The sequence below is a fragment of the Topomyia yanbarensis genome, chromosome 3 (genome assembly GCF_030247195.1).
Source record: "Topomyia yanbarensis strain Yona2022 chromosome 3, ASM3024719v1, whole genome shotgun sequence".
Lineage (NCBI taxonomy): Eukaryota > Metazoa > Arthropoda > Insecta > Diptera > Culicidae > Topomyia > Topomyia yanbarensis.
Window position 1 is genome coordinate 151240740 of NC_080672.1, and position 1104642 is coordinate 152345381.

Genomic DNA, 1104642 nt, shown 5'->3' on the forward strand with positions numbered 1-1104642 from the left:
ACTCTTTGTGATAAATTTTGCAGCTCTTGGTGCTCTTTTTCGTTTTCAAATTTCTCTTTGTGCGGTCGTTCTGCAGATCGCAGTGTTTTAGTGCTGCTCTATTTTTCATCGGTATATTTCGCTCTTTGTGCACATTGTGTGAGCAAATAACAAGCCTGAATGTGATAAGAAGTGAGTTTTTTGCTTCGAATCGCTGTATCTTGGGATTGGGTCAAGTTATACTGAAGTTTCAGATGATTTTATGTGTAAAAATGTCTGAGACACACTGGATAGACGACGCCGGTGGTTGAGTGGTGCCGCGTGACTGCCACTTATTTCAGTTGGTCTGGGTTAAATTCCAGCCGAGGTCGTTGAGATTTTTCTGAGGTGAAAAAATCTGTGGTCACGTCTTCCTTCGGAAGGGAAGTAAAGCCGGTGGTCCCCGGTCCATAAGCTGATGGATCGATATTTAGTCTAGATAGTGGAATCACTTTTCTTCCTCCGGGTTAACTGCTCCAGAAGCGGACCTTAACTGTTGGTCAGGTAGAAAAGATTAGCTACTTTGTTGGAACCTTCCTAGCCAGGAGCGGATCCAGAAAAATATTTCGGAGGGGGTCCAAAATTTCGGCTTTTAAATGTTCATTGTACAATACATAATATGTAATATTCTCATTCAATTAAAATCGGTTCTGGTTATCGAATCTGGTTTGGAATGATTTTGAACTTAGAATGAATTTAAAATAGAAACTATTTTAAAATTTATCAAGAAGTTAAAAAAATTTCGGGGGGGGGGAGTCCGGAGCCCCAAGACTCTCCCCTGGATCCGCCACTGTTCCTAGCGACTGTAATGACGAATAACCGAATATTTTGAGCCCATCAAAAATTTCGAAAGACACCGCAGTGTGCTTCACAGATGCTACCGCTTTCCTGCCTGCTTCACGGTACTTAGCTGTGTCAGAGAGCAATGGTTGTTCGGCTGCTCCTCCACAGCGTGAGTGGCCGGTGCGTTTGGATTTTTGTCGTAAGCCAGGGAAGTGAAATTTCACACCTATCTAAGTAGACAATACGGTTTACAAACGCGATAAATTTACAGCTAATAAGAAAAGCTCAAGGTAGTGGTGTGCATCATGCGTTGCCAAAACAAAACAACAAACGTCAATGTGAGCCAATATAGGTGATTGATACTTCGACGAGTTACAAAAAGAATGAAAGAGTTTATACTTGTCTAATTTAAACTCACCAGATAGGTCAAATATGTTCAAAGTGATTCTATAAAAACCTATTCCAGGTCAGTAAAAATTTCCGGGTGAAAACATTACCAAAGCTTTACCCTGTAAAAAGATTTTCAATTGGATGAATGCGACAATTTTACAATAAGAAACCTGTTCCAGGGCACTCTCAGTAAGCATCCCAATTGAAAACCACTGTTCTGGTGCATCTAAATTTACTTATAATACGCTAAAACTCAAGGGGTGAGTCGCTTAGAACAATGTGCCATACACACTGTATCACCTACGATAACACGATATAAGATTACGATTCACAGTAATGCACGATCATTTCACTCGTTACCACAATGTGTGGCACAATGAGGCACACTTTTGACAACTCAAAAATTGTCAACAAAATGTAGTTGAATAATCATAGCAACCGTTGCTTTTGTTTTACTGAACACGATGGCACATCGTGGCACACCGTGGCACATTGCGGCACAAGCTACCATGCTGTTTGTTTGTGAGCACAATTCGATTTGTGCTAAGCGACTCACCCCTTGCTAAAACTAATTAAAACTACTTAAGCTAATTTATACTATGTAAATTACACCACCACCGGTATGGATTTATACGCTAAAAATAGTTAATATAAGACTTATACTTATTTCTACTATAGTATAACCTACAAGATACAAAATCCGTTCCGTACTGATTTCGGTATTCAATTAGGCCCGAAGATCGCGAATCAAATTCAATCGCATGTTTCTAATTGGTAAGAGACAAAATACTAAATTTACGAACTGAAAATGAACTCAAATAGACAACTGAAATCTTTACGAAAATTATGCACGTCAGGACTGTGCAGTTTGCTACCGTCAGGTACCCTATAGCCGTCTCTATAGAAAGTTAGTACACGTAAGTTAAATATGGAAATTGAAATTAATATTTCCAGATTGTTTATTGCTATTATACAGGAATTTTGTAATTCTTCTCCTACTTTGAATAAAATTAGATTTACAAATTCGGACATATTTCTACGTCCTGTATGTGCCCAACACGAATGGTTACAAAAAATTAAAGGGTTGTGTACAGGACACAACCACAATGACATTGAAAATGCAGCTTTTTCAAGAACGTGTGTGTCTTCAGTAAAACAGGTTACGGCGCCAGCTAGTTTACTACCCGATTCTATATGTTACATACAATTTGTTATACATCCTTCCCGTAAACATAATTTACACGGGCAGATCCAGAAAAAAAAAGTTCAGAGTAGGTCCGAAATTTTGATTTTGAAATGTTTATTGTACAATACGTAATATGTAATAACCTCATTTAATTAAAAAATTTGATTTGGAACGAATTTGAATTTAGAACGAATTAGAATGGAAACTATTTTAAAATTTCTCAGCAAGTTAAAAAAAATTCGGGAGGGGTCTGGACCCCCAGGACCCTCTCTTTGGATCCGCTACTGATAATTTATTATTTGCCCTCCGACAATAGCAAATTCTAGTACAACACCATGCTTTCTGCTATGCTTTTAATCTAATCGATTATGTCAATTAATCAATTATCTCTTAGCATTAATCGATTATAATTAGCAACTTTGTGAAACATAATCGATACACTCTGCGCACTACTGAAGGTAAGCCCACGCTCTCTACATTAGATATTTGGTTTTGTAACGAAATGTGAAATATTATTTTCCAATTAAATTTTCCATGATTCATTTTTTCATAAAACGTTTATTTGACACGGCATTTTCAAAAACTTTTTTTACGCCGGAGTTTCTTTTTTACATAATATGTTGCAAAACTTATAGTAAAATTCACTTCCTATTACTAAAGCTTTAGTTTTGAAATTTTCAGTTTCATATTATAGAACTGTCACAATTATGAATCTAGAACGTACTATAGAACTTCTAAACATGTTTCAAATGAAGCAATAAAGAGAATGGCAGCGTATACCAGTTTTAATTTTCGAAATAATAAAACAATACGGAAGGTGTTTGTTTCCGTTCTAGTTTTGCTTTGGATATCCTATATAAAATACTACGATGCTTAATATGCCCTACGGAATTTAAACAACATACAATAACAATGCTTGCAAATCTGGGATAAAAACTAATCGAAGCTTTCTCTTCGTCAGATGGCTTTACTTTTAGGTTGACTACCAAAGATCGCTTAAGTTTAACCTTTTTAAAACAACACGTCGTGTATACGTGTATTGAGTGCTCTTCACTCTGCTGTGAGATTTGAAACTTCATGCACGAATGAGTTCGTCTATGCAAAGTTTTCCATGCCATCACTGCCCTGCCCCACTTATCGCCTCGTCCGGACATTATTGTCCATGTCCTACTCGTGCAAAAATTGAACATACGGTACCTCTATAAATAGCCTCCCGTATCTGATTGAGTTGCTTAGGTACTTCCTATTGACGACTCTGCCCGGGATAGATTGACTGATGTGTGGGAGCTTTCACGTTTTCCTAGATCTATTCATTTTTGCTTGTTTTTTCAATAGTGTACCATTGTAATACAAAAACAGTATAACAATAAAACATAATTTCAGTTAATTCCGAATTGTTTGGTGATGACCAGACGGAAATCCGTTCATAATTAACAAAGTTATTAGCGTTCAAAATAGTGACGCAAAAACAAGACATCGTTTGATTTTAGATTTTAGACACCCTGCCCAAGATAGTGCAGTAAAACATTTTATAGGTCAAAAAATTACTATTACTATTTTTATTGCTCTTCACCGGACGTGTTCGCCCATCTTCCGGGTAAAAACGCGGGCCCCCACATGTGACCCGGGCCGCAGGGCCATTGTCCTGGCTGACCACCCCCCTCTCATCGGGCCTGGCTGTTGTGCTATCTTATAACAAACGCCATTTTGGGGTAACTGAGTTAGATAGGCCACGTTATTTGTCGAAAATCTTCAATGGCGTTTTGACAAATGGTGATTGTTTTGTTTTAAATTACTGTATCTTGGGATTGGCTTAAGTCATCAGATATGTTTCTGTTTAAAAATATCTGAGGAACACAATGGCATAATAATTTTCACAATAAAAATACATGCATTTTGAAAAAAATGCAGTTTATAATAATATGTACGTTCATGATAATATGAATTTTGCAGAGTCGTTAACCACACTTCCCAAAAGTTGGACTACATATAGAATTATGCAGGAGTTCAATGTTTCCCAATATATGACCAACAAAGCAAAAGCATTGCAGCAAGAGAAAGGAATCATGGTGGTGCCGGAAAAGAGTGTAAGCTCTGCTGCAATAGGAACAGAAACGATAACATGTGTTACGAATTTTTATAATAGTGACGAAGTAAGCCGCGTCTCTGCAGGGAAAAGGGATTATTTAATATCTAACAATGAAGAAGACAAAATTTACGTACACAGAAGATTAGTTTTGTGTAATTTGCAGGAGGCGTATTCTATCTTCAAAAATACTTATCCTGATATTAAAATAGGATTCTCCTTGTTCGCTAGTAACCGTCCAAAACACTACATTTTGGCAGGGACAAGAGGCACGCGTACCGTATGCGTATGTACATATCATCAAAACATTATACTTATTTTTAAAATATTACAAAGCAGTAAATCAGGCCCTCTCTTGTATATTGAATCTTATTTCTAGTCTTAAGATAACTGTAAACTTTTTTTTTCCTTTGTAAAAAAAAAATTTCAACATTGTAACCTCCTAGTTTTAAGATATCCAAAATGTAAAAACATAAGCGTTTGGCACCGCCAAGCTTACGCATTTGTGCCTATCAAATAAACGAAATGAATAAAAAAAACCTGTTTTAATCCACCTAGAGGTGCAATTGTGCCTTTCTCATTTCTCCAAACTATGATTTAATAGCTGGTTCGTACAATATAACATTATGGAAATGTCTTTCATTCTTATTACACTTGGTAAGTATATATAAGAGCACCTTTTTGCATTTATCGCGGTATCGGTTTGAATCGGAGTTTTCTATGTGATCGCACTGCACAACCCGTAACTCCGGAGCTGGAAGTCGGATGGAGATGGAATTTAATATCAGTTTCCGGGCACGCAACACCTTTCATTTGAGACTAAGTCGATCAAATCGGTCTAGCCATTTTCGAGAAACCAATATTACCGTTATTCTGAATTTGGATGCTTCCGGATCCGTCGATGGTGGCCAGTGTGGCCAAAGAGACTTTGAATGATTGTTGGTGACCTAGATCTACAAATTCAACAGCTGTGTTTACATTTTGAAAAAAATTTCACCTTTTTACATTCATCGCGTTAGAATCAGGATTTGCTGCGTGATCGTACGTCTCACCCTGTACCAGAACTCGGATCCACACAAAATTCAACAGCAGCTGATGGACCTTTCATTTAAAATCAAGTTTGTCAAAATCGGTTCAGAAAATTCCGAGAAACCGATGTGGACAAATCAACAAATTTTGTTTTGTAACCATACTCTTCAACTCGTAATCCGGAACAAGATGTCGGTTGAAAATGAAATTCAATAGCAACCTATGGGAATATTATACCTTTCATTTGAATCAGTTTGTAAAAATCGGTTCAGCCATCTCCGAGAAACCGATGTGGACATTTTGTTAACAAATCCGCACATACACACACATACATACATACACACATACATACATACATACATACATACATACACACATACATACATACATACATACATACATACATACATACACACATACAAACACACATACATACATACACACAGATATTTTGCGATCTTGGCGAACTGAGTCGAATGTTACATGAGACTCGGCCCTCCGGGCCTCGGTTAGAAAGTCGGTTTTTGGAGCAAATGCATAACCTTTCTATATGAGAGAGGCAAAAGAAAAATATTTAATTAGCTTAATCAGCATGAGTTCAATGTTATCTTCATGTGATTATATTTTGAAATGTTGGTGGAATGGGTTTGAAAGTGGAGGGAATGGGGGGTTAGTAGAGTGGGAGTGGAGGATGCGTCAGAAATCCTTCATCTTATTTCGGTATACGGGGTGGATGAAGGAAATGCGGGCGTGAGGGTGGTCCAAGGGGAGGGGAATGATGAAGGAGGGAGGTGTAAGGGCAAGGCGGGGGGAGGAGGGGCGGCGACGTAATACTCAACTGCATATTTTGCCTTCCATTTGAGACTTGGTTTGAGAAAATCGGTTCAGTCATCACCGAAGAACCGATGTGACTTTAATTGTAGAATATGCCCGGAATTCCGGACTTCCGGAATCGTCGATAGTGGACAATATATTCAAAGAATGTTTGATTGGCAATCAGTGATCTAGATCTGCGATTAGAAATAATTTGGTGACCATTTCAATAGTTTTTAGCCTCTGAGGTATTACGATTGTACCGATTTATATGGGAAATTCCAGTGTATCCTTACTAACACTCCTGTAACTCCGGAAGTAAGAGTCAGAACCGAATGAAATTCAGCAGCAGTCAATGGTATTACTGTATCTTTCATTTGAAATCAAGTTTGTAAAAATCGGTATAGAATTCGTTGAGGAATGGGTGTGATATTAGCTTAGGAACTTGGCGGGTTCCCCGGGGGCGTCATGAACCGTCATAGGTGGCCAATGTGGTCAAAGCTGCTTTGATTGATCATTAGTGATCCAGACCCGCAAACTAGAGTAATGTTACATCAATTTTAATATGTTTTACATCATTTGAACATCATAGTGGTACCAGTTTATATGGGAATTTGCTGTGTGACCGCACTCTTCAACCCGTAACTCCGGAACCGGTAGTCGGATCAACTAAAAATTCAATAGCAGCTTATGGGAGCGTTATACCTTTCAGATGAAACTAAGTTTGCGAAAATTGGTTCAGCCTTCTCTGAGAAAATTGTGTGAGTTTAAATGACACACACACATACACACACACACATACACACACACATACATACACACACAGACATTTGCCGATCTCGACGAACTGAATCGAATGGTGTATGACACTCGGCCCTCCGGGCCTCGGTTAAAAAGTCGATTTTTACAGTGATTGCATAGCCTTTCTTTATATGAGAAAGGCAAAAAGCAGTAAATCACTTCCGAATGGTGTTAACTCCTATCATGATGTGTTTCCAAAAATAATATGTGAAAATTTAAGCGAACAATGTTGGCTGCAGGGGGACAGAACTAATGAGTATTCTTAGTAACGGCCATATTGAATCATTAAAATTCAAATTATGGCGTCAAGTAGAAAGATGCATTATGAACTTACTTAAAATGGACACACAAGAATTTATTGACACTTTTTTAGAAAAATTATTGAATATATTATAACTTTATAGCTGAGCAACAAGCAAACTTTGTAAAACACATCAAAAGCAATTTGAAAGCTACAGAATGCATCATTATTTGTGATTTTTCGGAGAATTATTCTTTCGTTGAGCAGGATGCAGTTCAAGGCTTTCATTGGGCAAACGCTCAATGCACTATTCACTCTTGTGCTATTTATTTTAAAGACGAAGAATCGGATGATTTGAAATTTACGAATTTTATTGCAATTGCTGACATAATTTTGTCGTTTATTATATATATAAACTTAGCACTTTTATTTCACGTAATTTTCACGCTTCAGACAATTCTGGATTCCGTGGAATAGAAAAGAGGCGTTTTGCCCGCTAGGGCGTATTATACTCTCTTACCTTATTTGCGCATTGCAAATTCATCTCCCTCTATGAATGGACGAAATGGCGTTCCTGGTTTGGCTGACACAGCTAGCTTTCCCTTTTGTCTATTGCATGAATCGAAAATCACGTACATGCTATAGCTATACTTTTGGTCAATATAGGGTCAAGCACCTATTTTCTCCCTATTACCCTTACTAATTCATTTGTTACTCGGACTACAATCGATGGAATGCGTACAAATTGGCATGAACAGCTTTGCTTCGTTGTTAAGAATCAAACTAAAAATAACAAATATTCTGAAAAAGTTGAAATGCATAAATGACGTAGCATTTTGGGGGGTAGGGAGTGTATACTAAATTTGTGACGAAGTGTGACGAGAGGGAGGGTAGGGTCAAAAGTTGTGCGACGTAGCATTAAATTTAAAACCCATTGTTTAGAGAAAATAATTTAATGATCCTCCATTCCCAAGAGAAATGAATTTAAATTCAAATAAGTTACTTTTGATGCGGTTTTTCATGAGGTAAATTTTACGATTCGCGGTATTACAAGTTCACAAAAATACGAAAAGATTTTGTATGCGGATTTAACTTACTACATTAGTTAGTTAATGTTGCTAACTAGTAGACTTAGTTTGGAAGCAGAATTAAATTTTCACTTCGGATACAACCAAACAAAATTTAGTAATTTAGATGAACGTATGCTTCTTAGAATCATTGGCAGCTGCAGGATTCTGAACTGAGAGAACTTCTCTTTATGCTCCCCTTGACATATAAAATTCAAAACAAAACTATCAACACTATATTTGTGATGAAATGGGCTTATTTTGCACGCAATTTGCTGTTATAATGAAAATGTTGATAAAAGTCAAACATTTTGAAAGGACATGTATTTAAAATAATTGAAAAACATGTAATTTTTTTTTCATCACCCAGGCGCTTTGCACGGGACGAGGGGGAGGGGGTAGGTAAATGCTACGTTATTTACGAGGGGGAGGTTAGAATTTTGTGACCAAATGCTACGAGGGGGGAGGGAGGGGTCAAAAATCTCCGAAAAAAGCCATATCATTTGTGTACTGCCCCAAATGTTAGTGGTTAAGCGTAACGTAACGTGCCCCAGTTGTTGCCCTATCATTTGACCTAATGCGTTGAACAAGGATGGCAGACGCTGCTCTAACGAACGGCTTCAAATGGGTAGAGTGATGGCAACAATGAGCTCATTACCCTATTAGGATGAGTTTGACCTGTCGAATTCGGTACGTACTGGATGCATTCATGCAAAGGCACCCTGCTCGGGTGAAAATTTACTGGCTTTCTATTTTCAATTTCAGGTTTTTGTAGATTTGCTGTAATAACCTACAGCTTTATAAATGATCGATAGGCAGGTCGAACAAATAGAAGCAGTTTGCTCACATGAATTCTGTAGAGATAAACTCAGCAAGGGTTGAAATTTTGCCCCTGACAGTGCTATATCATGGGTCAATAATTTATATTCCTTCTGTTTGTAAATGCTCTATTCTTCAAGAGTGTGCTAGGTGTAATTTTTGTTTTGATGGGGTTTATTTTGCCAAAAACGTGCGATAAATTATTCATACGAGGACGGTTAAGTATACAACAATGGTGTTTTTAGGATGTTTTATGATGTCCCAGATCTTCATTTTGGTAATATAGTTACATAATAGTAGCTCATTCGGAAGTTCTGAAACCAATAATAATCTTCAATACTTCAATCATGTTGAGCTCATTTTTGAAGGGATGCGCCGGAATATGGATTCAAATCAATTTCTCGAATGGGAAGCGAAATTGGAATTGGTTGAATGTGAAACTGCTCACCAAAAAATTTCAAAACTTTCATCATTTGCTGAAAATATATTTTTTTTGGGAATGCTTTGAACTGAGATGAAAACTTCATATGATTAATAACGAGAATTACACTTTCCGAAAGTAGTGAAAAGGACGTTTTCTGTTTGACTCTAGCAGGTCGATTTTTATGAGCATCTAATTTTTGTTGTATCGATTATATTAATAGATAAATGAAATGCTCGGAATCAGTTATTTAAGGTCAATATCACATTATTTCGAAATCACCAATTTCGCCGCCCAAAACGCATCATCTGATAAAATATTTCTGGCGTTATGGAGAATTTACTCTTCAAACAAATTTAGTTCGAGACATAATGTCTTCCTCAATGTTTTCGAGAGTGCTTTTACAAACCACTTTGATAAAGAAATGAATGCTCCATGTGTTCAAGGTATCGAAATATTTTAGGCTATTTGTGATAGAAAACCTTTATAACATATTATTATGATATAACTGTTTATGATAAATCTCGTCTGCTGATTATAAACAATAAAATTCACATTTTATATAAAGCTTGAGTTTGTGAAGCTCACAATAAAAAGTTATTTTGAAAAAAAAACTAGATTTACTAGATTTAAGAACATTTTGTAAATATCGTTTTATAGCTCGATATGCTCCTTACATGTAGTATGTCCCTTCAACAAAGTTGTTTAAAATCGCAGTTTTAAAAAATGCTAAAGGCACGACGCCTGTTACTCTATTTTTGAAGAAATATTACTCAAATTATTATGTGAAAAGATGCGCTGTTTTATGTAGGAAATCTCCTTTAAAGTTTTAAAACATCAAAGTAAGTTCGATTTTCACCAAACCGAATTTCTGGCTATGCCAGCAGGCTTTAGTTTCCCATACAAATTATAATTTTTGGAATTGCTTCATCTTGCCCAAAATCTTGACCAAGCACTCATTTTTCTTTAAAAAAAGAGGAAATATTAAGAAATAATTCGATAAACTCGGTAATAACGTCAGTATCAGTAGTCGCACTAAAGCTAAATGTTCAAACGGCCGAAAGTGTATTCAATCACCTATAATTCAACATAATAATATTTCATATCGATGCACTACAACCGAAGATATTTGGATTTTATTGAACGTACTTTTTATTTTAAAGGTAAAATTTATTTTTTTACTGTAACTCGAAAACTGTTCTACTGTAATTTTTTTGGAATTCATTTTCGGATTCAGCATACAATTTTACATTAGAAAAGGGATTTAAATGATGAAGTTCAGATTTTTATTTTGTAAACTAGTGCAATTCGTTTGTCCGTCCATTTTATAGGCCATTTTTCCGGTTTTCCATTGATTTTGTTTAGCCTTTGAGATTTCTAGCACTGATGCTGTCCTTTGCTGACTGGAGCGTTTCTCTGCATCCTGCCGGTTACGCATGTAGTATGTGTTATCAAAACCATCGCGAAACATTTGCATTGCAATCTGTCTCAGTTTCGTTTGTAGCGGAAGTGGCATTAGTGAAGATCGGTTAGAATATGTGGTCGAATGCTGACAGGGACAGGGGACAAACGACACGCGCGTGAAACTGCTAGTGTATCCTTCATGCAGAGTGAATTTTTCGGTACAGTCAACGGTTGTTCTGAGCAGCTCAAAATTATTTCTTTTGTAGTACCGAATGCATACAACCCTTGATTAATATTTTTCTCCTTTGCTAGTTTTCCTTCCGTAAAAAAAGTAAAAAAAAAGAAATTTCGATTGGAGGGATTATTTACCGTGATGGTTTCAGTAATATCAGTAAGTCGCACGACTTAAGTATAAACTAGAAACATCACTCGATGGTCAGCTGCCCGGAGTTCAAGTTGCGCGATTAAAATTTTCGGAAATCGATAGTGAACGACTTTCGTGCATATAGCTAAGATCATCTTGTGGTCCTACTACCCAATTCTCAAACGATTATAGATCATACTAGCTCATAGTTTTAGCAATACTCCCACAACTGGCTGTGTGGAGTTTAAATTGCTGTAATTTAGAGAAAAAGTAAATCACTCTCGATGGTCGAAAGAAAAACACAACTAAATATCTTTTTGCTCTGAGCATACGTGTACTCGGAGACTAACCATCCCACCGCATAAAACATACGCCTTGCCTGCTTGTGGCAAATCCTAGACCTATACCTGTCCCTCAATCCAACTCCGCAATACCTATGGAAGCGTCGCTGAGTCGGTGGCCTTCCTTAAGTAGGCATTCCATCTACTTTTCCTACCCTATCTTAAGTATCGGTGAAGATGGTTGTGGCTGGTAATGACGATTCTCATGCTATTGGTTTACTGAACTCAAAAGAGAGTTCATTCCCGATCATTTATCTCACAAGCAAGATGAGTTAAGGGGGGCGAATGGTGTAGGGGGCAAAAAAGTCGACTCCTTTTTATACGCTTAATTTTTAGTGGTTTTTCGGCTTTCACGATCTAGAAATTAGAACGGCCGTTGTATTCTTATTTTTAGTATTGAACCTATAGAATAGTCACCCGAAATCTCTATGGCCCCGCTGAACTTCTTTTGTTTTAAACAGCCATGCATGTCTCGCATGCATATTTGCATTCGCAGATTTCAATCTATCGGTAACAATTTTGTGTAAACAATACACTATAAACAGCTTCTACACAAATTTTCAAGAGAAAATACCCAATGGGTAATTTTTTAGTGTTTTTTGCGTGATGCAATTTGATGTGGGACCCTTTAATAGCGTTTTTCTTAAAACCGCGTTTTTGAAATTGGCGAACACGATAACTCATAAACTAATCAACGAATTGACTTGATTTTTTGTGAGAATGCGCAATATGTGTAAGCTGTCGATGAACCACATAAAACTGAAAAAAATCCCTATTATTTTGAAGAAGAGTTTAGAAGAGAGGTAAAAGTTTGAGTTTCGGAAAATGGCTTCATGAAAGCCAAAAAATCTCATATTTTACTATACAATTCGCTCATTATAGTAAAATATGAGATTGTGCGGCTTTCATGAAGCCATTTTCCGAAATTCAAACTTTTTTTCTATTATTTGTGGTTTTGTGGACTATCTACAAGTCTAAGCTTCACAAAACTTATTGAATTATCGAACTATCGTTTTCTTCGCCGCGCTCCTCTGCGTGGAAATGGTTGGATGTATACTTTTGGAACGCTCTACGTGACTGAAAACTTTTTTTTCGTGTGCAATAAATGTATAAATAAATCTGAACATTACATAAAAGATCCATTGTTACCTTGCATTCAAAATCGTAAACCAAAATAACCTTCGGTTTGAGCACTTTACATCAGACGCCTAAACTACCTATAGGCAACATGATAATCGTTAGTATACAATCTACGAAGAGCACCTTGCTTCGCAACGCAACACAACGCAATTTGATATTTGGTTTCAAAACATTTCGGTCACAACGACTATATTCACATTATGTACCCATAAGAAGTTCAAAAAATCATCTTCGCACATTTTTAATGAACGAGCATTTCAATTTAATAAATTTAAATTTTTATTTAGTCATTATTAAACTTTATATTTATTACCATCTTGTTAGCAAATACCCACCCAGTTTGAATATTTTCAAACATGGAGGTTGAATTTAGCATTGCAGTCATCAATTGAAACATTGACTGCGGCAAACAATGAATTTTTCTTACGTTATGCTACCTAGATCGGATGGAGCAAAGGAGGAAGTCGTGAGAAATACAGATTGTTGAAAAAATATAGGTAGTCTCGAGAAAGACTGGTAGAGCAAAAATTATAGGTAGTCTTGAGAAAGACTGTTGCTATTGAAAAAATTAGGTAAACCAGGAGCTATCAAAGTTTGTGACCGGATCGAACAAAGACTCAAGCCGGACTGATTAATTTATTTTTGAACATTCATTACGCACATGGACGACGTCGTACGAAGCTTGATATGACCATAGCCTAAACGCATTTTCTGGCAGGCAATCGAACCGATGAACAAAAATATTTGGATTCAAGACAAATGTATGTAGATGACAGCCATATCACAGAGATGCGGGTCACCCCCTTTTGGATGCCAGCCACTCAATTGTATTCATACAAACTTCCCTAATCCGTATAAAGAAACACCATCCATTTCCGTTTGTGTACAATAGTAAAGGAAATCTCTCGTTACAGGTTACGTAAATGTACGGTTTTGTTGTGCGCCGTACCGCATGTGATTGCGACTGATGCACGGCGAAATTGAGGCGATGCAACTGAGCACAGAGAAGCCAACGGAAATCATATTTCAATGTAGCTTTTGATGCGCAACTTATATGCAAATGTACGTGTTGCTTTCCGGTTCCGACAAGGACATACACACCCCACGGCAGCGATGTCGAATAGAACTTGGCGGTTATAAAGTTCTATTCCGTTTGCTCACATTTGCCTGCCCGGGGAGAAAAACTTTTGAGCCCGACTGCGGTTGCATTATGTACGGGGAAGAAAATCCTCTGAAGCGCAAGTTATATCGTCGCCGCCGGGCAGAAATAACACCCGGTTCGTTTCGCGTTCACGTATTATGTTGCATTTTTATTATAGAGGGATTTGCCTCGGTTTTAAGATGCGGAAATATTCTATTTGTATGGACTCCAATGAGCACTATATGAATTGTACAATGTGCCACATTTGCTTATCTATAGCACAATAATGTTAATAAATAATAGGTATAAATAAATTGATCTCATGTAGTAATTATTATTCTCTTTTCATTTTCAGCGTAAATTAGGACTTTATAAGTTGGGTTCGTCGTGTTGCGGATTCTGACGGTAAATAAACCGAAACCCGTTCAGAATACAATAACCCAACTATAACTGAATGCAATTTTCGTAATGTGCGATATTATGAATTTGGTCTTGTTAGTAGTTAAAATAACAGAAATTTGTAACAAGTAACAACGCTAGATATAGTATTGAAATATTTCTGTTAGAGTAGACGTAGGTATCTTCAGGCTTCGTTCCTAAGAAACAATACAATCAAAAATCTTGCCTGGAAAGTGTATAATTCTCGCGTTATAGCGAAGCAAAAAATCGAGTACAACGCACCTTTATTCATCCTACCGTTTGAGCTAATGCGTGGAATAGAGATGGAAGACTCAGTTCTAACTAATGTGTTCAAATGAGTGGGATAAAAAGAGGCAATTCATCCCACTCATTTGAGCAGAGTCTGCTATCTCTATTCAATGTATTAGTTCAAATGGTAGGATGAATAAAGGTGCGATGAATTAGGGCACAGTGACCATAGTGTTTTTGATCGGGAACCGTAAAGATACACTGCACACGGTGTCTCTGGTAGAAAATATTCAAACAAAAAAATCAGTATCGCCAAAATACTCACTAATCGAAAGCTTAGATGCTCCTCTTTCATCTGAGCATAATTTTGAAATGTTCTATCGGAGGGTCTAGCATATTTTTTTCAACATTTTGATGATATTTTAAAGTAATTTTTCAATGAGTTGCTCAAAATATACATCTCCCTTTTAGGAGGTCAAATCAATGAGCACCACACTGTCACAGAAACGGACTTGTAACGTTAATGAAATACTTCGAAGACACAATTTAGCCAGCTTCGCATTGGTATTAAGGGGTCTTGAAATTTACAAAACAAATCGTTTCCTTCAATTTTTTTTTCTTCGGAATATATTTTTGCTCGGGGTACATTCAAAATTCTATCATTGTTCTAGGGTTTCTTCGAACAATTTTAGCTCGATTTGATTTGCTTTAGTTTTTAGTTTCCTTGAAAATTTAGAGTTTAAACACGATTGACAGGCCCTCTCTTTAAAAACACATAGCAGTGGTCCACATTTTAGCAGAAAATTATATTTTCCGCAAGATCATTTCATACACCCAAAACAATTTCCCAATACAAAAAAGGCATTACATCCTTTCGTGCATATTCCGAATTAGAATCATGCCTTCTTCGCATTGTAGACCAAGCATAGCTACGGCATTATACCGACACAGCTTGTATCATGTTGAAACAAAATGATTGAGAATACACGCTACCATATTATCTGCCCGCATGTAAAAGTATTAGTTGGTTTTGCTTGCTGAGTCTGCCAAAAAGGTTGTGTATTCTATACATGAATACCTCTGTGATGTTTGTAAGAACTTCTGTTTTCATACACAGTTACGCTTTTTTATCTGCGAACAGCTCAATTTCAACCACACTAAACGTGTCAACAGTTTACGTTCACGTGAGTGTGTGATATACGCGTTGTTATTTTCCCATAGCGAATGGTTTTGGCAGTAAAATCATCGCTCTCTCATTCTACGCTTCAGAGAAGAGTGGAAGAAAATGATTTGTGCTCAGATTGATTTGCGATGATCGTTGACCAGGGCGATGATGTGCGCTGGATTCCAATGTTCGGGAAATAATACAAACTGAATGAGCTGCCACCGCTGCTCAAAAGTGCAAAACTATGCCATTACTACCTTTATAGCTTATGATACTTTAAACATAGATATTTTTGCTGCGAAATACTGATATAATATCACCTGAATGTACTGTTGATATGAGGAATGCCAGAAATGATTGGCGGACGCTTCTATCAGACAAATGTTGAATTAACTTGTTAGCCCAATGTTCCCATATAGGTAATTTTCTCATGCGTATAGTGCGCTTAAATAATCATTCATCATTATTAACATATATGAACCTATCTAGTGGCTAGAACTTGCATAGCGTTGGTATTGCGAATCTTTTCTAAAATCCACATCGTGACATTTCAGCTATGCGCCACCAAGCCGTGCGCCTAATTACGCGCAGGTTCACTTTGTATTAGTGCAAGCGAAAACACGTTTTGACGCTTATTTTTGTTTCGTTTGAAAACTTATCATCATCTTCACTAGAGTCGCTTAATATTTACATTTTTCGATAAGGTATTTATGAATGATAACCGACTGTAAAGGGTGCCAATTCATGCTGTGTAACATTTTTGAACTATGTATTATCGGTTTCTTATGGCTAAAATTAGGTAGATCAAAGGAAAATATGTAAATTATGCATATTTTGGGAAGTGTTTTTTCACAATATTTTAACCTTCTCGCTCGAGACTTCCATATACATCCATCTTTCCCTGTATGAAACATAGTCTCTCATTCCGATTAACGTGCACGCGTATGGTGTAAATGAAATGCGATTCTCGTTGGTGTGAGGAAGCCCTGATTTTTCTTTGACAGTCAAATGACGCTTTAATTCCCCTATATCAACACATAAGCATCACACATACCCCACCAATTTAATGATGCTATAAACTGTTCTCTCCAATATGCAGCATGTGATCAGTAGAAAAGCGAAATGGAAACAGATCCTTGAGCGTGTGTTAATATTTTAAGAGCGCACATGTATCCGAGTGGAGTGGAGAATACTCCGATATCGTTAAATTCACTAATACATTCCCAACTGTGGGTTTGTGTAAGTTTCTGTGGTGTAATCGCCATTTAATGCATTTTTGTCCCGGACCAATATCGCTTTCTATGCATTATTCCTATTACAATGCAAAATTCTCATTAGAATCATGCTTATTCGCATGTAATTCATACGGTTCGCATTTTGGGTGTACTATCTGATTTGGAGGGGGCGAGAAAATGTTTGAAAGCAGTAGGGTGTTTTTAGGGATTGCTTATTAGTTAAAAGTAGCAATTCTATTATAGCAAATATGGGAAAATTGAAGTTTTAAAGTGCACTTTATCAAGTATTTTGATTTAAGTAGTCAACAAAACAAAGGATACATCAAATAAAGGCATAATGTTCTGAGGAATCCAAAAATAATATAATTTTAAGCAAGAAAAGGGTCGGTAAAAATCCCGAGCAAAAAAAAATTCAATTATCATAAAATATAAACAAAAGTGTATTGTTTTGCGGATTCGAAGAAATACTAAAAAGTTGTTGTAACAGGTTTAAACCCTATGTTGGCCCAAAAACTCAATTATGTAAAAAAATAAATTAAAAAAAAATAATTTAAATATTTTCTCAACTTGGTAGATGCGAAATATTGTTACGTTTTCTATATGGTAGCATTTATAAGGCAAAATATAGTAATATTTTATGCATTGATCGCAAATCCTAAAGAACGTATTCAAAATTTCAGCAAATTTCAGAAGATTAATCTACCAAGACAGTTTCGTTTCACTTACCATGAAAGTAGGAAGTAGATATTAGTAAATAAGAAGCAAATATTAGGCCAATGTAACAAACACTGTAATCATTGAAATTGGTACACATCAAAATGACTTCTCGCTCAAAGGGATGCACGTTTGTAAAATATGCTCTAAATTTAAGTATTAAACAATACATACACATAACTAATTGAATTCAAAGAACACAAATAAAACATTAATTAAGAAATCATTTTCTGATACTAATTATTCCGCGATAGTGAATACATCAGTGATATTGATTTGTTTGTGGTAATATTGTTCTGCCAGAGACAAAAAATATGCCCCGGGTAAATTCAAAATTATTCAAATTTTAAATTTAAATCAGCCCGAAATTGGCTAAATGTCGGACATTGGGGTCTGCGGAGGTATTCACGTAACGAGCCCTTCCTTCTGATATTGTATGTCCAAAGATCCATCCCCCTAAAAGTGATATATATTCTGACAGCTTTTCATTGAAACGCAAATGTTAAAAAAAAATTATTGTTCTAGACCCCCCGATAGAACATTTCAAATTTAGTTTCAGATGAAAGAGGAGTATCTGAGCATTCAATTAGTGAATATTTCAGTGATACTGATTTTTTTTTGTCTAAATATTGTTCTACCAGAGGCACCGTGTGCATAATACCACACTAGGAAAAGGAGGTAAAGAGGTGGGGGAAAGTATTTTCGGTGAAAAAACATTTCGTCGCTGTTGTGCTATCTTATGACAAACGCCATTTGGGGTAAACTGAGTTAGATATGCCAGATCACTTGTCTAGAAAATCTCTACAAAGTGGCGTTTTCAGAATTCTGACATTCTGCTTGGTTACTGAGATATAGCGAGAAACGTGCTGAGAAATTTTTAATTTTTTGCTTCAAATGAGTGTTTCTGGGGATTGGTTCAAGTTATATGTTATTATGTGATATTGTTACAAAATACTTATAATAAACTGAATACAGTGTCTTGTTTAGTCGATTGATATATTTCGCCATAGTAATAATTTTCCTGCATGTTCTCCGAAAGAAGAATGTTTGTTTATTTTGCACGATAGGTAGCCATCTAATTGTTCGATAGGTAGATTTAGCTTCACTCTGTGCGAGCCTTTAAATATAAACAACGCCTTTGGACATAAGATAGCACAACAGCGACGATTTATCATATTGTTTGACGATACAGAGAATATTGATTTTTTCCAAGTAACTTCTACGGTGCCATGCTTTTTAAACCAAAGTTCGAAAGGTTATGCTAGGAACGTTCCACAAATGACAGAATCAATTTTCTAGGATACGAATATCGTTTTATTATTGTTGCATGTATCAGTATCTTCAATTTATTGCCCAATATTTTAGCGCGATGACAAACATCGAAAGATCGAGTCATGCGTTATCCTTTCTATCTAGTGCGGATCGAATTTGCAGCAAAACGAGTAATAACAACCCGAAGTGTCTCAGAGTGGCACGAGTGACAAAACCCCAAAAATCAATGGCTTGTAATTATTTTGTAAATATTTAAATTTTCACACAATTTGGTTAAAAATATCTCAAAATTTTACGATAATCGTATGAAAAATGAATTTCTAGGATGTCGTTGAAGGAAGTGATGTCGAGGATTTCTGTTCAACTCAATTCATAAGAATTGTTCGTACCTTCGAACTTCAAATAGCGATACCTCAAGAACTACACAGTCCTTTGGAAAAAAGTACACCCAAAACGCGAACCGTATGAATTACATGCGAATAAGCATGATTCTAATGAGAATTTTGCATTGTAAATGCTATAATGCATAGAAAGCGATATTGGTCCGGGACTAAAATGCATTAAATAGCGATTACACCACAGAAACTTACACAAACCCACAGTTGGGAATGTATTAGTGAATTTAACGATATCGGAGTATTCTCCACTCCACTCGGATGCATGTACGCTCTGAAAATATTAACACACCCTCAAGGATCTGTTTCCATTTCGCTTTTCTACTGATCACATGCTGCATATTGGAGAGAACAGTTTATAGCATCATTAAATTGGTGGGGTATGTGTGATGCTTATGTGTTGATATAGGGGAATTAAAGCGTCATTTGACTGTCAAAGAAAAATCAGGGCTTCCTCACACCAACGAGAATCGCATTTCATTTACATCATACGCGTGCACGTTAGTCGGAATGAGAGACTATGTTTCATGCATGGAGAGATGGGTGTATATGGAAGTCTCGAGCGAGAGAAGAGCGTGGAGGTTAAAATATTGCGAAAAAACACTTCACAAAATATGCATAATTTACATATTTTCCTTTGATCTACCTAATTTTAGCCATAAGAAACCGATAATACATAGTTCAAAAATGTTACACAGCATGAATTGGCACCCTTTGCAGTCGGTTATCATTCATAAATATCTTATCGAAAAATGTAAATATTAAGCGACTCTAGTGAAGGTGATGATAAGTTTTCAAACGAAACAAAAATAAGCGTCAAAACGTGTTTTCGCTTGCACTAATACAAAGTGAACCTGCGCGTAATTAGGCGCACGGCTTGGTGGCGCATAGCTGAAATGTCACGATGTGGATTTTAGAAAAGATTCGCAATACCAACGCTATGCAAGTTCTAGCCACTAGATAGGTTCATATATGTTAATAAAGATGAATGATTATTTAAGCGCACTATACGCATGAGAAAATTACCTATATGGGAACATTGGGCTAACAAGTTAATTCAACATTTGTCTGATAGAAGCGTCCGCCAATCATTTCTGGCATTCCTCATATCAACAGTACATTCAGGTGATATTATATCAGTATTTCGCAGCAAAAATATCTATGTTTAAAGTATCATAAACTATAAAGGTAGTGATGGCATAGTTTTGCACTTTTGAGCAGCGGTTGCAGCTCATTTCAGTTTGTATTATTTCCCGAACATTGGAATCCAGCGCACATCATCACCCTGGTCAACGATCATCGCAAATCAATCTGAGCACAAATCATTTTCTTCCACTCTTCTCTGAAGCGTAGAATGAGAGAGCGATGATTTTACTGCCAAAAACATTCGCTATGGGAAAATAACAACGCGTATATCACACACTCACGTGAACGTAAACTGTTGACACGTTTAGTGTGGTTGGAATTGAGCTGTTCGCAGATAAAAAAGCGTAACTGTGTATGAAAATAGAAGTTCTTACAAACATCACAGAGGTATTCATGTATAGAATACACAACCTTTTTGGCAGACTCAGCAAGCAAAACCAACTAATACTTTTACATGCGGGCAGATAATATGGTAGCGTGTATTCTCAATCATTTTGTTTCAACATGATACAAGCTGTGTTGGTATAATGCCGTAGCTATGCTTGGTCTACAATGCGAAGAAGGCATGATTCTAATTCGGAATATGCACGAAAGGATGTAATGCCTTTTTTGCATTGGGAAATTGTTTTGGGTGTACAAATGTGTTAAACTATGGAGTTGAACTCGTTATGCAGAGATCTTTTACCTTTGTTCTGCATCAACAAAGACGTCAATATTTCATAAGGCATTAAATACAATATGCTCATGTTGAGAAAATGGCGTCTGAAAAATTACCTTGTACTTTATATTCCCCTTTTATGTACAGGAGATTGGTATAAGGACCATACAACGTAATGCCGCGTTGAATTACCCGTTTTTCTGAATCATATACCAGATTCATTACAAAATTGTCGACAAACATATGATTACGGCTTAAAAGCCAACTGTCATAATTCTATATCAACATTTGAATAGGGCTAATAAGATTTGTAAACAAACTTTTGTTTTGCTGATTTCTCCTAATTTGTTATCATTTCAACACAGAAAACATTTGAAATTGATCCTACCAAGGATAAAGATGTTGATTCATGTGTATTTTTCATGAAATTTAACTCGGTAGCGGAATAATGAGCGAAATAAGTTTGTTTACAAAAGTCTCATTAGCCCTTTTGAATAATTTCTATTGAATTGTCCTTGAAAGGGAATTCTGGACAAACCGTTACTGACTAAACACAGTTCATAGCAGTTAATGAAAGAGAAAACTTTTTCTCTTTTGTTTACCACCAACATCTGTGATTGGCGAGTAACGGTTTGTCCGGAATTTCCTTTCAAAGAGAATTTTGACAGTTGGCTTTTAAGCCGTAATCATATGTTTGTCGATAATTCTCGAGTACTTTTTCAAATGGACGTAAGTAACATTGAGAGCCTCTCTTTGTTTACTTTCTCTTTCGTTTATTACGACGTCATTACAACACTTTGTACTAATTTTCCAGTACATATCGAAAGCCGACGGTTTTTACTACAACATTATGCAAAGAGTAGAGTAGTAAATGTTGAAATGGCCGAGTAATGAACAGAAGAGAAAGACCTCAAAGAGAATCTCTCATTGTTACTTAAGTCCATTTGAAAAAGTACTCGAGAATTGTGTTTTGAACGATTTTTGTAGATAAATGTTTTGGTCTCTTTTGAAACATCGCACTGGTTTTGTACCATCTCCCATAAACCTTTTTCGGCGAGACGTTAGCTTATAGTTCATGCGGATGAACCCTTTTGCTCACAGCAGATGATTATGTGATGTTTATATTGATCCCTTTCTCGGTGTTGGGATTTTTTGGACCCCTTTCAGGTAGGGGAGCCCGGGGCTAGTTGGCGGTTGGGGTAAGTTGGCAGAGAATAGCGCTGCCTCTCATTGTGTACTTCAAGTTATGTGAAACCCATTATCCAATGTGTTTTTGTTGCAAAACATTTTGTTTTGTAGAAGTTTATTTTTCGATAGTACTTGAAAAGAGCTTTCAGGATCCTTATAGATATTACAGGTATAATAAAACAAAAGTCATTTTTTAAATAGCTTTTTTTTATAAAATGCGCGGTTGAGGTAAGTTGGCGGTCATGCACGCGGGGTAAGTTGGCGGTACTATTTACAGGGCAAAAATAGCCATCAAAATTTTTTTTTCTGGAATTCACTCCAAAGTATGAAAATCTTTTTCTTGTGTATCTCGTCCATACAGAAGACATTTGGTTCGGTCAATCGTCTGAAGAATTTCGATAATTTGCTATTGAATATAAAGTACGCGTCAAAGTCAAAATGCCGGGATATTGAAACTGAAATATAATATCAAATATCGGTTGATGTACACTATTCTGGAAAAAACATTCAGCACGTTTCAAAAAAGCCCCTGAAGTATTTGAATTCCCATTTGATTGCTTATTTTTGGAGTATCCATACATACCGCCAACTTACCCCGGTGCCGTAGTAAGTTGGCGGGTTATCCGCGTCACATATTTTTGTCTCTACAAATGGAGATGATGCATCAATCATTTTTATAAAATTCAGAGATGTTGCCAATAGTTTGCCATTTCATGCCACGTGTTCTATTTTGCATCAAAGCGGTAAAAAATAGAAACTTAAAATATCGCCAACTAGCCCCGGCCTTCCCTATAGTCTTTTTCATTAAGAAAAGGGTCCATAAACATTTTTTTCCGTTTTGTTGTTGGGTGTATATGAACCATTAATTTTTGAGGGGAAGTGAAAGGGATCTTAAACAAAGCAAGTTATTTTGCTTATGTGCCTTTTCGATAATCTATTATTTCACGAATAGTCAGGCTTCAGAATGTGCTTATTTAAGGTGTGTATAAAGTTAGTTGTTAGTGTTGTTAGTGTTCATTTGAAGTAAATATTAACCGAAATTATTTACGTTTTGTTTATGTGCCCATTTGAAATGTTCTCGTCTAATTGAGAAATTGAATGTCATATAAGTAATTTATCTTCTTACAACTTTTGAGATGGTTTCCCATGGATCAAGTATCATGAATCTGACTCAAAATTTAATGTAGTTTCAATATATACAGGTCTCATCTTGCGCATTCATGCGCCGAAATTTTTATATCCAATTTTATAAAATACTCATATGGAGATACTCTGTAGCTCACACATCTTACAAATTGGTTGCCTCAGCAATATCATATTACTGAAAAATTAGTCATTTTTACTAGTTCTAACAACGATTTCTGCTATCCACTATGATTGGTTAATATTACTAACGTATATATTATCCCTTTAACGACCAAGATGAACCACGCCTGGCTAATTTGTCGGCCACTTCGTAACCATCGATTCCTTGGTGGCGTGGTTCCCAGAATTCTATTACTTTATTCCGCGTTGGCTATTGTTGTAAAGATGTGATGCACTCCCAAACCACAAGTGCTGCTTGGCTGTCCGAGAAGATTGCGATTATTGCATGCCACGTTTCGTTTCCTTTGTTTCCTACAGACCTTCGAGCAGGTGTATATTGCATATACCTATGCCTGGAAAACTATAGGCCACCTTCTCATTGATATTGTTTCTTTAATTTTTGGTCCGTAGGCTCCCGAGCCAGCTAGCTCACCCATTTTAGAACCATCTGTATAGAGTGATATTGTACCTTCAGGCCGTTTATACCATTTATAAGTGGTAATATATTATAGGTTTACCCTTTAGCACTCTCAGCTGTCTCAGAGAGCAGAGTCTCGCCTCCCCCATAACATGCCCCCTACAGCCCATATCTGACGATCCACTATGTGGACCTCATATGAGAAACCGAAGTTCGGTTTAGCCTCCATTTCATCTTGAACTATAATCAAGACAGCGTTTAGTTTGAGTTCCTTTTATATACTCAGGTTGACCGTTTAAATCCTCATCAGATAGTGGTTTACCCTTTAGCACTCCCAGCTGTCTCAGAGAGCCAAGTCTCGCCTCCCCCGTAACATGTTTGTGCAATAAAGGTAGATGAAGCATGGCTTCCATAGCTGTAGTGGGTGTTGATTTCATAGCGCCTGTGATAGAGAGACAGGCTAGCCTCTGAACTGGAGCTAGTTTAGCTTGGGCGGTCATTTGCTTAACGTTGGGCCACCACACAATGGAGGAATAAGTTAATCGTGGCCTGGCGATGGTCGTGTAGGACCAGTAAGCTAATCTCGATGTAAGACCTCACTCACCCATACGTAGGTACCAAAATCATCTAGGGTTGCTCCGGTGTGACGTAAGAAAAAAAGAATAGTAAATGACCCCAAGATACAGCCGCGAAAGAAGTGAAATAGATAGTTGCGTGCATGAGATCCGATGGAAACTCAATAATATTTTTTTTGATTTTGAGTTATATATATATATATATATATATATATATATATATATATATATATATATATATATATATATATATATATATATATATATATATATATATATATATATATATATATATATATATATATATATATATATATATATATATATATATATATATATATATATATATATATATATATATATATATATATATATATATATATAAGACCTCACCGCTATAAGCCATGTGATAAAAACTAATTATAAAAAGTAGTTGCTGCACTCAAAATCGATGTGCTTTGGCTCGCTATTCGCCAATCCCTGAATATGAACAGTGTTAATTTACTTAATTTCTAAATCGAAAATATAATATATTTTGGCGGAAAGCCGTAGGGAAGCCCGGGGCTAGTTGGCGGCTGGGGTAAGTTGGCGGAATCCCTTTTTCTCTGTATCTATTAGACATATAGCACTGCCTCTTCTTGTGTACCTCAAGTTATGTGAAACCCGTTATCCAATGTGTTTTCGCTGCAAAACGATTTGTTTGGTGGAAGTTGTGGGTGATATGGTGTTTTCGAGCTATATTTTGCGTTATTTAGGGTGATTTTCAATCTATTTCAAGAATAATTATATTTTTCATAGCACGTGAAAAGAGCTACTTACACCTATCCACAAACAAATGTTATTTTTTAAATTTTTTTTTTTATAAAATATGCAGTTGGGTTAAGTTGGCGGCCCTGCACACGGGGCAAGTTGGCGGTACTATTTACAGTGCAAAGAAAGTCAGCAAAAAATTTTATTTCTGGTATTCACTCCACAGTAAGCAAATCTTTTTCTTGTGTATCTCGCCAATGTAGGAGACATTTTTTCCAGCCAATAGCATGAAGAATTTCGAAAATTTGCTTTCGAATAGGGAGTACGCGTCAAAGTCAAAATGCCGGGGTATTGAAACTGAAATATAATAGCAAATGTCGGTTAATATACAACTTTCTCGAAAAGACATTCAGCACGTTCCAAAAGGACCCTTGAAGTAATTGCATCTCCATTTGATTGCAAAGTTTTTGGCGTATCCTCATATACCGCCAACTTACCCCGCGTTTCCGCGTCATATATTTTTGTCGTCATATATTATCCATCAAACACTTTAAAAAAAATCAGAGATGTTGCCAACAGTCTACTCTTTCATACCGCGTGTTCTATTTTGCAAGATCTAGCTACATCAAAGCGGAAAAAATTGAAAACTGAAAACACCGCCAACTAGCCCCGGTCTCCCCTACTCCGCCTTGGCTAGTCAGCTGGAGCTGCCAACGTTCTTGCTATACATGCTATCAGTTCCTCTTTACCAAAAAATTGGAATAAAACCAAGCTTGATCCATCGAATGATTGACAAACAAAGGGGTTTTTATGGCCAATCAAAGTTTAAATCCGCAATGCTAAGCAATGTAGACATAATTGGGGTACCAATTCATATATGATTTCAAATCTAAAGCATTGTGTAATTGAATACTACCCCACATCCAGCGCATCCAGTCACATGTATTGCCAATACAACTTGAAATAAATTTATGTACCGCTGAGCTGAAACAACACTCGCTCGTTATTCATTGGCACAATTTTATCAAAAATGGACCGATGTTGTCTCTACAAAAACAAATACCCTAATTAATCAACCATAATAATAGCATAATTAATAGCCTATCCACATATTGGGCTCTTGCAGATTAGAGAACAAGCATGTTGATTCTATCATTAGTCTTGATTAAGATGTGCACATGGCATCTTTTGATTCTAATTGCAATAACTTTCGCCATTTCTGTTCGGACCAGTTATTACCTGGACAGAAGGGAGAGTGGACGAAGTGTTCTCATTGTTTGACGTTTGAATTAGTACAATTAGAGAACAAGTAGCTGCTGGTGCATGACTGTGATGATGAGGTTGGTGATGACATGCATATTATTTCTATTGGACTAATCCCGTTAATTCGACGTAATTTCCCACACGATCATAACGATTATAAAAGCCACAAAACCAGACCTTCTTGTAGACATTAATCGCTTTGATTGTTCAGTGACCGCATAAATAATGGGGCAGTATGTTGATAATGGCTAAAATTAAATAACGCACTAATGAATTGCGTAGGATGATGAGATGATACTTCGAGTTAAAAAATAAGTGAAGAAAAAAGAACAAGTTTATCCGAAAACGAAGATCAGTGACGTTAATTACAGCCGCGGGCTGCAAGATATCATGAATCGTGTCAGTCTTTTAAAATCAAAACAAGGGTTTCTTACTACCCGACGTATCGGCCTTTGGTGATCAAGTGAAATAAAGTTATTATCTTTCGTGAAAAAGTCGCTGTTCGACCATCCCGTGTCTGAGCCTACGTTTAGTTTTCACACTTTCCACTAATTTGTTTTAAATGACAGTCCCAATAAATTTACTAAATACACGACATCTGTTACTATTTTTTTAAATAAATAACTCTCCACAAATACAATTAGAATAAATTACTCAATTTCTGATATCAGAAAATGCGCTGCTTTGTGTTGGACAGCAAACAGAACATCTACATTACCTACGTTAGATCGCTAATTGTACCATCCAATGTCTTTTTTTAAATATCTCAATAGAGCCTCGTTCTTTCGCTTCTCAATTTCTATTCCTTACATGGGAATTGAAAAGAGAAACAACAATGCTTTCAAATGTACGTAGCGTATGCATGACCTATAGTCAGCTTGCAAAGAAATCTGCCAACCGGCAGGTATCCGGCATAATTCGGCAGCAGTAAAATTTTTCAAAATGGGGCGCTAAGAATTCTATTATAATCGAGCTTGCTATGGCGGACAGATATTAAAATTCAAAGGGAGATGATGTTGAATTTCAAACGTGAATGGTAGTAGAAAAATGCAAGGAGGAATGACTAAATATGATAAGAAGTACTAATTTTTTATAGTTATAACATTTTGTTAGAAATCTACGAACATGTTTCCAATCCATAAAAATGAGTTGGATATCAATAACAATCGAAAGGTAATAGACATCTCCACCATTATACTGAACATAACCAACATTAACCATAGTTTGGAGAAATGAGAAAGACATAATTGCACCAATAGCGGGGTAAAACAGATATTTCGTATTTAATTTACAAATGGAATAAAAACTACAAGGGGCAGCCCTATGGGGTTGCACGAGCTGTAGACGGTTGGACAGAGAATGCGCAAAATTTGCAAACGAAAAAAGCAGTTTTTTTTCCACACCGTACGTCAGATCTTCATAAAAATCAATCAGCGTATGTAGAATGTTGTTACAGTACTGCTGATTGATTTTTATGAAGATCTGACATACGGTTTGGAAAAAACTGCTTTTTTCGTTTGCGAATTTTACCCTTTCTCTGTCCAACCTTAATGTAAAATATTTATTTTCTTATTACATTGATAGTAATAATAAATCAAACATATTTCTTACTTATGGTTTAATCACAACCAATCAACATCGAATATTACATATTGAACCAAACCTTCTTGGGTATCAGGTCATTTCATTTGTAGTAGGTGATCGAATCCGATTAAACTTATTTAAGAAGATCTCAGATATAATCACATTTCATGTATAGACCAAGCATTCTAGTTATATTTTGCCATTATTGTAACTTTCCTAGAGTACGCATACAAATATAGAGAAGGTCTTAATCATATATCGAAACTATAAATATACAAGAATCGAAGACAATTTTGTATATGGACAAGATGCGTTTTTGCAACGGTTTTTTAAGTGGCAGTGTATTCATTCATAAATAGGCTTTGAAGTATGTACCTATTATACTACTATAGGCTGAGTGGAAATGAATCACGTGATGGGAAAATGAATCTATGAATTGATCGAACGTAAATAATAAACTTTCGTTGTGCAATTTATTAGATCTACCTACCTACGCATTCGCCTCAAATATTAGCACAAAGCAAAATGAATCCACGCTGATGATGATGGATAGAGCGAAAGAGACAACTAATACCACGATACTATGTTAACCGTGTTTGCAAATGGAGCTCGCATGTACAAACTATTTTGTGTACGAATAAATACATAATACATAAAAGTGTGCTGGAAACGAGCACAACACAAAAGATAGCATACGGACAAGCTCATTCGCATTCACTAGGTAGCGAACCTCCACAGGCAGTGTAACGGACTTCTAAATCAGCTGCACTGGCTGTGGAAACACACAGCGCAGTGATCTGCTACGCCTGCTGTTCAACAGGCAACTGAGCTGCTCTGGCGAAATCCGTCCGTTTAAATAGTCGATGATGACGTCATTCATAGAAGCGTAGCGCGCTAGGTACACAAATCTGTCGTGCTGGACTAGGGAAGCGCTATCTTCTGTGTGTAAAAGCGCGATATTTTGACTAGTTTGTTCATTATTTAAATTTTTAATGCCATGATATCAAAAATCTTTGGGTTTATCTATTGGAATCTATTCTTAGAAGTATTTTGGGGCGATATGCGCAAAAAAAATTGAAAATTTATCGTGAGATGGCTGAATTATATGCGTTTAAAATTGAACCATACCATTACCATACATACATACATTTACATACCATTTTTGTAGAATTTGCAACGTGCACCTCTATATCGAAAACAAAGACGTAGTCATACGTCAAAAACTTAAAAACTGCGTTGATATAGGATCATTAATTTTTTAATTGTTGCAGCCTTTATGAAAAATATACACATTATTAAAAATGAAAACGCTTTTTTAACTAATTCAGGCAATAGGACACAGTCTCAACTGAAATTGAACAATTCAATCAATGTTGTGTCATTATACTAGGAAACGTTGTTAATGACCTATTCTAACTACTCCAATACTGTAAATATAGACATAAAAAATTTAAACTATTTTGGTTTGAAAAATAAAAGTGGTTGTTTATTTTATGATTTTAGTACTATTTTGCAATAACAAAAATTAACAAATTAAGTCAAATTACGATAAAAAGTTGAAAGCATACGAAACTTTAGGCTATTGCCAGTCTATTGCCAGCAAATACTCATCCGTTCGCGTCCGACCGTTCATTTGATATCAATTTGAAAATTTTAGTATTTACATAATGTTGGTTCTTTTTTCAAACTTTATAAGCAACTATTAGTCTTATTTCACTGGATCGCCTGCTATGATTTCTTATCGTAGATAGTTTACTGTAGTGGTATATTTTCGATCTATCACTATCGACAAACTCTCACCTCCCCTCTCCTCGCCTTTCCGCCAGCGGTAGAACAAGAGATTTGGAACAAAGACTCATCGAGGAATGTTAACGTTACGCATTTTTCTTGAGTATACAGTAGCACTTCCGAAAAAAGTTGCCTAATACTTTTGTTTCTAGTTGACGAACTGAAAACGTTTTTTTTTCAATTTACTATATACAAAGAGCATGAGATTCCCCTAGTAATTTTCCTTCTACGCCAACACAAATATTTTCTTTGGGCAGTCATTTACATCCGCACCTCAATCTTTGAACAAAACAAACATACGACTAGCCTTAATGTGACTGTAATATTGAATGCATGCATTGCATACAAAGCTGTAGAATCTACATATTCAGTTAAAGTTCGTCGCCTTGAAAAATTCTTTTTACCTTGAAAAAAAATAACAATAGTTTACAAAATAAAACAAAAATCTTCAATCTTCAAAAAACTTCAACATTCGAACACCATTTCTGATGTAAAATTGCGTGCTGAATCTGAAAATGAGGTCCAAAAAATTTACAGTAGAACAGTTTTCGAGTTACAGTAATGGTTTCATTTAGGTTAGGTTTCTGAGGAAATATTAGAAGAAAACAAATTTCACACTATTAGGTGGATTTTTATGGAAAATGTGCTCAACATCAATTATTTAAGCTTCATTTGAATTATAAATGCAAGATAATACATAGAACAGCAGAAAATAATTTTGTCCAGCTTTTTGACCTAGTTAGCCCACAGTGCGACGGCTCAGCGAAAATGTGTTTGTTGATTACTGATTCTACAAATGTTCCACAGCTGAGTACCAATTACTCAATTCTTTTGACTTACGTTGCATTAATTTTTCGTTCCCTCCGATAAACCCTTCTTGTCGCGAGTGCTGAAGCACGCATGATACTGTTGGCTAATGGGAAGTTATGTCCGACGACCGATATACTCAGAATCAAAGAAGGTCGATTTAGACATTTGACCGGTGGCAAAAAAATTAAAGAGTTGTGTACAGGATACGACCACGGTGACATTAAAAATGAAGCCTTTTTCAAGAGCGTGCAAATGAATTTTATCTATCACAACTATCGACTCACGTTTTGGCTCATTATCCTGTTCCCATATGTTACAATTTTCTATACACCCTTCACATTAAAACATAATGTATTGAAGGTCATTTAACGGTTTATTTCAATTAATCAAATATCTCACTAGCTGATTGGCATTATTTGGCTGATCCATCAAGTAAAAATAGGCTGGTCTGTCCAGAAAATATGTTCAAAGCAAAAGCTGCATATTGAAAACTGTGATGAGGAAGTCCACGTTCGCCAACGGAAATATCTCCATGAAATATGAAGTTTCATTTTCCAATTAAATTTTCAATAATGTACTAATGAGCTTAGATAAACAATCTTTATGTTAAGTATTTCTTGATCGATAAATGGCCAAACAAGGAAATTATTTGATAAATTACAGTGTTATACAACGTTCGTATTACTAGTTAAAAAGGATTTTGACACTATCTTGGTGACACTTTTCTTGCTGCTAATTATTATAACGTGTTATAACTCTGTAGTGTAAACATAGTATTATTAAACCGGTTCCAGATTGAAAACTAAAACAATGAACTGCATGTTCTGCAGCGTTTTATATTTTATAAGTATTTCAATGTGGGACTAGAACTGACACAATTACCTATGTCCTCAGTACAGATTTATTTTAAAATTTAAATTGGTATACACAAACGTTCTATTTGTTGTTTTATTTAAAACGTGTTTAGAACTGTGTTTTAAATACACAGGGCAGGACAGATACTCTGACTGGATAAACTGGACTGGCATGCTGGGGCAGCAAGTTCTTGTTTTAAGATTTTTAGTTTTATGCAGTACGAAGCAAAAGTGTGCGAAATCATAAATCAAAAAGTTCTGCTGGGAATGTGATTGTTCTGTTCCAATTACACTCCCATATACAATACTACGCTGCTGAGCAGTGCTATAGAAATAACTACAAAAGTATCTTTTCTGATGCCCGAAATATGAAACATATAACCGAAATATGAAACATATATGCCAATAGACTCATTACCCTACGCACTAAAAAGCGCCGTATACATGGATTGACAAATTACAACGCACACGCATGCATAAAAAACTCTCAAGCAACACACACAAGTCGCACCCTGCCGTGTTGAACTCAATCCAAACCACCCCACCCACCCACTTTGCAAATCAATATGTGACACGACAGGAGCGGATCCAGAAAAAAATTCGGGAGGGGTCAGAAATTTCGATTTTAAAATGAACATTGTACAATTCGTAATACGTAATAACCTTATTTAATGAATGCCAGTTTTGTTGGTCAACTTTGGTTTGGAAAGATTTTGAGTTTGAAACTAATATAAAATTGAAATTAATTTAATTTCTTTATAAGCACATAAAAAAAATTCGGAGGAAGTTCGGACCCCTAGAACCCCTTCCCCTGGATCCGCCACTGTGACACGATGCCAACTGCCAATATGGTATATGAATATACTACATTGCTACTACAACTCTTTGCTTCAGTCAGTGAAAATTCAGGTTTGCATGCAATTGCATGCAGCAAAAACCGAGGAGTATAAGAAAACAATTTATTTTCCATTCGCCTCATTTCGAGCCTCTCGCCGGGTCTGTTTGCTTTTTTTTGAACAGGACACAATTGGGCATACAGCTACGTATGGTAGAAACAAAGCACGGTGTAAAAATGCGGAGTGAATCATGAAAGGTCTTCCTATTATGGACAGATTCTGATCTCTCGGCATATCTCGCATATAAATTATGTGAGAAAAAATTGAAGCACTTTTTTAAGGAACGCGCCTAGAAGAAATGCTAAAGAGGGCTACGCCACCAACCGTGACTAAACCTGTGTCTGTGAAAACCTCTTCTAATGTGCCTATACATTTTCGAAAGTGAAAAATCATTTCATGCCTCTTAAGGGCCTAGGAGTGTCGCTAGAAGGGTGCTGTTACAAAACCGAATAATATTGTTCATGGAGAAAGAGCTACACGTCCACTATATCCGAATCAATCGGATTATAACAAGGAATTCTTCCAGTGGATGTTTTGGCTGGCTTGGTTTTTGACACTGTGATTGAAGGTCAGACGGAACGAGTACCCGGCACCACGTGGTGGGCAGAGATTGCTCAGAATTGTACGGGAAAAGGTCCTATAAGGCCTTTTTGAACATCGGATCGCTTATACATCCCTTCGGCTTTGTTCCAGACCGAGATGTACTGACTATCCTCGATCGATCGATCCTCTCATATTCATATTTTTAAACATGTTAGATATTCAAATTAAGTTATCTCTTCTCTTTTGGTTGGCATGTCAAAAACTAAATCTGATCTCAAGAGTTCAGATCCAAGAAGAACAGTCGGCGATCCAAAAAACTGCAAGTTTAATTTCTATTTATCCTGTCATTCTTATCCACCTTCTCTTCACTTTTTCTGATATGTTTTTTCCTGATGATGTTGATTTCATTGATCCCTCTTTGTATGTCTTTTGTCTTCCTTCTAAAAGCCTAGTGTTTCTCCTTGTTTAAATTTTTTATCAAATAATTATTCTAGTTAAAAAATTGAAAATTGTATATCTAGTCCTTAACACTATTTTTCCTACATCATTTATCGACCCATGTATATCCTAAAACTTTTTCAAAATGTGGAGGTCTATTGTCCACTCTCGACCATTCCAGAAGACAGGGGCCTCGAGTATATTTCAGAATCATGATCATATCGGTTATACGTTGTTGACTGAACCGATTGTTTGGCCGACTTTCACAAACTTAGTCTTAAATGAAAGGGATCTTATCCCCAAAGATGAGAATGCGATTTCGTACTGGTCGGTTATATGGTTCCGAAAATATAGACTGAATCGCCCGGTCACATGAAATTCCCATATAAGCCGGAACAAATTATTTGTGACTATCTCCTATAGAAAGGCTAAGAAATCATTCTGCAAATCAACTTTTTGGCGATGCTCGGGGGGTTGAGTTTCCTATACCGTATAAGTCAGTTCGATAAGTTCGGCAAATGTATATGACCAACAATTGCACATCGGCTACTCAAAAATCGACTTTATCAAATTAAAGGCACAACGTACCCATAGGCTGCTATTGAATTTTCTTTAATTCCGACTTCCGGCTCCGGAGTTACGGGTTGATCACGCATGAAATTTGCATATAAATAGGTATCAGCATGTTATCTAAAATATTCAAATCTTCATAAAATATGTTCTAAATTGCTTGGATTTATAGTTTCAGCACTGATGTCCAATCAAACCAGCATTGACCAGTTTGGAAGTTTCGGCGAAACCGGAAGCTTCGGGAAATCGCAAATCGGTTACTCGGCGGTGACCGAACCGATTGTCTCAAACTTAGTCTCCAATCAAAGGAATAGGTCGATATTACATTCAATTCTGATCCGATATCCGGTTCCGGAGTTGCTGGTTGAGAAGAGCAGTTATACAGTAACACTATTATATCTTGATGAAGCAAAACTTATTAAAATGGGTGTTAAATTAATTAGATTTGCAGGCCCGTAGATCCCACTCCATCACACTCCTCTTAGAATACCACCCCTTCTCACCTCCTGCAGACCCATAACTCTCTCATTCCCATCGTCTTCACCCACCAGGCATAACAAAAAATAGCTCATCATGTTCGTGGATAGCCAGAATAAGAAAAATGTAATAGTTATCTGCCACAATTATATTGAACATTACCAGACATGGAATCATACTTTGGAGAAATGAGAAAGGTACAATTGCACCACTAGGTGGATTAGAACAGGTTTTTATGCTAAATATTGCAACTCTCTGTAACGTAAAGATCAGATTACCATGTGGCAATATTGTGAGCAAATACTTACAGAGTAGTACACCTAAAACGCCTAAAAGTTTTCCTAATTTCCAAGCTACCACAGTGATACTAAACCACAACGGTGACGAGAACAATTTTATTTTAAAATGTCATGAAAAATCATTGGAATAAGAGCATGTGATCATCCTATTCTCCACTCGGGAAAGACTGGGGGATTTTGTGCCATCCTCTTATCCGGTTGCTATCTGTGCTAAAACGAAACATACAAAGATATCCACTGTTGACTGGCAATGTTGCGCGGCGCGTTACCGGTACAGCTGCGGCAGCAATTGTAGTAACAGCAACAGCTGGTATTTGTCATTCGAGTCAAGGACGTTAAACTTTCATTAATGCTACGACACGGTTTCGTCAGTAGTCGACCGTTCAGATTTGCACGGTTGGGATTAGGCATTATTACGGCAACTTCCTGCCAGTCACGACTCATCATTCATCCCGACTAAGCTCCAAGTCTTTAAAAGATTCTGAAGCAGAAATGTGCCGAGATTATTTTGATGGATCATTAAACCTTGCAAATGATTACAGCCGCTTTTTTAGTTTTTCTCGTTAAGCGGTTGAATAGACAAATTTTAAGGCCAGCCGAAAGCGACAACAGGAAGAAATTACGTCTAAATGAGGATGGTTGCTAGAAAGTCATTAGCAAATTGGTGTTCAGATGTTCGGTGTGGGGAACTGATGAGTAAAACCGATACTGTAGGTAAAACCGACACCCCACGACTTTCCCCAGAAATAAAATTTTCTTTCATTTTATAATGACAGGTTGTTATTAGTACAATTATGTTGAGCATTTTGAATTTACATGGGTTTATCAAACGTCATAAAAATTAACAAAACGTACGAAAGTATCATTCCTGCTGATTTTATTGGTAGATTTTAAGGTATTGATAGAACAAAAGCTTATGAAATCACCATTTTCATTGGCACATATTCTTATCTACCTATCATATCATCAACTGGGTGTCTTGATGACGATGATATTTTTTAAGGGTGGGATATGAGTTTCAGCGAAAAATCCTTTTTTTTGGAAATTTGGGTGAAGCGAATTGATCGAAACTGTTGTACGTTATACGGCATTATTTCAACAACATTTTGCAATTTTTTTATGCAAAAATATCGATAAGCGACTAGGTGACGAAGATTTTTGTGGAAAGTTTCTGGAAAAACACCATTTGCGATATTAACTGCTATTCAAAAACTACTTAACCGATTTAATCAAAACTTTTCATACACATTCTATCTAAACAATACCTAACCCCTACGAAGAGTTTTCGAGATAATTTTTCAACTAAGGGGGCTTTCTACTCATAAAATAGCGGAGTTTTTCTTGAGAAATAGCATTTCCGCCATTTTATGAGAAAAAACACCCTTAATTGAAAAATTATCTCGATAATTCAACGTAGGAGTTAGGACTTATTTACATAGAATGTGGATGCAAAGTTTGAAACAAATCGGTTAAGTAGTTTTGGAATGGCAGTTAACCCTCCGGAAGTCGCGCAAATGGCTCAATGAACGAGCACCCGCTGATGCTGATCGTCACTAAGTCGCTTGTCATGGAAAAATTACAGAGTGTCATTAACCCATTATTGCCCAACTTATTTTTCACGCGCATCACAAATTGTGTTTTCCGATCGAAGAAAAATGATGTGGTCATTCCAGTAAAATTATTTTTGTACTCAAAGTAGCTGATGTTATAAGAAACAACCAGTGAAAATTTAAGATTGATCGGTTAATCGGTTCCTGAGATATCGTGATCGTCGCGGATGAACTTTTCAACAACATACAACTCCGAGATAATCGAGTTTTACTGTCGGTGCAGCGAGTCAACGGTCTAGCGTATCAAACACTACGTACCGCCTACAAGTGGTGAATGGGTAGCGGTCTATGAATAGCTGTAACTTAAGTTGTAGTATTCCGATCCTATTGAAACTTTGAGAAAGTTTTCCTCAGCGTACGTAGTTTCAGAATATCTAATTTACAAAAAATCGATTTTTTTCATCCTAACAAAAATGTGTAACCCCTTAAGTGAAAATTGATTAAAAACAAAACATAAACACCGGTTTAACCACTCTAACTTCTCTAAACGTATTCTTCAAGAGTATATGAACAATATTAACTCGTTGATAATGCCTGTTCTGCGTTATTAATTGAGTAATAGGAGTTATTCTTAGCACATACTATATATAGTAGGTTGTGCAATAATGGGTTAAAATGATGCAATATAATGTACAAAAGTTTCCATCAATTCGCTTCACCCTAATTTCTAAAAAATCACAAAAAAAGTGTTTTTTACGCTGAAACTCTTATATCCCCTCTTAATGTTTTTGAACAAATATACGCTGTTGGAGTAAGCCCAACACCCTTTGGTAGGGGTAAGATCGACACGCTGTTAGGCAAGTTGTATATATTTGCAATTTACTACGAATGACTGAGAATCTCTGTGATATTTCAATTCCACTGTTATCATGTTATGGGAATAGTACAAATGCAAAGAAACTCCTTTATGGCGTTTATTTCATAAAGGTCTTTTTGAAAAAAACTGATTTATTTATTTTGTTTAGCGCGGCACTCGCATAGTAGGAATCCCACAGCTTATGGGATTTTGACTAATTGGGGCTCAGGCCGAATATTTCTCTGCGTTAACATATAGCGCCATACTTTCTTTGGCGAAGTTGTGTTTCCTTCGACCTACAATATAGAGTAATTGGATATCCAATTAGTTGAGAACTGTGCCACCAGGGATGCTTAAAAGAGAATAAACAAATCGAACCTCTCATCGTGAATGTGACTATTGAGAAATTCCACGAAGATCCGTCCGAAAATCTTTAAAATTGTGATCCGATGAAACTATACACGTTTTACCGACATGGAAGACTAAACATTTTCCATAGGCAATAAGATTATTTTGACTCAAGAGCAACTTTTCAAAAGGTCGTTGACGTTTCTACTTGCATTAATTTCAAAAAAAATGCACGATTACCTTATTTTATACAGCAAATCTATCTGAGAACGAGTTACAATGAATGGAATAGAATGAATACTTCTATCCAAAAAGATATACACTGAAAAAAGAGATTAGAAACATTTTGAATGGAATTGCATGATGGAGAACTTATCGATAAAGATTTTTAACAAAAACTTCCTACATGTTTACGAATTTCATACAAAACTGCAATTTTTTTACAAAATATATTTCTAAGCATCATTTAAAATCAAAATGCATTTAACTAAAATCTTCAAAAATGCGATAGTTGTTGAAATATTTGGAATTTTGCTCCCAGAAAAAACTTAATTCGTGTAATTATGCCCTTTTTAAAAGTTATTCGTTACCCCATCAAAAAATGTAAAAAATCTAATGTTTATCGCTTTAAAGACATAAAAGAAACTTTTCAGTACATTTGGATCATGGAGAAGCTTTCAACAAAAAAGTTTTCCCAACGACATATTTTTATAATTTATACTATTTACAGTCAAAAATGTAGTTTTCTTTTTGAATATGATTTCAAACGCCATTTTCAATCAAAATTCTCATAACAAAAAAGTTCTCGTAATATTTAAACTTTTGTTTTAACAACACAATCATTTTGTTTTATTACGACCTTTTCATAAGTTACTCGCATTTCTCCATCAACAATAATAGGTTTTGCAAAAAGCCCATAATACTTCCTGTAACTTTCCCTTTGTCATCAAGGTGATATTGTGAACCATTTTTAAGCTACAGAATAACAACCAAAATTCGATTCAACTATATAATTTAATCATCGGACCCTATGGTTTAATATTTTGGTTGTTTTCAGTGCTAGTGCGAATGTAAATGTTAAATTCATATTGAAAAACCTATTTTAATCCACCTAACGGTGCAATTGTGCCTTTCTCAATCATGAATCACGAGAATGTGTGCGTTGTTTATATTCATTAAAAGCCCTTTTTACCTTTTTTGATTTCATCGGAGTATCGGTTTGAATCGCAATTTGCTATGTGATCGCACGCCACAACCCGTAATTCCAGAACCGGAAGTCGGATCGGGATGAAATTAAATAGCCATTTACGGGGACGCAATATATTTCATTTGAAACCAAGTTTAGTTGAATCGGTCTAGCCATCTCCGAGGAACCGATGTAACTGTTATTCTGAATTTAGATACTTCCGCCGGGGCTTCCGGAACCGATGATGGTGGCCAATGTGGCCAAATAGACTTTGAATGGATGTTAGTGACCTAATACTACAAATCGAAGCAGTTGTGGTCATATTTTGGAAAAAATTTCACCTTTATACATTCATTGCAGAATTTATTAAAATCTACATTTTCTGCGTGTTCGTACTCATCACGCTGTAATTCCGGAACCGGAAGTCGGATCCATTAGAAATTCAATAGCAGCCTACGTTGCACCTTTCATTTGAGACTAAGTTTGTCAAAATCGGTTCAGCCATCTCTGAGAAAAATGAGTGACATTTTTGGTCACATACACACACAGACGCACATACACACACACTTACATACATACACACATACATACAGACACAGACATTTGTCGAACTCGACGAACTGAATCGAATGGTATGTGTCACTCGGCCCTCCGGGCCTCCGTTAAAAAGTCGGTTTTCAGAGCAATTGCAATACCTTTCTATTGAGAAAGGCAAAAAGGGAAAGTTGTTGGCAGATGAGAACAAATAGCTCTGGCCATTTTCAATGCACATGGGGTGTTGTTAGAATTTCAAGTTTAAATGGAAAGGAATTGTTGCCAGCGTATACAATTTTTTTAACTTTTGGGAATGAGTTTTGAAAGAAAATTTTCAACTTTTTGAAATTAGTTTTAAATTGAAAGCCAAATTTTTGGCAGAATTAATAATTAATAATTAATAAAATTAATAATTTTGGACATTTTCAATGCACAAGGGGGTCAGTCGAATAGAATATACAACAATACAATAACTATCGTGGAATAACTTCATTGAGCGCAGTCTCCAAAATTTGTCAGGCTGGTCATTAAGAGGACCTCTTAAGGCTCACTATCAGCAATACTTTGGTGGATCTATCATATTCTACATAATAGAGAGTGCGGCATGTCACGATCAATTTGGTAGTATTTTCACTAACTAGTCTACCGCTTTTGATAAATGCTAATATTTGAAATCAATAATAATTGTTATTTCGATCCTTCTTCATTTACTTCAAAGTTGACAAAAGGGGTAGAAGTATCATTCTTCGCCCCCTCCCCAATTTTCGCCCCCTCCCCAATTTTCGCCCCCCCCCCCACAAATTCAATATAAATAATACTATCTGCTTTACGATCTGAACTTTTCGTTTCGACAAACTGAAAAATAAACGATTAAAATGCGCAAACTGTATTAATTTAAAAAAGAATAGTTCATAACGTATTTTTAATCGTAAATAGAGTCATACATGTAGAGCACCAATTATCCCGAAAATTAAAAAAGGGTATGATTTTTTATCGCTGGGAAAAATATATAGATTTTTTTGATTAAGCGTTAGTATAGTCGATAGGTCTGATTTTGAGCAATGTATGAATATATGTCAACGAACATTCGCTAATATTACCTTCACTTTATTAAGTTTAAACAATTTTAAAAAGTGGCGAAGATTAACGCAAATCGAAGCTCAATTCTAATATTCGCCCCTGTGGTCCCAAGAGGGCTTTTTGATTGTGTCAAAACTATTGATTCCCTTTCAGTGCTGTCTCTGAGTACGTTACTTGAAATGAAATTCCTCTTCTTTCGATTTCATCGGATCGATGATTAAGCCCCCTAACAGTAAGTTACGAAATTTATTTTTTTCAATACTTCAGATGGAAAAATACTCACTTCAGTAAAGTTGTAGAAAAACTTACCAATATGATTTCTTTCGGAGACTTTTAGTTTTCGAGGTACAGGGCATTGTTTGTGAAAGGCTACTCAAAACAGTTTTTACACCACAATTTCTTTTGTGGAGCATAAAACGTCTTGTAATGTTCTAGAAAGTTATGCAGACAGCACTACTTCATCATTTCAGACAGCCTCAGCTCTATCGAGGCTCTTCGTGGGATGAAGCCCAAAAATCAATTTCTGCAACAACCGATGTTGGAGATAAATCAAATTTGCATTCTGTATTTAGTTTTAAGATAGCTGTATTTTCTCATAAAAACAATTCTTTCTTGTATATCGAATTGTATTCCTAATTTTAAGATAGCTGTTAATTTTTACATAACAACTTGTTCCCCTTTTCGTATATTTGTTGAAAATTACAGAGGAATCTCGCTTTTGAACTGTTTATCTAAAGTTATTGAGAAATTTGTTTACAGTCAGATGTACGCTGCTGCTTGTCACACTATCGACGAATGTCAGAACGGATTTGTGAAGCAACGTTCTACTACTTCAAATTTGATGATGTACACTAGAACCTTAGACCGTTCTGTTGAGAAGCGTTAACAAACCAATGCAATATATATTGACTTCTCAAAGCATTCAATAAAGTATCCCACAACTTTGCTCTTCTGAAACTGATGGATTTCCTCCAAGGTTGCGATCCTATCAGTCTAGTCGGAGTGCTTTCGTTGGAATTGGATCAACACGTTTTAGCTTACTTGTTATGCTAACCAGAGTTCCTCAAAAAAAAAAACTCCTAGGGCCGTTAACTTTCATTTTATTCATAAACGGCCTTTGCACTCGTATCAAATCTGGGAAACTATTCTTTGCCGACGATTTAAATTTTTTTCGTTTAATTGCTTCTGGACTTGACTCTGCTGCACTTCAAGACGACGTATTTAATATTGAACAACGGTAAACGTTGATGAATGTAAAATGATAAGGTTCAGGCGATCGTCCACTCTATCCTATTATGAGTACTTGGCCGCGTTATCGAAAAAGTGGACTCCATTCGTGACTTGAAAGTGCTGTTTGATAGAAAGCTTAGTTTCGCACATCACCGCAACGACGGCGAAGGCAACACTTGATTTCCTGAATCGAAGTACCGTTAACTAAAATCTGTAAATTGCGAATTGGTGCAAAGCATTTTGGAGTATGCTGTGCAAATGTGGGCCCCACAACACAACGTTCAAATAATTTAGTTAGAACGCGTACAAATAAATTACGTGCGATATGCTCTAAGAAATTTGCCGGGGAATGACCCTGCCCAACTACAACCTTATAACGATAGATGAATGCTGTTTGAGTAACCGGCGTTTGAGCCGCACATTCTTGCAAAGAATGTTTAGATTCAATGTTTTGTGTAGTAATATTGGCTGCCCAGATATTCTTGCACGGATTAATGGGTTTGTACCTCCAAGCGCTCTAAGAAACCTTTCTCTTTTATGAATTCCTAGACACCGTACTGTTTATGGTCAAAACAATCCTGTGAAAAAATTTTGCTACAAATTCAACGAAACCTCACATCTATTTTATTTGAATGTCATCAAATCTAATTATAAGTTGACTATTTGAAATCTTTAATAATTAAGAGTTTTGATAGTAAGTTCCATTTTTATATAATCTGTGCGATATCTACCGAAGATCGAACAAATAAATAATATTGCCATGCTTAAAAATTTCTTTATGAGTGTCGTGCATCGTTATCAACTCAAACAAACTTTTCGCGCAAGAATATGAGACAAAATATTTTTAGTCCCAAAGGTGTGTTAAACCTTCCCCAGAACCAGAAGTCTGAGACCAAAATGACATCATTAAATTTCAAAACAAGCTGAACATTCCAATTTCCTGAGAACTAGGGTAAAGTGGCACCATATTATTTCCTTTTATTATTTCACTATTTACTCGGCCTATAATCGATGGAATGCGTATAAATTGGCATCAACAGCTTTGCTCATATTTGTGCGCAACAAATACTGGAATCGAGTGTCGCTATTATCGTCCTACCATTTGACCCAATGCGTTGAACAAAGATAGCAGACGCTGCTCTAACCAAAAGCTTCAAATGGGTAGTGATAATAAAAACGTGGCAAAAATAGGTTCATTACCCTAATTAAGGCCCATCAAAAGTGTAGAAACACCGGATAATCTTAAAAGACGCCGTCAAGAAAAAAAAAACGAAAACGAAAAGATGAAAACGCAATGAATGATCCCGTGATACATGTAAGAAATGTCTCATCTCATTGCTAGGTGTATTAAGTCGGTTTAAAAGTTTAGAACTCACAATTTAAACATTCATACCAAAAGTTACACTCTATGGTCCATGCAAAAAATATTTTTCATGATCGGTGATTTAGTGGAAATTTTGGAGCCCACTTGGCGTGGTTTAAATCCTACTCAATTATAGCTATGTTAGTTAAGAAAATCTATAAACTTTGAAGTTTGCATCCAGTCTAATTGTGATAGTTGCTCAATTGCCGATAATAAAACTTGTGCATTTGTTTGATGGAACGTACTTCCGCGTAACTACGCAACTATGCTCATGCGTAGTCAAAATTGTTCTATGCTCAATCAAAAACTTCCGAGATAAACACGCTAACACACTGGCGCATGTGTTCGCGATGTGTTTATTATTTAGGCACGATTATTTGAGGGCGAATCAAAAAGGTCCGACACATTAATAACAAATTTCAGTCACACGTGTTAGTCCATCAATGCCTCTAGTCGTACCTTGCATGTAGGCGGAATAGTTTAGTAATAATGATTTGTTGGAACCACTTGAAATAAAAATTTATTCTGGAAAATGTGTGCTATCGTATAGTTATAGTAATTCTTCTAATCCACAGGTATAATGGGACGAATGTTCATGCGATTTCTGGTCACCGCATCTCTAATGTCCGTATTGGCCGTGAATTCGAAGGAAACCAAGGATGAATCGTGTCATTTTTACAAAAAAAAACCTTGTGCTCCGAATGTGATAAAATTTTATCTCTACTCAAGTGATTTTCCGGAAACTCCTGCAATTGTGTTAGATAATTACAATCCCATAGTTCCACGTCACATAGATTTGACATACAAAACCAAACTGCTTATTCCTGGCTACGCTGAAAATATTTATTTGAATGAAACAAGATTAATTCGTGAAGGTACGTTTCCCCAAACCGTAGTGTATTACAGTTAAACGTCAACAATCGAGCAAACATTTCAGAATATTTGAAACAACATCGCGTGAACGTTCTAACTATAGATTGGCTTAGACTTTCTGAACTTCCGTGTTACCCATCGGCCGTTTTCAATGTTCGACAAGCGGGAAAATGTACAGCAAACTTCCTCGAGAGACTTCAAGGCAATAATCCAAAGTTCAGCTTCGAAGATCTCCATGTCATCGGTTTAAGCCTGGGTGCCCACATGCCAAGTTTTACCAGCGACATGCTGCAAGCACAAATTGGGGTTAAACTCAAGCGTATAACAGGTTTGAAACATAAGCGACCCAGAATATTGAAAATTAAAATGAGATTGTGATTATAATTTTCAGGTCTTGATCCTGCCCTTCCAATGTTTAGAACAGCAACGCGGCGATGGAAGTTAGATCCTTCTGATGCCAATTTTGTCGATGTGATACACACAAACGGTGGATTATTTGGGAAACTCGAACCTTGTGGTCATGTTGATTTTTACGTCAATGGCGGACGAACACAGCCTGCATGCAAACATGTTTCACGTGAGTTTTGAAAGTGTCATTTACACATACAATTTATTTAACCATGTATGATTTTCACAATATACGCAATATGAATCCAATTTGGTCCACAACAATTGCACACTTGATAATTTCAAGTAATAATATTTTATTAATCATTTTGTTCAGGTCCTTACCGTTCATTAAACTTATCTAGCTTTATAAAAATTACAGTTCCAGTGCTTTGTAGCCACCTGATGGCCCTCGCGTACTACACCGAATCTATCTCCACTAATGTCGGCTTCTGGACAACACAATGTGACAGTTATTTTGAGTACATTTTCACATCTTGTCGCTTCAACGTGGCCTCCCCGAGGGGCCGCAAAAATAGAACACAAATATTAATGGGCGAGTACTGTCCGACGAGGTAAGTAGAATTGTTTTGTGTTAAATTTTTCTTTCCAGCCAATATTAGAAAGCTATCTTTTCACTCCAAGGTTATTTTACACGACCATAAAAAAGCATAAGATCGCCTCAACAGTTATTGCAAAATCCACACTATATATTGCAGCAACCCGAAATGATCAGCATCACCTACCAAGGGTCAATTATGACGCAATATCACGAGATTCTGATTTTTCATACAAAAGAAATGTATAAGATTAGCTCAAACTTTGAAAACTTTTTCCGCGTCCCGGAAAGCAGAGTAATCGACTCAGCTCGACAAATTGGGACAATATTTGTGTGTATGTGTGTGTGTTTGTGTGTGTGTGTGTCTGGGTGTGTGTGTGTCTGGGTGTGTGTGTGTCTATATGTACACTAATGTCATGTAATTATCTCAGCAATGACTGAACCGATCTTAACGAAGGCCTATTAGACGCCTTCATTTTTGTTTTTGCACCTACTGTTTGCTTTCCGAGATATGAGTGTTTTTGTCAAAACACGACATGTTTTCGGCAAACAACTTTCGTACAAAGCAATTCGTGCTAATGGGCATTAGAAAACCTTTGGAAATGCATTTCTAACAAACTAGAGATTGTCAAAATCCGTTCACATACCGCGGAGATATTGAACATTTTATATTTTACTTTCCCACTTACCAACTTTCAATAGCGAACAATGCAACCGTTACATAAGAATTGTTATATTGGTTTACTGGTGTTTTAGAAACAAAATTAACCCGTTTTTGAATATAGTGGTATGAAAACACCTCTACACGATTCAAACAATTTGATTTCAAAGTTCAATACAAGGATAAATTGCCAAGCTTTTTCAAAGATTAAGTGTTTAATCTTTACATCATTATGCATTGCGATCAACCATGAATTTGATGTTTATCCACGTAAATGCGTATCGTACTCACCTCCAATGCTGGTTTTCCCTCCTGACGATCACTACACTACGAATAACGTACACGTGTTTTCACTCACTCCTTGCATTCACACGTAAAAAACCTAACTACCAAAGACTTCGAAAAGTAAAGAGACTATTTTGTTCCTATTGGGAAGGGTGTCCAGTGGACACTGCCAACAATACGGAGATTTGCGTTAAAACATTTGCTTTGTTCCTAAAATCTAATTCAATAACAAAACCGACCTAAGAATAATGATATAACTTACTTCTATTTGAGCGCAACGAAAAGCCGAATCGAATGGCTCAATTATCGCACTACCATTTGAACATATGAACAAAAATGGTAGATACTGCTCTAACTAACAGCTTCAAGTTAGTCGGGTTATGATAGAAACAAGGTAATATTAGGATCATCACAATAGGTATTATGTGTGTTCTAATTTTTCACTAGAAGTTTTAGATTCCAAAAGAGAGCGTACCGGTGTAGTGTAGTGCACTAATGTTGCTTTTTCGAGAAGAAGTGTCAATGGAACATACCCATTTTTTTGCATTTCTGTTCGAAAGTGCAAAGAAATGCAAAACCAGTGCAGTCCACTATATGGGTTCACCTCGATCGAAAAGCCCATGAAAAAGTTTCATGTTATTTGAATACACAAATCATCATATAGTCCTAGTAGTGAGGTAATAACTCTACCAGGAGGATTTTATGATCTGAGTATTCATATATTAGTGGCGTAGCGTGAATTGGATTGAAAAAAAAACTTGCAAACCCCTAGTCAAGCATGATGTCCCGCAATAAAAGGAACTAATTTTAAGCTGATGAGAACTAAAGAAATCGAAACATTTTCATTAGCCTCAATCCGGTGCTAGTTTAGTCCGTTAACTAAGTTAATGTCGGACTCTGATAAGACGAAGTCGAAACGCAAATTCCATAACTAATTTAGTTATAGGTTATGTGCTCTTCACGCGCAAAGGATGTTTTAAACAATTTTCTCCTTAATGGAGAAAAAATAGTTTTCACCAAATTTGTTTTCCACTAAGGAGAAATTTAGCATAGTGCATCCCATAGTTGTCTAATTACGTCAATATAACATAAAATTATTGCCTGAATTATTATGAGTTCTTTTTTGGAGAGATGTTTCAAAATATAGATTAGGGAAAAAAAAATCGAGTGGAAAGCTTAGTTATCTCTATGTTATCATTGTTGTCTATAAAACATAAACTTACTCACCGAAAATTTGCAAACATTTCAACATATGCTGAAAATGATTTTTTTTAAATTGCGTAAATTGAAGGCAAAAACTCAACATGATTAATAACAAATCATGTTTAGATTTTGCCTCAACTAGATAGAAGATGATGAAAAATGACGTTTGCATTACTATCAGGTTAGAATTGGTTTTTAAGAGCATTTCATTGTTATTGTATTATGAATTATGTGAATAGCCTGCTAAGCAGGAATGACCTATGTGTACGCACACCGTGTACGTACATGAGGTTCGGTTGTGCAGGCGAACATGTGCATGTGTTTTGGTACGAAACAGCGTGTTTGAATTCGTACATGAATTGTGGGTTTAATATGAGCATAAAACCAGAGCGAACATTGTGTACGATGTTCATTTGGGAAGACTGAATATAAGTATTTCATTATTCTTAGACCGTTTTTGTTTTTTAGTTAGTTTATTATGAACAAAGCAAATGTTTTAACTCTAATCTGTACGTATCCCAACGATTATAGACACCCTTCTTAATAGAACCAAAATAGTCTCTTCACTTTTCGAACGACTTTGTGAGTTCTTTGTTTACCACTTTTATTACCCGTATATCACTTGAGCACACGAGGTACGCAAGCGCCGTTTTTGTACGTGTGAAAACGTGTACGTTATTCTTAGTACAGTGATCGTTAGGAGGTAAAATCAGCGTTGGAGGTAAGTAGGAAATGTATGTACGTGGTTTTCGGAATAATGTAATTAATTGAAAATTTTGTTGCTACAAACTTTCAAAATGATGGTACATAACTTAGGTTATGGCTGTTTCAAAATCGGTTAAACAACCATGAATTTTGACATTGAAATTGTCTTACTGCACTATCTGGGAGATGAGTGTCATTCTAAAATCAAGCGGTATCACGTTTTTACGTCACCATTTTGAACACTAATATCGCTGTTATTCATGAACGGATCCTTCTACTACCAAACAATTTGGGATTATGCAATAATAATTCCCAAACGGGTTAATTGAATTAGCCAGGTAAACATTAAGGGAATAAGACCTAGCTTATATTAGATTTTTGTGTTTCGAATTTATCTCGTAATAACTAGCGCGATCTGGGTGTCTAGTTAGACGATGTATCTAAACTAGTATTCAAATTAGCACTAGTTAGACACAAAAAACCCAAACAATTCAAACGGCACATGGGAATACCTACCACGAGTGATAGACCGAGAAGTAAATACAGAAGCTCTGGTTTGCTGGAGAGAAAGCGCAAACGAACTCTTCTGTTTTTACTAGGGAACCAAACGCATTACGCAATATTACCAATTCCCAAAAGGGTTATTTGGGTTAACTAATTTGCGCATAAAGGGCACAAGACCCAACTTAAATTAAGTTTGATTTTTTTGTTTCGAGCTCGTCTCGTCAGGAGTCAAGCGTATCTAAACTCGTAACCAAATTAGCACTAGCTACCAGGTGGTCATCGAAACGTAAGAAACTACCACTGCATAACTAGTTTATTCGCCGCATCTACAGTTGTGAGCAATTTCGTCTTTTCACGTACAAGAAGCTACATTTCCAGCGATTAACGCGGATTTATACCCGGACGATCTGTAAACACAAATCTTCTAGATTTTACGAACCTGCATTTCGCGGATGGAAAAAATGTACAAATAGATGTCGATTACTGAATACTGTTAAGAAAAATGTAACGGCTTGGTGCATCAAGGAAGTTTATTGACTGGCTAAGTTCTTACTTGTGTGGCAGAGTCCTGCGTAAACCAACTTGCATCCGATACCAAGCAGCAAACCAGTATCATTGAAAAACTGCACAAACAGCAGTGGTCCCATGTTATTATCTTAGGGAACTCCAGATTTGTTCGTAAACTGAGAGAAAACTTAAGAACCTAGCTGCACAGTGTATACTACTATTTTTTCTTGATTTTGATATACTTTTCTATATAAAAATCCAGTTAATAAATTTTCTATTGCGATTAGAGCTATGTTCACCTGTTAAAACATGTTAAGATATGTCTAAGGAACAACATTTGATGATATGTGGGCATGTAGGGCCTATTGAATCAGAGTGTAAGTGACCTTACTACGGAAACATAACAAAAACACGATTTTTGATTGGAGACACCTCTAAATCATGTCCAAATTAAGCCATTTTTGGTGAAACTTCTTAAATTCACATGTAGAACAAAAATCTGAGCTGACCCATGTATATTTCAAAACTTTTTCAAAATTTGGAGAGGTCTACTGCACACTAACAGCTAGGTTCTTACGTTTTCTCTCAGTTTACGAACAAATCTGGAGTTCCCCAAAAGATAACAGCATGGGACCACTGCTGTTTGTGCAGTTTTTCAATGATACTGGTTTGCTGTTTGGAATTGGATGCAAGTTGGTTTACGCAGGTGATTTGAAGGTGTACATTGTAGTTTATCGATGACTGCGACCGTCTTCAAGGGCTCTTGGATATATTCGTTGGTTGGTGCCGACAAAACTGGCACATAGTCAACATTTCGAAATGTTAGGTTACCACCTTCCACCGCATAGCTAATGCGATATTTTACGACTACAAAATCGACCGACAAATGCTTGGTAGAGTTGATCGGACTAAAAATTTCTTAAAAGGGAACCTTACATTTGAGTATCATAGGAAACTTTGCGATCAAACCCAATTGTATTAACTAATGAAGACTGGATGGAGAAAAGGGAAATATTTGTAAACCCATTCAATATATTCGAAACAGAACGTATTGAATGGGAATCAGGAGGTCCTCAAGTTCCTTCACGATCTATTATTTTTACACCGATGGCTCAAATTGTGAAATAGAGTTGGAGCTGGAGTCACGGGACCCGAGATAAACATCTTAATAACAATGGGAGCCGGGCCAACCGTATTTAAAGCTGAAATTGAGGCAATTATAGAATGTGTAGCCACTTGCCTAAAAAGGAATTACAGACATACACCAATTTGTATCTTCTTAGATATTCAAGCAGCTCTTAATGCACTTAAATCCTTTACATGTACATCCAAACTGGTTTGGGATTGCATACAATCACTTCAACAACTTGTCATGCAAAACAAAGTGAATCTGTTCTAGGTGCCTTGGAACAGTGGAGTTGAAGGAAATGAGAAAGCGGATCAACTCGCAAGATTAGGTTCTTTGAAGCAATTTATTGGACCAGAACCATTCTGTAGTATATCTTTCTATTCTCTGAAAGAAGAACTAAAAAATTGGCAGAGAAATATGGTGGAATCCAACTGGAAAAACAACCCCAGCTGAACAGAGTAAACGATTCATAACACCCGATAATAATGTAGCTCAAAAATTTCTCAGCTTATTAAAGTCATGGGTGCGTTTCGACTTCGTAGCATCAGAAACCGACACTAAATATAGCATAGTTCTCAGCTTATCTAAGAAGGATTTCAGTACTTATACTGGGTTAATTACTGAACACTGTGGTAGAAATCATCATATGAAGATAATTGGGAGGCTTAAATATGGCACTTGTCGTTTTTGCAATAGTGATAGAGAATCTTCAAAACATTTATTGTGAAGTTGTCCTGCACTATTTACAAAAAGGAACAAATTCTTCGGATTGGGACTAACTGGTCCATCGAGATTCTGGTCAATCTCTCCAAAAAAGGTAGTCGATTTCATACGATATACCTGATTGGAAAAATGCTAAAAATCCAGTAACAGCGGTTACTCGAACAAATAGTAGCTAGCTGAACTGGTGCTGGACTTTCGAACCTCGTAACGATACCTACGGGTTACTGTCCTACTCCAACCGAGATTTGACCGAACGACATATGAGCTCAACGAACCGATAACAGCATGCATTCAAACTTTCTCCGCAGTCGAACAATTATTAAGTTTTGGTTACCCGTCACATAATTTTGCACAGAAAGTGTCGCAGTGCTCAATTTTATAGTTTTATATCTTGACAGTTATTCATTAAGACATTCATTGAGACTCTTTCCTGGCAGATAGATTATCTAACTTGCATAAAAATAAAATAAATCATTATATTCACCTTCTTTATTTTATTCTTATTTTCAGTTCATTCATTCATTCCATTCTGTGCATTGAATACATTGAGTGCATTCAGTGCATACAGTTCATTCAGTGCATACAGTGAATTCAGTGCATTCAGTGCATTTCGTGCATTCAATGCATTCCGTGCATTCAGTACAATCTGGACATTCAGTGTATTCCGTGCATTCAGTCATTCATTGCATTCGGCTCATTCATTGCATTCAGCTCATTCATTGCATTCATCTCATTCATTGCACTCATCTCATATATTACATTCATCTCCTTTATTGAGTTTATCTCATTCATTGCATTCATCTCATTTATTGCATTCATCTCATTTATTGCATGCATCTCATTTATTTCAATCATCTCATTTATTACATTCATCTTATTCATTGCATTTATCTCATTCATTGCATTCATCTTATTCGTGCATTCATCTCATTCATCTAATTCATTTTAATATTATAAGGGACCATCCATAAATGACGTTGAATTATATGGGGGAGTTTTGTGTTTTGTAATTATATGTGGGGTAGGGGGTCATGTCATGTTACGTAGCTTTTTTAAAGGGGAATAACTAACATCGTTTTTCATTTTTTTTTCAATTTGCGTTGACAAGGAGGGGGAAAGTACCCGTCGAGCTACGTAATTACCAGGGGATCATTTAGAGGTTCATCACTCAAAAAATCCTACGTCATTTATGGATGGTCCCTAATGCATTTTATTATTTCAACGCATTTTTTTTTCATTAAGAAGAGCTTATTCATTATATTTATTTTATTCATTATATTCTTTTTATTCACTTTATTCTTGTTTTCTGTTCACACATTTTAGTTAGTTTCTTCAATTGATGAATTTTATTTATTCTGTTTAGTAATTTTTTTATAAATTTCATCCAATTTTTCAATCTGAATCAATTTAATTTATTTTATTAAGTATATAACTTTTTAAGCTCTTCTAATTTATCATTTATTGAGCTGAACTATCTTAGTTTATTTATTTTATTAATTTGATTTAAATTTGTCATTTGACTCATTTATTCAATTTGATAACTTGTTTTTCATTTTTTGCGTTATTAACTTTTCTAATTTTAGTCGTTTTATTGATTTATTATACAGTAATTTGGAGAGAAATCTGGCACATTTCTAAAAATCAATCCTGCATCAAAGTAAACCATAATTTTTTGGCTGAGTTCACAGTAAAAGTGACGTTTCATAGCTGATACTCGAAAAATATTTCACCGAAAATCAGTTAACAAATCTCACTTTACTGATATATCAGTTTCTAAATTTGCTGATTACACGGCTGATGAGAAATTGCCGAGCCGAATTTAGTGTGTAGGATTTCCTTAAAAGCACTTTTTGACAGTTTCTCCGCACAATGAAATTTTATCACTTAGGTTTATTCATAAAGGTTTCATTTCGAGAAAAAACAATAATTCGTTGAAATTTTCGATTTTGTAACAAAATTGACATCACTACAAATTCATGAGTTCACAAAAGTTAGTACATGAAACCTTAAAGAATAAACCTAAGTAACCAACACTTAGATACAGTTAGATAGCCCGTTTGAATATATAGATAAATAGGCTAATGAACCTATATGTCACGGTGTTAGGTCCGTTAGTTTGTATAGGGGAACCCGGGGCTATTCGGACCTACCTAAGCAAAACTTTTTAGGTAGACAGATGTGAAAAAAATATCGGTCAAAGGTCTTAATTGTAAGTTTGAAACCTCAGCTACATTTTGGTTCTATAAAAGTTCATTTGCACCACTCCATGGCAGGCACAAATCCCCGACTACATATGGGGAACGTGCCATGGCAGCGCTAGGTGACTATTTGCAAAACTACGTTTTTCCATCCTTTTACAATGTAGGGATAATTTGGATCTCCCTACGGGGCAATTCAGACCGTAATTTTTTTATTTCATTACAATTGTGTTGCACAAACTTAATCTGGTTAGTCACAACTGTCGATTGGCGCATCAAGTATTTGCTTTTCTGCGGTGTGTGCAATCGTCTGCGTAACCGCAAACAGCTGAACGGTGTTTTATGGAATAGGGGATCCGAATAGCCCGTACACGCATTTCGCACAAAAGTAGGGAATGTCTTGAAAATATCTATGTTTTCAACCAAGCAAAAATCATTCCGTACAGTAAGAGCCTCAAGCTTTCCAAAATACTAACCTTTAATTTTTTCACTTTCATTTGGTCGGTGTTAAGTCAGACCGAATTAAGTCGCAAAATCATAAAAAATTAGATATTTCTTCAGCTATATTTGACTTTTACTAGATTTGAAATATGTTATAGTAAGCAAATGTTATGTCAAAAATTATTTTCAAATTATGGCGTTAAAGATGCTGCGATTCAAGCTTTGAACCCTTTTTTCTTAAAATCAATACAATGTCACTTAGTCCGGTCTGATTTAACACCGACCATTTGTTGTTTCAATCGAGGTTTCAGCATTATAGTGAGTTATGTTTTGAGGAATTAGATTCATCTGTCAAAATTAATGTTTTAGAATGTCACTTTCATGAATATGTACTGTAATCAGAAAGTTTTACGATTTTCGAAGAAATCGAGGCGGTCCGAATTAACCCCACAGTCTTAATAACCCCGAGTCCCCCTGTATACCATATTAAAAACCTATATCTGACACAAATGTTCATTTAATGATATTCTGACGTAAAAAAAACATTTTCGCTACGCATCTTCCGCCATCATGAACGGCCTTTCGCCCGCAACTTTGTTGCGGCGTCTTTCCCAATTGTAGGGGAGAGATTCCGCACGACGGCATTTTCCTCTGAAATTATGAATGACCATGTCCATGAATAGAATGCCTTCAAAAAGATGCCAACTATTCAAAACAATTTAAAAAAAACTAAATTTCAATGTCAAATCATAAGGATTATTCTCGCCAAACACGGCATCTTTTCTGAAATTACCCTAATATATTCAGTTGTTTTGAGGTGTTATGCGTACAGGACTAAAACTGTATTGAGCACACCTCTAGTTGAGTGCATACTTCGCATGAGTTCTGTAAACTAATGAATAATCCAACGGTGATATGTGCAATAAATTTCTAATCTCGCTGCAAGGTGAATTGAGTCGGTTTTTATAGGACGAAAAACTTTGTTACCTTCTACACTGGAACCAGGTGGTGATAGAATTTAGAAGCACCGTGTCATAACGTCATAACATTATGAAGCATCAGACTGAGTTATAGCATCCGAAAACGGAAGTACGTCATAATGCTCCGGATATTTTGACGCAGATTCATGTTTAGATCTTGTGACGCACACCTTGTGCGGCATAATGTCCCGGACATCAAGACGCACATTTGATTTCGGATCTTATGTCGCAGCAGATATCTTATCACTGCAACGCACTTATAGTTTCGGATATTGTGACGCATACGAGCTGCGTCATAATGTCCCAGGTCATATCGTACCAAAATCATGTGCGTCATCCGGGACATTGTGACGCACGAAAGTTCGTCATGAGGTCCAAAAATAAATGTAGGTCTGCAATGCAAGTCTGCAATCATTCAAGTGCCACAACGTCCGAAATCCGGACTGTGACATAATATCTGGTATTATATGACGCTAATGATATTGGGATGTTATGAAGCAGACGCACTGCGACAAAAACTTCAGTATTCAATGACGCGCTCATAGTTTCAGACATTATGATGCATAAGAACTGCGTCATAGTGTCGCCGGTCATACGGCATTGGGACATTATGATGCTATTGTTATGGGTCATAATATCCAAAATCTATAAGTGCGTAACAGTGTCCACAAAATCGATTGCGACATAAGATCCGAAAACGAATGTGTGTTTCGACGTCCGAGACATTGCGACGCACAAGGAATGCGTAATAAGATCCGAAAACAAATGTGCGTCACAAAGTCCGGGACCTTATAACGCACATCCTCTTTCGAATATTATGAGGCAGCCTGGTTGCCTTCTTTGGGACCTTATGACTTGGGACGCTATGACGCAGTACCTGTGCGTCAAAATATCCGAATCAATGAGCCATCCCAGACTTTATGGCGCAATTCTTCTGCATCATAACATCCTAGTAACAGTGTACGTCACAAGATCCCGGACATTATGACGCAGGACTACTTTCGGGCATTGTGACACTAGGTTGATTGAGGATTTCAACACGAACATTTATTTTAAGACCTTATGACGCATCCTTGTGCTTCACAATGTCCCAGATTTTATGACGAATATCATTTTAGGACAATATGATCTAGGACATTATGACGCAGTTCTTATGCATCACAATATCCGAAACTATAGGTGTGTCACAGTGTCCAGGATATCGACTGCGGCATAAGTTCCGAAATCGAATGTATGTCATAACGTCCGGGACATTATGGCACACATACGTTCCCGGACGTTTTGACGCAAAACCTTCGGACGTTATGACCTCGGATGTTATGACATGGTGCCAGTCCGATCATTGGATAAATCAAGTTTTCCAAATCTTTTTTCGTATGTACATTAGCGGTACGAGGAGGAAGAATTCCGACTAAAATGAAAACGGTCAAAAGATATTAAACAATTGTCTGCAGACATGAACTTTATAAACCGTGAGGGAGACGAAATAAAACGAGTCAGGAATACGCCACGTAATGACACGACCAAGCTGTCCAGCTTTCTAACCTCGTTTGTCCTTAGATCATCTTTACTGAATATATAGTAGTTGTAGATACTAAGGATCTCGATATATAGCATTAATTTACTCTTTTTAAGAGATGATAAGTCGCTTGGAAGATGTAATAATGGGTTATTTTTTCTGTTCATCCAACAGTGCCAGAGGAATTTATTTTGTTCAGACAAAAACCACCATACCATATGCTCTAGGTCTTCATGAAAGGATAAACAATATTATATTATAGGTAAAACATAATATACACACAGGTATAGGTAGACTTTTAAGCCACGCCATGGAAATCTGCACTTTACTAAGTATTAGTATGCTTTAGTTATAGTTTTAGGAAGTGCGCTGACTACTCGAGTGGTGAATTGGAGGATAGAGAATGGCGACAGGAACAATCTTCAAAGAAAATCAGTGACATCGTAAGATTGACGAAACACGCTTTAAGCAAGGCCAGCTGAAGTGATGCTCAGAAGATTCAGATGGGGCCGACATAAATGGTGGCTAATGAACAAACACACTGGGATTCTTCAATAGAGCTTTCCTGTGTAACATACTGTAAAGTTCCACTCTTTTAAATATGTATATATGTATATTTATTTTATTTAACTATATTTTTCCCGTTTACATCACAATGCTGATTGTAGTTATTGGGTGTTCAACCACAAATGATGACTTTCCTGTCCTATTTCATGAAGGTAAAATTTTTGATTATTATTTTTGCAATAGGGAGAAAATCATACCGAGTTTGAATCATATTATAATTATGTGGTGTTTAAGAAGCGCTTTATTCTTTCAAATGTTTTCAGCAAGTGGAAAGTGCCTTTCTCTAAAAAAGGCAATAGAAAAGATCTATAAATCTACCTAATACCTTCAAAGAGGGTTTTATACACTTCGAGCCTTCAAGACTGAAGGTTAGCATGTAGGGAGTGCTAGTGGGTTCAGCAAGAGATGTTCTATGATAATTTGTTATGGAGCCATAGCAATTCTTTTGTTTTTAGGGGGGGGGGGTCAAGCTTTTTTGATTAAAATTAACGTATATATAAACTTTTGTGTACCAACGACATGCAATTAGCAAGGGATTGGAAGACATAGTTTTTTTTTTATTATAATAGCTATAGCACCCAAGGAAGAGCGAGACGGTTCTGACTTCTGCGGTTGAAGAAAAAGGGTTAAATCGTTTGGAAACTCTAAGATTGCTCAAATGACCTTGTTCCACGCATTTCTAAACTTCCTTCCTTCGTCTCGCTTGTTACAACATGAAAAGAACACATTGACTAACTCTTAGTCGTTAGTGAAAAGAAAAAAAAGAATCATTTCCAGAAGACCCACTCCTTCATCGGCGGCTACTACGCGATTTGGTCTTCAATATTGACGAAGCGGTTGAGCAGTATCGCGGCGCTGACCCAATGAAGCGCAACAGTATCCCTAAGCTGCAGTATTATTCTAAGGTGAACTGCACGTCATGAATCGTAACGTTCTTCTAATGCACGTGGAATTTGTGCATAAGCTGGAAATATTATGTGCTGCAGTGGCTACCGTTAGATGTTTAGGATACCGACTTATACCTAAAGGCGACCCGCCTCAACATCGAAGGGAAAGACGAGTTCCACCATGATAGCGGGGATTGGAGAGTCGGATCTCGAACATATGTGCCGCTATTGGAAGGCTAACCACGTACAGAGACGGGAAAAAATCGGCGTAATTATGTCGTCATGTGGCTGCTATCGTTGTACCTATTGATCATCGCATGGTGGGAGCTCACTAGCTGACAGAAAAACTCGACACACACCGATATAATATTTTCGTAAATCGCTACGAATTAGTTTCGTACAGACAATTTCCATGAAAATTGAAACACTTTTATTTTTTATTACGAGTTTTTCGTTAAACCCACGAAACAGCTTCATTAGACAAACGAATTGTTGGCTGCTATATACGAAAGTCTTCATAATATTTACGACTACCATTCGTCAAACCGTAAGCGTCAAAAGAGTTGCAATAGAGGTAGAATATGCTGTCCTTGTTGGAATACGTCAGATAACTGTTGATGATCACGACGGTCTCTGTCTGACTATTTAGTAACTGTATCCGTTTCCGCCGGTTTCAAAAAGATTTCCTGAACCTGTTTCGCTTCCAATTGACCCAGAATCCGTATCAGTACGGATTCGGTCGGATTCAAATGAGCCATCGCGAAGTGTTCGTTGGTTTCGTATGAATAAGTTTGAGTTTTTCTCTCTTCCGGTATAATTCATGAAGAAACTAACCTCGTTCCATATTCTGCCGAAGCAATGTCAAAATAATATGCTAATAAATACGAAAACTTCTCTAAGATGAACGAAATGAATTCGTGCGACCAACGAAATCGTTCGTAACATTCACAAACGTTTATTAAAATAAACGAAACATTTCGTTTCATTCACGAAAAATAATATCGTTATCAGGGATAACATTCGTGCAATTTACTCTAAATGAGTAAAATTTACGAAAACTTTCATTCATCAAGCGGCCATTGCTTCATACCATAATAAAATCGATTTTTCCATTCGTTTTCGAGCTCTCGGTCGAGACACAAGTGCTTTGTTTCAAGTCCGTGCAGTGTATAGCGATCGCTGCGGTTAAATTGCACGTGGAAGGCAATCCCTGATCCCCACGGCAGCGACTATCTGCCGATCTCAGTGTCAATCAATGACGGCTCAAGGCCATTGAAATTCGATTGGAAGAGCTAGGCTGCCGAGATATCCGACAACATCGAATCTACCCAAGAACTTCCTCTGGAGGAAGAGTACAGCTTTTTGGCTGGCTTGATTCTCGACAACGCTAATCAAGCTCAGACTAAACCAGTATCCGGCTCGAACGTACAAAAACGTTCTCCTAATCCGTGGTGGAACAAAGAGTGCTCAGAGGTGTACGCGGAGAAGGCCGTCGCGTATAAGATCTTTCGGGATGACGGGTTACCCGCTAGCTATTGACAATACGCGACGTTAGAAATGCGAATGAAGAGTTTGATGAAAGCCAAGAAAAGGATTTACTGGTGCCGGTTCGTTGACGGACTAACGAGAGAAACATCGATGAGCACTCTTTGGGGCACGACTCGGCGTTTGCAAAACCGAAACAGTACCAACGAACACCGTTGGATATTCGATTTCGCCAAGAAGGTTTGTCCGGATTCCGCCCCGGCACAGAGGATCTACACGAACGAAACACCTTTTTCGATGGTGGAGTTCTCACTTGCTCTCTTGTCGTGTAACAATAAAGCTCCAGGGCCAGACAGAATCAAATTCAACTTGTTGAAGAATCTTCCAGACTCTGCCAAGAGACGCTTGTTGAACTTCTTGAGGCTAACATTGTCCCACACGATTGGAGACAAGTGAAGGTCATCGCCATCCAAAAACCAGGAAAATGATCCTTTTGACAATTGGGTCGAAGCAAATGGCTTACTGTCGCAAAGGCAAAGGGACGAACAATTGTCTTGCGTTGCTCTCAACCGAAATTCAAATGGCCTATGCTAGCAAAGTGCAGATGGCATCAATGTTCTTAGATATTAGGGAGGCTTTTGATTCAGTTTCTATCAACATTATTTCAGAGAAGCTGCTCCAGTGTGGTCTTTCAGAGACTTTAAACAACTTTTTACTAAACTTGTTGTCAGAAAAGCAAGCACATGCATTTTTCGTATGGTGACTTATCGACGTCACGATTTAGTTACATGGGCTTTCCCTAGGGCTCATGTCTAAGCCACATGTTATACAATTTCTATGTCAACAACATTGATGAATGTCTTGACAATTCCTGCACGTTAAGGCAACTTGCAGACGATGGCGTAGTTTCTGCAACGGACCCAAAGCTGTCGATCTGTCTGCTTGCGCTTTTAAGCTGGGTATTGAATTCTCTACGGAGAAAACTGAGCTAGTTGTCTTTTCTAGTAAGCGTGAACCAGCCCAACTACAGCTTCTATTAATGGGTCAAACTATCGCTCAGATCTTCACAGTTAAATATCTAGTGGGGTGCCCACCCAGGAGACCTAATTAGCTTGTATATGTTTGAAAGTGCAATCAGACACCCTACACTACAACCCTGCGATTCTATCACACCAGCACGAACAACGGCGAGTAAAACCAACCATATAACGATACTATCAGTTATGGAGTACGGATGTTTCTGCTTTCGCTCCGCTGCGAACATACACTTCATCAAACTGGAGCGAATCCAGTATCGTTGCTTACGTATTGCCTTGGGTTGCATGCACTCGACCCATACGATGAGTCTCGAAGTACTGGCGGGCGTTCTGCCGCTGAAAAATCGATTCTGAAACCTCTCATATCGATTGCTCATTCGATGCGATATTCTGAACCATTGCAAATTGCGGAAGGCTTGTCGAGCTTAATTGTCAGACTCGATTCATGTCCTTGTACTTCGATTACATGGCACAGAACATCAATTCATCTACGTATAACGTCAACCGTGCTCATCTCATAGATACTTCTGATCCAACTGTATTTTTCGATACATCCATGAAGTAAGAGATTTGTGGAATTCCGGATCACATTCGCCCACAAGTGGTCCCAAATATTTTCTATAATAAATACCAACAAGTCGACTGCCCCAAAATGTTCTACACTAACGGATCTCGACGTGTCCACAGGCTTCGGAATCTTCAACGAAAATCTTGCTGCCCATTCAAACTCAATTATTCAGTTCGTTTATTTGATAGGCACAAATTCGTTTGCCTGGTGCCAAATTCTTTTGTTTTTTACATTTGGTCGGTGTTAAGTCAGTACATTCCACTTTTACCGGATTTGAAATATGAAACAATAAACAAGAATTATTGCAAAAATTATTTTCCAATTATAATGTAAAGGATGCTGCGTTTCAAACTTTAAACGCGTTTTTCTCGAAATCAATGCACTGTCACTTAGTCCGGTCTGACCTAACACCGACCATTTTAAATACTTAAAACTAGGAGGTTACAATGTTTAAATATTTTTTTATATTGAGAGGAAGAATTCTACAGCTATCTTAAGACTAGAAATACAGTTCTACATACAAGAGTGGGGCCAAACGATTTTTTTATGAAAAATTTTAAAACAAGGAATCCAGTTTGATATTCAAAATGGGAGGAATAGTTTTTACTAAACATTTTACAGCTATCTTAAAACTAAATATACAGTTTGGTATATAAAATGACATAGAGAGAAGAGCAGAACTTGTAGCTTTCGGGCAAACGGGATATCAGCGACACAGTGCCTTGCCAATAGGTCGTCGAGTACCGGGTCGGTGGAAGTTATCAGAACATCGAGTCGCTCTCGCTTCAGCTTCCTTCTATGCAGGGCGATGGCGGTCGCATAGTGGCATTCTGGCGCTAGTCGGGTCGACAAGGAAGGACAGGGAGCTTCTGGAAACGAGAAATAAGAGAGATGTGCTAAATTAGGATGTTTTCGTTTTTATAGAGATGTAAATAAGGGACATATAGAGGAGATCTCGATTTGCCAGCATATCCCGAACTGGGACATTGGGTGGTCTACCTCGGGCCCGAAGGGAATTCTTTAACTGAGACCTGGTGTCACAATACCCGGCGCATACCCTGACAACGTGATATCGTGATAACCTTCATTACAAGCGCACTGACTACTCTCTGTGAGCGCATCCAATGTGTAGTGGTTGGACATAAGCCGGGACATTACACGAATCTCGACCCACATCCATCCCCTGAACCAAGGCTTCGTTGATACCTTTGGGATGATCGAATGTAGCCATCGTCCAAGTTCCCTATTGATCCACGAGGTTTGCCAACTGTTGAGTGTCCTCTGATGACCTATACTAAAAAAATTGTCGAAGCAAATTGGTCTTTCGTATATGTCACCATCTAATGCGCCCACCTTTGCTAAAGAGTCAGCCTTTTCATTGCCCGGGATAGAGCAATGAGAGGGGACCCAAACAAAGGTAATCTGGTAAGATTTTTCAGAGAACTTCCGCAGAGACTCCCGTATCTTCCCCAGAAAATACGAGAATTGCTTTTTAGGCTTCACCGCACGAAGAGCCTCGATAGAGCTGAGGCTGTCCGAAATGATGAAGTATTGATCTGTGGGCAATGTGTCGATGATCCCAAGGGTATACTGAATAGCAGCTTATTCGGCGACGTAAACTGAAGCAGGATCATTGAGCTTGAATGAAGCGGTGACATTATCATTGAAGATACCGAAGCCAGTGGACCCATCGAGATTTGATCCATCAGTGTAGAACATTTTGTCACCGTCGGCTTCTCGGAGTTTATCATAAAATATATTGGGGATCACTTGCGGGCGTATATGATCCGGGATTCCACGAATCTCTTCCTTCATGGATGTGTCGAAGAACACAGTAGAATCAGAAGTATCTAGGAAACGGACACGGTTGGGATTGTACGAAGAAAGATTGATGCTCTGTACCATGTAGTCGAAGTACAAAGACATAAATCGGGTTTGAGAATTAAGCTCGACGAGCCTCTCGAAGTTTTCAATTACCAACGGGTTCAAAATGTCGCATCGGATGAGCAATCGATATGAGAGTTCCCAAAATCTATTTTTAGCGAGAGAACGCCGGCCAGCGCATAAAATAGAGAAAACGCCGTATGGGTCGAGTGCATGCAACCCAAGGCAATGCGCAAGCAACGATACTGGATTCTTTCCAGTTTGATGAAGTGTATGTTCGCAGCGGAGCGGAAACAGAAACACCCGTACTCCATCACAAACAATATCGTTGTTTGGTATAACTTGATCAGGTCTCCTGGGTGTGCACTAGAGCAGGGTTGCCAAAATTAAATCTGTATTTTTATCCTAAAAAATCTTTTCATCTGTGTTTACTCTTCGAAAAATCTGTGTCGATATCTGTATCGAATCAGTTGAGTCGTTTAACCTTTTGCTGGATTATCTATCGAAGATATTAATTCCTGTTGTTTAAATCAGTCAAGCAAGGACCTGTTTATATTTTCGTAAAAAAAACACTACAAATCGTTCTGATATTTTACATCCAGAAACTTGAACTTTACCGATGTGCAAAATGGAAAAATAATTTTCTTCTTCATTTAATGACTTTTGTTGATATATAATGTTATATACATTAAGTCGACCAATGTAGTTGTCGTGTTTTCGGACAAAGAATTAAGACTTAACAAAGTCACAGAGCGTTTCTGGAAGTAGGTTTCAGCCAGGCGTTTGCTGGGTGCTAACCTGAGTGTACTACAAACCTTAACCTTTCAGAAAGAGCGACCACTCTCGAATGTGAAGATATATTTTGATTAGGCTGTGCACGCAGACGAAGTAGACATAAATAATGACTTACTGTGAGCCGTGTGAAGCAATGTTTGTAAACACGGCTCACAGTAAAAGTCATTTTTAAGTCGACTTCGTCAGCGTGCACAGCCTAATATAGAGGGCTAAGTTGAGAGAGACAAAGAGGAAGTATTACTGAAACTGTAAAAAATATTTCTAAAAATAGTTTTTGTAACATCATTTCTCAAAAATCTGTATATCTGTACATACATGCAAAAATCTGTATATCTGCACATACAGATTCTTGGTCTGAAAATGGCTGAAAAATCTGTATAAATACAGATTATTCTGTATTGTTGGTAACCCTGCACTAGAGTGGGACACGGTTATATGAAAAAAATAAAATTTTGCTCCGAGTAACTTTTTGGGTCCCATTTAGCTCCCAGAACAACTCTGCAAACTTTAAGCTCGATCGGTGAAACTATATTTTTGCGCGCACTGTGTAAAGTTTACATGAGATTTCGTATGGGGATCGATGAAACTTTCACTTTGCATAGCATCACTGCTGCTGACGATTAAATTATATGCAAAAATTTTAACTTTCTCTAAATTTGTACAAAAGAAGCCTCAAGTTATCTCTCAAACCACTTGTGAAGTGGCCAAACAGTACAGATAATTGATTTAGACACAATTAGAGAAGACCAAAACAAAATTTCAAATAATTGGACAACCAACAGCAGTGGTGACATCCCCAGGTACCTTTAGAGTCGAACCAGACCCCGATATATTTGAATGTGAAGACCTGATTGATCGTTACATCCATGAGTAGAAGCTGGAGTTACGCCGGCTCACGCTTCCTAGAAAAGACAACCAATTCAGTTTTCTCCGTGCAGAACTCGATACCCAGCTGGAGAGCCCAAGCAGACAAATTGTCCAAGGTAGCTTGTAATGGCCTTGCAAGTCGGCAGCTTTGGGCCCTGTAACAGAGACCACCTCGTCATCTGCAAGTTGCCTTAGCGTGCATGAATTGGCAAGACAATCGTCAATGTCATTCACGTAAAAATTGTACAGCAGGAGACTTAGACATGAGCCCTGGGGAAGACCCATGTAGCTAAATCGCGATGTTGTTAAATCGCCATGCGAAATGCATGTGCTTTTCAGACAACAGGTTTAGCAAAAAGTTATTTAAAATTGGTGAAAGACCATGCTGGTGCAGCTTCTCTGACAGAATGTTGATAGAAACTGAGTCAAAAGCCCTCTTAATATCCCAAAAGACTGATGCCATCTGCTCTTTGCTAGCATAGGCCATTTGGATTTCTGTAGAAAGCAACGCAAGGCAATCGTTCGTCCCTTTGCCTTTGCGGAGCCAAATTGTGTATCTGACAGTAAGCCATTTGCTTAGACCCAATTGTCGAGCCGAAAAAGCATCATTTTCTCGAACAACTTGCGAATACATAACAGAATTGCAATCGGTCGATACGAGTTGTGGTCGAAGGCTGGTCTTCCTGGTTTTTTGGATGGCGATGATCTTTACTTGCCTCCAGTCATGAGGGACAATGTTACCCTCAAGAAACATGTTAAATAAGTTCAACAACCGCCTTTTTGCAGTATCAGGCAGATTCTTCAGCAATTTGAATTTGAATCTGTCTAACCCTGAGGCGTTATTGTTGCCTGACAAGAGAGCAAGTGAGAATTCCACCATCGAAAACGGTGTTTCATTCGCGGTATCGTGAGGAGACGCGGCGTGGTACGTTTTCTTTACCGGGACAGAGTTCGGACAGATCTTCTTGGCGAAAGCGAATATCCAGCGGTTTGAATATTCTACGTTCTCGTTGATACTGTTTCGGTTACGCATACGTCGAGCCGTACCCCAAAGAGTGCTTATCACTGTTTCTCTCGTTAACCCATCGACGAATCGGCGCCAAAAACTGCGTTTTTGGCTTTCATTAGACTCTTCATTCGCCTTTCTAACGACGCGTACTGTTAATAGCTAGCGGGTAACCCGTCTTCCCGGAAGGCCTTATAGGCAGTGGACTTCTCCGCGTACAGCTCTGAGTACTCTTTGTCCCACCACAGTGTGTGAGATCGTCCTTGGGTATTCGCGCCCGGTACTGGTTTAGTTTGAGCTTGATTCGCGCTGTCGAGAATCAAGCCAGCCAAAAACCTGTACTCTTCCTCCGGAGGAAGCTCTTGAGTGGATTCGATTTAACGGATATCGCGGTCGTGTAACTCTTCCAATCATTGTTCCGTGTGAGGTCATACGAGACATTGATTGTTTCCGATGCTATTGAACCGTTAGCAATTGAAATCACTTTAGGCAAATGATCGCTACCGTGGGGATCAGGGATCACCTTCCACATGCAATCTAACTGTAGCGATGTCGAGCATAGTGATAAATCCAACGCGCTCGCGCGTGCTGGTGTTGTAGGAATCCGCGTCATTTCTCCCGTGTTTAAGATGGTCATGTTGAAATTGTCGCAAAGATCTTGGATTAATGTTGATCTATTATCATCATGAAGACAGCCCCATACCGTACCGTGCGAGTTCCCAGAATTCCGTGATATTACAAAGCGTTCGGTGCCCTACCGAAGCTCTAGGAGGAATGTAGATGCAAGCAATGCAAAGGTCTTTGCCTTTGATAAAGACTTGACAAGCGACAATTTCAATGCCTGTTTTCGAAGGGAGGTTAATTCGGTTGCACGAATAGCACTTTTTAATCCACAAAAGTACTCCTCCATAGGGGTTTTCTCGATCCAGAAGAATTATATTAAAGTCGTGGAAGTTGAGATTTATATCGGAAGCTAACCAAATTTCACATAATGTGAAAGTATCACATTTTAAACTATTTAGGAAAAATGTAAAGGAATCGATTTTCGGGAGGATACTTTTGCTGTTCCACTGTAGAACAGTGATCGAATCGGTGACCTCGTTCGATGATTTAGCCATCGAAGGATACGATCGCTGCAAGGAGGGGTCATTTAGTAGTCAACTGCTTCAAAAATGTTTGCACTATGGGGAGAAAACGTATCAGAAGGCTTTTAAGAGGATCAGTAACATTGAAAGCTGTGAAAATTAAGTCCACGATGTCAAAAATTTCATTAGTCCATTACTGAACTGAGTGTCTGTTTGAAAAAGAGGGACACTTGGGGTTTCTGGTGTCCCTGGAAGTGGTGGGTACTCCTTGTTTGAATTAAAATTTCCAAATTCGGGAGCAGATTGCTTCGGGTTTAAGGCAGCACTTCCGTTGGATTTATTAGATGTTTTTGGCGTACTCGCAGAGGAGGACATCTTGGGACCCTTACGAGGTAGTCTAGTGGAGGCTAGAGTTCTCCTCTTCCTGGACTCCTCCGGGTTAACGAGAGATGTACCCTCTTGAGGGTCGTCAGATTCTTGCTGAACGCGAGCCAAACCAACAAAGGGATTTTCAGACAGGACAGATGGCGAAGCATTCTTTAGCATTTCTGCATAAGAGCGCCTCGAGCGCTCCTTAAGGGAGCTTTAATTTTATCCCCACGCTGTTTGTACGCCGGGAATGATTTAAAAGCAAGCGAAGGGCCCCCGCAGCAAATACACTTTTCAGTTTATTTGCCGCAATAGTCATCCTCATGCTCTCCCTCGCATTTGCCGCAACGTTTCTTATTTCCACAGTATGTGGCTGTGTGGCCCAACTGCTTGCAATTTCTGCAGCTCATGACCCGCGGTACAAACAGGCGTACAGGTAGGCGAACCTTGTCAAGGAGGATGTACTTGGTAAGAGAGGACCCGGCGAATGTCACCCGAAGCGAGCCTGATAGAGAGTAGGTAGTCTTGCCTCCCTCGGTGTTTGCGGTATACGATTGTTTGCATTCCAAGATCTTAATCTGTTGAAATGAGGGATCCTTAAAGCAGCCAACCCCGTGCTCCAACAGTTCTTCGCATTTCAGGCCCGGTTCGGACACCACCCCATCGATTTCTACAGCCATAGCAGGCACGTACGCCTTAAATTCCCGCGTAAAGCGCTCACAGTAAGCAATCGCGTTTGCCTGGTCGAGATCATTCACTAGAACACGTATCTTGTTTGGCCGAACACGTGTTATCTGAGTTACGGCTGGGTAGTCAGCAGTCAGATCCCGAGAAAGTTTTAACATATTAACCGGTTTCTCTCCGGTCCGAAAATATACCACCCATGGTCCAGAGGAACCTTGTGGGTACTGCTTAATACGGGAAGCAATGCGAGTGTTAGGGGGATCAGGGACTTCCATGACAACATCAGATGGTATTTCGCCCTCGGCCATTTAAGCTCGAGGGCAAAGCATTATATAAACGGGGATGTGTCTTATTATTTGATTACAAGGTAGAGTAAAAGAAGGGAAAAGGAAAGAAAACAAACAAGGGAAAAACAAACAAAACTTATCTGTAACAACGTCGATTATTCCGCACCAGCGAAAACAATGTACTGGATTTACCACCGGCACCAGCAGAACGGCAGATAACGAACGAACAAAGGATGACCTACACTCACTGAAACTTACACACCGAACACCACTGTGAAGTATAACGATCTGTTCCGTTCAAAGGTTGGGAAACGTATGATATTCAAACTCAATGATCCTGCTTCAATTACGTCGCAGAATAAGCTGCCATTCAGTATACTCTCTGGATCATTGACACTCTGCCCGCAGACCATTACTTCATCGTTTCGGATAGTCTCAGTTCCATTGAGGCCATCCGTGCGGCGCAGCCTGGAAAGCACTCATCGTATTTCCTGGGGAAAATTCAGGATCATCTGAGTGCTTTATCTGACAAATCTTACCAGATTACCTTGGTTTGGGTCCCGTCACATTGTTCTATTGCGGGCAATGAGTCCAGCAAGAGGAGACACTTACGAAAGACCAATTTGCTTAAATGAATTTTTCAGTATCTCTCGTCAGAGGACGCTCGATAGTTGGTAAACTTCATGGAGAAAAAATGGGCATCTGGGACGGTGGCTACATCCCATTATCCCGAAGGTATCAACGAATGCTTGGTTTAAGGGCTTGGATGTGAACCGGGACTTTATTCGTACGATTGCTGAAAGTAATAATTGTGTTTGTGAGAACGGCTGTCACGACATCGAGCATGTTGTTTGGTTGTGCGCAGAGTACTGTGTTGCCAGGTCCCAACTAATAGATTCCCTTCGGGCCCGAGGTAGATCATCCTATGTGCCAGTGCGGGGCGTCCTGGCAAGCCGTGACCACCCCTATATTTTTCTTATCTTCATCTCTTTGCAAACTATTGATGTCCAAGTTTAATACATTTTCCCCTCGCATATCTGCCACAATGATCAATCAGAAAACGACGATATCAATTACACAATATGTATCCTACTTCCTACCTTTTTCCTTTACTTCATAAGAGGGGAGCAAGCCGCGCCTAAATACGGCTTTCCCTTCCCCCACTAACATGTGCCATGTAATTTAAAAAAAAAAGAATTATCGTCCTCGTTAAGCTACAGCATTTGGGCCTAAATATACATATTTAAGATAAAAAGCTAGCATCTCAGCCGCAGGTAGGAATCATCGTATTATCTGCAGCCGACTGTAACAAAGCTTGAATATTTTCCTGTAAAAATGGAAAATTTCTACTAATGCGGCAAACACAATTTATTGTGGTTCTGTATAAGCCAAGAGCTTCTTCTCTTAAACCAAATTATAACCATATTATTAATTTCAATGGTTTGAATTTAACGTGGTCAGATCAAGTTAAATACTAGGGTTTGATTTACGATATAAAACTCACCTACAAGGGCTCATATTGAAGGAACAAAACTCAACGAATATATAAGATATTTATACCCTCTTATAAGGGACGATCCATAAATGACGTAGCATTTTTTGAGTGATTTTTAACACCCCCTCCCCCCTCCCCCATCGTAGCATTTCGTCACACACCTCTAAATACCACCTGGTAATTACGTAGCTTGGCGGAAATTCTCGTCACCGCAAAATCAAAAAAAAAAATGAAAAACGATGTTAGTTATTCCCCTTTAAAAAAGCTACGTAGTATGACATGACCCCCTACCCCCCTTGTCGTCACACATCATCACAAAATACAAAACTCCCCCCTCCACCATATGATGCTACGTCATTTATGGATGATTCCTAAACAGGAATTCTAAAGAACAGACTATTTATATATAAACAAATATTTAGCCCGGCAATGCTATATGCAGCTAAAAACTGGGAAAGTTGTGCTACTAGAAAGAAAACGCTTCAAAAGATTCAGAATAAAATTCTGAGAGGTGGGCGTAGCGTAGTTGGTAAATGGATTGCCTTGTACGCAGCGTACCTGGGTTCGAGTCCCGACCCCGCACGTAGGGTTAGGAATTTTTCATAAGAGATTTTTCCAACTCGAAGAGGCGAATGACCTTAAGGTTAAAACCTCTATAATCGAAATAAAAAAATCTGAAAATGATTTTGAAGCGTCCTCCTTGGTTTAGCACAAACGAGTTGCACAGACTCGCAAATATAAAAACATTAGAAATTATGACGAACAGGATTATGAGCAATTTCCGACAAAACTCGTTACAATCAGTTATATAAGTTAGTTTATAAGTTATATAAGTTAGTTTACAAGATTTGTTTAGCTCCTTATTCACATGACAAGTAGGTTTAAAACTTCCTACTGAAAAATCTTTTAACTGTGAACGCATATTATATATTAATACTAATTAACCGAATAATTCAAACAATAGGGATGAAAAGTCACCACTTGTGGCTGAACACCCAATATACTAAATTATAAATGTATTGCAGAAATTTTAGCGCGAGATCTTCCAGGAAAAAAAACAATTTGCGCATAACGACACCAATTTTGGCAAAGTTTGTCGTTTGGAAGCCATACAATCACAGAGAAACCAAGCGTAGAATAATTATATACATATATTGCCGCTCATCTTCTACCTGGTTCCAACTGAGTGCCGACGAACGTGGTTCAAAGTTGTAAGATGTGGAATAATGCTAGATATACAACACTCATTATAGCCCACAATAAGTCCTGGTATGTGCTAGCGAAAACACAATTACCAATATAGTTCATCAAGGGTAAGTACATGTTCGGAAAAGGCACTGCGGCTTCTAACATCTATCCAATGGGATTGCTTTTGTCGAACCTCTTATGGTATAATTTCATGCTGGTAGAATGATGCACTGGGCGGTTGCCAATGAAAATGAACCATAAAAAGTCGGGTTGTGTCCTGCTGGTAGTGCTTGGACCGATGTCGCGGTCGCCAATTTTTAAGGGGAATGGTTTTTGTTGCGGAGGAACACAGAACTGCAGACTAATTATAGTAATTACATATACAACGCAAACTATTTCTCGCGCTGTAGTATGTTGATTTGGGTTTTGCACTAAATTGCTGTTGAAATTTGCATTGCATTGTAGTGAAACTGGAAAAGTTTTCATAAATAAACTGAAATGAATATATGAAAGTTACTAGTGCTCACTGGGATGCGTGGTATTATAGGCTAGTGAAATGAGTTTCAATAACGTCTTAAATACAAATTTTGTAACTAACAACCATTAAAATTATGTGCGCGTGAACAGATTTTTTGTCTACGGTAACACGTTTCTATTATATCACTACACGTTTCTATCACTACACATTCATATCAATACTAGTTTACTGCACCCTCGATTTTATTACAAGTTTGTTTCGATTAAATCACGCTTTAAAAATTCAGATAAAGCGCTAACCAGATATGCCAATTTTGTATAATGTGTTTATTTGATATGACATGATACGTTAGCTTATATTTTTTTTAAATTGGACAGATTCTTTTCCGTGTGTTTTACTTAAACGCGGGTGCCATGAAAGTATCGAATAAGAACATTATTTAGCGGCGATTATAGACTAGACTTCCACGTTAATCATTACCGAGTAGTTCACTAAGTGCATATCCTTATGAAATTCTAGCGTAACCGTTTTAGAGCTCCAGACAGTCGCCTTAATGCAAATAACGACGCGTCTGCCGGAGAGTTAAGTATTTCGATGATGCTAAGTAGTTTCACTCGTAGAGTGACCAAAGCTTAGACGGCAGCATCATGAAACATCTTCTTGACCGTTGCGACATATGAAAATATGTTTAAAATATGGTCGGTGTTGAGTCAGACCGGACTAAGTCATAATATATTGATTTCGAGAAAAACGAGTTTAAAGTTTGAATCGCAGCATCCTTTACGTTATAATTGGAAATTAATTTTTGCCATAATTCTTATTTATTGTTACACATTTAAAATCTGGAAAAAGTCGAATGCAGCTGAAGAAATTCTTTATCCAGTGCTATCATTATCTCATTTTTTGATGTTTTGCGACTTAGTCCGGTCTGACTTTACACCGACCATAATAATACTGACCAGAAAAACACTACAAAATAACTTCAGTGTTTTCCAGGATGCTTTTCAATATTGGCTGTATAAGGGTTAAAATAGAATAGAATAGAATAAAATAGAGGCTAAGTAGTTTCACTCGCGGAAAAAATCAGATAGGTGAGCTCAAATTTTGGAGTTTCAATGTGTGTACAATAAACAAGGAATTGAAGTTGTTTTGCAATCAAGTTTATTTTCCTACAACCATTTTTCTTTAGAGAACAGATTACACTCTATATCACATTGGTCCCATGTTATTCACTAAGTCAAGCTAAATCTGTCCAAAACGTAAATCTCATCATAAGAGACGTAAACTGCCTTAATTGTTAGTATTTAACCCTCTAAATTAGTCTCTCGCCATTTCTGCGGCCGCACTGAACTTCTTTTGTTTTAAGCAGCCATGCATGCCTCACGCGTAGGGGAAGATGGGGTAAAACGCACCCCCGGGGCAAAATGCACCTCTTGTTTATATCGAAAACTGCTGAAAAATTCTAGAAAAGAGTAACACCAATCGGAAGTCTGTCATAGTTAACTTACACTGTCAAAGTTTGATAACCGCACATCAATAGCAACTCGAGAAATAAACAAAAAACAATAACGTACTCTTCTCATGTAATTATTGTGGCTCGCGCAACAAGGATTTTCAGCTCTTATAAATGCTCTTTCACTATTATATCAGTGCATTCCAGTTCTATTTATACCGTTGCTCATTATTCTGTCGCACTATATATGAAAAATCTACTAAATAGTTCATTTTTTGCTAAATTTATATCTCTGCTCCATCGGGGGCAAAATGCCCTTTTCTTTGATTTTGCTGATTTTTAATCGAAAGCAGAAAAATCGTTCTGAAAACATGCTAATTGCATAACCTAAGGCTATTTAATGGCACACTTTTGTGAAATCCTGTCAGAAAACAAAACTACTTGCTTGTTCACCGAGCATTCTGCCCCGTTGTTACGGTGCATCCTGTCCCGTTGTTGCGGTGCATTATGCCCCGTTGTTGTGGTGCATTTTGCCCCCGCACAGGTGCGTTTTTCCCCGCTTATTTTTGAAAAGGTAATTTTCAATGATTTTGAAAAATTGAACATTTTTCATGTTTTTGAATACTTTGCAAAACGTTATGATTGTGATTACAGAGGAAAATGTTGGCTAGACGATATCATTAATTAAATTCTTCAAATTTATGTTCTATAGCTGAGTTATGATCATATTTCCTTAGGGGGTGCGTTTTACCCCATCTTCCCCTATTTGCTGTAACACACGTACACTCTAAAAAATTTTCACGTTAGATTTACCTGAAAACATAGGTGGTTTTCATCCACCCTATTTTTCACGTAACTATTACCGGAATTGCACGTAGCCGATTAAAATTTAGTTTCCGGTAAATAAGACATGATTGTCACGTACTTCTTACGTGATGTTTTGGTGAGAACGATGTGAAATCAGGTAATATTTACGCGATATTCCGTTGTATTTAAAATGCTTTTAAGATAGGAGGTACGTGGATTTTCACGTTCGATTTACCTGAAAACATGGGTGGTTTTCATCCACCCTATTTTTCACGTAACTTTTACCGGAATTGCACGTAGTCTAATGAAATTGTGATTAAACTATGTACGTGAACAGTCCAATAAATAAGACATGATTTTCACGTGCTTTTTGCGTGAAGTTTTGGCGAAATCGACAGGAAATCAGGTAACATTTACGTGATGTTCCATTATGTTTAAACTTATTTTCAGGTAGGAGGTACGTGGATTTCCAATGAGGATAATGGAATTTATATACGCGCACCTAATTTTGGTTATAAAAAATCAATAATCCAAGATGCTTATAGCTCAGCCATTTGAATTCAGATATTAGACCGACTCTCTTTGTAAAAAAATCAGTAATTCAATTGTCAAATTGGAATTATAGATAACTGAAAATTTGATTATTGTGTTGTCAATAAAACAATTTAATTGTTGAATTTTCGGTGGGGAAGAATTTGTCAAATGGTTAAATAAAAATTACTGAATCAGTAGTTTAGATTGCTGAATTTTTATCCTTAAAAATTGTTGGGTACAGAAGCGGTAAAGATGTTTATATTTTATCGGACTGTTACTGTTTGAAAAATTTTAAGCGATTAGTTTTAAGTATCGATGTTCTGAGTTTTTTATTTCTTTCAAAAAATCGTGCCCTAATATACAGGCTTGATTTAACTTCATACTTGAAATAATTTGTTTATTTGTTTTATGTATACATATATATGTTTTACTTTGGTTGATGATGTGATTTCCATATGCTTATATCTTTGACCTGAGCTTACAGATATCGTAAGCAATAAAACAACTAATTACAAATTAAATGCAAGTAATCTTCTCACAGATTTATTACAAGATTCTAGCCTAAAAGTGCTACATCGCTTAATCGAGCAATGTTAGCAGGTGAAAACAACGATATTAAGTACAGTATCATTGTAGTGCCAGTAGGAACATAGTTGGCTTATAATAAAGATTTCATCGCACCTGACGTCTTTCTGAAAGACACTGTTTTTCGCTGCTTATATAGTATTCGAATAAATCAGGCACTCGTATAAGCTTATCGAATACACAAATTTCGCCAATTTCTTTGCATTGTTCACTTAACTGTTCCAAAGTAACATCTAACTGTTCCAAGTGTAAACCGTAATCTCCAATGGCACACTAGTTGTGATGCTGTACCAACAAATTCGATTAAAGTAGAGGCTTCCTCTTCTGAAGCATCCGGTGAGAAAAACTCCGATTTAATGAGCGGGTTAGCTTCTTCGAGTAATATAGTCTTAGTCGTTTCAGATTGATTGGTTAATATAAGTGAATTCACCACATCGCTTAATCCTAAACAAGAATTTTTTCAGTAAACTACTGTTAACAATGTCTATTTTTATCACAAAGAGCGTGAAATCAGCTTATTTTCTGAATTTATTTTCTGTTTTAACTTATTTGTATTTAACGAGAGAGTTGATCAAATAATTACCAAATTATTTGAAATGTAACTCATATTTTTGGATTAAAGATTTTTATTCACAAGAATTCGACAGAATTGACAGCGGTTATTCCTCTACCCAGTCAAACGAATCCGGAACCGGTTCTGATTTCCAGCATGAATTCCAGCTCAAATGCTGTTGCATTAGATAGTCGGAATCGGTTGTTTTCTTTGAGCAAGATTCCATACTCAATCCATTCAGGATTTCGAACCGGTTCCGGAATGGATTTGACGGATAGTTGGGATAGATTGGTGTAGCGGCGCTAGTGTTTATCGTATATTAATTCAAATATTTACACACGTTTTTTAAATATTTTTGTTCGATCATGGATGTCTGTTCTCTGTGGTACAATGTAGAGTAAATTGCAACTGTTACAGTTTACTTACATTTCGATTTCTCCAAAGCTGAATAAAGTTAAAAAAACGACGGTGTTGGAGAAATATCCACAAAGTTCAGCTATTCCGAACTCTCACTGAACTGATCCTCGGGTTTAGTTCAGTTCAGATAAAAATTCCGATTCCGCCTTCTGAAATTAAATAAACAATAAACAGTGCAAATGGTTACACCCAATAATTAAGAAATTGTTTAAAAAACAACTTACCTAGCAATATTTGCAATAAACTATTGGGAAATTTTTAATCCAGCAGTAAAAGTTCTTCCACCAACTCGCTTGTTGCCATATTGTTTATTTTTGCATACCTGAAAATCACGTGAATTTCACCAAAATGAAGAGTGAACGTGATGTGTTATGCAGGTCAATGTTACTAACTTCACGTAACATTTGAAGTTTTATAAAATCTTATCAGTTACGTGATATTTCACGTAAATTGGACATGTGAATTTCTCAGAGTGTAGATTTCAATCTATCGGCAACTTTAATAGCGTTCATCTCGAAACCGCATTTTCAAATTGGAGAACACGATAATTAAAAAACTAATCGACATATTGGCTTGATTTTTTTGAGAATGCCTAATTTGTGTAGCCTATCGATGAACCACAGAAAACAGAATAAAAAAAAAATTCTCCCCATTATTTTGAAGAAAAGTCACCGAATTTTGCAGTAAAATATAAGATTTCTCGGTTTTCATGAAGCCACTTTTTTATATTTTTGTGGTTCATCGAGTAACTAAAAGTCTAAGCTTGAAATATGCTGTGTCAGAAAATTTAGCAAAAGTTATCGTGTTCGCTGCGTCACTCCTCGACGTGGAAACGATCTATTCTTGGAACGCTCGTATGTGTGGCTCTGCGTGACTGAACATATTTTTTTCATACACAATGAATGTAGGATGTAGAATGCACATACTTAATTTTTTCTGCCGAATCTCAGCTTTTTTCGCATCTTTTGACGAAATCTCAACAGCTGAGATCTCAGTAAACAATGTTTTTGCTGAGATCTCAGTAAAAGTGACAGTTTATAGCTGAGACTAGGAAAATATTTCACCGAAAATCAGCAAACAAATTTCACTTTACTGAGATATCAGTTTCTAAATTTGCTGACTACACGGCTGTTGGGAAATTGCCGAGCCGAATTGTGTAGAACTTTGATCAAGCAAATTGATCAAAATTTTTGTACATTATAATTTATCATTTCAATAACATTCTATAATTTTTCTTTCAAAAATATCGACAAACGACTCGGTGACAAAGCTTTTTGCAGAACATCTCTGGAAAAAAACATTATTTGCGGTGTTAACTGTCATTCAAAAACTACTAACTTTCAATTACTCATAAAAAGACGGAATTTTTCGTGAAAAATCGAAATTTATATTTAAAATGAGTAAAAAATCTCCTTAATTGGAAATTTATCTCAAAACCTCAACGTAGGGGTTAGGTATGCTTTGCATTGACTGCGGGGGGGGGGGGGTGGTATAGTAAATTAAATAAGTTACTTTCGAAATGGTAATAGTAAATAGTAAATTAAATAAGTTACTTACGAAAACGAAAGTTTTGCTCCGTATGATGGAATCATTCCAGTTCTACTTCAAAGAGCACACTTAGAAAAAATGAACTTTACATTTGACGTAATTAACATTGCAACGTTTTTTACTGTCTAATAATGGAAATTTTCATGTTTTGACATGTGAAATAAAATATTGTGTCTATTTTGGTGTAAAGCTCGGCTGGATGAAGATAAAAAATTATGAACGACGCACTTTTTCACATGATCTTGAATGTGAGCTCAAGTGAATGTGTGCATCTTGCGACATGTAAATATTTTTAAGAGTGAGGATATGGAAACTTCATGCATATTTCAAAAAAAGTTCTTACTTGTGGTCTTCCGACAGCTATATCCCGCCACGCTAATGGAACGTAATTCATTTCTAAATGTGGCCGCGGCACCTGGGGACCATTCATAAATTACGTAACGCAAAAATTGCCCAAAATTGACTCCCCCCTCCCCCCATGTAACAAATTGTCACAAATTTCTTCATCCCCCCCTCCCCTGTTACGTAACAAATTCCTAGAAAATTTTTTTTTCTTCGGTGAAAACATGTTACGTAACGATCTAGCTGACTCCTCCTCCCCCCTATGTCACAACATGTCACAACTTGTTGTACCACCCCCCCCCCCCCCTACAAGCGTTACGTAATTTATGAATGGTCCCCTGTGAGGAGGTAAAGAGCTTTAATACGATCAGTCTGACTTCCTTCTCAAACCAGTGGAATGTTTAATCAACCACTACATTTGGGATGTTAGTTTGGGCAAGCACCCGCTGCATGCAATGCAACATGCATATCAACGGGGGAATTCTACTATCACCGTGTTACACAATGTTGTCAAAAACATTGAACAAGCTTTTTCACAAAAGCATTCAAGTTTAGGAGTTGTTCTTGGTATCGAAGGTACTTTTGACAACGTGTCTTTTGAATCCATCTTGGAAGCAGCACAAGATCATAGAGTACTTTCATATATCACGAACTGGATACATACAATGCTTAGGAACCGACACCTGTGCTCATTGTTAAACAATTAAACGTCAATGGCTTGTTGAAGAAACTTAATGAGCTTGGGTTTCCGACATAAGGTTTCGCGATGAGTATCATATAATGATCACCAGTATTCGCATCAACACACTTTTTGATTTGATGCAACAAGCCGTATGTGTTATTGAGCAAAGGTGTCTTCATGTTGGACTATCAGTTAATCCAAATAAAAACATCAATTTCACGCAACGAAGGGTTACAACCGGAGCTCGTCCGTTACAGTTCTTTCACTCTGAAATTGTAGTCGCAGATTAAGTTAAGCACGTTGGGGTAATTTTTGACTCAAAACTCAATTGGACAGCTATCATCGATTTCAGGATTAAGAAAGCTTGCACATCCTTCGGCCAATATTGACGGGCTTTCGGCAAATCCTGAAGACCAAGTACATTCAGTGGATCTACACAACACTGGCATACGGGTGCCTTGTTTGGTGGCAGAAGGGAGAAGTCTAAGTATGCTGCTTTAAAGGCACTTTTGAACACAAAACCGCTACATGTGTTTATGAAACAAAAACACTTTCTTGTGCATACCGTGTTAATGTTACTAGGCTATGGAACAGTAACCCAATAGATCGTTCAACTAGCTTCACAAAACTGTGGCCTTAAATGATTACTTGGGATGAGCATACACTTGCTCCCCGTGACCTTATACTCAAATGTAGTTTTCTTTTAAAATTTTCAATGTGAGAATTCTTCCTCGCGAGGAATGGCTGTCTAGCTGGATGGAGCGACAACTTGAAGAATACGTAGTTTGTTATACTGACGGTTCTTTGTTGGAGGGTCAAGCCAGTGCTGGTGTCCATTGTCGTGAAAGCACTTAGTTCGGCAGGTTCGATATCGAAATTAGTAATCGCATGTCAAACTCAAATCGAAGAAGGTTGCATTTCAATTTCAAAATAATTCCGGTATTAGTAGAAATAGACAGAATTCGTTGGTCCAGAATCAGTTCTGCCACTGTCGACAAGTCGATAAGGATAAAGCACAAGATTCGCTGTTGGGCTGCATCCGAACATGCCAACCATTGGCGTACCTTGAAAACTTGCGCTCAGACAAAAACTTTTCTGCGGGATGTGAGTCCGAAAATGTCAATGAATTTGTTGCATTTTTCCAAGCACAATTGCAGTATTCTAGTCAGGGCATTGACTGGATATTGCAAAATCCATTATTACACGGCTACTATTCAGTATGCTGAGTAGTATTCGTGTGATATTTGTGAATTCTATTGCGGAACTTCATATCATTTGATATGTAACCGCCCTGATATGCTATTGTTCCTAACACAGTGTGGCAAAGAGCTACAATTTAAGCCGTATTTGAATGACAATATCTCTTCGGGGGTGTTGTTGTTCTGTTATCTCAATAACCTCTCGGGGGTGTTTATATCCACTCATCGAGAAGTGTCTTTTATTCCCTGAAGAAGAAGAATACTTCCATATTGTCTATGTTCTCTATGTCGTTATTTTCCTTACCTCCAACCTTACCACTTCCCCAGTCCTTAACAACGGGAAATGATGAAAAGACAAATCACGGCAAGGCACATGGGAAACGTGCTTTTGTGCCAGTCGCTACTGACTCCTGATCCAGCAAAACAAAAGTTCCATTTTTCGCCATGCTTACTTCACTGACTGAGATATTCTTCCAATTCATTTTTACAGATTCTAAAGGTGGATGAATTTCTCAATCCAAAATATTCCAAAGTGTCCAATTGGTTAAAAATGCCTTAGTTGTGAATTTTGGCGGGTCCCCAGGTTCCCTTATCTGCCTATTAAAGGTGCTTTTTTCTGGACGTACAATGGTTAAGAAACAGTACACTGATACGTTATTCTGAGAATGATAATATAGCATAATTTAAAAGTTGCTCAAAAATAGTGCGACCTTCACTCCAATGGGGCCAAATAAGGCTCCTTACCCTGTACGAGAAAGGCAAAAAGATAAAAAGAAGGTTTCGCTGGAGTTTTTGAAATTGTTGTACTAAATATAATAGTGTCCGGAACTGCTTAAACTTTGAAGGTATCTTTATCGGAACGTTTCAGTTCTACCCAAAATTGTCCGGATGGCCATGCATCTCCATTCGATAAAAATAAGCGGCAGTATCAATTATCTCTTGCGCTATTCTCCTATTCATTTGTCTCCTTCTGACGAATCCAAAGGCATTCCATAAAAGAAAACAAATCACAATCACAAATGTCGCCTTAAAAATAACGAGTAAGACGTGAATCAATTTGTATGGTCCCGGATTACACAGAACTAAAAAACGGAGCACCACCAGATCTTTGTGCAGCTCACATCTAATTAAAAATTTGAAAATTTAAATTTTAACAGTTCTGAGAAATTTTATGCATCGTTAATTATATTACATGTAATACCCATCTTTAATATTAAACGTTGGTAACACATGCACTCGTAGAGATTGACATAAACACAGCAACACCGCACAATATTCCTGTTTTCGCTCCATAATTCTCTTCGAACTACGAAGAAGACTATCGTAGTTGTTTGTGATGAAGCTTTGGCGAGGCATGTAGGAGGTGCTGTGCACGAAGATCCTCCAGGCAACACCCTACAGACTGCACTGTCTGGCAGGTTACGCTCATTTTCCGAAGAACGTGTTGCAGGAAAAACAGCCGGAAGCACGATATGAAGAATCAATGAAGCATATACGCGTCAGTCGCACATTCCCTTCCGTTTATGTTCGTTCTTCCGACACATGTCACTCGCTTCACTTTGCTTTCACCGTGCGATGTCACCAAAGCCCGGAAATCGAACAGGATGGAAGGCTTTAGTATTATCAGCTGAAAAGCTTGCAGTCGACAGTAAGCAGGGAGGAGGGGAGTGAAAATGATGAAAGTTCTGGCGAATGAAAGAACTTTTCGTTTATGACTGAAGGCAGAGGACTCATACGTATCAAGTTAATTGAATAGGCTCAACCAGGGTAGTGGTCGATGTGGAAAAGGTTGTCATTTTGTGTCGATATCAATATTAAGTATTCTTTTGGGTCATTCAAACTTTCACATTGGTATCAAAACCATACAACGATCAATTGTTTTAATGAGAATCGTAATACTTAAATAAAAAATGAGAAAACAAACATGATGCCTCATATGAAATCTAATATCTTAACTAATACCACGTATGCGCCAAAAAGAGAATCTTTTTAAGCCAGCTAAAATAACAAGAGGGTGTTTTTTCATGAACTTTCCAGGGTTGTTAATGCGATACATTTTTCACGATAATTTATCGGTGTTACTCGTTAACGATAATGTATCGTCATCGGAAACTCCGTTAACGATAATGTAACGTCGCCTTCATCGTCATCGTCGATAATTGTATCGTCGCTTTCATCGTCATCGTCGGTTCATCGGTTATCGCGATACATTTTGCGTTACTTTCCCGTTTATTGCAGTTGAAGTTGATGCGGTTAACTTTTAATTGTTTAGAAATAAATAACTATTGAAGGACATGTTGTTGGCAGTTGAAAATCAATAGTTTTGGACATTTTCTATGCACAGCGGGGTCTGACGATGCGTCAAAATGAAATTATTTCAACTTTTCGGGAAAATGTATTATGATGAAGGGAAAGTTGTTGGCAATTGAAAATCAATAATTTTGGACATTTCAATACGCAGAAGGGTCCGACGATGTGTCAAAATTGATTTTTTCAACTTTTCTAGTAAGTTGGTGCACAGAAGAGTCCCAGGTGCACAGTGTTTCCAAGCGGCAAAAAGGTGACCAAAATTGTTTTGACCATGAAGAAAACAAATTTTGAGCTATTGTGCAATTAGTAATTTTTAGCACGCAAAAACATATATTGAAAAAACTAATAAACCACTATTATTAGGCCATTCACAAATTACACTAATTTAAGTCGTGTGGTGATTAACAGATTTTATTATAATTTTAATTTAAACCAGAAGATTTCGGATTTTAAAAAGGAGAATATACATACATATTTCCAACGTTTGATTTCCTTTTCTAGTTAGAAAGCATTTAGCCCCCTTCTCCGTTTCTTCTCTCCACTATGTAACAAGATGCTTCATGCTTCCTTCTTTTACCCTTAAATATGTAGTGTAATTTATGTACGGCGTCATAATAGAGTTTTATTCGTTTTTTGAATACAGTGAAGACCCGTTTTTATCAGCCCCTTGGCGAATTATAGGCTGATAAAACGATGACATTGACAAAATCGGCACATATTTTTTCTGGTTCTGAAGAGACGAAGTCGAAATGTAAACACCTGGACTAACATTTTTTTTCTTTCTTTTTAATAAACCGGAGCGGTTAAAAGATTTTTCTTTAGTTCCTCGACAAAGCCTCATAACCCGTTCTGATCATTTAGTAAAAATTTCCCTTAAGGAGGTCTTACAGTACAGTATTATTATTTTTGTATATTTTGCATCTCTAAGATACGAGAAATATGCTAAAGAAGGAATTTACTCGAATTTGACTTGAACGTAAACTAGAGCCCACCAAACGATTTTGATAGTGTTTGTTTTACAGATTCGTATTGGTATTCGTCTGCGGAAATTTGCGGCTTCCGCACCAAAATATTGCTTTTTGGGCATTAAAAATTAAAAATTTGGGCGTTAAAAAATTCTGTATTTTCTTATGCTGAACAACATCTTGGCACATTTTGAAATTCTACAAAATTACCAGGAAAAGTATTCTGAAAAAAGCAATTTTCAGGGGTATATCAAAGAAATCTCCACAAACGTAAATTACAATCGATAGATAGACACATAGTCTTTTCAGCGAAGTTAATACTTAAGATATTCTCAACAACTTTACCAAAGTTTTTTTTTAATTTTCATAAACATAAGCAAAACACTTTCTTCTCAGCTTTAGAGGGATTAATCACCCAACTAATACTTTTTAAATGCAAAAAATATAAATAAACTTTGCTGAAGACACTATAACTAAAAATGTTTTTCGTGGTTCAAAGAATTTCTTTCACTTTTTGCCAATTTGGATCCTCGTGTGAATTGAAAATGTCCAAAACTATCGATTTTCAACTGCCAACAACCTGCCCTTCAATATAAAAAGTTCGCGAAAAGTTGAAAAAAATTCTATTTTGATGCACCGACGGTACATTGAAAATACCCAAAACTATTGATTTTCACTTACCAATAACTTCTTCAATATAACAAACTTTCCTCAAATGTTGAAAAAATTCATTTTGACACATCGTCGAACCCCCTGTGTATTGAAAATGTCCAAAACTATTGATTGTCAACTGCCAATAACTTGCCCTTCAATATAAAACTCTCCCGAAAAGTTGACAAAAAATTCCATTTTGAAACATCGTCGGACCCCCCCCTGTGCATAGAAAATGTCCAAAACTATTGATTTTCAACTGCCAACAACATGTCCTTCAATAGTTATTTATTTCTAAACAATTGAAAGTTAACCGCATCAACTTCAACCCCAATGAACGGGAAAGTAACGCAAAATGTATCGCGATAACCGATGAACCGACGATGACGATGAAAACGACGATACAATTATCGACGATGACGATGAAGGCGCCGATAAATTATCGTTAACGGAGTTTCCGATGACGTTGACGGGTGGTTAACGTTATCGACGATGACGATTAATTATCGATTAACAACCCTGTTACCATAAGATTTAAGTAGGACTATTATGGCACATTATACCATCATTGGTTGCGATTGGTTGATCTCTAGATTGGCGCATTACGTTGAAAGTTTATATGGAGATCAGTATGGGAAAATTTACATCTGCTTCTCCACACATTCAGATAGCTATTTCAATTAAATTGAAAAACCAACCCCATTAAAGTTTGCCCATAATGTGATTAACAACTTTGCCGAAAATTATAACTAGCTAGGATTTTTACTCAAATGATTCTACCATTTTAAAATAGAGAGTCAAATTAATTGGGGAAATTTATTATTTCTGTCAACACTGCAAATACAGCACCCACTCTTACGTTTCAATCCCAAATACATCACAGAGACATGGTATCTTGGAATGAATGTGTCAAAATGATTTTTCAATAACATGGACGTTGTTGAGAAGTCAAAAACACCCCTTTAATTTTCTGGTCAGAACTCGTACATAGACGGTGTTTTAATAAGTCTTGTATCACCAGACCTTGGAAATTGATTGAGCTACTGCAAATGGCATAATATGTGATGTATAATGGCAGAATGATTTGATCTCACTGTTAAGAGAATTAAATTGGTTTCTTGACTTCCCAACTCTGTTTATGTAATTCAGGGAATCATTCTGTAAAATTTTTTCCAAGACTCCAAGTCTTGGCGATGAACGTGCTCTGAGATATTTGGGATTGCAACATTGCACAGTGGGGCAGAAACGAAAAGGATGTCAAGTGATACTCGAATTTTTCGCTAAATCACCGATTTTCATGAGATATATTTTATTGTATAGGGATTATTGTGAATAGCTTTTGGTATAAATATTGCGTTAAAACTCCTTTTTTCTGTAAGATATTAACCCTTAAACATTATTGCATGATAAATTGTAAATTTCATATCTAAAAAACTAATGAAGATAATTGAATGAATTTTTGTAAACTTATGGAATGATATTTACCTTGTTTCATAAAAATATTTCTACTGTATAAGTGTCTGAATAACGGTACTTTTCATCTATTTAAAAAATTCAATTGTGTTTTTTTCTTGTGTTCTTCACGCTAAAAAACTTTAAAGAGTGCGTCAAATTCCGCGTCAATCTTTCACCTTCAATAATCCCTATTGATAATTTATCATTTTTGTTCCTATCGAGAGTTATGGATGATTTTGTAACAGTGCGCTCATTAAATGCACGGTTCACTTTGATGCATCCCGCGAGAAGTTACATATTGGCAACGCCGCACTTCTCAACGTCAGAATGCGCATCGCTTTGGGAGAGCGTATCTCTTGTTCAAAATTGCCATCTCAAATATAAGAGCAAAAGAAGCTTTTCTTTACGGGTTATTAAAGGTTTTCCGAGTAATTTGCATGGCTTTTAGCGTTATAATATTTTTCAGGAGTTATTTAATTTTCTGTCAATGTTTCGAACCGGCGCTCTCAGATATTGGCAGCCGCTGTGTCAACTTGATCAGCGAGCATGTTTGAATTTGCATGGACATGACTTTTTTTGCAAATTGACATATTTCACTACTTTTTATCGTCAGTTGGTTCTGTCTAGATGGTAGAACGGTATAGTTGCTCGAAAAAAACATTAAATTGTTTTTATATTATCAATATGGGTAGACCAAACGAATGTAGCATTCCGTTAAAATGTAGCGATGGTTTTGAAATAAAGATCGATGATGATTCACTGAAATTTAATAAAGTAAATAATATCTTACTAGAACTTGGACAACCACCAATTAACAGAATTATCAGAAGCAATAGGGACAAAGAAAACACGCCTATATCAATGCTATTGGAAAACAGATTTAAAGTAAACTTTTTTTCACAAGACACATCGTTGTATATAAGTAAGATCACTTAGTGAGCATAAAAACGAGAAGTAAAACGATGTTGTCATAAGATGTTACATTTTCCTGTGTAACGTTGTAGACTAATAATGAAGTTGGATAAAACATAGTTGTATTTTAACTAATAGCGTTTTCGTTTTTACCTGTTGCTACACCGGTGTAGTGCAAAAAAGAGATAGACTGATTACACCCAAGTTTGAATGAATGTAGCACCGACTACACCGGTGTTGTGCACTGTCAAAAACGAAAATGCCATAACAAAAGTGTCTTTGAACATGACAATGACATAAGCGTCTTACATAAATTAAGTTTCGGTTATTTGGTTTTTTCTAGTAACGTTAAATTATATTAAAAAAGTATTCATTAAACATCTATTGTTTTCAAAACGACAAGTTTGTCGAAGATAGTTCAGCGCTTTGTCTTCAAGTAACAAAGCTATAGTGAATATTATAACATTTCACTGAAATTCGCGTTTTTTACAAAAAATTTAGCATTGAATTTACAAATATTGGCTTCATTTCCGTTAAATTTATCACTCACAACATTACGATTATACCAGAACTTATTATTTGCGTCTATTGTATAAGACTTTGTGGATTTTCAATAGGTTTTAAGTAAAATAAGAGCAGAAATATTGAACATTTTGATGATTTTATCAATCAATCAAAAAAAATTTTTTTGCAATGCCATACTTTACATTGACAATACATGTACATTTTTTTACGTTTTTTCAAAAAGACATCTACAATGAGTGACTCTCATTGTTTACTTGCTCTTCTGTTAATAATTCGGTCGCTTTAACATTTATCCCTCAACTCTTTGCATAATATGCTAGTCAAAACCACCGATCTGTAAGGTAAAAATAAGTGTAAAGTGCTATAGTGACACCGTAATAATCGAACGAGAAAGTAAACAAAGCGAATGACTCATTGTAGATATGTCGTTTTAAATAAAAGCTCTATTTTTTATATATTATTTTCTATTTGATTATATTGTTTTGTTTGCATTACATTTCTAATTTAGTATATTGGGTGTTCAGCCACAAGTGGTGACTTTTCATCCCTATTGTTTACATGATTCAGTTAATTATTATTAAGTTATAATATGCTTTCGCAGTTAAGTATTTTTTTTCAGTAGGATGTTTTAAACCTACTTGTCTTCTGAATAAGGAGCTAAACAAATCTTATAAACTAACTTATAAACTATAAAGAGAGCTAATCGTTACAATTGAAGATTGCAACGATTTTTGTCGGAAGTTGCTTATAATACTGTTCGTCACAATTTGTAATGTTTCTATGTTTGCAAGTCTGTGCAACTCATTTGTGCTAAACCAGGGAGGACGCTTCAAAATCATTTTCAGAATTTTATTCTGAATCCTTTGAAGCGTTCTCTTCCTAGTAGCACAACAACTTGCCCAGATTGGCACTGCATATAGCATTGCCGGTCTAAATATTTGTTTATAAATTAATAGTATGTTCTTTAGGCAGAGCCTAGAATTCCTATTTATAAGAGGGTATAAATATTTTATATATTTGTTGCATTTTGTTTAGATTCCTTTAATGTGATCCTTAAAAGTGAGTTTTTATCGTAAACAAACCCAAGTATTTAACTTGATCTGTCCACGTTAAATTCAAACCATTAAATTTAATAATATGGTTATTATTTGGTTTAAGAGAAGAAGCTCTTGGCTTATGCGGAAACACAATCAATTGTGTTTTTGCCACATTAGTGGAAATTTTCCATTTTTTCAGGTAATCATTGAAAATATTCAAGCTTCGTTGCAGTCGACTGCAGATAATACGAAGACTCCTCCCAGTGGCTGAGATGCTAGTATCATCACAGAAAAGTGACTTTTTACAGCCTGTAGGTAGATTTGGAAGATCAGAGGTAAAAATATTGTATAGTATTGGTGCGACGCTTGATCCTTGAGGGACGCCTGCTTTAACGGGTAGCTTATTAGATTTACAATTCTGATAAGAAACATGTAGGGTACGGTTGGTAAGATAATTTTTAATTAACTTTATTATGTAAATTGGAAAATTGAAATCCCACATTTTGGCAATTAAACCTTTGTGCCAAACACTGTCGAAAGCTTTTTCGATGTCTAGAAGAGCAACTCCAGTGGAATAGCCCTCTGAGATATTTGCCTTTATCAAGTTAGCTACTCTCACAAGTTGATGAGTAGTTGAATGTCCAATACGAAATCCAAACTGCTCAGGAAGAAAAATAGAATTCTCATTGATATGTGACATCATTCTAGTTAAGATGATTTTTTCAAATAATTTACTAATAGAAGAGATTAAACTAATTGGTCGATAGCTAGATGCATCTGCTGGGTTTTTATCTGGCTGCAAAATAGGAATAATCTTGGCATTTTTCCATCTTTCAGGGAAGTAATTGCTAATTCAAAACATTTGTTGAATATTTTGACCAAGTATCTCATGGTGATTTCGGGAAGATTTTTAAGAAGAATGTTGAAAATTCCATCATAACCTGGAGCTTTCATATTTTTTAACTTTTTCATGATGGATTTGATCTTATCATAGTTTGTTTCAACAATATCGTCTAGAGACAATACTTGATTTGAAACGTTTTCATATTTTTGTAAGACTTCGGTTTCAATAGGACTCACAACGTTAAGATTAAAATTATGGACGCTTTCAAACTGCTGAGCAAGTTTTTGAACTTTTTCTTCGTTTGTAAGAAGTATGTGGTCACCTTCCTTCAAAGCTGGAATTGGTTTCTGAGGTTTCTTAAGAACCTTAGAAAGTTTCCAGAAAGGTTTAGAATTTGGCTTGATTTGTTCAACCTCTTTCGCGAAATTTTCATTTCTTAAGAGTGTGAATCTATGCTTAATTTCTTTTTATAGATCCTGATAGATACATTTCATAGCAGGATCACGAGAACGTTGATATTGACGTCTTCGAACATTCTTCAAGCGAATCAGAAGTTGAAGATCGTCGTCAATAATAGGAGCATTAATTTTTTTCTGTGTTGTTGGTACTGATAAATTTCTAGCATCAACTATAGATATACTTAAATTTTGTAATGCCGTATCAATGTCAGCTTTATTTTGTAAATCAAGGTCATGATTAAAATTATTCTCAATATAAGTTTTGTACCTTTTCCAATTCGTATTGTGATAATTGAATACTGAGCTAACGGGATTGGAAACAGCTTCTTGAGAAAGTGAAAAAGTTACTGGAAGATGATCCGAATCAAAGTCAGCATGTGTAATCAATTCGCTACAAATGTGACTTTGATCTGTCAAAACCAAATCAATTGTTGATGGATTCCTTACAGATGAATAGCACGTAGGACCATTCGGGAACAAAATTGAATAATAACCAGCAGAGCAATCATTAAAAAGTAGTTTACCGTTGGAATTGCTTTGAGCATTATTCCAGGCTCGGTGTTTGGCATTAAAATCACCGATTATGAAGAATTTCGACCGATTTCTTGTAAGTTTTTGTAAGTCTCCTTTCAAGAAATTAATTTGCTCGCCAGTGCACTGAAAAGGTAAATAGGCTGCAGCAATAAAAATGATACCAAGATCAGTTTCAACTTCACACATCAGTCACAATACCAGTGCACTATGGTCCCAAAGCTGTATTTAGGAAGACAAAACTGTTTGCGCCTAAACCGTTGGTTTTAGATATATAGTATCTTCGGCAAACTTTCTTAGAACTTTCTGGCCGATTTTTTTATATTAGTTGAATTAGGGTGGTCCTTGTGGTTAGGGTGTTCAAAGTATCCACTTCTTAGATATGTAAAATTCAGCTACATAGTGTTCTACAAAGATATAAATCAATCAAATTGAAGCAACTTTTCTGAAGAAACTATGTGGCTATCTCTAATGGTTCATGTGCTATGATTTTTGCAATATTTAAGGTAGAGTGGTTCTTTAAAAATTGGTTTTCTATCAATATCTTTTTATGTGTTAATTTCTCGCAAATACTTTGTTCTAGAGGTTTTCAGAACATTTGTAAATACACATTTTTTCTGAAGCAATAAAGTTTCTATCTCTTTTGTTTGCATAGTTACAGGCGATTTTCAAAACAAAAATGGTTTTTTTCAAAGCTAAATATCTTCCAACATTACAAATGGATTTTCAATTTTTTAATTTTATTTGAAATGTCGAAACTTTTGTAGTTTTTGGTGATAAAACTGAGGGAGCGTTATTTCTGTAAAATAAATAATTAATTTTTGAAAATGGTGTATTTGTAAACAAAATTCATTCATAACTTTTCAAATAGACGAGATAATAACTTTGTTACTTCAGCAAAAATATTCGCCATACAAAGTTCTAAAAGTGCTGCAAACAAACTATTTACGATAAATCAATGTATGAAGTGACAAATGAGAAATAGTGATTTTAAGGGGTCACGTTTCAACGTTCAATCTCTTATGGTAAAATCAACTGAGAAATAGTCATTGAGTGTGATAATACCGAATGTCATGGCAATTCTATTGGACTTGTAAACGTTTTTGAAAGAACAATCTACCGTACACCTAAATAGTACAGTGGATTTACAGTAGTTTTAGCTGCAAACTATCGTTAATTCTAAATCGGCCAACAAAAGTTATCTATGCTCACTATGCACTATGCTTCTTTTTGGTTTGGACTAGTGCTCAAAACGAGTGCTAGAAAGAAAATGTTTTAGTTCACGTCTTGTTATCTTAAAATAAAATCTTGAAACGAGTTTGTTATTCATAGCAGCGGAAATTATTGTATGCTTTTCCAACATTTATGCAATGTTTGAAAGTATAAATTAATTATCGACTATAATGACGGCTGTGGGTAGGTTAAGGAAAGATTCTCAATTTTTTGTTACTTCAAAACAAATAAAAGTAAGAGGTCTGAAAATCGCTAACCGCGAACTGGTAAAATAACTCCTAAGGCATAATTCCCTAGCATCTATATAATGCATGATGACGGTACTTGCTTTATTGGCCCCGTAATAGATAACTTTTATTTAGAGTTTACTGTAGTACGCTATTAACACTATTGTGAATTCACGCTAACATGTAGTTGTACGGTAAAATGTTGTGTTTTCAAACAGTGTCACATATTCAATAGATTTTCATTATAATACACATTGACTATTTCTCAGTTGATTTTACCATAAGAGATTGAGCGATGAAAACGTGACCTCTTTAAATCACTATTTCTCATTTGTCACTTCATACATTGATTTATCGTAAATACTTTGTTTGCAGCACTTTTAGAACTTTGCATGGCGAAGATTTTTGCTGAAGTAACAAAGTTATTATCTCGTCTATTTGAAAAGTTATGAACAATTTTTGTTGAAAAATAAACCATTTTCAAAAATTAATTATTTATTTTACAGAAATAACGCTCCCGCAGTTTTTTCACCAAAAACTCCAAAAGTTTCGATATTTCAAATAAAATTAAAAAATTGAAAATCCATTTGCAATGTTGGAAGATATTTAGCTTGGAAAAAAAACATTTTTGTTTTGAAAATCGCCTGTAACTATGCAAACAAAAGAGATAGAAACTTTATTGCTTCGGCAAAAATGTGTATTAACAAAAGTTCTAAAAACCTCAAGAACAAAGTATTTGCGAGAAATTAACACATAAAAAGATATTAATAGAAAACCAATTTTTAAAGAGCCACCCTACCTTAAATATTGCAAAAATCATAGCACATGAACCATTAGAGATAGCCACATAGTTTCTTCAGAAAAGTTGCTTCAATTTGATTGATTTATAACTTTGTAGAACATTATGTAGCTGAATTTTACATATCTAAGAAGTGGATACTTTGAACACCCTGACCACAAGGACCACCCTAATTCAACTAAGATAAAAAAATCGGCAAGAAAGTACTAACAAAGTTTGCCGAAGATACTATATATCTTAAACCAACGGTTTTGGCGCAAACAGTTTTGTCTTCCTAAATACAGCTTTGGGACCATAGTGCAGTGTGCTCTCTGCTGCTACCCAAGCCAGCGCAAACAGTTGTTTTTTTGTGTGCATTGTCTGAAGAACAAAGTGAATCGTTATTATCACTCTTGTGTGATAGATCTCTATAGATTAAGAGATGACTGAGTCTCATCAACAAAATGTGATTCTTCGGGCTCACACTGTGGCCATTGACTTCCCGTCTTTCCGCGTAAGACCGAGTATTGGTGATGTGGAACATTTGCTGAAGGTGAAAATGCAGCTTCGGTTTTGGGATGTTAGCTTCATCCAGTTAGAGCACTTTAGGCACGCGGTGCTGATAACGTTCAACAAATTCGCCCAGGTGAAAAGATTCATTTCGCAAAACAACTTGAAACACGTGCTGGATTGTGACACCGCTAAAATGAAGATTAGGAACAACACCCGATCTCGAACATCAAGGCAGTAACCCCGATGATGACCCGGACATGTGCGACGACGACAGAGGTATGAATGGCCCACATGATACAGTTGACGTGGATGCAAATATTTCCCCGACACGAAAACGGATCTCCGCGCGCAATGGCAAGTCGCGCGTACGGGATCGATCTTAGTATTAATTGTTTATTATTTTTATTGTTTACATCATGTAAAAATATATAAGACACACGGCTCCATGAAGCTAACGCCTGGAGCCGTGCCAAATAAACGAATAAAAAAAATTACTTAGTTATTGATCACCATGTATATCATTTGTTAAATTTTCCGCTTTAAACTTTTTCTTTATTCTAGAGAGTGACCAAAGGCGCAAGGCTGATTAGCTAGGGCGTGGTGCAAATACATCCATCCCATCTCAAGAAGCCTGGACCAAAGGAGTAACATTAACCCTTTTAGCAACATCACTTCCAACATTTTCCTAAATTCCTTTAAACTGAAACGGCTGGTACGGCTGTCCTCGTTTCTTCATCATTCAAGACTCAAATTCGCTCGTTGGTTAAATGATTCATTAAATGGATCATTTAATTACCGTTTAATTTTGAGTCATTTTCAAACCCAACTCTGCACAGTAGGCCTGGCCTTTTTAATATGTATATTATATTTTAATATAAAATAAATAATAAATATTAATCTTGACAGAAAATCACTAAAGAATCAATACTGCCTGTGTTAGGGTTAGAATAGAATGGAATAGAATAGAATAAAAAAGAGTGCCACAAGCGAATTTTAAGGAATTCAGATTCTCCGGGCACTGTTTGATCGCGGAGAATTGTAATATATCATGTGGAATCTACCCAAAATAAGCACGCTTTTCAACATTCCTAATGCATGAGTCGTCCTATAATGCTCTCGCCTCGGAAGGTGCAAAGTCCCAGATGGGGGTTTTGCCTAAGCTCCGATTCCTGGTATGGGAGTCCTGCAGTGGGCACTCAAGGCTTCTTTAGTTCCGAGTCCCAGCGCGTTGTGGAAGTAGGGGAGGATGTGTGGCGGTCCTAAAGAAAATAACACACTTCCTACCTTACGTACAAATTTATTCCGGTTCGGGTGCGATGGTGACGATGACGTGAGTTTTCGATGGCGGCAGGCAGCGGGCGACGATGATCATGGATGACACGTGCGGCAGGCAGGTAAGTTGAGCTATGTTTTGGTGGGCTACTAGGCCGGGAGAGCCACGGGGATTTCAATTTACTGTATCCGGGACCACGAGAAACGGGTGGTTCTGTATTTGGGCGCGCAGGCCTTGTCGTCCTTGGCGTTTAGCAAACGAAAGTACCGGAATGCACGAGGCAATCGTGTCCTGCGACGGGGTCCTTAACGGTGAGCCGTTACTTTTAGTTTTAGGAAAACGGCGACCCAGTTTGGAAAAGGACGTAGCGGTAACTTTCCAGCTAATAATGTTCGTTTATCTAAACTTTTTCCACGAGGGCCGTAGCGATGGCACCTCGAACACGTCTTACACTTTCTATCGTCCAAGTCCAACTATCTAATAGCCTTCAACTCCAACTCCCGCTCACTATCTCTCTCGCTCTCACTCTTTCCGTTTCATTTTCCGCGCCAATCCACTGCATTTTTCACCCAAACTCTGCGTTCTAATCCACATATCTTCTTTACCGACCGCCCACTTTAAATTCACCGTTGCTCCTACACTAACTGATTATAATTTATCCCTACGGTTCACACATCTTTAATAAAACTAAGTTGCGTTACGGTAACAGTCCTAAGATTCTCTGTGCGCTTACCACACCGAGCGTTTGCCGTTCAAAATCTTCGCTCAAATGGTAAAGGAGCCCTTGAAACAGCCAACCCTCTTGTGCTTCTACGCCTAACAAACTCGAACTGGTGACCTCTCCGTCAATCTTAATTATGTGGACGGGCATATATACGCCTAAGTCCTTTATAAAATAGACAATTTTGTCATTTGTTTGTTTACAATTCTGAGCTTATCTGGGCGAACCATCGAGATATTCGTCATGGCTGAAACTTTTTTTGGTTAGTTCTTTCGACATCTTCAGAATACTTAGCGGATTATCTTTGATTCGAAAGAAGATCCGATAGGGATCCCTGCTGATTTCAATTTGTATAATTTTCAATAGGGAGTCAATAGGTATAATTTTCAATAGAAAGTCGAAGACGAATCTTGTTCGACATTCATAATAGACAAAACGAAAATTTCAAGAGTGCGAAGAAAAAGAAATAAATTAGGGGAAGGTGGGGTAAAACGTACCGCCTAAGAAAATGTGAGCACAACTTTGCTATAGAACATTGATTGGGTGAATTTAATTAAATAACTAGAGTAACTAACGTGATAAAGGGCAAATACCTTAGAGGGCTACTCCACTGAAGTTGCTCTTCTAGGCATTGAAAAACGATTAATTGACAAATGTGGGTTTTCAATTTTCCAATTTACATAATAAAGATAATTAAAAATTATCTTATCCATCGTACCTTACAAGTATGTTATCAAAATTGTAAATCTAATAGGCTACTCGTTGAAGCACGCGTCCCTCAAGGGCCAAGCGTCGCTCCAATCCTATATAATAGTTTTACCTCTCATCTTCCAAATCTTCTTGAAGGCTGCAAAAAGTCACTTTTCTGTGATGATACTAGCATCTCTACCTTAGGTAGAAACCTTCGAAATATCTGCTGTCGAAGGTGTAAAATTTTCAAGCATTGCCTAAAAAATGGAAGAATTGATCGTGTTTTCGCATAAGCCCAGATCTCTTTCTCTTGAATTTTAATGGTTTGAATTGAACGTGGTCAGATCAAGTTAAATACTTGGGTTTGATTTACAATAAAAAACTTACGTTTATGTATGTTTATCACTCACCAGTTGCAACGATTAGCTCACTTTACAGTTTATAAGTTAGTTTTTAAGACTTTAGTTCCTTATTCACATGACAAATCGGTTTAAAACTTCCTACTGCAGAAACCACTTAACTGCGAAAGCAGAATATATCTTAATAATAATAATTAATAGAATCATGTGAACAATGGGGATGAAAGCATATTATATCTTAATAATAATAATTAATAGAATAATGTATACAATGTAGATGAAAAGTCACCACTTGTGGCTGAATACCCAATACATTTAATTAGAAATGTAATGCAAACTGAACAATATAACCAAATGCAAAATAAAATACAAAAAAGAATTCTGTTACTGTTAAAGGACCATCGAAAAAATGTGATTCAAGGGGGGGTACATTTTCAATGCTGACGTGGTCGCATGTACACAACTCTTTAATTTTTTTTGTTTGCTCTACATTTCATTCGAATATAATCGACATATCGAGAGCATGGCTCATCAAATCTATAAGTCAGCTAAGACTATTTCTGCTGCAATAGGACCTCGTTTTCCTCCCAATCCATTGCCAATCAACCTCTTACAAAGTCAGTGCAAACTGAAATAAAGGGTGTCCCACATCAAATGGCATCACGTAAAAAATACTGTAAAAATAACTTATTGGGTATTTTCTATTGAAAACTAGTGTAGAAGTAGTTTAGAATGTACTATTTACACTGTATTTTCATCACTATCAGTTTGTCGAAAATTGGAAAATATGGCGTCACTCGAAAAGCAACGTCGCGAATTGATTTTGCTAAAGCACTTGCGAAATCCTCAACTCTCTAATTGGAACATCGGGAAACAACTTGGAATCGTGCAGTTAACGGTGAGTCGTGTAATTAAACGTTACTACCAAACTCTGAGCATCGAAGGGAAGGAGAAATGCGATTAGAATGGATGTTCTATTAGTGATCAGGACCACAAGCGTGTAGTGGAAGCATTTAAGCGAAATCCCAATGCTTCGGTCAGGGATGTGTCCAAAAAGTTGAATCTATCCAACTCTTTCGTTCAGAGATCCAAGGACCAGGAAGGATTGCATACATACAAAGTGCAGAAGGGTCCAAATCGTGACGAACGGCAAAATACGGTGAGAGAATCACGGGTCCGGAAAATCTACATCCAGATGCTGTCGACGCCTCATTGTCTAATCATGAGGCTTACGTCAAGGCGGCAGCTTCCAGGGCTACTGTTTTACACAGCCCAGCATATGTTTGATGTTCCTGAGGAAGTAAGGAAGCAGTAACTTTCTCAGTTTGCCAATAAATACATGATTTGGTAAGCGATTTGTTCATGTGGCAAACTGAGTGCGCCGTTCGTGATTACCGGGACTGTAAACGTGGAGATCTACTTCAAGGAGTGTCTATAGAAGCGTCTGCTTCCTCTGTTAAAGCAACACGAGGGCCCTACGATCTTCTGGCCGGATCTAGCTTCGTGCCACTATTCAAGTGTTGTCCTGGAGTGGTACAAAGCTAACGGGGCCACTTTCGTACCCAAGGACAAGGCCCATCGAAAAATACTGGGCAATTATGAAGCAGGCACTACGAAAGCATCCCAAGAAGGTCAAATCTGAGGAAGACATGAAGAAAAAGTAGGTTTCCGTACAGAAGAAGCTACAACCAAATGTTTGTAAAGAGCCTATTGAATAGGATTCGTCGCGGTGTGTATTTGGGCGGTAAATGGATAGTCCGCACCGCAACCGTAAAAAATAATAAAACCGCACCGTGTGGTAATACGGTAAACGCGGCACAATTAATGTATTTTTAAAAATTGTGTTGAAAAATTATTCATTTCTTTTGTATAACCATATATAATAAAAGATTATTCTTATTTACACGAAAATTAACTTTGACGGACTCCTCAGAATATAACATTTACGGAAAAATTCATTTTTTGCAATTTTATTAACCCTCGAGCTCTCGCGCTGTTGTGCTTTGTGTAACATTTTAGGATATTTCGTTATCATAAATAAATGATAAATGATGTGATAAATGCAAAGACATTTATCAATGCCAAACCACTATGCATTCCTCAGAAATCATGTTTTGGAAAAGATACACTCATTTTTAGGCACTGGTTAAATGCAACAATATAATCTGAAGTTGTTTGATAAATTCAGACCAATAGAACGTGCCATGTGGGAAGTTCGACCTAACAATATTCTGTTCAATATATCTCGTGATCTCGATCATGTGGAGGGTTACTTCCTTCGGCAAACTTGTTCAGGAGATCACAAACTAGTCTATGGAAGATAAAATAGTTTGAAATAAAATTCTGCCGCTAGGTGACGCCAGTGAGCATATTATTTTTTGAGCTTACTGAATCTCAAGATCTAGATTTTTTAGAAAGTCAGTATCTTCGACGAAGTTGCTAAGCAGATCAAAACCTATGAGGTGGTATAACGGCTGCTTCAGAAATCTACCGTAAGGCGGCGCTAGTGAGCATGTCATGTTTTCAACCATATGTATCTCAATTTCTTGATTTTTTAACGAGTCAGTGCATTCGGCAATGTTGCTCGCGAGATCAAAACCTTCGAGGTGGTATATCGTATAATATGGGATTCTTCCACTAGGAGGCGCTAGTGAAGTTGAGCATGTAATTTTTTCGACCAACTGTATCTCAGTTTTAGACTCTTTAGAAGGTCGTTTTCTCTTTTTTCTTCGAACTAAAACCGAAAATGGTGAATGTCACCAAAGAAAAGAATAAATCGATGATATTCCGAAAATAAGTTTACTAAATTGTTAGATGACGTTCCTCTTACTCAACAAAACTTATTTTTTTTAATTTTATGATTTTGGAATATGTACGCTAAGAAATTAAGATTTGGAAGTCGTAAAACTCCTGTGTACCATTTCTGTAACACCAATGAACCACTCACGATGGTAATCGGTAAAACGGGGGTGCTTATAACACGCACAGAAATAATGACACATTCTTCCTAAATACAGAAAAATGCTAATAAAACACAATTGTTCTTCAATTTGTTCAACGTACTGATTTGATTCAAAAATCGTATAGCTCACTTATGACATTAACTATACTATAATATTGTGGCAAAGACACTGCACTTCTAAATAGTCGCATCTTTGAGATTCAGAAATCATGAATATGCATGCTCACTAGCGCTACCTAGTCGCAGAATCCTAAACCATTCAGTATATCGCTTCATCTCTTGTGCAACTATATCGAAGACACCACCATGCTAACAAATCAGGAATTCGACATACAGTAGGCCAAAAATGGCATGGTCACTAGCGCTGCTGAGTAGAAGAATATCGAACTATTTCGCATACCACCTCGTAGGTTTTGATCACCAGAACAACATTGCCGAAGACACATATCTGCTGAAAAATCAGACACTTTAGATATAGTAGATCGAACAAAATTAATGCTCACTAGCGCCGCCTGGCGGTAGAAGTCCGTCATGTTTATTCGTCCATCTAGGCCAGGGCAAAGTAGTGCTTCAAATGATACGGATCACGTAGTATTCTAAAGACTATCTGTGTTGTACAAAGCACAACGCGCGAGTGCTGGTGTTGCAAAATTTGGCGCGAGTGCCGGAGGGTTAATAAAACACCGTACATTTTGAGAAAAGTACTTTCGAAAAAAGGTAAAACATTGTCATTCCTCTAAATATTAGGATAGCGCTGAAGTCCAATGAAATGTAGCTATTTTTCATCATTATACATACAAAAACGTCCTTCCGCAGCAATTGATATGAAAACTTTTAATGTAATTCAGTTAGTTGAAAAAATGGAATAATGAAAATGTTTTTTTCTTTCAATTTTCATATTTGCAATGACATTTACGTCTGAAAATGAGAGGAACGTTTTTCGCATTTACGTAGTAAAAATCACATTTAATTCTGCAAGGAAATTCACCAAAAAAATGGAAGGAAAAACAGCAGTACTTCTATATAGTAGGCCAATACAGTGATATGAAACATATTAAATTTCATCGATAAGAAGGACGTCATATTTGACGAAAAAATCGTTCTACACATAACATCTAATCAGGAATCCATCCCACCTTGAACATTAGAAAAACTGCAAAAAAATGTATGATTTGCAGCATACATCAGAAATATTGGGCCCTATTCTCACAGTCACGTCTCTTGGTGACTAGAAGAAAATTTCATTCTAGTCACTAGGTGACGTGACTGTGAGAATAGGGCCCATTACTACAAATAGGAGATATTTAACTTCGAAAGCTTCACTTTCATAAAGTTACAAAATACTCGTAACTGAAAAATATTAGTTGTTAATTTGGTAAATAATATTCCCAGTTGAACATACAATGGACGTGCGCGAAAAAAAGTTATGTAGCATACTTTTTGAGAAAGAGTCTTATAAAACGGACTACAGAAAAATTCATTGCGAATTTACACAGAAATCAAAAGAGTTCTAAATACGATGTTGAAGAACGAATGGTAGGGTAATCAGCCACAGTTTTGAAAATGCCATTGAAAACGATTCATACACACCTAGAAAAAATAGTGTAAATTTACGTCTCCTGACCCTGACATATACGAGCATCAAAAATGACTTAGTTTTACGTTTGATTTTAATTTTACATGACGTTTAATTTCGTAAATCACGTAATTTTACTCCACATACAGCGTTTATTCTGAATGGTAGGAAGTGTAATTTTATGTCATTGCGCATGTAAAGTATATGTTTCATGTAAAATTAAACGGAACACGGTAATGTTCCGTCATTTGGTAAATTACGGTTTGTTGAATTATGTCATGTTTGCAATTACGTCAACGATAAAATTCAGATTTTTTTGGTGTGTAATTCTACGATTGGCAAGAGGAATCAGGAGAAATGATGTATTTTTAAATTGGATTTGACAGTACGATTCAATTGTTTTTGAATGATTGCATTGTGCGTTTTATGTATTTGAAAAGGTTCGTTTGTAAATTTTTACTTTGAAGTACAAAATAAATAGTGTTCATAATGAGTCTTAAAAATAATGGTGCTAAATTATATTGGACACAGCGTATAGATTTTATTTCTTAGTAACAGTATGTTTTATCATATTAGAATAACCAAAATGTTAAAAAATCAAGTAGCGATAGGTCCAATACAGATTATATTCGTATTTCTTCTCAAATCATTGACAAGTCTGTGAAAATTAGAGCAATTCTATGTTTTTATATGTATCTCTATTTTAGGGTAATAAATAAACGTTCTGACAGAGGGGTTTTCGTAATAATGACATTGCTAAGCATTCGTTAAGAAAATAAATCTAGTTGCGTACTTCTCAAATGGTGAAAATTATAGTTTTAATACACTTTTTAATGCAGACTTTATCAATAATTGAATTATTGAATCAATTTTGAAATGCGGTTGAGGTAATACCGCGCGGCAAAGGCTCTGCAACCGCGACGAACCCTACTATTTAATGGAGTTAAGCGTAAAATGCGAGTGTACTGATATGGCATTGAAGTTGAATGAGAAAAATATGTCAAAGGCTTACTAATTGGTTAAATTTTATTGTAGGTAATTTTCTACAGTGGTTTTTCCGTGATGCAATTTGATATGGGACACCCTTTAGATATGTAGTTATAGTTGGTTCGACAAGACAATAGTTGTATCTGTTTCTAATGGGTGCACTTCGCACAATGCAGTGCTGGTATAGAATATTTTGTATGCATTTGGTATCGCTGTAAAGAGGAAGATTTAACAGGAAGTGATGACATTTATGTCATACAAGCATCAGTCTGAACTTTTCATTTGAGCGGAACTATGAGACAACGTGAACACGAGTTATGTAATTCATTGGACATAGAGGATGAGTTGACAATCAGGAAACAAGAATATCCAGTATTGAGTTGATAATAATAATTATATTTCTTGCAACATACATCTGGCATAGAATAGAAATATGATCGTAACAGTATATGTACATAATACAAATTCATTTTAAACGCTTTGAAAAGTGGTTTTTACTTTGCTGTATTCCTATCGCAGAACGATACTATGAATGGCTGTACTTAGATATTTACTTGTGAAAAGTGAATTCTACGTTCGTTGTCTGCGACACTGATCAAAGTATCCTGCGAGGTATGAGATGGGGATGTACTATGCAGCACTTTATCATTTTTGATATCATGACCTTCCTGGATCTATACAATCATCTAATTTAATACATATATGAAACATATCTCTCTACTCTCAATTCAGATAGACAAACAGTGAAAATGAACACCTCTGGCCATTGTTTTAACGCCTCGCCGCCGGCTACGGATGGGGACGGGTATTGTTTCACTTATTGTATGTCCCTATGACACGAAAACTCAACCATGTGTGCTTCTATTTGGTGTAGAAGAAGAACGGCAAGGCGGGATGCACAATGCATAAACAATGTTTTATAACGGTGCACATAAAAGGTTGACGGAAACCGGAAAGAATAAAATGTTGCACAGTATGAGGAATTGTATAAGCAACCTTTTTTTCTTGCCACTGTTTCTGGTTAGCTTCTGTTGTCGCCAGCAGACTTTCGCCATCAGATACCGAGGACGTTAGTTAGATGAAATCTTTGTCTATGCTGTTGGTTTCCGTTCAGTTCTAAGAGGTTAAGGTTGATGTGACTTTAATTACTAGTGAACAAAGCAGTAAATCGTTTTGGAGCCATTCGTATGTTAGATGTTGAAATTATTTTTCCTTTTATCTCATTCGGTTCATGTATCATTTATAAAGGTTTGAATATTGTCTTTCAAATGTACTTCTTAATACCACAGTGCGTGATTCTAATGAAAACCAATAGAAAGAAATTCCAAAGAAAATCTATAGAAAAAAATTGAATTCCAAAATAACTTGAATGTTCCAGTTTCATGATAACTAATTAAGATCCACCAATAAAGTAGCAATATCAGATAATCTACGACGGGAAAAGGTGAAAACAGAAAACAATGGAAACACTAGAAAGTCATTCTTTGGGTTCATTTAGATCAGTTTATTTGTTTCATGCATTGGATATTATTCATTAAACTTATTTTATTTCATTGTTCCATTTAATGCATTTTATTGATTTTTTCGGAGCATAATTTTTCCCCAGTTTCTTCATTTTTATAAATCTTACTATTTTTTTAGTCGTTCATTTTATTCATTTTGTGTAGGAAGCCAATTTCACATAATTTATTGTATAACTTGTTTTAATATTCTTTAATTTTTCATTTAATGAACTAAAACTTATTTGATTTGTATAAAGAATGATTTATTTATTATTTCAGTTAATGAATTTGAAATTTTTGCTTAATAAAGTTTTGCCGTGACTACGCATAACATTTTAATATTTCGGAAGAAACAGAAGGCCGTGTTTTTGAAAGTTATTAACCTTCATTATACTGAACGGAATGTCACAATGTTTGCACTAATCAGTTAGAAAAATGTTCACGAATCTTTTATTAGATTTGTAAGTACATAAATAAAGAAAACTTTCTTTCGCTTTTCAGAAATCAATTACACTAGTTTACAGCATTTCTGAACTCAATAAGCTAGTAGTCAGTTTTTGATAACAATAATTTTAGGCTCAGTGGAATGATGTCATCAAAAGATACGTATTAAAAAATACGCATAATATTTCCATGTGTCATACAGAATCGTATATATATATATATATATATATACATATATATATATATATATATATATATATATATATATATATATATATATATATATATATATATATATATATATATATATATATATATATATATATATATATATATATATATATATATATATATATATATATATATATATATATATATATATATATATATATATATATATATATATATATATATATATATATATATATATATATATATATATACAAAATACATTGTAAACTGCACGCCCCACAATGCCCTGATACATATATCGGAAACTTATGACGACGCAAAATTTTAAATGCTGGCACTATCTCTACGAATGATGACTTGTTCACCTATTTCGTCAACTTTTGTTCTACTAACAATTTATTTTACGTTATTAAAACATCTAGAAGATTTTAACTTGAAATTATATTGGATTGACATTGGCTTCTAGGACGAACCAATTTTACTGTAGGGTAATTTCGGGAGAGATGCGTCAGGAGAGATGCCGCACTCTCTATATCTCGTACATGGGGTCACTTTTACACGGTAATATGATATTGTGAGATTGTCTTTCGAAGAATTACAACACTGGAGATATAAAATAATCTTTACTACCGACTCCCATTTTATTAATGATTATGTGCGTCCAGCTGCATCGCCGAGCGTCGAAAAATTTTCAGTACCACATTAAAATTTAGTTTTTTTTTAACTGTTCGATTTTTTCTTGGTAAATCATGTATCGGTTGAATAGCTGGGACATTTAGAAGGAATTCTGATCATGAGTACAGTATTTTTTTCACATCGCAATGCCAATAAATGAACATTTGCGTTAGGTATAAGCTCTTTATAAGGTATATCCACAGACTAACGGATCTAGCACAGTGACATATAGGATTATGTGTCTATTTATGTATATATTTAAACGGGCGATATGTATCTACACACCTAGAAAAAAATTGTGTAAATTTACGTCTCCTGACCCTGACATATACGAGCATCAAAAATGACTTACTTTTAAGTTTGATTTTAATTTTACATGACGTTGAATTTCGCAAATCACGTAATTTTACTCATCATATAGCGTTTGTTCTGAATGGCAGTAGGTGTAATTTTATGTCATTGCGCATGTAATGTATATGTTTCATGTAAAATTAAACGGAGCACGGCTATATTTCGTCATTTCGTGAATTACGGTTTGTTAAATTCTGTCATACTTGCAATTACGTCAACGATAAAATTCATAGTTTTTTGGTTTGTAAGTATTAGTTACTTTGGTTTATTCTTTAAAGGTTTAGACAATAATTATCGCGAACGCATTTGTTTGTGGTGATGTCAATATTGGGATAAAAAAAATTCAAGGAATTAATGCTTTTTTTAATTGAATCTTTCAAGAACGAACCTAAGTTGTATAAATTAATTGTTAGGAGAAAGAGTAAAAAACTGCTTTTAAGCAACCCCTACTAACACATAGATATATATCGCTCGTATACACATGAAGATAAATAGTACGCTTAATTAAGTTACTCAAACTTAACCGTTACACAAGGTTGCGAAAGGAAACTATTTTTAAAATATCGCATAAAAAATGTTGCTAGAAATGGTAGTACCCTCTTAAGAAAAGTGTAAGTGCTAGCCGGATTATAGGTATAATCAAACATCAAGAAACTCAGCTGAAGACACTTAATCACTAAAAACATCAACGAGAGCTAAAAAATACTTTTGTTCACCATTTTTCAGTTTGTGACCAGGGTGTGGCGTCTCACCCGCAGATGCGGCATCTCTCCTGGATTGACCTTTTTTTTGGTTTACTTTGATGCAGGATCGATTTTTAGAAATGTGCGGCATCTCTCCCCAAATTACCCCCAAAGCTTCAATATACTAAAATGCATTACCTAAACCATCTAAGAGCAATTACAAAATATTCTGCGTTCATCAAATCATTCTGAAATTCAGATTTTGGGATTTAAAATCTAAAATAAGTCTTGTGTGATGTCCTACATTTTGTTTAAACACTCTTGAGAGAAGGTACATTAAGGAAACACAAACAAAAAATTTTAGAATTTTTTCAACCCCTTGAAAATGAAATAACAAGTTTGTGTGTGTCGTGACAGTTACCACGAACATAAAATAAGAAAGGGAGGAATATAATATAGTAACTATATTCATAGTTTCGCAAAGACAAAAGGCAGAAAACTAGCAGCCATTATTTCAGAAATAAAACACTAGCTTCTCATACAAATGTTCAAGTTCTAGCCAAATGTTTCCATTGTCAACGTTTTGAGCAATTTCACGTATAGCGAATCGAATTGGTAGATATAGTGTATATGTGTATGTTTATAGTACGAACACCTCTTGGTGTGATACTATCAAAAGTATTGTTTATGACATGAAGATTTACTGGATTTTCAGCTTTTACAGTTTGTTTTATTAGAACGGGTGATTTATACTACCCGACGTTTCGGCCACTGGTGATGGCCTTTTTCAAGAGAAATACGTTATCGTTCTTAGGTGTCGTTTGTCGTCGATCGGAGGTTTTTTTTAAATTAGCTTAAATTTGCAACTTAAATCTAGCGCTCTATTTGATCATCTAGCGCTCTATTTGATCATTTTATATTAGTTCGGAATTTAGTCGCTAGAGCGGTGCTGTCATCCACTTTTAAATGGAACGAGATAGCACGATGGTGTATACGGCAAAGTTGTATGTCAGATAATTATAAGTATATTTTCTGAAGATACTAACTTTGTCCTACATGTGTAGTAATGTTTCGATTATATCACTATGCGTTTATATCAATAATCGTTTATATCACCCTCGATTAGGGACCATTCATAAATTACGTAACGCAAAATTTGCCCAAAATTGACTCCCCACCACCCCCCATGTAACAAATTGTCACAAATTTCTCCATCCCCCGCTCCCCTATTACGAAACAAATTCCCAGAATTTTTTTTTTCTTCGGTGAAAACATGTTACGTAACGATCTATCTAACTCCCCCTCCCCCCTATGTCACAACAGGTCACAACTTGTTGTACCCCCCACCCCCCTAAAAGCGATAGGTAATTTATGAATGGTCCCTTATATCTCGGTTTTGTTTCGATTATATCACGCTTTTTGAAAAACAGACAAGGCACACTACGTTTTGACCCAAATAAGCCATATGTTGTGTTAAAATCCCAGGATTTATGTCTTTCCCATATAGAAAGGTTATGCAATCACTCTGAAAAAAGTCAATTTAATCCCGGCCCGGAGGGCCGAGTGTCATATCCCATTCGACTCAGTTCATCTAGATCGGAAAAAGTCTTTATGTGTGTGTATGTATGTGCGTATGTGTCAGCCACACAGAAATTTCCCATATAAACTATAGGAAAAATTAAAAATAGAATTTTTATTTTTGCTGCTAAATGTCTTTAAGATGCATGAAACCAAGAGATTTGATGCAAACTCGAAAAAAAAAAATTGACAAGAATTCACTTTTTTGGATTTTGGCATATTTTTACCTTTCTCATATAGAAAGGTTATGCACTCTGAAAAACGTCAACCTAATCCCTAATTTTTTTGACTGGCATAAGGTTTCTGGATTTTACTCCCCTCCCTTTAAAATCCCCTTAAATCACCCCTCAGATCACCACCCCATCCAGCCCTCATACCCCTCCCTCTCAACTCCATCATCTTTAAACCACCACTATATCACAAAGCATACCAAATTAAGCTGGGGAGACGTTCGTTCATGGGACTTTCGTCCTCCTCACACACCCACCCCCGCATGACAAAATGAGTTAGCAAGCAGATAACATTGATCTTATGCTGACTAGGCTAATGAAGTATGATATTTTTTTGTTTCAAGTGTTTCACCGTCGACACGTAGCTCATCAAGTTCGTGGCTGGCAAGCCATTGTGTATAAGTGCAAAGAGTACTAAGAATATAATGGACATTTCCACAATTATGTTGAACATAAACAGTAGACCGGCAACAATTTTGACTTTTTTCGGAACACTTTTAAATCAAACGGGAATTGGGTTCTCATACCATTTGTCAAATATGAGCTTTTTCTGAAAACTCTAGTTCACTCACAAGAGTTTTCAAGTTTGTAAAATCTATGAAAAATAGGCAAAAGAAACAACAAATTTATTAAAAAAATGCCAGTATCATCTTGTGTATCCCATAATCTGCAGATATATAGCTTAAGGTGTAAGGATCAGCATTGCCGAAGACTGCAAATTGATCCGATTTTTCAGTAAAAAGATATTCTCATATAAAATTATGTGTTGCTTCTCTTTCTCGCACATGCTTAGAATAGGCAATTTCAAAAAAATCGGTTGGTCTTCAAAGTTAAATAACTTTGTCGGGGAACCTCCAATCAATATGCAACCTTCAACAAAGCTGTTCGTTATAAAATAAGCTATGTGGCAAAAATTTTGAGGTATGCAGAGCTACTGCGGATTTTTTTTATTTAATTTTAAGTTTTTATTTCCGAGTTTCCATATATATTACTATAGAAACTTCAAACCTCTTGTTGGTGAACTAGAGCTATCGGAAAAGCTTATATTTTGCATATGAGTTGTTCATCCAATTACCATTCGAATTAACAGTGTTCCGAAAAAAAAGTCAAAATTGTTGCCGGTCTAATAAACAGCCTCCGAGCCATAGTTTAGCGAAATGAGAAAGGCACAATTACACCGCTAGGTGGATTAAAACAGGTTTTTTTACAATTGATTAGCTTATTTATATGTAGGGTAACGAGCCAATTAGTGGGTTCCGGACTATTTCGTTAAGGGTTTATATATGATGAGGACGGTTTTTATTCTTTTATCTTAAAGTATAGATTCTTCAGAAAGTATCACAAATTTTTATAGAAGTCGAAACAGTAGAAGCACAGTTATAGCACTGTTCACCTTCTTCTTTACGGGCGGAGTTCGTGGCGCAAAACTTTAAAGGTGAAGGATTGCCGAAATATCTTTCGGCCGATTCCAACGTTTGTTCTAAATTCTTCGTAACTTATTTGCTTTGTCGTTAAGAGGGCACTGGTGTAGCGAGTAAAACATCGACTTGAATACTTTTCTTTTGGAAGGATAATATTAACAATTGGAGATGGAACTATTTCTATGGATGTTGATACAAAGAGAACTGAATCGTAGTCTCTTCGAATACACTGATTTCAATAGTCAAGATATATTCCCAAAATCTTAATATGCCAGATTTCTTCAAGTTTAGTTTTGGGTGGTTCATCAATTTTAAGAAACGGTGAGGGCTACGTAAAGTAAAGATGTATGGAGAAAAATTATCGACTGATGCTATACCATTTGACCCAAAGCGTTGAACAAAGATGGCAGACGTTGCTCTAACCAACGGCTGCAAATGGGTAGTGTGATAATAACAACATGGCAAATACATACTCATTATCCTACTATGATATATTCTTTTTAACTAACTATAGCTTTTTCAGTTTTTGTTCATATAAATACATGGGTTAATGCTTGAAGGTAATTTTTTGTTTTGTTTGGAATATATCACGCTTCAAATATATCACGCTAAACTGCAGACCGACCGTGATATAATCGAAACATTACTGTATATGACACATTTTTGAAAACATAATCTGTGAGTTAAATTTTTAACCAAAACATGCTCTATCTCGAACCATACAGAACCTACAAAGTGTGCATCTTCCGAAATAAAAATTTAGAATAATAGAACCTGCAACTTTCTTGAACATACCACATTTCTATCTAGCTTTATTAAGAACTTGATAACAGCGCCGCCCTAACGATAAAGCGCTAGGTGCCATTCAGTAACTTTTCCGAAGACACTACAACTTTATAACGAAAGATAATAATTGAATACACTGTTTTTAATTTTCCGACCACAATGTACCGTTTTTTGCTTGATCCCTTATTGCTCTGCTCGGTCAACTTTCAATGTGGAGACATGACACTTCCACTGGAATTTTCAAAAACATACGCTCCACAATATACATTCATGCAAGAAATATATCCTAGATAGAAAATAGCCATACATAGCAAATATGTGAGCGGCATTCACCTTTCTGAACGACTGTTTGGATCGAAACGCAATCCAACTAAAAACAGTATTATATCGAGTTCTCAGATATAGGACCATTCATAAATTACGTAACGCGAGGCACTTTATCCTATCTTCACTGCTTGTTATATTGAAAGTAAACAAAAAGTTTAAAATCATGAGGTAATTACTTTCATTAGGAAAGAAGGAGTCTTAATGATGAATGATATCGCTGCAACACGACATCCTGTCCTCGATTTTTATATAGACTTCTTTTGCCGAAAACTAGGTTACAGGTTTTTATTCATATTACCTCAATTTAATGAACCACAACGTTCTCCCTTTCTCTACAGTGGCTAGTTGAAAGTAGGCACTTATTTTCTTCATTCTTGAAATTTCCTTATTTACGATGACGGCTAAAGTTTACTTCTCATCGGTATGGTTCTTGTGCATGTGAAGGTAAATTATGTAATTGAGAGTGCTGGTGCTCCTTGCGAGTCTTACTGGAGCGTCCTACTGGAGCGGAAGGACTTTTAACCAAGTTCCATAATCCATAACCCCTGCTGCAGTACTTATTTTCCAGTCAGCCGCTCATTACTGAGTGAAGTTTGGCATTGGTGCAAGTACTAATGAGCGGTTTTCTGCTGTGAGAAGGTTCTGGTAAAATAATTTCAATAAAGTATGAGGAACACCAACAAATTTATAATTGGTTATGAAATAAGTCTAAGGCAACCATTCTTGTCTAGCCTATTTCAGGCAGAACCGTTGTGTAGAATTCTAAGTAAATCAATAAAATGTCGTGAATTTACATATAGTCACAATTTTGCTAGCTTCATCATCATTCGCTGGCGGCATATTCTGGGTTGAAACTGTTAGTTATGGCAGCGCTGTACGAAGACGATACTGCTTGGAGATGGATGTAAATTTAATGGAATATGAATGTATAACAGAAAATGGTTTCATTCCCTGGTAACAATTGTGGTTTTATGGTACTCTTGAAGACCTTCTTAAACTTAGAATGTACTTGTAGTGTGCTATAAAACCAGAATTGCTACTTGGGTTGCAGCTGTTGCGGATTGATATCAACATAAAATCGAAATAGTTTGAATCGTTCTACGGTTCTGTGTATCAAAACATATACACAAAGCCAACCATTAGCGTGCACAAGAGATCCTAGGCGGCTATAGTCCCCTCTTATGTTTCGGAATATTTTTAAATCCATTAGATTATCAAAATTTAAAAAAAAACAAACTGTACATAATCTTCAACAGAAGATCTGGGTGCAGAGCAAAAAAATGGGGCACAGAAAAACCCCAAGGCAGAAATTTTTGAAAAAAGGGATTCACAGTATTCCAGTTTGTAAAAAAATCTTTCTTTGGAGTTGGAAAAACTTTCGACCATCAAATCTTCCTTACGCATTGGGCTTGGGAGCAGAACAAATCCAAATGATGGCAGCGGTTTAGGGTTCTAACTAAATTATTGTGAACAAATTTAAAAAATAAATGAAAAGAAACTTCACAGTTTAAAACCAAAGTTTGCATGAAATTTAAAAAATAATGCATCTTTCAGGGGAAAATGAATGCAGTAATAACTTTGGAATTGGTCATTTGAAAAATATTCCGTGAACCCAGACAAATTGTAGAGTTTATGTACTACATTCCGCCGGAACATATCGAATGTGACAAAAGACCTAAGTATGTCCAAATCTAATTCACGCAATAGTCCTATCACCGTGCAAACAAGCACAGCGCATATGGTGTCCAAGCTGCATGGCCAACTGACAGGCAGATCGATGAATGTTCATTCTTTCTGTTTTGTGTGTATACATGAGCATTTTTGACCATCGAATTTTCCTAATGAACTGGGCTTAGGAGCAGAACACACCCAAAATGATGGCATGGGTGTAGGGTTCCAACCAAATCATTGTGAAGAATTTTTTGAGAAAAATTGGAAAGAAACTTCACAATTTAAAACCAAAGTTTGCATGAAATTTAAAAAAGCAATGCATCTTCCAGGTGAAAATGATCACTCAAAAAAGAGGTTTGTTTTGACACTAGATGTTGATGTTTCATGTTATTTTCAAACATATTATGACGAAAATAAATCGGTTTTCCTCATTTCATGTAGGGTAATTTCGGGAGAAGCCGCACTCATATGTAGTGTCACTTTTGTACGGTAATATGATATTGTGAGTATGTCTTTCGAAGAATTACAATACTGGAGATTTAGAATAATCCTTAATATTAACTCACAAAAAAATTATTAATGATTATGTGCGTCCAGTTGCATCGCAAAGTACCGAAAATTTTCAGAACCTCATTAATATTTCGTTTTTTTGAATGGTTTGATTATTTGGTGAAACAGGTATTTACCATTGGGACCATTCAGAAGGCATTCTGATCATGAAAACGTTCATCACTAATTTTAGAGGAAAATGCCGTCGTGTGGAATCTCTCCCATAAAATTGGGAGAGATGCCGCATCAAAATTGCAGATGAGATACCGCACACGATGGTGGAGAATGCGTTGCTTAAATGTATTTTTTCACTTCAGAAGGCCATAAAGGAACATTTGCGTCAGATAAGGTCGTCGGGTTTTTACTAAGGTATATACACAAACTAACGGACATAACACCGTGACACATATGATTGTTAGTATATTTATCTATATATTTAAACGGGCTATATGTATTTATTACTTCGGTTTATTCTTTAAAGTTTCAGGCACTAACTTCCGTGAACGCATGAATTTGTATTGAAGTCAATTATGTTATAAAAATAAAAGATTAAACGAATTAAGGGGGTCTTCTCATGATTTCAATAAATCGATTTTTTTTCTTTGTTTAATTTCAATCTATATGTATCTGATAATACGCCACTGAAAGGATTTGATGAAAATCATATTCCTTGGCATGTTTCTGGGAACCGAAAGGTACCCATCTCCGGCCGTTTCTGAGCTACTAAGCGCGGCGCACCACGATGGCACTTGTCTATGGAAAAATCATTGTTTAAAGAATTCACCACTTCATTCTTGACGGTTTATGTATATGTGAGCGTCTGTGAATGGTTTCTTGTTTTTTTTTGGGACGAGATTATCGCACGGAAGAAAGAATGCGTCGGACATGTTGAGAAGCATATGGGAACGAAAACTGAAGAAAGAAAACGAAGGTGGGACAGGAAAGGGAAAATTGACGGACAAATCAATCGGCCAGCTAACAAAATTTTATGGTCTGGCGATTCGGAGAAACTCAAATTCTGTAGAACATACGCGAAATGCAATCTGGGCTTCCCTCAAACACTGCTCGTCATCGAACCTAAATCCCCAACACTTAAGGTGTTCACCCGGTGAGGACAATTGGTGCAAGTGGCATCAGGCTGAAGTAAAAGGAACTTTAGAAACTTTCGAACATGTCAGGATCTACGAAAGTCTATCATCTAATAATTTATTAGAAACATGCTTAAGAGCTCCCACCCAAAACATCATTGAGTCTCTGAATAGTGTAATCTGTTCCTTCGCGCTAAAACACATGCACAAATTCTGGTAGGCAGGTGGTTAATGTTGTGACTTATTTGGCAGTCAGTGTCTTCAACCAAGGATTTTCATCGATCTTACAAGCTATGGAGGTGATGGGAATTACCTTGGGGACTGAAGCTGAAGGATGTGCTACTCGACTCGACAGTGAACGTATAACTCGTTCTGAAAGCAAAGGGGGTGTCGCGGCAAAACAGGCCTGAATTCAACAGAGAGAGTAAAATGTGCAAAGCCAAGAACATTTTTATGATGAGAAAGGTGAGCTCTGCAGACGGACCCGGTATAGTAGATTATCTAGTAAGTTACTACTATCGAGTTATACACCGTTTGAGTGCGTTTCCCGTAGTGTTTTGTGTTTTTCAAGCGGTCAAGTAAGACTTTTCATAGAAGTACTGGTCCGATTTCAATAATTATTTCTCTAATTGATCAGAAAACATACCGCTATGTTTGCTCGAGAGGAATTTGCAAAATGTCAATTTGTTCCATTTTTAAGGCCCGTAATAGGCTAAAAAATAACGTAAACATTGGAAATTTTCACAAATCGTTACACAACTTTTACAAATTTTAAAATAAAAGAACGCCTAACCAACACCAACGTGACAATGATTATTAAAAATCTGATTACAGATTTCTGATTACAGATTACCCAATTTGCCACAACTTTACTTAAGCGGGACCCATGCAGTTTCAAAATCAATATCATCAATGAAGTTTCAAGGTCGCGAGAGATTTTTTTTTGTCTTCAAAAGTAAAATTGAAAAGTCAAAACATGTATCTTCAAAATAAAAAAAAAGTTTCTAAATCCATTGAGTAGATGCTTTACAATTTATTCCCAAAAAAGTGCTCAATTTTGGACCTCACGTTTTTAAGACCCGCTTAATGCTTTTTTTTCAAAATGAAAGTTTCATGAATAAAACTAAGTGATATAAATTCATTGGGTGGAGAAACCATCAAAAACTGATTTTAAGGAACCCCTTCCAATATATAGATATATATCGATCGTATAAACATATACATAAATAGTACCTTTAATAATGTTACTACAATCAAACTATTGCACAAGGTTGCGGGAAAGATATGTTTATATTAATAAAGCCATGAGTGAGCATCGACTTCGTCTCATCAGACACCGATACTAACTTTTTGTCGGAAAAGATAAGCGCCGGCTTGACGCTAAATCCCTAAAACTAAAACACACTGTGTGTTTCAATCGAACGACTGGTCAAACGTGATGTTAACAGGCCTATGCGAAAACACTATGCCATATTTCCCCCTAAGGAGCAAAATTGGGTTTCAGTTTTAGGGATTTAGCATCAAGTCGGCGCTAATCTATTCCGACAAACAGTTAGTGTCGGTTTCTGATGAGACGAAGTCGAAACGCACCCATGACTTGATTAAGTTAGGATTTGTGTCCTTCACGTACAAAGACTGGCTTAAAAAAAATTTCGCCCTGGTGAGTAATTTTGGTGTTTACCCAATTGTTCTCCTTTGGGGGAATCAACAATGTTGGAACACTAACCGCCAAGAAAGCATTTAACAAGTGTCTATAATAGACTGGTTCAATTTTTTACTTTTAGCTCCACCAGGCTCTGCTGATTCTTTTTATGGCCCTTAGTAATTGTGCAAATTTTGGTACCGATCGGTTGTGTCTACGGACCCTCCAAAAATTTCAAAAATTTTATGGAAATTAGTATGGAAAATCGGTTAAAATTCAAAATGAATTCATAAAAAATCATCTCATCAATCAATTCATGAGAACACTATATATTTCTAAAGGTATTCTTCTTCTTAACACATTCGTGGAACATTGTAAGTTTGTGAAAATTCGCTGAGAAAAATTATTAACTAAAGAAGCAGCATGACTTCAAAACAAATGGATTTTATTATTAATCATAGCAACCCTGTTTGAATAGCTCCATCGTTATACAAAATGTAAACTAGGCTTACCACCAACCGCTCCCATATGGCAGATACATATACACACACATAAATATATATATATATATATATATATATATATATATATATATATATATATATATATATATATATATATATATATATATATATATATATATATATATATATATATATATATATATATATATATATATATATATATATATATATATATATATATATATATATATATATATATATATATATATATATATATATATATATATATATATATATATATATATATATATACCTTTTTTGGTGAATCCGCTTTTTGAATTCTTTCGAGCATCTCTTGCTAATACCTTTTTTATATCTCGCTGGAAATCCGCCAAATAGTTTGAACTTCATTGAGTGTTGTCTCGAGCTGGTGATTATGGAACAACTTCAGACTCAATGCAAGCAATACCTAATCGACGATCAACAGAGCTTTCCGATGAACAATGACCAACCTGCCGAGTCTAACATACACGAAGCACGGACCACGTTATAACAATCGCTAAAATGGAGAAATTTTGAATCAACGGTAGTTTGTGCAGTTGTTTTGATTACAGCCCACAGATCGAAATATAATGGATGTCGTTGGAGATTTCCAGGCATCTATATTTACGTCTTCGTCAGGAAGCCACATGAGACGGTTGATGTTAGAGCTCTACTTCAATGGCGTGTATTTAGTACTGAAGACTTCTCGCCGGTCTTTCACAGACGATCCCAAAATATTTCGTCACACCCGCTCAATTGAGCATTACATATTTCCAAATTTCTCCAACAACAGCACGAAACCTTGGCTGATTGTGCTGTTAAAAGAGCGTGTGTGTAAAGCCGAATCTCTACGTGCCAGACTCTCAATTTTTTATTTATAACTTTCATAAGTCACATTCAACGAGTGATGACGTAGGGAGGAGCCTTTAAATTGCCCTGGTTTTTCCGCGCCTGATATGTCACCCCCCGTTTGCTCGACTCACTGGCAGCCCCAGGGAGGGACACGGGGGGCACGTGTCCCCCCCCCCCTATTCGACCAGAAGCTGTTGTGGTAAAGATATTTGCATTTTCCTACATCAATATGCTAATATTTTGGAAATGATCAACAAGGTAATCGGTTTGTTTCTTTCTTTGTACCACTTTATTAAACCAAGTGATAGCAAATTCATCAACTTTGGTAACAAATGCAATTTCGAATTTTTAGCAATAAGCAAAGCATTGGTTCTTTTAGGGTTGTGGTTTTGGTAGTCTCGGTATCGAAAATCCAGGGAATACCGACCCATATTGGGAACAAGTATGCTGGTTTCGAGATCAATATTACTCATCTACAGGACGTTGTGTTCTATCTTTCGCTGACTAAGTTCTTGCGTTAGCACAGCCTCAAATTCGTGTATGCTGTGAGACTCTCTATACATGCCTTTGTAGGGTTGAAAACCCGAACTTACAAACTGGAAACTAACTTTACCGCACAGTTTTACCTTGATCAAATCTTTCAATATAAGTGGCCATTTCAAAATATCGACCAAAAATGTGGTATAAATTTAATAGATCGAAAATAATTGCAACGATCTTGTTTTAAATTTCAAAGTATTTACAACGAATGGAAAATATGATGATAATTAGTCGTGGCTGGTTTCGATTTGAATCGATCTGCATGAATCATTTCGAATGGCGAGTGGAAGTCCAAAAGAGATGACCTGGAAAAAATAGTGACAATACGTCCTGGTTCCCAGGACGGACATACCCTGGTTTTAAACTGAAGGGCCTGGTGTCCTGGGATGTCAAAGAAAATGATTGATTTGCCCTGGGTTCTCTTCAATAAGCCTAAAATATTTGTTTTCTTTCAGTTTTATTCACTCTTTTCCAATACCGCAACAATAAATGCAACGCAAACTCACTCTCAAGCAGAGTACGAGAAACAAAGCCTAATATACTTGAATCTCAATCATCTTTCAATCCAGGACCCAACAGATTCCCTCTGGTGCTTCTCAACTCAACAACTCTCAACCATTTCTTGGCATTTTTCCATTTTCTGGAAACCTAACTTGTGTCCAATTCATAAAAAGGAAAATGAACGAGACATCAAAAATCATCCATTACAGGATTAATTGAACGCTGTCTCGAACAAGGTGTTTAGAGTTCTAAGGTGATTCGTCTTTGGCAGTTACTAGGTGAAGACTGAGGTAAGCGTGCAGCAGACTTCCGGGAAGAATAATGATATGAGCGCTCGACTGCATCCGGCTTACACGCTGATGGACTTCTTCGCTCCAATGTGAAGCCGACGATGGTCACAAACCATCCACCATAGTTGCTTCACCAATTTCGCCAAGTTTACGTGAACCAAATGATATGGCTGTCATTTTTTTCTGTGCATAACCTAGTTACATTCATTGACAATCCACCGGTTGGCCGTTGCCACAGATCGAGAGATAAATGTGATTGGGAAGCTACTTGGGACCATTGATGTTTCTGCTTTACTTCAATGACGTATGTTTAGTACTGAAGACTCCTCTCCGGTCCTGCGCAGATGATCTCAAAATATTTCGTTTCATCCCTACATTTGAAGATTGCACTTATCTCCAAGAATAACTTCAAACCTTCGTTGATTGTGGTATAGCAAAAAATCGAATGACATTCTGGAGGGAGGAGGGTTTCAACTGTCTTGGGTTTTTACTGGCCTTTAGCAAGGTTACTTTACGGGGGAATATCCTCGAGATGTGGTAGAAGAGAACATCCAGTCTAGCAAACTGATGCTTTGTTGATTTATTGTTGAACATAGAGCATTGTCGTGTTTCGTGCCCGTAGAGAACCACCGGTCTAATCAGTGTGTTGTACATGGCGCATTTCGTGCGGTGTTGAAGCTTCCTGGATCTCACAGTTTTGTGGAGCCCATAGTAAGCACGACTTCCAGAGATAATACGCCTTCTGATCTCCTGGCTGGTGTTATTTTTCGCAGTCACCAATGAGTCTAGATAGATGAACTTGTCAACCACTTCGAACTCGTCGCCGTCGATCGTAATACTACTGCCAAAGGGTTCCCTATCGCGATCGGTTCCGCCAGCCAGCATGTACTTCGTCTTAGACATATTTATCTTCAATCCTACTCGTGCTGTTTCGCACTTCAGTCGGGTATACAGATCTGCTACCGTCTCCTTGTTTCTACCGATTATGTCCACGTCGTCAGCGAAGCACACGAACTGTCCGGACCTCGTGAAAATCGTGCCCGCATGTTGAACCCCGCTCTTCGCATTACACCCTCCAGCGCTATATCGAACAGTAGGTAGGACAGCCCATCGCCTTAGTCCCCTGCGTGTTTCAAACGGACCCGAGAGACCGCCCGAAATTTTGACACAACATCTTACACCATCCATCATAGACTTAATCAGTCTCGTCAGCTTCCCAGGGAAGCCGTTCTCGTCCATCATTTTCCATAGCTCCACACTGTCCACCGTGTCATATGCGGCTTTAAAGTCGATGAACAGGTGATGTGTCGGGACCTGGTATTTACGACATTTTTGGAGGATTTGCCGTATAGTAAAGATTTGGTCGTTTGTTGATCTGCCGTTGATGAAACCAGCCTGATAACTCCCGACAAATCCATTTACTAGCGGTGATAGGCGCCGGAACAGAATCTGGGATAGCACTTTGTATGCGGCATTTGTCACTGTGATCGCTCTGTAGTTTTCACAGTCCAATTTGTCGCCTTTCTTGTATATCGGAGTGATGACCCCTTCCTTCCACTCCTCCGGTGGCTGTTCCCTGTCTCAGATTCTTTCGATTATTCGGTGCATGCATTCCGTCAGTTTCTCCGGACCCACCTTGAAGAGTTCCGCTCCCAGACCATCCTTACCAACTGCCTTGTTGTTCTTGAGCTGTTGAATAGCCTCGTTAACCTCATTCATAGTGGGCACCGGTAGTCCAAAGGTGGTCTAAAGTAAGTGACACACTGAACCTGCTTTATTGATCAGAATACTTACTAAGCATACAAAATCTGATAAAAAATCATGGGTTTGAACGTTCTATTTCACTATGGAGTTCTTTTTGATTAAAGCATCATCAGTTTTCGCTTCATTATCGTCAAATATGGCTATACTGGACGGAACTGTGGACAATTTTGTGAAATCAGTTTATTAAGGCAGTCGGCTAGATCTGTTCATAACGTAACTGGACCATCATGGGACAGCTAATGTTGGTTTTCTTGCCACAGGAATAGTTCCTTTGCCATATCATTTCCTCCGCGAAAACAAACTGTAATATGCCATAAACCGCGAGCAGTAGCCTTGTTAAATTTGAGCCCCTGTATTATTTGAAATTCGTTTTCGCATAAGTTTCATCGGCGATCAAAACTCATCCCTCGAATTTCATCTGCACTCGGCCGTACAGCTAACGGAACCGGGCTTTGGCCGTTTTTTTGTTATTTGGAACTACTGTTAAATTATTTATCTTCTAGGTGACATTTGTATTCTTCGCGGAGATGGATTCGCCGCTCAGTTTAGCGTATAGTTTTTTGGCCATGATGGCATAGATCTTTGACGAATAAACCAAAGCTCAATTGTCCTAAGTGGTTTGCCTATAGGCATTACAACTAAGGTATCTTTCAGAAGTTGCAGTAATATATTGGATTTTTTCAACTGGCCAATGACTGAGAAACAATACTTCTCAACAGTCTGACCATTAATAAATTTGGTTGAATCAACACTTGTACTTGGACTTGTGCTAATTGTTCTTTTAGTTAGTTTCTATGGTTTTCCTGATAATACTGACTCCAATATGGAAGCTGGAATAACCTTAAGGGATGAGTTAAATTTGTATTAATTTTACGGGAATCTGCTTTTCGTGGAACAAGGCATTTTCTTAAATCAGTGAATGGATAATAATGGCAGTTTAAAGGTGGACTTCGACCGAATAGACGTCTCCTGTCTGACTGGCATTTTATTTGTCTGGCGAAATGGTACTTAGATCTTCGGGTTTCTTCTCAGATTAGCAACAAATCAGGAGTCACACATAGAAGCAAAATGGCAACATTACTGTGCAGGCAGTTCTTCAAGGATGCAAAGTTTATATATGGTATTGGGCCCGAAAAAATGAAACAAATTGAAATTTCATTGAATTGTTGAAATTACTTGTCGATAACAAAGCAAAGATTGAATTTTATGTTTGAAATAAACAATTAAACAATTAGGCTGTATCGCTGACAGTTCTGTCATAGCAAAACTCTTCAGATTAACCGATAGGAACAACACAAAAAATCACCTTGAGATGTTTGTAGTAAAAAAGAATCAATGGCGAAATGGACTCCCTGAAGATTGTTAAAAAAATAGTATTGCTTTCAAGGATAGTGTAATTTGTCCAACTATTTGCCAAACTCTAAATACGCCCTTTTAAAAAAAATAAGTTTCTAAAATTCGACACTATTTTGTTAGGAAGGTGTGCCCCCCCTTTGTCAACCAGCTGGAGCCGCCTATGTTGGGATCGAAGACAATAATCAAGTGGGTTTTTTATTGTCGGTTTGCAATCGTCTTGACATTTTATCGCGGTGGCGGTGTGGTATATTAATTTACCGCTCGTATTCGAAACCCTGACTAACCTTACCTTTAATACAGCCTATATTTTTTCTCTATTAGGTTCATTACTGACACAATTAACCTCACTTTTCTTGACAGTTCACTTGTACTGTTTACATGGTCTTAGAAAAATTGTACGGACAACTAGCTTCATTCAAAGCAAATCGAAAAGAATTTTGTCTAATCTCATGTGAACAGCAGAAGCGAACTGTCAAAAATTAACACTTGAGTTCATTTGTGACGTCATCGTATAGTATTCAATAGTACCACCGTCATAAAATTTTAGTTGCAAACCGGAAACCAACGATCGCATCATCCGCCGACCTGCTGATTCTTAGAGCAAATCCAATCCAATCACCTGTCGTGGTTGTCGGCCATCTGCTACCCGATGATTATGATAGTGATGATGACACCCTGCTCTGATAAACATGTTGAATTTACATTTGCCGGATCAAACAAAATAAATTATCAAAGACACAATATATTGGGTACGAGGTGATGTAATGCAGAAGTGCCTGTCGGTCAAAAGCGATTGAAACCACGTGTCGACTTGACTACCGCGGATGTTCTGTTCGCGTAGGTCCGCGTAGACCTTTACATCTGTCTTATCTGTGTTGGGTGGAGAAACTCATATACATGTCAACTGCAGGCAAATAGAAATTCATGTACGCTTCAATAACCATGCAATTAATTATCTGTGAAGGCTGTAGCTGGCATACTTTTTACGATATCCTTTCGTTTCATTGTCACAAGGAAGAACAAGTCAACCGACTGTTCTAGATTATTTAGTGCTGTAGATAAATAGCGTGAAGGTACTAGAAATTATTCCAACATATTATACTGCCCATGACCGCATATCAGTCCCATTTGCGTTTCCGCGAAGTTGAGAAAACCGAGCAATAAAGTTTGCATTATATTTTCGCTATTTTTTCAACATGGAGACCTTACAGTTGAAATTTTCGTAGGGTAACATATCCCTAATCCATCCCAGCACCTCTATTCATCCTACCAATTTGAACACATTTGTTAGAGCAGTGTCTGCTATTTCTGTTCAATGCATTAGCTTAAATAGTAGGATCAATAAGGGTGCATTGTATTCGACCTTTCAGTTCGTTCAAACGCGAGTGTTTTACATTTTCCAGGTCAGATTTTGCATTGTGTTGCTTCTTAGGAGCGAAGCAAAAATGTTAAAACCTATTTAAGAGTTGTATTTATGACGACTGGGATAGTTTTATCTGGATGAATTTGTACGGCTATCTCAGTCAACAAAAAAGTAAAACGAATGTTTTTTTACTGCCCGACGCTTCGACCTTTGGCGTTGGCCTTTTTCAAGGGAAATACGGTCTCTCGTTTTTTGTTAAGTTGTCGCTGTCTGACTTTGCGGTGTCTGATTGATTTTCTTCATGCGTATCTACTTGTATGCAAATTAAAAATAATAAAAATCGTGGTTGCATGGGAAATTTTTTTCGATGTCACTACTGCACTATAAAAATAACGATGTATCGTTATTTATCGTTTAAGGCAATGTTATCGAAAATATGTTCCGCAATGTAGTATAAAATTTGGAGTATGTATAATATGCATTAATACCGACAATACTGTGTTACTGTTTTGTACTGTACTGTGTAAAAAATCTTTCAAAAACTACCGAAAATGGTGAAAATTTTCAGCTCATCTCGGTCAGAGCCGTCAATATGGTGCACCAACCGAATAACTTAAATGATGAAGAGTTTTAAATATAGGTCCGCTACAGATTTGTTTCTATCAACATTCGTATTTGGTTGCTTGGCGCGAACGGATGGCTGTACAATACCGAGAAATATTTGTGAGCTTCTGATGGATGTAAGATAATTTGTGCAGCTCCGTGTTAGAAAGCAGGAACAATTGGAACAAAAATCTCCCACCCGGAGAATATTTTTGAAAGTGAATATCTGCCATTGTACTGAATGGAAAAATAAGATTATTGCGCTATCTGATTGGAAATATGCACAACAATTTTGTATCCAGTTTTGTAGAATGTACAATTACTAAAAATAACGGAAATAATGGATTTCATGAAAGTAGTAATTATCTGATCGATGATTGATCGGTACAATTCGCTTAAGTAGCAAGCGTTGCTAGGACTGCCTCTTTTTCATCGAATGAGCTGCGACACGTATAAAAAGGAAACATAAGAAAAATTCGTTAGTTTGTGTTCTGACGTTGTAAGCATAGTAGCTGCTGCGTTTCATGTCAGCTCGCATTCTTTGGTGGTAGGTGATACATCTCCACGGTGTGTCTAAAACTATTAATAACAAAAAAGGACCATAAATTTGACATACGGCATTCGAAAGATACAGTATCCAAGCATCTTCTCAGTGAATTTCAAAATGATCCATCGAGAGATTCGAGAGATATGGCGATTTGAAGTTTTATGACACGTTTCATAAGGCAACCAGCAAACACCCACGGGTTTGGTACTATCTTTATAAACAAAAAAATATTTGTCTACTTATTTGGTAATTGGCATTCGAAAGATATAGTAATCAAGTATATCCCCTGAAAGTTTGAAAATATTTCATGGACGGAATCGAAAGTTATAACGATTTGATAGATGGGTTTTCTACCAGACTTCAAGCATGAAGCCATGTTTGTCCATTGACTATTTAGATCGTTTATACGTGTCCCTGTTTTAAAGAAAAACCTTACCATTTAATAACACAAATATAATGTACAAAAGGTGTTATCTGTATGCTGCGCTGAAAAAAATATGAAAATAGGGTTGTCTACCTAACGTTAACTATAACGTGTAAATTAAAAAAAAATTGAATAAAAGTTGGAAGGTTTACTTAAAAAGGCCATATCTCAGTGGTTTGTTGACCGATTCTAATTATTTTTTCATTATTGAACAGGTAGACGTTTCATCAATGAATTTATTTAAGAAGAATGTAAAATAGAGTTGCCTACCTCAAACAATAGACAACATATTTATTATCATTACTTAGTTTATGTTTTGCCTTTCTCCTATAGAAAGGTTATGCAATCACTCTGAACACCGTTAACTTAATCCCGGCCCGGAGGGCTTTCTGTCATATACCATTCGACTCAGTTCGTCGAATTCGGCAAATGTCTGTGTGTGTGCGTATGTATGTGTATGTATGTATGTATGTATGTGACCAAAAATTTACACATCGGTTACTCGGAGATGGCTGAACCGATATCATCAAACTTAGTCTCAAATGAAAGGTACAATGTTCCCATAGGCTGCTATTGAATTTCATTAAATTCCGAGTTCCGGTTCCGGAGTTACGGGCTCAAGAGTACGGACACACAGCAAATTCACATTTTTACCTTTCTCCTATAAAAAGGTTATGCAATCACTCTGAACATCGTCAATTTAATTTTTTTAACTTTTTTTACTTTTACTTTTAGGTTACATAGGTTTTCTGTATTTTAACAGGGTCGTAGTTAAAGGGATACGGTAAGGCCCCACCCACATCACTCACCACCCTTCCCTCATCAAGTACCCCTCTATGCGAATAAAATCTTCTAATTCCTCTAGAATAAATTTTCTTAGCTGGCCTGAAAAACCAGGGCAAAATTTCGTTTGAAATAATTTTAAGTTGAGAAACTAATTTAAAATTTTTTAACAAGTTGAAAATCTTTGGTGGGGTCCGAATCCCCGAACCCTCCTCCTGGATTCGCCGCTGGTTTCAAGCGTTTCAGCGTCGACATATAGCGACTCAAGTTCGTAGCTGTCGATTCATTGTACGTACATATGTGTAAATCGCACTGAATATTTAATAGACATTTCCACCATTATATTATACATAACCAGCCATGGAATCGTAGTTCGGATAAATGAGAAAGACACATTTGCACCACTAGGTGGATTAAAACGGGTTTTTATATTCAAAACGATGACCTATCGATTTCTATACATTGAACGCAAACTACAAATTATGGAAAAATAAAATCATAAATTCAATATTCAAAAATATGAAGGTATTTGCAGATTCAGATCAATTTATGTTATGGTACGGTTTTTTTGGAAATATTGTACATTCGTGATTCGCTGGTTGGGTTGACAGATGTCAAAACCTGGTCAAAGGGAATGTTATCAATAAAAATGCATCTGCTTACGTCACTAACAATTGTCAGTTTTATTGTCCAAATGAATTTAATAATTGAATTTGACATTCATATGCTTTTTAGTTCGACAATGGACCAACTAGCGGAGGTCCAACTAAAAAGCGGCCCCTGTTAAAATAGTCCAACCAGCGAATCACGACTGTGTTAGTTTAAACATTTCATTTTTCCACAATTTTTAGTATACAGCAATTGTAGTCAACTAGTGAATAAAAATGGACAGGCCGTCATTTTTAATACAAAAATATTTAGTAAATAATAATAATACACATAGTAGAGATCAATTATGTTGTCTATTATTTGTGGTAGACAACTCTATTTTATATTCTTCTGAAGGAAATTTTTTGAAAAAACATCTACCAGTTAAGCAATGAAAAAACAATTAGAGTCAGTCAACAAACCACTGAGATATGGCCGTTTTAATTGAAGATTCCAACTTTTATTCAATTTTTTAAATTTACACGTTATAGTTAACGTTAGGTAGACAACCCTATTTTCATATTTTTTCAGCGCAGCATATAAATGACACCTTTTGTACATTATATGAGTAATTAATTGGTAAGGTTTTCTTTAAAACAGCGACAAGTATAAACGATCTAAATAGTCAAAGGACAAACATGGCTTCATGCTTGAAATCTGATCGATTCCGTCAATGAAATATTTTCAAACTTTCAGGGGATATACTTGATTACTATATCTTTCGAATGCCAATTACCAAATAAGTAGACATATATTTTTTTGTTTATAAAGATAGGACCAGACCCGTGGGTTATGAAACGTGTCATAAAACTTCAAAACGCCATATCTCTCGAATGTCTCAATGGATCATTTTAAAATTCACTGAGAAGATGCTTGGATACTGTATCTTTCGAATGCCGTATGTCAAATTTATGGTAATTTTTTGTTAATAATGGTTTTAGACACACCGTGTCTCATGATTGCCGCCAGGCGCTGCTGATAGCATTCCATTCTAATGATGCACAGGCGTGCCAGTTTCATGCATACACGGAAGATACAATGATGACACACCACAGAAGAAGCAGAAAGCTCTTTCTTTTGGAGTTGAATAAATCTGGAGAAAATTTAGAATAGGACTTAAGTAACATTGAGAGCCTCTCTTTGCTTACTTTTTCTTTCTATTATTACGGCGGCACTATAACACTTTGCACCAATTTCGCAGTACATATCGAAAGCCGGTGGTTTTTACTAGAATATCGTGCAAAGAGTTGATTGCTAAAAAGAAACTCTCATTGTTACTTACGTCCTATTCTAAATTTTCTCTAGAAATGGATTGGCGATGGGGTGGTTTGGTGAGAGAACCTCGCTGTATTGCTCTGTACATTATATGTGGCGTTAGGTGCGTGTACAGATAAATTCACCACGGCGCGCGTTTCAGAGTGCGCTGTGGTGTATACAATGGAATTGTATCTACCGTGTGCTCTTTGGAATGTTTTCCTCTGGCAAGCGCTAGTGCGATTGCGATTAACGATTAGATAAGCACTGGTTGTTTCGTTGTGTAAAGGAGGTCTTATTGGCTTATTGGATGCTGATATTATGATTTTCTGTTGATGATTTTATACAAATTACTTCGGAAAGTTTATTTACAAGTTTATAAAGCATTTTTACACTACCAGGGGAAACTTAAAATACTCGGTCCTCGGAGCAAACTGAAAAAAAGTTTTACATCATGCTATAAATAACGATCCATAAAACCAGATTAATTGTATCCACATTAAGCCCAGCATATTTTATGTGCGGCCAGGCATTGTAATTCTCTCTCTCTCTCTCTCACGCGAGAAGAGGCTTATCGAAAGAGATTATAACTACTAGAGGTCGCATGTCACCGTTAACACTGAAAATTTTTCATCTTGCTCTTACACATGCTAGGCTCATTAGTATGACACATATCGCTCCGGGTACACACATGTCAAAGTAATGGGATACAATATGCCAGAGCGAGACCCCATGTTTCAGTCCGTGAATACATGGAGACAGTAGCGCTTTGCTCCTTCTAGTAGTTATAAACTTTTTTGGCTTATCCGATGTCCAACTTTTCCGAAATAAGATGAGTCGCAAAATTTTCTGTCTCCGCAAATAGCGTGAGAATAATTTTTCGGATAAAATTTATTTGATTTTTTCCTTCTCACCGGAGAAGGTGATAATATTTAAATTTCGTGAAAATCAATGAAAGCGTCAAAATATAGGGAAGACCGCGGCTAGTTGGCGGTGTTTTCAGTTTTCAATTTTTCCCGCTTTAGTTCAGGTAGATCTTGCAAAATAGAACACGCGGAATGAAAGAGCACACTATTGGCAACATCTCTGATTTTTTTTAAAAGTGTTTGATGCATTGTCTTCGTTTTTAGATACAAAAATATGTGAGGCGCAAAGCCCGCCAACTTACCCCGGCCTCGAGGTAAGTTGGCGGTACTTGAGTATACGCCAAAAACTAAGCAATCAAATGGAGATACAATAACGAGATACAATTTGACGCGTACTCCCTATTCAAAAGCAAATTTTCGAAATACTTCATGCAATTGGCCGGAATAAATGTCATCTACATTGGCGAGATACACAAGAAAAAGATTTTCTTACTTTGGAGTGAATTCCAGAAAAAAAATTTTGTTGATGACTTTTTTGCACTGTAAATAATACCGCCAACTTGCCCCGTGTGCAGCACCGCCAACTTACCCCAAACGCATATTTTATTAAAAACTGTTTACAAAATAACTTTTGTTTGTGGATAGATGTAATATCTATACGGATACTGAGAGCTCTCTTCACGCGCTATCGAAAAATATAATCATTCGGGAAATAGATTGAAAATCACCCTAAATAACGCAAAGTATTTAAAATTTGGAAAATTTACTTGGTATGCTCGAAAACACAATATCATCCACAACTTCCACCAAACAAATTGTTTCGCAACAAAACCACATTGGATAACGGGTTTCACATAGCTTGAGGAGCACAAGAAGAGGTAGCGCTATATGTCTAATACAAACAGAGAAAAAGGGATTCCGCCAACTTACCCCAACCGCCAACTAGCCCCGGGCTCCCCTACAGTTGATTTCAAAGAAAAGCGGCAACGAAGTACGACAGACTTGTTTTTTTGTGTTTTGGAATAGCGATAGCAAGGCAGCGAGCGCAAAAAGGATACCGTGATAAACTCATTCGCTCATTCCCCGGCGGTTTTATTTATCCGGAGAAATAACACGTTGTATTTATCCGGAGAAGTTGTGTGAGCGCCAATAACTTTTCGGGTGAAAATGTGAGTTTTTATTGTCGCAGTAGCAAATTATCCGGACTCATTTACTCATATAAGCGATAAATGCAATGCATGTGTGCGGCTAAATGACTCAATGTGCATTTTACTTATTTTGTTTGTGAATATCGCGACTACACAATTATTTTTTTACTTGTTTAACAACCAGTGATAAAATGCATTTTTTTACTTGTTTAACAACCAGTGATAAAATGCATATCGATGTTTGAATATCCCTGGGTCACGCAATGCTAAAAAGCCGACCTGAGTTGAACTTGAACAACGACTGGTTTATGAATATTTTAAAATATATTATATTCTACAAGACAATTTATTTTGGTTTAATTATTGAATAAACAAGAAGCTTGAACTTCTAATGTCATATATCATCACCAAACATTAATTTCCTTCAAATGTTAAGGATATGAAACATATTTGATCAAAACCATTCACTTGAGTAGTCAAATGTTCGCTCAAATTTTAAATATGTATAATCCTGTTCGTATTTTCACTATTCGACAGATTCAATAGGTTGCAGACAAAACTAAAAATAGAGCAAATGAAAAGCGTACGATTTCCCTAAATTCATTAAGCATCGTAAACGCAAGTTCAAATTTTCCCCCTCAAACCTCAACAGATTCAAATTAGCGGTACTTGTTGCCAAATGTCCGCTCCACTAGCCATATATTATTAACAGAGGTAGCGAAATACCTTGAAAACCGCTAATATGGCCAGATGAATTTTATATTCAGATTTAGCATTACACAATGGATCTGAATGATTCAACAGCTTGTATGTTCGTTAACCACTTCCACCAAATAACCAACCAAGCAACAAAGGACCACTATTCAAGAGAGAAGAGAATACTGATATACTCTCTCTCTCTCAATGGTACTCACAACTGTTCATCATTATAATGATACGTGCTTATGCAAGTATGTGTAAATACATTCGTTCCTGTTTCTGTTTCCTCGTGTTGTTGCTTCGGTATCAATAGCGGCAATTCATTTGGCTGGGGCGAAGGCAAGCGTTATACTGAACTGTATTGTGGTTCGTTGGGATTTAATTTGAATGAATGACGAAAGCTCTGCTGTTCAGTAATTCTTTTTATTCATATCATCCAATTTGTTAGTTTGCATCAATTTAATTTATTCTATTAATTTTAATTGATTAATTTATTTTATAATTTCATTTATATTAATCACTACTCATTTTATTGATTTGATAGCATTTTATTTATTTGTTATATTAATGTTTAAATTCTGATTAGTTTTATTGATACTCTAAACTTATTCAGTTTATTAAAGATTTTATTCGTGCAGGACTCGCAACTGTGTTCATCCCACTTCGCATCATTTATGCAAATTAATTAATGGTCCAACGTAGCAAGTTTTGATAACCTATATGCGCTCGGAAAAAGTTAGACATAAAGGGTTAACTTTCTAATATTGATCCCGTCACAACATCATGAGCACGACATGTACATATTACATATTGCCAAAGAAACCAATCTTCAACTGGCACACAAAGACTGACTCAAGGGGTTCAATTCAATTCCGAAAGATCAAAGAGTGAAGCAACTAACGATGGGTTCAATGCTGTGCTATATGTACTTATTTACATGTAGTTTTATTTTATTCATTTCCCACATGATAGGTATTTTCACGTTAAGTCGAAATGTATCAACTACAGTTGTGATATTTTTAGTGTTGATTGCATCCTCTGCTCAATTCTATACTGCCCACGATCGCATGCCTGTCCAATTTGCATTTTATCTAAATTTATTGCCTTGGCAACTTTGTTCTAGAAATCGTAAGAAAACAACGAGAGAGATTTTCTCACTTTTAAAATGTCTGCATACCAGTCCCATGTGGAAAGTGGTCGCATATCAGTCCCACTCAGATTTCCAATTATATCTGTGGAATAACTGTAATGACTCAGGGTTGGACAACTTTACGTTTTTAGTTTATTGAATGTCCCTTCACATTCCATCCTAATATTTGGAACGAAGCATCGCTCCCCTCTCCACTCTGTGACTCATTAATGATTTGCCTTATCATATTGAAAAATAGTTGGATGTAGGTACTGTATTAGACTTCAATGAAGTTCATGTGTTGCAAGTTACCCCATATGCGGGATTAATTGCAACAGGCACATTTTTGGCTATCCTGAAAACAGGGAATGATACTTTGATTTGATAAGTACCAGTTAGTAGGGAAACAGGGGAAAGACTTGACCAAGCGCAAAATTCTATTATTGGCTATGACGTGTTCTATTAGGTTCTTTAAAAAAATCAAATATATTTTTATACTTGATTCGTTCCCTTAAGATAATTTCATAAGTTTAGAATGAAAAATCTTTTTCTTATAGAAAATATTCCGCAATTAATAAATTTGTGTTAAATTATGTATTTTTTATGAAACTTTGTATGGACATTCTCAACTAATAGTTACTTTTAAAGTACTCATACATTATTTCATTCTTTACGAACTAGTGGAATGGTTTTGCATAAATCGGAACATTGAAATAGTTATTACTAAAATTTGCACTACATTGAACGCAATGATTAATGTTGGGGAGATTTGAGCAAAATTTTATGGCGAGACTTGACCAATTGGCAATAAGCCGTAGAAAGATAAAAAAATTCTGATATTTTCTATGCTGTAGTACCTACTGTTAATGTTAATCACGTCACAAAAAAATCCCACATCAAACATCAGTCTATATCTTTTAGTACTAGTAAACAAAGTAAGTAGTAATATTGATTTCGTGATGCGTGAACATACAATGTAAGCATTACAAATAAAACTTAAAAGAAAATGCACTAAGAACAGTCGAAATTTATGAAATGCAACCCTTTTATATTTTTACTGAAACCTAAGGATCTCGCCAATATTAAAAAAGAGGATTACAGTATGTTTTATGTCATTTTTTTTGTTCTGGTTTTTCAAAATTCTCTTGGTGAAGTCTCCGTAGGCCTTAGTCAAGTCTCCCCGCAGTGCTTCGTCATTTATGCATGGCCCCTAACGAAGACCGTGCATACCTCCGCATCTCCGCGTTTGCCACGTCTGTTAGTAAGGTGGGATAAAAAGTTAGATAAAATCTATATTCACCTGATAAGTGATACGATCTATGTATGTATATCTTTCTTGAAACACGACAATACGAAAATAATAAATAGCGAATAAAAAGCGAACAGTTTATTGATTCGAGGCATTTATGGATTAAAAGCTGATGTTAATCTGGTTTAAAAAGAGCTAGTATGCCGTGGAACTTAGCGCAATGCGAATTCTTCCTGGCTGGGTCTCGACCATACGGCGAATGACTGATGAGACCAGCGTCTTACCCTCTGAACCACAAGAATGAAGCAGAGGAACGTCAAAATCCAGTCACGCTTACCCCATTGGCGGTCAATCGCATTCTAATATATTCAGACCATTCAAAATTCATAACTCGCATCCTACCGCTTTGACTGCAGCGAGCGACTTTCATTGTTGCTCGTTCCAACTTCCTGGCGACCACTCATGCTACCTATGGTATTGTGCAAAAAATGTTTCCACCGAGCAGATTCAATTATAAACTAATTTAAAAAATTTCCCGCTTAAAATCAGTGGAACGACGAGTTGATTGTTTGCACATACAAGACATGGAGTCACAGGAACGGCTCGAGAATCTATTTGCGGCATTTGTGATGTATGTTCTATATTCATGAAAGTAAACACCTCTCTCATCAAGCTAAACAATTACCAGGAATATTTTCCGTTAGATTGTACCCAGAACCAATAATACAACAAAGGACGCCATATCGCACAATTAGAGGTTGCATTTTAAACAGCATACAGTAACTAACCGGAAACAACTCATCGTTACAATTACGTGCCTTTTGAAACCAAATTAAATGCAAACATTCATTCGACCTGAATCGCTCAACATGACTGCCATAGAGGAGCCTCTCGACCATACCCGTATTCGTTTCATTGTCGAGCGATAATAGCAGTCATTATTTTCCAGTTTATTTATTTGATTGTCTTTGCTCATTTAGGCACGGTATATTACCACAGAGGCTGTTTGTAATTTTGCTTGCGCGTGGGCTACATTCCAAATGTGTACTCTGTTGGGACCTGACCCACGATACGTGATTACGCGTCCCGACCACCACAGTACTCCTATAAGGGCAACTTACTCTTCCTGCGTGATACTACAAGGCATTAAACATATATAGTATAGAATTCACAATGGAATCATTGTTCTATTAGTGTTCCTTAAACATGAGCTGAAACTATATCTTAAAAACTAAAAATTTCATGTTAACTTTTGCTTTGAAAATTTGACTCTAAATTTAGCACTTCGCCAACAGTGCGGAAAAGACCGACACCTACGGTGGGTATGACAGAAAGTGGGGTTATTTATCGATTCATAATAATTTAATCGAAACTCGGTACTGTTTCTTACAAGATATACTTCAGGCTTCAATTAAATCACACATACGCCATAGCTTTTCATAGTTCTTAGTATTAATTTTAATAAATTCGTAGCTCAGTTTGACATAGTCGCTTTGATTGAACATAACGTTAATTTTAAACTTTCAGTAAAATTTAGACGAAATTTTAAAATCCTTTAGAGGAGATGGAACAGCAGGAAGTATGAAACATTCGCAATAAAATTATAATGCCTGCACAGAATTTCATGATGTTTCATTCTTTACGCTTATTGCTATATTTGGCAGACTTCTGATAACTCTATCACTTTTAATGAATATTTATTTGTTTTGTAATGACGGAGAAAATTTGCAATGAATAAAATTATTCCATATTTATGATTTACAGTTAACAAGCTTTGGTATATTTCTATTAATAGCAAGTTTTTATGTACTTTCACTTTTGACCTTGAAAATGTCTTACTCCCCTATCTGGGGCTAGATGTCATTCTAAAATCTAAAATATGTCCTATGTAATGAAACTATATAAAGTTTGCACGCTTATAACTCTGCTATTACTAGATGGATTTTAATCATTTATACACCAACCGACCCAGAAACGGCTTATTTAAATATCGGCAACAATATACTATCTCTGCAAAAAAAGAAGTCTTTTGAATATTGATAAAATTGAAAAGTTCACGAAAAAATGGAAAATTTCCATTCATGAGGTAGATTTCTCAGGCAGAGCCGTCAATGAGAAGCACCTACGCGACTCAATCGAACACCAGGAGTTATAATTAAATGTGCCACGTGCCTGTTTGAATCAGTAGTTGTTACAGCGTTTCGTACAACCGATTTCAGCACCCAGCATAGTGTCTTTTATGAATTTCGTCATCCTATTTAAGGAATATCATTCCTCGGGTGAGTTCATTCTCCCGTCGAACGTCGGGCTGTAAAGAACAGCAGTAGCAGTCAGACATGTTAAGACAAGGCGCTGCGATGAGTGCTGCATTTGAATACTGCTACCGCTGGAGATGGGGGACGGCGAGAAGAGCATCCAGCTACTAAACGCTCGTTATGTCTCCCTTCCATGGTTCTGATTGACTGTATTGAATATGCCGATGACGTCATTCTCGGATATATAACTTTCAGCATTGCTCGAGCGAGCTCATTCTCTGGTCAAACGTCGGAGTGGAGACAATAGTAAAAGCCAACAGGTATATTTAATCCTAGAACGTTGCACTTGCGTTTTCCACCCTAGAACGTTGCACTGGGATACAAACGTATACAAACGTTTGATCGCAATTTTAACAAGTAAAAATGCAAACAAAAGAAATGTGTAATACATCATTTTCTTTTTTATTTGCGAAAACAGTTGTGTAAGTGAAAGTACGGAATTTATTGAATCAATGATACATACATATGTTTGAACAAAAAAAAAGGGAAAAAACGAGATATTGACTTTTTTCACACAAATTACTATAACTTTGCGAATTTTCAGCCGATTTGAAAAAAATCAAATGATTCTAATAGTTGAAAGAATGGTCTAGAAACGGTATAAAATTGAATTTCAATATTCTTGAAATTCTTGAATAAAACATTGGTAACACGCAACGTTACTGTTATAGCAGTTACTGTGCGCAAATTATACTTGCGAGCCATTGTCTTGAAAACCATAAAAATAAACAATAAAACAATAAAAATCAACTAAAATGAGAACGACATTTCTTCCACTTTAAAGTTAAATTAAATTATTTGAATAAATGAATAAAAACGATTATATAGTACTAATTGTTACTAACGTAGAAAAACAACCAGCATTTAAACTGGTAAACGAAACCTGACGAAACGCTAACGACAACCGTACACTGGGGTACAAATGTACCCCACGCCAACTTTGACCCCTGCTTCCACGAAGGCTATAAGCATATATACCGCTATACCGCCTTTTCCTACTGTTACTAGGAACTCTAAATTGAATTATGGTTAGGGTCCCAAGTCGGTAAATGCGGCCCCAAAAAGGCGTGGGGTACATTTATACCCCAGTGCAACGTTCTAGGGTTAAATTATGCAGTTATGCGCTGTGCATTGCTCTTCACATCACATTGCTCTTCACATCGATGAATCTAGTATCGCGTTGCTTTTTTCGACACTAGTTTTTAAACTTCGGCAAAAAACAAACCGACGGTTCTCAAATTTGGAAAGCCGGTTGTTTTGTGCATCGGGGAATACCCTGAAATTCGGTGTATTTGCACCCGTACACTCTCTTGCTCATTTAAGCGCGTGTCGGAAAGATTCTTGGCGTACTTTTTGAAATGGACCTATGTGCAAAAGAGAGCTTCTCTTTGTTTACTTTCTCTTTTGATTATCACGGCTTTTCGATTAATCTTTCCAATAATGTTCCAGTACATATAGGTAGAGTATGATTTCGACTTGCATATTATGCAAAGAGTTAAGTAGCAAACGGAAATGCGGCCGTGTTAGTAGCGGAAGAGAAAGTAAACAAATTATTCCTCATTAGCACATAGGACCTTTTCAATAAGTTTTCTTGATTTGATTTTTTGGGCACTCGTTCCGCATAAAAGATTAAAATCGCGACTAATTGATTCGCGCGTGTCGAAAAGGTTGAGTCCTAGTTAGCCCGACACATAACATAACCCTACCCATTTCAATTTGAAGCGGTAGGGGAGAGTGAGGACACTTGATTCTTGGGGATATTTGATGCCCTGGTCATATCTCATAATATATACGCATAAAATTATCACTATATTAAAAGAAAACGAAATATTTGGTCGTTTATGATGTTTGAAAAAACAATCTGATGTATTACATTTGGTTTGTAAAAGTTATATAATATTTTAGAAAATATGTGATCAAATCCCTCTCGAAGATCTTTTTAAAAAAATTTTGAACGGTTGTATGTGATCGTCGAACTAAGTATGCATGAATATTTTCATGTACGATTACTTTTTAAGAGTTTTTGTCTAGAAAAACACGCTTTTCGAATAAAAAGTTTCACAACACATACAAAAAAAAAATTTGTTCACCTCATACAATAGGTATCTTTGATCCATGTAACACTGGGTATTCTTGATCCCTATTATTAGTTCTCTTAAACACATTCGAAATGTATAGAAAAACATCATTTTTATAAAGTACCTGGCACTATTAATTGATCTAATATGCTTTCTTCCGTGAAAAACTATGGTATAAGTTATTGAAGATTGGAAAAGCGAGTTAAACAGCACTGATTTACCACTTTACTTGTCTTGACTTTCTACTGTGGTTAAAGTTTGTCGTGCATCTAAAAAGATAGTCTTATCAATTAATTGGTCAGGATAGGTGATTAGCTGAACTTTCGTGCCTATTAGTCATAGTGTGCTTGGTTTCTTTAGCCCTGGTAGGCAGAGGATCAAGTTACCACACGTTTTTACAAAAACCTCGTTTTGACATGGTTTTCAAAACTGTTCATATTACTAACAGGACACAGTATTCGGATTTAAACATTATTCATAGCTCTTACTATTCGAATTGACTACAAGCTGGCGAACTTTGCAATTAACATTTTTATTTCATTGAAAAGTTATGAGAAAAAAAAACAAAAATGGGATCAAGCGTACCCACTCTCCCCTATACACTAAGTTCAACGCATTGATCGAAATGGTAAAGCGAAAATCGAAGCGCGATTCTAATATTCGTTAATTTAATGTCATTTAAACTAAACGAAAGAAATATATTGTAATTTAACTCAAGGTTGAGTTTTATCGATTCTACAAAAGTAGGTTTCAAGGCAATTGTTTAAATACGCAATAAAAAAATCTTCAAATAAATGCATATCATATACATGGTTTCGCACTGTCTAAGTAGTTAGTTCTTTTTAGCTGTCATATATGTGCCGAAAAACTGTACAAATTTTTAATATGATGATGACAAACGATATAAAATGTTTGAAGTATTTGTAAAATAGAACGCTATTTTATCCATTTTATGTAGATTAATTCACGTATGATTATATTAGTGCGTGTGAGAATTTATCCAAACACATAAAATATGTGCAGGTTTCGTTGGCACCAATAACTCAATTGGTGTTTGACAACCCGGTTGTCAACGACTACTCGACCAAACGAATACTTTTGCCGACCATATTCGCGAAGAGAGTAAACATGCAATAATTCGATTATTATTATACATTCAAATATACTAACAAATGAAATATCAAATCAAAATATTTTATAAGTAGTTATGTAGTTCTACGTTAACAGTTCGTACAACTCCCAACGATCTTCCCTTGTAGATTTTATCACTATGGCATCTACCAACATGCTTCTGTAGTTATTTCTTAATCACAGGCGAACATAACTGGATTTACGTCTACAGTAAATGGAGATTTTGCTGGGCGAGGAGACAGACATACTTTTTTTAGTTTTTCTATACTTTCGACATTTTCAGAGCTATATCTTTGAACCATGTTGCATATGTCCTTTGTCATTTTTCTTAACACTGTTTACCAAGGCGAACAAAACACTTCAAGGATCGATAAAAGTTTTTAGAGGCTCGTAAAATCCGACTGCACGACAAAACAGAAAATCTTGAGAGTACTGAGACCACATATTGGAAAGAATAAGGAAAATGATGAAATGGCGTTTTTATGAGCTTTTGAAGATTTTTATGACTTCAAAAAGATTGTTTCTAATATAATTCTCAACAACTTTACCGAAGATACTAGACACTCTTAATAATGTTTTGAGTTTATTCTCTATACATTTTTTCAAGAGATGCTCTGTATTATACTGTAAAATTTCCTCAAAGACATTAAACCTCCAAAGTTTGCGGTTGCAGAATAATGTGATCTCGGCCGCTAAAAACTAGTTTCGAACCTTTACTTCGGAATTCCTAACTTAAAAAGTTCATAACTTGAGAACGTGATGTTGTGTACCAATTACGCCATCAAATTAGCACACAAATGTACGTCATAAATAGTCCCCTGTTTTACTTTTTTATTTTGCGAAGTTTTCAATCCCACCGTATGACTAAATTTCTTATAAAAGAAATGAATTTTTATAATTGATATTACAACAAATCTTTAGATGCTCTTAAAACCAATTGAGCGACTGAAAATAAGGCCGCAAGGACAGAACACGCTTCGTAAAACCCGTTTCAAATATATTAGAATATAAAAACCGGATATAAACTTCAAGCATAAAATTCGGACTGGGACATTCATTTGTAAGAGTCGGATAAAAAACCTTCAGTAAATAACCGGAAAAAATATATTCGATTTTTACAAAGTAGTTTTTATTAGCCGACTTTAAATCTTGAACATCAAGATATACGGATGCTTCTACGAACGATTTATTTATTTCTAAACTATTTTTTATAATGGAGGTTCATCTTTACCGAGTATTGCGGGAGAGAACTTTTTAAGCGATTCTTATGCTGAAGGATTTCTGTCCGATTTTTATGCTTGAAGTTTATTTCCGATTTTTATATTCTAATATGTTTGAAACGGGTTTTTCGAAGCATGTTCCATCATTGCGACTTTTATTTTCGGTCGCTCAATTATGACATACTAGAGATAAAAACGCCATTTTTCGTCATATTCCTTTTATCTTTCCGAAAAATAATACGCAGTCTCAACCCACTCATGTTGTTTTTTTGACGAATAACGTTATAAATGTTAAATTGAAATGAATTCCTCACTTTAGAAAATACAATAAATGGTGATGTTTTATAGTTAAAAATACCTCTGATATGAGCATGATATATTGATATTTCAGTAAAAGTAAATAAAATTGGTTAATTTTTATTTTATATTGAACTCAAGAAGTGTGCAAAGTAGCCCCCCGCTAGCCCACAGATAATATATTAAAACGCCATGTAAAAAACCTTTCTATTTGTGAACCAAATCTTCTCATTTTTGACATAAATTATGCGTACACGTTGTCGATCTGTGCTGATATGATACGAATCCATCCATTATTAAAGAAGTTATAACTCTTCAAAATAGAAAAATTTATAAAAAGTGCGCAAACCCCACACGACAATATCGGATGGTTTTGACATGCAGGTAACAATTTTCGACAACATTTCGTGCATGTAAATATGTTAACTTTTTTTAAATGGGCTATAGCCAAAATGCTTCGATGACCTGTGAAAATATGGAGATTCATAGTCGAAGTTGATTTAATTCTCACAGCAAACGTCGCCCATGCCGTGTGCGTATAGAACCATCTAATATTACAGCGACACTCTCTCGAATCCTCCAGTTTACAATGATGTCACGTTTCCACCACGTTGGCCACCGTTCTCATTAGTGCTGTTTTTACAGTCTAGTGCCCTCGAATGTAGCTTCAACATGATTTGAATACGTTACTGACAATAAGCGGTTTTCACGCAATTTCGCCCCGAACCAAATGGATGCATCTGTTTGTTTGATGTGGTGTTCATAGATGACGTTACGCAACCTTCATCCTGCTCCAATCAGTAAATCTATATATCTGTAGGAATTTTTTCCGACTAAGCTTTCAAAACTGCACCTGAAAGTGGCGGAAAACAAAATCATCTCAGTTCTGGTGATCGCGCTTGAAATTTGACTCGTTACTAAATCTCTACGACGCACGTGTCTACAAGGCGATTAAACAGAAGGTGTCCAATTTATTCAGTCTGTTGCGAGAATGTTTGTAAATTACTGTTTAAATGTGAACTCTGTTTTTTTATTTTCATATTATTTAACCAGTATGAATTATACCACCTTTCTATGGTGATCTTGAGCGAATGCATCATGTAGATTGGACACCACGTGAGAGTGAATCTGAAGCTGCACTCTATTACCGGGAACTACTGTATGTTTTACAAACCTTCCACCAGGTATCATTCGCATTGGTAGGAGATATATTGTCTATCATTCATAATCCGAATCCTTGTTCAATTTATTAGATTCACCAGGCATGCTGCTATCAGAAGTGTAATAAAAACCCTGGCACATTGCGGTTGGTTAACTTGGCTTCCAGGAACAAAGAATACAGAAGGATGTATTAGGCTGACGCAGTGTAGTTGTAGTTCGAACGTGAAATAAATCATTTGAAGATGGATTTTCAAATTTTGCAGCTTACTGATTTCTATCTACCGAACCATAAAGAGTTGCATAGCACAGTGTTTTAAAACGTCGTTTTCGTGCTCAAAATTAATAGCGTCTAAACCGTTTACTTTAGAAGTATTTTTTGGTCGGAGAAGTTGTTACCCTTATAATTGCTCATTCACAGGAGTACATCGTTTAGTGATTAATTCATCTATAAGTGATATTCGAAATTTATTTTCTGAACTAATTAAGATAGAGACTTTGTGTCTTCGGCAAAGTTGTAGCAAATATTACTACAAAAGAAATTGCTGAAGATACTATATATCTATCTTTAATAGTTTAAAAGTGTTGGAACATATTATATGGAAGACCCCTTAAAATTAGTTTTATAATGATAACTTTTTTAGACATTCTCCTACCTTCTTGGAATCTTCCACAAAGTTGTTTGCGGTATTGAAGCACATATTTTTGCTGAACATAGTCCTATCTGTTTAATTTAAAAAGATATTCCAAATTTTGCGATATTTTTGGGGTAACTTCCACCTTAAATAACTCGTTTAGGATCAAAAACAACAAACAACATCATAAGATACTGAGTGTACTAGCATTTTACTTTCATATAGTGTCCCGATTGTTAGTCGACGCGATTCTCCCCGAATGTTATGTTCAAAACAATATTCAATCGCAGTGGAATAAAATGAAATATTCAAGCGCACTGCGGTTAACTAGCAAATTCGACTCATCCGTTGATGTATTGCTCGTGTATTGTAGGCCAACAGTGATTTGAGATCATATTCCACCAATACAGTAACTTATACTAATAAAATTTATAACAGAATGTTTAAAATGGTTGTGAAAAAAGATGGGTGGGTTATGTCTAGGACATAACCGGAGTGTCGTGACTACTCGTTTGACTTGTAATTCAAATCGAATGATACTCAATGAAATATGTGGGAATGTTTCAAGTTATTCTTTATAATAATTATGGTGGATCTGAAAAGAACCTTTATTGTTCTCGTCTGCGTTCATAGGGGATGCACTGGATTCAAAGGTCGTTGAGACATTCATTCTTAAATGAACAAATTTCATATTTTCTTGCTTTGAAATATCAATGTTAAAATCATTCGAAACAACCATCGGAATCTTTTTCCTAGCGTACAGAAATGAACACGCTTAGCGACATAACCGCGATGATCATATTCTTAAAAATCTGCTTGTATCTCTTTGAAATGGCTAAATTTTACGCGTTAAGTACGATTCACCGGGCTCAGCGAAATTTTCCTGGGGATCCCGTTCGTTAGTATATTCAGTAAAACAATTTTATTACCGAGTTCTCCGCATTGAATACAGGTCAATAATTTCATATAATGATTTCAACAAGCAGACAATGTACATGTATGACAGGTGGGAATATTCTGAAGTGTTTTAGTGGAGGTAACAACATAAAATCGAGTATTGGACATTTTACAATGATTCTCCTTAACCCACGCAAAACCACGGCGTTTACAGCAGAGGGTTAAGTTGTTTGAAAGAGATGACAGTTATTATATGATACCTAAAAATATAAAATTGTTCTATAATTTGCAAAGTTATTGCCGCGTTAATCTGAAAAGTTTTCATTTCATTCATATAGAAACAATCATTGAAATTATGTCAATTTATGCTTTGCAAGATTTGAAATAACTTCGAAGTGTGGTCACGACACCCCTGTTATGTCATATACTTTACCAACCCATCTTTTTCCATTTTTCATTCGTCCTAATAAGGACGGTTTGTAGATAACTATGTTGATACAAGACGAGAATCTTTTGAAACAATTCAAACCTTGCCGACGATTGTTTTTACTGCGTACACACATATGATAATTCCCCTTTCACAGCTCACATCGAATGAGCACGCTTTGCATCAAGGCGTTCCTATTTATTAACTTTTCGATGCAGATGAAAGGCCCTCCTTTTGAGCGATAAATGAAAATATTTTCATCATTCGTTTTGGTGTAGCTTTCGCTTAGTGGAAGAGTTACCACATTCACTGATTTTCTTGGAAGGATTTGCAAAAACCTGTTATTAAGGTTCAAAATGTACGTAACGCTTTCGCTAATATGCACTACTATCGCTTTCTCGTTCGTTCTCGTGCCGTGCATGAGCCTTTCCTTTCCGTCCGGTTTATAATGGCATAACCAAAACGAATATGCCGGCTTTCCCCCACCAACTACTCTCGTCAAGCAACCCAATACGAATAATCATAGGAACAAACATGTAGTGGACCTATATTTAAAACTTTTCATCATTTTATTGTTCGGTTGGTGCACCATATTGACGGCTCTGTGCGGGATGTGCTGAAAATTTTCACTTTTCCGAGTCGTTTTCGACAGATTTTTCAAAACACTATTTTTTCGTTGATAATGAATGTCCTACATATTCCAAAATTTAATACAACATTGGTACAAATATTTTCGACAAAATGCCGAAGAAATTGATTAAATTCATTCAGTACAATAAAATATATAAGCGTTCAAAATCTTACATCATTTTTCTTCCGAAATTTTGAAAAGGGGCCCCTATATTGAAAGGTAAGTCGTTAGTCACGACAAAACACGCACAAAATCGTCATTTCAAAACTGGGATGGGAAAGACGGATACCTGGCAAGGGTAAGATAGACATGCCGTATTGGTAAAGACAAACATAGGACAAGGCAGAGTGAGACGCTTCTCGATCAATAAATTTTGCTTTCTGTCGATACATCACAATAATGCGATTATAAAAAATAGCCCACAGGTACTCACTTTAACAGAATTCTGTTTTGGACCGTAAAGTGGGGGAACATTATTCACTTTTTCAAAACTTTTTCGAATAACTCTGCAATTCAAGTAGTTGTAATTGTTTGCATTTTTAAAACAAGTACTGGTACTTATAGATGGAAAATGTTAAAACTATTGCGTATTTTATTTCGTTTTAATATAAAAAAAAATGCTTTGTTATAAATTTTCATTCGTTAATATCGGGGTAACTTTGTTCACCATAATATGTGGATCGAAATGAAAAATAACGCTCGAAATGTCATGTAAATTGCATATCTGCAGGCTATTTCATGGCCCGATATTGTGAAGTCTCGAAAGAAAACCAAATTGTCCAGAAGGATATATCTATCTTTTAACGAGCTTTTAAATAGTTATAATTAAACAGTTAACAAAATATCTCGGGCTTTTCAAAATGAATTATTGGACGAAAATATTCACGCTTTCTAAAAAAGTGATCAGTTCATTTTAAGTTGATTGATTTCATTAATATACAACGGATTGTTTGAACAGATTGAAACCATGCATGAGAGTTTATCATTTTCAATTTGAATTTGTGTTCATCAAAGGAAAATTAAATGATGAGATAATCATTGCCGATAGATGCTGAGCATGTTTAGAATATAGTTTGTTTTTTTTTGTTTCAAGAGTTTTGTTAGAGGGAATCATCTTATCGTACGTCATTGAAAAAAGTCTCCTTAGTAAAATTCGTCTTGCTTAAATATCTGATAATTTGCATATTCGATAATATCAGTATCGTTCAGAATCATTTGAAAACTTTAAAAACGATATAGTATTAGTACATTTCAACTGAATTTTGCCAGTTTCTAGAAACCAGAGTTAAAAATATTCACATTCATTGAATGAAAATTGCTCATTTTCAGCCGCATTCATTTTCAATATTCAGTGACGCAGCTGAAAACGTCAAACGAACAAACCGCCCATTCATCCATGCAGATTTTCATTCGTCTCCGATTGTTACATGAAGTGACCGTGCAGCAACGAATCAAACACATCAAAGTAGGCCCTGGCACAATGTAAGCGATGATGATTGTTGTTTCATATGCTTTAGCGGTATTTGAAAACATTTTTTAAGATAATTGGTGAAATGAATATATTGTACGATATTCAACTGAATGATTAACACGGATATTTGAATGAATATTTTGCTGTTCACCGCGAGTCGCATCAGGTTCATTTTCAGCCGTCAAAAAAGAGCTTCGATAATTTTTAACTCTGCTAGAAACGCAATGTTACCCACAGTGTCCGCCCTAGCCTACTTTGCCCTATATAGCAGCAATACTAGCAGCGCTTTCGCCCTTCACAGGTGCAATCTTTCCATGTGAAATTCAGCATTTGAATTCACCAAAGTTATTTATCAGAATATGAAAGCGGGAAGATAAGGGTCGCTTTGAAAATAAAAAGATTTTTTTTGCTATTGTTTGATAAACATCGATCTATAATAGTTACTTCAGTCTATCTTTCAAACTGATATTATGCCATACTTATGCAGATTGATTATATTTGTAGTGTAGTTTACTGACATCTGAAGGGTAAAACTTTCACCAACAATATTTTCATATATTTTCCAAAACTCTCCCGCATGGATAATGCATCCACATTACGAAATTACCGAGTTTCCACGTATGAGCATATGTGTGGTATTCGAGGGACCGGTCACCGGTGTTGCCAACTAACAATGACACTCATCAAGGACAGCAGACACCAAGTGTATCGCGGACTATATACAAGAGGATATCCAAATGACCGGTTTCCCAACTTCACTATTCCAATATCTATCTGCTACGTACCAGAGAAACGCCGTCAATCCACTGGTAAGACCAGCTGACTACGTTATCCCAAAAGGACAGAAGCTTTTCCATAATGATGTTACCAGAAAGTTGTGCCGGTACTAGACCATCATGCAATTTCGGATCTGCGTTTTAGATTTCGGTCAGTCGTTTCTTTGCCAACGATGGTAGAGTCCACACTTTTGAATGTTTACTAGTCGTCGCTGTTGTGCTATCTTATGACAAGCGCTGTCAAGCACTTTTTCGAGCAAAACGATTTTTAAAGTTAGAGCCTTAATATCTTGAAATTTATAAACGTTAGAAACTTTTCTAAGAAGACAATCGATGCTTCTATGTTTTCTTAAGTAATCTCTCGATTTATGCGAAGATCGGTTGACTGTATTCACAGTTTTTGCTTAAAATGCAAACAAAAGTCGCTAACTCACGTGTCATAAGTGTGTATTGATAATGAAATATGTAGGGGAATATTGGGAGACTTGAACAAGCGTAGAATTCTATTATTGGCTATGACGTGTTCTATTAGGTTCTTAAATTTTTTTCAAAAATATTTTTGTACTTGTTTCGGTTCCTTAAGATAATTTTAATAGTTTGGGATGAAAAACCATGTCCCTATAGAAAATATTCTGATATTAGTAAATTTGCTTTAGATGATGTAATTTTTTATCAAACTTTGTATGGACATATCTACTCAACTAATAATAACTTTTAAAGTACTCATATATTATTTTATTATTTTTGAATTAGTGAAGCGATTTTACATAAATCGTAACATTGAACTAGTTATTACTAAAATTTGCACGACAGTGAACGCAATAACTAATGTTGGGAGACTTGATCAAGATTTTATAAGGAGACTTGACCAAGTGGCAGTAAGCAGAAGAAAGATAAAAATGTTTTGATATTTACCATGCTGCGGCACCTACTGTTAATGTTAATCACGTTGCAAAAAAGTCCCACATCAAATATCCGGCTCCATCTTTTGGTACTAGTAAACAAAGTTAGCAGTAATATGGCTAATTTCGTGAGGTGTGAACATGCAATGTGAGTAGTAAAAGTATACCTTGAAAGGGACAAGTAGTAAAAGTATACCTTGAAAGGAAATGTACTGAAAACAGTCGAAATTTATGAAATACAACCCATTTATGTTATTACTGCTATCTAAGAATCTCGACAATATGGAAAATTAGGTTTACAGTATGATTTATGTCACTATTTTTTGCTCTGATTTTTCGAAATTCTCTTGATTAAGTCTCTCCAGGCCTTGGTCAAGTCTCCCCGCAGTGGGGAGACTTGACCAAAAAACGATCACAGAAACTTTTATAACTTTTGAAAATATTAATTAAAAATTCTACAAAAAATCATGAACACGCTCAATACCTTTGCACATTATATATAAATGACTTTGGAAGGATTGAAAACTATTTTAGAGATTTATTCAGGTTTAGCTGAAGTCAAGTCTCCCCATGTTCCCCAAAACGTGTCACAAATGTGCAAAGAACATTTTATATAAAAAGAATCATAAATGATTCGTAAATTTATGCTTTATAGATCACTATGCCCAATGTTATACTTCTTCATGCGGTAACAGCAAAATCAAGCTACAAAATAAAGGTAATTAATTTTCTCCTTTATTCGAAAAAAAACAATAAATAAAAGTAGGCTTCATTAACAATTTATAGACAATATATATATATATATATATATATATATATATATATATATATATATATATATATATATATATATATATATATATATATATATATATATATATATATATATATATATATATATATATATATATATATATATATATATATATATATATATATATATATATATATATATATATATATATATATATATATATATATATATATATATATATATATATATATATATATATATATATATATATATATATATATATATATATCAAACAATATTATTGTTGACAAGTGACTAGCCGAAAAAAATATTCTTTATGCATAATTCATCATTACATTTCGGCATACTTTCCAAAACTAGTGGAAATCTCAAAAGGAAATTTGTTCAATAATCTTGACAAAAGCCATGGTAGGAAAAGTTTTGGTCTCAACTTGACTCATCAGAGACTTCTGTTGGGTTTTTGACTTCAATAAGCAGTTGATGCTAGGATTGTTGTCTGGTTTTTTGTTGTCACAAGATAGCACAACTCTATCGATCGTGCAATTAGCGCTTGTCATAATCGTGTTTCGCTATATCTCAGTAAATCAAAAAAATTTAAAAATTCTGGAAACGCGACTTGTAGAGGTTTTAAAATTTAGTAACATGGCATATCTAACTCAGTTCACCCCAAAATGGCGCTTGTCTTAAGATAGCACAACAGCGACGTAGTGTGACCGAGTTGTATGCGGAAAGCACTTTAGACTTCACTGTAGTATGACAGAGGGTTACAGTTTTGAGACATGATCGGAAAGCGTTATCGAGTCGTTCGATAAGTTTAAAAAGGTGTGCAAACCGTGAATGAATGTTAATTTGAATTGCATTGCTGTTTACGTGTTCTATATTGCACGTAAATATCTGAATTCTTAATTATATAGAATTACCCTATTATTATTTATTATATTGTATAGAGCTTACAGCGCGCCTTTATTTTATTTTTCTATTTATACAACCAAGATTCGTTCGGTTAACTACGCTGAAAAACTGCACACGTTAACATCACGAAAACATAATTCAATTGTAAAACACATAAAAAGGATACGTTTTCCATTTGAATATCTAATAGAGTGTGAACAATGGGATTTTCAAGTGGAATTCTTGCAAACATTATGTGGAAATCCCATAAACATCATCAGAAATACCAGTAACTAAGATTTTCAAATGAATTACACATGAATATCGATTAGTTTTATCTATCGTTTTATTGTGCAGAAGAATCGGAGAAATCAATTGGATATGCACTCTATGTTTTTCAGAAGAATGCTATGTGGAAAGTTCATACCTTCGACTCAACTGTATGGCAACCAACATTAAATGATAAAATGTGTCGTATACATGTGAAAGTTGCTATGCCGAACTGAGCGCCATGATATTTTTCTGGTATTTTTCATGCAAGAAATAGCATTAACTTAGAAAGTTTAGGGGCACTAATTTGCTTTCAATTACTATTTGAGTTTTAAAAAATAATTTGATGTGGGTGTTACTAGCAGTACATTGGATGTGATAGCGTTTTTAAACAGGTATTTCAAAATGGCCCTTTGGCTTAACACAGGCCAAATGAAACTTGGAACACCACATGAACTGCGTTTTGATTGCTTTCCATGTGAAAAATAAGGGAAATCATTTGATTTGCTGTTCAACATGCAAGTACACATGAAAATGATGATAAATTTCATATGGTTTTATAGTTAATCCTGTACATTGACAACTAACGTATGCACATAAAATTTGAATTTGTACCAGGTATAAGAACGATACAATTGTTAATTAAATTGCAAATCTACTAAGATAATGAGTCTATTTTCGCCCTGTTTCTGTTATTACACTACCCATTTGAAGCCGTTGGTTAGAGCAGCGTGGTTAGGTCTTCAGAACAATCTAATAATTCAATTTTTGGTCTTTTGGCTTAAGTGCCAATACCTTATTTTAGGACTGGTGGTATCCAACGGTGAAAAACGATCGGAAATGGTGAGTGAAGCTAAGCAATCATGTGAAAAAAATTCCCCCCAGAGGTGAAATTCGAACTCGCAACCTTTGAGATTCCGGCCCAATGCACTAACCCTTATGCTATCCCTAGGTATGGTGACATCCCAGAAAGAACATATGATTATCCCACTGGCGACGGTGATCGTACCCTGCCTTCAAAGCGAGAATCACACACAACGGCAGCTGATCACCCCAACACATTTGATCTATTTAATTTCCCCGCTAGATACCAAGGCCCGGGTTTTTATTATCGTCTGATGTCTAATTTTTTAGTGCATTACCCATCGTACTTCGGTGGGTGACAGAGCTAATGAAGACTGTCGCGGGTTCGCTCCCGTCATACCTCTGTAAATGAAAAACATTTTGGTCAATGAAAGTACATCACTACCAAGCTTAACCATTCGTTTGGAATAGAATTTGTGTTTTTATTAGAATTCTAGCAGCAAAAAGAAATGGTAGAAATACTTAAATTGATTATTTTCCACAGATATGGAAAATAATAAATGGGATGCGCCTTTTTCAAATTTTGCTCCATTCGAGCCGCCATGACATAACCAAATCACACCAAAATTTGCTTATGAATTCAATATATGGGAGCTTTCAATTGTCCCCGGGCTTACGGTAAAGATGACTAAATAGAAACAAAAAACAATGAAACGACAACAACAATTAATTTCCTCAAACAAAACAAAAACTGTTTTACCGTTGCTTAATTTCCCAAATATAGAACAATAAATAATTATTATGGGTCATTGAAATACAGTCGTTACTCTGCATTCTTCAAATTTGTCCATTGCAATCATTATTTCATGCGAAGTCGTAGTATGCGACATCGCCAATTTTTCTATTTCGTTCTTCAAATTTTACAACTGTAAAATTAGTTCCACTTTTCATTTATTATCTTGCATTTGGCAATCAGGGTGGTCACTAGTCAGTTGAAAAAAAAATTGATATGGTTGCGAGAATTACATTTTGTGCAATGTGTTCAACAGATGTCGCTAGTACATCGTGGGCGATGATTTTTTAGATTTTCTTCAAACTGTAACGTTTGTTTGTATGTGCTGTGAAGTCTGTTACAATAGCAACCGAAAATTTGGGAAAGGAATTGTACTGTTAAGAATTTTTTTTAGTTACCTAGGCGTCAATATTCGTCACGCCGACACACGCCGTCGCGCCGCCGCCGATAGAGTCCAACGGCGTGACGCCGCCAACGCCGCCGGCCAAAAATGTCGCTTACGCCGCCACCGATTAAAAATGCATCGGCGCACACTTCTAGTACGGAGCGATGAAGTAAAATTAGGGTAATCGCCATAGTTTAATACATACCCAGTACGAAGTAGAGCACTCTAGTTAGAGTGTGGCCATGAAGACGAAGAGGACAGATGACGTATCCAAACGAGCATGAAATTTGACGTATTTCTATTATGAAATGTCAAATTTCATGCTCGTTTGGGAATGTCATGTGTCTTCTTCTTTCTCATGGCCACACTCTAACTAGAATGCTCTAGTACGAAGTTCACAGCAACGAAATCATTTTTTTTGGTTTTCCGCCATCTTAAAATTTCTGCCTAATATTGAGTTGCTAATGTATAAGCTTCGCAGTGAGGGATTTTAGCTCAAAATGGGTAACTTCGATTTTCAATGCATTTTGGCGCGAAGTAATGAGCTAAATAAATTTGTTTAGAAACATATCATTAGCCCTCCTGAAGAATTAATATTGAATTTTCTCCAACTTTTTAAACGTGAAATCTCTACTCTAAGAAATACTTTTCAAAGATGCTCAAACACTTGATGCAAAAGTAGCCCGCATAACAAACCGCCTGTGTTCTGTATGAACTCGTACGAAAACCATGCAACAAATGAGAAAACTTTTCAGTTATTGACATCTTCATTTCGAAATTGTCGGCCGAAGTTTTCTCGTTTATTTCATCTTTCCCACAGTCGCAATACTGAGTTACCGGCTGTCGCTGCGTTTATGCTTCTGATATAAGCGTAGGAATTGAGTGGCTCGTACCAACACGCAGTGTATGTGATAATCTGCCCAGTCAACGTTTCGTAGTAAGCTTCTAGGACGAGTGCGGAATCGTACAGTGACTCAAATTTGAATTCGTACAACTCTAGTGTATTTATTTATTATTGTTTCATAGCTATTAGATCTTTCGAATATACGTATTCTTTTGTCAATATGGCACCCTTTGTCACTCATCAAATTCAAGTTGAAGTGTGAATTCAAGTGAATAATGGAGCGTTAGCTTCTTCTAACACTACGTAACAAGGATATAATTCACTGTATTCATTGACTGTAAATTGGGTCACTACGTGAAGAATAAAATTCTTCTTATATTGCATGCATCGAAGTCAGTTTTCTTAACATAGCCATATGAATTTCCTATTGAAAGTTCAGAAAAAATACAATTCATTTAAAAATTTTGAACGCCATTTTAAATCAAAATTCTTATAACAAATTTTTTCTGAAATGTTGTAATTGATGGGGAAACGCGAATAACTTCTGAAAAGGTCGTGATAAAACAAAATAATTGGGTTGGTAAAACAAAATTTAAAATATCTCGAGAACTACTACATTTCAGAAATTTCTTGTTATAAGAATTTCGTGTTAAAGTAGCGTTTGGAATCATATTTAAAAATAAAATTCTACTTTTGACTGCAAATAGTATGAATTATGAAAATTTGTCAAAAGTTGTTGTTAGGAAAACCTTTTTATTTAAAGCTTCTCCATGATCCAAATACAGTAATGTTTCGATTATATCACTATGCGTTTATATCAATACTCGTTTATATCACCCTCGATTATATCACGGTTTTATCTCGATTATATCACGCTTTTTGAAGAACAGACAGGGCACACTACGTTTTGATCCAATTAAGCCACATATTGTGCCATGGCACTTTCAAGATATTTTTACAATTGATTTGCTTATTTACATGTAGGGTTATGAGCCTATTTTTGGGTTTCGGACTATTTCGTTAAGTGTTTATATATGATAAGGTCGGTCAAAAAGTCGAACTGTTTTATTCTTTTATCTTAAAGTATAGATTCTTGAGAATGCATCTGAATTTTTTACAGAGGTCTAAGCAGTAGAAAAAATGTTATAGCGCAGTTCATCTTGTTCCTTTAGGTGGACGGAGGGCGTTGCGCGAAACTTTTAACGTGAATAATCTCGACATCATGTTTTACCAAAAACGTTGTTGCAATGAGTAGGATAGCCGAAATATTTTTCGGCTGATTACAATTTTTGTTTTACATTCTTCGTAACTTAATTGCCGCTTGTTAGTTATCCGCAGAAAAATCTAACAAAATACGCAAGATATGGTAGGTATGCCGAGATATGCATTTTCTATTGAATGGACGTGAATACTTTTAGAAAGACAACATCAACGATTGGATACGGTACTATTTACACAGATGTTGAAACAACGAGAACTGAATCGTAGTCCCTTTGAATACACTGATAGATGTTGAAACAACGAGAACTGAATCGTAGTCCCTTTGAATAAACTGATTTTAATAGTCAGGATATTTGTCCAAAATCTTAACGTGCCAGATTCCTTCAAGTTTAGTCTTGGGTGGTTTAACAATTTTAAGAAACAGTACGGGATACCTAAAGTAAAGCTGTGTGGGGAAAAACTATCCGCTGATGCCATACCATTTTATCCAATGCGTTAAACAAAGATGGCGAATGCTGCTCCATCCAACAGCTTCAAATGAGCAGTGTGGTAATAGAAACATGGCTAAAATAGGCTCATTACTCTACTTTGATTTATTATTTTTGACTAACTGTAACTTTTTATTACTTTTTGTTTATAGAAATACATGAATTAATGCTTGAATGTAATCTTTTGTTTTGTTTTGAATATATCACGCTTCAAATATATCACGCTAAAATACAAACCGGCCGTGATATAATCGAAACATTACTGTACACTGAAAAAGCATCTTTTATGTCTGTAAAACGATAAACATTAGACTTTTGACAATTTATGATGGGGTAACGCGAATAACTTTTAAAAAGGACTTAATTATATGAATTAATTGTTCTTGTTGGAGCAAAATTCCGAATATTTCGAAAACTATCGCATTTTGCAAGATATTTGTTAAATGCATTTTGATTTAAAATGATCTTTAGAATTATATTCTGTAATAAAATTACAGTTTTGTATGTCAATTAGTATGAAATTTAAAAACATGTATAAAGTTATTGTTAGAAAAACTTTTTTGTTGATAATTTCTCCATGTTTATGTGATAATCTCTCATCATGTTTCTTTTCTCTTTAGGTTTTTGTTGACAAAATATAAAAATTAGAAAAAATGGGTTTTTTGCAAATTGAAATTTTATCATATATTTTTGTTTTTGTGAAAAATTACACAAATTTGTTTTCAGTGTATATTTTTTTCGTGCAGAAGTATTCATTCCCTGTAACTCGTTCTCAGATAATTTTACTGTATAAAATAGTGTAAATGAACAAAAAAAAAATTGAAATTATTGCACGTAGAAACGTCTACGCCCTTTAAAAAATTGCACTTGAGTCAAAATAATCTTATTGACTGTGGAAAATGTTTAGTCTTCCATGCCGGTTAAACCTGTAAAGTTTTATCGGAATCTAAGATGGTCGGTCACGATTTTAGAGATTTTCAGATGAATCTTCGTGGAATTCCTCATTAGGAGAGCAGACTTTTTCGACAATGTAAGGCGACTTTAAAAGCTGCTCCCAAAATTATGTAACGTGGCAGTCCATGTTTAGACGTTTTTAACTCACAAATAACATAGCATACAAATTTTTTTATATATATGAAGAAAATCTCACTAAATGAGCATGCTTTCAGGTGGTTGTATAATAAATAACAGAAATATGTATTATCAGGGGAATTCCAATCGAAATCATCTGTCTGAATGTAACGTAACAGTCCGTGATTTGCTCCACATAATTACCAGGTCAATGACCAAAAACAAAATGACCCCACAAATCATTCAACCCACTCCACAGATCAATTTCGTGTGTATGACGCCATGAATGGTTTCTAAACCTTTGATTTGCCTAAGCTAAGCTATATGGCTACTAACCTTTACAAAATTCAAACTTTTTTCCCGCAACCCAACATATATAACCCCTTAAAAACGTGTTTGATCTTATTTTTTTCCTATGGGAAATGGTAAAATTTTTTCAACCGTATTTAATGTTAAATATCTCTTTTAATAATAATTTTAATAATTCGTTTTCATTAATCTATAGCTCGTTCGAAAGGTATTCATATAAGCTGTTTAAAGATGTATATAGTGTTTATCTATGTCGTCAATTTAGGCAGTCAATTTAAAAAACTGCAAAAAGCACCATTTTTATTCATTCAAACGTGCATATCTTGGAAACTAAACATCAAAATTAAAACAGATTAACAGCGTTCAGTCTGGGTGATAGGCCTTTCATTTAAAATTGGTTTGGATAAGATCGGTTCAGCCATTGCTGAGATACACGAATGAGAGTTTGTCCGTTACATACACACACATCTGTGTGTGTATGTAACGGACAAACTCTCATTCTTGTATCTCAGCAAATCCAAAATCGTCGAGCTGAGTCGACTGGTGTATAGGACTCGGTCCTCCGGGCCTCTTTTATAAGAAATGTAAAAATCCCGTGGTATTTTTACTCATCAATAATTCAAATGTATCTGTGAGGGTCACGACCGTGATACCGTTGAATATCTAAGAGTTCAAATAATGGACCTAAGTGTAATCACGATACTCTAGTTATCTCTCAGTCATTAACTATACAGCATTCTTGTATTGCCCTATCTCAATTTGGTAGTACACAAAATCGAAGTGACAGAAAGCGCAATGCAGTTGAACCGATTTTATTAGCCCCCGATTTTGTCTAAGGGCTAAAGAAGTATATTTTAGCTACATCGGTGTAATAAAAAAAGAAATATTGTCCCGATTTTGTCTATGTTCCCATTTTGTCAGCCTAAAACAAACCAAGGGGCGCATTAAAACGGATCTTCACTGTACTTCCCAGAATAATAAACAAACGCCACCAAAATGTAGCGAAAGGAAAATATATTTTAAAAAGGTGGTGGTATATTTTGTTCATCCAAAAAAACATCTTAACACAAAGAAAAACTTGATAAAAACAACAACACAGTGCCAGGTGCCCTTCGCACTTTCACAGAAAAGTAGCATTCTAGTTGAAATGAATATTATTCTCTATCGCTCCGTGTGCTCGAGCTCCGAAAGAAAGTTTCATCATTGGTTACCCACTTGTAGCGAACAGAGAAATGTTGCAACATAACTTCAAAACAAATGAAACTACGAAAAAAGTGGAGCAAGTTCAACAAAGTCGAAGAAACACATTCGTCACTGCGAATGAGATAGCACGAAACGTGAGACAATAACTCTGAATGCTGCCTTAAACTGGCTGATGTTTAGAGGAGACTGAGGTGACTTGATCCCCTTTTTATTTATCAATCCAACTCCGTGAAATGATAAAAAACTAAGTATTTTTTGTAGCTTTATATAGCTTCTAGGGATGACTGATAATCACAAAAATATTACATGGAATTATTACACTGGACAAGAACTATGAACATTTCTGGAAAACAACAAACAAATGGAAAATTCTTAAATTAGTGAAGATTCGATCCCTGATTTGGGGACACTGGATTCCTCTTTGTAAACATATTCAAAAGAGCATGCAGGGTAATGAGCCTTTTCTGTTCTGTTTCTATTATCACCCTACCCATCTGAAGCCTTTGGTTAAAGTAAAGTCTGCCATCATTGCTCATCGCATTGGCTCAAATGGTAGTGCAATAATTGGGGCACTCGTTTCAAGTTTTCGCTGGCGCTCAAACTGAAGAATTTCACCATTCTCAAGCCATTTTTGTTATAACATTGGTGCTTAAATACAAAGCAAACACGCTGAATTAATAATATTAATAATTGATAAAATACTGTGGTAGCCTACCTAATAGGGCCAAAATAGATTAGACTGTTGTGATTAGATATTTTTAGTTTTGTTACTAAATATTACGCATCTTTCACCTCAATTTTTATGATTTCCCCGAAACTTCGTTCAATTATTTGAAAGCTGTCTGTTGATATGGTTGAGGAACGTCAATTGTGGGATACAATCACAATTAAGTTTCTGTACGATGAAGCGTTCATTTCCGACAAATATTATTTGTTATTGTCTGGTAACAATTACTTCAAATGTTGTGATGCAAATTTTGTTATGTTCAGTGGTGTGTAGGAATCACGGCGGAATGGATCAAATCTCCACGAATTTAAAGAGATCAAGTGAACCCATAGCATCTATTTCTGAAAATTTAGTTCAGCAAAAAAATCAGCTCAATCATAACGTATTCATATAATCGACATTCTCTTGAAATTCTGTGTGTAAAAGTATAGTATGTAGTGGATTATTTCATCATTTCTATAAAAGTTTGTAAATTTTGGAAATAAATCATCTTCAGTTCTTCTGAGACTTTTTTTTAAATCGGTGAAAATGTTGTTACACATTTCCAATTTCTTTTTTTGTGTAATATAAAATTTATTTAGATCAGTGGCGTAGCCAGGGGGAGGGGGGGGGGGTTTGGGGGTTAAACCCCCCCCCCAAACCAAAATTAATTGGATTGAAAAAAAATTGATGCTGACGAATTTAATTTAATATTCCACAAAATATTTTTGGAAAAATATTCTCTGATCACTACATTGAGAACTGTGTTTAAAGCGTCATGAGAACTTTTGGAAAATTGTGGGAAGGGGATCTTGTAACTTATCTCTTAGCCAAAATCCCATAGTTGTCAAATTACTTCAATGTAAAATAAAATAACTGTCTGAATTATTATGAGCTCAATTTTGGAAAGATGCTTCAAAATATGGATTAGAGACAATTTTTCGAATGGGAATCTAAATTTGAATAGGTTGATTGCATATAAAACATAAGCTTGTTTACCGAAAACTTACATACATTTCAACATTTGCTGAAAATGTAATTTTTTAGATTGTGTAGAGTTTAGACAACAATTCAATATGGTTAACAACAAGAATAACATTTCAGACACTAGTTGAAAGCTGATGTAATTTTGTCTCTAGCAGGTCAGGATCGGTTTTATGAGCATTTGATTTTTGTTGTATTATCAACTTTATGAATAGCCTCTTAGCAGGATGCAATGAATGGCGTACTAAAATTTTGTGTGCTACGTACTAGTACTGCAAGTTGTGAGGTTGACTATTGAAGAAAAGTAAAATTAATGCTCGATAAATTTTTAACGGTCACGATCACATTCATTCGAAACTGCCAAATTTCGATGTTAAGTAACATTGAAGAATTTCAAAACGTAAAACTGTTCATCTGCTGATAGAATAATTTTGACGGTTAATCCCCCTAGAAGTAATTATAGACAAGAATTACTCTTCAACCAAATTTGGGTCGAGACTTGTCTCCAGCAAAGTTTTCGAAAGTGCTATTTCAAACAACTTTGTCAAAGACATAAATATCCCACATATTCAGAGTATCGAAATATAGTAGTAGAAAACCTTTACAACAAGCTATTCTGAAATTACTGTATTTGATAAATCTCTTCTGCGGTAATTAAATAATAAATTCACATTGCGTTCAAGGTGCCTTTGAAGCTTACAAAAAAATAAGGGAACTGGATTTAAAACAAATAATTCCCAGATATTAAAAGGACTCAAAAACACAAAGAGTGATTCCATTTTCAGGAGCTAGCATCAATTCGGTGCAAGCTTAGTCCGCCCACCAAGTTAGTGTCGGATTCTGATGAGATGAAGTCGAAACGCAAGTTTCAGTTCCATCCATCCATAATTTAGTTATAGGTTTTGTGTTCTCAACTCGCAATGATTGTTTCAACCAATTTTATCCGTAGCGCAGAAAAAAATAGTTTTCACCTAAATTTTTCTTCACTAAGAAAAAATATAGCAGGCCCAGTCCATTTAAATCCCTATATGTTGAATTCATGTAGCCTTCATATTTTCAACAAAATTGTTTGAAATGACATTATCAAAAACTTTGCTGAAGGCACCATGTCTCTTAATATTTTTGAAAAATTAATTCTCCATAATTACCTCTATGAGAGTTAATCACTAAAATTTCTATATCAAAGCAGGCGCTGTTTTATGTTGATAACTTCCCGAAGTTGTCAAACCTTCAAAGTCAAGGATTATTATATTAGGTGATCTTGAACGTTGAAAATTTTTTAGATCATTTATCCCACTTTAAAAGATCGCAATTTTTGACTTCATTGACATATTATACAAGAAAATAATCTATAGAGGTTTGAAAACTGTTCCATGTTGATCCTTCTTGTTTGTAGACTGGAATGACATCTGTTAGACTACTTATGTTTTTGAGTTTTCAATAATTTATCAAATTCATTAAAGTTTAGCATTTTTTCAAAAAATTTGCGATTTTCATCAAAACCCCCTCCAAACCAAATTTCTGACTACGCCACTGATTTAGATAAAACCACTCAACTTTCTAGTATATTCGACTACAGTTTTCTGAACCGCCTTTGAGTTACGATGATGGGATCAATGCTCCCCGGGATCAAGTCTCCTCAGTCTCCCCTATGGACTATGGTTTTGACATTCTGATTCGACGAAAAATCCTGTGAGCTGCCAAATGAAAGTGATGCATACTGAAGGTTGATTTTATATTCGATTCTGTTTCCCTTTGAGTGTTGTGCTGTGCTTGGTAACAAAGTCAAATACATGCGAGCAAGTTTACAGAAGATTTCTAAGATTCTTGTTCACGAGTTACCTCGTTAGTTAGTTAGTCAGACATTAAGTCGATTGAGAACTTTTAAGGAATCCACGAAGATCCGACCAAAAACCAATAAAATCGTGACCGACCATCTTCGATTCCGATGAAACTTTACACGTTTTACCGGCATGGAAATTAAGCTTTTTTCACAATCAGTGAGATCATTTTGACTCAAGAGCAAGTCGTAGAAGTTTTTGAATGTAGCATTCTCAAAAGAAAAATGTTCGATCAGCGTATTGTATACTGCAAAACTATCTGAGAATGAGTTACAGGGAATGAATGGGGGGACCCGGGGCTATTAAGGGGTAATTCGGACCTCCTCGATTTCTCAGAAAATCGTAAGACTTTCTGACTGTCGTACATATTTGTGAAACCGTTATTTTAAAATATTAGTTTTGACAGCTGAATTTAATTCTTTGTTTTTTTCAGAAAGGAAATACAACGTGTTTCATTTTTCACCATCCTCGAAACAAAAATCATTATAATGGTAAAACCGTGATTAAAGCAAGAAATAAAATTGAAAAAAATAACACGTATGTGTTTTGTAAAGCTTGAGGCTCCTATTTTATGGAATGATTTTTATTTGGGTGAAAACACAGATATTTTGAAGACGCTCACTTTTGTGCGAAATGAGCGTGCGGGGCTATTCGGACCCCCTATTCCATCAACTACTATTCAGCGGCTTGTGACTACGCACACGATTGCACACGCAATAGCAAAGAAAATACATTATGCGCCAATCGATAGCTGTGACTAACCAGTTTGTTTTTGTAACGCAATTTATTTTTTGCTTCTTATGGAGTTTCTCCAATAAATATTTCATAGGTAAACATAATTCCATTGAAAAAACAATAATCAAACGTGACGGTCTAAATTGATCCGTAGGGTGGTCCGAATTACCCCTACATTGTAAAAGCATGGAAAAACGTGGAGTTTTGCAAATCGTCGCCTAGCGCTGCCATGGAGTGGTGGAATGTGGAATGAGCTTTTGTGGCACCAAAATGTAGCTGAGGTTTCAAACTAACAAGTAGGATCTTTTACCGATAACTTTTTTCACATCTATTCACCTAAAAGGACGATTTGCTTAGATAGATCCGAATAGTCCCGGGCTCCCCTACTTCTCCCTGAAAAAATGTGCACTGAAAAAATGGTGTGTCGTTTTTCACAAAAACAAAAATTGTGAAAAAAACATTTTTTTCAATTTCTTATATTTTGTCAACAAAAACCTAAAGCGAAAAGAAACATTTTGAATGTGATTGCATGATGAAGAAATTATCAGTAAAAAAGTTTTTCTGACGATAACGATAGGGAAGATCGGGGCTGGTTGGCCAAGTTTTGCTTTCGGAATTTCTGTACTCATTCTGGTTAGACTTTTTGAAAAACGGTTTGCGCTGTCATAACCCTTGAGCACACATGCATTTCTTTACATTCATGAATAAAAATCAGGGGAAAACTATTAGCAAACAAATGCGGAAAGAAAAATCGGCCAACCACCCCAGGGCTGGGGTAAGTAGGCCGAGTTTGGTATAATAAATGAAACAGGTCAAATGTATCAGTGGAAAACTTTTATTAATTAAAATATCATTATTTTTCGAATATACGTAAAGAAAATGAAAATTACTCTTCACTTTTTTGGACTCTCACTTTTCACTCTTTTTGGACTTAGTTACGGCAGCTTTAGTGAACTTTTTAACAGCTCTCGCTGTTTTTTTTTCCTCCACTAGCGTACGCTTACGCTTGATTCCATTTTTCTCCTCCTGCAATGCTGCTTTGATTGGGATATCGATCAAAATTTAAGTCGGTTGGCGTTTACGACCTTGCTTCTTCGAATCAGATCGTGCACTTGCCGTGGAGAGGTCTGACGTCTTTAGGGAGGCTTACATCAATTCTATGCTAATGGACGAGTTGTGTTCTGGATTGGATCAATCTGTAACATATCCTGCCAGAAACTCCTCAGAAGGAAAAAACCGGATTGAAGGGGCACACGCCAGAGACTCTGAAACCAGTTCAAATATTGGAATCAACTTTTTATAAATAACTAGCTAATACTCGTCGCGCGTTACTGCGACTTTCAACGAAATAGGAGTAAAACACAATTTGTTCCGAAGCGCCATCTGGCGTGCAAAAAATCCCAAAACAATAGCACATAAACATGCTCCATAACAAATGTCTACTACGTACAAATTTTAACGGTAATCGGTTCATCCGTTTGGGAGTCCATAAATCATATAAATACAAATATTGACTATATATATATATATATATATATATATATATATATATATATATATATATATATATATATATATATATATATATATATATATATATATATATATATATATATATATATATATATATATATATATATATATATATATATATATATATATATATATATATATATATATATATATATATATATATATATATATATATATATATATATATATATATATATATATATATATATATATATATATATATATATATATATATATATATATATATATATATATATATATATATATATATATATATATATATATATATATATATATATATATATATATATATATATATATATATATATATATATATATATATTAGGGATAGGGAAGATCGGGGCTGGTTGGCCAAGTTTTGCTTTCGGAATTTCTGTACTCATTCTGGTTAGACTTTTTGAAAAACTTATTTCTCGTGTATATTTTTCCTTATAATCATCAATATTAGCATAATATTAAATTTGGCTCTGAAAAAGGTTGGCATTTCGTAAATATCAAAGTGTACATTGCTCAGCGCTAAATTTACAACTCGGCCAACCTACTCAAATGCATATTTTCGAGAACAATCACGATTTACACGAACAAATATAAGGTTACGCTGGTAACCGTTATATCATTTTGTTGGGTTTTGAATAACCTTTCCAGCGCCAGCGGTACCAAGCTATTGGAAATCGGATGTAAATTGATTCGCGTTGCACACATTACTTTACAGAAGCAAAAAATTTCTTACCAGTGCCGGAAAAAGAACAAACGTGCTCCTGTACAAACGACACCACCAAAACACCTGAAATTACGTCGGAACATGGGTGACCTAATACCCCACCACGATCGCTATAGATGTCGCTACTGTGCATAATAGCCTTTTGATAAAAGATACTCGGCCAACCAGCCCCGGTCGCCCCTACATGTTTTTAAATACTAATTGAAAAGTAAACCAGGTGGATAAAACCAAATATAGTGTGGTTCAAAAAGTCTTCCTTCTTTCAGGTGGATCTTGTGGAGTTGGAGTATTCTGAACAGATTTTTGACGATAGCGTGCTCGATAACTCAGAACGTAATCTAGTGTATCATAATGCAGGATACATTCTTAAGAGTGTCCCGAAGAACTATACAGGTCTCACTCGATTATCCGGGGACTTCAAATCATCCCGGAAATTCGAATCAAACTTTTTTGCGTTATTTTATGAATTTAAGCTTCATTCGTGGAGAAATTGGAAATAAAATGGTCAGAGTAAATTTTCCTATTATGGTTAATGTAAATGTACCTATTTTGGCCCTAGCCGATTTTGCAGACGTTCAGGATGTAATTTGTATTTTCAATTGGTTTTCATTTATTATTCATATTGGTAACGAGTTAACGGTATGTATCAGTTGTTTATAGCTATTTGTGCAATAATTCTAAGATAAACTTTTTAATAAGGTGTGTCTTTTGCAATACAAGTGAAACTCGATTACCCGGGGCTTCGATTTTCTGAGGTAAATGATTCGATTACTCGAATAACAGAAAAAATAAAGTTTGTAAGTAAACTGGGGGTTGTCTGTTTCTTGGCTCCAGTTTAATTTACGTGGTGGTGTCATAGCTAACATGTCTAGTCATTCTAGTTAGAAGAGTGCGATTTGCGCACCTACAAAGAGATCCTTGTCCTTGTCCTTGTAGCATCATTTAGTTGACCAATACCGGATTGTCAGGTAATAACTACGCGTGTAGTCTTCGTAAACTCTCCCACTCATACTTGTCACTAGGGAAGGACTACCAGGTTCCCGGCCGGCTCAGCGAGAAGTACTGCTGGCGCCCTCTTTACATAGCCTATCATCCATCTTTGCTTGAGCTACCCAAGAATTGAAATCACCTCCAGTGACGGCAGGGTCTCTTTTCAGAATCTCGTTAACCGTTTCTTGACCAACTTTTTTCTCTCGCGTATAGGATCCCAAAACTATTTTTCTTTAGAATGGTTGGCGTCAAGAAACACGAAAAACCTTGTTTAATAAAGATAGGTGCTTCTTTTGCAGTGCTATAAGCTGCTCAATATTTACCTTCCGATCTAGTCCAATTGCACGAAAAAGATAATTGAGGGCAATCTAAATTAGAAAGTTTTAGCAGTTTTCAATAATAATCCCAGGCTGAGAAAATATTCTAAAATTTCATTTTCACCATTAACAGAAACTATCCCTGGCAGCACTGCTTCAGCGGAACCCAATTAGATTATTTATAATTTAATATTTATAACTTTTAGTGCTCAAATGAAAGATCTTAGTCGCAGTTATTAGCCTTACTTAGGTATTTTTTACAAAGAATGTTTTTGCAAAGCAAATCGTGTTTTTTCCAGAGACGTTCCACAAAAAGCTTCGTCATCGAGTCGCTTGCTGATATTTTTGCAAAGAAAAATTACAGAATGTTATTAAAATGATGCTGTATAATGAACAAAAGTTTCGATTAATTCCCTTCAACCAAATTTCGCAGATGAAGTGTTTTTTACACTGAAACCCTGAAAAACGTAGACTTAGTTTGGGAGCTGAATTAAAATTTATCTTCGGATTTAACCAAAAAAAATTAGTAAATTAGTTGAACGTATGCTTCTTGGAATCATTGGCAGATGCAGGATTGGGAGCTGAGATCTTCTCTTCGCGCTTTATAACTTATAACATTCAAAACAAAACTATCAACACTATATTTGTCATGAAATGGGCTAATTCTGAACGCAATTTGCTGGTATAATGAAAATGTTGATGAAAGCTGCCAAACATTTTGTAGAGACATGTTTTTAAAATAATTATTTTCAGGCCGTGCCTTAACAAGTACTGTAAATTGTGTTATTCCAATGGCCAGATCTTATCTTTGGAAGGAGATTCTCTGCCCCTTCGGAATGCACATAAATGGCACTGTTTATCCATCCACTCATGGTTGGTTTTTTTCTCTGCACTATTTTGCTGCAGTTTCAGAAGTTTTCTTTTAGTTGGACCACTTCAGACGAATTCTCGGTTGTGGAACACGGAATACTATACAGTGAATAGCTAGTTCAGAGTTCCCGGAACGATTTTGGCGTCATTATACTGCTCTTGTGAGCGGAACGTTCGCCCGGTCTACCGCTCCTGGCTGTGTTCGGAAGTGACCTCAGCGATCTTCGTACAGGAGACTAGAAAGGCATTTGAGCAGATTGAGCGTGCTGGTACGTGGTACGGATGGAAACCCCAGCTGTGGCTGCAATATACTTTGCCGCTAGCAAGTTCCAGCAGTAAAACTGACACTGCTGACGTCCGACTGTATTGCGACAGGGCCACAACGCAGTGTGATGTATCTGCAATTATCGGTGAGATCCTTCTAATTATATTGTTTCTATTTTCAAATTGTTGTCATTTTTTCTATGCTACCCATGATCGCATAGTTGTTCCGTTTTCTATGAGATTTCCTATCTTTTTGGGACTGATTTGCGATCGTGGGCAGTACTATACAGGTGATTTATTCCTTCTAAGTATTTCATTGCTTTTTATTTTCATTATCTGAAGTATATCCATCAGTTTCGTGGATCGCCTGTCTCTAGTCAAAAGATAATAATATCTGCACTTACTTCCTATTTCTTCGGAATTATGAAGTTATTGTTGATATTATTATCTGACACGGCACGGTAAGTTTGAGAGCGAGTAAAGGCGCTTTAACCTAGACGTATTGGCCAGGGCAAGGTGTAAATACCTCTGTCTCATCCCAAAGGACCAACGGAGTGATATTAACCTTCTTAGCAAAGTCACTCCCAACGATTTATTATATTCCCTTTAAACTGAAACGGTCGGTACGGTTGTCCTCGTTTCTTTCTCCTTTAAGATTCAAAACAATTCGTCAATTAAATTATTCATTAAATGAATAATTTAATTGCCGTCTAATTTTGAAACAACTTCAAAGCCCAACTCTGCACAGTAGGCCTGGCCGTTTTAATATTTGCGACATATGAAAATATGATTCAAATATTAATATTGACAAGAAAAACACTACAGACTAACTGCAGTGTTTTCCAGGATGCTTTTCAATACTGGCTATGTAAGGGTTAGAATAGAATAGAATAGAATAAAACTCTTTATCCATCCACTCCTTTTTGACCCTTCATACAGCGATAATGTGAATGTCAAAGCATCTGCAGCCACCGGAGTATTCCATGCACTGATGGTTGGTTGTAATTGTAATACATTTGATTTTTTCCATCCCCGGCCGCGCTGCGGAGGAAGGGTTGGCAAATACTATGCTATTTACAAGGGGTAGGTCAGAATTTTATAACAAAATGTTACGAGGGGGGTGGTTGGTCGAAAATCGCTGAAAAAAGCTACGTCATTTGTGTATGGCCCCTTATGCACATTTTTGACGAACATACTGCATTTTTCAATACATAAAATAGTTCGGGGAGAGGGGGTTACAAAGCCGCTGGTTCCTTGGACCAATCAACTTCGCCATGGTGAATCTCTTTCGCTCCGGTTAATCCGAGTCCATTCAATTATCATTGCTGTACAACTGTGAAGCTGCTACAACTTCTGTTATCCACTGTCATCGCATTATGCGGATTCAATAATGTTCTACTGTTTTCGCACTGTCATTGAGATTGTTGGCGAAACCGAAAAACAAGAACCAAAAGAGAAAAGGCGAATGTTATCTACTCCATTTCCCTTGCCACGATGAGATATACCGAATGCTACCGCTCACTAGGCACTGACATGGACTAAATGAGCTGAACCTAGCCGTTTCCAAATTGGGAAAAACCCGCCTTTACAAGCCGACCACAGTTCCCAACGACCTACCGGGTGTCATTTTCCACGGGAAACTGAACAAAAGCTGTTCTATCACTCGCGGACAAGGTTCACGGACGCTAATTTTTGGGAGTTCGGAGGTTTAGCGGTTAAACAACGTAGTTCGCACTTCAACTTATATAATCGACTGATATCTTAAAACTAAACTTACAGAGTTGCATGAGTCACTATTTATACCAAAATTATATGTGTGTATGTGATACGGGAAATATGAGCTAAACGGAAAGCAAATTTTACAGTTCAGTGGATTGAATAAGTTCAATAGACGACTTCATGTCGGAGTTCATTTTGATTAGGATGGTATCCAATAGCTTAATAATTAATAATTAATAATAATAATATAATTTATTTCAAACACACCGCCTCCCGTTGAATAGTTTTCAACTTACGAAATCGCTATGATTTTTTATTTACTTCGCTTTTCAGCAATCCTGTCTGCGGTTCTATTTTTCTTCCGGTTGGTCCTGTCTCTCGATTAGCTGAATCTCCGTTTCCTCTGGAACGTCTACGGGGAGGGGACATACTTCTGTCGCAGCCCGTGTGAAAAGTCCTTTGGCCGTTCGTACTCGAACCACTCGAACCCGATGATCGCTTCCAGGAGCGATTGATACGATTCGTCCTAGGTTCCATTGAAGAGGAGGCATATTGTCTTGCCTCAGCAAAACTAACATGCCTTCGCGTAAAGGCGTGCTGCCTTCGGCTTGCCATTTCGGTCGCTGGTGGAGATGGCTGATATAGTCGCGGGACCATCGCTTCCAGAAATCTTGAACGGTACGCTTCATTTCCTGGAATCGACGAATGCTGTTGTATTTAACGGTGGTCAAGTCTGGCTCTGGTATGCAAAACATCGGTTCACCAATTATAAAATGTCCAGGGGTCAACGCATTCAAATCGGTTGCGTCGTTAGATAGTGGAGTAAGTGGACGTGAGTTCAACATACTTTCAATTTGCGTTACGACTGTATGCATTTCTTCAAATCGAAATGATTTCATCCCTAGAATGCGTCGGAAATGATGTTTGAAGGATTTAACACCCGCTTCCCACAGTCCTCCAAAATGAGGTGAGCGGGGTGGAATATGATGGAAAACTATCCCTTGGTTCACACAGAAATTATTCCATGTTTCCGTTTTAAACTGTTGTAAGTATTGTAATCGAAGCTCCTTCAGTTCCCTATTTGCACCTACAAATGTAGTTGCATTATCGCAATATAAATTCAATAATCGACCACGACGTGCAACAAATCGCTTTATTCCATTAATGCACGATTGTGCAGATAGATCGTTCACTATTTCGAGGTGGATTGCCTTCGTTGCCATGCATATGAAACATGCAACGTACATTTTTACAGACGAACCTCTTCCAGATAACGGACGGACCATAAAAGGCCCACAGTAGTCCAATCCCGAATTAGAAAAGATGCGCGCTGGAGTGATCCTAACCTTCGGTAAGGGGCCCATAATGACATGTTGTGCTCGAGGTCTACACCGAAAACATTGCACACATCCCTGGACTGTTTTTCGAACCAGTTTTCTGCCACGTAACGGCCAAAATCGTTGCCGTATCGTTGCTAGAAGCATCGACGGTCCAGAATGTAAAGTTTGAACATGAATTGATCTGGCGATTAATATTGTTAACCGATTATCTGCAGGTAACAAGATTGGACATCGCGTGTCAAAAGGGGCATTTAGTTTTTCTAATCGTCCTCTTATCCGGATTAAACCTTGTTCATCAAGGAACAGGTTCAAGCCCTTGATTAAGGATTTAAAATTTAGTTCGTCTTTGGTTAGGTATTCAATTTTCAATTTCTGTAATTTTTTAATTTGAATTGGAAATGATTGGTTTTGAGCGAGTTTTAGTAATGAGACGAAAGCAAAACGTATCTCGTCATGAGATAAAGCTTGTAAGTTGCGATGAGTTGCTGATGTTGAGCAGTTTTTCAAAAATCTCAAGCAGTATGCAGTTACACGTAAGAGCTTCGCCAACTCCGAAAAACGATCAAATATATCAAGTTGCTCCTTTTCTGTGCTAATAGACACTAGTGATACAACAGGGCGACGTTCGACATCAACATCTGTATTCGAAATTACATGGTGCTTCAAGTTCGGCCATACTTCCTTTGGCAACACCAAAAATGGTGATCCGTGCCACCAAAGATTGTCATTGATTATTTGATTCGGTTTCGTTCCACGCGATATTCTATCTGCTGAATTAAGTTCTGATGGAACATGTCGCCAAGAATGACTATTGGATAATCTTTGCACCTCACTTATCCGATTTGAAACAAAGATCTTCCATACGGAAGGAGGGGAATTTATCCATTGTAATACGACAGTGGAGTCGGTCCAAAACGTTATTGGTCCTAAAAAGTCTGTAGTATTTACCACTTGATCTACAAGCTTCGCTCCCAGTAACGCCGCACACAGTTCCAGACGCGGAATGGTCATCCCACGAAGTGGCGCTACTCTTGATTTAGAAATTAACAAGTTACTGGTTGGGTTATTTCCTCCGTCTTCGGAAACAACATACACACAGCAACCATAACCTTTCTCTGAAGCATCGCAAAAACAATGGATTGAATAATTTTGACCGACTAGAACACGTCGAGGAACTTTCAATTGAGAAAACTCTGAAATTTGAGATCTAAAATCCATCCACCACTCTGACAAAGTGTCAGGAAGTTTATCGTCCCATCCAAAACCTTCTACCCACAATTTTTGTATAAAGATTTTAGCACTAATAACTACAGCTCCCAATAATCCTAGAGGATCAAAAAGTTGAGCCATTTCTGAAACAACTATTCTCTTTGTTACCACTTCTAACGGAAGAAAGGAGGGAATTTTGAAACAAAATAAATCGTTATGAGGATCCCACAAGAGTCCCAATGTTTTCACAGACGTCGAGCGATCTATCTCTACCTGACTTGGCATCTCTATTAGTTCAGGGGGAAGCATACGAAGAACTCGAGAATCATTTGCGCACCATTTTCTTAGATGAAAACCTCCCGCCTGCAACAATTTTTGCAATTGTACAGTCGATTCGACTGCCCTTTCCAGGTTATCTTCGCCCGCTAATGTATCATCGACATATGTTCGAGTGGTAGTTATTTTCGCACCGAGTGGAAATTTTTTCCCTTCATCTATAGCGAGCTGATTTAGAACGCGAGTTGCCTGATACGGGGCACAATTAGTACCATATGTTACCGTGGTTAGTTGAAACGTCTTAAAGGGTAATGCTGGATTTTCTCTCCAAACTATTTGGAGTAAATTACGATCGTTTGGATGTATCCAAATTTGTCTGAACATTTTTTCAATGTCAGCAATGAAGACATACCTTGGCATACGAAAATTTAACACGATAGACAAAAGAGTTGGTTGGACCGTTGGTCCAGCATATAACACATCATTTAACGACAACTGATTACACCCGTTGCAGGATGCATCAAAAACAACGCGTGTTTTAGTGCTGGAGCTATCGGAGCGTTGCACAGCATGATGAGGTAAAAAGAAACTCGGGTTACCTGTTCTTGTAGTTGGTTCCATGTGGCCTAAACGAGCATACTCATTCATAAATTGACGATAATCTTCATAAAACTCAGGTTCTCTGGTAAATCTTCTTTCGATGGACTGCAACCTTCGTTGGGCCATTGGATAAGTATTTCCCAGAAGCGGCAATCGATCTTCCCTAACTGGCAATTGAACCACGTAGCGACCGGTTTCATCTCGAGCAACTGTTCTCCGAAAATGCTCCTCACATTTTTGCTCATCACTAGATAGAGTGCGTCGCTCGTCAATACGGTCCAGCTCCCAGAACCGCTGCAACATCGCGTCGAGATTGGACCCAGTGCCAATTATACAGATGCACGGTTTGTTAGCCGGCGCGGAATACATCCCGGACACGACAAATCCCAGCACTGTTTTCTGTAAAGACGGATATCCTTCAGATAAATTATATTTTTTCCCTTCAATCAAAGCAAAGAAAATTTCAGCTCCTATAAGAATGTCAACCCCCGCACTGACGTTGAACTTGGGATCCGCTAGTGGTAAATAATTTGGAATATTCCAATCACTTATATCGATGCTTTTACTTGGAAGAATTGCAGGTATCTTGGGAATTATCAAACACAATATTATTTTTGCAAATGCTCCGACGCGAGACCCGACGTTTAGCTCTATCATTTCATCGACATGTAATTTTCCTGGACCGATTCCGACCACATCCATATTTGTTTTCAACCTTTTCAGTCCTAATTTTCTTGCTAGTCTATCAGAAATGAAATTGCACTGCGAACAATTATCTAAAACTACCCGAGCATAATGAACGTTTTCAGAAATATCGTTGACCTTTACTAGAGAAGTAGCCAAAAAAACTTCGCAACCGTCACGCAACGGATGCTGTTTAGTGGAACTGGATGATAACACTGTCCCTTGTTTTGTTTCTATTGGTTTATCATTAACGGTTGATGGCGCATTATTGACGAGCAGCGTGGTAAGTGGTTGTGCACTGGATGAACGCGACGCGAGAGGATTCATCTGAACCGTATGATCAACATGTGATTGTGGATGCGAATCTATTACACTCCGACGTGAGTGACTCGTGATAAGAGTATTCGTAGCACTTTCACCAATCTCTATCGGTGGTAAATGTAGTAAGGTATGATGGCGTTTATCACAGACACTGCAAAGCGATGAGTTACAATTTTTCGCGAGGTGATTACCGTTAAGACAATTAATACATAACTTACACCGTTTAGCAAACTCAAATCTTTGCTTCGGAGAGAGCTGTCTAAATTGATCACAATGATATATCGCGTGGCCATGCTTGCACACAGGGCACCTTTTAGAAGGTTCAGTTATAACATAAGTGGGTGACAATTTTGATTTTTGAGGTTGTTTTACTTCATTGACAATTTGGGTTTCTTGCGACAATTTTACCGATTGAAGTGTACGAACTTGTTTTCGAATAAACGCGACGAGTTCTTCGTAGGACGGTCTTTCATCCTCTTTACACTGACCTTCCCATTGCTTTAGAGTAGTAGGATCTAACCGACGGCTTAAACTTTCTACGAGTACTGAGTTCCAGTGTTGTTCCGCACGTTCGAGTTGGTTTAATACACTTACATGGCGATCAAATTGATCAACTAACTCCGACAAGGCAGTAGGAGATTCACGTTTTAACGACGAAATAGAAAATAACGCGGCGAGATGACGTTTTATTAACAGATTTGGATTATTATACCGATTTTCCAATGATTTCCATCCAACAGCATAATTATCGGTCGACATTTCGAGAGAAGAAACAATTCTTTGGGCTTCACCCTTTAAAGAAGCCTTTAGGTAATGTAATTTCTGTATGGGTGATAATTGACAATTACCATGAACGAGAGATTTAAAAACGTCCCTGAACTCGATCCAATATTCAGGATTGCCATCGAACTCAGGTAATTTTATTTCGGGAAGACGAACGGCTTGCACCATTTGAGCTGGGAATTGAGACTCACGAGACGCGGTGCTGGTTTCGACACGAGGCAATTTACTGATGAGAGCTGACTTTAGTTGAACGTATTGGTTATGAAACGCAACTCGCGTTTCTGACAAACCCGAATCATCCGTTTCATCAGAGTCTTCGAGTAGCTCTATTTCATCTTGTACTTCAGCGAATTGTCTCCATAAATCATCCAGGAGATCAATCCGAACTTGAACTTGAGTGCTTTGGAATAATTCGAAATTATCATTAAAATCGCGTATTAAATTTGCCGATCCCAAAATGGTGGATCTTTTACGATAAAGAATTTTTAGTCGGCTAGCCGCCGGACGAGATTTACGTTTGGGGTTCATTGATCGGTTCATCGCTCCGGCACGGAATTTACAGAATGGTAGAATGAGCGTACCTGTATGATGCTCCTTCGATTTGTTCCTTTACCCACTAACACGTGTTCGCATTCGATCAAGCACCACTTCGACAAATATACGGTTCACTATTTGAGAATTATTACGTTCACGACAACTGGTTCGATTAGAATCGTGAAATCTTTTCCGCATAAAAGTTTAATTTCCGGCGACACGAGTCCCGGGTTTCGGCACCATTATGTTCTATCACTCGCGGACAAGGTTCACGGACGCTAATTTTTGGGAGTTCGGAGGTTTAGCGGTTAAACAACGTAGTTCGCACTTCAACTTATATAATCGACTGATATCTTAAAACTAAACTTACAGAGTTGCATGAGTCACTATTTATACCAAAATTATATGTGTGTATGTGATACGGGAAATATGAGCTAAACGGAAAGCAAATTTTACAGTTCAGTGGATTGAATAAGTTCAATAGACGACTTCATGTCGGAGTTCATTTTGATTAGGATGGTATCCAATAGCTTAATAATTAATAATTAATAATAATAATATAATTTATTTCAAACAAAAGCTTTCTGCTTATATATGGCTGTTGCTGTCCCACTGACTGCGTTATACCTTGTGTAGCTTTGCTATACTGGGTGGTTTTCTGCCGTTCGGAATTTACTGGGCAATACACAAAGGATTTCAGTTTTCCGCCACCCCAGCCGGACTACGAATTCAGGTAGAAGTTAAAGAGCGAAAATGTAAAAAGTACTAAAACCCAGACCAACGAACTTGATGACTCAGGTGATTATTTTTTTCGTCAAATTGAACTCAATTGAATTAAGATAAAGATCGACAGCAGCAAGGACAGGGATTAATGTGTTTTCGCAGCGGGTTTTGTCGTCCATGAAACTTGCTGAAAACTGTGTTGAGTGAGCTTTCGTCGATGCAACGCAATTAGTGGTATTTTTTCCATTCCCAGTGGAAAGGCTCTAGGTGTGGTGTATGATTAGTTTTATTGACTTTGTAATCGGAATGTTAATTTGAAAACTGTTTTAACCTACCTTATGGTACAATTGTGCCTTTCTTATTATTCAACAATAACATTAGGAATCGTTGATATTTTAATAGGTGTCGAAGCATGTTTATTTGTTTATTTGCATATAGTTCATCTGATAAATTATCACTACTTGAAACATTCCTTTACCCTTATCATTGCGCGAAAAAAACATTTTCGTCATTTTATTCATATAACATACCGAGATTTTTTTTTTCATGCAATAATAAAATTTCATATGTAACAAGTATTAGTCTCTTCAAATCGTTCTTGAATGTAGCACTCTTGTTTTAAATGTTGTCGATGAAGTTGAATTCATGAGTAATGGCAGCAATTGGCTGATGCAAACCCAAGTGAGAACGGAGAAATGGAACATTCAGGAAGATAGACGCACTATGGATTTCTCCGTTTAGCACCTTCGCAGAGATCGTAGATTGTTGGTCTTTACGGCGTTCCTCCAGCGACTTGACTTCTAGCAAACGACACCGATCAATATAGAGTGGAATAACATTCTTCTAAGGAAGTCACCGTAGGGCGAATTGAACAAATCGTTTTTGAACACGTCGTATGATAAGGATTCAATACAGCGGACGAAGATTTCAGAATTGAACGAACCAGTAAAAACTGTAGCGATTTCAAATAATGAATATTGGTGAATTCTCAGGATGATCGCGTGATGAATCCAAGTTGAGTTGAGTTGTCCAGTAGCACCCCAAGTCACTGACCTAATTAACTCGGCTTATCGTAGAGTTTTGATTCAAGAAAACACTGCTATAAAAAATCAAACATTGAATAAACTTTTCAAGTGACCTAGTTAAGGTTGTAGGTTAGGGTGACCATATCAGGCGAGTAAAAAACCAGGACAGTCGAAAGGGGACTCCCTTTCGTTTCCTCTCTCGAACGTGCATAGTGAAATATTCCCCAGGTTTTCGGCAGTCATTAAAAAAATTCTTGGAGTCTAACGGGCCGAGCTCTGCGAGAATATTTTTCGTGAGATTTCAATGACCGAGCACTTCTCTACACACATGCGGTTCTTGATAAACCACAAACAACAAACGTTTCAAGCTGTTGTTGGAGCAATTTGCAATCCCTCAATTGATCAGCTTATGGAAGTAGCCAAATGCAAAATCCATTAGTTGCTGCATGACACGAATAGAAGTCAGCAATCCCAACTTTGCTATAATCGAACCCAACGACGAAATGCTGGACAAGAAGGCCCAGCTCAGCGTAAAATGGGACCTCCCGAGCATTGTCAGCAAGCAGGCACCACCAAGCAACGATTCGAGCGCATTGTCGGTGAGAAATGCGCACTCAACGATTTGAACCCGACCCCAGAGTCTACTTCGATTGTACCGCGGCAATGCGGTGCCATTCATAGCAACATCAACCAACAACAATGTGGCCATTCGGATCGAGCTCAGATATCACCGTGGAGAACGAAATATCCACACACGAAGCGGCAGGATACACCATAGACGGCCTGCTGGTGCTGGCAGTGATTATTGCCATGATCATTTGGCGATGGAGGCGAAACGCCAAAAGAATCCAGGAATTGGAGGACGCGACGAGGCGAGCTCGCCTAAATCCAAACGTTGTGTAGCAGTCTAAATGGTGAGCGGCGTCATCCGACGCCCGCTTAGTCAGCGATCCTGGTGCACTCGGCACCAAGAGGGACTAACCATGAGGCGGTGCACACGGCACCAATCATAAACGCAACTCTGTAAGATTATATGGATAAATAAAGATTAGTTCTTGTTCTGTGGTCGACGTGATAAGTCAATTTTCTATCACGTCCAGTTAGTGGAATAGGGTGCGGGCCTATTCCGCAGTTCAGCTGTCATTTTAGTTTAACAGTCCCAGCGGAAGCGGGACTTAAGATGGTCCATAATCGAACAACTTACGAGACCGAATATTTTGAGATCTTCTACGAGGACTGGTGAGGAGTCCTCAGCGCTGAATGCACATCATTAATGAATAATTTTTTTTTTTTTTTAAGACTCGATCGCCCCACCCCTGAGTCGATTTCTAGTCGCACCTAGAACACTTGCACCAAATTTGAAACAAATCGAACAAATCTAGCTACCGGACCAACGCGCCTGAAGTTTGTATGGGATTTTTTGAAAATTTACATGAAGAAAACCGAAAATATCACATTTTCGCGGCTAGGTGGCGCTATATCACTCACATTATCACTGTAAGTGAAAATAACAATGATTTATAATTGTCTACAACTTTACCGAAGAATGCTAGTCAATTCAGAAGAATTGTAGTACATTATACGAGTTATGATTTGGTTAGAACATTTTAGTTCCACCAGTGACCGCGTAGAGGGTGCCAACACTAACTTTTCGTAAAAGAGAGATAGAATATCGAGATGTTCGGAAGAAATACTAAGAAATGCCTGTTCTAAAACTTTGTAGAAGGTTCCTAATTTCTATCTCGCTCCGTTAAAAAGTTAGTGTTGGCACCCTCTATGCAGTGACATGTGGAACTAAAATAGGTAATAGGGAGAAAAATTTTGTATTCAATTTTCTTTGGTTCATTGACAGCAGTGTTTCAAATAAACAACACATTTTACACCAAGTAGCCTGTTTCCAAAGGAGCGGTGGAAACCAATCATTGTTATGCACGTTTCTGGGAGTGAGTAAAAAAATCAAAGCAATCCAAGTGGGTTTTGACTCTTAGGTTTTGCCTTTCTCAATAGAAAGGTATTGCAATTGCTCTGAAAACCGACTTTTTAACGGAGGACCGGAGGGCCGAGTGACATATACCATTCGATTCAGATCGTCGAGTTCGGCAAATGTCTGTGCGTGTGTATGTATGTGTGTATGTGCGTCTCTGTGTGTATGTGACCAAAAATGTCACTCATTTGACTCAGAGATGGCTGAACCGATTTTAACAAACTTAATCTCAAATGAAAGGTGCAACGTTCCCATAGGATGCTATTGAATTTCTAATGGATCCGACTTCCGGTTCCGGAATTACAGGGTGATGAGTACGAACACGCAGAAAATGTCGATTTTAATAAATTCTGCAATGAATGTATAAAGGTGAAAATTTTTCCAAAATATGACCACAACTGCTTCGATTTGTAGTATTAGGTCACTAACATCCATTCAAAGTCTATTTGGCCACATTGGCCACCATCATCGGTTCCGGAAGCCCCGGCGGAAGTATCTAAATTCAGAATAACATTCACATCGGTTTCTCGGAGATGGCTAGACCGATTCAACTAAACTTAGTCTCAAATGAAAGGTGTTGCGCCCCCCGTAAATGGCTATTTAATTTCATCCCGGTTCCGGAGTTACAGGTAGTGGCGTGCGATCACATAGCAAATTGCGATTCAAACCGATACTCCGATGAAAGCAAAAAAGGTAAAAATTTCGCTAAAATGTCTCTCAAACGACTTCAATTTGCTGTTCTAGGTCACCGACGGCCAACCAAACTTTCGTTGACTACATTGACCACCATAGACGGTTCCGGAAGTGCTCGGGAAAAGCGGCCATCTTTCAAAATTGACGAACTCACATCAGTTTCCCGGAAATGGTTGGGCCGATTTTCACTAACTTAGTCCCAAATGATAGCTATAATATCCCAACAGATGTCTATAAAATTTCGTACGGATCGCTTATATGGGTCCGGAAATATAGACCAAATCGTCCGGTCGCATATGAAATTCCCATATAAGCCGGAACTCAAATTTTTTTTTTAAAGGGGGGACCCCATAAAATTTCAGAAATCGAATTCGTATTTTTGATGCCAAACATCTTTAAAATGCATGAAACGTCGAGATTTTATGTTATACCGAAATTTTTTTTTTATAAAGACTTGGGACTTTGCCGATTTCGCACCTTTTTATTACATTTCTTACAAAAGAAATGTATAGGTTTCGCTCAAACTTCGACAACTTTTTCCGAGGCCCGGAGGGCCGAGTCTCATATACCAATCAACTCAGCTCGACAAATTGAAACAATGTCTGTATGTGTGTGTGTATGTGTGTATGTATGTATGTACAAAATGTCATGTAATTATCTCAGCAATGGCTGAGCCGATCTTAATGAAATTAGTTTCAAATGAAAGGCCTAACGTTGCCATTTGACACTATTATTTTTGATTTTCGATATGTTGTTTACTTTCTGAGATATGGGCGATTTTGTCAAAACACAGCAGGTTTTTTGCAAATAACTTTCGAACAATACAATATTGTCCCACAAACTGCACATAAATAGAGATATTAGACATTTTGTAGTTTTAGTCCTCGCTTACCAATTTCCACTAATTAAAAATGAGATTGTTTCATACAGAGTATTGCTTTACTGGTGTTTTAGGTGCAAAATTAAACCGATTTTGAATATCGGGGTATGAAAACACATCTACGTGATTCAAAGAATTCGATGTTGAGAACATTTTGTGAATTACCTTTATAATAAATTAACTATTTCTCAAAAATCAATATATAAGTTCACTTCAAAGACAAAATAATGTGTTGATAAAGAAACAGTGAGTTCTAGTATTTATTCCTTGGATTAGGCATTGCGTTCAATCATGAGGTAAATGTTGGATGGTATATCAATACACAGATCAACAAGTAATTCACCTAGTAGTGAGATAAAAGATTTCTAATATAATTATACTTGTGGCGTCACCGAAAGCAACTGTATGTTTGAAGCCCAAAAATCTAGCGAAAATTTAGCTCTTTTGCAAGATTTAGGTTATACTGGTTATGGCGCAAAAATTACTACTTACATTATTTATGATAAGAATGTAAGAATCAATATATCATAATAATATACCTACAAAAATAATGTCACTGCATTAACCATCATTTGCCATTCCTCACACGCCCCCCCCCCCCCCCCCCTCATCTCTCTCACTCTCTCTCTCTCTCTCTCTCTCTCTCTCTATCTCTCTCTCTCTCTCTATCTCTCTCTCTCTTTCTCTCTCGGTCTCTCTTCTATCGCATCTATCTAGCTATTTCTGTATCCATTTCTAAGTTGTGTGATAAGATCTTCTGCCAATCTGAAATATTTATAAATTGTAACTGCGAAGGTTTGAGAAAACAAAACTATTTTTTGTCTGCTGCTACATCAACTCAACTTTAATTCAATTGTATTCAAAGCCTGTATCTACACTATAATTAAGGAAATTTATGGCTATATCAGAAAAATATTTGGCTTAACGGGGTAATATGAAAGTTTGACGATGAAAATTTTCAAAAGAGACATTCCACGTGCGATATTTAAACTATTCGTATCTCTATTGAATTTTGAATGAAATATATACTCAAAGACTGAAAGCTGAAGCCAGGATTTCGAAGACAAAATACATGAGAGGAAGAGGTTCTAGAGACGACAATGTGAACCTCCCACCCGAGTTCGGATTGACGGTGACGAAATCGAGATGGTCGACGAATTCATGTATTTGGGCTCACTGGTAACCGACGACAATGATAACAGCAGAGAAATTCAGAGACGGATCACAGCGGGAAATCTTGCCTACTTTGGACTCCAGAGGACGCTCCGGTCGAACAAAATTCGCCGCCGCACGAAGTTGATTATCTTCAAGACGCTGATTAGATCGGTGGTCCTCTACGGCCACGAGACCTGGACTATGCTCGTGGAGGACCAACGCGCCCTTGGAGTTTTCGAACGAAAAGTGTTGCGTACCATCTATGGTGGCGTGCAGATGGAAGACGGAACGTTGCGCAGGCGAATGAACCATGAGTTGTATCAGCTGCACATTCGTTGTATTGGTACGAACTTTCATGAAAAATAACGGATCAAAGACCAAAAATATCCACAAATTAGATCCAGGAAAAGAAGTCCCCAAAGTACCCTCTCTCGATGGGGGATGCAACTACAATGTGTCTTCTAACTTATCGTCGTCCATATTTGGATATACTGAGTAGTTTGAACCATTTCTTTTTCACAATATTGGTCTGTATAGGACTTATTTATCCATATTTCCTGCACAAGAATTCCGAACGAAACAATACAAAAACGGCTTTTATGCAATCGACATAGCCTAGACATTTCATACTATTTACTTCAATGCAAATAAAAACTTTGAAATATCTACCTGTCTCATTCAAGAATCGCATTCTCCCTCTGTCGTTCTCTGTTCAAGGGGCTTGAAAGCACATGTGACCTTGTCACACTTTACTATATTCAATTGCGCGTTAAAATACTGGACCAGTACATTCTGTTCTGCACATAATTTTTTTTTCGGGAATATGTGACCTTTGTAAACTTTGAATTCGTCAAGTAAAGAAGCATGAAAACAAAAAGAATAAAACCAAAAAAAGATGGAAGCCCTAGAAAGTCCATTGCATATTTATTAGCCTTTTCTCAGAAGATGGGATTTTCAAAAACATTTCAAAACTTTCTGATGCAATGGTTTTCAAATTCGTACAATCCGGTTTGTTCATGTTCTTTATTCAAAAATGTGTTTGGCTTCAAATATATGACCATTTCATTTTAATTAATTATTTCATTCCGCATCTTTTTATTCGTTTTGTTCATCTGCGTTCATTTTACTTATTTTATTAGTTTCATTCTTTGGATTCATTCTGATCAGTTTATTCTTTTTGTGCATTTTACTCATATCATTCATTGTTTTCGTTATATGCATTTTATTCATTTTTTTCCAGTTTATTCATTTTGTTCAGTTTCTTCATTTTAATAATCCGACTACTTTTTCAGTTTTAATCATTTCATCCAAATAATTTATTTTATTCAATTTATTTCTTTATATTATTTTATAACCTTTTACCATTGTTCAATTTTTCATTTTAATCAATGCATTTAATTCTGCTCATTTCTTTTTATTCATTTTATCACTTCAGCTCATTTTGTTTATTTGATTCGTTTGTTTTATTTATGCATTTCATTTATTTTTTACTTTATTCATTTTGTTCATCCATTCTTTTTATTCATTTGATCCATTTCATTAATTTGATTCATTTGATTCATGGGATTCATGTGATTCATTTGATTCATACGATTCATTTAATTTATTTGATTCATTTGATTCATTTGATTCATTTGATTCATTTGATTTATTTGATTCGTTTGATTCGTTTGATTCGTTTGATTCATTTGATTCATTTGATACATTTGTTTCATTTGATTCAAAAATCCCACGGTGGCGTGCGTTGTCGATGGTCTCCCCCACTTTGAAAAATAAGGACCCATGATTGTTTTGGAGCACACTCCGGCCCAAACAGTTACTTGCTGGTCGTGCAGTGGTATTTGATGTATAACGTGTGGGTTCTGTGTCCCCCAAATTCGATATTTTTTTTTATTTACTCCGCCGGAAAGGGTGAAGTGAGCCTGCCATATTTTTTACGATAAGGACGCACACTATTAACTATTGAACGATCGTTTTCAATGTAAAGCGCTACGATTTCAGCGCGTTCTTTTGGTGTAAATCGACTTATAGCTAAAATGGCACTAAATGATGTTTCAGAATTGTGTTTATCTGTCAAAATCGGCTGCAAAATGGCGGAGTTGCTCAATGTTAAATATATTATTATAACAACAAATATATTATTATAATAATAACCACGGGCAAACATATCTCAAGTCCGGTGTAAAAATGTTTCTGCTGAAGTGATGAAATCCAAAAGTTCAAACGGATAGTGGCAGGATGCAAAACGGGTATACTATTGATAACTGTAATGGCCTAAGCCTAGCCTAGTACGCTAATCATTGAATGCTGACGTTCGAAGTCTATCGAAAAGAAGCTTTCGCCATGAACTGTACTAAGGATCTATTTTGCTTTTGTGCTTGATAAAATTTAAATTGAGCTCGGGCTTTTATTTTTCTGACAAAGAGACAAGTTATGGTCATGCCGGAATACATTAAATTGATTTCCAAAAATTTCTTCGCTTCTTACGCTTTCATCCCAGCTAGTTTCTGTTCCAAGAATTATATTAAAAGAGGATGAAATTATTTTGATGGATTTCTTTAATTTTCGCTGGGCTTTTCATTCGATTAAAATTTTGGGAATAGACTAAAATTGACTGATGGGGATGCGAAGAAGTTTTTGGAATATTTAAATTACTTACATTTATACTTTCTTCCTCTATAGAGGACGTCGTTACTTCCGAAAATTCGACGTTCCAAATTTATACGTAGCTTCGCGGAGTTATTGAAGGCGGCGAGTTCTTTCGCTTGACAAAAGAGTCAAGGTCTGCTGCTGATTCGTCTGGGTTCAGCCTTCGATAAAAATCCGCAGGAGATGGTCGGGTGCGGTCGGTAGTCCTTCGGATGCGAGAGTCATTTTGATGCTGGTTGGCGTCATTCCTTCCACGCAAATAGATGGTTGTTGGTCCTTCATATTTGCCAGATATAGGCGTATAATATTCATTATTTTTGACTCGCGAAGTCTGGCCTTTAAGAAGCGTCCGTCGCCATTCGTTGATTGTGACGTGAGGCGTACGATGGGATGACATATGGAGTCCAGTTGAAATTGGCTGTCTATATTTGATTGTTGAGATGTGGTTGGCAATTTATATTATTTTCGCCAACGGTAGGTGTCCTTTCAATTCTATAATGGTTAATTGTGTCTCCCTTATGAAAATTTATAAATGTTGAAGTAATATTTTTATTTGGAGGTCCAGAAAATTGAATACGTGCTGCGGCCAGTAGGTCCTTGTCCAAAGGCAATTTGGTGATTTGGTCGTTAATGTTGAAATTCTGATTATTTTGGTTATTGTTAATATTCTGACTGTTATTGCTGTTGCCATTGTTTGCATTGGTGTTGCTGTTGTTGTTATTGATGTTCCTGTTACTAATTTTGTTGTTGGTGTAGTTTTTCATGTAGCCAAAGTTGCAGTTGTTTTATTGTTCTTATTGTTGTTGTTGATGTTGTTTGTATTCTTCCTTCTTCGTCTGCGATTTTCCTTCCCAACTTCTTTTTCTTGTAGGCGTCGTTTACGTTGTCGCGAGTCATATTGACTTCAGTCGCGTTTCCATTTTTTTTTGGTTCCAATGAAGCGCCAGCCAGATGTAGGTTCAGAGTTAATTTCGATTTCTGCTGTTGGTCGTGGTTGTTGCGGTATGGCGTCTAGCTCTTCAGCGAGACTAGGATGGAATTATGACATTTGTTTTCTTTCAATGAAGGTTTCGGTTGACAATGCCTTCATCTCGTTTAAAAATTCTTTCGCTGCGATGCTACATGGTGATTTGCAATTTCGTATTTCTTCTATGTGTGATTCCATGACGTCAATTTTGGACTCTATATAAGTAAAAGCCTTTTCGAAGCGTTGTTCGGCATTTTTCGCGTATTGATGATTCGCTTTGTTGAAGTCAGCCAGCAGAGAGTCATTTTCATGCTCATTTAGAAGTGATGACATACGATTGATTATTTTAGTAGCGGAATTGCAGGACGTAATGTTAGAATTTTTTATGTCAGCCTTTAATTCTGCAAGCAGAGATTCTATGTTGTCCAGTGTTTCATAGGCGACTTTTTGATTTTTAATTTGCGCATATAGTGCGTGATTTGCTTCAATTTGCGTCTTTATAGTGATATTTAATTCGTTCTACTGCTTCATAAGCATTCGTAATTGTATATTTTCATTCAGCTGTTCTGTGAATTCGGCTTGACATTCAATGCAAAGAGGCAACATAAACGTCCGTAGCAGTTCTTCACTATTTCGTTGGTTCACCACACAAGCAGCATGAAAGCTTCTTCGGCATGTGCCAGCACATTTCCACAGGTTCTTGTTGTCACTAATTTTACACTGGTTTATACCACACTTTTCCATTCTTACGCGACGATATGTAGTTAAATGCCGAGAATAAAAATATAAATAAAATTGTGCCTTCTTGCACTTACGAGTTAGCGATACGTCTGAAAAAGCGTCCGGTCTGTCGGACGGTTAAACATGCAATGCCCACTACACCAGACGCCTCCCTTAAGGGAATTGAGTTTTTTCAATAATAATGAATTTAATGAAGAACTTAAATACTATATTCACAGCATTAGTAATAAGTCCATTGTCCGGCTATGTTAAAGGGTATTTTTTTCGCTTTACCTTTGATTTGATTTGTCTTTCAAAATGTCTCACAATGATGTTGTCCCATACTAATTTGATCGATATAATATCCGAAGAGGGAGCTCTAAGAATTATTAGAAATTTCTCATCACACTGTTAGGTGGATTGAAAGCGTTTTTCAGTTAGCGATGAATTTATTTTAAGTTGTTGCTTAAGGGGCGGAAGGGTTTCAGCGTGAAAAAAACACTTTTTTTTGTTAATTTTTTTAGAACATTGCATGAAGCGAATGGATCAAAACTTTTGTACATTGTAGTATATCGTTTCAAAAACATGTTGTAATTTTTCAAAAATATCGACAAACAACTCGGTGACAAAGCTTTTTGTAGAAACTCAGGAAAAAACATGATTTGCGGTGTTCCAAAACTACTTAATCGCTTTCTTTAAAACATTACATATACATGCTATGTAAAATACCTAACCCCTACGTTGAGTTTTTGAGAAAAAAAATTAATTAAGGGTTTTTTTTTGCTAATTTTAAATAAAAATTGCTATTTTTCACGAAATTTATGAGTGAACACCCCCTTAAATGAAAAATTATCTCAAAAACTCAACGTAGGGGTTAAGTATTTTTAACATAGAATGTGTATGCAAAGTTTGAAAGAAATCGGGTAAGTAGTTTTTGAATGGCAGGTAACACCGCAAATCATGTTTTTTTCCAGAGACTTTGTACAAAAAGCTTCGTTACCGAGTCGTTTGTCGATATTTTGCATATAAATATTACAGCATGTTATTGAAATGATACACTATAATATACAAATGTTTTGATAAATTTGCTTTCCGCAAAGTTCTAAAAAAAATTCACGCTGGAACCTTTACCCCCTCCTTAAGGGGTTACATATGTTGAAGTCGACCAAAAAATCGATTTTTTTTATTCTTCTATCGTAAAGTTCAGATTGTTAAGAATGCTACCTCAAATTTTTATAGAGATAGATGCCGTAGACGCAAAGTTATATCGTTTTTCATCTTGCTCCCTTATGAAAGTGTGGCTTATACCTACTTGAAACTTTAAACGCGATTATCTCGAAATCATGTTTCCAAAAAAAAGGTCTTTTTTTGGTTTGATCGTATGCCGTGTCCTTCAATGATTCCTATTTTTCGTCAAAATTTCCATATAAATGATACGAATTTATAATAATTTTTACCTTTCTCAGATAGAAAGGATATGCAATCACTCTGAAAACCGACTTTTTAACCGAGGCCCGGAGAGCTTAGTCTCATATACCTTTCAATTCAGTTAGTCGAAATTGACAAATGACTGTATGTGTGTGTGTGTGTGTTTTCAAAACTTACTTTTCTCAGAGATGGCTGAACCGAATCGCTGAAACTTGATTTCAAGTGAAAGGTACAACGCTCTCATAAGCTGCTTTTTAATTTTTTGTATATCGGACTTCCGGTTCCGGAGTTACGGGTTGAAGAGTGCGGTCACCCACAAAATTCCCATATAAAATGGTAACACCATGATGTCCAAATGGTGTAATACATATTAAAAAGGTTGCAACATAACTCGGATTTGCGGGTCTAGGTCACTAATTATCATTTTAAGCAGCTTTGACCACATTGGCCACCTCTGACGGTTCTTGATGCCCCCGAGTACTTTTCAAGTTCGTAAGTTAATGTTACACCTTTTTCTCAGGGAATTCTTGAACGATTTTTATAAACTTGGTTTCAAATGAAGGATACAATACTCCCATGGATGCCATTGAATTTCATTCATATTTGGCATTTGGGTCCAGAGTTACAGGTTGGTTATTTCGGCCGTATGGGAATTTCCGATATAAACCGGTACAAACGTAATACTTCAAAGGTTAAAAATCCATTTCTATTTGCAAGTCTAGATCACTGATGGCCAATCAAAGAATATAATGTCCACTATCGACAGTTCCGGAATTTTTGGGTTCATGACGTATTCCAGAATTTGTCACATCGATTACTCGGTGATGACTGAACCGATTTTCATTAACCAAATCTCAAATGGAGGGTATAATATGCGGTTGGGTGTTGCATGTACCATCAACCCCTCTCAACTTCCCCTCACACCATCTCTTTCTACATCACCCCACCCCCCTTCCCTCCCCTTTGATCTATATTCTCTTCATCCACCATATACATTTTCTAGAGAATTTCGACCTATAGTTGGCTGGACCAAATCGCTCAAACTTAGTTTCAAATGAACGGTATAACGCTCCCATAAGCTGCTATTGAATTTTTAGTTGATCCGACTTCCGGTTCCGGAGTTATGGGTTTAAGAGTGCGACCACACAGAAATTTTTGCCTTTCTCATATAGAAATATGTATCACTCTAAAAATCGGCTACCTAATCCCGGCCTAATTTTTTTTTTTCGATTGATATAAGGTTTCTGGGTTTTAACAAGGGAGGGTTACACCCCCTCCCCATCATTGGTCGCCACCAATTTAAAGTCCCCTTAGATCACCCCTCATTTCACCCCCCTCAGACCACCTGCCCATCCATCACTCATACCTCTCCCCCTCTCCATCCCATCATCTTTATACCACCGCTATAACACAAGGCATCCCGAATAAAGCTGGGGAATGGTTCGTTCCTAGGTTTTTCACCCTCCTCACACACCCACCCTCGCATGACAAAATTAGTTAGCAGGAAGACAACATTGAACTAATGCTGATTAGGCTAATAAACTATGATATTTTTTTGTTTCAAGTGTTTCGCCGTCGACACGTAACTCATCAGGTTCGTGGTTGGCGAAACATTGTGTGTAGTTGTAAAGTGTACTAAGAATGTATTAGATATCTACAACATTGAAACGAACATAACCACCCATAGACTCATAGTTTAGAGAAACGAGAAAGGCACAATTGCACCACTAGGTGAATTAAAACAGGTTTTTTAGGTGAAAATAGTGGGTTTTTTGGAAAAATCGTTCCCGTTTTCAAAAAGAAGAAACAAAATTTTTTAATCGATCGTTCAAGGACACCACAGGTACATATACTACTGATTTTTTTAGTTTTATGCTTTCAATTGAGCTATTGGAGTGGAATCGTAGTCACCGTAAACCTCTTTGGATAAAACGCGTTTTGCGGAAATTGCTATAACCTCGTCAATTATTAATATTTTTTATATTCTCAAGTGGATTTTACCAATTGGACATTGTAATACGATAGACGAATAACAAGTATTTCAAGAAAATATGACTACATACCTTTACAAAAATTCAAACTTTTCCCTTTTTTCCTGCATCTCAACATATGTAACCCACTTAAGCTGCCAGTCGTTCGTCGTATAATTCCGACCGAATGTAGCATGCGAGGAGAAATTTGCACAATCAAAATTTTCTGATAGGCCTGCATGATTGCACAAAACCTTTTTAATAATAATTTTAAAATATCAAAATAATCCTTCGTAGAATTTATACAGAGTGTTCCTAGGACATGTGGGAACAATTTTGCATATTTAGAATTTTCTGGTAGGCCTGCATGATTGCGCATTACATTTTTAAAAACAATTTTTTTAAATAATTGTAAAATATAAATATACAGGGGAATGTGTTCGGTTGTCGGCACACTTTTGTTTTTGGCTCACAACATTACTCCAATTGCACAATATATGGGAATAAGCATACCAATGTAAAGCTAGAGGCCTTAGCTAATAGCTGATGAAACAACTTAATTTATTCTGTCAACATGAAAAAATTTATTAACAATTTCGTAAAATGATATTTTTAACCATTTCGAAAAATGTGGTCGGTTGTCGGCACCCTAAAAAAATACTAAAAATGGAAAAATATGAATGAAAATCATCAAGATTCAATGGGAAAAGGAAATTTATTCATCTCAACAACCGTCAAAGGTATTTTGAACATCATTCTTCATCAGAACCACAATCTGTGTATGTGAAAAACTGCTATTATGCACTGCTAATGCACTGAGGGATCGCATTCACTGCAATCGAAAGAGTTTCAGGTAGTCTATTTCTTAACAAAGCTTCACACAAATCATATAGAAGCCAAAGGGTGAGGGGGCTACAGGGTAACCCTGTTACATCCCCCTCCCAATTTTAGGTCGTGTTAATCTGATATATACAGTGCGACCCTGCGGTGAAAACACGACCAGGTGGGTTTTCTTTGTGTGAATGTAAAACGATAAACCGGAAGTCGCCTTCCTGAGTTTCAGAATGGTGTCAAAGATCAATCTATGGTATCTATTCGTAAACCCGTTCCTAAAATTCCTATATTGATTAGGTTATTGAGAACTCAGCATTTGCCATAAAAAATGGGGTGCCGACCATGTTTGGGTGCCGACAACCGATTTTAGTAACCTTTTTGAAAATTGAACAAAAAAAATAATTATGGCGAACTTTTCGGTACCACTCAATGTTGAATCACAAAATAGAATAAATTCACATCGTAGATATTCAATGCGCATACTTTTTCGAACAATTTATTTCTTTCCATAACACTAAGCAAGTCATAAAAAAACTTTTAAGTAGAGTTTTACTTGTTGAAAAAATATATTGGTTGTAGAACAGAGCATTCGAGTCTGTTTACTTCAGCAATCGGCACAAAAAGATCGTACTACACACATAAATGATATTTATCAGAATGTCCATGTCTATTTCCTGTCAAAAATTACGTAGGGGTGCCGACAACCGACCAGTGCCGGCAACCGACCACTTTCCCATACCATCGTAGTATTTTTACAGGGTGTTCCTAGGACATGTGGGAAGAACTTTATATATTCAGAATTTTCTGGTAGGCCTGAATAATTGCGCATTACATTTTTGAACATAATTTTAAAATATCATCGTAGTATTTTTACAGGGTTTTCCTAGGACATGTGAGATGAAAATATTATTCGTAATTTTTTGGCAGGCCTACATGATTGCATATTTAATTTTTAAAAATGTGGACATGTGGGAAGAACTTTACATATTCATAATTTTCTGGTAGGCCTGCATAATTGCGCATTACATTTTTTAAAATGATTTTAAAATATCAATATATGCCATCGTAGTATTTTTACTGAGTATTCCTAGGCCATATGGGAAGAACTTCACATATTCAGAATTTTCACTAATTCACTAGAGGCCAAACCATCGAATATATTCACAAGGTATCTTTGGGGGAATTGTTCGTATGAATATTCCCCACAATCTGGTAACAGTTGAAATTAGGCATGGCTTACTATGTTCGAACTAAAAAAATTAAATTTTTATGCTGATGAGATACAAAGTTGATGTTTTCGACAAAGTTTTAGAAATACTTATAGTGAAGAATTTTGAAGAATCCCCTTAAATCTAGTTTTTTTTTAATATAACTTTTTTCATGGTGACTTTTCGTGCAAACTATGTTCAAAATAAATGTGTAGGTATCAAAACTACATAATATTATCTAAGACTGTATGTAAAAATACCCATTCGTTTCAAAGTTATTGAAGATTTTTACATTTTTACACCAACTTCAACTACGTATAAGAAAGAATGGTGCAAACCAAAATACACGAACAACCACTTTTTTGACGTAGGACTACGTCTTTGTTTTCGATATGGGGATGCACTTTGCAAATTCTAATAAAATGGTATGTAACGAAAAGTGGTCCAATTTAAAACGCATATAATTCAGCCAGCTCACGATAAATTTTCAATTTTTTTGTTCATATCGCCCCGAAATACTTTTAAGAATAGATTTCAATACATAAACCCAAAGATTTTTAATATCATGGCATTAAAAATTTAAATAATGTACAACCTAGTCAAAATATCGCGCATTTACACACAGAAGGTAGCGCTTCCCAAATCCGGCACTACAGATTTTTGCACCTAGCGCGCTACGCTTCTATGAATGACGTCATCATCGACTATTTAAAGAACGGACTTGGCCAGACACGCTCAGTTGCCTATTGAACGGCTGGCGAAGCAGATCACTGCGCTGTGTTTTTTACAGCCAGTGTAGCTGAGTTAGAAGTCCGTTACACTGGCTATGGAGGTACGCTACCCTGTGCCGTCCAACAGGCGGCCGCTCCAACTGCTTCCTAAATGCCGCTGTAACGTTGCCAGTAATATTTTGGTTTAACTAGCACATGTATTTGCTACTTGCGCTTGAAATTGAGTAATGTAGTGGTAGTAATAAGCTTCCCATTTTGGTTTAAACGCAAGGACAGTTTTTAAAACAGGATTTGATTAATTAGTTTAGCTCATTTAAGCAATTTCATCAATTCTGTAATTTAAAAGGAATTTTACAGAGTTTGGTGAATTTGCCACCACTTGCAACTGGTACAAACAACCTGCACAAAGTGTTGCATAACGCAGGGCTGTTTTTGGAACAAAATGTGTTATAATTCAGCTCTTCGCTATGCAAAATCACGAAATTATGACAGATGGGCTAAGCGCGGCGTTTCATGGAGCGCGGTCGTTCCTTTCAATCGGGAAAGGCCGCGTGGAATTTTGGTGAAATGCGCTAATAGTATCGTGGTGATACTAGTTGTCTCTTTCGCTCTATCCATCATCATCAGCGTTGACTCATTTTGCATTGTGCGCTTGGGTTCAATGTTTGGGGTGAATGTGTTGTAGGGGAACTGGCGGTCAAATGAACACGTTAAGCAAAGTCATTATTTTCTAACTAATAAGTGAATGAGATATTACGTTCATCTTATATGTTTCTTGTTAGACATGTTTTGTGCACATCTGGTAAAAATACTTCGTCATAAACACATTTTTTCAAACATGATTCTTGATTTCTAAACATGTTAAAAATGAGACCCAGCAAATCATGAGCTTTACATACACACAGGGCATTTTACAGGCCGAAAAAAAATGTCAAGAAGAATTGAATTTTCATGACGTAATATTAACCATTTTACAATCCTGTGGCATCGAAACACATCTACAAACTTGGGGTTATCCATGGGTGTTTGAACTTTTAGGATCTATTTGAGAGAAACTAGAAAGCTTGGTCTATACATGAGATGTGATTATATTGTCTAAAATTTGATTTTTTTCACCGGTCCGGGTGTTTTTTCCCACACACTAAGTACTAAGAAAATAAATATTTTACATTAAGTAGTATAGTCCTACGTCTACAGTTCGTGCAACCCCATAGGGCTGCCCCTTGTAGTTTTTACTGTCTAAACTATGCACAATAAAGCTAAGAAGGTTTGGCGCGTGGCGCTCTAGAACCCTATGAATAGAGTAAGCTTACTTTATCATGTTTTTATACTTTTTCCATACAAGCATCAGCAATTTTTTTTTTAATTTTTTGCCCCAAAGTTCAATGGATACAACTTACTAGTATTCCATTGAAGTTCACAAATAGTATCCCAGTACTGGAACCTACTTCCGGAAACCCGGATTCCCGGGGACCAAATGAAGTAACCCGATTCATTTTACCAAGTCCAAAAGTGGATGAGTTCCTGAATCCAAAACACCTAAAAGTATCAAAATCGGTTGGAAATTGCCGTAGTTATTGGCATTTCAGTTTTGTGGGTACCCGGGTACCCAAGTCGGTCATTTACGTAGTATAAAAAATTTCAGGAGTCCCTCATCACTCCCCCTTACTATATCAACAATATTATTAACCCAAAAACTTGACTTAGTGAAGTTCTAAGATGTCACAAAGTTTCAATTTCCAGCTATGGATAGCTGTCGGAAGGTTAAGAAGGTACCCGGGTACTGCGTCGGACACAACGGATAAAAGGGATTCACTAGCATGTTCTTACGTGATGCATTGCGGTAGCAACTTGCATGCAAGTTGAATTTTTCTTGTTCGTGCTAGCGCAAATAAAAAATTGCTTCGAAAAAAGCCACCCTTTTGGAAAAAAATATTACTAGCGCAAAACAACAGCTTGCGCATTTAACCGCGATAAGGCAGCCATAATTCCGGCTCATTGTATCCGGGTTGTTTGTCGCGTTCGTCCTTTCTTTGCACTGCTTTTACTATGATGATTACGCGTTCTACACCTATACTTTCAAGAGACTGTTGACGGTACGGACGCATTCGTTTCGTTTACCGCTACCGCATCGCATTCCGCGTGAGCATATCATCGGCCTAAGAAAATGAACGAGTGGTAACTCACACCCACAACCTAAAACGTCTGTTTACCCTTGCGATGCATGTATGAAACAGCAAAAAACAGTCAATTTACCAGCACGATTCCTTTTGCAACAATAATAAAATATTCTGCAACTGCTTATTAGCATAGATTGAACACTAATTGAAGTGTCCGCTTTCCAAAGCCATCTCACATGTACTCGACAGAAAATTTGCTTGAAAGTGCAAATTACAACGTGAAAAAAACATTTACCATTAACAGATCAAGCAAACGTGTTTAAAAGGTTTTTCTTTTTGTTTTGATTCGCTAGTTCCATTCGCAATCGCCCGGTACTTGCTTGAATCAATGCTATCGGTATTGGTGAGTACCGATGAATATTTCGCCCGAGTTCCCAAACAAACCGGGTCCTGTCGTTGACAGTGTGCGTGCTGCAAACATCACCACGACCTCGCCCGGAAAGTATGTTGTTCTCTTCTCTGGGCTGGAGTACGAGTTCGAGTTTCCACAGCCGCTCGGCCATTAGTTCGCCGCGTGCTTTCGTTCGATTGACAGTGTCGTGATTTGGTACTGTCTGTGCCGACGGTTCTCCTGTGCACCACAGAGCCTTGCAGTGACGAAGGCGTGATGTAGAGTCAAACCAGTGAAATGCGAGCTAGAGGTACGCTTGCGACGTGTGGCGAGGTGTTCCACTAATACAGCAGGCTCTAGTGTATTTTTTTAATTCCTGTTTCTTCGTGCCGTTCTTTCTTCCGCGATAGCATCGTCGCTGTCGCCGCCGCTCAACATCACGTTCCCCTGCGCGCCACAGTAGTCGTGCTGGTATTTTGCTGCATCAGCAGTGAGCAAAAATGGAGTTGTGCATTTGAAACTCATCGTAAATACGGTAGAAACAGTGTAAAGAAAACAAGAATAATTCAATAATTGATTGAATAATAAATAAAATCCGTTTTGAGCTGTCGCAGTTGGCTACTGTCGAAGTCGTGGAGTATTTTGGGCTGCCCTGGCTAAATCTGACACGAATCATATGGGAATTGGAATAAATTCAGTCCTCAATCGGCATATACAGAACGAGTTTTGGTGCATCGACTTTGTGTAAAAGTGAAATAAGTGAATTCCGTTCAAATTGTGCGACGTTATCTATTCGTCCAATGAAAATGTTTGTTAAATAAAATATTTCATCCATTATGTGTGATGCTACCGATGTTCTATCCAGATACATAGTGTAATTTATATTCACGGAAAGAGCATTTGGTTCGATAATGTTTTTGAAGCACTGCGTTGAGAGGATACTGAGACGGTAGTTCGGGATGGCATGAGATCTAAACTAGTCGTGTTGGAACAATGTTTTGAGGATTGTTTTAAGCAATGTGGAAAATTATAACAAAGTTTGTAGATGAGGTGCGACCAGTTAGTTTTCAAGCAGTTTCGACTACTTAACCGTGGTATATTTTTTTATTTGGCACGTATAGTAATATCTTGTCTTGTCTCATTTGAATGTTATGCTTTACCGCTTTAAAAATCAGATTTTTGATTGCACTCACGCTTTTGAACTGAATATACTTGACCCTTTAGATGTTTGTTTAAAATCCTCCATTTTATTATCTAAATTGTGTAGTAATCACCTATTACTTCTGACGAATTTCTATAAAATTCTGCGATAAGCCAGGATAGTACCGGAGCCAAGATAGAACATGGGTGTACCTGATTTTAAGGCTATACTTTGAATAAGTTTAAAATATAAAAAATATGTAACATGATTTTGCCTGCCACTGTTTTTGTCAGCCTCACGTGAATATCCGTTTGTTAGGCTCTAGGGATCCAACCAAATTAAATTCGAGTAAATAGTATCTTGAGCATATTTTTCTTATCTTAGAGATTCAAAATATGTTAAAATAAAACTAGCGATTTGTTATAATGTTGCGCTGGAAGATTCCCTATAGGAAAATGTATACCAAATAATCAGAAAAGGCTATGAAGCATATTTAGGGACTAGGGATTATTTAGAAGCTTCTGTTTATTAAAAAGAAAGAAAAAAGAATTGTCCACATTTTATCAATACCTGAATTCACCGAGGGGACAAAACGGGTCTTCAATGTATTATGTTTTCAATTGGTGATTTGTAAGAGATAAAGATGACTTTAAAACTTTTCGTTTTGTGCATATATCCATCCACTTCACGACTATGAAAACTGTATCAATGAATAAAGTGAATCCCAACACAATAAGAACCAGAACGGTGATTACGGCTCAACTCCATACGAAGTTTATGATGTGGGTTTCACACAATCCAAACCGAATGGCGTATGTCTGATTGTGTGTGTGTGTTACACCGTAGCATGCAACAGATTTAAACTGCATAGAATACTGGTTCAAAGAGGAGAAGAAAAAAAAATAAAACAAATACTAGCATTCAACGTCGCGTCTGGATTGTGTGTGCCGCCAGGAAATTATGTCTCCTCCCGAGAGCACGACGCAAGAAGAGATCGCGACATGGTTAATAATGTGTAGTAGAACATGTTCACTTACAGCACCGTTTCGTAAAACTAATGCGAAAATTTGTTCTGCCTACATCTGAAATTCATGAGTGTTCCGATAAGTTAAATACTTCCAGCGAATAGAGTGTACACCCACATCCAACGTCGAAAAGTTTGTGATCCAGAAAAAAATCAAGTGAAGTTTACAGGCCTCGAAAAAAGGAGAGTGGAGAGCAAGAATTAAATTTGATTGAATTTATTGAGCATTCGTCCGCAATTAATATGCGCAAGCCGGTTTGAAAATTGTGTTCGAGTATTTTTTGCATCGAATAGCAGCCTTAGGCCTTGTGCAATTGTGCGCCTGTAGAGCATCGCGACCAACGAGATCTTCGCAACGTGGTTTGTGTTAGTGCATCGGTGCTAGTGCGTGCGAGATTCGAAAGTAGCAGCTCCGAAGGCAGCCATGCTATTCTGAAAAAGTTAAACCGGGTTGTGGTTGTAAAGTTTTGCCAGATGCAGAAAAAAATCAAGTGAAGTTTACAGGCCTCGAAAAAAGAAGAGTGGAGTATAAGAATTAAAATTGATTGAATTTATCGAGCATTCGTCCGCAATTAATATGTTCAATATGTGCAAATATTTTTTGCATTGAATAGCAGTCTTGTGTGATTGTGCGCCTACAGAGCATCGCGACCAACTAGATCTTCGCAACGTGTTTTGTGTTAGTGCTTTGGTGCTAGTGCGTTCGTGATTCGAAAGAATCAACTCCGACGGCAGCCATTCTATGCTCAAAGTGTTAAACCGGGTTGTGGCTGTAAAGTTTTACCAGTGAGAAGCCGTGGAAATCATTAATTCAATCTGAATTACAGCAAGTTTGCAGCAAAAGTTTTCGGTGGAAATAAAAAAAGCCAGAAAGGGGATAACCCACTGCACCGACATCAATCAGCTGTCACACGAAAAGAAAACAACTCATATTCTACTCGTTGGTTTAATCTGCACACATACGGCAAGCTTTGTACCCCAGCAGAGCAGATAACAGGCACCCGTCTCTGTGCTGTGCGCGTATCACCGTTACATCCTGCGCTCTATTTCGAAGGTTAGAAGCCTTTTATATTCAATTCACACTAATTTTAGGTACTGATAGCGACAAACCAATCTCTTGATATTTTGCATAGGAACTTATCTATGTGCGGATGCAGCTAACTGTACATAACTACATACAAGTTAAATCTTTAACATTTCCTGTGGACACGGCCATCAATCACAAAAGCTCTTACATTTGACTGGCTCTGCTACGCTTCATTTGTTTACATTTTCGATGACTTTAACAGCAACAAAAATAACGGAAAACATTGCACATAGTCTGTGATTATGTTGGCTTTATGTCACGAAAGAGATAGGCTGTGGAAAGTCAGACTAGTTATAATGTTAAAACTATTAACAGAGTAGGTTTATTACATCCGTCAACCTAAGAGCACCAGTGAGTTTTTTGGAAATCAGTAATTTCGGAAGTTTTGATATTGATCTTGATTTTACTGCCATTGATAGTATTACTAATTCGGGTTATTGGCGAACTTATTATTATTATTAACACTAATAACTGCTATGTGATTCGGATGAAGCCAACGAAAATATTGAGATTGATATAGAGTAATAAGTCAATTTTGGCAGTATTAGGGAGGGTGCCGTACTCTTTCACAAACTGCTCGGTTTACAATCAATGGAATTCGTATAAATTGGTATATTATCTTTGCTATCGTTCCTAATAATCAGTATAACAACAAAAATTTGCTGGAAATGGAAAATTACTCGTGTTAACGTGCAGTGAAAACTCGAAACGAATGCTCTAATTTTCAGCCTAGCATTTGAGCCAACGCGCTGAACAGAGATCGCAGACGTTGCTCTAACCTACGGATTTAAATGAGTAAGGTGAAAATAGGCTCATTACCCTATTATGTATGGATTGATTTAATTTTAGCATTGAAAATGCTTTCCCCGAATATATAGGGTTAGAATTTGTAAATCGATGTGTGTCACCAAAGTTCGTCATAACTTTAAATGATTGTAGCTTTTTCAATCGCCAATTGATTGGGATGATTCTAGATTAAAAGTTGTTACTTTATTTTTGTATTTAAATAGTAAACTATCGAATCATCCTTAAAATATTGAAAGTGACGTAGCTTTTTTTCGGCGTTTTTCGACCCCTCCCTCCCCCCTCGTAGCATTTTGTCACAAAACTCTAACCTCCCCCTTGTAAATAACGTAGCATTTCTGACAATCCCTCCCCCCACCTTTCCAACGCGACCGGGGGATGAAAAAAAATTAAATAGGTTTTACAATTCTTTTAAATACATGTACTTACAAAATGTTTGACGGCTTTTATCTACATTTTCATTTTAATAGCAAATTGCGAACAAAATAAACCCATTTCATGACAAATATCGCGTTAACCCTAGAACATTGCACTTCCGTTTTCCATCCTAGAGCGTTGCACTGGGGTACAAAATTTTCGGAAGGGACAGATGGCGAAGCAGTCTTTAGCATTTCTGCATAAGAGTGCCTCGAGCGATCCTTAAGGGAGCACCTAATTTTATCTCCGCGCTGCTTGTACGTCGGGCATGACTTAAGAGCATGCGGAGGGCCCCCGCAGTAAATACACTTTTCAGTTTCTCCACCGCAAGTGTCATCCTCCTGCTCTCCCTCGCATTTGCCGCACCGTTTTTTATTGCCACAATAAGTGGCTGTGTGGCCCAGTTGCTTGCAATTGCTGCAGTTCATTACCAGCGGTGCAAACAGGCGAACAGGTAGGCGAACCTTATCCAGGAGGACTTAGTTGGGAAGAGAAGACCCGGAGAAAGTCACCCGAATCGAGTCTGACGGAGAATAAGTTGTCTTATCATCTTCAGTATTTGCGGAATACAATTGCTTGCATTCCAGAATCTTCACCTGTTGAAGTGAAGGGTCCTTAAAGCAGCCAACCCCGTACTTTAACAGGTCTTCGCACTTCTGACCCGGTTCCGCACAGACCCCATCGATCTCTACTGCCCCGCAAGGCACATACACCCTGAATTGCTTCGTAAAACGCTCGCTGCGAGCAATCTGCCTCAGACAATGGTAGACCTTCACTGACAATATATATTCTTATTCACTTTATGCACGGCACCAGAAAACGAACTGCTTCGATCGAGAACTCGGAGAGTTATGTTTTTAAACCGATTTGAAAAATATCAAATGATTCTAAAAGTTGAATGATCTTGATACGGTATAAAATGGAATTTCGATATTTTTGAAAAACTGCAATTATTTTGAAGAGTGAATGTTAAAAAATCGGGTTTTGGAAAATATCACGAAATGGGGTGGAAATTGAAATGAAAAAAATATTTCTGACCAGTAATACATTGGTAATATGCAATGTTACTGTTACAGCTGTTATTGTGCGCAAATTATACTTGAGAGCCATTGCTTTGTAAAACTATAAAAAAATAACAATAAAACAATAAAAATCAGCAAAATATGAAAACGATTTTTTGTTTCGCTTATAAATTAAATTAAATTAATTAAATAAACGATTATATAATACTAATTGTTACTACCGTAGTAAAACAACCAGTGTTTAAACTGGTATTGTCACGAATTACATTTTCACTGACAGCACGAAACCTGACGAAACACTAACGGCAACCGTACACTGGGGTACAAATGTATCCCACGCCAACTTTGACACCTGCTTCCACGAAGGCTATAAGCAAATTGGCTATACCATCTTTTCCTACTCTTACTAGGAACTCTAAATTGAATTATGGTTAGGTTCCCAGGTCGGTAAATGCCGAATTTTCGTTTTTACACGGCCTCAAAGAAGGCGTGTACCCCAGTGCAACGTTCTAGGGTTAATAATTTTGTTTTGAGTTTTATATGTCATGGAACATGAACAAAAGATTTCTCAGTTCACGATGTTGTAGCTGCCCATGATTCTAAAAAAGCATACATTCAACAAAATTACTAAATTTTGTTTGGTTGAATCCGAAGAGAAAACTTAATTCAGCTAACAAACTAAGTCAACTAGTTAGCAAGATTAGCTAACTAATGTAGCAAGTTGAATCCGCATACACGCAAACTTACCACATTAAAAATTTCATGAAAAGTAACTTGTGTGAATTTAAATCTATTTCTCTTGGGAAGGGAGGAACATTAAATTGTTTTTTTTCTAATCAATGGGTTTTAATTCCCGTAAAAAAATCTTAATGCTACGTCGTGCAATTTCTGACCCTACCCTCCCCATTGTCCAACTTCGTCACATATTAAGTATACCCCCCCCCCCCCCACCCCAAATGCTACGCCATTCATACATGGCCCCTAGCTTTTGCATTTAATGCGTTAGTTATTGATGGATTTGCATAATTCTGCCATCAACCGGTACAGACACATCTGAATTAGAAATTGCTTGAAAATTTAGTTATGTGTTTTAAAATTACACCAAGACTTTTCTTAAAACAGACCTCATTTTGGTACTCACAAGCGACATGCCTATCTTATCATTCGTTAAAAAAGAATGTTTTCGACTGTACTCCTTCATATCCGCATCCTCTAGAGTATCTTGCTCAAATTTGGTTTAATTTAATTTGTTTTGATTGACAATTACAATGTTCGAGATGGGATTGTTAAACCTAAGGGACTACATCAAATGGTTCTATGGCAGCCAGACTGCCACCGCAAAAATAACTCCTAAGTTCGCTGATTGGCGCTCGGTATTGTGTGGATACCCTTTACAATGTCTCCTAGAACCTTATCTAAAAGCAAAACAAAGCTATGATATGATTCCGTTTTGGAACTTGACTTTCTGTTTCAACAGGCTTCGCAGCCAATTCTGTACAGGACAATTACAGGTCTAGTGCTACGATGCTACTGATCACTACAAATCCTTCCTGGATGAGTTCAGCACGTACGACGAATGGTTTATAAGACCAGCACTTTACCCTCTGAACCACCAAAGCAGGATCATTTCAAGGTTGCTCAAAAATAGCTAATAGGTCTCCAAATTAATTCAGAAGGTTGACATTTATGATTTTTATTTATACTCAAGCTATGCTAAGGCGCACTTCAGGCTAGAAATTGTATGAGTGTCCAATATGGACAGCCCCCCCCCCACGGGGTTTCGTTGTAAAACCAGAACCGGGTTTCTTACCTGACCAAGAAGTATAAATAAGAAATCGGTCTAGACTAGAGTCAAATAAACAACTAAATTTGAAAGAGATAAGTAATTTGAAGACGCTTTTTTGCCCAGCTGCACAACAACGCCTTTTGGCGGGAAGTTCTTTAGCTCATAAGTGTAGTTTAAAGCTAGTCCACAAACAAATTTCAATTCTACGGCGAAGTACTACTGTAAAGTAATTTACCAATAATTTATATTTTTTTGAAACCTTCAACATATGTGATAATGTTTCAATTGAATTGTATTACCACACGCAGAATAGTATTTTTTCTCGTTTCCCTAACATTTTTAACCTTCAACTCGAATATCATTTTATAATGATTTCAACAAGCAGATAATGTATTTGTATGTTAAGTGGGAATGATTTAAAAAGATGTTATTGGGTTGACAACACAAAATGGTGTATTGTACATTTTACGGCGATTCTGTTGAACCCCGACATGGTTGGGCCGCAGATTGCACTCCCTCCAACAAAAAATACCTGTGTAATAAACTATCATTTCATACGTGAAGAAATTTTCACAGTGAATGTTTTAATATGAAAATATCATGTGATTCTAAGGTTGCTTCGATCAGAAATGTACTTTTTGTAAGCAATCATTTTGAGCACAATCTTATGGATTTCTTTTCCAAATAGAAGATAGAATGCACAAATAGTGTTTTTATGCGGGGGTACGTATCAAACGTAGAGTATTAAAAACCACATAGCTTTGAAAATCCACATAAAACCGCATAACATTGAAACCTGCTTTACTTTCGAAATTCGCGTAAAAATAACCGCATTCAGTAACCGCAAAATTCGTGTAAAAAAGTTTGGAAAATCCGCATACAATACCGTATAACGTTCGAAATCTACATAACAAAAACTTTGAAAATCAGCATTGTAAAGACGAGTGTATTTTGTTTTAAATAGTCACGAGTGCTTTGGAAAAAGCTAAAATCGTAGTCGAAAATCAAACTATCATCAAAGTTGTGGTATTTCCAGGACAAATAAAATTTGACATTATCCATAACCATAAAACGATTACCGTAAGGTTTTATTCAAAATGTTCATTATTGATCAGGCTTTATGTCTTCTAATATTGAAATAATCTGACAGAATGATAGATGTTTTAGAAATCTCAAGATACGCCAAATAACCTTGTTCATCACATGCAAGTCCCTTACCATCCTGCTCCATCCAGTAGAAAACTGCAATTGTCATTAATAGTAAATAAATACCATTTACTGGCATTTAGAAGAGTTCAAGTAGTTTATTTGCATGTCACATGTGGTCTTTTCTTCTACTTCATTAATTCTAATTATTAGTTTGCTTTACTATCACTCATGTGTGTATACAATACATTTCCCACTGACCGGCAGTGCTTTTATGAAAGAATCTTGTCTGCTTCTATGTACACTTTTTTTTACGCGGGGGATACAAGCCGCGTAAATGAAAACCGCGTAAATGAAAACCGCGTAAATTTCAAAATCCGCGTAAATGAAAACCGCGTAAATTTCAAAATCCGCGTAAATGAAAACCGCGTAAATTTCAAAATCCGCGTAAATGAAAACCGCGTAAATTTCAAAATCCGCGTAAATGAAAGCCGCGTAAATTTCAAAATCCGCGTAAATGAAGACCACTTAAATTTAAGAATCCGCGATAAAGGGAACCTCATTGATGGATACCGCGTAAATTTCAAAATCCGCGTAAATGAAAATCGCGTAAATTTCAAAAAAACAGCGTAAATGAAAACCGCGTAAATTTCAAAAACCGCGTAAATGAAAACCGCGTAAATTTCAAAATCCGCGTAAATGAAAACCGCGTAAATTTCAAAATCCGCATAAAAAAAACCGCGTAAAAAAAAACCGCGTAAAAAAAACTTGAGTGTAATGATATATTTGTTTTCATCGATAGATGTACACATGTTTAGCCCTGTAAATGAAAGGCGAACGTGCACAAAGTTAGCACTACCACTTTCGAAAAAGTGAAGTATGACACATGGATTAATTGTCGCTTAATTGTCGTAAATTAGTTGTGAAATCCAAAAATTTGTAGCATTTGTTTATTAAAAAATTTGGTATAGTAGTGCTAACTTTACAGTAAAGTTATCACTACCACCCTAGAAAACTGCATTTTTCTAAAGTTCAACTACTTTAATCACACGTAAACATTTGTCGTAAATTAGTTGTGAAGAGAAAATAAATGTCGCCCTTGTTTTTTTTTTAAATTTGGTATAGTAGTGCTAACTTTACAGTAAAGTTAGCACTACCACCCTAGAAAACTGCATTTTCTAAAGTTCAAACACTTGAATCACTTTTTTTATTCAATTCGTTTATTTGGTAAGGCACGTTTGCGTTAGCTTAAAGGTGCCATTTTTTCTTTGTTTTATATTTTGAATTTCTTAGAATTAGGGGGTTACACATTTCAATATTATTTTGTTTTTATATAATGAAACTAAGAAAAAAATTAGCAGCCAACTTATACGTATACAAGGGGAGGTAATATAATATTGGCAAGATTAGGGGGACGGGTCATTTTGTGTGTTCTTTGTATAGTAATGCACTTTATGATTTTTAGAAGGGAGCTTGTTGGGGCAATTAATTATTAACTAAGTTGAACATTTTACAAGCTTATTATCTAGGACGAGTGGTTCAATTTTATTAAGATTAGGGGGGGTTAGTCAGGGCTATTTTCAAGTAGTGGTACTGTTGGGCATTTCTTAACGAGATTAAATAGTTATCAACTAAAACTAGAAGATAGGGGGCACTTAAGTTTTGGGAAGATATTCAAGTGGAAGAAGGTGGGGTGAAGTCCTACATCTGTGTATTAGAGATATGGGAGAGAGGGTGGACAAGGCTCACAGAGCAGGGGGGGGGGGGAGATATAATCATTCAGTTTCCGGCATCGGGAATCAACAGCAAGGATTACAGATTCGGACAGATGCATCATGTATTGGGACGCCGGGCGGTCTTTCTCGAGCCGGCAGGGGTTTCTCCAGACGATTTAGTAGTACGGCTCAGATGCGGATCGGCAACACATCACGTTACGCGTGTGATATTGTGATGTAGGTCTCGTGTTTGTTGGGTCATTCGACAGAGATGTTTTGCGTCGTCTTGGAGTCGCATCAGACCATCGTTAGGGTACGGTAGGCGGAAGAGGGCACTTCTGGGAATGATAAGAGAAATGATTGGGGCAGTTAAATTTGGAAATTGATGGTTTTTAGTAACGTGTATATGAAGGACATGTAGAGGAGATCGTGGCTTGCCAGTACATCTCGAACCGGGACATTGGGTGATCTAACTCGAACCCAAAGGGAATCGAATAGTTGAGATCTGGCAGAACAGTACTCGTCGTACGATCGTACATGCTCAGACAATATGTTAAATATCATGATAACCGTTGCCACAGGCGCAGATACCGCTATTCGCGAGCCCAATACGTCGAAGATGAGCGTCTAGCGTGTAGTGATTGGACATGAGCCCAGATATTACGCGAATGAAATCCCGACCCACATTTATTCCTCTGATCCAAGGCTTCGTTGATACCTTCGGGATGATAGAACGTAGCCACCGTCCTAACTCTCCATTGCTTCAAGCGTCTTCTGACGAGAGATATTGAAAAATTCATTGAAGCAGATTGGTCTTTCGCAGATGTCACCTTCTAAAGCTCCCGCCTTAGCTAAATAGTTCGCTTCTTCATTACCTGGGATGGAGCAATGTGAGGGAACCCAAACTAAGGTCATCTTGTACAATCTTACAGACAAAGCACGAAGGCGCTCCCAGATTTTTCCTATGGAATATAGAATGTGCTTTCTAGGTTTCATTGAACGGAGATCCTCGATTGAGCTGAGGCTATCCGAGACAATAAAGTAATGATTGGTGGGCAAAGTATCAATGATTCCAATGGTATAATGAATAGCAGCAAGTTCTGCGACGTAAACTGAATCATTGAGTTTGTATGAGGCGGTGAGGTTTTGATTGAATATACCGAAGCCAGTGGAGCCGTCGAGGCTTGACCCGTCGGTGTAAAACATCTTGTTGCAGTCGACTTCTCGAAATTTACTATGAAAGATGCTTGGGATCACTTGCGGACGTATGTGATCCGGGATTCCACGAATCTCGTCTTTCAAGGATGTGTTGAAGAACTCAGTTGAGAATCAGAAGCATGGGGGAGATTGACACGGTTGGGGTAATATGAAAGAGGATTGATATTTTGTGCCATGTAATCGAAGGACAAAAACAATGAATGAAAATTTAAAACAATTTTTTTTAAAAGGTGATTTTATTTTTATAGTAAAACGAAACAAATTACCCAACTATTAGGACATTTTCAATCTATGAGTACCAGTACTTGTTTTAAAAATGCAATTACTTGAATTGAAGAAATTTATTCGAAAAACTTAAGAAAAAGTGATCAATGTTCCCCCGTTTTACAGAATTTACAAGGGCACGACTGCCACGAACCTGATGAGCAACATGTTGACGACCAAAAAATATAATATTTAAGTGGATAAATCAGCATGAATTAAATGTTGTCTTTGGGTTAACATATTTTGGAATGCAGTGGGAGGAGAAAGGGATTAAAACTGTAAAAGAGGATGTAAGACAGGCCTAGTTGGTGAAAATGGATTCAGTTATCACCGAATCCGATGTGACTTTAATTCCGGAATATGCCCGGTACCTTGTTTCGGTTTAAATTCCTATGCAATTGTAGTAAATCCGGAATCAAAAGTGAGATCTGAATGAAATTCAATAGCAGTCAATGGGTAAATTGTATTAATCATTTGAAACCAAGTTTGTAAAAATCAGTCAAGAATTTGCTGAGAAATAGGTGTGACATCATCATACGAACTTTGATAGTTCCCCGAAAGTATCAAGAACCGTCATAGGTGGCCAATAGTTTTTTTTTGTTTTGATTATAGAGGTTTCAACCTTAGGTGCTCTTTGTCGAGTTAGAGAAATCTCTGTAGAAAAATCTCTAACCCTATGTGCGGGGCTGGGAATTGAACACAGGTGATCTACGTACAAGGCAATCGTTTTACCAATTAAGCTGTCTCCATTCCCCTGGACATTTTCATGGTGCAAGTTTATATGGGAATTTGCTATGTGGCTGCAGTCTTCAACCCATAATTCCGGAACCGGAAGTAGGATCAACAAAAAATACAATAGCAGCTTGTGGGAGCGTTAGAACCGTTCATTTGAAATTAAGTTTGTGCAAATCGGTTCAGCCATCTCTGAGAAAATTGAGCGGCTTTATTTGACACACACACATGTGCCCACAGACTCGACTGCGGTCTCGACGAATTGAATCGAATAGTATGTGACACTTGGCCCTCTGTGACTCAAATGGCAGCTCGATTTTTGAAGTGATTTCCTAATATGTATATAAGAAAGCCAAAAATCATTTATATTGCCTAGCCAAAGTAATTTCATATCGGTATTGCAGAGTAGATTTGTTTCGTAATGACGTATTTGATAGGTCGATTGATTTGAGATATCAATTAATGAAAGTAGTACTGTTCGTGAAATCTTTGTTCTGGTTGTAGCTTCGCCAAACGGTTGACTGTTCGTCATTTTTAGTTTAGCTGTGTAAATATTTGTTCGTAATAGATGTTCAAGAACATGGTAAGCATGTTTGGTTATATTCAAGATGATGCTGTTCGAATAATACTTCTAACATTAATAGTATTATTTCAGCAACAATTATTAGCAGACAATTAACTAACATATATATTTTAGAAATCTGCACGGATCTGATTTTTTCAGATTTGCACGAATCTGAAACTGACAAGACTATACAAGTAACAAATAGTGTATTAGGAAAAGATTGAAGATTTAAAATAACTCATTTGCTCCTTTTACAAACTGGCTGTCCAGAAATGGACGAAAGCAAACAGAACAAAATCGAATATGATTTTTAATTATGCGAGTTGTTTGAAACACACAAAGAACATCAATTGGAAGGAACAATATGAACAATGGACTAGTTCGCTATGGACGTGTGTGACAACGATATATTTTACGGAGAGTACAGTCGCAATGAGACGAGAAGGTATTTATGGAACATTGTTGTCATGTTGTTGTACCATTACATTGTACGATTGATAGATTATAGTGAAGACCCAATTTTATCAGCCCCGGTTTTGTCAGCCTCATATGAAAATTGATAGTTGGCAGTTTGATGGGCTCTAGCAGACGAACTAAGTCGAATTCGAGTAATTTTTTTCTTGAGTATTTTTTTCTTGTCTTAGAGAACCTTAATATGAAAAAATCCAAATTTTAATTTTATTTTAAATTTTACGCTGTCTGATCCTATTAAGTAAGCGGAAACTAAATAATCGGAAAGGGTTATGCAGCTATATCTAGGGACTAAAGGAGAATATTTTAAGAGATTGTTAAAAAGAAAGAAAAATATGTGTCCGATTTTGTCAATATCCCCGTTTTTACAGCCTAAAATTCACGAAAGAGCTGTTAAAAACGGGCCTTATAGAACTTATACTAAAGAATTTGCCAAGCTAAATGCTGATGAAGTACTATCTCTGATAGTCGACACTAAGCTAACAAGGCATCAATACTTATTAATTCCTAACGGCGTTCGTATTGTGAGGATGCGAGTGACTAAACCAATACCTTCTTACATGACTATCGAATGCAAATCATCGAAGAATGGCGTGACCTATAAGCAAAAAACAACGGTTATCACATACCCCGGGCAGAACCCAACATGCCAATTTTGTAACCATACAGTCCTCTACGGTAAAAAAATACGCCGAAGCAACTAGTCAAAACTCATCTACTACAGCCAACAAGCCTAAGAAGCAGCCACCGACACCTTCAGATAAACCAAAAACAACGATCCAATTAACCAATAATGCAGGTACAACGACCACGACAAACGGCTCCCAAACCAACAACTAGCATTGCCAATCAAGAAGCAAATACCCATGACGAATATACAACAGCGACCCGTAAGAACGAGAAACAAATAAGAACCTCTGATCGTGAACAGCAAGAAAGCAGTACCGTTGACGACCTGGAACGGGAACGTTAACGCGAGAGAAGGCAGACTGAATGACCCACAAGCGGCTTCACCGCCAACGAAAAAGAGTACACGCAGCAGCAAACTGCGTCAACAAGATCTGGCAGACCGACATTCTTAGATTTTTTTTTATTTTTACTTATTGTAAAATAATTAAAAGACCCACGGCTCAGTTGTGCCAACGCGTTGAGCCGTTTCAAATAAAACTTTAGATTAAAAAAATAAGTAGTAGAAGGGGGTCTTTGAATATTTGGCTAGATTATAAAAGAAGCGCTTTTTCTAAAGATAAGTGTTATACCGAAATCGAAAATACAGCTAAGAAATCAACCGATTTGAGGCTAGCCTAAACACAAAATTAATAAAATCGTCTATTAAAACCAACAAACGATACCGAGCTGATAGCTGAAAGTCATAGAAAGAATGCTGATAGATTCTATCATCTAATATAAAACTTGTAGCAAAAAAGTTACAGTTCACTAAAGTACGTTGAAATCTAATCCGCAACAACCAAATTGTGATGATAATGAAATCGGATAATTTATTTATGTTCTCATTCGTATTCAATACCAACTATTGGCAAAACTTATATCATAAAATGTGTGACAAAATCAATTTATCACTATAAGATGAATTGATCCGATCTTTTCGATATCAAATTTGAGCTGAGCGACTTCAAATTCACTTATAATGTATGGCTATGGTACGAAATTCTCTAAAAATGTGTATGGCGGATGAAGAGAATATAGGTCAAAGGGGTGTGATGTAGAAAGAGATTGTGTGAGGGGAAGTTGATAAGGGACTGATGGAATATGTAACATCCAACCGCATATTATACCCTCCATTTGAGATTTGGTTTATAAAAATCGGTTCAGTCATCACCGAGTAATCGATGTGACTAGTTCTGAAATACGTCCAGAACCCGAAAATTCCAGAACTATCGATAGTGGACATTATATTCAAAGAATCTTTGATTGGCCATCAGTGATATAGACTTGCAAATAGAAATGGATTTTTAACCTTTGAAGGATTATGATCGTATCGGTTTATATGGGAAATTCCTATGTGGTCGCAATAAACAACCTGTAACTCCGGAAACAAATGTCAGATATGAATGAAATTCAATGACAGTCTATGGGAGTATTGTATCTTTTATTTGAAAGCAAGTTCATAAAAATCGTTCAAGAATTCCCTGAAAAAAAGGTGTGACATTAACTTACAAACTTGGAAAGTACTCGGGGCATCAAGAACCGTCATAGGTGGCCAATGTGGTCAAAGCTGCTTAGAATGATCATTAGTGATCTAGACCCGCAAATCCGAGTTATGTTGCACCCTTTTTAATATGTATTACACCATTTGGACATCATGGTGTTACCATTTTATATGGGATTTTGCTGGGTGACCGCACTCTTCAACCCGTAACTCGGGAACCGGAAGTCCGATCGACAAAAAATTAAAAAGCAGCTTATGGGAGCGTCATACCTTTCATTTGAAATCAAGTTTGAGCGATTCGGTTCAGCCATCTCTGAGAAAAGTGAGTGAGGTTTGAAAACACACACACACATACAGACATTTGTCAATTTCGACGAACTGAGTCGAATGGTATATGAGACTCGGCCCTCCGGGCCTCGGCTGAGAAGTCGGTTTTCAGAGTGATTGCATATCCTTTCTATATAAGAAAGGAAAAAAATTGGAGACTGAGCGAAAAAAATAAGGAAAGTTTGGGTTCCCAGGAAATCCCTGGGGAAGAAATTTTTGTAAAAAAATTGGAACGGAGCTTCACAGTTTAAAACTAAAGTTTGTATGGAGAACTAGGGTAAGAATATTGATTTTTACATCATAATTCGCAAAATAGTTATTTTCTACTGCTATTCTCAAAACATGAAACACCCAAGTTAAATCTTATTTACTGTTTCTGTACATACTATGCCAGTAATTAGATACTTTTCGAAGACTATAAAAACCTTGTAAATACGGTATACCATAAACATTATATTTCCATCATACTGAGCAACGAGTCGGAAAGCTAATGCTAGATTTGACCTAGTTATTCCACAGTAAGAATCATTCTCATTTGGATGCCCTTGTTATTACTGGAGGAGCAACCGCGAAACACTTCGCATATCTGGATAAGATACTTTATGAACATTCCCAGACATCCAGGGAAAAGCAGTTGCTGAGTACAATCTTACAATCTTTTCAAATGAATGGACTACCCGGGACTCGTGCAGTGCTTCGGTTTTTTCGCTTCTTGAAAGTTCGTATCCGTACCCAATTTCCAGTTACGAGACATCTCGACCACGGATGATGTCCCACTCGCTGGGAAATCCAGAAAGTAGCTCATGCAGTGAATCTGTGTGTGGGAATCACTTTCTAGGAAAGCCACTCATATAGTTCAACATACAGAGAAACTGTTGAATTAGACATTTTACGCTCGGAGCGGTATGAATGAAGGCTGCGTCATGCTCGGGATCATTTAATCTTTTTGTGCTTATTTTTGTCGTCGTTGCCGTCGTCGTCATTCAAAGCTGCTAGCGCTACTGTTGGGCGGGTGGGGAAGCCGTCTGCCGGTCGGTTGGATGTGCTCTGTGGCACATCCCAAAGGCCCATTTCTATGCAAAATAATAATTTAATCGGTCAATTGCTCTTTAATCCTGCTTAAGCTCGTTCCAAATGAATGTTATATTTACCATCATAATGATTGTAGCGCAGAGAGAAGGTTGATCAACCGCCGAAAAATTTGCATGTCAAACTTGAAGTCGTTTTTCCTTGTGCTACACTGGTTTAGTGCAAAAAATAGAATGATAGGATAATTACACCCAAGCTTGAATGAGTGCAACACCGACTGCACCGGTGTAGTGCACTGTCACAAAAGAAAATGCCATAATGTGGATAACTTTTGATTTAACTTCGTTGGGGCATCGCGAATAACTTATGAAAAGGTCATAATAAAACAAAATAATTGTGTTGTTAAAATTTAAAATATCTCGATAACTACTACCTTTCAGATTTTTTTTGTTATGAGCATTTTGATTTAAAATGGCGTTAAGAATCTTATTCAACAATAAAATTATATTTTTGACTGCAAATAGTATTGTTCAATGTGAACCTATATGCAAAATATTGGGGTGATACTGTGTGTGGTTAAACTACTCGTCGCTATCAACTACAGATCTAGATTACTTTTTTCACTCGGTATCGCCAACCTTAAGAGGCCAGAAATATATATCATTGTCATTCCTATTCATATGGCACTTACGAATAAACGCACGCTCTTATCGGTCGCTTTAGTTTCGATAAAGTAGACACATTTTTATCAAGGAACATTCTCCGGGAACCGGAATCAGCCAAGGTAGTGGACAGGTCTGGAAAAGAGGTAGGAACGGACGACGGACGTGACCTTACTATTACCATACCGAACAAGTATTATAGAAATATGTCAAAAGTTATTGTTAGGAAAACTTTTTTATTGAAAGCTTCTCCATGGTCCAAATACACTGAAAAAGTATCTTTTGCGTTTTCAAAACGATAACCATTAGATTTTTAATATTTTATTATGGGGTAACTCGAATAACTTTTAAAAAGGGCATAATCACACGTTGTTAAATGCATTTTGATTTAAAATGATACTTAGAATTATATTCTGTAATAAAATTACAGTTTTGTATGTCAATCAGTATGGAATTTAAAAACGTGTAAAGTAATTGTTAGAAAAACTTTTTTACCGATAAGTTCTCCAACATACAATCACATTCAAAATATTTCATTTCTCTTTAGGTTTTTGTTGACAAAATATAAAAAATTAGAAAAAAAGGTTTTTTTTGCAAATTAAATTTTTTACACAAATTTTTGTTTTTATGAAAAATGACTCAAATTTTTTTTCAGTGTATATTTTTAACTCGTTCTCAGAAAGTTTTGCTGTATAAAATACAGTAATCGAACCAAAACATTTTGAAATTAATGCACGTAGAAATGTCTAAGCCCTTTTAAAAAATTGCTCTTGAGTCAAAATAATCTTGGTGATTGTGGAAAATGTTTAGTCATCCATGCCGGTGAAATGTGTAAAGTTTCATTGGAATCTAAGAAGGTCGGTCACGATTTTAAAGAGTTTCGAACGGATCTTCGTGAAATTCCTCTATAGGAGAAAGGCAAAATGGTTTATATGGGAAAATCACGTGTGATCAAATTCTTTTACTCCGGAACCAATACTCCGTTTAAATGAAATTCGGTAGTAATTAATGTGAATACATACTATACCCTTCATTGAAGACAAAAGATTGCAAGAATAGAGTCAGCAATATATGATCAATAGGAGTGAACCTAAACTTGGCCATTTGCTTTAATATTCCAGTATCCTCAGCGGTTCTCAATGTGGTAAAAGAGACTTTGATTGGTCATTAGTGATCTGGACCAACAATTTCAAGCAATTTAGAACTCATTTCAATATGTTTTGCATCATTTTAATATAATGACTATATCAATTCGCATGGGAATTTCGTATGTAACCGCATGCTTCAACTCGTAACACAGGAATCAGAGCTCCAATTCCAATGGAATTTAATAGCAGTCAACAAGGATACTGTAGGTTTTATTTGAGACTAAATTTGAGAAAATCGAGTCAGACATTTCTAAGAAGCAGATGTGAATTCAATTCAAAAACTTAGTCATTTTCTCGGCGCCCCTGGTTCCGCGGATGTGTCCAAATATGTCACTGTGGGTTTGATTGGGCATAAGTGAGCTGAAACTATAAATCTAAGCGATTTATATGGGAATTTCTTGCGTGACCAACTTTTCAACAAGTAACTCCGGAATCGGAACTCGGAATTAAATGAAATGCAATAGCAGCCTATGGGAACTAGGGCATTGCAAAAATTTTTTTTTGAATTCTCAAAGGCCCCCCCTCTCATATTGTGACAAATGTCAAAGTAAGCTCAAATGCCAAATTTCACATCATTTGGACAATTTTAGACCCCCGCCCACTTCGCTTGAATTTTTTTGAAATTGGTACTATGGGAAAATATGGAGGAAAAATACAATTAATGCTATAACTTTTGAAGTAGCAATCACAAAATTGCAATTTATATCTCTTTTGAAAGGAAATAATCTAAGTATTTGAATGAAGATACATTTGTTTCTTGAAAAATACGGGAAAGTGGGGTACTGGGTTATTTTGGCCCCAAAATCCCCTATTTTTAATGATTTTTCTGCTCCATGAGGCAAATCATATATATTTTGTAGTTTTTCTAATGTGAAAAAATCTCAGAAATCGAACGGAACCGTTTTGACCTTAGTTCGAATACGAGAAGTTGGGGTTATAGGACTTTTCGTCAGTCATATTAAATTTTATCATTTACTCATGCATATATCTCTATTATTCTTCAATCAATTTTCATAAAATGTAGCTTATTGAACGTGTAAAATTCTGAGGAATAAAACAAAAATAAAAACGTTAAAGGTAAAATTCAGAAACATCAAACTTTTTGATATTTACTCTACAAATCTCATTTTTTTTCATTATTTGTCCTAATATCTCAACTTCCCCTATTTTTCCAGGAATGAAACTTTTCTCGTGTGATTCCTAAGCATATTTTACACTAAAAGTAGTAAATTCAATAAGAATTTTGTTGTTAAATGGAGTTAATATGTGCGATTTTATGATAAAAATATGAAATCGACACTATATGTCAGATAATTTGATGTTCCTGAATTTTACCGGTAACGAATCTATTTTTGTTATAATCCTAAGGATTTTCCACGTTCAACAAGGTATAGTTTATGAAAATTGAGTGAAGAATAATAGAGATATTTTCACGAGAAAATGATGAAGTCTAATATGAATGTCAAAAGGCCATTTAACCCCAACTTCTCGTATTCGGACTAAGGTCAAAAGGGTTCCGTTCGATTTCTGAGATTTTTTTACATTAGAAAAACTACAAAATATGTATGATTTGCATCACGGAGCAGAAAAATCATTAAAAATAGGGGATTTTGGGTCCAAAATGACCCAGTACCCCACTTTCCCGTATTTTTCTAGAAACAAACCATATTTTCCCATAGTACCAATTTCAAAAAATTTCAAGCAAAGTGGGCGCGGATCTAAAATTGTCGAAATGATGTGAAATTTGGCATCTGAGCTTACTTTGACATTTGTCACAATATGAGAGGGGGGGCCTTTGAGAATTCAAAAAAAAAATTTTTTGCAATGCCCTAATGGGAATGTTGTATCTTTCATTTGGTTAGTTTGATAAAAGCGGCTCGGATATCTCCGAGCTATCGATGTGTAATTGTTGGTCACACACACAGACATTTGCCGAACTCGACGAACTGAGTCGAATGGTATAAGAGATTCATCCCTCTGGGCCTCGGTTAAAAATTCGATCTTCAGAGTGATTGCATAGCCTTTCTATAGAAGAAAGGCAAAAACGTAGAATAATTAATAACTCCTCGTTGTTTCATTATAGAAGTGTAGTGTCTTCGGCAAAGCTGATGCTTGTTATCTAGGCCTCCATGTGGTTGCACGAAAGTAGTTCGGAACTCGGCTCGAACTTTTAGAGTTTAGGTAGTTTTTCCTATTTTTTGGCCCAGCACAACATATATATCCCTTTTAAGGGATATTTCGTTTGTCCGTCTATTTTATGGGCCATTTTTTCGCTTTTCCATTGATTCTGTTTATCCTTTGAGATTTCTCGCACCGATGCACAGTGGCACCTGTTCATACAAAGTTATGACAAAATTATAAAAATTGGTCTATGTGGCTAAAACTTGGGGTTTTAACTAATTTTGGGTCGCTGAATCCATTTCTGCTATTAGTTTCGATATCCCATATTTCATTTTTTCGACTAATTTTATATAAACCTATTTGAATGCGTTGGTCGTTAAAGGGTTAATATAAACATTAATCATACTAGCTAATCTCATCGGATAGCAGAAATGGTTGACAAAACTATTAAAAATCACTAATTTTTCAGTAATATTATGTTGCTTAGGCAATTAATTTGTAAGGAGATTTATGAGCTGCAGGGCGTCTCCATATGGGTATTTTCAAAAACATAGATATACCAACTTTGGCGCAAAAATGCGCAAGATGAGCCCTATATATCTTGAAACTACAATAAATTTTTTGTCATATTCATGATAAGTGACCCATGGGAGACCATCTCAAAAATTGGAAGACGTATAAAGATAAATTACTGATATGATATAAAACTTTTTAATTGGATTTTTTTGATGCAGAACAAACGTAAATCAGTTTTGTACAAAAATCTCCCATTTATAGTTTAGCATATTCATTCTTCTTTCCAATGAGCTTAACATTGCTCCAATCGGCTGTGTAGTTCTTGGGATATCGCTATTTGAAACTCTAAGGTACTAAAAATTCTAATGAATTGAATTGAACAGAAATCCTCAACATCACTTGCTTCAACGACATGTTAAAAATTCATTTTTCATCCGATTATAGTAAAATTTTGAGATATCTTTATTCAAACTGAGAGAAAAATAAAATAAATATCTACAAAAGAATTACAAGACATTGATTTTTGGGGTTTTGTCACTCGTCGTGCCACTGTGCGATGTTGTCCTATGCTGATTTGAGCGTTTCTCGGAGTCCTGCCACTGTTATAAGTTTGACGTAAGAAGTTTTACAATATATTCAGGAGAAGAGATGAAAGATCGAAGATAAGAGGTGATATAGGAGTAGTGAGAGATGATACCACAGAAATGAGATATATGGGCTTACAGGTTTGAGACGGGAAATGGAAAATATGTAATGTAATATGTAATATGGGACGATAGAAATGCGTAATAGAAAATGTAATTTAAGAGTGCTGTAAGAATAGAGGGAGAAAAGAAATAAGAAGTAAGCAGTAGGATAATAAATAAGATGATAGGTTAGTCGTAAGAGAGATTGACAAAAAGGCAGAAATGCATGGGAGACATGGGTATAGAAGTAGAAGGTGTGACAAATGTGGAGCATACATTTTTGAAAATGCTTTTAATCGGGTTCTTAGATTTAAACTAAACTTAAAGTCTGAACTATCTAATCTTTAGTAGAAGCTAAAGCAACCCACCCAATACCCATCGAACCCATTGCAATTTATTGACTTTCGTTGCAATTCTCCGACATAGCAAATTGGCCTTTCACTGAGTAATAAAATGCTCAGCTGAACAAAAGAACAAACACGGGATCACGGTGCGATAAGGCGAAACGAAGAAAAAGGTTCACCGTCATGTAAGGATTAACGATTTTTTTAGTCTTGTTTCAAGAGGTGTTATGTTATTGCCAATCAACCTTTCTTGCCGCAATAACCCACGTAAACATTTCGGCCCGCTTCCCGGGTGAGTGGCAAACGAAGGCATGACCTCCCACATTCCGGTTTCGTCACTCAGCTTGCACCAAGGCAAAACTTATACCATTCAACCTACCTTCTACACCACACGCAGACTGACTGCATATTATAACCTACCTACACACATTCGAGTTCAAACTTGCCTCGCGGGATTTCTTGGCTGGCGCGACTGCAGTAAAAAGTGGTTTCAGTTTAGAGGCAAAGCCAAGTTATATTGAATAACCAATGTCGAGCTACTCTCACTTTCAGGTGATCAAATTTCCATTTGTTTATAGAAGTGCACAGGCAAAAATATGCGATTGCTACTATGTTTAATAGTCAAGAGAATCGAGTTTCAATCGCGCTTTGCCAGGCGAAAAGTTTTCATTTTTAGAAATGTAACTATAATTTTGTATTTGAGGTTTTACATTTCTTTTAACAGATTTGTATAAGAACCTGAACACATAATTTTTAGATATCTTGACCTGCTTTAGGAATCATTCGTCATTTTTTCTTATAAAAAAATAAATTGTATTGATCTTGTAAAGCTTTTTATTCGAATTTGTCATGACACTATTCCAGATGCCATATACCCATTAAAAAAAAACCTTTCGAATCTTATGGTATTTTTGTTTTCACCTGGTGATACAACGGTGTAGTGCAAAACAAGAGATAGACTGATCACACCCAAGCGTAAATGACTGTAGCACCAACTACACCGGTGCACTGTCAAAAACGAAAATACCGATAGAAGTTAAAATTGATTATGAATTTTTAGAATTATGATGGGCCTCGGTGATGAGCCTAAGGGCGCGTATTCTTGGCTGATGGATAAGAGTGGGAGATCCGAGCGAGTGCAGGTTCTTAGATCTCTGAATCTCATGGTTTATAAACGTTACATAGAGTTTTTTTGCTTTCGAATGGGAGGATGACACGTTGGTTCAGCTGATCGAAGACTTATTTGATCTTGGGCATGGTGATGATTCATTCGATTCAGATCAATGGACAGTCCATTACACAAGAAAAAAGCAACTGTTTGCGCTGGCTTGGGTAGCAGCAGAGAGCACACTGGTATTATGACTGATGCTTTTGGTGGTTGAGAATGGACTGTCCTAATATTGTTGTATATTTCATATTAAATCATATGCAAAAATAAAAACCTGTTTTTATCCACCTAGTGGTGCGATTGTGCCTTTCTCATTTACCCAAACTATGATTCATTAGCTGGTTTTGTTTAATGAAATTGTGGAAATGTCTATTACATTCTTATTATTCTTAGCACGTATCCCACGTCTACCATGTATGTAGACGCTGACTCACTTTAAACAAAAAAGTATAATATTTAATTAGCTTAATCAGCATGAGTTCAACGTTATCTTCATGTAATTATATTTTGAAATGTTGGTGGAATGAGTATTGAAAGTGGAGGGGGTGCGGTGTTAGTAGAGCGGGAGTGGAGGATGCGTCAGAAATCCTTCATCTCATTTCGGTACACGGGGTGGATGAAGGAAATGCGGGTGTGATGGTGGTGCAAGGGGAGGGAAGTGATGAAGGAGGAAGGTGGGAAAGGTGGCGACGCAACACTCAATTGCATATTTTGCCTTCGATTTGAGAATTGGTTTGAGAGAATCAGTTCAGGCATCACCGAAGAACTGATGTGACTTTAATTGTAGAATATGCCCAGAATCCGGGGCTTCCGGAATCGTCGATAGTGGACAATTTATTCAAAGGATATTTGATTGGCAATCAGTGATCTGGACGTGCGAATCGAAGTAATTTGTGACCATTTCAATAGTTTTTAGCCTCTGATGTATTACGATTGTACCGATTTATATGGGAAATACCAGTGTAACCTTACTAACTAACCTGTAACTCCGGAACCAAGAGTCAGAACCGAATGATGGTCAATGGCATTACTGTACATTTAACAACATTTCGGGCATAATCGCAGAAATTTCAGCTCGAATATTAGCTTTAAGTTCGTCAAGGTTCTTAGGTTTGCTAGAATAAACTTTACTAGTTATATACCATTCGACTCAGCTCGTCAAGATCGGAAAATGTGTGTGTGTTTGTATGTGTGTGTATGTGCGTATGTGGGAAAAAATGTCACTTCTGTTTCTCAGAGATGGCTGGACCGATTTGCACAAACCTGGTCTCACATGAAAGGTACAACCTTCCCATCGGCTGCTATTGATTTTTTTGTTGATTGGACTTCTGGTTCCGGAATTACGGGTTGAAGAGTGCGACCACACGGCAAATTCCCATGTCTTTAAAATGCATGAAACGTCGAGATTTGATGTAAGCTCGAAAAATTTTTTTTGGCGAAGATTGACTTTGGCACCTTTTAACCTTTCTCATATAGAAAGGTTATGCAATCACTCTGAAAATCGTCAACCTAATCCCGGCCGATTTTTTTTTTACTTTTTTAGGCGTAGGTAGGAGTATCCAGTGAGGGGTTACTACTTTAAAATTGAAACTAGTTTAAAATTTCTTAACAAGTTTAAAATTTTCGGCAGGGTCCGGACCCCCCGGATCCTCTTCCTTGATCCGCCGTTGGTTTCAAGCGATGTTTCAGTGTCGACACATAGCATCTCAAGATCGTGGCTGTCGATCCATTGTATGTATGTGCAAATCGTACTGAATATGTAATATGCATTTCCACCGTTGTATTAAACATAACCAGCTATGGAATCGTAGTTTGAACAAATGAGAAAGGCACAATTGCACCACTAGGTGGATTAAAACAGGTTTTTTCCATTGACGAGCAACGAGTGCCATGCGTTCGTACAGGCCTGCGTGTGTACTGCAACATATTTTGGTTGGCAACGATTCTAGCGTGTTTTGATTTATTTAGATATTGGCGATTTAACACCAGCAAAACAGTGTATGTTAATTGCTTAGAATGAGCCAATATTTGTCAAGCAATAATTTTAAACAACATATTTTCTGAAAATCACTTTAAGTATATCTCATGTAAGTGGCAAATGATAAGAAAGTGGCAAATGATGTGAAAAATCATGAAACAGCGAAAGGAAATGTGAAAAAAACATATTGTTTCGGCAACTGCGTCTGGTTTTGTACTTCTTCGGTGTCCTCGTCGTCGCCAGAGTGTGGAATCGCAGTTGTTCATTCCGGTTCACGTGTTTGATGAGCTGTGAGATGGTCAGTAGTGACCTATGGTGCCACCAAACGGCTGAACTATCGTGCCCCAAGCGTATGTTTTATGTTAATGTCCGCATTTTTTCAGAAACAAAAATATCCGAAAACCAACACAAAAATCGTGTTTAGCATTAATTTTTACGTAAGAAAAACCTCACTTGACATTTTTTACATTGATTACATGTACTGTACAGAAGACGAAAGACAATGCGTTTTCGCAGAACAACACGCGAAAACATAAATGACGCCGTAACTGATACAGCTGATCCACGGTAACAGCCGAAATGACAGTTATCAACGATGTTCTCTACCGTGTATCTAATTCACACAAGATGACCGGCCTCAGTAATAAAATACCAAAGATAATGTCCTATACCTATTGTGCCTCGATACAATACTTTTATCTGTAAAAAGTTTAATTTGAAGTATTTTTGGAACAATGAAAGGAATTTAAAAAAAAAACTCGTTTTTGGTGAACCCTGGCCTTAAAACATACATGTCAATTAGAAAAAAAATGAATAACTCAAACTGTTAAGATTTCATGATATGTGTAGAAATTTTTTTCATATAAATATGATGATCTATTACCCCTCGAGAGATTTTAAACCATGATCCAAACACTCTGTATGAAAGAACGCAAAAGATACCTCTCAGAGGATCTGTACTGCACCAATTGTGTACTCAAACTGATTCCTGCTAAATGCACAACACACCAATTAAAATTACTAACAACCTTGTCAGCCAGTCAGTATATATGCCCAATCGCGATATCAGATCAGGTATATATGCATAGTTATGAAACTTTGAACGTCGCCTTGCACAGCATGGTGTCAGTAAACTACAATTGTCATCCCGTGCCCTAATGACCAAACACGATTTTGTTCGTGATATGGGGAGTAAATTGATACATCACGAAATGGGTCGAAGCATTCGAGTGAACTTTGTTACCACAATTCACATTAGGGTCAACGAATTAATGCTAGGTATTTGACAACCCTTACAATGTTCTACCCATGTAGTTGTTTCGGTGTTATATCGGTTAGTTGGTGACCACCACAAACATTCCACAAACTTGACAGGTGAGCATACTCCCCAAATGGATTTGAAGTGGCATTCCGTTCAATTGCCATCATTTCCCAGGAACGAATGCAAACTTTTGCTTAAATTACTGGCAGTGCTTGAAACCAAAAACTATTTCACTCGATTGTGAATCTCCAGGTTTATCCATTTGCATTCCGGGCAAACATATTTTGAATAAATTTTGCAATGATAAATTCCGAGCATGACCTTACTAAAACAAAGAGGTAGAAACACATCGCAGTCCTCTAGTATGCAGCTTTATGGTTTCATCATGCCGCTAATTATATGATGTTGATCTACTCTAATGCACTTCTATCAATCGTGTAATGTTTATCCATAATGCCTCACACGTTGAACTGCATTTCCAGTAAATCACATCGTTTTCTATAATGGCTGAAACTGCAGGCAAAAGAATTGGTAGACACCGGCGAATCACGACTAAATTGAACGTATTAATGCGAATAGCTGACGGCTGAATCACGTCACAATAGCCACAAACTAAACATGTATTTGATTTGATTCGATATCATTATGTGAGTGCAATTTGTGGCAAATGTATATATGCAAATGAACGCTCGTTAGTACCGATAAGGTACACCAACATTCAACGCACATACGGCCCTCTCTCTAACATGCACAATTTTACCGATGGTTGCCTTCCAGCTGTAGCATCCCGCTAGAGAGCCAGTTTATAAATAGCGAAACCACATTCAATTAGGTGTAGTTCCATCTGTATCGGTTTTACCTCTCCGGGACTCCTGCTCCAATCGTGTCCAACTGACAATGATAGATTAAGACGAGTTGTTATATAGTGCCCAACTAACTTGAGAGGTAATGCATAATTGATTTGAACATCCCTCGCAAATATATACTTACGGCACTCATCCGCAACCCGCTTTTATCTAGCAAAGATATAGGTCAGAACTTCGGTTTTGATACTTTGATTACCAGTGCACGAACAAGGCCAAAGTTGAGTGGGAACTGTGACTATAACTAAGTTGTTTCGATAGGACCTTTCCAATCCGTGACTTGTCCAACTCTAACTCAAATGTTTGGAATAGATCCTCGGACGGAACAGTTTTCGTTGGTGTGGTCGTAAAACAATGGGAACGAAATCAACGCCATAAATCCAATCCGTCAAAAGTTTTCCGTTTCCGCAAACATTAGTTGGAAAAGCAGGAGGTAACTGCCTACGGAAAGAAAACTTTTCAATCGGCCCCCACCGGGTACTATTTTCCTGTTTATGGTGGAATGCCATTATATGTATGGAACAGTGTCCTTTTTCTACAAAAGTTTTACAGCTCAAGTCATTAGAAAACATGAGAAATTTTGTCGCTTGAATTTAGCCTGGAAATGAGGTGAAATATTTTATTATTTATAACTAGAGTAATATTTAAGAGTAATTACCAACATGAATTACGACACTGAATGTAACGTATTTGTCATAAAATACAACAATTTGAACACTCTTGTGAGTAAACTCATATTTGACATATGGTATATGGAGCAACATACTATTTGGTTTAGCATCAGTGTTCCGAAAAAGTTTAAAATTGTTGCCGGTCTAATACTCACTCATCATTTTTCTGATCAATGCATATTCGGAACAATGATTCTCATTAAGAAAAACAATCATGACGCACACTGAGCCATATATGCAGTCTAACAAGATGAAATCAATAGCTCATCGAGCATACGTTCAAGAGATTAGAGATCATCGAAAAAGGTTTTAGCAAACTTTAACTCTTAGTCTTTATTTTTGCTGCATAGATAGCAATCTAATATAAATTCTTGTGGTCCTTGTGGCGTGATGTCTTCGACAAAGTTGTTCATCAAAACTTTAAAAAAAGATTGTCGAAAAAACATCAAAATTCCACTGCTGACTGATTTCAAGATTCAGATTTAGTACATAAATTTGACCCAACAACTCTTTAATTTCAATTTTTCAAACTCTATGAAGTTTATGCTTCTTACTTCTGAAGTAGGTGTATGTATAGTCAAACTAAACTGGGCAATAGTTTACAAGTTAATTTTTTTTAATTGTGCTTTTTTGCAAACATCATAGCTCCAAAGTTGCAAAAACTTACAAAATGAAATTTTAGCACCAAAAGCGATTAGTTTAAATTGCATTTTGAGCAAATTTGGTACTGCAGTAAAGTGCTACTTTCTAATTCAGTTCGATTTTGTGCAATCTTAGCTTTCGAAAAAATACCTTCCATCGCTGTAACTGTAACATCTAGGTTTTCACAAAATTGCAGCATCATGTGCTATGTCCAACTTCATTGAAGAGTATAAATGAGTATCTTTAATTGCTAACACCATCAAATGTTATGTAGGCTTAATATTAAGATAGGTCAAGATAAAAGTTACTACAAGCGTCCAACTGTAAACTATCAAAATATAAAGTAAAAAAGTGCAACTGGACTACAGGTATGTTTCCATTGCACAGTGAGCCGGTGACGTCAAAATTCCACATGCTGCTGATATCAAAACGAAGATTTACTGAAGGAAATTGACTAAAAAAGCAGTTGATATTATTGCTTTGGCAATATATCACACAAATGTGAGTAAAATTCAATAAGAAAGTACCAGCTAGATGACGAGAAATATATTGCAGGTAGTTTCCTAGTTAACTATGAACAGTTTTGGATATATCAAGAAAAAAAATTCTGCTTCGTTATAACGTAACTCGATAAAAATCAACAAAAAAAATTGAGTTGCTTTTATCGAGGTATTACTGTATTGGTTTAAATCGGATGAAAATTGTGAAAGTTATTAAATTTTTCGTGGAATAGGAATATTTGAGTTTCTCTGAATCAACTAATTGAACCGCTTCCACTCATTTTTTTTCTAGGGAATGGTTTCATAAAATATTAGGTATTCTCCATCAGAACTCGGCTCAACAAATAAAATAAAGAATTTCGAGATAATTTGATCTGGGGTAATATTCGACCTCGTTTATTGAAATGATTCAAGACTTCTGATAACAATAATGCGAAACACTCGAAATTCATCGAATTATTGGTATGTAATACTGCGTAATATACGTGTCATACAGAAAATAGCATTCTTATGATAAAAAATTCGTTATAAACTAAACCCTCAAAAGTCTTGAATTTTGTACCTGGAAACTCTAGCTACTCAACTAGTTAATAATTAAGTTAATATAAACTACGAATCCGTAGATATATGTGATACTATGTACCACTACATACGTCACGCAATGTAAAACTAATAATTTATTTTTCTTCCTAGAACAACTAGCAATTCGTATTTTGAAATTTCGTTGAACATTGCTGAACATCGAACAATTTAAGGTTTTAAATCTCAAAGCCCAAGCTTCGGAATAATTTGAAGAACGTGTAGAATATTTTATAAATATATTGTCTTATGAAATGTATTTTAGTACATTGAAGTTTCGTCAGCAAGTACAGTGGAATATGTACGTCGTAGAAGCGTTTGTGAATCCAATAGAATTTCAAATTACAAACTTCTAGACGTTTTCAAAACGTAAAGAAATGTTAGAAGAACAAAACATGATTAAATAATAGGATAAGTCACCATTTGTGAAGCTATTGAGAGCATTTAACATTTCGCGCCATCATAAGTTTACGATATATATCTCAGGGTGTCGCGCGCGTGCGTTTTACAACGAATTTTGTACATATACGATTCTGTATGACACATTTAAATATTACGCGTAATATTTAATACCAATTCTTCGATTACTTAGCACTTCACTGAGCCTCAAATTATTATCAGAAGTCTATTTAGATAAATAATTACGAATATTACCTCAGATCAAATTCGCTAAAAATTCTCTATTTTATTTGTTTATCAGAGCTCTAACGGACACTAGTAACATATGTTGTTTGGGATATGAAACAAGCTCTAGAAAAAACTAGGATTGAGACATTTCAATAAATTGACCCAGAGAAACTGAAAAATTCTTATTCTATCAAAAAAATTTAACATCTTTCAAAATTTTCATCCGATTTAAACTAATAAGTTGTTATTTTCTTTGCTTATTATTAGGCTTAAAATGCCTCTAAAAATGTGATTTTTGTGATTGCTTTATCTTGCCCAAAATCTTGACTAAACATTTCTTGGAAAAAAAATAAGGAAAAATTAAGAAAAAGTTCAGTAAACTCGTGAATAACTTAAGAACCATTAGTTGCACTAAAACAAAATGTTCAGACGATCGAAACATTCATTCACGTTTAATTTAACATAATAATATTTCATATCTATGTGCTATAGCCGAACATATTTGGATTTTACTAAAAAACATTATTTTAGCGGCAAAATCCATTTTTTGACACTCGAAAACTTTAATTTCTTTGGACTTAATTTACGGATTCAGCACCCGATTTTACCTTAAAAATGACCACCAGTTTGTTGAGTTCAAAAATACTGTATATACCATGCAGTCTCGTCGTGCGCTGAACGGTTCAACTTCTAGTACGTCGCATGGCTGGCACTCGGTAATATTTAATAACGTTCAATGCCAAAATGACCCCATATTTTAGTAAATTGGGTTTTATAGATAAGAGAATGACAAATAAAATGATGTTTTTCAATGAATTCAGGTTGTTGGAAAGGCATATTTCACCAATTTCAATTATATGCTTGTCAATCAAAAAAATTCGCTGATCCAAATTTTGGTTTAAATACATTTTTAAACCTTATGAAATCCCGCGCACAAGAAAAAAGGACATTATTCCGATCATTATATCCGAAGATAATCATTTTTAAGTAACAGTAGATTTGACTAAATTTTGTGAATCATCCGAAGTTAAAATGGCAATATTTTCTACAAAAAAATGGTGGAACAAAAAACACGTATATATTAAATTTGTTCGGACATCACATAAAATTTTTTCCAAGACAAAGATGTGTATTGATTTTTCCCAAAGTCCGTGCGATTTGTAACAGAATAACCCATATGTAATTACGATAACACTATCTGTACCGCCAAAGCAAATTAAAAACATATTTTATCGAATTAACCTCAACCCTCTGCCGCACAATCCCGCCTTTTGGCGGGGTACGAGAAAATTGCTACTTTCGTGAGCTGACAATACATTTATCGGCTATCTCATTACAAGCTATAATAGCATTTTTAGGCAAAATTAAAATTTGACCAGCAGAGTATTACCAAGCCAACCCCCGAACAGTGTTAACGTTAGTGAGCCAAACAATTTCAAGGTTATGCTCCTATTTGTAATGGTAATAGATAAAGCAATTTGATGCTCAAAAACATATTTGGCTGGGCAAATACGCCTCAACTCGTTCTTACTTAATTATATTTTCGTTTTTGCCATGGTTCCGAAGCGGAAACGAGAACGCTATGAAATTGTCAATTTCAAAAATTCATTACGTACCCTTATAGTTTATGCAATCGAGGCAAGCACTCCCCCAAATCTAAACCTACTCCTCATTTTAACGAATCATGAATCAAGAAATAAATCCATTAATACATTATGAAAAGAAAACGAAGTCAATGATGAAAACAATGCAAACATCTGTTATGGGCTGTAGCAGCAAACTCCAGAGGACCAGATGGTGATCAATGCTCAATCGGTCGAGCCAACCATACCTCACTTCACTTCCGAATTATGCAAAACCAACACGCTACTTGTGTTCAGTAAACTGTTTTCCTTTAAATGAAAAAAACAACCCTCTGACTCAACAGGCGGTATATTCGTTAAGCAGAACGCCTGTCAGTTGAAGTTTTGATTTCGAACGCATCCAGATGGGTTTCGTCACGCAAAATACTGTGCAAGAGATATTGTCTGTCTTGAACGAAGGAGAACAGCTTTTCATTAAACCAAATTATCCTATTACTGCCAAATTTAATATTCATGTGCAGTACAGTTCAGTTGGAAAAAATTAAAATGTTAATTCAACTAAAAATATCTTTGTGCTCGAAACAGTTGTTATAATAAGTTAATTTCAAAAGGATCGGTAAACTAATTCCCGAGATATCATGGTTGCCTCGTAGGAACTTTTCAAAAAATATGATTCCTAGAGCAACCGCACTAATGCGTTGCTATTTGGACTGCTATAGCTTTAGTCGTTGTTATTTTGGTTAACAACCAAGTTAAGTCGTGCAAGTGTGTGTATTGGGAAAAGGATTTTCGGACCGGTAGTTGCTCATTTAAGTTGTTGTTGTTTATTGTTTATTTCTTAATTTCATATATTTAAAAGTTACCCACTTGTTGGAATAAAAATTTAAAAAAACACTTTTCTGAATAGAGTAATGAAGAATCACGCCTGACGAACGATTAAATATTGATCATATTATAGAGTGCGAAAAAATAAGTAGGTAATGTCAGAGACAAAACAACTCTAACGAAATCTTCTTCCACTACCAGCTGCTGCTCATTCGGGGAGTCATTCGCGCGAATGCCGGGGGTTAATTATTATTACTAAATTTAAAAAAAAGTTTGTTATTAAGTTATTATTATTAAAAGTTTGTTTATAAAAATTTGCTATCTTGGCTAGAGAAAATAATGAAAATTTATAATCTTTGTCAACATACTACATATACCTGCTATACAGGACCGAAAAGAGTTTTTTTTTTGCTTACATCAATAGATAAATCTAATAATATATCAAAACAATCTTCATATAGCTTTTTTAAATTTCTAACAAGTAATATTACCAAAAACCGATTTTAACCATTTCTATGGCACGTTAAAATACAAAAATTAATTTCTAGAAACCCACCGAAAAAAATACACAAAATCAAATAGAAGGTATATTTATGTAAATACAGAAAAATGTAAACCAGAATTACGAGCTTCACTTTTCCCGCTAATTAGGTACTACAATTTAGAAATAAACCTCAACTTCACCATTTTGTTAAGTTTTTTAAGGAAATTTTTTATTTTTCAAATATAGTACACACATTTGAAAAATAAAAATACATGCAGTACTATTTTTCGATTTTATCTGAGTAGAAGATATTATTCTAATTACCTACTATTATAGAAGGGTGGGTATTAATGGGTTAATATACCACTCCGAAGATATTTTTGCCAAATTACTTTTTACAGTTCTGTTTCGACTCGGTCTCGTCTGGAGATGGAACACACTGCCAGATATGGGGCAACTTTTCAAGGTTACACACTACCAGAAGCATGTGATCAAATTTTACGGAGACGACTTTGTCTTTCCTTTGAAGCTGTCGTCACCGGAAAATTGTTGTTGTTGTTCCTACGTGATCAGCATGTGCTCGAAAAGTCAAGTCCTCCCTTTGCTTCAACTTTCGAAGGGGGCTGGTTACTGCTTTCGGTGAAGATTGAATTTCTTTACTTCGTCGACAGGAAAAGGCCATCTGGTCTCATTTTATCGCAACTTTTCGTATTAAATTCGGCACTGGTTGGACACATACTGACTCGACGAACTTTAGCCTTTGTTTAGCGCTTGGTTGTCTTACGACCCATTCACACTGCGTGGATGATTGATGGCGTGTAGTGTCCCAGCTGTTATGGGATAAGTGCCAGGGGGTGATTCTTTCAAGGAGCGGTTACTTGTTTGCACATTTTATGAATCTTGATGTTTGGGTCATTACCAAATACATAGTCAGTGTGTTTTCCTTTATTAAAACGAAATGTGTACGCCCAAATTATGATCGATTTTTCGTATCACCGTCGATTTTTCACTGATGCCTTTATGGAGATTGATTTTTTGAAATATTTGTCATTGCAATGTAAGTAAAAAGCATAAACCGATCCTACGGTAATTGAAAAGAAAAAAATCTTTTGAATTACCTTAGGATCGGTTTATGCGTCTGCATATTTTTCACTGGCAATCAGACCATTTTATTCAAGATTTAGGTCGCATGAGGTTTTGCATTTACTACTTTAAAAGAAATATTCGAATACTATCATTTGTACAGCAAAACTATCAGTCAATGAGTTGCAGGGAATTTCTAATGTTAATATTTGTGCAATTCGTCAGTCATATATAGACTAGATAAAATAGCATAGCAAAAACGACCGGGTGGCTGATACAATGATTTTTTTGTTCATTGCACACCTGACCATATCCTTACGATCGCTAGAGGGAAGGAAATGTTACTTGAATACCTACTTAAGAAGAAGCGGGGAACCCACGCAATCTCCTTAGCTATTACTGATGTTAGATTTTGTTGGTAGGGAAGGATAATGGGGTATTGATTTGGGATGATTCATGTGCGTATATAATGCATTTATATGAATTGGTGTGTTAAACTGGGTGAGTCTTTCCAGATTGTTTATCGTTTTTATTGTTCCTTTTATCTTTATTTCTTACGGGTGCTCTTAAACGTTATTGAATGTTTTTTCCTCGAGCACTTGATTTGGAGCCAGAGCAAAGTATTTTTTATTGTAAAGAGGTTAACTTGATAACCGCATAGGAAAAGTTATGAATATTTAGAGCCATAGTACTTAAGGGAGAGCAAGGATATGAAATAAACAGATCGGAAAACTAAGAGTGGCTGGGTCATTAGAACAGGCTTAATACCTTACGGGCTTAGCTTTTGTCTTCTGCTGATGGGGTTCGAGCTTAAGTAGCATAACTCCGAATTACTCAAATCCACCAGCATGCCTCTTGGTAAAGAAAGACTTGTCCCTCTTTACCATGAGAATCGGTGCTTATTCGTTTATTTGATTATTTGTTTAATACTTCAACAGACATATCGAAGCCACAATGATGTTGGCCTTAATACTAATCTCATTTCTAACAATCAAGTTGTACACTTGTACACAAAACCAATAGTCATACAATAATTGAAAACACAGGAGAAAAAGATCAAGTTTTGTTAACGAATCGATTAACAAGTCTGCAAAAACATATATGCGGAGTTTGTCGAGAAACGTTGAAATCGAATGCTGAAGCTACCTGGTTAAAAACCAGTTGCGGACCAGTGATTGCTCTATACATACTATAATTAGTGCGTCGGAATGGGAATCGTAACATAATGTTGTTGCGTAGTGCGATGTTTATGTTGATTTGTCCCAATAGCTGGGACATCTATACGACCTTGCAGAGTGTCTGCGATGAACAAAGTTCTTGCGGTATTCTTTCGGACATGTAGGGGCTCTAGTTGAATTAGCTTACGCCGGTTTTCATAGCGAGCTAGGGTCGGGCAGGGTCTCTCCACAGCAATCTTCGAAGAGCGAAACGTAAAAAGCAATGCTGAACCGACATAAAAAACCGTCCTACACATGGTACGAACATTACCCTTCTTCTCACACACACTGATCAAGACAACCAAACTATGTCTCAAACCGATTACTGGTTATGATGGTTCAAGTTTTCGATTTGGTTTTTTTTCTTTTATAAAATTTTAGAAATCGATTATAATTTTTTATCTTTTATATAGTTGTCATGTCATGTATAATAAAAATGTAGTATATACATTAGACAATTTATAATGTACAATGTACCAACCATAAAACCCTAGTGTTCATGATTGAGAAAGGCACAATTGCACCGCTAGGTGGTTTAAAACTGGTTTTTATGTAGGCGTTCATTTGAAAAAGTTATAACAGATTTGATGAATAAAGATGTGTCAAATCGTTGTAACATCACGAATAAATGTGACATATAATAATTGCCATTATTGTAATAGTTTCACTTTCTTTCAGTGATTACTTGGCAATTTCAATAACTTTAACAAACAAAATAGAAAAACAACTTTTTCCCAGGAAAAGCAAGCAGGGCTCAACATGAACAATTATTCCTCAATTACCTGCTTTGGTGCTTATTGAAATTATAGAACACACCCGTTCCATCTCCAACCAAAAAGTAGTAGGACCGCCGCTCGAACAAAGTGAATATAATAGTCTCTAGGCATGAGTGTACGAAATGAAAGAAAATAGCCATAAGAGCACTTGAATCCAATTGCAGTCAGTCCGTAGGTAGTGGAAGCAAGTGACCTATTTTGTATTCTTCTACCTTTTCTAGCGGCAAAGAAAACACTGCACAGCGAAGCTTTTGTGGCTAACGGTACGCAGCCTTTCAAGAACTTACTTTTAATCCCATACTGTTTTTCAAAACGAATCAAATATCGTTGCAAGCATGCCGCCAGAAGATTATTTTTAGAATTGCTTAGATTTTCTTTTAAGGTCGACCCCCCTCGCTAAAATGGTCCCGGTCTCAAAGTACTAGTGGCGCATTCGTTCGTAGAGGGCTTTGATTTGTGAATGACCAAGTAAGGCAGACGTGTCTCAAGTAGTGGTAACCAGCACCGCGTTGCAACAGGCCTTTTTCGTCAAATGAATAATTGTCTCAACTCGTTGATTACTTTATTATGCGTCTCTAACATGTTGGCTATTTTCCATTTCTTGAAACCCTCATTTTCTCCAGTGAATGACGATGACGCCACCGGTATAGTGAATAAGACATGGAAAAGAGCTTAAAATCAAGCCACTAATCAATCACTGAGCGGGCTTGTATTTTTTTAATATGAGTGCCTACCGGAGATTCAGCGCTGTGAAACTTGCAAAAATGAACTTCAATTAATTATTGCGCAACGGCATGACGATGGTTTCTCGGCGTGTCAATCGTTAAATTGTTGACTGTTGGCTGAATTATAGGAAAGTTTGCGCCATTATAATTTCTACCAGGCTCTTAATTCGATTAAAGCACCGATAACTTAAAAGCGAGTCAAAATAAAAACGTGGTGATGACGACGTCTTGGTGACTGCCAAAATGGTCTGGTGGTGACAAGAAAATGACTCATGCTCGCGCGTTAAGAACTGGTTCATCAGGGTAGTACAATTTTGTAGTCAGTCATCAGGCTTCGGTATTAGGGTAGGGAAGGGAAACTGTATCTAAGACGGACACCTTAAGGTTTGGAACACTTTCCTAAGTGTTTTAAGTTATTTTTGGTATCTTGATTGCAATTGAATCATAATTCTATTAGTGTTCCTTAGACATAATTTGAAATAATTTCTTGAAAATTAGAAATTTCATATATACTAATTGACTTGAAAATTTGGCCCAAGATCTTGCATGTCATCGACAATGTGGGAAAGACGTACTTGTACTGATAATTTCTCATTTATAGTTATAGTTTCATAAAGAAAATCCTTTTTCGGGCATCGATTCAAACACAAATACGAAATTTTTCTCTAGAATGTATAGTAAAAAAATCAATAAATTCGTAACTGACACAGCCGTTTGAATTCCATTGAAATTCACTTATTCTGAATATTCGACGTTTAGTAGGTTTTATACGAAATTTAAAGGTGATATTGATTGACATCGCTTGAGGGCAGGTTGCGATTGTTTTTTACAAAACAAATTTCCAACAAAAATCTTACTTCAATACCATCGCCAACAACCGGGTGTCCATCTTACCAGCAATGAATACTTTTTAATCAATTTGACAGCTACGATGGCACGTATGCGATTATGTAGGGGAGTTGTGAACATAGTTTTGTTTTCGGAGCATAACTATTGTAAATATTGTTCGATTTTCCATGTTAGACCTGGTATTTGTTAAGGACACCTTAATGCATCCGCAGGCTGAAGCAATTCAAAATAATCATTGTCTTGTTTGAGATATGACAAAATGCGTGGAATCGGCATTTTTTAGGCATCACAAAAAGTAGAATATATAGAATATTTTTGTGATTTATTTTTATTAGGGCTATAGAAGATAAATTTTAAGATATTTCTAAACTAAAGATGAGATGGAGAAATGATCTGAATCCCAATGAATCGGTGACAACATGATTCGCGCCAAGCCACCTGAATTCGCGGTTGTAGCACGGGGAAATAAAAATTGTCGCAGAATCCTGTTCTTCGCATAAAATTGATCATTTTTATATCATCATGTGTATGATTTATTCATTGATTTTCGGATTATCATACTATTTCTTTTTAAATTAAACCACTGAAATGTTGTGTCCCTTACATACTCCCCACTAATGATAATTCGGAACTCCCCACTTTACATATCTTCGAACAATACGTATGCCCATCGACACACTAAAGGTTCATCCAAGTTTTTTTGTCGATGAAAGCCAATTGCCCAAGGAATGTTCTGCACTAATTTATCATCTACATAAAATCAGAAATCAGCTACATAAAGACTCCACATACTACAAATACAATTAAATAAAAAAAAACTTTTTGTTTGGTATATTTAGTCGCTAGTTACCTGAACATGAAGAACATGAGTTAATGCAACATTTGTTAATGAGAAAGTGACGTCATGACAGTAGAAACATTTAACAGCAGCTACCACATTTTTACCAACTATAGCTTAGCGGGAATTGACGTTGTTCACAACTCCCCATGGTTCACAACTCCCCTACTGTTAGTAGCTGAACTGTATTGGCCAAATTATATTAAAAACATGCTTTATATCAAAACACTTCACGGGAAAAAATTCGTTCATAAATTCATGAAAACAAGATCACGATTTCGTGAACTGAAAGATTTACGAAAACCGTGAACAAATTCCTGAAATAAACCTCGTATTCATGAAACTATTTGTGGTTCCAAAAAAAAGTTCGCGTCGAATGTATAGATGGCGTTACATTCGAATGTTTGGTAGAGTTACTGTGGTTGTTCCCTGAACATGTTTAGTTTTTGTTGGGATGCTTGTTCATGATTTGGGAATACACAGACGACAGTTAAACGATGTTCATGATTTCAGGAGCTTATTCGCGATTTTTGTGATTTCTCATCAAGTTACCGTGATATTTTATTACATTATTGTGATTTATATTCATGATTTTCATAATTTCGTTATCGTGATATTTTAGTCACGAGTAGAATCATGAATTCAGGATCTTAGTTACGATTTTTGATATTTTAATCAGGAATAATGTGTTTTATAATTTTATAATAGTGATTTATGTTCATGATTTTATGATCTTAGTCACGATTTTTTATATTTTTGTTGCGAATAGTATGATTCATGTTCTTGATTTTGGGATCTTTGTTACGATTTTCGTAATTTATTTGCATGTTATCATGATAATTTATTCTAGAGCTTACTTTGGAATTTGACACGTGGAGTAATGTGACGGATGTTCATGACATTATCAGTTTTATTATGATAATCGTAATTTCTCTTCGCCTTATCGCGATCGGTTATTTTTGGTTATTATCAGTTTTTGTACTCGGAGTATCACGACAATATAAACAGGACACAATGTGTGACTAATCAGCGGGATCTTGTTGCATGAACTATATCACGAACACGATTTGTGGCTCTATAATGTATTTTTCTATATTGTTTTCTTTTTCTGTCGAGACATCATACATCACTATCAAATTAATAACGATGTCCAAAGTCCTAATAGTTTTCTTATATCTACTGCTAGTACCTCTAGCTGGTCGCTAGCAGCTGGACATTTCATGGAATAGTACATGGAACAAAAATGATTCTACCAATAATACTCCAGTTTTTGTGAAAAAGTTCCAGTGAAAATTTCATGACCACGTTGCATGAATGTGAAAATAATTAGGGATATCTTCTAAATATTACAAGCACGCAAGATATATCTTAGATCCAGTACAAGCAGAAACTATGAACTCGTTCACGAACACATGAATAATATTTCATAATTTTGTGAAATATTTTATGTGCACGACTATTGTGCTACGAGTCATGAACCAGTTCACGACTACATGAATAATATTTCATGATTACGTGAACTACTTCACGATCACGAATGGCAAGTCGGGACTATTATACTAGGAGCCAGTTCACGAATATATGAATAATATTTGATGATTTTGTGAACTATTTTTCAAGCACGGATATTGGATCGTGATTAAAATATTAAGAATTATGAATTAGTTCACTATGATTGTATGGATTCATGAATAAAATTCCGAGTTTCGTGAAATAGTTCACGAGAAAGCAACCAGACTGTTTTGATTTTGTGAACTAATGTTCCCAAATCGATGAATAACATCACAAGTCAACCTTTGGTTTTATAAATAATGTTCTTAAAGTTCACGTACAGAAAATCGGAACATCACTTACGTTCACAAACCAAAAACAAATATTTCCACTAATAAAAGCGTTACGGCGGCGTTACTGAAGGGAAATTGAACATAATTATAAAAGCGATGATTTTAGTTCATGGTCCTGTTTTCGTTACGTAAAATCGTGGTTGTTCCAGAATTCATGGCACTTTATTCACGATTATGGGAACAATATTTTTTCCGTGCTCAATTCGTAGTAATGCTTCTTATTCCGACGCTGGTTTGAGCAAAACTGAACAAGCATGAACAAAACAAAAAAGCTTGAGGCTTTTTTCTAAAAGACATATCTACTATTAGTGATTCTCATTGTTTACTTTCTCTTCTATTAATAATTCGGTCTCTTTAACATTTATCATTCATCTTTGCATAATATGCTAGTCAAAACCATCTGTAAAATAAGTGCAAAGTGCTATAGTGACACCGTCAAAATCGAAAGAGAAAGTAAACAAAGAGAGTCACTCATTGTAGATATGCCGTTTTGAATAAAAGCTCTAGAAATATTAGCAGAGAGAGAAAAGGAGGGCTAACACATACAAACTCTCATTTCTCTGTGAGATCATAAGATGCTTTGAAAAAATTACAAAACTTTAGTTGCAAGCCGCTAATATACTCAAAACCAACCCGGTAAGTAGCATTTACATTAATGTAAGAATCACTAGTTCAAACTGCAAGAGCTGTTTCTTGCGGTACATGTAAGAAGTTTCCTTGCATGTAATGCAAGAAACTGAAAAAAAGAGTTTTGTATATAATTTTGTTTTGTATACTGTGCGTTGCTATAACGAGCAGTATATGCACGTGAATATTGTGGCGATCCATCGACAGTTATAGGGTTACTACCCCTCCGAGGTTTTCCCGGAGAATCCGGTTTTTGGAGGCGATCTCCGAGTTTTACGTTAATTTCTCCGGGTCCGGTGAAAGGAATGATAATTTGTTTTTGGGAACCTTAAAGAAAGGTTCGTCCAACAAACATCCTTTATTGGTCCATTTCGTTTAACGTTTTGCTGAATGTAGAGAAAGTTTTTTCTCATAACTATAATGGTAAACATGCAATCTGTAATACATTCTGCATTTCTTTTTGGTCAAATTTTTCAAAATACATCATAAATGATCTACTCCTAGCTGATTATCTTGTGGAGAAGAGCAATGCTCGTTCGTCTTATTCTCCACAATAAGAATGGCTGCTTTTGGATTCTATAGGTTAGCCAGGGGTACGAAATTTTACACCTAACTAATCCGACAAATCCGTTTACAACTAAATGAGCATGACATAAGAACAGTGGTGAGCATTATGTTTTGCCAAAATATCTTCTAAATTTCTAACCTATATTTTTATATTTTTTAACGCATTAAGTAATAAAAAAAAACAAGGAAGTGTTCCGAAACATCGCTTTGACTGTCTGATTCCAGTGTATGCTCATGTTTCTCGTGAAGTCCAACCCAAGGTCAATTGAAATCTCCGGGTCAAAGTGTCTCCAAAGGTGGCAACCTTTGGACATTTATGTGAAGAGAAACATGTGTGTAGCAAGAGATGAACTGCTTTTAAATAAAGTACTCCAAAATTCAAAAAAACTATGGCTCTGCGAGAGTTGCCTACATTAATTGCAACTGGTTGTTTATCCAAATTTGAAAATTTACCGCAAGCCATAATACGACATTAATGATAATAGCTTTATTCCTTTACTTATTGTTCGAATTGAATATATTGTGGATTTTGGTAAAAGATAGTTTCAAATAACTTGTTCAACCCATTCTTATTGTTCCGACGAGTCTGTCAGATTAGATTGAACTCATGACATGATCGACATGCTTAGTGACTGGAAACTGGTTTTCTCCGCAAGCATCACCATCAATCCATATATACATAAGGTCAGTTGGCGACGGTGACAAAGGTCGAGGTTTCTAGTTAACATCAATAAAATCACCGAATGCTACAGCACAGCGACTGGATTTCGCAGCATTGTCTTCAATCAGGCATCGGAGAATTCCCGCATATCATACTAACGGACTGACTGACACATAGCTACGTCGGTCGTTGCGGTGATAAAATCTGCACTTCAATCCACTGCGCGTAATCGCCCGCCATGCAGTCCGTCGAATCAATTGGACAAAAACAAACGATTATGTAGGACTGCACATGTGCGATGGCGAAAATGGTATTGAGGAGCGAGTGAGATAGAGACATAATGTGTGAAATGCAAACCGAACAAGGGCTATTCCCACCCAGAGGAACACAACTTCACACAAACGAGTCGTAATCCCACATGTCGAACGATGCGTAAACAATACGTTTCCGGCGGGTGCTTTCCCCTCGCAAGTACTTTCGGTTTTCCGCCTGTTGAGGTCTGTCTCTGGGTCACCGGTTTGTGGGTTGTTTCAGTTCCAGTAACAAAATCCGTTGACGAGGTGCATATGTGCAAATCTTTTTTGCTAAGTGGTCCGTTTGCAGGCCATTTGCAGAAAATTATTTCTTTTCGTAAAAAATACTGCAATTCATTTCCTTCAGCCAAAATGGCGTGGTCAGATTTTCTGTTTTTTGCGCTCATAATCTTACTCTTAAAAGCAATCCAATGTTTGAACATTGAACTGTTCGCGCATAGTTCGAGATGAGCGCAACGCTCACAAAATAAATCAATGAAACACACTCACACACAACGAGACTTTCTTAGTATTTGGTTTCGTATTGAATTGCTGCTTACGAAGCTCACAAAATATTCCCTTTCTTCTACACTTTACATTATCCCTACCCGCCCTTTACACATAATCTCATCATTGCTGCTGCTGCACTGCGTTTTGTTTCATCCTTGGCTCCGCCTGCTATAAATATCTCATGATCTGAATCTTATATGTAAAAAAAATTCCAGCCATCAGACTCCTAGATAAGAGTTGACAAACTTCTATTCGCTAAAGCCCCTCTTTACTACCTGTACCATGACGACTGAGTAGTAAAATGGCATATATAAGCTTCACACTAATGATGAGTGGGATAATATCGTTGGGCTCCCTGCCGCTGGCATTGCAACATCGTCATTGACGCATTTTGCTTATTACCATTTTCCCGCAGTTAATAATATTCCGTTTGTATGTATGTGTTGGGAACTAAGCCTGTCTAGAAAAAAAGATTAACGAGTAGTATCAGGGCTGGAGCCTAAATACATCTATTCGTAGAAAACGCCTATTTACATCTTAGGCCATAACGGCACATGATGAGCCGTCGTTCGAATGAGCTATATAAACTTCTCATCATTGCAGCAGCTATCACAAGTGGGACAGCATGGAGACGTTGACATGTGTTATTCAAGTTATCCCTGCACTGCGTGTACCTATGCAGTACGATATTTCATTGTATATGTATGAGGTTGGTTGAACACTATCGAATCATTTGGGAGCTTTTAGCTCACATTTCTAGAGTGAAAAAACAGATGTATTTACGCTCCCAAAGATTCGTTTTGGGTGTTCCAACTCAAATAGCTGTATTTTTATTTTTCTGAAATTGTAGTTCCTATATAAAGATTCACCTAAAAGGACGAAGTAATTTCATTATAAAAACTCGCACAACTAAAGTGCCTGCTGTTGATTTTTAAAATATGCTTTATTGATTTTCTCATTCGCTGTCGCTCTACGTATGATTGTCCCATGTGTACACGTTAGCACGCGCGACATACAAACGCACACGCGATCGAACACATTGATGTACAGAGGCTCGAGTCCTTTGTGAAAATACACGCGCTCGCGGAATTAATATCACATTCAGAATCACCGCCCGCTGCAATTGGCCTTAAGCAGTGTTTTAGTGGACGACATTGCCTGTCTTGTCTGCAATTGTAGTGAGTGATTCTGACGGAGAGCCCTTCCGAGAATCTAGCTCTACAGCTCCAGTAGGACAACTTTCGAAAAAAAAATCTCAAAGAGAAAGTAAACATCTAGATGTAATTCTATCATTGAGAAGCTATAATTGCAAAAGTTATTCTTACAACTTTAAACATATCTTCAATTTTCATATTAATTGACCGACATGAGTATAATTTTATTACTGAATGCGATTCTAAATTTAATTTCAAATCAAAATACTCCGAGCAAAAATATTCCAAAATAGAATAGTTTTCGAGATATTTCAAGTTTTGTTACAGCAAAAACTATCATTTAGTGATATAATGGTAGTTTTATAAGTTATCCGCACACTCCTTTTCACATCTCGACGAACTGAGTCAAATATTATATTATACTCTGTCCTGGGGGCCCGAAATAGGTTGTCGTTTTTTAGAGTGATTGCATAAAATATATTAATTATGTTCGCCAGCATTTTGGAAAGTATTGTGCGCCACACAATCTTGTCAATCAATCCTGGCTTTCTTTCAAAATACATTTTTTCCAGAATTCATTGCTATGGAGAACCCACTTGTTGCGGTTTATAACCAAGAATGACACGACTACCTACAAGACCAGGTTGCTCAAACTTGTGCAAAATTCAATCTATTTCAAGTAGCAACAGATTTATGTCAAATGTGCTGCTTCTGGAGTTACATTAGTCCTGTGAACCGGAAACATGTGTCTGTTCAGTGCTCAGACACACTCATACTGAAACCGACACGTGCTGAAGCGATTTATGCTCAGTTCCGAGAAGTGCTCGAGAGAAAGGTTGATATGCCAGCCGTTCGTAAGTGCTATTAATAAATCGATCTACGAGAAAGCAGGTTTCATGTTTTCAGTTTATATGACAAGATGGAAGAAACTGTGTATGACGAAGGGTGGTTTGTTTTCATTACTATTTAGTTTCCTTTCTTCCGGAAGTGACTAGGAATACATATTAGAGATTGTACAACTTAAGCAAAACAAACACTTCACTTCAATTTCCCAATATACATGAATGATGGTGGCACCTTCCTTTCACAGTGTAGGTGTTATGGGAGACGAAATTTGTTTCGCCTCAGTAAATGCTAAGTGTGCGTCAAAGCAAATTATCGTCAATAAATTGCTACCAGAGTATTACATCACATTGTTTTCTCTTGTAAGATGGAATGGGAAGCACCATCATCGCCGGGTGGATGATGGTTGATCATGAAATTATACTGATTTCATGTAGTTACCTACCCTGCTTATAAAGCGACAGTTCTTGGTGGTTTATCACCATTGATTGTGGTGAATTTGGGAAGATGCCAGTATAGCTGATAAATTATGACAAGGGCTATCAAGTTATCGCAGAAAATTTCTAAGGCTTTTTATATTCTCAAGCGGGTTTCGATAAGTTTGTTCCGACCAGTCATCGTTGTTTTCATTATAATGATATTTAATGCGATACCACAATAAATCTTTTAATCACTCCAAGTAGATATAGCATTCGACGGACTCAGGGAAAAATGACATCAACATCTACTCCAATACGTGTGGAACATAGAATTCGAAACTAAATCTGGACAAAGTAATGTTGAACTTGTAGACCTTTTAGGAAAAGCAACAATTAACTAAAAGAAATAAAACGCTAAGAAAATAATATTTTTTAAAAGTCATTATTTGAATATTTTCTTTAGCGTTAATTCTTGTGCTTTCCCCTTCGTTCAATATCAGATTCTTTGGGCATATCGCTGGCAGTTGTAGCGCTGATTAGTTGAAATTAAAGTTTAAAATTTCACATAAAGTGAACAATGAGTCACTCTTCTAGGTTGATAGGTTTGACGGTACTGTAAACATCATCAAAATGATCGTTTCTTCAGCAAAAAGTTTTCTTGGTTCCATTTAGGGTCCCAATTAACCGGCGTAGTGCATTGTGTTTAAAATTTGCATAGAAATTTGTATGGGAAAACCAACTCATTAATGTTTTCAATTCTAGAGCCTGCAGTCTTTACTTTAGTAGGCATCTAATTTATCAGATATATAGTTCAGAATTTATCCAACAACTTTACCGATGGAGGCATTCGTTTTCAATTTCATGGACCCTGTGAACATCTCTCTACTGGGGTATTGACTAGGTTTTTCAAGCTAAACTAACCTGAACATACTTCTTACTGTTCATGTAAGCTTGAAAACGCAAAACATGTCAACCTTTACCCTAAACTGGCTGCTACGGAGCAGATAACAACTTTGGTTGGTGAATGAAAAAGCATCAATTTGAAATGAAGACGTACGGTTAGTCATGCAAATCCCGCCAACTTGAAAGTGAATGATTAAGGGAGGCTTTGAATTTGAATCATGGTTGGAGTGGACTGAACTGAAAGTTGGCATTTGAAAATGAAAATTTGCACTACTGAAAGAAACACGATGATCAACAAATCTGTGCCTGGCAAGCGTACTGCAGATATAGCAAAATGATTCAGGGTATCATTACATCACATCACAAAATAAATCCCTCTAAATTTTACTTTTCCACTATTCCTGGACCTTCCTAAACTGACACGGAATGTTGTTTTTTAACTAAAAGAATCAACCTTCAAACAACCCCAAAAGTGGTTGAAAATGAATTAATATTCAATAAAGCTACAAAAACGGACTGACCTCATTCCTTTTATCTCAAACAATATTTTCCTTACCTTGTTAAAATTTACAACGTGGTTAGATATGTTAAATTCAAAACCTCTCTTTATGGTCAAACGATGAACGCAAAGTCAAAATGTCAGCCAGATCTCTAACAAAGGATGGCTTGAATTTTACATCTTAGAAAATCACTGTGACCTCGACTGGGATTAAACTTAGGCGCATTGGGGTAATCAGCAGTCAGGCTTATTAGGCGCTGTCTAGAAAATGGGAGTAGGTAGATTGTTATTATTTAAATCTTTCCAAGCCGGTCATACGAGTGTACAGAACGTCTACTGAATTCTTCAGCAAAAAAATGACATGTCTGCGGCATGTCCGGACAAGCGTAAAGTCAATTTAATGACTTATACTGTCGGAACCGCGAAGTGAAATGTTTATTGGAAGATAATACGGGGATTGCTCTGAAGTCTGCCTGTCTGTCGATTCTGACCAGTTTCATCACATCAAGAATGTTGTACTGCTCACAATCAAGAAGTTGTGAACAAATCTAAACAGAACAGTACAGCTGCGTACTATTGTAACTCCTGTAGTCTAAAAACTAGTTAACTAGTTTGTTTGACATAAGCAGTTTTGTTTGCATTTTCGGATTTATCGCTGATAAAAATAATTCGAATCGTTAAACCTAACTTATCATGAAGAATCAGATGGTGTAATTTCAGTTAGTTCAGTTCGAAGCAAAAAAGGAAAACATCATTTCAGATTGGACATTCTTTAGCTTTAGAGCTATAACTCCGAAAAAGTTAACGACAATACAAACGAACACCACATTATATATTTTATTTTTAGCTTTCAAATACCTTGTTATCTTTCCAATAGCCATCACGATATGTCTCTTTTGGGAATCTTAGTTTGAAACACGAATCTTCTCTGTGATATGCTGCTTTTTCATTTTAATCGCTAGTAACTCTACCTTTGGGTGTCCGAGATTTTGATTTTTTTTGGAAATCCTGCGCATGACAGAGTCACTTACCAATATACTCAGGTTTTTTTTACGCGGGGGATATAGGCCGCGTAAATGAAAACCGCGTAAATTTCAAAATCCGCGTAAATGAAAACCGCAAAAATTTCAAAATCCGCGTAAATGAAAACCGCGTAAATTTCAAAATCCGTGTTAATGAAGACCGTGTAAATTTAAGAAACCGCGTTAATGGTAACCTCGTTATCCATCTTTTTTATTTTTTTGGAAATCCTGCGCATGACAGAGTCACTTACTAATACACCAAGGTTTTTTTACGCGGGGGATATAGGCCGCGTAAATGAAAACCGCGGTAATTAAAAAATCCGCGTAAATGAAAACCGCGCGAATTTCAAAAACCGCGTAAATTTCAAAATCCGCATAAAAGAAAACCGCGTAATAAAATCTGAGTGTTCAGTTTCAGATCAATTCGGATCATCTTACGTGTATAATGCCACTTGCTGATGGAATCTATAACCATGTATTTTCTCGATATATTTTGGTCACATCACTCGATTTGATTCATTCAGGAAAATCGGATTGGATAAATTAAAGTACGATTAATTCACCGACGCACGGGAATCATCTATTGCCGGTCAGCATAGTATGACAAAATCCTAATGTAATTCAGTTTTCGTTAATGATAAATAAGTATCATTAAGCATTTTACATATGTTTCATTTACTTCATTTATCTGTTGTTATTCTACTTATATTAGTTTGTTTGGTCATTGCTCCTGTATACCGAAAATAATATCGGTCAATTTGAACATTTCTACTTAATCTCATTGCATCTTTTCCCCTTTATTCGGCATTCTATTTGTCCGTTTTTCACAGTCTCTCTCATTCTAAACGTACAAGCGCTCGTGGCCTCCGCGTTAACACAAACCTGGTAACAAACGCCAGCTTTCAATTGCAATTATCCACACATGCTTTCGCTCGTGATCGAGCCAACATTGAAACACCCCGGTAATTAGGTGAATGTTTTAGCACTTATAAATTTTACAAACACGATCTCAAGCATTAACCCATCGTTCGCACGAACATGAACCGGTCACGTCCGGAAGTCCCTACCGTCGGTAGTAGCAGCCTAGACTAATTCTGAATCGTACCCTACCGACTAAGTATCAGATTCACGGTCCGCGCGATCATCCAAGAACACACGCAAATATGCGAATGGACACGCGTTCATAAACTCGAATTTATTCACATTTTGTCGTATTTATAAAGAATTTTAAACTCTTCAACGAATGATTATATTTGTTGATAAGGCCCGAAAAGAACTTTTAAAATCCTTTTAGGCATTACACCTAACTACACACAGAAGTTGTTTTTTAATACTTTTTTATAAAATATGCGATTGAAGTAAGTTGACGGTGACGCACGTGGTGCAATTTGGTAATACTATTTACAGTGCAAAAATAGTCATAATTTATTTTTATTTCTGGAATTCACTCCAAAGTAAGGTAATCTTTTTCTTGTGTATCGATGGAGGAAACATTTATTTGGACTAATCGCTTTTGAATATAAAGTACCCGTTGAAATCAAAATGCCGGGAATTTGAGACTGAAATATAATGGCAAGCGTCGAATACAGTGAAAACCCGCTTTTATCAGCCCCCAATTTTGGTAGCCTTTCGACCCGATTTCGTTAACCAACCAAGATTATGAGGCAATGTAAACGGACTAATGTTGAATATTTCAACAGCTTCGGTTTATAAAAGAAAATAAATAAATATGTTTTGTTATTGTCCCCATTTTGTCAATCAAAGATACACCAATGGGGCAGATAAAAACGGGTCTTCAGTGTAATATACAGTTTTATTTTAAAGACAATCATCACATTTCATAAGGGCCCCTGAAGTATTAATTGAATTTTCATTTAATTGCTTATTTTCTGCTAGTCCGCCAACTTATGTCATAAATATCGCCAGCTTACCCCGGGGCTGGGGTAAGTTGGCGGCTATTCCGCATCACATATTTTTGTCATATATAACATATAGACAATTTATCAACCACTTTGATAAAATTCTGAGATGTTGCCAAATCAAAACGATAAAAATTTATACTCAAAAATTCGCCAACTAGCTCTGAGCTCCCCTATCTTGGGCTCTTCATCGAACACAAACTATCCTACCATCTTTGAAAGTGTCGTTGAGTAGTGCACAGTGGTAAGAAGGTTGGTTTATTAACCAGTTTTTCTCACCAACCCGAAGACCTTCCCAACGTTGATAAACGACGTATAGACGTAGAACGCTAATATAGTAAGTCTCATACGTAAATGGTCGAGTTTTACATAAATTGTCCTAGATAAACAATCATACTAAAGAAAATTACAGTTTCCCTTGAAAAAGGACAAACCAGTAGCCAAAACGTCGGGCCGTATACAATACCCGTTCTGATTTGAAAGACCGCAAAGCCGAAAAATCGTAATATCAATCAAATTACGCCTATAGCTCTACTTGTATCAACGAAAGCATGGTTTAAAAGGTTAGTTATGAGTCGGTTCATCATTCGTATGATGAGTATTCTCGTGTTAAAACATCTTATTCGCACCGTATTGAGCTAACAGGGGTTGCGGCGAGGTTACGACAAAAATTGGCATGTTGTTTGGTAGTGTATTTATTGTAGCGTAGGAAAACAAATTAATAGGAGTGTAATAACATTCAAGTAGATAGCAAAACATTAAAACCTTAACAAGATGATAGTTATGTTAGTTCCGTGGGTTTAAAATTTAAGTAAGCTTTCCAAATTATTGAGACCATATCAATGTGTGCCTAGTATTCTTGAAGAACCACGCGAACCATACCAAATACAGTGGCTATGTTCCCAAATATAAGCAACTTTAAATACATCCCTTTCGTTTTTTCTTCTACTTCATTGGTCTGTTTTTGTTTTACTTCTATTAGGTTACTTTTCCACTACTCATGTATACCAAAAATATGAGTCAATTTGTACGGTTCTACTTAATGTCGTTTCATATTTTGTTATTTTTCCTTTTATTACTATATCTTGAGATAAATTTACACTCACTAACACAAGCAATTGCATATTCTCTCATATACACTCATAATCTCTTATCCAAAACGCACAAACTCCCTTCACAATAACACAAACCTGGTCACAAACGCGAAGATACAATTTCCATCATCCACACATTAAAACCCCCGTAATTAAGTGAACCTTTCAGCACCTATAGTTTTATAACCGCGGTCTTAAGCATTAACTCACCGCTCGCGCGATCATAAATCTGTTATGTCCGAAAGTCTGTCTGCTTTCGATCAGCCTAGACTCATGCCTTCAGTTGGACCAATAAAAATGTCGCTCATATTCACTAGACAAAACTTTCCTCTACCATACACTAAAAATTAATCACCAGATTCACGGTCTGTGCGCGATCGTTCAATAATACACCCGAATGTGCGTTTTGCCACACGACTATAAAATCGAATTTATGCACGCAAAGTTAAATACACGCTAGCATTCAAATGCTTGAGCCCTTCGCGATCACACTATTACACAATTAGTAAACACCCACGCCAACCCAGATAGATATGCACCCTTGGACTCGAACGCTAAAACTCACACACCACCACAGAACTCACAATTAGATTCATACATACAAAGTCGCAGCAATAATTACAGGTATTCGTCCGGGGGAAGTGCACCTCAAACGCAGAACTTATCATTTCAATGATGGCCTTGGATCTGCGATCTTTGGCCACCATCAAATAGCGCTTAGTTTGCGTGCATTTGGAAATGGGAATTATATATGTTCAGAATACTTCATTCAACGGAATGTTGAACGGTCTAAAGTTTAAAAACTGATCAAATTTGTGGACACACCGCACTATTGGAAATTGTGGTTTCATGCTATATAATATGTTCAATCGGCTTCTCTTGGCGTGTACTGCTCACTGATTATTGATTTGCTTTTAGTTTCATGATGACATTGCATCCGGACTGGAACATAACATTCATCATCAGTCGTATCCTAATTGATGACAGATCATGTTGGTAGTGCACGTGCCGAACACTCAAAATAATCTAGCAAATTCCAACCGAACAGCATAGTTGAGCGGGGGGTTTTGAACATTCGTTGCCTTGCCGACTTTGCAAGAATAATGTGCCATCAGAAGCCACAACAAAATTATCACCCCATGAGTTTCGAAATATACTGACATTAAATTGTACTGAAACGTAGTTTTACATTAACAAACTCCGTCGAAAACCTGTGACAATCAGAAAAACACACTCGTCACACATACAATTTAACGTAACACTGCACAAACAAGGAGTTTTATCTGACAAGAACGTTTCCTTCACCAACCACGCATTTTCCAGAGGCTGATAGCGCCCAAAATAGGCATCCCTCCGATTTTACCACTCATTCCACTACTGGTAGGCAGGATAAGATGTTTGTTATGTTTGACAACATCATATTGATAAATAATCGGATTTCGGTTGGTTGGTTTCTCGACGAATTCATTGTAAGGGACGTGAAACCGGAAGTCTACGATGTTCGCTGTGAAACGAGTAGGCGGGAGGACGCGCTTTCGGCAAGTAGAGCGAATAATTGAATTTATACAACGACGTCAAATTAATTACGGTACGGTTTGACTAACAAGTTAGATATTTAAACGTTGCTGATGGCGTAGTTTCGTGTTGAGATTCGGTTGGTATAGCGTTACGAAATAGCGATAAGTTGAGGGTTTTTCTAATCAATTGAAGTGTGAAAGTCAATTAAGACAAGGCGGTTGTTTTCGTCAATTAAGACAAGGCGATGGTTAGCTGGAGATGTGATTTGAAGGTTTATGATGGCAATACAGTTTTAGTATGCCAAACTTCTTGGAAGTTGTATTCATAGAATTTCAACGATTTGATTGCTCTCTTAGTGTCTATATTATGGCTATTTTTATTTACACTTACAAATTCTTATTTTCTCTTTTCAGGTACTAATACGATGTTCCCAATAAAATCCGTTCTGCCAGGTATATTTTAAAATGCACTAGACCGACATGTTTACCATTCTCATACAGAATGCTTATGTTACTACTTTGAACATCGTCAACTTAATCCCGAGACGGAGATCCGAGTGTCATATAGCATTCAACTCAGTTCGTCGAGATCGGAAATGCCTGTGTTTCTATTCTGTATGTATGTTTGTGTGTATGTATGTGTGTATATGGCAAAATGTCACCTCTTTTTCTCAGAGATGGCTTGTTCGATTTGCACAAACTTAGTCTCAAATGAAAGGTACAACATTCCCATCAGCTGCTATTTCGGGCGATCAGAGTTCCGGTTCTGGAGTTATGGAAGGGTGCGGCCATACAGCAATTTTCCATATTAACAGGTACCACCATGATATCAAAACGATGCAAAAATGATTAAAATGGATGAAAAATAACTTGGATTTGGCGGTATAGATCCATAATGACTAACAACAGTTGCTTTAGTTACATTGGGAAGGGAAATTTAAAAATCTAATTTGTAATTTTACTGCCAAATGTCTTTAACAGGCATGAAATATCAACAAAATCAACAAAGGTGCACTTTTTTGTAGTTGGCTTGGCACATTTTCGCCTTTCTCCCAAAGAGAGGTTATGCCATCACTCTGAAAATCGCGTCACCCATCACATCACAGCACATATTTTGATTTTGAATTTCCTTGAATTGGCAATAAATGATTTGAGTAGTCATAGATAAACAAAAAACCAGGTTAAAAGCATGTTGTTCGGTTTCATTCTTTTTATTTAAAAACCTCTTTTAATCCACCTAGTGGTGCAATAGCACCTTTCTCAACCATGAACACTATGATTGCATGGTTATTTATGGTAGTATAGATACTGAAATATCTCTTACAATATTAATGCATTTGAAAGCAAATCCATGGCACGGCTCACGGAAACGAGGCTTGCTACTCCGCGAATTGACGTCAGAGAAATCGTTGAGATAAACAAACGGATTTCTCGAAAGTTGTTAATTGACAATATTTGAGCTCTTACGGTGGAAAAAAAATAATGTGCAACGAATTCTTGCATTAATTACGCCATAATTACACTAGAGACAGTGGATAATCTGTGCATCTATTTGATTATTAGCGAAAATCGGGAATTTGGCTGCATGCCATAGAAAACATATCCCGCCGTAATTTCCTGTTCCCAGCAAAGGTTTTTGACATCGCCATAGCTTCCTTGTGATTCATCAGGTGCCGATCATACGTTAGCAGCACACAATATAATATATTATGAATTTCATCTAATTGTTTTCGTCGACGATTTCTATGACGCGCGCCTCAAATGTTTACACTCTAACGAGCTTGCCTAGTATATGTAAGCCGTTTTTCATGGCACGAAGGAGAGATCGTAGCAATCACTGGCGTAAGACGCGAGAACTGTTTCTCGCGTTATGTTTTTTCGATTTTTTATTTATACCAATTACATTACAAATAATTTAATAAATAAATAAATAATTTGTATTTGTTTCTACCATCATTGCCCAAATTTCCAAGTATTTCATTATTTATTGATTAAACCTAACAGGTTATTCGCCCTGGATTTCCAAGTTTTGTTCATTAATATTATCTCTTAAGTGATGCTAACCATCGCACTGGTATCCTTTCTGCCTTTCCATTCGTTTCTTTTCGATCAAGAACTTTTATAATATTGCGTATTTCACACCAGATTGGAGTGCCATACAAGTGTGTACCTTCCTTCAAAGTGTGATAAAAGTGCACCAATGAATAATATTTTTTTCCTGCATTTGGGAACGTTTTCCCTAAAAATCACTGTTTTAAGCTCTAAAAATTGTATTAAAAAATCTCATCAACTAAACAACAAGCTATGCATTAAAAAGGATTCGTTAAGGTACGAGAAAAATTCATTACGATCAATTGAAAACAAATTGAGAAAATCGCTTGAGCGGTTTTTCGGCAATCGTGATCGCGGAAAAACCATTTCTGGTAAAACGATATTTCGAGAAAATCGAGTTTAAAATTTCAAGTTACCACTGCTCTTGGTAGACGAAGCGCGCTTCGAAGCGCAGTATCTTTCGATCTATTTCTAGGATCTACAAAAATTTGGCAAATTTCGATTTTTTGAAAAATAAAAAGATATGTAATCCCTTAATAAACAGTAATGACCACTTTACTGTCGCATTGTTTTCTTTTTCAACTGCGAACAGCGCATTCTTTGCGCACAAAATTATCCATATCTTGGAAACTTAACATCAGAATCAAAAATAAATCGATAACGTTCTGTCCGAGTGTCAGACCTGTCCTTAGAAATCGGTTTGGATATGATCGGTTCAACCATTACTGAGAAACACGAATGAAAGTTTGCCACATACATACACTCACAAACATTGTCCCATATCTTCGAGCTGAGTCGATTGATAAACATATAAGACTCGGCCCTCCCGACTCGGAAAATCTGGCTGATAAATAATCCCCAACCAATAGTACACAAACACGCTCCATAACAAATGCCTACTATGTATAAATTTTGACGGCAATCGGTTGAGCCGTTTGGGAGTCCATACATCATATACATACAAACATTGACTTTTATATATATTGATAGATTGATAGATAGATAGATAGATGTTAAAAAATCGAAGAATCACCGTAGACTTTTGGGAGCGAGGGATAGGGTTTTGGTGAAAGTCTACTTTAAGCTACTAGAAGGGAGGAGGGATCAAAAAATGTCAAATTTTTGTTCTACGAGATATACAAATGTTTCCTTCTTGAAATGTTTTCATTGGTAGCTTGAAGGTTTTCATTATTTATGAATCGCTAGCAAATTTGTAAAAAAAATCGTCTTCAATTTTTGGGAATTTGTCACACGTTGCACCACTGTGAGATGGCTGTAAATCAGGGAAGCACTGCAGTCACGAGGGAGGTCTTGGTGTTTCTACTTCTCTATGCAGCTGAGTGAAGTATGTTTTTCTTTCGCTTTTTTGTATCGTCATCAAAAAATTAATTAAACTTTGTTAGGCTGGAGGCAACTTTCCGCTATCGTTTCGTGCCACCGCAGTTCAAAGTTTGTCTTTTTGCTTGCGAAACTGTTATTCTACGTTCAGCCCGGGTAGCCATGCCTTCCAACCAGCGCGAGATGTGTTTCAAAAAGAGTTTACACTCCGATGAAAGTGATCTGTGAGTGTGCTTAACCGGAAATAGAAATGAACACCAAACATAATTTTTTCGCAGAAGTGTGAATGATACTGCGGTTGAGCTATTAAACCAAAAGGCGAACAAAGACTGCCCACCATCTTCTCAAATCGAACCTAAAGTATGAAACTGCACACTAGGAATGGACGAGAAAAAGACAATTCAAAGCTATGGAATATGATTTTACATCTCTGGAACGGAGCTCATACCTCATCATACCTTTTGAATACCACTACTCCACTATCTGAGGCTAGATGTTATCCCAATAAAATGTGGAAAATCTTTTATGTAGCTAAAATATAGAAGGTTTGCAGGATTTTAACTTTGCAATAAGTCGATAGATTTTAATTAAGTTAATAATTAAAATAATTTAAAAAACGTCAAACTGGGAAAAAATGAGCAAAAGATTCATACAGTGTAAGCCTATTTTGGCTCTCGTATCGTACTATTATTTGAACGACATTCAAGTGAAGCAACTATGTATACATTATCGTGCCCAATTTCACAACACCTAAAATTGTTACACTTTGCTGCGCCAATAAGCTACTAACTATACCGAAGATAAACGGTGTATCTCAGGATGCGCTCATATTATATTGGGATGATGTGTTTTTATGTAAAACTGTCTGAGGAACGCGATGGCATTAAAATTTTCAAAATTAAAATATATGTTTTGAGAGAAAAATTAACTAATATGTGACTGAAATAATCGTATAGTTGGCAACACTGCCGGAAAAAAATAATATTTTTTCTAGATTCCTTGAACAATTTTCTTCAAAAGCCATCTCGCGGTTTGATTCTAGAGTAAATAGAACCGGTGATATGATCAAACGAAAATCAAGGGTTTTGGCAATTTGCCAAAACGGGGGTGCTTCCATGACCCGAGGGGTGGTTCAATTGTCACAAAAATTTGGGTTTTTATATATTGGCCCTAGATGAACAATTCCTCCAAATTTGGTTCAAATCCGTGAAGGTCGATTACACGTGCCTTGATCACTTCGCATGGAATGACCCAATCAATTTCTTTTTTATACGTAAAAAAACAAGACAGAATATTTACCTAGACAGAAATGTAGTCAAATCGGTTTAAATTAATCGGTTTAAATTAATTTAAATTAAGCGAAGATTTTAGGCTTTTGTTGTGATCAGGGTCTGATTTGATGATAGAGTTGTGTTGGTTTTGCTCGACAATCGAGTTAATCTCGGTTATTGCTGCGATAGTTGTAATAAAGGAGTTAGTGCGTTGAGTATGGGGCTTGATGACTCCTTCTGATATAACAAGATATCAGATTCAATTCCTGATCAATCTAGGATGTTCCCGGATAGGAACATCCCTTGATTATCTTGGATTAGTGGTAGGCAACTTTCAATAAAGGGGTCAGATGTGGATAATATAACTCGACTGGACTCTGCACTGCCACTAGGCTCGTCATTGAACCAGTCCGTTTTTCTTAACTGGTTTTGTCATAAGTCAAAATATTAATTATCTTCGAGATAAATTGTTCAGCTCACATTTTTATGGGGGTATGAGGTGGGATCGTCATCATCATCATCTTTCTCTATTTTCCATTGGACTCGTTCGCATAGTTATTTCCTGCGAGCGCAATTTTGGGTGATATCAGTAGAATGATTCGTTTTACAAATCTGGCATTCATGATCTGGATACCAATTTAAAAATTTTACGGCGCAATGGAATAAGGCATTGCGTTTCAGCCAGATTGTTTTTCGATGCGGTGAAATTTGGCACGCCAAGGAGGCGATAATTGAATTGTTGCAGTGAGAATAAATCACCGAATAGGTAATTTATTTTTATTTATGCTGAAAATTGAGATATTTCTGCTAAATAAGTATTATATAGATGTTTAAGAAACAGTACACTGATACCTTTTGCTTAGAAAGTTTATAGATAATATAGCTCGAGTGTCCCTTATCTTCGACAATTTACTTGCTATTTTTTTTTATTATTGCGACCCAATGATTGATTTCTAGGTGTCACATTTCTGATGAAAATGTTTTGACGAAATGACCATGTTCAAAAAATTGGTCGTATTTTTGTGAAATTATGGAATTTTTCGGCTAAAATTTTGCAACAGTACTTATAAACTTACTTATACTTACTTATAAACTCGATTTGGTCTTCTTTACGAAAAATAATGGCTTACGGAAAACGTTTGCATAACTAGTGGTACGTCTGCTTCACCCTAAAGCAGAGAATTAAAATTATTTGAAACCTATTTCAAAATGATAAACTCGAATTTGAATTTGTTGGCCTAGATTTCTTATTACAGGTGCTAATGGCATTTCTTAATATTTATCATTTTCCGAATCTTCGAGTGACAATCACAACCCACGTAAACCTTTTTCCCGACATTGTTTCGTTACGAAAAAAATATAGATTATCTCGATATCATCTTTCTAACAATAAAGAAAAATATAGTTTCCTCTCGATGCATTTATAGTGCACGCTGTCGTTGGTACGTTTTTCAGTGCAGAACTAAATAGAAACCTGTTGTCAGCATCATACTTCAAATACTCATATGTTGGTTGGCAGGTATGTTGTGGCTATGGGCACGATAAACAACGCGGATGTATACAATGAAAACAAAATTTCATGTCATAAATTTTCATCATATGGTTTGGTGTGACCTTGTTGACTTCTGGTTTGTGTACTGCTTGCAGGTTTTGCGCTCTGTAGCATGCAATGCATTATTCCTTGTATCTCTTTTCCCTTTATTCAACAGTTGCCACTGCAGTACTGAGTGTATTGATGGTGGGGCTTGCTCTCTTCAGGTACAGTATCGGAACATCTTTTCCACCTCTTTTGTTGTTGAAGTATCAACATATTGTCGCATTTTCATTTGCATACAAAGATACGTCGAACGTTGATACCTCTCTTCAGCATATACGCTAACAATGGTGCTAAAGCCGCTGATGTCATGAGTGCCTCGAATATTCAATGGAGAACAGTGATGCGACTGTAGTCGGCACGTGTAGTGAGTGGGGGCATATGCAGGTGGTTTTGAAAAAAAAACGATAAGGGGGGGGGGGGGGGTTGTATGATGGATTTCTAATTTCAAAGCAACCACGAGCTTTTCACCACAGCGCAAGGTGGTTTTCCGCTTAGAGATCTTCCTAACTAATAGATAATGGTCAACTCGTATGTCGATGAACTGCGTGTATCCTTAAGGGTAGAACTTTTAAAATGTTTCATAGTTATGCTTTAATAGGTTTTCTTCGGTTCGAGTGATGAGAATATTTTAGACCCTGCTGAAGCTGAATGGATTGCCGATACTGTAAACATCATCAAACATATATCAGTTTAATTAAAGTTGGTGGTTAAATTACCAATACTTAGTACTAGTTCAGTCGTAAATCTCTATTTAAAAAATGAACTAGAAGAAGAGCCATTCATAGTCTATCGTACTGTAGCTCTTCATATTGAGCTCAAACAGAAAGGTCTTTTAAAATGTTGATTGCAATAGTGGTGATGTATTAGACTTTTTGCGTGTTGCATACTCTCACCAACCCAAAACTAAATTACACCAATGCTCTCACCAACCCAAAACTAAATTTCAGCGAGTAAGTAAACAAATGAATATTAGAGGTATTTGTGTTGTATTCGGAGTACTAAAGTATATTTGTCAAGTGCTGTATTTCTTGCCCTTCTCATCTCAAGTAGCAGCATTGTTCGTCCTATAGGATGATAACTAAATGCTTACATGTCAGTTTAGCGTTAATATTGAAATATTGTTAGAGAGTCAACCTTTTATTAGTAGAGCTTGCAAATGAGATTGTTGTTTTAATTACTTCCACAAGTACAGGTAGTTTTTTTTCTTCTTATAAACCATTCTTATTTTTTTAATCGTTCAATGTTCTCAATTGTTTCACGGTCAATTATTTCTCGAGTCTTAAAAATCTAGCAGGTAAATAAATACTGTGCACAAGTCCTGTATTTCTTGCCTATCTCACCTTTCATTTCTATAATCTTATTGCCGGTCTTCGCATAATTATCACAATAGGTGATATTAATAAACCGAGAAAATGCTCATGCTATTTCTTGTTTGAGCAAAGTAAACTTGTTGAGCATTTGTTCAAATCGGTAGGGGAGAGTGGGTACGCTTGATCCCACTTTCGTTTTTTTCTCATAACTTTTCAATGAAATAAAAATTTTAATTACAAAATTCACCATCTTGTAGTCAATTCGAATTGTAAGAGCTATGAATAATGTGTAAATCCTCAGTTTGTCTTCATATCTCGCCATCATACCTACTGTGCGATTTAGTGATGAGTGACGGTGCCCAGCAAAAAGCAACCCAATTGCGGCCGAACTGTGCTGCTGTTGATTTTTCAAAATGCCCCATAAGACCAGCCATTCGGGAAGTGGAACAGTTATTAAAAGTACAGATGGAACTCAACCTGGCTGAAGTGAAAACCCTACAAATGCATCATATCAAACATTGCGTGCTGATTTCGTTCAACAACATTAACCAAGTTGAGTCATTCGCCTCGCGAAACAAACATGCAGCACACCGCCGAATGCGGCAATGTTAAATATAGCATTCCCGTATACATCGAGAACGGCGCTGTAGAAGTTCGAGTCCATGATTTGGCTACGCGTACCCCTGACGGCGCGATTGAAAAATGCTTGCAAAAATACGGAGAAGTAGACTCCGTTACACATGATACATGGAGGATTTTTTTCCCGGGCATCCCTAACGATGTTCGTGTGGTGAGAATGCGTGTGACCAAGCCAATTCCCTCTTACTTAAGCTTCACAGTATTAGGAAGGGACGATGCTCTCGTGCCAGTTCTGCACGAAGAAGCTGCACCTCGGAAAACCTTGCGTAGAAACTGTTAAGGAAAACTCAAATCCAACTGAAATCAGCACACAACCATCTTACGCTAAACCACTAACAGCTGCAAAACCAGCTTCTCCGGATCAAGAAGCAACAAACATGAATTCTACAACGATCGCGTTTAATGTCTCTAAGCCAACAACCAACAACAACAACAATGAAGCGAAATCAGAAGAGAACGGACACACAATAGCGACCCATACGATTAAAGCACAACCCAGAACAACCGATCGTGAACAGCATGCGAGAAGCACAGATGAGGATATGGACGAGTACGACAACGAGAAAGAAGGCAGACCAAATGACCCTCAAGATTCGGCGAACAACTATTCACCGCCAAGGAAAAGAATCTCAACACGCAGCAGCAAGCTGCGTCAACAAGATGGTACGAGTAAAAAATAAATACTGTTAAATTCTTTATTTTTACATATTGTAAAAGAGTAAAAGATGTCCGGCTCAGTTATGCTAACGCGTTGAGCCGTGTCAAATAAACAGAGAAAAAAAAATGTGTAAATCCGAATACTATGTCCTGTCAGTAATAGGAATAGTTTTAAAAATCATGTCAAAATGAGGTTTATGTAAAATCGTGTGGTAACTTGATCCCCCGCCTACTAGGGCTAAAAAACAAAGCACACTATGACCTATAGATACGAAAGTTCAGCTAAACACCTTTCCTGCTAAATTAATTATTAAGACTACCTTTTTAGATGCACGACAAACTTTAACCACAGTAGAAAGTCGAGATAAGTATTTGCAGTAAATCAATGCTGTTTGACTGGCTTTTTCAACCTTCAATAACGTATACCATCATTTTTTTTCGAGAGTTGTCCTACTGTAGCTGTAGAACTAGGTTCTCGGAAGGGCTCCCCGTCAGAATCACATACTACAATTTGCAGACGAGACAGGCAATGTTGCCCACTAAAACACTGCATTAGGCCAATTGTAGTGGGCCGTGATTCTGAATGTGATATTCATTGTACGGTTCAGGTAAGTGCGGACGTTGGGACTCGCGATCGCGGGTATCATCGCGAAGGGTTCGAGCATTTGTACGTTAACGTGTTCGATCGCGTGTGCGTTTATATGTCGCGTGTGCTAACGTGTATGTAACTTCGCGTGTATAAAATCTATTTTATAACCGTGTGCATTTCGCATATTCGCGTGTGTTCTTTGGATAATCGTGCGCGGACCGTGAATCTAATACTTTATATTTGGTGTACAGCTCAGATGCTAAATGAAAGTGAGATCTTCCATAACCCGAGTTCCCGGCGATGTCGCCGTAGAGCGTGTGGTCTAGTGGATATGAGCTTTATTTTTTTGATTGGTCCAACTGAATGTATGGACTTAAATTACTAGAATGAAGGCTAAAGTGACCGATTCATGATCGCGCGCGTTTGCGGGTTCGCGTTCGTAACTTCGTAAGTACTAAAACGTTCACATAATTACCAGAGTGTTATCAAGTTTACGCGATCGCGGGCATAGGTGTGCGTAGATGATCGCGAAGGGCTTAAGCGTTCGTATGTTGACGTGTTTGTCGCGAGTGCTCGCGTGTATGTGACTTCGCGCGTATAAATTCGATTTTGAAACCCTGCGGCCATTGATATATTCGCGGACCGTCATTCTGATATTTAGTTTGGTGTACGGATCACATTCTGACAGGGAGTGAGTTATCCCATATCACTAGAGTTCCCGGTCATGTCGCCATGGAACGTTTTGTCTAGTGGATATGGGAGCGATTTTTTTTAATTTTTCAATTTTATTTATTTTTTTTTTTAATTAACATGGACCTAGACTGTTGGTACCGAGGATAGAGATATCCGGACGATCCCGATTCATGATGGCGCGAACGCGGGAGTTTGTAGATTAACGCTTGAGATCGCGTTGGTAAGTTTATGAGCGCTGAGTCGTTAACCTTATCACCGGGGTATGATCATACTTGCGAGTTGGTGGGCGTAGGTTGTTTGGAAAATCGCGAGGGGTTCTAACGTTTGTACGCTGACGTGATTTTGTAACATATTTGCGTGTGTTGTGTGTTCTTGAATGGTCGCGCGAACCGTGAGTCTGATATTAAATTTTCGGTGTGCGGCCAGAATTCTGGCAGAGAGTGGGATCCCTTATATCGATAAGATTCCCGGTCATGTCGCCATGAGACGTACCACCTGAAAGGTATGAGCGTATTTGCCCAATTGGTCCAGCTGAAGACATGGACCCAGGCTTCTGGGATCAAGGGTAGACCTCCGGAAGTGACCGATTCGCAATCGCGCGCGCGAGGGCATTTTTGTAGGTTCCCGCTTGAGACCGCGTTTGAGAATGTGTGAGTGTTAAGACGTTCACTGTCACCATCTTTGCTGACCCAGCTGAAGGCGGGAGTAGAATGGCAGTATAGGATTCGAAAAGAAGAGATAAAAGACAATATATGAGAGACGCAATAGATTAGACAGGTACAAGATACAGCTAAAGTTATGATCATCACATGAAAGACATACATTATTACTTCAAACACTACTAATACTTGAATAGCCAACCACCACACATAGCACATCCTTTCTCAATTATCTATTTGTTACTAGTTGATTGTTGTTTATGAGCGGGTGAATAGAAGAAAGGTAAAGAGCAGAAAAAAAGACTCCTATCAACCCTCCCGGCCTACGAGGCGTATTGTAATCAACATCTTGAAGCGGGCTTCTTATATAAATAAAATCTTGCGTCATAATGATTGGTGGATTATTAACATAAGAACTAATTAACCTCTAGTAGTAGCACTTGGTGCAAATAGAAACCAAAAAGAGCGAAGGGTCATTATATTTAGATAATTCTATTGAGTCTATTGTGGCTTGATGATGTTTACAATACCCACCAAACCTCCTGCGAGACGGATAAAGAAATAGATATTAATAGATAATAGAATAGATAAGATAATAGATAACACATAAATAGATATTACATGCATCTAAACTACTTTTAGGTGTTTGGTGATGTGGTTCACGTGGATTGGATTTCTTCAAAAACTACGTGTTTCAGTTTATTAAGTTGATCTAGTTGAGCATTAACTAGTGGCTGAACAGTATGTTTAAGAGAAGGTTCCATCCATAAGAGATTGTCATCTCTGTTTCTGAAAACAGCGAATCCGATTTGTTATAAACGAGTGTTACTCGCCATCTTCATGAGCCAGAGTGACAGAGCGATTTAAGAGATAAAAACACCCACCTTCAGTCTGATCATCTCTTATAGATGACAGTCCATCGATTCGAATCGAATGACTCGATCACTATGCTCAAGATCAAATGAGTCCCCGAACAACCGAACCAGCATGTTCCCCCATTTGAAAGTAGAAACATCCATATCAGCCGTCCGCCAAAACACTCGATCGAATGATTATTAGTCATGAGATTCAGAGATCAATGAACCAGCACTCGCTCGGATCTCCCACTCTTATCGACCAAGCAAGAGTACGCGCCCATTAGGCTCATCACCCAAGCCCAGTAAATAACGTATACCATCATTTTTTCATGCAAAAAACATTTTATATAGTGTCAGATACGTAATAAAAATGATGTTTTTCTATTTCTGTACATTTCGAAAGAGTTTGAGAGAAATAATGATAGGGATCAAGAATACCCAGTGTTACGGGGATCAAAGATACCTGTTGTATGAGGTGAATAAAATTTATTTTTTTGTGTGGGTAGTGAAACTTTTTATTCGAAAAACGTGTTTTTCTAGGCAAAAGCCCTTAGAAAGTAATCGTACTTGAAAATATTCATAAAAAATTAGTTCGACGATCTGATACATCCGTTCAAAAAAATTGTGAAAAGATCTTCGAGATGGATTTAAACACATATTTTCTAATATATTATACAATTTTTCCCAGCCAAATGTAATACATCAGATTTGTTTTTTAAACATCATAAACAACCAAATACTTCATTTTCTTTTTATATTGTGATAACTTTATGCGTATAGGTTAGGAGATATGGCCAGGGAATCAAATATCCCCAAGGATCGAGTGTCCTCACTCTCCCCTATGCTAAATCGTTTACTTTGATCAAAGTAGGTTCGAATTTCAAACATAGCATTTGCTCGATCATATTTCTGTCAAACAAGTTGCTGTTCAACAAGCACGGTACTAACCATGTATTTTGTTTACGTTGAAGTTAACTTTGGTTATGCATACGAGCTTAGCTTTCGTGAAGTACGAGCTGTTAACCGTTGTGTCCAACAAAACAGCACCTTCAACCACGTTACCGTCCCGTGATACTTTTCAGTCATCAATTTAAGTGTTTAATTCGCTCTAGTTTTAACAATTGTCAACGGATTTCAATCAAACAAACTAATTTCAACTTATGTTGGTCAGGTCAGATAACCGGTTCCGGATTTATGCGAAAATTCCAACGGGTTTGTCCGAGGGTCATTTATGCTATTTTCATTAATTTTTCTACGTCTAGCTTTAAGTCTGGTATTATTATAGCCCGTACATGATTAAAACTTTTATGAGAACCCTCCGAAGTCATTTTGGAATCGTAATGGCCATATCCGGGTATCCAGTTCTGAAGCACCTAGTAAATCCGAAATGTGTCATCCATACCAAAAGACATACCAAACATTGCTAATTTTTATGAAAAATACACAGCGATGCAAAATACTCGTGGACTATTCCTGAACCTTTTTGGAAGCATATGGGACATCCAGGATTTCGCGAGACTTTTAAGGAACCGATTCGCGGAAAGTATATGTAATGTTTGAACCAGCATATACATGTCTTACGGTACATCAAATAATCTGGACCCATGGGGACAACTTACGACCGATTCATAATTAGCTGGTACCCTTGTCGGCCTGTTACGTAGTAAAAAAAATCCAGAAGCCCTTCCTCAGGTCCTCGTTTCCGCATCACCAGAAACTATGCTTGGCGATGTTCTAAGATGTCACTAAATACCAATTTCCTGCTTGGTGAAGAACACTGAAATATCCTGGATTGAAAGCTGAAAAGGTACCCGCGTACCCTGTCCGATACATAATGGTTAAGGGTATGGTTCAATGATACTCTAAAGTTCCTAGACGGTCATGGTTTAGGAGACTAGTTGGCACAGGCAAATTACCAGTTGTTCAGCAGTGGTGCAAACAGAAATCCTACGTTTTGTTCAAATGATCGCTAATTACTTTACACTTATATTTTTTTTTAAATCTGGGTCATTGTCGTAAAAAAACAGCAAATAATCGAAGAGGAAGTGGTGGAAAATTAAACGAATTTGGTTTAATTACAGGAATTAGCTGAGCATGGTGATTGGCGTGCTCAACATTTTTTAAGCATATGCTCCAATCATTTTAATTATTAATTATTAATTTTAATTCATACCAATTTGATAGATGTTTTATGTTCGAAAAGTATTTGCTCATCTTATTTTTTTATCAAATCAATCCGAGTAAATGCTCGAAAAACAACGTCATCGTGTCAATTTTAGCAAAGTAAGCTGAATTCTTATTTTTATTCATATCACCTGATGTCTAATGTTTTTCTATAATATATTATAGTATGCGAGTCGTACGTCTATCATGTACTGAATGTTTATTTTTTTCGGCGACATGTAAATTTAAAATAATTTGATTACATTTCATTTTTTAATATATTTGGATTGATAATAAATAAAGTATTTTTCTTTCGTGAAACTTTAGTATAATCCACAAGTAAATCAGATGCGTACGGGGTCATGTGTCTCGTTATCTGTGCAATTTTTTTAACACCGAATTATAATCTCACTCTGTATAAACAGCAAGGTGCCTGTGTCGATAAGCTAGGCGAGAAAATAGGTACTATCGATAGGGCGGTAGTTTTATGCGACTGTAATTTACTTCTGCAACGGTAGCAATTTGATGACGAAGTTGGTTGTTTCATCCCAATTAATGCATCTTCGGAACACGAAATTCTATTAATCGAAAACATGATCGCTTTTGGCTTACAGCAAGTGAACTATTTGACGAACGTGAATTGGAGGATGCTTGATTTAGTTTTTGTTAGCAACTCCGACGGATGCGAAGGATTGCAACCACTATTGCCGTTGTTGAAATTAGATCGTCATCACAACCCGTTTGTGTTGAAAGTTCACGCTGTTTTTGCCATCCCGATCAGAAACACATAACAGATATATTTCAAAGCTATATCTCACGTTGTTACTTGTTATAATTTATATTTTTTATTCATCATTCTTTTATTTATACTAACGAGACCAAATATACGTTTACTACGAAAATTGCATTCTGTTATATTTGTGTTATTGCAGTCTGATCGGGACGGCTATGAATGACGATGTAGATTTATTCTATAATTTCAATCAATGCGGTTATGATGAATTAAACATTGAAATTTCACGAATAAATAGCGTTGAGATACTAACGCTGGGTGCTTTGGATGAATCTATGAATAGATTTTATCACGAACCAAAATCAAAATTTCAAACAACCTGTGCCTACGAGGATGAATCTATGAATAGATTTTATCACGAACCAAAATCAAAATTTCAAACAACTTGTGCCTACGAGAAAACGTATGTGCTACCCGGGTAACAAAACGATCTTGATGGAATGCAACTCCAAGCAGTTTTGGTCTTACCTGCGGAACAAAATGTCCTTTCGTGAAATCCCGCAAAGCTTTAACTATTGAGACAGGACCAGTGCTGCGACATTTCAAAATCAGTTACCTATTTCTACTTGTACTTACCGAAACCAACGTTCAGATTCACCGCCTCCCTTATTCATTAATTTTTCAATTCTAGAGAAAATTTTCAATAGCACGTAAGTAACATTGAGAGCCTCTCTTGGTTTACTTTCTCTTTCGTTTATTACGACGTCATTTCAACACTTTGCACTAATTTTCCAGTACATATCGAAAGCCGACGGTTTTTACTAGAATATTATGCAAAGAGTAGAGTAGTAAATGTTGAAATGGCCGAGTAATGAACAGAAGAGAAAGACCCCAAAGAGAATCTCTCAATGTTACTTACGTCCTATTCTAAATTTTCTCTAGAATTGACTGAAATTTCATGCAGAGTCGAATGCTTGGGTGCTGAGCAGGGATTCCAACGGTACCGATAAACTACATTTTTTCGGTATATTTACATTTGCACAAGCCGTACAGCCCGCTACAGCGACGCATCACTACCGCTCTTGGCAGAACGGTAGCCAAACCGAGTACATTTTCCCGTACAACAGTAGAATAAATTTTTGTTTTGCTGCTGTACTCCGACTGCTCGGTGAGAGTGTGGCGTAGTAAAGTTTGTTCTCTCGCTTTGTACATACACGAAAGCGTTGATGCCGGCCGTGGCGTAAATGAGCCGCATTTATTGTCGTCATTTTTGAATAAAAATATTAAACAGATTGAAAATATTAAAAAATGTAAAATAAGGAAAGAGAAGCTGTACCGCTCGCGTCTGGTGGCTGTACTGGGGACAGTAGTTTTTTGTCATGTTACTGCTTTGCACACAGGCAGCCGTACAGCGCTGGGCGTCCTGCACTAGCGAATGACAGCAGCATCGAGAGAGAAATGAGAACGCAGGCAGAAAAATTACAGCCGCAGAAAAGGTAGGCATTTTGCATCCTTGCCAACCAAAGTATTCATTTGTCATTATGTGGACAGTTTGAAGGGTGAAGTTGGCATTTTCTACATTTTCGAGCATAAGTGAACTGCGTAATCTGTATCAGGTGCACTTTTGCTTAAAAATCCCTCTCAGAGCTAGCATAGAAACAAAATTCAGTTTGCTTCTGAAACCTAACTTGTTAAGAGAAATGCAATGATTGGTGCGATTACTATTTGTTCATTTGATATGAAATTGCGCAGAATTAATTTGCTCGAAAACATTACAAAACCAAAAAGACTTTTGTGCCTACTCTGACACATTCTGCAGTAAAACGAAAGCACAAACGATCGTCAACTGAAGAGGAAACCATTACTCACCGAGGAAATTGAAAATACGTCTTCTACTGATATACAATTTCTTCGGTAGGAAACTTCCCTCGTTGTGTTGAAGCTAAGTAGAAAGCAGAAACAAACACACAATCAACTTCATCCATAAACATTCAACGATCATCACCGCTGCTGGTGGAACCAATAAATCAACCCCGGTGCGGGAACCCGTTCTGTCTTCTGTGTTCTTCTATACTCTGACTGTCCATTATCAGCTACGAATTTGCGGATCAAACCAAATCAGAAATCTACAGACAGTGACCTAATGTTTGGGTTAGAAGCTTCAGTTTTTGCTCTCTGCAACAATGAAAAACTGAATTACTATATACATGTACAATATTTCCTATTGCACGGCACCAGACACCGGAGTATGTATGTTGTTCTGGTTGGTTTTACTTTTTCCTGGGCTCCTGTAACGGCGACTGATGATGGTTTAAGTTTCCATCTCGCATGCCTGCTCGTCAGTCACGTGCATTTCCCGTACTATAAATGGCACCCGCACCCATGTGGGTGTGTTAATTATGGCTCACAATGTGGTTTATGTGTTTCAAGCGAGCAAGCAGTGTGGCGGTTCTATCGGGTATCTAAGGATCCGACCGGTGTTGTTTTAGACGTTGTAGTTGTATGCATGTTTGGACGACTACTCGCACTGATTGCCATTTGTCATGTCGGAAACCACGAAAGATGGACAGTTGACAGATTCCGTTGTTCGGAAGTATTAAGGTATAAGAGTGATGCAATATGTTACACCTTCAACCACAGTTCTTCTGAGATGGTTCTGTTTTTGAAACAAACATGTGTAGTCTTTATGAATGATTCATAATTAGAAGATCAAGCAATGATGCACAATTTTATCAATAGCTAAAATGTTCCATCAAAATAGCAAGACCTTTTGAATATCTATACTTACCGATGGGTAGCCTGTAAAAAAACGTGTACTGATTTTACTATCCTATATAGTTAAATAACACACACAAAAATCAATGTCTATCATAGCCTGGAAATCGATATTTCTTTTTTGTGGCGATGTGTTAGTGCTGATGTAGCTTATCTAGTTTCTATGATGAACCGTGTAAAGCGCCCACATTCGAAGCCAGCCATTCACATCGGAATGTGCGCAATTTTCGCACATGTAAATATTTGTCCCAGCCAGAGAGCCAGCCAAAAGCTGATAAAGCGATAACACGAAGCGCCACTTAGCACTCGCCTTATCTGATGATTTCACCACATTCGATGAGCAAGAGGAGCCCATTCACGAGGCGATAGATGTAAACAGTTACGGACAAAACAATAAGACCACTTCGGTGTTAACATTTTTTTACGCCACAAACTTCCATATTGTGATTCAGATGATGTCATCGGCGGAACTAGTACTGATCTGCTAATGAATGTTACAGCTTTGAGACATGAAAAGGTATGTGATGCAAATAGAATTCACATTTTAAAAGGTACATTCATAAACATTCGTAAACTGATCAGAATGTCGTTATTTTTCATTTTTTCCTGCTTAAATACTATTGTAATTATGCTCAAATTAGAAGAAACATGGAAAATAGCATTGAGGGGTTACATACCTTTTCAAAAAAGGTATGTCAAAAAATTTCATGAAAGTTTGAATTTACGTAAACGTATAAAGTAATGATTTCATTACATCAAACTTATAGTATTTAGGTAGTAAATTTTGCAGTGAAATAAACAAGCATAAATTTATAGAAATATATTGATAATTGATCAATAGATCAGCTGAAATCCCAAAACTCAAAAAATTCCATTATTATATGAGCATTCCTCGTACCTTAATGGTTAGTTGAATAAATAATATTTTTTCCCTGCATTCGGGTACGTTTTTCCTAAAAAATCGCTACTTTAAGCCCTAACAATTGTATTAAAACAATTTCATCTACGAATCGTAAAGGTATGAGAAAAATTGATTACGATCGATTGAAAAAAATCAGTTGACTGGTTGTTCGGCAATCACGGAAAAATCATTCTTGGAAAAAATGACATTTCGAGATAATCGAGATTAAAATTTCAAGTTACCACTGCTCTCGGTAGACGAAGTGCGTGTGGAAGCGCTGTAACTTTCGATCTATTTCTACTTTCAGATAAAATAATAAAAAAAAATTCTTGAAATTTATGGAGCTAGCCCAATTTCCGAATCTCAACTCTTTCCCACTTATGGTGTCTGTAGGGCACCATAACCTTAAACAGCTATAACTTTTGGTTCATTAAAAACAAACAAGCTTGATAACAAAGGGTTATTAACTTTTATTTGAACTCTCACAATTGTTAGTATTATCAGTAGAACTGAAGTTATTGCAATTGAATTGATTGGATTCCGCTGAAACAGTGCTACCAAGGACAGTTTCAGTTAAAGGTGAAAAATGATGGTTTGATATAACTTCGTTGTCTTGCAATATTTCTATTTTATTCTATTCTAACGCTTACACAGCCAGTATGAAAGGCATCCTAGAAAACACTGCTGTTAGTCTTTAGTATTTTTCTTGTCAACATTGATATTTGAAGCATATTACGGCCCGACCTACCGTGCAGAGTTGGATTTGAAGATGTTTCAGTATTATACGGCAATTAAATTATTCATTTAATGAACAATTCAACCAACGAATCGTTTTGAAACCTGAATGAGAAAGAAACGAGGACTACCGTACCGACCTTTTCAGATTATAGAGGGTTAGGATAAAACGTTGGTTAAAGTCACTCCTTTGGTCCTTTGAGATGGGACAGAGCTATTTCCACCTTGTCCTGGATAATGAGCATAAGTTAAAGATTTTGACTTGGAGCGGAATCCTTCTTAAGCGAATTTTGATGTTTAGATTTCCTAAACTTCAATGGCATGCCGGTTTTTGATTACATCGGAAGTTCAGAGTACCAGCACTCAGATGTTTAATCTAAGCCAACCAGCAATCACGATAATGTTCTGTTTTCGAGTAACGTCATTCCTGAACACTTGTCTTGTTTCCCAATCATCGATGCCCGGTCGATTGCTTAGTAAAGTGTATCAAACTTGGCGTCCAGATGTGTTTTCAGCTTTAATATTACTACTGATAGGCAGGAGGATTTCCCGAGGGTACCGGCAGCTATTTGCTGACAAGTTCTTCAATTCTCGAATGACGCCCTGTGACTGGTGAGCCAATCCGAGGAACATGTGTATGTTTTATCACTCAACTAGCACTTCACGACGAGAAATAATAACTGTAAACTAATTGATATTTCCATTTTTTAAACTAAAAATGACGAGAGCGATTTTTTTTTAGACCGATGCCCATGGTTACCATGATTTCTCCCCTGTCCAGATTTGCTAACTTCGTTGTCTTGCAATATTATTAAAAACTGATAAAACCTATTAATTTAGACTGTCTTCGACTGTCTTTTCCGTGCAGTTGAAGTATTGTACACATTAAGCATCGAATTAAACATGCTAGCAGCTAGCAGCACTGCGAAACAAGCACTTATCTTGATCAAAACAGGTTTTTCGTGTTTCATGACCCCAACAGACCCAAGGGAAAATAGCTTTGGAACCCCATATACAGTAGAAAAAAGTTGGTCAAGAAAGGTTTGATAAAAAAAGACTTGTTACAGATTTTTGAAAAATCAACTAACCTTGAAAAAACTTTATTCCCAAATTCCTATAACGGAAAATTTTTGGACAAGACTAAATTTTGTGCACAAGACCTAACGTAAAGTATGGTTTTTTTAGTGTTTCAGATTCTTCTAGTCAGTAACTAACACCAATCTAATGCTAGTTAGATAAGTTCATGCTCGATATAAGCTTTGTATATTTCTTATTTCGCTTTGCGATAATTAAACACTGAGCTAATGGGATTCGAAACTGTTTCTTGAGAAAGCGAGAAAGTTTCTAGAAGGCGATCAGTATCAAAGCCAGCAAGTGTAATTATTTCACTACAAATGTGTCTTTGATCTGTCAAAACTAAATCAATTGTTGATGGATTTCTTAAGACGAATAGCACGCAGCCCGTTTAGAAATAAAACTGAAAATTAACAAGCACAGCAATCATTAAAAAGTTCTTCACCATTGCAATTACTTCAAGTATCGGCGTTTTGCGTTAAAATCACCGATTATAAAGAATTTCAAGAGATTTCTTGTAAGCTTTTGTAACTCTCCTTTCAAGAAATTAGTTGGCGCACCAAACAGTGACCGGAGTCCGAACAAAACCTATATTTCAAATATTGACATATTTTATTTTTCATAAGTTTCTTATCTCGTCGCTGTTGTGCTATCTTATGACAAGCGCCATTTTGTACATTTCGAGAAAAACGATTTTTAAAGTTTGAGATTGAATATCATGAAACTTATAAATGGTAGAAACATTTCAGAGAAGACAATTGATGCTTCTACCTATTCTGTACTAATCTCTCAAATATTACGAAGATCGGTTGACTATGTTGCGAATTTTCACTAAAAATGTAAACAAAAGTTGCGCTCACACGTGTCATAGTTGTGTATTAATGAAAAAATTTGTATGACGTGTCATAATCGTGCATGGAAAATTTTCCATAGAAAAAAATCACCAATTATGAACTTTTATTCATATCTTTGGCTTCATTTAGTCTATAAACAAGCGGTTAGATGCATTTTGAAGGAAATGAGTCATTAAATCTAGAAAAAATAGTTATTTTTAGTTACAGTGTTGCCAAATAGGCAATATTTCCAGTTTAAAGCTAAAACTGCGTTTTTCTCTCAATACATGTATTTTTCTTTTGAAAATTATTATGTCATTGTGTTCTTACGACATTTTTACACATAAAAGCAACTAAAGCTTTATTAGAACTTGAGCCAATCCCAAGATATAATGATTTGAAGCAAAAAACTGACAATTTCTAATCACTTTTCTCGCTATATTTCAGTAACCAAGCAAAATTTCAAAATTCTGGAAACGCCATCTTGTAGAGATTCGTTAGACGAGTAATGTGGCATATCTAACTCAGTTTATCCCAAAATGGCGTTTGTCATAAGATAGCACAACAGCGACGATCTATTGAATAACCTAGTCTTGAAATTTTGTGACCATTGAATGAAGATTAGATTTTCAATGACAATTTAAACGTCGCTATGTCAGGCAATTCTAATGATTTTCAATTTTAAAATGACAGTATCTAACTCCACTTCAAAAACATGCTGTTCTTTCAATTTTGATCCGATTTGAGAACAACTGAATCATTTGAAAGGGAATTTGGAGTACACTCAGGATTATTTACACGTTTTTTCGCGCGGAATTTTGAATTTACGTGGTTTTCATTTACGCGGATTTTTGAATTCACGCGGATTTTATTGACGCGGGTTTTCAAATTTACGCGGTTTTCATTTACGTGGATTTTTGAATTTACCGAAGTTTCTATCAAGGCGGATTCTTAAATTTACGCGGTCTTCATTTACGCGGGTTTTGAAGTTTACGCGGTTTTCATTTACGCTGATTTTTAAATTTACGCGGTTTTCATTTACGCGGATTTTGGAATTTACGCGGCCTCCCGAGAATACCTTGTTTATCATTTCAAAATGTTCGCCAAGCTTGATACGAACTGTAATTTATTTTTGCAAATATATTTTTGGTGATAACGAACTCTTTTTTTACAAATGTTTTCTATGCAATCAGGTTCGGAACGGTCAATTGCACATTCTATGGGAAATCATCTCTACTTTTCGAATTTCAAGGTCCTGTTTTGCCCCCTTTTTGCCCGGAGATGAAACCGACATTTTGAATTGTTTGTTGATATAGAAGCGCATGGTTATAAGAAGAAGACGCAAACACTTTATGTAGATATTTGAAGTAGTTTTGTCAAATTATTAGGTTGTAATTGATATAACTAATCCGTAAAACAAGATCTATCACAAGAAGATATTATGCTAATAAAAAAAAGTTCGATAACCCTGTATGAAAAAAAATTTCGCATTTTTTTGTATCTTTTGACATTTAAAGTCGGACATCCTGTAGATGGGCAACATCGAGCCCGAAACCGGTCGACAAAAATCCTTTTTTAAAGTTAGTAAGGACAATAAGTGTTCTGTCTCGCGTCGCGTTTTTGTGAGTGTGATTTAAATTTTTGTGGTTTTTTCAACGAAACAAACGCCCTTTGTGTGCATATTATCACCACAAACCATAGAATAGGAATCTAAATGACAATTTTTAGAGCCGTGGTATTTCAGATTAGATTTGAATACTGTCCCCATAATCTATAATGTTCCCATTTCACCGGCACATGGATCATAAAACGTGCCTTTTCCAAGACTTCCAAATTATTAACCTCATTACGGTTAAACTGAATTAAATAAAGTTTCTGAATGACATCAGAGCGTGGTGGCGCGTTAGTTCTGTTAGCCTTTCTCTTCATAAGAAAAACTTGTGGAAAAGTAAAGCCTAGTAATTTTTTCAACTTGTAGGATATTTCGCCCTTGCGATAATCTTACATGATCTTTCATATGAATTGAAATTATATGAATAAAATTTATAAAATTTCCCCGTAAAATGCAGAAGAAGACGTTTATGTCCAATTATTTCATCTGCTGTAACTCAAGATTCTCCTCTTCGACCAATCGGAAAAGAAACTTTCACGTCCGGAAGGAACGTCGAGAACTAAGTTTGAAAGGCTCTGAAGTCGCAGATCATCACTGTTATCGCTTGAGAAGATTGAGGTTTCTTCTCATCACGCACAATGCGTGCAAATTTACAAATTTCTTCAACTTCACATTGGGACAAAACATCGAATGAGTTGCTGGCGGAACAGTTATCAGCTAATTGAGGCACAAATCTCCGATCAACATGGGGAACGTGCCACTTGAGCCAGACGCTACTGATTCCTGAAAGTATGGTGCTTAATTTTAACGCTGGCAAAATATTTGGCTACAGCCCCAATTAGTCGAAATTCCATACGCTATGTGATTCCTAATACGATTCCTTTTTCACGCCCCAGCTAACCAAGTAATGGGAGACCCGACTGTATGTAAATGTTAAAACACAGATATTAATTCCGATTACTTATTAGTAGTATCGTTCGGCGCGATAACATCTGCTATATCATATTGAAGATCATTTCAGTTGATAGGACGCATGTAAAATTGAATCAAATTATCGTTTAAGCGGAAAACTTACACGAAACAGATAGCGAACACAACAAACAGCAATACTCAAAATAAATTATTTTTTCGCTCTCCACATCACAGTACGTAGTCGCTTGGTTACACTCCTGTTATGTGATCTGGCCGAAATCATATTACATTTCACTGACCACGTGCAAACAGGGCTTCAGACGCACCGAACCCTGAATTATGTATCAATCTCGAACCGATGATTTATAAGCGTATTGTGTTCATTTCCAGCTGGAAGAGCTTAATTGATTCATAGAACATTTCAATCAACGGATAAAAAAACATTATCCATGGAAAACAAATAGAATGCTTATCGCTTTGACAATCTGAGAGTGCTTTCACCTGTTTTTAATTAAAACGAACCGATCGAAGCATGCGATTATATATCATCAGTCCTGCAGATCAGTGCCCGAAAATTATAATAACTGTGGAAGTACAGATTTAACTATGTGGAAGGCCGAAAAGCGGTTCGCAAAAGTGCCACACAAACCCTGTAATGGCGAAATTGTTTGAATTTATCCATTATGAAATTATCCCTGCATCTCCTCACGTTGTGTTACGCGCCACTTCCAAACTCTGAAATCGATTTCGATTGACGAGATTGTTAAAGCTGGACAGGTAATCCTGCAAATCGGTTGAGTCTGGCTCGTGGGTTTGATGTGGGTTCGACCAGGGAGAAATGCGGTGTATATGCAGCAGAAAAGAGAATGGCGTCAAATGGTCGGTGTTAAGTCAGACTGGACTAAGCGACATTGAATTGAGTTCGAGAAAAACGAGTTTAAAGTTTGAATCGCAGCACCCTTTACGTTATAATTTGAAATTAATTTTTGGATTCTTGCTTATTATAAAATATGTCAAATCTGGCAAAAGTCTAATGTAGCGGAAGAAATTATCCAGTGCTATCATTATCTAATTTTTCAAGATTTTGAGACTTAGTCCGGTCTGACTTAACGCTGACCAAATGTATTTAATCATGCCGCATGAAAATATTAATCAATATTTTTTGTATGTTTTGTCAATATCCAATTTAGTATCTTTTTGAAATGCATTTTAAATTTACAAAGTAATAAATAAAGTTGAAACTCTATTGAAAACCAGCAAAACATTTTTCAATCGTTGGTTTCTAGTTTGCTCCTTTAAAAATGCTTTTAAAAATGCTTTTAATCCACCGAACAGTGTGATGCGACATTTCTTATAACTCTTGCCGCTCTCTTCGGAAATTATATGGATTGCGAATACACTGAAGTCTTTTTATGCGGTTTTTATTTATGCGGTTTTCTATGCGACTTTCTTATGCGGATTTTCAAAGTTATGCGGTTTTTATGCGGATTTTCAAAGTTGTGCGGTTTTTTTTATGCGGATTTTCAAAGTTATGCGGTTTTTTTGCTCGGATTTTCAAAGTTATTCAATTCTTTTTATGCAGCCTCCTTTTAGTTTTTAGGGCCTGAAGCGAATTTTATCAAAAGATAGATCCTCGTGAATGCACATGAGCACACAAATGACATAAAATGGTCATATTTTTATTTTAGATTATTATTTACTATTAATTACTTTGAACCCTACTCCTCTAAACTCCACCAAGAAATCCGACATTTGCCTGATCCCCCGGATTCCATTTGAAATGACTACTTCGGGGGGAGGCGTGCTAATGCACTTCGCTTGATTCCAGGTCTAGCTGGTCGTGCTAGATTTCGCTAGTCTCGTAACCACCATATCAGTCCTGCACGGCATGATATTCTACATGCCCTCCTCTCTACGTTGACCAGTTGGATGTCGTGGTCGATCCAGCGATTCCGATTGGAGGGTGGCTTCCGGTTCACTGGTGCCCCGACGACCCGATACTGGTGGTTTGTCGCGTTCGGTGCTACTCGACGTAGTCCCCGACGGTGGAGCTAGCCTACCTCGGCGGAGAGTTCCCCGACGAAAAAATGTCTCCCGCAACCGATGTTGGACGAGTTATTTTTCCTTCGATGCAGTCCGGCAGAATGCCGAGGTCAGTCCAGCGATTCCGGGTGGATGATTGCGTCCGGTTCACTGGTGCCCCAACGATTCAAACCGGCGATTCGCTACGGACTACTCGGAATAGTCCCCGACGGTGGATCTTTCCTACTCCGACGAAGAGTTCCCCGGCAGTGGAAGATCTTCCGAAACCGATACTACCCGGGCAGATGCCGAGGTCGGTCCTGCGGTTCTGGGTGGAGGGTGACTTCCAGTTGACAGGCGCCCCGACAACCATTTGCCGGTGCTACTTCCCGATCTACTCAAATTAGTCCCCGGAGGTGAGCCTAGTTTACTCCGACGGAGCAATTTGCCGACGTTGAAATTTCTCTCGAAATCGTTATTTCGATGTTGGTCGGTTAGGTGCCGAGGTCAGTCCTGCGATTCCGGGGAGTCACTTTGACTTTACGCTTGCCGCAGACTCAGGTGATTCGCATTTAATGCCAAAAGATCCTGACTCCTGCGTAACAGAAGACAAAGAGTTAAGTAGCCGATAAACTCTAAGCTTGCTCATATGATATACATACTTTCTTACTTCAAATCCTTGCTGTTCCTTGAGTACTATGGCTCTTAATATTGAAAAATATTTCACCCCTTATGTGTTTTTATACGGATTTTCAAAATTATTTTCAAAGATATGCGGTTTTTTATGCGGATTTTCAAAGTTATGCATTTTTTATGCGGATTTTTAAATTTATGCGGTTTTTTATATAGATTTTCAAAGTTTTGCGGTTTTTATGCGGTACGTATCCCCCGCATAAAAAAAACTTCAGTGTATTTAGAACATGATGTTTCGCGATGTTTTTGATAACACATACTACATGGGACACTCAAATTAGCATGGGACAACATTAGTGCGAGAAATCCAAATAAATTCGAAAGGCCTATAAAATAGACGGACAAACGAATACTAATGCTTTGTTAATAACACATCTAAGTTCTTCAATCAATGCATTGTGTATGCACTGAAATTTTTAATAGGGCTGTATCTGTGGTGCTAGGCTAAAAAACCGAAGAAAATTATTGCATATATAGTGTATATTCCCCGTTATGGAAAATCATCTTTATTACTGGAACTACTTGGACTTCAAGAAAAAAAATGAATGCTTTATTATATTCACAACCTTATTATGTGAAGTTTGTTTGGTGTAGTTCTGTACAATAGAAAAAATCCTCAAAAAATGTACCTATTAATGTGGGTCATAGTGAATAATAAACATTATAATAGATAGGCAGTATTCGAAGAAATTTCTTGTGGACAAGTGTAGAACGACTATGGTTCTCTTTGCTTGGAATCAGTGGCGTAGCCAGAAATCGGTTTGGTAGGGGTTTGGTGAAAATCGAACTTACTGTCAAAATGACATACATCCGAAATCGTCATATATGTTTTTAACCTTTGAAGAAGGTTTTCAACATAAAACAGCTCATCTTCTGACATCATAAGTTGAGTAACTAGTTGTTCTTTAAGTACCTAATTATGGACTATACATTCTTCAAAAATATAGTAACAGACGACGTGCCTTTAGCCATTTTTTTTTAAAAGTGTTATTTAAAACAACGAATTTACGAAATGTGCTTAAATCAAAGTTTTTTCAAAATCACTTTTTATTGTGAGCTTCATAAGCTCAAACCTTGTGTAAAATGTAAATTTCAATTATTTATAAACAGCAGAAGAGATTTGTCATAAACAGTAATATCATAATTTATTATAAAAGTTTTCTTTCACAAGTAGCCAAAAATATTTCGATACCCTGAAAACATGGAGCATTCATTTCTTCAACAAAGTTGTTTGTAAAAGCTCTCTCGATGATGACATTATGTCTCGAACTAAATTTGTTTGCAGAATGAATCCCCCATAATTACTTCCAGGGGGATGGTGCACAGTGGGACCAATTCAAAAAAGGTGGGACAAAACCTATTTGAGGCCTTTGATGTCATTTTAGAGCCAGCATTTCTTCTTAGGATATGTTCACAATATGATTCTGCAACTTTTTAAATAGAAATTTTTTTGTTTGAGCTAAAGTAGAGTACCCGAGCAAAAAAATTTATTCAAAAAAATTTTTTAGAGGGTCGATGTCTTCGACAAAGTTGTAGAACATTATGTTTTGAATAACTTCTTCTACGATACCACAGACATCAGACCTCATTTTTGAGGCAAAATTGTTGTTTTTGTGAATATGACTTAAAAATCAGTTTTTCGACTTTTCCATGCTAAAAACCTCAATTGATTAATTCAATATGTTCTACAAACTTGCAGGTATCACTAAAATACAACTTTTTATTGAAGAAACTAATAACGTAAAATCAATTTTTTGGCTTCTAAAACTATTTTTCATATAAATTTGCTCTATTTTCATCAAAGATTTCTGTTTTTTGGGCACTTTTGGGCAGCCAAACTTTGTCTATTCCGATACTCCATTATTCCTAGAATACATTTAATATAACATGGAAACAGGATATAGTTGGACGCATTGCGTGGGTGACCATTCATGTACGACAGTTTATAACTTAAAAAAAAAAAGCCATTCCCAAAATCTTATATTATACTCGCACTTGCAAGCATGTAGAACATATTGAGTTGATCAATTGCGGTTTCAACATGTAAACGTTTAGAAAAATACAAATTTTGTAATTAAACTACCGAAGAACAACGATATCGGCTTAAAAAATAAATCGACAGTATGTGTAAGGTACTTTCAACAAAATTATTCGAAATTGAACATTATAAAACTTTGCTGAAGTCCTCAACCATCTAAAAAAATAGAAATGTTTGAATTATATTGTGAATGTTTTTTCCAAAGACGCCAAGGTTCTATAATATCTAAAGCCTCAAATAGGTATTGTTCAACTTTTATGAATTTGTAGAACTAACCTTATTGGTTAAACTAAAGTAGAAATCACGGACTAAAAAAATTAAATTTTGTTTAAATGGTTCAGATCTTCTGCAAAGTTGCCAAATATTGTGTCTGGAACAATTTTGTTGAAAATGCCATATACATAGTGTAGATTTATTTTTTTAGCCCAATCGTTGTTCTTTGGCAGTTTAACTTCAAAATTTATATTTTTAACTTTTATATATTGTAATCGTAATTCATTATCTCAATATGTTCTATATGCAGGTAGGTGCGTGCGAATTACAAAATTTTGGGAATAGCTAATATTGTATATAAATTAAAAATAATATAAACACATTTTATGTTATAAACAGTCGTACATGAATGGTAACCCAAACAAAGCGTCCAACTATATCCTGTTTCCATGTAATATTACATGTATTCTAAGAATAATATAATATCGGAATAGCCAAAGTTTGGCTGCACAAAAGTGCACAAAAAAACAAAAATCTTTGATGAAAATACAGCAAATTTATATGAAAAATAGTTTTAGAAGCCAAAAAAATGATTTTACGTTATTAGTTCCTTCAACAAAAAGTTCTATTTTAATGATATCAGCAAGTTTATAAAAAGTATTAAATCAATCAGTTGAGGTTTTTAGCATGAAAAAGTCGAAAAACTGATTTTTTGGTCATATTTACAAAACCAACAATTTTGCCTCAAAAATGAAGTCTGATGTCTGTGGTATCTTAGAAGAAGTTATTCAAAACATAATGTTCTACAACTTTGTCGAAGACATCGACCCTCTAAAAAAAATTCTTGAAATTTTTTTTTTGCTCGGGTACTCTACTTTAGTCCAACCAAAAAATTTTCTTTTTAAAAAGTTGCAGGATAATATTTTGAATATATCCTACAAAGAAATGCTGGCTCTAAAATGACATGTAAGGCCTCAAATAGGTTTTGTCCCATCTTTTTTGGATTGGTCCCACTGTGTGGTGGTGGTTTCGAAATGATGGAATATTGACCTTAAATAACTGATTTCGGCCATTTATTTTATCTATACATATAATTGATACTACGACAAAAAGCAAATGCAGTTGACAATCTACAGCTGAAACAATCGGTTGATACAAGCGAGTGAGATCGAAGGATACTTGATTAACTAAGTGTACCTGAATAAAGTGAGATCTACGGGCGTTGTTTGCCATTATTTCGATGAGTAGAGTGAATAAACCGTGGCCACAAAGGGAACTATACCAGTGCCAGTTGCGACCAAATTTTCGTAACTCAAAGATGACGCTCCAAAAGTTCATCGGATTGGGTTGTATCCGAAAACCGTTATCGCACCATTCGTAAAGTTTGTTCGTCAAAAAGCATCACTTGTGTATCTATTGCTAATACATTACACAGCGGTTATAGATCTGTGCTGGAAATAACCTTTCGACTCTAGGTTTGTGAAAATCGGTCCAGTCATGTCAGAAAAAGATGACTGGCATTTTTGACACACACATATATACCCACACAAACACAGATACTGACTTTCTGATCTCGACGAACTGAGTTGAATGGTATGTGACACTCAACCCTCCGGGTCGGGACAAGTGTTTGCACTTGAATTTGATAAAAAACAATTGGAACACTAACTGCATTTGAGGGTAAATTAGTGTAAATGATGGATAATTAATGCTGGATTCTGTAAAAAGTTTGGTATCGAATGGCGATACCTTCAAGTATCCGTGCTACAACTACAATCGAACTACGTGGATGTGATACAAACCAATGGCCAGTTTCTCTTGATAATAAAAACGCGACCGATGCAATCTTATCTCAATCCTTCTTTGGAAACTAATACTTAATCATTTCCGATCAGAGTCGAAAAATGTTTTTTTTTTTTTCATTTACCAAAATTAGGCAAAAATGACGAGACAGCGACGCTACTTTCTAAAGCACTAGAACTTTGCGAAAAAGAAAATGAGACAACGGCCTAGGACAAAGCATACGAGTAGATTCAATTTCATTATTTCCTCCGCACACTTGTTTTCGCTTTGAGATTGAGAGCGATATTAGGGTCCATCCATAAATAACGTAGCATTATATGGGGGAGTGGGGAGTTTTGCTTTTTGTGACGCTATGGGGTAGGGGTCATATCATGCTACGTAGCTTATTTAATGGGGAATAGGAGTTGACCTGATATTACGACAATCTTACTCGATCCAGCTGACTGCTAAGAACCACCTGTCAATGTGTCACTTGCAAGTGAAGTGAGAAGCCAATTTTCAATTCGTAAGCATTTTCTTATATTATTCCAAAAATAAAGTGTGAGCAAATTATTTGGTTCCTGTACTGGATGGTTCATGCTTCAAACTTTCAAATTGTTCTAATTATAATGGAAAATTCTTGAACATGCGCGCAGTTATTTTTCTTGGTTAACTCTCATACATCCTCAGCTTTGTGGAGAGGGGGAGGGTTACAGTCAAACTACGTCATTATCAGGGGGTATTTAGAGGTTTCTGACGAAATGCTACGATGGGGGAGCGGGTGTTGAAAATCGCTCAAAACATGCAACGCCATTTATGGATGCAGCCTTAGTCTCTTGTATATTGAACATAGTGCTGGGCGAATGAAAATACTTCTATTAATGCTATATCCTTGTCGTTGTTCGATTTCGTGGAATTAGACGCTAGCGATGATATTGGACGACTGATAATTTCATTTAATGAAAATTGAAATGAGGATCAAAATTGCTGATTCAAAATTAAAACTAGATTGAATTTTCGTATTGTCATAGGAAAACGAAAGTCGCTGCTTCTGCTACTCGCTTTCATCGAATCGAAAGAAGAAGCCGGTCATGTCTTCGTTTTTGCTTTGTATATATTTAATAATGAAGGAAGCAGTACAAAAGATGAAAGTGAATCCAGTGGGTTTCATCGTTCATTGAAAGGATATGAGAATTTTAGGCCCTGCTTGCGATAAACTTATGTTGATGTAACCACCCCATTAAGTCCTTTTCCAGTAGGCGATCTTTTTATATCAGATGTAATATTGAGAATTTTCCAAAATCAACACAAATTTTGTCGGGGCGGCAAAATTGTGTTGATTGCTGTTTCCCCCGCATCCCATCCACAGGACTTTTAAAAATACATCATATATAAGAAATATCACAAAAGAACCTTTTTTCGTGAATTTTTCTGGTAAGGTAATACAAAAACGTAACTTTTTTTAATATTTTTTCCATTCCTCTAATTTTCATAACTTTCGTCAGATTTACAACCAAAATTTTAATTCCTTCCAAATTTTTTTCTTGCATTCTTTAGCTAAAAATAATTGACATGTATTGTTTGTTTCGGCTGAATATGATTTTTTTTCAAGTTATTAGTTTTTGAACTTTTGAGGTTTATAACATTGAACATTTTTCGATCATTTATAACTCGGAAACGATTCGACATATGGAAAAACATATCATTCAATTAAAAAAATATATTCAATTTTAAAAGTTGTGTTTTCAAATTAGCTTACCGAAAAAAAATTACAAAAAAATATTTTTGTTATTTAACTTATGAAATTTTCAATTATTTGAAACAGATTGAATTTTTTAAAGTTGGACCAATTTTTTTTAATTATTTTTTTCTTTAAATATTAGGAATCACGTTAAAAAGATTGTATAAAAATTTGGGAGTGGATATCAAAATACTTTGCGAAATATTGCAATTATAAACCTAAAGCAAGCCAATTTTACTCTAATCGCCCTGTGATAGGCCTGTTATAATTGAAATTTCTCGTAAAATACTTCGAGTTCTATTCTAAAATTTTCACACAACCTTCTCGATATAATTATAAGTTATTTGAAAATGTTTTGTTACTAATATCTGCAGAATACATAAATTATATAAATAAAACAAATATTACAAAAAAATTCCGGTGAGATCATGCGAAAACGCAACTTTTATTATTTAACAATTTTTTTCCACAAATCTAATAATTTCTGGATTATCAGGGATTGAAAAATGTTCAATTCTATTAAATTTATGAAATTTAAAAAAATATTTGATAAAGTTCAAGAACTCATAACTTGAAAAAAAGATATCAAATTCAGCCAAAGTAAAAAATTCGTGTCAATAATTTTCAGCTAAAGAAGGCATAAAAAGTTGGAGGGAATTAAAATTTAAGTTGTAAATCTGACGGGGAATGACTAGCATTCTGCAAATTTGAGACTTTTTTGGTGGTATCCAAATGTTAGAAGCAAATATTTTTTTAAAGTCCCCCGAAAACAAATGTATTTTGATAACATAATATACTTATGTTTATGTGAAAATTTCAGAATGGAACACGAAGTACTCTGCGAAAAATTGCAATTATAAAAGGCCTAGGCGTTTAGTGTAAAATTGCCTTGTTTTAAGTTTATAATTGTTATATCTCGCAAAATATTTTGATATCCACTCCCAAATTTTTTCATAATCTTCTTTAAAGAAAATATTAAGCAAAAAAAAATTATTGCATATATAGTGTATATTCTCCGTTAGGGAAAATCATTTTTATTACTGGAACTACTGGACTTCAAGTTTGGTCCAGTTTTTAAAAAATTCAATCAAAAATTGGACCAACTTTTAAAAAATTCAATCTGGCAGAATGAGGCATCTCACTCGAAGCGGCATCTCTCGCGAAATTACCCGTATGAACATCAATTTCTCAATATTTATTATCTTCCAATCTTACATATCATGTGTTAGTAAAGTGTACTGTATAGGTTTGAAAATTAATTAAAAATGTTTTAATGGATTCAAGTTTGCAGAACATAAAGAATTATATCAGTACGCTACGCTTGCCAAGAGCGTATTGGAGATATTAGCGACTCACTCTGTAGCATGCTCGATGGCGAATTACATCCCTTGCCGTCTCGCCGTGCGCTGAGCGGTTCAACTTCTGGTGCGTTGCGTGACTGGCGCTTGTAAATATTTAATAACAAGCAATCCAAAAGTTTCCCCATATTTTGATAATTTGGGTTTTGCAGATAAGAGAATGGCGAACGCAATTATGTGCTTTTTAGTCTATTCAAGGTGGTGTAAAGGCACGTTCCACCTATTTTCATTATGTAATTTTCATTAAAAAAATTGCTCTATAAAATGGTTTAATCGCACATAAAAGCTTTGAAATCACACGCAGAAGAAACAAAAAATTACATTGATCCGATCATTATAACCGGTCATTTCAGTGATATCCAAAAATCCTTGTCTAAGACATTTGAAAATGTCATTATTTATTTTTTCCAACATCCATGCGATTAGTGAAAGAAGACCCATATAGCTGTAATATAAGTGTAATATTAATGTTAAAGATTAATAATGATGCCAATTATATTGAACATAATCAGCTATTGAATCATAGTATGGATAAATGTGAAAATTACAGGCTAGTGTTTGCATTACCTTATTTTTTTCTCGAATTTGTGGACGATATTGTGTTTTGAGGGTAGTAAGAAACATTTTATGTTTTTAAATGTGCGGTTCAGGTAAGCTGTCGGTGACGCACGCGGGACGAGTTGGCGGTACTAATATATATTAAATTTATATTCAAGCAAAAATGGTCATCAATTTTTCTCTGGAATTCACTCTAAATCAATAGTAATTTTTACTCGTGTCTCTCGCCAATGCAGGAGACATTTACTTCGGACTATCGCTAAAAAATTTCGAAAATTTGCTTTTGAATATGGAGTACGCGTCGAAGTCAGAATGCCGGGGTATTGAGATTGAAATTAAAAAATATAATGAATATGAAATAAAAATATGAACTGTAATGGCATCGATTAATCTACAGTTTTATTGAAAAGGTACTTAGTATGTTCGATAAGGACTCTTGAGGTAATTGAATTTCCATTTGATTGCTTATTTTCTGGCGTACCGCAAACTTAACCCAACCCTTTTCCGCCTCACATATATTTGTCTATAAACATATAGACAATGCATCAAATACTTTGATAAAATTCTGATATGTAGCCCTTTTATGCAACGTGTTCTATTTTGTAGGGTCTACCTAAATCAAAGAGATAATAATGAAAAATGAAAACACCACCAACTAGCCTCTGGCTTCCCTACTGTTTTCCATGCACATTCCATTTGAAAAAGTGGACAAAGTACCAAAAAATTGGATGCTAGTCCGTATTCTAACTTATCGGAATATCTTAATCGGCTCGTGAAGGCAAGCGACACGGACAGTAAATAATGACATGAAACAAGAAAACAGCAAAGGTTTTATTCCACAAAATCCCGCTCGATCCAAACGAAGGGGGTCAAATGAGGTTAATGCTGATGTGCAAGCTATTGAAATAATAACGTTGCGCACGGACTGAACTGTGGTTGGCAATTGTGTGGCCATGATTGTTACCCGCCCTCTCAACGGAATAGGCATACAGAATCCAGGTCGTATGACACACCACGAAGAATGGGTCAAAACAAAAAATGGTAATGATATTCTGATGTGAAAAGTCGAAATCACGGCCGAGGCGTGAGTTGTGAATGTGGATGGACCTGAGCAGAATTATGATTTAAATTTCATGAAGTTGTTCCGATCGATGGAAATTGCACGAGAACTTGACAGGACTGCGTGTTCAGTGCTGTGTGTATCTATTATTTTGGGTCTGTGATTTTCGCTTTATCTTAACCATTATTGGTGAATATTCCCGTGCCTATAACACATGAGTTGGACACTCTGTAACATCACTTCAAAGAACGAAACTCGCCGAACTGATTCAGAGACAGATCCAACGCGCTGAAAATTTTCGTCGGAATGTTAAACTATATGAAATTGGTTGAAATTCCATTAATATTTAATTGGGATTTTGACTAAATGACGGACGTTGATGATGAGAGGCTCCGATGTGGGTCGCAGATGTAATTTTCTGATGGTTCGTTTTTGATAAGGTATCAAAAATTACGTGACAGGCATCTATAATGCAAGCGAACTGATGAATATGATTGAGATTTATTTATTATGAATCACCCAGGCCAGGTCACGTTAACGATGGCCAGTCGACTTGGTCTGTGGGAGTGTTTGATGTGTAGCAAACAATAGAAAATCTCATTCAAGCGTATATACGCTAAGGTTGTTTTACTTGTATGAAAGGACATGGTAAGTAAGATAAAAAGTGTGATGAGCCTATTCTTACACCGAGTTAAAATAACTATTGATTTCAATAATCATAAGTTTGACTTATGATTCGGAGGAGAAAATGGCCATCGAGTCACTTAGGTTTTCAATAAGTCATGTTAATAGAATTTTTATTTCTTTACCTTTCATGCGACTGTGCTTATGTAAATCATCATGTTTGAATATAAATTTAATATATGAATCGATATGAAATCCGTAGGCCCTCTCGCAGGTTGATGGGATTGACGGTATTGTAAACATCATCAAGCCACAATATATTCAATAGAGTTATCTAAATATAAGAACCTTCGCTCTTTTTAGTTTTTATTTGCACCAAGTTCTACTACTAGAGGTTAATTAGTTCTCATGTTAATAATCCACCAAACATTATGACTACTGAGGATTTGATTTATATAAGAAGCCCGCTTCAAGATGTTGATTACAATACGCCTCGATAGTGGTGTGTCGAGGAGGCCGGGAGGGCTGATATGAGCCTTTTGTCTGTTCTATACCTTTCCTCTATTCACCAGCTCATAACCAACAATCAACCAGTAACAAATAGATAATTGAGAAAGGATGTGCTATGTGTGGTGATTGGCTATTCAAGTATTAGTAGTGTTTGAAGTACTAATGTATGTCTCATGTGATTATCATAACTTCAGCTGTATCTTGTACCTATCTAATCTATTACGTCTCTCATATATTGTCTTTTATTTCTTCTTTTCGAGTCCTATACTGCCATTCTACACCCGCCTTCAGCTGAATCAACAACGATGGTGATAGTGAACGTCTTAACACTCACACATTCTCAAACGCGGTCTCAGCGGGAACCTACAAAAATGCCATCGTGCACGCGATTACGAATCGGTCACGTCCGAAAGTCTATCCTTGATCCTAGAAGCCTAGGTCCATGCCTTCAGCTGGACCAATTAAGAAAATACGCCTATACCTATTAGACAACACGTCTCATGGCGACATGACAGGGAACCCTATCGATACAAACGATCCCACTCTCTGCCAGAATTCAAACCGCGCACGGAAAATTTAATATCAGACTCACTGTTCGCGCAACCATTCAAGAACACACGTTACAAAATCACGTCAGCGCACAAACGTTAGAGCCCCTCGCGATTTTCCAAGCAGCCTACGAACTCGCAAACATGATTACACCCCGGTGATAAGGTGAAAATCTCAGCACTCAAACTTACCAACACGATCTCAAGTGTCAACCTACAAACTCCCGCGCTCGCGCCATCATGAATTGGGATCGTCCGGAAGTATCTATCCTCGGTACAAACAATCTAGGTCCTTGTTAATTATTAAAAAAATAATAAAATTGAAAAATAACTACCATATCCACTAGACAAAACGTTCCATGGCGACATGACCGGAAACTCTAGTGATATGGGATAACACTCTCCCTGTCAGAATGTGATCCGTACACCGAAAACTAAAGATCAGAATGACGGTCCGCGAATATATAAATCGCCGCAGGGTTTCAAAATCGAATTTATACACGCGAAGTCACATACACGCGAGCACACGGGACAAACACGTCAACATACGAACGCTTAAGCCCTTCGCGATCATCTACGCACACCTATGCCCGCGATCGCGTAAACTTGATAACACTGCGGCAATTGTGTGAACGTTTTAGTACTTACGAAGTTACAAACGCGATCTCAAACGCAAACCCGCAAATGCGCGATTATGAATCGGTCACGTCCGGAAATCTTTAACCTTTATTCTAGCAATTTAGGTCCATACATTCAGTTGGACCAATCAACAAAAAAAAATAAAGCTCATATCCACTAGACCACGCGTTCTACGACGACATGATTGGGATCTCTAATGATATGGAAGAGCCCACTTCCTTCTGGAATCTGAACCGTACACAAAAAATTAAGTATCAGATTCACGGTCCGCGCGCGATCATTCTAGAACACACGCGAATATGCGAAAGGCACACGGTTATGAAATAGAATTTATGCACGCGAAGTTACACGTTAGCACACGCGACATACAAACGCACACGCGACATACAAACGCACACGCGATCGAGCACAATAACGTACAAATATTCGAGCCCTTCGCGATGATACACGCGATTCCGAGTCCCTACGCCCGCACATGCCTAAACCGTACAAAGAATATCACATTCAGAATCACGGCCCGCTACAATTGGCCTATTGCAGTGTTTTATTGGGCGACATTGCCTGTCTCGTCTGCAAATTGTAGTATGTGATTCTGACGGGGAGCCCTTCCGAGAACCTAGCTCTACAGCTCCAGTAGGACAACTCTCGAAAAAAAAAAAAAAAATCGATATGAAATCCGTAGGTGTATTATATGGGACTAATCCGAGAAAATATTAAATCGGCATAACATTTTTCATTTTTAAAATGTATTTCCTATTTAAATGATATAATTTACATGAAGCACTTATATTTTATTTGATGTACTGGTGTGTCTCATAATATATTAAAAAAAAACCTGTAAAATGAATAGAAAAAGCCCTGAAAATTCAATACATTTCACACGAAAGTAATGTAAATATGGAGCAATAAGAAATGAAAGGATATTTACTTACATTTCATTTCCACAAACTTGTAAAACATTGAATTTAATCTATCTCTGACAATGTTTGGCTTTCCATTTCCACTGATTTCTGGTGGTAAAATTATGATATTCGCACAATAATACGGTTATGCACATAATTACATACGCCTGTGAATTTCAAACGGCGAACCTTGAAATCAAAATTGTGTAGCTTCAAAAGTTACGACTTCATTGAATTAAGAACCTCAAAACGCTATTTTCAACCACTGCACAGTGGTGCAGGAAACGAAATTAGCACGGAACAATTGTTCACGCTTTCATCTTTGGATTTAGATTTCATGTCTTAGAGACATTTATTATGCGTGACAAACTGCTTCTTTTGGCTGAAGCGGTTTTAGGGTGGTCTTGAAAGCATTGAAGTTACAAAAATGATGTCAGGCTCTAGTTGATATAGAACTTTCAATTCTTAATTTTGTTGAAGATGACAATTTTGTTTTCATTTTTGAGTGATTTCCACAATATGATTTAGGGTGTCTCTCTGAAAACAGTTTTTTAGTACCGTTTTTATTGTGATTTTTCTCAAGAAAGCGGTGTTTTGAGCACTTCAAGAGCATAATTATGGGGAACTTTTGCTGAAAGAAGAACTAGAATTTGAAATACTTTTTAAAATTTTGATGATTTTAGGACAACACTAAAACCACTTCAGCCAAACGAAGCAGCTTGTCACGCACAATAAATGTTCCTAAGACATCAAATCTTTAATCCAAAGATGAATTACGTCAAAAATTGTTTCTTGCTAGTTTCGCTTTCTGGAGAACTGTATACTATGCGACGCGACGGTCCGTTTTAAAGAAATTTGGTATATGTATTCCTTGCACCAAGGAGATGGTTATGTGGTGGTTATTTTTAAGAGGGGGGTTACCTTAGGCATAGAGAGAAGAAGGAGGGGGTGGCCAAAGCATTTTTTAAATTATGTATATTATTTGGCATATGTATTCCTTCTACCAAGGAGGTAGCTATGATAGGTGCGATCGAAGCCTGTCGAGGAGGGAGGATTTCTGAAGCATTAACTATCTATTTATCCAAATAGATTTAAAAATCTAAAAGTTTGTTGGATTTAGGTTTTCCAGTACACCAATAGAACGGCTATTATTTAGCTAATAGAGAAGACAATAAAATACCACGGCATCTTACCGGTTGGCCCGACAGAAATATAGCGAAAACCAAAGAAGAATCGGTATCGGGAGAACTTCTGGTTGGCTCGGTTTCGGGCGACCTTCCCTGATTGGGAAATTCATCGTCGGATTAGGATAGGTTCATCATCGGGAATCGAGTTGTTCGCGAACAATTCGAAGTTGAACGGGGAAGTGGTGCTGCACGGCACAAAGGAGCCGAACGGCTCAGTAAATTAGACAGTCCAAAGTTTGCTGCCTAGATTGTCCTCGTAGGGGAAGAATACAAATTCTCGACCCACAGCTAATTTTCCTACTGCCATACAGAAATTGCTACGTTGTGTGGATGGTCAAAAACTGGTAGTATGTCGAGTAGGGTGCTGTAACCCTAATGAAAGAACTACTAAGTGGTTGGATTGGAGTGTGTACTGTGCACATGAATAATACCATAAGGTAGTGTCGAAAGAAATCAAGTTCCGTGCAAGAGTAGTTTTAACGCGATCGGGCAGCTGCCCAAATCCATTTCTTGAATTGTTGGGGTTTGTACATTTTTTTCCTTCTCAGGATATTTTTGAACATTTTTTCTGCTCAATGCCATTTCACAGACATTGCCCGATTTCGACGAACTGAGTCGAATGGTATTAAACTCGACCCTGCGTACCTCGATTGAAAAATAAGTTTTCAGACTGATTGCATATCCTTCCCTTATATGAGAAATGCTAAAAGTTTTATTTAGGAATTTTATGAGTTATAACATTCTTCAACTCATAACTCTGTAATCATAAATGCGATCCAAATGAAATTAGACGGTTATTAAGGAGGAATTCCACGAAGATCCGTCCGAAAATCTCCAAAATCGTGACCGACCATCTAATATTTCAATGAAACTTTACAGGTTTCACAGGCATGGAAGACTAAACATTTGCTATAGTCAATAAGATTATTTTGAATCAAGCGCAATTTTTTAAAAGAGCTTAGACGTTTCTACGTGCATTAATTTCAAGTTTTTTTTTGTTCGATTACCCTATTTTATCCAACAAAGAAAAAAATGTTGTGTCATTTTTCATAAAACAAAAACCTATTCTTTTAAATTTTTTATATTTTGTCAAAAAAAACCTAAAGAAAAAAGAAAAAGAACTTACCAATAAAAAGTTTTTCTAACCATAACTTTATACATGTTTTTAATTTCATACTAATTGACATACAAAACTATAATTTTATTACAAAATATAATTCTAAGTATCATTCTAAGTCAAAACAAAACATTTAACAAATATCTTTCTAACCATAACTTTATAAATGTTTTTAATTTCATACTAATTGACATACAAAACTAAAAATTTTATTACACAATATAATTCTATGTATCATTCTAAGTCAAAACAAAACATTTAACAAATATCTTCCAAAATGCGATAGTCTTCGAGATAATTGGAATTTTGCTCCAACAAAAACAAATAATTTGTGTAATTATGCCCTTTTTAAAAGTTATTCGCGTTACCCCAACATAAAATGTCAAAAATATAATGTTTAACGTTTTAAAGACGTAATAGGAATTTTTTTCAGCTATTTACAGTCAAAAACGCAATTTTATTTTTTCATGTGATCCTAAATGCCATCATAAAACAAAATACTCATAACAAAAATAGCTGAGCTGATAGACATATTCTACCACATCCATTCACCTAAAGGAGTTATTTGCTTAGGTAGGTCCGAATAGCCCCGGGATCCCCTATACAATTTTTTGACATCCAAAAGTTCTCCCTCCCCCTTTATACTGTGGCAAATGTCAAAGTAAGCTCAGATACCGAGTTTCACATCCACTTAAACAATTTTAGACCCCCGTCCACTTCGCTTGAAGTTTTTGACATTTGTGCTACGGAAAACTGTAACTTTTGAAGTAGCACTTGGAAGATGGTATACATTTTTCAAAAGAAAGCATTCTTAGCATCACAATGCAAATATTTTATTATCTCGGAAATTACGGGAAGTTGGAGTTTTGGAACAATTTGTTACAAAAATCCACTTTTTCTATTGATCATTCTGCTCAATGCTGCAAATCATACATAGTTTGCAGTTTATCCATTGTAAAAAACTCATTAATTAACGGATCCTTTGCGATCATTGTCAGAATATGAAAAGTTGGGGTTCTAGAGCAATTCGTAATTCATTTTCAATTTTATTATTTTCTCTTGAAAATATCTCTAACATTCTTCAAACAAATTTTATTAAAACTGCATTGTTGAACGTGAAAAATCCTAAGTAATGATATAGAAGCGGATTTTTTTATCGGTAAAATGCAAAAATCGAGCCATTCCGGAGAAAGAGATTTAATTCAGCGACATGGTGTCACCCGTTGATATGGGAATTTGATGTTTGATTGAGCTCTTCGACACGTCACTCCGGAACCTGAACTCCGCTCAAAATAAAATTGAATTGCAGTCTATGGAGATTTTACACCTGTTAATTGAGAATAACTTTGTATAAAACAGGCGTGCCATCTCTGAGCAAAATGAGTGACATTATTTGGCACTTAAACACACATTTTCCGTTTTCAACGAACTGCCGAACTGAGACTCGACTCTGCCGGTCTCGGTTCAGAAGTCGGTTTTCAGACTGATTGCATAGCCTTTCTTTATACGAGAAAGGTAGAACATTTTTTTTCCGTTACCAAAGATGGTCGATTTTCCAGACTTTCGTAGTTGATCCTCAAGTTCTTCTAACAGTTAAAGCGACCAAAGCGATAATAATAATAATTTTAATATAGGGCATTCCGGTTACGAAACAAACTCAACCCAGCAAATCCATAACTGCAGTGTTGATTGAGAAGTAATTATCCGATTCAATTTTCATCGAATCCATCCAAAATTCCGCCACATCAAGCGTTTTCGGAACTCAGCTCACCATATCAACAGAGATTGTGCAATGGGATTAGACTGTCAGTAAAAAATCAATTCCAAATACTATTATATACATCCGCCTATTAAACTGATCAACTGACATACTATTAGAACGTCTGCAGATGCTGTGCGACTGGCGTTTGCAATAACTATTACCTAGGTGCAAGGACAATAATTGAAAATTTGGCTATTCGATTTGAAAAATCAATGTATCTCGCATAGACAGTTATACATTGTTCGTTCCAGGTTTGAAGCACTGAAAAAATGATTTATTTGCACCCCAGACGGTGAAACTAAAAATATTATTTATTCGAATGTTTAAATGAATTTTGGTTTATTTTAACTGTTGATATTTTTTCAATTTCGTTGTAATTAAATAAATGAATTGTCGGGAGAAGTACATTTCTTGATTTATTTTATCTCTTTCGTTGAAGGGTAGCAAAGCACGCCGTGTACAACTAGTGCTTCATACATAAACATTTATAACGTCCAGAAATGTCACGATAAATTATTCGAAAACTTTATAATACAATGTTTATTCGCCACATCGCAGAATTTGCTGAAGTATACTCAAATATTTGTTTACCTTCTTCTGAATACTTTCGTAAATGATTGCGAAAATTATTGCTCCTAGTTTTTATCCGTAAAGTTTTATAGCCAGCAACAAATCTCGTTTGATTTCCCAGCCTTGCACACAAAACCCAGCTTGGGCAAGTACACCACTTAAAAAACTTTAGCTGCTGAGGGGATTCTTGTTTTCCCCCAATCAAATTGCACTAAAAAGCAAACTTAAATCAGACCAGAAAAGTTTATCGTGGAAGAAATATGTGAGTGTGCCAAGTGGAAAAGGGGAAATTCTCGTCGACGTGCTTCGTTCTTTGATATCAAGCTAAAGATACCTTCGGTTCTGCTTGGTCGACAACTGACACGACCAAACGTAAAGTGCAGATTCACCCCTTCAAGAAAGATAGCTCTGACCGTAATAGTTGTGGATGTTTTTTTCGTCATCACCCAGCAACAATTCAGCGTGTCGCTCAAGTCAAGTTCCCTTTTTGCACTCTGCACTCATCAGAGGTGGGTTGTTCGATCCTCAGGTTTACAGCGAAAGTGACACCACTATACGGTGTTTTTCTATACAGCTTTAGTCTAGATTTTCACAAAATCAGCCAATAATTGTAAACCAATCGATTCACTGTGCCCCAACCCCGCAACCGACATCGATTTGAACAAATGCTTTGCTTTTAAAACAAAATCAGAACGGAAATCAAAGCACAGCGTAACAATTGGGTGCAAGAGATTTAAGCTGATGGAAAACTGTTTATAGCATACATAAAATCAACGGATTTTAGTGATAAACGTTTTTGAAGCGAAATTAAACCACCGGCTCTTCGATAGACCACCAAGCAGGAAGAAGTGGCATATTGACAAATTAGCGATTCTATTCGAAATAAATTGCCCGACAAAAAGTCTACTGTATCACAAATTATCCATCCATTATGACGAAATCGTGTAGCTTTAATTGGACCCGAAAACATTCATCGCTGGCAGCACAAGTAGAGTCACTGATTGGTATTAACAGATTTCAAAAATACATACAGTGAATCTCAGAATTGAGGGTACACCCGGGATGAAATTTATTTGTCTTTTATTTTGGCTGGAAATCTTATATATCTCATCAATTCTCATTCCGGAAATACATGTTGATTAATCCTATATAAACCAGTATCGTGAAAACGAAATGGTTAAAGCTATCACCCCATACCAAGAGAAGTTTACAGAATAAGTATAAAAGACAATGATAAGTCAAGTGGCCATTAAAAAGTTCTTGGCCACAAAAACGGCTCTTGACGATTCTGGAACTTCTTCTTATCCTTAAAAATTCATGAATTTACAAATAAACAACTTACAAATAACAAATAAATCTCATCCATTGTGTACCTTCAATCCTGGGTTTGACTGTAGTTACTGATAACCGACGGATCCTCTTTGGCTGGCAGCCACACGGTGCGTTCAGTATATTGGAATACATATTCTAATTAAATAATTCTCGAGCCAAATGTATTTTTCGAATGCATCGGGTGTGCTAGCGAGTAAAATCGTTGGTGCAAACAAGACCCAATTCAATTACCTACTTGCAAGTTTTTCGAATACTGTGCTCACTGTAGCACACTGAAGCCGTGTGGTGTCCGGCGGGCTGAAATCTTTTTGCACTATTTCAACCAAGAATAGAACCTCTGGGAACTGCTCCCATGTCGTAAGAGGCGACTAACAACATGCTAGGAGTTCCTAGGCCGAGGTTTTGTTCCGTACCGAAGACTTAATCTGGGCGGACCTTAAGGTTTTCCATATTACCCTCTTTCCAGTCTGTATTTAGTGAATCACTGACATATACCTTTTCTGATTCGCCTTTCTTGATTGTGTACCAACGTTTTAAGTTTCTTCTGGCGGTTGTATATTAGCCATAAATGACGAAATCTAATTCTACACTAAGTAACAGAATATATTAATATACCGGCACTTCCACGCCAAGGTTTAACTTCCAAAGCTTTGGCTTAAAAACCGTTTTTAAAAAATGGAAACTTTCATGCAGGAAATTTATTGAATTGGCCTAAGATGGAGCTGTCGAATTTCACAAAAAGCTTTTTATGTTGCAAGTGATCTGTAGTTGTGTTAAATTAGGTATTTTTCTATTATATTTGGAACCGTCTACCGACAAATCTACATTTACGAATACCTCCAAAAGTGACTTCTTGAGGTCTCATGAAGGCCTGACACTAGCTTTATGATACTTTTGCTTTTCTAAACAGTAATAAAAATCTCAACATTCAAGAACTTCACTTTGTCAGAAAATGTAGGGCCATCGGAAGCTAAAACTTCGTAAAATCGCACTCCTGGTCCTTTTTTCAGTGCAGTACTCTACGTCACTCGTTCAAATTTGCACCGCTCTTATGGTAGTCGGTATTTGCTAGTATTACTGTTCTCCCATCCATTCTGGTAGTCAAACGGTGGGATAGCAAAATTCTTACAAGTTTCCTATCTCATGCCTCCACGCGATTCTAAGTCTATTGATGACATTTGGTCCTTAGACCGCAGAATGAGAGGGTGCGAACAGAATGAGAGGGTGCGAACAGATCTAGTCGAGAAAACATTGCCGTAAAAATGAATAGTTGATCGGAAATTAGCCCCAATACGACTAATCTGACTAGTATCTATGAACACGGCTCAATACGTATTGAAAATTCGCCGCGTCTGTTTTTATGAACCTAATTTAAAGCTCCGTTATTGCTAACAAGCCCGTGCATCAGATTAACAATCCTTTATATTTCCCTTCAGTGTTCGGTATTATCGCTCGTATACTTGTATTCCACAAACAATCCGATATGGAAAATAAGAGGTACTTTCCTTGATTTGTAACATCTCGCGCTATTTTTGCCAGTATAATATGCTGTCACTTGGTAGTTTTCGGGCCAATGAGTATATCGTGGAGAAGAAGTAGCGAGTTCTGTCCGAATACTGTTGCAATAAATAGTGATCCGGCCCATTACGCAGATAAGATTAGCTTTTCCAGGCAATACTCCCACGATCGGCTGTGTGGAGTTCAAATTGTTTTTGTTTAGGGAACATAGTATACTCTCGGTAGCCGGCTGCCCAGAGTTTAAAAATAACCAAAAACTAAACAAGATCATCTCTTTTTCGAGTGATCGTGCACTCGAAGACTAACTAAACAACTACCTAATAAAATATGCTTTACAGGTCGCATCGTTTGCTTGGAGCGAATCCTAGACCTGATACCCTTCCAAACCACCAACTCCGTGACACCTATGGAAGAGTCTGATGAATCGTCGTCCTTCCGTTAAGTAGGTGGAGCATCAACACTTCCTGTCTACCTTATCCTTTATCCTTCCCCGTGAACGATGGAGATGGGGGCGGCCGGCAATGATGGCTATCATGCTGTTGAGGTTTTAATATGGGTCGGATTGGTATGAATTCCTACTTACCACTTCCTAAGCAACTCTTATTAGATAATCAGCAGTCAAACATGATGAAGTCAGTGTGCAATCCGCCAAAATCATCGTCACAACGCAACGCAACGCAACGCAAAACTGTGCTCACTGTAGCACACTGCTGAATACACTGATTACACTGCTGAATACAGTGAATAAATTGCTCACAGAAGCACGGGGTGATACAAATTTGATTTCAATGAGCTCAATTTTTTGGGTTCACGTATTTTTCCATATCGCTGTTAGAAACAATCACCTTCGTTGAATGACCAACACTCTTTTTCAAATTAATTGATCGAATTAATCAGATGCGATTGGTGTTTCATGGCGTGTTTGGAAGTTCGAGCACTTTAGCGGTTTGTCAAACATTGGACACTAGCGTTTTCAACAGCGTAATGAGACGAGATATTTCTTACATATACCATTTCGTTTTCATTCTGCCTTTCCTGATGGAGTCGTTTAAAATTATTTGGTGCTTTGACATTTTTGGTGGACCTTAATTAGTTATCAGGACACTGAAACGTTCAAGTTGTTTTGGAATTCAAAGATGTCTTTTTGGTCAAAGATTTCTAAAAAAGCAATTATTTTGCGTTGAATGACCGTCTACTGCTTATACTCTTGAAAATAATGATTTTTTCATTTGACGTAAATCTTCTTTCACATAAATATTTTGATAGAGAAACGGAAATATGACTTAATTTTATGTTTCTTTTCGTGTATCTTGAATCCCCATGAAACAGTATTTATGAATTCATAATTCTACTTTGAGAATTATGTTTAATGACCCACTTTTACACCAAAGTCTGGAGTATACTTCGTGATTTTGAATTTAGGTGAGTAAACTTGTAAAACATGCTGCACGAAACAAAATTCTGTGATTTGTAAAGCGTAAATTTACATGCTCTATGACTTAAGTATCAGCATCAAACCAATCGCATTTAGTCTCATTTAAAACTTCTCTGAAGCTGTCCTAGTAATATTTTTGTAAAAAGGGTGAAATATTAGTATTCAGTGTATGTTTTGCAAACTTGGGTGCAAAAATGCAATAGTTTACCAAAAATTCGAAATCATCACGGTCTTAAACTATTCAAGCGCGCGTTTGAATGTGAAATGATGTTCAAATCGTTCGTTGCTCGTTAGCAACTCAGGCAACGCCATTGCACAGTGGTCCAGATCGCTAATTTAGGAGGAATTTTTACTTTCTGACAAACCTGTATAATTTAGCCGTATCATGTCTTAGGATGAATTTGTGTACTTTAGAAGATGCTTCTTTTTATTGGAATAGTTATTAGGGTGGTTCTAATTTATCTAAAATACGAAAATAAACTTTTTACTGATGAAAGATAGAGCTCCACAGTCTTCCACAAAGTTGTAAAGTAACTTATTTTGAATAAATTTGTTGAACATATTAAAGCTCTATCTCTTTTAGTTTTTGTTATACAAGAAATTTAAAAAAAAAGATTAGGGTGTTCCTGAAAAAAACGTTTTTTTAGTATAACTTTCGTATCTTTTACTTTTTGTTAACACAACCTTTGAACAGCTTATTGAAAACTTCAAGCCGAGTATTTTTCTCCAAGACACCGAAGGTCTAACTTTTTTCTTTAAAAAGTTATGGACACTTTTCGTTAAAAAAATAGCCTATTTCAAGGCTCAATATCGCTGATGCGGGCACCTAAAATTGAATTCTGTTTCCACCACATGAAAGACCATACTTATTAGTATATTTGAGCAAAAATTGGCGAATACGATATTTTTTTAAAATTTGCAATTTAGATTTAAAGTTTGTAGTTTTGCAGGTTCAACGCATTAAAGCATTTACACACATATCGTTGTATTATGAAAAAAGCCACTTTCAAATATCATTCTCTCATCGCAGCAAGCTTTGCATAAGTGAAACGACTGTCAAAAAAGGTTTCTGATTTTATTCGTTTTAAATAAAACTAGTAAATATGGATATTAGTCGAAGAGAGTTGGCGAATTTGCTTATTGCTGGTAAAAAGACAGATGAACTGCTTAAGTTCATTAGAAGTAGTAATCCAAATGTAAAATTGAGACTTGTTAATGTTCGAAAGAAATTTTATATTTTGTTAAAACAACCTTTGAACAGCTTTTAGAAAACTTCAATCCACGTTTTTTCATAACTCTGAAAGTCTAACTTAATACTTTCAAAAGTTATGGAAACTTTTCGCTCATAAATAGCCCTTTTTCAAATGTCATTATCTCTGATTGGGGCAAATAAAAGTAAGTTCGGATTGAACCATAGAAAAGAACATACTTTTAAGTATATTTGAGCAAAAATTGGAAAATATTATTTTTTTTAAGCATGTAATTTTAAATTTACTAACCAAAGTTTTAAATTTTATCGCATAGCGACATAAAAGAAATTGCCTAAAGCCTTTGTATTTCCTTTTCTGTTTTGCTTACATATCAACAATACAGAATGTGTTCATTAAAAATAATTTGGCTATGACAACAATTTATGATTTATATAAGGAGAATTTATTCAATGCCAATTAATTAAAAAGTAGATGCATTGCATTTTCAGGTATATCCAGCGGTGCTCGTTGAATTCGACGTTTACATTTAAGAGAAATTATAGGATCTGATGAAACAAGAAGTCTCTTGAAAACGTCATCAAGATTGACGAGTCGATCGAATTTGCGTGCGTGGAATTCTCGGAATCTGCGAATACTTTTATTCCTGGTTTCTTGAACTTCTTCACTGCACATACCTACTGGCAGCATGTTATGTTGAATAATGCTTCCTCCATGGACCAGGAGTTTATGCACGGTTGGTGAGAGAGCGTACCAACCATACAGGCGTACATAAAGCAATCGTGTATCTTCGGCGTAACTCCGGTAAGCATCCGCGTTAATTCCCAATTTGCTGTTGATGATTGTTAATAGCACATACATACGTTCTAGCAACATTTCGTCCAACCCGGTTTCTTCTGCAACGACATCTCGGTTTCTGAAAAATTTTCGAGCTGTGTTACCATCGTTAGAATTTCCGCCACCTGGCAAAGGTTCGCTAATACGAAGACCTAAACGGTCACGTAACGCTTGTCGAATTTTTATTTGTCGTTCCTTAAGCTCGCTGGTATTTTTGCCTACGCGCCAACGCGGTTTTGCTAGAGCTAAACGGTAAGCAATATTCAATAGTAACTCCATTGCTCGTATTAATGCATGTAAAGGTGAAAAAACATATAAACTATCCGGTGGATCGCTGGCTTCCAGTAAAGGATCATTCAATCGCTTTCCGGAGCGTTTGCATATATAACACGCTTGAGACGGTGTGCCTGTTACGTCATTCACTACCTTCGTATCAACCATGGAAAATATGAAGCTTGAACTAATCGGAATCTTGCGCATATTAACATTTACTATAGTCGGGACTAATTCATCGATTTGCTTGTTCATCGCGGCAACTTCATCCTTTGTTAGTTCAGGATTTTCCTTCTTGAAAATTAATTTTACTGGTCGGCACAAGGATACTGAAGATGGAAAATCATTATTCCAAAGAATGCAATCTCTTGACTCATCTTTCCGGCGACTAACTACACGTAAAGGTACTATAGATAGAGCAAATATATGCGAATCGTTATACTCGAATAGTTCTCCATTTTCATCTTCGTCAACGCACATTTGCTTGTATCTATGTTCAAGTGGAAAAGAGACTGTCAGTCAAAGTTTAGAAGAAAAATAATGTTGCCTACCGGGAATGGTTGCTGCTTCCATCGCAGCCCCACTTAAAGATAACAAACGTATTATCCTCAGGATGCAGTGGTAGAACTCCAATATTCAGAAACGAGATGAGTCGTTCCACGGTATGGTTAACAAGAGCTTGAAGGGGAACATACGCACAAGAAGGCTGAACAGAAATTCCTGAAAAAAATTGTTGATTCAGGGACGAATCTTTGAGAATAGTACATACCGATCGGATAGCATAGTTTCTTTTCTTCTACTATTTTATTATACGCGGGATAAATGTCCAAACCCTTCTGCATAACTGAGCTGCGTATGTTTTGGTACTGCGCCTTAGAAAAATCATTTTCACAAATAAATCTAAGTGCCTCCTCCGCAGTAAACGCTTCTGCAATCGGGACAGCCATAGATCCTAAATTCTCTACGGTAGATCTGACGGGACTTTTCGACAATCGTTCGATTTGTCTGCCAACTAAACGGAAACCAGTAGAATTTTTTTTTTTTTTCATACGTTTATTTGACACGGCATTTGCAATAGCTTTTTACGCCAGTTTCTTTTTTTACATAGCACGTTACAAAAATCCTTAAGACTAATTTTAACTATACTAGTACTTTGTCTAAAACTAACACTGAAATCACTTTATTGTTTGCTTTTTTCCTTACATTGTTGTATTTCATACTGATCTAGTATTTTCGGGTGTATTTATTTACTTTTTTTCTGTTATTGTCTAAATTTAAAAACTAAATATTCTAGGACCCTTTAATTGGTGAATGATTAGCCTTGGATGAGAGTATGAGGAGATGAATTTAATTAAATTTTGACAGACGCTGTTTTTATAAAATGATAGATAAGTTCCATGTATAGAAGATCGCGATACGCCAGGATGTCTCTAACAGGAACATGGATTGGTCTTCCTCGGACTTGTAAAGAATCTACTAATTGTGATCTGGCTTCACGATATTCAGTGCAGGACCAAACAACATGCTCAATGTCATGGTAACCTTCTCCACAAGCACAATGATTACCCTCAGCGAGCCCAATACGACGGAGATGCGCATCTAAAGTATAATGATTGGACATGAGCCTAGACATCACACGGATGAAGTCCCGACTTACATCCAATCCTTTGAACCATGCCTTCGTTGATACTTTAGGGGTAATTGAGTGTAGCCATCGTCCCATATCTCCATTGTCCCAAGATGTTTGCCAACTAGCAAGTGTCCTCTGTCGAGAAGCGCTATAAAATTCATTGTAAGCGATGGGTCTTTCATATATTTCACCATCTAGTGCACCAATCTTGGCTAAATTATCAGCTTTCTCATTGCCCGCAATAGAGCAATGGGCGGGGAGCCACACTAGGGTAAATTTATAACATTTTCTTGTCAGGTTACTCAGAGATTCTCGTATCTTCCCCAAAAAGAATGGATCGTGATTATCAATCCTCTTTGAGCGTAGAGCTGCAATTGTGCTGAGACTATCAGTGAGGATAAAGTAATGGTTCGGGGGTAAAGTATTAATTATTTGCAAACTATAGTGAACTGCTGCTAGTTCCGCTATATAAACAGAGGCGGGTTCTGCAAGTTTGAGAGAAATTGAAAAATTATTGTTGAAAATACCGAAACCAGTGGCCTCACTGATTCGTGACCCATCAGTGTAAAACATTTTAAGGCAGTCTATGTGTTGATATTTACTTGTGAATATTTTAGGGATCTCCCGCGAGCGTAGATGATCCGGAATTCCACGAATCTCTGCTTGCATGGACGTGTCGAAGAATAAAGTGGATTCAGGAATATCTAGTATATTGACGTATGTGGTGTAGCGGTCATGTCATATTCAGCAATATTTTTCAAATTTTGTAGAACCAGTCTGATTTGTTTGCGCCAAGAGTTAGACAACCTACCGTTGATCGACTCTTGCGCAACACCCTAGCAAATACTCCTCTCCGCGAGGGGAAGAAATTAAATTGCCTGTTGAGATTCTCCTGAAGACGAAAACCATGACGATCCTTCGCTTGGAATGCTTGAGGGAAAGGGACAGATAGAGCCAAAGGTTAGCTGACAGAATAAAACAGCTAGTAGGGTCGTTGATTTCCGAACTTGTCCGAAGAAATTTGCGGGAAAATACGCGCTTCCTGTAAGTACGTACGAAATTACCTTCCCTAATCTGAGGATTAACGCTGCTCGTCCATTTCGTCCCAGTCCGCCAAACGTTTTGGAAGCTCGCGTGATTTGTCCGGTTTTAGTTTGTCCAAAGTAATTAATGTGACGTGATAGTACTGTGAATTTGTCTAATTCTTTGCTCTCCCGTCCAAATAGCTCAGGTCAAGTTGCAATTGAGTAGATATTGCGTGCGTAGGAAAGTGTGTGCAGAAGAAATAGCAGAAAGGTAAATGTGCTCAAAGTTTCGTGCCATTGACCCCCACATGTGCTAATGACCCCGTTGTGCAATAGCCACACGGCACTTTTCATTTCGCACAGATTCTACGAACGAGAGGAAGGAGAGAGGACAAAATCACACGCGCGCAGGTCCAAACGCAGGACGAAGTTGAACCCGACACCGATACGCCGCCGGAAGGAAGAACGGTCCATCGACAAACCGTTTCCTTCAGCCACCGGAAAACCATCGCAACTTTTCCGGCCGATTAAAGCATCAGCAGCAACAAATAACCGCTGGTCAGAAACCGGCGCGGCGATCGATGTGATCGCCCATCATCGCCCGTCATCGCAGCAGAACGATCGACAGCAGCAGAAACCAACAGCAGCAGATTGGGTGAGTCGTATCGTTCTTGCTAATTAACTGTGAAGGGTGGCGTCCGGGGAGGACGCCACAGTGATTTAATCCGGAAGAGCGCAAAACGCTCGAGAAGTCGTCCACGGACGGCTAGAATTAGGGACGCGTCCATGAAGTGAGGTTGTGTGTCGGCCATTATATCGAGTTCCGTTTTTATGAACGCCACACACAACCCTTTAATTAATTAGCCACCCGGGTGCAGAGTGCTAGCCAATAGAGCACTGGATCAGTGAGGTGACGTCACTAAAAGTTTGGGAGAGTTTTGATGGAAAAAGCACACAGTATGGTCAATGAGCACAGTAGGGAGAGAACACGCACACAGACAGAAGCTAGGCCTAGAATTTGAAAACTTTCAAATACAACATGAAATAGAAATAAATCTTTTCGTTCCGTACCGTGAAATAAATGCTATTTAGTGTAAACGTAGTCAGATGTTGTATTCATGTAGTACTCCCGTAAGTTTAGTCTCGTTCTAGTATGTTTACGTCACTTCGTTCGGTGTAGCTCTCGTTTTGTTTCGCTGTCTTCCGCTTGGCGGAATTTGATTAGTGGTGAAAGCTTCGCTTTCTGCATGTTTGTGCCACCTGGTAGTGTGTGGCTGCAGTTCCAGTGATGATAAGTTAGGTATGGGGAATTTCTTACCGCGTATTCTCTGAGGGTAAATAGGTTCTTGATGATTGCTACTGACTGATAATAGGGTCGTCTACCCGACTTTTGGAGGCTGACTTTTGATAAGCCTGTCTGGTTCGATCCTAAATAATTTCTTTAGGTGAAGCTTCTTCAGGGACTCGCCCTAAGAAGAGTCTCATCCGGGCAAACAAATCTTGGCGTGTAGTCTTCCTACGGGAAGTGGCGCATAAGCTGCACGCTTGCTAGGGATCGACCAGGGCTGGCTACAAATTGGCGCCCAACTGCAGGATTTTTTCGGAAGTCTTGAAGAATAATCTGGAGAATATTGTTGAAATTATGATTGTTTCGGTTATTTATTTTTTTTCTTATGTACATATTTAATCTAGGTTCATGTTGTAATTTATGTAGTATTTAAGGTAATGTAGCGTATTTTGGAGACCGTTTATTTTTGGAGAAATATCATCAGGCATATTTTTTTTGGAGAAATTTATTGAGGATACAGAAATATTTGGGGATTCTGAGGAATATTCGAGTGTTGATGTGGTTATACGGGAACATTAATTAGAGATAAGGTTGTATATTTATTTTTGCCATTATTTTGTACATTTTCTATATTATTTATTAAATTTTACATATTCAAAAATAAACCGAAATGGCTTCTAAGTTTCCGAGAGCCGACCACTTAACCAATGAGGAAGTGGATTACGAGCTCATAATCCGTGGTAAGGTTGAGGAAACAAAAAATGATTCGGAAGCCAAATACCGACTGTTACGAAACCTTTTTTACGAAGATGTGAGGGAAAATCGGGATTATCCGTCGCGGTTTACTATCGAACAAGAGTTCGATCGCGTGTCAAGTATAATCGATGTTTTGAGAGGGAAGTTGGAGAAAGGTCCAGATGAAAGGTGCATTTCCCGATTAAAACATTACGCGCTTAGGGTCGCCCGAAGCATAGCTGAGGATCCTGGATCCGAAGCCATGCGTAAAGAACTGATAAGGGAAATTCGAAGTGTGTTGAACAGATTTAGTGGGAAGAAGGGTTCCGAAGATTCTCACTCAGGAGAAGTTGTCGACAATCAGCAAAAGTCATTGGAGTCAGGGAATGATGATAGGAAAGACGAGAAGCACCGAGACGACGGACAAGAACGCGAAGACAGGTCGTCTGATGAGCATTCGAAGCGATCCCTTGGAGCTATTCCCAAAACGGCAAGTGAGGAACAACTACGGAGGGAAAACCAACTTAACGACGAGAACAGAATGCTGAGAATGCAAGTGGCTGAGTTGAGGCGAGAATTGGCAGAATTTAGACTGGCAACCCAGATACCGGATCCGACGAGGTTCGTCAACCCTTCCAATCGAGGGCTTCAAGTTCCTGAGCTGATGAGTAGGGTGGAGTTCGACAGAGAAGCGCAACCGACACCGTACAACCGAGTCAACCGTCCAGAAACCGAACGCAGGCTGAGAGAAGAGGTACCACAACGACGATATAGCGGCATTCCACAGACGAGACAGGATGAGTCCGATAGGGGCCGAGCGATTCGAAGGGAATCAGTCGAACGACGGATGGAGACAGTAAGCGACCGTTCCTACTACGATACACGAGACGGTCAGGAGCAAGCGCGACGGTTGAGCAGAATGTATAATATGGAGACGAGAATAGCTGAACGGGAGGATCCAGCTGATAGACGGTGGAGCGACAGACGGAGTTTTTCTCAGTGGGCTAGTCGAGGTAATCCCACCGGTGGCCTGCATCGAAGGCAGAGTGCAGTAATCCTGCAGAGTAGCGAGGACGAAGATGAGTATGACGCTGAGCAGTTTCGTCCAAGACGTCGTGTGAATCGACGAATCGCGGATCGTGAGATTCAGGACGCAGACCGGCGTATGGAGAAATGGCATCTAACTTTTAGTGGCAACCCCCGCCATCGATCGTTAGAAGATTTTCTCCATAAGATTCGTAGGCTAGCGCGAATGGACCGGATCGCAGATGACATCCTGTTGCAGCGGGTGCATACCATATTGCGAGGAGATGCCTACGATTGGTATTTGTGCTACGCTGACGAGTTCCTAGATTGGCAGGACTTCGAGGAGAAAATCCGCTACATGTACGGCAACCCGAACAAGGACCAGGGAAATCGTCAGAAAATTTACGAGCGGAAACAACTTAGGAACGAGCCGTTCTTGACGTTTAAGACGGAGATAGAGAGGTTGAACAAGCTTCTATCATCACCACTTGATCAGGAAAGGGTGTTTGAAGTCATTTGGGACAACATGCGTCCACACTACCGTTCCAAACTGGCGTGCAGAACTGTACGAGATTTGCGCAAGCTCGAATACTATGCGTACCGTATCGATGCGAACGATCCGGCACTCAGACAGTGTCGAGAAGGACCGACACGTAACACGACGGGTCTACACAACATCGAGGCTGAAGAGTCGACGGGATCCTATTCCGAAGCAGAAGAGGTGAACGCGTTAGGAAAGAGGTTCGATGGTGATCGGCGGGCAAAGGAGCAGTCCAAATCAGTAACGCGTGCTCAACAACCCAGTACCACGCCGGCAGTCGAACAGACAAATGGTCCCCTTTGCTGGAATTGCCGCCAAACGGGACATATTTGGCGAAACTGTAGACACGAAAAGCAGTTGTTCTGCTACATCTGCGGAACACCCGGTAAGACGACGGTGACCTGCGAGAACCACCCACGGATTGACCGGGACAGGATTGGTAATCCATCGGGAAACTAGGTCAGGAATGCGGAGTAGGGAACAACAGCATTCCGCCGACGAACGATGTTCCCAGTCCTAGTCCGTTTGAGGACCCGTTTCTGAAGGTGTGTGAAGTAAGGGTCCACACCGAGAGCAGCCCTCACATAACCGTGAAGATTTTTGACACCGAATACGACGCTTTACTCGACTCTGGCGCAAGTGTCAGTGTAACGAGTATGACCGATATTGCCAAGAGGTATGGTTTGACGATGCAGCGTAGCCCACTGAAGATTGTCACGGCCGATAAAACTGTACATGAATGTCTCGGATTCGTACAGCTACCGATGATATTCAAGGGAATGACCAGAGTGATTCCGACGCTAGTGGTGCCGCAAATTTGTAGAGACCTGATCCTGGGATACAACTTCTGGAAATCGTTCGGAATCGAGCCGATGATTGAGGGAGACCACGGATTCGAACGAGTGGCCACTGTTGAGACCACTTCAACGGGATATGGAAAGGTGGATACGATCCAATTCACCTTGCTGCCGATCGAGACGCTACCCGCGTTGAAGAATGTTGACCCTGATGCGACGTTGGATATTCCGGCTCTAGAGCTACCGGAACCATCAAAAACGACTCCGGAGACGGTAGAAACGGAACACGATCTGACACCCGTTGAACGCAAGGAGCTGATTGAAGCAATCAAGCAATTTCCATGCACAACAGCAAATAAGTTGGGTAGGACCTCGTTGTTGCAACACGAGATTCGGTTGACCGAAGAAGCGAAACCGAGAAGACAACCATGGTATCGGTGTTCACCAGCAGTACAAGCGGAAATGGAAGCTGAGATTGAACGATACAAGCAGATGGATGCTATCGAAGAGTGTTCGAGCGAGTGGGCCAGCGCTTTAGTACCAGTTCGGAAAGCGAATGGTAAACTACGAGTCTGTCTGGACTCTCGCAAGATAAACGCCTGGACTAAGAAAGACTCGTACCCGATGAGGAATATGGGAGAGATCTTTCATCGTTTAGGGAAGGCGAAGTATTATTCGGTAGTGGATTTGAAGGATGCCTATTTCCAGATTCCTCTAAAGGAAGAATCAAGGGACTATACGGCATTCCGCACACCGCAAGGCTTGTTTCGGTTCAAAGTTTGTCCGTTTGGTTTAACAAACGCACCGTTCACGATGTGCCGGCTTATGGACCGGGTAATCGGATTCGATCTCGAACCAAACGTTTTCGTCTACCTGGACGATATCGTGATAGCGACGAATTCGTTCAGTGAGCACGTGAGACTACTGAAAATAGTAGCAGAACGTTTGGCAAAGGCAAATCTGACGATATCGCTTGATAAGAGTCGATTTTGCAGGAAGCAGGTGACATATCTCGGGTACCTGCTAACGGAGAGAGGAGTATCCATTGACAATGCACGGATTTCGCCAATCCTCGACTATGCTCGTCCGAAGAACGTGAAGGATATTCGGCGACTTCTCGGTTTGGCAGGGTTTTACCAGCGCTTCATACGTGACTACAGTCGCATCGTAGCTCCGATATCCGACCTGCTAAAAAAATCGAAAGCTAAGTTTGTGTGGACGGAAGCAGCAGAGATAGCGTTTGGAGAGCTAAAAGCAGCTTTGGTGTCGGCACCGATTCTGGGGAATCCAGACTTCGAAAAACCGTTCACGATCGAATCTGATGCGTCGGATAACGCGGTTGGTGCAGCACTGATACAGCACGTTGATGATCAGCCGAGAGTGATCGCATACTTCAGCAAGAAGCTGAGTAGCACGCAACGGAAGTACGCCAGCGTAGAGAAAGAATGCTTGGGTGTGTTGCTAGCAATTGAGCATTTCCGCCACTACGTTGAGGGTTCTCGCTTCAAGGTGGTCACCGACGCACGTAGTTTGCTGTGGTTGTTCACGATCGGGGTGGAATCGGGCAATTCGAAGTTGCTAAGGTGGGCTTTGAAGATTCAGTCCTACGATATCGAACTGGAATACCGGAAGGGAAAGAATAATATACTGGCTGATTGCTTGTCGAGGTCAGTGGAGACGATATTTACTCTGACCGCCGATGTCGAGCATCAGGAATTAGCGGCGAAGATCCAGAAAGACCCACCGAGTTTCCCGGATTTCAGGGTGATAGATGGACTGATCTTGAAGTACGTCAAAGGGGACAAAAAAGTGGAAGATGCACGATTCCAGTGGAAGAGATACCCGTCGAAGGTAGAGCGGAAGGAAATCGTCCAAGAAATTCACGATCGAGCTCATCTCGGTCCGGAGAAGACACTAGCAGCGGTGAAGGAGCGCTATTTCTGGCCACGAATGAGCAGCGAAGTGAAAAGGCAATGTCAGGCGTGCCTTGCATGCCAAACTAGTAAAGCGACAAACCAGAATACGACCGCGCCGATGGCAGAGCAGAAGAAGTTGGCTCAGTATCCCTGGCAGTTCTTGGCTATGGACTATGTCGGTCCACTTCCAGCTTCTGGCAGAGGCCGAAGTACTTGTCTCCTCGTCGTAACTGATCTCTTCAGCAAGTTTGTGCTGGTGCAGCCTTTTAGGCAAGCGACCGCGGAAACGTTGGTACAATTTGTGGAAAACATCATCTTCCTGCTGTTCGGTGTTCCGGAAGTGATCCTGTCGGACAATGGGACACAGTTTACTTCAGCGATGTTCCAAAGTCTGCTAGCGAAGTATAACGTGACGCACTGGAGAACTCCGAACTACCATCCTCAGGTAAACGATACGGAACGAGTCAACCGTGTAATCACGACAGCAATACGAGCCTCAATCCGGAAAGACCACAAAGAATGGGCCAATAACTTACAACAGATAGCCAATGCCGTGCGCAACTCAGTTCACGATGCAACTCGCTACACTCCGTACTTCGTTATGTTCGGCCGGAATATGGTTTCCGACGGTAGGGAATATCGCTATCTGAGGGATTCGCAAACGACCAACGATGGTCAGCTGAAGAACGAGGAAAGGGAGAAAATGCTCGAAGAGGTTCGGGAGAACTTGAAAGCGGCGTATAGCAAACACTCGTCCTACTATAATCTTCGCTCCAATGCCAATTGTCCAACTTACTCTGTGGGTGAGAAGGTTCTGAAGAAAAACATGGAACAATCGGACAAAGGCAAGGGATTTTCTGCAAAGCTGGCCCCCAAGTATGTGCCAGCCGTAGTGAAAAGGGTAGTAGGAACCCACTGTTATGACCTTGAGGACTTGAAGGGGAAGAGACTGGGAATTTTCAACTGCAAGTTTCTCAAGAAACTCACCCTTTCAAGTTCAGCTTTAACATCGATCACTGGTTGATCGAATAGAAGTCAAGCTATGTACCTCTCAGTATTTACTGATTGAGACAACGCACCATGATGCTTTTGCTCTGGTTGCAGAAAATACTGTACCGCAGTTCGTAAAGTTAGCACTGTCCTTCAGACAGTGCACCCCCACAACAACTTCCATTTACTGGGGGCATCCTTGTTGCTAAGATCTTCATTCTAGCTCAAGAAGAACTTTGCGAACGTGTTGGATTATGGTCATTTTAGATCTCCTTGAGTTGCAGCACTCTTGAGTATAAAACATTTGTTACTGAACGAACAAGTTCCCCTCGACCAGAAGACAGAGCGAGTCCTTGATTTCATCAGGACGATGAGCTATAAAACCAAGAACTCGGAGCCACCAGTGCGTTGATGAGGAGTACCGCGAAAATTCCGCGAGAAGCAACAAAGCGTGAGTTTAAGACGGGGGAATCTTAAACGTTGATCGTAAAATAAGACTCAGAAGTCCTACAGACGATGTTGAGCAAACCCGAGTTAATCGAGCTGTCAGTAACAAATTGCTTTAGCTGAATAGCGTTGCAATTTTAAAGAAATCGGCAGTGTTCCTGGAAATTTAACCATGTTTGAAAAAAACACAGGTTGTATTGCATCGGGATACACATACCTTGTTAGCAACCTATACAAGACTTGTGGGTGGAAGAAAAAAGGGGATTGTGCCTTTGCACGATCACCCAATGTATAAAAATTTTGTAAATACTATTTTTCGGATATAAGTAATGTTAGTTTGTAGTTCACAATGTTTCCTTATATCTATGTTAGTACTTAAAATTATTGTATATTTCTTTATATTCATGTTATTTGTTAATTGTTATTTATTTTCTTTGTTATTTATTTAAGTGTTTATTTATTTATCACAATATTTAGCAAGAATTTTGGGATTTAGTGGGTTAATGTTTAATGTGGGAGTTTATGTTAAATGTGGGTTCATGTTGGGGTTGGGGTCCTTCGGGGTTGATTGACATCTTGGGTTCCGCCGTCCGATTGTTCCTAAAATGAAAAGGAAAACATTAAAATTTGTTCACACACTTACCTTTAACTGGAAGTCAACTTCCCTTCTCGGCATCCGTTATAGCTGTCTTCAAATAGGCCGTTTGAGGCAATTCCGGGTCAGCATGGCAGCAGTCCGTCCAGCGCCAGTCCCGCTAAATAGTTCCGGCCCCGTGCCGTGGTCCACATTCACGTCCAGTCCAGCTGCATGCGACATCCTTCGATTCTGAAATTCGTCAAACGTTTGTTAGCCGGTCTGGCAAACATTAAAGAAATCATTTAAACTCACCACCATCAATTTGTCGTCCGCTTCAAGTGTCCAAATCCGTCCGTCCACAACAGTCCAGTGCCGAACGGACACATCCCTGCCTCCATCTGAGTGGATTTGTTTTTGTTGGTGTGGTAGTCCGTTTCACCTGAAAAAAACATGAAAAAACAACACAAAATTAGTTAACTCACCTTCTAGGACACGATCCGTCTTTCGGAAACGCTTTTTCGGTACATTTTTGAGCCATTTAATGTGAATATTTGATAAATTACCTGTATAGTTTCCAATGTACACAACACACAACACATCACTTCGAATATTTTTTAGTTTGACGTTTCTCTTCGTTGCGGGTTGGTAGTTCAGTGTATGCGTGAGTTTATGAGAGCTTTAATAGGGTTGGGAACTTTTTCATTTTCGTTGCATTTCGGTTTTGTCGAAAGTTTTTTTCGACGTAGGAAATGTAACGTAAGATGGATTTATGGGATATGTGGTCATTTAGGGTATGTGTTCGTATTGTCGGAATACATCCGGCTTTAATACATAACCAAAATGATTGTTTTGGGAGATATTTTCGGGGGATATTTTTGGGTGATATTTTCGGGGGATTTCGGGGGATATTTTTGGGGGATTTTCGGGGGATATTTTCGGGGGAATTTCGGGGGATATTTTCAGGAGAATTATGTGCAGATTTCTCACTAGCTGAATTATTTCGGCGTTCGAGTCACTGCAAAGGAAATTATGAAGTTCAGTTCTGCGTTTTGTCTAGTAGAAAGTGTTTATTCAGGGAAGAGCTCTGAGGTGCTTTCAAAAGACAAAACTGTGCGGTAAATTGAGTGAAGGGATACATTTCCAACGTAAGGATTGGAGTAGTTCTGGAACTCAATAAGCCTGTTTCTTGTCGTATTCATGAAGTTACATTGGGAATTATGTTGCATTGAGAGTCGTAAGAAACTCAATGTATGTTGTAGTGTTGGGGTTTCGGCTTGATCTAAAATTTCAATATTTTGGTATCAATGCCAGTATTTTGGGGATTTGTTGCAGTCTTTGAGTGTTATATATCTGAACTACCGGAGCGCAAAAGGGGAAATGTCAAATCCATAAGTATTTCTGTATTCAAGGCGAACCTAGGATTAGTTGTACATAACATTTTGTAAATAGTAGTTGTAGTTTTTTTTCTATAGTTAGTTTTAGTCATTTTTGTAAGATTGTCCCTTACGAAAATTTGGTATTAATCCTAATACCAAATTTTCGTAAAACAAGCCTGGTGTTATGTAGCGGTCATGTCATATTCAGCAATATTTTTCAAATTTTGTAGAACCAGTCTGATTTGTTTGCGCCAAGAGTTAGACAACCTACCGTTGATCGACTCTTGCGCAACACCCTAGCAAATACTCCTCTCCGCGAGGGGAAGAAATTAAATTGCCTGTTGAGATTCTCCTGAAGACGAAAACCATGACGATCCTTCGCTTGGAATGCTTGAGGGAAAGGGACAGATAGAGCCAAAGGTTAGCTGACAGAATAAAACAGCTAGTAGGGTCGTTGATTTCCGAACTTGTCCGAAGAAATTTGCGGGAAAATACGCGCTTCCTGTAAGTACGTACGAAATTACCTTCCCTAATCTGAGGATTAACGCTGCTCGTCCATTTCGTCCCAGTCCGCCAAACGTTTTGGAAGCTCGCGTGATTTGTCCGGTTTTAGTTTGTCCAAAGTAATTAATGTGACGTGATAGTACTGTGAATTTGTCTAATTCTTTGCTCTCCCGTCCAAATAGCTCAGGTCAAGTTGCAATTGAGTAGATATTGCGTGCGTAGGAAAGTGTGTGCAGAAGAAATAGCAGAAAGGTAAATGTGCTCAAAGTTTCGTGCCATTGACCCCCACATGTGCTAATGACCCCGTTGTGCAATAGCCACACGGCACTTTTCATTTCGCACAGATTCTACGAACGAGAGGAAGGAGAGAGGACAAAATCACACGCGCGCAGGTCCAAACGCAGGACGAAGTTGAACCCGACACCGATACGCCGCCGGAAGGAAGAACGGTCCATCGACAAACCGTTTCCTTCAGCCACCGGAAAACCATCGCAACTTTTCCGGCCGATTAAAGCATCAGCAGCAACAAATAACCGCTGGTCAGAAACCGGCGCGGCGATCGATGTGATCGCCCATCATCGCCCGTCATCGCAGCAGAACGATCGACAGCAGCAGAAACCAACAGCAGCAGATTGGGTGAGTCGTATCGTTCTTGCTAATTAACTGTGAAGGGTGGCGTCCGGGGAGGACGCCACAGTGATTTAATCCGGAAGAGCGCAAAACGCTCGAGAAGTCGTCCACGGACGGCTAGAATTAGGGACGCGTCCATGAAGTGAGGTTGTGTGTCGGCCATTATATCGAGTTCCGTTTTTATGAACGCCACACACAACCCTTTAATTAATTAGCCACCCGGGTGCAGAGTGCTAGCCAATAGAGCACTGGATCAGTGAGGTGACGTCACTAAAAGTTTGGGAGAGTTTTGATGGAAAAAGCACACAGTATGGTCAATGAGCACAGTAGGGAGAGAACACGCACACAGACAGAAGCTAGGCCTAGAATTTGAAAACTTTCAAATACAACATGAAATAGAAATAAATCTTTTCGTTCCGTACCGTGAAATAAATGCTATTTAGTGTAAACGTAGTCAGATGTTGTATTCATGTAGTACTCCCGTAAGTTTAGTCTCGTTCTAGTATGTTTACGTCACTTCGTTCGGTGTAGCTCTCGTTTTGTTTCGCTGTCTTCCGCTTGGCGGAATTTGATTAGTGGTGAAAGCTTCGCTTTCTGCATGTTTGTGCCACCTGGTAGTGTGTGGCTGCAGTTCCAGTGATGATAAGTTAGGTATGGGGAATTTCTTACCGCGTATTCTCTGAGGGTAAATAGGTTCTTGATGATTGCTACTGACTGATAATAGGGTCGTCTACCCGACTTTTGGAGGCTGACTTTTGATAAGCCTGTCTGGTTCGATCCTAAATAATTTCTTTAGGTGAAGCTTCTTCAGGGACTCGCCCTAAGAAGAGTCTCATCCGGGCAAACAAATCTTGGCGTGTAGTCTTCCTACGGGAAGTGGCGCATAAGCTGCACGCTTGCTAGGGATCGACCAGGGCTGGCTACAGTGGGAACATACTTAGCAGGCGTTATTTCTTGTGACATGTGATTGAAATACACTGTCATGAATCTGGTTTGGGGTTGAAGCTCGACAAGTCTTTCAAAATTTTCAATTACCAGTGGGTTCATAACCTCACATCGAATAAGTAAACGAGAAGAGAGATCCCAGAATCGGTCTTTTAAAGGAAGAACTCCCGCTAGTACTTCAAGACTCATCGTATGGGTCGACTGCATGCAACCTAAGGCAATTCGTAAACAGCGTTCCAGTTTAATAATGTGAGTGTTCGCAGCTGAACGGAAACAGATGCACCCATATTCCATTACCGAAAGTATTGTTGTTTGATACAATCTTATCATGTCACTTGGATGAGAACCCCACCATGATCCAGTTATTGTTCGCAGAAAATTTATCCTTTGTTGGCATTTCGTTATTAGATACCTAATGTGGCCTCCCCATGTGCCTTTAGAATCGAACCAAATTCCAAGGTATTTAAAAGTCAGGACTTGGGCTATCGTTCTACCAACCAACTGAAGCTGAAGCTGAGCTGGATCACGCTTCCTTGAAAAAACAACCAACTCTGTTTTCTCCGTAGAGAAATCGATGCCTAACTTCAAAGCCCAACTTGATAAATTATCCAAACTATCTTGCAGTGGTTGTTGTAAATTTAAGGCTTTTGGTCCTGTAACAGAAACCACGCCATCATCTGCAAGTTGCCTTAGAGTGCATGGGCTGACAATACAATTATCAATATCATTCACGTAAAAATTGTAGAGAAGGGGGCTTAAACAAGAACCTTGTGGGAGGCCCATGTAACTTATTCTGAATGTTGCCAAATCGCCATATGAAAAATGCATGTGCTTTTCTGACAATAAGTTGTATAAATAATTATTTAATATTGGTGAAAGACCACATTGATGTAGTTTCTCTGAGAGAACATCAATGGAAACAGAGTCGAATGCTCCTTTTATGTCTAAGAACACAGACGCCATTTGTTCTTTTCTTGCGTAAGCTAGTTGGATTTCTGACGAAAGTAGCGCCAGACAATCATTCGTTCCCTTTCCCCTCCGAAAACCAAACTGGGTATCTGATAGCAAGCCGTTCGCCTCAACCCAATTGTCGAGACGTCGTAGGATAATTTTTTCCAACAATTTCCTGATGCAGGATAACATTGCAATCGGTCGATACGAGTTATGATCGGAGGCTGGTTTTCCCGGTTTTGGAATAGCGATAACTCTCACTTGTCTCCAGTCGTGCGGGACAATGTTCTGCTCAAGAAGCTTATTGAATAAATTCAACAAGCGTCTTTTTGCTAGGTCAGGCAGATTCTTCACCAAGTTGAATTTAATTCTGTCTAGTCCCGGAGCATTATTGTTGCATGAGAGGAGTGCAATTGAGAATTCCATCATTGTCAAAGGCGAATCTATGAAATCGTTACTTGTGGGAGCATCGCGAGTGATTTCCTGCGCAGTAGCAGAATCGGGACAAATTTTCTTGGCAAAATTAAATATCCAACGATTCGAAAAATCTTCGCTTTCATTAGTCACGTTTCGATTCCTCATTCTTCTGGCTGTGTTCCAAAGAGTACTCATTGATGTTTCTCTTGACAAGCCATTAACGAAGTGTCTCCAATAACTAGATTTTTTGGCACGACGTATACTGTCAAATTTGTTTTGCAAAATGAAATAATTTTCAAAGTTCTCACGTATACCCCCTTTCTGTTTCATAATTTCTTTGTAGGCAACTTGTTTAGCTTCATATGCATCTGAGCACTCTTTGTCCCACCAAGGATTAGGGGGCCGTCTATTTATTGTCATTCCAGGATTGCATTTCGTTTGGGCTTGTTCTGCTGCTTCAATAATTAAACCCGCTAGGAATTCATATTCTTCGGTAGGGGGTAGCTCTTCTGCCGAAGCAAGAGAAGTGGAAATTAATGTTTCGTATGTTTTCCAATCAATATTTCGTGTTAAGTCATAAGGAACATTGATTGAATTCGTAAGGCCTAATTCACTGTTAATTGAAACAACGATTGGCAAATGATCGCTACCGTGAGGATCAGGTACAACCTTCCACGTGCAATCTAACCGAAGTGATGTCGAGCACAGAGATAGATCTAATGCACTTGGACGTGCAGGAGGTCTGGGGATGCGTGTTGTTTCGCCAGTATTTAAAACTGTCATATTAAATTCGTCACAAACATTGTAAATCAAAGAGGATCGATTATCATTGTAGAGGGAACCCCACAATACTCCGTGCGAGTTGAAGTCTCCCAGTATCAGACGCGGAGCAGCCATGGATTCCACTACCTCAAAAATTTGACGTTGTCCAATTTGAACTTTGGGAGGTATATATATAGAAGCGATAGACATGTCTTTGCCTTTAATGTTCGTTTGGACAGCAACAGCCTCAATGCCCGCAAACAAGGGGATGTTAATTCTATAGAAAGAATAGCACTTTTTTATTCCTAGAAGCACTCCTCCATACGGGGTGTCTCGGTCTAGGCGAATAATGTTGAAATCATTTAAGTTGAAATTAATGTTTGAGGTAAGCCATGTTTCACATAGAGCAAAAGCATCGCATTTTAAATTATGCAGTAAAATTTTTAAGGAATCAATTTTAGGTATGATACTTCTGCAATTCCACTGTAAAACAGTGATGGAATCTTTCATTGGAGGAGGTGAATTACCCATTGAAAGATACAATCGCTGCAAGGATGGGCCATTGAGCAATCAGCTGCTCTAAAAATGTTCTAATTGTTGGGAGGAAAGCTGAAAGTATACTCTTTAGTGGTTCAGAAATATTGAATGCTTTAAAAATCCAATCAACAATTTCAGAAAATTTCAATAATCCTACCCCCGGCTGAGGTTCAGAGGTAGTCGAAATTTTATTATTTCCAGTAATGGTGTTCTGTTTGGATTGTACGTTCCCAAAACCGGGCGGAATTGATTTCGGTTTTGAATCGGAATTTTTCGGTTTTGGGCGCAGTTTATCTATTGGTGGAGAAATTTTAAGGCCCTTGCTTGGCAGCTTGGGAAAAGAAGACTGTTTTCTTTTTCTGGAATTTCCGGGTAAAACAAATGATGTACCTTCGCACGCTCCGTCAGAGTCAGACTGTTCCGAAAATAGAGATGCGTAAGTGTTTTCTAAGAAGATGGGTTTAGGGGTAGCATTTTTCAACATTTCTGCATAGGAGCGCTTAGACCTCTCCTTCAAGGATCGTTTAATTTTATCCTCACGCAATTTATAAATGGGGCATGCAGAGAGCTCATGTGAGTTTTCTCCGCACATTAAACATTTTTCTGAATTTTCATTGCATGTATCCTCTTGATGAGAACCCCCACATTTGCCACACCGTGCCTTATTGGAACAGTAAGTGGCTGTGTGGCCAAGCTGTTTGCAATTAAGGCAATTCATTACACGAGGGATAAAAAGGCGAACAGGGAGACGAATCTTATCGATAATGACATAGTTGGGCAGCGCAGACCCAGCGAAAGTCACTCGAAATGAGTCAGACAGTCGATAAACTTTTTTATCTCCTTCGTGTGATACTGAATGCAATTGCTTGCATTCAAGTATTTTTACGTCTTTAAGTATGGTGTCTTTGAAACGACCAACCCCATGCTTAACTAAGTCATCAACAGTCAAACTCGATTCTGTGATGACCCCATCAATTTCAATTTCCTTTGAAGGAATATACGCTCTATACTCACGCGTAAAAAGCTCGCAAGAAGCAATTGCATTGGCTTGTTTGAGGCTACCAACGACAATGCGTATTTTATCTTTATTGACTTTGACGATCTCTTTTACATCCGAGAATCGCGAAGTCAAATCTTTAGAAATTTGAATAATATTTAGCGCCTTTACTTTACGCCTAATAAATACAATCCATGGTCCCGTTGACGACTCTGGGTAAATTTTAATTCTAGTCGGATTTACATTTTCAGCATAAGGCTTAGGGGGAGGGTCTGGTACTCGTTCTCCCATCTCTTCATCCATTTTACCTAGCAAGAAAAACTATCACAAAAAGGAATGAAAAATATACCTGTTATACCTGTAGAACACACCTCATGTGTTACGTTGTAAACTCGGTGCCCGTTGTTTGACAATGTGACACTTGCTGTCCTTCTTCGTCGCGTTGCTTCTTCAGTAGAGAAATAGTCCTACCTGCAACACTTCAAAACTCTCTCCGATTAAGCTGCTCGTCGGTATCACCACCACAAGCGCGCTCTCTCCGTTTCCACCACCTCGGTAGACAAATGTGGCTACCTGTGGCTTGCTGCGAAAATCCCACTGTCGATGCGGCACTTTTCGGTGCCACTTGTTTTCCTTATTCGTCGTACCACTTCTGCGGTAGACAAATAGAGCAAATGGGTCTACCTGTGACGCTTCCCTCTCGTCGATTAGAATTGCCCGACGACACCAATACACTATATTTTTTCTGTGTGTACAGGCACGATCACTGTCGATTTCTGCCACCGCGGTAGGCAAATTCGTCTACCCGCGGTTTGCTGTCAAAACACCACTTGTCGAGGATGCCGTTGACCACGCCTCCGACGTATCAACTGTCGACTCACACTTAACAAACTGGTCTCTCTCTCTCTCTCTCCCACAATAACGCATACAGCGTCTCGCACTCCGTCACTCTCTCGAGAACAAAACCTTCCACCTGGAGGCACAACCGTCTCGGTCGGTTGCAAAAACTGTTATGCAAACCAGTAGAATTAGCGTTGACGGCTGACGCTAAACCAAGTTCTTCCGTGGAATACTTATCGCGCAACTTTCCTAATCTTTTTATTTTGGCTCTGCGACATATTTCGGAAAATGGTTTCCTCTTTCGGCCTTTACCTTTACCTTCGACTTCGAATCTTAGCTTTCCTTCAAGCCACACAAAATTTTCCAGCTCAAACCGAATTTGCGTGCGCTTACTCCGAATCCACAACCTTCTAAATTCCAACATGAAGATTTTTATTTTCTTCCGAGCACTAACAAGTCTCAATTTTACATTTGGATTACTACTTGTAATGAACTTAAGCAGTTCATCTGTCTTTTTACCAGCAATAAGCAAATTCGCCAACTCTCTTCGACTAATATCCATATTTACTAGTTTTATTTAAAACGAATAAAATCAGAAACCTTTTTTGACAGTCGTTTCACTTATGCAAAGCTTGCTGCGATGAGAGAATGATATTTGAAAGTGGCTTTTTTCATAATACAACGATATGTGTGTAAATGCTTTAATGCGTTGAACCTGCAAAACTACAAACTTTAAATCTAAATTGCAAATTTTAAAAAAATATCGTATTCGCCAATTTTTGCTCAAATATACTAATAAGTATGGTCTTTCATGTGGTGGAAACAGAATTCAATTTTAGGTGCCCGCATCAGCGATATTGAGCCTTGAAATAGGCTATTTTTTTTAACGAAAAGTGTCCATAACTTTTTAAAGAAAAAAGTTAGACCTTCGGTGTCTTGGAGAAAAATACTCGGCTTGAAGTTTTCAATAAGCTGTTCAAAGGTTGTGTTAACAAAAAGTAAAAGATACGAAAGTTATACTAAAAAAACGTTTTTTTCAGGAACACCCTAATCTTTTTTTTTAAATTTCTTGTATAACAAAAACTAAAAGAGATAGAGCTTTAATATGTTCAACAAATTTATTCAAAATAAGTTACTTTACAACTTTGTGGAAGACTGTGGAGCTCTATCTTTCATCAGTAAAAAGTTTATTTTCGTATTTTAGATAAATTAGAACCACCCTAATAACTATTCCAATAAAAAGAAGCATCTTCTAAAGTACACAAATTCATCCTAAGACATGATACGGCTAAATTATACAGGTTTGTCAGAAAGTAAAAATTCCTCCTAAATTAGCGATCTGGACCACTGTGGAAAAAGGAAATAGACAACGTTATTAATGGGGGGGGGGGGGGGGTAGATTAGGGTAACAGCGTGAAAAAAAACACTTTATGCGAACTTTTTTAGAACTTTGCTTGAAGCGAATTGATCAAAACTTTTGTGCAGTGTATCATTTCTATAACATTTTGTAATTTTTCTATACAAAAATAACGACAAACGACTCGGTGACAATGCTTTTTGTAGAACGTATCGGGAAGTAAACATTATTTGCGGGGTTACCTGCCATTCAAAAACTACTTAACTGATTTCTTTCAAAATTTTCATGCACATTCTATGTAAAAAATACCTAACCCTTACGTACAAAAGTTTTGATCAATTCGCTTCACGAAAAGTTCTAAAAAAAATCGCATAAATGTGTTTTTTTCACGCAATCGTCCTTAACACCACCCCCCCCCCCCCCCCCCCCCACCACCCAACGGAAAGCATTTATCGTTACATCTACAATGACAATATCTCGAAGCATAAAGTTGTGTCATTTTTCTACTTTTACATCATCTCATGTAAAGTATTATTTTCAGGTTTCATTGCCTTGTAAATTTTAGGACAGACGTAGGTTTATGTCAATCGGGCCGCTCCCTATATGTGCATCCTGGTAGATTTAAATTTACGCGATTTTTTCTAAGAGTGATGGGAATGTTTAATACCAACGGGTGACTAAAAATATTTTGTCTCATATTCTTCCACAACAGTTTGATTGAGTTAATAATAATTAACGACCCCAATGAAGAGAATTTTAAACATAACAGAATTAATAAATACTTCTGTTTAGGACTTTTGTACAGAATGGAATTTTAAGGTTCAGTATTTTAATGCGTAATTGCAAATAGTGATCTGAGATAAGGTTTAATGTTCTCTTCAGCACCCTTAACAGAAAGCGACAAAGAGAGATAGAATTCGATTCGTGAATGAGACAGAGGGGTATTTCGAAGTATTCATTTGCATTGAAGTAAATAGAAGGGAGTGTGAAGTGCCTGGGCTATGTTGACGATTGTATTATTGTCGTTAGCACAAAAGCCTTTCATTTAGTCGATTACAATGCCACTGATGCTAAATCTAAATTTTTCAAACAGTCCACTAAAATTTTGATGGAAGATGCAATTTATGGATAGTACTTGGCATTGCAAAATTAAATCCAGTTGGCCATTTTATTGACATTTGAAGTTCATTTAAAAAAATACTACGGGCGCCTTATTGACCAATTTTAACGAGTTATCCGCCAATGAAATTGTTGACACAGATTGTTTGTAATTTTTATCCAATTCGAAAAGTTACGATTTGGTATATTTTTTAAACAATTATTTATAACAAGTTAGAGGAAAAAATGTTCTGGGCCACTTTTTTGTCGAAAAAACTGTCGAACAGAACCTAAAATGATACCAAATTTGGCCTAAAATCACAAGTAAAGCTAAATTTGGGTGCTTAGTTAATTTCCGATGACAACAGTCATAAAAAATGGATTTATTTTTTCATACAGTGTTTTTTAACCATTCTTATGATTATGACCCCATTCTTATGATTTTCATTTAATAAATACTTATATCAACAATATAAAAACCGGTTGTAATGCACCAAGTGGTGCAATTGTGCCTTGCTCATTTATTCAATAACTGGTTATGTTCAATATAACACTTCACATATTTACACATTTGTCTTCGTGTTATTTTGGAATGCAGTATGGGAGGGGGGATTATAAGTGTAACAGGTAATGTGAGGGTGGTGAAAATAGGTTAAGTCACCACCGAATAACCGATGTTACTTTAATTCTGGAATATGCCCGGTGTCCGGAATTTTATCAATTCGGTTCACGAAAAGTTGTAAAAAAATCACAAAAAGTGTGACTTTCACCCTAAAAACCCGTCACACCTGATACGTGGAGAAATTTCTTCCCGAGTACACCTAACGGTGTTTTTGTGGTGAGGATGCGGATCGAAAGACCTATCCCCTCCCACTTGACTATAAAACTCAAAACCCATGAAGCTATTATTAAACAAACTACGTTATGCGCCCATGAGGGGCAAACTCCTACGTGTAAGTATTGTAATCAGACAGCGCACCACGGACAACCTTGCACGGAAAATACAGAGAAGAATGCATCTCTACCGATTGCCAACGCATCCACGATAAACCAACCTAAACAGAGTTTTCAATACCAATACCTGAACCACAAACGGTTGCCAAATTTGTTGCAGCTGTTCAGTCCGTATTGACAACTGCCAAAGCAGCATCCAGCACCCCAAAACTACTGTAACATCAGTGAAGAAGATAATAATGGCGACAGATTTACATTGGTCACCCGTAAGTGCAAGAAGCAGAAAAGAACACCTGATCGCGAGCACCAAGGCACTTTTAATGATGATGACCTTGATGTGAAGGGCAGGAGCGAATTAAATGGTCCAATGACGCAGTAGGCCAGCCGCGAAAGAAGGTCTCCGTTCGCAATAAAAAGTTGGGCGCACGAGATCCAACGGATAAATGATACCAGTGCATACCCTCTGAAATGGTTTAGCCAAATGAAGATTTGCTCCCTCCTTATGATCTACAGCTATTATTGCGCCCGTCAATAAAATATGAGTTCGAATGTTTTTTTAACAACGGATTCAAAAATTGTTTTTATCAATCGATTAATAAGCCGTATGTCCATGTACCACCAAATCGCTACCCAAAATCCCACTTAACCGTTCGCTTGCCTCAATAGGATTAAAGTTATCCGGAGGGGATAAGCCCTTACGCCTGAACAACTACGAAACAGATTACATGGCCGCTACATCATAGGCCAGGGCCCATTCTCAGACCGGATGTCGCAAATCATGTGATTTAACATTAATTGGTTAATTGCGTCGGTTGGCTATGTATATTTATTGATGTACATATGTATGTTCTTCCCGCTAGGATTTAATCATCTTCCCACTTCCGACCATCGTACCGTACCCCAAATAAATGGAGCTATTCCCACTTCGGCTGAATCCAACTTTTGTGCTGAAAATGCTACAATTGTCGCTGATATTTTTATCATCACACGACATTTATGCTAATTACCAACGGTAGAGCTAATAAATTAAAACACTATCAAACTCGTCAACGTAATCAGTTTCGCCAGTCGCGGGTTACGTCGGCATGTATAATTCAATTATTTGAATTAAATGGAAGTTGTTTGAACACATCAGCATTGTTGGTAGAAAAAACGGCAGGTACTGATCATCATCAGCAGAAAACGGCATCAGTGTGGGAGAGGTTAAAAAACTACATGACGATAAAAGGGCATTGATTGTGTACCATAGTTTAAATTATTCCTTTTCATCGTATGTAATTATTTGCTAGCCTTATTGGATGTATTTACTGCTGTTGACCCTCGCTTGCATTTCGGTCATTGCATAGTGGTCGCAAAATTTACTGGTGTTAATATTTGCTTAATTTTTTTTTGATTGATTATTTGAACAGTTGTGAATATAAAATTACAAATTTGATACTGTTATTGCTAAATTGATTAAAAAGAAAAAAAGTTTCATTATGCATAAAACAATAATGTAGATTCAAAATGTACTGAAATTTTTTTAGCGACGTTTGCACCCACTGTGCAGAAGCTGCAAGTGCGTAAAATTAAAATTGTGCATGCTGAATGGCATATGGCAATGGCAATAATTTAATTACAGGCCATTTCCAGTGAGTTTAATAGCGAACCCAACGGCTTCGACGCATAAGCGTACCCTACGGATCGATCCGGACAGATTCCAGTTAAAATACCGGTGGCGTCCAAAGTGCATCCAACATCATTTCCGATAAGGTCAAATCGATTCGAGGTGAAATGTGGACTGGTGCAGGCGTGCGACATTGCTGACCAGTTTTCATTTATGCAATTTTCCGTTTTGAATCATGCTATTCGGATGTGAAAGGCGAATAGAAGAGCAGAATCATTCGGAACAGAACATGTTTAAATTATCCAATTTTGCTAAAACAATAAATTTTAGTTTTATTGGAATTGCACAACCCGCTACTCGCATCCTGTGAGGTTTGGTAAGTAGTTTCGCGTATGCCCAACGGTATAGATTTGGTACATTATTTTTTGCAAAACAGCATCATGTAGCATACCGTTGGAAAGGTATTTTTTTTTATTACATTAAAAAATCTAAAATCTGCTGAAAAATGCTAGCACAACTAATTTTCTAGTGTCGAAAGTCCCACAAATCGGATTTTTTTTGCTATAAATTAGGATTTTAGGGGCATACAACATTTTTCGAACAATTTTGCCTTTCTCATATAGAAAGGTTATGCAATCACTCTGAAAAACGTCAACCTAATCCCGGCCCGGAGGGCCGAGTGTCATATCCCATTCGACTCAGTTCGTCGAGATCGGAAAAAGTCTGTATGTGTGTGTGTATGTGTGTGTGTGTATGTATGTGCGTATGTGTCAAATAATGTCACTCATTTTTCTCAGAGATGGCTGGACCGATTTGCCCAAACTTAGTCTCAAATGAAAGGTGCAACCTTCCCATCGGCTGCTATTGAATTTTGGATCGATCGGAATTCTGGTTCCGGAATTACGGGTTTCAGAGTGCGGCCGCACAGAAATTTCTCATAAAAACTATAGGAAAAATTAAAAATAGAATTTTTATTTTTGATGCTAAATGTATTCAAGGTGCATAAAACGTCGAGATTTGATGCAAACACGAAAAAAAATTTGACGAAGATTCACTTTTTTGGATTTTGCACATTTTTGCCTTTCTCATATAGAAAGGTTATGCAATCACTCTGAAAAATGTCAACCTAATCCCTAATAATAATTTTTTTTTCGACTAGCATAAGGTTTCTGGATTTTAACAGGGGCGTAGCTGATGGTTTACGGAGAGGGGTTACACCCCCCTCTACTGTTCACTCCCCTCCTTTAAAAATCTCCTTAAATCACCCCTCAGACCACCACCTCATACCCCTCCCTTTCAACCCCATCATCTTTAAACCACCACTATATTACAAAGCATACCAATTTAAGCTGGGGAGTCGTTCGTTCATGGGACTTTCGCCCTCCTCACATGCCCATCCCCGCATGACAAAATGAGTTAGCAAGCAGATAACATTGATCTAATGCTGATTAGGCGAATGGAGTATGATATTTTTTTGTTTCAAGTGTTTCACCGTCGACACGTAGCTCACCAAGTTCGTGGCTGGCATGCCATTGTGTATAAGTGCAAAGTGTACTAAGAATGTAATGGACATTTCCACAATTATGTTGAACATAAAAAGCCTCCGTGCTATAGTTTAGAGAAATGAGAAAGGCACAATTGCACCGCTAGGTGGATTAAAATAGGTTTTTTGTATTGCATTTGATGAGCTCTACAACCTATACTAGGTCTGTTGAAAAGTTCAAAATCACTGCAGTGCTGCTTAATATGTTAAAATTTTCACCAAGCGGGTTTCTTAGCGTGGAGTTTTCAAAATAGTCCTGCAATTGCCGCGTATGACAATAACCGACAACGAATGTAGTGCCAGGACATTACCTTTGATGGAGCATTTCACTAGTTGATCTGCGAAATTTGCAAACAAAAGTGAAATGAACATTGAGTCATTTAGCATAGCAAATACGACCGAACTCATGATGAGATGAACATTGAGTCATTTAGCCAAACATAAAATAAACCGGTCTTAACGTGGATATACAAATCCCGTCATACATACAGCAGTTATACAATTAATCTGGTTCTACGGATCGTTATAAAACTATTTTTATGGCTGCTAATGCTGATGATAAGTAAAAAGTTGTCCCGGTTTGCCTTTAGTATCAAATCTTCAGCTGAAACTTATAATATCAGTATCCAATAAGCCAACATCATCTCCTTCACACAACACAACAACCAATGCTAATCAAATCGTCAATCGCACTACACACACATGAACAATTTAATTGAGCACGCCACATATCATTTAAAGAGCGAGATAGTGGGGTCTCTCGCACCCAACCACCCCTTTGCACGCACACACTTAAAATCCGTTCATTGAACTCCCAAGAAAAGAGCGTTTCTGTTATGTGTGCTTGCGGCAGTCATTCAATATATTCCAACTCAAGAGTTTGAGCTGACGCAAATCTTAACAGCTACTACGAGTTCAGAACGCAAACTGACGATTTTTTTCTTATGTGTCGTTTTTATACCTGGCGAAGTTCATTGGATGACAAAAGGCAGTCCTACCAACGCTCGCTGCTTGGTTGAATTGTACGGACCAACTAGCGTAGAAAATTACTACCTTTACAAAATACATTATTTTCGTTATCTATAATAGACGTGCATTTTACGGAATCAAATACAATATACGTGCACATTTTTCCGATCAGATAGTTAAAAAATATACCGATTTCGATCAGTACAACGGAAGTTATTCGCATTTGAAAACTGGGAAAATATCTTTTAATTTTTAAAAAGGGACCCCCACATTGAAACGTTAGAAGTGTTCTACTTCAAAATGTATTCAGCGAGCGGGTATGGACTTGTCATCACCCGACCCGCTAAAAACCACTGCTCTTGCCCAAAACCCGATTCCTCCCCGGCACTACCTTACGGCATTACTCTATTTCAACTACTTAGAATTTAGTTTCTTCAGTAGGGTGACAGTACTACTCCTCGACACACTACTAGTTCACCATCATCCATACAGACAATGCACAGTGGTCCAGATCGCTAATTTAGGAGGAATTTTTACTTTCTGACAAACCTGTATAATTTAGCCGTATCATGTCTTAGGATGAATTTGTGTACTTTAGAAGATGCTTCTTTTTATTAGAATAGTTATTAGGGTGGTTCTAATTTATCTAAAATACGAAAATAAACTTTTTACTGATGAAAGATAGAGCTCCACAGTCTTCCACAAAGTTGTAAAGTAACTTATTTTGAATAAATTTGTTGAACATATTAAAGCTCTATCTCTTTTAGTTTTTGTTATACAAGAAATTTAAAAAAAAAGATTAGGGTGTTCCTGAAAAAAACGTTTTTTTAGTATAACTTTCGTATCTTTTACTTTTTGTTAACACAACCTTTGAACAGCTTATTGAAAACTTCAAGCCGAGTATTTTTCTCCAAGACACCGAAGGTCTAACTTTTTTCTTTAAAAAGTTATGGACACTTTTCGTTAAAAAAATAGCCTATTTCAAGGCTCAATATCGCTGATGCGGGCACCTAAAATTGAATTCTGTTTCCACCACATGAAAGACCATACTTATTAGTATATTTGAGCAAAAATTGGCGAATACGATATTTTTTTAAAATTTGCAATTTAGATTTAAAGTTTGTAGTTTTGCAGGTTCAACGCATTAAAGCATTTACACACATATCGTTGTATTATGAAAAAAGCCACTTTCAAATATCATTCTCTCATCGCAGCAAGCTTTGCATAAGTGAAACGACTGTCAAAAAAGGTTTCTGATTTTATTCGTTTTAAATAAAACTAGTAAATATGGATATTAGTCGAAGAGAGTTGGCGAATTTGCTTATTGCTGGTAAAAAGACAGATGAACTGCTTAAGTTCATTAGAAGTAGTAATCCAAATGTAAAATTGAGACTTGTTAATGTTCGAAAGAAATTTTATATTTTGTTAAAACAACCTTTGAACAGCTTTTAGAAAACTTCAATCCACGTTTTTTCATAACTCTGAAAGTCTAACTTAATACTTTCAAAAGTTATGGAAACTTTTCGCTCATAAATAGCCCTTTTTCAAATGTCATTATCTCTGATTGGGGCAAATAAAAGTAAGTTCGGATTGAACCATAGAAAAGAACATACTTTTAAGTATATTTGAGCAAAAATTGGAAAATATTATTTTTTTTAAGCATGTAATTTTAAATTTACTAACCAAAGTTTTAAATTTTATCGCATAGCGACATAAAAGAAATTGCCTAAAGCCTTTGTATTTCCTTTTCTGTTTTGCTTACATATCAACAATACAGAATGTGTTCATTAAAAATAATTTGGCTATGACAACAATTTATGATTTATATAAGGAGAATTTATTCAATGCCAATTAATTAAAAAGTAGATGCATTGCATTTTCAGGTATATCCAGCGGTGCTCGTTGAATTCGACGTTTACATTTAAGAGAAATTATAGGATCTGATGAAACAAGAAGTCTCTTGAAAACGTCATCAAGATTGACGAGTCGATCGAATTTGCGTGCGTGGAATTCTCGGAATCTGCGAATACTTTTATTCCTGGTTTCTTGAACTTCTTCACTGCACATACCTACTGGCAGCATGTTATGTTGAATAATGCTTCCTCCATGGACCAGGAGTTTATGCACGGTTGGTGAGAGAGCGTACCAACCATACAGGCGTACATAAAGCAATCGTGTATCTTCGGCGTAACTCCGGTAAGCATCCGCGTTAATTCCCAATTTGCTGTTGATGATTGTTAATAGCACATACATACGTTCTAGCAACATTTCGTCCAACCCGGTTTCTTCTGCAACGACATCTCGGTTTCTGAAAAATTTTCGAGCTGTGTTACCATCGTTAGAATTTCCGCCACCTGGCAAAGGTTCGCTAATACGAAGACCTAAACGGTCACGTAACGCTTGTCGAATTTTTATTTGTCGTTCCTTAAGCTCGCTGGTATTTTTGCCTACGCGCCAACGCGGTTTTGCTAGAGCTAAACGGTAAGCAATATTCAATAGTAACTCCATTGCTCGTATTAATGCATGTAAAGGTGAAAAAACATATAAACTATCCGGTGGATCGCTGGCTTCCAGTAAAGGATCATTCAATCGCTTTCCGGAGCGTTTGCATATATAACACGCTTGAGACGGTGTGCCTGTTACGTCATTCACTACCTTCGTATCAACCATGGAAAATATGAAGCTTGAACTAATCGGAATCTTGCGCATATTAACATTTACTATAGTCGGGACTAATTCATCGATTTGCTTGTTCATCGCGGCAACTTCATCCTTTGTTAGTTCAGGATTTTCCTTCTTGAAAATTAATTTTACTGGTCGGCACAAGGATACTGAAGATGGAAAATCATTATTCCAAAGAATGCAATCTCTTGACTCATCTTTCCGGCGACTAACTACACGTAAAGGTACTATAGATAGAGCAAATATATGCGAATCGTTATACTCGAATAGTTCTCCATTTTCATCTTCGTCAACGCACATTTGCTTGTATCTATGTTCAAGTGGAAAAGAGACTGTCAGTCAAAGTTTAGAAGAAAAATAATGTTGCCTACCGGGAATGGTTGCTGCTTCCATCGCAGCCCCACTTAAAGATAACAAACGTATTATCCTCAGGATGCAGTGGTAGAACTCCAATATTCAGAAACGAGATGAGTCGTTCCACGGTATGGTTAACAAGAGCTTGAAGGGGAACATACGCACAAGAAGGCTGAACAGAAATTCCTGAAAAAAATTGTTGATTCAGGGACGAATCTTTGAGAATAGTACATACCGATCGGATAGCATAGTTTCTTTTCTTCTACTATTTTATTATACGCGGGATAAATGTCCAAACCCTTCTGCATAACTGAGCTGCGTATGTTTTGGTACTGCGCCTTAGAAAAATCATTTTCACAAATAAATCTAAGTGCCTCCTCCGCAGTAAACGCTTCTGCAATCGGGACAGCCATAGATCCTAAATTCTCTACGGTAGATCTGACGGGACTTTTCGACAATCGTTCGATTTGTCTGCCAACTAAACGGAAACCAGTAGAATTAGCGTTGACGGCTGACGCTAAACCAAGTTCTTCCGTGGAATACTTATCGCGCAACTTTCCTAATCTTTTTATTTTGGCTCTGCGACATATTTCGGAAAATGGTTTCCTCTTTCGGCCTTTACCTTTACCTTCGACTTCGAATCTTAGCTTTCCTTCAAGCCACACAAAATTTTCCAGCTCAAACCGAATTTGCGTGCGCTTACTCCGAATCCACAACCTTCTAAATTCCAACATGAAGATTTTTATTTTCTTCCGAGCACTAACAAGTCTCAATTTTACATTTGGATTACTACTTGTAATGAACTTAAGCAGTTCATCTGTCTTTTTACCAGCAATAAGCAAATTCGCCAACTCTCTTCGACTAATATCCATATTTACTAGTTTTATTTAAAACGAATAAAATCAGAAACCTTTTTTGACAGTCGTTTCACTTATGCAAAGCTTGCTGCGATGAGAGAATGATATTTGAAAGTGGCTTTTTTCATAATACAACGATATGTGTGTAAATGCTTTAATGCGTTGAACCTGCAAAACTACAAACTTTAAATCTAAATTGCAAATTTTAAAAAAATATCGTATTCGCCAATTTTTGCTCAAATATACTAATAAGTATGGTCTTTCATGTGGTGGAAACAGAATTCAATTTTAGGTGCCCGCATCAGCGATATTGAGCCTTGTAATAGGCTATTTTTTTAACGAAAAGTGTCCATAACTTTTTAAAGAAAAAAGTTAGACCTTCGGTGTCTTGGAGAAAAATACTCGGCTTGAAGTTTTCAATACGCTGTTCAAAGGTTGTGTTAACAAAAAGTAAAAGATACGAAAGTTATACTAAAAAAACGTTTTTTCAGGAACACCCTAATCTTTTTTTTAAATTTCTTGTATAACAAAAACTAAAAGAGATAGAGCTTTAATATGTTCAACAAATTTATTCAAAATAAGTTACTTTACAACTTTGTGGAAGACTGTGGAGCTCTATCTTTTATCAGTAAAAAGTTTATTTTCGTATTTTAGATAAATTAGAACCACCCTAATAACTATTCCAATAAAAAGAAGCATCTTCTAAAGTACACAAATTCATCCTAAGACATGATACGGCTAAATTATACAGGTTTGTCAGAAAGTAAAAATTCCTCCTAAATTAGCGATCTGGACCACTGTGCAATGGCAGTCGGAGAGCTAGCTGTGGGTCGAGACTTAGTGCTTTTCCCTTGCCATGACAATCTGGGCGGCAACTTCAGATTGTCTAATTTACCGATCCCCTCAGCTCGCTTGTGAAATTCAGCACCGTAACTCCCTTCTCGTACTATTCAGCTCCCCGTTGAGCTTCCGAGTTGTTCGCGAACTACTCGCTCTAGTCCCCGACGATGGACCTAGCCTACTCCGACGGAGAATTCTCCGACGAGAGAAGTTCTCCCGAAACCGAGCCAATCAACCAGGTGTCGAAGTCAGTTCGGAGATTCCAGTGGAGCAGGGCGTCCGATTCGGTAGTGCCCCGACGACCTATGACTGGTGGTATCTCGTCGCGGTCTAGCTTACGCCGACGGAGAGTTCTCCGGCGAAGAAAGTTCCCGATACCGATTCTTCTTTGGTTTTAGCACCACAACTTCTTGAGCCCTTTGGCTCCCTGTCTGGTGCCATTTAGCACCGCAACTTATTTAAACCCTTTGGTTCCCCTCTCGTTCCATTTTGCTCTACTTCCCCGATGAGCCATTCAGCTCCCGCCCTTACTTCTTCGCGAACTGCTCGGTCTAGTCCCCGGAAATGGATCTAGTCTACTCCGACGAAGAATTCCCCGGCGAGGGAGGTTCTCCCGAAACCGAGCGGTAGATTTCTCCTGATACGGATTTAGCTCTTCGCTTCGTCCAGATCTACTCGATCTAGTCCCCGGCGGTGGATCTAGCCTACCCAACGGGCCAGCTAGTAGGTGCTGAGGTCTATCCAGCGATTCCGGGTGGAGCGTAGCTTCTGGATCACTGGCGCCCCAAGGATCCACTGCTAGCTGTGCGACGCGGTCTACTCGGTCTAATCCCCGGCGGTGGATCTAGCCTACTCACGAGCTACCCGGTAGGGTGTCGAGGTAGGTCCGGCGATTCCGGTGAAACTTGACGTCCGGTTCACTGGCGCCCCGACGACCCAAGTCCGGTGCTACGTCGCGTACTACTCAACTCGTCCCCGGCGTCGGACCTAGTCTACACCAGCAGAGAGTTCCCTGGCGGCGGAATTTCTCTCGAAACCCGACTTGTGGCTTCTTGTTGGTCCCTTCGCCACTTCCTCTGCAGCTTGGAGAGTATGCTCGTAACCACTCTGCTGACAGCGTCCCAGGTATGCTCGTCGTGGCACATGTCTTCGATGATATTGTCAACTGTCACAGCAGGTATACCCTTACGAACTTCTTCGAATCTAGGCATTCGAAGACCACGTGTTCCGGTGTCTCCTGCACGTTTTCACACTCCGGGCACAGGGGTGACGTAGCATGTCCAAACCGATGCAAATACTTCCGGAAGCATCCATACCCGGATAAAATCTGCATCAAATGAAAGTTCACCTCTCCATACTTCCTATGCACCCAAGCCGACATATTTAGGATGAATGGATGGGTCCACCTTCCTTTCTCCGCATTGTCCCACTCCTGCTGCCATTGAGCCAACGAGTCCACTCGGACCAATCTCCTTGCGTTACGTGCATTTCTCCGCTGGTAGCATTCCACGTACTCCGCCAGAGTGATGCAGATGGGGATCATCCCGGCGATAACGCATACTGCCTCCGACAATATTGTTCTGCAGGCGCTCGCGACTCGTACGGCTATCAGCCGGAATATCCTGTTCAGCTTTTCACGGTTCCGCTTGGATTTCAGCGCAGTACCCCACGCAGGAACTCCATATCGGAGTATCGATGACGAAACAGTAGATAACAAACGTCACCTTGTCTTGTGTTGGGCTATTCGCAGCTTAACCCTGTTCATCCAGCTCTCGATTGCGTCTATTGTCTCCATCACAGACACCTCCACCTCTTCAAGTGTCTCACCCATCACCGTTAGTGACACGTCGTCAGCAAAACCTACGATTTTCACTTCCCTGGGAGCCGCAGTGCTAGTACCCCATCGTACATCCCGTTCCAAAGAGTTGGACCGATAATGGAGCCCTGAGGAACGCCCGCTGTGACTCCGGAAAAATAATTTGGTCAATAGAGGGTTAATACGCAATTTCGATAGAATTGCATATTGACCCTCTACTGCCCAAATTTTTGTTACAATTCAAAAAACTTGAGTAATGTGTTTTTATGAAGAGAAAACCGAAAAACATATTGCCCGTATACGAAAGCTACGGGTTTTTCAGTTGAACCTCAAAACATGTAACCCGCCAAAAGACGGGGTTGGGCAGCTGGGCCAAAAAAATTTAAAATTTTTTGTTTCTCGTCAAAACGTTCGAGATGGTTTTTTCTGGCATGAACATCACGGAAACATGCCTAGTTTGAGTGCACACACCTATGGATGTCTGTGACCTCAGTATCCAATTTCCAGTATATTTTCCAGGTGATCCTATTGTATCAAGGTAGACGCCAAGTTCATCTTATCTGGTGTTTGAAGCGACAAATATGCTCGCTTCGAAATGGAAAGATAATGATCAGTCAGGGATATTAATCAACAATTGTTGACTCGTTTAACCGTTATGTGTCCAACAAAAAAGACACCTTTAACAAGCCAACGAGGATACCCGGGTACCCACAAATTGAAATACTCATAATTGTGGCTTCCTTTAACCAATTTGGACACTTTTAGATGTTTTGGATTCAGGAACTCGTCCACTGTTTGATTCGGTAAAATTGAACTGGATGAGTGGATCTGATTCTTGGTAATCCGGGTTTCCCGGATTATTGTTCCAGTACTAGAGTATGATTTGTAAAATTTAATAATGTTCTAGCAATATGAGTATCAAAACTCTTCAAATTGTCTCAGGAGCCTGTTATTTATCGTTACGGGACCCTATGGCAATTTTAAAAATGGAATTGGAATGGAATGGCCTCTTACGGCCCCACGGGAACCTGCTCCGGAATGTCCGATCTGGGGTCAAATCACAAATGGTACCATAACCACAAGATACAGCCTACTGATGCAATTCCAAGAATGTTGATACCCATGTTGCCGGTATTCCATTGAAATTCACAAATAGTATCCCAGCACTGGAACATGCTACCGAAAATCCGGATTTCCCGGAACCGAATGAAGTTACCCGATTCATTTTTACCAAGTCTAAAAGTGGATGAGTCCCAGAATCCAAAACGCATAAAAGTATCAAAATCGGTTGGAAATTACCTTAGTTATTGGCATTTCTGTTTTGTGACTACCCACGTCGGCCTGTTACGTGGTAAAAAATTCAGGAGTCCCTTCTCACAATATTATTAACCCATACGCTTGACTTAGTGAAGTTCTAAGATGTCACAAAGTTTCAATTTCCAGCTATGGATAAAACATGGCAATTTCATTAATTGAAACCTAAAAAGGTACCCGGGTACCACGTCCGACACATAACGGTTAACCAGATTCTAGAATACCCGCAATCAGTCTTAGTGTGTCTGCAAAAAAAGTAAATGACTACAAATCTAACTGCATGGCTCATTGATCGTCGCGTTGATTTAAGTTCAGGTGGCGCATGACAGCAATATTCACACAAACAGATGATCTAAAGAACCCGATTCCGCAATTCCCGGGCCCGGTTGGAAAGTTTCCGCAAGTGTTCGGATAATTTAAAAAGCTTATAATTGATTTATCATCGATTTGGTGTAATTTGATATGATATTATAGTTATATTTAGGTGCAAATGTTTTGTATGAATTGCGCACTACAATGTTCTATATAATCGGTCTATGAATGTCCCAAAAATCACGAATGCACCAGAAATAAAATCTGGAGAATGCTACAGTACCCTCAAGTATTTAATAAGAATAACTATGAAGTTTGACGTGGCGCTCGGTATTGTGAAGTTTTCTTTTCAATGTCTCCTGGAACCGTATCTAAAAGAAAAACAAAGCTTTGATACTATCATTCCTTTTTGGAACTTGACCTTCGGTTTCAACAGACTTCGCAGCATATTATTAATTTTCAGGACAAGTACACAGCTAGTGTTACGATGCTACTGATGACTACAAATCCTTCCTAGATAAGTTCAGCACATACGATGAATGGTTTATGAGAACAGCACCTTACCAATGACACGACTAGACACTTGCATTTCGAAACTGTATCGCAAATCGGACTACCCCTCAGTGGCTCAGGTAACTCATACTGTCAAATGTGAAATTTGGTTAAAAAATGTATCCGATTGTAAACCTAATGTCACACTTATTCCGAAAACCCGTTCAAATCCGCGGTTACCTTTGAATAGTTTTTGAATGGCAGTGCATTCAACGGTAGCATTAAAAATGAACTTGATAGTCTTATTACCATTCAAATAGAAAAAAAAGTGTTCCTTTATTTACAACGAATAACATGGTTGCTATGAAAGCAGTTGAAAATTAGGTAAACAAAGCAGTGTTGTTAAAGAAATTCATTTTCCGACTTTGCCAAGGGGTTACTCAATGTGCTGGTAACTGGCAGTAAATGACTCGGACACTTTTTCTTCGAAATATTTCATTAAGTTTCAGATCGTGTCGTTGACCTTACCCTCTGAACCGCCTAACCAGCGATCATTTCTAGGTAGCCCAAAACTAGCTAACACGTCTCCAACTTAATTCAGAAGACTGACAATTTTGATTTTTATTTATACTCAGTAGACCGGCAACAATTTTGACTTATTTTAGGAACACTGTTTAATCAAAAGGTAATTGGCTTCACATACCATTTGTTAAATATGAGCTTTTTCCGAAAACTCTAGTTCACTCACAGAAGTTTTCAAGTTGGCATGTGAAAATATATGATAAAATAGGCAATAGAAACAATAAATTCAGTACAAAATGCTAGAATCATTTTGTGCATTCCAAAATCTGCAGAGATATAGCTTAAGGTGTAAGGATCAACATTACCAAAGACTGCAAATTGCAGCATAAAAATATATTCTCATATAAAGTTATGTGTTGCCTCTCTTTCTCTCGAGCTTATAATAGAAAATTTCAAAAAAAATCGGTTGGTCTTCAAAGTTAAATAACTTTGTCGGGGAACCTCCAATCAATATGCAATCTTCAACAAAGCTGTTTGTTATAAAATAAGCTACACGACTTTGAGATATGCAGTGTTACTGTGGATTTTTTTAAATGGATTTTACATTTTTATTTCCAAGTTTCCATATATATTACTATAGAAACTTGAAATCTCTTGTGGGCGAACTAGGGCTACCGGATAAAGCTCAAATTTTGCACATGATTTGTGCATCTAATTACCGTTTGAATTAGCAGTGTTCCGAAAAAAGCTAAAATTGTTGGTGATCTAATACTCAGGTTATGCGAAGGCGCACTTTAAGCTAGAAATTGGATGAGTACTGAATATGGCTAACATGGCCCTCTGACAGACCTCACGGTATTTCTTTGTAAAGTCAGAACCGGTTTTCTGACCTGACCATCAAGTATAGTTAATAAATCTTGAATAATTTTCCATTTATTTGTAAGTGGTTTAGTCGAAATAGGTCGAAAATTAAGGAAACTGGAGCCGAATAAACACCTTAATTTTTTCGCTCATCTGCCCAACACCGCCTTTTGGCGGGGTAAGTTCATTAGCTCATATGTGTAATTTCAAGTTACTACACGACCAAATTTCAATTCTACGGTAAACTACTACTGTAACGTAACTTATCAATCATATTTATTTTATTTTTTAAACTTGAAGAAGTGTGATAATTTTCCAATTGCATGGTACTACCATGCGCAAAATAGTTTTTTTTCTCGTTTCCCTCAAATTTTCAACTCTCAACTAACTTTTTATATGATTATTTCAACAAGCAGATACTGTATTTGTGTGATAGGTGGGAATGTTTTGAAGAGGTTTTATTGGGTTTGACAGCACAAAATTGTGTATTGTCCATTTTACAGCGATTCTGCTGAACCCCGCCAAAAGACGAGGTTGGGCAGCAGAGGGTTAAGGTAGGATGATGGTACAAGTACATTAATTTATCATTTACATCCTGAGCAAAATATTAAATCAGCGCTTGTTCGGTTTGGACGTGTTATCCAAACAAAAATGCAAACTCACAAAAAACCCGCACAATGAACGACTATTGTGTTGGACAAACTGTGGCGGATTATTTTGTTATTCCGGTGCTTTTCTCGTTATAATCACAATCTGGTCTTAAAAGCCTTGCAAAACGCAGCCAAACCGGCTGGTGATGGCTAAAAGAATAGCCACCGCCTTCGCTGTGACGCAGATCCGATCTTACCATGTTGAACGGATCGGAATAATATCTCGCAAATACATCGGCAACCCTTGGGCTACAAGCAAAAGAAAGAAAATTCGGCTGTTCTCCAGCCAGCATGTCAAGAGGGTTCAGCTCAGCCATCACCAACTTCGGGTGCGAACAGTGATAATCTAGTGCTTCTATTGAGGTAAAGAGCTTGGTTATGTTGTCTAAATCGTTTCCGCTAAAGGCTAGTGTTTTTGGTGCCGCCATCATTTATCTTAATTACATTAAACACGGATTCAGGATCCTTATTGTAGCAGGAGGTGGTAAATCAAGAGTGTTGAATGAGCAAACTATAAAAGAGGAGGTTGTGTGCAAACGAAATAAAGAGTATCTCCCCAGTTGGACTTATCGAGGCACATATTTTTATACATATCTATTATTATATTAATGTTTATGTTTCATGTAGAACAATCCGGCAGTCTATCCACATAAACAATGTCATGTGGAATTTTTTGCGGCCATTTTGAAACAAACTAATAGAAGCCCGAGAGTAATGAAACTGAAGCAAACTACACAGAAGATTGTTTATTCAATTTTGACGAGGGAGATCTCCTGAACAGAACATTCGGCGGATACTCTATTCACATGTAATCATCTGGTGGAACTGAATGTAAACAAACCACTTGGTGGCAGAGCACAACTGGATGTTATGTGTTCTCGAAATCGATTTTCAACTATTGCTAGCCTATTATAAGAACAGAAGAAACTGAGCTGAAGAGAGAAATTGATACGCTCTGGCTGGCTGGCTGACTGGAGTTTCGTTGCGGTTAGCTATTTTATGTGAAAGAAAGGCAATGTCTGTGTTTTGAAACTTGAGCAAGAAATTATCGTGACTCGGACATAGCTGTTTCTTTCCAGAAGATCGCATCTCACCTAGCATCTAAGAACAAAGTTTTTCTCAGTTCCACTCCATTAGGTTTAAAAAAAATACTTAGGTTGCCTAGGACGAGGTAAGGCAGGCAACTGATTTTCATTTGCCCACGGTTTTGACCAGCTCACTTGTGCTTTATAATATATAAGTCGGTTAGGTTAATCCGCTATACATACCAAAAATGAAATGCCATGGCTGCATCTTAATGACAGTGCATAAAGAAGATAGGGCAGCCCGGCGCTGTTTGGGAGCCGGGGTACGTTGGCGGATTTTTTTTTCTCCATTTGTACTATACATATGGAGCTGTCTCTTGGTATGCACTTCAAGTACTGCGAAATACATTTTCCAAGCTGTCGACAATAATGGGTTTTTGAGCGTAATAAGTAAATTTTCATAATTTTAAATATTTTGTGCATTATGGTGGGTTTTATTCTTAGAAATGTATAGCTTTCGCTCAAACTTCAAACTTTAAACGTTTAAACCGCGTAAATTTCAAAATCTGCATAAATCAAAGCCACGTAAATTTCAAAATCCGCGTAAATGAAGATCGCGTAAATTTAAAGATCCGCGTAGATGAAAATTTCATAATCCGCGTTAATGAAAATTTAAAAATCTGCGCTAATGAAAACTGCCGTCATTAAAAAATTGCGTGAAGAAAACAGCTTTTACAAGAGCGACCTGTATAACGATTCGATTTCACCTATAAGATGTCAAATATATGGTCAGCAAAGCAATTTCATGAATTCGGATCGGTTTGTAAACAACAGGGTTCCTATGAGGACTTACCAGTGATCAAAGAGTTGCATGAAGTCGGACTTCCGGTCTATTTTCCGTTGGACATTTTCCTAAATAGATGGCTGTTACTTGTGGTCGGCCTCGATAATAAAATTTCCGTGCATTACAGCACCGCTGTAACCGCTGCACTATGGTCCCAAAGCTGTATTTAGGAAGACAAAACTGTTTACGCCCAAAACCGTTGGTTTTAGATATATAGTGTCTTCCGAGAACTTTCTTAGAACTTTGTTGCCGATTTTTTATATTAGTTGAATTAGTGTGGTCCTTGTGGTTTCGGTGTTCCAAGTATCAACTTTTTAGATGTGTAAAATTCAGCTACATAATGTTCTACAAAGTTATAAATTAATCAAATTAAAGCAAATTTTCTGAAGAAACTGTATGGCTATCTGTAATGGTTCATGCGTTATAATTTTTGCAATAGTTAAGGTAGGGTGGCTCTTGAAAAATTGGTTTTCTAACAATAACTTTTTATGTGTTTATTTCTCCCAAATGCTTTGTTCTAGAGATTTTTAGAACTTTTGGAATTACACATTTTTGCCGAAGCAATAAAGTTTCTATCTCTTATGTTTGCATAGATACAGGCGATTTTCAAAACAAAAATGGATTTTTAAAAGCTCTATATCTTCCAAGATTGCAAATGGATTTTCAATTTTTAACATCATTTGAAAGATTGGAAATTTTATAGTTTTTAGTGAAAATACTGCGGGAGCGTTATTACTGTAAAAATAATAGTGAATTTTTAAAAATGGCGCATTTTTCAACAAAAATCGTTAACGTTAATAACTTAATAGACGAGATAATAACATTGTTACTTCAGCAAAAATATGCGCCCTACAAAGTTCTAAAAGTGCTGCAAACAAATTATTTACGATAAATCAATGTATGAAATGACAAATGAAAAATAGTGAATTTAAGGTCGCGTTTTCATTGCTCAATCTCGTATAGTACAATCAACTGAGATATGGTCATTGTGTGTGATAATACCAAAAGCCATGGAAGTTCTGTTGGATTTGGACCGCTTTTTGAAAAAAAAACAATCCACCATACAACTAATACCATACAAATAAAGTAAGTATCGTCAACATGCATTATAGAGATGCTATGGAAATATGCTTTATAACTTATTTTATCAGTTCGCGGTTAGACCTTTTACTTTTATTTTTTATTTTTTTAATTAACAAAGACTTGAGAACCTTACATTAACTTACCGACAGCCGTTATTATAATCGATATTTATTATACTTTCAAACGTTGTATAAATGTTGGAAAAATATACAATTATTTCCACTGCTATGAATATGAAACTCGTTTCAAGCTTTCATTTTAAGATAAAAAGACGTGAACTAAAGCATTTCCTTTCTAGTACTCGTTTTGGGCACAAGTGCAAACCAAAAAGGATTTACTTAATTGAGGATAGATGACTTTTGTTGACCGATTTTGAGTTAACGATAGTTTGCAACTAACACTACTGTAAATCCACGCAACCATTTAACTGTACGGTAAACTGTTCTTTCAAAAAGGTTAACATATCCAATAGAATTTCTCGGATTTATCACAAGAAATTACTATTTCTCAGTTAATTTTACCATAAGAGATTGACTCTTATTATGTGTATGGATAAGTTTACGTAACTTGAGAGACCCCTACTTTTATTTTAATTGCTGCATTCTAACAAGGGTTGAACATAATCTTTTTAGTGCTTAGAGATAGAGTTTTACTATCTGTGTGCGTGTTTGTATGTGTGTGTGTACGTATGTGCACTAATGGCATAATTATTTGAGCAAAGGTTGAACCGATTTTAACGAAACTAGTTTCAAACATAAGACCCAACGTGACAATTGAACGCTATTAATTTGCTTTAGATCAGTTTTTTGGGTGATTTTGTCCAAACACGACGACGGCGCTGGTGGTTGAATGGTAAGCATGACCGTCACTCATTCCAGTTGGTCTGGATTCAATACCAACCGAGGTCGTTCAGGTTTTTCTGAGGTGAGAAAATCTGTGGTCACGTCTTCCTTCGGAAGGGAAGTAAAGCCGTTAGTCCCCGGTCCATGAGTTGATGGATCGATATCTAGTCCAGATAGTGGAGTCACCTCTCTGGCGTCGGTAATGAAGAAGTAGAATCCAACTTCTATACTTTACTAACAAAATAATATCCTCCTCCCGTGATACTTGTGGAGTGCGCAGTAGTATATACGGCCTATAGCAAAAGCAAGCGTCGGACTAACATTCCGTCCCTTTCCTTCCGCGATCTACGTTCGGGCCTGGCCGGCGCCAGTATTGATCAATAAAACAGTTCAGGATTACCAGAAGTTGTACATTGAAAAATGTTTCGCTACTCCCAAGCATAATTATCTACTGGTTCCATGTGAAATTTAGCTAGTCCAGATGAATAACGTAGTAGCAGCCAGGGGTGGTCGCACAAGCTCAAGCTATGGGTGATTTTATCTAAACACGACGAGTTTTAGACATACAGTGAAAACCCGTTTTTATCAGCCCCTTGGTGAATTTTAGGCTGATAAAATGGGGACATTGATAAAACCGAGACATGTATTTTTCTTTCGCTTTCAGAAACCGAAGCTCTTGAAATATTTTTCTTTAGTCCCTAGATACAGTCGCATAACCCTTTCTGATTATTTCATTAAAATTTTCCCTTAAGGGGGTCTAACAGTGTAAAATTCTTGGAAAAATTCGTCTGCTAGAACCAATCAACCTATCAACTATCAATTTTCATACGAAGCTTTGGTAAATTGGGTTGAAAATCGGGGGTAGATAAAATCGGGGGCTGATAAAATCACAGGCTGATAAAATCGGGTCTTTACTGGATAACTTTAAAAGAAAAGAAGTCACGCTATATGTATATAATCAGGAATTTAAAAAAAAAATACCTTGCCCATAACTAAAATCCGATAGCGAAGATATTGAACTATTTTTTGCTTTTATTTTTCACTTACGATTTTCCAATAGCTGAACATGAGACCGACCCATAAAGAGTGAAAGAAATTCGGTTGAGTGCACATTTTCTGAATTCACTTCATAATGATTGGCTATTTTTGGACGAATTTCGCAATATGGGTAGTTGCGGAATGATCTTAACGAGTTGGTGCCAGAAATTGATTTTTGACGCCATGTTGAAATCCAAGATGGCGATTTCCGGTTTAGAGAAATTCGCTATAACACAATCAATATGGGTATTTTCGGAATGGACGTGACGTGTAGGTGCAAAAAAATGATTTTGACGCCATTTTATAATCCAAGATGGCGACTTCCGGTTCATCGAAATTCGCTATAACACAATCAATATGGGTATTTTCGGAATAGTCTTAACGAGTCGGAGACAAAGGCGTTTGGCGTCATTTTGAAATTCTAGATGACAACTTCCGGTTTATCGACATTCCCGCGAGTAAAGTCTGAGCGATCATCCAAAACTTCCTCGAATATAAGTTCTAACCATAAACCAGCGAAAGCCATAATATTTCTATGTGTGAGAAGAGAGCGGTGAGAATGGATTTGAGCGAAGAAAGAGAAAGAATAGATGTGAGTTGGTTTGAATGGATTCAAATTAAACACATTGCTAAAATTTAAGTAAATTCAACTGTTTAATTAAAACTTCAACCTCCAAAAATAGTAATATTGATTGGGTTATAGCGAATTTCGGTAAACTTGAAGTCGCCATCTTGGATTCCTAAATGGCGTCAAAAATCAATTTTTGGAACCTACCATTCCGAAAATTCTCACTGTGTTATAGTGAATGTGGCTAACCCGGAAGTTGCCATCTTGGATTTCAACATGGCGTCAAACATCGACCTATTTCTTCTACTCGTCAAGACCATTCCGAAAATACTCATATTGAATGAGTTGTAGTTGTAGAAGTTGAATGTAGCTAAACTGGAAATTGCCATCTTGGAATTCAAAATGGCGTCCAAAAGCAATTTCTGGCACCTACTCGTCAAGTCCGTTCCGTAAATACCACATTGTTGAGGTGCGGACCATAAAGAGTCTTCCAGGCCCGTCTCTTCCATTTTTCCAAAAGTCTTTTGCAAGGACTTTAAAAGGACAAATTAATAGTGCTAAATTGGCTTTCGATTTAAACTAGTTCATCAAGATCGGTTCAGCCATTCCTGAGATAATTATATGACATTAGTGCACATAAATACAGACACTCGCACATACAGATATTGTCCCAATTTGTCGAGCTGAATCAATTGGTATATGTGTATCGGCCCTAAAGTTTCCAAAGTAAGAGTGATTCCAATACATTCCATTTATAGGAAATGTAAAAAATTACCATCCCAAAAAGCTCTGTTAATCAAAGTATTCCCCCAAAATGAAATTGCGGTCATGAAAAATTCCGCATTTATTAAAAAATTAACTAAACCGCGTAAATTTCAAAATTCGCGTAAATGAAAACGGCGTAAATTCCGAAATCCGCTTAAAAAAATCCGCGTAAAAGAAACCGCGTTTAAAAAATCTGATGTATAGGCTTCTTAAAATGATAGAATTTTCTATTTCATTTCTTGTTACAGTTCACTCACGCCTGAAAAGGTATCGATGTCAACTTCTTCCTTCAATCATTTTTTAATTCATTAAAATGCGGCACCGCTCCCTTCATATTGTAACAAATTTCAAACTAAGCTCAGATGCTAAATTTCACATCATTTGGACAATTTCTGAACCAAACAACCCCGTACTTCGATTTGAATTTTTTGCCATTGAGCCACTATGGGAAAAAATAAGGGAAAACATAATAAATACTATAACTATTGTTAAAACCTCGCACAAGATTATAGTTTATGCCATTTTTAAAGGAAACGATCTTAGTATGTAAAAAGTACGAAAAACCGGGTTTTGGGATATTTTGTCCGCAAAATCCTTTATTTTTAAAATTTCTGCTCTACACTTTAAATTATACATATGTTTTACATTTTTTCTAATGTAAGAAAACTCAGGAACCAAATGAAATATTTGGTATCGTAGTCCAAATACGAATAGTAGGGTTCTAGAATATTTTGTCATATCATATCAAATTTTATCATTTTATCATTGTTGAACGTGAGGGATTCACACGGCCACAATGGAAGTAGATTCTTTATCGTCAAATTTCAGAAACGTTGGATTTTTTACATCTAGTTGCGGTATCACACCCAAATCGCGTACGTCTCACAACCAGCAGGAAATTCAGTTCAAATTTTTTTCGGCATCATTCTTCGTTCAAAACAGTACTGGAGAATGTCCACGAACGAAACGGCTGTAATGAAATTAAGAAAGAATCACCCAATTCATCAATTACGCCGACTTTTGGGCGTTAATTAATATATTCTCTGCCCCCTAGTTTCAACTCAAATTTGACAGTCGAATTGAACGGAATGACGAACTGGAAAAACTCCGTCCCCTTACTTAGCGTGAGTTTTTTCATTTTATTATTTCGTCGTATTCGTTGCCGTCGGTTTTCCCGTGGAGGAAAAAATCACGTAGATATATTTCCAAGACTTTAATTTTCTCATGCCTTGTGAAACGCGTGTGGGCACGACCGAGAAGGCATGAAACCATAAAAACAAGATTTTCAAATGAGCCAAAACCTCCATACGGTGAGTGTCTGGTTTCAGACATAGGCTAATCTGTAGAAAGATTTCTCTGTCCAATCCGATGGATGGCCCATTGAACCATTCATTCATAAGGTTTGTAAATCAATAAAATTCAAACGAAATTGAAATCCCGATGTTGGCACAAGGGGCGGCAAATCTAAAGCAGATTTGGAGAAGCAATTCCCAATTCTATTAAAAGATAAAACGATACTCGTTTTTATTTGCTCGTTGGTTGCGCCCTTTTAGCTTGAAGTATTCGTTTCCTGCTGTGGGATAGATATATCTGCCTCAATTCGTTAAAGTTCAGCGTTCGGCTAGATTGTGAAATCATGCTCGTGAGGTAGTACCCGCTGCTGTTAGCGGTGCATGTTTTTGGTATCTCCTCGTCTAATGAGATAAGATTTTCGTTTATGTTTACATGTTACATGGGTTTAAATTAATTAAGGATCACTATTTCACTCTGCCTGCTTTGCTGCTGTCTCGTGGGAGGCATCTGTGTTTGGCGGCTAATGCATGTCACGTGGCGAGCTGAGTGCGATAGAACATCTTGCAGGAGCTCTCTTGAGACTGTGTGAAAGATGATACGATTGAACCAATTCGACGGGAAATAATCTGTTCGGAATTTAAAGTTTATAGCACTCCGCGGATTCCATCTTGTTGTAACGAGTTCTATTGTGGATATCGGCAGCGAGGTCAATTTCAAAACGGTGTTTGCCTTTCTCGTATAGAAAGGTTATCACTCTGAAAATCGTCAACCTAAACCCGGAGAGCCAAGTATCATATACCACTCAATTCGGTTCGTAGAGGTTGTAAAAAGTATGTATAATGTCTTCTTATAAAGCAAATCCCGGAAGGCTAAGTCTTATATACCAATCAACTCAGCTCGACCATTTTGGACAATGTCTGTTTGTATGTATGTGGCAAACTCTCAATCGTGTTTCTCAACATAAAAAAACACCACTAGAAAAAACCACCGTACAATTCCAAGTTGTCTGGATGGACCATGATCGCTTATATTTTCATACGAACCTTCTACAGCTAAATTTTTAACTTATAACAATCTGATTGATCTGTAACATATCTCGGTAAATGAGTAGCGAAATAAATAACTACAAGCAGCGGTATATGGGAAATTATGGGAGTCAAACCTCCCCTCCCCAAACCAAATTTAAATTGATAAAAGAAATAAAATTATTGGTACTGACCGATTTTATTTAATACTACACTAATAATTGTCAGACCAGTACATTGAGAACCTATTGTTTTCAGCATCATAAGAACGGTCGGAAAATTGTGGTAATGGGTCCCTGAACTGTAACTGATATATTAATCGAGAGCCTATAGTTTGCCAATCACATTAGTATCAAATACCTGCATAAAATACTCATATAGAAATTCATTCCAGAGTTCTGAAACTAATCATAATACTTAGATTTCCAATCATGTTGAGGTTACTTTTAACGGGATGCACAGGAATATGGATAAGGGTAAATTTTTCAAATGGGAAGCGAAGTTGGAATAGGTTGAATGTCTTTGAAACATACAACTATACTCCGAAAAATTGAATAAATTTGAAAGATTTCTGAATACATTTTTGTTTTCCTGCGTTTCTTTTTCGGGATTTAGTTTTTGAATAGACTCTACATCTGCTAGCAAGTGAAAAACAGATGCCAGATAGTGAACCACGTACAAAACTGTCTGCACCATTCCAATCAACCCAATAAAACAGATCCAGTTATAAAGTTTTGTAAATCAGCACAAAAAACAACCCATACATTTCTGAATGAAAATCCAGACCATTGCATCGTCCAAGCAGATAAAGGGAATAAGACAGTAATAATGACACTAGCAGATTATGACAGTAAAATGAAATGTCTGGTGAACGATGAAAAAACATACACAAAATTACACAATGACCCAACCGCAGGATTCGAAACAAAAACAAACCAGTTTGTGAAACGGCTGAGAGACTTAGCGCCAATCGACCAAAAAACAGCCTACCAACTCCAAAGCCACGCTGCAGTTTGCCCACGAATATATGGACAGCCCAAAGCCCACAAAACAGAGACCCGTCATACCCAACTTCACAAACCCAACATGCCGGCTATCAAAATATGTTTGCAACATACTACAATCTTCAATCCAAAGCGAATATAATATAAAAGACTCATACACATTCTCCGCAGAAATCGACAGTTTAAAATCCCCGATGGACACGTTCTCGTATCCTTTGACGTAGTATCGCTGTTCACTAATATTCCAAAAGAGTTAGTGATAAGAGATATCATTAACAACTGGGGTGTGATAAAAAATAATACCGATATAAATCTGGACCTGTTCCTCGAAATGATAGTTTCAACGCCAGCTACTTCATGTTCCGCTCACACATATACCTGCAAAAGTTTGGAACAGCAATGGCTATTTCCAACTTTGGCTGATTTAATCTTAAATACGCTAATAGAACACGTAATAGTGACACAGCCGTTGAAAGTCCCTTTCCTTAGGAAATTCGTAGACGGTTCCGCCTCCGGGAGAATACAAAATTATCACTCACTTCACCCTATCCAGCAAAAAGTAAACGTGGCATCAAATCTAATCAACAGATCATTCGACTAAGCACCACCCTTGACAGCGACCAACAAAAACAACTGATTCACAGGTACCTCCGCCGAAATGATTACTCGACAACGCTCATAAACAGATTATTCCAACTAGTCAGCACACAAATTCACCGCACTAATCATCCGATCAACACACATGCACAATAGCAGCAGAAAATTGTCCAATAACTTACATATCCCTCCCGTATATCCCAAATCTCAGCCAGCTAATGGCAAGAAGTCTAAAACAGACTATCCCACAGTTAAAATTGCAAACAAAAATACAAGAACCGTCAGATCTTTCTTCTCTAAGGTAAAGGACTCTATATCGTATCTGGCTAAAAGTAACGTCATTTATAGCATTGCTTGTAATGATTGTAAATGCTGTTACATAGCAATGACTCGAAACAGGTTAAAAACAAGGAATTCCGGTCATCAATCCAACATCAATAAATTGGATAAATTGATCGAAATAGGTCACTGATGGTAGAACACTGCATAACCCGCGAGCACAGATTTCAACTAGATCAAGTCAAAATAATGGACCAAACTTATCATCCACATACCATCCCACAACACCGTAAATAGACGAACCGATGTCGAAGGTATCAATGCAACCTACGCTGGAGTACTATATACGGTACAAAGTAATTGGGAAAAACGAGCCCCATCAAACGTTCCACCACCCCGCTCTTTGCCAACACAACTCAGCCCAGATCACTCATAAAACAGGCAGCGCATCGATCATTTCAAATCCTCTCTTCGAGAGATCACAGACCTCACTCTCCACACGCAATAACTCTTTCCCTATCGTAAGCCACTGAATAAAACCCAATCCATATTTTCTCGTTGTGCCCAATAGTTGTGATACTCAAGTGAACTAATTATTCAAACAGATGAACCAAAAACACTACAATTTTTCATCGCTAATAAATTGGAAGATATTACCACCGCATAGAAACAGCGACGGACGAGAACAATACAATTAGTGAGTTGACACTTTAATACGCATAAGTAAAATTACTTTGAATAATAAAATACTGTAGATGATGAAGACCGAAAACAACGGTCGAAACGTTTGGACGTTATAAAACGTTTTGTTCAATTTTTTATTTCCAAAAGCGACGTCATGCTCATGATTGAGTAATAATTTGAGATTTTTGACATTGGCTTTGGTAGAAACGTCAATATGACGATGACATTTTCATTGTTATGATTAAACTTGAATAAGCTCTTTTTGGAATTGTCAAAAAGAGTTTATTCAATCCCTCAATTGTTCGGAGAAACTTTACACTTAATTACACGTTACTGTGATTTTGTACTTTTCCAGTGACCTAGTGACACAAAATACTGTATGATAAATGTTTTAGGTATATCCTCAAAATCTTGATGCATTGCAAAAAAACTATTTTTCGAGGTTTTCGGTACCAAAAAGTACGCAGTCCTTTTTAAATTTCTCGGATAGGCAAGCACATTTGTGCTTTTGGGCGCAAATTGGTATATCCAATTTTTGTAGTTTAGAAAAAATAAAGATTGTATACACAGCAGAGTTAAAAATATTCAAATTCATTGAATGAAAATTGATCATATTCAGCCACATTCATTTTCAATACTCAGTAACGCAGCTGAAAACGTCAAACGAACAAACCGCCCATTCATCCATGCATTTTTTCATTCGTCTCCGATTACTGCACGAAGCGACCGTGCAGCAACGAATCAAACGCATCAAAGTAGGCCCTGGCACAATGTAAGCGATGATGATTGGTGTTTCATATGCTTTACCGGCATTTGAAAACATTTTCCTTGATAATTAGTGAAATGAATATATTGTACGATATTCAACTGAATGAATGACATGGATATTTGAATGAATATTTTTTCTATTCAGTACGAGTCGCATCAGGTTCATTTTCAGCCGTCAAAAAAGGGCTTCGATTATTTGTAACTCTGATACACAGGCGTTTGACTCATAAGACAAAAGGCAAGAGTTCGGTTCCATATACTCGTCAGTGACCCAGAGCTTGGCTAACCGTGACGTCACTCGGTACCAGTCAATTGCTTTAGGCGTTTACACATGTTATGTGTACTGTTAGGATTGAATGTCTAACTGACGCCAATTCTAACTGATAGCAACTTGGTGTCAGTTACTGACGAGTGGAACACGAAACATACAAATCCAACTTAAAGATCTTTTTTTAATTTTCTATGAGGTTAGGTCGTTGGATTCGAAATTAAATTTTCTCTTTAAATTATATTACAACCAAGGCGCTCCTTAATAAAGATGTTGAGCAGTTTTCATATATTTCAAGGTAAAATTGCGTACCGTTCGTAGGTATTTTTTCCTTCTTTACAGAACATGAAAAAGAGGATATCGGTTGAAAAATGACCACGTAGCAAATTCTTTAGTGCCGAAAGTCCTGAAAAGCAGATTTTTTGTTATAATTAGATTTTGAGGGAATAATAAATTGATCAAACGTGGTTTTGTGCTGTATTTAAACAGACCTACAAGCTTTAACAGACCACCTGAATAGTAAATTTTTGTTTTTTATTTTGTAGCACCATGTTATCGTTTGATGGAGATCTTTACTATGAAAACATGGCGGAGGACGTGTCGGTTCCGCAGTTAAAAGCTATCAACATTACCCTACCACCCCCGATTACTAATCTAGATCAGTGTGCTGCCATCACCGCGTCGATGTTTTTATTGACGTGGGAGGGAGGGAAACTAGATATACAATATCATTAACTGGATGTTCATTTTCCATTAGCGAACTACATCCATAGCGTTTCCTTTCGCTCGGGCCACTCAGACTCGTTCAGACTGCTGCTTAAAAACGGAAAAGCTCATTAGCCAACGTTTACAAGTATTTCGATGTTGCAGCGACGTCCTTAATTCAATTTCGTGCGACGTTATCATCAATGAATCTCTCGTCATTAATCGCGTACCGTTGAGCACTGCTGGAAAACAGGGTTGTAAGGTTAACCAAAGATCCATATGGACAAGTTGTTGACATTTTCTAGATGCAAAAATAATCAATACAGCACGATATTTGGAAAACCTGGCGTCTACTAGTTTCCAATTCATATGAATAATTAAATAAAACAGTCCAAAATCACGAATGACAAACCCATTCATAATGCTGCCGAGCAAGTAAATCTTCCTAAAGTGCAACTCATGCATCAGCTGCATCACTGACGGGCCACTTCAGTTCACTTTGCACATGATTCGGTTTACTTGCTGCATGGAGACCTTACTCAAGCGAATGGAGCAGTTGACTCGAAAGCGCATTCCACGAATCGCAAGAAACGACGACTACATTTCACACGTACCTAGTCATTTACCGAACGCTGCTATCGTGGTAAGTACCAGAGCACGTTTAGAATACATTCTTCTCTAACATCAGCTGCAGCAGCAGCAACATCGTCATTGTCACACCATTCACTGTTAGTTACTCTTCAATTATGCATACGTACCACTTATGTAATAACAGCCATGGTAATAATAATAAACTGAACTGAAATTGCATCATCGTTATCACCCATTTCCAGCTAGCTGGCGGAACATTTGTTGTGCACACCGTAGGTTCGTTTGACCAGCCGATATGGGGGAGCCCGGGAACTATCATACACAAAATGGATCTAATGGACAGTGACGGAGGTTTCAGAGCATTTGCTATGATACTGCTGGATGAATGGTATATTGATGCGATCGTACAACTGGATTCGCGAACCTGCTACGGGATGTTCAATTTATTTTTGAATAAAAAATAAGAGAAGAAAACTGCATATCATTCTAAACATCACCGAAATAATAAAATTAAAAAAATAAGCAAGGAAAACTACATATAATACTAAACATTACCAAAATAAGTTCCAGTGCGAAGTGGGTTTTTTTTATTCCTTATATTTTTGATCGAAAAACGGATATTCAAATATATTTGCAAAGGCGATTTGATTGTAAATATAAATTATGACAACATATGAGTTAAAGGTTACATAAACCATAGTTACGTGTTATAGCTTAATCCTTGAACCACACCAATATGTTGAATTCTCTTTATAATCACTCGCACAAGGTTCACAAAAGAGGTAATGAGAAAAATCGCACGTTTAACTGCGTTTGTCTAGGTCTGTGTATCATACGAGCCTCCATCGAAGCAGTTAGGCGTGCTTGATCCGAATCTCGCCCATTCCATTCAAAACATTGTATCTCTAATAATGTATGGAATTCAGCACTCACATTTCATGTATATAGGGGAACATGGGGAGACTTGACCAACCGCAGAATTCTATTTTTGGCTATTACGTATTCTATTAGGATCTTAAAAAAAATTCAAAAATATGTTTATGCTTTTTTCGATCCCTTAAATTAATTTTATGAGTTTGGAATGGAAAAAACTTTCCTTATAGAAAATATTCCGTAATTAAGAAATTTTTGTTAAATAATGTAATTTTTTATCAAACTTTGTATGGACATATCTACTCGACTAATAATTACTTTTAAAGTACTTATATCACATCTTGTTTCTTATGAAGTAGTGAAATGATTTTACATTAATCGGAACATTGGAATAGTTATTACTAAAATTTACACTACATTGAACGTAAGAACCAATGTTGGGGAGACTTGACCAAGATTTTATGGGGAGACTTGACCAAGTGACAACAAGCCTGAAGAAAGATACAAGATTTCTGATATTTACTATGCTATGCTACCTACTGTTAATGTTAATCACGTCACACAAAAATCCCTTCTAAAACATCAGTCTATACCTATTATTATTAGCAGTAATATGGCTAATTTCGTAACGTGTGAACATGCAATGTAAGCAGTGCACATAATCCTTAAAAGTAAATACATTAAAAAAAATCGAAATTTATGAAACGCTATCCGTTTATATTTTTTACTGCTACCTAAGGATCTCCACAATGTGGAAAAAAAAGGATTACAGTACGTTTTATGTCTTTATTTTTTGTCCTGATTTTTCAATATTCTCTTGGTCAAGTCTCCCCAGGCCTTGGTCAAGTCTCCCCGCAGTGGGAAGGCTTGACCAAAAAAATGATAAATTGACTCATAATCCTATACGGCACAGTGTACGCATGTACGCAAATGTTCGTTTAATGATATTCCGATGTGAATAAAGTACATTTTAGTTACGCATCCTCCGTCATCCAGTGCGGCATCTCACTCGCAATTATGATGCGGCATCTATCTAAATTGTGGAGGAGAGATGCCGCACAAAGATGTTTTCCTCTGACATTATAGATGACCGGCTTCATGATCGCCTTCCAAAGTGTCCCAATTATTCAACTGATAGGGCAAGGTGGGGCAAATCTGCCGTGTGGGTAAACCCCACCCTCTCTCTGTTATCGACAATTTGCGATTGCATTACGCAAACTAATATCAGTGTTGTCGTGTAGTGCAGCGAAAGTAATCGTAATGGTGGAATGACAGCATTTTATTAGACTACAATGAGCTGTTTAAACGACAACAAGTGTGTTTTTACAATTTTGGATTTGATTTTTGAGCATAATTGACTGCAGGATATTTCGTTTTGTTAAAGTGATCACATAAAAATGTAAGTGGATTTAGATTATTTGATTAAAGCCCTACAAAGTTCAATTTTTTCGTAATTTTTTTTATTGCGTCGTAATGAAAAATGACGCGGTGGGGCAAATCCGACCTCTAAATACAGGGGTACACACATACGTACACGCATTCACACATACACATATATACGCATTCAGACTTTTTCCGATCTCGACGAACTGAGTTGAATGGTATATGACACTCGGTCCTCCGGGTCGGGATTAAGTAGACGATTTTCAGAGTGATTGTATAAGATGAGAAAGGCAAAACCATTAAATGTAGATAATCAGCCATACTCTGCATTAAGACGGATCGCTTTTTCGAACGAATGTGATTTGCATTCTCAATAACGACAGCAAAATCAAACGAGAGCCTGCTTCGATTGAACCACATTCGTTCGAAAATGTGATCCCTCGTAATGCAGAATAAGGCTGAATATCTGTACTAAATCAACCAAACACATAGAAGGTCGGGTTTACCCTACCATTTTTGAACATAGCTAAAATGAACTCTTTCGTAAAAAAGAATAAAATGCTGTACACGGAAAGTTGCGCAGAAGCCTAATATTTAATTCGGTATATATAACGACTTGATCCGATGTAAAATGAGCATTTTATAGCCAAAACCATTTACTAGGTCGGGTTTTCCCCACCTTGCCCTACATTTTTTACCAACAAAAATCGTGCGATTTAAAAAAGCGAAATTTTATTATTGCACTGAAAATTTTCGTTACTTCGCGATGCAGCTGGACACAGATAATCATTAATAATGTTTTTGTGGGTTAATAATTGGGATTATTTTACATCTTCAGTGTTGTAATTCTTCGAAAGGCAAACTCGCAATTATAATATCGTACTAAAGTGACTCTCTATACGAGATATAAAGATATAGAGAATCTCACATGATGCGGCATTTCTTCCGAAATTACTCTATCTATCATTGGCCCTATTTTCACAGTCACGTCGTGACTAGAAAGAAAATTTCTTCTAGTCATTAGGTGACGTGACTGTGAGAATAGAGCCCCATACATTATTCTGAATGTGCTGGATTATTACTTTAAAACGGTGATATATACGTCTGTCCGTAAGCACCTGTTCTGAAGTTATACCTGTTGAAATCTTTGTGTCTGAATCGCGCACTGAACGAGTAGGCGCTGGAGCCTTAAGACGTTTTAGTTTGATTGAGTGGCGTGCACTCAGTGTACTACCGCATTCGTCGCGAGGTTAACGAAGATTTGGAATGATTTTCTCGATGCTTTGAAATATTTCATACATTATATTATTTAAGATGGTATTTTGAAACAACAGTCTGTGTTTTTACAGATCTATTTCGGAGAAGATCGCAATAACCAATTTAGACGCACGCGATTGGTAATTACACAAAGAAAATTAATCTATTTTTTCCGCTTTTTTCGTTTCAGGTATGCAACATATAACTCGTTCTACAAAGTTTCTAGTTCGACAAAAACGGGGATTTGTAAGTAACATCACCTTGACAAAAGCAAGTGAAATTTTCGAAAACTTAACTTTTCTAAAAACAAATTAACGTAGTACTTTAATTCGCTTTATTTTGCCCGCAAATAAATTTAGGTCAAATTTTGTGTGAAGCCAAATTAAGCAACCGAAACTAATTATTTGTATTGTTTCATTAAAAAGCATATTGATTGAAAATTATGGATCATTCCACGTTAGTTTTAATTTCTTCGAAAATATTATCTTCCACACTTCAGCGAAAAATAATCGACACGTATTTTTGGCTTTGGCTATATATGATATGGAGATCGGGGATATATGAACCATTGGATAGATAAACCACTAAGATATTACTTCACATTTTGGGAATTTTTAACATGTTTAATTTGTATATCGTTTGGTTAATGAATTAAAAATAACGATTTTTTTACTTTTTCTTTAAATATTTTTAATTACGCTGGAAGGATTGTGTAAAAAATTTTCAGTGCATCTCAAAATACTTTTCGAGATGTTACGATTAAAACAACGAAAAAACAACCCAAATGAAAAACTTTACCGGAAGGTGGAGCAATTCCGTGAAGTCGTAAAATGTAATTTTCATTAAAGGTCTCATCCGCCTTGCAGCAACAAGGCGCAATTACGTGGGAATTATTGATCATAAAATGCACCGATTAATTCGTCGTTTTCTGCAAGCTTTTTTGTGTATTGTAAATAGTTGATTTCGTTGATTTTACGAACTGTTTTCAGCGACTGGCGACTTATTGAACGAAATTTTTTGTAATCATACTTTTTTTAGTGTACGTTGCACGACTTTTATCGTCGATTATGAAATTATTTTTCGTTGATGAAACGAAATGTTAAGTTACTTTGTTAAAGGTTTGTATGCAATACTAATTTTTAAGGAAAGGGAGAATTTATTTTTCACACGTTGAACGATTTCATTTTCGGTTATCGAACAAAAAATTTCTTAGTTTTACTTGTTATTTTTTCTTTCGATCTTTTAGGATCGATGTTTGACGGCATGGATTTTTTTAAATTAAATGGCCAAATCAAAGTATTTAATATTTTGGTAATAGAATAATTCTGTTGCTGATATTTACGTGAAATAGTTACAAAAGTTAGATGCACTCTCGTGGTCTCGTAGTTTTTTGTGGATAAATATTGTTGGGATTCTTTGTCAAAAAACGTGAATAGCGCAGAACAAATTACTTGGGTTGATGACGAATCCATTTCGTTAATAGCTTTGAATGTTTTTGATAAAATATATGAAAAGCTTCGTAATATTTACGAACATTTTTCGTAGTGATAGGGATCTTGAAAAAATCGATTTTGCCGGATAGATATACTATTCCGCTGAAAAAATTGATTTTTGATAGTAAAAGATCAACTCCTAAAATGAATCCTGTGAGTTAACTACGAATCAATTTCATTACTAGCACCTACGAAACATTTTCGTAATATTTACGAAAATTTAAGCTCTTTGTAAGTTATTTTTATTTTCATATAGCGAATCGGTTTCGTGAATTGTACGAATTGCTAGATGACATAAAATAATTATTTTATATAAGATAAAAATGTTATATTGTAAAGGACGATCGTAAATATTTGAAATACTTTCGTAAATTTTATCATACATTTGACTAGTGAAACCGATTCGCAATAACCCTACGAAAGTTGTTTCGTTATTTCTACGAAAGCCTCCGACAAATTTCGCGCCAACTAGAACAAATGTTGGCAGCACCCTCTCAGATTGTAATGAAACTTTCTGTACATAACAAATTTGTCACAGAAAGCCCTTCGCATACTTTTTTTCTTCCAAAAATGGTCTATACTGTCTTTTGAAAAGGGTCAAACTTTTTTTTCTAATTTTTTTCGAATGAAAAAAAGGTAGGGAACAATTTTCTATCTTGGAACAAAATTTCATCCAAATCAAAGATAGGGTTTTTTTGTAAACCGACTTTAAATTTTTAAAATCAATTTTTTTCAGTGTAGGAGTCGATGAAGAATTTTTTCAATATTTTTGTTCAAAAATTTGACTAATTTTGTGAAAATCACTCCTACAACATTTTTTTATGATTTGTCATTTTTAGACTATAGCCATTTGAAAAAATTGGTAAAAGAAGTTTGACCGTTTTCAAAAGACAGTCTAGATCATTTTGGAAAAACAAAGTATGCAAAGTGGCTTTTTTGTGACAAAGACTACACGTGCAGAAGTTTTATTAAAATCTGAGATGGTGTTGCCAACTCTAAATACGATTTAGCGCGAAATTTGTCCTCATAATAAACATGAAAGCGTTTGCATAGAACTTCGAATTTGCGAAAAATTGATATATTTTACAAAAGTATTCTGTGCAAAACCTACTCGTAGCAAATTTACGATTATATTCTCTCAGTAAATGCTTCGATTGTTTGAGCTTGTTGTACATTAGGTGGATAATGCTCTTTTCGTACACATTCAACATTGTAGAAGTTCAGCCAAGTAATGAAATTTGTTGCATAATGATGTGATGCAAGATCCAGCCAGAAAACAATATTGTTAGGTATTTTAAACAAAATCAATCATTTTGGGCGACATTTCTTAGTTTATTTCACATCGGTTTGCTTATGATACTTTTCACCAGAGACAGAATCGTTTGTTCACTTGCACATTGGCTAAATAATCATAAATTGACTATTTTGAGAGTTGACAAATGGGCCGGCAAAGCAAATATGCCGTCTCTTTCTAGTTTACCTAAACCCATTATATCTATCCTGTTCAGTGATTTCAGTGCTTAAATTACTAATTGGTTGCGAAATAATGAAAATTACCAACATGCATTTGCAACATCTTTTCTTTCATATAGGGTGATGAGCCCATTTTTGCCATATTTCTATTATCACCCTACCCATTTAAAGCCGTTGATTAGAGCAGTCTCTGCCATCTTTGCTCAACGCATTGAGTCAAATGGTAGCGCAACAATAGGGGCACTCGATTCGAGTTTTCGTTGCGCTCAAACTCGAGAATATCACTGTTTTCAGAACATTTGTGTTATTATATTGGTTCTTAACAACGAAGCAAAGGTGTTGATGTCAATTTTTAGGCCGAGAAATTAATGAATTAGTGAGGCACCCTGCTTAGTATGGTGAAAATAGGCATTTTAGCCTATTAATGCTCTCCTTTGCTCTGAATTTACAACAAAATTAGAAAATTTAAAACGAAACATTACTATCTAGATTTGTACGGTATTGACAAATGTTACAATTGACTTAGTAGGAGGTCTACTACAAATACAAATTCATGATAGTTGTCCCCCGCAAAAAATCGACCTTATTTTATCTTCCCGAAGTATATAATTATTGTCAACTTCAACATCATCACCATCGTTCTCGTCGTCCAGAGACACAATAATTATCAACCGGAAAGACTAAATGTGCGTGCATGACATGCCTGCAATCCCAATTCAAAGAAAAATGCGTATCTCGTTGCGGATCTCGACAGACAATTTGGTAGGCAGATACTGAAGTATTTAATGTCTCTATGGTTATGAGCCAGAGCGGCAGATAATGGCGGTACATGAGAAGATTGAGAATAATGGAAGTATCTTCTCCTAGTTCCCGAGCATCGTTGGCCTGATGAGTTTCGCTGTCTTTGTCGTGATCAGGCAACAGTCAACGACTTTAGTACCGGCGTATCGACATCGTGTAAATGCACGCAGAATATGGTTGAACGAACAATTTCAGCTTGTATATTTTCATCTGGATACGAATCCCACCACGTGAATACGTTCAACTGATCGAATAAAAACTCGTTATGAGGTTTTCACGAAATGTTGCCTGAAATTCGGTTTAGTTCATCGTTAGCCTATTGCATGAATGGAGTAGAATTTACTTATAGCATTTTCGTTTTGCCTTTCTCAGATCGGCGTGCATGTATTTAAAAAATATTGCGAAATTTTAAGTCAGAGGCTGTGTCATCTCGAAACGTGCCAGTTTTGACATCTGTATAATCGAATGACCATTAAGTTAAACCTCCTTAATCGAAATAAAAAAAATAATAAAAACACTGTGATGAGAGCCTACCGGCAAAATTAATTTGTCCAGAAATTTTCGCTAAATCGCGTATTTTGTTAATAAAGCCTTATCGCCACCTTATTAAATTATCGGTAAGAAAAAATCTTCGTTTCGTGTTTTGTAGTCGTCAGGTGCGAAAGTACCAGCAGTAGCAAGCAACAGTTAAAGTGTTTAGAACCCGCATCGTTACCAACCAGGAACCATCGCCATGTGCGAAATTTGTCCTTGGAAAACGTAAGGACAACAGGACCATTCTAGTAAGAATTATATCTGAAATATCCGTTTTGGGGTTTCTCATTGATATCAAGTTGTAATTGTAATAAACCTCGTTGAAAGTAGTTTCCTGTTAATCATTGCAGAAATCCCAGCTCTTTGTGAAGGGTTTATTAGAGACAATCCAGCATTCAGCGAGCCATAATACCAATCCATTTTGTCTTGCTCGTAATATTGAAACTGTCCCTATGGTCGCTTTGGTCACTGAGCCCAGCTTGTATATGAGTCAAAATCTGCCAAGTGTGCATTTCGTCGGTCGAGTAAAATTTTTTCTACGGGTTCGCAACGGTAAATAATAAATACAATACTTTGAAATAACGGCGACTTCTCAATCGATTTTCAATGTTATTTCGGCATAATATTGTTGTATATTTCATAATAAATTATACGCAAAAATAAAAACATGAAAACTTCCAACAGGACAAAAGTTATTCGCGTTTGGTGTAACTTTAGCTCATAGCTTTAAATTTAAAGTTATATAACGAATATTTCAAAAATTCTGAACTTCTTCGTATTTACTGAACTTTTCCTACTACACACCATTATTTTGTAAATTACATAAAGTATTGAGTTTCTGCACGCTAGTGCGAACATTTTGATATAATAGTATCCATATATAATATGAAGAAATATTGAGTAAAAATGTTACATTTCAAACCGTAAAAATAAACAAGGCCCAAAAAACTTTAACCAACCTTGTGCGACGTGCATTGTAAAAATCATACCGCCTGAAACCTCGAAAAAGTATAGTATTTTTTGAAAATCTATCTAGAGCAAAGCTCATTTTGTCTGTACTGACTTCCAATTACTGTTTTTTGAACTACTTCGGATATTCAAATTTGTTTTCCATTACTTTTTGATCGCCGTTTTTTGGTAAAAGATATACCTATCCAATGGTGAAGAACAATTTTAAATCGGTGAACAAACAGTTAAGATATGGCCATTTTTTATTCGTTCCCCCATTTTTATATTCGCTGACTTTGTTTTACTCTTTTCACTATAAATAACGGTAGACGACCCTATTTTTCTATTTTTTTAGTGTTTACAAAACACATACCTTTCCAGCGGTGAAGACATATTTAAAATCGATTAGGTAAGAGCTGAGATATGACTGGTCAAAGTATTCGTTCCCATTTTTTGACCCCTTGGTATTCCGAGTGTTAACGACTAAGAGTGAGTCAATTTTCCTTTTTTATGTTTTTAACGACATTCAATTAGCAAGGGACTGGAAAGTGAAGAATATTTTTCAATATTAAGAGCCATGATGATTCTAAATATGATAAAAATCATTTTTCAAGGCTACAATTATATTCTCAAAATAAAAATTCTTCTTTGAAAACTACTGATTTAGGTCCGTTTTTTCAACTTAAATATAAATTTATCATTTTAATTGTAACTTTGAGCTCAATACACTATAAGGCGCTTGACACGGAAGTTACGAAGTATCAGATGGAAGCATACCTAAGCTCCGACTCCTCGAATGGGAGTCCTTGATTGGGCACTCATGGCCTCTTTCGTTCCAACTTTTTTTCCAGGGCAATGTGGACTTTCAGATGTATGGTTGTCCGGAGGAAAATGACAACTTCCTACACTTCTTAAAAAAAATGTTTCGGCGCGGGTGCCGTTGATTCATATCAGAGAATCATTACGTCCCATAGCGAACTAGGATACATTGAACTTGGCCCGTCGATAGCTCTCTCACGAAACGCGATCAGCTTCGCTAAACTTTTGTCTTGATCGTCGTATAACTGGCTGTTGGAAACGTTTTGCACTTTCTACAGTCTTAATCTAACTATCCTTTAGTCTTTTCTTGTAGTAGGCTCACAGACTAAAATCCAGCTCCGAATTCCGCTCGTTATCGCTTTCACTCTCTCTATTTCCGTTTCATTTTCAATTCCAATCCACCCAAACACTCCACATTTCTTCTTTATCGACCACCTATTTTAAGTCAATCGTTTCTCCATCTTTAAGTTTTTTACAAATAATACATTCCTACATTTGGTACATATAAAACAAAAATAAGTTACTTTTAAGTATCAATATGAAAATATTAGGTATGCTATTTCGTTAAATATTTAATTTATCGTTCTTTAAAACGTTAGTTTCGACTTTTCAATTTTTCGATTTTTTGTCCCTTATACTTTTTGAATTTTTGACCATTTGTCTTGAGCCCTTGTCCTTTCGATATTATCTCCTTTGAGTTTTGGTCCTTTCGACCTTTTATCTTTTGACTATTTGTCCGTTCGACCATTTGTATTTTCGACCATTTGTCTTTCGAACTTTTGCCATTCTTTTGTGTTACTGATGACGTTTTTGCTTGACCCTGAAACTGAGTCGTGTTCGTACCCCAAACGCTGTCAGTTCATATATTTTGACAGTAGTTGGGGTTAAAACTGACTCAGTTTCGCGTCAAGCACAAACGACATGAATTGGACAAAGATAGGGACCATTTCGAACACATTCTGAAACTGATGAAGAATGTATCGCAAGGTTATAAAATTGATTTCATTTGCACTCCAGGATAGGATATTCGAGAGTACAACACCTCGCATCTACCTGCGGAACGGTTATCTTATTCGCTGAGCTTTAATTACCAGTTCCCGAGTTACAGCACACATGAGGTAACGATAACAGTTTTTAAACAAGTTGGCCGAGGAAATTTGTAATTAATTTTACATAATTTTTGTAACCTCTCCTGTGTGTTTAAACTATTTGTAATCTAACTTTACCTTACTCATTCCTAATAGTATCTGTCGGACAGACATCGTTTAGACACCACCTACCATAAGTAATGACCCAGAACTAGCTCTCCGGGGCCACCTCCTTCGCCTCCAAGTTCAGCTTCAATTAATTTCCGAGCCGAGGAGAAAGTTGAACATGAAAATTGCTTCAACGATCCACATGGAGTATGCCAACATATATGAACTTTTGGGATCTTTTTTTCAGCGGGTGAGTGAAAAATTGGGTTCTATTCAAAAAGGGAAGTTTATCATTAGTTTTTCTACTAGTTGGCAGAAATGGATGTTGAACTTCGTGGCTAGTTTTCCAAGCAAACTGTTCGAATTCTGCTAGTCCATGGACATATAAGCAAGTCGGATGTGTACCAACGAAACACATATGTATAGGAGGAATTCCGCACTTGCAAATGGAGCTCTAAATATGCCTCTTTTCTCTACCCAAACCCTGCCGTTGGATAAACGGAGGGCACTTTTAGATGGATGAGGCTCTTGGTGGCATTCGTGGATGAAAAGTTTTTCGAAAATAAACACATTCCTGTTTCGCATTTCCTTTGCTTGCCGCAAAAAGCAACAGTTTTGCTGCTCTAAAATAAATGAAAACTGCTGATCCTGGGACAAAATTGGACAGGAACATGCACGTAAATATCTTGTAATAATACACAACAGGATTCGTTTGCTTGTGTTTGCATTGTAAATATTCCTTCAGTAAATAATGAGACCCTCGATGCCAGCCATGTGGGATGAGTTGCTATAACTAAGTGCTTCGGAATGTTGGCTTTACGAAACTTAGCACTTTATTGCCCTGTAGTAATGGCGGGCCTGCGGATATTTTTTTCTTAGACACGTTTGAAGGAATGGAGGGAATGAAGACAATAAGGCGATGCTGCATCAACATCACCAGATTCATGGGCATTATAAACACGGATGCAGTCTGGAAAATGCTTAACCTTAAACATCACCACGGAATGTCTGTACAAGCAGCATGTGCATTTTGATTCGAAGCTCTCGCTTCTCTTCCAGCCAGTCGCGCAGTTCTCGCATACTCTGTAGCAACCAGGAAGGAGAACAATTTTAAACAGACGTAACTATCAGCAATAACTCTTCCACTCATGATCCCACAAAAAGCACACATGGCATGACCGGCCTTCGAGAAAGTACATGTATCCTATCATACATGTATGGTTATATAGGAGAAGGTTTTAAAATAGATCACATGCTGGTATGTACCACGAAACGTACGTTTGTACAACCCAAAAAAGCAGAGTAAAAGGCACATCATGAAAGACGGTTTTTTAGAAACATGAAACCGGACCAATATGATTTCACTACATAAATATGTGCTCCAACTTACGGTAGACGAAATTGAGGAAATGTAGAATCAAGCTTCAAAATATGGGTTTAAGAAATATTACAGTTTACAGAACATGTTTCATCCAGAGACATCCGATAGTTTTTGGTGTAGCATTGACTGGTTCTGTTTAAATATGGGAGAATTTTCCACAAAAGAGAACCTGCTGAAAATATTTACGATCAAAAATTATTAAATCGTGAAGCTGTGAGCGCGTGAATTTCATAAATTTGGAATTATTTAAATTGAGTTCTTTTTTCGATAGATTGCTTCTGGAAGTTGATTATTTTAGTTTTGGCTTTTGTTATTTAGTTGTTTGATATCCTGAAAAATATCGTGACCTGCGAACCTAAAAGAAATAACTTAAAAACTATATCTTATCACTAGAAAAAATAACTCTTGTAAAAAAGATGGGTAGGTAATATCTATGACATAACCGGAGTGTCGTGACTACACCCTAGACTTGTAATTCATATCTAATGATATTCAATGAAATGTGTGGGAATGTTTCAAATTATTCTTTATAATCTTTAGAGACCGTAGAGGGTTGAAACAATTTTTTTGTTTTTTTAGATAAATCGACAAAAACTGACATTAGATGACTGCTTATTTTAAAATTTCTTACTTCTGTTTATGCTTTATCAAATTACATCAGAATAACGGATACAAACTAATAACAGAGCATCAATATATTGATTTTTGTAACAGTGTTCTCTTTGTTTCCACTTTCCTCATACCGAGGTTAGTTGAAACAGCAATGAATGTGAGTTGAAACAAGTGACCAATTATTTTAAATATTATCAAAACGTTTTCTAAAGCATCAAATGTTACAATTGTGTCAATTTTATTCGGTCAGACTGAGATAATTCCTTAAAATGACATGCATTCTTATCATTATCTTTCAAAGCGTGCATCTACGTATATACCGACACTTGTTTTGAAAACTAATGTTAGATTTTGGTTACAAATGCAAGAATTTCTTCACCGATCCCAACAGTAATAACAGTAAGATACTTTACCTAACCACTAATTAAGTATAACTGTAAAATCAAGAAATTTTATGATTTTCCAATCATTTCCCCTAGAACATTCTGCATTCATTAAAATGGTTGACGACTAACATAGGTTCTTCACTCTAATACGCTCGAAAACTCAATATCGCTTACAACGTGTACGAATCAGAATGTAATGCAACATGTGCTTGGAGAATGTATTGCTGTAAAATTGCTCATACTGCTTGTTTCGGTATGATAAGTAATCACTAAAGACTGATATTTTGTCGCCCAGGTGCCCAACACCGCCTTTAGGCGGGCAAAGTATCACATCTGTAGTGAAACGGTAGTAACAGGCTACTCAAAAATATTTTTTTAGTTTTTAAAATTTCCAAAAATAGTTAAAATTTGTTTAATGAAGGTTACCACTAAACACAAAATAGTTTTTTTTCACGTTTACCTCGAATTTTCAACTTTGAGCCTTTGACAGAAAGCTACGAATATTGAAACAATGTATGTGTATGAAAGGTGTGAGCGTTGGGAAGAAATGTTAGTGCGAATGACAACATACAATCATGTTTTAGTAGTTTTATTAAGATTTTTATAGAGACCGCCTAGAGGCGGTGGTAGGAACTAGAGGGTTAAGGAGTTCCTCCAATAAATATTTCGTAGGTAAACATAATTCAAAGGTAAAATAAAGCAAAAAAAACGGTCTGAATTAACCCGTAGGGAGGTTGGAATTACCATTGTAAAATGATGGAAATACGTAGAGTTTTGCAAATCGTCGCCTAGCGCGGCCATGGAGTGGTACAAATGAACTTTTATGGCACCAGAATATAGCTGAGGTTTCAAACTAACAATTAGAGTCTTTGACCGATAAATTCTTTCACATCTATCCAACCTAAAAGGTCTATTTGCTTAGGTATTTCCGAATAGCCCCGGGTGCCCCTATAATTTTTCACGCGGGGCCGGGTATAGCGTAGTTGGTAAGATTGCCGTACGCAGCTCACCTGGTTTGAATCCCCATCCCCGAATATAGGGTTAGAGATTTTTCTTTAAAGATTTTTCTAATCCAAAGAGGCGAATGACCTTAAGATTAAAACCTCTATAATCGAAATAAAAAAAATCGTGCGGTGAGCTGACTTATTTAATTTATTCATTTCATGTTTGTCTTTCTCATATAGAAAGGTTATGCAACTGCTCCATAAACCGGTTTTCTAAGCGAGGCCCGGAGGGCCGAGTGTCATATGCTATTCGACTCAGTTCGTCGAGATAGGAAAATGTCTGTGCGTGTGTGTATGTGCGGACATGTTAGCAAAATGTCAACATCTGTTTCTTGGAGATGGCTAAACCGATTTTCACAAACTTAGTCGCAAGTGAAAGTTACAACATTCCCATCGCCTAGTTCTGAATTTCATTTTAATCCTATTTCCGGCTCCGGAGTTACGAATTACAGTGACATAGAAAATCTATTTTTAGTTTCTGGAAACATCGAGCCCGAAACTGATCGACAAAAAATGCAAATTTTGATTATTTTTTTAGTTTGTAAAAACAACAGTGTTGCGTCTTGTATCGCTTCGCGTTTTCGTAACTACGGTCAGTCTACCTAACCTAAGCTAAGTAATATCAATCAAAATTTAAGTGAAAATTCAAGTTAGTTTCGGAAAAAGTTTATCCCGATTGCTACCACGGTTTTCTCCAAACGCCTGACACCTATCCACAAACTTAACTAGTCTAATTTTCCATCAACATGACCAGAATCCAGAATTTTTGTCCCTAAATGAAAGCCACAAATTTGGTTGACTAACAATGTTCTTCCATTACCCCCTCCCCAAGGTTTAGGGGTTTGACGGTATTGCAAACATCATCAAGCATCAATTGCTTTAAGATGGGTACTGCATTACGCCTCGATAGTGGTGCATCGAGGAGACCGAGAGGGCTTATGCGCCTTTTTTATGTTATATGTCTTTTCATACTCCGCACCAGCGCATACCAACGCTAAACCACTGGTCTATGGGCGGTGGCGTGGCCGACTGGCAGATCGACGTAGATGGACTTTTGCTGTGTGCAATGTTTGCAAATATTGTTCTATTGGTGGTATTCGTGGACGGGGCTCACGGAGGGAGTCATTGTGTGTCCATTTATCGGTCGACTTCGTCATCGTGCATATACCAATTAAATTAATTTAATAATTAAATTAATTTAATAAAGTAGAATAAGTAGAAACCTATTAGTTGTAGCTTTGTGATAATCGTTGTTTTTCGTACTAGTGTACAACTGTTATGTGCTAGTCGTATGTATATCTATGTATGTATTCGTCTGAGTATTTGTGACGGTTGGGTCAGGGAATGGATGCAGAACTGACGTATATGATAGAATAGTGGCTAATACTTCTGGTGATCAATCTGAGCATTTAGTTCTATTCATTGGTGAAAGTCGGGCTGGATAAATTAGGGTAAAATAAATTTACCGACGCACGTGAGTCATCCATTCCCGGCCAGCATAGCATGATGAAAGTCTAACAGCATGCAATTGTCGGTAATGATAAATATACAACATTTGCTGCATTTAGACGAGTTTGATTGCATGTTACATGTGTTTTTCTATTCTACTTCATTGGTCTGTTTCTTCTGTGCATCTATTAGTTTGCTTTTCCATTATTTATGTATACCAAAATAGCATTGTTCAATTTATACACTTCTAGTCAAGCTCTTTGCATCTTTTTTTTTCTTTATTCAGCATGTTATGATTCCTTTTATTAGTATATCTCTGCTATACGCTATCTATACTCATATAGGTACAAACGCTCGTGGCCTTCGCGATAACACAAAACTGGCCACAAACGCGACCATGCAATTGCAATAATCCACATATACTTACGCCCGCGATTTCGCCTACATGAAAACACCCCGGTAATTAAGTAAACGTGGCATCTTTAAACTTCCATACGCGGTCTCAAACATTAACCCACCACTCGCACGATCATGAAACGGTCACGTCCGAAAGTTTTACCAGCCTAGACTAATGCCTTCAGTTGAACCAATCAAAAAAGTGACACTCATATTCACTAAACAACAGGTTCCATGGTGACATGACCTAGAACTCAAGTGATATGGGGAAACGGACTACTGTCTGTATCATACACTAAAAATTAAGCTTCAGATTCACGGTCCGCGCGCGATCAAACAAAAATACACAATCCGTCATTATAAAATCGAAGTTATACACGCGAAGTCACATACACGTGACAAACACGTTAATATACAAATGCTTGAGCCCTTCGCTATCATCCCCGGCATCTACATCGGCGATCTAGTAAACATGATCGCATCCCAGTGATAAAGTGAATGTCTCAGCTCCTATAAATTTTCAAACGCGGTCTCAAGCGTGAACCTAAAAACTCCCGCACTCGCACGATCATGAATCGGTCACTTCCGGATGTTTCTATCCTTGATATCAGCAGACTAGGTCCATGCCTTCAATTGGATCAATTAAAAAAGAAAGCTCTCATATCCACTGGACACCACGTTACATGGCGACATGACCGAGGACTCTAGTGATATGGGGTAACTTACTCCCTGTCAGAATGTGAATTGTACACCAAAAACTAACTATCAGAATGAAGGTTCGCGTGACCATCCAAGAACGCACGCGTATATAGAAAATGCCACACGGTTACAAAATCCAGTCTCGTAAACTCGAAGTCACATGAACGCGAGCACACGTGACAGACACGTTAACGTACGAACGCCTAAGCCCTTCGCGATTAACAACGCTCACCTACGTTCGCGATCGTGCAAACTTAATAACACCCTGGTAATAAGGAGAACGTTTTAGCGCTCGCGAAGTTTCAAACGCTGTCTCAAACACGAACCTACAAACGTCCGTTTTCGCGCGCTCATAAATCGGTCCCGTCCAGAAACCATTACTCTCTATCCTAATAACTTAGGTCCATACATTCAGTAGGACCAAAAAAAAAAATAAAGCACATATCCACTAGACAACACGTTCCATGGCGACATCAGCGGGCACTCTAGTGGTATAGAAGATCTCACACTATTTTAGCATCTTAGAAGTACACCAAAAAATAAAGTATTAGACTCACAGTCCGTGCGCGATTATCGAAGAACACATGCGAATATGCGAAAGGCATACGGTTATAAAATAGAATTTATACACGCGAAGTTACATACACGTTAGCACACGAGACATACAAACGCACACGCGATCGAAGACGTTAACTATAAATGCTCGAGCTCTTCGCGATGATACACGTGATCGCGAGTCCCTACGCCCGCACATACCTAAACCGTACAATGAATATCACATTCAGAATCACGGCCTGCTACAATTGGCCTAATGCAGTGTTTTATTGGGCGACATTGCCTGTCTCGTCTGCAAATTGTAGTATGTGATTCTGACGGGGAGCCCTTCCGAGAATCTAGCTCTACAGCTCCAGTAGGACAACTCTCGAAAAAAAATGAAAGCCACAAATTTTGTTGACTAACAATGTTCTTCCATTAGGGGTCATGCATAAATGACGTAGCATTTTAGGGGGTAGGGGGGGTTAACCAAATTTGTGACGAAGTGTGACGAGGGGGAGGGTAGGGTCAGAAGTTGTGCGACGTAGCATTAAGTTAAAAAAAATTTGACGGGCATCAAAACCCATTAATTAGAGAAAACAAATTAATGTTCCTCCATTCCCAAGTTGCTTTTCATGCGGTCTTTCATTTTGTAAATTTTACTGTTTGCGGAATGGCAGGCTCGCAAAGAAATGGAAAGATTTAAAATTTCCACATTACTTAGCTAATATTGCTAACTAGTAGACTTATTTTGGTACCTGAATTATATTTTCTTTCGGATTCAATCAAAGAAAATTTAGTAATTTAGTTGAACTTATGCTTCCTAAAGTCGTTGACAGCTGCAGGATTGTGAACTTCTCTTCATGCTTTATGACATGTAAAATGTTAAACAAAACTATCCACACTATATTTGTCATGAAATGGGCTTGTTTTGTAGGCAATTTGCTGTTATAATGAAAATGTTGATAAAAGTCGTCAAACATTTTGTAAGGACATATATTTAAAAGAATTGAAAAACATATGTAATTTTTTCATCTCCCTGTCGCGTTGCATGGGGGGGTTAGGGAAATGCTACGTCATTTACAAGGGGGAGGTTAGAATTTTGTGACCAAATGCTACGAGGGGGGAGGGAGGGGTCGAAAATCGCCAGAAAAAAGCTACGTCATATGTGTACGGCCCCTTACCGTGAAATGTTGCCTCCTTTTACTATGGGGAGATAGGATACATTCTCTGTGTGCAATTCACTTGATGTAGCTCAACCAGGGGTGATGGGATTCCAGGTATGACCACGCATTGAGCTTCGTTTTTCTTCGGATGACTTGGATTGAAAAAATAAACGTTTTCGTAAATTATAGTGTAAGAATTTTGGGCTTGCTTTGGTTGTCTAAACTCATCACTTCGAAAGACTTAAAAAATGTTTTAGTATGAGTATGAAAAGATTGCTAAGAGTTTTTTGCGAATGCACCACGGATAATACCGCCGTTTATGAGCAACTGAATCGAGTAATCACAGTGCATGAACAAGGAGTACATTTCCCCCACGTGGCCTAGAGGGGGTAATAAATAAATTTTCCGCTGAAGCAAAACATTGTTCCCATGCAGTAAACACCGACAAGAAGCAGTATCCAAGAATATACATTGCTGATGCTGCCGCTGCTGCACAGATTCAAAAGTTGCACTATGAATTATGAAGGTATTATTATCGAATTCGCCCGGAGATACATTGTTGCCAATAGGGTTTTATTTAACCATTATTTCATATGATAATATTTGCAGGTCTACTCTACCAAACGTTTGCCGAACGGTTCCTCATGAAGAATATAAAAAAATGTTGTTAGATCAATTTGGTTTATAGAAATATAGTAACTCAGGTATTGTTCTAGATTTCCATAGCGATAGTTATATATTCTTTAACGTTAATGAAGTCCACCGGCGTTTGGACGTTAACGTTAATGACGTCACGTTGGGGATGTCAGATTTTTTTGTTTTCTAACTGTAAGTAACCGTTCGTTGGAGACTCGATTGTCACCAACATATGCACCATCTGCATCGACGCACAGAGGAGTAAGTGGGGTCGAGTCCTGGCCAAAATTATGTTTTGCTGCTATTGCTATTATTATGCCTTAGTATGATCTAAAAATAGGCAATAATTAGTTTTTGGTCTATTTTATATATCCTATCGATTACTAGTAATTTCAAGGTGATCTTTGTAAAGACATTTGTTTCTTCAGTTGTATAAACAGTTGATCAGTGGAAAAGGGAGGAGAAAAGCGACGCCTATACATATTTGTATAGAGATACATTTTGGAAAACATAATATTTGGCTCTACAGCATTTCAGCGTACCTCAAATTAGTTAAAATTTCAAATTAAATTAAATGACAGCAACATTAACGCTTTACGGTTTGATTCATAAGTCTAGGGTTTATTCCCCACAACAACTTTTTCATAATTGTGGCACCATATATACCAGCATATGACCCTGTCAATTTTTTTTTTGCGCCATGCTTATAGAACTGATTTATGAATCGAACTTCTACCTAGGGGCAGATCACTCAAGGGATGTACAATAAATTTGCAACAGATTGAAAAAAAAATTATATCCATTTTTACATCGATGTTGCACTATCTCGCGGAACAGTCTGCTCAACAAACGCCATATGCTGATTCACTTCGTTAGCCGTTTTGTTGGATGTAGAATTAGTTTCCTGCAGGACTTTGACGACATACACGCAACACAAAATGCATTCTGGACTTTTTGTTTTGATGAAAAGAAGTGGATTTAATTTTGTGGATTGTTGTTTTTGCCTTTCTCATGTAAAGAAAGGCTATGCAATCACTGTAAACATCGACTTTTTAACAGAGGCCAGGAGGGCCGAGTGTCATATGCCATTCGATTCAGTTCGTCGAGATCGGAAAATGTCTGTATGTGTATGTGTGTGTATCATTTAAACTCACGCAATTTTCTCAGAGATGGCTGAACCGATTTTCACAAACTTAGTTTCATCTGAAAGGTATAACGCTTCCATAAGCTGCTATTGAACTTTTAGTCGATCGGACTTCCGCTTTCAGAGTTACGGGATTAAGATTGCGATCACACAACAAATTCCCATATAAACTGGTTCAGCCATGATGTCCAAAGGATGTAAATCATGTTAAAATGGGTGCAACATTACTCTAATAAACGGGTCTGAAACACTAATGATCAATCAAAGCAGCTTTGACCATATTGGCCACCTATGACGGTTCGTGATGCCTCCGGGGAATTCGCCAAGTTCCTAAGCTAACATCACACCTATTCCCCAGCGAATTCTCTACCGATGTTTACCTTCTTTATTTCAAATAAAAGATACAGTAATACCATTGACTGCTGCTGGAGTTACAGGTTGGTTAGTAAGGTTACACTGGAATTTCTCATAGAAATCGGTACAATCGTAACACCTCAGAGGCTAAAAACTATTGAAATGGTCACCAAATCACTTCGATTCGTATTGTTCACTATCGACGATTCCAGAAGTCCCGGACTCCGAGAATATATTACAATTAAAGTCACATCGATTCTTCGGTGATGACTGAACCGATTTTCTCAAACCAAGTCTCAAGTGGAAGGCAAAATATGCAGTTGAGTATTGCGTCAAAACCCCTCCCCACCTTAACCTTACACATTCACCGTCCCTTGGGCCACCCTCAAACCCGCATTTCCTGCATCCACCCCGTATACCGAAATAAGATGAAGGATTCCTGACGCACTCTCCACTCCCACTCTACCAACCCCCACCCTCTCCACTTCCAAACCCATTCCATCAACCAGTGGTGCAAATTTTCATTTTCAAATGCCTGCTTTCAGTTCAATCAAACCCAACCATGATTCAAATTCAAATCCTCCCTTAATAATTTACTTTCAAGTTGGCGGGATTTTCATAACTGAAGCGTACGTCTTCATTTCAAGTTGATGTTTTTTCATTCACCAACCAAAATTGTCATCTAGTCTGTAAAGGCCAGTTTAGGTTAAATGTTGACATGTTTTGGGTTTTTATGCTTACATGAACAGTAAGAAGTATGTTCAGAGTCGTTTTGCTTGAAAAACCTAGTCAATACCCCAGTAGAAAGCTATTCACAGGGTCAATGAAATTGGAAATGAATGGAAAATGATTGAGCAGCTCGGTTGTTTGAATAAATGATGCAAGAAAAAAACTGCGAATTGAACATAGTAGGGCATGATTTGAGATATTTTCCTCCTTCAAGTTCAAAACAACCTGTTGAAAACTTGCAGCTCTGCCACCAACATTTCAAAATATAATCACTTGACGATAACATGGAACTCATGCTGATTAAGCTAATTAAATATTATACTTTTTTGTTTAAAGTGAGTCAGCGTCTACTTTCGTAGTAGTCACGGGATACGTGCTTAGTATAATGGCTGTTTCGAAAAATTTTCGTAAACAATTTATGGTGTTTAGACATTTGGGCATTATACACATTTTGCGAATATTACCGTTCTTCTCCCACCAGTTGATCAAAGCGACTAAACTAAGTTTCCGTTGTGATGGTTCAAGCTTCGATTTTTTGGCCCTTTCAAATAAATGTATTAAATAGCTAAATTAATAGTTATTTTTTAATAATTGAAAAGATGCTAGATTTTCATTCTTGAAATCAAAGAAATTAACAAAAAAATGATGCGATTTTCAATACACATTAAAATGATGTTCACGCGAACTACATAGAATTTTTATACTTCCATAGTATTATTTTCATACATAGAACTTAATGAAAAGTAAGTAGTTGCAGTATGATATTCATAGTAGACTCTTTGAATGCAAAAATACATCCATAGTTCATAACTATGATTTTCACAAGAAAAACTCAGTGTACTAGCAACCCGGCAACGGTGCACGTTCTGTTTACACTTCTAGAACACAAACGACGCTGTAAGATTCCCACATGAATCACCATGTTCTCGTGCCCATTATTTGAAACTTTCGTATACGTCGGGACCCTCCATTGCCACCCACTATCATTCATAAACATAGATATATGTACTTCCACCTTGAATGTACACACGACAAAAATAGTCTGCAGCACATAAATGCAAAAACCAGCTTCTGCTGGAATATAAGCCTCCCGGTGGCCATATTTCATTTCCGCTAGTTCCAAGTTCGGCTGCTGTGCTTTTTGTTGTGGGTGATGTGCGGCCCGACCAAGACACTGTGTTTGTGAACCACGTGTAATGCCTTGTACCAGGTCACCGCCGCCGACCAACCAACCAGCAAAGGAAAACGGACCCAGTTATGTACGTAGCATAGAACTTATCCCGCAACGCCCCCGGGGGCCCTGTTGGTTTTTCATCATGCTGTTCCTAGCGGTATGATTCTGGATGGGGAGGTGACTCAGAACTCGGAAAATCAGCTCATAAACAGTTTAATTTGGTGGGCAAAAGTTGAACCTGACAGTGGAAATGCCTGCAGCCACACCACAACTGGCTGTTCTCCGCTCGGAAATATTATGATCAAAGCAGCGGTAAACTCTGCCAGCATCCGGAAAAGAAGCCTACTCGTCAACGTTACGTAAAATCAGTAATTGGACTAATGTTCGGGGAATTCAAAACAGTTTTTCTCGAACATGACCGCTGTTGCTGGAGCCATTCGGTGGGAAACGGAAATTATAACCGACACTGTTATCTTAGAATGTCGTTTTGGTGTCGTTGTTAAGAACAGGGGCGAATATAACCAAAACTGCTGGGTTCCTGTGAAAAGTAACACAGAACTATACGAACGAGATTCGTTTATATTAATTAACAAATGCTAAAAGTTTCGAGAGTTGATTGCATCAGTTACTGGGCTGTGGCAAGTGTCGTGTTTGCGGTTTAACAGAAACGAAGGTTGGCGTTAACCTCTCTGGTATTGGTATGGTTGATGATTGCGAGTGAAGATTCGGGTGGGGAAAATTCTCTGGAGCTAATAGTGTTTTTGCATAATATCTTAGTTAGCTTTCTAATTATTATTTAATAAAGTAATGAGAGAGGTAGGTCAACAATGTTAACGTAGGGTAGAGTAACATATAGAAATTTGCGCCTATTAAAAACTAACATTGTTTTCAATGTTTTCATGGAAAAAATTATTTTGGAGGACAAGTTTTGGTAAATAAAATAAAAAACCGGTTATGTACAATATAATTGTGAAAATGTATATTACATTATTATTATAGTTAGCACACATAGAGTGACAGACAAAACAATAAGACCACCTTACACATAATTTAAAATTAGTTATTTTCTGCGTTCTCTCTCGTTGAGAATAGATCATATCCACTACCTTGACATTGAAATTGAAAGAAATTATATTATTTACGAAAAATTTGCGATAAAACAATAACCACTTTACAGCGTTACTACAAAAAATAAATTAAATAAGTTCATGATCCAGCCTAAAGATTCTATCATTAGTATTTGTTAGTAGAGCTCATATTTCTTATCAATCAATAAGAAATCTGCTCGACATTGACACTATTCTTTTTTTTATATTTCGCGGTTTTCTTCAACCAATTGATTGTTTAACGATCTGTTGTAAGTTTTTATTTGGTTTGAGAACCGATTGAGAAAATTGAGATATCTACTTAATTAAGGGGAGTAGGTGTTTTTTGAGTTTTCGTGAAACGAATTGATCAAAACTTTTTTACATGGTGGAGCATCATTTCAATAACATGCTATATTTATTTATGCATGAATGTCGACCAACGACTCAGCTTTTTGTAGAAAATCTCTGGAAAAAAACACGATTTATGGTGTTAACTGCCATTCAAAAACTATTTAACTATTCAATTTTCAAATTTTGCATACACATTCTACGTAAAAAATACCTAACTTCTATGTTGAGTTTTCTAGAAATTTTTTGAGTTCAATGTTCATGCAAAAAATGAGATATTTCTCACATTTTCGTTCTATCTAAAATATATACATAATTCGTTGATATGTAAAAAGCCCTTTGAAAAACAGCTTCGAAAGAAGTACTTGTTAGAAAAGTTTTTCAGTGCAGTCCAAACGAAAATCAGGGATAGCCAATTTAGCTGCATTGCTCCAAAACATTTGCTATTTTTCTTTGGCTGTTACCTGATGTTGGTATCTAGACTGCTCTCTCATCACGTGATGATACGGATGATATGACGTAGCTCCGATGGTCGCATGATAAGGCTTAGCTCCGGACAGTTCGGTGAAAGTGGTGCATTTGATGCAACATACGAGTAATTCCACGCCAGATTTACAACCATTTTTTATTCTTCCTTCCTTTAACTAAAAATAATTGACTCGTATTTTGTGTCTTTGCCGAATATAATTTATTTCGAGTGATGAGTTTTCGAACTTTTGAAATTAGAGGAATTCCACGAAGATCCGTCCGAAAATCTCTAAAACCGTGACCGACCATCTTAGATTCCGATGAAACTTTACAGGTTTAACCGGCATGGAAGGCTAAACATTTTCCACAGTCAATAAGATTATTTTGACTCAAGCGCAGTTTTTTAAGAGGACGTAGACATTTCTACGTGCAATAATTTCAAATTTTTTTTGTTCGGTTACACTATTTTATACCGTAAGAACGAGTTACAGGGAATCAATACTTCTGCACGAAAAAAATATACACTGAAAAAATTTTGTGTCATTTTTTACAAACACAAAAATTCATGATAAAATTTCAAATTGCAAAAAATACCTTTTTTTTCTATTTTTTTATATTTTGTCAACAGAAACCTAAAGAGAAATGAAACATTTTGAATGCGATTTCATGATGGAGAAATTATCAGCAAAAATGTTTTTCTAACAATAACTTTATACATGTTTTTAAATTTCATACTAATTGACATACAAAACTGTAATTTTATTACAGAATATAATTCTAAGTATCATTTTAAATCAAAATGCAATATCTTCCAAAATTCGATAGTTCTCGATATATATGGAATTTTGCTCCAACAAGAACAATTAATTCAATGTAATTATGTCCTTTTTAAAAGTTATGCGCGTTACCCCATCATAAATTGTCAAAAGACTATCTATGTTTATCTTTTTACAGACATAAAAGAAGCTTTTTCAGTGTATTTGGATCATGGAGAAGATTTAAATGAAAAAAATTTCTTAACAACTTTTGATAAATTTTCATAATTCATACTATTTGAAGTCAAAAGTAGAATTTTATTTTTGAATATAATTCTAAACGCTATTTTAAATCAAAACTCTTCCAACAAAAATTTTCTGAAATGTAGTAGTTCTCGAGATATTTCAAATTTTGTTTTAACAACAGAATTATTTTGTTTTATTACGACCTTTTCAGAAGTTATTCGCGTTTCTTCATCAACAGAAATTAGTTATTCGTAAGGCCCATAACATTTCCTGTAACTTTCCCATTGACATCAAGGCGATATTGTAAACCATTTGAAAGCTATATAAAACAATCAAAGTATTATTCAACCATAAGATCTGATGATTACACTATATAGTTGAAAATTTTGAAATTATTGCACGTAGAAACGTCTATGCTCTTTTGAAAAATTGCCCTTGTATTAGAATATTGCAATTGCCAGAGAAAATCATGGAGATTCATAAATTGAACACAAATGCAATCGTTCGAATCGACGTTGGTCATATTTTGCGATCGGCCAGTTTCTCATGGAATCCCTCAAAATTGAACATTTCTCAATTACTGATAACTCGAAACTATTCGGCCTATGGAAAAAATATTAAAGGAAAGTTGCGTTTTTGTATAACCTTACTAGAAAAATTAACGAAAAAAGTTCTGTTTATTATATATTTTATGTATTCTGAAATGTTTACAAAAAAAATTAATTGTTTTGAAGTCACAACAGTAGGCATGTGCATAAGATGCGCACATTTTCAGCTCCCGTCAAAATTTTATTAATTTGTGTTGATTTTGGAAATTTGAATCTTTCGTGTTCCACTCGGCAGTAACTAACACTAACTTAAGTGCAAATTGGTGCATACTCACAGGCGTTTGGCTCTAATGTCATAAAATAAGAGTTCGGTTCCCCATGCTCGTCAGCAACCCAGAGCTTGTGTGCCTGACTAACCGAGACATCGCTCGGTACCAGCCAGTTACTTTAGGCGTTCACACATGTTGTGTGAACTGTTTGGATTTAATGTCTAACTAATGCCAATTCGGTGTTAGTTTTGATATATCGTCTAACAAACAGAAAGTTGGTGTTAGTTAATGACGAGTAGAACACGAAACATTCAAATCCAACTTATTTATGTTAGGTTTTGTGCCCTTAAGCGCAAATTGGTATATTCATTTTTTTTGTTCTTTGGGAAAAAATAAAATTTGGAGGGAATTAAAATTTTGGTCATAAATCTGACATTCCAAATCAGATTTACGGCCAAAATTTTAGTTCCTTCATGAAAAAATGCCAAATCTGGCCAGATCAGAAAGAGTACATTATGACTGCACTGAATTCGTTTCTGTAAACATTCTTCCTGGTAGATATTCTGGTAGATATATTTGTTGAGAAACTTAGACTTCTCTATCATTCAGAATTAAATATCATCAGAATTGGTTAAAGTCTTTCACGTCCTATGTTTTGTCATCCATGGCCACTAGAGTGGCTCGAAAATGACATTATTCAGCACAGCACTTTTTGAGTTCCTTTTGTGGTCCCTATGAAAAGTTTGGGAGCGGTCGGTTGCTTTCCGGGTTTGCGCATTGCTTTTAAAGTTTGTATGGGATTTTATATGGGGAAATCAATTATTTTGCATTTACGTTAATAAAGATCGCTATTTCACTCAATATGAAAAACCAGGTTTATAAAACGATAATTCAAACCTTAGTTAACAATTTTGTCGAAACCGGAAACTAGCTACGAGTTTTCAAAACATAGCTATAACGATTTTAAAACTTATGGTTCAATCCAAATGCAGAAATTAATTATTTCTTCCAACACTGTCAGTACACCACGACACCGATACTTTAAACTTGAATTAACATAAATTTGTAGGTGTAAATCCTAAATATTGTAAATGTTTTTTCCCACGACAAAGATTGTAGTATGATTCATATTTGGGTCTATCAAAATATTAAGAAAGTTCAGTCGTTGACTTTTACAAGGACGTAATGATTCTTTGTCTTATACAAAACAATCTAAAAAGGGACTGGGGAGTACACAAGACCCCCACCCCCGCTTCTTTTCATTTTCTGACTACGTCTATTTTATTCAGCAATTCATTCTGAACATTTCCTTCAAAGATACCAAGTCTCTGCGATGAATATATTCTCATTTATCTAAGTTTTTAATGTCGATGTCGGTGGTGCACCGGCAGTGTTGGAAAAACTAATCAATTTCTGCATTTGGATTTTACCATAAGTTTTAAAATCGTTATAACTATTTTTTGAAAACTCGTAGCTAGTTACGGTCTTCGGCAAAGTTGTTAACCAAGGTTTGAATTATAGTTTTATGTAGCTGGTTTTTCATTATCAGTGAAATAGGGATCTTTATTAATTAAAATGCAAAATAATTGATTTCCCCATATAAAATCCCATGCAAACTTTGAACACAATGCGCAAACCCGGGAAGCAACCAACCGCTACCAAATGCACAGGCATTTGGGACCACAAAAGGAACTCAAAAAGTGCTGTGCCCGCTAGTTTAAATCATTTTGAAGTTTTCCCATACAACCGCGAACCACTCTAATGGCCACGTTGGTTAAAAATTTTCGAACATGTGTTTAGCCATCACATTCTGCCTATCACTTCAGTTCTTAATGATGGTTCGAATTATGCAAAAACACTTTTGACAATGTTATTTGCCTAGCAACAGTGCGAACAGAAAGGTCTTTTTTTTTACAATGGAGAAGACCTTTATGTCCTAGCCCAGTACACGTGCTATTGGTAGGGTCCAATCTACCGCACGGGGTGCACTGGGGGCGTGTCGGACTCAAATGGTGACCAGCCATTAATACCGACTAAACTCCATTGGGCTCCGCCATCATTCCTCCCAGGAACTACCTCTCGGTATTACTTCTGGGGGTGAACAGAAAGGTCTGGCCGTCTTTAAGTGTTTATCTCACTATCGAATTCATTATTTTTTTTCATTCATTTTTTGCATTTCTTTTATTTGTAGCTATTAGCATTTGAATATTAGACGATTTTGAAGCACTGTGGGTAGAACTTGCTAATTAGCCAAGCTTTTTTAGAAGTATTTTAAGGGGTTATATACAAAGTTGGAACTAAAAACTTCGAAATTTTTTTTTTTTTGAATATTCTGAAAGTATGTATACTCTGCTTTTTACGCGTTTTTGCGCGGTATTTTTTACGCGATTTTTTTACGAGGATTTTGAAATTTGCGCGGTTTTCATTTACGCGAATTTTGAAATTTACGCGGTTTACATTTACGCGGATTTTGAAATTTACGCGGTTTTCATTTAGGCGGTTTTTGAAATTTACGCGAATTTTTAATTTACGCAGTATCCATTAACGAGGTTCCCATTAACGCGGATTCTTAAATTAACACGGTCTTCATTTACGCGGTTTTCATTTACGCGGATTTTGAAATTTACGCGGATTTTGAAATTTGCGCGGCCTGTAACCCCCGCGTAAAAAAAACCTGAGAGTAATTGAAAATATCTGCGCGAAATTTCATCCAGATCGGAGCACCAGATATCAAACTACAGCCGTTCACAGCGCGCAGGTTATTTAGCGAATGAAGTTAACACAAAACTTTAAACGCAATTATCTCGGAACTAAGTTTTTTGAAAAGTTCCGTTGCGGTGAACGCGATATCTCAAAAACTATTCATCCGATCTTCATAATTTTTTTTGAATTGTTTGTATTTATATTCTCGTGTACTTGAACGGTTCATTTTTCATCCAAAAATTTTCGATTCTTTGCCATGAACTCTTGTTTAAAATTTTGAACACCAAAAAACTCAATTTTGTAGTCAACATGTTTTTTTGCAGGAAAATTATTTTTATTGAGAAACCGACCCGTTCAAGTACACCACAATACATTTTTCTTCCATTATCTTTTTACTTTTTTGATTTCAGTTGAGCGGCTCGGCTTGGAGAGCGTTCACTGCAAAACTCTGCCAAAAACACGCTTCGGGGGATAGGTCATAATTCCACCAACCTTGAATATTTTTTTTGTTTCATCCTGGTTTTTCGAGCTTCGATAGTACTACTAACGAACTATCTTCCGTTTTTTCAAATAAAATTTGCGTAAAACGCTTTTTAAAAATCACGAACTTAGCTCACTTTTTCGCCACAACTTTGTATATAACCCCTTAATTATATATCCCTGATTTGCGTTTAAATTGCGCAAAATAACTTTTCTAACGCGCACTTCTTTCGACGCTATTTTTGAAAGAGCTTTATGCGAACTGACAAATGATGCATTTTTAGATAGAACTGTCCATATCTGTGAGAAATATTCCATTTTTTGGTTGAACATTTCAAGAGATCAGTTTTTATATTTTTAGATTTTGTCGCGAACAAGCCTTTTGTTATGCAGTGTATTGTAAAAAAACCTGTTTTAATCCACCTAGAGGTGCAATTGTGCCTTTCTCGTTTCTCCAAATTATGATTTAATAGCTGGTTCGTACAATATAACATTATAGAAATGTCTTTCATTCTTATTACACTTAGTAAGTATACATAAGAGCACGTTTTTGCATTCATCGCGGTATCGGTTTGAATCGGAGTTTTCTATGTGAACGAACTCCACAACCCGTAACTCCGGAGCCGGAAGTCGGATGGAGATGGAATTTAATATCAGTTTCCGGGGACGCAACACCTTTCATTTGAGACTAAGTTGATCAAATCTGTCTAGCCATTTTCGAGAATCCAATATAACCGTTATTCTGAATTTGGATACTTCAGGATCCGTCGATGGTGGCCAGTGTGGCCAAAGAGACTTTGAATGATTGTTGGAGACCTAGATCTACAAATTCAATACTTAACTGCATATTTTGCCTTCCATTTGAGCCTTGGTTTGAGAAAATCGGTTCAGTCATCACCGATGAACCGATGTGACTTTAATTGTGGAATATGCCCGGAATTCCGGACTTCCGGAATCGTTGATGGTGGACAATATATTCAAAGAATGTTTGATTGGCAATCAGTGATCTAGATCTGCGATTAGAAGTAATTTGGTGACCATTTCAATAGTTTTTAGCCTCTGAGTTATTACGATTGTACCGATTTATATGGGAAATTCCAGTGTATCCATACTAACACCCCTGTAACTCCGGAAGCAAGAGTCAGAACCAAATGAAATTCAGCAGCAGTCAATGGTATTACTGTATCTTTCATTGAAAATTTCATTTTGAAATCAAGTTTGTAAAAATCGGTAGAGAATTCGTTGGGGAATGGGTGTGATATTAGCTTAGGAACTTGGCGGGTTCCCGGGGGCGTCATGAACCGTCATAGGTGGCCAATGTGGTCAAAGCTGCTTTGATTGATCATTAGTGATCCAGACCCGCAAACTAGAGTAATGTTACATCAATTTTAATATGTTTTACATCATTTGAACATCATGGTGGTACTAGTTTATATGGGAATTTGCTGTGTGACCGCACTCTTCAACCCGTAACTCCGGAACCGGAAGTCGGATCAACTAAAAATTCAATAGCAGCTTATGGGAGCGTTATACCTTTCAGATGTTTGCCTAAGTTTGCGAAAATCGGCTCAGCCATCTCTGAGAAAATTGTGTGAGTTTAAATAACACACACACATACACACAGACATTTACCGATCTCGTCGAACTGAATTGAATGGTGTATGACACTCGGCTCTCCGGGCCTCGGTTAAAAAGTCGATTTTTACAGTGATTGCATAGCTTTTCTTTATATGAGAAAGGCAAAACACTCGCCCCGTTCGAAATAATCCATACAAATAAAACCTGTTTCCTTTAAACAATAGTCTAGCATTTCACTAACCATAAGTTAACTCTTCGGACACCAGACAAACATTCCTACGACTTGCAACACGTGCTCCGAGTACACGACAGTCGCTGGCATTTCGCACGTGTCATCGCTTCAATTTTTCATTAAATTTATTATAGTAATTCTTTTCGACAGTTTCCTGGTTTCCAGTGTTTATTTTTTCGTTGAATTCTCGTATATATCAGAACAGTTGAAAAGATACGGATATGGCGCACAGATGGTAGTGCATCAAGGAATGTCGCGAACAATATGCAACGGACCAGTTTTGTGGAGAAACCACAATCAGTTTAGTTAGAGTACGAGTCGGTCACTGGGATAGACACTCCTCGCTTGACAGCCAATGGCTTCCAAAGTAAAGTACACAAAAGCTACATCGTTCGTTTTTGTTTCTAAAGCAAAACTTGGCAATATCGGAGGTGGTAGGAGTTCTTGGCTGGAACTTATCATCGACGGTGACGGGGATATAACTGCTTGTTTTTTTGCAGCGGGGAAAAATGAACCCATATATCTGTTTTCAGTTCCTAGGAAGCAACAAAAAACCGCCTGAAGAAGTCGAGTCTGTAAATCAAAATGATGTTGTTTTTATTGGCGCTTTGTGATTATTAATATTGAGGATGAGTACGGGCGCGTGTGTGTTGTGCTGGAGTTTAACAAACTGCTGTTTCGTCTGTCGGCACGGTCGCTTCATGTTTTGAACGGGGATTTGCTACCGAAGCTAATGTAGCCACTACTGCTGTGTGGAATGAGTTATGGAATGGATTTTGACAGCTCTGGGTTAGTAAACTGGGAATAATGTAGAGCAGTATAGGATTTGAAAGTTTAGCCGTATAGTAGCAATTAAGGCTTGATGTATCATATAAAATTTATTATTATGGTAACGTAAGTTACAACGTAATTAACCTATATTCTTGGGCTGTTTCTGGTTCAGATAGCTATGGTTGATGAAAAAAGCTACATACGAAGCAAATTAATACATATGTACCCCGAATACATTGATTGATTTTCAAGGAGATTGTGTTAAAGGTAGCGAAAAACCTGCTGTTTTGCTATGCAACGATCGATAGCCGCTTTTTGAGGCTTTCTCAGTTAACCCTCCGACACTCGCGTCAAATTTTGTAACACGAGCATTCGCACGTTGTACTTTGTACAACACAGATAGTTTTATCGGTTGTCTTTAGAGTATCTCGTGATCCTAATCATTGCATAGTGGTCCATAATGTAAATTTGGCAGAAATTTTAACTTTAGTTTTAGTTCTTTCTAATAAACCAAAGCTCTTAAAATATTCTTCTTTAATCTCTAAAAGCGACAAAAAAATAACTTTTCTGATTATTTAGCTTAAATTTCCCTTAAAGGGGTCTGACAGTGCACAATTTCGGGATTTCTATTTTTATTTTTTGCGTATTTCGGATCATATCATCATTCTTATCTTAGTATAAGAAAAATATACCCAAGAAAAGATTTACTCGAATTCAACTTGGTTCATCTGCTAGAGCCCATCGAACTACCAACTATATGAGGCAAGCATATCGGGTCAAAAGGCTGATCAAATCGGGTCTTCACTGTAACTTAACCATACAATATGTTTAGGAAAGTTGTTGTACGCTTCAAGCTAGGATGGTTCTAATTTTGGCAAGATGTTGATTGTTTTCCATGAAGTTATAGAACTACATAATTTAAACCAATTTGCTGAAAAAAACGCCAGTTTATGGTGTAGGGGAGCCCGGGGCTAGTTGGCGGTGGGGTAAGTTGGCGGAATCCCTTTTTCTCTGTTTCTATTAGACATATAGCGCTGTCTCTTCTTGTGTACCTCGAGTTATGTGAAACCCGTTATCCAATGTAGTTTTGTTGCAAAACGATTTGTTTGGTGGAAGTTGTGGGTGATATTGTGTTTTCAAGCATACCAAGTAAATTTTCAAAATTTTAAATACTTTACGTTATTTAGGGTGATTTTCAATCTATTTCCCGAATGATTATATATTTCGATAGCGCGTGAAAAGAGCTTTCAGTATCCGTAGGGGAACTGGGGGTAAGACGGACGTATTAAGCACTGAAATATAACATAGTAAGAGCATTTTTGTCAACATGTAATACTCTATGTTGTAGCTCCATATGTTGGCTTTGGAGTTCCCAGAGGAATTATATTACAAAAATCAATAAGTAGCATTTTTTATAGAACTGGAAAACGAAGATATATCTGCTTTTTTTCAGACTGCGGGTGAAACGGACATATGGTGGGGGTAAGACGGACATGTTGCAGAAAGGATGATCACAATGCAAAATATTAAAATTTGCTGTTTCTGGCGGATGTTTAGAATAGATTGTGGTTCTTCTTAATATATATGTTCAATTCGAGGTGGAAAATAACATTTTTGGGTTCGATTTAGAGTTGAAGCAAATGATGTAATTTCTAATATCGTTTTTGCCGTTGTCATAAAGAGAGATAGACAATCAGTTCCAATGATTAGTCACAATCACTTATACAAAACTGGAAAGTTATATATTAAACGCGTAATTGGTAACATTAGTTCCTCGATTACACACAGCCAGAGTAAGGGACCTGCACAAAATCATCTACCAGATTCTAGGAATTCCGTATTGAGCCTCGGTCACATTAACGTACATCCTGCAGTCTACTGCATATGAGACTTCAGCTAACTTGATGGTTCTTCACGTTTGACTGCTTTAATTTCGTTTCTACGGGCGAGACATTCATAAAAGGATGAACCAATAGAATTAATCAAGACTGTCCGTCTTGCCCCACCAGTACATATATTTTTCAAACGTTTGTACTTATTCATGCATAAATCAACTTACCTGTTATTTTCCACGAAGGTGACACTTAAGAGTTACTTTATCGAAATAAAGGAAAAAATCCGCGAAAGAATTGATTTTTCATCACTAAACCTTAAAATCGGAAACTTGAAAATTACATCCGCACGAAACTGCACTACTGATTATCAATATTTGCTTAAATTGTACTCGTTCAGCAGTATTTAAGTGTTTCAGTCTTCAAGGTTACCCATAATGATAGGGTACACATACCATGCAATTGAAGTTTTGATGTTATATCCCTAAAATAACCATGTGTCCGTCTTACCCCACCTGTACCCACAGTTCCCCTATAGATATTACTTCTATCCACGAACAAAAGTTATTTTTTAGAGTTTTTAATAAAATATGCGGTTGGGGTAAGTTGGCGGTGCTGCACGCCGGGCAAGTTGGCGGTACTATTTATAGTGCAAAAAAGTCATCAAAAATTTTTATTTCTGGAAAGTCATCAAAAACTTTTATTTCTGGAATTCACTCCAAAGTAAGAAAATATTTTTCTTGTGTATCTCGCCAATGTAGCAGACATTTATTAATAGCGAATAATAGCGTATGTCGGTTAATATACAGTTTTCTCGAAAAGACATTCAGCACGTTCCAAAAGGACCCTTGAAGTAATTGAATCTCCATTTGATTGCTTAGTTTTTGGCGTATACTCACATACCGCCAACTTACCCTGGGGCCGGGGTAAGTTGGCGGGTTTGCCGCGTCACATATTTTGGTCTCCAAAAATGGAGACAATGCATCAAACACTTTAAAAAAAATTAGAGATGTTGCCAACAGTCTGCTCTTTCATGCCGTGTGTTTTATTTTGCAAGATCTATCTACATCAAAGCGATAAAAATTGAAAACTAAAAACACCCCCAACTAGCCCCGGTCTCCCCTATACTTTCCATTGCAAGATGTGAGCTTTAAGGTGTGCCTTGAAAAACGGTTTTATTTCTATAACTTTGGTAGTTTTCATTTTACACTAAAGTACCTTTTGGATAACTTGAAGATTTTTTTAGAGCGCATCATTTGTTTTATACACTAACTACTAAACTTTTTTCGTTTCATAGATATGAGAACTTTTTTTTCGATTAGGGCTCCTAACATTAAATACCGTTGCTGTTTTTGGAATTCCATACTTTGTAGTACCTATCATTAAAAATGGCAAAAGCGATATTTTTTATATCTTGCAATATATACTCAAAAAATAGTTTATTTTCAGTAAAAAGTATATATAACTTTCTATTACAGAAGCTAGAATTTCAGTATATTGAGACAAACCGTTTTCCTTCAAAATATATGGAAGTATTTTTAAAGACATGTTAATAAATAATGAAAACTGTGAATAAATCAATTTTTTTGCAAATTTCTTGTGAAATAAAAAATACAAGGCATAGAGTTCTAGTGTCCTCGACAAAATCTTTTGAAATTTGGGTTTGTTCAACTTTCTGGAAGAGCGCGAAACTCTATCTCGAACCATTAAAAAGTTAATTTTATGATTTGAATGACTTTAGAACCACCCCACCCCCTAACTTTTGCAGTTTTCATTTTTTAGTATTATTCTGTATTCAGAAGAGTATGTGCCATTGTTTTTCTACGTGCTGTAAGTTGTTTGTTTTAACGATAATCAAATGGTGAACAGGGGTCGGGCATCGTCCTGTAGATGGCAATATCGCGCCCGAAACCGGTCGACAAAGGGTAAATTTTTTAATCCTTTTTATGGTTAGTAAGGACAATAAGCATTTTGTCCTGTCTCGCGTTGCAATTATTATTGTAGTATTAAATTAAATGCCAGTGTAAAAAAATTCTCCCCCACCCCTCTGGGCTACGACGATGCTTGGAGTTGCTTATTTCGACTCTCATTATCCGAGATCCAGATCGATCCGACGGTTATAAGTTAGAAAATTTACTGTTGGAAGGCTCGTGCAAATGAATTATTTTCAACGATATTTGACCTATGTCCATCCAAGCAACTTGAATTTGTTCAGTTGTTACTTCTTGCGGTAGTGGATAAAAAATGAAACACGCAAATTGTCCTGATATCATCCTTTTCCGTTTTATCGAAATAAAATTCGGCTTATTTCAACGGATTATTACTATATTGAATAATAAATAAATAGTCTTCAGTAAAGTTGCAAAAGTAAGAGATAAAAATTTGCTGAAGGCATCTTCTCTATACAATCACTTAAAAGAAAATTTATAAAAATATCTCACTTATAGGGAATTTCTGCAAAACCACAATATCGAATGAAAAGGCATATTGCTTCTATTAACTTCTCCGAAGATGCTATTGGCCTAAAATTAACCGTTTTGCCGTTATCAATAGATTGCATGTTTTGGTCTCATTTCCAGCTATGAGAAATGGTAAAAATCTCACCCGAATTCAATGTTAAATATTTCTTCTGATACTAGGTCGATTACATTGGCGTGCGCACGAGGGGGGGGGGCTAGTGGAGATTATAGCCCCCCCCCTGATGTTTTGTAATTTTTCAAAAATTTTAATAGATATGATTACAATGTTGCAGACATACGAGAAACATGTGATACTTCCTGCATATCTCATTTTGTTTAAGCAAGCCATATAATCTTAAAACGCCTCGATAAAACCAACAGTTGGCGCAAGTTCGTTGAAATCAGGAATCTCTACCGATATCAAGATAAGGCTGCTGAGAGAAACCGGCAACTGTAGCAAAGATTCGGTTACCGACTTAAACATACAACAGTGTTGGTGATCAATTTCATTTTTTGCTTTGCATAAAAATTATAAACTTTTTATTGCAAAGATTAATGCAGTCGATAAAGGCATATATGGCGGTTCCAAGATGTATTACATGGAAAGCGATAACAAAAGAAACTTTTAACTTTCTTCTAAAACTTAAATGTAATATAATCTTAGAAAAACTTTTGGAATTATAAAGATGTTATTTGTTTGGATAAAAACTTATTCTACTTCTATCTTTTCTTTTCCTTTCAACGGCGTTAAATCAGCTAGAGATTATTGAGCAGAAAAATTACAAAAAACTTAGTTATCAAAGGATTTGGAATATATAGATTGGAAAGCTGTCAGTTCTCATTGTAAAGCGGGACGACTCTTCTGTTGCCGTGAGACATGTTGGTAGATTTGAGCAATTCGTAGTCACACCTAAGTTCGACTCCTATCAGCACAAGATAAACGTTAGTCCGAAAAATTTGAAGCCTGTTCCTAATGACCCTATTGCTTCTTGTTTTCCGATCTGTATATTTACAATGCTTGCTTGAAAAATATGGCTCTAATTTTTCATAACTTTCCCTATTAAGTAATTACTAGCTAATTTAATGTTGTTAAAAAGGAAAAAAACATTGAAGTTAGAAGTTTCATTTTTAAAAAAAAATGTTTCTGAAACATCTGAGGAACGACGTTCATAAGCCGATCAGTTCAGCAGTCACATGACTATCGGATAACACAAGAGGAAACTGATTCGCTTATTGCTCACACTGGTTATATGTTGGAGCAGTGTAGTGAGCTGAGAGCCGATGAAAAAGACGATCATGACAAGGGCGCATAAGGCTTGAGAATTATGGACTAGCATGTTGGAGGCAGTGTAAAAATCGACACGAAGTGATCCATGGAATAGTTGGACGGTCTCATATGGCTTATCTACAAACTCTATAATTATCGAGACATAACGCGCCTTAATATTGCCTATAAGCTACTCTTCCATGTTCTGTTTAGCAAACAACGCAAATTGACCGAATATTTTGTCAGTGATTACCACGGCGGGTTACGAGAAGACAAACGACGGACCATTGCCTTATGACAATACTACTTGTGGGCTGATTATTAGATTAAAATACAAATTGAATCATGCAGATGCACTTGAAAATACGATACGATAGAGTGTACGAAGAAACGAAACCATAATCACATGCTTCTTGGCTTCGGACTTCGGAATTGGCGGCCGATCACAGATCGGTCGTAGATGACTAAATATAATATCTGCCAAACTACTATTAAATATTTACTACTAAATACTACTAAGATGAAGAAATGAAAATGGAAAATGGCCCTTAAGCATGAACAACGAGCTGTACGGATTATACATGCACGCTTACGTGCGTAAAGAAGATAACCTGCAAGGCGTCGTCGCGTAATCAGTCGACAACCTGCAAGGCGTTGTCTACTTTTGGGGAAAGTCTGCTCGCTCTGGTTTACGAAAATAATTGGGTTTTTTCTTAACTATGTTTTCTAAATTAATTTTGGACCACCAACAAACCCCGAAAATTATTATTAATTTTTTTCTTACAGAAAGACGATTTTTTTGTTTGATTGCATAAGTTTTAACCTTAGGGTCATCGCCTCTTTTTCGGGTTAGAGAAATCTCTTTAAAAAAATTTAACCCTATGTGCAGGGTTGGGAAACGAATCCGAGTGAGCTACGTACAATGCAATCGATTTACCAACTACGCTATGCCCGCCCCCAAAAGACGATTTTCTTTTTTCTACTTGATTCTCGGAGTTGTTCAGAAGTTTTCGTTTGTCTTCATTTTTTATAAAATCCATTAGAGTTTCACCCAATACTATAATTAGTTTTTTTTTTGGGAGTTGAAAAAGTAATTTCTTTTGGTGAAAATCTCAGTCAGAATTCACATATTATCCTGAAAAATAGATATAAAAAAATGAAATTTAAAAAAATTAAAAGTTAAATAAAAAGTCTTTTTAAACGTAAAGCCTGCAGTTGAAAAATGTATCACAAATAATAAAAATCCAATGACCGATAGCAAAGGCCATCCATATTTTTTTAATACACTATAATTTACATCATCAGTGGGCCATAATCCATTACCAAATACTGGTGAGATACAAAGAGAAATAATATATTTCGCAAATATTTTGACCAGGTTATGCAAAGTCAGATTTTTGTTGTTTTTTATATTTTTACACCTTTTGAATTCAGTTCATAGTGCTTTTTTAATTATTTTATTTATTTTTTGTTTCTTTGTTCAGTTGTAAAACTTTTCATTGAAGCATTCTTGAGTTTTGGATTTACAAGAAAAATTTAATTGGTCCTATAACAACTGAAGCAAGGTAATTTTATAGCAGTTGGCCTGTTAAAAATTAAATGGCTCGTATGTTGAGGTCCACTCTGATTTTTTAACAAAATTTTTCCAACATTATTCTAAAAATTTACAAAAAATCCAAGTTGGAAACATTTGAAGCTCTACGAATATAGGATCGTTATGCGTTTTCTTATCCGGTACAGTGCTCTGTGTGGTCGGTTCTAGAAGCTCTTGACTGTCATTTGCTTACAATGTCTTTCTCTTGAAATCTCGTGCGAAAATTTAAAAAAGGTAATGTTTTCATAAATTGGCACGCATTGGAAAAAAGAGAGATTCAATTCTGCATAAAAGAAATGAAAACCCGAGTATGATGACCACAATAATCACATCTCTATATGTGCAGTACAAACAAATTTCAATGTTTGTCTGCTGCCTTGAAGGTGCCATCGTGTCGATGAAGCGATACCGGAAACTGCGTCAGAACTTCATGAAGACTTTTAAAGCCAATCCAAGAAATCATGCAATCGAACTGGACCGTAAAGCCACGGCTAAATTCGCTGGTCTGAAAGAGGTATGATCAGGATCTGAACAAAATCAATAAATTCATTTGAAGGGATGATGAAACGTATGTAAAATTTGACTTTAAATAGCTTCCGGGACAGAAGATTTACGTTTACAAGTTTACTGGAAAAAATATATGATCTGGCAGTAAATTGCTGTTATGGCCGTAAGTCTCCGATTTTCATCACAACCAGCAATATGAACCGAGTTATACATGAACGATTGTCTGAAAACCGCCAAGTGATTAATTAGGTCTTACCGGGTCCCTCCCAAGTCTTCGCCAGATTTGGCGAGTAGCTACTACAGTAAGAATACGCAATAGCGGTACCGAGATAATAACGTCAACGTCCTTGAGAATGGGATGAACCCCCTAATCTGCTCGAAGTATACAGGAAATGCACCCAATCCAAACCTATAATTCTATAAATATTTAGAATGGAAATATCGCTAAGGATGCTATTTCAATGGCAAATACTAGAAAAAAGTAACCGGTGATGTTGCTCAGCAGCTTGTGCAGAAATTTAAGGCAGGTATCAAGCCAATAGTTCAAATTTTCATTCGAGCGGAATAAGAACCACAAAAAACACAATGTATATACAATAAACGCATATAATTTTCTTCTAATAACGTTTTATGCTAAATCATACTTCCAATGTAGCGATGCGTAAATGCGTAGCGGTTTCAACTTGGCTTTACTTTTTGCAGGATACATAAGTCAAATGATACAAAAATATTTTTAAAATTTTTCCAGTCAGCTTATACGAAAACACAATTTTAATTATTCGTAAACAATTTTCACGCATCAATAGTTTACGAGTTATCTGGGATTGATAAACTGTTAAATTTATAAACTTCAAAAAATCGTATTGCAAAAAAGTGAGTATTATTTTGTGCAGAAGATTACGAGAATTTTTTTTCGAAGAAATGGAAAACATTTAATGTTAATTTTTAGGCCTTATTAAAATAGGATGATAGTAAGATAAATACTTTGGTTGCCTTTTTTGAGAAACCAGTTTGTAGATTTAGGAAATAAATGAAACAACATAAATTTCAATCACAAAATAAAATAACTGTTTTACAATCGAATCTCTAGCACAAATCTAACTGATAAGGCTTAACATAACTGAAAGTTTTTAAGCTGTTAGCCTTCCTTCCCCTAATGGAAAAGGCTGCGCACGCCTATGCGATTATAACAGTCTATAGCTCGTTGGGATGATGTATGTACAAAACATTCGTATATAAGGTCAATTTTGACAGATAATCTAAAAAACTGCTAAAAGTACTTTACGCACACAATTATCCATATTTAGGAAACTAAATAGCAGAATCAAAAACAAATTGATAGCGTTCTGCGTGAATGTTAGACCTTTCATTTGAAATTGGTTTGGCTAAGATCGGTTCAGCCATTGTTGAGAAACACGAGTGAGAGTTTATCCGTTACATTCACATACAGACACACACAGACATTGTCCCAAATTGTCGAGTTGACTCGTTTGGTATATATGACTCGGCCCTACAGCCCTTGGAAAAACTGGAAAGTTTTGGTAAATTCTTTCATAAGAAATGTAAAACATGTCATGTTTTGATTAAAACACCCATATCTCAGAAAGTAAACAACATATCCAAAAACTGCTACCCACAAACAATTTAAATTTCTTCGCAGTTAGTTAAGTTAGATAAAACGATATAAATAAAGAAAAAAAAATAAACAAATATTACAGAAAAACTATCAATAGGTTTACAATGAAATTCAAGAAAATAGAGTATAAATAAAAATATTCAAAATGATGATTATCCTCAGTGTTAGCATTAGAAAGTGAACTTTTTATTATAACGTGATAGTCTTAAGAACTTTTGTAACATGTTATGTAAAAAAAACCCCGGCGTAAAAAAGCTGTTGCAAATGCCGTGTCAAATAAACGTTTTATGAAAAAAAAAAAAACATATCCAAAAACAAAAATAATAGCGTGCGGGCCTTTCGTTTGAAAGTTTCGTTAAGATTGGTTATGCCATTGCTGAGATACGTAGTGTACATTAGAGTGGGACATGATTACACAAAAAAATAAAATTTCGCTCCGAGCAACTATTTGGGTTCCATTTGGGTCCTAGAATAACTATACAAATTCTAAGCTCGATCGGTGAAACTATATTTTTGCGACCACGGTTTAAAGTTTACATGGGATTTCGCATGGGGAAATCGACTTTAAAAAAAATCAACCAAGAGTTACCCAGTGCCTCCTAAAAATAATGCGACATGAAATTTTTATACGAAATTTATCAAGGAAATAAAGTCTCGAAGACTGCAAAACGATTTGATAACTGTAGAATAAGTTATTGAGCAAAAATCGACTATTGCTCAGTAGTTTGATGAAAATTTCAATTTTCTTAGCTCCACTGCTACCGACGGTCAAATTATACACAGAATTTTTAACTTTTTCTATTTATGTACAAAAGAAGCCTCAATTTATCTCTCAAAACTCGTGAAAAGCGACCAAACAGCTCAGATCATTGATTTGGACACGATAAGAGAAAGTCAAAACAAAATTACGGACAGCCAAATGCAGTGGTGCCAGAAAAAAGAAGAATATTTTAACACTCGTCAATCAATCAGTTTCTGCTTAATTACTTTTTCCACAAGTGTCAGATCGTTTAGTAGTCTTCGAGATGTTGTTTCTTTGTTAAATTTCCTATAAAAACCACATAACGATTTATTTTTAGGAAAATATGGGCGACTCCTGGAGAAATTATTTTGAGAAAGTCACTTTTCCCATACGAAATCCCATGTAAACTTTAACCAGTGTGCGCAAAAATATAGTCTCACTTATTGAGCTAAGAATTTACACAGCGGTTCTAGGACCCAAATGGTACCCAAAAAGTTGCTCGTTGCAGAAATGTAATTTTTGTCCCACCTAGTGTACATACATACAGACATAAACACATGCGGACATTTTCCAAATTTGTTGAACTGAGTCGATTGGTATATGAGCAAATTCTATACATCAGTGATTCTCAACTTGGGGTCCGCGGACCCCTAGGGGGCCGCGAAGTCATTGCTGAGGGTTCGCGAAGAAAAATATATTTTCCGAGTGCAGATTGAAATTTCAAGTCTTGTTTCCTAACAAACTGAAAATAACATATTGATAGTATACAAAGCGATGTTTATCTGTGGGGGTCCGCAGCAACCCAGGGCAATTTCTAAGGGGTCCGTGGTACGAAAAACTTTGAGAACCGCTGCTATACATTTCTTTTGTAATGTAAAAAATCATGTTTGACGAATGAAAGATAACAAGGAAAATAAATACATAAATTACGGGTAATGTGTGCGCATATAGATGTGGTCGACCTCCCTCGTCTCTCGAATCAGCAAGAGCGAGGTTTTTAAATCGAATTTTCCTCCTCCAAGTATTCAACCTGGCAAAGATCCAACGAAATGAACGAGTGTGCCTACACTATCTATCGCCTACCGTGGGGTGGGGTGGTTGATCGATATCGTGCTCAATGCTGCAGAGTGTATGTACGGAGATTTCTTGAAGTTGTCAGATCCTTAGTCACATGTCACGTTGCTGCATTGGTGTCCGAGACGAAAGCAATAGAAGAGTTGAACGGTAAAAACCACTCCTTCAACACCAAGGGCAACAACCAGCCTTCTCCTCGTTTAGCAACTGCAGGTTTGGCACATATCTACCAAAGAAATTGAAAGAAAATATTTGGATTTTATTTCAAATCGAGAAAATAAGAGATAGAGAGAGAGAGAGAGAAAAGTTCGTCGTAAGTTTTATTTTCCGTGTGAATGGAATAGGGCGGAGGAGTATAGTGATTGCTCGTTCTAATAAAATGATAATACTGTTAAATTTTTCGGTATGTTGGCATCAAATCGATGTTTTCTCCTAAGCTGAATTTGGGGCAGGGATACAGTTGTCTCCATAATACATAAAACTGATCACTACACCCTTCAAATAGTGCGGTATAGAATTTTCAAAAATAAATTTAATAATTCTAGTTTAAGAAACTGTCTATATACTAAGTCTATCAAATAGTGTTAATGATTTTCTTGAAAAATGTCTTATAAAAATCACACATCGATTTATTTTTAGGATGTAAAGGACGACTCTTGGAAGAATTATTTTGTAAAGGTCAAATCCCCATGCGAAATCCCTTGCTCGCAAAAATATAGTTTCACCGATCGAGCTTAAAATTTGTAGTTATTCTAGGACCCAAAAGAACCCTAGAAAGTAGCTCGGAGCAAAGTTTTATTTTTTTTCATAACTGTGTTCCACTCTAATGTATAGTATGATGGTTCTCCATATCACTTTCAAGCTCTTCCAAATGTGAATGAAGTATGCCAACAATCAGGTTTGTATGGGAAAATTCATCATAATATATAGGGGAAAACATGGTCATAGATTCCGCGATCAGGTTGCATTATACAATTTTTCATACTGATTAAAATCATTAAAAATTAAAAATTGTTTATAAAAATGATGGTCCCCAATACTATGCTATAGAAATTAACTTTTTTTTTTGAAAATTCATGAACAATTGGGCGTAGCGTAGTTGGTAAATCGATTGCCTTGTACGCAGCACACCTGGGTTCGAGTCCAGACCCCCGCACCAGGGATGTAATGCACCTCAGAGCAAATAAAGAGAAGAATAAAAAACGCTCTTTGCACTTTTCATGCGAACCACCGCTCTTCTCTTTCACAATAAACCTCCTCACTCCGATGTGTGTGATTCCCATACGTGCATTCTACTCCTTGGCTGCACACCTGAAAGAGTAGAAATAATGAGGCTCTTTAGTGTGAATCTTGGTCCCACGCGCACGGAAGCAAAGAAGGCCACCAACAAACATTTTAAAAACTTTCTCCCGATCAAACTTTATCTGAATTGTAGTTTGATTTGCCTTCCTAGCTGCTTGCCAGTGAGGGGAGGCACAAAAAAGTGGCTCTTCAAGGTGACTCTTTGAACGAAATTGTGCAGCTCTTGGTGCACAGATCTTTCTCTTTTTCGTTTTCAAGTTTCTCTTTGTGCGGTCGTTCTGCACATCGCAGTGTTTTTGTGCTGGTCTATTTTTCATCGGTGTATTTCGCTCTTTGTGGCACATTGTGTGAGCAAATAACAAGCCTGCCCCGCACATAGGGTTAAAAAAATTTCATAAGAGATTTTTCTAGCCCTAAGAGGCGAATGACCTTAAGGTTACAACATCTATAATCGAAATAAAAAAACATTTTACCTTTATTTGATGTATTCAAATCTTTTTTTTGTCGATCAATCAAATCGAAATACTTGATATGCACATTAAATTTTTAACTTTCACATATTTCCTATAATAGAATAGCTGCTTTAAACAAATAAACAATCCCTAAGAACAGATAACGCCCTGCTGCTTTCAAACATTTTCTCGTTAACTATAAAAAGAACGTGAAATGATTTTACAGAAAGTATAATTTTCTGCTGACATGTGGACGACTGCTCTTATGTATTTTTGAATGGAGAATTTTTCGATCGTGTTTAAACTCGTAATTTTCATCAAAACTAAAAACGAAAACAAATCTAATTGAGATAAAATGGTTCGAGGAATCCATAGAACAATGATAAAATTTTGAATGTATCATTTGTTACATAGGAACCCCGAGCAAAACTATATTTCGAAGAAAATAAATTGAAGAAAACGTTTTGTTTTGCGAATTTCAAGATACCTAATTACTAACGCGAAACTGGTTAAATGGTGTCTTCGAAGGTTTTCATTAACGTTTCAAGTGCATTCCTCCGACAGTGTGTGTGTTCACTGATTTAACCTCCTAAATGGTATAAAAGGAATATCTGTTTTGAGCTACTAATTGAAAAATTACCTAAAAAATTGATCATCAAAATGTTTAAAAAATTATGTTCTAGACCCCCCCCGATAGAACATCTAAGCTTTCGATTAGTGAATACTTTAGCGATAATGATTTTTTGTTTAAATATTTTCTACCATAGACACCGTGTGGGCTGTATTTGGTTTTCACATTTATTCGAGCAGAAAATGAGGTCAACGAAAGGCAAAAATTAAAAAGACCAAGAAGTAAATAGGGGATTTTTTGGTACCTACATATCGAAAAATGACGTTTATTCACTAATATACGTTTTCCACTGATGCGTTTGATGTGTTTCACTTATTTTACTCGCCCAACCTTCCTCAGCCCTGGGATTGGTTGGCCGATTTTCACTCCGCATTTGATTGTTAATAACTTTTTATCTGATGTATTTTTATGAATGAAAAAATTCACATATGTGCTCAAGGAATGTATCTTCATCACAGCGTAAACCGTTTATCAAAAAGTCTAACCAGAATGAGTACAGAAATTCCAAAAGCAAAATCGTCGATTAAATTCTTCATTTAATGAATGATTTGATTGCCGTATAATTTGGAATCATCTTCATTTTGTACGCTGCACAATTGGCCTGGCCGCTTTAAGCAATGATATTGGCAAGAAAAATTGTAGTCGAAAATTTGCAATCTTCCAGAATTCCTACATGTATTGGCTATGTATGTGTAGACTAGATTAGACAGCTTGGAAAGATCGCTTGCTGTGCATCATACTAGAGAACTAGTGGAAATGATTGCTTGTTTTGCTTCTTGCTCCGAGGTATGGAACAGGTGCTTTTTCGTAGGTAGTACGCGTGGTAGTGTTTGATTACCCAGTGTTCGTAATGTATTTTATGAATGTTTTTCAGAATTATAAACGATTGAAAAACATGTATGCTGCTAAAAATTCCGTTCAGCTAATTTTTTGAAAATCGATTTTTTTAAATCGTGCACTTTATATTCCTAAATGCAAAATTGTTGAACGAACCTAAGTGCCAAACCATTGCATATTCGATGTCAATTTTTCAATTTTTTTTAACTTAATGCATTAAGTTAAAAAATTAAAAAATTGGCATCGAATATGAATTCAGCGTCACAAAATTACCCTAAGGTGAAATTTTCTTCAATTAATCATCAAAATATATCAGCTAATATATAGCCTTCTACTGAACATAATATTCACCAACTAGTATGCCAGTCAATTTTCAACGCATTTGTTGACTGTGTTAATAAACAATTTCTATTTTATTACTTGAACTACTCGGCGATAAACAGTGCACAGCACACTACTTTCCTCGATATCTCCGCTCGCTCGTTCGATCACAGCTAATAGGCGGAATAATTTCGACCAGTATCTATATTTATGTCAACACATGAATTTGAGCTCTGAGCAACGCAGCAACGGTTCAGCATTGGGGCCAGTTAGTTAACCAACATCCTATTTGAACACTGCAGTCAATGATCCCCTGCCTGGTGTATAGATTGGGATATGTAAACATACGATGTTGATGCTCTCGGTGCAATTCCAAATGCATGAAATATTCTCTTTTGTAAATAATTCAATCCAGCTAGTACATGTGGTATGCAGTTCGCGCTTCTCCCGTCTATTATGGTAAAAGTTAGTAAACCCGTCGCGGACTACCCATTCGAATGGTGGTAGAGTTAGAACTCTTTGTTGTGGTTTCTCGAATGAAGCAGATGACGATTGGCGACTAGCAGCAACAGACCCATCAGGATCGTCTGCTGGTTAATGTGTTTTAGCAAAGTTCATTCGCCGAGTTATGCGTTTTGTTAAGTAGTGCCACGTATATGGCACCCCTATCCCATTTGTATTGAACTGACATAAGTCAACATCTCAGCGGGCACACAACCTATGGGCCCCACTGACAGTTCAAATTGTTCGGCTTGTTTTGCTCGAAGCTCGATTTTCACTAGACAGATACCGTACGGCATGACTCAATTTTTAGACACTTGTTAAACAGTGAAAATATTGGATAACTAATTGAAGAAATGTGTTGTTTTGGGCATGTCGGTGAAAAACAGAAACTTTACACCATGGTGCACCAGCAAATTAAACGAACTCGACTATCACAAAATTGAGTCGAATGAAATTGATTCTATTTATTGTGGATCGACCCTAACGCGACGTTTTAGATGTTGGCATAGAAATCATGGCGGCGTAGCAGATGCCTGAGTAGTGCAACATTTGCTCACGGTGGGTTCGATTCGAAACAACAAGATGTAGTGACTTTAGTTTAGTTTTTCGATAAATTTAACTAAATTTTGATAGATTTTTTATTTCAGCGCTATACTACTGTAGTTAAAAAGAAGAAGAAGAGACACTACAACACTCAATATGCTGAATTGGATACATCTAATTATTTGATGGATGCAATTTAAAAATTTTCAATTTTTAACAATGAAGGAAACGACGAAGCTTTCGTTTGACAATTTCATTTTTAAACCCTCCACGAGTATTTCCGCTTCTGGTGCTAATTTAGTCGATGCGAATTACTATCATCTGTAACAACAATCTGTATGTGTGTGTGTGTGTGTGTGTTAACCTTCCTATCTCCCACTAGCTGGTAGTGATTTACAGAAAAAAGATGTTTGCATGTATTTAAACATTCATGCAAATAACTTGGTTCACGGATTTAAGAAGGTGTTAGCTCAATTGACTTTCCGGTGACCCATTTCGTGTACAGTGCCAGACATGTTCCGAGGTCATCGTTCCATCAACTAGCCCCGCCTTACTGTAATGTTTGTATCAATTGGATTGTAACATTACAGTAAGACTTTCGATTCCATTTAAGCAGGAAATCGACGCGTATTTAGTATATTGGTTCAATTTGTATATATAACATAACACATGTGTACTAGAAAACTTACCAGTTTTTGCAGTTTTCTACCTTCATTTCTATCTCCCATTTATGTCCCCTTTGACTCTCATCCACATTTCTTGAATTCCTGCTTATTTAAGAAAGAAAAGGGGAAATAATAAAAAAGAACCGATGGACTCCGTGTTTTCCTCAGCGCTTCCGTTTCTCCTAGTCTGGTGTCACTGCCTGTTGGACTTGTGTAAGTTGATCCATTGGAGATCTCCAAGGAGCTGTAATTGGAGGAAGATCTGACTTCTGTAACAACAATCTGTATATGAGTAAAATCTAAAGTGCACCCAAGCTACCGGGTTTATGTTGTGTGACTGAATCCGCGCAATGGAATGATGTATGCAAAATGATTAAATGAAGACAATCTGTAGCTGATGTGCTTTTGTTGTGATTAAAGTTTGTGATGGATTTTAGCGGCCCCTCAGCTGCTCTGGTCGGAACACAACCTAGTCGTGCTGGCTATGCGAAATGCAAAGCGAAAATACCGTTCAAAACGAAACGATCCGTACAGTTTGACATAAAACTGACTCTCTGCCCAGGGTACTTTGTTCCATTGACGGCGAGTAGATGTTTAAAGTGTATCAAATTATACGAGCATCGTGCGTTTCCACGGGAACAAATTGTCACACAGACTGAATAAAAGGCATCCACTCGAAGCTACGTTATTATCCATGTAGAATTGGTTCGCTTTGTCACTTGAAGGCTATAAAATCAAGATTGTAGCATAAAAATACTATCTTTAGGATCTTCAAAGCAAAGAGCGATGCCACAATAAACAGCAACCACTTCAGAATGTTTTATAAATGCAATTCCTTAGCAACTGGAACCCAGTGGCACGTCTTTGTGGTTTAGTTCGTTTGATCGAAGCAGCGAGGAAAGCCACAGAATAAACTGATAATAAATACGTAGGGTGTTGAACCCCTTTTCCCTCTATTCCTGTTGTCGTTTTACCTATTTGAAGCTTTTTTTTTCTAAGTCGTTTATTTGACACGGTAAATTGCGGTAGGTGAACGGAGTCGTGCATCTAATAAATAGTAACAGTATGTAAAAATAAAAACAAATATTATTAAATGACCTTCGGATCTCGTCCACGCAACTTTCTGTGACGCGGGCGACCTTCTTCTTTGGCGCGGAGAAAAATTTGTCTGCTCGCATAGTGCATCTTGGGGGTCAATTGATTTTCTCTTGTTCACGTCAATGTCATCATCGTTAATGCTGTCATGATGTTCACGATCAGATCTTCCTCCTTCCCTATAGCACTTATGGACCATAAGCGTAAAGCTGTCGCCATTGGTAATCCTTGCTGATGGTGCTAGCAGTTGATTCTTAAGCATTTGATGATGCATAAAATTGACAACCGTTGATGGTTTCGGTGATGGTATTGAAGACTGTGTTTTGGATTGGTTTGCAAATGATGGTTGGGCAATTGGTTGTGATGCATTCTTCTCAGCATTTTCCGCGCAACGTAGTTGCGGTACGTGCACCTTGAAGCCTTCCCTTCGTGGATGCATAGCGTGGTTTGGTTAATGTTAGTTCCGTTGTATTTGAACTATATAGTTATTTGGGAGGAAATAGGTCCTTCGAGGCTCATCTTCACCACTAGAACACCGTTAAGAATACCTGGAAAGAAGTTTCTCCAAATATCAAGTATAACGGCTTCCAGTTCTACGACTTGCCACATGAATTTTGTAATTGGCTCAAGGGGAGTATGCGGTGACAAGTCATGTAGTTTTTCCTTTATATAGTCATTATATATTCTATCATAATTGAACATTATTAAAGTGCCTAAACCATACATTTTTTTCTACAGAGAGCTTTTTTCTATCATGAACGGCTTTCGCTTTATTGACATTTCAATGTGTCTGTCACGTAGCAATTTTCGCACTGAGTTTTGATGTTACCCACAAAATTGGGAAATTTGTTCCGTTGGTCCCCAAACGTGAACACAATTCTAATTTGAAGCTTGAAAAACTAAGAAGAGATTGAAATGCCGTTTTCCTGCGAAAAAAATTGTTTTCAATTATATAGAGTATTTTCAATGATCTGTCATCTGTATCTTAATGAAGAAACGTGAATAACTTATGATTTAATGTAATTTCACGAAATAATACTTTATATCGATAAAAAAATCTAAAATAACTTGAAAACGTTTACTCTCTGAAGGACAATTTTTCATGAGCATTTCGAATTGAAATAACATTTTGAAATTCATTCTATAAGTAAATTATTTGAAGGTATTGAAAATTAAATGAATTTTAATCGTATGTTTAAAATTTTTGCTAGAAAATCTTTTGTTGCTATTTTCTCCATAATACGTTCGTGTTTAAATTTTTTTTTTGTTTGCAATTAACAAAGTGTAGGGGAACATGGGAAGAATTGTCCATGTTTTCAGCTAAACCTGCGTAAATCTCTAAAGAATTTTTCAATTCTTCAAAACTCATTGAAATGTAATGTGCAAAAGTATTGTGCGTATTCATGATTTTTTGCAAAATAGTTTATTTACTATTTCAAAAGTTATAAAAGTTTTGGTGTGATCGCTTGAAATTTGAATTTTGAAATATCAGTGCAAAAAATAATGGCAACATGCTATAATAATTTTTTTTATTACATTTCCTTTTTGGGATTAACTGTACTGATTACATTGCATGTTTACGTAACCAACCATTTAACTGCTAACTTTGTTTACTAGTACTATAAATATATAGACCGGTTCTTGGGGTGCGACTTTTTGTGGCGTGATTAAAGTTCATAGTAGGTACCACAGAATAGTAAATAACAGAAATTTTGTATCTGTCTCCAGCTTGGTCAAGTCTCCCCATAAAATTTTGGTCAATTCTCCCCAACATTAGTTCTTATGTTCAATGTCGTGCTGATTTTATAAATAATTATTCCAATAATCCGAGTAATATAAAATCATTCTTTTTTTAATTCGTTTATTTGACACGGCTCATAGCGGCTATATAAAATCATTTCTCAATTTCATACGGAATGACATGATATATGCGTTCTATTAAATTAATTACTCTAGTAGATATGGCCATACAAAGTTCGATAAAAAATTACGTCATTTAACGCCAATTCATAAATTACTGAAGATTTTCTATGAGATAAAGATTTTAAACTCCTTACTTTTAAAATTACCTGATGGAATCGAAATAAGTATAAAAATATTTAAAAAAAATCTTTAGCAGCCAAATAGAACACGTTATTGATAATTGTTAATCTCGCGCTTGGTCAAATTTTCCCATGTTCCCCTACACTGAAAAAATGTGTCATTTTTAGCAAAAAACAGAAATTTATGTTAAAAATTTAAATTGCAAAAAATCCATTCTTTATATTTGGTCAACAAAAACATAATGAGAAAAGAAATATTTTGAATGTGCTTGCATGATGGGAAACTTATCAATAAAAAGGTTTTTCTAACAATAACTTTATACATGTTTTTAAATTTGCTACTAATTGACATACAAAACTGTAATTTCATTACAGGATGTGATTCTAAGTATGATTTAAAATTAAAATGCATTTAACAAAAATCTTCAAAATAATTCGTCCATAAACGCTCTTTTTAAAAGTTATTCGCGTTTCCCCATCATAAAATGTAAACAATCTAATGTTTATCGTTTCAATACAACTTTCTTTTTGAATATGATTCTAAACGTTATTTCAAATCAAAATTCTTACATTAAAAAATTTTCTGAAATGTTGTAGTTCTCGAGATATTTTAAATTTTGTTTTAACAACACGATTATTTTGTTTTATTATGACCTTAATAAAGTAATTTGCGTTTTTCCATCAACAACAATAGGTTTTGCAAAAGGCCCGTAAAATTTCCTGTAACATTCCTTTTGTCATCAAGGCTATATTGTAAACCATAACCGAAGTTTATGCTCAATGAATGATAGAGACGGATGCACCCCCGAATATGCTGCATTAAAATTATTAGTACCAGTTCTGAAATCAATTGTTGAACCATAGCTAAAATGCGGCACATTTCCAGAATCTGTGAAGCTTGTGGTCTATTATCATAGCGCTGTCTTTTTAAACTCGTCTGTATTGATTCTCTCTCTCTCTCTCTCTCTCTCTCTCGCTGCTTGACGATTTGAATTCATTGTAACATTGTATGAGCGATCGGTGGCCACACATGCGCTGTTTGAGTTGTTGGGTTCTTAAACCTATATAGGTTTAACGCCTGGGATAGGGTATAGGGTAGATAATATGGCGTTTTGAAAAATAGTAAGGCAGGATCTTTCAGCTTGGAAAACAATATTGTGTTGGTTTTCGTTCATTTTAAGCTTACAATTTTGTGATTCTTCTGATCGATCCTGGCTAGGGCGTGTGTAGCGAAGAGATCGATATACCGTTTGTTCGCTATCGGGAGGGCGGTCAGTTGAATGATGATGATTATGATATAGGAACCCACATCAGTGCATGGAATACTCAAAATTATGTTATCAAATAATGTTCACATTATCGCTGCATGAAGGGCCAAAAAGGAGTGGATCCGTAAACGGAGTCATTTATGCACAATCTGAATTCAATTTATGTGCAATGAAAATATTGAATAGAATACTTAAAATGAATATAGTGAATATATAAAAACAATGTATATAATGCATATGATGGAGAATTTCATAAATATAATATAATATAATAATTAGAATATTATAGTGGATATGGTAAATGTATAAAAATATAAATACAAATAGCTACAGTTACGGACAAAGCAATATGACTACTGCGGCGTTTACATTTCTTTTTGCGCCACCAACCTCCAAGTTATGATTAAAATGATTTGATCTAGCAGCGGACACTAGAACTGACGTGCAAATGAGCGCTACCAACTTTGTAGCATGAAAAATTATGCGATGCAAATAGATTTGAAATTTTAACGGCAAAGGTATAAAATAGAATCACATTCATTATCCGTTCAGAATTGTGTTATTTCCCATATTTCTATAGTATATATACTATTGTACATATATTCAACTTAGGGTAAACATCGAAAGTTGAATTAAACGCCTATTGTTAGTGAAATCGTCGGTAATATAGATATACAGAAAACGAGGTCGAAGATATAATTTTCGAAAAAGAGACAGATTTTGATAAAGGAAGAACAATCGCCGCGAGTTATGGCTCTCGTGTTCCAGAAAGACCGACAACATGTTTTCAATGTTTTTTGTGATGCGAAATCACGTATCGTGACGAGACGCCCAGGAAAACTAACGCCGTTGAAGATACTTATATCAAACAACTTTCCACTATGGATACATTCATAGATCACGGATGATCTGAAATAATCAGAGTCACCCAGAACTCTCCAGAACAAGTTTGTGGGAAATGAACTTGTTAGTAGGAGCCCCAGGAAAGTCCTACTAGACCAGTAGAAACCTGGAGACTCGACTGTGGATCGCCAAATAACAACTAAAGTGGGCAGGTTCCGAAAATTCGAAAGGATTCCAAGACATTCTCTGGTCAGATGAGACAAAGGTGTAAAATCGATATAATTCGTTCAAAATTTAGAATATTTTTTATGTTAGTCGCAATACATTCAAATAGAGAGTAGAAAATAATATGGTTGAGGGTCATATTTGCCAGATCAAAGGTATTAGGGGCTAATATTTTTATTCTGACGTTTTTACAGATTTCATATTACCTTATAATTTGTGATAAATGTCAGTTTATGCAATATAATTAACCGAATACTACCTCTCACAACGTTAAAAAATGGTTTAACATTCACGTAATGAAGTGGTTTGTTGAATTCCCGGTTATCAATCCGAATAAAAACTTGTGACTATCGTAAAATAATCAATTGAAACCACGAAATAAAGAATAGTGGATGGATATTCAAGATACATGGTCCGCCATCCTAAGTACTACATGTCACACTGTGGCTAGGTGAATGTTGAGCAGATCCCATAATTAATATAAAATATGAACTATACTAACGAATACTAATGATAGAATCTTCAGACTGGATCATTAACTCATTTAATCCATTTTTACAGTAGTGCTCTAAAAAAGTCTTATTGTTTTGTCCCTAATTTTTCGAACTTCGAATATAATTTCTTTTAAGTTCAATGTAGAGGCGATTGATATGTTCTATTCTTATGTTATTTATCAAAAACATGGATAATTTAATTGCGTAAAAATAACTCGATATTCAACGAAAGAAAATATAGATAAAGTCTAATTTTGGTATAAGGTGGTCTCATTGTCTTGTCCGACTCTGTATATTGAATATAGTGCATATCTCAACAAACAAACGACTACAACGGAAAAACTAACTGTCAAAATTCCAGCCGAATGGAAACTCCGTACAAAATGCCACTGGTCGAACACTGCTGACAGCAGTTAACCCTCCGGAAGTTGCGCAAATGGCGCACTGAACGAGTAACCGCTAAGACAATTTCGTTCGATTTTCAGAGCAGCGTGCACTCAGTGCGACTTCCGGAAGGTTTGAAAGAGAAAACTTCTCTCTTCTATTTACTACCAACAACTGTAGTTGTAGAGTTGCGGTTTGTCCGGAATCATCACTCAAAGCGAACTTCGACAATCGGGCCAATACGCCCCAATCACCAGCTTGTCGAGATATTTCAATTCAAGAATAAATTTAAACAATACAATAAATATGGTCGATATTATAATACTTTATATGTAATTTGTAACTTTGTAATTTTATTGAGCACGATAACCTGTTAGTACAGACTTTGAATCAGGTCAAGGAAGTTATATGTATATAGTTAAATATGGTAATTTTTTTATAAATAATACAAATAATTTAAATCAATACCCAAACGAAACACGGCGCCTCTGCTAATAGATTCAACCACTATAAAAATATAGGTAAAATAATACATGCGATACATATCGAGAAAATTGAGATATAATGATGAAAGATGGAAGATAGAAAATCTCAATTCTAAACACAATTGAGAAAGGTAACAGTGAAGTAATACAAATAATTTTTTGTCTGGCGCCAGTCACAAACACAACAATCGCATAACATTTGGATGAATTCCCGATGACGTAGTTTATGCGATAAATGCTTGCAATCCAGTAGGTCTTCTCAGAGATTCTTTACCATATTGCTCCTCAAAAATCCAATATCACGAGGCAGAGATTGTTCCGCCTTGTTCAAAATGGAAATCCGGAAAGATGTCACTTTACCACGCACCAGTTGTAATTATGTGGAATGAGAATCAGAACTCATTTCTTCGCGTCTTCGGTCGTCTCTTTGTTGTTTGGCTGGTTCGTGTGCTGCGAGTGCAGTCGTTTGCTCCATTATAGTCACTAGGGAAAACCACGGGCTGCCATCGGCGACTTAACTGCAATGCGAAACGAATGCCACGTAAGCGAGCGCATAGCGTATATATTGTGTATTAAACTGGTCAAAAAAGCTTCTCGTATGATAATGCACCAACCGGATTTTGAAAATATAAGTAAAAACAAAAAAAATTAAATTAATATTAAAATTAAAATTACAACCAGAACCATTGGTACAAATCACCCGAAAATATTAGCATTTTCACTATTTCATTGAATGGACAAAGTTTTTTCGATAAACAGTATGTAAAAAGGTGTATTTGTTGCTTATCGCGTCGAGTTTACTTATTTAACCTTTGTTTACGCTAACTTAGTTTGTAATAATCAACAGAATAGTCAAAAATAGCCATTTTCTGCTTTTTTGACTAGGGGAACCGGGAGCTATTAAGACCGTGGGTGTAATTCAAACTCTTTCGATTTCCCAGAAATCGTTAGACTTTTTGACTGTCGTATACATTCGTGGAACCGCTATTCCAAAACTTTAATTTGGACAATTGAATCTATTTTTTTGTTGGTTTTTTACAAAGGAGATACAACGTGTTTCATTTTTTGCCATCCTCAAAACAAAAATCATTATAATGGCAAAACCGTGATTAAAGCATCAAATAAAAGTGAAGAAAATAACAGGTAAGTGTTTTAGAAAGGTTGAGGCTCCTATTTTATGGAATGATGTTTTTTTGGGTGAAAACACAGATATTTTCAAGACGCCCACCACTTTTGTGAGGAATGAGCGCACAGGGCTATTCGGACCCACTATTCCATTGACCACCGTTCAGCGGCTTGCGGCTACGCACATATTTTTGCACACGCCACAGCAAAGAAAATACATGACGCACCAATTGGCTTGGACCAACCAGATTAGGGAGTTTCTCCAATAAATATTTCATAGGTAGACATAATTCCTTCGCAAAAAAATGTCGGTCTGAATTGCCCCGTATGGAGGTCCGAATTACCACTACATTTTAAAAGGATGGAAAAAACGTAAGGTTTTGCAAATCATCACCAAGCGCTGCCATGAACTCAAACTAACAATTAGGACTCTAGACCGATGAATTCTTTCACATTGGGTGCTTAGGTAGGTCCGAGTAGCCCCGGGTTCCCCTATTTATCACAAAAAATATCGTGCGAGAAACTTTTTTTACCACTATATCGTGCATGCTTTCGGTTGAGACAGTTTCCGCTGCTCAGTGTTTCTAAATAGAGCATGCAAGAGACAGCATGCGACAAATGGTTATCCTTGGATTTTAAAGCGTTTGCTTTACAGATGCATATGAATTTTGTTTTGCTGCGAAAATTTGCGGATTGAAAAGTTATTTTATTCCAAAATGTTGCTTTTTGAGAGAAAACATTCGATATCTGAACAGATGTAAGAAATTTCAATAAACTTTCATCATAAAAACTGTGTACCTTGTGGCGGACAAAATCTCATTTTTAAAAAATTAAAAAATTGCTTTTTCAGTTATATTTAAAAATGGGGGGATGGGCATAGCGTAGTTGGTAAATCGATTACCTTGTACGCAGCTCAACGGGGTTCGATTCCCAACCCCGCACATAGGGTTAGAAAATTTTTAACCCTCCGGTAGTCGCGCAAATGGCCCACTAAACCAGCAGTCGCTGGTGCGCTGAAACGATTTCGCTAGATTTTAGCGTGCACTCAGTGTACTGGCGCGACTTCTGGAAGGTTAAAGAGAATTACCTAACACGAAAAGAGGCGAACGACCATGAGGTTAAAGCCTCTATAAACGAATTTAAAAAAAACTGGCTGATTGTTTTTTTATTTTTATAAATGAGCAAACAAATTTTTTTTTCTCTGCTTGAGGGGGACACTCTTATAAAATGGAAATATTTTATGTACAAACTTTGCTAAATACCAAGAGCTCAAAATCAACTTTTCGAGATCAAAACAATTTCGATCATGTTTTTGCGTTTTCGGAAACACTGTGCGCTGTTCCCGTGGTGCTTTGTTGGATGAAATCCTCTGGACGAATGGGCGAGCGGTTGGAATTAAACAATTGCCTTAGGCTAGCTGATCCTTTCCTCTGATGACGATGTAGTTATTCCGTACTAACTGGTCGGTTGCCTCACGGCAGCAATGAGTCAAGCTAGACAAACTCATCTCAAGAAGGCGACTTGGCTAGTCAGTCGAATAGAACGGAAAATCATACATTTGCCACTGAGGCACGTTCCTATGCTCTGCGCTGGGTTTGTCTGTTGAGTGGCGTAGCAAACGACAGGGTTACCGATGGTATAAGTAGAGCAATTTTTATGTTGCGGGCTCCTTGAGGTTGTCAACTCTTCAATTTGCTGGCAGGTTCGGTATTGCGACTGCCAACACCCGAACGGGACTGGTACGATTAGGGATAGGTGGGAAGGGAGGCTATGAAAGAGAGTTGATATGTAAGCGTCTTGACGTCTCAAAAAGGGTCGTAAAGTTTCTGTTTATCGCGGTCGATTGCTTCTCGTACTGCCGTGGGTGCTGCGTGATGTTGACTAGCTTTATTACAATGTCCCAGAGGAGAAGTTAATTACATTTCTTATAGTTCGGAGTTTATTGATGTAGTTCGTGAGAAAGTCGTAATATGATTGGAGATGATTAAGTCTAACGAGACTTGAATGTGAAATCCATCATATCGTGAGGGTGGTAAAAATTAAAAGCGAATTATCCTGTCGATAGCAGATATGCTGAATTTTTACAGTGTAAAACAGTGTTAAACATAAATAGGTGAGTCCGGGGCTAGTTGGCGATTGGGGTAAGTTGGCGGAATCCTCTTTTCTCCGTTTCCATTAGACTTATAGCGGTGATTCTCGTTGTGTACCTCAAACAATGTGAAACACATTATGCAATATGTTTTTGTTTCAAAATATTTTGTTTTGTAGAAGTTGTGAGCGATTCTGTGTATTCGAGCATACTATGTAATTTTATTCAATTTTACACATTTTGTGTTAGAGCAAAGATTTTAAATCTACTCCCTGAATGATTATATTTTCGAAAGTGCGTGAAAAGAGCTTTCAGCATCCATATGAATATTACTCATATCCACAAACGAAAGCAATTTTTGAAATCCTTTTTATAAAATATAAGCTTGGCGGTGACGTACGTGGGACAAGTTGCCGGTACTATTTACAGTGGAAATATAGTCATCAAATATTTTCATTTCTGGAATTCATTCAAAACTAAGAGAATCTTTTTCTTGTGTATCTCGTCAATGCAAGAGATATTTACTTCGACCAATCGTCCAAAGAATTTTGAAAATTTGCTTTTGGATATGAAGTATATGTCGAGGTCAAAATACCGAGATGTTGAGACTGAAGTATAATGGCAAGTATCGAATAATTAACAGTTTTATTGAAACGAGAATCAGCACATTTCATAAGAACCCTTGGTGGCTTTCACTCATCACATAATTTTTTCTCTAAAAATGGAGACAATGCATCTAATATTTTTAAAATTCTTACATGTTACCAACAGCCTGCCATTTCATGTATCGTGCTTTATATTGCAAAATCTACCAAAATCAAAGCGGTAGAAAATGAAAATTAAACCTCCACCAACTAGCCCCGGTCACGCATTCACCACATCCGTCCACCGCCAACTTGAGGCCACCATCAAATCTTCTGCACTTACACTTACTAAATTTAGCTGCGGATAGCAACAGCTGATAGGCATGCTTAGATTAAATTGGCAGCATGAATTCTGCGATAACCGGTCCAGTCAATTCGGTTGCAGACAAACCCGGATAAAGCTCATCTTCAATTTTTAGATTTTCCTCTTTTACATTGGCAGAGATGAATGCTAAGCGTAGCGGTGCAAGACGGATACAAAATTGAACTACCGCCCAGAGCTGATATTTCCCAAATCCTAAAGATCAGTTTATCTTTCGAAATTGGAAAAGAACTTACGATGCGGAAAGTAGAGACAAGATGAAATCCCCCCATTCGTTCTAACCCGAGGCCACTTTCACAACTAATTAAATATTGATTTTTCTTCTCTTTTCACAGGTAAGTTCCGTCCTGCGATCGAATAAGGATGATATCGAATAGTGTTCCTATACAAAACGTTTGCTTGAAGAGAGTTGGCTGTTTGGTGTTTAGGCTGTAGGTACACGGTTCGAAGGGTTTACGGGCTTCGTTCGGACGATATAGACTGTCGCGTTTGGTCGTCTTATCAGAACTAAAATATATTTACAATATATAGTATCGTGTGATGTGTAATCGATAATGTGTATGTGTTGGATTTTATTAGGGTTACCCTCATGTTCAGTATGGTGGCGTTTATGTCGGATACGCCACATCACTCCCCCCGTAGATTTACCAATACCGGCGGGGGATTCTCACTCTACGTCCTGAACGTGTTGTGTAGGCAGTCTGCTCTACTGTTGGCTCTGGCTGGTTTGTATCGAGGTGATGTTCGTCGGCTTGTGTGAAGGCAGCTTTCAAACGATCGATCGATATCACAGTGGACTTACCGTTTACATCCACTATGAAAACTTTTTTCCTTCGGCGAATCACCCGATATGGTCCATCATAGGGTTGTGTAAGGGGTGGTTTGATAGCTCCCACCTTCACAAAGACATGGCTGCATGTAGACAAGTGCTTTTGTACGAAGGCGTTCTGGTTGGAGTGGTTGGTGGTTTGCGTTGGTCGTAGTTTTGACATCGTTGCCTTCAGGTCGGTGACAAACTCTGGCGTTGGTTTTTTACAGCTGTCGGAGATGAAGAATTCACCTGGCAGTCTCAGTGATGTACCGTATGTAAGCTCAGCGGCTGTTGCTTGCAGATCCTCCTTCAGCGACGACCGGATCCCAAGAAGTACGATGGGAAGAATTTCGGTCCAACGAGAATGTTGATGGCACATGATCGATGATTTGAGCTGACGGTGTGTTCGCTCAATTTGACCGTTTGCCTGCGGGTGATAAGGCGTTGTACGTAAATGTGTAATTCCGAGCATCCTTGTTAGTGTGCGAAACAGTTCTGATTCGAACTGCCTACCACAATCAGTAGTCACATTTGTCGGGACACCGAACCGTGCGATCCAAACGTTGATAAAGGCACGAGCTACTGTGAGAGCTGTCATGTTCGGTAGTGGTACTATCTCAGGCCATCGTGTGAATTTATCGATGATCGTGAGACAATACATATTTTGTTCCGACGGTGGAAGGGGACCGATGAGATCCATATGGATGTGTGTGAAACGGGTATCTGGCACGATTATTCTGGATATCGGTGTTCTGTTGTGCCGTTGAATTTTTGTTTTTTGGCAAGGAATACAATGAGTGACGAACTGCTTGCAGTCACGGCGAAGCGAAGGCCAAATGAATCGATCCGAGACGATGCGAGTAGTAGCACGAATTCCAGGGTGCGATATACCATGCAGTTTGGCCAAAATTCTCCGTCGAAAATCCTTCGGCACGAACGGGCGGATGGCTTCCGTGGAGACGTCGCAGTGTATTGGTGTGGATGCTAATGCTGATTTCAGTAACTTCAGCTTTACCGATGTGTTGCTTGGTGGATTGAGTAAAAATTCCTTCAGCTCGGGATCAGATTTCTGGAGCTCAGCCATACGATCGTAATCGATCGCTTCCGTAGTGGTGATAGAGTCAATGCGACTTAGCATGTCGGCGACTTTATTTGCTTCGCCAGATACATGCCTAATGTCTGTGGTATACTCACTAATAAAGCTGAGTCGGCGTTGTTGTGTTGGGCTTGCCTTCTCAGGGCGCTGATGAAAAGCGGTGATAAGTGGCTTATGATCTGTGTAGACACACACTTCACGGGCTTGTATTGTGTCTCGAAAATGTTTGATGGCTTCATACATTGCAATCAGCTCTCTGTCGTAGGTGCTGGCTTTCCGTTGGCTCTCATTCAACTTGCGAGAAAAGAAAGCAAGGGGTTCAGGGCCATTTTTCGTGATCTGGTGTAAAACTGCCCCGATGGCTGTGCCCGAAGCGTCGACGTCCAGGGCTAGTTTTGCTTCTGAAGAAGGATGAGCAAGAAGGGTTGCATTTGCTAAATCCTGCTTGCATTGTTCGAATGTTGTGTTTGCTGCTTCGTCCCACACAAGGATGGTGGTGTCGTTGCGAGTATTTCCAGCGATCATTGCCTGCAGAATTTGCTGATTTACTGCTGCTCGTGGGATAAAGCGTCTATAAAAATTAATTGTACCGAGGAATCTTTTTAGCTGCTTGGCGATTGTTGGTCTCGGAAAATCCAGGATGGCTTGCACTTTGCTGGGTGTCGGCTTGATTCCCTCCGGCGTAATTAGATGGCCCAGAAACTCAACGGTAGGTTTGCCAATCTGGCATTTTGCTGCATTGATGACAAGTCCATTTTGTCTCAATCGCTCGAACACCGTACGAAGATGTTGCTTGTGTTGGTCCACGTTATCTGATGCTATGCACAGGTCGTCGATGTAGGGATAAACAAAATCAAGGTCACCTAATATGGCGTGTAGATGCCTTTGGAGAGTTTGACCTGCATTGCGCAATCCGAAGGTCATATATTTAAACTCAAAAAGCCCAAAAGGGGTTGTGATTGCTGTCTTCGGAATATCATCTGGCGCAACTGGGATTTGGTGGTATGCACGCTGTAAATCTATGCACGAGAATATTTGCTTACCGTGTAAGATGCTAGAAAAATCTTGAATGTATGGCACGGGGTACCGATCTGGAACAGTGATGGCATTCAGATTGCGGTAATCACCACATGGTCGCCACTTGCCATTTGATTTTTTAACTAAATGCAGCGGGCTGGCCCAGCTGCTTTTTGAGGGTTGACAAATCCCCTGTTCAATGAGGAACTGGAACTCAGCCTTTGCTTCCTTCAGTTTATCCAAAGGTAGCCGGCGCGGTCGGCAAAATACAGGTTGGCCGGTAGTGATGATCTGGTGCACGGTGCTTGCTGTTGTTGGTTTGTGCTTTATATTCAGGATAGTGATATCTTGATATTCTGCGAGAATCTCGGCGAAAGGTGAATTCGTGTCGAACGTGGTGATAGTTGGTTCCGATGATGCATTGATGTTTTCAATTTCCAATCGGGTAGTGTTATCGATCAACTTGTTTCTCCGTAGATCCACGAGTAGATCGTAGTGTTTTAGAAAATCCGCACCAATGATAGGCGATTTCACATCAGCGATGACGAAAACCCATACGAATGGTCTTCGTAGGCCAAGTTCTACGGTTAGACGTTTGGTGCCGTATGTCTGAATGGCGGTACCATTAGCGGCGAAAAGCTGGTGTGATGCAGTTGGGTTGAGACGTTCTCTTGCTGAGGGTGGTATGACAGATATATCTGCTCCGGTGTCGATGAGGTATCGATTTGACGTTTTCAGGTCGTGTATGTGAATTCGCTGGACGTTTGCTGATTTGCTCGGGATACTGCTGGTCTTCAGGTCGAGGATGGGTTCGCTGATAGATGCGGGTGGTTTATTCTTATTGGCGTCTTGCTCTAATCTTCTCTCGGTCGTGTGTAGACCTCGATATTCCCATCGAAAAAAATACATTTGATATTTGGATTTTCACCTTTATTCTTCTCGCACTTTCGAGCTTGCGCACCGTGACGATAGTGAAACCAGCAAATCCATCGACGTGGCGTCTTACTTCTTGCTGGTGTTCCATCGCGTCGACTGAATGAACGAGTGCGCGGACGGCTATTGTGTCGATCTCGTCCACGAAAATTTCCTGATAGTGCTTCATCCAGGCGGCGCGAAAGGGCTTCGATTTTCTGCTCGATTGACGATGTGGTTGGTGCTTCGAATGGCTGTACAGCAGAGATTTGCTCACGAGGCGCTTCTAAAATTTTGTCAGCTACTTTTGCTTGCTCGTCGAGTGTGGCCGTAGGCATGGCAGCGATTATGGATCGAGCTGTGTTGGGAAGGGCTCGCAGCCACAGATTCGAGAGCACATTGTCGGTGCAACCAGCTCCGCCCAAGCGGCGCATCTCAGATAGAAGGACGCTCGGCTTTTGGTCTCCCAGCGATATTCCTGATAGGAGGCTGGTCAAACGTAACGTTTCCGACGGTCGGAAATGTGCTATTACGGCAGATTTGAGGACATCATACCTATCGTTAGCGTTGGCTTCATTGCACCTTGCTATAACGGAATGTACGAATTTAGCGCGCGAGCCGAGAGCAACAATCACTGCATTAAACTTGAATTTATCGTTTTTAATAGAATTCACGCTAAATGCTGCTTCGAGACATATGAACCAGGTCTCAATGTCATCGGGATCAAAATCCGGGAAGTTAATTTTGGCGATAACCGTTGGTTCTTTGGCGTCATCATTTTCGGCTTTCACGATGCCGGACTGTTCGCCATTGTTACCTGTCGCCATTGCGATTTTACACGCGCGGTTCGCGTCGGAATTTCTCGATTTTTCTCCGTAAGTAACGAAACTTTCGCGTTCGCGGCTCGATATGTACGTCGATAAATTCACCGGTCGAATGACTTACGCGAAAATCACGTCGGGGTCACCAGTTGTAGGTACACGGTTCGAAGGGTTTACGGGCTTCGTTCGGACGATATAGACTGTCGCGTTTGGTCGTCTTATCAGAACTAAAATATATTTACAATATATAGTATCGTGTGATGTGTAATCGATAATGTGTATGTGTTGGATTTTATTAGGGTTACCCTCATGTTCAGTATGGTGGCGTTTATGTCGGATACGCCACAAGGCTTTCCGAGAACTTTAATGTGAGTCTACTACTGAAAAAAAAATTATGCGGTTCATAGATCTTTTTTTAAAACGCTATAATCATTGAATCCCTATTATATACACAGTTGGAATATTTCTCCTAAAAATAAACATAAATAGAATAATGCAATAGTAAGGCTTGTTTCCCGACAAAATCTGAACACTTCGAAATATTTTATCAAAAAAATACAATCTTTCTCTCAAATACGGACGTATATTTGTCAGGGTGGGGCCATTTGTATGGAAAAACCTACACTTGACCGCATCAAGCCAGCACAAATCTTTTCTGGTTCAATTTGGGGTCGTAAACAACAGTGCAGAATTTAGAGTCGATTGGTTTTGACCGGGCGTAGCGGCGTGTTTGGAATTTGTATGGAAAATCTACTTCTATTTCTAGAGACCCAAGAGTTACATGAATAATGCAAACTATAACGTATATGTATAGTCCAGACTATACCTAACAACTTTGTCAAAGAAAAAAGTTGTTTAAAGTCAGATAGCTCGAATTGAATGCAAAATCTCAGTATTTTTGACAACACTGCCAGTGTACCAATGGAAGATAGATTTCATAGTGAAATAACACCGTATTTTTTTTTGTTTCACCAAATTTGTACGTTCAGATCAATTATTCAAAAGCATTCACCCGATTTCATAGACGTAGTGAGATGATGAAAGGATCGGTGGTGTAGGAGGTTTCGTAATATCGATTTGGTATGTTCAGATAGTTTATTAAAACACGTTTGATATTATATTTTGAAAGGATGATTTTTTCGATGCTGTTTGATCAACCCAATCGAATTTTTCCACTAAATTGTTTTTTTTTTTTTTGGCTTTTGAATCAAACATACCAATTCAGTAAAACAAAAAAAAACTACTATGTTATTTCAGTTTCAAGTCTGACTATCTATGCACAGTTGTCCAGAATGCAAATTTAGCAGCAATTTTGAAATTTTATTTAAACTAAGCATCTTAGCCTCATTATGTTTTTGAAGAAGCTTTCGTAGTTTATGAGACGCTTCTTTTTGTTAAAACAACAGTCAGGGTGGTTTTAATTTTACAAAGATAAAAAAAATCACTTTTTAATCATTCCAGCTAGAGCCTAACGACCTTCAGCGAAGTTGTAGAACGACAAATTTTGTAAATGTTTACTGAGGACATGTAATCTCTAGCTGTCATACTTTTCATTTTACAACAAATTTAAAATCGAAGGTTAGGGTGTTTCTTAGAAAAACTGTTTTCTTCAAATAACTTTTGCGGTATTGATTTAAAACAGAAGTAATCTTCAGACCACTTTAAGATTTTTTTCAGGCGAACAATTTGTTTTATGGTACCACATATCTAACGATTTTCGTTCAAAAGTTATGAGGACTTTTTAGGCAAAAACGGGTTTAATTCATTGGGGTAAACAAAAGATAATTCTTTTTCAACTATAAATAAGGTCATGATTAGAGTTGTTATTGAGCAAAAAATGGCGAACGCCATATTTTTTTTAAATTTCACAAAATTGACTTGAAATAATCTATTTTTGTTATGTTCGAAAATGTTCGTTTTCAAAAGCTTCGAAAAACATCAGAAGGATACGTTGGAAAAAAATTAAAACTGAAAAAGTTATATTAAAAATTTGGTTTTTCATGAAGTGACTCTATGTAATACGTTTGAATTACTTTCACAGTGAACAATATAAAAAATATAGTTTTGTTTTCGTGATAAAATGTTGCACTTTACAATACTTGTATATTATTTTAAATAGTGGGTAGGGTGTTTCTATTTCTTTTTGAAATATAGAAAATTATCTTTTCAATGGTTCGAGATAAAGTTTCGCTGTCTTCTAGAAAATTGAAGAATTTTTTTTTTAAACTTTGTCGAAGACCCTGAAACTCTTTGTCGTAAACTTTTCATTTTAATAGAAATTTTCAAAAAAAATCAGAATGTTTCATAAAAAATGGTTTTTGATTTTTCATTAAAATCACATAAGAAATACTTTCAGGTATTTTGAAGGAGAACAATTTGTCTTAATATACCGAACTCTAGCTTCTCTCGTTAAAAAGTTATATATAGGGTAAGGTGAGGCAAATCCGACCTAGTAAATGGTTTTGGCTGTATAATGCTCATTTTACAACGGATCAAGTCGTTTTATATACCAAATTAAAGGTTAGACTCCTGGGCAACTTTTTGTATATAGCATTTTATTTAAATCTTTGGAATATCTTGAGATACAAGCGTTATGCAAAAATGTTCATTTTTGCTGTTTTCAAAAATGGTGGGGTAACCCCGACCCTCTATGTTTTTGCTTGATTTAGTGCAGATATTACTCAAATTTTATTGTTTTTCAATAATACATCAATGAATGTTGTATTATTGAATTGTAACATGAAGAAATGGAGTTCAATATCAATCTTGGAATGCTAAAATCACGAGCAGTTGCACGTAATGATATTCCCATTTGCATCGGAGCAATTGCTCGACGAATACTATAACCATCATGTTTTTCTGTCTTTCGTTTGTAATTATGAATCATTTTTCATAAAAATAATAAATAATAACAATAAAAATATATTTCAATATGATAAATGAAAAAATTCTTAGCAAAAAAGCGGTCGGATTTACCCCAATATTTAGATGTCGGATTTGCCCCACCGCGTCATTTTTCATTACGATGCAATTAAAAAATATATGAAAAAGGTTGAACTAAATTCATCTATGCACTTTGTAGGACTTAAATAAAAGAATTTAAATCCACTTACATTTATTATGAAATCACTTTAAGAACAGAAATATCCTGTAGTCAATGATGCACAAAAGTCAAATCAAAAATTTCAAAAACACACTTTTTGTCGCATGAGCATCTTAATGTAGACTAATAAAATGCTGTCATACCACCATTATGATTATTTTCGATGCTCTACACGGCAACATTGATATTAGTTCGCGTAGTGCTTCTGATTTTCGGTAACAGAGGGGGGTCGGGTTTACCCAACGGTCGGATTTGCCCCACCTTACCCTACTTTTTACTACAAATAAACTACAAGATATAAAAAGATATCGTATTTGCCATTTTTTGGTGATCTATACTACGAAGCATGCTATTTCATATGGTATAAACGGTATATAATTTTAAATTCGAAACATCGAAGTTTGAACAGTTATAATTTTGTTCAGAGACATTCTAACACCATGCTTCCTTAGGCAAAGTTGTTGGGCAAATCCTGATCTATACTTTTGATTAATTAGATGCATACTGCATTAAAAACTGTGGTCTCTAAAATTAAAAATGTAAAAAATTAGTTTTCCCATGCAAATTCCAATGCAAATTTCAAACGCAATGCACTACACCGGGTCGTAACCAATCGACCCCAGCTTTTTGGGACCGTAAATTGGACCAAAAAAACTTTGTGCTGAAAAAAGATCATTTTGCCCCTCCTTAATATCTGTTCTATCAAAAAAGATTAACGAGTTGTTAATTGCGAAAAGGCGCTGTCAAAAATAGAGCCAAAAGAAGTGTTAATAAGTTAGGATTTGTGCCCTTCATGTAAATGAGAAATTTTGGTGTTTATTCAATTTTTCTCTATAACATAGTTATGAAAATGGCGTTTTTCTTTTGTTTCTAGTTTATTTCCTAAGGGGAACCCGAGGCTAAAAAGACCATAGGAGTAATTCAGACCCCCTCGATTTCTCAGGAAATCGTAAGACTTTCTGATTGCTATACATATTCGTGGAAGCTGCTGCTACGCCACAACAAAGAAAATACATGATGCGCCAATCAACGCAATTTATTTTTTTGCTGCTTAAAAAGTTCATAGGTAAACATAATTCCATTGTAAAAAGAATTTAAAAAATGCCGGTCAGAATTTTTCAATCGCAGCATAGCGCTGCAAAAAAGTTGTGTAAATGTGTGTTGCGATTTCAAACTAACAATTAGGCGATTTGCTTAATTAGGTCCGAATAGCCCCGGATTCTACTTGTTCTTGACTCAAAAGTGCATAAAGCGTGAACGTGACCTTGTATACTAATTACGCCTGAAAGTGACAAAAGTATATTGCAAGAATACCGGACTGTAGCTCAACCCCAAAACTCTTTCTATATTCACACCTCAACGCTAATAAGGTAAAAAGGTTATGAAAAAAAGCTGTTGTTGCGAATGCAGCGCGATATAGCAATCAAGCTGGCATTTGCAGAAGCCATCACGCTTTTCACGAAAACATCTATGCTCTTTTCTGTCAAGATGTTCATTAGTTCATTATTTAACAACCATGAATGTTCAGCCAGGTACACTACCGAATTCCCGATCATATTATTATGCCAAAAGCAAAATACCAACTAATTCACTAATTTTTTTGCAAAAATATATTTACACCCAGGTTTTTTTACGCGAAGGATACGTACCGCGTAAAAAAACCGTGTAAAAAACCGCGTTAATTGGAAAATCCGCGTAAAAACCGCGGTAATTGGAAAATCAGCGTAAAAAACTGCGTAACTCGAAAATTCGCGTAAAAATCCGCGTTAATTCGAAAATCCGCGTAAAAAAAACTCTCAGCAAAAGACTTAGAATATTTTTTTGCACGGATTTCGCAATTAACAAGGTTTTTGCAAAAATATTGAATCCTTTTGAATGCAAAAAACTTAGAAGAAAGATGGAAGAGACGGGTCTGGACTTCTTAAGACCATTCCGAATATATCCATATTGATTGGGTTATATCGAATTTCGCTAAACCGGAAGTCGTCATCTTGGATTTCGAAATGGCGTCAAAAATAAATTTCTGGCACCTACCCGTCAAGACCATTCCGAAAATACCCATATTGATTGGATTATAGCGAATTTCGCTAAACCGGAAGTCGCCATCTTTGATTTCAAAATGACGTCAAAAATCTATTTCTGGCACTTAATCTTCAAGACCATTCCGAAAATATCCATATTTATTGGTTCATAACGAATTTCGCTAAACCGGAAGTCGCCATCTTGGATTTCAAAATGGCGCCAAAGATCAATTTCTTGCACCTACTCTTCAAAGCCATTCCGAAAATATCCATATTGTTGAGGTGCGGGCTATAAGGAGCCTTCCAGACCCGTCTCTTTCATCTTTCCGAAAATCTTCTAGGTCTTTTGCATTCAAAGGGAATATTTTTTGCAAAAGCCGTGGTAATTGCGAAATGCGCGCCAAATTAAAGCTGCCAAAGTTCTTTGCATTTAAAAGGACTTGGAATTTTTTTTTCAGAAAAAAGTCTAAGTCTTTTGCATTCAAAAGGACTATTTTCGCAAAAAACCGTGTTTATTGGAAAATCCGGGTAAAAAACCGCTTTAATTGAAAAATCCGCGTAAAAAACCTGTAAAAAACCGAGCAAAAAAACGCGTTAAAAACCTGAGTGTATCAAAAACAAAAAGCTTGGGCGATTAACTAAATTAACAAGCGAGCGACCTCTACTTTTGTTCTTTCTAATGATATGGGAGCAAGAACCCAGTGACTGACATCTTGCTTCCAGACATCCTTCGATATCTGCTCCGATATCGATTTCTTTCGAATTTCGCGGACGATTACGCCGCTTTTAGGTCGATAGAGGCATTTCGTTTGATTGCAATACTTGGACTGTTTAGTTTTTGCAGATTCTGCTATCGTTACAGTATTGAGGGTGTCTTGGTGCGAAAGTTTTACTCGAGATTAATGTTATCGAAACTTACATTATTATTTCAGTACAAACATTTATTTCATAACTGCGTCGAAAATAAAGCACTTTTGCTTTGTTGGATTTGGTTGACTGATGCACCATAAGTCAAAATAAAAATATAGAAATGTAATTTCAAACAATTTCTTTAAATCCGTTTTGGCACCACTTTGAACAAAGTTGGGTGGTTTTACCAATACTAGTTACCGTCACGATTGTTTACATTGCGGAAAATTAAAAACTGAAGTAAAAATTTAAACGCACAAATGCGAGTTTTCCGGCGTTTTCCGACAAGAATTTTCATAGTAGTAGAAAGTTTCGAGTTTCATTAATAATCGATTAAAGTTTCGTCGGCGCTTTTTGACGCGAATTGTGAAAAAGTGTAGTAAATGTGTGAAGAAAGTAACAATATTTTTGCAATGTGGTATATATAGGTGTGGCAGAACACACGGTTTGCTAGTGTTGGCAACCAAAAATATGTAAACAATCCAGAAGCACTACAGGTCGACGTCATAGCGTTCATGCGATTCAATGGGAGTGGAACGAACGGTATGACGAAAGCAAGTCGATTTATTCTATGATCACTCACACCACTCATGTAAGATTCAACTTACGAATACCAAAGTGCCACCTTCGCTATACCTACATTGTTATTTTTGCACAAATCAAGTGCTATAGTTATTATTTTGCCAAAAACTCGATTGCAATCGGTAGTGAAATATTCTATCCTCCTCCAGTAGCAGTTTGGTGACAATCTAGCAAGGTTAGTGTATTGAAAAATGTATTTTCACTTTTGTTCGTGCATGATGCGAATACATTGCAACCATTCCCACAATACTGTGGTTGACCGCACGTCACCTCAGAGGGTCTGGGTTCAATCCCATCCGATCTCGTTGAGATTTTCTGGAGTGAAAAATCAGTGGCCGCGTAAAGTAAAGCCGATGGTCCCGGTCCATGTGTTGGTGGACCGATATCTAGGGTCCAAATGGTGGAGTCATCTGTCTGGTGTCGGTGATTGGCATTCAGTGAGGAAAGAGGCCGACAAAAGTTGCCAAACAGCGAAAATGTTAACAATTTCAAATATGTATTATGAGGAGTTTTTCAGCTAATCAGTCCTAAATTAGACAGCGAAAACAACAATATTGCTTTTACTTCCGGAAGTAAAAGTAATATTGTTGTTTTCGCTGTCTAATTTATGACTGATTAGCTGAAAAACTCCTCATAGTAGAAGCTCGACAGTCAAGAAGACATTAATATTTCAAATATGTATTACGACAATTGTAAAAAAACTGGAGTTAAAAAGTTCTGAAGTTTCAACCCTTCAAACTGTTAAAATTCCAAAGTTCCAATTAGAAGTACCAAATTTCCAAATTTCAAATTCCCCATGCCAGTCCCAATCCCAAGTTTCAAATTTCAAATTCTAAATTACAACTTATATCTTCCAAATTTTGAACAATTTAATGTAAACACTAATTTCCAAATCCTAAGTTACAAAGTGACAAATTTCAAATCAATAAGATCAAACCCCGCTTTATAAATTTCCTGATTTTTGATATTCAAAATTTCCAATGTATTGAGGTTTTACACTTTCAACATCCATCATTTCAATCTTCCAAAGTCTTCTATTTGTCTTATTTTGTTTTTTACAACGGAGACATTCTCATTGGTATCTATGTACTATCTATGGGAAGCGAGTACTCTCGCTGAATCATCACTGCAACAAAACGAAAACCCTTTTTCCAAGAGGCTATTGATTTGCACGAAGATGATTATTAGGCACGTACCGCCGCTCGGTCACGTATGCCATATGAATTTAGGGCAATTGCCCTGTGGGACTCGTGGGAGTCTCTTCAGCTAAATGGAGAATTAAACAAGTCCAAATTGCTCTTTTACTTGAAGAATCTTGTCACCATTAGCTAAATGAAGCGTTTGGTAGAAAGTGAAAGCTCCATTTCGCCTTCCAGATTCATCAATAAGCACGTGGAGAAAAATTTCTTTCAATTACTTCCGAAAGGACACTCCGGTTCCCATTAGCAATGGATGGCATGTCGAAGGATGCCCTCGAGAGGTGCCAACATCGGAAGTCTGCGAGAGAGAAGGCATGAGCGGAATCGTAATAAGCCAACCAACCGACTTTTCTTCTCTGGATGATGGCATTCCATCGAGTTGTGTTTGGGTGCGTGCTATGGCGGACAGGGAAAACTCGTCATGTTCGGTTGTGCGCGGAATGAGATGCGAGAGGTGGATCACATTTTTCCTTTCAAAAAGTTGTGAAGAAATGCGCCTTGTCATGGAGAAGGATGGGAATATTTACTAGCTTAAATTTCTGTGCAGAAACCGATTGGTGAAGCTTATTGAGACTCTTTTTCGAACGTATAGCTCGTTTTCTATTAAGGATCTTGCTTCCCGTAGATGAGTATGATTTAAACAAGCTGTACTCCGCAATGAGTTACAAACGAACCGTTTATTAAATGTTGCTTGATATTGCTTGTTATTTATTTAGACTAAAAACCGAATGCTGGATTCTTGCCAATTTAAACAATAATTCATAACATTGCGAATTTTATATCTGTTGTGCGATTATCCTCTACGTCAAAACTCATTGGATATTCTAATAATTTCGGTGATCTTAAAACTAAGCAAAAGAAGCATTCAAAATATCTACTCTCTTGCTGAATATTTCGCTATCCAACTGAAAATAATCCAAACCAGCTGTTCCTTCCACTTTAACCCTGTTCAATATTTAATACGATTCTGTAATTTTCCTATGCAAAAATAATGACAAGCGACTCGGTGACGAAACAAATTCTATATAAAAAGTACTTAACCCCTACGTTCAATTTTGAGGAAAAATTTTCAATTAAGGGTGTTTCTTAGTCATTTGAAATAAAAATCGCTATTTTTCACAAAAAAAATCCGCCATTTTGTGACTAAGAATCCCCTTAGTTGAGAAACTCGAAGTGGAAGACTCAACGTAGGGGTTAGGTATTTTTTATATATAGAATGTGTATGCAAAGTTTCAAACCAATCAGTAGTTTTTGAACGGCAGTTAACATCGCAAATCGTGTTTTTTCCAGAGACATTCAACAAAAAACTTCGTCACCAAGTCCCTTGTCGATATTTTTGCATAGAAAAATTACAAAATGTCATTTTTTTATTCAATTCGTTTATTTGAAAGGCACAAAGCTAACGCAGCTTTACGGTGCCAAATTATTTTGTTTTAAATACTTAAAACTAAGAGGTTACTATGTTCAGATATTGTTTTATATTGAGAGGAAGAATTCTTCAGCTATCTTAAGACTAGAAGTACAGTTCTTTCTACAAGAGTGGGGCAAAAGATTTTTTTCATGAAAAATGTTAAAACAAGGAATCCAGTTTGATATTCAAAAGGGGAGGAATAGTTTTTACGAAATATTTTACAGTTATCTTCATACCAAATATATATATTTGGTATGTAAAAGGGGGAACAAATATTTATGAGAAGTTTCACAGATATCATAAAACTAGGGAATCATTTCTATTTACAAGATGGGGGACAATAGTTTTAATAAAGAATAAAATTAGACAGCTAGCTTAAAACTCGGAATACAAAATACAAATATGATTTTTTGAAGGAGACTTATGCTTGGTTAAGATATTTAAAGGGGGGCTTATTTCCATAATCGGTGTAGCAGTTGTATCAAGGACAGGGGAGAGAAGGCGTATATGATGACATGGAGAGAAGAGCAGAACTTGTAGCTTTCGGGCAAACGGGATATCAGCGATACAGTGCCTTGTCATTAGGTCGTCGAGTACCGTGTTGGTGGATGGTATTCTTCAGACCCGCGGGAAAGTTATCAGAACATCGAGTCGCTCTCGCTTCAGGTTCCTTCTATGCAGGGCGATGGCGGTCGCATAGTGGCACTCTGGCACTGGTTGGGTCTACAAGGAAGGACAGGGAGCTTCTGGAAACGATAAAGAAGAGAGGGGCTAAATTGGGAATAAGGAACATATAGGGGAGATCTCGAATTGCCAGCATATCCCGAACTGGGACATTGGGTGGTCTACCTCGGGCCCGAAGGGAATTCTTTAACTGAGACCTGGCGTCACAATACCCGGCGCATACCCAGACAACGTGATCGATATCATGATAACCTTCATTACAAGCGCACCGACTACTCTCTGGGAGCCCAATACGCCGTAAATGCGCATCCAATGTGAAGTGGTTGGACATAAGCCGGGACATTACACGTATGAAATCCCGGCCCACATCCATCCCCCTGAACCAAGGCTTCGTTGATAGCTTCGGGACAATAGAATGTAACCATCATCCAAGTTCCCCATTGCTTCACCAGTTTTACCAACTATCGATAAATATGATAAATACTGAAAAATTCCTTGAAGCAAATTGGTCTTTGGTAGATGTCACCTTCTAAAGCGCCTACCTTTGCTAAAGAGTCGGCCTTTTGTTACCTAGGATAGAGCAATGAGAGGGGACCCAAAGAAAGGTAATCTGGTAAGATTTTTCAGATAACTAGCGCAGAGACTCCCGTATCTTCCCCAGAAAATATGGGAAGTGCTTGTTAGGCTTCACCGCACGAAGAGCCTCGATAGAGCTGAGGCTGTCCGAAATGATGAAGTGTGGGCAAAGTTTCGATGATCCCAAGGGCATAGTGAATAGCGGCTAATTCAGCGACGTAAACTGAAGCAGAAACATTGAGCTTGAATGAAGCGGTGACATTATCATTGAAGATACCGAAGCCAGTGGACCCATCGAGGTTTGATCCGTCGGTGTAGAACATTTTGTCGCAGTCGACTTCTCGGAATTTATTATAAAATATATTGGGGATCCCTAGAGGGCGTATATGATCCGGGATTGGAAAAATGTACTTTTGCATATAAAATATTTAAAATAATCCATAAAGAATTGTAAAACGATCCATAAAAAAGTTGTCAATGTTCCATAAAACAAAACTGAAAATCCATAAAACTGTGTGAATGATCCATAAAAAAGGGAGATTTGATCCATAGATTATGTAAAATTGAACCATAAAATGGTCTCAAAAGAGCACTAAAATAGTAATAAAAGAGCAATTAAAATGAACCAATGCCCCATAAAAATATTGGAAATGTTCCATAAAATGATACATTTTGCGCCATAAATTAACTGACATTGATCCATAGAATATTAACAATGTACATTAAAACACGTCGATATGTTCCATAATATCGACAAAAATGTTCCACGGTATTACAAAATGGAGCAATAAAATGTCAGAAAAAGTTCCATAAATTTGATGAAAATGTTTGCTAAATAATTTTTCTTGGTCCATAGAAGATGTAAAAATGAACATTAGAAATGATTCATATATCGAACGAAATTATGGTTCATGGATATTTACAAAACGATCCATAAGAAAAGAAAATGTAAAACGACCCATTAATATGTGCTTATGCATTAGAAAAAATAAATTTAATGAATTCATGCGAAATTTTATGGTAAACTTAAAAAATAAGTTGTGCTTAATAATTCTCATAACAGTGACAGTGTTTTAACAAGTGAGCTTATACTGGGAGTTAGTGTGATGCGGCTTGGCCGCATATCCGAGGCCAAGGATCCGAAGCGGCGCAAAGCCGCTGAGGATCCGTTGGACGAGGCATTGATTAACCCGTAGCTGGAATTGCAGGCAAACCTGTGGTCTTCTCGTTTGCCCGGTTTACTTAAACATAGGGGCTATAGCTAGTTAAAAGCCGACTGAGCGGCAGCGAAGTCGGACAGTGCACAAGAAAGCGATGTGGCGTAGCCACATTAGTCAGTGTTCGTGTATAAAGTGTCCGTTTTCGCTTCAGATAGTTATTCAGATAGTATTTGCGACTCATGCCAGCCTGTATAGGTGGTCTAATAACACTCAGCGCTCTAATATCATAAATACCCTGACGTTTAAAGAATTGCCATAATGATTTCAGGTTAGCTAAGGTCAGTTAGCTGACTAGTTGGGTACGGAAGCTGAAGTTTAACTATAATGTATGCATTGTTTGTTGTAGTTTGACATTACAACCAAATGTAATAAACTTTATTATTAGTTCGAATAGCAAAAATTTCGCATGAATTCATTAAATTTAATTTTCTGGTGCATAAGCACATATTAATGGATCGTTTAACATTTTATTTTCTTATGGATCGTTTTGTAAATATCCATGAACCATAATTTAACGTTCGATATATGAATCATTTCTAATGTTCATTTTTACATCTTCTATGGACCAAGAAAAATTATTTAGCAAACATTTTCATCAAATTTATGGAACTTTTTCTGACATTTTATAACTCCATTTTGTAATACCGTGGAGCACTTTTGTCGATATTATGGAACATATCGACGTGTTTTAATGTACATTGTTAATATTCTATGGATCAATGTCAGTTAATTTATGGCGCAAAATGTATCATTTTATGGAACATTTCCAATATTTTTATGGGGCATTGGTTCATTTTAATTGCTCTTTTATTACTATTTTAGTGCTCTTTTGCGATTATTTTATGGTTCAATTTTACATCATCTATGGATCAAATCACCCTTTTTTATGGATCATTCACACTTTTTTATGGATTTTCAGTATTGTTTTATGGAACATTGACAACTTTTTTATGGATCGTTTTTCAATTTTTTATGGATCATTTTTGTTGTTTTAGCGGCGCAAACTTAGGGCTGCCTCCGGGATTCCACGGGTCTCTTTCTTCATGGATGTGTCAAAGAATACAGTTGAATTAGAAGTATCAAAGAAAGGGACACGATCGGGATTATATGAAGAAGGATTGATGCTCTGTGCCATGTAGTCGAAGTACAAGGACATAAAACGGGTTTGAGAAATAAGCTCGGCGAGCCTCTCGCAGTTTTCAATCACCAGCAGATTCAAGATATCGCATCGAATGAGCAATCGGTATGAGAGTTGCCATAATCGATGTTTCAGCGGTAGAACGTCCGCTAGCACTTCGAGACTCATCGTATGGGTCAAGTGCATGCAACCCAAGGCAATGCGCAAGCAGCGATACTGGATTCACTCTAGTTTGTTGAAGTGTATGTTCGAAACGGAGCGGAAACAGAAACACCCGTACTCCATCACGGACAATATCGTTGTTTGGTATAACCTGATCAGGTCCTCTTGGTGGGCCCCCGACCTTGTTCCAGTTATTATCCGGAGAAAATTGATCCTTTGTTTGCATTTCTGTTCAGGTACCTAATGTGACATCCACAGGTACCTTTAGAGTCGAACCAGACCCCGAGATATTTAAATGTGAAAACCTGATTGATCGTTATACCCACTAATAGAAGCTGGAGTTGCGCCGGCTCACGCTTTCTAGAAAAGACAACCAATTCAGTTTTCTCCGTGGAGAACTCGATACCCAGCTGGAGAGCCCAAGCAGACAAATTGTCGAAAGTATCTTGTAATGGTCCTTGCAAATTGGCAGCGTTGGGCCCTGTGACATCCATCGTCTGCAAGTTGCCTTAGAGTGCATGAATTGACAAGACAATCATTAATGTCATGCACGTAAACGTTGTAGAGTAGGGGACTTAGACATGAGCCCTGGGTAAGACCCATGTAGCTAAATCGCAATGTTGTTAAGTCACCATGCGAAAAGTGCATGTGCTTTTCAGACAACAGGTTTAGAAAAAAGTTATTTAAACTAGGTGAAAGACCATGCTGGTGTAGCTTCTCTGACAGAATGTTGATAAAAACTGAGTCAAAAGCCCGCTTAATATCCAAGAAGACTGATACCGTCTGCTCTTTATTAGCATAGGCCATTTGGATTTCTGTGGAAAGCAACGCAAGGCAATCGTTCGTCCCTTTGCCTTTGTGGGAGCCAAATTGTGTATCTGACAGTAAGCCAGTTGCTTCCGAATACAGGACAGCATTGCAATCGGTCGATACGAATTGTGGTCGGAGGCTGGTTTTCCTGGTTTTTGGATGACGATGATCTTCACTTGCCTCCAGTCATGAAGGTCAATGTTAGCCTCAAGAAACTTGTTAAATAAGTTCAACCAGCGCCTTTTTGCAGTGTCAGGCAGATTCTTCAACAAGTTGAATTTGATTCTGTCTAACCCTGGGGCGTTATTGTTGCATGATAACAGAGCAAGTGAGAATTCCACCATCGAAAACGGTTTTTCGTTCCGTGAGGAGACGCGGCGCGGTTCGTTTTCTGTATCGGTACAGAGTCCGGACAGTCCTTCTTGGCGAAAGCGAATATCCAGCGGTTTGAATATTCCACGTTCTCGTTGGTACTATTTCCGTTACGCATACGTCGAGCCGTACCCCAAAGAGTGCTCATCGCTGTTTCTCTCGTTAAACCGTCGACGAACCAGCGCTATTAACTGGCTTTTTTGGCTATCATTAGACTCTTCATTCGCCTTTCTAACGACGCGTACTGTTGATAGCTAGTAGGTAAACCCGTCTTCCCGGAAGACCTTATAGGCAGTGGACTTCTCCGCGTACAGCTCTGAGCACTCTTTATCCCACCACAGTATGGGAGACCGTCCTTGGGTATTCGCGCCGGGTACTGGTTTACTCTGAGCTTGATTCGCGCTGTCAAGAATCAAGCCAGCCAAAAACCTGTACTCTTCCTCCGGAGGATGTTCTTGAGTGGTTTTGTTTTTAACGGATATCGCGGTCACGTAACTCTTCCAATCAATGTTCCGTGTGAGGTCATACGAGACATTGATTGTTTCTGATGGTCTTGAACGCTTATCAATTGAAATCAAGATAGGCAAATGATCGCTACCGTGAGGATCAGGGATTACCTTCCACATGCAATCTAACTGTAGCGATGTCGAGCATAGCGATAAGTCCAACGCGTGTTCCGTCTCCCGTGTTTAAGATGGTCATATTGAAATTGTCGTAAAGATCTTGGATTAATGTTGATCTATTATCATCGTGAAGACAACTCCATACCGTACCGTTCGAGTTAAAGTTTCCAAGAATTAGCCGCGGTGCCGGTTAGAATTCTGTGATATTACAAAGCGTTCGGTGTCCTACCGAAGCTCTAGGCGGAATGTAGATGGAAGCAATGCAAAGGTTTGCCTTTGATAAAAACTTGACAAGCGACAATTTCAATGTCTGGTGTCGAAGGGAGGTTAATTCGGTTGAAAGAATAGCACTTTTTAATCCCCAAAAGTGTTGATAATACCGTAAGAAAACACGAAGTATTTCTGTAGGTAGGTTTGAGATAACTTTATTTGATTCTTGTTCGTCAAGTTATATAATGCTAACATAGTTCGATATCGATTGATATTTCATGCACTGTTTATCACAGTCCCTTATTGACTGCCATACCCTGTCATACCCTCTGCCTATAGTAAACAACACATCCATGCGCGGCGTCCATATGCAAAAGCTCAAGTTACCCACTTGAAGCTTTTGTCACATGACGTTCTGTCAGATGACATCTCAGAGCTTTTTATAGCACGTTCCGTATGACAGTTCTTACTGTCAACTGCCGTCCCGTGAATGGCAAATTGTTTATATACAAAGAATATTTCGTACGTATATCACTGCGAAATATTCTTTTTCAACACTTCCCCACAATTTGCACATTCAATACACCGAATAACTTTCTGTGTATATTTTTAGGTAACCCCTTAGTGAAGGCATCTGCAGGTTGATCGACGCTTGGGATGAACTGTAGTTTTACTCTACCATTTTTGATGATATCCCGGATGAAAAGGTATTTGATATCCAAGTGTTTCATCCGTTGATGTGATCTTGGCTCCTGTGCTATGTTGATACATGGGATGCTATCTTCCATTATGATGAATGGTGTTATGTTTACATCCAATTCATTGAGAAGTTGTGTTAACCACACTCCTTCTTTCGTAGCAGCGCAAAGTGCTATCAGTTCTGCTTCACTTGTTGATAAGCTTACAGTCGGTTGTCGTTTCGTTGACCACGAAATAAGATTACCGTATAGTAGAAATGCGTATCCTGAAATTGATTTCCTATCACCAGGATCATTTGCAAAATCTGCATCGGCAAATCCTACTAAAGCTGGATATTCGCTATTTGATGAATAAATTATTTTTGTGTTGCTCGTTCCCCTCAAATATCGCAATATTCGTTTTAATCCTGACCAGTGCCAATCGGTGGCGCAGTTAGCATTTTTGCTTAGGGTGTTTACCGCAGAGCAAATATCAGGTCTAGAAGTTAGTGAAAGATATTGTAGGCATCCCAGCAGTTCTCTGTATGGCTCTTCAGTGATTTTTGCCTCAGATTTTGACCATTTCGTGTTGATATCCAATGGTGTCCCCACTGGTTTACAATCAGCCATCCCAAATCTACTAAGAAGTTTCTCCACGTATATTGTTTGAGAAATTTCAATAGTCTGGCTTTCCAAATCACGATTTATCTCCATTCCCAGGAAGTGCTTAATCTCTAACATGTCTTTCATTTGGAATAACCTTCCAAGTTTCTTTTTAATCCACGTAATTGCTTCGATGTTTTTGGCAAGTAGTAAAATGTCGTCTACATATAGTATTACTATGATGCCTCTAGATTTTGACTTATAGATGCAGTTGTCATTTTTGAGAGGGACAAAACCTAGTGTTATCATTGCATCATCAAAATGTTTATTCCAAGATCTGCTTGCCTGTTTCAATCCATACAAACATTTGTGTAGACGAACAGTTTGTCTTTGCCCATTTACGTTTGGTGGAAGTTTCATGTATATTTCTTCTTCTAACTTCCCATGTAGAAATGCAGTTTTGACATCCATTTGATGTACTAACAATTTACGCTCGTTAGCAAGGGTTAGTGCTAACCGAACACTCTCTAGTTTGGCGACTGGTGCAAATGTTTCACAGTAATCGAATCCAGGACGCTGTGAACACCCTTTTGCCACTAATCGTGCTTTATATCTTCCATCTTCTTTCATTGAGAAAACCCATTTTGAGTTAATTGGTTTAACTCCTTTTGGCAAACAGTTAACCACTGTCCAAGTGCCATTTTGATGTAATGCATCAAACTCTTCTTGAATAGCATGCTTCCATTCTTGCCAATCAGAAACTTTCTTCAATTCCTCAATAGTTTGCGGAATCTCTTCGTTGAAAATCATTGCTGTTTTTGCTGTATAATCGGAATACCAACCCGGTATCTTTCTCTCCCTCTTGCTGCGACGCAATGATTGACCATCATCGACGTCCTCTCTTTCGTCTGTTGGATTTTCATTTGTACTTTCATAGTCAGTTTCGCCAACTGATTTTTCAAGTGAATCTAGATTATCTTGCTCTGTTTCGAGTGTGCATTCTTCATGCTGTTCTTCATCAGAAGGAAGGATAGCATCATCCTCGTCTTCGTTCTGTTCTCCTTGGTTTAAGCGTGTACATCTAATTAAATCTTGACCAGATGATTCTACGAAATCCATGTTTGTGTGGTCAATAACTTGATTGGCTCTGGTAGATTCATTGAATACTACATTTCTGCCAATTTCTATTGAACGCGTATCCTTGTTCCATAATCTAAAACCATTATTTGCGTACCCCACAAATATCAAAGGTTTTGTTTTGAAATCTAATTTCTGACGCCTCTCTTTAGGTATTTGTTTAAATGCTTTACACCCAAAAAACTCTTAAATGATTCAAGTTTGGTCGCTTTTTGAACCATTTTTCATACGGAGTTTTGTCCTCTTCTATCCCACTTGTTGGAGATCTATTGATTAGATATGTTGCTGCATATAATGCTTCTCCCCACATATCTTTCGCTAATCCACTTTCGTAAAGCAAAGCTCTGACCTTTTCCATTAAAGATCTGTTCATACGTTCACTTACACCATTTTGCTGCGGTGTGTATGGAACAGTGAACGTCATTCTAACACCATTTCTTTTGCAATGAGCTTGAAATTCGTTACTTGTATATTCCCCTCCATTATCACACCTTAGCATTGAAATACGTCTTTCGAAGAATGCTGTCGCCATTGCTTCGAATTCTTTAAATTTCTCGAAAACCTCCGATTTCTGTTTCATGAGGTAAACCACGAGAAAGTGCGTATAATCATCTATAAAGGTTACAAAGTAACGATAGCCATCATAGGTTTCCTGCTCCATGCTTCCACAAACGTCCGAATGTATGAGTTCCAGTGGTCGTTTTGATCTTGGCAGCTGCAAGTGTTTAAATTTGGATGCAGCCTGCTTGCCCGCCATACAACCATCACATACATTTGTTTCACTAATATTTCCAGAAGTTAGATTGATACCCTCAACCATTCCCTTCTTAATTAGTTTCTCCAAACTCGTATCACTGATATGGCCAAGTCTTTTATGCCATGTTTCCAAACTCACCTTCTTTCCGAACAATGCTAAGTTTGTTCCATCTTCCGCCGACTTTTCTTCCCGAAATAGATCAAGGTGGAATAAACCATCAACGAAGATTCCTGAAGCAATTACTTCATCTTCAAATTCAAAGATAACCTCTTCATCCGTAAAAGTAACCCTTTTACCATTTTTGCTAACCCTTCTAACCGAAAGGAGATTTTCTTCAAGACCCGGAGTAAAAAGAACGTTGTACAATTTCAATTCTTTTATTGTATTGTTACCCACAACACTCTTTAATCGCATTTTTCCAACTTTTGTTGCCCGTAAATTCTGGCCCGCTTTCGCCGTCGAAATGGTGATTGGCTTCTCTAATTCTTGGACATCTTCCAGCAGCTTCTCGTCATTAACCATATGGTCGCTTGCTCCTGAGTCAATTACGAATCTGACTCTCCTACCACGATCCGCTTTGGTCATCATTGCAAAGCTCTTTTTAGGCTCCATCTTTTGCTGCTTCTTGAACTTATCTTTCTCCTTCGCGTTAAACTTTTTCATTAGTGGGCATTTATTTTTAAAATGCCCAGTTTCGTTGCAACCGAAGCATCGGGTTACCTCTCTCCTTGGCTTGTACTTTGAAGACAGCGCAACGTTTTTCGTTTCTGTCTGCTTCTCTTCCCCAGCTTCAGCATCAATAAACATTCGTTTGATCTCCATGATCGGCTTGGCACACAGTTCTTCATTCGTCAGTACCATCAGAGCGCCTTTGACGTGTCGGTACTTGTCTGGCATGGAGATCAGTAGAGCATGAACTTTTTCCGATGCTGTCATTTTTGAACCCATACGATCTAGCTCGCGAATAATCAGATCGTACTCATCAAAAATCATGGACAATTTGTCGTGATGTCTTTGTTTGATGGTATACAACCGGTCCCGCATATTAACCATAGCGGCTGTACCGCCCTTTTGGTACGTTCTGACCAGAGTATCCATGGCTTCTTTCGCATAGTTGAGCCCAATGAGTTTATTCAAAACATCATTGTTGACCATCATGACAATCTCGTCCAATGCTTCGACGTCGTCATCAAGCCGTTTTCTGAGCTTAGCCTTCCTGGCTGTTTCTAGCTCTTCCGAGGCACCTACTACTGGTTCGTAGAAGTCCTCTTCTTCGGGCGTTCGTAGCAACGTGTGCTGGAGTTTCATCTTTATAAGATGATGTTCCATTCGCCATTTCCAGGCTGGGAACCGCAACTCCGAACCGTCGAATATCGATTCGCGGTTGACGCTACCGAAGTATGCCGTCGTCGGCACGGTGCGCTCGAGAGTTCCCCTCTCGTAGCCACCACCTCTTCTGTCCTCGAGAGTAACCCTCTCGGCAGATCCTCCAGCTTGCTGCTGGGTTGCCATCCTCTCGGCAGATCCTCCAGCTTGCTGCTGGGTCGCCATCCTCTGCTTGCTCCCGAAACGCTGGTGCTCGCTGGATGCCGTTTCTTCCCGAAACGCTGGTCCTCGCCGGATGTCGCTTCTGTCCGAAACGATGGTTCTCGCTGGCCGTTTCTACCCGAAACGCTGGTCCTCGCCGGATGCCGTTTCTGCCCAAAACGCTGGTCGTCGCTGGATGCCGCTGCTACCGGAACGATGGTTCTCGCCGGCCGTTTCTACCCGAAACGTGTATCTTCCAAAACAACTATTTTACAATAGTCCAGGTGGCTAGTTCCAGTTAACTACTGGGCCCATAACCTATTGATAATACCGTAAGAAAACACGAAGTATTTCTGTAGGTAGGTTTGAGATAACTTTATTTGATTCTTGTTCGTCAAGTTATATAATGCTAACATAGTTCGATATCGATTGATATTTCATGCACTGTTTATCACAGTCCCTTATTGACTGCCATACCCTGTCATACCCTCTGCCTATAGTAAACAACACATCCATGCGCGGCGTCCATATGCAAAAGCTCAAGTTACCCACTTGAAGCTTTTGTCACATGACGTTCTGTCAGATGACATCTCAGAGCTTTTTATAGCACGTTCCGTATGACAGTTCTTACTGTCAACTGCCGTCCCGTGAATGGCAAATTGTTTATATACAAAGAATATTTCGTACGTATATCACTGCGAAATATTCTTTTTCAACAAAAAGTACTCATCCATAGGGGTTTTTTTCGATCCAGACGAATTATATTAAAGTCGTGGAAGTTGAGTTTTATATCGGAAGTTGACCAAGTTTCACATAATGCGAAAGCATCACATTTTCAGCTATTTAGTAAAAATTTGAAAGAATCGATTTTCGGGAGGATACTTCTGCTGTTCCACTGTAGAACAGTGATCGAATCGGTGACCTCGTTCAGAGACCTAGCCATCGAAGGATACGATCGTTGCAAGGACGGGCCATTTAGTAGTCAACTGCTTCAAAAATATTTACACTATAAGGAGAAAATGTATTAGAAGGCTTTTAAGAGGATCAGTAACATTGAAAGCTGTGAAAATTAAGTCCACGATGTCGGAAAATTTCATTAGTCCATTACTGGACTGAGTGTCTGTTTGAAAAAGAGGGACACTTGGGGTTTTTGTTGTCCCTGGAAGTGGTCGGTACTCCTTGTTTGAATAAAAATTTCCAAATCCGGGAGCAGTTTGCTGGTTTAAGGCAGCACTTCCGTTGGATTTATTAGATGTTGTTGGTGCACTTTCAGAGGAGGACATCTTGGGACCCTTACCCTCTAGGGTAGGCAAGATTTTTCGTCTTCCTGGACTCCCCTGGGTTAACGAGAGATTTTGCCTCTTGAGGATCATCAGATTCTTGCACAACGCTAGCCAAATCAGCAAAGGGATTTTCGGACAGGACAGATGGCGAAGCGTTCTTTAGCATGTCTGCATAAGAGCGCCTCCAGCGTTCTTGAAGAGAGCGCTTAATTTTATCCCCGCGCTGCTTGTACACAGGGCATGATTTAAGAGCACGCAAAGGGCCCCCATAGCAAATACACTTTTCAGTTTCTTTGCCGCAAGAGTCATTCTCATGCTCTCCCTCGCACTTGCCGCATCGTTTCTTATTTCCACAATAGGTGGCTACATGGCCCAACCGCTTGCAATTGCTGCAGCTCATGACCCGCGGTACGAACAGGCGAACAGGTAGGCGAACTTTGTTAAGGAGGATGTAGTTGGGAAGAGAAGACCCGGCGAAGGTCACCCGAAGCGAGCCTGATGGAGAGTAGGTAGTGTTACCTCCCTCGGTGTTTGCGGTATACAATTGTATGCATTCCAAGATCTAAATCTGTTGAAGTGAGGGGTCCTTAAAGCAGCCCCAACCCCGTGCTCCAACAGTTCTTCGCATTTCAGGCCCGGTTCAGACACAACCCCACCGATTTCTACGGCCATACAAGGCACGTACGCTTTAAATTCCTTCGTAAAGCGCTCACAGCAAGCAAGCGTTTGCCTGGTCGAGATCATTCACTATAACACGTATCTTGTTTGCCCGAACACGTGTTATCAGAGTTACGGGTAGTTAGCGGTCAGATCCCCAGAAAGTTTTAATATATTAACCGGTTTCTCTCCGGTCCGAAAATATACTACCCATGTCCCAGAGGAACCTTGTGGGTACTGCTTTATACGGGGAGCAATGCGAGTGTTAGGGGGATCAGGGACTTCCATGATGACATCAGATGGTATTTCGCCCTCTGCCATTTAAGCACGAGGACAGAGCGTTATATAAACGGGAATGTATAGATATTTTTTTCATAGTATGTATTACAGTAGAGAGGAGGAAGGGAAAGAAGAAAAAAGCACACGAAGGGAATGAAAAAGCTGGCAGAACTTATCTGTAGTAACGTCGATTGTTCTGCTCCAGCGAGAACAATGTACTGGATTAGCTACCGGCACCAGCAGAACGGCTGTAAACAACGCACAAAGGTTGACCTTCACTCACTGAATTAACACACCGAACAACACTGTGAAGCAAATCGGTCTGCTCCGTAAGACGGCTCGGAAACAACTGCAAACAAAATGTCATTGAAGTGATACATTATAATGTACAAAGGATTTTGATTAATTTGCTTCACCAAAATTTCTGAAAAAAGTTTTTTTTCACTCTGAACCTTTTTTTTTTGGAGACGGACCACTCGACCAATATTTAGATCTATTGTGGTAACTCTGAACCTTAAAATCTACCAACAAAAGCAAACATCCAGACGAGCATGAACATTGCTGTCGTATGTTTTGTTTATTTTATGGCGCTTGACGTACTAATGTGAATCCAATTTGTCTTTAAATGCTCTACATAATTGTACTAATATAAAAGTATTATGATGAAATGAATAAAAATTTGCTTTGCATGGAAAGTAGTGGGGTGTCGGTTTTACCCACGGTGTTGGTTTTACCCGTAAGTTCACTTATAAAATAAAAAGCTTTGAAAAGCTGTGTCTGAAAACCTTCGCCTAGTAGGGACAAAGACAAAAAATTGAAAAATGGTGTAACGAACGTTTCGTCAATATGTTTATAATGATCACTATCACAATTTACTTCTATTTACAAATTTTTTTAGCATGCTTTTACAAATTGTCGCACAAGTATACATTTTCTCAACTGTCTAAGCCTACGTTGTTCAAGTGTGTTTTATGTTGCAATTGAACCAATAGCCTACAAGGATAAAAGTAACGATGTCGATTGACGAAAGTCCGAGAGCGATAACAGAATAATCAGAAGAAGACCGCAGCTTAGAGTAAAACTTCGCTTCGCTATATTTAATATTCATTGAGCTGTGGTTGTGCAAACTTGACTCGTGAATAAAATACTAGAAGCCGAAAAGATTGAGATTTTCCATCCACTCCTTGCCACACTCCACGTGAGCAATATACCAACTACAGAGCGTAGAAAGTGCATTCACAGTTGAATGAAGTACCTCTACTGTACTGCTGTCTAGCTTGAAGAAGTGGAATGGATGAACTAGTAGTTTCCCCAGTCGAAAATCTGGTGCAAACGAACGATGCAGGCAGGATTTAAGAAGAGGATCTTTTGAAATATGGATGCGACATTCATGTACTTTCGATTGCTGATTGTGCTCTTTTAGTTGCGAGCAAAAAATCAAATGTAGCAAAGCTGTTAGCCGGATTTGAAAGGTGGAAATTAAAGTTAGTTTAAAGTTGAAAACTGGATTTCTTACCAGCAAACAACAACTAGTACATATACGTTGGTCGATTTCGATAATGCAGCACGTGAAAATAAGGTGCTTAGCCACAAATACATGCTTACTATCGTTCAGCTCAGTATGTACCTTTTTTCAGTTTTCTTGCTTATAGCAGTGTTTTATGTGTGCGTTCCATCTCGATCGAGCGGTGAGGGTAGCAGTCAACAAATGTGTGAAGGGAAAGAAAGATACTTGGTGAAGCACGAGAAGAGCCGGTTTTGTGCTAGCGGCAGCTGTCCGATATGTGATGTGAGTTGTGATTGGTTTTAACTCGCTGTTGATAAAGTTAAAATTGTGTTCCTAATATGTTTGTCGACGAAATGTAACTGTGCAAATGCTGGTTGTGAATAGTGATAATAGAAGTTAGTGTCCGTTACTACCGATCGAGAGTTATTTACGTATTGTTCAAGCTATGTTATTTGATGAAACGTAAATGCGAAAGTAATATAATTCGAAGGGACGAAACTACGGCTGCAAAATAAAAATTCGCAAGGATTGGTTTTTATACACAGGTAAGCTACAACCATCAAAACAGAAAGAAAAATTCTAATCAGATGCTTATTCATAGTGCAGGGAAGTTGAGCATTTAATTGCTTGTACTGTTCAGTTCTCGGTATACTTGAACACTGATTATAAAAGTCGGATGTTTGTTTCATTAAGTGGTACAACTTTTCGTCTCTTTAAACATTTGCTCAGAAAAAAAATTTACGTAAATATATTGACCATATAAAATTTTTTATTGCATTATTCCGTAAAAGCCTCCTTGAATCTTTAATATTCAGGGTCAGGTCGTTGCAAATACTGTTTTAATCGGAAATAGCATTATGATTCAATACGTATATTAAATTTTGCAAACAACAACCTCCCCTGCACACTTTACTTTGTGGCCTTTTTTAATAAAATCCGAATTGTCTGGGAATGTTACAATGATTGAAGTATCAAAACAGACAGAAAGTCGTATGGAATTTCACCAGTGGCAAAGCATTTGAGAATTTTTGCTAGTTTTTAAAATAATTTAAAATCTTTGAAAATAAAAGAACAGTAGGCATCATTGCATGAGTAGTACTCATTGAGTATGCCTCCCATTTTACTAAATTAAAAATGCGTGCTTCGCAACTATGAATAGTTAGTGATCGTAAATAATTTCTGTTATATTACTGTCTAAACCTTCGGAATAGGGGGTAAACAAACTGGGAACGCTTAATTTGACCAGCTGTTACTTGATCTATTAGAAAAGATTCTTCACCATTGGAAAGGTATTTCCTTTGTGAACAAATCGAATAGGATAATATGGATGTCTACCACAAGTTAAGGACTATTCATAAATGATGTGATGCGAAAATTTCCCAAAATTGACTCCCCCTCCTACCATGTAACAAATTTTCAAAAAAAAATTTATTCACCTAGTAGGTGACTAATTAGAAGAAAAAAAACCGCCCTTGTAAGAAATTTTGGTATTTACCAATTTTTCTCCGTAGGGTGAAATATAGCATAGTGCTTTCGCATAGGCCAGTAAGGCCAAGACAAGTTTCGGCTTCACTGAGGCTTATCGGCAGAAATTCTGTTTTCTGCTCGGACGGGGCATCACATTTAACCAGTCGTTCGATTAAAACACAAATTGTGTTTTAGTTTTAGGGATTTAGCGTGAAGCCGGCGCTAATCTATTCCGACAAAAAGTTAGTGTCGGTTTCTGATGAGACGAAGTCGAAACGCACCTATAACTTTAAATATTAGAAAAAAAATCTTCAGTAAAAACATATTACGTAACGTTCTAACTTATACCCCCTCCCCATATGTCACAACACCCCCCGACCGCTCCATAAAAGTTGTTATTATATCAAAATGTTGCAAAAAATCGTAAGAATGTAGAAAAAACGATGTTGTATAGTTCCAAAATAATAGGGTTTGATAGGAATAAAATAACTTGGAATACAAAGCGATTACTTATACAATTTCATACTGTTGGAATTGACCCCGGATACACTTTGTGGAAGAGCGATATAATCTATTTTTGCAATAACTTTAAAATAATGTATTGAAGTACGCACATTTTATTTATTTGTCAGATAATTTTGAATTTAAAGTGATGATCTACAATTTTACATACGTTAATCGATTGCAATTTATGGTGACTTCAGTTTCGGAAGAATAAAATTTTATACAACCTTAAAAAATTTAACAAAACTATGTAGAAGTACGGGCATTAAATTAATTTAGTAGATAATTTCGCATTTAAAACGGTAACCCTTATTTTTTTTGCATCTATCGAATACAATTGGTTCGGACTAAAAATTCTTGAGAACGAAATTTTATCCCACCTCAAAAAGTTAAAGAAAATTACGTAGAAGTACAAACTTACTTTTACTTACTTAGCAGATAACTTCGAATTTAAAGCGATGGTCTATTTGCAATGTTTTATACACCCATTGATTGCAATTGATTCAAACTATAATTTCAGGAAATGAGTCAATTCGGACCGCTGGCCAATACAGACCCTCAGCTGTTTTTCAGCTGTAGTAATACTATGAAAATCGTATATATCATTTTCATGTCTGTCATGTAGCTATGTTATACCTCAACAAATTTGGCAGTTCTCAGCTTTCGTGTGCGTCCGCTAGGGGCACATGTTGCTTCGGAGCGCTGCTTTGAATAATTTTATGCCATATAACTAGATTTTTGTTAACAGCAACAATTAATTAAATCAAGTGTATTATCGTGTTTATGGATCTGCTAGATAATATCTTTCATCTAATATCTTGCTTTGGATAGGACTATCATCTGTTTTCGCTTAATAGGTTTGTGAATTGTAGAATATGCCGTGGTTTTCATTTATGTAGCAGAGCTTCGAATTTAAATCGATGAACTACAATTTTTTGTGCACCAACCGATTGCAGTTGATGCCGACTATATTTGATGGAATAACGAAATTTTATATTTATAATTCACCGTTTTAAATTTGAAGTTATCTGTGATGTATATAAGTTATCTGCACTTCTTCGTATTTTTTTAATTTTTCCAATGAAAATATGAAATTTTGTTCTTTTAGAAATTGCTATCGATTGGTGTATAAACATTGAAGGTCATTGCTTTAAATTCTAAGTTATCTTCTAAACAAATGCAATGTCTGTACTTCTTCGTATTTGCTTTTAATTTGTTGTGACACATAAAATTGCAGTCGATTTGCCTATAAAAATGTGTAGGTCATAGGTTTTGAATTCGAAGTTGTCTGGTAAGTAAATGAAATTTCTGTATTGTAGCTTTTAAATTGAATTTCATTTACTTTAGGGGTTCTTATGAAACGTGCTAAATGTCTTAAAAAACTGGAATTTGTCACTATAAATATTTTCGACGTAATAACGTAACTCGGCATTTTAACGCGTACTTCATATTCAAAATCAAATTTTCGAAATTCTCCAGGCACTTGGCCGAAATAAAGTGGACATACAATGTGGCCATTGGTATTAATGAGACATACAAGAAAACAAATCTCTTACTTTGGGGAAATGAAACTTTTTGGTGGCTATTTTTGCACCGTAAATAGTAGCGCCAACTTCCCCCGCATGCGTCAACGCTTGCGCCAACTTACCCCAACAACATATTTTATACTGGTAGTTCTTTTTCACATACCATCGCAAAATAAAATTATTCTGAAAATATGACGATTTCTCTAGATTTTCAGAGTAACGTGCACCCAGTGACGCGAGCGGCATAAAGTTATCGAAGGGTTTAGAAAACAAATATTCCAGACGATTTTCCCAGCAAAGAACGGGGCTTTTTTTCAATTTTTTTGACATTAGAAGAGGTAAAAATGCTTCAAATCAAAATTCCATTATTCAATCACCAGCTATTGTGAGTATAGATAATTTCGGATCGGTATTAAAAATATGTTGCTCACTTTTCGAAAAGTTGAAATAAGCAAGTATGCACTGCAGAGGTAGCGTGTTATCAAGAGCTGCGATTTCAGTTCATAGTTCTTAGTCGCGTTGAAAATTTGAGTAAACGCGATTGAGAGTATGCACTTCAAATATATGCAATGTTTTTTGTTCGATTTCTTTGGCTCAACACAACATATATAGCCTTCTTAGGGAAATTTTAGTTTTCCCTACATAATGCATTGATTGAAAAACATAGATATTTTATTAACAAAGCATTAGTAATAATTCGTTGTTCCGTCTATTTTCGAGTCCATTTTTCGTTTTTGATTTGGCCTTTGAAATTTCCCTCACTAGAGTTGTCTCATGCTGATTGGAGCGTTTCTATGAGCCCTGCCACATTCACATGTAGTATGTGTTATCAAAAACAGTGAAACATCATGTTCTAAATTGTCTCATTCGATATAATATCCGAAGAGAGTGATAAGAGTTATAAGAAATGTCTCATCACACTAATGGGTGGATTAAAATCGTTTTTACGTTGAATTTTAAAAGTACGCGTATAATTAAGTCGATTTGTACATTTTATAGTAATCGAAGAAGATTCGTATGGGAAAAAGTCACATTGCGTGCTTGCATCTACAACAGCTACGCCTCTTTCGTAACACTACTTGTATGCATCGTCAGTGTCATATTTGTATTGTGGAATTAAGATTGCAAAAGTGGGGTTTGTTGAATAATATCATTAAAAACACCTTGCAAAGTTGTAACAATCGATTTAGTTTTGTGTCTCGATGATATTTTTTTCCTACTGAATTGCGAATATTTTATCGCAATCAGTTTTCAATAGGTTAAAATAGTATACGATCTCGTCAAGTACCATTTGACACATATTCAATCAAAAAAACAGGGCGAGCATACTGCTCACGATGTCGGTTGACAAAAACCATGCTTGTCACAGTGGAAGAACAAATAAGTTTTTTGCCTTGACATGCTTTTCGCCCTGAAGGGGAAGGGGGCGAACATGCTTCGAACTCTACACCCTTTTGCTCAACTGCCCGCAGCAGAATGGATCCCCATCAGTATTTTGCTGTCATAACACACTTGTCAAACGACGCATTATGACTCTATTTATATACATATAAATCTGGTCGATTTTGCTGCTCATTCCTATTGAGCAACATCGAACGTAACATGCAATTGAATCGATAGTTTATGGACTTCACGAATATATTTGTTCGTTTCATGGAGTTAAGGTAAGGACCCTATGTAGGCACTATTAGGAAGAGGCTCATACTATTTTTGAACAGCTTTAAAATGAAGCAATATTATCTATGACATTCCTCAGAATAAAGTGTAATTGTACTCTTTCTTAAACATCCATATATTATATTATTAAACATAAATGTCCATATTTTCAGTATCAATGAAAATAAATGTCCTATTCTGTGCATTTATTCTAACGATTCAATTATCGCCGAATCCACGCGAACCACATCACCAAACACTTAAAAGTACAGTTGATGCATGTAATATCTATTTCTTTCTGTAGCTAATATATTTATTTTCATTTACTCAATAGTATAGAAAATCTCTATATTCTTCCATTTTATAGATCAATTTATTCTGCCTTAACATTATCCATGTATACTAAAAATAATCTATATTTGTGTTGCAAATCCATCTAACTTTGCTTGTTTCTACTACTCTTCCTTACCATAAATGAAAATCAAATTAACACTCAATAACCAAATAAACTCACCGTATTTTTTAATTTTAATTCTCTTGTTTAAGGTTCAAGTTACCTTTTTTAAGCATGTGTTAGAATTGAACGCTTGGTAGTGCGCGTAGGAAAAATTGTGTTCAGCTTTCCCACCGGATTATCCATTTAAACCTTTTTAAAACTCTAAAAGAAGAATATCAGTCGATTTATTAGATCATCACGATTCAATTCATGCAAAATACCTGCTGGAAAAACCATCGGCTTAGCTAAATGGTGCTTTTGAAAAAGTGGCTGTGGTTTTTTCATTGCGCAGTTGTGTTGCGTACCCCAGCTCGGTGTGGTAGTGTGATAAAAAATCACAGCCACTTTTTCAAAAGCACCATCCAGCTAAGCCGATGGTTTTTCCAGCAGGTATTTTGCATGAATTGAATCGTGATGACCTAATAAATCGACTGATATTCTTCTTTTAGAGTTTTGAAAAGGTTTAAATGGATAATCTGGTGGCAAAGCTGAACACAATTTTTCTTACGCATACTACCAAGCCTTGAGGTAACTTGAGCCTTAATTCTCTTTTTTATCGGTCTTATGCACCACCACGTCAACGGATGACAATACCGACTATTCGGTGAGCGATACTCGGATGAATCGCTGCCGCTAGTTGAGTTCAGAGATGAAGAAGACATCATATGTATTTGAAGATCTCAAACACAGAGTAACGGCCAACAAACTGTAAGCATATACAATCAGTATATAACATTTATGATATCAGTTTATGATCATCATATCCAAACAGTATATAAATCAAAGCTATATAATAAATACGCGACAGTTTCTTCCTTCCGAGAAGAAATCGAAAGTTTTACTGTAATGTTAAAATCCAATTGATACAAACATTACATTAAGGCGGGGATGGTTGATGAAACAATTTCTTCGGAACATGTCTGGCGCTGTACACGAAATGGATAATCGGAAAGTCAATTGAGCTAACACCTACCTAAACCCATGAACCAAGTTATTTGCATAAATATGTTTAGATGCATGCAAACATCTTTTTCTGTAAATCACTACCGGTTAGTGGGAGATATGATTAACACACACAGCTCAACGATCCTATTATCGCCTCCTGGGCGTGCAACAATCTGGTTGAAACGCCTTATTCTCCATTTGCGTCAATTCTACGCATCGGGATCATGGACGCCAACGCATGATTAGTAAAACGTATAATTCTACTTTTTCAGTCGATTACAACCATTCATTAGTTACGTAATGCTTTCGGAGGAGAGTGGATATAAAATTTTTTTGACATGTTGTTACATATGCGGAAGGGGGAATAAACTAGAATGTTACGTAACATGTTTTAGTAAAGAACAATTTTTTGAAGAATTCGTGACGCAATAAGGGAGGTGGTGACAGTTTGTTACTTGGTTGGAGGGGGAGTCAATTTTGGGCAATTTTTGTGTTACGTGATTTATGAATGGTAACGTAAACATCACTCATATGAGCTAAACTCATCAGCTGTTAGAAGACGAGCGACCAGTATAGAACAGTACAGGACAGGACATAATCAAGCGAGGGCTAACAACTGGTGATAACATGTTTCACATCAAACATTACACTGTCCCGCATCAAGTTTTATGTTCAGATAAAAATACAATCTCTACAATCGGCAATCAGTTGAATAACTTGAATGAATTGACTATTTATACCTGAAACTGCAATACAATATATTTTCAAATTTATGTGTGCAACCGCACTATTGATTCCTTCCTCTGTGTTGGAAGCAAAAAGTTTTTTTGATTGTATATAGTGTATCTAAAAACAAGAGCAACACTGTATTCCTGAATCACGTATTTTAACACTAGGCCTATCTTAGCGTTTAACAAGGACTTTTGTAGTGAATAAAGGGGGTCCTCTGCTCGCGAGGCCTAAAATTGAGCACTTTCTTGGGAATAAATTGTAAAGCATCTACTCAATGGATTTACAAACTTTTTTTTATTTTGAAGATACATGTTTTGACTTTTCAATTTTACATTTGAAGACGTAAAGAAAAATTTCTCGCGACCTTAAAAATTCATTGATGACATCGATGTTGAAACTGCACCGCTTAAGTAAAGTTTTGGCAAATTGGATAATCTGTAATCAGAAAGCTCATATTTTATAGTCATAGTCACGTATATGTTTAGACGAGAGGTATTTCTTTTATTTCATAATTTGTAAAAGTTATGTAACGATTTGTGAAAATCTTCAATATTTACGTTATGTTTTGGCCTATTAAAGGCCATAAACATGGAACAAATTGACGTTATGCAAATTTCTCTCGACCAAACATAGCGGTATATTTTCTGAACAGTTGGAGAAAAAATTATTGAAATCGGACCAGTACTTCTATGAAAAGTCTTACTTGACCGCTTAAAAAACACCACTTTCGGGAAAACGCGTTATACGTTCACTGTCGAGTCGAGTAGCACATCTATCAGCTTCAGTCCCCAAGGTAATTCCCACCACCTCCATAGCTTGTAAGATCGATGAAAATCCTTGGTTGAAGATGGTGACTGCCAAATAAGTCACAACATTGCCTGCCAAAATTTGTGCATGTGTTTTTGGCGCTAAGGAACAGATTCCACTATTCAGAGACTCATTGATGTTTTGGGTGTGAGCTCCTAAGCATCTTTCGAATAAATCATTAGATGAAAGACTTTCGCAGATCCTGACATGTTCGAAAGTTTCTAAAGTTCCTTTTACTTCAGCCTGACGTCACTTACACCAACTGTCCTCGCCGGGTGAACACTTTGAGTGTTGTGGATTTTCGTTCCATGACGAGCAGTGTCCGAGGGTAGTCCAGATTGCATTTCGCATATGTTATACAGAATGTGAGTTTTTACGAATCGCCAGCCCATAAAACTTTGTTAGCTGGCCGATTGATTTGTCCCTCAACTTTCCCTTTCCTTTCCCACAGATTCCTTTGTTTTCTTTCTTCAGTTTTCGTAATCTCGTTCTCATACGCTTCTCAACATGTCCAACGCATTCTTTCTTCCGTACGATAATATCGTCCCAAAAAAAGCAAGAAACCATTCACAGGCTCTCACATATACATAAACCGTAAAGAATGGACCGGTGAATTCTTTAAAGAATGATTTTCCATAGACAAGCGCCATCGTGGTGCCGCCGCGCTTAGTATCTCAGAAATGGCCGGAGATGGGTACCTTTCGGTTCCCAGAAACATGCCAAGGAATATTATTTTCACCAAATCCTTTCTGTGACGTATTCTTAGATACATATAGATTGAAAAAAAAATCGATTTTTTGAAACCGTGAGAGTAGAAGACCCTCTTAATAAGAAATGGATTCTCCTGCTAATATGAAGTGTTTAACACATCATAGCACATAGTTTAGTTAAGGGCAGATGCATGCTGTTTCGGTTCTTTATGTGAATGAGGCGAATCAGCAGATATTTAAAAAAGTGGTTTTATTTTAATTAAAATTGGAAATTATAGGGCAGTGCTAAATAAATCTGTGCACAACAAATAAAACATATTACTTGAGCTTATTTTTGCACACATGTTTGGACCAAATAGATATTGTCATTATCCCATAAGCTTGGTTCGAAACTAAGAGGAAGAGTTAAAAATAATCGATTTTTTTTTTGGCGGCTGAAAATGAACCTGTTGTGACTAGTGATTAATATACAAAAATATATAATATTGCATAATATCAGGCGTTTTACTCCCTTTTCATAAGACAAGAGTTCGTTTTTGGCTTAGTCGTCAACAAATCAGAGCTTCTGTTTTAGCTTCCGGGGACATCACCCAGGATAAATCAGTTACTTAGATGTTCACATATGTTTGGATTTTTTTGTGTTTGGGTACTAGTTTAGATACATCGTCTAACTAGACACCCAGTTGGTGCTAGTTACTGACGAGAATCAAATTTAGTTTAAGTTAGGTTTTGTGCACTTAATGCGCAAATTGGTTTAATCCCATTTTTACTTTTACGAATTCATATTTATTAAAGAAATTCATTCAAGAATCCGTCTTATTCATTCAATTGAATATCGAACAATAAAATTCATTTCACTACATATCTGGGTAAATCAAAATGCTATCAAAAGTTGGTAAAGCATATCAAACAATAATTATCATCGCTTTCATTGTGCCAGGGCCTACTTTGGTGCGTTTGATTTGTTCTTGCATGTTCGTTTTGTGCAATATTCGAAGACGAATGAAAACCTGCATTGAATTGATTGGTTCATTTCACGTTTTCGTTAGCCTTACTGAACATTTAAAATGAATGCGTCTGAATATGATCAATTTTTATTCAATGAATTTGAATATTTTTAACACTGCCAAGAGGGGCGAAATAGGGTCACAATATGCTCTAATGTCATAATAGATACGTTACCTTATTTGCTTACCACATTTAATGAAAGAACGGAGCGGTCCGTTTCGGATGGGTTGGAAATTGTGTGAAAAGAAAGTAAGTGCGGGTATGAGGAAAAAATAGAAATAGAGAATAACCTGATAAGAGCCGTTCTGCTTGCTGGCAGATGATTGATGAATACATGTCATCCTTTTGGCAATTGAGCTGATAATTGGGGGAGAAACATTTATTTGAGTTTATCTTTTGACGAGTCATTTACTGGAGGAAAAGTATCTTAATAGAAAACAATAACAAGCTAGCGAGCTAAAGTTGGGGGAAGTCTAACAACATAAAAAGTGCTGTTTTTATATCTGCCTGCGTAACTGAATCAGGTGATGACTGCTTGCGGAATAATCCCACCGAAAAAAGTTAGGTTTTGACGAAAAAACATACTACATACTTAAATAAGGTCCCCGCTCATCCGAGCTTGATAGCACCCATTAACTTGCATTTGTCGCTATATTTCAATCTCCAGTATATGCTTATTTACGCTTAACCCTTCTCACTAGACGAATAAGAAGCTCGATCCTCATTTCTCCTACAATTGTGGCGGGATGTTTTCTGTTTTTGCTTCTGAAAATAGCGATGTCGGGGTGTTTGCAAAAAATGGACCATTCTGAAGCGGAACGTTCATCGCCGCTGTTGGCTGGTGGCCGCTGCTGGCATAACTCCACACGAATAGCACCAACAGTGCACAGTGATCCAAAATGAAAGTTTAATAAAAAAGTGCAACATTACTTGTATTTGCCATTCTAGATCAATAATGACAAACCAAAGTCGCTTTGACCGCATTGGCCACCTACAACGATTATTAATTCCATATAAAAAGGAACAGAAAAATGTAAAACTAAAATCGAATTTGTAATTTGAACTGAAATGTCTTTAAAATGCATGAAACGTCGAGATTTTAAGCGATCAACAAAATTTTTTGACTAGCGTTGATATTTTGGTCTGGATTGATTTGGCACATTTTTGCCTCTCATATGGAAGGGTTTTGCCATCCCTCTGAAAATCGACAAATTTTTCGACCCTAATAGGTATTCTCCCCCTACATATCGCACAACCAGTGAGTGAACAAAGGATTTTGATTTTCACCATTAATACTAATCCTAATGCCAATAAACAAAGCTCTCAATACCTGATTTTTTAGGGAAAAATCGTCATCACGTTTGTTTTTGCTCCATATCTTTCAGTTGAGCCACTAGCGTTCGACGCAAGCGAAAAAAAAACTATATTATGGAGCGAAAATAATAACTCCGTTGATTAAAATTTTTCTTGACTCAACCATACACAGTGTTTTTTGTCAAAATCGTACGATCTATTAATTACGCCTAAATTGTTGAATTTATGTCGATGACGACTTCGCAGGAATTTGTAGACATTACAATGCCTTGCATATAGTGTTGTGGTTTTAAAAATTAATCTGCCTAAAAGTGAGATTTAGTATCAACTTTCTATATTATAAAGATTATGCCTTCAGCAAAGTTGTAGAGCAAGCTTTTGCCAACAAGTCTTCATCTTTAATATCTTCAACATTGTTGCTTGTTGTTTGTGGATGATCCCTTAACAGACAATTCATTAACAAAACTTTTTCAATATAATCCTGACAAGTTGGGTATGTTCCGTAAAAAGGTTTGAAGGATCTCATTGGACAACTTTCTATATTACGTTCATCTCGTGCATTTTCGAAGTAATCGGCATAGTTTGAGAAATACATTGTTTCAAATAGTAATTGCTTGTTTACATTGAAACGGCTGAGTTTACATCAATAGTGTTTTCGGGATACTTATAAAAATGGCAAGGCTCCTATAAGTGAGATTTTTCAGAAAAGTTGTTGAGATGGCTTTCACAAATATCTTTACTGAGTACACTAAGTATATTCTTCGCACGCTTTAGAAGTAATAGCTCGTTATATATAGAAAACATAAAACAAAAATTGTAAATAATTTCAAAAATATTTCAGTTTCGATCCCTTAAGGTAATTTTAAATGTTTGGAATGAAAAATCCTTTTTTTATAGAAAATATTCCGTAATAAATAAATTTGCTTTAAATTATGAAATTATCAAACTTTGTATGGGCATATCTACTCGACTAATAATTTTTATAAAGCACTCATACATTATTTTATTCTTCATGAATAAAATAATGTATTTACACAAATCGGAACATTGAAATAGTTATTACCAAAAATGTACGACATTGGAGACAATAATTAATGTTGGGGAGACTTGACCAAGATTTTATGGGGAGACTTGATCAAGTGGCAATAAGCTAAAAAAAGATCAAAAATTTCTGATATTTACTATGCTGGGGTAGCTACTGTTAATGTTATTCACGTCACAAAAAAATCCTATCTCAATCATCAGTCTATATCATGTAGTACTAGTAAACAAAGCTAGCGGTAATATGGCTGATTTCGTGACGTGTTAACATGCAATGTAAGCAGTGCTGTTACCCCTTAATAGGAAATGCACTAAAACAGTCGAAATTTATGAAATGCAATGCTTTTATATTTTTTACTGCTACATAAGGATCTCGACAATATGGAAAAAGAGGATTACAGTATGTTTTATGTCATTATTTTTTGCTCAGATTTTTCAAAATCTATTGGTCAAGTCTCCCCAGGCCTTGGTCAAATCTCCCCGCAGTAGGGAGACTTGACAAAAAGCGAACATGGAAAAACCTTCACCACTTTTGAAAAAGTAAACTTAGAGATTTATGTAGGTTTACCCAAAAACCTAGTCAAGTCTCCCCATGTCCTCCTATACTTTCGACATAGATCAGAATCACATACAAACATTTATATCTTGGAAACTAAATATCAGAAACAAAAACAAATTAGTAGCGTTCTGTATGAGTGTTAGGCCTTTCAAATGAAATTGGTTTGGATAAGATCGATACAACCATTGCTGAGAAACACGAATGAGAGTTTGCCACATAGATACACACACAGATATTGTCCCAAATCGTCGAGCTGAGTCGATTGGATTATAAGACTCGACCCTCCGAGCCTAGGAAAAATTCTTAAAAAAAAGAAAAGTTCAAGAATTCTATGCATTCCTTTTATACTAAATGTAAAGCTACAAAAGCTACAAAAATGAAAACCGTTTTTAAGGAACATCCTGAAGCTTTTATTTTTATCGCTCGTGATATGGAAAGGATGAAAGATGTAGCTCTCATGTCTTCAGTAAATTTGTCTACAATTTATTGTTATACAACTTCATTGAAAACAGTCAAGCTCTATCGCTCAAATGAGTACCACCCTAGCTGCTATTTAAATAAAACGAAGGGTCTTGCAAAATACAACAACAGGGCTAAGTTATATAGTTTTAGTAAAAAGTTAAAATTCCTGCCAAATTCACAATCTGGACCACTGTCCAGTGGCAGCAGCAGCAGTGATTCAGGGCTTATGCTGTTGAACGTATTTACAGAGCTGCAAATTTATTGGTGTTTACGAAGCTACGCTGTTAGCAGCCATTCAGTTGCTGGCCATTGCCTACTGACTGGTTCGATATGCTAGAAGCCATTGTAGCCCACCAGCTCCCGCTAGGTGAACCGTCTCTTGGTAGACTTCGTTGCTTCTCTGACTCTGTTTCTGATGGCCGAACCGGACGCAAAAACTGGGTCAAAGAAAGATAAGGTTCACGATTGTGCTGACTGAATGGATCCGTCGTGATGGACAGTGTTTGTTTCGATTCAGAGCTGGATTTTCGAAGTGAGTGTGTGTGTGTTTTTTTTTCAAATCCCGCTTCATTTCATTTTGCATGACGGCGATTCTCTGATGAAATGTTTTTATTTTCTGGCACGCTCTTTCCTACTGTGTAACATCCGATGAAAGTTTTTCTGGTTATGTTAGAATAAAGGATAAGTTTTTGGACAAAGTCGGCTGCAGTTTTTCAAATTCGAGCAATATTAACAAGAAAAATGTGAGTTTGAACTATAAATGTCACTATTCAAAATTTCTTTCTCCAGCGACACACAGTGGCGGGTCTTCGACCAAAAGTCGAACAAAGCCAACGTTATTGCTTAATCTGGCTGAAAATCACATGTTAGGGTAAGGGGTGCTGAGTTCATTTTTAAGTTATAAAAACTGAGGAAAATTTTTCAAAACGGTGTTTTTTTATTTCGATTATAGAGGTTTTAACCTTAAGGTCCTTCGGGTTAGAAAAATCTCTTATGAAAAAATTTCTAACCCTATGTGCGGGGTCGGGACTCGAACACAGGTGCGCTGCGTACAACGCAATCGATTTACCAACTACGCTACGTCCGCCCCTTCAATACGGTGTTATCGAACCTTTCTTGTTAACATAATACCATTTTTATGAAAGATCTTGTTTTACTGATTAGTGTTATTAATACTAACATAATAATTGAACAAAACTCTTTCAAATCTCTGCATAAATTGTTTGTTTGCGTTTTATTCAGTTGTTATATTGTACTAGGAACCCTGCGCTTCCATTTCATCAAACATTGAAAAATATCGATTTTAAACCTCTCCGGGCAAAAGTGGCAAAACAAGACCTTGACATTCGAAAAATAGAGATGTTTTCCCATAGAATATATAATAATTGACCGTTCCAAACTGTTTCACCTGATTGTACAGAACACATTAGTGAAAAAGGAGTTCGCTATCAGGCCACCTACAATAGCGTAATTTCGGAAGTGATACCGCGTCGGGTGAGATGCCGCACTCTCTATATGTTGTATATAGAGGGTTACTTTTATTTGGTAATATGATTTTGTGAGTTTGTCTTTCGATGAATTACAACACTGGAAGTGTAAAATAATCCTTATTATTAACTTACGAAAATTTTATTAATGATTATGTGCGTCCAGTTGCATCACGGAGTGTCGAAAATTTTTCAGTGCGACATTAAAATTTCGTTTTTTTAAATTGCTCGATTTTTTTGTAAATCATGTATCGGTTGAATAGTAGTCAAGTAAAATAAAGTATGGCTACTCGTTCATGTTCTACGGTGGTGTAACCCCTTAATGAAATTTTGCAATCTTAGTCATACAAAATAATGAAAATTTCTAATCTTTGTCGATCCGCTACATGTATAAACCCTTGAGAGGGTTACCTACAAGCAATGACAAATCCAGAGGAGGGTCCTGGGGGTCCAGATCCCTCCCGGAAATTTTCAGCTTGTTTGGAAATTTTAAATTAGTTTAAATTTTATATTAGTTTCAAATTCAAAATCTTTTCAAACCAAATTTGACTTCCAATACACTCAGGTTTTTTTTTACGCGGGGGATACGAGCCGCGTAAATAAAAACCGCGTAAATGAAAACCGCGTAAATTTCAAAATCCGCGTAAATGAAAACCGCGTAAATTTCAAAATCCGCGTAAATGAAAACCGCGTAAATTTCAAAATCCGCGTAAATGAAAACCGCGTAAATTTCAAAATCCGCGTAAATGAAAACCGCGTAAATTTCAAAATCCGCGTAAATGAAGACCACTTAAATTTAAGAATCCGCGATAAAGGGAACCTCATTGATGGATACCGCGTAAATTCCAAAATCCGCGTAAATGAAAACCGCGTAAATTTCAAAAACCGCGTAAATGAAAACCGCGTAAATTTCAAAAACCGCGTAAATGAAAACCGCGTAAATTTCAAAATCCGCGTAAATGAAAACCGCGTAAATTTCAAAATCCGCGTAAAAAAACCGTGTAAAAAAATACCGCGCAAAAAAAACCGCGTAAAAGAAAACTTGAGTGTACTGACTTTCATTAAATGAGATTTTTGTGTATTACGTATTGTACAATATTCTTTTTAAAAGCGAAATTTCGAAGCGAACCCCTTCTGATTTTTTTTTCAGGGGCCGCCCCTGCCAACAACATCGAAAAAAAATCGAGTTTTTCAAGCTATATAAAAAATAAATCAAAGGATATATCACAACAATCTTTCATATAGCCTTTTTAGGATTCTAACAAACAACATTGCCAGAAAACCGGTTTCATCCATTTTTGTTGCACGTCGAAATCAAAAATCCACAACGAAAATACATATTATTTTAGAAAACCCCTGAAAAGGTTACGGTAAATCAAAACTTTGTTGTTTCATTAATTTCAACCAGAATTATGAACTACATTTTTCCCACCAATTATTACAGTAACGAAATAGTGCTTGACTCCGTCATTTTGTGAAGCTTTTCAAGGGAAATTTTTTATTTTAGTTATTCAAATGTGTGTACAAATATAAAAACGTTTTCAAATAGCTAAAAAAAATTTCATCCTTTTCCAAATATCATGAAAACAAGTTTCTTTTTTGTCTCCTAAAGCAGTCCACCCCTTAATTGTACCTTTTAATTTAGTGCCCATGATCGCATATCAGTCCCATAAAGATAGGAACTCTCATAAAAAACGGGACAACTATGCGATCATGGGTAGTTTAGGACACTAAGCAAAAAAACTACCCAAACAAATGAACGAATGAGAGATAGTTTGCCATATTTTTAAAGAAACCTTTAAATTAATGTTTTAACAAGCTACCTAAAATTTGATGTAGTTCGATGCAATAGAAAAATATATCCCTGAAAATTATTCTCAAATAGACAGTATTCGAAGATGTTTCTTGTAGATAATTTAAAATGACTTTATTCCGGCTTATTTGGAGTCATTTATCTCGCTTCTGATTTTCCGAGATATGATGCAGATCGATTTGAAGGTCATAAGCTCAAAAATTAGCCTTCAGAACGTTCTGGAAAATGAAAATTTGCGCACTGATAAGCGATCAAGGTACAAACAGATAACTTAAAATTGTTCTGTGGGTATTTCTAGTGGTGGTACGCAGCAAAATGGAATACAAAATATGTCCTGATATCATCCTTTCCAGTTTTAACGAAATAAAATCCGACTGGTATCGGATCATTGCTATACTTGCTGGTATCGGAACATTGCAGATAGATACTTGGGGTCTTCAGTAAAATTGTTCGCAAAAGAAAGAGCTAAAATTTGCTGAGGACATCATCTCAATATGATCACTTAAAAATATGTGAAAATATCTCATTTATAGATGGTTCACTCTGCGAAAACACAATATCAAAAGAAAGAGCGTATTACATCCAATAAATTCTCCGAAGATACTATTGACCAAAACTTAGTCGTTTCGACGATAATATTTGATTGTTTGTTTCTGCTCTTATTTCTAGATACTGGAAAATTGTAATAATCCGTCGTCCGTATTCAATGTTTAATATCTCTTTTGATAATAATCCGATTTCAACAAACTATAGCTCGTTGGAAAGGTATTCTTATAAGCGATCTGAAGATTTTTAAAGTTAAGTGTTTGTCTATGTTATCAATTTCGACAGTAATTTCCAAAAATCTGCAAAAATAAACCTTTTGTACACATTCAAACATCCATATCATAGAAACTATACATCAGAATCAAAAACAAATTAATTCTGTGTAGATGTTAGGCCTTTCATTTGAAATTGGTTTGGATAAGATCGGTTCAGTCGTTGCTTAGAAACACGAAATAGAGTATGTCCATTACATACACACACAGAGACATTGTCACAATTCGTCGAGCTGAGTCGATTGGTATATAAGACTAGGTCTTCCGGGACTCGGAAAAAATCTTGAAAGTTTGAGTGAATTCTATACATTTCTTTAAAAAAAATGTAAAAATGGAACAATTATTTGGCAAATTTATGTTCTATATATCTTCTTTGATTTGGATGAAACGTTGCTAAAATATTCGGTATGAAAGATGGTGTATTTTTCTTTGGTCCTTTCAAATAAAGGCAAATTTTTAACAAGAACATTTGTGTTTTAAAAAAATGATTTAATTTTAGCAGGAAAATTTTGCATATTCAAACAAAACTCTGGTCTCTCCTGCAACTACACCAGAACCTCCATAAACACCGATGTTTTACATTTTTCATAACAAAATGTATAAAATTCGCTCAAACTTACAAGATTTTTTCCGAGGCCTGTCTGGCCAAGTTTTACATACCATTCCACTCAGTTCGATGATTTGGAACAATGCCTGTGAGTATGTGTGTGTCGATGTATGTGTATACATGTAGCAAACTCTAATTCGTGTTGTTCAATTGACAACATAGGTAATCTGCATACACCAGAAAGTTTGTTGCTCTGTATATTCAATGAATATACATTATTCATATACCATCAATCACCAAACTAACGGTTGATCGCAATGCGTAGTGCAAGAGTTAAACCCCTAAACTTTGGAAGAAGTTTGCTCTTTAGCTTTAAATTGAAGTTACATATTATTTATGAGAAATATATAATTCATTATTGAGTAAATTCATAAAATATTTCCGTAATCAAATTTCTTGAATCACATCAATGTGTTTTCATACCTTGATATTCGGTTTAGTTTTACCCTTAAAACACCAGTAAAGCAATGTTCTTTATGTAACGGTTGCCTTTTTCGCTATTGAATATTGATGAGTGAATGAAAATGTGAAATGTTTAATACCTCCGCAATTCGTGAAAGGATTTCGACAATCTATAGCTTGTTAGAAAGGTATTTTTATATAAGGACATATTGTGATTTATTTGCTTTGTTTGGAAGTTATATGATTGAAATATGTCGAATTTTAACAGAATCACCCATATCTCGGAATGTAAACAACATATCCAAAAATAAAATTAATAGCATGTTTGGCCTTTCAACTGAAACTAGATTCGTGAGGATCGATTCAGCTAGAGCTGAGATAATTGTATGACATACACACACATACAGACATTGTCCCAATTTGTCGAGTTGAGTCGAATGGTATATGAGTTTTCAAAGGTTTGAGCATATCCTATACATTTCTTTTGTAAGAAATGTAAATTTGTCTCATCACAATTTTAGGTGGATGAAAATAGTTTTACTACCGTCCCCATTTATCGATCCCTATTCTGACTCAAGTATATGGTAGTCAGTTGCTCTTCTTAAGTGGTGTACAAAAGAAACTATCCTATTATCCGTTTTATAGACCAACAGCCATGGCACGTTCAAATCTTCGGTTAGCTGTTTGTCGATATAAGCGAGTTTTGATAAAACAAATAAACTCATCTCCTATAGAAAACAAATAATGCAAAACTGCCACAAGATGGAAACATTGTTATGAAGCAGGAAAGCATATTGAAATATCCAATGTAAAAGTGAACCACGCAAACATTGGATAACAAACTGAAATATTCGTTCCACATCCGAACTCCATCGTTGGGAGAGTTATTTAATGGTGCTGCTTATTCCGGACGACTTGTGATCCAAAAATTCATAAACCCCCTAACTTGTCGCTGTTTCTCTTTCCCTTCTTATTCGATTTATCATCTGCTTATCAGAAAAGCCCTCGGCACTGGATTCAAATGGTCGTCTCTTCAATATCGTGACCACTGAGATGATTTAGGAGCAGCTTGTATGTTCTGGGCGAACAAGAACTAAGTTAAAATGAAACAACATTCTATAGGAAACTTTTCTTTCGAAAGCCAATACAGCCCTCGGCAACACTGGGTTCCTGTGCAATATTCCAGATGTGGCAAAGTGTGTCTAAGAACCAAACAACTTTTTTTTCTCGAAAGTGAGTAGTAGACAAAGCAATGTTCCAACAGGCCGGAAAACGAGTGAACAAAGTTGTATCGTGTTTTAATAAAGAGTACAAAAATCGCTATTACGCTACTGCTATCTACCTTTTTCAGTTTATATTTTGTTCCGATCACCAGTGACAGTCAACCGGGCTCAATCTTCATTCAGCTTTTGCCTAATGAAGAAGGATGGCAATGCTGGTTATGAGAGCATTAGCAACGGAAGAAAAGCTAGGTCAAGCTCATGCGCTTTCTGAACAAAACCCTGACCTTATCCACCTAGTAGTGCATAGTGGAAGAAACCCGATCAAAAAGACATTTTATTGGAATCGGCTAGAAAAGTATAAAAACATATACCCCAGAAGTTGCGGATTTTTTAAAGAAATGAAATGCAATCTAATTTGTTCAGCACATGCAACTGTGGCTGGAAATATAGGGCTTTGAAAATTCGGAATATTACCAGTTTTTCATCAAATCAGACGCCCAATTCAGAAACCACAGAAATAATACAAAAAGTATAACGAAAGTTGTCAAAACTCGATCAAATTTGTTCACGGCACGGAACTACGGCTAAATCTATAAGGCTTTAAGTATCAGGATCTCTCCGGTGGAGTGCGTTTGACTCCTAATTGACGCTTTCGCATTGGCCTACTAAGCCAAAACAACAGAATTTCTGCTGAAAGGGAACATCCAAAAACGGGATCACAAATCGTGTTTCCGTTTTGGGATGTAGCGCCAAGCCGGCGCTAAATTATGCCGGCAATAAGTTAGTGTCGTTTTTTGATGAGATGCAATCGAAACTGCCTGTGGGGGACGCTTTTTGCACAATACCAGGTATACTACGGGTACTCAAACCCCCGTAACTCTGGCCACAGCTGCGTGCAGTAGAACAAACTAGTTTCGCTTGATTTATAATTCAATTCGGTTATTTTTGATACATCAAAAATAAATTATAATTGGAATCCTACGGTGACTAATTAAGTGCTTCTAGGGGTCGCTTTTGTCCTCTGTAGTGGTCTACTAGAATTAAGAATGACCTCAAATTGACACAAGAGAGTAGAAAAGACCAGAATAGGCAAGGAAGCAGATTTCTACACATTTTTAAGGACCAATTTGACCAATTCACCTCTGGCTTATCAGATACCTCCAAAATGGGGTGCGCTAGGAGGTATTGTTTTCCATTCGATTTACTTCATCTGGAAGTATTCGAAAATCTTCTGTTGGGTTGAGTCTTCCTTGAACAACATGTACAGTTGGTGTTTCGAGAAATCCGTTTGTTTAAAGGGCGAACACGAAATTATTGCGACACATTCAACAGGGCATAACTTTTTTACCATTGGGTAAAAATCAACCATTTCTCATTGATGTGTATTGTTTACATGCTGTCAAACTCGAAGTCGTGTTTTTCGATTCAACGAAAATGGAGGTGAACCAACGCGAGTCGAGAGAACAAATTCTTTCCAAACACCTGTTGGGAAAAATGTTGAACATCCACCATTCAACCGTCTCCAGAGTGTTGAAGCGGTTCCAGGAGCGGTTGACGTTGGACCACGGCAAAGGAGCTGGAAGAAAACCGGAACCGGAGAACAAAAAGACGGAGGGAAAGGTGAAGCGGATGATTAAAGCAAATCCCAACGTCTCAATCCGTGATTTGGCTAAAAAGATCGGCATGTCGCAGAGCTACGTCTAGAATGCAAAGAAAGAGCTGGACTACATACATACAAGGTACAGAACTTCCCAAACCGCGATGAGCGGCAACAATCGACGGCTAAAACTCGGGCACGAGAAGATGCAGACAAAATATGGCTGCTGTGTGATGGACGACGAAACGTATATAAAAGCCGATTTTAAGCAAATTCCGGGGTTGGACTTTTTCACCGGCAAGAGCAAGTTCTATGTGGACGACAAATTTAAGAAAAAGAAAATGTCGAAGTTCGCCTCCAAATATCTCATTTGGCAGGCCATCTGCTCTTGTGGACTGAGGAGTGAGCCTTTCGTGACAAAGGGCACAGTAAATGGCGAGATCTACAAATCTGAGTGCCTCGAGAAGCGCCTTTTGCCGTTCTTGCAGCAGCACGACGAAGCTCCGCTATTTTGGCCAGATTTGGCATCATGCCACTATTCTAAAAGTGCCCTGGAGTGGTATGAGACCAATTCTGTCCATTTTGTTCCAAAGGACATGAATCCGTCAAACTGTCCGGAGCTGTGCCCGGTGGATGATGATGAAGCGGGAACTTCGGAAGAGCAATAAGACAGTCATAGACGAGAAGGACATGTTAAGAAAATGGAAAAAACTGAGAAACTGGTACCGGATGACACTGTAAAGACTTTGATGGAGGGCATCAAGCGAAAATGCGTTCAATTTTACACTCAAGGCTCCATCGATTAACTTTTCTTTTGATTTTTGAAGTAAATATATGTATTAAACTTTTGGTTTGATTTTAAACATTATAAGAAAATTGGCATGACATTTTTGGTGTCGCAATAATTTCGTGTTCGCCCTTTATCTCAACGATTTCTCTGACGTCACCGAAAACTGTCAATTCGTGGAGTAGCCAGCCTCGTTTGCCGTGGTTTAAAGGTAGACAAAAAGGCTTCTGTCGACAAATCTTAAGCTTAAAGTTGCATTGCCTTGGTTACGCGTATATTACCTTTAATTGGCACTCTTCGTGCCGATTGCTTTATAAAAATCGGGCCATCAAAATCAATTCCAACCATTTTAAATGTTGGAGAAGTATTCGAACGGTAAAATGGAAAATCTCCCATCTGTTGACCAATGGTGTATGGTTTGGTTTTAAAACAGATACTGCATTTTCGAAGAACATGTCTGATCGTTAGCTTAGGTTTCAGTACCTAGAGCTGCTGTTTGAGTATGGCGAGTACTCCATCTGGTCCAACGTGTAGATTTTCTCACCGAATTGCCGAAATCAGACGCCAATATTTGGCTCGTATTGGGAAGGAGTAATTTACGATCGTAAGGTAGATGACAAGTGTGTCTTATCCTACCACCAACTCTTAACAGGTTTCCCTCAATGAAAGGATTTAAGTTGTTTAGACGATGTTCAGGGCCACACATTCAATTTCCTTAGAGAATTCATGCTACTGAAGTGCTCCAACAATCATTTTAACGCCTCTCGCAGTTAAAAAGCTGTTGGAAATGGTTGATGACACGATTTTCCCTGTTCTTTCTCGTGTTCAAGACGAATCGAAGCATATAGGCGATATCTGGGTTTTGCGGAGTACTTCATATTTAACCAATATAGGGAACTCTTCTTATTTATAGCAATGTGAACAATAACCAGTGCTTTGAATTCAGAGATATCATAGTCTTGTCAAGGCTCAGGGGTATTAATATCTTACGGGCTAAACTTTTGTGTTCTGTTGATGGGGGTCAAGCTTAGGCAGCATAACAACGAATCACTCAAGTCCACCAACATGCCTCCTGGTAAAGACAGACGTGTCCCTCTTTACCGTGAGAACCGAGCGAGACTTTTGTAGCCATGCCAATCTAACTTGACTATCAGACCAATGATTGACTGATATGCACAGATCTATAGAGGTTAAAATCTTTCTCGTCAATCGCGAAGGGAGTAGTGCGGCGAATTTTTTTTTTCTTGGCATAGTCATAGAAGTAATAGTCGTTGCGGTACCATCCTGCTGTAGAGATCGTATGTATAGGCGCCATATGCCACCTGTGATGCACCCGAAAAACTATATAGTTCGTGAGATACGGCTCCGCTTGTGAATACTTGCCGCGGGATGCGAATTTATTCAGAAATAGGAAGTGATTGCAAAAAGTGTAATAGAACAGTGGCACATTCAGTGCATCTCACGAACCAATGCAAATTCATGTCAATTCTTGTTTGACCACAAAATAAACAAAAAAGCTTTTTTTGTTATGTTTGCGCAGAAGGATCCTTCTTAAGTGTGTTATTTATACAAAATGATAAGAAAAGATTATGAGATTTAGCCAAGGAACATATGAATAATATTTTAACAGCAGATGTAACATTAAATCTTTTCACAAATTGACACGACTGATTTCTTCACCTTCAGTATTGATGATCAATTCTTAGCCTTAGTCGCCGGATTTTACGAGGATTTTAGGCCCGCAGAAACATACCAGCCTGCTAGTGAATTCCAAACCATTGTTCAATCTCCACGAAATTTTGTGGAAATAATCAAAGTTATTTTTAAACCCAACTTATATATTTTTAATCAAACTGTAAATGTACCAAAGCCCTAAATTTTCAACAAGTTGTTTTGAACTTGAAGGAGGAACAAATGTCAAACCATGCCCTGCTATGTTCAATTCGCAGTTTTTTGCATCATTCATTCAAACAGCCGACCTGCTCAATATTTTTCGATTTCATTGACCCTGTGAATATCTCTCTACTGGTGTATTGACTATGATTTTTAAACAAAACTACTCTGAATATTCTTCTTACTGTTCATGTAAGCTTGAAAACATAAAACATGTCAACATTTAACCACAACTGGTCTCAACAGAGCAGATGACAACTTTGGTTAGTGAATGAAAAAGCACCAATTTGAAATGAAGACGTACTGTTTAGCCATGAACATCCCACCAACTTGGAAGTAAATGATTAAGGGAGGCTTTGAATTTGAATCATGGTTGAACTAAAAGTTGGCATTTGAAAATGAAAATTGAAATGTACATAGCAAAAAAACAAATAATACCTTCTGCTCTACTTTGACGCACTTCCTCTTTGCGTACTGGTCAAACCAATATACTCCAACTTTCGGGAAAAAGGTTATTCCATCAAGGTAGTAGCATTTATTTAAAACATTTTGAAATTGTAACATTCCCGATCAGAAGAGCATAACAAAACAATAATACTATTATAACTAAGGTTGATATTTATATCAGCTGGGGTTATATTCAGATAACGGGATTGAAAGTGAATTGCGGACGGTTTCTATATTATCAATATTATATCATGATCTGTTATGAAACGATCAATTTATGAATTGATCGTTTGTTACCAGATCACTGTCATAGATGATTATATCTAATATAGTTTCTATTTAATCTTTTATATTTATATAATTATATCTCATTCAGTTATAACTTTGATAAAATCATTTTATTAGAATTTTGTTATCATTAGCCACTTTTTAGTTTTAGTTTTTGTTATATTAAAAAAACGGATTAATAAACAGGTTCTGTTTCAAAATATTTTTGAAATGAATAACTCCAGTTGTTATAAATTTTTTATGCCCTTCTGATCGGGTTCCCGAACGAATTATTCATTGATTTATATCGCTACTTACAAACTGTCGTGCCGTCGGTTTCTATACATGAGTGCAATGAAGTGCCAGGAATGCCAGGTCATATTTCTTGAAATCTGTTCGCAGCCTGCTTAACAGTCTGTGCAAATCTGTTTTAAGGAAAACGTACAAATTTGTCTCAAAACAAGAAGTGGCGACTTTTTTTTTAGTTTTCACTCGAGGCAAAAATTGAGATATCTGTGCTACTCCGTGCATTATAACAGAAAACTGTGAAAATCTGTGAATTAAAGCAGAAAATTGTGGAAATCTGTGAAGTTTTAAAAACTGCAGAACATTGAAAATCTGTGAAACATAGATTAATATATGTACCTGGCATCCCTGGCTGCAGCACCACTTAGCAGCTAGATTCGCTGAAAGCTGTGAATGTGTGGAAGGTTCTAACTGAAACATACCCTTGTGCGCGGTGGACATGAATTTCGTTCCTCTTGTAAGCTCACCCGGGGATGTCAATGTTTTTGATCTCTGCTGCCAAATACATCTATATTATGTTCCGGCAATATGAGAAATTGCTATTTGAAACATATTGCAAAAATTCGTCACGCACCCATTAGAAGTGAATATTGAAATTCTGTGAGGTCTACATTTGTTTGACGAAATAAATAAATAAAAATGTATATATGAGAAGTAGTTGTAGAGAATGAAGTTTTCAAACCAATTTTACTAGAAACTCGTCTTCAACTAAGTTGTTTCAGTGTGCTATTGCAAATAAGTTTGTTGATGACGTCAATAGATTAGAAACGTTTAAAAAAGTATTCATTTCGCTTAGTATGCATACTAACATTGTAATAGTTTCACGATTTAGGTTAACCGAATCCTGTCAGGCTTAGAAACTTTGAAGAGCTAATTGCATTATCCTGTGCATAGCTGCGGGGTTCTGAAGCACTTTTCGTAGCAATTCGCATCGTTGTAATGTAGATCAGCTGTAATTCCGTCGGTATAAAAAAGTATAATAGTACAGAGCAAACGAAACATAACCGACGAAACGAATTGAAACCCGCATATTGTGTTGGAATATGTTAATAGCACTAGCCTTACAAAGAAAAACAAATATTTATCATGAATACGCGAATTTAAACAACGTATCGTTCCTTTATCGAAAACTTATCTGTACTGACTTAATAATTTCTTGGAAAAAGAAGAGCCTAAACGTTGCATGAATGCTCTTGTGTAATTTGTATCAAATATGTGAAAATTGTAGCGAGTCTTTGGCCATCATTCGAGTTGAATATAAATCCTGAAGATCGACTATCATATCACATCGCAAAATTTAGACAGTTGCCGATTGTAAGACGGAAGCAAGTTTTGCGACAAGTTTACCGGAGCACGATCAGCTTGTTGATAAATTGACCTCGCTCCAGACCTTTACATTCGTTCGCTGTTATTTGTTACGGTAGGAAGGTTGAATTGATTGACCGCTTCTTCGTTCCACCCAGCCCATTCGTTTTCTGGCTAGCCTGGATAGCGATGCTCTCATAAATTTGATGAGAAGCTTATTTAGGTACGAACCGACTAGTTCTAGTTTTCTGCTGCCGGCAAGCAAATATCACCATCTCAAAAGTCATAGCATCAGACGGGTAGACGTGCCAAGAATTTCAATTCTGATCGTCAATGGTTTACCCGTTTGGCTCGACTGATTTGACTGGTCTGGGTTTGAGTTGTGGGTCCCGAACCGGGTGTTGCATAGGTCAAGTGGCACAGTAATGAAAGTAATTGAGCTCATTCAAATTGAAGCACGTCTCCCACGGTTGAGGCAAGGGAGTTCTGCACCATCGTGTAATATTGCTACTTCAGTGGCACTGAATGGGTAAGTACATGTGTATCTGTGCTCGGTGGTCGACGAAGGAACATGACTAGCGTACATCTTCTGCAGAGTAAGCGAACCAATTCAAAATTGCACTGGTTAATTGGAGGCCTCTTACAAATTGAAGAATGCTACTCCTACATTTCTGTTGGAAAGTGTTCTCTTGTACGAAATGCAAAATCAATTAATGATTCAATTCTTGCGTGTTGCATATTGGTTGGCGAGGCGTTTTAATAATTCGTACCGTCAATATAGCATCAACACACATTGTACCTCATAGTATGAAGCCCAAAATTTCTCAAACTGATCACCCAAATTAGGTGAAATTAGGGAAAAGGACTGAGTCGTGAACCGGGCTGGGTTGTGAACCACCAGCACTTTTTTCCTGTATGACCAGTATCGCCATCGGTCTGCATATTTTTTATTTTATCATGAGCCAGTTTTTGTCCTAACACAGAAGTGTATAGGTGCTTGTACCAGTTACAGATGTTGTATTGACAATTGATCGCGAAAAGTTTTAGAATGTTTTTACAGTGCTATCCAAATGGTTGAATTTGTCCCGAAACGGGGAATGTTACACATATTTGCGTTATGGCTGGCTTGTGAACCATTAGGTGGCTGCGTTATGTATTATTCGTTTTTCATGCTAGATTAGTACCAGAACTGGCAAATACCAAATATGCGGGTTTTCTTCCTACGGCGACAAATTGGAATAAACCAAATTGGTGCATGAAGGGTGCATAGGATAAACGAGCCTTTGCTAATCTTATTAGTAAAGTCGTTATACTATTTCTTTGATTAACCAGCATAGAATGAATGGCTGAAAAAAATCAAAAAGTTTCGACCTCACAAACTATTTTTGGCAAACCTACAATTATGTGTGTCGTTTTCTCCGAATTTTATCAGGATTTGCCAGATGGTTCACAACTTAGCTACTTTTGTGATACAGCCAAAAATTATGTCCACCAAAAGTTAGCCGTAGAGGCTTACGCTTCGATCTAAATACAAAGCTGTCTAGATAAAAAAAAGTTGCGTTTTTTGTTCAGATTTCCAACAGTATGTTGAATTATTCGATACCTTAATTCTGTAAAACGATGCAGTTCAAAAACCAAACTTGGTTCACAACCCAGTCCTTTCCTCTGCAATGTTAAAGGAAGATCCACTTTTCGGGAGTATTTATCATTGCAAAATCATGCTCTTATTTTTGACAGAAATATTACCATTTAAACTTTTTAGTCTCTATAGTTTCGAAAATTTTCCACGGTTTACTCAATTGACGATTTTAATTATTTCAACGGCAATAAAATCGTCCAGATCCTTCGTGATTTTTTGACATAGAAAATGTCTTACTGCACTATCTGGGGCAGGATGTCACTCTAAAATCTTAAATCAAACATTGTCACGTTTTTGCGTCACTATATTGAACCCTAATAGCTTTGTTATTGATGGACGGATTTCCGTCTTTATACCAACAAACAATTCGACAATAACTGAAATTGTGATTTATTGCTATACTCCCATATATCAATCAATCTATACCAGGCAGAGCCGTCAATAGAAAACACCTAAGTGACTCAATCAGATACGAGAGGCTATTTATAGAGGTTTTGCTTGTTCGTTGTTGAATCAAGTAGTGTCGCGGATCTCGGTTCAATTCAATCCATAAGAATTGTCCGTACCTGGCGATATCTCAAGAACCGCACAGTCGACTGGAGTAGTTTTGAGTTTTTTGGAAAGAAGAATGAATGTGCTAAACTACAAATGTGAGCTTTGTGTGCAGAAATCATTTGCGTTTGATATGTATCAAGAAAAAGCAATTGAGAAATTAAATTTCATGTCGGTAACTTATCTGTATACGTCATAGAATTTTTGGGGTGGTCTCCCATGGGTCACGTACCATGAACCTGACTTAAAATTTAGTGTAGTTTGAAGATATATAGTCCTCATCTTGCGCATTTTTGCTACGAAGTTTTGTGACGCCTAGCTCAAAAATCTTCTTACAAATTGGTTGCCTAAACAACATCATATTAGTTATATTCCTTGTTTTTTTGGACGCGAGTCATGTTTTTTTTTCCTTTTTTTAAGGTTTTTAGGAACGTGCCCAATGGAAGATAGACAGAGAGAGAATTACCGAAACGGTGACAATTCACCTTTTATTGGACACACTGAGAAAATATATGTCCTCAAGCTGGAAGCGAACCGCGATCTTCTAGTCTCTAGTTGGGTGTGTTAACCACTCCAGCTTCGAGGAACTGTGATGATGTCATCACAGATTCTCAACAGTATCTGTAGCGTCAATCAATGCGGTTTGAATACTTTTGCCATTAAAAGTACGAACTTGATTTCTGAAATTCCATTTAAATTCAGCCAAAAAATTCAGTGACTCGTGATAAAACTAGTGATCGTGTCACTAAGTTAGTGTCCGATTCTGATGGGACGAAATTGAAACGCTTATACCATAACTAATTAAGTCATAGTTTTTGTGTCCACGCAAATATGTGGTTTAAAATAATTTCTCCTTAGTTGAGAAGACATAGTTTTACCTAAAATAGTGCATATTGCATTGGCTTGCTAAGCTAAACCCAGTTTCGACTTCATTAATTTTCATGGGCTTAATCAGAACTCCTTTTCTTGCGGGACACCACTTACGACTAGGAGATTGCTCAGAAACACAAATAGTGTTTTCGTTTCGTCCTGTCACTAGGTGGGTGTCGGATTTTGATGAGACGAAATCGAAACGCAAATTCTATAACTAAATTGAACATTCTCATATTACACCAAGCCTACTAAGACCCAGGAAGCAGATTGCGTTTGCCCAAAGTTGAAAGTAGTAAAGAATCATCTCAAGATGATAAACGTGGATCATATCAAGACGGAACTGGAATTCACTAGCCTATCGGGGTTTCCATCATTGTTAAAGGGACAAGTTACAGATTCTTGCATAGTAACATCACGAAGTGCACAATTTGCCAAGCCTTCATAAAGCCATCGTGAGATCGTTTCAAAGATTACCCATTTTCACTGTTATAAGCTATTTAAAGGCATTGCTATAAGCTTCTTATAAATATTGACCATTGATTATTCCAATTATTAATCAATTTCGTCAATATGATTAACGTGTGTATGTTTTTTATCCGTTATAGCATATAATTGAGGTATTATTTTTAGTAGAATAGTGTACAGGAGGATGGCGATTTTCATTGCAATTGTCATACACATCAAACAGGAAAATTTTTCGCGCTCGACTTTTTTTATATGAAAATAAAATTAGTGAAAACGTATCAAGTCATCGCGAAGTGTTTGAATCTATTTGTCAGTGTTCCTGTTAAAAAATAAATGCCCATTTCTATATCCACCACTAAGCCTATTTCGATTGATTGGGCGTTAATTGCTGGAAAATCGAAAAGTGGAAGAAAATTTCAAAATATTCTCCAGAACCAGTATGTCTATAGTACAGAATAACGGACAGGATATTTTTCTTATTAATTATATTTATTAAATTTACTATACTCATTTAATTATTTCAATCCACTCTTTCATTTTATTCACTCAATGCTAGTTGCATTTTTTCATTTTATTTATATATCATTATATAAGATTCATCATATTTGTTATACATTCATTCTTCTCATTTACTTTATTAATGACAGGTATTATTATTATTTTCTTTTCATTTCTTTCACTGTACTCAATGACATAATTATTTATTGGAATGCTCGGACTGGATTATATTTAATATATACATGATTTTTATTATATTCATACGTTTAATTTTATTCCCTTTAGAAGCCGTCCATATACCACATGGACAGTTTAAGGGATGATAGGTCCACACTGTCCAAGGAGAGGGGGTGGTGGTATGAGAATTGTCCACGTGGACACTTGATTATTTTTCCCTTTTAGAATGTAAAACCAATTTGCACCATCATTGGCATAAGCGCTTGCTTTCTTCTTTCCATTTTTTCCCAATAGTAAGAAGCACCTAAATCGCACCTATAGTTCTGTAACTTACGTCACACCTCTCAGAAACATTTGATCCAATCTGTAATTTCATCATTCTCACTATTTTTTGGTTTTCATAACTTGTTACACGATGTAAACTGTTTTTGTGAAAAAAAATAAGTTCTGCGGACAAAGTTTAAACGAAATATATTTTTTACATTTCCTATAATAGAAATGCATAGACTTTGCTCAATTTTTCAAGATTTTCTCCGAGATCCGGAGGCCGGGTCTTATGTACCAATCGACTCAGCTCGACGATTTGGTAAAATGTGTGTGTGGGTATGTATGTGGCAAACTTTCATTCGTGAACCGGAGAAGCATTTGATAATATGTTTTTGCAGATTAATCCCCCTACAAATGAGATGTTTTCATAAATTCGAGTGATTTTATTGAGATGATTCCTTCAGCAAATTTGTACCTCATGCTTGTGCGAACAACTTTACTGAAGACGCCAAATATCTACGTTGAATAATTTAAAAGTTATAGTATGTTGTTTGTGGATGACCCTTTGTTGCCTATTTATTATTTAAATAAGACAAATTTTAGTTAAAAAAAAATGTAAAAGGATGATATCAAGACATTTTTCGGTCCCCGCCAAACCAAAATAAATTCTATTGAAGATAAAATTTATTAAAAGAGAATGGGGGATGGTTGGGGGTATGAAAAAGTTCACGCTTGTCCATGGAGAGGGGGTGGTAATATGAGAATAGTCCACGTGAATTCTTGATTTTTTTTTCTTTTTTAGAATGTAGAATAAATTTGCACCATCATTGGCATAAGCGCTTGCTAGCAAATCTTCTCTTAGGAAGTAAAACGATAATGAAGGTTGTAATAATGCATGGGAGGATTACTTGGAAGCATCCATTGCAAGAAATATTCCTATTGCTTAAAATACTCTTGTTTATAACACTACACTGTCGAACTCAATTCCACAAAATCCATTATGAAGTTACAAAAAGCACATATTTACATCACACATACTTATGTACACTTTATTTCACAAGAACATATCATATTTGTAATATAAAAGTGGAGAGAAAAGAGATTAAAGGAGAAGTCGATCTTACTCATATGTGGTGACGGTTTTACCCGTAGTGCCTGGTAAAGCACCTTTGTTTTCCAAGTTTTGCAACTAGTAATTAAAAAAAAAAACAATAAATTTTCGAAGCGCTGGCAAAATTAGACATTCGTAAGAACTTTCTAAAGAAGAATTCTGCACAGACATTATAATTTTATTGGTTTTGTGGGGGAAAAGGGTTACGCTTAAGGCGCCGGTTTTAACCATAATTTCCCTTCTGTAACAATATTCTGTGTGTTGTGGGCGGCATGTTCTTAGGTACTAAAAGTAGCAAATTTGGTTTCTCTCGATTCAAAGAGAGGTACAGAAGACCTTATTATTTCATTTTGATATAAAAAAATTGGTTAACAATTATACAAAATAATAACTTTTCGAATCGGAATCGAAAATCACAAACAATCTACGTCTTACAATTTCCTTGGGGTTTAGTTTGCTAAAATCGGTCAAATAGGTCGCCCGTTGTATTTTTTTAATAAGCGGTCTAAAAACTACAAAATATCAATATTATGGCCAAAAATATTTTTGTTTTCTCTTTTTTATGCATAATCGTTGGCCGGGGCGGGGTGTCATTATGCATTCTTCCTGGTCGTTTCCGAGGTTCGACCCTACTAGAACGGATTGATTTTATTATATGTTTGTTTCGGCCCAGACACGATCGATAGTCTGCCAATTTCCTGGTCGCTTCGTTCGCTGAAATTCAGCAGACGAGCCTAACGAATATCGGAAGTTTGAGAAGGGTCTGAAAGTGACAGGTAAAAATATTTAACCGTTCCTCACTTTTTTCTCGTTGGATGGCTTCTGATAGAAGTTAGGTGCAAAAAATAACTCCGGGGGTGGCGACCGTTGAATGTCGGCACGAAATGAGGTGTAAAGAAATATGATTGACATTTATTTTGGCTCATATTTCACCCCTAATGTGATTCTGGCCGGGTTGAAAACGCAGGCCATTTTCCTAGCGTCGTCCGTGTTGGGCATCGTTGTAAGTGCCTATGGTTGATGTTATGAAAAGAATTTCAATAAGTAGTTTGCTGAGTACTCTTTATGTGATGTCGGGCGTCTACATTCCGTGAATCATATCGTTTCCGGATTTATTTTTGCGGTTGGCACAATAAGGTGCGTAATCGATATTTATTTTATGGAAATATTAGTATAATGCAATGGATACGTTGTCTATTGGAACCCTTGAAAAGATCTTCCAATCTCTTCTGTAATATGCATTAATAAGCGACTTCCTAACCAATCACGAACGGTCGCATGTAGGCAAATTTAGGGTGGGTCGGTCGTTCGGTTCCGACAGCATAAAGTGCTAAGTTACTTTACGCTTCTCTGGGCATGTCGCAAGCTCAGGTGACTCACATTCGATAAAATGCCAAAATATCATGACTCCTGCGGTAGTAGATAAAAGTTTCGAGTCGTCGGGAAACTTTAAGCTTGGTCATGGATATGACACTATTCCACGCTTTTCTAAACTTTCTTCCTTCACATCCGTGCTCTTCTTTGAGTACTATGGCTCATAATATTAAAAATACTTCACACTTTCCAGTCCCTTGCTAACTGAATGTAGTTACAACATAAACATCTGTTTTATTTCACCTAGTGGTGCAATAGTGCCTTTCTCGTGTCATAGTTTCTCCAAACTATGACTCCATGGCTGGCTATGTTCAATACAATTGTGGCAAGGTTTATTACATTCTTATTATATTTTGCACCTATTCACAATGGCTCGCCAGCCACGAACTTTATGAGTTACGTGTCGACGCTGAAGCACTTGAAACACAAAAATATAATCTTTATTTATCTCAATCAGCATTACTTCAATGTTACCTTCTTGCTAACTAATTTTGACATGCGGGGGTGGGTATGCGAGAGAGGTGAATAACCAATTACCGAAACACCTCCTGCTCGTTTTGGTATGCCAGATGATATTGGTGGTGTAAGGATGATAGCGTTGAGGGGAGGGCGTATGAGGGATGGTGGTCTGATGAAAGTGTAACAAGGGGTGATCTGAGGGACGTTTAAATTACATTGCGGAAAAAACTCCGTAGAAAATAATCCATTGGGTATTTTCTCATGAAAATTTGAGTAGAAGTAGTTTAGAGTGTATTGTTTACACTGTATTTTTATCGCTGTCAGTTTTTCGAAAATTAGACCAAATGGCGTCATCCGAAAAGCAAATCGTGCATTGATTTAGCGCAAGCATCAGGGAAAAAATTCTCAACTCTCTGACATCGACAAAAACCACTCGAATATTAAACGTTACTACCAAACTCCGAGCATCGATCTAAGGAGAAATGTGGTCAGAAAGGATGTTCTATTAGTGATCAGAATAACAAGCGTGTAGTGAAAGCGTTTAAGCGGAATCGCAATGCTTCGGCCAGAAATGTGGCCAAAAAGTTGAATCTGTCAAAGTTTTTCGTTCAGAGAGCGAAGGACCGAGAGGGACTGCATATGTACAAAGTGTAGAAGGCTCCGAATCTCGACGAACGGAAAAATATGGTGAGAAAGTCACGGGCCGGGAACTGTACACCCAGATGCTGACGAAGCCTCATTGTCTCATCGTGGATAATAAAACTAGGCGGACTTCCGGCAGCTTGTAATGTTGTAAAGAACCTAATGAGTGAAGTTCAGCGTAAGGTGCGAGCCTACGATTATGGTATTAATTTTGAATTAAAAATTATGCCCAAAGTTTACTAATGGGTTATATTTTATTGTTTGAAAGTGTCAAAAGGGTCGATCCACTAGGTAATTTTCTACAGCTTTTTTCCGTGATGTGATTTGATGTGAGACACCCTTTACTGTCTAATTTTCGTTTAAGGAGCTGAACTAATTTGATTTATGATTTTTTTAATTTGATTTGTGCTAACTTTCCAAAGAAGAAATCTGCATAGACATTACGTTCTACTAATTTTATGAATTCGTTAAAGCTTTATATTTTTTGCTTGAATAATTTTTTAAATGTTTTTTTATAGATTTTCTATAATTTATTTAGTTTTATTCGTGTAGAACTCGAAACTGTGATCATCCTACATCTAGTTGGGTGCCTACTTCGCATGAGTTCTGCAAACTAATGAATGATCCAACAGTGATAGTATTGGATGTTCTCCAACCGTGACAAAACGTTTCCGTGATCGCAACAATCTTTATTGTAGATTTGTTAAAAATCTCCTAGAGAAAACGTAAGCGGTAACAATGATTTTGTAGGTAATTATTAACTTACGTTTAGTTTTCCTTCGTACAGTACTCAACCTCGCCTGACCTAGGAACATAACCTCAACTGAACCCTAGTAATGGCATATACATATATGTTAATTTCAATAAATTTCAATTCATTATAATTCACGACTAATATTTAAATGGTACTCTTACCAATTGATTTTGATGATTGGTTACTAGTTCACGGTTAATTTAATATTAAATATAATAATTGAATTTATCTGATAGCAGTCAAACGTTTGGCTATAGCTATTTGACCGGAAACCACTAATTGACATTAACTAACTCAACGTCGAATGGTTTGACAGTTTCCATGTTGAGATCTGTCGTTGAGCTTGTCGTTGTGGTATCAAGCCTTGTCGAGGGGTAGTCCGATGGATTACAATACTCCCCCCTAGTATGACGTGGTGCCAGTCACGGATTACTGTCGTTTTACCCGATGTCAAGGACCGCTAACTTAACCGCTGGGCGCTCATATATTCCATTCACAGTCTGAACTGTGGCAGATCTTACTTGGTAATCGGCTACGAGCTTCACGTCAATCACTCTCCCCTTGGGCCAACAATTTCTTGGTAGGTCGGGATCGACAATGATGACCACGTCTCCAACCGCAATAGGCTTAGTTTTAGAGAACCACTTAGATCTCCGAGTAATCTCAGGAAGGTAAGCCCTAATCCAATGCTTCCAGAACTCATTGGCGCATACCTGCGAAATTTTCCATCCACGAATCAGTCCCTGTGCGCTATCGTCAATCTTGGTAAGCGGCTTGCACCCATTTGATGAACCTAAGAGCAAATGATTCGGAGTCAGCACCATGCCGTCATCTAGTGCTGGCACATGGGTCAATGGACGACTATTGATGATATTCTCAATCTCGGTTAGGGCATTTCGCAGTACTTCGTCGGTGAGTCTTTTCGATGCCACGACTTGTTTAAGGTTCTTTTTAACTGATTGCACCAGCCGCTCCCAGCATCCGCCCATATGCGGAGAGACAGGTGGAATGAATGACCAGCGCGTACTGGTGCTGATGAACTCTCTCATTATGCGGTCATGGTCTACTTCCTGGCTGGCGATTTTCAACTCCTTATCAGCTCCCTTGAAATTGGTTCCCTGGTCGCTGTATATAACAGTGGGTACACCTCGTCGTGCCATAAAGTTACGCAGTGCTAATATGCAGGAGGAAGTTGTCAACGAGTGAGCAATTTCAAGATGGACCGCCCGCAGTGTTAAACAAGTTATCAGTACTCCCCAACGCTTTTCTGTTCTTCGTCCTATAGACACTGTGAAGGGGCCGAAATAGTCCACGCCTACGTAAGAGAAAGGGCGCGAAAATGCTGCCAGTCTTGCTGGTGGGAGGTCTGCCATGAGGGGAGGCTTTGGTTGTGCATTTCGAATTTTACAGGTATTGCAACTGCGTCTGATTTTGCCATATGCCACTCTGATCTTGGGTACGTAAAATTTTTGTCGAATTTCATTGACCACGGTCTCGTGATTTTGGTGGTGAAAGCGTTCGTGGAAATCGAAAAGGATTAATACAGTGAGCCTATGGTCTCGTGGCAGCAAAATTGGGTTTTTCGCTTGCGCGGAGGCAAATTTACAATTATCAATCCTACCGTGGGCCCTTATTATACCTTCCACATCTAATATGGGAGAAAGGTTGAACAATGTGCTTCCTTTTGGCATAGGTACTAAGCATCGTGGTTCAGCAGAAGACATCAGTGAAAACTCTGCTGGGAAGGCTTGACGTTGAGCTATGCGAATCAGGTAGTTATGCGCCTTACTTAGAATTTCCTGGTTCAATGGAACGGCTTCAATGGGTAGACATTTCGCCTTTTTGTACAGGTTATTGGTGTATTGAAAAACCCAACCAACAACTTTTAGCAGTCGCTTCCAACTTGAGAAATCTTCCGGATTCACAACTGCAGTTACCGCAACTCGATGAGATAAGAGGAATGCTGGACGTAGTTCTTCGTTGGTGTTGTACATTATCCTGGTATCTGGTTGCCAGATATCTTCTCGACCCCAAATGATGCTTGGACCCCGAAACCAGCGGCTGGAGGATGATAGATCCGGCTTCCGATGCCATTTAGTACCATCATCCGCAACGTTATCTTTCGTGGAAACCCACAACCATTCACTAGGATCAGTTAACTCCAAAATTTCGCCGACTCGATAGGCCACGTACTGAGTGTAACGTCGATGGTAGGACCTGAGCCAACCTAGTACGTTTCTAGAGTCTGTCCAATAGACTCGACGACAAACGTGAAGAGAAAGAGATGCTTCAATTGATCTAGCTAATCGTGCACCGATGAGTGCGGCCTGTAGCTCAAGTCGGGGAATTGAGACGAATCTTAGCGGGGCTACCCTCGTTTTAGCGCCTACAAGTGAGCATTCAATTTGCCCAAGTTCTTCGAATCTGAGATACACTGCAGCCGCGTAGCCTGCCTCACTCGCATCCACGAACGTATGGAGTTGTACATTATTCGTAGAGTTTGATGAGGTATTGAAACGATAGCATCGCGGTACTCGTACGTTTTCCACGTCCGGTAATACACGCAACCAGCGATGCCATTTTTCCTGCTGCGCCTCCAGTATAGGCTCGTCCCAACCGACATTTGTCCTCCAAACTTCCTGGAGGAGAACTTTTAAAAACATCAGAAAGTGCCCTATCAACCCAAGAGGGTCAAAAATCATCATGAGAACTCTCAGCATTTCTCGTTTTGTGGGAGGTTGTTTGCCGCTTAGTATGTCCTGATCGCACTGGGGTGAAATTTTGTATGTAATAGTATCTGTTGATGTATCCCACCACATTCCGAGTACCTTCTCGATAGAGCTTGCAGAACCGATACTGACGTTTTTTTCTGCAGTTGGTGCATTCTGCAATGCACAAAGTACTTGCTTGGAATTAGATATCCATTGATGCATTTCAAATCCCGCGTTTGCATGTATGAACTGAACTTCTTTCGCAAGACGAATGGCATCCTCTTGTGTTTCAACACTTATGAGCAGGTCGTCGACGTAGTGACCTTTCACTATTGCAGCTGCAGCATCGGGAAAGCGCTCAGAGAACTGGAGCGCGTTGTGATTTTTAACATATTGTGCGCAGCTTGGTGAGCAGCTAGCACCGAAGGTCATAACCTGCATGACATAAACATCTGGTTCGTCGCTTTCAGTGTTACGCCAAAGGAACCGCTGACTGTATTGATCCTCATCTTTCACTAGAACTTGGTGAAACATTTCACGCACGTCGCCGCCGACGGCCACTCGATGCTCACGAAACCGAAGAAGAACAGATGCGAGGGATGTGAGCTGATCAGGACCCGTCATTAACACGGAGTTCAGCGAGACACCTCGGACGGATGCGGCGGCATCCCAGACGATGCGTAGTTTCCCCGGTTTATTGGGATTGAAAACGGGAAATATTGGTAAATACCAAGTGCGTGGGTGTTTTACTGAAACTTCCGCTGGCGTTAGTTTTCTTATATAACCTTTTTGCAAATATTCATGGATTTTATTTCGCATCGCTTCTGCCAGCGCGGGACTCTTGCGCATTCTATTCTCCAAGCAGAGCAGACGTCGTAGAGCAGCTGGTTTGCTGTCTGGAAGGCGAATGTCATCATACCGCCAAAGCAGGCCACTTTCATAGCGGTCGCCCTTACGATGAGTACATTCACGTAATAAATTTGATGCCCGCTGGTCAGCCGATGATAGCAAAGGGTTTTCTGGTTTGGTAATTCCAATTCCTTCGAGAGAGAAATATTCTTTCACTAAACGGTTAAGATCGGTTTCATCTGGTTGATCGCAGAGTGAAACGTGCATACTATGGTGAAGTAGCTCATTCCGTTCCGTAACGACGTTATCGGAGCAGTTCCCAAATACGACCCAGCCAAGACGCGTTTTGGATGCAACAGGTCCGTGGGTACCCTCCTGGCTGTTTATGGGGTGACCTAAACGACAATTATTCATACCGATCAGTAAGCGAGGACGGGCGTTCTGGAAAGAATCAACTGGAATTCCTCGTAGATGCTGATATTTTCCGCGAGGGATTTTATATTCACCGTTTGCCTTGGTAGGTTTAGTTCCTCTACTGTGTGAACGTTCTCTAGATAATAACGCTTCGCTGCTGGTCCGGTTCCAGAAATTTCAACGGACACTCGTCTTGAGCTGGCTTCATGCCGGCACGTATCTCCTGTCCACTTTAACCAAAGCGGATACGGTTCCCCAGGTAGTTGCAGGGTTTCAGCTATTTCCTCGTCTATTAATGTTAGCGACGACCCGTCGTCAAACAAAGCATAGGTTTGAATTGTCATTCGAGGACCGTGTAGAACAACAGGAACTATTCGAAACAACACGGAATCGGTAATTCCTCTATGGGTGTTGCATGGTTCCACTGGACCGGTGTTATCACCACTGTCTTCACCAGCGAGCGCACGGTTTGTTGTAGTTTGATTGATTTCCCTAGTGTCGTTGTGCAGCATACTATGATGTTTGTATCCGCAGCCGTTGACGCCACACTCTTTTCGCGAGCGACATAAGCCGGTGTGTTTACGTAGACATCTTCGGCACAAGCCGCGCTCTCGTACCACTACCCATCTTGATTCTACATCCATACTCGTGAACCTCGGGCAGCGATCAGTAGATGTACATCTTCCGTTGCAGGCGGAACACGCCCTCCACGTGGTAAGGGTTTCTTCGTCGCAACCAGAGCGTGGGTCGGCGCTTTCTGAGTGAGCGTTAACAAATCCATCATTCTTCCGAGTCTTACGATTATAAGGGGTATCACTGATCGCTCCTGTGAAGGGAGAGGTAACGGAACAGGCTGCTTCGACCAGAGTGTAGAGCCAGGAGCTGAATTCACTCAAGTTAACATTTTTTATACACCGACGGTGCGTGGCCCAATTGAGTTTAACCATCGGGGGTAGTTTCTCAACGAGTTCCTGCAGTAATGAAATGTTGCAGAGATACTCATTTAGCTGACATGCTTCTAACGTTGCAGTTAAGTTGGATACGGCGATACCGAAATCGACCAGGGTATTAAGTTTGTCTGCTCTTGGCGTAGGTAGTGCCTGAACCTTCCCGATTAGTGATTGCACTATAATTTCGGGTCTTCCAAACAGCATTTTTAGCGTGTCTATAACACCATTAACATTCTCAGGGTGCAGAAGCCGGCATCTGACGGATTCCAGTGCTCGGCCGCGCAAGCATCGTTGCAGACGCACCATATTTTCTGCCGATGAATACCCGCACATTTCGGTGGTGCTTATAAATGTAGCATAAAACATAGGCCACTCTTCGGGGCTGCCATTAAAGACGGGCAACTCTTTTGAAACAGCCTGCCTTGCTGCAACCTGACCACTTGTTAGAATACCCGTTTCAGTGAAACAATTCGCAGAACACCTTGAATGAATTGGCTCATCCTCTAGGGGCGGCGCTGTCGGTTTCTCGGGCGACCTTCCCATCGGTATACTGTCCAACCATTGCTCGACCTCGTTCCCGGGAACCCCGGCTTGCGATGCTACTTCGCTTCCGGACGCTTCAGACTTCGCTAGATCGCTGAGAAGTTTGCTTTTCTTCTCGAGAAACTCCCGGCGCTTTACTCGTGCTGCTGCGGCCGCTTGTTCTTCCTCTTGTCGTATACGCTCCTCCTCTTCCAATCGTTGCAACTCCATCTTAATCTTTGTTAAATTTGACCGTCGTGAGGGTGTTGTACTTTTTGGTTTTTCTGGAGTCGAATATTCCTTCTTTCCGCTTGCTTTTATTTGCTCCAGCATCATCTTCGTGCATCGCTTACAGCACCAATCTATATTTTCGACGGCTTCGGTGACCGCTGCACATGTGAAGTGTGACCATTTTTGGCAGTAGTCACACTGCACCATCTCTTGGTTGTCGGATGCGTCGCACTCTTGGCAGCTACTCTCCACGACATCGCTCTCCTCGTCAACGGTATTTTTTGTGGATTTCTTGGGCATTGTTGATTATGAGTCCCGGTAAACGAGATTTTTAATATTGGATGTTCTCCAACCGTGACAAAACGTTTCCGTGATCGCAACAATCTTTATTGTAGATTTGTTAAAAATCTCCTAGAGAAAACGTAAGCGGTAACAATGATTTTGTAGGTAATTATTAACTTACGTTTAGTTTTCCTTCGTACAGTACTCAACCTCGCCTGACCTAGGAACATAACCTCAACTGAACCCTAGTAATGGCATATACATATATGTTAATTTCAATAAATTTCAATTCATTATAATTCACGACTAATATTTAAATGGTACTCTTACCAATTGATTTTGATGATTGGTTACTAGTTCACGGTTAATTTAATATTAAATATAATAATTGAATTTATCTGATAGCAGTCAAACGTTTGGCTATAGCTATTTGACCGGAAACCACTAATTGACATTAACTAACTCAACGTCGAATGGTTTGACAGTTTCCATGTTGAGATCTGTCGTTGAGCTTGTCGTTGTGGTATCAAGCCTTGTCGAGGGGTAGTCCGATGGATTACAATAGATAGGGTAAAGTGCATAATTTCACCATACTAAGGAGGGTGACTCACTAATTAATTAATTACACGGCCTACAATCAATGGAATGCGTACAAATTGGCATCAACAGCTTTGCTTCGTTGTTAATAAGCAAGATAATAACATAAATGCGCTGAAAACGGTTAAATTCTCGTGTTTGAGCGCAACGAAATCTCGAATCGAGTGCCCCTATTGTTGCACTACCATTTGATTCCATGCGTTGAACAAAGATGGTAGACGCTGCTCTAACCAACGGCTTCAAATGGATAGGGTGATAATAGACACATGGCGAAAATAGGATCATCACCCTATGTGTAAGAAATGTATCATTTCACTATTAGGTGGATCAAGTTGGGATTTTTCAATTACTTCTTTTAAGATTCTGCAACAATGCCCAGAATAAATTTCTAGGCAGGTTAATGTTGACGGAATAACAAAACTATTAAGCCCGATTCAGATGATACATACGCTTCGGCCAACGGAAAAGAACGCCAACGTCACGTCACCTTTCCGTCAGAATAAGTTGAATGCCCATTCACACGTTCCGTACATCAAAACGTCCCGTGTCGTTCATATTGTGTGTTTAACTGCATGCAACTAATTTTGACGTTCCGTTGACGTATTGCACAACTGACAGAAGCTTTACATATCGTATAGATCGTAATTTATGGATAAAATCATGCTACGCCATAACAGACGGGCTTACACAATAAATCAGTCACATCAGAATTTCAGCTAGTGTTTTCTGATAACCAAATCGAGCCGTGGAATGTGAATAGTATATTTGTTTTTATCTTCGACATCAAGGGTTGTATAGGGGACACGACTACGGCATTGCAGATATATCTTATTCGCGAATGAAGTTAAATGTATCACAACTATCGACTGGCATTCTAGCTTACTTAATTTTAATCTATAACAACTATCTACTTACGTTATAGTTTACTCTCCTGCTCCCATATGTGACAATTTGCTATCAACCCTCCCCATTAAAACATTTAACAGTAACAAAATTGTAAAACCTAGTACAATAATATTCTCTCTGCTATACTTTTAAATTAATCTATTATTTCAATTAATCAATTATCTCATTAGCTGATTGGCATTATGTAGATGATCCATCTAGCAAAAATGGGCTGCTCTGTTCAGAAAATGTAACCAAAACGAGTAGCTTCGTATTAGGACTGTGATAAGGAAACCAAATGAAAAATATTACTGACGCTTTAGTCATGATGTTGCTTGCTTGGCATTAAAGAAACAACTGATTGAAGCAGCATGCGGTACCTCTATTGACAACTTTTCGTGTTTGATTGAGCCACTTAGGTGCTTCTTATTGACGGCTCTGCCTGAAATAGTTATTGGAAATTTTCCTTTTTATCGTGAGCTTTTCAATTTTACCGGTTTTCCATATATTACTTTTATCGCACATATATTAAATTATTACCAACATTCAAGTTAGGCGGCTTGTGTATAACTGATTGAAATCCATCTAGTATTATCGGAGTTATAAGCGTGCAAACCTTTCATAGTTTCGTTACATTGGAGATATTTTAGATTTTAGAATGACGCCTTACGATAGATAGTGTAGTAAAACAATTTTTATGTCAAAAATCAAAAGATTTCCAATTGTCAAATTTTAAATGAGTACGAGTGATAATAATGATAATTGAAGGGACATACAAGGTATGGATAACTTGATGCACGGGCTTGTTAGCAATAACTAAACATGAAATTTGATTCATAAATGCATACGTTGCGAATTTTTAGTATCTATCGACCTGTGATCATCGATACTAGTCAGATTAAAGTCGTATTGGGACTGATCTCCGAACAACTATTGTTTTTTACGGTAATGTTTTCACGCCAAGATCCGTTTGCACCCTCTTATTCTGCCGATATCAGCAGAAGGATGATATCACCCTATAGCCGTCGGTCTAAGGACCAAGGCATGGCATGAGATAGGAAACTAGCGACAACTATGATATTTCACCATTTGACGACTGTTGTTCATGAATGGTCCCCAAGTGTGCTATTATTCGAGGTCTGCTTCGGTTGCCTGTTGACTTCGAAACGATAATTCCAATGTTTTGAAAAGTTTAAATCGCCACAATCGGAGCCAATACAGAGGACGAATCAAACCTGTACTATTATTTACTTTATAATTTTTGCTACCGACAAATCCGTTTAAACAGTGGGACACACAATCGCACATTCATGAAAGCACAGTAAGTTCCAAAGAAAACTGAGCAACTGGATCAGGAACCGTTTCTCTTATGTTATTATCCGGTCTTTTGCTGTGTCCACATCGTTTCATTTATTTGATTTTATTTCCCTGTACGAAGTAGCAATCTGCGACTGTGCAATTTGGTGAAATGGAATTGAATTAGATTTTATTTTTATTGCAACGCTGCCTTCTATGAGCGCAGGCCTGCCCACAAAAAGATAAAAATTTTGCCTGGTTCGTTGGCTGGTACGTTTGAAGAAACCGCATAGTAAGATGGCACACTATAAAATAAATGGCTGGAAAATCGAATCAGTTATATTCAATGATATTCTTATTTTTCTTCTATGTGTATCTTAATGTGCAATCAGAATAATCCAAGAGAAATGTTATAAAAAATGGACGATATTTACGTTGTTCTGCATATTCACTTTGTTCTGCATGTGGACTCTGAGAGCTAGGGCTAGAAGTACTTGTTTGGCGCAAAGCCCTGATACTACATTCCGTTTCGTAACTTTACCTACATACATCGACTAGTTCATGAAACCAGCACTTTACTCTCTGTATCACCGAAAATTTTATCATGCACAAATTTTAAAAGTGGTGTCAGACAATAGGGATCTGTAATTTGGACAAATTGTGTCAGTTTTTCATATGTATTGATAGTGGGTGTTCTTACGAGTACGCTCATATTATTTTTAAACCTAAATTATTCTTTTCTGAATTTTAAATTAAAAAAACAAATTAAATTCAGCACACCAACTGATAGTTGTCCTCCTAAATGACGTATCCGCAAATATCTCGTTCGCCTTGTTGTTAACTGGGACAGCAACTCACACAGCATGATCTGGTACATTTTGCCATCCGCTAGCAGCTTGCAATTCCAAGTTTCATCTGCAAACTATGGTAGATCTTACGAGGCAGCCTATAGAGTCGTGCAAGTTGTACGGGTTTGGATGTGTTATTGTCCTAAAAGGAAACATACTATAAAGGGTTTTTTCAAGTTTCAAGCTTAGAAATAGAAAAAGGATTGAGATATTAACTACCTGTACTAATCTGCAACAGAAAATGCCGTAACCCGCACACCCCTAAAGATCCTTATTCTAGGCTATTCAGGCTGTACGGATTTTATGTAGATTATTTCTTGTGACATTTATTGTATTAAATTGCGAGCATTACCGCAGCGAATCAATCGCGATTTGTAAAAACTGTGATTCATTTGCTCAGAATAAAAGCTGTTATTCAAAGATGCGGTAAATACCGACCCGTTTCAGTACCCTTTTTTGGCATCTGTACGTGTTTACGACCTGCTGGGAGGATTTTTATTATATATTTGAATACATTGTAATGCATGAAATCCTCTTTATGGCGCTTATTTCCGCACCGAACGAAAATGTGTACGGTTTGTTTCGCACAAAGGGTATGGAACCAATCTAAAGGGAAATCTAATCCGATGGCGGTAATAACGGCCATTTCCGTCCGAAGAGCGTTGCAAAATAGAACGCACGAACGGTATGACAAGTTCGACCAACTGGAGTCTTTGTAGCAAATGAAGGTGGCTTTACTGTAAATCTCGTTAGATTGTAAATGCTCGAATGCTGCCGAGTGAAAGTAAGGCTCACGGCATTCATACGGTCGAAGAATATAATTTGGAATTATCGCGGTTTACGTATATAATTGAACGGGATGGCTCGCACTGGCAAGCAACAGGTGATTTAAAGTATGGGAGTGTAAGCCGCTTCGAACGAACAAGTTATTGGCTTAATTATGATATTCAATTACCAACTACGATACTACTCAATCTCGAGTAGCTGCTCTGTAGGGGAACATGGGGAGACTTGTCCAGGTTTTCAACCCAACTTGCGTAAATCTCTAAAAAAATTATCAATCCTCCAAGAGTTAATGAGATATAATGTGCAAAGGTATTTTGCGAGCGCATGATTTTTTTTACATAATTTTTAATTTAATTTTTCAAAAGTTATGAAAGTTTTCCGCGAACCTTTTTTGTCAAGTCTCCCCACGTTAGGAGGCTTGACCAAGGCCTGAGGAGATTTGAGGAAGAGAATTTTGAAAAATCAGAACAAAAAATAATGACATAAAACATACTCTAATCCTTTTTTCCATATTGTCGAGATCCTTAGGTAGTAAGAAAAAATATAAAAGGGTTGCATTTCATAAATTTCGATTTTTTACTGCATTTATTTTTAAGGATTAACTGTACCGCTTACATTGCATGTTCAGACGTCACCAAATCAACCATATAACTGCTAACTTTGTTTACTGGTACTAAAAGATATATACTGATGAATGAGGTGGGTTTTTTGTGACGTGATTAACATTAGCAGTAGTTACCACGGGATAGTAAATATCAGAAATTTTGTATCTTTCTTCAGCTTATTGCCATTTGGTCAAGTCTCCCCAACATTAGCTATTTCGTTCAATGCAGCTCAAATATGAAAAATAAGTATTCCAATGTTCCGATTGATGAAAAATCATGATGATATATGAGTACTTTAAAAGTTTTTATTCGACGAGTAGATATGTCCATACAAAGTGTGATAAAAAATTACATCAGTTAACGTAAGTTTATTAATTAGGACCTATTTTCTATAAAGAAAGAATTATGTAATCCAGACTTTTGAAATAACCTTAACGGATCGAAACAAGCATAAAAATATTTGTGAAAAAAAATTTAAGAACCTAACACGTCATTGCTAATAATAGAATCTTCCACTTGATCAAGTCTCCCTATGTTCCCCTATAGTAACATTGTATGTCCAACGAGTAATGAAATGTATCTTTTTGATTTTAATTTGCAACCGATGCATTAGCAGTTCGTAGACTCAATTGGTCTATATTTGTGTCTATTGAATACTAGAACAAGTAGAAAATGAGCAGCATTTTAATGAGACCTTAATAAATGTTCTGAATCAAATTAGAACAAGTTAACTAGTGCAAAGACGTGAGAACGGTGTCATATTTGCAATTTTCATATTCAATATTAAACAGTTTGCAGTATTTGAAATGTATGTATGAATGTACCCGGGCTATTAAGCCGTGGTGGTAATTCAGACCCCCTGGGTTCTCAGAAAATTGTGAGCCCTTTTGAGTGTTGTATATATTCGTGGAAGCGCCATTCTAAAAAATTAATTTTGACAGATTCATTTCATTCTTCAGTTTTTTTAGAAAAGAGATACAACGTGTTTCATTTTTTTGCTATCCTTCGAACAAAAATCATTATAATGGCAAAACCGCAATTTAAGTAACAAATAAAAGTGAAAAAATAACAGATAATTGTTTTGGAATGCTTGAGATACCTATTTTATGCAATGATTTTTGTTTGGGTGAAAACACAAAAATTTTCAAGACGCACCACTTTTATGCGAAATGAGCGTGTTCTAGGCTATTCGGACCACCAATTCCATCAACTACAGTACACCGGCTTGCGGCTGCGCATTCTTCCAGAAGTACCTGCATCGGTTTGGACGTGTTTCGTCAGCCCTTTTCCCGGAGTGTATGAACGTGCATGAGACACCGAAGCACGTGGTGTTCGAATGCCTTAGGTTCAAAGAAGTTCGAAGGGGTGTGTGACAGTCGTCAATATATAGATGTGCCACGATAATCATATCTGGAATGCGGTCAACAGAGTAATGACGAGTATATTCTCCGAGTTGCAGAAAGAGTGTCGAAGGGACCAAGTGTCGGGTTTGGAAAAAATCCGCCGGCGGGGAACTCTCCACCGGAGTAGACTAGATCCACCGCCGGGAACCGGTTGAGTAGTACGCGACGCAGCACCGGGTTCGTGTCATCGGAGCACCGTCGAACCGGATGCCAGGCTCCATCGGAATCACCGGACCTACCAGATAGTTTGTGAATACGCTAGATCCACCGCCGGGAACTAGTTCGAGAAGATCGCGTCGAACTGCTTGCTGTGGGTCGTTCGGGCGACAGTGAACCGGACGGCTAGACAGATCTCGGCATCTCTTGGTTGGTATGTTGAGTAGGGTAAATAGGACCATCGCCGAGGACTAGATCGAGTAGATCGGGATCTGGATCGGCATAAATCCACCGTCGAGGAAGTCACAGTAGGGTAGATTATAATTGACTGACGAAACAGGTATCGGTCCCGAGAGATATCCCGCCACCAGGGAACTCTTAGTCAGAAAAGAGTAGTTTCACCGCCGGCTAATATTCGAGTAGATCTCGATAAAGCTGTATTATGAGAAAACTATAGCTAATTTATGTTCAAACTTTGCTTACTCCTGAAGATGACGGAACATCTTTTCGAAACGTTGCACTATGTTGGGGCATGCGAACAAAAATTGAAAACTACATCAACTCCAATTTAATTCAATTTAATACTGAGTGTTTAAATACGCTATAATTAAGGAAAGCCTTGTGTATCTCTGAAAAATATTCGACTTAAATTGGTTAGATGGATACTTGAAGAACATCTTGAAAAGAAACATCCAACGCGTTTTTTAACTTTTCGTATCTCTATTGAATTTTGAATAAAACATATGTTTAAATAAGTCATTTCATTACTAAAAGTCCCTGTTTTCTGATAACATTATTGAGAAAGCGTGTTCATTATACTGGTATGAACTTTTATGAAAAATATCGGATCAATGTTCAAAAATATCCACAAATCAGTTCCGGGGGAAAATCTCCTACAGAACCCATGAACTCTCGATGGGGGATGCAAGTATAATGTTTATTACAACTAATAGCTAACGTTTCTGTTGGCATATTGTTCATTTCATTTGTTTTATTTTTTCTTTTATTTTTTTATCATTTTATTTATTTTTTAATTTTATTCGTTTAATCCATTCTATTCATTTTGTTCATTATGATCATTTCATCATCATCATTTTTTTTTATTTATTTCATTCATTTTATTATTTTTTCAGTTCATGTTTTTTATTCAGTTTCTTCATTTCATAAATTTCATTATTTTCCGTTAAGTCATTAATTTCATATAATTTCGTAGTTTCAATTAGTTTAATTTAAGCTATTATTTTTATGACTTTTCTTAATATTTAGATTTTTTTTATTCAATGATCTGAACTAATTTGTCTATTCTACTAATCTGAATCATATTAATCATTCTACTCATTTGGTGAAATTGATAACTTTTTTCACAGTTTGGCTTGTTCGTTTTCATTTTCATTTGTGTCATTGATTTTATATAATTTATTCAGATTATTCGAGTCATTATTTGTACAGAACTCGAAACGTTGTTCATCCCATCACTAGTTGGGTGTCTACATCGGATAAACTCTGCAACATAATGAATGATCAAACCGTGATATGCAAAATAAATGTCTCATCTTACTGCAAGGTGGAATAAGTTGAAGAGAACGAGAATTTTCTTTCCCGTGTATATGGATGGAGTAAAAATTCACACAAAACTGACTTCGCCTTGATAAGTTATACCCATTAATATGCGGATCACTAACGATTCGCATTTCACGGATCGCACAGGACACCGTTTTTATGATAGTCCAGATTGACCCTTATCATCACATTCCACTACATATTATTCGTTTTAAAGAAGAATTGAATGATAATCGTCGCCGTTTGATAAACTGTGTACAACTTTTCAGCACATTTATTTAGGCCATGGCCGATCGGTCGGTCGGTCGCCACAAGAATAATCCGTACGAAAAAGTATGTTTCTTTCTGCCGACTGACCAGCATTCCACCGCTTGCTCGTATCGTTCAGTTAGGATACGTACAAAAAATGCCAGAGCTATTGCCGCATTAAGTCACTGTAAATCATAATTACATCGACCACACTGCACCGGTCCGAATGGTTGGAGTTGGTCTATTCACTGAAGGGGCTAACTAGCTGAACGCGAGGGAAGAAGAATGCGGGTTCAGCGATTTTTTTTAATTAAACCTGCTTAATTGAATGAACAAAAATGACAGGAAATTATGAAGTAAATATCTAAGCTAGTGTTAGATCTTCTACGATGAGAAATTAAGAGGGACCATCATCATCAATAAAAACCTGTTCTAATCCACCTAGCGGTGCAATTGTGCCTTTCTCATTTCTCTAAACTATGGCACGGAAGCTTTTTATGTTCAACATAATTGTGGAAATGTCCATTACATTCTTAGTACACTTTGCACTTATACACAATGGCATGCCAGCCACGAACTTGATGAGCTACGTGTCGACGGTGGAACACATGAAACAAAAAATATCATACTCCATTAGCCTAATCAGCATTAGTTCAATGTTATCTGCTTGCTAACTCATTTTGTCATGCGGGGGTGGGTATGTGAGGAGGGCGAAAGTCCCATGAACGAACGACTCCCCAGCTTAAATTGGTATGCTTTGTGATATAGTGGTGGTTTAAAGATGATGGGGTTGAAAGGGAGGGGTATGAGGGCTGGAAGTTGTGTTCGTCTGAGGGGTGATTTAAAGAGATTTTTAAAGAAGGGGAGTGAACAGTAGAGGAGGGGGGGGGGGGTGTAACCCCTCTCCGTAAACCATGAACTATGCCCCTATTAAAATCCAGAAACCTTATGCGAGTCGAAAAAAAAAATAGGCCGGGATTAGGTTGACGTTTTTCAGAGTGATTGCATAACCTTTCTATATGAGAAAGGCAAAAATGTGCCAAAATTCAAAAAAGTGAATCGTCGTCAAATTTTTTTTCGAGTTTGCATCAAATCTCGACGTTTCATGCACCTTGAACACATTTAGCATCAAAAATAAAAATTCTATTTTTAATTTTTCCTATAGTTTATCTGAGAAATTTCTGTGTGGCCGCACTCTGAAACCCGTAATTCCGGAACCAGAGTTCCGATCGATCCAAAATTCAATAGCAGCCGATGGGAAGGTTGCACCTTTCATTTGAGACTAAGTTTGGGCAAATCGGTCCAGCCATCTCTGAGAAAAATGAGTGACATTATTTGACACATACGCACATACATACACACACACATACACACACATACACACACATACACACATACATACATACACACACACATACAGACTTTTTCCGATCTCGACGAACTGAGTCGAATGGGATATGACACTCGGCCCTCCGGGCCGGGATTAGGTTGACGTTTTTCAGAGTGATTGCATAACCTTTCTATATGAGAAAGGCAAAACGTTTTAAAATGATAGATTAAATTCAGTTGAGGGAAATTAACATATTGGATAAAAAGAAAAAAATGAATAACCGAAAAATAATAAAATCGTCAATCTAAAGAAACTGCATGAGCTGAAAAAAAATATAAAATACATAAGATATGAACCGTAAAATAATATAAGTTAAATACACGATACGAATAAAATGCGTGAAAATAATAAACTGATCAGAAAGAAACTAAAGAATGTATCGAATAAAATAGATAAAATGAACACATTGGGGTCAAATGAACAAAATGAATAAAAAGAACACTGAATAAAATACATTATTGAAATAATGATGATTTAAATAAAGTAAATAAATAAAACGAATTGCACCTATTTGAGAACCATTAGTTTAGAAAATTCAGTAATGTTTGTGTAAATTCCACTATTTGAAGAATGGCCAATTAATAGACAATGCACTTGTCAACCGAGGAAATTTTCATGGGTTCAAACACCATACAACCCCTTGAAAAGATCACAAATATAGTCCGCTCCAATTTTCACAACCATCAAAATACTATAAAATGGTTGGCCGCAGAAATATGAGTTTAAGATGACAACATTCTGACCATGGTGATGATGTTTTCATGGGTTTACCTTATTTCAAGCACAAGGGATTCCATAAGAAAACGCCCGACCACAAAATATGACCATTCGAACAAAACTTTGCAGTTGTGTTTGGTTTATGAATATCCATGATTTTTCTGGCAATTGCTAGGTACATTTTGAAACAAGAGCAAATTTTTTAAAAGACGTAGACGTTGTTCTTGTTCAACAAAAACCTATAAAAAGAAGCAATGTTTTTCTGCACTCAAATTTTCGCTTTAAGAAAATTATTTTCATCATAGTAAGCACAGTTGGTACTGAAATGCACAGCGGCCTGATGGTCCTCCCATACCTTATTATGTATATAAAAGAATATACGAACCTGTGAAGCACTCTATATGTGACATTTCAATAATACCCTATTTTTCAATTTCCACGAAGAAGACGTCTCTGTATATACAGTCCTTTGTAACTAAAGAACCGTTAGCCGTCGGGCATCTGAGACCCGTTTGCCTTTTGAGAATTAACCCTCTGGCACTCGCGCGAATGGCTCTCCGAATGAGCAGCCGCTAGTGCTGAAAGAAGATTTCGCTAGAGTTTTTGAAGGTGTTGCACAAAATACAACGGCGCGAGTACTGGAGGGTTAAAGATGATTTTTTTTTCTAAATTCTGAAATTTAATACTCCCCTTTTTCATTGCAGGTAATTTGTCGCCAGTGATACAATACAATTTTCTGCATCATTGTAAGTAACAGTTTAATTTTTATGGCTTATCACAATTTATGGACACGTTTTGCTTACCCAACACAATTGTAAAGTCTATCTGGGAAAGAAGCAAGACAAAAGTAAAAACTATTCAGGAAACATCTCATTTGTGTTATAATTGATTGTTCCAAATAGAGCTTGAGCATCATCGATAGGTCTTTTTAAGTGAATTGTTTGACTACTTCCTGAAAAATAGTGAAATTTTATCTCGCCCCATTGAAAAGTTGATTTGTAGATTATGGTAAAGCAGGTAACGCATGCGGAACATATGCGGAATAAAATTTGAACAAAATTCAAAAGGCATTTTTTTTGTGGATATCCCTTTATTAAATGTTCTCTCTATATGAAAACATTTGTCAGCTTATCAACTTATTGTAGAAAAAAATTGTGCCCATTCAAGAAGCTTTACGACAGTTTGCATTTGCAGAAACTTTTTGCAAAGGAGTCGAAAAAATTGATGTTGGTATTTTTTAATTTTGATTATCATGTTTGTTTATTTTTGTTTTTTTTTTTTTAATAATTTTGATTATCATGTTTGTTCATTTTAGGTCGACAATTATTGGCATATATTCTGCTTCAAGTTATCCCAGAAATCCTCATTTGGGCGCAGTTTGTGGGATACATTTGGAGGGTTATCAGCCTTCTGTACAACAGGTATGCCATAATCCTCCATTGCACCAAAACTTTTTTTTGCATAATAGCTATGTGCTAGATTGGGCGTTTGCTGCCATTTTTTCACATGGTATCTCCTAGCGAGTCTAAATCAACACTGGATGTTTAAAGTAAGTGTGCCTAGAGTATGCCTTGTGCAGGGTTGCATTTTTGTTTTAATGCTGGAAGCGTTATCCAAATTTCATTCCGCATAAGTTATTGTTATATAGACTGCTTGTGCGATAGGCACCGATCGGTTTGTAGGTAGAATTGACTTTCACTTGTGAGGAACGATTTTGAGTTTCTGCTCAGGACGAGATATGAAGACAAACTGATTTATTCATTTGGATGGCGCCGGTGGTTGAGTGGTAAGCGTGACCGCCAACTCATTCCAATTTGTCTGGGTTCAATTCCAGCCGAGGTCGTTGAGATTTTTCTGATGTGAATAAATCTTCTGATCACGTCTTCCTTCGGAAGGGAAGTAAGCCGTTGGTCCCCCCGGTCTATGAGTTTGGTGGATCGATATCTAGTCCAGATAGTGAAGTCACCTCTCTGGCGGTCGGTAAAGAAAAACTTCTATACTCTTACTAACAAAAATATCCTCCTCCTGTGATACTTGTGGAGTGCGCAGTAGTATATAACGGCCTCTAGCAAAAGCAAGTATCGGATTAACCATTCCTTCCCTTTCCTTCCGCGATCTACGTTCGGGCCTGCCTGGCGCCGGTATTGATCAATACTTTAGGATTACCAGGAGTTGCACATTGAAAGATTACGCTACTACGCTACTCCCAAGCATAATTATCTACTTATTCTCTGTGCAACTTCAGCTAGTCCAGATCGATTACGGAGTAGCAGCAGCCAGGGGTGGTCGCACAAGCTTAAGCTCAAGGACGGAGATGTGAAGACAAACTGATTTATTCATTTTGTTCATTTGACTGCATTTTAAACAATTTATCTATTTTATTCGCTTCATTCTTTGAATTCATTTTGATCAGTTTATTAATTTTTTGTATTTTATGGTTCATTTATTGTTTCATTTTATGAATGATAATTTTTGTTTTTTATGAAGTTTTGAATTTCGTTTCTTTTATTTATTTTATTTTATTTATTCAGTTCAATCGTGCAGAATTCGAGTTCGGCAAACGTATGGTTGATTTAACAGTGATGTTTTTGTAATTGCATTTTTTAACATTTATTTTAATTTTTTGAAACATTGGGCAAAAAAAAATGCGTGGAGGAATTAATTGCTTACAACTCACCGACGACCGACGTTTTGATCACTGTCTATGGCCAGAACGTTGGTCCGTTCTTATTATATTTTACCCGCAAAAGCCAAAAATCTACAAAATATTGTTCCCGGTCATATTTCAAATTTTAGAAGCTTAATGTTTTATCAATATTGTTTCTAAAAGAATATTCGAATTAGTAAAACAAATAGGTTATACATTCTCTGGAAGTTATTGGTGTGGTCAAAAAAACTTTTTCGAATTTTTGATCTTTCACGTTACAAGTGACATTTAACAATACAGAATAAACTTTGATCCATTTTCATCTCAAATTCTGGAGCGATAGTATTATACTTAAATTAGACTTTGACAGAACAGCTTGATCCTTGACAAAAGGTCGAAAATATGGTTTTTATTTATTTTTTCATTTCCTTGTGATCTTTTAGTCATCTTGAACCCTTGCAAGAAGCATCAACATGTTCTAGGAAAAATGGAAAGCATGGTAGATTTTTTTTGACTTGTCGTTCATTTTGTTTAATGCTAGATGTTATATAAATTCGGAAAATAAACAATTTGACACACAAATTTAATACATTTTTTTGTCTGTGGTTGTCATTTTCGGAAACATGGCCGTATGTTTGTGCATTTCTCTAGACTTAGGAGTAGCTTATCTGCAACTAGAAAACCATGATTATGTTTTCTGGAACTTCACTAAATCTACACTTCATTCAGCTCTGCATAATTCAAACATAGCCCAAAAAGTTCGCCTTATTTTGCACAACTTTCTACTTTTTTTGCTACGCCAATAAAATCTCAATTTCGCAGTTTACTCGTGTTGCATAAGCTTCCATCTTGACAGGTTCTCAACAGTATCGTTTGTGTTCAAAGTACTTCTCACCGCAGTCGCGCTCTCAGTTAATAAATCACCGAGCTCAGCAGAAATATAATTGGCAGTAAAATTTTACAGTTGGTACCTATAGTTGCGCATAAAGTTTTACTAGTTTTCTTGGGCTAGTAAATATACTGGTGGTGGAAACAAGGCTTCTTCATTGGGTAAATAACAATCAACTAACTTCCCCGCTAGATTACCGCAGAAAAAGTTCCACATGTTACGGAACGGCCCTTTTGTTTAGCCTGATGGGAGTATTTGTAGAATCGTCAAGAGCTCATTGACTAAGATAAAAAAGTTTGCGAAGGTGACTCCGGAAAAAGTCAAACTGGATTATTTGTATTCGTTATTTCGTTTTGCCCTTCTCAATCCACACCATTAGCACTGGGCCTAGGCTTATCGAGAGTCAGACCAATATGTGTATTAAAGAGATAAAGTAAGAAAATGGATTCAATAGAAGGACCTGGATATAGTTCAAGTTTACGGACTTGATAGGATTTAGATTCTGGATGTGATCTGTTAGTTGTGGGGTAGAATAATTTCTCAGTTCTGTTCGTTTGAATTGTAGAAACGTGCTTCAAGTATAATATCTCTACGAATCAGCTTGAATTATTTGGCAAGCACAAGCGATGACAGATGAGCTAGATTTATGCTAAAAACATCCAAACTAATTTCTCGAAATTATAGTAAACACAAAATTATATCGAATGATAATAAAACAAGTTATGTGGTTCAAAAGTGGCACATTATAACGAAAGATTAGAGAAAGGTAAACAAAAGTTTCCTTGTAAAGGTGTTTAGCATTTTTCCTTTTGTAATTTTTGTTGTTGATTTAGTTGACATATAAATTTAATTTTTCTTTTAACTTGCTCAGTTTTATACAATTTTATTTTGCTGTAATATGCATTCGAACAACGATTTGAACTAATGGAGCTTGCATTCAAAAATAGACTTTCAGTTGAGCAAGCTTTTCGCGATTACCTGAACAAAATTCATCTTTTCAGACAATGCTCATTTTCGGTATATGGGGCTTTGAAAAACAAAACTGCCTATTTAGTGCGACGAGCAACCAAAAAAAAAACCTTAGAGACCCCATTTGACCATAATAAAGTAACAGTCTAATGCAGTTTGTACACGAATGGCATGCTGAGCCAGATTTTCTTCAAAACTGATGCTAGAGCCAATGTCAACATCACTAGCGAGCAATATCGAGACATGGTTGAGGACTGGTTACTTCTATGGTGTTACACCAGATTTGGAAAAACTTTTGTCTAAAGATAAGGAAACAAGCCATATGCTGCAACCATCGATCTATTGAAGACGATGTTCGATAGATGAATCCTACGGAAGAATAGTAATGTCGATTGGCTGCCTCGTTTTGCGATTTGAGGGAGGAAACATTTCAAAGAAAACTTATCCGTTTCTCAAAAATAAATGCGAAGTTGGAGTTTTCACCCCAACATCACCTATTTCTAATAACTATTCAGCCGTATGCTGCCACTCATACATACTTTGCTGTGTTAACTTTTATCATTTTCTCGTACATATGTTTCTACTACTCTTCAATCAGATTTTATTAAATGTATCTCGTTGAACGTGAAAAATTCTAAGGAATAAATTCGAAGTATATTTACTGTCGATAATATTTAGTTGCATTGAAATAAAATAAATAAAATGAATAAAACATAAAATGAATAAAATGGAGAAAATGAACAAAATGAAGAAAATTGATAAAATGAATTAAACGAACAAATCGAATAAAACGATTGAAATGAAAAAATGATTGAAATTAATACAATGAATTAAAAGAATAAAATGAATAATATGAGTGATATGAATAAAATGAATAAAACGAATTAAATGAATGAAATGAATAAAATGAATTGGGCTATTCGAACCTAGTTAAGCAAATCTCCTTTTTAGGTGGATAGAGGTGAAAGAATTTATCGGTCAAAGGTCCTAAGTGTTAGTTTGAACCCTCAGCTACATTTTGGTGCTATAAAAGTTCATTTGCACCACTTCATGGCAGTGCTACTTTTACAATGAAGGGGTAATTCGGACCTCCCTGCGAGGTAATTCAGACCTCCAGTCATTTTTTTATTTTTTCTGCAATGGAATTATGTTTACCTATAAAATATTTATTGTAGAAATCCTTAAGTAGTAAAAAAATTGCGTTACAAAAACTTAATCTGATTAGTTACAGCTGTCGATGGGCGCATCATGTATTTGCTTTGCTATGGCGTTTGCAATTTTGTGCGCAGCCGCGTGGTTGGTAGAATAATGGGTCCGAATAGCCCCGTAACTGAAATCAAAAAATGTAAAAAGTAACGAAATTATTAATAAAAAATAAAAGTGTTTTAATAGAACTACGAATGATTCATCAATAAAATACAATTTTCATAAAATATACGAAAAATTCGTATATTTTATGAAAATTGTCTGTACGAAACTAATTCGTAGCGATTTACGAATATATTTTATCAGTGAACCCATATTTTCAAAAATAGAAACTTTGCGAAATCAGCTAAAAAAGTTTGATTCCGAGCATCTTGAACGTCTAAATATGTTATTTTCTTTGTATGTTGTAATAACTTGTTGTGGTTGGATTATGCGACTTGGGCAGTGAACCATGTATCCCCGAGGATCAAGGATGTCATCACTCTCCTTTGCATTGAAGAATGTGCTAAATTTCAAGGAATGTACGACAGTTGTTCTATTCAATTTAAATGCTGGTTATCCCCTCTTGTGAGTTTTTTGTTGGTATCGAAACACACTTCAATGATTGTGCAATGCACGATGCAAGCGTTATTGGGGGGATTTGAAGAGTTTTAAATTAATTCATTTCATTCTTGATCCTTGCATGCTTTCGCAATGAATTCGAAGTAGACTTCGAGATGTTTACCTTCAAATATATAGCATGAATTCCTTTTTTGTTTAAAAGCTCCAACCCGTCAATTGAAGACAAGTACCGAGCTGTCGAAAACTTTCATTGACACTCTGTACTCAAACCTAAGCGCTGATGCGAAAAGATGAAATTAATTTCCTACGCGGTCGGTACAGATTGAGTAGCACAAAATAAAAACGAAGTACTCAGCCAAAGTTTTGGCCTGCTTCTACCTTCATTCCTTCGGTGTCCGCGAGCTCTTTGGAGTAAAATGGGAGGAAAATCTATACCGAATACGCGAAATTGTTTCATTTCGAAAACTTGCTCATTAAATGCAAAAGTTTTGCACTGTCCCAATTTTGGATGCCCTCTGGTCTGACTACTAACGGTGCCCTGGTGGGATGAAAAGCGAAAGAGTAAGTTTTGTTGTGGTTTTGAGAGCACTTTTCGGTGTGGGTGGTACTTCAAATCTAGAGTGGCTTCGAGGGGAACTGCATTGATCTGGAATTAATATTGTTTGGCTGGAAGCGGGAATTATTTTTCTGACCGGTGCACTTAGTAGCTACTCTGAAGTATAAAACGTTCTTTTGTGAATTGGTTGTGGAATTATAAGTATAGTAACGAAATCGAATCATATTTCATCAATCAAAGATATAAACATTATAAACAATCAAAATTTATGTAGAATTATACAAGATTCGAGTTTAATATGATTTTATGCTGTTGTGGAGAATGAGTTCATTCAAATCCCTTCTTATTATTTTGAAAAGCAAGTGGCTGGTAGCAATCGGAACCTCAATTGTCATCATTGTTCACCACAACAAAAATACTCTACGTCCAATTCAGCTGGTGGTTCCAATCAAAAGCAATTTTTCTGTAAAATCCTTTTTCATTTTCTATCCAGATTGATCCCGTTGCACATGAAAGAGCAAAGTTCTTGTCTGCGCAGGTATCCCCTCCAGCTATTAACAATCGGTGGACTTCCGGGAAACTCTCGACAACACTCACCCACCAACAGTAGTAACATCCGGTGGAAATGAAACCGCACTGCGCATACACCAACATCATTCTAATTAACAGTTCACTATTTTCTTTGATCTTCAACGGCGGTTTTCCGATTGGGGTCTCCCTATTGGAGTCGCGTTTCAGTTTCTCATTGATGGCACTTTAGGCGTACATGCTTCGGAATGACGTTCGTCGTTGTATATTGTTACCCTCTTTCTCGCTAAAGGCAAATGTGAAACACATATTTCGTTAAATGCTGAACTTAGGTTGATTTAATTGTCCTAGCACTGGTGTCTAGAATGGTGTCAGAAAGTTTTGTTTCAAGTCACCGATTTGTCAGAAAGAGCAGAATATATTTCTCACATGTACTGTATATCGAAACTCCTGGTGAATCGTGTAAATGACAATCTATGCTTGTTGTAGAGCAAATTGAATAGATTCCCGAAACCAGAGATCTTAAGAAAATAAATAAAATCACAATAATTTCAGGATATTTCAGCAACATTCAAAACAAAAACAAATATTTCCACTAATAAAAGCGTTACGGGGGCGTTACTGAATGGGAATAGAACATAATTATAAAAGCCATGATTTTAGTTCATGGTCCTGTTTTCGTAACGTAAAAACGTGGTTGTTCCAGAATTCATGGCACTTTATTCACGATTTCAGGAACATTTTTTTCCGTGTCAGTATTGGTTGTTTCGTGATGTCAATTTTGGGATAAAAACGATAATTTCAACTAAATAATGCTTTTTTCAAAATGAAACTTGCATGAAAAAACCTAAATGTTACAAAATAATTATGCGGAGAAACCGTCAAAAACTGATTTTAAGGAAACCCTACCAATACATAGATATATACCGCTCGTACAAAAATATAGATAAATAGTACCATTAATAAAGTAACTCCAACTTAACTACTGCACAAGATTGCGAAAGAAAAATATTTTTATATTGCTGGATAAACTAACGTTTCTAGGAATGTAAGTACCTCCTTAACTTTTCAGCAGTCGCGCTAGCGCACTGAGTGCACGCTGCTCTGAAAATCTAGCGAAATTGTTCTAGAGCAGCTGCAGCTACTCGTTCAGTGAGCCATTTGCGCGACTTCCGGAGGGTTGAGAAAAATGTAGGTGCTAGTCGATTTATTGAGCGTCATCAATCTGACGACACATAATCAAGAAAACATCAAAGAAAGCTAAAAAATACTTTTGTTCACCATTTTTAAGTTTGAAACCAGGGTGCGGCGTCTCACCCACTCGTGTGGCATCAATCCCGCAATGACCTTTTTTTGAAATGTTCGTGGAAATTTGATGATTTTTTTCATTTCAAAAACCATTTCAGTGTATTTTGGATATTTGTCGTTATAGATAAAAATGATTTAATCAAATAATGGATGGTTTACTTTGATGCAACATTGATTTTTAGAAATATGCTGGATCACTCCCCAAATTACCCTACTTTTAGCATCTCCTAGAAAAACTGTCTTTTTCAATCTAAAACTTAAATTAAAACTCACATAATCGTACCTAATGTAATGATCCTATTTTCACCATGTTTCTGTCATCGTCCTAACTTGAGACCTGCAGCATAAAGCAGCATCTTCCACCTTTGTTCGATGCATTCGTTCAATTGGTCAGTGTTAAGTCAGACCGGACTAAGTGACAAAATATTGATTTCGAGAAAAACGAGTTTAATGTTTGAATCGCAGCATCCTTTACATTATGATTGGAAATTAATTTTTGCCATAATTCTTATTTATTGTTACATATTTCAAATCTGACAAAAGTCGATTGTAGCTGACGATTTTCTTTATCCAGTGCTATCATTATCTCATTTTTTGATATTTTGCGACTTGGTCCGGTCTGACTTAACACCGACCAATTGTTAGTGCGATAATTATGGCATTAAATTCCATTTTTATAGATTATTTCATCATTCTCATGCCGTTTTACATTTCACACAAAATAAATCTATAAGACGCTCAAACTTTGAAAGCTTTCTAATAGGTCCAGAAAACCGAGTCTCATATACAATCGACTCAGCTCGGCAAATTGGGACAATGTCTGTATGTGTGTGCTCACTAATAGCATGAAATTAGCTCAGCAATGGCTGAACCTACCTGAACGAAGCCAGTTTCAAACGAAAGACCAATCATGGCAATTTATGGCAATTTAGGTTATCTTGTTAGCTTTCGGAAATATGGGTGTTTTGATCAAAACACGTCAGTTAAAAATTTAAACCGTTGCAAAAAGAATATTACTTCACTAGTGTTTTGGTGTCTAAACTAAACTGACTTTTAGCATCGTGCTAAGGAAACAATTTTATGTAATTCGAGGAATTCGATTATATAAACATTTGGTGAATTTACACAATAATGATAGAGCTATTTCTCAAAAAGTAATGTGTAAGTTCACTTCAAAATCAAAATAAAGTGTAAGTTTGGTTTAAAGTGAGCATTTTTCCAGAGTTGATGTATTTATCGCTTGGATTAAGCGTTGCGCTCGGCCATAAGGTAGATGTTGGATGGTATATTTATTTATGAATGTATCACCAAGTAATCCACCTAATAGCGAGATAATCGATTTCTTATATAATTAATATTTATGTTGCCATATAACTGTATTGTTAATCCCAAAATTATAGTGAAAATGTTTCTTTGCAAGATTTAGGTTGTGCTGGTAATAAGGATGTATGAAATCAAAATTTCGCGTAATATACAAAAATAATGTAGTACCGCGATCATCAGTTACCATTCCTCACACGTCTATCCCGTCCCCTTTTTCCCTTTGTGTTCATGGCAAATATTATTTCTCTTTCCATTTCTAAGTTGTGTCAGATGTTCTATCAATCTGATATATTGCTCAATGTCCAATGCAATTTGATGTGCGTGGCATAATTGTGTATGTTTATGAAGACAAAACTAATTTTTGTTTGCTGTGTTCCTATAAGTAGTTTTATCGTAGAGCAGAGCCATTCATTCAAGGGTAACTTTTTAAAAGGGCACAAATGTTTCTACATGTAACATTTTCAAAAAAAATGTTCGATTACTGTATTTTATACAACAAAATTGAGAACGAGTTATAGGGTAAGAGTACTTCTGAATAAAAAATATATACACTGAAAAAAAGTATCATTTTTCACAAAAACAATTTATTTTTATTAAACTATATTTATTAAATTCAAAGAGAAAAGAAACATTTTGAATGTGATTGCATGATGAAGAACATATCGGTAAAAAAGTTTTTCTAATGATAACTTTATACATGATTTTAAATTTCATACTAATTGACATACAAAATTGTATTTTTTTACAGAATATGATTCTAATTATCATTTCAAATCAAAATTCGTTGAACAAAAATCTTCCGTAATGCAATTATTGTCGAGATATTTGGAATCTTGCTCCAACAAAAAAAACCCTGTGATTATGCACTTTTTGAAATTTTTTGGCGTTTCCCCATTATAAAATATGAACAATCCAATATTTATCGTTTTACAGACGTAAAAGAAACTTTTTCAGTGTATTTGGATTATGGAAGCTCTCAATAATAAAGTTTTCCTTACCTTTGACATACTTTTATAATTCATACAATTTGCAGTCAAAAATACAATTTGCTTTTTGAATACGTTATACTAAACGGTATTTCAAATCAAAATTGTCATCACAAAGAAGTTATTCACATTCATCCGTCAACAATAATACGCAAAACCCACAATATTTTAAAATTTTAATTTAAAATTTAAAACATCTCGAGAACTACTTTATTGAAAGCTACTCAATGATCCAAATAAACTAAAAATGTTTCATTTAAGTCTTTAAAATGATAAACATTAGATTGTTGACATTTTATGATGGGCATAACATCTCAAGGCAACTTTCTGTTAGAGGTCAATGTGGAGAAGCTAGAATTATGTTCACTAGAATTTGAAATGATATTTTCCTAGTTAACACTCTAAATGGAGATTTACGATTAAACTAGTTTCAATTGTTGATAATTGATGCACTCAGTTTATTCAAACAAATGCATGTAATATTAATTGATGATGTTTGCAATATTAATTTATTCCGCATTTTTTTATAAAATTCAAAACCTTTTGAGCGACGTAGTGGAATGTCACAATTAACCCCTTTAGACAGATGTCTTCCGTTTATTTCCACTATAATAATAATAATGAAAAACAGTTGCTTTTCACCATCAATCAGATACTAGTATTTCAACTATTAATTATAGTCTTCTGCAGTGTTCATATCAGTCAGACTGATATGAACACTGAAGAAGATTATAGCTATTAACTGAAGTACTAATATCTGATTGATGGTGAAAAGGAACTGTTTTTCATTATTATTATTATTATTATTATTATTATTATTATTATTATTATTATTATTATTATTATTATTATTATTATTATTATTATTATTATTATTATTATTATTATTATTATTATTATTATTATTATTATTATTATTATTATTATTATTATTATTATTATTATTATTATTATTATTATTATTATTATTATTATTATTATTATTATTATTATTATTATTATTATTATTATTATTATTATTATTATTATTATTATTATTATTATTATTATTATTATTATTATTATTATTATTATTATTATTATTATTATTATTATTATTATTATTATTATTATTATTATTATTATTATTATTATTATTATTAGTATTATTATTATTATTATTATTCATCTGAGTTGGAAACACCGTTCCGTACGGTACATACAACGCGCATTCGTAAATTTCATACCGTGTTTTTCCGTGTTTTTCGCGATAACCGCGGTCCAATTTACGACGAATAGACGAGTGAAGTTGTTCTCTAGTGGTGAATAGTGAAAGATTGACGCAAATCGGTGAAGAAACGGCTGAAAAAAGTGAATTTTTAGTTTTGCCCACGCGGTGCTATAGGTAAACAAACAGCCATCGCTGTGCCTACCCGCGTGGCTGCCCGGCCAGTTCATTCACTTGCTGTAGATGCCAGTCGTGAGAGTGACGGTGCCCTGAACGGGAGATATTATTGAAGACGTAAAAAAAGTGAAAAGTTTTGGAAAATTTGGAAAAATTTTTTTTGACTTGTTATTTGGTGGTAGTTGAGTATAATACAGTGCGTATTAAAAAATTTGGACGTTACAGTGCGTGCCAAAAAAGTTGGAACAATAAAAAGGGCGGAATCTATTAAGTGCGCTTTTTCTTGGCGAAATTCATTCAGTTCGCTTCTCTTGGCTGTGTAGAAGTGGAAAACAAGCAGTAGCGACACTGCTCACCTACAGTGTGTCCCAAAAGTGTGGGAACACTTCGAAAAAGTCGACGTTGAAGGGGCAAATAAGGTAAGATCTTTCCTTTTCTTTACCTTTTTGTCCATTTGGGGTTGGTATCGGGTGACCGTGCCACATAGCAGTTTCCAACGTCTGGTGGTGTGATCCAAGATGGCGGCCGCTAGTAGCGGTGACCCGGGAGGGTCAAGCAAAAGAAGATTACCGGAGTATATGGACCCGACGAATAAATTCGGCGAATTGACGTTTCTGCAGCTGACAGGTAAAGACGGTGTACCTTTGCCAAGAAACCCGTTTATCATTGGAAAATCGGTTGAGGTTGCCGCTGGTGGTCCAATCGAAGGTGCGAATACCGAAGCTCAAGGGACACGGTATACCCTTCGAGTTCGGAACCCCGCCCAAGTTGCTAAGTTGCAGAAAATGAACCAGCTCATTGACGGCACTGAAGTAGTGGTTGAAGCCCATCCGAATCTGAACGTAAGCAGATGCGTAATTTCCTGCTACGATCTGATTCATATGGAAGAGAAGGATGTTTTACAGGAAATCATAAGCCAGGGAGTGATTCGTGTACAGAGAATTACACGAAAGGAAGCCGAGAATAGAGTAAATACGCCAGCGCTAATATTGACCTTCTGCAAGACCACATACCCGGAATACATAAAGATCGGTTTGCTTCACGTTCCTACTCGCCCATACTTCCCGAACCCGATGCTTTGTTATGGATGCTTTAACTACGGCCATACACGCGTTCGATGTCCTGGTTCCCAGCGATGTTTTAACTGCTCGAAAGATAAACACGGCGAAGATAAATGCAAAGAAACGGCGTACTGTCGGAATTGTGAAGAATTGTAAAAGTACGCGACAATCTAACATTCCCGGAAGCACGCAAACGAGCGGAACATCTAAGTAAAGGCAGCTATGCTCAGGCCACAGCACAACCGAATGAGATCCTTAGCAAGCTGAAAGAGTTGGAACTGGCAATGAAGAAGAAGGACGAAACGATCGCAAAACTTCTGGCGGAGACCAAACGAAAAGACGAAAAAATCGAGCAAATGTTGGCGTACATCCATCAGATGAAACAACAGTCCGCCAGCCAAGAAAAACCACAATACAACAAAGAACAGAAGCAAACGAGCCAACAAATCGGGCCTGTAACGAGATCCAGGAATAGTTCACCAGCGATAAATACGGATTCAAAACGAGGAAGACCACAGAAACAACACACCCCGTTCAGCAAACCAACGACAACCTCACCGGATAACTTAAGCCCACCACCAAAAAGAACCGCTGCCACTACCACCAACGAAACGATGGAATATTCAGACGATGAAATTGAGATTACCGAGACGCCTCCTAGCCAGCCTCTTCGATAATTCTCATTTTCATCAACGTTTGGATACCAACGACAACCCACGCACGAATACTGACCACGAGATAGATCGGTTTGGAAGAGAGGAAAGTGTAGTACTCCTTCCAACGCAAGCACAGCAGGATGAAGGAACTATCCGGGCCGTCATACCCCAACCCGTTGATAGTGAATTCACCTCTGTGGCCGATAGGAACACCGATTTCACCACTACAACTTGCGAACCAGTAAACAAAAGAATCCCGAGCGACGAACAGAAGGAGATCAGCAAAACTACACGAAGCCTTTCCCCAGTGCCGACTGCAGTCGGTGTTTTTAAACATGATAGTGTAGTTTGTACGACAGCGGTTGGCACTGCGGGGCTTGACCCTCCACAGGTCAGTTCTGACTTTGCCAAACCTATTACGGATACTGCTGCGCTAAATTCCTTTACAGAGTCGACTAACATCACCGTACCCATACATCTCTGGAACCAACCATTGCTTTCACCTGGAGAAGGCATATCTACAGGAATGTTCCACGTTGGCTCAGCAACTCTAGCGTCGAAGCAGCAATCAACGAAAACTACACGAAGTCCTTCCCCAGTGCCGATCGCAGTCGGTGTTTTTGAACATGATAGTGTAGTTTGTACGACAGCGGTTGGCACTGTGGGGCTGGACCTATCTCAGGTCAGTTCCAAGTCTGCTAACCCTTTCACAGATACTGCTGCGCTAAACGTTTTTACAGATCCGGTTGGCAACACTGTTCTTGCTGAACCTTGGCACCAACCGCTGCTTTCACCCGGAGAAGGCACATCGACAAGACTATACCACAACGAATCAGCAACCCGATCGTCGAAGAAGCAATCCACTAAAACTACACAAAGTCTTTCCCCAGTGCCGGTCGCTGTCGGTAGTTCTGGAAGTAATCGTGTAGTTGTTTCGACAGCGGCTGGCACTGTGGGGCTAGACGTCCCACAGGTCAGTCCAATATCGCTTCATCTACGCGCAAATGCTGCTGCTGCTTCCTCTGTTGCAGATGTAACCAGTTCGAGTCCAACGAGTAACCGGTTTGGGGAAGAAGAGAAGAAAGTAGCTTCCCCACTTCATAATGAAGGGATCGACCGGGGGGAAGAGGACTGTCCCTACCTCCCTGATATACAGTCCTCGCAATTCTCCTCCTGGCTTTCCGCCGGCGAAGATACACCGCAACATCACAACCAGTACCAGAGTACCGATCGTTCCGTGGATATCAGCACACGCAACGTGCCAGCTGGACATCGAAGGTCTATTGCGTCTTTATCATCGTCTTCGTCAACGACTTCCGCCAGACGAGATAGTAGATGTTTCGCACTTCAGTGGAACATTCGGGGGCTGCGAACCAATGTCAGCGAGCTTAAACAGCTCATCACTGAATACGAACCGAGCCTAATAGCACTACAGGAAACCAAAGTGGACAATCGAGTGATCCCAGCCGACTTCATTGGCAAGAACTATACTCTGTTGCTTCAGACTGGTAGCTGTCGACACTGGCAACACGGAGTGGGCCTGGCCATTAGGGATGGAGTGCCCTTTGAGCGGATTGACGTCGATAAGGATATCCAAGCGATCGCAGTTCGGGTTCAACTACCACAGCAAATGACGGTGGTATCAATATACATTCCTCCCAGTACCCAACAGTGCCAAGAAAAACTATGTGACCTCCTCGAACAGCTCCCACGTCCTATGTTAGTGCTAGGTGACTTCAATGCTCATCACATATGCTGGGGATCCAACAAATCGTCCGCACTAGGTCAATTCATCGCAGAAAAAACGTTGGAAGAACACCTAGTTATACTTAACAATGGGTCGCATACACGAGTCGACCCAGCCACCGGTGCTACTTCAGCTATCGACCTGTCAATCTGCTCCGTTACTGTGGCCTCGAAATTCACCTGGCGAACGCTTCCAGATACCTATAACAGTGACCACCTGCCAATAACCGTTTCCATCCCCGGGTTCTCACATGTTCCAACAAAAAGGCGACAATGGATTTATGACCAAGCGGACTGGACAGCTTACGAACGATTGACCGCCAACGCCATACAACCGGGCGTCGAAATGTCAATCGACCGTTTTGTCGATCACTTGATCACTGCAGCAAACACTGCAATACCCAGAAGCAGCGGAAAGGTCGGACCTAAGGCAGTTCCTTGGTGGTGTCCGGAGGTAAAAGCAGCCATAAAAAGTCGAAGAAAAGCACTCAGAGCACTGAAGCGTATCGAAATGGAGGACCCACGAAAACCTGAAGCACTGAAAAGCTTTCAGGAAGCGCGGGCAGCAACAAGAAAATCAATCCGTGATGCCAAACAACGATCGTGGGAGGAATTCGTCGCGAAAATATCCCCAAACTCCACTGCATCGGAAATGTGGCAGACAGTGAACGCATTAAGAGGAAAACGTCAGCATCGCCCAGCCGTCATTAAACGTTCAGCTGGCTACACGGATAATGCAGAAGAAGTGGCTGAAGAACTAGCAGAGCATTACAGCGCAATATCGGCAACATCTAGCTACCCTCCTTCGTTTCAAATTGAGAAGGAAAAGGCCGAACGAAACCGTTTCAACTTTTCACCCGAGACCGACGGCATCTATAACTCCGACTTCACTTTGAATGAGCTTGTATGGGCGCTCGACAGAGGACGAAGTAATTCTACAGGTCCGGATTCAGTCGGCTATCCAATGCTACAACGACTACCATTGTCGGTGAAAACTGCTTTATTGGAGCTTTTCAACAGGGTTTGGCGCAGTGGCGTATTTCCATCCTGTTGGCGAACTGGAATTATTGTGCCAATCCCAAAGCCGAATTCGAGCGACACAGGTTCATCTGCTTTCCGACCGATCACGTTAACGAGCTGTATGGCGAAGGTATTCGAGCGGATGGTGAATCGACGGTTAACTACCGAGCTTGAATCGAACGGGCGGCTAGACACTCGACAACATGCTTTCAGATCCGGCCGAGGTACTGACACATATTTTGCGGAGTTGGAGAGGACATTACCCGACCGTGACGAGCACTGTCTGATAGCATCGCTTGACTTGGCTAAGGCGTACGACACCACTTGGAGATACGGCATCCTGCGAACATTACGAAAGTGGCAGATACGCGGAAACATGATAAACATGCTCACTAGCTTTCTTTCGGAGCGAACGTTCCAGGTAAACGTCGATGGGCATTTATCGCGCAAGCTGCCGCTGGAAAATGGTGTACCACAGGGTTCTGTGCTCTCAGTTACCCTATTCCTCGTAGCAATCCAACCTATCTTCCGGGTGGTTCCGAATACCGTGACAGTGCTCTTATACGCCGACGACATCCTTCTTGTAGTGCGGGGCAAAAAAGAACAACCACTCTATCGGACACTACAGTCAGCAGTAAAAGCCGTTCATAGATGGGCGAAAAGTGTTGGATTCACGATATCAGCAACAAAATCCAGCATCTTTTACTGTAGCCCGAATGCCCGCCGTGAGCCCACGCAATCCATCAGGATAGATACAGTAGCTATACCGTCAAAAAATCAACTGAAAACCCTCGGTATCACTCTCGACAGATCGCTGAACTTCAAAGCGCATTGCAAGCTAACGAAGAAGGCGTGTGAATCCAGGCTGCGTATCCTGAAAATGATCGGAGCAAAGCTACCACGTGGTCAACGGACTTCTTTGTTACAAATCGGCTCCGCCATTGTCACTTCGCGACTATTGTATGGGATGGGACTCGTTAGTCGGGGCGGAGATGTCGTCACCAAAACTCTCGCGCCCGCCTACAACAGGATGGTAAGATTTGCATCTGGTGCATTCGTTACAAGTCCGATCTTAGCCATCATGGCCGAAGCAGGCACCTTACCATTTGATCTCCTCGTTCTCCAAAGCATAACCCGATTGTCCATCCGTTTGTTGGAAAAAAGCAGAGATAATGCGGATCTCCCACTAGTACGTCGAGCTTCCGAAGAACTGTCAGAGGTGATCGGAATGCCCTTACCAAATATTTGTACTCGAACGCGACTAGCCACCCGAAAGTGGTACGAGCCGCAGCCCCACGTCGTGTGGGATATCAAAAGAAGTGTGAATGCCGGAGATCCCTCTGAGGTGGTCCGTCCTGTCGTTCAGGAGCTCCTGAATGCTCGCTTCAGCAACTCAACGGTTGTGTATACTGACGGATCGAAAGACGACGACGCAGTAGGCGCGGGAATGTTTGGAGAACATCTCCAGCAGTCGACTGGTCTTCCGCCACAGTGCAGCGTGTTCTCAGCCGAGGCTTTTGCAATTAAAACAGCGGTAACTTCGTACTACACTTCCAACGATCTGCTAATAATGACAGACTCAGCCAGTTGTTTATCGGCAATTGAAGCTGGCACGTCCCAGCATCCGTGGATCCAGGAGATTGAAACCATGATACGACATCGTCCAATCAATCTGTGCTGGATTCCAGGACACGCTGGAATTCGCGGGAATGAAGAGGCAGACCGCCTCGCAGGAGAAGCCAGGGGTAATGCCCCTTTGCAAATAGCCATTCCGGGAGCAGACGCCAACAATCAGGCAAAATCAGCTATCCGAAATCACTGGTACCGTCGATGGTCTGCATCCACTGAAGTGAAGCTTCGCGAAATAAAATTCGATACGGTAAAGTGGACTGACCGCGAGAGTTCGGCTGATCAACGAGTACTCACCCGGTTGCGAATAGGGCATACCCGATTGACGCACGACTTCCTTCTGAAGAGAGAAACCCCACCAGTTTGCGACTGCTGCGGGGTAACCGTAGATGTACGTCATATAATTCTTCAGTGCCGAAAACACGACGATGCTAGAAGGATGCACAACATCGATTCGACCAGCCTGCGAGTGGCTCTAGGCAACGACGGGGACACCGAAGACAAACTGCTAAGCTTCCTCAAGGAAACTAATTTGTACAAACGAATATAAAAATATTGAATTGTAAATTATTATGAGATGTTAATACGAGTATAGAAACCAATTTTCTTCCGACACGAATGCACCCTTAGGTGTAAAGTGTCGTTAATAAACAACAACAACAACAACAACAAATTATTATTATTATTATTATTATTATTATTATTATTATTATTATTATTATTATTATTATTATTATTATTATTATTATTATTATTATTATTATTATTATAGTGGAATAAAACGGAAGACAGGGAATTAATTCATTCAGCCTATTGGAGGATTACAATAACATTGTGTGCCCTCGCACAACTTTAATAATTGCCCACGGTTTGAAAAGATGTCCAATTTTTTTTTGTCAGGGACACTCACAAACGCGAATGCACGACATCTTTGCCGGCTTTGAGCGCAGGTTTACTACATTTGTGCCTAGGACACCTCCGCCGATAAGGAATGGTATTTTTTCACCATTGTAACGCCATTATTCAAGAACAACGACAACCTGCCTGTCTGCGTTCTCACCGGTCTCATCCAGTTGGACCTAACCTCAGTAGCTGCATGTCAGTTGCACGCGAGTAGCATTCATTATGCAGCGAATTTTCATTCCATGCGGTGCCGGTGGGGGTGGCTCAGAGCATTCTTACAAGCTACACTCTGTTCGAGGTTTCTCTCTGTCAACGGTAAACCACGTTCGCGGCTCATCACCTCGGACGAAATAGCGTTCGGGGGTGGTTCAATGGGGAGTCCAATCTGTGCTTAACAGAAGGATCGCACCATTCTCGGTTTTGGGCCAAATGGCACTCCGACAGGAGAGTAGCCCGTGTTAAATTGAACGTACGTAAAGAGATTCTCTGGCTAGCAACGTGCGGCGGGAAAACTTCATTTTCACTCGGTGGCTTCCAGTAAGTCTTGTCCGCCACACTTCGCTGCCCTGGTTAGCCTGCTGGAATTTCAATGGATGTGAACAAGTAGATTTGCTCGAGATATAAGTAAAAGAATGAAAAAAGGAACGAGGAATCCAGATCCGACACAGAAAATGCAAATGCATGCATATTTTAAAGAAGCTCATTCACTCTGAAAATCCACATCTACATTTGAAAGGCAGGTTAGCGTCCACACTGGAGCGGCTGTCTAACCTCATTATTCCCCGTTTGCACTGCACAAAACCTCAGCCTGGTTTAGACTACTCAGCAGTTGCATTCCGTTTTTGTAAGTTAGGATTCGTTACATCGTTCAATGCTGTGCCGAAATATTTTGGGAGGATTGTAATGATGTGTTGAAGTCTCTAAACAAAACTTGCAAGCATTATGTAACATTTTCAAATAGAAAAGGTTCAAAATAAACTGTTCTGAATCGTATAACCACTCTATTTGGTGGGTAACGCAAATTGAAAGTCAGGGAACAAAAAAAGAACCAAAATACTAAAGAATAGAGATTTTGTACAACACGTTTGTACTTTAAGTGCAGCTCAGACGATCATGATGATATGCACGTACTTGCGCTCAGTCTATTCACCAGAGCTGAAGGATGCTCGCCCACTGGAAATGGGAAATAAATGGAGACAGTCGTGTTTCGTAATTGTCTCGACTCATCATGTTGGAGCTAAGAAGAGCAGCAACACGAAAGCTTCCTCCGTTTTGCCCTATCAGATGCAGTTTTATACAAATTATACAAGAGTATCTGGTTGCTTTTAGTTGACATGAATTATTAATTGTAAAATTGTTGCCGTTTTCCAACTGCAACAGGAAGTTTTGCAATCCTAGTGGGATCTTCTACTGTACGGCTATATTGTAGAATTTCAGTTAAGTAGCAAAAGCGAAATTTTCAGTATGCATCTTTTCTTATTTCGCCAATTTACCATTTTTCTACGCTGTATTCCATTGCATCAAACACCATGTTATGGTTGTTATTTTTGTCGTACAAAAGCTTGCATTTCAAGAAAATAAAATTGGCTGCTACTCCGTTATCGATCTGCACTCACTCAAGTTGCACAGGGAATCAGTAGATAAGTATGCTTAGGAGTAGCGAAACATCTTTCAATGTGCAACTCCTGGTAATCCTAAAGTGTTTATTGATCAATAACGGCGCCGGACAGGCCTGAACGTAGATCACGGAAGAAAAGGGAAGGAAAGTTAGTCTCATACTTGCTTTTGCTAGAGGCCGTATATACTACTGCGCACTCCACAAGTATCACGGGAGGAGGATATTTATTATTAACTAGATATCGACCCATCAACTCATTGGCCGGGGACCGACGGATTTACTTCCCTTCCGAAGGAAGACGTGACCACAGATTTTTCACCTCAGAAAAATCTCAACGATCTCAACTGGGATTGAAACCAGACCAACTGGGATGGGTGGCGGTCACGCCGACTACTCAACCACCGTCGGTCTTCAAACAAATAAAAGTGTAAATGCCCTTTAAAGTAGGCGGACAATCGACTTATTATTAATGATTTGTGAATAAAATATTTAAGTTCTTCATTCAATGCATTACTTATCGTAAAACTGACTCAAAAAACGGGAAAAATTGTCTACATTTTAAGTACATATCATTAATAGCGTTGTAAGGATTTCAGCGTGAAAAAAACATTTCCCTTTGCGATTTTTGTTGGAACTTTGCGTGAAGCGAATCGATCAAAAATTTTGTACGTTATAGTGCATCATTTCAACAACATGCTGTAATTTTTCAATGCAAAAATATCGACAAACCACTTGGTGACGAAGCATTTTGTAGAACGTCTCTGGAAAAAACATCATTTGCGGTGTTACCTGCCATTCAAAATATACTTAACCGATTGCTTTAAAACTTTGTATACATATTCTATGTAAAAATACCTAACCCCTACGTTGAGTTTTCGAGATAAATTTTCAACTAAGGAGGTTTTTTTTCATTTTAAATAAATATTTATATTTTTAACGAAAAATTTCGCTTTTTTGATAACTTGAGACAGTGGTAGGACTCAGAGAAACGCCCAAATTAGCACGGGACAACTTCAATGCGAGAAATCTTAAAAGCTAAACCAAATTAAAGCTATTATTACTATTACTTTGTTAATAACACATTTAAGTTCTTCGATCTATACATTGTGTAGGGAAAACTTAATTTGTGCTTAGCCAAAAACTAGAAAAAAATTAATTGCATATAATTGAAGTGCATACTCTCAATAGAGTTTAATCAAAATTTTAACGCGACACCTGAAATTGAAATTGAAATACTTCAAACTTTATTTCGAAATCGACTTTTTTGAAAAGTGACCTTACAGTGAGCAACTTATTTCGAATACTGTTGAACCAATCGATCTGAAACTTCCCAGTATTCACCATCATTACTGGAACATTTTTTTTCAAGAATCTCTTCGATAACCTTTTCTCACTCGCGCTTGTCCACTGAGTCTAGACTGCTCTGAAAAACTATCGAAATCGTCTTAGGACACTATCCGGTCACGTTCAGAGCCACCAACTAACGCAATTTAATTAAAAAAATTCAAATTCTTTGCAATATTCACCACCTTATTATGGCAAGTTTGTTTAATAATAAACTTTTGTAACATTGAATAGTGAAAATGATGAAAATTTTGCGTTGTTAATCTTAATAGTTTATCTGACAAATACTGCAAAGTGTGTGCACTCATTTATTCATGTCGTAGAAATTAAACATTAGAATCGAAAACCAATTAGTACGTTACACTTACTTTTTTACCCTAGAACGTTGCAATGGGGTACACACGTACCTCAAGCGTTTGATAGCAATTTTCGCAGATAAAAATACAAGCAAACGAAATGTTTAATATATCATTTTCTTTGTTTTGCGTTTCTCATATAGAAAGGTTATGCAATTGCTCCAAAAACAGACTTTCTAACCGAGGCCCGGAGGGCCGAGTGTCATATACCATTCGACTCAGTTCGTCAAGATCGGAAAATGTCAGTGTGTGTATGTGCAGTCATGTCAACAAAATGTCTACATCGTTTTCTCTGCGATAGCTGAACCGATTTCCCAAACCTAGTCGCAAATGAAAGGTTCAACGTTCCTATCGGCTGCTATTGAATTTTATTTTGATCCGATATTTGGTTCCGGAGATACGAGTTGAAGAGTATGGTTACATAGAAAATCTTGTTATAATTTGGCCACATCAATTTCTCGGCATTTTCTGAACCGATTATCGCAAATCCATCTTTGTCTTAAACGAAAGGTACAACGTTTTCATCGGCTCCTATTGAATTGTGGATTTGACTTCTAGCTCCGGAATTACAGCATGATGAGTACGATCACGCAGAAAATCCTGATTTCAACAGATACTGCGACGAATGTATAAAGGTGAATTTTTGTCAAAAAATACGACCACTGCTTGGATTTATAGTTCTAGATCACTAACAGTCATTCAAAGTCTTTTTGGCCACATTGGCCACCATCGCTGGATCCGGCGGCCCTGGCGGAAGTATCCAAACTTAGAATAACAATTACATATCGGTGTCTCGGAGGTGGCTAGACCGTTTGGACCAAACTTAAATGAAAGCTTTTACTACCCCGTAAACTGCTATTAAATTTAATTCCGATACGACGTACGGTTCCGGTGTTGCGGTTTGTGGCTTGCGATCACATAGAAAATTCCGATGAAGGCAAAAAGGTAAAAATTTCGCTACAACGAATATATCTATGTCGTCGCTGTTGTGCTATCTTATGACAAACGCCGTTTTGGGGTAAACTAAGTTAGATATGCCACATTACTTGTTTGAAAAATCTCTACATAGTAGCGTTTTCAGAATTTTGAAATTCTACTTGGTTACTTGGATATAGCGAGAAACATGATGAGAAATTGTGAGTTTTTTGCTTCAAATCACTGTATCTAGGAATTTGCCCAAGTTATATTGAAGTTTTGGATGTTTTTATATGTGAAAATGTCTTAGGAACACAATGGCATAAACATTTTCAAAAGAAAACTACACGAGTTGTGAGAAAAACACAGTTTCAGTTTTAAACTGGAAATAAACGATATTTGGCTATACTGTAACCAAAAATAACATTTTTTTCTAGATTCCCTGACTCATTTCCTTCAAAATGCATTTCACCGATTGTTTATAGACCATATGAACGCGAAGATATGAATAAAAGTTAAAAATTGATGATTTTTTTTCTATGGAAAGTTTTCCATGCACGATTATGACACGTCATACAAATTTGGCATCAATACACGCCAATCACACGTGTGAGTGCGACCATTGTTTACATTCATAGTAAAAACTTGCAACATAGTCAACCGATCTTCGTAATATTTGAGAGATTAATGCAGAATAGATAGAAGCATCAATTGTCTTCTTTGGATGGTTTATACCATTTATAAGTTTCAAGATATTCGATCTCAAACTTTAAAAATCGTTTTTCTCGAAATGTGCTAAATAGCGCTTGTCGTAAGATTGCACAACAGCGACGATGTGTCAAACAACTCGTCGCTGTTGTGCTATCTTATGACAAGCGTCATTTAGCACATATCGAGAAAAACGATTTTTAAAGTTTGGGATTGAATATCTTGAAACTTATACATAAGCATAAGCATAAGAGATCGCCCGTGGTTGCTACTCCGTTATTGACCAGAACCAATTGAAATTGCAAAATGTTCGCTGGAATAACATGCTTGGGAATAACATGATGAGCCACATTGTGCAATCTATATTGATCCCTGCATGCTGATCAATACTGACGCCGGCCACGTCCGAATGCAGATCTTCTGGGAAATGAAGGAATGTTAGTCCGATACATGTCGTTGCTAGAGACCGAGGAATCTTTTGCATCTCCACATATATCACGAGAAGGGAAGAGTTGTTAGTAAGTGTGCCAATAGCGTTATCATGTAAAAATTGCTCTGGGCAGCCGGCTGCCGAGAATTTGGGAAACTTATCATTTGCGTATTAATACGATTGGTTAAATAAGCAACTTGAACTCCGGATAACCGACTATGAGGAGCATTGCTTATATTTTAAAAAATCGGTAACGTTCACTTCTCTATCACGCGACGAATTCTTCGTGTTTTCTATCATGTCGGTGCTGATTTTACCCGGCGATCGTTTGAATAAAATCTTATACAAGTGGCATTTGCGTGCGTCTTAATTTTTTCTTGTAGATAGTTGGTATTGCATATGTATAATGGTTTAGTAGCAAGGAAGCCTTTTAATAATATTGAACAGCAAGAATAATATGAAAACAAGAATGGAAACTGAGTTATTTCCGTAACATTAATATAACAGAATGCCGATTCTAAGCAATTCAAGCGCGATTCATTTATTGTTATGATCACTACTGGTTACAGGTAAGTGCTAAAGAAGTATAAAGTCATGAGATAGTTGACAGTCCTACAGTACTGAGCGAAGATATAGAACACAGTTAATTCAGACATTATTCCTACAGAAGACAAACAAACAGCAAAATGAAAAGCAACAAACCAGCAAAACGAAAGGCAACAACAAAAATCGAATAGGAAAAAATAAGAATAGAAATGAGCTGGTGCCATAGCTAAACATTATCGACGTTTCCAAGAGAAAAACAGAAACAAGAACCCAGTTGTCTCGTCTAGTCTTAGGCCAATGATGTAATCACGGCACATACACTGGATAAGCAAAGTATTTTTTTTAATGTAAAGGATGCTGCAATTCAAGTTTAAAACTCGTTTTTTTTTCAATACAATGTCACTTAGTCCGGTCTGACTTAACATAAAAGTATTTTTTTAATGCAAAGGATGCTGCGATTCAAGCTTTAAACTCGTTTTTCTCAATACATACAATGTCACTTAGTCCGGTTTGACTTAACACCGACCATATGTTTTGTTGTCATATTCATTGACTTACTTTTATTCTCATTAATTAATTTAATTATATCAAATTAATTAATTGTTCTCATTGTATCGAATGCTTTCAACTTGTCATGTTAACTATATTTCTTCAAGAGTGTAAAAATATTCTAGCATGATTATTCACGTAAAAGGTGACTTTCTTTCTTTTCGTTCTTATTGTCTCTAATGTTGTTCTAGTAATTGAATATCTTGAAACTTATACACGGTATAAACAATTCAAAGAAGACAATCGATTCTTCTATCTATTCCGTATTAATATCTCAAATGCTACGACGATCGGTTGACTATGTTGCGAGTTTTTACTATAAATGTAAACAAAAGTCGCACTCACACGTGTCATAGGTGTGCATTGATGACAATATTAGTATGACGTGCATTGAAAATTTTTCATAGAAAAAAATATCAATTTTTAACTTTGATTCATATCTTTGGCTTTATTTGGTCTATGAATAATCGGTGAGATGCATTTTGGAGGAAATGAGTCAGGGAATCTAGAAAATATGCTATATTTCCAAATGTGCTATATTTCCATTTTATAACTTAAACTGCATTTTTCTCGCAATTCGTGTATTTTTATTTTGAAAATGATTATGCCACTGTGTTTCTCAGATAGTTTCACACATAAAACATCTTACACATCAAGATAACTTGAGCTAATCCCTAGACAAAGTCATTTGAAGCAAAAAAAATTAAATTTCTCAGCACGTTTCTCGCTATATCTCGGTAACCAAGCAGAATGTCAAAATTCTGTAAACGCCACTTTGTAGAGATTTTCTAGACAAGTGATGCGGCATATCGAACTCAGTTTACCCCAAAATGACGTTTGTCATAAGATAGCACAACAACGACGAACTTGCCCACATAAGCCGGAACAATTTTTATTTTCTTAAGGGGATACCATGAAATTTCAGAAATGGAATTCGTACTTTCAATGCCAAATATCTCCAAAATGCATGAAACGACTAGATTTTATATTATCCCGAAAAAAAATTCGGCTACTATTGACTTTTATGTCGATCTGAATCCGTTTCCGGAGTTACGGCTTTAACCCTCAAAAAGGCCCGGCTAGTTACTGTTCTCTAGTTTCAATGAACTTGTAATTTGAAATACAAATGATCGAATGTTTTCGGGGCTTCGATTCTCTCGCTGATAAAACGACAAAGAAGAGGCTTACGATTTCGTTGGGTCTTAGGAGTGATGTTTCTTGAAATCAAAAATATAGCTTGCCTTTTTGAGGGTTAAGAGTGCGACCACACATATAAACTGATACCGCTATTACAGTTTAGCTAACTAATGACACCCCAAAGTCGCTTTGACATTGACCGCACCTACGACGTTTCCTGAGTATAGAAGTAGGAACTGAATAAGAAAAGAAATCAAATTTATATTTTTGATTGAAATCCCGAAAAAAGGACAAAAATTGATTTTTTTTTTGCATTTTGGCAAATTTTCTTTCGACTAACATAGGATTTATGGATTGAACAGAAGCGTAGCTAGGGAAGTAAGGAGGACATCAGGTGCGTGGCTAACGAGCGTGTGTAGGTGCAAAGTGTATTGAGAATGTAATAGACATTTCCACAATTATATTGAACATGGAGTCATGGAGTCATAGTTTGAAGAAATGAGAAAGGCACAATTGCACCGCTAGGTGGATTAAAACAGGTTTTTTAATTGCGAAAATAGCTGTGTAGTTTGGAAGTACGGAAATTATTGAATCAACGATACATAAATTGGCTTGTCCCAGGTCGGTAAATGCGTAATTCTCGTCGTTCTACGGTTAATAGTGTTCTGTCTGAGTGTTGCGGTTTCCACTTGAAATGTGTTTGGATAAAATCGGCTCAGCCAGTGCTAAGAAATACGACTGATTGATTGCCACGTAAATGCGCACTCTTACATTGTCTCAAATTGTCGGAAAAAACATCCTGAAAATTTGAGAGAATTCTATACATTTTTTGGAAGAAATATAAAAACTAATAATATTAATATTTTTTAGTTTGTGGTCTGGAAAAAAATCTGCATTTATATGCAATATTTTTTGAACTGGTCTCTACATTGAAAATTATACTTTAAACATTGACTGTACTGGAATTTTTCAAGATCAGATATGGCTACACCGAAAAACTCGACATCCAAAACCTACTGCTAATCCCACCCCAAAAACTAATTGATTTTAATTTATCACATTTGGTCTGTTACGTCAGATTTTACATGTCGCTCTGATCGATTTTATTCCTTTCGCACTAATACTTTTCTTTGTACGTTTAACGCTTTGCACGATATGGTTCAACCTAAGTCGTGTTTTTCGACGTATTCTATACGCCTCTAACGTGTCTTGTTGATATTAACGAGTAAGAGGCTTCGTTCAACAACTTTCAGAGACTGCAAGCCAACTGCAGTTTTGATTGGGATGGACCCAGTAAGACAAACGCGCAATATTTATGAATGGATTGCATGTGCTTTGATGCTTTCACGGACGGACTAGGTGTATTTATTTGTTCATATTGTTTTGAGTATTCCGTGATTACTTCAACTGTAGAATGGCCCGGACCTTTTGTTACGTATCGGTTTCGTAACGTTCTTATGGTGGTGGTGGGGCCACACTGTACTCACCAGCTATTAGGGTCGTTTCACGGTTGTCTCCGGGAGAAATTCACACTGGGCGGACTTTTCTTCCCACACTATGGTCACTGAGCGAATCGTAATTAATTTTCGGCGGAAACAAGTACCTAAAGGAATGCACTGTAAACAAAATGGACGACACAACTTGTATATAGAGACCTTACACTTTTAATTTATTATTAGTTATTCTTTTGAAAAAGAAACAGAAAATATTGTTTTTGAATTTTTACTTGCGCACTTTTATTCGACGAAAACTTTCTCTTGGCGATACCGTTGCGGCCGTGATGATCGTTGGTCGACTTTCTTCATGCTGGATGCGGGATGGGCTTCGAGGGTGGTTCAGGAACAGACGGACGATGGCGACGGGGGACTCCAGATGAAGCAGCAACTCGGCCTATTCGTAGCGGAGGCCTGCGTTTCACTACGGGGCCCGGGGAGTGGTACAATGCGCACTTTTAAAACACGAGTGTCTAACACTAAGTCGAGTGGGATGTTTAGCTTTTACGGTCACTACCACCAAAACCCTACCACCGGTACTTAGGGAATGGTGTCTTCAACGGCGTTCTTTGACTTCGCCAAACACTGACCTTTTGTTGCACTCGCGACGTACTCGTACTTCTGTAGTACTATAAAAACCGGTAACCACACTTATCCCACTCGACTGGCCGAACAAAACTTTGCGTTCGTGTGGCGGTTCTGAACGGCGGGAAATTAGATCCTAAGGATCGACTGGCACAAATACCGAAAACTTTCAACGAAACGCGCGGTCACTTTGTGGTCGGTGACTATCGCTGCTGCGGGTCTTCACTCCTCCGGGCCGGTTAACTATTAGAGACCGCATTACTTTTTCGCGGTAGATTTTATCCTTGCCCTGTCCGTTTTCCAAAATATACCCACCGCGCCTCCTCGCATCCCACCCCGCATTTGATGACGGTGATGATGAGATGACAGGACGATGACGGTTGACATTTACAAAAATTTTATCGTTTTGGTTGGTGTCACGAAATATTTTTGGTACAAAAGCTATCAAGAATATTTAATGTGCGGTACTTGTTTCCTTGATTTTTTTTTAAATATTGATCAATTATAACAAAAAAATATAATAACAAAATGAATAATAAACAAGCAAAATAAATAACAAATATAAATAAATAAATAAGCAAATAAATAAACATATGAATAAATAAGTATATAAATAAGTAGATATAAAAATAAATAAATAAATAAATAGACAAAAAATAAATAAATCTCTGAACAAAAAAATAACAAAACCTACGTTTGACACCAACCTGGGCTATTAAGCAGAACTTAAACGCGACTCAAACATGCAAGCACGGAGTAGTAACGGTTTGACGTTTAAATCCTACTTAGACATTTACGAACAATAATTTCAAAGTATAAACAAAGAACAGGCGTCGTCAAATACACGAGATAGACCGTACACTGTTATTTATTTATACGACAAAAAAATAACAATATTTACAAATATATACAAGCTGGGCTCAGTGACCAAAGCGACGATATTGTGACCTAAGAAATCACAGGTCACAATTTTCCCCGACTCGGGTAAAAAAAAACCCAAATGGTTTTTTTTTTTTTTTGAATGAATGCCGACTTCAAACGCGACTACTTCTTCCCGAGTGCCAGTTTTAATTCCGTGGAATGATTTTTCCAAAGGCCAGAGGAATCTGTCCCACGAAATTACGTGACTCTGAGGAAGTGAGCCTGTCCGTTTTTAGTCTCGCGCACTCACCGATGTATCTGTCACAATCAGGAACGATTCAATCCATCCATCAATCCCAAAACAACTGTGAAAGTTTCACTGTCGAAATTGCCTATAATGCGTCAGAATAAAAGCCGTTGCTGCATTGGCTGAGTAGAATTATTGATCGGATACGCTTCAAATTGCGGAAAATTACCAGAAAGAAATCAGACGGAATTTGACATTTCTTTCTGCTACCATTACCGTCACAAGGGCTATCCTTGGACGAAACATCTAACACTACCGCTTACATACCGCACACACTCACTCAGAATTCAATTTGCTAGCCTTTCATTCCTCTTCATTTACACTCACATTCATACCATAAATAACACTAAACACTAACTTTTAATTATGCTAGGGGCCCCTAAATTTAAATTTGTGCTTTACCGGACTCTTTTTCAAGAGTCGGAAAGACTATTACTTTTGTGAAATGGTTAACTCGTTGCGAACTTCTTTTACTCTCTCGACATGCGAGAGAAAACTAGATGAAGTTACGCAGAATTAACCCATTCACGCTTAGAGTGTAAAGTCGACTTAAAACTGGCGGCGGGCAAACGTAACCCCGTCGTAACCCAGCACAACCCTGTCGTCAGGTTGTCTATTATCCGATCTGTCACAGCTACTCATACTCAGCTGACTAATGCTGATTGTTTATGTAGTGATGAAAAAAAAGGATGATTCGTGATGTGGGTAAGTATTTTTGTTGCTAATTATGTTTTTTTTGTTTTATTTTAGATATAACGTCGAAGTTTGCACCGTTTTTTGAGATCGGTGGAGGATTCAGGAGGACGGATAGTTGGCTGACACTGTGCTGTGCAGCTGTGTGTTTTTTTCGTGCGTTTATTTTATTTGTTTTGGTTTTGTAAATAAAGTGTAATCGATGGTGCTTTTTTATAATTCATTCCGCGGTGGAGCGGAGAACTAGCTAACCGGGTTTCAAATGAACAGCTGGCCAAATACCCAAACTTTTGCCGTTCAAATCCTCCAGCTCATAGGAAGACGATCCGATTTTCGCCTTGACACGACATGGAAGGAATTGTTGGCCGTATTTGGCATTATAGTTCTGTGCTGCACTAGACGGTTTCATGTTTCTGCGGTATATCAGCTGTCCCTCTACGAAAGCTTGTGCAAACTTGCGGTGCCGTAAATTATAGTGCTGTTGGGAAGCGTTGTGAGCTTTTGCCAGATTTTTGCGGACAAGGTCGTAGATTCGCTCAAACATTTTCGATCGTCGTTCTTCCATCTCTTCCGAAGTCAGCTGTACATCGAGACGGGTGAGTAAATGATCGGTGCCAACTTCAGAGTACTCGTGCCCGTGAGTAATGAAGTATGGTGTGAATTCAGTCGACGAGTGAACACTGGTATTCAAAACCATCTCGATTTCCGAAACACGAGTGTCCCAAAGGCGTTGGTCCTCCCTCACGTATGTCCTGATAGCAGCATTGATAGTTCGGTTGACTCTTTCGACCGGGTTTGCCTGTGAGTGATATCGTGAGTTGAGCCAGTGGGCAACTTTGAAACGATCCAACAGCTCCTTGAAATCTTTGGAAATGAAACTGCTTCCGTTGTCAGTGATTATCACTTCAGGAACCGAGTTTCTCAGGAACTATTGATCTCTCAAAATTGCACACATGGGGGCACTACTGACATTCCTCACAGGCTGAACCATTACCCATTTCGAAAAGTAGTCACAAACTACCAAAATGTGCTGACTACCGCGACGAGTGCGGGGGAGAGGGCCAATGAAATCCGCTGATACGATCTGCCAAGGGCGGGTGGCAATTTTCATGTTTCCCATGGCAGGTGCAACAGGGACGGAAGAAGCTTTGACTTCCTTGCACATTCCACACTGTTGAACGTACCGCCGTATTTCAACTGCCATCTTAGGCCAGTAGAATCTTTGACGGATCCGTGCAAGGGTTTTGTCGTAGCCTGGATGAAAGCAATCGTCGTGATACTGTCGAAGAATATTTGGAACTTCGGTGGGCGGGGGAATCATTTTCCACTCGAAGCGAGTATCACAGGGATTATCGTTCACGGTGATAAACTTAAAGAGTTTACCATCGTCGATCTTGAAGTCTACAAAATCATCGGGCCGGCGGGCCACTTTGTCGGACATTGACGCGTACCACGACGATTCTTGAACAGCTGCGATGCTTCGCGAGAGGGCGTCCGGAACCACGTTCTCCTTGCCCTTGCGATGCTTGACGGTCATATCGAATTGCTGCAGATTCAACGCCCATCGGCTGCATCGTGACCCGACCTTCCATTTTGTACTGAGTATATGGGTCAGCGCGGAAGAATCGGTTATTAGGGTGAAATGGTAACCCTCAATATACCCACGGAATGCATCGATGGCGAGAATGGCTGCAAGCGCTTCCTTTTCTGCGGCATGGTAGTTCTTCTGGGGCGTTGTCAGTTTATGGGAGTAGAATGAAATGACCCGCTCTACCCCATCCTGTTCTTGTGTGAGAACCCCAGCTACCGCCACGTCACTAGCATCCGTTTGGATACAGAACTCCTTGTTGAAATCAGGACTGCCCAAGACTGGTGAAGATATCAGCCGCTCTTTGATTTCGCAAAATGCCTGTTCGGCGTCATCGTTCCAACGGATGGTTTTCGTTTTGCTTTGCAGAAGGTTTGTGAGTGCAGCGGTCACCCCGCTAAAGTCTAAGATGAAGCGCCGATAGTAATTAGCCATTCCTAGGAATCTCCTTAGTTTTGTTACGGTATTGGGCCGTTCGTATTCGACAATAGGACGAACTTTTTCCGGGTTGGCTCGAAGACCGTCTGTATTAAGGAGATATCCCAGGAAGGGAATCTCAGACACTCAAAACTTAGACTTTTCTAGGTTTATGCTTAAGTTTGCTTCCCTTAAGCGACGTGCAATCTCCACTAGAAGGCGTTCATGGTGTTCGAATGTCTCCGTCACCACAACAATGTCGTCGAGATAGACGAAGACGTACGGTTCAAGCATCCCGTGGCCCAGGACATTGTCCATCAGTCGTGCTAACGTAGCAGGACTGTTGATCAACCCAAAAGGCATCCGTGTGTATTGGAATAGCCCTTTGCCCTGTACACAAAAGGCCGTGTACTTCCGCGATTCTTGGTCCAATGGAACCTGGAGAAACGCTTCAGACAGGTCTATCGTGGACAGGTATTTAGCCTTGGGAAGTTGACCTAAAATTCGACCGGGATGAGGCAACGGATAAGCATCCCGAACAGTCCGCTCGTTAATCTTGCGCGCGTCCAAACAGAGCCGAACTTTGTTGGGCTTGATGACCGGCACGCAGTTAAGCGACCAATCCGAGTTGCTCCGTTCCAAAATCCCTAAAACCAACAGTCGTTCCAGCTCGACGGCTACCAGATCCTGCGTCTTAGGAGACATCACGTATGGAAACTGGCGGACTGGTGGTTTATTTTTCCATTCCTTTCCCAACACGATACGATGCTGAGCTCGGTTGGTCAGGGTCAATTTCCCTTCTTGAGCAGGAAGGAAAAGTTTTTTGACGTTCTCGATCACCATAATTTCATCATCGGTCAAAATATTTGCAGAACTACGGTGTTCGGTAATAGATGCCGACGCAGTGGACTCAATCCCTCCGCAGTTTTGCATCGCGGGCTGAATTTTGAATTTCCTCCAAAAATCCATTCCGCAGATACAATCTATGGACAGATTTGCAACTACCAAAGTAGGAACTATTTTCACACATCCTTGGAAAGCAAATGGAAGATGAGCCTGACCTTGAATTTGCAGTTCATCTCCACTTGCAGACCGTAGAATCACGTTTTTGGAGGGACGATGCAACTTTTTGTACTTCAATTGCGAAAAAAGGGTTTCGCTAATAAGCGTATGATTGCTACCGCTGTCCAGGAGAGCACGTACCGGGTAACCGTAAATCTTTACGTGTGCGTACGGCCGGTTATCGTGGGGGACAGGGTAAGTAATTTGAAGAATTTCCGTAGACTCTGGGTAAATATCTCTGGTGGCCTGCACCCAGTAAGGGGGAGGCGTACGTTGAAGAAAACGGTCTTGACTTACGCGTTGGGTGTCTGCGAACGACGATTTTGGTTCGCGTTTGGTCCGTTTTTTAAACAAAACGGGCAATAGTTAGTCGGAAAACCGCGAAGACCGCACGTACTGCAAAATATGCCCCGGGGCTGTCTACACATCGCTACGTGATGACCAATCCTCCCGCAATTGTAACAGGTATTGGCCGGTGGGGGAATGTGCGTGTTTATCAATTCTTCCAACGTGAACTGTGGACGAGAATTGAACCCAGATGGCACCGCGACCCGGTCTGGTCGGGCGGTATTTTGAGACGAATTTTGACTCGTTTGGGTGTTCGATAAGGATTGGTTGTTTTTGTTGGGAAGTTGATTGGGACGAGACGAATTAGTGGATGTGTGTGAATTGTTTCTATTTTGGTTGACCTGAGACACTGCTGCGTTTTGATCTATCACCTGTTGAGTCTGGGATTGGTTCTTATTTTTTTTCTTCGAATTGTTTTCAGAGCTTTCGACCACTTGGACATTCCTGTCCGTCCCGAAAACCTTGTTGTATGCCGAGAAATTTAATGCATCTAATTTCTGTCCAGCAGCAACAAGTGTTTCAAGGTCGACTATCGGAATAAATGTCATTTGTCGCTTGTAATCTACTCGCATATTCTGCTGTAGAATCTGTACTTTTTCGTAATCGGGAATCTGAACACTCATGGTTCTGAACAGTTTCTCGATTTCGAAATAGTACTCGTGGAAAGATTCATGTTTTTGTTGACGACGCTGGTAAATTTTCATTTTGATCAACGCGTCCAAATCAGGGTGCATGTAGGTGCGTTTTAATTCAAATACCAAATGCTGCCAATTCATCAATCTACCAGTGGTTCTTTGTGCCATATACCACTTGAGCGCTGAACCAACAAACAAATGCACAGCCGACTCGAAAAGCTCGACCTCCGATACATGCTCAGCTTGGGATAAAGCCTGTACAATTTCCAGAAACTCATTTAGCTTCAGCCCTTGATCGTCACCACTGTATTTAGTGATGTTCCATTTGGACACAGGAAGAGTGTGACGGTTGTGGTACGGTGCGGGGTACGGATTGTGCAGAACACCATTATACATGGGAGGTGAATTTCGTTTAGGGAAAGATGGGATAGCCGAAGCATGGTTGTACATTTCGGGATTTGCTCCAGTAGGATTAGAAATTCCCGTCGGATGATAGGGAATATTGTATGTATTGTTGGGAACTGGTATATTATTAGAATATAATGTACGATCTGGGATATTTCGAAAATTATGGTAACTAGATGAAGTATCGAATGAATTGGAAGGCTTTATAGGCGGAAAATTATAGTTTTGAAATGTTCTGAAATTTGTATCGGGGTGTTGTGAATATGAAGTAATTTGAGCATGATCGGGAAGAGTTTGAGTTACAGCATCTTTTACTTCTTTTCGTCGAGCTAAGTCGGCTTCTAGATCCGTAATTCTTGCTTGCAACGAATGGATCCAATCAAGGTCATCCTGACTGAGAACGGAAACTCTCGGTCTAGGATTTTCATCTGCTTTGTCTGCATCCAACAGAGCTAAAAGATCATTTCCCTCTTGCTGATCCCCCTGTGAAGACGAAGCAGTACCCCGAAAGAAATTATCAACAATCTCCGCTAACTCAACTACCGTATTTTGCAACTGACTGTGCAGGTTAGGCGACCCCCGCGAGTCTCTTAACACAGTCACTAAACGCATACCGACATGTACCATTCTAGTAAAACAAACCTTCTTTTCCTCTAAATTCTCCTGTTCCAAACAACCTTTTAACTCAGAAAACTTATACGTACAAACCTCGACTTCCACAGTAGGATCACCCACTACTCTTCGTGGGCATTTTCCCGACGGATCATCCCTTTCCACCTTCAATTGGTCTCGCAGCCACTTGCGTTTTCGTGAGCGATCGAGACCGATAGACAAACTGACAGAACGGGCAGTCAGTTCATAATTCAGTTCATCGTCGGCTAAAAACTCCACACTCATATCAAAATACCAACCTTGGATCAGCTCACTAGCTTGATCGAATGTAAGCTGTGCCATTGCCATTGTATAAAAAGGCAAAAAATAACAAATTTATCACAAACCACAAATAGTTTTAACACCCGCTAGAAAAGTAAACAAAAACCCGACAAGAAACAAATGTAATGGTATTAGTAAATGTCAAATTCAATCCGATCAATGCTACCTGTGTATGAAATATGTTCAAAACAAACGATCATTTTTTCTACTCAAGCACTAGCAAACGACGGCGTGCCAGATATACAATTTTTCATCACTCGCAACAATTCGCAATTCCACTAATCATAATTAAGTTTCAGGATCAACTTCAAGTTTGGATATCGACCCAATGACTTCGCGATTAATGAAGTGAACAATGTGAATTGAATTTCTCCGGGAGACACAACGAAAAAGGGATTTGCTTCTGGTCTTGGAAACAAATCACTTTTTCTTTTATTTTGCGTTGGGCGCCAATTGTTACGTATCGGTTTCGTAACGTTCTTATGGTGGTGGTGGGGCCACACTGTACTCACCAGCTATTAGGGTCGTTTCACGGTTGTCTCCGGGAGAAATTCACACTGGGCGGACTTTTCTTCCCACACTATGGTCACTGAGCGAATCGTAATTAATTTTCGGCGGAAACAAGTACCTAAAGGAATGCACTGTAAACAAAATGGACGACACAACTTGTATATAGAGACCTTACACTTTTAATTTATTATTAGTTATTCTTTTGAAAAAGAAACAGAAAATATTGTTTTTGAATTTTTACTTGCGCACTTTTATTCGACGAAAACTTTCTCTTGGCGATACCGTTGCGGCCGTGATGATCGTTGGTCGACTTTCTTCATGCTGGATGCGGGATGGGCTTCGAGGGTGGTTCAGGAACAGACGGACGATGGCGACGGGGGACTCCAGATGAAGCAGCAACTCGGCCTATTCGTAGCGGAGGCCTGCGTTTCACTACGGGGCCCGGGGAGTGGTACAATGCGCACTTTTAAAACACGAGTGTCTAACACTAAGTCGAGTGGGATGTTTAGCTTTTACGGTCACTACCACCAAAACCCTACCGGTACTTAGGGAATGGTGTCTTCAACGGCGTTCTTTGACTTCGCCAAACACTGACCTTTTGTTGCACTCGCGACGTACTCGTACTTCTGTAGTACTATAAAAACCGGTAACCACACTTATCCCACTCGACTGGCCGAACAAAACTTTGCGTTCGTGTGGCGGTTCTGAACGGCGGGAAATTAGATCCTAAGGATCGACTGGCACAAATACCGAAAACTTTCAACGAAACGCGCGGTCACTTTGTGGTCGGTGACTATCGCTGCTGCGGGTCTTCACTCCTCCGGGCCGGTTAACTATTAGAGACCGCATTACTTTTTCGCGGTAGATTTTATCCTTGCCCTGTCCGTTTTCCAAAATATACCCACCGCGCCTCCTCGCATCCCACCCCGCATTTGATGACGGTGATGATGAGATGACAGGACGATGACGGTTGACATTTACAAAAATTTTATCGTTTTGGTTGGTGTCACGAAATATTTTTGGTACAAAAGCTATCAAGAATATTTAATGTGCGGTACTTGTTTCCTTGATTTTTTTTTAAATATTGATCAATTATAACAAAAAAATATAATAACAAAATGAATAATAAACAAGCAAAATAAATAACAAATATAAATAAATAAATAAGCAAATAAATAAACATATGAATAAATAAGTATATAAATAAGTAGATATAAAAATAAATAAATAAATAAATAGACAAAAAATAAATAAATCTCTGAACAAAAAAATAACAAAACCTACGTTTGACACCAACCTGGGCTATTAAGCAGAACTTAAACGCGACTCAAACATGCAAGCACGGAGTAGTAACGGTTTGACGTTTAAATCCTACTTAGACATTTACGAACAATAATTTCAAAGTATAAACAAAGAACAGGCGTCGTCAAATACACGAGATAGACCGTACACTGTTATTTATTTATACGACAAAAAAATAACAATATTTACAAATATATACAAGCTGGGCTCAGTGACCAAAGCGACGATATTGTGACCTAAGAAATCACAAGTCACACTTTCCATAACATAAGAACTATAAATGGCGTCTACAGATGACTAGGCAGTATCCGGCAGCTTCTGCCGAAAGTAACTGACCATTATTAACCCTTTCATGCCCAACTTTTTCTAGTGCATGTAGAGTTTCAAAACTATTTTTCCTTGAAAACGGTGAAATCAAGAAACACGAACAGCCTTTTTTCATAAAGATAGGTGCTTCCCTCGCAGTGCTAGAAGCTGCTCAATTTTTACCTTCCAATGCTCAATACAATTCTCCTGGAATATTTACAACGTAATCAAAGACAGTGTGAATTGATAAGTTTTATTAGTTTTCAATAATATTGCAACATAACGAAGTTATATGAAAAATTCATTTTTCATCATTGATGTATACTGTCTCTGGCAGCACTGCTCCATCACAATCCAATCAGATTATTTGCAATAACTTCAGTTCTAGAGCTGATCCGTGTAACTGTTGATACTCAAATTAAAAACAATAGTTACATTTATTAGTCTTACTTGATTTTGTGACCAAATCTTGCCTCAATCAAAAGTTATAGCTGTTTAAAAAGGTTGTTGTCCACAAACAACATGGGCATGAATGGGTTAAAGAGGAAAAAACAATCGTCTGCAGGTTTCTATCGCACTGTAATAATATCGCAAAAATAATTCGCGTTATGATCTGATCATCCTTCTGAATTTAAATTATCCTGAGCTACTCTTAGTATCGATTAAGGCGGCCATTTTCAACAAAGCCCAACTGAAATTGTGCAAGTTTTTGTTTTAGTCATTTATAGTACTACATTTGGTCGGTGTTAAATCAGACCGGACTAAGTCGCAAAATCACAAAAAGGAGATAATGATAGCACTGGGTAAAGAATTTTTTCAGCTACATTTGACTTTTACTAGATTTGAAATATGTTATAGTAAGTAGGAGTTATGCGAAAATTAGTTTAAAATTATAATGTAAAGGATTCTGCGATTCAAACTTTAAACTCAGTTTTCTCGAAATCAATGCATTGTCACTTAGTCCTGTCTGACTTAACACAGACCATTTAATAGAACTAAACAATGGCAGCTGCTTTCGGTGTCTTATAACTTTCAAGTTTATCTTTTCTCGATCTCGGAATTTTTAGTATTTTTGTGTGTGATATGCACACGGGCATCACATTCACATTGAATCAGCTCTAGTGCGTTTATGCAAATGGAATCATGGAACATCAAAGATTTCAAACGCGCACATTGTTTGCTCGAGACACACTTGCGTTGCAGATTTCAAATTTTCAGTTTGTGCCAACATTTCGAAATGGGGAGTACTAATCATACCATCCACTTCATCCGCCGGCTCTGAACAGGGAACGTTTTTTGCTTTGTCGATGTATTCTAAGTGCGAAAGAAAGAAAGCGGACAACATTCACTTGATGCCTTTCTGAGTGAAGATTATTAAATTCGTTTTAGGAAATTGAGATTACCGGAGGAAACTGATGAGAAACATTAGGTTTGTTCCACCACTTACTTCTTGCATTCGGCTTCTCCAGCGAAGTGCAAAGATCAATATTTCTTCAGGTTAATGACGATGCAAACAAAATTAAAATTTGCTTTTATTTCCTTTGTTAGTTCCAGCCGATCATAAACTGTAAAAGAAATAATTATTCTGAACTTCAGACATACTTTCAACTAAACATCCTTTGATGGGATTATGATTCGCCCCAGTTATTTTGCAGGATAACCTTTAACTACACGTCCAACGAAACAAGCTTATTTCAACTTATGTTTTCATTTACTCGATCTTGTGCTTATCATTGATCACCCCAGGTAATAGTTGATTGCAAACCCGTTGCCCTCCCATCACTTATGACTTTCGCCTCTGCAGACACATTTAACTATCAGCGCGAGGGCAAGCAAAAACGATTTCTTTCAAAGATAACAACTACCAAAGTAGAGCACATGAGTATGTACAACTAGTGAGTGCCTTCTGGCCATTGAAAAACCATGCCAAGGAGAGGGCCACGAGGGATATGTGGAAATGTTTTGCACCAACAGGCAGGAAACGTGTTAATGCACTTCCTAAGCTTCTCTTTCGTCCTCTGATATTACGGTAGGAGGAAAAGAAATGCTGCTGTTGTATTGATGCTTCGTTTTACATTTTTTACAAAAGAAATGTACAGGATTCGCTCCAACTCCGAACATTTTTTCAGATGCCCGGAGGACCAAGTTTCATATACCAATCGATTCAGACCGACAAATTGGGACAATGTATGTATGTGTGTGTCTGTATGTATGTACAATAATGTCACACACTTAATTTGAATTACTGGGTACAGTAAAATTTTACTGGGGCCTTGAACAGCAAACCATTCGGTAATCAATTTAGTAAAATAATTCGGTTACCGAACTCTCTGCGATTCGTTCTATTCAAACGTCAAAAAATACTGGTCAGTCAGCAGTTTCCTCTGAAAATGGCGACTTGACAGATGATTTGCTGTACCTGTTTTGTACGTTTTTGACGAGGTTCGGTAATTGTTGGTACAATTTTGCCGAACAATCAGACAGTATTTTACTGGATAATGTTTATGTGCCGAGTAAAAACAAAAATGCTGTTAAATTCAGTGAAAAATATTGCGGGTTTCAGCACATTATTCGAAAAATTACTTAAAATCACTAAAAATGAAAACTTTACTGCAATATTTTTAAACAATTTGCTGCCAGCTCCGTAAAAATATCACTTTACTGTGCAAGTCGTCGAAAAATTACTGAACAATTTTTGGCTGGCTTAGTGTGCGTGTTATTATCTCAGCAATGACTGAACGGACCATTACTTTTGTTTTTGGATATGTTGTTTCCTTTCTGAGATATGGGTTGCTTTGTCAGAACACGCGCAGGCTATGCGCATAAAATTAGAATACTCGTTCTAACAAGCTATAGATTTGCAAAATCGGTTTACGATGTATGTAAGTTCACTACAAACATAAAGAGCAAACTTTTTCCACAGTTAGGGTATTTGACCCTCGCGATTGGCATTGCCATGAGTTTACATTACATATCTAATATATATTGGGTGTTCAGCCACAAGTGGTCCTTTTGTTTAGATAATTTGGTTAATTATTCTTAGAATATAATATGCTTTTGTAGTTGAGTGATTTTGCAGTGGGAAGTTTTCAGTCTATTTGTTATGTGTGCAAGGAGCTAAACAAATCTTAAACACTAACTTATAAATAATAAAAAGAGGTAATCGTTGCAATTGGTGATTGCAATTGTTGGATTTTTGTCGAAAATTGCTTATAATACTGTTCGTCAAAATTTCTATGTTTGCGAGTCTGTGTAATTCATTTGTGCTGAATCAGGGAGGACATTTTCAGGATTTTATTCCGAATCCTTGGAGCGTTAATAGTATGTTGTTTAGGCAGATCCTGGAATTCCTGTTTATAAGGAGGTATAAATATTTTATATATTTGTTGCATTTTGCTTGGATTCATTCAATGTGACCCTTATAAAAGTAGGTTTTAAATCGTAAATCAAGCCCTAATATTTAACTTGATCTAACCACGATAAATTCAAACCATTAAAATTACATAATATGGTTATTATTTAGTTTAAGAGAAGAAGCTCTTCGGATATGCGGAAAACGAATCGATATTGTTTTTGCCGCGTTAGTGGACATTTTCCCTTTTAAAGGTGATCATTGAAAATATTTAAGCTTCGTTGCAGTTGACTGCAGATAATTCCAAGACTCCTACCTGTGGCACATATGCTAGTATCTGGAAAGTGACAGAGTGTGACAGAGATGCTAGTATCATTACTGGAAAGTGACTTTTTACAGTCTGTGAGTAGAACCCGAGGCTTTTCGACCTTACCTAAGCCTTTTTAGGTAGGTAAATGTGTAAGAACTTATCGGTCGAAGGTCCTAATTGTTAGTTTGAAACGTCAGCTACATAGGGGTTATAAAAATTCATTTGCTCTACTTCATTCTAGCGCTGGGCAACGATTTGTAAAACTCTGCGTTTATTTGTTACTTTTTTACATTTTAACGACATTCAATTAGCTAGAAATTACTGGATAGGGAAAGTTATGCAGATTCATTAGAGCCATAGTACTCAAGTGAGAGCAAGGATGTGAAGTATATAGATCGGAAAACTAGAAGTGGCATGGTCATTAGAACAGGCCTAATACCTTACGGGCTTAACTTGTGTCTTCTGCTGATGGGGGTCGAGCTTAGGCAGCATAACTACATCCTTGCTCTCGCTTGATTAGTATGGCTCCAAATCTTCATAACTTTCTCTACCCAGTAATATCTAGCTAATTGAATGTCGTTAAAATGTAAAAAAGAAAATGTGACTACAAATAGTCGAAATAAAGAAAAAAATATTTGTTAATTTCACTTTTATTTGTGATTTTACCATTATAATGATTTTTGTTTTGAGGGTGGCAAAAAAATGAAACGCGTATTTCCTTTCTAAAAAACTGAAGAATTAGATTCAGTTGTCAAAATTAATGTTTTATAATAGCGGTTCCACGACAGTCAGAAAGTCTTACGATTTTCTGAGAAATCGAGGGGTCTGAATAATAGCACTTGGTAGTACTGCTCTCCGGATATGCGGAAACACAATCGATGTTGATTTGCCGCGATAGTGGACATTTTATAAGTAATAAAATCTAAATAATAAAATAGTCCGTCAGATTCTTTAATTAGTATTTTTTGAATATTTAAAGTAGCAAAGATATGAACCGGTTCCATTGTAAAACCCATGTCTTCATGCAAAACAATCTTAAAACGAAGGTGCTCTAGACAATTCGTTCGTTAATTTTAGTTTTGGTAGTAAGTGAATGAAGAAAGCCCATTTTCTCATATCCTTTAGTTATGAAGATGCCGATTATATTGTTAAAGTTATTTTATAAAACCTACCGTGAAGGTAGAGTATTACTAAAGTTAAAATTTCTAACATTCTTTGTTTTCATATTTTAAATAATAATCTAAAGCTAATTGAACCGAATTTGCCTTTTTAAGATAAAACAGTATTCCCAGATGTAATGCTCGATTTCCTGCAAACTCTCAACTATCCATGCAGTAAAGTTGATGGCTCGCAGAATTCGATGCGTGACCTGTTCTAAGAGCCATAGCATGCTTGATTAGTCACAACCCAAAAAAAAAACTTTGGAACAATTCCACACCGGGAATGCGAACCGCTAGTTCAAGCATATTTACTTAGAATAACGACTTTCTAGATTTCAATGCAATCCAACTCCACTTTAGCAACTACCCATCAGTGGATGCCACATGCATAAATGCCCACAAACTCACCGACAAAATCAGACGAGCAAGGTCTATTCAGAACTTTTCTAACCATCAACCCACCATGCAATGCATATTCATCCATCCATGCAATCCATGTCCTGTTCCTTCCAGAGCTGCAGTACGTTTCGTTACCCATCTGAAGGTACACATAAACCACCGTGAATGGTGCATGCAACGGATCGGTATGGCGAAAAGGTGCAACACGTACCATCGCGGTAGGACTTCTTTCGAATGATCATACAAACGAAAGTACCAACATTTTCGCAACAAATTTCCAGAATAGTATTAATCCCTTTTCTTTTGTCTGGAATACATAACTAGAAACAGTCCATTTTACCCCGTTATCAACCGGGGACAAGAAAGTGGAAAACGCTTGGAATTTTATTTTTTCTCTCATTCGTTCCTTTCAACTTTTACAGTAGGTAGGACAATTCTCAAAGTACAAAGTAAATACATACATGCCGTCGGTTACCATCCGCTTGCTCTATGCTAGTCTTATGGGAGGATAACTGTTGCGGATGATGGTAGCTTTTCTCCATCCGCTTGGAGTTGTCGTTATTTCGTCGAGCGAGGTGGAAACAGTGTGGACTGCTTTCTGTATGGCTGTCCGCACACATGCACACATTGCAATTCCGAGGAACACTCGAACAGTAAAGTGAGGCGGAAGCGAGAGGAAGTACTGGAGAAAAACGAGAGGCAGATTCAATTGAATTGGAATAAAAATTCATTTTCCTGGGGGCGCTGATGGAACCTGTGCGGTTGTTCAGAATCGAGAAGATACTGGTTAACAGGCCTTCATTACTGAAGAGGGATTTTTCGTTTTTTTTTGTTGTTAATAGGAAAAGATTTTCCCTTCATCGTAAATGCAGCTCCAGCTATCCCTAATAAAAAGAAATTATACACGAACTTTGACCCATATAGTGCAACGATTCCACATATTGTTAGGATGATACCCTGAACACGACGTTAGGCTCTTAAATCATACGATGCTTATTAGGGATACTTCTAAGTCACTGCCAAGTTGTCAGGTTTATGTTCCTTTATTGGACATGAAAGTACATAACAGTCAAAAGCATTCATTTCTATATACATATTGATTGAATCTATCGAAAGAGAAGTAAGATTCAATATCACTCTTGTTTGATGAACAGAATGGCTAAGCCACCTGAAGTGCTGAGGAATCTCCACCGAATTATTTGAACATCATTTCAATTATCTTAAGGGACCGAAACAATTATAAAAATATTTTTGAAAACATTTTAAGAACCTAATAGAACACGTCATAGCCAATAATAGAATTCTGCGCATGGTCAAGTCTCCCCTACTTAACATTGAATTTGGACGATTTTTTAATCATTTTTCTATAGCTAGAAATAAGACTAAACATTTTAGGCCCATCTTTGGAAAAGTCAATGGATGCAATATGCCTTTTCTTTTGATATTGAGTTTTCATAGATTAATCCCCCTATAAGTGAGATATTTTCATAAATTTTCTTTTAAATGATTGTATTGAGATGATGCCTTCACCAAATTTGTAGCTCTCACTTTACTGAAAACACCAAATGTCTTTCATAAACACTTTAAAAGGTGTATCATATTGTTTTTGAATTATAATTTTATTGTTGAACATGGTAATGATCCATTTAAATAAGAAAAAAATTATTTCGCTAAAATGGAAAGGAAAATGTCAGAACATTTTTTGTATTTCATTTTTCTCCATACCACCACTAGAAATAATTACCAAACAATTCCAAATTGTCTGGATGGGCCTTGATCACTTATAGTTGCAAAAAATTTAATTTGCACGAACCTTCTGACAACTAATTTTGTAATTTATAAAGGTCGGATCAACCTGTAATATATCTCGGAAATGAGAAGCGCAATGAATCCCATAAAATCGATTTTCATCAATTTTTTGAGATAATAGAAAATTTCGACGTTTTGTGCATTTCGAAGACATGTGATATACAAATACAAACTCGATTTCTTTAATTTCGTTTACTCACTCCTTTGAAAATTTTTTAGTTCCTGCTTGTTTAGGATCAAGCCCGTCGTAGATGATGTATGTGATCAAAGCTACTTTGGTTAGTCATTAGTGATCTAGGCCCGCAAAGCCAAGCAATTTTTTTAATATGTATTGCATTATTTCATTTGGGTCTTCTTATCTGCATTAGGTTATCGCGAAAGACACACCTTAAAGATTTGTGTTTAGTTTACTGCCGCTATACGAATAACTGTCCCATGTTCTATGGGTTTCCCTATATACATGGGACAATTATGAGTTGAACGGCAGTTTAGTTGTTGTTTAGTTTCATGAAGTTCTCATATATCCGCATGTGGGGCCTTTAAAACCAAACAAACAATTTTGACTCCCTTTCTTCCAATAAACGTCACCCCTCATTTCCCGCTTCGTGTTCTTCATAAACTCTTATGTCGGGATAAACCTTCTTCGCATCAAACAATCTCTGCTATTACTTTGACGACCTTTTGATAACGGCAGGTTTGGACGATATTTCATAACTCGCTATAAACCGAACATTGATGATCCTTTTCAATCAAAATCCCAATTCATCCGCTCAATGAAATCAGGAGCGTCCGATGAATATACATAAATCTTGAGAGAAAGATTGAGCAACAGAATAGATCCCATAATTCGCAACCCCTTGATGGGTCAAATTGAACAATCTGCACGTCAGTAATATCATCTTCCGGAGAAGCACGGTCAAAATCTCTTTTCGTTCCCCTCCAACATCACTCCTATCTCAACATCTCCGACACACCCCGGGGAGGATACCTACATCTACGTATAAGCTTTCGATCACGTTGTTGGAAGGATGTTTGGATCCGAAGAGCTGTCGTGTCATGGACCATAAAGAAAAACATGTTGGCACGGAATTGACCACTATAGATTGAATTTATTGTTGCCAGGCAGAGATTGGTTTCTACCTTACGCTATCCTTCTGCTCCTTCTGTCCTAGCGCCAGCCTAGTACTGATGTACGGAACGAACAATTGAATATAGTTTTTGATGAGATAATAGAAGCAAAGCGAAAACTTTTCCCGCACCAATGGTGAAATGTTGTACTGCATCCAAATCCGGTAGAAACCAGCAGGCATAAAAAATATTGTTCGGTCTGGCATCCGGGTGGTTTCAACAGATTGTAGATCATGCGAAGACACAGCACTGAAAAATCAAAACCTACAACGAGCTGCACTAGCCACCATCCCAACCGGATCCTGCCAGAGCGGGATAAATCGAAATAAAATTTATATATTTTCATCATTTCGGCAACAACACATCATACAATAGGGTGAACCGAACCAATGAGCAGAGTGGGAAATCAATGCGATTTCTCACGGGAAAAGAGCCATTTGTTAGTGGAAGCCCGGAACACGAACTCTTCCCATTTAGTCGGTAGATTGGCAATGCAATGGGGGGGCAAAATGCCTACCGATATACATAATACTTCTGTGGAAGAGTGGAAAGATACTGAGTAAGCCATCCATCATCCGAATACCCGAAAATGGTTCAAACGAGTAGTCGTGCGGTTGAGTTATTATTTTGTGTTTCGACTGCTTGCCGGGAGGTTTGTGCCTGGTACACTGCACTGGCAGTGATCCTGAATATTTCCATATTTGGATCATCCTGCGATACATTCTGTCCTTTCGGATAGTCGGAAGTGGAACCAGCTCTTTTTCTCTCGAAGCCTCCCGGGTCGCGTATATCGAGAGATATGGAGAGTGTAATTCGAATGATTGTGACCTAGATAGATATTTGTTGGTTGCAGTGAAACATTCTTTTATTTATATGTTCAATTGATGATGCATGCGGAAATCCTTGTTTTTGATTTAGACAGATCCATGAAGTATAACGCTTCGAATAACCTAAATGATTGATGATGATGAATTAAAATTTCACGCTATAGAGCGGATATAATGGTAGTTTAAATTGCATGTCTGAGAGGAAATAATAGGAAACTTTATAGGAAAACTGGTTTTAATCCACCTAGTTGTGCATTTGTGCCTTTCTCATTTCTGAAAACTATGATTCCATGGCTGGCTATGTTCCATATAATTGTGGAAATGGTTTCTTACATTCTTAATACACTTCGTACCTATATATAATGGCTCGCCAGCCACGAACTTTATGAACTACGTGTCGATTCTGAAATACTGAAAGCAAAAATTAAACACTTATATATCTTAATTAGCATGAGCTCAATGTTGTCTTTCTGTAAACTTATTTTGGCATGCGTGAGAGTGGTGCTTAGTAGGCTTAGTGGGTAAAGCTGATGAGGATGAGAGAATGGTGGGTCCGTGGGAGGTGGGATGGGATGGTGTTCTAAGCCAGGTGCGTGGTGGTGTGATTTGAGAGCAGATTGATTGAGGGGGTGAGGAGAGGGCGAATGGACCCATATGCTATTCGTCTGTAAGGAATACATCAACAATTGGTTTGGTATTGACAGATCAAAGTCATATTTGTAACGAATTTATTACACATGCTGACTTTGATTCTGATCACCTTCCAGTAATTTCTTCACTTTCTCAAGAAGCTGTTTCTAATCCCATTAGTTCAGTGTTTAATTATCACAAAGGGAATTGGGAAAGGTACAAAACTTATATTGAGAATAATTTTAATCATGATCATGATTTTCAAGATAAAGCTGACATTGATACGGCATTACAAAATTTAAATGATTCTCTAGTTGATGCTAGAAATTTAAGAGTACCAACAACACAGCTAAAATTTAATACTCCTATTATTGATGACGATCTTCAACTTCTGATTCCCTTCAAGAATGATCGAAGACGTTAATATCAACGTTCTCGTGATCCTGCTACGAAATGTATTTATCGGGATCTACAAAAAGAACTTAAGGGGGTTAACTTCTACTCTAATGGTTTCAAAAACTCGATGTTTTTTCTTTGTTTAATTTCAATAAGTTATATGTATCTGAGAATACGCCACCGAAAGCATTTGGTGAAAATCATATTCTTTGGCATGTTTCTGAGATACTAAGCGCACCACGATGGCGCTTGTCCATGGAAAAATCATTGTTTAAAGAATTCACCGGTCCATTCTTGACGGTTTATATATATGTGAGCGTCCGTGAATGGTTTTTTGTTTTTTTTTGGGACGAGATTATCGTACGGAAGAAAGAATGCATCGGGCATGTTGAGAAGCATATGGGAACGAGATCACGGAAATTGAAGAAAGAAAACAAAGGTATCGGTGGGAAAGGAAAGGGAAAGTTGACGTTCAAATCAATCGGCAAGCTAAAAAAATTTTATGGGCTGGCGATTCGGAGAAACTCCAATTCTGTAGAATATATGCGAAATGCAATCTGGGCTTCCCTCGAACGCTGCTCGTCATGGTACGAAAATCCCCAACAGTCAAAGTGGTCACCCGGCGAGGACAGTTGGTGTAAGTGGCGTCAGGCTGAAGCAAAAGGAACTTTAGAACCATTCGAACATGTCAGGATTTACGAGAGTCTATCATCTAATGATTTATTAGAAAGATGCTAAGGAGCTCACATCCAAAACATCAATGAGTCTTTGAATAGTGGAATCTGGGCCAGATTAGCGCAAAAGCACAAATTCTGGCAAGCGGGTCGTCAATGTTGTGACTTATCATTTGGAACTAAGTTTGTGAAAATCGGCCCAACCATTTCAGGGAAACTGATGTGAGTTCGTAAATTTTGAAAGATGGCCGCTTTTCCCGGGCACTTCCGGAACCGTCTATGGTGGTCAATGTAGTCAACGAAAGTTTGGTTGGCCGTCGGTGACCTAGAACAGCAAATTTAAGTTGTTTGAGAGACATTTTAGCGAAATTTTTACCTTTTTTGCTTTCATCGGAGTATCGGTTTGAATCACAATTTGCTATGTGATCGCACGCCACAACCTGTAACTCCGGAACCGGAAGTCGGATCGGGATGAAATTAAATAGCCATTTACGGGGACGCAATACCTTTCATTTGAGGCCAAGTTTAGTCGAATCGGTCTAGCCATCTCCGAGAAACCGATGTGACTGTTATTCTGAATTTAGATACTTCCGCCGGGGCTTCCGGAACCAAGGATGGTGGCCAATGTGGCCAAATAGACTTTGAATGGATGTTAGTGACCTAATACTACAAATCGAAGCAGTTGTGGTCATATTTTGGAAAATTTTTCACCTTTATACATTCATTGCAGAATTTATTAAAATCGACATTTTCTGCGTGTTCGTACTTATCACCCTGTAATTCCGGAACCGGAAGTCGGATCCATTAGAAATTCAATAGCAGTCTATGGGAACGTTGCACCTTTCATTTGAGACTAAGTTTGTCAAAATCGGTTCAGCCATCTCTGAGAAAAATGAGTGACACACACACATACACACCCACACACATACATACACACATACATACACACATACATACACACACAGACATTTGCCGAACTCGACGAACTGAATCGAATGGTATATGTCACTCGGCCCTCCGGGCCTCCGTTAAAAAGTCGGTTTTCAGAGCAATTGCAATACCTTTCTATTGAGAAAGGCAAAAAGGTTTTTAAATCGATTGAGAAGATGCTTTGAAATCACCATGATATACTTGGTTACAATATTCAACAAATGTTCCTGAAAGATGAAAAAATGTCAATTCCTATTCTGAAGCCAGATAAAAATGCAGCACAAGCATCTAGCTATCGATCAATTAGTTTGCTCCCTTCTATTAGTAAATTTTTTGAAAAAAATCATGAATGATGTACCATATCAATGAGTATTTTATTTTTTTCCCGAGCAGTTTGGATTTCGTATTGGACATTCAACTACTCATCAACATGTGAGAGACACTAACATGATAAAGGCAAATATCTCTGAGGGCTATTGCAGTGGAGTTGCTCTTCTAGACATCTAAAAAGCTTTCGACAGTGTTTGGCACAAAGGATTAATTGCCAAAATGTGGGATTTCAATTTTCCAATTTACATAATAAAGATAATTAAAAATTATTTTACTAACCGTACCCTATCTTATCAGAATTGTAAATCTAATACCCGTTAAAGCAGGCGTCCCTCAAGGGTCAAGCGTCGCACCAATCCTATACAATATTTTTATTTCCGATCTTCCTAATCTACCCGTATGCTGTAAAAAGTTGCTTTTCTGCGTTGATACTAGCATCTCAGCCACAGGTAGGAGTCTTCAAATTATCTGCAGATGACTGCAACGAAGCTTGTAGCCCGCAAGCCAAATACTTCTTCTCTTAAACCAAATCATGCCAATATTTTTAAATTTAATGGTTTGAATTTAACGTGGTCAGATCAAGTTAAATACTTGGACTGGATTTACAATAAAAAATTTACTTTTAAGGATCCAAACAAAATGCAACAAATATATAACATTTTTTTGACAGAAACTCTAGGCTCTGCTTAAAGAACAAACTATTAATTTATAAACAAATACTTAGACCGGCAATGCTATATACAGTGCTAATTTGGACACGTTTTGCTACTAGGAAGAAAACGCTTCAAAAGAGGCGCACAGCGTCCTCGCTAGTTTAGCACAAACAATTTGCACAGACTCGCAAACATAGCAACATTAGAAATCATGATGAACAGTATTATAAACAATTTCCGACAAAAATCTCTATAATTTATGAATTAGTTTAACTTAGGATTTGTGTAGCCTTTTATTCACATGACAAGTAAGTTTAAAACTTCCTACTGCAAAAATCACTTTACTGCGCAAGCATATTATATCTTAATAATAGAGGGATGCCATGAGAAACCGGCCGATCGCAAAATATGACCATCGTCGATTCGAACGAAACTTTGCAGGTGTGTTCGCTGTATGAATTTTCATGATATTCTCTGGCAATTGGAATATTTTGATACAAGAGTAATTTTTCATAAGGGCGTAAACATTTCTACGTGCATGAATTTCAAAATTTTTTTGTTTGATTACTGTATTTTATACAGCAAAACTATCTGAGAACAAGTTACAGGGAATGAATACTTATGTCCGAAAAAATACACACTGAAAAAAATGTTGTCATTTTTCAAAAAAAAAAAAAACAAAAATTTATGATAAAAATTTAAATTGCGAAAAACCCCATTTTTTAAACTTTTTATATTTTGTTACCAAAAACCTAAAGAGAAAAGAAACATTTTGATTGTGATTGCATGATGGAGAAAAAATCGGTAAAAAAGTTTTTCTAACAATAACTTCGTACATGTTTTTAAATTTCATACTAATAGACATACAAAATTGTAATTTTATTACAGAATATAATTCTAAGCACCATTTAAAATCAAAATGCATTTAACAAAAATCTTCCAAAATGCGATAGTTTTCGAGATATTTGCTCCTTCAAAAACAATTAATTCGTGTAATTATGCTCTTTTTAAAAGTTATTCGCGTTACCCCATCAAAAAATGTCAAAAATTTAATGTTTATCGTTTTAAAGACGTAAAAGCAACTTTTTTAGTGTATTTGGATGCTGGAGCAGCTTTCAATAAAAAAGTTTTCCTAACAACAACTATTGACATTTTTTTATAATTCTTACTATTTGCAGTCAAAAATACGATTTTCTTTTTGAATATGATTCTAAACGCCATTTTAAATCGAAATGCTCTTAACAAATATTTCTAAAATGTAGTAGTTCTCGAGATATTTTAACTTTTGTTTTAACAACACCCTGGTAAAGACTGTTAGACATCACCCTCCCCTGCATATATTGCTTGAAGCGATTCGAGTGAAGCATGACTGCAATGCTTCTGACACCGTCAGCTATAATTTTAGAAAATCCAACTATAATAGCATTATTGACTTCCTGTCGAATATCCACTGGACTGAAATTCTCGACAATGATGATGTCAACGTTGCAGTGCAGACCTTCTCCAATGTTATGAGCTATGCTATCGATCGCTATGTACCCAAAAGAAGTGGCCTTCAATCTAAGCACCCAGCGTGGTACACTGCCGAGCTGAGACGGTTAAAAGCGACTAAAAGAGCCGCTCTGAAGAAGTACTCCAAGTTTGGGGGCTACGTGCTGCGACAACACTACGTTCATGTTAACCAAGTCTATAAAAAGACATCGAAGCGTTGCCATGCCGATTACTTGCGAAACGTGCAACGTAAGTTGAAGTCCGAACCTAAAACATTCTGGAAGCATGTAAACGAGCAAAGAAAGGAATCCGGGTTGCCTTCAACGATGAGCTATGGAGGACGTATGAGCTCTAGTTTACAGGAGATCTGCCAACTATTCTCTGTAAAGTTCGCGAGTGTTTTCTCCAACGAGAAACTGACACCGACCCAGGCTTCACGCGCGGCTCTCAATGTACCTCAATCATACCAGTCTTTGAACTCTATCAATATCGACAATAATATGGTACAACTGGCGATTAGCAAAATGAAGGCTTCAACCTCGGCAGGCCCAGATGGTATACCAACTATTATTCTAAAAAAATGCTCTGCCGGTCTAATTGAACCTCTTTGTCATCTGTTTCAATTGTCGCTATCAACCGGAGTATTTCCCGAACTCTGGAAATCCTCCTTCATGTTTCCAGTTCCCAAAAAAGGTGATAAAAAGGTAGTTGACAATTACCGTGGTATTACAACGCTAAGCGCAATTCCTAAGCTGTTTGAAATGGCTGTGTTGGAACCCATCTCCAGCCACTGCAAACAGTATATCTCCGATACTCAGCATGGATTTATGCCGAAACGTTCAACATCTACGAATCTTCTGTCGTTCACAACATATGTTACAGATGCTATGTCGGACGGCCTTCAAACTGATGTTATCTACACGGATCTTTCAGCTGCTTTTGACAAGATAAATCACGCTATTGCAGTGGCAAAATTGGATAGACTTGGCTTTGGTACTAATATTCTCCGTTGGATGCAATCGTATCTCAGTGATCGTCGTCTAGCAGTCAAGATAGGTGATTGTGTATCCGAAGAGTTCTTTGCTTCATCTGGTATTCCGCAAGGCAGCCATCTCGGTCCATTGATTTTTCTTCTGTATTTCAACGACGTTAACTTTTGTTTAGAAGGACCACGGTTGTCTTTCGCCGACGACCTCAAGTTATACCATAGAATACGGAATACTGATGATGCAGCTTTCCTTCAACGCCAACTGGAAACCTTTGCGGAATGGTGCGAGATCAACCGAATGACCCTAAACCCCAAGAAATGTACGGTCATTACGTTCTCGAGGAAAAAAACGCCAATTCGATTCAATTACTGTCTAGCTGAATCCACAATTGACAGAGCGAATTGCGTCAAAGATCTCGGAGTTTTTCTCGATGAACAACTGACGTTTAAACAGCATATCAGCTATATTGTCGCAAAGGCATCACGCTGTTTGGGGTTCATAATGAGAATATCTAAGCACTTTTCAGATATTTACTGCTTGAAATCTCTCTACTGCTCACTCGTTCGATCAACTCTGGAATATTGTTCAGTTGTGTGGAACCCTCATTATCTCAACGGTGTCCATCGAATTGAGACAGTACAGCGCAGATTTGTTCGGTTTGCCCTTCGTCGATTGCCTTGGAGCAATCCTCACCAGCTGCCAAGTTATGAAAGCCGGGGTTTGCTTATTGGACTCGATACATTGCAAGTGCGACGGGATCTATTCCGTGCTATGACGATTTCGGATATTTTGCAAGATCGAATTGACTGCCCCGAGCTTCTCAGTGCGATAAATATGAATGTTCGCCCTCGCGCCCTTCGCAATAATTTATTCCTCCGATTACCTCTTCGCCGGACTAACTATGGAGTAAACGGTGCCATCATTGGTTTGCAGCGGACTTTCAACAGAGTGTCATCCGAGTTCGATCTTCACATTCCACGTAGCAGATTACATGTTGACTTTTTAAATAGATTAAGAAATTATCATTAGGACCACACTGTGTCTGTTGATATTAATTAATTATAAATAAATATCGTTCACATATAAAATAAACACAATTATTTTGTTTTATTACGACCTTTTCATAAGTTAGTCGCGTTTCTCCATCAACAATAATAGGTTTTTCAAAAGGCCCGTAAACTTTCGTGCAACTTTCTCTTTGACATCAAGGCGATATTGTAAACCATTTGAAAGTTACATGAAAGCAACCAAAATATATTTCAACCATAGGGTCTGTTGATTAAACTATATAGTTGAATCATATGTTGGTTGTTAACCCTCTCGGCCCACCCCGGAGTCGATTCCTAGTCCCACCAGGAGTACTTACTCCAAATTTGATGCAAATTGAACAAGTCTAGCTACCGGACCAACGTGCTCGAAGTTTGTATGGGATTTTTCGACAATTTACATGGAGAAACCCCACTAGCGCGCATTTTCGCCGCTAGGTGACACTGTATGAATCGCATTATCACTGTAAGTGAAAATAAGAAAGATAATTTAATTGTCTACAACTTTGTCGAAGACTGATAGTCAATCCGGATTTGTTAAAAGAAGTTATTAAATTTTTAACGAAGTGAGTCTGAGTCAGTTTTGCATGGGGCCTAGCAGTGCATGGTTGAGTATCGGTACTCGATTCTCACCAACTATTAATTTCTGTGAGCTAATAATTAGATTTAGCTGAATAGTATGTTCAGAAGAATTGTAGTATATGATACGAGTTATGTTTTGGTTAGAAAATTTTAGTTCCACCTGTGACCGCATAGAGGGCGCCAACACTAAGTTTTAAACGGAGAGAGGTAGGAATTAGATGTCTTCCACAAAGTTATTGAACAGACATTTTTCAGTAATTCTTCTGAACATTTCGATATTCTATCTCTCTCCGTTGACAAGTTAGTGTTTACGCCCTCTTTGCGGTCACAGGTGGAACTAAAATTTTCTAACCAAAATATAACTCGTATTACGTACTACAATTCTTCTGAACATACTATTCAGCTAAATCTAAATATTAGCTCACAAAAATTAATAGTTGGTGGGAATCGAGTACCGATACACAACCATGCACTGCTAGGCCCCATGCAAAACTGACTCAGGCATCACTTCGTTAAAAGTTTAATAACTTCATTTAACAAATCCGGATTGACTATCAGTCTTCGACAAAGTTGTAGACAATTAAATTATCTTTCTTGTTTTCACTTACAGTGATAATGCGATTCATACAATGTCACCTAGCGGCGAAAATGCGCGCTAGTGGGGTTTCTCCATGTAAATTGTCGAAAAATCCCATACAAATTTCGAGCACGTTGGTCCGGTAGCTAGACTTGTTCGATTTGCTTCAAATTTGGAGCAAGTATTCCTGGTGGGACCACCAATCGATTCAGGGTCGATTGAGTTTTCAAAAAATCATTATTTTCTAGGGCAGTCTAGTGTGCATCTTGGCCTGTTTGCTGTCTTTTTGTATAAAGTGTGTCTTGAATCAAAATCAATAATAATTTTCAAAGACTATTATTTGGCCTGCGTTAAACCAGACCGAGCTGAGCGCCATAATTTTTTTCTGGTATTTTTCATGTTAAAATGCATTTTTAGGTAACTTTTCATTAGCGTGGCAAATTAAAGACCACTTATTTGCTTTCGTTTAATATTTGTGTTCCCAAAAATAATTGATGTGGCTGTTGCTGGTGCTATGTTGGATGCGATAGCGATTTTAGAGCATGTATCTCTAAATGGCACTTGGTCCTCTTTGGCTTAACACAGGCCATTTGAGAATCTCGCGAATTTAAACGAAAATTAGTCACCCTTTTTATCATTCTGTTGAAATCAACTAATTAGGAAAGCAAGAATTGGTTTTGTTATTTTTTTTTCATCGAATGGTTTTCAGTGTAGTGCTGGCTGATTAAATAGAATAGAATTATAAATTATACCTTTCATACTAAGTTAAATTCATTAATCTTTTGAAAACAATCTGTAAATGCTTCTCTTTTAACTTGATTCATCACAAAATTTCACAAAAAAATCTTTCAAGGTTGCAAAAAAGAAAACATTGAGAGAAACATAACTACATATTAAATTTACATATGCACTAGCAGACCTCTGGAGTATCAACAATTCATTCCCTTACATTCAACCATCGATCGGTGGTGAAACGAAATGTCATAAATAGTCATGCAGACTGAGACTGACAGCATCAAAATAACAGCGCTGGATTATTGTTTTCAACAAAAATTCAGTTCGCCCAAATATCAACTAGACGAAATCAATAATTCAACCACTTTTTAGTTGAAATTTAGATAAATCGGTTTTCAGTATACAGTGTACTAATGGGTGATACGCTTACCATAACCGCAGTAACACAATATATGTTCGCTATTCCTACAGCAATAAGCTTCACAGCCATTTTATAGTCGAATAAGAGACAAAAAATCCTTTCTGACATCTATTTTCTTTCATTTCATTCTCTTACAGATGCTCCGGTGGTTTAACATGAGCTAACATTAGCCGAAGATGGTCCCAGTCGTGGGAGGAGTGTCACGAGCGCGGTTATTTACCAGTCTAGTACTGGTCCTCACGGCAGTGGTAACGCGCGCTCTCGGCGACCCCACTCAAGTTTTTCAAAATGCTAGCCCCAATCAACAGTTACTGCCGCAGGACGAACAGCAACGGGATGATACATCCACGAAGGACAAGTATACGTTTCAGTTTAGCCACACGGTGTACAACGTATCGATACCGGAGAATAGCGTCGGTAAGACGTACGCAATCCAACCTCCAAACGAAGACCGGATGGGTATCTACGTGACACCGGATCTGGATGTTAAGTACAAAATAGTTAGCGGCGATAAGGACAAGTTTTTCAAGGCGGAGGAACGGTTAGTGGGTGATTTTGCATTTCTCGCGATTCGGTTGCGGACTAGTAGCGCCGTTTTGAATCGAGAAAAGGGTGACAGCTACCGATTGGAGGTCAAAGCAACTGCCACCAAACGTGAGGGCAGGCTCGAAGCGGACACTGTGATCGATGTAAAGGTGCTGGACACCAATGATCTTAGTCCGTTATTCTATCCCACAGAATATTCCGTTACGATACCGGAAGATACTCCCCTGCACAAGAGCATCCTCCGAGTTATTGCAGACGATGCAGATTTGGGCTTGAATGGCGAGATTTACTACAGTATTGTCGAGGAAACGGAACAGTTTGCAGTTCATCCTAGCACCGGAGTAATAACGCTAACGAGACCCCTCCGGTTCACTGACCGATCCTTTCACGAACTCACGGTAACGGCCAATGACCGAGGTATTGGATCAACTAGTCGGAGTCAAGCCAGTAAGGCAAGGGTGAAAATAAAAATTCGGCAGGTAAGTCAATTTCCGGACCGTGTCCCTCCAAAAAGAATTCATTTTTATTGAAATTTCCAACAATATTGTTGTGCACTCCCAACAGCCATAGTAGGGCAGCCGCAAGCGTTTATTAACGGTTGTACATCATGGCAATAAACTAGGGATTTTTTCGTGCTCAACTCAATTGCGTTTATTTATAGCTTCACTGGGACTGGGAACTACGATTGTTGTAATAATTTCCGTCCCTTATGCATATGAATGAGTAGAAAATATTGGGATGCCCAAGGGTTGTCCTTGGTAGATACTCGTGTTATAGGGAAGTGATGGAAAAATCTTCTCATAACAGACATTCTGATTCCTTTCGAGTTCAATAACTTCTGCTCTAACAGTTTTGCAAATTTTGGGTTGACATAGGAGCTACATAGTGACGCTATTTTGCGGTCGTATTTTGAACATCTCAGCACGCATATGAATTCAGCTATCGTTGCGCAAGTTGCAGTGTTCATTTTTGGAAAGGAGGTTTCAATATTTATGACTGCCAGACACTCATTATTATTATTGCTTGTTTAATTTGTTTTGCTATCAGGAGGAAGGTCATAACAGTACCGTTTTGAATTTTAATTAATTATTAATTTTTACGTTTGATTTTAGTTTTACATGATTTTGTATTTCATGATCCACGTAATTTTGCTTAATAATGGTGACTTTTCGAAGTATTGGCAAATCTAATTATATGTCACTGCATACCAAAGTAAGTAATCCACGTGTACTACCATTAAAGAATTTTGAAAACAATTTTTAGATTTTCCACTATATGCAGTAAAAGTTGACCTTGGAGGTAACCCCGATACTAGCTGGCGTCCAAAAGGGGCTAACCGCACATTGAATCTTATGGAAATTCAAGTTTTCTCGTTCGTTTTCCGAGGTTTTAAGAAAAAGTAGTCAATCGATTCGCAACCAGTAAATTCTATGTTGTAGCTCACATATTGGTACACTCGATTTAATACTGTTTTAGTTGGATTGCATTTTACGTTGACGTTTCGGCCCACACAGTCGTTCCTGAAGGTAAGGGCCTCTCATATGCATGGCTATTTTCTATCTAATATATATTTCTTGCACAAATGCATATTATTGAGCATATTTTTTCGAAAATTTCAGTAAAGGTCTCTACATTGAAAGTTGACTGAGCAATAAGAGATTAAGAGAAAAACGGTACGTTATGGTCGGAAAGTTAAAAAACGTGTTATCCATTAATTTCTTACGTTACAGAGTTATGGTGTCTTCGGAAGAGTTGCTGTAAGGCTCTTAGGGCTTTATTTAGTTGATTCACATTAATTCGGAATTCAGTTGCTAGGGATGCACTGATCAACTTTTTAATGAAGCTAGATATAAATGTGGTGTCTTCGAGAAGATTGTAGGTCTTATCATTTTAAACATATCTTCTGAAGATGCAAACTTTGTAGGTCCTGTATGTTTCGAGATAGAAAAGTTTTTAGTTAAAACTTTTACTTACAGATTATGTTTTCGAAAATGCGCCATTTTTCAAAACCTGTGGGACCTACAAAGTTGGTATCTTCAGAAGATATATTTATAATTACCGTATGTAAGGTAATTATAAATATATCTCATAAACTTTGCCGTATCTTTTTATCTCGTTCCATTGAAAAATTGTTAACAGCGCCGCCCTAATATTAAATGATCAAATAAAGCGCTAGATGTCTCACAACAACTTTGCCAAAGACACCATAACTCTAAAAGAAAGATAAAGAAAGGACGTGCGAATTGTGAGTTAGCCCCTTTTGGACGCTAGGTACCCTCCCGAATTACGAAAATGCTCGTGAATTGAAAAGTAACATGGGTCAATGAACTACTAATAAAATAATGTCTTTTTAGAATAAAAATAATGTTTATTTGGAAATGCAGAAGCTTTTTTTCCATTTCCTATAAAAAATGCAAAATGTGGGTTAGCCCCTTTTGCACGGCAGCCATTCATTTATTGATGGATTTCACGTTGCATACACGAACAAGTGTGTTTGTAAATCCTATAGGTCCAAGTCGGGCACATACACGTGATGATTAGCGATGTACTCAGTTAGTTTGGGTTTGCATAGAGTTCAAATTTCATTGTTTAGGTACTCATGCACAGATTATAAACAGAAGGTGGAGTCAACACTATGTCGTATCGGTTCAAATATGCTGGTTTTATGCAAATTTTGTACGCTGAGTTCGATTTTGATATTATTTTAAGATAAAAAACATTTGCTATTCATTACGTTGGTCAATGGGAAACCCGGGTCTATTCGGATCTACCTAAGTAGATCGCCCTTTCAGGGCGATAATTTTAAAATAATTTATCAGTCAAAGGTCTTAATTGTTAGTTTGAAACTTCGGTTACATTTTGGTGCCATAACAATTCATTTGCAACACTCCATGGCAGCGCTAGGCGCAGATTTGCAAAATTCTACGTTTTCCATCCTTTTCGAATGTAAAAGTAATTCGGAACTCCCTGCAGGGCAATTCAGACCCGTTTTGATTTTTTGTTATAATGGAATTATGTTTACTTATAAAATATTAATTGAAGAAACTTCTTAAGTAGCAAAAAATTGCGTTACAAAAACTTATTCTTTTTAGTCATAGCTGTCTAGTGGCATATCATGTATTTTCTTTGCTGCTCCGTGTGCAATCGTGTGCGTAGCTGCATGCCGCTGAACAGTTATTGATGGAATAGGGAGTCCGAGTAGCCCCGTATGCTCATTTCGCACAAAAGTGGTAAGCGTCTAGAAAATATCTGTGAATTCACCAAAACAAATATCAGTCCATAAAATAGGAGCCTCAATTTTTCTAAAACACTTACCTGTTAATTTTTACTTCTATTTGTTGCTTTAATCACGGTTTTACCATATCGTCGCTGTTGTGCTAGGGTAATTTGGGAAGAGATACCGCACATTTCTTAAAATCGATCCTGCATCAAAGTAAACCATTCAATATTTGATAAAATCATTTTTATCAATTGCGACAAGTTTCGAAAATACTGTGAAATGGTTTTTGTCATGAAGAAACTGAAAAATGGCGATCAAAAGTATTTTTTAGTTATCGTTGATGTTTTTGTGATTAGGGGTCTTCAGCTGAGTTTCATGAAGTTTGATTACACCTATAAATCGGCCAGCACCTTCATTTTTCTTAAGGGGGTAATACCATTTCTAGGAACATTTTTTTATTCAAAATTTTAAAAATATTTTTCTTTTGCAACATTGTGTAACGGTTAAGTTAGAGTAACTTAATTAAGGGTACTATTTATTTGTATGTTTGTACAAACGTTATATTGGTAGAGGTTCCTTAAAAGCAGTTTTTGGTCGTTTATTCCAACAATGTATTTATATAACTGTGGTTTGTTCTTGAAAGTTGAAAGTCCGTTAGTTTGTGGATATACCTTATTAATAATCTATATCTGACGCAAATGATCATTTAATGACATACCGAGGTGAAAAAAACACATTTTTGCTACGTATCCTCCGCCATCGAGTGCGGCATCTCACCCGCAATTTTGATGCGGCATCTCTCCCACGCACGACGACATTTTCCTCTGAAATTATGGATGACCGTGCTCATGATCAGAATGCCTTCTAAAAGGTCCCAGCTATTCAACCGATACATGTTTTACCAAAAAAATCGAACAATTTAAAAAAAAATACGAAATTTTAATGTGGTACTGAAAAACTTTCGGCATGCCACTGGACGCACATAATCATTAATAAAATTTTTGTGAGTTAATAATAAGAATTATTTTACATCTCCAGTGTTGTAATTCTTCGAAAGACAAACTTACAATATCTTATTACCGTATAAAAGTGACCCTATATACGAGATATAGAAAGTGCGGCATCTCACCCGACGCGGCTTCTCTCCCGAAATTACCCTATCTTATGACAAGCGCCATTTAGCATAAACCGAGAAAAACGATTTTTTAAATAGAGAGTTTGAGATTAAATAGCTTGAAACTTATAAATGGTATAAACAATTCAAAGAATACAATTGATGCTTCTATCTATTCTGTATTAATCTCTCAAATATTACGAAGATCGGTTGACTATGTTGCGAGTTTTTACTATAAACGTAAACAAAAGTCGCACTCACACTTGTCATAGGTGTGTATTGATGACAATATTTGTATGGCGTGTCATAATTGTGTATGGAAAGTTTTCCATAGAAAAAAATCACCAATTATGAACTTCATTTCATATCTTTGGCTTCATTTGGTCTAAAAACAATCAGTTAGATGCATTTTGAAGGAAATGAGTCAGGGAATCTAGAAAAACTAGCTATTTTTGGTTACAGCGTTGCCAAATATGCTATATTTCCAATTTAAAACTTAAACTGCATTTTTGACACAATTCGTGTATTTTTATTTCGAAAATGATTATGCCATTGTGTTTTTCGGATAGTTTTACACATAAAAACATCTTATACATCAAGATAATATGAGCCAATCCCCATACACAGTCATTTGAAGCAAAAAAATTAAAAATTTTCAGTACGTTTCTCGCTATATCTCAGTAACCAAGCAGAATGTCAAAATTCTGAAAACGCCACATTGTAGAAATTTTTTAGACAAGTAATGTGGCATATCTAGCTCAGTTTGCCACAAAATGGCGTTTGTCATAAGATAGTACAACAGCGAAGATATAATAATTTGTTTTAAGGTGAAGCGATGCGAAAATCACAACAAAGGTTCGGTTATGTTCGGCTATGTTCGGGTTACGTTCAGCATCTGTGTGCAGCTAGAAAGTGCTATACCGATATGAAACGGCACGCACACAAGCGTATCGTTCAGCAATCAGCTGACTGATTTTTGCACCACGTGTTTCATTTGTTTTGAAAAATAAAAAGGTACAAATTTTCCAAACGAATCTAAAATCGGTGAAGAGAATCTATTCATCAGCTTGTGCTAACATGCCTGCATACAGTGACACAATTTCTAAGCAATCTGAGATAAGACATTCAAGTTACAAAAGATTTTGTCTTGCGCGCCAATGCAATGTTTTGATTTTGACAATGAAATAAAAAGAAGAAGCAGAAACGACGGCAGCCATTTTAGCTGCCACCTAGTGGCTCTATTCAGCATGTCCTTAAGGATGGCAAAAAAATGAAACACGTTGTATATCCTTTCTAAAAAAAACCTGTTTTAATCCACCTAATAGTGCAATTGTGCCTTTCTCAATCATGAACACGAGAATTTTTTCGTTGTTTATATTCATTAAAAGCTTTCAAATGTATATATTACATTTTTATTATACACGACATGACAACTATATACAACAAAAGAAATCATTATTCGAGTTCTAAAATTTTGTATAAGAAAAAACAGCCACGGTAATATTAAATTGATAAAAGGTGCGGATTCGGCAAAGTCCCAAAAAGTCGATTCTCAAAAAAAAATCGAGATAACATAAAATCTCGACCTTTCATGCATTTTAAAGATATTTGGCATCAAAAATACGAATTCGATTTCTGAAATTTCATGGGGTCCACCCCTTGAAAAAAAAATTGAGATCCGGCTTACATGGGAATTTCATATGTGACCGGACGGTTTAGTCTATATTTCCGGAATCATGTAAGCGATCCGTACAAAATTTTATAGACATCTGTGCGGATATTATAGCTATCATTTGGGACTAAGTTTGTGAAAATCGGCCCAACCATTTCCGGGAAACTGATGTGAGTTCGTTAATTTTGAAAGATGGCGGCTTTTCCCGGGCACTTCCGGAATCGTCTGTGGTGGTCAATGTAGTCAACGAAAGTTTGGTTGGCCGTCGGTGACCTAGAACTGCAAATTTAAGTTGTTTGAGAGACATTTTAGCGAAATTTTTACCTTTTTTGCTTTCATCGGAGTATCGGTTTGAATCACAATTTGCTATGTGATCGCACGCCACAACCTGTAACTCCGGAACCGGAAGTCGGATCGGGATGAAATTAAATAGCCATTTACGGGGACGCAATACCTTTCATTTGAGGCCAAGTTTAGTCGAATCGGTCTAGCCATCTCCGAGAAACCGATGTGACGGTTATTCTGAATTTAGATATTTCCGCCGGGGCTTCTGGAACCGATGATGGTGGCCAATGTGGCCAAAGAGACTTTGAATGGATGTTAGTGACCTAATACTACAAATCGAAGCAGTTGTGGTCATATTTTGGAAATTTTTTCACCTTTATGCATTCATTGCAGAATTTATTAAAATTGACATTTTCTGCGTCATCGTGCTCACCACCCTGTAATTCCGGAACCGGAAGTCGGATCCATTAGAAATTCAATAGCAGCCTATGGGAACGTTGCACCTTTCATTTGAGACAAAGTTTGTCCAAATCAATTTAGCCATCTCAGAGAAAAATGAATGGCATTTTTGGTTACATACACACACATACGTACATACACATACACACACATACATACACACGCACAGACATTTGCCGAACTCGACGAACTGAATCGAATGGTATATGTCACTCGGCCCTCCGGGCCTCCGTTAAAAAGTCGGTTTTCAGAGCAATTGCAATACCTTCCTATTGAGAAAGGCAAAAACAAAGAATTAGAATTAGCTGTCAAAATTAATGTTTTAGAATAGCGGTTCCACAACAGTCAGAAAGCCTTACGATTTTCTGAGAAATTGAGGGTCCCCTACTATTTTTTTCGAAATTAGAATTTTTGAATACTAACTTTCGTGCGCTGAATCTGAATCTGGAGGGTGAGTCTCATACACGAATTCATTAAGCTCGACAAATTGGGACAATGTCTCTATGTGAGGAAATGGACGAATGTACACTAATGTCATGTAATTGTCTCAACAACAGCTGAAACGATCCCAATTAAATTTTCTTCAAAACGCACATTATGCACTCTCATAAAAAATCAAGTCAATCCGTTAAAAAAGTTTTTGAGTTATCGTGTCCACCAATTTTGAAAATGCGGTTTAGAGAAAATATAGCGTTTTTCTCGAAACCGCATCTTGCCGATAGATTGAAATCTGCGTGTGTTACAGCAAATACGCGCGAGGAATGCGGATAGCTGTTTAAAACAAATAAATTTCAGCGTGTCCACCGAGAATACGAGAGACTACTCTAGGTTCAATACTAACGATTAAGCGAATGAAAAAGAAGTCGATTTTTTACGCACTATACCGCCCCCCCCCCCTTAACCAATTTTGCATATCGGGAATTCGATTTCAAAAACATTTTGTGAATTTAGTCATCAATTAATGAACTTTTCCTTGAAAATTAATACGGAAGTTCAGTTTAAAGTGAATTGGGTTATGTGAGCAAGCTTAGATTTTGCCAACGTCTCAACCCTTCGTCATTTCTCGAGGGAGTTAGGATATTCTGGCATTTTTTATTGAAGGCGAATTTTGATCTAATGCGATGTAACTTAGTACTTTATGCTATCGGTTCCGCTTGTCCGGGCATACCGCAAACTCAGGTGATTCGCATTCGATAAAAATGCCAAAATTTCCTGACTCCTGCGGTAGAAGACAAAGGGTCAAGTCGTCGCGTAACTGTAATCTTGCTCATATGACCCTATGTCACGCTTTTCTAAATTGCCAACATCTTTGCTGTTTCTTGAGTACGACTCTATTTTTGTTGTATTCCTAAGGATTTTCCACGCTCAACAAGTTACATTTTATGAAAATTGATTGAAGAATAATAGAGATATATGCACGAGAAAATGTTAAAATTTAATATGAATGACAAAAGGCCCTATAAACCCAACTCAAGAACTTTTAAACATGAGAAAAACTGCAAAATAATTATGATTTACATCACGGACACGGAGCAGCAAAATTATTAAAAACTAATTTTAATCCACCTAGCGGTGCAATTGTGCCTTTCTCAATCATGAATCACGAGAATGTGTGCGTTGTTTATATTCATAAAAAGCTTTTAAATGCATATATTACATTCTATTATTATACATCATATAACAACTATATACAGGAAAAGAAATCATTATTCGATTTCTAAAATTTTGAAAAAGAAAAAACAACCACGGTAATATTGAACTGAAAACCTGTTTTAATCCACCTAGAGGTGCAATTGTGCCTTTCTCATTTCTAAAACTATGATTTAATAGCTGGTTCGTACAATATAACATTATGGAAATGTCTTTCATTCTTATTACACTTGGTAAGTATATATAAGAGCACCTTTTTGCATTCATCGCGGTATCGGTTTGAATCGGAGTTTTCTATGTGATCGCACTCCACAATCCGTAACTCCGGAGCCGGAAGTCGGATGGAGATGGAATTTAATATCAGTTTCCGAGGACGCAACACCTTTCATTTGAGACTAAGTTAATCAAATCGGTCTAGCCATTTGTGAGAAACCGACATAACCGTTATTCTGAATTTGGATGCTTCCGCCGGGGCTTCCGGATCCGTCGATGGTGGCCAGTGTGGCCAAAGAGGCTTTGAATGACTGTTTGTGACCTAGATCTACAAATTCAAGCAGTTATGGTTACATTATGGAAAAAATTTCACCTTTTGACATTCATTGCAGAATTCGTTAGAATCGGGATTTGCTACGTGATCGTACGTATCACCCTGTAATCAAGGAACCTGAACTCGGATCCACACAAAATCCATTAGCAGCTGATGGAAACGTTGTACCTTTCATTTAAAATCAAGTTTGTCAAAATCGGTTCAGAAAATTCCGAGAAACCGATGTGGACAAATCATAACAATTTTTGTTGTAAACATACTCTTCAACTCGTAATTTGGAACGAGATGTCGGATCAAAATGAAATTCAATAGCAACCCATGGGAATATTATACCTTTCATTTGAATCTTAGTTTGTAAAAATCGGTTCAGCCATCTTCGAGAAACCGATGTGGACATTTTGTTAATAAATCCGCACATACATACTTACATACATACATACATACATACACACATACATACACATATACATACACACATACATACATACAGATATTTTGCGATCTCGGCGAACTGAGTCGAATGTTATATGAGACTCGGCCCTCCGGGCCTCGGTTAGAAAGTCGGTTTTTGGAGCAATTGCATAACCTTTCTGTATGAGAAAGGCAAAAGAATAATATTTAATTAGCTTAATCAGCATGAGTTCAATGTTATATTCATGTGATTATATTTTGAAATATTGGTGGAATGGGTTTGAAAGTGGAGGGAATGGGGGGTTAGTGGAGTGGGAGTGGAGGATGCGTCAGAAATCCTTCATCTTATTTCGGTATACGTGGTGGATGAAGGAAATGCGGGCGTGAGGGTGGTCCAAGGGGAGGGGAGTGATGAAGGAGGGAGGTGTAAGGACAAGGCGGGGGGGAGGGTCGAGGGGCAGCGACGCAATACTCAACTGCATATTTTGCCTTCGATTTGAGACTTGGTTTGAGAAAATCGGTTCAGTCATCACCGAAGAACCGATATGACTTTAATTGTGGAATATGCCCGGAATTCCGGACTTCCGGAATCGTCGATAGTGGACAATATATTCAAAGAATGTTTGATTGGCAATCAGTGATCTAGATCTGCGATTAGAAGTAATTTGGTGATCATTTCATTAGTTTTTAGCCTCTGAGGTATTACGATTGTACCGATTTATATGGGAAATTCCAGTGTATCCTTACTAATACCCCTGTAACTCCGGAAGCAAGAGTCCGAACCGAATGAAATTCAGCAGCAGTCAATGGCATTACTGTATCTTTCATTTGAAATCAAGTTTGTATAAATCGGTAGAGAATTCGTTGGGGAATGGGTGTGATATTAGCTTAGGAACTTGGCGGGTTCCCCGGGGGCGTCATGAGCCGTCATAGGTGGCCAATGTGGTCAAAGCTGCTTTGATTGATCATTAGTGATCCAGACCCGCAAACTACAGTAATGTTACATCTATTTTAATATGTTTTACATCATTTGAACATCATGGTGGTACCAGTTTATATGGGAATTTGCTGTGTGACCGCACTCTTCAACCCGTACCTCCGGAACCGGAAATCGGATCAACTAAAAATTCAATAGCAGCTTATGGGAGCGTTATACCTTTCAGATGAAACTAAGTTTGCGAAAATCGGTTCAGCCATCTCTGAGAAATTTGTGTGAGTTTAAATGACACACACACATACACACACACACATACACACATACATACACACACAGACATTTGCCGATCTCGACGAACTGAATCGAATGGTGTATGACACTCGGCCCTCCGGGCCTCGGTTAAAAAGTCGATTTTTACAGTGATTGCATAGCCTTTCTTTATATGAGAAAGGCAAAAAGGTGCGAAATCGGCAAAGTCCCAAAAAGTCGATTTTCATAAAAAAAAATTTTCGAGATAACCTAAAATCTCGACGTTTCATGCATTTTAAAGATGTTTGACATCAAAAATACGAATTCGATTTCTGAAATTTCACGAGGTCCCCCCTTTGAAAAAAAAAATTGAGTTCCGGCTTATATGGGAATTTCATATGTGACCAGACGATTTAGTCTATATTTCCGGACCCATATAAGCGATCCGTACGAAATTTTATAGACATCTATGGGGATATTATAGCTATCATTCGGGACTAAGTTTGTGAAAATCGGCCCAACCATTTCCGGGAAACTGATGTGAGTTCGTAAATTTTGAAAGATGGCCGCTTTTCCCGGGCACTTCCGGAACCGTCTATGGTTGTCAATGTAGTCAACGAAAGTTTGGTTGGGCGTCGGTGACCTAGAACAGCAAATTTAAGTTGTTTGAGAGACATTTAGCGAAATTTTTACCTTTTTTGCTTTCATCGGAGTATCGGTTTGAATCACAATTTGCTATCTGATCGCACGCCACAACCTGTAACTCCGGAACCGGAAGTCGGATCGGGATGAAAATAGCCATTTACGGGGACGCAATACCTTTCATTTGAGGCCAAGTTTAGTCGAATCGGTCTAGCCATCTCCGTGAAACCGATGGGCTTCTGGAACCAATGATTATGGCCAATGTGGCCAAATAGACTTTGAATGGATGTTAGTGACCTAATACAACAAATCGAAGCAGTTGTGGTCATATTTTGGAAAATTTTTCACCTTTATACATTCATTGCAGAATTTATTAAAATCGACATTTTCTGCGTGTTCGTACTCATCACCCTGTAATTCCGGAACCGGAAGTCGGATCCATTAGAAATTCAATAGCAGCCTATGGGAACGTTGCACCTTTCATTTGAGACTAAGTTTGTCAAAATCGGTTCAGCCATCTCTGAGAAAAATGAGTGACATTTTTGGTCACATACACACACATACGCACACACACACATACATACATTGTTAGCGACAGCAACAGGGACTATGTCCGGTATGTACGGCTCACCTGGAGGGTACGAAGGACCAATGTTAGCGACAGCAACAGGGACTATGTCCGGTATGTACGGCTCACCTGGAGGGTACGAAGGACCAATGTTAGCGACAGCAACAGGGTCTATGTCCGGTATGTACGGCTCACCTGGAGGGTACGAAGGACCAATGTTAGCGACAGCAACAGGGACTATGTCCGGTATGTACGGCTCACCTGGAGGGTACGAAGGACCAATGTTAGCGACAGCAACAGGGACTATGTCCGGTATGTACGGCTCACCTGGAGGGTACGAAGGACCAATGTTAGCGACAGCAACAGGGACTATGTCCGGTATGTACGGCTCACCTGGAGGGTACGAAGGACCAATGTTAGCGACAGCAACAGGGACTATGTCCGGTATGTACGGCTCACCTGGAGGGTACGAAGGACCAATGTTAGCGACAGCAACAGGGACTATGTCCGGTATGTACGGCTCACCTGGAGGGTACGAAGGACCAATGTTAGCGACAGCAACAGGGACTATTTCCGGTATGTACGGCTCACCTGGAGGGTACGAAGGACCAATGTTAGCGACAGCAACAGGGACTATGTCCGGTATGTACGGTTCACCTGGAGGGTACGAAGGACCAATGTTAGCGACAGCAACAGGGACTATGTCCGGTATGTACGGCTCACCTGGAGGATACGAAGGACCAATGTTAGCGACAGCAACAGGGACTATGTCCGGTATGTACGGCTCACCTGGAGGGTACGAAGGACCAATGTTAGCGACAGCAACAGGGACTGTGTCCGGTATGTACGGCTCACCTGGAGGGTACGAAGGACCAATGTTAGCGACAGCAACAGGGACTATGTCCGGTATGTACGGCTCACCTGGAGGGTACGAAGGACCAATGTTAGCGACAGCAACAGGGACTATGTCCGGTATGTACGGCTCACCTGGAGGGTACGAAGGACCAATGTTAGCGACAGCAACAGGGACTATGTCCGGTATGTACGGCTCACCTGGAGGGTACGAAGGACCAATGTTAGCGACAGCAACAGGGACTATGTCCGGTATGTACGGCTCACCTGGAGGGTACGAAGGACCAATGTTAGCGACAGCAACAGGGACTATGTCCGGTATGTACGGCTCACCTGGAGGATACGAAGGACCAATGTTAGCGACAGCAACAGGGACTATGTCCGGTATGTACGGCTCACCTGGAGGGTACGAAGGACCAATGTTAGCGACAGCAACAGGGACTATGTCCGGTATGTACGGCTCACCTGGAGGGTACGAAGGACCAATGTTAGCGACAGCAACAGGGACTATGTCCGGTATGTACGGCTCACCTGGAGGGTACGAAGGACCAATGTTAGCGACAGCAACAGGGACTATGTCCGGTATGTACGGCTCACCTGGAGGGTACGAAGGACCAATGTTAGCGACAGCAACAGGGACTATGTCCGGTATGTACGGCTCACCTGGAGGGTACGAAGGACCAATGTTAGCGACAGCAACAGGGACTATGTCCGGTATGTACGGCTCACCTGGAGGGTACGAAGGACCAATGTTAGCGACAGCAACAGGGACTATTTCCGGTATGTACGGCTCACCTGGAGGGTACGAAGGACCAATGTTAGCGACAGCAACAGGGACTATGTCCGGTATGTACGGTTCACCTGGAGGGTACGAAGGACCAATGTTAGCGACAGCAACAGGGACTATGTCCGGTATGTACGGCTCACCTGGAGGATACGAAGGACCAATGTTAGCGACAGCAACAGGGACTATGTCCGGTATGTACGGCTCACCTGGAGGGTACGAAGGACCAATGTTAGCGACAGCAACAGGGACTGTGTCCGGTATGTACGGCTCACCTGGAGGGTACGAAGGACCAATGTTAGCGACAGCAACAGGGACTATGTCCGGTATGTACGGCTCACCTGGAGGGTACGAAGGACCAATGTTAGCGACAGCAACAGGGACTATGTCCGGTATGTACGGCTCACCTGGAGGGTACGAAGGACCAATGTTAGCGACAGCAACAGGGACTATGTCCGGTATGTACGGCTCACCTGGAGGGTACGAAGGACCAATGTTAGCGACAGCAACAGGGACTATGTCCGGTATGTACGGCTCACCTGGAGGGTACGAAGGACCAATGTTAGCGACAGCAACAGGGACTATGTCCGGTATGTACGGCTCACCTGGAGGATACGAAGGACCAATGTTAGCGACAGCAACAGGGACTATGTCCGGTATGTACGGCTCACCTGGAGGGTACGAAGGACCAATGTTAGCGACAGCAACAGGGACTATGTCCGGTATGTACGGCTCACCTGGAGGGTACGAAGGACCAATGTTAGCGACAGCAACAGGGACTATGTCCGGTATGTACGGCTCACCTGGAGGGTACGAAGGACCAATGTTAGCGACAGCAACAGGGACTATGTCCGGTATGTACGGCTCATCTGGAGGGTACGAAAGGCCAATGCTGGCGACAGCAACAGAGACAGCTCTGCTTAGTACGGGGCACTTGGCAAATGAGGAAAAAAAGACTGGTTCGGCGTATAAACTATATTTACTTCTATTTCGACCACGTGTACAATGTTTAATGAAAATTTTCTTACATTTTTCGGAAAACGCCTCCTGCGATCAAGTCTGCTATAAAGCAAAATCTTAGCTATAATCATAATTTTTTTTTGAATTCTCATGGCATACTAATTTCTAACATACATACACACATACATACACACACAGACATTTGCCGAACTCGACGAACTGAATCGAATGGTATATGTCACGCGGCCCTCCGGGCCTCCGTTAAGAAGTCGGTTTTCAGAGCATTTGCAATACCTTTCTATTGAGAAAGGCAAAAAGGGGATTTTGGGGGCAAAATGACTAAGTGCCCCACTTTTCCGTATTTTGCGAGAAACAGAAATATCTATTCAAATACTAAGGTTATTTCCTTTTAAAAAGAGGTATAAATTGTTATTTTCTAATTGCTACTTCAAAAGTTATAGCATTTAATATATTTTTCCTCCATATTTTCCCATAGCAGCAATTTCAAAAATTTCAAGCAAAGTGGGCGGGAGTCTAGAATTGTCCAAATGATGTGAAATTTGGCATCTTAGCTTACTTTGACAATTGTCACAATGTGAGAGGGCGGGTCTTTGAGAATACAAAAAAAACATTTTTTTGCGGTGCCCTAACGGACATCAACCCAGATAATGCCGTTTATTTATAACACTTTCAAATTCCATTTGATGGATCCCTATTTCACTGATTTAGTGTCATTTTGGGGTGTCTCTTTTTATCCAACAATTGAATTCGAGAAATTTCCACTTCATTGCTTGAACAATGAACTTCGCTATAAGCAAAATAAAAATACTAAAATTTTCGTTCGTTGCTTCGTTACATTCTTTTATTTTTTTCTATCAACTGTATTACAGTTCACTGGTTGTTGCCTTACCGATTTTAAAGTTCTGTTGCGTTACGATGAATCATTCACATTTCTGCACGAAATTAAAGCACTATCCCCGAAAACTTCACAAGACTATGCAAACTTTCGCTAAGTGAACATGAGCGCAGGATCTACAACCGTGTCCACCTCACCCTGCAAATATTTCTGTTTTCTCGGAACGGCCGTGCTCCATGCAGCACAAAGCAAATGCTTTTGCATCGGTGAACAAAATTCTGCACCAAGTTACATATTTAGCACAACCCAAACGAATGTATGATACATTCTGCGGTAAAATTATTCCGGTAGCTCTTCAACGACCCTGATGCTGCCACTGTAACCCGGTATGGGTTCAAAAATAGCCCATTCGGCAGAACTGAAAATGCAATTTTCGGTTGGCCTTCTGCAGCAGCTGCATCTGCAGCCTTTCAAAACCGAGCGGTTTGGGGTACACAATAAATTCAACTGGAGAGCGTTCTGCTTTGTTGGTGGGTTGCGAAATTGTGCACAATTTGAATTTTTTATGTTTTATTCCGCATGCATAGAACTAGGCACGTCGTATGACACACGGGCATTATAGCATTTATTTCGATTCTGAACGAACGGTACTGATGAATTTTTTGTTCTCTTCTTGCAGGTCAATTTATTTTCACCGGACATTTACGTACAGGCTTTGCCGGATATTTTGGAAGATTCGAGCACTAACATTTTCGGCATTGTTCGTGTGGAGGATAAGGATAAGGGAGTCCACGGGCAAATCAAAAGTTTGGACATAGTCGATGGTGATCCGGATGGCCATTTCCGTATAAAAACAACAACACGGCAAGGAGAATACGTAATAGAAGTTCATAGGTTGCTGGATCGAGAGACTGCTCCGCAGGGTTATAATCTGACACTTAGAGCAGTAGATCGTGGTATCCCTTCACGACAAAGCTACAAAGTGATACCGGTACATTTGGCAGACAGCAACGATAATGCTCCAGTATTCAACAGAGAAATTTACGAAGTTTCCGTATTAGAAACATCTCCACCCAACACTCCTGTGATAAGACTGAAAGTGACCGATCGAGATGAGGGTAAGAACGCTCAAGTTTTTCTGGAGATTGTTGGAGGCAACGAAGGCGGAGAGTTTAGGGTTAACCCCGAAACAGGAATGTTATACACAGCCGTTCCTCTTGATGCTGAGATGAAAGCTTTCTACACGCTGACCGTGTCAGCAATCGATCAAGGAAATACAGGTACTCGAAAGCAGTCTTCCGCAAAGGTGAAGATCAATGTTCAGGACACAAACGACAATGATCCGATTTTCGAAACTAACAACATGACAATATGGGTTGATGAAAATGAACCTGCTGGAACGACTGTCACGAAAGTGACGGCTCGTGACAAGGACTTAGGCGAGAATGCATACATATCCTATAGTATAGCGAATTTAAACGACGTTCCATTCGATATCGATCACTTTTCCGGAGTTGTGCGTACATCCAAACTATTGGATTACGAAAGCATGCGACGGGAGTATATTTTAAGAGTGCGAGCATCCGATTGGGGACTACCATATCGGCGGCAAACCGAAATGCAACTGATTATAAAGTTGCGTGATGTAAACGACAATCGACCACAGTTCGAGCGAATTGACTGTATTGGACGAATCCCACGGTATACTCCGATCGGGACAGAAATATTCACCTTGTCTGCGATGGATTTTGATTATGGTAGCGTAATCACGTACCGTATGGTTTCCGGGAACGAAGATGGATGTTTCAACTTGGATCCAGGAACGGGAATCATCTCGATTGGTTGTGACTTGAACGATGTCGGTGTTGAGTTTCGGGAGATAAATGTAACGGCGACAGACGGAACTCACTTTGCCGATACGGCGAGAATACAGATAAACTTGATACGAAACAAACGAAACCTGGGTGGAAACTTAAAAGCCGACGATGGTGCTAATTTTGAGTGTCGTGAAACTGGGGTAAGGCAAAGGCTTGTCGACATACAAGCATCCGCCGAGCGGAACAATATGCCCGGTCGGGACACCAGCAATGGTGATGACTTTGCCATGATGCCAAGCAGGTATGGAGAAAACGTCCATGCACCCGAATTCGTCGACCTTCCGCTAGAAGTGAAAGTCAACGAATCCATTCCACTAGGCACGACTATTACTTGGATAAAAGCGAGGGATCGCGATCTAGGCTACAACGGAAAACTTGTATTCGGAATATCCGGAGGTGATGATGACTCCGTCTTCCGTCTTGATCCAGACAATGCAGAGCTAAAAATAATAGGATATTTAGACCGTGAACGACGAGACGAATATCTTCTAAATATCACGGTGTACGATTTAGGAAGACCTCAGAAATCCATCTCCAAAGTGCTACCTATTACGGTTCTGGATGAAAACGATAATGTGCCACGTTTCGAAAAATCTCTCGCTAGCTTTCGTGTAACTGAGAATGCGTTGAACGGAACAATAATCTTCCGTGTGAATGCTACCGACGCCGATCTGGGAAACAACGCAAAGATCACATATGGTCTTATCACTGACACTAAAGATTTTCGCGTTGATCCTGAGACCGGAATTCTGTCAATAATCGCGCCGTTGGATCGCGAACGACACGAGGTCTATGAACTGAGAATTCGCGCAACCGATGGAGGTGGTGACCAGAACACTCCTGCCTTGTATTCGGAAGCATTAGTGAGAGTAACTGTTGACGATATCAACGATAATGCGCCCGAATTCAGTATTCAAAACTTGAACGTTCGTATTCGGGAAGATGTACCCAAAGGTACGGTGATATCAGTGGTGTCAGCAATCGATTTGGACAGTGGTCCTAGTAGTGAAATTCAGTACAGCTTCGGTGAAAATGGTGATGGTGAAGGTTCTTTCAAAATTGACAAGTTGTCCGGAACGATTCGGACGGCAAAGATGCTGGATTTCGAAGAGCGTCAGATTCATAGCTTGGTGGTGAAGGCTATTGACCGAGGAATACCTTCGTTATCTTCTGAAACCTCGGTGATTGTGGAAGTGATTGATGTTAACGAGAATCGGTACGCTCCACAGTTTGAAGATTTTGTACTAACAGGATCGATCACGGAGAATAAACCTCCCGGAGCACACGTGATGCAGGTTTTAGCCAAGGATCTTGATCCGCCTGGACCGGATTCCAGAGTGAGCTACTCGATCAAAGGTGGCGATGGTCTCGGCATTTTTGCTGTTGATAATGAAGGTATGTTTACAATAGCTCATTTTATTTTATACATCTAATAAGCGCAATCAATTCATGTCGAATCGAATGGCATGTCATGTAGGAATTTTATATCAATGTACATAGTTACGATGCGATCTGTTGGGCCAACCAATGCACGTAGAGAAAATCAACAGGCGATTGCTTTCAGTCAGCACGGTTTTCTATTACACCAATTTAGATTACGTGGAAACCTACATGCTATTTCCAGCACTTCGTACATCAGGTGGAAATGTAACGAATTTTATCTAAATACTAATTTGTGGAACGAGTCGTTTATTGAAAAATGTCGTTTCTTGTGCATTTTCACGCGAGGAATTGGGGAATCGAAAATCTGTTGCTGTTGATAGTAACACTTGTATATGCTTAGTAGTTGAAATCGATTCATGGCATGCGAGATCCTTTAGATCTTTTTGGACTAGGTGTGGGGCAAAAAAATGGTCAATTTTTCGAAATTTGACTTTCAGATTTCATTAAATTTCTCGCGATTGGTAACATCGATCCTGCTCATTTTAATCCCTTCAAATATTGGTTTATTTCTCAATTGTTTTACGATGTTGCTTCGGTCCAATATTTTTGAACATTTCATAATAAATCATACGTAAAAAGAAAAAAAAATATGATTCGCAATTTTATGTATTTCCTTTCACGAACCAAAAATGAGAATTTTTTTCAAATATATAAATTTTATGACTCCGTTTCATAAATCCGATCTGAGAATATTTCTGGAATAAATGCCTTTTAAGGGGTTACATTCAAACATATGACGGCGCCGGTGGTTGAGTGGTAAGCGTGACCGCCATTCAACCTCGGCTCTGTTCATATGTCGTCGCTGTTGTGCTATCTTATGACAAACGCCATTTTGGGGTAATCTGAGTTAGATATGCCACATGACTTGTCTAAAAAATCTCTACAAAGTGGCGTTTACAGAATTTTGACATGCTGCTTGGTTACTGAGATATAGCGAGAAACGCGCTGAGATTTTTTTTTTGCTTCAAATGACTGTGTCTGGGAACTGGTGTAACCCGAGACAGTTGGAGCCGGAGCCTAAATCAATATTTAGCGGATGGCTTCAGCGCCACTCCCGAAGGAGATCATTCGCCTTGTTCGGTTTTGCCCAGCTATTGAGACCCCCCGTACGGGCGGGTACCATTTGTCTCTGAGTTCTGGCTCCAGAATGGTCCAACTGAACTCAGGTACCTTGATTACCAGTCTGAAAACATTCGCTAGAAATCAACAACAGTATACAAAGAAGGCCTCAGACCGGTATAATTGATTAGCTCTAAAGCTTTTTATCATCACGGGCAAAGATCTACTCAAACACAAGGTCCCCAATCGTGGCCGATTTGGGAAAGGTGGAGTCGAAGGAAAAAGGAGTCAACTCTGCTCGCTAAAAAACGGAAACGACCGAAAATCGTGAAACTACCTACACCAGAAAATACCAAAAAATAGTTTACTGCAAAAAAACTGTTTAATCACTTCAACTCATAATTCGCTTACAAAAAAAATATTTATTGCATTACATGTTTCCCACGTGGGTTGATCGATAGTCGGTGCCCAGCAACTGGACGTATGCTGGCAACGACGCTGCTCCCTAGCTAGCGCGAATTTGACGGTCGTTGCTCTTCCGGATGGTTCACCGGGAACTTTGTAGCTAGATGGCGGGGTCAGAAGCGGTTGATGACGGATGATGATCGGTGTGACGGGATGCTGCAGCTTCAAACCTGCACGAAAAACACGCATCCATCGACAAGTTGGAATTAGGGCACGCACTGCACTGGCCACCATTTGCACCATACCTTAATTCGGGAATACCGACTCTAAACTACTGCTTCGATATGCGGGAAGCCACTTAACTTGTACGAGTTAGAACTGGGAAGGGAAAACCAATTACTGGCAAAACTGATATAGAGAATCTCACGATTTTTATCTTTTACCTATAAAACCACACCGAGGCGCGAGAAAAAAAACTAAACCACTCTTGCCTCTTCCACGATCCAGAACAAAGTGAAAAATCAGATCTGTGGAGTCCTCAGTTTAAAGCATGAGTCATATCTTCGTGACCGGAACTACGCAATCGTTCACGAAAAATCGTTTTTCTCGAAATGTGTAAAATGGCGCTTGTCATAAGATAGCTCAACAGCGACGACGTAGGATAATTTGGTCGATTTATATGATAGTTTTAGTATCGGTTCAAACCGTCCGCAATTCTGGCAGATTTCTGCCGGAATTCAGACTAGAATCTGCCCCAATAGTGGCAGAAACCGTCGGAATTACGGCTTTTTTACTGGGTAGGTTGGGCAGTGAAATAAAAGTTATGGACAGTTTCCGCATCCGGCACAGTTCCCGACCCGGACCAGTTCCTAAGCCCGGTCCTCTTGAATCCGAACCAGCGCCCGGATCCGGACCTGTTCCCGGATCCGGAACAGTCCCTGAATCCAGCCCAACCTCTTTTACCCTTACTAGGTCCGGACATGAACCAGGCCCAGACTTGGTGCTTAGATCCAGACAAGTGTCTGTATCCGGACCCTCGGTTCGGATGCGTGGATCCAAACCAAATGATTTGTGCAGTCGCCACCTTGCTCTTGACGTCCATGATAGAGAAGAAATTTCAATTTACTACCGACCGAAAAACCCTACCACTACTCCGAGTCAGTTTTTTTTCTGACTGTGCTTTTAAGCTAGCCGAGTGCGAGCCGATCTTCAAATACGGAATGCGTCGTGTAGAGTTAACGAAACTCGTTTTTATCCACATTGTGTTCACTTCGCTTGATGCGCAATACAATGTCAAACGAAGTGCTACATACTTCCAGACAATGCGACGCGTTAGTATTTATTGTATAAGAATTAATGAAACATGAGTGCGATGCAGAGATTTGAATGTGATTGTATTGCAGTTTGCGGAAGTTTTTGTTGCGACCGTCTTAGTATTAAACGGCTGGCTATTAGAGCATTTTTTTCTTATTACCGTAAAGATATTATGGCCGAGTTTTGGGTGTATCATTAGACCGGTTCCAGTGTGAAACTAAAACAATGAACTACACGTTCTGTAGCGTTTTATGTTATATAGGTGTTTTAATGTGGAACTAGAACTGATACAATTACAACCGCAGTACAGCGGTTTGATTCATAATTTACCAGATATACCTATTTATTGGTATTTATACCGATTTTTAACCTCAATACCGATATACCGATGAAGCTTCTAAAATACCGATTTTTAATTTTTTATGCTGATAAATACCGATTTTTCATTCGATAAAACTTTTTGATATAGCTTAGAGTGAAATTTTGGAAAGGGCACTAGCTTTTCTTAATGAAATACTACCAGAAATCCGGTTCAAATGCAATAACTGATTGATAAACCGATTAAGCTCAGTGAGTTTATATTACATTATATTACAACTTTTTGATTGCATACATAATATTCATACCGATAAATACCGATTTTTTATTTAAGGTTATACCGATATTTAATAAAACCATCTTACAATGCACCCCACTTTGCAAATCATTCTGTGACACCGTACTGGTATCCGAAAAATATGTACACGGTTTAACTGTGTGCGATGCCACCGCTGCCGAAAATGCATACCGCTTATTGTAGCGTCCAGATACATACATACACGCGTCATCTCTATTTATAAACTAACCGTAGGGTAAAGTGCCTATTTTCACCATACTAAGCGGGTGCCTAACTAATTCATTATTTTTTCGACCTACAATCAATGGAATGCGTAAACATTTACATCAACAGCTTTGATTCGTTGTTAAGAACCAATATAATAACACAAATGCGCTGAAAACAGTGAAATTCTCGTGTTTGAGCGCAACGAAAACTCGAATCGAGTGCCCCTATTGTTGCGCTACCATTTGACTCAATGCGTTAAACAAAGATGGAAGACACTGCTCTAACCAACGGCTTCAAATGAGAAGGGTGATAATAGAAACATGGCGAAAATGTGCGCATCACCCTAAATGATTTAGTCACTTAGGTGCGAGTGTGTACAAATGCTAACGTTGCCGAAAACCGACAGCGCTTAGTGTATCGTCCGGAGATGATCTTGTTCGTATGGGATACGAGCAACAACTGATTTAAATGGGCACGCGTCGCCTCTATTTATGGCTTTTCGTATTTGATTGAGCTACTAAGGTGCTTCCTATTGACGGCTCTGCCTGAGAAATCTGCCTCATGAAAGGAAAGTTTTCCCTTTTTCGTGAACTTTTTAATTTTAACAATCCTCAATATACCACTTTTATTATTTATTTAATAATTACCAATATTTAAGCTAGGTGTTTCTGAATCCGTTGGTGTATGAATGATTAAAATCCATCTAGTAATAGCGGAGCTATAAACGCGCAAACCTTACACAGTTTCGTTACATAGCAGATAATTTAGATTTTAGAATGACACCTAGCTCCAGACAGTGGAGGAAGACATTCTCAATGTCAAAAATATTAACTCAAGCTTCCTTTTTAGCGAATGCGAATTGCCGTGCCTTTCGTTTGACTTTCCATCAAATTTTGCACAGCCTTCTTGGTCACTTTCCTCGCTGCAGAACGCCAGTATGCCTTGAACTGCATCTCGCTGACAACTGTCTTTCGCGACTTCTTGAAGTTCCGCTTGCCGATTCCTAATACTTTTCTATTAGGTGGAGCTATGGTGTGATGGAAGCGTTTATGTCCTTGGGTACCACCTGGACGGTGTTCGCCACATACCACTTCATGGCTTTTTTACGTAATGGCAAAATACCAAATCCGACCAAAACAGAACAGAACAATTGTGTTGTTTGGGAAAAGGCAACATACGGTTTTACAGGTCCTCTCGCACATAAATTTCCTGGTTGGGATGTAAATGTCTTACTTCAGAATTGTGCCATTTATGCATCCACACTGAGATATGATATCAAAATGAGGATATGTCATTTCCATGGTTGTCCTGTAGCTCCGTCCTATCTCACACAATTTTGCGATTCTCAGTTTTCGTGAGCGTGCGCTAGGGGCGAATGTTTTTTGGGAGCACTTTTTTGAAAAATGTGTAAGCCGAAAAACAAGATTTTTGTTGGCAATAACAATTAATTAAATCAAGTGAATTTTCGCAATTTTGAATCTGCCGGACAATATCTTTTATTTAAGGGGGCGTATGGTGTATAGTGTAAAAATAATCGACATCTTTTTTATCTGTTAAATTGTTAGTATTGAACCTTTAGAAAGGTCTCCCGCAATCTCGCTGGCCACGCTGAGCTTCTTTTGTTTTGATCAGCGTTTTTTCCATGGTTTAATGACTAATTACAAGTCTAAGCTTTACAAAACTTATTGAATTTCCCGTATCAGATAATTTTATCGAGAGTTATCGAGTTCGCCGCGGAGCTCCTCGACTTGGAAATGGTTGGACGTCTACTCTTGGAATGCTCGTATGTGTGGCTCTGTGTGACTGAAAATATTTTTTTTTTGGAATTGCAGGTCGTCCAAAATATCGGAAATTCACAATTGATAGACGATGACAACTAAATTTTTTCACGGAGAGCGAAAATTGCTTGCATCTGCAGTCGACGATAGCTGCGATCCATTTTTGAGCTTTCAGGAAAACATAAGTTTTCGCAAATCGGTTGACAGATTTCGACATTATTGCTATTTTTAGGAAATTTCGCCTAGCTCTTACTTTTTATCGTATATTTACTACAAAGTTTTATATAACAAAGAGAACTTTTCATTTGACAATTCGAAATTTAGTGTTTGAATTCATTTCTATTGCAAAAAATCGGTAAGAAATGGGTGATCCGAATTGGAACAGGGTTGGGGCAATTCGGACCTTTCATGTACTTTAGTGCAAAACCGTTTATACATAATACGGAAAAAGATCGGAAAAAGTCGCCTTAGAAAAAAATGTGCTCAATTGATCAGGCTTTCAGGAAAAATATTTATTTGTGAATCGGTTGACATGTTCCAGTTATATAGCTCATAAACCGAATTGGCCCAGTTCTCCCTAAGCATTATTTTGCGGACAATCATCCTTTGACACACATTCATTCTTATTAAATCTTATTCAACATAATTTATTATTTATTGCGTGCTCTACTTTAAATCACCTGTCGCGTTCGGTTCGATTCCAAAGTCTCCCCCAGGCAGCTGTATCACACCAACGCATAAAAGATAATCTATTCTACCGCGAAAATGGCATTGTCACGATAGGAAGCTTGTGTGTTGGTGAAACTTTACCCGGGATATTTATCCGCGTGCCAGATATCCTGAATTTGGCGTCACAAATTTTTCAATTAATTAGAATTAATCACGTTATCGCGCTTGGGGGTAAATACTTGGGAATACACTATTTCACATTAACATCCGACATTTCACCGGGTCGGGTGAACATCATCTGGTCCGTTTAGAGTTACACGCATTGCCAACATTGAATTATTATTTAATCACATTGTCTTGTTTGTGCTAGAGAAACATGTACTGAATTCAAACATGAGATCCGAGGTACGCTCAGCTAAACTTGGCCCGAAGTTGGTTTGGGTGGGCGATAAATCTTCCGGAGTACGCTTACGTGGCTAGAGTCGAGGGAAGAAGCGTGAAATTCTGCTGTTACCATCAGACGCTTCTTTATTCATTACTCATAATAACTTATCTGCAGTGATAAAATCTCACGTTTGTCAGAAGTGGGTGCGACGGTTTTGCTACTGCTGGGGTAAACGGATAATTGTTGTCGCCTGGGTAAAATGGCACGAAGAAATATGGTCCCGCAGATATGCTATTGATTTCGACAGCAAAAAATGTTGATGGATTGATCTGAGGACGACATGATAAAGATGAGGAATAATGGAGGTTTTCAATCGGGAATTCACTTTGAACAATGACGCATAGTACGCGATTTGTATCATGCTAGTGCCCCAAGGTTAAACGTAATCGGGATCTCAAGCATCGGTTATTGATCATTATTTGTCATTGATCAGCTCAATTAACCATTAATTTCAAAACAAAAATTGCCCCCCCCCCCGGTATCGATGCATATATTATAAATTTTAAAGATATCTCTTTGTCCAGAGACTCTCAAATATAATTGTCTCCATTTTCAGCAGTGAGAGGAATTTATAAATTCAATTCCCTTTGCAAACCGGAACGCAAATACACCTGTGTATTGAATTAAACAGACTGATTAAGCAAAACAGTAACAGAATGAAGCAGTTGGTTAGTTTGCTGTGTCTCTGTGCCAAACTCAACCACATTTCGGCTTTACTCAGACGGAGCGACGGATTCAATGGAAATTACGAAATAATGCGTTGGTTCGTGCCATCGTAGTCCATTTTTCGAAAAGGTCTGCCAATCCCAAAAGGTAAGAGGTGTCCGACGATAAGCTTACTCTTCGTTAATAAAAGTGATGTTCGAACTCGATAGCTATTCGGTACAGGCCCCCAGAGGCTACCACTGTGCTAGCACAAAGCTGTTTGGAAATTTGAACAAACCCGTTCGATGCAACATTGGCATGAACGAACAGTAAGTTTCGGTACTAGGTACGCACAGCCCAACGACCATCAGTACTCCCCGCTAGGATTCAGAAGGGAGTCAGATATATGCATACTATGCAAATCATTTTGATATTAAAACTATAATATGCGTATGCATTATTCATTTTCCATTTCACCGATTTCCAGAAACGTGCAACAGAATCATTCAGAATTGTCCCAGCTCTGCTCGGTGCAATTTTGTGCTGTAGCAACAGTTTCAAGCTGCCCTATAATAGAAGTTGATTCCACTTGTAAAGAAATGTGTGACTGGGGATGTAGTGGAATATTGCCATCAATCCGTTAATTAGTCTACTGATGTTGATTTTAATAAACGTGAAATTAAAGATAACAGACTAATGAATGTGGTATTCTCTAGGGTCAGCTTTTGCAGCTTAATCTTCAAAATGACTTACGTATACAGTGATGGACAGAGAATTAGCACATTTACTTATATTTCCGTTTCAGCGAGTGTGGAGCGGGTTATAGTTACTTCACAGTTTCAAACACCTTGTATGCGTGCAATCTACCTATCCTTTTTGTAGATGAATTAGTGAATGCTGCTATATTCTGCTTGCAGCTGATATTCAGAGGAAACACGTATTCACATAAAGTAAGCTTTAAAATATTTCTGAACATTTTCTGAATAATATCGTTTATCGTTGGGATAAAGCACGTCATGCACCGACGAGCCCAGAAAATAAATTTTCCACTTGAAATATTACAAAAAAGCGTTAAAAAATTCGGAATATGCCAGACGTTTCAGGAAGCGGTTATATAATGCAATATAACATTTTGAGCAACGGATTACAACCCCTCCACGATAAACGACATGTACTGAAGATCGTCTTATCAACAAGGAATCAAAAACTCTAGCACTTTCGTCGACTAAAATCAAAAACATCGTAGAATAAATTTTTCTAAATTTGGACGGAAATAAGTCTGCAACTTTATGGAGAAATGGTTTTTGAGGCGGTAAGCCGAAATTTAATAGATTTGGGTCGGACAGTTAATGTTACGTTTAATTTCCTGCAAAGAGAAAATATATTCCTCAGTATAGGTATTATAAAATCAGTACCACGTGGTGGGGGTTGTATTGCGCATGCTTTTTCTTGGCTTGCTATGGGACCAATCGGGAACATTGATGGCAGAATGGATCAGCATCAGTACAAGCATATATTGTAGGATCATCTACCGGTCTATGTGATGAACATTTATGCATGATAATGACCTTACCCGATCAGAAAGAAATAACAAAATTATTACATACTGAGTTACTTTGTTATGATAACAAGTTGTGTTACAACTTTTGTCTCGTTAGTTGGTAAAATAACAGAAAACATAACAGAAATTCTTCTAGTATATATCAAAAATATGACAACCTAGGTTTCTATCAGAATTATAACAAAATTTGTTAGGTTCACCTACGGCCAATATAGCTTTTATTACCTATTGTATAGTGTCAACAAATTTAGCGTGCAGGTCTAAAAATAGAATTGAATAGAAAAATATAGCATACATTAAGGCGTTTTTCGTTTGGAAGCAAAAAGCTTTATGTAGCAAAAGCTTTCTATAGTTTTGTCAAATGATTGCATACATGCTGGCTGATTGTTATTATGAATATATGACACGCTGATTGTTATTTGTGGATATAGCGATTTGAACCTGGGTATTCTGAGTTTTATGGGGGTGTTTCCTGCATGAACCAACGACGTTGCTTTCGACCGATGTTTAATGTTAGCATAATATTCTACGCATTCATCAAGGGCAAAACGATTATAGATGCAGAAGATGTTTCCAGAACGCACACATTGAACTTTGCCAAAGCCAAAGAACTGTTTGTTTTCCTTGTATAATACGCTTTGTTTTCATATAGTTTTGCTCACTACTACAGCTGGTTATATTACGATAGACTAAATAGCTTTATAATATCTTTTCAGGTTAGGAAAGTGGGGCTATTTTTAGATTCAGAATAGTGCGCTTCGGTGCTTCTCTTGTACGTTAACATGATTTACACGATTTTTAGAAATAATGTCGATGCGATATGGTAACATTTAGCGGATAATTTACCTACATTATTTTACGGAGAATACGACAAATGTTACTTATGATTCCGAATAGATTCAAAGAAACAGATACCAAAGTTGCAGGCTTGCATTTTGAGGTTTCCAGTAAAGTCGCTTTCGGGGTTTTGTTATTGGTATTTTAAATATGGGGAAGATTAAGCAAACCAGTACAATTATCTCACATATAATAAATTCGCAGAAATACAATTTTTTACAATAGTTAAATCTATCAACTGCGAATATTATAACAGATAATCATAAAATTCGAGAAATTGTTGAGGATTCTTCGGTGTGACGAATTTTAGAATATTTCATGTTTTCTAAAATACATTTTCTTTTCTAAATTTTATTTAGTTTTAAGGAGGAAATTATTCATTATGTTTACATTAAAGTTTTTAGCTATTTCAAGCACCATCTAAAACACACATTTAAATGCAAACAATAATACCAGCTGGGATATGTATATATTCAGAGATTTCTGGGCCATTTTGAAATATTGATAGCTTTATGCAGCATACTCACAAATATTAATCTTTGAACAATTTGAACAGGTCGAATTATTCGTTTTTTTACTTTCTACAAAATGAATCAAGTATCTTGATTATTACGAAAATTTGTTAGTTCGATGTTTTTTTAGGCGAACGAAGCACCATCGAATACAACGGAAACATTAGTACATATGCGCATTCAAAGTAATTGTCAGTTCATTGTATATGTAAAACTGTCTTAGGTGGAATGGAAAGATACAACAATCTCAAACTCAAACATTTTTATGCGGGGGTTTAAAGAAAAAATATTACAATGCTTTGGTGATTCGGAGAACGCACAAAATCAGATACCCACAAACTGGACAAGTTTCGGTTGTTTATGAAAAACTCGCATAAATTGGTGAAATCAGACTGAAGATCCTCGATGATCCTCAAAATTCATAACGATATTGCGGAAATCTATACATATCAGTTTTTTAAGTTCTGAAAATTCGTTTTCGCAATATGCACAATTAATTAAAAGAAAATTATTTATATAATCATTTGACTAAACCATAACAAATAGTTTAATAATGCTTTTTTATTTGAATCCGCGTTTCTTTATTTCATCTGGAGTGCTTGATACTTCCTGCATCTTCTTTAAAATAAGTTTTATATGAAAATTATATTCTGTAGAATAGCCTGTTGTTAACTTGCGATTCTAAAACTTTTTGAATAAAGGCTTCAATATTGAAATCATAAGCCACATATTCGAAATAGCGTGTCAGACGAATGTCTCAGAAAATAGGTAATCTCTTAATCAAAATGCAACCAAGTAAGTTAAACACTTTATTTTGAAGTTTTCCAACCACTTGCATCTAAAATTTATCTATTCTCAAAATCGTGGAACTTTGAATATCCATGTGGAAAACGCAAATATAAGGAAATCAATAAAAATTTCGAAAATTTGCTTTAAATGTTGAATAAATACGCATAAAAATAGGCTTCAGCGTATTAGCAAATAGACGGTCATTTGTGTAATATAATAATCATTCAAAGTTGATTGATTGATTTGTTTATTGGGGCTTTAACCAACTGGTCATTTGCCCGCTTTACAGTTAGCGTTCAAAGAAAATATTATTTTAAACCTTGAATAAGGAAGAAACGTGGACAACCGTACCGATCGTTTTAATTTAATGGGGGTTTAATAAATCGCTCGGAGTGACTTGGCTAAGAAGGTTAATGTCGCTCCTTTGGTCCTAAGTTCCTGGGATGGGTCAGAGATTATTAGTCCTGCCTTGGCTAATAAGCCAACGTTATAGCACCTGTACTCGCTCTCTGAAATAACGATAGAGAGCATTGGCGAAATCAAACATAAAAACGAAGAAAACCATCAAACAACTCCGAGAACAGAAAAAAAAATCCCTCGAAAACACTTCCAGAAAAACAAAATTTCAATGGCTTTCTTATTTAGTGCGTGTAGGTGTCAGCACATCCGAACAGGCGGAGTACAAACTTACACTCATGTCATATCTTACAGTCGTACACTGCCCATGATCGCAAATCAGTCCCATAAATATTGGAAATCTCATAAAAAAGGGGCCAAATATGCGACCATGGGCAGTATAAAGCAATTAAAATATTAACCGGCACTAGTTATTTAGGGTAACGAACCAATTTTGGAACCCCTAGAGGAAGTGAAATTACGTTAACGTCAATAATATTTGCTTGCTTATGTTTTTTAATGCAATACATGCACGAGTCTGCTCCAAAATTACTGTCCTTGAAAGAAAACTGTCAATGGATGTTTTATACATTGACATAAACTCGAAAGTGACATTTCTTTCCAGGATGGATTTTCCACATTTCGGACCATTCCACAATAAAACATTACAAAGAAACCCTTTCAAACACGTAACATGCATAATACCAAATTAGACAAACTAATTGAATCAATAAAAAATATTATAATTTTATATTTAAATCCAATTTGAAAATGTCCACTGGTTCATCTTGGCTATCGTTGAAATATGAAACGTTTTAGGTGATTTTTTTTAAAGTTGTGTATTCTGTTTAATTTTAACCCTTTCATGCCCAACTTTTTTCTAGTGCATGTAGGGCTCTAAAACTATTTTTCCTGGAAAACGGTGGGTTCAAGAAACACGAAAAGATTTTTTTCATACAGATAAGTGCTTCCCTCGCAGTGCTAGAAGCTGCTCGATTTTTGCCTTTCAATGCCCAAAACATTTCTGCAAGAATATTTACAATAGTCCAATTGCGTGGTAAACGTAGCCAAAGACAGTCTAAATTGATAACGATAACACAACGAAGATGCATGAAAAAATCATTTTCCGTCGTCAACGTAAACTATCCCAACATTGCTCCATCGGAATCCAATCGGACTAATTACAATAACTTCAGTTATAGAACTGATCCTTGTAACTGTTTATACTCAAATGAAAGGCAATAGTCACATTTATTATCCTTACTAGATTTTATGATCTAATCTTGCATTAATGAAAAGTTATAGCTGTTTAAAAACGTTGTTGTCCTCAAACAACTAGGGCATGAAGGGGTTAAACACCTAGAGATGAACTAATGATATTGAAACTTAATAGACAACCCAAGGAATGTAATTGTTGCATGAAACCAAACCAATGAAGAGAAACCTAGCAGTGCAGGAGGCAAATACATTAACATGGTCCAAAATATGTAGGGGTCCAAATTAAATTGGTTACCATATACCTCGAAAATACACTAAACCAAGAATGTTTTTTCTAGTTGTGTAACAAATTGCATTGCGTTTTTACTTAGTTTTTTGTAAAATGAAGTATTTGGTATGTTTCATATATTTAAATACCAACTATTTGCGAAGCGCATCGGGTTACAGCTATTATTGTAATAATATTACTAAATGTTTTCCAACCCATTTCAGTGTGTAACATAGTTGTCAAAATCACACCCGAACTCATAAAGCCCATTCTGCCAGAAAACAAGTTACTTTGACACCAGCAACCAACGATGCATACCAATGAAGGTTAGTTATTTCATCAAAATTCCGAAACCAACACATGTGGATTAAACGGGTGTAATACGCCTTCCTTTTAGAAAAAAAGGGTTGTATGGTTATTCATATCTTTCAAACGTCGTGGTAAAAGTAATATTTCAAAAATACATTAATTCTAGTTTCTTGTTTGACTCAAGGCAAATAGCCCCTGTTCATTTTAAATAGTTGATAAAAGCTTTCGAATGGTGTGGGCTGGGCCCCATTGCGGAAACATCTAGAGGTTGCATTTTATGAAAAATGTTGCGACATTTTACTCGGTCAATACCAATTTTCCAATTTGATATTTTCCCTTTCTTGCAATGACATTTGAATTCCGTATCTGAACCTAAAAAAATCGACAATAACGTAAATGAAGGATAATATAGATAGCAGCTAGTCTCGTGAACATTTCAAATGCTGCTGGGAGTCGAAAAACTCTGCCGGCTGAATCTTCTTGCATGCGCAAGTGACGTGGTTTCCGATGTTCGAAGCGAAAGAGTTGGATGACGTCAATGAAAAATTTTCAGCCATTCTGACCAGGCAATTTTAAGTCGTTGGTCGAACGGATGCTGAATGCTATTTTCTCGTCCATTAGGTATGTTAGGTTGCGCATGTCTCTTGCACTTAACTCATAGAAACATTCTCCCAATTGTATACCGTACATTACAAGCTGCTCATGCTGTCTAAGAAATACAGTTGTGAAACTTCCTACATTTTAAGAAGATCTGCAAGAGTGCCATAAAACCGCAATTGTTACTAGGGTAAGAACCTCAGTTGTTTTCATTTCTTTCGTATTCTTAGTATTACCCGGGTCGAACATTTTAACCTGTTTACCCTACCGTGAACTGACATTGTCCCTAGAAACGAACCAACTCCATACTGAGGTTTGCTAAGGGAAAACAAAAGGGGCATGAAATAATTTATTTCGCGCAACGTATGTGCAGTGCACCACAAACACAGCGAAGTGGAAGATCTAAAAAATGGCAAGTCTACCGGCTGTTGGTTCGGCATGTGGTGCCCAAGCTTTGTCGGGGATACTTTTATTCGACCACTTAGGGCGTGTTTTTATGTCAGCGAAAGGCACTGGGCGGTTGCCAATGCAAACCGGCATTGCGCCGAGGAACTTAGTTACCATTACGACTTGGGTTTTACCCAGCGGGAGAGAATTATTGCTGTAGAACTATGAGAGGCCAAATAATTATATTGTAATTATCGCCTATGTGCACCGACTGCGGTCAGTAAGCTTTTGCGGGGAAAACTAGTACGATTCATATTAGGCTGTTTCTGTATACTGTGTTTACGCCATAACTATTTTTAATACTATTTGGAGTATATGAGAATAATTAATAAATTAGTCATGACGCAAAATCATTAACTCAATTGTAGGCAGTCATTTTAAAGGTTGCTTCATCTACCATTGGGACAGTAAATCAAGTCACCCAATGTCAAAATCGATCCCATAAAAACAAATCTGAATGCAACGGTGGCACTATTCATTTCCAGCCATCGTCCAACAAATAAATTTTCTATGCAAATTCGATAGTGGTTCATTTCTGACTGGCATGCTGTAGGCTTTCCGGTCACTGTTAGCTCATCGTCTAAAAGCCGGATCCAGTTTGTTCTTGCAATTTACGGATTTGAACTTGTCGCTGAGTGTTGAACATGCAAACAAGCCATGTACCGTTTCTTTTTTCTTTTCCGCGATTCCCAATCCAGAGCCTCGCGAAAACAACGTAAATGATCAAAACAAATAACTGGCTTTTAGCAGATTGGAATGCAGCAGCTTCCGTTTGCCGTGTCAAAAGTGGAGCGTGACGTTCTTGGTTTTTTGCAGCCCGAAATATTCGTTCCCGGCTGTTCCCGGCTTTCTTCCGTACGAGAATGCAGCGCTTCTGTTTGTCTTGTTCATTAGTTTCCGTTATTCTTTCGATGCTTTTGCTACCAAGCAAGCGTTCCTGTGAACATTGGAAGTTTCAAAACTCCATCAGTCTGCAGTTGGTTGCCTTATTACAAGGCGGCGAAAAATCATCACACACCGCAAGAGAAGGATTCGAAGGAAATAAAAAAAACTTCGTGCGGACAGTACCGTCTTTATGCATGGGCACACTGGGCCAGGGTCAGGGGCCCCGGGAATTTGGGAGCACCCAACTTAGGGTGAATTAAAATCATTCTGTAAACTGTATCCCAAAAAAAAAGTCACACTCAATCGTTTAGCATGTGAGTGACAATGGATCAGTAGAAGCATGGAATCGTACATTGCACTTTATCCTATTTGATTCAAAAGCATCAGATAATCAAACTGGGTTACGGTAGCGGTAAAAAAACAAGGCACTGCATGACCAGGATAGTTTTGAACAAATTTAAACGTTCATTCACCATCCAGCTTCAATTTACTGTGAGCAAAACAATGAAATGTTTCGTACAACACGTATAAAAAGTTCGAAAGGCACCAAGCAGGAGCGGCAACCAGGTGACATTGGCGAAACTTGCACAAGGAGCTATACAGAAAATGGAAGAAGCTTTTGTCGCAATTCGTTAAAAAATCATTGTTTGGCAAGCGATTCGCGGAGGTGGCAAATATTCAGTTCTTCACCACGTCTGGGACCGTGAACGGACCAATTTCCTCCAAAAGTTACATCTAGACTTCTTGAGGTCTCACGAAGACTCGATGCTTTCTCGGCCGGATTTGGCATATTTATCTATGACGTTTAGACTGGTAGAGAAACAATAGTTCTATTTTTTGCTACACTCCGCCCTATAAAAAACATGTAGGACGTCGTGAATGCAAACGTTCGTAAAACCCCAAAAGTGTTTGAAATTGCCATTGTGAAAGTGTGATTGAAATAGTCTATACAAATCGACATTACCTTTACCATAAATCTGAATTTTAGAAGTCAAATGAAATGTGTGTACTTTTTTTCGGGTGATCCCAATATTTTAGCCAAGCAAATTCTTGTGTTGCAGAAATCTAACGATTTTAAATTTGAATTTCAGTTTCGCTGAGCCTAATTCAAAATCTCAGTTTAGGGTCAAATGATTGAATGCATAAGCATATTATGCATCACAGTGACGTGCACGAATCAGGAATCATTTTATATTGGCTCAAATGGAGCGTTCTCAGTATATAGTCGGGGATTTGTACCTCCGGGCAACGTGCACTCGATGTGCTTTCTATTTAGACTGTTTTACATGACTGTCATTGAAATTCATTGTAATAGGGACGAATAATTTCAATGTTTCTTTATGAATATGGCATATTTTAAAATTCGTTTCCGTAACAATTACGGTGTTGAACAGATATTTCGAATGGTGAAAGTGATAATTATTGTTATTATTCAAATTTATTTTCTGTCGGTCTCTTTCTGCATTGTGTGCCTATTATCAACACCAGAGAGGTGATCATAAGCTTGCCACTTAACCACCAGCGCCGTCTTCGACATACCAATTGTGAATATGTAGACTATTATTATTACTTAAAATGCATGTGTACGCATTCTTCACCTCCTCGATCCGGTCTCAATAAACGAATGCACAAAACGTCTGCCAGCATATACAACAAAAACCTACATCACCAACAATTTGTGCAAAAAGGCACAATATTTCAAGAAATCGTTATCTATTCCTGCAGCATAAAATACGACCATCCAAAATGAATGAGTCTCAAGACGACTCACACACTTATACACACAAAAAATATTGGTAAAAGCAATATTTTATCAAAAACAACCAACACCTTCTTTTAAGTTGAAAGTAAAACTTATAAATTAATCAAGAATAATAATCAGAATAAAAGTTTTCCTTTCAATTTATTAAAGAATAGTAATTAAAATAATTTTCAAACTAAGAGTATATGTTGGTTTTTTTCTGCTAAGAGCGAAAAACTGTAATTTTTACCAACATTTTTTTCTGTGTGTGCGTTCAATATAATATCAATTGATTTCAAAGGCTTTAATATTCAATATTGCCATTTGTAAACGAAATGGCATTTTCATTAAGAAAAAATTTGGCTTTTTCCAAAGTTAGAAATAGACATTATCCAGCTTCATCATATCAGAAACAGCAGGAAATTTAGAACAACACGGAACGAAATATTATAATTCTTGTGACTCCAGTAGTCTTAGCTATGAAATACGCAAACAAAACATATATTTACGATCTGAATTTTATTGGGCTATCGCTACACATTTTTCGTAAATTCTCATAGTGTAATGTAAGGACAGTTATAGTGCTGTCGTCAAATGAATCTGCGACATTGTTGCGGTTTGTATCGTATATATTTCCAGCAAAAGAGACATTCATTAGCTTGAGACTCTAAAGAAGAGTACTAGAAAAATCTATTGAAAATACAAACAAAATGATCAAAATAATTGTTTCCAAACATTGACAGCTACCGAACTGAAAATTGCATGAAGTATTCTTGAAATTATCAGCAACAGTGCGATTAATTCAAGGATACACATTAAAGAGTATGTACCAAGGCATTGTTACTGGTCTGTTACTAGTTACATAGTGTAGTTGCTAAGTCCATTACACTGTACACAGCTTACCTATGTTCGAAATTCTACCAAATTATTTGCCACTGTCGGTTAAATCGGTCTGAAATGCTAATAACTTTTTAGGATATACTCCTTTCGTTTTTCCAGCGCACTTGGATATTTACAACGGCACCTATAGTGATGGAAATTCAACTTCGTGTACCTCTTCCATATATTACGATTCCCACAGGGTGGCATGGAGTAGAAATGGCTTCGTGATGCTGAGGAACAGTTTATACCTGTTTAATTATAGGGGCTCCCTAAATCAGAAGTGTCTAGGGGCTCCGAGTAGTCTTAAAAGGGGTAATATACAAAGTTGGAACACAAAAAATCGATTTTTTTTAAATTGAATATTCTGAAAGTTCATACTTTTGAAAATACCTGTGTGAAATTTCATCTAGATCGGAGTACTAGATTTCAAACTACAGCCGTTCGCAGCGCGCTGGTTCGCGTATGAAGTTAACACAAAACTAAACTAAACTAAACGCAATTATCTCAGAACTAAGTTGCTTGAAAAGTATCGTTGCGGTAAACGTGATAATTCAAAAACTATTCATTTTCATATATTTTTTTTAATTGTTTGTATTTACAATCTCATGTAAGTACTTGAAGGGTTTCTTTTTTCATCCAAAAATTTTTGATTCTTCACCATGAATTATTGTTTAAAATTTTGAACATCCTAAAACTCAATTTTTTGGTTAACTTGGTATTTTATTTACACCACAATACATTTTCCTTCAATAATCTATTTACTTTTTTATTTAAGTTTACAGTTCGGCTTGGAGAGCGTTCATCGCAAACTTCTGCCAAAAAACACGTTTCGGGAGATGGGCCATAACTCCGCCAACCTTCATTTTTTTTTAATTCAACTTGTTTGTTCGAACTTCGATAGCACTACCAACGAGCTGTTTTTTGCTGTTTCAAATAAAATTTGCATAAAACGCTTTGAAAAAATCGCGAACTTAGCTCACTTTTTCGCCACAACTTTTTATATAACCCCTTAAGTCGGCCCTGCGTGCGAAGTGCATGTATCCTACAGATGAGCCAATACACGGCGGTACGCCAATCGATATTGGTCTTTGCATATTTATGCCAATTTAAGTACGACGTCATTTTGCGATATCATAACTTTCTCATTTAGTCACAACTAACTTTCCAATAGAACCAATGTAAAAATAATAATAACATAGTACCAAGTAAATAAAAATGATGAGGTCAGAAAAGTTGTAACTATATAAATAACACCGTAAAAAAAAATTATTTTCCTTTGAGAAAATTGAAATTAGTTATGCGAAATGAAATATCTCAAAAAGCGCATAGCGCGAGAACAAAGTTGCTGTCGGGTACCATCTGTAAACATTTGGTCATGACAAAACAAATAACAAATCAGTTCATTGTATGTTTTTTTATACCATCATAAAACAGATTTATAAGGTATCCATTATTTTGATAATAGCAATAATGCATTGTATAATCCAATATAACTTATTTGTTACTGTTTTTTTATATTTTCATAAATTTAATTTATTCATTACATTGTTCACACTATAATTTGAATGTTTATAAGTTCACAAAATTCAACGTCTTCGTTCACCTTTCTTTAGTACGATCTAGTTAGTAAATGAGGCAACACTAATAACGGCACAAGTTTTCATTTTTTCTACATTATTCATGGTTTGATTCTAACATACAAATAAAAAAATAATGAAATTTAAACGACATGGAAACCTATACGAATGTAAACATACAAAGCTTGAATAAAAAATTTGATTGAAAGTTAAGTTGAATTCGATGTGTTCAATGGGAGCATCAAAAAGCATATGATTTTACACATTTGTTCGTGTGATATTACATGCCATTTATTTTACAGCAATATTGAATTAAAAATACATTGATGTTCATTGGTGCCCCGTTTAATGAAGCTGTGTATTTTCAATCAACGTGTAAAATTGTAATAAAATTCGTCGAAGAAAGTACGACAAGTTGTGTGTATTTGTGGTGGAACAAAATTTTACATTTATATTCATGCTCCAAATATGTGCACGAAAATAAATTTAAAATTACAAAATATTTTTTTTCTATGTAGCAAACGGTCCCACAGTGGTCGGAAATTGAAAAATGTAGAATAAATTAATAATTCCTCGTAGTTACATTATGAAGTATGATGTTTTCCGCAAAGTTGGTGCTTAGTATCCAGGCCTCTACGTAGTTGTATGAATGAATTTCAGAACCCGGCCGATAGGGTGGCGTTTCGCCTGATTTTTTAGGAGGTATGGTAGAACGATGGTGTCTTCAGATAAGTTTTAGACAATGATATTCTAACAATCTTTTCTGAAGATACTTCAATTTCAATTAAGTGGGTTTTTTACTCATTTTGAATAAAAATTTCTATTTTCACGTAAAATTCGACCTTTTTATGAGTAAACACCCCCCTCCCCCCCTAATGAAAAATTATCTCACAAACTCTACGTAGGGGCTAGGTATTTTTTACATAGAATGTGTATGCAAAGTTTGAAAGAAATCGGTTAAGTAGTTTTTGAATGGCGAGTAACACCGCAAATCATGTTTTTTTCCATAGACGTCCTACAAAAAGCTTCGTCACCGAATCGTTTGTCGATATTTTTGCATAGAAAAATTACAGCATGTTATTGAAACGATACACCATAATGTACAAAAGTTTTGATCAATTCGTTTCACGCAAAGTTCTAAAAAAATCGCAAGGAATGTGTTTTGTTTTCACGCAGAAACCCTCACCCCCCTTAAGGGAACATGGGGAAACTTGACCAAGCGCAGAATTCTATTATTGGCTATGACGGATTCTATTAGGATCCTATTTCTTTTTCAAAAAAATTTTTTATACTTGTTTCGGTCCCTTAGGGTACTTTTAAAAAGTTCGGAATGAAAAATCCTTTCCTAGAAAATATTCCGCAATTTATTAATTTACATTAAATCATGTAATTTTTTTATCAAACTTTGAATGAACATATCTACTCGACTAATAATTCCTTTCAAAGTACTCATACATTATTTTATTCTTTATGAACTAGTGAAATGATTTTACATAAATCGGAACATTGAATAGTTATTGTTAAAATTTTCACGACATTGAATGCAATAACTAATGTTGGGGATACTTGACTAAGTGGCAAAGGGCTGCAGAGAGATAAATTTCTGATATTTACTAGGCTGTGGGACCCACTGTCAATGTTAAACACGCCACAAAAAAATCCCACCTCAATCATCAGTCTATATTTTTTAGTACTAGTAAACAAAGTTAGCCTCAGTAATATAGCTGATTTCGTGACGTATGACCATGCAATGTAAGCAGTACAGTCAATCCTTAAAAGGAAATGCATTAAAACAGACGAAATTTATGAAGTGCAAGTGCAAATTTATATTTTTTACTGCTACCTAAGGATCTCGATAATATTGAAAAAATTATTACGGTATGTTTTATGTCATTATATTTTGTGCTGATTTTTCAAAATTCTCTTGGTCAAGTCTCCCCGCATTAGGAAACTTAACCATAAAAAACTTTTATAACTTTTGAAAAAGTAAATTAAAAATTCCACAAAAAAATTTGAATACGCACAATACACAATACTCCATGACTTTGGAAGGCTGATTTTTTTAAAGATTTATGCAGATTTAGCTGAAAACCTTTTCAAGTCTCCCCATGTTCCTCAACTCTGCATTAACACTACTTAGAACCAAAACAAGTGGCTACTTTATAAACGAATTTATGAAAAACCGACTGCATCCATCATATAGTGAGTTAAGACAATTCTTACATATGTATTACTGTTGGATCATTCTTTAGTTTGCAGAATTCATGCAACATAAACTAAATAAATTATATACAATCAATAAATCAAAAGAAACTAAAACATCATAAAGCAAAAAAAATCGTGGAAGCAGCTAATAAATAAATCATTCTGCTTAAATAGATCAAATTAATAAAATTAAAAAATAAAAAATTAGTTCAGCTCATTAAATAAAAATTAGACAATATTAAAAAATTATAAGAAAATAGCAAAAAATAGGTTAAGTGAAATTAACATATTGGATGAGATTCATAAAAACAATGACTGAAAAAAAAATAAATTATTAAAATGAATAAAATGATTCAAATGCACGGATTGAAAAAAATATAAAAATGCATAAAATGAAAAGAATGACATAAAATGAGTTAAATGAACGTCATGAATACAAAAATGAAATGGATAAAATAGATAAATGAAGGCAACAATATGAAAAAATTAAGAATGGAATAAATAGTTAAAATGATTATGATTTAATAAAAATAAATCAAATAAAACGAATGAGACGAATTTGAGAACCATTGGTTTACAAAATTCTAAAATGTTTGTGAAAATTCCGCTATTTGGAGAATGGCTCAATAATAGACAATGGTAATGGTACATTCTTTTTCGTTTTCAGCTTTTCGTTTTCGTTAAAAAAATCCAATTCATAAAATGAGTAGAATAATTGATTTAAATCAAATTAGGAAAATAAATGAATCAAATAAGTTCTGCTCATTAACCTTCCGGCAGTCACGCCAGTGCGTTGAGTGCACGCTGCTTCGAAAATATAGCGAAATCGTCTTAGGGCACCAGAAGGTGCTCGTTTAGTGAGCCATTTGCGCGACCTCCGGAGCGGTAAACGCAAAATCAAATATTTTAGATCACAATCGTCTGAGCTCTCGATCGAAGCAGATCGTTTTTCTTGTGCTGTGCATAGAGTAAATCACTATATATACATTGTGAAGGTCAACCATTGTTTGAGGCTGGCTTTGTTCGCCGGTGCCTAGGTTGGTGAAGTGAATAGTGGAATAACCGGACAAGCCGCTAAATAAGCTAAGTATCTTTTTTTTTTTCATTTCCCTTTTCCCCGATCGGTCGCTACTTCTTAGATCCCTTTCCTCTGAATATAAGTTTCATCTCTCGTTTACACCACGTGCTATCCTCGTGCCTAAATGGCCGAGGGCGAAGTAACATTGGATGGGAATGATATTCCCATGGATATACCGGATAAACCCGAAATTACTCCCTCCCCTGATTCCCCCAGTCCTCCCCGTTATCAAACATACCCAGCCAGTTCGACTGGACCCTGGGTGGTCTATTTCCGGCCCAACACGAAATCGCTTAATATTTTAGAAATCTCACGGGAGCTGACTGCTAACTACCCGGCCGTAGCTCAGATAACACGTGTTAGAGCTAATAAGATACGCATATTAGTGAATGACCTCGACCAGGCAAACCAGATTGCTCGCAGCGAACGTTTTACAAAGCAATTTAAAGCGTATATTCCTTGTTTAGCAGTGGAGATCGACGGGGTCGTCGCCGAGCCGGGTTTGAAGTGCGAAGACGTGTTGAAGTACGGAGTTGGTTGCTTTAAGGACCTCTCTCTTGAACATGTGAAGATTCTGGAATGCAAGCAATTGTATTCCGCACAAACTGAGAATAATAAGACAACTTATTCATTGTCAGACTCGCTTCGAGTGACTTTCTCCGGGTCTTCCCTCCCCAACTATCTCCTCCTGGATAGGGTTCGTCTACCTGTTCGCCTGTTTGTACCGCGGGTGATGAACTGCAGCAATTGCAAGCAGCTGGGCCACACAGCCACCTATTGTGGCAATAAGAAAAGGTGCGGCAAATGCGAGGGAGAACATGAGGATGACTCTTGCGGTGGAGAGACTGAAAAGTGTGTTTACTGCGGGGGCCTTCCGCATGATCTTAAATCATGCCCCGCGTACAAACAGCGCGGGGATAAAATTAAGCGCTCCCTTAAGGAACGCTCGAAGCGCTCTTATGCAGAAATTCTTAAGAATGCTTCGCCATCTGTCCCTTCCGAAAATTCCTTTGCTCTTTTGGCTGGCGTTGAGCAAGAATCTGACGACCCACAAGAGTGAACATCTTTGGTTAATTCAGGGGAGTCCAGGAAGAGGAAAAATCTAGCCTCCCCTAGATTGCCTCGTAAGGGTGCCAAGGTGTCGTCCACTCAGAGTGCGCCAATTACAATCAATAAATCCAATGGAAGTGATGCACTAAAGCCGAAGCAAGTTGCTCCAGGACTTGGAAATTTTAATTCTAACAAGGAGTATTCACCACTTCCAGGGACACCAAAAACCCCAAGTGTTCCCTTTTTTCAAACAGATACTCAGTCCAGTAGCGGACTAATGAAATTTTCTGACATAGTGGACTTAATTTTCACAGCTTTCAATGTTACTGATCCTCTTAAAAGCATTCTGATACATTTTCTCCCTATGGTGCAAACATTTTTGAAACAGTTGACTGCTAAATGGCCCCTCCTTGCAGCGATCGTATCCTTCGATGGCTAAGTCATCAAACGAGGTCACTGATTCGATCACTGTCCTACAGTGGAATTGCAGAAGTATCCTCCCGAAAATCGATTCCTTCAAATTCTTACTAAACAGTTTAAAATGTGATGCTTTCGCATTATGTGAAACCTGGTTAATTTCTGATATAAATCTCAACTTCCACGACTTTAATATAATCCGTCTGGATCGAGAAAACCCTTATGGAGGAGTACTTTTGGGGATCAAAAAGTGCTATTCTTTCAACCGAATTAACCTCCCTTCGACACCAGGCATTGGAATTGTCGCTTGTCAAGTTTTAATCAAAGGTAAAGACCTTTGCATTGCTTCCATCTACATTCCTCCTGGAGCCTTGGTAGGGCACCGAACGCTTTGTAATATCACGGAATCCTTACCGGCTCCGCGGCTAGTTCTGGGAACTCGCACGGTACGGTATGGGGCTGTCTTCATGATGATAATAGATCAACATTAATCCAAGATCTTTGCGACAATTTCAACATGACCATCTTAAACACGGGAGAAATGACGCGGATTCCTACACCACCAGCACGCGCAAGCGCGTTGGATTTATCGCTATGCTCGACATCGGTACAGTTAGATTGCAGGTGGATGGTGATCCCTGATCCCCACGGTAGCGATTATTTGCCTATCGTGATTTCAATTGCTAACGGTTCAAGACCATCGGAAACAATCAATGTCTCGTATGACCTCACACGGAACATTGATTGGAAGAGTTACGCGACCGCGATATCCGTTAAAATCGAATCCACTCAAGAACTTCCTCCGGAGGAAGAGTACAGGTTTGTGGCTGGCTTGATTCTCGACAGTGCGAATCAAGCTCAGACTAAACCAGTACCCAGCGCGAATACCCATGGACGGTCTCCCACCCTGTGGTGGGATAAAGAGTGCTCAGAGCTGTACGCGGAAAAGTCCGCTGCATATAAGGCCTTCCGGGAAGACGGGTTACCCGCTAGCTATCTACAGTACGCGTCGTTAGAAAGGCGAATGAAGAGTAATGAAAGCCAAAAAACGCAGTTATTGGCGCCAGTTCGTCGACGGGTTAACGAGAGAAACAGCGATGAGCACTCTTTGGGGTACGGCTCGACGTATGCGTAACCGTAATAGTACCAACGAGAACGTGGAATATTCAAACCGTTGGATATTTGCTTTCGACAAGAAGATCTGTCCGGACTCTGTCCCGGTACAGAAAACGTGCCGCGCCGCGTCTCCTCACGATACCGCGAACGAAACACCGTTTTCGATGGTGGAGTTCTCACTTTCTCTCTTATCATGCAACAATAACGCCCCGGGGTTAGACAGAATCAAATTCAACTTGCTGAAGAATCTACCTGACACTGCAAAAAGGCGCTTGTTGAATTTATTTAACAAGTTTCTTGAGGGTAACATTGTCCCTCATGACTGGAGGCAAGTGAAGGTCATTGCCATCCAAAAACCAGGAAAACCAGCCTCCGACCACAACTCGTATCGGCCGATTGCAATGCTGTCCTGTATTCGGAAGTTGTTCGAGAAAATGATCTTGTTTCGTCTCGACAATTGGGTTGAAGCAAATGGCTTACTGTCAGATACACAATTTGGCTTTCGCAAAGGCAAAGGGACGAACGATTGTCTTGCGTTGCTTTCTACAGAAATCCAAATGGCCTATGCTAACAAAGAGCAGATGGCATCAGTCTTCTTGGATATTAAGGGGGCTTTTGACTCAGTTTCTATCAACATTCTGTCAGAGAAGCTGCACCACCATGGTCTTTCGCCAATTTTAAATAACTTTTTGCTAAACCTGTTGTCTGAAAAGCACATGCACTTTTCGCATGGCGATTTAACAACATCGCGATTTAGCTGCATGGGTCTTCCCCAGGGCTCATGTCTAAGTCCCCTGCTCTACAATTTCTACGTGAATGACATTGACGATTGTCTTGCCAATTCATGCACGCTAAGGCAACTTGCAGACGACGGCGTGGTCTCTGTTACAGGGCCCAAAGCTGCCGACTTGCAAGGACCATTACAAAATACCTTGGACAATTTGTCTGCTTGGGCTCTTCAGCTGGGTATTGAGTTCTCCACGGAGAAAACTGAGTTGGTTGTTTTTTCTAGGAAGCGTGAGCCGGCGCAACTCCAGCTTCTATTAATGGGTGCAACGATCAATCAGGTTTTCACATTTAAATATCTCGGGGTCTGGTTCGACTCTAAAGGTACCTGGGGATGTCACATTAGGTGTCTGAAACAGAAATGCCAACAAACGATCAATTTTCTCCGAACAATAACTGGAACATGGTAGGGTGCTCACCCAGGAGACCTGATCAGGTTATACCAAACAACGATATTGTCGGTGATGGAGTACGGGTGTTTCTGTTTCCGCTCCGCTGCGAACATACACTTCATCAAACTGGAGAGAATCCAGTATCGTTGCTTGCGCATTGCCTTGGGTTGCATGCACTCGACCCATACGATGAGTGTCGAAGTACTGGCGGGCGTTCTTCCGCTAAAAAATCGATTTTGGGAACTCTCATATCGATTGCTCATCCGATGCGACATTCTGAACCCGTTGGTGATTGAAAACTTCGGGAGGCTCGTCGAGCTTAATTCTCAAACCCGATTTATGGCCTTGTACTTCGACTACATGGCACAGAGCATTAATCCTTCTTCATATACTCCCAACCGTGTTCGTTTCCTAGATACTTCTGATTCTACTGTATTCTTCGACACATCCATGAAGGAAGAGATTCGTGGAATCCCGGACCATATACGCCCGCAAGTGATCCCCAATATATTTTATAATAAATTCCGAGAAGTTGACTGTGAAAAAATGTTCTACACTGACGGATCAAATCTCGATGGGTCCACTGGCTTCGGTATCTTCAACAATACTATCACCGCTTCATTCAAGCTCAATGATCCCGCTTCAATATACGTCGCAGAGTTAGCTGCAATTCAGTACACCCTTGGAATCATCGACACTCTGCCCACAGATCACTACTTCATCATTTCGGACAGCCTCAGCTCCATCGAGGCTCTTCGTGCGATGAAGCCCAAAAAGCAATTCCCATATTTCCTGGGGAAGATACGGGAGTCCTTGTGTACGTTATCTGAAAAATCTTATCAAATTACCTTTGTTTGGGTCCCCTCTCATTGCTCTATCCCGGGCAATGAAAAGGCCGACTCATTAGCAAAGGTGGGCGCATTAAATGGTGACATATACGAAAGACCAATCTGCTTCAACGAATTTTTTTGTATTTGTCGTCAGAGGACACTCAACAGTTGGCAAACCTCGTGGAGCAATGGTGAACTTGGACGATGGCTACATTCCATTATCCCAAAGGTATCAACGAAGCCTTGGTTCGGGGGGATGGATGTGGGTCGGGATTTTATTCGTGTAATGTCCCGACTTATGTCCAACCACTACACCTTGGATGCGCATTTGCGGCGTATTGGGCTTGCGGAGAGTAGTCTGTGCGCTTGTGACGATGGCTATCACGACATCGAGCACGTTGTCTGGGTATGCGCCGGGTACTTGGACGCCAGGTCTCAGTTAAAGGATTCCCTTCGGGCCCGAGGTAGACCACCCAATGTCCCAGTCCGAGATATACTGGCAAATAGTGATTTCCCCTATATGTCCCTTATTTATACTTTCATTAAAACGATAAATATCCCAATTTAGCCCCTCTCTTTTTATTTCTCGTTTTAGAAGCTTTCTCCTGCCTTGTGGGACCGATCAGCTCCAGACTGGAACTATGTAACCGCCGTCGCACTTACCACTACGGAAACTGAAGCGAGAGCGACTCAAGGTCCAATGACTTTTGAAGGATTCCCCGTGGGTCCGAAGAATAGCATCCGCCAATCCGACCTACTAGACTGAGGCGGTAATCTTTCGCTGATCTCCCGTTTGCCCGAAAGTTGCAAGTTTTGCTCTTCTCTCCCGGTCACCATCTACGCTTTCTCTCTCCTGTCCTTGATACAACTGCTTCTACAGCCCCCTCTGAATATCTTGACCAAGCATAAGTCTCCGCTAAAAAAGTTCAAATTTGTATTCTGTATTCCTAGTTTTAAGATAGTTGTAATTTTACCTCTTTGTTAAAACTATTGTCCCCCATCTTGTAAATAGAATTGTATCCCTAGTCTTAAAACACCTGCGAATTTTCTCATAAATATTTGTTCCCCCTTTTGTGTACCAAACTATATTGTTAGTTTTAAGATAACTGTAAATATTTCCTAAAAATTATTACTATTAAATTCCTTGTTTTAAAATTTTTTCATAAAAAAAACCTTTTGCCCCCTCTCTTGTATATAGAATCTTATTTCTAGTCTTAAGATAGCTGTAAATTTTTTCTCTTTTAAAAAAAATATTTCAACATTGTAACCTCCTAGTTTTAAAATATCCAAAATGTAAAAACAAAAGAATTTGGCACCGCCAAGCTAACGCATTTGTGCCTATCAAATAAACGAAATGAATAAAAAAAAATATTTTAGAAGCGTTATAAATTAATAAAATTAATTACTAGATTAAATTAACATATTAGATAAAATGAAAAACCTAAATAGTAAAATGACCGAACAGAATTAATACTATTAATCAAATGAAGAAACAGAATAAAATGTATAAACAGTAAAAATAATGACATTTTATTAGCAAGGGACTGTATTTGTCGATATTAAGAGCCATAGTACTCAAGAAAGCGCAAGGAGTTAAAAGAAGAAAGTTTAGAAAAGCGTGGAATATGGTCGTATGAGTAAGCTTAGAGTTTCCCGACGATTTAACCTTTGTCTTTTACCGCATGAGTCAGGATATTTTGGCATTTTACCTAGCCCCACTGGGATGAGAAACGGCCATGCCTTCCACTCAACCAGCGGTTCCGTCAATCAATATGCATGTAGCATGCTTAAAGGGATGAACAAAGTATTTTTGGTGTTAAATGAATCGTGCTTAAAAAAAACTTTGCGATACAGAAAGTTTTAGTATATTCAGGCAATTTCTTTTTCCTAAATTTTCGTTGCAAAGCATTGAAAATTGAACAAGTTACTGTGAATCTCAGTGACACTCGCCCAATTTTGAGTTTCGCAACGAAAATTTGAGAAAATCATTTTCGGATGTTGCATTATTTAATGGAAATGGAATAAATACACTAACTCTCTTCATATCGCCAAAAAATGGAAAGAGATGTCTTTTTATTTAATGTATCTTACACCTGGGAGCTCGCCGTGTGTTGCCGATCCGTATCTGAGCCGTACTACGAAATCGTCTAGAGGACCGCTGCCGGTTCGAGGAGGACCACCCGGTGTCTCAGTTCATGATGTCTCCTGATAAAGGCCGTTGAGCCTGCAATCGATGCTGTTGACCTCCCGTTTGCCTGAAAATGAAAGTTATTATTTCATCAGCATTGTCCGCCACCCCTGTCTCTGATTCCTTCATGTGAGAACTCCCCCTTTCCTCCTAAATATCCATCCCAAGCATATTTGTCGCCTCCCCGTGTTTTTTTCCGGTTTTGTTTGCTAAATTCAATAATGTCATTGAAAATGTCCAAATGTACTATTACTCATAAAAATATCTCTAATTGACCCCCACCAAGCCTTTAAAAAAATTTAATCATTTAATTATATAATATCGAACGGTATTCCTAGTTTTAAGATGGTTGTAAAATTGTTCCCCTTAGTTTAACACAACTAGTTGTTCCATTAATTTTTCATGCTAATGAATTCCAATCTATATTACTACTCATAAAATTGCTCTGAGTCACCCCTTTCCTCTAATTTTAACAAAATTACATTGCTCCCTTTTATATATCGAAATGTATCCCTAGTTTTAAGTTTTTTTTTTGCAGCTTTATAAAAAAAATCGATGTGTAATCCTCTAGTTTTAAGAAATTTAAAATGTTAAGCAAAGAAATTGGCACCTTCACACAAACGCAAACGTGCCTAATTAAATAAACAAACTGAATAAAAAAGCTGGGAGTTAAATGCCTCGCGAAATGAACATCGGTGCCGCGAGAAATTCTGCCGCCGGGGAACTCTCAGTCGGAGTAAGGGAGTTACAGCACCGTGGAGTATCCGAGCAGGAGTTCGGAGCTACAGGGCACAAGTACACTGAGGATCTAAATGGTGTAAAGATAGAGAGAATGACGGAAAGTAAGACGAAAGTCGGGAGCTGAAGGGCTCAAAAGTTGAGTTATTTCATGGATCTAGAGAGGCTCCGAGTTAATTACGATGAACTCTTAAGCAAAAAAGCGGTTCGAAGAAAGGACAATGAGCACCCCTCCCCACCGCCACGAAGAAATTCTTCGATGGAGTTCTCTGGGGGAAGAGGGCGGAGGAAGAGTCCTACATAGCGCCAACATACTACAGGTCAGGCTTTTGCAGGTTTTCTAACCATACTATAAAAATACATACATCCACAGACATACATTTACATACGTACATATCCACACACACAAACACATGAGCATACACACTAGACCGGCAACCATTTTTTTCGGAATACTTCTCATTCAAATGGGAATTCGATGCACAAAATATATGCAAAATATGAGCTGTTTCCGATAGCTCTAGTTCACCCACAAGAGGTTTCAAGTTTCTATAGCAATATAAATGGAAAATGGGAAATGAAAACTTAAAATCAAATAAAAATTTCCACTGTAACTCTGCATACCTTAAAACTTATGGGCACGTAGCTTATTTTATAACGAACAACTTTGTTGAAGGTTGCATATTGACGGGAGGTTCCCCGAGAGAGTTATTTAACTTTGAAGACCAACCGATTTTTTTTTTTGAAAATTCCTTTTCCAAGCATGTGCGAGAAAGAGAGGCAACACATAACTTCATATGAGAATATCTTTTTACTGCAAAATCGGATCAATTTGCAGTCTTCGGCAATGTTGATCCTTACACCTTAAGCTATATATCTGCAGATTAATGTTACTGGTATTTTGCACTGAATTTATTGTTTCTTCTGCCAATTTTTCATATATTTTCGCATACAAACTTGAAAACTCTTGTGAGTGAACTAGAGTTTTCGGAAAAAGCTCATATTCGACAAATGGTATGCGAAACACATTATACACATTGTTGATCTATGGGAGTGCGCACGAAGCACTCTTTTTTTTCCTAAAAATAACTTTTTTGAGCATTGCTCGACCCATCTCAAGCGATGAATATGCTAGAAAGTTTGGTTCTGGCATTTGTTATTCTATCACTGATACGCTTCATGTGCTCGAGTTTCCTGGTTCAGTTGCACACATCGATTGAATATCAATACTGATTATCAGGGAATGTCCTTGGGAAAAATGTAAAAAAAACCATCAGACAGATTAAGAATCTAGTCACATGAAAACCATAAAAACCGATGCAAAGCTATGCGTGCCTTGAGGAGCAAGAGCAATCTTTTACATTTTCCCTTTGATGTGGGTTGTTTCTCCCGAGCGATGCAGCTTCAAGAGAAAAGAATATCCTCTGTGGTTCGGTCGGGTGGTTAAATTCACCGCTATCAGCAATTCATAGCGAACCTTAGCTAGCCAGTTGAACGCCATTTTCGGGCAGATAAGCGAGACGAAGCACAGAAGTGGAATTGGTCTTCTCTCGTGCCGTTGATAGAGCTGTTGGTGTCAGTAGAACGTAACAGCCAAGCAGCTAAAGAATGTTTGATATTAACCTGCTCAAGCCTTGAGACACATTTTTCTATCAGGTTCTTTATTATCGTTCTACGCATAGCTGTCCCATGTATATAGGGAATCCTATAGAACATGGGACAAATATGCTTATAACGGCAGTTTATATACTTATAAATACATAATTTACACCAATTCCATCAACAATCGTTCGATTCAGAAGTAATAGGACTTATATCCCGCTTCATCCAGAAACTATGGAATACAGCATCAATCAAGAAGTTTCACTGACACCGTCTGAACTGATAAACTTCTGATGAAAAAAGCATAATCGATACCAAATGAACTTTAGTGCCTGAGTAATGCAATCGTTGCTAGGTGCTGCGGGATAGAAAACTGCTGACACACCGCCGGTGTTGCAGCGAAATATTTCATCTCAAGCGAATCTTTCACCTGCCCAGAGTTTAAGTACGGAATACACTCCCGGAATACCAAAAGAAGGGCAAAATAGGATTGAAATTAAATTGTCTCTCTAATTGAGTCATTTTTTCTACCTTTCGTCCCGGAATTCGCTTACACTTCTAGTATGCTGGTTCCTATCGCCGCTGATCCGCAAGGATGCGGCGATCTCTCTAGGAAAGTTTTTAAATTCAATTTGTACTTGATTTATTGAATAACTCCTAGTGGCTTTCTGGAGAATGCAGAGTACCGTGGTGACACCGCCTAGACAAAAATGCTTACAAACCGGAAGGTGAATCTTTCCCTGGATATTCGGGCCCCACCCAAACAGGAAGCGCAACAGCGTGAAAAGTTGTAACTTGATTGCAGCACGCCTTGCATCCACACCAGCGCGGCGGTATGATGACGCTCTCAACTGCAGAAAACGGTCGCATTCCTGATTCAGACACAGCAGCTTCTACCGGCAATAAATCCTTCTTGGTTTCATTTGCAGATAGCGACCAGAAGGAAAGTGAGATGATTGCAGTCGCACTAAAAGTGAGCAATTAATTCAATGAATACGTGAAGAGAAATAATTGAATCAGAAGTACTTTTGCGAAACTTACAGCAATGAACGTTTAAACATACTGGAGTGTGCATATGAGAAACGAGCCATACTAGGTTGGAATAATTTGCTCAAGTCAACAGTAAAAGGCTGGCTAATTGAATGTGAGCCTGTAGCTGAGTTCAGGTGCGAGTTTGCTCTCACCTGTGCAATTTAGAAAGAATGACTGTATCGGGAATATACATTTCAGTTTTACGAAAATTAAGTGGTGGGGATATACCAGTATTGGCGGAGTTAAATATAGTAATGTGTACAGGTAAGCCGTATTCAATATATTCGGATACCATTTCAGAGATAATGCAGCAGGTATGATTTCTTATTTTTACATTTCATTTTAATAACTTATTCCAGACCCATGCAAAAGGGGAGGGTTTTGGGGGTTCAAACCCCTCCCATGAGAGTTTGGAATTACTTTTGAAAATTCCTTACCTTCCTGAACAGGAATAAACGTTTTATACTTAGAGCTGTTTGGACATATAATGTCATTCGAGTTTGGTCATTCTGGAAACAAGTCTCCACATGTTTCGATATTAACAACAATTGCGGTCACACAGCAATGGTCGGTCAGCAGCTAAGGAGAGAAAATAACGAACCTTCAACTCGAACTCGGAAAAAGTCTGGAGATCATTTCCTAGAGAAATTTCGCCGTAGGTGATCTCTGCACCATATTGGCTGAGAACTAAATGGCTCACGAAAACGGGCATCGGTATCGGGAGAAATTCCACCGGGAAACTCTCAGCACCAGCTCGTAGATAATTAGGAACGAGTAACGCCAAAAAGGATAAAGAACTCTGCGAAGATTGTTGTAAAAAGAATTAAGTCGTTATGTTCGGCATCTCTGGATCGGTTCGCGTCTCGACAGGTGACAATATTTGCGGCTGACCTGAATGGGTCAGTCATACCACGAAGGTTGGACAGTAAGCAAGAAACAACATCAATGCAAAAAAACACGAACGATTAACGCAAAATAAAAAGAGCAAAAGCACAATCCATCCTGAAGTAATACCAAACGGTGGCCCCGGAAGGATGAGGATTGTGAGGAACAGGTTTAGGTTTAGAGGCTTACTACAAACCACCACAGTATGCATCCGGCGCTACCATGAGGCAGCGGGCGGTGGTGTCTGGTCGAGATTCCCTCTTAATAACGGACGTTGTCCCATTTTGTTTAGCCAAGTCGACACAAGACTCAGATCTCCTGGACTCGGAAAAAACTTGAACGTTTGAGAGTTTCTATACCTTCCTTATTCAAGGAACAAAGAAATCAAAATCCCTCTCTTAAACAAATGCGCACGGGCCTGAATTCAGAGGCCCATTTTGATTTTTCGCTTCAAAGCTGCAAAAAATTCAAAAATAAAAATAGAAAACTTCGCGTGATTACCTGACAAATCTGTGGACAATTACAAAAAATTCGGTTCCCTATACTCGTCAGCGACCCTGAGCTTCTGTGCTTGGCTATCCGAGACATCGCTCGGTACTAGCTAGTTGTTTTAGGCGTTCACACATGTTGTCATTAGATCCAGACCCGCAAACTAGAGTATTGTTGCACCCATTTTAATACGTTTTCTATCATTTTGACATCATAGTAGTACCAGTTTATATATGAATTTGCTGTGTGGCTGCACTCTTCAACCCGTATCTCCGGATCCGGAAGTCGGATCAACTAAAAAATTAATAGCAGCTTATGGGAGCGTTATAGTTTTCAGATGAAACTAAGTTTGTGAAAATCCGTTCAACCAGTTTATATGAGAAAGGCAAAACAATCACAATTTCATTGCATTGCCAGGTTAATTTTACGTAATCTATATCCTATTATCTAATAATTGGATTAGTATATCACTTTTCCAAGAGAATTTAAGTTACAATGTCAAATTGGCGATACAGTGCAAAAATAGTAATCAAATATTCCCATTTCTGAAATTCACTCCAAACTAAGAGAATCATTTTCTTGTGTCTCTCGTCAAGACATTTACTTCGCCTGAGGACTTTCGAATATTTGCTTTTGAATATTGAGTACGCGTCGAAGTATTGGGACTGAAATATACTGGAAAGTGTCGAATAATATACAGTTTTATTGAAAAGACAATCGGAAAAATTCTTAAAAAACCACTAATGTGATTGAATTTTCATTTGATTGCTTATTTTCTGATATTCCGCCAAATCACCGCATAGAGGCGAGTGGGGATACATGAACCGCTTTTTTGTAACTTGCAATAATTCTTAGGCTTTTTTGTATTGAATTGTTTCTTCAGCCACTATAGCATACATAAACAGTTTAACTGCCTGTAAAGATTAGTGTAACCATCCAATGAATGCACAAATAAGCTTTACAGGTAATTAATCTGTTTATGTATGCTAAAGTTGGAGAAACATATGTCTCTCAAGAATAATAATGATATACTACGTATTAAAGACGCTTGTGCGACCATTTTTCATACATTCTCTATGCTATGATCCCATATTACCCGGGTATATAAAATAGGGAATTTATGTGAAATTAGATTGAAATTCAATGAAAAAAATCTTTCCTTCTTAAGTGTTTTAATTACATAGGGGAATTATGCTTAAAACCGACACCTTAAGCTTAACAATTATTCTGAGTTATCACAAAACCAATTAAATTATAGTTTCTACGCAGAATTCTTCTTCAGAAAATTCTTAACAAGGCTTCATTTTGTCAGCGTTTCAAAAAATTAATTTCAATACAAATTGTTGGTTGCAAAACTCGGAAACAAAAGTGAATTCTTCTAGGCACTGTGGTAAAACCGACACCCCGTAGAGGTAAGATCGACACCCCCTTTAATTTATTTTCCCTCCACTTTTTTATTAAAAATGTGATATATGCGTGAGTGATAAAGTGTGAGTATGTGTGATGCAAACAGCTTTTTGCAGCTTCATCATGTAGTGAGAGGAAGAGAGTTCGAAATCGTAGTGTTATAAACAAGAGTATTTTATGCTACAGAATTATTTCTTGATATGGATATTTCCAAATAATCCTTACGCACATCATTGCAACCGTCAGTGTATTTTTTTCGTAAAAGAAGACTTGCAAGCGTTTTACATTCTTCTAATAGGATTCATTCACTTATAAGTAACACACCCTTCTTGTTAAAACTACCTTGTTCTGATTTTGATTTTTCGGGACTCTGATCATCAACGATGAGTGTGCTAATAGTGTAAGTGAAGTGTCGTAAAGATCCTCAGCCTTTTGTAATGAATTGCAAGTAAACACAACCATCTTATCAAAAATATTGAATTCCTCCAATTCGTCTTCAATGCACCCAGTTGATCATAGGACAGGCCGATAATAAAAACTAGATAAAACTAGAAACTGGTGATTTGAAAAGCTTTTGTTCGGTTAAAACCTTAAAATCTTCCAACAAAATCTATCATCCAGACGAGTAAGGACGCTGCTGTCATATGTTTTGTTTATTTTTACGTACTAACGTAAATCCTATTTTTGTCTTCAAATGCTCTACATAATCGTCCTAATAATAAAGTGTCATCATGAAATGATTAAAAATTTGAGTTCTAGAGAGCCAGACGCTACTGAGTTCTAGAGAAAGTTGTGGGGTGTCGGTTTTACCAACAGAGTCGGTTTTACCCATAATTCCCCTACTAATATTTTTGCCACAAATTTTTAGGGAATGTGCTAGTGTAAGAACCACACTCACGAAAACGCGACTTGAACATCAAGATATACGGATTCTCCTGCGAAAGATTTATTTATTTTCAAACGGTTTTGATGCTGTAGGTCGATCCTTGCCGAGTTTTGCGTGTGAACATTTTTTAAGCGATTCTTTTGCTGAAGGATCTCTGTCCGATTTTTACGCTTGAAGTTTATTTTCGATTTTAATATTCTAGTATATTTGAAACGGGTTATACGAAGTATGTACTTGTGACCTTTATATTCGGTGGCTCATTCGCAAAAACGTTGTTAAAGGTATGAATGCTACGTGTTTGCAGCTATAAAACGATATTTACGAAATTTTCTTAAATCAAGTTTTCTGAAAGATTTGTGTTTTTAGATTCACAAACTTGGACGAAATGTGAATTTTATTGTTTATAAAAAGCAGAAGACATTTATCATAGATAACATCAGAATAACTTAATTAAAAAAAGAAAAAAACAACACATTAGTTAGACCACTGATTCAGTAACGGATAGATGGACGGACGACTCGTATACTATGATATATTAGAGAAAAACATAAGATGTTTTGACAATCCTGCGCAGAACGGAAAAAGTAATTGTAATGAAAGGTGAGAAAAGGTGAGGTTAATCCAATCAGCCTATAGGAGGGAAGCACGTATGTACTAGGCATTGTAACTTAAACCAACTTTGTAAAGAAATAGAGATTGCCTAGTATCCATTATTAATTGATTCAAACCTGCAATATAAATAAAGTAATGACCATATAAGAGCCTATTTAACTCATAGTCTTAAGCCGTGGTTCGTCGAATCCGAAAATGAACGTGCAGCGACCTGACAAGCAAATGTTCCGATATCCTTCCACGAGCATCTCCAATGGCCTTGCATTACCGTAGCATGGCATGACAAGGATACATTCCTATTGCTTCTAACAAGCGATATTGGCAGTGAATAGTAATTCTGCTTTCTTGTTTTGCAGTCGTCATCCCTGTCTGGGTGCGGTAAATTGCTCAATTTGATCAGTCATTATCTTGTTACTGATTTTATTTTGGGGCTGAACTAGAATCGTTACCGACGATTGTTGTTGCTGTGTAATTATGCACAATTCGCCGGGTTAGGAAAATGCTTGGAAAACACGAAAATAAGCAATTGAGGGTAATCGGTGTTCGGCGCCTGCCTGAAATTCTCTCCTGTATCTCATAGGTTACCTTATGGAACATGGGATTGATTCGTGAATTTTAAAAGCATTTGTAGGCTTCTAGAGTGTCTGTTAAAACCTTATTTGGTTGAAATTCATTAGAAGGTACTTGTCCTTTATGAAAGAAAACGCAATTGAAAACTGTTGGTTGTATTGATTTCGGGTACAGAAAAGTTTCACGGGTTGGGGTGGGTTCGTGATCAGTGTGGGGAGGGGTAACCCCCTTCCGTACACCCCTAACTGTTAAAATCCAGAAACCCTATTACAGTCCAGTAAATGCCGGGATTAGGTTAACGATTTTCAGAGTGATTGCATAACGTTTCTATATAAGAAAGATAAAAATATGCCAAAAACAAAAACATTCAATTTTCGTCAAAAAAAATCTTTTCGAGATTACATCCAATCTCGACTTTTCGCGCGTTTTAAAGACATTTGGCCTTAAAAAATACAAATTCGATTTCCAAATTTTCCTTTACTGGCCCCTTTGAACATTATTTAGTTCCTGTTTATATGGACTCAGAAACCTTCGTATTATACCAAAGTGGCCAAAGAAACTTTGGTTCATCATTAGTGATCTAGACTGGCAAATCTAAGTAATTTTGTAATTTCAATAAGTTTTGTAACCCTTTGATATCATAGCGGTACCAATTTATATGGAAAATTGCTGTATGGCCGCACTGTTCAACTCGTAACTTCGGAACCGGAGTTTCGATCGACACAAAATTCGATAGCTGCCGATAGGAAGGTTTTTTAAACTAAGTTTGTGCAAATCGGTCCAGTCATCTCTGAGATGTATGTATATAACCAACAAATGCACATCGTACAGTGTTTTCAAATAAGCAAAAACGTGATCGATTTTTGTTGTGCCAGTTTATTGCTATCTCTTATATCTGTGAAGTCATCGAAAGTTTTAGTGCCAAAAAAGCAACATTTTAGTATGTATTTCATAAATTAAATTAAATCCGCAAATTTCCGCAGACAAAGCCATATTCATTCGAATCTATAAAGCAAACTCTATCAAATACAGGGATAACCATTTGTCGCATGCTGTCTCTTGCATGGAAAAACATATTTTCAAAAAACGACTATAAAACCTTTTTACAAGGCCATTCAAAAATTACATCACACATTTAAGAGTAAAATGCTCTTTAGGAGGAAATATTGTGAGAAGAGCATTAGTAACAATTCGTTTGACCATCAATTTTAAAGGCCATTTTCTTTTCTTCTTATTACCTTCTTATCTTCTTATCAAGATTTGATTTGACTTTCGAATTTTTCTCGCACTGAATTTTTTCCCATGCTGATTTGATCGTTTCTCTAAGCCCTGCAACTGTCCTATGTACCATGTGTTATCAAAAACGTTGCGAAACATCATTTTTCAAATATTCTCAATCGACATACCATCCGAAGAGATTATAATAAGAAATGTCTCATAAGTCTTCTGAATGAACGTTAATGGTTCTTGTTTCTGTAATGGATCACAACAATATACCTTACTGTAAATTATTGTATAATTTCAATTCAGGCAGAGAGGTCAATTGAAAAATATTAAATAAATAAAAAGTCGTGCGCAGTCATCCTATTAATCTATCTTTTTTATACTTTCAGGTAACTAATTTGATTTAATTGCATAAACAGTAAGTATAATCAATCCATATTATGCTTCAGAGAGTTTAAAAATATCGAGTTTATTGCCTTTTTATGTGATATGAGAAATCTACTTAGATTGACTTATATTTCATTTTATGGATCCGAACAACGTTGCAGCTTTCAGGAGAGAATATTGAGTTTTCAGATAAGTAACATTTCACAAAATACAAAAGCAGAAGTCAGGAGCTTGCACGGCTCACATAAACCAGGCTTGCTATCTCGCGAATGTCATTTTTTTTATTTCGATTATAGAGGTTTTAACCTTAAGGTCATTCGCCTCTTCGGGTTAGAAAAATCTCTTATGAAAAATTTCTAACCTCATGTGCGGGGTCGGGACTCGAACCCAGGTGCGCTGCGTACAAGGCAATCGATTTATCAACTACGTTACACCCACCCCCGCAAATGTCAGTCTTCTGTGACGTCATAAAATTCGTTGAAATGAATAAACGGTTCTCCCGAAAGTTGTAAACACTAGTTTACAATAATTTTTTTGTTCTAAGAAACGATTTTGAGATTTTCTCAAAAAAATTGTGAATATTTTTTTTAGATTTTAGTCAATATTTCGTGAGAAAATCATCCAATTAATCTAATCAATATGCGAGTTGAAAGGTGTCGAGATGCTCTTTCCAAAAACATATAATATGTCTCGATCATATGAAAAAAATTTAGTATTGCAAGTGACCCAAGTTAAAAAAGTGAATTTTTGATCATTTCTGAAAGTTACTCATTTTTAATTGTTTTTTTTTACAGCAAATCAAATGTTTTTTGGACCTTTTAGAATCTAAAATGACAGATAATATGTTTACTTTAATTTTAAGCCTAGTATCAGTAACATCGGATAAACAATGTTGATTCTATAGCGCATTGAGAAAAATTAAACTGTAATTTGTAATTTTAGCAGACCCTGCTCTGGAGCGGCGTTTCAGAGGATGTAGCACAGGTCTCATAAGCTAGTCAAATATTCGAGCCCCTATCGGGAAGGAGTGGGATTGTAGCACTAGCCACGCAATGTTCTGTAAACTAAGAATCGGCTACTAAGTCTGTTGCTGCAGAAGGCGAAAATTTCTCTAAGGGTACTGCCAAGGCTTCGTTATAACAAGACGTTGACGAAATGTGTATCTGTACAGTTCAATAAATACCTACCACTTAATGGAATTAAAAACGAAATCTTCTTTTCATTATCTATTAATATACCTTTGTGCTTTTGTGCTGTGCTGTAGGCACAATAGACCACCTTGCCGTAACCCTCATCGAGATTCAAAGGAACTCGAGAGTGTCCCTGATACTCGAACAACACACATCACCCGATCCATCGTCGCTTTGACTAATCGTGTTAGCTTATCCGGAAAACCGTACTCGTGCATTATCTGCCATAGCTGATCTCGATCGATTGTGCTTCATACTATCATACCATCTATATTTTTCAATCGATTTTTGTAAGCATTGGCTTAAATATTTGCGTAAAACAATCATATCACATTAGATTCTAAAAGAATTTTCTCCTGTCCTTGATTTGTTATGAAAAATTAGATAGAAATATGCATTTTTTATAAAAGGTCGAAAATTAGACTTTGTACTTTGGTCGCTTATAATCATACATTTGATCTACGTATATTATACATTTTCGGAAAGGGTCTCAATACCTTTCGAACTGTGAGTTGTTTGTTTTGATCGGTTCCTTTTTGAACGATATATTGACAAATAACTAAAAAAGTGCCCTAAAACACCTTTTTCAAAGAACTCTCGAAAATGATTCTCTGAAAAACAAAATAGACTTTGTTTTCGTATTCAGCTACCCAAAATTAAGGAAACATTTTTCTTCTTGTAATAAAAAAATAGAGCAAGAACAGAAAAAGGTATGCAAAAAAAACGATTTCTAAAAAAAACTCGAACTTCTTTGAAAGAGAAATTGAGTAAGATTTTCGTGTTCAGCGACCCAAAATTAATCTAGAAAACACTTTCCCGCAACTTCAGTTTTCTTGTAAACTAGTATATTCTTATTTAAGACCAAAAGAGATATGTTAAAAACAGATCAATTTTCACTCGGTGCTTGATATCATCAACAGTTTTTATCGGGTTTTCGAGATCTTAAGCTTAAAATTCACGTGAGAAGTTTGTCTATCACATAAGATTTTAAAAGATTTTTTTGCTGAATTATTTTTTTTATTAGAAAAACAACTAAAAATAAATGAAAAATAATTTCACGAAAACTTACTTTATTGACTTTGGTTGCTCTTAACCCTAAATTGTTGATATTTAATCCAAAACTGTTATACATTTTTGGAATAGGAACGTCAATACCTTTCAAATGGTGAACCGATTATGTTAATCGGAAGATTTGTTCCTGAGACATTGACCAGTAACTGCAAAAAGTGCTCAAAAACACGTTTTTAAAAAAATCTCAAAAACGTTTCGTTGAAAAAGAAGATGGATTTGATTTTCGTATTCCGCGACCCAAAATTAATAATAATCGAATTATTCACATAAATTATGCCATAATTAAGTTATACACATTGAATAGTCAGTGCATCTAGGCGATTAACCCTAGAACATTACACTTACTTTTCTTACCTTAGAATGTTGCCCTCTGATGTTCAAACGTATCCCACGCTTTGATCGCAATTTTCGCAGGTTAAAATGCAAACAGAAGAAATGTATAGTTTTTTCAAGCTAGCTCAGTACGTGAAAGCACGGAATTTATTGAATCAATGATGCATAAATTGGCTTGAACAAAAAATACTAGGAAAATCGCGGTTTTGGCCTTCTTTACAAAGATTTCTATACCTTGACAAATTTTCAACCGATTTGAAAAAACTCACATGATTCCAAAAGTTTTAGTAGCAGCCTATGAGAGTGTTGTATCTTTCATTTAAGAGTAAGTTTGAGAAAATCGTTTCGGCCATCTCCGAGTAACCGATGTGCATTTTTTGGTCACATACATTTATTTATTTATTTATTTATTTATTTATTTATTTATTTATTTATTTATTTATTTATTTATTTATTTATTTATTTATTTATTTATTTATTTATTTATTTATTTATTTATTTATTTATTTATTTATTTATTTATTTATTTATGCATGCACACACATACACACACATACGCACACACAGCCATTTGCCGAATTCGACGAACTGAGTCAAACGGTATATGACACACGTCCCTCCGGGCCGTGATTAAGACGATAATGTTTAGAGTGATTGCATAATCTTTCTATAGGAGAAAGGCACAAATGTGAATTTTCTTTGTGGCTATACTCTTCAATCCATAACTCCGGAACCGGAAGTTAGAATTAAATGAAATTCAATAGCAGCCTATGGGAGCGTTGCATCTTTCATTTAAGATTAAGTTTGAGAAAATGATTTCGGCCATCTCCGAGTAACCGATAAGCATTTTTTGGTCACATACATACATACACACACATACACACACATACGAACACATCGACCGAGTCTTTCGCGAACAAGTGAGGGCGGGAGCTAAATGGCTCATCGGGAAAGTAGAGCGAAATAGAACGAGAGGGAGCCAAAGGGCTCAAGAAATTGTGGTGCTAAAACCAAAGAAGAATCGGTATCGAGAGAACTGCCTTCACCGGGGAACTCTTCGTCGGCGTAAGCTAGATTCACCGCTGGGGACTAGACTGAGTACCTGGCTCGGCCTCGGGAGAACTTCTCTCGGCGGGGAACTCTCCGTAGGAGTAGGCTAAGTCCACCGTCGGGGACTAGACCGAGTAGTTCGCGAACAAGTCGGGAGTTGCGGTGCTAACTGGCACAAGGGAGCCGAGTCGTTGTGCTGAATGGCATAAGGAACTCTAAGAGCTCGGCGAATTAGACAATCTGAAGTTTGTCGCCCAGATTGTCTTCGTAGGGGAGGAGCACTAAGTCTCGACTCTAAGCCAGTTTTCCGACTGCCATGTAAAAATTGCCAGTCTGTGTGGATGGTGGAGAACTGGTGGTGCGTCGAGGAATAGGGCTGTAATCCTACTGAAGGAACAAACTACAAAATAGTTGAATTAGAGTAGGTGCTATGCACATAAAAACCCCTCTCCGAAGTAATACTGTAAGGTAGTGCCGGGGAGGAATCAGGTTCTGGGCAAGAGCAATTGTTTTTAGCGGGTCGTACATTTTTGTACATTTTTCCCACCTCAGGGTTTTCTTGAAACACAGACATTTGCCGAATTTGACGAACTGAGTCGAATGGTATATCACACGCGGCCCTCCGGCCGGCCGGGATTAAGTTGACAATATTCACAATGATTGCATAACCTTTCTATTGGAGAAAGGCAAAAAGTGAAAATCAGCGTAAATGAGAACGATTTTTTTTCTACTTAAAATTAAGGTTGGACAGAGAAAGGGTAAAATTCGCAAACGAAAAATGCAGTTTTTTCTACACCGTATGTCAGATCTTCATGAAAATCAAACAGCAGTACTGTAACAACATTCTACATACGCTGATTGATTTTTATGAAGATCTGACATACGGTGTGGAAAAAAACTGCTTTTTTTCACTTGCGAATTTTGCGCATTCTCTGTCCAACCTTAAAATGAATTGTAGTTAGGCTCCCATATCGCTAAATGCCGAATTCTCGTCTTCACTCGGCTCCAAAGATGGCGTGGGGTACATTTGTACCCCAGTGCAACGTTCTAGGGTAAACGAAAACAGGGAATTTGGCTGCATACCAGAGAAAACATGTTCAACCGTAATTTTCTCGTCGCGGCATAAGGTTTACTATTGGGCACAGCTTCCTTGTGATCTACCAGGTGCCGATCATGCATTAGGAACAAATCATATATTAATTTCACCTAATTGTTTTCACTAACAATTTCGATAACGCCCGCTACTACAATGTTTACACTGTAATGAGCTAGTCTAGTATATCTAAGCCGTGATCTTTATATATAATTTTTGACGAAAATCGACTGCCTGAGACTTTTCACCTTTTTTCGTATAGAAAGGATCAAAACTAAGCCATTACGGCATGAATAATTAAATTCATGTCTTCAATAGAAAGGCACTGCAAATGTCATTAGGTGAAACATTTTTTTTATTCTCAACAACTGAAAATAGTCATGCCAAAAGTTTAATGCCATCATTATTACTTCACCTTATTCTACTCTATAGCATATATATTCCTTGGGTTCCAATTTATAAAACGTTGAAATCGAAAATAATAAAGTGTGTTGTCACAAAACACAACACAATAAATACCTTTACTTCTTCCACTGTCTCCTGTTCCTGACAAGAAAAAACAGGTTGGTTTACGACTTTGCAAATGCTGTTTCTTCATTTTAAATGTCCCCCTTTTGGTTCCATTCACCTCCTAGACGAGATTTTACCCTGATGGCGTGCACAGAACAAAGCTTGTATTAAGTTTTAATTAAACTTGATCCTCGAGCTCTTTTACTCTTGACACTGATGCTTCTACTCGCAGTGGCAAAGGATCAACTGTAAGGAGTTGCGGATTAAGTATAAATTGTAATTCTTATTGAGCGCTTGAGCTCTCTTAAAAAAATTGGTCGAGGCTAATTATGAAATGGTGAAAAAGCTACATAGTTAAAGTAAATTATAACGTAATTTGTAAATTAAATCAATAAATATCAACGTATAACTTAATCTAATATAATTTTCCGTTCAAATTTATATAAATAAAAATCATATCACTCAAAACACAAAGCTATAGCATATCTCCGTCAATATTACTGCAGAAGATTAAATCTTATCCATGCGACATAGAAATCTACACTACTCAACGATTTTTTCAATTACATGTCGTCTAACAGTGCCTGTAAAATTATGCTTGTTAAGCCGATATATGAGTTACACAAGGCTCAAAATTATCATTCATTGAACCAGAGTCTTTCTGCGGGGTATCCAAATATGTACTACAAATGGAAATCAAAAAATGGGAGGAAGATGCAATACAGTCAAACTGGATTGCAACAAATACTTCAAGGCAATCTATACTGTTCATAACTTCAAACAAGCGAGTTATGGAAAAAATACTAAACATAAATAAAAAATCGCTAAGCATTGTTATTGGGCTACTTGCGGAGCACTGTCCGGCCCGATATCATTTGAAAAAGATAAATCAAAGTTAAACAGAAGTCTGTCGGTTTTGTGACTGTGATATAGAAACCTCTCATCATTTGCTCTACGACTGTTCAGCACTATTAGTGCGTAGAAAACAATATTTCAACAAACTCATACTAAGTCCTTGTGAAATCTGGTTAGGAAATCCCAACGTGGTAGCTAAATTCATTCTAAGAATTATACGAGACTGGGGTTCTTTGCACCATCAGACAACGACAGTTAGCCTCTATGGTCTACTAGTCGGTCTGAACCGATGCGATATGAACCACACACCAAAAAATAATACAATTTAAACGGCATGTAAATCAATACGAATGTAAATATACAAAGCTTGAATCCAAAATATGATTGAAAATTATGTTGAATTCGATAGACTCAATGGGAGCATCAAAAAGCATATGATTTTACACTTTCGCTCGTGTGATATTACACGTCATTTATTTTACAGTAATATATTGGATTAAAAATACAGTAAAGCGCATTGGTACCCCGTTTAATGACACTGTACGTTTCAATCAACGTGTAAAATTATAATAAAATTCGTTAAAGAAAGCACGACAAGTTGCGTGTATTTGTGGTGGAACTTAATTTTACATTTATATTCATGCTCCAAATATGTGCATATTTTTTACCACAATGCACAGAAAAAAATATTTTGTAATTTTAAATTTATTCTCATGCACATATTTGGAGCATGAATATACATGTAAAATTAAGTTCCACCACAAATACACACAACTTGTCGTGTTTTCTTCAACGAATTTTATTGTAATTTTACACAATCATTGAAAATTATGGTTTCATTAAACGGAAAACTAATGCAGTTTAATGTATTTTTAATCCAATATTGCTGTAAAATGAATGACATGTAATATCACACGAATAAAAGTGTAAAATTGTATGCTTTTTGATGCGTCAATTGAGTGCATTGATTTTAACTTAATTTTCAATGAAATTATTGATTTACATGTCGTTCAAATTTCATTATATTTTTGTGTGTAGATCAACTCAATGGTCGGTCGCGGTGGTACCAAATCAAAAAAATGCACTCCAAACAAATAATGAAATTTAAACGACATGTAAATCAATACAAATGTAAAGATAAAAAGCTTGAATCCAAAATTTTATTGAAAATTAAGTTGAATTCGATGCACTCAATGAGAGCATCAAAAAGCATATGATTTTGACTTTCTTTCGTGTGATATTACATGTCATTTAGGCCATTACAAATATTTTTTAAAAATTATGTCACCCTCCCTTTCAAAATCGCTGAAAAAATCAGAGGGGCAAATAATTTTTTTAAAATAACCAAAATGCAAAAAATTGTCACGTTTTATAGAACAACAATAGCTTCCAGATTTTGCTTCACGTAACTGAAAACTATTATGGTAGTTTTAGAAATTACCATCCCATGATAATTTTTCTTTTGACCATTCTCGGATAAATGTGAAGTTTAAATGAGATCATCGATCCAGTCCAACATCAAATGAAACGTTTGCTGGTCGCGGAAGGAAGGACCCATCTGTGTATTATCAAACAAACATCTCATGGAAAGGCTAATGCAGACCGCCTTCTGAATCGATTCCATTTTAAACGCAACAGTCGATAGAGACATAATCGATCGTTGCATTCGAAAATAATTTCGATAAGGAAACAATCTGAATTCAAATCAGACTCCTGGAGATTTATATGTGATTCAATATTCAATATACATGAGCTTTACCGAAAGGTTTTTGACATTTAAAGATTTCATATGGGATCTTAGTATTCATACCGTATTTCCGCAGCCATATGTGCGATTCTTATGAATCTGCTACCAAACGTTCCATTTAAGGCTAAGCTTGTGAAAATTGAATAAGCCGTTTGCCAAGAGCCGAAGAGACATTAATTCTGAAATATTCCAAGAACCAGAAACATGCGAAATTTTCGAGATAGACGCTGGAATCAAAAAAACTTTGTCTGGCCATCAGCGATCAAGAATGCTCTAGCAAAGCTAAATATAGATCTTACAAATAATGGTATCATCGGCACTTACCGCAGGAAGAACCGGGAATCCATTATCGATGTCAATTTTTGTAGCCTTGGAGTAACCGGAAAGATGGACTGAAAAGTGTGCGACGATATATCCACAGCGACCACCAAGCGATTTGGTACAGCATTGATAACAGGACTATGAACTACACATGAATATGAATATGTAGGAGATAAATAGACGAGTGAAGATGGAAAACAGCGATTTTTTCACAGGAACGTGTCCGTCGAAGAACTTGAATTTGAGGGTATCCTCTTTAACCTAAATGCGAACGAGTTCACGGCACTACTAACAAAGGCGTGTAATGCGACCATACCAAGGGATGGGAAACTGAGAAACGGTCGCCGGGTGCAATACGACGATTATCGATCTACGTATAAGTTGCCTCCGAGCTTGGAGAAGAAGTCGGAGATCACTTCGGTTTCTCATCTCGCTCAGTTCAGAAGCTAGAAATCGCTCCGCTGCAATAGCAGGGCAAGTAATCAAATTTACCCGCGCGACGCTTGGCAAAAATTGATTCCTTCTGCCTAGTGTGTGATACGTGAACAAACAATGAGTGACAATGCCAAGCAAAAGTATATCACGACTACACGAAATATCCGGTAATACCATCAATTCATGAAGGGGAGCAAAGGTTGAAGGTGAACTTGAAGTTCAACGTAGCTTGCGGTACTTTATGTGGTGCAATTCCACCATTTACGTCATGCGGTACTGAATATGTTAAAAAATATTAGTCAAGCAGAATCATTCGCTTCCCAGAACAACATGAAACACGTCATCAAATATAATGACATTTTATACAGTATCCCAACGTATATAAATGTTGACATGACCTGGCACCACGTACTAGTTCCTTCGCTATCAAACAAATCCTGTCAAAATACGGAGAGGTGAATAGTGTTAAGGAAGATAGTTGGAGGAACTTCTTCCCAAGACTCCGCAACGGAGTTCGTGTGGTGAGAATGCGTCCGACAAAACCTATTCCCTCTTACTTGACTTTCATATGCAAATCACCTCATGGTGTTAAATATTCTCAACGAACACTAGTCACGCACCCAGGACAGATTCCTACCTGTCAATATTGTGATCATCCGCTACACCACGGGAAACCTTGCGCAGAGACTGCTAAAGAAATTCCACCTGATGCGACCAAAGCCGGTATACAATCATCGTATGTTAAACCACAACCAGTTGGTAAACCAACGACTGCAGACCGGACATTCAGAAACACCAGCTCAACAACGATCGGCCCCAGTACCACTAAACCAACTGCCATTACCAACATCGAAGTAACAACGATTACAGCAAATGTTTCCAAACCAACAACCAACACCACCAATAAGGAATCTAATACCGATGAAGAAGAATTTACAATAGCGACCCGTAAGCACAAACAACAAATAAGAACATCCGACGATGAGCAAGATGAATGCAGTACCGATGATGACATGGACGTAAACGAAAACGCGAGAGAAGACGGACCAAATGACCCCCAAGGTGCGCTCCACGGCTCAGTTGTGCTAACGCATTGAGCCGTGTCAAATATATTTAAAATTAAAAAGAAGTCAGAAGGCTCGAGGTAAGCGAGCTGCAAGAACCGCTCTCAACAAAGCAGTCAAGCTGTACAAGAAAGCCTTACCACAAAGCCAACGCGAATTTCCTTAGGAGAGACCTACAAAGTTGGCATAACAAAGATAAAAGGCTCAGCTGCACCACCTGAAAGGTGCCCGGAATAGATGGAGGTCACCATCGAAAGGTTTTCCCCACAACATGAATCTATTATTAGGTATGATCACAAAGATGAAGATCGGTTTACCAACAAACAGGTTATCGAGATGGCGAAAGCCATAAAAATGAAGCGATACATGAGAGCCCGGATATGTTCAAAACGATCCGATAATTGGAAGCGACAAAAGCTGATGTTGCTTCCGATACTGGGACAACATGAAAATCTTTAAGCGTAGTCAATATATCCCTTGGTAATGTTAGAGAGAAGGAGTAATCCTGAACAAGCTAACGAAGTACGCGGACCGTGAGAACGGCATCTCATGTAATTCGGCTTCCTTATAGGCAGGTCTACAGTGAAATCCATCCAAACGGTTGTGGGAGCTGTGGAGACAGCAGAGATACAACTGACGTTCCTAGACTCGACGCTGTGAAACGCAGTGTACGATGGAGTATTGAAGCTGAACCTTCCCAGAGATATAAAGGTTTTCGGCTTCACGGTGATGTGGTGTTCCAAGTAATCGGACAATCGCTAGAAGAGGAGACACTCGACACGGAGACGATTGCCCATCATAAAACAGAGTTGGTGATGACTAGCAGCCGAAAGACAGCGCGGTCGGAAAATATATCATCGACTTGAACTTTTAAAGTCACGACGATTATGTTAAGGGGAAGGCTGTGAGAGCAACCACAGCTTTGCTTGAGGCGCCAGTGTACTGAGCACCACGAACCAGCGCTGGACCGAAGCATGTGAGCAGACTAGTTTCACCGTCAGGGACAAGATCGAGTAGGTCGAGTGAAGCACCAGCGGTGGGTCGTCGAGTTTTCAACGAACCGGAAGCAGCGAACCAGGAGCTACGCTCTATCCGGTATCGCCGAACCGTCCTCGCCAAGTACTGGTTGGCCCTTTGAGTAGGATTTATTGACTATGCGAGTAGATTGCGACAAAACTGGGAGCTAAATGATTCGCGCAACAGGCATCGGTATCGGGAGAACTTCCGACGAGGAATTGAGATGGCTCGCGAAAACAGGAACTAAATGGTTCACAGAAACGGGAGCCAAATGGCTAACGAAAGTTCATCACTGCGATTAGCCGGATATGTGTTCGGAGCTAAACCGCTCTAATGTATCATTTTGTCTTGAGACTGATTCAGCCTCCCCACGATATAACGCTTCGATGCAGTCTCGTGCTTTTGTTCCACGAGAACCTCACTTTTTTGAAAGAAGAAAAGTGAGGACTGTTAGTAGTGGTTAGGCACAAAAGTGAGTCCCACCTAGGGCCAATGCAGTTTTGAAGCTTTTTTAACCATACTATAAAACATACAGACATTTTCAGATATCCAGAATGTTTTCCCAAAGTCCATAAGTGAAATGTTGCAATCCTGTTTCTGTACATTGTTATCAAGCAGGTTCACCTTTGACCGATTTTCATGCCTTGTGAACTTTTGATTGATTCAGTAATGTTTGCTTGAATTTTTCTAGTAAAACAAATTGCTCAACCCCGCTATACGAAATCACCCTGTGGAAACGTCCACGATTGTTCAATCGAAAGAAAATGTAAAAAGAAAAAAAAATTGTGTTTATTAAAATAAATATTTATTTTTTGTTTGCCCCCTCCCCTTCAGAAAAAAATTTGTACTTGGACATAATTTTTAAAAAAGATTTGTAATGGCCTTATTTTACAGCAATATTGGATTAAAAATATATTCAATATATTCATTGGTATCCCGTTTAATAAAACTGTAATTTTCAATCAACAAATAAAATTGTAATACAATTCGTTGAAGAAAGCTCGACAAGTTGCGTATATTTATGGTGGAACTTAATTTTAGATTTTTATTTATGCTCCTAATATGTGCATGAAAATAAATTTAAAATTACAAAATATTTTTTCTGTGTGTGTTATTTAAATGAAAATCGTGTAAACTCACATGTAAAGTTGAGTTACAGGTTATGTAGCACATTTGTTACACTCAAGTAAATGTAAATTTGCTGGTTTTATTTGAACTATTATGGAAGATAAATGATTTTACTTCTACAAGGAAACTCTTAGGCTTTGGTTTATTTTTTAAAACTGAAAAAAAACATTTAATCATCCACTATTTCTGCTTCAAACATTCGATCGTTCACTGAAGCCAGTCCACAATCATGATATTAACAAAATGAATGACTCGCCGGAGAACACTTCAGATAAGCGTATTTCCACCGTTCACCGCCAATGATGGCCTTCATCGTACACGGACCAACACGTAATTGTAATAAAAGCACTCTGTTCTGCCGGCGACAAGCTCTTCGAGCCTATAACAAATATTTATAGCGACAAAATGAGAGAATATTCATCATTAGAATAGCTTTATCTTCTTAATTAATATTTTCGGTTAGCAGGGTCGCACTTCCGATCTCTGTAGGAGAAGGAACCGCACAACAAGGGGAAAACAGAGAAGATTATTTTCAGCACACTTAGAAAAAATGTGTAAATTTACGTCTCCTGACCCTGGCATAAAAGCATAAGAAATAACATAGTTTTATTGAAATTTTACATGATGTTGAATTTCGTAAATCGCGCAATATTACTTCACATATGGCGTTTGGTTTAAATACTGATAATTGTAATTTCACAGCACTACACATGTCATGTACAATCAAACAAAGTACTACAATATCTCGTCATTTCGTGAATCACGGTTTGTTAAATTATATCACGTTAATTCCTTTTTTTTTGGAGTGTTGCTCGTTTCTCGCTTTCCGGTCGTTTTATGCTCGACTGGTTTGTTCTGGCTCGGCCAGTTTCTTTCATGCTTCCGGAGCCTGAACACCGAATCCGGCATGAAACGGCAAGTGGATCCGAAGGAACGTTGATTTATCTCTGCGATGGAATCAACGTTTAATCACTCATGAGTGTTTGTCAGGTCTTTCTGCGAAAAATATAATGAAGTATATAGGAAAGAAAACTGGCTGTGAAAGTGTTGGGAACAGTGTGAGCTAGAGTGGTAGAATTTACAAATTTATATCTTGACCGAGAAAGGTCTTATTGTGATACGAAATTTTTACGACAATTTTTAATCCAACGCATATTTTCAATTCCAACAAAATACAAACTTTTTCGATGGAAGCACATGGTTCACTAGAGCAAATTCTTACTGTGTTATCTCAAAAGAATTCCGAAGTTAAAGAAAGTTCTGAGACACTTCCGTAAATCGTAATGCAATGCCTGTCAGGCACGATAGCGCTACTAATTGAACTTCTGTTGGCAAAAGTTTTACTTCGACAAGACTATTTAAGCGGTCGAACACAGCCATAATTCCCTTCTGTTGAAATATCCTACCGGTCGTATATCTGACCGGGTGCACGCAAAACGGATTTTCATGAGGGAACCGAATACGACTAACCAAGAATACTTTCCGGCATGGGCTCCAACGAGAAGGAAGCAATACGTTAGCTAGGGAGTTTGCACTTTCGACCTAACACGCCTCGGCGATGGGAATGACCGGTGGTTACTCCACTAGTAGGTTGCTAAAGATAAGAAGCTTCACCTTGTACGAAGGAATTCCACAATGTGTTGTTGAATCAGCATCTAGGATAAGTAATCGTATGGCAGGAGATTCTCCAGTCTTGTGCAAGTTTCAAGTAAGAATCTAAGAAATGAAAATAATGTCATGCGGACTGTAGGTGAAAACGGAAAGGATCTAACGTAGGGTATCTTTCCTTCGTCTGCATGCATTTTAATAATTTATGGCCGTATGCAGAGAGCGACGTGTTGCGAAAACCTATATTCTTTAATTCGACCAACGTGCTACATACGACGACTGGGTAGGCTTGGCTCAAGCTAGTAATTTCACTAAAAGCGAACCTCTGGCAGACGTCCTATTCACACACAGATGACGGCTCCGGTAATACTCGGTTGAAACGTGATAATGTTAATGGGATCGGGAAATTAAATTTATTATTTGAAAGGCACTACCCCAAAGCTACGAGTGAAACGTGATCCCTCTCCGTGATTCGAAGTCCTTTGGGGGCACGGAGCAAACGATGTAGTCTGTGAATAATCGCTCAGGAATGCGATACTGTATATCACGAACTAGCATGTCACATTGTAACACGAAGGATTATTTGAAAAATTGAATTTTAGCACAGACTTGTCATGTAGCATGTCCTTCCAAACGATATCACTGACAATCAGTTTTTCTGTAGTCAGGTAAGGATTTGGAAAACCCAATTGCAATTTACAGAATATAATCCAAAAATAACAGTTTTGTATGTCAATTAGCATGAAATTGAAAAACATGTATAAAGTTATTGTTAGAAAAACTTTTCTACCAATAAGCTCTCCATCATTCAATCACATTCAAAATGTATCTTTTTGCCTTTCTCATATAGAAAGGTTATGTAATCACTCTGAAAAACGTCAACCTAATCCCGGCCCGGAGGGCCGAGTGTCATATCCCATTCGACTCAGTTCGTCGAGATCGGAAAAAGTCTGTATGTGTGTGTGTATGTATGTATGTGTGTGTATGTGTGTGTATGTGTGTGTATGTGTGTGTGTTTGTATGTGCGTATGTGTCAAATAATGTCACTCATTTTTCTCAGAGATGGCTGGACCGATTTGCCCAAACTTAGTCTCAAATGAAAGGTGCAACCTTCCCATCGGCTGCTATTGAGATTTGGATCGATTGGAATTCTGGTTCCGGAATTACGGGTTTCAGAGTGCGGCCACACACAAATTTCTCATATAAACTATAGGAAAAATTAAAAATAGAATTTTTATTTTTGATGCTAAATGTGTTCAAGGTGCATGAAACGTCGAGATTTGATGCAAACTCGAAAAAAAATTTGACGACGATTCACTTTTTTGGATTTTGGCACATTTTTGCCTTTCTCATATAGAAAGGTTATGCAATCACTCTGAAAAACGTCAACCTAATCCCGGCAATTTTTTTTTTCGACTCGCATAAGGTTTCTGGATTTTAATAGGGGCACAGTTGATGGTTTACGGAGAGGGGTTACACCCCCCCCCCTCTACTGTTCACTCCCCTTCTTTAAAAATCTCTTTAAGGCCCCCGTCGGGCAATCCGCCATTTTTCGTGTTTTTTTGCGGTTTTTTATTTTATTTTCAAAGAAAATAACAAAATATGGAAAAAAGAAAAAAATCACGACCTAGATAATTGTTTTTACTATGAATTGGCCGAAATGGAAAATTCAAAATTTCCCAACTCGGAAAACTGTGTGCTTTTTCCGGTTGAAAAAGCACACAGTTTTTGCAATCATGTGTTTAAAATTTTGATTTTTCCAATACAACATAGCTAAACAATTTTTCTAGGACGTGATTTTCTCCGATTTTCCATATTTTCCGCTTTTCATTGAAAAACTTCCATTTTACTAGAAGCAGTTTTTCCACCCGCACAGATACAACTAAAGTAAAATTTGTATGTATAGGTGCGCAAAAGTGGAGCAATATTTTTAACCTTCTGTTTCTTCGATATTTCCTACCCAAGTGTTGCATATGTACGGATTCGTTAGAAACCAAGGAATCTGATGGTACAAAGAAAAAATCGTTTTGAAAAACTTCATAACAGCGTTTTTCAATTTTCCTCGCGATACGCAGTGTACCGTCGCACGCGAAACAGCGTGGAAAGATACGAAAAGAAAAACAAGTGTACTAAAAGTTATCCTTGGGTTGATGCAGATGGCGCGCTACGAAAGCTCGAAATGTCGAAAGCTTTTAGCACAACTGTTTTTGAGTAATTCTGAATGTAGAAATAGTTGAAATTGATTTCAAATAAATTTCTTCATTGAAACTTGATGATTTTCGATTCTCTTGGGAGATCTATGATATTTTATTATTTTACGAGACTGAAACAAACCGCGATGCTATTTTATCTTTATACGCCAAATAATGGAAACATTTTCTATGTCGAATTTGCATGTTGATATTTGATGATTTTGAAACTGATGATCGTTTGAAACCAACGGTTTTGTGTTGAATTGATAACATATATTTAAAAACATCTTTTGCTTTATTCCAAACAATAATGGAGGCTTGCCAAATTGAAAATTATTTGGAAGTTACATCAATTATCACATGTCACAATTTTTTGTAAGATTGGTTTTATTTCTCAGAAACCGATTTCCACACAGCATTGATGAAAACCTGATGAAATTTATAACAGTTGAAGCAAATATTTTTGACATTCCACAAATACCAACGAACGAATTTTTGGGATCCCATTTGACGCATTTTGCGAGATTGAAAACCAAAATAATATATTTGTTTTGATAATATTTCTTTTTCTTTTGTTTTATTGAGATTCGAGAGTAGGTATCACGAAAATCACGCTGAAAGCAACAACTTTTTTTTTGTTTACATAGCGTTATTACGCCATGAAAATTTGAGTTTTTCAGGAAGTATATTTTATAACAGCCGTATCGTATTTCATTTATGAATCAATCAATAGTCCCGACCAGGACGATTGAAAATGAATCACTTGATAATATTTTATCACTTTATTGAATGTTAAAGTTCTTTGAAATAAGGAAATAATAATTAGATCAATTTCATTTTTTCCGTTGAATTTTTGAAAAACTTTTATTTGGCTCTTTCTAATCAATTTACTTGTACACTTCCATTGACTTATAACAATTTATAGAAAAGATACGATTAGTCGTGTATTGTAAATGATATGCGTAGTTCGAACTACCATAAAACCATTCTTGCTGATTACGTCTAAAGGATTGACTAAATGGATTTGTTTGAATATTCCAACGTTGGAATACAGAAATCTGTCACGTAGTTTTAAAAATACCCACATGGCTCCCTGCAGATCACCTGACAGAGGATCTGAAATCCAAATCGATCACTTTCAAATCAGCAGAAAATGCTTTAGTAGTTATATTGGTCAGGAAGATTGTGCTACCAGGACTACGTCCAGCAACTGGCGGTAGCACTGCTGACAGTAAAATATGTACTAGCTTGGTTAATTTTGAGCTCTTCGAGGAATATTTTTTCTGAATTGCGCAATTAATTTTTCATCGTTTTGTTTTACAACTTCCAATATGGATTTTTTATAATACCACAAATGATAAAAAAGTTCTCCAAGGTTGTCTACATACTGGATTTTGATACAGTCGGGTCTCCTACTACGCTGATTCCTATTACGTGGATTCGTATTGTGCGGTACACAACTAATAGGATTCACTTAGCTTATGGGATTTCGACTAATTGGGGCTCGAATATTTCATCTGAGTTAACATTTAGCACCATACTTTATTTGGTAAAGTTGTTTTGTGTTTGCTTAGAACTACAATTTAGAGCAATTGGATATCCAATTAATTAATAACTGCAGCGCCAGGGGTGATACACAATAGAGTAAATAAATCTAACCTCTCGTAAACGCAACTATCATTGAATAAGTTTAACGTGAGCGTACCAGCTTTCAGCACAATGTGGAATTTAGTATGTCACAAACGTCTAATAACTTAGAGGAGATGGTGCTCTCGGAAAAAATTTAGAGAAGGTTAAGAGCTACGCGATTATGGACAAAACTAATGTAAGAGATAGACCAGGCGGCACTAGTGAGCATGTATTATTTTTCAATTTCTGAATCTCGAGAACATTATTTAGAAGTGTGATGTCTTCGGCAATATCCATCAGCGAGTCGAGTGCTACCTGACGGCGAAAAGATAATTACAGAATTCGCCCATCAGGCGGCGCTAGGGAGACTAAAACTTCCAATTCATGTTAGGTAAAGTTTATTAATTTAGGAAAATGATGTTTACTGTAATGTAATCTAAGTCACAATTAAAGTTTTATAGCACGCTGCAAGTGCAATCTAAGTTGTATGAGTGGCTATAAAACCACCATAAAGCCTAAATTGTTACTGGGGCAAGGACTATTTAATGATGTGATGATTAAATTGGATATCACCCTCAAGGCGGCGCTAGTGAGCACACACTTTTTTATTTCAATATCCCAAAATAGGAAGGTGGGAAAAAATTTGGGAGGACTATCAAATTGATTTTTATTGTAAGAATTATTTGTCCTTAGAAAACCTTACAGAATGATTCTGTTTCACTATCCCGCATCAAACCAAAATTAAAAAATGTATCGTCATGTGTTTTCAAGTAATTTCCATGATCATTAGTGGAAATTGGTGGATTGGAAAAAAATAGGAGGACGGTAAAATTGATTTTTATAGAAAGAAATATTTTTGTTTACGAAACCTTGCCGGATGATTTTGTTTCCCTATCCTGTATCCATCAGAAGAAGAAAACTTTATTGCCATGTGTTTTCAAGAAATTTCCATGATCACAAGTGGAAATTGGTGGGTTGGAAAAATTGAGAGGACAATAAAATTGATTTCTATTGAAAGAATTGTTGTTCCTTAGGAAACCTTGCCGGATGATTTTGTTTGCCTATCCTGTATCCATCAGAAGAAGAAAATTTTATTGCCATGTGTTTTCAAGTAATTTCCATGATCAGTAGTGGAAATTGGTGGGTTGGAAAAAAAATTGGGAGGACGATCAAATTGATTTTTACAGAAAGAAATATTTTTGTTTACGAAACCTTGCAGAATGATTCTGTTTCCCTATCCTGCATCCAGCAGAAGAAGAAAATTTTATTGTCTTGTGTTTTCAAGAAATTTCCGTGATCAGTAGTGGAAATTGGTGGGTTGGAAAAAAATTGGGAGGACGATCAAATTGATTTTTATAGAAAGAAATATTTTTGTTTACGAAACCTTGCAGGATGATTTTGTTTGTCTATCCTGTATCCATCAGAAGAACAAATTTTTATTGCCATGTGTTTTCAAGAAACTTCCGTGATCAGTAGTGGAAATTGGTGGGTTGGGAAAAAATGGGAGCACGATCAAACTGATTTTTATAGAAAGAAATATTTTTGTTTACGAAACCTTGCAGAATGATTTTGTTTCCCTATCCTGCATCCAGCAGAAGAAGAAAATTTTATCGCCATGTGTTTTCAAGTAATTTCCGTGATCAGTAGTGGAAATTGGTGGGTTGGAAAAAAATTGGGAGGACGATCAAATTGATTTTTATAGAAAGAAATATTTTTGTTTACGAAACCTTGACGGATGATTTTGTTTGCCTATCCTGTATCCATCAGAAGAAGAAAATTTTATTGTCTTGTGTTTTCAAGAAATTTCCATGATCACCAGTGGAAATTGGTGGGTTGGAAAAAAAATGAGAGCACGATCAAATTGATTTCTATAAAAAGAATCCTTGCAGAATGATTCTGTTTCCCTATCCTGCATACTTTAGAAGAAGATAATTTTATCGCCATGTGTTTTCAAGATATTTCCATGATCAGTAGTGGAAATCGGTGGGTTAGAAAAAAATTGGGAGGACGATCAAATTGATTTTTATGGCAAGAAATATTTTTGTTTACGAAACCTTGCAGAATGATTCTGTTACCCTGTACTGCAAGGTGAGAAATATATCACCATGTGCATGTGTATGAAAGAAATTTCCATGACAAGTCAAAGACAAGTCAATGACAAGAGAAAGACAAGAGAAAGACAAGACAAAGACAAGACAAAGACAAGACAAAGACAAGACAAAGACAAGACAAAGACAAGACAAAGACAAGACAAAGACAAGACAAAGACAAGACAAAGACAAGACAAAGACAAGACAAAGACAAGACAAAGACAAGACAAAGACAAGACAAAGACAAGACAAAGACAAGACAAAGACAAGACAAAGACAAGACAAAGACAAGACAAAGACAAGACAAAGACAAGACAAAGACAAGACAAAGACAAGACAAAGACAAGACAAAGACAAGACAAAGACAAGACAAAGACAAGACAAAGACAAGACAAAGACAAGACAAAGACAAGACAAAGACAAGACAAAGACAAGACAAAGACAAGACAAAGACAAGACAAAGACAAGACAAAGACAAGACAAAGACAAGACAAAGACAAGACAAAGACAAGACAAAGACAAGACAAAGACAAGACAAAGACAAGACAAAGACAAGACAAAGACAAGACAAAGACAAGACAAAGACAAGACAAAGACAAGACAAAGACAAGACAAAGACAAGACAAAGACAAGACAAAGACAAGACAAAGACAAGACAAAGACAAGACAAAGACAAGACAAAGACAAGACAAAGACAAGACAAAGACAAGACAAAGACAAGACAAAGACAAGACAAAGACAAGACAAAGACAAGACAAAGACAAGACAAAGACAAGACAAAGACAAGACAAAGACAAGACAAAGACAAGACAAAGACAAGACAAAGACAAGACAAAGACAAGACAAAGACAAGACAAAGACAAGACAAAGACAAGACAAAGACAAGACAAAGACAAGACAAAGACAAGACAAAGACAAGACAAAGACAAGACAAAGACAAGACAAAGACAAGACAAAGACAAGACAAAGACAAGACAAAGACAAGACAAAGACAAGACAAAGACAAGACAAAGACAAGACAAAGACAAGACAAAGACAAGACAAAGACAAGACAAAGACAAGACAAAGACAAGACAAAGACAAGACAAAGACAAGACAAAGACAAGACAAAGACAAGACAAAGACAAGACAAAGACAAGACAAAGACAAGACAAAGACAAGACAAAGACAAGACAAAGACAAGACAAAGACAAGACAAAGACAAGACAAAGACAAGACAAAGACAAGACAAAGACAAGACAAAGACAAGACAAAGACAAGACAAAGACAAGACAAAGACAAGACAAAGACAAGACAAAGACAAGACAAAGACAAGACAAAGACAAGACAAAGACAAGACAAAGACAAGACAAAGACAAGACAAAGACAAGACAAAGACAAGACAAAGACAAGACAAAGACAAGACAAAGACAAGACAAAGACAAGACAAAGACAAGACAAAGACAAGACAAAGACAAGACAAAGACAAGACAAAGACAAGACAAAGACAAGACAAAGACAAGACAAAGACAAGACAAAGACAAGACAAAGACAAGACAAAGACAAGACAAAGACAAGACAAAGACAAGACAAAGACAAGACAAAGACAAGACAAAGACAAGACAAAGACAAGACAAAGACAAGACAAAGACAAGACAAAGACAAGACAAAGACAAGACAAAGACAAGACAAAGACAAGACAAAGACAAGACAAAGACAAGACAAAGACAAGACAAAGACAAGACAAAGACAAGACAAAGACAAGACAAAGACAAGACAAAGACAAGACAAAGACAAGACAAAGACAAGACAAAGACAAGACAAAGACAAGACAAAGACAAGACAAAGACAAGACAAAGACAAGACAAAGACAAGACAAAGACAAGACAAAGACAAGACAAAGACAAGACAAAGACAAGACAAAGACAAGACAAAGACAAGACAAAGACAAGACAAAGACAAGACAAAGACAAGACAAAGACAAGACAAAGACAAGACAAAGACAAGACAAAGACAAGACAAAGACAAGACAAAGACAAGACAAAGACAAGACAAAGACAAGACAAAGACAAGACAAAGACAAGACAAAGACAAGACAAAGACAAGACAAAGACAAGACAAAGACAAGACAAAGACAAGACAAAGACAAGACAAAGACAAGACAAAGACAAGACAAAGACAAGACAAAGACAAGACAAAGACAAGACAAAGACAAGACAAAGACAAGACAAAGACAAGACAAAGACAAGACAAAGACAAGACAAAGACAAGACAAAGACAAGACAAAGACAAGACAAAGACAAGACAAAGACAAGACAAAGACAAGACAAAGACAAGACAAAGACAAGACAAAGACAAGACAAAGACAAGACAAAGACAAGACAAAGACAAGACAAAGACAAGACAAAGACAAGACAAAGACAAGACAAAGACAAGACAAAGACAAGACAAAGACAAGACAAAGACAAGACAAAGACAAGACAAAGACAAGACAAAGACAAGACAAAGACAAGACAAAGACAAGACAAAGACAAGACAAAGACAAGACAAAGACAAGACAAAGACAAGACAAAGACAAGACAAAGACAAGACAAAGACAAGACAAAGACAAGACAAAGACAAGACAAAGACAAGACAAAGACAAGACAAAGACAAGACAAAGACAAGACAAAGACAAGACAAAGACAAGACAAAGACAAGACAAAGACAAGACAAAGACAAGACAAAGACAAGACAAAGACAAGACAAAGACAAGACAAAGACAAGACAAAGACAAGACAAAGACAAGACAAAGACAAGACAAAGACAAGACAAAGACAAGACAAAGACAAGACAAAGACAAGACAAAGACAAGACAAAGACAAGACAAAGACAAGACAAAGACAAGACAAAGACAAGACAAAGACAAGACAAAGACAAGACAAAGACAAGACAAAGACAAGACAAAGACAAGACAAAGACAAGACAAAGACAAGACAAAGACAAGACAAAGACAAGACAAAGACAAGACAAAGACAAGACAAAGACAAGACAAAGACAAGACAAAGACAAGACAAAGACAAGACAAAGACAAGACAAAGACAAGACAAAGACAAGACAAAGACAAGACAAAGACAAGACAAAGACAAGACAAAGACAAGACAAAGACAAGACAAAGACAAGACAAAGACAAGACAAAGACAAGACAAAGACAAGACAAAGACAAGACAAAGACAAGACAAAGACAAGACAAAGACAAGACAAAGACAAGACAAAGACAAGACAAAGACAAGACAAAGACAAGACAAAGACAAGACAAAGACAAGACAAAGACAAGACAAAGACAAGACAAAGACAAGACAAAGACAAGACAAAGACAAGACAAAGACAAGACAAAGACAAGACAAAGACAAGACAAAGACAAGACAAAGACAAGACAAAGACAAGACAAAGACAAGACAAAGACAAGACAAAGACAAGACAAAGACAAGACAAAGACAAGACAAAGACAAGACAAAGACAAGACAAAGACAAGACAAAGACAAGACAAAGACAAGACAAAGACAAGACAAAGACAAGACAAAGACAAGACAAAGACAAGACAAAGACAAGACAAAGACAAGACAAAGACAAGACAAAGACAAGACAAAGACAAGACAAAGACAAGACAAAGACAAGACAAAGACAAGACAAAGACAAGACAAAGACAAGACAAAGACAAGACAAAGACAAGACAAAGACAAGACAAAGACAAGACAAAGACAAGACAAAGACAAGACAAAGACAAGACAAAGACAAGACAAAGACAAGACAAAGACAAGACAAAGACAAGACAAAGACAAGACAAAGACAAGACAAAGACAAGACAAAGACAAGACAAAGACAAGACAAAGACAAGACAAAGACAAGACAAAGACAAGACAAAGACAAGACAAAGACAAGACAAAGACAAGACAAAGACAAGACAAAGACAAGACAAAGACAAGACAAAGACAAGACAAAGACAAGACAAAGACAAGACAAAGACAAGACAAAGACAAGACAAAGACAAGACAAAGACAAGACAAAGACAAGACAAAGACAAGACAAAGACAAGACAAAGACAAGACAAAGACAAGACAAAGACAAGACAAAGACAAGACAAAGACAAGACAAAGACAAGACAAAGACAAGACAAAGACAAGACAAAGACAAGACAAAGACAAGACAAAGACAAGACAAAGACAAGACAAAGACAAGACAAAGACAAGACAAAGACAAGACAAAGACAAGACAAAGACAAGACAAAGACAAGACAAAGACAAGACAAAGACAAGACAAAGACAAGACAAAGACAAGACAAAGACAAGACAAAGACAAGACAAAGACAAGACAAAGACAAGACAAAGACAAGACAAAGACAAGACAAAGACAAGACAAAGACAAGACAAAGACAAGACAAAGACAAGACAAAGACAAGACAAAGACAAGACAAAGACAAGACAAAGACAAGACAAAGACAAGACAAAGACAAGACAAAGACAAGACAAAGACAAGACAAAGACAAGACAAAGACAAGACAAAGACAAGACAAAGACAAGACAAAGACAAGACAAAGACAAGACAAAGACAAGACAAAGACAAGACAAAGACAAGACAAAGACAAGACAAAGACAAGACAAAGACAAGACAAAGACAAGACAAAGACAAGACAAAGACAAGACAAAGACAAGACAAAGACAAGACAAAGACAAGACAAAGACAAGACAAAGACAAGACAAAGACAAGACAAAGACAAGACAAAGACAAGACAAAGACAAGACAAAGACAAGACAAAGACAAGACAAAGACAAGACAAAGACAAGACAAAGACAAGACAAAGACAAGACAAAGACAAGACAAAGACAAGACAAAGACAAGACAAAGACAAGACAAAGACAAGACAAAGACAAGACAAAGACAAGACAAAGACAAGACAAAGACAAGACAAAGACAAGACAAAGACAAGACAAAGACAAGACAAAGACAAGACAAAGACAAGACAAAGACAAGACAAAGACAAGACAAAGACAAGACAAAGACAAGACAAAGACAAGACAAAGACAAGACAAAGACAAGACAAAGACAAGACAAAGACAAGACAAAGACAAGACAAAGACAAGACAAAGACAAGACAAAGACAAGACAAAGACAAGACAAAGACAAGACAAAGACAAGACAAAGACAAGACAAAGACAAGACAAAGACAAGACAAAGACAAGACAAAGACAAGACAAAGACAAGACAAAGACAAGACAAAGACAAGACAAAGACAAGACAAAGACAAGACAAAGACAAGACAAAGACAAGACAAAGACAAGACAAAGACAAGACAAAGACAAGACAAAGACAAGACAAAGACAAGACAAAGACAAGACAAAGACAAGACAAAGACAAGACAAAGACAAGACAAAGACAAGACAAAGACAAGACAAAGACAAGACAAAGACAAGACAAAGACAAGACAAAGACAAGACAAAGACAAGACAAAGACAAGACAAAGACAAGACAAAGACAAGACAAAGACAAGACAAAGACAAGACAAAGACAAGACAAAGACAAGACAAAGACAAGACAAAGACAAGACAAAGACAAGACAAAGACAAGACAAAGACAAGACAAAGACAAGACAAAGACAAGACAAAGACAAGACAAAGACAAGACAAAGACAAGACAAAGACAAGACAAAGACAAGACAAAGACAAGACAAAGACAAGACAAAGACAAGACAAAGACAAGACAAAGACAAGACAAAGACAAGACAAAGACAAGACAAAGACAAGACAAAGACAAGACAAAGACAAGACAAAGACAAGACAAAGACAAGACAAAGACAAGACAAAGACAAGACAAAGACAAGACAAAGACAAGACAAAGACAAGACAAAGACAAGACAAAGACAAGACAAAGACAAGACAAAGACAAGACAAAGACAAGACAAAGACAAGACAAAGACAAGACAAAGACAAGACAAAGACAAGACAAAGACAAGACAAAGACAAGACAAAGACAAGACAAAGACAAGACAAAGACAAGACAAAGACAAGACAAAGACAAGACAAAGACAAGACAAAGACAAGACAAAGACAAGACAAAGACAAGACAAAGACAAGACAAAGACAAGACAAAGACAAGACAAAGACAAGACAAAGACAAGACAAAGACAAGACAAAGACAAGACAAAGACAAGACAAAGACAAGACAAAGACAAGACAAAGACAAGACAAAGACAAGACAAAGACAAGACAAAGACAAGACAAAGACAAGACAAAGACAAGACAAAGACAAGACAAAGACAAGACAAAGACAAGACAAAGACAAGACAAAGACAAGACAAAGACAAGACAAAGACAAGACAAAGACAAGACAAAGACAAGACAAAGACAAGACAAAGACAAGACAAAGACAAGAGACAAAGACAAGACAAAGACAAGACAAAGACAAGACAAAGACAAGACAAAGACAAGACAAAGACAAGACAAAGACAAGACAAAGACAAGACAAAGACAAGACAAAGACAAGACAAAGACAAGACAAAGACAAGACAAAGACAAGACAAAGACAAGACAAAGACAAGACAAAGACAAGACAAAGACAAGACAAAGACAAGACAAAGACAAGACAAAGACAAGACAAAGACAAGACAAAGACAAGACAAAGACAAGACAAAGACAAGACAAAGACAAGACAAAGACAAGACAAAGACAAGACAAAGACAAGACAAAGACAAGACAAAGACAAGACAAAGACAAGACAAAGACAAGACAAAGACAAGACAAAGACAAGACAAAGACAAGACAAAGACAAGACAAAGACAAGACAAAGACAAGACAAAGACAAGACAAAGACAAGACAAAGACAAGACAAAGACAAGACAAAGACAAGACAAAGACAAGACAAAGACAAGACAAAGACAAGACAAAGACAAGACAAAGACAAGACAAAGACAAGACAAAGACAAGACAAAGACAAGACAAAGACAAGACAAAGACAAGACAAAGACAAGACAAAGACAAGACAAAGACAAGACAAAGACAAGACAAAGACAAGACAAAGACAAGACAAAGACAAGACAAAGACAAGACAAAGACAAGACAAAGACAAGACAAAGACAAGACAAAGACAAGACAAAGACAAGACAAAGACAAGACAAAGACAAGACAAAGACAAGACAAAGACAAGACAAAGACAAGACAAAGACAAGACAAAGACAAGACAAAGACAAGACAAAGACAAGACAAAGACAAGACAAAGACAAGACAAAGACAAGACAAAGACAAGACAAAGACAAGACAAAGACAAGACAAAGACAAGACAAAGACAAGACAAAGACAAGACAAAGACAAGACAAAGACAAGACAAAGACAAGACAAAGACAAGACAAAGACAAGACAAAGACAAGACAAAGACAAGACAAAGACAAGACAAAGACAAGACAAAGACAAGACAAAGACAAGACAAAGACAAGACAAAGACAAGACAAAGACAAGACAAAGACAAGACAAAGACAAGACAAAGACAAGACAAAGACAAGACAAAGACAAGACAAAGACAAGACAAAGACAAGACAAAGACAAGACAAAGACAAGACAAAGACAAGACAAAGACAAGACAAAGACAAGACAAAGACAAGACAAAGACAAGACAAAGACAAGACAAAGACAAGACAAAGACAAGACAAAGACAAGACAAAGACAAGACAAAGACAAGACAAAGACAAGACAAAGACAAGACAAAGACAAGACAAAGACAAGACAAAGACAAGACAAAGACAAGACAAAGACAAGACAAAGACAAGACAAAGACAAGACAAAGACAAGACAAAGACAAGACAAAGACAAGACAAAGACAAGACAAAGACAAGACAAAGACAAGACAAAGACAAGACAAAGACAAGACAAAGACAAGACAAAGACAAGACAAAGACAAGACAAAGACAAGACAAAGACAAGACAAAGACAAGACAAAGACAAGACAAAGACAAGACAAAGACAAGACAAAGACAAGACAAAGACAAGACAAAGACAAGACAAAGACAAGACAAAGACAAGACAAAGACAAGACAAAGACAAGACAAAGACAAGACAAAGACAAGACAAAGACAAGACAAAGACAAGACAAAGACAAGACAAAGACAAGACAAAGACAAGACAAAGACAAGACAAAGACAAGACAAAGACAAGACAAAGACAAGACAAAGACAAGACAAAGACAAGACAAAGACAAGACAAAGACAAGACAAAGACAAGACAAAGACAAGACAAAGACAAGACAAAGACAAGACAAAGACAAGACAAAGACAAGACAAAGACAAGACAAAGACAAGACAAAGACAAGACAAAGACAAGACAAAGACAAGACAAAGACAAGACAAAGACAAGACAAAGACAAGACAAAGACAAGACAAAGACAAGACAAAGACAAGACAAAGACAAGACAAAGACAAGACAAAGACAAGACAAAGACAAGACAAAGACAAGACAAAGACAAGACAAAGACAAGACAAAGACAAGACAAAGACAAGACAAAGACAAGACAAAGACAAGACAAAGACAAGACAAAGACAAGACAAAGACAAGACAAAGACAAGACAAAGACAAGACAAAGACAAGACAAAGACAAGACAAAGACAAGACAAAGACAAGACAAAGACAAGACAAAGACAAGACAAAGACAAGACAAAGACAAGACAAAGACAAGACAAAGACAAGACAAAGACAAGACAAAGACAAGACAAAGACAAGACAAAGACAAGACAAAGACAAGACAAAGACAAGACAAAGACAAGACAAAGACAAGACAAAGACAAGACAAAGACAAGACAAAGACAAGACAAAGACAAGACAAAGACAAGACAAAGACAAGACAAAGACAAGACAAAGACAAGACAAAGACAAGACAAAGACAAGACAAAGACAAGACAAAGACAAGACAAAGACAAGACAAAGACAAGACAAAGACAAGACAAAGACAAGACAAAGACAAGACAAAGACAAGACAAAGACAAGACAAAGACAAGACAAAGACAAGACAAAGACAAGACAAAGACAAGACAAAGACAAGACAAAGACAAGACAAAGACAAGACAAAGACAAGACAAAGACAAGACAAAGACAAGACAAAGACAAGACAAAGACAAGACAAAGACAAGACAAAGACAAGACAAAGACAAGACAAAGACAAGACAAAGACAAGACAAAGACAAGACAAAGACAAGACAAAGACAAGACAAAGACAAGACAAAGACAAGACAAAGACAAGACAAAGACAAGACAAAGACAAGACAAAGACAAGACAAAGACAAGACAAAGACAAGACAAAGACAAGACAAAGACAAGACAAAGACAAGACAAAGACAAGACAAAGACAAGACAAAGACAAGACAAAGACAAGACAAAGACAAGACAAAGACAAGACAAAGACAAGACAAAGACAAGACAAAGACAAGACAAAGACAAGACAAAGACAAGACAAAGACAAGACAAAGACAAGACAAAGACAAGACAAAGACAAGACAAAGACAAGACAAAGACAAGACAAAGACAAGACAAAGACAAGACAAAGACAAGACAAAGACAAGACAAAGACAAGACAAAGACAAGACAAAGACAAGACAAAGACAAGACAAAGACAAGACAAAGACAAGACAAAGACAAGACAAAGACAAGACAAAGACAAGACAAAGACAAGACAAAGACAAGACAAAGACAAGACAAAGACAAGACAAAGACAAGACAAAGACAAGACAAAGACAAGACAAAGACAAGACAAAGACAAGACAAAGACAAGACAAAGACAAGACAAAGACAAGACAAAGACAAGACAAAGACAAGACAAAGACAAGACAAAGACAAGACAAAGACAAGACAAAGACAAGACAAAGACAAGACAAAGACAAGACAAAGACAAGACAAAGACAAGACAAAGACAAGACAAAGACAAGACAAAGACAAGACAAAGACAAGACAAAGACAAGACAAAGACAAGACAAAGACAAGACAAAGACAAGACAAAGACAAGACAAAGACAAGACAAAGACAAGACAAAGACAAGACAAAGACAAGACAAAGACAAGACAAAGACAAGACAAAGACAAGACAAAGACAAGACAAAGACAAGACAAAGACAAGACAAAGACAAGACAAAGACAAGACAAAGACAAGACAAAGACAAGACAAAGACAAGACAAAGACAAGACAAAGACAAGACAAAGACAAGACAAAGACAAGACAAAGACAAGACAAAGACAAGACAAAGACAAGACAAAGACAAGACAAAGACAAGACAAAGACAAGACAAAGACAAGACAAAGACAAGACAAAGACAAGACAAAGACAAGACAAAGACAAGACAAAGACAAGACAAAGACAAGACAAAGACAAGACAAAGACAAGACAAAGACAAGACAAAGACAAGACAAAGACAAGACAAAGACAAGACAAAGACAAGACAAAGACAAGACAAAGACAAGACAAAGACAAGACAAAGACAAGACAAAGACAAGACAAAGACAAGACAAAGACAAGACAAAGACAAGACAAAGACAAGACAAAGACAAGACAAAGACAAGACAAAGACAAGACAAAGACAAGACAAAGACAAGACAAAGACAAGACAAAGACAAGACAAAGACAAGACAAAGACAAGACAAAGACAAGACAAAGACAAGACAAAGACAAGACAAAGACAAGACAAAGACAAGACAAAGACAAGACAAAGACAAGACAAAGACAAGACAAAGACAAGACAAAGACAAGACAAAGACAAGACAAAGACAAGACAAAGACAAGACAAAGACAAGACAAAGACAAGACAAAGACAAGACAAAGACAAGACAAAGACAAGACAAAGACAAGACAAAGACAAGACAAAGACAAGACAAAGACAAGACAAAGACAAGACAAAGACAAGACAAAGACAAGACAAAGACAAGACAAAGACAAGACAAAGACAAGACAAAGACAAGACAAAGACAAGACAAAGACAAGACAAAGACAAGACAAAGACAAGACAAAGACAAGACAAAGACAAGACAAAGACAAGACAAAGACAAGACAAAGACAAGACAAAGACAAGACAAAGACAAGACAAAGACAAGACAAAGACAAGACAAAGACAAGACAAAGACAAGACAAAGACAAGACAAAGACAAGACAAAGACAAGACAAAGACAAGACAAAGACAAGACAAAGACAAGACAAAGACAAGACAAAGACAAGACAAAGACAAGACAAAGACAAGACAAAGACAAGACAAAGACAAGACAAAGACAAGACAGGGGAGTGGGCGTAGCGTATTGGTAAATCGATTGCCTTGTACGCAGCGCACCTGGGTTCGGGTCCCGACCCCGCACATAGGGTTAGAAATTTTTCCTAAGAGATTTTTCTAACCCGAAGAGGCGAATGACCTTAAGGTTAAAACCTCTATAATTGAAATAAAAAAAAAAAAAAAAAAAAAAAGACAAGACAAAGACAAGACAAAGACAAGACAAAGACAAGACAAAGACAAGACAAAGACAAGACAAAGACAAGACAAAGACAAGACAAAGACAAGACAAAGACAAGACAAAGACAAGACAAAGACAAGACAAAGACAAGACAAAGACAAGACAAAGACAAGACAAAGACAAGACAAAGACAAGACAAAGACAAGACAAAGACAAGACAAAGACAAGACAAAGACAAGACAAAGACAAGACAAAGACAAGACAAAGACAAGACAAAGACAAGACAAAGACAAGACAAAGACAAGACAAAGACAAGACAAAGACAAGACAAAGACAAGACAAAGACAAGACAAAGACAAGACAAAGACAAGACAAAGACAAGACAAAGACAAGACAAAGACAAGACAAAGACAAGACAAAGACAAGACAAAGACAAGACAAAGACAAGACAAAGACAAGACAAAGACAAGACAAAGACAAGACAAAGACAAGACAAAGACAAGACAAAGACAAGACAAAGACAAGACAAAGACAAGACAAAGACAAGACAAAGACAAGACAAAGACAAGACAAAGACAAGACAAAGACAAGACAAAGACAAGACAAAGACAAGACAAAGACAAGACAAAGACAAGACAAAGACAAGACAAAGACAAGACAAAGACAAGACAAAGACAAGACAAAGACAAGACAAAGACAAGACAAAGACAAGACAAAGACAAGACAAAGACAAGACAAAGACAAGACAAAGACAAGACAAAGACAAGACAAAGACAAGACAAAGACAAGACAAAGACAAGACAAAGACAAGACAAAGACAAGACAAAGACAAGACAAAGACAAGACAAAGACAAGACAAAGACAAGACAAAGACAAGACAAAGACAAGACAAAGACAAGACAAAGACAAGACAAAGACAAGACAAAGACAAGACAAAGACAAGACAAAGACAAGACAAAGACAAGACAAAGACAAGACAAAGACAAGACAAAGACAAGACAAAGACAAGACAAAGACAAGACAAAGACAAGACAAAGACAAGACAAAGACAAGACAAAGACAAGACAAAGACAAGACAAAGACAAGACAAAGACAAGACAAAGACAAGACAAAGACAAGACAAAGACAAGACAAAGACAAGACAAAGACAAGACAAAGACAAGACAAAGACAAGACAAAGACAAGACAAAGACAAGACAAAGACAAGACAAAGACAAGACAAAGACAAGACAAAGACAAGACAAAGACAAGACAAAGACAAGACAAAGACAAGACAAAGACAAGACAAAGACAAGACAAAGACAAGACAAAGACAAGACAAAGACAAGACAAAGACAAGACAAAGACAAGACAAAGACAAGACAAAGACAAGACAAAGACAAGACAAAGACAAGACAAAGACAAGACAAAGACAAGACAAAGACAAGACAAAGACAAGACAAAGACAAGACAAAGACAAGACAAAGACAAGACAAAGACAAGACAAAGACAAGACAAAGACAAGACAAAGACAAGACAAAGACAAGACAAAGACAAGACAAAGACAAGACAAAGACAAGACAAAGACAAGACAAAGACAAGACAAAGACAAGACAAAGACAAGACAAAGACAAGACAAAGACAAGACAAAGACAAGACAAAGACAAGACAAAGACAAGACAAAGACAAGACAAAGACAAGACAAAGACAAGACAAAGACAAGACAAAGACAAGACAAAGACAAGACAAAGACAAGACAAAGACAAGACAAAGACAAGACAAAGACAAGACAAAGACAAGACAAAGACAAGACAAAGACAAGACAAAGACAAGACAAAGACAAGACAAAGACAAGACAAAGACAAGACAAAGACAAGACAAAGACAAGACAAAGACAAGACAAAGACAAGACAAAGACAAGACAAAGACAAGACAAAGACAAGACAAAGACAAGACAAAGACAAGACAAAGACAAGACAAAGACAAGACAAAGACAAGACAAAGACAAGACAAAGACAAGACAAAGACAAGACAAAGACAAGACAAAGACAAGACAAAGACAAGACAAAGACAAGACAAAGACAAGACAAAGACAAGACAAAGACAAGACAAAGACAAGACAAAGACAAGACAAAGACAAGACAAAGACAAGACAAAGACAAGACAAAGACAAGACAAAGACAAGACAAAGACAAGACAAAGACAAGACAAAGACAAGACAAAGACAAGACAAAGACAAGACAAAGACAAGACAAAGACAAGACAAAGACAAGACAAAGACAAGACAAAGACAAGACAAAGACAAGACAAAGACAAGACAAAGACAAGACAAAGACAAGACAAAGACAAGACAAAGACAAGACAAAGACAAGACAAAGACAAGACAAAGACAAGACAAAGACAAGACAAAGACAAGACAAAGACAAGACAAAGACAAGACAAAGACAAGACAAAGACAAGACAAAGACAAGACAAAGACAAGACAAAGACAAGACAAAGACAAGACAAAGACAAGACAAAGACAAGACAAAGACAAGACAAAGACAAGACAAAGACAAGACAAAGACAAGACAAAGACAAGACAAAGACAAGACAAAGACAAGACAAAGACAAGACAAAGACAAGACAAAGACAAGACAAAGACAAGACAAAGACAAGACAAAGACAAGACAAAGACAAGACAAAGACAAGACAAAGACAAGACAAAGACAAGACAAAGACAAGACAAAGACAAGACAAAGACAAGACAAAGACAAGACAAAGACAAGACAAAGACAAGACAAAGACAAGACAAAGACAAGACAAAGACAAGACAAAGACAAGACAAAGACAAGACAAAGACAAGACAAAGACAAGACAAAGACAAGACAAAGACAAGACAAAGACAAGACAAAGACAAGACAAAGACAAGACAAAGACAAGACAAAGACAAGACAAAGACAAGACAAAGACAAGACAAAGACAAGACAAAGACAAGACAAAGACAAGACAAAGACAAGACAAAGACAAGACAAAGACAAGACAAAGACAAGACAAAGACAAGACAAAGACAAGACAAAGACAAGACAAAGACAAGACAAAGACAAGACAAAGACAAGACAAAGACAAGACAAAGACAAGACAAAGACAAGACAAAGACAAGACAAAGACAAGACAAAGACAAGACAAAGACAAGACAAAGACAAGACAAAGACAAGACAAAGACAAGACAAAGACAAGACAAAGACAAGACAAAGACAAGACAAAGACAAGACAAAGACAAGACAAAGACAAGACAAAGACAAGACAAAGACAAGACAAAGACAAGACAAAGACAAGACAAAGACAAGACAAAGACAAGACAAAGACAAGACAAAGACAAGACAAAGACAAGACAAAGACAAGACAAAGACAAGACAAAGACAAGACAAAGACAAGACAAAGACAAGACAAAGACAAGACAAAGACAAGACAAAGACAAGACAAAGACAAGACAAAGACAAGACAAAGACAAGACAAAGACAAGACAAAGACAAGACAAAGACAAGACAAAGACAAGACAAAGACAAGACAAAGACAAGACAAAGACAAGACAAAGACAAGACAAAGACAAGACAAAGACAAGACAAAGACAAGACAAAGACAAGACAAAGACAAGACAAAGACAAGACAAAGACAAGACAAAGACAAGACAAAGACAAGACAAAGACAAGACAAAGACAAGACAAAGACAAGACAAAGACAAGACAAAGACAAGACAAAGACAAGACAAAGACAAGACAAAGACAAGACAAAGACAAGACAAAGACAAGACAAAGACAAGACAAAGACAAGACAAAGACAAGACAAAGACAAGACAAAGACAAGACAAAGACAAGACAAAGACAAGACAAAGACAAGACAAAGACAAGACAAAGACAAGACAAAGACAAGACAAAGACAAGACAAAGACAAGACAAAGACAAGACAAAGACAAGACAAAGACAAGACAAAGACAAGACAAAGACAAGACAAAGACAAGACAAAGACAAGACAAAGACAAGACAAAGACAAGACAAAGACAAGACAAAGACAAGACAAAGACAAGACAAAGACAAGACAAAGACAAGACAAAGACAAGACAAAGACAAGACAAAGACAAGACAAAGACAAGACAAAGACAAGACAAAGACAAGACAAAGACAAGACAAAGACAAGACAAAGACAAGACAAAGACAAGACAAAGACAAGACAAAGACAAGACAAAGACAAGACAAAGACAAGACAAAGACAAGACAAAGACAAGACAAAGACAAGACAAAGACAAGACAAAGACAAGACAAAGACAAGACAAAGACAAGACAAAGACAAGACAAAGACAAGACAAAGACAAGACAAAGACAAGACAAAGACAAGACAAAGACAAGACAAAGACAAGACAAAGACAAGACAAAGACAAGACAAAGACAAGACAAAGACAAGACAAAGACAAGACAAAGACAAGACAAAGACAAGACAAAGACAAGACAAAGACAAGACAAAGACAAGACAAAGACAAGACAAAGACAAGACAAAGACAAGACAAAGACAAGACAAAGACAAGACAAAGACAAGACAAAGACAAGACAAAGACAAGACAAAGACAAGACAAAGACAAGACAAAGACAAGACAAAGACAAGACAAAGACAAGACAAAGACAAGACAAAGACAAGACAAAGACAAGACAAAGACAAGACAAAGACAAGACAAAGACAAGACAAAGACAAGACAAAGACAAGACAAAGACAAGACAAAGACAAGACAAAGACAAGACAAAGACAAGACAAAGACAAGACAAAGACAAGACAAAGACAAGACAAAGACAAGACAAAGACAAGACAAAGACAAGACAAAGACAAGACAAAGACAAGACAAAGACAAGACAAAGACAAGACAAAGACAAGACAAAGACAAGACAAAGACAAGACAAAGACAAGACAAAGACAAGACAAAGACAAGACAAAGACAAGACAAAGACAAGACAAAGACAAGACAAAGACAAGACAAAGACAAGACAAAGACAAGACAAAGACAAGACAAAGACAAGACAAAGACAAGACAAAGACAAGACAAAGACAAGACAAAGACAAGACAAAGACAAGACAAAGACAAGACAAAGACAAGACAAAGACAAGACAAAGACAAGACAAAGACAAGACAAAGACAAGACAAAGACAAGACAAAGACAAGACAAAGACAAGACAAAGACAAGACAAAGACAAGACAAAGACAAGACAAAGACAAGACAAAGACAAGACAAAGACAAGACAAAGACAAGACAAAGACAAGACAAAGACAAGACAAAGACAAGACAAAGACAAGACAAAGACAAGACAAAGACAAGACAAAGACAAGACAAAGACAAGACAAAGACAAGACAAAGACAAGACAAAGACAAGACAAAGACAAGACAAAGACAAGACAAAGACAAGACAAAGACAAGACAAAGACAAGACAAAGACAAGACAAAGACAAGACAAAGACAAGACAAAGACAAGACAAAGACAAGACAAAGACAAGACAAAGACAAGACAAAGACAAGACAAAGACAAGACAAAGACAAGACAAAGACAAGACAAAGACAAGACAAAGACAAGACAAAGACAAGACAAAGACAAGACAAAGACAAGACAAAGACAAGACAAAGACAAGACAAAGACAAGACAAAGACAAGACAAAGACAAGACAAAGACAAGACAAAGACAAGACAAAGACAAGACAAAGACAAGACAAAGACAAGACAAAGACAAGACAAAGACAAGACAAAGACAAGACAAAGACAAGACAAAGACAAGACAAAGACAAGACAAAGACAAGACAAAGACAAGACAAAGACAAGACAAAGACAAGACAAAGACAAGACAAAGACAAGACAAAGACAAGACAAAGACAAGACAAAGACAAGACAAAGACAAGACAAAGACAAGACAAAGACAAGACAAAGACAAGACAAAGACAAGACAAAGACAAGACAAAGACAAGACAAAGACAAGACAAAGACAAGACAAAGACAAGACAAAGACAAGACAAAGACAAGACAAAGACAAGACAAAGACAAGACAAAGACAAGACAAAGACAAGACAAAGACAAGACAAAGACAAGACAAAGACAAGACAAAGACAAGACAAAGACAAGACAAAGACAAGACAAAGACAAGACAAAGACAAGACAAAGACAAGACAAAGACAAGACAAAGACAAGACAAAGACAAGACAAAGACAAGACAAAGACAAGACAAAGACAAGACAAAGACAAGACAAAGACAAGACAAAGACAAGACAAAGACAAGACAAAGACAAGACAAAGACAAGACAAAGACAAGACAAAGACAAGACAAAGACAAGACAAAGACAAGACAAAGACAAGACAAAGACAAGACAAAGACAAGACAAAGACAAGACAAAGACAAGACAAAGACAAGACAAAGACAAGACAAAGACAAGACAAAGACAAGACAAAGACAAGACAAAGACAAGACAAAGACAAGACAAAGACAAGACAAAGACAAGACAAAGACAAGACAAAGACAAGACAAAGACAAGACAAAGACAAGACAAAGACAAGACAAAGACAAGACAAAGACAAGACAAAGACAAGACAAAGACAAGACAAAGACAAGACAAAGACAAGACAAAGACAAGACAAAGACAAGACAAAGACAAGACAAAGACAAGACAAAGACAAGACAAAGACAAGACAAAGACAAGACAAAGACAAGACAAAGACAAGACAAAGACAAGACAAAGACAAGACAAAGACAAGACAAAGACAAGACAAAGACAAGACAAAGACAAGACAAAGACAAGACAAAGACAAGACAAAGACAAGACAAAGACAAGACAAAGACAAGACAAAGACAAGACAAAGACAAGACAAAGACAAGACAAAGACAAGACAAAGACAAGACAAAGACAAGACAAAGACAAGACAAAGACAAGACAAAGACAAGACAAAGACAAGACAAAGACAAGACAAAGACAAGACAAAGACAAGACAAAGACAAGACAAAGACAAGACAAAGACAAGACAAAGACAAGACAAAGACAAGACAAAGACAAGACAAAGACAAGACAAAGACAAGACAAAGACAAGACAAAGACAAGACAAAGACAAGACAAAGACAAGACAAAGACAAGACAAAGACAAGACAAAGACAAGACAAAGACAAGACAAAGACAAGACAAAGACAAGACAAAGACAAGACAAAGACAAGACAAAGACAAGACAAAGACAAGACAAAGACAAGACAAAGACAAGACAAAGACAAGACAAAGACAAGACAAAGACAAGACAAAGACAAGACAAAGACAAGACAAAGACAAGACAAAGACAAGACAAAGACAAGACAAAGACAAGACAAAGACAAGACAAAGACAAGACAAAGACAAGACAAAGACAAGACAAAGACAAGACAAAGACAAGACAAAGACAAGACAAAGACAAGACAAAGACAAGACAAAGACAAGACAAAGACAAGACAAAGACAAGACAAAGACAAGACAAAGACAAGACAAAGACAAGACAAAGACAAGACAAAGACAAGACAAAGACAAGACAAAGACAAGACAAAGACAAGACAAAGACAAGACAAAGACAAGACAAAGACAAGACAAAGACAAGACAAAGACAAGACAAAGACAAGACAAAGACAAGACAAAGACAAGACAAAGACAAGACAAAGACAAGACAAAGACAAGACAAAGACAAGACAAAGACAAGACAAAGACAAGACAAAGACAAGACAAAGACAAGACAAAGACAAGACAAAGACAAGACAAAGACAAGACAAAGACAAGACAAAGACAAGACAAAGACAAGACAAAGACAAGACAAAGACAAGACAAAGACAAGACAAAGACAAGACAAAGACAAGACAAAGACAAGACAAAGACAAGACAAAGACAAGACAAAGACAAGACAAAGACAAGACAAAGACAAGACAAAGACAAGACAAAGACAAGACAAAGACAAGACAAAGACAAGACAAAGACAAGACAAAGACAAGACAAAGACAAGACAAAGACAAGACAAAGACAAGACAAAGACAAGACAAAGACAAGACAAAGACAAGACAAAGACAAGACAAAGACAAGACAAAGACAAGACAAAGACAAGACAAAGACAAGACAAAGACAAGACAAAGACAAGACAAAGACAAGACAAAGACAAGACAAAGACAAGACAAAGACAAGACAAAGACAAGACAAAGACAAGACAAAGACAAGACAAAGACAAGACAAAGACAAGACAAAGACAAGACAAAGACAAGACAAAGACAAGACAAAGACAAGACAAAGACAAGACAAAGACAAGACAAAGACAAGACAAAGACAAGACAAAGACAAGACAAAGACAAGACAAAGACAAGACAAAGACAAGACAAAGACAAGACAAAGACAAGACAAAGACAAGACAAAGACAAGACAAAGACAAGACAAAGACAAGACAAAGACAAGACAAAGACAAGACAAAGACAAGACAAAGACAAGACAAAGACAAGACAAAGACAAGACAAAGACAAGACAAAGACAAGACAAAGACAAGACAAAGACAAGACAAAGACAAGACAAAGACAAGACAAAGACAAGACAAAGACAAGACAAAGACAAGACAAAGACAAGACAAAGACAAGACAAAGACAAGACAAAGACAAGACAAAGACAAGACAAAGACAAGACAAAGACAAGACAAAGACAAGACAAAGACAAGACAAAGACAAGACAAAGACAAGACAAAGACAAGACAAAGACAAGACAAAGACAAGACAAAGACAAGACAAAGACAAGACAAAGACAAGACAAAGACAAGACAAAGACAAGACAAAGACAAGACAAAGACAAGACAAAGACAAGACAAAGACAAGACAAAGACAAGACAAAGACAAGACAAAGACAAGACAAAGACAAGACAAAGACAAGACAAAGACAAGACAAAGACAAGACAAAGACAAGACAAAGACAAGACAAAGACAAGACAAAGACAAGACAAAGACAAGACAAAGACAAGACAAAGACAAGACAAAGACAAGACAAAGACAAGACAAAGACAAGACAAAGACAAGACAAAGACAAGACAAAGACAAGACAAAGACAAGACAAAGACAAGACAAAGACAAGACAAAGACAAGACAAAGACAAGACAAAGACAAGACAAAGACAAGACAAAGACAAGACAAAGACAAGACAAAGACAAGACAAAGACAAGACAAAGACAAGACAAAGACAAGACAAAGACAAGACAAAGACAAGACAAAGACAAGACAAAGACAAGACAAAGACAAGACAAAGACAAGACAAAGACAAGACAAAGACAAGACAAAGACAAGACAAAGACAAGACAAAGACAAGACAAAGACAAGACAAAGACAAGACAAAGACAAGACAAAGACAAGACAAAGACAAGACAAAGACAAGACAAAGACAAGACAAAGACAAGACAAAGACAAGACAAAGACAAGACAAAGACAAGACAAAGACAAGACAAAGACAAGACAAAGACAAGACAAAGACAAGACAAAGACAAGACAAAGACAAGACAAAGACAAGACAAAGACAAGACAAAGACAAGACAAAGACAAGACAAAGACAAGACAAAGACAAGACAAAGACAAGACAAAGACAAGACAAAGACAAGACAAAGACAAGACAAAGACAAGACAAAGACAAGACAAAGACAAGACAAAGACAAGACAAAGACAAGACAAAGACAAGACAAAGACAAGACAAAGACAAGACAAAGACAAGACAAAGACAAGACAAAGACAAGACAAAGACAAGACAAAGACAAGACAAAGACAAGACAAAGACAAGACAAAGACAAGACAAAGACAAGACAAAGACAAGACAAAGACAAGACAAAGACAAGACAAAGACAAGACAAAGACAAGACAAAGACAAGACAAAGACAAGACAAAGACAAGACAAAGACAAGACAAAGACAAGACAAAGACAAGACAAAGACAAGACAAAGACAAGACAAAGACAAGACAAAGACAAGACAAAGACAAGACAAAGACAAGACAAAGACAAGACAAAGACAAGACAAAGACAAGACAAAGACAAGACAAAGACAAGACAAAGACAAGACAAAGACAAGACAAAGACAAGACAAAGACAAGACAAAGACAAGACAAAGACAAGACAAAGACAAGACAAAGACAAGACAAAGACAAGACAAAGACAAGACAAAGACAAGACAAAGACAAGACAAAGACAAGACAAAGACAAGACAAAGACAAGACAAAGACAAGACAAAGACAAGACAAAGACAAGACAAAGACAAGACAAAGACAAGACAAAGACAAGACAAAGACAAGACAAAGACAAGACAAAGACAAGACAAAGACAAGACAAAGACAAGACAAAGACAAGACAAAGACAAGACAAAGACAAGACAAAGACAAGACAAAGACAAGACAAAGACAAGACAAAGACAAGACAAAGACAAGACAAAGACAAGACAAAGACAAGACAAAGACAAGACAAAGACAAGACAAAGACAAGACAAAGACAAGACAAAGACAAGACAAAGACAAGACAAAGACAAGACAAAGACAAGACAAAGACAAGACAAAGACAAGACAAAGACAAGACAAAGACAAGACAAAGACAAGACAAAGACAAGACAAAGACAAGACAAAGACAAGACAAAGACAAGACAAAGACAAGACAAAGACAAGACAAAGACAAGACAAAGACAAGACAAAGACAAGACAAAGACAAGACAAAGACAAGACAAAGACAAGACAAAGACAAGACAAAGACAAGACAAAGACAAGACAAAGACAAGACAAAGACAAGACAAAGACAAGACAAAGACAAGACAAAGACAAGACAAAGACAAGACAAAGACAAGACAAAGACAAGACAAAGACAAGACAAAGACAAGACAAAGACAAGACAAAGACAAGACAAAGACAAGACAAAGACAAGACAAAGACAAGACAAAGACAAGACAAAGACAAGACAAAGACAAGACAAAGACAAGACAAAGACAAGACAAAGACAAGACAAAGACAAGACAAAGACAAGACAAAGACAAGACAAAGACAAGACAAAGACAAGACAAAGACAAGACAAAGACAAGACAAAGACAAGACAAAGACAAGACAAAGACAAGACAAAGACAAGACAAAGACAAGACAAAGACAAGACAAAGACAAGACAAAGACAAGACAAAGACAAGACAAAGACAAGACAAAGACAAGACAAAGACAAGACAAAGACAAGACAAAGACAAGACAAAGACAAGACAAAGACAAGACAAAGACAAGACAAAGACAAGACAAAGACAAGACAAAGACAAGACAAAGACAAGACAAAGACAAGACAAAGACAAGACAAAGACAAGACAAAGACAAGACAAAGACAAGACAAAGACAAGACAAAGACAAGACAAAGACAAGACAAAGACAAGACAAAGACAAGACAAAGACAAGACAAAGACAAGATAAAGACAAGACAAAGACAAGACAAAGACAAGACAAAGACAAGACAAAGACAAGACAAAGACAAGACAACCCATCTTGTAGCGGTTTGAATTCAAACTTATTGAATTTTGTCGTATAGCTTGCTAACTCGCGTTTTAGCCGTAATGTTTTATTTTACAGTCCAGTTGTAGCTTAGAAACCCAATTTTCGAAGAAATCTTCCGGCGTATATTTCGAACTATACTGCGACTAGCTTCGTTTGGTGGTTACATTCGAGAGTTGTCCTACTGGAGCTGTAGAGCTAGGTTCTCGGAAGGACTCCCCGTCAGAATCACATACTACAATTTCCAGACGAGACAGGCAATGTCGCCCAATAAAACACTGCAATAGGCCAATTGTAGCGGGCCGTGATTCTGAATGTGATATTCATTGTACGTTTCAGGCATGTGCGGGCGTAGGGACGCGCGTTCGCGTGTATCATCGCGAAGGGCTCGAACATTTGTACGTTAACGTGCTCGATCGCGTTTGTATGTCGCGTGTGCTAACGTGTATGAACTTCGCGTGTATAAATACTATTTCATAACCGTGTGCCTTTCGCGTATTCGCGTGTGTTCTAGAATGATCGCGCGCGAACCGTGAATCTGATACTTAATTTTTTGTGTACGGTTCAGATTCCAGAAGAAAGTGGGTTCTTACATATCATTAGAATTCCCATTCATGTCGCCGTAGAACGCGTGGTCTAGTGGATATGAGCTTTATTTTTTTGGATTGGTGCAACTGAATGTATGGACCTAAATTGCTAGAATGAAGGCTAAAGATTTCCGGACGTGACCGATTCATGATCGCGCGCGTTTGCGGGTTCGCGTTTGAGACCGCGTTTGTAACTTCGTAAGTACTAAAATGTTCACACAATTGCTGAAGTGTTATCAAGTTTACGCGATCGCGGGCATAGGTGTGCGTAGATGATCGCGAAGGGCTTAAGCGTTCGTATGTTGACGTGTTTGTCGCGTGTGCTCGCGTGTATGTCACTTCGCGTGTATAAATTCGATTTTGAAACCCTGCGGCCATTCATATATTCGCGGACCGTCTTTCTGATCTTTAGCTTTCGGTGTACGGATCACATTCTGACAGGGAGAGAGTTACCCCATATCACTAGAGTTTCCGGTCATGTCGCCATGGAACGTTTTGTCTAGTGGATATGGGAGTTATTTTTCAATTTTATTATTTTTTTTATTAATTAACAAGGACCTAGATTGTTGGTACCGATGATAGAGTCTTACGGACGATCCCGATTCATGATGGCGCGAGCGCGGGAGTTTGTAGGTTGACGCTTGAGATCGTGTTACTAAGTTTATGAGTGCTGAGATTTTCGTAGGTTGCTTGGAAAATCGCGAGGGGCTCTAACGTTTGTGCGCTGACGTGATTTTGAAACGTGTGTTCTTGAATGGTTGCGCGAACCGTGAGTCTGATATTAAATTTTCGGTGCGCGGTTAGAATTCTGGCAGAGAGTGGGATCGTTTATATCGATAGGGTTCCGGTTATGTTGCCATGAGACGTGTTGTCTAATAGGTATGGGCGTATTTTCTTAATTGGTCCAGCTGAAGGCATGGACCTAGGCTTCTAGGATCAAGGATAGACTTTCGGACTTGACCGATTCGTAATCGCGTGCACGATGGCATTTTTGTAGGTTCCCGCTGAGACCGCGTTTGAGAATGTGTGAGTGTTAAGACGTTCACTATCACCATCTTTGTTGACCCACCTGAAGGCGGGTGTATAAGTATAGGACTCGAAAAGAAGAAATAAAAGACAATATATGAGAGACGTAATAGATCAGATAGGTACAAGATACAGCTGAAGTTATGATCATCACATGAGACATACATTAGTACTTCAAGCACTACTAATACTTGAATAGCCAATCACCACACATAGCACATCCTTTCTCAATTATCTATTTGTTACTGGTTGATTGTTGGTAAATAGAGGAAAGGTATAGAACAGAAAAAAGGCTCATATCAGCCCTCCCGGCCTCCTCGACACACCACTATCGAGGCGTATTGTAATCAACATCTTGAAGCGGGCTTCTTATATAAATCAAATCTTCAGTAGTCATAATGTTTGGTGGATTATTAACATGAGAACTAATTAACCTCTAGTAGTAGAACTTGGTGCAAATAAAAACTAAAAAGAGCGAAGGTCCTTATATTTAGATAACTCTATTGAATCTATTGTGGCTTGATGATGTTTACAATACCGTCAATACCATCAACCTGCGAGAGGGAGCTTCGTTTGTTGGTTACATTCACGCCGAAATGTCCTAGATTTGCTTTGAAAGCCGTCCTGAATTTGATTTCGGAAATTTTCATATCCTCTGTGATTCTTACACGCAACTTGTTCGGGTCTCATTACTTTTGTGCAGCATTATGTCTCCCCTTTTTGCCATTCTGATATAGAGAAAGGCTTTCCAATCACTTCAAATCGACTTTCCAGTCAAGTCTCGGAGGGCCGAGTACCGTATACCATATAACCTACGAGAACGATCGTCGAGATCAGAAAATATCTGTGTTTGTTACTCTCGAGTGGGAAACTTTAAACGACTTGGTACGTGGTACTGTCGGATTCATAGGGGAGACTGAGGAGACTTGATCCCCGGGGAGATTTGATCCCATCATTGCAACTCAAAGGCGGATCAGAATACATTAATCGAATATACTATAAAGTTGCGTAGTTTTATCTAAACATAAATTTCATTAACACAGAAAAAAGAAATTGGACTTTTGTGTAACCGAATTTTTACCGATTTGAAAAAAAAGTCTCAGAAGAACTGAAGAAGATTTATTTTTCAAATTTTCAAACTTTTATAAAATTGATAAAATCACCCACTACATACTCTACTTTTGCATACAGAATTACAGGAGAATGTCAATTATATGAATACGTTATGATTGAGCTGATTCTTTTGTTCAACTATATTTTTACTAAAGTTTGCTGAATTAGATGCTTTCAAATTCGTGGAGATTTGATCCCCTTCGCCATACTTCATACACACCACTGAAAATAACCAAATTCGCACCAGAACAATTGAAGTCATTGTTGTTATAAAAACGTTTTTAATCCACCTAACAGTGTGATGAGACATTTCTTATAACTCTTATCACTCTCTTCGGATATTATATCGTTTCAGAACATTTAGAACTCGATGTTTCGCGATGTTTTTGATAACACATACTACATGGGATAGTGGCAAGACTCAGAGAATCGCTCAAATCAGCATAGGACAACATCAGTGCTAGAAATCTCAAACCAAATCAATGGGAAAGCGAAAAAATGGCCCATAAAATAGACATACCAACGAATTATTGTTAATGCTCTGTTAATAAAATATCTAAATTGTGGTGGGAAAACTGAATTTTCCTAAAGGGGTTATATATTGTACTGAGCCAAAAAAATCGAAATTTTTTTTTGAATCGATTTGAAGTTTATACTTTACTCAAATTTGCAACGCGACTGAGAACTAAAAAATCAACGCTTTTTCTTGAAAAGGGCGATACTAGCAGTGATACCATTCAAAGAAAATCAACAGTGAATATTTCCAGACTTGGTTTTATTTCCTATTTAAGAACTATCGTGTTTTTTGCATCCTAGATTGCATGATTCAGTGATCGAAACCCAAAACTTCATAAAGTATTTGAAATTATTAAATTTACAGTTTTTTACAATAACTACCGTTCTACACCACCGATTTCGTCCGTGTTTGTTTAATAGAGATCATTGTTACTATTTACAGCTGGTATCAGCTTGTTAATTCTAAAAAAATACGAAAATAATAGTTTCGCCTCTAAACTGCTAGCAAAAAGAGTATCGCCCTGTTTGTTTGCATGGATCGTGGAAGGTGAAACTTTAAATAAACAAACAAAAATACAGTTTAGCCCGTTGTATTTTTTGCTGTAGTTTAAGAAAGCAATATCGTAGAATCAAAATTTTTAGGTTAATTTGTTGCGTTTCAAAGCCCTCATTCGCATGTATGAAAAAGCCCTATGTTTATATTTGTAAGTATCGCCCTTTCACAAAAAAGCGTTTAAATGAAATCGCAGCTCCTGATATCACGCTATCTCTGAAGTGCATGCGTGCATAGTTTCAAATTTTACTTCGACATCGACTTTTTGTAAAGGTGATTTCCCAGTAGTATCCTTGATTTGAATTATTATCGCCAATCCTAATGCCAAAGAACAAATAAAAACCTCTCGAAAACGAACCGTTTGGGAAAATCATCATCATTACTGGAATTTTCATTTTCACGAAACTTTTCGATAATCTTCCGTCACTTGCGTTAATGCACTGGGTGCATAGTGCACTGAAAATCTAGCGAAATCGTCTTAGGGCACCAGCGGATCTGTAAAGAATACTAAAAATTAATTTCTATTCCATAATTTTCAGTTCAGCAACTCGAGAGATCGTGCTCACCGCAAGCCATGAAAAATAGACTACGTTGTGAAGCGATGGTCACTATTTATTAAAAAATCACGGTTAAATAAAAAATTAAACTATTAAAAAATTTCAAATAGTTTATAGTTTTCACAAACTTATTAGGAAAAATTGTTTAATAAGCTTTCGTAATATTGCGTCGGGAAAAAGCTGAAAATTCTATCTGCATCATATAAACCCTTAAGTATACCAATTAATTGGTATACGAATTGGAATAGGTTCGCCAAATTTTGGAAGAAGTCTATAAAATAACCCCTTGAAAACTACCTAAAAATTGTTGTAGTTCGATGCAATAAAAAATCTCCAAAAAAGAAATGTACCTATTAATGTGAAACACAGCGAATAATACATACAATAAAGACCCTTTTTTATCAGTCTCATGGTGTATTTCAGGCTGACAAAATGGGGACATTGACTAAATCGGGCAATTTTTTTTTTCTTTATAAAAAACTGAAGCTGTTAAAATATTCTTCTCGTCCCTTGATGTAGTCTGATAACTATTTCTGATAATGATGAACTTTTTATTTTCGCATATTTCGCATATCTTCATGATAAGGAAAACATGCTCAAGAAAGGATTTACTCGAATTCAGTCTTGTTCGTCTGCTAGAGCCCATCAAACATATGTTCATATTTGGCTGATAAAATCGGGGTTTCAATGTGTTATAATAGATATTCAGCATTCGAAGAAGTTTCTTTTGAATGAGTGTAGAACGACTTTGTTTCTACTGACTTGAAAACAGCGGCGTAGCCAGAAATTCGGTTTGGTGAAAATCGATCATACTGTCCAAACGGCATAATCCCGAAACCGTAATTTTTGAAGTTTTAAAATTATGCAGAATTAATTTTTCAGAAAATAGCGAATTTGTTGAGACTTTATTGTAGTCATGAATATTAACCTGAGAAAATTCCCCATAAATACTTCTTGGACGATATACCGTCAAAATTATTTTATCAAATGATGCGCTGTTTAACGTTTGTAAAACTCATCGAAGATACTAAACCTCCGAAATTGGCGGTTTCAATATGATGCTATCTTGACCTTAAATTATTGTTTTTACACATTTGACCTATACATATAATTGGTCATACAACAAAAATCAAATGCTCATCAAAATCGATCAGGACCTGCTAGAGTCGAATGGAAAGCGTCATTTTTCATAAATTTCTCTCTACATTCGGAAAGTGTTATCCTCGTTATCAATCATACATATTACGTTTTTGTCTCAACTCGACGCATTCCCAAAATAAAAACCTGTTTTAATCCACCTAGTGGTGCAATTGTGCTTGTCTCATTTGTGCAGACTACGATTCCATGGCTGGTTATGTTCAATACAATGGTGGAAATGAATATTTAATGTTCAGTACGATTTGCACATACATACAATGGATCGACAGCCACGATGTTTAGATACTATGTGATATTGAAACATCACTTGAAACCAGCGGCGGATCATGGAGAATCCGGGAGGTCCAGGTAATACCGAAAATTTTCAACTTGTTAAGAAATTTTAAACTAGTTTTAATTTTAAAGTAGCAACCCCTCACTGCATACTACCTCCGGGCCGGTATGATTGAAGATTTTTAGAGTGATTGCATAACCTTTCTATATGAGAAAGGCAAAAATGTACCAAAGTCCAAAAAAGTCAATTTTTGTCAAACATTTTTTTTTCGAGTTTACATCAAATCTCAATGTTTTATGCATTTTAAAGTCATTTGGCATCAAAAATACAAATTTGATTTTGAAAATTTTTCATTTCAGTTTATATGGGAATTTGCTGTGTGATTGCACTCTTCAACTCGTTACTCCGGAATCGGAAGTCCAATCAATAAAAAATTCAATAGCAACCGATGGGAAGGTTGTACCTTTTTCTTTTGAGACTGAACTGAGTCGATTGGCATACGACACTCAGCCCTCCGGGTCGGGATTAGATTGACGAATTTTAGAGTGAATGAGAAAGGCAAAAGCATTTTTAGCAAATGTTGAAAGTTATGCATTTTTTGGTGAGCAGTTCTATGTTTCATAGACATTAAATCAATTTTAACTTCGCTTCCTATTAAATAAAGACCCTTATTACAGTACATTTCTACAAAAACGAGCTCAATTCGAAAATAAATTTGAGGATTATGATTGATTACAGAACTCTGGAATTTTCTATTGGAATGTTTTCAGGCAGGAATTCGATATTGATGCTATTAGACAACTGTGAAATCAAGACCAATAGATCAGTTACATATCAGGACCCCATTCCGACAATTTATCAAAAGTCCTCATGATGTTTACAACAACAGGTTATCAATCTACGGATCAGATAATTGTTATTGTAATATTGAATTAAATCAGTCTGCATCAATAAATTTTCAACTTCAATCCAATATTTTTTTTGGGTGTGGTGGGGAGGGGGGGGGGGGGGGTTGTATGGTGTTAAACACGAATGAGAATTTGTCCGTTACATACACACACACACACAGACATTGTCCCAAATCGTCGAGCTGAGTCGATTGGTATATAAGACTCGGCCCTCCGGGCCTCGGAAAAAATCTTGAAAGTTTGAGCGAATTCTATACATTTCTTTTATAAGAAATGTAAAAAATGTCAAAAATGAACGCTTCATCGTAAAGAAACATAACTGTAATTGTTTACTACAGTATACGTAGCAACCATTCATCCCACATTAGACGTTCCTCAACCATAATAAAGACAGCTTTCAAATAATTGCACGGAGATTTGGGGAATTCGTAAAAAAATCAGGTGAGAGATGCGTAATATGTAGTAACAAAAATAACAATATCTAATCATAACAATTTAATCAATACTACAATCCATTTATAAAATTGAATGGGGTAATGTACCCGTTTTTGCCCTATTAAGAAGGGTACCACATTATTACTACAATAATTTTATTATTTCAGCTTCTTTGATTTGTTATTAAGGTCCATTTTTTATTTCGATTATAGAGGTTTTAACGTTAAGGTCATTCTCCTTTTATTAAGAGCCAATATAATAACAAAATTGTCTTGAGAAAGGTGAAAATCTTCTGTTTGAACGCAGCAAAATCTCTAATCGAGTACCCCCATTATCGCAATACCATTTGAGTCAATGCGTTGAGCAAAGATGGCAGACGCTGCTCTAGCCAAAGGCTTCAGATGGGTAGAATGATAGTAGAAACAGGGCAAAAATAGGCTTATTACCCTACATGCTCTTTTAAACACGTTTTCATAAAGGAATCAAGTGTCCCCAAATTAGGGATCGAGTCTCCACTAATCTAAGAATTTTCCATTTTTTTGTTGTTTTCCAGAAATGCTCATAGCTCATGTCCAGTATAATATTTCCATTTATTTTTTTTTATGATTATTAGTCATCCCTAGAAACAATAAAAAACTACAAAAAATACATAGTTTGTTATCATTCCACGGAGTTGGACTGAAAAATAAAAAAGGGGATCAAGTCTTCTCAGTCTCCCCTACTGTTCTTTCCCTATTACATCAACAGACTAAATCTACACCTTCTGTAGATATTACTTAGGGAAGGATTGTGTTCTTGTACCTGCTCTTTTCTTAGCCCGCGGGCTCTTGCATTTGTTGAGCCATTGAGGTTCCACATCGATCCGAAACTTAGAGCCAGTGAGCTCATTGCTTTGTCGCGATCAACGTGATAGTTCCTGGCAAAGAAGCTTGACACCGAATTCTCATTTGTCCAACGATGGCACGTTCTTATTTTCCCTCATCCGTTGCTTTTGCTAGCACGTTGCTTGACCCGTGTAACTTCGGACTGTCGCTAATACATTGTGTGTGTTTGTGTGAGTATGAGGAGGAAGACATGGCTGAACCGATATGGAAAAACTTTGTTTCAAACGAACGGTATAGCGCTCCCACAAGCTGCTGTTAATTTTTTTTTCTGAACGGACTTCCGCTTTCGGAGATACAGGTTGAAAAGTGCGATCCCACAGTAAATTTCCATATAAATAGGTACTGTAATGATTACTAAAATGGGTGCAACATTCTTTGTATTTGCGGGTCTAGATCACTAATGACCAATGCCAAGTTCTTAAGTTTATGTAACACCTATTTTTCCGCAAACGCTTACTGATTTGTACAAACTTGGTTTCAAATGTAGGATACAATACCAGAAATTTCAAAAATCGAATTTGTATTTTACATGCCAAATGCCAGAAGCGAAATACATATAGGTACCAAGCATAATAAGAATGTAGCAGACTTATTGAGCATATCCAGTTATGGAATCGTAGCTTGGATATATGAGAAAGGAACGATTGCACCACTAGGTTGATTAAAACAGGTTTTTCAAATTAGTTATAGCATATTGACCGGTTATTTGGTCATTCGAGCAATATTTGTTTAGAATCCTCCATGTCCTTGATACAAACGGCACTCTTCTTCTTGCACCAGCAAACCATGATGACCAGGCGGAGCCTCATACATCAGTAACCAGTTCCAATGGCTCGGCTTTTAGGTTCGACTTTGTGCTTTTTTGAGCTTATTTTCTACGGATCACGGACATACGATTGTTTCTTCCATCGCGTGGCAATTCGAGAAGAGATTTTTTTTCAATAATTTCACAAGCAAGGTTTTGAAAAACCGCTTTCGATTTTACATTGGGAGAGCATTATTTTCGCAGTTGACGGCTTGACTCACAGTATATCTCAGACAGTATCTCAATAACTCTGAAAAGAACGTCAATGCAACAGCAAAGTGTTCCAATCATCACTATAACTGTACAAGTATTGTCCGACAAGGCATTTTTGGTCTGCGATTTTGCTTTGATCTTGCATGATATTGCAACTTCGAATTTTTGTCAAAATAACGGGTGAGTCAGAAGTAGCTGGACTAAACTAAAACCCAGGGCAGGTTTTCTTTATAACAAATAAGTTTTATATCTAGTAGTTATTTAAAAAAAAAGTAGGACAGCTTATGGTCTATCTTTCTCAAGTGTACCTAAACTTCCTTTACTGCTTCCATCATGGTCTAGGCGACATTGAGATCTACTCTGCATATCCTTGATTTTAATTGTGCTGCTGAAGCAGCTTCCCATAATACTTCGATTGGTTGAAGTTTTGGTACATTCCGCGGATTATCATCTTTTCGGCCACATTTCACACATTTAGAGTTCAACCAAGCAAAGGTATTAGTTTCAATAGGAGGCTTCAGCCGGATGGTAAACGAGGGGTACGCCTGCTTGGCAAAATATATCTGATACACAATTTGAAAAATGGAATTTCGAATTACGGAAACAAGTTTTCTGGCATGCATGGAGAGTGCTAATCATACACAGAAATTGAAACATGCTAAAATGAGCTCAAATGCTGGTTTGTTATAGTTTCACAATCTATAAAAGTAGGCTTTGAGACACACGCATAAATCAAAGAGGGTCAGCTTCCTTCGTATGCCGCTATCATGACAAAAAATATGTAATTCGACGCCATTATCCAAGTCAAAAATCAAATGTTGGAAAATACGTTTTATGGCTCACCAAGGTTCCTGAAGACCCGGGACTACGACACACTTCGACATCTGATGAAAGGTCTAACTAATCAAATAAGACTCATTTATCGCAAAAAAATAATGTGTTTCCAAGTGCTGAGGTTTTATGATATAATGAATATTTGTGCTCGTTTTGCATTAACTCGTTAGTCAATTGATGAGTAATACTGTTAGAGCTGTCCCAAATGTTATTATGAGAATTTGTAGCACTGCCCGTTATGAGTACAAAACAATTTCTACCACAATATGACACAACCTTTTTAAAATCATCAAAACGCGATGTAATATGTAGCAAATTTACCGAACAATAGACGTATTTCTTGTCTATGCTGTCAACAACCAGATTGACAGCAAAAATATCGTAAGTTGTTATGTCAAATATAAGACCTGTGCACTATACGCAAAATGAATGCACTAGGTATTTCACAAGGAGTGGTCATGCATTTTTTTTAAATGCAATGAAAACGGGGTTTGCTAAATTTTCAACATAATAGCATCCTTCATGAAAATACAGTCCACAACAACTAGAAGCTACCGAAAACGTTGGATAATGCTCTCCTATTTGTGTTAATTAGGGGCATGGCTAATTGTTGTTTTAATTGCCGCAAGGTTCTACTGTATCGATTTTGTTGGTTATTTTCGGCAAATTTAAGGCTAAGAGAAACGAAAGCATGGACATGGACATGATCGAAAGGAAATGTGAAGAATCCTATGCCTTCCGCTAAGTAGGAGTTGGGCGTTGTACCCAAGTCTAACGCATGGTCATTGATAGAACATAACTCATCATCATGCTTTACCGCCGACGCCGGCGTTTTAATATGATTATAACGCCAAACTCTTACTTAGCAAAAGGCAAAGGATTCTGCACATTTCCTTTCGATCATGTCCATATGAGCCTGCTTAGTCCTAGTTTTCCGTTCTGATTAACTCTAGAATACCTATCCGTCTTTCAATTTCATTGCTTTCCTTCTCTTAGTCTCAAATTTGCCGAAAATAACCAACAAAATCATACAATCATCCATTATGTTAGAGCTTCGGTTGACACAGCGATGGAAAAGTCAATTATGCTCCGTTTACTGACTTATTTTAGTCTTTCCAGCCTTTTGGTTTTCAGCTAGAGGTTAACTTGGGACTCCTATTTCTGCTGCCTTCCACGACGTGAGAGCAGGACTCCAGCGAAACGGCATCCAGGCTGATTTAGTCCAGAGAGAGAGATAATAGACTGTTATTTACCTCCTAATGGACCACAACCGAGAAAGTTTGTACTACTTGAATGGTATATGACACTAGATCCCAACTAACTTTTCCCAACTAACTTTTCAAATGTTTTTGGACAAAAAACTAACAACAAGTAATTTCGACATTTCTTTCGAAAGTTCAATTTAATTGAATGCTTGTTTGTGTTTTAAAAACCCCAAAACAACATGTACGTAATTGTAAATGCCTTAGTCTGGCGGTTCAATGGCTAAAGACTTAGATGACCTTAGAAGTCACTCGGCGTATGCTCGAGCCCCAGTCAGAAGGAACTCTTAGTGATAAGTAGGGTCGCAATACTAACCCTGCAATCGCATTGTAAAATTATGTTAGTACCAAGGTATTGTTTTTGATAGTGAAGTATTGAAACTCAACGATATAGTTGTAATGGACTGTTCATGACACACAACTTGTTCTATGTAGTATGAAAATATTTAGATCAAAATTCTATTCTACCGTATAACTAATCTTACTAATTTCAAAGATCTTTCTTGGTCGGTGTGCATACTTACTGGTCGGTGTCCAACTTGCGGTATAAATCAGGTTCATTAACATTTTGTCTATATAATATGATAATAAGATGGTAATAATATATACCCTGATCAGGAGGTAAGAAATAGGAAAATCACTGGTTCCAATAGCTAGTCTGTTCTGTCGAGTCTCGACCTAGATAGACGCTTTGTGTTAGTAGAAGTAGTTCTTCAGCTCTAAACGTTGGGATTTCACTTAGATATCCGTTGAAATAACTGTTCAAGTAACGTACCGAAATTTGGCACTAGAATTTTTTTTACGATTTTGAGTATAACCATATTTCGCATAGTTCAAAAAACCAAACCTCATATTCGTGGATTCAATACTTTTTGGTCTATCAACTATTACTTGAAAGGAATCGTCATGTTAAAAAACGTGGCATTTTGAAAACCGTGCAAAAATTTGGGCAAAAAATACCCATGAGAAACAGGCAACGCGCTATAGGATTTTAGGAAAAATCCGCCCATGTGCCAGAGGTGAATAATCATTAGATTGATTTGAGCAAACTGATTGCTAGCATATATTCATAGCATAAAGTCATAAAGCTCAAAAGAAATATAGTACGTAGTTTTCGAAACGAAATCATTCTTTTATCATGATTGATTATAAGGGTGCAATATTTTGGCGCTTCTTGTAGCTAGTATGAGTAATTTAATTTTTTTTATAAATTTATAGTATCAATTGGAAAGAAATCGGCAATCGAAGCTTTTTAGTAGATTTCTCCACAAACGAAGCTTTATCTGTGAGTTCTAAAATACAAACAGGGCAACTATCAATGATGTAACGCAAAATTTTCATTTCATTTGCCCCCTCCCACTTATCAGGGTCATTGGTTATTTCCTTGGTAAATAAGTCACGAATAAGATGTCCAATATTTTTTTCTTCGGTAGAAATACGTTTGGTATGTCTCAGGTTACTTTTTTCCACCAAATTTCACAAAATGTTGAAATTTTTCATTGTCCCTCCCTCAATACAAGTGTGACATGATTTATAATTAGCCCCTACACCAAGCTTTCGGGTAGTACTAATTTAGCACAAACCCTGTGCTTTTCTACTGCGCAGAACAAGCGACGATATAATGCGTGCGACGGGAAAATTGAAAAACGGTGTTATGAAGTTTTTCAAATCAAGTTTTACTTGCTACTATTAGTTTCCTCGGATTCTTACGAATCCATTGGTATACTATACTTGGGTAGTTTTATGGGAAAAGCGAGTGAAAAAGCGGGTTGAAGAAATCATTCATTTCATTCGCGTGCACGCATACATTCATATGAGTATCGTATATGCGTATTATATTGATATCCTCAATTCTGCAGATAAGAAGAAAAAGAAGCCCGACGGGGGCCTTAAATCACCCCTCAGACCACCACCCCTTCCAGCCCTCATACCCCTCCCTTTCAACCCCATCATCTTTAAACCACCACTATATCACAAAGCATACCAATTTAAGCTGGGGAGTCGTTCGTTCATGGGACTTTCGCCCTCCTCACATACCCACCCCCGCATGACAAAATGAGTTAGCAAGCAGATAACATTGAACTAATGCTGATTAGGCTAATGGAGTATGATATTTTTTTGTTTCAAGTGTTCCACTGTCGACACGTAGCTCATCAAGTTCGTGGCTGGCATGCTATTGTGTATAAGTGCAAAGTGTACTAAGAATGTAATGGACATTTCCACAATTATGTTGAACATAAAAGGCTTCCGTGCCATAGTTTAGAGAAATGAGAAAGGCACAATTGCACCGCTAGGTGGATTAAAACAGATTTTTCTTTAGATTTTTGTTGACGAAAAAAAAAAGAATTTACAAAATGCTTTTTTTTTGCAATTTATATTTTTGACATAATTCTTTACACAGATTTTTTTCGTACAGAAGTATTGATTACCTGTAACTCGTTCTCGGACAGTATTTCTGTATAAAATAGAGTTATACATTTTTTTGAAATTAATGCACGTAGATACGTCTACATTCTTTTGAATAATTGCTTTTGTATAAAAATATTGCAATTGCTAGAGAATATTATGAAGATTCATAAACCGAACGCACCTGCAAAGATTCTTTCGAATCGACGATGGTCATATTTTGCGGTCGGCCGGTTACTCATGAAATCTCTCTTTTGTCGAAAATATGTGTTGTAATTATGTATTATCCTTTGGATTATGTGTTCCAGAAATAATAACGAAGAAACAGTGTTTCAAAAAATCTGTGGACCGAATGCAGTATTTAGTTTGTGCTAGTAGCCGGAGCCAATTGGAACAAATATCCATCACTCCGAGAATATTTGTTTCGCAAGAATAAATAGCCCTTATCCGCGCTATCAAACAAATTAAGATTTAAAAATCTTTTCTTTCACCTACCATTTATTTTATTTTCGATGCGTGGAAGCAGCATGCAAACGGAAAACCCGAAGCTCGTTCGTTATTGGTTTCTGCTAATTTCGAGAAACGCAATTGTGGTCCTTCAATGTTGGTATATAGCATCTACACAGGTAACGAATCAACGATCTTTGTATATGGAATCAAAAGTAAACAGCAGTCGATTTAAGAAGCCGTTGAGGTGCTCAAAAAGCATGTTTGTCATGCATTTTACACCCGAGTGGAACAAATATTTCTGAAATTGATTTCAGTGCACGAAAGAGTGAATATTTTACAAGACACTTAACTCATTTTTGCTAATCTATATATGTGGCATGTAGAGAACTTTTTTTTTGAATAGATATTCTCGAATTACCTATATGGAGCAAACCACATACGCCTCTTGGAGATACCTTTAACCCAAACATAACCGTTTTGTATAGGTGTTCAAAATTAAAAATAAAACGGAAACAATCCTTTCAATCGTTCACCCACCATGCAAGTAACAGAAAAAAATAAGACGAACTCTCCCTGCCACCCCAGGAATGGCAAAATACTCAGGGATAATGAAGCTGAAATTAGATGAGCAAACGTGATTTCGAAAGAGCCAACTAGTTTTGCTTTCACGCCGCGTCCCAGTAAAGAACAACATAGCAACAGGATCATCCAGCCGCTTCACACTGGATGCCGCTTTCAATTTCATTAATTCCACTATGGTTCAAAAGTGGGACCACTCGGATAGACACTCGCTGGTAGTACTGTGGATGCATTCGGAAACTGCACCTTAATGGGATGCTGTACTATGCTATTACTATTCCTTTCCTCAAGGCACACACCTCCTGCCCATGTGAACCGCGCGTAGCTGCGGGATGAATAAGCAGAGGCAGATTCTTAAGAGAGCGAGAATGATTACAGCGTTCACAGAGAACGGCGATAAAAACGAGCATTAGGAGCAAAGTTTAGCTTCCCAAATTAAGCGCTAATTTTGTTAATTTTCTTTTTATTGGGTAGCATCGTTTTTCTAGTGTGGGTAACGCTTTCAGCAGCGGCGATGCTATGGAAGTTAGTTAGCTTATCGTGGAATGTAAAATATAAAGTGCACACTATGCATGGAAGCACTCGAAATATACATTCGGATAAAGAGGTGTAACAAAATAACAGCTGAAATACAATCTTTTGCTAAACGTTGATCCTTTATTCCCTATAGAGTTAATTTGCCAGTGTTAAACATGTTCAACTATTCGACTAGTCTTAATATTAAAAAAACTTACCCTAAATATTAGTTTCATAAAACAGACTGAGTTACTTGTGAGCCTCTTGCTTCCGATACTCAAATCTCATCCTTAGTTGACCATCTTATATCTTCATAAACTAGCCAAACTCGACCATAACTGAGTTTACAAACAAGATTATTTCACTTTGTTGGGGAAGAAACTAGAGTAAATTTTCAATGTTGCCAATTACTTGCACTGTCCTTAAAAGCATAAGAGTCTCATAGGGATTTTTGTCGAAAATGAGTTATCTGTTGGTTTGTATTCTGTATCACCACTGAATCACAATGCACAAATAAGATTACCACGTTTGTTCAGAAAATATCGAAAAAAAATACCAAAACATGGTTGTCCCATCCATAAGGCTCAATGAAAATGTAAATCTTGAACAGCATTTTTCTCGGCTTGCTGGTTTTCAATATGAGACTCCTATGCTTTTATGAGCAGTGTACTAGGCAAAGAAATTGCCTGTACAGAGGCAAAGAAATTGCGCGCAAGAAACAGATGCTAGCAAAACGCATAACTTTTTCGAATATGAATTTAAAGTTAATCTTTATTTGATCTTTTACCCTCCGTGTTCAAATCCAACAGTGCATATTCACTAAATTTCAACTAACTACGAACACCGAGGCAACTTTGTTCAAAAGACATAAAAAAGACGCCACAAAATCGTCCATATAGCTCTTGTTTGAATCCAAAACACTGAGATGAATATCGTGTATGACCTCCTTGTGCAGCAAGGACACATTAGCTTTTGTTCCGATTATTGTACGGAGAAAGTTTATCCTAATGTGACATCACCAGGTTCCTTTAGAGTCGAACCAGACCCGAGATATTTAAAAGTTGAAACCTGAGCAATAGTTTGACCCATTAATTGAAGCTGTAGTTGCGCTGGTTCACGCTTCCTTGAAAATACGACTAGCTAAGTCTCCGTGGAGAACTCGATACCTTGCTGGAGGGCCCAAGCAGACAAATTGTCCAAGGTATCTTGCAATGGTCCTTGCAGATCGACGGTTTTAGGACCTGCAATAGAGACCACACCGTCATTTGTAAGCTGCCTTAGCCTGCAGGAATTGACAAGACATTCGTCAATGTCATTCACGTAAAAGTTGTAGAGAAGGGGGCTTAGACATGAGCCCTGGGGAAGACCCATGTAGCTAATTCGTGATGTCGATAAATCACCATGCGAAACATGCATGTGTTTTTCAGACAGCAAGTTTAGCAATAAGTTATTTAGTGTCGGTGAAAGACTATGACGGTGTAGCTTCTCAGAAAGAATGGTGATAGAAACTGAATCAAAAGCCCTCTTTATATCTAGGAAAACTGATTCCATCTTTGCTAGCATAAGTCATTTGAATTTCTATTGAGAGCAACGCAACGCAATCGTTCGTGCCTTTGCCTTTGCGGAAACCAAATTGTGTATCTGACAGTAAGCCATTTGCTTCAACCAAATTGTCGAGGCGAAACAAGATCATTTTCTCGAACAAGTTTCGGATGGGGGACGGGCATTGTGTAGTTAGTAAATCGATTGCCTTGTACGCAGCTCACCTGGGTTCGAATCCCAACCCCGCACAAAGGGTTAGAGATTTTTCTAACCCGAAGAGGCAAATGACCTTAAGGTTAAAACCTCTATAATCGAAATAAAAAAATCTTCGGATACAGGACTGCATCGCAATCGGTCGATACGAGTTGTGGTCAGGCTTGTCATTTGCTCACACAATGTGCCACAAAGAGCGAAATACACCGATGAAAAATAGAGCAGCACAAAACCACTGCGATGTGCAGAACGACCGCACAAAGAGAAACTTGAAAACGAAAAAGAGAAAGATCTGTGCACCAAGAGCTGCACAATTTCGTTCAAAGAGTCATCTTGAAGAGCCACTTTTTTGTGCCTCCCTCACTGGCAAGCAGGTAGGAAGGCGAATCAAACTACAATTCAGATAAAGTTTTATCGGAAGAACGTTTTTAAAATTTTGGTTGCCTTCTCTGCTTCTGTACGCGTGGGACCAAGATTCACACTAAAGAGCCGCTTTATTTCTACTCTTTGAGGTGTGCAGCCATCCCATACACGTATGGGAGCCACACACATCGAAGTGAAGAGGTTTATTGTGAAAGAGAAGAGCGGTGGTTCGCATGAAAAGTGCAAATAGCGTTTTTATTCTTCTCTTTATTTGCTCTGAAGTGCATTACATCCCTGGTTGTGGTCGGAAGCTGGTTTCCCTGGTTTTTGGATGGCGATGACCTTCACTTGCCTCCAATCATGAGGGACAATATTACTCTAAAGAAACTTAATAAATAAATTCAATAAGCGTCTCTTGGCAGGGTCTGGTAGATTCTTTGACAAGTTAATTTTGATTCTGTCTGGCCCTGGGGCTTTATTGTTACATTATAAGAGGGCAAGTGAGAACTCCGCCATCGAAAACGGTGCTTCGTTCGCATTATCGTGGGAGGAAGCAGCGCGGTAAATCTTCTGTGCTGGGGCGGAATCCGGACAAACCAACTTGGCAAAATCGGATATCCTACGATTTGAATATTCCAAGATCTCGTTAGTACTGTTTCGGTATCGCAAGCGCCGGACCGTGCCCCAAAGAGTGCTCATCGATGTTTCTCTCGTTAATCCGTCGACGAACTGGCGCCAGTAGCTGCGTTTTTTGGCTTTCATTAAACTCTTCATGCGCGTTTCTGCCATCGCGTATTGTCGGTAGCTGGCTGGTAGCCCGTTGTCTCGGTAGGTCTTATACGCGGTGGCCTTCTCCGCGTACACGTCTGAGCACTCTTTGTCCCAACATGAGTTGGGAGGACGCCCGCGTGAGTTCGTGTATTGTACGCGTTTAGTTTGAGCTTGAATCGCGGTATCGAGAATGAAGCCTGCCAGGAACCCGTACTCTTCCTCCGGAGGAAGGTCTTGAGTGGACTCGATTTTGTCGGATATCGCGGACGCGTTGCTCTTCCAATCAATATTTCGTGTGATGTCATACGAAACATTGATTGTATTCGGAGGCCCTGGACCGTTAGCAATATAAATTACGATTGGCCGTGGGGATCAGAGACTACCTTCCACATGCAATATAACCGCAGCGACGTCGAGCAGAGGGATGGGTCTAAGGCACTCGGACGTGCTGGAGGGGCAGGAATCCGTGTCAGAAATATTTAGTGCTGTAAAAATACGACCCGCAATGCAAGAGAAATTTATAAAGCCTGTGCTGGTTTTTTCTTTGGCTGAGATATGGGAACACTTGGGGTTTTTGATGTTCCTGGAAGTGCTGGGAGAGGAAATGTTCCTCCTTTTTCTATTGCTTTTAGGCACAGCAGAAGATGTTCCCTCCTGGGATTCATCACAGTCATGTAAATCAATACGAATGTAAACATGCAACGATTGAATCAAAAATTTGATTGAAAATTACTTTAAAAGCGATTGAAGCATCAAACAGCATACAATTTTACACTTTCATTCGTGTAATATTACATGTCATTCATTTTACAGCAATATTCGAGTAAAAATACATTGAAGTGCATTGATTTTCCGTTTAAAGAAACTGTACTTTTCAATTCACGTGTAAAATTATAATAAAATTTGTTGAAGAAAGCACGACAAGTCGTGAGTATTTGTGGTGGAACTTAATTTTACATTTATATTCATGCTCCAAATATGTGCATGAAAATAAACTTAAAATTACAAAATATTTTTTTCTGTGTAGCTATCTTAAGCATTTCTGCAAAAGATCGCTTAAAGCGTCATTGAAGGGAACGATTAAGATTCTCCTCGCGCTGTTTGTACGCGGGACATGAAGGGAGATAATGTGGGTTCCCCTCACAGTAGAGACACTTTTTGACATCCCATCCCCAGGAATCAACCGCATGATTCCCACCGCATTTCCCACAACGGGTCTTATTGCTACAATGGAAGGCTGTGTGTCCCAATTGTTTTCAATTGTCAAAGAGGAGGTAGTTGGGTAGAGCAGAACTGGCGAAGGTCACCCGATAAGAATCTGAGTTGATCTTCCCGTCTGCTGCCGATCAGAATGAAATAACAAGATTATAACAGAACGCAATTTTTGTAACATATTGTGTTATAAATTAGGTCTCGTTAGTAGTTAAAATAACTGAAATTTATAACAAGTAACAATGCGAGATATAGTTTTGAAATATTTCTGTTATGTGTTTCTGATCGGGCTGCGACTGATGCTGAATGCAAACGTTTGCACTCCAGTATCTTCACTGGTATAAGCATGGGGTCTTTGAAACAGCCAGTCCCATGTTTTTGCAGGTTCTCGCAACTCTAACTCGAAGCGGAAACGACCCCGCAGACTTCAACCCTGTTAGCTGGAATATACACTCTGTACTCCTTCGTAAAAGGCACGTAGCCAGCAATATCATTTGCCTGATTTAAACTGTTTATAATCACCCGAAGCTTACCAGGTCGAATTTTCGATATTTCTGTCACGGCCAAATACCGTCAGAACTCGAGTAATCTGCAACAGATTCAAACACTTTTTGTCTTTGGTCCGGAAGATCACGAAGAGCCCGGTGGCCGAGCTTGGCTATACTTTGAGCAAGGGAACCAATTTTATTTTATTTGAAATGAACGACCGTCAGGGGAAGTCATTTTTGCACGGGTCAATTGCCCAGTGCACGTTAGTAGGAGAACCAAGAAGGGGATACGTAAAATAATATTTAACTTGTGTATGTAATGGTATCCAGACGGCTTACTACTAGAACACTGCTTCACTGGTCACTGGCCGGATAACGGTACTCAGAAACAGAAACGCAAAAGATGGCAAGAAATACTGAAATCTCGACGAGGCGGAGAGTGGGCAAGATAACCTTGAACGCGGATTAGCACTATTCTTTATCGCTATGCACTACACGGACTGACAAAAAAATACTTGTGTCTCGACCGAGCGCTCGAAAACGAATGGATATTGTGAGTTTATCTACCGAAGAATTCCAATACTGGAGATGTAGAGTAATCCTTCTTATTAAATTACAAAATTATTATTAATGATTATGTGCGTCCAGTTGCATCGCGAAGTACCGAAAATTTTCAGAATAAAAAGAAATTTAAATTTTAAATCGTTAGGTTTTTTTTGGTAAATCATGTATTAGTTAAACAGTTGGGACCTTTTAGAAAACATTCTTATCATGAACACGATTATCTATAATTTCGTACGGCATCTCTCCCCTATAATTGGGAGAGATGCCGCATCAAAATTGCGGGTAAGATGCCGCACAAGACGGCAGAGGATGCGTTGCTAAAATATATTTTTTCACTTGAATATGCCATTAAATGAACATTTGCGTCAGATATAAGTTTTTAATCAGGTATATACACAAACTAATGGACTTTATACCTTGACATATAGGATCATTAGTTTATTTATCTATATATTTAGACTAGCGATATATCTAAGTATTGCTTACTTCGGTTTATTCTTTAAAGTTTCAGGTACTAACTTTCGTGAATGCATGGATTTATAGTGATCTCAATTATGTTACAGAAACGAAAATTTCATCGAATTAGTACTTTTTTTAAAATGAAACTTTCATGAATAGTCAATGATATAAATTCATTGAGCGGAAATACTGCCAAAAACTGCGTTTAAGGAACGTCTACCAACACATAAATGTATATCGCTGGTACAAACATATAGATAAATAGTACCCTTAAAAATTTACTCCAAGTTAATTATTAAACAAGATTGCGATAGAGAAACATTTTTATATCGCTGAATAAAAAAATCTTTTCTAGGCATGAGATTACTCCCTTAAGAAAAGTAAAGGTGATAACGGATTTATGAGCGTAATCAAGCTTCACGAAACTTATCTGACGACACTTAATCAAGAAAACACCAACGAAAACTAAACAATACTTTTGTTCACCATTTTTCAGTTCGACACCACGGTGCGGCGTCTCACCCGCACATACGGCATCTCTCTCGCAATGACCTTTTTTCAAAATGTTCGTGGAAATTTGATGATTTTTCTTTTCATGACAAAAACCATTCCAGTATATTTTATATACTTGGCGTAATTGATGAAAATTATTTAATCAAATATTGCAAGGTTTACTTTGATGCAGGATTGAATTTTAGATCCCCAAATAACCCTAGATGACAGTTGCCAACGATGTTCTTGATTTATGGAAATGCATGCACATACTGTGCTATTCTGAACTGTTTAAGTATCGCACATTTTTAGAATAATTTGAAAGAAAAAGTCAAACGCTTATGCTAATGACAAAGCTATTTTGTTTTATTACCTCATTAAAAAATATATATAAGTATGAGTCCACGGGTACGATTTATTTACCCTCACTCCCTCCGCTCTCTATGGACAAGCGTGAACTTTTTCGTACCCTCTACCGGCCCCTGAATTGTTCACGTGGTATATGGATGACCTCCGATCATATACAATAAGACATTAACACCAACGAACACATAAAATTGGTCCACCAAAGAAAGCATTAAAAATGATCCCCATCGTTATAAGATGATGCTTCCCTGTCGGGAAAATAGAACTTCACACACAATGCCATGCGGCATACCCAGTCCCAGCATATATATCCCAAGTATTCAAAAGCCTCCGTCTACGTTAAATTTGCGAGTAGACCCATGTGAAATAAATGAATTGAAAAAAGTCCCACATTAAAGTTTAATTACTTTTTGATACCACTTTTATTTCAAACGTCAATTTTTAATTTTGTTTCTGAATCCCACTTGCATCATCATTCATTGTATTCAAAAGTTGTATTTGCATTGTTTAGTAGAACTACAGTAATCACATTTGTAAAATCCGTGATGAGAAACCATTTGCCCAGCCATCATTCACTTACTAAGCTCTAGAAACAATTTCTCCAACATTGTGCTGAAATGACGCGTAATTCCATTATAACCCAACTAATTAAAATAATTGATACCCCTCTCCCTCGTTCTTTTACGCGAGGAGCACGAGATCTGTCGTAAGCTCGCGCCAACTGTAACAGAAAGAACCTGTTGTCTAGCGTGACAAAAACAGTTCGTTCAGCACATTTCGTGAATTAGTTTTTTGGCAAGCCAAACCGTTGCTATAGTCATCGTCAACGCCATCCGTGGGGAAACCACCGGAAATTGACTCTCTTCTATGGATAACGTTTTGTGGTGATAAGAGAGCGTGGAAAATTTGGCCCTTGCTGTTTTTCTAAGGCGACAGTGGTCAGGAAACAATACAAGCCTCACAACAACCGAAACGCCACGTCAAAAAGAAAAAAATAGGCACCTTCAGTGTTGGAGTTATAATCAAAAGTTCCGTCTTCTTCGAACCATTGCATTGTTTCGGCCACTGTATTACTATCTCGGAGCAATCCTTTGGACTAATAGAAATGAAAGCTGGATAATGAAATGCAGAAAAGAAACGGAAATCTTTTCACTTTTGTCGCTACTTGTGCTGTTTTCTGCCTTTGCCGACACAAACACAGGTGAATTATGTCCTCGTCCCGCTGTGGAACATTGGGGAAATGCTGCTTCACCTGCTTTTTCCCTTTTACTACTACTATCATACCAGGAGTTATAGTCGCAGAAAAAGTTTGAATTTATGTCTTTCAGGGTTTTACCGCAAATTTCTACGGTTCTTGCTGCATGAATTAGACACATTTTTCATACTCACTACCATGGCGGAAAAAGTATCTTCTAGGCTTATTTTTTGTTTCTTTACCATCACCGACCGAAGTTGTCTGCTGCAGTGGTCGGGTGGTACGGGATACAGAAAAGGATTGAGTGCGGGAAGGGTACGGAAAGAAAAATGAAAGTTTCCCTCGCTACGGTAAAAGACTGCTATCTGTTGAAACAAAAGATTTTCAACGGGCGCGATGACGGTGTATTTCGCGGAGACACGGGGAAGTGATATTCCGGGATGAAATAATGCTAAATAAAAGAAAACAATAAAAAACTCGAGAAAAGCATGAATTATTGGCTCAAGTGAATGCAAATGTGGATTAAAACCCAACAAGCGTTTATTTTATTTCAATTGTTCTGGCGAGTGAAGCTGTGGGTACTGCTGTGTATTGCGGAGGATTATTTTTGATTAGAGCAAAGTTTTTCAATGAAAAGTAATTCGTTAATTGGAAATGCTAGAATGAGATGAAAAACTACGAGCACCATATTCATGACTCGTTAAAGTTGTAATGCACATATAATATAAAACTTTCATTTGCAAAATTAGAAGAGAAAGTCATTTTTCCGGAACTTTCATTTCAACTACTACATCGTGTTTGTTTTCTGAAAAAAATGATTGGAAAATATCTTCATGATTGAACACTAAAAGTAAAATTAGAATGCTGTGTTATTAGTATATATGAGAGAGCAAAAAAGCAATCGCAAGAGCAGAACATGTTTCGTACAACTCGCTATAAATATATTAGAATGTAAAAGTAGGATATAAGCTTTAAGCGTAAAAAATGGAATAGAAGCTATTCGATGTTAAAATCGTTAAAAAAAAGCTTCAATGTGATAACTGTATATCCGATTCTTACTGAGTAATTTTCTTTAACCAACTTTTAATTTTTATATACGATATACGGATATTTTGGACGACGCTGTATGCTAATAATTTTCCTTTAGCTACCATACTATTTTTTTTCCTTTAGCGTTGAAATTTCTGGAGCGGTGTGTCCTAGTTGCTAATATTTATCTAGTGCTTTGTAGTGAGTTTGGTTTGTAAATAATAATTAATACCACGTTGTGGCGTGGGATACTGTATATTATGTTGTTTTAGTGATCGTCAGGAATGGGATCTTTTAACTTTGTGAATAGGTGTTCAACTGTTTCCGTGTTGCGATTTGCTAAGCTATGTTATTATAATCTTTTTTCATGTGTTTATTTTATCCGACAGATGTGGTATGTATTCTATAGATCAGTAGGTACACACATGACAGAATTCAACAAACCGTAATTCTCGAAATGACGAAATATCATATGACATAAAATTACACTTACAGCCATTCTGGCTACGGGCCTGCTTCTTGAATGGGATTATTTCAATTTAATAAAAAATAATTTTTATATGACAAATAAAAACGCCCGGACAAAACCGAAAATAACCTATGAATATATAATCAAAGGACAACGGAATCTAACAACGGAAAATTCTTGTAAACAAATTGGTTGGTGAGTACTTGATGAATATCGATGATTTTTCAAAAATTCTAGAATTGGATGTATCTTTGATAAATGATTGATTTACAAACTAGAAGAATCAATATAGTACAGCGTTCAAACCTCCATAGAAGTCTTTCTTTTAAAATATGTTAATCCTAGAACATTGCACTGGGATACAAATGTACTTCACGCCTTCTTTGGAGCCATGTGAAGACTATAATTCGGTATTTACCGACCTAGGACCCAAACCATAATTCAATCTAGAGTTCTGGGTAAGAGTAGGAAAAGATGGTAAAGCCAGTTTACTTTTGGCCTTCGTGGAAGCAGGAGTCAAAGTTGGCGTGGGGTAAATTTGTACCCCTGTGTACGATTGCCGTTAGTGTTTCGTGCTGTCAGTGGAAATGTGGCTCGTGACAATACTAGTTTAAATACCGGTTGTTTCACTACGTAAGTAACAATTAGTACTATGTAATCGTTTTTAATCATTAATTTAATTTCTATGTGGAAAAAATTGTTCTCATTTATGCTGATTCTTACTTTTTTCTATTTTTTAATGGCATGCAAGTATAATTTGCGCACAGTTGCTGCTGTAACAATAGCGTTGCGTGTTCCCAATACTGGCCAGAAATAATGTTTTCATTTCAATTTCCACCCCATTTCGTGGTATTTTCCAAAACCCAATTTTTCAACTTTCATTCTTCCATTTAATTGTACTTTTACAAAAATCCCGAAAACCTGTTTTGCCGTTTCTAGACCACTTTTTCTACTTTTAGAATCATTTGATTTTTTTTAAATCGGTTGGAAATTCACAAAGTTATAGTATTTTTTGTGAAAAAGTCAAGCAGCGATTTTTTTTTGCTCAGGCCAAATCATTGATTCAATAAATTTCGTATTTTCACCTGCTCAGCTATTTTCGCAATTAGAAAACGAAGAAAATGATATATTATACATTTCTTTTGTTATCTGTTTTACCTGTGAAAATTAAGGTAAAAAAAGTAAGTGTAACGCTCTAGGGTTATCCCTAGAACGTTGCACTGAGGTACAAATGTACCCCATGCCTTCTTTGGGCCGTGTGATGACGATAATTCGGCATTTATCGACCTGGGACCCTAACCATAATTCAATTTGGAGTTTCTAATAAGAGTAGGAAAAGGTGATATAGGTTTGCTTATGACGGCTCCGGTAGTTGAGTGGTGAGCGGGACCGCCGCTCATTCCAATTTGCCTGGGTTCAATTCCAGCCGAGGTCGTTGAGATTTTTCTGAGGTGAAAAAATCTGTGGTCACGTCTTCCTTCGGAAGGGAAGTAAAGCCGTTGGTCCCCGGTCTACGAGTTTGGTGGATCGATATCTAGTTCAGATAGTAAAGTCACCTCTCTGGCGTCGGTAAAGAAGAAGTGATCCAACTTCTATGCTCTTACTAACAAAAATATCCTCCTCCTGTGATACTTGTGGAGTGCGCAGTAGTATATACGGCCTCTAGCAAAAGCAAGTATCGGACTAACCATTTCTTCCCTTTCCTTCCGCGATCTACGTTCGGGCCTGGCCGGCGCCGGTATTGATCAATACTTTAGGATTACCAGGAGTTGCACATTGAAAGATGTTTCGCTATTCTCAAGCATAATTATCTACTTATTCCCTGTGCAACTTCAGCTATATAGGTTTGCTTATAGCCTTCATTAAAGCAGGTGTCAAAATTGGCGTGGGGTACATTTGTACCCCAGTGTACGGTTGCCGTTAGTGTTTCGTCAGGTTTCGTGCTGTTAGTGGAAATGTGATTTTTGACAATACCAGTTTAAATACTGGTTGTTTTACTACGTAAGTAACAATTAGTATTATATAATCGCTTTTTATCATTTCTTCAATTAATTTAAATTAATTTTGAAGTGGAACAAAAAATCGTTTTTGCTGATTTTTATTGTTGTATTGTTTATTTTTTATAGTTTTTCAAAGCAATGGCTTGCAAATATAAATTGAGCACAGTAACTGCTGTAACAGTAACGTTGCGTGTTACCAATGTATTACTGGCCAGAAATATTTTTTTCATTTCATTTTACACCCCATTTCGTGGTATTTCCCAAAACTCGATTTTTAAACTTTCACTCTTCCAAATAATTACACTTTTTTTAAAAAATATCGAAATTCTGTTTTATAACGTTTCAAAACCATTCTTTCAACTTTTAGAATTATATGATTTTTTTCAAATCGGTTGAAAATTCGCAAAGTTGTAGTAATGTTTATGAAAAAAGTCAAAGCCGTGATTTATTCTATTTTTATTTTGTTCAAATTAATTTATGTATCATTGATTCAATAAATTCCGTATTTTCGCTTACATACCTGTTTTCGCAATTAAAAAACGAAGAAAATGATGTATTACACATTTCCTTTGTTTGCAATTTTACCTGCGAAAATCGCGTGGGGTGCATTTTTACCCCAGTACAACGTTCCAAGGTGGAAAACGCAAGTGCAACATTCTAGGGTTAATAATGTCAAAAAATATGCACTTTTAAAGTTGAATAAATGTTAGAAAACTTGTCTAACCGGCAAAATGACATGATTCCGAAACTGTTATCTTTGAAGTTTTAAAACTTTGAAGAAGTTTATCATCATATAACAGCGCACATTCAGACATAATAATTTGAGTAATTAATTAAAATGAATTCTTCAGAAATATTGTAACAGACTTCATGTGTTTAGTAATTTGTTGAGAGCGTCATTTAAAAAAACTTTGATAAAAATATGAAAACTATTACGAGCTATAAAATGCAGTTACCAAATGATTTTAAATCTAGTTATCCTCAAAACAATTTTGTTTCTATTATGAGCTTCACAAACTCAAGCCTTAGATAAAGAGTGAATTTTATTGTTTATAAACAGCAGAAGCTACAACTGTGACTTCGCCCATAAGACCCAATGAAATATAAAGCCCCTTTTTTGTCGTTTTATCATTGAGAGAATCGACAGCCCAAATACGGTCGATAATTTGTATTTCGAATTACAAGTCCATTGAAACTGGAGAACTGTAACTATCCGGGCCTCTAACACTCCTTGCCTTTTTGAGGAATAAAAATATATAATTTTGTTTGTCATTTTCTTGTCTATGAAAACCAACTTACTGGAATAAGACGTAATTTTTGGATTGCATAGTATTAAATATTAACTCTAGAACGGTTTTGTGGGTACATTTGTACCCTCGAGCTATTTGCATTCCGTTACAGTTTATTATAACTGCAAGCGATCTTAGTCATAAATCAATTTGATCATTAAACTTCCATTAAAGCAGGTGCAACCTATTTGTTTCATTTGACCAACTTAATAAAGTTTAGGGTACAGATGTACCACACAAAACCGTTTACGTTATTGTTTTGTCATGTGTACATTCTGTCAGTGGAAATGTGACTAGTGACAATACCAGTTGAAATACTGTTTTTTCCTACGTAAGTAACAATTAGTATTACGTAATCGTTTTTAATCATTAATTCACTTTATTTAATTTAATTTTGAAGCAGAAAACTTTTTTATTCTCGTTTACGCTGATTTGTTTCTTTTAATTTTTCTATTTTCTATAGTTTTTCAAAATAATGGCATGCAAGTATAATTTGCGCACAGTAACCGCTATAACAGTAGCGTTGCGTGTTACCAATGTATTACTGGTCAGAAATATTTTTTTCATTTCAATTTCCATCCCGTTTCGTGGTATTTTCTAAACCCGATTATTCACTCTTTCAAATAATTGCACCTTTCTAAAAATTTAAAATTCCATTTTTTACTGTTTCTAGACAATTCTTTTAACTTTTAAGATCATTTGATTTTTATCAAATCGGTTGAAAATTTGCAAGGTTATAGCAATTTTTGTGACAAAAGCCAAAACCGCAATTTTTTACTTCTTTGTTCAAGCCAATTTATGCATCATTGGTTCAATAAAATCCGTACTTTCACCTACATAGCATTTTTACAATTTCTTTTGTTTGAATTTTTACCTGCCAAATTGCGATCAAACGTTGGGGTATGTTTGTGCCCTAGGGCAACGTTCTAAGGTAGAAAAAGTAAGTGTAACATTCTAGGGTTAATTAAATTTTTCCAATTCATTTTCTATATCTAAGTTATGATCAAATTTCTTTAGGGGGTGTGTTTTACCTCATCTGCCTCTACCAGGTGTACCAATATAAGCTGAGGGTTCTTCGTCTGTGGGTCTTTCACCCACCTCTCCTCGCACACACACTCACGTATGCCGAAATAAGTTAGCAGGATGACAACATTGAACTAATGCTGGTTAAGCTGAGTATGATATTTTTTTGTTTCAATTGTTTCAATATCGAACACATCAAGTTCATGGCTAGCGAGCAATTATATATATTATACCACAATTTTTTTCAACATATCCAGCCATGGAATCATAGTTTGAAAAAATAACAAAGGCACAATTGCACCACACACCAAAAAATAATGAAATTTAAACGAAATGTAAATCAATACGAATGTAAATTTTATAGTTTTGACCAACTAACTAGCGTACAAAATTGCGGTTTTATGAATTTTACAGCATGTAGAAAAGCCTCAAATTGAAATACATACTTTGGCGTTTATTCAATTGAACATCATGTTTTCCTTTGTGACAGGGTGGTTAGCAATTTTCACCGAAGAGGATCAATATTCGGAAAGGGGTACATGGGACGAAAAAAATTGAAAACAACTGAGTTACGACCTTTTCATAAGTTATTCGCGTTTATGAACAATGAAAGGGTTAAATTAAACTATACAGTCTGATGATTTAACCCTTTTTCATCCGAGAATGACAATGTTCAGGTGTAAAATGAACAATGTTGCCTAAAGAAAAGGTATCAATTTATTACGTTGCATAAATCCACTAAGAATGAACACACAAAGTATCCAATAATGTCAAATAAAACACTCCTGCGGCGTCCGCAAATAAACGATTTATCTTGCCACTCGTAGCCGAAATCACTAATGCAAATATTCGAAACATAATAAAGATACATGGTACTCTATTAGGCTACGCGAAATCGGGTTACGAGCAACTCAATTGAATGTCTTTATGTGCCATAAAATACTGAATAATTTATAGCCTGCATGCATGCCACAATGTCGGGGAGATATATGACTAGTGAAACACTTACCAGTGACTCGAGAAGAAGAACATTCTCAAGATCATCTCATTTGGATCCTCCGACCGATAGCATCGATCCCAGCTCAATCCCAGCCACGCAAACAAACACACATACGAAAAAAAAAACATTTGCATGGTAAAGTGGGCAATAACAATGATTTATGGCATGAATAATAGCACCTTTTCGGTTGGAATATCAAACATTTTCCATTCACTCCGGACTGCCCCACCTGACCCTAGGGCTGTACCCGAAGGTTCGCCGTTGCAAACATTCTATACGAAAAGGGCTCAGTTATCCCTTTTTAGAGCGACATTGTAACAAGCTCCTGAAAATAGTTTTTTGTCATTCTCAACTTCCAGGTTGGTATGTCGAGTTCAGTCAAATTTCGGATCTACTGTACATGCTATTCTGGTAGACTGCAGCTGCACCTGTTATTCCACTGAAATCCGTCTAATCTAACTGCGCGTTGTGAACACGGTCGAAAACGGGGAGCGACAGGTAATTTTTGGGTTGGAAAGCAGCCATCACTGTGTGTTACATAACAACGTGATTTCCCTGTAGGCCGTCCTCGTACAGTATTCGTTCGTACTGATACTGTTGGAGAAGGCAGAATGCCGGTCTGGTTAGGTTAGGAACACAGAAAACACCGAAGGAACATGGACGAATGATTGCGAAAAAGAATGTGCGGCCATTGAGATTCCGAAATTGATCAAGGCCAAAACCAAATTGTGAAAATGTCGAATTCCGAAATGAACCGCCCCGGTTCAAAACTTGCAGACTCCTGGTTGTGTCAGGATTCACGCCAGCAGAAGCCACCATCCGTATCGTAGTAGTTTGAGGGTATATGTGGCTCAAAACAGCATGCCAATGCATCATGTGAGCCATAACGGCTAGCCCAGGTGACGGTCGGTTGCTATTGTACGTACCAACCAGACCAGCTAACACATACAGCAAAAGATACGTGGTTTATTGGCCTCGATGTATGTACATTATCCTATATGAATCGATATGGCGAATGGCGTTCCATTTATTAGCTGCATCAGGTTTTCCTTTAGTCGAAACAGTAGAATTCATTTAGTGCTGTCCGAGGAAGTAGTAGCTAGGGGGAGGCATCACAGTTGATTAGTTTCTAGAAACTTAACTAAATTATGCTTTCGAAGATTAAGAAAATCGAAGAAGAAGAATTTATTTTCATTGTTAGTACTAACGTAACAAGGATGTTACGGATGTCTCTGAATGGCGGCAAATCAGAAAAGGGAGGGTCATGAATGTAATATTTTTAAGCTACTGTTAGAGGTTGGAGAAAATAAATTAGAAAATATTTTATCATCCATCGGTACCACCGGTATCGCTATTGTGCTATCTTATGACAAGACCCATTTAGCACTTTTCGAGAAAATTTTAAAAGTTTGAGATTGAATATCTTGAAATTAATTAATGTTAGAAGCTTTTTGCCTTTCTCGATAGAAAGGTATTGCAATTACTCTGAAAACCGACTTTTTAACGGAGGCCCGGAGGGCCGAGTGACATATACCATTCGATTCAGTTCGTCGAGTTCGGAAAATGTCTAAGTGTGTGTGTATGTATGTATGTGTGTGTGTATGTGACCAAAAATGTCACTCATTTTTCTCAGAGATGGCTGAACCGATTTTGACAAACTTAGTCTCAAATGAAAGGTGCAACGTTCCCATAGGCTGCTATTGAATTTCTAATGGATCTGACTTCCGGTTCCGGAATTACAGGGTGATGAGTACGAACACGCAGAAAATGTCGATTTTAATAAATTCTGCAATGAATGTATAAAGGTGAAAATTTTTCCAAAATATGACCACAACTGCTTCGATTTGTAGTATTAGGTCACTAACATCCATTCAAAGTCTATTTGGCCACATTGGCCACCATCATCGGTTCCGGAAGCCCCGGCGGAAGTATCTAAATTCAGAATACCAGTCACATCGGTTTCTCGGAGATGGCTAGACCGATTCGACTAAACTTGGCCTCAAATGAAAGGTATTGCGTCCCCGTAAATGGCTATTTAATTTCATCCCGATCCGACTTCCGGTTCCGGAGTTACAGGTTGTGGCGTGCGATCACATAGCAAATTGTGATTCAAACCGATACTCCGATGAAAGCAAAAAAGGTTTTTTTTTCAGAGGGGGGACCCCATGAAATTTCAGAAATCGAATTCGTATTTTTGATGCCAAACATCTTTAAAATGCATGAAACGTCGAGATTTTATGTTATCTCGAAAATTTTTTTTTTATAAAAATCAACTTTTTGGGATTTTGCCGATTTCGCACCTTTTTCAGTTCAATATTACCGTGGCTGTTTTTTCTTTTACAAAATTTTAGAACTCGAATAATGATTTATTTTCCTATATATAGTTGTCATGTGATGTATAATAATAAAATTTAATATATGCATTTAAAAGCTTTTAATGAATATAAACAACGCACATATTCTCGTGATTCATGATTGAGAAAGGCACAATTGCACCGCTAGGTGGATTAAAATAGGTTTGGAGAAGGCTATTGATGCTTCTATCATTCCTGTAGTAATCTCTCGATTTATGCGATTTATTGACAGCTTTCGCTTAAAATGTAAACCAAAATCACTCGCATACGTGTCATAAGTGTGTATTGATGATAAAATATGTATGACGTGTCACAAATGCGCACAGAAGATTTCATATAAAAAGAATCATAATTGATTCGTAAAATTATGCGTTATAGATCAGTATGCCCAATGTTATATTTTTCCTTGCGGTAGCAGCAATATCTGGTTACAAAATGTTAGTATTGGAATGCAAAGTTTTCAAAATTTTCCTTCTTTATTCGGGGAAAAAATAAATAAAAGTTGATTTCATTAACAATTTAACTAGTGGAAATCTCAAAAGAATCTTGAAAACACAAGCCAACAATTCCTAGAAAAAAAACTATGGTAGGAAAAGTTTTGCTCCCAAGACAAGAATATAGCTAATGATTATGGTAGATCTGCATAGGAATTACGTATACCATCAGAGACATAAGTTGGCTTGCTATAAGCGTTTTGGCTTATAGTAAGCCAACAAGCTAGGATTGTTATCTGTTTTTTGTTGTTACAAGATAGCACAATTAGATCACTCAAGAAACTGTCGCTTGTCACAATCGTGTTTCGCTATATCTCAGTAACCCAATAGAATTTGAAAATGCTAAAAACGCCACATTGTAGAGATTGTAAAATTCAGTAACATGGTATATCTAACTCAGTTTACTCCAAAATGGCGTTTGTCATAAGATGTCATAACATCCACCTTTAGGTGTTCTGATTGCTTAGCATGCACATTTTATTTCACATTTTATTTCAAGCTATATATTTTCGATCTCGAGAAAGGAAGAAACGAACTTTAGCGACCTTTTATTTTAAGGTGGCTAACAAGATAAATCTTACTCCTTTAGTACTCGTTTCTCGTGGGTAGGACAAAGTTATTTATACCTTGCATCCCTGCTAATAAGACTACGTTTAAGCGCCTTTACTTGCTTTATAAAATAAGGAAATGATGTACACTGAAGTTTTTTTATGCGGGGGATACGTACCGCATAAAAAAATCCGCATAAAAAAACCGCATAACTTTGAAAATCCGCATAAAAAACATAAGGTGTGAAATATTTTTCAATATTAACCGTTGTGTGTCCGACGCGGTACCCGGGTACCTTTTTAAGTTTCAGTTAATTAAATTCCTATATTTTATCCATAGCTGGAAATTGAAACTTTGTAACATCTTAGAACTTCACTAAGTTAAGCTTTTGGGTTAATAATATTGTTGATATAGTAAGGGTGGGAGTGAGGAGGGGCTCCTGAATTTTTTTACTACGTAACAGGCCGACGTGGGTACCCGGGTACCCACAAAACTAAAATGCCCGTAACTAAGGTAATATCCGACCGATTTCGATAATTTTGACCGTGTTGGATTCAGAAACTCACCCACTTTTGGACCTGGTAAATGCATCGGGTTACTTCATTCGGTTCCCGGGAATCCGGGTTTCCGGAAGCAGGTTCCAGTGCTGGGGTACTATTTGCGAACTTCAATGGAATACTAGCAATATGGGTATCAAAATTCTTGGAATTGCATCAGTAGGCTGTATCTCGTGGTTTTGGAACCATTTGGTGATTTGACCCCGGAACGGACATTCCGGAGCAGGTTCCCGTGGGGCCATGAGTGGCCATTCCATTCCAATTCCATTTTTCAAATTGCCATAAGGTCCCGTAACAATAGAAAACAGATTTCCGAGACAATTTGAAGAGTTTTGATACTCATATTGCTAGCACATTATTAAAATTTACAAATCATATCCTAGTACTGGAACATTACTCCGCAAAATCCGGATTACCAAAAACCAGATCCATTATTCCAGTTCTATTGTACAGAATCAAAAAGTAGAGGAGTTCCTGAATCCAAAATATCTAAAAATGTCCAAATCAGTTAAAGGAAGCCATAGTTATGAGCATTTCAATTTGTGGGTACCCTCGTTGGCCTGTTAAGGGTGTTTTTTTTGTTGGACACATAACTGTTAAGAGCCATAGTACTCTAGGAAGAGCAAGGAATTGAAGTAAGAAAGTTTAGAGAAAAGCGTGGAGTATGGTCATATGAGCAAGCTTAGAGTTTCCCGGCTAGTTAACTCTTTTTCTTCTGCAACGCAGGAGTCAGGATCTTTAGGCATTAAATGCGAATCACCTGAGTCAGCGGCATATACAGACAAGCGTAAAGTCACTCAACGACTTATGCTGTCGGAACCGTGACTCCCCGGAATCGCAAGACTGACCTCGGCACCTAACCGACCAGCATCGAGATAACGATTTCGACAGAAATTTCAACGTCGGCAAATTTCTTCGTCGGAGTAGACTAGGCCAACCGCCGGGGACTAGTTCGACTAGATTGGGAAGTAGCTCCGGCAGATGCTCGTCGAAGCGCCTGTCAACTGGAAGTCACCCTCCACCGGCCTCGGCATCTGCCCGGGTAGCATCGGTTTCGGAAGATCTTCTACTGCCGGGGACTCTTCATCGGAGTAGGAAAGATCCACCGTCGGGTACTATTCCGAGTAGTCCGTAGCGAATTGCCGGCTTGAATCATCGGGGCACAAGTGAACCGGACGCAATAACGTGTCCGTCAACGGTTGCAGGAGACATTCTTTCGTCGGGTAACTCTCCGCCGAGGTAAGCTAGCTCCACCGTCGGGGACTACGCCGAGTAGCACCGAACGCGACAAACCACCAGGGTCGTTGGGGCACCAGTGAACCGGAAGCCACCCTCCAACCGGAATCGCTGGATTGACCACGGCATCCAACTGGTCAAGGTAGAGAGGAAGGCATGTAGAATATCATGCCGTGCAGGACTGATATGGCGGTTACGAGACAAGCGAAATTTAGCACGACCAGATAGACCTGGAATCAAGTGAAGTGCATTTGCACGCCTCCCCCCGAAGTAGTCATTTCAAATGGAATCCGGGGGATCAGGCAAATGTCGGACTTCTTGGTGGAGTTTAGAGGAATAGGGTTCAGAGTTATCTTCTCTGTTCAGAGTCCCTTACTCTGGCACACGATGGACGAAATCGGTAGTATAGTCTAACTACTGAACGTGTGCCGGGTCGGCGTAAAAGGTTTACCACCAAGTAAAAAAAATACACGCTCAGAGACTTTTTTCCGATCTCGCCGAACTGAGTCGAATGGTATAATAGATTCGGATCCGCGGGCCTCGGTTAAAAAATTCAAAATTCCGACCGATTGCATAAGTTTTATTATGAGAAAGGTAACAAGGTATTCAGTCATTTTCGTTTTTATTTCCACTGCATCAAGAATGCTTCTCATATCCTTAACCCAATAAAAATATGAACATTTTATGTCTTTTTCCACGAGGATCTATCTTTCGATAAAAATCGCTTCAGGTGATGCCCTAAAAATTAAAAGGAAGCTGCATAAAAAGAATCGCATAACTTTGAAAATTCGCATAAAAAACCGCATAACTTTGAAAATCCGTATAAAAAACCGCATAACTTTGAAAATCCGCATAAAAAACTGCATAACTTTGAAAATCCGCATAAAAAGTCGTATAAAAACCGTATAAAAAGACTTCAGTGTACAACGTAACGGTTAACTAATTCAACTGTGACAAAATGGTTCTACACTGAACGATCAAATCTCGATGGGTTCAGGGCTTTAGACACACTGGACATAGATCACTACACTACATCATTTCGGACAGCCTCTGTTATTGTGAGGCTCTTCGTGCGATGAAGCCAAAAAAGCATTTGGATGAAGATACGGGTGTCCCTGCATACTTTTATAAAATCTTATCAGATTACTTTTGTTTGGATCCCTTTTTATTGCTCTATCCCGGCCAATGAAAAAGCGAACTCTTTAGCAAAGTTGGGCGCAAGAGGAGGCGACGTCTACGAAAGACAAATTTGCTTTAATTAATTTTCAGTATCATCGGGGGACACTCAACAGTTGGCAAAACTCGTTTAGCAAGGCGATCTTGGACGATGGCTACAGTCTAGTATCTCGAAAATTCCAACGAAGCCTTGGTTCAGGGGGATGAATGTGGGGCAGTACTCCATTCGTGTAATGTCCTGGCTTATGTCCGACCACTACACATTAGATGCACATTTGCGATGTATTGGGAGAGTAGTGTACTGTGACAAGGGCTATCACGATATCGATTACGTTGTCTGGGTATGCGCTGGGTATTGTGACGCCAGGTATTAATTGAAGGATTCCCTTCGGGGTCGAAGTAGATCATCCAATGTTCCCAATTCGGGATATGCTGCAAAAGTTCCATTTGTTTTCATAAATGTTTTCATAAAAACGATAAATATCCCAATTTAATCCCTCTCTTTCATTTCTCGATTTTGGAAGTACCCTGTTCTGCTTTGTGGAGCCACTATTTGGCCGCCGTCGCCCTTACCATTACTACGCCTGCATAAAATAATTTTTAAGCAAAAGCGACCCGACGAAGGATTCCCCGTCAACCCAGATCTTGACGTCTTGATAGTCTGTGGCTCTAATTAATGTCGCTTATCTCCAATTTACCTGAATGCTGCAAGTTTTGTTCTTCTTCCTTGTCATCGTATCTGCCTTCTCTCCCCTGTCCATGATAGAACTGCTGCTACACTAATGTTGGGAATAAGATCCTCTCCAAATATCAAGTTTGTATTCTGTATTCCTTGTTTTAAGCTAGCTGTATTTTTTTCATCAAAACTGTTCTTTTCCATTTTGTATATTCAATTGTATTCCTAGATCTATGATAGCTGTGAAATTTCTCATAAAAATTTGTTCCCCCTCTTGCATATACAACTGTATTCTTAGTTTTAAAATAGCTGTAATTTTTTCGTAAAATAACTATTTCTATTAAAAAAAACTTTTGGTTACTTATAAAATATTGCTTTACTGGTATTTTAGGGGGCAAAACTAAAGCAATTTTGAGTATCGAACTATGAAAACACACCTACCTACAACCTACGTGATTAAAAAAGTTCGAATCTGTTAACATTTTGTAGAGGTACTCAATAATTAATTGACTATTTTTTAAAAATTGGTATGCTTCAAAGACAAAACAATGTGTAAATTTACTTTAAACTGATAAGGGACCATTCATAAATTACGTAACGCAAAAATTGCCCAAAATTGACTCCCCCCTCCCCCCATGTAACAAATTGTCACAAATTTAGTTATCTCCCCTCCCCTATTGCGTAACAAATTCCTTGAAAAAAATTTTTTCTTCGATGAAAACATGTTACGTAACGATCTAGCTTACTCCCCCTCCCCCCTATGTCACAATATGTAACAACTTCTCGAACCCCCTCCCCACCCCCCCTAAAAGCGTTACGTAATTTCTGAATGATCCCTAATTTGTCTAGAAATATGTTTGGTGGTATATGGATACACAGATCACAAAGAATTCCAGCTAATAATGAGAAAATAAGATTCTCATATTATTCTTTATCATGTTACACCCGTGCATCACCGGGAGCAACTGTATTTTTGAATTCCAAAATTTTAGTGAAAAGTTGGCTTCTCTTGCAAAATTTAGATTGTAATCGTCAAGGCGTAAAAATTACCAGTTGCATTATTTATAGTAAGGACGTAAGGATTAAACATATCGAATAATATATAAAAACAAGATCACGACACTAACCATAATTTGTCTTGCATAACACGCCCCTCCCCCTCTAACTCTCTCTCTCGTATTCGTGGCAACTGTCACGATTCATAGTTAACTTGCATTTTCTCGTTCCATTTCTAAATAGTGTGATAAGATCTTTTACTATTTGATATATTTATTAATTTTTCAAGCTAATTTTATGCGTGCTATGTAATTGTGTAGGTTTGAGAAGACAAAACATTTATTTGTGTGCTGTTACCCTATAAATAGTTTTTTGTAAATTTATTATTAAATCCTATTTCGTCGCTGTTGTTATATCTTATAACAAACGCCATTTTGGGGTAAACAGAGTTAGATATGACACATTCCTTGTCTAAAAATATTTGCAAAATGAGCTTCCCAGAATTTTGAAATTCTGGTTTGTTACTGAGATATAGCGTGGTGAGAAATTCTGAAATTCTGTATTTTAGGGAACGGCTCAAATTAAATTGAAGTTCTAGATGTTTTTTATGTAAAGTCTGAGGAACATAACATAATTTTCGAAAGAAAAATATATGTATTACGAGAAAAATGCAGTTTTATTTTTAAACTGGAATTATAGCGTTTTTGGCAACACTGTAACCAAAATTTACTATTTTGTTCTAGATTCCTTGATCAATTTCCTTTAAAATGCAAATCACCGATTGTTTCTAGACTAAACTAAGTCGACGATATGAATAAAAGTTAATAATTAATGCTTTATTTGTTTAAAAAATCTTCCATGCACAATTATAACACATCATACAAATTTTGTCATCAATGTGAGTGCGACTTTTGTTTATACTTTTAGTAAATTCTCTCACTAAAAAGTTTACAGTTTTCGAGTTAAGCTAAAAAAATAAATTTCATCAGTTTAAAGCCGATGAAAATTGTGAAAGTTATTCAATTTTTTGTGAACCATTAAGCCTGATTCTCACTTCTTCGCAGAAATTCTTGGGTTAACTGTATTTCATTAAAAATGTTTTTGGGCAGATATAAAACTTATTTCTACATGTTTTGTCTTTTTACTTTCTTTAACTGATGTACCTGCCCCTCAAAATTTCCAATCTTATTACATCAATGACGTTCTCATGATGAGGTGCATTGACTATTCATCTCTGCATTTAGGGAACCGGCGAAGCCTACTTCTCCTTTTGGGATGCCTGCCGATTCAAGCGGTTGGCAAATGCCCAATAAGGAACAGGAATGTATAGAGTACTACGAGGGTAGTAGTAAGTGTGCTGTCCGGTCGCTACTGACCGGCCAGGTATGCAGATTGTGTAGACACACAAAAGGAGTTATGTTTGTGTTTCTTCCTGACTTGTGTTCAGGATAATGTGCGATAAGTGAATACATGATGAACCGCTGCAAAGCCTGTTTCCTCCCACTCCTATTCATAGTCGATATTATGATAAGCTGGAACAACAGCAGGAAAGACAAATAGGCTCCATACTCTTGGGTGCTCTACCACTCGACTAGTTTCCGGATTCGACTGTGGTTACACATATAATTTCCAACGCTGATTCGGTCGGGCTGCATTGGATTCGGTGGGTTTCAATAAGTAAAAGTAAGCATAGGCCTGCACATAGAGGGGCAATTCGTTTGCTTTGTATCAAAATGTTGCACGATTCAGTCGTTTCCAAATGGTCACTAGTTGTGCGAGAAGTGTGTTTGCCTGGTTGCATGAAACTAATTGTTCAGGGAAATCATCATTTGATTTTACAAGCGAATACAGAAATGCACTGGAAACGGGTCAACAGTGACACGATTCCACCGATTCGACTGAAATTGAATGTCGATTATCGACAACATATTGGTTTGTGGTTTTTGAGTCAACTGTTTGACTTTACCAAACTATACAACCGAATTTCAATAGCTGTTACCTATGTGCTCCTCTTGTCAGCCCCAATACAAATGGATTAGTGGCTTCTGTATTTATCGAACCGCTGGAACCGCAGAATAATGCAAATCGATACATTTATTTAGAATAATGTCACTAATATCAATGCAAACCCGAAGGTTTCAGGGTTTTAACACTATGTGTTGCTGCGGAAAACTACCATCTTGTGTTGTCGTTTTAACATATGTTTGGTAATAAGATTAGCGTTTCAATTAATGTATAATTTACTGAGGAATATAGTTTAAATGCTCACCAATTATATTAGACGCTCCATTACTATCATTTGTGGGAAAGTATGATTATTTTTGTATATACATAACATCTGGATTATTTTCATATATACTTCTACTTGACCAAACGTTTTGAAATGTCGCTCAGTTTTTCTTCTTGAGAACATTTTCTACCTGACGTTTCGCGATGTTTTTGATAACACATACTCCATGAGGCAATGGCAGGGCTCAGAGAACCGCTCAAATCAGTATGGAAAAACATCAGTGCGAGAAATCTCAAGTCCAAACCTAATCAATAATAATGCGAATAAATGGTCTATAAAATGGACGAATCATTACTAATGCTTTGTTAACCCTCAAACGCTATAATCTCAAAATTTTGCATTGCCGCTATTATGGGTCATTTTCGACCCATTTTAATATTTCTTTTTTACATTGTAGTTCAATGTTTGACTTAAATAAATATTATACATTCATTTACCGTTTTTTATTTAAAAAATCTAAAATTTGCGAAAGAAAGAACAAAGTTTTGGTTGAAGAACAATTTGTTATTAACATCGATATTGTACCCTAATTTGTTAACAATAATCAGCTGTCAACAACAACCATATTAGTTTAAGGATTGTTTTTAAGATTCCAGTGGTGTGATTCATTAAAAAAGTTTATTTTCTCCGCAGATAGAAAGTTCGAAAAATAATTCAGTACATTTGTACATTTGTCATTACAAATATCATTTTTGGCTTTTTCGAACGAACGGCCGCATGTCACATACCATTCGACTCAGTTCGTTGAATTCGACAAATATTTGTGTGTGCGTATGTGTGTGCGTATCTGTACACTACCAGTCAAAAGTTTAAGTTCACTTGCTTTTTTTTGAATTTTACATAATTGAGTGGTTTCTCAGTAGACTTTGTCAAGCACGTGCGTCTTCACTATATCATGTTGCTACACGCTACTGGTCAGAGTGTAGGAGAGGTTTTGGGTGACGCGTAGATCACAAAACAATCTTGTTATAACAGGTTGTATTCTTTCGATGCGTCGAGTACATAATACGTGTAACATCTTAGTACTACGAGAGCTCACTCCCAAAAATTGTATTCCAAATTGTTTTTTTTTATATTTTGCTTTATTAAAAGGTAAGTAGAAAAATTTAAATATTGAAAATCGTAACTGTCGAAAAAATATCTATTCAAATTGACCTAATTCGAAGATTATCATTTCATTATTGAAAAGTGAAAAAAAAAACTACATATTTTATGTGTCTATAGTAGAAAAATGGATCGAAAATGTAATGTCCCGATCAGAACGCTAAAAAGTATGCAAATCACTCGAAAAGCATTTACTCTCAATAATCCGTAAAGAAAAGCTTGTCTTTTTACTCTAATATCAGAGATGGCAATTTTGGACATGAGATACACTTTTCCAAAGCGATGCGCATTAGAACGTCGCGACGTACGGCGTTGCCAATATGTAAGTGTTCGCGGGTTGCATTAAAGTGGGCCATGCGTTGAAGGAACACACCGTTACTAAATCATCCATAACTTTGGATAGGAACAAAAATGAAAAATTATCAATACAGATTATTGAAGGTGAAGGATTGCTGCGTAATTTGACATACTTCCTGAAATTTTTTAGCGTGAAGAACACAAGAAAAAATGCAATTGAAATTTTTAAATAGATGCAAAGTACCGTTATTTACTCAATTATACAATAGATATATTTTTGTGAGATAGTGTTAATATCATTCTATAAGTGTACAAAAATTCATTCAATTATCTTCAGTAGTTTTTGAGATATAAAATTTACAATTTTATTATACAAGAAAGTTTAAGGGTTAATATCTCAAAGAAAAAAGGGAATTTTAACGAAATATTTATACCAAAAGCTATTCACCATAATCCCTATGCAATAAAATATACCTCATGAAAATCGGTGATTTTGCGAAAAATTCGAGGATCACTTGACATGGCTTTACTCAATTGTAAAGTTATCAACAAGCTATTCCAAAGGTGATAATCTTCATATAAAACTTATTTTAAAGAAGATACAGGAAGTATCAAGCACTCCAGATGAAATAAAGAAACGCAGATTCAAATAAAATAGCCTTTTTTAAACTATTTATTATGGTTTAGCCAAATGATTATATAATTGATTTTCTTTTAATTTATTTGCATATTGCGAAAACGAATTTTCAGAAGTCAAAAAACTGTTTGATATATACTGATTCCACAATACCGTTATGAATTTTGAGGATCTTCGAGGATCTTCAGTCCGATTTCTCCAATTTATGAGAGATTTTGATAAACAACCGAAACTTGTCCAGTTTGTGGGTATCTGATTTTGTGCGTTCTCCGAATTACCAAAGTATTGCAATTTAAACCCCCGCATAAACATGTTTTAGCTTAAGATTCATTCCACCTAAGATAAGTTTGACATTTTACGGTTGAACTGACAATTGTTTTGAATGCGCATATGTGCTAATATTTGTTTCCGTTTTATTCGATCAGGAGCGGATCCAGGAAAAAATTTTGGAAGGGATCTGAAATTTCGATTTTAAAATGAACATTGTACAATTCGTAATTCATATTACCCTTTTTAATGAATATCAGTTTTGTTGGACAAATTTGGTTTGGATTGATTTTGAGTTTGAAACTAATATAAAATTGAAAACAGTTTGAAATTTTTCAACAAGTAATTAAATTTCGGAGGGGTACTGTTTTCGATGGTGCTTCGTTCGTCTTAAAAAATCATCGAACTAACAAATTTTCGTAATATTCAAGCTACTTGATTCATTTTGTTCAAATTGTTGAAAGATTAATATTTGTGAGCATGCTGCATAAAGCTATCAATATTTCAAAATGAACTAGAAATCTCTTAATATATATATATCCCAGCTGGTTATTATTGTTTGCTGTTACAATTTAAATATGCGTTTTAGATAATGCTTGAAATAGCTAAAAGCTTCAATGTAAAAATATTGAATAATTTCCTCCTTAAAATAAAATAAAATTTAGAAAAGAAAATGTATTTTAGAAAATATGAAATATGCTAAAGTTCGTCACACCGAAGAATCCTCAGCAATTCTTCGAATTTTCAGATTATCTGTTACAACAGATCATCTGTTATAATATTCGCAGTTGATAGATTGAACTATTGTAAAAAAATGTATTTCTGGGAATTTATTAGGTGTGAGATAATTGTACTAGTTTGCTTAATCTTCCCCATATTAAAAATCCCAATAACAAAACCTCGAAAGCGACTTTACTTGAAATCTCAAAATGCAAGCCTCAAAAGTTTGGTATTTGTTTCTTTGAATCTATTCGGAATCATAAGTAACATTTGTAGTATTATCCGTAAAATAATGTAGGTAAATTTTCCGCCCAATGTTACCATATCGCAACGACATTATTTCTAAAAATTGTGTAAAACATGTAAACGTACAAGAGAAGCACCGAGGCGTACTATTCAGAATCTAAAAATAGCCCCACTTTCCTAATCTGAAAAGATATTATAAAGCTATTTAGTCTATCGTAATATAGGCAGCTGTAGTATGGAGCAAAACTGTATGAAAACAAAGCGTACGATACAAGGAAAACAAACAGTCCTTAGGCTTTGGCAAAGTTCAATGTGTGCGTTCATCTGCAACTATAATGCATCTATAATCGTTTTGCCCTTGACGGATGCATGGAATATTATGCTAACATTAAACATTGGTTGAAAGCAACGTCGTTGGTTCATCTAGGAAACATCCCCATAAAACTCAGAATACCCAGGATCAAATCGCTATATCCATAAATAACAATCAGCGTGTCATATATTCATAATAACAATCAGCCAGCATTTTATGCAATCATTTGACAAAACTATAAAAAGCTTTTGCTACATGAAGCTTTTTGCTGCCAAACGAAAACGCCTTAATGTATGCTATATTTTTCTATTCTATTCTATTTTTAGACATGCACGCTAAATTCGTTGATACTAGACAGAAGGTAATAAAAGCTATATTGGCCGTGGGAGAACCTAACAAAATTTGTTATAATTCTGATAGAAGCCTATCACAGGTTGTCATATTTTTGATATACACTAGAAGAATTTCTGTTATGTTTTCTGTTATTTTACCAACTAACGAGACCAGAGTTATAACACAACTTGTTATCATAACAAAGTAACACAGTGTGTAATAATTTTGTTATCTCTTTCTGATCGGGCTGCTATTGAATTTCATTTAATTTCGACTTTCGGTCCTAGAGTTACGGGTTGAAGAGTACGGCCACACAGCAAATTCACATTTTTGCCTTTCTCCTATAGAAAGGTTATGCAATCACTTTGAACATCGTTAACCCAATCATTCGCGTTTTGTTCAATGGGGCTTTTGGTTACTGTGTACCGGTGCAGTTACGCTCACTGGTTTTGTACTTCTTGTGCACTTTTGTACAGAAGTACAAAACACTACAGTTTCCGTTGACACATTGCTCCGAGGCACAGCCGCCGAAAATGGCATTATAAATAAGCAAAGATAAACAAACCTTTCCAATTTCACTTTATTTTCCTTCACCTGTTATTTTGTTAGTTAGTGTAGGCATTTGAGATATCCAGGAACCTATTTCGGCAGTGCGAGTGGAGAAAATGTTGCAACTCATAAATGTGAATCATTTGAACTTGGATGTACTGTTGTGCACTATGATCTAAGTATGAACAGTGCATACCATTTGAAAGCTGCTGGAGACACATGAATTCATAAGTAAAAAGTATCTTGCCAAGTTTAACTAAAAATTTAAGAAAATAAACAAAAATTTACAATACCGATTTAATTTACTATTGTTTTAATAAATTGTCGTTACAGCCTTCCAAAAACACTCTAAAATTCTTTCATCAAGAATAATTAATTAAAGCTCAGCAGATGATAAAAATAATCTGAAATTTTCAAAGAAGCTTAATGGCCACCCAAACTAGCATTTTCAGGTGCAAGGTTTGAAATTTCGCACTTTGCACTTTTTTCATACAACTTTGAGCCACTCTAATGTACAGACATTCTGCCAGACTAGATATTATTTTACAAACTCCGCCAGTTTCATCTGCTTGAAAATATCTAGCAGCTTTCCTTTTCCAGTTGCCGTATAAAATTTCATCGTCTATCGCATTCGTCTTTTATCAGCATTGTTGTATAGAGCTTCGTCAACTTGTTCTTATTTTACACATACACACCTAGTCCAGTTCAAATTGGCTGTTTGTTTTCGAATGTTGATGCCAGCCAGTCAGCGGGTCCTTTTTCGAAGGTAATTTTATCGTTAATATTATTTTGACTATTTTTGATATTGTAATTATTCTGACTATTATTGTAAACGCTGTTGTTTTTACTTTTGTTTTTATTGGTGTTTTCATAACTGTTTTTGTTATTTGTAATAGTGGTTGGTGTTTTGTTGTTATTGTTGTTGGTTTTCTTCCTTCTTTGACTGCGAATCGTTTTTTCTGTTTCTTTTTTTGAAGACTCATATTGGCTTCTGCGCGTTTCCATATTTTTCTGGTTCTAATGAGTAAGCTTAGAGTTTACCGGCGACTTAACTCTCTGTCTGCTACCGCAGGAGTCAGGATCTTTTGGCATAAGAAATGCGAATCACCTGAGTCTGCGGCATTCGCATTTCTAATGCCAAAGGATCTTGACTCCTGCGGTAGCAGACAAAGGGTTAAGTCGCCGGTAAAACAAAAAAAACGGAAAATTGACTTACTCTTAGCCGTTAATAAAAAAGGAAAAAAAGTTATAATAAAATACGATCGCGAAACTACCTCGCGAGTCCTAGGAAAGTGTCCGGTCAGTCGGACGATTGGACAAAGAAAAACGCTTTTAATCCACCTAACAGTGTGATGAGACATTTCTTATAACTCTTATCACTCTCTTCGGATATTATATCGTTTGAGAACATTTAGAACTTGATGCTTCGCGATGTTTTTGATAACACATACTACATGGGAAAGTGGCAGGACTCAGAGAATCGCTCAAATCAGCATAGGACAACATCAGTGCTAGAAATCTCAAATCAAATCAATGGGAAGCGAAAAAATGGCCCATAAAATAGACATAGCTACGAATTATTGTTAATGCTCTGTTAATAAAATATCTAAATTGTGGTGGGAAAACTGAATTTTCCTGAAGGGGTTATATACTGTACTGAGCCAAAAAAAATCGCATTTTTTTAATCGATTTGAAGTTTATACTTTACTCAAATCACCAACGCGACTGAGAACTAAGAAATCAACGCTTTTTCTTGAAAAGGACGATACTAGCATCCTTGATTTGAATTATTATCGCCAATCCTAATTCCAAAGAACAAATAAAAACCTCTCGAAAACGAACCGTTTGGGAAAATCATAATCATAACTGGAATTTTCATTTTCACGAAACTTTTCGATAACCTTCCGTCACTTGCGTTAATGCACTGGGTGCACAGTGCTCTGAAAATCTAGCGAAATCGTCTTAGGGCACCAGCGGGTCTAATTCAGAGCTATCTGCGCGGCGAGTAAAGTAAAGAATACCAAAAAATAATTTCTATTCCATAATTTTCAGTTCAGCAATTCGAGAGATCGTGCTCACCGCAAGCCATGAAATATAGACTACGTTGTGAAGCGATGGTCACTATTTATTAAAAAATCACGGTTAAATAATAAATAAAACTTTTTAAAAATTTCAAATAGCTTTTAATTTTCACAAACTTATTAGGAAAAATTGTTTAATAAGCGTAATATTGTGTAGGAAAAAAGCTGAAAATTTCAGTATTTTCTCTATCTGCAACATATTAACCCTTAAGTATACCAATTAATTGGTATACGAATTGGAATAGGTTCGCCAAATTTTGGAAGAAGTTTTAAAAAAACCCCTTGAAAATTACCTAAAAATTGTTGTAGTTCGATACAATAAAAAATCCCCAAAAATGAAATGTACCTATAAATGTGAAACACAGTGAATAATACATACAATAAAGACCCATTTTTATCAGTCTCATGGCGTATCTTAGGCTGACAAAATGGGGACATTGACTAAAGCGGGCAATTTTTTTTCTTTATAATAAACTAAAGCTGTTAAAATATTCTTCCCGTCCCTTGATGTAGTCTGATAACTATTTCTGATTATGATGAACTTTTTATTTTTGCATATTTCCATCTTCATGATAAGGAAAACATGCTCAAGAAAGGATTTACTCGAATTCAGTCTTGTTCGTCTGCTAGAATCCATCAAACATATGTTCATATTTGGCTGATAAAATCAGGGTTTCAATGTATTATAATAGATATTCAGCATTCGAAGAAGTTTCTAGTGAACGAGTGTAGAACGACTTTGTTTCTACTTACTTGAAGTCAGCGGCGTAGCCAGAAATTCGGTTTGGTGGGGGTTAGGGCATTGCAAAAAAAACTTTTTTTTGAATTCTCAAAGGCCCCCCCTCTCATATTGTGACAAATGTCAAAGTAAGCTCAGATGCCAAATTTCACATCATTTGGACAATTTTAGACCCCCGCCCACTTCGCTTGAAATTTTTTGAAATTGGTACTATGGGAAAATATGGAGGAAAAATACATTAAATGCTCTAACTTTTGAAGTAGCAATCAGAAAATTACAATTTATACCTCTTTTAAAAGGAAATAATCTAAGTATTTGAATGAATATATATTTGTTTCTTGAAAAATACGGGAAAGTGGGGTACTGGGTCATTTTGACCCCAAAATCCCCTATTTTTAATGATTTTTCTGCTCCGTGATGCAAAACATACATATTTTGTAGTTTTTCTAATGTGAAAAAATCTCAGAAATCGAACGGAATCCTTTTGACCTTAATTCGAATACGAGAAGTTGGGGTTATAGGGCTTTTTGTCAGTCATATTTAATTTTATCATTTTCTCATGCATATATCTCTATCATTCTTCAATCAATTTTCATAAAATGTAACTTATTGAACGTGTAAAATTCTGAGGAATAAAACAAAAATAAAAACGTTAAAGGTAAAATTCAAAAACATCAAACTTTTTGATATTTACTCTACAAATCTCATTTTTTTCATTATTTGTCCTAATACCTCAACTTCCCATATTTTTCCAGGAATGGAACTTTTCTCATGTGATTCCTAAGCATATTTTACACTAAAAGTAGTAAATTAAATAAGAATTTTGTTGTTAAATGGAGTTAATATGTGCGATTTTATGATAAAAATGTGAAATCGACACTATATGTTAGATAATTTGATGTTCCTGAATTTTACCGGTAACGAATCTATTTTTGTTATAATCCTAAGGATTTTCCACGTTCAACAAGGTATAGTTTATGAAAATTGAATGAAGAATAATAGAGATATATTCACGAGAAAATAATGAAGGTTAATATTAATGTCAAAAGGCCATTTAACCCCGACTTCTCGTATTCGGACTAAGATCAAAAGGGTTCCATTCGATTTCTGAGATTTTTTTACATTAGAAAAACTACAAAATATGTATGATTTTCATCACGGAGCAGAAAAATCAATAAAAATAGGGGATTTTGGGGCCAAAATGATCCAGTACCCCATTTTCCCGTATTTTTCTAGAAACAAATATATCTCCATTCAAATACTAAGATTATTTCCTTCCAAAAGAGGTATAAATTTTAATTTTCTGATTTCTACTTCAAAAGTTATAGCATTTAATGTATTTTTCCTCCATATTTTCCCATAGTACTAATTTCAAAAAATTTCAAGCGAAGTGGGCGGGGGTCTAAAATGGTCCAAATGATGTGAAATTTGGCATCTGAGCTTACTTTGACATTTGTCACAATATGAGAGGGGGGGCCTTTGAGAATTCAAAAAAAAGTTTTTTTTGCAATGCCCTAGTGGGGGTTTGGTGAAAATCGATCATACTGTCCAAACGGCATAATTCCGAAACCGTAATTTTTGAAGTTTTAAAATTATGCAGAATTAATTTTTCAGAAAATAGTAACAGAGTTCGTGTCTAGCGAATTTGTTGATACTTTATTGTAGTCATGAATATTAACCTGAGAAAAATCACCATAAATACTTCTTGGACGATATACCGTCAAAATTATTTTATCAAATGATGCGCTGTTCAACGTTTGTAAAACTCATCGAAGATACTAAACCTCGGAAGTTGGCGGTTTCAAAATGATGCTATCTTGACCTTAAATTACTGATTTTAAACATTTGACCTATACATATAATTGGTCATACAACAAAAATCAAATGCTCATCAAAATCGATCAGAACCTGTTAGAATCGAATGGACATCGTTATTTTTCATAAATTTCTCTCTACATTCGGAAAGTGTTATCCTCGTTATTAATCATATTACGTTTTCGTCTCAACTCGACGCATTCCCAAAAAACCTGTCTTAATCCACCTAGTGGTGCAATTGTGCTTGTCTCATTTATCCAGACTACGATTCCATGGCTGGTTATGTTCAATACAATGGTGGAAATGAATATTACATGTTCAGTACGATTTGCACATACATACAATGGATCGACAGCCACGATCTTGAGATACTATGTGATACTGAAACATCGCTAGAAACCAGCGGCGGATCATGGAGAAAGGTCCGGGAGGTCCAGATCCGGCCGAAAATTTTCAACTTGTTAAGAAATTTTAAACTAGTTTTGATTTTAAAGTAGCAACCCCTCACTGCATACTCCCTCCGGGCCGGTATGATTGACGATTTTTAGAGTGATTGCATAACCTTTCTATATGAGAAATACAAAAATGTACCAAAGTCCAAAAAAAGTCAATTTTTGTCAAACATCTCAATGTTTCATGCATTTTAAAGTCATTTGGCATCAAAAATACAAATTTGATTTTGAAAATTTTTCATTTCAGTTTATATGGGAATTTGCTGTGTAATTGCACTCTTCAACTCGTAACTCCGGAACCGGAAGTCCAATCAATAAAAAATTCAATAGCAGCCGAAGGTTGTACCTTTCATTTGAGACGAACTTTGTGCAAATCGGTGCAGCCATCTTTGATTAACAGAGGTCACATTTTTTCCACATACACACATACACACACAGACATTTTCCGATCTCGACGAACTGAGTCGATTGGCATATGACACTCGGCCCTCCCGGTCGGGATTAGATTGACGAATTTTAGAGTGAATGAGAAAGGCAAGAACATTTTTAGCAAATGTTGAAAGTTATGCATTTTTTTGGTGAGCAGTTCTATGTTTCATAGACATTAAATAAATTTTAACTTCGCTTCCTATTAAATAAAGACCCTTATTACAGTACATTTCTACAAAAACGAGCTCAATTCGAAAATAAATCTGAGGACTATGATTGATTGCAGAACTCTGTAATTTTCTATTGGAATGTTTTCAGGCAGGAATTTGATATTGATGCTATTAGACAACTGTGAAATCAAGATCAGTTACATATTAGGACCCCATTTCGACAATTTATCAAAAGTCCTCATGATGTTTACAACAACAGGTTATTAATGTACGGATCAAATAATTGTTATTGTAATATTGAATTAAATCAGTCTGCATCAATAAATTTTCAACTTCAATCCAATATTTTTTTTGGGTGTGGTGGGGGGGGGGGGGGGGGGGTTGTATGGTGTTAAACCCCAAAACCTTCTCTTGGCTACGCCGTTGCTTGTAGTTATTTATTTCGCTTTTCATTTTCCGATATGTTTCAGATCGATCCGATGGTCATAAGTTAGAAAAATTGCAGTCAGAAGGTTCGCACAAATGAACATTTTTGCACTGATAAGTTATCAAGTTCCTTCCAGACAACTTGGAAGTGTTCGGTGATTATTTCTAGCGGTTGTAGATAGAAAAATGAAATACAAAATTCGTTTTATCGTAATAATGTTTGGCTTATTTCAACGGATTATTACTATATTGAACAATAAATAGGCGACAAAGAGTAATCCACAAACAACAATCCATAACTTTTAAAGTATTCAAAATAGATATTTGAAGTCTTCAACAAAGTTATTCGCAAAAGTAAGAGCTACAAATTTGCTGAAGACGTCATTTCGATATAATCACTTCCAAGAAAATTTGTGAAAATATCTCACTCATAGGGGGATTAATCAGCAAAAGCACAATACCAAAAAAAGGGCATATTACCTTCATTAAATTCTCCGAAGATACTATTTACCTAAAATAAGCCGTTTTGGCGTTAATAATAGATTACATGTTTTTGGTCATATTTCTGGCAATGGGAAATGATAAAAATCTTTCGTCCGCATTTAATTATAAATATCTCTTTTGATAATAGTCCGATTTCAACAATCTATGGCTTGTTCGAAAGGTATTCGTTAAAGCTGTCTAAAAACATATAAATTATTAATCTGCATTGTCAATTTCGGCAGATAATTCAAAAAAACTGCAAAAAACGCCATTTTTACGCATTCAAACATTCATATCTTGAAAACTAAACATAAGAATCAAAAACAAATTAATAGCGTTCATACTGTTTTTTAGTTCTTTCATTTAAAATTGGTTTGGATAAGATCGGTTCAGCCATTGCTGAGAAACACGAATGAGAATTTGTCCGTTACATACACACACACACAGACACACACACACACACACAGACATTGTCCCAAATCGTCGAGCTGAGTCGATTGGTATATAAGACTCGGCCCTCGGAAAAAATCTTGAAAGTTTGAGCGAATTCTATACATTTCTTTTATAAGAAATGTAAAAATGTCAATCGTAAGAACTAATCTGTTTGATTTATTTCGGTCTAATTAATAACACAAACATCTATTGCACTTTGATTTTGTCCTAAATCTATTATTCTAAGATTTCTATTGTATATGGTATACATTTTCGCGCACCGTGTAATCTCACGTCGAAGTTGCATGGTCCGTCCACTGGATATTCACATAATAGCCAAAATAAATTTTCACGACTGGATGTTTGCGGAGAATAACTTATATTGTGGAACACTCGTGTGCGTCGGTCGCGTTATAAGTCATCGTCATAATCGCAGCTGAACAATCAACAGGTATCAGCAAACGTTTAAAAAAGAAGCTGACTCTCCTTCACCAAAACAGTATTACAAGTATTACCGATTTTTCATTTCGGCTAATGAGGTAGCATTTAGTCGTTGATCTGTTGAGCAACTAATTCAACCACATTATGCAATGTATCTTTATCCCTTATGTAATTCAGTTAACCCCTGTTCTATGATTAAAACATCGTTGCTTCATTGGCATGAGTACATCAAAAAATTGAAAGGTGCCCTTTTCATCCCAGGATCAAAAGCAACCGCATCGGGCATAAAAAAATCATCGCCATGCGAACATTATCATGGAAAGCTAATAATATTACTCACGTCCGTTGGTGTCGACATTCTAGGCTATATTACACTAAATACTGTGCCAGTCGTGCCCTGATCCTAGGTTCGCATTAAAGCACAGCTTATTCGCGCCGTATGTCTCTCACAGTGCACAGTATGCAGCATCCTGTTCCAAGCGGAATAGCTCCAAGAACGACCGCCAGAAAGCAATAATCTTACCCTTGGGAATAATTGCACAGAAGAGATGCTGTGATGTGATGCGACAGACGAAACGGGCCCGGGAACGGCAATCAGAAGCGAGCTGATGAGAACGTTCTCCCAGAGGCTGTGTAAAACCCACCATCATCTTCCTGTTCCACTTACCCTCTGCGTGTACCGGAACGACTATAGTTTTTTTCTTCAACGGCAATTCAACAATGGCAGGAGAGACTAAGCTATTGTGCAAGATTCACTGCACGGTAAAGAAAATTTTCGTCGTAAAATGGTCTTGTCGCGCCTCGCGCCTTAATAATGGCTAACACTGGGCTCCCGGTGATAATCTCCGACTATTTTCCTGTAGTTAGCAATATTATGACGGGCTGTAGCAGACCGGTTCGGGTATGGAAGATGGTCAATGGTCGTAAGAAAAAGGAAAATGAGAAATTTTATAAAGCTGCATAAATCCAACAGCATAATATGAAAGGAAAATAATAATCTGAGCCACTGCGGCTTCTACCACGGTCATAAATGCTTCGTATATACATAATGTAAACCGATTTTGCCTAAGTGTTACTAATTGGAAAAAATGATAGATTTTATAGAGTTTGCACTGAGAAAAAATATTCGCGTTAATCTGCTATGAATAGGTTTCATACAAACAACTTTTGTAAAATATATTAAGTTTTTGTAGGATTCTTCGCGTTTGCGGTAATTAAGCGCTAGCGTGTGGAAATTGCGGCATCCGCACCGCAAATTTTGCTGGGCGGTAAGACGATTTTTACCACAGTTACGGTGCAGGAAATATGGATTACCGCAACCGTACATTTAGCATTTCAAATGCTTTCCTCGACTACATCTATGTGGCTGGGGTTGGGTGTAAAACTAAAATTTGGAATTGGCGAATTGCTGGTTTATACTATGTGTATGGGCAGTAACGGTTCAAGGTTCTAACCGTTTCCTAGGATTCTCGATCCGAATCAAATAACATAGGGTAATTGACCTATTTTGGCACCATTGGCGAGAAAGTCGCACTATTTTTGAACAACTTTTCAATCAATGATATCTATAACCTTTCTCAGAATAACGTATCAGTATACTGTTTCCTAAATATCTACATAATACTTATTTATTTAAAAAGTCTCAATTTTCAGAATAAATGAAACTAAATGTTGTATTCTGTGCTTCTATTCTCAACGCAATAAACCATTTGTCGGGCCGAATTTCTCCTCACCGAAAAAAATCTGGCTGAAACGCAATGTCTTATATTCCAATGCCCTGAAAACTTTCGAACTGGATACCCAGATCACGGGTTCCATCGCACGATTTGTAAAATGAATCACTCTACTTTTTTACCCGATCAAAACAAACATAAATATTCATTGATTCAATGATTCATTGATTCATTGATTCATTGATTCATTGATTCATTGATTCATTGATTCATTGATTCATTGATTCATTGATTCATTGATTCATTGATTCATTGATTCAATGATTCATTGATTCATTGATTCATTGATTCATTGATTTATTGATTCATTGATTCATTGATTCATTGATTCATTGATTCATTGATTCATTGATTCATTGATTCATTGATTCATTGATTCATTGATTCATTGATTCATTGCTTCATTGCTTCATTGCTTCATTGCTTCATTGCTTCATTGCTTCATTGCTTCATTGCTTCATTGATTCATTGATTCATTGATTCATTGATTCATTGATTCATTGATTCATTGATTCATTGCTTCATTGCTTCATTGCTTCATTGCTTCATTGCTTCATTGCTTCATTGCTTCATTGCTTCATTGCTTCATTGCTTCATTGCTTCATTGCTTCATTGCTTCATTGCTTCATTGCTTCATTGCTTCATTGCTTCATTGCTTCATTGCTTCATTGCTTCATTGCTTCATTGCTTCATTGCTTCATTGCTTCATTGCTTCATTGCTTCATTGCTTCATTGCTTCATTGCTTCATTGCTTCATTGCTTCATTGCTTCATTGCTTCATTGCTTCATTGCTTCATTGCTTCATTGCTTCATTGCTTCATTGCTTCATTGCTTCATTGCTTCATTGCTTCATTGCTTCATTGCTTCATTGCTTCATTGCTTCATTGATTCATTGATTCATTGATTCATTGATTCATTGATTCATTGATTCATTGATTCATTGATTCATTGATTCATTGATTCATTGATTCATTGATTCATTGATTCATTGATTCATTGATTCATTGATTCATTGATTCATTGATTCATTGATTCATTGATTCATTGATTCATTGATTCATTGATTCATTGATTCATTGATTCATTGATTCATTGATTCATTGATTCATTGATTCATTGATTCATTGATTCATTGATTCATTGATTCATTGATTCATTGATTCATTGATTCATTGATTCATTGATTCATTGATTCATTGATTCATTGATTCATTGATTCATTGATTCATTGATTCATTGATTCATTGATTCATTGATTCATTGATTCATTGATTCATTGATTCATTGATTCATTGATTCATTGATTCATTGATTCATTGATTCATTGATTCATTGATTCATTGATTCATTGATTCATTGATTCATTGATTCATTGATTCATTGATTCATTGATTCATTGATTCATTGATTCATTGATTCATTGATTCATTGATTCATTGATTCATTGATTCATTGATTCATTGATTCATTGATTCATTGATTCATTGATTCATTGATTCATTGATTCATTGATTCATTGATTCATTGATTCATTGATTCATTGATTCATTGATTCATTGATTCATTGATTCATTGATTCATTGATTCATTGATTCATTGATTCATTGATTCATTGATTCATTGATTCATTGATTCATTGATTCATTGATTCATTGATTCATTGATTCATTGATTCATTGATTCATTGATTCATTGATTCATTGATTCATTGATTCATTGATTCATTGATTCATTGATTCATTGATTCATTGATTCATTGATTCATTGATTCATTGATTCATTGATTCATTGATTCATTGATTCATTGATTCATTGATTCATTGATTCATTGATTCATTGATTCATTGATTCATTGATTCATTGATTCATTGATTCATTGATTCATTGATTCATTGATTCATTGATTCATTGATTCATTGATTCATTGATTCATTGATTCATTGATTCATTGATTCATTGATTCATTGATTCATTGATTCATTGATTCATTGATTCATTGATTCATTGATTCATTGATTCATTGATTCATTGATTCATTGATTCATTGATTCATTGATTCATTGATTCATTGATTCATTGATTCATTGATTCATTGATTCATTGATTCATTGATTCATTGATTCATTGAATCATTGAATCATTGATTCATTGGTTCAGTGATTCAGCGATTCAATGATTCAGTGATTCATTGATTCAGTGAATCAATGATTCAGTGATTCTGCGCTTCAATTTTTTATTCATTCATTCGTTTATCTATTTATTTTTGTATATATTTATTTATTTGTTAATTTATATATTTATTTATGTATTCATTGAATTATTTATTTTTTATCTATTTATTTATCTATTAATTAATTTATTTATTGACTGGTTTATTGATTTATTTGTTTATTTTTATTTATTGACTTGTTGATTTTTTTTATTCATTTCGTTTATTTGATAGGCACAAATGCGTTAGCTTGGCGGTGCCAAATTCTTTTGTTTTTACATTTTGGATATTTTAAAACTAGTAGGTTACAATGGTGAAATATTTTTTTTACATTTTGGATATTTTAAAACTAGGAGGTTACAATGGTGAAATATTTTTTTTTTAAGAAAAATTTTACAGCTATCTTAAGACTAGAAATAAGATTCTATATACAAGAGAGGGAGCAAAAGATGTTTTTTTATGAAAAATTTTAAAACAAGGAATTCAATAGTAATAGTTTTTTAGGAAATATTTACAGTTATCTTAAAACTAACAATATAGTTTGGTACACAAAAGGGGGAACAAATGTTTATGAGAAAATTCACCGGTGTTTTAAAACTAGGGATACAATTCTATTTACAAGATGGGGGACAATAGTTTTAACAAAGAGGTAAAATTACAACTATCTTAAAACTAGGAATACAGAATACAAATTTGAACTTTTTTAGCGGAGACTTATGCTTGGTCAAGATATTCAGAGGGGGCTGTAGAAGCAGTTGTAAACTTGTTGATTTGTTAATTTAGCTATTCTATGCGCTTCTAGTCAGCGTTAATTGTTGAATAAGAAAAGTCTTTTGCAGCTATTTACAGCATTCGTAAAATGCGCGCAAAACCCTCATTTTTCTGGATACTAAAGGAACAAGCTTTCGTAAGAAACATGAACACGACAATGGACGGAAAATGGAAGTGGTGGAGAGCTCAGACATTGTCAAACACCATTCATCATTCTTCCCCGCTACTGGAACCAAAGATAAAAACGACTTTTCAAACTGTTGCCGTACGGTCATAAGAACCTAACCTTTGGTTGGTTTGGCCGATTTTCGATAGATTTACGATCGATATGATGACGAAAAAATGGCCCCGATGTATACTACAGAGTATGTGAAATGCTATGCAAATCCGACTCGTCTTGGGGAATTCTATCACGTCAAGGGCAAGGTGCTGTGCTGTCTTGGATGATTTCTGTTATTTGAATTGTAGTAAGCAACACATGGAATAGAAGTGCGCGAGAAACTCCTGTTCTGTTGCAAGAGATGAAGTACTATTTTCCATGTGTTTATCAGACGAACCAGCTACTGGTGCCATGTTATCTATGAATGAACCCACTCTTGTATTCGGCTGTTTTTCTGCTATCCCTGGTACGGAAAAAGCAATAAGGTATTCGCGTGCAAATTCTGACGAGAGCCGCTTATTGAAGGGCTCTTATGCATGCCAAACGGCTCGTGAGAAAGTGTTCTACAAAGTGCTTCCTGGTCGAGATGGGTTGAACTCCTAGATCGGAGCAAACCACTGTTACAAGAAATTGGAACATGTTTTACATTTCGACCCGTACCCCACTCACTAACTCAGTGCATAAATTGGTATAAAATCCGAGACGAAGTGCCTGCTTAGGTGGTAAACATTGTTATGGATTCCGTAATTCGTTCGAAACCTGACAGGCAGAGGGGCGGTTTTGGCTATACCTGTGTGAATATACCAAGGTGCAGCCAGTAATGAGGGCACTTGTTATCGGCCTAACTTGAAGGAAACGGCGAGAACTGTGGGCGGTATAATAATGTTAACAACTTGAAGCGGTTGTTATATTTTACGTCCTGTTCGACCAAGCCGAGTGTCTACCCTATTCTGCTAGAACTGGCAATTTCCGAGAGGATACATATTCATAAGCCAAACACTAGCTCTGTTCGTCGGTTGCATTTGATGGCACTTAAATTGCTCCACATCTACAGGCGTTTTTTCGACATTGCTGGATCCGCGACTCGTTCGCTAGACATTATAGCATTTGTGGAACGTGTTATGTTACTTCTATCAAAGGGACCAAGGGGAAGGGTACATCGCGTATGCTTCAATAATTCTCCATATCGTGCCTCCGGACGTTTTTGTTTCTGTTTGGTGCACGTACCACGAGAAATGAGCGATAAGTTCTGGGCACCATTATTGTCCCTAAAGCTAAAGAGTATACTGTTTCGTCTAACTTTATCTCTCAGTCTGCTCAGGTAATGAATCCGTATGACGGTAGGTGCTTGTCTGACAATCACACGAATGGTATTTGTTCTATTGTTTATACTCGGATATGGTGTTCTTTCTGAGCGATTGTTTTTCATGTTCGTCGAGATGTTAACTCGCAATTTTTGGAATGGATTATAACATGTAGTGTAATGCGTTCCTTCTCATCTTCTTATGCTGTTGCTGGCTCTAGAAATAAATACATCACATAAAAGTGACAACCATTCATTCTCTGGGGATAACAGAGGCGAGGGAAGATGTCATATATGAACGTAACATGTCATGCTTGGAGACATCCATAGTGTAAGTGTTTTGTTTCTATCTAAGCTGAGTAGAGGACCCAGTGACAAGCATTTGATTTAATAAATGAGCCTCCCGAGGCAGTGCTAAATACGTTGTCAACGTTAAAAAGCATAACAATGTTATTACAGTTGATGGAACGGTTTCATGGAGAAAAACATTTTGCGGATGGGGGAAAATATGAACCAGGAACTACCACCATACGCACGGTTTGTCAAGTCGGGTACATCCCTAGAATGCTGATTAATGAAGACAGTTTACGAGGTTATAACGCGGTGTGTGGAAGAAGTTTGGATGCAGCCGTGTGTGTTGTACAAGATTCCAGTTCTTTATAAGTTATGAAATCTGATCTTTTAAATAAATTTCTGCAGTATTTGATATATTCTTCTAGGGGGGGTAGTTGAACAAAATTTCAGTTGACAAATTTATTTGCGTTTGGTAGGAGGTTGATAAAACGATGATTTCGGCAAATAAACAAAAGATTAATTGTCATCGTCTTTCAATGAAAAATAATTTAATTTTCATCCCAAATGGTTTTAATTAGATCCTTATGAACATATATAACAAAGTGCAACACCAAATCTTCCCTATGCTACCGAGAAAGATATATTATCTGCAGTGCAGTTCATAAACGGAATACGCACGTGCACTAGATCTTTTTATTATTTATTAAGTGCGTCACAAAAAGGCGGTGTATGGCGCATGTAGCTTCTATGGGTCTCGTAATAAATTTTCAAGAATTCGATTCGATTTAGAAACTTGATTTCAAATGGAAGACATAATACTCCTATTGACTGCTATTGAATTTCATTCAGTACTGATTGTTAGTTCTCAGGTTACAGGTTGTTTATTGCGGTTACATGGGAAATTTTCATATAAATCGGTACAATCGTAAAATCTCATAAGTTAAAAATCTATTGAAATGAACATCAAATTACTTCGATTCGCTGGCCTAGATGACAGATGGTGAATCAAAGATTCTTGGAATCAATTGTCCACTATCGATAATTCCGGAAGTACCGGGTTCCGGACATATTCCAGAACTAAAGACACTTCGGTGATGACTGAACCAATTGTCACGTAACGTAACCAGTTATTAAATCATAGCTTTGATAAATGAGAAAGGCACAATTGCACCACTAGGCGAATTAAAACAGGTTTTATTACTATGGCATCTGACAACTGGATTTGCGCTTACTGAAAGGTGGATGTAAGTTGGCGTGCGTGGAGATTGAGTTATGTTAGAACGGTTTCAGTTTGCTTCAAAAAGTTGCGAAGCTATTCTAAACCCAAAAGTAATGCCATCTGGCCAAGGTAAAGCACCGATTGGTTTATATTGTTATCGAAGGTTTGCAACCATTAGTATTTGAATGGCTGGTGTCCAAAAGGGGCTAACCAACATTTTGCATTTTTTACAGGAAATGGAAAAAACTTCCGCATTTTCAAATTAACATTGCTTTTATTGTAAAAATACATTATATTATTAGTAGTTCATTGATCCATATTGCCTAGAAAAAATAAGATCATTACATGCATTACTTTTCATTTCACGAGCATTAAATCGGGGATCTAACCCCGGGGGTACCTACACTAGTAACAATTGAGGTTTTATCGTACTTTTATATCCACTCATAAAATTTAGATTGCACTTATAGCGTGCTATAAAACTTCAATTGTTACTTGTGTAGCGTCCAAAAGGGGCTAACCCACAATCCACATATCCTTTCCTTATCTTTCGTTTTAGAGTTATAGTGTATTTGACAAAATTGTCGTGTGATATCTATTGCTTTATTTAATCATTTCATATTAGTTCGAAATTCAATCGCTAGTGCGGCGCTGTTATCAACATTTTAATGGAATGAGATAGAAAGATGGTGTCTACAGCAAAGTTGTATGTCAGGTAATTATAAGTATATTTTCTGAAGACACCAACTTTGTAGGTCCTACAGGTTTTGAATTATCTAATATGAAATATTTTTGAAAACATAGTCTGTAAGTAAATGTTATAACTAAAACCTTCCCTAACTCGAAATATACAGGATCTGCAAAATTTGTATTTTCAGAGGATATGTTCAAAATGATAGGACCTACAACTTTCTCGAAAACACCACTTCTCTATCTAGCTTCATTAAAAAATTGATTACAGCGCCGCCTTAGCGTCTGAATTCCGAACTATTGTGATTCAACCAAATAAAGCGCTAAGTTTCATATAGCAACTCTTCCGAAGACACTATATCTCTATAACGAAAGATAATAATTGATTCCACGTTTTTGATTTTCCGACCACAATGTACCGGTTTTCCCTTAACCCTCCGGCACACGCGCCGTTGCACTTTGTGCAACACCTTCCGAAACTCTAGCGAAATCTTCTTCCAGCACCAGCGGCTGCTCATTCGGGGAGCCATTCGCGCGTGTGCCGGAGGGTTAATCCCTCGGTGAACTTTCAATGTAGAGACATGACACCTGCACTATAAAAATATGCTCAATAATATACATTTGTACATGAAATATGTATTAGATAGGAAGTAGCCATACATAGCAAGTGTATGAGCGGCCCTTACCTTCTGGAACGACTGTTTGAGCCGAAACGTCAACGTACAATGCAATCCAACTAAAACAGTATTATATCGAGTTCACAGATATGTGAGCTACAACACAAAATTTACCGATTGCGAATCGAGTGACTACTTTTTCTTAAAACCTCGGAAAACGAACGAGAAAACTTGAATTTCCATAAGACTCAATGTGGGGCTAGCCCCTTTTGGACGCCCCGGTAGAATTTTACAATAGCATTTACCCTACAAACAATCACAAAACAATAAATATTATAGTGATTACTGTTTCATCATTGTTCGATGCAGAGTTCTCGCAATAGATTTACGAAAAAATTTAATATGACAATGAATTTTCCTGTTCAGCAAAAAACTGATGCAGTAGATTCCTATTAAATTTTACTGTTTTCGAGAAAAAGAAATGTATGGAGAAAAATCGATTTTTTAATGTTAAGGTACATAACCACCCTTCTTTTTTACCGTAAAAGTCTATTTTACATTTAAATTTACTGTAAAAACGTTAAAGTTGATTGTTGTTATATTGTAATATAACACTAAAACTTACTGTAAATTATTGTAAAATTACAGTGAAGATCATGGTTTTGTTACTGTACATTTCTATTCGGGCGGTTAACATTGACTGCTAATAGCAAAAAATCTAATTTTTTTTTCAAATTTCTTAACAGTACACGTAGATTACTTAGCACTATCAAAAAAAATCCAAAATTTCGATTTCGGAAAAAATGTGGGTTAGCCCCTTTTGGACGCCAGCCCTTCATTTTATAGCAATCAAATTTCTTAGAGTATATTCAACTGCGTAGTGTTTAATATAAAAGTGTTTGTTTAAAAATAGAATTGGAACAAAAACAATCACATCCTCAACAGAGGGTTTTAATTTATTATTACGAACAGTTGTGTTTTGAACACTAAACCGGTGTACGGTGCCGTTCCAGTTTTTGCTTCAGTGGAAACACGTTTAGAACTGTGTTATATGTAATTATTCCCACTGCGAAGACTCTAGGCTCAACTGAATTCATTATAGGAGTTACAGTCACTTTTAGTCTAGAAAATCCCACTGATTAATAACTATCGCTTTATCAGTGATCATATCTAGTGGAATGGTTTGTACTTGAGGTCTTCGTTCTTTATTTTACAGTGAATAATGAAAGTTACATAAAATCTAAATATCTAAGTCTCGTTGTTTACAATAATTTGGTACGCTGCACAGTTTGCCTGGCTTGTTTTATAATTGTGTCACATACCATATGGACCATAAACATAAATAATGACAAGAAAAATTGTAGGTGTCCACAATTTCCCTACATGACTGTGTAGACTAGACTAGACTGGACTAGAAATCTTGAAGAAGCACAGGTTTTACGATCTCTTAGGCAGTAGAGAACAGTGGTGAAGAATAACGCATTACATTGAGTAAAAATTGGATATTAATTCAATAGATCAATATTATTTCAACACATGTTTTATGAATCAGTTTCGAACTTATTTTCTTAAGTCTAAAATTTAAAAATTCTAGTACAAATACCGACAAATGGACGATTCTTTTATGCTCCTCCCACGGAACCATTTCAATAGCATTAATTTTAACAGAACAGGTGCACAATTTCAGCTTCCCCAGTAATATCTTATTAAAATGGTTATATCTAGCGCTTATCCTCTTCTAACGATTGTTGACTCCTCTTCTTTAATGGAAAAATTGCCATCATTATTCATTCTATCGTTTTCAAAGCATCCCTCATATATTCGATTAGGCTAGATTCACCGCCTGAAGGAATCGGTCCTCGATCCGTATTGGCTGCCGGGGATGTAATAATAGTGCATCACTGTGCGACCCATCCGGTGTGGTCTGTACTCCGGATGGTCTCCCTGGGCCAATAATAATATATGACTATTACAATGATGCCCCATTCAGTGCCGTTCGTGTTATCTCCTCTTTTACATAATCTTACATATCCGACTATTCTAGAAAGCGAGAGGTCCTCAACTACCCACTTTGCCTGCTATTCCCGCTCAGTTCTCGTACAAAAAAGGCACCATTATGTGATTCTGATAATGATAATACATTATCCTACATTATCTGCAGATATAAATGCTTCGGTCTCACCATAAGAGAGAGTTTTCCGATTCTACCTCTACTTTTGCTGCTACCCGAACAATCGACCGCCAAGCATTGTGATGGTGTATGAGCAAAGTCGGTCATGCAACCGAAAGAACAACATTTCTCTGATGTGGCAAGAAATTGATCACAATGCCAACGGAGCTGAGCTGAAAGAAAAACCATCAAGAGCCATAACTTTTGCTTGCCAAGTCAAATGAAAAAAGCGGAAACTTGATTTTTTCTACGTTACTTTGGCGCAGGCTTTGCTTTGACGTGTGAATATAGATGGCCTGGTAAAAGTAACGGTTCCCATGATCGTGTGAATCCCACCGGATGAAAGTTGATGTCATCGTGTTCAAAGTAGGCTAAACAAATGAGCTTCTCTCACACCATTATACGCAAAGTATGTCTACTCCCACGAGCCGAAGAGCTTTGCTGTCATGATTGACGGTACGAACATCCTTGATTGAACTGCCAAAGTGATGGTACTTTATCAGCTTCCGATGGGTAAAGTTTGCTGCTGGAAATGGAAATGATTGTTGAGAAATCCTCACACATTCTTTTCTTGTCACTTGTCTAAAATGTTTCATGTGAAGCTTCAAATTTGAAATGTTAAAATTGTTAATGACAATCGATTAGTGCGTTCCTGAATAATTCAGTTATACGGATTCTATACGTAAAATCATGTCTGGAAGAGATTTTTAGAAGAAAATATGGCCCATACAGTGATGCTCATCAATCAACGCTATCCAGTAGTTTCCTGATAACACGTATTTGATGTCCCATAACACACCCAACTCTATCGGAATCCACCAGACAACCAGCTCTAAACTTTACTACAATCAGTAGCATTGCACACTGCTAAACTCCATTGGGGTGAGAAAATTCAGAGGAATGGAATGTAGGGTAGACGAGCCCTTATCCATCTTATTAGTCAGGATGTAAAACTATTCCGTTGATAACTGGGCAAACTATCATGGAATCGCGCTTAAATAGGTTTCAACTTGTTCCTAATAAACAATACAATGAAAAAGTAGCCTGAAAATAAAAAAATACTCGCGTTTGAGCGAAGTGAAAAGTCGAGCACAACTCATCCTTATTCATCCCACCATTTAAGTTAATGTGTTGATTATAGATGGCAGAGACTGCTCTAACTAATGTGTTGAAATGGGTGCGATAAATAGAACTAAGATGCACTATGGTATATTTATCCTTAGTGGAGAAAATTTAGGTAAAAACTATTTTTTTCTGCTCCAAGGAGAAAAGTGTTTTAAACCACATATGCACGTAAATGGCACAAAACTATAACTAAATTAGTTATTGGAGAGTTTCGAGTTCCTCTCAGTGTCAGTTTCTGATGAAAGAAACTCGAGACGCCTCTCCAATAATTAATTTAGGTGCTAAGATGAATTAAGACACTGTTACCCTATTTCCTCAAAATATTTGCACCCACTAATGATAATAGCAAATGCAATAAATCAAATTTGACTGTACCTTTCACCCGTTGCAGTCAAAGTGTGGGTGTGTGTTTGGCATTCCATCTTACTCTCAGCAGGTGGTAAGCCGATACCAGCACACATTCGAGATTTAGATAGAATCATGATTGAGGTTTATTGAATCTGATAAAAAAAATTCACTCGTTTGGTTTTTCCCTTTTAACCCGAACAGGTATCATCCGGACACTGGCCTCTCTGGATTTGGAATCCAAGCCAAGCTACTGGCTGACGGTATGTGCTCAGGACCAGGCGGTGGTGCCATTGCACTCGTGTGTTCAGGTGAGTTTAAATGATATTGATCGCTATATGTGTGGATTTACATATTATTTTGTAAAAGACCTTCAGAGTACAGCGCACAGTTAAGCTACATATAGGGATCTGGGGGTAAGACGGACGTGTTAAGGACATACTCAAATATAACATAGTAAAAGCATACATGTGAGCGACCGCAAGTAAAAGACGCATGGATAGAACATGCTTCTCAAAACCCGTTTCAAACATACTATAAAAATTCGAAATAAACTTCAAGCATAAAAATCGGAAGGAAACCTTCAGCAGAAGAATCGCTTAAAAAGTTCTCACCCGTATAACTCGACAAGGATGAACCTCCAATATAAAAATCGTTTAAAAATAAATAAATCGCTCGTAGGAGCATGATGTTCAAGATTAAAAGTCGGCTAACAAAAACTACTTTGTAAGAATCGGCCGTATTTTTTTCCGGGTTTTTACTGAAGGTTTTTTTACCCGACTCTTACAAAGGAATGTCCCAGCCCGATTTTTATGCTTGATGTTTATATCCGGTTTTTATATTCTAATATATTTGAAATGGGTTTTACGAAGCATGTTCTGCCCTTGCGTCTTTTATTTTAGGTCGCTCATGGAATACTCTTTGTTGTAATTCCATACGTTGGTTTTAAAGTGTCCAGAGGGATTATATTACAAAAATCAACAAGTATCTTTTTTAACCGTTATGTGTCCGACGCGGTACCCTGGTACCTTTTTAGGTTTCAATTCATGAAATTCCTATGTTTTATCCATAGCTGGAAATTGAAACTTTGTGACATCTTAGAACTTCACTAAGTCAAGCCTTTGGGTTAATAATATTGTTGATATAGTAAGGGGGAGTTAGGAGGGGCTCCTGAATTTTAAAAGTTAAAAGAAATATAAAATGATGAAATATCTGCGCTTTTTCCCGACTGCGGGTGAAATGGACATATGGTGGGGATAAGACGGACATGTTGGGAATATGATAATCTCAACAAAAAATATCACAATTTACTGTTTCTAACGGATGCTTTTGAAAACTTTGTGATTCTTCATAATATATGTGTTCAATTCGAGGCGAAAAAATACGTTTTGGGGTCCAATTTAGAGTTGAAGCAAATGATGTGTTTTCTAATATCGTTTTTGCCGTTGTCCCGATGAGAGCTATACAATCACTTCACTTCACTTATTATACAAAACTGGTAAGTTTTACATTGAATGTGACATTGACAATATCAGTTCCTCGATTGCACATAGCCAGAGTTCGGGACCTGCACAAAGTCTAAAATAACCATGTGTCCGTCTTACTCCACCTGTCCGTCTTACCCACAGTTCCCCCAACGGTTTTAGTAGATGGAATTTTCTTATAGGATAAAACAATGTGATAATATGGTTGAAAATGTGTCTTAGAATCATAATCAATACTAAATAGTGCAACGATTAAAATCTGGTTGACCTAAACTTCACGCATTTCTTTCGAACTATAAATTAAAAAATTGGAACAGCTCTTATTTTGTAGGTGTGTGCGTGCAGAATGGTGGCTCTATTTTGATTGTGACATTTTCTCTTCAGTTGACAAAATGACGTCTAAGCCAGAGGAACAACGCATCAAGATGTTGCTCGCACATTAAATAATTTTTCTATGTGTAGCGCAGAATTGGGTCAAATAGGTATGCGGGTACAATAAGTATAGGGCATTTTCTTTACTAAACTATTGCAGAAGTCGCTCATGTTGCGTGAAATAGATACACGGTAGATAACAACGTTGACGACTTTCATTTTGTCTGTTACCATGGATCAGCTATATTAGGGACCATTCATAAATTACGTAACGCAAAAATGACTCCCCCCTCCCCCCATGTAACAAATTGTCATAAATTTCTTTATCCCCCCTCCCCTATTACGTAACAAATTCCTTGAAATTTTTTTTTCTTCGGTGAAAACATGTTACGTAACGATCTAGCTCACTCCCCCTCCCCCCCTATGTCACAATATGTAACAACTTGTCGAAACCCCCCCCCCCCCCTAACAGCGTTACGTGATTTATGAATGGTCCTTTAGTAACGGCGTCGTTTATGTTTTCGAGCGTTGTTCTGCGAAAACGCATTGTCTTTCATTTTCAATACAGTACATTTAATCAATGTAAAAAAATGTCAAGTGAGTTTTTCTTACGTAAAAATTAATGCTGAACACAAGTATTGTCTTGGTTTTTCAATATTTTTTGTTTTCGAAAAAAAAAATACGAACATCAAAATGAAACATTCGCTTGGGGCACGATAGGTCAGCCGTTTAGGGACACTATATGTCACTACTACAATATAAATTTGAAATATTTTGCCAATTGTAAGAAATTAGTGCGAAAACGACTTGAAGAGGACATTAAGAACGCAATTGCATCTGTTCAAGATGGCGCCAATATTCAATCAGTCTTTAAACAATTCAAAGGTTACGTTCGAAACATTATGTGCTTGTGTGAAAGGAAAGTGCTCATCAATGAAAGCGCTTTAGATATTTCACTTGAGTTAACAATATAATAATTTAAGGCGTTGCTGAAGTAGATAATTGAAAAAACATGCTCGAAAAAGAAAAAGAAATGGAATCCAAAAAAAAATAATCCGAAACGCAAACGTGATCGCCGCACAGCTAAGCAACCACGTGAGCCGGAATACACAACTTCAATTCCACACTCTGGCGACGACAAGGACACCGAAGAAGTCGTTTGCAAGTACAAAACCAGACGCACTAGATAAAAAAACATGTTTTTTTTACATTTCCTTCCGCGGTTTCATGATTTTGCCACTTCCTTATTTTCTTACCTGAATGACGTCAATGGATTGCATTTATTATTTGTGTTATTATTTTTAAATAATCTGCAGTATTCATACACTTCAAATTAAAGCTGAGCTGCTAATTTTGTACATTGTTTTATTTTACCTCTAATTTAGTGACCTATCGTACTTCCAAATTTAAAAAAAAAGGTGAAGAAGGTATCTTTGCCGTATTGAAATCAACTTGAAAAATGTTTATCCATGCATAAAATCATTAATGGCAAAACGTTGCCAGATGTATAACCTTTCCAACGAGTGCTTGTTTGTCAAAATAAGTGCAAAAATACCATCGCACGGGCTCGCTAAAAAGCTGATCTACTTGACCCCACTCTAATCTACCTACTATTATTCGCACTAATTAGCGAAATCGTTAAAAGTGGCGAAAAGAACTATCACCAACGTAATGATAGTGTTCTCCGTACGTCATGTCACAAACAGGTAGGGAGAGTCGCCTACAACCGTGCATCGAATCGAAGAACGTCTCGGCTTTTAAGAAGGTAGTGACTCCGAATCACGGTAATAAACAAAACAAGACAGCCATAGCACGATCCCGGAAACTGTACAGTGTCATACTTTTAGCCCAAGTGTTTAGTAAGCACAACATGAGGGGTTTATTACTGGCAAACAATTTCAAGCATAATAAACCGCATACAAGGCAATCAATTTATCAACTACGCTACGTCCCCCCCCCCCCCCCGAGAATTGTTTTGTTAATCTGATGTGTGTGAGAACGTCTGCTGTGTTCCTGAAGCAGCGCGATTGATTTGTTCTGTTTTGGCCAGATTTGACAACCTACCCTTACTGTAAAAGACCACGGAGTGATATGTCGGCAACAATGTTCAGGCAATATCTAAGTACAAATCCGCCCAATACGCCAGAGTTCGCCCAATTGAGTTTGAGTTATTTTCAGTGAAAATAATATATTTCACAACTTTTTTTGGCGATACAGTTATAAAAGTTAATTCGTTATTGATTCGATTTCCATACAATAACACAACATTTGAACAATATTTCCTCAAATTTTTATTGCAAAATATTAAAATTTAGCTGACACTGAATCTTCAGTAGGCACCATGAAAAAATTTGGTATACACTATCACTCAACATCTCCTGAACCAATCGCTTTGAAATTACTCACTGTTCTACTTCACGTCATTGCCCAGATTACTATGCGTTTCTGAAAATTATTATGATTAGCATTATTTTTTTTTACATTTTTGGCTTCAGAGTACAACGAAAAATGCAAAAATCGATACACAGTGTCCGGTGGCCGCACAAAACCTCAATGAGTTTTGTTTTAATTATCGACATTTTATTTTTTTTACTAAGCTTCTCATATATTGAATGATATACTTTCAACATTTTGTGATCTTCTGTGTAATACACAAGTTTTACCAGTAGTTGAATCGTAGCTATGTCAGAAATTTAAATGTTTTTCATTTCCGAAGCAACAATTTCTATGTTCACTTCAATTACACATTACTCTTCTGATTTTGATCCGATTTCAGCACAATTAGTTGCATTTTGAAATGAAGGAGCAACTGGCGGTGGTCCACTAGAAGGTCAATCACGGTGTATTTATTAGAACAACTTCATGCAAAAAAAAATCAGCATCTTTGAAACTTCGGAATATGAAAGAATGGACTTTCCCCTTTCATTTGAAACTAAGATCAAAATGATCCGTCGGGGGGTCCAGAGCAACTTTTTTTTGAAGTTTTTTTCGTAACAATATTGGTTTTACTACTCGAGCTTGTTCATATCTGATGGTGCTTTAGATATTCGAAAAACACTAAATGTGAGAATTTGATAGAAAATTTAATTGTCTACAAGTTTGTTGATAACTAAAAATTGATCTGAAATCACCCGGAAAAGTTGTTTAAGATTTTAACGTAGTTTCACACGAGGCCTAGTGTTTTGGAAATATATTTTCTCGCACTTATTTCACTACCAAAAAAATAATTGGGTTTAGTGACATGAAAATATTTGACGGGATTCATTACAACTTCTTCGTTGACAATTCCTATTGACCTTCTGAAAATTGGGATGTTTGACAGAGACAGAAAACTATTTGTGCTTTTGGTTCAAGTTGGTAATCTTGTAGTTTGTAGTATTGCTTGGTTACAAGGGTTTGTTTTAGAAAGGACCATACGTCGCATTATTTAGGTTATGATCGTTTAAGGCAGCTATTGTAATTCTGTTCAAGACGAAATGTTGGGACACACAGTTTATAATTGAACGCAAACCACAGAAGTAACTGTCCAAATTAGTGGTTAGCGTTAGGGTTCGCAGTTGAAGCCCCCAGTACCGGTAGTACCGGTACTCGAATATTTTTTTCAAAAGATTCGAGAAACGATTCAAAGTGAAATTGAATGCCTCAACTGATATCTCATTGCAGCAGAAGGTATTTTTCAAATGCGGCACCTTCTTTTATTTCGAGATCTAGGCCACTTTGAATTCAATAACTGCTAAGCGGTGCGACTTTCGTCGACTTCAACAAATAGTAAGTGCAAGAAACCCTATTATCAACAGTAAATCGAAATGAGAATGTAAATCCGTGTACGTTGGTCGCTTTTCCTCTTGGCATTATCGCTTTGTTGTAAATTGTTGCTGACTTCTATGCTAATGGTTTCTAATTTCCTGTTAACTATGGAGTTTTAGTGACTTCTCCGATAACCAAAAATACGAATCGCGCCATTCGAAGCAGTTCACTAACTCTCATATTATAAGCTACTAAAGCGCAGTTGGTTCTTTTATAGATAAAGATTTAAGGGGTTATATACAAAGTTGTGACGAAAAAGTGAGCTAAGTTCGTGATTTTTTTTAAAGCGCTTTAAGTATTTTTTTTTTTTGAAAACGCAAAAGAGTAGGTAGTGCTATCGAAGTTCAAAAAAGCAAGCTGAATTTTGAAAAAAATATTGATGGTTGGCGGAGTTATGGCCCATCCCCCGTAGCGAGTTTTTTGGCAGAGGTTTGCGGTGAACGCTCTCCAAGCCGAACCGCTCAACTGAAATCAAAAAAGCAAAAAGATTATTGAAGCAAAATGTATTGGGGTGTACTTGAACGGATCAGTTTTCGAATAAAAAAAATTTTCCTGCAAAAAAAAACATGTTAACCAAAAAATTGAGTTTTGTGGTGTTCAAAATTTTAAACAAAAATTCATGGCAAAGCATCAAAATTTTTTGAATGAAAAAGGAACCGTTCAAGTACACGAGAATGTAAATACAAGCAATTCAAATTTTTTTTTATGAAAATCGGATGAATAGTTTTGCGATATCACGTTCACCGTAACGGTACTTTTCAAACAACTTAGTTCCGAGATAATTGCGTTTAAAGTTTTGTGTTAACTTCACACGCGGAAGAACCAGCGCGCTGCGAACGTCTGTAGTTTGAAATCTAGTGCTCCGATTTGGATGAAATTTCGCACAGATATTTTCAAAAGTATGTACTTTCAGAATATTCAATAATTTTTTTTTCGATTTTTTGAGTTCCAACTTTGTATATAACCCCTTAAGCGCAAATCAAATATGGACATGACTTGGGCCACAGACCAATCAGAAAGTCGCTAATAAAAAAACGACAAAATAATTTTTCATGTCTCTTATGTGAATGCTTTGAAATTTAGTAGAAGCTAGTTGAAATTTTATTTCGACCAAATAGTGTAGTAATTTCTATTGTTCTAGTTCTATTGTAAAATCTATGTTTTCACGAAAAAAAACTTCAAAAAAAAGTTGCTCTAGATCCCCCGACGGATTATTTTGATGTTGGTTTCAAATGAAAGGGGAAAGCCCATTCTTTCATATCCTGAAGTTTCAGAGATACTGAATTTTTTTTTGCAAAAAGTTGTTAAAAAAGACACTGTGTAATAACAGTTTGTTATCTTTCTCTGTACAAAACCAGCCTAGAGGCCGTGTGGCACCCGGCAGGTTGAAGTATCTCAACCAAGAATTGATCCACTGGGTTCATGACCCCATGTCGTAAGAACCCGATCAGAAACACATAACAGAAATATTTCAAAATTATATCTCGCATTATTACTTGTTATAAATTTCTGTTATTTTAACTACTAACGAGACCTAATTTATAACACAATATGTTATAAAAATTGTGTTCTGTTATAATCTTGTTATTTCATTCTGATCGGGAAGCGACTAAAAACAGGAGTCCTCAAGTCAAGGTGTTTCTTCGTGCCGAGGACTGAGTGGCTGGCAGGAACAAAATATGCCAGTCACGCATGGAGTATCGTGAGTCTTACTCTTTCTGTGCTACGCGAATCTCTAACACAGTGGACGTTTGTTTCTTTGCAAATCGTGGGAGTCAAATGATGGTCATGTCCCTAATACCCATTTCGGGGTTCGCTATAGGCGATTATATGCCAACGTGTTTGGTATCTTCTATTGGCTCTACAAGTAGTGCTGATGATGAAATGTGTAGTGCTGTAATCGAGTACGGTTAGAGTATCACAAATTAATCTTCACCATAAACGTACAGCAACTATGAATCTATTCCGCCTTGTGCAGGAAGGAAAAGCTTCCATAGCTTTGGTTCAAGAACCATATTTCCATAAAGGAAATTTCTATGTTGGAAAGCTACTTAATCCCGTTTTTGTAGCTTTCAACAAAAATGGCATAACAAATCCACGTGAAATGCCTCGTGCATGTATACTTGCGACTAGTGCTATTGACGCATGTCTTATATCCAACCTCACAACTCGCGATATTTGTGCTGTCACGGTAAATATGACTGCTGACAACGTAAACAAGAAATGCGTCTATTGTTCGGCATATTTGCCGCTTAATGAACCATCACCTTCTGATGCTTTCTGTTGTATCATACTGCGACAGAAATAGGTTCCCCCTTATAATCGGAAGTAATTCAAATACCCACCACATGATTTAGAGCAGCTCAGATATCAATTTCAGAGGCACTGAATTAATGCACCCGTTGCATGCAATGCAACATGTATATCAGCGGGGGAAGTCTACTACCACCCTGTTACACAATGTTGTCTACAACATTGAAAAAACTTTTTCACAAAAGCAATCAAGTTTAAAAGTTTTTCTCGATATTGAAGGTGCTTTTGACAACGTGTCCTTCGAATCCATTTTGGAAATAACACGAGGTCATGGAGTACCTTCATATAATACGAACTGGATACACGCAATGCTTAGCAACCGACATCTGTGCTCATCGTTAAGACAAGTAGAGATAAGAAAACTGAGTGTTTGCGGATGTCTTCAAGGTGTTGGACTATCAGTTAATCTAAATAAAACATCAATGGTGCTTTTCACGCAACGAAGGATTACAACCGGAGCTCGTCCATTGCAGTTTTTGACTCTGAAATTATTGTCGCAGATCAAGTTAAGTACGTTGGGTTAATTCTTGACTCAAAACTTAATTATACCGTTCACTTCGATTTCAGGATCAAGAAAGTTTGAATGATCTTCGGCCAATGTAGACAAGCTTTCGGCAAATCTTGAGGACCCAAACCCTAGTACATTCAGTGGATCTACACAACAATTGTTAGACCCATATTGGCTTACGGGTACCTTGTTTGCTGTCAGAAGGGAGAATTATGACAATCCAAGCAAAGTTAAACCATCTTCAGAGGATGGTCTTGATGGCTATGACTGGTGCGTTCTCGACAACACCTACTGCTGCTCTAGAGGCACTCTTGGCCATAATTCCACTATATGTGTTTCTGTAACAAGAAGCACTTTCTTGTGCATACCGTCGTAATATTACTGGGCTCTGGAACGGTAATCCAATAGATCGTGCAACAAGCAACACAAGACTGTGGCCACAAATAGTTACTTGGAATGAGTATACACATGCTCCCAGTGACCTTACATTCACATGTAGTTTTGCTTTTGAAAGCTTTAATGCTCCTCTTCGCGAGGAATGGTTGTCTGGCTGGATGATGCGACAACTTGAAAAATACGTAGTTTGTTATTCTGATGGTTCTTTGTTGAAAGGCCGAGCCGGTGCTGGTGTCTATTGTCGCCAAATGAGATTAAATTAATCTCGTACGCTCGATAGAAACTGCACCGTATTCAAAGCAGAAATCTTTGCGATTCTGTGTGACGTACAATCGGCACTTCAATAGGGAATTTGCGGTAAAAGAATTTATTTTTGCTCTGACAGTCAAGCTGCTATGAAAGCACTTAGTTCGGCACATTCGATTAGTAATCGCACGTCGAACTCAAATCGAAGAACTTAGCATATCAAATGCTATCTACCTTCTATGGGTACCCGGTCATTCCGGTGTTACTGGAAATGGATGGGCGGACGAATTGGCTATAGCTGGCGCTGAGATTGACTTTGTTGGTCCATAACAAGTTCTACCACTGTGGTTAAGTTGGATAAAGCATAAGATTCGCTCTTGGGCTGCATCCGAACGTGCCAACCATTGGCGTAGCTTGCAAATTTGCGTTCAAACAAAGACTTTTCGGCCGGATGTAAGTCCGAAAACGTCAATGAATTTGTTGCATTTTTTCAAGCACAACTGCAGTATTCCAGTCAGGGCACTGACTGGACATTGCAAACTCAATTATCACATGGCTACTATTCAGCGTGTTGAGTATTATCCATGTGATCTTTGTTAATCAGATTACAGAACATCATATCTTTTGATGTGCAACTGCTTTGTAGTAATGCAATGGAGTATCCGGTTTTTTAATTCTCCATACATAGATGAACTTATGTACAGAGAACTGAAACTGGAGGATATGCTATTGTTCTTAACCTAGTGTGGTAAAGAGCTATAGTTTTAGCCGTATTTGAATGCCAATATCTCTCCGGGGTATTGTCGTTCTGTTATCTCAGCATCCCCTCGGGAGTGTTGATATATCCGCTCACTGTTTAAATAAAAAGTCTGAATGCCTCCGGGGGTTGGAAATTCTATTCCTGCTATTGTAGCACATGTAGACCGTTCAGCATCCTTCCGGGGGTGCAGAATGCTCTGTTTTAATCGTTCTGTGTCGTTATTTTCCTTACCTCTAACCTTACCATTTCCTCAATCCTTCCCATCAAGGAAATGATGAAAAAACGATTCATGGCAAAGCACAAATCTCCTACCAACATGGGAAAGGTGCCATTTGAGCCAGACGCCACTGATTCCTGATTCCTGAAACTTCTCATGAATTCAATGATATATTTTCTACATTTTGTGATCACTGGTTTAGTACACGATTTTTAAAAGTAGTTCAACAGTTGTAGTAGAAATAACAATTTCTATGTTCACTTCAATTGCATATTGTTTTTCTGATTTTGATCCGATTTTAGCACAATTAGTTTTATTTTGAAATGAAAGAGCTTTTGATTTCTTATAAAAATGTATAGGATTCACTAAAATTTTGTAAAGTTTTTCGGAGGCCCGTAGGGTTGACTCTTATATACCAATCGACTTAGCTCGACAAATTGGGACAATGATTGTATGTCTGTGTGCCTGTATGTATGTGCACTATTGTCGTGTAATTATTTCAGTAATGGCTGAATCAATCTCAACGAAACTATTTTCAAACGAAAGGCCTAACGTTTCAAATTTATTTTGGATTTGTTGTTTACTTTCTGAGATATGGCTGTTTTTATCAAAACACGACATGCTTTAAACCAGCTTATCTCAACCTTTTTCGTACCACAGACCCCTTAGAAATCACCTTGGGTTGCTGATATACATCGATTTTCTATGCTCGCAATACAGTAAGATTCCGTTTTTGGCACGTTCCGTTTTTGGCATTCTCCATTTTTGGCAACAAAAAAGTTCCGTTTTTGGCAACAAATGGGTTCCATTTTTGTCAACATTGTTTTTGTTCATAGTAAATCTTTAAAAAAATGCTCTATACACATTTTGTTGTAATAATGGATATCACTTTATTTTCAAACATAGGAGTCATATTTACTATATTTTATGGAGGCGGGCATAGCGCATAAAATTAAATTTGCTGATTTTTTGTATTATTTCATTCCCTTTCACATATTCTTATATAATTATGTTCTTGTAACATTTATGAAGTCACAAATTGAAAATAAAAGCTTTTAAGGTATGGTTCCATTTTTGGCAACTGAAAAAAAATATATTGTTGCCAAAAACGGAATCCTACTGTACTTTATTTTCAGTTTGTTAGGAAACAAGACTTGAAATTTAAATATGCATTCGGAAAATATATTATTCTTCGTGGACCCCCTAACTACAACCGCACGGCCCCTATGGGTCCACGGACCCCAGGTTGAGTATCACTGCTTTAAGCATATAGCTTTCAAACGACGCACTTTAGTCATACAATTAGAAAGCTTTTGAAAATACCTATCTAACATGCTATAGATTGTCATAATCCTTTCACGAACGCGGAGATTAAAGAATATGCTTTACTGGTGTTTTAAGGGCAAAACCAAAGAGATTTTGAATATCGGGGTATGAAAACGCATCTACGTGATTCAATTCGATTCCATAATCATTTCATGAATTTGAACAATTTCGTATGTAAGTGTATGTATGTATAAAATTGGAACACACACGATCTTCATTTAACTATTTTCACTCTAAATCTACCTTCACCCTACTCACTTGAAGCCGTTAATTAGTGCAGCATCTGCCATCTTAGTTTAACGTATAGGCTCGAATTGTAGTGCGATAATTTGGGTCATTCGATTCGAGTTTTCATTGCGCACAAACAGAAGTATTTCACTATTCTCAGGCCGTTTAAATCTTTTTATAAAAGACCTTCTGCCGGCAGAAGCAGATGAAAGATTAGTCCGTAAGATTTTAAGCCTGTGTCTAATAACTCTGCAACTTCTAGTTTTCCGACCTATATCGTCGCTGTTGGGCTATCTTATGACAAGCGCCATTTAGCACATTACGAGAAAAACGATTTTTAAAGTTTGAGATTGAATATCTTAAATATTATAAATGTTATAAGCAATTCAAAGAACACAATTGATGCTTCTACCTATGCTGTATTAAAATCTTAAATATTGGGAAGATCGGTTGACTATGTTGCGAGTTTTTACTATAAATGTAAACAAAAGTCGCGCTCACACGTGTCATAGGTGTGTATTGATGACAAAATTTGTATGGCGTGTCACAATCGTGCATGGAAAATTTTCCATAGAAAAAACATCAATTATTAACTTTTATTCATATCTTTGGCCTCATTTGGTCTAGAAACAATCGATGAGATGCATTTTGAAGGAAATGAGTCAGGGAATCTAGAGTTATTTTTGGTTACAGTGCTGTTAAATATACTATATTTTCAGTTTAAAACTTAAACTGCATTTTTCTCACAATTCATGAATTTTCGTTTTGAAAAAGATTATGCCATTGTGTTTCCCAGATAGTTTTACACATAAAAATATGGTATACATCAAGATAATTTGAGCCAATTCCCAGATACAGTCATTTGAAGCAAAATATTAAAAATTTCTCAGCATGTTTCTCGCTATATTTCAATAACCAAGCAGAATGTCAAAATTCTGAAAACGCCATTTTGTGGAGATTTTTTAGTTTAGTAATGTGGCATGTCTAACTCAGTTTACCCCAAAATGGCGTATGTCATAAGATAGCACAACAGCGACGATATGACATCCTTGCACTCAATTGAGTACTATGGCTCTAAATGTTCATAACATTTCCTACTCAGTAATCTCTAGGTAATTGAATGTCGTAAACAAGAAATATATAGAATTCGTTCAAACTCTGCAAATGTTTTCCATGGCCTGAAGTACCGAGTCTCATATACCAATCGACTCAGCTTGACAATTTTTTCCAAAGTTGATGTAGTGATGATTTCAGCCGTGAGGTAGATGTTTGATGGTATATTAATACACAGATCTCCAGTACTCTACCTAGTAGAGAGATAATAGTGTTCTCATATTATTCATCTTGTATTCGTGACATCAGCGAGAGTATCTCTATTTTATAATTATTGAAAATACGTGTTACATTGTATTGGTATGAACTTTAATGAAAAATAATTAATCAAAGGTCTAATTTTACATTTACTAAGCTGAACTAATTTGATTTAGTTTTTTATGAGTTGGATTTATATATATATATATATATATATATATATATATATATATATATATATATATATATATATATATATATATATATATATATATATATATATATATATATATATATATATATATATATATATATATATATATATATATATATATATATATATATATATATATATATATATATATATATATATATAAGTAATGCTTCGAGTTTACTTGGAAGAATAAAAAATATTTATTTCACTTTTATGAACGATTACAATCACATTCAGGTTAAGACTAAAAGCTAAATTGATTTTCCCTACTATTTAATGGATTAATCTATCTAGTCAGCATTTCTGATCCGCGCCGCGATCGCCGTCTGGTTGCTAGGTGATTTTTGAAGCCTCAGCAGAATTGTCCTATTTGCTGGCTCGATGGTCGCCGTTGCCGTGTGATCGATGTCGCCGCGTGGAACCACGTTGTTTCATGTGTTTTCGTGTATGGATGGTGCACCGGAAGCTAAACTGATGCTTCAGCGTCGTTTCTGGGCAGGATACTTTGTAACGTCTCCCCCCTACAAGTGTCAGACGTCCTCGGCTGACTTTTAGCGAGAGCAAATCTTCTAAACTGTTCCAGAGTTCTTGGTGTTTCTCCTCCTTGGTTATGTTTATTTCTATGTGGCTGGTATGGTCTCCGTCGCTCTGGTTAGTCCACTGTTTCGTACTGTAGAGACTTTTCCAGTACACGAAACATCTAAAAGAGATATAAAATGTTAATAGAAACACGAGAGCTCATGCTCCATAGCCAACGGTTCGTTGGGTGTTGTGCAGTGATAATTGAACTGTTCCAATTTTTTCCAAATTTTGCAGATGCAATTGTTGTACATCGTTAGTTTCTATTGATGAGTTGATAATTTGTAACGTTTTCCCATAAATCGGAACAAGATATTCTTCGTCGAAGATTTTGAGTGGGTCATTGGAAAAAGTATAGTTTAGGAAGTTCACTGTGCAGTTATTGGTTTCTATGATGGTTGGCTCGGATATGATCCGTTGGTCGCCGCAAGAATCTCTAGTGAGGATGTTTTCATTCGTATCTACAAGACTAATGCCTCTTTTGATTTCTTTAACTCGCGTTGGTTGTTGTCTTCTGATGAGATGACATTTTGGTGTTTGGTGTGTTAGCAGATTGAAGATGCAATCGTCTTGTACTGGTTTTGTGTTTTCGCAGATGGTACACGTGGCTGATTGGGCGTAAATTTTGTTGAGATGTTTGGCTACAAGTTGAATGTTAGTGTTAACTGTTGTTCCGTTTATGTTGACTGTCTCCAGGCTGATCAGATCGTATTGGTTTTCGTCTAGTTGAGGGATTTTGACCAGGATTAGAATTTGCTTCTTACCGAAAGATACACTACTTGTGGTATATTGAAAAATTTCATCTACTACTTTCAGATGTCTTCTAAGATTGTTGAAAATATTCAATTTTTCTTCTGATGATAATATGTTTTTGTTTAACAGGTTTGTTCTGGAAAATGAGATTTGTTCTGCTATATCTTCTAATATTTTTATAGTTAGATCAGTATTGAATATGAGGTTAACAAATTCCAAATCTACTATTGTTTTGTGCGTATAATTGTGGTTTGATCTTGGGTTTGCTGCTAACTGCGAATTTATTTTTTTCAATGTAGAGGTTATTTAATTGTTTCTGTCTTTTAGTAATTCGTTAATTATAATTTGCTTGTTTTGGTTTTGAATAATTTTGTTCTCATTGTTTTCTAAGGTTTGAAGGCTGTTTTGAATCATTTCTAAATCTTTACTATCTGGGTTACCAGCTATGTATTTTATTGTAGTTCCTAGAACATCTATTAATGCACGTTTTTGTCTTCTGGGATACAAATTATGTAGCTTTTCGTTTGCAATTTTTATCTTTTCTGCTAATGTTTCTTCTAGATGGTCTGATATTTTGTAATTTTTGGTAACTTTTTCTATGTAATTTAGGTTGCTTTCAATTGATTTTAAATTTACTTCGTGAACTATTCTCTCATATCCTATTTTCACTCTAACTTCATCTAATTTTATAGCTACCATGCCATTATTGTGTGCAATGCCTTTAAATGTGGTCGCATTTATGAATTTGACGATTAACAATCTGAAATGAAAATATTGACTTGTTTAGAAGTTGTTGGTTTGTTTAATATTTTATTCGTTTTTTATGTATTTTTATGTCGTTGATGTCTTTATACGTCAGTAGGTTATTTTCTTTATCTGTTGAAATTTTATACGGGTCTTTATCTTTTGTTTGTCTTTGGGTTATTCTAATGAAGTTTTTGTCATTAGTTGGTAGTTCTTTAGGTTCTTCTTTATGTTGATGTTGTTTTCAATATGCTTCTTTATGCTTGGTTAGTTCGTTTTTTATGACGGTGTGAAGTTTATTGGCGTTTTGTGTTATTTCTTCTGTATTAGTGATATTAGCGGTGTTAAATATTACGTCGCGTGGTTTGTTTTTAATTACCGAGTGAAATGTGTTGTTATAAATATCTGCTAATATATTGATTTGATCTTTAATTGGATGATTTTTATATTTGAATTGCATTGTCCGGTACAATTCGATTAATGTAGAATGGAATCTTTCGACTGTTCCATTTGCATTCGAGTTACTCGCGTGGTGTATTTCGATTCCGAGTTCGTTGAGAAAGCCGACAAAATCTATAGAAATGAAAGATGGTTCTTGATCGCAAATAATCGTATTTGGTCGTCCGAATTGCCGAATGTGTTCAGTAATCGCGTTTTTTAAATCAACAATCGTTCTAGATGTGAGTAATATCGTGTTAGCAAATTTAGAAAAGGAGTCTACAATGGTTAGCCATTTATTTCCTTTCATGAAAAATATATCGATGTGAACTCTATCAAATGGAGTTTTCCCAAAAGTGCTTTTTCTGATTAATTTTGGAGGAGTTCTATCGTATTTACTTTTCTTGCAAATTTTTCAAGAGTTCACAAAGATTTTTAGTTTTCTGTCAATTCCTGGAAAGAAATAATTTTGTATAATTTGTTGCTTGTTTTCTTTCATCCCCCTGTGGGCTGCTTCGTGTGTTTGCCTCACGATTGCGTCCTGTTCTTCGTCTAGTCGCACATCTTCTAGTAGGGTTTCTGAAATGAAAATCTTATAAATATTGTTTTCCGAAAAATGTTTTCTGTACGTTTCCTGTACAAGCTGAATCAATGAGACGGGGATTTTTAAACAGTTTACTCCTTTTGGGTTCAGAAGTTCTTTGAAAATATTTATTATATCTTGTTCTACGAAATCTTGTTGGCATATTATGTGGCGGTGGCATCTCGGAAAAATTTCTTCGTAAATTTTTGTTTGCACTCTCGATATTCTTAGTATAATTTGGGTTCTAAACATATTGATGGGTTTCTCGGTGCATGGGATGAAATAGTCGTCACTCGTGTCGGCTGAGTGAACAGTCATACCGTCACTGCTTTCGTCTGATGAATCTTCTTCTGTATTTTCATTATTATTTAGTTCGGTCGGTTTTATTCTAGACAGTGCATCTGCTACTGCGTTTTGTTTGCCTGGTTTATATATTATTTGGTAGTCAAACTCTTCTAAATCTAAGTTCCATCTAATAATTTTATTGTTTGTGTTAGTCATACTGTAAGTAAGTGGTTGATGGTCTGTATAAAGTTTGAATTGTCTGTCGTAAAGGTATGGTCTAAAATGCTTTACTGCCCACACTATAGAGTTATTTTTCTGTAGTGGAGTAACGTTCTTCAGTTCTGTTCAATGTCCTAGATGCGTAGGCTACTGGTCTATCTTTACCCAATGGTCCTTGTGACAAAACGGCTCCGATAGCATAGTCGCTTGCATCGGTTGTCAATATAAATTCTTTGGTAAAGTCGGGGTAGATTAATATGGGATCTAACATGAGGATTTGTTTGCATTTTTCGAAGCAGGCAGAAATTTCCGGAGTAATTGTGAAATCGGAATCTTTTCTTAAAAGAGATGTGAGAGGTTTAACTACTTTAGCAAAATCTTTAATGAAGCGCCTATAATAACCCAGTATTCCTAAAAATTGTCGCATTTCTTTTTCTGATTTTGGAATGGGCCATGACTTTATCGCTTCGATTTTATTGCTGTTTGGCTTTACGCCTTCTTCAGTTACGGTATGTCCAAGAAATTGAACCTCTTTTCTAAAGAATTCGCATTTATCTAGTTGAATTTTCAAGTTTGCTTCTTTCAGTTTTTGAAAAATTTTCCGAAGATGATATTTGTGCTCTTGGAGTGAGCTCGAGAATATAATGATATCATCCATGTAGACAAAACAGCATATTCCGACAAATTCTCTAAGTATACAATCCATCACTCTTTGGAACGTAGCAGGGGCATTTTTCAGTCCGAATGGCATTCTGGTAAATTCGTATTTTCCAGAGTTTATTGAAAATGCCGTTTTTTCTGTGTCTTCATCAGAGAGTTGAATCTGATGGAATCCAGATACTAAATCAATTGTGGAGAAATAACAGGCTCTCCCGAGTTTATCGAGGATGTCGGTTATTTCTGGGATGGGGTATTTATCGTTTATAGTTTTCTCATTGAGTTTTCTATAATCGATAACTAACCGAAATTTCTTTTGCCCTGATGCGTCTGCTTTTTTTGGAACAATCCATACAGGAGATGTGTATGGAGAGATGGATTCCTTGATGACGCCATCGTTCAACATTTTGCGAACTTGCTTCTGAACTTCTTCTTCAAAAATTTGTGGGTATTTGTAAGATTTTGTATGAACTGGAATATCATCTGCCGTCCGAATTTTATGTTTAATTTTATGTGTAAACGTTAATTTTTGGTTCTCGTCGTATAGAATGCCGCGGTATTCATTTATGATTTGTTTCAAGGCTTTTTCCTCTTCCATGTTCATGTGGTCTTTCCTGAATCGTAATTAATTGATTCTAATTTTTGAAGGAGTGATTTTTTTCAGTGTAATATACTCATTTTCAAGATCCATTTCGTTTAGATTAATTTCTGTAACGTTGTGTTTGTTGTTTTTCCGTATTGCTACTATGGCCTTTCCATCATTACTCTTGTAGAGACCGGGTAGTATATTGAAATGGTCTAACTGTTTTTCCTCTCCGATTAAAAAATCACCGTTATTCTTAACTTTAATTTGAATGAATTGGTGCGTTTGGTCGTTTAAATTTATTGTATGGCTCCCTGGAAATTTTTTGTTCAATTGGAAACTTTTCTCTTGCTTGCTCGAAATTGCTTAAATTTTTTATTGGATCCGGTGTTTTGTAATACTTAAACGGATCGACCGGAGGGCGCTGTTTGATGGCTGCCAACTCCGCGATTAATTTGTTTTGATTTTCAGTCAGCTGCGCGATATGCGCTCGAAGCTCGTCCTGACTCATTTCAATTTGTTCTTCTATATTCCTGTTTGATTGGAATTTCTTGTCGCGCTTCTGTTTCGCGTTAAGTTTTTCCAGTTTTATGTTAGTTTACCTAACCCTAACTGTGATATTTCAGGCTTTTGCTTACCGCTGGTGGGGGCGCCGGCTTCTGAATTAGTAGTGTTTATTGTGTGATCAAAGTGAGCTACTAGTTCGCGATGAACAGCGCTCGCTATGATTTTTAGTATTATTATTCAAGCAGTAGTACTTACAGAAGTAATGTTTTTATAATCTTCCGGAGTCTCTGGTGATTGATGATTGGTTCTTCTTGTAGGTCCTTTCGTGGAGACTCCTGTGACTCGATAACCGCAAACTGTGTGATGTCCGCTCACCAGTGGTTTCCCGGGTTGTCGATGATTCGCGATGAATGTGTCACACTTGTTCTTCACAGAATTTTAGGTTTATTTTCAATAATGGTTGCACTCACTCAGCCGTAGTCTAGACTGGCACTTCTCACTGATGAAAATTACACTAAGTTCCTGTTACTAATCCACAAAAAAATCTCTATTGACTGCGCCAGTAATGCTTCGGGTTTACTTGGAAGCATAAAAAAATATTTATTTCACTTTTATGAACGATTACATTCACATTCAGGTTAAGACTAAAAGCTAAATTGATTTTCCCTACTATTTAATGGATTAATCTATCTAGTCAGCATTTCTGATCCGCGCCGCGATCGCCGTCTGGTTGCTAGGTGACTATTGAAGCCTCAGCAGAAATTTCCTATTTGCTGGCTCGATGGTCGCCGTTGCCGTGTGATCGATGTCGCCGCGTGGAACCACGTTGTTTCATGTGTTTTCGTGTATGGATGGTGCACCGGAAGCTAAACTGATGCTTCAGTGTCGTTTCTGGGCAGGATACTTTGTAACGTATATATATATATATATATATATATATATATATATATATATATATATATATATATATATATATATATATATATATATATATATATATATATATATATATATATATATATATATATATATATATATATATATATATATATATATATATATATATATATATATATATATATATATATATATATATATATATATATATATATATATATATATATATATATATATATATATATATATATATATATATATATATATATATATATATATATATATATATATATATATATATATATATATATATATATATATATATATATATATATATATATATATATATATATATATATATATATATATATATATATATATATATATATATATATATATATATATATATATATATATATATATATATTTATTTCATTCTAGTCAAATCACTACTTACAAACTTTTAATAAACTATTCATTTTTCTTATTAGGTGTTTATTCAACTACAAAACGAGAACGACAATGTGCCTCTGACAGAAGAAGCCGTCTACTATCCTTCGGTCCCGGAAAGTAGCCCGAACGATGTAAAGGTCCTTCAGTTGATAGCCGAGGACCGCGACATTGACCCATTACAGCAAATTTCTTATCGCATAACTTCAGGCAATCCGGAAGGATACTTCGCCATCAATAGCACTAGCGGTAAGTACTGGAAACACACTCCTCTACTAGAACGTGATGTATAGGCGTTTTCGCTTGACAATAATCGACTGGATAACATCGACCAACGCGCTTCTCCTGGAAAATGCATTTAAAATTCAATTATTTTCCAATAAAAGTCAACAGGACAATAAGCTATTAATATTGATCGAGTCGTTCCTCTTCGACCAGACTTCTACGGTCACCAGTTGATGCACATTTTCTTGTTTACCTCGATCCACTCTCGACGCTTCGTCTGTACAGCCCACAGTGTGCGGAAAGGGCGAAATGAACAATAACAATAACAGTCGAAGTGCATTCAGTAGGGGACGATTGGGTAAAATGCATCCCCTAAAGAAATATGATCATACTTAGCTATAGAACATTTAGTGGGAGAATTCAATTAATAATATCCTTTAACTATAATATTCCTCTGTAATCATAATCATAACGCTTTGTAAAATATTCAAAAGAATAAAAAATCGAGTTTCGATATGTAGAGCAAAACGCACCCATCCGGGGTAAAATGCATCATAACAACGGGGCATGCGGTACCACAACACCGGCGTATAATGCACCCCTACAACGCACAGTGTCGCCTAGCCGGACATAATCTCAAAATTTTATTTTCGATTTTTCATGATTTAACATTTTTATCTGTTTCTTAACAGGTTGAATAGAGTCTTCTCAAAATATTAAGTCCCGAGGACGAGAGTTCGATTTTTTACAGAATGGTAACATAAATTATGAGTTCTGAGGAAAACTATTTTCAAACCTACGTTATTCAAATGAATATATCTTTTTAGTTAAGATTCCGATTGGGGTCGAACTGATTTCATTTGAAAGGTTATTTGCTGGCCTTATAGCTGCCATTCGATTTAGTCGATACAAGCCTTTCTGCTCGCTCGGACATGAAAAACAAATAATAAATCGTGCAATAATTTAAAGGTATAATGTTAAAAGTGGCTGTACTTTTTTTTGAAACGGTTCGGAAAGATTGCTTGTTGTTCATGATACTTGAAAATTAGTGTTCCGAAAATAAATATCTTGTTTTGCCCCTTCCTGCCCCGAGGTATGAAAAAGGTGATTTTTCATGATACGTCTGAAGGAGACGCATGGTAGCCTTTGATTACCCAGGGTACGTAATATATTTTATAGATATTTCTTATCATCATCAACAATTGAAAAAATGTGTATTCTGCTAAAAAATTCACCACACCTAATTTTTTGAAAAATAATTTTCGGGTATAGTGCATTTTATATTCGTAAATGTTGAACTTTCGAACCACCCAAAGTGCCAAAATTTTGAGATAATAAAAAACAAAAAATAAACATCAAATATGAATTCAGCGTCACAAAATTACCCTAATGTGAAGTTTTCATCAAATTCGGGCGACTTTTGAGGTTTTGTCTGTCTTTTGTATGGAAGGTGATCACTGTGCAACGAGGCATAACGCACTACGAACAAGAACTGAATCGCCTTAGCATACGCAATTAGCAATTTTACAGAATGATGTTTTTTTTAAAAAAAGAAAGGGACATTTTGCCCTCGATTGAACAAAGGGATAAATGATAATTTTATTTTGATGATTTTTCGTATATATTACGACAGAATAACGACTAACGGAAATAATAGCACAGACATGCACCAGTGTAATGGTAAAAACAGCATTTATATGAGCTGAAAATACTTATTTTAAGAGCCACAATAATAACATGAGAAGAGCACGTTATTGTTTTTTTTTCTTTGGTTGCAATTGATGTGCGGTTATCAAACATTAGCATTTTGTCCCGGGGATGTATTTTACCCCACCTTTCCCTACTCTGTAGCAGAATATTGATTGGCTATGGAAAGGTGAAAGCTTGAAAATAGTTTTCTTTGTTCAACCCTCTCTCCTTGTCAGTCGGTCGATAAATAATCAGGTCGGCATATGTCTAGTCCTTCTGCGGGGTCTAGTTAGGGTGGTCAATGCACCATATGCAAGCACCGTCGAGGGCAGCGGGGTTCAAGCAGCAGAATTCGTTTTACGAAAAATATAGTACACATATTTCATCGCGGTACATGTGAAAGTCAATATTTAATTTGCCACTTTTCTTTTAGAAAGAAACTTTATCGTACTAGAAAATAAATGCCTTAATTAGGCTTCTTTTACTGTTCTTTCATAGTCAACTTTAAAATATTTAAAACCCAATATTTCTATTTTGTTAATTTTTTGGTACCCTAAGTTTTGTGTGTTTCCAACAGATACTCGATATCGATACCTTTATCATGATATTACGTGCGGTCAGTGCTGATTTCAGCATGTCATCATATATCCCTACAAACCCCTTGGCGTCGATTCGTAAACGGATTGATACATTGCAATGAGCTCCATTCCAGGAGACGCACTGCCTTTTTATCATAAAACAAAAAATATCGGGACATTATGCTTCTGATTGAAACGGAAATGCAACTCTGGCTACGTATGCAAAACCACTCGACGATGAGTGGTTTCAGACACTTCATTTAAACGAATAGAAGTTTGCTTAATGAAGTAGGTGTATCATCTAGTATTGATTAACAATTGACCTGGATACTGTATGTTGCAGAAGATTCATGTTAGTGATAATTTTCTGATTAGGAGTCAATAGATTATATAAATTGCATATTTTCTTTGTTCAATACATATGCCTGTATTGCAGTTTTATAACGAAAATTGTTTTCGTGCATTCCGTACAATCCGTTCATTCCATTTATTCCGTTTATTCCGTTCATTCCGTCTATTCCGTTCATTGCACTCTTTTCGTTCATTCCGTTCATTCTGTTTATTTCGTTCATTCAGCTCATTCAGTTCATTCAGCTCTTTCGGTTCGTTCAGTTCATTCAGTTCGTTCCGTCTAATCAGTCCATTCAATGCATACACTCCATTCGGTTCATTCAACTCATTCAGTTAATATATTTCCTTCATTTCCTCCATCGCCTACATTTCCTTCATTTTTTAAATTTCTTTCATTTAATTCTTTTTTTATTTCATTATTTTATTAATTTTAGTCTTTTATTCCATTTATTTCATTAATTTCATTCAACATTTTTCCATAACTCTATCCATCACAAAAGTCTGGTGTCCGATGGAACTAATTAGAGCAATCAGAGACAATAATATCGTAAGTCGGCACTTATCCACGGAAGCCAATAAAATTTAGCTGATCGAAGGGAGAGGAGCGGTGACGATCACCTATGGGTGGTATTGGGCTCTATGAATCCCATTAGTAGGTATCGGAACTGTAGCGGTGTTCATGAAACTGATTGGAACATGTGTTGACCTCATCGCAGATCCTCGAAGGTGGAATTGAAGCGCACCCAACTAGAGGCTGGGAGGTCGCAAGTTCCTGCTCGATTGCATATCTTTTCGCCGTGTGTCCAATAGACTGGTGAATCCGAATCTCTTTCTGGATAAGCGAAGAGGCTTATCCTTTTTTGCTTTTTTCCGTTGGGTATTTTCCTACAAACCTAGAAAAAGGGGAAAACTGACTTGCTTTAAAAAAGGAAATGTGAAGTGTTATCTATCAAACAAGGTATCACTGGTAAGCGTTGAACATTCTCTTTCGATTTAAAAAAATAGCAATTGATGTAACAAGGAGAATGTTATTAAGGTTTAAAGTGCACCAAACGCTCCCGTTTTGTAAATATTTAAATGATAGTATAGTAAACCTGAACCTGAAGCCCTCTGTAAAACAGTTTGACTCGGTAAAATTAATTAGCCAGCACAAACTATGGTACTTTTGTTTTCGCTTGGACTACACATTCTTGATCGAGCTTCCCACTAACGTACCTATGAAATTACATATTGATTTTATCGTTTTTTTAATAACCTGTACTATACTAACAAATAATTTTTTGTTCGCTTTGTTTTCAGGTTTAATTACCACTACTGCGAGGAAGCTTGATAGAGAGAACCAGTCTGAGCACATTCTTGAGGTAGGTAGCTAGTATGGCATGCTCATATTGACTGCTCCCAGGTAATCGATATTGATTGGTGGACCAGGTACCGTCTTTGTTTCGTAAATTCCTTTGGCTGCCTCAAGGGATTCAATTTCGTAAACAGGCTAACGAAATTCATTACTGAATTTTCCATTTGTGCTCTGGATCACTGAGTTAACCGTTGGTATTCACAAGAAACGATACCGTTGCAGGTGAAACGCGCGTTTTTTCTCCGTCCGCTGCTACCGTTATGATTATGGTAACGATCCTATCCTGAATTTCTACTGGCAATGCACCAGTTCAGCCCGTTTGAAATATGGTTGATACGGAAAGAAAGCCTAAACTGAAGGTTAAAAAAGTTCAAAGCTTCTGAATGACCCCTAGGAAAATCCATCTTGGTAGACTTTCCATAACGACTCACCTAATGCTACCTTATTCCACCACCCCACCTTGCTGACGATATTCAGGCACTGGTGGTTTCGATTGCTGAGCTTGTTAGCGTTAATTTTCAGAAAGTATTTTCTGGCTTTTATAGTGGGTTGCTTTACATCTTTGGCGCTACAATCATCGTTGAAGTAAGCGAAAAGTTTACGCTTCCATCCAGGAATTCTTGTTAACTTTTGGAAAATGTTGCGATTTCTTTGGTAATAGTTAAACATATGGCCTAATTTATGTTTTGAATTGTCGTTCGTTACGTCTTTCGTCTGCTTATCGTGATCAGACATCTCAAATGTTCTAAAACAAGGCCGAAACAATAGCCTTATTCATTCAAAGCTTGAATCATGGGTATAAAAGTATTCTTTTCGAATCATTTGGCCTGCTGAACTTCAAATCAGTTGGTCTGCTGAAAGCATTGATGATATAGGGTGTTGAGCCCATTTTCGCCATGCTTCTTTTATCACCCTACCCATTTGAAGCCGTTGGTTAGAGCAGTGTCTGCCATCTTTGTTCAACGCATTGAGTCAAATGGTAGCGCAACAATAGGGGCACTCGATTCGAGTTTTCGTTACGCTCAAACACGAGAATTTCACTGTTTTCAGTGTAATTGTGTTATTATATTGGTTCTTAACAATGAAGCAAAGCTGTTGATATAATTTTTTTTCGCATTCCATTGATTGTAGGGCGTGAAATTAAAGAATTAGTAAGACACCCTGCTTAGTATTGTTAAAATAGGCACTTTACCCTAGTTAATATTGCCAACATAAAAAAATACTGGTGGCTCCTGGGGGATGGCACGACAACATTCTTCCTCTTGAACTAAAATGTGTTTTCAGGAATCAGGAATCATACTGGCTCGATTGGCTCGTTCCCTATGTATTATACTATATTATTCATCAGTGCAGAAAAAATTGGGTAAAAACTATGTTTTCTCCACTAAGGAAAAAATTGTTTAGAGGCGCGTTTCCGCGTGATGGCACAAATCCTATAACTTAATTAGTTGTGGAATTTGCGGTTCGACATCTTCTCATCAGAATCCGACACTAACTTAGTGGGCGAAGGGCAGAATATCGACAATCTCCATTACCGTACATTGGGGAAACATTGATCACTTTTTCAAAAGTTTTTTAAATAACCTTCTTCAATCCAAGTAGATGTAACTAATTGCATTTTTAAAACGAGTACTGGTAACCATAGATTAAAAATTTTCAAATTGTTGGGTATTTCATTTCGTTTTACTATAAAAATAAAATTACTTTGTTGTAAATGTTCATTCGTTGTTTTCCGGGTAACTTTGATCAGCAAAATTTGTCTACCGCAATGAGAGATAACGCTTGAAATGTTGTGTAAATGTCTCGAACGAGAATCAAATTGCGTAGAAGGATACAGATAACTTTTATCGAACGTTTTCAGGAAAATAGTCGAAATTAAATAGTTAACAACACAATTCTCGAATTTTTAAAATGAATTATTGAACAAACATTTTTACGGTTTCTAAAAATTGATCAGTTCAGTTAAAGTTGATTGATTGCAGTTTATACAAGGGATTGTTTGAACAAATTGAAACGACGCAGTAGAGTTGTCTCATTTTCAATTTGAATTTATGTTCATAAAAGGGCTCATGAAATGGTAAAATAATCGTTTTCGATAGATGCTAGACATGTTTAGAATACGGTTTGTTTTTCATTTCGATGATTTTGTTAGAGGTAATAGTCTTATCGTATGTTACGGTAATTCTGTCGTTTTACGGTAATTCTGTCACCCACCGAAGTGCGATGGGTAATGAATTAAAAATCAGGCATTATGAAAAATCCCGGCCTTGGTATCAAGCGGGGACATTAAATAGGTTAAATGTCGCCAAATGTTATAATCATGTGTTCTTCCTGGGACATTATCATAGCCCAGGGATAGCATGAGGGTTTGTGCATTGGGCCGGAATCTCAAAAGTTGTAGTTCGAATCCTCTGGGGTGATTTTTTCGTGTAATTGCTTTCTTTTAACTTGCTATTTCGATCTGTTTTCCCCATTAGATACGACCAAAACAGTCTTTAATAAAATATTCATGGTGTCCCTGATAAAAAATATTTTCATAGAAAAATCAGTATCGCTAAAATACTCACTAATCGAAAGTGAAAACGGGCAAATCTCGAGCAGAATAATGTAAATCACATACAAATTCGCACGATTTTCGGGATTGCTAAATATCATGCACATAATGCATAATGCACGATAGCAACCTAGCTCGATTTCCTCGCTACAGTTGAGCCCATGCCGCCAGCGTTCAGTTGTCGTCCCTGTCCTGTATATATGGGTGAAGAAAGGGTCTTCCTACCCACCTTTCTCGGCAAGTATTATACAAATTGTAATGATACAACGGTTGAACCGATTCACGCTTCGCTTCTCTTCGTCGGACTCTCGCCGTAAGCTGCTACTGTCCCGTTCCTGCTCTCCGCATCGCGCCATTAGGTTTCAACGCATACTGGGACGCAGTTGGCACTATGGAAGTCCGCGACCCCCTGCCACAGTCGAGTAATTGAAGCCAGCGATCCTCAGTCGTCCTGGTCCTGTGTGTGGGATGGGTGAAAGGGTCATCCAACCCGCCACAAATGGCAAATATACATTTGATCCAAACACTTCTAGCGCTGATGTTTTCTTCGCTTCAAGTCTTTTGTTTTTTGCTTCGACATCTTGTGATCTGATGCCAACCATTTCTCCCGCCGACGACGATCGTCGTATTCTGGGGTTCGATGCATTTGATTCGGGATGCCTCCAATCCCTCACCAGAGTCGACCCAGCGACCGGGAGCCATTCCAATCCTGTTCGTGGGAAAGAATATTCCTACACGCTTAAAACGGCAACACGACTTCGCTCTCGGCTAAACCTGATCCGTCCTCCAACAACATCCAGGTTTATTACCAGAATGTTGGTGGCCTAAATTCATCAACGGACAGCTATTTGCTCGTGACTCGGGCTGCTGTTACGACGTTATCGTCTTGACCGAGACATTCGAAGTCTACCGCTGTAACCGCAACGCCCTCAACAGCCACAAGACAGCAAGTAGTGGTGTGCTTGTCGCCGTTCGCCATGGTATATCGTTGTACATCTTTCCTCAGTTTCTTTCATCACCTCGATTATCTAACCTGACGTGGTACAAGGTAAGTAAAGGATTTCTACGATTGGACATCTGCGCTTATCAACAATGCCAGTTATATTTTGGACAACTACAGCAGCGCAACTCTTCGGCAAATTAATAATGTCACCAACGAGAATAGACGTACATTAGACATCTGCTTTGTAAGTGCCCGGGACTACGCTCCGAACTGCTGCATCGCTCCGTCTCCTTTAGTCCCGCATGTGCGTCATCATCCCCCACTACATCTATTCGCTGATAACCTAGGAGTGGGTTTTAAAGATATACGAAAATCTTAACACGAACGAAGCGCGATGACGTTCTCTAATATGCTTAACTACCTAATCGACCGCCATGTACCAAAGCGAACAATTAGTACCGATCAACACCCTCCCTGGCAATTAACCGTCCTTAGGCGATTAAAAACTGCTAAACGAACTGCAATTAAAAATTGCTTGCTTTACGAAACCACTACTTTCAACTCAACCACGAATACAAACAGCAAAGCAGACGCGCTTTTTAGACACCAGCGGAATGTTGAACGTCAACGGAAATCTAAGCCCAAGTCGTTCTGGAAGTATGTGAACAAGCAGCGAAAAGAATCCGGTTAACCATCTTGTATGTCGTTTGATGGGGTTTTAAGTACCGACACTAAGGAAATTTGTCAACTGTTCTCCGACAAATTTTCAAGCGTCTTTTTTTTTTGAATGAGCACCTTTCACCACAACAAGTCGCTGCCGACGCCAATTTAATTCCTTCTCAAGGACGAACTCTCATCCGAATTTGCGTCGATTTTGTAGCAAATTTTAATCTGGAAGCATCTAGTCCTCCAGGCCCAGATGGCGTTCTCTCGATTGAACCACTTCGGTGAATCATCGAGGTGGCGCATTCCCTTCCAGCTGGAGAGCAGCGCACATGTTTCCAGTTCATAACAAAGGAAACAAATCGAACATTGATAAATTATCGGGGAATCTCGTGATTAAGTGCAGTATCAAAACTATTCGAGCTGATTGTTTTAGAACCTATTTTCTTTCACTGCAAACACTACATTGCAGATGACCTGCAATGTAGTGTTTGCAGTGCAGATGACAACCCGGTTTTATGCCTAAACGACAGCAAGCAAACCATATCCCGTTCACATCATATGTTGGGGAATATAGGGAGACTTGACCAAGCGCAGAATTCTATTATTGACTATAACTTGTTCTAGCAAGCCACTGAAATTTTTGGTTTTTAATATAATGAGAAGCGCCGTAAAGATGAATGTCTCAATGATCTAGATGCCACTAAAGGCTCAGGACCTGATGGAATTCCACTAGCTTTCATAAAGAATTTAGCAACTGAGCTCACGTCACCTTTATTCGGACTGTTCAATAAGTTACTAGAATATGGTATTTTCCCAAAAGACTGGAAAAAAATCTTGTTTAATACCTATTTATGAATCGGGTAAAACATCTGATATTCCCAATTATCGTGGAATTGCTATTCTACCTTGCTTTCCCAAACTTTTCAAATCCATCACAAATACAAACATTTCCAACCAAGTCAAATTCACAACATGGGTTTTTTAAATGGCGTTCAACTAGTACAAACCTTTTAGAATTCGTTGATTATTCGTTAAATGCCATGGATAAAGGAAATCATATAGAAGCTTTTTACACTTCAGCAGAGCTTCCGATAAACTGGACATTCCCCCCAACTTTCAAACTTGAAAAATTGGGAATCGAGATGAGACTCCTCAATTGGATTAAGTCGTATTTAACAGATCGCCAGCAAATAGTAAATTTCTATGAGATGAAATCTGATATAATTAAAGTTACTTCGGGGGTTCCGCAAGGTTCACACTTAGGACCTCTTCTTTTCATTTTATATGTCAACGACGTCTCTCTTATTAAAAAAAAACGCTTTTAATCCACCCAGTGATGATGAGACATTTCTTATAACTCTTATCACTCTCTTCGGATATTATATCGTTTGAGAACATTTTGAACTTGACGCTTTCACGGGGAAAAAAGCCTTATGTTTACATTTGTAAGTATCGCCCTTTTAACAAAAAAGCGTTGAAATGAAATCGCAGCTCCTGATATCACGCTATCTCTGAAGTGCATGCCTGCATAGTTCCAAATTTTACTTCGACATCGACTTTTTCTAAAGGTGGCTTCCCAGTAGTATCCTTGATTTGAATTATTATCGCTAATCCTAATGCCAAAGAACAAATAAAAACCTCTCAAAAACGAACCGTTTGGGGAAATCTGGAATTACTGGAATTTTCATTTTCACGAAACTTTTCGATAGCCTTCCGTCACTTGCGTTAATGCACTGGGTTCACAGTGCTCCGAAAATCTAGCGAAATCGTCTTAGGGCACCAGCGGGTCTAATTCAGAGCTATTTGCGCGGCGAGTTAAATCTGTAAAGAACACTAAAAATTAATTTCTATTCCATAATTTTCAGTTCAGTAATTCGAGAGATCGTGCTCACCGCAAGCCATGAAAAATAGACTACGTTGTGAAGCGATGGTCACTATTTATTAAAAAATCACGGTTAAATAAAAAATTAAACTATTAAAAAATTTCAAATAGTTTATAATTTTCACAAACTTATTAGGAAAAATTGTTTAATAAGTTTTCGTAATATTGTGTAGGAAAAAAGCTGAAAATTTTAGTATTTTCTCTATCTGCAACATATAAACCCTTAAGTATACCAATTAATTGGTATACGAATTGGAATAGGTTCGCCAAATTTTGGAAGACGTCTATAAAATAACCCCTTGAAAGCTACCTAAAAATTGTTGTAGTTCGATGCAATAAAAAAAATCATATTTGCCAATTCATATTTGGCTGATAAAATTGGGGTGTCAATGTATTATAATAGATATTCAGCATTCGAAGAAGTTTCTTGTGAACGAGTGTAGAACGACTTTGTTTCTACGGTCAGCGGTGTAGCCAGAAATTCGGTTTGGTGAGGGTTTGGTGAAAATCGATCATACTGTCATAATTCCGAAACCATAATTTTTAAAGTTTTAAAATTATGCAGAATTATTTTCCAGACAATAGTAACAAGGTTCGTGTCTTTAGCGAATTTGTTGAGACTTTATTGTAGTCATGAATAAAACCTGAGAAAATTCACCATAAATACTTCTTGGACGATACACCGTCAAAATTATTTTATCAAATGATGCGCTGTTTAACGTTTGTAAAACTCATTGAAGATACTAAACCTCCGAAATTGGCGGTTTCATAATAATGCTATCTTGACCTTAAATTACTGTTTTTAAACATTTGACCTATACATATAATTGGTCATACAACAAAAATCAAATGCTCATCAAAATCGATCAGAACCTGCTAGAGTCGAATGGAAATCGTCATTTTTCATAAATTTCTCTCTACATTCGGAAAGTGTTATCCTCGTTATTAATCATATTACGTTTTCGTCTCAACTCGACGCATTCCCAAAATAAAAACCTGTTTTAGTCCACCTAGTGATGCAATTGTGCTTTTCTCATTTGTCCAGACTACGATTCCATGGCTGGTTATGTTCAATACGATGGTGGAAATGAATATTACATGTTCAGTACGATTTGCACATACATACAATGGATCGACAGCCTCGATCTTGAGAAACTTTGTGATACTGAAACATCGCTTGAAACCAGCAGTGGATCATGGAGAATGATCCGGGAGGTCCACGTCCTGCCGAAATTTTTCAACTTAAGAAATTTTAAACTAGTTTTAATTTTAAAGTAGCAACCCCTCACTGCATACCCCCCTCGGGCCGGTATGATTGACGATTTTTAGAGTGATTGCATAATCTTTCTATATGAGAAAGGCAAAAATGTACCAAAGTCCAAAAAAGTCAATTTTTGCCAAACATCTCAATGTTTCATGCATTTTAAAGGCATTTGGCATCAAAACTACAAATTTGATTTTGAAAATTTTTCATTTCAGTTTATATGGGAATTTGCTGTGTGATTGCACTCTTCAACTCGTAACTTCGAAACCGGGAGTCCAATCAATAAAAAATTCAGCCAATGGGAAGGTTGTACCTTTCATTTGAGACTAACTTTGTGCAAATCGATCCAGCCATCTCTGAGAAACAGAGGTCACATTTTTTTCTACATACACACAGACATTTTCCAATCTCGACGAACTCAGTCGATTTGCATATGACACTCGGCCCTCCGGGTCGAGATTAGATTGACGAATTTTAGAGTGAATGAGAAAGGCAAAAACATTTTTAGCAAATGTTGAAAGTTATGCATTTTTTTGGTGAACAATTCTATGTTTCATAGACATTAAATCAATTTTAACTTCGCTTCCTATTGAATAAAGACCCTTATTACAGTACATCTCTACAAAAACGAGATTAATTTGAAAATAAATCTGAGGATTATGATTGATTGCAGAACTCTGGAATTTTCTATTGGAATGTTTTCAGGCAGGAATTTGATATTGATGCTATTAGACAACTGTGAATTCAAGACCTATAGGTCAGTTACAGTTACAACTCTGGAATTTTCTATTAGAATGTTTTCAGGCAGGAATTTGATATTGATGCTATTAGACAACTGTGAATTCAAGACCTATAGATCAGTTACATATCAGGACCCCATTCCGACAATTTATCAAAAGTCCTCATGATGTTTACAACAACAGGTTATCAATCTACGGATCAGATAATTGTTATTGTAAAATTGAATTAAATCAGTCTGCATCAATAAATTTTCAACTTCAATCCAATATTTTTTTTGGGTGTGGTGGAGGGGGGAGGGGGGTTGTATGGTGTTAAACCCCAAAACCTTCTCTTGGTTACGCCGTTGCTTGTAGTTATTTATTTCGCTTTTCATTTTCCGATATGTTTCAGATCGATCCGATGGTCATAAGTTAGAAAAATTGCAGTCAGAAGGTTCGCACAAATGAACATTTTTGCACTGATAAGTTATCAAGTTCCTTCCAGACAACTTGGAAGTGTTCGGTGATTATTTCTAGCGGTTGTAGATAGAAAAATGAAATACAAAATTCGTTTTATCGTAATAATGTTTGGCTTATTTCAATGGATTATTACTATATTGAACAATAAATAGGCGACAAAAGGTAATCCACAAACGACAATCCATAACTTTTAAAGCATTCAAAATAGATATTTAAAGTCTTCAGTAAAGTTATTCGCAAAAGTAAGAGCTACAAATTTGCTGAAGGCATCATTTTGTTATAATCACTTCCAAGAAAATTTGTGAAAATATCTCACTCATAGGGGGATTAATCAGCAAAAGCACAATATCAAAAGAAAGGGCATATTATCTTCATTAAATTCTCCGAAGATACTATTTACCTAAAATAAGCCGTTTTGGCGCTAATAATAGATTACATTTTTTGGTCATATTTCTGGCAATGGGAAATGATAAAAATCTTTCGTCCGCATTTAATTATAAATATCTCTTTTGATAATAGTCCGAATTCAACAATCTATAGCTTGTTCGAAAGGTATTCGTTAAAGCTGTCTAAAAACATATAAATTGTTAAACTATATTGTCAATTTCGGGATATAATTCAAAAAAACTGCAAAAAACGCCATTTTTACGCATTCAAACATTCATATCTTGAAAACTAAACATCATAATCAAAAACAAATTAATAGCGTTCGTACTGTTTTTTATTTCTTTCATTTAAAATTGGTTTGGATAAGATCGCTTCAGCCATTGCTGAGAAACACGAATGAGAATTTGTCCGTTACATACACACACACACAGACACACACACACACACACACACACACACACACACACACACAGAGACATTGTCCCAAATCGTCGAGCTGAGTCGATTGGTATATAAGACTCGGCCCTCCGGGCCTCGGAAAAAATCTTGAAAGTTTGAGCGAATTCTATACATTTCTTTTATAAGAAATGTAAAAACATTAAAATTCTCATATATGCGGATGATATGAATCTATTTTTAGAAATTAGAAATAATAATGACTATGTTGTTTTTCACAATGAAACAAATCTTTTATACATGGTGTTGTAAGTGTTTACTGGAATTAAATGTTCAAAAATGTAATCTCATAACTTTTAGCAGAAAACAAATCACAACCTCCGTGTCAACTACATTAGGTAATCAAATCGATAAAATAAGAGATTTAGGAGTTATCTTAGACAAAAAAGTTAAAATTTGTGGAACATTACAACACAATTGTTCATAGAGCTAGTAATATGCTTAATTTTATAAAACGCTTCGGATATCACTTTCAAGATCCTTACACAATTAACACTCTACGTAGCATATGTTCGGTCTATTTTAGAATATTGTAGTATTGTTTGGTCACCATTCATAAAAAAACACGAAGTGAGAATTAAGTCAATTCAAAAGCAAAGATGAACAGCAATCCCTCTTCCATCTTATGAAGCACGTTGTATGTTGATAGATATTCAAACATTGAAAGAACGTCGGGACTATGCTATGATCTCGTTTCTAAACGATATCGTCATGCAGTGTACTGAGTCATCTTACATATTGTCAAAATTAAATTTATATGCTCCTACTCGTCAATTACGCAATAGAAATTTGTTCGCGATAGGTCATCACCGTACAGATTATGCTAATTTCGGACCACTAAACCAGATGATGGCTGTGTATAAAGAGCATTGTGAAAGTATTGGCCTTACCATGCCCTGAACAAATTTAAAACAGTTTTTCAACTCTGCGAAATCATAGTACATTGGAATAGTATACAGTATAATATATAAGCAATTAATGTTTGTGTAATGTAGTCTACACACCAAAAACTAATGAAATTTAAACGACATGTAAATCAAGACGAATGTAAACATACAACGATTCAATCCAAAATTTGATTGAAAATGACGGTAAAATTAATTGGAGCATCAAACAGTATACAATTTTTCACTTTCATTCGTGTCATTCATTTTACAACAGTATTCGTGTAAAAATACATTAAAGTGCATTGGTTTTCCGTTTAAAGAAACTTTCAATCCACGTGTAAAATTATAATAAAATTCGTTGAAGAAAGCACGACAAGTCGTGTGTATTTGTGGTACTTTGTAATTTTACATTTATATTCATGCTCCAAATATGTGCATGAAATTAAACTTAAAATTACAAAATATTTTTTCTGTGTACAATTGATTGACGAATAAAATTCTTTTGTTTTCTTTCTGAAAAAAATAAGCTTCTTAAAAAATTTCAAATATATTGTTAGATTTATTTCGGTCCCTAAAGGTAATTTTAAAGTTTGGAATGAAAAATCATTTCCTTATAGAAAATATTTAGTAGATATATCCATACAAAGTTTGATCAAACTTTGTATGGATATGTCTACTCGACTAATAATTACTTTTAAAGTACTCATAGTGAAATGATTTTACATAAATCGGAACATTGATATAGTTATTACTAAAATTAGCACGACATTGAACGCAATAACTAATGTTGATGCGACTTGACCAAGTGGCAATGAGCTGAAGAAAGATAAACATTCTCTGATATTTACTATGCTATGGTACCTACAGTTAATGTAAATCACGTCACAAAACAACCCCACATCAAACATCAGTCTATAACTTTTAGTACTAGTAAACAAAGTTAGCAGTAATATGGATAATTTCGTGACGTGTGAACATGCAATGTAAGCAGTACAAGTAATACCTAAAAGGAAATGCATTGAAAACAGTCGAAATTAATGAAATGCATCCATTTTATATTTTTTTACTGCTACCTAAGGATCTCGACAGTATGAAAAAAGGATTACAATATGTTTTATGTCGTTATTTTTTTCTGATTTTTCTAAATTCTCTTGGTCAAGTCTTCCCAGGCCGATCACAGAAAAACTTTTATAACTTTTGAAAAAAATAAAATAAAAATTCTGCAAAAAATCATGAACACACACAATACCTTTGCACATTATATCTTAATGACTTTGGAAGGATTGAAAACCTGGTCAAGTCTCCCGATGTTCCCCTGCTTGATGTATTCTCTGGCGGATTGCAAACCAACGATATTTACATGGATCTATCTGCGACCTTCGACAAAATCAACCATGATAACGCAAACTCGGTATTCATGGACAACTTCTGCGCTGGTTCCGTTCATACCTCGATGGTAGGAAACTCCAAATCAGCATTAATGACTGTCTATCTGCACCATTTTTCGCTACATCCGGCATCCCACAAGGAAACCATCTCGGTACAGCAATATTTCTCCTCTACTTTAACGACGTCAATGTCATATTACAAGAACCCCGCTTTGCTTTCACCGACATGAAATTTTTCTACAAATACCGGATAAAATCGATGCCGTGCTTCTTCCGAGGGAACTGGAGATCTTTGGTAGTTTGATCTAAGCAGAATGGTTTGCTCTAAACAGAATAATTTTAAACCCGAGTAAATTACCGGAGTTTAACTACCACATCAAGGTTTTCGGAGTCATCATGGAGTCGGCACTAACGTTCAAACCACATACTTCATACATCGCTGATAAGACACCGAGACAGCTTGGGTTCATCTTCCGAAGAGCGAAAAATTTCAGTGACGTATACTGTCTTAAATAGCTTTATTGTGCGTAAATTGCTCAACGTTAGAATATTATTCTGCTATCTTGAATCCCTACTTCCAGAACGGGATTGACAGAATTGAGGCTATTCAACGCCAGTTCATACACTTCGCCCTTCGACATCTCCCATGGCGAAACAAATTCCATCTGCCAAGCTATAAAAACTGTTGCCAGTTAATACACCTCGATACACTCAGCATTCGGAAGGACTGCTCTCGAGCCCTGTTTTTCTCGGAATTAATATCTGCCGGAGTTGATTACACTACAATTCTAGGACACCTCAATCTTCAACCCCGCATTCGAACACTGCGTACTAACTCTCTTCTGCGACTACCTTTGAGGAGAACCTACTACGGACGGTATAGCGCTTTGACCGGACTTCAGCGAATTTTCAATAGAGTTGTCACAGGATTCGACTTCCACTGGACTAGAAATACGATTAAAAATAAGTTTTTGTCTACCCTTAAGTGTAACTAGGCTAAGAACCACCATTGGGGCCAAGGGTTGGTGTTGATATAACAAATAAACTTTTGCTCATGAGTTTTCCACAATTAAGTCGGGGCCTTGCTTGATATTAACCTCCCGATTTTCGTCTTGCTTTCCGTCATTCTCTCCATCTATTACATCGTTATATCCTCTGTGTACTCGAGTCATTCAGCCACTTCACTCTGATATTCTCCAGCGGTGGATTACCGTACGCAATTTAGCTCCTCTTTATTGAGATCCCAGCTTGGTTGCGATCTACTCGGATAGTCTCTGGAAGTGAACTCGACTTACTCCGACTGAGACTTCCTTGACGGCGGAATTTATCCTGATGCTTTTTCTCGGCACCAATGTCCGTTTTGTGAGCCGATAAGCCACTAGTGGACCTAGTCTACTCACCGGGCATACCGGTAGATGCCGATGCCGGTCGCCAATTTTCACTACAAGTACCTTATAAAATATTCTTAGAAGATAAGTTCTTCCAATGAACTTAGCGAAATTCTATTTAAAGGATTAGGAACATTCTATTTAAAGGATTGACTAACATATCCAGTTTTTCTACACATAAAATATTTCAGGGTGTTTTGTTCCCAAAACACTCCCGGCTACTACGCCACTGCTTGGAGCGAGTTCCAGACCCTATAATGAGTCGTCGTTCTTACTTTAATCCTCAATCGCTATAATGGGTCGTTTTTGATCCACAGGATTTGTGCAAACAAGTGTTTTTCAACAAAAAAGAACTTTTTTTCTTTCGCAGATTTCGTTTTTTTTTTAAATAAAAATGGTAAATGAATATATAATATTTATTTAAGTCAAACATTGAACTACAATGTAAAACAAAAAAAAATAAAATGAATCAATTTAAACTACAGATATTTGACTTTGAAATTCACGCCGGGTCGAAAATGACCCATTACAGCGACAATGGAAATTTTGGAGTTATAGCGTTTGAGGGTTAAGTAGGTGAGGCATCAATACTTCCCGTCTACCTTATCCTTTCTCCTTCCTCATGAACGATGGAGATGGGGGCGGTCGGCAATTGTTGCTATTGAGGTTTTAATATGGGTCGAAATGGTATAAATTCCTACTTACCATTTTCTAAGCCACTCTTATTAGATAATCAGTACTCAAACATGATGAAGTCAGTGTGCAATTCGCCGAAATCATCGGCACGCAACGCAAAATGCCCACAAAGGAAAATCGTTCAATAAGCGTTGCTTCTTAAAAAAAATTAATAAAAGCTTCATACCGCCACCCCAAACATATACATTGTCTACTGACTGGCACTGACATACTGTCAACGCTTAGAAAATGTCTCTAACTATCAGTTAATTTTTATATGAATCAATGCAGTCCCGATCAGAAGAAAGTGAGGATACCATTCAAACTATATTTTCTATTAAAATTGGTTATAATTGTTAAATATTTTAACTACTGCGTAGACCTGCTTTATGATAAAATTTGGTATGAAAAAAGTTCCACTAATTAGAATAGACTGCGCGCCGATCCGAACATAAATATTTTTAAGTGTTGTGTTTTTTACGAATACCACTATTATTTCTGTTCGCTGTTAGCTCGAATCTAATAAGTTAATCACAGTAAGTTGGTATCGGTTGATTTAGCACGTACCTATAATATCTCAATTTACAGTAAATATTTTCGTGGCTGGCCAATGATGGTTCTCAAAAAATCAGAATTGTTAAAATACGTTACTTTTTTCTTGTAATCATTCGAAATTAGAAAATTACAGGTTTCAAATTATCTGTTTCATACTGCGAAAGCACAACTGGGATCACCGCAATGGCTAGAGTAAATGAATTGGAATTAATTATACGTCACACATAAAATAATTTTTCATTTTTCTCGCCATCCGTATTCTTTCTCCACCCATACTGTGCACAACAAGGGCAACAGAGTGGAACGCCTAAACTCACTGTGATTATCCTATCGTTGCCTGTCAGCAGATATCTGTTAAAATTGCAAATTCCATATATTCTTTAGGTAATGTTCATCATCATCAGCATCATCATTATGTTCACCGACCTATATTCGCTCCTAGACCTGTCTCATTCGAAATTTTAATTATGCTCATGTCACCCTCCGACTTCTAGGTTCTGGTGATGGATAATGGCGCCCCACAACTTTCATCCACGACCCGCGTAGTCGTACAGGTAGAGGACGTGAACGACCACGCACCAGAATTCGATCAAAAACTGTACAAAGTTCAGATACCAGCCAACGCAAAAATTGATCAGGCACTGTTCCAGGTAAGCGGTGTTCATAAAAATTTCTTTTATTCAATGTAACACATTACCATTATGCCTGCCTAGCATTTTGCGTCCATATCAGCGTTTGTCATAGTACATTTTCCACCTAATCTGATTATCGTTAAACAAGTCATAAAATTTAGCATGCCACATAGTCGACAGACTTTTTCTTAGAGAAACACCGAATCTAAAAACGACGGCTCATTCACTTCTCCCCTTATAATGCCTGAATATATCACGTTACATCTACGTTAACCTTTTTGATTTTTCGATCTGCACGTACCACCCACCCACGACGGTACAAATGTGCTGTTTACATTCACCGCACATAAAAATCATATCTGCACGACAAAAATTAATTTCACCGCAGGTGCTAATCCTTCTTTGTCGTGCTGTGCGTTCCGCGAGCGATGGAGTTTGGTCCTGAATTTTAATGTTCCACTGTACGTCGTCTGCTGGTACTTCTTTCGAAGTTCCTCGTGTTCGTGTTTATTTCATGTTTTCTTCCCCCTTCACTCATACGCATCCATATCACACACAACTCAGGTGACAGCATGAGTCATATCCTACATGCAAGATCTCTTCGTATGCTCCCGTGGATTCCGATTCATTCCCCAATTCCCATTACACAAGCTTTTCTCATTAAAATCTCATTTAGGTAAAAATGATAGCATCGGTTTCCCGAACCGCAACGCTGGCTGGTTGGTACTCCGAAGTGTTTTCACATATAAACTAGAGTTGGACGGGTACCCGATACCCGACCCGAACCCGTACCTACCCTAAGGAACCGGGTTTTGGTTTTATTGTCACCGGGTACGGGTTGGGTTGGGTTCTTTAAAATATATTTATTTCGGGAACGGCTCGAGTCGGGGTTTTTCGAAACAATTTGCACTTACCCGTATACATGTTTTTGAATATTTGTATGTCTTATTTCCGCAAATATCATAATGTGAAAACTTATCCTCGTAAAAAATATTCAAACAAGTATAATTTTCCCATTTTTACATGAAAAACTTCGTCCTGTAGGTGAGCGTGTATAGAGTGAGTGGGACTATTCACATACTTTGAACGGAGAGTTCATAATCTAGAAAATATCATCGCGAAAAATTTTGCGATTCTATAAAACGGGGACACATTTATCGCTTTTTGTGAAGCTTCTCGTGCATTTTTAAAGTACCGTCATCGGGGGTTACTTCACGCCACGGGGGCTACTTTACGCCAAAATTAAAAAATTATACTTCAGCTTCTAGTTCAAATTTAACGCTATATTTTGACAAAAGCAAAACATAGTATTATTCGCTGGCCCAACACAAATATAAAAAATGGATATAGGTTTAAGAAAATGCTCGCAAGTAATCGTAGTAGGCGATGAAACTGAAATATAAAATGTACACAAGAAGCATTGTAACCTAAATACTCTTGGGAAAGTATGATATACTAGTCAAATTATTATATAAAAAGATATAGATTACGTAAAATTAACCTGGCAATGCAATGCAATTTTTGTGTTTGTACTTTTTGGCCGTATTTTTGTTTGTTTGGTAAATGGTGACCATATGCCCATTTTATCTAAACTTGGGGCTACTTTACGCCAAGCTTTACTTAAGTCTATATTACACAATCTGTATACTTGATCTAAAATTCACTCTTATTTTGATATTTGATTATAATTCAAAGCAGATTTTTATTAGCGTACTAGTTTGACTGTTTTGAAAAATAACAGTAATCGATAACTTGCATGTTGAGTAGTGTAGTTGAAATGGCGCAAACATATGAAAACGCTATCGGTTCTTGGAGTATTTAAACTATGTGTATTGAAGCAATTTGTGTGGAAAGACAGAAAAAGTAACGGGAAATAGTTCTGCAATGTAGGCGAATGAACTTATGGTTAAAATCTTACTAAACAAAAAGGTCCTCAGTATATTGGAAGTGGATATCTCATAAAAGAGGGATGAACTGACCTGACCATTAAATATAACAGTACCATTCGCGTTTCTGATGGTAAAGCCTTTGCACTCCGGAACACAATTAAAACTACTTACTTTTAGAAAAATACTAAAGCAAGGTTGATTAATTCATAAGGATCAATGTATATCACAATCAGCGTTTTTTTCGGCTTGTTGTTTTTCATTGTGGGACTTATTGATTCCGATACGCAGTTTTTGAACATACCCTTTCATTTTTATGAGTACGGCATTCATTTGCATTTACACATAAATAACGAGCACAATCCATAACAATAAATAAAGAAATTAATATACTTTTGGGAAAAAAAACTTTGGCGTAAAGTAGCCCCCCTGTGGGGGCGACTTTACTCCAATTTTTGTTCTTTATATCTATATATCTTTATATCTATATCAAACAGATTCAAATTTGAAGTTGCGTGATCGTATCTCTAGAGTGTAATTTATAAACGTTCTATTTTTGGCGTAAAGTAACCCCCGATGACGGTATTAAAGTTGTGTATTTCCTTTTTTAAGTTTTGGGATAATTTTAATCAATAACATCTTTGAACTAAAAAGAGAAATATTGCGATTTCACAAATACTCTTTCCGACATTCAGAAACAAAAGCAAGTGTATGGGGAAGATCAGGGCCGGCGTTACACTTTTAGCCCGAGTGGGTAGTAAGCATAGGGTGAGGGGTCTACTACTAGGGATTTGTTCCATTTTCGCAATAAACACGCTTAAATTACATTACACAATTACACATTAAATCACTTGAATTGGTCTGAAATTTCGAGCGGGTAATTACCCACTCTGTTATTTTCGAGTGGGTAGTTCTACCCATACTACCCACGCTATCCGCCGGCCCTGGGGAAGATATACCTATACAGTAAGATTCCGTTTGTGGCAAGATCCGTTTTTGGTACACTCTGATTTTGGCAACAAATGGGTTCCGTTTTTGGCAACCTTTTTATTGCACAGAGTAAATCTTTGAAAAATGCGCATCATATGATCCTATTTCAAACATGAGAGTCATACTTTTTATATTTTACATTATGCGCATTGTATTTTATGTTCACAAAAAGGATGTGTAATGTATGTATAATATAACTAGTAACAGTGTAAGTAGTGTCTGATGCAACTTAATTGCTTTTGATGATAAGTCCTAGAGTCTGTACACTTTAAGGACCAATTTCTTCACCCTCGCTTAACTTTTAAACCAGGTTTACCAGTATGTTTATACCTGGGTTAAACTTTAAAAGGAAGGGGCGGTAAGGGTTTCAGCATGAAAAAAAAACTTTTTCTGTGGATTTTTTTTTTTAAATTTGGATGAAGCTTTTCTACATTATAATGTATCATTTCAATAACATTCTGTAATTTTCTATGCAAAAATATCGACAAGCGAATCCCTACGGTGAGTTTGCGAGGTAATTTTTCAATAAGGGGTTTTTCGTTCATAAAAAGTGGCAAAATTTTCGTGAAAAATAGCAATTCCGCCATTTTATGAGCAAAAACCACTTCATTGAAAAATTATCTCGAAAATTCGCCGTAGGGGTTAGGTATTTCATTCATAGAATGTGTATGCAAAGTTTGAAATAAATCGGTTAAGTTGTTTTTGAATGACAGTTAACACCGCAAATCGTGTTGTTTACAGAGACGTTCTACAAAAAGCTTCGTCACCGGGAAAAATTACAGAATGTTATTGAAATAATACATTATAATGTACAAAAGTTTGGATCAATTGCTTCACCCAAATATCTAAAAAAAATCCGCAAAAAAAGTATTTTTTTCACGCTTAATCCCTTACCGCCCCCCTTAAGCGAGGGTGAAGAAATCGGCCCTTAAAGTTCCGTACAGAAGAATGTACAAAACTGCATACAATGACCGATTCGGGAAAAAAATATTTAGTTTGATCGTAGCAACATTTCGAGCATCTCTTTGTTTACTTTCTCTTTCGATTATAACAACGTCATCATAAAACTTTGCACTAATATTTCAGTACATATCGTAACCTGACGCACTATGGTCCCAAAGCCGTATCCAGAAAGACGAAATTGCTGGAGCCTAAATAGTTTACTTTAGTTTTACTATATCTTTGGAAAACTTTGTTAGTATTTTGTTGGCGATTTTTTCGAATGAGTGGAATTAGGTTGGTCCTTGTAGTTAGGGTACTCAAAAGGTTAACTATTTAGATGTGTGAAATTTCCTTGAGCAATGTTCTACAACGTTATAAAACAATTAAATTGAACCAACTTTGCCGAATAAACTAGGGCATCTCAGATGGTTCATTTGTTATAATTTTTGGGGGCATAGGAGTATCATACGATAACCCCTTCTGTACTGGTTCTATCACATTCGCCCGAATGACATTCGCCCGAAAGTCATTTACCCGAATGACGTTCGCCCGAAAACCATTTACCAGAATGGACCATTTACCCGAATGTCATTAACCCGAATGGACCATTTACCCGAATGCCATCAACCCGAATGGACTACTCGCCCGAATGTCATTAACCCGAATACCACAATCACTCAAGCATAATATAAAATCGGTAATTGTCTAGTTTAGTGACTTTAGTGAAGTCCGACTTTAATGCGGTTTTTTGCCAAAAGGATGTATTTTAACCCAATTAAACCAAATCCGAGCGGGAAATGTGAAATCTTTAACCAAAGTTTGATAAACTGAACAATAACAAGTGAGCTTATAGAGTGGAGCTAGTGTGATGCGGCTTGACCGCATATCCGAGGCCAAGGATCCGAAGCAACGCAAAGCCGTCCGTTGGACGAGGCGTTGATCCACCCATCGCCGGAGTTATAAGCAAACCTGTGATCCTCTTGTTTGCCCGGTTTACTCAAACATAGGGGCTATAGCCAGTTTAAAGCCGACTGAGCGGCAGCGAAGTCGGACAGTGCACCAGAAAGCGATGTGGCGTAGCCACATTAGTCAACCGTACACTGACCAATGTGGCTATGTGACATCGCTTTTGGGTGTACTATTCGACGTCACTGAGGTTCTGTTGCCAACGCCACAAATGCTCTTCAGGTGCAAACTGATGCATATAAGACGCAGTTGTCAGCTCGAGCGGTGAAATCTTGTGATAAACCGGACAAAATAATAAGAAATCTTTCGGAAACACCATCGATCGAGGTAAATATATATTAAGATCTTCCGTTAACGAATTGAATCAATTAAATTAGTAATTATATCTTGCATGGTGGAAGTCCATTTGGCACAACAATGTTAGTAAATAGTAGCTCATAAATGTTATGTGGCGAAGCTAGTGTGATGCGGCTTTGCCACAATTACCGAGGTCGAGGAACTGAAGCGGAGGTCCCTACTCGGCAAACCTGTGATCCATTCGTATGCTTCGTTTACTGAAACATAGGGGTTGATTCCTTCTTTAAATATGAGCAGTTCTTTGAGTTTGTATACCAAATAGCCCTCGCAATCAAACCGGTGATCCACTCGTTTGCCCGGTTTACTCACACTTAGGGATTGATTCCTTCTTTTAAACATGAGCAGTTCTTTTCCCACAATTAGGGGTTGATTGCTTCTTTCAAACATAACACATCTTTGGATCTGCATGCCAAATAAGTTTGCAAAGAAACTGTTGATCCACTCGTCTGCCCGGTATACTCAAACATAAGGGTTGATTCCTTCTTTCAAAACAAGAGCAATTTCTTGAATCTATATACCAAATAGCTCTCTACGTAATATTGGATTTCGAGACAGGATGATTCTTCCACCTAATTCACGGATGAATCTTCCATCTAAACCAAAGAAAAATGAAACAACTTGGTCATCAGACAAAATATTCGGAAGATCACCGAATACAACTAATTTACAAACAAGTTATTGCTTTGGCTTTCTTGCCCCATCAAGGTATTCCAATGGAACTCGATGAATTGAGGAAAAGTTGTCCAAAGGCTCTCGACGATTTTTTGGATTACATTAGTAAAAATTGTATTTTTGGTAGGAAGGAAACTAATCAAAAAGTTTCTCGATAACCGTTCTTTGCCCCCCGCTTCGTGGTCAGTTTTCGAAAATGTAGACAAAGATTCCTAGAACCACCAATAATGTGGAAGACTAGCACAATAAATGGAACGGTTTGTTAACTCGTGGAAATTCTATGGTGTGTTGAAGCAGTTGAAGAGAAAAATCATAGTACGTATGTTTTACGTACACTACAAGCGGTACCAACAGCTAAAAAGTCTAAAAATAACTCACGAAAGGACCTAAAACTGGAAACCCTAATTAAATCATACAAACCATTAACTATTTGACTGGTATAGCTTTAGTGTTAATTTCTTCATAGCATCAAATGTAATAAAATTTGTATTTCATCTTAATAAATTAATTTTTTTTCGATTGACATTTCGATGTTTTTCGGGTATATGGAATTCAGGCGAATGGCATTCGGGTTTATGTTGCGTTCGGGCGAATGTTTTTCGGGTGTTCGTGGCATTCGGGTGAATGACATTCGGGTTTATGTGACATTCGGGCAAATGTCTTTCGGGTAAATGGCTTTCGGGCGAATGTCATTCGGGCGAACGTGACAGAATCTCTGTACTACCCTTCGGCTCTTTGAAGTCGCCAATGCAAAAAATATATGAAATGCGAAACCATGGATTGGTGCTGGTACGTACATCGGAAATGAGAAATTCGAAAATGGTCTTAAAGTATGTCATTGGCTTACACTTTTCCTAAAAATCAAATTTTAAACAAAATGGTGGATATTTGAGCAAAAAAAAATTTTCTTTGAAAAATCAAAATATAAAGAATGAAATGCCTAAATAAAACAATAAGCTTTTAAACGAAAATATAGTGAATCGATTGCTTGAACCGTTCTCGAGATTTCTTTGCTAACGATTATGAAAACATAGTTTCGAGAAACTCGCTATTAAAGTTAGTCATGAGTGCGTTTCGACTTCGTCTCATCAGAAACTGACACTAGCTTTTTGTCGGAATAGATTAGCGCCGGTTTAACGGTAAATCCCTAAAACTAAAACACTTTGTGTTTCCATCGAACGACTGATCAAACGTGATGTCCCACCCGAGCAGAAGTTCTGTTTATGCCGATAAGACACATTGAAGCAGAAACTATTAAAGTGTTCACAAGAGTCTAAACCAAAATTTATTTATTTCCCAATCTTCAGAAGGTAGGACTAGTTGGGGCGGTTTTAGAAATTTATTCCCAAAATGTTTATATTTCAATGTATGTATAAAAGAAAGAAATCGATTATTTTGGGAAAGAAAACTCCTATGCCGCTTTAAGGTTCAAGTTACCTATTTTGAGCATGTGTTTGAATTGAACGTTTGGTAGTATGCGTAGAAAAAATGATATTTGCCACCGGATTATTTTTTCTTTAATTAGATTATAGATGTTTTAACCTTAAGGTCATTCGCTTCTTCGGGTTAGAAAAATCTCTTATGAAAAATTTCTAACTGTATGTGCGGAGTCGGGACTCGAACCAAGGTGCACTGCGTACAAGGCAATCGATTTACCAACTGCGCTACGCCCACCTCTACACCGGATTATTCATTCATTTAAACCTTTTCAAAACTCTAAAAGAAGAATATCAATCGATTCATTAGATTATCACGATTCAAATCATGCAAAATAGCTGCGGGAAACCCGAGCAAAAGAAAAGCCCATAATACCCCCATGGTCATGGGGTTGGACATGGGTTTTGAAATGGGTTCAAACCATGAAAATACCATCGCCATGGTCTGATAGATCCCATATATAATACCATATGGTGTATTTATGGGTTATTGAGATCATTTTATGGTATCTTGATGGTTATGAATTTTGTCACGGACCATATTTAAGGCAATATATACGCGAACGGAGGTCTTAGTGGAATGTACGTAATGTTTCAAAGATTTTCTTCCATTTAATTCCACTATGTTTTTATAGTTAGATGCACTTGCACTTGACTATTTAACAGATACCGGTATTTCGATTACTACTTGTAATCTTCTTCAGTGTTTGTATCAGTCTATAGGAAATTACGGGATTGTAAAGTCGTTTTATCTAGGGAAGCGGGTAGGCTGTGGTCGGTGGGTACATAGGTGCATGAAGCTGACCGTTTTTTGCATGTAGGTAAAATTTCGAAGAGCCATGAATATCCGTTACCTTGGTCTCGATTTAATAAGAAAGGAGACGAATGTTTGAAAATTTCCAAGCTTTCAGCTACGTCTAATTTCCAAGGATTAGAGACTTGACGCTGAATTTTAATATCTTCTATAGTTAAGTTATGTTTTTTCTGAAAAAGCGTGTTCCGCTACCTTGGATTTGAAGTGGAATGGTAAATCTTTAGCAGATTCTCTAGAAGCTTTTGCTATTTCCGCAATATGCTCTTTGAATCGAATTTCTAATGTTCTCCTGATTTGTCCAATATAAACTTTATCACAATGTGAACATGATATTTTGTATATCCCCGATTTGCTCAGTGTTTCTATCGGATCCTTTGTGGATCCAAGTATTGATTTTAGCTGGTAATTTTTACTACTGAAAACTAGATCTACACCAAACTTTTTTAATTTTTTCCTAAGTGGATAAGCTGTATTCTGATTGAAATCTACTGCTATCCTTTTCAAATTTTCAGTTGTTGGAGTTAAGGTTGTGAGGTTTTGCTTATGAAGTATTCTAGATTTTTTATTAATTATTGATTGGATGGTTTGCTCTGGATACCCGTTGAGCTTACCTGTTTTGAAGATGAATTCAGTTTCTTTAGTTTTTGCTTCTTCCCCTAATGGTAGAGTAAGCATTCTATGGACCATGTGGTGAAAAGCGGCCATTTTATGCTGATGTGAATGGTTTGAAGTATTTGGTATAATTCTCTCAGTATTTGTAGGTTTCCTATATATTTCGAAAGTCAAGGACCCCCCCTCTCTTTTTACAAGCACATCCAAGAAGGGCAAATTGTTATCTTTCTCTTCTTCATGTGTAAAATTGATATTTTTATGGATGTTGTTAATGGTGTTCAACATCCGGGATAAATTTTTACGTTTGATAATACAGAAGATATCGTCAACGTATCGCCACCAGCGTTCTGGTAGCTCACCTTTTTCTTTTAAACATTCTTCTAAGTTTGCCATAAAAAGTTCACAAAGAAATGGAGAGAGTGGGTTACCCATCGGAGCACCCGTGGTTTGTTTATAGAAGACACCCCGGAATGTGAAATAATTTTCTTCCATGCAAAGGCGAGTAAGCTGGATATAAGATCTTACTTTGCTTTTCCATAGACTGTTGTTATTTTGTTGTAATAACCAATCCTCTAGTAGGTTAATTGAATCTTTTACAGGGACACTTGGGAATAGTGCGGTTACGTCAAAGGAGACCATAATCTCATCGTCTTTGATTTTACCTGAGTTTTGAAGTTTGAGAGTGAATTCTTGTGTATTGGAGATGGACCGGCTGGAAAACTTTTTTGGCATATTTTGAAATTCTTGTACTAGCCATTTTGCAATTTTTTGGGTTGGGGCACCTATTGATGAAATAATTTCTCTGATTTCATTTCCGGGTTTGTGAATTTTTGGGAGTCTTTTTATTCTGGGTAAGATGGAATTCGAAGTTTTGAAACGAGTGAGATTCTCACCCAAGAGGGGTTTACAGTCTTTAAGAGTTTTTTCATTCACATCAGCATAAAATGGCCGCTTTTCACCACATGGTCCATAGAATGCTTACTCTACCATTAGGGGAAGAAGCAAAAACTAAAGAAACTGAATTCATCTTCAAAACAGGTAAGCTCAACGGGTATCCAGAGCAAACCATCCAATCAATAATTAATAAAAAATCTAGAATACTTCATAAGCAAAACCTCACAACCTTAACTCCAACAACTGAAAATTTGAAAAGGATAGCAGTAGATTTCAATCAGAATACAGCTTATCCACTTAGGAAAAAATTAAAAAAGTTTGGTGTAGATCTAGTTTTCAGTAGTAAAAACTACCAGCTAAAATCAATACTTGGATCCACAAAGGATCACAGCCTACCCGCTTCCCTAGATAAAACGACTTTACAATCCCGTAATTTCCTATAGACTGATACAAACACTGAAGAAGATTACAAGTAGTAATCGAAATACCGGTATCTGTTAAATAGTGAAGTGCAAGTGCATCTAACTATAAAAACATAGTGGAATTAAATGGAAGAAAATCTTTGAAACAACATAAAAAGGTTTTCTTCAAACCTCAATATTTTCAAAGATTTAATTTATCAATTTCCATTTATCAATCCCATTTGAAAGGTCGTAAGGTATTGGTTTTCTTGAGAATTAATCAATTTGATTATTTTTCAACAAAGTTACAACTTTTCAAATAGAACCGCATGAGCGAAATCAACAACAATCCCTTGCAGTAAATTGTTTTGCTGTTCAGTGGGCCGAAGAAAACGGATTCGAATAATACTTTACACCTACCATTGCGCAGTAAGTGAGAATTCTACTGGACTACGTCTGATTTTTTTTTTTAAATTCGAATAAAGCTGAATTTTCTGAATTTTTTTCGATAACTTTATATAATTAAAAATCCTTTTTACATGTTTGAAGTCACAAACTAACTAGGCTCCAATTTTTTTGGCACGGTTCCGGTTTTGACAACTGAAATAAAAAATATTGCTGTCAAAAAAGGAAAGGAATTCTACTGTATATCATAATTAAAATTACAAAAGTTGCTGATAACTCTTTTTATAAGCACTCTTTTTAATACATGCGAATTTTTTAAATTTAAATGGAAGTTTACTACAGCCATACGCATAATTGTCTTATATTATATGGTAATGCATATGAGACAATTATGTGTAAACTGATACTTAGGTGTGAGTGTGTGCAAATGCCACGATGCTGAAAATCCATAGCGTCTACCGCTTATTGTACCATCCGGACAATACAGTGAACATATTGCTTCTTTCGCATATGACAACAAACATGCGGAACTTCCCAGTATGTGATGGAATGATCAGATTCTCCCTTTGACGGTTTTGTCTGAAACATACTTGCAAATTTCGCACTTTCCTCGTTTTGGAAAGGTTTTCTGAAAATCCGTTTTTGTTTTATTTATAGTTGTCGTAAATTCAGCGAAATTGAATACGAATCACGGGCTCATATTTCCGATCAAATAGAGTAAGAACACTATATTTCGCCACCCTAAACAAATGATTCCGCTTAAATTGCTTTTAAATCCGTGTTTTCTATATATTAATGAAGTATATAGAACGTATATAGAGAACTATCCTTCCTTGCATCTACCCGATTACATTTTACTGATAAATATTAATATTTCGTAGTAAATACCAATTCTCATCCAATAATAATTGTTTTAATTTTCGTCCCTCGTTTTTAATTTTCGCCACCACTTAGAGTCAATTTACGCCACCCTTGAATTCTGTAATCAAGTTATACATTTTTAATGCCATAACGTATTCAAAAATCGAAATAAACAATTATGAACAAAACGAAAATAATTTGTGTTTCATTATTCAGAAACATGTAATTCATTTTATTGAAAATTCAGAAAAGTTATAAAAAGTTTTTGTATCGTAGTTGAAATCAAACGTTCTTTTTGCGGGATTTCCCTTTCGCAGTTTGCTTCATCAGTTTCTCTTCTCGCTTCTTTTCGTTCTTCATTTCTGTTGCAATCTTTCGCTGAATTCGTACAACTTTTATATTCTCTTTCTCTTCATTAATACGCTTTTTTTCTTCTTCCTTCTGCTTGAATTCCTGGACGAATTCATCTGATGTTAACACGTGGTATCGTTTCGACTTGTATTCCCGCTTTGCAACACGTTTTGGAGTTGGTGGTATGTTGAGAAAATCCTTCAAAGGCGTCCTTGAAGGTCCTGGCACTGCAACATCGAAAACTTCACTTTCCTTGTCGTGTGGGGTTAAGGGCAGTGTATCCAAATTTTTCTCAGTGGATTCATTCGCGGACGTTGGTGCAGCAGCAAAAAATTCACCGTAATCAAAATCGCATAACTGACCTTTTACATTTTCGTGCGGTGCGTCTACTACTTCCGGAAAGTTTTGCTGTAGAGCTCTAAAGATGTTGAACAATGCTGCGTCCGCATCGTTGTCCAGACAGACGAAATCAGTTTTGTATTTTTTGATTCTCATCTCTCCGATTGCTGATGCACATTGTTTAAGCGTCTCTTTTGCTTGCTGAAGCTGTGGTTCCAAAGATGGTTCAACGGAAATTGATACCGATTGTGGTGTAATTAACTCCTGCATTGCGGCACTTTGCCCTATGCATTTGGATGGATCAATCGCATTGCGGTTCCACGGAAAAATTCCAGATGCTCTGAAGCCGTTTTGAATGGTTTTCACTGTCAGGGAGTTCCGCAAACAGTCTTGCAAAACTTTCGCAAAATTATGCGTTGTTACAGCACCGTTCGGGTTATCGCGACAAAAACGCTCTACAGCTTTCGGCCAACCAATTTTTAATGGTTTAAATGCAGCCACATCCGCAGGTTGCATTATCCTGGTTACGTTTGGATATAAAGCGATCAATATTATGTCCAGTTGGCGGCACAACTCCGATGTTTTCAAGTTGATATGACTGCTGTGACAGTCAATTATAAAAATTACTGGTTTTTTTACCTTTCTGGCCACCAAATATGGATCCAAGACGTTTCTTATGTAGTCTCGGAAGACATCGGACGTCATCCAGCCGCTATCAGATTTGGCAATGCCCCACTTCGATGGAACACTATCTATTACAGCTTTTGGGATTGTCTTATAAGGATAGATAATGGTAGGTGGAACTGTGTCACCAGATGCGAAGAACGAAAACATCGTCGTTATGTTAAGCTTGCTCGAGTTTTTTTCAACATCGTAGACATTTCGGCTTCCTCGCAAAACGAAAACTGATTTGTTTTTAGGGTTTAGATAGAAAGATGTTTCATCCCCATTAATAATGCGCTGTGGATCCTGAAGAATCTCGGTGAATCCTTCAGTTGTCAGATATTCATCGATTTTATCAAACCAGGAATGTATGTTGGCCAGTGACACCGTAGCACTTGCTTTTGTAACAAATTCTGGAGTCCGCACGGAAATTTTTGGATGTCGTTTTAGAAAAAGCTTCATCCACGTACGCCCTGAAAAACTGAAGATGTTGTGGAAAAAGCTACATTATTAAGTATTATGACCTACCTGGTACGTTATTTGGAAATGTGTGTGTCCTGAGGTTTGCGTCCAAAAATGTCTGAACATTATACAGCAACAACTGCTTTGTCACGGGAAATCCACGCCTTTGCATATCGAAAACCCATTCCTCTATCTCAAGCTCTTCATCCAGTGTCAAAACTGTTGCCGGCCCAGGTCGAAACACTATTTGATCCTTTTTCCTAAGTCGTGACCTAATCGTCGACCGAGGAATACCATAATGTTTAGCTGCTTTCTTCACGCTCATATCCTTAGTATGAATTTTGGAAATTGCAGCAGCAAGCTCAGCCTCGGAATACAATTTTCTATATCGTGTTGGCCTCTAAAGGTAATGAAAATGAATATATATGTAAATAAATGTGTAATATACGAATATAAATGTAAAGGAAACAGAAATATCCAAGGGAATTACCATTTTCAACACAGCAGCAAACCGACGCAACCGAACGCAATTGTTTGTTTACTTTTTTGACAGCAGGTGAACTGGGGGGTGAAAACTAGCACAGTAGCAATTTCAAGAACAGTGTAGGCGATTTCGCCAGGGGTGATAATTAAAATCGTGTTGTTTTTGGAGTTATATAGCGCCACCATTTGTATAGCAAAAATGTTCAAAACTTTCAGAATTTCATGTAAACAGATGATGCAAATATTTGACTTTAGTTAAAATAAACAAATTTCCTGCTGGTTCTGCGATTTAATACCATTTTTCTAGAAATTCTCGAATGTGATGTTTCTTGTTGTGTCGAAAAATAAAGCACTATCGATGGACCATTTTTTTGGTTCCAAGATTAAACGATGAAATTTTCCTAAGGACTTTATTAATTGATTATCTCCTTGTTACTAGTGTTTTTTTTATTCATGTACTTCAATTTGTTATAGCTTTATACGCTTTCTAGTTCATGAAAAAGCTGCTTGTTTCAACAGGATGGCGAAAACTAATGCAGTGGCGAATTATAATGCTTCTACCCTAGTGCAAAAATATCTTGACTTCGATCAGTACAACGGAAGTTATTCGCATTACAAAACTGCGAAAATATCTCAGCCGATATTTGAACCCCAGTATTTGAACGTTAATACTATTCTATGTCAAAAAAAACAGAATAAAATGAATTCAATAATTAAAATGAAAAATTAAGCGATTTTAAAACAGTTAATAGAATAAATTAATTGGCTTCAAATTAATGATTTGTTTTCATAATTATTAAAGAATTAAATGAATGGCTGAAAAAAGCAGTCGGATTATTAAAATGGAACGGAAAAAAATACATGAGCTGGAAAAATATGAAAACAATGAATAACATAAGTTTAATGAATGATATGAATAAAATAAATTAAATGAATCAACTGATCAGAATGAATCCAAATGATGAAACGAATAAAACACGTAAAACAAACGTGAACAAATTGAATAAAAATAATGATGAATGAAATAAATTATTAAAATGAAAGATCATATATTTAAAATTATTCATATATTCAAAATGAATAAAATAGCAAATCGAGTAAAATTAATGGAATGAATTAAACGAAAAAATAGTAAAGGGAATGAAATTTAAAATAATTTTTTTAAATAAAGTGAATTAATAAAAGGAATTGTACGAGTTTGAGAACCATTGTTTCAGAAATTTCTGCAATGTTTGGTAAAATCCTATTATTTAAAGAATGACTAAATAGTATACACTTTTTAGTATTTCTATTCTTTTTTCTTCTCGCCTTTTCGTTCTTCCTTTCTTCACGGTGTTGTTTAAGAGAATCTGGTGTTTCTATTTTATTTATGGACCTTAATTAGTTATCAGGAAATTGGAACGTTCAATATGTTTTGGAATCCAAAGATGTCTCTTTGGTCAGAGATTTCTTAAAAAAGAATTGTGCACGGAATAAAATTTTCAGGTCCAGTATTTTAATGTGCAGTTGGAAATAGTAAACTAAGCTAAGGTTACATGTGCTTGCAAGCAACTTAAGAGGAGCGTCTGGTGTAAAGTGCTCAAAACGAAAAATATTTTGTTTTACGATTTTGAAGGCAACAATAGATCTTTTATGTAATGTTAGGATTGCTTTATACATTCATTGTGCACGAAAAAAAATATCTTCAGTCACACAGAGCTACACATACGAGCGTTCCAAGAGTAAATGTCGAACCATTTCCAAGTCGAGCAACGCCGCGGCGAGCACGATAACTCTCGATAAAATGGTTTGATATGGGAAATTCGATAAGTTTTGTAAAGCTTAGTCTTGTAGTTAGTCGATGAACCACAAAAAATAGAAAAAAGTTCGAGTTTCGGAAAATGGCTTCATGAAAACCGAAAAATCTCATATTTTACTGTAAAATTCGCTCATTTTTATTCAAACAAATTTTTTATTCTGTTTTCTGTGGTTCATCGACAGGCTACACAGATTGGGCATCCTCATAAAAAAATCAAGTCAATTCGTTGATTAGTTTTTGAGTTATCGTGTCCGCTAATTTGAAAAAAAAAATAAAGATCGAGAAAAACGCTATCAAAGGGTGTCTTACATCAAATTGCATCACGGAAAAAACGCTGTAGAAAATTACCCAGTGAGTATTTCCTTCCTGGGTAGAGGTGTATTGCTTACACTGTATTTTCATCGATGTCAGTTTTTCGAAAATTCTTGCCGATAGATTGAAATCGCGCCTGGAATGCATGGCTGTTTAAAACAAAAGAAGTTCAGTGTGGCCAGCGAGATTTAGGGAGATATTTCTAGAGGTTCAATACTAACAATTAAGCGGATAAAAAGAAGTCCCCTTAAGGCTCAAGTTACCTCAAGGCTTGGTAGTATGCGTAAGAAAAATTGTGTTCAGCTTTGCCACCAGATTATCCATTTAAACCTTTTCAAAACTCTAAAAGAAGAATATCAGTCGATTTATTAGATCATCACGATTCAATTCATGCAAGATACCTGCTGGAAAAACTATCGGCTTGGCTGGATGGTGCTTTTGAAAAAGTGGCTGTGATTTTTTATCACACTACCACACCGAGCTGGGGTACGCAACACAACTGCGCAATGAGAAAACCACAGCCACTTTTTCAAAAGCACCATTTAGCTAAGCCGATGGTTTTTCCAGCAGGTATTTTGCATGAATTGAATCGTGATGATCTAATAAATCGACTGATATTCTTATTTTAGAGTTTTAAAAAGGTTTAAATGGATAATCCGGTGGCAAAGCTGAACACAAATTTTCCCACGCACACTACCAAGCGTTCAATTCTAACACATGCTTAAAAAAGGTAACTTGAACCTTAAAATGAGAGCTACAGAGAGAATGCTATTCGCGAATAAGACAAGTAAATAATTTTAAGTATTCATTTGCATTGAAGTAAGTAGAAGGGAGTGTGCAGTGTCTAGGCTGTGATGGCGATTAGATTATTGTCGATTGCACAAAAGCCACGCATTACGTCGATTACAATGCAGTCTCTTTCCAGTCACCCTGAAAGCTTGCGAGATGCTTTGTTCGGAATTCTTGTTTTGGATATATGGATTATTGAGTCCTATACGATCCAAAAGACTACTTTTTGTGACTGCCATTGAAACTTTAATTGAAGCGTTCTCAGCATAGAGAAAATATGGCAACTGAAACCTTCGCTATAAGTTCGAAGAACCCAAGTAGCAATTTTTGCAGCAAATAAATGCCTGCCTCACAACCAGTTGGAAACAAAAACCGATGTATTTTTTGTTGTAAACTGGTTATTAAGTGGTTGGCGGAACTAAAATTGCTATTGGGGAATCATTATATTACTCCCCCTATCGAGAGATCTGGGGTTCTTTGGGAGACTTTTTTTACCAAGTTTAAGTTGTGGATATTTTTGAACTTTAATTCGTTTTTTCATAATAGTTCATACCAATACAGTGAATATGACTTATTTGAACATATGTTTCATTCAAAATTCAATTGAGATTCGAAAAGTTTGAAAAGTCATGTGGAATGTCTGTTTATCAATTTTTTTTTCTTCAAACATCCATATGACTAAGTTAAGTCGAATTTTTTCTGAGATTCCCAAAGATTTCTTCAATTTTAGTATATGTAATACTCAGTCTAGAATTACACTACATTGGAGTAGTTGTATTTTTTGATTTTTTGGTAATATGTTTTCCATAGGGTAACGATTCGAAGGGATATCGTTTCATCTTTGGGGGAAAGCAGGGTTTGAACATTAATTAGTTATAGTTTTTTCATAAGACAAACATTTTGCATATTTTTGCTGGATTACAAATATTTTCTTTGCCAAGTAGGATTAATATTAAATTTGTTTCCGTGAGTGTTTCTGTTGTATACATAAATGCAAAAACTATTTTTAGGGAAACAGCAGACAAAAAATAGTTTTGTCTTCTGTAACCTACACAATTACATAGCACACATCAGATTAGGTTGAACATTAACAAATATTTCAGATTAGTAGAAGTTCTTATGAGACACCTTTGAAATGGATAGAGAAATAGCAAGATAGTTGTGAGTCGTGACAGTTGCTACGAACCCGAAAAGATAAAGAGAAAAGAAAGGGGGACGTGTGAGGGACGGTAACTGATGGTTAGTGCCGTGACATTATTTTTATTTATTATACAATATTTTGTTTCCTTACATCATTACTATAAACAATTTTTTCGCCATGACCAATATAACCGATATCTTGCAAAAGAACTCAAATTGCCACTAGAAATGAAATTCAAAAATAATGTTGCGGTACAATAAGAATATTAATTATATGATAAATCCTTTATCTTTTTACTAGGTGGATTACTTGTTAATCTGTGAATTAAAATACCATCCAACATCTACCTCACGGCTGAACGCAATAAACTGATTTTGACAATCTAGAGCCTGTTAGAAAAGTATTTTTAAAAGCGTTCTACTAGTGCTTTCTAGAATGTTTTGTATAATTTAAAAAATTGATACTCATCTTGACATGGCCGATGTGATTCAGTTTAATCAATATTGTATCAATATTCAACTTTTGGTCATACACAATTTGAGGGTGTTTTTGATTGATATCGCTAACAGTACGCGTAGCAATAATATTTTTACAAATTCCAAACGAAAGATATTACTTGAACACCGTCTTTAACAACGGATTGTATATTAGACTGGTTTAAATATATGTATATGGAAACAATTATTCCCAGCTGAATACCAGCTCCACCAGGCTCTACTGATTCCTTTTATGGTCCTTAGTGATTGTGTCAAATTTGGTTGTGCCTACGTCTACTATCCGAATTCATTAAACGGTTCATCAACCCCGAATTCTATCCCCACGAACCGCGACCGAGTGAATTGGATACAAGTACACTGCACAGGCTCACACAACCAACGCAGCCGCCAATGCAATGTGTAGTAATGCTATTTTCCGTTGCAATGAAACATCATTAGGTGCCATCAATTAGCAAATCGTGTCACCGTTGCGAATGATGCAATCTCGATTGCATGCTGCTGTTCATGTTGGTTCAGCGACCAATTTAATATGCGTTCAATGTACTAGTGGTTCAATTATGTAGATGCACGCGTGGTTTTCAGCGATAATATCTCTAAGCTCTGATTGTCAGGAATGTTAATTAATTGTATTCGAACAAAGCGGTGCTAGTTCTCAGCCGGAAGATGGTAGTCAAATCATTAATTTTTATATTTTGCACAAAGCAGTGCATTGAATCATTCAAATGTTTGCTCGCAAAAGTTCCGATAACGTTCGCTTTAGAAACGTTTTTGTAAATAAAATCCTCGAAAGCAAAACCATCGTAAAGAGAGGTTAAAACGAGGTAATTTTATCAGTAAAGGATCGATCAAACAACTCTCGAGTGCATGAACTCCTCCCTAACCATGCTGGTTTTTATGTGATTTTAATTTGAATATAACGAAACTGTGTACATGTTTTCTTTTATAAAGTAAAAATGCACTTTCGTTCGGTTTGCTGACTGACGTCACCACAACTGCATCTGATAGCTTTCAGCTGAAGCCATTCGCTGCAGCTTAGATTCAGCGCGTTAGTATACTGTCCAAACAACCAGCCCAACGGCATACTTCTGGGTTCGATGCAACCGGCACACCGGGAAACCGTTTCAAGCAAACCAATCAACGTCACGTTCGGGAGTGTTGTTTTGATATATGTACTGTTCGCTTCCTGCAGCCACCACTACATGACCACCTGGCTCCTGACGTACGCACTAGTAATATTGGCATGTTCGGTTCGATGTGATCCTGATGGAGCGTTTATTCATATGCGCCTCCGCTGCCTCTGAAAAAAGGTATAGGTAGGTATGATTTTCGGACGCGACTCTCGTGAATCGCAAACATTTTTAACTGAACTCGAATATTTACCATTTGATCTGACCGGCGGAAATCCATTCCATCTCAGTCACCATCATACTGATTGACAGTTTATTTTTAAATGTTTTTTGCGCCGAAAATGTGTTTCGTAAATTCGCATATTGTGATACTACTGTCCACAAGTAACTTTTGCTTTTGCAGTTATCTTACCCGGCCAAGCATATTGGGGAAATGGATTGTAGAACTTTCATTACATAAAATATGCAGGACTTATGTAAAATTTATTACAATGCGAATTGTAGTGTGTAAACCAGAATTGGTATACATGAAAATATTTCCAATGACATGATTACTACAATATTTATGTGTGATAGACATCTTCAGGCGTTACGACGAAACTGATTTTTATCAATGAAAAGGCTCTCTGGCAAAGCTATATTTCTTTTTTATAATCTGATTTCACATTTCAATGTTACTAATTGCAATTTCACAATAACTGATAACTGCCATAAAACTTACATCATTTCATTGATAATGTTTCATTTCGAATCATTAATTAGTATCGATGTTTCAGTATAATCTATACGTAATCAAAGAATCTATTGCTTAATTTTTCTCTCTTTTCTCTTTCTCCAACAAAAAAATAACCAAATTACTCTCGCCACGCTGCAAAACCAAAACAAACTCCGCACAATTCTGTCGACCGCTAATTGAAACACAAAACCCCAACTGTCCCGTACCATCTGTCCACACATATTTCCGGGTGTATATGTGTGTATGTGTGGGTGTATCTTGTTTAATCTCTGCAAATAAACCGCCTGCACCACGTGGAAATGCCGTTTTTCCGTTTCCATACTATGCAATTCATCCCGCAAATGCGTCCTCTATCGTGAATCAGAATGATTACGCAAGTGGATTCGACCGCTTCGAGCCGGACCAGCAACCGGAAGTAGATTTCGGCCTAATGCAATCGGATCCGGATACCGGACTCGAGCAAGCTACGTGGGAGAGCTATCCGGATAAAAATTTCCGTGGACTGCAAATGGTTCTCAGGGTAAAGATTTTATTCTCGCTTAATTTTTTAATTCGTTGGCTAGTTCATTTTGCATTCTTGCTTCGTGGATTGTTTTTGTCTGTTCCAAGTTTATTCCCTTCTCACTGTTTTGTTGTTGTTTTTTCTACTTTGAGGGGTGAGTGGTTTATCATTTTATCACACCCCACCCCGCAGGCATGTAACGCGGAAAAAAAACTTTTAAAATCTGTGCATTTTGATCTCTCGTTTCATTTATTTAGATTGTCCTAAGCTAACATTGGCGATGATAACGTTTCATTTGTATTGAAAATTCGTGTTAATTTGCATTTTCACAACTATCACTAATTTTACTGTAAAGTTCCATTTGTATTCGCGGTTCTTGCTAATATCTGTCATAACTATAGTGTAATGCGGCTCACGGCAAATAAAGCTCTTTCAAAAGAGAACTGGCGGCCACCGAATCATGATAGGGTAGTCTCGCGTTTAGAACTCATAGAATGTGCAAGTAAATGCAGCAGTTGTGACCGGCACAGTAATCATCGCCGTTTCCATGTTGAACTAATTGGATATCCTTACACTTGCTTGTCGCTTTAGTTATTCATCCACAGCGAACTCTTCCATTCATCACATTCATTTATCATTCCAATTAGCGAGCCCACTTCAAATTACATCCATGTTCAGCGCATTTGGCTTTGATGTTCTATGAATAGTAATCATCCGTCAGCATGAAAGCCTACATCGGACTCTTTAGGGTTCATTAGAAAAAACACACTTTCTACGTGTTATCTGTTTATGAAAGCCTTGATATTGCTTCTGATTAGCACTCGTTAGACGGCAAACGTAGAGTAGAGTGGAACGATGCGAGACAACAAACTTTTTTTGGAAATATATCGTCAAATCCATGGGACAGCTAGCAAGTTTGCATATTAGGATACAAAATTGTCATAAAACAAACTAACGGAGTTCGCATATTACAGGCGACACAAGTGTTCTCTAGAGATGCCACATTTTTGCTCATCTAGCCACTAGACATACAAAGTTTATCATAAACTAATTTACGTTGAATAAAAATTGTTCATTTCCACTAAACCTCACAACACCCAAATTATGAGAAATATTAAACACCAAATACATCATCTTGTTCTGTTTGACATTCTATTCGGGAAAATACTTACCTATTTATTAGATGCACGAAATGTTTAACGAAATTAACGAACTAAAATTTTTCTTCATGCAGCAGTTTCACTCTAATGAAATCGTTATTCACAAACAATGGCAGACATGAGAATAAACTTTTGACATGTACTGTACAGTGTACTATACTATTTTACTCATATTAGAAAAAGCGAGTGATTTCATAAAAAATGCTCTTATGAAAAGAAGTTGGCTGTCTCACTTCGTTCTACTAAACCGCTCTCGCCGACTGGTCATTGCTGCGATGTCTAATTTCTTCATAAAGCATGTTATCATTGCAACATTGTTACTTTTGTAGCGGTCTCTGTTAAATATTGATTAAATGGATCCATGACATCGTTATTACATTACATCACAAATCATGATAATGGAAAGGAAGATAGTGTTCTTTATGAAATTAAATTGCTTCAATTTTAAAACTATCAAGGTAAGTAGAATGATATTTGAAGCAGTAAGGAACACAAAATAAACTACCTGTAAATTCTCAGATATTTTCAATACGTCGAATCATTTTTTGAACGTTTATTTTATGAAACATAGTTTAACTCTCTCATAAAATCTAAAAATCGTACATAAGGGGTCATACACTAATTACGTAAGAGCATATGGGGGGAGGGGGAGTTTCAAAATATATTACAAATTCTTATCTGAGGGGGAGGGAGGGTTCACCTTTTCTTACATAATATCATTAAACAAGTATGAAAAATGAAATCAATAAGAAAAATATTCTTTTCATAAGAAAAGAAACTATTTCGAATTTGTGCCAGACACATTTTGAATACGAAACAAAATGAGCACATGTTGTACATCGTGTTCAAGGAAAGACGGGCCTCGAATCGCAGTGTGTTTGTAGTGGCAGAATATGATTGTTAAAGTAGTTATGGAATGTTGTTCATTGTTGCCAACGTCAGGAGCGGCGCAATTGTTTTGAAGCAGTTACAGCAATTTCTTGACTTTTGGTGGTACATTGCTCTGATGGTGAAGTGGGGTCTCAATCTGTCTTACAAGTTAAGAAGTATTGATAACCTTCATATTGTTAGGCCTAAATCCTTTTCAAACTTTCGCTTCAAACCCGCAAGGTATCCGGAAACTTTTCTGTTATGTGATTTTCAACGATCTTGTAGGCCGAATATTTCCAGAGTGTGAACTGTATTTTACTTCAAGACAATTCGAAGATGCCATATCGGAGCTATGTGTACGTTGGAACTTAGAGTAAATTCACACCAGAAGAGGATATACATTCTTTTGATTTCTGCAGCACAAGGAAATTCAAAGGAAGTGGAATTTAGCGAAGCAGATTATGTGGACCAAATCGGAGTTCCTGAATGTCTCCCAAAGGTTATTCTGAAATTTGTACTGGGCAAGAATAGGATCCAAATTAAATAACTGCAGATGATTACAGTTAAATTTAGTACTGAATTTGGTTGTATAAGTCTATAAGTATCGTTTTTGTTATCTTATTATTTCATGAATTAACAATATGATTTTTCACTACGAAAATCGCGCTAAGATCTTTATTTAGGGGGAGGGGGAGTATACCAAAATCTTACGAACTTTTATCTGGGGGTGAGAAATTGGTTAAAAAGTTCTTAAAAAGCTTTTCGTAATTAGTGTACGGTCCCTGAGAATCTATTTTTGACATTAAAAATGTCATACGGCACTATGTGGGGCTAAGTGTTATCCTAAAATCTAAAGTCTATCGATGTCACACTTTTTGGCATCACTATTCTGATCATTCATAACTCTCTTAATTATGGATGGATTTTCGGCGATTTTTTCATGAAACAGTCCGGACACAACTGAATTTAAGTTGTACTGCTATATTATTTTTGTATTCCAATAGTAGAGTAGCGTAGGAGTCAAGCAGGTCAACTTTTTCGGCGGACTCGCGCGATGGTGTTTTTGCACTGGTTTCGACAAGAAGCACTCGTTAGAAAGGTTTTATGTACATCTGGAAAAATTTAGGCAATAATGATATTATGCCCGACTAAATATTTTTCAAGCTAAATGATAAGGCGAAGGTACTTTTTTCGGTGTTTTTTTAAATCTTGGGGTACGGTAGGTACCTATACTCGAGGTTAAATAAAAGAATGTACACAACTAGAAAATTAGCGGTTCAACTTTTATTTGAATACTGAAGATTATTCAAAAATTACTTATACAAATAATTCATTAACGGCATCCAGGTAAGAAAATGAGGAAATCTGCAAATGATGTCAAAATCATGAAACCGCAGATGGAAATGTTGAAAAAACGTGTTTTGCAGCAGCTGCATCTGGTTTTGTACTTGTGAATGACTTCTTTGGTGTCTTCGTCGTCGCCACCCGATCACAAACACATAACAAAAATATTTCAAAACTATATCTCGCGTTGTTACTTGTTATAATTTACTGTTATTTTAACTACTAACGAGACCAAATTCATAACACAGCCCACTACGAAATTTGCATTATGTTTTAATCTTGTTATTGCATTCTGATCGGGCAAAGTGTGGAATTGAAGTTATGCACTCTGGCTCACGTGGTTGCTTAGCTCTGGCACTACGTTTGCGTTTTGGAGTTTTTTTGGATTCCTTTTCCTATTTACCTTTAATTATTTTATTGTTAATACACACGAAATATCTGACGCGCTTGCATTGATGACGGGCACTTTTCTTTCACACAAGCACGTAGTGTTTCAAACGCAACCTTGAATTGTTTAGAGGCTGATCTAATACTGTCGCCATCTTGAACAGATGCATTTGCGTTCTTTTTGTCCTCTTTATATCATTTTGGTGTTTCATTTTCCTGTCAAAATAATGCAAATTCACATTATAGTAATGACCTACAGTGCCCCCAAACGGCTGATCTATTGTACCGCCAAGCGTAACTATACAGCTGATCCACGGTAACAGCCGAATTGGTAGTCACCTCTAGAGAGATTCTTAACCATGAACCAAACACCTTGTATATACAGAGTGTTTGGTTCATGATTAAGAACTTCTCGATAGTCGATAGAGGATCATTTTTTAGGAAAAAAATAGTTCCTTTGGTTCTTCATTTGAAACACGTTTAAAACTGTGTTTTGAATATATAAAGACCATTCAGCACTAGCAATAATTATTTTATAATTTTAATTTAATAATTTAATATTAATAATAATAAATTATATAATAATCATTATAATATTATTTAATAATAATTATTTTATAATTTTAATATTTAATTTAATTTATAATTTATAATAATTATTTTTAGATTTTTTACAAAAATTTCTTCATGAGGGGTTTCCTGGGACCCAAAACTTTCGCCATTTTTTCGATCCCCCAAAAGAATATTTTATTTTGTTTCGCAGTGTAACAATACTACACCTAATACTTTTAAAAGCAACTGTACCCGATAATAATGAAATAACAAGATTATAACAGAACACAATTTTTGTAACATATTGTGTTATATATTGTGTTATATATTAGCGAGATATAGTTTTTCCGATCGGGTAGCGTGCATTTTAATTCAATTTGTTTCATCGTGGATTAAGTAGTGTTGCTATAATGCAGTAACAAATTTCGTCTATTATACGAAAAAGTCATAATTATTGTTCAAAATATGAACGAATGCATGTAACGTATTTCTAGCATTAAGGAATTGTTTTGGGTGACTATAGAAGTAATAAAAATGTATTAGACATTGTCACAATTACATTAAACACAACCAACCTTAGAAACGTAATATTTATCATTATTTCATTAATATTTTTTCAATATATTATGGTATATGTTAACTTACGTGCGTATGAACGTCAGTTCAACGCAGAAAGAAAGTAATTTGAAAAGGTTTTATGCATTCTGTGGAGTGAGATTGTGGAAGATTGAAAAAAATGACGGTTTTCCCTCCTCCATAAAAACAATAAACTATGATAGATAAAAAGGTAAATCTGTCTATTCTTAACCACCAAAGGCATCAGTCACAATACCAGTATGTCTCTGCTGCTACCCAAGCCAGTGCAAACAGTTGCTTTTTGTGTACTTTGTCTGAAGAACAAAGAGAACCGTAACTATTATTCTTGTGTGGGGATCTATCAAGATGACTGAGTTTCATCAACAAAATGTGATTCTTCATGCTAACACAGTGGCCATTAACTTCCGGTCTTTGCGAATAAGACGCGAGTATTGGTGATGTGGAACACTTGCTGCAGGTGAAAATTCAGCGTCGGTTTTCGGAAGTCTGCTTCATCCAGTTGAAGCACGTCAGGCAAGCGGTTCAACTAATTCGTCCAGGCGAAAAGATCTATTTTACAAAAACATTTTGAAACACGTGAAACGTTGAACTCAAATTACATGATTTGGTACCACGTACTTGCAAAGTGGAGATTAAAAGATTCATGTCGTATTTCGGAGAAGTGGAATCCATTATGGAGAACACGTGGAGGAGCTACTTTCCAGGTATCTCAAATGGTGTTTTTGTGGTGAGAATGCGGGTAGACCAACCCATTCCTTCCTACCTTACCCTGCAGTACAAAACAGAAGGGGGTGATACTATTATACAGCGAACTCTATGTACATATCAAGGACAAACTAACACGTGCCACTTCTGTGAACAAACGGCACATTACGGACAACCCTGCTCAGAAACCACTAACAAAGCTTATCTACAGAAATAAAAACACTCAGTCTCCACTATCATTCTCTGAGCCACAAACGACTGCCAAATTTGTAGCTGCTGTTCAAGCAATAATGACAACTGCGAAAGCTACGTTAAGTACCACAAACTCAACAGCTACTACCATTAATAAGGGAGTTACTAGCAATGACGGAGGGTTCACGCTCGTGACCCGAAAGAGAAAGAAGCTAGGAACAACACCTGATTGCAAACATCAAGGCAGTAACCCCGATGATGAGCCGGACATGTGCGACGACGACAGAGATATGACTCCCATGACAGTTACAGTTGACGTGAATGCAAATATCTCTGCGACACGAAAACGGATCTCCGCGCGCAATGGCTAGTTGCTCGTACAGGATCGAAGACTCTTAGTATTAATTGTTAATTATTTTTATTTTATACATCATGTAAATATATAAAAGACCCACGGCGCCTTAAGCCGTGCTAAATAAACGAAGTTAAAAAAAAGATAAATCTCCCCAATAAGTAGAAAAGATATGTTACATCTATTTGCTCTACAAACTCCCATTACTTTCGTTTTTTCAATTTTCTCGTTTGTACTTTACACCTTCGCTTTTTAACAGCCATAATGGTGCGGGTAGATCGTAACGTAAACATTTGCCTCGAAATACCCCTCGCCATCACAGTTTACACTAAAAGAGGTATGCATATTTCGTCTTCATCTGTTGGTCACTGTGCAAAATGGCCCTTAGACCAAAACTTAAACAATACTGGCTCCTCTTTCAAATGGCTCTATCAACATCAGGATAATGACACATTTTTGCACTCAGCCTCAAAGCTCTCGGTCAGATGGTGGCACCAGATTACGTGACACGTTCTTCTAACCCCAATGTAGACAAGGCGTTCGATGTTATAAAACCGCTTTTATTCCACCTAACAGTGTCTTGAGACTTTGCGTACAATTCCCTCTTTGGATATTATATCAATCAAATAAGCCTGGGAAAACATTGCGAGAAATTTCGGAAGTCAAATGAAATTAGTGGTAAAGCTATAAAATTCTCTTAAAAATAGGCGGACAATCGACTTGTTACTAAGGGACCATTCATAAATTACGTAACGCAAAAATTGCCCAAAATTGACCCCCCCCCCTCCCCCTATGTAACAAATTGTCACAAATTTTTCCATCCCCCCTCCCCTGTTATGTAACAAATTCCAAGAAAAAATTTTTTTTCTTCGATGAAAACATGTTACGTAACGATCTAGTTAACACCCCCTCCCCCCTATGTCACAACTTGTCACAACTTGTCGTACCCCCTCCCCCCCCCCCCTAAAAGCGTTACGTAATTTATGAATGGTCCCTAATGGTCTATGAAACAAAATATTAGTGTGTCTGAAATTGCAGCTCTTGATAACACGCTACCTCAACGCGATTATTTCGATATCCACTTTTTCTAAAAGTGACGGCAAAGTGAGCAACATATTTCGAATATAGGTGGACTCACAGTAGCTAGTGATTGAACGAACGATTCTGATTTGCACCATTTTAACTAATCCTAATGCAAAAAATAAAAAACTCAATACCTGATTTTAGGGAAAATCATCAACATTATTGAACCATTCTTTTGCGATAGCCTTCGTTAAATCGCTAATGAGTGCTTAAAACTAACATTTGTTTTAGCTTGTAGAGCGAAGGTCATAACTCCGTTGATTAAAATTGTTCATAAGTGCTTTATAAAATTTTGCAATCTTGGTTAGAGAAAATAAGGAAAAATCCTAACTTTCGTCGATCCGCTACATATATAAACCCATAAGGATCGAGAACGAAAAAAATCAAGTTGTTTTTGCTTACATAAATAGATAAATCGAAGAATATATCACAACAATCTTCATAGAGCATTTTTAAGATTCTATCCAATAATATTACCAGAAAACCGTTTTAACCACTTCCAGGGCACGTAAATCAAAAATTCATATACAAATTTCTATAAAATCGCTGAAAAAAAATTTCGCGAAATCAAATAGGGTGAATGTACCAATAGTTGCATATTTAAGGAAAACTTTTGTTAAAAAATCGATTAATAGAGCTATGGACAATGTTAATACATTAAACGAAACCTTTCAATCCCTACTTCATAGGAGGAATATAAAGATTCATTAATAACCGATTTATGTATTCAAAATCGCTTGTACCACTATAGGAACACATGTACCAATAGTGGTGCAATCGCTAATTTCGGTTCCTATTGTTGCAAATCCCATTGATTTGTTATGGGACGTGCAACTATAGGTACATTAGATCAACTTAGGTGCAAGGGAGCTCAAAATTCGAAGAAAATCAATTTTTTCAACAGTTATTTGAGCAAATTGCAAGGATAACAGTTTTATTATCGCATAATTTTAATGCGATGAATCGATAAAAAAAATATTTGTTGATGATTAGTACCGTAGTTAGCCGTATAACCCACTACTGCAACTATTGGTACATCTCCACTATAGGAGCACCCATCCCAGAGAAATTCACTAACACATTTCACTGTCATGGGAGCCAAAACATTTTCCACAGTCAATAAGATTATTTTGACACATGAGCAATTAACGTAAAAGTTTCTACATGTAGTATTTTCGAAAAAAAAGCCCGAATTTTATACAACAAAACTATCTGAGAATGACCCTGTGAATTATACAATGAATACTTCTGCATGTAAAAATATACAATTATACACTGAAAAATAAATGTTGAGTCATTCATCACAAAAACAAAAATTTATATTAAAAATATAAATTGCAACAGAACCCATTTCTGTATTTTTTTTTCATTTTTTCAACAAAAACCTAAAGAGAAAAGAAAAATTTTCAATATGATTGCATGATGGAAAGTTTTTCTAACTATAACTTCATATATGTTATTAGATTTCATACTATTTGACAGACGAAAAAGTGTAATATTATCACAGAATATGATTCTAAGTGTTATTTTAAATTAAAATGCTTATAACATCTAAAATGCTATAGTTGTGGAGATATTTGGAATTTCGCTCCAACAAAAACAAATATTTCCTGAAATTATGCTCTTTTCAAAAGTTTTTCGCGTGTACGCATTATAAACTATTAATAATCAAATGTTTATTGTTGCTTGAAGATGTTAAAAAAATTAAAGTGTGCTTGGATCATGGAAAAGCTTTCACTAAAAAATTTCTAGCAGAAACTTTTATCATATTTTTATATTCATACTATTTGCAGTTCAAAATAAAATTTTCTTGTTCAATGAAATTCTAAATTCCATTTCAAATCGAAATGCTAAAAACAAAAACTTTCCGAAATGTAGTGGTTCTCCAGATATTTTAAATTTTGTTTTAACAACATAACTATTCTGTTGTTTTATGACCTTTTCAGAAGTTATTCGCATCTCTCCAACAATAATAATTGGTTTTTCAAAAATCCCTTAAAATTTCCAGCAACTTTTCCCTTAGCATCAAGGCGATAGATATTGTGTGCCAAAATATATGCAGACTCGGAAAATCTAATTTTTATAGAATTTTTTTTTCCAAGGTAACGAAATTGCTACCTTCAAAGTACTTTATGGACCTGGGATCGATGATTCACTGTGAGTTACTTAAAAAATCGCCACATTTCGAGAAAAAAAAAATAAACGCGTTTTTCTGAAAACAAATTTTTCCAAATCCGTGAACACGATGCTGCGAAATCTATTCGAACTTGGAATTTTTTTTGGTATAAAGTGCCTCCCCTTATGTGTTTTACATTTCTTCATTTTCAGATTAAGGTTGTGGTTGAAAATTTTGGGCGAAATCGCGTTTTTTGCTTAAATAAGCCTCGAACTGTTGAAAAACGATAATGACGTCGCACGGGGGAAGATTAATTCATACTTAAAGCAAATTTAACAACATTTCAGATTTTAGATAATTTTATGCCGAGTCATCGTGTACACCACACAGCGCATTTTTCAAAAGACGTTTTGAGAAATGTTATGTCACCGCCTTTTTTGCAATATTTAATTAGGAAATTTATCTAAATATTTTCTAGTTGATGCTTTATAATTTAAAAAAGTTTGAATACATTTGTTGAAGATGTATCTTCGTAAAAAAGCAGCGAAAAAAGTGTTTTGGTTTCAAATTATCCATACACAGACATTGTCTCAAATCGTCGAGTTGAGTCGATAGGTATATAAGATTCGGCCTTCTGGGCCTCGAAATCAATCGTGAAAGAATGAGTGAATTCTATACATTTCTTTTTTAAGAAATGTAACAATGTACACTTTTAATATATGTGATACGAATCTCTTTGAAGTTCCTGTTTGCCTTGTTGCCCTCTGCTATACTGCTGTATTCTCAATTCGGGATGGTATATGGTCGAGCTGCGTTGACACGTTTGGTTTTCGGTAGCACCTTTTACACTCTAGATGTAAATTTTGTTCCATCCCATTCTACAGTGAATCCCAAAATTTAGCATATACTTGTGATGAGAATTTGTTGTCTACTGTTTTGGGTGACAATCGTTTACATATATTAAAACTGTTCATGTATTATAATTTATTCTTTCGTCTAGCACAGACGAAGTTTGCAAAAAGTTAACAAGAATTTTTTTAAATATAATTCCAAGAATATGTCCATAACTGTAAGCAATTGACTGCTGATTGGAAGACAATACTGTTTGATTTTGGCTATTTGAATGTGATTTAATCAAAGTGTTGAACAATTACAAGAAAATGGATATTATTGTTCAATTTATTGTATTAAATCTGTGATACCGTGATTTTTTTTATATATAAATGACTTTTATCACAAGGAACACACAATCAAAAAAAGTTAAAATGTAAGAGATCATTGAAAACCGAGCCAGTATAAGTCAAAACCGAACATTAGCGGTAAATATCCAGTAACTAGTGTTCCAATCACAGATTCATTACAGTGGATGCTGGTTAGGCAATTATTTCGATAAATTCGCTGTACGCGCAAATATGGTACATTGGAAAGAGAATATTTTTTTTAAAAAAAATTGAATAGAAAAACTCTTAGTAAACTTGATAATAGCTAGACGAATGAATATGTTGTAATTCTGCAACTAAGTTGTCAATAATATGTAAACGATATTCACGCAAAAGAATAGACAAAGAAATCTCATCTCCAGTGTATACTCAATTTTGAAGTAGACTGTATATAAAGATACAAATAACCTGGTCCGAACATCAAACTGTACTATGAGTCGTATCACTAATGGACGAACGTAGGCTTTACAATTTAATGGTTTAATTTCCGTTCTATCTTATCTCAAGTTACTATCCTAGAGTGCTGCTACTATCTACTGCTGCTGCAACTCATTGGGACGACGCAAAAGAAGGATATTTCGAACATTGTTTTCTCAATTTTCGCCTAGCAGGTCAGCACTGGTATTTAGCACTGAATGGTTGCAAATACATAGAACTGGGAGTGGCCACAACAAAATCTCACTTCCTCCTGCACGAGTATCAGTAGCGCAAGCCGGTTGCAGCCGGTAGAAGCTAAGAGCTAATAGCCAACTATGGTATCTGGGTTGAGAGGCAAACGATGTTAGCACGAAATGAGACACATAGTGGTGATGAGGGTAAATGAAAGAAGAAAATTTCCAGATTTCTTAGAGGTTGATTGGTACAGGCTGTTTAGTACTGGTTTTCTAGGGATGTTCATTAGTATAGCTCGATGTAATATGGGTGAAATTAAAAATGATTCTAATTTATGAACTTTTTGCGTTCTTTTTAGGTCACAAATAATTGTACAAATTTGCGGAGTAATTGTTTGCTTCTCGGCATTTCACATCACGATTAAAGTTTTTTTAATCTAAAGATTTATTTGAAACGCCTCAATGCGTTAGCACAACTGAGCCGTGGATCTTTCAGTTTTTTACAATAAGTAAACATAAAAAATGCTAAGAATGTCGGTCTTCCAGATCTTGTTGACGCAGCTTGCTGCTGTGTGTTGAGATCCTTTTCCTTGGCGAATTTTGACTAGTTGCTTCGGCGCATTTTTTCCGTAGTGGGCTGTATGGTTACAGAATTGGCATGTTGGTGTCTGTCCGAGATATGTGATTAACGTTGTTTGCTTATAGGTCACTCCATCATTCGGAGATTTGCATTCCATAGTCACGTAAGAAGGAATTGGTTTAGTCACTCACAACGAGTTATTTAAGGTGGAAGTTACCCCAAAAATATCGAAAAATTTGGAATAACTTTTTAAATTCAACAGATAGGAAGTAACGATGTTTGGCAAAATATGTGTTTCAATACCGCAAACAACTTTGTGGAAGATTCTAAGAAGATAGGAGAATGTCTAAAAAAGGTATCATGAAAAAACTAATTATAGGGGGTCTTCTATATAATATGTTACATGACTTGTAAACTATTAAAGCTAGATATATGGTGTCTTCAGCAATTTCTTTTGTAGTAACATTTGCTACAACTTTGCTGAAGACACAAAGTCTATCTTAATTAGTTCGGAAAATAAATTTCGTATATCACTTAAAGGTGAATTAATCACTGAACGGTATACTCCTGTGCATGCGCAATCATAAGAACAACTTCTCCGAACAAACTAAACTTCTAAAGTTAACGGTTTAGCCGCTATTAATTTTGAGCACGAAAACGACGTTTTAAAACACTGTGCATGTGCATCGAGTACCATTTGTTTGTTGTAGAAAAAACAGACACTATAGGAACCTTCGATTTACTGTCGTTTTTGAACGCAAAAATCGAACAACATTCTCGAAATGTATAACAAATTAATATTTTATCAGTGTTGAGTGAAACTCATTGAAAAAATAAATGATGTGGTCGACTATTCAGACTAAATAAGCGATCTACAAAAAAAAACTTTAGAATGATCAAAGTCACCTCGGTTTACGGTAAGTATTGTATACCAGTTAAACACAGGTCCAGGTTGCGTCGTAACGTCCGAAAACGGATGTGTGTCATTATGGCCCGGACTTCATGACGCACATTTATTTGCGAAACTTATGACGCACTCCATCAGAAGGAATTTCTGCGTCACAGTGTCAAGGATCTTATGTCGCTATCGATATCCTGGACACTGTAACGCACTTATAGTTTCGGATGTTGTGACGCATAAGAACTACGTATTAATGCCTCAGGTCACATCGTACCAAAATAATGTGCGTCATAACGTCGGGGACATTATGATGCACAAGGGTCACAGTGTCTACGATTTCGACACTGTGACGCATTTATAGTTTCGGATATTATGACACATAACAACTGCGTCATTATGTGTCAAAGCTGTTATGACGCAGTACCTGTGCGTCGAAATATCTGAAACAATAAGTGCGTCATATTATCCCGGACTTCATGACGCGATACTTCTGCATCATAACATCCAAATATCAATGTGCGTCATAATATCCTGGAAATTGTGACACAAGATTACTTTCGGACGTTGTGACACAAGAACTCGGACGTTGTGACACAAAAACTACGGATGTTTTGACGCATTCTTGCTTTCGGATTTTATGCGACACTCTTGTACGTCATAATGTTCCGGACGTTATGACGCTCACTTTATCGGACGTTATGACTCGGAACGTTATGACGCAGTACCTGCCCAAGCAACACGGTATGTTGATGAGCTGTTTTTACAACACCAATGTCAAACATTAATTTGTGAAAATATTCGTGCAGCAAGCGTTATTCAACTGTTATGCAATTAAAAAAGCGCAAGAGGTGGAGCCTATAGGCAACATGTTTATTTGTTACGAATGATGTACCAAGAATCATACTAACAACAGAGATTGTTGCAATCATGCTAGCGATTGCTTTGAAAACAACTTTCTTTGTCGAAATGAAATGAAACTTAATGTGTTTCATGAAATGGTCATACAAACAAAGCAAAAATATTATGTCCACATTCGAATATGACAATATTATTAATGTGGGTGAAAATGTATAACCAATAAAAATGAATCGAGTAATTTTTGAAAATACTTCGATTTTTTTGAAAGGGCCTTAAAACATCGTTGATATAAACTCAATAAATTTTATACTTATTGTGTGAATTATTTATCGTACGCAAAGCACTGTGTTCAAATATGCTTTTTTCGAGAGTAATCAAAAATTTGAAGCATAATGATGAACATTTTCGGTTATGATCATAAACTCTAAACATATAAACTGTTCGTCAGCAACTTTTATCGAGAAACAATTCATTCTATTAATAAATATGGCGGTTATTTTTATTTCTACTATGTTACAAACTCAAGTTGAGTAAAAGTTTTATAAGTGTATCTGGAATAAAGTTTGTTGACAGGTTGAATAATATTGCCATTTCCAGTTTTCGCGATAATGCTTGTAACAAAATTGTTTTAGCTGTGCAGTAGAATCACAAAGATGTTGCAAAAAACCTCCATAATATATGTCAAATTTCATTGTTTCAGAAAACATTAGCAATACAAATAAATAACTAAGATGTAACGTGCAGCAGCTGCGTTTCACACATGCAACAGTCGTGTTTTTGCAATTCTGTTGTCATCGTAATGCAACAAATAACTTTTGTTGTTTTTCAAGAACATGTTGCAAATGCTACTTGGGTGTGCGACATAATATCCGACACTATGAGTGCGTCACGGTATCCAAAATATTCATTACGACAAAGTAGCCGAAAACAACAGTGCGTCATAACGTCCGCGATATTATGATGAACAGCAGGCGTATTATAACATCAGAAAACGAATGTGCGTCATGATGACTAGGACTATGTGACGCACACTTATTTTCGGATTTTATGACGCTCCCCTTGTGCGTTACAGTAATAACAAACGTTATGACGCACCCCCTTGTGGGACCTTTTGATCTGAGATGTTAGGACGCAGTGTCTATACGTCATAATATCCGAAACTATGAATGAGTCATATAATCTCGGACTTTATGACGCAATATCTCTGCGTCATTATATCCCAATATCAGTGTGCATCATAAGATCTCGGATATTATGACGGAGCACCTCTTCCGGACGTTGTGACACAAGAATGGTTTCAGCGTTTTTGGCTCACCCTTGTGCATCATAATATTCCGATTTTTTTCTGGATCCAACCCGGTATGAAGCATTGGAAATAAACATTTTATTTATCCAGCAAAATTTCTTTAAATTCTGAAATAATAGCAATGTTTTCAATAAAAGGTATAAAAATAAATGTCAGGTGTAAAAAGTGTAAGATTTTTAAAGGCATAACTCATAGAGCAGGTTGGGCAGAACGAAAAGCGCCAAAATTTAAGTAATCCGTGCGACTAATGGTAGGTATTATAGTTCTTACAGTACCTTGGTGACCTGGCGCAATTTGTGAATACTCTATTGAAACGGTAGATATAGTCACGTCAAGTTATAATTCGATCTGATTTCGAAAAGCTACAAATTCTGTAAAATAAATTGAAAGGATAGGGCATTAATCTAACAAAATATATGGACATTAGTAACTTTATAAATGCTTTTGAAGTTTAGGGGTGACCGCCATTGTGTTAATCACCTAAAATAAGTTTAGCATGAAAAAAGAAGAAATAAATAATATTTGTTGTAATGAGTCTCTTGTATTGTCTCTTGTCGTTGTGCTTTCTTCGCACTTCTTTTTTATAGAGGGGGATCCTCTGAAGAGACCACTACCGACTTGACCGTGGTACTATCGGATTCTTACTGTAGCAAGTTTACAGATTAAACCTCAACCTCCTGTATCTCCGTATACTCTTGCTCCCGGGACCACCGTTGGGTATTGCTTCGACGCACCTATGTATGCGTGTATGTGTGTGAAGTGGAATTTTTAAAAGAGACCACTGCCGACTTAATACGTGGTATTGTTGGATTCATACTTTTTCCAGTACGCCTACCGACTAAACCTTAGCCTCTTGTATCATAATGTTGTCATCTTCCCGAGACCACCATTGGATATCACTGCGGGTTGCATTGTGTTCTTGCACCTCTTCTTTCCTTGAGCCCCTTTTCGTTGATTGCGCCATTTAGATCCCATCTGTTTCTTTGAGCCACATGGCTTCCACCTCGGTCGGTTTCTTTGAGTCATTTAGCTACATACTGTGTCACGATCTACTCCGGTAGACCCCGGTGGATAGGTGCTATCGGTGCCTTGAGTCCGGCCACAAAGCCTACGAGTGCAAGGGCATAGATAGGAGCAAACTATGTCGTCGCTGCAGCGAGGAGGGACATAAAGAGCGGGGTTGCACTAAGGCACACAAGTGCCTTATCTGCAGCGCTAAGAAGCAAGCCCATAAACATGCTATGGGCGGACCTTCGTGTCCCTTCGGTGAGTTAAATAAGAAGAAGCCGAGAACGTCACACAACTAAATCTTAACCATTGTGCAGCAGCCCAACAGCTGCTGTGGCAGTCGGTCTCGGAGTCGAGGACAGATGTCGCCATCTTATCAGACCCGTATCGCATCCCTGCCGGCAACGGCAATTGGGTGTCGGACGGGTCTGGAATGGTGGCAATCTGTACAACGGGACGGTTCCCGGTTCAAGAGGTAATACACCCCTCCGCCGAGGGTGTGGCGATTGCCAAGATCAATGGTGTGTTCTATTGCAGCTGCTACGCCCCACCAAGGTGGCCAATAGAACAGTTCAACCAGATGATCGACAGGCTCTCGTCGGACCTAGTGGGCCGGAAACCGGTAGTCATAGCGGGAAACTTTAACGCTTGGGCAGTGGAGTGGGGCAGCCGCTGTACAAACAGCAGGGGTCAAGCGCTAATGGAGGCGCTTGCGAAACTCGATACTGTGCTAGCTAATAATGGCTCCGCTAGTACATTCCGTAGAAACGGAGTGGAGGCGTGGATTGACCTAACATTTGCCAGCCCGAGTCTGGCTCCAAGCATGGAATGGAGGGTAGACGAAGGCTACACCCATAGTGATCATTTAGCAATCCGCTTTAAGATCAACTATGGTGTGCAGCATCCGAGGGCGGGAGATCCCTGTCAGGTACGCGGGTGGAAGTCCAATCACTTCGACAGCGAAGCTTTCACCGCGGCCCTGGGACTGGAGGCCAACACCGACAGTCTAAGCGGGGATGCGCTGGTAGCTGTTCTATCACGCTCGTGCGACGCCACTATGCGGAGAAAAACACTGCCAAGAAACGGTAGATGCCCGGTATACTGGTGGAGTGCCGAGATTGCAGCTCTACGGTCAGCCTGCCTCAGAGCTAGACGTAGGATGCAAAGAGCTCGCACCGAGGATGCAAGAGAGAACCGCCGTGAAGTATTTCGAGCTGCGAAATTGGCCCTTAACAAGGCTATTAAATGCAGCAAGAGAGCGTGTTTCGATAACCTGTGTGAGAGTGCCAACGCGAATCCGTGGGGTGACGCCTACCGGATTGTGATAGCCAAGACCAAAGGGGGCTCCTCACCCCCAGAACGGTCTCCGGACCGGTTGGCAACGATTATCGAAGTACTCTTCCCGTCTCGAGCCACAAGCCCCTGGCCACCTGCACTACGAGACAGTGCGGGCACGGCCGAAATGGTGGCTCCAGTGACGAATGAAGAACTACTCGCAGTGGCTAAATCCCTAGCAATGAACAAAGCTCCAGGGCCGGATGGAGTTCCAAACAACGCTCCCAAGGCAGCGATCATAGCGAACCCGAACATGTTCAGGCTAGCTATGCAGAGATGCCTTGACGAGTGCCGTTTCCCCGATAGATGGAAAAGGCAGAAATTGGTGCTGTTGCCGAAGCCCGGGAAGCCGCCAGGCGACCCATCGGCGTACAGACCAATCTGTCTGATCGACACGACTGGCAAACTGCTTGAGAGGATCATCCTCAACAGGCTAACCCCGTACGCGGAAGGTACGGACGGTCTGTCAAGCAACCAGTTTGGCTTTCGGAAGGGTAAGTCCACAGTGGACGCTCTCAACTCAGTGATAAATACTGCCGAGATAGCGATCTAACGAAAAAAGGCGAGGTATTCGATACTGTGCGTTAGTGACACTCGACGTGAAGAACGCATTCAACAGCGCAAGCTGGGATGCCATCGCGCTCTCGTTACACCGGCTTAGCCTACCGGTGGGTCTGTACCGGATCTTGGAAAGTTACTTCCAGAACCGCGTACTGCTATACGAGACCGATACCGGTCAGAAAAGGGTTCCGATTACCGCCGGAGTCCCGCAGGGCTCGATCCTAGGCCCGGTGCTATGGAACCTCATGTATGACGGGGTTCTGAGACTGAAGTTCCCTCCTGGAGTCAAGATCGTCGGCTTTGCTGACGACGTAACCTTGGAGGTCGCGATCAGCACGGTGGAGGAATGGATGAGCGCGAGAGGCCTGGAGCTCGCTCATCATAAGACGGAGGTAGTTATCGTCAACAACCGCAAGTCGGCACAACATGCAGTTATCCATGTGGGAGAAGTCGCGATCACTTCACAGCGAAGTCTGAAGTCTCTCGGAGTCATTATAGACGACAAGCTGACCTTCGGCAGCCATGTCGACTATACATGCAAGAGAGCGTCGACTGCTGTTGCGGCTCTATCGAGAATGATGTCCAACAGCTCAAAGGTGTGCGCCAGTAGACGTAGGTTACTGGCAGGCGTCGCCGTATCTATCCTCAGTTACGGCGGCCCGTCATGGTCAAGAGCACTGAGGGTAACCAGTTACCTACAGAAACTGGAGAGCACCTACCGCGTGATGTGCCTCAGAGTGATATCTGCCTACCGCACGGTATCACACGATGCATCCTGCGTGATAGCGAGCATGATGCCAGTCGGGCTGGTCATTCGGGAAGAAGAGGAGTGCTTTGCGCTACGTGGAAATAGGGGAGCCCGCGAGCGCACCAGGGTGACCTCGGTCGCCAGATGGCAGCGTGAGTGGGACAACTCCTCGAAAGGTAGGTGGACCCACCGGCTGATACCTAGTATATCGAGCTGGGTGGGAAGACCCCATGGTGAAGTTCACTTCCACCTGACACTATTCCTGTCAGGCCATGGCTGTTTCCGACAATACCTCCACAGGTTCGGGCACGCGGAGGTCCCAGTCTGCTCGGACTGCCCAGGTGTAGACGAAACTGCCGAACACATACTGTTCGTATGTCATCGGTTCGACGTCGAAAGAAGAGCAATGCTTAACGTCTGTGGCTGGGACACAACCCCTGATACCCTTATTCAGCGGATGTGTCAATCGGTGGAGAAGTGGAACGCAGTCTCGGCTGCTACCATCCAGATTGCCAGTAGGCTACAGGTAATCTGGCGAACCGAGCAACAGACGACGGGCACGGCTAACTAGTGATTGGTTAGCTGGAGCGAAAAAGGCCAAGCGCAAAAAAAGGGAGTGAATGGTCTGTTCATGCCGAGGCAGGTTTGGCGCAGCGAATAGCAACCGCGTAAGGGGTAAACCCAGCCACCCCGAAGCAAGACAGAAGAGTGAGTGTATAGGCGTATAAGTGGACTGCCTCATGCCAAGACGGGAGGGTCGTAGCGTAGTATGTTGGAACTTAGCTATCGATACCTCATGGCGTGGCAGAGGAGTGAAAGGGTGAGCATCCAAGTCAGTCTCACACGGCATGTTAAGGGTGAGCACAAAAGTTAGCCTCACATGGTATGGTAGAGGCTAGCACAAAAGTCAGCCTAGCAAGGAATGAAAAAGGTGAGCACACAAGTCAGCCTCGCATGGTATGTCAGAAGTGGGACCTAAGAAAAATGTCCCACATGGGATGCCAGGGGGAGTGACAAAGGTACAATAGAGTGGCACGATTGAGAGTGAATCAGGTGATAGGGTGAGCACCTAAGTCAGCCTCACATGGTATGGGTGGGGCGAGCACAAAAGTAAGCCTAGCAAGGAATGAGTAAGGTGAGCACACAAGTCAGCCTCGCAAGGAACGAAAAAGTTGAGCACAAAAGTCAGCCTCATGTGGGAGTGTTTGAGAGTGAATCAAAGTGCGATTGAGAGAGCACCCAAGTAAGCCTCATATGGGACGTATGAACGCGTGAGTGAGAGTGAATGAGTACATTTAGTACAGCCATCTCCCCAGAAGTAATACCGAGAGGTAGTTCCTGGGAGGAATGATAGCGGAGCCCAATGGAGTTTAGTCGGTATTAATGGCTGGTCACAATTCGAGCCCGACACGCCCCCAGTGCACCTCGTGTGGTAGATTGGACCCAACCAATAGCACGTGTACTGGGCTAGGACGTAAAGGTCTTCTCCATTGTAAAAAAAAGACGCCGGCGGTGAATCTAACCTGATCCATCCTAGAGTTTCCCGGCGCTGGAATTTCTCCCGATATCGATGCTCGTTTTTTGAGATATTTAGCTGCCAGCCTTGTCGCGATCTACTAGGGTACTTCTCGGCGGTGAAACTAGTCCACACCGACTGAGAGTTTGCATGTGTAATTTCTCCCTATACCAATACCCGCTTCTTTGAGCCATACGCTTCCCGCTTTGTTGCGATCTACTCGGAATTACATCCCTTCACAACCACCCTCACAGGAGCTTTATGCATTATTTAATCATATTCTCTTGCTAGTTGGCGTTGCTAACTTGTTCGTTCTGTCACTTTCGATAAAGTTCGAACAGTATTAGTGTCACTGCTCTGCTGTCTACATTCGTACCTGACTGATCGCAGCCATAATATTCTCTTCCGTTTGAATACGGTTTGAATCACCTATGACCAAACAGGAACTGCACTGCCCATAAAAGCATAAGAGTCCCATATGGATTTTTGACGAAAATGAGTTATCTGTTGGATTGTATTCTGTATCACCACTGAATCACAATGAACAAATAAGATTACCAGGTTTGTTATGAAAATACCGAAAAAATACCAAAACATGGTTGTCCCACCCATAAGGCTCAATGAGAATGTCAATCTTTAATAGTGTTTTTCTCGGCTTGCTGTTTTTCAATATGGGACTCTTATGCTTTTATGGGCAGTGCATCAGGTATAAGGTTACTTGTTGCTTTCTATTTATCCAGGTTGAAAGAACTATTATAAGTCGGCAAGTAGATTTTCTTTTTTCCGCTGAATCCCAATCGTGTTGGCATTGGTCTTTCTGTGTGTTTATGTTTGTTCAAATAAAAAGTGGTTCCGAAGTTACAGGTTGAAAAGTCAGGTCACGTATGAAATTCCCATATAAATCGAAATCAGCATGGGATCTCAAAGATACAAAACTTCATAAAATATGTTCGAAAATGCTCACTAATGCCCAATCAAATCCATGTTGACCACATTGGACACCTTCGGCGGAAGTGGTTAAGCTCCTAAATTGAATTTACATCTGCTTCTCAGAAATTACCCTTATATCTCTACCATTCATACACCCCCCCCCCCCCTGGGCCACTCTCGCACCCGCATTCGGGCATTGTAAAAAACACTCATTTTTGGAATCTCAAAGGCCTCCCCTTTCATATTGTGACAAATGGCAAAGTATGCTCAGATGCCAAATTTCATATCATTTGGACAATTTGAGAGCCCCGCGCACTTTGTTTGAAGTTTTTGACATTGGTACTATGAGGAAATGTGAGAAAAAATGACAATTTTAAATGTTACTTTTACTTTTGAAACAGCATTGTTGTGCCTTTTTTTTGTAAAACATTCTTGGTATTTCAATGGGAAAATTTACGTTTCTCGACAAATGCGGGAAGTTGGAATTTTTGGCCATTTTGTCCCAAAAAATCTCCAATTCTTAATAACCATTCTGCTCTTACTGCAAATTATACACATTTTGTAGTTTTTCTAATGTAAACAAATCTCAGCAATGGATTTTTTTTAACTCTGTTAGAATACGACAAGTTGGGGTGCCAGAGCATTTTGTTATTTATATTAAATTTTATGATTTTCTCGAACATATATCTCTATTATGATTTAATCAATTTTTATTAAATTTCCCTTTTTGAACGTAGAAAATCCTCAGGAATAAAATGGAAATAGATTCGTTACTGCTAACATTCAGAAACTTCAGATTCTTGGACATTTAGTCTAGAAACCACTTTTGTTAAATATCCTTATCAAATGTCCTTTTACTCACCTTCCCGTATTTTTACTGAAAAGGAACATCTACATCTACTTTGATGATTTGTATGAGAAATCTAAACTTTAAAGTATCAAGGTAACACTGTATTGTACCTAATTTAAAACGTGTATAGTTCTAAAGCACATTATTTAATCACATATTCCTCATGAATGCACGACACGATAATAGTGAATTACTCGTAGTCGTACTCTTGCGTATATTGTTGAAAATCTTACATTAAGGAAACACTCACAGTATCAGCCATACCCTTTTACTCTAACTAACATCCCTATCATATCCTTGACCTAGCTTCTCTCACCCAGTATCACTAGCATAATGGTATCTAACGGAAGTAGTTAGTTTTCCTTACCGAAGATAGCAGACAGGAAAGCACGAAGCTTGGGACTCCTGCGGTATCGGTTTAATAGTTATTAATGTTCGATTTAGTCCGGGACACCCGTGCCGGACGACTGGTTCAATGTTTTTCTTTGAAATAGCCCTTATGAGAGAAACATGTTTACTCTGGTGATAGAGGTTTTATCACTCCATAATAAAGTGGAAGTCATTGGAGATACCGTTCATACTGAATAGTGCAAGTTTATAGCCAGGAAGCTTGTGTGGCAAAATTGACCGTCTTGAGCAAACTACTACTTCTTATAACCAAGTGTTGAGCGAATAAATGAACAAACCGGAGAATTATATACTCATTCCATTATCAACAACACAGCAAAATTTTACAAAGAGTTTCGAGTAGTGCACTAATAGCCACCAACATGAACATATGATTCTTTATGATTTATGCTATTGCTGAAGCATCTAGAATTTCAGTGCAGAAACTTTTTTTCACTTTTCATCCGACATGTTTTTCTGCACACCAATAAAACCAGCTGCCCACATTCAAATGGGCTGGCATTTTTTCAAGAAATTACACCAATTTAACAAACTGCAGTACAGCGTGCACGTTGCCGTGAAAAATATTTTTCTTTGCACTCTTGAATTTAAACTTTGGTTTGCCAAGAGCACGATCACAGCAGTTTCATGTGTGTATGCAAAGGTAAATTAACTGAAAACTGACTGCAAAACTTTTGAATCGAGAAAATTGGAGCGCCAAACAGCGAGCGAAGAAATTTCCCCCCTTTAACCCGGCATGCTTTAGGGTGTGCACGGAAAAGTTTATTTTTTGCTGCGGTTCAATCAGACCTATTATGGGGCAAAATTTTACGGATGTGTGAGACTCCATCAGCTTTTCCTGCATCCGAAACGCAAACATAAGATCAAGTGAAAACATTTTCCGAGAGCTACGAAGAGTTAACCGAAACTTTTCCACTGCCTCGCAAAATGACACGAAAAGTAGAAATAACCTATTTTTCTTTCTTGAATTTGTTTTATACGAGTCGTGTGACCAAAGTTTTTATTTTAATGTGAGCTAGGTAAGATAGATAAAAGCTAGTTACTTCTCCAATAGGATAATTTTGGAAGAGATGCCGCACTCTCTATATCTCGTATATAGGGTCACTTTTATACGGTAATATTATATTGTGAGTTTGTCTTACGAAGAATTACAACACTGGAGATGTAAAATAATCCTTATTATAAACTCACGAAAATTTTATTAATGATTATGTGCGTCCAGTTGCATCACAGAGTGCCGAAAATTTTTCAGCGCCGCAAAATGTTTTCGTCTTTTTTTAAATTGTTCGATTTTTTGATAAATCATGTATTTGTTGTATAGCTGGAACCTTTTAGAATGCATTCTGATAAGAAGCGCGGTCAATCATAATTTCAGAGGAAAATGTCGTCGTGCGGCATCTCTCCCATACAATTGGGATAATAATAACTCATCATTTGATCAAACTACGCCAACTCCATATATTTAAAACTCCTAAATTTATATTTTACCTATGTGCTGTTAACGAAAGGATAAGTTGATCACACAATACGGTTACATAAAAATTAACCTCAGTTGCGATTTTCGAAAAAAAACCCTGAAAAATACAAGGGTCAGTCCAATGGGATTGTATGAACTGCTGACGTAGAACTACACTTCTAAATATAGAATTTTTTGATTATAGCATTTATTAACTTGTATAATATATTGGAAGGTAATAATAATAATCAAAATATTACGCACTGATTCTCTTGACGCACACGCTCTTCAAAAGTCAATTGAGTTATTCAACGCCAATGAAACGCACACCGATTTTATGTGTTTTCATATATACTTAGATGGGATGAGAATTTGTGCATATTGAACGTTTAACCGAACTTTAAATACACAAGAAAATTTAACCTCATCCGTCCCTCTAACATAACCACATTGGCACAGTTTTTGTAGTTACCCGGTGAATGATATGAATTTTAGAACGATTGGTCCAACCAATTTTGCAGCACCGTGTTTTTAGGTGTCTCCGGAGGTTTATTGTCACCCGTTCAATGTTCATTGGTTTGCAATAAAAATTTGAGAAAATGTAGTTGCAATTTACGTGATTTATCAATTGATCACTTAATCTTTTTAAATGCCGTGAATTCCACTAGATTATGATTTTTCGAAAAAAGTGCACATTACTTATGCGTTAACATCGCTTTTTCCTGAAACTTCTTTGGATGCCGTTAAATTTTGGAATGATTCAAGTACTTTCTAATTCTCGTAATAATGTCAATTTCGGATTCCATTGCGACCTTTTTATTCCTATAAATAATAAATTGAAAGCCTTTTCATTACACACTGTTTACTGGTAAGCAAAACCATTCCGGAAAACAGTGCAGTAAATCTAATGAATGTAGCGCTATAAGCAAGCATCTCCGAGGAAAGTAAGCTCATGCCCTCATGTGTAATACATTCTGAGTGACGACGACAACGATGCTGATGATGGTGATGATGATAATGATGGAGTGCACTATTCATCAACAAATCCGGATTCTCGGTCAGCCTTTAGGGAAATGAGTGAAAAGCGGACACCATGGGCAAAATTACAAGTTTTCATACATAAAACTTCTGAAGATATTTCACATATTATACCTCCAATAGTAGTTTTGAAACTTGTTCGGGATTGATGTACGCAGTTTCAGTCTGGTTGTATTAAATCATCTAGAAATTGTTATATACAGCGCAAGTTCCGGGAGGGGCTATAGCACAAAAGCATCTCTTTTTCTAGGTTTTAATTTAACCTAGAATTAACTTTTCCATAAAGTAACATAGATTTATAACTCATATGCTTATCAAAAGCGCGAGTATATCCGCCGTTCCGATTTACCCCTCATATAGAGTGAACACGTCCAACTCCCCTGGCGATGAACCCGGTCGGTGTCAACATGGCCCACATTTAATGTATTTACCTGAATTTTGTATTAGAATATACGTCCGGTTCGTTTGAGATGCAGGGCGCATGGTTTTGAAATATCGCACTGTGTTAGATCAACACGTGTAGAGGGAAACTAACCCTGGAAATGACAGGTCCCTCGAAGTAGCCTAATTGGAGCATTCTAACTTTGAATGAAGGTAGATGTGTAGGACGACGACGATTATTTGTCCTTTCACTGGAGAGCACTGTTGTGCTAACACGTTGCTAAATATGAGTACAATTCTATTTCACGGATGGCTGGGAAAATTTTATTCGGGAAAAACTCATTCCTCAGCATATAGAAAATAGCGCTGTGAGTTTTATCTTGCTCATAGCTGCACGCCTTGCTCATGTTGTTTGTGTATAAATCGCTTAGAAATATTATCCTCAAACAGATTTATTTCCTTGAATTTCAAATCAGGTTATAAACGAAAAAATAAAATGGCACAAAAATAGCGTTTGATGCGATATAGCACACACAACGTACTTATTTGGCGAAATACGAAAACACGTACTGCCATATTTTGCTTTCATTGTAATTCCCAAATTCCATTCAATATTCAACTTAAAACGATTTTTTCGTTAAAATTATCGGTCGATGGGTTGTTTTTCCGTATTCGTATTGAATATTCTCATACACATAGGTTGCACCCTCTCATTTTAGCTAACATACTAAAACAACCAACCGGTTATTTGTATAACTGGTGGCTAATTCCAGAGAGATTCATTCGCACACAACTGCTGACGGACTAGACTGATACATCGACACAAATATCTCCCTGTAAACACGGCTTCAATGCCTTTAAAGGGGCGTCTGGTACACTAGGTAAAAATCGATGTTTTATTCAATTAATTGTTAGTATGGAATCTCTTGTAAAGTCTCGCGCAATCTCGGTGGCCACACTGGCCTTCGTGAGTCTGAAACAACTACTCGTTTCAATCTATTGGCAACTTTAATAGTATTTTTCTCGAAACTGCATTCTTTAAATTGGCGGACACGATAACTCAAAAACTTTTCAATGAATTAACTTGATTTTTTATGAAAATGCAAAATATGTGTAATTTCTTCCCATTGTTTTGAAGGAAAGTGAGCGAATTATCGTTAAAAATATGAGATTTTTCGGTTTTTATTATGCCATTATCCGAAATTCAAAAGGTGTAAGTCCTTTTTGTTGGTTTATCGAGTAGCTTCAAGTCTAAGTTTTAAAAATGTTGTTGAATTTCCTGTTTCAGACAATTTTATCAAGAGTTATCATGTCCGCCGTGGCGATCCCCGATGTGGAAATGGTTGGACGTTTACTTTTCGAACGCTCATATGTGCGGCTCTGGTTCACTGGAAATTGTTTTTCCTTCATGATGAATGTATAAGGGTCATTCCACGCGAAGTAATCAAAAAAGATACAAACTTGAAATCGACCTTCACGGTTTTGAACCAAATTTGGTGGAATTATTCATCTAGGGCCAATATATAAAAATCCAAATTTTTGTGTCAATTGAACCACCCCTCGGGTCATGGGAACACCCCCCGTTTTGACAAATTGCCAAAACCCTTGAATATCTTTTGATCATATCTCCGGTTCTATTGACTCTAGAATCAAACCGCTAGATGGTTTTTGAAGAAAATTATCAAAGGGTCTAGAATATTATTTCTTGGCGGCAGTGCTGCTAACTTGTTTATAGTTGTATATTTAAGTTCATGATTTTATACTAAGTTAGGCTTTAATACAAGTCTAAAGATTTATTACCTTATCACTTATTGAACAACTTTGGTAAAGTATCAGGTTGTACAGAAATGAATTTATTTATTTTTATATATGGCTTTATTGACTGGAAAACATTACCACTTTAAACTTTAGTACCTAAAATTGTTCCCGTTGTTCAATAAGACTTCTTGCCATTTTTAACTCACTCGGACGTTTAGGGAACATTTCCCAATCATTTATGTGCTGCTGCCGTGGATAAGTTCTCGACAAACATATGATTACGGCTTAAAAGCCAACTGTCAAAATTCTCTTTGAAAGGAAATTCCGGACAAACCGTTAATGGCTAAACACAGTATACAGCAGTTAATGAAAGAGAAACTTTTTCTCTTTTGTTTACTACAAACATCTGTGATTGATGAGTAACGGTTTGTCCGAAATTTCCTATCAAAGAGAATTTTTGCAGTTGGCTTTTAAGCTGTAATCATATGTTTGTCGAGAGTTTATTTTCTGAATAAAAACAACATTAACCCTTTCATGCCCAACTTTTTTCTAGTGCATATAGGGTTTTAAAACTATTTTTCCTTTAAAACGGCGAGTTCGAGAAACTCGAAAAACCTTTTTTCATAAAGGTAGGTGCTTTCCTGGTAGTGCTAGAAGCAGCTCAATTTATACCTTCCAATGCTCACTACAATTCTCCTAGAATATTTACAATAGTCCAACTGCGTGGAAAACGTAGCCAAAAATAGTCTAAATTGATAAGTTTTATCAGTTTTCACTAATATTACAACATAACGAAGTTATATGAAAAATTCATTTTCCGTCGTCAACGTAAACGGTCCCTGGCAGCACTGCTCCAACGGAGTTCAATCAGACTTATTGCAATAACTTCAGTTCTAGAGCTGATTCTTGTAACTGTTCATACTCAAATGAAAGCCAATAGTCACATTTATTAGCCTTACTTATTTTTGTGAGAAAATCTTGCCTCAATCAAAAGTTATAGTTGTTTAAAAACGTTGTTGTCCACAAACAACATGGGCATGAATGGGTTAACCCTCTAGTGTCCAATTTTGTTTGGCTTGAAAAAACTTTTCTAGGTCGGATTCGTGATGAGAGAAACGAAAATAATATTGATAATTCTTGTAAGTAATGGATTTTTCATTAAAGCCTTTAAATAAGTAGGCCGACTAGAGGCGGCGTTGGGCACCTGGGCGAATAAAAAACAAAAACTTTTTTTCTTCTAGTTACTTTAACTTAAGCGAATACAGATGGTTGCTTATATTTTGGACTCCATCAGCACGCAAATAACCTAAACTGTAAGGAGTATTTCTCTAGTGCTTCGGTTGTTTAACTATTGACTTCTAATTTATAGTAGGGGAGTCCAGGGTCTGCTGGCGATGGTTTCACTTATCATATTTTATCATTTTAATTAAAGAAGATCGTGTAAAAGAGAATGCGTTGCATAAAAGAGCAGACTGTTGGTTGCATTACAGAATTTTAAATATGTGACGCGTAAATCTCACCAACTTACGAATATACGCGCAATGATGCCACCTGGTCACTGTTGATGATAAAGTATGGGTCGCGTAGATGTCTTTTCAATAAAACTGCAAATCAATCGATACTTATTATTTTTTATGTTCCGGCATTTTAAATTAGGCGCACTCTTCGTATTCAAAAGCGAATTTTCGAAATCCTTCAGGTGAAATTTCGATATAAACAAACTAAAATTTTTTTTTGTTGTTACATATATTGCATATACGGCGATGGAAAGTTCTTTTCGCACGCTATCGAAAAATCTAGTCATTCGTGGAATAGCTTTGAACTCGCTCTAAATAACAAAAATGCTGACATTTAAAAACTTCACATAGGGTTATGAACCTATTTTCGTCTTAACCGTAAGAAGCCGGTGGTTAGAGCGGCGTTAGCCATCTTTGTTCAACGCATTGTTTCAAATGACAAGGCGATTTTTGTTATCATAATGTTTCATAAGAAGAAAGCAAAGATATTGGCGCCAATTCATACGCATTGCATCAACTATATTCCGAGTAATTAATGAAATGGTGAGGCACCCTGCCTAATACGACTAAAATAGGCTCTTCACTCTAATACGCCCAAAAACTCAATATCACTTACAAAGTGTACGAAACAGAATGTAATGCAACATAAACACATTGGAGAATGTATTTCACAGTACTTGAAGTGCAAAACTGGAGATAACGCCATATGTCTAATACAAAAGGAGAAAACAGGATTCCGCCAATTAGCCCTAGACTCCCCTAAATATAATTAAATGATGAGGATATGCATATTCTAACAGCAGAATTCACCCAAAGTTTTAAAAACATACTACTTTTCAGCTAAAATTCCACATTATGCTAGTTTCGGTACGAATTTTTTTTCGCTCAGGTGCCCAACACCGCCTCTAGGCGGGCAAAGTATTTTACCAAAAAACCTAAACATCCGAATTGTTCCACTAAACCAATTCACATCTACAGTGAAATGTTAGTAACAGGCTAGTCAAAAATATTTTTTTTAGTTATTGAAATTTCCAAAAAATAGTTACAATTTGTTTGATGAAGATAACGACTAAACACAAAATGGTTTTTTCCACGTTTTCCTCGACTTTTCAACTTTGAACTTCAATTGCCTTTGACAGAAAGCTACGAATATTCAAACAATGTGTGTGTATGAAAGGTGTGAGCGTTGGGAAGAAATGCTAGTTTTAGTAGTTTTATTTGGATTTTTAAAGAGACCGCCTATAGGCGGTGTTGGGAACTAGACATTAACATTAATTCACTCATTTTAAAAAAAAGAATTGCATGACACTGAATCTAGAGTTACGCTTGACGTTTATTTTTTAAAACCTTTTGATTATTTTTATTGATTTTTTATTAACAAAATAGAGAACTAAATAAGCACATGATGTTTCGCTAGGTTACACCTGCGTGTCCAACGTGCCCTGCAGTCGGATTAAAGCAGATTTTTATTGTACATTTTGAAACTATAAAACCACAATATTTAATAATGAATGCTCAATCCACATTAGTCATGCGAAGCCATTCATAGCCGACTCCACCAAATTTCCCTGATCTTGCTACAAGGATATATTGCCCATCAATACCAAAGAATGAGACAAACAATCAACATATTCGAATGCTCACGATATAAATGAAATATCTTGCAAAAGGAGTTGAATATTTGCGATATTACAGGCCCACCGAAAGTTTCACCGTCGCGCTGGTGCGCGATGATTCGGAATAAGACGAATATTGTCAAGCCAAGCTGAACTCGTTCATATAGTCAGGATACCAAACGCCCTGGAGTCGAAACAAATAAACTCCAAAACAATAAATATCTCGACATCATAAAATTTATGATTCTGTTTGAGCATCGTATTGTGTCTGCCGCCGTTCAAAACTGGCGACTTTGCGAAGCTAGCATCCTTTGAAATCAATGTTGGCTCTATTTGTTCAAAACATGTGACACCAAGAGACTGCACTGTCTTCGAGTGGGCGGGTTCGGCGTCAGCACTGGGTATGTATTTGCGTTGGTGGGTTTGTCTATTTGAAAGCAAATTCATATGAAGACGTGTGCTCTCACTCTCTGTTCAAACTATAAGGATACAAATGCACTTTGCATAAAATTTCTATTCCAAGCAGATGCGGGATTCTTGACTGTTTCACTTTTGCTCGAAGAGACCCACAACAGTGAGATGCAAATTTTTGTAAACTGGAACCAAGTTAGGTATCGCTTTTCTTTCTGAGTAATAAGATTCAACAGCAACGGGGCAGTTGATGTGTTTGGTGATCGAATTCCACTAAAAGTTTACCGTAAATGTAAATTTTCAAAGAGTTTCGTTCCGTTTCGTTTTAACATCACCTAATATGTAACACCGATTCGCGTGCTAGCACTGGTCACAAAGTGCAAAACATATTTGTGTCTTTCTCATTTATCCAAACTATGATTCATTAGCTGGGTATGTTCAATATAATTGTGGTAATGTCTATTACATTCTTATTATACTTAGCACGTATTCCACGACTACCACAAAAGTCGACACAGAACACTTTAAACAAAAAAGGATAATATTCAATTATCTTAATAAGTGTGAGTAAATGTTATCTTCATACGATCATAATTTGAAATACTGAGGGAATGGGTTTGGAAGGGGAGGGTCAAAGTCGCGCAAAGATTCGGACTGCATTTGTTCAATTTGACTCATTCAATATGATGTCCTGAAGAAAAGCAGTTGAATGAATACCCCTAAATAGCGGCAACCAGGCTCTCACATGTCAAACATTGCCGGCATGTGTTACACAAGTAGCGGCCATGATCAGTAATCATGGGAGTGCTTGTTATAGTTCATGATCTTCGTCTTTTTCATTATGATATGATGAACCATAATCATGACTTCTAAGGATGACAAAATTTTTGGTTTCATGATTTTTCATTCATGAAAACGATAAAGGATTTGTTTCCGTGTACCTTCCATTTGAGACTCGGTTTGAGAAAATTCTGTTCAGTCATCACCGAAGAATTGATGTGACTTTAATTGTGGAAACCAGGAATTCCGGAATCGTCGATAGTGGACAATATATTAAAAAAATATTTGTTTGGCAATCAGTGATCTAGACCTGCGATTCGAAGTACTTTGGTGACCATTTCGATAGATTTTTAACCTCTGAGGTATTACCATTGTAAAGGTTCATATGGAATATTCCAGTGCGACTTGCTAACCAACCTGTAACTCCGGAACAAAAAATCAGAACCGAATGAAGTGAGTGCGAGAAATCTCAAATGAACACACATAATCTTACCTAAACTAATGTTTCTATTTTTCACCATATTTCTATCAAGACCCTACTGACTTGAAGCGATTGGTTAGAGCAATGTCTGTCATCTTTGTTCAATGCATTGGCTCAAATGGTAGTCCGATAATTGTGACATTCGATTTGAGTTTTCGTAGCGCTCAAACGAAAGTATTTCACCAGGCAGTTTTACATTTCATAAGTCATTTTACGCTTGTCCGGGTATGCCGCAGACTCAGGTTATTCGCATTCGATTAACATGCCAAAACATCATGACTCCTGCTATAGAAGATAAAGGATTGTCGTCGGTAAACTCTAAGCTTGCTCATATTATTTTTACCATTTTTTGTTAACCATTTTTGTTAACGACCTATTGAGTCAATTTGTCAACAGTTGTTTCGGCATTTAATTAGCAAGGGACTGGAAGGTGAAGTATATTTTTCAATATTTAGAGCCATAGTACTCAAGGGAGAGCAAGGAGTTGAAGGGAGAAAGTTTAGAAAAGCGTGGAAGGATCATATATGCAAGCTTAGAGCTCACCGGCGACTTAACTTTTTGTCTGCTACCGTAGGAGTCAGGGTCTTTTGGCATTAGAAATGCGAATCACCTGAGTCTACGGCATGTCCGGACAAGCGTAAAGTAACTTGTTACTTCGCTTGTCCGCACATGCCGTAGACTCAGGTGATTCGCATTTCTAATGCCAAAAGACCCTGACTCCTACGGTAGCAGACAAAAAGTTAAGCCGCCGGTGAGCTCTAAGCTTGCATATATGATCCTTCCACGCTTTTCTAAACTTTCTCCCTTCAACTCCTTGCTCTCCCTTGAGTACTATGGCTCTAAATATTGAAAAATATACTTCCCCTTCCAGTCCCTTGCTAATTAAATGCCGAAACAACTGTTGCTCATATTACCCAATTCCACGTTTTTTCTAAACTTTCTTCCTTCACATTCTTGCTCATCCTTGAGCACTATAGCTCCAAATATTAAAAATAATTCACACGGCAGATCGGGACGATGTCTTCTTGTATGTGCACTAATGTCAAGTAATTATTTCAGCAATGGCTAAACCGATTCTAAGGAAGCTAGCTTCCAAGCAAAAGCCTATCGTGGTAATTTAACGCTGTTTACTTTCTGAGATATGGGTGCTTTAGTCAAAACACGACACGTTTAAGCACATATTTACCAAACAAAACATAGTTAATAGTATAGAAAACTCATACGTCGTCCCCCTCCCCTTTCTATCCTCGTGTTCGTGGCACCTGCTGTTTCTCTATCCTTTTCTATGCTGTGTCATGAGACGTTCGACTAACCTGAAATATTTGTTAACGCCCAATCTAATTTGATGTACGCGGTGAAATTGTGTAGGTTCAGGGAGACAAAACAAATTCTTACTGCTATTTACCTAAAAATAGTTTTTGAGTGTTAGTGCAGAGCACAGCCGTATAAAAATTAATATTGCATCCTTCCTGGCAAAGAAAATATTTGTAGTGGTGAGAAAATTTGCGTAATGAGAAAACTACAACTAATTTGTGTTTAAACTCTGTATTCCCCTGACGATATCTCGTCGAAACGTTGCACTATGGGAAGGCATGTGATAATAAATCGAAAACTACATCAACTCCAATTTTATGCAAATATATACAGAGCGATTATATAGGGGAACAAGGGGAGATTGGACCAGGTTTTCAGCTAAACCTACATAAATCTCTAAAAAAGTTTTCAATATTTTTAATGTCATTGAGATATGCTGTGCAAACGTTTTGTCATTTTTTGCAGAGTTTTTAATTTACGTTTTCAAAAATTATAATAGTTTTTTTGTGAACGTTGCAGTGGGAAGAATTTACCAAGGCCTGGGAAGACTTGACCAAGTGAATTTCGAAAAATAAGATAAAAAAATAATGACATAAAAATACTGTTATCCTTTTTTTTTTTAATATTGTCAAGATCCTTAGGTAACAGTAAAAAATATAAAAGTGTCGCGTTTCATAAATTTTGACTGATTTTAATGCACACGAAATCAGCCATATTACTGACTGATGTTTGATGTGGGATTTTTTTTGTAACAATAACAGTAGGTAGGTACCATAGCATAGTAAATATCAGAAATTTTTTACCTTTCTTCAGTTTATTGCCACTTGGTCAAGTCTGCCCAACATTAGTTATTGCGTTCAATATCGTGCAAATTTTAGTAATAACTATTTCAATGTTCCGATTTATATAAAATCATTTCACTAGTTTATAAAGAATGAAATAAATGTATGAGTACTTTAAAAGAAATTATTAGTCGAGTAGATATATCCATACAAAGTTTGATAAAAAAATATATCATTTAACGCATATTTATTAGTTACGAAATAGTTTCTATAAGGAAAGGATTTTTCATTCCAAACTTTTAAAATTACCTTATTTTTTAAGAAACTACGTCACAGCCAATAATAGAATTCTGCGTTTGGTCAAGTCTCCCCAAGTTCGCCTACACTATAATTAACTAAATCCTTGGATATCTCAGAAAAAAATAATTGTCTTAACTGATAAAGTGGATACTTGAACATGAAAATTTTGAGAAGAGACCTTTAAAGTGTTTTTAAACTCTTTATATCTCTTTTGAATTTTTAATTAAATATGTTCAAATATGCTATTTGAAGGCTAAGAATGCTTGTTTTGTGATGATTTTAGTGGAAATGCATATTGATTGTATTGGAATGAACTTTTATGAAAAATGACATTCGAAAATATGTACAAATTAGATCCGGTAAAAAAGTCTCCTATAGAACTCCTGAACTCTCTATGCTACTATAAAGTTTCCTCTAGCTTATAACTAAGGTTGCAGATGTCCTTATTTACTCTATGCTGATAACGCTTCAATTGATGTTTCAACGGCAGTCACAATTAGTAGAGAGGCGGTGGATAATTCAGTACACGTTTCCTTTGTGTGCACCGTATTCCACAAGAAATTTAGCGAGGATTAAAATCAGTCCCAAGGTAATTGCATACCTTTTTTCAAGATCAATGTGACTAAAAACATAATTATTTGCAAAAAAATAAGACTTTTCATTTTAGGAATGGTCATGTTTCAAAAGCCGTTTTCAAGTGTCCAGGAACACGTTCAATGACCTTTTTTCTTTTCCAAGGATACAAATATTCTGATAGTTTGTGCCATTTGTTCATGGTTTGTATAGGATTCATTAATCTATATTTTCGGAACTAGAATTCCGAACGAAGCAATCCGCAAGATATAATGATGCCTGGAAAGAGACTTCATTGTAATCGACTGACACCAACACTTCCTACTTCCTTCCATTTACTTTAATGCAAATCAAAACCTGTCTCAATCATGAATAACTTTCTCTCTCTTTGTTGCTTTCTATTTAAGGTGTTTTTTTTTCTGTTGGAGACGAACCACTGCGACCAGTATTTAGAACTAGTCTGGCCCCTTCCTTAATCTAATGGCGATTTCGCTTGAACCTAAAACTGAGTCAGATTCTAACCCCAACCGCTGTCAGTTCATACATTTTGACAGCAGTTGGGGTTAGGAACTGACTCAGTTTCGCCTCAAACAAAAACCACATAAGTGTACTACTATGACATATCAGTATTGATGAGTGATTGTCGTTATTGAGATACACACTCTTCCCAGTTTGGCACACCACTTCGTATGAAGTTTATTACCTGCTTGGGATTTGCAGTCCAAATATCAAAAGGCTCCAATGTTCCTATATCGAGGACTCTTAGTCTGCGTTGTATCATTCGGAGAGCATATGCTCTGATGTTTCACTTTCAGATCCGCAGACGCGGCATGCATCCTTTGCAAGCTTACCATTTTTTAAGATGATATTTAATCGGAAATAAATTTCTTTGATTCTCGTAATCCAGGTGTGGTTCTCCAATTGTTCTTTATAGCTGTGATTTCCCTTTTTTTAAGTTCGATTTTGAGGGCACTTGATGAGACTCATTCATTTTCATTCCCTGCAACTGCACAATGTCCTGGAACCCACTATAAATTAACATGATTTTTCTCCGCCAATTGTCGGAGTGTAATGCGCCCTTAATGCGTTGAGCGCAGCCTGACTCTCTGAGGAAATACAGATATTTGCATACCGGTATTTTCTCTTCAGACATACGTAAGTGCATTCTAGAATGGCATATATTTCTGCTTGAAACACTGTCGGCCAGTATCCCATGGAAATACTAGCGTTTATTGCTGGTCCTGTAATACTAGATCCTTTCAAATGGTTCATTTTTGACCCATCTGTGAATAAAATTACTGAGCCTGGGCGGAGACTAGGGCAACTTTGTTCCCAGGTTGACCGTTTAGGCTCCATAATTTTGTAAGTAGTTTCAAAGGTCAACATCGTATGCAAACAGTCTTCGTTTGCAATGACGAGGTTATTCATAGGAAATTCTTTCAAAACCGCAAGATGTCCTGATAAATTTCCAGATAATAATTGTTTATGACGACTTATTTTTAATGCGCTTTTTTCCGCCACAAGTTGTATCACCTAATGTAGCGGAAGGAGATACAATATTGCATCTAATGCTTTAGATGGAGTTCTTGGCATGGCACCGGTTATCGCTCCACAAGCAAGCTTTTGAAGTTTACCTAGCTTTTTGAGTTGATATTTCTTTTGTTTTGGGCCACCAAACTAGCGACGCATATGTTATTATTGGTTTAACTATTGTAGAGTATAACCAGTGAACCATACTTGGTCTGAGACCCCATTTTTACCATACTGCACACCCAAAGAGCACTAGTTGCCTTGCTTATAGTTTGCTCAATGTGCGCTTTCCAGTTTATTTTTTTATCTAATAGGGGAATTGTGGGAAAAACCGACACTGTGGGTAAAACCGACACCCCACAACTTTCCCAGCTTCAGCATTTGAAGACAAATTGGAGTTAGGACGCCGAACGTAATAAAAATAAACAAAACATACGACAACAGCCTTCATGCTGGATGTTAGATTTTGTTGGTAGATTTTAAGGTTTTAACCGAACAAAAACTTTTCAAATCACCTAATTTTTCAGTACCTCTTATTATCGGCCTTTCCTATGATCAAATGGGTGCATTGAAGACGAGTTTGAGAAATTCAATATTTTTAATCGCTTTTTAAAAAAATGTGCGCTGTTGGGGTAAAACCGACACACTGTTAAGATGGTTGTGTTTACTTGCGATTTATTACAAAAGGCTGGAGATCTTTGTGACACTTCAATTACACTATTAGCATACTATAGTAATAGCTGAAATACAAAGAAATACTTTTATTGTGTTTATTTCTTATAAGTCTCTTTGAAAATCAAAAATTGGAATATTTGCTTATCAGATTCTATTGAAGCTTTTGCTATTTCTGTAAAAAGCTCATAAAACCAAATTTTCCCGAAAAATCAAAGTCTGAGCCAGGCAGTTTTGCTGCGAAGTGGGTCACTTATAAGTGAATGAATCCTATTAACAGAATGAAGAACCCTTGCAAATTTTCTCTTACGAAATAAAATGACACTAAAGATTGCAATGATGTGCGTAAGTATTATTTGGAAATACCCATATCAAGAAATAACTTTATAGCATAAAATACTCTTGTTTATAACACTACGCTTTCGAACTCTCTTCCCCTCCCTAAATGATGAAGCTACAAAAAGCACATGTTTGCATAACACATTTTCACACTTTATTACTCACGCATATATCACATGTTTAATAAAAAAGAGGAGAGAAAATAAATTAAAGGGGGTGTCGATTTTCCCCCTATGGGATGTCGGTTTTACCCGCAGTGCCTACAAAAGGTGTTTTCTAAGTTTTTCAACCAATAATTTTTAATGAAATTGATTTTTTGAAACGCTGACAAAATTGAGCCTTGTTAAGAATTTGCTGAAGAAGAATTCTGCGTAGAAATTATAATTTTATTGGTTTTGTGGCAACCCAGAAAAAGTGTTGAACTTAAAGTGTCGGTTTTACCCATAATCCCCCTATCAATCTCAGATGCTTTACCTCCAAGGACATTTCAATTACTGTTTCGTTGAGCAAAAGTGTTGATATGGAATATTTCCAATTTCGAGTAAATGGGATTATGATTGTTTTGGAGGGATTTATGTCCAGGCCCTCCTTTTTACACCACTTCGAAGTGAAATTCAGTGCAGATTGCATTCTATTTGAGGTAACATAGTCACATTTTCCTCTTATACTCAGTGACGTGTTTCCAAGCGCACTAGTTATTTCACGGTTTGTAAGCATTGAGTTGATCCAATTTATTGTGTACATATCAAACCCATGTTTTCTCATAACATTCCGCATTAAACTATGAGATGCATTGTCGAAAGCTCCTTCTATGTCGAGAAAAGCCGCAAGTGAGATTTCTTTTGTTTCAATAGAATTCTCTAGTTTTCCAACCAACATGTGTAATGTATCTATTGTTGATTTGTTGCTTTGATATACGAAATGAAATTTGCTCAGTGAAGAGTCTTTCAAGTACTCTGCTTTAATATGTAAGTCAATCATTTTCTCCATTATTTTCATAAATATAGAGGTTAAGCTGATTGGCATAAAAGATTTTTGAAGTGATGTATCGCGCTTCCCTGATTTTGGTATAAATATTACCCTTTTTTGTCTCCAGCTTGTAGATATATAGTTTAGTATTGGACTTATCCTAAAGGTTCTTGTCAGGTATGGAATGGTATACTGTTTGCTTTTTATAGCATTATTGGCAGTATTCCATCTATTCCCGGCGATTTGAATGGTTCAAAGGAGTTGATGGCCCATTCTATCTTTGCGTCTGTAAATATAGCACTCACTATTTCGTGAGCTTCAGTACCTGCGTCATACGAGATAAGCTCTGCTTCAATTTGATTCTGTGTTTGTTTAATGGGAAACGAACCAGGAAATGTTTCTCCATAATGATACTAAGTGTTTCTTGGGAATCAATGATAAAATTCCCATCGCCCTTCTTCACACTACCTAACTCGTTGGTATGATCTTTTGGGAGAGTTTTTTGTAGTCTTGCAACCACGGGAGTTTGTTCAACTCGCTCGCACATCAGGCTCCAACTCTTTCTTTGCAATTTCAACATTATAAGTCGAAAGAGACTTTTTATACTCATCCCACTGTCCAACCCGTTTAGCCCGTTTGAACAGTTTCATAGAAACTTTCCTGAGCGTTTCTAGGGTTTTGTTCTACCATGATGCGTCCTTATTGGATGTACGCGTTTTAGCTGGACAGCTTCTGTTATAAGCATCCATAAGTTTAGATGTTACAATATTTGACGAGATCTCTAATTCTTCTTCGGTTTGTATTTCTGCTTCAAAACATGCTTTTGCACCCAGCAGTTGAGAGCTGAATGTATCTCAATTTGTGTTTTTGGGATTTCTGTAAACTTCTGTTAGGGTTTCTCCTGCTTTATATTCTAAGAGTATGTGCTTGTGGTCTGATAGAGAAATTTCATCAGACACATGCCAGTTTATGATGTTTTCAGAGAGTTTTGTACTTGATATTGTTAGATCCACCACTTTCTCGCGTATCGCATTTTAAAGAGTTTGTTTGTTGCCTCTATTACATATATCAATATTGTTGGATAATTTATATTCTATAAGGCACTTACCCTTTAGTCGAATTGGATATGACACTCGGCCCTCCGGGCCGGGGTCAGGTTAACGATTTTCAGAGTGATTGTATAACCTTTCTATATGAGAATGGCGAAAAGATGTAAAATTGATTTCTGAAATTTCATGTGTTCCCCCTAAGGAAAAATTTGAATCGTCCCAACCATCCCCGTTAAACTGATGTAAGTTTGTTAATTTTGATAGGTGGCGACTTTTCCGGGGAACTTCCGGCACTGTCTATGATGGTCAAAGTGGTCGACGAGACTTCGGTTGGCCGTCAGTGACCTATGCTTGGTTGTTTGACACATATATACATTTTAGTGAAATTTTTACCTTTTTGCATTCATTGCGGTATCAGTTTGAATCGGAATTTTCTATGTGACCGCATGGCACAATCCGTAACACCGGAACCGTAAGTCGGATCAGAATAAAATTTAATAGCAGTTTACGGGGTAGTAAAAGTAGTGATTTAAACGGTCAGCCATCTCCGAGAATCCGATGTAATTGTTATTCTAAGATTGAATACTTCCGCCTGTACCGCTAGATCCGGTGATGGTGGCCAATGTGGCCAAAGAGACTTTGAATGACAGTGACCTAGATTATGGTGGTTCTATACCAAGAGGTGTAAAATTGGGTCACAATAGGCTCTACTTCCATAATAGGCACATTACCCTAGAATTTCTTTCAGAATCAATAGTCGTTAAGTGCGGTCATGTGGAAAGTCGCAGTATCAAATTTCTTCGCTTTGGAGGTTAAGGTCACATATGACCAATCAAAACTCTTTGGTAACGTTGGCCACCATAAATGCAAATTCAAGTCCAGAACTAGTTTCACACCAGTGCCGAACCGATTTTTACAAGCTTAGTATCTAATGAATTTATATTTCCATCCCTTACAGGGACGAATGACAACAAAGTTAAAGTCCCCACAAATAAAACTATCCTATCCTATCCATCCCTTAGAATGCTCGTGAGAAGTTGCTTGAAAACAAAACAATAAAAACCTCAGGCAATATGGGTAGCAACATTCTTGGAATTTGAATTTATTATCGAACTCCTTTCCGAAAGGATATCTAACTGCGTTTGCTGCAGATCGTGTACGTGATTTCAGATGCACCGCCTAGGAGCCAATAATTCACCAAAGATTATTTCTGTATAAAAGAAATAATGCCGTTATTTTTAATTTAGTTAGCAGAACTGAAATCGCCCCTTCTATTTCTATTATCTATTTCTCATCATATATGTGATTTTACTGATTATTTATCTGCTCATATCCTAAATCTTCATTCCTGTCCATTATAAACTAATGAAACGGAATATAGTGTGTAAGTTACTTCAAATTGCTACATTCTTCTCCATTCGTCACATAGCAAAACTCACACCGCTTATCAAGCAGTAATGAATACTCACCGTAATGGAAAACCCAGTCACCGTAGCAGGATGCAAATTTCATGAATTTATTAGAACAAAATTTGAATATTTAATAACAGCATTTCAGGCTTTTCCATTTCTATTCTTGCACATGCTAATCTTGCAATGAGAGCTCCATTTGTAATCAAGTCTGTAGCTAACTGTACTGTAGAATCCTTCTCTTTATCTTTGTTCCGGATCACAAATCTTACCAGGAGAGATTAGATTGTACCAATACTGATAGACCGGAACTCATTTGGATTCACCTCCCCAAAGGAATGATCTTTCCCCCAGTCATTGGTGAAATAACTTTTAATTTATGACAGCCTTGTTCCTATCAGACATCGAAACTTTACCAGAAACTAACCGAGCCAGACCAGCAGAAGTCAATCTACTTTCCCCTGTGTGGAAAGGAAAAACTGCTGCACTGAGCTTTCAAACGATTTCATTATCGTTTGTATCATCATCATCGTCGTCATCGTTCTCATAGTCATGATCGGCATCATCATCATCATCATTAGTGTCGTCGGCGAGTTTTTTTTTGCGTGGCTGTCGTCGAAGCGTCATAAAATTCATTATCATCATTATTCATCGCTCACTACTTTATGCAGCTGAGCTTTCTGCTTGCTTGTCACATTCTCTCTGTGGAATTGACATTCCGACCCTTTTCCGTATAGCATTAACAATTTCCTACCGAGGGAAGGACAGTCCGACATTATGGAGAAATGTGGTAAAAAATCTGTCAGTCGAATGGAGCGGGGGTACATTGAATGAGGCGAGTGAATGTTTTGTTGGCAGCAAATGAGCTTTTCACATCAGAGCTTATAAATCTTTATGCTGATGTCGGTTATATCGGTCGCCTCCTTTCGCTTCAAATGAGGGATGCATCAGTGCTTTTTTGGTTGTTAGGAATCGCGAAGAAAACTGTGGCACTGGAGCCCTACTAATGAACGCTTCAGTGTTTTGTTTCTGTCAGTTACGCTGAGTGGTACCATTTGTTATTCAACGGAGTGTAAACCTATTAGGTGTTGAGTGTTTGAAATATTAAAAGACACAAAAAGAAATCAATCTATTCCACACATGGTGTAGCAAAAGTGTACTCTAACTTAACGTAAATAAATATAACGGAATAATCTTCAGTAGAAAAACTTCAAGTATCCCCATAGACACTTAGGAAACCAACTTGCAAAAAAAAGCAAAATTGTACGAGATCTTAGACTCCAAGCTCACATTTTTGGAACATTACAATACAATAATAAATAGAGCAAATAGTATTCTGGGCTTTATAAAACGCTTTTGCTATAATTTTGAGGAACCTTACACAATAAAATCATTATACAATACATATGTCAGATCAAGTTTGGAATATTTCAGCGTAGTATGAAACCCATACACTGTATGAAGAACGCATCGAATCAGTCCAAAAACAATTTGTTTTGTACACACCTCGTAAACCTAAACTGGATGACATTTCCTCTTCCATCGTATACAGCACGTTGTATGGTCATTAACCCTCTAGCTCCCAAAACCGCCTCTAGGCGGTCTCTATAAAAATCTAAATAAAACTACTAAAACATGATTATATGTTGTCCGCGCTAGCATTTCGTCCCAACGCTCACACCTTTCATACACACACATTGTTTGAATATTCGTAGCTTTCTGTCAAAGACATTGAAGCTCAAAGTTGAAAAGTCGAGGAAAACGTGGAAAAAACCATTTTGTGTTTAGTGGTTATCTTCATTAAACAAATTTTAACTATTTCTGGAAATTTCAATAACTAAAAAAATATTTTTGAGTAGCCTGATACTAGCATTTCACTGTAGATGTGAATTGGTTTAATGGAACAATTCGGATGTTTAGGTTTTTTGGTAAAATACTTTGCCCGCCTAGAGGAGGTTTTTTATTCGCCCAGGTGCCCAACGCCGCCTCTAGGCGGCCTACTTATTTAAAGGCTTTAATGAAAAATACATTTCTTACAAGAATTATCAATATTAGTTTCGTTTTTCTCATCACGAATCCGACCTACAAAAGTTTTTTCAAGCAAAAAACAAATTTGGGCACTAGAGGGTTAATATACAAACACTCAAAGAACGCCGCGAATTTGCCATGCTTTACTTTATCAACGACATTATTTCTCAACGTGTACACTTCTTATTTATTCCAAGAACAATATTTTAGGACAAACTATGCTAAAAATAGCTCTGTCAATAGAAAGATGCGTCATTATGATGAAAATTGTGAAATAATTGACAAAATGTCTAGAAAACAAATTACATTTGAACTTAACCGTAGAACCCTGCTTCAGTTTACACCGCAGAACTAACTACTATTCAGTATACCACTGAAGTAATTGACAATTTACCTACAGACCACTACTAGTTTTTAAGGAAAATACGAGAACAACTACGTGCATTATCAGACAAATATTTCCATATTACCTTGATTTGTGTTCCTTCCCATTGTTCTATTCCGGGGATCGAGAGAGCGGACTCTTCAGCTAAGCTGTTTTAGAAGGTATGATTTATGAAAGACCAACTTACATCGACGAACTTTTCAGTATTACTCATCAGAGAACTCTCAAAAGTTGGCAAACTTCGTGGGGCAAAGGAAAACTCGATAGTTCCGAAGGTATAGACGAAACCTTGGTTCAACAATATGGATGTGAATCGCGATTTTATTCATGTGATGTCTCGAATCATGTCAAACACCCCTCCGGCGTATGGTTAGTGGTGTCTTCGTTTGTGACGATGGCTATCACGATATCGAACATTGTCTGGGCGGTCATCGAGTATAGTTCCGCTAGGTTTCGGCAAATGGAAGGTCCGAAGAAGATCACTCAACGTCCCGTTTTTCACCACTGTGCTTGCATAAACCAAAACGGAAGCCGAAAACTACCTGTAGGACTGACTCATCTTGGAGAATTCCCTACGGGTCCGACGAGTCTCATATTGTAATTTAGGAAATTTAAAATGTAAAATACAAATTTAGCACCTTCAAGCTGTAATGGTACCTTGCCCTTTCAAATAAATAGACTGAAGCTCCAAGTGCTTACAAGGGTTGGTACGATATAAACTTTTCAAACTACTATATATTCAAAATATTAATATACATATGCATGATATGTTTAGTATAAAATGAATTAATGGTTTACAGATTAGCATTATAGAAAAGGCTTTCTGTTGATTTTATCGAAAACTAACCTACTCGCAACATCTCTGATTCCCAGGTACTGGCCACCGATCAGGACATTGGCGAAAATGGTCGCGTCACCTATTCCATCAAATCTGGCCGCGGGAAGGCGAAAAAATTCCGCATCGATCCAGACACCGGAATCATCTATGCGGCCAAATTGTTCGAAGTGGACACTGAGTATGACTTGTTAGTACGTGCCGAGGACAACGGGGTGCCGAAAAAATCCCAACAGGCCAGAGTAAGCGTAGCGGTCGTAGATGTGCCAGATAAATCGGACAATCCACCGGTGCTGAAAACCATCGACCAGCACGTTGAGTTAACGGAAAGTGACACACCTGGCTTCCTGGTGGCACTGATTCAGGCCATCGATTACGATGGTGAACAACTGTGGTTCGATATAGTCGGTAAGTGTTTCCTTTCATTCTAAGCAAATAGGACCGTCGTCGTCCGTTGCAGTCCAGGGAAGGTGCTGTTAAGTTTATCAAACAGCAATGATTCAATATTTATTCAATTTCTTATTTCTCCTTTTTCTTTCCTCGTTACTCTACTATATATCAACACCACTTCCCACCGAACGACGTTTAATTTTCCCTCGGAACAAATAATTGGAACGAAATCGAATCGAATCCCCCCAATTGCTTGCGAATGCGGTTTTCTTATGTGAACTACTTCCTTTGCCGCTTGTGTGTATGGGTGGTCTCGAATGCACGTTCAGGCGGAGACGAGCGCAATGAATTTTACATTGGTCGAGACAACGGGAACGTACTGTTGGCGAAACATTTGGATTGGGAAACCCAAAAAGAATACAATCTGACAATAAGCATCTCCGACGGGGTACATGTTGTTTACACGCAACTGTACGTTTCGGTAATTGATATAAACGATCACCGGCCGGAATTTACGGAATCGCTCTACCGCGTCGATATCTCCGAGAACATTGAGGAAGGGACCGAGGTGCTACAGTTGCACGCGACTGATGCGGACGAGGATAAGAAGTTGTTTTACAGCTTGCACGCGGCACGTGATCCAGTTTCATTGAAACTGTTCCGGGTGGACTCGGTTACTGGCAGTATCATAATGGCTCATAAATTGGACCGGGAAGCTCTAACGGAACACGTGTTGATAGTGATTGTGAAAGACCAGGGAACACCAGCAAAAAGGAATTACGCTAAAGTCATTATATCTGTACACGACCATAACGATCACGCGCCGGAATTTACCAGCAAAATTGTGCAAGGAAAAGTTTATGAAACGGCTGCAGTCGGAACAAAGGTTGTTCAGGTGTATTCCATTGACAGGGATATTGGCGATAACGCCAAAATTACCTACTCTATTGTTAGTGGTAACATTGGAAATGTTTTCAACATTGACCCAAACATGGGTTTGATCAGCGTAGCCAAAGAGCTGGACATCAGTTCTCTTTCCGAATACATGCTTCAGGTTAAAGCCACCGATGGGGGTAAACCTTCGTTATCATCGCAAATTCCAGTGCACGTCATGATCAATATGGCCGACAATGCTCCGCCGCGATTTAGCACTACGGATGCAGCCGCTGAAATTTATGAAAACCTGCCTATCGGAACGTTTGTAATCCATATTGAAGCTCGCAGCACTTCCTCTTTGCAGTTCGAAATCATAGATGGTAACGTTAACGACATGTTCTTTATCAACCCATCAACCGGAGTGATCACTACGAAAGACATCCTAGACTACGAAAACAACAAATTTTACAACCTAACCATTTGTGCTACCAACATGGCATCCGCCAATGCAACGTGCGCCGTCATAATCAATGTTTTGGATCGCAACGATAACGTCCCGTACTTTGAACAGCAGATTTACAAAGGAGAAGTATCCGAGGCAGCTCCGGTGGGTTCACTGGTGCTAACACTGAACGAGAATTCGTCTTCTACCGGCCAACTGTTGGTCAATGCGTCTCTGCCACTCGTAATCAAAGCCAAGGATATGGATTCTGGTCTGAACGCTTTGTTGCATTACGATATTCTGGAGATGTTACCGAAGCGTTACTTCCACATCGACTCTAGTACCGGTGCTATCAAGACGATCATGTATTTGGACCACGAGAAGATCCCGTTCTTCAGTTTTCACGTAAAGGTGAGTTTACATTTACAAAATGGTTTTTCTGGGGAATGATAAATAACTTAACCATAGAATGTTACGCTTATGTTTTACTTTAAATCGTAGCACTACGATACAAACGTACCCGCAATTTTCGCAGGTAAAATTGCAAACAAAAGAAATGTATAATATATCATTATATTCATTTTTTAATTGCCAAAACTACTATGTAGGTTAGGGCATCGCAAAAAAATTGTTTTTGTATTCTCAAAGGCCGCCCCTCTCATATTGTGACAAATGTCAAAGTAAGCTCATATACCAAATTTCACATCATTTGGAAAATTCTAGAGGGCCACCATGGCTTCAAATTTCATGATATTGGTACTATGGAAAAATATGAAGGAAAAATAAATTAGGTGGTGTGGGGTAAGAATCTCTGCGTGAAAAAACATTTTTTTTGCGATTTTTTATTAGAAATTTATCAAAACCTTTGAATATTATAATTTATTTTTTCAATAACATTCTGTAATTTTTCTATGCAGAAATATCGACAAACGACTCGGTGACGAAGCTTAGAACGTCTCTGGAAAAAACATGATTTGCGGTGTTACCTGCCATTCAGTACCGTCTGGCTCAAATGGCACGTTCCCCATGTTGATCGGAGAGTTGTGCCTTAAACTTTAACCGGCCATTCAAAAACTACATAACCGATTACTTTCAAACTTTAATTTAATTTAATTTTTGGAGATAACTACTCATAAAACGGCAGAATTTCCAGTGCATTTTTTTTTAAATTTAAAATGAGTAAAAAACTCCCTACTAATTGAAAATTTATCTCAAAAACTCAACGTAGGGGTAGGTATTTTTAACATAGTATGTGTATGCAAAGTTTGAACGAAATCGGTTAAGTAGTTTTTGAATAACAGGTAACACCGGAAATCTTGTTTTTTTCCAGAGACGTTCTACAAAAAGTTTCGTCACCGAGTCATTTGTCGATACTTTTGCATAAAAAATTACAGCATGTTATTGAAATGATACACTATATTGTACAATCAATTCGCTTCACGCAAAGTTTTAAACAAATCGCTTCACGCAAAGTTTAAAAAAAATCGCACACTCACGCTGAAACCCTTACCCACCCTTAATTAAGAAAATGGATATGGTCATTCAATGTAAATAATATGTTTGTGTTTCCTTGCAGGTAACTGATCTGGGCAAACCCCGCCTAACTTCGGAGACTACAGCTGAAGTTCAAATCTTCATTAACGACGTAAACGACTGTGCTCCTGCCTTTTCCCAGAAGGAATACAACGTAACACTACTGCTTCCTACGTACGAAAACGTTGCTGTTATCCAGGTAAATGCCACGGATCAGGACAGTTCGGAGAACTCTACCCTTCGATACGACATAATCGAGGGTAATCGGGATGGCGTGTTTATTATTGATGCCGGTAATGGCATCATAACCACGCACGACGTCGAAAGCATCGGTTCATACTATAAGTTAGGTGTTCGAGTTTCTGACGGAAAGTTCTCGAAGGTCGCTTATGTCATCATCAACGTGGAGACGTCGGAAAACTCGGGGTTGATATTCCAAAAGTCGATTTATGAAGGATCCATCTTGGAGAACAGTACGAAAATTTCCACGGTTACGGTTGTCAATGTGCTGGGATCCAATCTAAATGAACATATCGAGTTTAGTATACTAAATCCGACAGACATGTTCAAAATTGGATTGACATCTGGGGCGATTCAGACAACAGGGAAAAAGTTTGATCGAGAGGTGCGCGATAATTATGAACTGATTGTCGAGGCACGCTCACAGCTACCAGATAGGGAGAAACCACGAATAGCACATGTGATTGTTAATGTAACGATTCTAGATATCAACGATAACTGTCCGATGTTTGTAAATTTGCCGTACTACGCAGTAGTTTCGGTGGATGACCCCCGTGGCTCAGTGATTACAAAAGTGCACGCGCTTGATCTGGACAGTTACGAGAATGGGGAAGTGCGATATGAAATGAAACGTGGACATGGTGAACTTTTTAAAGTGGATCGTAAGACAGGAGAAGTAACATTAAAACAAACTCTCGAGGGTCACAACCGGGATTATGAATTACTGATTTCCGCTTACGATGGAGGAATTACACCATGTTCGACTGATGTGACTGTACACGTGAAGGTAAGCCCAGTACTGACCTAATTTGTTGATATCCCCCATTCTCTATCTTTCCCCACTGAAACTGTTTTGACTGAGGGTAGGACTACTATCACATTATCTCTGACAAATGCTGCAACGCAGGCGTTGTAATTATAAAGGATGCCGCCCCAAGGGGTTTGCCGCTGGAAGCTAAGTCCGGCAAAATCGCAAAATAATGTCGTTATATTTCTCAATTGTTGAACGAGTGGATTCACCGGGAACCAGCCAAGTTACGATTAATCGATTTTTTTTCTATCGCATGGTTTCCCACCTCCCGAAGAGTGAACAACAAATCCAATCGGAACTGAGCCGATATAATTTAAATTTGAATAGGATCAGATGTAAAGCGCCTTTTTCCTGGTTAGGGAGCTAAAGAACGGCATACCATACTAACCTGTGATGCTGGTCGAAGGTCCAAATGAATTTACATAAAAGAATGATACGTATGCAGGGCACTATGTATTACCAAACGTATAATCATTGTTGGAAAACCATAACAGCTTTTTCGACATCCGCATTTAGTCAGCTAGTGTGACCAATTGGGTTCGATTACGATGCCATTGGTACTATAGGAGAATATATCTAATAATTCGGTCAGAAAAAATTCTTTATTGTATTGAATTTTCATTCTAAACACGCGTTTTTTGTATTCATTTAAACATACATATATTCAACTACTCACTCACTGATCAATTTTTTAAAATTCCATTTAGATTTACAGGAATCCGAAAGAATTGTTGGGAAATGAATGAGAGCATAATAAACCCATGCCTGTACAGGATTATTTTTCTTCCATTGGACGGTCTTGTTTTTACAGTCCTTTGTAATCGTTCGCTGCGTCTAGCTCAATGATTTCCCACCACGCGCGATCTGGTTTGACTAACTAGCAAACCTATAGGTTTTATGCAATGATACTCTGCATACCGCTTCAGCGGTGCTATCAGATGTCGTACCCTCAAACGAAATATTCAAAGCTATTTTCTAAACCATCCAGTTCCTCTAAACCACATCCGGCCTGCCATACTATCCCGAAATTAGATCTACAATCTCTTGTGCAATTCATTTTTCTCTCTTTCCTTCATTCACACACAAACATCCCCAAAGGTGATTGACAAATCGATGCCAGTGTTCAGCAAACAGTTCTACTCGGACACGGTGGCGGAAAACATCGAACTACACTCGCCGCTGTCGGTTGCGATTCAGGCGGAAAGCCCACTGGGCCGGAAACTGATCTATAGCATCGTAAAGGGAAACGATATGGAGGAGTTTGCTGTCGATTTCAACACAGGTACGTGTACTAATAACTGATAGGAATGGGTACTATAGGTGCGGTTCACTAGCCCAGATAGAAACACTGCCCAACCGAGGGAAGGCATTCGAACTGCGGAACAATTTTTTCTGCTCGGCTTCCGGTTGCGTAATTCAGCAGCCTTTTTATTTTAATTTTGCAGATCGTTAGATTTCATTTTCCTTGCAGCGAGTTTTTTCTAACCTAATGGCAGGTGGGATTAAAATGGCAATGTTTTACTAGAGATTAGTTAATTGGTTTGCTGGAATTGCATTTTTAGTTTATTGAATGGAAACAACTTTACCAATAAGGGGCTCTTACATGAGACGTTAGTAATGCCATTACTGAGCTGTAATGTCACTTTTAATGAGAGTGTAAGGTGAGTAATGATGGGATTCTCATATAATTTCAGTCATGGAATTACATAGTAATGACACTTTTGAGGAATTCCACGCAAATGCGTTCGAAAATCTTTAAAATCATGAACGACTACTTAGATTCCGATTGAACTTGACACATTTCACCGGCCTGGAAGTCTAAACATTCTCCACAGTCAATAAGATTATTTTGATTCGAGATCGAATTTTTAAAGGGCGTGATACTTTCTACATGTAGCATTTTTGTAATCAAAATGTTCGATTATGGTATTTTATATGCAACAAAACTAGCTGAGAACGAATTAAAGATAATGAATACACGAATACGCTAAAGAAAATGTTGTCATTTACCACAAAAATAAAAAAAATTGCAAAAAAGTCCATTTTTTATAATTTTTTATATTTTGCCAATAAAAACCACAAAAAGCAAATTTGGAATGGGATTGCATTATGGAGATCTTAGGGGATCGCGGGGCAAGTCCGACACCCTGGGTAGGCCCGACACCCTACGACTTTTCCCAGATATCAAATTTTACAAATATACAATAATGACAGGATATTATTAGTACGATTATTTTAGGCATTTCGATACACATCGATGCCATATGGGTTCATTAAACGTCAACAAAATAAACAATACAAGCGAAAGCAAAGTTGATGCGCTTTTGGATGTTATTTTTAGTTGATACATTTTAAGGTTTTAATAATACAAAAGCTTTGAAAATGACCAGTTTTTGTGTCACACATTCTATTCTACTCTCGATATCGTTATTTGTGTGTATTGAAGATAAGTTTGAGTATTTCAATACTGTAAATTGAGCATTTAACAAAAATGTGCGCTATTGAGGTAAGACCGACAGTTTTTGGGTGGGGTAAGACCGACCCGGTGATTAGATGATTGGGTTCGTTTTTGATGCGATACAAACGACTGGGTATATTTGTTGTGCTCAATTATACTATAATTACGTCATGCTAATAATTGAAATACACGGAAACTGTGTTTTTGCCTTCCTCATATAGAAAGGTTATGCAATCATTCTAAAAATCGTCAACCTAATCCCGGCGATTTTTTTACTTATTTAGGCATAGGTAGGTGTATGCAATGAGAGGCAGCTACTTTAAAATTGAAGCTAATTTAAAATTTCTTAACAAGTGGAAAATTTTCGGCAGGGTCCGGACCCCGCGGAACCTCTTCCTTGATCCGCCGCTGGTTCCAAGCGATATTTCAGTGTCGACACATAGCATCTCAAGATCGTGGCTGTCGATCCATTGTATGTATGTACAAATTGTACTAAATATGTAGTATTCATTTCCGCCGTTGTATTAAACATAACCAGCCATGGAATCGTAGTTTGGACAAATGAGAAAGGCACAATTGCACCACTAGGTGGATTAAAACAGGTTTTTGCATTTATTTATCAGTGTTGTCTCAAGCCGACCAAAACATTAAGAATTAAATTGAACGCGATTCATAGTTATATTACAAAACGAAACGAAAAGTATAATCTAATATGAGATTTTGAAATGATATTCATGAAAAAATTTCATTGACCGTCGAATTGTTGATCAACAGTGTTCCGAATAATCACAACACGAACCGGATAGCTTACTACGAAGCGTGCGTCACTTCTAAGTGAATGAGTCCTAGTAACAGCGTATATAATCTGCTTACAGAACAGCTCTTCCTCGTTAGAATGGATATACAAGTGGTAATAAAGTTCGGAAGAATTACTTGAGAAAACCATAATATAAACCATGCGTTAAACATTATTTATTCATAACACCAGCCATTCGAATGCTCTTACTCTTGCTACGCGATGAAACTACAGAAAGCATGCGTTTGCAACACACATACTCATATACCCATAATTGCACTTTATCACACATACACAATATATTTTTAATGGAAAAAATTGGACAAAAAGAAAGTTAGAAAGGGGGTCGCTCTTGCTCCTTTGGGGTGTCGGTCTTACCCGCAGCGTTTTTAAAATATCAATTTTCTCCATTTTTTGGCAACCAATAATTTTTAATGAATTCAATTTTTTGAAACACTGGAAAAATTATATTTTGTTAAGAACCACCTAAACAAGTATTATGCACAGAATATACAATTTTAGGAGCTTCGTGGAATTTTAGAAACATTATTGCGCTTAAGGTGTCGGACTTGCCCCGCGTTCCCCTGTAAAAATGTTTTTCTAACGATAACTTTATACATACATTTTTTTTAAATTTCACGTTAACTGCCGCACAAAACTGTAATTTTCTTACAGAATATGATCGAAAAATCTTCCTAAATGCGATAGTTGTCGAGTTATTTGGAATTTTGCTCCAACAAAAACAATTAATTCGTGTAATTATGCCCTTTTTAAAAAGTTATTGGCGTTTCTTCTTCATTTTAAGAACGTAAAAGAAACTTTTTCAGTGTATATGGATCATGGAGAAACTTAAAATAAAAAAGTTTTTCTAACAATAACTTTTGACATATTTTAAAATCATTATAATGGTGAAACTGTGATTGAATTAACAAATAAAAGTGAAAAAACAACAGGTAAGTGTTTTGGAAAGCAGTAGGCTCCTATTTTATGGAATGATTTTTGTTTGGGCGAAGACAGATATTTTCAAGACGCTCACCCCTTCTGTGCGAAATGAGAGTACGGGGCTATTTGGACCCCCTATTCCATCAACCACCGTTCAGTGGCTTGCGCCCACGCACACAATTGCATACGCCACCTGTAACTTTCTTTTGACATCAAGGCGATATTTCTGAATGAACTTTGTAGTTCAATCATATTTTGGTTTTCAATATCGCTTTAATATCTAAGAGAAAGTTACAAGTAATTTTATGGGCCTTTTGATAAACCTATTGTTTGTTGATAGAGAAATGCGAATAATAAATGAAAAGGTCATGCTAAAAGAAAATAATTCTGTCGTTAAAACAAAATTTAAAATATCTTCAGAACTACTACAACGCAGAAAGTTTTTGTTCGGAGCATTTTGATTTAAAATGGCTTTTTGAACCATATTCAAAAAGAAAATTGTATTTTTGACAGCAAGTAGTATGAATTATGAAAACATGTCAATAGTTGTTAGGAAAACTTTTTTATCTAAAGCTCCTCTAAAACACTGAAAGTTTCTTTTCCGTCTTTAAAATGATAAACATTAGATTGTTGACTTTTTATGAAAGGCAAACTCAAATATCTTTCAAAAAGGGCTTAATTACACGAATTTATTGTTTTTGTTGGAGCAAAAGTCCGAATGTCTCGACAACAATCACATTTTGGAAGATTTTTGTTAAATACATTTCGATTTCAAATGATGCTTAAAATCATATTCTGTAAGAAAATTACAGTTTTGTATGTCAATTAGTATAAAGTTTAAAAACATGTAAAAAGTTATCGTTAGAAAAAAAATTTATCGGTAAGTTCTCCATCGTGCAATCACATTCAAAAAGGTTCTTTTTGTAGATTTTTTATCACAAAATATAACATTATAAAAAAAGGTTTTATGCAATTGAAATTTTAATCATAAATTTGGTTATTGAGAAAAATGATAATATTTTATTCAGTGAATATATTTTTCGTACAGAGGTATTCATTCCCTGCAAATTGTTTTCAGATAGTTTTTCTGTTTGAAATACACTAATCGAACAAAAATTATTTGAACGTAATGCACACAGAAACGTCTACGCCCTTTTCAAAAATTGCTCTTGTATCAAAGTATTGCAATCGACAGAAAAAATCATGGAGATTTTTAAACCGAACACAACTGCACAATTTCGTTCGAATCGGCGGTGGTCATATTTTTGCCGTTGGTTGACCGTTTTCTCATGGATTCCCTTTTTTATTACGCGTGTATGGGCCCCTATATCATTTATGCTGTAGCTTCCCACTATTCCATCAACCACCGTTCAGTGGCGTTAGGTTCATGAGCCTTATTTTTTCTAGAACCGTCATTCGTGTATAGCTTGAAAGTTCCAGAAACTCTTCAACTTGAATCGATAGCCGCTTAAATACATTTCTAATTTACTTACGATCTCCCTCCAGGCATTTATCGATACCGTCCCTCGCAGAAATCATCAACTCTTTCGATGAAGAAACAACAATAACATTCACTACCCCTTCAGGTCGAATGGTTTTAGCAGTTGCTGGTGTAGATGGTTTCCACCATTTTGTCGGTTGTGTTAACTCCGTTTGATTTCCGGCTGACCTTCCCCTTTTGTTGATTGTATGGCTATGAATAACACTGGCTATTTTCGCAACAGTACGGACCACCGTACACTTTGAGGTAGCTTTTATTAACACACTTACTACTGGTTGAAGTATTTTGATAGCTCAATATCTGAAACAGGAAAAGGAAAACGGCCAAAGTTTTTCTACCCATGTTTCTATGCTCACTACTTAACTGTGGAGCAGTGTAATCATATCATGGCGAGAGTTTGTTGGAATATGCTATTAGAGAAAATAATCTAGTTTGTTACAATAACACTAATTCTATTGATACGTATGTTTATCGGCAATATTCGTTATACGCAATTATTTGTGAAAAAGATTGTACGTCGAGAAAAAGATTGAAGTTAGATTGCTTGATTTCCAGTACGATTTTCCCAAAGTGCAGGAATATTCTTTTTTCTTCTGTGAAAGTGCGAATTGTTATCCGCAATGGAGTGAACCAATTTTGTAGCCCAGCGGGATTGTCACCGCTAGTCGAATAATGTGGCCTATAAAACTTGCATTAAAAATGAGATGGATGAAAAAATGATAAATAGAATATAGAATAGAATAAAAGAAAGCATATTTCCATTCCAACAACTGCAAAAATGTTGTAGAAGATATTATGCAGAAGACCAGGGTTGGGTTACCATCCCTTCGGGTTTGACCCGGAGCCTCTGGTTTTCGGGAGCAATCTCCGGACCTCCGTGTTTTACATTAGTTTCTTCGGGTTTGGTGGAAAGATGGATAATTTCAACTTTTTTTAATTTAATTGATTCTTTGCAAAATATTTAAAAAGTGTGAGTAGTGTATTTACTATTACTCTTGTTCAGATAAGTCCACCAAATATGTCTGATTTCGTGCTCAAAACGACGAAAATCAAAAACAAATCAAATTTATTACAACATAAGCAAAATATGACTTATCTATATGCTACAATTGAAATTTTACCTCTCACTGAGTTGCTGAAAACGGTTTCTGCAATTTTACAAAATCACTTCGCTGTTGGTGGTGCTTATCTGCAGCTGATCTGACGGGTTTGTTCTAAGCCAACTGGCTAGATCAACATCAAACAAGTTCTTCCGGTGTTGCTCCTGCAGCGACCCTTAATTGTATTGCCCCGGTAATTGTGAGATAATTTTGGTAATTTTCCAACCATTACCGCACCGCGCACTTACGATTCTTCCGTGAAATTCTTCACATAGACTGGTTAGTTCGACTTGTCTGTCTATGAAAATACCATCTCTATCACTTGAAATACATGTATTTTGATAGCTCCTAGTTTTAAGATCACTCGCTTTTTTAAAGTTCGGTGAAAACCCGTTTTCATTAAAGTGAAGAAGTTGGTTGTTAAAGCCCTATATAAACACACTATTTATTCAGGTGCTCAATATAGGGTAAACGGTATGCGATTGTAGTGAAGAGAGCATATGCTGTTTTCATCTTTGTAGGAATATGGGAATTAAAGCGTCATTTAACTGTCAAAAAAAATCAGGTAACTCCTCACACCAAAGAGAATCGCATTTGATTTGCACCATACGCGTTCACGTTAGTCGGAATGAAAAAGGTTGCGTTTCATCAATGGAGAGATAGTTGTATATGGATATCTCAAGCGAGCGAAGAGCTTGGAGGTTAAAATATTGCGGAAAAAACACCAAAATCTTCATAATTAGCTTATTTTCCATAGACGTACTTCATTTAAGCCATAAGAAATCGATAATAGATATTTCGAAAATGTTTCTCAATCCGAATTGCCACCATTTACAGTCGGTTACCATTCATAAATGCCATATCGAAAAATGTCAATGTTAACCCTAGAACGTTGCACTTGCGTTTTCCACCTTAGAACGTTGCGCTGGAGTAAAAATTTACCCCACGCATTTGATCGCAATTTTCGCAGGTAAAATTGCAAACAAAGAAAATGTATAATACATCATTTTCTTCGTTTTTAAATTGCGAAAACAGCTGTGTAAGTGAAAGTACGGAATTTATTGAATTAATGATACATAAATTGGTTTGAACAAAATAAAAATTGAATAAATCGCGGTTTTGCCTTTTTTCATAAACACTACCATAACTTTGCGAACTTTCAACCGATTTGAAAAAAAAAAACAAATTATTCTAAAAGTTGAAGGAATGGTCTTAATACGCTATAAAATGGTATTTCGATATTTTTAAAAAAGTGCAATTATTTGGAAGAGTGAAAGTTTAAAAATCGGGTTTTGGAAAATACCACGAAATTGGGTGAAAATTGAAATGAAAGAAATATTTCTGGCCAGTAATACATTGGTAACACGCAACGTTACTGCTATAGCAGTAATTGTGCGCAAATTATACTTGCGAGTCATTGCTTTGAAAAAATAAAAAATAAACAATACAACAATAAAAATCAGCAAACATGAGGACGATTTTTTGTTCCGCTTCAAAATTAATTTAAATTATTCCAATAAATGATTAAAAACGATTATATAATACTAATTGTTACTTATACAGTAAAACAATCAGTACTTAAACTGGTATTGTCACAAATCACATTTCCACTGACAGTACGAAACCTGACGAAACACTAACGGCAACCGTACACTGGGGTACAAATGTACCCCACGCCAACTTTGATACCTGCTTCTACGAAAGCTATAAGCAAACTGGCTATACCACCTTTTCCTACTCTTACTAGGAACTCTAAATTGAACTATAGTTATGGTGTCAGATCGGCAAATGCCGAACTCTCGTCTTTACATGGCTCCAAAGAAGGCGTGGGGTACATTTATACCCCAGTACAACGTTCTAGGGTTAAACGACTCTAGTGAAGGTGATGGTAAATTTTCGTTATTGCTATTTCGTTATTCGTTTCGTTTGCAAAATATGGTTCAAGACCAATTAATTGATGGCATTATTAGGAAAATACTAAGCTTTTCATAAAGTAAATGCTTCTAATCCTGTGCTGAAAAATATGAATAAAATGCACGATGTTTGTTTACATATTTCTGATTTGTCTCTAAACTTTTTAAAGAGGGCACCTCAGTACACTTGAATGTCCCCATTGAGTACGTGTTCTGATTCAGCTACGTGATTCTGTCCTCTCTTTTGATCGGATGGCGAGCACACATAGGTTAATCAATCTCATAAGAATGTATTAATATGTGCTTCCATTTTTCATTGTCAATCAATATTATCGCGAGAAACTTAATGTTGCAACTAGTAGCAACACTTTAGTCGCTTTACAGGATTGGTTATGTACACGCAGTCGTGTTGTGCTATAGAATAGCAAAGAGATACCAAAAGGAAATCAGTCTGTTTCCATCAACCAAACCCAACGATTACATATCCAGAACACATTAACCTATTCACCGCGAGAGCAAAACGGAAAAAGCATGTTTTTTCAGCAACTGTATGATAACGACAAAACCGTTCAAAGAATTGCAATGTTTTATAGATGGAAAAAGTAGAAAAATCTTTGATTTATTAAGGGCCACTATAGAAAATCGAAAGGAAATTGTTGACCTAAAATGTGCTTTTCGCTCTTTAACATGATATGTCAAAATATTGAAGACGACAATAATATATAGATGGCCAAATTTTTAGTTCTACTGCAACACCTTTTATGTATACCATGAGTGAAATGAAAATTTTAACCGTGTTTATCTCGACACCACGTTTTTTGAGCTGGCGCTTTTCGGTTAAAAAGTGTGCCATTTCGCGAAAAATCAAAATATCGAAAAAAATCCAACGTCGCCAATTATCGGTCTAAGGAATCGAAAAAAACTTTAGTTTAAAGCTCAAGGATAAAAATTACGGGAGATAGATTTCCAGCCCACCAGGGTCAACCCATGTAAAAATAGAATGATGAAAGAGATGAAATAAGCTGTGTGCTCACGACCTGCCGAGATTTCGATTTTATTTAATTTTTACATGTTGTAAATATTCGTTTTGCAATTGCGTTGAGTTGTACCAAAAAAAAGAACATTACACTTAATAAAGTCACTAAGGTGGCTTAAATCATCACCCTTATTCTTGTTTACAGCGAATGCAAGATTCGTTCGAAAGCTATTCGAACGAATAGTAAACCCATTTGATTTTGCTGTCGTAAACAGGAATACAAACCACTTTCGAACGAATCTCGCATTCGCCGTGAACAAGAATAAGGGTGCATATCTCATAAATCGTTCTCTATTTGTAAAATTAGGAAATAACGAGTCATTTTCTCGTTGTTCTTCAATGACGTTTGTTATGTTATACCTCTTGGGCAAAAATTTATATATGCCGGTGATCTCAAATTATTTCTCATTGTGCGGTCAATAGAAGATTGCATACCGACGGTAAAGAGGGACAAGCCTGTCTTTGCCAGGAGACATGCTGGTGGACTTGAGTGGTTTGTAGTCATTCTGCCTAAGCTCGTCCCTCATTAGCAGAAGACAAAATTTAAGCCCGCAAGGTATTAAGCCTGTTCTAATGACCCTGCCACTTCTAGTTTTCCTGTCTGTATACTTCACATCCTTGCTCTCACTTGAGTAATGTGGCTCTAAATTTTCATAACTTTCCCAACCCAGTAATCTCTAGCTAATTTAATGTCGTTAAAATGTAAAAAATGAAATTGTGACTACATATAGTCGAAATAAAAAGGAAAAAAGTTAATTTTTAGCATTCTTTACTGATTTATCCTTCCGAAAGTTGAAAATGAGGAAGGTGATCGAAGAGTTTTTGAGAAAGGTTATCGAAGAGTTTTTCCTAAAAAATAATTCTCCAGTAATGATGATGGTTTTGAGAGTTTTTCAATTTGTTCTTTGACATTGGGATTAGCAATAATGGTTCAAATCAAAGATACTACTGGGAAGTATCACATGTTGCTTAGTCGCGTTGATAATTTGAGTAAACGTTATTGTCAGTATGCACTTCAAATACATGCAATAAATTTTCTTTCGTTTTTTTGACTCAGCGCATATGAAGCCCCTTTAGGAAAATTCAGTTTTCCCTACACAATGCATTGATTGAAGAACTTAGATATTTTATTAACAAAGCATTAGTAACATAATTCGTTTAACCACTTTTTGTCTATTTTTTCACTTTACCTTTGATTTATTATCCGAAGACAGTAATAAGAGTTATAAGAAATATGTTATGACATAGCTATGTGGATTTAAAGCGTCTTTGGTGAAAAATATGAAAATTGCTCAACATTTTTATAAGGAAGCGTCTTTATTTAAAAAAAAAGTAATTAGGGAGGACCTTTAGTTCCGAATCTAGCGACCAATTTATTATAAAAATTGTCTGTAAAACTGCAAAAAATTGGAAATCGACTGAAAAATGGCAGCGTACTTAATTTTTTAGTGCCGCATGTTCCGAAAAAAGTTTTTGATGTTGGATTGACCAAACGTTTCGTGTTATATTTGACCAGACCTAATCTTTACTAGATCAGTTGAAAAATACATTATTTTTTATTCTGTGGCACCGTGTAATTTGTATAATCTGTGGTCTAGTATATTGATTTGTGACAAGCGATTGTGGTTTGTCTGTTCAGCTGTTCAAAACTACCCATTGAAAGCGTGATTTTTTATAGAACACTTCGTTCATGTACTTTCATATAGACACTTCCATAGTGTCCACACCAGTTTACGGATCAAAACACTCCTCTTTATACGAGCGCAAGCAACTGCCATATTGTTCATGTACTCTATCAGCTGGTTGAAATCTGTTTATCCCGAATTCAGAGGTAAAATAGATGGCTGACGCATATGTTGCATGTAGAACCATTCGGTGACTTAAGTCGTAGGAAAATTCAAACATTGCTCATATGACCCTATCCACGCTATTCTAAACTTTCTCCTTCACCACCTTATACTTCTTTGAGTTGCACGGCTCCTAATATAAAAATTTTACACATCTTCAAGCCCCTTGCTAATTAAATGTCGTAACAACATAAAAATGTAAATCTGAGTGGTAACTAGTTCACTTAGCTCGTTTGTGGCTCTGACTCGGGTAGAAGTAGAAAGTAAACTGGGAGAATATCCTTTTTAAGAGCCATTGTGCTAAACGGCAAGGTCTCATTCTGAATGTTCACCAAATGTGTACGCTGTAGTGCAATGACACAGAAGGTTAAAACTTCTTTAGTAAAATATTTTCTGACAAACACTTGATTAATGGATTACAAGTGTATACTATTCACGTAACTCAACATAGCTAATCTTTCACAGTGCTCCGGCGCATGGATAAATTCACCTTCAGTCTGTTTATCAGCTAGTGTCTGTCGACTATTAACGAACATCCACTCATCTTAATCCAATCGATTCCTTCGTTTTATTTTTTCCAGCAATTCTTTTGTAAAATCACGAGTTTTCCTTGGAGAAAGAGTGCTCAACAGATATGTTTGTATAACAACACCGGAACGTGACAGCAACGACTCATTTGCGACAAATTTCCTTCGTTGGTTGAGCAAAAGGGTCATTCGTGGAAGCAGCACTTCTTGAAATCCACCCCGCACCCTGACGAGGTTGAGAAACGGTGTTTCAATCTCTTTTTTACCCTCCTCGGCTAGGGGATATTTCTCGCCCCAATAACCACAATGTCATAGTTTGCGTGGGGTTTGTTTGCTGCACCGTACGTTTCAAGAATTAAAGCCACCCCACCATCTAGATACGGTTCGTAGGAAATATCATCGAAATTACCTTTAAGAAGAGCAATTTTACTCGTATTTGGCCGAGAAAAGCTCGTCTTGTAATTAATTACATGTATGGCATCAGTTGATTTTTTTGTTGGTTTATGAGTGTTGGAACAGTGCGATGATACGACCTCATTATTGCTATCAATTAGGTAATCAATTACCTTAAAAACACCTTTCTGCGACTACAAGTTTTCACACATCACATTCACACAGAAACCACATCACACAGCGTTTACATTTTTCAACCGGACTGTAGTTTCCGACTGGCGCCGTATGCAACGGCGAGGAAATTCACACCCAGGAATACAGCTGCTCTGCATTGCTATAAATAATGGTCATTACAGTTTTTGTCCTACCCGCTGATGTTCCGCTGGTACAATGTTAGTATGGTACGATACGGTTTACATACAGCCTAGCTTTCCGAGCAGAAGTGGTAAAAAGTTCTACGTTGGTAAAAATTTCATGGGATCAAGTTTCCGACTGCTCACCATACCTACCATAAACAAGTTACACTGGTGGTTTATTATATCGTTTCGGTGGGATACTATAGTTGACAAATACCTGGTTTTGTTGTTTTCTATCCTATCCTCGCTGATACATAATACTACACTTTACTCAATGATCTATTTATAAACACGTTGATACTCTTTAACAATGTACGCTAAGCATCTTTGAGACTATTAATTCATTGGGTTGCCGTTACCGTTTTCGTTTCGTTTCGTTTTCGTTTCGTTTCCGTATCGTTTTCGTTTCGTCTTCGTTACGTTTTCGTTTCGCTTTCGTTTCGTTTTTGTTTCGTTTCGTTTTCGTTTCGTTTCCGTTTCGTTTCCGTTTCGCTTTCGCTTCGTTTTCGCTTCGTTTTCGCTTCGTTTTCGTTTCGTTTCATTTTAGTTTCATTTTCATTTCGTTTTCGTTTCGTTTTCATTTCTTTTTCGTTTCGTCTTCTTTTCGTTTTCGTTTCATTTTACAACTTCCGAAAATGAATGAAGTTTAATCACTGCTGCTTTAGTAGGTGTTGCTTGAATAAGAGCAATTGATAGAAAATCTAAGCAGATATTAAACATGCCATTAGCGCAAGTTGCATCGAGAAAAGCGGATGGAAATACTCCGGTCTAACAATTTTGCAAACTCACAAATGAAATTTGCGTTTAAATTTGCGATGCATACCCAGCTTCCTAGAGAAATTTAGTTTTGTTCCATCTTTCTGTCGGCAGTGTTATTGTTGTTTAAACGACTGCTGGCACAGCCAATTGTATGATCCAACATCCACCGTGCCATTCTTTTGCTTCCTATTCTTTCTATTTGTTTTCATTTCATCACAATGTTATTATTTCCCGTTCTGCTGAAAATTATAAGTAAACCGGAAAATAGGACATTGTTATAAAATCCGTGAAACAAGCTTTTTGTTTTCTGTTATGCTATTTTCAACCACTTCTGGTTTATAATGCGCAATGCCAGTCGTCTCGCCGACAACTGCCTGGCGGATAAAAAGAGAAAAATACTATGATACCTCTGCATTGTCATTTTAAGATCACTACATTGACGATTAGTCGTTTGAAAAGTTTCAGTCTCCTGACATCACAATCACACCTCCACCGAGTATAAGAGTATTACAATTGCACTGCTGAATGTCTAGACAGCCCGTGAAACGGTTGTGTGCACAGTCTGTAGATACCAAGCCGAGAATTGTGTCATTGTGCTGCTTCCTAATAGAAATGTCGTAAAAATTCGTACTAATGTACATAACGTGGAAATCGACGAATAGTGAGCAAGATCACATCACCTTTAAAATGCTACAGAATAGAGTAACTTGCAGTATTCTAAACGTTAGAAGACTATATTTGGAGCAAACGTTTGGAAATAATATAAACACATGTAGGGGAGACTGAGGAGACTTGATCCCCTTTTTTATTTTTCAATCTTACTCCGTGGAATGCTAAAAAAAACCATGTATTTTTTGTAGTTTTATATTGTTTCTAGGGTTGACTGATAATCATAAAAAAATTACATGGAAATATTATACTGGACATGAGCTATGAGCATTTTTGGAAAACAACAAAAAAATGGAAATTTTTTTGATTAGTGGAGACTCGATCCCTAATTTGGGGACACTTGATTATTTTTTGAAAATGTGTAGGGTAATAAGCCTATTTTTACCCTGTTTCTATTATCATCCTACCCATCTGAAGCCTTTGGTTAGAGCAGCGTCTACCATCTTTGCTCAACGCATTGGCTCAAATGTTGTTGCGATAATTGGGTTACTTGATTAAAGTTTTTGCTTCACTCAAACAGAAGATTTTCACCATTCTCAAGACAATTTTGTTATTATATTGGCTTTTAATAATAGTCGAATGACCTTAAGTCTAAAACATATATAATCGATATAAAAATGGCTCCTAATAACAAAGCAAAGAAGCTGAAATAATAAAATTAATAATGAAATAATGTGGTACCTTCCCTAATAGGGCAAAAATAGGTACCTAACCCCATTCAATATGTATTGTGGTATTTATTAAATTGTTGTGATTAGATATTACTATTTTTGTTGCTACATATTACGCATCTCTCGCCTGATTTTTTGCGAATTCCCCAACTCTCTGTACAATTATTTGAAAGCTGTCGTTATTATGGTTGAGGAACGTCAAATGTGGGATGCATGGTTGCTACGTATACTGTAGTAAACAATTACAGCTAAGTTTTTGTACGATGAAGCGTTCATTTTTGACAGTTTTTTTTGTTATTTTATGGCAACAATGACTTCAATTGTTCTGGTGTGAATTTGGTTATTTTCAGTGGTGTGTATGAAACAATGCGAAGGGGATCAAATCTCCACGAATTTGAAGGGATCAAGTGAACCCATAGCATCTTAGGGCAATTAGGGATTAGACAAAATACGTCCAATGATATTGATAATTATTCGGCGGATGAAATTAATGATTTTTTTACAAATTCATTTTCACAGACTCAAATTACAGAAACTGATACGCCAATTCTTCGTGATGAGGACAATTTGCTCTTTTCAACGAAATTCAGGAGCATGAAGTAGTCAATGCGATTTACAGCATTAGCTTAAATACAGTCGGACTTGATCCAATTTTCCTCAAATTTATTAAAAGTGCACTACCGATTCTTCCACAACCAATAACCTATTTATTCAATTCGGTCTAATATTTTTCTGTCAGGCTGGAAATTTTCAAAGATTTTTCACATTCGAAAGAAAAGTAATCAGGACAGTTTAGCAAATTTCAGACCTATATCAATTCTTCCAGCCTTATCCAAAGTATTCGGAAGGATAGTCAAAAATCAGATAACTATATTTTTAAAAGGTAAAAATCTACTCTCGCCATACCAATCGGATTACAGATCTGAATTGAGTACGAAAACAGATATGCTCAAAATTACAGATGATATGGGTGCATTAATAGATAAAGGTGACTTTGTAATCATCCTATTGCTGGACTACTCCAAGGCTTTTGATACATTGAACCACAATAACCTGTGCAAGAAATTAAGATCGCATTTCAATTTTGCATTAAGTGCCACTTGCTTGATTCACTCATATCTAACAAAAAGACAACAAACAGTTTTCCATAATGATACCTTATCAACTTTTTTGCCGATTTTGTCTGGTGTTCCGCAAGGTTCTGTACTCGGACCTATGCTTTTTTTTCTTTTTATATAAATGATTTTCCAAATGAACTTAAATATTGTCCTATACATATGTTCGATGATATTCAATTGTACTTCAAATTCAACAGTTTATCAACAACTCAAATAACAGAAATGCTGAATGAAGAATTAGCTCGAATACTTGAATGGTCAAAAGAAAACGGGTTGAAACTAAATCCTTCTAAAGCCACGGGTTTCAATTTATTTTTTTATCTAATACGAACTTCGATCAATCGCGATTGAACCTTTTTATTGCACAGGATCGAATTCAGTTTGTGAATGAAGCTGTGAGTCTAGGAATAACAGTCTCGATTCTCATGGGATAGGCATCTGCTTAACCAATGTGGAAAAATGTATGTAGTCCTGAAATCACTTCGCCCATAGCCTACATTTCTCAGCATGGGCTGTAAGTAAAGACTGTTTAATTCATTGATATTTCCAAACTTTTTCAAAGCAAGATCTTGTATCATTCTTCAAAAAAAAATAATAAAAACAAGGGAGCCACAGTATTTATACAGCAAACTTCATCCATTTAGGAATCAACTAAACAATAAATTTAATTCCCAGACACCAAACTGCAATATAGGCTAAATCATTTTTTGTTCGAGGAATAGTTTACTGGAACGAGCTGCCAGCGAGTATCTCCCAAATCCAAAATTGTGTAGCATTTAAAAAGAAATGTCTTGAGTGTTTTTGTTGAAGTAATTATCTTGTCATTGTTAATATTTGTAAGTTTTTATTCTTTCTTTTGGTTAGTATTCATTGTAACGTCAAAAAGATGTGTATCTTATGTTACTTGTGAAATAAATACAATAATAATAAAAGCACAAAACCATATCTTTTTATGGAATATCCGTGCTTTAGGGTGGTTGACCATCGTATTCGTTAGGAAGGAAAGCCGAGTTCTTTGACTAAGTTGTGTCCAAATTTCTTGTTCAATGTTTTATGTACTTTTGTGTCCTGGTACCACCAGCCAGTCTCAGTGGAATTACCAATACTGCATAACTAACATAACATAAGATTTAAGTTAATGTTTTTATTTAAAAAAAAATCTCGTATACTTGTATAATCTTGAAGAGAGATGATACCATTCTATTCAAAATCTCTTCTGCCCCGCGATAAACCTGTAATCGAATCAATAGCTCTATTAAAATCAATAAAATAAATATTTCTTTTAATCATGTTTTCGATATTAAATTGTTTTCTCGTGGTAAAAAATATTTATCTCATAAATATATTTTCTTTCTCCCCTTTTCAACTATGCACAAACAAAACAATTTATCAAAAAATAACTATTAAACAGCGCCGGACAGTACGAACGGCCCATGTGAGTATCCTTTAATCCAAAGCCACCCCTAACATGTTTCAATGTTGTGTGTATGTGTTATTCGCTTGTTAAATTGTTGCTGTTGAATTATTGTGTACCCATATCATACTGCACGCCACGATTGCGTTACATGTCACACTATACGATTTTGTTTTCCATCATCTACGTACTCGGGCGATATCCGCTCAGTTGTGTGTTGCATCATTCCTATGTTTCAATTAATATTAGTCGCATTTTTTGTCAGTTGTGTTTTTGTTCTGCTGACATTTTCACCCTATGTTATGTTAACATCCTCGTCCTGCATTCTAAAAGCGTTAATAGTGCCTGCTATTTTCCACATGCAATGTTGAACGGTTGTTCGTTTATTTTTTCTCACAATCTACAGTTGACCGCTGGCTTAAATTAGTATGCACAGAGCACGTTTAGCTGTTTCCGCCAAAAAATGTGCCAGAGGGGATACGTGTTGCGGGAGATGAAAGCACGTATGGATATTTTAATAAAGTTTTGTTTTTATAATCTCCCGCAATCTACTAATAGACAGCTCGCAGCGAAGCAAAAGGTTGAAGTGAAACACATTCAAAATGTTAACGTTGCTGCATGTGTTGTGTATTTATGTGTGTATGGGTTTGTGTTTTCAAAGAAAAAGTTTGCGGGATAAAAATGAAATCTGCACGTGCTTGATCATAAATCATGACGCGGTTGTTCTAATCCATTAAAATATATTACCAAATTCCCGTACTATTGGGATGCCACATTTATCGATTGGTACGAAAATTCAGGCAAACCTTTTATATTTTAATTATTAGTGTGTCATACTATCTCGTACGTTGTTGCGCACACATGATCATATTTGGGAGAAGTCTTTCAACACATAACATCAAATATCAAGCTTTTTCTTTAATGAACTTGTTTCTCTTAAAATGCAAAGTTAAAGCAAAAAGCATACTTTTTATGTTGGGTCCTTAAGTTTCATTGGAAAACTTTAAGTTTCCTTATCTAATAGTCTAAATGTTAATGTCTTTTATAGAGTTTTAATTAATTTTCTCAAAATAACCAATTATGAATATATAACAATTATTATTATACCTAAGACAAGTTTAAAGATACACGATGCGTTCTTCAACGTCATATTATCATCTATTCTCATTTCTTTGTAATAAAATTATTAAACTTTGTCTGTTGTAGACTTGGAATAACTTAAAAGACTCTAAATTATCAAGTCGGATTTTTTCTCGGTTTTCGAATGAATCTGTAAAACAAAGTATATTTTGTTGAGTTTTTATAACATTTTTAAGGACACATAATTATATATGAGAATAGTCATACATTTCCGCAAACGTGCTACTAATGAAATGAATAAGGGAGCGTCTACCTTATTGTTTACACGTAATTAAACTAAGCTTCCAGCGTTGCATTGCGGAGCACTTTTTTCATCATATTTAACCGCTAATTATTTAATAAAAGTTGTTTATGAAATATTAAGTAGGTATTCATACCAATCCGAACCATATTAAAACCCCAACAGTTTGATAGCCACCATTGCCGGCCGCCGCCATCTCCATCGTTCACAGGTAAGGATAAAGGATAGAGTAGACGAAAAGTGTTTCATCTGCTTAACCCACCGACACTCGCGCGAATGGCTCCCCGAATGAGCAGCCGCTGGTGCTAAAAGAAGATTTCGCTAGAGTTTCCGAATGTGTTGCACAAAATACAACGGCGCAAGCGCCAGAGGGTTAACGGTAGGACGGCGATTCATCAGACTTTTCCATGAGTGTCGCGGAATTGGAGATTTACACGCAGAAAAATATATTGTAGATATAACAATATTTTGGCTCAAACTCAATAAGGGACTATCCATAAATGACGTAGCATTATATGGGGGAGGGGAGAGTTTTGTATTTTGTGATGATGTGTGACGACAGGGGGTAGGGGGTCATGTTATGCTACGTAGCTTTTTTAAAGGGGAATAGGGGTTGACCTGATGTCACGACAATCTTACCAGTTTCATCTAACTAACATCGTTTTTGATTTTTTTTTAATTTTTTACGGGGACAACGAGGGGGGTGAGGGTTACCGTCAAGCTACGTAATTATCAGGTTATATCAACTTTTTCAAAAGCATCATTCCAAACGGTCAATTGTTTTTTCACCAACTATTTTGAATCGTGATTATCTAGTTCTTGTTTTAGAGTTTTGGAAAGCTTTTATGTGAAAAACCGGTGCCAAAGCTGAACACAATTTTTATACACATACTAATAAGCGTTTAATTCTTACACATGGTTTTTTGAACCTTAAGCGTTTGAAATTACGCTTCAAGTAGAAGGGATTCGCTCCAAATGATGCAACTTGTAACAGGAGCGGATCCAGAAAAAAATCGAGAGGGTCGCGAAATTTTGATTTTTGGAATGAACATTGTACAATAAGTTATACAGTTCCGACCCGTTTTTATAAACTCCCGGTTTTATGCACTCCCGTTTTCATGCACCCCCGATTTTATTAACTTTTCATACTCGATTTACATCAAAACCTCATTTAATGAAAATCAGTTAATAATTATGAATTTTCATATAAACCGTCTGAAAAAATACATTTAATTTATACATAAAACTTCAATCTTAATATGGTTGAATTTAGTGCAATTTTTTTGAAAACATGATTCATTTTTTGATCGGCGATGGACAAATTTCCAACATCGCAAAAATACCTGCAACCCCAATGACCATTTGAGGATTAGAAATAAATGTCAACCGGTAATACCTGAGATGCGGCATATCAAACAGCAATGTATTGTTCACTGAGTACCCCTCTTTACTACCTGGGCCATGCCTACTAGAAATCACAGCTAACCGGGCTGCGGTTTATAATTTTGACAGGTTAAATGTAAAATTCTATGTAAGGACAAAAGCATGCGAACCAGCGTTGTTTACATCAATTGAGAAATTAAGATTTTTTGTGTGTGTGTTCTCCTTTGAATCATTTGCGTTATTCGAAATATAAAAATCTCTAACTGGATGAGCGGGGAATGGGAAGAATCCCAGGTGAGCGGCCTGAATGTTATGGTATAAACCATCAACGCTATAACCGTCACAAAAATGGATTTCTCCAAGCATTAATTATCGAATATCAACAGCATTTGAAATAAATTTGAATTGAGGGTTGTTTTCTATTTCAATGATAAGAAATAAGCGATGCTTACTTTTTCGCCATTGAGTCAATTAGCATACTCAGTATGAGGAATCGTTAAACATGTACTACAATTGTTCACTATTTCGGAGATAACTACCAACCAACTAACGACGCCTTTCACTAATGAGGGAATCGACAAGTATTCACAAAAATGCCATTAAAGTATTAGTAAGGCTTTGATACCAAACATTGCCAAATGACGGCAATGCAATGGGAAACCACAAATGGAACGTGAATGCGCTGATTACTATACTACAAATAAAAATAAATAGGGCTAGTTTGTTTGAAGAAGCATATTCCTAAAAATCTGGAAACATCTATATAAACATATATCTTTGTTAAGTGAAAAAAGTGGTGTGCCACAATTATACGTTCACTTTAATTTTTTCAGAATAACTTTTTTTCTATTCAAACAAACTGCATCAAATTTTCTGAATTTGTTTTAAAGCGTAATCGTCGATGTTTCTTGAAATTTGGAAACCCTGGTGCGGTTTGTTCGTTTGTTATGGCAGTTTCAGTGAAAAAGTGGTGCCATACATTCAAACGTTCACAATAAAAAACCACTATTTTTTCCAAAAATGCCTTATTCAAATAATTTTCAAATCCAGCGGGCTTTTTCTGCTCCCAAATAAAACAAATAATTCTATTCTATTCTATTCTAACCCTTACACAGCCAGTATTGAAAAGCATCCTGGAAAACACTGCAGTTATTCTGTATTGTTTTTCTTGTCAATATTAATATTTGAAGCATATTTTCATATGTCGCAAATATTAAAACGGCCAGGCCTACTGTGCAGAGTTGGGTTTGGAGATATTTCAAAATTAGACGGCAATTAAATTATTCATTCAATGAATAATGTAATTAACGTATTGTTTTGAATCTTAAAGGAGGAAGAAACGAGGACAACCGTACCGACCGTTTCAGTTTAAAGGGGGTACGGTAGTTAAAGGGGATAATCGTTGGGAGTGACTTGGCTAAGAAGGTTAATGCCACTTCTTTGGTCCTTTGGGATGGGACAGAGGTATTTACACCTTGCCCTGGCTAATAAGCCTAGGTTAAAGCGCCTTTACTCGCTATGAACCTGTTGGATAAAAATTGTTAGTAAAAAGTAAGAAAGAACATTATAAGATAAAATGTACAGCTTCTAAGAAATATTGATTCGCAACAGCTGATTATCATGATTGAGAGATTTTAAAAATTTCAAATACTGCACAATCACAATCTGCCAATGTTGGACTAACAGACGCCTTTCTCTAGCGTTACCGTAATTATATAAGTTTAGAGAACGTAGACAACAACCCATGGATTTCAATTAGGTTTTACACTAACCGACACAACCCCACAAAATGAGCCAGATGAACTTCGTTAGACAATTCTCAATGGCCCGTTTACATGAGAGTTACGTGAGTTCAAATGTAACAAATGAGCAACCGTTGCACTCGCACTCACGCAGTCGACAAAGCAAACATATTACCGAGAATTGTCAAACATCAACTTCATTCATCATAAGTTCATCAGTGTCGTCATCTTGTAGAACTTAATACGCAATCCTAACAGCGATGCCATGAAAAATATCGTTAACATGATTAACTGTTAAAAGTACAAAATCTGAAACACTTCATGTCATATTTACATAAGTTAGTGTCCAATCATACTTACGGTTATAATAAATTATATTGGATGTCCTTCACCGTATATTTTGCTAGTCCAAAATGGTTCTCTCTTCATGTGGTAGCTCGTTTTCCGATTATCGAAATTTTTTCTTCATCATATCTTTCACACATACTTTTCACCAGACTTCCAATTTGAGGCCATTTATATCCTCTTTGACGATAATTGATACAAAGTAAATTTGCCACTTTTCACACACAAAACGAACCCACAAATTATGGTATTTATTTAAACACAAGCAACGATAACCGAAATAATAAAATTTTACGGAATAATTTCGAAGAAAAATACTCCCAAATAAAACAAATAGTAACAAAAACTACATTTAGTAGTCAATCGAAATTCTGCCGTTTTCGAATACCAGTTTCATTCGTTTCAGCATTGAATAATTAAGATTTTTAAACATTTTTACATTGATTTTGTCTCACGCTGACTTGATTGCTTTCCTGAGTTCTCCAACTGATGAATACTGCTTAGCGTTGTCATAAACATGGCGAACCATCATCTCCCAAATATTTTCAATTGGGTTGAGGTCCGGCGAAATAGCAGGCCATTCAAGTACCGGAACCTTGGCTAACCAATTCTTAGTCGACTTGCTGGAATGTATCGACGCGTTGTCATGTTGAAACGTCAACTGAGTTGATCGAAAACGTCGAAAATATGGCTTGAGATATTTTTCAAATACTAGTTGGTAATCCCCGCTTTTCATTTTTGTAGTAATAAATTCCAATCCATCTTTCCCAAAACCGAAATAAGCTGCCCATACCATCATGGATCCGCCACCAAAGTTTCATGCGTTACAAAAAACGAGGCCCGTGTCGAAGGTCACGCCAGTACTCGATATGTTGTCTAAAATGATTTAGTTTTAATAATTTCACAGAGAATCTAAATTTATTTCAGCGAACGTTTGCACGTAAGACACCACTTTTTCGCTAAAACTGTCAAAACAAATGAACACGACGCCTCAGTGTTGCCAAATTTCGAGAAACATCGTTATTTTAACTTCGTGAAAATCTCCGTAAATTTGGTGCAGCTTATTTGAACAGATTTTTTTTAGAAAAATAGGGTAAACGTATAACTGTGTGATAGATTTTTCGCTTCAGCTGCAATAACAAACGAACAAAACGCACCAGTGTTTCCAAATTCCGATAAACATCGTTGATTAAGTTTTAAAACAAACCCTGAAAATTCGGTGCAATTTGCTTGAATGAAAAACAAGTTATTCTGCAAGAAATAAAGTGAACGTACAATTATGGGACACCACTTTTTTACTTAAACTGCCATAACAAACGAACAAAACACACCAAGGTTTCCAAATTCCGAGAAACATCGGCAATTAAGCACTTAAACATACCCTAAAAATTTAATGCATTTTGTTTGGATGGAAAAAAGTTATTCTGAAAAAATAGGGTGAACGTATTAATGTGGGACACACTGTATAAAGAGGTGTACGAAATAGTTTACTGATTCTTTGTTGTGTGGAAGAATAGTAATTTTATAGCTTCAATTAAAAGTTATTCTATTTCTAGTGCGGACCGTTGCATAATGTAGGGTGAAAATGGACTCTTTACCCTACATGCACAACAGATATAAAAAGCAATAAAACAAACGATAAGATGCTAAAAGCGAAACAAAAATAAAACATTCTCCACTGCCCACCGGCTCGCAGCTCAGAGCTGGCACACTCAGCAAGAACACGAACACGAGTGAGTTCTTCTAGCTTCGAGCTCGTGTTCTCCGCAAAGCACAAGTGCTTAAAGTTTTGACAAACTGGTCAGTACACTGTTTGACAAATAGACAAATAATCGCTTTGACAAACACGAATGAAAAATTTGGCAAACTGTGTTTGATCAAAAATTTGAAGAGCCAGTACACAGCAGTTCAAATTTATTTCACGAAAGATGTCAAATATTTGACGTTATTACAAACAGTGTACTGGTAGCTTTAGAAGATGACCAGCACACGTTCTCGTTTAAAGCGGATCACCCTTTTTATAACAACATACTCGAACTTGCTTGTACACTGCATAGCTCGCGATCTAGGTAATAACAGCCACGCGATCGTATTCTGTTCTGGGACATCACTGCATACATAGGCCAGGGCTGCTAAAATCGAAATCAAATGCCTATTTCTGCTTGTATTTACCGAAATCATTCATTAACATTCAAACTGACTGAAATTTCATGCAGAATCGAATGCTTGAGTGCAGAGAAAACATAAATTCCTTCGTCAACCAAAGCATTTATTTGTTATTATGTGGACAGTTTGAAGGAAGAAGTTAACATCTACATTTTCGAGCATAAGTGAACTGCGTAATCTATATCTGGTGCACTTTTTTTCAATAATCCCCCTCAGAGCTAGCATAGAAACAAAATTCAGTTTGCTTCTGAATCCGAACATATACCAACCTGAATGCGCTGTTTCTGGAGAACGAATGACGAGGGAAACGAACCAACCATTGCATTCATCGCGCCGGACATGAATCGAATTCCTTTCAGGTTCACGCAGGCATGTCAATTTTTTGATCTCTTTGCATAGGTGTTAATGTATTTTTGAAATTGTTTTGCCTGATAGAGCAATAGAGGATAATTATAGTGTAATTCTTTACGGAATATCGTTTCATCTACAGTAATACAAAGCTAATAAATGTTTTATATTAATATGAATAAACTAACCCGAATTTTTATTGGCTAATTACGGTGGATGAGTTTGGACGTTTGTAAAGGAATATTGGTTTCAGTGGCCTAACAGAATGGCAGAATTTTCAAAGTACGGCAATAGAATGATTCCCAAAATATTCACCGAGATATTCTTAAAATAATGTAATAACATAATATCAGTATTTGGGGCTGTTTTAGATATTTTACTTGCCATCTTGCCTTAAATCAGATTTAATCGCGTATTAAATTTAATTGGAAAATGAAAATATATACATCGACAATGAATCGTTTCAGTGTTGTCAACATTATTAACGAACAATCGAAAAACATTAAACATATCGGTGGACTGGTTTTTCGTATCACGACAAACAAAGTTTTGGAAAAAAATACCATTCCGAGATAATCGAATTTAAAGTTTCAACTTGCCACTACTCTTGGTGAAAATGTTGTAGCTTTCAATTTGTTGATCGAATCTGCATGGCAATTTAAAAAAAATGTCCAGAAGTTTCTTTTTCAGATAGAGCAATACTTTTTTCTATTTTTTCAAAAACAAAATTAAAAATAGATCGTAAAAAAGCAACGATAAGGTAAAACTTTGCGATATTGAAGTATAAGCCTCAAAATAATTAACAACAGACGATCACAACACAGTGCAAAATTAATATAGACATCGAAGGTTTCGACAAAATTGTTGATATTTCCGCTATTTAATCCCGAGTAGAAGAACTAAAACACCCGAATATTAAATTCAGGTATTCCATACCAACAACTTAATATCACATTGTGGTGTTAATAAGCTCTACATAAGAGGTAAAATACCAAAACAATAACATAAACATGTTCTACGAATACCTAGTTGATAATCAAAAGAGCTATAATACCGAAATATTAATTAATCTATTTTTCAAACTTTATATAACTAAATTTACTAAATGTATTCAATAATAATAAAATAGTTTACTCAGGTATTTATGCCAGAGAAAGCAATATAGTAAGGTGTTGATTTGGTAGTAAAAATCATGCCATACATGATACTAAAATACGATATTATAGGTACGTATTGGGTAAACATATGAAATAAATAATGAACGCCACGGTGTGTAACCAGGAAAAGGTATGCTCGAGTTATCGGCCAGCCGTTTCTTTCTAATCGAGGTTCTGTGCATTTCGGTACGCAGTAATGGCCGAGGGTAAAATACATGAGATAGTTTATACTAGTTAGTACTAAGAGATCAGGTACATACATATAGTATACAGAATCGAAATTTTACGACTTTTTTGTATCATTCCAATCTTCCGATCTCTTCGGATTAATAACTTAGCATAGTTGACCGCACATGAGTTTCCCGTGATTGATCAAAGCCTGTTGAAATTGCGTATTTTTCCAATTGTATGATACTTGGGAGTAGTACATCATACTCAACGTGCAACCTAAAGAGACTAAGATTATAATATGATCAATAACATTGATGGCGACGCCCATGTATGTCAATTTTGGGATGGGAAGGAATGTTAGTTCAACTCTTTTGACAACTGAGGAATTCTCTGCATCATTCACAAGTGTCGCTGGAGAGGATTAGTGTTAGTAGGTAGGGAAATGAATCAGGATATATCTTGGTAGATATTGTGATTTAACTAATTACTAGCAAGCTTTGTTTTTTCATTTTTAATCAAAGTTTACAGGTTTGCGACCACCAGTAGAAATATGAATGCCGTTCGAATACGTATTTCGATAATTATTGTACCTCCGGGCGATAGATAAAAGGATAAAGCCATAGATTTTGTAAAATGTACACACGAGACACAGACTCCGAGTTACCCAAGGCATCAGGCCATAAGAAAATATGAATGAGGTATCTATTCATCTACTTTTGCGACGAGAAAAAAAATAATATATACTCCGAACAGTCGGCTATCTAAAATGAGTTATTAATGTAAACGCGTGCTTGATTTTATGATCGATAGACATTTGCACGTAACAAGTAATCCTATTGCATGTTGTTCTTCCGATGTCTTCGGATTATTGGTCAAAAACTGCAAAAATCATGATTTTTTGTAAGTTTTGGATTACCGGAGTCATAATCCGGAAACGAAACAAATGTATGCCCCAATCTTAATGTCCAAGTGATAGCGTTGCGAATGACATGAATCCGTACATCTGTAACCAAAAAAAAAAACTTTACCTGGAGTAGTTTCTAGGTGGCCACACGACATTATTTTGCTCATCCGTAGGCTTCCAAAAACAAAATCTTTGAATTTGAATTCGTATGAATTTTAGACTGTTCTACTCTCGTCAGAGCACAATCTATATTCTAGTTTCCATAGATTCTTTCCAGTGACATTAGCGGTTTACAGGAAATAAAATTGCTTTTCAGCACGATCCCCGCGTGCCAAGCAATATTTCCTAAAATCGGCTCGATTTAAAAATAACTACAAAAAACTCCTAAAACCTTTGGTTATTCATAATTGTCAATAATATCCATACCAGAACGTCCAGAATTTGTTTATATAAAGGATTCGTCGAACCCAGTAAAAGTTCTATCGTTCTATCGAAAGATGGAAACAATTACCAAACCAATTAACCAATTCATATAAATGCCCTCAATTCAGTAACCTTTTCCTTCCTATGCTTCATCTGCAGCAAGCCTAATTCTGATCAATTATTTAAATTTATAACGCAAAATCTAGTTCTCTGAAGGAAGCGTGTTTAACACACAATTTCTTCCGATGGCTTATAACGTTTAACATTTGAGTCGATTGAAAAGAAAAACAAACACTTTTCCAGCTATACCTGATGAAAGTCATCCAATTGAGTGCACCACACAAGCCACACATAACAATCAGCGGCTGGAGAAATCATTCGCTTTGTTTCGCGGTTATTGCAATTTGCACAGCAAGAAAATTAAGTTGTTTTCGCTTCCGTGACCCGTTAACCACAGGAATGAAATCGATATTATCGCAGCTTTCCAGCTCTGAAATGCTGACCCTCCACCACCTTGGGTACGTGCATCAGGTGGCTAGAGTGGCTTGAAATTAGTGCAATTTTAATGGATGTTGTAGCTCTTGACTTTGGATCCAAAAATCAGAACAACCCTATCTGCAGCCTATCCAATCTAGCTAGCAAGGTACAGCGTTATCAGTTCGTAGCATTCCCAGCAACATAGACCATTGAAAAAATCTCAAGCATTCCCTCTACAAGCAAGGTTAAAGTCATGGAAAACCGAACCCAATAATATTCACATTCTATCTCGTGTAACAACCCGCGCACTTGGGGTGCTGTAAAAAGGTCAGATCGGGAAGCAAATCCATGACGTCGGAGTTGAGTGGCACCGTGTAACACTTTCCCACTTCAACTTGCGCTTCGGTCCTCTCCAACATCGTCGTCATTGTCGTCGTCAGCAGTGGTGCAATTAATTTTAACATGGCTTCGAATTGACGAAGCAATTTCCTGCTGTGCTGATATGGTCCACTGATTGACTGGTGTTGTCGGGTTCTCTTGAGGATAGAATGTGGCGTGTGAAACCAGCTGGACCCATTGGTTTCGAAATAGAAAGAGCAACTGGACCTCGTGGTCTCAGAGCGCTGTATTGTGATATACTTGGCAGAGGTGATCTTTCACAGTGTAATTTGATTAGTCGCCGATTGTCGATAGAGGATGGATTGATATCAATCCGATGGTACCATTAAATTTGAAAGTTGATATATTCGATTATGTTTGATATGTTGAGATACGATTTGAAATATTTCTTTTCAGTCAGTAAACATACAAACATTCAATTAATTCAATTGTAGCCAACAGATTAATCGGTCCATGAGAGTACTATTCAACTTAAATTTGAGCATGCAATGAGTAAAGAAAAAGAGAGTATGTGAAATTGTATATTCTAATGAAAATGGGCACATTTCAATACTTCAAAATACGCTCATTACGCATTGCGCATCATTCATTTGTTCACCCACAAAACTGAGATGGTATCTCTGCATAGTGCTTCAAAACACCGTTTTCGTGCTCAAAATTGATAGCGTCTGAACCGATGATTTTAAAAGTATACAGCAAAAAAATCTTGTATCTTTACGTCTTACCAGATGCACATAAAAGGAGCGTACCAATTCACAAAAATTAACATTTAATTAGGGGACGGTGGGGAGTTGTGAACCATGGGGAGTTGTGAACACCGTCAATTCCCGCTAAGCTATAAATGATAAAAATGTGGTAACTACTGTTAAATGTTTCTACTGTCATTACGTCACTTTCTAATTAACAAATGTTGCATTAACTCATGTTCTTCATTGTCAGGTAACTAGCGGCTAAATATACCAAACAAAAAGTTTTTTTACTCAATTGTATTTGTAGTATGTAGAGTCCCGTTATGTAGCTGATTTCAAAGTAAATTAGTGCAAACCATTCCTTGGCCAATTGGCTTTCATTGACAAAAAAAATGGGTGAACCTTTAGTGTGTCGATGAAGATACGTTTTTTCGAAGATATGTTAAGTGGGGAGTTGTGAACCACCATTAGTAGGGAGTTGTGAACCGTGCAATTTCAGTGGGTTATAGTATTTTTTCAAATAGAACAATATCATAATACGAAAATCAGTGATGAATCATACATATTATGATATGTTCAATTTTATGCGAAGAACAGGATGCTGCCACAATTTTAATTTCCGCGAATTCAAGTGGCTTGGCGCAAATCATGCTGTTACGGACTCATTGCGAATCAGATCACTTTTCCATCTCATCTCATATTCCATAGCCCTAATAAAAATAAATCACAAAAATATTCCATCTCTTTTACTTTTGGCGATGGTTCACAACTCCCCACCAAACTAAAAAATGCCGATTCCACGCATGTCACGCATTCAAACAAGACAATGATTTTTTTGAATTGCTTCAGCCTGTGGATGTATTAAGGTGTCCTTAATAAATACCAGGCCTAACATTGAAAATCGACCAATATTTATGGTAGTTATGCCCCGAAAACAAAACTATGTTTACAATTCCCCACCGTCCCCTACATGTAAAAATGTGTGTTGTTCGACTTTTCCTAGGTCATTCAGTCTGAGTTTTACATCCAAAGAGTCACAATATTTAATGTCATAGCATGTAAAAGCCTATTATCAGACAAAAAAATACCTCGCTATGTTGTTTACGTTAAATGTAATTTTCATTTTTTCTAAGAGTGTACCGTTTATTCAGAGAATTTCTATTCCTATCAGTACATACGGTTCAATGAATAAGTGCATCTGGATCATTCTACATCAGATTTACAACCAAAATTCCAAGTCCTTCCAAAATTCTTTTTTGAAAACTCAAGTAGGAGTTAGGCATTTTTTACATAGATTGTGTATGCAAATAAATCGGATAAGTAGTTTTTGAATGGAAGTTAACACCGCAAATCGTGTTTTTTTTTCCAGGGACGTTCTACAAAAAGCTTCATTGCCGCATAAAAAATACAGAATGGTATCGAATTTATGCAGTATAATGTACAAAAGTTTTAAGCAGTTCGCTTCACCCAAATTTCTAAAAAAATCGTGTTTTTTGTACGTTGATAATAATTTTTTCGCAAGAATTTTTTTTTTCTAAAATTCAATATCCTTGAGACTATTTTCCAAATTTACATAGAGATGCGAGTAGTAGGTCGAGAGTTACAGAATTTCAAAACGCGCCTCGTCTACCAAGGATAGTGGTAACGTGAAATTTTAAACCCGATTATTTCGAAATTGTTCCGTGATCACGATTGCCGAGAAACTATTCACCAAATCTTCTTCAGTTTTGTTTTCAATTGTTCGTATTAATTTTGAGCACGTAAGCGGCATTTTAAAACATTGTGGCGTTGTAGCAACACGAACGGGCGTCCATAGCAATTAGTTTCAATACAGTGAAACAGTGAAGAGCTACGTCCAATATCCACTCATCACCGCATAGTAGGACCAATCTGAAAAAGGTGGGACAAAATCTAGTTGAAGCCTTAGATGGTATTTAAGAACCAGCATTTCTTCGTAGGATATGTTCACAATATTATTTTGCAACTTTCGTTTGACTAAAGTAGAGTACCTGAGTAATTTGTTGCAGAGATTTTTCGAGTCATCGGAAAAGTTGTAGAATATTATGTTTTGGATAACTGTAAAAAATATCATATGAATATGAATCAATTAAGGTTCTAGAATGGAAAAGTCGAAAAACTTATTTTTATGTTATATTTACAAAAAAACAACCTCGAAAATTAGTCTGATGTCTGTGGTATCTTCGACGAAGTTATTAAAACATAACATCCTACAACTTTGCCGAAGACATATACTCTCAATTTTTTTTGATGAGCATTTTTTGCTCGGGTACGGGTACAAGTGCTTTAGTCCAATCATTTTTTTTAATTACTAATTTGCAGAATAATATTGTTAATATATCCTACGAAGAAATGCTGGCTCTAAAATGACACCCAAGGCCTATAATAGGTTTTGTCCCACCTTTTTGGATTACTTGATTACCCACTGTGCACTGTTGATGTGCAATCAATTGGCGAAATCAATCTATTACCTCAGTCATCGAATTGTATATAAATCCGGACTTCGAAATCAAATTTATCTGCTAATGTTGTTGACCATACGCACAAAAACCAAATCCACTTACTGTGAAATTGTGCACGACGCCTGCTACCATTGCATTGCCAACCAAACCGAAGTCCGGGTGTTAATTCTATAATGAATGCCTAAATGTACCTACAAACTCAAAAATGGAAAATTTACCGACGTTGTACGACTAGCAACATGCATTTAGTGCGTTCCAGTCTGTTGAGCGTATAATTACCGCACGTGCTTTCGGTTAAAATTCAAGCTACATAAAAGCACTCTTGTCCCTGGACTTGGAAGGAAATGTTGCGCGATATGTTCTGTTTGACTCTGCTGTTGTTCGGTCTAATTAGAAGATAGCAAAAAAAAATTAATTAGGGTACGGAACAATATTACCTGTTATAAATACTTTCTGTTAAGGAGGTCCTCTACAAATAACGATTTTTTACCTTTTCTTGAGGATGGTTTCCAGGAGGATCATTAATGCCAATTGGATGAAACTTTTTGGGTTCGAATCATTTAATATTGAACGTTTAACATGAATTTTCGTTTGATGTAATTTGACCTCTATTTGGCCTAGAACCTCTCAAAAATCTAAGGTCAAACGGTTGGCAGGGTTCCGGAAATGTTATTCATCTAAAAAAAGATATTTCAAAAATAGTTTATTTTTGTAGCCCCTTGTCTGTCATCTGATACCCTGTTCTTCGGAAATTCGAAAATTGGGCAAAATGGTTGAGTTTTACTTTACTCTTAACCAAAACAAAAAAAATCCAGTTAAATTTATATTCTGGCTCATTATTGATGTGTCGAATTAAATAAAAATTCAAAACAAAGTTACAAAATTATTAGAATAAATTAAATTGAGTCAAATTAATCAATTTGATGAAATGTATGAAAAATGACTGAACAGTGTTAATAATATTAATAAAATGTACACACCTAGAAAAAATCGTGTAAATTTACGTCTCCTGACTCTGACATATACGAGCATCAAAAATGACTGAGTTTTACGTTTGATTTTAATTTTACATGGCGTTGAATTTCGCAAATCACGTAATTTTACTCCGCATATAGCGTTCATTCTGACTGGCAGTAAGCGTAATTTTATGTCATTGATCATGTAAAGTATATGTTTTATATAAACTTGAACGGAACACGGTGATGTTCCGTCATTTCATGAATTGCGGTTTGTTAAATTGTGTCATGTTTGCAATTATGTCAACGATGAAATTCATATTTTTTGGTGTGTATGAACTGGAAAAAATGAAGGTAAAATAAAATAAAATGAATAGAATGAATAAAATGAACTCAACGAATGACATGAAATAAATGAATAATATGAACTAAGTGAATTATAAGAAATAAATTAAATAAATTAAATAATTGACATAAATGAAATAAATGAATCATTTATTAAATAAATTAATGGAGTGAGCTTTCATTGATGCTGTTAATCGTCGACAGGTTTTCAGTGGTGATATTCTGACTTCTTTTTGTCAGTTTTTATGGTAAAGAGAAACAAGTCTCTCTTTGCCGTTAGACATGCTGGAAAACTTGAGTGATTCGTAGTAATATTGCCTAAGCTCGACTCCTGCCAGCAGAAGACAAAAGATTTGTCCGCAAGATTTTAGGCCTGTTTCTAATGACCCTGCCACTTCTAGTTTTGCGATCTGTATATTTCACATCCTTGCTCTCACTTAAGCACTATGGCTCTAAAATTTTAATAACTTTTCCCACTTAGTAATCTCTAACTAATCGAATGTCATTAAAAAGTAAAAAAGAAAGTGTGACTACACAAGCCCAAATAAAAAAAAGAAAAAGTGAATTAAAATATTTAAATAAATTAAAATAATTGAATGAATTAAATGAGTAAAGTAAACGAATTAAATGAATTAAAATAATGTGTACGAATTGTCTCAACCTACTTGATTAAGCCGGTTTTCTAACAGCTTTCAATCGAAAGCTTATCGTCACTAAAAACTTATGCGAAATATGAACACATACCAATACATGGCTTTTCTCTCATATTTCTATGTATCGTTGTCAATAGGGTTCGCAGTACCGACCCTTTTTGGGGAGAACCGGTACTACGGTACTGAAGCCCTCAGTACCAGTAAAGTACCGGTACTCGAATATTTTTTTAAAAAATTCGAAAAAAGCTTCAAACTGAAATTGAATGCTCAAACTGATGATCTTATTCTCAGATGATTGATTTGTGCTGATCAAAAAACATGTTTATTGTTTTTAATTGCTTCGGAATGGCAAGACTTATTTAATAGAAGATATTTTTCGTATAGGGCAACTCCTTTATTTCGAAATATAGGCCACTTTGAAATCAATAACTGCTAAGTGGTGCGACTTTCGTCAATTTGAACAGATGGTAAATGTATGAAACCCTATTAACAACAGTAAATCAAAGCGAGAATGTCAGTAAATCCGAGCAGGTTAATCGCATTTCCTCTCTTGCTTATCTGAAAATTGGTTCTGACCTTTATGTCGTTTTCCTACTATTCTCTAATGCATATCAAGGTTCCTTGCTTTCCTGTAAACTATGGAGTTTTGCTGAATTTTCCGATCACCAATAATTACAAATCGCCCCATTTGAAGCAGTTCACCAAGTTTAAAACTGTTAGCTGCTAAATCGCTGTTCGTTCTTTTATAGATAAAGGTTTAAGAGAAAACCAAATGCAGACATGACTTAGACCGTAGTCTTATTACGCGCCACCCAGTGAATAATGGAAACCAATCAGAATATCGCTAATAAAACTTTAACTTCTAGAATTATTATGATGATGGCCCCACCTCATTCCCACACAAAGGTGTTATCTTGAAGATTTATCTAGAAGGCAAATTAATATAATTAAACGTTATCTTGCAGACCGATATTTTGAAACAGATCCCCCTGCAGAATTAACATATTTGTCATAAAAAATTGTATAGTACCGAAAATACCGGTACTGCATTTGTTCAGTACCGGTATTACGGTACCAAAAATGGGTCGGTATTCCCGGGATATTCGGTACCGGTATTACCGGTACCACAACCCTAGTTGTCAAGCTGTACGAAAATTAAACCATGAAATCGTTTTATTCCGTAGACTAAATGGTCGGTGTTAAGTCAGACCGGACTAAGTGACATTGTATTGATTTCGAGAAAAAAGAGTTTAAAGCTTGAGTCGTAGCATCCTTTACATTATAATTTGAAATTAATTTTTGACATAATTCTTGCTTATATAACAACAACATATTGTAACATATTTCCAAACAGCTAAAAGTCTAATGTAGCTGAAGAAGCGCTATTATTATCTCTTTTTATAAAGTTTTGCGATTGGTTTGGTCTGACTTAACACCGACCAAATCGATATCGTCGTGTGCCTCACAAAATCATCTGAAATCACCATGAATCAGGTTTCTTGGGCACACCCAATGTTCTGTCTATTTCCATTACACTCCTCCGAGTCGCCCTAGGTTCGCTCTAATGTTTACAACATTCATACAAAAGTGACAGTTCCGAGCGAACCTAGAGCAACTCTGATCTAAAAACAAAATCAGCATTAGCTGCATACCTACTTAAGAAGATACGGGGAACCCACGCAATCTCCATAGGTATTACGGATTTTTTGTTAATAGGGAATGAAGCGGGTGGGATTTTGGGGTATAAGGTTTTGGTGTGTATTTGGTACAATCAAAATGTCAAAATATGAGCAGTAATGATACAGTATGTAGAAAAATAAAAGACACCCCTTTATCGTCCCAATATTTTTATAGAAATAAAAGGTATGTTGTTTTGTGTGATAAGTATATTTTTTGTAGGTTGGATGACAATTTTAGAGCAAATGAACAGAAAACTAAATGAATTTCTTGTAGTAGTAAAGAGTGGTAGTCGAGTAGTGGTAATGACTCAAAAAAAGAAAAGAACGGGGGTGGCTTCAATTATTTTACATAGGGTTATGAACCCATTTTTGCCATGTTTCCAATGTCACCCTACCCATTTGAAGCCGTTGGTTAGAGTAGTGTCTGTCATCTTTGTTCAACGCATTGAGTCCAATGGTGGCGCAACGATAGGGGTCAATATATTCTGATTCCTGAACAATAGGGGCACTCGATTCGAGTTTTTGTTGCGCTCAAACACCAGAATTTCATTGTTTTCTGCGCGTTTGTGTTATTATACTGGTTCTTAATAACGAAGCAAAGCTGTTGTTCTCAATTTTTAGGCATTCCATTGATTGTAGGCCGAGAAACTAATGAATTAGTGAGGCACCCTGCCTACTATGGTGAAAATAGGCACTTTACCCTGCTGTATATTAAAACGATCTTACCTAATGCAAATTCTCCTTCACATATTCGAAAATGACCCAGAGGCTTTCATTCGATTTTTCCGACCGGTAATGCGCAAGTATTAAACAAGACGATGATTCCGTTTGTTGGTGGGTATTTTTTGCTGCAACCAAGTCGAGGACAACGACTGACGATTTCAGTTCTCTACTATGATCATATTTCTTTAACTACATCACTCAATGTCAATTTTCTGGCTGCAATATTTTTTTTTTCGGGAGAAAACAGGACAGACGGAATACTTATATACTTCGATTCTTTATAGACTGTGTGTAGAATCAAATCTTGAACAATTATGAGCAAAACTTGCATAATTATTACTATACCTATTCAATACGGTAGCCAAAACAAAAAAGCTTCTTAGGATCTAATCATCTACGGATAAAAAAGCAACTTATATTGGGAGTTAATTAATCTTCATTCGGGCATACAACCTACCAACTTACCGTCAGCATGAATATAAAGGATCTGGCTCCTTTTTTGCTACTAATCTGCATGATAGATTGATAAACCTTTTATGTATAATTGTTGTTTCAATTATATCTAGCAGAACGCAAAGTAAGCAAATTACTTAATTCAGTTACTAACATGATTCGCACCATCCATGAACGAATGCTCATAAAATCAGCACATCACAATTTATCGCGCTTCACCGCTGAAGTTGGAAATTTCAATAACGTAAATTTTAATCCACATTTCTCTTTCTCGTTCTCGTTTTAAAAACAATTACATCATCATTATCACCAACAACAACGAAAACAAAACCAACAACTGTACCGTTTTCGGCTGATAGGTGCGATCTACGTGGTGGACGAGTTGGACTACGAGCAGAAGCAAAGTTATGAACTTTTGATTAGAGCAACGGATAGCGTTTCCGGTGTATCGGCGGAAGTGCCAGTATCGGTGTTGGTACAGGACGTCAACGACTGTCCACCGGAGATCGAGCAGGACAGCTATAATATCACCGTTTCTGAGCGCGCCCAGTTCGGTACGGCAATACTGAAGGTTCAGGCGAAGGACAACGACACCGGTAAGTTAGCGAAAGTGAAATACAATGGTTACCAATTAATAAAGTACTAGCTTCTTCATCGAATTTTATTGTAATGGAGACGCAAATACTTTGTTGCTCTACTTCCATGGAAATGCTATTGCAGGATAGAGACAAGATGTTTTTGATATTAACGTAGGACTGGAATTAACACTTCGATATAGTTCTACTGGGATTTTTTTTTTAATTTTGCCTTAGCCATATCGGCAAAAACTTCATAATTCAAACAAGAGTTATTCTGCTATTGTTTTAGCATGTTAATGTGCCATATTGTGACTACATTACTTAAAATGTTCACTATTATTTCAAATTATTCCCTTCGACGTTAACCACTACGTCTTGTAAATGCAAAAATTAAATAGCTTGGCTTATATTCGTATGAAAATAGCATGTATTATTATAACAACATATATTGTTGAAAGTGTTTTTCTTGTTTAAAAATATAGCGCGTTATTGTAGTGCTCCCAATTACTATATTATTTCAGTTGTTCAGTTGTTCGATGATTCAGTATTGGAATAAATCAAGGCTATAGTTACACATTTAATAAACAACTTTCCGAGTTAAGATTTCATCGCTCAATGTTTATTATGTCCTGCAGATTTTGGCACGGATAGTCGCTGATGTTCGCATCACATTTCGTTACGACAAAAATATATTTACGAAAGAGCAAAAAACTAAATAGGCGGATCAAATATACCCGAAAATAGCTTCTATTAGCAGCCAAAGTATTGCTCAAATGGTTACTGTCGATTCCGAGATAATATATCGCTACGTCAAACTTCCGCTTTATGAAAAACATCTGAGTATGAATGAACCAAAGCAAATCAAATAAGTGCCTAACTAAGCGCATAATGCGGTGGCGCATGGTCCAGGAATCAAACGGTGAATTTAAGAAGAGGTTCGCAATATTTCAAGACTTTTCTTCATAAATCGATAGAAGTTCTCTGTTCGAATTCTTTTCTTTTTCCTTATGCCGATCAACGACAGGTTCCAATTCAAGCTGTGAACAGCTTAGTGCTATGGCTATACATGTGAATGTCCATTATCAGCAATTAGAAACGGTTTGAGCTCATCCCTTTGTTTCGGTCGTTTCTGTTGAAGAGTCGCGTATAATCGTTTTGCTTCCGTGCAATTGAAAGGCGGCACTAAATATAAAATACTTCCGCTGCTCCCCTTCCACTATGCTGTCTATATGTGACAGGTATTGAAAATGTGAATTTCACAATCGAGAGAACCATTTTCGGAATCTGCGATGGCTTCTATTTGGTCGCCTGTCGATTATTTTACTGGCATTTTCACTTAATTACTTTTTCCATTGTTAATTTATCAACTCTGTTTCAAATGGCTGAAATGAAGATTGTAGTTTACATCATCATTTGGAATCTGTTCCATTTGTATTTATTATTAATATATACTTTGCTATACCTTTAAATACTTTTTGTGATTATGGATGGTACAAAAAATTATAGAATCAAAAATAATTTAAGAATGATAACTTCGGCTGATTGAGCGTGTTCTTTTGCCTACAGGAATAAACCAAATCATAACATACGCACTGCAAACGGACTCCAAGAATACCTCTGAATACTTCCACATGGATCCAACGGATGGTGTCATCTATCTGAAGAAATCGTTAGACCACGAAACGCTCAGCAATCATCACTTCACGGTAATCGCTAGTGACAAGGGCGTACCGAGTCTCAGCTCGACCGCACACGTTTGGGTGTCAGTGATGGACATGAACGACAATCCGCCAAAATTTGAGCAACCCTCGTACACCTGCGTACTATCAGAACATGCTACTCGGGGACAATTTGTAACGGTGGTGTCGGCTTCCGACCCAGATTACATTGACCACGATCGGCTCACGTACAGCATTGCTCAAGGAAACGAACTGCAGACGTACGACATTAACCCGGTCAGCGGGATCATCACCCTGGTAAATATGCAGAACTTTGCGGAGAAACATGTCACTATTTTGAATGTGTCAGTCACCGACGGAGTGTACACCAGTTTCACACGGGTCAAAATTTCGATTCTGCCGGCAAATTTGCACAATCCCACCTTCGAGCACGTATTCTACGATGTCAAGGTGAATGAGAATCAACTGGCTGGGCGATTGGTGACTACGGTAAGTTGATAAAATTAAGGGGTTACACACCCGTATTACCTTTCCTATATTAAGAAAGACTATCCAAGACCGTGAGGGCCGAGTGTCAAATAACCTTCGACCATGTGTGTATGTATGTATGTGTGCATGTGTGTATGTGTCATTTAAACCTATATAAGTTTTTCAGAGATGGTTGAACCAATTTGCACCAACTTAGTTTCAAATGAACAGTATCACGCTTCCATAAGCTAATATTGAATATTTAGTTGATATGACTTCCGGTTCCGCTGATACGGCTTGAAGAATGCGGCCACACTGCAAATTCCCATACAAACTGACACCACCATGATGTTCAAATGATGCATATTCATATTAAAATGGATGCAACATTACTTGGATTCGCGAGTCTAGATCACGCATGACCAATCAAAGTAGTTGACTACATTGGCCACTTATAACGGTTCTTGATACCCTAGGGGACTTTCCAAGTTCCTAAGTTAATACCACATCTATTTCTCCTATAATCCTTAACGTATTTTTACAAACTTTATTTCAAATGAAAGGTACAATATTCCTATTGACTGCTATTGAACTTCATTCAGATCTGACTTTTTGTTACGGAGTTAACGGTTGGTTACTGCTTCCATAGGAATTCGCCATAAAACAGATAAAAAATACATTCTTAGAACTCCTAGCACCTACATACAATACTACATTCACTAACTTGATGAACTACGTGTCGACGGTGAAATACTCGAAACAAAAAATATAATCTTTAATTACATTCCTTGTTTTCACGTGAGTCTTTGTTTTTTCCTTTCTTAAGGATTTTTATGAACGTGTCCACTGGAAAACAGACAGAGAAAGAATGACCGGAACGGTGAGGTGACATATCTTTTCTCGGTGTTTCCAATAAAAAGGTGAATATTCACAGTTTCTTCATTCTCATCGTTCCGGTCATTCTTTCTCTGTCTGTTTTCCAGTGAACACGTTCAAAATAATCTTTAATTGGCATAATCAGCATTAGTTCAATGTTGTCTTTTCTGCTAATTTTTTCGTGCTGTGGTTGGTATGTGAGAGGATGTGGGGGGGGGAGTATTGAAAATCAGGAATAGCAGAATCGATGTTGCTAATCGCGAGAAATTAAATCAAATCCAAACTCATGTAAAAAAATAAATAGCCATTAGAGCCAGTCTTAAGCCACCTGGACTCACACGGAAAGCAAGGAGAGTCTAGCAAAAGTCTACGTTTGTCTACGAGGGGGAGGGTAATTTTTTGAACAATATAACAATGCGACGTTGTTGTTTCTTGTGTATATTAAAATATATTTTTGATCTCATGAAAAAATCCTACGAAAAACGCAAAATGACAGTTCTAAAGACGATCTCCCGAAATTACTCTTTGCGGAAGATTTCGACTGAAAATTCTGTAGTAGTGAATTATCACTTGAGACCCCATTAGGTAGCAGACATGCATGGGCCATTAAATGCATGAACCAATAAAAGTTCAAAAATAGTTAAAATTAAGCATTAAAACCACCATGTTAACAAGAAAAAGTCAAATTTTTAACAATAAGTGGATTGATTTTTTAATTTTTTTAATTAATTTTGGTGGTTCAAGCAGTAGTGTAGTTAAATTTCTACAACAAAGTGTTTACTCGAGTTATAAGTTCACCATATAAGGGAGGATGCCTCACTAATTAAATCATTACTCGGCCTATAATCAATGGAATGCATAAAAATTGGCATCAACAATTTTGTTTCGTTGTTAAGGGGGGCGTCTGGTGTAAAGTGCTCAAACCGAAGGTTATTTTGGTTTACGATTATGAATGGAAGGTAAGAATGGTTCTTTTTTGTGATGTACCAAAAAAAAGCGGCGAAATGCTCGTGTTTAAGTGGACAGAAAGCTCAAATCGATTACCTCTATTGTTGCTCTACCATTTTACTCAATGCGTTGAACAAAGATGGCAGACGCTGCTCTAACCAACCAACAGCTTCAAATGGGTAGGGTGATAATATAAACACGGCGAGAATAAGCTCATTACGCTACTATTCGGATTTAAGCTTTGATACTTTGTGATAATGCTCTCAGGTGATATGACTTTTATTACAGGAAGAGCTCGACCGACGAAAAATGGTTTGCACATTTGAATGATTTTAGCTCTTGGACACTTGCTTTTCATGCAGATAATCCTGTTATTTATTGATCTTCATTAAAACATTGCATACTCATTTGGTATCGTAGTATGGTCTTATAGTGAATACCAATCAATTTGTAATTTACGAGAAATATTCCACAACATTACGCTGGTATCAAACACCGAAACGAACCGAACAAGGAACGAAAACAAACCGTGGGGCAACAACAGAGAAAATAATTCAGTAACACTAATTGAAATTTCCATTTCCCGTCGAAACAAAAGTGCCCCGGTTGCAACACTTCCTGCGTGCCGTGACAGAGTTATAATTACTCCACACTCTCGAACAATCACATACTATTTGAACCCGGCGCCCGCCATGTACTAACCAACAAATTACCACCCGGAATCGAAAACCGAGCGGCGGTAACACCATTATCGTTTGTTTTTTTACCGGCCCAGTGCAGCCTTCCACCTAGGTATGCATTGAGGTTAAACGCATACAAAACCAATTTTGTCTGTGTTTCGTTTTTTGGCCAGATCTGGCAAGCTTGTATGCACTGTGACCAAACCTTCAACAGTGGCAACGATGGCACCAATCAACGTACCTGCGTGCTGAAAATTAAATTTTACTACGATGCATAAATTAGTCCTGGCAGTTGAATTTCCCTGATTTGGCAGACGGCAACGTTCTAACGAGCAAGGAAAGCAACTGCTAAAAAAGTTTCCAACGGTTCTTTCGAAAAGAGTAACAGAAACAACATAATAAAAACATCATAGGTAAATAAATACCTATTAGGAAAGAAAAAATGTGAGATTTACAAGAAACTACTAAAACTGTAATTATTACGCCGTAGTAGGATTTAACTTGATGCACATTAATGCGCCATCCAACTCGATTCACAACTCTCTAACCATGTTCGCATGCTACATCTGGTCTATACATTTTATTCGCTCCGTTCCACTTTTCGTGTCTCATACACGAGACGAACATCAGCTTCACGGGACAGCCTCCGACGTTTCAAAAGCATGTCTCGTTAGGCACACTTGCTTAGTTTAGCTTAGCTTAGCTTAGTTGCCCGCCCGTAAGTTTCCCGTGATTGATCAAAGCCTGTTGAAATTGCATATTGAACCAATTGTATGATACTTGGGAGTAGTACATCATACTCAACGTGCAACCTAAAGAGTCTTAGATTATAGTATGATCAATAACGTAGATTGCCACGCCCATGCAGGTCAATTTTGGGATGGGAAGGAATGTTAGTTCAACACTTGTGACTATTATGACCGAGGAATTCTATGCATCATCTACAAGCGTCGCAGGATAGGATTGGTGTTAGTATGTAGGGAAATAAATGAGTATATATGTTGGTAAATATTGTGATTTGGCTTAGTACTCGCGCGCTTTGTCTTTTCATTTTAGATCAGAGTTTTCAGGTGTGTGACCTTCAGTAGAAATATGAATGCCGTGCGAATAGGCATTTTAATAACTGTTCTTCCGCGGGGCGTTACATAAAACGAAAAGCCGCGTGGAATATGTTAGAGGTATCTATTTATATCTATAGACAGTATGGTCTTAGCAATATGTACTAAAGTCGCTCGCGATCAATTTCCGATAATTTGAAACGAGCAATTTGAACTCCGAACAGCCGGCCATCGGGAGTATTGTTTCTTATTAAAACTTCAACGATCATTTCCAAACTTTGCAGTACAAAGCAAGCGTACAAAAAGTATAAAAAATATCCCAAATGAATTTGAAGAAAAAGCACTGCGAAATATTTATGACACGTTGGCATCTCCACTCTCCCTATCAGACACGTTTCCTTAATGGGGTTAAATGCCGAATTGCAAACGACATGTTTATTATCCATCTATTGGCGGCCCAGAAGAAGAATGGATGGGAGAAGATCAATACTGGAAAAGACCGACTGCCATATGAGCGGCTCAAACTCGAATGAGTGAGGCAGGGTACTGCTCTGAATGATTTTCAAGAAAGGATCACGAGTGCGATTTTACGAAGTTTTAGCTTCCGATGGCCCTGTATTTCCTGACAGTGAAGTTCTGGAGTGTTGAAATGTTTACTGTTTCAAGAAGCTAAAGTAGTACAAAGCTAGTGTCAGACCTTCACGAGACCTCAAGAACTCACTTTTGGAGGTATTCATCAATGAAAATTTGTCGGTAGACTGTTCCAGATTTAATACAAGAAACTGGCTTATTTTGACACATCTACAGCTCGCTTGGCCAACAAAAAACATTTTGCTGCATCGATTTTGTTGGCTATTTTCGGCAAATTTTAGACTTAGAGGAACGAAAACAAATGCAATTGAAAGACGGATAGGTATTCTAGAGTGCATCAATTATAAACTTAGAACGGAAAACTAGGACTAGGCATGCTCATATGGACATGATTGAAATGAACTGTGAAGAATCCTTTGCCTTCTGCTAAGTAGGAGTTAGGCGTTGCACCCAAGTCTACCGCATGGTCATTGATAGAACATAACTCGTCATCATGTTTCACTGCCGACACTGGCAAAAGGGACTCCACAAATCCTCGCCAAGAACGCCTATCAATGACCAAGAAAAAGGTTCTCATACTTTGCAGACATACATACATTTGAGGACTATTTTTGCTCTGAAAATATGAGCGCCAACTTGCCCCGCGTGCGTCATCACCATCTTACCCCGACCGCAAATTTTATAAAGAAGGATTCACAAAATTACTTTCTTTTGTGAATATGCATAATATCTATAGGGAGACTGATAGCTCTTTTCACGCGCTGTCGAAAAATATATCGGGGAATAATTGGAAATTCACCTTAAATAACGCAAAATGTTGAAAATAAAGAAAATTTTCCATAATACGCTCGAAAACACAATATCGCCCAAATTTTCTACAAAAATGTTTTACAAAAAAACACATTGGATGATGTGTTTCACATTACTTGAGGTACACAGCGAGTGGCAGCACTATATGTCTAATAGAAACGAAGAAAAGAGAATTCCGCCAACTTATCCCAACCGCCAACTAGCCCCAGGCTCCTATAGTTTCTCCAATAGAGTTGCGATATATGCACATCCGATCCTTTTTATTTCGTTAAGCTCTATCGAGTCTGGAAATGTGATATTAAGATCTCTCTCAAACGGTTTGATTTACAACAAAAGTAATCTTTAAAGAAATCCTTTGATATAAAAAGGACTGAAGGAGATTCCAAGGACGAAAACATCGAGTTTTTATTACTCACACAAAGCGAAAATATCATTATTATTACTTTTATTACTTAAATCAGTAGTTAAATAATCAAAGAATATCCCAAACAAATTTTCGAACCCAAGGTTTATTAGGCATCACGGTGTGTATATAAAATGACCTTACTACAAAAAAATAAGCATCGCTGAATCTTTCGCTATTCGATAGCAGACCTTTTTACCTTTAATTTAAGACTTGTTTGAAAATAATCCACCGAGGGTCGACGAAAATTTTTATTTTTTCAATTCAATGAGGGCAGCTAACTATTACCAAAATCAGAAGGGGCCAAAATAATCAATCATGCCATATCGGTGTTAGGTCAGACCGGACTAAGTGACAAAATATTGATTTCGAGAAAAACGAGTTTAAAATTTGAATCGCAGCATCCTTTACATTATGATTGGAAATTAATTTTTGCAATAATTCTTGTTTATTGATACATATTTCAAATCTGGCAAGTGTCGAATGTAGCTGACGAAATTCTTTATCCAATGCTATAAATATCTCATTTTTTTATGTTTTGCGACTTAGTTCGGTCTGACTTAACACCGACCATATGATAACATGATTGAATATATTTGAATATATATTCCTTGTTTTGACGTGAGTTTTTTTTCCTTTTTCAAGGGTTTTTAGGAACGTGTCCACCAGGCTTGTTATTTGCTCACACAATGAGCCACAAAGAGCGAAATACACCGATTAAAAATAGAGCAGCACAAAAACACTGCGATGTGCATAACGACCGCACAAAGAGAAACTTGAAAACGAAAAAGAGTAAGATCTGTGCACCAAGAGCTGCACAATTTCGTTCAAAACGTTCTTCCGATCAAACTTTATCTGAATTGTAGTTTGATTCCCCTTCCTACCTGCCTGCCAGTGAGGGGAGGCACAAAAAAGTACCTCTTCAAGGTGACTACCTTGAAGAGCTACTTTTTTGTGCCTCCCCTCACTGGCAAGCAGGTAGGAAGGGGAATCAAACTACAATTCAGATAAAGTTTGATCGGAAGAACGTTTTAAAAATGTTTTTTGGTTGCCTTCTCTACCTACGTGCGCGTGGGACTAAGATTCACACTAAAGAGCCTCTTTATTTCTACTCTCTGTGGCGTGCAGCCATGGAGTAGAATACACGTGTGGGAGCAACGCGCATCGGAGTGAAGAGGTTTATTGTGAAAGAGAAGAGCGGTGGTTCGCATGAAAAGTGCAAAGAGCGTTTGTTATTCTTCTCTTCATTTGCTCTGAGGTGCATAACATATCCCTGGTGTCCACTGAAACACAGAAAGAGAAAGAATGACCGGAACCGGTGATAATGAAGAAACGGTGAAAATTCACCTTTTTATTGGAAACACTGAGAAAAGATATGTCCTCAAGCAGGAACCGAACCTGCGATCTCCCAGTCTCTAGTTGGGTGCGTTAACCACTTCGCCATCGAGGAACTGATGCCATCACTTATTCCCGACGGTATCGTGATCACCGCCACAGCCTCCAATACCTACTAATTGACCTATTGACCCCCGTTTCTTCATTCTCAACGTTCCGGTCATTCTTTCTCTGTCTGTTTTCCAGTGGACACGTTCCTAAAATTATATTTGAGTGTTTTATTACAAGACTTATCATACATTTACATTAATACATAAATCTAAACAATCGTGAATGTTATACTGGTTATAGTATCATTAAAGTTATCACTTCTTATTCGAACAATTTGTTGATCATGCACAATTCCATAAACCTTAGAATAAGATGGTAAATTCCACATATGGAAAATTTTTGTAAGATAGAGAGAAATCCTTTTTATTTGACACCCAAAATGCCTACACTGGTCAAGTTAAGATTGAGATATTGATCAATTTAAAAAAAATGTGACAAAGTTTCATGGTTTGAAAGCATTTACTAAAAATGCCATATCTCAGCCTCCCGACCTAATTTTCACAATATTTATTCACGAAAACTTTTATAACGAATAGTACTTTGCAATACAATTTGGTTTAATAAAAAAAATTGATTTGAGTGGATTTTCTTCAGAATTGGCTAAAAATATTTTTTTTGCTTTGTTTAATCATTGATCTTTGATCGTTTTGTTTTATCATTGATATAAGTACTTTTTGTGAAATACTTTTAAATGGAATTTATTCTCCAAGGTCCACAAAAAATAAAAGAAAAATCGTCGGACTTCGAATTACGAAAACCGTTTATATACGACAATGTTACTCAAAATTTCCATTTTTCATAAATTGCATTTGTGGAACCTCTAGATGATTTTTTTAGAAACTTGATTTGGTCCACAAAAGTGCTTAAAATATTTTATCTTTCATTATAGGGTTGAGCACCATGACTTTTCGATTTTTTTTTTTTTGGGACAGCCTAATATAGTACGTTTCATAAATCATGATATTTGATTTGAACTGGAAAAAAATGTACTGGATCCCTCGGTGGATTACTTCCGAATTAGTTTTAAATTAAAGGGAAAAGTTTCTTTCATCCAATAATGAACAATTCAGCTATGCTTATTTTTTGTCATAATATTGTTCTATTATACACACCGTGGGCATGCGACCGTTTTTTTTGTTCATAGGATTTTTTTTCCTTAAAAAACCTCGAATAAAACAATTTTACAGTACATTTTACAAGGTTCATGTATAAAATATACAAGGTTCATGTATAAAATATACATGTATAAAATATACTTATATTATTCGAGCTTTTCAAATACGTATATCAAAAAGTTTCAAAAATCTGTGTCGTTCCTTTCTTTTTAAAAAAACACTGAGAACATTTTTTTGCATCCTAAAGTAGGCTACCCCTTTAAGCCAACCAGAGATTTAAATTTTGGATTTTTACCTACTTTTTGTTTCCATAAAATTTTCTATCATCTGAACTACTACGATTTGAGAGCACGTTTGGGCAAATTGGTCAATCAGAACTGGAGATATACTCAAAATCAACTTAAATTCAAAAATCAAGACAAAAAGCAAAAATCCGGAAATACCTGTTTTCATACCAAAATTTGGAGCAATGATTTCAGTTTGCTAAAATTAACATAATTAGTCACAAAAAACTAGAGCAAGCTAGTGTAAATTATTTTTACATTTTTCTACATTTTTTATTCTCTATCCTTAGGTGAAAGCCGAAGATAAGGACTTTGGTGAGTATGGTCGAGTTACGTATAGCATCATATCGGATGAGATACAGGAGTACTTCTCGATCGACAAAGAGAAAGGCGAGATTGTGACAAAGAAAAAACTTGATCGTGAAGAGAAAAAGCTGTATGAAGTGCCCGTTATGGCTGTCGATGCCGGTGGTCGGGCAGGGTTTACGATGGTCCGTGTCAATATTGGTGATGAGAATGATAATGCACCAGAATTTGTATATCGCGAATACAAAGCACTCATCCAAGGAAATCTTACTGTAAACACAACGTTCTTCCGAGTAAAATCAATTGATATCGATGACAACCAGAACGCAGTCGTCAAGTATTCAATATTCGACTCGCAGAATAGTGGAATTAAAGACCTTTTCGGGATTGATGAGAATACTGGGGGAATATATTTGAAGAAAAGTGCTATTCAATGGGGTAAGTGCCAATAATGTAGGTTTTCAGCTCCAATCAGAAAATAATACTCATGCTTATAACATTTAGAAAACCAGCTCTTCCAGTTTTTTATCCGTGCCAACGACGGTGGAGCCCCTTCTCAGAACAACGACGTCCCGATAGACATCTACATCATGAGCTCTTCCGACAATCCTCCGGTTTTCGAGAAGAAGGAGAAACTACTCTTTTTATCCGAAAGTTCACTTCCTGGTACAGTTATAACGCGGCTAAAGCTGTCCGGCAATGTTACGGCCAAGTATCGCATTCTTTCCGACGAGTTGGAGGAACCCCAGTTTTCCATTAATAATGCAGGAGAACTAAGACTAGCCAAAACATTGGATCGAGAAACGAAGGACGTTCACCTGATAGCGATCCTTGCAGAGACTGATTCTAGCCCACCCCTGACTGCAGTCACCGAAGTAGTACTTCACGTTCAGGACGAAAATGATAATACGCCAATGTTTGAAAGTAATCCGTATTCATTTGTTCTGGCAGAAAATATCGAAAAAGGAAGCTCGATAATGAAACTAACAGCACGTGATGCAGACAGTGGCTCCAAAGGAGGTATCCATTACTCATTTTCTTCCGATGTCGGAGATATTGTCAACATATTTGACATTGACGCGTACACAGGATGGATCACAACCCTAGTTCCTCTGGACAAGGAGAAACGTGAAGACTACAAATTCCAGGTAATTGCAACAGATAATGGCCAGCCAAAGCATTCCACGCGTACAACGGTGATCATTCGCTTGAAGGACTATAACGATTGTCCGCCAACGTTTAAAGAAACTCAGTATAATGCGAGTGTCAGTGAAGATGCTCTTCCGGGAACGGTTGTTCTGCAGATCGCTACATTAGACGGCGATATCGACCTGAAGACCCCAATCGAATACTATATAATTTCCGGTGATCCACTTTCGCAATTCCAGATTAAGAACAGTGGAGAAGTTTTTGTTGTAAAACCATTGGATCGCGAAAGTATCGCTCAGTATGAACTTGGAGTCATCGTTACTGATGGGAAGTTCACTTCAACGACAAACATTTCCATCACGGTACAGGATGCAAACGACAATCCTCCTTATTGCTTGAAGTACCGATATCGCGAACAGCTAAGCGAAGGAATCCATCCAGGTACATTCGTGGTACAGATTCAGGCTAACGACATTGACGAGCCGACAAACAGTCGACTACGGTTCTATCTAACCGGCAATGGAGCCGAGGACTTCAACCTAGATAAAGACTCCGGTCAGTTGAAAACGGCCAGGCAACTGGATCGTGAAAGTCAGTCCAAATATCATTTGAAGGCACATGTGCAAGATCGTGATCATCCTGGTTGGGAGTGCTCTTCTCAGATTGAAATTGTAATCACTGATTTGAACGACAATCCGCCTGATTTTTCAATGAATCCTTATAGTGTCACGCTGCCAGAAGATGCTGAAGTCGGAACTTTGGTCACAAAGATTCATGCAACGGATGCGGACATAGGCATCAACCGGAAAATTAAGTATTTCTTCATAGATTCCTATCGTGATCACTTCCGACTTGCACCAGACAGCGGAATTGTAACCCTTGCAAAGCCTCTCGACCGTGAAGTTAAAGCTGTATATAACTTAACAGTGCGAGCCACTGATCAGGGTATTCCATCACTTTCTAACTCAGCCTTTCTAATCGTAAATGTACAAGACATCAACGATAATCCTCCAGAGTTCACTTCCAAACATTATTTTGCTTCTGTCCCGGAAATCAACTCTATTGGTTCCGAGATTTTAAAGGTTCTGGCTACCTCCAAAGATACCGGTGTCAATGCCGAGGTCTACTATTCCATTATTGGTGGCAACGAGCATCGTAAATTTGCTATGAACAATATAACTGGAATCCTCTCGTTGGCTGATACTTTGGACTACGAACGAGCAAAGGACTACTTTCTGACAATACAAGCTGTGGACGGTGGAATTCCTCCGTTGAGCAATTTGGCAACAGTCAATATATCTGTCACCGATAGCAATGATAACTCACCACAATTCACACAGAACTCATACACGGCACGGATTCGAGAAGATGCCCAAAAGGGTGACAAGATTCTACAAGTTCGAGCAAATGACATGGATTCAGAGGAAAACGGACGGGTGAGCTACAAAATAGAACGTGGGGATCGAATGGGTCAGTTTGTCATTGAAGAAGCTACAGGATACATCTCCGTAGCCGGTACACTAGACCGTGAATCGATTTCTAACTACGTGCTTGATGTTCAAGCGAGGGACAATGGTTTTCCTACCCTTACAGCTTATGTACTAGTAAATATTGAAATCTCTGATGCCAACGATAATCCTCCAATGTTCACTATACAGAACTACACCGCAGTCGTTCAAGAGGATAAACAAATAGGCTTCACGTTGCTAAAATTCGAGGTTACCGATGCAGATGCTGCACCAAATGCCGCTCCTTACACGTTCGACTTCCGATCCGGTAACGATGGAGGTGCATTTCGAATAGAGCAAGATGGAATTCTCCGGACAGCATCCCGTTTCAACAGTAAGATCAAAGATTCCTACCAACTTCAGATTCGTGTATTCGACAACGGTACTCCACCCCTGTACTCCGACACCTGGGTATCGGTTAAAGTGATAGAAGAGTCCCAATATCCACCAGTGATCACTCCGTTGGACATTTCAATCAACTCGTTCCTCGATGAGTTCCCCGGAGGTGTAATTGGGAAAGTATTTGCCACCGATCAAGATCAATACGACACACTCACGTTTAACCTTGCTCCAACAGCAGGAGTATTGTATTCGCCCGCAAACCTTTTCAATATATCACGTAATGATGGCGTTCTTCATGCTTTCCCTCGTTTGGATGTCGGCGATTATCGTGTAAACATCACAGTGTCAGATGGGAAATTTGCTTCGTACACAATAGTGAAAGTGGCCGTCGAATTGGTAACGGACGATATGCTGGCAAACTCCATCGTCATACGTTTTATGAAAGTAAGTCCTGAATCTTTCATTCTTAGCCATCGGAAAGGATTTATTCGTTCCGTACGAAATTCAATGGGATGTAAAATTAAAGACGTAGTGATAATCTCCGTGCAAAAATCAAACGACGAGCTGAACATGATCCTCCATCGATTGGAGCGGGACTCTGGCCTGGGAAATGTCACAAATCATCTAGGACAAATGCGCTACCGACGCGGAACCATCCATGACTTGGATGTGCTATTTACTGTTCGCAAAGGACAGTCAGATTTCTATTCGGTTTACGAAATTCGCAAAGCAATCGATGACAACCTAGAGGAGATCGAGGACGCAACGAAACTGCAAATAGACGAAGTTGTAAAATCGAAATGTCTACCGAGCTACTGTATACACGGTGAGTGTGAAGACAAACTGGTTCTGGATCCCAAAATTGTTAATCCCATATCGACGGATGTGACCAGCTTCGTATCGTCTCGGCACATTCATAAAATGGAGTGTAACTGCAAAGAGGGCTACGGGGGAGATAAATGTCAACACGCAGTCAATGAATGCTCAAAATCACCTTGTCCGAACTACAAAAACTGTGTGCCGGATTCATCTGAGCAAGGATATCACTGTATCTGTCCAGAGGGCTTTGCTGGACAAAAATGTGACCGGGATATAAGTAAATGCAACGATGAGACTTGCTACACCCCACGAAATCCTGTATCGTTTAGTGGTAAAAGTTATGCACACTATCGTATTGACAAAGAAATTGCTAAGAAGAATTTAGAGGATCAGCTAATGTTGAGTTTGCGCATTCGAACGGTACAACCAACTGGAAACATCATGTATTCAGCTGGTAAGGTAGACTACAACATTTTGGAGATAGCAAATGGAGTTATCCAGTATCGATTTGATCTGGGTTCTGGAGAAGGAATGGTTAGTGTGACAAGCATTTTTGTATCAGATGGAATATGGCACGAAGTTCGTCTAGAACGAGAAGGTAATAGTGCTCGAGTAATAGTTGATAATAAACACGTGGCCAGTGGTAACGCACCTGGTGTTAATGGAGTATTGAATCTTCAATTGGACGACATTTATTTCGGAGCAGAAGTGAAGCAACATCCAACTGTACTGGGTTTCGAAGACATCCAGCGTGGATATATGGGGTGCATGGACGACATTAAACTATCAAAAATTCCTGTTCCATTGCATATGAATGGAGCTAGTTCGGTGGCTAGTCTGAGGCGTTTCGCTAATGTTGAGTTCAGCTGCGATGCATCATCTATATTGGTTCCACTGGGAGTTTGTGGTACACAACCTTGCTGGAATGGAGGTACTTGCACTGATATTGGTGCTGGTAACTTTGAATGTCTGTGTCACTCGCGTTTCTCGGGGCCATTCTGCAAGGAAGATATGGATCCTTGCGCTTCATCTCCTTGTTTGTTCGGAGGAAAATGTAACAAGATGAATACTGGAAATTATACCTGTGATTGTCCCGCAAGGATGTCTGGAAGTCGGTGTGACTACGGACGGTTCTGCACTCCAAATCCATGTCGAAATGGGGGAGTTTGTGAAGAAGGCGACGATGGCCCATTATGTATGTGTAGGGGATACACTGGAACCACTTGCGAGATTGACATTGACGAGTGCGAGAAGCAACCCTGTGGAAATGGTGCAACGTGCATCAATGAAGCCGGCAGCTTTCGATGTGTTTGCCCACCTGAAATGACCGGTGCAAGCTGCGGCGACCCCTTGTACACGTTTCCTCTGAGAATTCCTGGGTTCAACACTGTAACCCAAGAGCAATGGATCATCGTTCTTTGTACCATTGTTACCATAGTAATATTGGTGATAGTAATTTGGGGAGTTACTTGTGCGTGTAAGAAAAAGAGACGAAGACATCGACACGAAAAGATAAATAACGATCCGAAAGCGATGGTGTTAAACTCAGTTTCGGATAACTCTCAGTATAAGCGTTCGTCCAAAATGAGTAATCTAGAGATCATTCAAAGGGACATGCAGCAACGCCCTGTATCATACACCCCAAGTAGCAACAATGATCACGCATATACGTGCAATACAATGTTGCAGTACAACAATCTGGATACTCTCAGAAGCTACGGGTCTGCTGGTGATGAATTGGAAAACGTACCTCCAGAGTATCGCAAAGCGTCAGCCAGACCCAACCAACAGTTGGTGAATATTAAGAGTGGCAATTCATCGGGGGAGAGCGACTCCTTGCTTAAACAAAAGTGGTCTGATCAGATGCAGATGCAAACCTTCACCGACAGCAAAATCAATAACGATCTGAAGCGAATAAGTCCAATTTCGTCACTGGACTCCCACCGATCCGCTTCATTGAAACAACAGCAGACAGGTATTCTGCCCGGTCGATTACTCAATATGGCCCACTCGCCAACTCAGCAGCAGTCACAGCACGGGTTTGAAGATTCATCCGGGCTATCACATGGCGCTTATCACTGGGATTGTTCAGACTGGGTTGGACGAGGACACCACCCATTACCGAACATTACCGAGGTGCCCGGGAGCGAAGTGCCGGACTCATCTAGCTTCCACAGCAACGAAAGTAACGAGTCGCATCCGAAGAATAATCTTCTACCTCCAAGTGAGTTTAATTTAGTTTATGTTAAACACGAATGCACAAATTGGGTAATCTTCTCCTTCACAGTCCTGGGACCAGTCGATCCAGCGCGAGATATCGAAACACTGAACGAGGACAACGAGTCGGAGTTTGTGGATGATTCCGAGTGTGATCAGAGTGAGCAGCCGCTATCGTTGGGCTTCGAGCAAAACACTTCCATTCCATGTCTGAATCCCCTCGATAGCGGTAGCGAGGATTACAGATTCAATACAGGTAAGTTTTTGAGAAAAAATGTAGTGTGGAAGGTTAAGTGTTTAATCGAATACTTTCGATTTTTTTGCTTCTGCTGCCTATCTAGTGCCTTTAAAAGTTAATACACGTAAGTAACTGGTAAATTTTTATTGTTTAATATTTAAATAATGGCCTTTGAAATCATTGATGATATATTATGAAAGCTACTTTTCGATCAATTAAGCCATATTAGTGTTGCCATCAACAATAAAAAGCAAAACTTATAGACCTTCGCTCATACCGACATCAACAACATCTTCTGAACATGTCGTTCGTTATTTATATTTGTGGTAAAATTCGCCACCAGTTCAAGGTTTCACCAATAGTTGCAGATAGACTTGCAGCACACAATAATTATTTATCTGGTGACATTCGCATTTTTTATTTCGGTCATAGAGGTTTTAACCTTCTCCTCTATTTGGGTTAGAAGAAATATCTCTAACCCTATTGCGGGATTGGAAATCGAACCCAGGTGAGCTGCGTACAAGGCTATCGATTTGCCAGCTACGCTATGCTCGCCCCAAATTTCATATTATTTTTGATAGAGGAAGGGCATAAACATTGAGCGAACCCGTAAGTTGATAAAATTAGCCGCATTCTACAGGGATAAAAGATCTTATTGTTCGCATATAATATATGCTGAACGATTTTACCTTTAACAAAAGCACTGTATGTAACAGAAAAGTGAAATTTTGTATTTTGTTCATCATAGTGGAATTAAAATGGAAGACAACGGTAAAAGTGTTTAATGATTTTACCTTGCTGCGAATTTTTAACTTTTTTCCTTCTTGTTTATTTGACACGGCTCAATACGTTAGCTTAACTGCGTAGTCTTTTAAGATTTATACAATATTTAAAAATTAAAAATAACTTTCAACAGTCCATCGGGTCTTGTTGACGCAGATCCTCTTCCCTGGTGGTGAAACATAAGGTGCATTATCGGTCAGTCTTCTCTCGCGTTTTCGTTCACGTCCATGTCGTCATCACTGAAAATTTCTGTATTTTCACAATCTGCAACAAATAAACCTTCAAGTATTCCAATTAATTTACCATACTCTTTTAACATAAACTATCACACGAATGGGAATAGGTTCGCCAAATTTTGAAAGAAGTAACTCCTTGAAAACTATAAAAAAAAATGATGTATTTCAATGCAATTGAAAAAAAATATCCTAAAAAATGAGATGTAACTAATAATGTGGGACACAGTGAATAATACATACAGTATAGACCAATTTTTCTCAGCCCCATATATGTATTCTAGGCTGACAAAATGGAGACATTGACTAAATAAAACTTATTTTTCTTTCTCTATAACTGAAACTGTTAAAGTATTCTTCCTTTCCCTTGATGTGGTCTTATGACTTTTTCTGATTATTTAATATAAATTTTTCTTATAGGGATCTTCTAGCGTAAAATAAAAATAAAACATTTTTTTATCTTTAACCCTAGAACATGGCACTTGCGTTTTCCATCCTAGAACGCGTTTGATCGCAATTTTCGCATCTTTACCTGCAAACAAAAGAAATGTATAATGCATCATTTTCTACGCGTTTTTTAATTTCGAAAGTAAAAGTACGGAATTTATTGAATTGAATTTATTGAATAAATGATACATAAATTGGTTTGAACAAAAAAAAGTAAAAATATCGTGGTTTTGACTTTTGTTTACAAAAGTTACTATAACTTTGCGAATTTTCAACCGATTTGAAAAAAAATGAAATGATTCTGAAAGTTTAAAGAATGGTCTAGAAACGGTATAAAATGGAATTTCGATATTTTTGAAAAAGTGCAATTATTTGGAAGAGTGAAAGGTTTTTGGAAAATATTACAAAATTGGTTGGAAATTTTTCAAAATATTTCTGACCAGTAATAAATTGGTAACACGCAACGTTACTGTTACAGCAGTTACTACATATAATTGGTAATGCAACAAAAATCGGACGCTAACAAAAATCGATCAGGACCTGCTAGAGTCAAGCGGAAAAATCCATTTTTCATAAATTTCTCTCTACTTTCGGAAAGCTTTATCCTCGTTATTAATCATATTACGTTTTCGTCTCAACTCTACGCATTCCCAAAATAAAAAATGTTATTTTTTTAAATTTTGCAAAACTTTGGTTTTAAACTGTGAAGTCACGACCCAATTTTTTTTCTTGGGACCCCAAACTTTCGCCATTTTTTTCGTTCTACTCCCAATTTTTTTTGTTATTTTGCTGTATCGATTTTTTTAGCTATTTTCGGCAAATTTAAAACTAATAGAAACTAAAGCAATGAAATTGAAAGACGGATAGGTATTCTAAAGCGAATCAGTTATAAACTACGGAAAACTACACCGGCATCGGTGGTAAACATAATAATGAGTTATGTTCTATCAACGACCATGCGGTAGACTGGGGTGGAAAGTCTAACTCCTACCAACAGAAGGCAAAGGATTCTTCACATTTCCTTTCGATCATATCCATATGAGCCTGCCTAGTCCTATTTTTCCGTTCTAAGTTTATAACTGATTCGCTCTCGAATACTTATCCGTCTTTCAATTTCATTGCTTTCGTTTCTCTCAGTCTTATATTATTATATTTCCTGATTATACATCATATTAACATGATTTAATCTGTTCCACAATATTCCGCCACGCCACTCGGTCAGTTGCTGCTTGTCTCTAACCTCTCAGGTGCCCGATACTCGCCAGGTTCTGCTCCACTTGGTCCAGCCCCCGAGAACGCTGCGGTTCTCTCCGTCTTGTACCTGCCGGCAGGGATGTTATGCACCTCAAAGCAAATAAAGAGAAGAATAACAAACGCTCTTTGCACTTTTCATGCGAACCACCGCTCTTCTCTTTGACAATAAACCTCTTCACTCCGATGCGTGTTGCTCCCACACGTGTATTCTACTATCTGGCTGCACGCCACAAAGAGTAGAAATAAAGAGGCTCTTTAGTGTGTATCTTGGTCCCACGCGCACGTAAGTAGAGAAGGCAACCAAAAAACATTTTTAAAACGTTCTTCCGATCAAACTTTATCTGAATTGTAGTTTGATTCGCCTTCTTACCTGCTTTTCAGTAAGGGGAGGCACAAAAAAGTGGCTCTTCAAGGTGACTCTTTGAACGAAATTGTGCAGCTCTTGGTGCACAGATTTTACACTTTTTCGTTTTCAAGTTTCTCTTTGTGCGGTCATTCTGCACATCGCAGTGTTTTTGTGCTGCTCTATTTTTAATCGGTGTATTTCGCTCTTTGTGGCTTATTGTGTGAGCAAATAACAAGCCTGCCTGCCGGGTTGGAGGTGAAAACCAACTTGGTGGGGTTGTTGTCCGGCATCCTCACAACATGCCCCGCCCACCGTACTCTTCCAGCTTGAGCTACTTTCCGGATACTTGGGTCGCCATAGAGTCGCGCGAATTCGTGGTTCATCCTTCTCCACACGCCATCCTCCTGCACACCACCGAAAATGAACTGTTTTCAAAAATATTTGACGACAACGAAGATATACGAAAAAAAAATTTCACCGATAACTGAAAATGTCTCTGGCAGCACTGCTCCAGTGGAATTCAATCAGAACAGTTGCAATAACTTCAGTTCTACGGATATTTCTTGTAACTATTAGCGCTCAAATAAACGGTGATAGTTACAATTAGTTTGACTTTTTTGTGAAAACATCTTTGTCTAACCCCAAAGTTATAGCTGTTTGAAAACGTGGTTGTTCATTAGGGCATTGCAAAAAAAATTTTTTTTTTTGATTCTTAAGGGCCCCCTCTCTCATATTGTGACAAATGTCAAAGTAAGCTCAGATGCCAAATTTCACATCATTTGGACAATTCTAGACTCCCGCCCACTTCGCTTGAAATTTTTGAAATTGGTACTAAGGGAAAATATGGAGGAAAAATATATTAAATCCTATAACTTTGGAAGTAGCATCAGAAAATTACAATTTATACATCTTTTTAAAGAAAATAACCTTAGTATTTGAATTGAGATATTTTTGTTTCTAGAAAAATAAGGACCCTCCCCTCAGATCCACCACTGGAAACGCTTCTTTTTCTTCAATAATTATTCGAAACAGCCACGTTAGTAAACAATTTAAAAAAGGTGCAAAATCAGCTAAGCAACAAAGAGTCTATTTTCGCAAACAAAAATTTCGAGATTACATCAAAACTTGACGTGTTTCAGGCATTTTAGATACATTTGGCATCAGAAATACGAATTCGATTCAGCTATTTTTCTCCTTAGTGATAAAGGCCACTTTTTCTCCACTAAGGGGAAAATTTTATGAGAAACGCAAATTCCATAATTAATTCGTTTTTTTGATTTTGATTATAGAGGTTTCAACCTTAGGGTCATTCGCCTCTTTTCGGGTTAGAGAAATCTCTTTTGGAATAATCTCTAACTCTGTGTGCGGGGTTGGGAGGTGAGCTGTGTACAAAGCAATCGATTTACCAACTACGCTATGCTCGGTCTCTATCACTAATTTATTTATCGGTTTTGTGCCCTTAACGCACATATGTGGTTTAAAATAATTTTCTCCTAAGTGGAGCAAAATAGTTTTTACCTAAATTTTCTCCATTAAGGAGAAAAATAGCATAGTGCATCTTGCATTGGCTTGCTAAGCCAAACCAAATTTTTCGCTTGCAGTTCTCTGATCGTAAAATGAGCTCCTTTTCTTGCGGGACTAGGGGTTTGCTCAGAAACACAAATCGTATTTTCGTTTTTGGGAGCTAGCGTCAATTCGGCGCTAGTTTAGTCTTATTACTAAGTTAGTATCGGATTCTGATGAGATGAAGTCGAAACGAAAATTCCATAACTAATTTACTAATTCGATTTCTGACATTTCATGCAAAAAAAAAGTTTCGGAATTTCATATATCACCGGAAGATTCAGTCCATATTTCTGAAACTATATAACCGATCCGTACAAAATTTTATGGTTTTTTATGTAGATAATGTCCCTCCAGAACCAAAACTCAGATCAGAAAAGAAAATTCAAAAGCAATCAATGGGGGTGTCATATTTTCCATTTGAAATGGAGTTTCTAAAAATCGGTAAAGAATTCGCTGAGAAATAGATAGGACATTCACTAGGAAATTTGTCAAGTTCACCGGGGGAATCTGGAACCGTCTTAGTCGGCCAATGTAGTCAAAGCTACTTGAATTGGTCATTTGTCATAATTGGTCATCTAGACACGCAAATCCAAGTACAGTCGGGTCTCCTACTACGCGATTAACTGGGGGCGTGAAAAAGGAATCCGCGTTGTAGGATACCCATAGCTTATGGGATTTCGACTAATTGGGGCTGTGGCCGATTATTTCGTCCGTGTCGGCATGTAGCGCCATACATTTTTTGGCAAAGTTGTTGTACTCATTTCGCCCCACAACTTACAGTAATTGGGTATCCAATTAGTTGAGAACTATGCCGCCAGGGGTGCTATGAAGAAAGAGTAAATAAATCGAAATTCTCGTAGTAAATTCGACTGTCATCAAATGGATTCAATGTCAAATATATCAAGACCCTGATTATTTTGAAAGGTGGTGTCTTCGGGAAATTTATAAAAGAAGTCCAGAGCTTCTGGATGGTAGAAAGTATAGCTCGCAATTATCCCACCAGGCGGCGCTAGTGCTAATGCAAACATTCAACACATGTTAAAATAATTCTATATCACAACATCGTGATTAGATAGAGTAGTACTGTCTTCAGCAAAGATGCTCGAGAGGTCGAGGACTACCCAACGGTAACAGATTAGTTTGGAATACTCTCACTATGCGGCGCTAGTGATCGTAGAAGCTTTCAACATATGGTAGATTATGATGTATCTCAAAAGTCTAATAACTTGCAAAAATGGTGTTTTAGGCTGAGTTCTCGAGGAGGTCAAAGGCTACTGGATTATGGATAGATTAAAGTTGAATGGACCCGCCAGTTGGCGCTAGTGAGCATTATTTTTCATATCCTGTATCTCGAGATCATGATCATTTGGAAGGGTGGTGTCTTTGGCAATATTCATAGACAGGTCAAGCTCTGTCCTAAGGCGAACAAATTAGTTCTGAACTTGTCCACTAGACGTCGCTAATGAGAATGCAACTTTCTTAACATTATAGCTCTATTTCTAATGCCTGAAAATAACAGATTAGTTTATTAGATTGAATTGGAATGGACCCGCAAGGTTACGATAGTGAGCAAGTATATATTACATTCTGCATCTCGATAATAATAATTTGCAACGGTGATGTCTTTGGTAACTTTCAGAATATTGTAGATCTTTTTTTAAAGTCTGGTAATAACTAGGTTACGCGAGTAAGCACGAGTTCTGGGTGCACTAGTAAGCACGTATTTTTTTCAATTTCATCATTTCAATATTAAGGCAGTTTAGAAAGGTGGTGTCTTCAACAAAATTGTTTGATAGGTCAAGGACTACCCAATAGTGACCGATTAGTTTGGTATACTCTCACTATGCAGTGTTAGTGGACGTGCTAGCTTTCAGCATATGGTAGATTATGAATTATCTCAGAAGTCTAATAAATTAGAAAGATGGTGTTTTCGGAAAAGTTTTTGAGGAAGAATAAGGGCTACTTGATTATGAATAGATTATTTACTACTCTGATTCTTGTTAATTTTATTTAAATTTCTGAAGTAGCCGAGGATAAATTCATCAACCCATTCTCTGGCACATAATGATTCAAAACCAATATGCTATCATCAGACAGCTACCGATGAATTTCACTGAAGAAAGCCTTCTTCTAAACTGTCATGATTTTGAAGTGCTAAAATTCGTAAAAAAATTCTCTCTAATGCCACCTAGTATCTGAAATCCACGTTAATCTGATAACACCATTTTCATGAATTATCAAACTTTTGTCTTAAGCTACTACGTAGTAGAAGTTGTATTCTCTCTAGCAATGAGTGATCTCTGAACTAATCTGATCACAGTAAGATAAAACTCAACCTGTCGATGAATTTTACCAAAGATACCACTCATCCAAATAATCCTGATCCCGAGAAATAAAATTTAAAAAAAGCTTGCTCACTAGCGCCGCCTGGCGGGTCCATCCCAATTCAGTCTGTCTATAATCGAGCAGCCCTTGATTTCCTCAAGAACTTCGCCGAAATCACCATCTTTCTAAAGGGTGAACACGAAATTATTGCGACACATTCAACAGGGCATAACTTTTTTACCATTGGGTAAAAATTAACCAAATTTTGCACACTTTCTCATTGATGTGTATTGTTTACATACTGTCAAACTCGAAGTAGTGTTTTTCGATTCAGCGAAAATGGAGGTGAACCAACGCGAGTCGAGAGAACAAATTCTTTCCAAACACCTGGAATTTCCTGACCTGTCGCACCGGCAGTTGGGAAAAATGTTGAACATTCACCATTCAACCGTCTCCAGAGTGTTGAAGCGGTTCCAGGAGCGGTTGACGTTGGACCACGGCAAAGGAGCTGGAAGAAAACCAGGACCGGAGAACAAAAAGATGGAGAGAAATGTGAAGCGGACGATTAAAGCAAATCCCAACGTCTCAAGCCGGGATTTGGCTAAAGAGATCGGCATGTCGCAGAGCTACGTCCAGAATGCAAAGAAGAGAGCTGGACTACATACATACAAGGTACAGAACTTCCCAAACCGCGATGAGCGGCAACAATCGACGGCTAAAACTCGGGCACGGAAGCTCTACGAGAAGATGCTGAAAAAAAATATGGCTGCTGTGTGATGGACGACGAAACGTATATAAAAGCCGATTTTAAGTAAATTCCGGGGTTGGAGTTTTTCACCGGCAAGAGCAAGTTCTATGTGGACGACAAATTTAAGAAGAAGAAAATGTCGAAGTTCGCCTCCAAATATCTCATTTGGCAGGCCATCTGCTCTTGCGGACTGAGGAGTGAGCCTTTCGTGACAAAGGGCACAGTAAATGGCGAGATCTACAAATCTGAGTGCCTCGAGAAGCGCCTTTTGCTGTTCTTGCAGCAGCACGACGAAGCTCCGCTATTTTGGCCAAATTTGGTATCATGCTACTATTCTAAAAGTGTCCTGGAGTGGTATGAGGCCAATTCTGTCCATTTTGTTCCCAAGGACATAAATCCGCCAAACTGTCCGGAGCTGCGCCCGGGCAGTACTGGGCAATGATGAAGCGGGAACTTCGGAAGAGCAAGAAGACAGTCAAAGACGAGAAGGACATGTTAAGAAAATGATAAAAAACTGAGAAACTGGTACCGGATGACACTGTAAAGACTTTGATGGAGGGCATCAAGCGAAAATGCGTTCAATTTTACACTCAAGCCTCCATCGATTAACTTTTCTTTTGATTTTTGAGGTAAATATATGTATAAAACTACCCTAAAATTTTGGTTTCATTTTAAACATTATAAGAAAATTGGCATGACATTCTCGGTGTCGCAATAATTTCGTGTTCGCCCTTTATGTTACACTCTTGAGATGTATCATTTATCAGGTCCTAAAAGTTTTTGCGCTCTCTAGCGCCGCATAGTGAGAGTATTCTAAACTAATCATTGGGTAGTTCTCGACCTCTCAAGCAACTTTGTTGAAGATACCACCCTTCTTAACCGCCTTTATGTTGAGATGCAGAAATTGAAAAAAAAATTCGTGTTCCTTAGTGTCACCTAGCGGGTTAATCCAAAATATTTTTTACATTGTCAAACAGCACTTGTCCCCCTGGAGAACTTAATCGAAACAGCGTTTTCCTAAATTATCAGGCTTTGGAAATATATCTAAAATGTTGAGAAAGTTGCATTCTCATTAGCGACGCCTAGTGGACAAGTTCAGAACTAATTTATTCGCTTTAAGACAGAGCTCTACCTGTCTATGCATATTGTCAAAGACACCACCCTTCCAAATGATCATGATCTCGAGATACAGGATATGAAAAATAATGCTCACTAGCGCCAAATGTCGAGTCCATTCAACTTTAATCAATCCATAATCTAGTAGCCTTTGACCTCCTAAAGAACTTTGCCGAAAATATCATCTTTCTAAGTTATTAGACTTTTGAGATATATCTTTATCTACTACATGCTGAAAACATCTACGCTCACTATCACCGCATAGTGAGAGTATTCTAAACTTATCTGTTACCGTTGGGTAGTCCTCGACCTCTCAAGCAACTTTGTTGAAGACACCACTTTTCTAAACTGCCTTTATATTGAGATGCAGAAATTGAAAGGAAAAATTCGTGCTCACTAGCGTCACCTAGTGGGTAAAATCGAAATTTTTCTATACATTGTCAAACAACACTTGTCCACTGGAAAACTTTACCAAAACAGCGTTTTCCTAAATTATCAGACTTTACAAATATATCTATAATGTTAAGAAAGTTTCATTCTCATTAGCGCCATCTAGTGGGCGAGTTCTGAACTAATTTGTTCGCCGTAGGACAGAGCTCGACCTGCCTATGAATATTGCCAAAGACACCACCCTTCCAAATGATCATGATCTCGAGATACATGCTTTGAAAGAAAATGCTCACTAGCGCCGCCTGGCGGGTTCATTCAACTATAATCTATCCATAATCTAGTAAGCTTTGACCTCCTCGAGAACTCTGCCGAAAACACCATTTTTCCAAGTTATTAGACTTTTGAGATGTATCATAATCTACCATATGTTGAAAGCTTCTACGCTCACTAGCGCCGCATAGTGAGAGTATTCCAAACTAATCTGTTACCGCTGGGTAGTCTTCGACCTCTCGAGCATCTTTGCTGAAGACAGTACTACTCTATCTAATCACGATGTTGTGATATAGAATTATTTTAACATGTGTTGAATATTTGCATTAGCACTAGCGCCGCCTGGTGGGATAATTGCGAGCTATACTTTCTACCATCCAGAAGCTCTGGACTTCTTTTATAAATTTCCCGAAGACACCACCTTTCAAAATAATCAGGGTCTTGATATATTTGACATTGAATCCATTTGATGATAGTCGAATTTACGACGAGAATTTCGATTTATTTACTCTTTCTTCATAGCACCCCTAGTGGCATAGTTCTCAACTAATGGGATACCCAATTACTGTAAGTTGTAGGCCCAAATGAGTACAACAACTTTGCCAAAGAAAGTATGGCGCTACATGGTGACACGGACGAAATAATCGGCCACAGCCCCAATTAGTCGAAATCCCATAAGCTATGGGTATCCTATAACACGGGTACCGCGTAGTAGGAGTCCGCGCAGTAGGAAGCCGCGTTGTAGGAATCCGCGTAGTAGGAGACCCGACTGTATTGTTGCATACATTTTAATATGTATTCATTGGCGTGCGCATAACTGCATAACTCATTTTGTTTAAACAAGCCATGTAATCTTTGAACGCCTCGATAAAATCAACAGTCGTAACAAGTTCGTTGAAATAAGGAATCTTGATAAGAAGATAAGATTGCTAAGAGGAAGCGGTAACTGCAGCAAAGATTCGGTTACCGATTTAAAAATACAAGAGTGCTGGCGATCAATTTAATTTTTTGCTTTGACAAAATTTTTTAAACTTTTTATTGCAAAGGCACATATGGCGATTCCAGGAGGTATTACATGGAAAGTGATAACAAGAGAAACTTTCAACTTTCTTCTATCAGTAATATAATATTAAAAGAACTTTTGGAATTGTAGATATATGTTACTTGTTTGGATAACAACTTATTCTGCTTCTGTTTTTTCCCTTTAATCACATTAAATTAGCTAGAGATTACTAAGTAGCCAAATTATAAAAATTCTAGTTATAAAAAGATTTGGAATATACAGATAGGAAATATGGCGATTCGCATGGTAAAGAAGGATGACTCTGCTGTTGCCGTGAGACATTTCTAGCTTTCCGATCTGTAAATATTTAATCCTTGCTCTCACTTGCGTACTATGGCTCTAAATTTCAATATCTTTACTTTCATAACTAAGTAATCTCTAGCTAATTAAATGTCGCTAAAAGGAAAAAAACTGTGCAAGAACTCTTCTTTATACGAAGGAGAAATAGGAGAAAAGGTTTTTGTGAAGCATATAAAAAATGATAGTTTTTATTGTAATTTGTTATATTTTTACTGAAAAAGCAATACAAAATGATGATAAATATTGGGTTATTTTCCCTAGCATATAACCCATATATTGAAGTTTCATTTGTAGAAAAAAATTGCTTCTGGAACATCTGAAAACATTCCTTTAGGAAACTGAAAAAATACCTATATTAATAAACATAGTTTAATAGTGAATACCAAAAAATATATGTTTATATTTCATGGAAAGCATGAGATATATAATTCCGCCTTTAGGACAAAAAGTATTGAGGAACGACCACCAAGAGATTGCCTGATCATAGCGTAGCATCAAATTCATGAAGCGATCAGTTCAGCAGTCACATGACTATCGGATAACAGGCGAGCAAACTGGTTTGATGTGGGGTGCCAACGAGCCACAGAAAAGAGAAAAATCAGACTAGGAGCTTATTGATCACACTGGTTATATGTTGAAACAGTGTAATGAGCTGAAAGCCGCTGAAAAATCATGACGATCATGACAGGGCGCATAAGGCTTGAGAATTATAGACTAGCATGTTAGGGGCAGTGTAAAATTCAGAAGTTGAAAAAACGGCACGAAGTGGTCGCCCACGTAATCTCGATGATGGTTGGAAAAGAAACTGCAATCTGAATGTTGGATGGCCGCATATGGCTTATCTACAGACTCGATTGTGATAATTATAGAGACATAACGCGCCTCAATATCGTTTATAAGGTACTCTTCCGTGTTCTGTTTAGCAAGCAGATTTTTTTTTCTGTGATTACCCCAGCGGGCTACAAGAAGACAAACGACGAACCATTGCCTTATGACAATACTACTAGTGCCCTGGTAATAAAATTAAAAGATAAATTGAAGCATGTACTCGAAAATACGATTCTATACAGTGTACGAAGAAACGAAACCATAATCACATGTTTCTTGGTTTCATGAAAGACTTCGGAATTGACGTCGATTACAAACTTGTCAAAAATGTAACTTGATATAACTTCTGACAAAATACTACTAAAACTTTATTGTTAAATACTATGATGAAGAAAAGAAAATGGAAAATAACTCCATGCATGCTTACGACGAAAAGCTTTTGGGCATGTAGCGCGCAGGAGAGAGATTCGCTAGAGTGATCAGTAGACAATCTGAAAGGCGTCGTCGACTTGGGGGGAAAGCGTTGTTCTCGCTGAAGTTATGCAATCGAGGAAAATATGTGTGTGGAGCGTAACAAAAAGTGGCTTACAGAAAATCTCTAATGCATTCTACCACGGCACTATGGGAAGGTTCCATACAACCAGGTGGCGAAAAATATATTCTTTCACGAAAAGCTTGCTTGAGTTGTTAATGTTGTACATTATTAATTACATTATTACTCATAATGGACGTATCCAGGATTAAAAACCTTAAAGGAGGAAGGGGAAGGGAAGGGGGGCTTGGTGTAAAGTATGTAAGTTTAATTTTTTTCTAAAGAAAATATTAGCGATTCAAAGAATTTTAGTCAATTCATTCACTTTCCACATAATGATGCAACATTTGAACAATATATGCTTAAATTTTCATTGGGCGAGTGATACTGTTTCTTCGAAGGCACCTTTAAAAAATTAAAAAATACTCAAATTCTACTGGAACAATCGTTTCGAAATTTTGCATAGTTCTTCTTCACATCATTCTCCAGGTAACTACGAGACTTTCGTTAAAATTATTACTATACCTATTTTTACAATAAAATGTTTTTTTAGCGAAAATGGGATTTTTGGCTTTAAAGCGGTACGAAAAACTTAAAAATCAAAAAGTAAAAACTCAGATTACATGTGCTTACCCCTCAAAAAGATAGTGACGAAGAGAGAATGAAAGTCGCGAAAGAGGCAGATAAGTATTTTAATTTATTTATTTACATAGAAGTAAATAGAAAAATGTGTGAAGTCCTTAGGCTATTTGGTGATTATTTCAATGTCGATATGACCAATGGGCTTTAAAGGTAATGTCGCTCTTTCAGGTGATTGCTATGCAAATATATCTTCTTCATATTTATAGCTTGCGATTATTTTTGATTCATTTGGAATTCTTGTTCCGGAGATACAGATTAATGAATCCTATATAAACCAGTATCATGAAAACGAAATAGTTAAGACTATCAGAATGTATTAAAAAAATCTTGGCCACAAACACTGTTTTTTAACGAATCCGAAGTTAATAAGAGTGATAGGAGTTTGTCATCAATGTAAACCATCACAAAAGCCATGATTTTTCTTTTAAAAATGGATAATATTGATTTAATTTTCTCCATTCATTACAGCTGATAGTTATCTACGACACCCGAATAGCTACTTGCCCAAGTACAACATCCAAAGCGAAACGGAAGGTGAAAGTGCGCCGTTGACAGGCAGCGTCAATATCGGCAGTCGCAAACCCCACAACGGATTGGAGATAGGTCCTCATCAGCTAGTCGAGTCCGACGACGAAGACATCCAAGCGTACGGGTTTCCACAAAAACGACGCAATCGACGCGCATCCAGTGATATCGATCTAGTTTTACACAGTGGCGGTAAGCATAGGAATTCGCACAACTCATGAACTAAACATAACTCGAATTGCATCATTTTCAGGTGAGGGAAGTTCCCTGCTCAACCACCCGCGAAATTTGAATAGCTCCAATCATTCGAACAGCGATCTCTCTACTCACCTCTGCGAAATCGACGATTCCGAGTTTGAATCACTGCAGAACCATCATCATCAACAACAGCAACAGCACCAATCCAGCTCGTCTCTGTCATCTGGAGGTGGCCAGACACGATCTCGTCAGAACAAAGTCAAGTGGGCCAACATTGTGCAGCATACGGAGGTTTGACAGCAGCTCGACGGTAGCAACCGATTAGTGCTAAACGCCAAGACTAGCTCTAGAATTAATTCACATTTCATATTTTTTTCTAGGGTAATGCATTTTATTTATTTTACTCTGAGACTATTGTAATAGCTACTTCATTGTGTAGGAAATTTATAACTATATTGTCTGCTACCAAGCGTTTATTAGTTAATATATTTATGCCATCAACAGTTTTGTCCATAAAACTTGAAAATCAAAAGGGCTGAGTGATACTTGAAAAATCACAACCCACTTTGCAACTGACCCATCTTCTGTGTTTTTTAAATTCTTTCGGTTTACCCTCAGCTAGAGATAAAAATACAATAATTTAATAAGCGAAATGGAGTGGATCGTTATAGCTTAAGTAGAATAATAAATTTACACGATCGACTTGTAATGCTTCGAAAGGCAGATCAGGCACAAGAAGTGTAAACATAATAAAACCATAAGAGAGACGAACAATGTTGAGATTACAAATCACAGACACCTATCAATGCAACTGCATATAACGAACAGTAAACAGCTAAATAGAGTTAGTGGCGGAATAACCAAAATAAGCAGAAACAACCACGGAAGACGAGTAGTAAACTTCACAGAATATTGTAAAACAATAAAAAAAACGGAAAATATTAGGTCTAACATATTCTTTGGCATTTAAAAAGTCTATAGTGTGTAAGATTTTTATGGTGCAGCGACACTGTTCGAAAAAGAATACAATCAATGACTGACACAAATGAAAATGAGAGAGATCGTAGAGCATAGGATCATCATTTTATACTAAATAAAAACCGACAAAATATCAACACATCAAGAGACCGATTTCAGTTTTTGATGAAACGAGAAACTAAGTTTTCCATTACGTGCACGGTAACGAGAAAGTAGATCGAAAAGAACAAAAACATATAAAACAATTTCGATAAATAATTAAGAATGGACACTCACCAGTATTTGTTTTATATATCTTTGTTCCTCATTCCGAATAACAGCTTACCAGCAATGCCACATTTTTTCCCAAGCACCAGTTGATCCTGCCGAAGGCGCCCTGTTCCGTTTCACAAACTGTTATTTTGAACATTCGAATTTACTAAATTTTTAAATTACAAAAAAAAAACTTCTTACTTTAATTATATATAACACATACTAACGAAACTCAGTTAGTTCTATGGTGCTCTACTTAAACTCAAAAACAAAATATACAATTCAAGAATGCTACTTGATCTTTTTTACACTTGTATAGTAGTGTAAGTTAGGACTAAGTCATTGCACCACACATATTTATGTTGTAACTGCCATCAAGTATCCTTAGCAATTTTAAACGCGTGCTAGCAGCTTTTAGTTTCCTTATAATGTGAATGCAATGGGCCCTACTTTTTCGGTAGCTAATCGTTCTGTATAAAAGATTGATTATTTTAAGTTTTAAGTTGTTTAAGTTACTAAAACATAACATAGGCTATCACTCCAGAAAATATATTTTGCCTTGAATTGGAGAATATAGCAAAAAATATTAACTGCATTTAGGGACTCAAAATATCAAAAAATTGAATCAAGAACCGAAAGAGCTAGTTTTCATTGTAATATAATAAAGTGAGTGATTATACAAAATGAATTATGGATATTTTCAGTCTCCTCGCCCCAATATTTTCATGAACTTTTTGAAGTGAAAAGTGCTGTTAGAAGAGGCGAATGCATTTACTGATCATTGTAGGAATTAGAACATTTTCATGTATTTGTTTCAACACTTGGAATATTGTTTAAAATTTAAAGGAAAAAATAAAAAAAAATTGCTCTCTGAAATCTCTTTTTTTCCAAACTTTTCATATTTTCGGGTGATAGACAAATGATTCAAACCCTGTTACTACCCTGAACTGCAAAATCACTAGCGCCATAAAATGTGTGTCAAACCATATTAGTCGTTTCTGGTTGATCCTATAGTTATCAAAACAAAAAAGCAAAGTTTTCCCAAGGTCTGCCCAAAGGCAGAAGAGTATCCGAATAAGAAAGCGATGAGTAGCAGATTTGACAAACACAAAGCAGATTCAAGCTAATCTACATAAAGTGTATCCATGTGCATAACATTTTCGCTCTGAAAAGCTTTAGTGTGCTAACTTATTATATTCAGATCAATTTGTTTAAGTTAATTTCATGTTCATGAGACGGTTTTTGTAGTGACGCCTTCAGTGACGCATTATTTACACCATATGTCGATCCTACTAATCGTAAAATTAATCAATGTGTTACATACGGAAATACATTATCTGATAACATTTTGGGATTTCACGCCATTTGCAGTTTGACAAGACCATATAATTGGCAGAAAATTGTATGTTGGAATCGGTTCGTGACAGTGCACAGTGGTCCGAATCCAGAATTTAGGATGACAAAAACATTTGTGACTAGACTACTGGTTCTAGAGATTTAATGTCTTCGGAAAAAATAATCTGCATCAATTGAGGCATCTTTTGAGATGGGTGACATTAGTGTGGTCCTAATTGTTTGTACGATCTGAAAATTATTTTCGAAATAAGAAGAAAAATTGTAGTACAATCTTTTTCAAGTATCTTTGTTGACGACGTCATATTTGTAACTTGAATGGTTTTAATTTTACAGCTATTAGAATGATGTGATTATGTGATAGGTTAACCCTAAAAAAAATATTTTTTTCATTATACCTTTTTAAATATTTTTTCCCGTTAATAGTGTCTTCACAAACTTTTAGAGCTTATTAAGACGAATATTGTTATTGTTATTTATCAGTGTGCAATCGGGCTGTCTCAACAACCTATTTCTGCAACCTATGTGCATTAACTGTACACCTACCGTCTATCCGTTGCACTTGACAGTGTGTGCAGTGCTTTATGGTCACACCTACGACCGCGCACCCGGCTTCCCATGAGCGTTTTGGCGGCTCAGAGGTGTCCTTCCATGTTGCTCAGGGATACATTTGTCCTATACACACCCATGCATACAGGCATACATACGGGTTTACATTCATACATACATACATACAAACTATTTGGCGCAAGTTTAAAGCGTGTAACGTCGTGTCATCTAGTCTGTCATCCTATGGAAAATCATCCTACCATCGCCTTGAGGTCAACGTCATATTGGCAAATTTCGTATTGAATCCGCTTCTGTCTCCTCCTAATCTCTTTTTTGTCTCCTAGGTCCGAAGCGGATCAATCGACTATTAATTGAAATGGTGAACATACTAGCAGTATTATTAGTCCTTACTCGCGAATACTTTTCCTACAACTGTGCTGTTTCTTCTCTGTCTTATAACATAACTCGATTATTCCTGTTCTAATCAATATACATATTCGTTACATTATGGACCCTTAATTTTTCTATTATTATTATCCTGAGTAGCTATACCAGTGAAGGTATTTTAGGATTTCGTTAAAAAGAATCTCTGGCAATAAAGGCGTAAGCAATATTTATCTACATAAAGTTTGCTCGAAACGAATGTCCGCCTGGTTCGACTCGAACAGACCACACCGACCCGAAAGGGTTGCTTATCATTTCTGAGAGCCGGTGTGCTTGATCGAGTTTAATAATCATAAGAACGAGTTCTGAATAATTAACTATCTCTTAGGTGCCAGTCCTGCACTCCTTTCCTGAACTAGCCTCATACTCACGATCAAAAGAGTCGACAACTAGTAGGATCCACATGTCCCCCACCCAAGCGAATTGATCAACTTACAAGTAGGAGCACATATCTACCAACCAGCCAAGAAGACTTCCAAATCAATGAGAATGGACCATGCCAGTCGAAGGCCACAGGCCCAGCGCCCTCTCGTACAGTGTCATTGTCATTTCTCAGCCCACCCCCTGGCAGACGTTCATCCGCCCATCTAGACTATGTCAAGATGAGAACCTACAAAGCCTAACTGTTCGTATGTGCTAGTCCTTATAGATTTTGGTTTGCTGAAACGAAACAAGAAAAGCAAAATAATTGTGATTAGTATCGTAGTTATAATAAATAAGTAAACGATTTCTCTTCTGTTGTCCGTTCCCTTGTTGGTAGTCCTCCCTCCTGTTCCTGATCTGTTTGGGCCACTGGTTTTCCGTTTCCTTGGCCGTCACGCTCGATCCGCACACATCATAGCAGGAGAAACAAATGAAAAGACAAAAAAATCCATGTTTTAATCCACCTAGCGGTGCAATTGTGCCTTTCTCATTTCTCTAAACTATGGCACGGAGGCTTTTTATGTTCAACATAATTGTGGAAATGTCTATTACATTCTTAGTACACCTTGCACTTATATACAATGGCATGCCAGCCACGAACTTGATGAGCTACGTTACGACGGTGAAACACTTAAAACAAAAAAATATCATACTCCATTAGCCTAATCAGCATTAGATCAATGTTATCTGCTTGCTAACTCATTTTGTCATGCGGGGGTGGGTATGTGAGGAGGGCGAAAGTCCCATGAACGAACGACTCCCCAGCTTAAATTGGTATGCTTTGTGATACAGTAGGGGTTTAAAGATGATGGGGTTGAAAGGGAGGGGTATGAGGGCTGGATGGGGTGGTGGTCTGAGGGGTGATTTAAAGAGATTTTTAAAGGAGGGGAGTGAACAGTAGAGGGGGGGGGGTGTAACCCCTCTTTGTAAACCATCAACTACGCCCCTGTTAAAATCCAGAAACCTTATGCGAGTCGAAAAAAAAATTTGCCGGGATTAGGTTGACGTTTTTCAGAGTGATTGCATAACCTTTCTATATGAGAAAGGCAAAAATGTGCCAAAATCCAAAAAAGTGAACCGTCGTCAAATTTTTTTCCAGTTTGCATCAAATCTCGATGTTTCATGCACCTTGAACACATTTAGCATCAAAAATAAAAATTCTATTTTTTAATTTTTCCTATAGTTTATATGAGAAATTTCTGTGTGGCCGCACTCTGAAACCCGTAATTCCGGAACCAGAATTCCGATCGATCCAAAATTCAATAGCAGCCGATGGGAAGGTTGCACCTTTCATTTGAGACTAAGTTTGGGCAAATCGGTCCAGCCATCTCTGAGAAAAATGAGTGACATTATTTGACACATACGCACATACATACACACACATACACACACATACACACACACACATACACACACTTAGCGCTGCATAGAATGCGGGTTCCGGACTATCTGTGCAAGGTTCTGAAAAGTTACTTTCAGAACCGAGTACTGGTCTACGAAACGAACACGGGGCAGAGGTCGATTAGGGTAACGGCGGGAGTACCTCAGGGCTCCATACTCAGCCCAACGCTCTGGAATATTATGTACAACGGAGTGTTAACACTGGAACTGCCCAGGGGAGTAGAGATCGTAGGCTTTGCAGATGATGTTGTCCTGACGATAACGGGCGAGACCCTTGAGGAGGTGGAGATGCTGACGGCAGAGACAATAGGCATCGTAAAAACCTGGATGGTTAACGTCAGGTTGCAGCTGGCTCACCACAAGACTGAGGTAGTGCTGGTTAGCAATCGTAAGCAAATCCAGCGTCTCGAGATCAGCGTCGGGGGACAATCCATTCCATCGATGCGCGCGCTGAAGCACCTGGGTGTGATGGTTGACGATCAGTTGAATTACAACTGCCATGTCGACTATGTATGTGAGAAGGCTGCGAGGACAACTAGCGCATTGGCAAGGATCATGCCGAATCACGGAGGGGCAAGAGGCAGCACGAGACGTCTCCTGGCGAATGTCTCATCCTCAATCCTGAGATATGGCGTACCGGCCTGGGCTGCTGCGCTGAACTCAAAGCGGAACCGGACGAAGTTGACAAGCACTTTTCGCCTAATGGCTGTTCGTGTCGCAAGTGCGTACATAACGATATCGTCGGAGTCGGTATGCGTAATTGCCGGGATGATTCCCATCTGCATCACTCTGGCTGAGGACGTAGAATGCTACCAGCGAAGAAATGAACGTAATGCAAGGAGACTGGTTCGAGCAGACTCGTTGGCTAAGTGGCAGCAAGAGTGGGATTACGCGGAGATAGGAAGGTGGACCCACCGACTCATCCCAAATGTGTCTACTTGGGTACATAGGAAGCATGGAGAGGTGAACTTCCATCCAGTTTTTGTCCGGGCATGGATGCTTCCGGAAATACCTACGTCGGTTTGGACACGCTTCGTCACCCCTTTGCCCGGAGTGTGTGAACGTACAAGAGACACCGGAACACGTGCTCTTCGAATGCCCCAGATTCGAAGAAGTCCGAAGGGGTATGCCTGATATAACAGTGGATAATATCGTCGAAGAGATGTGCCGCAACGAGCATATCTGGGACGCTGTCAACAGAGTTGTTACGAGTATACTCTCCGAGCTGCAAAGGAAGTGGCGAAGGGACCAACAAAGTAACGACATTGGTTAGAACGCCGCAATGGAACCACAAATAGGGTTTCGGGAGAAATTCCGCCGCCGAGAAACTCACCGACGGTGTAGACTGGGTCCACCGCCGGGGACCAGTTGAGTAGTACGCGATGTAGCACCGGGCTCGGGTCGTCGGGGCGCCAACGAACCGGACGTCAGGCTCCACCGGAATCGCCGGACCGACCTCGACACTCTACCGGGTAGCTCGTGAGTAGGCTAGATCCACCGTCGGGGATTAGACCGAGTAGACCGCGTCGAATAGCCAGAAGTGGGTCGTTGGGGCGCCAGTGAACCGGAAGCTACGCTCTACCCGGAATCGCTGGATGGACCTCAGCATCTGCTGGCTGGCCGTTGAGTAGGCTAGGTCCACCGCCGGGGACTAGACCGAGTAGACGAGGCGGGGAGCTTAATGGCTCACAGAAACGTACATCGGTATCGGGAGCGGTCTACCGCCGGGAAATTCACGATAGGGCTGATTCGGCGCCGTGGACTACCCGACAGAATCGTGACGAAAAGGGGAGCTAATTGGCTCACGAAACAAACACCGGTAACGAAAGAAATTCCGTTGTCAGGGAACTCTCAATCGGAGTAGGATAAGCGGTAAAGCTGGAAGATTTTAGTAGAGCTAAATGGCTCAAGAAAGCGGGTATCGGTGTCGGAGGAAATTCCTCCGTCAGGGAACCATAGGTTCACAGTTGAGCACTATCCAAGCGGATCCTGATGAGGCCGGGAGCTGAATGACTCACAGAAACATGAGCTGAATGGCTCAGGGAATCAGTACCTAAACGGCTCACCACAGGGACGAGAAATAAATGGCGACGTAATGGATGGAGACAAGAAGCAGGAGATGAACCGAGAGTTAAATCAAAGCTCATAGGTCGTGTCACTCCATGAACCAAGCGAGGTTCCGAGATAGAGCAGCAGAAAGAGGTGCGACGAAAGCGCAACGAACCCCCCACGAAGTAATACGATGACGTAGTTCCGTGGGGAAGAAGGGCGTAAAAAGTAAGGAATGTTTTTAGGGTTAGGCACGAACGTGAGTTGTGAGTCCCACACAGTGCCAATACACTACAGGCCAGGCTTTTGAAGCTTTTTAACCTTACTATAAAAAACACACATACACACACATACATACATACACACATACAGACTTTTTCCGATCTCGACGAACTGAGTCGAATGGGATATGACACTCGGCCCTCCGGGCTGGGATTAGGTTGACGTTTTTCAGAGTGATTGCATAACCTTTCTATATGAGAAAGGCAAAAACAAAATGAAAATAAATGGACGTCTACTATCTGTGCCTAAATTGATGTTGCTTCTCAGTTTTGCACGACCCATGGGGGACTTGGCCTTGATCCCAATGCTCTGTCACCGATGTTACGTGATATTCGTTATGGAATATTCTTTCTGTGGGGGCCATTCATAAGCAATGTTGTTCGTTTTTTATCCCTGATCCGCTGATACGTCTAAAATTCATTTTTAGTTTTTATCTCGTTACGTGACGCTCTTCCCCTATTGTCAATATCCAACATCATTTATGAATGGTCCCCTGGTGATATATTTAGAGCAGACAATCCAATGAAAAATAGGATTGACAGGATTTTAGTGCGCTCTTGGCACCTTGTGTCACATCTTCATGTTTGTTATACATACTAAGAATACCAAAGCATGCGATGTGATGACCGGAAGATTAGAGAAGCAACTCCTTCCCTTCCCCCCCCCCATTAAGACGAATATTATTTATACATACAAATTTGAGGTAACTCATTTAGTTCAAAAGTTATGAGCAGTTTTAGCAAAAAAACACAACCTTTTCAAATGTTGATATCTCAAAATGGAGCAAGTGAAATTGATTTCTTCTTTTTGCATTCGAAAGACCACAATTGATTTGTTTTTGTTAAATATTCTCTTGAAAAACTTTAGAATGTAAAGCTCACATTGACCCCCTCCCCCCGTATTTTTTTTTATATCTTTTCAAATATAATTTTAAAATGATCGAAGAAGTTGTTCTAAATGTCAAAACAAGGTAACTGTGCCTAAGACAGACACCTTTGGGTTAAATAGCATATTTGACTCATCCGTTGAAGCATTGCTCGAAAATTGTACGCAAACCGTGATTTGAGATCATATTTCATCAATAACTTATACTAATAAATTTTAAAGCAGAAAGATGTTTAAAATGCCTGTAAAAACAGGCACAAAATTGTCAATTCAAAACTAAGATGGGATAGACGGACACTTGACATGGGTAAGATAGATATGCGGTATTGGTAAAGATAAACATAGTACAAACCCAACAAACATTAGGAGCTGAAATATAAGACTACTAGTTGATTAAAAGCAGATTAAAGGCTATTTAAGCTGAATAATACTTTCGCTGAACTATTTAAACATTAACAGTTTATTCCGCTTATTTAATCTCCACTATTCACCACTTCAACTAGGCTGAACCATACTACTAACAAATGTTGCAGCGACAGCATTAATGCTTTTATTCAACCATGTTAATTAGACTGAATTATGAGTTGAATAAATGATAATGTTACTAATACTATTACCTTTAATCATTAAGCTGCACTACATGTCTTCAAAAGGTTGATTCTACCTATACATTTGCTCTTATACCACCTTTGACTTTAAGCTGAATTATGTGTTTAACAAAGGTAACTCCAAAAATTGACACGATTAGCGAACCATGACGAATGGTAACCGACCTGGGTTCGAGTCCCAATACACGCACATTATTTTTTTTACTTTTAAGTGAAATACTTCTCACTTAGAACCCTTTTCTTATTCTATTTGTTACTTCAACGGTTTGCTCAAGTAACATTTATACAGTGTTTTTTTTTACAATTTCATGCAGTTAATTTGCAATTTCAATTTCGGCCTGAAAAAATGTCTGCTAACAAAAAGAAGGTATCAAGTTGGTTCGATGCATTAGTAAACCAAAAAAATAATTCATACCAAGGACTTTCATATACATACACACTTAGTTGAACCCAGCCAAACCCCCGCACAGTCGAGTAATAAGTAATGTTTTATACTGATATCTTGGAAAATTCTCGATTTTTCGAGACAAAAAGATCGATTGTAAGAAACAAAAAAATCAAAAAAAATCTCGATTCAATGACAATTTTGAAACAACAATCGATTTTACCAGATCAATTTTTTAAGTTAACAACATCGATTTTGAAAAATTCCTTTCTTCATCGCCCATTCCTATTTCGAAGTAAGTGCCTATCTATGGACTATAAAGTCCCTGGAATAACATATGATTATTACATTGGCGACAACTGTACTCGTAAATCTTTCAAGCGAGAAAGCAGTATATTTTCTAAGTGTTTCGGTATATTCCAATCGAGATGTTTTTATATTATGGCTTAGAAGCAATAACAAGAGCAAATTTCTTTTGTTTTATATCTACTGAGTTTTAAGCATGTGAAACCAACGATTTACAGTTTTTCAATGTAAAAGCTTGCCAAATCATACGTAAATTTACCTTTTAATTCAAAAAGGTCTGTTTACTTATCGAACACAAGAGAAAATTTTTGTTCGAACGATGCTGTAAATTTTTGACACCAGAATTGTTTCCATGGACCATTTGCCAAATGGTATGGCAAATAAATCAAGGAGATTGCCACCTTAGAATTATAAATGGCTTCAATCCATCATTCAGTTACCACCACTTTCATATGACACTCATTTTTACTTGTCTAAAAGTTTTGTGACATCCGTAAGTCCTCATCTTGGATACAAAAACGTCTACAATCATTAGTTTTCGAAATTAGTAAATTGTATAATTTAAAATTTCCGAATGTTCTAAAAATTATCGCATAAAAATATCGTAGGTTGGGATTCAAACCCAAGCTAACTGGATTCACTCAAATCTATAAAAAGCTAGTGTAGTCTTTGTACAGACTCTATTCAGCAGCCTAGACTTTTCGGTACATCGGTGAAATCTTAAGCATTCGATGTATGCAAGATTGGTGCAGACAGTAAGGTAAGTGCTTAGTATTCAAAAGGTTGTTGGTTCGGATCCAGGTACGTGATATGACTTCCAACAAGGTAATACAATTTTTCTCTAATTGTAACGTAACAATAATAAAAGTATATGGCTTCCAAAGAGATTGATAGCGTGTGTAACTTTTGAAATAAATGTCTGTTTTTAATAATTTTTCTATGATAATTTTCTCAGCTGAATAGCGGTAACGAAAAGGTTTATTGATGAAGCTGAACTGTGGCTTTCTTCAGGCTGTATACATGCTGAAAAATTGTTCTTTAATGTGTCTTAATCAGACAAGCTGAATAAATTCTCCGGATGTTTAAGGGAGGAATAAACGATACATGATTACACGTATACCTCCAATGTTCAGCTAGAGCTGAACAAAGCAACTGTTAAAACGTTTAAAAAACCACGAAATGTTTGTTGGGGAGTTACTCATTTAACCAGTAAGCTGCACGCCGTCTACTGCATGGCCCTAGTTTTCGTGACATTGTAACGTCACAAGCCGTCACAATCCTTCTTGTTAGCCATCAGCCGTATCAACGTACTTGATTCCGTTGTTCGCCGAAGTAACTCAACAAAGAGGTTTTCGTTAAAGACTTTCGTCTTCCACTTTAGCTTGCCGTCCGTCCTTCTTCGTGCTGCAGCAGGGTTCCATTGGCCGATGCGGTAGCGAATCGCCTGGTGGTCTCTATGGGAATACTTCTCTCACACTCTCCAGTCCATGTTCGCCGTCAGTCAAGGACTACAGAATGTGGCGAAATTTCTCTCGGTATCGATATCCGTTTCGTGAACCATTAAGCTCCTAGCTCCTCGCTTCGCCGCGATCTATTCGTTATAATCCTCGGCAATTTAATTAGCCTCCACAACGCACAGTGGCCGGAGGCTGGCCAAAACCTCAAAAATTTATTTTTGAAATATTGATATATTATATTTTTCCTAAATTTCTCATGTATTGAATGATATATATTCAAAATTTTATGATCATTGGATAAGAACACGATTTTTAACACGAGTTTAAACGTACCAAAGTCCGGATTTTTTAATGATTTTCATTTCCGAAACCACCATTGCTCTGTTCATTTCAAATGCATGTTGCTCTTTTGATTTTGGTCCGATTTTAGCACAACTAGTTTCATTGTGTAGAGGAACAAAAGAACTTTGTTAATGAGTAAAATACATTTGGTAAATTTGCTTGGAACTATGACTTTTTAGTTTAAATATGTTTAAGGTGGTCAGATCCAAAATACTTTTTTCACTAATGTATTCTGTACAAATTTCGGAATCATTTCGGAACGGTCACATAGTATACATTCTACGTGAAATTACCTCTACTTTTCGAATAGCACGGTCTCGTTCTGCGCCTAGGTGCGCAAAAAGGTTTAAGGCGATTTTGAAGCTTTGTTGCTGATATGGAGACGCATGGTGTTTTGTGTAAAATAGTTAGATAATCTACAGTAAACCAACACATTATACAATGGATTTAAAGTAGTGTTCTTTATTTTTATGAGATTGCTGACATTGGTGAACAGTAACGGAAAATCTACCATGAAAACGGGATCATAGTTATAAGAAAGGTTCAATGACACTGTATGGAAAAATGCATTTAATATTTTACGACTTTTGGCATCAAAAATGAGCTCAGTACCTCAAAATTAGCTTAAATTGTGATTTTCAGCCAAATTAGGTAACATTTGAGGTTTTGTTCGACTTTTGTTTGAAGAGCCGCCACTGTGCAACGTGCCGACAGGTAGGTGTCGAGTCTGCAGCCAATGTTCACTACAAGGAAATATTTTCACAAGATAACTTTTGCAAATGAAACTTTGAGAGTTTCATTTAAAATATTAGGCATATTTTTGTTTAACATATTAAATTTTTTCAAATTTCTCCATGGGGGGGGGGGGTTCGTACCCAACCCCCCCCCCCCCCCCTACCTCGCCACTGTAACAATTGATCCAGCCCAAGCGTGAATTTCGTCTGAGAGCCACCATTGCGGGCCACGACCATCTTTACCGTAACTTGGGATGAGAAAGGAAGTGTTGATGTGGTACTTACTTAACGGAAGGCCCCGACTTAGTGACACTCCCATAAGTACCACGGATTGGGTAGTGGGTGGGTTGTTAGTCAGGATTCGCTTCAAGCAAGCGATGCGACTGAGAATATACTTTCGTGCATAAGATGTTTGAATAGTTTATTGACTGTAGGATACGTAAATGTTCTAGGCGTTTAAATTCAGGGTAATCGTTTATCGATTGTTTCATCGAAAACAACTTGAACTCCGGATACCCGGCTGTCGGGAGTGTTGTCGACAATGTAAAATGGACCGCAAACAATGAGTTTAAAAGTGGTATTGTGGAACATTCATAAATTATGTCACGCAAAGATTACCCAACGCTAACTAACCCTCTGTCATATTACCACGTTATTTTCCCCTTGGTCTAATACGAATCAAATGATTTTAGTTTTTCCTTCATTTTGTAGTAGCACATTAATGCCGCTACTCGCAAAAGTGTTCATGTTCTATGGAATTTCCTATATACATGGCGCAATCGTGCGTTAAACGGCAGATTGCGTCAGAGCACATGATGTGCTCCCCTCCCATTTATGTCACAATTAGTCATCTCTCTTCCTCCTAATAGCGTGGCAGAATTTAGAAATGGTCCTTATTGGTATAATCACAAGCATATTGAGATCCCGTAACTTGAAATTTTCTACCTCGTTCGAGTAAACGTTGCGATATTACAATGAATACGCGAAACAGAAAAAAATATAAATGCTGCGTTCCTAAACGATATTACATTATGCATGAATCAAACACCCCCCGTTTCCAAATAATACGTACTTATTCTTAGCTCAGTATAATTGACTGATCGAGTTAATGGACTAAAAGTATACCATTAAATATGACCATAAAACATTTGTATTTTGTGTTGAAATGATTGCCGCAAATTGGTTATTGGATTGGAATTGATCTTGCGAATTGTCAATTCTCTACCCTCATACATAATTCAAAAGTCATTCACTCAGGCAAGACCATGCGTATTTCCCACACGCATTAAAGACCCAGTGGATTCGTTTCCTAGTTGGTCAAATAAACACTAAACAAACAAATAAATTAGTTTGCTCAGTATAAAGAAATGTCAGCTCGATTGGCATCAACCGGCGGATACGTGTTCCTTTACAATGCCATCAAATGAAAGTACATTTAAAATTACATACGACAAAATATGTGCAATTCAGAATATAACGAAATGAAGATTGCTTAATTATTTGCATTTAAAAAAAGATCGGAAAAAATTTGTTGCATAACCAAGGTGGTTCATTTTCAAAGATAGCACTGCTGATGAATCACTTTTCAAAAATTGGTGATAAGGGACGCGGACGAAAATAGCTGACCACCGCCTGAAAAGGACGGGAGAGCCAATATGTAAACATGTTCCACGTATCGACAGAGCAGTTCAAAATGACTGTTAACACTTGATAATTATATTAAAACTTGTGTTGCAATCCTTGAAATGGAAGTTTTTTTAATGGCCTAATTCCGAGTGGCCATTCCAATTACTTTTTTTCCGTCTTTCTGCTTAAATAATTTAAAATCCGTACAAATTGTTGAACGTTCGAGACCGGTTATCAAAAAAAATATATTTCTAGAAATATAATATTCAATATAAAACGCTTCGTGATAAGTTTGTCAATAAAATCAACCCCCAAGGATGAAACCTAAAAATAGTGTTACGCCCCTATCACAGTTTATGCGTCATTTTACTGCACTTTTGGCCCGTAAAATATCAAAACTGGAATTCCATCGCGGATATAAGTTGTTGATGTACACAGATTGTTATTACGCCGCCATTAAATTTTCTTCAATAGTTTGATTTGTCTAGTAAGTAGCTATGTTCTTCCTATTCGCATTAGGTATTTTCATTGAGTAAATATTGTTTTTTTTCAAGATGCAGTGAATTATATAGATGATACGGAGTTCACTCTTAGTGCATACAGAATTATAAACGATAATGCTCAAATCACAATTCCTCCAACGGTAGAATATGCTGTTGATTCTGCCCGTTTAGTCATCAGGTCTGAAACTGTATCCTGTAATCACGCTTCCGGATTTAGTTCGTCGACAAGATCTTTCAGTTCGAACCTGAGTGGCGAAATTTTTCAGCGGAACGATCCGTTACCGAAGATGTGTCTCTAGAATCCTTCCGCATGGACACAGCGCATGAAACATTTTTTATAAATGAAACACGTATATTCGTTTACGTTCTTTCATCAACGCCTATTCCTCAATATGGAGATCCAAAAAAATCGCTACCATAGGATTTGTCAATGTCTTATATAGTCTGGATCGCTCCTTCCGAAACGACGAGGTCGAACCATTTTAAGGTGAAGATATGTGGAAGCCACGTTGCTAGGCACCGAATCGCTTGTTTACATTGAGAAAAACTGAAATCTGAAGTGAAAATTCAAACGCACAAATGAGAGTTTCCGAACATTTTCCTTTGGTCATCTGCACATTGGCAGAAAATTTGAAGTTTTGTTAGTAAACGATTAAAGTTTCGCGAGTGTTTTTGCAGTGGTGTTGGAATAAAGTGCATTTGAAAAAGTGCAATGATAACAAGAAGAAGAAAAATAAGAGTGTTTCGTAAAGAAACCCCAAGTGAAGAAGGGTGATATTTTCGCACAAAATAGAAGCTACAGATGGAATTCCGTCAAAAATTCGGATTCATTGTATAGGAAAATGTTCTAGCTTCCTTAAGTAGCAGTTTCGTGGCACACCAGCAAGGTTAGTGTGTTGAAAAACGTATTTTTATATTTGCTCATGTCAGATACATGGTTAGGCAAGGGAGAGGGGTGTGTGCGGCGTAGCAGCTATGTTGTGGCTCGCATGTATAATGTCCTTAATTGGTAGCGAGAAAATCACAAACTACATGTTCCGCGCCAAAAAATCGTACAAGCCTTGAACTTCATCTGTCGCGACGAAAAATATACTATAAAAGGCTCGTTTTTTGTTGAATTATTTGTTGCTTTAGCTTTATTGATTTTTGAATTATTTACGGAGCCATTATAATCTGCTGCAGCAGAACAAAAAGGCTATCCCACGGAGATCTATTTTCCAATACATTGTATTATACAATGGAAACATGCGGTTTAAAAGGGTTTCGCCAAATGATGGTATATTGTTATATTGGTTTTTTATCATTTTTATTTGATAATCTAAAGTTGTAGAGTCCTCTTCTTCCCGAGTGGATCACAAAGTCCTGTTGCCGATTGATTCGAATTGCTCGATATCTGGCGATCGCCATGGAAACTGTCACGTAAAAGGAAACCAACACGACAAAGAAAATTTGGTATTTAATATAAAACACACGGTTACCGAATTAAGCGTGCAATACGATGATGGTGATCTTTCAATCTTTGAATATTTCGAACCGTACGTAATCAATCCGTCGTCGATGAAGATCATTTGAATGGTAAGAAGCATTTGACTTAACCCTCCGTAGAGCAGGTGGAGTCGGATACGACCATATGTATTGTGGTTGTAACACGGAGAATGTTTTTGCGTTCAGGACTACCACCAAGTAGTCTAACGCCATCTCTTGGTCACACCGTGTTGGTCCAGCAGGCACCAAATTACGGTAATCTTCAATCGCCTTTCTCGAGTGCACCGTCTGGTTATTTGTTTGTAGTACAATCACAGACTTCGCCCGCATTAGCGGTTATTTTAAATATATTTGTTGTTGAGACTGTGGCCGCATTTGCAATTATGGCGCCACTGACATATGAACAATAGGGAAGGGAATTGTTATATGAAAAAACGTAATCATAACCACATCAACCGAGCACAGCACTTTTTTGATTTCTTTTGGGGTCTAAAACAACTGTGCAAAATTTGGGGTCACAAGTCACAAGTTATAGCTGTTCAAAGTTCGATAGATCGAATTAAATGCCAAAAATCATAATCTAGCGCCGGATTGACGGTCGGTCCAAAAAACGGAGACACATTTGTGTTTCTGAGCAAACCCTTAGTCAAGCGTGACGTCCCGCATGAAAAGAAGCTGATGAGAACTAATGGAATCCAAACATTTCGTTTGGCTTAGCAGGCCAATGCGAGATGCACTATGCTATATTTCTCCTAAGTGGAGAACAATTTTGGTAAAAACTATTTTCCTCCATTAAGGGAGAAATTGTTTTTTTATTTATTCAATCATTTATTTATTTATTAACTTCATCTTTGACGCAAAGCGCCATACAGACTGCGATTTAAACTAATTACACTAGTTTACAAAATAGAAATAAAAATCTGAACTTCAGCATTTGAACACCATTTCTGATGTAAAAATATGTCTTGAATCTGAAAATAAAGTCCAGAAAAATTACAGTAGAACAGTTTTCGAGTAACAGTGAAAAAACGAATCTCACCTTTAAAATAAAAACTACATTTAGTAAAATCCAAATATCAATCAAAGTGCATCGATTGAAATATAATTATGTTGAATTAAAGGTAATTGAATGCACTTTCGGTTGTTTGAACATTGGATTCTGATGTTATTTGCGAGTTTATTGAACTTTTTCAAAATTTGATTTAAGATTTTGGGCAAGATAAAGCAATCTTAAAAATATATATTTTTATGCGAAACTAAAGCCTGCTAATAACCAATGAAAATAAGCAGCTATCAGTTGAAATCGGATGGAAATTGTAAGTTATTATTATTTTTTGAAAATTGGGAATTTTTTGAGTTTCTGTGGGTCAACTTATTGAACCGCTTCGATCCTAATATTTTCTTGTGCTTGCTGCACAATATATCTGGGATTCTCTGTTAGAACTTTGTTAAACAAATAAAAAGAAGAATTTTGATAGCATTTAATTCGGGGGAATATTCGATCTCGTTTAGTCAAATGATTCTCGATTACGGATGACAAGAATTTTACCCTCAATGAAGTAATAAGTCTTCGAATGATTGGTATGCAATACTGCGTGTAATATTTACAAGTATTACATAAAATAGCACACTTATGATACAAAATTCGTTGTAAACCAAATCCTCACACATCATAAACTTCGTATTTTGAAACGTTAGCTGCTCAACCGTGTTTTGAACAATGCTAATACCAACTATACCATAACAGTTTTAGCTTTCGCTTTGAAAGGTTGTGTTTGCTGATTAGTTGAAACAACCAAGGCTGTGCAAGCCGTAAACAGGCTGGAAGAGAAGTTTGTGTGCCGTATCAGTGCCTGATGCTGTGTTGGTGCGGGTGCGGAGGCAGTGTTGCCACAATTAAATCTGTATCGGGAGTTGAAAAATCTTTTCTATCTGTACTCTTCTATAGAAAAATCAGTACCGGATTCTATACCCAAACAATAACATGGTTGTTCTAAAAAAATCATTTTTGTTATTCATATTTTTCATTCAATGAAATTAAACCAGACATTCTGATTCGTTTGTTTTATTTGAGTTGGAATTCCGCCACCAACCAGTTAGAACTCCGGATGAGTTTGACTGAGTAATATCAATATCAGCTCCAGCTTAAATTCTCGCTGCAACTTTGTTTGTAACCAAAGGTGGCCAACAGAGTTGCGGCGAGAAGCTGATATGGGGCTGATAATATCAATATGATGCGAGAAACCTGCTTGCAGGAATTCATATAGAGCAGGTCGGAGTAAACGTATGCAGTCCGAAAAGATTCGCCAGGCTTTCACTTAGACATTATCCCTTTGATTTGCTGGAAGCAGGTTTCTCGCATATCGCATTCTAATGCCAGCTGGAGTTCAAACTCAATCAGCACCAGCTCCACTTCAGATTCTTGCCACCACTGCTGCCTAACTCAACGTTTACTTGCTGGGATGCATCGCAGGGTTAAATTATTTTACTTTGCCGTCATGTAAAAAAATCTGTACCAATCTGTGCTTTTTTACAAAAATCTGTAATCTGTACCGTACAGAATCTGTACCATATATGCTTCAAAAATCTGTACTTTTCTAGATAAATCTGCACTTGTGGCATCACTGCAGGCAGGATTGTTGGCTGCGAGAACGGTCGTTTGGTGGTGGTGCCACAAGATAGGTAAGCGGCGGCCCCACCTGATGCTGGTAGAGGTTGCGCTGCATACAGCCGGCGCTTGCGACGGAGTGAAATAGAGCTGCATCTTGTTGGTGAAGCGTCTCGCTTCATCATCACTCATTCATCTGTGCATTGACGAATTTCGCGCCAAATCGTATTCAGAGTTGGCAGCACCCTCTCAGATTCTAATGAAACTTTCTGTACATGAAGACTTCGTCACAAAAAGCCACTTTGAACATTTTGTTTTTCCAAAAGTGAGCTAGACTGTCTTTTGAAAAGGGCCAAACTTTTTTTACTACTTTTTTTTTCAAATGGCTATAGTTTAAAAATGACAAATGCTACAAAAAATGTTGTAGGAATGATTTTCACAAAATTAGTCAAATTTTCGAATAAAAATGGCAATTGAAAAAATTCTTCATTGACTCCTACACTGAAAAAATTGATTTTAAAAATTTAAAGTCGATTTACAAAAAAAACCATTTTTGATTTGAATGAAATTTTGTTCCAAGATAGGTAGTCCTACCGTCAAAAATTCAAATTGGGCACTTTTAAGGAAAAAAAGTGTGAAAAAAACTTTTTCTTGTCCAAACTAATTTTTTTATCTTCACTGTATTTTTATCAAAAACTAAACCAATGAAAGCCATAATCATCTAAGACTCCAATGAAACTTGGTTTGTGAGAAGATGTTGCCTAATTTAGCAACAAAGCATATTTTTACTAAGGGGTTAACTACTTTTTCATTTTTCATAAAATTGAAATTTTTTTTATTACTTTATCTGAAAGTAATTGAGAATGTTTTTCCAAATTTTTATGGAGATCCGAGAAATAGATCGAACGTTAGACAAGCGAATGAAGAGTTTGATAAAGCCAAGAAACGCGGTTATTGGCGCCGGGTCGTCGACGGATTAACGAGAGAAACATCGATGAGCACTCTTTGGGGGACAACCCAAAACCGAAACAGCACTAATGAGAGCGTGGAATATTCAAACCGTTGGATATTCGATTTCGCCAAGAAGGTTTGTCCGGGTTCCGCCCCGGCATAGAAGCTCTACCGCGCCGCGTCCCCTCACGATAACGCGAACGAAACACCTTTTTCGATGGTGGAGTTCTCCCTTCTTCTTTTGTCCTTTAACAATAAAGGTCCAGGGCCAGACAGAATCAAATTCAACTTGTTGAAGAATCTGCCAGACTCTGCCAAGAGACGCTAGTTGAACTTATTTAACCGTTATGTGTCAAAAGAGGTACCCGCGTACCTTTTTAGGTTTCAATTAATGAAATTCCCATGTTTTATCCATAGCTGGAAATTGAGACTTTGTCACATCTTAGAACTTCACTAAGTCAAGCTTTTGGGTTAATAATATTGTTGATATGGTAAGGATTTTCCTGATTTTTTTTACTACGTAACAGGCCGTCGTGGGTACCCGCAAAACTGAAATGCCAATAACTAAGGCAATTTCCAACCGATTTTGATACTTTGGGTGTTTTGGATTTAGGAACTCCAATTTTAGACTTGGTAAAAATGAATCGGGTTACTTCATTCGGTTCCCAGAAATCCGGATTTCCGGAGGCATGTTCCAGTTCAGGGATACTATTTGTGAATTTCAATGGAATTCTGGCAATAAGGGTATCAAAATTCTTGGAATTGCATTTGGTGATTTGACCACGGAACGAACATTCCGGAGCAGGTTTCCGAGTGGTCATTCCGAGATCAAATTGCCATAGAGTCCCGTAACAATAAACAACAGACTTCCGAGACAATTGGAAGAGTTTTGATAATCATATTGCTAGGACATTATATTAAAATTTACAAATCACGCCCTAGTACTGGAACATTGCTCAGAAAAATCTGGATTACCAAGAACCCGATCCATTTATCCGGTTCAATTCTACAGAGTCAAAAAGCGGACGAGTTCCGGAATCCAAAACATCTAAAAGTGATCGGCTGCAGGAAGCCATAGTTATGAGCGTTTCAATTTGTGGGTATCCGGGTACCCTCGTCGGCCTGTTGAAGGTGTTTTTTTTTGTTGGACACATAACTGTTAAAAATTTTCTTGAGGCTAACATTGTCCCACACGACAACGAAGACAGGTGAAGGTGATCCTCATCCAAAAACAGGAAAACCAGGCTCCGACCACAATTCGTATCTACCGATCGCAATGCTATCCTGTATGCGGAAGTTGTTCGAGAAAATGATGCTATCCTGCCTCGACGATTGGGTCGAAGCAAATGGCTTACTGTCAGATACACAATTTGGCTTTCGCAAAGGCAAAGGGACGAACGATTGTCTTACGTTGCTCTCAATCGAAATTCAGATGGCCTCCGTGTTCTTAGATGTTAAGTGGGCTTTTGATTCAGTTTCTATCAACATTTTTTGAAAGAAGCTGCATCAGCATTCTTTCAGCGACTTTAAACAACTTTTTACTAAACTTGTCGGAAAAGCACATGCATTTTTTGCCTGGTGACTTGTCGACATCACGATTTAGTTGCATGGGCCTTCCTCAGGGCTCATGTCGAAGCCCTCCGTTATAAAATTTATATGTCAACGACATTAATGAATGTCTTGACGATTCCTGCACGTTAAGGCAACTTGCAGACGATGGCGTGGTTTCTGTTACGGGACCCAAAGCTGTCGATCTACAAGGACCATTACAGAATACCTTGGACAATTGGTCTACTTTTCTAGGGATCGTGAACGAGCACAACTACAGCTTCTATTAATGAGTCAAACTATCGCTCAGATTTTCACAGTAAAATATTTAGGGGTCTGGTTCGACTCGAAATGTACTTGGGAATGCCACATTAGGTATCTGAAACAGAAATGCCAACAAAGGATCAACTTGCTTCGTAGACTAACCGGAACATGGTAGGGTACCCATCCAGAAGACCTAATTAGGCTGTATCTAACAACGAAACCCTCGGTAATGGAATACGGATGCTTCTGTTTTCGCTCCCTTGCGAACATACATTTCATCAAACTCGCAAGAATCCAGTATCGTTGTTTGCGTGTCGCCTTTAGGTGCATGCAGTCGACCCAAACGATGAGTCTCGAAGTTAACTATTTTCTTCGACACATCATGCATCTACTGTTTTCTTCGACACATCCATGAAAGACGAGATTTGTGGAATTCTGGACCACATAGGTGGTGGTGGTTCCAAATATTTTTTTATAATAAATTCCGAGAAATCGACTGTTCTAAGATGTTTTATACTGACGGATCAAGCCTCGAAAGGTCCACTGGCTTTGGTATTTTCAATCAAGAGTTCACCGCCTCCTACAAACTCAGTGACTATGCTTCATGTTTACGCCGCAGAACTAGCTGCTATTCAGTATACCCACAGATAACAGACGTTTAGGCTCGATTTGAATCGTGTGTAAATACCCGCTACTGAAATTCTGAATAAATCAGACGTCTGAAACACGTTTGGTAAACGTTTGTAGATGGCGCAGTGATCGATACAATACAGTAAGAATCCAGCTGTCAAACACGTGTAGCAAACAGTTGCGCAGACGGCAATAGGTTTGTTCCAGTACACGGAAGTCACTCCGGAGTAAACAGGAGCAAAAAATCTTTGCTCCTTTTTACTCCGGTTTGCTACCAGAAGAAGAAAAAAGAGAAGAAGAGAGTACAGGAACGATTTTCTCCGGAGTACTTCCAGTTTCTCCTGGTACTGGAACAGACCTAATAGTGAAACACGGATTTCCAACGTTTATCAGTTTGAAAGTTTACACAGGTTTTTAAAGAAATTTTGTTCTAGCCTAAACGTCTGTTATCTGTGGTATACCCTTGGAGTCATTGGCACAATACCCGCAGACCATTATTTTATCGTTTCGGATAGCCTCAGTTCTATTGAAGCTATTCGTTCGATGAAACATGGAAAGCACTTCTCGTATTTTTTGGGAAAATACGGGAGCTACTGAGTGCTTTATTTGACAAATCTTTTCAGATTACCTTGGTGTGGGTCCCTTTTTATTGCTCCATTCCGGGCAATGAGAAGGTGGACACCTTAGCTAAGGTGAGTTCCCTAGAAGGTGATGTTTATGAAAGACTAAGTTGCTTCAACGAATTTTTCAGTCTTACTCATCAGAGAATCCTCGAAAGTTGGCAAGCTTCGTGGAGTAATGGTGAGCTAGGAGGGTGGCTACATTCGATAGTCCCAAAGGTATCGACGGAACCTTGGTTCAAGGGGATGGATATGGGCCGTGACTTCATTCGTGTGATGTCACGACTCATGGCAAACCATTACACGCTGGATGCACATCTCCGGCGTATTGGGCGCGTGGATAGTGGTATCTGCGCTTGTAGCGACGGCTACCACGACATCGAGCACATTGTCTGGGCGTGCACCGAGTACAGTTCCACCAGTTCTCGGCTCATGGACACCCTTCAGGCCCGAGGGAGACCACCCAACGTCCCGGTTCAAGATGTTATAGCTAGCCGCGATGTTCTCTGTATGTCCCTTGCATACTCTTTCCTAAAAACCATTAATATACAGATTTAACTGCCCCTTTTGTTTTTCTTGACATTCTCAGAAGTGCTCTCTTCTGCCTGTACCATACATCCCAATTGTTCGACCCCGATGTTAATGAATGTCGCGTGTCATCACGACAAGTTCATTTGGCAGTATTTCAAGGACAAATGTAATAATGATTTTCCGGATGTTTGCAGCACACATCGCATTTTAACTATAGAATCTGTAATATTTTGGAATGATGAACATTTTTGTCAGTATTTCAAATCTTTATTTTGTTTCAGGTAATAAATATACATTTCTTACAATGTAGTTTCTACTTAATCCAACGTACATATATGATAACCAGCTAGCTTCAAATCGAAAATGTCTGCACTTGATTCAGATTAATAATAACCTCCAAAAGACTAATGCAAATAAGTGATAGCTTTTTACTCATTATCACCAATTTTTGTCGCCAAAACAGACAGATTTTATCAGCACTGATATGCTTGTATTATGTGGAAACAAACTGTATAATTTCCTGGGCAGTCATATCACGCAGGTGAAATTATGAAATCCGGTTCGTAGCATATTTTAGTGTTCGTATCCAGAATGGTTGCTACTCTAACGCAAAGAATGTCTCAAATGGTAACTATGAATTTTGCTATAATCGAAAGTTAGATTTTATGTCGGTCGCAGCTGTTTCTTTGTATTGTATTCACTCTATGTTCAATTATGATCACAGTGTCTCTAGAATTGAAGTACATACACGTACATATAAACAACGCCCATTTTTGTTGGCAAATTTATTAAATAGATCATATTGATCCCTTTTGAGAACGTACACAGAGACTATTAACACACTTTGTTTGCTGTACAGTAATATATTTTCACTACAAAAGTAATCAGTTCCCTATTAGTTTATAGTTTAATTTTCATATAGAATAATGTTTTAAAGCAACCAGATCTTTTTGATAAAATTCATGAAATCTTGTGGAAATGAAACCCTTCTCGATTAACAGTCTAACGGATTGCAACTGAAATTTTGAATAATTTTGAATGTGAGACACACTTTTACACATTACAAAGAAAGAATTCTACGAATAGATTTTTAGTGAAATAGTTTTTGCTAGTGAGTCACGTGCGAATACGAAATTGTATAACTGTTGAATCTATTATCATGATATTTCAGCGAAGACATTTAGTTGCCACCCGTTATTGTTTGGATTAATGTAAACCGTTTCATTTGTAACCTCAATTCGATTCTGACAAATTTGAAACGGGTACGTAACGGAAAATAAAATGAGTTTGTTATATCGAACTTCAATTTCGATGACACGAAACACTTGATGAAACTTTCCAACACGGTATATCGTGATGTCATAAAACCTAACACTAGCATTATGTATATCCTACTTCACAGCCTATAATTGATTAAAACTATTTAAAAATTGTTGCAAACGAGTAGCAAGTCCTGATAACAGTTTACTATTTGTTCTTGCGCCTTGATTACATATCAGCCTAGGGCAAAAGAAAATTCTTTGTAATCGACCAGTGTGCGTCGAATGCGTTCCTGACTCTTTGATTGCTGTTTCTGTTATGTTTTAACATGGCACTTGTTTTCCACAAGATCCTACTGTTTGTTTGTGAGGCTTGGAGCTAGTAGAACTGCTATTTATCGCCCTGGGCGAGTTTCTTCGTAGTGGCACAAAGGAGAATATAACTAGAATGTGGAATTGTAGGTAGATCGACTTTAGTACTGTTTTTAACAGGTGAACAATATCATATTTGCCCAGAAGATAGAAAAATGAAAATTAACGGCAAATTTTGAAAGTGGTGCTTCTGGTTTTTATATTCATTCTGCAATAAAACCAACAGTTTGTAGGAAATAACACCGATTTGGGTTCACACATATTTGAATAGACGAGACTGGCGATTCGTTGGCATGGATAATACACTACGTTTTTAATTTTTGAATTATTTTACATGCAAACTTGAACTTAAGCATGCGTATTTCAAGATGACTCACGCTGTTGACGAATAACCCGGTTCTATTAGGGTATAAAAGGAATTATGAACAACTTTCGATAAATGAGAATATCCAGTTTGTGTGTGCGTCGGATTTTTAATAAAAAATCTTAATCTCGAGTCGAATTCGGGTCAGGCTTATTAAGTCCGCACATAACAGGTTTAACCCAGTACATGGAAGTTGCTCCGGTACAAAGTCTGAATCTCGGGTCGGGCTCGAACCAGGCTTATTATGTTGGCACATAATAGATTTATCCCAGTACACGGAAGTTGCTCCGGAGCAAACTGGAGAAAAAAATTGCATCTTTTTACTCGAAGGAAAAAGAGAATATAGGAACGATTTTCTCCTTTGTAATTCCAGTTTCTCCTGGTACTGGAACAAACCTAATGTTCGCAAAGAGCAAAATACGCCAACGAAAAATGGAGCAGCGCGAAAACTATTTGAACATAACACGCACAAAGAAAAATGTGAAAACGACAAGTTTGCGATTCAAGCAGAGATGCCATTGATGCAGATTTGTCTGTTTTATATAGTTTTTAGAACAGATACAGATCTGATGCAGAATAAAGATTTAATACAAATTTTTTATACACGATACAGATTTTTACAGCTTTCTCCACTAAAATTTCTTTTTTAATGTTTGAATTTACAGTATGCTTCAAAAGCATGCAATAGCATTTACCCTATCATAGGTAATTTACAACAGCATTTACCCTATCATATAACAATTGAAATTGTGGCTATTACTGTTTCAACATTGTTCGACGCAAAGTTCTAGCAGTAGGTTTACAAAAGAACTTCAAGTCGATTGAATTTTTTTTTATATATCACGTTTACCGTAGCGGCACTTTTCAAAAAACTCCAGTCCGAGATAATCGCGTTTAAAATTTTGGATGCCAGCTGCTAATGGATGAAACCAGCGCACTGCGAACGACAGTAATTTTTAATCTAGTGCTCCGATTAAGGTGACATTCGGAGACAGATATTTTAGAAGATATGTACTTTCAGAATAAACAATGCAAAATTTTTCGATGTTTTGGACATTAACTTTGTATATATCCCCTTAGCTCAATAAACAAAAACATCGGAAAGTCACTCTTGGAATAAATGAATAGTTAAATCCAGGGGCGACGTTATGGAACCATTTCGAATCGACTTTTTCATACAAGCTTGCATAAAATAAACCTTTCGTTTCGAGATGCGCAATAGACTTTTCTACGGCTCATGTACGTACACGTCACATGACACAAATACTACTTCACTAACTGGTGGAAAATAATAAACAAAGACGGCAAAAGCAAATGGGATTGTTTTCAACCAGTAAGCTGCATTGGTGTTCGTGAGACTGGCTGACAAGAACTCAATGTCACCCCAAGGCCCACCGCAAACTATACCTCTATAGTACGCTCCCTGAGAGTACGTACATTTTTCTTAGATACCTACACTTCAACAATTTGTTTCGTTTGATTTTGAAAGAAGTTTTCAGAGAAATGGGAGAAATTTAATGAAAATTCTATGAGTTTCTAGGGAACTTCTGCCTACTTTAGAGAAGTTTTGTGCTACTCAGAGTAGTTCTGAAGAGTTCAGAAAGGTATTTAAAGCTTTAAAGAAACCATAAATTCATTGTAGAAATGTATAGAGTATAAACAAAATCTACAAGGTTTGAGGATGTCTTGTAAGCTATGAGAAAGTTCTTTAAATTTCGGGAGATGGCTAACTTACAAGGAAATTCTTAGAACTTCTGACAATTTGTACGACACTCTTGCCAGTTATAATTTGTCGTCAAATTTTGAACTTTTAGAAAGTCGTGTGGGATTTAGGAAACATTTAAAACTTCTGAGATTTTCTATGTAAACTAACTTCAAAAAATGAATACGAGCCTCAAATCTATTTCATGAAACTCGCCTTTTACTTCAACAAAGTATTTCTAGAAAAACTTACAAAATTAAGAAAGTCTGACGAATATCGAAAAAGCTCTGCAAGCTTTAGGTACGGCATGCCCCACAAGCTTCAAAGAACTCTTACTAATTTCAAGGAAATCTGTCTGATATCGAAAAAATTCGAACATCAAACAAGACTTTGGACAATTTTGAGGTCATACTAATTATCTAGAGTGATGATAAAACGATTTTTGATAATCGATCTTCAAACATTATGTACATAAAATTTGAGTGCTGAGTCATTCTAGAAGCTGAATGTTGTGAATGAAATGGGCGAAATTCGCACGATTAGCGGTTTTAATGTAGGCTCATACTAATCACATAGCTGGACAAACACAGCTAAGTGAGAGTTTTTTTCTCAATACCTACTTTGTGGATCTTGTGTGCGTGATTAAAAAAATATGCATTATATTGGTATGGTTCAAAGAATAGTTTATAGCCTAGTAAGACCTATTTCGCATAGTCCAAAATTTTTGTTTATATGACTTTTAGCTCAAATGCCTTCATAATTTTTATTTAAAATCATATTGTCTACGCAAATATTTTCGAGGTTTTTTCCGATTTCGAGGTTCATTAAAAAGTATGAGGAATAGGGGGTGGGCGTAGCGTAGTTGGTAAATCGATTGCCTTGTACGCAGCGTACCTGGATTTGAATCCCGGCTCCGCACATAGGGTTAGAAATTTTTCATAAGAGTTTTTTCTAACCCGAAGAGGCGAATGACCTTAAGGTTAAAACCTCTACAATCGAAAAAAAGTATGAGGAGTAAACAATCAAAAACTATGTGGAGCAAAAAAATAATCTGTGATCCTGTATCTGAAAAGAATTGTTATCGCCATCGTGCCCACAAAACAGTAGCTTCAGCTAGGAAGTGATCCATGGCACCATGTATAAGACCGCAATAAAATATACAAAAATCACTCCTTCTGCTTTTTAGATTGATGACTTCATAGAAAAATTCAGGAACGTCCCAGATTCAAGAATATCTTCTGTAATTTTTTATAAATTTCAGGATTTTATAAATTCAGGATAACTCCCAAACTCCTACAAAAACCTAATAAATTTGGGGAAATGCTCATGGCAATGCTACCAAAATCAAAAAAATTATGCGAATATCATGGAGGTATAATATTCAGCGATGTCTCAATGCTTTCGTTTTTTTTTTTCAAATTTCGGAGATATTCTATGATCTTACGAAGAAGAAAGCCAAGGAACTATACGTGATCAAGAAATTGCTGTATGGATTTGGTTTATGGAAACCATAACTTTCACTAATAATTTTTTTAAAGTTTCATTCAATATTAAACATAAGTAATATTTTGAAAATTATTTTTCTCATTCGACAGTACGTACATTTCGATAGTACGTACACTAAACGAAGCGAAGGTATACCTGTATTATGCAGTGGACATGTTGTAATAGAATTCCAAGGCTTAAATTGCCAAAAAATCCTCTTTTTGTCTTTTCCCTCGTTTCATAGCCCAGTTCAGACTATACTCGTATAAGCTTATTTACTGATGAATAAAATTCTGCCGATTCTACATAACAACTAGGCCTCTATATAAATCCAATAATCGACAGCCACTCTCGTAGTATCATCACCAAGCCATCTGTTCAGTCTCGTCGAATACACGTTAAAATCTCCTTCTTTTTACAATATATTGTTACACACATACATACGCAATTACCTACAAACGACCCGTCGTACGATACTATATCAAACCATACTTTCCTTTTCGGGCGTGGACTGTAGCTCGCCGAAACCCGTAACACCGGTCACTCCTACCGGAAGTACCCCTACCTTACGTAAACTAGAATCACTCGTCTTGAATCCGTTCCCATGGATGAAACCCACTAACCAGGATTTGATTGAACTTCGCGTCAATGACTTCTTGCTGCAATTGTCATCATCTGGAACGACTACATTCTCCAACGAGTACCATCGTTTGTGCGTACTCAAACTGTCCTCTTGGCCAGGCGTCACCAGCGATGTTTGGCGCATCAACAATGGACAATGCGATTCTTCGTTGTTACCAATTGAACCGTTGCAATTATTGTTCAGGTATTTGTACTCATCACCCGGGCCGGTGTCTTCGAGCACTGTCGAGATAATCATCTTCCCCGCCAGCTCAGTGTCAATATCCTCATTACTGATGGTAGAGACACCAGCCTCCAGCGAGGTGGATCCTTTCGATGCCATGCGAGGTTTTTTGTCCATTTTAATACTTTCCAATCGCTTGCGCACGTCACTCGGGAATGGATCCAATGAGCGGCTCTCTCGCAAAAATGGCCCAGAGGAGCAGATCTTGCTGTAATCATCTGTTGATGCAATCGAACGGAGTTTGTCTCTAAATTTCTTACTACTATTGTTGAATATGACTTTTTTCACTAGACTATCACTAGATTCGGTTCTATCTATTGCATTTCGCTGTTCTAAAGTACTTTGGGAGTCATCATTGATATACCGTGGAATATGTTCTAATCTCCGTTGATTCATACGTGGTGAGTTCCTCACCGATGGTCCGAACATCGAACCTTGCAGACTGTAATTGCTTTCGAGATCTTTGTGTGCACTGGATTGCCTTCGGCTACCAGCGACGAAGTTGGCAAAACCGGTGATGCTGGGATGCCGAGAGTCATAAGTTAGTTTAGGCGATCGCCTCGGCCTACAAAACAGAGGGGGAGGTAGATCTCGTACGTCAACTGGTTGCTTCTGGATAGCGTTCTCGGTAGCCGATTCCAACCAATAAGTCATTACTTCACCTTTTCCTTTCATTGAGATCTTGCCTCGTTCGACTGTAACATAGCCTCCCAATCGATCTAGTGCGGCCTTGCACTGTGGTGATATGTGAATCTTCAATGCCTCTCCATTAGATTCCATTCGAGAGGCCGTATTTACCGTATCGCCGAATAGACAATACCGAGGCATTGTAAGTCCCACGACACCGGCCACCACTGGACCAGTATGTATGCCGATTCGTAGCTTAAGTGTTTCATTTGGACGATGCGATATTCGATGTGTTCTGACAGCTAGTAATAACTCCAATGCCATCGATGCAATTTCCCCAACGTGGCGATTGTCGTTGGTGATGGGCAGGCCGGATACCTACTCGAATATATAGTTGAATCAGGAAAGCTTTTTTTTAATTACACCGAATGTTGCACTTACCACCATATATGCATCACCAATTGTCTCCACCTTGTACACGTCATACCCCTTGATGATCCTATCGAACACCGTGTAAAGATCATTGAGAAAATTGACCACTTGTAGCGGTGTGCTTTCAGCTGACATCGCTGTAAAACCAACGATATCACTGAAATAAATTGTCACCGAATCGTATGATACTGGTTCTACGCCCAAACCCATCGTCAACTTCTCAGCCACCGGTTGAGGTAACATTCGGTGGAGTAAATCCTCCGTCTTACGCTTCTCCTCACAAAGCAACCGCGTTCGATCCTGAACGATCTCCTCCAAATTATTAGCATACTTTTCCATCATCTCCATCATTTGGTCCATGATGTTCTTTGACTTACCCCCTCGCATACGTTTTAACCTGTTTCTGTAAGGGCAATAGAACAATTAATTGTCAGTTTTTTACATGTTTTATCGTACCTGATGGTGGGAAAATCTGGCCGTTGTTCCGGATTTTCATCCCAACAGTCCCGAACACAGTTGATTACATAGTCCGGAACGATTTCGTTTTCGATTATGCTTTCAATGTCCGGGCGAAATGGCTCCTGCCCTGGTTCCGGGTATGCCCTTACCAATTCCACAATCCGAATCGGCTCCAGATCGCTGTAGCCGAATGGGCCGTGCCGTCCGATAATCTCAAACAATATGATGGCGAAAGCGTACACATCCCCTTTCTGACTACCGTAAATGTGTGGCTGCCGCAACAGTTCCGGTGATTTCCAGAATAAGTCTATTCGATGAAATTATAAAAATGGTGAAATTTGAAATCAGAATTACTAGGATATTCTTGAAAATCAGTTTTAAAAAATTAATTACTTCTATAGTGCTGGTGTTCGCCAATTGACTCATTTTCGGCACAATGTCGTAAGTCATGCAGACCGAAATCTGTTACTTGAAGCATCCAGCGTGATGTGACAACACAATTCGATGACTTCAGATTACCGTGACAGTTTAAAGCTGAACTATGAATATATATCATTGCCTGAAAAAAATATTCTGGTTTACTGTCATTCTACAGAACGTAAAATAAAAATTTATTTCCAAGGAATACACAATTAAGATTGAATCTTAGTTCTCTTAAATTCAACATAATGCATTTAAGTAACGTGTAAGACCTAATCTTGGTACTATATTTTAAACTAAACTCTTGAAAATAAATTTACAAAAGTATTTACTCTACGGACACCATAAAACAATAGATACTATGGTTATTGTTTTTTATTGTTCGACGCAGGAGTCTTCCAGTCGATTTAGAATAAAACTTCATGTAACAATAAAATTTTACTACCCAAAAGCTGAATATAGTAATTTAAAACACATAAAATAATAAAACGAATGGCGGTCGCGATTTACCATTGCGCATGCAAATCATTTTTCGCAGTGGGGAAATATTCGTTTCATCGCCAACTCCAAATTGGGCGTCATGTATGTTTTCCTGTCGTAAACGTTCATGTCTTCATCGTTACTTCTGTCTTGATACTCGCAATCAAATGTTATTCCTTGCTTCCTACACACATGGGTCTCAATTGCAACCTTGTAGATGTTGGATAAAATTTTTATAATTGTCCTTATGACCTATTCACAGCAGCCACAAATTGTTCGATTTGACTAGACGATTTTTTTCAGTGGTTTATGAGCATAGCAATCTTAAGATGCCATCTAATCACAAAGCTGGCAGGTATAAATTTATACTTTATTTGTTTTAAGAGTTGTCTGTTTAATGGTGCTGTCATAACGCATTGTTTTGCTTTCATAGGTCACGTAGGAAGTGGGGGGATCGGTTCAACCGAATTTACACAACGAAACCACCATCGAGGCACCCAGAAAGTAATTTCTTCGTGTATCCTCCCGTAACAAATTTCAATTTTCCAAAACCAATTTTTCAATGGCAACATTGCAAGTAAGCGCGTTCAAATCATACAGCCATACCTAAATTTTCCCTTCATGCTGATGGGGATTTCGATACGAGCGCTGTAACATGTTTTTGATTGTTTTTCAAAATATATTTTTTGCGTCCAGGCCATTTTGTCGAAAATTACCAGTACATTGTTGTCGAAATGGTGGAATTGAATATAGGTGGCTTCCGTAAACATAAGCCACAATTTCATCATCACTAACTACTCCATATCAAAAATGTACTAATTCTAATACGAAGAAATCTCAAATCAACGATCACCATATTTCGCCGGTGCCCCATGTTTACTGTTGATAGATCACCACCGCAAGGTTTCCTTTGTGCTTTAGAAAATGCGCACAAGGTAAGGTAACTGTTTTTATCATTCGCTACATGCCGACTTAGGTCGGAGCAGAAAGTTGACAGCGTATCGTTACTGTTGTCCTCGGGAATGAAGCTGGACTTTACGTTGAACCATGTTGGGTCAGATCGTTTCAAATCGGCGATCGTTAATGTTCCTTTCTTGTGCGAGCAATTATTCCTAAAGACACCAAGTGTCTATCTTGTATGCTGTAAAAGTTATAGCATGTTATTTATTGTTCAACATATGTAGAGTAGAAGGGGGTCAAATAGGTATAGGGGTACAATGGTATAGGTATCTTTGCTATGTTATTGTACAGTTTGCTCATCTTGTGTGAATTAGGTACACGGCCATGATTTCTATGCCAACATCTAAAACGTCGCGTTAGGCTCGATCCATAACAAACAGAATCGATTTCATTCGACACACTTTTGTGATAGTCGATTTCGTTTAATTTGTTGGTGCAGCGTGGTGTAAAGCTTTTGTTATTCACCGACATGTCCAAAACAATATAGGGTGATGTGCCTATTATGGCAGTAGAGCCTATTGTGACCCTATTTCGTACCCCTTGGTTTCGAACCAAGCATATGAGATAATGACACTATCGATTTGGCTAAAACAGGTGAGAAAAAATAAGCTCAAGTTATATTCTTTAAACTGGATGCAACGGCGCTTAGCAAAATAAACACTTACGAGCCAGCATTTACCGACTCATATCTCGTTATTCCAGCACAAATATACTAAACATTGCACTGATACATACCTTTATTTTAGCTGGAGAATCTTTTTACGATAATTTCACTTTAAAATCACTCGTCAAACACTAGAATAGGCCTAGTGTTAGAATAGGATAAAACTAAATTCTGGGGTTCCTATTATTGGCATGTTTTGCTGATACACTACCACAATCAAAACCAACTTTTTGTATCCATCATACAGAAAAGAATCACCAGTGCGGCCAAACCAAAGCATGAACTTGTAAATATAATGTAATGCAATTTCAGGTATAAGTAATCAATCACTTCTAGTTATTCAACTAATTGTTGATTGCAGATATTTTATTTTCATCTGCACATACAATTCGGATCGGGAGAAAGCAATGTGTGTTGTGAAACTTGTCATTCCAGTTGCTAACCTTCGAATGGTTTTTTCTGCGTGCGCAATTCTGGGCGCTCTTCTACTAACAGCTGATGAGTTTCATTGATGTGCGTGATGTTTACGTTTGTTTTGATCGGCTGAAAAAAGCAGAATGATTCGTTTTACAAATCACACGTTGGCGTCCATGATCTGGATACCTAGTTAGAATCGACGCAAATGGAATATGAGGCATTGCGTTTCAACTAGATTGTTTTTCGATGAGGTGGAAATTGGCACACCCATGAGGCGATAATTGGATCGTTGAGGTGGGAATAGATGCACAGAATGGAACATTTATTTTCATTTATGCTGAAAATTGAGGCAATTCTGGTAAATAAGCATTATATAGATGTTTAAGAAACAGTACACTGATACTTTATTCTGAGAAAGGTTATAGATAATATTTAATATATTATTAATATTAATATAATATTTTAAAGTTGTTCAAAAAATAGTGCGACCCTCTCCCTAATGGTGCCAAAATAGGCTCATCACCCTATTTCTTCAATTAGCTATCCAATATTTTCGCCTTTTAACAAATGTCTAAAAATTGAGTCATGCCGTGCGGTATCTAGCTAGTGAAAATCGAGCTTCGAGCAAAACAAGCAGAACAATTTGAACTGTCAGTGGGGCCCATAATTTGTGTGCCCGCTGAGATGTTGACTTATGTCAGTTCAATACAAATGGGACAGGGGTGCCATATACGTGCACACGGTAAAGAACATCATTAACGAATATCATTTCGGCTGTTACTGTGGATCATCTGTATTAGTTCCAGCGTCATTTGTGTTTTCGTGTTATGTTCTGTGAAAATGCATTGTCTTTCGTCCTCTGTACAGTACATTTAATCAAAGTAAAAATGTCAAGTGAGTTTTTTCTTAGGTAAAAATTAGTTAGAGGTCTGTGTTGGTTTTTCGATATTTTTGTTTTGGAAAAAATACGGACATCAACATAAAACATATGCTTGTGGGTACGATAGGTCAGCCGTTTGGGGGCATTATAGGTCACTACTGATCATCTAACAGCTAATCAACCACGTGAGCCGGAATGAACAACTTCAATTCTACACTTAGGCGACGACGAGGACACCGAAGAAGTCATTCGCAAGTACAAAGCTAGACGCAGTTGCCGAAACAACATGTGCTTTTTAAACATTTTCTTTCGCTGTTTCGTGATTTTGCACATCATATGCCACTGCTCATTTTCTTACCTGAATGACGTCAATTTAAATTTTAAATAATCAGCAGTAATAATACTCAAATAAAAGTTGAACCGGTGATTTTCTAGGAGTCTACATACATTTTTTAATGTAACCTCGAATATAGTGACCTCTCGAAAAAAGTACCTTCATCTTATTGGATTTAGCTTGAAAATTATTTAACCAAGCATGAAACCATTATTGCCAAAACGATGCCAGATTCATAACCTTTCCAAAGAGTGCTTGTTTGTCAAAATCAGTGCAAAAATAACATCGCACGAGCTCGCCAAAGAAAACTGATCTACTTGACCCCACTCTACTCTAGTAATAATCCGTTTTAATATACCAGGTTGTCCGAATACTGTCTACTTGAGGATTATTTTTGAAGATATCATTTTTTTGTTGCTTCGAACTACATTACACTTTTAATTTGTTGTTTAAAGATTAATTTAACGGTTTGTTTGAATATATTGCGAAACCTTCTCTCATTCGTTCGTTCGTTTGGGCAGTTTATGTTAAAAAGTGTCTCAAATTAATAGGTACAAACTGCTTTTCGTGATTTTTGGAAAAGGAAGGTAATATTCTAGCTATTTGAAAATGTATGTATATTTGTAAACACATTTGAAAAGCTTAAATAAAAATTTTCTTTAAAAATGGCGGAGTCAAGGACTGTTTCGTTACTATACTGCAATGGTGGGAAAAGTGTCTGATTGAAATTAATGAAACAACAAAGATGGCTGTAGTTCACACCCTGAAGGGTTTATATATGTAGCGGATCTACAAAAATTAGAAATTTTCATTATTTTCTCTAACCAAGATTTTCTATAATTTTATTAAGGGCCCAAAAAATAGACATTCTTTGGAAATTTTACTTGACGCAATGTAAAGATGAGATCCCGTGAAATATGATTTATAATACAAGTTCTGATGTACAAAGAATAAAATTGTCAAATATTTTCAACACAAGATGGCGCTTGGACAGTATTTTCCCACAGGCGAGATCTTTTGGAAAGGATAAAGGCCGGAAATCTATCTTTCGTAATCATTGACCAAAAGCCAAAAACAAGTTTTTTTTCGATTCCTTAGAACGATAGAAAGCGTCGTGCGTAGGAATTTGTAGATATTTTGATTTTTCGCGAAATTGTACACTTCAAAAAATGCTGAAGATGTCATAAAAATTGACACAACATTCTTATTTAAAAAAAAATGCTGCGTACGTCACTAGAAAAAGCAATTTTGAATACACTTTGAAAATTTCAGAACGATAGAAAAACATTTGTTCGAGTTATATTTCCTTCTACGGAAAAAAATGTGGATTCGTGAAAAACGCAGTTAAAGTTTTCAGTACACTTAGTAATGCTGACGATTTTCCCTAAAAATCAGGTATTGAGAGCTTTCTAGTTTTTTTACCATTACGATTAGTAATAATGATGCAAATTAAAATCCTATGTTCAATCACTAGCTATTGTGAGTCTCACTGTATCCGAAATATGTTGCTTACTGCGAGGCCACTTTTAAAAAAAGTCGATATCGAAATAATCGTAGCGTGCTATTAAGGGCTGCAATTTCCGTTCTGGTTCTCAGATCGCCATGAAAATTTGAATCAGTGTTTCAAAAATCACTCCAATCAGCATGCGTTGAAAAAACCTTAGTTTGATAAATCATTAAAATCCATGATTTCATCACTCATGGTTTTTTGGCTCCTGAGGAGTGAAAACCGCCAAGGAGTGAAAACAGGTTACTAGATTATAATTGCAGCATACAGTTTAAAAGCCCGAGCTCAATTTAAATTTTCAATTTTCATTTCATCAAGCACAAAAGCAAAACAGATCCTTGGTACAGTTCACGGCGAAAGCTTCTTTTCGATAGACCTCGAAGGTCAGCATTCAATTGTAAGCGTACTAGGCTAGGCTCAGGCCATTGCAGTACACTCAAAAAATAAATCATATTACTTTTACGTGATAACATATGTGGTTCTCATCCACCGCACTTTTCACGTAAACTCTATCGGGCCGACCGATATAATAGTGTCTGTTTCAATATGTGATTCGTCATGTGAAAGTTAAGTGTTTTTTATATAATTTGCAATAGAAATTCACGTAAGAGTAATGCGAATCCAAACATAACAACTACATGACACCAAACGTATCAACTACATGAAACAAGACGTAACGATAATATGGAGTCAAACGTAACAATTACAGGAAACCGTATATATTTTCATGTGTATTATTTTAATTTAGGGATTTTCAATTATTTTTATTACAAACAAAGCAGCATCTAATAAACATAGAGAAATTGGCTTTATTGAAGTATTTTTATAAAATAACAATTATGTGCTACAACTAAATACAAGAATCCATTATTTGTATGCGAATTTGTGAAGTTACTCGATTCTCAAATACACTAGTCATGAAGCAAATGTGAGCATTGATGACGAAATGATATTATCTGGCTACTCCAATGCTCCATGATAATGGATGGGTCGACAGATATTTGAAACGAATTGATAAAAAGAGTTATATGCAAAATTGTCGAAATTATGGAAAAGAACTGTATACTCTACTCATTCCAAGTAGAGATAACTAAAAAGGAACAGTAGTGTTAACGAGGACATAATCACCCAGTACTGAATCACTGCTTAGTAACGTTGTGTGACGTTTCTCCCAAATATCAATTCTTTAATCGTCCCATAAGTTTACTATGAAGTGTAAACCAGGTAAACATTTCTGTAATAGCTATAGTTGATGATGTCCATCACTTCTATCATGCACAGGGTAACGGAAAAGGAGGCAGCATACTTTCGTCCTCACGTATTCTCATCGCACTGCTGCAATTAACTTATTTTCTGGGGAACGGGCACGTGCTTGGCCAGGAACGGATTATTTGGCTAGAAGCATAAATACCATTGTTATCAAATGCAGTAATTAAGGTCAAAAACAACATACCACGTAGGTAGGCGATCGTCAGTCGACAGTGTAAGCTTCCTCCGCAGCAATCCAGAACTATCTGATACGACACGATGGTTTCGCCGATAAAATGCACTTTTTGTAATTTCTCTAGAATTAATATAAAAGTTTGACAATATTTCAAATGGAGTGCAATTATGTAGCAAGAGTATTTACTTGCCATTTCAAACAACTGGGGTATATCTGCATGAGTGAACACGTTCTCAGTCATCTCGTTTAATTTTTTCACATATGAAATTCATGTAAACGATAATCGTCATATCACTTAATGATTATGTGTCTAATGCATAGCTTGTACAGGGCTATCATATGACATATAAAGGAATCAGGTAATGTATGTTGAAATTTGAAAACCGTTCATTTACGTGATTATTCCCGTGAATTTAAAGTGATTTATTTTTTGAGTGTAATAAATAGTACACCTGCTTTGCAACCTTCCACTATGCATTTGAACTTTTGGATTTCATCACTACAGCAGAAACATTTTTACACCGGATTTGAGATATGTTTGCCCGTTATTATTGTTATAGTAATATATTTGTTAAAGAAAATTAAATTAAAAACAAATGACTTGTTTCAATATATACAGGGTGCGCCATCTAGATGTATCCTATTTCAACATTGAACAACTCCGCCATTTTCCAGCTGATTTTGATAGATAAACACATGTCGGAAACATCATTTAGTGCCATTTTAGCTATAAGTCGTTTTACACCAAAAGAACGCACTGAAATCGTAGCGCTTTACATTGAAAACAATCGTTCAATAGTGAAAACTGTGCGTGCTTATCGTAAAAAATATGGTAGGCTCACTTCACCCTTTCCGGCGGAATAAATAAACAAAATTGTCGAATTTGGGGGACACAGAACCCACACGTTATACATCAAACACCACTTCACGACCAGAAAGTAACTGTTTGGGCCGGAGTGTGGTCCAAAACAATCATCGGTCCTTATTTTTTCAAAGAGCGAGAGACCATCAACAACGCACGCCACCGTTGGATTTTGGCGCACTTTGTCTGTCCACAAATGCAGAAAAAGGTCTGAAAAACTTCTATGTTCAACATCTTGCCACACCGCAATCAAGTTCTTGCAGGGCAAATTCCCAGGACGCGTTGTCTCAATAAATGGTGATTTGGAATGGCCTCCTCGTACTCCGGATTTAACGGTGCAAGACTTTTTTCTGTGGAATTACTTGAAAAGTAAAGTGCATTGTAGCAAACCTAAGTACCTTGGCGAACTCAAAGTTGATATACGAACTGAAATTGCTGCGATTAAGCCCGAAATGCTGTCCAATGTCATGCAAAATGCCCGCAAAAGAGCTGCTTTTTGTGTATAAAACGGGGGTGGTAATTTAATCGACGTTGTATTCTAAACCTGGTGTATAATAAATTGCAAAAAATGTACTAAATAGCTTGTTTTTTGAAAACGGCTAAAAATGGCGGAGTTGTTCAATGTTCAAAAAGGATACATCCAGCTGGCCCACCCTGTACCTTCTGCTGGTATAATTGAGAAATTATACATACAAATTTTGAAGACCTGTTAGCAAAGTTTGAAATTAAATTAGGTCTATAAGCGGCGACAGAACAAGAATCACAAACCGGAGTGGACAGGAGGAGCCAAAACCAGGAGTGAAAACCTAAGAGTCAAAAGAAACGTGCATAACAATGATTGGTTTCCACCGCTCCTTTGGAAACAGGCTCCTTGGTGTGAAATGTGTGGTTTATTTGAAACACTGATTTGAATAAACGCTATTGAGGATGTGTACTTCAAATATACGAAAAAAAATTCTTGGCCTAGCACAATATATATATATATATATATATATATATATATATATATATATATATATATATATATATATATATATATATATATATATATATATATATATATATATATATATATATATATATATATATATATATATATATATATATATATATATATATATATATATATATATATATATATATATATATATATATATATATATATATATATATATATATATATATATATATATATATATATATATATATATATATATATATATATATATATATATATATAGCCCCTAAAGGGAATTGCGTTTTTCCATTAATAATGCATTGGATGAAAAACTATGAACTATTTTATTCGCAAAACATTAGTAATGATTCGATTGTCCGCCTATGTTAAAGGGCATTTTTTGCCTTTCTCATATAAAGAAACGTTATGCGTTTTATCACTTCAAAAATCAACTTTCCAACAGAGGCTCGGAGGTCAAGTGTCATATAACATTCGATTCAGTTCAACCGATTTGCACAAACTTAGTTTCAAATGAACGGTATAATGCTCCCATAAGACGCTATTGGATTTTTAGTTGATCGGACCTCCGGTTCCGTCATTACAGGTTGAAGAATGCAGCAATACAGCAAATTCCCTTTTAAACTGGTTACCCTATGACGTCCGAATGATGTAATGCATATTCAAATGGGTTCAACATTACTCGGATTTGTGGGTCTCGATCACTAATGACCAATCAAAGTATTGGCCACCTATGACGGATCATGATGCCGTTGAGGAAACTCGCCAAGTTCCCGAGCTAATGTTACATCTACTTCCCAGCAAATGCTACACAAATTTTTACGAACTCGATTTCAAACGAAAAATATAATACTTCCATTGACTGCTATTGAATTTCATCCAGATCTAACTTTTTAGCCCGGAGTTAAAGGATGGTTATTGCGGTCATATAGAAATTTTTCATATAAACCGGTACAATCGTAATACAAGTTAAAAATCCATTGACATGCACATCAAATTACTTCGATTCGCAGGCCTAAATCACTGATGGCAGATTTTTGGAATATATTGTTCACTATCGATAATTCCGGATGGTCCGGGTTTCGGGTATATTCCAGAACTAAAGTCACTTCGGCGATGACTGCACCAATTTTCACTAACCTAGTCCCAACGTCTAATATACAGTTCGGTGTTGGACTCCCATCTACCCCTCCCCCTCCTTCCTCAAACAGTCATCCCGCCACTTTCTCACTCCTACCTCTTAGACAACCTAACACCTGTATTCCCTTCATCAACCCCGTATACCAAAATTAATTAGGTGGTTACCGGCGCATCCTCCCCCTCTCACTAATTATTCCTCACCACCCCGTATTTTAAAACATGTTAACATAAAGACTAACAACGCTGAATCCCTCTGGATAAAGACTTGCCATCTTTATCATTTGTTTACCATTTATCTGTCAGTGTCATTCCAGTCGAGCAAGAGACCTGCCAATTGCCCTCATTCGAGAAGGATTGGAAGGGATTTTCTTCGGATTGAGTGCTTTTGACGGGTGTCGTGAATGGTAGTTTCCAGCTTCGTCACCGAGTCGCTTGGCGATACTTTTGCATAGAAAAATTACAAAATGTTATTGAAATGATGCAGTATAATGAACAAAACCTTCAATCAATTCGCTTCATACAAATTTCTAAACAAAATTCTCAAAAAAGGTGTTTTTTTCTACGCTGAAACCCTTACCCCTCCCTTAATGAAAAATTGAATGAAAATTAACTTGCTGATTTAAAATTAAAACGTGATTGAATTTTCGTATTGTCACAGGAAAACGAAAGTCACTACTACTGCTACGGGACCATTCATAAATTACGTAACGCAAAAATTGCCCAAAATTGACTCCCCTCTCCCCCTATGTAACAAAATGTCACAAATTTCTCTATACTCCCCTCCCTTACTACGTAACAAATTCCGGGAAAACAATTTTTTTCATCAGTAAAAACATGTTACGTAACGATCTAGCTTACTCCCCCTCCCCCATATGTCACAATTTGTTGTACACCGCCCCCCCTAAGTGCGTTACGTAATTTATGAACGGTCCCTACTCGCTTCCGTAGAATCGAATGAAGAAGCCAGCATTGTCAACCAAAATCTACCATACGGTTGAACGTAATGCTTAATCCAAGGGGAATAGGGTAACTGCTCCCTAATTCATCTTAGCACCTCTATTCATCTCACCCATTTGAACACATTAGTTAGAGCAGTATCTGCTATCTCTATTCAACGCATTAGCTCAAATGGTAGGATGAATAAGGGTACGTTGAGCTCGACTTTTCGCTTCGCTCAAACGCGAGTATTTTACATTTCCCAGGAAAAATTTTTAAACTGTACTGCTTCTTAGGAACGAAGCAAAGATGATGATACCTATTTAAGCGCAATCCACTAACTCTAAGTCGAGTTATCAACGAAATAGTGTGATATCCTGACTAATGAGATGAATAAGGGCTCGTCTACCCTACATCAACTCTGGATTTTTTTTATACTTTGAAGTGAATTTACACATTATTTTGTTCCTGAACTGAACTTACATATTAATTTTTAAGAAATAGTTCATTCCTTGTTAAGTAAATTCACAAAACATTTCCAGAATCAATTCTTTTAATGTATCATACCCCGATATTTAAAATCTGTTTAGATTTTGACATAAAACTCCAGTAAAGCAATAATCTTTATGTAACGGTTTTATATTTAGTTATTGAAAATTGGTAAACGAGGAATGAAACTATAAAATGTTTAATATCTTCGTCGTTCGTAAACGGATTTTGACAACCTATAGCTTGCTCATAAAGTATTTTTATAAGCTTTCTAATTGTATGCATATTTTGAATTGCTTTGTTCTAAAGTTATATGACTACAACATGTCGTTTTTTGACAAAATTCCCATACCTCAGAAAGTAAACAACGTATCCAAAAATAAAAATAATAGCATTTAATGGTCACTAGAGTGGCTCGACATATGACATTTTTCAGCACAGCACTTTTTGAGTTCGTTTTGTGGTCCCAAATGCATGTGCAAAATTTGGGAGCGGTCGGTTGCTTCCCGAGTTTGCGCATTGCGTTCAAAGTTTGTATGGGATTTTATATAAGGAAATCAATTACTTTGCCATTACCAGCTTTATAAAACTATAGTTCAAACCTTGGTTAACAGCTTTGTCGAAGACGGTAACTAGCTACGAGTTTTCAAAAAATAGTTATAACGATTTTAAAACTTATGGTTCAATCCAAATGCAGAAATTCATTATTTCTTCCAACACTGCCATTGCCCCATCGACATCGACATTCAGAACTAAAATAAATGAGAATATATTCATCGCAGAGACTTGGTACCCTTGAATGAAATGTTCAGTATGAATAACACAGACGTAGTCAGAAAATGCAAAGAAGAGGGGGTTGGCTTGTACACTCCTCAACAATGCGCAAACCCGGGAAGCAGCCGACCGCTACCAAATTTTGCACAGATATTTGGGACCACAAAAGGAACCCAAAAAGTGCTGTGCCGGCTAGTTTAAATCCCATGGAACCGCAAGCCACTCTAATGGTCACGTTGGACCCTTCATTTGAAACTAGGATCGTTAAGATTGGTTCAGCCATTGCTGAGAAAATCACATAATATTAGTGTACATACATACAGACACAGACACACACACATTGTCCCAATTTGTCGATCTGAATAGATTGGTATAAGAGGCTCGGCCCTCCGAATTTTTTTTTCAAAACTTGAGCGAATTCTATACATTTCTTTTATAAGAAATGTAAATATAAAAAAATTGACTCACTCTTAGTCGTTAATAAAAAAGATAACAAAAATATTTATAATCTTCATAAAAAATATGTTCAAACTATGCCTGCTTGGCACAACAATGCTAACGAGCTAAAATCGAGAGAAAGACGAGAAATGCTAACGAAATAAACTTTCACACATAGCACATGCCGATCCACAAGTACTTACCTTAATTAAATCGTGCACTAATGATGCAATAAATAAATCATCTAGCTTGATATCCTCGTTTTCGATTATGTCGTACAGACTACCCTTGGCACAATAATCAGTGACTAGTAAAATTCGCATCGGTTCCACACAAGCCCCGATGAAGCTGTTAATGTTATCGTGCCGCAAATCCCTTAGCAGCCGCATTTCTTTCATAATCTCCCGCGAGATATCCTTCCGTCGGGGAAATTTCAGCTCTTTGATGCGAACTACAACACCACGGAACCGGGCGGTTGGCGTGAACACTTGATTCGAACAACGTGACCCAAAGGACTGGGCACTGGCCAGGCTGAGCTATTATTTGGAAAGAAGAAATGGATAATTTTAATAGCAAGTGAAATCAAAGTTTCGCATGATTCAAATAACAGCATGAATAAATGAAATAAAAGTTTGCGGAGTCCGCGTACCTGAAAAAATCCTGTAATTTTACGTATCCTAACCCTGACATGACATAGCTTTACGTTCGATTTTACATGACATTGAACTTGGTAAATCTTGCATGTAAAATTTATTTGCACACGTGCACTTAAACATATTTACATCTCACAGATGCACATAAAAGGATTGTCACAATTCACATGACTTTACATTTAAGAACACGTAAAAACACGTTTTGTTCACAATTCTCCATCCAAGTTTTACATCAAAAGAGGCACAATATTTTATTTCACATGTCAAAACATGTAAAATTCGTTTAGTAGACAGCAAAATACGTCACAATGTTGTTTACGTCAAATGGAATTTTCATTTTTTCTATGTGTGCGGCTACATTTCGCCGTTTCGTGAATTATACGCCAAAAAGATGTGAATTTTATCTTTGACGCAATTCCAACCTGGAAACATTCCAACAAACCGTAATTCACGAAACGACGAGCCATAGAAGTGTTCCGTATAATTTTACATGAAAGATGGTCTTACCATGCGCAATGCCATAAAATTACACTTCCTAACATTTACAATAAGCGCCATATGTGGAGTAAAATTAAGCGATTTTCGAAATTCATGATCAAACTTAAAAGTATGTCATTTTTATTGCTCTTATTTGTCATGGTAAATTATCACTATTTTTACAGGATTTTTTATTGACAAACTGTATCCAGTTTGGAATTACACAGAAAAAAATATTTTGCAATTTTAAATTTATTTTCATGCACATATTTGGAGCATGAATATAGATGTGAAATTAAGTTCCACCACAAACACACACACACAACTTGTCGTGATTTTTTCAATGATGCTTATTATAATTTTTCACGTTGATTGAAAATTACCGTTTCATTGAACGGCAAATCAATGCACTTTAATGTATTTTTAATCCAATTTTGCTGTAAAAGAAATGCCATGTAATATCACAAGAGCGAAAGCGTAAAATCACATACTTTTTGATGCTCCCATTAAGCGCATCGAATTCAACTTAATTTTCAATCAAATTTTTGATTCAAGCTTTGTATGTGTACATTCGTATTGATTTAGATGTCGTTTAAACTTCATTATTTTTAGTGTGTGCGTGAGTAATAAGATTCATATTTTTGCGGTGTATGTAATGATAACAAATTTACGAGTTTTTCGAGAAACAGTCTTGAGTATAATACAGACTCGGCTATATACCTCAACCTACTCACCAGAAAATATGAATTTTATCTATAACGTAATTCCAAACTTCACACCAAAAAATAATGAAATTTAAACGACATGTAAATCAATACGAATTTAAACATTCAAAGATTGAATCAAAAATTTGATTGAAAATTACGTTAAAATCAATGCACTCAAATGGAGCATCAAAAAGCATACAATTTTATACTTTCGTGTAATATTACATGTTATTCATTTTACAGCAAAATGCGAATAAAAATAGATTGAAGTGCATTGGGTTTCCGTTTAAAGAAACTGTAATTTTCAATCCACTTGTAAAATTATAATAAAATTCGTTGAAAGAAGCACGATAAGTCGTGTGGATTTGTGGAGGAACTTAATTTTATATTTATATTTTTTTTTTCCTTTTTTATTTCGACTATGTTAGCCACATTTTCTTTTTTACAGAGCAAGGATGTGGAGTAAACAGATCGGAAAACTAGTAGTGGCAGGGTCATTAGAACAGGCTTAATATCGTACGGGCTTTATCTTTGTCTTCTGTTAATGTTGTCACGGTAAAGATGGACACGTCTATCTATATTAGGACACATGCTAGTGAACTCGGGTGATTCGTAGTTATGCTGCCTAAGCTCGACCCTCATTATCAGAAGACAAAGATTAAGCCCGTACGATATTAAGCCTGTTCTAATGACCCTGCCACTTTTATATTTATATTTAAGCTCCAAATATGTGCATGAAAATAAACTTAAAATTACAAAATATTTTTTCTGTGTTGGCACAATTCAAAGAACCGTAAAGTGCGAAAAGAGGAGATATTATGTTTCATCTTCATTTTGCATGAAGCATGTACTTTTCATGCGCAATCATGAAATTAATCAACATTTGTGGAGTAGAATTATGTACACACCTGGAAAAAATCATGTAAATTTACGTGTACCCCTGCATATACAAGCACAAAAAATGTCTGAGTTTTAGGTTTGATTTTAATTTAACATGACGTTGAATTTTGTGAATCATGTAATTTTACTACAACAATGGCGTTTGATTTAAACGTTGATAAATGTAGTTTTATTGCACATGAACATGGAAAGTACATCTTTCATCTAAAATTGAAAGAAGAAAGGTTACATCGCGTCTTTTCGTGTATTTCGATTTGTAAAATAGTGTGGACTTTGGAATTACGACAAAGATAGATATTTTTCGCCGTGTGATATTAGAACATTTTGAAGTAAACTATCTTCCATGCATTCTTCATCATTAGGAAATATAATATCAGTGGGTAATTGGGTATGCTGCTCGAACTACGATCAATATTATATTCGGTGGATAACTGAAACTTACTTTGCTAGGTGACGATACGATTTCCGTGTTGAAGTAACCTTTAATTTCGCTTGAGTCAATTTTCCACAGGAGACCTTCAATTTCGAGTTCTATCTTCCACTTACGATAGATGCTCATCGTGATGACACCGGCACAAAACAAAATCAGCGCCAGAACGCCCGCAATCACCATTGAGGTGATGTGCGATTCATCCTTCATGCAGTGCTCATTCAAAAAACCACAGGATGGTTCATCCATCGGCCGTTCCGAGCCAGCCCAGTCGATCGTGATACCGGCCTTGGACAGTTTAAACTCCTATCGATGGCAAAGAAGTGAAATTCTTAATTAAAGTTAGTGTTGTGCTCAGGTATTTCTTTTGGGAACTGATTACTGTCAATTAATTTGCACAACGTGATAAAAAATAAAAACAAATTAAAATAACGACGACTCACTCACTGGGATTTCATCGTTTCGCTTTTGATTGGAATCGTGGTTCTGTGGAAGCGGTCGCATTTGGAAATGTGCTACTGGTTTCATCTGATAGTCGCAGGAGAAGTTGCCTTCTGTGTACAGGTCCATCTTTAGAGCCAATACCGAAAAATTTCCCTCGGAATCACCAAACTCGTCGATTCGGATCATCGCACCAGCGATACCTATAGCGGGGGACAAATCGTAAGAAGGGAACCTTTAGGTCGTTAGGATGTCAAAACCCACTCGGAAGTGCACCGTTCCTCATCATGGCTACTTACTTCTATAGGTTCTGTTCTGAATGATGGTCTCGATGATGCGTGTTCCGTTGCTGGCTACTTCCTGTATCACCTCGCTCGTTAACGGTCGATGATTTCGCTCTGCTTTTAGCAGTTTATCCAAAGCCCAGGCGTACAGCTTGACTGAGTCATACAGATAAGCGGCATAAATTGACACATACTGAACGTAATTAGAGGAAAATAAAGACCAAATTACGCGTCTATTAGCTTTTTCCATTGATTTGGTTAATAAAGTTGTGAGAGTTATTCATTCGTTCGTCTGCCAATATAGACAGTTTGCTTGATTTTGATTTGGCATATTCAAATATATGAATATCCGCGAACTGCGCATATCAAATCAAATTCTTCCTTGGTCTGGCTCTAAATAATAGTTTCATCAATCAAAACCAAAATCCAATCAACTGTTTTTGAGTAGATATGCATACCAACCACCAACCAGAAACAAAAACCTACCCACCTTTGTGTACGGCAGAAATAGCGTCGGTGTTTTGAACGAAAAAGGTTCTCGCTGATTGTATGATCGGACCTTGGTGGTGAACTGTTCAAACTCGGGCTGCGGCTCAGATGCGACCACCACCAGTAGGCTACGACCCCTTAGCAGAAATGGATCCATTTCGTTGCAGTTTTTATAATGGGATACACGATCCGCCCGCCACAGGTATTTTTTCGATTCCCTGCAAAACAATGTTAGTGAAATTATTTAGTGTACAACTTGACAGAATGGGATATTTAGTGCGAGCAATTGATATAAGTACTACTTTTCATTGTGATACATGATCTTCTACTATGACAGGCTTCGCTACTGAATCATAGTAAATATATACAATATGGGCTGTAATAATATTATTGGCACTAATAATCCTTTTTGGCCAGGTGTTGAATAAATAGGCTGGCTCGAAAGATCAATATTTTATTTTCTATGCTGCCAGTCCTTAATAGCGAGAAAGAAAGAAAACATGGCAAATAACGATGACTTTTCGTATATATCACGATATATCGGGCCCTTACACGAGTAATGTCACTTTTAATGATCTTGTAAGGCGTGTAATGACGGAATTCTCATGCAATCCCAGTAATATCATTACTTAGTAATGACACTATTATTGCGCGTGTAGGGTCCCCTAATAACAAAATACACTCTTCATAAGCGATTATTCGGTAAACTAGTCGTGGTGGTTCAGAGGGTGTGACGCTGATCTCATAAGCCAGTCGTAACATGTTCGAGCCCCCGACCAGAAATATGATGTCAGTGTTTCCTTTTGGGAATTGATAGGATTGTTCCAGTACCAGCAGAAATTGGAAGTACTCTGGCGTAAACATGGATGAAATTGTTCTTGTATTCTCTTCTTCCTTTTTTCTGGTAGCAAACCGGAGTAAAAAATCAAGTTTTTTTGCTCCAGATTGCTTCGAAGCAACTTTGGTCACTGAGCCCAGCTTGTAGGAGAACCCGGGGCTATTGAGATCGTGGGGGTAATTTGGACCCCCTCGATGTCTCAGAAAATCATAAGACTTTCTGACTGTCGTATATATTTGAGGAACCGCTATTTTAAAACATTCGTTTTGACAAGTGAATCTAATCCTTAGTTTTTTTTATAAAGGAGGTACGAGTTTCATTTTTTTTGCCATCCTCAAAAAAAAATCATACCTAATGGTAGAAACGTGGGTTAAGCAAAAAATAAACGTGGAAAAAATAACAGATAAGTATTTTGGAAAGCTTGAGGCTCCTATTTTATGGAATGATGTTTATTTGGGTGAAAACACAGATATTTTCAAGGCGCTCACCAGTTTTGTGCGAAATGAGCGTACGGGGCTATTCGGACCCCCTATTCCATCAACCAGCGTTCAGCGGCTTGCAGCTACCCACACGTTTGTATACGCCACAGCAAAGAAAATACATGATGCGCCAATCGATAGCTGTGACTAACCAAATTAAGCTTTTGCAACGCATTTTATTTATTTTTTGTTTTTTAACCTTTTCATGCCTAACTATTTTTCTAGTGAATTTAGGGTTTCAAAACTATTTTTTCTTGAAAACGGTCGGATCAAGAAACACTTCTCCTAGAATATTTACAATAGTTCAATTGCGTGTAAAACGCAGCCAAAGTCAGTCTAAATGGATAAGTTTTATTAGTTTTCAATAATATTTCAACATTACGAAAATATATATAAAAAAATATCTTTCGTCGTCTCTGGCAGGACTGCTCTATCGAAATCCAATCAGGCTAATTGTAATAACTTGAGTTATAGAGCTGATTCTTGTAACTGTTAATACTCAAATGAAAGGCAATAGTCATATTTATTAGCCTTACTTGTTTTTTTAGCAAATCTAGCCTCAATAAAAAATTATAGCTGTTTAAAAACGTTGTTGTCCACAAACAACACGAGCATGAAGGGGTTAAGGAGTTTCTTCAATGAATATTTCATAGGTAAACAAAATTTTATTGTGAAACAAAATAAATTACGGTCTGAATTGCCTCGTAGGGAGGTCCGAATTACCCATACATCGTAAAAGGATGGAAAAACGTAGTTTTCTAAATCGTCGCCTACCTATGCCATGGAGTGGTAAAAATTACCTTTTGTGGCACCAAAATGTAACTGAGGTTTCAAACTAATTAGGACCTTTGACCGATAAATTCTTTCACATCTATCCACCTAAAAGGGCGATTTTCTTAGATAGGTCCGAATAGGCCTGGATTCCCCTATATATTTTTCACAATTGTTTATTTTTTCGCCGTTCTTAATAGATTGATGTGCAGGCCGAATCCTGTATGAGCGACCGAAAATAAAAGTCGCAAGAACAGAATATGCTTCGTTGAACCCGTTTCAAATAACTTAGAATATAAAAACTGGATAAAAACTTCAAGCATAAAAGCGGACTGGGACTCTCCTCTGCAAGAGTAGGATAAAAAACCTTAAGTATAAAAACCGGAAAAAATATATCCGATTCTTACAAAGTAATTGTTTTTAGCCGACTTTTAATCTTGAACGTCATAAAATATGGATGCTCTTGCGTACAATTTATTTATTTTTGACCGGTTTTTATACTGGTTATTCATCCTTGCCGTCCTTTACGGGTGAGAATTTTTAAGCGATTTGTTATATTATGTTAATATTAAAGGATATCTGCCCGATTCTTACGCTTGAAATGTATTTCCGATGTTTATATTTTAAAATATTTAAAGCGAATTTTATAAAGCGTTCTGTTTTTGTGCCTTTTATTTTCGGTCGCTGATATACCATTCGACTCAGTTCGTCGAGATCAGCCAATTTCTGTGTGTGTGTGTGTGTATTTTCCGATCTTAATCAAACGTGGTTTCAAATAATAACGTATAACGCTCCCGTTAGCTGCTATTGATTTTTTGTCGATCGGACTTTCGGTTCCGGAGTTACGGGTTGAAGAGTGCGGTCACATAGGAGATTCCTATATAAATCGGAACTAGAATGATGTCCAAATGGTGTAATACATATTATAAAGGTTTCAACATTACTTGGATTTGCTTGCCTAAATCACTAATGATCATCTAAAGCAGCTGGCCATCTATGATGATTCTTGATGCCCCGGGTACTTTCCAAGCTCTTAAGTTAATGGCACACCATTGTTGACCGATGTTTACAAACTTGATTTCAAATGAAAGATACAATACGGCTATGGACTGATATTGAGTTTCAATCATATCTGACATTTGATTCTAGCGTTACACATTGGTTACTGAGGTCACATAGGAAGTTCCCATATAAACTGGTTCAATCGTAATATTTCAAAGGTACATTTAAATGGGCATAAAATTACTTAAGGTTTTGTGCCTTTCTTGCATAAAGATGATTTAAAACCAAGAGTAGTATAGCATTTTGCTAGGCATTCGCTTGCTTAGCTGAAAACAATGCTCGATTTATGTATGTCTCATCAGCAAACAGATGCTCTCCACTCACGTAAGTTAGAAGTGGTTTAGTGTGTTCACAAGCTCCGATGCCATGGAATGTTGGCATGGCATGCCAACATTCCAGTTTAAACTGGATTCTTCCAGTTCTTTTACAGCATCCAGTCAAACAGAAAATTGTGTAAATCTTCTAGTTTTTTTTAAATTTTAAGCCAGTTTTATCCAATTCATTTAATGTTCACATTTAATAAAAAAAAATGTATTTCAACAGACAGATTAACATTAATCCATGCAATCAGATTTGCATTTTATTTTTCCCGCTTGTCTGTTTTTTATCAGTCTTTCAATTTTACTAAAACCTTAAGGTGGCAATTCACTGGGTCAAATAATTGACAAAGCTATTCATTTTGATGAACATTTGTAGAATACCCAACGAGTTTGTGTACAAATAGGCTGATGTTTGACGAAATGTTGGCTGATTTCTCTTATAGCAAAGCAAATAGACAAATAATGTTCTATTGGCCTAAGCGGATAGTTTTTCCAGCAGCTATTTTGTATGATTTGAATCGTGGTGATCTAATAAATCGACTGATATTCTTCTTTTAGAGTTTTAAAACGGTTTAAATGGATAATCCTGTAAGCTGAACACAATTTACCCTACCCATTCTGCCAAGCGCTCAATTCTAAGACCCCAACTTGGTGCTTAGATCCAGACAAGTTTCTGGATCACGACCCTCGGTTCGGATACGTGGATCCGTGGGTCTTGCTTCCAGTACAAGACGGAAATGACTGTTCATGTTTTGTGCAGTCACTACCTTGCTGTTTACGTCCGGAATACAGAAGAAATTTCAATTTAACATCGACCGAAATACCCCTTCACTATTCCGAATCGGTTTTATTCTGACTGTGCTTTTAAGCTGGTCGGATGTGAGCCGATCTTAAAATACGAAGTGTGTCGTGTAGTGAATATCGAAGCCCAATTTTATGCAAATTATGTTCGCTTCGCATGGTTTGATGTGCAATACAATGACAAGCGAAATGCTCAATCAGATGCGGTAATATTTATTGTACAGGAATTGATGAATGTGTTGATATTGCCGTTTAGGGATATTTTTGTTGGGACCGTTGTAGTATTAATCGTCTTACTATTAGAGAATTTTTGTCTTATTACCTTAAAGTTATTACGGACTAGTTTTTGGTGTACTTACTTCAATGAATACGTCATCATGTCCACGAAAATCACCAGATATTCGCCCTTCGCAAACAACTGCATCGCATCCATTTGTGTCATCATGTCGACGAGTGCGTTTGGAGTTCCAAGGAATACGTAAATTCTGGTCCGGTTCATTGTGTTTTGTATTATCTGTTGTTGTGAGAGAAGAAATGTATCGTTACAAGACTATTCAGGCATCTAACGTTAGTGGAAACCGATATACTGGAGAAAAGCAAACTACATACTCTAAGCCCACGTACAAAAAAATAAACCACAAATTCCCCCTAATGAGTTGCTACACAAATGCAAAGCAAGATCAAAAGATTCCCAATCCAAACAGACAATGCACACTACCAAAAAGCAGTCAATATTTGAATAACATTTGAACATAGGCTATTAAGCAGTTGTATAGTAGAATAAGTTGGCGAAAGTCCGCACTAAATTGAAAGCGTGTTTGCGATAATCCATTTTAGAACTATTTAAAATTTTCGGGCCCTTTTTCTATATTTTACAATTCAAAATTTCTCTCCATCTTTCCTTGTTGTGCCTGAATTTATACGTTTTGCATTTTCTCTAATATTGATACACACTTTGATGTCAGATTTTTCAGATCAATTCACAAATTGCTACTCCATTGTAAATCTTGAGTCGTTTTGCGCACCATTTAGCGAAAGTTAGCGTTCCAGTATTTACATAACAATATATTCATTTCTAGAGTTGTAAACATTACAAGTAAATTTCTAGTAGTACGATTTAAAGGCAAGAGATTGAGAAATTACTTGGTAACCAAACCGACCCTTTTATGCGTGTTTTGATAGCTCTACATGTAGCATATACATTAAAACGTGCCAGTGTTTGAACGTGACCAAAACTTTGGCGCATTTGTTTGTTTGGAAAGCACAAACCCACTTTGTTTAAAACCGCTCGCATAGGTCAGAAGTTCGCGTATAAGCTGTTTACATTTAATTATTTATGTAATAACATAATACCGTATACCAATATCCACTACGACAACAATCCAGACTGTTTTCGCAGCACTTGTGATTGTCGATAACCTCCTCCACGTGGTTGACGGTCAGGTTGTTCAGCATTGCTTGATTTTCCAGTGAAATCGCTACGTTTTTCCACATCTCCTCATGAATGATGGAGAATTTTTTCCATCCGTAGTACATCAGCAACGAAATGATGGATTTGGTGACCTGGAAATGGAAGAAAATAGAAAACGCATATGAACAACTAGTTGGACATTGATTTTCAAGCAGCTCATTGGTTGAGTGAATATAGTTAAATCTACATGAATCCGAATTTGCTTCCGAATAGTTTTATGTTGGAATAACACTAATTGGGAACTAATTTAGTATTTCGTTCTGAATCCTAATACTCTCGTTCGGTTTAACGATGATATTGAAATTGAATTCGCAGATTATATGTAAGTACGTAGTAGGGGAATTACCGGTAAAACCGACCCACCACTACTTTCCCTAGAAACCAAATTTTTGTTCATTTTATAATGACAGTTTAGTAGTAGTACGGTTATATAGAGCTTTTTAAGACAAATTGAATTTACATTAGTACGTCAAATGTCATAAAAATAAACTAAACATACGACAGCAGCGCTCATGCTCGTTTGGATGTTAGATTTTGTTAGTAGATTTTAAGGTTTTAACGGAACAAAAGCTTTTCAAATCACAAGTTTTTAGTACCTACTAAACCGATTTTGAATTTCGGTGTATGGAAACACATCTACGTGACACAAGGAATTCGGTTCTGAAAACATTTTGTGAAATACCTCAATAATGTATAAACTATTTCTCAAATATTATTAGGTAAGTTTTTTTTAAAGACAAAATAATGTGTGATTTGCGCTGTGCAGCAAACGCTTCAATTGAAGTTTCAGTGGCAGTCACAATTAGTAGAGAGGCAATAAATAATTCAGTGCATGCTTCGTTTGAGTACTTCGTATTCTACTAGTAAATTAGCGAGGATTACAATCATAGTTGATATATTGGACAGCCAGTTGTTCTGAATATATTTGTGTCATAAACATTTCTGTTTAGTAACACTGATTTGTACTGAAAATCCCAAGGTACCTTTTTCATGATCAATGTAACTAAAACATAGTTACTAGCAAAAATTAAGCGTTGTAATTTCAAGTAAGTACCTCAAAAACAGTTTATTTGCTCAGGGGCACTTTCAATCTGTTTTTTTATTATGATAGTTTGAACCATTTCTTTTTGGTCGTATTGATTTATATAGGACTCATTATTCCATATCTTTGAAAGGAGAGTTCCAAACGAAATAATTCATGTACTTTTTTCTGTTTTTTAATTCAGTTCATGGATTTTATTCGCTTAGGTAATTTTATTCATTTTAAGCATTAGACTAATTTTAAATATGTGAACATTTCATTTTAATTTTTTATTTCAGTCAGTATTCCTCTATTCGTTTGGTTTATCTGATTAATTTTATATATTTTATTCGTTTTATTGTTTGGATTCATTCTAATCGCCTTTTGTTTCATTTCATGCATTTTATTCATATCATTCATTTAAGGGGGGCGTCTGGTGTAGCGGGCAAAAAAATCGACTTCTTTTTTATCGGCTTTAATTGTTAGTATTAAACTTCTGGAATAATCTCCCGAAATCTACGTGGCCACGATGAACTTCTCTTGTTTTAAATAGCCATGCATGCAGATTTCAATCTATCAGCTACAATTTTCGAAAAACTAACAGTGATAAATATTCAGTGTAAGCAATACATTCTAAACTACTTCTACCCAAATTTTCAAGAAAAAATACCCAATGGGTTTTTTTCTACAGCGTTTTTCCAGTGACGCAAACTAAAACAAACAAAAACTAATCAACGAATTGACTTGATTTTTTTGGATGAGAATGCACACTATGTGTAGCTTGTTGATGAACCACAGGGAACTGAATAAAAAAATTTCTCCCTATTATTTTGAACAAAAAATAGCGGATTTTACAGTCTAAGGTTTACAAATTTTGTGGAATTTCCTGTGTCAGACAATTTTATCAAGAGGTATCGTGTTTGCCGCGGGGCTACTCGTCGTGGAAATAGTTGGTCGTCTACACTTGAAACGTTAGTATGTGTGGCTTTGCGTGACTGAAAATATTTTTTTCCCTACGCAATTAATGTATAAATAAATCTTAACATTACAAGAAAGATTCATTGATGCCTTGCATTCAAACTCGTAAAACAAAATAACTTTTGGTTTGACCATTTTACACAAGACGTTCCCCTTAAATTATTTTATTCACAGTTTTCATTATATGCATTTAATGCATTTTTCCAGTTCATACATTTTATCCAGTTTCTTTATTTTAATAATGACTAATAGTCATTCATTTTATTAGTTTCATCCAAATTATTAATTTGACACGATTTATTATTATTAAATTTTATTCTAAACATTTAAGAAAATTTATGTTTATCCTTTTCTTCTTTTATTTATTTTATCAATACTATTCTTTTTGATTATTTTAGGTATTTTATCATTATAAATTACATGAATGAAATGAATTTCATTTTTAAATGTTGTATTAATTTTATTAATTTTATCCCTATTATTCATGCATTTTATTTTAATTATTTTCTTCATTTCATTTATGTTTTTTAATTTTAATATTTTTTCCTGTTCACACATTTCATTCAGTTTCTTCATTTAATTCATCTTATTAATGCTGCTCAGACGTTCCTTTCATTTATTTAATTAAGTTTGTTAATTTGACACAATTTATTTTATCTATTATAATTGTAACATTTTTAATATTGTTTAATGTTCCATTTAATGAGCAGAGTTCCAACAGTGATATGTGTGAAAAATGTCTCATCTCACTGCTAGGTTGAATAAGTCGGGTTTTCTTAGGAAATTTGTCGCTTTTGTGTCAAATGTCGTAAAAATATATAAACATCGACATCTTAACATCTTCACATTTTTTGAAGAAAATTCGGAAATTAAGAAAAACAATAAATAAATTTGCATCGAAATCATAACATTTCATGCATTTTTAAGACATTTGGTATTCAAAAAAAAAAAAAGAAAATATCTTGTCACTACCAATTGTTTCATAACCAGAGTATCGTAACTACACTTCGAGACGTTTTTTTTCAATTTGTTTATTTGATAAGGCACGTATGCGTTAGCTTAAAGGTGCCATTTTTTCATTGTTTTACATTTTGAATTTCTTAAAACTAGGGGGTAACACATTTCAATATTCAATATTATTTTGTTTTATATAATGAAACTAAAAAAAAACTTTACAGCTAAATTATACATATAAAAGAGGGTATAATATAATATTCGTAAGATTTGGGGGACGGGTCATTTTGTGTGTTCTTTGTATAGTAATTCACTTTATGATTTTTAGAAGGGAGATTGTAGGAGAAATTAATTATTAACTAAGCGGAACATTTTACAAGCTTATTAACTAGAAATAACTAGAGAGAGTGGTTCAAGATTAAGGGGAATTAATTAGGGCTATTTTAAAGTAGTGGTACTGTTGTGCATTTCTTAACGAGATTAAATATTGATCAACTAAAACTAGAAGATAGGGGGGCACATAAGTTTTGGGAAGATATTCAAGGGGAGAAGGGGGTGAAGTCATACATCTGTGTATCAGAGACATGGGAGGGAGGGTGGACAAGGCTGAACGGGGGGGAGAGATATAAACTTTCAGTTTCCGGCATCAGGAATTAACGGCCAGGATTACAGATTCGAACGGATTGATCAACTAAAACTAGAAGATAGGGGGCACATAAGTTTTGGGAAGATATTCAAGGGGAGAAGGGGGTGAAGACATACATCTGTGTATCAGAGACATGGGAGAGAGGGTGGACAAGGCTGGACGGGGGGGGGATATAAACTTTCAGTTTCCGGCATCAGGAATCAACGGCCAGGATTACAGATTCGAACGGATGCATCAAGTATTGGGACGCCGGGCGGTTTTCCTCGAGTCGGCAGGGGTTCCTCCAGACGATTTCGTAGTACGGCTCAGATACGGATCGGAAACACACCGCGTTGCACGTGTGATGTTGTACTGTAGATCTCGTGTTGTTGGTTCATTCGACAGATGTTTTGTCTCGTCTTGGAGTCGTATCAAACCATCGTTGGGGTACGGTAGGCGGAAGAGGGCACTTCTGGGAATGATAAGAGAAAAGATAGGGGCATTTAAATTTGGATATTGATGGTTTTGAGGAACGTGAATATAAGGGACATGTAGAGAATATCGTGGCTTGCTAGTACATCTCGAACCGGGACATTGGGTGATCTTCCTCGGGCCCGAAGGGAATCGAATAGTAGAGATCTGGCAGAACAGCACTCGGCGCATGCCCAGACAACATGTTCGATTTCGTGATAACCGTTGCCACAAGCGCAGACACCGCTATCCACGAGCCCAATGCGCCGGAGATGTGCGTCCAGCGTGTAGTGATTGGACATGAGCCGAGGCATCACGCGAATGAAATCCCGACCCACATCCATCCCCCCGAACCAAGGTTTCGTCGATACCTTAGGGATTATCGAATGTAGCCACCTTCCCAGTTCACCATTGCTCCATGATGTTTGCCAACTTTCGAGGGTTCCCTGATGAGTAATACTGAAAAATTCGCTGAAGCTAATTGGTCTTTCATATATGTCACCTTGCAAAGCGCCCGCCTTAGCTAAAGAGTCCGCTTCTTCATTACCTGGAATGGAGCAATGCGAGGGAACCCAAACTAAGGTAATCTTGTACGATCTTACAGACAAAGCACGCAGGCGCTCCCAGATTTTCCCCAGAAAATATGGAATGTGCTTTCTAGGTTTCATTGAACGGAGAGCCTCGATTGAGCTGAGGCTATCCGAGACAATAAAGTAATGATCGGTGGGCAAAGTATCAATGATCCCAAGGGTATACTGAATAGCAGCAAGTTCTGCGACGTAAACTGAAGCAGGATCATTGAGTTTGAATGAGGCGGTGAGGTTTTGATTGAATATACCGAAGCCAGTGGAGCCGTCGAGGCTTGACCCGTCGGTGTAAAACATCCTGTTGCAGTCGATTTCTCGAAATTTACTATGAAAGATGCTTGGGATCACTTGCGGACGTATGTGATCCGGGATTCCACGAATCTCGTCTTTCATGGATGTGTCGAAGAATACAGTTGAATCAGAAGCATGAAAGAGATTGACACGGTTGGGATAGTATGAAGAAGGATTGATATTTTGTGCCATGTAATCGAAGTACAAGGACATAAATCGGGTTTGAGAATTGAGCTCGACAAGCCTTTCGAAATTTGCAATTACTCACGGGTTCAAGATATCGCATCGGATGAGCAATCGATATGAGAGTTCCCAAAATCGATTTTTCAGCGGAAGGACGCCCGCCAGCACTTCTAAACTCATCGTATGTGTCGAGTGCATGCAACCCAAAGCAATTCGCAAACAACAATATTGGATTCGCTCTAGTTTGATGAAATGTATGTTCGCAGCGGAGCGGAAACAGAAACTCCCGTACTCCATCACCGACAATATTGTTGTTTGGTACAGCCTGATCAGGTCTCCTGGGTGGGCACCCCACCATGTTCCGGTTATTGTACGGAGAAAGTTGATCCTTTGCTGGCACTTCTGTTTCAGATACCTAATGTGACATCCCCAGGTTCCTTTAGAGTCGAACCAGACCCCGAGATATTTGAAAGTTGAAACCTGAGCAATAGTTTGACCCATTAATTGAAGCTGTAGTTGCGCTGTTTCACGCTTCCTTGAAAATACGACTAGCTCAGTTTTCTCCGTGGAGAACTCGATACCTAGCTGGAGGGCCCAAGCAGACAAATTGTCCAAGGTATCTTGCAATGGTCCTTGCAGATCGACGGCTTTGGGACCTGTAATAGAGACCACACCCGATCAGAATGAAATAAGATTGTAACAGAACACAATTTTTGTAACATATTGTGTTATAAATTAGGTCTCGTTAGTTGTTCAAATAACAGAAATTTATAACAAGTAACAATGCGAGATATAGTTTTGAAATATTTCTGTTATGTGTTTTTGATCGGGCACCGTCATCTGCAAGCTGCCTTAGCGTGCAGGAATTGACAAGGCATTCGTCAATGTCATTCACGTAAAAGTTATAGAGAAGGGGGCTTAGACATGAGTCCTGGGGAAGACCCATGTAGCTAATTCGTGATGTCGATAAATCACCATGCGAAATATGCATATGTTTTTCAGACAGCAAGTTTAGCAAGAAGTTGTTTAGAGTCGGTGAAAGACCATGCTGGTGCAGCTTCTCAGAAAGAATTTTGATAGAAACTGAATCAAAAGCCCCCTTTATATCTAGGAAAACTGATGCCATCTGCTCTTTGCTAGCATAAGCCATTTGAATTTCTGTTGAGAGCAACGCAAGACAATCGTTCGTCCCTTTGCCTTTGCGGAAACCAAATTGTGTATCTGACAGTAAGCCATTTGCTTCAACCCAATTATCGAGGCGAAACAAGATCATTTTCTCGAACAACTTTCGGATACAGGACAGCATCGTAATCGGTCGATACGAGTTGTGGTCGGAGGCTGGTTTTCCTGGTTTTTTGAATGGCGATGACCTTCACTTGCCTCCAGTCATGAGGGACAATATTACCCTCAAGAAACTTATTAAATAAATTCAACAAGCGTCTCTTGGCAGAGTCTGGCAGATTCTTTAACAAGTTAAATTTGATTCTGTCTGGCCCTGGGGCTTTATTGTTACATGATAAGAGAGCAAGTGAGAACTCCACCATCGAAAACGGTGCTTCGTTCGCGTTATTGTGAGGGGACGCGGCGCGGTAGATGTTCTGTGCCGGGGCGGAATCCGGACAAACCTTCTTGGCAAAATCGAATATCCAACGGCTTGAATATTCCACGCTCTCATTAGTACTGTTTCGGTTTCGCAAGCGCCGGGCCGTACTCCAAAGAGTGCTCATCGATGTTTCTCTCGTTAGTCCGTCGACGAACCGGCGCCAGTAGCTACGTTTTTTGGCTTTTATCAAACTCTTCATGCGCGTTTCCGCCATCGCGTAGTGTCGGTAGTTAGCTGGCAGCCCGTCATCCCGGAAGATCTTATACGCAGCGGCCTTCTCCGCGTACACGTCTGAGCACTCTTTGTCCCACCATGGATTGGGAGGACGCCCGCGTGAATTCGCGTCTGGTACGCGTTTAGTCTGAGCTTGAATCGCGGTATCGAGAATCAAGCCAGCCAGGAACCCGTACTCTTCCTCCGGAGGAAGCTCTTGAGTGCACTCGATTTTGTCGGATATCGCGAACGCGTAGCTCTTCCAATCAATATTTCGTGTGAGGTCATACGAAACATTGATTGTATTCGGTGGCCCTGAACCGTTAGCAATATTAATTACGATTGGCAGATGGTCGCTGCCGTGGAGATCAGAGACTACCTTCCACATGTCGAGCAGAGGGACAGATCTAAGGCGCTCGGACGCGCTGGAGGGGCAGGAATCCGTGTCATTTCACCCGTATTCAAAATGGTCATATTGAAGTTGTCGCAAAGCTCATGGAGTAGGGTAGATCGATTATCGTCATGAAGGCAACCCCATGCCGTGCCGTGGGAGTTGAAGTCACCTAAAACTAGCCTCGGTGCGGGGAGGAGTTCCGCAATATCGCAAAGCCGTCGGTGGCTAACTAAGGCTCTAGGGGGGATGTAGGTGAAGCAATGCAAAGGTATTTGCCTTTTATTCTGGTTTGGCAAGCGACAACTTCAATGCCTTGTGTCGAGGGGAGGTCGATCCGATTGAAAGAATAGCACTTTTTGATCCCCAAAAGTACTCCTCCGTAAGAGTCTTCTCGATCCAAGCGAATAATATTAAAATCGTGGAAGTGTAGGGTTATTTCTGAAGTGAGCCATGTCTCGCATAGGGCAAATGCATCGCATTTCAAATTATTTAGTAAGATTGTAAACGAATCGATTTTCGGGATAATGCTTCTGCAATTCCACTGTAGAACAGTGATTAAATCCTTTACCTCGTTCGATGAATTAGCCATCGAAGGATACAATCGCTGAAAGGAGGGGCCATTTCGCAGTGAACTGCATCAAAAATGTTTTTACTGCGGGGAGAAAGCTTATCAAGATACTTTTAAGGGGGTCAGAAATGTTTAACGCTGTAAGAATACGGTCCACAATGTCAGAGAAATTTATTAAGCCAGCCCTGTTACCTTTCTCTGGCTGAGATATGGGAACACATGGGGTTTTTGATGTACCTGGAAGTGCCGGGAACTCCTTTTCTGAGCTCAGGTTACTGAGATCGGGAGCGACTTGCTTCGGTTTTGCACCAGTACTTCCTTGAGTAGTTATTTTAGGGGGACCATGAAGAGACACCTTCTGGCCTTTACGACGAAGCTTGGAAGAGGAAATGTTCTTCCTTTTTCTACTACTTCTAGGCACAGCAGAAGATGTTCCCTCCTGGGGTTCATCACAGTCGCCTTCGTCAGTTGACAAGTTGGTAAAGCTGTTCGTAGAGACAGGTGGCGTAGCTATCTTAAGCATTTCTGCAAAAGATCGCTTAGAGCGTCCCTGAAGGGAACGCTTAAGATTTTCCTCGCGCTGTTTGTACGTGGGACATGAAGGGAGATCATGTGGGTTTCCATCACAGTAGAGACACTTTTCGACATCTCTACCACAGGAATCATCCGCATGATTCCCACCGCATTTCCCACAGCGGGCTTTATTGCTACAATGGGAGGCTGTGTGTCCCAATTGTTTGCAATTAGTACAGTTCATGACCCGCGGCACAAAGAGGCGAACAGGTAGACGAACCTTGTCAAAGAGAAGGTAGTTGGGTAGGGCAGAGCCGGCGAAGGTCACCCGATAAGAGTCTGAGTTGACGTATATTTTCTTGCCGTCAGCTGCGACTGATGCTGAATGCAAACGTTTGCATTCCAGTATCTTCACTGGCTTAAGCATGGGGTCTTTGAAACAACCAATCCCATATTTTAGCAAGTCCTCGCAATTCAGACTCGAATCGGAAACGACCCCACTGACTTCAACCCTGCTAGCTGGAATATACACCCTGTACTCCCTCGTAAAGGGCTCGTAGCCAGCAATATCGTTTGCCTGAGTTGAACTGTTAACCACCACCCGAAGCTTATCAGGGCGAATTTTCGATATTTCTGTCACGACCGAATACCGATCCGTCAGAACTCGAGAAATCTACAGCAGATTCAAACACTTTTTTTCTTTGGTCCGAAAGAAGATCACAAATGGCCCGGTGGCCGAGCTCGGATATACCTTGAGCCGGGGAGCCGATTTTATTTCGACGTCCATCTCACCTTGAGATGAACCGCCGTCAGGGGAAGTCATTTTTGCACGGGCCTATTGCCCGGTGCACGTTATTAAGACAACCAAGAAGAGGAAACGAAAACTAATACTTAGCTTGTGTAGGTAACGGTATCCAGACGGCTTACTAGAACACTGCTTCACTTCACTGACCGGCTAACGGTACTCAGAAACAGAAACACAAAAGAAGGGAAAAAATACTGAAACCTCAACTAGGCGTAGAGTGTGCAAATAACCTTGAACGCGGATTAACACTATTTGTCGCTATAGAGTGTACGGACCGATGACAAAAGACTTCTATCTCGACTGAGTGCTCGATGACGAATGACTTCGAGACGTTGATTCAAATCCAATGATATTAAACGGAAACTTTTTTATGGGAAATTTCATTAGAATAATTATGGTGGTTCTGAAAAGAACCTTTGATGTTGATGGGTTATGCGCTGAATTAAAAGATCATTAAATGCTGCTGACGTCAATCCATTATGTGCAGGCTCATATGTTTTTCATGAATTTGCTTCTGACATGATTGGTGTAGGTGTAGGCCGATAATCGGTTATACCATCAGTTGTATATTGCAGATTACATATTAGACCATTGCACAGTGGTCGCAATGGTACCAAAACGTGCGTTTAATTAATGGTGAATAGTGAAATAGAAAATTTATTTACAATAACTTTCGAGATAGAAGCATGATGTCAATGACAAAGTTATAGAAAATTCTACTGCGAGTAAACTTGTTGAACATGCAAACTCTCCAAAATGTAATGGTGTTGAGATAAAGTGCGTTGGGAGGCACCCAAAAAATCATTTTTTCATTATAACTTTTTACTGATATTTTTGCAATTCTTCAAATGTTCTATGAAGTTTAAGAAATTTCAGATGTTTGTCGAAGCCGTCAACATTTTTTATTTCAAAACTTAAGAGTTATTAAATAAAGTGGGTTAAAAATACCGCCATTTTGAACGTCAATTACTAAGAGATGTGGAAATATGTGGAAATGTCGATTATATGAGATAGACAGTGACAAATACTACAAGAAAAAATACTACTCACAACAGGCGTCCACCAGCCTGTATATAAAAAACATTTTCCGGCAATGTATATTTTGCATTTTATAACAAAATAAAAAACGACTTTTTCAGCATAACTTTTTAATTCTCGCAGTAGAATTTTCTATAACTTTGTCATTGACATCATGCCTCTATCTCGAAAGTTAGTGATGGTGGATCAATTCAGTATACATCAAAAGAAGGGGGCTTCCATTCTGAAAAAGTGTTCCTAACATACCAAATCGCTAAAATCAACTCCTAAAGCACCATTAATTAAACGCACGTTTTGGTACCATTACGACCACTGCGCATTGGGTCAATTAATCAAAGTATTGGTCTGTGATATGAAAAGTATGAAATCTATCTTAGACTTTCCACATTGACGTTTTTGACAACCACGGGATAAACCTGATGTATCTCCGAGGGTGTAAGGGGTGTAAGTTTGTAAGGGATCAGAGATAAGACGAAGCTTGTGGTATTCATTAATGAAATGTGAACAAATTTCATGTTTTCCTGATTTGAAATGTTAAAATCTCCCTAAACAACAATCGGAATACAATAACGGAAATAAATTAAGTGCAACGCAAAACTGCTGTATCTGGCGAAATGTATACAGCAACCAGCAACGTTTTGACATATTTTAACACAATTTCCGTTACACAAATGTCACCGATATTTTCCGCCAGAGATATATTCTCGTCATACTCCGATATTCAAAATCGGTTTAGTCTTGCGTTTAAAGCACCAGTAAAGCAATACTCTTTATGTCATTTTTATTTATAGGAAATCGGTAAGTGAGGAATAAAAATATAAAACGTTTGATATCTCCGCTGTTCGTGAACGGATGTTCACGATCTATTGTTTGTTAGAAAAACCCTTCTCAATTTTCTAATTATTTACACAATATTTTAATTAAGTGCCGTGTTTGAAAGTTAAATAATGAAAGCCTTTTATGTTTTGACAAAATCACCATATTGAAGAAAGTAAATAAAAATAATAGCGTCAAAATGTTAACGTTACACCTTCCGTTTGAAAGTAGTTTCGATAAGATCGGTTCAGCTATTGCAGAGATAATTACATGACATTAGTACACAAACTTACACACACACATATAGTCTAAATTGTTTAGCTGAGTCGTTTGGTATATGAGACTGAACTCTCCGGGCTTCGAAAAAAGTTATCAAAATTTGAGCGAATTCTATACATTTTTTGTAATAAATGTAAAACGAACAAAATTCAACAAAGCATCACATGTGGTCGGTATTAACTCAGACCGGACTATCAAGAATCAGTAATGTCTGGCTCAAATGGCACGTTCCCCATGTTGATCGGAGATTTGCGCCTTCAAGTCCGGACTAAGTGACACCAAGTTACTATGTTTTATTTGCCACAAGGTTCTACTGTATCGATTTTGTCGGCTCTTTTCGGCAAATTTAAGACTAAGAGAAACGAAAGCAATGAAATAGAATGAGCCTGCCTAGTCCTAGTTTTCCTTTCTAGGTTAATAACTGATTCGCACTAGAACACCAATCCGTCTTTCAATTTCATTGCTTTCGTTTCTCTTAGTCTTAAATTTGCCGAAAATATCCAACAAAATCGATACAGTAGAATCTTGCGGCAATTAAAACATACCCAAAAAAAAAAAAAAATATTTTGCAAATTTAGATTTATTTTCATGCACATATTTGGAGCATGAATATAAATGTAAAATGAAGTTCAACCACAAATACACACAACATACCTTGCTTTCTTCAACGAATTTTACTATAATTTTACACGTTGATTGAAAATTACAGTTTCGTATACCAATGCACTTTAATGTATTTTTAATCCAATATTGCTATAAAATAAATGGCATGTAATATAACACGTACGAAAGTATAAAATCGTATGCTGTTTGATGCTATCATTGAGTGCATCGAATTCAACTTAATTTTCAATCAAATTTTTTATTCCAGCTTACGTACTAATTTACATGTCGTTTAAAATTCATTATTCTTTGGTGTGTAGTACCATATAAATTATTTGATAAAAAAGTATCTAAAAATCCAATCCAAAAACAATGATCGCATGATCGTTCTAGGCGAGGATCTGTGAAGAATTTTTTGTTCTATCAACGTGCGGTAGACTGGTGTGGAAAGCCCAACTCTTACCAGCAGAAGGCAAAGGATTCTTCACATTTCATTTCTATCATGTCCATATGAGCTTGCCTAGTCCTAGTTTTCCATTCTAAGTTTATAACTGATTCGCTCTAGAATACCTATCCGTCTTTCAATTTTATTGCTTTCGTTTTTCTTAGTCTTAAATTTGCCGAAAATAGCCAACAAATTCGATACAATAAATGACATTGCGTTAATTTCGAGAAAAACGAATTTAAAGTTTTAATCGCTGCATCCTTTTAACCGAAATTTATTTTTTGGCGTAATTCATGCTAATTAAAACGTACAGTGAAAACCCGTTTTTATCAGCTCCTTTGGTGTATATTAGGTTGAGTTAGGTTATTTATTTCTTTTAATAAACCAATGCTGTAAAAATATTCTTCTTTAATCCATAGAATAGCCTCATAACCCTGGCTGGCTGACAAAATCGGGTCAAAAAGCTGATAAAATAGGGGGCTGATAAAAACGGGTCTTCACTATATTACAATTCTGGCACAACTCCAATGTAGCAGAAGAAATTCGGTATCCAGTGTTCACTTTTTAAGAGTTTGCGACTTAGTGCGGTCTGATTTAACACCGACCATATTAAATGAAGAACGTTAGTTTCTTTGTAAATTTATTTCGAGAAAGTCATTCGAAAATAAAAGTTAGGCCCTTTGAAAATATTGATTTCCATACAAAATTTGTTGGCTCAAAAAATGAACGCCAGTTTGTTCGCTCTGTTATTCTATACATATAGCAAAATTTAAAAAATGGAACAATGCAAAATCCCAGTTAATGAACCGAGCGCATTCAATCCTTTTCTTGCAAATCGCAAACTAATTCCGAAAACTCTTCGTTTGCGAAAAATGGAATCGCTGAACAAGCTTATAATTACACAGCATAGCCAATCCGTCTACTCTGCTTCTCATTGCACTAACTGGCACGTGTTGATTCAATTTCATGGATTAGCAGCATATTTTTAGATTTATGCTCTTATTTTTGGCACCACAACCCCGCCTCAAACTCAAACACATAGTGTAATAATTTACTGCTGGGAGCACGCATTATTATGTTAAATAAAACCTGGAAATTCACTTGAATTATCAACAGGAAGTGTAAAACGTTTTTTTTTGCTCTACTATACTTCTTTGCTATCGGGTATATATATAAATAATAATTAACTCAAATAGTTTCAGTTTTCAGCCTTCAGTTAGAATTTCGGTCGAGGTTTCGATACCAAATATATATAGTTATTTATTTCCTTACTCTAGAAACTGGTACCTCAAAAAGATAACCAAAGTTAGTTGTGATAGATTAAAATTCCTTCGCGAATTACACGGCATGCTCTTGAAAAATGTTACATTTTTTGTCTCCGCGGTCGTGTCCTGTACACAACCCTTTATTTATTTTAACGTCCCCCTCGTTGTATTGTGGGCAAAGCAAGCTCAGATACAAAATTTCACATCATTTGGACAATTTTAAACAACCGCTCACTTCGCTTGAAGTTTCTGATATTAGTGCTATGGGAAAATATGAGGAGAAATATATTAAATGCTTTAACTTTTGGAGCAGGACTCAGACAATTACAGTTTATACCTTTTTTAAGGAAACATTCTTAGTCAGAGCCACTTCGGGCTCCAAGGCTGGTATTACTTACGAGCCCTTCTAAACCTACTAATTTTAATTATTATAATTGAATACACATATAATAATTGAATACATCAAACTGATCAAATCGGACTATGTTGGATCTGTTGCCAAAAATCTATGTTCTACTATATTTTGATGCCAAAAATCTTTAAAATGTATGAAAAGTCGAGATTTGAAGTTTCTCGAAAAAACTGCAACTTTTTTTTGAACTTGTTGATTTTGTAGCCTTTTGCCTTTCTCATATAGAAAGGTCATGCAAACGTTTTTAACCGAGGCCCGGAGGGCTGCGTTTCATATACTATTCGACTCAGTGCGACGAGATCGGAAATGTCTGTGTATATGTATGTGTGTGTGCATGTGTTTGATTTTTACTTGGTAAAGCTTTTACGCCGACTTAATACACGTTCAGTAGTTAGACCATACTACCGATTTCGTCCATCGTGTGCCAGAGTGAGGGATTCTGAACAGAGAAAATAACTCTGAGCCCTACTTCTCTCAGCTCCATCGAGGAGTGCGACATTTGCCTGAACCCCTCTGATTCCATTTGAAATGACTACTTTTGAAATGACTACTTCTTTAAACAGCCATGACCAGACAAGAACTGCGTCATGTGGAAGTTCGCTTCATCGTGCGCTCTGTTTACCTACATAGACAGGCATAGAATTAGTCAATGAGTCCATCTACCGTTTACAGCGTTATCTCACTGATGGTGCACTTGCTTAAGGTATCAGCTCGTGCTCGTTTACGGACTCACTCGCTATTTTCTTCGAGTAGAAGGTTTGTGGAAATCGTTTTAGCTATTACGTAGGCTGCCTCTGACGAGATAGTTTGCTAAGCGCTAGACCATAAGCCTGAACGTGCTGTTCAACCGAGTTGTGTTCCTCTTCGTCTACAGTGCCGTCACCCTTGCATATCCTGCGTATTTGAGCACCGATGTGGAGACACTCGTCAGTAGCCGCTTTTTACTGCTGGTGATCTCCGAATTGTTATAGTACCTAAATCACATTTATGGCCCTCCCGCATGCGTGGTTGATGTGGCTAATAAAACTGAGCCGATCGTCTACCATCACTCCCAGTTGTCTAATTTCCCGCTTTGAGTTGATGATATACTACTCGATTACTGCGAAGTTCTCGATTACTCTACTGCTTTTCGGTTGCTCATCACAACCGTCTCGATTTGTGGTGAGCTAACGCCAGCTTTTTCTCGCGCAATCTGTCATTCACAGGATCTATCGCCTCCCTGGCAAGCACTTCTACTTCCTCTTATGGTTCCCCTATCACCAGGAGCTCCACATCGTCCGCAAAACCGAAATCTTCACAGTTTTGGAGAGGTTAGCATTCCAAAGAGTTAGATCAAGTATGGAACCCCACCGTGTGGCCGCCTTCTTCAATAAAAGGTCCGATCAATAAAAAATCAATATCAGCCGATGAAAAGGTTGTACCTTTCATTTCAGACTAAGTTTGCCATACACGTATGTGGCAAATAATGTCACCTCTGTTTCTCAAGGATGGATGAACCGATTTTCACAAACTTAGTCTGAAATGAAAGACCTTTTCGTCGGCTGATATTGATTTTTTATTGATCGGACCTTTTATTGAAGAACGCGGTCACACGGTAAATTCTCATATAAACTAGTACCCACATGATATCCAAATTGTGCGGTCACACATGAAATTCCCATATCAGCTGCACTCTAAAAATTTTCAAAACTGAATTCCATTTTTAAAATGCATGAAACGGTGAGATTTAAAGTTATTTTCAAAAAAATTGTCAAAAATCTTCGACTTTTTGGGTGGATTTTGCACCTTTTTGCCTTTATCTTATAGAAAAGCTATATTGTTGCTCCAAAAACCAACCGAGGCGCGGGGGGCAGTTTAATATACCATTCGAATCAGAAAATGTCTGTGTATGTGTATGTATATGTATTACATTATTATTATTATATTATGTTATATTATATTATATTATATTATATTATATTATATTATATTATATTATATTATATTATATTATATTATATTATATTATATTATATTATATTATATTATATTATATTATATTATATTATATTATATTATATTATATTATATTATATTATATTATATTATATTATATTATATTATATTATATTATATTATATTATATTATATTATATTATATTATATTATATTATATTATATTATATTATATTATATTATGTATATGGGTATGTGCGGACATTCACATCGGTTTTATTATCCCCATTGACTGTTATTGAATTTCGATTTGATTCGGAGTTACGGATTGATAACTGCGATCACATAGAAATCCCTGATTTAAACAAATATCTCAAAGAGACTTGAAGCGTGAAAAAGTGGTTGAAATGTGTGATAAATTGCTTGAACTTGTTGCCTATCAAAGTTTATTTCTTCACTTTGTTCACCTGCTCCGGTTGTCTCGGACGACGTAGTCAAGTTCCTGAATTAATTACCCCTTTTTCTCAGACTATAGTGCATGCTTTAACTCACAGATATGGTTCATTATTCGCAAACGATCCTATTGAATTTCATATGGATTGGATCGCCCGCCGCTTTCATAGGTACATATTGAAGAATGCAAATTGTTTACCCATATAAACCAATATGATAAAAATAATGAATAAAATGGGTTCAAAATTGTTGTATTTGCATAGTAAGGTCATTGATGGACAATCAAGTACTGTTTGGCTCCAGGAAGTCCCGCTGGAATTGATCGAATTCCTGAAATGAAAATGCACCGTATTTTTTGAGTTTGCTAAAGCATTCATGGTTATGTGTTTGACTATGTAGTCTTCGGTTTATAAAAGCACGATTTTGTCTTCATCCGACGTTTCGGTTCGTGTGGGATCTGTTTCATGGACTCGATAATGTGTGTTTTGTTGTCCGGTCTCTTGATTTGCATGAAACGATTTTCATTCATCTATCCAGATATAGCCGCATCGATCGTGTCCGCATCAATATTCGGGTCGAAAGGCTGGTCTTTTTTACCTTGAAATACGGGATAAACAACGATACAAAAGTATGCAACTGTTTTCTGAGTGGCAATATATTTATTCATAAATAGACTTTGTAGTATGTATTAGCAGAATCGATGTAGGATAGGGTGAGAGGAATGAATCACGTTTAATCGATGAATGGATCTAACGCAAATAATAAACCTTCGTTGCACTTTTCATCGATTCGGGTAAATGTGTTGCTAACGAAAGTTTTCGCCTTTGCACAACGAAAGCACAAATTAGGTCTACCTATGGCTTGGTACACATACACCTCAACAATTGGTCGGTGTTGAGTCAGACCGGACTAAGTCGCAAAACATCAAAAAATGAGTTAATGATAGCACTAGCTAAAGAATTTCTTCATCTACATTCCACTTTTACCGGATTTGAAATATGAAACAATAAACAAGAATTATGGCAAAAATTATTTTCCAATTATAATGTAAAGGATGCTGCGATTCAAACTTTAAACGCTTTTTTCTCGAAATCAATGCACTGTCACTTAGTCCGGTCTGACCTAACACCGACCAATTGAATCCAAGCGAACGGTGTACAATTGTACAATGTTTGAATCAAACAGCTGTGTGAAATACATCGTGCCCGTACACGAATGGAAAATACGCACCAACCATAATGAGTCAACGCTAGTGATGATGGGTACAGAGAAAGAGACAATCTTATTCGCCATGTACGCACATGGAGTTCGACTGTATAGGCGAGTTGTTCATGTGTTGCGTTCGAGATTGTACATAAAATGTGCGCTTGAAACGAGCACAGAACAAGATAAAGTATGGTGCATGAATTTCGTTTGGTCGGATGTTTGCTCGGGTACGCGTTGAACGGCGAGCAGTGCGTATTCCCACAGTCAGTGTAGCAGACTTACTATTCATCGCCAGTCTTCGGTGATGAGCGATAAGCCTGCACACTGGTTTTTGAAGTACGCGACTGAACTTGTCCGACCAAATCTGTTGCTTAAATAGTCGAAGATGACGTCATTCACAGAAGTGTAGCACGCTATGTGCATCAATCTGTCAGGCCAGACATGGGAAGTGCTCCCTTCTGTGTGCAACTGTGGGGTATTTTGACTATGTTATACATTTTTTAAATTTTTAATACCATGATATCAAAAATCTATGGTTTTATCCATTGGAATTTGTTCTTAGAAGTATTTCTGAGCGATGCGCGCAAAAATAAAAAAAATATGGTTAAATAAAAAGTATGGTCAAAAATTTGATGCGATTCAAAATTACCTGAGTATCAGGTGGCTCGGTTCGGGCAAACGTAGGAATAGGTGTGTTTCGATGTAGCTCCGAACATTTCTAAAAGGAAACATAACAAATGAGTTCTATTCGCTGCGGCATTGATTAACACTAACATAAGAGATCATCGGAATGTCCCGGCTTTGCGACACGATTGCTTCAATTTTGCAGGTTCCTTCTGGTCCAAATATGGCAGCCACTCCATCGCAAATCATTTCTGTGATGGCCCGAGTGGCAATAACTGTATCGCCTCGAGTGTCGTACCATCGCAACGCCAGCGTCACATTGGGTAGCAAATCTGGATCATCGTTAATCTCCTCCAAAGCGATCGTCAGCGCTCCGGAAATTGTGAGACCTTGCTTGTCTTTCATGTTACCTTTCAGTGCGGTGAGATATCCGACTACTAGCTGGGTACGATTGTTGTTAAACTTTTGATGGCGCGAACTCGTCGTAAGTTTCGGGATATAAGTTATTCCTGAAACATGCGAATGCTGTGCCTGAGGAAGTGGCAGCAGTGACAATTGAGGTTGTTGTTGCTGCTGCTGAACTACGTTGCTCTGGAAGGTTGATAAAGCCAATAGCGGTGAAGCCGACTGAGACGACTGTAGTAGAGTCGTAGAGCCGGCTGCTGACGGTTGGGACGTTCCATCGACGTTCGGGGCGCTGGCTAACGCCACCGAGAGCAGTGAGAGCAATAGAACGGGCCAACACGTCATGGCCCCTCAGAGCGGGGCCGATCGGCGCGACTCCAAGCGATGGAACACCTGAAAAGAAACAGATCGACAAAAGTTTTTTTTTTATTGAAATGCATCTTGATACAGGTTGGTGGATATAATGACTCGTTAATACTATTTTTTCTGAGTCTGAAGTCGGTACTGACGAGTTGTTAAGGAGTGAATTTTGCTCTGAAGATTATGTGCTGTTTCAAGGCGGCCGTCTCATTAATAAGTTAAATATTCGAAATAAAAAAATCTGTTTTCAAGAACGTCTACAAGCTAAAGTAAGGACACATGGTTATTTTAGGCATATAACATATAAAATTCAATTGTATTATAGGTGTACCTTGAATACTATTAAACGCGTACAATTTGAGGAAACATTGATAATGAGTAGGGCATTTTATTGAGGGTGTAAGTTTTAAATTTCTGATTTTAAGCTTTATCGAAGAAAATGTCAATTTATTCGCGGTTTTTTTCTTTTATTTCGATAAAGTATACTATAGTGATCAAACGTAAAGAACTGTTGAGCTAGGTGAAGTCTCACACACAGTAGTTTATGATATTTATAATTCTGACTTCACTCTGAATGAGTTGCTGTGGGCACTCGACAGAGGACGAAGCGGGTCTTCAGGACCGGACTGCATCTACAGAATATGGAGCAGTTATGTATTCTCACCCTGTTGGCGAACTTCCATTTTTAATTTTCAAGAAACGAGTGAAAGCTGAAGACCCTTCGGAAATTATCCGTCCACAACAATACAGCGCCTTCTCCGCCGAGACATTCACAATAAAAACAGAACTAACAGCGTACCACACGTCTACCGATTTTCTGAATATGTCCGATTTAACATGCTGTTTTTCAGCAATCGAAGCCGACACTTCCCGACATTCAATGGATACAGGAGATTGAGAACATGCTTTGAAACCTTCCAATCAATCAATCAATTAGGTCACGCTGGTATCCGCGGCAACGAAGAGGCAGACTAACCCGCACGACAAGCCAGAGGCATTGCTCCATTTTGTATATCCGTTCCGGGAGGTAAACTGAGGAAAAACTGCGCGAAATTAAATTCGACACAACTGACCGCGAGATTTCGGCCGACCAGGGAATGAATACCCGGCTGCGAATAGGGCATATCCGATTGACACACGAGTTTCTACTGAAGAAAGAAGCCCCACCAACCCCACCGACTGTTGCGGGATATCCGTAGACATCCGTCATGTGATTATCGGCTACCGGAAGTACACCAAATCTAGGGAAAAGAACGATATTGGGTCAACGATTCTGCGAGTGGCTTTATGTAACAACGGAGACAACGAAGAGATACTGCCAAATTTCCTCAAGGAAGCAAATTTGAATAAACAAATGTGAAAAAACTGAATTGTAAATTGTTCTTTTAATGTTGCTGAATGCGAATTTTGAAACTAATTCTCTACTGACACGAAGGCACCCTTGTGTTGTAAGGTGTGGTGAACAAACAGCTACAACTATCACAATAACATGTTAGCCGGCTTCTTTTAGCAAAAATCGCATTTTTTATTTCAAAGTGCTATAAAAAATTCAAATATTGAAAAGAAAAGAAAAGAAAAAGCTTTCATCATTATCTGGGGAATTGTGTGCACAAGCACTGTGCAAAATTTCAAGTCACGCTGTCAAGTAGATTTTGAGTTATAATGCACACGGCAAAACAAGCTTTTTTCAAGGCGCCTTCGCAAACTCACTGTCATTTCAGTATTTTGCAATCAAAATTTGAGAAAATATTGCTCATTTGTTGATCCAGCTAAACGCTCGTTCCGTCGACAGAAACAAATAATGCTCGTATCATAGTAAACACATTTAAACAAGTTTTACGCGTCATATGTTGGCTCAACAAATAAATGCCAGCATCGCTCATACTCAAATAAGTACCCGCCAACAGTCGTCAGCGACAATCGCACTTCGGTTTACATCACATCAAATGAACTGCATTCAACCCTTTCATGCCCAACTTGTATCTAGTGTATATATCACTAAGACCTTATTGTTCATTTAAACTGTTGGGGTCTAAAAACACGAAAAACCTGTGTTGATCAAGCAGATTTAGAAGCTGCTCAAGTTTTACCTTCCGATACTCTATACAATTCTTTCAGAATATTTACAATAGTCCAACTGCATTAAAATGTATTTGAGGACAGTCTAAATTGATTGGTTCTAACAGTTTTCAAAAATATTTCAAACAACGATGATATATAAAAATTTCATTCTTCAGCGTTAACTGAAACTGGCAGCACTGCTACATGGAATCCGATCAGATCAATTGCAATAACTTCAGTTCTGCAGATAATTCTAATAACTGTTAGTGCTCAAATGAAAGATAGTAGTCACAGTTATCAATTTTACTTATTTTTGTGTTTAAATTCTTATTCATCACAATATTTGAAAACTTTGTTGGATATAAAAACATAGGTATAAAAGGGTTAAACTGCGGTAGTTTACTTTATGCCTTGCACCCGAGAAGTCACCAATCTGTTTATTGATTTATTTACGGAAAACTTTGCAGAATTCACCGCACTAACACAGCTGGCAGCATGCCGTTTGATAGGTTTGTTATTGACACCGGTTGAACTAATTACGGTGATTTATTTATTTTACTGTTTCGCCAAATGGCACACCGTGTGTCTCATTTGAAATAAATATGATTTCGACTGTTTTTTTTTGAACTCCAAGAATCGTGAAATAATTGTCCCTGAAATATCTTCTCAAAGATGACAGTAATTTAGGGCGTCCCAAAATTACATCATATCAAGAAAGTCATCGGGCTCATCTCTCAATTTAAGTTAGTAGAAGAAAGAGTGCTTCGCCAAGTAACGCTCCTATATTCTGCGCTAATTCCTAATGAGGTTTCTTATCCCTTTAGAATATGCACTTCCAGCATATTTTTATTGGCTCTAGCGCTATTAAATCCACATATAAGCATTCAAAATCTCGACTCTATAGGACTGGAGTGAACCTAACGTTCGAAATTTGACATGATGTATATATATATATATATATATATATATATATATATATATATATATATATATATATATATATATGTATATATATATATATATATGTAATAAATATATATATATATATATATATATATATATATATATATATATATATATATATATATATATATATATATATATATATATATATATATATATATATATATATATATATATATATATATATATATATATATATATATATATATATATATATATATATATATATATATATATATATATATATATATATATATATATGCAATAAATGCAACACAAGAACCAAATCGATGAGTGAACTTTTGTTTTGCAGAGGGATTGAGCATGGGTCAATAAAAAATGTTAGTCTCATAAAGAGGAAAATAGCAAACACGGGGGAGACATGATATGAGAAACTGTTTCATATTTAAACTATATGAGAACCATTAGATGATACACCACAAAACTTGTCCAATAGTCGTCCTGAAAAGGGCAGTCTTTTTGGTTGTTTCGGCCAGAAAGATGACTTAGGTTGCTGCGGAGGCCTTCTTTTGGGTCTTTTTCGGCAGTAGAACGGCCTGGACAATGGTTACGCCAGAGAGTAATTTGTTCAGCACTTCGAATGGCCAGCTGCAGCTGACGGGGGATAATTCTGGCCTTTTCCCACGGACTTCGTTTCATGTCAGCTCCAATATCTCGGCGGTGAGATGTTCCATTACGACCGCCAACTAGACGAATGCTCCGGTACCGACACGCTCGACGTAGTTAACCGTTCTCAGCAGACAGGGGATTCGGCCGACAGAAAATGTATGTGCGAGCAACCAGCACGAATGTATCACACGAATGATGTCGCACTCGCATACGACCCCCGGTCTTATATTTGGTTCAGTATTCGTTTGAAGCGAAATGAGCTGGCCATCGAATGAAATTTTACTTCCGCCGTCAAAGAGGAGGAACTTCGAACAAAGAATGTTCAAGATTTGCGGCTCGATGCATATAATTAGCGGGAACAAATCAGGAATGAGCTTTGTCGTACTGTGGTTTAATTGCCACAAGGTTCAATTATATCGATTTTGAAATTGAAAGATGGATGGGTATTCTAGAGCGCATCAGTTATAAACTTAGAATGGAAAACTAGGATTAGGCAGGCTCATGTGGACATGATCGAAAGGAAATGTGAATCCTTTGCTTTCTGTTAAGTTGGATTTGGGCGTCGCACCTAAGTCTACCGCATGGTCGTTGATAGAAAATAACTCATCATCATGTTTTACCGCCGACGCCGGCAAAATTTTTTTCACAAATCCTCGCATAGATCGACCGTGCGATCATTCTTCTCCCCTTCTGCTAGCATCAAGCCGTGTCGTATGCATTCAATCGACACCAAGCTATCGATGCTGCACCAATCCTATTGTGATTGAACTATTTATTGACACAATAGGATCTATGCGGCGGTCTTAAATTTGCCGAAAATAGCCAACAAATTCGATAGACTTTTGTGCCAATTTGCCCTTGATACTAGCACGGAATGGTACAAACTAATTATTACAGTCAGTCTACGGAGCCGGCTGAACCCCTTCTCCCCTGATCTTGAAATGTAGTGTCTGGCCATACAAACTAATTATTACAGTCATTACACGGAACAAACAAATCACAGGTTCTCGCAAATTTCAAATTGTCAATGTCCGTTTGAGTAGCAATCTATTTTATATTACCTAGACTATCGCTGTTAATGCTAGGAAATATTCAAATTCATTCTTTATTGTTTGTTGTAGCCCTTAAAAGGTTTTTTTTTATTGAAGGAAAATATGGTAGTCAAAAGATACATGCACCAAATTTTGTCTTTTTGGCATGGAATCGTTGACAATTAATAATTTACTCTATTACTGTAACAGGCACCCGAAAATTTTTCATTCGGTTGTTCGAGTTTATGCCAACACTGCGGAAAATTTATGGCGCCTCTCGCTTATTGCACCATCCAGACGATATAGTCCGGTTTTGCTCGTTCAAATAGATAGCAACGAATGGTATAAAATGGACATGCGGCACTTTGGTGTTTGATAGTCTGCCCGGAATAACTGCCTCGTGTATGCACATTTCCCACTTTGTCGTGAAATTTTTAAATTTCAATTTAACCGATTTTAAATACAATTATTATAATTTAAAATTTATTAGTAATGATATTTAAGTCAGGTGTTACTGCATCGATTGGTGTTTAAAAGTTTGAAATCAATCAACTAATAGCGAAGTTATTGCCGTGTAAACTTTATATAGCTACATAGAAGATTTTCCAAAATTTAGAATGACAGCCAGCCCCAGATAGTGGATTTTTAATATCAAAAACGTACGTCGCATGCTATCTTTCTAAAGAATCGAAAACATGTTGGTTTTATTACACGAGATAGATTTCCGGCCGTAGACCCTTTCCAAAAAACTCGCCACCAGAAACATACTGTTCAACCACCACAAATCCCCGACTATGTACGGGGAACGTGCCATTTGAGCCAATATATTCTGATAGTGGTGTAACCGTTTAATAATACGGTTGCAAGCTATGTCATTGATGCAATGAACGTATGCTGATGGTGCCAATATGTCTGGTGCGGCCGAATATACGTTTTGTAGGTTAGTGAGAACCATCCATACAATTAGGGTTCCCATCTCTGCCCTAGGTTTGTTGGTTGAGGGCTGGTACTGTAGTTCACACAAGCTTCGACTCTAATGACATCCTTCATAGGAATGTTTCGAATTTTATATAATCTCAAACTCCAATCATGTAAGTTTTATGAGGTCTCAATGATTGGTAACCTTAGCTGCACATTCGACCAGCCACTTGCTAACCTGCAACCACTTGCTAAACTCAACACTGACTATACCAACACTCAGTTCAACATTATGACGATTGAGAGAATACATCCCAACTTGTGTCAAATATCCCCCTCAGAATGCAGCAACAGGTAGGTGGATGTCTAAGTTCGTTAATAATAGGGCAATGAGCCTATTTTGGTTTATTAGCCAGAGGGCCGCACTCTTTTTTGAATAACTTCTTCATTATATTGTCTACAATATTTCTCAGAATTAAGTGTTTCTCAAACATCTATATAATGCTTATCTAGCGTAAATGTTTCTATGTTTAGCAAAAAGGAAAATAAATGTTCTATTCTGTGCATCTTCTCTCTGCTCATCGATCCAATTATCGCCATTCCATTTGCATCGATTCTAAGTAGGTATCTGGACGCCAAGAAAAATGAATTGTAAAACGAATCATTCTACTTGTTTCAGCCGATCAAAATAAACGGAAACATCACGCACATGAAAGAACCTCATCAGCTGTTAGAAGAAGAATGTGATTTTGTTTTAATTAAAAGCTAATTAAACTTGAGTTTATTGTTGCACCCCTGTTTTAGTTAACTAGATATTGTCATTATCCCATATGCTTGGTTCGAAACCAAGAGATGCGAAATAGAGTCACAATAGGCTCTACTGCCATAATAGGTACATTACCCTACATATTTCTCGTCACAGCCGCAGCATTCGGCATCATTACTAGATTTAACACCACCTACCACGACTTATGTATACGGTTGCCCTGGTTAATCTGTATAAACACATGGCGGTCACATCATACGCACCGGTATTTTAAAATCGCCGGAGTCACGCTTTATGACACGCGATCGCTCCGACCGATTTAAACAGGTTTACTAGAATTGATTTAATTCATTGTTGATAGTATCTAAAATCGTGTTTATTTGATAATGTCAGATAAGCTGTCCCCTCTAGTTTATACTGATTGAAGTTAGATGTAACATTTGTACTTTGCTGGATGTTTTGTGAAGTATAATTGTAATGCTATTAATGCATTTGTTGTGTCCGTTGCAGACTATTATTTCACTAGGTATATTCTCAAAATTCTCAAATAATATTTCAGCTGTTTAACCCGTGTTGATGATGGAAAAAAATCAAACCTGTGCCAGAAATAGTCGTTAGTAATTTTGGAAATACCTGCCACCCTGGCGTCAGTTCCGGATATTCCCCAGGGGAACCCTAGTGCTGGCCAGATACTAAACCATACTAAAACTGCCAATATAAAACTTCATGATTTTCGTAGTCCATCTCAAAAATAATTATTGTAAGTAATTTTGGGAAAACTAACTATCCTGGGGTCAGTTCCGGATATCGCCGGAATAAAAGAAATGTATAGAATTTGTAAAATGTACAGATTTTTTTCAGAGGCCCGGGGTGCCTTTTCTCATATACCAATCGACTCAGCTCGACAATTTGGGTCAATGCATGTGTGTACGTATGTGGCAAAATCTCATTCGTGTTTCTCAGCACCGAACCGATCTTATCCAAACCAATGTTAAATGAAAGGTTAAGCACTCTGTTTTTGAATCTGATGTTTAGTTTCTAGGATATGCATACAAAAAGTATTTTCCCAGTTTTTTAAGATTGACTTCAAAATTGACAACTTAGTCAAACGTTGCGCATATCGTTTCTTATAAACGGATTATTATCAAAACAGATATTTAACATGGAATTTGGACGAAATAAGAAAAAAAAATTGCTGCGATTTTTTTTTCAACAAGAAAAAAAACTTTGTTGCGAGACAAGAAAAAAAATCTTTTTTTGTAGAACGTCTCTGAAAAAAAAACACATTTTGCGGTGTTATCTGACATTCACAAACTATTCAAAAATCGACAAATTATCCCGAAAACTCAACATAGGGATAAGGTATTTTTTACACGCTTGTCAATATTTTGCATGAAAAAATTAAAGAATATTATTGAAATTATACATTATAATGCACAAAAGTTTTAACTAATTCGCTTCACCGAAGTTTGTAAACAAAAATAGCAAAAAAAGTTTTTTTTTCATGCTGAAACACTTACGCCCCCCTTGACTATAGATGTAGTTTCACTGTTCGTGGAAGGAAGGACCCACCTGTGAATTGTCAAATAAACGTCTCATAGAAAGACCATTACAGACTGATTTCTGAATCGACTGAATTTTAAACGCAACAATCGGTTGTTGCCTTCGAAGCTCATTTCGTTAAGGGAACAATATGAATTCAAATCAAACTTTTGGCGATTTATATATTAGTCAATGTTCAATATGCATAAGACTTGCTGTAAGGCTTTTGACATTTAAACATTTCATTTGAAATCGTAGTATTCAGATCGTATTTCCGCAGCCATAGGTATGACTTTGAGGATACAAAACCTCTAATTTGAGATTAAGTTGGTGAAAATCGAATAAGCCTTTTCCGAGGAGCCGAAGAGACTTTAATTATGAAGTATTCTAAGAAACAGGAACTTACGGAATTGTCGGGATGGACACTGGATTCAAAGCGACTTTGAACGGTCATCGGCGATCAAGAAGTCTCTAGCAAAGCAAAATGTAGATTTACAAACGAAGGTACCATCAGCACTCACCGCAATGAGAGCCGGAAACCCATAATCGATGTCAATTTTTGTGGCCTTGGAGTGACAGAAATGATGAACTGGAGAGTGTGCGAGGAGATACCCATAGCGATCCGGTACAGGGCACAGTTTGAACTAGTTGTGAGATAGATAAATGAGTGAAGGTGGAAAACGCAGATCTTTCACAAGGACATGTCCGTCGAAGAACTTAAATTTGAGGGCATCCTCTTCAAGCCAAATGCGAACGAGTTGATGGCAGTACTAATAAGGGCGTGCAATGTGACCATACCGAGGAATGGGAAGCCGAGAAACGGTCGTCTGTTGCAATATGACGATTGCCCATCTACGTATAAGTTGCCTCCAAGTTTGGAGAAAAAGCCAGAGGGCTCGTAATGATATCGAATGGAGGGAGTAAGCTTCAAGAGCAAGGCGGAATGCGAAATTCTACTCATCTACCCAATGGCTTTCGGTGCTAGATTTATCGGAAGGCATTACTTGAAAGAAGCATCGCTTAGATTGAAAACGGGAACTGAAATCAAGCTCGAGGGAGTCAGAGCACCACATCTTGTTTTCAGCCAAATTTACTCGTTTTTCGTAACACAGATAGACGTAGATTTTTAAACGGGCCGTGCACAGATTTTTCAAAATATCACCTGGCATCCCTGAAGTATCTACATAATTGATTCTCTTGGAAAACGAAACGGAATAGTGCTAGTTGCTAGTGCCTATAATGTGCTCTGTCGCGCTTCCCTGAAATGGATTTTGATGGAATTGTGCCGTCTCCGGAAATTAAAATAATGCGTACAAAATTACCCGATATACTAAATGAAAGGGCGCTCGTCTGTTGTGAAATGGAGCGCAGTGTTCAAGGCATACAAATAATAATTTGGTGGAATGGTAATCAATGGTTTTTTCTGCTGTAGTATTTTTCTGCAGTTTTTCTGTACAAAAAAACTGTATATATATATGGAGTTAAGGAGAGTTTACTTTTTCTTTTGGACATAAAGATAAAGTTTATAATTTTTTGTGGAATAATTTAAAGGGGTAAGAACCTTCGGTTTGGAAGTTTAAATACGTTTATTATTCAGGACTTCGTAAAAATCAGTATCCTAATTATATCCAAAATAGCGATTTCCGTCTGCTCATCTGCGCGAAACATGGTCCGAAAACTACGAGCCTGATTTTTCCTGTAGTAAATTCAAATCATTTCATGTAGGTATAAGTCGAACAAAATTTCATCAACTTAAGAAATTTACAATGATTTCAGATTTTAGTTTACTTTCTAACAGATAATTTTCCAACTTATAACCATCGGTTCGATCTGAAACATGTCTCGAATAATGATAAGCGCACTAAATAACTCCTAGTAGCGGTGTAGCAAAGGCTCTCTTCCAAGCGAAAATTAATTAGATGGAAGAAAAATTGGAGCAGTAAGATGAGACATTTATTACACATATCACTGTGGGACTATTCATTAGTTTACAGAACATATACAAAATAATCACCCACTAGAGGTGTGATAAACACAGTTTCTTGGCATCCACGAAAAAACCTCACATAAACTGAATAATTATAGAAAAAACAACAAAACGAAAGAAATAAAAAAATGAGCAAAAAAATAAAAACAACATTATAAAATAGCTCAGCTCATTAAATGAAAAATTAGAAAAGTTCAAAAAAATTACATAATTAACAAATTAACGAATTGCATAAAATGAATAAAAATAATTGAATAGAATTAACAATAAAATAAAATGAAGAATCAGAATAAAATGAATGAAATGAAAATGTTACATGATTAGGAAATAGATTAAAGTCAAATTAACGAATTGGATAAAATGAATAAAAGAAATGATTGGATAGAATTAATAATAAAATAAAATGAAGCACAATAAAATGAATAAAATAAAATAAATTGAATAAAATATAACGATTAATCAAGTTAATAAAAATCAATTAAATCTATTCAATAAATTTTAAGAATCCAAGAATTAAATTATTCAATTGAATTAATTCATTCGTTATCGAGCACTCAGTCGAGATAGAAGTCTTTTGTCATCGGTCCGTACACTCTATAGCGACAAATAGTGTTAATCCGCGTTCAAGATTATTTGCACACTCTACGCCTAGTTGAGGTTTCAGTATTTTTTCCCTTCTTTTGTGTTTCTGTTTCTGAGTACCGTTAGCCGGTCAGTGAAGTGAACCAGTGTTCTTCTATTAAGCCGTCTGGATACCGTTACCTACACAAGCTAAGTATTAGCTTTCGTTTCCCCTTCTTGGTTGTCTTAATAACCTGCACTGGGCAATAGGCCCGTGCAAAAATGACTTCCCCTGACGGCGGTTCTCAAGGTGAGATGGACGTCGAAATAAAATCGGCTCCCCGGCTCAAGGTATATCCGAGCTCGGCCACCGGGCCATTTGTGATCTTCTTTCGGACCAAAGAAAAAAAGTGTTTGAATCTGTTGTAGATTTCTCGAGTTCTGACGGATCGGTATTCGGCCGTGACAGAAATATCGAAAATTCGCCCTGATAAGCTTCGGGTGGTGGTTAACAGTTCAACTCAGGCAAACGATATTGCTGGCTACGAGCCCTTTACGAGGGAGTACAGGGTGTATATTCCAGCTAGCAGGGTTGAAGTCAGTGGGGTCGTTTCCGATTCGAGTCTGAATTGCGAGGACTTGCTAAAATATGGGACTGGCTGTTTCAAAGACCCCATGCTTAAGCCAGTGAAGATACTGGAATGCAAACGCTTGCATTCAGCATCAGTCGCAGCTGACGGCAAGAAAATATACGTCAACTCAGACTCTTATCGGGTGACCTTCGCCGGCTCTGCCCTACCCAACTACCTTCTCTTTGACAAGGTTCGTCTACCTGTTCGCCTCTTTGTGCCGCGGGTCATGAACTGTACTAATTGCAAACAATTGGGACACACAGCCTCCCTCCGATAAAGCCCGCTGTGGGAAATGCGGTGGGAATCATGCGGATGATTCCTGTGGTAGAGATGTCGAAAAGTGTATCTACTGTGGGGGAAGCCCACATGATCTCCCTTCATGTCCCGCGTACAAACAGCGCGAGGAAAATCTTAAGCGTTCCTTTCAGGGACGCTCTAAGCGATCTTTTGCAGAAATGCTTAAGATAGCTACGCCACCTGTCTCTACGAACATCTTTACCAACTTGTCTACTGACGAAGGCGACTGTGATGAACCCCAGGAGGGAACATCTTCTGCTATGCCTAGAAGTAGTAGAAAAAGGAAGAACATTTCCTCTTCCAAGCTTCGTCGTAAAGGCCAGAAGGTGTCTCTTCATGGTCCCCCTAAAATAACTACTCAAGGAAGTACTGGTGCAAAACCGAAGCAAGTCGCTCCCGGTCTCAGTAACCTGAGCTCAGAAAAGGAGTTCCCAGCACTTCCAGGAACATCAAAAACCCCAAGTGTTCCCATATCTCAGCCAGAGAAAGAAAACAGTGCTGGCCTAATAAATTTCTCTGACATTGTGGACCGTATTCTTACAGCGTTAAACATTTCTGATCCCCTTAAAAGTATTTTTGATGCAGTTCACTGCGAAATGGCCCCTTCTTTCAGCAATTGTATCCTTCGATGGCTAATTCATCGAACGAGGTCAAGGATTTAATCACTGTTCTACAGTGGAATTGCAGAAGCATTATCCCGAAAATCGATTCGTTTAAAATCTTACTAAATAATTTGAAATGCGATGCATTTGCCCTATGCGAGACATGGCTCACTTCAGAAATAAACCTACACTTTCTCGATTTTAATATTATTCGCTTGGATCGAGAAGACTCTTACGGAGGAGTACTTTTGGGGATCAAAAAGTGCTATTCTTTCAATCGGATCGACCTCCCCTCGACACCAGGCATTGAAGTTGTCGCTTGCCAAACCAGAATTAAAGGCAAAGACCTTTGCATTGCTTCCACCTACATCCCCCCTAGAGCCTTAGTTAGCCACCGACGGCTTTGCGATATTGCGGAACTCCTCCCCGCACCGAGGCTAGTTTTAGGTGACTTCAACTCCCACGGCACGGCATGGGGTTGCCTTCATGACGATAATCGATCTACCCTACTCCATGAGCTTTGCGACAACTTCAATATGACCATTTTGAATACGGGTGAAATGACACGGATTCCTGCCCCTTCAGCGCGTCCGAGCGCCTTAGACCTGTCCCTCTGCTCGACATCGCTGCGGTTAGATTGCATGTGGAAGGTAGTCTCTGATCCCCACGGCAGCGACCATCTGCCAATCGTAATTAATATTGCTAACGGTTCAGGGCCACCGAATACAATCAATGTTTCGTATGACCTCACACGAAATATTGATTGGAAGAGCTACGCGTCCGCAATATCCGAAAAAGTAGAATCGACACAAGAGCTTCCTCCGGAGGAAGAGTACGGGTTCCTGGCTGGCTTGATTCTCGATACCGCGATTCAAGCTCAGACTAAACGCGTACCAGACGCGAATTCATGCGGGCGTCCTCCCAATCCATGGTGGGACAAAGAGTGCTCAGACGTGTACGCGGAGAAGGCCGCTGCGTATAAGACCTTCCGGGACGACGGGCTGCCAGCTAGCTACCGACACTACGCGATGGCGGAAACGCTCATGAAGAGTTTGATAAAAGCCAAAAAACGTAGCTACTGGCGCCGGTTCGTCGACGGACTAACGAGAGAAACATCGATGAGCACTCTTTGGAGTACGGCCCGGCGCTTACGAAACCGAAACAGTACTAATGAGAGCGTGGAATATTCAAACCGTTGGATATTCGATTTTGCCAAGAAGGTTTGTCCGGATTCCGCCCCAGCACAGAAGATCTACCGCGCCGCGTCCCCTCACAATAACGCGAACGAAACACCGTTTTCGATGGTGGAGTTCTCACTTGCTCTCTTATCATGTAACAATAAAGCCCCAGGGCCAGACAGAATCAAATTTAACTTGTTAAAGAATCTGCCAGACTCTGCCAAGAGACGCTTGTTGAATTTATTTAATAAGTTTCTTGAGGGTAATATTGTCCCTCATGACTGGAGGCAAGTGAAGGTCATCGCCATTCAAAAAACCAGGAAAACCAGCCTCCGACCACAACTCGTATCGACCGATTGCGATGCTGTCCTGTATCCGAAAGTTGTTCGAGAAAATGATCTTGTTTCGCCTCGATAATTGGGTTGAAGCAAATGGCTTACTGTCAGATACACAATTTGGTTTCCGCAAAGGCAAAGGGACGAACGATTGTCTTGCGTTGCTCTCAACAGAAATTCAAATGGCTTATGCTAGCAAAGAGCAGATGGCATCAGTTTTCCTAGATATAAAGGGGGCTTTTGATTCAGTTTCTATCAAAATTCTTTCTGAGAAGCTGCATCAGCATGGTCTTTCACCGGCTCTAAACAACTTCTTGCTAAACTTGCTGTCTGAAAAACATATGCATTTTTCGCATGGTGATTTATCGACATCACGAATTAGCTACATGGGTCTTCCCCAGGGCTCATGTCTAAGCCCCCTTCTCTATAACTTTTACGTGAATGACATTGACGAATGTCTTGTCAATTCCTGCACGCTAAGGCAGCTTGCAGATGACGGTGTGGTCTCTATTACAGGTCCCAAAGCCGTCGATCTGCAAGGACCATTGCAAGATACCTTGGACAATTTGTCTGCTTGGGCCCTCCAGCTAGGTATCGAGTTCTCCACGGAGAAAACTGAGCTAGTCGTATTTTCAAGGAAGCGTGAACCAGCGCAACTACAGCTTCAATTAATGGGTCAAACTATTGCTCAGGTTTCAACTTTCAAATATCTAGGGGTCTGGTTCGACTCTAAAGGAACCTGGGGATGTCACATTAGGTATCTGAAACAGAAGTGCCAGCAAAGGATCAACTTTCTCCGTAGAATAACCGGAACATGGTGGGGTGCCCACCCAGGAGACCTGATCAGGCTGTACCAAACAACAATATTGTCGGTGATGGAGTACGGGAGTTTCTGTTTCCGCTCCGCTGCGAACATACATTTCATCAAACTAGAGCGAATCCAATATTGTTGTTTGCGTATTGCTTTGGGTTGCATGCACTCGACACATACGATGAGTTTAGAAGTGCTGGTGGGCGTCCTTCCGCTGAAAAATCGATTTTGGGAACTCTCATATCGATTGCTCATCCGATGCGATATCTTGAACCCGTTAGTAATTGCAAATTTCGAAAGGCTTGTCGAGCTCAATTCTCAAACCCGATTTATGTCCTTGTACTTCGATTACATGACACAAAATATCAATCCTTCTTCATACTATCCCAACCGTGTCAATCTCTTTCATGCTTCTGATTCAACTGTATTCTTCGATACATCCATGAAAGACGAGATTCGTGGAATCCCGGATCACATACGTCCGCAAGTGATCCCAAGCATCTTTCATAGTAAATTTCGAGAAGTCGACTGCAACAAGATGTTTTACACCGACGGGTCAAGCCTCGACGGCTCCACTGGCTTCGGTATATTCAATCAAAACCTCACCGCCTCATTCAAACTCAATGATCCTGCTTCAGTTTACGTCGCAGAACTTGCTGCTATTCAGTATACCCTTAGGATCATTGATACTTTGCCCACCGATCATTACTTTATTGTCTCGGATAGCCTCAGCTTAATCGAGGCTCTCCGTTCAATGAAACCTAGAAAGCACATTCCATATTTTCTGGGGAAAATCTGGGAGTGCCTGCGTGCTTTGTCTGTAAGATCGTACAAGATTACCTTAGTTTGGGTTCCCTCGCATTGCTCCATTTCAGGTAATGAAGAAGCGGACTCTTTAGCTAAGGCGGGCGCTTTACAAGGTGACATATATGAAAGACCAGTTAGCTTCAGCGAATTTTTCAGTATTACTCATCAGAGAACCCTCGAAAGTTGGCAAACTTCATGGAGCAATGGTGAACTGGGAAGGTGGCTACATTCGATAATCCCTAAGGTATCGACGAAACCTTGGTTCAGAGGGATGGATGTGGGTCGGGATTTCATTCGCGTGATGTCTCGGCTCATGTCCAATCACTACACGCTGGACGCACATCTCCGGCGTATTGGGCTCGTGGATAGCGGTATCTGCGCTTGTGGCAACGGTTATCACGAAATCGAACATGTTGTCTGGGCATGCGCCGAGTACTGTTCTGCCAGATCTCTACTATTCGATTCCCTTCGGGCTCGAGGAAGATCACCCAATGTCCCGGTTCGAGATGTACTAGCAAGCCACGATATTCTCTACATGTCCCTTATATACACGTTCCTCAAAAGCATCAATATCCAAATTTAAATGCCCCTATCTTTTCTCTTATCATTCCCAGAAGTGCCCTCTTCCGCCTACCGTACCCCAACGATGGTTTGATACGACTCCAAGACGAGACAAAACATCTGTCGAATGAACCAACAACACGAGATCTACAGTACAACATCACACACGCAGCGAGGTGTGTTCCCGATCCGTATCTGGGCCGTACTACGAAATCGTCTGGAGGAACCCCTGCCGGCTCGAGGAAAACCGCCCGGCGTCCCATTACTTGATACATCCGTTCAAATCTGTAATCCTGGTCGTTGATTCCTGATGCCGGAAACTGAAAGTTTATATCCCCCCCCCCCCGTCCAGCCTTGTCCACCCTCTCTCCCATGTCTCTGATACACAGATGTATGACTTCACCCCTTCTCTCCTTGAATATCTTCCCAAAACTTATGTGCCCCCCTATCTTCTAGTGTTCGTTGATCAATCCGTTAGAATCTGTAATCCTGGCCGTTAATTCCTGATGCCGGAAACTGAAAGTTTATTTCTCACCCCCCCCCCCCCCCCTTCAGCCTTGTCCACCCTCCCTCCCATGTCTCTGATACACAGATGTATGACTTCACCCCCTTCTCCCCTTGAATATATTCCCAAAACTTATGTGCCCCCCTATCTTCTAGTTTTAGTTGATCAATATTTAATCTCGTTAAGAAATGCCCAACAGTACCACTACTTTAAAATAGCCCTAATTAATTCCCCTTAATCTTGAACCACTCTTTCTAGTTATTTCTAGTTAATAAGCTTGTAAAATGTTCCGCTTAGTTAATAATTAATTTCTCCTACAATCTCCCTTCTAAAAATCATAAAGTGAATTACTATACAAAGAACACACAAAATGACCCGTCCCCCAAATCTTACGAATATTATATTATACCCTCTTTTATATGTATAAGTTAGCTGTAAAGTTTTTTTTTTAGTTTCATTATATAAAACAAAATAATATTGAAATGTGTAACCCCCTAGTTTTAAGAAATTCAAAATGTAAAACGATGAAAAAATGGCACCTTTAAGCTAACGCATACGTGCCTTATCAAATAAACAAATTGAAAAAAAAAATTGAATTAATGAATTAAATGAAATACAGTATTTATATTAAATTAGTTAAATGAATTATATGAAATTATTGAATAAAATTAATATAGACGGCGCCGGTGGTTGAGTGGTAATCGTGACCGCCACTCATTCCAGTTGGCCTGGGTTTAATCCCAGCCGAGGTCGTTGAGATTTTTCTGAGGTGAAAAAATCTGTGGTCACGTCTTCCTTCGGAAGGGAAGTAAAGCCGTTGGTCCCCGGTCCATGAGTTGATAGATCGATATTTCGCCCAGATAATGAAGTCACCTCTCTGGCGTCGGTAAAGAAGAAGTAGAATCCAACTTCTATATTTACTAACAAATATCCTCCTCCCGTGATACTTGTGAAGTGCGCAGTAGTATATACGGCCTCTAGCAAAAGCAAGTGTCGGACTAACAATTCCTTCCCTTTCCTTCCGCGATCTACGTTCGGGCCTGGCCGGCGCCGGTATTGATCAATAAGCACTTTAGGATTACCAGGAGTTGCACATTGAAAGATGTTTCGCTACTCCCAAGCATAATTATCTACTGTGCAACTTCAGCTAGTCCAGATCGATAACGGAGTAGAAGCCAGGGGTGGTCGCACAAGCTCAACAAGCTCAAGCTCAAGCTTATATGAAATTATTGAATAAAATTAATATACTCAATAGATTCAATAAAAGTAATAAATATTTCAGAAATAATTAAAATAAATAGAATTATAAAATAATAAAAGAAAAGAAAAGAACATGAAGTCAATAAAAAATAACAAAATAAATATATGAATAGGTCAATTTAATAAAATAAATGAAACAAAAGAATAAACTACATGCATGAAATGAATAAAATGCATAAAAATTAATTACATTAATTGAATGAATTGAATTAGTTGAATCAATTAAATGAATTAGATTAATTGTTAATTGTTTATGTATATTACCTTCACCAACAAACCCCTTGGCCCCAATGGTGGTTGCTTAATTTAATTACATTTCAAAATATTCAATATTTTCGCTTTTATCGAATTCCTCGTCCGGTTGAAATCAAAGGCCATTGCCACATTGTTCTGAAAATTCGCCGGAGTCCGGTAACAGAGCTCTGGCGACCATAGTTGGTTCTCCTGAACGGAACTCGCAGAAGAGAGTTATTGCGCAGAGTTCGAACACGGGTTTGCAGATCCAAACGTTCGAGGATTGTGGGGCAATCCACTCTGGCAGACAGTAAATCCGAGACGAACAGGGCTCGAGAGCAGTCCCTCCGGATGTCTAGAGTATTACTGACAGCGGTTTTCGTAGCTCGGCAGCTGAAATTTGTTTTGCCAAGGGAAATGTCAGAGTGCAAAGCGTATAAACCGACGTTGGATTCTGTCAGTTCTGGTAGTACGGATTCCAAACTGTAGAACAATATTCTAGTACCGAGCGAACAAGTGCGCAATAGAGTGGTTTTTAACAGTATACGTCTCTAAAGTTTTTCGCTATTCGGAAGATGAACCCAAGCTGTCTTGATGTCTTATCCACGATGTATGAAGTATGTGGTTTGAACGTTAGTGCCGAATCCATGATGACTCCGAGATTCTTGACGTGCGAGTGCCTGAGAATGCTCGAGTCGAAGAAATGATAGTTACTGAATCGGATGGCGTTTCCGCGCGAACGTAACGATTGAGCATCTACTCGGGTTTAAAATTATTAAAATAGAAGAGACAGTCCTTAATTTGGAGTTGCCTTTCATCGAGGTAGGAGCGAAACCAGCGCAGAAATTGTCCATGAATACCGAGTTTGTCCAGCTTCGCTATTGCGATATCAGATAGAACCAGATGTAAAAACCATCGCAGTGGGAAGACTTGACCAAAAAAAAGGATCACAGAAAAACTTGTATAACTTTTGAAAATTAAATTAAAAATTCTGCAAAAAATCATGAACACACACAATAACTTTGCACATTATATCACAATAAATTTTGGGGGATTGTAAACTTGTTTAGAGATTTATGGAAGTTTAGCTGAAAACCTGGTCAAGTCTCCCCTTGTTCCCCAACATATGATGTAAACGAGAGCAAGTTGGTCGTTGTCGATCGTTTAGGCATAAAACCGTGTTGTTCGTCTGCAATGTAGTGTTTGCAGTGAAAGAAAATAGGATCCAAACTAACCAGCTCGAATAGTTTTAATACGGCACTTAAACACGATATTCTCCGATAATTGTTAATGTTCGATTTGTTTCCTTTTTTATGAGCTGGAAACATGTGCGCTGCTTTTCAGCAGGAAGGAAATGTTCCAGTAGTGAGAGATAGTACGAAAATTCGCCGAAGTGGTTCAAGAAGCCCGCCGATGCACTATTTTACAAAAATCGAGCGAACACTATCTTGGCCCGGGGAGCTAGATGCTTTCAGGTTGGAATTTGCTGCAAGAATGACAGCATTATCGACACAAATTCGGTTGATGGTTCGTCCTAGAGAAGTAGTTAAGCTTACAAAAGCAGCTATATTGGAAAACGAAAAAAGCAGTTTTTTCTCTCACCGTTGAAAAAATCTTCATGCAAATAAATCAGTAATTTTTTTGTTAGGGGAAACTTTGCCACTGCGACCACTATTTCGGTTATCTTTTGTGGCTAAGAAACAGTAATACTCCACCAATGCTCTAAATACATTGATTCATTTTCATGAAGATTTTCCCAAAGATGCGAGAAAACTGTTTTTTTCGTATTCCAAGATGGCCGCTTATTGAGGCATTCGCAGTTGAACCTTAAATTGGCGGCAGCGACTTGTTGTAGTGGAAGTCTGTCGTCGGAAAAAAGCGCTTGAAAATTTGTCGGAGAACAGTTGGCAAATTCCCTTAGTGTCAGAACCTAAAACTCCAACACGAATCAACATTATTTTATCAGTGTAGCTTGTTAGGAAGATATTTTATAAACTTTTTAATTAGATTCGCATAGCGTGACTAAATTGCTTTGTTTGAAAAGTATGACATGAAATCACCTATATCTCAGAAAGTAAACAACATCCAGAAACAAAAATAATAGCACCTAATGGTAACGTTAGGCCTTTCATTTGAAACTAGTTTCGTTAAGATCGGTTCAGTAATTGCTGAGATAATTATGACATTCGTGTACATACATACAGATACACACACATACAGGCATTGTCCCAATATGTCGAACTGAGTCGATCGGTATATGAGGCACGGCCCTCAAAGTTTGAACGAATGCTGTACATTTCTTTTGTAATAAATGTAAGAATTTATTGATGCTGATTGATTTAATTTAACACTACAATAATAATTATCTGGTCCATACATTGAAAACCTGTTGCTTTAAGCATCATGAGGACTTTTGGAAAATTGAGGGAATGGGCCCCTGATCTGTAACTGACCTATTAGTCGGGATCCCATAGTTATCAAATCGCATACACATGAAATACCAGCATGAAAACACTCCAATAAACTCAACCCGGAGCACTCAACGTAGCAATACAGTGCTTCGGGCATCGAAACACCAATGAAGTGGAAGCCAGCTATCAAGGGAAATTCCCTTAGCACTCTACAAGTCGGTCTACTGAAGATAGATAAAGAAGATCATCCGATGTGACCGAAGTAGGCTAGATCCACTGCTGGGGACTATACTGAGGGTCAAATATCGTCAGAATCGGATCCATCTGGAATCACAGGACTGCTCTTGGCACCTGACCAACCAGCATCGAGATAACAGAGAAGGCTAGGTCTACCGCGGGGAAACTAGTTCAAGTAGATCATGAAGTAGCACCAGCAAATGGTCGTCGAGACGCCTGTTAACTGGGAGTCACCCTCCACAGAGACAACGCCGAGTAGCATTGATTGCGACAAAACTCTATCCTACTCTAGTTTTGCTAATCCAAGGAATGTACAGAAATTCGATTATTTATTGATTTTGGAAAATATCTCTCCACTGGTTTTAACATGGATATCTCATTAAAATAGAACTATGCAAAGATATTCATGGTTTACTCAAAACTATTAAGAATTGGAATTGACCCTCTTTCAGGGTTTCTTATTGTTAGAATAGAGGGAACAAGTTACATAGATTCAATGGATACTCTTTCGTCTTCCTTTGTATACAAACGATCTAGGACTATCTGACAAAACTTATACTCAAGGCTGTATTCACTTGATGGTTTTAAAAACCAGCAATTCGGAAAATTTGCATTGCGCACGATTAACCTCGATGCGATGCCAGACTGCAAGAACGACTTCTCTTCGCAATTTTGCTGTTAGAGCCTCGTGGGGAACCCAAACTAACAGACAGAGCCCAACAGAATATTAGTGGTGGCGAGTTACACCGAAGGGAGTGCAAAAAGCGATAAAAAGCAATCAACTTGTTAGCGAGGAGGGGCCATGGGCTCGGACTCAGACGAAGCGTGCAAAACATTCTATTTTTATAATTCCGGTTTGTTTCTCCGTTTTTATTTTGTTGTCTGCTTTCGTTCTGGCATACTCAACTTTAAAACTTTTCCATCTCGTTCTCTTTCCTTACATCGACCTGTCCGGATTATTACTTCTACGCGCCCCGTTCCGTTCGTTTGTCCGTGATGTCGTCATTTGTCGTTTGTTTCTGTTGATCTTCGGCTTTTCCGCTTTCATGTTGGTTGATTTTTTTTTCGTGGCGGACAAATTTCTGCACCCTCATTCAATTGGTTTTGTTGGGTCAGCTTTTTTATGTTTCTGGTGGCGTGCTTCGGGCCATTGACGTCTGCCAATTCGTATGTAGTGGCTACCTTACGCTGATTATGAAAATAAATCAAAACGAAAATAAGTCATGGCAATACCACCTACCGCACGATGTTTTGGTTCCGATCGAAGAAGCTTGGCAAGGGTCGCGCTTTGTCCTTGTTCTGTAAGATGAGTGCTTTGGGGTGAAGAAAGCATGATTATTTGATTAGTGGTGGTCTTTTAGGCACAATGTGATCGTTAATTTGGATGCAAGAACCATGTGCTTTTCGAGCATGAATATGTTAGGTATGGGAATGAAAACTCAATTTCAAGCTTCCGCCTGTAATTTTACAACACGAACGGAGCGACATTGACGTAACCAGACTAAATTCATGGTCAAAAATAAATTGCACGGTTTGAAGCCTTATTGGGGTGGCCAACCTGATTTGATCCCTTCGCCTATATTTGTACTGCCAATTATCTCCCAACTAGTTTGGTGTGATGAATGGATTTACATTCTTTGGGTTGTTATTTAAGTCTACACATCATTAATTAATCTCTTGTTGCTTCAAATTAATCGAAATTCACACTTGAAAAAATGTCAAATGTTAAATCGATTATTAATCGGTAGTAGTGATGTAATTTCAAATTGCTTTTACATACATGTACAATTTAATAGCTTTTCAATAATTTAATAAATTTGTCTTTCTCTGGATTATGCACCTTACATGTTTGAAAAGGTTCCTTTGAAAAGTTTTATCAAGAAGTATAAAGGAAACAGTGCCCAAAACATATCGTCGAAAAAAATTGGTTTCAATTTACTTTGAACGCCGCTAGATGACGTGTTGGAAAATGATAAATAAAGACAGCGTAAGTACCATTCACACGACCTCTCAGTCTTCCGTCACCGGCACAGCACATCAACGGAACGTCATAATTTGTTACATGTAGTTTCAAATGAGACGTCGTCCTACAACAACAATAGCACGGAATGTCTTTTCGTACGGAACGTGTGAATGTGCACACAAGAAATGCATTTAACTCATCCTGACGGATCAGTGTATCGTGTGAACCGACTTTTGTGCAACATTGCATGATGGTGTCATATAAGCGATTCCAATTTAGTCTCTTGTACTGCAATGGCATCAGAAAGTTTCTAAGTTCATATAAACAAGGTTAAAATGTTTATGTAATGTTCCATTGAGATTACCATTCGCCGAAAAATAATACCATATAAGAAAATCGTGTTCTGGCATGCCCACGAACCTAGCTAAGCGGCAACTATATACAACAAATATTCTGATATAGTGTGATTGATGTGCACTGAGGCAGTTCCATGTATTGGCTCTGCGCTCACAAGCAGACATACAAATAAAAACTATCTTGTACAGTTGCCACTTCCGCTCGAATGTACAGAACCAGTGCACTACTGAACCGGCGTAAGGCCATCAAAAATGGCCTTAGTTTTCTGCACCTCCGCTCAAATGAATATAATATATTCACAGATATAGTTTGGAACTTTCTCACTCCAGTATTCCTTTTGACTGTGTAGTGTTATTACCGAGCGATGCCGTTCACACGAACATCCTTCCCTGCACTAATGTCGGCTTTACTGGTGTGTGATTTAGAACAGCTTCCATCGTTTAAGAATGTTTCACTCTTGCTTGCTATTGCGCTCAATCACGAAACAGCAATATTAATCTCTTTCACCATGCTCCCAACAATTCAGCAGCCACACCACTGAACAGCGCCGTCCGATCTATAATTTGATAAAGCACATGCGCAGCACCAACCATACAACTGTTCCATTTCGCATCCCGATACGACCTGTCAAATTACATACGCTCTATTTTGCCAATAACGCTACCTCCGGCTGCAGAATCTAAACCATGCTATACTATAAAACTGATCCTGATATCCAATTTATACACCCCAGGGCAAATGGAACATCCATCCAATGAACAGACAAAGAGTAGCAGAACCAACGGGTCGAGGAGGATGCCTGGTATGTTATCTGCGGTTATGTCCGTTGGTGAAGAAAATAACGTCCAAAAATTAGGCAAAATGCGACAATAATGATTGAAATAATGATAAACAATCAAAACATCAGTTGATAATGCTATACAGCAGTTATAATACAACCCGTTGGGTATCCAACATTTATTTACCCGCTCCGTTAACCCTAGAACGTTGCACTGGGGTACAAATGTACCGTACGCCATCTTTGGAGCTGTGTGAAGACGAGAATTCGGCTTTTACCGACCTCAGACCCCAACCACAATTCAATTTAGAGTTCATAGTAAGAGTCGGAAAAGGTGGTAAAGCCAATTTGACACATTCTTTCGTGACGTTTACAACGATTTGACGAATCTTCATTCGACAAATATGTTATAACTTTATCAAATGAACACCTACATAAAAACTTATTACAGATTCGGAAAGTAGACAAAATTTCACAAAGGATTCAACCAACATAAACTGAATATACTAGAATATGACGATTTGACTTTTATTGAAATACGTTGAAAGTTCTAATTTGTCACGCGTTGTAACGTCACGTTACATTTTCGGTCATAAAACAATCCTCTTCCAGTATAGTCAATTAATGTTCATTGAATCTTTCGTGAAATTTTGTCTACTTTCTAAATCTGTAATAAGTTTTGATGTAGGCGTTAATTTGATAAAGTTATAATATATTTGTCGAATGAAGATTCGTGAAATCGTTGTAACGTCACGAAAGAATGTGTCATTTGCTTTTGGCCTTTGTGGAAGCAGGAGTTAAAGTTGACGTGTGGTACATTTGTACCCCAGTGTACGGTAGCCGTTAGTGTTACGTTCTGTCAGTGGAAATGTGACTCGTGACGATTAGGCAATCCATGAGACGTTTGTTTCACAATTCAGCGGTGAGTTCTGTCCACAATTCTACTACTGCGACTAGAAAAACTCTTCAGACAAACATCTTTTGTTAGTCCGATTCGTTTCATGTTGGATCTAATCATCGATATTGTCGGACGTCGCATCCACCGGAGTAACGTCAGAATAAATAATTATCTGATCAGAAACGTCTCATGGATTGCCTAATACTAGTTTAAATACTGGCGGTTTTACTACGTAAGTAAAAATTAGTGTTATGTAATCGTTTTTAAGCATTTATTCAATTAATTTGATTTAATTTTGAAGTAGAGAAACAAAATTTGTTCTCATTTACGCTGATTTGTATTTTTTATTTTCTATTTTTTATAGTTTTTTTTTAAAAAAAATAATGGCTTGCAAGCATAATTTACACACAGAAACTGCTGTAATGGTAACGTTGTGTGTTACCAATGTATTACTGGTCAGAAATAATTTTTTCATTGAAATTTCCACCCCTATTCGTGGTATTTTCCAAAACCCGATTTTTCATCTTTCACACTTCCAAATAATTCCACTTTTTTAAAATGTCGAAATTTCATTTTTTACTATTTCTAGACTATTCAACTTTTAGATTTTTTTTTTCAAATTGGTTCAAAATTTGCAAATTTATTTTGTGAAAAAAGTCCAAACAATGATTTTTTCATTTTTATGTATCATTGATTCAATTCCGTATTTTCACTTACACAGTTGTTCACGCAATTAGAAAATGAAGGAAATTATATATTATACGTTTCTTTTTTGTATTTTTATCTGCGAAAATTGCGATTAAACGCGTGAGGTACGTTTGTACCCCAGTGCATCGTTCTAAGGTGGAAAAAGAAAGTGTAACGTTCTAGGATTAAGATAGGTTGACCATATCAGGCGAGTAAAAACTCAAGACAGTCAAAAGCGGACTTCCACCCCTTCCGTTACCACATGCGTGGAAGTCTGACGGGTAGAGCTCTGTCAGAATGTCATTTGTGAAACTTCAATAACAGTACACTTTTTGGGATTGACACACACGTGGTTCTTGCTAAAACACAATCAGCAAAGGCTTCAAGCCGTTGTTGAAGAAATGTGCAGTTCCTCAATTGGGCTATGAGACCAAATATTTTGAGATATTCTACGGAGGACCTTCCCTGAGCTATTCCTAACGTTGCTCTTCATCGTTTCATCGATATCGATATTATAATAAGAACATGATTAGTTTTGTTTACCTTTATAGTAAACCGATCTTCCCAATACTTGAGAGATTAATACAGAATAGATAGAAACATCAATGGTATTCTTCGAATTGTATAGGGTATAGTATAGTATAGTATACCAATAGTCGCATACTTAAGATAAAACTTTTGCTAAAAAATGATGAATATACCTATGGGCAATGTTAATACATTAAACGAAAGCTTTCAATCTCTACTTCATAGGAAAAATATAGATTGTTTAATAACCAATTTATGTATTCAAAACCGCTTGTACCACTATAGGAACACTTGTACCAATAGTTGTGCAACCGCTTATTTCGGGTCCTATTGTTGCAAATCCCATCGATTTCTTATGGGACTTGCAACTATAGGTACTTTATATAAACTATAGGTGCAAGGGTGCTCAAAATTCAAAGAACATAATTTTTTTTCAATAGTTATATGAGCAAATTTCAAGGATAACAGTTTTATTGTCGCATAATTTTAGTGCGATGAATCGATTAAAAAATATTTGTTGATGGTTAGTACCTTAGTTAGGCGTATAACCCACTACTGCAACTATTGGTACACCTCAACTATAGGAGCACCCACCCTATACCATTTATATATTTCAAGATATTCAATCTCAAACTATAAATTTTTTTTTTTCGGAATGTGCCAAATGGCGCTTGTCGTAAGACAGCACGACAGCGACGACATATGCTTATCAAGACTATTTCAAGTGATGATAAAATCACAATACATTACCGCACTATTGTGGAACCACTATTCTAAAACATTAATTTTGACACCTGAAATTTATTTTTCAGTTTCTTTTGAAAGGAGATACAACGTGTTTCATTTTTTGACATCCTCAAAACAAAAATCGTTATAGTGGTAAAACCGTGATTTAAGCAACTAATAAAAGTGAAAAAACAGGTAAGTGATTGGGAAAGCCTGAGACTCCTATTTTATGGAATGATTTTTGCTTGTGTCAAAACACAGATATTTTCAAGATCCTCACCACTTTTGTGCGAAATGAGCGGGCCATTAAGACCGCCAATTCCATCGACCACCATTCAGCGACTTGCATATGCACACACGTTTGCCACGCTACAGCAAAGAAAATGCATGATGCCCCAATCGACAGCTGTTTTTTGCTTATGAGAATATCCAATAACGATTTCATAGGTAAACATAATTCCATTGTAAAAAAAATGATGGTCTGAATAGCCCCGTGAAGAGATTCGAATTACTCCCACGTTGTAAAAGGATGTAAAAACATAGAGTTTTGTAAATCGTCCCCAAGCGCCACCCTGGGTGGTGCAAATAAATTTGTATGGCCCCAAAATGTGGCTGAGGTATCGAACTAACAATTAGGACCTTCTAACGATAAATTATTTCCTATTTACATACCTAAAAAGCGATTTTCTTAGATAGGTCCAAAAAGCCCCGGGTTCCCCAATAATATAATCAATATTAATATAAATCAACAACTTCTATAATATAACCACACACCATTGCAATTTCGACTCATTACAAACCTTATTATTATGCACTGGATCCATTATATCTTCGTACGTAAACATTCACCCATATTTAGCTTCAAATTTTGGCCATTGTGCATCTGCCATCTGTTTTTGGCAACAATTTTATTTTTTTTCTGTTGCCAAAATCGGAACCGCGCCAGGAATAGAACCTTATTTTTAATGTTTAGATTTTCATCTTACGATCTCAAAAATATTTCAAGGATTTTTAAACATATGTGAAATGGAATGAGATGAAAGAAAAAAATAAGCAAATTCAATTTTACTCATGTTTTTATCAAACTCAGACGTCGTACGGTGGGGCAGAATGCTACTATCGACGCTCAAAAACTCCTGGGTATATATCCTGGAGGATTAGTGTCTTTAGCAAAGTATCTTAGATGGAAATGATAATTATTTTGACAACTTTGGTTTTGATCTAGATCAGTTCTGTCTTTTGACAGAGGTGTTCTATCAAAAAACTTTATTCGGCAAAGTTGTTTGTTTGATATTTTTAACACATGTACTGAAGACATTTATACTTTATAACATATATATACATGACATTCAACAAAACACTCGAGAAAATGAATTTAAAAGTTTTTTATGAAAAATATGTCTAGAAATAAATGTTTTATTCCTAAATCTTCGAAAATATGCAATAAAAAAAGCTTCAAAGTGTGATAAATGATAAAAATGTTATCAATGACATTCGCTCCTGGGTTTGTTATCTTTTATTTCGTGAATATTAATGAACAATTTAAAAAAAAACATAGAATTCTTAAAAAATAAATAAATTTTGTTCTCTATAACTAACCAATCGTCGATCTTCGAGATGGAATTGATAGATTGAAAATGAAATTGCAATGTTTGAAGAAAATCTGTACAAATCACTAGCAACTACCCAAACAAAAGGGATTGAAACATCAGTGCTACGGTGAAAATATGCTCCAATAAATTTCCAAAAATCTCTAGAACAATGCATTTGCGAGAAATTAACACATCAAAAGATAATATAAGCAACCCTATTTTTCAAGAGCCACCCTACCTTAAATCTTTAAAAAAATCATAGCAAATTAACCATTATAGATAGCCTTATTTATTCAGCAAACTTGCTTCAACTAATTTGTATTATTATATTGTAGGGCATTGCGCAGGTAAAATTCACACATCTAAAAAGTCGATACTTTGAACACCTCAGCAACAAGGACTACCCTAATTCCATTCATTTGAAAAAAAATCGTCAAAAATTAACAAATTTGCCAAAGACATCATGAAGCTAAACCAAACTATTTGGGGGCCATCAGTTTTGTATTCCTAAATACGGCTTTAGGGCGCACCATGGTCAGCTTTCGATATGTACTGAAAATTTAGTGCCAAGTTTTGTATTGACGTCGTAATAATCCAAAGGTAAAGAGGCTCGCACTGTTACTAAGGTTCTATTGAAAATTTTCTCCAGAACTAGTCTTATTATGCAGTGTAGCGCATTCCTCTGTACTTGACTCTTAAAGTGCACATGCTATGGGTCTTACTATAAAAATTGATTCCGCCAGACACTAGTTCCACTGTTACCAGTTTTAATATACATAAATAACACATTTCTATACTTATTGTGATCATTAAATACAACACGTATAGTGTAAAATATAGCTAACCCTTAAATGCGTAACACTGTTTTAAAACAACATTGCTAAAAACATTTCAAAATTATCACAGTAATGTATTAAAACTATGAGACAATTTTAACAAAATTTGAAAAAAATGATTTGCTCCTTTGAGGGTTAATATGACTCCCATGTTTGGAAATAAAGTCAAATGTGATGTCAATTGATACAAAAAATATCTATTGCACAGTTTTAAAAGACTTATTATGTACAACAAGAATGTTGCGAAAAACGGAACCCATTTGTTGCCCAAATCGGAGTGTGCCAAAATGGGAGCATGCTAAAAACGGAACGTGCCAAAAACGGAATCTTATTGTATTGAAATCGTAATTTGCGATTCACAAAACTGCGGTATGCACCATAGCAGGTCTATTAAAACCATATTCGACTTTTGACCAGGTTTTCAGGGAAATCCGCCGCTGTGTGGTATTGCGAAAAAAGTCAATTTTTATGCCGGTCTAATATATATGTATGCAGGTATGTACTATGCAAGCTGTCGTCACCACAGAACTCAGTTAGAAGTCTTGGTAGATTATATCCAACAGACGCATTGTTTGCCAACACACCTGTCACGCAACAAAAGTACAGCCAAAAGCGATATTCAAAACCTTTGAAACTATCTAAAAGCGTGAAAAGCAAATGAACTAATATTATTCTAAAAATAACTTCATTTGGTGTCGAACGGGGAGTGACCCAACCGGTTAAGGGCGTCTTATCACAACACGGTTGTGTTTGAGGGTCTAGTACCAATGAAAACGACACAAAGCCGGGTACCCGTCTTGACCCGCGAGATACGTGTCTACCTGTTTTTCGGCTGAACGATCGTCAGATGTGAGTAGCCAGTCAACAATAGCACAGATAGCACGCTGAAATAAGAATCGTGCAGGAAAGCCTGTGGCTGGATGTAACCAGCATGCGGTGTGAAGTCTGGGGCAGATCGAGCATCAGCAGTAGTAACGAGACACAAAATGACGACATGTGTTGGAGCAAAGAAGTGGAAAAATAGATAAATAATTGTAAGTGAAGCTATTTTTAGAAGCACTGCATCGTATAAATAGCAGGCCTTGTCCCGTGGATAACCGACGAGGGAAAGCCGGTGCAACGGAGATCGATGTGAGTGCTTACTACATATACATACGCATGTAAGCTGGAGGTTTTATATTCCGACAATCTATCCTACTCTGTAGTTAAGAACTCTTTCGGTAGGCAATAGGTCGTATAATGCCGGCCAAATGTTTAAGTGCAGTATCCGGAATAAATTGGTTAAAATGGAACATTCCTCGTGTGAAGTAGGCGATTTGTGCTTTTATCAGAAAGCTAGATACTAAGTAAATTTCCTTGAAACACATTCGCATAAGGTGACTTTATAAAGTGCATAAATATAAACAAAAACCAACCTAATTCATACAACCCCATTCAGGTCCCCTGAACTATAACATGGTTACTCGCTCTGGGAAGAAAGTCAGTTGAGGGAATGATTGAATGGATTTGAAATTGATGTAATTGTGCGAATTGCTCAGATCGTTTAGAACAATCTTGATAGCGATCCGACGACATCAGTTCGCATGTACAGCGTATTGTACTGTTATAGTATTGTCTGGTTTGCATGTATGCCTCAAATCGTATGTATGGAGTGGCGACGGCGCGGCTAAATAGATCGAAATGATTCGCGGACTTATCAGGGAACGGCACTGTGTGCAACAAAAGCAGTCATTCATGAGCAAAACGAATTCTATTTTTAAAATAATTGCCGACTTGTGTATGATTACAGTGAAGATAGTGGCAACACGCTACCGGTATTGGTTCGCTAAAAATTGCTTCAATTTATGCTACTATCGTTCCAATACTATCATGAAGAATCTAAATTAAACCTTTGGTATAATTCGTAACCATTGAAACTCCTTCAGCGCAAAGATAAAAATATAATCGAATTTGTATTAAATAGTCTATATTTGGATAAGATAGATTTTCAGGTAAACAGCTCAACACAATAATATCCGGCTAAATACGTGACGAATGAAATAATTTTAAAAGTCACTGTAATAAAAATATCCTGCTAAATACTAGCTAGACTTACGAAAAATAACGATGATTTGCGCAGAGTATACCCACCTGAAAAAAATGAAAGCCGTAAAAAATAATGCAATATAGAATCAGATAGGGACAATACTAATTTATATAAATTATATGGTTGAGAGGAATAGGCAGTAGTGGATCAGAGCTAAGCTAGTCCTCTATTTCCGAAAAGAAATTCCACGAGTTTTCAAGCTGATTGAACACAGAGTGTCCAAAATCGAAACAAACAGAATGTAAAAGATATTACCCATTTTTTGTTGAAGACGAGCCACTGCGATTAGTATTTAGATCTTAGCTTCTGGGGGAACAAAATTGATGATGTGGGAAACGGGGGCCTGAGGAAAGGCTCCAACTTTCTTTACTACGAAACAGACCAACAAGGGTACCCGGGTATCCACAAAACTGAAAATACTCAAAACTGCGGCATTTTCTAACCGATTTGGATATTTTTAGAAGTTTTGAATTCAGGAATCCATCTACTTTTAGACCCTGTTAAAAATGAACCAGATGAATTTATCTGGTTCTCGGAAATCCGGATTTTTCAGATGAATGTTCCGGTACCATTTGTGAATTTCAATGGAATATGGGCAATATGGTTATCAAAATTCTTGGAATTAACTCAAAATACATCTGTTTTGATACTGGCTATAACCTGAAGAGTTGAATAAAAACATAGTTCAAACGATGAAAGTTTTCTTAAACATTTGTGAAAATTTCAAACATCAAAAATTGTATGCCTAAAAGTCACTTTTTTGCATTCAACACAGAAACATAAAATTTAAGTAAACTATGAACTTCAATTGGCTCATGAAAAATCTGGGAGCAACATTTAATAAGATAATGTAGATTTTCACTGATTTTATGGCATGCACATGCGATGATATCAGAAGCGCTTCAAGTGTTGCACAGTTTTTGGGATGATTTGAAGGAAGCGATTATGCTAATGATTTATTGAATTTTGTTTCACGATCTTTTTAAGAAAAAATTACAAGTATGAGTCCACGTGGACTATTTCTATACCCCCATCCCCTCTCCATGGACAAGCGTGGACTTTTTCGTACCCCCAACCCTCCCCAAAATGTCCACGTGGTATATGGATGGCCCCTGACTCCTACGGTAGCAGACAAAAGGTTAAGTCGCTGGGAAACTCTAAGCTTGCTCATATGACCCTACTCTACGCTTTTCTAAACTTTCATCCTTCAACTCCTTGCCTTTTCTTTAGTACTATGGCTCTTAACATTGAAAAATATTTCACACCTTCCAGTCCCTTGCTAATTAAAATCGTTAAAACATAAAAATAATTAATCAATTTATTCATCATGATGCGAACCTCGCCTTACTAAACTAAATCTGTAAAAACACATCTATTGTGAGTACCCGCGATTTTGACTTGAATTTTAAAAAATTGTATGGTTATACGGGCGTCTTATAGGATTAAACTGAATTAGTGTGTCCGTCATCAAGTAATTCGTGCAATGGTAAAATGGTAACTATTCATTTAAAAGTAAAAGTATTATGATCATACATACGAATAATCCTACGTCAATTTAGCGGATATGTCCCTTACATCATCTACTCCTAGTTTTTGCTCTCCTTTGAATCTAATTTTGGAATCCACTTTGAACCGCTCTAATAATTATCTTGAGTTTTTGGGCTCATTTTGCGGTTAAGGATTTTCAAAGTTATGCGATTCTTTGCTATGCGGATATTCAATGATCTGCGATTTTTTATGCGGTGCATATCTGCCACAAAAAATTTAGTGTAATAATAAAGCATATAGTTTTGGAGTGATTGTCAAAATAATAATTATTTGTAAAAAGCTGTTTTCAGTTTTATGCAATATTTGTTTTAATCTACCCTTGCAAATTGTGCATTTGTTTTAATTAACACAACCTATTGACAGTTCAAGAATTTTAACCTTCCGGAAGTCGCGCTAGTGCACTGAGTGCATGCTGCTCTGAAAATCTAGCGAAATCATCTAAACGTACCAGCGCCTGCTCGTTCAGTGGGCCATTTGCGCGACTTCCGGAGGGTTAAAGATGATTGGCACAGAAATCATTTTCAAAAATCTTATGTATCCTACGAGACATTTTCAGAACAGGTATATAAAACTGTCGATTTTTATGTGCATTTCCGAATTCTGCAGCACGACTGATATCCAAACTATATATGAATCTTTTAATATGGGTCGAAAATAATTATTCGCACTTTGGCAAAAATTATCAACAATTTCACAAACATGCATGCACAAACAAGTGTGTGCATGCATGTGACCAACAATTGCACATCGGTTACTCGAAAATGGCAGAATCGGTTTTATCAAACTTATTCTCAAATGAAAGGCACAACGTTCCCATAGGCTGTTATTGAATTTCATTTAATTCCGGCTTTCGGAGTTACAGGGTGAAGAGTGCGATCACACATGAAATTCTCGTATAAATCGGAATCAGCATGTTATCTAAAAAATACAAAACTTCATAAAATGTGTTCAAAATTGTTTGGATTTACAGCATCTGCTCATTGATGCCCAACCAAATCCACATTGGCCACTTTAGACACCTTCGATGGAACCGGAAGCTTCGGGCAGTGATAGGGTTCCTGAATTGAATTCACATCTGCTACTCAGAAATGTCTCATTTCGATTTTCGCAACTTTAGTCTCAAATGAAAGCAACTATAGTTTCAAAAGGAATGCTACGAATTTGAATCAAAGTACCGGTTCCGAAATTTATGAGTAAAAGAATCCGATCACACGTAGATTTCCCATATAAACTCCTATAGAAAGGTTATGTAATCACTCTGAAAATCGTCTCTTTATCAGACCCCGAGGGCTGAGACTCAATTGGTGGAGTTCGTCTGTGTGTGCGTATGTATGTATGTATGTATGTATGTGACTAACAATCGCGCCTCGGTTACTCGGAGATGGTCGAACAATTTTCATAAGCTTACTAATTATATGCACATAGCATGAAAAACTACTTTGTTTGAAAGTTATACACTAAGAACATGTAGTATTTTGGAAAAAGCACCCATACTCAGAAAGTAAACAACATAAACAAAAATAATAGTGTTAAATTGTCACGTTAGGCATTTCATTTGAAACTAGATTCGTTAAGATCGGTTCAGCCATTGCTGAGAAAATTACATGACAATAGTGAACATACATACAGACACACACATACAGACATTGTCCCGATTTGTTGAACTGAGTCGATTGGTATAAGAGACTCGGCCCTTCGGGTCTGGGAAAAAATTCAAAGTTGGAGCGACTCCTATACATTTCTTTTGTAAGAAATGTACAAAAGCGAAAAAAATCGCGATTTTGACTTTTTTCACAAAAATTACTATAACTGCGAATTTTCAACCGATTTTGAAAAAAATAAAACGATTCGAAAGAATGGTTTAAAACGGTATTAAATGGAATTTTGCCCATTTTGCCTTTGTTTGTTGTGTCTCGTACACTGCTTGAGTGTGAGTTTACGTTGCACATATTGTTTCAGTCTGCCGCAACTACAACCAGAACAGAGAAAAAGTGAAGACTAAATGAACAAAATTAGGCTTATAGGAGAAAACCCAGGACAAATTAAGCGTTTTCCTGGACATCCCAGGACACCAGGACAGTCATTTAACCCTCAAAAAGGCAACCGGGTCTCAGAGGCCCGGCACGTTACAATTTTTTAATTACAAAAAAATGTGTATGCAGTATAAGCTCGGGCATGGAAATTTTGATAAGTAGCTTTGAAATCTATAACAAAAATAAAGAATTGTGAAATTTTCATCTATGGAGTGATGCGCAGCTATGTTTGAATTTTTTACATGCACAAAAAGGCAAGCCGGGCCTGGCAGGCCCGGTGTGCATGCAATATTTACTAGGAATACCACTGGTTTTATACATTAATATTTATCTAAAAAAAACATTTTGATGAGTTCATCTTCATATTAGCAGGATTTTTTTTCATGTTTTGATTGATTTTATCTTTTTACCTTTTCTTATAAGAAAAAAATCTTGAAAGTTTGAGCGAATTCTATGCATTTCCTTTATAAGAAATGTAAAAATAGCATACGATAATGACGTGTGGCATATTTTTTGGGTTAATACTTTTATTTCACCAATGTGGTCTACTTGACAATTATTTGGATACAACATAACCTAACTCTGTCGTTATTGTCTATTTTTGTTGTCTATTCTTTGTGTTATAGTTGTCGTAATTATTCAAATTGTAGGATCTAAAAGCAACAAAAAATTTCAATGGCTATAAGACGATATGCCCATGTTTTCAATCGTCTCAAAGAATCTGAAGTAATGGAAGAAATTCGAGCAAATTCAACAGCAGACGATTTCGAAACTGATTTGCAAAGCGAGGAAGAAGATGTGAATGATATTGCTTCCGACGATGAATCTGATGCAGAAAAATATGAATATGTACTCCGGTTATGCATCAGAAGAAATTAATAGCAACCCAGAAACATTTATTGGTCGTGTTCAAACGAAATGGAGCTCAGAACCAATCGACAGTCGACGTGATCTTCCGAGTACTCACCTTTTGGAAAAAAAATTTGACCTTTTTACATCCATCGCCTTATACGCTGAAATCGGGATTTGCTGCGTGTTCGTACTCATCATCTTGTAATTCCGGAACCGGCAGTCGGATCATTTAGAAATTCAACAGCAGCCAATGAAAATGCTGTACCTTCCATTTGAAACCAAGTTTGTAAAAATCGGTAAAGAATTCGCTGAGAAATAGGTATGACATTATCTTAGGAACTTGGTAAGTTCCCCCGGGGCATCAAGAACCTCCATAGCTGGCCAATGTGGGCGAAGTGCCTTCGGTGGGACAATAATGATCTAGACATGCAAAGCCAAGTAATGTTGCACATATTTTAATATATATATATATTGCATCATTTGGACATCATGGTGGTATCAGCTTCTATGGAAATTTGCTGTGTGATTGTACTCTTCAACACGTAACTCCAGAACCGAAAAACGGATCAATAAAAAAATCAATAGCGACCGATGGGAAGGCTGCACCTTTCATTTGAGACTAAATTTGTACAAATCGGTCCAGCCACCTCAGAGAAAAATCGGTGAAATTATTTGCCACATACATACATACATACACACACATACAGACATTTTACGATCTCGACGAACTGAGTCGAATGGTATAAGAGATTTGGCCCTGCGGGTCTCGGTTAAAAAGTCGAAATTTCGACCGATTGCATAACCTTTCTATATGAGAACGGCAAAAAGGAGCTTGAATTTAGACGGGCCTGAGAGGCCCGGCTTGCCCTTTAACGTTAGGATTTTAGCTTGCCTTCACAAGGGTTAAAACCAGGCCATGTCCTGAGAAACCAGAACATATGGTCACCCTAACAAAAGTTCCGACATTCGATCCAATTTAAATATTGCCCGCTTATAAAATGGCAAATCCTACACCAAACCGTGTCGATAAGGACTGTTATCTTGAAAATCTCTGTAATTATCTCACCTATATGTATAAATGCAATCAACTTACACGATCACATTTTCTCTAACTTTTCCAGCCCCCTACACCCAAAACAAAAACCTCTTGCAATAATTGTAAGCGACAATCACTTGCAAATAATGTTCGCATCGCTTGCAATTTTGCAGTTAAAGCCGCTTGCAATGTTTGCAAGCATATAAAACACTTCATCTCTTGCTATATCTACATGCGTTTCTTCAACACACTGTCACAGGATTGCCACCACATTCACGTGCCTATGCCGGTTTGTATGGCAACGCACGCCGAGTTTTTATTTACCGTCTGCTTTTTATTCATTTCTCACCAACATCCTCAAACGCAATATTGTGGCTTATTCATTACACACGAGGCAGCATCGAATTCCGGATGTGCTGATTGTACGAGTTTTAACGCTCAACTTTTATGTGTAAGAATAGATCAGTGCCTATAGTCTGTGCTACGATATTCAATGGCCCGAGTTCAAATTTGGGTGCGTGCTTTACTTTTTTCATTAATCGTGAATTCATCCAAATGTTTATATATGACTTTTATCCACTTATAATTATCTGATAGCATAGTTGGATGGATAAGGTATTGATTAGTGATCTGTTCGTGCAGTGTTCGTTTTTCAATACCAGCTATCTTTTTTATCTAACGCATATTGGTCACCAATACACATACATCGCTAATACATAGGCAAAACTCGTTTTTTCTGTTTCTTGCATTACATGCAAGGAAGCTTCTTGCAATTTTTGCACATTACCAGAACGCTTGCAATTTTCGCACGCATTTATTGCAATAATGTAAGCGAATCTTACCGGGTACGTTTTGGGTGTAGTAACACATCGAGTAGAAGCTCTTTGAATCGAGATAACACTGCCGATGGGCCATCTTTTCCGCACACGCAGCGCTGCTTACACTCTGATACACCAGGAGTATTAGCATAAGATCGGCAACATTGTTGCCCGGAGCAAGTTCCATCGTCATGAAGGTGAAGCGACACATCTTAAATTAATTGATATAGATTATAGTTGAATGAACTATTTAGCACGATACAGGAAAAGTGCTGTTGTTGAGAGAAGTGAGCCATTAGTGTCGAAACGTTGAAGTCTCTTTTAGTTCCATTATCATATATTGTCATTACGAAAGCATTATTGAATAATACACCCGAACGTACAAATGCGGTAAAACAAATAACTACGATGCTATTTCACTATGAAATCTAACTGAACTACCATTGATACGCTGACAGTTGTCAAAAAACTAACCTTTAATTCTAACCATCGAGCTTTGAACTGCTATAACATTTTCAGGAATATTGTAGCGCTTTAAAGGTTGTAGGTTTGGTCAAATACAACACAAAATCACGTTTAATCAATTTAGCATACCCTCAAATTCTCGATTCATAGCAAAAACACTATTTTTCAGGATTTTCTGCACGAAAAAATTTCTGCAGAGTTATTTTTCAACCAATTTTAAATTTCAAAGTGTTTTGGAAAGAAGAAAGAAATTACTTTCCCAACGGTATGCTATGTTATGTTCTTTTGTTAAAAGTACTATGAGGTTTTGTGATAATAATATGAAAGTAAACATTATTTAGCGATTTTTTAATTAAAAATGTGAAAATTTCACAACGTCTTTGTTAGTGTATGGCTTTGTTTCAATAAAAATTTAGAGAAAAAAAATTATTTTCGCATCCAACAACCTATTTATGAATCGGTCGAAAAATGACAGAGCTTTTGATCGATTACGTAGACATTTAAAAACTTGTGTGTGATCTTTGAACTTGAAATTGGAAAAAATAACGGAAGATACAATTATAGAATCCTATTGTGCGGGAAAATACCTACCTTAAGAGTTCAAGCGAGCAAGTTTAGAATCTGGAAAAAAATAACTCTGCCATTTTTCAACTGTTTGTTATGATAAATAGGTCTTTGAATGCGAAATTGAATGTTCTATCTAAATTTTTATTAAAACAAAGACGCTTCTTTAAAAGAACGTTGCGTAATTTCCATAATTTTCATGGCAGAATCGCAAAATAATGGTAGTTATGATATTGTTGTCCCAAAACAGCAAAATATTTTTCACAAAATAACACAACATAGCATACCGTTTCTTCTTTTTTCAGAACATTCAAAAAAATTAAAATCGGTTAAAAAATTACCTCGCAGAAATTTTTTTAGTGCCGAAAGTACCTAAAAATCGTTTTTTTTTTGCTATAAATCAAGATTTTGAGAGTATACAAGTATTTTATGTTGCATTTGATGAGATCTACAACCTATACTAGGTCGCTTCAAAAGTACAAAATCACTGTAGCACCGTGTTATTGGTTGCATTTGTCGGAAAGATGTGAATGATTTGTTCTTCCTTGATGCGGAAGAGGGTGTAAAGAAAAGCTAAAACAAGAAAATCAAGCCTCTTCTCTCATTAAACTTTCTACCTGTACTACTCGCACAAATATCTTAAACATTTTACGATTTTCACTGCTCTAAAAAGTTCTCGGAATCAATTTCCTTGAATCACGTAGATATGTGTTCATACCTCGATATTCAAAATCGGTTTAGCTTTGCAACTAAAACACCAGTAAAGCAACGGTATATAACGGTCTCAATTTTCGCTACTGAAAATTGGAAAGTAAGGAACATACATATAAAATACTTAACATCCCCGCCGTTCGTTATCGAATTTCACAAATCTATAGCTTATTAGAAACGTATTTTTATAAGCTTCTTAATTATCCGCACATATTCCTGTTCGAAAGTTATATGCTTTAAACATTCCCTGTTTCGACAAAATCACCCATATCTCGAAAGTTAACTACATATACATAAACTAAAAAAAAAACAATAGCGTCAAATGGTCACGTTAGACCTTGCGTTTGAAACTAGTTTCGTTAAGATTGGTTCAACCATTGCAGAGATAATTACATGACATTAGTGTACAATGTGCATACATACAGTCACACACATACAGACATCGACCTAATTTGTCGACCGGAGTTGATTGGTATATGAGACTCGGGCCTCCAGGGCCTCGTAAACAGTTTTCAAAGTATGAGCAAATCCTATACATTTCTTGGGTAAGAAATGTAAAATTTTCAATGTGTTATCTCAAAATTTTAAGAAATTTCAAATTTAAAACGAAGAAATGGCACCCTCAAACTAACGTAAACGTGCCTAATAAAATAAACGAACTGAATAAAAAAATCAGTTTAAGAAAAACAATTATCGCGAAATGTGAGGTTGGAAATGGCATTTTTGTCGCAAACACTTTACACCTATCAAATTGAAATTTTAGAATGAACCCTAATCAAAAATTTGTACTCACGAACGGTGGAAATTAGAAATCGGAAGCACATATCCTGTTTTGTGAGGCAACTTTTATTCCTCGTAGTGTTAGCATCAATCGTAAAACTATCACTGATATCCTTCAACTTAAGACTAAGAGCTGCTTATGAAATCTTTCCCCGAAAAAATCAACGGGAAAGAACCATCAGTGTAAAACTGGAGGAAGACTTTCTATTACAATACACTTTCTTCCGTACGAAGCTTTATTCCACTAAATTTCCGAAAACATTTTACTCCACTACTATAACCCAAACGAAGTGCATCTTCATCATTAGTATCCGCTTTCCAGGAAGATCCGATAAGGGTAACATGGACTATTGATTGGTCTGCTAGGCTACAGCAGATAGGTGATATAGGGTATAGGGTGGTATTTCCTTTGGATGTTCTTCGCGCGGGTTGTAGCACGGCAGTCATGCTTCACAATATAGGCTTGGCCCATGGTACAATAAGCACACACATAACTGTCAATTTGTGGTGGCATAAATTATAGTTAATTATCATGTTATAAAACTCGTTGCTGTTTGCACTGGATCGGCACATTGGCTTCGGAACTCCGGACTGGTTCGATGGAGACCAGAAGATTCCGCCATCAGGCAACTCATCGTCACCCGACGCTGGCACGCGCTCAGGTACGGCTGGCGAAACAAGATTTTACGTTCGTTATCTATACCGCTCATCCGCGGCTATGTGTCAAACAGGAGTGCGTCAAAGTGCCAAAGCTACTTTCGGGCGGTGACACTAGGCACTTACTAGGGAGGTTCAAAAATGTTTTGCTTCTCGTAGAAAATAATTTGTTTAATTTCCAATCGATTTATTTTTATGTACCATTTAAAGGATTTCTTCAAAGTAACAAGTACGAACAATTTGTATGGAGTAAAGAAAAAGCTCCAGTTTGGGGAAACCCTAGTTTGTGTACAGGAAGACCAAGTCGATGGCTCGCGAGTTAATGTGATAATTTGTAAACGCATGTTTCGCATTTAATGCTTCCTCAGGGTGCTATAGACCTACGCCAAGGACGCCAACAAGCAACTTGTTATCTGCTCTGAAATTACTATTGTGTTGAAGGACCATTGAAGAAAAACATTGTTTTGAATTAAATTCAATAAGACAAATTGTGTATCAATAGCATAATCGTGACGCCGTTAGACTAGACGATTGCACATGTACATATCATGAACCTACGTCACTTTCTTTAGTAATTGTGCCATCCTAGAAACAACTATTCATGCTTGAGTTGCGGACACATCGTAATAGCTGTAGGAAATATTATAAAATATCAATGCGCACCTTTTTGAATGTCGCTTTCTTTGAAGAAGCTAGTTTGACACCTAAACCAACCATTTCTTATCATGATTTTTAAGAATTCAATCGGCATACGGCTTGAGCACTAGTAACTAATACGTAGATCGCAAGCGGTAATATCACGCGAAAGCCTAGTTCTGTGATGAACGAAGTGCGTAACGTGTTTTACAGCGCGAACTTGTTTTGGCGATCTGAAAGACAAGATAAAGGCAATGCAAATCAGTTGACAGATGATACGATCTCTCGCTGTTGGACGCGTTCAACAGCTTATCGGTAGCTAAAACCTGGAACGGGGAAATGGAAGACTGTTTTTGCCTTTCCCAATAGAAAGGTATAGTAATTGCTCTGAAAATCGACTTTTTAACCGAAACCTGGGATGGCCGAGTGTCATATAACATTATATTCAGTTCGTCGAGTGTTGTAAATGTCTGTGTGTATGTATGAGTTTAATTTTTTGGAGTGCAGAAAAAAAACTTTCAAAAAAGCCCCGATAAGGCAGGAAAAATATACAAAACCGAACGTCTCAGGGAAGGGGTTTGGGCTGCTACCCGACCCACTAAAAACCACTGCTCTTGCCCAGAACCTGATTCCCCCAGCATTACTTCGGGAAAGGTTTTTTTCATGTGCATAGCACCCATTCTAATTCAACTACTTAGTAGTTAGTTCCTTCATTAGGGTTACAGCACCACTCCTCGACACACCACCAGCTTCCAACCTTACTAAAATCTTGTTCGCAAACTACTCAGTCTAGTCTCCGACGATGGATCTAGCCTACTCCGACGGAGAAATCCCGGCGAGAGAGGTTCTCCCGAAGCCGAGCGGTAGATTTTTCCCGCTACCGATGGTCGTTTCCGTGAGCCGTTTAGCTCCCCGCTTTGTCCTGATCTACTCTATCTAGTACTACCCTACTCAACGGGCCAGCCAGGGGGTGCTGAGTGATGTATGTGTGTATGTGCGTCTATGTATGTATGTGATCAAAAATTTCACTCATTTTTCTCAGAAATGGATGAAACTATTTTCACAAACTTAGTCTCAAATGAAAGGTACAGTGTTCTCATCAGCTGTTATTGAATTTCTAATAGATCCGATTTCCGGGTGTGGTATGACAGTGTGATGAGTACGATCCCGCAGCAAATCCTGATTTCCAAAATGTTAAAAGATATTGGCTGAATGAGCAAAAATTCTTTATTTATTCGTATTCTACGGTCTTTTCGTATATTTCCAATGAATTTCAAAAAGCTTCCATAAATTGTAGCCTGCGATCGATTGATGTATAAATATGTATATGTCATTGCATTGAATTCAAAGTTATAGGCTGAATAAAGATCTGCCGCGCTTCCATTTACATATTATCCTTTGATAATGCGACGAAAAACCTGCAACAGACATGTTGGTCTATGCGGAGTCGCCGGAACACAAGATGTTTTGCATCTTCAATCCGTTATTTGAAATCCGTACGCGGCGACGTTCGGCGTGGAATAACTTAGTTGCAAATGGCGGGTCATTTTTTCTCGACGGCAAGTTGTTGGGTATTAAAAGTAGTATAAGTGGTATTTTTTCGAACAAAAACGAGGCACAGCAAAGTTTTTTACTTAATATTTCTATAAACAATTGTTTAAAAAATATACAAAATAGTAACTTTTCGGACTGGAAAAAATCACGAACAATCTGTGATTCACGGAAATTTCGTTAGTTAGTTAAAATCGGTGAATTAGGTCGCCGTAGAAATTTTTTAAAAATTTACGGGCTATAAACTTTAAATGTCAATATTATGGTTAAAATTTGTTTTCGCGAAGCCCGCCTTGATTTGGTTTTGTAATGCTAAATACTACCAAAAATTGGATCTTAAATCAAAATTGCGATACCACCTAATTTGGGTGGCCCGCTTGAGAAATTTCGACTCCATATTATCCCTATACACGTCTAGTAAATTTTGTACGGATTGGTTATACGGTTCCGGAAATATAGACTGAACCTTGCGGTTACATATGAAATTCCCATATATGCCGGAACTAAGAGAAAAATCATGGGGCCCCATGAAACTTCCGAAATCGAATTCTTATTTGAGCGACCGAAAATAAAAGTCGCAAGGATAGAACATGCTTCGCAAAACCCGCTTCAAACATATTAGAATATAAAAATCGGAAATAAACTTCAAGCATAAAAATCGGACATAAATCCTTCAGTATAAGAATCACTTAAAAAGTTCTCACCCGTTAAACACGGCAAGGATGAAGCTCCAGTATAAAATTCGGTTAAAAATAAATAAATTGCTTGTAGGAGCATCCGTATATCTTAATGTTCAATATTAAAGGTCGTCTAACAAAACTACTTTGTAAGAATCGGATATATTTTTCCGGGTTTTTTACTGAAGGTTTTTTTATTCGATTCTTACAAAGGAAAGTCCCAGCCCGATTTTTATGCTTGAAATTTATATCCGGTTTTTATATTCTAATATATTTGAAACGGGTTTTACGAAGCATGTTGTGTCCTTGCGACTTTTATTTTCGGTCGCTCATTTTTAATACCTAATTCTTAATTTAATACCAAAATGCATGCAACGTCGATATTTCACATCGAATTTTTTTTTGACAAATATCAACTTTTTACTTTTGCACATTTTTGTCTTTCTTATGGACATATGGAAAAACAAAGTCGCATCTGTCCTTCATTGCGGAGTCCAAAGGACATGTACTTGAACTCGAACAGACCAAAAGGCGTTGTAATCGCTGTTTTTGGGATGTCTTCGGGTGAAACAGGGAACTGGAGGTAGGCCCGTTGCAAAATGATGCACGAAAATACTTTCTTGTTATGTAGAATGTTGGAAAAGTCCTAAATATGCGGTATGGAGTATTGATCGGGAACAGTAATTGCGATTAAGTTCCTGTAATCCCAGCAGAAACGCCATTTCCCATTCGACTTTTCGGCCATATGCAGAGGACTCTTGGAAAGTCTGAATTCAACTTTCGCTTCATTAAGCTTATCGTGTTGGCCGAGAAGAGATAATTTGATGTACCGTGTTGATTTTCGTGGAGTGGTGGTTCATGTTCAGGATAGTAAAATCGTGATATTATTTGATGATGTCGACAACAGACAAGTTCTCGAGAAAACTGATGATAGTTGGTTCGAAAACGCAGCCATGTTGTTAATTTCCAGTTTAGTTTGATTATCGATCAGCTTGATTCGTTTGAGATCCACCAGCAGATCAGTCACTGATTGCAGGTAACTTAATATCGGTAATGGCGAAAACCCATACGAAAGGACGGTGAAGGCCAATGTCGGTAGTGAGTCGTTTAGTACCGTAAGTTTGTATCATGCTCCCATTTGCGGCGAAACAATGGTTCGATTTTACAGGATCCAGAAGTTCGCCCGGAAACGGGTGAACGACAGAAATGTCAGCACCAATGTCAAAGAGATATTGTAGGAAGGTTTGCCGATCGTGGACGTGTACTCTCTTGATATTTAGTTTTTCATTTAGATTGAGGTTGGTTGTTTTAAATAAATTTAAAATTCGTTCAGGCAATATTAGTTTTTTCAGGTGTGTAAGCGTTAATCTAGTTGTAGATACTCTAAGGAATGTTGGCCTTCTGTTTCATGTACTCCTTTGCTAGTGCTGTATACTACCCATAATCGCATAGTTGTCTCGTTTTCTATGGGATTTCCTATCTTTAAGAGACTGATATGAGATCATAGGCAGTATAGCGGTAATAAAACCAGCAAATCCAACGGCGGGGCCCTCTTGGTCGAAAAGATTCAGTTCGTCCTGATGAACGTTGTCGGTGGCGACTTGCTGAACGTCCTCGGTTTCGGGAATCTCCGGGAAGGCTCCTCCAGTCGATGGGACAGGCATGCATTTGCGTTGCTCCAGAGGTGAAACGCACGATGTCTCGGAAGATTTGATCGTTGCGTGGGGCCTCCATAATTTTATCGGCGACTTTCTCTAGCTCATCGAGAGGAGCGAATGGTGTCAAAGCGGTGATCGAACAAACGGTACTGGGTGAGGCACGCAGCCACAGATTCGAAAGCACCGTGTCTGCACAACCATTTCCTCCTAGATGTCGCATGCCTGAGAGAAGAACTCTCTGTTTTGGCCAATCAGTGTCATTCCGGATAGTAAACTAGAAAAACAAAGCATTTCCGATGGCCAGTAATGTTTTATGATAGTTGCCTTGAGTGATTCATTGCGGGCTTTGTTCACCGATTCATTACAATTTTGGTAATGGCAGAGTGGACGAGTTTTGCACGTGGTCCAAGTGCAATGATCTCTGTGTAAAACTTTTGTCTGTCGTGTTTTATGAAGTTTACACTGGGCGCAGCTTCCAGGTAGATAAACCAAGTGTACGCGTCGTCCGAGAAATTAATTTCCGTGACCACTGTTTGCGTTGGCATCGACGTGCCACTAGTTAAGCTATTTTTGTGGTCTACGGCATCAGTCACATAATCACCAATGCCAATCTTAGTTTCTTCTACGGTCATGGCTGATTCACTCGCGTGATTTTATTTTTGTTACAGACTTTCCACTTTCCCAGATAAGTTAAAGTTTGACCAATTTCACGGCTTCGATTGTTGGAAACGAAACTATTACTACGAATTACGATCTTCGGGGTCACCAGATTTTGGGGACCCTTTCAGATTACGCTTGCGCGGAAGAAGATACATGTGTCTTATCTTCTGTAATCAATTTATTACTTCTCTAGTATGGACAAATTATCTACAGATTAATGCTCACAACATCCAGTTTAGTTTTCAATTTTGTACTAGGCTTTACACAGGAACGCTAAATAATTCCAGTAAGCCTTTGCAGCTATTGACGCTCAACTTGCCTGATACGATTTGTAATTGGTTTCTATTTTACACTGTCAGGAGGAGGTTTATACCGATTGAAGGTAGAGTGCCACCAAACAACGATCTGCATTTAGACTTTTTACACGTATCCATTACTTATTAATGTTAAGCATACACAAAACCGATAAAATAAAAAAAGTGGAAGCAGATGAACTCTCCTCCCTAGCATTGCAAACAAGTATCTAACTCCCGGAGCTGAAGAAGGTAGCAGAAACAGGCTCTGAGAGGCGATTCAAGCCAAGTATCTTGTCAGTGTCTTCATGCGTGCATAAATATTAAACCTTATCACCTTATTTTCTATTTATAAACTAAATGAAGTGCCAATGCCAACAAAGCGGGCACTACTTCTGCGTTGTTTGCTTCGGACCTTCGCTATACAGAGAAATGATGAGATTTGCCGCGGTCAAGGTAAGACTGCGCTTCCCATCACCACTATAAATAATAGCAAATAAAAACACAAAAATATTTCAGAAAAGCTGCTCAACTGGGGCTATAAATTTAACCATAATTGTAATTAATATAGAAAAGTTGCAACTAGTTGCAGCCTGTCGTTCGAAATGTGTAGTGCTGTGCGGTTTCATGCAGATTCCACCCTTCCGCAGTGGTACTGGCTAGGGTGGTAAACCGGTTAGATTTTCATCCGCCGATTCTCACTCGAGTCTCGTAGGAGTTGCCGGACCCCTGACTTGAACAGTTGGTCACAGATCTAATAATAGTCGATGTGAGATCATATTGGGAACGCGGAGCTCCTGCCTGAGTTCAAAAACCTACACATCCTGCCATTGACATAAAACCAGATTATTTCCGACGGAATAGTGCCTGTTTTATAAAATCGAATACAAAACTATCATATAAATTTCTACTTGACAGGATTGCATCTAAATTACATTCAGTACATAAAATTGTGAAAATGTGCTATCAGAAAATCACACTCTAAACAAAGTAGAACAGAAATTGCACAGACCTCAGTTAGAACGTTAGACACTAAAGGTGCAATTTTCTATATTCGCAAATTGCCACAATCAACAAATATCTATCAATTATCACGCCATATATCGAATGTGCTAATATAACTTGCACGATCGACCAATGATACGATATTTTTAACACCGATTTAATTGAAATCGCAAACGAATGCAAATGGCTGGAGGTAGTTCCTTTTATCGACACTGAAGCTAATACCTCTATCAGTGTCGTTACAGACTGGAACGGGACCTGCGGATTCGTGTTTTCTTGTTCATACTTTTTTTTGTTATATCTTATTTCTTCGATTCACAGACACACCAATACTTTTTTTTTTTTTCATTTCGTTTATTTGATAGGCACAAATGCGTTAGCTTGGCGGTGCCGAATTCTTTTGTTTTTACATTTTGAATATCTTAAAACTAGGAGGTTACAATGTTGAAATATTTTTTTTATAAAAGAGAAAAAATTTACAGCTATCTTAAGACTAGAAAAAAAAATTCTATATATAAGAGAGGGGGCAAAGGATTTTTTTTATGAAAAATTTTAAAACAAGGAATTCAATAGTAATAGTTTTTTAGGAAATATTTACAGTTATCTTAAAACTAACAATATAGTTTGGTACACAAAAGGGGGAACAAATATTTATGAAAAATTTCACAGATGTTTTAAAACTAGGGATACAATTCTATTTACAAGATGGGGGACAATAGTTTTAACAAAGAGTAGAATTTGCAACTATCTTAAAACTAGGAATACGGAATACAAATTTGATTTTTTATCTGATACTTATGCTTGGTCATTTCCAAAATCGTTGTAGAAGTAGTTGTATCAAGGACAGGGGAGAGAAGGCGTAGATGGTGACCGGTAGAGAAGAGCAAAACTTGCAACTTTCGGGCAAACGGGAGATCAGCGAAACAAATTTGCGCCTCAGTCTAGTAGGTCGGATTGGCGGATGGTATTCTTCGGACCCGCGGGGAATACACACCAATACTTGGTGTACTTCAAGAAATGATTTTTCCAAAAAACAAACATTTGATGATTTTCGATGAGTGCGAAAGCTTACACGTTTAAGAACGAGCACAATAATACCGAGGTTTGGTGTCGCGAATGGAAAGTGAATTTTAATTTTTTTCGTAAGTCCGTTATCATGAAGTGCAAGGTAAAAAATTACAGTCGTAGTAAAGTGAAAAATCCGGGGATAACTTTTCACCGTTTTCCGGTGAATCCCGATATGAGAGAAAAGTTCACAAGAACTGACGATCTCCAAATTAATGAAAGCATGAGAATTTGTAGCGTATGTATTTTAAAAGCATTGATTTAAGTTTTATATTCATGTGTCTTGTTATTAAATTGTCTGAATAAATCTTTGGGCTCAAATTACGGATGAAGATTACTGCGCAGATAGAGAAGAAAAAAAAAAAAAAAAAAAAAAAAAAAAAAAAAAAAAAAAAAAGTCCACAGTTCCGTCAATTAGATCTTAGATCTTGATTCAAATGATGACTATTTGTATGGAGACAAATTATATAGATGTCTTTTGTTGTACTCGTCGCCAGTCTTGAAGGAACATAATTACGCTGATCTCTTTCCTCGAGATTCAAAATCGATCGATCCTCCAGACAATGAAGACTATTGCAACTCGGTTTTCGATCCGCTAACTTCACCTCTAATTTACGAAACAGCAGAAATTCCAACCACCGAAATGCATCAAAAGTCGCAGTAGATGTTTCAGGTGGATACAGTATTTTGAATCATTAATTTCATTATACTTCATAAATGTAAGGTTATTAAAGAATGATTCAATTGTGGAAACAGAAGTCAAGACAATGGAAAAAAGAAACTTTGTCGTGGAAATACAAGTACCTGGAAAGAGAAAACAGAGTCCCAATATTTAATTCCCTGGAGAAGCTGTACCGTAAAGATCAACTTGATGTACTGACAGGACGCGTCAAGAAGGTCAATAAATGGATCAATGAAACATTCATTGAAGGACTAAAAATACGCTTTGCTAGTGGTAATGGGTACGACGCTGTTAGACAACTACCTTACGTTGTTCTTCCTAGCTACCGAACACTACTGGAGAAATTACAAGTACTGCATTTCGATACAGGTATGTCCTTTCAGTGTAATGACGGTTTCTTCATATTTTTTTGGATTTAACTATACAAGGTTGCTGCATGAAATATTATCGATGATGACCTGTAAAGTGGCGGTCATGAATGACATCTAGAAGAATTGTGAGCTTGTTATTGACGAAATGAGTACGGATGAGGCCGTTGAATTTTGTTCAAATCAAAACAAATATTTTAGTTACATAACGCTACCTCCCAGTAATGAAGTTGCCACACATGGGCTGGTATTCATCCTGGTTGAAATTACAGTGCGCTGGAAATATAGCTTATGAATTTTCCTGTAACTCGATTCCCAAAAGTTACCATATCACAAGAGTGAACGAAATCATTGCAGCAGTGGAAGGTATCAGTTGTAACCTGTGATTGTGGACCCTGTAATAAGTCTATGATGCATGACTATGGCTTTTGCACAAAAAACAATATATCCATGAGAATCATGCAGTTGTGCACCCGTTCGATCCAAATCGGTACATGGTATTACTAATGTTGTCATAACTAAATATACCAGAATGGTATATAAACAACGGCAACGATTGAAATCATTATTGGTAGATAGGGATCTTCTGACTCTTCTTGTAGCTACAGAGGACAATCAAGATCATTCGCAGCGGTTGATCTGTCGAAACGGTATGAGCTCATGACAATAAAATCGACAGAAGCCCCTCTCAAACAATCGACTACAGATGCATTACAACATCTTTAAATAAGGACCAAACTTTTTAGGGATATTAAAGTATGTTCGAAACTGTACTGATTATATTTACCATATATAATATTATTGTTGATTGTAATTGCTACAGATTGCAAAAGATGGACACTGGACACCATGGCAAACCGCTCTTGTCATGTCCACCTGAGCTGTCATCCGACTGCAGAATTCATTGTTCAGCAATTATGGCTTTATACTGTATACGTCGAGGCTGACGCAAGATTGTTTCGAAAACTTATTTTCTATTATACGTAGGAAACAGCAAAGACCTACACCATTTCAGTTTCGAGGCCACTTACGAACAATAACTGTTGCACAATATATGCAAACAATCAAAGGGAGTTCATATGATAAGGATGATGGTGTCTATCTGACCGCATTCAATTGAGCGAATTGACGAAAAAACTGTGGAACCGCTTACTTTAATCAATTAGGTAAGATTTCAGCTTGAAAAAAACACTTTCACACAGGTTTCAGCTTGAAAAAAACACTTTCTTTGCGATTTTTTTCAAAACTTTGCGTGAAGCGAATTGATCAAAACTTTTGTACATTATAGTGTATCATTTCAATAACATGCTGCAATTTTTCCATGCAAAATATATCTATAAATTTCTATTTTTCACGAAAAATTCTTCGTTTTTATGAATAGACACCATCCTAATAAAACAAATATCTCAAAAACTTAACGTAGGAATTAGGTATTGTTACATAGAATATGTATACAAAGTTTGAAAGAAATTGGTTAAGTAATTTTTGAATGGCAGGTAACACCGCCAATCATGTTTTTCCAGAGACGTCCCACAAAAAGCTTCATCACTGAGTCGTTTGTCGATATTTTGCATGGAAAAATTATTGAAATGATACAGCATATTATTGAAATGATACACTATAATGTACACAAGTGTTGATCAATTTGCTTAACGCAGAGTTCTAAAAAAATTCGCAAAGAAAGTGTTTTTTCACACTGAAACCCTTATCCCCCTTAACTAGCATATAAGAAATTGTCGACACCTTTACAAAGCTTTACGACAAATAGATGCGTACTAAACCATGTCATCTTTTGTGTAAATTGGGTGTAAATATAAATGCTACAGAGTAGTTTGGGTTGATTCTTCGTTTGAGATTTGATCTTAAATCTTCAATATGACGCAGCTACGGCTCATTGAAGGGAGGTTATCCGAGTGACATTCCATCACATCAAAAGACCTTTACGCGTAATGTGATGATGCAAGGTTAGACCAAAACGCTACATCGTCATTTCCAACGCACTATTATTGATAATTGCTAAGATATTGCTAAGTTATTAAGATTTAGTCAGCAGATATATTTACTTAAAAATGAACGTAAAAAATTCCTGCACACCCAAAGACAAAATCTCTTGCATTGAATAATCGATCATTTTTTTTGTAATATCCATTTACACGGCGAATCGGGAGGTAAACAAATTGCTTCTGTGCTTAAGCGGAAAGCGGTAATATAAAAATACTAGATCTCAGTGCGTATATTTTCAACGTCAGAGATCTTAATAGTCTTTTGTATTTTCTCGAGTCATAGTACCTTGTCCTTTTGCAGTTGTTTTATCCAATTTTGGCCTACTGCTGTCCAAGTCGGAATGGAGAATTAGTGACAATCAACCCGGGGACAACTTTCTAGCTACCATATATTGAACTCATAAATACATTTTGTGGTACCGTAAAATAGGGGAGCATTGTTGCATTTTCAAAAGTTTTTCGAATAATTGTCTTGAGTTCTAGTAGATGTAACTGTTTGCATTTTTCAAATTAGTAGTGGTACCCAAAGGTTGAAAATGTTCAAATTGTTGAGTATTTCATTTCATTTTAGTATAAAAATAGAAGTACTTTGTTGTAAATTTTCATTCGTTGTTTTTGCGTGGGCATTGATCAACAAAATATGTGTATTAAAATGAGAGGAAATGCTCAAAATGCTGTATAAATTGCTTATCTGAAGGCAATTTCATGGTCCGATATTGTGACGAACAAAATTTTCTAGAATTTTCTAGAATTTTCTGACATTTACCTAACTTTACAGGAACTTGCTATTATAGTTACGAACATTCCAAAATTGAAGATTGGTCTGTGAGTTCATTCACGAGATATTATGCTCACTGGAAACGGTTTCGAGAATTTTCAATGAAAGATCATGATTTTTCTACAGGCACACCAAACATGTACTATTTGATACCCTAAAATTGTGTAGTACGAAAGGCTATATCACACTGTTAGCTGGATATAATAAATTTTTAAAGTGAAATTCGGATTCAGCGACCCAAAATTTACTAAAGAAATGTTGTTTTGTATCGATATTTGCATTCCATATATTTATGACCGCCTCTCTTAAGGAATGGAACCACTGTGCATTGGGGTCATTTTGTGGCACTGATTTCATATTCGATGTTTATTTTCATTTTTTTTCCTCAAAATGTTGGCACTTATGGTGGTTTGAAAATCAAACATTCACGAATATAAAGTTCACAATATCTGAAAATTCATTTTCAAAAAATTTGGTGGTAAATTTTTGGCAGAATACACATTGTGTTACGAACCCTGGGCAATCAAACACTACTATGCGTCTCCTTCAGACTTGAAAAATCACCTTTTTTCATACATGGGGCAGAAAGAGGCGAAACAAGATATTCATTTTCGGAAAGTACACAAATTTTCATGTGCCATTAACTACAAGCGAACTTTCCGATCTGTTTCAAAAAAGATACAGCCACTTTGAACATTATAATGTAAATTTAATGCACAATTTATTATTTGTTTTTCATGTCTGAGCGAGAATAAAGGCTTGTATCGACTAAATCGAATGGCAACTATAAATATAGCGAATAACCTTTCAAATGAAACCAGTTAGACCCTAATCGGAATCATAACTAAAAGATATATTCATTTCAGTAACGTAGGTTTAAATAAAGCTTTTGCAGAACTGATCATCTTTCTATTTTATAATGGTACTGCGTAGGAATAGTGCGATGTCGGTCGATGACCGAGAGACTCCTACTCCGGATCCAAGGCTGGATCAGTCGCGAAGGTCGTACAGACACCGATATTATCCGAAAAGTATAAAATGTTCTTCCGTGGTATACTTCAGACAAATTTCTAATCCCATCAACATACTTTTAATATTATCAAAGTTTTACAAGCAATTTGAATCCATCAAAGAAATTAGAAAAGTAAATCTGTACAAAGTACGAGTCACTCTAAGCATGCGGGAGGAGGCTAACGATATGACAAAAATCCTGCGTTTTGTACATTCCGGTTGAAAAAGTAGTGATCGATGGAGTGATATACGACAGTGAAATTGAAGTATTCTGCGCAATGTGAACGACTCTTGGCCCAAGAAAATTCAGCAAGTTGGGTTAAATGTGATTTTGTACTTTTCAAGAGACCTAGTATAGGTTGTAGATCTCATTAAATGCAACACCAAATCATGTATGAAAAATGTTGTATACCCTAAAAATCTTGATTTATAGCAAAAAAAAAACGATTTTTCGAAACTTTCGGCACTAAATTTTTTACGCAGTCATTTTCCAACCGATTTTAAATTTATTGATTGTTTTGAAATAAAGTCTTCTTACCTTTCCAACGGTATGCTATGTTAAGTTCTTTTGTTAAAAGTACTATGCGGTTTTGGGACAACAATATGAAAGATACCATTATTTTGCTATTTTTTTTATTAAAAATATGAAAATTGTTCAACATTTTTATTAGAAAATTTCTTGGTTTTAATAGAAATATAAAGAGAAAGAAATTGTATCGCATTATAAGATGTTATAATTATATCTTCAGTTATTATATCCAATTTTTGAAAACTTTATATGAGACCGTCCCCTTAAAAGTTCATGTGAGCAAGTTTCTAATTTGGAAAAAAATTACAACTTTGCTTTTTTTTCAACCGAATTTGATCATAAATAGGTCATTGGATACGGAAATAAATGTTCTCTTTCAATTTTTTTTAGAACAAAGACGCTTCCTAATAAAAATGTTGAGCGATTTTTATATTTTTAATGAAAAAAGAGCAAAATAATGGTATCTATCATATTGTTGTCCCAAAACCGCATAGTACGTTTAACAAAAGAACATAACATAGCATATCATTGGAAAGGTAATTTCTTCTTCTTTCCAAAACACTAAAAAAATTAAAATCGGTTGAACAATGACCGCATAAAAAAAAATTAGTGCCGAAAGTTCCGAAAAATCGTTTTTTTTTTGCTGTAAATCAAACGTGGTTTTGTGTTGTATTTGACCAGACCTATAACCTTTACTATATCTCTTTAAAAGTGCATTCAATTATTTTCATTTTTCCCCTATGCCCTTGCTTCAGCGAACAACGCATCAGCTGGGTTGGACAATATAAAGCTCGTAGTTTTAACAAAGTTACCGCTAGAGATTAAAGAAATATTATTCGAAAAGTTCACCGCCTTTGTTCGAGAAAATGTTTTTTAGTAGAATGGAAGCAGGTGTTTTTAAACCAGAAAAAGATCCATCTTTAGAGATCTTCGCATCGCTCGATATGTTTGCCATCATGTCTGCAAAAGTTACTGGAGAAGATAATTTTGAGCCGGCTAAAAATCTAGGAGGAGAGAGAAAATGTGATGGCTAAACATCAGTATGGGCTCAGGCAAGGGAGACGGGAGACCGTATAGCATAGTTAGTTGCACAAACAGAAACAACCTTGAATAAAAAGGAAGAACTCTTAGCTGTTTTCATTGATATAACTGGAGCGTATGATTCTGTAGTTATTGAAAAGCTTTGTGCGAAAATGCAAGCCCACGGCACGTTTTCACAGGAATGGCAAAGATCCTGGAATGAAGGTGAGTTAGGGAGGTGGTGCTATTCTATATGTCCAAACGTCAACAGGAAAACATGGTTGACGGGTATTTCATTAACACGGAATTGCATTCGAAATATATGCCGATTAGTGACAAACCACTATGGCTTAAATAGCCACCTCTATCGTATTAATATTGTTGAAAGCAAAATGTGTGAATGCGGTGACGATTTTGATCACATTGACCACATTGTGTGGAACTACAAATTGTTCGCCAATTCAAAGAAAAACTTATAACGAATCTTAGCAAATCTTCATCGGCTCCCATCAGAGACGTCCTAGCGAACCTCTATACGATACATTAAGGTTCTTAACGACTTCCTGCTCTCCATATCCAAAACAATTGATACGCGCCCCTGTTTTGAGCTGGAGTGAATAAAATAAAAAATATGAATAAAATAAATGAAATGAGTAAAATGAATGAAACAAAATAATAAATGAAATTAATAATAGGGGGAAGTGGGGCAATTCGGACCCCCAGCTGTTTCTCAGCTATGGTAATATTATCAAAAGCATATAGATCATTTTCATGGCTGTCATGTAGTTCTGTTTTATCTCACAAATTTTTGCGGTTCTCAGTTTTCGTGTGCGTGCGGCGAAAGTTGTTTTCGAGCGATTTTTTTTTGAAAAATGTGTAAGCCGAAAAACAAGATTTTTGTTGGTAACAACAATTAATTAAATCAAGTGCAATATCGTGATTTTGGATCTAGTAGACAATATCTTTTATTTAATATTTTGTTTTGGGCAAGACTATTAACTGTTTTTGTTTATTCGGTGTGTGAATAGTAGAGTATGGGTTGGTCCAATTTTGACCTTTTGTGTATATATGATCTTATACGCGATCGCGAAAACCCATTTGAGAGGAAAGTGTTCGCAGTCGGTCGAGTTTTCAGGAAAACATAAGTTTTCGCAAATCGGTTGACAGATTTCGACGATATAGGGTAGACGTGCCCTTATTCATCTCATTAGTCACTATGTCACACTATTTCGCTGATAACTCGGCATACACTGATTGGAATGCGCTTAAATAGGTATCAACACCTTTGCTTCGTTCTTAAGAAGCAGATCAATAAATAATCTGGCTTGGAAAATGTAAAATACTCGCGTTAGAGCGAAGCGAAAAGTCGAGTACAACGCACCCTTATTCATCCTACCAGTTGAGCTAATGCTTTGAATAGAGATAGCAGACACTGCTCTAACTAATGTGTTCAAATGGGTGGGATGAATAGAGGTGCTAAGATGAATTAGGACACAGTAACTCCTTATAACTTATTTTTTGGGTGATTTGACCTAGCTCTTACTTTTTATTGTATATTTACTACAAAGTTTAATATATCAAAGAAAACTTTTCATTTCACAATTCGAAATTTAGTGAAAATAAAATAGGAATAACTTAGGCCAAAATAGGAATTAATTTCTTTTACAAAAAATTTATAAGAAATGGGTGGTTCGAATTGGAACAGGGTTTGTGTAATTCGGACCTTTCATGAACTTTTGCGCAGAATTGTTTATACACATAACGGTAAAAGATAGAAAAAAGTCTGCTTAGGAAAAAATGTGCGCAATTGATCAGGCTTTCAGGAAAAATATTTATTTGTAAATGGTTATGTTCAATAGCTCATAAACGCTTAGTAGGTCCAAATTGGCCCAGTTCACCATATGGATAAAATTAACTCCTTCATTCTCAACTTTTTTTCTAAAGCATATGGGGTTCCAAACCGTTTTTTCTCAAAAGTATTGGAGTCAAGAAAAACAAGAAACTTGTTTTGATTCAGATAGGTGCTTCTCGAGCAGTGCTAGAAGGTACTCATTTTTACTTTCTGATCCTCAAAACACATCTCCTGTTAAGTTTTCATTAGCTCAAAATATGCGGAAAAGATAGTCAAAGACAGTCTAAGATTAAGGGACCATTCATAAATTACGTAACGCGAAAATTGCCCAAAATTGACTCCCCCCCTCCCCTCATGTAACAAATTGTCACAAATTTCTTTATCCCCCCCTCCCCTATTACGTAACAAATCCTTCGAATTTTTTTTGTTCAGTAAAACATATTACGTATCGATCTAGCTTACTCCCCTTCCCCATATGTCACAACATGTCACAACTTCTCGTACCCCCTCCTAAACGCGTTACGTAATTTATGAATGGTCCCTAATCAGTTTTCAAAAATATTTTACGACAACGAAGATACACCAAAATATAATTTTTCACCAATAACTGAAAATGTTTCTGCCAGCACTGTTCGCGCTCAAATAAAAGATAATTGTCAGTTATTAGCATTACTTGTGTTTATGTTACTGTATCGATCTTGTTGGCTATTTTCGGCAAATTGAAGACTAAGAGAAACGCAAGGAATGAAATTGAAAGACGGATAGGTATTCTAGAGTGAATCAGTTATAAACTTAGAACGGAAAACTAGGATTAGGCAGGCTCATATGGACATGATCGAAAGGAAATGTGAAGAGTCCTTTGCCTTCTGCTAAGTAGGAGTTGGGCATTGCACCCAAGTCTACCGCATGGTCTTTGATAGAATCATCATCATGGCGTCGGCGGTAAAACACTATTAGCATTACTGGTTTTTGTAAGGAAATCTTGTCTAACCGCAAATTAATAGCTATTTGAAAATATTATTGTTTATAAAAAGCATCGGCTTGCAGAAGTTAATAATAATTAATAAAGTGAATATAATGAATAAAAAACAAAATGAAAAAAATGGATCAAATAAATGAAAAGAAAAAAATCAACAGAATAAAATGATTAAAATGAAAAATTATTATGAGGGGCGGGCACAGTGTAGTTGGTAAATCGATTGTTTTTTACACAGTTAACCTGGGTTCGATACCCAATCGTGTACATAGGATTAGAGGTTTTCCTAACCCGAAAAAACGGCGAACGACCTGAATGTTAAAACTTCTGTAATTAAAATTAAAAAAAAAAAATGTCAAAAAAGTTGAAAAGTTCATAAAATAAATAAAATTGTGTCTTATTAAAAAACTGGATGAAATCAATAACATGAAGGACCGAAAAAAATTAGTCAGATTATTACAATGAAGAAAGTTATTAAAATGTATGAACGTTAAACAATTGAATAAAATGCATAACTTGGAAAAAGTGAATAAAATAATTTAAATGAATGATACAAATAAAATGCATTAAAGAAACCACTGACCAAAATTAATTAAAAGAATTGAGCGAATAAAATAGATAAAATGAGTTCAAATGACCAAAATGAATAAAACGAATGATGAATGAAAAAAAATATTATTAAAATGAAATAATCATGTATTTAAATTAGTCAAATATTTAATTGAATCAAATCCATGAAAGAAAAAACTGGATTCAAGAATTCTGAAGAAAAAATGTTTCAAATAAAGTAATCTAATAAAACTAATTGTGCGAATTTGAGAACCATTGTTTCAGAAAGTTGTGAAATGTTTGTGAAAGTTCCACTGTTTGAAAAATGGTTAATTAATAAACAATATATTGTCTAGTGTTTCCATTCTTTTATTTTGTTTTCGTTTTCTTTTCCTAACAGATTATTTGGTGTTTCTGCTTTATTAGTGGGCCTTAATTAGTCCCCAGGAATTTTGCATTTTTTTTTGGAATCCAAAGATATTTTTTTCGTCACAGATTTCTAAAAAAACGATTTTTGACTTTTGATTTTTGAAGTAAATAGAATAGAGTGAGGAGTGCTATGTTTACGATTATATTACCCTCGATAGCACAAAAGCGATGCGCTCAGTCGATTACATTGCACTCTCTTTCCAGTCAACCTTACAGCTTGCGAATTATTTCGTTACGAATTCTCGTTCCGGAGATATGGGTATATTAGTCCCATACAAACCAATGCCATGACAAAGGAATGGTTCAAACTATAAGAATAAGTATTTAAATTCTTCGAAAAGCAAGTGGCCATTGAAAGTGTCACTGGACATATAAACTGCTTTTGAGACATAAACATTATTGAAATTACAAGTCTTATTCTTTTGTAAATAAATATGTTTTTAGTTACTTGTATCGTGAATATGTACAATGGGGTTATCAGTACAATTCGTTTCATTTGTAGCTACACAGTAATGGGTATGGTAAAAATATTGTCAGATCAACTATCTGTCCAATGCATAAACTCTAACTTTAATCCTCGCTAATTTACGTGTAGAACACGCAGTACTCAAAAGAAAAATGTGTACTGAATTATCAAACGCCTCTATACCAAACTCCATGTCGATGTCACCACTAATCCTTTCGACTAGTTTGATGACTACACCTAGCCGTTCCGTCGAGTCAGCATAGATCTTGAGATCGTCCATGTATGGGTAACGTTTTCCGGTGAGTTTTTTCCATACCTTATCTGATAGCCATGCCCGTTTCGATTGAGTGTCATTCATCGCCAGGGTTCATCGCCAAACAAAACCAAAGCAGACCAAAGGAGTCACCTAGGAATGCCTCCTTAAGATGCGGAGCGTTCTAGATCGTAAAACGTAGTCCCCACTTCTGAGCTGCAGTATTGCCGTCCACCTCTCCATCGCCTGCCGCAGGAACCTCACAACTCGAGGATCAACTTTATACAAAACCTTGATGAGGAATGAGTGCGGAATGGAATCGTATACCTTCTTGTAATCGATATAGGCCATACCAAGGTTCTGTTGGTTATACACTGCTTGGCCAACAATAACTGCATCGTCGATGGCTTGATCTTCGCCGGTGATGATGGTGCTCAGGATCTTGTGTAGACTTGCTAGACAGGTGATTGGTGTGTACTTTGACGTGTTGCTGTCCTTCGGGAGGAGAATTATGGTAATACTGTTGAAACATACATCCATCGTGGGATGTACAAATGGACAGTTTCTTGTACCAAAAGTTTTGGACACCCTCTGGTCCAGGTGCTGCCCAATTCCTAAAGTACCGCGTAGCCTCGCGTACATAATTGGTTTCGACGAAGACAGCTGACATCGCGTCAATTTATTCCGCCTCGCGCTTTAGCCTCGGTTACCCTTCGCGATATTGTATGGGGGTCTCCTAAATATTGTTTCAAAAGCTAGTGACTTATCGCCGATATCCGGTAAACCTTCGCTGAAATCGAGCTTCTTGTGACTGATTTGATCAAACGCTCGCTCGTTATCACTAAACATCCGTTTTTATTGTCCTCGCTTCGCGTAATTAATGAATTAGCGAGTATGGTATGGTATGGTGATTTTCCTGATTCTGTACAAATTCCAGGTGCATTGGAAGAACGTTACCGTTCATGACCTTAAGTTCGCAGGTCAACTTGAAAGAATACTGCAGGTCGCGATATTGGGTCCGTGTCGCGATAATGCACAACCGCTTTGTCCATTAGAGAGGCTCGAAAATGACATTTTTCAGCACAGCACTTTTTGAGTTCCTTTTGTGGTCCCAAATGCCTGTGAAAAGTTTGGGAGCGGTCGGTTGCTTCCCGGGTTTGCGCATTGCGTTTAAAGTTTGTATGGGATTTTATATGGGGAAATAAATTATTTTGCATTTACGTTAATAAAGATCGCTATTTCACTCAATATGAAAAACCAGGTTTATAAAACGATAATTCAAACCTTGGTTAACAACTTTGTCGAAACCGGTAACTAGCTACGAGTTTTCAAAAAATAGTTATAACGATTTTAAAACTTATGGTTCAATCCAAATGCAGAAATTAATTATTTCTTCCAACACTGTCAGTACACCACGACACCGATACTTTAAACTTGAACAAATGAGAATATATTCATCGCAGAGACTTGGTACCTTTGAATGAAATGTTCAGAATGAATTGCTGAATAACATACACGTAGTCAGAAAATGAAAAGAAGAGGGGGTGTGGTTTGTGTACTTCCCAGTTCCCTGTTTAGATAGTTTAGTATATCATAAGGAGCACATCTTCAACGCAGGTTTATACCGCCGAATTAAAAATTAATCTTACGTGTTTGAGTGCTAGTATTTAAGGGCTCTGCTGTTATCTCATTTAAAATTTTTCAACGGTTTATAAATTTTACATATATTAAAACCCTATTTCTTAGCCGTTCAGAGTGAGAATTTAAAAAAATGCATAACCATAGTGAAGTCTTGGAATTTTTTCTGTTGACGTTTTCGTTTGAGAATCTAAGAACGAAACCAAGATAGTTACTTCAAACAGTAGATTGAGATTGTAGTATGATTCATATTTGGGTCTATTAAAATATTAAGAAAGTTCAGTCGTTGACATTTACAAGGACGTAATGATTCTTTGATATTGGGTTCGTGTCGCGATAATGCACAACCGCTTTGTCCATACAGAAGACCAAATCGCGTAGTAGCTGCCGATCAAGTGGTGGGTCTGCTGGCAATGATTCTCTTTTTACTTTTTAACGACTAAGAATTTTTTTTTCTTTTTAATGTTATAACGAGCGAGACGGTGGAGGAAGAAAGTTGTGAAAAGCTTGAAAAAACATTAAAAGTTTAAATATACGTTGAAATTATAAAACAAAAATTGCCCTCCCCCACACAAAACTGAATTACTACGGCTCTGATTCTGATAATCCGCAATGATTCTATTGCTCGAAGCAAACGATAAGATACTCCAACGTCCTACGTACGTCGGCACACGGTTATATCCCTCATATTACCCATCTCAAGTTTTTCATTTATTTCCGTAGACTCGGAAAAATATTCCGATTGTGGTTACGGGTGAGTATAATAGACATTTCGTAGAAAGAAAAAGTGAAATTTGTTCATTTCATGAGTGAATGCCTCAAGCTTTGTCTTATATCTGATCTTTTACCAGTAACCACATTTACATTGATCTCGTATTTATCATAAACGTTAATATAGAAAGTCAAATTAATACGCGTGGTAAAATTAAACCCAGTTGACAACCTACACCTACACCAATTATGTATCTTTTAAGAATAACCTGAACATGCAAAACAGAAATCAACAACATCAAACGAGCTTTTAATCCAGCGGATTACCTATCAACACCAACAACAAAGATTCTTTTCAGTCACCATAATTATCATAAAATACTTTTTGAATAATTGCAACACAATTGTGATTAGTAATTGAGTATTATAAGATTTGAATTAACAGTCCTCCCTCCGGTTATATCCCAACTATTACCTTACCTTAAATATTAAATATTTTAAAATCTTAATACATAAAGCACTGGATATAGACATTTTGATAATTCAACAAAGCTGCCTCAATTTGATTGTTTTATGATTTTGTAGGCTAGTTTAACATATTTGAAAGGTTGATTACTTGGAATACCCAAATACAAGGTCAACCCTAGACTAAGTCGCATGATAAAATCGCCAAAAATACTGAGAAAGTTTTCCGAAGACATCTTATATCTAAAACTAACGTTTTGGACGCCAACAGGGCCCACTAACAAATCTCTCTCTGTAATTCACGTGGATTGACCGCTTTTTAGGTACATTTGTATATGGTCGGATACGTTCCATTTGAATGACTTTCGAAGCTTTCAAAAGTGCAAATAGTCACAAACCATGTGATCCAGTTATTTTATTTGTCGTTCTCATTGACACTGCATGTAATAACAATGGATGAAATATTTGTTCCTAACCGAAAATTCCGCCGACGCCCTTTTGTTTATTTTTAAAACATTCCATCGATATCAGCAATTTTGTTGACCGTAACTGAAACGATTTTCGCATTTGCTAGCAGCAGCAGTAATTGGCGTCGAAATAAAAAAAACCGCATGGCATTTATTTGCTAAACAAATGTTATTTGCGCAAGCACGACGGGTGATAGAAGCGCAAACCGGTGTGTTTAGTAGCACAACCGAGCTGAAAATGTATACAACTAATGAATGAATGCAGTTGCCGCATTTTGCTAAAAATAGCCGTCGACTCAAATCCACGTGCTCCAGCAACATTAATAGAATTGCCACTTTGACAATGAAAGCACAAGTTTTGAAAAAAAACGGATCTTGTGACGATACCAAGCGAGATGGAAATGTAAGCGGAACTTAATTGACTCAAATATAATTTAGACTGTGACTAAAAATGTTTTAATTTTATCACACTTTACTCTGAACGCACTTTAGCTCCTAGTAACGAACGATATATAGGAGGACTTAGGCAGTATTATAAGTATAAATCCAAGCAGTTCCGATAAACGTTACTTCGCAAGCTCGAATCAATGATGTTATAATAAACAGTTAATTATTTACTAAGATTTGTTCATGACAATCTCTGGAAACCTAAAACACATAGATCTCTTGAAATATTAAATAAAAAATGTAATATTTTTCTCACATATGAAGGTATATCTGTTCTATAAAAAATACATAATTCGTTAATATGTAAGTAGCGGCGAAAGACGTGCGTGTCAGAAAAGTTATTTTGTGCAGTCCAAACGAAAATCAGGGATATCTAATTATAACATTTTTAGAAAAGCTTGGCTGATCTCCAAGTTCTGTTCACAGTGTTTTGAAATCGTCTAATATTCGATTGCTAATAGGTGCGAATAAAAGAAATACTTAAAAAAACCCAAATTGATTCGAGAGCGAGACCAACATTCTGAAAAAGGCCACACTTTTCACACTGTTGCTAGCGAAATATAAAAAACCACACGTGCATAATTCGAAACATCATTAAAGACTGAAGTCAATCAAGGTAATGACGGTGCCATACCATAGCGATAGATAGAACGTGAGGGCTAAGCATTTGTTCGATAGCAATATCGTGGATATTTCGCCAAATTTTCCTGCCTCAAAACGGATGACAAAACTTAGGACATCGAAAACTTTAACCAGTTTCATGGTATATTTTTCTATATTGCTATGCAACGAAATAAGGTAACGAAGTAATTCTGAACGATAGAGAAGTTTCCAAAGAAATATTTGGATTGGCAGGTCATCTGTAACAGTGGATGAATCAGTAAAAACTTCGTACCAACAGAAAGGTACCCAGAATATCTACCAGGAAGATTGTTTACAGAAACGATTTTAGTGCAGTCATAATGTACTCTTTATGTTCTGGCCAAACTTGGCATTTTTTAATTCCGCCAGTTATGTTTTGCATGTTTAGAAGCAAATCATGTCTATATTGCACCGAAAGAGCCAAATTCACCGAACTCTCCGAAGCTACGTTCTATCATGCGATATCCGGCTCTCGAAATGAGAGAGCAGTCTAAATGCCAACAGTAGGTAACAACCAAAGAAAAATACCAAAAATTTTGGAACAAAGCAGCTGAATTGGCTATCATTTATTTTCGTGTGGACTTTTTAACACACACTTCTTTTGACGCTGTTTATTGCACAACGGATTATGTATTTTTAGATAGAACAGACATACGTCCATATCTGGAAATATTTCATTTTTGGTTGAATATTTCAAGAGATATATGTGTTTCAAGAGTCCAGATTTTGTCAAGAGCAACCCTTCCACTGTGCTCGAAAATAGGAATACTCTACTCCAGGTCGAATTATGTAAAAGTTTAATGTTTCACACAAAATTATAAAATCGAAGATTTCAGTTTGGTATAACGCTAATAGAAATGTGTACCCGAGCAAACGAAAAGCCCATAATACACCCATGCTCATGGGGTTTGACATGGGCGTTTAAAATGGGCTCAACCCATGAAAACACAATCACCATGGTCCGGTAGATCCCATATAAAATATCATATGTTGGTGTATTTATGGCTTATCGAGACCATTTTATGGTGTCTTGATGGTTGTGAATTTTGGTACGGACCATTTTTAAGGTCTTTTCAAGGGGCTACGTGGTGTTTGAACCCATGAATATTTGCTCGGGTATGCATGCATACGTTTTTAAACGCCATTTTCGTGTTTAAAATTAATAGCGTCTAAACAGTTGATTTTAGTAGTAAAGTTTGTTTGGAAAAGCTCCTGTATTTATGAATGCGCTCCTATCGGTAATTATGATTTACTGATTAAAGTGTAAGTAAATTATAAAATTTAGATTCCAAACTAACGTAGATAGTGACATAATGGCCAGAGTACAGTTGTAGCTAACATTTGAAAAGAAATTGCTGAAGACATAAAATAATTAGCTATTTATCCCTCCGGAAGTCGCACTTATGGCCCACTGAACGAGCAGCCGCTGGTGTTCTAAGACGATTTCGCTAGATTTTCAGAGCAGCGTGCACTCTATATACTAGTGCGACTGCCGGAAGGATATAGATCATTTTATTGGGAAGACTCCTCAAAATTAGTTTTTTTCGTGATGACTTTTTGCGTCATTTTCTACATTCTTTGAATTTTTTATAAAGTTGTGCAGTGCTATAAAATTGTCTTGTTGTTTTTGCATACTTCTAAACATCATTTTTGCCATTTTTTGTTTTTCTGGAATAACTAAAACCTCAACTGTCATTTGATTCAAACTAAAAAGCAATGCAAATAAACTCTAGAGAAATCTTTCTCAGCATACTGCTCGTTTTGAACTTGTAAATGAAATTACGATCACTGACAGTTGGATGCCACCTGTTTAGTACGCACAGGTTCTCGGCTTAACCAAAAGTTCTGGCATAGCTTGAGAGTCTACGAAAGCCATGTTGGGGTGCAGCAAACCAAGAACAAGAGAAAAAAATTGTGATTGGATTTACACATTTGAATTTTTTCATTTGAATCATCCGCCACTACAGAGATTTATTGTGAAAACTTAACTTGCTTTTTAATTTACGGCTCTCAATTAATATAATTCAAACATGTATTATTTATAATTCACAGATATCGTGAGCAGCACACCAGGATGATAACCCGAAAGAGTTCACACGAAAAACCGCTGCATAAGTCGCAAATTTCATCAGATTCAATCGTGACGAAAGATCCAGAAAAGCTAAAAAGTAGCAGAAGCAGCCAATGCTCTCCTGGCGGAAACTGAAAGAAATAAATCGTCGCTGTTGTGCTTTCTTATGACAAGCGCCATTTAGCACTTTTCAAGAAAAACGATTTTTAAAGTTCGAATATCTTGAAATTTATAAACGTTAGAAGGTTTTCGGAAAAGACAATTGATGCTTTCTGTAGTTACCTCTGGATTTATGCCAAGATCGGTTGACTATATTTTTTTTGCTTAAAATGTAAACCAAATTCGCTCGCATATATGACATGTATGCATGTATAGCATGGCACAAATGTATACAGAAGATTTCGTATAAAAAAGTATCACACATGATTCGTATGATTCTACGTTATATGTAGGTAACTTTACTCAATGTTATGCTTTTCCATGCGGTAGCCGTAATATCGGGCTATAAAATGATAGTACCTACTGGTATACACATTTTTCACGATTTCCATCATTTATTAAAAAAAAAATAAATAAAAGTTAGTTTCATTAACAATTTAGAGACAATATATATCAAACAATGTAATTGTGGACTGGCGATTTGACGAATAAAATGTTCTTCTTGCATAATCCATCACATTTCGGCATACTTTCCAAAACTAGTAGACATTTCTAAAGGAAAATTATTCAATAATCTTGAAGACACAAGCCAACCATAAGCAGAAAAAAACTATGGTGGGAAAAGTTTGGCTCCAACGACAAGAACCTAGCTGATAATGGAAAATTTTCATAGGAATTATGTATGTCATTAGAGACATCTGTTGGCTTGTTATTGCGCTTGAAACTAGGAACGTTGTCTGGTTTTGTGTTGTGCCAAGATAGCACAACTCGTTCAATCCAGAAATTGGCGCTTGCCATAATCGTGTTTCACTATATCTCAGTAACCCAGAAGAATTCAAAAAATTCTGAAAACGTCACTTTGTAGAGATATTAAAAGACAGTAACAAGGCATATCTAACTCACTTTACCCCAAAAGTGCGTTTGTCATAAGGTAGCACAACAGCGACGAAGTAGGACGGAGCTACCGAATAAAGAAAATTATATATTAGGGTAAAAAAGTTTTTCGTGCAATAAACCGCAAGCGAATTTTGAAAATATAGGCAAAACAAGAAATTTTGAGCTGTTTAGGGTAAAGTCCCTCACTAATTCATTAATTTCTTGGCCTATAATCAATGGAATGTCTGAAAATTGACAGCAACAGCTTTGTTTCGTTGTTAAGAACCAATATAATAAAACAAATGCGCCGAAAACAATGAATTTCTCGTGATTGAGAGCGACAAAAACTGGAATCGAGTGCCCCTATTGTTGCGCTACCATTTGACTCAATGCGTTGAGCAAAGATGACTCTAACCAACGGCTTCAAATGGGTAGGGTGACAATAGAAACATGGCGAAAATGGGCTCATCACCCTATTTCAAAATTCAAACCGGAGCCACTGGCACAAGTCACTCGAAATATTGCATTTTTCACAGTTTCATGAAAAAACGAGGCATAAATGGTAATCTTTATGCTTTTTTTGTTTTCACCATAAAAAAATCCAACAATAGAAAATTAATATTAATTGCAAAAAAAATAATCCACCTAACAGTGTGATGAGACAATTCTTATAACTCTTATCTTGATGCTTCGTGATGTTTCTGAAGACACATAGGGTGGTGAGCCCATTTGCGCCATGTTTCTATTATCATCCTACCCATTTGAAGCCGTTGGTCAGAGCAGTGTCTGCCATCTTTGTTCAACGCATTGAATCAAATGGTAGCACAACAATAGGGGCACTCAATTCGAGTTTTCGTTGCGCTCAAACACTATAATTTTACTGTTTTCAGTGCATTTGTGTTATTATATTGGTTCCTAACAACGAAGCTAAGCTGTTGATGTCAATTTTTACGCATTCCATTGATTGTGGGGCGAGAAATTAATGAATTAGTGTGACACCTTGCTTAGTATGGTGAAAATAGGCACTTTACCCTACTACATGAGACAGTGGCAGGACTCAGAGAAACGCCCAAATCAGCATGAGACAACGATAGTGTAAGAAATCTCAAAGGCCAAATCAAAGGTAAAGCAAAAATGGCCCATAAAATAGACGGACAAACGATTATTACTAATGCTTTGTTAATAATATATCTACTCACAAAATAGCCTATTTTTTAGCCTGATATAAGGCAAATAGGCTAACAGGCTATCGTCACAAATAAACATACAAATACAAATAGAGGAATTTTTCGTGAAAAATAATTTTTAATTCAAATGAGTAAAAAATCCCTAATTAAAAAAGTATCTCGAAAACTCAACGTAGGGATTGAGTATACTTGGCATAGAATGTATACGTAAAATGTGAAATTAATCGGTTAAGGGGGAAGTAAGGGTTCCAGCGTAAAAAAATTCAATTTTTTGTCTAATTTTGTTAGAAAGATGGGTGAAACGAATCGATCGAAACTTTTGTACATTATACTACCTCATTTCAATAATATTCTGTAATCTTTTCATGCAAAAATATCAACTAGCGACTCGGTGACGAACCTTTTTGTGGAACGTGTCTGGTAAAACACGAATTGCGGTGTTCACTGCCATTCAAAAACTACTTGACCGATTTATTTCAATTTCAATTAAGGGGGTTTTTTACTCATAAAATGACGAAATTATTCTTGAAAAACAGCGATTCCGCCAATTTATTAGTTAAAAACCCCTTTAGTTGAAAAAGTATCTTAAAAACTCAACGTAGGCGTTAGGCATTTTTTACATAAAATGTGTATGCAAAATTTGAAATAAATCGGTCAAGTAGTTTTTGAACAGCAGTGAACACCGCGAATCGTGTTTTTCAGAGACGTTCCACAAAAAGTTTCATCACAAAGTCGCTTGTAGATATTTTTGCATGAAAAGATTACAGAATGGCATTGAAATGATGCAGTATAATGAACAAAAGTTTCGATTAACTCGTTTCACCCATCTTTCTAAAAAAAATGACAAAGAAACTGATTTTTTACGGTGAAACCCTTAGCCCCCTTAAGTAGTTTTTGAATGGCAGTTAACACAGCAAATCGTATTTTTGTCAGAGACCTTCTACAAACAAGTTCGCCACCTAGTCGCTTGTCGATATTTTGCATGGAAAAAATACAGAATGATACATTATAATGTACAAAAGTTTTTAATAATTCACTTCACCCAAATTTCTTAAAAAAAATCGCAAAAAAGTGTTTTTTTTACGCTGAAACCCTTATCCACCATCCCCCTACCGTAAATATAAGCTATCGTACCAAAAGCACGAATGGGAGTAGGTTTTTCAAATTTTGCAACAAGTCGCATAATTAACCCCTTAAAAAGTTTTAAAAAATTGGTGTAGTTCGATGAAAACTATATCGTCGATAAATGGGATGCACCTTCCCCCACTAACATGTGTAATTAAAAAATGAATTATCGGCCTCGTTAAGTTACCGCATTTGGGCCTAAATAAACGTAGGGTTACTGTGCCCTCATTCCTCTTAGCACCTCTATTCATCCCACCCATTTGAACACATTAGTTAGAGCAGTGTCTGCTATCTCTATTCAACGCATTAGCTCAAATGGTAGGATGAATAAGGGTGCATTGTACTCGACTTTTCGCTTCGCTCTAAAGTGAGCATTTTACAATTTCCAAGCCAGATTTTTAATTAATCTGCTTCTTAAGAACGAAGCAAAGAGGATTATACATATTTAAGCGGAATCCAATCAGCGTAAGCCGAGTTATCGGCGAAATAGTGTGGCATCGTTACTAATGAGATGAATTAGGGCACGTGTACCCTATTTAAGATTCAAATGGGATGCACCTATTAATGTGGAATACGACCAATAATAAAAGTTATAAAAGATAAGCAGTATTCGAGTCTTCGTTTCTACCCACTTGGAGTCAGTGGCATAGCCAGAACATTAATTTCAAATCGAAACCGTCATCTTTCCATTTTTAAAACTTCGAAGAAGTTTTCCTACATAAAACAACCTTGGATAAAGTAAGACTTTGATTGTTTATAAACAGCAAAAGGGATTTATCATAAACAGCGGATCACTAGTCTAGGAAGCTAAATGGCTCATGGAAAAAACGAGATGTCGGTTTCTGGAACAAATCGTGCCCATCTACGTAATTTAGTTTATTTAGGTTACACGTTGAGTATGATGTACTACTCCCAAGTATCATACGATTGGTTCAATGTGCAATTTCAACAGGCTTTGATCAATCACGGGAAACTCATGGGCGGTCAGCTAAGCTAAGCAGAAGGGATTTATCATAAACAGTATTAACATAAAAACTTATTATAAAGCTGTTCTCTCACAAACAGCCTAAAATATTTCGATACTCTGAACACATGGAGCATCCATGTCTTCAATAAAATGGTTTGTAATAGCGCTCTCGAAAACTTAGCTGAAGGCATTAAGGTTAAGGTTCGAACTAAATTTGCTGAAGAATAAATTTTATATAATTACTTCTAGGAGGATTCAATTTTTTTGTCAGGTTACGTGCTGTTTTACGTTGTAAAATTCTTCGAAGATACTAAATCTCCGCAATTGGTGGTTTCGAAAAGGGTGGATCTTGACCTTAAAATACTGTTTTCGAACATATATTTTATCTTTTTATATAATTGATAATACAACAAAATTCAATTTTTTTATTTTCTTATAGTTTTAGAAGATGTTTTAATCGTTTTTAATCATATTAATTTTTCGTCTCAACTCTTCAAACAAACCGTAGCATGTTCTGCAACTGGTGAAAGTTATGCAATTTTTCTCTGAGCCGTCCAAATTTATTTTGGTATTTGGTCTTGAGGCAAAACTTCGATTTTTAGCGGCACTCTAAAAAACGAAATGGATGATGATTTCTGAAAAAAAGCTGTACAAAAACCACTTTTTTCAAAATTGATATATCGTTTTAGCGAAGGTTCCAAGTAGGGTCCATCCAATTTTATTGGAAAGGTTATCAATTTATACTTTATACTTTCCGTTCGATTTAGTCAATACATGTCTTTCTTCTCACTCAGACAAGCGCAATAGTATATATAAATATTGCACCGAATTATAAGTTATAATTTTCAAAGTGATTTTACTTTTTTAGAAACAGTTCAGAAAGATCGCTTGTAGTGCATAGTACTTGAAAATAATAGTAATTTAAGGAAATGCATTGTGCCGCTTTTTGCCTCGGGGTATGATAAAAGTGATTTTTCATGGTGAATCTAAAGGAGACGCTTGGTAGTGTTTGATTATTATGGGGCTCGTAATGTAATTTATGATTTTCTCTCAGCAAAGAGAAAAACCACTGTAGGCCATTTTTTCAAAAGATATTTATATTTGAAAAGTTGAATTTCTGAGCCACCCCAAGTACCAATATATTGAGCTAGAAAACAAATTTAAAAAACTTAAAATATGAATTCAGCGGCTAAAAATTACCCTAAGCTGAAATTTTTATCACTTTTAAGAACTTTTGTACTGAAGGCGATTCCCGTGAGACGCGGCAACTCTTCCGAAATTACCCTACAGGAACTTCTTCGATCAAACTTACTACAACGGTTTATATGTTATTGATTTTCAGTACAAAACCTGTGTTTTTTTAAACGAAGACTAGCACTCCTTTTAGTAAACGGTAGCAGTTAAGGATGGTGACGCCTGGTAACTTGTAAATCCTTTTTCGGTAGCATATATACTCACCATGTGTTTCAAGGCACAACAGTCAAATTAGTTTGTCGCTTATTCAGCACCATCCAAGTCCAGTCAACCAATAAACAAAAACGTTTGCAACACAAACAAACTTCCGTTGCAGCAGTAATGGAGCCAATGCTGTTCCTTTCCCCAAGCTTTTTGCCGTTATTTTCCACCTTTCTGTAAGTAATTCACACCTCGTCGTAATGTAGTCGTAGTGTCGCTTGAGTGAATAAGTGAAGCTCAAAAAAATAAAACCACAATCAAATCAGATAACAATAAGTTAACACTTCCTTCGGGTCGCGTCCACAACAAGCATGACAGCAACAACAAACACCTATCACATGGTGTTTCTTCAAATACCGCAATCTCGTTTTCAGTACACTCGCAGTAGGAATATTTGTTTACTTTGGTTGGAGACTCACTATTTTTAAAGGAGGTTTATTTTCTCTCGCGTCATAAAATTAAACAAGTATTTTAAGGTTAAGCAAAAAGCACCCTCCTCTGCCGCCGGCGAATCTCATCGCCATCAAATGTGTATTTAGTAAGACGCGGTCAAGTCCTCTTGGCGGGACTTTCGTGCGTTAGTTGTTTTCATTCACAACGATTGCATTGCTCTTCTCGTCGGTATATAACCGCAGATTTTTCTTTGTTCCCTCACTGCTGCGTCTCTCTATAACTTTTTGTGAAGCACTGCACAACACTGTCAAACTCTGAACGATCGAAGGTTTTTCGCGGGGCTCACTCATCGAACGAACCCACTCGTGAGGTTGTGTTATTCGTTACCTCGTAAACGACAGTTATCAACACTATTGAGCGGGTACCACTTAGTTAGTTTTCAGTCAAATTAATTTTCCTGTGCGGTTCACAACGTGCACATAAGATCGCAAGTTCAAATCTTGTCTCCCGACGCGAATTTAAGGTTCTTTCTTCCACGACGAGTATGTTAAACTGACTTAGTTCATCCCGTCTGCCGATAGACTGTGAAGCTCAAACGCTGCAACCGCTGCTATTGTTGCAGTTACACACTCGCGACGGTGGCGACTGCGTACAAATCCTCTCTCTTCCCTCTTCTCCGGGTTATCCTCTCCAGAGACAGAAAGGAAGCTTGTACCAACGAACAGGAATGATGCGTGCTAAAAATAAATCCCTGAAATAATAAACGGCGATATGAGTGAGGGAACACATACAGCACCAGTACAACAGACGAAGGAAATTGTATAAATCTTATTTTTACATTTATTTACTTAAGATAAATTTGCGCTGGCTTTCGAGATCTTGTATGGAAGTTACAAAAAAATTATTAATATATAGTTGATAACATGGAGGCGTTTGTTACCTAAATTAGAATCATCTAATCACTATTGAGATGAATCAAAAATTTTTATAAACTGACTTATAACTGGGACTGGGATATAAACCAAAAAATTACCTTGGAAGGACCAGACGATCTATGGACAAATCATGATATCATCATCATCATGAACATCCACTGCGTTGACGGATACGTAACGAGGTTCCCCTGGGCGCTGCATAAGCAGTACCGTCATTAAGACAGACTGGGTTAGGGTCAGTGGTCCTCAGATTTTGGGGCACCACACTTAGGGTCAGCACTGTCCATAATAACAGTCCCTTTTCGCAACGACAAATATTTTCATGAGAATTCTTGGATTATAAGGCACTTACTATCAAAATATGCTGAACATAAGCGCAAATAAAATAATACAAACTAAAAGCATTCTACCTATGCTAAATTCATTCATCCAGTGTACAACCAAACGTCAAACACGAAGGAAAATTATGAACTATTACGATTTCTGCATTTTTCCCAGCCGGTTATAATAAACGGGTACACAAAACATATGTAAAACCTATATAAAAATCCCAGCAACAAGCGTAAAAATATAACCAAGTGTTGCGTTAAGATTTAAAATATGTGGATAGCAACGTTTATTCAAAGAGAAAGCTGGGAGTCAGCGGCGCCCAATTTCATCATATCAGAAACGTTATACTCATAACCAAGGAAACAATACAAAATCGTATGTGTCGGAACGTAACAAATAAAGAAAAATTAAAGTCACGAAAATAAAAATAAATAAAAAAAAGTATGTGTCGGAACAACATCACGGCGTACTACAATAAGTTACGTAATTTTAAAAAATAGTGAATATATGCTTATGTAAGAGTTCGAAATCTTTTATATGCACTTTTCGATTCGCGGAATTTCAAGTTCGCAAAAAATGTATGGAATTGTTATGCTCTTTCAAATGTATTCAGCACTAAAAATCTAAGAAGACTTTCATGTAGTCTCAATCTAAAAAGACTTTCATGTAGTTAGTCAGGAATAATTCACCTTTCTAGCTGGACTTTGGCAACTGAATTTGATTCTATTTTCCTGTTAAATTGTTGCAAATTTCAATGAACGCTTATTTAAAAACATCAGTGGTAAAACTGCAGTAACTTCGGGACATTGGACTAAGATTAATTTCCATGAAATGTAAAATTACATGCAAAATATTGTTTTACGCTGAAAGGTATGATTTTACGATAAAGGAATGTAATGATTTTGTAAGTATATGACATTACGACTAGCCCAAAAAATGTCAGGTGGAGGAGTTCTCATAGTTTCATGTGTGTGTTAACCATCTTATCTGCTACTAGCCGGTAGTGATTGATTTACACATGTATTTAAAAATATTCATGCAAATAACTTAGTTCGCGGATTTAGGTAGGTGTTAGCTTAATTAACTTTCCGATTACCTATTTCGTATACAGCGCCAGATATGTTCCGAGGTCATCGTTCCATCAATCAGCCTTCCTTAATGCAATGTTTGTATTGATTGGATTTTAACATTACAGTGAAACTTTCGATTCCTTACAAGAAGAAATCGACGCGTATTTAGTGTACTTTGATTTGTATATATAAATTTACACATGTATGTTAGAAAACTTTTCAGTTTTCCAGTTTTCTACTTTCTTACCTCTTTTCTATTTATATTTGATTCAACTCTTTTTTTTATTTAAAAATAAAAAAACTCGTGTCAATATTTCCACTATTTCGTGTTTATTGGAGAAAGAAGAAAAATAAAGGACTGATTGACATCGTGTCCCCCTCAGGGCTGTCGTTCCTCTGAGCCTGATATCACTGCCTGCTGGGTTTGTGTAGGTAGTTCCGTTGGAGATCTCCTAGGAGCAATTCACGATGAGTGAAGTACAAGACTTGGTCGTCCTTAACAGCACTCAGGAGAAACGTCTTTTGATCAATTTCATCGTGTATGTTGGGAAATCTGGGAATGTCGTTGCTGCCTCTCCCTTCGTCTATACTACCCGCTTATTCAACTCAAAATTTTAATATGTTACAACTAAATCGCAAAGAACAGACATCTATATTCGTACAAGTTTAAAGTACTTGTATTGCCTATAATATCCGCTAGAACACTTCGGCCACCATACTGGCATATCCCAATATAATTATAACGGTCATTTGGACATCAATTATGTGGTTCACTGTCAATTCAGTAAACCTCACGCACTAAACAGAATAACGACAGAATTACCTCTGGTGGTAACATCACAATTACCTTTGGATGCGCCGTAAACTTTTTGCTGAACTTATACGCTTCAGATGAACGTCTGTTTTCTGTGCCTAAATTGTATTGCTTCTCAGTTTTTCACGATCCAGATGGAACTTGGCCTTAATCCCACTGCTCTGTCATCGATGTTATGTGATATTCGTTATGGAATATTGTTTGCTTAAAACAATAAAAACCTGATTTAATCCCCCTAGTGGTGCAATTGTGCCTTTCTCATTTCTCCAAACTATGATTCCGTGACTGGTTATGTTCGTTTCAATTATGGAAATACTTAATACATTCTTAGTACACTGTGCACTTATACACAATGGCTCGCCAGCCACGAACCTGATGAGCTACGTGTTGACAGTGAAACACTTGAAACAAAAAATATCATACTTAATTAACCTAATCAGCATTAGTTCAATGTTGTCTTCCTGCTAACTAATTTTTTCATGCGTCATGGGTGTGTGAGGATGGTAAAAACCCCACGAACGAACCACTCCCCAGCTTAACCTTAACCTGTTGTTCGTTTTATTATCCCCGTCTCAAATTGATTTATAGATTTTTTTCTCGGCTTTATATGTTATGCACTTTTTAAACGGTCAATACGAGACATCATTTATGAACGGCTTTTTGTGATACATTTAGAGCAGACAATCGAATTAAAAATAGGATTGACAGGATTTTAGTGCGCTTTCGGCACCTTGGGTCGCATCTTTATGTTAAGAATACCAAATCATATGATGTGATGGCCGGAAGATTAGAGAAGCAACCCCCCTTTCTTTCCTCTTTGATTAGAAGAGCTACACTGTGGTTATATCCGAAACTATCGACTGCACACAGGTACTTCGGAAGAAGAGTACAAGTTTTTGTTCGGCATAATGTTCGACACCGCAATTCAAGCTCAACCGAAACGAGCCAGACGCGAACATCCAAAGCCGCTCCCCCAATCCGTGGTAGAACAAAGAGTTCTCTAACGTATACGCAGCGCAGCAAATAAGACCTACCGGGACGACGAGTTACCCGCTAGCGTTCGACAGTACACGATGTTTGTAGCACGAATAAAGAGTTTGATGAAAGCCAAAAAGCGTGGTTACTGGCGCCGGTTCGTTGATGGATTATCGCGAGAAACATCGAAGAGCACTATTTGTGGCACATCATGTAGTATGCGAAACCGAAACACTACTAATGAGAGCGTGGAATATTCAAACCGTTGGATATTAGATTTCGCCAAGAACGTTTGTCCGGATTCCGCCCCTGCACAGAAGATCTATTTTGCCACGTCCCCTCACGATAACACAAACGAAGCGTCGTTTTCGATGGTGGCGTTGATTTCTTATCATGTAACAATACAACCCCAGAGCCAAGCTGAAACAATTTCAAAATGTTTAAAAATCTGCCAGACTCAGCCCAAAGACGCGTGATGATATTATTCAATAATTTTCTTGAGGGACACATTGTCTCATGCGATTGGACACAAGTAAGAGTCAGCGCCATCCAAAAACCAAGAAAACCAGCCTCCGATCACAACTCGTATCGACCGATTCAAATACTGGAAACTGTACAAGAAAATGATTATGTTCCATCTCGACAATTGGGTCGTGGGTCAACGCAAATGGCTTACAGTCAGATATACAGATATGGTTTCCACAAAGGCAAAGGAACGAATGATTGCCTTGCGTTGCTCTCAACAGAAATTCAAGTGGTCTGTGCTAGCAAAGAGCAGATGGTATTAGTGCTTTTAGATATTAAGGGAGCTTTCGGCTCAGTTCTCGTTAACATTCATTAAAAAAACTGCACCAAAATGGTCTTTCATCGACTTTAAACAACTTTTTACTAAACTTGTTGTCGGAAAAGCACACACATGTTTCGCATTGTGATTTATCGACATCTCGATTTAGCTACATAAATATTTCCCAGGGCTCATGTCTAAGCCCGCTTTATACAAATTCTATATCAACGACGTTATAGTCTCACTCTCCTAAGAATTTAAACAAAAGTTTTTTTATAGTATTAAATTTAGTTTACTGCAGCTGGACACTCTAACGTAGTGCTTTTCAACCGGGGGTGAATTCACCCCCAGGGGTAAATTAATCTATTATAGGAGGTGCATTATGCGGGATACATTTTAACATGTTATCCTAAAATAACCGTCGGATATTTTTCTTTATATATGGTTTCAATACGTTGGGAATTGAGATGCTTACTGAGAATACTCAGGAACAGGTTTCTATTTGGAAAATTATGGTTTTCATATTTTTTTTCTGACGGGGTTATGATGGTATGCGATTTTTAGAAAGGGGCGCATCATGGGGGTCTATATTCGTAAAGGGTACATGGAACGATAAATGTTGGAAACCACTGGTCTAACGCATCAGAAGATAATATGAATATGAATATGATAAATATGAATTAGGCCTTCTTTGGAAATACGATGGTATACCTTCCAAATAATGAAGCAATGACACAAAAGCGCTGGAAGTGTCTGGAACATCGTCTACAGAATGATCCGTAGCTGGCGGAAGTTTTGAACACGAAGATCGTGGATTACTTCAGCAAAGGATACATACGGCAGCTTACCAATTCCAAACTCACAATCCAGTATCCCAGGTTGGTTCCCCAATGGGAAATCGAACCACGGTCTCCAGCATAACAGGCGGGGCTACCAATATACTATCGGTATCCTCCGCTGTTCCCCGTTGTTAACCCAAACAAACCTGCAAAGATAAGGTTGGTATTGGACGCCACCGCGAAAGCTCACGATATTTCGCTCAACTCCCTTCTTCTTAAGGGACCCGATTTCCTAACGTCTCTACTGAGCGTGCTGATAAAATTTAGAGAACACCGGATAGCAATTGGTAATGACATTGCAGAATCACTGCACAAAATGAGGGTCCCTAGCTACCTGTACAGAATTCTAAGGAGCTTTTTCAGAACCGGGTCATGATCTGTGAGACAATCAGGGGACAAAATTCACTTAAAATTACGGCAGGAGTCCCGCAAGGCTCCATCATAGGTCCAACACCTTAGAATGGAATGTATAACGGCATGCTGACGCTTATGCTGCCTTCACGCGTAGAGATCTTCGGGTTCGCAGACGACATCGTAATAACAGTGCTGGAAGAGACGCTGGATAAGGTGGAAATATTGGCTATGGACAGGATCGGAAACTGGTTTCAAGGAGAGAGGTTGCAGATAGCCAACCACAAAACGGAGGAGCTATTGGCAGTAACTGCAAAGTGCTGCAGCAAGCAGAAATCACCGTCGGGGAGCATGTCATAATCGCGAAGCGGACGCTTAAACAGCTGGTTGTAATGATCGAATACCGACTGAACTTCAACATCCATGTCGACTATGCCTGCTAGAAGACGGCCAAAGATATAAGCGCATTGGCCAGAATGATGCCGAACAACACCGGGTCAAACAGTAGCAAAAGGTGTCTTCTGGTTAGCGAATAATCATCGATACTGAGGTACGGAGGTCTTTCCTGAGTAGTACGTCCAGGCTCATGGCAATGTAGGTCACGAGCGAGTACAGGACTATCTCATCAGAGGCAGCCTGTGTTATCGCTGGAATGATTTCTATCGGCATCATTCTAGTGGACGATAACGAATGCTATAAGCGGAAAGGGATCAGGGGAATACGGAAAACAGTGAGAGCTGACTCGATAGCCAAATGGCAGCAAGATTTGGAGACTTTTCGGAAAAAGAAGGTCGGCTAACAGGCTCATACCGGTTATTTATACTGGATAAATAGAAGGCATGGTGAAGGAACTTCCTACCTGATGCAGTTCCTGTCTGGTCATGGTTGTTTCAAACAGTACCTACATCGGTTCGGAAACGCGGTGACACCCTTATGTCCGGAGTGCATGAACGTCGAGGAAACACCGGAACATATGTTCCTTGTGTGTCCTAGATTCGCAGCAGCGCGAAGAGAGATGCCTATGCTAAAGGTACAGAATATTGTGTCAGAGATGTGTCGAGACGAGGGTACATGGGATGGCGCTAGGAGTGTAATTAAACTAATACTGTTGGAACAACACCAACTAGCAAGATATGGGTGATATGAACGAGTGGTACAAGTCAGTTATAAACCCTGGGAGTGTGGCAGTTACCGCACGCTACTGGCTCCTCAGAATTGGTTTACGTCCCGATGGGTTCCAGCGTGGGCGACGGTAGCATGTGGACAGCTTACGCAGCGAGGGTGTGCCAGCAAACTGGCTCAACGTATACAGATGGGGCAATGGGCTTAAGGAAAGCTGGAAGCTATTGACAGCCATACTGATTCGGTCGACGTTTCATCGAAAGCAGAAAAACGAGTTGCACCTAAGTAGCCAATAAGTATTATAACCAGGCTTCCTTACTGCTCTCGATATTAGCTCATTTTCTCTCTGCCAGCAGTTCAACGCAGTACACTCAGGTTTTTTTACGCGGGGGATACGAGCCGCGTAAATGAAAACCGCGTAAATGAAAACCGCGTAAATTTCAAAATCCGCGTAAATGAAAACCGCGTAAATTTCAAAATCCGCGTAAATGAAAACCGCGTAAATTTCAAAATCCGCGTAAATGAAAACCGCGTAAATTTCAAAATCCGCGTAAATTTCAAAATCCGCGTAAATGAAGACCACTTAAATTTAAGAAACCGCGATAAAGGGAACCTCATTGATGGATACCGCGTAAATTCCAAAATCCGCGTAAATGAAAACCGCGTAAATTTCAAAAACCGCGTAAATGAAAACCGCGTAAATTTCAAAATCCGCGTAAATGAAAACCGCGTAAATTTCAAAATCCGCGTAAATGAAAACCGCGTAAATTTCAAAATCCGCGTAAAAAAAACCGCGTAAAAAATACCGCGCAAAAAAAAAACCGCGTAAAAAAAAACTTGAGTGTACTGCTGTTTACTAACCCCACCGAAAGCGAGAGAACACGCTCTCGAGAATCAAGGGATTTTTTTAGTTCTCGTATATTTCTCTACCACGCAGCACAGAGGAGTATTTGACCTGAAAAGCTGGCCAAAAGCGAAAACTCCAAACTCGTGCAATAGCTTCTAATCCAACCTGACTGGTTTTCTGAATAGCTACTACACGATTTGGAAGCCTTGTTTGATTTATTTATTTCATTTATAGCCAGCATGAGCCGTCAGAGTTATCCATCGGTTAGTCCTAAAGTATCTGCTAAGTCCATTGGCATGTATATTCGACAATCGAAATTAACCACACATTTCAATGAATATGACAGTTATAATCGAGCTGAACATATTGCACAATATTTCCCATATACAGTGAAAACCCGTTTTTATCAGCTCCCCATTTTGGCAACTTTTCGATCCGATTTTGTTCCCCATCCAGGATTATGAGGCAATGTATACGGACTAATGTTGAATATTTTAACAGCTTCGGTCAATAAAAATAAATAAATAAATATGTTTTGTTATTGTCCCCATTTTGTCAATCAAAGATACACCAATGGGGCTGATAAAAACAGGTCTTCGGTGTATGCTGGTATTATAAAGTGATATTTATGTTCTCACCATTTCTCACCTCAAATTTCAATATCATTTGATAAAACAGTGTCCCAGTAAGTGATCCAAGAGTACAATGGCTGCCACTTACTGCCATTTTGTATGTTTGGTAAAATGTACCTCTCTGACTTTGCACAGACGGAGCTTCTCTTTTCTCTTTTCCAATGATTATCTGTTTATGCAACTAAAAAAATGTATTCACAAAGATTACGTCGAAATTACTAGTATTTGCAAGGATACAGTACATTGTCCTCTGCACTGGTAAGTGGATAGATACCAAATTGTCCCAAAAACAAGTTATTGTCTACTTTATGTTTATATTAAGGCATAATAACAGCAATAGCAGCAATAACTAATTTTGGCCAGAATTCACCATCAGTTAGTTACTCCTCTGTACACCGTAGAATTTTTAAAAAATTGAATTTTTATTTATTAGTCTAAAATGTGCTTTGAGATGTTAAAAAATACATAACAAAAAATGGAAGACGAAAACGATATATAAATGTTCAAATTTTCAATTCTTCCGCAACGCCTCTTATGTAAACCTCGAGTGTAGTGAAAACGTACCCCACGTTTTTCTCGAACTCAATGTTTTTAGTTGGCCAGAAATGCAACTCGAAAAAATAGTTTTTAATCGTTTTGAAATTTTCACAGCGTATTCGAAATTGATTTTTCCAGCGACGTACGTAGGATTTTAATTTCTTATTGCTAAAATTTTCTTAAATTATCCATTTGTATCGATTTTTATGACATTTTTGGCGTATTTTCACTTAAAAGTGTGCCATTTCGCGAAAAATCACAATATCGAAAAAAAATCCTACGTACATCGCTTGCTACTGTCATAAGGAATCATAAAAACTAATTTTTTTCGTGATTCAATACATATGTTATAAATCCCATTTAACAAAATTTCGATTCATTCATTCATTCATTCATTCGAAATCCCGAAATATACCTATTTTTTCGAGCTCTACAATGGATTAATCCCTTAATATTATTCTGCGATTTTGAACAGGGATTCAAACATCTTTACTATTCCCAGAAGGCAACACATGGATTTATACTTATCATGAAAGCCGAGTGAAATATTCGAACACTTTATGCTCATCTGCCAACTGAGCAATTTATCTCCGTTGCTCCACCAGACTATGATGAGGTAACAATAGAGTAAGGCCCATTTGCGCCATGTTTCTATTATCACCCTACCCATTTGATGCCGTTGGTTAGAGCAGTGTCTGCCATCTTTGTTCAACGCATTGAGTCAAATGGTAGCGCAACAATAGGGGCGCTCGATTCCAGTTTTCGTTGCGCTAAAGCACGAAAATTTCACTGTTTTCAGTGCATTTGTGTTATTATATTGGTTCTTAACAACGAAGCAAAGCTGTTGATGTCAAGAGGATTTAGCAATGAGAGAATGTGGTTTCTCTCTGCTCTCTTAGTTACTGGCCAAAAAATGAGCACTACAATAAAACTCGTGCTATAGGGGGTAATACATTTCTCTATCTCTTCGTTGCAAAGATGTTATATAACGTAGCTTAATATCTGCTTTGAATCTACATATGGAGAAGTTATGAAAAGCCGTTAAACCATATATTCAGATATAATGCTGCTATTATGCCAGAAAAGGCGAAATATTGTGCTATTATTGTGCAGACATTAACAGCCCGTTTTTGCGTTACTAATGCTATTATATAGCACCAGCGTACAAATATCAAATTTGAAAGATTTCTTATGTTTTCTTTTCGTTACGATGCACAAAAAGGAAAAATATTAAAATACTGTTTAAACCCATAATTGGCTGCCTTCCCAGGCTTTGTAATAAATAAAGGTAACGGAATTTCGTCTCGAACAGACGTATCTTGCCTCGTCCTTCACGGTAAGTGCGCAGCGTTTGCTACCTGGGCTATATTGCACATGTTCGAATGAAATGAAATATGCCGAATATAATCTTCAAGAGGAATTGCATAACGAATAAACCCACAGCATTATGATGGCATTATATTGGCTTTATATTTGCTATATAAATGTACACGTAAAGCATATATGCTTTAAAGATCCTTGAACGATGTACGCGTTATATCAGCTTTATGTACGTATACAAAGCATAATGCTATATTTCGGCTGTGCATGTATGCATTTATGATGTTAATATAGAGCTTGATTGTATTGTTAATGCTATAATGGAGTTTTAATACAAAATTAGTGCAAATGTATAGCCAATCATCTGCGATGGCTTAATGTTTACGGTTAATTGGGAAAGTTAGCAAACGCGAACTGGTAGTTTCAAGGCAAAGAAACAACCTACAAGAGTTGCTGTGAAGGGAAGTGAGTCAAGTTTTCCGGCATATCCGGATCGGTTCACGTCTCGACGGGTTTCGAAGTTGGCGACGGTTCCGATTATCGAAAAAATTTTCGACCGATTTCAAAACTTTTGTTGCGACGTTGTACTACGCAAAACGTAGTAACAAGTATTCAATAAAAATTTGGCTACATACCAGTTATTTCGTTACTTGGGTGGAAAAAACAACATCTCTTCGCGCGTTGGATACCAAACCTTAACCTACATAAAACTACACATACAAAATATTATATTGTACTGTTTGTCTATTGAATGAATGAAAGCATTATCTACGAATTGCAACCTCCTAATTAAATCGATTCGAACGACGCACATGATAACCGTAGATAATGTCCTACTAATCAGCGAATCATAAATCTCCTCACCATACTGCACGATTATCTATAGCTTATAATTAATGACAAACTACCGTGCCGGCTAGCTCACCGTATGAGGGCTGTCAAACGTGAAAAGAAACCACCATAATATTATTACCCATTTATTTTCAGACAACTTCGTAGTTGACCGATTCTCATCCCTTCAAACACAGACAACGATGGTTTCAGAGATTTTTTTGAGAACGTACATGTTTCGACTATGATTGCCAATTAGTATGTGAAGAGCACGCGGGGTTTGGAAAATAACCCCATTTTATAACATTCCGCATTACTGATGTGCTTTTTCTTATCAACCGTAAACTGACGTTGGTTGAATAAATAACGGTCTATTTTTAGACACAACCAGGCACCAAGCCACGCTCAAACGCTGTGCATAGTTCTCATTGGTATGCTAAGTAACTATGAGCACACGCAGATCCAACAAAACACGCTCTCGACTTATACAGCAAGTCGGGCTAGAATGGCGTACAAAAAGTGTAAACTTTTAATTTTGTATGATTATACTATTGCACTAAAAACCAATATGACGGCTAGTTAGGTTTCCAAACCTGGATACGTTGGCATAGAATTTCTAGTCACTCCCTGCTACAATTCCAGGGTTTGAATAATAATCACAAACGCACATTTTCCCCACTAAGTAGATTCTTCTGCTCTGGTGTCCAACTGTACCTGATGTGTGTTGCCTGAAAGACGCAACTTAATCAGGAAATAAATATCTGCTCAAGCTTCAACCATTCGGCGCACTTTAAGAAACAACGAAACTACCACTGTCACGGCTAACATATACGATAGCAGAATCGGCAGAATTTTAAAATAGATCGCTATAGTATTACGTGATGTGACTAGCGATAAACTGGCCTTCAACTAGTTTGCATACACGTCAAAAACAAACAAAACCATTTTGCCCGCGCGACTACCGTTGCCGGCCAGTTGATGTACTTTTTCAGAGTAGACGACGATTGAGCACAAAAATTTCAACGTTTAGAGATGTTGTGCGTTTTGCTTCGCATAAGCTACGTCGCCGAGTGATTACAGCGAACCCAACAGTTAATGAGATATTTCTGTTGAATCGCATGAATACGTCTACTGGTTGTTTGAGTAATAGAAGACTACTCACATAAATGAACTTGTATTTAGAACATGAAAAAAACTCTATTGTTCCTTACCCAATGCGAGGAAGAATTTAAAAAATGATTTTATTGCAACTAGAATTAAAAAATCTTGTTTATAGTAGGTAGGGTTTAATATTACCGCAACGTTACTGTGGGGGTATTTTATGACACACGTTATTTTGGGGTAAACTCTTAAATATGCCACATTACTTGAATGGAAAATCTCTATAGAAACGTTTTATTTAGAGTTCTAGAACATTGTTTGGTTGCTGAAATATGTATAACGATAAGTGATACGAGAAATTGTGTGTGTGTATCACGGGATTGACCCAATCTAGATTAAGGGGTTACGCCACTGTAGAGCAAAAAAACAGGAATATTTCGTGAAATTTTCTTAACGCAATGGAAAGACGAATCGAAATCCTTCCAAAAGGGATTTATAATAATAAATGTGATGTACAAAAAACTCTGATGAAAAAATCAGTACACTATGCCAACCTTGTGCCTAAGCGTGAACGATTGCGTTTCATTGCTGAATGGTGTACGGATTTTTTCGCCAAGTTGGTCAGCTTGATTATAATGTTTGTATTTTTTCATAGTATAAATTCATGTAACATCGACTGCCTTCATAAAACCTTAATATTTCCAAAAATTATTTAGTCATCAGGCAAAACACGATAATTGTCAAAAGTTGTTCACGAAACACATTAGACGACATATTAAAATGACAAAGATCAGTATATTCGTATGAATCGCGAGTAAACAAAGTGAAGCGGGTGTGAGGTGATCCGTCTTAATTGCAGCGGCTCGATGTTGATCAGACGACAGCGATCCTCGTATGATGGCAATTTTTATTGGGTTTCGCCACGACAAAAATCGCAAAGCGTACGTTCTAGTATTCGTAGAACACTATCAATGCTGGAAATCCAGTTTGCATGGTAAGGGCTCACCACGAAGTCATTAGAGTCCATTATAGAGCGAACAAGAGAGTAGTAAAATGATTTTAAGCAAAATGGGCTTCGAAACTCCTTAGTAAAATTAAAGAAGAAACCCAATTGTCGATAGGCTTTTGATAGGATTTCGTCATAGTGGAGCCTGAAGGTCATTTCATGATCCAGAGTAACGCCAAGGTCCTTGATGCGCTCTCACCTTGTTATTAATTATAGGCAGACTTTTCCGATGGAAGGGAATTTGGCGATACTTAAGCACATAAAAAATTTTGTGCACCGTTCCTCAGAAAGAGGCAGAATTCATTATAGCTTCAAACTACAGAAAAGGCATTCAATGATTTTGAAAATTTTCGTATCGTCCGCATACAACAGGCGACAGTCCGATGGCAGCAGCGATTATAAAAATCGAGAACAGTAGCGGGCCGAGGTGGTTCCGATATTGTCGAGCCGACTAGGACCTGTACAGAGCAATCGCTCCATTTTTTTTTTTAGAAAAATTCCTCGATCCACACGGTTAAATGTTGCTGTCAGATCCATTACGCTGTTTCGATTTGCCATCCGGCATCCATGTTCCGTAGACAGTTCGATGTAAACTGTATAAGATTAGTGGATGCGGAACGCTCCTGGAAAAAGCCATATTGTTCGTTGACAATATAAATTTACAGCAGGTGAATAATTTCGAATAACTTTGACCATGCACATAAAGAAGTAATTCCACGATAAATGGAAACATTGCGTTTATCAGCTCTGCTTCAGGACCGAAAAGAAACGGGAAAATTTTCAGCGTGTGGGGAACTTGCATTGTTGAACCGAGAGATTCAACAGTCTAGCCAGCGGGTTACAATAACGACTCCACTGCGCTTTAGTATGGGCGGTAGTATGCCATCAGGTCCAGCAGCAAAAGATAACTTCAATTTTTGCATGGCAGTCATTACCATACCTACAGTTATATGCGGAAAACTGAAGTTATATACATCATGTGAAATTGAGCGCATAGCTTCTTCTATCTGCATCGAAGTGACGCAACTAAAAATACCTGCTTAAAGTATTCTGCAAGTAAATGGTACTTCTCGCTTTCGTTGCAGCCTGTAACATTTTACAAAAATATGGCGTGTGGCAGGCCGGTTGAAGACATAGAAAAACACGTGTAATTCACTCACTGCATATCTCATTTTAAGCAAGCTATGGAATCTTGAAATGAATAGATAAAATCAACAGTAAGCACATATCCGTTGAAACCTAGAATCTATGGATACAACAAGATGCTGAGCGGAAGCGGTAACTGCCGTATAGTTAACGGTTACAGACAATAGTTCTATGGGTGATCAGTTTCATGTCTTGTTTTGACTAAAAATAACATTTTTTTTATTGCAAACTATTAATGCTGTTAGTAAAGGTATATGTTGCGCTGAAACTTGTGCGACCCTTATCAAGGTTACGAAGTTTCCGATACCATCAGGTCTTACATGAAAATCGAGAGAAACACACTCATTTTTACGTTTCACTTTCAACTTTCTTCTAAAACTATTTGACTTACCATAATAATATCTAAGAAAAACTTACGGAAATCGATAGACAATATTCGTTTGGATAAGAACTGATTTTATTTTTATCATTATCTAAAAAACTCTTAATGGTTCGACGTGGAGCTTTTTTATTCTCCAAAAAGCTCTTCATTATACGAATGAAAAATCTAAAAAAACCGGTATCTTTGAAAAAACAAGTTTTTATTCAGTTTGCAGTTTTTATGTTTTTTTAAAAAAATATATTTGAGTGGTCTGCTAAGCAAGTAATATATCATGGCAATAGCATGTATCACGCCCAAGCCATTTTCGGAAAAACACGATTTAGAGATAATTGCGTTTAATGTCTCAAGTCAATACAGTCGTGATTCGCTGGTTGGTCACTTTTTTACTGGACCGCTTTTTAGTTGGACATACGCCAGTTGGACCATTGCCCAACTAAAAAGCATCTGAATGTCAAAATTTCGTGTAAAATTCACTTTAACAATCAACCTGACATTAATTAGAGATGTGAGCAGATGCATTTTACGCTCCAAATAGCGAATCAAATTCGTTAGTTGGACAGAGGCTGTGGCCTAACCAGCGAATATTATGCCATGTTAAAATGAGTTTTATTCGACCTACATAGAGTTATCTGTTCCGAGCCATAGTCCTCTTCTGCAGTCGCAGTAAAATGTCAGGATTGTCTTACTGATGCTGACGATGTGCCATTCTTCCCTCTTTAGTAGCCTTTAGCATTGTCCTTCTTTGCGACAAATTCATGGCCATTAGCACCACAAGATATACTTAATACTTGAAAAATCTTCAAAACTGCAACATGCCCTTCGTTTAAAATTCAAGCGAAAGTGAAAGATACTATTTCGACTGATAAAACACCTACAGGAAAGGTCTTTGGACTAGTTTTCAAGATGAGTTAACTGTACCTCGCATTATTGTTTTGCGTGAATTCTTTAACTCATCTTTCAAGAAACTTACTTTTCAGAATATCATTAATGCACTAATACTAGTGTATATTCTGACGAACGTAATGGAATGAACAAGCATTCCGTATGTATTCCAAATATAAGCGTATTTTAGCTTTTGGGGAAAACCCTGAACGCACGAAAATTGAACAGTCACTCAGGTCGCAGAACACCTTCGGCCATTTAGTGCTGTAACTTATGTTCTAGAAGTGTTTCGAAATTTCTTAGAAACATTATTGAGGGAAGCTACGTTAAGAAAATTCAAAAAAAAAATTCAGACTATTCGACACATGCAAGCAGATTTTAGTGAAATAGTAGTGCACCATCGGATCGCGTTCTCATCCCAGATAGCATCATTCAAACATGTATAAATTGAACAAACCTAAGAAAAACAAATTCAAACCTTCATGCATTCCCATCAGTAATTCATTCAGTCGAAACTGCCTTACAGATTGTAACAGCAATACAAATTGGCTCATTCACTTTTCACCCCGTGATACAAAATCCGTTCTAAAAATAACCCATCGAATAGCCAAAAATGAAATCATCAGTCATCAGCCATTGGTTTACTGCTCCCATCCGTAGGCGAAACAACGTGTTGAGGTTTATTTACAGTTGGCCTTCCGACATCCACGGCAAGGTGAGCATCACACTCATGGCTTCGATTTTGATAAACTCGTCCGAGATGATAAATCGACGAAATGTGAAACCGATTTTGCGCGAAACTCGTAATAGAATTAACACGTTTTAAAAATGCTTCAGAACTCCAAAGCAAGGTTGTGATAAACAGCACAACTTTGAACAGCGCACAGTGATTCCACTTCATACAAAAGTTGGCAATAACCCAAAGGTGTGCGTAAATGTTTATTTGATAACTTTCTTCCATGATTTCCATTAGTATCTATTCCTAATATTTTCGAGAAATATATGATCGTCATCATACTGAGAACAAAACAGTTAAACATGCGCACTCTTTATGAATATTTTCGCAGCAATAGTCGTATCTCTTGGCAGTCAGAAATTTGATTCTTGGCAGTCGATAATAATAATAGTTAGTATCAGTTACTGACTAGTGGAACACGAAACTTTCAAATCCAATTTTCCGCAGCTAGGTATGGTGCCCTTATGCGTAAATTGGTTAATCCATTTCTTTCCTTTTTAAAGGTTTTACATTCGCAGGTTACAGGCTCTGATGTCAAATGACAGTTCGTTTTCGTACACTCGTCTGCGACCCAGGGCTTCTGTGCTTGGCTAACCGATACATCACTCGGTACCAGCCAGTTGCTTTAGGTGTTAACGCACGTTGTGTGAACTGTTTGGATTTAGAGTCTAACAGGCACCAATTATATCGTCTAACTGGCAGCAAGTTGGTGTCAGTTAGTGACAATCGAAATACGAAATATTAAAAACCAACTTTTCAGTGCTGAAATATTTTCAACTATCTTTCATAAATATCATTGAGTAATAATCCGATTTTATCAACTAACTGTCCCGGGCCCCGTGGTGGTGGAGGAACGCAATGTGGGAAGCTGAGCTGCAAGCAACCGGGCGGGTCATAGGTGGTGGATAATGCTTAATCGCGATAGCAACTAGTTGTGATTCGCGACCCGAACCAGCAGCGGGGGCTGACTGCGGGTGTGGTAGGACGAGGTAGTGGGCCCTATACGTTCTAGGCCTAAATACCACATGCCCTAAAGCAGCCCTGACAAGGCGAGCCAGCGCCGCCTTTAAATAAGCGCTTAGCCCCAAATCCCTCTCCTCCCGTTATCCTTCCTTTCTTCTGCGGCTGTTCGCCCATCTAAATATGGAATCTGTCCTTCAATGTCAGCTTCTTTCACCGAACAGCCTAGATAAGCCGTGTAGTGTCGGTAGTGGTTGTTTCAACCGGCTAAGAATTACACTACGGACTACCTGTTCCAGTGGTAAAAATCCACCAAACAGGGAACCCCAATTCCATAGTGTCATGCGACCCGTGCTATGGGTAAAATTGTTGAGGGGGTTTAAAACATTCTCAATGGCGAACGGAGCCTGGGAAGAGAGGGCGAACTCCCCAGTATGCTGCATTACGCAGCGGAACGTTCACTCTACACACCGAAGTTTTTTCACCGATGATCCACTTAATTTTGCCGAATTTTTGTTGGCTGGGCGTTTGTTAAGACTCTTGGCTGATGGTAGTTCGGTGAAGTTTTGTTGAGTTTCGATTATCAAATTTCGATGTGTACAGATGAACCTGCCCAGAGGCCGTGTGGTATCCGGCCTAGAATTGAGCCACTGGAGTCCTGCTCCCATGTCGTAGGAGGCGACTGAAAGTAGGAGACCCTAAGTCAAGGTGTAGTTCCGTGCCGAGGACTTAATGACTGGAGGGTCTAAAATATGCCAGTCGCGCACGGAGAATTTTGGGTTTTTCCCTTACTGTGTTATGCGAATCTCTGACACAGTGGACCATTATTTTCTTCGCAAATCGTGGGAATCAAATGATCATGTCCCATTGAAACCTGATATGGCTCGCTATATGCGTTAACATCCCAACTCGCTTGGTGTCCTCTAGTTGTTGTGCAATTTATGTTGGAGATGAAATGTACAGTTCTCTAATCAACAATGGTTAGAATAGCACAAACCAATCTCCAACATAAACGTACAGCAACTATGAATTTATCTTGACTCATGCAGGAAGGTAAAGCTTCCATAGCATTGGTTCAAGAACCGTATTTCCATAAAGGAAACTTCTATTTTGGAAAGTTACTTAACACTGCCTTCATTGCTTACAACAAGACAGGCATGACTAACCCACGTGAAATGTCTCGTGCTTGCATTCTTGCAAATAAGACTATTGACGCGTGTCTCATATCGGAACTCACAACTCGCGATATCTGTGTTGTCACAGTTATGCTGACTGTCGGAAACGTAGACAATATATATATATATATATATATATATATATATATATATATATATATATATATATATATATATATATATATATATATATATATATATATATATATATATATATATATATATATATATATATATATATATATATATATATATATATATATATATATATATATATATATATATATATATATATATATATATATATATATATATATATATATATATATATATATATATATATATATATATATATATTGTTCAGCATACCTACCGCATAACGAATCATCTCCTTCTGATGATTTCAAAAGCATTGTATCATATTGTAGCAGAAATGGGCTTCCGCTCATTATCGGTAGTGATGCGAATGCTCATCACATCATTTGGGGCAGCTCAGACATCAATCTGAGAGGCTCTGAACTGATGGAGTACATAAGTAGTACAAATCTCCATATTCTGAATGTGGGAAACCGACCAACTTTTGCGAGGTCTGGGAGGGAGGAGGTGTTAGACATAACACTTTGCTCTGATAGAATTTTGCATGAACTGGGAAATTGGCAGGTTCCAAATGAAACTGAACCGTCTCTATCTGATCATAAATATATATTTTTCGATCATTTTGATGTCACCTTCAATGTGGTGACATATCGTAATCCTAAATCTACAAACTGGGACCTCTTTTTGGAAAACTTGGCGACTAAATTTCATGGATATTTTCCAACAATTAGTGAACTAGACGACTTAGATGACGTCGTGGATACGACAAATTCATTCATATTAGCATCCTTTGAAGAAGCTTGCCCACTTCGTACTGTTAAATCGACTAGGGGAACCCCTTGGTGGAGGGCTGAGCTTGAAAGAATGAAGAAAGTTATGAGAAGAGCTTGGAACCGGCGTCAGCGTGATGACGCCAAGGCTTTCAGGTCAGCTCGTAGTGCATATAAGAAATGTCTTAGATCTGAGAACCGGCTGGCTGGCAAAGCCTATGCACTAATGTCTCTAGTCTGAATGAGGCTAGCAGATTAAATAAAATTCTCTCCAAATCGAATGATTTTCAGATGAACTCCTTAAAAACCAGAGATGGTGTTTATGTGACGGACGAAAAAGATGTTCTTAATTGTCTCTTAGACACACACTTTCCAGGTTGTATCGATCCGGAGTTGAACAATGTTCACAGATCTCATTCTGGTGATTTGGACTCGTGGGCGTTAGCACGCACATTGGTTTCCACTGAATCGGTCAAGTGGGCAGTTGACAGCTTTGCTCCATACAAATCACCCGGAAAAGATGGAATACTTCCCGTGCTACTGCAAAAGCAATCTAGCTTGGGTGTATTCCTAGATATTGAGGGTGCTTTTGACAATGTGTCCTTCCAGTCTATTCTGGAAGCGACGCGCGGTCATGGGATACCTGCATGTATCTCAGGTTGGATAAACGCAATGCTTAGTAACCGCATACTTTGCTCGTCACTGCGACAGGCTGAGATACGGAAGTTGAGTATTTGCGGTTGTCCTCAGGGCGGCGTTCTGTCACCTTTGTTATGGAACTTAGTAGCTGACGGCTTGTTGAAGAAACTCAATGAGCTTGGATTTCCAACCTACGGGTTTGCTGACGATTACCAAATACTAATTACTGGATTTTGCATCGGAACAATCTTTGACTTTGACTTAATTAGGAATTAGGCATTAAGAGCCGTCGAACAGTGGTGTCGACAAGTTAAACTAACAGTTAACCCAAGCAAAACTTCAATGGTTCTTTTCACGAAGAAGCGAATAACAACCGGGGTTCGTCCCTTGCAGTTCTTTGATTCTGAGCTACTGTGTGCAGATCAAGTCAAATACGTTGGAGTTGGATTCCAAACTGAATTGGTCTGCTCACATTGAGTTCAGAGTCAAGAAAGCGTGCATGGCCTTCGGGCAGTGCAGACGAACTTTTGGAACGACCTGGGGTCTCAAACCTAAATATATCTATTGGATTTACACGACAATTGTACGTCCAATACTGTCATACGGATGCCTTGTATGGTGGCAGAGGGTGGTGACAGTCCAGTCAAAATTAAACCATCTGCAAAGAATGGCGCTCATGGCGTTGACTGGTGCTTTCACCACGACTCCGACTGCTGCTCTTGAGGCACTTCTAAATATCAACCCGATCAGAAGGGCATAACTGATTTATAACACCTGGAGTTCTTCATTTCAAAATTATTTTGAAACAGAACCTGTTATAAATCCGGCTGGTTAGTTGTTAAAATAACAAAAAACAAAACAAAAACCTGACTAATTATAACAAAATTTTAACAAAATTTGATGTGATTTTATCAAAGGTAAAACTAAAAGAGATAAAAATTTTTTTCCAAAAGTATATAGACATTCTATGAGAGAATTGTATCAGATATAATCATCTAATTACAGTGACCTAGTAACAAACGATCAATTCATAAATTGATGGTCTCATAATAGATTATGTTATAATATTGATAGTATAGAAAACTGTCCGCAATACACTTTCAATTCCGTTATCAGAATATAACTCCAGTTGCTATAAATATCAACCATAGTTATAATAGTGTTATTGTTTTGTTATGCTCTTCTGATCGGGAAACCATTACACATACACCTCAAACAAGAGGCACTATCATGTGCATACAGACTGCCGGTTACTGGGCTTTGGAACAGTAATCATGTTGATCTTGCTACCAGTCATACACGATTGTGGTCACAAATGGTTACATGGGGTGAAGATATTCTTGCTCCCAGCGATATTACACTCACTTGTAGTTTTCCTTACAGGACATTCCATGTGAAGATTCCCTCTCGAGAGGAGTGGTTGTCTGGCTATATGGAAAGACAACAACAAACGCAAGTGGTCTGTTACTCTAACGGTTCTCTGATGGAGGGACGTGCTGGTGCTGGTGTCTACTGTCGTGAAATGAGATTGGAACAATCTCACTCAATAGGTAGATACTGTACTGTATTCCAAGCAGAAATCTTTGCGATTATGTGCGGGGTGCAATCGGCCTTTCAACTGAGTTTGTCCGGCAGAGTTATAAACTTCTGCTCCGATAGTCAGGCTGCAATCAAGCCCTTAGCTCAGACAAATCCCGGTCCAAGCTAGTGATCGCCTGCCGAACCCAAATCGAAGAACTAAGCATTGTCAACACTATCTACCTTGTCTGGGTGCCCGGACATTGTGCTATTACTGGAAATGAATGGGCTGACGAATTGGCCAGGGCAGGTTCATCGATTGACTTCGTTGGTCCTGAGCCCGCGCTGCCAATTTCGACAAGTTGGATAAGGGAAAAAATACGGTCCTGGGTTTCGTCCAAACACAGCAATTATTGGAGAAATCTACAAACGTGTCGCCAAACAAAGGCGTTTCTAGAACAACCATGCCCAGTGGTTTCGAAAAATCTCTTACATTTTTCGAAGCTCCACTGCGGCATGCTGACCAGGGCTTTAACCGGCCACTGCAAACTCAATTATCACATGGCAACTATTCAGCGCGCTGAGTCTTTTTCATGTGATCTTTGTGAATCCGACTACGGAACCTCATATCATCTGATATGCAACTGTCCAGCGGTAGCGCAATTGCGATTTCGAGTCTTCAGCCGTCCTTATATAGACGAAACCATGTTTGGACGACTGAAACTCAGAGACATACTAAAGTTTCTTATCCAATGTGGTAAAGAGCTTTAGGCTTATTCGCAGGCAAGTTGAACTACTTGTGAGTTTAACTTACCTGTTGTTTATTTTTGTTTTGCGCTGTTGTTTTCCCCACCCTTCCAATTCTACTTCCCCACAACTCCTTGTCCTTTACTTCCGCTCAGGAAAAGATGAAAACACACGGCAAGGCACAAATCCCCGACTATGTACGGGGAACGTGCCATTTGAGCCAATATATTCTGATTACTGATTCCTGAACTGGCAGCAAGTTGGTGTCAGTTAGTGACAATCGAAACACGAAATATTAAAAACCTACTTTTCAGTGTTGAAATATTTTCAAATATCTTTCATAAATATCATTGAGTAATAATCCGATTTTATCAACTAACTGTGAATTTTTTAGATCAAATTGGAAATTCTAAATCGATTATATAAAGACAGGAAATTGTAATTTGTAACAAAAATAGTAAACTTGAATTATGCTTTAAAAACTAATAAAAAAATCCTTAGGGATAATGTCCTAGCAATATGAGTATTTGAATTGTAATTGTAATCTTGAAATTGTCTCGGAATTTTGTAATTTATTGTTGCGGACCATATGGAAATTTGACCTCGGACCGATCACTTACGGCCCCAGGGGAACCTGCTCTGGAATGTCCGTTCCGGGGTCAAATCAACAAATGGTTCTAAAACCATGAGATACAGCTTACTGATGCAATTCGAAATATTTTGTTACCCATATTGCCAGTATTCCATTTGAAATTCACAAATAGTATCCCAGCACTGGAACATTCTTTCGGAAATCTAGATTCCCGGGAACCGAAAGAAGTAACCCGATTCATTTTTACTAAGTCTAAAAGGGGATGAGTTCCGTAATCCAAACCCAAAAGTATCAAAATCGGCTGGAAATTGCCTTAGTTATTGGTATTTCAGTTTTGTGGGTTTCCGGGTACTCTCGTCGGCCTGTCACGTAGTAAAAAAATTAGGATCCCCTTCTCACTCCCCCCCCCCCCCATCTTACCATATCAATATTAATAGCCCAAAAACTTGACTTAGTGAGGTTCTAAGATGTCACAAAGTTTCAATTTCTATGGATAAAACATAGGAACTTCATTAATTGAAGCCTAAAAAGGTACCCGGGTACCCGTCGGGCACATAGCGGTTAACAATAACCGTTTTGGCGTAGCTTTGCTCAAGATCGCGTAAAGATTTCCTTAAAGTAGATAACAGTTGCTGTAAAATAAGGTTAGTGTGATTCATTTATGTCTTGTCGTAGAATGACGTAGAAGAACATGAATTAAATATACTTTTATGCCATCGCGGTATCACTGTGCAGCGATGTTAGTCAAAACCGTTTGCAACATTTCCTGCTGATTCGAGTGTGAATTAGAAAAGGTAAAAATATATAAAACAAATAGAAGCCAAATCTACAAGTCACGACTGAATGCTTTTTATACAAGACAGAGACGGAATATGGTTAAAATCATCTGACAACGTATTTTTTGCTAATTTTTTGACGCGATGAACGAGATCAAATAAGCCGCGTAAGTATACGTGTTAAGTGCATTCGACTACTAAATAGCGCGATTATTTTCAAGAGTGTTCAAGATTTTGCTTTCTCAATAATCATAAAAAAATTTAAAAAAAAATATTTCCAACAAAAATCGTAATAACATAACTTTTATTTCAAGGTTTTTTATAAATTTTATGATTATTGAGAAAGTTATTCGGGTAGACGAAACATTTTTACTAATGTACACCATGTGGCGGTAGGCCATGAGCAATAAATGCTAGCAAAAATAAACAAATTGTCATTTCTCTCGTATCTCAACTAGGGTTCGTCGCGGTTGCGGTAATTATCGCATCCGCTACGCGAATTTAGCGGCACGGTAAGACGAGTGCCACCGCAGTGGCGGTGCGGGAAATAAGCATTTGCCGCGCGGTGTTACCGCAATCGCACTTTTCAATGTAATTTAAATGTAAACGGTCTTTTTTGATGTTGAATTTGATATAAATCACACAAAAACCGATGTTAACAATTAATTGTTTATTTTGATAGTGTATGGCTTTCAACTTTATGTTGCAAAATAACTTCAGACCAGAGCTGCCAGATGATTTTGTTGAAAATCTGTATCCTCGTTATCTATATTTGTCTGTATTCAATGAAGAAAAATAATTATGATAATTGATCTGCATTCAAAAGTTTGAAGTATTATCTACTATAAATTTAAGCATTAAAAAGGGATTTGAAGTACATACTTTAAAGTAATCTGTATCTGTCCCTGCTCAAGAGTTTTCAATTTTTTCGAATATAAAAGGTGTTATGGTTGACTTGACAATGATTTGTGGAAGAAATGGCTATTCTTAATGAAAACGGCTGCAGAAAGGGTGAGGGTCTACCAATATCGCTGTAAATTGAAATTTCAAAAAACCTGTATAGACTTATCCAGCTGCATTGGTATTGTGTCGTTTTGACGTTTGAATGAGGAAAAAAACAAATCGGTAACACGGCGAATTGGGAGGAAAACAAACTGCTTCTGGGCTTAAGGGGTGGGCGGTAGTATCAAAATGCGAGTTTTCAGTGTGTGCATTTTAAACGCCAGATATCTCAATAAATCTGTATTGTGTATTGAAAATCTGTATTAAATCTGTATTTTGTATCAGGTCGGTATCTCCGCTTAAAAATCTGTATAATATAGATAAATCTGTATAAATGGCAGCTCTGTTTCAGACAAATGTGCACCGCAACATTTTACAAATCGCATTCCGCCGGTTAAATTTTCGACCATTTCGTGAAAAACGCGTTTGCTGGTCTGTAGCTTAAAATGGCCGCTTGATATGTTCCTTTATCTTGCTGAGATCGTAGATTTTTCAAACATTGTGTTAAACCATTTGGAAACTGGTCCTCAAGCACGTCTCGATATAGCTCGTCAGTGGCATTGGCGTTGGCTCCAGTATTATTTTTGAAGAATTCGTTCAACACGCGCATACACTACACAGTCTCTTCTTCGGATTCTATGGAATCTGTAGATTATCATTAGGCCGCTCATCACTACGAATCCTATGAGCCGTCTGATGATTTTCTGGCAGCAAACTGCGGTAATTCTGCAAGGTTTTTTATGCGCATTTCATAATTTCAAGACAAATTTCAGGCCTTCTATTGTATGAGAAATCGCAATGAAAACTGGAACAATTAAAAAATAACGATAAGCATAACTCAGTTGTAAAACATATTCCTTTATATATTTGATAAGAGGGAAGTGGAGTGTTCGAATAATATTTTATGCTCAGTATCCTATAACTCGTCCAAATGCGCACAAAAAATAAAGTATGTATCTCTATAATGGTTAAGAAAAAGAATTTAGCTTGACTTGAACCAGTACTTAGAATTTTTTATGATCAAAATATTGACAGTAATGCGCATGCTATGATTAGTTTATACTATCCTGAAGACCGAAAACAACCGCCTCTATACGTACGCATTGGAAGTTTATCTCCATTGCCAATTATAAAGGTTTACCTCGAATGTGGTACACTAAGGCAAAACGCATAGCGAAATTCATAAGATTTATCTTATGATGAATAGAAATGTAACAAAACTATGTTTTCATAATATTAATATGAAAAACATACAACTTTTATGATTACCTTAGCATTTTATAAGTTATTGCATATGCCTGTCGCATGAATTTCATACGAGCATCTTATGATTCGCATAAACATAAGAGAAATGTATAATATTGTCGTATGATAATTCAAAGATACCTTATGGAACATGAAATCATAGCAAACCGATTTAACAAAATAAATGCCGTTTCATAAGATAATCTTATGATTTACATACGTGCTACTTGTGGCTAAAAATTATACGATATTCCTATGAAATTCGCTGTATTTTTGCCTGAGTGTAGATTTCCATTGTATTGCTTTATTAGCATAAAACAATGCGTTCAATTAATCTATATATAAAAAACAAAGTTGGCGTACGTAAGACCGCGCATCACTTAAGAACGGCATGATGGATTTGCGCAATTAGTTCTTCATTTTATTGATATCATGAATGCTCGAAATAATTTCAATGATGAATACTGTTTTCGGCAGGACGAAGTTTGCCGGGTCAGCTAGTTGCATATATTTGTTTTGCAACTTCCAATAATCAAAATGTGGAGTTTAGTGTTTATTGTTAATTTATAACAATAACATTATACTAACCATTATGATTTGAGAACTAGCTTTGCCAGAACTTTACTTTTTCAGTGAGAGACTTTTCCCATGTTCAGTTTTTGACCAACAGAATCTTTAAACACGACTAATCAAAAATATATTAATATGTCCTTATTTCAATTAAAAATATATTTAAGGACACATAATAATACAGATATAACTTACAAAATAAAGAACTATCAAAACTCTGCTCCCACCGTCCAGATCGGTTATATTTCATTTTTACGGATTTACCATGCGGTTGCAGCGCGGTAACTACAGTACGGTGCGGATTAAAATATGTCTTTTGCGGTTGTGGTGCGGTACATCCATTTACCGCCCGCATCCGTACCGCAACGAATGTTATCCTCAACATCACGCAAAAATAGACGCAGAGTAATGGCAATCGCGCAGTTCTAAATTCCACGAACGAAAGAAAACAACGAACCGTACAAAAAAAAAACGGGAAACGGGGCGACCGCATTTAACATTGAACTTAAGCGGTGCCGAAACCCGTACCATCACCACCGCCGCCACCTTCGTCGTGAACCACGTTTTCGCTTTTCGGACGCCACCAGTGCTCGGGTCGGTTAAGTTCATTGGAACATGCATCTCGTTATTCGTCGAACTCGCTAGCAGCCAATCAACTTAAAGCAAAACGAGGGGAAACAAAATACAAATACAGAAAATTCGCCGAAAACCAGATGATCACGATCTCGACCGATGTCGGACTGAACTCGGAAAACTCCGCAAGAGACAGAGGCAGTGGCGGGAAAATGACAAATTTGGCAGTGTTTAGCGACACAATGATGAATATTATACGGCGTATGAACTTGAGAAACCGTCAAACTCAATTCTTTGTTCAAAGTTTGTGGACTGATTCCCCTATTCAGAACTCGAAAATTACACAGTTCTACAGTGATTTTGATCTTTTCAAGTGGCCTAGTATAGGTTGTAGGTCTCATCAAATGCAACACAACAATGTTTGAAAAAGGTTGTAAACCCTCAAAGTCTCCATTTATAACAAAAAACCGACTTATTCTACCTAGAAGGGAGATGAGACATTTCTGCCAGATAGCACTGTTGGATCATTCATTAGTTTGCAGAACTCATGCGAAATACGCATCCGCCCAGAAGTGGGATGAACACAGATTCTAGTTCTGCACAAATAAACCTCGAATACATCGAAATAAATTATAGAAAATCAAAAAAACGAATGAAATTAAAAAAATTAAAAAGCAAAAAGTGAAAAAAGTTATCAAACTCCTAAATACGTAGAATAATTAATATAAATAAAATAATAAAGTAAATGAATCAAATTAGCTCGGCTTATTAAATGGAAAATTTTAAAAATTCAAAGGAAGAGTTACAAAATTTATAGAATAAATTGAATTAGATCAAATTAACAAATTAAAGTAATGAAAAAAAGAATCGACTGAACAGAAGAAACGAAATAAAATATGTGAGCGGGAAAAAAAATTAATAAACTGAAAGAAATTCATACTATGTTGCGTTTCGGCTTCGCCTCATCAGAAACCGACACTAACACATTGTCACCCTAGTGAGAAATTTTGGTTTTTACCAAATTTTCCTCCTTAGGGTGAAATATAGCATAGTGAAAGAAATTAATTAAAAGAATTAAATTGGTTAAATGAATAAAATAATAAATTTAATTAAATTTCATTCATGAAATGAGCTAAATGAATTAAATTGAATAAATTAATCAAATTGATTAATTAAATTAATTAAACTTATTAAATTAATTAAACAAATTAAATTAATTAAACAAATTAAATGAACTAAATGAATTATAAAAGATTATAAAGAATTAAATGAGTTAAATCCATTCAATGAATTAAATGTATTGAATGAATGCAATAAATACAATTGTTAGAAAAAAATGAAATCAGCCAAAAAAATGCATTTGAAAAATTTGAAAATAAGCTAAAATGAATTTTAAAAATATTTAAACTAATTAATTCAATGACATTACTTTTGGATCTAGTCAAATCATAAAAATAATAAAATGAATAACACGAATTCAATAAATTGGATTCGTTTGAATGAAATAAACGCAATAAGAAAATAAGCGAAAAGAAAAAAAATGAAAGAAGTGAATGATAAAGTAAATAAAATGAATAAAATGAATGAAACGAAAAAATGGAAACAAATAAAATTCAAAAAACTGCACAAAATGTATAAAATCAATAAAATGAAAAAAATAAATTAATTAAAAAATATGGTTAAAATCAATCAAATGAGAATAGAAAGAATAAAATAAACAAAATAAAAAAATGGATAAAAAGAATAAAAAGAACAAAAAACAGAAATGGGTTACAGTTAAGACCCGTTTTTATCAGCCCCTTGGTGAATTTTAGGCTGATAAAACGGGGACATTGACAAAATCGGTACAAATATTTTTGTTTCTTTTTAATAAACCGAAGCTCTTACAATATTATTTTTTAGTCCCTATACATAGCCTCATAAGCTTTTCTGATTATTTAGTTCAAATTTCCCTTAAGAGGGTCTGGCAGTGCAAAATTAAAGAAAATTAGAAGTGTGCTTCGATGCGCTGCCACGATTTTCTGCCCGCGCCGCCGATTGCAGGTTAAAAAAAATTGCGCGCCGGCGTGCCTATAATTTTTACCTGAAATCGGAGTCACGCAAGCGTGGCGAAGCAGCGCATTGGCGCACACCTCTAAAAAAATATTTTTGCATATTTCGGATCTCTAACATAAGAAAAATATGCTCAAGAAAGGATTTACTCGAAATCAGCTTGGTTCGTCTGCTAGAGCCCATCAAATTACCATTTATCCATTTTCATATAAGGCTGACAAAATCGGGTAAAAAAGCTGATAAAACCGGGGGTAGACGAAATAGATAGCTGATAAAATCGGATGCTGATAAAAAGGGGTCCGCTCAGTATATGATTTAAATGAAACATTAAATAATATTAAAAAGTTCTAAAATCAATAGAAGAGGAAAAATGAAATGAATAAAATCAACTCAAGTGAACAAAATGAATGCAGAATAAAATAAATAATTAAAATGAAATGATCATCTATTTAAAAATATTCCAATATTCAAAATGAATAATATAAACGAATAAAATCCATGAAATTAATAAAGCGGTGAAATATATATATATATATATATATATATATATATATATATATATATATATATATATATATATATATATATATATATATATATATATATATATATATATATATATATATATATATAAATATATATATATATATATATATATATATATATATATATATATATATATATATATATATATATATATATATATATATATATATATATATATATATATATATATATATATATATATATATATATATATATATATATATATATATATATATATATATATATATATATATATATATATATATATATATATATATATATATATATATATATATATATATATATATATATATATATATATATATATATATATATATATATATATGGCATGAAATTTAAAAAATCAAATTAAATAAAGTAAATAAATAAAACGAATTAGACAATCTTGTGATTCATTGTCAGAAGGTTGTAAAATGTTTGTGAAAATACCGTTATTTGAAGAATGGATTAACATACAATGCACTTTCTAGTGTATTCATTCTTTTCCGTTTTCACCTTTTCATTTTCGTATCTCTTTTATTGATGGCGTTGTTTAAGATTATCTGGTGTTTTAATTTATTGGTGGACCTTAATAATTTATCAGGAAACTGGAACGTTCGAATTAATTTGGAATTCAAAGATGATTTTATTCGCGTCAAATAGCCAATGCACTATAGGAAGGTTTATGTGACTAACAATATTTTGTTTTATATTCTTTGCAAAAAGCTTGTTTGAATTGATAACATTTTACGACATTCATTAAGGGATTTTTAAACATGATCGAAATTATAAACGCTTGTAGGACTTCTGCACAGAATACAATTTTCAGGTCAAGTATATGAACGCGTAATTAGAAATACTAGACTGAAATAAGGTCGTATGCGCTCTCAAGTATTTTTTTATTCAATTCATTTATTTGATAAGGCACGTTTGCGTTAGCTTAAAGGTGCCAATTCGCTTTCAAGTACCTTAAATAGAAAGTAACAGACATGTAAACTACAGTTGAGGCATAAACATTGTTTAAACTACAAGATTACTTTTTTTCAAATCAATGTTTTTTTAGTCACATTAGTCATGAAAAATCATTTTTAAGAAATATAAACCGGCCTGACAATAGTGAAGTTCTTCTGTTTGAGCGCAACGCAATGATTCAAAACAACAGTTACTCTTACCTTACTTTTACCTCACTACTAGGAGAATTATATGACGATCTGTGCATTCATATACCATCGAACATCAAATTCACGGTTGATCGCAATGCCTAATGCAAGGGTCAAACACCTTAACTTACGAAAAAAATTGATCTTCATCTTTGTAGTGATCTTAGATATTCATGTTCGAGAAATAGTTCACTCATTATTGAGTAAATTCAAAAAGTGTTTTCGGAATCGAATTCCTTAAATAACGTGTATGTGTTATCATACACCGATATTAAAAATCGGACTTCGCCTAAAACAACAGCGGTTTTCGCATAAACCACAGCAAATAAAAACTCTTCATGTATCGGTCTCATTGTTAGTACAGTAATGTTTCGATTCTATCACGGTCGGTCTGTATTTTAGCGTGATAAATTAGAAGAGTGATATATATATATATATATATATATATATATATATATATATATATATATATATATATATATATATATATATATATATATATATATATATATATATATATATATATATATATATATATATATATATATATATATATATATATATATATATATATATATATATATATATATATATATATATATATATATATATATATATATATATATATATATATATATATATATATATATATATATATATATATATATATTTCGAGAGTTGTCCTACTGGAGCTGTAGAGCTAGGTTCTCGGAAGGGCTCCCCGTCAGAATCACATACTACAATTTGCAGACGAGACAGGCAATGTCGCCCAATAAAACACTGCATTAGGCCAATTGTAGCGGGCCGTGATTCTGAATGTGATATTCATTGTACGGTTCAGGTATGTGCGGAAGTAGAGACTCGCGATCGCATGTATCATCGCGAAGGGTTCGAGCATTTGTACGTTAACGTGTTCGATCGCGTGTGCGTTTGTATGTCGCGTGTGCTAACGTGTATGTAACCTCGCGTATATAAAATCTATTTTATAACCGTGTGCATTTCGCATATTCGCGTGTGTTCTTTGGATAATCGTGCGCGGACCGTGAATCTAATACTTTATGTTTGGTGTACGGCTCAGATGCTAAATGAAAGTGAGATCTTCCATATCACGAGTTCCTGGCGATGTCGCCGTAGAGCGTGTGGTCTAGTGGATATGATTGTACGGATCACATTCTGACAGGGAGTGAGTTATCCCATATCACTAGAGTTCCCGGTCATGTCGCCATGGAACGTTTTGTCTAGTGGATATGGGAGCGATTTTTTTTTTTAATTTTTCAATTTTATTTATTTTTTTTTAAATTAACATGGACCTAGACTGTTGGTACCGAGGATAGAGACTTCCGGACGATTCCGATTCATGATGGCGCGAACGCGGGAGTTTGTAGATTAACGCTTGAGATCGCGTTGGTAAGTTTATGAGCGCTGAGACGTTAACCTTATCACCGGGGTATAATCATGCTTGCGAGTTGGTGGGCGTAGGTTGTTTAGAAAATCGCGAGGGGTTCTAACGTTTGTACGCTAACGTGATTTTCTAACATATTTGCGTGTGTTGTGTGTTCTTGAATGGTCGCGCGAACCGTGAGTCTGATATTAAATTTTCGGTGCGCGGCCAGAATTCTGGCAGAAAGTGGGATCCCTTATATCGATAAGCTTCCCGGTCATGTCGCCATGAGACGTGTCGCCGAATAGGTATGAGCGTGTTTGCCCAATTGGTCCAGCTGAAGGCATGGACCCAGGCTTCTGGGATCAAGGATAGACCTCCGAACGTGACCGACTCGTGATCGCGCGCGAGGGCATTTTTGTAGGTTCCCGCTTGAGACCGCGTTTGAGAATGTGTGAGTGTTAAGATCACCATCTTTGCTGACCCAGCTGAAGGCGAGAGTAGAATGGCAGTATAGGATTCGAAAAGAAGAGATAAAAGACAATATATGAGAGACGCAATAGATAAAACAGGTACAAGATACAGCTAAAGTTATGATCATCACATGAAAGACATACATTAGTACTTCAAACACTACTAATACTTGAATACCCAATCACCACACATAGCACATCCTTTCTCAATTATCTATTTGTTACTAGTTGATTGTTTTTTTTTTGAGCGGGTGAATAGAAGAAAGATAAAGAACAGAAAAAAGGCTCCTATCAGCCCTCCCAGCCTCCTCGATACACCACTATCGAGGCGTATTGTAATCAACATATTGAAGCGGGCTTCTTATATAAAGAAAATCTTGCGTCATAATGATTGGTGAATTATTAACATAAGAACTAATTAACCTCTAGTAGTAGCACTTGGTGCAAATAGAAACCAAAAAGAGCGAAGGGTCCTTATATTTAGATAATTCTATTTAGTCTATTGTGGCTTGATGATGTTTACAATACCGTCAAGCCTCCTGCGAGAGGGATAAAGAAATAGATATTAATAGATAATAGAATAGATAAGATAATAGATAACACAGAAATAGATATTACATGTATCTAAACTACTTTTATGTGTTTGGTGATGTGGTTCACGTGGATTGGATTTCTTCAAAAACTACGTGTTTCAGTTTATTAAGTTGATCTAGTTGAGCATTAACTAGTGGCTGAACAGTATGTTTAAGAGAAGGTTCCATCCATAAGAGATTGTCATCTCTGTTTCTGAAAACAGCGAATCCGATTCGTTATAAACGAGTGTTACTCGCCATCTTCACGAGCCAGAGCGACAGAGCGATTTAAGAGGAAAACACCCACCTTCAGTCTGATCATCTCTTATAGATGACAGTCCATCGATCCGAATCGAATGACTCGATCACTATGCTCAAGATCAAATGAGTCCTCGAACAACCGAACCAGCATGTTCCCCCATTTGAAAGTAGAAACATCCATATCAGCCGCCCGCCAAAACACTCGATCGAATGATTATTAGTCATGAGATTCAGAGATCAATGAACCAGCACTCGCTCGGATCTCCCACTCTTATCGACCAAGCAAGAGTACGCGCCCATTAGGCTCATCACCCAAGCCCAGGTATATTAGAAGAGTGATATATTCAAAACAAAACAAAAACATTACATTCAAGCATTAACCCATGCATTTCTATAAACAGAAAGTAATAAAAAGTTAAAGTTAGTCAAAAGAATAAATCATACTAGAGTAATAAGTCTATTTTTCCCATGTTTCTATTATCACACTACCCATTTGAAGCCGTTGGTTAGATCAGCGTCTGCCATTTTTGTTCAACACATTGAGTGAAACGGTATGGCATCACTTTACGTATCCCGTACCGTTTTTTAAAATTGTTAAACCACCCAAAACTAAACGTGAAGGAATCTGGCACGTTAAGGTTTTGGACAAATATCTTAACTATTAAAATCAGTGTATTCGAAGAGACTACGATTCAGGTCTCGTTGTTTCAACATCCATAGAAACAGTCCCATCTCCAATTGTTGATGTTGTCCTTTCAAAACAAAAGTATTCACATCGATTCAAAAGAAAATGCATATCGCTGCATACCTACCATATCTTGCATATTTTGGTTTTCTCATTATTTTGTCCAGTCCTGTGCTAATTAAATGTCGTAAAAAAATATTGACTCACTCTTAGTCGTTCATAAAAAAGTAAAAATAAAATAAAAATAAAAATCAATTGATTTGCTTCTTCGTTTGCTGTTGCAGCTCTGGCTCATGTGCGTTCGCTACGCCAAGTTGCTCTGCTTCATTTTCAGGCTTCATAGAATGGCGTACGAACGGTTCGAGTAGAGATTTTTCCCATGTTTGCGAACAACGAAATTATTCCGTCAATTCTCGAGTGAGTAAGAGAAGAAACTACTGGATTATTCGAATAGAACTGTGAATCGAGTGATTGAAAAGGAGAATAAAACTGCCCTCAACTGAACTTTTCGAACAACTCAAAATCATCCAAAAAAATTAAGATTGATTCTAGCTCAGCGAAAAAAATGAATACTAACCGCTCCACTCTTGGCGAATCCGCTTCCGAAAATGCTTCAAATGTTTCCGAGAAAATAAACAACCCAACCCAAGTCCCAAACAATAAAATACGGCCAGAATCCGAGCCCGCATGGTGTACGACCAGGTGCTGATGATGCTCAATGGATGTGAATTGATTGACGATGAATACCAAAAGCCAGTTTAAAACAAATTCCGTAGCTCAAATTGTACAAGGCTCCTGCCCGCGGAAAGCTTCTTGGCAAGTTCAAGTTTGTTTTTAAGAAAAATAATTATGGTTTGGCAAAAAAATAATAAAACTACGAATTTTGAAGTATTGACAATAGGTAATATACTTTACAAAATACATTGTTGTTTTTAACCAACCATATTAACACTTTTTTGTGGGTCGGGGTACTTTGTGCAATCTAAAATTGAATATGTCTTATCATAATGTTTTCCAGCAGAACTTGTAGTATCCAAACACTATGTTTAAACGTATTTCAAATCTATCCCAATAAAAACTCAAAGCAAATCTTGTATTGTATAAAGTAACTATCATATAAATGTTATTTATTCCAAACACTACTAGATTAGAAATCATCAGGTGCTACAAAATAAAAAATATTAATGTACTTTTAAAGTGGTCTGTGAAAGGTTGTAGGTCAAATGCAACACAAAACCACGTTTGATCTATTTAATATACCCTCACAATCTCGATTTATAACAAAAAAACATTTTTTCAGGATTTTTAGCACGACAACATTTTCTGCGCGGTCATTTTCCAACCGTTTTTAATTTCTCTGAATGTTTTGGAAGGAAGAAGAAATGACCAAAGGTATGCTATGTTTTGCTCTTTTGTTAAAAATACTGTGCGGTTTTGGGGCAACAAAATGAAGGTATTATTATTATTTTATGATTTTTTCCATAAAAAATATGAAAATTGCTCAACATTCTGCTAAAGAAGCGTCTTTGTTTTAATATGTATTTACAGAGAATTTAATTTCGCATCCAACGACCTATTTGTGATCAAAATCAGTAAGAAAATGGCAGAGTTTTTAATATTTTTCCAAATTAGAAACTTCCTCGCATGACCATTTAAGGGGAGCACCTGGTGTAAAGTACTCAAAACGAAAGTTATTTTTAGTGTAATGTTAGGATCGCTTTATATATTCATTGTGCACGAAAAAAAATATTTTCAGTCACACAGAGCCACACATACAAGCGTTCCAAGACGTTCAACGATTTCCAAGTCAAGGAGCGCCGCGGAAACGAACACGTTAACTCTTGATAAAATTGTCTGATACGGGAAATTTAATGTTTTGTAAAGCTTAGAGTTGTAGTTAGTCGATGAAACACAAAAAATTGAAAAAAAATTCGGAAAATGACATTATGAAAACCGAAAAATCTCATATATCACTGTAAAATTCACTCATTTTACTTCAAAATAATAGGGAGAAAACATTTTTTATTCAGTTTTCTGTAGTCAAGTCCATTCGTTGATTAGTTTTCGTTATCGTGTTCGCCGATTTGAAAAACGCGGTTTCAGGAAAAAACGCTATTAAAAGGTGTCCCACATCAAAATTGCATGACGGAAAAAACGCTGTAGGAAAGAACCCATTGAAAAATTTGAGTAGAAGTAGTTTAGAGTGTATTGTTTACACTGTCTTTTCATCGCCGTCAGTTTTTCGAAAATTGTTTCCGATAGATTGAAATCTGCGTGTGTTATAGCAAATACGCGTGTTGAATGCATAGCAGATTAAAATAAAAGTTCAGTGTTCCCACAGAGATTGCGGGAGACCTTTATAGAGGTTCAATACTAACAATTAAGCGAATAAAAATGAAGTCAAGTATTTTGCACTCTACACCAGACAAAATTTCAAAAAAAATTTTTTTGCTCGATTACGTAAACATTCAAAAGTATTTGTGGGAGCTTTGAGCTTTAAATTGAAAAAAACTGAAGATATACATAATTATAGAATCCTATAGTGCGAGACAATACCTCACTAACCCCTTAAGAGTTCATGCGAGGGTGCTTCTAATTTGGAAAAAAATTAACACTGCCATTTTTCAACCGATTGTGGTCATAAATAGGTCGTTGGATGCAAAATTGAATGTTCTGTATAAACTTTTATTAAAACTAAGACGCTTCTTTAGCAGAATGTTGAATTTCATGGAAAAATATTTTTGATCAAAGAACGTAATGAGGCATACCTTTAGAAAGATCATTTCTTCTTTCCAGAACACTCAAATGATTAAAAATCGGTTGAAAAATGAACGAGCAGAAAGACCCGAAAAATGGTTATTTTGCCATAAATCAAGATTTTGAGGGTACACAACATTTTTCAAACATTGTTTTGTGTTGCATTTGGATGCATCTCAACCTATACTAGATGACTTGAAAAGTACAAAACCACTGTAGGGTAAAAGGGTATAATACGCCCCACCGGGGCTAAATGCCCCTCTTCGATTCCCAGGATTCCTGAATTATCTAAAAAGTAAAAATGACTGATAACAGTATCGTTTCATGAAATCAACGTACTAAGTTAGTTTGGTATTTTTAATATGTTGCAAAACAACAATATACACAAAAGTTTCAAAAGAGCTACTTTTATGTAAGCTTCCACTTTTTCCAAAAGCATTACAACCAATTAGAAATATTCGGATTCGATAGAACTATTTCAAGTAGCTTACTAGAATGTTATAGTTACTATCTTAGTTTATAGCTTGGCTTAAAACTATGTGTGTGTGTAGAATTATTCATGTATTCACAACAGCTCATCACCGGCCAAAACGCCCCACCGATTGCTGTGGGGCATACCGTCCTCTTGTTGTGGGGCATATTACACTTTCACCGGGGGCATTTTGCCCTGGGTGAAAAAAAAACTAGAATTTAGGCATCTTTGAAAAATGTTTTATTGTACTTGTATCAGGATATTTGTAGTAAAAAATGAAACGGGTACTAATTTCTAACTAATATAACAATAAATTAGAGTAGTTAGTGAGAAGATCATAGCGTCAAATGGTGAAATATAGCTATTTTTGCTTAAGGGGGGCGTATTAGACCTGTTTACCCTAGTACCATCAGAAGTATCATACATCAGAAGTAACGGAATGAGTGTAAAGTTTTGTGGCGTCCATCACCATTGAGTGGTTTACCGAAAATGTCAATATTGGTAACGGTCATGGATTGATATAAATTAGAAAATTTGATTTGAAAATCCTCTAAATTTAACCCCATTGATCGATTCGTGGCCCTAATAAACTGGGTAATACTATATAAAATCATTGTACACAATTACGCCTTGTGATGTGTGATTTATTTTCAATTTCGTGCAGCATAGCAGCGTTCTGAATCATTCGCAAAAATTCATATTATACCAATCATTTTTAGGTACTGTGTGATCATGGCAACTCTGAACCATTATCGCGGATCGCCAAACATTTGCTGTGCCTGATGAGAATTTCGTAGCGAGAGAAGTTCCACCGCTCTGGTGTAGATACAGCATGTACGTGCATTGGTTACCACTTAGCCAGTATTAGTGCGACACTAAAGTATCTTGTACAGACTGAAGCAAATCCGTCGAAAGATCATGTGTTGGTATGTCTGTGTACAATACATTACCCCACAAATTGTTACCGAAAGTACGTGTTGATCATCTTCTCAGCAATACTTGGGGACAAGAATTTCGGTGCTCAACGATCGCAAGACATATTTCGAATACGCGGCTAAGGCATTTTGTACGGAAAAAATTGCGTTTCACAGATATTTCTTCTTGATCACATGCAAACACACTGAGTAAACCAACACATCAATAAGATTCGTCAAAATACTAACCCGTGCGAAATATGTTCGTTCCGTCTCGTACCAATTGGGTGGTGATTTGTTGAACCTTCTAAGAATGATTAAAGGCGAATTACGAGCCAAAGTTAAGGCTGGTCTATTTCATTCACTTGCTAATAATTCACCAACATTGCCGTTTGATTGCACAATTGATACCTATTTAGAGATGATTTCAGCTATGTCAATAATTGAAATCACTTAACTATAAATGAACTTTTTCAAAATGTTTATATTGCACTTTTAAACATTTGCACTACCAACCGCAATCGTTCGTATTCCTAAATTCTCATAAAATTTGTTTATTCAACTGATTAAAAACAACGATCGCATTGCGCTCTCACTGCTCTCTTTACTTGCCTGTGCCAGCACTAGACACTGATAACTTCAGCTCTTGAACCACATCTATATTTTTTTTCGTTTTGCAAGTGCTAATCGCCACTACACCACACTATGGCTTCCTTCTTTCCTGCTCTCCGAGTTGCTTTTGCTCTCACTTTTGCACAATTGATTCAAAAAGTAGTGTAATCGCTAGAATTGCAAGCAAAAATACCAACTTGATTAGTACACACCACATATACCAAGCGCAGCCACTTCCGAGGAGGGAGGTTCGTTCCTCGAAACGCGTTCGAATCGTATCGAGTTTCGATTGAGACTGTCCAGTCAACCCAACATGCCCACCCGTGGAGGCTACAGAGGACGAGATTGTCGCCATATGATCACTTCCACCTCGCAGTGGTGGTGAGTGCTACTCGTTCGGTTGCACCAACACAAAAAGCGCAACAAGTTGTGACTTGTGAGTAACTATCAACTCAGTGTTCGTGTCAGTGTGCATGGATCGGTACCCACGGTCAGTGTTTTGATTTTGCTGCATTTTTGCTTTTCAATACAGTGAACCGTTCTACTGATAAGAAATAGAACCAATGCAAGGCGAGAATGGCGCGGCTGCGATACGCACCGACCACTGAAACTACCTATTCGTAATCATGGACTAATTCTTTAGGGTCTCTACACATGCATACTCACCCATTCACTAGTTCTAGTCAGACAGGAAAAAAAATCTTGTTTCTTGTATCACACCGCAGACCGGTCGCATTAAGCGTCTTTATGTTTTTGAACGCACTGCGCCTTCCCTATACCAAGTTTCTTATGGCCCCTAGTACATTCTGGTAGTAGCATATTTTCAGCCATGTTGGTGGGAAACAGATGCGATGCAAATAAAACCAAGCACTCAACGGCATTGTTGTGCTACACTTTGATACTGCGATAAATAATTAATATAATTGTATTAGCTATTTCTTAGGGCATGTCATGCATGAATACATGATTATGGCAAAGAAAGTGAAAAAATAAGATCACGACTAGGAAAAGGGAACACATCTCATTAGTAGCAGGTTTATAGAGAAGTATGATTTTTTTGTAATATATTTAACAACTAATTAAAGATTTAGGCAAACAAAACTTGCTACATGTAGACAAACGACAAAGTTGTGATTATCGTGCCCCTGATTTGATCTCAATGTGCCTTGCCGGTTGCCGGCCTGATTAAGGAGGTCTCAGTCAGCTTCAATAAATCGATTTAAAGGATTCGCTCAAACTTTAAAAACTCCGTTCGAGGCCCGGAGGGCCGAGTCTCATATACCAATCGACTCAGCTCGACAAATTAGGACAATGTTTGTATGTATATATGTGCACTAATGTCATGTCAATGGCATAGCCAGGGGTGGTTTTGGGGTAACCACCCAAACCAAAATTAATTGAATTTAAAAAATTTCAAGCTGATTAATTTAATTAAATATTCAATAATAATATTTTTATAAGTATATCGTCTGATCACTTCATTGAGAACCTTTAGTTTTAGGCAACATGAGTACTTTTAGAAAATTGTGGGAATTGAATCTTATGCCTGATCTCTAGCCAAGGTCCCATAGTTGTTGAATTTTTCTGAACTCTTTTTTGAAGAGATGTCCCGAAATATGGACTAGGGACAATGTTTCGAATGGGAAGCGATGTTTGATTAAGTTGATTCCCGAATAGAAATGTACAGTAACAAAACCATGATTTTCACTGTGACAGTACAGTAATTTTACAATAATTTACAGTAAGTTTTAGTGTTATGCTACAATACAAAAACAATAAACTTTAACGTTTTTACAGTAAATTTCAATGTAAAATAGACTTTTACAGTGAAATAGGGGGTGGTTATGTATCCTAACCTTTAAAAAAAAAAATTCTCCAGACGTTTTTTTCTCGAAAACAATAAAATTTAATGTGAATGCACTGTATCAGTTTTTTGCTGAACAGTGAAATATATTGTTACATGAAATTTTATTGTAAATCTACTGTGAGAACTTGGCATCGAACAATGTTGAAACAGTAATAACTATAATATTTATTTTTTTATGATTGTTTGTAGGGTAAATGCTATTGTAAAATTCTATCCGGGTTGCCTATAAACAAAAGCTTGCTCATTGAAAAATTACATACATTTCAATATTTGCTAAAATGATTTTTTAGAATGCGTAGAGTTGAGACAAAAACTCAATGTGGTTAACAACGACAATAATATTTTGGAAAGAAAAAATGATGAAAAATCTCGTCTTCCATTTGTCCCTAGCAAGTCAGGATCAGTTTTTATGAGTAGTTGATTTTTGTTGTACTATCAATTATATACATAGCCTCTAGGCAGGATTGAAAATAATAAAGATTTTAAAATATTTCAAGTTAGTGGCTATTAACGATGTACGTTTAAGTTATGAATTGAATGGTGTAATAACATTTTGCATAAGAGGGCTCGTTCTGGAGTTGTGAGCTTTCATTGTGAAGAAAAGAAAAATAATTACGCGAAAACATTTTTTTCGGTCACGATCACATTTTTTCGAAACAGTTAACTTTGAACGTTTGGTATCCTTGACGAATATTACAATGTAAAGCAGCTGCTGCTCCTCTAGTAAAATGATTTTGATGGTTAACTCTCCTAGAAGTACTACATTAAATTTTCATTCTTCAAACAAATTTAGTTCGAGATTTAATGGATTCAGCAATGTTTTCGAAAATGCAATTTCAACAAACTTTGTTGAAATTGCATTTTGGGGAGAGAATAGCATAGTGGTAAGTCGACAAGGTGTACACAGCTCACCTGGGTTCGATTCCCAACCTCCACAGATAGAATTCTATTTCTAATGTCTAATCTGAAATCTAACCAAAATACCCTAACGATAAAGCCTCTATAATCAAAATGAACAAAAAACTTGTTTTCTCATCAGTAACTGGTGCCAATTGGATGATAAATCTAAACTAGCGCCAAATTAGCACTAGTTAGACGCTCAATCCTACATCCAAAAGGTCATAGCTCTGGTTTGCTGATGAGAATGCGCAGTAAACCAGAGTTTCTGTGCTTGTCTTCCGAGATATTACTCGGAACATGCCAATTGGTTCATGGAAGATGTATGACTTTTTGGATATAGGATTGAACGTTTAACAAATGCTAAATTTGGTGCTAGTTTAGATTTATCATCTAAGTGGCACCAATATGGTGCTAGTTACTGATGAGGAGAGTCCGAATCGCTAACTAATTTTATGTTAGGTAATGTGCCCTCTTGCACGAAAAAACAACTACTTTTTGCATAGCTTTAAAACAAGTTATTATGTTTTATCTGTTTAATTTAGGAAGATCGAGAATACGTTGCATAAATGAGCAGACTGTTGGCTGCATTTCAGAATTTTAAATATGTTACGCGGAAGTCTCGCCAACTTACGACTAGACGCACAATGATACAACCTGGCCACTTTTGATGATAAAGTATGGATCGCGTGAGATGTCTTTTCAATAAAACTGCAAATCAATCGATACTTGTTATTATTTTTCAGCCTGAATATTCCGGCATTTTAAATTCGGCGCACACTTCGTATTCAAAAGAGAATTTTCGAAATTCTTCAGGTGGAATTCTGAAGTAAACAAACAAAAAAAACAAATTTTGTTTGTGGTTACGTATATTACGCATACGGCCACGGAAAGTTCTTTTCACGCGCTATAGAAAAATCTTGTCATTCCTGGGAGAGCTTCATACTCGTCCTAAATAATAAAAATGTTGAAATTTAAAAACCTCACCTGGGGAAATGAGCATATTTTCACCCGAAACATGTCAACATCTAGCTGTTGGTTAGAGCGGCGTAAGCCATCTTTTATTCAACACATTGCTTCAAATTACAAGGCGATTTTTGTTATCATATCGGTTCAAAAGAAGAAATCAAAGATATTAGTGCCAATTTATACGCATTGCATCAATTGTAGTTCGAGTAATTAATGAAATGGTGAGGCATCCTCCCTAATACGAATAAAATAGGCAGTTACTGCGCAAGTTATCAAGAAATAGTTTCAGAAATATTAATTGGTTGAAAATATTTACCGAATTTTAAACTTTCTGAATACCTTATCCTTCCAAAAAATCATACTTTCCTCTGATCCCCTCTCTTGATCTCTAGTAAAACCCTCGTATATCATGTTCTCAATGCTATTTGAAAGTTGAAAGTGAAAGTTTTCCGCAATGGAACAAGATGGTTCAACTGCACTGTTCTCGGTAGTGAATCCTATCACGAAACAAGCATGTAATTGTGATTATATCGTTAGGCATGACTATGCTCGTTTGCATGAAGTTAGGTTAGGTCACAATTTTAGGTTATTCAATTGCACATCCTAATTTAGGTTATACGATTTATGATACAAAATTTAGGTTTTACAATTTCACAATATAGGATATGTTTTGGGAATTCACTTTAGGGTATTCAATTCAGAAGCAACTAATTATTAATGTGTATTTAACTCACTTTTGCTTGCCTGTTCGTATTGGCCAACGTAAGTGCGATACAAGCTTGATCCGGATGAATTTGATCAAATTAATCTCAATGCAGGCTCAGCAGCTCCACATACTATGAACTGTCCTTTGATACAGCTGCACAGAATGACACTATCAGTAGCGACATCTTACGGCTAAAAAACCCGGGAAATATCGTCCAACAATAATTAGTCGACGCACGGAAAAAGCCCGCGTATATTCGTTTTATCCTGTTTATTTCACTGCGCTTCCGTGAACGTTAACAGGTCTCAATCGGGGAGCGTTCGGAACTCACGTTATGGAACGTTTATTAACAGCGGTTTTTAACAAAGTGATTATTCAATTCTAATGTCAGCAATAACCATGCGTCTCTTTGCAAAGTTTTTTTTTTTAATTTTGACTGCTTATCGCAAGTACATGACGAACAGCTTTCTAAACAATAACTAAACCAACTAGTGAATTACTTCTAATGATTTTATGATGTATTTAGTCACATGGATAATTTTGATGAAGTAATGCAATGCATAAAATCAACCGTTTCTTCGAAAAACGAAAATAACCGGATGTAGCTCCTATGATGAAATTATGCAAAAAAAACACTTGAGTTATGCCCTTCAAAAAGCTGTCAAAATTTAGTTTACATTCAAATCACCCAAAATCTCGCAAAAATACCTCTGACCAGACCAATCCAACAACGATAAATCAAGAAGGTCAATCTCCAAACCAGAGTCCTCAGCAGGCAGCATAGGCGCGGCGAACGATATCTCCGATTAACATGTTTACCTAACGAACAGTCTACAGCAACAAACAACAATGAAACAACTACAGCAACAAGCAAACACACACACCGACCCCGTCTGGGGAAGTACCGGCCTCCACCGACGAGCCCCAGGTGGCTGTTGGTGAGGGAACCATGGGAAACTCCCAGGGAAATAACCCACATAATAACAAATCGAGCATCTTGTGCCCCCTCACTCCAAACAGGAACTACTTGCATCAGTCAGGTGGATTCCTTGGTCGTCTCTGGTGCCCCGCGCCACCGCGGGCCATTTTGCAGCTCGACTACCCACCAGAACCCGCCAAACACACAAACATCCAAATCAGCAACGATGGGGACGTTATGCCACCAGGTTCACCGGTCCCCAACTCCATTACCCTCATCACCACCCAGCCTATCTAGCGGCGAACCGGGCTCTTCTAGCCGGCCTCCATCCGGAGGCCCCAGAGGATGACAGCTGGTACGCCATACCGACACGAAGCCAAACCAGCGACCGCTAAGCCCAATCCCCGGATGCTCTTGGTACCCAGTTGCCTTCAGACCCAGACGACAATCAAGTGACGACCGAAAATCAGATTTCGTGTAGCCCTCGCCATACCCCCCACGGTTACCAGGAGGGACTCACGTGAGCTTCCACAGCAATAATAACATTGAATCGCTCTGCAACATCAAAAAACCCAAAACCGGGAGACGCCCAGGTAAGTCCATCTACTCAATCCAAAACCTATGATCAGCTCAGCCCCCATTATAGAAAAAAGAAACATCAGCCAACACGCGGTCGACCATGCCCCGGAAGATGGATCATTCTCATGTCCTAACAAAAAAAGAACGGATTCTCAACCCACACGGACTCCTTGCCAAACCCATTGCGGTCATTGGAAGGGGCACTCTAAAAAAAGGCCAACAACGAAAGAAACTGGGACTGAAGGTGACAATATACTCTCGCAATACAATGGAACCTGAACGGCCTCAGAAAATGTCTTGGCGATATATAGAGTATCATTGCTAACACTCAACCCATATGCCTCGCTTTGCAGGAAACGCACATTAGAGATAGCATCAATCCCTAGCCATGGTTCAGTAACAAGTATTCATGGGAATCGAGCAGTGGTGCGAATAAATTTCAGACCATCGGTCTCGCGATCAGAGCAGACATACCGTCGGTTCCGGTCCAGCTCGATACGGACCTCACCGCAGTCGCACGAACCTTATCATACCCAGAAAAATGCACAGTAGTCTACGTTTATATCCCCTGCGGAGCTCACAACGTCGGGAATAAGTTAGAACATCTCATTAGGCAACTGGGAGACTCCTTCCTCGGAGGCAACTAAGATTCTCTCTCATTAATAATGGGGTCTATCGAGCCGCTGGAAATCGCTAATGAGCTAGAGAAGCATTTCTCATCACTCTCAGTTGACGAAGCCTTGTTCTCCTCTTTTCTGAAACAAAAAAGGAAGATCGAGGAGAACCCCTTCGCATTCCCACCGCCCGATTTCGGACAGAACTTCATCAAACCCTTCACTGGAGTTGAACTGACATATGCTCTCTCCACAGCGCATGGAAAATCCGCCGGCCACGACAACGAAGGCTACCCTCTCCGTCAGCATGCCCTTCGGGGGGTAAGAGAGCTCGGTTGGAGAGCTTAAACCGAATTTAGATTGGTCAGGCATCCTCTTTTCCTGGAAAACTGCATTAGTGATACCTATACCCAAAAGGTGTGAAGACGCCCGCACTCCAAAAAACTTACGACTAATAAACCTACTCCTCTGTACATCGGGGGCAGTTAATCGGAAACTTTCACCGAAGCCAACGGCTTCCCTCAGGGCTCCGTGCTGGCAGTAACACTTTTCCTCATTCGTATGAACTTCCTCTTCGCAGCGCTACCTCAGGCAGTTCACATATTCGTTTATGCGGACGACATCATCCTTTATGGCCATTGCGAAAACGATACGACGATTACGAAGAAAGCTACAGGCCGCTGTTAGTGCAGTCGGTGGGCCGAATCTGTCGGTTTCAATATAGCCGCATCTAAGTGTGCGATAGCGCACTGCTGCAACACCCACCACGTGGCTACCGGCAGGCCAGTTGAGCTCGCGAAAATGTCAACTCCATTCACACGAGAATCCAACATCCTTGGATTAACTATAGATCGCCACCCGACATTCCTCCCATACTTGTGGAAGATCAAGCGCGATAGCGAGAGTCGGAAGAGGCTAATACGAGTGATTAGCGCCCGCCATCCCAAGTGTAACAGAACTACTGCCCTGCATATCGGGCAAGCCTTGGTCCACAGCAGAATATTTTACGGTAAAGAGATCACCAGGCAACGGGCTCATTGACATTCTCTCCCTCCTGTTCTATGGTACCATACACCTAGTAACAAAACTACTACCTAGTACCACTGCCGAGGCCACCTGTGCTGAGGCTGGCTTCCTACCGTTCAGGTGGGCAGCCGCGACCACTATTCTCCAACGGATTTTGGGATACCTAGAGAAAACATCTGGATACGAATGCGTAATACTGCAAACAGCAAAATACATCATTCAGGAATTCGCTGGTTCAGACATACCTCTGTTAGCCCGCTGTTGCAGAGTTCGTAACCGCACATGGGCTGAGCGTGGTCCCAACACAACTTGATCTTCACAGACGGATCCAAACTGAACGACGGGGTAGGGTAGGCGTCAGCTGTATCGGAGCTGGCCTTCAACCTGCTCTGCCTTTTCAGCAGAAGCAGCAGCGATCGCTTTAGTCATCACCCGAAAACCACAGGCTATCCCGACGATCCAGGCCATCGAGACCACCTGCGACCCGCTGACCACCATATATCCAACCTCGCCACTGCGGGATCAGTGACAATGAAAACGCTGACCAATTAGCAACGCGCGGAAGACTATCCCGCAAATGGTTGACCAAGTCGGTACCATCGGCCGATATTATCAAGACTATCATGGCAAAGATCCTCGATGACTTTATTTCTCATTGGAGGAGGCAATCGGGACATTTTCAAAAGATAAAGAGAAGCCCCGGTAAATGGTTCCCCGCAGTCGAATATCGCTCACGTCAACTCCATTCACCATGTGGGGCCTCCTAACACCGAGCTGGCTTTTGGGAGGTCGTCCGCAGTCTCGCAATACTATGTTGAATGTTATATAAATGTTAAATGACATGTAAATAATTTTTTAAGGCGAATGACCTCTAAGGTTGAAGCCTCGCAAATAAAAAATAATAACTTTGCTCATATGTCGTCTATCAATACTTTGATTTCTTTCACTGAAATCAGGCCTTATCGAACTCTATTTTCAGAATTACACAATTTTCTTGTAGACTCATATTTAAGTAGTATATAGAAAGAACATCTCATGTTAAAAAGAAGGAAAATATCTACAAAACATTGAATAACTACAAATATTAGAAATACAAGATTAACTAACTAGTATTCAATTTATGACAAAATTTAGTTTCATTATCATTAAGTACGTATCTATGGATTCCTCTATTAATAGAATATCATTCAACCTAAACCCAAAACGAATCTTCGGGAGCGTAAAGGCATCTGTTTGTTTCGCTCTTAAACTGTGAGCGAAAGCTCCTAAACGATTCTTTAGTGTAAAATACAATATCGAACCCCACAGCGTTGTTGATTACACAGTGCAGAAAAAACTTGAATAACACATACCAACGTCTGCTAGTTCTCCCATTTGTGATCGCTGCTGCAATGATGAGAAGTTTATATAGCTCATTCGAACCAAAACGGATCTTTCTCTTCATCTTGCATTCGAACGGCTACTAATCATGCGTTTTTATAGCCTAGCATGTAAATAGGCGTTTTAATGAATATTTGTTTGTTGGTTCTAGTCCTGATTTGCATCCCGTTAGTTTCTTTTCCCAACGAGGTTTAGTTCCCAACACATACATACAAACGGTATATTAATATGACCAATGACAATGTCAATATACAATGTATCCTACTTCCTACCTTTTCCCTTACTAACCTAAGAGGGGAGTTAGACCCCCCCCTCCCTAAATACGGTTTGCCTCACTAACACCTTAAATGTAATTCAAAATGAATAACACTGGTCTACAAATTCAAAAAAAAAATTTGGTGCAGGGTTGTGATAGTAGTTTTTAGGGTAAATCGGGTGCGCTGAGTGTGAAAAGAGCTTTCAGCATCCGTAGAGCTATTATACCTATTCATACCCAAAAGTAATTTTTTAAATCCTTTTTTATAAAATATGCGGTTGGGGTAAGTTGGCGGTAACTCACACGGGGCAAGTTGGCGGTACTATTTATAGTGCAAAAATAGTCATGATATATTTTTGTTTCTGGAATTCATTCCAAACAAAGTAAGAGAAACTTTTTCTTGTGTCTCTCGTCAATGCAGGGGACAATTATTTCAGCCAATCGCCTGAAGAATTTCGAAAATTTGCTTTTGAATATGGAGTACGCGTCGAAATCAAAATGACGGGGTATTGAGACTGAAATATAATGACAAGTGTCGAATACTATACAGTTTTATTGAAAAGACAATCGGCACATTTCATATGGACCAGGGACCACTTATGTAATTATATTTCCATTAGATTGCTTATTTTCTGTCAGTCCGCCAACTTACCCCATACATACTGCCAACTTGCCCCGAGGCTGGGGTAAGTTGGCGGCTTTTCCGCGTCTCATATTTTTGTCTCTAGAAATGAAGACAACGTATCAAACATTTTAATAAAATTTAGAGATGTTGCCAACAATCTACCCTTTCATGCAACGTGTTCTATTTTGCAAGATCTACCAAAATCAAAGCGGTAAAAAATGAAAACTGAAAACACCGCCAACTAGCCCCGGTCTCCCCTACCATTTGTAAGCATACCAATTTTCTTAAGATGATATTTACTCGGACAGTGTCCTGTAAGTAGTCCTGTCATGATGCATAGCTCTTTTTTGTTTAGTAGTTTAGCAACTTCAGACTTTTTTCTCGTTGGATGAGATAAATTTCTATGATTGTCGTACTCCAGTTGTTCTTTATAGCTGTGATTTCCCACTTTTTCAGTTCCATTTTGAGGGCACTCAGTGAGACTCCACAGAATGGTTCTGGGTCGATAAAATTAGTGGAAGACCCTCTTCTTGCTAGCTCATCGGCTTTTTCGTTCCCTGCAACGCCACTATGTCCTGGAACCCAGTATAAATTTTCATAGTTTCTTGGTCGGAGTGCAAGAATGAGAGTGTACTAGTTTTGAACGACATGTAGGAGCCCTTAATGCGTTGAGCGCAGCCTATCAGAAAAATGCAGATATTTGCGTACCGTTATTTGCTTTTCAGACATGCAGTTAGCATTCTAGAATGACATATATTTTTGCTTGAAACACTGTTGGCCAGTATCCCATGATTTGGATCATTCTTACACTGTCTCCCATATTTCTTATTGAATCTATCCTGTTCCGGTGTGCTAGGCATAAAGTACTGACTCAATACCTGTTCGTATTTATTTCTTGAATGCGCATCTCTAGAAATATGCAGGCAACAAACTCAAATGATATCACAAATGAAACACCAAGAACTATAGAGTTCTATGCAAAACATTTCACGCACACTACTTGGGGGTTGTTTTCCTTCAGCTGTCACATATGAAACTGTCAGCCAATTTGAACATCTGAAATTGTTTGCCGGAAGTATTTACAATAGTGTTGAAATGCACTTTGTCGCTGTAAAACTTATTCCGGAGACGTACAATACCGGTTGGTCAGAAAATAATCCGACTAAAAAACTATTTTCGATTTGTATTCCTCCACGTATGACAGGACAGGAGGAAAACAAATCGTTAAACACACTAATTCAGTTACAGATTGTAAAGTACTCCATAGAGCTGAACTGTCAAACGCCTTCGATTGTAATGAGGTGAGGTGCAAAAATTTATGTCTCTTTCTAACTCTTCAAGCATGTGTTTTTGTTCAATGTATAACTCAGTCGTATGAGGTCGAGTGTGAATAAATTGAGGAATTCATATGGTTCCCGGGAACTCAGATTCCTCCCCCCCCTCCGGTTCCGATATTGGGACACTAGTTATGAAATTCAATGGAATACTGGCAAAATGGGTATCAAAATTGTTGCAATTGTTACAGAAATCTGTTATTTATCGATACGGGATCATACAACGCTTTGACCTCGGAACGGTCACCTCCCGATCAGAAACACATAACAGAAATATTTCAAAACAATATCTCGAATTGTTACTTGTTATAAATTTCTGTTATTTTAACTACTAACGAGACCTACTTTATAACACAATATGTTACAAAAATTGCGTTTTGTTATAATCTTGTTATTTCATTCTAATCGGGCTACGACCCCATGGGAACCTGCTCCGGAATTCCAGTTTCGGGGTTAAATCACCAAATGATTCCAGGACCCTAAGATGCATTCTTCTGAGGCAATTCCAAGAATTTTGATATCAATTCTGCCAGTATCCCATTGAAATTCACAATAGGGATTCCAATACTGGAACACTCGAAAAATCGAAAAATCCGAAATCCCGACTACCAGATAATTCATCCGGTTCATTTTTACAGAATTTACAAATTAGATGGGTTCCTGAATCCAAAACATCAAAAAGAGTCGAAATCGGTTGTAAAATGCCGCAATTATGAGCATTTCAGTTTTGTCGGTACCCGGGTACCCTTCCCGATCAGAATGAAATAACAAGATTATAACAGAATGCAATTTTCGTAACATATCGTGTTATAAATTTGGTCTCGTTAGTAGTTAAAATAACAGAAAATTATAACAAGCAACAACGGGAGATATAGTTTTGAAATATTCTTGTTATGTGTTTCTGATCGGGTTGTCGGCCTGCTACGGGGTAAAAAATGTAGAAGCCCTTCCCCAGGTCCACGTTTTCCACATCATCAATATTATTCCCAAAAAGCTAAGCTTGGGGACGTTCTAAGATGTCACTAAATGCCAATCTCCAGCTTAAAGAAGAACACTGGAATTTCATGGATTGAAATATGAAAAGGTAGGGTAATTTCGGGAGAGATGCCGCGTCGGGTGAGATGCCGCACTTTCTATATCTCGTATATAGAGTCAATTTTATACGATAATATGATATTGTGAGTTTGTCTTTCGAAGAATTACAACACTGGAGATGTAAAATAATCTTTGTTATTAACTCACAAAAAAATTATTAATGATTATGTGCGTCCAGTTGTATTACGGAGTGCCGAAATTTTTTCAGTACCACATTAAAATTTCGTTTTATGAAATTGTTTGATCTTTTTTTTTGGTAAATCATGTATCAGTTGAATAGCTGACCTTTTAGAAGGCATTCTGATCATGAGCACGGTCATCCATAATTTCAGAGGAAAATGTCGTCGTGCGGCATCTCTTCCATACAATTGGGAGAGATTCCGCATCAAAATTGCGGGTGAGATGCCGCACTCGATGGCGGAGGATACGTAGCTAAAATGTATTTTTTTTCACCTCGGAATATCATTATATGATCATTTGCGTCAGGTATAGATTATTAATAAGATGTATCCACAAACTAACGGACCTAACACAGTGACATATAGGAATATGAGTCTATTTATCTATATATTTAAACGGGTGATATGTTTTAGTTACTTCGGTTAATTCTTTAAAGTTTCGGACACTAATTTTAGTAAACCATTGATTTGTAGTGATGTTAATCTTGGGACAAAAATGAAAATTTCGACGGATTGATAGTAAAAACCAAAGTTATATAAATACATTGTTGGAAGAAACAACCAAAAACTGCTTTTACGGAATCCCTACCAATATATCGCACAGATAAACATATAAATAAATTGTACCCTTAATTAAGTTACTCCAACTTAACCGTTACACAAGGTTGCAAAAAAAATATTTTTAAAATGTTGAATAAAAAAATGCTTCTAGGAATGGTATTACCCCCTTAAGAAAAATGAAGGTGCTGGCCGATTTATAGGTGTAATCAAACTTCATGAAACTCAAGCGAAGACCCCTAATCACAAAAACATCAACGATAGCTAAAATACTTTTGTTCACCATTTTTCAGTTTGTGACTATAGTGCGGCATCTCACCCGCACATGCGGCATCTCTCCCGCAATGACCTTTTTTTAAAAAATGTTCATGGAAATTTGATGATTTTTTTTCATGACAAAATTCATTTCACAGTATTTTCAAAACTTGTCGCAATTGATAAACTTGATTTTATCAAATATTGAATGGTTTACTTTGATGCAGGATCGATTTTAAGAAATGTGCGGCATCTCTCCCCAAATTACCCTACCCGGGAACCTTGTCGGACGTATTACTGTAAAACCAAAAAACTGAAAATAAATTAATATTTTTTATACTATTTATACTATTTTAAATTGATAATGTTTAATGTTCGAAACATCATATTTGTTGAAATGGTACGAAATAACCCATGTGGATGAGTGAAAACAGATATTACAACTATAGGAACACTATCACAACTATTGGGTCTTACACAGCGTTTCCTTTTTTTAAACATTTTGCAAAAAGTAGAGCTTTAACTTACATGTACGTATTTTTTAAGCTGTAGAATTGAAAACTCTTTTATGTAAATACAAATACATAGCATATATAAGTAAATTTGAGTTAGTTTACTTTTGAAATTGCTTAGGCGTTGGCATAGTTCATCCATTATTGGATCATCTCCCCTAATAGACAAAAGCTTCAAAAAATTGACACCTCCGCGTGAGCTTGAAAGAGAAACGAAATACAATTCATGCCCGCCGCAATGAATGATACTGTTTGGTTCGTTTCCTTCGTCATTCGTTTTTTTCGATAGAGCGCATTCACCTTCGCATATGTTCGGTTTCAGAAGCAAACTGAATTTTGCTTCTATACTAGCCCTGAGAGGGACTATCGAGCAAATATACACCAAATATAGATCACTGTCTACATAACTACAAATGAATGCTTTGGTTTGTGAATGAATTTATATTTCCTCTGCACTCAAGCACTCGAATCTGTATAAAATTTCAGTCAGCGGGAAGTGAATGAATGAAAGAGATATTGAAACTGAACGTTGGTTTCGGTAAATTCAACAAAACCAATGCAAAAAGCATTTTGGATCGATACTTGGCTTGTCATTAATAATTAAAAACTTGAAATCAATCAAACTTTCGGAGATGGATGGAGGGGTGCGTTGGAACAAATTTCGGTCTACGTGTTTTATGAATGGTCCCTCACCACTACGAGGGATGATCATCGTCTTACCCGTCATTTCAGCTCATGTATATTTGTACGGATCAAGACGAAAACGTTTTCTTGGTCATCAGACCGCTAGGCAATGTGGTGCAGCAGCAATGCCAACACGATTGCTGTCTAATCTGGAAAGAACTTTATATGACAAATGATGATGACGCTCGCGATAAGACAACCGGAGCAAAATGTGGACTAATATAAATAATTCGAAAATCAGCATTGCCGAGCTCGGACGATAATAAAAATACACTATCCGTACAGTCAATCAGGAATGCGTTGACTGACTGGATGTAGTGGTGCCAGGAGGGGACTTTTTTGCAGTCAGCAATTGAACCTGGGGGCAATGAGCATTATGCGCGCTGTTTATGAATGATGACAGTCTGGTTGCGATTTCAAAGTTGTGATACGATCACTTTTACTAGTGGGTTTAAACAGACTGATGAGATATGCCAATCCAACGGTACCACAAAACATTCCAAATCGCCAAGGCACTTATGATTTTAGTAAAGAGATTGATGAGTAGAGAAAATATTTTTTTTCAAAGTCGCTTCACTTTAATCATTTATTCTAGGCACATTCAGGGTATTTTGTTTGTGGTTAAGAACTTCTCGAGGTGTGATAGAAGATCATATTTGGGGAATAATCGATCTATACACACCATAAAATCTCAACTGTTACAGAGTTATTGAACTTTTTTTAGTAAAAAGTCTGTTTGTTTCAAAATACTTCTGACTCAACAAGAATACTTTGGAATTTAAATGTTTTAGTTCCATTTGACAATATTTTCTATTGAGTGGTGTCCTCATATCTTTCAGTTAATAAGTATATGTAACCCTTTAGAAGTGAACCCGTTTACTCCCTGTTCGGATCACGGCAAATAACTACTGCGCAGTTCAAACTGTAAATTCTATGCAAATTAGTACAATTAATCAATAGAGAAATCGAGTTAATCTTACAAAAAATAGTCTGCTTTTCCTACACGTGATCCTAATTATGAGTCGTACTTGTTCGCCGTACTATTAGTTCGTAGATATTCTTGGTTTAAGTGTAGATTATAATAGTTTTGTGCCTTAAACCAGAAGCAATCTGCTACTAAACGTGGAAATTTTAAATGTTGTGTTATAGTTTTTTGGATTCATATTTTCGGTGATTCCATTAAAAACTCTCTCTACTGATTACGTTTCAGCTGTTTTTGCTTGAGCCATCTACAAAACTTTTCCAATAAAAAAAAACAAAAAATACAATAAATTTTACAGGTCACAATTTAAGTTAGAAACGATCACGACTTACGTTAAACCCTGTTCGCCTCTTACTATCGCTGGGGGAAACTAGAAAAACTCTAGAAAGAGAACTGTGGAGACTCCGTTTTGGATTGATTAGATTCGCGTTTAGCTGTCAACAAACGAATCCAATCGAGCGTTGCCTATCCTTATAACATTGGACGTGTTGCCATACGTTGCCAAAATGCTGTTTTTCTCTGTTCTCTGTCTAGAGTTTTTCTATGGGAAACAAATTCCAACCAGCCTTAGGGCCGATTTCTTCACCTTCGCTTAGCGCTTATGGCAGGTTTAAACGTACTGGTGAACCTGGTTTAAAAGTATAGCGAGGGTGGAAAAATCGGCCCTTTGGTCAATAACATGCTTACGCGGTATGCTATGCGGTAGTAGCAAGCGAAGCGAATGCTTTTGAACCTAAGAGAAGACGTGGCATTCGCTTCTTGTTTTTCCTTCGACATTCATCTTCTCGCACATTTTCACCCTTGCTAAATCCTCCGAATATTGTTGCGATTTTTATTAATGAAAATGGATTCTTGTTAATTTATTTCATGCCTACATATTTTGTATCTAGAATCCACTATATTGATAAATTGCACCATTTTTCCATGTCATGGGTGTTTAGTAAGGTTTGATGAAGCCGATGAAGTTTTCTGAAAAATTTTAGATTGTGGTTTGGTTGCTGTCATATTTTTGTTAAAGTTAATCAACAACGTAAACAGCAAATGTGTGGTGGATGCTTGTTCTACTTTGCCGCACAATCTCTGTTGAATTTGATCATTTTTACTCTTTTAACGATAATTTTATTTGTTAAAAGTAATGTCAACATTTTCCTATAAATATAGCAACACTGCCAAACATCCTTTTGCTATCCTGCAGTAACATTGCATACGGTGCAAAAAGTCAGATCAACCAATCAGAAGCTAAAATTGGAACAAAAACGACCCCCCTATTGTCATGTCTGGTCTTCGGTTTGAATTATCTCTATGGACTGCGTGTGTAGAACGCGTAATACTGCATATGCTGCTTTCGATGGCAATGCACCGGTGTAGTGGATTGCACTGGTTTTGCACTTTCTAGTAGAAGTGGCAATTGAACATAACCAATTTTCTGCACTTCTGCTAGAAAGTGCAAAACCAGTGCAATCCACTACCCGGTGCACTATCAATCGAAAAGCCCAATAGTAAAAGCGTCGGCGGAAGCGGCAAAACACTATGTAAAGTGCGTTCGAAAACGCTTTGCTTTCCGCTTCAGTTTGACCAACGACACGACCTGAAACTCTATGAAATATAGCGAAGAAAAAGGGTCCGAGTCATTTACTGCCAGTTACCAGTATATTGAGTGACCCCTTGATTCGAACGAAAAAAATATTTCTTCAGCAACACTTCTTTTGTTTATTGATTTTCAGTTGCTGTATAGCAACCATGTTATTTGCACAATACCAGTCCAGTAACTAACTTGAAAAACAAATTTCATAAGAAACGGACTCTGAACGGGTTATCGGCATTGTACGACCTTTCGTTGTCCTCCGTATGAGGAACCTGCAACGGTTGCTTTTGTCTGCCAGATTTCCAGTTTCAGAACACAAAAAAAAAACAAATTTCAATCGTCTTTTATAATTCGAAGCAGTTTTTCATAAAATTCTCGATTTATTTATTTAAAAATCTGTTCTCCGTGATAACCAGAACTGCCATTGAATGAACTTGGGTCGCGTTAAGCCGAGCTCCAGCAGCTCCGAAAGTGAGCATTCGAACGACGAAATTTGGGACGATACGCTCATCATTCGCAAGTACGACGAATCGTTAACAATGGTCAGAGAGGAGGTTGCCATGCGATTGGCCATGAAAACTAACAAAAAGGTAACATCCAAGGCCAACCGGAGCAAACTACGAGTGAGGAAGTTAAACCGGGGCTGCCAGGTAAACCTCCCGCAGATGAAGGTACTGCGACCGAGAAAGGTTCCGTTGAAATGGGAAGCAAGCCGGTGTTCAAGATCGGCGATTACTGCCGAGCCACCTACGACGATGGCGTAGATTATAAAGCCAAAATTTTGGCAATGTCAAAGGACGGCAGCACACTGCTTCGCTATGTGGGCTACAATAACGACCAGACTGTGGCGGCAGACAGCTTGGTGCCATCGTGGGGACGCAAGGCACGTCGCAAGCAGCGTGAGGATGCAGCAGAACTAGCCTTTGAAGAAGATCACCAACGGATGGAAGTTAGCGACGATGAGGAGAAGTTGACTAAGAAAGCTAGCAACATTAGGATTAACTACAGTCCTAGCTTCCGAATGCCTATGGCTGGATCAGCAGCGTCGGCGGCTGCTAGCTCCGGTGCTGGGATGTGAATGGGAGCCTCATTTGTGGTACCACCGCCACCGCCGATGCTAGATAATGATGATGTCGAGTCGGAGAATCTTTCCGCTATGCTCATATCCTGGTACATTAGCGGCTACTACACCGGTCTGTATCACGGGCAGAAGATGTCTCAGAAACGGGTCCGGCCGACCTAGAGTAGTGGCAGATAGTTGTTTTTAAGGTATTCTCATTGACTTACGTTATTTTTAGCAGGTAAGGTTTTTTTTCTCATCTGAACTGAATTTGAATTGAGCCTTTTTTGAATAAATCGCCCTATGTTTCAAAAGTTAAAGTTAAATAAAATAAAGAAAAACTGTAATCCTTCAAAGTATCCATCACTCGAGCTTCAGCGCAACAAGGTAATGAAGTAAAAATTCTCTATTGTATGTAAAACTTAAACCTATGTTATTGTTTTCAGAAAAAGAAACCAAGGAAGGATAATGTCCGCTCTCGTTCCGTTAGTCGAGGAAGCAGCTCTGGTGCTAGATATACTGTACTCCGGAAATCTACTTTTATTTCAGTTTCTCACCCGGCTAGCGTAAGGCGCTTATCTTTCTGTTGTTCCAAAATGGAAAGGAATAATTAATATTGAATGCTCCAAGTTTGCATTTTATTAGAAATTTGGAAATACACGAAAGAACTAATCATGCCCAAATTTATTTTTCGACCTTATAAATGCATAGGAAACAAAATTCTTCCATCGAAAATTGGTAACGATAGATTTTTTTCGAAATGTATGCAGCAGGACTTTCCTTTTTGCCTTCCTTAACCTTTTAGCTTGATTTGCAGCTTCTACCTCGATGGGTGCTGGCCTCACGAAAGGTCTTCGCGGTATTTTTCCAGCTTATACTTTTTAATGATTCCGGAATCTGCAAAAACAAAAATTGATCAGTTTCCATTTGCCCTTACCATGGTTCTAAAACATGCTACATATTACCTTGACACCATCTTTGGTTTGATGCGTTTCCACTCAAGTAGTTGCACACATCGTCTCGGTCAAACCATTTGGAATTTGATTCGGTATCCTGAATGGAGTCAGAATGGATTTCAGTTCAAATGCAACAACTGATTCCGGAACCGATTGAGTCGTAATCGGTGATTGCATTTGAGCTAAAAACCAACTCTACTCTACTCTACTCAGAATTCCGAACCATTTCCAGAATGAGTTTAACTGGGGTCGTGTTAAGCATGTGAACGTAATCGATAGATGTATTCATTTTCTCAGTTTGTCCGTAGCGAATCGGTATACTAGCGGCTGGCAAAACTGTTCCTCGTTGCCGCGTTATCGCCTAGGATTTATTGCCATGGGGAGAATTCAGCACAAACTTTTGAACCTTCCTTAACTGATGTACTAGGAAAATGCCCATGTTCTCGTTAACTATTACGGCTAACAGGGTTTTTTCTTTATTTTGTCACCAATCTCTTTGCTGCAGATTTCTCAATTTGTTGAAATTGATGACGAGCGGTAACTGCCTTGTTTAGTAATGTGGCCACTGGAGATAATAAATGGACATAAAATCAAATTGTTTGAATAATGTTTACTACTTACCGCTAATTCACCGTGCCGAACGCAAACAGGCTAAACAGTAGACACGATTCACATAAGGTAGACTGATTTTTCGTGAATTTAACAGAATTTCTAATGGGGCTTAATAAAGCGGCGAAATATTTTTCATTGTTTATAAAACCCTGCGTAACCAAGGGTTGCAACAGTAAGAAAACGGTTGTTAGAGAAAAATAACAAAAGATTTTTAAGTGCTGCTAGTCTTATATATTTTGCAACCAAATATCGAATTTGACAGTACCAGTTACCACAGTCACTGAGGGATAGTCAGATTTTCGATACAGTATTGAAATGCAAGTGTCTAGTCGTGTCGTTGGTTTGACCGTCCACTAACAGCGTCGTTGCTAGCATCGCTGTTTCCTCGTCTCCTGTGAATTGCAGCGTTGATCGTAGTTTGTTGAGAAGCCCATTATACGCTAGGACAGGATCCGCCAGCTGGTTTCTTTTTCCACCTTTTCTTATGTTTTGCTAATCCCTGTTGAAAATGATACACTCCTCCCGACCAATGTTGCCAAAGTATTAGTTAATTTTCGGTTGTGTCCAAAACTTAATTTGCTTAGATTAGAATATTTTATATGAACCAATTTCAAGTTTCTTGAAAAATAAAAATTGGCTAGTCGAGCCGCATATGGCACGCTGATAAAACCTTCCCTATGCTTTGCGGTGATGTATGTCTGCTGATTGCCGTGCAACTGAGCTTATTTTTCAGTTATCACTATAAATATCCGATATAAAGAGTACCCGAATAGAAATGTACAGTAACAAAACCATGATTTTCACTGTGACAGTACAGTAATTTTACAATAATTTACAGTAAGTTTTAGTGTTATGCTACAATACAAAAACAATAAACTTTAACGTTTTTACAGTAAATTTCAATGTGAAATAGACTTTTACAGTGAAAAAGGGGGGTGGTTATGTATCTTAACATTAAAAAAATCAATTTTTCCCCATACATTTTTTTCTCGAAAACAGCAAAACTTAATGTGAATGCACTGTATCAGTTTTTTGCTGAACAGTAAAATTTATTGTTATATTAAATTGTATTGTAAATCTACTGTGAGAACTTGGCATCGAACAATGTTGAAACAGTAATAACTATAATATTTATTGTTTTATGATTGTTTGTAGGGTAAATGCTATTGTAAAATTCTATCCGGGTAATGACCGACGGTCTTAGGCGGCTATTGATTATTGATCCATCTATAGTTTTCCGAAGAAAACAGCAGCAGAAAATACTTGCTCCTATTTACACTGATTTGATATTTGATATTTGGTTTTATAGTAGTTTTGTAGCCTTTCATAAAACTTAGATTGCACTTGTAGCGAGCTATAAAACTTCAATTGTTACTTGGGAAGTGTGGCGTGATTGTAGAGCCGTATCAAGCCCCCTTGATAACAGTAACTGGGTAGCGGATAGATCGGGAACGGCCGTGATATAAGTTATGGTCAGATTCCCCATTCAAGAAGTGAAAAAACGCTTATACGAAGGTTTTGTGATCGCCAAAAATTACGCTCCTTCAAGGTGGACAGTGGAACAGTTAACGGAGCAGTTGAACGGTCGAAAACCAGGACCAACACAAGAGGGTGTATCCTGCAGGAAGCTCTAGCGAATTTAGACGTACGTAATGAAGGTTTCGTTAGCTCATTTCGGAGAGACTACGGAGTCTGTCATCGACGTCACATTCTATAGTCCTTCACTGACGGCGAATATGGATTGGAGAGTATGCGAAACGTATCCGCATGGCGACCACCAGGCGATTTCCTATCGCATCAGTCAACGGAACCCTGCTGCAGCACGGATAAGTCCGCGAAAACTGGAGCCACGCAATAGACGACGTTGGCCTAACAGATGGAATGAGACGCTTAGTACGCTACGCGGTGCTTGTCTCAGAGCCAGAAGGTAGGTTCAGAAAGCAATATCGGAGCCAGATAGAGAAGAGCGCAGGACAGCGTTTCGGGAAGCTAGGGCAAGCTTAGTAAGTCAGATTGTCACAAGGCGCTGTGCCGAGAAGTAGACGCCAATCCCTGGGACGATGCGTACAGAGTGTGATGGCGAAAATGAAGATAATCATTGAGGATCTCTTCCCAAAACACGATCCAACTACCTGACCATCAACACCTTACGACGAAGAAGAAGGAGCAAACACGGACGATTGGTAAGTGACAAACGATGAGCTCCCAGAAGCATCGAAGCGCGTGAAATCAAAGAAAGCCGGATGTTGCATGCAATTTTCACAACATTTCGAGCGTTACGGACCATTCATAAATTACGTAACGCTTTTAGGGGGGGAGGGGGGACAACAAGTTGTGACATGTTGTGACATGGGGGAGGGGGAGTTAGCTAGATCGTTACGTAACATGTTTTCACCGAAGAAAAAATTTTTTTCTAGGAATTTGTTACGTAACAGGGGAGGGGGGGATGAAGAAATTTGTGACAATTTGTTAAATGGGGGGAGGGGGGAGTCAATTTTGGGTAATTTTTGCGTTACGTAATTTATGAATGGTCCCTTATCTCTCACCTCGATATACATATTTTTCTGATCAAAGTTACCCCGAAAACAACGAATTTTACAGCAAAGTTATTTTATTTTCATAGTAAAATGAAATGAAAAACCCACCAATTTGAACATGTCCAATTTATGGGTACCAATACTTGTTTTAACCGTTGTGTGCCCGACGCGGTACCCGGGTACCTTTTTAAGTTTCAATTAATGAAATTCCTATGTTTTATCCATAGCTGGAAATTGAAACTTTGTGACATCTTAGAACTTCACTAAGTCAAGCTTTTGGGTTAATAATATTGTTGATATAGTAAGGGTGGGAGTGAGAAGGGGCTCCTGAATTTTTTTACTACGTAACAGGCCGACGTGGGTACCCGGGTACCCACAAAACTAAAATGCCCATAACTAAGGTACTATCCAACCGATTTCGATACTTTCGGCCGTTTTGGATTCAGGAACTCATCCACTTTTGGACTTGTTAAAAAAGGATCGGGTTACTTCATTCAGTTCCCGGGAATCTGGGTTTCCGGAAGCAGGTTCCTGTGCAGAGGTACTATTTGCGAACTTCAATGGAATACTAGCAATATGGGTATCAAAATTCTTGAAATTGCATCAGTAGGCTGTATCTCGTGGTTTTGGAACCATTTGGTGATTTGACCCCGGAACGGACATTCCGGAGCAGATTCCCGTGGGGCCGTGAGTGGCCATTCCATTCCAATTCCATTTTTCAAATTACCATAGGGTCCCGTAACAATAAAAACAGACTTTCGGGACAATTTGTAGGGTTTTGATACTCATATTGCTAGTACATTATTAAAATTTACAAATCATATCCTAGTACTGGAACATTACTCCGGAAAATCCGGATTACCAAAAACCAGATCCATTATTCCGGTTCTATTGTACAGAATCCAAAAGTGGACGAGTTTCTGAATCCAAAACATCTAAAAGTGTCCAAATCGGTTAAAGGACGCCATAGTTATGAGCATTTCAATTTGTGGGTACCCGGGTACCCTCGTTGGCCTGTTAAAGGTGTTTTTTTTGTTGGACACATAACTGTTAAAAATACAAACAGTTACAACTACTTGAATTGAAGATTGTCGAAACCAGGGAACGCACCGGGTGATCTGGCCTCGCATAGGCCCATATGTCTGCTGTATACACTCGGAGAACTCCTGGAAAGAATCATCCATATCAGGCTGACGAAATGCTGAGAAGATAGATGTGAAGAATGCATTAAACATCGCCAGCTGGGATGCCATCGCTGCACAGAACGAGGGTTCCCGACTATCTATGCCAGATCCTGAAGAGCTACTTTCAGAGGAGAGTGCTGCTGTACGAGACGAAGGGCAGAAATCTATGTAAGGCGGAGGTGTTCCTTGGGGCTCCATTCTCGGTCCAACTAGTTGGCACGGGATGTACTATGGGGTCTTAACACTGCAGCTTCCCAGAAAGGGGAAATCGTAGGTTTCGCGGATAACGTGTCACTAACGGTGATAGGTGAGACACTTGAAAAAGTGGCGGTGTCGGTAACGTAGACAATAGACGCGATCGAGAGCTGGGTGAACGGGGTCAAGCAGCAAATAGCTCATCACAAGACGGAGATGTTATTGGTCAGCAACTACAAAGCCGTTCAGCGGATGTAGTTTAACACAGAAGGGCACGTGATTGCATCGAAGCGTGCATTGAAGCAATTGGGTGTAAAAATCGACGACCGGTTTAGCATCAATAACCACGTCGACTACTCCCGCGGAAAGTCGGCGGAGGCAATGAACGCAATAGCGAAAATGATGCCAAACGTCGGCGGTACGAGAAGAGCACGAGACGTCTGCTATCTACTGTTTCGTTTCTATCCATACCGCAAGTTCCTACCTGGGGTGCGGCGCTGAAAACCAAGCAGACCCATGAAATTCTGAACAGGACAAACGGATGGCCAAACGAGTTGCAAGTGCGTAGAGAACAATATCGTCGGAGGCAGTATGCGTTATCGCCGGGATAATCCTCTTCTGAATCACCCTGGCGGAGGATTAGTATTAAATATTGTCTTCGAATAAATAATTTTTGTGCAGGCTAAAATACTATGCTAACTTAAACCCATTTTGAATTTGAACATTTCTCTACTTATATTAAAGTCGTAAAGGTGAAAAACGCTATTGAAGAGCTCACAACAAACATCCAATGGGTTATTCTTGCCGTACTGCGTGCGATGAGAGGAGCGCCGTTTCGTAGGCAGGTTGATGAGAGCACAGCGATGCTCATATGGTGGTAGTTCAAATCAATTACGCCAGGGAAGCTGTCGAAGTACATACCAGACGAAGCTCTTTTGAACACGTTCTATACGATTAATGTGCACGGTGTGATACGGGGCCCAAACGATAACTCCATATTCTAGAATACTGCTTACTAAACTGATGTACAGTGTCTTGATGAGTCCTAGTACAGCATAGGCTTTAGCAGTTACTACGTAGAAGTGTTCAATGAAACGTAGCTTACGGTCGTTTTTCTAATTTATCAATCAACGTTGACACATAGCTCATTAGGTTCGTCGTTGCTGAGCGCTTTCCAACAAACCCATGGTGGTCTGTAGTGATGATGTGTTTCACTGCAGAGTAGCGATTGACAAGCATGGATATCAATACAGCTAACGAAGAAGAGCATTCCTTGACGAATGCATTCCGTCTGATCCTGGTCCCACTGGTGTACACTTCGCGTTCGGTGAAAGATGTTACAAGTAAGTTCAAAGAGAACATCGGCAGACTACTCAGGTACAATTCAGGCAAAGGTGGTGGCTGATTACTTAGCACACTTTGAAAGAAAGACGAGAATAGATTTGCTGACTCCACAGGTGTCGTTGAGGTCCCATCATGGTAGTTCACGTTTTCAGGAAAACCACAAGTGCATGTTTTGTTCCACAAATAAGTCCAAAATTTACTTCGGCTTGTCCATCATGTTACTCTCAAATCGAGAAACGTATGATCGAAAGCAAGATGCATTCAATGATTGAAATTGTCGTTCTAAATCTTGCACGAAGGATATCAAGTTATACAGTCGGAGAAACATAAAAAACGTGAGGAAGATGATGAGAATCGATTCGATGGCGAGGTGGCAGCAGAAATGGAACAGTACAGAAAAAGGAAGGTGGAGCTACTGACTCACCACAAAGCTGTCGACGTCGAAAGCATGGAGAGCTGATCTTCCACCTGACACAGCTCTGGTCACGGCTGCTTCAGGAAGTATCTTCATCGGCTCGGGCACGCTACGTCACCGTTGTGCCTGGAGTGTGCAAACGTTGAGGAGACACCGGAGAATGTTGTTTTTATATGACCGAGGTTCTTCACGTAGTGAGATGCTCGAAACAGGAGACCCGGACATCAACCAGATAATGTCGTCTACAGAATGACAAGTGAAGTAAATACATGGAACGCGATCAACAGAGTGGTGGCGTAGATCATGGCTGCCTTACAGCGGAAATAGCGCGATGAATAACGAGTAACGGTTTCGGGAGAGCAATTACAGCCGGGAAACTCTCCGCCAGAGTAGGCTAGGTTCACCGCCGGGGACTAGTCGAGCAGACCGCGATGAAGTACCGGGTATGGGTGCCGGTGCACCAGAGAACCGGACGCCATGTTCCACCCGGAATCGCCGTACCGACCACGGTACCCTAGACCAGAGAGACCAGACCCAGACCAGAGAAACCAGAGTAGACCAGAGAGAAATATAGCGATAACCAAGAAGAATCGAATCAGGAGAACTTATTTCGTCGGGGAACTCTTCGTCGATGTAAACTAGATTCACCGCTGGGGACTAGACTGAGTAGACCGTGATGCAACCACCAGTCGCGGGTCGTCGGGGCACCAGCTACGCAAACGGTCTGTTCCACCGGAATCGCCGAACTGACCTCGACACCTGGTTGGTTGGCTCGGTTTCGGGAGAACCTCCCTCGCCGGGGAATTCTTCGTCGGAGTAGGCTTGGTCCATCGTCGGGGACTAGACCGAGTAGTTCGCGAACAAGATTTTAGTAAAGTCGGGAACTGAATGGCTCATCGGGGAAGTGGGACGAAATGGAACGAGAGCCGAACCAAAGAGCTGCGGTGCTAAACGTCACCGGACAGGGAACCAATGCCCTCAAGAAATTGTGGTGCTAACATCAAAAAAGAATCGGCATCGTGAACACTTCCTTCGCCAGGGAACTCTCCGTCGGCACAAGCTAGATTCACCGCCGGGGACTAGAGTGAGTAGACCGCGAAGGGACACTATCAGTCGCAAATTGTCAGGGCACCAGCAAATCGGACGCCCTGCTCCACCGGAATCGTCGAACTGACCTCGACACATGGTTGGTTGGCTCGGTTTCGGGAAAACTTCTCTCGCCGAGGAATTCTCTGTCGGAGTAAACTAGGGCCATCGCCGGGGACTAGACCGAGTAGTTCGCGAACCAGTCGGGAGCTCAACGAATAAATGGTGCTGAATGGTACGAGTAATGAGTTGCGGTGCTGAATGGCCCAAGGGAGCCTAGTCGTGGTGCTAAATGGCACAAGCTAGCCGAAGGGTTTGGAAAATTAGACAATCTGATATTTGCCGCCCATATTGTCTTCATACGGCAAGAGCATTGAGTCTCGACCAACAGCTTTCCGACTGCCATACAGAAACTACCAGTCTGTAAGGATGGTCGAGAACTGGTGGTGTGTCGAGGAGTGGTGCTGTAATCCTACTGGATGAACTAACTACTGAGTAATCCAACACAGTGGGTGCTATGCACATAAAAACCCCTCCCCAAAGTAATACCGTAAGGTAGTGCCAGGGAAGAATCAGATTACTTATAAGTTGATTGTCTGCCTGCTTTAAAGCGCATTTTTTTTGCTTTGTCCTAAATTTGATTTTCGAAATTTCTTGCAATGATGTTGTCCCATGTTAATTTGATCGATATAATATAAGAATTATAATTAGAAGAAATGAATATAAGAATTATAGAGAAGAATTATAAGAAATATCTCATACTGCTAGGTGGATTAAATACGTGCATTGTTTTTTAGTTTGCAGATCAGTAGCTAAATATATTAAGTTTTTGTTCAACAATATATGCCCTATCGATTCATGTATAACTCATTGGGGGACCTCAACGTTTGTATGGATGTGGTTTATCGACTGCCAAACGGCTTAATCAATCGCCGTCAAAATTTATACATAGTAAGCATTGAAGAAAGCTATGTCATTTGTGTCCGGCCCCTTAGTTAAATCGATTATACATAAAACTGATAACGATTTATCTATTGAAAAGAGTACCGATTCATCCGGATATATTTTCAATTCTTAAAGCCGACTTACGATGACTGGACTTGGAAAGATTCCGATAACTGATCGGAGCAACGATTTACCTGATCTGTCATCCGCATGTCGCACTGATAAAAAACTGTATCAAAGTACAGCTTGCTCATTTAATACATTATACAATTATATCACAGCGAAAAGTCGTCCATCTGGAGCGTTAAAGTTGTATAAAAATTTACGGCCTATTCAAAGGTAGTTGAGATATCTGCACCAGGTGCACTAGTTTACAAATTTTGGGGTAATCGCTTCAAGTTAAGATAAAAGTTGTTTTCTTAATCAAGTTTGCATCGCTTAATACGAAAACAATACCCATTTTCCTTATCGAAAAAGTGTCTTCGAGACTTTTTTATTTTGAAAACAATGTTTTGGGTACTTCGACACTATTTCGTAAAAAACATCCGACGAAACAGACCGATAGTTCGAAAGGTTACCCTTTCCAACAAACGTGTAATCAAATATAAATTTATTAAGGTTTCAAGCGACTAAAACGTAACAAGTATAATTTTTGACCGTATTTAACCCTCCGGAAGACGCGCTTATGGCCCACTGAACGAGCAGCCGCTGGTGCGACGATTTCACAAGATTTTCAGAGCAGCGTGCACTCAGTGCACTAGCGCGACTTCCGGAAGGTTAACCTACCTTTAAAAAAAATAAATCTTCAGTCTCAGAGATGGCTAAGATCAGGGCGGGTATAGCTTTGTTGGTAAATTCATTGCCATATAAGCAGCTCACCTGGGCTCGTGTCCCAACCCCTCACATAGGGTTAGAGAAAAAGAGGCGAATGGCTAAGATTAAAACATTCATAATTGAAACAAAAAAGGCTTAGATGTAAAAGTGCAGAATTCGCTAGGACACAAGCTGAATAAGTTATAATTTTCTCTTGCTGATTGTATATTTGTATCTGTCTCCCAATTTGTCTTGGGCTAACTAGAAAAGATCGGAGCTGCGAAATTCATAAGGTAGAGATAATTGCTTTCATAATGTATATGGCTTTTCCTAACTACATACTTTTAAAAATATGGAGGCCAATATTTTTGAAAAATGTGTGTAATCTCCGATAATTTACCACGAGTTACAACCATTTCTCATAATTGGAGACATTCTAATATACAAAAGTATTGCAAAGAAGAAACTTTCCTTAGAACAAAAGATTTTTGAAAAAAATTGCAATTGTTCGCAAATGTTTCGGTCAAAATATAATTTCGTGTTGCGAACATCATGTTCTATTGAAGTTTCGTTTCGTTTCATATCGGAGAATTCGAAAGAGTTGATCTTTTCGTCTCGTAACGCCCAGACCAGTGTCGCATTTCGCCCACCCTTACTACATAACCATTTAATTTTAAGTGTGATTCTAAAGCTATCCATTTAGAATTTGTTGATACGAATGCATCGTTGATGAATGCCTCTTACCACATTGCATTGTTACTAGGGACAGAGATGGACTGATGGGTACACGAAAGCTCGATTCGGTGCTTTTCCTTTTTACGAAAAGCTTCCTTAATCTAGATAAGTACATCCAAGACACCAACCCTGTAGGAGCTTCCAGTTGATTGATATTGCGGAATGGAAAACACTAAAGAGACTAGAATATCAAAGAGACGACATGTTCCATTTGGAATTCTAATAAGGCTATATCAGCTATAAGCTTCTAAGCTTGGAAATTCAAGTAGCATCGTTCCAGGAGTAATTATCGATTAGTCAGTGTAAGATTTAAAAACTCAAAGATCAACTAGCGAGAATAACCGAAGAATGTAAGTTGTAAGAAATAATGCAAAATTTGTTATATCTGATTTGGAGTACAAGCATGAGACGATTAAACAAGAAAAAAATAAAATTGCCAGTGATTGTCAGCAACTACACCCGAATAGAAATGTACAGTAACAAAACCATGATTTTCATTGTGACAGTACAGTAATTTTACAATAATTTACAGTAAGTTTAAGTGTTATGCTACAATACAAAAACAATAAACTTTAACGTTTTTACAGTAAATTTCAATGTAAAATAGACTTTAACAGTGAAAAAGGGGGTAGTTATGTATCTTAACATTAAAAAATCATTTTTTCTCCATACATTGTTTTCTCGAAAACAGTAAAATTTAATGTGAATGCACTGTATCAGTTTTTTGCTGAACAGTGAAATTCATTGTTACATAAAATTTTATTGTAAATCTGCTGTGAGAACTTGGCATCGAACAATGTTGAAACAGTAATAACTATAATATTTATTGTTTTATGATTGTTTGTAGGGTAAATACTATTATAAAATTCTATCCGGGCAGGGAAGGGTAAACGAATTGTAGGTATAATACCTTTCTAACATTTGGACTGGAAGCACTAATCATAATTCTCTTACATTTCAGGTTCAGTACAAATGTCTCGCCGAGGACAAAGCACAGTTGGAAGCTTTACTATCCGAGACTCAGCGATATCTAGAAGACACAGAACGACAAAACACAAATCAAAAGAGAATAAAACTGCACGAAGAGCCTTATTTACATTATTTATGTTGCCACTGCATATTTTTCTATGTCTCAATTATGTCGAAGTGGTTGAAATTATGTGCAAAACTAAATCAAATGTATTTTTGTATAATAAAACCCAGAATAGCGTTGATTTATTTATATGGTTAGAATTATGGTAACATGAAATCGATTTACTGTCATACCGTCTTCGGGATTTACTTTAAGCCAAAAATAGAACTTTTTGTACACTACACTCAAGAAATACGATCACGCATTTGAAACTTTTTGATGTTTTACATATGGCAGAAGTACCCCCAAAGACATTGAAAAGAGCTTTAGGAAGGGGCTACTTTGCGCCATATAGTTTTATTTTTAAAATCATTTCTTGATTTATTGTTAAGGAATATACTCGTTTTTTATGTGTGAATGCAAATAAATGTCGCTCTAGCAAAATTAAAAAAGGATGCTCAAAAACTGCGTAACACACATCCAGTAATCTTGTTTTGCAGAGTCAATAAGTCCTACATCGAAAAACAGCAAGCCGAGAAAAAACGCTGCTCAAGATATATTTTTTCATTGAGCCTTATTAAAGACGCTGAATCCCTCTGGATAAAGACTCGCCATCTCTCTCTTATTCATATTATTCATCTGTAAGTGTCATTCCAATCGAGCAAGAGACCTGTCAAAAGCACTCAATCCGAAGAAAATCGTTTGGAATCCTTCTGGAACGAGGGCCGTTGTGTTAAACCAGCAAATAATACTATGTTTTGCTTTCGTCCAAATATAACCATATATTGTATCATTCTTGAATTTTGGCGTAAAGTAGCCCCCGTAGCGTAAAGTAACCCCTGATGACATCTGTTTCCACGATTTTTTTTTGCTTTCACATGAACGTAGCCTGAATAATGAATACTGCTTTTTTGGCGCAGTACGTGACATGGAGAAATATGGTTTCCTTGTTATTTAAAACATCGTTGTTAGTAGATTTTTGTTCATTTATGTTTTGTTTAACCTTTTTATGCCCAACTTTTTCTAGTGCGTGTGTAATATTATATTATATTATATTACATTACATTACATTACATTACATTACATTACATTACATTACATTACATTACATTACATTACATTACATTACATTACATTACATTACATTACATTACATTACATTACATTACATTACATTACATTACATTACATTACATTACATTACATTACATTACATTACATTACATTACATTACATTACATTACATTACATTACATTACATTACATTACATTACATTACATTACATTACATTACATTACATTACATTACATTACATTACATTACATTACATTACATTACATTACATTACATTACATTACATTACATTACATTACATTACATTACATTACATTACATTACATTACATTACATTACATTACATTACATTACATTACATTACATTACATTACATTACATTACATTACATTACATTACATTACATTACATTACATTACATTACATTACATTACATTACATTACATTACATTACATTATATTATATTGACATTATATACATAATATACATATGATTCCGGGGTGAGGAGGGTGCATCAGGGTATCATTGAAGTTATAACTGGACAATGAAGTGGAAGGCCAATCGGAGTCAAGGAGGAAAAGTGTTCGTCGTTCGCGACACATAAACTTCTCTTAGTCAGTAAACAATTTGACGCGCTCTTCTACAACAAACCACCTCGTGGAAAGCTTGGCAAGTATTATGCTATATTTGACCCTAAGGAGGAAAATTTGGTAAAAACCAAAATTTCTTACTAGGGTGAAAATTTGTTGGTAAAACCAGTCTTTGCATTTGAGGGCACAAATCCTTATTTCATACTCAGTTTCATGCCTTTCGGCTTCGCCTCATCAGAAACTGACACTGAGTATGAAATAAGGAATTGTGCCCTCAAGTGCAAAGACTGGTTTTACCAACAAATTTCCACCCTAGTGAGAAATTTTGGTTTTTACCAAATTTTCCTCCTTAGGGTGAAATATAGCATAGTGCTTTTGCATAGGCCTGCTAAGCCAAGCAAGTTTCGGCTTCACTGTATCTTATCGGCATAAACAGAACTTCTGCTCGAACGGGACATCACGTTTGATCAGTCGTTCGATTGAAACACAAAGTGTGTTTTAGTTTTAGGGGTTTGGGTCAAGCCGGCGCTAATCTATTCCGACGATCAGGAATCAGAATATATTGGCTCAAATGGCACGTTCCCCGTACATAGTCGAGGATTTGTGCCTTGCCGTGTGTTTTCATCATTTCCTGAGCGGAAGAAAAGGACAAGGAGGTGTGGGGAAGTAGACTTGGAAGGGTGGGAGAAACAGCACAAAACAAAAAATAAACAACAGGTAAATTAAACTCACAAGTAGTTCAACTTGCCTGCGAATAAGCCTAAAGCTCTTTACCACATTGGATAAGAAACTTTAGTATGTCTCTGAGTTTCAGTCGACCAAACATGGTTTCGTCTATATAAGGACGGCTGAAGACTCGTAATCGCAATTGCGCTAGCGCTGGGCAGTTGCATATCAGATGATATGAAGTTCCGTAGTCGGATTCACAAAGATCACATGAAAAAGACTCAGCGCGCTGAATAGTTGCCATGTGATAATTGAGTTTGCAGTGGCCGGTTAAAGCCCTGGTCAGCATGCCGCAGTGGAGCTTCGAAAAATGTAAGAGATTTTTCGAAACCACTGGGCATGGTTGTTCTAGAAACGCCTTTGTTTGGCGACACGTTTGTAGATTTCTCCAATAATTGCGGTGCTCGGACGAAGCCCAGGACCGTATTTTTTCCCTTATCCAACTTGTCGAAATTGGCAGCGCGGGCTCAGGACCAACGAAGTCAATCGCTGAACCTGCCCTGGCCAATTCGTCAGCCCATTCATTTCCAGTAATACCGCAATGTCCGGGCACCCAGACAAGGTAGATAGTGTTGACAATGCTTAGTTCTTCGATTTGGGTTCGGCACGCGATCACTAGCTTGGACCGGGATTTGTCTGAGCTAAGAGCTTTGATTGCAGCCTGACTATCGGAGCAGAAGTTTATAACTCTGCCGGACAAACTCAGTTGAAGGGCCGATTGCACCCCGCACATAATCGCAAAGATTTCTGCTTGGAATACAGTACAGTATCTACCTAGTGAGTGAGATTGTTCCAGTCTCATTTCACGACAGTAGACACCAGCACCAGCACGTCCCTCCATCAGAGAACCGTCAGTGTAACAAACCACTTGCGTTTGTTGTTGTCTTTCCATAAAGCCAGACAACCACTCCTCTCGAGAGGGAATCTTCACATGAAATGTCCTGTAAGGAAAACTACAAGTGAGTGTAATATCGCTAGGAGCAAGAATATCTTCACCCCATGTAACCATTTGTGACCACAATCGTGTATGACTGGTAGCAAGATCAACATGATTACTGTTCCAAAGCCCAGTAACCTGTAGTCTGTATGCACATGATAGTGCTTCTTGTTTTAAGTGTATGTGTAATGGTTTGATATTTAGAAGTGCCTCAAGAGCAGCAGTCGGAGTCGTGGTGAAAGCACCAGTCAACGCCATGAGCGCCATTCTTTGCAGATGGTTTAGCTTTGACTGGACTGTCACCACCTCTCCCCTCTGCCACCACACAAGGCATCCGTATGACAGTATTGGACGTACAATTGTCGTGTAAATCCAATAGATGTATTTAGGTTTGAGACCCCAGGTCTTTCCAAAAGTTCGTCTGCACTGCCCGAAGGCCATGCACGCTTTCTTGACTCTGAACTCAATGTGAGCAGACCAATTCAGTTTGGAATCCAATATGACTCCAACGTATTTGACTTGATCTGCACACAGCAGCTCAGAATCAAAGAACTGCAAGGGACGAACCCCGGTTGTTATTCGCTTCTTCGTGAAAAGAACCATTGAAGTTTTGCTTGGGTTAACTGATAGTTTAACTTGTCGACACCACTGTTCGACAGCTCTTAAAGCCTGTTGCATCAAGTCAAAGATTGTTCCGATGCAAAATCCAGTAATTAGTATTTGGTAATCGTCAGCAAAACCGTAGGTTGGAAATCCAAGCTCATTGAGTTTCTTCAACAAGCCGTCAGCTACTAAGTTCCATAACAAAGGTGACAGAACGCCGCCCTGAGGACAACCGCAAATACTCAACTTCCGTATCTCAGCCTGTCGCAGTGACGAGCAAAGTATGCGGTTACTAAGCATTGCGTTTATCCAACCTGAGATACATGCAGGTATCCCATGACCGCGCGTCGCTTCCAGAATAGACTGGAAGGACACATTGTCAAAAGCACCCTCAATATCTAGGAATACACCCAAGCTAGATTGCTTGAGCGAGAAGGCTTTCTCAATGTTGTAAACAACATCGTGAAGCAGAGTGATCGTGGATTTCCCACACTGATATGCATGTTGCATTTTGTGCAGTGGATATTCAACTAAACTAACGTTCCTGATGTGATGATCGATTATCCGTTCCAAAGCTTTCAGAAGAAAAGAACTTAAGCTGATAGGCCTAAAACTCTTGGCTTCTTCATAGCTTGAGCGCCCCCCTTTGGGAATAAATCTAACAGTTATTTCTCGCCATGCTTTCGGGATATACCCGGTAGCAAGACTGGAAAGCAAAATCTTTTTCAAGACATGTTTAAGAATATCAAATCCCTTTTGCAGTAGCACGGGAAGTATTCCATCTTTTCCGGGTGATTTGTATGGAGCAAAGCTGTCAACCGCCCACTTGACCGATTCAGTGGAAACCAATGTGCGTGCTAACGCCCACGAGTCCGAATCACCAGAATGAGATCTGTGAACATTGATCAACTCCGGATCGATACAACCTGGAAAGTGTGTGTCGAAGAGACAATTAAGAACATCTTTTTCGTCTGTCACATAAACACCATCTCTGGTTTTCAAGGAGTTCATCTGAAAATCATTCGATTTGGAGAGAATTTTATTTAATCTGCTAGCCTCGTTCAGACTAGAGACATTAGTGCATAGGCTTTGCCAGCCAGCCCGTTCTGCAGATCTAAGACATTTCTTATATGCACTACGAGCTGACCTGAAAGCCCTGGAGTCATCACGCTGACGCCGGTTCCAAGCTCTTCTCATAACTTTCTTCATTCTATCAAGCTCAGCCCTCCACCAAGGGGTTCCCCTAGTCGATTTAACAGTACGAAGTGGACAAGCTTCTTCGTAGGATGCTAATATGAATGAGTTTGTCGTATCCACGACGTCATCTAAGTCGACTAATTGACTAATTGTTGGAAAATATCCATGAAATTTAGTCGCCAAGTTTTCCAAAAAGAGGGCCCAGTTTGTAGATTTAGGATTACGATATGTCACCACATTGAAGGTGACATCAAAATGCTCGAAAAATATATATTTATGATCGGATAGAGACGGTTCAGTTTCATTTGGAACCTTCCAATTTCCCAGTTCATGCAAAATTCTATCAGAGCAAAGTGTTATGTCTAACACCTCCTCCCTCCCAGACCTCGCAAAAGTTGGTCGGTTTCCCACATTCAGAATATGGAGATTTGTACTACTTATGTACTCCATCAGTTCAGAGCCTCTCAGATTGATGTCTGAGCTGCCCCAAATGATGTGATGAGCATTCGCATCACTGCCGATAATGAGCGGAAGCCCATTTCTGCTACAATATGATACAACGCTTTTGAAATCATCAGAAGGAGATGATTCGTTATGCGGTAGGTATGCTGAACAATATATATATTTTTTGTCTATGTTTCCGACAGTCAGTGTAACTGTGACAACACAGATATCGCGAGTTGTGAGCTCCGATATGAGACACGCGTCAATAGCCTTATTTGCAAGAATGCAAGCACGAGGCATTTCACGTGGGTTAGTCATGCCTGTCTTGTTGTAAGCAATGAAGGCAGTGTTAAGTAACTTTCCAAAATAGAAGTTTCCTTTATGGAAATACGGTTCTTGAACCAATGCTATGGAAGCTTTACCTTCGTGCATGAGTCGAGATAAATTCATAGTTGCTGTACGTTTATGTTGGAGATTGACTTGTGCTATTCTAACCATTGTTGATTAGAGAACTGTACATTTCATCTCCAACACAAATTGCACAACAACTAGAGGACACCAAGCGAGTTGGGATGTTAACGCATATAGCGAGCCATATCAGGTTTAAATGGGACATGATCATTTGATTCCCACGATTTGCGAAGAAAACAATGGTCCACTGTGTCAGAGATTCGCATAACACAGCAAGGGCAAAACCCAAAATGCTCCGTGCGCGACTGGCATATTTTAGACCCTCCAATCATTAAGTCCTCGGCACGGAACTACACCTTGACTTAGGGTCTCCTACTTTCAGTCGCCTCCTACGACATGGCAGCAGGACTCCAGTGGCTCAATTCTAGGCCGGATACCACACGGCCTCTGGGCAGGTTCATCTGTACACATCGAAATTTGATAATCGAGACTCAACAAAACTTCACCGAACTACCATCAGCCGAGAGTCTCTGCAAACCCCCAGCCAACAAAAATTCGGCAAAATTAAGTGGATCATCGGTGAAAAAAATCGGTGTGTAGAGTGAACGTTCCGCTGCGTAATGCAGCATACTGGGGAGTTCGCCCGACTCTTCCCAGGCTCCGTTCGCTATTGAGAATGTTTTAAACCCCCTCAACAATTTTACCCATAGCACGGGTCGCATGACACTATGGAATTGGGGTTCCCTGTTTGGTAGATTTTTACCACTGAAACAGGTAGTCCGTAGTGTAATTATTAGCCGGTTGAAACAACCACTACCGACACTACATGGCTTATCTAGGCTGTTCGGTGAAAGAAGCTGACATTGAAGAACAGCTTCCATATTTAGATGGGCGAACAGCCGCAGAAGGAAGGAAGGAAGGAAGGATAACGGGAGGAGATGGATTTGGGCTAAGCGCTTATTTAAAGGCGGCACTGGCTCGCCTTGTCAGGGCTGCTTTAGGGCATGTGGTATTTAGGCCTAGGACGTATAGGGCCCACTACCTCGTCCTACCACACCCGCAGTCAGCCCCCGCTGCTGGTTCGGGTCGCGAATCACAACTAGTTGCTATCGCGATTAAGCATTATCCACCACCTATGACCCGCCCGGTTGCTTGCAGCTCAGCTTCCCACGTAGCGTTCCTCCACCACCACGGGGCCCGGGAAAGTGTGTGAGAAATTTTGGTTTTTACCAAATTTTCCTCCTTAGGGTGAAATATAGCATAGTGCTTTTGCATAGGCCTGCTAAGCCAAGCAAGTTTCGGCTTCACTGTATCTTATCGGCATAAACAGAACTTCTGCTCGAACGGGACATCACGTTTGATCAGTCGTTCGATTGAAACACAAAGTGTGTTTTAGTTTTAGGGGTTTGGGTCAAGCCGGCGCTAATCTATTCCGACGATAAGTTAGTGTCGGTTTCTGAAGAGGCGAAGCCGAAACGTAACTGAGTTCGACAAGCATTGCAAAATTCGTTATTCAATCTGCTGGATCTTATTGTTGGAAGGAGATTCTTTGATGCCCACGGATACTGAGTAGGTGCATTTGCCTACGTGTCCGCCACCCCCCCCCCCTTTGGTCCTTTATACAGCGGTGCGCTGTACGCAGAATGGTAGCAAAATTTGGGCGTACTGTTAAGGACATTATACATGCGAGCCACAACATAGCTGCTACGCCGCACATACCCCTCTCCCCTGCCTAACCATGTATCTGACATGAGCCAATATAAAAATACGTTTTTCAACACACTAACCTTGCTGGTGTGCCACAAAACTGCTACTTGAGGAAGCTAGAACATTTTCCTATACAATCAATCCGAGTTTTTGACGGAATGCCATCTGTAGCTCCTATTTTGTGCGAAAATGTCCATCCTCTTCACTTGGGGTTTCTTTTCGAAACACTCTTATTTTTCTTCTTCTCGTTTTCATTGCACTTTTTCAAATGCACTGTATTCACACACCACTGCAAAAACAATCGCGAAACTTTAATCGTTTACTAACAAAACTTCAAATTTTCTGCCAATGTGCAGATGACCAAAGGAAAATGTTCAGAAACTCTCATTTGTGCGTTTGAATTTTTACTTCAGATTTCAGTTTTTCTCAATGTAAACAAGCGAGTCGGTGCCTAGCAACGTGGCTTCCACATATCTCACCTTAAGTGGAACCGCATGCAGAGCAAGACTCAAGTTAGGGTGGTGGCTACCTACATACATACATACAACTTTTTTCTAGTACATGTGGGTTTTAAACTATTTTTTATTGAAAACGGTGGGGTCAAGAAATGCGAAAAGCCTTTTTTCATTAAGATAGGTGCTTCCCTCGCAGTGCTACAAGCTGCTCAATTTTTACCTTTCAATGCACAATTCAATTTTTTTAAGTAAAAGGACTTAGACATGTGCGCTATTCTGCAAAACGTTTATTGAGTTTATTATTTCACATATAAAATAAAAATTTTCGAGTGTAAGTTGTCAAAAATGGCGGCTTCAGCAAGCGGTGTTTTGAAAACCGACCTCATCTGCGGGCACGATACAGGTCGTAATTCGTTGTCTACAAGCAGCAAACCAAAACGATCTTGAAGACTACATTCCGTAGAGGCGCCCCAACCTAAAAAACATGAAAAAATTCGATATAGAAACAAAAGGCCGGTCACTTGAAAATAAAGTATCGTTTTTTCGCATGATTTTTCCACTTTGGTCGGCTGTAAAAAGTCGTTAATGTTCAAAATATTGCGATTTTTTAGGTTACAGCGCCCGAGAATGTTGTCTTCTTTTAGGTAGGCTAAACACGAAGTTGATTGGTTGAATGGTTCAAAAACGAGAATGTTTTCGAAACTTTATGCCTTTTCATTCCTTTCTGTTTTTAATGCTAGCACAACCAAAACGAATATGCGTCTTTCCTCCACTATTCATTTAGTGGCAAGTGTTGCCAAACGCATTTTCATTTTTTCATCAATAACATTCCTACAATATTTTCAAAGAATGTTACAGATATTAAAAGAAGGAAAATAGTTGGCGAAGGAAATTTAATTTTTTAACCATAAATATCATAAATAATCATTAGAAAATTTCCCACTCAAACGTGATTCCGTTGTATATCATTAGATTTGAATTAACATCCCGAAGTGTAGTCACGACACTCCGGTTATGTACCCACCCATATTTTTTATAATGAATAATTTGAAATATTCCTCGCCCAAATCACTTTTTATTCGAAAATTCTGATCAGCACAAACTTAATTTTTTTCTGCAGAATCTCAGTTAAGCATCTTTTGCCGATGTCTCAATTGCTGAGATTTTAGTAAACATTTTTTTGCTGAGAATTCAGTAAAGTAACATTTGATAGCTGAGACTCGGAAAATATTTCACCGAAAACCAGCAAACAAATCTCACTATACTGCGATATCAGTTTCTAAATTTGACTACACAGCTGTTGGTAAATTGCTGAACCGAATTGAATGTGTATCAACACATTTGAAGTACCGGCTATGTATTCTACAGCTCTACGGTTATGTCGCAGACATTACCCACCCATCTTTTTTCAATATAGTTTATTCTGTTTCTTCATTTTATTAATTCGGTTCTGTCATCCTTTTTATCTATTTCAGCCAATTTGTTAGATTGAAGCAATTTGATTTATTCTACTAATTATATAACGTTTTAGTATCATCCATCTTTCATTTGAGCTGAACTAACTTGATTTATTTATTTTATTAATTTGATTAGTATTAATCATTCTACTTATTTCATGAATAATATTTCTTCATTTCTTTGCTGTCTTAACTTTTATTTTTTTTTTTAAGCTATTCAGTTTATTCGAGGTTTCATTCGTGCAGGACTCGAAACTGTGTTCATCTCACCTTTTAGTTGGGTGCCAACTTCGCGTGAGTTCTGCAAACTAATTAATGATCCAACAGTGATATGAGTAAGAAATGTTCCATCTTACTGCTAGGTGGATTGAATCAGTTGTTTTTTTTTTTTCAAAAATGATTTATGCATCATTCATTGAGTAAATTTAGTCATATCAGCACTCGGAACATATGTTTTATTATCATATTCATTGGCTTACTTTTAAACCAATTGAATTAAATCAATCAAACTAAATCCATATCAACTTTTGAATAGGGCGAATAAGATTCATAAACAAACTTTTGATTTGCTGATTTCTCTTAATTCGTCATAATTACAACCCAGAAAAAATGAACGTTCCCTTTGTATTGATAACTTTCGTATGCTTTGAAGTAGTGCATGCACTATATTATTGATTGTCAGCTTAACCATATTTATTCAGTAGTACAAAAAAATTAGCTTGATTATTGACGTATAAGGTGACAAGTTAGCTTCTTTTCATTCTTATTGTCTCCAATCATGTTCTAGTAATTAGTGTACCAGGCCCGTGTACAGAAAATTCTCAAGGGGGGGGGGTTTGATTTTTTTAACGTTTATTTTAAAAGAAACGTATAGAAACCCTCAAACCTTGAAGATTTTTTCACAGGCCTGGACCTAGTCTTGTGAACCAATCGACTCCGCTCAACAAATTGGGTAAATGTTTGTTATCGAGAAGGAGTCATCAAAAGACACCGCTGCATAGTGGTAGGAAACCCCAGAAACGCGAACTTAATTGACTAGAGGCCAAATCATCGAATATATTCACAGGGTATCTTTGGACAAATTGTTCGTAAGAATATTCCCCACAACCTGATAAAAATTAAAATTAGGCATGGTTTACTACGATCAAATTAAAAAAAAAAACTTTTTATGCTAACGAGGTAGAAAGTTGGTGTCTTCGACAAAGTTTTAGAAATGCTCGTAATAAAGAATTTTGTAGAACTAGTAGAACTTGTAGGATTTACTGTTATTGATTTGTAAAGCGTTTTCTATGGCAACACCCTCAATTTTTTTTTAAATGTAACTTTTTCCACTGTGACTTTTCGTGCAAACCGTGCTCCAGAAAAATGTGGAGGAGGCATTAAAACCACATATTATTGTTGAAGACTGTTAAGTTAAAAACATTACAAAATGAGCTTACAACCTTCTTACCTTTATTATGCGTAGTCCGGACATTGAAAATAATGCCTGTTCGTCCATTTTGGTTTGCACCTTTCTCTCTTATACGCAGTTGAACTTGGTGTAAAAAAAAATTAAAATTCTTCAATAACTATAAAATTTTTATATGCAGTTTTCAACAATATTTTTACATGCAGTCTTCAACAAAGAATTTAAGTTTTACATGCAGTCTTCAACAATAATATGAAGTTTTAATACCTCAACATTTGTCTGAAACATCGTTTGCGCGAAAAGTCGCAGCGAAAAAAGCTATATTAAAAAGCTAAATTTAAGGGGTTGTTTTAGACAAAACTTTATAAATCGATAATATTAGGTCCTACAAGCTCAAGTTGTTGAAGAAAATTCTTCATTATGAGCATACCTAAAACTTTGTCGAAGACACCAACTTTTTTCCTAGTCAGTATAAAAAGTTAATTTTTGTAGTTCAATCATAGTAAGCCATGCCTTAATTTAATTTTTATCAGGTTGTGGGGAATATTCTTATGAACAATTCCTCCAAAGATACCCTATGTGTATATTCAATGGTTTGGCCTCTAGTGACGTTTTTGGCATTTCCGACCACTGTGCGTTGCCTGTTGGCTCGTGGTGGATTCGGATTGGTTTGTAGTAGTTGTTAAGCCAACCGACTAAACTTCAACCTTTTGTATCTCGCAATCCTCATCCATCCGGGGCAACCGTTAAGTACTGCTTTAGTAAGGATTGTGTTCTTGCTTATTTTGTTTTGTGTGAATCGTCATATTTTTATCCATAGCTACTTTTCCTTACTTGCTGTCAAACCTTCGTGATATATCTCACCTGCTCAGGTCTGCTGCAAATATCGTACCCTGTTGGTACATGAATCGATCCGGGGGTGTCGACCATAAGGATTTACATCTGTTTAAAACCACCTTCGCCGGGTTTCTTATACTTCTTAGTGCTAGTCGATCCTATTTATCTGCTAGCTGGAGCTGAGAACATATTGGCGGTAGTATTTCACCCTATACCGATGCCCATTTCGCGATCCATTTCGCTGCCACTCTAACGGAATAATCATCGGCGGTAAAATTTCCTCTACACCCAAAACGGTGAGCTCAGATTTTCTGTTTTTGGGCTCACAATCTCATTCCCAAAAGCAATCCTTTTTGAACATTGAGCTGTTCGCGCACAATTCGGGATGAGCGCAACGCTCACGCAAAAAAAACGATGACACACACTCACACACAAGGAAACTTTGTTAGTATTTAGTTTCGTATCTTTCTTCTAAACCTTACATTCCCCCCACCCAACCACCACAAGCAATGTCATCACCATTGCTGCTGCATTGCATTTTGTTTTGTTTCATTCTTTTCTTCGCTGCTATAAATAGCTCGTGACCTGAAACTTCTAGTAAAAAAAAACCTTATATCAGATTCAAGATTAGAACCGACAAACATCTAATCGGTAAAAACACCTCTTTATTGCCCGTACCATGACGACACACCGGTGGAGTAGTATAATGGCGTATATAAAGCTTCACACTTATGATGAGTGAGATAATATCGTTTGCATCCCGCCGCCGCGTCGGTATTTCAGCATCGTCATTGACGCATTTTGCTTTGTACCATTTCCCCGCTGTTATTAATATTTTGTTTGTATGTATGTGTTGGGAACTAAGCCTTACTAGAAAAAAGATTAACGGGTAGCATCAAGACTGGAACCGACAAACATCCACTCGCTAAAACGCCTGCTTTACACCTTATGCCATAACGACACATAATGAGCAATCGTTCGAATGGGCTGTATAAACTTCGCATCATTGCAGCAGTGATCACAAATGGGACAGTATGGAGACATGGTATGTGTTATTCAAGTTATCCCTGCACTACATGAGCCAACAGTGTGTAGCTATGGGGTACGATATTGTATTCCACAAGTATGAGGTTGGTTTAACACTAATGCATCGTTTGGGAGCTTTTCGCTCACAGTTTGAGAGCGAAAAAAACAGAATCAATTCCGCTCTCAACGATTCGTTTTGGGTGTAGACAACGTTATCCCGATTTTCTCCAACTTCGTGTTTTTCCTGTGTTTATTTGCGATTCATTACAAAAGGCTGAGGATCTTTGTGACACTTCACTTACACTAGTAGCACACTATAGTAATAGCAGAAATACACAGAAATACCTTTATTGTGTTTATTTATTATATGTCTCTTTAAAAATCAAAAATTGGTATTTTTACTTACCGGACGAAACTTTTTCTATTTCTGCAAAAAGCTCATCAAACCGAATTTCTAGTGTTCTCTTGGTTTGTCATAGATGAACTTTATCACAGTGAGACAATGATCATATGTATACCACGGTAGATCGATGATGATCAGAGTCTCGAAAAATTAAAATCTGAACCAGGTATTTTTACTAAGAAGTGTGTGTCACTTATAAGTGAATGAATCCTATTAGCAGAATGTAGAACACTTGCAAATCTTATCTTACGAAATAAAGTGACACTGAAGGTTGCAATGATGTGCGTAAGGATTACTTGAAAATATCCATACTAAGAAATAATCGTATAGCATAAGATACCGTAAACCGGGGTGACATTGATCACTTTTCGAAGTAATCATTACATATTTCTAGACGCAACACATTTTTTCAAGTTTAATATTTTTAAACCATGTACTGATGTATGGAGAATAAGATTGGATGGTTTTACCTAAAATTGTCCGCTTACAGCTGTTTTTCCAAAAATGATTTCAAGTTGAAGTCCGTTTTCGTATTCCGGGTGACTTTGATAACCTGCATGTTCACCCACATTAAATTATCATTGTCAATGTTTTTGATTGCAATGCTTGTTTAAACTGATTCTGGAAAGATATTCATTGTTAAATAGATGTTAATTGGTATTATACAAAGTATTTCAATGTACTGTAAAATTCGAGTAACTAGAATTCCTATACATACTTGTGAACACAATAAACCACTTCTAAGTTCGTCGCTGTTGTGCTATCTTATGACAAGCGCCATTTAGCATATTCCGAGAAAAACGATTTTTAAAGTTTGACATTGAATAGCTTGAAACTTATAAATGGTATAAACAATTCAAAGAATACAATTGATGCTTCTATCTATTCTGTATTAATCTCTCAAATATTACGAAGATCGGTTGACTATGTTGCGAGTTTTTACTATAAATGTAAACAAAAGTCGCACTCACACGTGTCATAGGTGTGCATTGATGGCTAAATTTGTATGGCGTGTCATAATCGCGCATGGAAAATTTTTCATAGAAAAAAATCACCAATTATGATCTTTTATTCATAGCTTTGGCTTCATTTGGTCTATAAACAATCTGTTAGTTGCATCTTGAAGAAAATGAGTCAGGGAATCTAGAAAAAATAGTTATTTTTGGTTTCAGTGTTGCCAAACATGCTATATTTCCAATTTAAAACTTAAACTGCTTTTTTCACACAATGCGTGCATTTTTATTTTGAAAATTATTATACCATTGTGTATCTCGGATAGTTTTAAACATAAAAACATCTTATACATCAAGATATCTTGAGCCAATCCCCATACACAGTTAATTGAAGTAAAAAATTGAAAATTTCTCCGTACGTTTCTCGCTATATCTCAGTAAGCAAGCAGAATGTCAAAATTTTGAAAACGCCACTTTGTAGAGATTTTTTAGCCAAGTGATGTGGCATATCTAACTCAGTTTACCCCAAAATGGCGTTTGTCATAAGATAGCACAACAGCGACGAGTTACGATGTTCCGCAAGTGAAGAGGATCTGTTTGCTGATGATACCTACTGAGGTTGAACCTTATTTTTAGCTTGTCCTTTATGCATAAAGACAGTTTTAAACCAATTTTCTCCTTAGGGAGTAATATAGCATTTACTATCATTCGCCTGTTTAGACATCAAAATAT

The 1104642-nt window shown here is 37.3% G+C and overlaps 9 protein-coding genes, 1 long non-coding RNA gene and 1 pseudogene across 23 annotated transcripts; 4 read left to right on the forward strand and 7 right to left on the reverse strand.

Moving 5' to 3' along the window:
* Positions 1 to 43623: 43623 nt before the first annotated feature.
* LOC131693522 (pancreatic lipase-related protein 2-like) lies at positions 43624 to 56439 on the forward strand. Its single transcript, XM_058981427.1, has 7 exons — positions 43624 to 43648; positions 43758 to 44057; positions 44120 to 44383; positions 44447 to 44632; positions 44825 to 45017; positions 56031 to 56146; positions 56206 to 56439. The coding sequence occupies exons 2-6, from the start codon at positions 43763 to 43765 to the stop codon at positions 56116 to 56118; spliced, it is 1026 nt and encodes a 341-aa protein (XP_058837410.1). The 5' UTR covers positions 43624 to 43648; positions 43758 to 43762; the 3' UTR covers positions 56119 to 56146; positions 56206 to 56439.
* A 131971-nt stretch (positions 56440 to 188410) lies between these two features.
* Positions 188411 to 878644, forward strand: LOC131688555 (fat-like cadherin-related tumor suppressor homolog). Of its 13 annotated transcripts, XM_058972877.1 has the most exons (23): positions 188414 to 188554; positions 188655 to 189052; positions 190408 to 191463; positions 536895 to 537782; positions 553189 to 555781; positions 701797 to 701903; positions 721511 to 721718; positions 725612 to 725673; positions 740405 to 740560; positions 760841 to 760996; positions 804830 to 805199; positions 805511 to 806910; positions 808076 to 809059; positions 810182 to 810365; positions 826581 to 826604; positions 845817 to 846053; positions 847602 to 848203; positions 856684 to 857137; positions 857204 to 862741; positions 862805 to 862990; positions 863076 to 863096; positions 876284 to 876532; positions 876594 to 878644. In XM_058972877.1, exons 4-23 carry the CDS (start codon positions 536934 to 536936, stop codon positions 876833 to 876835), a joined length of 14622 nt encoding a protein of 4873 aa, XP_058828860.1. In that variant the 5' UTR covers positions 188414 to 188554; positions 188655 to 189052; positions 190408 to 191463; positions 536895 to 536933; the 3' UTR covers positions 876836 to 878644. The 13 variants fall into 13 exon arrangements, with proteins under 13 accessions (XP_058828856.1, XP_058828855.1, XP_058828857.1 ...); XM_058972873.1 differs by lacking the exon at positions 188655 to 189052 and having other exon boundaries at positions 188411 to 188554; XM_058972872.1 differs by having other exon boundaries at positions 188412 to 189052.
* On the forward strand, positions 295121 to 300489 carry LOC131687317 (uncharacterized). The gene is made up of 2 exons (XM_058971393.1): positions 295121 to 297137; positions 297212 to 300489. Exons 1-2 carry the CDS (start codon positions 295121 to 295123, stop codon positions 300487 to 300489), a joined length of 5295 nt encoding a protein of 1764 aa, XP_058827376.1.
* LOC131687318 (uncharacterized protein K02A2.6-like) lies at positions 400998 to 405016 on the reverse strand. The gene is made up of 2 exons (XM_058971394.1): positions 404206 to 405016; positions 400998 to 404158 (listed from the first exon to the last, which is right to left on the reverse strand). The coding sequence occupies exons 1-2, from the start codon at positions 405014 to 405016 to the stop codon at positions 400998 to 401000; spliced, it is 3972 nt and encodes a 1323-aa protein (XP_058827377.1).
* On the reverse strand, positions 463347 to 464742 carry LOC131688558 (uncharacterized). Its single transcript, XM_058972886.1, has 2 exons — positions 463609 to 464742; positions 463347 to 463523 (listed from the first exon to the last, which is right to left on the reverse strand). Exon 1 carries the CDS (start codon positions 464605 to 464607, stop codon positions 463888 to 463890), a length of 720 nt encoding a protein of 239 aa, XP_058828869.1. The 5' UTR covers positions 464608 to 464742; the 3' UTR covers positions 463347 to 463523; positions 463609 to 463887.
* On the reverse strand, positions 465081 to 467274 carry LOC131687319 (uncharacterized). The gene is made up of 2 exons (XM_058971396.1): positions 465145 to 467274; positions 465081 to 465095 (listed from the first exon to the last, which is right to left on the reverse strand). The coding sequence occupies exons 1-2, from the start codon at positions 467272 to 467274 to the stop codon at positions 465081 to 465083; spliced, it is 2145 nt and encodes a 714-aa protein (XP_058827379.1).
* LOC131687320 (uncharacterized) lies at positions 467427 to 469928 on the reverse strand. The gene is made up of 3 exons (XM_058971397.1): positions 469737 to 469928; positions 469588 to 469651; positions 467427 to 469535 (listed from the first exon to the last, which is right to left on the reverse strand). The coding sequence occupies exon 3, from the start codon at positions 469422 to 469424 to the stop codon at positions 467427 to 467429; it is 1998 nt and encodes a 665-aa protein (XP_058827380.1). The 5' UTR covers positions 469425 to 469535; positions 469588 to 469651; positions 469737 to 469928.
* LOC131687321 (uncharacterized) lies at positions 511060 to 516227 on the reverse strand. The gene is made up of 4 exons (XM_058971399.1): positions 514277 to 516227; positions 513018 to 514187; positions 511766 to 512924; positions 511060 to 511690 (listed from the first exon to the last, which is right to left on the reverse strand). Exons 1-4 carry the CDS (start codon positions 516225 to 516227, stop codon positions 511060 to 511062), a joined length of 4911 nt encoding a protein of 1636 aa, XP_058827382.1.
* A 23209-nt stretch (positions 878645 to 901853) lies between the features above and the next one.
* Positions 901854 to 1059984, reverse strand: LOC131692402 (receptor-type guanylate cyclase Gyc76C-like). 2 transcript variants are annotated; one of them, XM_058979421.1, is made up of 15 exons: positions 1059342 to 1059984; positions 1020127 to 1021267; positions 948594 to 949241; positions 948469 to 948537; positions 930044 to 930253; positions 929050 to 929204; positions 924421 to 924637; positions 923946 to 924123; positions 923653 to 923849; positions 923218 to 923511; positions 920242 to 920574; positions 907711 to 907876; positions 907315 to 907624; positions 906868 to 907261; positions 901854 to 906804 (listed from the first exon to the last, which is right to left on the reverse strand). In XM_058979421.1, exons 3-15 carry the CDS (start codon positions 949191 to 949193, stop codon positions 905416 to 905418), a joined length of 4512 nt encoding a protein of 1503 aa, XP_058835404.1. In that variant the 5' UTR covers positions 949194 to 949241; positions 1020127 to 1021267; positions 1059342 to 1059984; the 3' UTR covers positions 901854 to 905415. The 2 variants fall into 2 exon arrangements, with proteins under 2 accessions (XP_058835404.1, XP_058835406.1); XM_058979423.1 differs by lacking the exon at positions 1020127 to 1021267.
* A 16929-nt stretch (positions 1059985 to 1076913) lies between these two features.
* On the forward strand, positions 1076914 to 1078106 carry LOC131692404 (survival motor neuron protein-like; annotated as a pseudogene).
* Positions 1078107 to 1078469: 363 nt separating this feature from the next.
* Positions 1078470 to 1079677, reverse strand: LOC131692405 (uncharacterized). The gene is made up of 3 exons (XR_009305977.1): positions 1079364 to 1079677; positions 1078752 to 1079307; positions 1078470 to 1078683 (listed from the first exon to the last, which is right to left on the reverse strand). It is a non-coding gene; the product is annotated as an uncharacterized LOC131692405 (long non-coding RNA).
* Between the last annotated feature and the right edge of the window lie 24965 nt (positions 1079678 to 1104642).

What these genes read in the sequence shown, in the direction of transcription:
- LOC131693522 (XM_058981427.1), top strand. Translation starts at nt 43,763, where the DNA reads ATGGGACGAATGTTCATGCGATTTCTGGTCACCGCATCTCTAATGTCC. An exon ending in AACAAGATTAATTCGTGAAG is followed by an intron (nt 44,058 to 44,119) that starts GTACGTTTCCCC and finishes CAAACATTTCAG; the next exon opens with AATATTTGAAACAACATCGC. An exon ending in TAAACTCAAGCGTATAACAG is followed by an intron (nt 44,384 to 44,446) that starts GTTTGAAACATA and finishes TATAATTTTCAG; the next exon opens with GTCTTGATCCTGCCCTTCCA.
- LOC131687317 (XM_058971393.1), top strand. Translation starts at nt 295,121, where the DNA reads ATGGCTTCTAAGTTTCCGAGAGCCGACCACTTAACCAATGAGGAAGTG. An exon ending in CTACATCTGCGGAACACCCG is followed by an intron (nt 297,138 to 297,211) that starts GTAAGACGACGG and finishes TCGGGAAACTAG; the next exon opens with GTCAGGAATGCGGAGTAGGG.
- LOC131687318 (XM_058971394.1), bottom strand. Translation starts at nt 405,016, where the DNA reads ATGGCGACAGGTAACAATGGCGAACAGTCCGGCATCGTGAAAGCCGAA. An exon ending in AAAGTGCGAGAAGAATAAAG is followed by an intron (nt 404,159 to 404,205) that starts GTGAAAATCCAA and finishes GGGAATATCGAG; the next exon opens with GTCTACACACGACCGAGAGA.
- LOC131688558 (XM_058972886.1), bottom strand. Translation starts at nt 464,607, where the DNA reads ATGGCACGACGAGGTGTACCCACTGTTATATACAGCGACCAGGGAACC.
- LOC131687319 (XM_058971396.1), bottom strand. Translation starts at nt 467,274, where the DNA reads ATGCACGTTTCACTCTGCGATCAACCAGATGAAACCGATCTTAACCGT.
- LOC131687320 (XM_058971397.1), bottom strand. Translation starts at nt 469,424, where the DNA reads ATGCCCAAGAAATCCACAAAAAATACCGTTGACGAGGAGAGCGATGTC.
- LOC131687321 (XM_058971399.1), bottom strand. Translation starts at nt 516,227, where the DNA reads ATGGCAATGGCACAGCTTACATTCGATCAAGCTAGTGAGCTGATCCAA. An exon ending in CCTTCTAGTGGAGATTGCAC is followed by an intron (nt 512,925 to 513,017) that starts GTCGCTTAAGGG and finishes TCCTTAATACAG; the next exon opens with ACGGTCTTCGAGCCAACCCG. An exon ending in AATGTCAGTAGTGCCCCCAT is followed by an intron (nt 511,691 to 511,765) that starts GTGTGCAATTTT and finishes CAACGGAAGCAG; the next exon opens with TTTCATTTCCAAAGATTTCA.
- LOC131688555 (XM_058972873.1), top strand. Translation starts at nt 536,934, where the DNA reads ATGGTCCCAGTCGTGGGAGGAGTGTCACGAGCGCGGTTATTTACCAGT. An exon ending in GACTGCAAATGGTTCTCAGG is followed by an intron (nt 760,997 to 804,829) that starts GTAAAGATTTTA and finishes TCTGATTCCCAG; the next exon opens with GTACTGGCCACCGATCAGGA. An exon ending in ACTGTGGTTCGATATAGTCG is followed by an intron (nt 805,200 to 805,510) that starts GTAAGTGTTTCC and finishes ATGCACGTTCAG; the next exon opens with GCGGAGACGAGCGCAATGAA.
- LOC131692402 (XM_058979423.1), bottom strand. Translation starts at nt 949,193, where the DNA reads ATGACGTGTTGGCCCGTTCTATTGCTCTCACTGCTCTCGGTGGCGTTA. An exon ending in TCGTATCGTCACCTAGCAAA is followed by an intron (nt 920,575 to 923,217) that starts GTAAGTTTCAGT and finishes TCCAAATAATAG; the next exon opens with CTCAGCCTGGCCAGTGCCCA. An exon ending in CCAGATTTTCCCACCATCAG is followed by an intron (nt 907,262 to 907,314) that starts GTACGATAAAAC and finishes TTGCCCTTACAG; the next exon opens with AAACAGGTTAAAACGTATGC.